The sequence below is a fragment of the Pleurodeles waltl genome, chromosome 5 (genome assembly GCF_031143425.1).
Source record: "Pleurodeles waltl isolate 20211129_DDA chromosome 5, aPleWal1.hap1.20221129, whole genome shotgun sequence".
In the NCBI taxonomy this organism is placed as follows: domain Eukaryota; kingdom Metazoa; phylum Chordata; class Amphibia; order Caudata; family Salamandridae; genus Pleurodeles; species Pleurodeles waltl.
The window spans coordinates 1,808,757,594-1,809,911,026 of record NC_090444.1 but is presented as its reverse complement, the minus strand read 5'-3'; the positions used below and the strand labels follow the sequence as shown (position 1 = coordinate 1,809,911,026).

The 1,153,433-nt window shown below is 46.8% G+C and overlaps 2 protein-coding genes across 3 annotated transcripts; both read right to left on the bottom strand.

The window, feature by feature from the left end:
• Positions 1–64,253: 64,253 nt before the first annotated feature.
• On the bottom strand, positions 64,254–88,654 carry LOC138296829 (beta-1,3-galactosyltransferase 2-like). 2 transcript variants are annotated; one of them, XM_069236291.1, is made up of 3 exons: positions 88,505–88,654; positions 80,282–80,413; positions 64,254–69,136 (listed from the first exon to the last, which is right to left on the bottom strand). In XM_069236291.1, the coding sequence occupies exon 3, from the start codon at positions 69,099–69,101 to the stop codon at positions 68,085–68,087; it is 1,017 nt and encodes a 338-aa protein (XP_069092392.1). In that variant the 5' UTR covers positions 69,102–69,136; positions 80,282–80,413; positions 88,505–88,654; the 3' UTR covers positions 64,254–68,084. The 2 variants fall into 2 exon arrangements, with proteins under 2 accessions (XP_069092392.1, XP_069092391.1); XM_069236290.1 differs by lacking the exon at positions 80,282–80,413 and having other exon boundaries at positions 88,505–88,653.
• Positions 88,655–279,432: 190,778 nt separating this feature from the next.
• LOC138296828 (calpain-1 catalytic subunit-like) lies at positions 279,433–960,597 on the bottom strand. Its single transcript, XM_069236289.1, has 21 exons — positions 960,265–960,597; positions 838,352–838,421; positions 680,451–680,569; positions 637,441–637,574; positions 612,586–612,754; positions 596,677–596,760; positions 596,499–596,584; positions 596,099–596,173; positions 583,793–583,953; positions 570,720–570,889; positions 547,431–547,442; positions 542,047–542,258; positions 534,267–534,306; positions 498,974–499,039; positions 497,134–497,191; positions 496,288–496,352; positions 372,435–372,503; positions 370,449–370,527; positions 285,250–285,366; positions 284,941–284,999; positions 279,433–280,601 (listed from the first exon to the last, which is right to left on the bottom strand). The coding sequence occupies exons 1-21, from the start codon at positions 960,508–960,510 to the stop codon at positions 280,575–280,577; spliced, it is 2,118 nt and encodes a 705-aa protein (XP_069092390.1). The 5' UTR covers positions 960,511–960,597; the 3' UTR covers positions 279,433–280,574.
• Between the last annotated feature and the right edge of the window lie 192,836 nt (positions 960,598–1,153,433).

Genomic DNA, 1,153,433 nt, shown 5'->3' with positions numbered 1-1,153,433 from the left:
TGCACAGGTTTGGTAGGTTTCCCTAGGTGTCGGCTGAGCTAGAGGCCAAAATCCACAGGTAGGCACTTTCCAAAAAACAACTCTGTTTTCTGTGGAAAAATGTGATATATCCACGTTGTGTTTTGGGGCATTTCCTGTCGCGGGCACTAGGCCTACCCACACAAGTGAGGTATCATTTTTATCTGGAGACTTGGGGGAACGATGGGTGGAAGAAATTTGTGGCTCCTCTCAGATTCCAGAACTCTCTGTCACCGAAATTTGAGGAAAAAGTGTTTTTTTAGCCAAATTTAGAGGTTTGCAAAGGATTCTGGGTAACAGAACCTGATGACAGCCCCACAAGTCACCCCATCTGGGATTCCCCTAGGTCTCTAGTTTTAAAAAATGCACAGGTTTGGTAGGGTTCCCTAGGTGCCGGCTGAGCTAGAGGCCAAAATCCACAGTTAGGCACTTTGCAAAAAACACCTCTGTTTTCTGTGGAAAAATGTGATGTGTCCACATTGTGTTTTGGGGCATTTCCTGTCGCGGGCACTAGGCCTACCCACACAAGTGAGGTACCATTTTTATCTGGAGACTTGGGGGAACGCTGGGTGGGAGGAAATTTGTGGCTCCTCTCAGATTCCAGAACTCTCTGTCACCGAAATGTGAGGAAAAAGTGTTTTTTTAACCAAATTTAGAGGTTTGCAAAGGATTCTGGGTAACAGAACCTGGTGACAGCCCCACAAGTCACCCAATCTTGGATTCCCCTAGGTCTCTAATTTTCAAAAATGCACAGGTTTGGTAGGTTTCCCTAGGTGCCGGCTGAGCTAGAGGCCAAAATCCACAGGTAGGCACTTTGCAAAACACACCTCTGTTTTCTTTAGGAAAATGTGATGTATCCACGTTGTGTTTTGGGGCATTTCCTGTTGCAGGCGCTAGGCCTACCCACACAAGTGAGATATCATTTTTATCAGGAGACTTGGGGGAACATAGAATAGCAAAACAAGTGTTTTTGGCCCTTGTCGCTACATTTTTTCCTTCGAACTATAACAGAGTGTGTAAAAAAGACGTCTATTTGAGAAATGCCCTGTAATTCACATGCTAGTAAGGGCACCCCGGAATTCAGAGATGTGCAAATAACTACTGCTGCTCAACACCTTAACTTGTGTCCATTTTGGAAATACAAAGGTTTTCTTGATACCTATTTTTTACTCTTTACATTTCAGCAAATGAATTGCTGAATACCTGGTATAGAATGAAAACCCACTGCAAGGTGCAGCTCATTTATTGGCTCTGGGTACCCCGGGTTCTTGATGAACCTACAAGCCCTAAAAAAAGAAAAAGGGAGCACACTGCCTTGCATTCAAGCAGAAAATAGCCCCAAGGCATCATGGTAAATGCAGACTTTTTGGATGTCTAAATGATGGCTCCTGTGAGCCTCTTGCTGACGAGCACTGGCGATGCACCTGTGCGCCTACTGAGTGGTACAAAAACCTGTGAAGACGTTTGGCGGCATTCAAGCGACCCCTTCAGTTACATACGCTCTCTGCTGATGACGGCCGAAAGCCAGAAACACGTGTCCAGAGATACGGCACTTGCTGCACCTACCTTAGGTGAAAGACTTTCTACCGCGATTACGACACTTGCTGCACCTACTTAGGGCTAATAATATGTTTAAAAATTCTTGCTATTTATATTTAAATGACTGCATTTACCATGATGCCTTGGGGCTATTTTCCGCTTGAATGCAAGGCAGTGTGCTCCCTTTTTCTTTTTGGATGTCTAAATGACGGCTCCCGTTAGCCTCTTGCTGACGAGCACTGGCGATGCACCTGTGCACCTACTGAGTGGTACAAAAACCTGTGAAGACGTTTGGCGGCATTCAAGCGACCCCTTCAGTTACATACACTCTCTGCTGATGATGGCCGAAAGCCAGAAACACGTGTCCAGAGATACGGCACTCGCTGCACCTACCTTAGGTGAAAGACTTTCTACAGCGATACGGCACTTGCTGCACCTACTTAGGGTGATGCATTTTTTGAAAAATTCTCGCTATCTATATTTAAATGACTGCATTTACAATGATGCCTTGGGACTATTTTCCGCTTGAATGCAAGGCGGTGTGCTCCCTTTTTCTTTTTGTACCTGCAAGCCCTATATATCCCTGCAACCAGAAGAGTCCAGCAGACGTAACAGTATATTGCTTTAAAAAATATGACATCGCAGTAAAAAGTTACAGATTAAAACGTAGAGAAAAATGGCTGTTTTTTTCACCTCATTTCAATATTTTTTTATTTCAGTTGTTATTTTCTGTAGGAAACCCATGTAGGATCTACACAAAATACCCTTTGCTGAATTCAGATTTTTGTCTACTTTTCAGAATTGTTTGGGTTTCTGGGATCCAGCATTGGTTTCACACCCATTTCTGTCACTAACTGGAAGGAGGCTGAAAGCACAAAAAATCGTAAAAATGGGGTATGTCCCAGTAAAATGCCAAAATTGTGTTGAAAAATGTGGTTTTCTGATTCAAGTCTGCCTGTTCCTGAAAGCAGGGAAGCTGGTGATTTTAGCACCGCAACCCCTTTGTTGATGCCAAAAACACAAGCCTTCATCTGCAGCCCTTTTTTCCAATTTCTTTTTAAAAAAAGACATTTTCACTTTATTTTGGCTATCTTCTTGGCCTCCTTCAGGGGAACCCACAAAGTCTGGGTACCTCTATAATCCCTAGGATGTTGGAAAAAAGGACGCAAATTTGGCGTGGGTAGCTTATGTGGACAAAAAGTTATGAGGGCCTAAGCGCGCCCTGCCCTAAATAGCCCAAAAAAGGCCTGCCACCTGAGGGGGAAAAGGCCTGGCATTGAAGGGGTTAAAAGAGGTTTGGTGGCGAAGGCCCTTACCTGCTACGGTGTGGATGTGAAGGAGTCATTATGTAGTGGCTGCGTCATTTGGGTTACACTACAGGGTCTAGAGGGGTAGTGGTATTGGTGAGAAAGTCCTTCCCCCTTTCAGGTGACACAGATGCTGTCGAATGACCGTGGATGGTAGACCATGGTCATGGGCATGTGGGGAGGGGAATCCATAGCACTGATTAATGTGTATGTTCCTGGTGCTGACTATGATCGGAGGGGACTTCAATATGGCGATGCATTCACAATTGGCTAGGTCCCACCCCTCACAGTCCCCTAACCTTCGTGCGGGAAAGATGAGGGATTTAGTACAGGCAATGGGGCTGGAAGACATTTGGCAGTCAAGAGGTTACTCTTATTACTCCCAGGCACATAATACCTATTCCTGCCTGGACTACCTTTTGATGCCCCTGCTGACCCTACATAGGTTTGTGGAGGCGTAGTTTCAGGCACACGTCATTTCGGATAATTTTCCCTTGAGCATTACAACGGCCACGAATAAACTAAAAGGTAGGATGGAATGGAGATGGCATTGTGGGGCATGAGGCAGTAGTATACAGCCTAGGCAAAGAGCTTCATTTTGAGGAACATTGCACAGCAGAGACATATGTGCTGGTCCGGTCGGAGGCGTACAAGGCCACCCTTTGTGGGGGAAAGGGGTCTTTATCGGCGATGAAGTAGGGGAAAATAAGGAGTGGGCTTGCTGCCGGTTAGACCTGGAACAGGAAATTATGGACCTATGGGCAGACTATCATCTGGCACTATCTGACGCTAAAAGGGTGGTCATCATGACAAAAATGGAGGAATGCCGCACCTTGGATGTAGAGGAGATTAAACAGGGGCCCATTGTAAAGCAGAAACACATCTATGAGATGGGGGATAAGTCAGGGAAACTTCTGGCATGGCTAAGTGAAGGAGACCAGAAGCAAACTCACATCTGGGGCATTCTCCCATCAGATAAGGCATTGGTGACCGGACATGAGGACATTGTGAGCACAATAGCTGACTATATGGGGAACTACTATGAGGGAGAGTGTGAGGTCTCGGAGTCATAAGTGGTACATTTCATGCTGGAATGCCATTGTAGGAAGCTGGGGGAGGCAACAGTTTTAAATTTAGAGGCTGACCTTATGTTGGAGGAACTTCTCCTGGTGCTTACGCATCTACAAACAGTGAGGGCTCTGCATCGTAATGGCCTTCCAGCGAAGTTCTTAAAGAGGGTGACAGGGAGGTTTGAAGGGCCCTTGCACGAGATGTATCTTGTAGTGTACTGAGTGGGGAAACTGCTGAGAGACCTCCGCACAGCTACCATAGTCTTGATTCCCAAAGCGGGTAAGGCCTGGGAGCAGTGGGACTCATATAGACCCATCTCACTTTTGAATGAGGATACCATGGTTTTGGCTAAAGCACTAGCAAACAGACTGCATGGTCAGATCTCGAACTTGACTTACCCAGACCAAACTGAGTTTATCCCTCATGGGCCAACTAAATTCAATCTATGCTGCCTATACAATGGGATAGTGTCGGCGGAGAGATTGGGGAGCCCCTTGGCTGTGGTATCCTTGAATGCATGCAAGGTTTTTGATTCCATCCATTGGCCCTTTTTGTTTGCTATCCTTGAAAAAGTGGGCTTTTGGCCTTGAAATTTGAAATGGGTCCGCCTCCTGTATGTGCGACCTCGGACCCAGCTTAAGGTGAACGGGATCCTCTCTCGAGACCTTTCCGCTGGGTGGGGCACAGAACTAGGCTGCCCCCTTTCACCAATGTTGTTCACCATAGTGATAGATAGAGGTGCTGGCAATGGGGATGAAAATGGATGCTCAGGTGTGGGGCTGTCGCTGGATTGACTAGTGGGATGACTGGATCTCACTGTATACAGATGATATTTTACTTTATATTGTGAATCGAGATGACTCTTTGTGGCATTTGGGGGACATATTTAGGATCTACATGACTTACTCTGGGCTGTGGATTAGTTGAGAGAAGTCCCTGTTCTTTCCGATAGTGGGATGGTAGGCAGGAATCAACCTACCCTTGCCATTGAAGGTGGAGCCCTTGCACTTTAAATATCTTGACCTGGATCTCAAGGGAGAGAGGCATGCATTATATAGACAATGTCGGTCCTCTTCTGCAGAACTTGGTGGGGAACTTAAAAAATTGGAAGACCCGACCGCTATTGCTTCTGGGGAGGGTGTCCCTGTTCAAAATGATCGAGCTACGTTGGTTTACATATATATTGCAGAATAACCCCTTTGCTCTCCCAGATGCATTCTTCCAGGTTATGTATGCAATGCTACGGTCATTCCTCTGGATGGGAGGCCCAGCACAGATTGCGATGTCCACGCTGCGTAGGTCAGTTTTTAAGGGAAGTATTGCTCTCCCTGATATCCATAAGTAATACCAGGCTGTACAGGTGTAGGTCGTCAATGAATAGGCGTATGTCCCACTGGCAGCCCCTGCATTCTGAATGGACAGAGAGAGATTGGGAGAGAGGGGTTGCATGCAAGTGTTGTATGGAGGGGGGATACTGCAGGATGTGCCCCCAGGTACTCTTACAGTAATCCCTTTCCGGCGTAAATTGACAAGGAAAATGGGATGGGACAGACGGCTGGCGCCACGTAGCCCCCCTGTAGGTGGGCACATGGCTTTGTCCCCTCCCAATCATGCCAGATTTTAAGAAATGGGATATGATTGGCCTCTCCTTTCTGGAGTATGTGCAGGATGCAGAAAGAATATGACATGGCCACCTGAATCTTTGAATACGTACAGTTAAAGCATGCATTACCGGCCAAGATTCCTAGGGACGAAAAAAACGAAGGAGGATTCCCCATTAGAGCTCCTGCTACTGGATGACAGGAAGGCCATCTTCGTTACATATGCAACACTCATGGGAAATACGCAAGGAGACTTAACACACTATGGCAGGTCGAGGTGGGCTTCCTTGAGGATGAGGACTGGGGGGAAGCATTACATTTCCCATGGGGGGTGGGCATCTAGGCTACTTTCTGTCTCATTTAACTTACAATCCTACACAGAAAATACTATACCCAAGTTTTGATACAGAAAATAGGCCGGGCTACGGATGATCGTTGCCTCCGGTGGTGCAGCCAAAGAGGTACCTTCCTCCACATGCTATGGGAGGGCCCGAACATTCATCCCTTTTGTGAGGAAGTGACAGCAAACCTGAGGGAGGTCGTTGGGGTGCCCATGCGGTTGAGTGCACCGCAGGTGCTGTTGGGGATTAGGACAGACGCTGAGGTCTCCTTCTATACCAAGTTCTGGATTAACGTGGGCTAAGCTGTGGCAAAGTGAGACATTGCTAGACACAGGTGTGGTCCGCTCGGACCTCGGTTGATAGAGTGGTGGGAAGGGATGGAACTCTGCAGGGAAAAAGAAAGAATGCTGTATGAGGGGCGGGGATACATGCATAAATATGAGAAAATATGGGGGACTTGGATGGGGAGGGAACCAGACATTGATCCTGGGGTGGAAGAGGATGAGGTGGAGCTGAGTTGCTGGGGAGTCTGGGTCTGTCCTCCCCTCACTCTCTTGCTTTCATGTCAAATGTAGTCACCTCTAGTTTCACTTCACATGGAGGTTTCTGCATTTAATCACTGGCTGCCCTCCCAGGACACTGTCTTTATTTGTTACACCATAGGAGGTGTAGAGGTCTGCTCAGGGCTCATGAAAAACTCTAAACCTGGGGAACGAAATTAGTAGGTGGTGGTACTGGCCAGCAAGCAGTACCCTACCACCTAAATAGGTAAGTTTGCAAAGTTTGCCTATTGTTAGAAATTGGGTTGTTGGTTGCAACCACAATCCTAGTCAGGGTAAGTGTCAGGCAACCATAAATTAACCTTTCCTCACACTCTGGTAGTTTGGCACAGATAAGTGAGGCTTAACTTAGAGGCAGTGTTTAAAGTATTTGTGCAACACTTCACAGTAAAAAAAGTGAAAACACCTCACAAAAAGATACCAAGTTAGAAAAAATAGATCTGACTTAAATAAAACAAGACCAAAATGACACAAATCTGTTAAGCAGAACTTGAGATATTGATTTTTGAAGGAATAAAGTGCTAAAATAGGTTATCTGGCTGCCACGGCAAAGCCACAAGTTCAGTCTGACCGCGACGGAGCACAGGCCGGCTACAGGGACCCAGTTAGATGCGCTGAACAAAAGCATCTTAATTTGAGGTTGTGGAGATTTGCTATGGTTCAGGTCAAAGATGCGTCGCACGGCAGAGGTGATGCACCGGTTCTGAGATGGACAAGGTTGCGAGATCCTGGGGCGGCGACATCAAGGAACCTGCTAATGGGGCTTGCAATGCGAAGACTAGCGCCAAGGATGCATTGCGCAGTTAAGGCAATGCATCGGCTCCGATGAGCGGTGAAGCTGCAATGCAGAGTTTCGGAGTCGTCGTCAAGGCTGCCATTGATGGGGATGTGAGGACCTAGTGCCGGGAAAAGCGCTGATCCACACAGCAGCAGTGATGTGTCAGTTCTGCAAAGGATCTGATGGTTCTTCAGAGGATGAGTCGGTTCTGCTGAAGCAAACACCTTAGGCCCACTTTCAAGGGTCCAGGACTGGGGTGGCATCCCTTTGTAGGGTAGACTCACAAATGGCAGAGTCCAGGTGCAGAAGCAGCGTGATTGGAATTCTTTTACGTCCCCGAGACTTTGGCCCAGGAGGCGAGCCAGCTAGCCCTTGGAGTCTCTCTGGGGTCAAGTAATGCGGGTCCAGTCCATATCACCCAGGCAGGGGTACAGCAGGCAGCACAGCAAGGCAGGAGTCCTGCAAAGCAGCAGTCCAGCACAGTGGCAGTCCTTCAGCAGCACAGCACTCCATCTTCCTGGCAGAGTAGTCACACGTCCAGAAGTGTACTGAAGTGGTAGTGTCAGAGGTCCAGTACTTATGCCCAGTTGGGACGTTGAAGTGGGGGAGACTTCAAAGGCAGGCCTTTGAAATGCACAGAGGTCCTGCTCTGGCTCCAAATTCAATGCAGGGGGTTATGCAGTCCTTTGTGTAGGTACAGGACACAGCCTATTCAGGTGTAAGTGAAGCTGTGCCCAAGTCCTCCTTCTGATCCTCCCATGATGGCCCATCAAATCACACCTAAGCCCCCATTTTGTGTGGCTGTCTAGGCACAATACACAAAGCCCATCTGTCACCCACACCAGACAAGTGTTCATAGACAGTCAGCAGGCAGGAAATGGCTAAAGTAAGGAAATGCAAACTTTTTAAAAGTGGCATATTCAAAATTGCAATAAAATAATCTGACATCACCATACATTTGGGTTTTAAATTGTGATCCAGAGACACCAACTTATAAAATGCAATAAGGTCATCTCAGTGTTATCCTATGGGAGAGATAGGCCTTCCAATAGTGAAAAATGACTTTGGGAGATTTTCACCACCAGGACATGTAAAACGTAAAAGTACATGCCGTGCCTTTTAAATACATTGCACTCTGTCCTCTGTGCTATTCAGGGCCTACTTTAGGGGTGACATATGTATTAACAAGCATTTGCAATGCAATGGGTCTCGCATTTGCTCGAGTAAGAGCTATTTGCTTTGTAAATTCCTAACTGGACTTTTCTTGCCACATGAATTGAAAATAAAATGTAAAACAGAAGTTTGCTTGCAGTTAAACGTATCGGCAACCATACAATTATCCATGTAACAGTGTCGATGTCATGCAAAGCACTCTATTACTGCCCAGCGAGATCGTGTTGCATAGGAGATAAATAGAAAAAGTAGTCCAGAAATCATACAGAAAACATGGAGCCTCGTTTGTTTTCTGTAGTTTACCGGTGCTGTGGAGGAGGGCTAATCACCAGAAAAGGCATAACATATCCATGCCTTGCACTAATGAAATCAAGCGAATTTTAAAAGGCAAGCCCATGAACCAACCATACTCAGAGGCGTGATGTGGGCGTGGTTAAAAGCCCACAGAGAGATTACAACATGGGCCAGAGTGCTTGCATGCCATCTACCCTGAAAAGGAAGGTTTGAGCCTCGCAAAAGGGTTATGTTGCCAGGTTGACATGACAGTGTAAAACTGCACATCCAGGCTCTGCAATGTCAGGTCTGAGATATGGTTAAAGGGCTGCTAAGGTGGGTGGCACAATCAGTTCTCCAGACCCACTAGTAGCATTTAATTTACAGGGCCTGGGTACCTTAAGTACCACTTTACCAGGGGCTTTTAAGTAAATTAAATATGCAAATTGGGGATGACCCAATACTACCTTTTTTAGGAGAGCGAGCACAAGCACTTTAGCACTTGTTAGCATTGGTAAAGTGCACAGAGTCCTAATACCAGTAAAAACAAGGATAGAAAAAGTGGAGGAAGGAGGCAAACGTTTGGTGATGACCCTGTAGAAAGAGCCATTTTCCAACACTGCTGTACTGGCATTTGCCATACAGAACACGTTTGTTTATTTCAGTGGTTTTTTATAAGACTATACAAACATAAATAGTGAACCAGTTTCCAAATGTACAGCCTGGAAGCTTCTGTATATGCTTTCATGTACCCTCAAAGCTGGCCCTATAACATGGCAAAGACATTTGCCCTGAGTTCAGTTAAAAAAAAAAAAGTAAATGTGAAAGCCATAAGTTTTTTCTCGGAATCTGCATGGACGTCCATTCCCCAAAATGCAAGGGATAGCAGAAGTGACATCACGCACACTTTGACCATAATACCATCACAGGAAGTGACATCATATGACCTTGGACCCTAAATGTCCCCAGGGAGTATTGTCCTATGACTGTAACCCTGAAGATAACACAATAATTGACAATGCTGACGTTTTGTAATAACTGCATGATTACTGTAACACAACACAGACAAATTACTATTTTAGAAACCACCTACATTAGGGTGCTTACATAGGGGGTCATTCTAATCTTGGCGGGCGGTACCGCGGTACGGTCTTCTGGCGGTTCCCGCTGGGCTGGCGGGCGACTGCCAGAAGGCCGCCCGCCAGCCCAGCGGGAAACCCCCTTCCACGAGGATGCCGGCTCCGAATGGAGCCGGCGGAGTGGAAAGGGTGCGACGGGTGCAGTTGCACCCGTCACGATTTTCAGTGTCTGCTATGCAGACAGTGAAAATCTTTGTGGGGCCCTGTTAGGGGGCCCCACGACCCCTGTTCCCGCCAGCCAGGTTCTGGCGGTCAAAACCGCCAGAACCAGGCTGGCGGGAAGGGGGTCGGAATCCCCATGGCGGCGCTGCCTGCAGCGCCGCCATGGAGGATTCCTCAGGCCAGGGGAAAACCGGCGGGAAACCGCCGGTTTCCCTTTTCTGACCGCGGCTTTACCGCCGTGGTCAGAATTGGCCTGGATGCACCGCCAGCCTGTTGGCGGTGCATCTGCGGTCCCCGGCCCTGGCGGTCTATGATCGCCAGGGTCAGAATGACCACCATAATTTTTAAAATTGGTGGGATGTAATACTTCCCCTGAATTGTAGATACCCAGAACGCATCTAAGTGTCTAAGTGGGCTTGAGGGGGTGGATTCTCCCAACGAGGTGTTTTTTTGATTTTTTTTTTCTCACAAATAGGGGCAAATAGTGTACTTAAAAAGCACAATTTTCACATAAATTTGATAAAAGTACATAGCCTCTGAAAGGGCACTTATTCTTATTCAAATACTTTAAAGGTGTGCCAAAAACGCAGCGTTCTCGCATCCCAGCTCTTCTGTCCATTACTGCGGAGAAGGCTTTCGATCGGGTCCACTGGCCGTATCTTCGCGCTGTCCTAATGCGCGTGAGCCTGGGACTGCAGTTTTGCCAATGGGTTCAGTGTTGTTATGCCTACCCCAAAGCCAGGGTATGGATCAATAGGATCCTATCTAGGCCCTTTCCCATCACTCGGGGAACCTGACAGTGTTGCCTCCATCACCTTTATTGTTCGCCCTTTATGGGAGCCATTTTCAGGACGTATGCGCAATCATCCACAAATTGCAGGCATCCGTATGGGGGACAGAGAACATAAAATGATGCTATACGCAGACAATGTCCTTCTGACACTGTTTGACACTGATATGTCTCTGCGGGCTGTGATAGCAGAGCTGGGGCCTTTGGGAAAGCCTCTGGCTTTAAATCTAACACTCAGAAGTCTTCCATACTCAACTTGACCCTTTTGATGCTACACGAACACAACTTGCATCCGACTTCCCATTTACGTTGGTCACAAAAGGGATCACCTATTTAGGCCTTCAAATATATCCTACACTGGACTGTACAGTGGCTCATAACTATGACAGCCTTCTGACGACTACGCAGACAGTCCTCTCCAGGTGAAAGAGTCACAGCCTCTCGTGGCTAGGCCACCTGGCGGTGATCAAGATGGCACTCTTACCGAAAATCCTGTATAAAATACAAACTGTGCCCCTTCCGCCCTCCGCCATGGGTGCTTGATAAGTTGCAATCCCTTATTTGGGATTTTATTTGGGAGGACAAAAAGGCACAGATGGCTGCATCACAAGCGTATCTTTCACAGGCAGAGGAAGGCGTAGGTGTCCCTAATTTACAATGTTACTATCAGGCAGAGCAGCTGTGACACTTGGAGTGGTCTCAGCCCTGCTCCAAAACATACTGGTGCTTCATTGATCAGGCGGTGGTGGGAATCCTGATCTAGAAGGTGTAATGGCTGCCAAAATGACACCGACCTGTGGGAGTGTATATTTCCCCAGTGGTGCGCCACACAGTGTGAGTGTGGGACAGGGTACAGCGTCAGCAAGGGCTCTCCACTTCTCTCTCACCGCAGACACCAATAATAGGAAATCCAGATTTCCCCCGGCATAAGGTGGCTCAGCGTTCGTTGCATGGCAGGAGGCCAGGTGCAAGCGGGTAGGTGACCTGTTTGACAAGAATGGCCTTATGAATTTCCCACACATTCAGTCAGCCTTTGGAATCCCCTCAACAGCCTGTTGGCAGTACATGGCTATATCCCACCGGCTGATGCAGCCCTAGCTTTCCTTACCACCCCCCAGAAGCCACTGCTGTCACCTGTGTGGTGTAGATGGGAAGAGGAATGTGAGTGAGCCTTTACAAGACAAAGAATGGAGCATCATCCTTCACCACACCCTGCCTCAGCCCGTAACACTGCGAATAAGGAGATGTTTTTGAAGATCACTAATTTCTGGTACTTTATGCCAGCTAGGGTTGCCCAATGGAATGCAAGAAAAGACAGCTCATGGTGGTGCCATTGCGGGCAGACAGGCATTCTTACGCACCTACCATGGCAATGCCCTAAACTCGGCTCATTTTGGGAGGAGCTGTTGGCTGTGGTGAAGGACATGCTTGATACAGACATTCCCAGATTCCCCAGCTAGGTTTTACTGGGCCTCCCTAATCCCTTGACGTACCCTCTGAAGTCTCCTAGGGGGCGGGCGATCACCTTGGCACTGGGAGTCGCTAAACAGGTTCTCCTTTCTAAATGGGGCACAGATGGGATCCCCACGAAACTGAACTGGCTGCATAAGCTGTGGCAGCTACTGGCAATGGAAAAAACTGACTGCTGTTGTGACTCGCTTCTTACCACTATTAGACAAGATCTGGGGACCTTGTATCTGCTATCTCTCGGAAGAGTTCCGAGAATTATCGTGCCCGCTATATAACTGCGGATCCTTCCACTGACTCACCCAGATCAAGACACCTCCCCATCTGCTACCTGAGGGCCTCCTACATACTCTTTCTGGCCAATAATGCTTTGAGACTGGTGTCTAGCTACTTTTCCTCCCCTCCTCCCCCCACTCCTCCCTGACATCACCCAACCCTCTCTCCTTATTTTGTTGTTATCCTGTATTTCCTTTTAGCCCGTGGTAGTCAAAGCAGATGACTCCCCACCGACTGGTGGATGTTTGTGGGCTACTGTATACTAATAAAAACAGATCTTAAACCTAAAGGTTGCAAAGCCAATGAAACCTGACACTCTTCATGAGTTCATCCCATTGTTTTTAGAATGTGCTATGGGTGCAACCTTATGTCAAAAATCATCTCCATTGTACCAGGGCAAGCATTTTGTCAGGGGTGTCCTTCATATGCCAAGGGTGTCAAATAATGTAAAGAAATACCTACAATATCATAGTGTCAGAATTTTGCAACTAATGCCAACAGTTACCTCAGGATACCTCTATGTCAAATAATGTCCAGTGCGTCAGGACCAGTATTTTGTCATTGTTACCCCCCCTCCCATATGCCAACATTTTCCTCCCTTATGCCAAGGAGTATCTTCAATGAGCCAATTTTGGTTTGTTTTGGTTTTTACTGTTGGGTTTCCTGAAATTAAAACAAACATTGCCTGCAGCAAACTCAAATCCATTCAGTCTTCCAAACCTTGCAAAACAGCTTTGCAAAACATACATTGGGGGTTATTCTAACTTTGGAGGAGTTGTTAATCCGTCCCAAAAGTGACGGAAAAGTGACGGATTTACCACCAGCCGTATTACGAGTCCATTATATCCTATGGAACTCGTAATACGGCTGGTGGTATATCCGTCACTTTACCGTCACTTTTGGGACGGATTAACACTCCTCCAAAGTTAGAATAACCCCCATTGTGTCTTTACAAGTTACAAATTGCCACAATTGCAGACATGGGCTACTTTTTCAGCTTACTAATTCACTAATGAGGGGTCACTTTTACATTTGGTGCCCCAGCCTATTTTCTATGCTAGTCCGACCCTGTCTCCATGCCAACAATATCCTCAAGTGTGCCAGGCTAGCATTTTCCCATGTGTGCCCATTATGTCAACAATTACTGCCAGCATGCCAGTACTAGTATTTTTCAAAGGCGCCTGTCTTGTGAGCAATTGCATCCAGTATGCCATCTGCTGTGTTTTTCCATGGGTGCCAAGAATTGCCTTTGATATGCTCGGGTAAGGGCAGCCTAGTCAGCAAAACTGCACATGCTCATTTAGGCTCACTTACATTTATTCACTCACACTCATTCTCACTCACACTCTATCACTCATTCTCACTTGCAGTCATCTATTCTATGTCACTATTTTACACTCCCTGTAACTCACTGTCTCACTCAACTCATGCTGGGTCATTCTCACACTCTCTCACTTACTCATTCTCTCTTATTCATTCACTCTCTCCCACTCACATTCATGCTCTCAGTCATACTTTCCCACTTACCTGAATTCACTCTTATTATCAAATATTCCAACTCACTCATTTTCACTGACACTCAATCTCACTGCCTGCCATTGACTCTCACTCACTGTCTGTCACTGACTCTCATTCACTTTCAGTCACACACATGGCTCCCACAGACACATGCTCACAAACACATACACTCTCATGCACAAGCATGCACACTAGATAGATTTAAATACGTGTTTACTTAAAACATCTGCCACTGAAGGTATTCTAGCCTCTGGTGCTCCATGTTTTATTACGCTAATAGTGAATAATAAAGTACTATTCAGTACTAGTGTGATACAAATGGGTAGAAAATAAAGGTGGCGCATGATATCCAAAAGGGTGAGCTGCTTCTGTCTTCTTAGAACTGATTTTGCTACCTCTAGGGTCAGGGGTTGCAAAAGCAGTCCCAGGGTGCTCGAGGGGCACAAGCCATGGGCCTCAGCTGTAACCCCTGGTGACCTCCTAATGAGGTCCATTGGAACCTGCCACCTAATGCCAAAAGTAGGGGTTGCTGAACACCAAGGCTGCCTGCTCTTGATTTCACCCCACACTTCCTCTTCCGCCATTCTTCCAACACTCCCACCCTCTTCATCTCACTATCTCACTCTGGCAGGATCTTTTCATCCCTGCGTTCTCCCTTTGACACAATTTTCCTTTTTTTCTCTTTCTTCTTTCTCATTTTTGCAATGAGTTAAATTCTGATGATCACGAAAAATAAGTCCCGGTTTCAAAAATGAGTTCCGGTGCCCACCACCAGCAAGTACCGACACAAAGTGAGCACTGCATTTCTCTAGGTGCGCTGAAAATAAGGTGCTGCAAAATACTTTCATCCAAAGTAACAATTTCACCACTCTGCGACTGTTTAACTGCCATGGTGTCTACTTATCAAAGACTGTATGAAAGCGATTATTAGAAATAACCATCCTTTTTTAGGTTTCGCCTGCATAGCGCTTGCGCTGTGCTTGTGAAATCCTTTGTATTAAATACATCTTAACCCCTTCGCTGCTAGGCCTTTTCCCCCTCAGGTGCCAGGCCTTTTTTTGGCTGTTTTGGGCAGTTTGCGCTTAGGCCCTCATAACTTTTTGTCCACATAAGCTACCCACACCAAATTTGCGTCCTGTTTTTCCAACATCCTAGGGATTCTAGAGGTACCCAGACTTTGTGTGTTCCCCTGAAGGAGACCAAGAAATTAGCCAAAAAACAGCGAAAATTTAGTTTGTTTTTTTTTCACATGGAAAAAGGGGCTGCAGAAGAAGACTTGTGTTTTTTTCTCTGTAAATGGCACCAACAAAGGGTTTGCGCTGCTAAAATCACCATCTTCCCAACTTTCAGGGACAGGCAGACTTGAATCAGAAAACCCTAGTTTTCAACACAATTTTGGCATTTTTACTATTTTTTGCACTTTCAGCCTCCTTCCAGTTAGGGACAGAAATGGGTGTGAAACCAGTGCTGGACCCCAGAAAGCTAAACATTACTGAACAGAAGACAAAATTCTGAATTCAGCAAGGGGTAATTTAAGTAGATCCTACAAGGGTGTCCTACAGAAAATAACAGCTGAAAAACAAAATATTGAAATTGAGGTGAAAAAAAAGAGCCATTTTTCTCAAAGTGCCTAGCTGTGGATTTTGGCCTCTAGCTCAGCCGGCAGCTAGGGAAACCTACCATACCTGTACATTTGTGAAAACTAGACACCTAGGGGAATCCAACATGGGGTGACTTGTGGAGCTTTCACCAGGTTCTGTTACCCAGAATCCTTTGCAAACCTCTAAATATGGTGAAAAACACATTTTCCTCACATTTCGGTGACAGAAAGTTCTGGAATCTGAGAGGAGCCACAAATTTCCTTCCACCCAGCGTTCCCCCAAGTCTCCAGATAAAAATGATACCTCACTTGTGTGGGTAGGCCTAGTGCCCGTGACAGGAAATGCCCCAAAATACAACGTGGACACATCACATTTTTCCACAGAAAACAGAGGTGTTTTTTGCAAAGTGCCTACCTGTGGATTTTGGCCTGTAGCTCAGCCGGCACCTAGGGAAACCTACCAAACTTGTGCATTTTTTAAAACAAGAGACCTAGGGGAATCCAAGATAGGGTGACTTGTTGGGCTCTCTCCAGGTTCTGTTACCCAGAATCCTTTACAAACCTCAAACTTTGGCTAAAAAAACACTTTTTCCTCACATTTCGGTGAAAGAAAGTTCTGGAATCTGAGAGGAGCCACAAATATCCTTCCATCCAGCGTTCCTCCAAGTCTCCCGATAAGAATGATACCTCACTTGTGTGGGTGGCCCAGGTGCCTGCAACAGAAAAACGCCAATAACCTGTAGAGATTGAGGGGTTAGCACAGCGAGTTGATAAACACATATTTTTCTTTTATACATCTTTTAGGCTGACTCTGCTTTGGGGACCCACACAAGTGACTTATCATTTTACTTGGGAGACTGAGGGGAATGCTGGGTGGTAGGAATTTTGGGCCAGAGTGGTGATCCTACAAAGTAAAGTGAGGAAAATATGCTTTTTAAGCAAACTTTGAGGTTTGCAGAGGAGTTTGGGTAAGAAAATGTTGGGGGATCCAGGCAAGCCACACCTCCCTGGACTCCTTGGAGTGTCTAGTTTTAAAACATGTCTGGGTTTGGTAGGTTTCCCCAGATGAAGGCCGCACCCAGGACCAAACAAATAGGTGCCCCCCCCCAAACACAGGTAGTTTTGCAATAGATCGTTTTGATGTGTCCATGTACTTATGTGTTGTTCCAAACACTAAAATTGTAAAAAGAAACACACTTAGTTTATGTTAAAGAGACCCCTCACCCACCAACTCATTGCTCGTGAGCTGTAAAGCCACAACAAGGCACCAACCGCTTTACAGTCCATTCACACACCTTTCATACATTACATGCACAAGACCATTCACGCCTCCAGCTACGGGCCCAGCACATTACAACATTCGCATCGACAGACAGCACCACTCAAGAGCCCATCACTTACATACGACCTCATGCCTGATACAGCAATCACACCAGCTGATGGGAGTGTGCGGACTGGCATTTGCCTGGCAGTGTGTTGCAGTAGCCAACAGCATGTCAATATTTACACCGCCAGCCAAGCGCCACCCCACGCACACTGCCAGCCAAGCGCCACCCCACTCACACCGCCAGGCAAGTGCCATCCTATGCACACCGCCAGCCAAGCGCCACCCCACACACACCACCAGCCAAGCGCCACCCCACGCACACTGCCAGCCAAGCGCCACCCTACGCACACCACCAGCCATGCACCACCCCATGCATACTGCCAGCCAAGCGCCATCCCGGGTACACCGCCAGCCAAGCGCCACCACACGCACACTGCCATCACTTTTTTTGTTGTTTTTGAACAACGAAGAAACCACTAATTATAAATAAGTACAAAACTACAAACACAAAAGCTCTAACTGAATACATGATAGTAATGCCAACCGTGAAACTGAACATATGAAAATATAAAACAGCAGTTCACGCTCACTGTATTTCCCAATAGTTCTTCTGTGTGTGGTAGCTCCTGAAACAGCCACCCACACACAGCCCAGGCTTTGAAGGACAATCAGGGCAGTACATCCTAGTCTCCTTCCTGATACCTCTTCGAGCACAGACTCTACAGCAGGAACGTTTTTTTTGGGCCGTGGGAGGAACGTGCTCAGCAAAGTGACGATCTTTAATCTAGCCACATCCTTCACCACTGCTTCTCTAGGAACTCTTGCCTGTTCCAGCACAACAAGGCTTGCTATGATAGACTCCTAAAATGTTTACAAATGTCATCCTTGACTCTGGTGAACTATCCTTGAAGAAAACAAAAGCATTAAAAGTTGCCAAGTGGAATAGGTGAACTGCTAATTTCTTATACCAAACATAAGACTTACGAGCAGCAGTGTAAGGGTCCAACCTCTGATCTAATCTATCAACACCACCCATGTGCTTATTGTAGGCTAAAATGCACACAGGTTTGCGCACTTCAGCAACTTGACCTCAAACAGCCACAGGTGAAGTACTCTCATCATGGATGGTAGGTAGCATGAACACATCCCTCCTGTCTACAAATTTCAGAGCTAGCAGCTCATCATTCCGCAAGGCACTGCACTGTCCCTTCTCGAGTTTTTTACAGACAAGCTCTCTTGAATAGCCTTTCCGATTAGAGCGGATTGTGCCACAAGAAACAGTGTCCACTCTGAACAACTCCTTGAACAACTAAACTCCAGTGTAGAGGTTATCTATATGTAAATGGTGACCTTTGTTAAACAGTCATCTACCAAGTTCCTACACAAGTTTCTCACTAACTCCAAAAGTGGGTGGACGAACAGGGGGGTCAATACTGGAATCCCTACCAGTGTAGACCCAGAAATTATAAATATATCCTGTACTACTTTCAGACAGCATATACAATTTAATTCCACAAAGTGCCCTCTTGCTAGGAATGTACTGCCTAAAAACCAAACAACCCTTGAACAAGACCAAAGACTCATCTACAGACATTTCTTTGCCTGGAGCATAGATCTCTGAAAAACAATCTACCAAATGATCAAGGACAGGTCTAATCTTAAAAAGACGGTCAGAATCAGGGTGATCTCGTGGCAAGGCTAAAGCATTATCTACAAAATGCAGCATCCGAAGAAGAAGCTCATACCGATTACGACTCATGATTGCAGGAAATATAGCAGTTGCCATCAAGGGACTAGTAGACCAATATGAAGACAGTGATGGCTTCCTTATTAAACCCATCAAATAAATTAAACCCAAGACCTTTTTCAACTCTTCCAGATTTGTGGGAATCCACCGGCTAGCTCTAGAGTGTGGCCGAAGTCTGGCAGCGTTGTCCCTCAAATACTGCTCTGCATACAAATAAGTCTGCTCAACAATCTCTTCCAAAAATATTTTGTCCATAAACAACTCAAAAAGTTGATAGGCAAAAAGTTTTCTGTATTAACTCAACACCCTGGGAAAACAGTAAACACAGGCAACTGTGGCTGCTCCATGTTTTGTGCAACCCACATGTCAGGTCTTCCAATAAGAAGCCTTTCCGCCTCTGGCTGCTGCACCATTGGCACATCAGTGTCCTCCTCTAAAACAGGCCCTTCATCAGCACTGAGAGTGGCTTCATCATCAAATGATTCCTCTCTGACAGAAAATTCACTTCCTCCTCTGCCTCAGATGCAGAGTCAGTCTCATATTCATGGTCAGAAGATGACTCAAAAAGCACACCAACAACTTGCTGAGCGGTCATCCTACGGCTCGCCATGATCCTTCCTACAAAAGTTAACTGGACAAATGCACCACCAACAACCAGCACTGTGTAAGATAAGTAACAAACAAAGTGTAGCTTTATCACTAAGAGTTATAAGCTCAAAACCTATACCGCTCACTTGCCTGAAAAAGCTTGACTCACCAGCAACTACTATGCACAGCCACAGCAATCACCAATGATATCCCACTAGAAAGAGAAAAAAAAGCAAATTAGACATAAGACAACACAATAACAATTGTGCATAAATTTAAGGACAATTTCACACACATTCCTGCATTCAGTAGACCACCTACAAACATGTCATTCATGCATGGCAATAATACTCCTTTGGAGTAAATGTATTTACTTACCTAAAACATACAACTGCGCAAACCACAGAACAACCACTGCCAAAACAGCAACAAGCCACAGCAAAGGAAGCAAAAGCTTTGAACTAGAACAAAAAGGAGAAATAAACTGTTATTATCATAAATGCAAATACTCTGCCATTTGACAAACACCCCACCACCAACCATTTTTAAAATTTCCCTGGTGTCCTGTGTTCTCTGCTTGGGGGCAGATGGGCATAAAAAAATAAATAGGCCAATCTGCCCCCAAGGGGGGCAGAAATGTCATAGAATATATTGCCCCCTTTGGGGGAGACCCTTGCCCAAGGGGCCACCCCCCCACACAAAGTAGACACATGATCCCTGGCACTAAGTGGATTCTGACCCCCTTGGGGGCAGATGGGCCTAAAGAAATAGTCTGATCCGCCCCCAAGGGGGGTGGGGGGCAGAAATGGCCTAGATTATATCCCCCGTTGGGGGGGCGACCCTTGCCCAATGGACCACCCCCTACACAAAGCACACACACACACACATGATCCCTGGTGCTAAGTGGATTCTGCCCCACTTGGGGCAGATGGGCCTAAAAAAAAAAAAATAGGCAGATCTGCCCCCAAGGGGGGCAGAACTGCCCAATAGTGCTTTTTGCCACTTGGGGGCGACCCTTGCTCAAGGGGCCGCCCCCCAAACACAAAAAATTCAGCCCAAAAAAAATCCCTGGTTTCTAGTGGTTTTCTGCTGCTCTTGGAGTGATATGTCCCCAAAGGGGGCAGGAACGGCGAAAAATACATTGGCCCCCAAAGGAGAGCGACATTTGCCCAAGGGGTCGCTCTCCCACACTATAAACACACACATACACTAATTCCCTGGTGTCTAGTGGGCATTCCTGTTGCCCGATCGCATCGTGATTGGGCAGCAGGAATGCTAATAGAGACATTGAGGGAAAGGAAAACCCTTTCTTTTCCCCCGATGCCTCTTTTAGAGGGATTCGCCCCCCCCCTCCCCCGCCCGGAGGTAGAACTCACCTCCTTTCCTCTTGACACTTGGAAGCACATGACTTTTGCCCCCTTGGCCAGCACGTCTTTGCACCCTTTCATGATGTCAGCTGTACATCATAGGGGTGGGGGGTCGGGGTGGAAGGGGAAGCGATTCCCCTTCCAACCCTGACCTGGGGGAGTGGGGGGTGGCCTTAGGGGGGAGCGCTAGCTCTTCCCCCGATCACCTGTACATGTATGTAATAGTTACATCTGTGGTGCCTGAGAGGCGCCACAACGGACGTAACCATTACGTCTGTGGTGTACAAGGGGTTAAAAGGGGCTCACGCTCCGCCTTCTCTTGCTTTCCTTGCTTTCACTGGATCCTGTGCTTGCCACTTACTTTTTCTTCCTCCATTTTAATTGTTTGTAGCACTATTTTCTTGCTTTTACCAATGCTTTTTTGCATTTTCTTTTTCGGTGCTTTTGTCTTACAAGGGTCCCGTGGCCCAAGTACTCATTTTCATCCGCTGCGTGTCGCTTTGATGTGTGGACTATTTTTTACTTTGATTGCACCACAGCGTTTATTGTTTTTTCTTCCTTTTCGATTAACTTGACGCATTCCTGGATTTTTAATTACATATATTTAAAGCGTGAACGAATGTTCGCTTTTGTAAGGAATCCGACTTCGGTTTCTCTATTACTGTGCTGTGCTCGAACTGGCTTTAGACATTTTGTTAACTTTTGCTGACAAGGACTGGACGCATTCGTTCACGCTTTAAATACATGTAATTATGTCAGAGAAAATTAAAAAATGTTTGCAAGGACTCAGGACGCCCCAATATTCTCGCTGAAATGCGTTCATCCAGGAAAGCGTTAAAGTGGGGCACACTTACTCATTGAAATTATTTTGTTGATTTTCTCTGACGAGAATTACACGTATTTAAAAAGGTTCAATTGGAATGTCTGGCATAGAGGGCTGCAGTACTTAAACACCTATGTCCAAAAAAATACAACTGTTTATAAATGCCCACTTAATAAATACAGTATCAACGGATGGCCGCGCTGTGACGCTCCTGCCATCGCCTCTAAAGAGAATGCAATCTACTCTGCAGTAAATTATTAAACATTCCATGGCATCTGAAAGCGTCTTCCTCGGGTAGGTCGCTCCCCTGCTCACGCAGCGCCTCCAGTCCCTGACTGCCTTCCTCTCCTGTGAGTGTGCTCCCCCCTTCTTGCCTGTGTACCCCGAGTGCTTGTGCTTGTGCTGGTGCTGACTAAAAATCCCTTTTCTCTCCTTGTATCCCGTGCGTGTGCCCCTGAGTGACTGAAATTCCCTTTTCTCTCCTTGTATCCCGTGCGTGTGCCCCCGAGTGCCGTGCGCCGTCCTCCCCTCTCAGCCCCTCCTTTTTAGTAGATTTTAGTAGGCTCTTGTTCCCTTTTCGCCGTCTTGCCGCTTTTTCCCGCCGCTCCTACCGCGCTTTTCCCGCAGTTTTTTGCCGCTCTTTTTTGCCGCTCTTTTTTCCCGCTTCCAGCTCCCCTGCCCGCCCACCTCCCGCCTCCCAGCTGACCCCGCCTCCCCACCTACCTCTTAAATGGCGGCCGCTGCGAGGCAGAGGTAGCGACCACTGACCCTCGGGTAGGTCGCTCCCCTGCTCACGCAGCGCCTCCAGTCCCTGACTGCCTTCCTCTCCTGTGAGTGTGCTCCCCCCTTCTTGCCCGTGTACCCCGAGTGCTTGTGCTGGTGCTGACTAAAAATCCCTTTTCTCTCCTTGTATCCCGTGCGTGTGCCCCCGAGTGACTGAAATTCCCTTTTCTCTCCTTGTATCCCGTGCGTGTGCCCCCGAGTGCCGTGCGCCGTCCTCCCCTCTCAGCCCCTCCTTTTTAGTAGATTTTAGTAGGCTCTTGTTCCCTTTTCGCCGTCTTGCCGCTTTTTCCCGCCGCTCCTACCGCGCTTTTCCCGCCGTTTTTTGCCGCTCTTTTTTCCCGCTTCCAGCTCCCCTGCCCGCCCACCTCCCGCCTCCCAGCTGACCCCGCCTCCCCACCTACCCCTTAAATGGCGGCCGCTGCGAGGCCGCGCAGCGGACGCGCCGCTGGCGCGCCGAAGGCGCGCCTAAGGCAAGCCCGTCTGCGCCCGTCCGCGCCTGGACCGCGCCCAGCGCCTGAACCCCTGGCCCCCGCGCCCCCCGCTTGACCTATGACTCCGCCACCCTCGCCAACCTCAACCCCGGCCGCGCGCCGGGCTGCTACCGCGCCACCCCCAAACGAACCCACGGACCCTTCACCTGCAGCAACTGCCGCTTCACCTGCCTACGGACCCACACCGCCACCACCAAGAACGACGCCCCCGGAAGCAACCTCGAATGCATCCTGGTCAACACCTGCTCCGTCCACAGGCACGCCATCGAACTATGGAACCTCATCAACTCAACGAACCCAGACATCGCCTTCCTCACCGAGACCTGGATGAACCCCTCCTCGGCACCCGACATCGCCATAGCCATCCCCGGCGGCTACAAAATCATCCGGAGAGACCGCTTCAACCGCACCGGAGGAGGCATCGCCATCGCACACAAAAGCTCCATCAGCATCTCGACCCACACCGACAACTCACTTCCCGACGCCGAACACGTCCACTTCGCGATCCACATCGACCCCAAGACAACCCTAAGAGGCACCCTCATGTACAGACCACCAGGACCCCGCACCAAGTTCAGCGAAGACATCGCAGACTTCGTCAACCCCCACGCACTCTCATCCACCGACTACATCCTCCTAGGAGACCTCAACTTTCACCTGGAGAACCACACCGACAACAACACCACCGCCGTTCTAGACAACCTCGCCAACCTGGGACTGAAACAACTGGTCAACACCCCCACCCACTATGCCGGACACACGCTCGACCCCATCTTCTCCTCAAGCAAACACATCACCTTCAGCCACACCACCGAACTCACATGGTCGGACCACAGCTGCGTCCACTTCAGCTTCAAGAAAACCACTGTGCATCACCACACCCGGCAACCACCAAAAAGACACTGGAACCAAATCACCACAGAACAACTCGCAGCAACGCTCTCCCTGAACCAACCCACCAGCACCAGCAACCCCAACGAGGCCGCCAACAACCTCACCAACTGGATCTCCGACTGCGCCAACCTCCTGGCCCCTCTGAAGACCCAAACCAACACCAACAACCACAAGAAAAACTCCTGGTTCACCACCGAACTCAAAAACTCCAAGAAAGAATGCCGCCTCTGCGAGAAGACATGGCGCCTCAACCCGACAGAGGAAAACCTGACAGCTCTCAAGGACACCACCCGCCAACACCACCAACGCTTCCGCACCGCACGAAAAACAGCCTACCAGAACAGACTTGACAACAACGCCCACAACAGCAAGGAACTATTTGGCATTGTCAAAGAGCTCTCCAACCCGGACGCAGAAACCAACCCCATCCCTCCCTCACAGGACCTCTGCGACTCCCTCGCGACCTTCTTCCACCGTAAGATCGCCGACATCTACAACAGCTTCACGACCACCAACATGAACCCGCCCCCGGAAGCCGCAAACGACATCTCCTCCATCCTCGCCTGGAACCCTACCACCACCGAGGAAACCACCCGCGTCATGAACTCGATCCACTCGGGATCACCCTCCGACCCCTGTCCTCACCACATTTACAACAAGGCCGACAACATCATCGCACCCCACCTCCGAGATGTCATCAACGCCTCCCTCACCACTGCTACCTTCCCTGAAAGCTGGAAACACGCAGAACTCAACGCCCTCTTAAAGAAACCTACAGCAGACCCCACCGAACTCAAAAACTTCCGGCCTATCTCCCTCCTACTGTTCCCCGCCAAAGTGATTGAGAAAATCGTCAACGCTCAACTCACCGCTGCCCTGGAAACCTCCGACTCCCTCGACTCCACTCAGTTCGGATTCAGGGCCAACCACAGCACCGAAACCGCCCTCATCGCAGCCACGGACGACATCCGAGCCCTGACCGACAAGGGTGAAACCGTGGCCCTCATTCTCCTGGATCTCTCTGCAGCCTTCGACACGGTCTGCCACCGCACCCTGATAGACCGCCTCTGCAGCGCCAGCATCAGAGGCAAGGCCCTGGAATGGGTCATCTCCTTCCTCTCCGGAAGGACCCAGAGAGTCCGCCTCCCCCCCTTCAGATCCGCAGCCACGGAGATCATCTGCGGCGTACCCCAAGGAGCCCCACCCTATTCAACGTCTACATGACCCCCCTGGCAAACATCGCAAGCAAACACGGACTCGACATCTTATCCTACGCCGACGACACCCAGCTCATCTTATCCCTCACCAACAACCCCACATCAGCAAGGACCAGACTGCACGACGGCATGAAGGAAGTAGCGACCTGGATGACAGACAGCCGACTGAAACTGAACACAGATAAAACGGAGGTCCTCATCCTCGGCCCTACCCCCTCCGCATGGGACGACTCCTGGTGGCCCCCCGCCCTAGGCAGCACTCCCCAACCGACCAACCACGCACGCAACCTCGGCTTCATCCTGGACTCCTCCCTCTCGATGACCAGACAGGTCAACTCGGTGACCTCAGCGTGCTTCAACACTCTCCGCATGCTCCGAATGATCTTCCGCTGGATCCCCATCGACACCAGGAAGACCGTCACCCACGCCCTCGTCACCAGCCGCCTGGACTACGGGAACACTCTGTACGCCGGCATCACCACCAAGCTGCAGAGGAAACTTCAACGGATCCAGAACGCCGCAGCATGACTCATCCTGGACATACCTCGCCACCACCACATCTCCGGACACCTGAGAAAACTCCATTGGCTCCCGGTCAACAAGAGGATCACCTTCAGACTCCTCACCCACGCACACAAAGCCCTCTACAACCTCGGACCCAAACTCATCAACTCCCGCGTCTCCTTCTACACTCCTCCGCGCACTCTGCGCTCCACCGGTCAGGCCTTGGCAGCCGTTCCCTGCATCCGCAAAACCACCGCCGGAGGAAAATCCTTCTCTTTTCTGGCAGCGAAGACCTGGAACTCCCTGCCCAGTCACCTTCGCGCCATACCCGAACACCTCCCCTTCAGAAGGCAGCTCAAGACCTGGCTCTTCGAGCACTGACCCCCTCCCCCCAGCGCCTTGAGACCCTTATGGGTGAGTAGCGCGCTTTATAAATGTGATTGATTGATTGATTGATTCCTTCGGCGTTATGAAAGTTACATCCCCTTTTCAGTGATACTGGCTGCTAGAGGCTTTACTTCGATAGACCACTAGATGGTGCTATTTGATTTATGTCCAAGCAATTATATGCAGCTTTCCATAGGACCACGTTCACGAGCCGCACTAGAATCAAAACTCTCATTACTCATTCAAAATTTTCAGTTACAATGCATTTGTTTTTCTTATCAATACACAATAACTAAAGCACACCTTTCAATATAACTTTCTAAGTTTTTGTTTTTTTCACATTGACAAAAACAGCAGTTACGCCAACCTTCATTGCTTTTACATCCACCTTTTAGCTATTCTCACCATAAATGCACAAATTTTCAAATTACATGTCAGATACAAATACATTTACATTTGTATCACAGTGCCACCACATTTACCTAATCTCACCACTTTCTAATAAAAACATAACAACACAATGTGTTGCCTTTCTTATAGAGAACAAACACTGGTAACAACTTTCAATACCTCACACTACACAACTACTCACCAAACTACAACTTACAACAAAAAAATTACTTATTATTAGTCATGTAGGTGAAAGCTAATGCATTTACCAATGCTTGTTAAATAATGCAAGCAGCAAATTTTATCTAATTAGTGATAGTGAAAATGTACACATTTTAAATGTAGTACCTTTAGGTTTGTTTTTAAATGGTTGTAATTTAAATTGTAGGATAACCATTTAAGGGATGCAATAAATATATTAAAGTGTGTGTGTTTGGGAAGCGTGACATATTAAAGGACATACAACTTTTTCCCATCGTTCAGCAAAAACTCTAAGGCCAGCACTATGTACACTCTTTGTGAGAGTTTCACAAAAGAACATTTTGTACAAAAATTGACCTATACACAAAGAATCTCATGTTTTGAGAATTTTACAAAAATGTAGTATAAATTGTAGGATGTGCTGACCCAGAAAAATACAAGATGGATTATGGCCAGAAGGTGACATAAACACTTGCAAAAAATATTTCAATAATTCAAAGAAAAACTTTGCACTTAACTTGACAAGAGGCAAAATGCCCCTTTTCATGGGCTAATAGCCATTAGCAGATATGTTATCCTATGGACACCTGACCCCGGGTAACATCTCTGCACATGGGTACCTGGGGAATACTAGCTACTTACCTCTGGTGTTTTATTACTTCCCCAGTCCTTAAGATCCTTAGTTGGCAGTCCTGGTTCGCTGTGACTTTATCATCCTATTTGTTTAGTATACGGTTTGGCCTTCCTACAGGGGCCCGTGTTATTTTATGCTTTTACTTTCATGTTTTGAAGTATATTTTTGTGTGTTTATATCGCTGATATACCAAAGTTAGCTTAGTTCCTGTGTTTTAAAAAATACCACATTATGGGGGTCATTACAACATTGGCGGTATAAGGTGCTTACCGCCGTGCAGAAGACCGCCAACACACCGCCGCGGCCGCGGAATTCCGCCACAGCTATTATGACACACATCACGGAATCTGCCGAAATTCAGACACCCACACAATACCGCCACACCAAAGGTCAGCGATAAACATGCGGAAACAAATCCTCCACCTCCACGCCAACAGAAACACGCCCATGCCATTACGACCCACGAATCCACGCGGCGGTCTTTCAACCGCGGTATTCCATTGGCGGTACACACCGCCGCGCTCAAAATACACACACACATACAAAACACCGCCACATTGGACAATTACAAATACACACACCTGATACACATACAAACAACACTCCCACACACCAAACACAATATAAAACACACACCCACATCACCCACAAACCCCTACGACCAGAATTTCTGAGAGAAGGCCATAGAGAGACAGCACAGAATAGAGAGCCCCATCACACAGAGGCACACTACACCATCACCCACACAACACCCACGCACAAAACACCACATACCACTAAACTCACCACACTCATCAACACATACACCACCCAACACCTCACACACACCATCCCATGTCACGCCAAAGACACCCCCGCTTCTCCGAGGAGGAGCCCAGGGTCATGGTGGAGGAAATCATCCGGGTAGAGCCACAGCTATTTGGCTCACAGGTACAGCACACATCCATAGCCAGGAAGATGGAGCTATGGCAAAGAATAGTCGACAGGGTCAACGCTGTGGGACAGCACCCAAGAAATAGGGAGGACATCAGGAAGAGGTGGAACGACCTACGGGGGAAGGTGCATTCCACGGTATCCAGGCACCACATCGCGGTACAGCGGACTGGCGGCGAACCCCCACCTCCTCCCCCACAACTAACAACATGGGAGGAGGAAGTCTTGTCCATCTTGCATCCTGAGGGCCTCGCAGGAGTCGTTGGAGGAACGGAGAATGGTAAGTCAAATCTTAACTATCATATCCCCCACCCTACCTGCATGCTATCACACACCCACACCCTCACACCCTCCCCTATCACCCCAAATCCTCACTAATCTACCCATGACACCAACCACCCATCCTAACCCCAAGACCTGCATGACATAACTAAGCATGGATACCCATCACTAAAGCATGCCCACTGCACAGACCCACAACACCCCCCAACCATCAGCACACAAGCCCCCACACAGGAATGCCTGCACTGGTGTACACGCACACCCAACCATTGCACACCATGAAACACACACATACAATAATCATGTACTCATACCCCCGCAGGAACCCGAAGGAACATCACCATACCAGAGGGTCCAGACAACACCACTCCACCCCCAGAAGAGGCCCACAGTGACGACAGCAGCCCTGCCCTACTGGATCCTGATGACCAGCCCGGACCATCATGGGCCTCCGGACAGTCGGTTCCCCTTGCCCAGCCACAGCCCAACACCAACCTTCCACCCTCTGGGAACACCAGCACAGCACCCACCCAGTGGGCCCAAACCTCCCTACCCAGGACAGGTCAATCAGTGGTGTGTCCACCACTACAGGCCACCCAGGCTAACCCAACACCCCAACAACAACAGGGACCTGGGGGCAGTGGTAGTGGGCACACAGTGCAGGGGACGGAAGCACAGGAACACAGGGGAACTGGGAGGGCTGCTGTGCGACAGAGGGAGGACAGGCCAAGGGAACCTACTCTCCACGAGGCCCTATCCTCTATCATGGGAGCATACCACCACTCCCAGGAGACGATGGCAACGGTACTGGGCAAGTTGCAGGAGACCCTGCGTCTGCAGGAGGAGCAGTATTTGGGGTTCAGGGAGGAACTCAGGACCATCGGCTCTGCCCTGTGCACCATTGTAGGGGTGCTGACGGACATTCAAAAGACCTTGAGGGACACCGTGGCACTCCAAGGGGCCCCTGACACTAGCCAGGACGATGAAATGCCCATCACCTCCGCCGGTGCTAGTGGACAGGACGCCCCGCCACAGGACCAACACACCAGCACTCCACCCCCTGAAGATGGACAACCACCACGAAAGCGGAAAGCTGGAAAGAGATCCAGGAACAGGGCAGAGCAAGATGGCAAAATCCCCGCCAGGAAATAAGACCACCCTGATTGTCCCCCCACTGTACCACTTTGTTACCCTGTCCAAATCGGAACTGCCCCAGCTCCACTTCCAATGGCCAGATGTGCAATGTACCTGTGAGACTAATAGACTGGACTCTGCCATGGACATTCTTCCACCATAACCCATCCCCATTTCACAACCCCCCTTCATTGTTATGCACTTAAATAAACACCCTTGAAACACTAATAAAACTTGAGTCAGTCAATGATTTTGAACTTTGTATTGTCAATTACAGTGTCAAAAATGGTTACCCATTGGAAGGCCAACATACCAATGTCACACATCACAAGCCTTTCAAGGGTGCAAGCTGTTGACACGTAGGTTACCACATTAGTGAAACTGAAATGGAAGGGGGCAACTCAGTTAACAAATAGTGAGTGAAATGTAGGTACAGGATAGAGGTAGACATGTGAAAGTTAATATTATTTTAAAGCTGAAAATGTACTCACCTGTGTCTCACTGAAAATATTGCTGTATGACTGACTCCCTGTTGTCGTTTTCTTCTTCATCAGCTTCATCCTCATCACTGTCCACAGGCTCCACAGGCTCCTCCGCTGCTACAACACCGTCATCTGGATCATCATCCTGCAGAAAAGGCACCTGGTGTCGCAATGCCAAATTATGGAGCATGGAGCAGGCGATGATGATGTCGCACACCTTCTTCGGTGAGTAGAATAGGGACCCACCTGTCATATGGAGGCACCTGAACCTGGCCTTCAGGAGGCCGAAGGTGCGTTCGATCACCCTCCTAGTCCGCCCATGGGCCTCATTGTACCGTTCCTCTGCCCTGGTCCTGGGATTCCTCACTGGGGTCAATAGCCAGGACAGGTTGGGGTAACCAGAGTCCCCCAATAGCCATACAGGGTGCCTCTGGAGTTGACCCATCATATCAGGGATGCTGCTATTCCGCAGGATGTAGGCGTCATGCACTGAGCCAGGGAACATAGCATTTACCTGCAAGATGTACTGGTCTGCCAAACAGACCATCTGGACATTCATAGAATGATAACTCTTCCTGTTCCTGTACACCTGTTCACTCCTGCGGGGGGGACCAGAGCTACATGGGTCCCATCAATGGCACCTATGACGTTGGGGATATGTCCAAGGGCATAGAAGTCACCTTTCACTGTAGGCAAATCCTCCACCTGAGGGAAAATGATGTATCTCCTTACGTGTTTCAGCAGGGCAGACAACACTCTGGACAACACGTTTGAAAACATAGGCTGGGACATCCCTGATGCCATGGCCACTGTTGTCTGAAAAGAGCCACTTGCAAGGAAATGGAGCACTGACAGCACCTGCACGTCAGGGGGGATTCCAGTCGGATGGCGGATTGCTGACATCAGGTCTGGCTCCAACTGGGTACATAGTTCCTGGATTGTGGCACGGTCGAACCGGTAGTTCACGATCAAATGTCTCTCTTCCATTGTCAACAGGTCCACCAGCGGTCGGTACACCGGCGGATTCCGCCATCTTCCAATATGTCCCAACTGACGGTGCCTAAGAAGGACAACAGCGAAGAAACTGTCACCATTCCTCCAGGTATTTACCCACAGTCACACACAAGACTACAACAGACAATTAACCCATCCGGGAAATGTTTTGAGTGTAGGCCTCGGTATGTGTGATGCAGTAGTAAATGAAGCCATGTGGGCCCCTGAAATGGCGGCTGCCTGACCTCTAAACTGGGACAATGGAATTGTGGGGTAACTGCGCTGGCGTTGGACACCGTTGCGGTAGGCGGTCGTAGAGCGCGGCGCAATGCTGCATTGGTTAACATTGGACCCTATGGGTCCCAGGAGCCAATGAACAGGTGCGCTGGCGGTGATGATGCGCCCCGCCGCGGACGTCACCGCCGCGGACGTCACCGCCGCGGACATCACCACCATTTTCTATCTGTTCAATCACTAGATACCTGACCTTCGACAGGAGAGGACCTACACTGCCAGTGGCTGCTGCGTCTGGGAAAGGGCCCCTGCCTTCACTGCACATGAGTTGGAGAAACTTGTGGATGGGGTCCTCCCCCAGTACACGCTACTCTACGGTCCTCCAGACCAACAGGTTAGTACACAGGGAGTACGTTGTATGGGCTATGCTGGGTGGAGAGGGCTGGGTGGAAGAGGGAAGGGGGCAGAGTACATAGAACAGTTATGCATGGGGATGAATGGGCCACATGGACAGAGTTGGGAGGGGACCACTCACATTGACGGTGCTGTAGGTAATGACTGTTCCTCTTTCCTTGTGCATGTCATGTAGGTCAGCGCCCACCAGAAGAGGGACATTTGGCGTGCCATCGCCAAGGAGGTCCGGACCCTGGGGGCCCACCAGAGACGGGGCACCCACTGCCGTAAGAGATGGGAGGACATTCGCCGCTGCAGCAAGAAGACGGCGGAGGCTCAGCTGGGGATGGCCTCCCAACGTGGTAGGGGTGCCCGTCGCACCATGACCCCCCTGATGTTCCGGATCCTGGCGGTGGCCTACCCGGAGTTGGATGGGCACTTAAGGACATCACAGCAGACACAAGGGGGTGAGTACAACTTCATTCTGGGGACTTTGCATGCAGTGGAGGTGTCTGGGTGGGGAGGTGGGCTGTGGGTGTACCTAGGCCAGGGCGAGTTAAGTAGGCAAGGCCCCTCTGTAATGTAGGCCATGTGGCACTCTACTCCAGCTCAGAACAGAGGCAAGTTGATGTATAGGTGCCCCTTTGCCATCCATGTGCGCAGATTTCTACCATTGCCATGTAGGCCATATCCCAGAAATTGCATGTGCAGAGGGAAGAAGCACGACGTAATGCATGGGGCTGCTGCGTCTGTCTTGTCCGCCAACGGTAGCGGTATGCCATGCACTAAAACTCTCTTTCTTCTGTCTCCCCCCCTTTTCCTGCTCTCCCTGTCCTTTTGTACATCAGCATCATCAGGCGGAGGTACAGTGGCACCGGAGCACGAGGGAGCTGCATCCCACATGGCTATGGAGGGCCACACCACAGACTCGGAATACACCAGTGGGACGGAGGGCGAGGGGAGCTTCACGTCGGCCACAGGATCACGAACCAGCGACACAGACTCGTCCGCCGATGTGAGCTCCCCTTTGGTGGCGGCACCATCTGTGCGCCCCACTTCTACAGGTACAGCCGCCACCTCCCCTACCAGCACCGCCCTCCCAGCAGCCCCTCAGCGTGTGTCCCGTGCCCGCTCACCCAGGAGGGTGGGCATCACCTTCGCCCCAGGCACCTCAGGCCCTGCCCCAGTCACCCCTGCTGCCCTCAGTGAGGGGGCCATTGACCTCCTCAGGTCACTCACTGTTGGGCAGTCTACCATTGTGAATGCCATCCAGGGTGTAGCACGAGAGTTGAAACACGGTAATGCATTCCTGGAAGTCATTCATTCTGGTCAGGCTGTCCTTCAGCGAACCCTGCAATCTCTGGCCTCAGCACTGATGGCAGCCATTGTCCCTGTGCCCAGCCTCCCCCCTCCAACTTCCTCCACCCAGACCCAATCCCCTGTACCCCAGCCCATCCCAAGCACACCTACAGACCAGCAGGCACACAAGTCAACACCCAAAAGTAGCTCAAGCAAACATAGGCACCACACACCCCACAGGCACTCACACAAGCATCACACCCATACAGACACAGCAACATCCACTGTCTCCACTGTGTCCCCCTCCTCCTCTTCTCCCTCCTCCCTCCCAGTGTCGTCTACACACACACCTGCATGCACCACATCTACAGGCACTAGGACTCGCACCAGGACACCCAGCACCACAAGACGCTCACCTGCACTCACCACCTCCACTGCCATTTACACGTCCCCTGTGTCCTCTACAAGTGTGTCTGTGACGCCCCCTCCCAAAGTACCCAAACGCCGGCAAGCACTCACCCAACATCCATCCACCTCACGACAGCCTCCAGTACCTGCACCTGCACCCAAAACAGCTAAAGTGACACCTCCTACAACCACCTCCTCTACCTCCACTCCCAGACCCCCTCCAGCTACCCATCCCAGTGTCTGTCAGAAACTGTCCCTCTGTCAAATTGACCTGTTTGCCCCCACCCCCCCTCCAGTTCATCAGTCCCGTTGTAGCGCCTCAGCCAAAAAGCCTCCAGTGCCAGTGGTGCGTGTTCCAGGTTTTTGGAGTGCACCGTCCACCAGGACAGGCAGTAGGACCCGGAGCCAAGGCACTGGTAGCCCACCCCCTGTAAAGGCTCCGAAATTGGAGAGTGGACGACGGGACCGTGTCAAGACTCCTGGTGGGACAACAACTGAAATGGGATCGAAGGCGATTGGTGAGTCAGCTGTAACTCCAAAGAAGGTGGGGAAGGTCCAGAGGAAGTCTGCCCAGCCTGTTGTGAGTGTCACGGCAGAGAAGTGCGCCATCATTTCCGGCGGTCCAGACACAACCGCCAGCACCGTCGTTACTGGTCAGGAGACCACCGCCGGAGTCAGTGCCCAGGAGGGCCCAAGTATCGTCACTGGTCCAGAGACCACCGCCAGAGTCAGTGCCCAGGAGGGCCCAAGTATCGTCACTGGTCAGGAGACCACCGCCAGAGTCAGTGCCCAGGAGGGCCCAAGTATCGTTACTGGTCAGGAGACCACCGCCAGAGTCAGTGCCCAGGAGGGCCCAAGTATCGTCACTGGTCAGGAGACCACCGCCAGAGTCAGTGCCCAGGAGGGCCCAAGTATCGTCACTGGTCCAGAGACCACCGCCAGAGTCAGTGCCCAGGAGGGCCCAAGTATCGTCACTGGTCCAGAGACCACCGCCAGAGTCAGTGCCCAGGAGGGCCCAAGTATCGTCACTGGTCAGGAGACCACCGCCAGAGTCAGTGCCCAGGAGGGCCCAAGTATCGTCACTGGTCCAGAGACCACCGCCAGAGTCAGTGCCCAGGAGGGCCCAAGTATCGTTACTGGTCAGGAGACCACCGCCAGAGTCAGTGCCCAGGAGGGCCCAAGTATCGTTACTGGTCAGGAGACCACCGCCGGAGTCAGTGCCCAGGAGGAACCAGGATCCCACAGCCCCGCTGGGCGATGATGGAACGTCAAGCCACACACCAATGTCCAGTGTGGAGTTCGTCATGCCACACACCAATGTCCAGTGTGGAGTTCGTCATGCCACACACCAATGTCCAGTGTGGAGTTCGTCATGCCACACACCAATGTCCAGTGTGGAGTTCGTCATGCCACACACCAATGTCAGTATCCGAACCGCCATGGCAAAGCACCGCTGAACAAGGCCAAGACCGCCATGGCAAAGCACCGCTGAACAAGGCCAAGACCGCCATGGTGAAGACCGCTGAACAGTCCATAGACCGCCATGTCAGAGCACCGCTGAACAGGGCAAAGACTGCCATGTCAAAGCACCGCTGAACAGGCCAAAGACCGCCATGGCAAAGCACCGCTGAACAAGGCCAAGACCGCCATGGTGAAGACCGCTGAACAGTCCATAGACCGCCATGTCAGAGCACCGCTGAACAGGCCAAAGACTGCCATGTCAAAGCACCGCTGAACAGGGCAAAGACTGCCATGTCAAAGCACCGCTGAACAGGGCAAAGACCGCCATGGCAAAGCACCGCTGAACAAGGGCAAGAACGCCATGGTGAAGACCGCTGAACAGGGCAAAGACTGTGTGGGTATGAATAGGCCGCCACATCAGGCATCCTTATCCCATGTGCAGCTGGGACAGTGACAGGACAGGAACTTTCACGGGAAGACTCATCCAGTCTGGGCACCAGTCCCACCCAGTATCAGTTGAGAACTGCATCTACTTGCGATAATGTGGCTTTGCATTCCCCAGGATGGTACAGTGGGCAAACCACCCACTGTAAAGACTTGTGAGACTGTGGCTTTGCACTCCCCAGGATGGTACAGTGGGCAACCGACCCACTGTAAAGACTTGTGAGACTGTGGCTTTGCACTCCCCAGGATACATCAATGGGCATGGAGCCCCGTTGTGGATCTGGCTTTGCATTCATCTGGCTTAGGTGCCCCCCTTTCCTTCCCCCTGAGGTGCCTGTAGTGTTTCTATCTGATGCCCCGGCAGTGTTCTCTCGGATTTTGGTCAGGTATCTATTGTGGGCCTCGCCCATGCATTTTTGGACTGTTGGTGCACGGACATTGTTGTGTACATATCTGCACTACTTCTTGTATTGTATATATAATTATGACAGATTTCGAGATGAATTCAGTATATTTTAATATGACATGTATATTGGCACATTACAATGTTTGCCCGCAATTCGCTTTGTCTTTGCATTCTTCCGGGGGAATTGTGGGTTGTTCATGTGATAGTTTTGACTGCATTGGTGTGTATGTTGTGATATGCGAGGGTGGGGGTGTTTAGTGTGTGTCCCCCTAACTTTTGCCTCCCCCCTCCCCCGTGTCGTAGATGCAGTACTCACCGGTATGTTCTGCGCCTACGTCGCTGTTGTTCATAGAGGAGCTGAAAGACAAGGGCAGGTAGGATTTGGAGTTCCGGCTCCATGGAGTCGTCGTTCCTCGTGGAGTGTGTTCAGGTTTTCCCATAGCATATGCTGTTTCCGCCGTGTTTTTATCCAAGGAGAATCCGCCCCGGAAAAGGTGGCGGATAGGCCTGTTGTGATAGGGTGGGCGGTACATTGTCTCCCGCCTGTCTGTTGGCGGTGACCGCCACGCTGTTTGTCTGTACCGCCGTGGCGGGCGGTGTGTTAAAGTGGCTATCTTTGTTGGCGGTTACCGCCAGGGTCATTATTCCCTTTTTTTTGTCCGCTGGCCTGTTTGCGGTCTTACCGCAGCTTTAACACCGTCCGCCAGGGTCGTAATGACCCCCTATGTTTCTAACACTAGTGTGGTTATTTCTTGTGTGTAAATCACTGACTGATTTCGTGGTATTTGCAATTGCTTTCACCCGCTCTGATAAGCCTTAGCTGCTCTCCACAGCCACCCCTTGAGAGCTTTGGTTATTAGGAACCACTAACACTATCACAAAGGGTTACCGGGGCTCAGAACAGCATGCATTACCTATAGGTGTACATCATATACTGAGCCAGCCTCCTACATTGGTGGTGTAGTGATTGGGATACAGAATTGCATTGCTTTACCACTGGGTCATAAATGAGCTTTCACAGGAACCCACTACAGACTTAGGTGCATACTGTACTTTTAACAAAATGGTATTTTTCTACATTTTTTGGATTGAGTTGTCAGGGGTCTAGCATAGCCTTTTCTCCAGTCCCTTAAAAGTTGAAAACACTAGGGTAGGGGTAGATACACTTACACTACATTAGTACCATGTGTTCCTTTGAGAAATCTAGACAGGCTCAGGAGTCTGGGTATAGTGCCCTTAAGTTTCAGGAACTTAGGACACTGTGTAGAGCTAGAAAACTGAAGACAGGTAGTCACCCTAGTAAATCTTATCTCCTAGAGATGCTTTTCCAGGATGACCTCCAGAACCCTGAGAGGCAGGTAGAGCAGGGAGACCGTGATGAGAGGGATGACCTTCCAGAGTTGGAGAAGAAAGTGCCTAGCACTTCAGGTTCTCACCCTGGACATACCCTTGAGGATTCAGAGGAGATCCTTGAGGACAACCATGGGAGGTACTTATAGTACAGAAGGGGGGTCACACTTGTAGGCCCACTTTTACTCCCCCTGGGTTGGTAAAAAGGGTTCCAAGAACGAATAGGTCCTCCTCATCCTCACTTTCCTCAGCATCTTTTGCTGAGTCCACCCACTCAAGGTTAGAGGAGGCAGCATTAGATAGAGGGTACAGCTCACTAAAACCTGAGAAAGCAAAGCTCAAGTTGAAGAGAGAGCAGCTGGCCCTTGAAACGCCTTTGAGGTGGAGAGAAAGAGTAAAACATGTTGGGTTAGAACCACATGGTGGCAGCACTAGAGGATTCAGAGTCAGGGAGGAACACTTTGACTCTAAGAATCTCAGCAGGATAAGTTCCCCCTTACAAGTCTGGGAATTATATCCACCAGTGGAGTAACGCTCTGGAGAGGGCCTGAAAGGCCAAAAGGTCCCCCGGAAGAAGTGGGCCGCTATCTTGGGGCTCTTCTTTGCTGACAAAGGTAGAGACAAACTATTGTTAGTCACTGGAGAGGATGCAGACAACTACTAGGTCTTGAACTGATTGATGGGTTTGGGCTTACTACTGAGGAATACAGGATTAAGTTCAGAGAAACACATAAAGAGTTCCCTCAAGACTGGGTTGATTTTGTAGACTGTGCTGTAAAGGCTCTGGAAGGCTGGTTACATGGTAGTAATGTGCATGACTATGAAGAGCTGTACAATCTGGTGACAGAGCACATCCTTAATAACTGTGTATCTGACGAAGTGCACCAATACCTGGTGGACTCTGAGCTGATCTCTCCCCAAGAATTGGGAAAGAAGGCAGACAAGTGGGTCCGCATCAGGGTGGGTAAGAAAACTCATAGTGGGGGTGACCAGAAGAAAGGTAATACTTCTAAATCTGAGGGGAAGGATAGTGAGAAACTCAAAAATAAAAAGAATAGGTCTTCTTTAGGTCAACAAACCTCTTCTGGGGGTGGGTCCAAATCCTCCACTTCCACTTTTAAGAAGCCTTAGTGCTTTGTCTGTAAGTCAAAAGGCTATAGGACATCTGACCCCAGTTGGCCTAAGAAAAACACTGATACTGCTGCTACTTCCTCTAGCGCCCCTATCAGTAGCCCCTGTAGTAATACCACAACCAAGGGTGTCCCTGGGTTCACCTTGGGTACTGCAGTGGGCTCTGGCCTGGTCAGGGAAACCACTGAGGCTGTCCTAGTATCAGAGGGTGACACTGGCCTTGCTGCTTTGGCTGCCTGGCCTCCTAATATTAGGAAATACAGGCAGCATCCTTTTATTAATAGTATTGAGGCAGAAGTTTATAGGGACACAGGCCAAGTGTCACTATGGTGACTAAAACAATGGTATCACTTGAACAAATCCTACTTAGGCACACTTACCAAGTAACCAACACAGCCAACATCACTAAGTGCCACCCCATGGCAGTGGTTAATTTCAGCTGGGGGGAGTTACTGGCCCTAAGAAAGTTGTGGTATCCTCATCTATTCCTGTAGAGTGTCTTTTGCGCAAAGATTTGGAAACTTCAGTCTGAGCTGAAGTGGAGTTGCATGCCCAGGCAGCCACGCTGGGCATCCCTGAGAGTGTGTTTGTGGCAACTAGAGCAGAGGCCAAGAAACAGGGAGAACAAGAAGCGTCGGAGCCCGTAACAATGGCCCAGGCAGCTCCCAAGAAGAGAAATAGGAAGGGTGAAATGTTATACTTCAAGTGAGGATCAGTCTGCTCAGGGAGATGATCTTGCCCCTTGTGTGGGAACTGCCCCAGAGACGCTTGGGCCTGAGGAACCTCCAGGGAGGAATTGAGTCTGGGGCAGAAATCCTGCCCCTCTCTTGAAGACCTCAGGCAGTACACTGCTGCAGAAGAAACAGGGGATATCAGTGGATCCCATAGGATTTACTAGGAAGATGTTCTCCTATATTCTGAGGATAGAGACCCCGAACCAGGTGTTACCAGGAGGTTGGTTATTCCTCTGAAGTTTAGAGAGTTTCTAATGCAGGACATCATGAGCAAAGCAAGACTTGGGACAGACTTGTTCCTCACTTTTACTGGCCCCACATGTCTGAAAATACAAATAAGTTGTGTTGCTCCTTTGTCACCTGCCAAGCCAATAGCAAATCAGGTGGCACTACAAAGGTCCCCGTAATCCCACTTCCAGTGGTTGGGGAACCCCTTTAAAGGGTGGGGGTTGACATTTTTGGTCCCTTAGACCCTCATACAGTCTCTGAGAACAGATTTATTCTAGTGGTGGTGGACCATGCCACTAGGTGTCCAGATGGTATTCCCCTTAGGACCACTACAGCACCTGCAATGGCCAAGGCTTTCATAGGATTTTTTCCACAGTGGGCTTCCCCAAGGAGGGGGTGTCAACCAGAGGTGCAAATTTCATGTCTGTCTACCTGAAGACTATTTGGAAGGATTGTGGTGTAACTTATAAATTCACCACCTCCTATCATCCGCAGGGCAATGATCTACTTGAGAGATTCAACAAGTCCCTTAAAGGTATGATTATAGGACTATCTGGCAAACGCAGGAGGAGATGGGATGTCCTACTAACTTGCCTTCTATTTGCCTACACAGAGGTTCCTCAGAAGGGAGTGGGCTACAGTCCCATTGAGCTTCTGTTTGGACATCCAGTTAGGGGTCCTCTTTGTCTTGTGAAGGAAGGATGGGAGTAACCTCTCAAACCTCCCAAACAGGACATTGTGGATTATGTACTAGGCCTACATTCATGTATGGCTGAGTACATGAAGAAGGCCACCAAAACCTTGAGGCTAGCCAAGAACTCCAGACGTTATAGCATGACCAAAAGGCTGTTCTGATTGTTTATCAGCCAGGGCAGAAATCTGTGGCTCTAACAGCACTCCAAGGTAAGTGGAGTGGCCCCCATACAATTGTGGAAAAGAAAGATGAGGTCACCTACCAACTAGACCTGGGTTCTCCAAGAAGCCCCCATAGGGTGCTTCCCATAAATCACCTAAAGCCTTACTTTGACAGAGCTGACATGAGCTTGCTCATGGGCACTGATGAGGGACAGGAGGAAGATAATTACTCTTTCCCTGATCTCCTCTCACACAACCCTGTTGATTTTTCAGCTGATGGAGTAGTCTTTGCTGACAGCCTCGCTGACCAGCAACAAACTGATTGTAGACAGGTGCTCATTCAGATCACAGAACTCTTCTCTCTGACACCCCATCAGACTACCTGGTGTATCCGTGATGTGGACACAGGTGATAGTCTTCCTGTCAATAGTAAAATCTACAGGCAACCTGACCATGTCAAAGATTGCATCAGAGCAGAAGTCCCCAAGATGCTAGAGTTAGGGGTTATTGAGCCTTCAGACTGTCCTCGAGCTAGTGCTGTAGTCCTTGTACCGAAACCTCATTCCCAGGGTGGAAAGAAAGAAATGAGATTCTGTGTAGACAACAGAGGACTCAATGCAGTCACTAAGACAGATAACCATCCTATCCCCAGGGCAGATGAGCTTGTTGATACTTTGGCTGCAGCTAGGTATCTCAGCACACGTGACCTGTCTGAAGTCTATTGGAAGATCAGGTTGACAGATGCTGCTAAACCAAAAACTGCATTCTCAACTCCTGGTGGGCACTTCCGGTTCACTGTTATGCCCTTTGGATTGAAGAATGCACCTGCCACATTCCAGAGGTTGGTGAATCACAATCTGGCAGGAATGGAAGACTTCAGTGCAGCATATTTAGATGATATTGCTGTCTTTAGTTCCATTTGACAGGATCACCTGGTCTACCCTAGGAGTGTTCTCGAGGCCTTGAAAAAGGCAGGCCTCACTATCAAGGCCAGTGACTGCCAGACAGGACAGAGCAAAGTTGTTTACTTGGGCCACCTGGTTAGTGGGTCCAAGTTCAACCTTAGGAGACCACAATCTAAACCATTGTGGATTGGGTTGCTCCCATGACCCAGATTCAGGTCAGAGCTTTTCGGGGCCTGACTGGGTATTACTGGAAATTTGTAAAGGGGTATGGGTCCATTGTGACACCCCTGAATGATCTTACCTCTAAGAAAATGCCTAGAAAGGTAAACTAGAAAGCTGTCACAAGGTCTTTGATGCCCTGAAGAAGACCATGTGCTCAGCTCCCATTCTGAAAAGCCCTGACTACTCAAAGCAATTCATTGTTCAGACAGATGCTTCTGAGATAGGAATAGGAGCAGTACTATCCCAACTTAATGAAGAGGGTCAGGATCAACCAGTAGCTTTTATTAGCAGAAGGTTGACCTCCAGAGAGAAACGTTGGTCAGCCATAGAGAGGGAGGCCTTTGCCATGGTCTGGGCTCTGAATAAGTTGAGGCCATACCTGTTTGGCACTCACTTCAAGGTTGAAACAGACCACAAGCCCCACGTATGGCTCAAACAGATGAGGTGGTCCATTTCCCTACTGGGAATGGACTTTTCAGTGAAACATAGACCTTAGAGTAACCATGTCAATGCAGAAGGACTTTCCAGATATTTCCACTTAAACAATGAAGACTCATCTGGGCAAGGTTATTCTTATATTTTTTCATGTGTGAGGGTTTTATGTAGGAAGTTAGGATCTTTCCGACATAGTTACCCCTACTTTTTTCCTGGTGTCAGCATGTTTTGACTGTAGTACACTGGGATCCTTCTAACCAGGACCCCAGTGTCAGTGCTCTCTCCCCTAAATTTGGTTGGTAAGTAACTCTTACACCCCACAATTGGCATACCAGTGTACCCCTGAAAGGCCCTAGTATAAGGTACCTAGGTACCTGAGGCACTGGTTGTAGGGGCTGGCCCTCTATGTAGTGTGCAAAGCTAGGCACACTCTGCAGGGGGTCCAGGCAACCACACGTTAGTTTACAGAGGTTAAAACTAGACCACCTAATGTTCTTATTTTTATGGTAGCTTGGTAGAGCAGTTAGGCTAATCTTGGAGAAGTGCAAAGCATTTGTTGTACTCACAGTATCAATAAAGGAGACCACACACTCCAAAGAATAACTTGAGACCAATTTACAAAAATACTTCAGATTATCATAAAATTTTCAAGCCCAAGATCATCAAAATCGGGTAAGTGCTTTTCAAGTTATGAATTTTTGAAGTTGTAATAAAGTTATTATTTTTGTCCATAATTATGCAACATGGAAATCAATGGAGACAATACTTTGAAAATTCACATAAAATCAGACAATGTGTTTACCAATGTCTCCTTTTGCAGGTATGTTGAGGTCATCGATGGGCACCCTGGACCAGCAAGAGAAGTTCGGGCGACTCCCAGTTCCGTCAGGAGCAGCTGCAGAAAGTCATCAAAGATGGGGCCAGGCCAGTGCGGAAGACCACTTGCAAAAGCATCGCACAGGTGGACTTAAATGTAAGTCTGGTGGGTCCCCTTAGAGTGTTGAGGTTGCAAGGTGTGGGGGACTGTTAGGGCACAGCTGGATCTTCGATGCAGGGCACAAGGCACCCGGGTGCACAGCCAATTGGTGAGCCAGGAGCTGTTTGCAAAGGTGCCCTGGGAAGCAGGAGGTTCACTTGGAGGGTCGCTTGAAGGTCAGCAGGGGCTCTCTGGTGGGGAGATCCAGGTGGTTCCTTAAGTTCCTCAACTGGGGCTTCCTCCTGGATTTTCAGTCCAGAATGGACTGTACTTCTGGGTGTCTGACGTGAGGTGACCAGAACATGGGGCTATTGCACGGTCTGGCCGCTGGAGGGTGCAGTGCCACCAAACTTGGCACACTGTCAGTGTTTGTCCTCACGGTCTGACAGTTGAAGTTTGGTCTGTCTGCGGCATCCTGTTCCTTGGTCAGCAGCCAGTCAGTGAAGTTGCCTTCACTGGGTCTTTGGTTCCTTGATGTTGTAGAGTGATGCCTTCACTCTCGAGGAAGAGCTTTGGTGATTTGTGAAGAGTAGAGGTCCTCTGGGGGTTTGTAGACTCCATCCAAAGTCCAAGAAACCCCTCAACGGTGATTGTCGAGTCCTAGTGTCACGAACTGCGCTGGACTTCTCACCTCTGGATTTTGGATTGGCGAATACACCAAGTCTTCTACAGGTCCTGGATACTCCCAGATAAGGGTGACCCCTTCTAGAAGCCACGGTGCCGCTTGACAGGCTACGCCAAAGCAGACCGTACCCTCCAGAAGGAGTCCCAGAGGGAAAAAACCCCAACACTGGGGAAAAAACCTCTAACAGGAACTCCTGAAAGAAAACAAGAAAAAACAGGACTTGACAACAGGAAACAAAAATAGGCAATATCCAGGGTAAATGCAGGAAAAAAGGAACAGGCCAAAATATCCCAAGGCAAAAGCAGGAACAAAGAACAGGAAAAAATCTCCCAAGGCAAAAGCAGGAACAAAGAACAGGCAAAAAATCTCCCAAGGCAAAAAGCAGGAACAAAGAACAGGAGCGAACAGCACAACCAGAAGGAAGTGTTTGCAACGCAAGGAAGAACAAGACTGACTGACTTATATACTGAGAAAAGGGAAGTGACATCACAGGAAAGGGAAGTAACACCATCTTGGATTGGGAAAAGCCCATAGACCAGTATAGAAAAAAGGAAGTAGTATAAAAGAAAAACAGAGCATGCTGGGACAAAAACACGAAGAAGACAAGATGGACACAACATGGATAGAGACAGGCAAAAGGACGAACAAAAAAACCAACAACAAAAGAAGAAAAAAAGGCTACAAGTAAGTGTAGCGTGACCGGGAGCAAAATATATGCTTCCCAGAAAGCATAGTCAAAAAACGCGGGGAACGGCGCTCCGAATATCGGTAGCGCGTTCCACCCGCGAGGACAGAAAGAGACGCCGCGTCAGAGCGCGGCGTTACAGTAGGTCCCCTCCCCGAGGCACCAGGTTTGTCAGGATGATTGTCAAAAAACCGGCGAACCAAACGGGGAGCATGGACGGAGGAAGCATCCTCCCAGAACAGTCACTGAGGGGGTATCCTTTCCAATGGACCAAAAACTGTAGTTTGCGTCGAAAAATTCTGGAATCACAGATCTCCTGGACTTCATACTCAGGCTGTCCGTTGATAGAAAGAGGAGGTGGACGTTGGAACTGGCGATGGTAAGGATCAGGAACAAACGGTTTTAACTCGGACACATGGAAAACAGGATGAACCCTCCAGTATGAGGTAAGCGGAGACGCACAACTACAGGATTCAGGATGTGCGAAATTCGAAAGGGTCCATAAAAACGAGGTTTGAACTTATTGGTGGAAAACGGGGATGGTAGAAATCTGGAAGAAAGCCATACCTTGTGGCCCACTTGATACAAAGGTGCGGCTTGCCGATAACGATCCGCCTTTCGCTTCATAGCTTGTTTCGAAGCTAGGAGAGTTGTGTGAAGTAGGCCCTGGATTCGACGGATCTGTCGTGAAAAAGAAGTGACTGCAGGCACAGAAGAGGATGTTCGAGAAACAGTAGTGAAAGTCCTCGGATGAAATCCATAAGTACAATAAAAGGGTGTGGTCTTGGTCGCACTATGTATTGTGTTGTTATAGGAGAACTCGGCAAGAGCAAGATATTCCGACCAATTGCTTTGTGTGGCATTACAGTAACATCTCTGATACTGCTGAAGTTCTTGATTCACTCGTTCAGATTGCCCATTCGTTTCTGGATGGAAACCTGAGGATAAAGAAATCTCAATGTTAAAGAAGGCACAAAAGGCTCTCTAGAAACGTGATACATATTGAGGCCCTCTGTCCGAAATTACCTCTTGAGGAAGACCATGGAGGCGAAAAATATCCCGTAGAAAAATGCGACTCATTTCTGGGGCCGTTGGTAGTTTCTTCAAGGCTGAAAAATGGGCCATCTTTGTGAATTAATCTACGGTCACCATGATTAATTGGTTACCAGAGGAGGTAGGTAGAGAACATATGAAATCCGTGGATAGAGTACACCAAGGAGCGGAAGGAACCGGTAAAGGTCTTAATAAACCTGCCACCTTAGTTCGGGGTGTCTTAGTCTGGGCACAGACTGGGCATGCTGACACATAGGTTTCAGTGTCTGTCTTTAGCGAAGGCCACCAAAAAGATTGCTGAAGCAGCTCCTGGGTCTTCCTGATACCTCGATGACCGGCTATAGGAGAATCATGGCACATTTGCAGGGCTTCTGTCTGCACTTTCTTGGTAGGTAGGAAAAGAGCATGTTGATGATAGAAGTAGTTGTCCTTCTTCTGCAAAAAAGGAGTCACTCTATCCCATTCTGAAGCAGACAGAAACTGGTATTCGGATTGAATTTGTTCTTGAAAAGATTGAGTAGGTCCGATGATCCTGCTAGACTCAATAAGATGTGGAGAGGAGTTCTGGGCTATGTCAGGATATCTGCGGGATAAGGCATCTGCCACTAAATTCTGGGAACCAGGTGTGTATGTGATCACGAAATCATACTGGCTAAAGAAGAAAGCCCATCGAGCCTGATGACTGTTGCAACACTGAAAGCTCCGAAGACACTGGAGATTACGGTGATCAGTCCTAGCTTCAAAAGGCTCTCTTGAACCCATTAGGAAATGCCTCCATTCCTTACAAGATACTTTGAGAGCGAGTAGTTCTCGTTCCAGTACAGAATAATTTCGTTCAGCCTCTGATAGAATATGAGACAGATAAAAGATAGGATGTTCCAATCCATCATTGCCTTGCTTCTGCAGCAGATCTGCTCTGATAGCTCTGTCTGAGGCATCAGTCACGACAATAAATTTCTTGGTATTGTCAGGATGACGCAACACGGGTGCTTGGGTAAAGGCGGTCTTTAATTCTTGAAACGCGTGTTCAGCCTCCTTGGTCCAAATGAAACCCTTCTTCAGGTTCACTTTCTTAATTGTTTGTGTTATGAAACTTTGTAGGTGGGCAAAGTTCTGAATAAACTGACGATAAAAATTTGATAAACAAAGAAAACATTGCGTTTCTTTAATGGATGTTGGAGAAGGCCAATCTAATATCGCACTGACCTTGTCAGGATCCATGGATATTCAGTGTTGATTAATACAAAACCCGAGATACCTTACTTCAGATTTATGGAACTCACACTTCTCAGGTTTACAAAACAATTGTTTTTTCTTGAGTCTTTCCAGGACTTGCAGGACATGATCTACATGGTGCTCAAGATCACAGGAATATATCAAGATATCATCCAAATAAATGACTACATATTGATTGAGTACATCAGAGAATACTGAATCCACAAATCGTTGAAAAACAGAAGGGGTGTTGGTCAGTCCAAAGAGCATAACACGATACTCGTAGTGCCCAAAAGGGGTACGGAAAGCTGTTTTCCATTCATCTCCTTCCTTGATCCGAAGGAGATGATAGGCACCCCGTAAGTCTAATTTAGTAAATATCTTGGCTCCTTGAATGGCATCCAATATATCTCTGATTAAAGGCAGTGGATATCGATCCTTAATCGTTATTCTGTTGAGTTCACGAAAGTCCACACAAGGACGCAGATCCTTAGTCTTCTTTGGGACGAAGAAGAGAGGAGCCCCAGCGGGGGACGTGGAAGGAGAAATCAAACCGTTGTGTAAGTTGTCGTCTAAATATTCCCTTAGCACCTTCTTTTCTTGGTCTGTCAGAGAATACATTCGACCGAAGGGGACGACTTCACCAGGAATTAAAGGAATAACACAGTCATAACTGCGATGAGGTGGCAAAATAGGATTACTAGGTTTCTGAAAAATCCTGATATATTCCTGATAACAATCTGGAACCCCTTGGATAATATTGATAGAGTTATCCTTAGTTGACCGACAGGATCTTTTTGGAGTCCAATAAGAAGTAGTGGAATAACAATTCTGTTGACAAAATGAAGACGTTAGGGATATAGTTCGTGTTTCCCAATTGATATAGGGGTTGTGTCGGGCTAACCAGGGAATTCCCAAAATCATGATGTGATTTGGTGAGGCTATGAGATCAAAGCCAACGTGTTCTTGATGCCCCCCAAATGTCAAAGAGTAGGAGTTGAGGTCACCACAGGTCCTGAGGTTAACGGAGAGCCATCCACCGTGTGAACCTGCTCAGGAGTTTCTTTAGGAATGCAGGGAGTTCCTTTACTTGTAGCCCAGGTCTCATCCAGATAGAGTCCACTGGCTCCACAATCAAGGAGAGCCAGAAGATGTTCTTCTTGATCTTGTGAACTTTGTAACTTGACCGAGAGAATAAACAGGGTGGACATGCTTTCTTTGGAGGAACATATTGATGGTACTTCAGCTCCTCCCGTCTCCTTCCTCCTTACAAGGGACGGGAGCTGGCGTTTCCCGCAGGCCTGGAGGGACGTACCGGACAACTACGGATCAGGTGGCCAGCCTTACCACAGTATAGGCAAAGTCCCCTTCGTCATCGTTCCTCCCTTTCTGACTCTGTCAATGGCCCACGAACCAGATCTATCTGCATGGGCTCCTCATGGGGAGGTGGAGAGGCTTCAGATGGACTATCTTCCGTTCGCCGACTGCTAGCACGGAAGGTACCGGACTGGTATGGAGCTCTAGTTCTACATCTTTCCATCTTGCGCTCTCGAAGTCTATACTCGATGTTCATAGATTGATCCATTAATTCTTTCAAAGAACAAGCTGGAGAAGAGTGTCCAAGCTCATCTTTAATTTCTTCATGCAGGCCTCGACTGAAAAGGGTTACGAAGGTGCGTTCTACCCAGGAGGTTTCAGCTGCCAGCTGTTTGAAGCGGTTTATATACTGCAGTACATCCTGATTACCCTGCTGAATGTCACATGAGGCTTCTTCAGCTGCTGCTTCTACCCCAGGTCTCTCAAACATTTGTTTGAAAACAGTCAGAAAGGCGGAATAGTTAGCCAGGACTGGGTCATCTCCAGAAACCAGAGGAGTCGCCCAAGCAAGCGCTGAACCAGACAAGGCGCTGATCAGATAGCCCACATTAGCCTTATCCGAAGAAAACTGGAGTGGACGAAAGGTAAAGAAAACCGTCAGGGAGTCCAAAAATTCCTTCATCTTTAAAGGATCTCCAGAATATCGAGGAATAGTAGCAGATACGGGTGGTATGTCCATTGATCGGGAAGACAAGACCTGTTGTAGCGCAGTGTTCTCTGCGCGTAACTGTTGTAACTCTTGGGCTTGTTGTTGGACAGTCTGTAACATAGCTTGAGCATTTTCTGATGCCTCTCCCTGTGGATTTTCCATGGCGCTCTCGCAACGCAGAATCTTTTGGCGTTGCAATCTGTCACGTACTGCGCTGGACTTCTCACCTCTGGATTTAGGATTGGCGAATACACCAAGTCTTCTACAGGTCCTGGATACTCCCAGATAAGGGCGACCCCTTCTAGTAGCCACGGTGCCGCTTGACAGGCTACGCCAAAGCAGACCGTACCCTCCAGAAGGAGTCCCAGAGGGAAAAAAAAACAACACTGGGGAAAAAACCTCTAACAGGAACTCCTGAAGGAAAACAAGAAAAAACAGGACTTGACAACAGGAAACAAAAATAGGCAATATCCAGGGTAAATGTAGGAAAAAAGGAACAGGCAAAAATATCCCAAGGCAAAAGCAGGAACAAAGAACAGGCAAAAATCTCCCAAGGCAAAAGCAGGAACAAAGAACAGGCAAAAAATCTCCCAAGGCAAAAAGCAGGAACAAAGAACAGGAGCGAACAGCACAACCAGAAGGAAGTGTTTGCAACGCAAGGAGGGACAAGACTGACTGACTTATATACTGAGAAAAGGGAAGTGACATCACAGGAAAGGGAAGTAACACCATCTTGGATTGGCAAAAGCCCATAGACCAGTATAGAAAAAAGGAAGTAGTATAAAAGAAAAACAGAGCATGCTGGGACAAAAACACGAAGAAGACAAGATGGACACAACATGGATAGAGACAGGCAAAAGGACCAACAAAAAACCCACCACCAACAAAAGAAGAAAAAAGGCTAGAAGTAAATGTAGCGCGACCGGAAGCGAAATATATGCTTCCCAGAAAGCATAGTCAAAAAACGCGGGGAACGGCGCTCCGAATATCGGTAGCGCGTTCCACCCGCGAGGACAGAAAGAGACGCCGCATCAGAGCACGGTGTTACACCTAGGTGCAGTAGGCAGGTTTGGTGCCTTTTCTTAGTGCAACAGGACTTCAGTTCTCGAGTCTTGGATCTTCTTTTTTACTTGTCTTCTTTTGTACTTGGAATCAGATTTTTTGGTCTAGAGATGCCCACTAAATACTGTATTTAGTGGGTGTTTTAGGGAGTACCTAGTAGTGACCAATGGGTCATCTACCTTAGGGTGGCTACACCCACTAGGTGACCACTTTCTGTGGGCAAAGCTTACTTCACTACACCTGATTGGCTATTTTCCTTCCATGCAAGATGGAGGAAAATTAAATGGAGAGGTCACCTCACATGCAACACCTTAGGGGTGGTGCAAGCAGGGGCTGACGACTCCTCCTGTCCTTTGTGTGTTTTCCTGCCATTGCTCCTGCCAAAAGTGGGGGTTTGCAGTGAAGGGGGCCATATTCTGCAAGCAGCAGGCTTCGTGGTTACGTTTCAATGGCAGTAAGACCTTTGAAGCTCTTAGGCAGGTCTGTGCACATTTCTGGGGGATGTGGGATAGCACCTCTGCCCAGGAAGGGCTTTGTTCTCTGATCCCAGAGAGCAATGTCTCTCTCTCCAGGGGTCCAGAATCCTGTCTGGTGGTGGCAGACTGGTTCGGACTGACCAGCAACCATGCCAGGGTAGTTAGCTTTTGAAGCAGTCACCTCTAAGATGACCCCTGGGTACATGTTTTAATAAATCCAATACTGGTATATCATTCTGAGTTGTTTGATATGAAACAACCCAGGGTTCAGAGTAGCCACCATGCAGCTGTGAAACTCATACTGACCTGTGTCCCGCATATGCATTTAAACTAGCTGCTCTGTTCACTTACTATGTCCCAGGTTTGGCAAGGACACAGTAGGGGCATATTGCTCATGCAGCTTTGCCCTCACCTACAGTATAGTGCACCCTGCCTTAGGGCCAGAAGGCCTGCCAGAGGGGTGACTTACCTATATTGCACACAGTGTATAGCGGACAGGTAACACAGGCAGTGTGCCATGTCGAGTTTACATTTTGGGATTGCACCAGGATACTCTGCCTACAATGGCAGTGCTGGGTGGATCAGGATACATAGCCTTTGAGGGTGGCACAATATGTGGTTGGAATCCCGTTCCACTGAGCAGGAATTAAGTCCTACCATTCCTGCTTGTGGATGCCGGGGGAGCTGGATATATGGTGAGTTTGGTGTCATTGCACCCCACCATATTTATGGCCTCCACTGGTAGCCTTCACAGCCAGGGAAGCCTGGGCAACTCACAAAATCTGGCCTGATTACCTCCCTGACCACCAGGGGAGAGGGGCAGGGGAGTGAATATGAAACTGCAATGTCTGAAACAACAAATATAACAAAAAGTACCACACACCTAAATGTGGAAAGAGCATTTAGATGAAAGGGTCACCTTCTGTAAATCATATGTATATATCTCTTTTGAAATTAAAGGAACAATTGATCTTAGAACTGACGCCGAGTGAAAACATTTTAAAACAAACTCCAAGTTACCTACGTTGAAACGCTTAAAATGTGGACTTTTCACCGTCATTCAGTAAGCAAAATGTGTTGTATTTGTTTTCTTTTAATGATTTCATGGTTTTGTGTGCTAATCACTTTTGTGTGCCCATTGAGAAACAGACACTCAGGCAGTAAAGCAATCAAGCTGATATGACATGATTTTTTTCCGGATAAGTGTGTTTCAGCCTCTTAGATCCTGCCGTCCAGGGCAACTTTGTGAGCACAAGACTGGCCCTGCACAGGAGACAACCCACATCACCAACGACTGTACGTGTGTGTGTGTGTGTGTGTGTGTTGTAATTAAAGGGCACAAATCTATCAGGAGGGAGCAGTGCCTTGTCCAGGGCCTAATGCACAAAATACAAACAAAGAGCAGTTCCAGGGTTGAGACAGATGTGAGGGAGAATCTCTACTGTCACAATGTAGTGTTTATTGAAAAAGTGTGTCCTTGACGCTTCCTTGGATTGGCTCCATGTGGATTGTGGGTTTCTGATCCTTTTAGAATTATTATCAGTCTCCCTCAGTGCAAGAATATTTACTCAACCTCCAAACAGTCAATCACACAAGCCTCACATCTTGTGGAAGATCAGGAGACGAAGAAACCTCCTGGTGCTAATTTTATTAATCATGACACTGATAATATTGGTACCACTGATACTGATAATATGGGGCACAGTAACACTAATAACAATATAGTGCTCACTACCACTAATACTGATAACATAGAGCACAGTGGCAGTAATAGAGACAATGATGATGTAGGACACAATGCCACTAATGCTGATAATGATGATACAGGGTGCAGTACCACCTATACTGATAATAATATGGGACAAAGTACCACTAATACTAATGATGAAATAGGGGACAGTACGAATAATATTGATAACAATGATATAGGGCACATACTGTAGGAAGGTAGCCTCTTTCTAGCCTTGTTACCCCCACTTGTGGCCTGTTTGTGAGTATATGTCAGGGTGTTTTCACTGTCTCACTGGGATCCTGCTAGCCCGGACCCAGTGCTCATAGTGAAAACCCTATGTTGTCAGTGTGTTTGTTATGTGTTACTGGGACCCTGCTAGCCAGGACCCCATTGCTCATACGTTTGTGGCCTATATGTGTTCCCTGTGTGGTGCCTTACTATATCACTGAGGCTCTGCTAATCAGAACCTCTCTCTGCTTTTAGAATTGTCACTGCAGGCTAGTGACTAATTTTACCAATTCTAATTGGCACACTGGAACACCCTTATAATTCCCTTGTATATGGTACCTAGGTACCCAGGGTATTGGGGTTCCAGGAGATCCCTATGGGCTGCAGCATTTCTTTAGCCACCTATAGGGAGCACAGACGATTCTTACACAGGCCTGCCACTGCAGCCTGAGTGAAATAACGTCCACGTTATTTCACAGCCATTTTACACTGCACATAAGTAACTTATAAGTCACCTATATGTCTAACCCTCACTTGGTGAAGGTTAGGTGCCAAGTTACTTAGTGTGTGGGCACCCTGGCACCAGCCAAGGTGCTCCCACATTTTTCAGGGCAAATTCCCCGGACTTTGTGAGTGTGGGGACACCATTACACGTGTGCACTACATATAGGTCACTACCTATATGTAGCCTCACAATGGTAACTCCGAACATGGCCATGTAACATGTCTAGGATCATGGAATTGTCACCCCAATACCATTCTGGTGTTGGGGGGACAATTCCGTGCATCCCCGGGTCTCCAGCATAGAGCCTGGGTACTGCCAAACTAACTTTCCGGGGTCTCCACTGCAGCTACTGCTGCTGCCAACCCCTCAGACAGGTTTCTGCCCCCCTGGGGCCTGGTCCCAGGAAGGCAGAACAAAGGATTTCCTCTGAGAGAGGGTGTTACACCCTCTCCCTTTGGAAATAGGTGTGAAGGGCCTGGGAGGAGTAGCCTCTCCTGGCCTCTGGAAATGCTTTGAAGTGCACAGTTGGTGCCCTCTCTGCATAAGCCAGTTCAGGGATCCCCCAGCCCTGCTCTGGTGCGAAACTGGACAAAGGAAAGGGGAGTGACCACTCCCCTGACCAGCACCACCCAGAGGAGGTGCACAGAGCTCCTCCAGTGTGTCCCAGACCTCTGCCATCTTGGATGCAGAGGTGTGAGGGCACAATGGACAGCTCTGAGCGGCCAGTGCCAGCAGGTGACGTCAAAGACCCCTCCTGATAGGTGCTTACCTTTCTCAGTAGCCTCCTCTGTGGGCTATTTAGGGTCTCTCCTGTGGGCATCTCACCAGATAACGAAGCTCACCAGAGTTCCTCTGCACTTCCCTCTTCGACTTCTTCCAAGGATCGACCCCTGACTGCTCTGGACTCCTGCAAAACCGCAACAAAGTAGCAAAGACGACTACTGCAACCTTGTATCGCTGATCCAGCCGCCTTCTCGACTGCTTTCCTGGTGGTGCATGCTGTGGGGGTAGTCTGCCTCCTCTCTGCACTAGAAGCTCCGAAGAAATCTCCCGTGGGTCAACGGAATCTTCCCCCTGCAACCGCAGGCACCAAAAGACTGCATCACCGGTCCTCTGGGTCCCCTCTCAGCACGAAGAGCGTGGTCCCTGGAACTCAGCAACTCTGTCCAAGTGACTCCCACAGTCCAGTGACTCTTCAGTCTAAGTTTGGTGGAGGTAAGTCCTTGCCTCCCCACGCTAGACTGCATTGCTGGGTACCGCATGATTTGCAGCTGCTCCGGCTCCTGTGCACTCTTCCAGGATTTCCTTTGTGCACAGCCAAGCCTGGGTCCCTGACACTCTAACCTGCAGTGTACGACCTCCTGAGTTGTCCTCCGGCGTCGTGGGACCTTCCTTTGTGACTTCGAGTGAGCTCCGGTTCACTCTTCTTCGTAGTGCCTGTTCCAGCACTTCTGCGGGTGCTGCTTGCTTCTGAGTGGGCTCCTTGTCTTGCTGGGCGCCCCCTCTGTCTCCTCACGCAATTGGTGACATCCTGGTCCCTCCTGGGCCACAGCAGCATCCAAAAACCCCAACTGCGACCCTTGCAGCTAGCAAGGCTTGTTTGCGGTCTTCCTACACGGAAACACCTCTGCAAGCTTCTTCACGACGTGGGACATCCATCCTCCAACGGGGAAGTTCCTTATCCTCTTCGTTCTTGCAGAATCCACAGCTTCTACCATCCAGTGGCAGCTTCTTTGCACCCTCAGCTGGCATTTCCTGGGCATCTGCCCACTCACGACTTGAGTGTGACTCTTGGACTTGGTCCCCTTGTTCCACAGGTACTCTCGTCTGGAAATCCATTGTTGCTGCATTGCTGGTGTTGGTCTTCCTTGCAGAATTCCCCTATCACGACTTCTGTGCTCTTTGGGGAACTTAGGTGCACTTTGCACCCACTTTTCAGGGTCTTGGGGTGGGCTATTTTTCTAACCCTCACTGTTTTCTTACAGTCCCAGCGACCCTCTACAAGGTCACATAGGTTTGGGGTCCATTCGTGATTCGCATTCCACTTTTGGAGTATATGGTTTGTGTTGCCCCTATACCTATGTGCTCTCATTGCAATCTATTGTGACTGTACATTGCTTGCATTGCTTTCTATTGCTATTACTGTATATTTTTGGTATTGTGTACATGTATCTTGTGTATATTTGCTATCCTCATACTGAGGGTACTCACTGAGATACTTTTGACATATTGTCATAAAAATAAAGTACCTTTATTTTTAGTATATCTGTGTATTGTGTTTTCTTATGATATTATGCATATGACACCAGTGGTATAGTAGGAGCTTTACACGTCTCCTAGTTGAGCCTAAGCTGTTCTGCTAAGCTACCTTTTCTATCAGCCTAAGCTGCTAGACACCTCTTCTACACTAATAAGGGATACCTGGACCTGGTGCAGAGTGTAAGTACCCCTTGGTACCACTACAAACCAGGCCAGCCTCCTACAGTACCGTCTTTGACAGAACCTGATTTGCACTGTGACAGTCCTTGCTAGGATCTTTTAGGTGGACCTGAAAGGTTGTGTTGCCTGCCTGACTCTTGTTATAAAAACAAATAAAAATACATATATGGAAATAAAAACTTACACATGCATCCATAGAGGGGCCTTGGAATAGCCATCATCTGACCATCTATATACCGTAATCAACCTGGCCATCTATATGCTATAATATATCCTAATATACCTCTTCCTATTCATTGCCTCTCTTTTGTTACACTCTCTGTCCCTATCACATTGCACTCACTGCATCGGATACACAAAGGGGAAGTGTTGAGAATTGTAAGGATGATCTTAGGGAGGACTACGACCCCCTCTCCCTATTGTCTTTTTTTAAGTAGCACAGTCCCATAACCTGACTCCTAAAATGAGATGGGTATAAAAGCATTTTTGCAGTGGCAAACTTCAAATCGCATTATTTGCGGCCATAAAAATTCTTAGTACATCTGGCTCAGGATGTAGACTTTCTATTTATTTTATACAATCTGCAGCTATCTTTCATCATACCCAACAATGGGACGGTTACTGCTAGAAAATGAATCTGGTGAGACCGAAATGTCATGTTAATAGGCCATTCAGTGCATCTAGGAAACTTTGTCTCCAGCCAAAAGCAAAGGAACCACATCTGCACAAATTCAGGAGGTCAATCTGGGAAACATAGTCCCTCATTTACTATTAAATCTCGGGCTGGTAACCTTTTCCTCCCACGTGATACAAACGTGAGAGTTCCTTGCCCAGAACCACCAATCACACGCAGTCTAAGCTACCTGAACTCTTTGGGGACCCGAGATATTTCCACTTCAGAACCAAGGAGGGCTCACTCACCGCCTAGGGCGCAGGCCAAATGAGGTACCTCCTAATGTTAGCGCATGAAAATCTGTGCGGTTGTATGTCCAGCCATAGAGCAAGCTGAATTTATTTTAGATGATTATTATTATTACTAGTAGTATAATAGTGAACAACAATAACAGTATCTAATAATCTTATTAAAATGATAATAGTTATTGTTATAAACTACTCATAATACTGATTAATATTATTATTATTTTGTTGTAACTTATTAGTATTAAAAATAGTAATGATTATTACTGTTATTTTGTTTCATTGTAACTATTGTTAGTAGTATATAATATTGGCAACATAAATAATAATTATTTTGTTTTGATACTATTGTTATTATTTACTCCTACTAATGATATTAATGGTTACTATTATTAATATTATTATTAGACAGACTGTCTTTTTTGGAGTACGATCCTAATACCGTCCTCAAAGACATTATACCTGCAAAGCCTTCTACAGTTCCTACCTGTGTAAAGGCAGGGCAAGCCTTGCAGCTCTCTAGAGCCTGGGTACGCACAATAGCAGTTATTTTTAGGTTGAGCCTATTAGACAGCCCATGCGCTGTCTCTTGCAAGGCAGACGGTGGCTTACCAAGAACATAGAGGGTCTTTGAGCCCACCCATTGCTTACTATTGGTTGACTTTTCTGTCGCTCTCATTTGCCTCCTTCTTATTAGTGGCCCAGCTTGTCAATACCGTGTTTGTCCCTCCCATCAAGCATTGCCTCTTTACCACCTGTTGGATTGGCTGCATCTCTGCTTCCACTGCTTGCTTCCAAGCACTACTTTTTTTGTGTTGATCACTCCATGAAAGTGCATGTGATTTTGAGCTGCCTCCTTCTTGTACTTGTCGCATCCTGAATACTTTGCTCTGTTGTCCATGCGCTTCTCCCTGCCCTTTGTGCCCATCCGTGTGATTCTCCACATTGCCTTCTCACGTCCTCTATGATGCTTGACCTGTGTCCTCCTCCTCTCTCCCAGTTGTTCCTTTCCCCGATGCTGCCATGTTAATTCCATGTCCCCTCTGCCCTCCCTGTGTTGTTTTCAGGTTCCCCCCTGCGCTCCCCTGTGTTTTCTATGCCTCCTTCCCACGCTCCATCTTGCTTCCATGTTCCCCTATCCTTCCCTATTTTGTTTCCAACCCCATTGCTTCCGGTCCTGATGCTTGCCTAAAAAAAACACACTTTCAAACGTTTTATTTTCATTTTAGTTACCAATCCATGATCATACAGTTAATATACTGTGCAAAACTACGAACCTGTCAGCTGCAGGAAAAAGTAATGCATTCCTTTAAGATCCCCACATTTTCTGAGGGCAAATATCTGATGATTTGGTCATGGCTGAAGATTGGTGATTGTTTATTTGCAAGCTGTATGATAAGACTTAAATAAAGAAATAGTGCCAGTTATATTATTACTAATGTAAGAGAGATGCTTTTCAGAATCTCTAAAGCTGGTCTGGCAACATACCGGACTGTGTTGATGCCTCCGGTCGCATCCTCAGGAATTAATTCATTGCTGGAAGATTTGGGAAAAACAGTTTATTCCTGCAGATGTGAAAAGATGGGACACATGCCCAGGCCCGCATGGCTCTTCTTAATTTTCCAGCTGGGCTCCGTGGGCTTGTTGGTTGTTGTCGCTTCCAGGATCCGCATTACTGACAATAATTCTGGGAACATAGGGGCACTCGTGGCAAAATGCTGAAATCTGAAAATCAGGGGTCATCTTCAGCATATGAGTGGCACCCATGACAAAACAATGGAGGTAATTCTTGACATTTAAAAACTGTGGCTCTGGCATACTGTAGATTATTATTGGTATATGGAAGACTTCCCTTGCAAATTAAAAAAAAAAAAAAATTGGGTCACCTCCTAGGAATCACCAGTTTTTACTGGCCAAGAAAGTCTTACTGTGCCTTAAAATACACTATTTAGCCCCAATGTCTTCATCATATTCAGTGTGTTTTTTCGCTTTTCCATCGTATCCATGTATACAACAAAATCAGGGAATACAAACAAGGATTAACTGAGGTTAAAAGAACTGAAGCAAATATTCTCATTGTTGATGCTGCATGCAGTCTGTCCTGTTCCTTAGCTAGGATGCTTGCACGTTGGTGGAGCCTCCATTATCTATAGGTTGGAAATAGAGTATTTGTATTTGTGGCATTTGCTCGCACAGAGACAGTTTGCTTGGCAACCATTCCTCAATCGCACAGAGACAGTAGTCAAGTCTTGACAAGTTCAGCTTTATTGTGATCTGTCTGTTGTCAGCACAGTTGTAGCAAGTTAGTTTGAGGATCTGTTAGAGGTGTGAGCTTGAGATTGATAGGATTGGAGAGATGTTTGAGCCAGATCACTGAAAGAATATCGAAAACACAAATATCGCGTGGACAGAACATCATGTCAAAAACATCGACAACTGTAATATTGAGAAAGCAAGTGTGAATAGGTAATTAGAGCATTGGAATATTGAGAGCTCCATTGAAGTCAATGCAGCCGCAGAGATCTTTATTTTCTGGTGAAGGCCCTTTCACATGAGGGGTCTGAACTCCGCCAGCTGCCTCTAGCAATACATTCTACTGTCCGAAAGCGCAGCTAGCCCAAGAGTCATGCAAAGGTGAAGAGCTGAGCAGCACCTGTGGCAAATCCTTCATGATATTTACAGTTTTTCAAAAAGTCTCAACACATTTCTTTCAATTTATTTGGGCACATTTCCACTGATGAATGGGTAAATAATCAGCTGGAGTACAAAAGAGATGTCTGGAAAACGCCACTAAAACTTTGCTGCAAATGAACTTGATATACTTGACAAGCAAAGGGCTGAAACTAAGACTAGAACAGCAACAAAATGGTCAACTCAAATATTCAGAGACTGGTTGGTAGAAAATGGGCATGTACCAGACTTTGAGATGAATCCCCTGCCTCAACTCTGCAGCCTTCCGAGACATTTGTTATGCAGAGGTAAGAAAAGCTAAAGGGGAATGTTATAGTAATCAAATTAATAATCCTCCTGTTAGCACAGTAGTTATTATTCAGATCTGCCTACCTTTATTATTTATTTGTATTTTATTTTACATAAGGGGAGCGGCCCCTTGGGCAAGGGCCGTTCCCCAAGGAAGCATATTATTTTAAGCCATTTATTTTCCTCTTGGGAGCAGATCGCCCTATTTCTATTATGCCCATCTTCCCCCAAGGGGGGCAGAAACCACTTAGGCACCAAGGATCGGGGGGTTGTTTGCAGGGGCAGAGGGGGCACATTACTGATGGCCATTTCTGCCCCGGGGGGGGGGGGAGATCAGCCTATTTTTGTAAGGCCCATCTGCCCCCAAGGGGGAACAGAAAGCCCACTAGACACCAGGAATGATTTTAAAAAAAAAGAGGGTTGAGGTATGGCCATACCCCAAGCCCAAATAAATGAGGACAAAGTTGTTCTGCCCACTGGTGAGCAGAGGGGTGGGGGCTGGCAACCATTATGAGCATGGTTATGCCTTCCTCCCCAACTGAAGCGGGTAACAGTCTTTCAGCCCCCCGAAAACTAAAGCATCTCATCCGAGTGGCAAGCAAGAGGACATTTGATTTTTTGTGGGTTTTGATTTTACAATCTGCCAAACAAGCTTTGCTAACTCCCAATATCGTTCCACTTCAAATGGTGAGCGGCTGCATTTTTTGGACTTTGGTACAGGGTGGTGTGCTTCACATGCACCCCACACCCTTTTCTTACCAGAATGCCATGCAAACCCCCAACTTTGCTTGAAATCACATATTTTCCCACCATGTTTGTGATGGAACCTTCTGGAATCCGTAGGAATCTACAGAATTCCTACCACTCAGCGTTGTTGCGTCTATACCGATAAAAGTTTTACCCCACTTGTCAGCCTAAAAATGTTTTTTTTTAAACTGTCCTTTTGGACCCGCTTTGGTCCCTCTCATGTTCAACATGTTTTTGACTCTTCCCTGTCACAGGCACTTGGCCCAACTACACAAGTGAGGTATCATTTTTATCGGAAGACCAAGGGGGACCCACACAGAAATGTGAGGAAAATTTGAATTTTGCAATAGATAGTTTTGATGTGTCCATGTTGTGTTTTGGACCCTTACCTGTTTCTGGCACTAGGCCTACCCACACAAGTGATGTACCATTTTTATTGGGAATCTTGGGGGAATGCTAGGTAGAAGGAAGTTTGTGGCTCCCCTCAGATTCCAGAACTTTGCAGCACCGAAATGTGAGGAAAAAGTGTCTTTTTAGCCACATTTTCAGGTTTGCAAAGGATTCTGGGTAACAGAGCCCAGTGAGGGCCCACAAGTAACCCCATCCTGGGTTCCTCTAGGTGTCTAGTTTTAAAAAATGCACAGGTTTGGGAGGATTCCCTAAGTGCCGGCTAAGCTAGAGGCCAAAATCCACAGCTGGGCACTTTCTAAACAACACATCCGTTTTCAAAGTAAAAATGTGATGTGTCCATGTTGCGTTTTGTGGAGTTTCCTGCTGCGTGCACTAGGCTTACCCACACAGGTGAGGTACCATTTTTATCAGACTTGGGGGAATACAGAATACAAGAACAAGTGTTATTGCCCATTATCTTTCTATAATTTTTTTCCTTCCAAATGTAAGATAGTGTTTAAGAAAGAAGTTTATTTGAGAAATGCCCTGTAATTCACATGCTAGTATGGACACCCCCAAATTCAGAGATGTGCAAATAACCACTGCTTCTAAACTCCTTATCTTGTGCCCATTTATTTAGGGAATAGACAGGTTTCCTTGATACCTATTTTTTCACCAAATGAATTGCTGTATACCCGGTTTTCAGTAAAAACCCACTGCAAGGTGCAGCTCATTTATTGGCGTTGGGTACCTTGGGTTCTTGATGAACCTAAAAGCCCTATATATCTCCACAACCAGAAGAGTCTAGCAGACGTAATGGTATATTGCTTTAAAAAATCTGCCATACCTGGACAAAGTTACAGAAGAAAAATGTAGACAGAAATGACTATTTGTTTCAACTCAATTTCAATTTTGTTTTATTTCAGCTGTTACTTTCTATAGGAAAGCCTTGAAAGATCTACACAAATGACCCCTTGCCAAATTCAAAATTGTGTCTACTTTTCAGAAATGTTTAGCTGTCCAGGATATACCATTGATTTTGCACCCATTTCTGTCACTAACTGGAAGGACGCTGATAGCACAAAAATAGTAAAAATGAGGTATGTCCCAGTAAAATGTCAAAACTGTGTTGAAACATTTGGTTTTCTGATTCAAGTTTGCCGGTTCCTGGGAAGATGGTGATTTTAGCACCACAAACCCTTTGTTGATGACATTTGCATGAAAAAAAAACACATGATTTCTTCTGCAGAACTCTTTTCCCATTTTTCCCCAAAAACCCAAATTGTAGCTATATTTTGGCTAATTTCTTGGTCTCCTCCTACCTTTAGAATCCCTAGGATGTTGGAAAAAAGGACGCAAAATTGCCATGGATAGCTTATGTGGACAAAAGTTATGAGGCCCTAAGCGTAAACTCCCCCAAATAGCGACAAAAAAAAAAGACTGCACAGGAGAGGAAAAGGCCTGGCTGCGAAGGTGTTAATGAACAAACAAAAAATCATAAGGAAGTAAATGATAAACTTAAATTTCAAAACAGTGGTCGCAATTATGCCCAACTAGGCAGAGAACATGTCCTGTGAAATCTTTGAAATTTTAAATTTCCGAATTGCCCAGATATTGCACATCGTTCTATGTTCAAGCAATGACACGTACTGTGGAGGATGCTGCAAGTGTCCCTGTTTGGTATTTCAGTAAGCCTCTTGGGAAAAACACAATTGCAGGACTAATGAAAGAAATCAGCAGAAAAGCCGGATTAAGCCATAATTACACAAACCATTGTATGTGCACTACAGCTGTGCAATTGCTCGCAGATAATGGTCTTGAAGTTCATCAGATAATGGCGGTCACTGGCTGCAAAAGTGAAACTAGTGTACGGAGTTACTGGAAAGCATCACCTGAAGATCGAAATGTATGGTCCGCTGTACTAGCAAATGCAGGAGACAGAACCAATAAAGATGCATCTGAAAAATACACAAATGGGCCAGAAACCTGCTTAGAAATAGAAAACATTCCTTCTTTGAGGATACCAGGAAGCAGCACAGATCACAATATAAAAATACATTTCTCACACTATAACATCACATTTATCGCCAATGTGCAATTTTGTACCGGAATGAAATCTTACTTTAACAGATTATTTTTGATGGTTTTCATGCTTTTCAAATTTATCAGTGTGCATATTTAACTCATAAATTTGTAATTTGTTATTCGATGATTTAGAATTGTAATTGTGGCACAAAGCACATGGTGGTGTTAATATAATAATTAATATTTTGCATGCACATAGTTGTCTGTTTTTGTTTTTTATTCTCTCTGTCCGTATATATTTTTGTACCATTCTTCAAGTACTTAATGTTCAAGTAGGGTTGTGAACTGTCCATTTATTTCCTGTCATGGCCCGTTTTTTAAAAAGTGTAGTCAGAATTAAAAATAGGTATTGCATCCAAAACTGTTTTTAATTCCCTTTCAGCACTACACTTTTTCAATATTAGAGCAAATCACTTCAACGTGTGTTCTACAGCTGTCTCAATGTTCCCTGACTGCTAATTTGAGTAATCAAGGACAGAAAAGACAAGATTAAAGTACATGTTGACGATTTGACTTTAATTTCCATTTCATTTTTATTTCCAGGTGTTTGCTGAAATCTAAAATGTGTTCGAAAGGCAGACATTTATTTATTTTTTTACAGGGAAAGTTGTCAGCCATTTCACAATACGTTTGTACTTCATAATAAAAGCAAAATTTTAAATGTCTTGCTTCTTTCGATTTTTGCTGGACAATTAGATAATTCCGTTTACAAAATGAAGCAGACACTTAACAAGCCTCCATGTTGCTCTACAAGGTGCGACTCGCGTACCTGATGGAAGTTAAAACCGGTGCGCATTCTAACGTGCAAAGTGAAAAAACATGGGTGTGGGCTTTTCCTAATTTACAAAATGTGCACTTTAGTTCAAAGCACATGCGCTGAAAGACGACCCGGGAGAGCACCGGAAAGTAATTGAACAATTTTAAACGTGCTCCATGGTACCTCTAGGCAGCAGTCGGAGTGCGACAGAAGGGATGTTACACAAAATGGCAGCCGCCATTGACTATTAGAAATTAGGGTAGCTTTGTAGAAAGGTTTCTTAATTTCCCCAGGTAGTAAAATTCCTGCTTGTTCAGTTTAGAGTAAATTAATTTAATTGTATAATCCACAGCTCTTTACATGTGGGACATTTACTGCAGGCGCACCATGTGCAGCCTGAGCTGCAACGGTATTGTTCTAGGTTTATTTGGAAAGGCCTCCTCAAACACATCGCAGGCTACGTCTACTATGGGCCAATGCTCTAACAGCCTTAGAGTCCGCATAGCGGGCTACACCGGCCATTAAAGGCCTGCTCCTGCTGGAGCGGGTCTTTAATGGCTGGTACAGCCCGCTAAGAAGGCTATTTTATAGATATAGTTATCTTAATTCCACATCTATATACCTTGTAGATATACATATATCACCAAGATACATGTATGTGGAGTTATAAATAGTAAAACTTTACCTACCTATTGAAACTTACCTTCACGATAATTTCATACACTATCTTTTGACAAAATATTTTGTCCTATGATAGTTGTGTTTTTTATATTCTGTTTAAATACCATTGAGCCTTGTGTCAGATGAAAAGGGGATGTTGTAATTAGGGTCAGAGAGACAAAGCTTTATCTGACCTTAGTGTAAGGCAAGTTCTTCTAGTCTCAGCAGCAGCGTCTGGTGGTGGACAGTGTCAGTGGCAACAGATACAACCAGCAGTAGTGCTGCTGCAAACCCATTTCTGTCCACATACCTCGAATCAAGTTTTTAGTTCCTCCTATTGGGCATATCAGGGTTGACTAAATGCCTTTTGGAGGACAGAAACCTGTTTCATAGTGTGAGAGCAGTTTTTTCTCTTCTCTTAAGTCTGAGATCTGAGTAAAAGCATCTATCCAATGAGCCCCAGGAGATCATTTGGTAGCTGTCTGGATCCTTTTCTTGTGCAAGTCTGATGTAAGAGGTCCTAAGGGTGAAAGGGAAGGTTCCTGAAGCTCGTAAGTTGTTGATGGTGCTTCTTGTTATGGAGGAACCATATGCGGAAAGTCAGATGTCATTTTTTGTGTTGGTCTGCGTGCAGGCGACTCACTCAGAGCCGTCTTGCCCATTTTTCTTGGCCAGTTCCTTGAACTTAGAGTCAGAGAGTTGTTTGGAAGTGGCTGGAGACTGTTGTCTGCCTGAGTTATTCGTCTTTCGACTTAGTAAGCAAAATGTTGGACTTATTTGTTGCTGAGGAAGTGCTCCAGTTTATTGGCTTTGGAGTAACATTTGTGAGCTATGGTGTTGCAGAAGGCTTGTGAGTGTGTTATGTTGGTGGCATTGCTCTCTGAGTTGCGGAATTCTGAGAAAGTCCTATATACCTCCATCCAAGGCCACTTTGAATTGAATGTCCCTAAGAAGCAGTGGGATAGTTTGTATTCTTAATGAATGGTTTTTATATACTATTGTGGCATATTGACGTGTTTTATCATTTTTGTTTTTTAATTTTCTCGATTGCCAGTGTAGAGCATCTATTTAGCTTTTTAGCTTGTTTTAGCTTGTTTATCTCCTCCTTGAGCCAAGGTATGCTTTCCCATTGCTTGGGCATGAGGACTTGTTCTCAGGTATTGGTTTGCAGAAGCCTCTTATAGATTAGTTGTAGAACTGTTCCACTTTTGTTTTTATTTGCCGGGAGAATGCTTGATGAAATCAGAGCCCACTGCTCAGACGTTGCCTTTATTTCCTCTCACTTAAGCAGTTTTATTCCAAAAATCAGCCAAGTGCCTGTTTTGGAGTAGGTAACACCAAAGGGGCCATGTGTCATACCAGGAGCAGTCTTAATACATCACAATCATAACAACAAACCATTCTCCCATATCATTAATTTTTTTTTTAATTTATAGAAAAATTATGAATCATAAACAATATCAGTTACATGGATAAATCATCAATTCTCTTTTGGTTTCAGATACATCTGTATTGATAACTTCCCTCTACAACTAAACATGTGTCAGAGTAAAATAAACACCTCGAGGTCTTTGTTCTTCAAACCTAATGAACAGAAAAACGTGTTTATTTGTAATATAGTTACAATACAGAACATTGTTGATGCTGCATTTTGTCTGGCCAAATCTAATCTGATTTCAGTCTTTTTCGCGACTACAATATTTCAAGTTAGTCATAAGCTGTTGTGTAGCCAAACTCATTTGATAAATTACAAGCTATATACAAGCTATATAGCCGCCAGTGGTTACAATGCAAAGGATACCAACATATATGTTCTAATTATTAAGCAGCAACTACTATACACATGTGTGTATGTTCTTTTTGTTAGAAATATTGATTATTTTAACATCTATTTGGTACAGTACACTGATATCAAAGCATATCAAATCATTTGCCATCTCTAGACTACGTCGCTCATTTCTACATATGCCTACAAAAGAATTGTTACACATTTAATCCTCTTGTTATTATATTTAAGTGTGCAATAAATGGCCTGTTCTAACCAAATGATCTGCATATAAATTATAAATCTGAAAAATGTGCAATAATCCAAATCTTTCCTTTATCATTAATCTTTCCCACCTTTTACTTGTACCTTGTCTGTGACCATATGATACCCTGTAATTCAACAGATATTGACATGAGAGACTTACATTGAGTTACATTTTTTTAAATCTTAAGTTTTTGCTTTCAAAACACAAAATCATCATAGCCAACTGGAAAACATTACAGCTCTTCTCTGATATTAGCAGCTCTTGTACTTTCGTCTCAGCATACCGGTAGCAGTAACATTATTTTTCCACTGTGTTGGGGGTCACAATTACGTAGGTAAATACCAGTCAGTTTATGTAGAGATTTATTTAGGGATATCCAGCCACGACCTCCTAATTTAATCATTTTTGGGGGGCACCCCTTTACTAGAGAGATCCTCTCTTCTGCATAAACGTCTATTGCTCGGGTCCAGTCGTCAATTGATGAGCAGGTGGCTCTTCACTGATATGCGGTTTCCCTCTTGGCTACCGTCAGCCCTGTGGATACCAGCTTCCCTCCAGCCAAGCATATTGAGGGCCCGTTTCACAATGGTACATACGACTTGTGAGGAATCTCTGCACTTGGGGCAGAATCTCGGCACTGACCACTGCAGTGCGGAGATTCTGCCATGAGTGCAGAGATAACGCACCTGTAACTTTACAAGTCATATGTCCCTTTGAGAATCGGACCATATGTCTGTGTATACTTTGTAGAAGGAAATCTTGACAAGCAGCATCACAGCAACTACTACAATTCATTAGAGTGTGATAAAAGAGTTAAACAGACAAAGCTGAATTATTGGAAACATCTCCTATCAATAGTTTAAGGCAAATACCCATGGACATCATGGGTGGCTAAAATACTTCCATCCATCATTTTCAACCCTAATAATGCGAGTCAAAATATTGAACGTGCCAGTGCATTTCTTATGGCAGGAAGAGAGATACCTAGGTTGACTAGTCAAGGATAAAGTTAGAAACTAGTTTTGAAATAATTTCAAAAGATAATTATCATAACACTCAGAGTGTGACCTATAAGGGGCCACTCAAAACATCTGATGGCTAGATGCAAACACTTTTTCTGGTCTGGTATTCAATGCACTTTTTGTGTGCAGTGTTTTTGTTATCTGTTAGTCTGATGCAAGATCTCACTAACAGAAACCTCTTGTGTTGGTAAGACTCATGTAGGTTCATTTATTTAACTAAGTTGAAGTGATTTACTCTGGTGTAACTGAATGTCTGTGTCATGTGACTGCCCACGTTTTGGTCAAGCAGCAAGGTTCAGCTATCAGAAACCACTTATTCTGTTAGTCTGTTGATGGTTCCTGATGTTGAACTAAGATGTAGATGTCAGCTTTGGAGTACCTTCAGCTAAGCTACCATAAATCAATTGTGTTGGTAGTTCCAGAGACTGATCACTTTTATGGAGTTGGGTTGGAGCTAAAACTGGAGAAGCAAAGAATCCAACTACAGTTGTTTTGCTGGGTTTACATGGCTTCTGGATGTTTAGCCTGAGAATGTGATGTCAAACCATCAGTGACATTAACTTAACTTCTAAGAATTAAGTTTTAGGTTGTAGGAATACAGTATGAGTCAGCTATGGCGCAACTCGGGAAGTTAACGAACATCACAGTAGTGGATCTTTGTGGTCTACCCAGAAGGGACGATGCCGTAACCATAGGGAATCAAGACACTATTGTAGGAGCTGAAGTGGTCACCCTAAGAGGGGTGAAGCACAACTTGAGGAAATGAGGAGACACAAGATTAGTGGAACTATAAGGTCCACTGAGAAGGGGTGAGGCACAACTTGAGGAAAGTAATAGACACCACAGTTGTTGGACTACGGGTTCCATCCCAAAGGAGTGTGGTGCAACTTGAGGAGTTAAGATGTACCACAGTAATGGGTTTGTAGGGACTGCCCAATAGGGATGATATCTAAAGCAAGGAACCCAATAGAGACCAGAGTAAAGGTTCTATGGTGTCCCAGCAAAAAGGGGAGGGGCAACTTCAGAAAGTAACCAGACTTCACAGTAGTGAGTCTTTAGGATTTACTCAGAAGTAGTGATGCTGACATCGAAGTGAACAGACTTCACATTAGTGGGTCTACGAAGTCTACCTAGAAGGTTCCTTGGCAACATCTAAGAAGTCACCAGATATCACAGTAGTGGGTGTATGGGTTCCACCAAAAAGCAGTGACTGTATAAATTATTAAAGTCACCAGACAGCATAGGACCAGATCCTTGGGACCACCCAGATGGGTTGGAAAACACAGTTCACAGGAGTGTTTTTACAAGTGAATCAACAAGAGGCAACACTAGACAGCCCTATGAAAAAAGTCGTTAATTTTCAAAAGAGGAAACGTATATGTCTGAGATGTAAGGCAGGTATAGAGTTGAGAAGGGATAAACAAGGTGAGCGAGGCAGGGGTTGTGGCTTTAAGCACTTACAGGTCCAGACAAGGAAGGCAGCACAGTAAAACTCTCTGATCCTGCCTGCCATTTACCTCAGTACCAGGGCCGGATGCCCTTGGAAGAGACATTAAGTGGTTGTTAGATTATGGTCATGGGACCCCAAAGACCAGTTAGGTATGCCTGCTGCTTGAATTCAGCCTGGAGCAGAAGTAGGGAAGAGAGACAGAGGAAAACCTGCAAGGGAAAAACAAAGTGAATGTACAGTAAGTTTCTGGCTCCACAATCTGGATTTCCGTCTGAGTTTCAGATAAACACATTTAGGGCTTATTGAGCGTCTCAAATGGATTAATGAGGATTACAGGCTTTTTCCAGTGTATTGTGTCCATTAATAACAATTACAGGTTTTCCCAACAAATTATAGTAGTTATTGACCATTAATTGAGAGGTACACTGAGGGAGCGCCTAGGTACCTGGTACTATGGCACACAGCGGCATTTGATTAAATAGCCCTGTGGACCTATCCCATAACAACGCAAAAACCATCATGTGGTCTAGGACGTTTTTCATTGCTCCACGTGGAACCATTCTTCCCGGTGCCTCTGTAACAACATTACCCTTCCAAAGGAGGGCTATAAAACGTCAAGCGCCTTAGAGACTGTTCTGTAAGATTGAGGCGCTAAATCTTCCGGACTGAAATCTGTCACTGACTAGAAGAAGCAGTGTAATTGTCAGTAGTGGGCACGGCCCGTCTCTATTTTTTGTTGCTAGGACATTTGCGACTGGCCGTGAAGTCTTGCCATACTTGCAGAAGTTCAGCTGGGCTGTAGTGGTGAACCATAATGAGAGCATGGAACTGGCAGTGGTCGTAATTTATTCTGTGCCCATTGAAGAGGTTTGGGGGTGACACAGTAATTTTTACATTCAGCTTTTCTAGGCAGATCCCAACAAAAGCATCCTCCATATGGATCAGCGGAACAATCTGTGCAACATCGTAGATCTTCTTGGCCATGTCTCCAGAAAACACATAGCCCGGCCCCGCTACATATGGAGGGTACATGTCACTGGCATAGACTTCTTTCGGGACATAATATTTACCACCCTTTTCCCGATTTACTGCAAACTTTGGAACATAATACCCTGAGATGTAATTTTTTCTGGCTGGTAGTTCAGGTTTTAGAAGGTTGTGAACTAAATAACCAACGTTCAAGAACATGTCACTGTCTATTTTTAAAACATAGCTGGCTTTGGGGCAGTATTTGGTCACCCACTCCATCCCCATTAGAGTTTTTAGGGTCAAGTTATTGTACGTGTCCAAGAAGTCCTGTTGAATAATATCATGGAACAAATCGCTTTCTTCGTGGAGTGCAAGCTGGATACTGTTGTTGTAATGAGGAGACATCGCTGTTACAAAGAGTCTTACGATCGAAACCCCAGAGACATTGCTTACATTACCCCATGTTCTCCGGATCGCGTCTCTTGCCACTTGGTCTTCCCCTTGGACAATGACCAACATCACCAAAAATGGTGCTCCATCCTGGCACTTGTCTGGTTGATTGATGGTGAATTTGTAGTCATAGGGATATGGTGGTACAAGCGGGTGCCTTGTGGTGCTCCGTCCACTGCTCCTAGGCTGGGGTATGAATTGACCAGGTGTATTGCTCCATACATTGTTTAGATGAACAAGCACAGAGATCAAAAAAATGCATAAAAATCCACAAAGGGCGAACCTTAGATTGAATTGCGCCTTCCATTGTATTTCGCAGATCATTCTAGAAAAAGTGGCATAACTGCAAAGTCTTTGTTCTGAAAAAAGAAGCAGAGTGTTAAACACATGAAAAACATGGCGGCCATATGATCTAAACACAAATGAAGAATATGGCTGATTGAGGTAAAAACAGACTGACTTGCACCCTGAAACGGTGTCCATTGCGGCGCAGTGCACTGCTAACACAAATATGGATCAGGGTCAAGCTCCCAGCAAATATGCTCCTCCTTAAAGCTACCTAGAATGGTATCCATACTACACTTCAGAAATGGGAAAAACCTACTTTTTTAAGGAAAGCCTAGGATGGTCCTATAGCATAGACATAGCTGACCGACAGTGGAGGGGTTCAGGTTAGCTTGGTCTTTGTCCTCTGGAGATATGGAGAGCAATATTGTTCTCAGGGACAACTTCACTGGTCATTTGAAGGTGGAAGAGAAAGTGGATCTTATGCACTAAGCTGAAACTTTCACAACACACACACAGCTATACACAAACCAAGGTTGCACATGGATCTTCTTTGGGAAGAGTTTAAGATCTACCCCGGGGAGGTGCTGAGGAAGGAAGACGAAACAGACCGGCCTCTGAAGTATTGATTGTTTCTTTCATTCTTTGAGTGGAGAGGGAAGCGGTTTTGAGAGAGGGTCCTGGGAGATGGTGAGTGGGCACATAGTGGGCAATACCATGGGGGTAAGTGGCAATTGCGGGTTAGAATGAAGGTTGATGGGAAGAGAAACTGTTTGAATTGTTTATTGGTAATCTTTATTACCCCAATTCTCCATTCCTTCATCTTTCACCAGTCAATCAGAAAAATCCCAATCTCTTCAAAATGGTAACTCACTCCCATTCTAGCTCATTTCCTCTCCTTTTTCTGTCTCCTCCGTACTGGTCTCATTCCTATGGAGTGTTCTTAACTGCATCCGTGCTTTGGCTTTCCGGCAGTGCTGATCCCTGGTTTAATGTTTGGTGCAATTCATGATTAAGCTTTCATAACTTTTTTTTTACAGAAAAGATATCCAGGTCAAATATGTATCTTTTTTCCCCACATACTGGGGACACTTAAGGCACCCAAAATGTGGGGATGCACATGAAGGGAACCAAGAAAATATCAAAAATTAGCAATGTATTATTCTGAAAAATAAAAAAATGTGCCGTGCAAGAAAGTGTGTTTTGAGATTAGCCCAATGCCAGAACGGACCAGCCCTCACCCCATTTCTTAACATAAGAGATTTCCCAGATCACGCATTGGCCTTGTTGCACCCTTATTTAGGTGCGCCCACCACGGACTGAGGCATTTCAAATGATTATAATACAAAAAGCTGCCCCCAGTGCCCACATAAATTCTTATCATTTTGACCGAGTGCAGAGAAAAAAGGTATTGGTGAAACACATGGCCACAGCTTCAGCTTTAAGTGGAGGCAGAGGGGTCTCACTTTAAAGAGCAGACTGCCTGAGGGAATCCTGGGACCCCTCATTACCAACTCCAAAAGAGCATTCTTAGTAGGTGCACTGACTGTGTGCCACCTCTATGTGGCACATATGTAACTGGCCTGCCAAGAGGTTTTCTTTCATTTGTGCCCATGTCTGTAATATAGTCCTAGTGCAGAGAGTTTCCTCATTTGCATGGAGTCATGCCTCAGTGGAAATTAGAGAATGGTCCCTTCATGTTCTCACAAAATGTGCAGCAGCGGCGTCCATATTGCAGAAGGACCCGAAGAAGCATCTTGCGCCCCCTTCTGTAATACCAAGTGCCAGGGAAGGGGGGATTGGAAGAAGCAGGTGCGAATGACCTGTGAACCCTTGAGGCACTTTCTGCATTATAGCCCCTGCTGTCTAGTGTGCTTTCTGCCTAACCCCACCATCTGGGATGACAGACTGGGAGTAAATCCTTCACTATGACACTCTGGGGGTGGGCAGAAAGACTTCTGAGACATGACCTCAGGGACCATCTCATGCAGGCGGCAGGCAGACAGCCAGCGAGCCACCTGTTGGACATGTGCAACTAAATAATAGCATTCTAAGTCTGAAAGGCTTAATTCACCCACAGTCATGGATAGCTTTAGAGTGGAAAGAGCTAACCAATGGGGCCACAGCGACCAAATCTGATGTGTGGCCTGTCTGAAGAAGGAATGAGGGATGAGCAGGAGAAGGTTTGCAAAATAATACAATAATTGGGGTAGCACACTATCTTCACTAGTGCCACGTGGCCCACTACAGAAAGCAAAAGAGAAGACCTAAAAAGCAAACTGGGCTCGGAGGGACCTTGTCACTCTGCCGAGATTTCCATCCTGCAAATCAGTGGGGAAATGGAAGCTAATATTCCCTAGTTTTTGAAAGGTAACTGGTTCCCAGTTCAATCTGAGGTCTAATTGTATATAAAGGGGAAAATAGTACCATATGTTAAAGAAACACTAAATACATTTTAAAATCTTTCCCATGTTCTTACATTTTGTTTGTGCAATGTACATCCCAAATATTTTTAAGATTCTATGTGTACTTTGACACTTAGGGGTAAACAAGATCACTGGTTTGGCTTTTGCCAAGGACAGAATAGGCAATTGCCTTGCACAACCTTCCAAGGAGTCTGGCCTTGCATTGGCAGGAGTGACATGAATAGCAGAAGTCTGCTCAGGCGGTATGAGAAGCTATGGGATCAGAGTGAAATCCCCAGAAACTATTTGCAGTAGTTTGTCTCAAATAATGTAAGAGTTTATATTTTAGAAGCCCCAGTTCCACCAGTTCGTTTCTCATGATTATTGCTGAATGAGCATTTTGGGAATGCCTTCAGTCACACAAAGCTGATAAAATCATGCGATTACACAGAATAACAAGCATTTGCAATTTAATGGGTCTCGAATTTTCTCAAGTTAGAGATATTAGCGTTGTAAACTCCTGACCGGACTTTTCTTGCCACTTAAACTGAAAATGAAAAGTAAAACAGTTTCGCATAAGCAAGCCGCCGGCCGCCATGACGGTGAAGGAGACACACAAAAGGAAACAGAAGTTTGCTTGCAGTCAAATATATCGGCAAAAGTGCAATTATCCATGTAACCGGCAAAAGTGCAATTATCTATGTAACAGGGTCGATGTCACGCGAAGCGCTCGACTACTGCCCAGCGAGATCGCGCTGTATTTGAAAGAAAAAGAAAAAGTAGTCCAGATGCCATGTGGAAAATACGGAGCCTCATATGTTTTCAGTAGTTGGCCGGTGCCCTCGAGGCGGGCTAAACACCAGAAAAACCATGAGTTATGCATGCCTTTCACTATGAAATTAAGCAAATTTAAAAAGGCAAGCCCATGAATCAACCAAACTGATGGGTGTGTGGTGGGCGTGGTTAAAAGCTCACAGAGAGATTACAACAGGGGCCAGAGCGCTTGCGCGCTCGACCCTAAAAAGAGAAGCACACAATACAGGCAAAATCCTTCTCATCAAATATCAAAGCATCACAATGTCTTCAAAAAGCATGCTGAGACGTCAGGGTCTGCATTTTCGGAACAGTGAAAAACCACACAAAAAAACTGAAAATCCCATCTTCTGTCGTCAATCCTTAAATCAGTGATGCAGCAAACGTGCAAGGGTCCAGAACTAACAAGGACAATGGCCCCTGGTCACAGATTGGGACATAATATTAAAGCAACAAAATGAAGGTTCAGTGATCTCCTCAGGCTTCTGGGCCCGAAACCACTGCACCTGCTGCACTCTCTCACAGAGATTACAATAGTGTTCAGATCACATGCATCCAATCAGCACACAACAGCAGACTATGCCATGCAATGTGAGATAGCAGTACAATTGCGCACCCCAGTAGTCGATTATCGTCTACACAGCCACACATTGATTTTTAAAGGCGCTGTCCTACAAAAATGCTACTTAACCTGTTGTCCAGAGACCCGTGGGGGTCCATGAAGCGTACTCGGGCATCTGCCACTGCCTAAAAAATTCAATAATACTGACAGACTAATAAAGTGTATATAAATTAAGACACGCTAGGTAAAGCTGATTTTTTTTTACTTTCTGTAAATGTGAAGGAATTTGAAATTGGAGACTAAAACATAAGTTATTATCCTCAGATTGATAAGTGGTAGCAGTACAAAAGCATCAGATAGAGTATAGTACGGACACGGAGTGGCGTCAATTTAAGAAAGTACCAACCTCCACATAAAGATTAAAATTGTGATATTTTTATTTCTTTGTGAATTAAATAAAATATTTCAGAATTTGTGTATTTGTCTGATGAATGCTTGTTCCTGTGTTTTTGTGTACTGTTTTGCAGTTCAGATCATTGAAAATATTTGGGTCAGATTACCCGGCTTCCAGTAATGATTCAGTGGGGGTCTCTTGGTTTCAGCAAATATTAGGTGGGGTTCAAAAGGTTAAGAACCACTGCCCTACAGTAGATGCATTTTTCTATGTTAATAGTTTGTGACAAAATGACGCTTTACAGTGCGCCCCCGGCATCTGTAAACCCATATATCCGTCTTCTTTAGCAGCCCGCGCAAGCAGTGCCACGCGTTTGGTGAGTTTTGCACTGACTTTGATACGTGTTGGAGGCTCTGGCTAGGTGTCACCAGCTATAGATGTGGGATATTTTTCACAGTATCCCACTCAAGACGCCTCAGCAAGTCACCTGGCAACAGCAGCTTGACTGGATCCAACTGCTTTACAGCCCTGATTGTTGCTGTAGAAGGCTTCATACAACAGGAAGTGAACTTTTTAACGTATAAGGTGTGGGACTTTATTTGATCAGTAAACTGAAGCCATTGAATTGAATGCATAGATTACTTACCGGTAATGTCATTACTCTGAGTCCAGACTTCCCTGTTGCGATCATTACATCCCTCCCTCCCGCCTCAGGTACTTAATTCAAATGATTATGAAGTTGGTATATTACAGGCTGCTAGCACGTGAGCCAAAGCTAACTGTACCAGGAGGGAGAGGCGGGGTTTGTGTTCAGTATTATTTTTTACAAGAATTTGGGGTTAGAAAAGTGTCCGTGGAGGCATGAGGGCCTCATTCGGTAATGAGAGGAACAGGAAAGGGGACGAAGAGGTAATGAATAAAAGAGAAGGAAAGACAATCTGGCAGTGAGGAAACCAAAGAATAGGCTAATTTACATATGTAAATATTCAGCAAGCTGTCTGTTAGCTACATAATGTTTTATTGTTTTTCCATCAACGTATATAGCAAAAGACCTCGCTTCTCATTAAGCATGCATTAACAGCTATCAAAGGCCTGCCGAGCACTTCTGAGCTTAGGTAAAGAATAAGGTGCACAAGAGGAAGACAGAGCAGTTAACAAAAGTAGGTAAGAGAAGCAAGAACATCCAGCCATTGGCCACAGCAACAGCAAGACCAGCGATGAACATAATCACAGGCAGCAACCTGGCAGAGTTGAATACTGTTGTATTATGTACGTAATGTGTAAGCTGGGTTCAAGCTGTCTCCCGGCAACAGTGGGGATTCTGGAATGTGGGGGCTCAGGAGAAAGGAGGTTGAAGTCGGAGACAGCCGGTACAGGGTCTTCATATGTAATAAAGACGTATTTACGACTACGAAGATAAATCTCACCGTGTGATGACTGAATCGTAACAGTGGCGACGAGGGTGAGTCTTACCTGCCGTGCGATGACCCTGGACCGGTGGAGGCAGCATCGGTGGTGGTGAAGCACAAGTAACGAGGCACGAGTAGTGCGGACGGAGGACGGAGACGACTAAAGAAGGAAGCCTAGAACGCAAGGAGCGGGATGTATTGAAGAAAGAAAAAATAAACAAACAAGAACAAGGCTAATTTTCCTCTTCCACATTTCTTTGAAGTTGCGTGTGCTTAGCAACGCGTGTGCCGCAACAAAATAAAAGCAGACAAGCGTTTGGATGTAATGAGAAGCATTGCTTAGAATGAATTTATGTCGGCGGTTTTGGGAAATTTTGCCATGTTATAAGACAAGTGAACTTTAATTGAGATACATTGGACTTTAATGTACTTTATTATTAGTTATCAGCATTGGATACAAATTAAACAAAACAAAGAGGTACAAAACAAAGAGGTATAAGTATTTTGAAACGAGGACAATGGCAGCACAATCTATATTTCCACCACCAGCATTTTTAGAACTACCAGGAGAACCCTGCATGACCTGGGAGGACTGGAGGAAGCTATTGTCACATATTTAGAAGCTATTGGAGGGGAGATGTATGTAGAAAAGAGGAAGCTAGCAATTTTAAAACACTATCTAGGGGTAGAAGGTAGGAAAGTATTAAAAACTTTACCAGTACAAAGTACACAAGGAGGAGATTCAGATCAAGAGGAGGATGTTTACGAAAGTGCCATGACGACATTGGAATAAAATTATGGAAAAAAAATATATATATAGTAGTTGAGCGACACAGGTTTTTTTTTGTGCACTCAGAAACCAAATGAGACAATAGATCAGTATGTAAATAGTCTACGAAGGTTGGCCATTTCTTGCAAATTTACGGATTTAAACGATGAGATCATCCGGGACCAGTTTATAAATAGACTGAAAGACACAAAAATACAGGAGAAGTTGTTAAGTTTAAAGAATCCCACCTTGGATAGAACAGTAGAAGTCGCAAGACATATGGAAAGCACAACTCAATATGTCAAAGAACTCAATACACAGAACGACAATAAAGAACAAAATATAGTGGGGGAGGTGGGATACCCTAAGAAAAAGAGTACTAATAAGTTTGATGAAAGCCATGGGAAAAGAAAAGAATGCTTTAGATGCGGAAGCAATAAACATTTGGCAGAAGCAAAAAATTGCCCGCCCATAAACACTAAGGGGGTCATTCTGACCCCGGTGGGCGGCGGTTGCCGCCCGCCTGGCGGGAACCGCCATTTGGCCGCACCGCGGTCAAAAGAGCGCTGGTGCCATTCCAACTTTCCCGCTGGGCCGCCGGGGCGCTACCCAAGGTAGCGCCCGCCGGCCCAGCGGGAAGGAGGCCTGCAACACTGAAGCCGGCTCCGAATGGAGCTGGCGGTGTTGCATGCGTGTGACGGGTGCAGTTGCACCCGTCGCGCTTTTCACTGTCTGCTAGGCAGACAGTGAAAAGCATGCTGGGGCCCTGTTAGGGGGCCCCTGCACTGCCCATGCCAATGGCATGGGCAGTGCAGGGGCCCCCAGGGGCCCCTAGACACACATTACCGCCAGCCTCTTCCTGGCGGTGACAACCGCCAGAAACAGGCTGGCGGTAAGGGGGTCAGAATCCCCATGGCGGCGCTGCTTGCAGCGCCGCCATGGTGGATTCGCTCAGCCGGGGGTAAACCGGCAGGAAACCGCCGGCCCCGGTTTTCTGACCGCGGCTTTACCGCCGCGGTCAGAATGGGCAAGGAAGCACCGCCAGCCTGTTGGCGGTGCTTCCGTCATTCGCGGCCCTGGCGGTCTTTGACCGCCAGGGTCGGAATGACCCCCTAAGTGTTTTAAATGCAAGAAAACTGGGCATTTTGCAAGAGTGTGCAGGATGATTGGTGAACAAAAATTCAGAAAGGCGGTGAACACAGTGAAAAGAAATGGAACGACGGAGAGTAGTACTAGTGAAGAAGAATTGGAAGTTTTGGCTGCGGAAGATGGAACCACGGTGGTGTGCACTCAGCATGGACATAGGACCAAGAAATACAATCCACGAGAGTGTATTATTGAGGTGAACAGGAAACAAACACACATGTGGGCGGACTCATGTTCACCATTTACTCTAATTGATGAACAAGAATGGGGAAATTTGGGAAACAACAAACTTAAACCCACTGACGTGGCACCGGAAGGATATGGTGGAGGTAAAATTCCCGTTTTAGGCTATTTTGAAGCAGATCTGGGATTCAAAGACCGGAAAGCGCGAGCGAAAGTATACGTAGTAAGGCAAGGACGATCATTGCTCGGATGGAGGGAGCAACGTGCGTTGAATATTGTGTTAGATCCGAATCATCCTGAGCAGGTATTGTTAACAAAAGGAAGTGCAGAAGGAAAATGGCTGATGAAGTTTCCGAGGTGTTTAAGGACAAGTTGGGCTGTCTCAAGGATTTTGAACACCAGATCATTTTGAAAAGGGATGCAGTTCCGAAGGTACATAAGGCACGGGTGGTACCAATATCACTAAGGAATAAAGTAAAGGAAGAACTTCGTAGGTTGTGTGATGAAGGTATAATCGAACCAATAGAAGCGTCCGAATGGCTGAATCCAATAGTAATATCAAGGAAACCAGATGGTAGGATCCGCATGTGCGTGGACTTGAGGGATCTGAATGACAATATTTTAATTGATCGGTTCCCACTGCCAAGAATACATGAGATGTTGGCCAGTGTGAGAGGAGGGAAGTATTTCACGACGCTGGATTTATCGAGTGCGTATCACCAGGTGTGTCTGACGGAAGAATCACGACAATTGACATCTTTCATCACAACCGAGGGAGCATTCCAATTTGTGAGGATGCCTTTTGGCCTGGCATCTGCCTCAGCAGTATTCCAAAGAGTTATGCAAGGAATACTGAACAATGTGCGGAACACGTTGGTATTTCAGGATGATGTGCTGGTATGGGGATAGAGTGAGCAGGCACATGATGTAAATACTGCAGAGGTATTAAAGAAGTTGCAGGAAGCCGGACTTACTATAAGCAGAAATAAGTGCAAATTTGGCGTGGAAGAGGTGGAATATCTTGGACATACATTGAATCATCAAGGTGTAAAACCTAAGCAGAAGTTGATGAATGCTATAGCAAAAGCTCCTGCACCACAAAACAAAGAGCAACTGAGATCATTCTTGGGCTTAGCCGAGTATTACACGAAGTTTGTAGAACATTTTGCAGAAAATGTACATGTGTTGAGGAATTTGATGAAGAAGGGATGCCATTTTAAATGGTCCAAGGAGTGTCAGGAGGCATTTGATGTAATTAAGGAAGCCATGGTTAAAGCCATCACACTTAAACCATATGATGAGACGATAATTGTAGCAGATGCTAGCAATTACGGATTGGGAGCGGCATTGTTGCAAAGACATAGAGGAAAAGAAAGAGTGGTGGCATTTGCGTTGCGAATGTTGAAAGGAGCGGAGCCAACATATTCGACGGTAGAAAAGGAAGCATTAGCATGCTGGTGGAGTGTACAACATTTCCGAACATATGTGTGGGGCACGGAAATTGAATTGAGGACAGATCACAAACCCTTGATAGACATGTTCACTACTAAGGGGGCCAGCAAAGCAACTCCAAGAGTAGCAAAATGTATGTATAGATTACAGGAATATACATTTCAAATGAAGTATGTACCGGGTGTAAAGAATATTAACGTAGAGTGCATGTCAAGACTACCTGTGGATGATGAGGATGAACTTGTTGAGGATGAATGGGTGGTGGCAGACATCTCAGAAACCTGGAGAGCCATAAATCAAGAAGAATGGGTAATTGCTGTTTGGGAAGATGTGTTGCTGAATAAGATTGTAAAAGCATTACCGAAGATGGGAGAAATGGAGAAAAAACATATGGATGCTGATATGAGTGAATTTAAGCAGGTATGGGAAGAGCTGTCAGTTATGGATGGAATGCTGAGGAGAGGAGACCGATTGGTGGTGCCGGAAAGTTTGAGAGAGAGAGAGAGAGAGTGTTAAAGTTGATGCATGAAGGGCATGGGGGCATGTCTGCAATGAAAAAAAAGGTTCGTGCAGATTACTGGTGGCCGGGTATGGACAAATACGTTGAAAGATATGTAAGGAATTGCATTGCGTGCACGTGTAGTGACAAGTCACATGTGTTATCGGAAACGACGATTAGTTAGCAAGAAATACCGGAGAGAGCATGGGAACGGGTGGCTATTGATATGTGTGGGCCATTTAAGTATTTAGGTTGCCAGGAGAGGTTTGCCATAGTCATGATGGACTATTACTCAAAGTGGCCTGAGGTGGCATTTGTGAGGGAGGTGAAGGCAAGTAATGTAATTACATTTTGTGAAGAAATATTTAGAAGGGAAGGATGTCCAGGAGAAATGGTCAGTGACAATGGACCACAATTCACTTCGGGTGAATTTATGAGTTTCCTCAAGAAATGGGGAATTAAACATTGTAGGATACCAGTTTACCATCCTAGAGGAAATGGCATGATCAAGAGATTTAATCGAGTAGTGGGAGAGAATTTGCAACAAGCTTTATACAACAACGTCTCATGGAATTCTCAAATTAGGGACATGCTATGGAATTACAGAACAACACCACATAGTGTGACAGGCGAGGCTCCATTTTTATTATTGAAGGGGAGGAAGCCATGCACTATAGCCGTGCTGGCATGGATGGGAAGACATAAGGAAATAGTGGTTAATCATGAGCAGGTCAGAAAAAGGGTAAAGACGTATCAACAACAATATGTATTGAGACAACAGTAAGATCATAAGAAAACAAAAGGTATATGAGAAGGGCGAATGGGTGAGAGTGATGGTAGGTAACGTGACAAGGAAAGGGGAATCCAAGTTGTCGGAGCCGAAGAGTGTGTTAGACGTAAAAGGAAACTGTGTCAAGTTGTCAGATGGTAACTGGTGGAACGCAAGAAGGATAGTGAGGTGTTCGGAGGTGGAAATAAATGAGTGGCTAAAGAAAAAAAGTGTGAATAAATGGGATGAATTCAATGGAATGAAAAGGAATGGGGTACGGTCAGATGAGAGGGAAGATGAAGTATGTTTGGAGAGGGAGAAAAATGTGTACAGGGAAATCCAGTGCCAGAGTGAAGGAGCAGTCGAGGTTACTTAAAGATTTTGTGTGCGGTTAGTATGTGTATATAACTGGAAGTATATGTATAAGGAATATTTTAACATCAGATGTTAGTCTTGTTAGTACGAGAAAATATTTTAGCATTAGGTTTTAAATATTGTTAGTAAGTGTTAACATAAATGTTATAGGATTGGGGATGTGTTGTATTATGTACGTAATGTGTAAGTTGGGTTCCGGCTGTCTCCCGGCAACAGTGGGGATTCTGGAATGTGGGGGCTCTGGAGAAAGGCGGTTGAAGTAGGAGACAGCCGGTACAGGGTCTTCATATGTAATAAAGACGTATTTACGACTACAAAGATAAATCTCACCGTGTGATGACTGAATCGTAACAAATACATCCTACCTACGACCACTCCTCAAGAAAAACAATCTGGACCCAGTAGATACAACCAGCTGCAGACCTATCTCAAGTGCTCCTTACCTCGGAAAACTGACAGAACAAGTCTCACTAAGATCTTTTAATTCCTTGAAGATACCAAGCTACTGCAGACCAACAAATAGGCCTTCATCTTGGAAGAGGTGAGAATCCATCTTGATCTCCATCTGGGACAATCTGAAAATGATGGTAGATGCAAATGGAGTGATAGTATTGCTTTTGCTACAATAAGTTACAAGTTTTGACACAGATCATCATAAAGGAGCAGTACTGGACTGGAGAACTTCCTTCCTTAGGAACAAATCAAGCCCATGGCGATACCTCCAAGCATTTGCCCACCTCACAACATCAAAGCAGGTGCACCTCAAGGATTGATTCCCTCTCCTTTCCTCTTCAATGTTTACCTTTATCCATTCTTCGAGCAAATCAAATCTTTTAACCTCATATACTACAACAATGCTGCTATGAATGCCTAACAAGGACTACCCTATGTGCCCACGTGGACCAGGGTAAGCATGCATTATTAGAACAGTTGTCCCGTAGAACTCATTCATAAGCGGACACCTCGATGAAACTTAAAGGGATGCAAAATCTAATTAAAGCTCTGATTCCGTTGTGAATCAAAAGGTAATTTGGGAAAGAAGCACAGGACAAATGTTGTTTCCATCAAAAAAATCATTAACATATTGATCTGCAATAAAGTGTGGAATGAGTGATCATAGTGCAGACAACTGCTCAGATTGTGGATGTATTTACAACATACATAACGTAAGATACTGTACTATTCCCAATGGCTGTAGACGTTGTTTGAAAATAGTTTGTATCAATGTAGTGTTAACTAGTACACAATCCCTTCGTGTTAATTGTACAAGTCAACCAAAAGGGAGGGTGTGTCGATGTTTCAAATTTGTCTGATTGTTAGGGTCTCTTTAAGATGTAGTCATCTGCCTATCAAAACACCTTCATTGGGAATGAACTGGTGTTGGACATGGCTCTTCTTAGGGGGTTACCCTGAAACTTATTGCTTTCTCTCCCGTTTTTTTGTTGTCTCTCTTTGCGTGGCCTTAAGACTCTGGTCACTTTCCTACTATACTGCAGTGGGAAAGTGTGCATGTCCTTCCTACACACACCTGGAAGGGGCACTTACGTGATTGGTTGAGGTGCTGTAGCCTGGAGTGCCCTGAAAAAGGTACACCATATATCTGGGGTGGGTATGGGCCCTGGCTACTGGTGGGACACTACACTGATTGTGCCACCCACCAGAATATCCTGTCAAACATGTGTACAGTACTGGCCTGTGAAGGCGCATATGTGCTTGCGCTCAGGGTGGCATTTCCCACTCTATGGCCAACCCTGAGTAGGCCTTATGCTACCTCTAGAGCACCCATGAAGGGTGGAGCAGGAGGTAGGCAGATGGCAGGGCAGGTGCACGAGGGTGTTCCATGCCCTGGTAGGGAAGAACCCCCACGTGGGCTTCTCCTACCTAGAAGGTCAGCTTCTCTCGTAGGCTTTGCTGATTCTCTCTTAGTGGCCTTAGAGCCCTGGGCACTTTCCCACTGTCAGTGCAGTGGGAAAGCGTGAGCGCCCTTCCTACATATATTAGGAAGTAGCGCTAACCAGTGTGTGCATACTTGCACTATGGTATTAACACGTACTGAGCCTGCTACTGTAGGCCAGTGTGTGTGCACTTGCCCAATGGTGTCTTAATATGTACTGATTCTGTCACAGCAGGCCTGTGTTGGCGTACTTGCACCTTTGGGTCTTCTCAAACTTGTGTCCAGCCTGCCCCTGCAGGCTTGTGAGCATGCCAGGGCACATGTGCCTAGGGAATGAAGAATACTGATGTGCGTTTTCACTTCCATTGAGGATTGCTTATCATGGGGAAAGTTTACCATTACTCCTTACTGCAATAGTGGATTGCACTGGAGCGGCCTCATAATGCTTCCCATCATTAAAATCGCCCTGATAAACCCCTTCCTGTGGTAAAGGTGGTTTTGTCAATAATCGCTGAGAAAATGCCACTTCTAGAAAGTGGGCATTTCTCTGCTCTTTTTAATCAACTCTGTTCCACAATGGGGGCTGGGGAGCACATCTGTGAATTCCCCAGCAACAGCTATAAACCTTGGAGACACAACTGGAATGACAGACCTCTGCCATTTGAATGCCTGGGTAGATAAATTGGAGGGAGAGGTTTTGACACTTGGCCTTTCTGGGTCAGATCATGACCCCAGGTCAGACAGGACTCAAATTAAGAGAGACAGCTGTAGTTCAGTTGGGAACCCTCTGAACCACACCAACTTCAAAGGCACACTACACTATAACTACTGGTGCTCCACTGCAGCAAACTAGAGATACACTTGCAGAGACGCTGGACTGCATGGTGCACACTGCCAGAAGAGTCGGTTGTGCATAGGAGCATTTACTGCCCTTGGAAGGGACCTCACACCCTTCCTGGTTCGTGGCTGGCCTGGGCAGACTGCCTGCTACTGTGTGACGCTCTGAAGCGTACTCTCCAAGGGCTTGTTGGCTTTCCCCCTGTTCTCAGTGGAGGTCTCAGGGATATCAAAGACCTCCTGCGAAGGAGCTACACCTTCTACCCGTGTCGTCTGGAGAGTAGTGCCCTCCTAAGCGCCTACATCACATGATGGATTCCACCTGATAGCAGCAGTGTGAGCTTGGAACTAAGTATTGTGCCTGGAGACCGGATTGCCTGATGTAAGACTTCAATGTACTGCCCACATTCAAGGAGTGTGGCCCTTCATCGTGGGGCCCATGACACACATAAGCGTCTTGCTGGTTGTGAGTGGATTAATCGGTTGCGGAAACCTGCGTGGCCCACTTCGTTCATCGTGTCGCATTTCTATTGGTGCAACACTCCGACTGCAGGCTTATTGTGGGCGGTGTCAGATTCACAGGTTGTGACCCTCAGACGGAGGGGTGTATCCAGAGCAGTGCTGCATTCTACCTTGTGTGGCAACGCTGAACTTGCGTCTTGTGTGTGGCTGTGATTGTCTGGTGCGACTTAAGTCATCGTGCAACAGACATTGTGCCTCATTCTAGGAAGGTACGGCAATGGTAACTTTTGTGTGGGAGCAGAATTGTCTGGTTTGACCCAAGTCATTTCACACAAGATGTTGCGTCTCATTCCAGGGAGGTACGGCATTGGTCACTTTTCATGCGCAATCGGAATTGTCTGGTGTAACTCAAGTCATTGAGCACTAGACACTGCACTTCATTCCAGGGAGGTACAACATTTGGTAACTTTTCATGGGTAATGGGAATTGTATGGTGCGACTTAGGTCATCACGCAACAGAGGCTGAGCACTAGTAACACTGTGTTCAACCAGACTGTCTGATGCGACTCAAGTCATCGCACACCAGACATTGTACCTCATTCCACTGAGGTGCAAAACCAGTAACTATTTGTGTAGTGGAGTGCCTGGCCTGGGTGGGCACTAAAGTGATCAGTGTGTGTCCTATGGTGACCCTCCCCTTGTGTTTTGTAGATCTGGGCCTACGCCGGAAGGAACAGTGCAGAGACCTTTGAGTGAACTTCCCAAATGGTGACCAAACCTACATTTGCCAATTGTTGCCTGATCAGCCTGCTATCTGTTCCCCCCCGCACCTTTCCCACGGGACCCTGAATAAGTATGACTCCAGCAGCGATCTGATTTTTTTCCAGGGAAAGGTTGCTTTTATCTCTAGCTCGTGGGGGGGTGGGTAGTCGGGATTGGTTGAAGGGTGGATGGAGGTTTGGGCCCACGGGGTCTGCAAGTACAGTGACAACTGACCTGTAGAATATCAGTGCACCGCATTAGGGTGCTGAAAGCGAGTCTGTGTAAATGCATGCTACTCGAGGCTGCCTGATATCCGTGGCACTATGTAGTGGTGTGGAGCGAGTGTGTGGGAGTAACTGCCTGTGATTGACTACACCACATAGTGGTGTTGCCATGCACGTTGTTTCCTTGCCAAAAGACTTATCACAGTTGACATTGGTTCTTACCCGTGAGGCGTAGGCCTCAGAACTCTTTAAAAGTGCTGGAATTATCTGTGTGTACATATTACTGTTAACATTGTGAACTGGGGTGCACCCTAGAACTGTGTGATACTGAATTAGGATACTTGCTGGGGTGGGTCTCATGCTGACATTTTGCACCACATGAGGGTGCTGGGAGGAAACGTAGGATTTGTCCTATGTGTATATATTGCTAATATTGTTTTTAACACGTTTGGGCCTAGGGCTGCTAGTGATATTTCTGAATGTGATTTATGCCCAGATTTACATAATGTTCAAGTTGTTTGTGTGAAGTCTCTTTTGTGACGTTTAGTGTATTTATTGTGCAAGAGTGCTGTGTCAATGCTTTACACATTGCCTCTGTGATAATCCTTACTGCTCAGTACTAAGCTACCCAAGGGTGAGCGCCGGTTATTACTGAGTGTAATCACCCACCCCTGACGGGAGTGGTAGGGTTTGTTCAGCTAGGGCTTCGCCTCAGCCAACCAGAATGTGCCGCTGCCAACAACTTGTAAATCAGGAATTCATAACTAGACTTACAAATCATTTGCTCAATTCATACAAATACCACTCATGGCTTAAATTCACAGTGACAAATAGCTCACTATCAGGGCCGGCTTTAGTGCTGGTGGCGTCCTATGCGAAAGTCTTTTATGGCACCCCCACCCCAATACCAACTCCTCGGATTCCCTCACCACCACCTGGAAAATGTGCCCCTCATCTATGCATAGCCCCATTTCATTTACATTCATTTGTTTTAAAGCGCTTGTAAAGGCTGGCTTTACTAATCCACTCAGCTATCCACATGATAAATAGTTCTCTTCTTTGCAGCAGGCACGTTAACGCTCTACGCTACTTTATGGCGAGCCAAAGCTGCCGCAAGACAAAACTCCCATCTCTCTCCCAGCAGAAACATTAGTCACAAGCGGTGTCTTGACATTTTAATTGTTTCCTGAAGACTGGACGCACAAGCAACTTTTCAGAAGGTGCTTTTGAATCGCAAAATTTCATAAGTTATTGCCAAACACAGCGCCCTCCTGAGGTCAGTGCCCCCAAATCAAGGTCAGTACCTGGTGCAGCTGCACCGGTCTAAAGCCGGCACTGCTCACTATCGTAATTGACTCAGATATTGTCCCAAAAGTTGTGAAACCATTAGCTGTTAAACAACAGTGTTACTCCGATTTCACCCCGGAGCAGTACAAGCATCTGCTACTTGATACATTGCCATTCACATGTAACATTGATGTTCAATCATATGCATACAGGAGTCTAGCTTCAGGGGGTTGTTTGGGGTGTTACACTAGAAAATGTAATCTGTAGTAAAAAGTTGGGTATAAGGGCTTTTAGTTGCGTATGATGAAGTGTCTGTCGGATTTCACATGGGATTTTTACATGCACACACTACAAAACACACTCTCATCTCTGTTTTGAAGGCCTAAAAAAATGTGATCAGTTTGAAAAATGGTGGGGCATATTTACACACCCCTAGCGCCTCCTTGCGCTGCTCTAACTTCATTTATTTTGTACGCTATGGAGGCGTTAAGGAAGCCTTTTCCCCACGCCAGTATTACAAAGTGGCCCCATGTAAGCATGGCACCACTTTGTAACCCCTTTCGCCACATTATGTTTGCGCCAGGCATAATGTACGCGGGGGTGTTCCTCCGTTAGGAGGCCCAGAAAAATGCTGCAGTGAAATTTACAAGATTTCACTGCACCATTTTTCTTGTCGTTTCGAACCACTGCCCAAGGCAGGCGTTAAAGTGACGCTCCCATTGTTTCCAATGCGCCTCCCCACGCATTGCTGGACTAGGGCCATAATATTTGGTGCTAGTCGACCAATGCGCCACAATATCATCAAAAAAATTGACGCTATTGTGCTAATGTGCGCCATGTTGTAAATACAGTGCTACCATGGTGATGTTAGAGGGGCACAGGGGGGCACAAGAAAAGTGGTGCATCACAGCTGATGCGCCACTTTCTTGTAAACATGCCCCGTTGTTTTAAGTGCCCCTGACCATCTGCCCTCCTTTCTCTCTCAGCTGCCCCATATACCCTCCTCGTGCCCTGCTTCTCATCATACAATGAATTTTAACAAGATATCCCAGCGTGACTGCTTGAAACCTGAAGCTCACCCCATCTGAATGACCAAGCTGCACCCCTGGACGTACACTGCATGACGCCAGACATGTAAGGTACCCGACAGGCTGCACGAGCTCCTGTGACAGCCTCACTTAACAAACTGCTTGTCAGATTGCTAAGTAATGGTGTGATACGTGGCATGGCACTCTTGATGTTGGAAGAATAGGAATACATCACATACAAACAAACATAAGTTCCCAAGTCCCAATACAAACATTTTAGGCTAGAGATAGTTGTAAACCAATGTAAGTAGTGAAAGGCTTAATACATGACATGTTAAAAAAAGACAGACTGTGGGTTCAATAGAAAAGGCAGGTCATATTTAGGACAAACAAAAAACGTATTACTTAGGAAACATATACACATGCTGCATTGTTAAGTTAGCTGTGCTGAAACACACAAGAGGCCCAAGCCACATTAGAATGAGAGTTTTTCTTTACAGCTGCACCAACTGTTGCTTTCAAAATGTTCACTTAGCACGAACATGGTGGAACAAAAGGGTGTATCCTGCCTTAGCACAAGGGTCCTAAAACCCACAAGTCATTCATAACGTGGTGAGGGGAACTGTGTAAGGGTCAGATAAGTATTTGCAAGGCAGGGCTACCATGAGCAGCACGCAACATATAATCTCTTGTTGTGCAGAAACATAGATATGGTGAATGATGCCAGTGTAACTTACTCACCCATGAGGCCAACAAGTGCACGTGCTTCTTTCCAGATGCACCTCATTATCTTATCTGTACTGCTTGTAGTTGCTTAGGTCAATGCTGAATTTTTTACCACAGTTTTTTGTGGTTTTTACAGTATAAATCCTACTGGTGTTTGAACCAGAACTTTGAACTTCAGTCCTGGCCTCTAAGTTGAGACTGCCTGTTGTTCCCAGCTGAAAATCGATTAATCCTATATTATTGTGTCAAATTGATCTGTCTTATATTATTAACAGATTTCCCTCTAACACTCTTAACCGGATAGGTACATCTAAAATATCCTGTGTGTCGAGGAATAGCTGCTACCCACCCGCAAAGCGCTCCAGGGCCTCTCCAGGGGCAGAAGGAGCTATATGATGGTACAATACAAGACAATTCTAGGCATAGCGGTGTGTTCAGAGCAGGGCAGTAAACCAGTGAGTCGGCACCTGCTGTAAAAGTGGGTCCACTGCAGCCCTTTAATGTTTGTGTTCTGTAGCATCCGTTCCGCTTACAGATATTAACACCGTTGTGTTGTTTTCCAAATTTGTGATAGCTAAGGATATGATGCTCTCACTCCTAATTCTTTCAGGTGACATGGATTAGCAAGCATTTTGGAAAGTAAATTAATGTATTTCACGTTTTTGTTTTTAAATGGAGCTGCTTCCTTTCATGTGCGCCCCTACATTAAAGCCAGAGCGCTTGGCTTTGCCAATGCTTGTTCCATATGGCTATGCTGCCTCGGTTTGCTTTAACAATTATTCAGTAATAGTTAACACAGCAATGAAATAATCTAAATGCGATGTCTTCTTATATTCCTTGCTGTTCGGTAACATTTTTAAGACAAAATGCTGACTTATGCGGACTTTCTGAATGCCTCTCGTGGCTTTGATATAAAAATACTGGCCAGGTGGCAACCCTAGGGTCTCCATAAGGTACTGTGGGGTCCCAGACAAGACTCACGGGCTCCAGAAAATAATTAACAGCACTTCAGTTGCCCAAGGTTGGGGATATATGGTCTGGGGTACTCTAATTATTCACTTGGTAAGCCATCAGCCAGTAGCGCCTAGAAGAATCTTAGGCTGATCCATAACTAGGCACACAGACAGTGCTCGCATAGAAGCGAGCTGCCACCAGTGACGGCTTTTACTGACAGCTCTCAGGTCTTAGGACCAGGACACTCCCTTTCGCTCTACTTGGGCAGCAGGAATCCATTTCCGAAAATATTCAAACGCCTAAAAATATCAAGTAAAGGAAAAAAGACACCAATTGGAGTGGCACCAATTCAACGCTTAAGGATAATTACGTTTGTTAAGGCGCTACAGAACTGCTTATACCACGATTATGCACTACCACGCCAGCCACCGCGTCGCACGCTGGGGTTTTTTGATCTCTTTATTTTATTGGTAATTTATAAAAGACACTCACCTAGCGCTGAAGTGCGACCAGGCGCTACACAAGCACCAGGAAACGGAGCTATCGTGATGAGGGGGGGACATGACTGCGTTTACAAGGAAGTGGTTCTTCGAAGCGCTTCTGGCTGGTGAGAAGCCGCGAGAGAAGAACCGGTCAGACAGGGCGCGTGCACAGCCTTTCCCCCACCAAGGGCCCCCTGCGGATGTGGGCAGGGGTGGGGGTGGCCATGTGCGGGCTTCAAGGTGTTCTTCAGCGTCAAACTCTTGCACAGGATGGAGCTCGCAATGACGCTTGTGTTGTTTGTTTTATTTATTTTTGAAAATGTATATAGCGTGGACAATGGTCCGAAGACATCGGAGCGCTTTACAAGACACACGATACAGGGCTACAGCGGGTTACAGTAATAGTTGTGAAACTCGGTCTTTAGATCGCTGTATTCAGGACTTACACAAGAGACAGTTACAACCCGTGTGCAGTGTACTGTGGTGAACCCCCAAACCCCCCTCTCCAACCGCGGGGACTGCAGGCCCCCTGTTGCAACAATAGAGCAGAGTAGAACATTTAAAAGAAGGCAGGGCAGGGTGTGGTGGAGAAAGTAAAAAAAAGTCTGATCGAGGGCGAATTAGCCAATATGCAGTGTTTAATTTGTGCTTGTTGTTTCAGGACCCGGCACTTATTTTTGAGGGTCGGAGCTTAATCTTGTGCCTCAAGCATTTGCTGCGAGCAAAAGACACGTTTGGGAAAGACGGAGGAAGAGAAAAATGTCACAATGAGAGAAAGCAGAAAGAGGCAGGTGTGACCTGCAGGGGCAGGGAGTGACTGTAAATGGATTGAAGAGGCCCGAGATGGCCTCAGGATTACGCTGTCTCAGTATTCCGTGTTCGCACATTTAATTGCAGCAGCCGCGAGTTTAAGAGGAGGGTTTTGCACCGGCACCTTTTTATTTACAAATTAAGCACTGCCTATATGTCCGTGAAACATCAGGAGCTTGAAGTCCTCTCTGGAGGTTGCCTGGCAGGTGGTTCCTCGCACAATAAGAGAAATCAAGCAAGAGATGATGTACCCCAACAAACACCCTTCAGGTGTGCATTCGCTGAGCCAGTCCCTTTTCGCTCTGAGCTTTGACGCACTGTAAACAGACCTATTGCTAACAGTGAAACACAGGGGGCTTTGGGTTTCCCCTCTCAACCACTGGCTGTCTTTAACCAGCCTCCTCCAGCCATTGGATTAACGCTTTGTCCATCATATCTAAGCTCAGCCCATTCCAGTAATACAGAGCCCTTGCGTTCAAATCTACAGCTTCCGCTTTCTTCATGGGAAGGTAAATTGCATCAGAGAATGGCAGTATGTGAGAGCCCAGCGCATTTACAAGGCTGCAATACAGCGGGTGCAGTGGACGAACCCCCTCCACCCAAGCCGCAGCTCGCCCACAATATGCGAACTTCCCCTCAGGGCGCGTCATCTCCCCTGTTTAGCAGCTATGACAGCAGACAACGACTCCTAAGCAAATATGAAAACTTGGGTGAGTGAGTAAAAGGATGGATGGCTGGATGAATACTTGAAAGGGTGAATGGATGGATGATGGGAGAAATAGTAAATGGATGTTTGGCGAGAAAAGGTGGAAGGAACAGATGGATGAGTGAAAGCCTGGATGTAAGGATGGGTGAGTGAAAGAGAGGATAGATGGTGGCTGCATGAAAGGGTGGATGGATGTGTGAATGAATGAACAGATGAGTGAAAGTGTGGATGAATATATGAGTGGGTGAGTTGGTGGATTGATGGAAGGTGGATGGATGACTGAAAGGGAGGATAGATGAGTGAGAGGGAGAATGGATGGATGAAAAGAAAGATGGGTGGATACGTGAAAGGGTGGATGGATGAACAAAAAGATGGATGATTGAGAGGATGGATAGATAGATGAGTGGATGGATGAAAGACAGGATGGATATGTCTGATGGATAGGTTTGAGGATGGACGGGCAGACGGAAGGAAAGAATGGTGATAGACCGGATGATGGATGAAAGACTGAATAGATGACAGACCGTGTGATGAGATGGTGATAGCAGCAGGTGAATGGAAAGATGAAAGAATGAATGGCTAGATTTTTGGATGGAAGAGACAAGGGAGCTCTTCTGGGTAGGGTCGCGATGACGTGCTATTGCCCCCCCCCCCCCCCCCCCACTCTAATCTTCCAATACCATGTGATTCTGCTCTAACAAACCGGGGGCCAGAGTTACTAAACTGTGTAAAGCGCTCGATCAAAATCAGTAGGGCAGCGTTGCACGAATTGTGAATTTTACACATCTTTTGTTTGGGACAGCTTGTGATGTTCCCTTCGCCACTTCCGTGTGCCCAGTTACATTTCACGCTAGGATTTCATATTGTAGCTGATCTGACTTTGGGTCAAAACCTGTGGCTGTTTGCGCGGTTTCCGCCTGGTTACCCCCTTTTCTGTAAACAATGAGGGGAGTTGGCCCTGGAGAACCATTTTGCACTAAATTTTCCTCAAATATTCAGCACAAATGATATTTTGCGCTGTAAATTTGATCAGTGCTGTCGTTTGCGCCGCTTTGTAACTTGAAGCCCTGCCGTGTCAAGCGGTAAATAACAGTAAATCCGGACGAGGGTTTTTCGTCAGAAAGACAGCAGTTTCCCATCTCTAAATGAGATGGGGGAGTGAGACTTGGGTGACGGCATTGGCCAGTTTTGGGGTTGGCCTGTCTGTGCCCAGCTATGCATGAGGCCCAGTGTATGTTATAAGGGGTCCAGCCTGTGCCACGACACGAGTGACAATCTATCACAGTGGGTCAATCAATCAATCAGAGAATTTGTAAAGCGCACTACTCACCTGTGAGGGTCTCAAGGCGCTAAGCGGAAGGGGGGTTACTACTGCTGGAACAGCCATGTCTTGAGATGTCTCCTGAAGGTACTAGGTCCTGTGTCTGACGCAGGTGGGTGGCAAGAGTGTTCCACGTCTTGGAGCGAGGTGGCGTCAGGGACAATCCTGGCTTTAGGCCTCAATAATTTATCTTGCACAAACTTATGCCTTTTAACTGGCCTTCTGCTGTTGAATAAAACACTAGAAGCCCAATGAATTGCAAACGGTGATTCACAAGGCAGAGCTTCCAGGGATCAGAGGGTGAAGGAGTTACCAGTGAGTGGGACTGCGGTTCACCGACAGCCGCTCCTCTGCGGGCCCACCCCTATTTCAGCTGCTTCCGACCCTCACCCTCAGATTCTGAGCTCACCTTCTAAAGTTACTGGATGGGGTTTTTTCTCACTTGCCCACCAGAGGCTGAACCTCATGTTCATCACTCCCAAACACACTGCATATCATTCCTTTACCAATCCACCTCAGTTAATGTACCCCTGCTCACACGAGATCTCTAGAGCACAAACTTAACCCAGCTAATCCTACCAGGAAAAGGAAGCAGATATTACTAATCTACTAACTATTCACTGCTAACCTTGCGGTTGTTTGCGAGTAACGTTGGGGGCCACCTAGGCATAATTAAACAACTCTCTAGGAGTGAAAACTGACTTTTCTTTCTTGATACATCTAGATTTTTCACTACTCTCCTTTAATAGTGAAAAGTGAAGAGGGTTATGAAAGTCTAATGAAACGAGAGTGTTTGTAGAGGGGAACAAAATAGCAGACTACCCAACATGTAAAATTAAAGTGAATGGAAGGACATTTCTGCTAATTGTGCTTCTAGGGTCCATTCACCATTATTAAGAAAAATGTGTGAGAACTGGGAGCAAGATTTATTAAGGAGCTGCGTTGTCCTTGCGTCATGCAAGGTGACACAAGGCAGAGCAATTCCTTAATTCAGATTTACAAAGACATGCAAGGAGCAGTTTGAGCCACTTTCTGGTGCATTGTAATGAACTGTAATGCAATGCAGCCTTGTGCGAGGCGTTCCCCGGCTGGAGCATGGGCGTTCCATCGCATCCACCCAAGGATTTTATGAAATTCCAGATGTACAAAGGCTTGGACACATGGGAGTGCATCAGATCCATACGCTTCCCAGAGCTTGTCTTAACAAGAAGAAAATCTCTTTTTCTTCTTGTTATCTACTCTTTCTATGGAAGAGGAAAATGCCTCTTTGGATTGCTCTTGTATTTTTCCTGCAGAAAAACAATCCCGCCGTCACACAGGCACCGTTGTACTATGATGCAAAGATGCCCGCCTTGGTGCCAGGCTGCGCGCCATGCGTCAGCGCAAGGAGGAAGCAGAAATGCTCCATATCCAAGCAGAAATGTCCAACACACTACACACTTTTCTAGGCAGTGCTGTAACTTTGTCTGTCCCTGATCAATATCTCAGGAAGCCTGAAAAGAGGCAGATGCAGAGATCTCACACTTCACTGTGCCCCCGTTTTGGATATTCCTGCTTAGAGATAGTCTCATTGCCACCTTCTGTGAGAGCCGTCATCTTACGCAAAGACTGTGTTTGAGGAACAGCCAGAAAATGACATTTGAAAGAAACTCATCCCAAACTGCTTTTGAAATCTTAGACAATGGATCCACATCCTCCATCTGAAAAATGAGTATTAAAGTGGGCTCCAGACCATCCACTCTACTCCAGTTAAAAGTTCTTCTTGACCAAGGAAGGGAACGCTCCAAAGAGTACTCATTGGACTGCTATGTGGACTGGACTCAGAGATGAGGGGGCATTGAGTGAACTCCGCACAACTTGCTGCAGAAGCTTGTTATCTGCTCTTTCTATGGAAGAGGAAAATGCCTCTTTGGATTGCTCTTGTGTTTTTCCTGCAGAAAAACAATCCCGCCGTCACACAGGCACCGTTGTACTATGGTACTTGCTTTGGTGCCAGGCTGCGCGCCAGGCGTCGGCGCAAGGACGAAGCAGAAATGCTTATTATCTTTGTAAATATGGAGCATTTCTGCCCTCTGCCTTTCCGCAGCACAGCTCAGCACATTCTCTTGCTGCGATGTGTTTCATGAACTTATAGTAAATATTCCCCCTGAGATGCAGCAGTTGTCTCATGAGATGCCAGACCCGAAACTCAAAGTCAAGTTCAGAACAGCATATGAATTGAACTGCAGAGCAATAACAGAGTGGCGGGAAAAGCATATTTTAATTGCATCAGATACATAAAGATGTTTTGGATTGTAATTTTTTTATTCGATATAAAGATGATTAAAAGGATGAGTAAATTACTATATTGAGTATCTTCGCACATCACATTTTGAAAGGCTTTTGTGAAATTGCAGCCTACCCATACTCAATTTACTCCTTACAGGAACTAAGACCAACTTCTGTTAGAGATAATTTGAGAAACATGTTGATGAGAATTTGCAGGAAAAATTTTGGCTCTGCAAATAGCACATACTAGTGTTCAGATGTTCATACCGAGTTTTAATCAGGCTCTGGGCTACTTTCCCAGCTAGATTTTAGAGTCATAGACCTGAAGGGAATGCTCCGCTGCATGCTAAAACATTGTTCAACACCCTACAGTGGTGTCCTTTGCACCTTATATAAGGAGTTTTCTTTAGTAACACAAATTTAAATCCAATTAATTCAAAAATTGTGTTTTTATTTACACATTAAAATTATGTGGATATGTACCTTCCGACATAGATACATTTTCCCATGGCATTATACAAATCTTTGTTCCAGTGCATCTTGGGAAATGAAAACTCTGCATCAGGGTATCACGTGCATCCGGTTTAGGATATCTACTTCCAGTTTACTGATGCTGTTAGAAAGTGCATCATGGCTGGGTCGAACCCCTTTGGCCCCACAAAATGGCATCAGATACCATTCATTCTCCTGAAATCTGACTGGGGCAGAGAATAGTAACTCCTGGAGTGGGAATGTCCCCTTCATGGTGAAAAAGCATTGTAGGAGGCTGGCCTGGTTTGTAGTGGTACCAAGGGGTACTTACACTCTGCACCAGGTCCAGTTATCCCCTATTAGTGTAGAAGTGGTGTCTAGCAGCTTAGGCTGATAGAAAAGGTAGCTTAGCAGAGCAGCTTAGGCTGAACTAGGAGACGTGTAAAGCTCCTACTATACCACTGGTGTCATATGCACAATATCATAAGAAAACACAATACACAGATATACTAAAAATAAAGGTACTTTATTTTTATGACAATATGCCAAAAGTATCTCAGTGAGTACCCTCAGTATGAGGATAGCAAATATACACAAGATATATGTACACACTACCAAAAGTATGCAGTAATAGCAATAGAAAGCAATGCAAGCAATGTACAGTCACAATAGATTACAATGAGAGCACATAGGTATAGGGGCAACACAAACCACATACTCCAAAAGTGGAATGTGAACCATGAATGGACCCCAAACCTATGTGAGCTTGTAGAGGGTCGCTGGGACTGTAAGAAAACAGTGAGGGTTAGAAAAATAGCCCACCCCAAGACCCTGAAAAGTGGGTGCAAAGTGCACCTAAGTTCCCCAGAGAGCATAGAAGTCGTGATAGGGGGTTTCTGCAAGGAAGACCAACACCAGCAAAGCAACAACAGTGGATTTCCGGACCTGAGTACCTGTGGAACAAGGGGACAAAGTCCAAAAGTCACGATCAAGTCAGGAGTGGGCAGATGCCCAGGAAATGCCAGCTGTGGGTGCAAAGAAGCTGCCACCTGATGGTAGAAGCTGTGGATTCTGCAAGAACGAAGAGAGCTTGAAACTTCCTCTTTAGAGGATGGATGTCCCACGTCGTGAAGAAGCTTGCAGAGGTGTTTCCGTGCAGAAATACTGCAAACAAGCCTTGCTAGCTGCAAGGGTCGCGGTTAGGGTTTTTGGATGCTGCTGTGGCCCAGGAGGGACCAGGATGTTGCAAATTGCGTGAGGAGACAGAGGGGGCGCCCAGCAAGACAAGGAGCCCACTCAGAAGCAAGCAGCACCCGCAGAAGTGCCGGAACAGGCACTACGAAGAAGAGTGAACTGGAGCTCAACCGAAGTCACAAAAGAAGGTCCCACGATGCCGGAGGACAACTCAGGAGGTCGTGCACTGCAGGTTAGAGTGTCGGGGACCCAGGCTTGGCTGTGCACGAAGGAAATTCTGGAAGAGTGCACAGGAGCTGGAGCAGCTGCAAATCATGCGGTACCCAGAAATGCAGTCTAGCGTGGGGAGGCAAGGACTTACCTCCACCAAACGTGGACTGAAGAGTCACTGGACTGTGGGAGTCACTTGGACAGAGTTGCTGAGTTCCAGGGACCACGCTCGTCATGCTGAGAGGGGACCCAGAGGACCGGTGATGCAGTCTTTTGTTGCCTGCGGTTGCAGGGGTAAGATTCCGTCGACCCACAGGAGATTTCTTCAGAGCTCCTGGTGCAAGAAGGAGGCAGGCTACCCCCAGAGCATGCAGCACCAGGAAACAGGCGAGAAAGCCAGCAGGATGAAGGGATACAGGGTTGCAGTAGTCGTCTTTGCTACTTTGTTGCGGTTTTGCAGGCGTCCTGAGCAGTCAGCGTTCGATCCTTTGGCAGAAGGTGAAGAGAGAAGTGCAGAGGAACTCTGGTGAGCTCTTGCATTCGGTATCTGAAGAATTCCCCAAAGCAGAGACCCTAAATAGCCAGAAAAGGAGGTTTGGCTACCTAGGAAGGAGGATAGGCTAGTAACACAGGTAAGAGCCTATCAGAAGGAGTCTCTGACGTCACCTGATGGCACTGGCCACTCAGAGCAGTCCAGTGTGCCAGAAACCCCTCTGTTTCCAAGATGGCAGAGGTCTGGAGCACACTGGAGGAGCTCTGGGCACCTCCCCTGGGAGGTGCAGGTCAGGGAAGTGGTCACTCCCCTTTCCTTTGTCCAGTTTTGCGCCAGAGCAGGGCTGGGGGATCCCTGAACCGGTGTAGACTGGCTTATGCAGAGATGGGCACCATCTGTGCCCATCGAAGCATTTCCAGAGGCTGGGGGAGGCTACTCCTCCCCAGCCCTGACACCTTTTTCCAAAGGGAGAGGGTGTAACCCCCTCTCTCCGAGGAAGTCCTTTGTTCTGCCTTCCTGGGCCAAGCCTGGGTGGACCCCAGGAGGGCAGAAACCTGTCTGAGGGGTTGGCAGCAGCAGCACCTACAGTGAAACCCCGGGAAAGGCAGTTTGGCAGTACCCGGGTCTGTGCTAGAGACTCAGGGGATCATGGAATTGTCTCCCCAATGCCAGAATGGCATTGGGGTGACAATTCCATGATCTTAGACATGTTACATGGCCATGTTCGGAGTTACCATTGTGACGCTATACATATGTCGTGACATATGTATAGTGCACGCGTGTAATGGTGTCCCCGCACTCAAAGTCCGGGGAATTTGCCCTGAACAATGTGGGGGCACCTTGGCTAGTGCCAGGGTGCCCACACACTAAGTAACTTAGCACCCAACCTTTACCAGGTAAAGGTTAGACATATAGGTGACTTATAAGTTACTTAAGTGCAGTGGTAAATGGCTGTGAAATAACGTGGACGTTATTTCACTCAGGCTGCAGTGGCAGGCCTGTGTAAGAATTGTCAGAGCTCCCTATGGGTGGCAAAAGAAATGCTGCAGCCCATAGGGATCGCCTGGAACCCCAATACCCTAGGTACCTTAGTACCATATACTAGGGAATTATAAGGGTGTTCCAGTATGCCAATGTGAATTGGTGAAATTGGTCACTAGCCTGTTAGTGACAATTTGTAAAGAAGAGAGAGCATATCACTGAGGTTCTGGTTAGCAGAGCCTCAGTGAGACAGTTAGGCATCACACAGGGAACACATACATATAGGCCACAAACTTATGAGCACTGGGGTCCTGGCTAGCAGGGTCCCAGTGACACATAACAAACATACTGAAAACATAGGGTTTTCACTATGAGCACTGGACCCTGGCTAGCAGGATCCCAGTGAGACAGTGAAAACACCCTGACATATACTCACAAACGGGCTATAAGTGGGGTTAACAAGGCTAGAAAGAGGCTACTTTCTCACACAACCCCCTCCCAAACGAAGGACAATAAGGCTAACCTTGGCCAGTTGAGACGTTATTGTCTAAGTGGTGATAAGTGGAGAGTAGCTCTGCAATAGACTGGTTACTCCTTTTATCATCCACTATATGGTTACTTCCCTGTGGGGATGTAAACCACCCTGTTTGAAGTTTTTTAGCAAAGCTACAATGTGAAGATATATTTTCAGAGTTTCTATCAGTAAGTTTTAGTTTAGAGCAGTGGGAATTGTCCACTGGACCTATTTCTAGTGATGAGAATGCCAGACAGGGATGCTGTCTCAGTAAAGCCATAGCTGGGCAAAGACTTTGTCCATATGGCTGTAAGAGAGAACAGGGATGCTGTTTCTCTTGAGTTGGAGCAGGGCAGGGATGCTGTCCTTTGAGCTCCACAATAGGGCAGGGCTGCTGTCCTAAGTGTTGTGAGGCAGTGCAGGGTTTCTGCACTAAAGTTTCTCTGGGAGGGTTGGAGGGATGCTCTATGTTAACTAAAATGGTGCTCTTTTTCTTACCAATATTAGTTATCCCACAGAGAGGTACTTTTACCTTAGGGAGTACAGCTATGCCAGCTGATGATTCCCTTGGTACAGGTGCCACCCCAGGAGAGGTTTCTCCCACCACAGGAATGGTATCCTGAATGGCAGGGTGGTTAGGGGATACTGTGATACCCTTTTTTACCTGTTGTTGGAGAGGGATCCTGAGTTGTCAGGCCTTTTTCTCTCCTTTGCTTTTTCATTTCAGTAGAAATGAGAGGTAACAATTCCTCAAATCAAATCAAATCATTAACATTTATAAAGCGCGCTACTCACCCGTGCAGGTCTCAAGGCGCTAGGGGGGAAAGGGGGGGTTATCGCTGCTCGAACAGCCAAGTCTTTAGGAGTCTCCGGAAAGCGGAGTGGTCCTGGGTGGTCCTGAGGCTGGTGGGGAGGGAGTTCCAGGTCTTGGCCGCCAGGAAGGAGAAAGATCTCCCACCCGCCGTGGAGCGGCGGGTGCGAGGGACGGCAGCAAGTGCGAGGCCAGCGGAGCGGAGGGGGCGGGTGGGGACGTAGAAGCTGAGGCGTCTGTTGAGGTATTCCGGTCCCTTGTTGTGGAGGGCTTTGTGTGCGTGGGTGAGAAGACGGAAGGTGATCCTTTTGCTGACTGGGAGCCAATGCAGGTGTCTCAGGTGTGCGGAGATGTGGCTGTTGCGGGGTACGTCGAGGATGAGGTGGGCCGAGGCGTTTTGGATGCGTTGCAGGCGGTTTTGGAGTTTGGCGGTGGTCCCGGCGTAGAGGGTGTTGCCGTAGTCCAGGCGACTCGTGACAAGGGCGTGGGTCACGGTTTTTCTGGTGTCGGCGGGGATCCAGCGGAAGATCTTGCGGAGCATGCGGAGAGTGAGGAAGCAGGCGGAGGACACGGCGTTGACTTGCTTGGTCATGGTGAGAAGAGGGTCCAAGATGAAGCCGAGGTTGCGGGCGTGGTCTGCGGGGGTCGGTGCGGTGCCGAGGGCCGTGGGCCACCAGGAGTCGTCCCAGGCGGACGGGGTGTTGCCGAGGATGAGGACTTCCGTTTTTTCAGAGTTCAGCTTTAGGCGGCTGAGCCTCATCCAATCTGCGACGTCCTTCATACCCTCTTGTAGGTTGGTCTTGGCGCTGGCGGGGTCCTTGGTGAGGGAGAGTACAAGTTGGGTGTCGTCGGCGTAGGAGGTGATGATGATGTCGTGCTTGCGTACGATGTCGGCGAGGGGGCTCATGTAGACATTGAAGAGTGTCGGGCTGAGCGATGAGCCTTGAGGTACGCCGCAGATGATCTTGGTGGGTTCTGAGCGAAACGGAGGGAGGTAAACTCTTTGGGAGCGGTTAGCGAGGAAGGAGGCGATCCAGTCCAGGGCCTGGCCTTGGATCCCGTTGGAGCGTAGGCGGGTGATTAGGGTGCGGTGACAGACGGTGTCAAAGGCAGCCGAGAGGTCGAGGAGAATGAGGGTGACTGTTTCACCGTTGTCCATCAGGGTTCTGATGTCGTCTGTGACTGAGATGAGGGCGGTTTCCGTGCTGTGGTTGGTTCGGAATCCGGTTTGTGAAGGGTCGAGCAGGTTGTTGTCTTCCAGGAAGGTGGTCAGCTGTTTGTTGACGGTCTTTTCTATTACCTTGGCTGGGAAAGGTAGAAGAGAGATGGGGCGGAAGTTTTTCAGGTCGCTTGGGTCAGCCGTAGGTTTCTTTAGTAGGGCGTTGACTTCAGCGTGCTTCCAGCATTCGGGGAAGGTAGCAGAAGAAAAAGAAGAGTTGATGACGGTCTGGAGGTGCAGGGCGATGATGTCGTCGGCTTTGTTAAAGATGAAGTGCGGGCAGGGGTCCGAAGGGGCGCCGGAGTGGATAGAGTTCATGATGGATTTGGTTTCTTCCGTGTTGATGTGGGTCCAGTTGTTGAGGGTGATGTCCGGGGAAGCGGGTTCAGTGGTGTATGGTTGGGTCTGGTGTCCGAAGCTGTCGTGGAGGTCGCTGATCTTGCGATGGAAGAAAGTGGCGAGGGATTCGCACAAATCCTGTGAGGGCGTGACGGCGTTGGCGCTGGCGCTGGGGTTGGAGAACTCTTTGACGATGCTGAAGAGTTCTCTGCTGTTGTGGCTGTTTTTGTCTAGTCTGTCGGTGAAAAAGTTCCTTTTGGCAGTGCGGATCAGGTGGTGGTGTTCGCGTGTAGCGTTCTTGAGGGCGGTCATGTTGTCAGCGGTGTGGTCCTTGCGCCAGGCCTTCTCAAGGGCACGACAAGTTTTCTTTGATTCTTTGAGGGTGTCAGAGAACCAGAGAGGTTTTTTGGTGTTGGTCTGTCGATGCGTGCGTTTGAGGGGAGCAAGGTGGTCAGCGCAGTTGGAGATCCAGTTTGTGAGGTTGAGAGCTGCGTCGTTGGGGTCGGTGGTGAGGGTGGGTTGGTTGGCGGCGAGAGCGGAGAAGAGTTGCTCTTCAGGGATCTTGTTCCACTGTCGATGAGGGATGGGTTGAGTGCGGAGGTGGGAGGTCTCGCGTCGGAATGTGAAGTGGACGCAGCTGTGGTCGGTCCAGTGTAGGGCAGAGGTGTGGCTGAAGAAGACGTGTTTGCTGGCGGAGAAGATAGGGTCGAGCGTGTGTCCGGCGATGTGGGTGGCGGTGTTCACCAGTTGTTTGAGGCCGAGGTTGGCGAGGTTGTCGAGCAGGGTGGTGGTGTTGGGGTCGTTGTTTTGTTCCAGATGGAAGTTGAGGTCGCCTAGGAGGATGTAGTCCGGTGAGGCGAGGGCGTGCGGGGAGATGAAGTCGGCGATGGCGTCGCTGAAAGAGGCGCGAGGTCCGGGAGGACGGTAGACGAGGGATCCTCTGAGGGTGGTCCTTGGGTCGGTGCGAATCTGAAAATGCAGGTGTTCAGCGGCGAGGGGGGGGTCTTCGGTGGAGGTGGTGACGCTGATGGAGTCTTTGAAGATGATGGCGACACCTCCTCCTACTTGGTTGGTGAGGTCTTTTCTGGAGATCTTGTAGCCTTCGGGGATGGCGGTAACGATGTCTGGAGCAGAGGAGGCGTTCATCCATGTCTCCGTGATGAAGGCGACGTCCGGGGCTGTGGAGTCCAGGAGGTCCCAAAGTTCAACGGCGTGCTTGTGGACGGAACGAGCGTTGATCAGGATGCACTTGAGGTGGTTGATGGCGCGTGGGCTTGTGGTCGTGGTAGTTGCGTGGTGGAAGATGCGTTTGCAGGAGTTGCAGGCGAAGGGTCCATGGGTGCGTTTGGGGTGAGCTAGGAAGCAGGTTTTGGAGCGCCCTGGGTTGAGGGCGTGGAGGGTGGTGGGGTCGTAGCGGATCAGCGGGGCTTGGGGGAGCTGGGGACCAGGGGTCGTGGCGCTGGGCGCGGGCCAGGCGCGGACGGGCGCAGACGGGCTTGCCTCTGGCGCGCCTCCGGCGCGCCAGCGGCGCGCCAGCGGCGTGCCCGCTGCGCGCGCCCGCTGCGCAGTCGCGCAGCGGCCGCCATAAGAGGTAGGAGGGGGGGGAGGGGTCAGCTGGGGGCGAATGGGAGCTGGGGGGCGGGGGCGTGCAGGAGGTCGCGGCGGGAAAGCGCGAGGGAGGGGGGGGGACAGGTAGAGTGAGAGGAGCTGGGGGAGGGGGTTTAGGGTGGAGGAGGGTGAGTGTTAGGAGGTTTGGAGATTAGGGAGAGAGATAGGAGTAGGGTTGTGAAGATAGGGGAGGGGGGGTTGTAGAGGTGGGTGAGGGAGAGAGGTAGAGTGAGAGGATAGGGAGATAGGTAGTAGAGGGGGTGGCGGGAGGGGGGGAGAGATAGAGAAATAGCTAGAGAAAATAGATAGAGAAGTCGATAGATAGGGAAATAGATAGATAGACAGATAGGTAGGTAGGAGGAGGTGGAGAGTGGGGGAGTTAGATAGTGAGATAGGGAGCTAGAGAGATAGGAAGATAGGAGGAGTGAGGGAGGTAGATAGCGAACGGGTTAGCTAGGGGTGAGAGAGGGGGAGGCGAGTGAGGGAGGGGGATGAGGAAGGAGCAGGAGGGCAGGCTCGGGGGAAGAAGACGGAGGAGGTAGAAGAGCCGAAGACAGGAGAACAGAAGACAGAAGAACAGAAGACAGAAGAACAGAAGACCGGAAGAGCAGAAGACAGAAGAACAGAAGAACAGAAGAACAGAAGACAGAAGCACAGAAGATCGGAAGAGCAGAAGAACACAGAAGAACCGAGAAGAAGAACACAGAAGCACCGAGAAGAACAGAGAAGAAGAACACAGAAGACCGGAAGAACACAGAAGAACAGAAGGGAAGAACAGAAGAACAGAAGAGAAGAACAGAAGAACACAGAAGAAGATTGCAGAGGGGGAGCGAGGAGGAAGAGACAGAGGAGGAAAAGAAGCAGGAGCAGGAGAGAAGGTGAGTGGCGCGGGGCAGGGCGAGGGGCTGGGAGGAGGGGGGTACTTACAGTTAGGTGGGTCTCAGGAACACAGGAACTCGGGAACTTGGAGGAGCTGCAGCGGCAGGGGGAGCGACCTACCCTTGGGTCAAGGGTCGCTACCACTGTCGCGCAGCGGCCGCCATAAGAGGTAGGAGGGGGGGGGGAGGGGTCAGCTGGGGGCGAATGGGAGCTGGGGGGCGGGGGCGTGCAGGAGGTCGCGGCGGGAAAGCGCGAGGGAGGGGGGGGGACAGGTAGAGTGAGAGGAGCTGGGGGAGGGGGTTTAGGGTGGAGGAGGGTGAGTGTTAGGAGGTTTGGAGATTAGGGAGAGAGATAGGAGTAGGGTTGTGAAGATAGGGGAGGGGGGTTGTAGAGGTGGGTGAGGGAGAGAGGTAGAGTGAGAGGATAGGGAGATAGGTAGTAGAGGGGGTGGCGGGAGGGGGGGAGAGATAGAGAAATAGATAGAGAAAATAGATAGAGAAGTCGATAGATAGGGAAATAGATAGATAGACAGATAGGTAGGTAGGAGGAGGTGGAGAGTGGGGGAGTTAAATAGTGAGATAGGGAGCTAGAGAGATAGGAAGATAGGAGGAGTGAGGGAGGTAGATAGCGAACGGGTTAGCTAGGGGTGAGAGAGGGGGAGGCGAGTGAGGGAGGGGGATGAGGAAGGAGCAGGAGGGCAGGCTCGGGGGAAGAAGACGGAGGAGGTAGAAGAGCCGAAGACAGGAGAACAGAAGACAGAAGAACAGAAGACCGGAAGAACAGAAGACCGGAAGAACAGAAGACCGGAAGAGCAGAAGAACAGAAGAACAGAAGAACAGAAGACAGAAACACAGAAGATCGGAAGAGCAGAAGAACAGAGAAGAACAGAGAAGAACAGAGAAGAACACAGAAGAACCGAGAAGAAGAACACAGAAGCACCGAGAAGAACAGAGAAGAAGAACACAGAAGACCGGAAGAACACAGAAGAACAGAAGGGAAGAACAGAAGAACAGAAGAGAAGAACAGAAGAACACAGAAGAAGATTGCAGAGGGGGAGCGAGGAGGAAGAGACAGAGGAGGAAAAGAAGCAGGAGCAGGAGAGAAGGTGAGTGGCGCGGGGCAGGGCGAGGGGCTGGGAGGAGGGGGGTACTTACAGTTAGGTGGGTCTCAGGAACACAGGAACTCGGGAACTTGGAGGAGCTGCAGCGGCAGGGGGAGCGACCTACCCTTGGGTCAAGGAGCCTCAGAGGGCCTCAGAGATACCCAGCATGGCTGCATGGGTATAAAACTCTACCTCAGCCCAACCTGAGGTCTCTAGGTCATTACCTAAGAGACAGTCTACAGGTAAGCTAGGTGACACTACCACCTGCTTAGGGCCAGTAACTCCACCCCAACTAAGCTGAACTATAGCTAAGGGCAGAAACATAGTGGAGTTATGGACATCAATAATCTTGTACTGTTGTCCAATGATGTGTTGTTCAGGAGACACTAGGTTTTCAGTCACCAAAGTGATACTGGCACCTGTGTCCCTGTAGGCCTGGGCCTCAACACCATTTATTGAAACTGTCTGCCTGTACTTATCCATTGTAAGGGGACAAGCAGCCAGTGTGGCAAGGCCAATGCCACTAGGTGTGACAGAAACTGTCTTGGGACTGACTACCCCAGTTTCTATGATGGACCCATAAGTGAACCCAACTACACCCTTAGCTTGACTGTTGCCAGCAGTCCCACCACTATTACCACTACTGCTAGGGGCACTAGAGTTTGATGTATTAGTGGTGGTAGGCTCAGGGGGTTTACCTGGACAGGACTTATCCCCTGGCCTATGGCCTTTATTTTTACACAGAAAGCACCAAGGCTTTTTAATGTGTGTATGTTGTGAAGAAGAGGAAGAATTTGATTTATCCCCACCCCCTGAAGAGTGTTTAGGATTTGAAGAATGATCTTTGGTTTTACCCTTATCCCCATGCTTATCCTGAGATTTCTCACCATCTTTCTTCTTGCCATACTTGTCACCCCCTGTATGAACTTTTCTGTTCACTCTTGTTCTGACCCATTTGTCTGCCTTCTTTCCCAATTCTTGGGGAGAGGTCAGATCTGAGTCCACTAGATATTGGTGCAACAAATCAGACACACAGTTATTCAGAATATGCTCTCTCAGTATTAGATTGTACAGGCTTTCATAGTCAGATACTTTACTGCCATGTAACCACCCCTCCAAGGGCTTCACTGAATAGTCAACAAAGTCTACCCAGTCTTGTGAGGACTCTTTTCTGGTTTCTCTGAACTTAATCCTGTATTGTTCAGTGGTTAAGCGAAATCCATCCAAGAGTTCATTCTTCAAAACTGTAAAATTATTGGCATCACTTTCCTTCACAGTAAGGAGCCTATCCCTACCCTTTCCACTGAAAGATAGCTATAGGATAGCAGCCCACTGCCTTTGAGGGACCCCCTGTACAACACAGGCCCTCTCATGTGCAGCAAACCACTTGTTAATGTCACCCCCCTCCTTGTAAGGGGGAACTATCTTATGCAGATTCCTAGAATCATGTTCTCTCACAGGATTATTATCTGGAATACTGCTGCTGCCACCATGGGGTTCAAACCCCAACCTCTGTCTCTCGTTTTCTAAGTCTAGGGATTCCCGGTCTAGAGCCAGCTGTTGCTGTTTAAGCTTCAGTCTGGTCTCTTCCACTCTCAACTTATTGAGTTCCCTTTCTAACATCTTGTCACCAGGGTGGGTGGGTTGGGAATGTTTTGACACAGCAGAAAGATTTGAATGAGCAGAGGGAGACCTGTCCCTAACAGTTGGCACCCTAACAACCTGGCCTCCAGGAACAAAAACATCCCTACTGTGATGGGAGCTTCTATTACTACCAGTGATGCTAGGTGGTCTGCTAAGGGGCAGGTTAGGAAGGGAACCCTGTAACACTCCCTCAAGGGGCTCCCCTGAGTCAGAGTTTGAGCTATCTCTCAACTTTTCAGATGAGGTGCCACCCTGGGCCTTATCATTCTCAATAAGCATATTAGACAGTAACTCTCTAGAAGGGTTCTTTCCTACCACTAAATCTCTATCAATGCAGAGACTCCTTAGGCTCTTAAAGTTAAGATTGTCATAAGTTGTACTGACCAAATTAAGAGGGGTTCTTACACCAGACATGATAGAAAAAGGTTTAGAGACAGATAAAAGATAGAAAAAGTTTCAGGACTTTTTAAGGAACAAGAAAAAAAAACGTTTTCAACTTTTTGAAACTTTTTGAAAGTTTAGGAGTACTTTTCAGCACTTAGCAGATAGTGTAAGAGAAGAAAAGCAAAACTTTTTGGTTAGGTGTACATACACTGAACTTGTTTTGTATATTATTCTCTTATGAAAAGTACACAATGACAAAGTGGTAAGTAGTTGCAAGTACTTATCCCACCGCTGCACAACCAATGTAGGAGGCTGGCCTGGCTTGTAGTGGGTACCAAGGGGTACTTACACTCTGTACTAGGTCCAGTTATCCCTTATTAGTGTAGAAGAGGTGTTTCTAGCAGCTTAGGCTGATAGAAAGTAGCTATAGCAGAGCAGCTTAGGCTGAACTAGGAGACATGCAAAGCTCCTACTATACCACTGGTGTCATATGCAGAATATCATAAGAAAACACAATACACAAATATACTATAAATAAAGGTACTTTATTTTTATGACAATATGTCAAAAGTATCTCAATGAGTACCCTCAGTATGAGGATGCCAAATATACACAAGATATATGTACACAATACCAAAAATATGCAGTAATAGCAAAAGGAAGTAATGCAAGCAATGTAAAGTTACAGTAGATTGCAATAGGTGCACATGGGTATAGGGGCAACACAAACCATATACTCCAAAAGTGGAATGCGAACCACGAATGGACCCCAAACCTATGTGAGCTTGTAGAGGGTCGCAGGGACTGTAAGAAAACAGTGAGGGTTAGAAAAATAGCCCACCCCAAGACCCTGAAAGGTAGGTGTAAATTGCACCTACAACCCCCAGAGAGCACAGAAGTCGTGATAGGGGGATTCTGCAAGGAAAACCAACACCAGCAACGCAACAACAGTGGATTTCCGGACCTGAGTACCTGTAAGAGAACGGGACCAAGTCCAAGAGTCGCGACAGTGTCGAGAGTGGGCAGATGCCCAGGAAATGCCAGCTGAGTGTGCAAGGAAGCTGCCACCGGAAGGGAGAAGCTTGGTGTTTTGCAAGAACGAAGAGGATTAGGAACTTCCCCTTTGGAGGATGGATGTCCCACGTCGTGAAGAAGCTTGCAGAGGTGTTCCCACGCAGAAAGACCACAAACAAGCATTGCTATCTGCAAGGGTCGCGGTTAGGGTTTTTGGATGCTGCTGTGGCCCAGGAGGGACCAGGATGTCGTCACTTTTGGCTGAGGAGACAGAGGGGGCACCCAGCAAGTCAGGGAGCCCTCACAGAAGCAGGCAGCACCCGCAAAAGTACCGGAACAGGCACTTAGAAGAGAAGTGAACCGGAGTCCACCCGAAGTCAGAAAAGGGAGTCCCACGACGCCGGAGGACAACTCAGAAGGTTGTGCACTGCAGGTTAGAGTGTCGGGGACCCAGACTTGGCTGTGCACAAAGGAAATCCTGGAAGAGTGCACAGGAGCCGGAGCAGCTGCAAATCATGCGGTACCCAGCAATGCAGTCTAGCGTGGGGAGGCAAGGACTTACCCCCACCAAACTTGGACTGAAGAGTCACTGGACTGTGGGAGTCACTTGGACAGAGTTGCTGTGTTCCAGGGACCACGCTCGTCTTGCTGAGAGGGGACCCAGAGGACTGGTGATGCAGTCTTTTGTTACCTGCGGTTGCAGAGGGAAGATTCCGTCGACCCACAGGAGATTTCTTCAGAGCTCCTGGTGCAAGAAGGAGGCAGGCTACCCCCAGAGCATGCACCACCAGGAAACAGGCGAGAAAGCCAGCAGGATGAAGCGATACAAGGTTGCAGTAGTCGTCTTTGCTACTTTGTTGCGGTTTTGCAGGCGTCCTGAGCAGTCAGCGGTCGATCCTTTGGCAGAAGGTGAAGAGGGAGATGCAGAGGAACTCTGGTGAGCTCTTGCATTCAGTATCTGAAGAATTCCCCAAAGCAGAGACCCTCAATAGCCAGAAAAGGAGGTTTGGCTACCTAGGAAGGAGGATAGGCTAGTAAGAAAGGTAAGAGCCTATCAGAAGGAATCTCTGATGTCACCTGCTGGCCCTGGCCACTCAGAGCAGTCCAGTGAGCCAGCACACCTCTGAATCCAAGATGGCAGAGGTCTGGGGCACGCTGGAGGAGCTCTGGGCACCTCCCTTGGGAGGTGCAGGGGAGTGGTCACTCCCCTTTCCTTTGTCCAGTTTCGTGCCAGAGCAGGGCTGGGGGATCCCTGAACCGGTGTAGACTGGCTTATGCAGAGATGGGCATCATCTGTGCCCATCAAAGCATTTCCAGAGGCTGGGGGAGGCTACTCCTCCCCAGCCCTGACACCTATTTCCAAAGGGAGAGGGTGTAACACCCTCTCTCTGAGGAAGTCCTTTGTTCTACCTTCCTGGGCCAGGCCTGGCTGGACCCCAGGAGGGAAGAAACCTGTCTGAGGGGTTGGCAGCAGCTGCAGTGAAACCCCGGGAAAAGCAGTTTGGCAGTACCCGTGTTCTGTGCTAGAGACCCGGGGGATCATGGAATTGTCCCCCCTATGCCAGAATGGCATTGGTGTGACAATTCCATGATCCTAGACATATTACATGGCCATGTTCAGAGTTACCATTGTGACGCTGTACATAGGTATAGACCTATGTACAGTGCACGCGTGTAATGGTGTCCCCGCACTCACAAAGTCTGGGGAATTTGCCCTGAACGATGTGGGGGCACCTTGGCTAGTGCCAGGGTACCCACACACTAAGTAACTTTGCACCCAACCTTCACCAGGTGAAGGTTAGACATATAGGTGACTTATAAGTTACTTAAGTGCAGTGGTAAATGGCTGTGAAATAACCTGGACGTTATTTCACTCAGGCTGCACTGGCAGACCTGTGTAAGAATTGTTAGATCTCCCTATGGGTGGCAAAAGAAATGCTGCAGCCCATAGGGATCTCCTGGAACCCCAATACCCTGGGTACCTCAGTACCATATACTAGGGAAATATAAGGCTGTTCCAGTATGCCAATGTGAATTGGTGAAATTGGTCACTAGCCTGTTAGTGACAATTTGGAAAGCAGAGAGAGCATAACCACTGAGGTTCTGGTTAGCAGAGCCTCAGTGAGACAGTTAGTCATCACACAGGGAACACATACAGGGCACACTTAATAGCACTGGGGCCCTGGCTGGCAGGGTCCCAGTGACACATACACTAAAACAACATATATACAGTGAAATATGGGGGTAACATGCCAGGCAAGATGGTAATTTCCTACAGTTGACATATATCTATCTGCTAAACAAAACGTTCAGATCTGAAGGGATAACTGAAGCTGCCAAAGGCGATAGATGATTGGAAATATTTTCAACATATAAAGGCTGATAGGGCGATAAGACTGAGGCCCTCATTACAACCTTGGCGGTAAATGCCGCCGACTGCCGTGCTGACGGCTGCCAAGGTACCGCGTCTGCGGCGCTATACCTCAACACGTATTATAACCCACACAGAGAAATACGCCACTATACAGGCACTCACACAAGTCTGCCAGCCTAAAGGTCAGTGATAAATTGGTGGTACCAAAACCCACACCATTACGGCAACAGAAATACGCCCACAGCATCAGGACCCACGAATCACCGCGGCGGTCTTTCAACCGCGATAAACCATTGACGGTACACACCGCCACGCTCAAGATACACATACACTAACAAAATTACACCACATTGAAGAATTCAAAATACACACACCTGACACACATACACACACCACACCCACACCACTATAAAACACACACCGACAATGAAAAAAAATATTGCCAACTGAGAGAGGAGCACCCACTCAATCTGAGCTACATAACACCATCCCACATACACCATCCACGCACCTCACAGCACACCCCCAACACATCACTCCACACACCCTCACACATCCCACTCACACTACACCCATGGCACAACAAAGACACCCCAGGTTCTATGAGGAGGAGCTAGGGGTCATGGTGGAGGAAATCATTTGGGTAAAGCCACAGCTATTCGGATCACAGGTGCAGAAGACGTCCATTGCTAGGAAGATGGAGCTATGGCAGGGAGTCGCGGACAGGGTCAACGCCGTAGGACAGCACCCAAGAACAAGGGATGACATCAGGAAGAGGTGGAACGACCTATAGGGGAAGGTGTGTTCCGTGGTAGCAAGACACCAGGTAGCGGTACAGAGGACTGGTGGTGGACCCCCACGTCCTTCCCCACAACTAACAACATGGGGGAGCAAGTCTTGGCGATCATGCATTCTGAGGGCCTCGCAGGAGTAGCAGGTGGACTGGACTCTGATAAGTCAAATCTTTACTACTTTATCCCCCCCACCTGCATGCCATCACAAACTCCTACCCCCACCCCCATCACTCCACCACCTCACATACACCCCACCATCACAACCCACACATCCCAATACCAAACCCTGCATGCAACAACAATGCATGAACACCCATCACAGACCTGCATGGACACCCATCACCACAGCATGCACACTAGTGACTATCACTTAGCCAACCGATTCACAATTCACACAAACCAAAGCTGCTTTGCCAATAACAACCATAAAGGGAAACATACCTGTGCACAAGATGTCACACGCAGATACAATAACACTGCATTTACATCCCCACAGGACCCCCACTCAATGTCCCCAGAGAGGAGGTGCCACCAACATCCAGTCCCGCCTCAGAAGAGGCCCACAGTGATGACAGCAGCTCTGCACACCTGGATCACATTGACCAACCTGGCCCATCAGGGACCTCTGGACAGTCGGTTACCCTGCCACAGCCTCATACCACCACAGAGCCTCCCCCCTCAGGAAACACTAGCACAGCACCCACCCAGCGGGCCCATCCCTCCGTCCCCTGGACACGTCAATCAGCAGTGTGTCCACCACTACGGGGACCCCAGGCAACCCCACAAACACAGGACGATCAGGGACCTGGGGTCAGTGGCAGTGGGCACACCATTCAGGGGACAGAGGTACAGGACAACAAGGACACTGGGAGGACTGCTGTGCGACAGGGGGAGGACAGGCCCAGGGAACCCACTCTCCACGAGGCACTTGTGGGGATCCTGGGAGCATAACAACATTCGAAGGAGACCTTGGGCCAGATACTGTACAAGTTGCAAAACACCCAGCGGATGCAGGAGGGACAGTACCTGGGAATCAGGGAGGACCTAAAAAACATCCACACCATCCTGGTCACCATTGCAGGGGTGCTGGCTGACATGGCCAACACCATGAGGGAGGCAGTGGCACACCAACGGGCCCCTGACACAAGCCACACCGATGAACAGCCATCCACCTCTGCCGGCACTAGTGGACAGGAGGCCCCACCACAGGACCAACAGGCCACCAGCACCCCACCCCCTGCAGAAGGAGAACCACCCTGCAAAAGGTCCCTGCAATCCAGGCAGAAGCCAGGGAACATTGCCAAGACCCCCGCCAGGAAATAAGACTCCCCTGAATGTCACCCTTCTGTCCCAATCTGTTACCCTGTCCACCTTGAACTGCTATTGCTCCCCTTCCTATGCCCCATTGGACAATGCACCTGTGATACCAATATACTGGACTCTACCCTGGACTTTCCTCCATCATCAACCCAGGCCATTGCAATATGCCCTCCACTTATTTGAACATAAATAAACACCCGTGGAACTAATACAAGCATGGAGTCTGTCAATTGATTCAAATATGTATTAGTTTAACAAGCTGTAAACATTACAATTCAACTGTACAGTCATGTATACATAGGTATGACCTGTAGTGGGCAGCAGGGAACATACCAGGAGCCAGAGTGGGGCACATAGATCTGAAAATAGAGATGCCAAACGGTACAGTAAGTGGCCTTACAATATGGAAAATCATCAGGCTGCCATGTACAATGTCCAACACAAAACTGCAATGGAAAGTGAAGTTACAGTGTCTTACCTGTGTGTCACTGGACGTACTGTTGTATGAGTGATCTTCTGTTGTCCACATCTTCTTCTTCTGCCTCCTCTTCCTCACTGTCCACAGGCCCCACGGCTGCCACAAGACCATCTCCAGGCTCATCTTCCTGCAGGAAAGGCAACTGGCGTCTCAAGGCCAGGTTGTGCAACATGCAACATGCAACGATGATATGGCACACCTTCTTGGGTGAGTAGTACAGGGATCCACCTGTCAGATGGAGGCACCCGAACCTGGCCTTCAGGAGGCCAAAGGTTCTTTCAATGATCCTCCTTGTTCGCCCATGTGCCTCATTGTAATGTTCCTCTGCCCTTGTCCTGGCATTCCTCACTGGGGTCAGTAGCCATGAGAGGTTGGGGTAACCAGAGTCACCTGCAAATATTCGAGGGATACCTGTTAGACATACACTCACCCTTAGGGACAACCCTACACCCATATACCTACATCAACTGGGTGGGGACCATGGGCTCACCTATTAGCCACACCCTGTGCCTCTGGAGTTGAGACATCACATATAGAAGTCTTCTATCCCTCAAGATGAAGGCATCATGCACAGAGCCAGGATACTTGCCATTCACATGGGAGATGTACTGGTCCGCCAAACACACCATCTGCACATTCAGAGAGTGATAGCTTTTTCTATTCCTGAACACTAGTTCATTCCTCCAGTGGGGGGACAAATGCTACATGTGTACCATCAATGGCACCAATGATGTTGGGGATATTTCCCAGGAGATAAGAAGTCAGCTTTCACTGTGGCCAAATCCTTCACCTGGGGGAATACGATGTAGCTGAGCATGTGTTTCAGCAGGGCAGACAACAGTCTGGTCAACACGTTGGAGAACATAGGCTGTGACATCCCTGATGTCATGGCCACTGTAGCTTGGAAGGAACCACTTGCCAGGAAATGGAGTACTGACAGGACCTGCACTAGAGGGGGGATACCTTTGGGCTGGCGGATAGCTGAAATCAGGTCTCGCTCCAATTGGGCACACAGTTCTTGGATTGTGGCCCTATCAAGTCTGTAGGTTAGGATACTGTGTCTGTCCTCCATTGTCTCCAGGTCCACCAGGGGTCTGTACACGGGAGGATGTCTCCATCTCATATTCATCGTTAGCGGTTGAAGTCTAGGGAGAAAAACGGTGAGCAGAGGGACATATTCACACATCTATCGAAATAATGATGCATCTCTTCCTTTACTGAAGCAGTATGTGAATTTGAGATTCAGTTGATGTGCCAATGTCTGCTGTGACGCACTTACGTGCCATGGCCTGTGCCCCCCTGAAATGGCGGCTACCTGACCTATCAGGAGAGACAAGTGGAAATGAGGTAATTCCACTGGCGTTGTGCGCCGTAGCTGTCGACGACCGCGTGCAACTTCGCATTGGTTAACATTAAGCCCTATGAGTTCCAGGAGCCAATGGCGATGTACGCCGGCGGTGACGGTACGCACCACTGCGGACGTGACCTCCATTTTCTAACTGTTCACTCACTTGCTACCTGACCTTCAACAGGAGAGGACCTACACTGCAAGTGCTGCTGTGACCTGTGTCTGGAAGCGACAATGGCTCATGTGTCTGGGGAAAGGGCCCCTGCCTTCACTTCGGAGGAGTTGGAGAAACTGGTGGATGGGGTCCTACCCCAGTACACTTTACTCTACGGTCCTCCAGACAAACAGGTGAGTGCACTGTGAGCATGATGGGTGGGGCATGAATGTATGGAGTGCTGTGTGTGTAAGCCATATGTGGGGGGGGGGCTGAGGGATCCTGGGCAGAGTGCTGCATATATGGTGGTCAATGTATGTGCGTAAGGGGATGGGAGGGATATGGTGGGTCATGAGTATGACAGTCCGGACGGTATGACTAATCCCTTTTCTGCTGTCTTTTTCCTGCAGGTCAGCGCCTATCAGAAAAAGGGTATTTGGCGTGCCATCACCAAGGAGGTGCGGACCCTGGGGGTCTTTCACAGGCAGAGCACCCACTGCCGCAAACTGTGGGGGGACCTGCGCCGCTGGGCAAGGAAGACGGCGGAGGCCCAGCTGACCCCCCTGATGTTCTGCATCCTGGCGGTAGCCTATCCGGGGTTGGATGGGCGCTTGGGGGCATCACAGCAGCCACAAGGGGGTGAGTACAGACTCAGAATCATGACTTTGCGTGCGTTAAGGTTTTACCTGTGTGGGGGATGTGGACTGTTAGTGCCCCTAGGCCAGAGCGAACATGGCAGGGTAGGTCCCTTGTTGGTCAGGCTCTGAAGCACTCCAACCCCAATGGTGTTAGTGGGCATCTACTACTGGGCAGGGCCCAGTTTGTTTCAGGTGTGCAGCTGATGGCGTTATGTACCTCATGGGCTGGTGACTATCTTTGTAACTGGTAGTGCATGGCCTAGTGCATAGGGCTGCTCCCTGTGTGTTGTGTACTCCAACAGTAGTGTTGTTGCTGGCATTGACCAAGTGTATCCTTTGTCTCTCCCCCCCCTTTTTGTTTTGTCACCCTGTCCTTGTGTGCATTAGCATCATCTGGCGGAGGAGTAGAGGCACCGGCGACGGAGGGAGCTGCATCCCACATGGGCCTGGAGGCCGAATCCACCAACGGAGAGGGCACCAGTGGGACGGAGGGCGAGGGGAGCACCACGACAGAGACAGGAGGGGACACTACAGACAGCGACTCCTCCTCTGATGGAAGCTCCCTGACGGTGGCAGACACCTCCGTGCCCACCCCAAAAACAGGTAAAGGCCGCCACCCCCCCTACCAGCAGCGCCCTTCCAGCAGCCCCTCAGCCTGTTTCCCATGCCCGCTCACCCAGGAGGGTGGACATCTCCTTCACCCCAGGCACCTCAGGCCCTGCCCCAGTCAGCCCTGCTGCTCTCAATGAGGAGGCCATTGATCTCCTCACTGCTGGGTAGTCAACCATACTGAATGCCAACCAGGGTGTCGAGAGGCATTTGCAACAAACAAATGCATACCTGGAGGGCATTCACTCTGGCGTGGCGGCCCAACAGAGAGCAATCCAGTCTCTGACCTCCGCACTGATGGCAGCCATTGTCCCTGTCTCCAGCCTCCAACTTCCTCTACCCAGTCCCAGTCCCAATCCCCTCAACCCCAGCCTATCCCAAGCACACCTTCAGACCAGCATTCAACCAAATCAACACACAGAAGTGGCTCAGGCAAACACAAGCACCACACTTCATCTCACAGGCACCCACACAAGCACCATCCCCAATCAGACACACCAACATCCACTGCCTCCACTGTGCCCTCCTCCTCCTCCTCGTCCACCTCCTTCCCAGTAGCGTCTCCACTCACACATGCATGCACTACATCCTCATCCACTACCTCCCTCACCAGCACGCCCATCACTACACACCCCTCACTGGCAGTCACCACCCCCACATCCATGCACACATCTCCTGTGTCCTCTCCCTCTGTGTCTATTATCCCTCCTCCCAAAGTACACAAACGCAAGTACACACCCACCCAACAGCCATCCACTTCACAACAGCATGACCGCTTCACCACCACCCCCCGTCCTTCACCTTGCGCCAGGGTGGCCAGAACCCAGCCCAGCACCTCAGCCACCAAGTCAAGTCCGCTGTTGTTTCTGCAGCTGTCAGAGGCTCTAAGGAGGCACCCGTCAGCCCAGCCAGTGTGCCACCAACCCCTGCCAAGGGCAAGAAGATTCCGCCACCTGGCAAGGTCAAGAAGAGACAGCATCCAGCAAGGAGAAGGAGCCCCAACCACCCAGCAAGGCCATGTCAAAGGCTCCAGCTGCTAGACCCAAGGTGACACCACCATCTGCCAAGGCCAGGAAGGGGCACAGAACACCAGCCAAGGCACTTCAGCCGTCCGAGCCTGCAGGTGAAGGCCTGGTGGCTACCAGCACAACCGCCAGCACCGCCACCTGCACCGCAGCCAGCACCGCCGCAAGCACCGCCACCTGCGCCACTGCAAGCACTATTACTGTCAGCAGCAGCAGCCCCAGTGGGCAGCCATCCGAGACTGCAGGGGAAGGGCTGGAGCCTCCCCCCACCACTGGCAGCACCTGCACCGCCACCTGCACCGCCGCAAGCCCCGCCGCGAGCACCGCCACCTTCACTGCTGAAAGTAGCACCACTGCCAGCAGCAGCAGCTCCAGTGGGCAGCCATCTGAGGTTGCAGGGGAAGGGCTGGAGCCTCCCCCCACCACTACCAGCACCCCCACCCCCACCAACACCGGCACTACCACCACTGCACTGCGGCAGCCGCCTGCAGATGGACTGTAGCCCTGCCTCCATGGAGTATCATGCATCCTGGTCACTGCAAAGCTCGTGGCTCTGAAACCCAGGTGAGAGACTGTGACCTGGCACCCCCCTCCCAAAGTGCTGCATCACTGGGCACAAAGCCCTCTCCAGAACCAGTGGAAGAAGGCATCCACTCACATTATCCTTGCCAGGAAGAAGCACACTGGGCACAAGGCCCCCTCCAGAACCAGAGGAAGAAGGCATCCACTCAGCCCCTCCTTGCCAGGAAGAAGCACACTGTGCATAAAGCCCCCTCCAGAACCAGTGGAAGATGGCATCCACTCATCCTATCCTTGGCAGGATGAAGCACACTGGGCACAAAGCCCCCTCCAGAACCAGTGGAAGAAGGCATCCACTCAGCCCCTCCTTGCCAGGAAGAAGCACACTGGGCACAAGGCCCCCTCCAGAACCAGTGGAGGAGCCACCCACTTGAGAGACTGTGGCTTTGCACTCCCCAGGACCAAGCAGTGGGCAAACCACCCACTTGAGAAACTGCGGCCTTGCACTCCCCAGGACCAAGCAGTGGGCATGGAGCCCCCTCCAGAAGCAGTGGTGTTGTACCATCTTCTGGCTGAGGTGCCCCCCCTTCCCCGTCCCCCTGAGGTGCCTGTGTGTTTTCGACCTGAGGCCCCTGCAGTGTTCTCTCCGTTTTGAGGCAGGAGTCAAGTGTGGGCTTGGCCTACGTGTTATGGCCCAGTGGGCCACGGACTATTTTTGTGTGGACATTGTCCCTCATTTTGTATATATTGTATATATTGTACATACTGTTCATTTATTTATGTACGTATTTCTAAGTATTTCTAATATCACACTCATTTGACTCCATTCCTTTTGTCCTTGCGTTATTCCTGAGGGTTACTGGGTGTATATGTAATGTTGTTGCATGTGTTTGTGTGTATGGTGTTGGGGTGAGGGTGGGAGTGGGGGTGTTGTGTGTGTGTGTCACTCTCTTTTTCCTCCCCCCCTCTTGTGTGCTAGGTGCAGTACTTACCGTGGTCATTGCCGCCGGCGTTGGTGCTCCTGGTATATGAGCAGATACACCAGCATGGGGAGGACCTGCAGTTCGGGCTCCGTGGCGCCCTGGTTCTTCCTTGAGTGTCAAGAGGTGAGTGGTTTCTCTTCAAAGTACTGTTACCACTGTGCTTTTGATGGCTTTGGTACTGCCCCAAAAAAGCTGGCGGATGGGCAGGTTGCAATTCTGTGGGCGGTACATTGTCTTCCACCTGGCTGTTGGCGGTTACCTCCGCGGTGTTTGTTGCTACCGCCGTGGCGGTCGTAGTTTTAAAGTGGCTGTCTGTGTTGGCGGTTTCTGCCGTGGTCATGATTCCATTTTTGTTACCGCCGGCCTGTTGGCGGTATTACCATCGCTTGAACACCAACCGCCAGGGTTGTAATGAGGGCCTGAGTGTCCTGGCCAGATTTGCCTTTCTTCTAAAAACTAACCACCACCGCTTGAATGAAGGTATTTGTAATTTTAGCCTCTGGTGAAGGAGCAGCTAAATACGCAGCCAGTGCAACTGATGGCATGTAGCTTTTTCTGACCTTTTAACCTGAGTATTGAAAGCTATAACCTCCCCCCTACTGCGAATTCTGAGGCAGAACCAACATTGCATTCCAAAAAATCCTGAAATGCTAACAGCATCTGGGCGACCCAATCTTCTGCCAATAAAGATTTATCAAATGTCCACCGCAGTGGCCCTCAATACTGAACTGGGAGATTCGGGTCAAGGGTGATCACTGCATGATCTGAAAAAGGGTTTGCCAATATAGCTGTCCGTAATCTTGACAACACGTGCAACATAAGGCAAAAATCAATACAAGATGATGAATGAAAATGTTTACAGTGACGGGTATAAAATCTGTCCGATGGATGATTAGATCTCCATCCATCAATCAAAGTGAAATCAAGCATGAAGGCGTGAAGAACTCTAAAAGATTTGGGTTTTGTGTGTTTTATTAGGCCATGAACAATCAAGTGCAGGATCGCAGAGAATATTAAAATCACCGCCCATTCCTAATGGACCATCTATATCCTTTCTGAAATCATGTATCGAAGCCAGTGATTCTGGGGAGTCTTCAATTGGACCATAAAAACTTGCCTGGTTAATGACCTGATTGTAAAGTCTCATTTGGACCCACACCCACTGTGCATTAGGATCTTTATACACCCTAATTATCTCTGCAGTGATATCTCTACTAATCAATATTGCAACACCACGAATTGCGGCATTTGCTGATGCAGCAAAGGCATGCAGGATATACCCAGGAAATTTAACTGAAGTTGCGGTTAATTTAAAATGTGTTTCCTGGACTACAATTATGCTAGCATTCATAGATTTGAACCACACCAGAATTGAATTCCTCTTCTGCAATTATTAAAGCGATTCACATTACAGGACACAATGCTAAGTGATTTGAGCCCATCATGGAAGTAAATACTCATTCGGCCTACCACACCTTATGACATATCAGGGTTGCCCCTTCCTTGATTTTGAGAGCCTTAGAGACATTTAAACAATTGAATATTTCTGCAATACATTGCTACATATTTTTATAAGCGCCTGTTCCCCAGTGCCACACTCAGCACCCAATCTGTGCACTACTCTACCCCAACCCCCCAGTGACCTACCTCCCTCCTCCCTACCCTTGAAGCTGAGAGCCCAGCCCACCCAGGACTTTCCCGTGGGAGCCCCTCACCATTAGACTCACCCTCTCCCTGCCCGCTCTGGGGATCAGCCACCGACTATTATAACAACCAAGATTACATACAGAAAAGGCGAGGAAAAAAGGGAAGGAAAAAGGAAGAAAGAAAGGAAAAAGTGTCATTTCAACAAAAATGGGTGCCCTATTTCTGAGGCTTTAACTTCTCCTTTGCTTGCTCAATTGTTTGTGAGACATGAAACTGGCCTTCCAGCAGCACTTTGAGTTTGGATTCCTCTACTATAGCTGGATGGATGCCACACTGTTTCAAAGGTTCAATCATACTTCTCCACTCTCAAGGACACCAAGCTGCCAGCACTGACAAATCTGGAAAAGCAGTGAACCGGCCTTTATCAGGTAGGGAAAAGCCTTTGGGTTTGATTGCTGCTGTTTTTATAGCTTCCTTGACATTAAAGTCTCCGAAGTTCACCAACATAGGCTGATGATATTTCACGTATGTTGGCTGAGACAAAGGAACACGGTGGGCCCGCATAATGGTCAGATCTTTTGGTAAAGAACCCCTGGGAAAGACATACTAAAAGAGCAGATCAAGTTATGCATTTAATCAGATATTTCCCATTTTCAGAACCCTCTGGAATCCCTACAAACTATAAATTAGAGCACCTAGCTCGATTTTCCAAGTCATCCATCTTTATTTGGGGCTGAAGCATCGCGCTCTTCAATTGTGCTATATAGGGTTCCATGCTTTTCTGAAAGTCTTCCAAGTTTGGTATACGCTGTTCTGCTTGGGCCAATGTGGAGCTGGTTTGTGCTAGATTTTGATTAATGTAGCCCAGCTGTGTTTGTACTTCTAAGTGTGCCTTATCATGTGCTGCCCTCAAATTTCTCAATCTCCCCAAACTTTGAAGCAGTACAGTTTCCAACTATGCATCCAATATCTACTTACTCAGGGTTGCATTTGAACTTACAATACTGTTGTCTCTGTTACTTTTTTAGGATACCGGTAGCTGGGGACTGGCTCATTATGCATGCTCACAAAAGAACTGAATGGCCGCTGAGCCCCCTGGATGCTGAGCATAGAAGTGCTAGCTGGCAAAGTTTGAGGAGGTACTCCTGAGCCTACTGCCCCTGGAGATGGCATGCCCATCCTCTCCGTTAACATGGGGTCTACTGTCTTGGGACCAAACAGAGGGTAAAGCAGTGGTTTTGTGTGAGCTTCTGAGAAACCCTCCACTTTCGTGGACGTAAGAACAGTTTGAAAACTGGGGTCCTGTGAGCCAGATTCCTGTGGGAACACCATAGACTCTGCAGTTAACACAGTTGATCCTCTTCCCTGGCCCCCTGAGGAGAAGCCCCTTGTTTAGGGTCCTCATTACCTGAACCTTCCGAACTCTGAAGACTGGTTTTCCTCTTGTTGCTGTCTGAGAGAATATGGCACGTTTTTGACATCTTAGATACTGGCACCGGTTTAGATTTCCCTGGAGTAACCCACTTAACCATGGTTCTCTAAGTCCGGCTTTCTTTATTAGTGTACCAGTCCTTCCAGATGGAAAGATTACCAATTAATACGAAATTTGTGGTCTACTGCTGTTGGAATTAGGCGGGGGAGGGGCGGTGGAGCCTAGGCTTAAGACAGGATATGCAGGGCCACAAACCGCACTCGCTTCTAAGCCTCCGCTGCCCGACAGGCCTGTCCAAACACCAGCAGGAGGCCTGCCATACCCTGGGTGGACAATACTTACACAGTTTGGGCAATGAAAGTCAATGCAAGTCTCACTTGGTTTTTTTTCTTTTTCTTTTTTCTTTCCTCTCTCAGCGCCCTGTAGTATGCACCTCGGGCAACTGCCTCCCTGCCTCACTATCAGCTCACCGTCCTTATGTGGCACCAAGGGCTGTCTTCTCGGTAGAACCCCCTTGGGGGGCTGTGGCTTATGTGTGGTTACACACCTTCTAGGAATCCCAGGGTCTTTCCTCTGCTGCCAGCATACCATGTGTCTCAGCTGGAGCCCAAAAGATACCGTAGTTCCCCTCCACAGCCTCTGCAAACCTCACTGTTTCAGTGAGCATTGTCCAGGAAACCCCCACGGCTTTGCCACGTCTCTGCCTCCACGGGTCTCAAGCCGACGTGGAGACATTGTACATTGCTGTGGTGATTTCACCCAGAAGTGGCACCTTCAGGGTGAGTGCATGAGGGGAGCACTCTCCCCTGCCCCCAAGTGTATGATGTTGTGGTCTGTCCAAGTTACCTCAGCGGTTTGGGAGAACTTATTGCTCGAGGAGAAGATTAGGCCAAGGGTGTGTCCTGCTCTGTGATTAGAAGAGGTGACCAGCTGGGAGAGGCCGATGAAGCTAATGTTTTCGATGAGTGAATTGGAGTTGGCATCATCCGGGTCTTCTAGGTGGAAGTTGAGGTAACCTAGGAAGAGGTAGTGCTCAGAGTGTATTGCCAGGGAGAAGATGAAGTTGAAAATTTGATTGCAGAAGTTCGTGCTGGGGCGTGGGGGTCTGTATGCAAGGGTCCCCCTAAAAATGGTGATGACATCTGGTTTGCTCTGGAAGTTGAGGTGTTCCATGATCAGTGTTGCGTCGTTTTATTTGGTAGTGCAGTTGATGTGGTCTCTGTGGATGATGGCGATTCCCCCTCTGTGTCTGTTGGGGCGGTCGCAGTGGATCATCTTGTATCCGGTGGGGGTGGCGGTGGTGATGTCAGAAGCAGATGAGGGGGTGAGCCAGGTTTTTGTGATGAACATTACGTCGGGGTTGATGGTGCTCCAGATCTCAATGGCGTGTTTGCAGAGGGATCGGATGCTGAGAAGACTGCAGTGGAATTGGGGCCTGTGGAAGGGCTTCCGTTGCGTGGGGGTCTTGGTGGTGCTTACATTGGAGGTGAAATTGCAGCTGAGGCAGGAGAAGGGGCTGTTAGTGGTTTGTGGAGATGCGATGCAGCAGATCAAGATCTGGGTCTTGGATCGGAAGTTCTTGTTCTCTTCCGAGGAGTTCCGACGACGGGTCGAAGAGCCTGGGGTTCTGGCGCTGGGCACAGCGTAGGCGCAGACAGGTTCCATACGGGCTTGCCTTTGGCGGGGTCGCAAGCAACCGCCATTAAGTAGGTCCTGGGAGGGTGGGGTGAGGGCGTGGGGGGGGGCTAAGGGCGGGAAGGAGAAATGGCAGGGCAGGGAGCCAAGCATGGGACATAGGGCACAGAGGCAAAAGGCACACAGAAGCAAAAGCAAAAGACAAGCAGAGGCAAAAAGGCACAAAAGAGGCAAAAGGCAAGGAAAATAACCAGAGACAAAAAGCTGAGTCAACCATCACAGCAGTGACAATAGGACATGCAGCAGCAGGGGAGAGCAGTTTCCAGGACCTGCTCCTTGCATGTTGCTCATCCAAGCAGGAAATATGACACCACTGCTAGAGATGAGTAGTATAGAAAAACATACATTCATTGAGAGTATCAAGAATGTTTGCAATGGTTGTGTGTGATGGGGAGGAAGCACGAAATATGATGCAGAAGAAAGTAAGAGGTGAGAAAGGTGAGAGTGAGAAGTGTGAGAAAGAAAACAAAGTGTGCAAGGATTAGGAGTGTCTGAATGGGCCATATGCTGCCAGGATGGTGCGGGCAGAGCTGAGCACAGCCCCATTTGCAACTAAATAGGGAGTGCTCTGCCTTCACACAAAGGACCCATCAACTTCACATCTTCAATGCAGACAGCTTGGAGCCTGGGCAGGGGAACCAGGAAATTCCATACACTTCAAAGCCACAGTCTAGAAGCTTCTCCTACTTTCTAGAAAGAGGACACCAGAGTATAAAAAGAGGGCTTCAGGCACCAACTCTTCAGTACATTTCTGGACCTGTGGATACTCTGCCAGCAAGAAGGACTGTTGTGCTAATGAAAGAACTAGCACTCTGGATTGCTGACCTGCTGAAGCCTTACTGAATTGCTGCCTTTCTGCCCTGCTGCCCTCTTGCCTGGGTTAGAAGGACCAGATTTGCATCTTGAATGTATTGAACTGTCATCACTTTGTGTATTGATTTTTCTTTTATCATATTAAAATATGTGTTTCTCCAACACACTTCATAATTACCAAATAATTTGCTTTGTTTGTGCTTCTCTAATTCTGATATAGTCTGAAATATCTGCACAATTCATTTACAAACATTTTAATGTTGATATGTGCTAGGAAAAAATAATAATATCGTACAGCCTTCTGTCCAGTACACCACCAGTAGACAATATGATTGTCACAGAAAGCCCCTCACTTTGAAGCCAGAGAAAGAAAAATAAACAGCCAGCTCCCTTGGAAGACAATGCCTGACATTTGACCTCTGTCTCTGAATGCACAGGAAATGTGACAAGATAAGAATAAGATTATAAAGCCTTCTTACAGAAATCAAGCTGGTGAAAGGATACCGTAAATACACTATTGGCCATGGAAGGGACAAACTCAAGCTCAACATCCTAAAACAAATAAAGTCAGCAAATAGAAAGCCAGCAAATGTGGGTTACATGGCACTAAGCCAATGGCAAATAATGGGCGGAATGCCCTCCCACGGAAGCTTTCCGAATGTCACGAAGATGTTGTTAGCAAACCAGACAGTTGCACAGTGGTAGGCTGCGACATAAACATGCCGTACTAACAGAGGTATTTTAGAACATGCAGTTAGTTTTATTTTGAGGTGAAAGGGGGTGACAAATGGCTTATTTTCAGGAATGTTGTACAAAACTGAACATAACACAAAGACATGAGAGTATCATGTCCTCCTAGGGAATAGGTGGGAACGTTAGTGTCCCATGTAGTGGACACACCACATGTAACCATTAAAATGGTCAAAACTTCATAAGACTTAAAGACAACTTTACAGTGGTTTGCAATTCTCGTGCAATGGATTTTTGCCATAAGTTGTGGCATATGGAAAATCACAAAGTACACAGGAACAGTCACATTAAAATGCAGTATATTTTAAATGTAATAATAAAGGTGATTTAAAGCTACCCCCTTCTCCTCCAACTTTTTCTTTTGACAAAATTGGGGTAATGACATTTCCAGGTACAGTAGGTGAGTAAAAATGATGAAAACAGGAAATAATTCAAAGATAATTTTATAGGCCAGCAGGTAGTACTTCAAGGAATACAAGAGTAAAATATATGGTTTAAAACAATTTTAGCAAAAAGCATCAGTGAACTAAAGGTATGGTTCAATATCAGTTCTGATCTTGATAGATACAAATGTTTGGAATTGATACATGTTAGTGCCAGCTTGTTGCTGTGGGCACAAATGTCATTAATAATACCCAATCAGTTACCATCAATATATAGGTGTAAAAATGCCATGCAGACCAATCATTCCAAGTTCTCAAACAGCTGTACAAAATTTTGCCAATGCGCGTCAGCAACCCTATTTTTATTCTGAAGAAAGCTGTCACCATTAAAGTATTAATACAATGTTGTATATGATAAATATTTGGAAACACAAGAGTTTTGTCCCCAAATATCAGATTTTCAATTTGTAAAAAAAAACATTTTGCTATCAAATGCACGTTGTTCATTTTAGAAAAATAACTTTCATTACTGAAAACATAAGCTTATTATTATTAGATAAAAATGAAGTACCAGTGTTTTAATTTTCTTTAGCGCCTTGAGACCCTAACGGGTGAGTAGCTGCGCTTTATAAATAATGATTTTGATTGATTGATTTAAATGCATGTTTGGTTTATGACTTTCATCAAGCTTGGACATGTGCTAATACAGCAAACAGATCAATTGTGTCTAACATGCCCATTTATCATGACTTCAAGCAAAGGGTGGCCCATAAGATATCATGGCCAGTGCTATATCTTTGTTATACCATATGCCCCCATAATACAGCAAAATTACTTTCACTGTGCCAGGATCAGCTTTATATTAGAAGCAGGTATCATCATGATTCCACGGATTCTCACGATATGTCACGAATCCTCATCAATATATTAGGGTCAACATTATAACAGGAGTGGGCATCAGTGGACACTTCACATTACCTTCTTCAAACATAATCACACATGCACTTACACACGTATGTGCTTGCTCATACACACAAGCACACACATAGCAACATTTAAAGTATTTTAATGTACTGATTCTGTCACCAAGTCCCACTCTGGATTGCTCTCGTCCACCCACCTCCTGCTGCCAGGCAGGCACTGTGCCAGTTGCTCTGAGAGTGACAGCTCAGTGTCTGTAATACAATCTATCACAAGGTGGCTTGAGCCACACAATTTCAATTTTTATAGATCCTGCACTGTCAGTCAAACTACAGGTGGGACACAAGTCTTGTCTTTGGCTTAGGAGGGCTGTGGAGAGGTGTGTGACATTTTCTGGGCTCCTTGCCTTTTACAATTCACTAGTGCATCAGTGCTCCAAACAGTGCAAGGTGACTACCGCCCTACCAGATGTGCAGTGGTTTTCCTTGTCCCTTTAAGGGTGTGGACCTGCACAGCAAAGGTGGCTCTGCACAGCCTGACACCTTTGGAGTGATGGGAGAAAAATGCTGTATGGACACGTATCAATGACTGTCCACTGAGTTATAAGAGGAAACTCAGGTATCTTCACAAGACAGTGGGAAAATGGTGAGGCAGATGGAAATATGTAATAGAAAAACATGTCTGTTGTAAAAGGTGCTTGATCACTGTTGGTGTGGTGCAATCTCACTGATGGCAAATATGTATTATTTCTCATCTCAGTGGTGATCCTTTTGTCAGAATGGGAAGTACAAGTGTGTGGGTGGACCCTGAGATTTGAGTCTGTGAGCTGGTGGTAAAGCACATGCTCCTGCAATACATTTATCAAGGTCCGGGGTTACTAGAATCTGTGGCACACACAACCTAATATGACAACAAACAAGCAAGCAAACAAACAAAACTCCCCAGGACAGACACTAATAAAACATTACTGCTTAATTTGTAAAATAATAAGCATTTGGTACCATAGTTTTGCTCATAAGCCTGTGGTTGGGACTATAGAAGGTTGGGGTGCCACAAATCAAGGCTGTATTGCCTTAATTCCACCTCATGCCTCTTTAATCTACCACCCAGCACTCCATGCTTCTTTCCCTCCCCTTTTACGTGTTCTTTTTCGTTTCTGCTTTCTCCCCTTGTTATTGTATTCTGTCATTTCTTTCCTTCTTCTTTCCCCTTTTGTGTTTTTCATGCTCTTGCTTCTGCTAAAGTCTGTTGAAGAAAAATAAGTGCCATTTGAGTGCTGGGTGAGGGGGCTCGCCTGCAACCACCGGCTCAAATTAAGCACTGGACAAAAAAACGCAAAAATGCCACTTTGTTTTCTGAGTATTTCAAACTACATACATTGAAAACATTGTGGCCAACTAAACTAGGCAAAGCATTCTTCAAAGTTACTCCAAGTGGTTTCAAATCTATGTAGAGCAGTGCTTAATTTCTGCTGGTGCTTGCAGGTGGTGAACACCGGCGCTCTTGTCGAGGGACTTATTAATCAACATCAGACTTTGGGCCTGATTACGACTTCGGCAGAGGGGATTACTCTGTCCCAAATGTGACAGATATCCCGCCCGCCGAATTATGAGTCCATTTATCCTATGGAACTTGTAATTCAGCGGGCGGGATACCCGTCACATTTGGGACAGAGTAATCCTCTCCGCCGAAGTCGTTATCAGGCCCTTTGAGTCAGAGAGGGATTGAAGAAGGCAGAAAAGGGAAGAAGAAAAGAAATGTAGCAAAAGACTGGTAAATTGAGAAATCAAAGGTGAAAAAGAACTTGTAGACTGAGGTAAATAGATAGAAAATGTAAAGTGTTGAAAGAAAGAGGCGTGATATACAATTAAGACTAGGCTGCAGGGCTGTATTGGCTGTTCAGCCACTCTGACTTTTTTCTGAGTGGCCTGCAGGCAAGGGGCTGTTTCTAGAGTTGGATGGACCACCATAGCCCCATCATGTCTCCAGGGCCTCATCCTAGTCACATCCTCCTGAAGGACAGGGCTGGTCTCTAGGGTTCTTCTAGGGTTCACCTAGGGTTGGTTTTGGGTTCCAGGCTAGCCCTGCTAGGCTGCACTGGTATTCTGGAATCCTACCATTCACCGGCAGGAGGCAAGCTCCTAAGTAATGCCTTGGATCCCTGCACCTATGTATTTACGGCCTTTTTATATACATATCTAGGTCTCTGGTACTTATATCTTTAGATATGAAGCTTAAGTAAAGCAGAGTTGTGATGGAGAGAAGCCTTTTCAATTCTTGCCCCGTTGGTTACACATTGTCCTCCACAAATCAAGGATTCCTTTTGTTGGTGCGCTGGCAGAGGTCTTCTCCCTGCCTCAGGTTCAGAAACCACAAACATGCTGGTGAAACACCATCACTATTTTCACCAATAGAAGTTGACTAGATCTTTGGACTTGGCGAACAGTGTAGTAGTCAGATTCATTCAATCGCAAATCAATGACATCATACCATAAACAATTCTGAACACCATGGACAACTTGACACTAAATGAAACTCCAAACTGAATAAGTTTCAAAGTTTTATTACAATCCCAAAATCAATGTCACATATATGGTGCGCAAAAATAAATTATAAACATACATGAAAACCATTAACTGACCAAAACGACTAAAAAGATTTAACCTACTAAGCATAAATACTGTTAAACACTCCAAAGGAATAACATACATCAGTGGAATTACAATATGCACATTAATTTCAGATTTCGAAGTAGATGATGGTGACATCAGTAAATCATCAATTTGTTTGTTTTTTTAACAATCAAATTTCAGAGCTGGGCCATCCACATCTGTAACACAAATTTGGACTTGCATGTGTTGGAACGGGCTAACACATGCGGACAAAAGTAAAAGAAGAAACAAAAAAAATGTAGAAAATCATCTAACTAGGGTTACTGTCTATAAAAATAGGCTGGTGTAATTATCTTTGCTGAAGAAGAAAACACAAAATCACATTTAGTTATACCTCTCCTCATGGGACAGCCAACAGTAATACTTCATCAGCTAGAACGGTCACTTTCTTCGAACGTAAGTTGACAGGAGCATCAGGGCAGTGCAGAAGGCAGGCTTCACATAGGACAGATCAGCAGTTCATAATTGGTTGGACATATGAGTACTGAACAACATAGACAAATGGGGCAACTCAAAAATATGACTTTAGTCTTCAAAAATAGCTAGGGATGTAGTGTGGTTCAAAAGGAGCAGAGAGCAGCTGGACATCATAAGAGCATCAAGAATGGCTCTAGCAGAGTTTTAGACAGACTAACTTCAAGTTTCAAAGTCTCTCACTTATTAAAATAGCCACAATCCTCTTGATTGGTCCTCCAGGTGGGCTCATTTCAGGCGTCAGATTCTATGTCCAATGGTCATTGATTGCACCATCAAGTTTGCAACTATTCCGGATTTTCTCAACGAAAGTGCATTGTCATTTCAATGATTTCATACAGTTCTGCCAAAATATTACATTTTCTAGTTATTTGTTACTTTCAAATTCTCTCTCACGACACACAATATAAACTAAACATTTCTCGTGAGAATCATAGATTCCAATACAAGAAGACATTCGAAATCACATCAGTGACGGTAGGAAAATAATTCAGGTCAAAGGGAGCAGAATAAACAAGTAATTTTGAATCTCTCAGGCCTAGTCGAGCTAAGAAAGCCTAAATGCACATTAGCACAATTAAAACATATAAATCATATTGCGCACCTTACAATTATAATCCAATATGCAAAGCAAATTATTTAATTGTAAACATTATTTACAACATGTTAGAACAGTTTTAAATGTGCATTTATTTTTCTGCATGTAACTCGCATTTATAGAATTAATTTAGTCAATATAAGTACGATTAATTCATGTCATTTAATACTTTCATTCTAATACTCATCTTAATAAAACACTCTTAACATTAATTCACATTAATAAATCATTTAATATAAATATACAATGTTTCAATGTTAAAAGTAATGTCTAATACGAATGGCTGCCACATGGTCCACCATAATTCAAACAAGCACATTTTACATCTCCACATTCATTTCTCTGTTAGGCTTCTAAACAAAGATTAATCAGTCACCATATGCTAACTTCTATGCCACTAATGTATTAATAAAATTTGATCGCTATCACTTTCTGTGCAACAAATAATGCCCTAATAATAGGACACCACAGTGCTAATGTAAAGGTAGGAGACAGCACACCTCATGTAGAATTGAGTGAGTAGCTTATCCAGTCCATGTTTTTGTTTTGAATTCTGGGATTTGTAATCCCATTCATCCCATCATAAAGTCAGGACTACAAGCCTTAGAATGCAAAGAATAAACCTGTATTAGACATGAGACTCAGGCAGGGACCTGGTAAACTTGAGAGCTGGACACTCACATGGGCACAAAAGCAAAGCATGACGTGGACCAGGCACTTTGCCCATTTTTGCCAGATGACCCCATGTGACCAGGGACACCATTTTCCAGTTGTAATCTTAGTTGACTTCAACTGAACAGTTGAAATAATACAGTTGAAAACAATGGCTTCTCAAAGTAAAGCACAGGACTGGAATATGGTGAGCCTGGTGACATGGAGTTACTTAGTAGCCTTAGGTTTTCCACAACCGCAGCAAATGTCATCCGTGGAGGTCACCCATCTAAAATGCAGACTAACCTGATAGCCGACTTCTGGTGAACAAAGGAATTCTCTTGAAACACTCTGTACAGTTCAAATTGGTCATTGCATAACACAAGGCCCACCACAATCGCTTTTATCCTGCCCACGTTTTTAAGTGGTTGCCTTAGGTTGCTAGAAACATACCCCTCCTTCCTGTCTCCACCCTGTAGAGCTATTTTTGGCAGTTGGTCGGAGAAAGCAGAAGAGGAAGTCAACCCTGCTTGCAAAGGTTGTTGTGCAAGACAGTTCTGCTGCTTGTTTGTTGGTTCGATGTAAGCAGGCCAAAAGTACAACACCAAACGTGCGTTACGTTGTCACGTGAAACCCCAAAACTGGAAACAGTGTCTGTAATGACATAGGTGGAGATAGCCAAACTAACCTCTCCTCCGTAATAAAAGCGTCCCATAAAATAACAAGGACACATCTCTGCCCCAAAGATAAAGGCTTAATCAAAACCATGCTGAACAGTCCAGTTGTCAAGAGTTTCTAAAACTGGATGCTAACACACGTTATATCACACCACAGCCGTCGGACACCGCGTTACTGTGTCATTGGTATTTGTCTCACGTTTGCATCACTGGAGCCATGTAGTATCCTGGTTGTCCACATTCCCTGTTTGTCTGAGCTGGTGTCTGGAATGCTGGGAGTGAGTGATAGAATGTTGGTGTGTTGGTTGTGGTGGGAGCCAAGTGACAGGGACAAGTGGAGGGAGTAGGAGGCCTGGCTGAGCCCACCTGCTGTTGGTGTAACTTAAGGGCCTGGCATGAAATAAGGAACCTACCTCCTACTTGTATGGGGCCCTACCCGCTGATTATATTTTGGACATAATCTTCAACATTTTGATGATTAGTTGTTAAGGACATGTGTGAAATGCAGCAAGACTGTAGTGGCAGTCGGAGCCATCTCTGGCAGGGAGGAGGCCTGTTGTGGGAATGAAGGATGACTAGTTTGGGTCCTTCAAATCCACCAGCAAGTGGTGTCAGCTCACGTTGCTGGGCAGGAAAAGCCCAGTGAGGAGGGTGGGCAAGGTCTAGCAAAGACAAGGAGCCAGCTGAGAGGAGTTATAAACTGAGGAGGTGTGCTGCAGTGAATAGTCCTAAGCGTAAGGACAATGCGACGGAAACAGTGCCATAAAGGCAGCCCTGTGGAAAAAGTGCTGTGGAGACCGTGGAAGCGGCAGGAAATCTCCTTAACAGAAAGCACAATTCCGAAATTGACCAAGAGAGCTTCAGGCAGTAAACATTCAATGTTGATGGTGATATAAGGAGAAGCGTCAGTGAGTGTGCAGTATGATTTCTCAATTAAGGTGACTGTAACACAGTAAAGTTAGTCTATGCCTTTGAAGTGCCCTGTGTATCTGGTTGGTGTTAGTGTACTGCAACATTTGTGCATTGTTCCTTTTGAATTCAAGTATCACGAGTTTTGAGCTCATACATCACTCATAAACCCAGACACTGTTCTGTCGGGAGGCACAAGCTCTGCCTGCATCATTAGACGTGCATGACTAGTATAACAAGAAAAAATCCTCAAGCGTACATCGGTCCTGGCCTGGTTAAGGACAACAGCATGCAGCCTCTATGAGTGCTGGTTGAAGGCGTTCTACCTATTTTACAGTGCTCAGTGCAGAGTGATCAGAGAAAGTAACACAACTCCTTCTAGTGATGGTCAAGGAGATGGACAGAGGTCTTGTGACAATGTAAGGGCACTGGGTAAATGGCAACTTTCCAAACCAGTGCAGTCAATTGGTGCTGTTTTGGATTCTTAACCTGGTGTCAGAGTAGAGGAGCTTGCTACATAGACGTTGATATCATGAAGGGGGCTAGTAAGCTCATGTTTGACTGGGGCAAGTCTGGAAACACTGACAACAGACTCCCCAAGGCCTCCTGGTTAAATTAGAAACAGAAGTAGGACTGTCTCCAAGGGCATTGGAGATAGAAATGAGACTATGTTGCTTGAGGGTGTGCTGTGGCCTGAAGAACTGGTGACTCCTCTGACCACCTGGTCAGTGTCTGCTCAGTCCCCTCTGCGCAGCTCCATCTGTTGCTGCTGCCTCTCTGCGAATTGAACTGAGAGCCTGCCTGTTTTTCAGTTCGAGGCCCACCTCCACCTGCAGGCACCATCTGTCGGGGTGTGTCTTGCTTTCTGTCATCTCTATTTCTTCCTGTCTCTTTTTCTTTTTCTGCCTCATTTTTCACCTTTTTTACTTTTGCGCCTTTTCCCTCTCCCTGCACTCCGTCCCTGCCGCTGCTGCCCAGGTGGTCCTACCCCCCTTCTTGTGAATCGATTTCCCATCTTTCTACCTCGCAGCTGACTGGACCCTCCCTTCTCCCTCTCCTTCTTAATGGCTGCCAGCGCGCCAAAGGCAAGCCTGTCTGCACTCATCCGCACCTGGACCTCGCCCAGCGCCACGAACCCTGGTCCTCTGGCCATCCATCGCTACAATACATAGACCTTCCACGCACTGAACACAGGACACTCCACCGCCTGCCATCTTGCAACACCCAGAGACACCCATGGACCTTTTTCCTGCTTCTACTGCCACTACACCCTGACCCTACACCAAACGCCGAACCCTCTGGCCATTGGGCCATCAAACACCCACCCAGCCTGGTCATCGTACACAAATCCACTATCCGCCTGACAACCAACGCACAACAACACTCACCCTCATGGAGCACCTCCACTTCCAGATCCATGTCACCCCTAAGTCCACCTTCCACGGCATCCTCATCTACAGGCGACCCAGCCCCCGGCAAGCCTTCAGAGACTCCATCGTCGACATCTTATCTCCCCACGCACTCGCCTCCACTATCTACTTTCTCCTCGGTGACCTCAACTACCACATCAATGACCACAACACCGCTTTCCAGCTTGAGAACCTCGCCACAATAGGCCTTAAGCAACTGGCCACCCGCCAACACACATCGCTGGACACACACTCGACACCATTTACTCCGCCAGCAACAACATCACCATCGACAACACTTCCATGCAACACTGGACCGACCACTACTGCATTAATTTTTTCATCACCACACCTACCATCCACCTCCACTCCCCACATAGGAAACCAGATCACCGAGGAACAGCTCACCAACACCATCAGAAAGTCACTTCCTTCTCTTGCTAGAGTTGCAAACATCTCAGCACAGAACTTCCACCTATGGATCTCCAAATGCATCAACACCCTAGCGCCACTTCGAATTACCTCAGCTAAACACAACCTAAAAAAACCAGCTGGTTCTCCCCCGCACTCCAAGACTCCAGGCGCACCTGCAGACGACTAGAAAAAAGATGGAGAAACAGCAAGTCCCCTGAAGATCTGATGGCCAATAAATCCGCCATCAAATCCCACCACTGCCTCATCAGATCCACTAGGAAAGCCACCCTGCAGGTCCGTATCAGTGCCACCGCACACAAGACCAAAGAGCTTTTTGCTGTGGTGAAAGAGTTTGCCAAACCCCAATCGGAAACGGTAAACACCCCTCCATCGCAGGACATCTGTGACAGACTTGCCACTTTCCTCCATCAAAAAATCAAGGACATTTATGATAGCTTTGGACCCCATGACCCTCCGAGCCCACCACCAACCTCCAACTCAGATCCGCCAAACCTTCACAGATCCAGCACTGCTGAACCACCCTGAGACCTGCTCCATCCTGAGTAGCATCCACTCCGGAGCCCCTACTGATCCGTGTCCTCACCACATTAACAACAAAGCCAACACCTCCATCGCACCCGAGCTCCGCCACACGCTTAACTGCTCCATGGAGATAGCTGCCTTCCCCAGAGACTAGATGCACGCTGAGATCCACCTGCTCCTGAAGAAACCCACAGCCAACCCTTTGGACCTCAAGAACTACTGCCCTATCTCTCTGCTGCCCTTCCCAGCCAAGGTCATTGAAAAGGCCATCAACGCACAGCTCTGCAAACACATCGAGGAAACAACATTCTGGACATCTCCCAATCAGGCTTCAGGAGCAACCACAGCATGGAGACGGCCATCCTTGCCGCTACAGATGGCATCCGCTCACTCCTCGACCATGGCCAAACAGCAGCCCTCATCGTGCTAGACCTATCGGCTGCCTTCGGCATGGTCTCCCATTACACCCTCTGTTCCAGGCTCCATGCGGCTGGCATCTGCTGAAAGGCCCTACAATGGTTGTGTTCTTTCCTGACTGGCAGAACACAGAGTCAGACTTCTGCCATACATGTCAGAACCTATGCAGATCAGCTGTCGAGTACCCGAGGGCTCTTCCCTAAGCCCCACACTCTTCAACATCTACAAGGCCCTGTTCACGTCCATTGTAAGGAACCATGGATGGAACATTTCTCCTATGCTGACAACACCCAGCTGATCATCTCACTGACCGAAAACCCTACAACTGCCAAGAAGAATTTCCACAACGGGATGGAAGCTGTTGCTGTCTGGAAGAAGGAGAGCTGCCTCAAGCTCAACTCTCACAAGACCAAGATCTTTATCCCCGGACCCTCCACATCAGCCTGGGATGGCTCCTGGTGGCATGCTACTCTTGGCACCCACTCATCCCCCACCCCAACAAACCACACATACAATCTCAACTTAATCCTGGACTCATCAATCACCATGACTCGCCAAGTGAACTCTGTTGCATCCTCCTGTTTCCACACACTCCGACTTCTCCGGAAGATCTTCAAATGGATCACATTTACCTCCTTCCTCTATCTTAACACATATACAATTATCACATAAACCCCTCATTAGAAATAAACTTTTGGCATTAGAGTGTAATGCAGGAAACACCATCACAAAAATATAATTTGGGACGGATTGGAGGGCGAAAGGGAAGAGGGAGTCGGGAGTAAAGATGGAAAGGACAAGTGGTGTAGTAACAATGTCATGGGCCCTGGACTAAGAAAGCAAAATTGTTGACTGTAATTTCAGTGGGAAAATACAGCAGTAATTAGATTTGAGTGAGGTCCATAGGTCTCTTGGCTCCAGTGTTGCTACTGCACCCATTGACAACTAGGCCTCAGGAGAGAAACCAGATGGGGCAGAAAAAAGAGAAGCAAAAGGAATACAACAGACAGAAGGAAGAAAGGTAAGGGGTTGATAAGAAATAAAAGAAAGAAGGGAAAGAAAGAACCAAGGAGAAAATGAAAACACAACTAAGAGAAAAAATAGAGCTAATGTGTGAGACAAAAGAAAAAAGGGAAGGAAGCTAGTGAACAAAAGATAAAGAGGAAAAAAATGAAAGTAGTGTAAAAAGAATGAGAAAAATAAACATTAGAGAAAAAAGAGAGATGGTTAGAGAAACAAGCAGCAAAAAAACCAGGGCATGTATCTACTCACATATTTCCCACAGAGACAGAATGGGAAAACAACTTTTGACTTCCACATACAAATGGGAAAAAGAGGGATTTATAGTAAAATGTAAATTGACAGATAAAGATAAGAAAAACACCAGAGAAAGGAAGGACGAAAAATCCAAAAAAAAGTGAAAGGATGCATACCAAGTCAACGGAAAGAGCAAATAAAAAAAACAAAGAAAGAATGAAGGGAATAGAAAAAAATAGTGAAAGAATGAACGCCTGATGTAGAAAAAAGAAAGGAACAAAACAAGGAAAGAAATAATCACGTTTTTGCAAGTTTGAAAGAGAGTGAGAAAGAGGGAATTAAAAAAGGCGGAGGAGTAGAAATAAACAGTTGAAAGAAAGAGCAAAACCGTTAATGTGTGGATTTTAAGAGCTGGAAAGAGAAAAGTGGGGGAGAAAGAAAACATTGTGAGTAAACAGAGTAAAGGAAAGAACGGGGTGACATGGGAGACACAGATCCTGCCAAATAAAGATGGCAGCTAAGAATAGATTTAATTGTCTCACCGACATCCTCAAACAGATGTCAGAGTGTGGAACACCAGGGGGCACTGCAGAACAGCAGGAGGTGCATTAGCAGAGGTGTATGTGAACCCCAATACAACAATATTGGGGTGCTTCAGATCAGGATTAGGGGTATAGACAGAGCTGTGTCCCGGCCCAGTGCTGGAATAACAGAAAGGCAGCGGGTGAGGAATGAGAAACGGAGCGCTGTGTAATTCCTGGTATTGGAATAATGGGGTGCTGCAGGTTAGGGTTGAGGTGCACTGACAGAGTTGTATGTGGGCTGCAGTACTGGAATAGTAACAGGCACACAAGGTTAGAAGCGAGGTATGTTAATGGAGCTATGTGTGGAGCCTAGTATTGGCGTGCCAGTGTTGCAGAGTGTTAGCCTGGAGGTGCCCTGGTGAAGCTGAGAGTAGGGCCCAGTATGGGAGTGGCATTGCCTCTGAACCACAGAAGCGAGGAGTCCTGAAGGGCGTGTGTGTAAGCCTTATTACTGAGAAAAAATGTGCACTGAATGTTAGAACTGAAGGATTCTGGCGGCACTGTGGTGGTTCCCATCAACAGTGGCGTTGGATGTTAGACTTGAGGTGCACTGGCTGAGCTGTTTTTGCTCTTTTGGGTCCAGTATTTGCTTGGCAGTGGAACTGAATATTAGAATTGAGCTGCTGTAGTGGAACGGTATGTGAACAGGGTCCCAGTAAAGGAAAGGAAGTGACCTCATCGGGGTAGAACTGAGATGCACTAATGGACCTGCGCCTGAGGTCCTAGCACTGGAACAGCAGAGTGTACTGACTGTAAGAACTGATGTACTCTGGAGACAGCGTGTGTGGGGTTCCTGGCACTGGCACAGCTAAGGGCTTGGAGTGTGTGAACTGAGGTGCAGCGATGGAGCTTTGCCCGAGGTCCCAGTACTGGAGCAGCAGAGTGTACTGACTGCAAGAACTGAGGTGCTCTGGCAGACAGCTTGCATGTGATTCCTGGAACTGGCACGGTTGAGGGCTTGGAGTGTGTGAACTGCAGTGCACTGATGGAGCTGCACCTGACATCCCAGTGCTGGAGCAGCTGAGTGTACTGACTGCAAGAACTGATGTACTCTGGAGACAGCGTGTGTGGGGTTCTTGGCACTGTCAGGGCTGAGGGCTTGGAGTGTCTGAACTGAGGTGCACTGATGGAGCTGCGAGTGGGATCCCAGTATGGAGCAGAAGTGGGCACTGTCTTTAAGGATTGCGGAGCCCTGGTAGAGCTGGGTGCCTAGGCTATACGTAATTACAAGCTATCCTCCGCTCTTGCTCTCATCACCCAGGCAGGCACACTTGCTAGAGAAAATCCAAGGAAGGGAGGGAGCCCGGCATCTGAGAAAGGGTGCAGAGAGCCCACAAAGACCAAATGTGGCCTAGATAACAGCCTGATTAATAGCCTTGTTTACAGCTAAGCTCAGCAGAAGAACGCTGTCCAAATGAAAAGGGAAGTTTCCCTGGACAGGAGCAGGAAGCAAAGTAAAATAAAGTCTCCTACAGACCAGATAAACAGGACAAAGCGTAATTATACAGTAGTTCCTGCTCCCACACAGAAGAAGGAGAGACAACGGGGTATGATTGACCACTAGCAAGCAAGGATTTGTAAATGACACTGAAACTAACAAATGAAATACCTGGAAGCCCACAGAAGAAGTACACTTAAAAGTATACAAGAAATGGTACGCTTACACTCGACCTAAAAAGTAGAGTCCAAGAAGTGAATCTAAAGATTAGCATCAGAAGAGACATTAAAACCAGTATCTATGTTCTCAAAACGAAGTATGCCAATAACATATATTACTTGAAGAAAGGACTGGATAAGACCACATCATCTGTGCAGAAAGTACATCAACTTCAAGCCTGACAATAAATTCAAACTACATCATCTACATATTGTCCCATGACAATAACCTAAACTGGACTGTGTAGGTGAGGCATCTGTTTTGATGCTTTTAGACTTCAAAACATTGATATGCCTTTTCAAATTAATCTTTCTCATTTCAAACATTTACTTGATTCTGACTGAAGAATGAATTTGAGTGCGCTCTAACTACTTTTCGATGATTTACAAAATAGAGTCATGCCTGCATCCCCTATTGTATCCTCTTGTTCCACCCACTCTGTTCCATAATTGTAATTACTTTTAAAAACATACATTAAAAATGAAAAGTAAAACAGTTTGCATAAGCGAGCAGATTCAAAATGTCACAGCTTCCATGAGCGCGAAGGAAACACACAAAAGGAAAAAGAAGTTTGCTCGCATTCAAGCGTATTGGCACACGTGCAATTATTCATGTAACAGGGCCAGTCCCAAGGAGGGACAAAAGTAAAGAATTTACCAATGATAACAAAGGATTTTGAAAGGCAAGCCCACAACACGTGAAAGTGATGGGCGTGAGGTGGGCGTGGTTAAAAGCACACAAAGATACCAACACATGGGAAAAGAAGTTGCGCACTGCTATGCTCAACGTAATGAGCGAAAACTTTCAACAGTGCCTACATGCAAGGGGCAGCAGTTCTGCTGGGCCTCTATTTCCATGCCCTGTTATGTACTAGGGTCTGATAGATAGTTGGCACCACCTTGCCATATTATTTACTAGAGACTTACAGGGTCTTTTAGGCCAATGGGAAAGGTACCCTAACATCTAGTGTACTCTACTACATGTGTGTTTTTTTAACATAGCACTGGCCTGGCTCTGGCTAACAGAACCCAGGGCACAGTCAGAGTCAGTCACCATCGTCACCAGTCAACAACAAAAATTGGGGTGAACAGGGCAAAAAGATGACTTTCTAACATGGGGGCAAAGTGGCGGGCATGAAACAAAAACACAACAAAAATACAAATAAAAAAAAAAAAAACTTGCCCTCCGCATTGCTGCTCTTGTGGCTCCACGCACTGCAGGCACAGGCTCCCAGACTACCCTGCAGCCAATCCTGACACTGCTCTCATGCTGCTGGCAGCATGAGAGCAGTGTCAGGATTGGCCTGAACACCCTCGATTTGCACTCCCAGACAGACTGAGACCCTGTGCCTGCTGTCTCCAAACCGGCAACGCAGATCGAGTCGGAGATAGCTCAGTGTGCATGTCAGTTTGGCAGTCTTGAGATGGCTGGTCAAACCCACATGCGCACTGACAACAGTCCACACCACTCCCTCTCGTGGCCATCGTCCACCATGGCCCCACCCCCTAGAAAAATAAAATGATGATAAACATGGTTTTTAATTGTTTTATTTTTCCAGTTTTACAACTGCTGCTGCTGGCGGGGAGTGGGGCGATGCTGCTCTACCATAGCCGAGGGGCTGCTGCTGATTTTTAGTAACTTTTGAACAGTTTGAGCTAGAAACAAAAAAAATAGTTAAAATCTACATATTATGCAGCAGATGCTGGATTTGGCTGCAAATGCGGCAAATCTAGAAGTATGCAAAAACCACAGTGGCTGAAGAATTCCATAATTCCAGTGGCCCTGTATATACTGGAGATGGGATGCATAAACATACATGGCAACATTTTAGAAGAGGAAAGTAGGCGATTTTAAAAGAATAATCAGGAGATGTTTTTCCCCCATTGACTTCTATGGAAGCAGAGGCTATTTCAGACGAGAGACGGCTAAAATAAATCAATTTTTTGCTTCAAAATCAGGAGTCTCCTTCCTGATTCGGGTCTATTGGCTTGTATGCATAAGCATTAAATGTAATGAAATAAATAAGACAAATTGCCAACTTGTGCCATGACTTCAGGGCACTACTTTTCAATTTTGAGCTTTAATTTATTAACCTTGTATGTCCTGTGAGTTCTAGCTATAGTATTGCTCATGTCATGGGACACATATAAAATTGATTTGCAACTCAAATTCCCACAGCTGTTACCACGGTGTCCTGGTGGAGCAAAAGGGCATCCCTTAGTGGTGAGTGACTCACCTAGCAGTGACGGAGAGTAAAAAAAAAGTGATCCGACCACCCACTCTAAATAGGGCAGACAGTCGGGTGGTTTACCTCCGACTGCCCCTGCTCACCTGGGCTGAAGAAAGGTTCACGCCATCGGCGTAAAACCGGCGACCCGTCCATTTCTAAATCAAGTGGGCAGCCTAGGAGTCCCAAGTCAAAAAGGAAGATCTTCCTGGAGTCATTCTGAAGTCATCCGATTACTTCAGCTGGGCTATTCCTGTAATTATCTTGTGAAGTCATCCCAAACCATCCTGAAGTATGCCTATAGGGCAAAATATTTGAATGAGATGACTTCAGAGTCATCACAATAACTACTCCAGGGTGGTCTTCTGATTACTTCTTTGAAAAATGTGTGATTATCTTGAACGAATACAGGATGACTCTAAGACTACAAAGGGATGAGAGCGGATGACTTCATGATGACTCCAAGACAACAAAGGGATGAGAGCGGATGACTTCATGATGACTCCAAGACTACAAAGGGATGAGAGCAGATGACTTCATGATGACTCTGACAACTAGGGGATGAGAGCGGATGACTTCATGATGACTCCAAGACAACAAAGGGATGAGAGCAGATGACTTCATGATGACTCTGACAACTAGGGGATGAGAGCGGATGACTTCATGATGACTCCAAGACTACAAAGGGATGAGAGCAGATGACTTCATGATGACTCCAAGACTACAAAGGAATGAGAGCGGATTACTTCGTGATGGCTCTGACAACTAGGGGATGGGAGCGGATTACGTCACAATGGCGTCAAAACAACTGGGGGATGGGAGAAGATTATGATTACTTCGGACTGCGTATGTATTATTTTACAACTCCATACCTACTCCATGGTGCTATTGCATTACTTCACTACGACCTGTTTTTCTGAGTCCAGCACGATTTCATGATGATTGCACGGATTTCATTTTTTGTGATTGATAGATCTCTCTCTCAGAGACAAATAGATCTCTCTCTCAGAGACAGCCTGCAGGTTTAAATGCCAGAATAACTGTCTCAACCCTTAATCCTTCTGACATCAATAATAAAATAACAATCTTCGTTTTGGGTATTAGTTACACCTCTGAATTAAAGTGCTGGTTTAAACGTGCCTACAGGCATGAGATTGCAAGGTAGGTACACTGAAAATACTGTAGAAACTCAAAAGTGAGCTTTTACATTTGTTTAACAGGCAAAGATGGTGTGAAACATGGTTCAGGTACCCCAGGGCAAGCAGAGTGTTACTGCACTCAAAGTGTGACACATGAAATATTTTACCCCTCCTTTAGTATTTAAGGGATAGTGCTAGTGAAGTAATCACCAATCATCCTGCAGTCATCAGGAACAATCTCATTTTGTGATGAAATCAAATACCCATCCTCAAATCATCAGGAAAAATCTCAATTTGTGAAGTAATCAGGGAGTCATCAAATCATCCCCAAGTCATCAGGCACAAGTTCCTAAGCTTTGCTGATAACTTCAAGAGCTTGATGACGTGGGCTGATGAGAAAATGACTTCTAAGGTACTTGGATGATTATCAAATGACTCTGGGATGGCTTCTAAAGTAATCCTGCTTGACCTGTGGTTGCAGCAGACGACCCTCTCCACCAGACTTTAAACCAGCCTCCTTGTCCCGGCGTCAGACACACTGGCCAAGCTCTGGGTGGTCCTGGGAGAGGCACTGCAGGCAGAGCAGGACTATCTCCAGGAATCTAGCAGAGGTGGGATAGTTATTGTTAGAACATTTGTAAGGCGCTTACCACAGAAATGCCTCCTCAGTGCCGGGTACAGATGAAAGGATGTCTGAGACTGTGGCTGGCTGCCACGCGCGGTTAGGGTTGCTCTGGATTCAAAGCCCCTTCCAGGCTGAAAGGAACTGTGATCCCAACACATGTTCCTGCATGTGCCTGGAGGCGGCCAGTACCAGTGCTACTAAGGGGGGGTTCACTCTATGCAGTCCTGGAGTTTTCACATGCAAATTATTGCTATCAGTTGTAGGCATCTAATTAGGAAGCAAACCAAGACTACAACACCCAAGATGCACTAGGTTTTCAAACGAAAGTCCGGGATTGGAAACAGATACACTGAAGGTGGCCACCCTTAACTACGGACGCTTAGTTGGTGCGAATAAAGTATCTGAACTGGGGCTCGATTTGAAGAAAGAAGGGACTATCATGGGCTGGCACACAGACCATCAGTGCAAACACAGCAGAGCACTCACAGCTCACTCTTACTGAACCATGAGGCAAAGTTTGGGCAATCCTGACACGTTTCCCGGGCCCATGTGTAATGTGCAGCTCCAGGCCAAGGTTTTTCTCTGAATTCTGGGACTTGTAGTCTTGTTTATAACATTGTAAACATGACTACAAGTCCCACAAGTCAAAGAAAAAATCCTGAACTAAAGCAGCACATCACGCATTGACCTGGGAAAATTGGCAGGTATGCCTGCAGCCCTTATCATATGCCAACGGTCGTGTTGGGACTGCAGGGAGGCCACGGGCCGGAGGAAGGACGCGACAGAGCGAGCGCACGGCGAGGGAGGAGGCGGAGACGTATGTACACGCTGACAGGTGACACTTGGAAGATGTGAGGTATCTACACACTGACAGGTGAAATGAGGAGGCGGTGAGGTATCTACACACTGACAGGTGTCACAGGAGGCGGTGAGGTATCTACACACTGACAGGTGACACTGGAAGATGTGAGGTATCTACACACTGGCAGGTGAAATGAGGAGGGGATGAGGTATATACACACTGACAGGTGACATGAGGAGGCAGTGAGGTATCTACACACTGACAGGTGTCACAGGAGGCGGTGAGGTATCTATACACTGACAGGTGTCACAGGAGGCGGTGAGGTATCTACACACTGACAGGTGTCACAGGAGGCGGTGAGGTATCTACACACTGACAGGTGACATGAGGAGGCGGTAAGGTATATACACACTGACAGGTGTCACAGGAGGCAGTGAGGTATCTACACACTGACAGGTGTCACAGGAGGCGGTGAGGTATCTACACACTGACAGGTGTCACAGGAGGTGGTGAGGTATCTACACACTGACAGGTGACACAGGAGGCGGTGAGATATCTACACATTGACAGGTGTCACAGGAGGCGGTGAGGTATCTACACACTGACAGGTGACATGAGGAGGCAGTGAGGTATCTACACACTGACAGGTGTCACAGGAGGCGGTGAGGTATCTACACACTGACAGGTGACACAGGAGGCGGTGAGGTATCTACACACTGACAGGTGTCACAGGAGGCGGTGAGGTATCTACACACAGACAGGTGACATGAGGAGGCGGTAAGGTATATACACACTGACAGGTGTCACAGGAGGCAGTGAGGTATCTACACACTGACAGGTGTCACAGGAGGCGGTGAGGTATCTACACACTGACAGGTGTCACAGGAGGCGGTGAGGTATCTACACATTGACAGGTGACACTGGAAGATGTGAGGTATCTACACACTGGCAGGTGAAATGAGGAGGCGGTGAGGTATATACACACTGACAGGTGACATGAGGAGGCAGTGAGGTATCTACACACTGACAGGTGTCACAGGAGGCGGTGAGGTATCTACACACTGACAGGTGTCACAGGAGGCGGTGAGGTATCTACACACTGACAGGTGACACAGGAGGCGGTGAGGTATCTACACACTGACAGGTGTCACAGGAGGCGGTGAGGTATCTACACACTGACAGGTGACATGAGGAGGCAGTGAGGTATCTGCACACTGACAGGTGTCACAGGAGGCGGTGAGGTATCTACGCACTCACAGGTGTCACAAGAGGCGGTGAGGTATCTACATACGGACAGGTAACACAGGAGGCAGTGAGGTACCTACACACTGACAGGTGTCACAGGAGGCGCTGAGATATCTACACACTGACAGGTGTCACAGGAGGCGCTGAGGTATAGTCACACTGACAGGTGACACGAAGAGACGGTGAGTTATCTACACACTGACAGGTGACACAGGAGATGGTGAGGTATCTACGCACTGACAGGTGTCACAGGAGGCGGTGAGGTATCTACACACTGACAGGTAACACAGGAGGCGGTGAGGTACCTACACACTGACAGGTGACATGAAGAGACTGTGAGTTATCTACACACTGACAGGTGACATGAGGAGGTGGTGAGGTATATACACACTGACAAGTGACACAGGAAAGGGTGAGGTATCTCCACACTGAGAGGTGACATGAGGAGGCGGTAAGGTATGTACACATTGACAGGTGTCACAGGAGGTGGTGAGGTATCTACACACTGACAGGTAACACAGGAGGCGGTGAGGTACCTACACACTGACAGGTGTCACAGGAGGCGATGAGGTATATTCACACTGACAGGTGACATGAAGAGACTGTGAGTTATCTACACACTGACAGGTGACACGAGGAGGTGGTGAGGTATATACACAATGACAGGTGACACGAGGAGGCTGTGAGGTATATACACAATGATAGGTGCCACAGGCGGCAGTGAGGTATCTACACACTGACAGGTGACACAAGGAGGCGGTGAGGTACCTACACATTGACAGTTGTCACAGGAGGCGGTGAGGTATCTACACTCTGACAGGTAACACAGGAGACGGTGAGGTATCTACACACTGACAGGTGACATGAGGAGGCAGTGAGGTATCTACACACTGAGAGGTGTCACAGGAGGCGGTGAGGTATGTACACACTCACAGGTGTCACAAGAGGCGGTGAGATATCTACATACGGACAGGTAACACAGGAGGCAGTAAGGTACCTACACACTGATAGGTGTCACATGAGGCGCTGAGGTATCTACACACTGACAGGTGTCACAGGAGGCGCTGAGGTATAGTCACACTGACAGGTGACATGAAGAGATGGTGAGTTATCTACACACTGACAGGTGACACTGGAGGCGGTGAGGTATCTACGCACTGACAGGTGTCACAGGAGGCAGTGAGGTATCTACACACTGACAGGTAACACAGGAGGCGGTGAGGTACCTACACACTGACAGGTGACATGAAGAGACTGTGAGTTATCTACACACTGACAGGTGACATGAGGAGGTGGTGAGGTATCTACACACTGACAAGTGACACAGGAGGGGGTGAGGTATCTACACACTAACAGGTGACATGACAAGGCGGTGAGGTATGTACACATTGACAGGTGTCACAGGAGGCGGTGAGGTATCTACTCACTTACAGGTAACACAGGAGGCGGTGAGGTACCTACACACTGACAGGTGTCACAGGAGGCGGGGAGGTATATTCACACTGACAGGTGACACGAAGAGACTGTGAGTTATCTACACACTGACAGGTGACATGAGGAGGTGGTGAGGTATATACACAATGACAGGTGACACGAGGAGGCGGTGAGGTACATACACAATGACAGGTGACACGAGAAGGCGGTGAGGTATATACACAATGACAGGTGCCACAGGAGGTGGTGAGGTATCTACACACTGACAGGTGACAGAAGGAGGCAGTGAGGTATCTACACATTGACAAGTGTCACAGGAGGCGGTGAGGTATCTACACATTGACAGGTGTCACAGGAGGCGGTGAGGTATCTACACATTGACAGGTGCCACAGGAGGCGGTGAGGGATCTACACACTGACAGGTGACACGAGGAGGCGGTGAGGTATCTACACACTGACAGGTGACATGAGGAGGCAGTGAGGTATGTACACACTCATAGGTGTCACAAGAGGCCGTGAGGTACCTACACATTGACAGGTGACACAGGAGGCGGAGGGGTACCTACACATTGACAGGTGTCACAGGAGGCGGTGAGGTATCTACACTCTGACAGGTAACACAGGAGACGGTGAGGTATCTACACACTGACAGGTGACACAGGAGGCGGTGAGGTATCTACAGATTGACAGGTATCACAGGAGGTGGTGAGGTATCTACACACTGACAGTTGACATGAGGAGGCAGTGAGGTATCTACACACTGACAGGTGTCACAGGAGGCGGTGAGGTATCTACATACGGACAGGTAACACAGGAGGCAGTGAGGTACCTACACACTGACAGGTGTCACAGGAGGCGCTGAGGTATCTACACACTGACAGGTGTCACAGGAGGCGCTGAGGTATAGTCACACTGACAGGTGACACGAAGAGACGGTGAGTTATCTACACACTGACAGGTGACATAGGAGATGGTGAGGTATCTACGCACTGACAGGTGTCACAGGAGGCGGTGAGGTATCTACACACTGACAGGTAACACAGGAGGCGGTGAGGTACCTACACACTGACAGGTGACATGAAGAGACTGTGAGTTATCTACACACTGAGAGGTGACATGAGGAGGTGGTGAGGTATATACACACTGACAAGTGACACAGGAAAGGGTGAGGCATCTCCACACTGAGAGGTGACATGAGGAGGCGGTGAGGTATGTACACATTGACAGGTGTCACAGGAGGTGGTGAGGTATCTACACACTGACAGGTAACACAGGAGGCGGTGAGGTACCTACACACTGACAGGTGTCACAGGAGGCGGTGAGGTATATTCACACTGACAGGTGACACGAGGAGGTGGTGAGGTATATACACAATGACAGGTGACACGAGGAGGCAGTGAGGTATATACACAATGACAGGTGCCACAGGCGGCAGTGAGGTATCTACACACTGACAGGTGACACAAGGAGGCGGTGAGGTATCTACACACTGACAGGTGACATGAGGAGGCAGTGAGGTATCTACACACTGACAGTTGTCACAGGAGGCGGTGAGGTATCTACGCACTCACAGGTGTCACAAGAGGCGGTGTGGTATCTACATACGGACAGGTAACACAGGAGGCAGTGAGGTACCTACACACTGACAGGTGTCACAGGAGGCGCTGAGGTATCTACACACTGACAGGTGTCACAGGAGGCGCTGAGGTATAGTCACACTGACAGGTGACACGAAGAGACGGTGAGTTATCTACACACTGACAGGTGACACAGGAGATGGTGAGGTATCTACGCACTGACAGGTGTCACAGGAGGCGGTGAGGTATCTACACACTGACAGGTAACACAGGAGGCGGTGAGGTACCTACACACTGACAGGTGACATGAAGAGACTGTGAGTTATCTACACACTGACAGGTGACATGAGAAGGTGGTGAGGTATATACACACTGACAAGTGACACAGGAAAGGGTGAGGTATCTCCACACTGAGAGGTGACATGAGGAGGAGGTGAGGTATGTACACATTGACAGGTGTCACAGGAGGTGGTGAGGTATCTACACACTGACAGGTAACACAGGAGGCGGTGAGGTACCTACACACTGACAGGTGTCACAGGAGGCGGTGAGGTATATTCACACTGACAGGTGACATGAAGAGACTGTGAGTTATCTACACACTGACAGGTGACACGAGGAGGTGGTGACGTATATACACAATGACAGGTGACACGAGGAGGCAGTGAGGTATATACACAATGACAGGTGCCACAGGCGGCAGTGAGGTATCTACACACTGACAGGTGACACAAGGAGGCGGTGAGGTACCTACACATTGACAGTTGTCACAGGAGGCGGTGAGGTATCTACACTCTGACAGGTAACACAGGAGACGGTGAGGTATCTACACACTGACAGGTGACATGAGGAGGCAGTGAGGTATCTACACACTGAGAGGTGTCACAGGAGACGGTGAGGTATGTACACACTCACAGGTGTCACAAGAGGCGGTGAGGTATCTACATACGGACAGGTAACACAGGAGGCAGTGAGGTACCTACACACTGATAGGTGTCACATGAGGCGCTGAGGTATCTACACACTGACAGGTGTCACAGGAGGCGCTGAGGTATAGTCACACTGACAGGTGACATGAAGAGATGGTGAGTTATCTACACACTGACAGGTGACACTGGAGGCGGTGAGGTATCTACGCACTGACAGGTGTCACAGGAGGCAGTGAGGTATCTACACACTGACAGGTAACACAGGAGGCGGTGAGGTACCTACACACTGACAGGTGACATGAAGAGACTGTGAGTTATCTACACACTGACAGGTGACATGAGGAGGTGGTGAGGTATCTACACACTGACAAGTGACACAGGAGGGGGTGAAGTATCTACACACTAACAGGTGACATGAGAAGGCGGTGAGGTATGTACACATTGACAGGTGCCACAGGCGGCAGTGAGGTATCTACACACTGACAGGTGACACAAGGAGGCGGTGAGGTACCTACACATTGACAGGTGTCACAGGAGGCGGTGAGGTATCTACACTCTGACAGGTAACACAGGAGACGGTGAGGTATCTACACACTGACAGGTGACATGAGTAGGCAGTGAGGTATCTACACACTGAGAGGTGTCACAGGAGGCGGTGAGGTATGTACACACTCACAGGTGTCACAAGAGGCGGTGAGGTATCTACATACGGACAGGTAACACAGGAGGCAGTGAGGTACCTACACACTGATAGGTGTCACATGAGGCGCTGAGGTATCTACACACTGACAGGTGTCACACGAGGCGCTGAGGTATAGTCACACTGACAGGTGACACGAAGAGACGGTGAGTTATCTACGCACTGACAGGTGACACTGGAGGAGGTGAGGTATCTACGCACTGACAGGTGTCACAGGAGGCAGGGAGGTATCTACACACTGACAGGTAACACAGGAGGCGGTGAGGTACCTACACACTCACAGGTGACATGAAGAGACTGTGAGTTATCTACACACTGACAGGTGACATGAGGAGGTGGTGAGGTATCTACACACTGACAAGTGACACAGGAGGGGGTGAGGTATCTACACACTAACAGGTGACATGAGAAGGCGGTGAGGTATGTACACATTGACAGGTGTCACAGGAGGCAGTGAGGTATCTACTCACTGACAGGTAACACAGGAGGCGGTGAGGTACCTACACACTGACAGGTGTCACAGGAGGCGGTGAGGTATATTCACACTGACAGGTGACACGAAGAGACTTTGAGTTATCTACACACTGACAGGTGACATGAGGAGGTGGTGAGGTATATACACAATGACAGGTGACACGAGGAGGCGGTGAGGTACATACACAATGACAGGTGACACGAGAAGGCGGTGAGGTATATACACAATGACAGGTGCCACAGGAGGTGGTGAGGTACCTACACACTGACAGGTGACAGAAGGAGGCGGTGAGGTATCTACACATTGACAAGTGTCACAGGAGGCAGTGAGGTATCTACACATTGACAGGTGTCACAGGAGGCGGTGAGGTATCTACACATTGACAGGTGCCACAGGAGGCGGTGAGGGATCTAATCACTGACAGGTGACACGAGGAGGCGGTGAGGTATCTACACACTGACAGGTGACATGAGGAGGCAGTGAGGTATGTACACACTCATAGGTGTCACAAGAGGCCGTGAGGTACCTACACATTGACAGGTGACACAGGAGGCGGAGGGGTACCTACACATTGACAGGTGTCACAGGAGGCAGTGAGGTATCTACACTCTGACAGGTAACAAAGGAGACGGTGAGGTATCTACACACTGACAGGTGACACAGGAGGCGGTGAGGTATCTACAGATTGACAGGTAGCACAGGAGGTGGTGAGGTATCTACACACTGACAGTTGACATGAGGAGGCAGTGAGGTATCTACACACTGACAGGTGTCACAGGAGGCGGTGAGGTATCTACACACTCACAGGTGTCACAAGAGGCGGTGAGGTATCTACATACGGACAGGTAACACAGGAGGCAGTGAGGTACCTACACACTGACAGGTGTCACAGGAGGCGCTGAGGTATCTACATACTGACAGGTGTCACAGGAGGCGCTGAGGTATAGTCACACTGACAGGTGACACGAAGAGATGGTGAGTTATCTACACACTGACAGGTGACACGGGAGCCGGTGAGGTACCTACGCACTGACAGGTGTCACAGGAGGCGGTGAGATATCTAAACACTGCCAGGTAACACAGGAGGTGGTGAGGTACCTACACACTGACAGGTGACATGAAGAGACTGTGAGTTATCTGAACACTGACAGGTGACATGAGGAGGTGGTGAGGTATCTACACACTGAGAAGTGACACAGGAGGGGGTGAGGTATCTACACACTGACAGGTGACATGAGGAGGCGGTGAGGTATGTACACATTGACAGGTGTCACAGGAGGTGGTGAGGTATCTACACACTGACAGGTAACACAGGAGGTGGTGGGGTACCTACACACTGACAGGTGTCACAGGAGGCGGTGAGGTATATTCACACTGACAGGTGACACGAAGAGACTGTGAGTTATCTACACACTGACAGGTGACATGAGGAGGTGGTGAGGTATATACACAATGACAGGTGACACGGGAGGTGGTGAGGTATATACACAATGACAGGTGAAACGAGGAGGCGGTGAGGTATATACACAATGACAGGTGCCACAAAACTCGGTGAGGTATCTACACACTGACAGGTGACAAGAGGAGGCGGTGAGGTATCTACACACTGACAGGTGACATGAGGAGGCCCTGAGGTATGTACACACTGATAGGTGTCACAAGAGGCTGTGAGGTATCTACACATTGACAGGTGACACAGGAGGCGGTGGGGTACCTACACATTGACAGGTGTCACAGGAGGCGGTGAGGTATCTACACACTGACAGGTAACACAGGACGCGGTGAGGTATCTACACACTGACAGTTGACATGAGGAGGCAGTGAGGTATCTACACACTGACAGGTGTCACAGGAGGCAGTGAGGTATCTACACACTGACAGGTGTCACAGGAGGCGGTGAGGTATCTACACACTGACAGGTGACACAGGAGGCGGTGAGGTATCTACACACTGACAGGTGTCACAGGAGGCGGTGAGGTATCTACACACTGACAGGTGACATGAGGAGGCGGTAAGGTATATACACACTGACAGGTGTCACAGGAGGCAGTGTGGTATCTACACACTGACAGGTGTCACAGGAGGCGGTGAGGTATCTACACACTGACAGGTGTCACAGGAGGCGGTGAGGTATCTACACACTGACAGGTGACACAGGAGGCGGTGAGATATCTACACATTGACAGGTGTCACAGGAGGCGGTGAGGTATCTACACACTGACAGGTGACATGAGGAGGCAGTGAGGTATCTACACACTGACAGGTGTCACAGGAGGCAATGAGGTATCTACACACTCACAGGTGTCACAAGAGGCGGTGAGGTATCTACATACGGACAGGTAACACAGGAGGCAGTGAGGTACCTACACACTGACAGGTGTCACAGGAGGTTCTGAGGTATCTACACACTGACAGGTGTCACAGGAGGCGCTGAGGTATAGTCACACTGACAGGTGACACGAAGAGACGGTGAGTTATCTACACACTGACAGGTGACACAGGAGGTGGTGAGGTATCTCCGCACTGACAGGTGTCACAGGAGGCGGTGAGGTATCTACACACTGACAGGTAACACAGGAGGCGGTGAGGTACCTACACACTGACAGGTGACATGAAGAGACTGTGAGTAATCTACACACTGACAGGTGACATGAGGAGGTGGTGAGGTATATACACACTGACAAGTGACACAGGAAAGGGTGAGGTATCTCCACACTGAGAGGTGACATGAGGAGGCGGTGAGGTATGTACACATTGACAGGTGTCACAGGAGGCGGTGAGGTATCTACACACTGACAGGTAACACAGGAGGCGGTGAGGTATCTACACACTGACAGTTGATATGAGGAGGCAGTAAGGTATCTACACACTGACAGGTGTCACAGGAGGCAGTGAGGTATCTACACACTGACAGGTGTCACAGGAGGCGGTGAGGTATCTACACACTGACAGGTGACACAGGAGGCGGTGAGGTATCTACACACTGACAGGTGTCACAGGAGGCGGTGAGGTATCTACACACTGACAGGTGACACAGGAGGCGGTGAGGTATCTACACATTGACAGGTGTCACAGGAGGCGGTGAGGTATCTACACACTGACAGGTGACATGAGGAGGCGGTAAGGTATATACACACTGACAGGTGTCACAGGAGGCAGTGAGGTATCTACACACTGACAGGTGTCACAGGAGGCGGTGAGGTATCTACACACTGACAGGTGTCACAGGAGGCGGTGAGGTATCTACACACTGACAGGTGACACAGGAGGCGGTGAGGTATCTACACATTGCAGGTGTCACAGGAGGCGGTGAGGTATCTACACACTGACAGGTGACATGAGGAGGCAGTGAGGTATCTACACACTAACAGGTGTCACAGGAGGCGATGAGGTATCTACACACTCACAGGTGTCACAAGAGGCGGTGAGGTATCTACATACGGACAGGTAACACAGGAGGCAGTGAGGTACCTACACACTGACAGGTGTCACAGGAGGTGCTGAGGTATCTACACACTGACAGGTGTCACAGGAGGCGCTGAGGTATAGTCACACTGACAGGTGACACGAAGAGACGGTGAGTTATCTACACACTGACAGGTGACACAGGAGGTGGTGAGGTATATACACAATGACAGGTGACACGAGGAGGCAGTGAGGTATATACACAATGACAGGTGACATGAGGAGGCAGTGAGGTATCTACACACTGAGAGGTGTCACAGGAGGCGGTGAGGTATGTACACACTCACAGGTGTCACAAGAGGCGGTGAGGTATCTACACTCTGACAGGTAACACAGGAGACAGTGAGGTATCTACACACTGACAGGTGACACAGGAGGCGGTGAGGTATCTACAGATTGACAGGTAGCACAGGAGGTGGTGACGTATCTACACACTGACAGTTGACATGAGGAGGCAGTGAGGTATCTACACACTGACAGGTGTCACAGGAGGCGGTGAGGTATCTACACACTCACAGGTGTCACAAGAGGCGGTGAGGTATCTACATACGGACAGGTAACACAGGAGGCAGTGAGGTACCTACACACTGACAGGTGTCACAGGAGGCGCTGAGGTATCTACATACTGACAGGTGTCACAGGAGGCGCTGAGGTATAGTCACACTGACAGGTGACACGAAGAGATGGTGAGTTATCTACACACTGACAGGTGACACGGGAGCCGGTGAGGTACCTACGCACTGACAGGTGTCACAGGAGGCGGTGAGATATCTACACACTGCCAGGTAACACAGGAGGTGGTGAAGTACCTACACACTGACAGGTGACATGAAGAGACTGTGAGTTATCTGAACACTGACAGGTGACATGAGGAGGTGGTGAGGTATCTACACACTGAGAAGTGACACAGGAGGGGGTGAGGTATCTACACACTGACAGGTGACATGAGGAGGCGGTGAGGTATGTACACATTGACAGGTGTCACAGGAGGCGGTGAGGTATCTACACACTGACAGGTAACACAGGAGGTGGTGGGGTACCTACACACTGACAGGTGTCACAGGAGGCGGTGAGGTATATTCACACTGACAGGTGACACGAAGAGACTGTGAGTTATCTACACACTGACAGGTGACATGAGGAGGTGGTGAGGTATATACACAATGACAGGTGACACGGGGAGGTGGTGAGGTATATACACAATGACAGGTGAAACGAGGAGGCGGTGATGTATATACACAATGACAGGTGCCATAAAACTCGGTGAGGTATCTACACACTGACAGGTGACAAGAGGAGGCGGTGAGGTATCTACACACTGACAGGTGACATGAGGAGGCCCTGAGGTATGTACACACTGATAGGTGTCACAAGAGGCTGTGAGGTATCTTCACATTGACAGGTGACACAGGAGGCGGTGGGGTACCTACACATTGACAGGTGTCACAGGAGGCGGTGAGGTATCTACACACTGACAGTTGACATGAGGAGGCAGTGAGGTATCTACACACTGACAGGTGTCACAGGAGGCAGTGAGGTATCTACACACTGACAGGTGTCACAGGAGGCGGTGAGGTATCTACACACTGACAGGTGACACAGGAGGCGGTGAGGTATCTACACACTGACAGGTGACATGAGGAGGCGGTAAGGTATATACACACTGACAGGTGTCACAGGAGGCAGTGAGGTATCTACACACTGACAGGTGTCACAGGAGGCGGTGAGGTATCTACACACTGACAGGTGTCACAGGAGGCGGTGAGGTATCTACACACTGACAGGTGACACAGGAGGCGGTGAGATATCTACACATTGACAGGTGTCACAGGAGGCGGTGAGGTATCTACACACTGACAGGTGACATGAGGAGGCAGTGAGGTATCTACACACTGACAGGTGTCACAGGAGGCGATGAGGTATCTACACACTCACAGGTGTCACATAGGCGGTGAGGTATCTACATACGGACAGGTAACACAGGAGGCAGTGAGGTACCTACACACTGACAGGTGTCACAGGAGGTGCTGAGGTATCTACACACTGACAGGTGTCACAGGAGGCGCTGAGGTATAGTCACACTGACAGGTGACACGAAGAGACGGTGAGTTATCTACACACTGACAGGTGACACAGGAGGTGGTGAGGTATCTCCGCACTGACAGGTGTCACAGGAGGCGGTGAGGTATCTACACACTGACAGGTAACACAGGAGGCGGTGAGGTACCTACACACTGACAGGTGACATGAAGAGACTGTGAGTTATCTACACACTGACAGGTGACATGAGGAGGTGGTGAGGTATATACACACTGACAAGTGACACAGGAAAGGGTGAGGTATCTCCACACTGAGAGGTGACATGAGGAGGCGGCGAGGTATGTACACATTGACAGGTGTCACAGGAGGCGGTGAGGTATCTACACACTGACAGGTAACACAGGAGGCGGTGAGGTATCTACACACTGACAGTTGACATGAGGAGGCAGTAAGGTATCTACACACTGACAGGTGTCACAGGAGGCAGTGAGGTATCTACACACTGACAGGTGTCACAGGAGGCGGTGAGGTATCTACACACTGACAGGTGACACAGGAGGCGGTGAGGTATCTACACACTGACAGGTGTCACAGGAGGCGGTGAGGTATCTACACACTGACAGGTGACATGAGGAGGCGGTAAGGTATATACTGTACACACTGACAGGTGTCACAGGAGGCAGTGAGGTATCTACACACTGACAGGTGTCACAGGAGGCGGTGAGGTATCTACACACTGACAGGTGTCACAGGAGGCGGTGAGGTATCTACACACTGACAGGTGACACAGGAGGCGGTGAGGTATCTACACATTGACAGGTGTCACAGGAGGCGGTGAGGTATCTACACACTGACAGGTGACATGAGGAGGCAGTGAGGTATCTACACACTAACAGGTGTCACAGGAGGCGGTGAGGTATCTACATACGGACAGGTAACTCAGGAGGCAGTGAGGTACCTACACACTGACAGGTGTCACAGGAGGTGCTGAGGTATCTACACACTGACAGGTGTCACAGGAGGCGCTGAGGTATAGTCACACTGACAGGTGACACGAAGAGACGGTGAGTTATCTACACACTGACAGGTGACACAGGAGGTGGTGAGGTATATACACAATGACAGGTGACACGAGGAGGCAGTGAGGTATATACACAATGACAGGTGCCACAGGTGGCAGTGAGGTATCTACACACTGACAGGTGACACAAGGAGGCGGTGAGGTACCTACACATTGACAGTTGTCACAGGAGGCGGTGAGGTATCTACACTCTGACAGGTAACACAGGAGACGGTGAGGTATCTAAACACTGACAGGTGACATGAGGAGGCAGTGAGGTATCTACACACTGAGAGGTGTCACAGGAGGCGGTGAGGTATGTACACACTCACAGGTGTCACAAGAGGCGGTGAGGTATCTACACTCTGACAGGTAACACAGGAGACGGTGAGGAATCTACACACTGACAGGTGACACAGGAGGCGGTGAGGTATCTACAGATTGACAGGTAGCACAGGAGGTGGTGAGGTATCTACACACTGACAGTTGACATGAGGAGGCAGTGAGGTATCTACACACTGACAGGTGTCACAGGAGGCGGTGAGGTATCTACACACTCACAGGTGTCACAAGAGGCGGTGAGGTATCTACATACGGACAGGTAACACAGGAGGCAGTGAGGTACCTACACACTGACAGGTGTCACAGGAGGCGCTGAGGTATCTACATACTGACAGGTGTCACAGGAGGCGCTGAGGTATAGTCACACTGACAGGTGACACGAAGAGATGGTGAGTTATCTACACACTGACAGGTGACACGGGAGCCGGTGAGGTACCTACGCACTGACAGGTGTCACAGGAGGCGGTGAGATATCTACACACTGCCAGGTAACACAGGAGGTGGTGAGGTACCTACACACTGACAGGTGACATGAAGAGACTGTGAGTTATCTGAACACTGACAGGTGACATGAGGAGGTGGTGAGGTATCTACACACTGAGAAGTGACACAGGAGGGGGTGAGGTATCTACACACTGACAGGTGACATGAGGAGGCGGTGAGGTATGTACACATTGACAGGTGTCACAGGAGGCGGTGAGGTATCTACACACTGACAGGTAACACAGGAGGTGGTGGGGTACCTACACACTGACAGGTGTCACAGGAGGCGGTGAGGTATATTCACACTGACAGGTGACACGAAGAGACTGTGAGTTATCTACACACTGACAGGTGACATGAGGAGGTGGTGAGGTATATACACAATGACAGGTGACACGGGGAGGTGGTGAGGTATATACACAATGACAGGTGAAACGAGGAGGCGGTGAGGTATATACACAATGACAGGTGCCATAAAACTCGGTGAGGTATCTACACACTGACAGGTGACAAGAGGAGGCGGTGAGGTATCTACACACTGACAGGTGACATGAGGAGGCCCTGAGGTATGTACACACTGATAGGTGTCACAAGAGGCTGTGAGGTATCTTCACATTGACAGGTGACACAGGAGGCGGTGGGGTACCTACACATTGACAGGTGTCACAGGAGGCGGTGAGGTATCTACACACTGACAGTTGACATGAGGAGGCAGTGAGGTATCTACACACTGACAGGTGTCACAGGAGGCAGTGAGGTATCTACACACTGACAGGTGTCACAGGAGGCGGTGAGGTATCTACACACTGACAGGTGACACAGGAGGCGGTGAGGTATCTACACACTGACAGGTGACATGAGGAGGCGGTAAGGTATATACACACTGACAGGTGTCACAGGAGGCGGTGAGGTATCTACACACTGACAGGTGTCACAGGAGGCGGTGAGGTATCTACACACTGACAGGTGACACAGGAGGCGGTGAGATATCTACACATTGACAGGTGTCACAGGAGGCGGTGAGGTATCTACACACTGACAGGTGACATGAGGAGGCAGTGAGGTATCTACACACTGACAGGTGTCACAGGAGGCGATGAGGTATCTACACACTCACAGGTGTCACATAGGCGGTGAGGTATCTACATACGGACAGGTAACACAGGAGGCAGTGAGGTACCTACACACTGACAGGTGTCATAGGAGGTGCTGAGGTATCTACACACTGACAGGTGTCACAGGAGGCGCTGAGGTATAGTCACACTGACAGGTGACACGAAGAGACGATGAGTTATCTACACACTGACAGGTGACACAGGAGGTGGTGAGGTATCTCCGCACTGACAGGTGTCACAGGAGGCGGTGAGGTATCTACACACTGACAGGTAACACAGGAGGCGGTGAGGTACCTACACACTGACAGGTGACATGAAGAGACTGTGAGTTATCTACACACTGACAGGTGACATGAGGAGGTGGTGAGGTATATACACACTGACAAGTGACACAGGAAAGGGTGAGGTATCTCCACACTGAGAGGTGACATGAGGAGGCGGCGAGGTATGTACACATTGACAGGTGTCACAGGAGGCGGTGAGGTATCTACACACTGACAGGTAACACAGGAGGCGGTGAGGTATCTACACACTGACAGTTGACATGAGGAGGCAGTAAGGTATCTACACACTGACAGGTGTCACAGGAGGCAGTGAGGTATCTACACACTGACAGGTGTCACAGGAGGCGGTGAGGTATCTACACACTGACAGGTGACACAGGAGGCGGTGAGGTATCTACACACTGACAGGTGTCACAGGAGGCGGTGAGGTATCTACACACTGACAGGTAACACAGGAGGCGGTGAGGTATCTACACACTGACAGTTGACATGAGGAGGCAGTAAGGTATCTACACACTGACAGGTGTCACAGGAGGCAGTGAGGTATCTACACACTGACAGGTGTCACAGGAGGCGGTGAGGTATCTACACACTGACAGGTGACACAGGAGGCGGTGAGGTATCTACACACTGACAGGTGTCACAGGAGGCGGTGAGGTATCTACACACTGACAGGTGACATGAGGAGGCGGTAAGGTATATACTGTACACACTGACAGGTGTCACAGGAGGCAGTGAGGTATCTACACACTGACAGGTGTCACAGGAGGCGGTGAGGTATCTACACACTGACAGGTGTCACAGGAGGCGGTGAGGTATCTACACACTGACAGGTGACACAGGAGGCGGTGAGGTATCTACACATTGACAGGTGTCACAGGAGGCGGTGAGGTATCTACACACTGACAGGTGACATGAGGAGGCAGTGAGGTATCTACACACTAACAGGTGTCACAGGAGGCGATGCGGTATCTACACACTCACAGTTGTCACAAGAGGCGGTGAGGTATCTACATACGGACAGGTAACTCAGGAGGCAGTGAGGTACCTACACACTGACAGGTGTCACAGGAGGTGCTGAGGTATCTACACACTGACAGGTGTCACAGGAGGCGCTGAGGTATAGTCACACTGACAGGTGACACGAAGAGACGGTGAGTTATCTACACACTGACAGGTGACACAGGAGGTGGTGAGGTATATACACAATGACAGGTGACACGAGGAGGCAGTGAGGTATATACACAATGACAGGTGCCACAGGCGGCAGTGAGGTATCTACACACTGACAGGTGACACAAGGAGGCGGTGAGGTACCTACACATTGACAGTTGTCACAGGAGGCGGTGAGGTATCTACACTCTGACAGGTAACACAGGAGACGGTGAGGTATCTAAACACTGACAGGTGACATGAGGAGGCAGTGAGGTATCTACACACTGAGAGGTGTCACAGGAGGCGGTGAGGTATGTACACACTCACAGGTGTCACAAGAGGCGGTGAGGTATCTACACTCTGACAGGTAACACAGGAGACGGTGAGGTATCTTCACACTGACAGGTGACACAGGAGGCGGTGAGGTATCTACAGATTGACAGGTAGCACAGGAGGTGGTGAGGTATCTACACACTGACAGTTGACATGAGGAGGCAGTGAGGTATCTACACACTGACAGGTGTCACAGGAGGCGGTGAGGTATCTACACACTCACAGGTGTCACAAGAGGCGGTGAGGTATCTACATACGGACAGGTAACACAGGAGGCAGTGAGGTACCTACACACTGATAGGTGTCACAGGAGGCGCTGAGGTATCTACATACTGACAGGTGTCACAGGAGGCGCTGAGGTATAGTCACACTGACAGGTGACACGAAGAGATGGTGAGTTATCTACACACTGACAGGTGACACGGGAGCCGGTGAGGTACCTACGCACTGACAGGTGTCACAGGAGGCGGTGAGATATCTACACACTGCCAGGTAACACAGGAGGTGGTGAGGTACCTACACACTGACAGGTGACATGAAGAGACTGTGAGTTATCTGAACACTGACAGGTGACATGAGGAGGTGGTGAGGTATCTACACACTGAGAAGTGACACAGGAGGGGGTGAGGTATCTACACACTGACAGGTGACATGAGGAGGCGGTGAGGTATGTACACATTGACAGGTGTCACAGGAGGCGGTGAGGTATCTACACACTGACAGGTAACACAGGAGGTGGTGGGGTACCTACACACTGACAGGTGTCACAGGAGGCGGTGAGGTATATTCACACTGACAGGTGACACGAAGAGACTGTGAGTTATCTACACACTGACAGGTGACATGAGGAGGTGGTGAAGTATATACACAATGACAGGTGACACGGGGAGGTGGTGAGGTATATACACAATGACAGGTGAAACGAGGAGGCGGTGAGGTATATACACAATGACAGGTGCCACAAAACTCGGTGAGGTATCTACACACTGACAGGTGACAAGAGGAGGCGGTGAGGTATCTACACACTGACAGGTGACATGAGGAGGCCCTGAGGTATGTACACACTGATAGGTGTCACAAGAGGCTGTGAGGTATCTACACATTGACAGGTGACACAGGAGGCGGTGGGGTACCTACACATTGACAGGTGTCACAGGAGGCGGTGAGGTATCTACACACTGACAGGTAACACAGGACGCGGTGAGGTATCTACACACTGACAGTTGACATGAGGAGGCAGTGAGGTATCTACACACTGACAGGTGTCACAGGAGGCAGTGAGGTATCTACACACTGACAGGTGTCACAGGAGGCGGTGAGGTATCTACACACTGACAGGTGACACAGGAGGCGGTGAGGTATCTACACACTGACAGGTGTCACAGGAGGCGGTGAGGTATCTACACACTGACAGGTGACATGAGGAAGCGGTAAGGTATATACACACTGACAGGTGTCACAGGAGGCAGTGAGGTATCTACACACTGACAGGTGTCACAGGAGGCGGTGAGGTATCTACACACTGACAGGTGTCACAGGAGGCGGTGAGGTATCTACACACTGACAGGTGACACAGGAGGCGGTGAGATATCTACACATTGACAGGTGTCACAGGAGGCGGTGAGGTATCTACACACTGACAGGTGACATGAGGAGGCAGTGAGGTATGTACACACTGACAGGTGTCACAGGAGGCGATGAGGTATCTACACACTCACAGGTGTCACAAGAGGCGGTGAGGTATCTACATACGGACAGGTAACACAGGAGGCAGTGAGGTACCTACACACTGACAGGTGTCACAGGAGGTGCTGAGGTATCTACACACTGACAGGTGTCACAGGAGGCGCTGAGGTATAGTCACACTGACAGGTGACACGAAGAGACGGTGAGTTATCTACACACTGACAGGTGACACAGGAGGTGGTGAGGTATCTCCGCACTGACAGGTGTCACAGGAGGCGGTGAGGTATCTACACACTGACAGGTAACACAGGAGGCGGTGAGGTACCTACACACTGACAGGTGACATGAAGAGACTGTGAGTTATCTACACACTGACAGGTGACATGAGGAGGTGGTGAGGTATATACACAATGACAGGTGACACGGGGAGGTGGTGAGGTATATACACAATGACAGGTGAAACGAGGAGGCGGTGAGGTATATACACAATGACAGGTGCCACAAAACTCGGTGAGGTATCTACACACTGACAGGTGACAAGAGGAGGCGGTGAGGTATCTACACACTGACAGGTGACATGAGGAGGCCCTGAGGTATGTACACACTGATAGGTGTCACAAGAGGCTGTGAGGTATCTACACATTGACAGGTGACACAGGAGGCGGTGGGGTACCTACACATTGACAGGTGTCACAGGAGGCGGTGAGGTATCTACACACTGACAGGTAACACAGGACGCGTTGAGGTATCTACACACTGACAGTTGACATGAGGAGGCAGTGAGGTATCTACACACTGACAGGTGTCACAGGAGGCAGTGAGGTATCTACACACTGACAGGTGACACAGGAGGCGGTGAGGTATCTACACACTGACAGGTGTCACAGGATGCGGTGAGGTATCTACACACTGACAGGTGACATGAGGAAGCGGTAAGGTATCTACACACTGACAGGTGTCACAGGAGGCGGTGAGGTATCTACACACTGACAGGTGTCACAGGAGGCGGTGAGGTATCTACACACTGACAGGTGACACAGGAGGCGGTGAGATATCTACACATTGACAGGTGTCACAGGAGGCGGTGAGGTATCTACACACTGACAGGTGACATGAGGAGGCAGTGAGGTATGTATACACTGGCAGGTGTCACAGGAGGCGATGAGGTATCTACACACTCACAGGTGTCACAAGAGGCGGTGAGGTATCTACATACGGACAGGTAACACAGGAGGCAGTGAGGTACCTACACACTGACAGGTGTCACAGGAGGTGCTGAGGTATCTACACACTGACAGGTGTCACAGGAGGCGCTGAGGTATAGTCACACTGACAGGTGACACGAAGAGACGGTGAGTTATCTACACACTGACAGGTGACACAGGAGGTGGTGAGGTATCTCCGCACTGACAGGTGTCACAGGAGGCGGTGAGGTATCTACACACTGACAGGTAACACAGGAGGCGGTGAGGTACCTACACACTGACAGGTGACATGAAGAGACTGTGAGTTATCTACACACTGACAGGTGACATGAGGAGGTGGTGAGGTATATACACACTGACAAGTGACACAGGAAAGGGTGAGGTATCTCCACACTGAGAGGTGACATGAGGAGGCGGTGAGGTATGTACACATTGACAGGAGTCACAGGAGGCGGTGAGGTATCTACACACTGACAGGTAACACAGGAGGCGGTGAGGTATCTACACACTGACAGTTGACATGAGGAGGCAGTAAGGTATCTACACACTGACAGGTGTCACAGGAGGCAGTGAGGTATCTACACACTGACAGGTGTCACAGGAGGCAGTGAGGTATCTACACACTGACAGGTGACACAGGAGGCGGTGAGGTATCTACACACTGACAGTTGACATGAGGAGGCAGTAAGGTATCTACAAACTGACAGGTGTCACAGGAGGCAGTGAGGTATCTACACACTGACAGGTGTCAAAGGAGGCGGTGAGGTATCTACACACTGACAGGTGACACAGGAGGCGGTGAGGTATCTACACACTGACAGGTGTCACAGGAGGCGGTGAGGTATCTACACACTGACAGGTGACATGAGGAGGCGGTAAGGTATATACTGTACACACTGACAGGTGTCACAGGAGGCAGTGAGGTATCTACACACTGACAGGTGTCACAGGAGGCGGTGAGGTATCTACACACTGACAGGTGTCACAGGAGGCGGGGAGGTATCTACACACTGACAGGTGACACAGGAGGCGGTGAGGTATCTACACATTGACAGGTGTCACAGGAGGCGGTGAGGTATCTACACACTGACAGGTGACATGAGGAGGCAGTGAGGTATCTACACACTAACAGGTGTCACAGGAGGCGATGAGGTATCTACACACTCACAGTTGTCACAAGAGGCGGTGAGGTATCTACATACGGACAGGTAACTCAGGAGGCAGTGAGGTACCTACACACTGACAGGTGTCACAGGAGGTGCTGAGGTATCTACACACTGACAGGTGTCACAGGAGGCGCTGAGGTATAGTCACACTGACAGGTGACACGAAGAGACGGTGAGTTATCTACACACTGACAGGTGACACAGGAGGTGGTGAGGTATATACACAATGACAGGTGACACGAGGAGGCAGTGAGGTATATACACAATGACAGGTGCCACAGGCGGCAGTGAGGTATCTACACACTGACAGGTGACACAAGGAGGCGGTGAGGTACCTACACATTGACAGTTGTCACAGGAGGCGGTGAGGTATCTACACTCTGACAGGTAACACAGGAGACGGTGAGGTATCTATACACTGACAGGTGACATGAGGAGGCAGTGAGGTATCTACACACTGAGAGGTGTCACAGGAGGCGGTGAGGTATGTACACACTCACAGGTGTCACAAGAGGCGGTGAGGTATCTACACTCTGACAGGTAACACAGGAGACGGTGAGGTATCTACACACTGACAGGTGACACAGGAGGCGGTGAGGTATCTACAGATTGACAGGTAGCACAGGAGGTGGTGAGGTATCTACACACTGACAGTTGACATGAGGAGGCAGTGAGGTATCTACACACTGACAGGTGTCACAGGAGGCGGTGAGGTATCTACACACTCACAGGTGTCACAAGAGGCGGTGAGGTATCTACATACGGACAGGTAACACAGGAGGCAGTGAGGTACCTACACACTGACAGGTGTCACAGGAGGCGCTGAGGTATCTACATACTGACAGGTGTCACAGGAGGCGCTGAGGTATAGTCACACTGACAGGTGACACGAAGAGATGGTGAGTTATCTACACACTGACAGGTGACACGGGAGCCGGTGAGGTACCTACGCACTGACAGGTGTCACAGGAGGCGGTGAGATATCTACACACTGCCAGGTAACACAGGAGGTGGTGAGGTACCTACACACTGACAGGTGACATGAAGAGACTGTGAGTTATCTGAACACTGAAAGGTGACATGAGGAGGTGGTGAGGTATCTACACACTGAGAAGTGACACAGGAGGGGGTGAGGTATCTACACACTGACAGGTGACATGAGGAGGCGGTGAGGTATGTACACATTGACAGGTGTCACAGGAGGCGGTGAGGTATCTACACACTGACAGGTAACACAGGAGGTGGTGGGGTACCTACACACTGACAGGTGTCACAGGAGGCGGTGAGGTATATTCACACTGACAGGTGACACGAAGAGACTGTGAGTTATCTACACACTGACAGGTGACATGAGGAGGTGGTGAGGTATATACACAATGACAGGTGACACGGGGAGGTGGTGAGGTATATACACAATGACAGGTGAAACGAGGAGGCGGTGAGGTATATACACAATGACAGGTGCCACAAAACTCGGTGAGGTATCTACACACTGACAGGTGACAAGAGGAGGCGGTGAGGTATCTACACACTGACAGGTGACATGAGGAGGCCCTGAGGTATGTACACACTGATAGGTGTCACAAGAGGCTGTGAGGTATCTACACATTGACAGGTGACACAGGAGGCGGTGGGGTACCTACACATTGACAGGTGTCACAGGAGGCGGTGAGGTATCTACACACTGACAGGTAACACAGGACGCGGTGAGGTATGTACACACTGACAGTTGACATGAGGAGGCAGTGAGGCATCTACACACTGACAGGTGTCACAGGAGGCAGTGAGGTATCTACACACTGACAGGTGTCACAGGAGGCGGTGAGGTATCTACACACTGACAGGTGACACAGGAGGCGGTGAGGTATCTACACACTGACAGGTGTCACAGGAGGCGGTGAGGTATCTACACACTGACAGGTGACATGAGGAGGCGGTAAGGTATATAAACACTGACAGGTGTCACAGGAGGCAGTGAGGTATCTACACACTGACAGGTGTCACAGGAGGCGGTGAGGTATCTACACACTGACAGGTGTCACAGGAGGCGGTGAGGTATCTACACACTGACAGGTGACACAGGAGGCGGTGAGATATCTACACATTGACAGGTGTCACAGGAGGCGGTGAGGTATCTACACACTGACAGGTGACATGAGGAGGCAGTGAGGTATGTACACACTGACAGGTGTCACAGGAGGCGATGAGGTATCTACACACTCACAGGTGTCACAAGAGGCGGTGAGGTATCTACATACGGACAGGTAACACAGGAGGCAGTGAGGTACCTACACACTGACAGGTGTCACAGGAGGTGCTGAGGTATCTACACACTGACAGGTGTCACAGGAGGCGCTGAGGTATAGTCACACTGACAGGTGACACGAAGAGACAGTGAGTTATCTACACACTGACAGGTGACACAGGAGGTGGTGAGGTATCTCCGCACTGACAGGTGTCACAGGAGGCGGTGAGGTATCTACACACTGACAGGTAACACAGGAGGCGGTGAGGTACCTACACACTGACAGGTGACATGAAGAGACTGTGAGTTATCTACACACTGACAGGTGACATGAGGAGGTGGTGAGGTATATACACACTGACAAGTGACACAGGAAAGGGTGAGGTATCTCCACACTGAGAGGTGACATGAGGAGGCGGTGAGGTATGTACACATTGACAGGAGTCACAGGAGGCGGTGAGGTATCTACACACTGACAGGTAACACAGGAGGCGGTGAGGTATCTACACACTGACAGTTGACATGAGGAGGCAGTAAGGTATCTACACACTGACAGGTGTCACAGGAGGCAGTGAGGTATCTACACACTGACAGGTGTCACAGGAGGCAGTGAGGTATCTACACACTGACAGGTGACACAGGAGGCGGTGAGGTATCTACACACTGACAGTTGACATGAGGAGGCAGTAAGGTATCTACAAACTGACAGGTGTCACAGGAGGCAGTGAGGTATCTACACACTGACAGGTGTCAAAGGAGGCGGTGAGGTATCTACACACTGACAGGTGACACAGGAGGCGGTGAGGTATCTACACACTGACAGGTGTCACAGGAGGCGGTGAGGTATCTACACACTGACAGGTGACATGAGGAGGCGGTAAGGTATATACTGTACACACTCACAGGTGTCACAAGAGGCGGTGAGGTATCTACATACGGACAGGTAACACAGGAGGCAGTGAGGTACCTACACACTGACAGGTGTCACAGGAGGTGCTGAGGTATCTACACACTGACAGGTGTCACAGGAGGCGCTGAGGTATAGTCACACTGACAGGTGACACGAAAAGACGGTGAGTTATCTACACACTGACAGGTGACACAGGAGGTGGTGAGGTATATACACAATGACAGGTGACACGAGGAGGCAGTGAGGTATATACACAATGACAGGTGCCACAGGCGGCAGTGAGGTATGTACACACTCACAGGTGTCACAAGAGGCGGTGAGGTATCTACACTCTGACAGGTAACACAGGAGACGGTGAGGTATCTACACACTGACAGGTGACACAAGAGGCGGTGAGGTATCTACAGATTGACAGGTAGCACAGGAGGTGGTGAGGTATCTACACACTGACAGTTGACATGAGGAGGCAGTGAGGTATCTACACACTGACAGGTGTCACAGGAGGCGGTGAGGTATCTACACACTCACAGGTGTCACAAGAGGCGGTGAGGTATCTACATACGGACAGGTAACACAGGAGGCAGTGAGGTACCTACATACGGACAGGTAACACAGGAGGCAGTGAGGTACCTACACACTGACAGGTGTCACAGGAGGCGCTGAGGTATCTACATACTGACAGGTGTCACAGGAGGCGCTGAGGTATAGTCACACTGACAGGTGACACAAAGAGATGGTGAGTTATCTACACACTGACAGGTGACACGGGAGCCGGTGAGGTACCTACGCACTGACAGGTGTCGCAGGAGGCGGTGAGATATCTACACACTGCCAGGTAACACAGGAGGTGGTGAGGTACCTACACACTGACAGGTGACATGAAGAGACTGGGAGTTATCTGAACACTGACAGGTGACATGAGGAGGTGGTGAGGTATCTACACACTGAGAAGTGACACAGGAGGGGGTGAGGTATCTACACACTGACAGGTGACATGAGGAGGCGGTGAGGTATGTACACATTGACAGGTGTCACAGGAGGCGGTGAGGTATCTACACACTGACAGGTAACACAGGAGGTGGTGGGGTACCTACACACTGACAGGTGTCACAGGAGGCGGTGAGGTATATTCACACTGACAGGTGACACGAAGAGACTGTGAGTTATCTACACACTGACAGGTGACATGAGGAGGTGGTGAGGTATATACACAATGACAGGTGACACGGGGAGGTGGTGAGGTATATACACAATGACAGGTGAAACGAGGAGGCGGTGAGGTATATACACAATGACAGGTGCCATAAAACTCGGTGAGGTATCTACACACTGACAGGTGACAAGAGGAGGCGGTGAGGTATCTACACACTGACAGGTGACATGAGGAGGCCCTGAGGTATGTACACACTGATAGGTGTCACAAGAGGCTGTGAGGTATCTTCACATTGACAGGTGACACAGGAGGCGGTGGGGTACCTACACATTGACAGGTGTCACAGGAGGCAGTGAGGTATCTACACACTGACAGTTGACATGAGGAGGCAGTGCGGTATCTACACACTGACAGGTGTCACAGGAGGCAGAGAGGTATCTACACACTGACAGGTGTCACAGGAGGCGGTGAGGTATCTACACACTGACAGGTGTCACAGGAGGCGGTGAGGTATCTACACACTGACAGGTGACACAGGAGGCGGTGAGGTATCTACACATTGACAGGTGTCACAGGAGGCGGTGAGGTATCTACACACTGACAGGTGACATGAGGAGGCAGTGAGGTATCTACACACTAACAGGTGTCACAGGAGGCGATGAGGTATCTACACACTCACAGGTGTCACAAGAGGCGGTGAGGTATCTACATACGGACAGGTAACACAGGAGGCAGTGAGGTACCTACACACTGACAGGTGTCACAGGAGGTGCTGAGGTATCTACACACTGACAGGTGTCACAGGAGGCGCTGAGGTATAGTCACACTGACAGGTGACACGAAGAGACGGTGAGTTATCTACACACTGACAGGTGACACAGGAGGTGGTGAGGTATATACACAATGACAGGTGACACGAGGAGGCAGTGAGGTATATACACAATGACAGGTGCCACAGGCGGCAGTGAGGTATCTACACACTGACAGGTGACACAAGGAGGCGGTGAGGTACCTACACATTGACAGTTGTCACAGGAGGCGGTGAGGTATCTACACTCTGACAGGTAACACAGGAGACGGTGAGGTATCTAAACACTGACAGGTGACATGAGGAGGCAGTGAGGTATCTACACACTGAGAGGTGTCACAGGAGGCGGTGAGGTATGTACACACTCACAGGTGTCACAAGAGGCGGTGAGGTATCTACACTCTGACAGGTAACACAGGAGACGGTGAGGTATCTACACACTGACAGGTGACACAGGAGGCGGTGAGGTATCTACAGATTGACAGGTAGCACAGGAGGTGGTGAGGTATCTACACACTGACAGTTGACATGAGGAGGCAGTGAGGTATCTACACACTGACAGGTGTCACAGGAGGCGGTGAGGTATCTACACACTCACAGGTGTCACAAGAGGCGGTGAGGTATCTACATACGGACAGGTAACACAGGAGGCAGTGAGGTACCTACACACTGACAGGTGTCACAGGAGGCGCTGAGGTATCTACATACTGACAGGTGTCACAGGAGGCGCTGAGGTATAGTCACACTGACAGGTGACACGAAGAGATGGTGAGTTATCTACACACTGACAGGTGACACGGGAGCCGGTGTGGTACCTACGCACTGAAAGGTGTCACAGGAGGCGGTGAGATATCTACACACTGCCAGGTAACACAGGAGGTGGTGAGGTACCTACACACTGACAGGTGACATGAAGAGACTGTGAGTTATCTGAACACTGACAGGTGACATGAGGAGGTGGTGAGGTATCTACACACTGAGAAGTGACACAGGAGGGGGTGAGGTATCTACACACTGACAGGTGACATCAGGAGGCGGTGAGGTATGTACACATTGACAGGTGTCACAGGAGGCGGTGAGGTATCTACACACTGACAGGTAACACAGGAGGTGGTGGGGTACCTACACACTGACAGGTGTCACAGGAGGCGGTGAGGTATATTCACACTGACAGGTGACACGAAGAGACTGTGAGTTATCTACACACTGACAGGTGACATGAGGAGGTGGTGAAGTATATACACAATGACAGGTGTCACAGGAGGTGCTGAGGTATCTACACACTGACAGGTGTCACAGGAGGCGCTGAGGTATAGTCACACTGACAGGTGACACGAAGAGACGGTGAGTTATCTACACACTGACAGGTGACACAGGAGGTGGTGAGGTATCTCCGCACTGACAGGTGTCACAGGAGGCGGTGAGGTATCTACACACTGACAGGTAACACAGGAGGCGGTGAGGTACCTACACACTGACAGGTGACATGAAGAGACTGTGAGTTATCTACACACTGACAGGTGACATGAGGAGGTGGTGAGGTATATACACACTGACAAGTGACACAGGAAAGGGTGAGGTATCTCCACACTGAGAGGTGACATGAGGAGGCGGCGAGGTATGTACACATTGACAGGTGTCACAGGAGGCGGTGAGGTATCTACACACTGACAGGTAACACAGGAGGCGGTGAGGTATCTACACACTGACAGTTGACATGAGGAGGCAGTAAGGTATCTACACACTGACAGGTGTCACAGGAGGCAGTGAGGTATCTACACACTGACAGGTGTCACAGGAGGCGGTGAGGTATCTACACACTGACAGGTGACACAGGAGGCGGTGAGGTATCTACACACTGACAGGTGTCACAGGAGGCGGTGAGGTATCTACACACTGACAGGTGACATGAGGAGGCGGTAAGGTATATACTGTACACACTGACAGGTGTCACAGGAGGCAGTGAGGTATCTACACACTGACAGGTGTCACAGGAGGCGGTGAGGTATCTACACACTGACAGGTGTCACAGGAGGCGGTGAGGTATCTACACACTGACAGGTGACACAGGAGGCGGTGAGGTATCTACACATTGACAGGTGTCACAGGAGGCGGTGAGGTATCTACACACTGACAGGTGACATGAGGAGGCAGTGAGGTATCTACACACTAACAGGTGTCACAGGAGGCGATGCGGTATCTACACACTCACAGTTGTCACAAGAGGCGGTGAGGTATCTACATACGGACAGGTAACTCAGGAGGCAGTGAGGTACCTACACACTGACAGGTGTCACAGGAGGTGCTGAGGTATCTACACACTGACAGGTGTCACAGGAGGCGCTGAGGTATAGTCACACTGACAGGTGACACGAAGAGACGGTGAGTTATCTACACACTGACAGGTGACACAGGAGGTGGTGAGGTATATACACAATGACAGGTGACACGAGGAGGCAGTGAGGTATATACACAATGACAGGTGCCACAGGCGGCAGTGAGGTATCTACACACTGACAGGTGACACAAGGAGGCGGTGAGGTACCTACACATTGACAGTTGTCACAGGAGGCGGTGAGGTATCTACACTCTGACAGGTAACACAGGAGACGGTGAGGTATCTAAACACTGACAGGTGACATGAGGAGGCAGTGAGGTATCTACACACTGAGAGGTGTCACAGGAGGCAGTGAGGTATGTACACACTCACAGGTGTCACAAGAGGCGGTGAGGTATCTACACTCTGACAGGTAACACAGGAGACGGTGAGGTATCTTCACACTGACAGGTGACACAGGAGGCGGTGAGGTATCTACAGATTGACAGGTAGCACAGGAGGTGGTGAGGTATCTACACACTGACAGTTGACATGAGGAGGCAGTGAGGTATCTACACACTGACAGGTGTCACAGGAGGCGGTGAGGTATCTACACACTCACAGGTGTCACAAGAGGCGGTGAGGTATCTACATACGGACAGGTAACACAGGAGGCAGTGAGGTACCTACACACTGATAGGTGTCACAGGAGGCGCTGAGGTATCTACATACTGACAGGTGTCACAGGAGGCGCTGAGGTATAGTCACACTGACAGGTGACACGAAGAGATGGTGAGTTATCTACACACTGACAGGTGACACGGGAGCCGGTGAGGTACCTACGCACTGACAGGTGTCACAGGAGGCGGTGAGATATCTACACACTGCCAGGTAACACAGGAGGTGGTGAGGTACCTACACACTGACAGGTGACATGAAGAGACTGTGAGTTATCTGAACACTGACAGGTGACATGAGGAGGTGGTGAGGTATCTACACACTGAGAAGTGACACAGGAGGGGGTGAGGTATCTACACACTGACAGGTGACATGAGGAGGCGGTGAGGTATGTACACATTGACAGGTGTCACAGGAGGCGGTGAGGTATCTACACACTGACAGGTAACACAGGAGGTGGTGGGGTACCTACACACTGACAGGTGTCACAGGAGGCGGTGAGGTATATTCACACTGACAGGTGACACGAAGAGACTGTGAGTTATCTACACACTGACAGGTGACATGAGGAGGTGGTGAAGTATATACACAATGACAGGTGACACGGGGAGGTGGTGAGGTATATACACAATGACAGGTGAAACGAGGAGGCGGTGAGGTATATACACAATGACAGGTGCCACAAAACTCGGTGAGGTATCTACACACTGACAGGTGACAAGAGGAGGCGGTGAGGTATCTACACACTGACAGGTGACATGAGGAGGCCCTGAGGTATGTACACACTGATAGGTGTCACAAGAGGCTGTGAGGTATCTACACATTGACAGGTGACACAGGAGGCGGTGGGGTACCTACACATTGACAGGTGTCACAGGAGGCGGTGAGGTATCTACACACTGACAGGTAACACAGGACGCGGTGAGGTATCTACACACTGACAGTTGACATGAGGAGGCAGTGAGGTATCTACACACTGACAGGTGTCACAGGAGGCAGTGAGGTATCTACACACTGACAGGTGTCACAGGAGGCGGTGAGGTATCTACACACTGACAGGTGACACAGGAGGCGGTGAGGTATCTACACACTGACAGGTGTCACAGGAGGCGGTGAGGTATCTACACACTGACAGGTGACATGAGGAAGCGGTAAGGTATATACACACTGACAGGTGTCACAGGAGGCAGTGAGGTATCTACACACTGACAGGTGTCACAGGAGGCGGTGAGGTATCTACACACTGACAGGTGTCACAGGAGGCGGTGAGGTATCTACACACTGACAGGTGACACAGGAGGCGGTGAGATATCTACACATTGACAGGTGTCACAGGAGGCGGTGAGGTATCTACACACTGACAGGTGACATGAGGAGGCAGTGAGGTATGTACACACTGACAGGTGTCACAGGAGGCGATGAGGTATCTACACACTCACAGGTGTCACAAGAGGCGGTGAGGTATCTACATACGGACAGGTAACACAGGAGGCAGTGAGGTACCTACACACTGACAGGTGTCACAGGAGGTGCTGAGGTATCTACACACTGACAGGTGTCACAGGAGGCGCTGAGGTATAGTCACACTGACAGGTGACACGAAGAGACGGTGAGTTATCTACACACTGACAGGTGACACAGGAGGTGGTGAGGTATCTCCGCACTGACAGGTGTCACAGGAGGCGGTGAGGTATCTACACACTGACAGGTAACACAGGAGGCGGTGAGGTACCTACACACTGACAGGTGACATGAAGAGACTGTGAGTTATCTACACACTGACAGGTGACATGAGGAGGTGGTGAGGTATATACACAATGACAGGTGACACGGGGAGGTGGTGAGGTATATACACAATGACAGGTGAAACGAGGAGGCGGTGAGGTATATACACAATGACAGGTGCCACAAAACTCGGTGAGGTATCTACACACTGACAGGTGACAAGAGGAGGCGGTGAGGTATCTACACACTGACAGGTGACATGAGGAGGCCCTGAGGTATGTACACACTGATAGGTGTCACAAGAGGCTGTGAGGTATCTACACATTGACAGGTGACACAGGAGGCGGTGGGGTACCTACACATTGACAGGTGTCACAGGAGGCGGTGAGGTATCTACACACTGACAGGTAACACAGGACGCGTTGAGGTATCTACACACTGACAGTTGACATGAGGAGGCAGTGAGGTATCTACACACTGACAGGTGTCACAGGAGGCAGTGAGGTATCTACACACTGACAGGTGACACAGGAGGCGGTGAGGTATCTACACACTGACAGGTGTCACAGGATGCGGTGAGGTATCTACACACTGACAGGTGACATGAGGAAGCGGTAAGGTATCTACACACTGACAGGTGTCACAGGAGGCGGTGAGGTATCTACACACTGACAGGTGTCACAGGAGGCGGTGAGGTATCTACACACTGACAGGTGACACAGGAGGCGGTGAGATATCTACACATTGACAGGTGTCACAGGAGGCGGTGAGGTATCTACACACTGACAGGTGACATGAGGAGGCAGTGAGGTATGTATACACTGGCAGGTGTCACAGGAGGCGATGAGGTATCTACACACTCACAGGTGTCACAAGAGGCGGTGAGGTATCTACATACGGACAGGTAACACAGGAGGCAGTGAGGTACCTACACACTGACAGGTGTCACAGGAGGTGCTGAGGTATCTACACACTGACAGGTGTCACAGGAGGCGCTGAGGTATAGTCACACTGACAGGTGACACGAAGAGACGGTGAGTTATCTACACACTGACAGGTGACACAGGAGGTGGTGAGGTATCTCCGCACTGACAGGTGTCACAGGAGGCGGTGAGGTATCTACACACTGACAGGTAACACAGGAGGCGGTGAGGTACCTACACACTGACAGGTGACATGAAGAGACTGTGAGTTATCTACACACTGACAGGTGACATGAGGAGGTGGTGAGGTATATACACACTGACAAGTGACACAGGAAAGGGTGAGGTATCTCCACACTGAGAGGTGACATGAGGAGGCGGTGAGGTATGTACACATTGACAGGAGTCACAGGAGGCGGTGAGGTATCTACACACTGACAGGTAACACAGGAGGCGGTGAGGTATCTACACACTGACAGTTGACATGAGGAGGCAGTAAGGTATCTACACACTGACAGGTGTCACAGGAGGCAGTGAGGTATCTACACACTGACAGGTGTCACAGGAGGCAGTGAGGTATCTACACACTGACAGGTGACACAGGAGGCGGTGAGGTATCTACACACTGACAGTTGACATGAGGAGGCAGTAAGGTATCTACAAACTGACAGGTGTCACAGGAGGCAGTGAGGTATCTACACACTGACAGGTGTCAAAGGAGGCGGTGAGGTATCTACACACTGACAGGTGACACAGGAGGCGGTGAGGTATCTACACACTGACAGGTGTCACAGGAGGCGGTGAGGTATCTACACACTGACAGGTGACATGAGGAGGCGGTAAGGTATATACTGTACACACTGACAGGTGTCACAGGAGGCAGTGAGGTATCTACACACTGACAGGTGTCACAGGAGGCGGTGAGGTATCTACACACTGACAGGTGTCACAGGAGGCGGTGAGGTATCTACACACTGACAGGTGACACAGGAGGCGGTGAGGTATCTACACATTGACAGGTGTCACAGGAGGCGGTGAGGTATCTACACACTGACAGGTGACATGAGGAGGCAGTGAGGTATCTACACACTAACAGGTGTCACAGGAGGCGATGAGGTATCTACACACTCACAGTTGTCACAAGAGGCGGTGAGGTATCTACATACGGACAGGTAACTCAGGAGGCAGTGAGGTACCTACACACTGACAGGTGTCACAGGAGGTGCTGAGGTATCTACACACTGACAGGTGTCACAGGAGGCGCTGAGGTATAGTCACACTGACAGGTGACACGAAGAGACGGTGAGTTATCTACACACTGACAGGTGACACAGGAGGTGGTGAGGTATATACACAATGACAGGTGACACGAGGAGGCAGTGAGGTATATACACAATGACAGGTGCCACAGGCGGCAGTGAGGTATCTACACACTGACAGGTGACACAAGGAGGCGGTGAGGTACCTACACATTGACAGTTGTCACAGGAGGCGGTGAGGTATCTACACTCTGACAGGTAACACAGGAGACGGTGAGGTATCTAAACACTGACAGGTGACATGAGGAGGCAGTGAGGTATCTACACACTGAGAGGTGTCACAGGAGGCGGTGAGGTATGTACACACTCACAGGTGTCACAAGAGGCGGTGAGGTATCTACACTCTGACAGGTAACACAGGAGACGGTGAGGTATCTACACACTGACAGGTGACACAGGAGGCGGTGAGGTATCTACAGATTGACAGGTAGCACAGGAGGTGGTGAGGTATCTACACACTGACAGTTGACATGAGGAGGCAGTGAGGTATCTACACACTGACAGGTGTCACAGGAGGCGGTGAGGTATCTACACACTCACAGGTGTCACAAGAGGCGGTGAGGTATCTACATACGGACAGGTAACACAGGAGGCAGTGAGGTACCTACACACTGACAGGTGTCACAGGAGGCGCTGAGGTATCTACATACTGACAGGTGTCACAGGAGGCGCTGAGGTATAGTCACACTGACAGGTGACACGAAGAGATGGTGAGTTATCTACACACTGACAGGTGACACGGGAGCCGGTGAGGTACCTACGCACTGACAGGTGTCACAGGAGGCGGTGAGATATCTACACACTGCCAGGTAACACAGGAGGTGGTGAGGTACCTACACACTGACAGGTGACATGAAGAGACTGTGAGTTATCTGAACACTGAAAGGTGACATGAGGAGGTGGTGAGGTATCTACACACTGAGAAGTGACACAGGAGGGGGTGAGGTATCTACACACTGACAGGTGACATGAGGAGGCGGTGAGGTATGTACACATTGACAGGTGTCACAGGAGGCGGTGAGGTATCTACACACTGACAGGTAACACAGGAGGTGGTGGGGTACCTACACACTGACAGGTGTCACAGGAGGCGGTGAGGTATATTCACACTGACAGGTGACACGAAGAGACTGTGAGTTATCTACACACTGACAGGTGACATGAGGAGGTGGTGAGGTATATACACAATGACAGGTGACACGGGGAGGTGGTGAGGTATATACACAATGACAGGTGAAACGAGGAGGCGGTGAGGTATATACACAATGACAGGTGCCACAAAACTCGGTGAGGTATCTACACACTGACAGGTGACAAGAGGAGGCGGTGAGGTATCTACACACTGACAGGTGACATGAGGAGGCCCTGAGGTATGTACACACTGATAGGTGTCACAAGAGGCTGTGAGGTATCTACACATTGACAGGTGACACAGGAGGCGGTGGGGTACCTACACATTGACAGGTGTCACAGGAGGCGTTGAGGTATCTACACACTGACAGGTAACACAGGACGCGGTGAGGTATGTACACACTGACAGTTGACATGAGGAGGCAGTGAGGCATCTACACACTGACAGGTGTCACAGGAGGCAGTGAGGTATCTACACACTGACAGGTGTCACAGGAGGCGGTGAGGTATCTACACACTGACAGGTGACACAGGAGGCGGTGAGGTATCTACACACTGACAGGTGTCACAGGAGGCGGTGAGGTATCTACACACTGACAGGTGACATGAGGAGGCGGTAAGGTATATAAACACTGACAGGTGTCACAGGAGGCAGTGAGGTATCTACACACTGACAGGTGTCACAGGAGGCGGTGAGGTATCTACACACTGACAGGTGTCACAGGAGGCGGTGAGGTATCTACACACTGACAGGTGACACAGGAGGCGGTGAGATATCTACACATTGACAGGTGTCACAGGAGGCGGTGAGGTATCTACACACTGACAGGTGACATGAGGAGGCAGTGAGGTATGTACACACTGACAGGTGTCACAGGAGGCGATGAGGTATCTACACACTCACAGGTGTCACAAGAGGCGGTGAGGTATCTACATACGGACAGGTAACACAGGAGGCAGTGAGGTACCTACACACTGACAGGTGTCACAGGAGGTGCTGAGGTATCTACACACTGACAGGTGTCACAGGAGGCGCTGAGGTATAGTCACACTGACAGGTGACACGAAGAGACGGTGAGTTATCTACACACTGACAGGTGACACAGGAGGTGGTGAGGTATCTCCGCACTGACAGGTGTCACAGGAGGCGGTGAGGTATCTACACACTGACAGGTAACACAGGAGGCGGTGAGGTACCTACACACTGACAGGTGACATGAAGAGACTGTGAGTTATCTACACACTGACAGGTGACATGAGGAGGTGGTGAGGTATATACACACTGACAAGTGACACAGGAAAGGGTGAGGTATCTCCACACTGAGAGGTGACATGAGGAGGCGGTGAGGTATGTACACATTGACAGGAGTCACAGGAGGCGGTGAGGTATCTACACACTGACAGGTAACACAGGAGGCGGTGAGGTATCTACACACTGACAGTTGACATGAGGAGGCAGTAAGGTATCTACACACTGACAGGTGTCACAGGAGGCAGTGAGGTATCTACACACTGACAGGTGTCACAGGAGGCGGTGAGGTATCTACACACTGACAGGTGACACAGGAGGCGGTGAGGTATCTACACACTGACAGTTGACATGAGGAGGCAGTAAGGTATCTACAAACTGACAGGTGTCACAGGAGGCAGTGAGGTATCTACACACTGACAGGTGTCAAAGGAGGCGGTGAGGTATCTACACACTGACAGGTGACACAGGAGGCGGTGAGGTATCTACACACTGACAGGTGTCACAGGAGGCGGTGAGGTATCTACACACTGACAGGTGACATGAGGAGGCGGTAAGGTATATACTGTACACACTGACAGGTGTCACAGGAGGCAGTGAGGTATCTACACACTGACAGGTGTCACAGGAGGCGGTGAGGTATCTACACACTGACAGGTGTCACAGGAGGCGGTGAGGTATCTACACACTGACAGGTGACACAGGAGGCGGTGAGGTATCTACACATTGACAGGTGTCACAGGAGGCGGTGAGGTATCTACACACTGACAGGTGACATGAGGAGGCAGTGAGGTATCTACACACTAACAGGTGTCACAGGAGGCGATGAGGTATCTACACACTCACAGTTGTCACAAGAGGCGGTGAGGTATCTACATACGGACAGGTAACTCAGGAGGCAGTGAGGTACCTACACACTGACAGGTGTCACAGGAGGTGCTGAGGTATCTACACACTGACAGGTGACACAGGAGGCGGTGAGATATCTACACATTGACAGGTGTCACAGGAGGCGGTGAGGTATCTACACACTGACAGGTGTCACAGGAGGCGGTGAGGTATCTACACACTGACAGGTGACACAGGAGGCGGTGAGGTATCTACACATTGACAGGTGTCACTGGAGGCGGTGAGGTATCTACACACTGACAGGTGACATGAGGAGGCAGTGAGGTATCTACACACTAACAGGTGTCACAGGAGGCGATGAGGTATCTACACACTCACAGGTGTCACAAGAGGCGGTGAGGTATCTACATACGGACAGGTAACACAGGAGGCAGTGAGGTACCTACACACTGACAGGTGTCACAGGAGGTGCTGAGGTATCTACACACTGACAGGTGTCACAGGAGGCGCTGAGGTATAGTCACACTGACAGGTGACACGAAAAGACGGTGAGTTATCTACACACTGACAGGTGACACAGGAGGTGGTGAGGTATATACACAATGACAGGTGACACGAGGAGGCAGTGAGGTATATACACAATGACAGGTGCCACAGGCGGCAGTGAGGTATGTACACACTCACAGGTGTCACAAGAGGCGGTGAGGTATCTACACTCTGACAGGTAACACAGGAGACGGTGAGGTATCTACACACTGACAGGTGACACAAGAGGCGGTGAGGTATCTACAGATTGACAGGTAGCACAGGAGGTGGTGAGGTATCTACACACTGACAGTTGACATGAGGAGGCAGTGAGGTATCTACACACTGACAGGTGTCACAGGAGGCGGTGAGGTATCTACACACTCACAGGTGTCACAAGAGGCGGTGAGGTATCTACATACGGACAGGTAACACAGGAGGCAGTGAGGTACCTACACACTGACAGGTGTCACAGGAGGCGCTGAGGTATCTACATACTGACAGGTGTCACAGGAGGCGCTGAGGTATAGTCACACTGACAGGTGACACAAAGAGATGGTGAGTTATCTACACACTGACAGGTGACACGGGAGCCGGTGAGGTACCTACGCACTGACAGGTGTCACAGGAGGCGGTGAGATATCTACACACTGCCAGGTAACACAGGAGGTGGTGAGGTACCTACACACTGACAGGTGACATGAAGAGACTGGGAGTTATCTGAACACTGACAGGTGACATGAGGAGGTGGTGAGGTATCTACACACTGAGAAGTGACACAGGAGGGGGTGAGGTATCTACACACTGACAGGTGACATGAGGAGGCGGTGAGGTATGTACACATTGACAGGTGTCACAGGAGGCGGTGAGGTATCTACACACTGACAGGTAACACAGGAGGTGGTGGGGTACCTACACACTGACAGGTGTCACAGGAGGCGGTGAGGTATATTCACACTGACAGGTGACACGAAGAGACTGTGAGTTATCTACACACTGACAGGTGACATGAGGAGGTGGTGAGGTATATACACAATGACAGGTGACACGGGGAGGTGGTGAGGTATATACACAATGACAGGTGAAACGAGGAGGCGGTGAGGTATATACACAATGACAGGTGCCATAAAACTCGGTGAGGTATCTACACACTGACAGGTGACAAGAGGAGGCGGTGAGGTATCTACACACTGACAGGTGACATGAGGAGGCCCTGAGGTATGTACACACTGATAGGTGTCACAAGAGGCTGTGAGGTATCTTCACATTGACAGGTGACACAGGAGGCGGTGGGGTACCTACACATTGACAGGTGTCACAGGAGGCAGTGAGGTATCTACACACTGACAGTTGACATGAGGAGGCAGTGCGGTATCTACACACTGACAGGTGTCACAGGAGGCAGAGAGGTATCTACACACTGACAGGTGTCACAGGAGGCGGTGAGGTATCTACACACTGACAGGTGTCACAGGAGGCGGTGAGGTATCTACACACTGACAGGTGACACAGGAGGCGGTGAGGTATCTACACATTGACAGGTGTCACAGGAGGCGGTGAGGTATCTACACACTGACAGGTGACATGAGGAGGCAGTGAGGTATCTACACACTAACAGGTGTCACAGGAGGCGATGAGGTATCTACACACTCACAGGTGTCACAAGAGGCGGTGAGGTATCTACATACGGACAGGTAACACAGGAGGCAGTGAGGTACCTACACACTGACAGGTGTCACAGGAGGTGCTGAGGTATCTACACACTGACAGGTGTCACAGGAGGCGCTGAGGTATAGTCACACTGACAGGTGACACGAAGAGACGGTGAGTTATCTACACACTGACAGGTGACACAGGAGGTGGTGAGGTATATACACAATGACAGGTGACACGAGGAGGCAGTGAGGTATATACACAATGACAGGTGCCACAGGCGGCAGTGAGGTATCTACACACTGACAGGTGACACAAGGAGGCGGTGAGGTACCTACACATTGACAGTTGTCACAGGAGGCGGTGAGGTATCTACACTCTGACAGGTAACACAGGAGACGGTGAGGTATCTAAACACTGACAGGTGACATGAGGAGGCAGTGAGGTATCTACACACTGAGAGGTGTCACAGGAGGCGGTGAGGTATGTACACACTCACAGGTGTCACAAGAGGCGGTGAGGTATCTACACTCTGACAGGTAACACAGGAGACGGTGAGGTATCTACACACTGACAGGTGACACAGGAGGCGGTGAGGTATCTACAGATTGACAGGTAGCACAGGAGGTGGTGAGGTATCTACACACTGACAGTTGACATGAGGAGGCAGTGAGGTATCTACACACTGACAGGTGTCACAGGAGGCGGTGAGGTATCTACACACTCACAGGTGTCACAAGAGGCGGTGAGGTATCTACATACGGACAGGTAACACAGGAGGCAGTGAGGTACCTACACACTGACAGGTGTCACAGGAGGCGCTGAGGTATCTACATACTGACAGGTGTCACAGGAGGCGCTGAGGTATAGTCACACTGACAGGTGACACGAAGAGATGGTGAGTTATCTACACACTGACAGGTGACACGGGAGCCGGTGTGGTACCTACGCACTGAAAGGTGTCACAGGAGGCGGTGAGATATCTACACACTGCCAGGTAACACAGGAGGTGGTGAGGTACCTACACACTGACAGGTGACATGAAGAGACTGTGAGTTATCTGAACACTGACAGGTGACATGAGGAGGTGGTGAGGTATCTACACACTGAGAAGTGACACAGGAGGGGGTGAGGTATCTACACACTGACAGGTGACATCAGGAGGCGGTGAGGTATGTACACATTGACAGGTGTCACAGGAGGCGGTGAGGTATCTACACACTGACAGGTAACACAGGAGGTGGTGGGGTACCTACACACTGACAGGTGTCACAGGAGGCGGTGAGGTATATTCACACTGACAGGTGACACGAAGAGACTGTGAGTTATCTACACACTGACAGGTGACATGAGGAGGTGGTGAGGTATATACACAATGACAGGTGACACGGGGAGGTGGTGAGGTATATACACAATGACAGGTGAAACGAGGAGGCGGTGAGGTATATACACAATGACAGGTGCCATAAAACTCGGTGAGGTATCTACACACTGACAGGTGACAAGAGGAGGCGGTGAGGTATCTACACACTGACAGGTGACATGAGGAGGCCCTGAGGTATGTACACACTGATAGGTGTCACAAGAGGCTGTGAGGTATCTTCACATTGACAGGTGACACAGGAGGCGGTGGGGTACCTACACATTGACAGTTGTCACAGGAGGCGGTGAGGTATCTACACACTGACAGTTGACATGAGGAGGCAGTGAGGTATCTACACACTGACAGGTATCACAGGAGGCAGTGAGGTATCTACACACTGACAGGTGTCACAGGAGGCGGTGAGGTATCTACACACTGACAGGTGACACAGGAGGCGGTGAGGTATCTACACACTGACAGGTGTCACAGGAGGCGGTGAGGTATCTACACACTGACAGGTGACATGAGGAGGCGGTAAGGTATATACACACTGACAGGTGTCACAGGAGGCAGTGAGGTATCTACACACTGACAGGTGTCACAGGAGGCGGTGAGGTATCTACACACTGACAGGTGTCACAGGAGGCGGTGAGGTATCTACACACTGACAGGTGTCACAAGAGGCGGTGAGGTATCTACACACTGACAGGTGACATGAGGAGGCAGTGAGGTATCTACACACTGAGAGGTGTCACAGGAGGCGGTGAGGTATGTACACACTCACAGGTGTCACAAGAGGCGGTGAGGTATCTACACTCTGACAGGTAACACAGGAGACGGTGAGGTATCTACACACTGACAGGTGACACAGGAGGCGGTGAGGTATCTACAGATTGACAGGTAGCACAGGAGGCGGTGAGGTATCTACACACTGACAGTTGACATGAGGAGGCAGTGAGGTATCTACACACTGACAGGTATCACAGGAGGCAGTGAGGTATCTACACACTGACAGGTGTCACAGGAGGCGGTGAGGTATCTACACACTGACAGGTGACACAGGAGGCGGTGAGGTATCTACACACTGACAGGTGTCACAGGAGGCGGTGAGGTATCTACACACTGACAGGTGACATGAGGAGGCAGTGAGGTATCTACACACTGAGAGGCTTCACAGGAGGCGGTGAGGTATGTACACACTCACAGGTGTCACAAGAGGCGGTGAGGTATCTACACTCTGACAGGTAACACAGGAGACGGTGAGGTATCTACACACTGACAGGTGACACAGGAGGCGGTGAGGTATCTACAGATTGACAGGTAGCACAGGAGGTGGTGAGGTATCTACACACTGACAGTTGACATGAGGAGGCAGTGAGGTATCTACACACTGACAGGTGTCACAGGAGGCGGTGAGGTATCTACACACTCACAGGTGTCACAAGAGGCGGTGAGGTATCTACATACGGACAGGTAACACAGGAGGCAGTGAGGTACCTACACACTGACAGGTGTCACAGGAGGCGCTGAGGTATCTACATACTGACAGGTGTCACAGGAGGCGCTGAGGTATAGTCACACTGACAGGTGACACGAAGAGATGGTGAGTTATCTACACACTGACAGGTGACACGGGAGCCGGTGTGGTACCTACGCACTGAAAGGTGTCACAGGAGGCGGTGAGATATCTACACACTGCCAGGTAACACAGGAGGTGGTGAGGTACCTACACACTGACAGGTGACATGAAGAGACTGTGAGTTATCTGAACACTGACAGGTGACATGAGGAGGTGGTGAGGTATCTACACACTGAGAAGTGACACAGGAGGGGGTGAGGTATCTACACACTGACAGGTGACATCAGGAGGCGGTGAGGTATGTACACATTGACAGGTGTCACAGGAGGCGGTGAGGTATCTACACACTGACAGGTAACACAGGAGGTGGTGGGGTACCTACACACTGACAGGTGTCACAGGAGGCGGTGAGGTATATTCACACTGACAGGTGACACGAAGAGACTGTGAGTTATCTACACACTGACAGGTGACATGAGGAGGTGGTGAGGTATATACACAATGACAGGTGACACGGGGAGGTGGTGAGGTATATACACAATGACAGGTGAAACGAGGAGGCGGTGAGGTATATACACAATGACAGGTGCCATAAAACTCGGTGAGGTATCTACACACTGACAGGTGACAAGAGGAGGCGGTGAGGTATCTACACACTGACAGGTGACATGAGGAGGCCCTGAGGTATGTACACACTGATAGGTGTCACAAGAGGCTGTGAGGTATCTTCACATTGACAGGTGACACAGGAGGCGGTGGGGTACCTACACATTGACAGTTGTCACAGGAGGCGGTGAGGTATCTACACACTGACAGTTGACATGAGGAGGCAGTGATGTATCTACACACTGACAGGTATCACAGGAGGCAGTGAGGTATCTACACACTGACAGGTGTCACAGGAGGCGGTGAGGTATCTACACACTGACAGGTGACACAGGAGGCGGTGAGGTATCTACACACTGACAGGTGTCACAGGAGGCGGTGAGGTATCTACACACTGACAGGTGACATGAGGAGGCGGTAAGGTATATACACACTGACAGGTGTCACAGGAGGCAGTGAGGTATCTACACACTGACAGGTGTCACAGGAGGCGGTGAGGTATCTACACACTGACAGGTGACACAGGAGGCGGTGAGATATCTACACATTGACAGGTGTCACAGGAGGCGGTGAGGTATCTACACACTGACAGGTGACATGAGGAGGCAGTGAGGTATCTACACACTGACAGGTGTCACAGGAGACGATGAGGTATCTACACACTCACAGGTGTCACATAGGCGGTGAGGTATCTACATACGGACAGGTAACACAGGAGGCAGTGAGGTACCTACACACTGACAGGTGTCACAGGAGGTGCTGAGGTATCTACACACTGACAGGTGTCACAGGAGGCGCTGAGGTATAGTCACACTGACAGGTGACACGAAGAGACGGTGAGTTATCTACACACTGACAGGTGACACAGGAGGTGGTGAGGTATCTCCGCACTGACAGGTGTCACAGGAGGCGGTGAGGTATCTACACACTGACAGGTAACACAGGAGGCGGTGAGGTACCTACACACTGACAGGTGACATGAAGAGACTGTGAGTTATCTACACACTGACAGGTGACATGAGGAGGTGGTGAGGTATATACACACTGACAAGTGACACAGGAAAGGGTGAGGTATCTCCACACTGAGAGGTGACATGAGGAGGCGGCGAGGTATGTACACATTGACAGGTGTCACAGGAGGCGGTGAGGTATCTACACACTGACAGGTAACACAGGAGGCGGTGAGGTATCTACACACTGACAGTTGACATGAGGAGGCAGTAAGGTATCTACACACTGACAGGTGTCACAGGAGGCAGTGAGGTATCTACACACTGACAGGTGTCACAGGAGGCGGTGAGGTATCTACACACTGACAGGTGACACAGGAGGCGGTGAGGTATCTACACACTGACAGGTGTCACAGGAGGCGGTGAGGTATCTACACACTGACAGGTGACATGAGGAGGCGGTAAGGTATATACTGTACACACTGACAGGTGTCACAGGAGGCAGTGAGGTATCTACACACTGACAGGTGTCACAGGAGGCGGTGAGGTATCTACACACTGACAGGTGTCACAGGAGGCGGTGAGGTATCTACACACTGACAGGTGACACAGGAGGCGGTGAGGTATCTACACATTGACAGGTGTCACAGGAGGCGGTGAGGTATCTACACACTGACAGGTGACATGAGGAGGCAGTGAGGTATCTACACACTAACAGGTGTCACAGGAGGCGATGAGGTATCTACACACTCACAGGTGTCACAAGAGGCGGTGAGGTATCTACATACGGACAGGTAACACAGGAGGCAGTGAGGTACCTACACACTGACAGGTGTCACAGGAGGTGCTGAGGTATCTACACACTGACAGGTGTCACAGGAGGCGCTGAGGTATAGTCACACTGACAGGTGACACGAAGAGACGGTGAGTTATCTACACACTGACAGGTGACACAGGAGGTGGTGAGGTATATACACAATGACAGGTGACATGAGGAGGCAGTGAGGTATATACACAATGACAGGTGCCACAGGCGGCAGTGAGGTATGTACACACTCACAGGTGTCACAAGAGGCGGTGAGGTATCTACACTCTGACAGGTAACACAGGAGACGGTGAGGTATCTACACACTGACAGGTGACACAGGAGGCGGTGAGGTATCTACAGATTGACAGGTAGCACAGGAGGTGGTGAGGTATCTACACACTGACAGTTGACATGAGGAGGCAGTGAGGTATCTACACACTGACAGGTGTCACAGGAGGCGGTGAGGTATCTACACACTCACAGGTGTCACAAGAGGCGGTGAGGTATCTACATACGGACAGGTAACACAGGAGGCAGTGAGGTACCTACACACTGACAGGTGTCACAGGAGGCGCTGAGGTATCTACATACTGACAGGTGTCACAGGAGGCGCTGAGGTATAGTCACACTGACAGGTGACACGAAGAGATGGTGAGTTATCTACACACTGACAGGTGACACGGGAGCCGGTGAGGTACCTACGCACTGACAGGTGTCACAGGAGGCGGTGAGATATCTACACACTGCCAGGTAACACAGGAGGTGGTGAGGTACCTACACACTGACAGGTGACATGAAGAGACTGTGAGTTATCTGAACACTGACAGGTGACATGAGGAGGTGGTGAGGTATCTACACACTGAGAAGTGACACAGGAGGGGGTGAGGTATCTACACACTGACAGGTGACATGAGGAGGCGGTGAGGTATGTACACATTGACAGGTGTCACAGGAGGCGGTGAGGTATCTACACACTGACAGGTAACACAGGAGGTGGTGGGGTACCTACACACTGACAGGTGTCACAGGAGGCGGTGAGGTATATTCACACTGACAGGTGACACGAAGAGACTGTGAGTTATCTACACACTGACAGGTGACATGAGGAGGTGGTGAGGTATATACACAATGACAGGTGACACGGGAGGTGGTGAGGTATATACACAATGACAGGTGAAACGAGGAGGCGGTGAGGTATATACACAATGACAGGTGCCACAAAACTCGGTGAGGTATCTACACACTGACAGGTGACAAGAGGAGGCGGTGAGGTATCTACACACTGACAGGTGACATGAGGAGGCCCTGAGGTATGTACACACTGATAGGTGTCACAAGAGGCTGTGAGGTATATACACAATGACAGGTGCCACAGGCGGCAGTGAGGTATCTACACACTGACAGGTGACACAAGGAGGCGGTGAGGTACCTACACATTGACAGTTGTCACAGGAGGCGGTGAGGTATCTACACTCTGACAGGTAACACAGGAGACGGTGAGGTATCTAAACACTGACAGGTGACATGAGGAGGCAGTGAGGTATCTACACACTGAGAGGTGTCACAGGAGGCGGTGAGGTATGTACACACTCACAGGTGTCACAAGAGGCGGTGAGGTATCTACACTCTGACAGGTAACACAGGAGACGGTGAGGTATCTACACACTGACAGGTGACACAGGAGGCGGTGAGGTATCTACAGATTGACAGGTAGCACAGGAGGTGGTGAGGTATCTACACACTGACAGTTGACATGAGGAGGCAGTGAGGTATCTACACACTGACAGGTGTCACAGGAGGCGGTGAGGTATCTACACACTCACAGGTGTCACAGGAGGCGGTGAGGTATCTACACATTGACAGGTGTCACAGGAGGCGGTGAGGTATCTACACACTGACAGGTGACATGAGGAGGCAGTGAGGTATCTACACACTAACAGGTGTCACAGGAGGCGATGAGGTATCTACACACTCACAGGTGTCACAAGAGGCGGTGAGGTATCTACATACGGACAGGTAACACAGGAGGCAGTGAGGTACCTACACACTGACAGGTGTCACAGGAGGTGCTGAGGTATCTACACACTGACAGGTGTCACAGGAGGCGCTGAGGTATAGTCACACTGACAGGTGACACGAAGAGACGGTGAGTTATCTACACACTGACAGGTGACACAGGAGGTGGTGAGGTATATACACAATGACAGGTGACATGAGGAGGCAGTGAGGTATATACACAATGACAGGTGCCACAGGCGGCAGTGAGGTATGTACACACTCACAGGTGTCACAAGAGGCGGTGAGGTATCTACACTCTGACAGGTAACACAGGAGACGGTGAGGTATCTACACACTGACAGGTGACACAGGAGGCGGTGAGGTATCTACAGATTGACAGGTAGCACAGGAGGTGGTGAGGTATCTACACACTGACAGTTGACATGAGGAGGCAGTGAGGTATCTACACACTGACAGGTGTCACAGGAGGCGGTGAGGTATCTACACACTCACAGGTGTCACAAGAGGCGGTGAGGTATCTACATACGGACAGGTAACACAGGAGGCAGTGAGGTACCTACACACTGACAGGTGTCACAGGAGGCGCTGAGGTATCTACATACTGACAGGTGTCACAGGAGGCGCTGAGGTATAGTCACACTGACAGGTGACACGAAGAGATGGTGAGTTATCTACACACTGACAGGTGACACGGGAGCCGGTGAGGTACCTACGCACTGACAGGTGTCACAGGAGGCGGTGAGATATCTACACACTGCCAGGTAACACAGGAGGTGGTGAGGTACCTACACACTGACAGGTGACATGAAGAGACTGTGAGTTATCTGAACACTGACAGGTGACATGAGGAGGTGGTGAGGTATCTACACACTGAGAAGTGACACAGGAGGGGGTGAGGTATCTACACACTGACAGGTGACATGAGGAGGCGGTGAGGTATGTACACATTGACAGGTGTCACAGGAGGCGGTGAGGTATCTACACACTGACAGGTAACACAGGAGGTGGTGGGGTACCTACACACTGACAGGTGTCACAGGAGGCGGTGAGGTATATTCACACTGACAGGTGACACGAAGAGACTGTGAGTTATCTACACACTGACAGGTGACATGAGGAGGTGGTGAGGTATATACACAATGACAGGTGACACGGGAGGTGGTGAGGTATATACACAATGACAGGTGAAACGAGGAGGCGGTGAGGTATATACACAATGACAGGTGCCACAAAACTCGGTGAGGTATCTACACACTGACAGGTGACAAGAGGAGGCGGTGAGGTATCTACACACTGACAGGTGACATGAGGAGGCCCTGAGGTATGTACACACTGATAGGTGTCACAAGAGGCTGTGAGGTATATACACAATGACAGGTGCCACAGGCGGCAGTGAGGTATCTACACACTGACAGGTGACACAAGGAGGCGGTGAGGTACCTACACATTGACAGTTGTCACAGGAGGCGGTGAGGTATCTACACTCTGACAGGTAACACAGGAGACGGTGAGGTATCTAAACACTGACAGGTGACATGAGGAGGCAGTGAGGTATCTACACACTGAGAGGTGTCACAGGAGGCGGTGAGGTATGTACACACTCACAGGTGTCACAAGAGGCGGTGAGGTATCTACACTCTGACAGGTAACACAGGAGACGGTGAGGTATCTACACACTGACAGGTGACACAGGAGGCGGTGAGGTATCTACAGATTGACAGGTAGCACAGGAGGTGGTGAGGTATCTACACACTGACAGTTGACATGAGGAGGCAGTGAGGTATCTACACACTGACAGGTGTCACAGGAGGCGGTGAGGTATCTACACACTCACAGGTGTCACAAGAGGCGGTGAGGTATCTACATACGGACAGGTAACACAGGAGGCAGTGAGGTACCTACACACTGACAGGTGTCACAGGAGGCGCTGAGGTATCTACATACTGACAGGTGTCACAGGAGGCGCTGAGGTATAGTCACACTGACAGGTGACACGAAGAGATGGTGAGTTATCTACACACTGACAGGTGACACGGGAGCCGGTGTGGTACCTACGCACTGAAAGGTGTCACAGGAGGCGGTGAGATATCTACACACTGCCAGGTAACACAGGAGGTGGTGAGGTACCTACACACTGACAGGTGACATGAAGAGACTGTGAGTTATCTGAACACTGACAGGTGACATGAGGAGGTGGTGAGGTATCTACACACTGAGAAGTGACACAGGAGGGGGTGAGGTATCTCCACACTGACAGGTGTCATGAGGAGGCGGTGAGGTATGTACAAATTGACAGGTGTCACAGGAGGCGGTGAGGTATCTACACACTGACAGGTAACACAGGAGGTGGTGGGGTACCTACACACTGACAGTTGTCACAGGAGGCGGTGAGGTATATTCACACTGACAGGTGACACGAAGAGACTGTGAGTTATCTACACACTGACAGGTGACATGAGGAGGTGGTGAGGTATATACACAATGACAGGTGACACGGGGAGGTGGTGAGGTATATACACAATGACAGGTGAAACGAGGAGGCGGTGAGGTATATACACAATGACAGGTGCCATAAAACTCGGTGAGGTATCTACACACTGACAGGTGACAAGAGGAGGCGGTGAGGTATCTACACACTGACAGGTGACATGAGGAGGCCCTGAGGTATGTACACACTGATAGGTGTCACAAGAGGCTGTGAGGTATCTTCACATTGACAGGTGACACAGGAGGCGGTGGGGTACCTACACATTGACAGTTGTCACAGGAGGCGGTGAGGTATCTACACACTGACAGTTGACATGAGGAGGCAGTGAGGTATCTACACACTGACAGGTATCACAGGAGGCAGTGAGGTATCTACACACTGACAGGTGTCACAGGAGGCGGTGAGGTATCTACACACTGACAGGTGACACAGGAGGCGGTGAGGTATCTACACACTGACAGGTGCCACAGGAGGCGGTGAGGTATCTACACACTGACAGGTGACATGAGGAGGCGGTAAGGTATATACACACTGACAGGTGTCACAGGAGGCAGTGAGGTATCTACACACTGACAGGTGTCACAGGAGGCGGTGAGGTATCTACACACTGACAGGTGTCACAGGAGGCGGTGAGGTATCTACACACTGACAGGTGACACAGGAGGCGGTGAGATATCTACACATTGACAGGTGTCACAGGAGGTGGTGAGGTATCTACACACTGACAGGTGACATGAGGAGGCAGTGAGGTATCTACACACTGACAGGTGTCACAGGAGGCGATGAGGTATCTACACACTCACAGGTGTCACATAGGCGGTGAGGTATCTACATACGGACAGGTAACACAGGAGGCAGTGAGGTACCTACACACTGACAGGTGTCACAGGAGGTGCTGAGGTATCTACACACTGACAGGTGTCACAGGAGGCGCTGAGGTATATTCACACTGACAGGTGACACGAAGAGACGGTGAGTTATCTACACACTGACAGGTGACACAGGAGGTGGTGAGGTATCTCCGCACTGACAGGTGTCACAGGAGGCGGTGAGGTATCTACACACTGACAGGTAACACAGGAGGCGGTGAGGTACCTACACACTGACAGGTGACATGAAGAGACTGTGAGTTATCTACACACTGACAGGTGACATGAGGAGGTGGTGAGGTATATACACACTGACAAGTGACACAGGAAAGGGTGAGGTATCTCCACACTGAGAGGTGACATGAGGAGGCGGCGAGGTATGTACACATTGACAGGTGTCACAGGAGGCGGTGAGGTATCTACACACTGACAGGTAACACAGGAGGCGGTGAGGTATCTACACACTGACAGTTGACATGAGGAGGCATTAAGGTATCTACACACTGACAGGTGTCACAGGAGGCAGTGAGGTATCTACACACTGACAGGTGTCACAGGAGGCGGTGAGGTATCTACACACTGACAGGTGACACAGGAGGCGGTGAGGTATCTACACACTGACAGGTGTCACAGGAGGCGGTGAGGTATCTACACACTGACAGGTGACATGAGGAGGCGGTAAGGTATATACTGTACACACTGACAGGTGTCACAGGAGGCAGTGAGGTATCTACACACTGACAGGTGTCACAGGAGGCGGTGAGGTATCTACACACTGACAGGTGTCACAGGAGGCGGTGAGGTATCTACACACTGACAGGTGACACAGGAGGCGGTGAGGTATCTACACATTGACAGGTGTCACAGGAGGCGGTGAGGTATCTACACACTGACAGGTGACATGAGGAGGCAGTGAGGTATCTACACACTAACAGGTGTCACAGGAGGCGATGAGGTATCTACACACTCACAGGTGTCACAAGAGGCGGTGAGGTATCTACATACGGACAGGTAACACAGGAGGCAGTGAGGTACCTACACACTGACAGGTGTCACAGGAGGTGCTGAGGTATCTACACACTGACAGGTGTCACAGGAGGCGCTGAGGTATAGTCACACTGACAGGTGACACGAAGAGACGGTGAGTTATCTACACACTGACAGGTGACACAGGAGGTGGTGAGGTATATACACAATGACAGGTGACACGAGGAGGCAGTGAGGTATATACACAATGACAGGTGCCACAGGCGGCAGTGAGGTATGTACACACTCACAGGTGTCACAAGAGGCGGTGAGGTATCTACACTCTGACAGGTAACACAGGAGACGGTGAGGTATCTACACACTGACAGGTGACACAGGAGGCGGTGAGGTATCTACAGATTGACAGGTAGCACAGGAGGTGGTGAGGTATCTACACACTGACAGTTGACATGAGGAGGCAGTGAGGTATCTACACACTGACAGGTGTCACAGGAGGCGGTGAGGTATCTACACACTCACAGGTGTCACAAGAGGCGGTGAGGTATCTACATACGGACAGGTAACACAGGAGGCAGTGAGGTACCTACACACTGACAGGTGTCACAGGAGACGCTGAGGTATCTACATACTGACAGGTGTCACAGGAGGCGCTGAGGTATAGTCACACTGACAGGTGACACGAAGAGATGGTGAGTTATCTACACACTGACAGGTGACACGGGAGCCGGTGAGGTACCTACGCACTGACAGGTGTCACAGGAGGCGGTGAGATATCTACACACTGCCAGGTAACACAGGAGGTGGTGAGGTACCTACACACTGACAGGTGACATGAAGAGACTGTGAGTTATCTGAACACTGACAGGTGACATGAGGAGGTGGTGAGGTATCTACACACTGAGAAGTGACACAGGAGGGGGTGAGGTATCTACACACTGACAGGTGACATGAGGAGGCGGTGAGGTATGTACACATTGACAGGTGTCACAGGAGGCGGTGAGGTATCTACACACTGACAGGTAACACAGGAGGTGGTGGGGTACCTACACACTGACAGGTGTCACAGGAGGCGGTGAGGTATATTCACACTGACAGGTGACACGAAGAGACTGTGAGTTATCTACACACTGACAGGTGACATGAGGAGGTGGTGAGGTATATACACAATGACAGGTGACACGGGGAGGTGGTGAGGTATATACACAATGACAGGTGAAACGAGGATGCGGTGAGGTATATACACAATGACAGGTGCCATAAAACTCGGTGAGGTATCTACATACTGACAGGTGACAAGAGGAGGCGGTGAGGTATCTACACACTGACAGGTGACATGAGGAGGCCCTGAGGTATGTACACACTGATAGGTGTCACAAGAGGCTGTGAGGTATCTTCACATTGACAGGTGACACAGGAGGCGGTGGGGTACCTACACATTGACAGGTGTCACAGGAGGCGGTGAGGTATCTACACACTGACAGTTGACATGAGGAGGCAGTGCGGTATCTACACACTGACAGGTGTCACAGGAGGCAGTGAGGTATCTACACACTGACAGGTGTCACAGGAGGCGGTGAGGTATCTACACACTGACAGGTGACACAGGAGGCGGTGAGGTATCTACACACTGACAGGTGTCACAGGAGGCGGTGAGGTATCTACACACTGACAGGTAACACAGGAGGCGGTGAGGTATCTACACACTGACAGTTGACATGAGGAGGCAGTAAGGTATCTACACACTGACAGGTGTCACAGGAGGCAGTGAGGTATCTACACACTGACAGGTGTCACAGGAGGCGGTGAGGTATCTACACACTGACAGGTGACACAGGAGGCGGTGAGGTATCTACACACTGACAGGTGTCACAGGAGGCGGTGAGGTATCTACACACTGACAGGTGACATGAGGAGGCGGTAAGGTATATACTGTGCACACTGACAGGTGTCACAGGAGGCAGTGAGGTATCTACACACTGACAGGTGTCACAGGAGGCGGTGAGGTATCTACACACTGACAGGTGTCACAGGAGGCGGTGAGGTATCTACACACTGACAGGTGACACAGGAGGCGGTGAGGTATCTACACATTGACAGGTGTCACAGGAGGCGGTGAGGTATCTACACACTGACAGGTGACATGAGGAGGCAGTGAGGTATCTACACACTAACAGGTGTCACAGGAGGCGATGAGGTATCTACACACTCACAGGTGTCACAAGAGGCGGTGAGGTATCTACATACGGACAGGTAACACAGGAGGCAGTGAGGTACCTACACACTGACAGGTGTCACAGGAGGTGCTGAGGTATCTACACACTGACAGGTGTCACAGGAGGCGCTGAGGTATAGTCACACTGACAGGTGACACGAAGAGACGGTGAGTTATCTACACACTGACAGGTGACACAGGAGGTGGTGAGGTATATACACAATGACAGGTGACATGAGGAGGCAGTGAGGTATATACACAATGACAGGTGCCACAGGCGGCAGTGAGGTATGTACACACTCACAGGTGTCACAAGAGGCGGTGAGGTATCTACACTCTGACAGGTAACACAGGAGACGGTGAGGTATCTACACACTGACAGGTGACACAGGAGGCGGTGAGGTATCTACAGATTGACAGGTAGCACAGGAGGTGGTGAGGTATCTACACACTGACAGTTGACATGAGGAGGCAGTGAGGTATCTACACACTGACAGGTGTCACAGGAGGCGGTGAGGTATCTACACACTCACAGGTGTCACAAGAGGCGGTGAGGTATCTACATACGGACAGGTAACACAGGAGGCAGTGAGGTACCTACACACTGACAGGTGTCACAGGAGGCGCTGAGGTATCTACATACTGACAGGTGTCACAGGAGGCGCTGAGGTATAGTCACACTGACAGGTGACACGAAGAGATGGTGAGTTATCTACACACTGACAGGTGACACGGGAGCCGGTGAGGTACCTACGCACTGACAGGTGTCACAGGAGGCGGTGAGATATCTACACACTGCCAGGTAACACAGGAGGTGGTGAGGTACCTACACACTGACAGGTGACATGAAGAGACTGTGAGTTATCTGAACACTGACAGGTGACATGAGGAGGTGGTGAGGTATCTACACACTGAGAAGTGACACAGGAGGGGGTGAGGTATCTACACACTGACAGGTGACATGAGGAGGCGGTGAGGTATGTACACATTGACAGGTGTCACAGGAGGCGGTGAGGTATCTACACACTGACAGGTAACACAGGAGGTGGTGGGGTACCTACACACTGACAGGTGTCACAGGAGGCGGTGAGGTATATTCACACTGACAGGTGACACGAAGAGACTGTGAGTTATCTACACACTGACAGGTGACATGAGGAGGTGGTGAGGTATATACACAATGACAGGTGACACGGGAGGTGGTGAGGTATATACACAATGACAGGTGAAACGAGGAGGCGGTGAGGTATATACACAATGACAGGTGCCACAAAACTCGGTGAGGTATCTACACACTGACAGGTGACAAGAGGAGGCGGTGAGGTATCTACACACTGACAGGTGACATGAGGAGGCCCTGAGGTATGTACACACTGATAGGTGTCACAAGAGGCTGTGAGGTATATACACAATGACAGGTGCCACAGGCGGCAGTGAGGTATCTACACACTGACAGGTGACACAAGGAGGCGGTGAGGTACCTACACATTGACAGTTGTCACAGGAGGCGGTGAGGTATCTACACTCTGACAGGTAACACAGGAGACGGTGAGGTATCTAAACACTGACAGGTGACATGAGGAGGCAGTGAGGTATCTACACACTGAGAGGTGTCACAGGAGGCGGTGAGGTATGTACACACTCACAGGTGTCACAAGAGGCGGTGAGGTATCTACACTCTGACAGGTAACACAGGAGACGGTGAGGTATCTACACACTGACAGGTGACACAGGAGGCGGTGAGGTATCTACAGATTGACAGGTAGCACAGGAGGTGGTGAGGTATCTACACACTGACAGTTGACATGAGGAGGCAGTGAGGTATCTACACACTGACAGGTGTCACAGGAGGCGGTGAGGTATCTACACACTCACAGGTGTCACAAGAGGCGGTGAGGTATCTACATACGGACAGGTAACACAGGAGGCAGTGAGGTACCTACACACTGACAGGTGTCACAGGAGGCGCTGAGGTATCTACATACTGACAGGTGTCACAGGAGGCGCTGAGGTATAGTCACACTGACAGGTGACACGAAGAGATGGTGAGTTATCTACACACTGACAGGTGACACGGGAGCCGGTGTGGTACCTACGCACTGAAAGGTGTCACAGGAGGCGGTGAGATATCTACACACTGCCAGGTAACACAGGAGGTGGTGAGGTACCTACACACTGACAGGTGACATGAAGAGACTGTGAGTTATCTGAACACTGACAGGTGACATGAGGAGGTGGTGAGGTATCTACACACTGAGAAGTGACACAGGAGGGGGTGAGGTATCTACACACTGACAGGTGACATGAGGAGGCGGTGAGGTATGTACACATTGACAGGTGTCACAGGAGGCGGTGAGGTATCTACACACTGACAGGTAACACAGGAGGTGGTGGGGTACCTACACACTGACAGGTGTCACAGGAGGCGGTGAGGTATATTCACACTGACAGGTGACACGAAGAGACTGTGAGTTATCTACACACTGACAGGTGACATGAGGAGGTGGTGAGGTATATACACAATGACAGGTGACACGGGGAGGTGGTGAGGTATATACACAATGACAGGTGAAACGAGGAGGCGGTGAGGTATATACACAATGACAGGTGCCATAAAACTCGGTGAGGTATCTACACACTGACAGGTGACAAGAGGAGGCGGTGAGGTATCTACACACTGACAGGTGACATGAGGAGGCTCTGAGGTATGTACACACTGATAGGTGTCACAAGAGGCTGTGAGGTATCTTCACATTGACAGGTGACACAGGAGGCGGTGGGGTACCTACACATTGACAGTTGTCACAGGAGGCGGTGAGGTATCTACACACTGACAGTTGACATGAGGAGGCAGTGAGGTATCTACACACTGACAGGTATCACAGGAGGCAGTGAGGTATCTACACACTGACAGGTGTCACAGGAGGCGGTGAGGTATCTACACACTGACAGGTGACACAGGAGGCGGTGAGGTATCTACACACTGACAGGTGCCACAGGAGGCGGTGAGGTATCTACACACTGACAGGTGACATGAGGAGGCGGTAAGGTATATACACACTGACAGGTGTCACAGGAGGCAGTGAGGTATCTACACACTGACAGGTGTCACAGGAGGCGGTGAGGTATCTACACACTGACAGGTGTCACAGGAGGCGGTGAGGTATCTACACACTGACAGGTGACACAGGAGGCGGTGAGATATCTACACATTGACAGGTGTCACAGGAGGCGGTGAGGTATCTACACACTGACAGGTGACATGAGGAGGCAGTGAGGTATCTACACACTGACAGGTGTCACAGGAGGCGATGAGGTATCTACACACTCACAGGTGTCACATAGGCGGTGAGGTATCTACATACGGACAGGTAACACAGGAGGCAGTGAGGTACCTACACACTGACAGGTGTCACAGGAGGTGCTGAGGTATCTACACACTGACAGGTGTCACAGGAGGCGCTGAGGTATAGTCACACTGACAGGTGACACGAAGAGACGGTGAGTTATCTACACACTGACAGGTGACACAGGAGGTGGTGAGGTATCTCCGCACTGACAGGTGTCACAGGAGGCGGTGAGGTATCTACACACTGACAGGTAACACAGGAGGCGGTGAGGTACCTACACACTGACAGGTGACATGAAGAGACTGTGAGTTATCTACACACTGACAGGTGACATGAGGAGGTGGTGAGGTATATACACACTGACAAGTGACACAGGAAAGGGTGAGGTATCTCCACACTGAGAGGTGACATGAGGAGGCGGCGAGGTATGTACACATTGACAGGGGTCACAGGAGGCGGTGAGGTATCTACACACTGACAGGTAACACAGGAGGCGGTGAGGTATCTACACACTGACAGTTGACATGAGGAGGCATTAAGGTATCTACACACTGACAGGTGTCACAGGAGGCAGTGAGGTATCTACACACTGACAGGTGTCACAGGAGGCGGTGAGGTATCTACACACTGACAGGTGACACAGGAGGCGGTGAGGTATCTACACACTGACAGGTGTCACAGGAGGCGGTGAGGTATCTACACACTGACAGGTGACATGAGGAGGCGGTAAGGTATATACTGTACACACTGACAGGTGTCACAGGAGGCAGTGAGGTATCTACACACTGACAGGTGTCACAGGAGGCGGTGAGGTATCTACACACTGACAGGTGTCACAGGAGGCGGTGAGGTATCTACACACTGACAGGTGACACAGGAGGCGGTGAGGTATCTACACATTGACAGGTGTCACAGGAGGCGGTGAGGTATCTACACACTGACAGGTGACATGAGGAGGCAGTGAGGTATCTACACACTAACAGGTGTCACAGGAGGCGATGAGGTATCTACACACTCACAGGTGTCACAAGAGGCGGTGAGGTATCTACATACGGACAGGTAACACAGGAGGCAGTGAGGTACCTACACACTGACAGGTGTCACAGGAGGTGCTGAGGTATCTACACACTGACAGGTGTCACAGGAGGCGCTGAGGTATAGTCACACTGACAGGTGACACGAAGAGACGGTGAGTTATCTACACACTGACAGGTGACACAGGAGGTGGTGAGGTATATACACAATGACAGGTGACACGAGGAGGCAGTGAGGTATATACACAATGACAGGTGCCACAGGCGGCAGTGAGGTATGTACACACTCACAGGTGTCACAAGAGGCGGTGAGGTATCTACACTCTGACAGGTAACACAGGAGACGGTGAGGTATCTACACACTGACAGGTGACACAGGAGGCGGTGAGGTATCTACAGATTGACAGGTAGCACAGGAGGTGGTGAGGTATCTACACACTGACAGTTGACATGAGGAGGCAGTGAGGTATCTACACACTGACAGGTGTCACAGGAGGCGGTGAGGTATCTACACACTCACAGGTGTCACAAGAGGCGGTGAGGTATCTACATACGGACAGGTAACACAGGAGGCAGTGAGGTACCTACACACTGACAGGTGTCACAGGAGACGCTGAGGTATCTACATACTGACAGGTGTCACAGGAGGCGCTGAGGTATAGTCACACTGACAGGTGACACGAAGAGATGGTGAGTTATCTACACACTGACAGGTGACACGGGAGCCGGTGAGGTACCTACGCACTGACAGGTGTCACAGGAGGCGGTGAGATATCTACACACTGCCAGGTAACACAGGAGGTGGTGAGGTACCTACACACTGACAGGTGACATGAAGAGACTGTGAGTTATCTGAACACTGACAGGTGACATGAGGAGGTGGTGAGGTATCTACACACTGAGAAGTGACACAGGAGGGGGTGAGGTATCTACACACTGACAGGTGACATGAGGAGGTGGTGAGGTATGTACACATTGACAGGTGTCACAGGAGGCGGTGAGGTATCTACACACTGACAGGTAACACAGGAGGTGGTGGGGTACCTACACACTGACAGGTGTCACAGGAGGCGGTGAGGTATATTCACACTGACAGGTGACACAAAGAGACTGTGAGTTATCTACACACTGACAGGTGACATGAGGAGGTGGTGAGGTATATACACAATGACAGGTGACACGGGGAGGTGGTGAGGTATATACACAATGACAGGTGAAACGAGGATGCGGTGAGGTATATACACAATGACAGGTGCCATAAAACTCGGTGAGGTATCTACACACTGACAGGTGACAAGAGGAGGCGGTGAGGTATCTACACACTGACAGGTGACATGAGGAGGCCCTGAGGTATGTACACACTGATAGGTGTCACAAGAGGCTGTGAGGTATCTTCACATTGACAGGTGACACAGGAGGCGGTGGGGTACCTACACATTGACAGGTGTCACAGGAGGCGGTGAGGTATCTACACACTGACAGTTGACATGAGGAGGCAGTGCGGTATCTACACACTGACAGGTGTCACAGGAGGCAGTGAGGTATCTACACACTGACAGGTGTCACAGGAGGCGGTGAGGTATCTACACACTGACAGGTGACACAGGAGGCGGTGAGGTATCTACACACTGACAGGTGTCACAGGAGGCGGTGAGGTATCTACACACTGACAGGTGACATGAGGAGGCAGTGAGGTATGTATACACTGGCAGGTGTCACAGGAGGCGATGAGGTATCTACACACTCACAGGTGTCACAAGAGGCGGTGAGGTATCTACATACGGACAGGTAACACAGGAGGCAGTGAGGTACCTACACACTGACAGGTGTCACAGGAGGTGCTGAGGTATCTACACACTGACAGGTGTCACAGGAGGCGCTGAGGTATAGTCACACTGACAGGTGACACGAAGAGACGGTGAGTTATCTACACACTGACAGGTGACACAGGAGGTGGTGAGGTATCTCCGCACTGACAGGTGTCACAGGAGGCGGTGAGGTATCTACACACTGACAGGTAACACAGGAGGCGGTGAGGTACCTACACACTGACAGGTGACATGAAGAGACTGTGAGTTATCTACACACTGACAGGTGACATGAGGAGGTGGTGAGGTATATACACACTGACAAGTGACACAGGAAAGGGTGAGGTATCTCCACACTGAGAGGTGACATGAGGAGGCGGCGAGGTATGTACACATTGACAGGTGTCACAGGAGGCGGTGAGGTATCTACACACTGACAGGTAACACAGGAGGCGGTGAGGTATCTACACACTGACAGTTGACATGAGGAGGCAGTAAGGTATCTACACACTGACAGGTGTCACAGGAGGCAGTGAGGTATCTACACACTGACAGGTGTCACAGGAGGCGGTGAGGTATCTACACACTGACAGGTGACACAGGAGGCGGTGAGGTATCTACACACTGACAGGTGTCACAGGAGGCGGTGAGGTATCTACACACTGACAGGTGACATGAGGAGGCGGTAAGGTATATACTGTACACACTGACAGGTGTCACAGGAGGCAGTGAGGTATCTACACACTGACAGGTGTCACAGGAGGCGGTGAGGTATCTACACACTGACAGGTGTCACAGGAGGCGGTGAGGTATCTACACACTGACAGGTGACACAGGAGGCGGTGAGGTATCTACACATTGACAGGTGTCACAGGAGGCGGTGAGGTATCTACACACTGACAGGTGACATGAGGAGGCAGTGAGGTATCTACACACTAACAGGTGTCACAGGAGGCGATGAGGTATCTACACACTCACAGGTGTCACAAGAGGCGGTGAGGTATCTACATACGGACAGGTAACACAGGAGGCAGTGAGGTACCTACACACTGACAGGTGTCACAGGAGGTGCTGAGGTATCTACACACTGACAGGTGTCACAGGAGGCGCTGAGGTATAGTCACACTGACAGGTGACACGAAGAGACGGTGAGTTATCTACACACTGACAGGTGACACAGGAGGTGGTGAGGTATATACACAATGACAGGTGACATGAGGAGGCAGTGAGGTATATACACAATGACAGGTGCCACAGGCGGCAGTGAGGTATGTACACACTCACAGGTGTCACAAGAGGCGGTGAGGTATCTACACTCTGACAGGTAACACAGGAGACGGTGAGGTATCTACACACTGACAGGTGACACAGGAGGCGGTGAGGTATCTACAGATTGACAGGTAGCACAGGAGGTGGTGAGGTATCTACACACTGACAGTTGACATGAGGAGGCAGTGAGGTATCTACACACTGACAGGTGTCACAGGAGGCGGTGAGGTATCTACACACTCACAGGTGTCACAAGAGGCGGTGAGGTATCTACATACGGACAGGTAACACAGGAGGCAGTGAGGTACCTACACACTGACAGGTGTCACAGGAGGCGCTGAGGTATCTACATACTGACAGGTGTCACAGGAGGCGCTGAGGTATAGTCACACTGACAGGTGACACGAAGAGATGGTGAGTTATCTACACACTGACAGGTGACACGGGAGCCGGTGAGGTACCTACGCACTGACAGGTGTCACAGGAGGCGGTGAGATATCTACACACTGCCAGGTAACACAGGAGGTGGTGAGGTACCTACACACTGACAGGTGACATGAAGAGACTGTGAGTTATCTGAACACTGACAGGTGACATGAGGAGGTGGTGAGGTATCTACACACTGAGAAGTGACACAGGAGGGGGTGAGGTATCTACACACTGACAGGTGACATGAGGAGGCGGTGAGGTATGTACACATTGACAGGTGTCACAGGAGGCGGTGAGGTATCTACACACTGACAGGTAACACAGGAGGTGGTGGGGTACCTACACACTGACAGGTGTCACAGGAGGCGGTGAGGTATATTCACACTGACAGGTGACACGAAGAGACTGTGAGTTATCTACACACTGACAGGTGACATGAGGAGGTGGTGAGGTATATACACAATGACAGGTGACACGGGAGGTGGTGAGGTATATACACAATGACAGGTGAAACGAGGAGGCGGTGAGGTATATACACAATGACAGGTGCCACAAAACTCGGTGAGGTATCTACACACTGACAGGTGACAAGAGGAGGCGGTGAGGTATCTACACACTGACAGGTGACATGAGGAGGCCCTGAGGTATGTACACACTGATAGGTGTCACAAGAGGCTGTGAGGTATATACACAATGACAGGTGCCACAGGCGGCAGTGAGGTATCTACACACTGACAGGTGACACAAGGAGGCGGTGAGGTACCTACACATTGACAGTTGTCACAGGAGGCGGTGAGGTATCTACACTCTGACAGGTAACACAGGAGACGGTGAGGTATCTAAACACTGACAGGTGACATGAGGAGGCAGTGAGGTATCTACACACTGAGAGGTGTCACAGGAGGCGGTGAGGTATGTACACACTCACAGGTGTCACAAGAGGCGGTGAGGTATCTACACTCTGACAGGTAACACAGGAGACGGTGAGGTATCTACACACTGACAGGTGACACAGGAGGCGGTGAGGTATCTACAGATTGACAGGTAGCACAGGAGGTGGTGAGGTATCTACACACTGACAGTTGACATGAGGAGGCAGTGAGGTATCTACACACTGACAGGTGTCACAGGAGGCGGTGAGGTATCTACACACTCACAGGTGTCACAGGAGGCGGTGAGGTATCTACACATTGACAGGTGTCACAGGAGGCGGTGAGGTATCTACACACTGACAGGTGACATGAGGAGGCAGTGAGGTATCTACACACTAACAGGTGTCACAGGAGGCGATGAGGTATCTACACACTCACAGGTGTCACAAGAGGCGGTGAGGTATCTACATACGGACAGGTAACACAGGAGGCAGTGAGGTACCTACACACTGACAGCTGTCACAGGAGGTGCTGAGGTATCTACACACTGACAGGTGTCACAGGAGGCGCTGAGGTATAGTCACACTGACAGGTGACACGAAGAGACGGTGAGTTATCTACACACTGACAGGTGACACAGGAGGTGGTGAGGTATATACACAATGACAGGTGACATGAGGAGGCAGTGAGGTATATACACAATGACAGGTGCCACAGGCGGCAGTGAGGTATGTACACACTCACAGGTGTCACAAGAGGCGGTGAGGTATCTACACTCTGACAGGTAACACAGGAGACGGTGAGGTATCTACACACTGACAGGTGACACAGGAGGCGGTGAGGTATCTACAGATTGACAGGTAGCACAGGAGGTGGTGAGGTATCTACACACTGACAGTTGACATGAGGAGGCAGTGAGGTATCTACACACTGACAGGTGTCACAGGAGGCGGTGAGGTATCTACACACTCACAGGTGTCACAAGAGGCGGTGAGGTATCTACATACGGACAGGTAACACAGGAGGCAGTGAGGTACCTACACACTGACAGGTGTCACAGGAGGCGCTGAGGTATCTACAAACTGACAGGTGTCACAGGAGGCGCTGAGGTATAGTCACACTGACAGGTGACACGAAGAGATGGTGAGTTATCTACACACTGACAGGTGACACGGGAGCCGGTGAGGTACCTACGCACTGACAGGTGTCACAGGAGGCGGTGAGATATCTACACACTGCCAGGTAACACAGGAGGTGGTGAGGTACCTACACACTGACAGGTGACATGAAGAGACTGTGAGTTATCTGAACACTGACAGGTGACATGAGGAGGTGGTGAGGTATCTACACACTGAGAAGTGACACAGGAGGGGGTGAGGTATCTACACACTGACAGGTGACATGAGGAGGCGGTGAGGTATGTACACATTGACAGGTGTCACAGGAGGCGGTGAGGTATCTACACACTGACAGGTAACACAGGAGGTGGTGGGGTACCTACACACTGACAGGTGTCACAGGAGGCGGTGAGGTATATTCACACTGACAGGTGACACGAAGAGACTGTGAGTTATCTACACACTGACAGGTGACATGAGGAGGTGGTGAGGTATATACACAATGACAGGTGACACGGGAGGTGGTGAGGTATATACACAATGACAGGTGAAACGAGGAGGCGGTGAGGTATATACACAATGACAGGTGCCACAAAACTCGGTGAGGTATCTACACACTGACAGGTGACAAGAGGAGGCGGTGAGGTATCTACACACTGACAGGTGACATGAGGAGGCCCTGAGGTATGTACACACTGATAGGTGTCACAAGAGGCTGTGAGGTATATACACAATGACAGGTGCCACAGGCGGCAGTGAGGTATCTACACACTGACAGGTGACACAAGGAGGCGGTGAGGTACCTACACATTGACAGTTGTCACAGGAGGCGGTGAGGTATCTACACTCTGACAGGTAACACAGGAGACGGTGAGGTATCTAAACACTGACAGGTGACATGAGGAGGCAGTGAGGTATCTACACACTGAGAGGTGTCACAGGAGGCGGTGAGGTATGTACACACTCACAGGTGTCACAAGAGGCGGTGAGGTATCTACACTCTGACAGGTAACACAGGAGACGGTGAGGTATCTACACACTGACAGGTGACACAGGAGGCGGTGAGGTATCTACAGATTGACAGGTAGCACAGGAGGTGGTGAGGTATCTACACACTGACAGTTGACATGAGGAGGCAGTGAGGTATCTACACACTGACAGGTGTCACAGGAGGCGGTGAGGTATCTACACACTCACAGGTGTCACAAGAGGCGGTGAGGTATCTACATACGGACAGGTAACACAGGAGGCAGTGAGGTACCTACACACTGACAGGTGTCACAGGAGGCGCTGAGGTATCTACATACTGACAGGTGTCACAGGAGGCGCTGAGGTATAGTCACACTGACAGGTGACACGAAGAGATGGTGAGTTATCTACACACTGACAGGTGACACGGGAGCCGGTGTGGTACCTACGCACTGAAAGGTGTCACAGGAGGCGGTGAGATATCTACACACTGCCAGGTAACACAGGAGGTGGTGAGGTACCTACACACTGACAGGTGACATGAAGAGACTGTGAGTTATCTGAACACTGACAGGTGACATGAGGAGGTGGTGAGGTATCTACACACTGAGAAGTGACACAGGAGGGGGTGAGGTATCTCCACACTGACAGGTGTCATGAGGAGGCGGTGAGGTATGTACAAATTGACAGGTGTCACAGGAGGCGGTGAGGTATCTACACACTGACAGGTAACACAGGAGGTGGTGGGGTACCTACACACTGACAGGTGTCACAGGAGGCGGTGAGGTATATTCACACTGACAGGTGACACGAAGAGACTGTGAGTTATCTACACACTGACAGGTGACATGAGGAGGTGGTGAGGTATATACACAATGACAGGTGACACGGGGAGGTGGTGAGGTATATACACAATGACAGGTGAAACGAGGAGGCGGTGAGGTATATACACAATGACAGGTGCCATAAAACTCGGTGAGGTATCTACACACTGACAGGTGACAAGAGGAGGCAGTGAGGTATCTACACACTGACAGGTGTCACAGGAGGCGATGAGGTATCTACACACTCACAGGTGTCACATAGGCGGTGAGGTATCTACACACTGACAGGTGACATGAGGAGGCCCTGAGGTATGTACACACTGATAGGTGTCACAAGAGGCTGTGAGGTATCTTCACATTGACAGGTGACACAGGAGGCGGTGGGGTACCTACACATTGACAGTTGTCACAGGAGGCGGTGAGGTATCTACACACTGACAGTTGACATGAGGAGGCAGTGAGGTATCTACACACTGACAGGTATCACAGGAGGCAGTGAGGTATCTACACACTGACAGGTGTCACAGGAGGCGGTGAGGTATCTACACACTGACAGGTGACACAGGAGGCGGTGAGGTATCTACACACTGACAGGTGCCACAGGAGGCGGTGAGGTATCTACACACTGACAGGTGACATGAGGAGGCGGTAAGGTATATACACACTGACAGGTGTCACAGGAGGCAGTGAGGTATCTACACACTGACAGGTGTCACAGGAGGCGGTGAGGTATCTACACACTGACAGGTGTCACAGGAGGCGGTGAGGTATCTACACACTGACAGGTGACACAGGAGGCGGTGAGATATCTACACATTGACAGGTGTCACAGGAGGTGGTGAGGTATCTACACACTGACAGGTGACATGAGGAGGCAGTGAGGTATCTACACACTGACAGGTGTCACAGGAGGCGATGAGGTATCTACACACTCACAGGTGTCACATAGGCGGTGAGGTATCTACATACGGACAGGTAACACAGGAGGCAGTGAGGTACCTACACACTGACAGGTGTCACAGGAGGTGCTGAGGTATCTACACACTGACAGGTGTCACAGGAGGCGCTGAGGTATATTCACACTGACAGGTGACACGAAGAGACGGTGAGTTATCTACACACTGACAGGTGACACAGGAGGTGGTGAGGTATCTCCGCACTGACAGGTGTCACAGGAGGCGGTGAGGTATCTACACACTGACAGGTAACACAGGAGGCGGTGAGGTACCTACACACTGACAGGTGACATGAAGAGACTGTGAGTTATCTACACACTGACAGGTGACATGAGGAGGTGGTGAGGTATATACACACTGACAAGTGACACAGGAAAGGGTGAGGTATCTCCACACTGAGAGGTGACATGAGGAGGCGGCGAGGTATGTACACATTGACAGGTGTCACAGGAGGCGGTGAGGTATCTACACACTGACAGGTAACACAGGAGGCGGTGAGGTATCTACACACTGACAGTTGACATGAGGAGGCATTAAGGTATCTACACACTGACAGGTGTCACAGGAGGCAGTGAGGTATCTACACACTGACAGGTGTCACAGGAGGCGGTGAGGTATCTACACACTGACAGGTGACACAGGAGGCGGTGAGGTATCTACACACTGACAGGTGTCACAGGAGGCGGTGAGGTATCTACACACTGACAGGTGACATGAGGAGGCGGTAAGGTATATACTGTACACACTGACAGGTGTCACAGGAGGCAGTGAGGTATCTACACACTGACAGGTGTCACAGGAGGCGGTGAGGTATCTACACACTGACAGGTGTCACAGGAGGCGGTGAGGTATCTACACACTGACAGGTGACACAGGAGGCGGTGAGGTATCTACACATTGACAGGTGTCACAGGAGGCGGTGAGGTATCTACACACTGACAGGTGACATGAGGAGGCAGTGAGGTATCTACACACTAACAGGTGTCACAGGAGGCGATGAGGTATCTACACACTCACAGGTGTCACAAGAGGCGGTGAGGTATCTACATACGGACAGGTAACACAGGAGGCAGTGAGGTACCTACACACTGACAGGTGTCACAGGAGGTGCTGAGGTATCTACACACTGACAGGTGTCACAGGAGGCGCTGAGGTATAGTCACACTGACAGGTGACACGAAGAGACGGTGAGTTATCTACACACTGACAGGTGACACAGGAGGTGGTGAGGTATATACACAATGACAGGTGACACGAGGAGGCAGTGAGGTATATACACAATGACAGGTGCCACAGGCGGCAGTGAGGTATGTACACACTCACAGGTGTCACAAGAGGCGGTGAGGTATCTACACTCTGACAGGTAACACAGGAGACGGTGAGGTATCTACACACTGACAGGTGACACAGGAGGCGGTGAGGTATCTACAGATTGACAGGTAGCACAGGAGGTGGTGAGGTATCTACACACTGACAGTTGACATGAGGAGGCAGTGAGGTATCTACACACTGACAGGTGTCACAGGAGGCGGTGAGGTATCTACACACTCACAGGTGTCACAAGAGGCGGTGAGGTATCTACATACGGACAGGTAACACAGGAGGCAGTGAGGTACCTACACACTGACAGGTGTCACAGGAGACGCTGAGGTATCTACATACTGACAGGTGTCACAGGAGGCGCTGAGGTATAGTCACACTGACAGGTGACACGAAGAGATGGTGAGTTATCTACACACTGACAGGTGACACGGGAGCCGGTGAGGTACCTACGCACTGACAGGTGTCACAGGAGGCGGTGAGATATCTACACACTGCCAGGTAACACAGGAGGTGGTGAGGTACCTACACACTGACAGGTGACATGAAGAGACTGTGAGTTATCTGAACACTGACAGGTGACATGAGGAGGTGGTGAGGTATCTACACACTGAGAAGTGACACAGGAGGGGGTGAGGTATCTACACACTGACAGGTGACATGAGGAGGCGGTGAGGTATGTACACATTGACAGGTGTCACAGGAGGCGGTGAGGTATCTACACACTGACAGGTAACACAGGAGGTGGTGGGGTACCTACACACTGACAGGTGTCACAGGAGGCGGTGAGGTATATTCACACTGACAGGTGACACGAAGAGACTGTGAGTTATCTACACACTGACAGGTGACATGAGGAGGTGGTGAGGTATATACACAATGACAGGTGACACGGGGAGGTGGTGAGGTATATACACAATGACAGGTGAAACGAGGATGCGGTGAGGTATATACACAATGACAGGTGCCATAAAACTCGGTGAGGTATCTACATACTGACAGGTGACAAGAGGAGGCGGTGAGGTATCTACACACTGACAGGTGACATGAGGAGGCCCTGAGGTATGTACACACTGATAGGTGTCACAAGAGGCTGTGAGGTATCTTCACATTGACAGGTGACACAGGAGGCGGTGGGGTACCTACACATTGACAGGTGTCACAGGAGGCGGTGAGGTATCTACACACTGACAGTTGACATGAGGAGGCAGTGCGGTATCTACACACTGACAGGTGTCACAGGAGGCAGTGAGGTATCTACACACTGACAGGTGTCACAGGAGGCGGTGAGGTATCTACACACTGACAGGTGACACAGGAGGCGGTGAGGTATCTACACACTGACAGGTGTCACAGGAGGCGGTGAGGTATCTACACACTGACAGGTAACACAGGAGGCGGTGAGGTATCTACACACTGACAGTTGACATGAGGAGGCAGTAAGGTATCTACACACTGACAGGTGTCACAGGAGGCAGTGAGGTATCTACACACTGACAGGTGTCACAGGAGGCGGTGAGGTATCTACACACTGACAGGTGACACAGGAGGCGGTGAGGTATCTACACACTGACAGGTGTCACAGGAGGCGGTGAGGTATCTACACACTGACAGGTGACATGAGGAGGCGGTAAGGTATATACTGTGCACACTGACAGGTGTCACAGGAGGCAGTGAGGTATCTACACACTGACAGGTGTCACAGGAGGCGGTGAGGTATCTACACACTGACAGGTGTCACAGGAGGCGGTGAGGTATCTACACACTGACAGGTGACACAGGAGGCGGTGAGGTATCTACACATTGACAGGTGTCACAGGAGGCGGTGAGGTATCTACACACTGACAGGTGACATGAGGAGGCAGTGAGGTATCTACACACTAACAGGTGTCACAGGAGGCGATGAGGTATCTACACACTCACAGGTGTCACAAGAGGCGGTGAGGTATCTACATACGGACAGGTAACACAGGAGGCAGTGAGGTACCTACACACTGACAGGTGTCACAGGAGGTGCTGAGGTATCTACACACTGACAGGTGTCACAGGAGGCGCTGAGGTATAGTCACACTGACAGGTGACACAGGAGGTGGTGAGGTATATACACAATGACAGGTGACACGAGGAGGCAGTGAGGTATATACACAATGACAGGTGCCACAGGCGGCAGTGAGGTATGTACACACTCACAGGTGTCACAAGAGGCGGTGAGGTATCTACACTCTGACAGGTAACACAGGAGACGGTGAGGTATCTACACACTGACAGGTGACACAGGAGGCGGTGAGGTATCTACAGATTGACAGGTAGCACAGGAGGTGGTGAGGTATCTACACACTGACAGTTGACATGAGGAGGCAGTGAGGTATCTACACACTGACAGGTGTCACAGGAGGCGGTGAGGTATCTACACACTCACAGGTGTCACAAGAGGCGGTGAGGTATCTACATACGGACAGGTAACACAGGAGGCAGTGAGGTACCTACACACTGACAGGTGTCACAGGAGACGCTGAGGTATCTACATACTGACAGGTGTCACAGGAGGCGCTGAGGTATAGTCACACTGACAGGTGACACGAAGAGATGGTGAGTTATCTACACACTGACAGGTGACACGGGAGCCGGTGAGGTACCTACGCACTGACAGGTGTCACAGGAGGCGGTGAGATATCTACACACTGCCAGGTAACACAGGAGGTGGTGAGGTACCTACACACTGACAGGTGACATGAAGAGACTGTGAGTTATCTGAACACTGACAGGTGACATGAGGAGGTGGTGAGGTATCTACACACTGAGAAGTGACACAGGAGGGGGTGAGGTATCTACACACTGACAGGTGACATGAGGAGGCGGTGAGGTATGTACACATTGACAGGTGTCACAGGAGGCGGTGAGGTATCTACACACTGACAGGTAACACAGGAGGTGGTGGGGTACCTACACACTGACAGGTGTCACAGGAGGCGGTGAGGTATATTCACACTGACAGGTGACACGAAGAGACTGTGAGTTATCTACACACTGACAGGTGACATGAGGAGGTGGTGAGGTATATACACAATGACAGGTGACACGGGGAGGTGGTGAGGTATATACACAATGACAGGTGAAACGAGGATGCGGTGAGGTATATACACAATGACAGGTGCCATAAAACTCGGTGAGGTATCTACATACTGACAGGTGACAAGAGGAGGCGGTGAGGTATCTACACACTGACAGGTGACATGAGGAGGCCCTGAGGTATGTACACACTGATAGGTGTCACAAGAGGCTGTGAGGTATCTTCACATTGACAGGTGACACAGGAGGCGGTGGGGTACCTACACATTGACAGGTGTCACAGGAGGCGGTGAGGTATCTACACACTGACAGTTGACATGAGGAGGCAGTGCGGTATCTACACACTGACAGGTGTCACAGGAGGCAGTGAGGTATCTACACACTGACAGGTGTCACAGGAGGCGGTGAGGTATCTACACACTGACAGGTGACACAGGAGGCGGTGAGGTATCTACACACTGACAGGTGTCACAGGAGGCGGTGAGGTATCTACACACTGACAGGTAACACAGGAGGCGGTGAGGTATCTACACACTGACAGTTGACATGAGGAGGCAGTAAGGTATCTACACACTGACAGGTGTCACAGGAGGCAGTGAGGTATCTACACACTGACAGGTGTCACAGGAGGCGGTGAGGTATCTACACACTGACAGGTGACACAGGAGGCGGTGAGGTATCTACACACTGACAGGTGTCACAGGAGGCGGTGAGGTATCTACACACTGACAGGTGACATGAGGAGGCGGTAAGGTATATACTGTGCACACTGACAGGTGTCACAGGAGGCAGTGAGGTATCTACACACTGACAGGTGTCACAGGAGGCGGTGAGGTATCTACACACTGACAGGTGTCACAGGAGGCGGTGAGGTATCTACACACTGACAGGTGACACAGGAGGCGGTGAGGTATCTACACATTGACAGGTGTCACAGGAGGCGGTGAGGTATCTACACACTGACAGGTGACATGAGGAGGCAGTGAGGTATCTACACACTAACAGGTGTCACAGGAGGCGATGAGGTATCTACACACTCACAGGTGTCACAAGAGGCGGTGAGGTATCTACATACGGACAGGTAACACAGGAGGCAGTGAGGTACCTACACACTGACAGGTGTCACAGGAGGTGCTGAGGTATCTACACACTGACAGGTGTCACAGGAGGCGCTGAGGTATAGTCACACTGACAGGTGACACGAAGAGACGGTGAGTTATCTACACACTGACAGGTGACACAGGAGGTGGTGAGGTATATACACAATGACAGGTGACATGAGGAGGCAGTGAGGTATATACACAATGACAGGTGCCACAGGCGGCAGTGAGGTATGTACACACTCACAGGTGTCACAAGAGGCGGTGAGGTATCTACACTCTGACAGGTAACACAGGAGACGGTGAGGTATCTACACACTGACAGGTGACACAGGAGGCGGTGAGGTATCTACAGATTGACAGGTAGCACAGGAGGTGGTGAGGTATCTACACACTGACAGTTGACATGAGGAGGCAGTGAGGTATCTACACACTGACAGGTGTCACAGGAGGCGGTGAGGTATCTACACACTCACAGGTGTCACAAGAGGCGGTGAGGTATCTACATACGGACAGGTAACACAGGAGGCAGTGAGGTACCTACACACTGACAGGTGTCACAGGAGGCGCTGAGGTATCTACATACTGACAGGTGTCACAGGAGGCGCTGAGGTATAGTCACACTGACAGGTGACACGAAGAGATGGTGAGTTATCTACACACTGACAGGTGACACGGGAGCCGGTGAGGTACCTACGCACTGACAGGTGTCACAGGAGGCGGTGAGATATCTACACACTGCCAGGTAACACAGGAGGTGGTGAGGTACCTACACACTGACAGGTGACATGAAGAGACTGTGAGTTATCTGAACACTGACAGGTGACATGAGGAGGTGGTGAGGTATCTACACACTGAGAAGTGACACAGGAGGGGGTGAGGTATCTACACACTGACAGGTGACATGAGGAGGCGGTGAGGTATGTACACATTGACAGGTGTCACAGGAGGCGGTGAGGTATCTACACACTGACAGGTAACACAGGAGGTGGTGGGGTACCTACACACTGACAGGTGTCACAGGAGGCGGTGAGGTATATTCACACTGACAGGTGACACGAAGAGACTGTGAGTTATCTACACACTGACAGGTGACATGAGGAGGTGGTGAGGTATATACACAATGACAGGTGACACGGGAGGTGGTGAGGTATATACACAATGACAGGTGAAACGAGGAGGCGGTGAGGTATATACACAATGACAGGTGCCACAAAACTCGGTGAGGTATCTACACACTGACAGGTGACAAGAGGAGGCGGTGAGGTATCTACACACTGACAGGTGACATGAGGAGGCCCTGAGGTATGTACACACTGATAGGTGTCACAAGAGGCTGTGAGGTATATACACAATGACAGGTGCCACAGGCGGCAGTGAGGTATCTACACACTGACAGGTGACACAAGGAGGCGGTGAGGTACCTACACATTGACAGTTGTCACAGGAGGCGGTGAGGTATCTACACTCTGACAGGTAACACAGGAGACGGTGAGGTATCTAAACACTGACAGGTGACATGAGGAGGCAGTGAGGTATCTACACACTGAGAGGTGTCACAGGAGGCGGTGAGGTATGTACACACTCACAGGTGTCACAAGAGGCGGTGAGGTATCTACACTCTGACAGGTAACACAGGAGACGGTGAGGTATCTACACACTGACAGGTGACACAGGAGGCGGTGAGGTATCTACAGATTGACAGGTAGCACAGGAGGTGGTGAGGTATCTACACACTGACAGTTGACATGAGGAGGCAGTGAGGTATCTACACACTGACAGGTGTCACAGGAGGCGGTGAGGTATCTACACACTCACAGGTGTCACAAGAGGCGGTGAGGTATCTACATACGGACAGGTAACACAGGAGGCAGTGAGGTACCTACACACTGACAGGTGTCACAGGAGGCGCTGAGGTATCTACATACTGACAGGTGTCACAGGAGGCGCTGAGGTATAGTCACACTGACAGGTGACACGAAGAGATGGTGAGTTATCTACACACTGACAGGTGACACGGGAGCCGGTGTGGTACCTACGCACTGAAAGGTGTCACAGGAGGCGGTGAGATATCTACACACTGCCAGGTAACACAGGAGGTGGTGAGGTACCTACACACTGACAGGTGACATGAAGAGACTGTGAGTTATCTGAACACTGACAGGTGACATGAGGAGGTGGTGAGGTATCTACACACTGAGAAGTGACACAGGAGGGGGTGAGGTATCTACACACTGACAGGTGACATGAGGAGGCGGTGAGGTATGTACACATTGACAGGTGTCACAGGAGGCGGTGAGGTATCTACACACTGACAGGTAACACAGGAGGTGGTGGGGTACCTACACACTGACAGGTGTCACAGGAGGCGGTGAGGTATATTCACACTGACAGGTGACACGAAGAGACTGTGAGTTATCTACACACTGACAGGTGACATGAGGAGGTGGTGAGGTATATACACAATGACAGGTGACACGGGGAGGTGGTGAGGTATATACACAATGACAGGTGAAACGAGGAGGCGGTGAGGTATATACACAATGACAGGTGCCATAAAACTCGGTGAGGTATCTACACACTGACAGGTGACAAGAGGAGGCGGTGAGGTATCTACACACTGACAGGTGACATGAGGAGGCTCTGAGGTATGTACACACTGATAGGTGTCACAAGAGGCTGTGAGGTATCTTCACATTGACAGGTGACACAGGAGGCGGTGGGGTACCTACACATTGACAGTTGTCACAGGAGGCGGTGAGGTATCTACACACTGACAGTTGACATGAGGAGGCAGTGAGGTATCTACACACTGACAGGTATCACAGGAGGCAGTGAGGTATCTACACACTGACAGGTGTCACAGGAGGCGGTGAGGTATCTACACACTGACAGGTGACACAGGAGGCGGTGAGGTATCTACACACTGACAGGTGCCACAGGAGGCGGTGAGGTATCTACACACTGACAGGTGACATGAGGAGGCGGTAAGGTATATACACACTGACAGGTGTCACAGGAGGCAGTGAGGTATCTACACACTGACAGGTGTCACAGGAGGCGGTGAGGTATCTACACACTGACAGGTGTCACAGGAGGCGGTGAGGTATCTACACACTGACAGGTGACACAGGAGGCGGTGAGATATCTACACATTGACAGGTGTCACAGGAGGCGGTGAGGTATCTACACACTGACAGGTGACATGAGGAGGCAGTGAGGTATCTACACACTGACAGGTGTCACAGGAGGCGATGAGGTATCTACACACTCACAGGTGTCACATAGGCGGTGAGGTATCTACATACGGACAGGTAACACAGGAGGCAGTGAGGTACCTACACACTGACAGGTGTCACAGGAGGTGCTGAGGTATCTACACACTGACAGGTGTCACAGGAGGCGCTGAGGTATAGTCACACTGACAGGTGACACGAAGAGACGGTGAGTTATCTACACACTGACAGGTGACACAGGAGGTGGTGAGGTATCTCCGCACTGACAGGTGTCACAGGAGGCGGTGAGGTATCTACACACTGACAGGTAACACAGGAGGCGGTGAGGTACCTACACACTGACAGGTGACATGAAGAGACTGTGAGTTATCTACACACTGACAGGTGACATGAGGAGGTGGTGAGGTATATACACACTGACAAGTGACACAGGAAAGGGTGAGGTATCTCCACACTGAGAGGTGACATGAGGAGGCGGCGAGGTATGTACACATTGACAGGGGTCACAGGAGGCGGTGAGGTATCTACACACTGACAGGTAACACAGGAGGCGGTGAGGTATCTACACACTGACAGTTGACATGAGGAGGCATTAAGGTATCTACACACTGACAGGTGTCACAGGAGGCAGTGAGGTATCTACACACTGACAGGTGTCACAGGAGGCGGTGAGGTATCTACACACTGACAGGTGACACAGGAGGCGGTGAGGTATCTACACACTGACAGGTGTCACAGGAGGCGGTGAGGTATCTACACACTGACAGGTGACATGAGGAGGCGGTAAGGTATATACTGTACACACTGACAGGTGTCACAGGAGGCAGTGAGGTATCTACACACTGACAGGTGTCACAGGAGGCGGTGAGGTATCTACACACTGACAGGTGTCACAGGAGGCGGTGAGGTATCTACACACTGACAGGTGACACAGGAGGCGGTGAGGTATCTACACATTGACAGGTGTCACAGGAGGCGGTGAGGTATCTACACACTGACAGGTGACATGAGGAGGCAGTGAGGTATCTACACACTAACAGGTGTCACAGGAGGCGATGAGGTATCTACACACTCACAGGTGTCACAAGAGGCGGTGAGGTATCTACATACGGACAGGTAACACAGGAGGCAGTGAGGTACCTACACACTGACAGGTGTCACAGGAGGTGCTGAGGTATCTACACACTGACAGGTGTCACAGGAGGCGCTGAGGTATAGTCACACTGACAGGTGACACGAAGAGACGGTGAGTTATCTACACACTGACAGGTGACACAGGAGGTGGTGAGGTATATACACAATGACAGGTGACACGAGGAGGCAGTGAGGTATATACACAATGACAGGTGCCACAGGCGGCAGTGAGGTATGTACACACTCACAGGTGTCACAAGAGGCGGTGAGGTATCTACACTCTGACAGGTAACACAGGAGACGGTGAGGTATCTACACACTGACAGGTGACACAGGAGGCGGTGAGGTATCTACAGATTGACAGGTAGCACAGGAGGTGGTGAGGTATCTACACACTGACAGTTGACATGAGGAGGCAGTGAGGTATCTACACACTGACAGGTGTCACAGGAGGCGGTGAGGTATCTACACACTCACAGGTGTCACAAGAGGCGGTGAGGTATCTACATACGGACAGGTAACACAGGAGGCAGTGAGGTACCTACACACTGACAGGTGTCACAGGAGACGCTGAGGTATCTACATACTGACAGGTGTCACAGGAGGCGCTGAGGTATAGTCACACTGACAGGTGACACGAAGAGATGGTGAGTTATCTACACACTGACAGGTGACACGGGAGCCGGTGAGGTACCTACGCACTGACAGGTGTCACAGGAGGCGGTGAGATATCTACACACTGCCAGGTAACACAGGAGGTGGTGAGGTACCTACACACTGACAGGTGACATGAAGAGACTGTGAGTTATCTGAACACTGACAGGTGACATGAGGAGGTGGTGAGGTATCTACACACTGAGAAGTGACACAGGAGGGGGTGAGGTATCTACACACTGACAGGTGACATGAGGAGGTGGTGAGGTATGTACACATTGACAGGTGTCACAGGAGGCGGTGAGGTATCTACACACTGACAGGTAACACAGGAGGTGGTGGGGTACCTACACACTGACAGGTGTCACAGGAGGCGGTGAGGTATATTCACACTGACAGGTGACACAAAGAGACTGTGAGTTATCTACACACTGACAGGTGACATGAGGAGGTGGTGAGGTATATACACAATGACAGGTGACACGGGGAGGTGGTGAGGTATATACACAATGACAGGTGAAACGAGGATGCGGTGAGGTATATACACAATGACAGGTGCCATAAAACTCGGTGAGGTATCTACACACTGACAGGTGACAAGAGGAGGCGGTGAGGTATCTACACACTGACAGGTGACATGAGGAGGCCCTGAGGTATGTACACACTGATAGGTGTCACAAGAGGCTGTGAGGTATCTTCACATTGACAGGTGACACAGGAGGCGGTGGGGTACCTACACATTGACAGGTGTCACAGGAGGCGGTGAGGTATCTACACACTGACAGTTGACATGAGGAGGCAGTGCGGTATCTACACACTGACAGGTGTCACAGGAGGCAGTGAGGTATCTACACACTGACAGGTGTCACAGGAGGCGGTGAGGTATCTACACACTGACAGGTGACACAGGAGGCGGTGAGGTATCTACACACTGACAGGTGTCACAGGAGGCGGTGAGGTATCTACACACTGACAGGTGACATGAGGAGGCGGTAAGGTATATACACACTGACAGGTGTCACAGGAGGCAGTGAGGTATCTACACACTGACAGGTGTCACAGGAGGCGGTGAGGTATCTACACACTGACAGGTGTCACAGGAGGCGGTGAGGTATCTACACACTGACAGGTGACACAGGAGGCGGTGAGATATCTACACATTGACAGGTGTCACAGGAGGCGGTGAGGTATCTACACACTGACAGGTGACATGAGGAGGCAGTGAGGTATCTACACACTGACAGGTGTCACAGGAGGCGATGAGGTATCTACACACTCACAGGTGTCACATAGGCGGTGAGGTATCTACATACGGACAGGTAACACAGGAGGCAGTGAGGTACCTACACACTGACAGGTGTCACAGGAGGTGCTGAGGTATCTACACACTGACAGGTGTCACAGGAGGCGCTGAGGTATAGTCACACTGACAGGTGACACGAAGAGACGGTGAGTTATCTACACACTGACAGGTGACATGAGGAGGCAGTGCGGTATCTACACACTGACAGGTGTCACAGGAGGCGGTGAGGTATCTACACACTGACAGGTGTCACAGGAGGCGGTGAGGTATCTACACTCTGACAGGTGACACAGGAGGCGGTGAGGTATCTACACATTGACAGGTGTCACAGGAGGCGGTGAGGTATCTACACACTGACAGGTGACATGAGGAGGCAGTGAGGTATCTACACACTAACAGGTGTCACAGGAGGCGATGAGGTATCTACACACTCACAGGTGTCACAAGAGGCGGTGAGGTATCAACATACGGACAGGTAACACAGGAGGCAGTGAGGTACCTACACACTGACAGGTGTCACAGGAGGTGCTGAGGTATCTACACACTGACAGGTGTCACAGGAGGCGCTGAGGTATAGTCACACTGACAGGTGACACGAAGAGACGGTGAGTTATCTACACACTGACAGGTGACACAGGAGGTGGTGAGGTATATACACAATGACAGGTGACACGAGGAGGCAGTGAGGTATATACACAATGACAGGTGCCACAGGCGGCAGTGAGGTATGTACACACTCACAGGTGTCACAAGAGGCGGTGAGGTATCTACACTCTGACAGGTAACACAGTAGACGGTGAGGTATCTACACACTGACAGGTGACACAGGAGGCGGTGAGGTATCTACAGATTGACAGGTAGCACAGGAGGTGGTGAGGTATCTACACACTGACAGTTGACATGAGGAGGCAGTGAGGTATCTACACACTGACAGGTGTCACAGGAGGCGGTGAGGTATCTACACACTCACAGGTGTCACAAGAGGCGGTGAGGTATCTACATACGGACAGGTAACACAGGAGGCAGTGAGGTACCTACACACTGACAGGTGTCACAGGAGGCGCTGAGGTATCTACATACTGACAGGTGTCACAGGAGGCGCTGAGGTATAGTGACACTGACAGGTGACACGAAGAGATGGTGAGTTATCTACACACTGACAGGTGACACGGGAGCCGGTGAGGTACCTACGCACTGACAGGTGTCACAGGAGGCGGTGAGATATCTACACACTGCCAGGTAACACAGGAGGTGGTGAGGTACCTACACACTGACAGGTGACATGAAGAGACTGGGAGTTATCTGAACACTGACAGGTGACATGAGGAGGTGGTGAGGTATCTACACACTGAGAAGTGACACAGGAGGGGGTGAGGTATCTACACACTGACAGGTGACATGAGGAGGCGGTGAGGTATGTACACATTGACAGGTGTCACAGGAGGCGGTGAGGTATCTACACACTGACAGGTAACACAGGAGGTGGTGGGGTACCTACACACTGACAGGTGTCACAGGAGGCGGTGAGGTATATTCACACTGACAGGTGACACGAAGAGACTGTGAGTTATCTACACACTGACAGGTGACATGAGGAGGTGGTGAGGTATATACACAATGACAGGTGACACGGGGAGGTGGTGAGGTATATACACAATGACAGGTGAAACGAGGAGGCGGTGAGGTATATACACAATGACAGGTGCCATAAAACTCGGTGAGGTATCTACACACTGACAGGTGACAAGAGGAGGCAGTGAGGTATCTACACACTGACAGGTGACATGAGGAGGCCCTGAGGTATGTACACACTGATAGGTGTCACAAGAGGCTGTGAGGTATCTTCACATTGACAGGTGACACAGGAGGCGGTGGGGTACCTACACATTGACAGGTGTCACAGGAGGCGGTGAGGTATCTACACACTGACAGTTGACATGAGGAGGCAGTGCGGTATCTACACACTGACAGGTGTCACAGGAGGCAGTGAGGTATCTACACACTGACAGGTGTCACAGGAGGCGGTGAGGTATCTACACACTGACAGGTGACACAGGAGGCGGTGAGGTATCTACACACTGACAGGTGTCACAGGAGGCGGTGAGGTATCTACACACTGACAGGTGACATGAGGAGGCGGTAAGGTATATACACACTGACAGGTGTCACAGGAGGCAGTGAGGTATCTACACACTGACAGGTGTCACAGGAGGCGGTGAGGTATCTACACACTGACAGGTGTCACAGGAGGCGGTGAGGTATCTACACACTGACAGGTGACACAGGAGGCGGTGAGATATCTACACATTGACAGGTGTCACAGGAGGCGGTGAGGTATCTACACACTGACAGGTGACATGAGGAGGCAGTGAGGTATCTACACACTGACAGGTGTCACAGGAGGCGATGAGGTATCTACACACTCACAGGTGTCACATAGGCGGTGAGGTATCTACATACGGACAGGTAACACAGGAGGCAGTGAGGTACCTACACACTGACAGGTGTCACAGGAGGTGCTGTGGTATCTACACACTGACAGGTGTCACAGGAGGCGCTGAGGTATAGTCACACTGACAGGTGACACGAAGAGACAGTGAGTTATCTACACACTGACAGGTGACACAGGAGGTGGTGAGGTATCTCCGCACTGACAGGTGTCACAGGAGGCGGTGAGGTATCTACACACTGACAGGTAACACAGGAGGCGGTGAGGTACCTACACACTGACAGGTGACATGAAGAGACTGTGAGTTATCTACACACTGACAGGTGACATGAGGAGGTGGTGAGGTATATACACACTGACAAGTGACACAGGAAAGGGTGAGGTATCTCCACACTGACAGGTGACACAGGAGGCGGTGAGGTATATTCACACTGACAGGTGACACGAAGAGACTGTGAGTTATCTACACACTGACAGGTGACATGAGGAGGTGGTGAGGTATATACACAATGACAGGTGACACGGGGAGGTGGTGAGGTATATACACAATGACAGGTGAAACGAGGAGGCGGTGAGGTATATACACAATGACAGGTGCCATAAAACTCGGTGAGGTATCTACACACTGACAGGTGACAAGAGGAGGCAGTGAGGTATCTACACACTGACAGGTGACATGAGGAGGCCCTGAGGTATGTACACACTGATAGGTGTCACAAGAGGCTGTGAGGTATCTTCACATTGACAGGTGACACAGGAGGCGGTGGGGTACCTACACATTGACAGGTGTCACAGGAGGCGGTGAGGTATCTACACACTGACAGTTGACATGAGGAGGCAGTGAGGTATCTACACACTGACAGGTGTCACAGGAGGCGGTGAGGTATCTACACACTGACAGGTGACACAGGAGGCGGTGAGGTATCTACACACTGACAGGTGTCACAGGAGGCGGTGAGGTATCTACACACTGACAGGTGACATGAGGAGGCGGTAAGGTATATACACACTGACAGGTGTCACAGGAGGCAGTGAGGTATCTACACACTGACAGGTGTCACAGGAGGCGGTGAGGTATCTACACACTGACAGGTGACACAGGAGGCGGTGAGATATCTACACATTGACAGGTGTCACAGGAGGCGGTGAGGTATCTACACACTGACAGGTGTCACAGGAGGCGGTGAGGTATCTACACACTGACAGGTGACACAGGAGGCGGTGAGATATCTACACATTGACAGGTGTCACAGGAGGCGGTGAGGTATCTACACACTGACAGGTGACATGAGGAGGCAGTGAGGTATCTACACACTGACAGGTGTCACAGGAGGCGATGAGGTATCTACACACTCACAGGTGTCACATAGGCGGTGAGGTATCTACATACGGACAGGTAACACAGGAGGCAGTGAGGTACCTACACACTGACAGGTGTCACAGGAGGTGCTGTGGTATCTACACACTGACAGGTGTCACAGGAGGCGCTGAGGTATAGTCACACTGACAGGTGACACGAAGAGACAGTGAGTTATCTACACACTGACAGGTGACACAGGAGGTGGTGAGGTATCTCCGCACTGACAGGTGTCACAGGAGGCGGTGAGGTATCTACACACTGACAGGTAACACAGGAGGCGGTGAGGTACCTACACACTGACAGGTGACATGAAGAGACTGTGAGTTATCTACACACTGACAGGTGACATGAGGAGGTGGTGAGGTATATACACACTGACAAGTGACACAGGAAAGGGTGAGGTATCTCCACACTGACAGGTGACACAGGAGGCGGTGAGGTATATTCACACTGACAGGTGACACGAAGAGACTGTGAGTTATCTACACACTGACAGGTGACATGAGGAGGTGGTGAGGTATATACACAATGACAGGTGACACGGGGAGGTGGTGAGGTATATACACAATGACAGGTGAAACGAGGAGGCGGTGAGGTATATACACAATGACAGGTGCCATAAAACTCGGTGAGGTATCTACACACTGACAGGTGACAAGAGGAGGCAGTGAGGTATCTACACACTGACAGGTGACATGAGGAGGCCCTGAGGTATGTACACACTGATAGGTGTCACAAGAGGCTGTGAGGTATCTTCACATTGACAGGTGACACAGGAGGCGGTGGGGTACCTACACATTGACAGGTGTCACAGGAGGCGGTGAGGTATCTACACACTGACAGTTGACATGAGGAGGCAGTGAGGTATCTACACACTGACAGGTGTCACAGGAGGCGGTGAGGTATCTACACACTGACAGGTGACACAGGAGGCGGTGAGGTATCTACACACTGACAGGTGTCACAGGAGGCGGTGAGGTATCTACACACTGACAGGTGACATGAGGAGGCGGTAAGGTATATACACACTGACAGGTGTCACAGGAGGCAGTGAGGTATCTACACACTGACAGGTGTCACAGGAGGCGGTGAGGTATCTACACACTGACAGGTGTCACAGGAGGCGGTGAGGTATCTACACACTGACAGGTGACACAGGAGGCGGTGAGATATCTACACATTGACAGGTGTCACAGGAGGCGGTGAGGTATCTACACACTGACAGGTGACATGAGGAGGCAGTGAGGTATCTACACACTGACAGGTGTCACAGGAGGCGATGAGGTATCTACACACTCACAGGTGTCACATAGGCGGTGAGGTATCTACATACGGACAGGTAACACAGGAGGCAGTGAGGTACCTACACACTGACAGGTGTCACAGGAGGTGCTGAGGTATCTACACACTGACAGGTGTCACAGGAGGCGCTGAGGTATAGTCACACTGACAGGTGACACGAAGAGACGGTGAGTTATCTACACACTGACAGGTGACACAGGAGGTGGTGAGGTATCTCCGCACTGACAGGTGTCACAGGAGGCGGTGAGGTATCTACACACTGACAGGTAACACAGGAGGCGGTGAGGTACCTACACACTGACAGGTGACATGAAGAGACTGTGAGTTATCTACACACTGACAGGTGACATGAGGAGGTGGTGAGGTATATACACACTGACAAGTGACACAGGAAAGGGTGAGGTATCTCCACACTGAGAGGTGACATGAGGAGGCGGCGAGGTATGTACACATTGACAGGTGTCACAGGAGGCGGTGAGGTATCTACACACTGACAGGTAACACAGGAGGCGGTGAGGTATCTACACACTGACAGTTGACATGAGGAGGCATTAAGGTATCTACACACTGACAGGTGTCACAGGAGGCAGTGAGGTATCTACACACTGACAGGTGTCACAGGAGGCGGTGAGGTATCTACACACTGACAGGTGACACAGGAGGCGGTGAGGTATCTACACACTGACAGGTGTCACAGGAGGCGGTGAGGTATCTACACACTGACAGGTGACATGAGGAGGCGGTAAGGTATATACTGTACATACTGACAGGTGTCACAGGAGGCAGTGAGGTATCTACACACTGACAGGTGTCACAGGAGGCGGTGAGGTATCTACACACTGACAGGTGTCACAGGAGGCGGTGAGGTATCTACACACTGACAGGTGACACAGGAGGCGGTGAGGTATCTACACATTGACAGGTGTCACAGGAGGCGGTGAGGTATCTACACACTGACAGGTGACATGAGGAGGCAGTGAGGTATCTACACACTAACAGGTGTCACAGGAGGCGATGAGGTATCTACACACTCACAGGTGTCACAAGAGGCGGTGAGGTATCTACATACGGACAGGTAACACAGGAGGCAGTGAGGTACCTACACACTGACAGGTGTCACAGGAGGTGCTGAGGTATCTACACACTGACAGGTGTCACAGGAGGCGCTGAGGTATAGTCACACTGACAGGTGACACGAAGAGACGGTGAGTTATCTACACACTGACAGGTGACACAGGAGGTGGTGAGGTATATACACAATGACAGGTGACACGAGGAGGCAGTGAGGTATATACACAATGACAGGTGCCACAGGCGGCAGTGAGGTATGTACACACTCACAGGTGTCACAAGAGGCGGTGAGGTATCTACACTCTGACAGGTAACACAGGAGACGGTGAGGTATCTACACACTGACAGGTGACACAGGAGGCGGTGAGGTATCAACAGATTGACAGGTAGCACAGGAGGTGGTGAGGTATCTACACACTGACAGTTGACATGAGGAGGCAGTGAGGTATCTACACACTGACAGGTGTCACAGGAGGCGGTGAGGTATCTACACACTCACAGGTGTCACAAGAGGCGGTGAGGTATCTACATACGGACAGGTAACACAGGAGGCAGTGAGGTACCTACACACTGACAGGTGTCACAGGAGACGCTGAGGTATCTACATACTGACAGGTGTCACAGGAGGCGCTGAGGTATAGTCACACTGACAGGTGACACAAAGAGATGGTGAGTTATCTACACACTGACAGGTGACACGGGAGCCGGTGAGGTACCTACGCACTGACAGGTGTCACAGGAGGCGGTGAGATATCTACACACTGCCAGGTAACACAGGAGGTGGTGAGGTACCTACACACTGACAGGTGACATGAAGAGACTGTGAGTTATCTGAACACTGACAGGTGACATGAGGAGGTGGTGAGGTATCTACACACTGAGAAGTGACACAGGAGGGGGTGAGGTATCTACACACTGACAGGTGACATGAGGAGGTGGTGAGGTATGTACACATTGACAGGTGTCACAGGAGGCGGTGAGGTATCTACACACTGACAGGTAACACAGGAGGTGGTGGGGTACCTACACACTGACAGGTGTCACAGGAGGCGGTGAGGTATATTCACACTGACAGGTGACACGAAGAGACTGTGAGTTATCTACACACTGACAGGTGACATGAGGAGGTGGTGAGGTATATACACAATGACAGGTGACACGGGGAGGTGGTGAGGTATATACACAATGACAGGTGAAACGAGGATGCGGTGAGGTATATACACAATGACAGGTGCCATAAAACTCGGTGAGGTATCTACACACTGACAGGTGACAAGAGGAGGCGGTGAGGTATCTACACACTGACAGGTGACATGAGGAGGCCCTGAGGTATGTACACACTGATAGGTGTCACAAGAGGCTGTGAGGTATCTTCACATTGACAGGTGACACAGGAGGCGGTGGGGTACCTACACATTGACAGGTGTCACAGGAGGCGGTGAGGTATCTACACACTGACAGTTGACATGAGGAGGCAGTGCGGTATCTACACACTGACAGGTGTCACAGGAGGCAGTGAGGTATCTACACACTGACAGGTGTCACAGGAGGCGGTGAGGTATCTACACACTGACAGGTGACACAGGAGGCGGTGAGGTATCTACACACTGACAGGTGTCACAGGAGGCGGTGAGGTATCTACACACTGACAGGTGACATGAGGAGGCGGTAAGGTATATACACACTGACAGGTGTCACAGGAGGCAGTGAGGTATCTACACACTGACAGGTGTCACAGGAGGCGGTGAGGTATCTACACACTGACAGGTGTCACAGGAGGCGGTGAGGTATCTACACACTGACAGGTGACACAGGAGGCGGTGAGATATCTACACATTGACAGGTGTCACAGGAGGCGGTGAGGTATCTACACACTGACAGGTGACATGAGGAGGCAGTGAGGTATCTACACACTGACAGGTGTCACAGGAGGCGATGAGGTATCTACACACTCACAGGTGTCACATAGGCGGTGAGGTATCTACATACGGACAGGTAACACAGGAGGCAGTGAGGTACCTACACACTGACAGGTGTCACAGGAGGTGCTGAGGTATCTACACACTGACAGGTGTCACAGGAGGCGCTGAGGTATAGTCACACTGACAGGTGACACGAAGAGACGGTGAGTTATCTACACACTGACAGGTGACATGAGGAGGCAGTGCGGTATCTACACACTGACAGGTGTCACAGGAGGCGGTGAGGTATCTACACACTGACAGGTGTCACAGGAGGCGGTGAGGTATCTACACTCTGACAGGTGACACAGGAGGCGGTGAGGTATCTACACATTGACAGGTGTCACAGGAGGCGGTGAGGTATCTACACACTGACAGGTGACATGAGGAGGCAGTGAGGTATCTACACACTAACAGGTGTCACAGGAGGCGATGAGGTATCTACACACTCACAGGTGTCACAAGAGGCGGTGAGGTATCAACATACGGACAGGTAACACAGGAGGCAGTGAGGTACCTACACACTGACAGGTGTCACAGGAGGTGCTGAGGTATCTACACACTGACAGGTGTCACAGGAGGCGCTGAGGTATAGTCACACTGACAGGTGACACGAAGAGATGGTGAGTTATCTACACACTGACAGGTGACACGGGAGCCGGTGAGGTACCTACGCACTGACAGGTGTCACAGGAGGCGGTGAGATATCTACACACTGCCAGGTAACACAGGAGGTGGTGAGGTACCTACACACTGACAGGTGACATGAAGAGACTGTGAGTTATCTGAACACTGACAGGTGACATGAGGAGGTGGTGAGGTATCTACACACTGAGAAGTGACACAGGAGGGGGTGAGGTATCTACACACTGACAGGTGACATGAGGAGGTGGTGAGGTATGTACACATTGACAGGTGTCACAGGAGGCGGTGAGGTATCTACACACTGACAGGTAACACAGGAGGTGGTGGGGTACCTACACACTGACAGGTGTCACAGGAGGCGGTGAGGTATATTCACACTGACAGGTGACACGAAGAGACTGTGAGTTATCTACACACTGACAGGTGACATGAGGAGGTGGTGAGGTATATACACAATGACAGGTGACACGGGGAGGTGGTGAGGTATATACACAATGACAGGTGAAACGAGGATGCGGTGAGGTATATACACAATGACAGGTGCCATAAAACTCGGTGAGGTATCTACACACTGACAGGTGACAAGAGGAGGCGGTGAGGTATCTACACACTGACAGGTGACATGAGGAGGCCCTGAGGTATGTACACACTGATAGGTGTCACAAGAGGCTGTGAGGTATCTTCACATTGACAGGTGACACAGGAGGCGGTGGGGTACCTACACATTGACAGGTGTCACAGGAGGCGGTGAGGTATCTACACACTGACAGTTGACATGAGGAGGCAGTGCGGTATCTACACACTGACAGGTGTCACAGGAGGCAGTGAGGTATCTACACACTGACAGGTGACACAGGAGGCGGTGAGGTATCTACACACTGACAGGTGTCACAGGAGGCGGTGAGGTATCTACACACTGACAGGTGACATGAGGAGGCGGTAAGGTATATACACACTGACAGGTGTCACAGGAGGCAGTGAGGTATCTACACACTGACAGGTGTCACAGGAGGCGGTGAGGTATCTACACACTGACAGGTGTCACAGGAGGCGGTGAGGTATCTACACACTGACAGGTGACACAGGAGGCGGTGAGATATCTACACATTGACAGGTGTCACAGGAGGCGGTGAGGTATCTACACACTGACAGGTGACATGAGGAGGCAGTGAGGTATCTACACACTGACAGGTGTCACAGGAGGCGATGAGGTATCTACACACTCACAGGTGTCACATAGGCGGTGAGGTATCTACATACGGACAGGTAACACAGGAGGCAGTGAGGTACCTACACACTGACAGGTGTCACAGGAGGTGCTGAGGTATCTACACACTGACAGGTGTCACAGGAGGCGCTGAGGTATAGTCACACTGACAGGTGACACGAAGAGACGGTGAGTTATCTACACACTGACAGGTGACACAGGAGGTGGTGAGGTATCTCCGCACTGACAGGTGTCACAGGAGGCGGTGAGGTATCTACACACTGACAGGTAACACAGGAGGCGGTGAGGTACCTACACACTGACAGGTGACATGAAGAGACTGTGAGTTATCTACACACTGACAGGTGACATGAGGAGGTGGTGAGGTATATACACACTGACAAGTGACACAGGAAAGGGTGAGGTATCTCCACACTGAGAGGTGACATGAGGAGGCGGCGAGGTATGTACACATTGACAGGTGTCACAGGAGGCGGTGAGGTATCTACACACTGACAGGTGTCACAGGAGGCGGTGAGGTATCTACACACTGACAGGTGACACAGGAGGCGGTGAGGTATCTACACACTGACAGGTGTCACAGGAGGCGGTGAGGTATCTACACACTGACAGGTGACATGAGGAGGCGGTAAGGTATATACTGTACACACTGACAGGTGTCACAGGAGGCAGTGAGGTATCTACACACTGACAGGTGTCACAGGAGGCGGTGAGGTATCTACACACTGACAGGTGTCACAGGAGGCGGTGAGGTATCTACACACTGACAGGTGACACAGGAGGCGGTGAGGTATCTACACATTGACAGGTGTCACAGGAGGCGGTGAGGTATCTACACACTGACAGGTGACATGAGGAGGCAGTGAGGTATCTACACACTAACAGGTGTCACAGGAGGCGATGAGGTATCTACACACTCACAGGTGTCACAAGAGGCGGTGAGGTATCTACATACGGACAGGTAACACAGGAGGCAGTGAGGTACCTACACACTGACAGGTGTCACAGGAGGTGCTGAGGTATCTACACACTGACAGGTGTCACAGGAGGCGCTGAGGTATAGTCACACTGACAGGTGACACGAAGAGACGGTGAGTTATCTACACACTGACAGGTGACACAGGAGGTGGTGAGGTTTATACACAATGACAGGTGACACGAGGAGGCAGTGAGGTATATACACAATGACAGGTGCCACAGGCGGCAGTGAGGTATGTACACACTGACAGGTGTCACAAGAGGCGGTGAGGTATCTACCCTCTGACAGGTAACACAGGAGACGGTGAGGTATCTACACACTGACAGGTGACACAGGAGGCGGTGAGGTATCTACAGATTGACAGGTAGCACAGGAGGTGGTGAGGTATCTACACACTGACAGTTGACATGAGGAGGCAGTGAGGTATCTACACACTGACAGGTGTCACAGGAGGCGGTGAGGTATCTACACACTCACAGGTGTCACAAGAGGCGGTGAGGTATCTACATACGGACAGGTAACACAGGAGGCAGTGAGGTACCTACACACTGACAGGTGTCACAGGAGGTGCTGAGGTATCTACACACTGACAGGTGTCACAGGAGGCGCTGAGGTATAGTCACACTGACAGGTGACACGAAGAGACGGTGAGTTATCTACACACTGACAGGTGACACAGGAGGTGGTGAGGTATATACACAATGACAGGTGACACGAGGAGGCAGTGAGGTATATACACAATGACAGGTGCCACAGGCGGCAGTGAGGTATGTACACACTGACAGGTGTCACAAGAGGCGGTGAGGTATCTACACTCTGACAGGTAACACAGGAGACGGTGAGGTATCTACACACTGACAGGTGACACAGGAGGCGGTGAGGTATCTACAGATTGACAGGTAGCACAGGAGGTGGTGAGGTATCTACACACTGACAGTTGACATGAGGAGGCAGTGAGGTATCTACACACTGACAGGTGTCACATGAGGCGGTGAGGTATCTACACACTCACAGGTGTCACAAGAGGCGGTGAGGTATCTACATACGGACAGGTAACACAGGAGGCAGTGAGGTACCTACACACTGACAGGTGTCACAGGAGGCGCTGAGGTATCTACATACTGACAGGTGTCACAGGAGGCGCTGAGGTATAGTCACACTGACAGGAGACACGAAGAGATGGTGAGTTATCTACACACTGACAGGTGACACGGGAGCCGGTGAGGTACCTACGCACTGACAGGTGTCACAGGAGGCGGTGCGATATCTACACACAGCCAGGTAACACAGGAGGTAGTAAAGTACCTACACACTGACCGGTGACATGAAGAGACTGTGAGTTATCTGAACACTGACAGGTGACATGAGGAGGTGGTGAGGTATCTACACACTGAGAAGTGACACAGGAGGGGGTGAGGTATCTACACACTGACAGGTGATATGAGGAGGCGGTGAGGTATGTACACATTGACAGGTGTCACAGGAGGCGGTGAGGTATCTACACACTGACAGGTAACACAGGAGGTGGTGGGGTACCTACACACTGACAGGTGTCACAGGAGGCGGTGAGGTATATTCACACTGACAGGTGACACGAAGAGACTGTGAGTTATCTACAAACTGACAGGTGACATGAGGAGGTGGTGAGGTATATACACAATGACAGGTGACACGGGGAGGTGGTGAGGTATATACACAATGACAGGTGAAACGAGGAGGCGGTGAGGTATATACACAATGACAGGTGCCATAAAACTCGGTGAGGTATCTACACACTGAATGGTGACAAGAGGAGGCGGTGAGGTATCTACACACTGACAGGTGACATGAGGAGGCCCTGAGGTATGTACACACTGACAAGAGGCTGTGAGGTATCTTCACATTGACAGGTGACACAGGAGGCGGTGGGGTACCTACACATTGACAGGTGTCACAGGAGGCGGTGAGGTATCTACACACTGACAGTTGACATGAGGAGGCAGTGAGGTATCTACACACTGACAGGTGTCACAGGAGGCAGTGAGGTATCTACACACTGACAGGTGTCACAGGAGGTGGTGAGGTATCTACACACTGACAGGTGACACAGGAGGCGGTGAGGTATCTACACACTGACAGGTGTCACAGGAGGCGGTGAGGTATCTACACACTGACAGGTGACATGAGGAGGCGGTAAGGTATATACACACTGACAGGTGTCACAGGAGGCAGTGAGGTATCTACACACTGACAGGTGTCACAGGAGGCGGTGAGGTATCTACACACTGACAGGTGTCACAGGAGGCGGTGAGGTATCTACACACTGACAGGTGACACAGGAGGCGGTGAGGTATCTACACATTGACAGGTGTCACAGGAGGCGGTGAGGTATCTACACACTGACAGGTGACATGAGGAGGCAGTGAGGTATCTACACACTAACAGGTGTCACAGGAGGCGATGAGGTATCTACACACTCACAGGTGTCACAAGAGGCGGTGAGATATCTACATACGGACAGGTAACACAGGAGGCAATGAGGTACCTTCACACTGACAGGTGTCACAGGAGGTGCTGAGGTATCTACACACTGACAGGTGTCACAGGAGGCGCTGAGGTATAGTCACACTGACAGGTGACACGAAGAGACGGTGAGTTATCTACACACTGACAGGTGACACAGGAGGTGGTGAGGTATATACACAATGACAGGTGACACGAGGAGGCAGTGAGGTATATACACAATGACAGGTGCCACAGGCGGCAGTGAGGTATGTACACACTGACAGGTGTCACAAGAGGCGGTGAGGTATCTACACTGTGACAGGTAACACAGGAGACGGTGAGGTATCTACACACTGACAGGTGACACAGGAGGCGGTGAGGTATCTACAGATTGACAGGTAGCACAGGAGGTGGTGAGGTATCTACACACTGACAGTTGACATGAGGAGGCAGTGAGGTATCTACACACTGACAGGTGTCACAGGAGGCGGTGAGGTATCTACACACTCACAGGTGTCACAAGAGGCGGTGAGGTATCTACATACGGACAGGTAACACAGGAGGCAGTGAGGTACCTACACACTGACAGGTGTCACAGGAGGCGCTGAGGTATCTACATACTGACAGGTGTCACAGGAGGCGCTGAGGTATAGTCACACTGACAGGAGACACGAAGAGATGGTGAGTTATCTACACACTGACAGGTGACACGGGAGCCGGTGAGGTACCTACGCACTGACAGGTGTCACAGGAGGCGGTGAGATATCTACACACTGCCAGGTAACACAGGAGGTAGTGAGGTACCTACACACTGACAGGTGACATGAAGAGACTGTGAGTTATCTGAACACTGACAGGTGACATGAGGAGGTGGTGAGGTATCTACACACTGAGAAGTGACATAGGAGGGGGTGAGGTATCTACACACTGACAGGTGATATGAGGAGGCGGTGAGGTATGTACACATTGACAGGTGTCACAGGAGGCGGTGAGGTATCTACACACTGACAGGTAACACAGGAGGTGGTGGGGTACCTACACACTGACAGGTGTCACAGGAGGCCTCATGTCACCTGTCAGTGTGTAGATACCTCACCGCCTCACTGACATGAGGAGGCAGTGCGGTATCTACACACTGACAGGTGTCACAGGAGGCAGTGAGGTATCTACACACTGACAGGTGTCACAGGAGGCGGTGAGGTATCTACACACTGACAGGTGACACAGGAGGCGGTGAGGTATCTACACACTGACAGGTGTCACAGGAGGCGGTGAGGTATCTACACACTGACAGGTGACATGAGGAGGCGGTAAGGTATATACACACTGACAGGTGTCACAGGAGGCAGTGAGGTATCTACACACTGACAGGTGTCACAGGAGGCGGTGAGGTATCTACACACTGACAGGTGTCACAGGAGGCGGTGAGGTATCTACACACTGACAGGTGACACAGGAGGCGGTGAGATATCTACACATTGACAGGTGTCACAGGAGGCGGTGAGGTATCTACACACTGACAGGTGACATGAGGAGGCAGTGAGGTATCTACACACTGACAGGTGTCACAGGAGGCGATGAGGTATCTACACACTCACAGGTGTCACATAGGCGGTGAGGTATCTACATACGGACAGGTAACACAGGAGGCAGTGAGGTACCTACACACTGACAGGTGTCACAGGAGGTGCTGAGGTATCTACACACTGACAGGTGTCACAGGAGGCGCTGAGGTATAGTCACACTGACAGGTGACACGAAGAGACGGTGAGTTATCTACACACTGACAGGTGACACAGGAGGTGGTGAGGTATCTCCGCACTGACAGGTGTCACAGGAGGCGGTGAGGTATCTACACACTGACAGGTAACACAGGAGGCGGTGAGGTACCTACACACTGACAGGTGACATGAAGAGACTGTGAGTTATCTACACACTGACAGGTGACATGAGGAGGTGGTGAGGTATATACACACTGACAAGTGACACAGGAAAGGGTGAGGTATCTCCACACTGAGAGGTGACATGAGGAGGCGGCGAGGTATGTACACATTGACAGGTGTCACAGGAGGCGGTGAGGTATCTACACACTGACAGGTGTCACAGGAGGCGGTGAGGTATCTACACACTGACAGGTGACACAGGAGGCGGTGAGGTATCTACACACTGACAGGTGTCACAGGAGGCGGTGAGGTATCTACACACTGACAGGTGACATGAGGAGGCGGTAAGGTATATACTGTACACACTGACAGGTGTCACAGGAGGCAGTGAGGTATCTACACACTGACAGGTGTCACAGGAGGCGGTGAGGTATCTACACACTGACAGGTGTCACAGGAGGCGGTGAGGTATCTACACACTGACAGGTGACACAGGAGGCGGTGAGGTATCTACACATTGACAGGTGTCACAGGAGGCGGTGAGGTATCTACACACTGACAGGTGACATGAGGAGGCAGTGAGGTATCTACACACTAACAGGTGTCACAGGAGGCGATGAGGTATCTACACACTCACAGGTGTCACAAGAGGCGGTGAGGTATCTACATACGGACAGGTAACACAGGAGGCAGTGAGGTACCTACACACTGACAGGTGTCACAGGAGGTGCTGAGGTATCTACACACTGACAGGTGTCACAGGAGGCGCTGAGGTATAGTCACACTGACAGGTGACACGAAGAGACGGTGAGTTATCTACACACTGACAGGTGACACAGGAGGTGGTGAGGTATATACACAATGACAGGTGACACGAGGAGGCAGTGAGGTATATACACAATGACAGGTGCCACAGGCGGCAGTGAGGTATGTACACACTGACAGGTGTCACAAGAGGCGGTGAGGTATCTACCCTCTGACAGGTAACACAGGAGACGGTGAGGTATCTACACACTGACAGGTGACACAGGAGGCGGTGAGGTATCTACAGATTGACAGGTAGCACAGGAGGTGGTGAGGTATCTACACACTGACAGTTGACATGAGGAGGCAGTGAGGTATCTACACACTGACAGGTGTCACAGGAGGCGGTGAGGTATCTACACACTCACAGGTGTCACAAGAGGCGGTGAGGTATCTACATACGGACAGGTAACACAGGAGGCAGTGAGGTACCTACACACTGACAGGTGTCACAGGAGGTGCTGAGGTATCTACACACTGACAGGTGTCACAGGAGGCGCTGAGGTATAGTCACACTGACAGGAGACACGAAGAGATGGTGAGTTATCTACACACTGACAGGTGACACGGGAGCCGGTGAGGTATCTCCGCACTGACAGGTGTCACAGGAGGCGGTGAGGTATCTACACACTGACAGGTGACATGAAGAGACTGTGAGTTATCTACACACTGATAGGTGACATGAGGAGGCGGTGAGGTATATACACACTGACAAGTGACACAGGAAAGGGTGAGGTATCTCCACACTGAGAGGTGATATGAGGAGGCGGTGAGGTATGTACACATTGACAGGTGTCACAGGAGGCAGTGAGGTATCTACACACTGACAGGTAACACAGGAGGCGGTGAGGTACCTACACACTGACAGGTGTCACAGGAGGCGGTGAGGTATATTCACACTGACAGGTGACATGAAGAGACTGTGAGTTATCTACACACTGACAGGTGACACGAGGAGGTGGTGAGGTATATACACAATGACAGGTGACACGAGGAGGCAGTGAGGTATATACACAATGACAGGTGCCACAGGCGGCAGTGAGGTATCTACACACTGACAGGTGACACAAGGAGGCGGTGAGGTACCTACACATTGACAGTTGTCACAGGAGGCGGTGAGGTATCTACACTCTGACAGGTAACACAGGAGACGGTGAGGTATCTAAACACTGACAGGTGACATGAGGAGGCAGTGAGGTATCTACACACTGAGAGGTGTCACAGGAGGCGGTGAGGTATGTACACACTCACAGGTGTCACAAGAGGCGGTGAGGTATCTACATACGGACAGGTAACACAGGAGGCAGTGAGGTACCTACACACTGACAGGTGTCACATGAGGCGCTGAGGTATCTACACACTGACAGGTGTCACAGGAGGCTCTGAGGTATAGTCACACTGACAGGTGACACAAAGAGATGGTGAGTTATCTACACACTGACAGGTGAGACTGGAGGCGGTGAGGTATCTACGCACTGACAGATGTCACAGGAGGCAGTGAGGTATCTACACACTGACAGGTAACACAGGAGGCGGTGAGGTACCTACACACTGACAGGTGACATGAAGAGACTGTGAGTTATCTACACACTGACAGGTGACATGAGGAGGTGGTGAGGTATCTACACACTGACAAGTGACACAGGAGGGGGTGAGGTATCTACACACTGACAGGTGACATGAGAAGGCGGTGAGGTATGTACACATTGACAGGTGTCACAGGAGGCGGTGAGGTATCTACACACTGACAGGTAACACAGGAGGCGGTGAGGTACCTACACACTGACAGGTGTCACAGGAGGCGGTGAGGTATATTCACACTGACAGGTGACACGAAGAGACTTTGAGTTATCTACACACTGACAGGTGACATGAGGAGGTGGTGAGGTATATATACAATGACAGGTGACACGAGGAGGCGGTGAGGTACATACACAATGACAGGTGACACGAGAAGGCGGTGAGGTATATACACAATGACAGGTGCCACAGGAGGTGGTGAGGTATCTACACACTGACAGGTGACAGAAGGAGGCGGTGAGGTATCTACACATTGACAAGTGTCACAGGAGGCGGTGAGGTATCTACACATTGACAGGTGTCACAGGAGGCGGTGAGGTATCTACACATTGACAGGTGCCACAGGAGGCGGTGAGGTATCTACACACTGACAGGTGACACGAGGAGGCGGTGAGGTATCTACACACTGAGAGGTGACATGAGGAGGCCGTGAGGTATGTACACACTCATAGGTGTCACAAGAGGCCGTGAGGTACCTACACATTGACAGGTGACACAGGAGGCGGAGGGGTACCTACACATTGACAGGTGTCACAGGAGGCGTGAGGTATCTACACTCTGACAGGTAACACAGGAGACGGTGAGGTATCTACACACTGACAGGTGACACAGGAGGCGGTGAGGTATCTACACATTGACAGGTATCACAGGAGGTGGTGAGGTATCTACACACTGACAGTTGACATGAGGAGGCAGTGAGGTATCTACACACTGACAGGTGTCACAGGAGGCGGTGAGGTATCTACACACTCACAGGTGTCACAAGAGGCGGTGAGGTATCTACATACGGACAGGTAACACAGGAGGCAGTGAGGTACCTACACACTGACAGGTGTCACAGGAGGCGCTGAGGTATATACACACTGACAGGTGTCACAGGAGGCGTTGAGGTATAGTCACACTGACAGGTGACACGAAGAGATGGTGAGTTATCTACACACTGACAGGTGACACGGGAGCCAGTGAGGTATCTACGCACTGACAGGTGTCACAGGAGGCGGTGAGGTATCTACACACTGACAGGTAACACAGGAGGTGGTGAGGTACCTACACACTGACAGGTGACATGAAGAGACTGTGAGTTATCTACACACTGACAGGTGACATGAGGAGGTGGTGAGGTATCTACACACTGAGAAGTGACACAGGAGGGGGTGAGGTATCTACACACTGACAGGTGACACGAGGAGGCGGTGAGGTACATACACAATTACAGGTGACACGAGGAGGCGGTGAGGTATTTACACATTGACAAGTGTCACAGGAGGCGGTGAGGTATCTACACATTGGCAGGTCTCACAGGAGGCGGTGAGGTATCTACACATTGACAGGTGCCACAGGAGGCGGTGAGGTATCTACACACTGACAGGTGACATGAGTAGGCCGTGAGGTATGTACACACTCATAGGTGTCACAAGAGGCCGTGAGGTACCTACACATTGACAGGTGACACAGGAGGCAGAGGGATACCTACACATTGACAGGTGTCACAGGAGGCGGTGAGGTATCTACACTCTGACAGGTAACACAGGAGACGGTGAGGTATCTACACACTGACAGGTGACATGAGGAGGCAGTAAGGTATCTACACACTGACAGGTGTCACAGGAGGCGGTGAGGTATGTACACACTCACAGGTGTCACAAGAGGCGGTGAGGTATCTACATACGGACAGGTAACACAGGAGGCAGTGAGGTACCTACACACTGGCAGGTGTCACATGAGGCGCTGAGGTATCTACACACTGACAGGTGTCACAGGAGGCGCTGAGGTATAGTCACACTGACAGGTGACACGAAGAGACGGTGAGTTATCTACACACTGACAGGTGACACAGGAGGTGGTGAGGTATATACACAATGACAGGTGACACGAGGAGGCAGTGAGGTATATACACAATGACAGGTGCCACAGGCGGCAGTGAGGTATGTACACACTGACAGGTGTCACAAGAGGCGGTGAGGTATCTACACTGTGACAGGTAACACAGGAGGCGGTGAGGTATCTACACACTGACAGGTGACATGAGGAGGCGGTAAGGTATATACACACTGACAGGTGTCACAGGAGGCAGTGAGGTATCTACACACTGACAGGTGTCACAGGAGGCGGTGAGGTATCTACACACTGACAGGTGTCACAGGAGGCGGTGAGGTATCTACACACTGACAGGTGACACAGGAGGCGGTGAGGTATCTACACATTGACAGGTGTCACAGGAGGCGGTGAGGTATCTACACACTGACAGGTGACATGAGGAGGCAGTGAGGTATCTACACACTAACAGGTGTCACAGGAGGCGATGAGGTATCTACACACTCACAGGTGTCACAAGAGGCGGTGAGGTATCTACATACGGACAGGCAACACAGGAAGCAGTGAGGTACCTACACACTGACAGGTGTCACAGGAGGTGCTGAGGTATCTACACACTGACAGGTGTCACAGGAGGCGCTGAGGTATAGTCACACTGACAGGTGACACGAAGAGACGGTGAGTTATCTACACACTGACAGGTGACACAGGAGGTGGTGAGGTATATACACAATGACAGGTGACACGAGGAGGCAGTGAGGTATATACACAATGACAGGTGCCACAGGCGGCAGTGAGGTATGTACACACTGACAGGTGTCACAAGAGGCGGTGAGGTATCTACACTGTGACAGGTAACACAGGAGACGGTGAGGTATCTACACACTGACAGGTGACACAGGAGGCGGTGAGGTATCTACAGATTGACAGGTAGCACAGGAGGTGGTGAGGTATCTACACACTGACAGTTGACATGAGGAGGCAGTGAGGTATCTACACACTGACAGGTGTCACAGGAGGCGGTGAGGTATCTACACACTCACAGGTGTCACAAGAGGCGGTGAGGTATCTACATACGGACAGGTAACACAGGAGGCAGTGAGGTACCTACACACTGACAGGTGTCACAGGAGGCGCTGAGGTATCTACATACTGACAGGTGTCACAGGAGGCGCTGAGGTATAGTCACACTGACAGGAGACACGAAGAGATGGTGAGTTATCTACACACTGACAGGTGACACGGGAGCCGGTGAGGTACCTACGCACTGACAGGTGTCACAGGAGGCGGTGAGATATCTACACACTGCCAGGTAACACAGGAGGTAGTGAGGTACCTACACACTGACAGGTGACATGAAGAGACTGTGAGTTATCTGAACACTGACAGGTGACATGAGGAGGTGGTGAGGTATCTACACACTGAGAAGTGACACAGGAGGGGGTGAGGTATCTACACACTGACAGGTGATATGAGGAGGCGGTGAGGTATGTACACATTGACAGGTGTCACAGGAGGCGGTGAGGTATCTACACACTGACAGGTAACACAGGAGGTGGTGGGGTACCTACACACTGACAGGTGTCACAGGAGGCGGTGAGGTATATTCACACTGACAGGTGACACGAAGAGACTGTGAGTTATCTACAAACTGACAGGTGACATGAGGAGGTGGTGAGGTATATACACAATGACAGGTGACACGGGGAGGTGGTGAGGTATATACACAATGACAGGTGAAACGAGGAGGCGGTGAGGTATATACACAATGACAGGTGCCATAAAACTCGGTGAGGTATCTACACACTGACAGGTGACAAGAGGAGGCGGTGAGGTATCTACACACTGACAGGTGACATGAGGAGGCCCTGAGGTATGTACACACTGATAGGTGTCACAAGAGGCTGTGAGGTATCTTCACATTGACAGGTGACACAGGAGGCGGTGGGGTACCTACACATTGACAGGTGTCACAGGAGGCGGTGAGGTATCTACACACTGACAGTTGACATGAGGAGGCAGTGCGGTATCTACACACTGACAGGTGTCACAGGAGGCGGTGAGGTATCTACACACTGACAGGTGACACAGGAGGCGGTGAGGTATCTACACACTGACAGGTGTCACAGGAGGCGGTGAGGTATCTACACACTGACAGGTGACATGAGGAGGCGGTAAGGTATATACACACTGACAGGTGTCACAGGAGGCAGTGAGGTATCTACACACTGACAGGTGTCACAGGAGGCGGTGAGGTATCTACACACTGACAGGTGTCACAGGAGGCGGTGAGGTATCTACACACTGACAGGTGACACAGGAGGCGGTGAGATATCTACACATTGACAGGTGTCACAGGAGGCGGTGAGGTATCTACACACTGACAGGTGACATGAGGAGGCAGTGAGGTATCTACACACTGACAGGTGTTACAGGAGGCGATGAGGTATCTACACACTCACAGGTGTCACATAGGCGGTGAGGTATCTACATACGGACAGGTAACACAGGAGGCAGTGAGGTACCTACACACTGACAGGTGTCACAGGAGGTGCTGAGGTATCTACACACTGACAGGTGTCACAGGAGGCGCTGAGGTATAGTCACACTGACAGGTGACACGAAGAGACGGTGAGTTATCTACACACTGACAGGTGACACAGGAGGTGGTGAGGTATCTCCGCACTGACAGGTGTCACAGGAGGCGGTGAGGTATCTACACACTGACAGGTAACACAGGAGGCGGTGAGGTACCTACACACTGACAGGTGACATGAAGAGACTGTGAGTTATCTACACACTGACAGGTGACATGAGGAGGTGGTGAGGTATATACACACTGACAAGTGACACAGGAAAGGGTGAGGTATCTCCACACTGAGAGGTGACATGAGGAGGCGGCGAGGTATGTACACATTGACAGGTGTCACAGGAGGCGGTGAGGTATCTACACACTGACAGGTGTCACAGGAGGCGGTGAGGTATCTACACACTGACAGGTGACACAGGAGGCGGTGAGGTATCTACACACTGACAGGTGTCACAGGAGGCGGTGAGGTATCTACACACTGACAGGTGACATGAGGAGGCGGTAAGGTATATACTGTACACACTGACAGGTATCACAGGAGGCAGTGAGGTATCTACACACTGACAGGTGTCACAGGAGGCGGTGAGGTATCTACACACTGACAGGTGTCACAGGAGGCGGTGAGGTATCTACACACTGACAGGTGACACAGGAGGCGGTGAGGTATCTACACATTGACAGGTGTCACAGGAGGCGGTGAGGTATCTACACACTGACAGGTGACATGAGGAGGCAGTGAGGTATCTACACACTAACAGGTGTCACAGGAGGCGATGAGGTATCTACACACTCACAGGTGTCACAAGAGGCGGTGAGGTATCTACATACGGACAGGTAACACAGGAGGCAGTGAGGTACCTACACACTGACAGGTGTCACAGGAGGTGCTGAGGTATCTACACACTGACAGGTGTCACAGGAGGCGCTGAGGTATAGTCACACTGACAGGTGACACGAAGAGACGGTGAGTTATCTACACACTGACAGGTGACACAGGAGGTGGTGAGGTATATACACAATGACAAGTGACACGAGGAGGCAGTGAGGTATATACACAATGACAGGTGCCACAGGCGGCAGTGAGGTATGTACACACTGACAGGTGTCACAAGAGGCGGTGAGGTATCTACACTCTGACAGGTAACACAGGAGACGGTGAGGTATCTACACACTGACAGGTGACACAGGAGGCGGTGAGGTATCTACAGATTGACAGGTAGCACAGGAGGTGGTGAGGTATCTACACACTGACAGTTGACATGAGGAGGCAGTGAGGTATCTACACACTGACAGGTGTCACAGGAGGCGGTGAGGTATCTACACACTCACAGGTGTCACAAGAGGCGGTGAGGTATCTACATACGGACAGGTAACACAGGAGGCAGTGAGGTACCTACACACTGACAGGTGTCACAGGAGGTGCTGAGGTATCTACACACTGACAAGTGTCATAGGAGGCGCTGAGGTATAGTCACACTGACAGGAGACACGAAGAGATGGTGAGTTATCTACACACTGACAGGTGACACGGGAGCCGGTGAGGTATCTCCGCACTGACAGGTGTCACAGGAGGCGGTGAGGTATCTACACACTGACAGGTAACACAGGAGGCGGTGAGGTACCTACACACTGACAGGTGACATGAAGAGACTGTGAGTTATCTACACACTGATAGGTGACATGAGGAGGCGGTGAGGTATATACACACTGACAAGTGACACAGGAAAGGGTGAGGTATCTCCACACTGAGAGGTGACATGAGGAGGCGGTGAGGTATGTACACATTGACAGTTGTCACAGGAGGCAGTGAGGTATCTACACACTGACAGGTAACACAGGAGGCGGTGAGGTACCTACACACTGACAGGTGTCACAGGAGGCGGTGAGGTATATTCACACTGACAGGTGACATGAAGAGACTGTGAGTTATCTACACACTGACAGGTGACACGAGGAGGTGGTGAGGTATATACACAATGACCGGTGACACGAGGAGGCAGTGAGGTATATACACAATGACAGGTGCCACAGGCGGCAGTGAGGTATCTACACACTGACAGGTGACACAAGGAGGCGGTGAGGTACCTACACATTGACAGTTGTCACAGGAGGCGGTGAGGTATCTACACTCTGACAGGTAACACAGGAGACGGTGAGGTATCTAAACACTGACAGGTGACATGAGGAGGCAGTGAGGTATCTACACACTGAGAGGTGTCACAGGAGGCGGTGAGGTATGTACACACTCACAGGTGTCACAAGAGGCGGTGAGGTATCTACATACGGACAGGTAACACAGGAGGCAGTGAGGTACCTACACACTGACAGGTGTCACATGAGGCGCTGAGGTATCTACACACTGACAGGTGTCACAGGAGGCTCTGAGGTATAGTCACACTGACAGGTGACACAAAGAGATGGTGAGTTATCTACACACTGACAGGTGAGACTGGAGGCGGTGAGGTATCTACGCACTGACAGATGTCACAGGAGGCAGTGAGGTATCTACACACTGACAGGTAACACAGGAGGCGGTGAGGTACCTACACACTGACAGGTGACATGAAGAGACTGTGAGTTATCTACACACTGACAGGTGACATGAGGAGGTGGTGAGGTATCTACACACTGACAAGTGACACAGGAGGGGGTGAGGTATCTACACACTGACAGGTGACATGAGAAGGCGGTGAGGTATGTACACATTGACAGGTGTCACAGGAGGCGGTGAGGTATCTACACACTGACAGGTAACACAGGAGGCGGTGAGGTACCTACACACTGACAGGTGTCACAGGAGGCGGTGAGGTATATTCACACTGACAGGTGACACGAAGAGACTTTGAGTTATCTACACACTGACAGGTGACATGAGGAGGTGGTGAGGTATATATACAATGACAGGTGACACGAGGAGGCGGTGAGGTACATACACAATGACAGGTGACACGAGAAGGCGGTGAGGTATATACACAATGACAGGTGCCACAGGAGGTGGTGAGGTATCTACACACTGACAGGTGACAGAAGGAGGCGGTGAGGTATCTACACATTGACAAGTGTCACAGGAGGCGGTGAGGTATCTACACATTGACAGGTGTCACAGGAGGCGGTGAGGTATCTACACATTGACAGGTGCCACAGGAGGCGGTGAGGTATCTACACACTGACAGGTGACACGAGGAGGCGGTGAGGTATCTACACACTGAGAGGTGACATGAGGAGGCCGTGAGGTATGTACACACTCATAGGTGTCACAAGAGGCCGTGAGGTACCTACACATTGACAGGTGACACAGGAGGCGGAGGGGTACCTACACATTGACAGGTGTCACAGGAGGCGTGAGGTATCTACACTCTGACAGGTAACACAGGAGACGGTGAGGTATCTACACACTGACAGGTGACACAGGAGGCGGTGAGGTATCTACACATTGACAGGTATCACAGGAGGTGGTGAGGTATCTACACACTGACAGTTGACATGAGGAGGCAGTGAGGTATCTACACACTGACAGGTGTCACAGGAGGCGGTGAGGTATCTACACACTCACAGGTGTCACAAGAGGCGGTGAGGTATCTACATACGGACAGGTAACACAGGAGGCAGTGAGGTACCTACACACTGACAGGTGTCACAGGAGGCGCTGAGGTATATACACACTGACAGGTGTCACAGGAGGCGTTGAGGTATAGTCACACTGACAGGTGACACGAAGAGATGGTGAGTTATCTACACACTGACAGGTGACACGGGAGCCAGTGAGGTATCTACGCACTGACAGGTGTCACAGGAGGCGGTGAGGTATCTACACACTGACAGGTAACACAGGAGGTGGTGAGGTACCTACACACTGACAGGTGACATGAAGAGACTGTGAGTTATCTACACACTGACAGGTGACATGAGGAGGTGGTGAGGTATCTACACACTGAGAAGTGACACAGGAGGGGGTGAGGTATCTACACACTGACAGGTGACACGAGGAGGCGGTGAGGTACATACACAATTACAGGTGACACGAGGAGGCGGTGAGGTATTTACACAATGAGAGGTGCCACAGGAGGCGGTGAGGTATCTACACACTGACAGGTGACACAAGGAGGCGGTGAGGTATCTACACATTGACAAGTGTCACAGGAGGCGGTGAGGTATCTACACATTGGCAGGTCTCACAGGAGGCGGTGAGGTATCTACACATTGACAGGTGCCACAGGAGGCGGTGAGGTATCTACACACTGACAGGTGACATGAGTAGGCCGTGAGGTATGTACACACTCATAGGTGTCACAAGAGGCCGTGAGGTACCTACACATTGACAGGTGACACAGGAGGCAGAGGGATACCTACACATTGACAGGTGTCACAGGAGGCGGTGAGGTATCTACACTCTGACAGGTAACACAGGAGACGGTGAGGTATCTACACACTGACAGGTGACATGAGGAGGCAGTAAGGTATCTACACACTGACAGGTGTCACAGGAGGCGGTGAGGTATGTACACACTCACAGGTGTCACAAGAGGCGGTGAGGTATCTACATACGGACAGGTAACACAGGAGGCAGTGAGGTACCTACACACTGGCAGGTGTCACATGAGGCGCTGAGGTATCTACACACTGACAGGTGTCACAGGAGGCGCTGAGGTATAGTCACACTGACAGGTGACACGAAGAGACGGTGAGTTATCTACACACTGACAGGTGACACAGGAGGTGGTGAGGTATATACACAATGACAGGTGACACGAGGAGGCAGTGAGGTATATACACAATGACAGGTGCCACAGGCGGCAGTGAGGTATGTACACACTGACAGGTGTCACAAGAGGCGGTGAGGTATCTACACTGTGACAGGTAACACAGGAGACGGTGAGGTATCTACACACTGACAGGTGACACAGGAGGCGATGAGGTATCTACAGATTGACAGGTAGCACAGGAGGTGGTGAGGTATCTACACACTGACAGTTGACATGAGGAGGCAGTGAGGTATCTACACACTGACAGGTGTCACAGGAGGCGGTGAGGTATCTACACACTCACAGGTGTCACAAGAGGCGGTGAGGTATCTACATACGGACAGGTAACACAGGAGGCAGTGAGGTACCTACACACTGACAGGTGTCACAGGAGGCGCTGAGGTATCTACATACTGACAGGTGTCACAGGAGGCGCTGAGGTATAGTCACACTGACAGGAGACACGAAGAGATGGTGAGTTATCTACACACTGACAGGTGACACGGGAGCCGGTGAGGTACCTACGCACTGACAGGTGTCACAGGAGGCGGTGAGATATCTACACACTGCCAGGTAACACAGGAGGTAGTGAGGTACCTACACACTGACAGGTGACATGAAGAGACTGTGAGTTATCTGAACACTGACAGGTGACATGAGGAGGTGGAGAGGTATCTACACACTGAGAAGTGACACAGGAGGGGGTGAGGTATCTACACACTGACAGGTGATATGAGGAGGCGGTGAGGTATGTACACATTGACAGGTGTCACAGGAGGCGGTGAGGTATCTACACACTGACAGGTAACACAGGAGGTGGTGGGGTACCTACACACTGACAGGTGTCACAGGAGGCGGTGAGGTATATTCACACTGACAGGTGACACGAAGAGACTGTGAGTTATCTACAAACTGACAGGTGACATGAGGAGGTGGTGAGGTATATACACAATGACAGGTGACACGGGGAGGTGGTGAGGTATATACACAATGACAGGTGAAACGAGGAGGCGGTGAGGTATATACACAATGACAGGTGCCATAAAACTCGGTGAGGTATCTACACACTGACAGGTGACAAGAGGAGGCGGTGAGGTATCTACACACTGACAGGTGACATGAGGAGGCCCTGAGGTATGTACACACTGATAGGTGTCACAAGAGGCTGTGAGGTATCTTCACATTGACAGGTGACACAGGAGGCGGTGGGGTACCTACACATTGACAGGTGTCACAGGAGGCGGTGAGGTATCTACACACTGACAGTTGACATGAGGAGGCAGTGCGGTATCTACACACTGACAGGTGTCACAGGAGGCAGTGAGGTATCTACACACTGACAGGTGTCACAGGAGGCGGTGAGGTATCTACACACTGACAGGTGACACAGGAGGCGGTGAGGTATCTACACACTGACAGGTGTCACAGGAGGCGGTGAGGTATCTACACACTGACAGGTGACATGAGGAGGCGGTAAGGTATATACACACTGACAGGTGTCACAGGAGGCAGTGAGGTATCTACACACTGACAGGTGTCACAGGAGGCGGTGAGGTATCTACACACTGACAGGTGTCACAGGAGGCGGTGAGGTATCTACACACTGACAGGTGACACAGGAGGCGGTGAGATATCTACACATTGACAGGTGTCACAGGAGGCGGTGAGGTATCTACACACTGACAGGTGACATGAGGAGGCAGTGAGGTATGTACACACTGACAGGTGTCACAAGAGGCGGTGAGGTATCTACACTCTGACAGGTAACACAGGAGACGGTGAGGTATCTACACACTGACAGGTGACACAGGAGGCGGTGAGGTATCTACAGATTGACAGGTAGCACAGGAGGTGGTGAGGTATCTACACACTGACAGTTGACATGAGGAGGCAGTGAGGTATCTACACACTGACAGGTGTCACAGGAGGCGGTGAGGTATCTACACACTCACAGGTGTCACAAGAGGCGGTGAGGTATCTACATACGGACAGGTAACACAGGAGGCAGTGAGGTACCTACACACTGACAGGTGTCACAGGAGGTGCTGAGGTATCTACACACTGACAGGTGTCACAGGAGGCGCTTAGGTATAGTCACACTGACAGGAGACACGAAGAGATGGTGAGTTATCTACACACTGACAGGTGACACGGGAGCCGGTGAGGTATCTCCGCACTGACAGGTGTCACAGGAGGCGGTGAGGTATCTACACACTGACAGGTAACACAGGAGGCGGTGAGGTACCTACACACTGACAGGTGACATGAAGAGACTGTGAGTTATCTACACACTGATAGGTGACATGAGGAGGCGGTGAGGTATATACACACTGACAAGTGACACAGGAAAGGGTGAGGTATCTCCACACTGAGAGGTGACATGAGGAGGCGGTGAGGTATGTACACATTGACAGGTGTCACAGGAGGCAGTGAGGTATCTACACACTGACAGGTAACACAGGAGGCGGTGAGGTACCTACACACTGACAGGTGTCACAGGAGGCGGTGAGGTATATTCACACTGACAGGTGACATGAAGAGACTGTGAGTTATCTACACACTGACAGGTGACACGAGGAGGTGGTGAGGTATATACACAATGACAGGTGACACGAGGAGGCAGTGAGGTATATACACAATGACAGGTGCCACAGGCGGCAGTGAGGTATCTACACACTGACAGGTGACACAAGGAGGCGGTGAGGTACCTACACATTGACAGTTGTCACAGGAGGCGGTGAGGTATCTACACTCTGACAGGTAACACAGGAGACGGTGAGGTATCTAAACACTGACAGGTGACATGAGGAGGCAGTGAGGTATCTACACACTGAGAGGTGTCACAGGAGGCGGTGAGGTATGTACACACTCACAGGTGTCACAAGAGGCGGTGAGGTATCTACATACGGACAGGTAACACAGGAGGCAGTGAGGTACCTACACACTGACAGGTGTCACATGAGGCGCTGAGGTATCTACACACTGACAGGTGTCACAGGAGGCTCTGAGGTATAGTCACACTGACAGGTGACACAAAGAGATGGTGAGTTATCTACACACTGACAGGTGAGACTGGAGGCGGTGAGGTATCTACGCACTGACAGATGTCACAGGAGGCAGTGAGGTATCTACACACTGACAGGTAACACAGGAGGCGGTGAGGTACCTACACACTGACAGGTGACATGAAGAGACTGTGAGTTATCTACACACTGACAGGTGACATGAGGAGGTGGTGAGGTATCTACACACTGACAAGTGACACAGGAGGGGGTGAGGTATCTACACACTGACAGGTGACATGAGAAGGCGGTGAGGTATGTACACATTGACAGGTGTCACAGGAGGCGGTGAGGTATCTACACACTGTCAGGTAACACAGGAGGCGGTGAGGTACCTACACACTGACAGGTGTCACAGGAGGCGGTGAGGTATATTCACACTGACAGGTGACACGAAGAGACTTTGAGTTATCTACACACTGACAGGTGACATGAGGAGGTGGTGAGGTATATATACAATGACAGGTGACACGAGGAGGCGGTGAGGTACATACACAATGACAGGTGACACGAGAAGGCGGTGAGGTATATACACAATGACAGGTGCCACAGGAGGTGGTGAGGTATCTACACACTGACAGGTGACAGAAGGAGGCGGTGAGGTATCTACACATTGACAAGTGTCACAGGAGGCGGTGAGGTATCTACACATTGACAGGTGTCACAGGAGGCGGTGAGGTATCTACACATTGACAGGTGCCACAGGAGGCGGTGAGGTATCTACACACTGACAGGTGACACGAGGAGGCGGTGAGGTATCTACACACTGAGAGGTGACATGAGGAGGCCGTGAGGTATGTACACACTCATAGGTGTCACAAGAGGCCGTGAGGTACCTACACATTGACAGGTGACACAGGAGGCGGAGGGGTACCTACACATTGACAGGTGTCACAGGAGGCGTGAGGTATCTACACTCTGACAGGTAACACAGGAGACGGTGAGGTATCTACACACTGACAGGTGACACAGGAGGCGGTGAGGTATCTACACATTGACAGGTATCACAGGAGGTGGTGAGGTATCTACACACTGACAGTTGACATGAGGAGGCAGTGAGGTATCTACACACTGACAGGTGTCACAGGAGGCGGTGAGGTATCTACACACTCACAGGTGTCACAAGAGGCGGTGAGGTATCTACATACGGACAGGTAACACAGGAGGCAGTGAGGTACCTACACACTGACAGGTGTCACAGGAGGCGCTGGGGTATATACACACTGACAGGTGTCACAGGAGGCGTTGAGGTATAGTCACACTGACAGGTGACACGAAGAGATGGTGAGTTATCTACACACTGACAGGTGACACGGGAGCCAGTGAGGTATCTACGCACTGACAGGTGTCACAGGAGGCGGTGAGGTATCTACACACTGACAGGTAACACAGGAGGTGGTGAGGTACCTACACACTGACAGGTGACATGAAGAGACTGTGAGTTATCTACACACTGACAGGTGACATGAGGAGGTGGTGAGGTATCTACACACTGAGAAGTGACACAGGAGGGGGTGAGGTATCTACACACTGACAGGTGACACGAGGAGGCGGTGAGGTACATACACAATTACAGGTGACACGAGGAGGCGGTGAGGTATTTTCACAATGAGAGGTGCCACAGGAGGCGGTGAGGTATCTACACACTGACAGGTGACACAAGGAGGCGGTGAGGTATCTACACATTGACAAGTGTCACAGGAGGCGGTGAGGTATCTACACATTGGCAGGTCTCACAGGAGGCGGTGAGGTATCTCCACATTGACAGGTGCCACAGGAGGCGGTGAGGTATCTACACACTGACAGGTGACATGAGTAGGCCGTGAGGTATGTACACACTCATAGGTGTCACAAGAGGCCGTGAGGTACCTACACATTGACAGGTGACACAGGAGGCAGAGGGATACCTACACATTGACAGGTGTCACAGGAGGCGGTGAGGTATCTACACTCTGACAGGTAACACAGGAGACGGTGAGGTATCTACACACTGACAGGTGACATGAGGAGGCAGTAAGGTATCTACACACTGACAGGTGTCACAGGAGGCGGTGAGGTATGTACACACTCACAGGTGTCACAAGAGGCGGTGAGGTATCTACATACGGACAGGTAACACAGGAGGCAGTGAGGTACCTACACACTGGCAGGTGTCACATGAGGCGCTGAGGTATCTACACACTGACAGGTGTCACAGGAGGCGCTGAGGTATAGTCACACTGACAGGTGACACGAAGAGACGGTGAGTTATCTACACACTGACAGGTGACACAGGAGGTGGTGAGGTATATACACAATGACAGGTGACACGAGGAGGCAGTGAGGTATATACACAATGACAGGTGCCACAGGCGGCAGTGAGGTATGTACACACTGACAGGTGTCACAAGAGGCGGTGAGGTATCTACACTGTGACAGGTAACACAGGAGACGGTGAGGTATCTACACACTGACAGGTGACACAGGAGGCGGTGAGGTATCTACAGATTGACAGGTAGCACAGGAGGTGGTGAGGTATCTACACACTGACAGTTGACATGAGGAGGCAGTGAGGTATCTACACACTGACAGGTGTCACAGGAGGCGGTGAGGTATCTACACACTCACAGGTGTCACAAGAGGCGGTGAGGTATCTACATACGGACAGGTAACACAGGAGGCAGTGAGGTACCTACACACTGACAGGTGTCACAGGAGGCGCTGAGGTATCTACATACTGACAGGTGTCACAGGAGGCGCTGAGGTATAGTCACACTGACAGGAGACACGAAGAGATGGTGAGTTATCTACACACTGACAGGTGACACGGGAGCCGGTGAGGTACCTACGCACTGACAGGTGTCACAGGAGGCGGTGAGATATCTATACACTGCCAGGTAACACAGGAGGTAGTGAGGTACCTACACACTGACAGGTGACATGAAGAGACTGTGAGTTATCTGAACACTGACAGGTGACATGAGGAGGTGGAGAGGTATCTACACACTGAGAAGTGACACAGGAGGGGGTGAGGTATCTACACACTGACAGGTGATATGAGGAGGCGGTGAGGTATGTACACATTGACAGGTGTCACAGGAGGCGGTGAGGTATCTACACACTGACAGGTAACACAGGAGGTGGTGGGGTACCTACACACTGACAGGTGTCACAGGAGGCGGTGAGGTATATTCACACTGACAGGTGACACGAAGAGACTGTGAGTTATCTACAAACTGACAGGTGACATGAGGAGGTGGTGAGGTATATACACAATGACAGGTGACACGGGGAGGTGGTGAGGTATATACACAATGACAGGTGAAACGAGGAGGCGGTGAGGTATATACACAATGACAGGTGCCATAAAACTCGGTGAGGTATCTACACACTGACAGGTGACAAGAGGAGGCGGTGAGGTATCTACACACTGACAGGTGACATGAGGAGGCCCTGAGGTATGTACACACTGATAGGTGTCACAAGAGGCTGTGAGGTATCTTCACATTGACAGGTGACACAGGAGGCGGTGGGGTACCTACACATTGACAGGTGTCACAGGAGGCGGTGAGGTATCTACACACTGACAGTTGACATGAGGAGGCAGTGCGGTATCTACACACTGACAGGTGTCACAGGAGGCAGTGAGGTATCTACACACTGACAGGTGTCACAGGAGGCGGTGAGGTATCTACACACTGACAGGTGACACAGGAGGCGGTGAGGTATCTACACACTGACAGGTGTCACAGGAGGCGGTGAGGTATCTACACACTGACAGGTGACATGAGGAGGCGGTAAGGTATATACACACTGACAGGTGTCACAGGAGGCAGTGAAGTATCTACACACTGACAGGTGTCACAGGAGGCGGTGAGGTATCTACACACTGACAGGTGTCACAGGAGGCGGTGAGGTATCTACACACTGACAGGTGACACAGGAGGCGGTGAGATATCTACACATTGACAGGTGTCACAGGAGGCGGTGAGGTATCTACACACTGACAGGTGACATGAGGAGGCAGTGAGGTATCTACACACTGACAGGTGTCACAGGAGGCGATGAGGTATCTACACACTCACAGGTGTCACATAGGCGGTGAGGTATCTACATACGGACAGGTAACACAGGAGGCAGTGAGGTACCTACACACTGACAGGTGTCACAGGAGGTGCTGAGGTATCTACACACTGACAGGTGTCACAGGAGGCGCTGAGGTATAGTCACACTGACAGGTGACACGAAGAGACGGTGAGTTATCTACACACTGACAGGTGACACAGGAGGTGGTGAGGTATCTCCGCACTGACAGGTGTCACAGGAGGCGGTGAGGTATCTACACACTGACAGGTAACACAGGAGGCGGTGAGGTACCTACACACTGACAGGTGACATGAAGAGACTGTGAGTTATCTACACACTGACAGGTGACATGAGGAGGTGGTGAGGTATATACACACTGACAAGTGACACAGGAAAGGGTGAGGTATCTCCACACTGAGAGGTGACATGAGGAGGCGGCGAGGTATGTACACATTGACAGGTGTCACAGGAGGCGGTGAGGTATCTAAACACTGACAGGTGTCACAGGAGGCGGTGAGGTATCTACACACTGACAGGTGACACAGGAGGCGGTGAGGTATCTACACACTGACAGGTGTCACAGGAGGCAGTGAGGTATCTACACACTGACAGGTGACATGAGGAGGCGGTAAGGTATATACTGTACACACTGACAGGTGTCACAGGAGGCAGTGAGGTATCTACACACTGACAGGTGTCACAGGAGGCGGTGAGGTATCTACACACTGACAGGTGTCACAGGAGGCGGTGAGGTATCTACACACTGACAGGTGACACAGGAGGCGGTGAGGTATCTACACATTGACAGGTGTCACAGGAGGCGGTGAGGTATCTACACACTGACAGGTGACATGAGGAGGCAGTGAGGTATCTACACACTAACAGGTGTCACAGGAGGCGATGAGGTATCTACACACTCACAGGTGTCACAAGAGGCGGTGAGGTATCTACATACGGACAGGTAACACAGGAGGCAGTGAGGTACCTACACACTGACAGGTGTCACAGGAGGTGCTGAAGTATCTACACACTGACAGGTGTCACAGGAGGCGCTGAGGTATAGTCACACTGACAGGTGACACGAAGAGACGGTGAGTTATCTACACACTGACAGGTGACACAGGAGGTGGTGAGGTATATACACAATGACAGGTGACACGAGGAGGCAGTGAGGTATATACACAATGACAGGTGCCACAGGCGGCAGTGAGGTATGTACACACTGACAGGTGTCACAAGAGGCGGTGAGGTATCTACACTCTGACAGGTAACACAGGAGACGGTGAGGTATCTACACACTGACAGGTGACACAGGAGGCGGTGAGGTATCTACAGATTGACAGGTAGCACAGGAGGTGGTGAGGTATCTACACACTGACAGTTGACATGAGGAGGCAGTGAGGTATCTACACACTGACAGGTGTCACAGGAGGCGGTGAGGTATCTACACACTCACAGGTGTCACAAGAGGCGGTGAGGTATCTACATACGGACAGGTAACACAGGAGGCAGTGAGGTACCTACACACTGACAGGTGTCACAGGATGCGCTGAGGTATCTACATACTGACAGGTGTCACAGGAGGCGCCGAGGTATAGTCACACTGACAGGAGACACGAAGAGATGGTGAGTTATCTACACACTGACAGGTGACACGGGAGCCGGTGAGGTACCTACGCACTGACAGGTGTCACAGGAGGCGGTGAGATATCTACACACTGCCAGGTAACACAGGAGGTAGTGAGGTACCTACACACTGACAGGTGACATGAAGAGACTGTGAGTTATCTGAACACTGACAGGTGACATGAGGAGGTGGTGAGGTATCTACACACTGAGAAGTGACACAGGAGGGGGTGAGGTATCTACACACTGACAGGTGATATGAGGAGGCGGTGAGGTATGTACACATTGACAGGTGTCACAGGAGGCGGTGAGGTATCTACACACTGACAGGTAACACAGGAGGTGGTGGGGTACCTACACACTGACAGGTGTCACAGGAGGCGGTGAGGTATATTCACACTGACAGGTGACACGAAGAGACTGTGAGTTATCTACAAACTGACAGGTGACATGAGGAGGTGGTGAGGTATATACACAATGACAGGTGACACGGGGAGGTGGTGAGGTATATACACAATGACAGGTGAAATGAGGAGGCGGTGAGGTATATACACAATGACAGGTGCCATAAAACTCGGTGAGGTATCTACACACTGAATGGTGACAAGAGGAGGCGGTGAGGTATCTACACACTGACAGGTGACATGAGGAGGCCCTGAGGTATGTACACACTGATAGGTGTCACAAGAGGCTGTGAGGTATCTTCACATTGACAGGTGACACAGGAGGCGGTGGGGTACCTACACATTGACAGGTGTCACAGGAGGCGGTGAGGTATCTACACACTGACAGTTGACATGAGGAGGCAGTGAGGTATCTACACACTGACAGGTGTCACAGGAGGCAGTGAGGTATCTACACACTGACAGGTGTCACAGGAGGCGGTGAGGTATCTACACACTGACAGGTGACACAGGAGGCGGTGAGGTATCTACACACTGACAGGTGTCACAGGAGGCGGTGAGGTATCTACACACTGACAGGTGACACGAGGAGGCGGTAAGGTATATACACACTGACAGGTGTCACAGGAGGCAGTGAGGTATCTACACACTGACAGGTGTCACAGGAGGCGGTGAGGTATCTACACACTGACAGGTGTCACAGGAGGCGGTGAGGTATCTACACACTGACAGGTGACACAGGAGGCGGTGAGATATCTACACATTGACAGGTGTCACAGGAGGCGGTGAGGTATCTACACACTGACAGGTGACATGAGGAGGCAGTGAGGTATCTACACACTGACAGGTGTCACAGGAGGCGATGAGGTATCTACACACTCACAGGTGTCACATAGGCGGTGAGGTATCTACATACGGACAGGTAACACAGGAGGCAGTGAGGTACCTACACACTGACAGGTGTCACAGGAGGTGCTGAGGTATCTACACACTGACAGGTGTCACAGGAGGCGCTGAGGTATAGTCACACTGACAGGTGACACGAAGAGACGGTGAGTTATCTACACACTGACAGGTGACACAGGAGGTGGTGAGGTATGTCCGCACTGACAGGTGTCACAGGAGGCGGTGAGGTATCTACACACTGACAGGTAACACAGGAGGCGGTGAGGTACCTACACACTGACAGGTGACATGAAGAGACTGTGAGTTATCTACACACTGACAGGTGACATGAGGAGGTGGTGAGGTATATACACACTGACAAGTGACACAGGAAAGGGTGAGGTATCTCCACACTGAGAGGTGACATGAGGAGGTGGCGAGGTATGTACACATTGACAGGTGTCACAGGAGGCGGTGAGGTATCTACACACTGACAAGTAACACAGGAGGCGGCGAGGTATCTACACACTGACAGTTGACATGAGGAGGCAGTAAGGTATCTACACACTGACAGTTGACATGAGGAGGCAGTAAGGTATCTACACACTGACAGGTGTCACAGGAGGCAGTGAGGTATCTACACACTGACAGGTGTCACAGGAGGCGGTGAGGTATCTACACACTGACAGGTGACATGAGGAGGCGGTAAGGTATATACTGTACACACTGACAGGTGTCACAGGAGGCAGTGAGGTATCTACACACTGACAGGTGTCACAGGAGGCGGTGAGGTATCTACACACTGACAGGTGTCACAAGAGGCGGTGAGGTATCTACACACTGACAGGTGACACAGGAGGCGGTGAGGTATCTACACATTGACAGGTGTCACAGGAGGCGGTGAGGTATCTACACACTGACAGGTGACATGAGGAGGCAGTGAGGTATCTACACACTAACAGGTGTCACAGGAGGCGATGAGGTATCTACACACTCACAGGTGTCACAAGAGGCGGTGAGGTATCTACATACGGACAGGTAACACAGGAGGCAGTGAGGTACCTACACACTGACAGGTGTCACAGGAGGTGCTGAGGTATCTACACACTGACAGGTGTCACAGGAGGCGCTGAGGTATAGTCACACTGACAGGTGACACGAAGAGACGGTGAGTTATCTACACACTGACAGGTGACACAGGAGGTGGTGAGGTATATACACAATGACAGGTGACACGAGGAGGCAGTGAGGTATATACACAATGACAGGTGCCACAGGCGGCAGTGAGGTATCTACACACTGATAGGTGTCACAAGGAGGCGGTGAGGTACCTACACATTGACAGTTGTCACAGGAGGCGGTGAGGTATCTACACTCTGACAGGTAACACAGGAGACGGTGAGGTATCTAAACACTGACAGGTGACTTGAGGAGGCAGTGAGGTATCTACACACTGAGAGGTGTCACAGGAGGCGGTGAGGTATGTACACACTCACAGGTGTCACAAGAGGCGGTGAGGTATCTACACTCTGACAGGTAACACAGGAGACGGTGAGGTATCTACACACTGACAGGTGACACAGGAGGCGGTGAGGTATCTACAGATTAACAGGTAGCACAGGAGGTGGTGAGGTATCTACACACTGACAGTTGACATGAGGAGGCAGTGAGGTATCTACACACTGACAGGTGTCACAGGAGGCGGTGAGGTATCTACACACTCACAGGTGTCACAAGAGGCGGTGAGGTATCTACATACGGACAGGTAACACAGGAGGCAGTGAGGTACCTACACACTGACAGGTGTCACAGGAGGCGCTGAGGTATCTACATACTGACAGGTGTCACAGGAGGCGCTGAGGTATAGTGACACTGACAGGTGACACGAAGAGATGGTGAGTTATCTACACACTGACAGGTGACACGGGAGCCGGTGAGGTACCTACGCACTGACAGGTGTCACAGGAGGCGGTGAGATATCTACACACTGCCAGGTAACACAGGAGGTGGTGAGGTACCTACACACTGACAGGTGACATGAAGAGACTGTGAGTTATCTGAACACTGACAGGTGACATGAGGAGGTGGTGAGGTATCTACACACTGAGAAGTGACACAGGAGGGGGTGAGGTATCTACACACTGACAGGTGACATGAGGAGGCGGTGAGGTATGTACACATTGACAGGTGTCACAGGAGGCAGTGAGGTATCTACACACTGACAGGTAACACAGGAGGTGGTGGGGTACCTACACACTGACAGGTGTCACAGGAGGCGGTGAGGTATATTCACACTGACAGGTGACACGAAGAGACTGTGAGTTATCTACACACTGACAGGTGACATGAGGAGGTGGTGAGGTATATACACAATGACAGGTGACACGGGGAGGTGGTGAGGTATATACACAATGACAGGTGAAACGAGGAGGCGGTGAGGTATATACACAATGACAGGTGCCACAAAACTCGGTGAGGTATCTACACACTGACAGGTGACAAGAGGAGGCGGTGAGGTATCTACACACTGACAGGTGACATGAGGAGGCCCTGAGGTATGTACACACTGATAGGTGTCACAAGAGGCTGTGTGGTATCTACACATTGACAGGTGACACAGGAGGCGGTGGGGTACCTACACATTGACAGGTGTCACAGGAGGCGGTGAGGTATCTACACACTGACAGGTAACACAGGACGCGGTGAGGTATCTACACACTGACAGTTGACATGAGGAGGCAGTGAGGTATCTACACACTGACAGGTGTCACAGGAGGCAGTGAGGTATCTACACACTGACAGGTGTCACAGGAGGCGGTGAGGTATCTACACACTGACAGGTGATACAGGAGGCGGTGAGGTATCTACACACTGACAGGTGTCACAGGAGGCGTGAGGTATCTACACACTGACAGGTGACATGAGGAGGCGGTAAGGTATATACACACTGACAGGTGTCACAGGAGGCAGTGAGGTATCTACACACTGACAGTTGTCACAGGAGGCGGTGAGGTATCTACACACTGACAGGTGTCACAGGAGGCGGTGAGGTATCTACACACTGACAGGTGACACAGGAGGCGGTGAGATATCTACACATTGACAGGTGTCACAGGAGGCGGTGAGGTATCTACACACTGACAGGTGACATGAGGAGGCAGTGAGGTATGTACACACTGACAGGTGTCACAGGAGGCGATGAGGTATCTACACACTCACAGGTGTCACAAGAGGCGGTGAGGTATCTACATACGGACAGGTAACACAGGAGGCAGTGAGGTACCTACACACTGACAGGTGTCACAGGAGGTGCTGAGGTATCTACACACTGACAGCTGTCACAGGAGGCGCTGAGGTATAGTCACACTGACAGGTGACACGAAGAGACGGTGAGTTATCTACACACTGACAGGTGACACAGGAGGTGGTGAGGTATCTCCGCACTGACAGGTGTCACAGGAGGCGGTGAGGTATCTACACACTGACAGGTAACACAGGAGGCGGTGAGGTACCTACACACTGACAGGTGACATGAAGAGACTGTGAGTTATCTACACACTGATAGGTGACATGAGGAGGCGGTGAGGTATATACACACTGACAAGTGACACAGGAAAGGGTGAGGTATCTCCACACTGAGAGGTGACATGAGGAGGCGGTGAGGTATGTACACATTGACAGGTGTCACAGGAGGCAGTGAGGTATCTACACACTGACAGGTAACACAGGAGGCGGTGAGGTACCTACACACTGACAGGTGTCACAGGAGGCGGTGAGGTATATTCACACTGACAGGTGACATGAAGAGACTGTGAGTTATCTACACACTGACAGGTGACACGAGGAGGTGGTGAGGTATATACACAATGACAGGTGACACGAGGAGGCAGTGAGGTATATACACAATGACAGGTGCCACAGGCGGCAGTGAGGTATCTACACACTGACAGGTGACACAAGGAGGCAGTGAGGTACCTACACATTGACAGTTGTCACAGGAGGCGGTGAGGTATCTACACTCTGACAGGTAACACAGGAGACGGTGAGGTATCTAAACACTGACAGGTGACATGAGGAGGCAGTGAGGTATCTACACACTGAGAGGTGTCACAGGAGGCGGTGAGGTATGTACACACTCACAGGTGTCACAAGAGGCGGTGAGGTATCTACATACGGACAGGTAACACAGGAGGCAGTGAGGTACCTACACACTGACAGGTGTCACATGAGGCGCTGAGGTATCTACACACTGACAGGTGTCACAGGAGGCTCTGAGGGATAGTCACACTGACAGGTGATACAAAGAGATGGTGAGTTATCTACACACTGACAGGTGAGACTGGAGGCGGTGAGGTATCTACGCACTGACAGATGTCATAGGAGGCAGTGAGGTATCTACACACTGACAGGTAACACAGGAGGCGGTGAGGTACCTACACACTGACAGGTGACATGAAGAGACTGTGAGTTATCTACACACTGACAGGTGACATGAGGAGGTGGTGAGGTATCTACACACTGACAAGTGACACAGGAGGGGGTGAGGTATCTACACACTGACAGGTGACATGAGAAGGCGGTGAGGTATGTACACATTGACAGGTGTCACAGGAGGCGGTGAGGTATCTACACACTGACAGGTAACACAGGAGGCGGTGAGGTACCTACACACTGACAGGTGTCACAGGAGGCGGTGAGGTATATTCACACTGACAGGTGACACGAAGAGACTTTGAGTTATCTACACACTGACAGGTGACATGAGGAGGTGGTGAGGTATATATACAATGACAGGTGACACGAGGAGGCGGTGAGGTACATACACAATGACAGGTGACACGAGAAGGCGGTGAGGTATATACACAATGACAGGTGCCACAGGAGGTGGTGAGGTATCTACACACTGACAGGTGACAGAAGGAGGCGGTGAGGTATCTACACATTGACAAGTGTCACAGGAGGCGGTGAGGTATCTACACATTGACAGGTGTCACAGGAGGCGGTGAGGTATCTACACATTGACAGGTGCCACAGGAGGCGGTGAGGTATCTACACACTGACAGGTGACACGAGGAGGCGGTGAGGTATCTACACACTGAGAGGTGACATGAGGAGGCCGTGAGGTATGTACACACTCATAGGTGTCACAAGAGGCCGTGAGGTACCTACACATTGACAGGTGACACAGGAGGCGGAGGGGTACCTACACATTGACAGGTGTCACAGGAGGCGTGAGGTATCTACACTCTGACAGGTAACACAGGAGACGGTGAGGTATCTACACACTGACAGGTGACACAGGAGGCGGTGAGGTATCTACACATTGACAGGTATCACAGGAGGTGGTGAGGTATCTACACACTGACAGTTGACATGAGGAGGCAGTGAGGTATCTACACACTGACAGGTGTCACAGGAGGCGGTGAGGTATCTACACACTCACAGGTGTCACAAGAGGCGGTGAGGTATCTACATACGGACAGGTAACACAGGAGGCAGTGAGGTACCTACACACTGACAGGTGTCACAGGAGGCGCTGAGGTATATACACACTGACAGGTGTCACAGGAGGCGTTGAGGTATAGTCACACTGACAGGTGACACGAAGAGATGGTGAGTTATCTACACACTGACAGGTGACACGGGAGCCAGTGAGGTATCTACGCACTGACAGGTGTCACAGAAGGCGGTGAGGTATCTACACACTGACAGGTAACACAGGAGGTGGTGAGGTACCTACACACTGACAGGTGACATGAAGAGACTGTGAGTTATCTACACACTGACAGGTGACATGAGGAGGTGGTGAGGTATCTACACACTGAGAAGTGACACAGGAGGGGGTGAGGTATCTACACACTGACAGGTGACACGAGGAGGCGGTGAGGTACATACACAATTACAGGTGACACGAGGAGGCGGTGAGGTATTTACACAATGAGAGGTGCCACAGGAGGCGGTGAGGTATCTACACACTGACAGGTGACACAAGGAGGCGGTGAGGTATCTACACATTGACAAGTGTCACAGGAGGCGGTCAGGTATCTACACATTGGCAGGTCTCACAGGAGGCGGTGAGGTATCTACACATTGACAGGTGCCACAGGAGGCGGTGAGGTATCTACACACTGACAGGTGACATGAGTAGGCCGTGAGGTATGTACACACTCATAGGTGTCACAAGAGGCCGTGAGGTACCTACACATTGACAGGTGACACAGGAGGCAGAGGGATACCTACACATTGACAGGTGTCACAGGAGGCGGTGAGGTATCTACACTCTGACAGGTAACACAGGAGACGGTGAGGTATCTACACACTGACAGGTGACATGAGGAGGCAGTAAGGTATCTACACACTGACAGGTGTCACAGGAGGCGGTGAGGTATGTACACACTCACAGGTGTCACAAGAGGCGGTGAGGTATCTACATACGGACAGGTAACACAGGAGGCAGTGAGGTACCTACACACTGGCAGGTGTCACATGAGGCGCTGAGGTATCTACACACTGACAGGTGTCACAGGAGACGCTGAGGTATAGTCACACTGACAGGTGACACGAAGAGATGGTGAGTTATCTACACACTGACAGGTGACACTGGAGGCGGTGAGGTATCTACGCACTGACAGATGTCACAGGAGGCAGTGAGGTACCTACACACTGACAGGTGACATGAAGAGACTGTGAGTTATCTACACACTGACAGGTGACATGAGGAGGTAGTGAGGTATCTACACACTGACAGGTGACATGAGAAGGCGGTGAGGTATGTACACATTGACAGGTGTCACAGGAGGCGGTGAGGTATCTTCACACTGACAAATAACACAGGAGGCGGTGAGGTACCTACACACTGACAGGTGTCACAGGAGGCGGTGAGGTATATTCACACTGACAGGTGACACGAAGAGACTGTGAGTTATCTACACACTGACAGGTGACATGAGGAGGTGGTGAGTTATATACACAATGACAGGTGACACGAGGCGGCGGTGAGGTACATACACAATGACAGGTGACACGAGGAGGCGGTGAGGTATATACACAATGACAGGTGCCACAGGAGGCGGTGAGGTATCTACACACTGACAGGTGACACAAGGAGGCTGTGAGGTATCTACACATTGACAAGTGTCACAGGAGGCGGTGAGGTATCTACACATTGACAGGTGCCACAGGAGGCGGTGAGGTATCGACACACTGACAGGTGACACGAGGAGGCGGTGAGGTATCTACACACTGACAGGTGACATGAGGAGGCCGTGAGGTATGTACACACTCATAGGTGTCACAAGAGGCCGTGAGGTACCTACACATTGACAGGTGACACAGGAGGCGGAGGGGTACCTACACATTGACAGGTGTCACAGTAGGCGGTGATGTATCTACAGTCTGACAGTTGACATGAGGAGGAAGTGAGGTATCCACACACTGACAGGTGTCACAGGAGGCGGTGAGGTATGTACACACTCACAGGTGTCACAAGAGGCGGTGAGGTATCTACATACGGACAGGTAACACAGGAGGCAGTGAGGTACCTACACACTGGCAGGTGTCACATGAGGCGCTGAGGTATCTACACACTGACAGGTGTCACAGGAGGCGCTGAGGTATAGTCACACTGACAGGTGACACGAAGAGATGGTGAGTTATCTACACACTGACAGGTGACACTGGAGGCGGTGAGGTACCTACACACTGACAGGTGACATGAAGAGACTGTGAGTTATCTACACACTGACAGGTGACATGAGGAGGTAGTGAGGTATCTACACACTGACAGGTGACATGAGAAGGCGGTGAGGTATGTACACATTGACAGGTGTCACAGGAGGCGGTGAGGTATCTTCACACTGACAAATAACACAGGAGGCGGTGAGGTACCTACACACTGACAGGTGTCACAGGAGGCGGTGAGGTATATTCACACTGACAGGTGACACGAAGAGACTGTGAGTTATCTACACACTGACAGGTGACATGAGGAGGTGGTGAGTTATATACACAATGACAGGTGACACGAGGCCGGGGTGAGGTACATACACAATGACAGGTGACACGAGGAGGCGGTGAGGTATATACACAATGACAGGTGCCACAGGAGGCGGTGAGGTATCTACACACTGACAGGTGACACAAGGAGGCTGTGAGGTATCTACACATTGACAAGTGTCACAGGAGGCGGTGAGGTATCTACACATTGACAGGTGCCACAGGAGGCGGTGAGGTATCGACACACTGACAGGTGACACGAGGAGGTGGTGAGGTATCTACACACTGACAGGTGACATGAGGAGGCCGTGAGGTATGTACACACTCATAGGTGTCACAAGAGGCCGTGAGGTACCTACACATTGACAGGTGACACAGGAGGCGGAGGGGTACCTACACATTGACAGGTGTCACAGTAGGCGGTGAGGTATCTACAGTCTGACAGTTGACATGAGGAGGAAGTGAGGTATCCACACACTGACAGGTGTCACAGGAGGCGGTGAGGTATCTACACACTCACAGGTGTCACAAGAGGCGGTGAGGTATCTACATACGGACAGGTAACACAGGAGGCAGTGAGGTACCTACACAATGACAGGTGTCACAGGAGGCGCTGAGGTATCTACACACTGACAGGTGTCACAGGAGGTGCTGAGGTATCCTCACACTGATAGGTGACACGAAGAGATGGTGAGTTATCTACACACTGACAGGTGACACGGGAGCCGGTGAGGTATCTACGCACTGACAGGTGTCACAGGAGGCGGTGAGGTATCTACACACTGACAGGTAACACAGGAGGTGGTGAGGTACCTACACATTGACAGGTGACATGAAGAGACTGTGAGTTATCTAAACACTGACAGGTGACATGAGGAGGTGGTGAGGTATCTACACACTGAGAAGTGACACAGGAGGGGGTGAGGTATCTACACACTGACAGGTGACATGAGGAGGCAGTGAGGTATGTACACATTGACAGGTGTCACAGGAGGCGGTGAGGTATCTACACACTGACAGGTAACACAGGAGGCGGTGAGGTACCTACACACTGACAGGTGTCACAGGAGGCGGTGAGGTATATTCACACTGACAGGTGACACAAAGAGACTGTGAGTTATCTACACACTGACAGGTGACATGAGGAGGTGGTGAGGTATATACACAGTGACAGGTGACACGGGGAGGCGGTGAGGTATATACACAATGACAGGTGACACGAGGAGGCGGTGAGGTATATACACAATGACAGGTGCCACAAAAGGCGGTGAGGTATCTACACACTGACAGGTGACAAGAGGAGGTGGTGAGGTATCTACACACTGACAGGTGAAATGAGGAGGCCCTGAGGTATGTACACACTAATAGGTGTCACAAGAGGCCGTAAGGTATCTACACATTGACAGGTGTCACAGGAGGTGGTGACGTATCTACACATTGACAGGTGTCACAGGAAGCGGTGAGGTATCTACACATTGACAGGTGCCACAGGAGGCGGTGAGGTATCTACAAACTGACAGGTGACACAAGGAGGCGGTGAGGTATCAACACACTGACAGGTGACATGAGGAGGCCGTGAGGTATGTACACACTGATAGGTGTCACAAGAGGCTGCGAGGTATCTACACATTGACAGGTGACACAGGAGGCTGTGGGGTACCTACATATTGACAGGTGTCACAGGAGGCGGTGAGGTATCTACACACTGACAGGTAACACGGTACACAGTGAGGTATCTACACACTGACAGGTGACACAGGAGGCGGTGAGGTATCTACACACTGACAGGTATCACAGGAGGCGGTGAGGTATCTACACACTGACAGGTGACATGAGGAGGCAGTGAGGTATCTACACACTGACAGGTGTCACAGGAGGCGGTGAGGTACCTACACACTCACAGGTGTCACAAGAGGCGGTGAGGTATCTACATACGGACAGGTAACACAGGAGGCAGTGAGGGACCTACACACTGACAGGTGTCACAGGAGGCACTGAGGTATCTACACACTGACAGGTGTCACAGGAGGCGCTGAGGTATAGTCACACTGACAGATGACACGAAGAGACGGTGAGTTATCTACACACTGACAGGAGACACAGGAGGCGGTGAGGTATCCACGCACTGACAGATGTCACAGGAGGCGGTGAGGTATCTACACACTGACAGGTAACACAGGAGGTGGTGAGGTACCTACACACTGACAGGTGACATGAAGAGACTGTGAGTTATCTACACACTGACAGGTGACATGAGGAGGTGGTAAGGTATCTACACACTGAGAAGTGACACATGAGGGGGTGAGGTATCTACACACTGACAGGTGACATGAGGAGGCGGTGAGGTACCTACACACTGACAGGTGTCACAGGAGGCAGTGAGGTATATTCACACTGACAGGTGACACAAAGAGGCTGTGAGTTATCTACACACTGACAGGTGACATGAGGAGGTGGTGAGGTATATTCACGATGACAGGTGACACGAGGAGGCAGTGAGGTATATACACAATGACAGGTGCCGCAAAAGGCGGTGAGGTATCTACACACTGACAGGTGACACGAGAAGGCAGTGAGGTATCTACACACTGATAGGTGACATGAGGAGGCCCTTAGGTATGTACACACTGATCGGTGTCACAAGAGGCCGTGAGGTATCTACACATTGTCAGGTGACACAGGAGGCGGTGGGGCACCTACACACTGACAGGTAACATGAGGAGGCGGTGAGGTATCTACACACTGACAGGTGACATGAGGAGGCGTTGAGTTATCGACACACTGACAGGTGTCACAGGAGGCTGTGAGGTACCTACACACTGACAGGTGACATGAGGAGGTGGTGAGGTATCTACACACTGATAGGTGTCACAAGAGGCGGTGAGGTATCTACAAACTGACAGGTGACATGAGGAGGCAGTGAGGTATCTACCCACTGACAGGTTTCACAGGAGGCTTTGAGGTGTCTACACACTGACAGGTGACATGAGGAGGCGGTGAGATATGTACACACTGACAGGGGTCACAGGAGGCGGTGAGGTATCTACACACTGACAGGTAACACAGGAGGCGGTGAGGTACCTACACACTGACAGGTGACAGGAAGAGACTGTGAGTTATCTACACACTGACAGGTGACATGAGGAGGTGGTGAGGTATCTACACACTGAGAAGTGACACAGGAGGGGGTGAGGTATCTACACACTGACAGGTGACATTAGGAGGCGGTGAGGTATGTACATATTGACAGGTGTCACAGGAGGCGGTGAGGTATCTACACACTGACAGGTAACACAGTAGGCGGTGAGGTACCTACACACTGACAGGTGTCACAGGAGGCGGTGAGGTATATTCACACTGACAGGTGACACGAAGAGACTGTGAGTTATCTACACACTGACAGGTGACATGAGGAGGTGGTGAGGTATGTACACAATGACAGGTGACACGAGGAGGCGGTGAGGTATATACACAATGACAGGTGACACGAGGAGGCGGTGAGGTATATACACAATGACAGGTGCCACAGGAGGCGGTGAGGTATCTATACACTGACAGGTGACACGAGGAGGCGGTGAGGTATCTACACACTGACAGGTGACATGAGGAGGCCGTGAGGTATGTACACACTGATAGGTCTCACAAGAGGTCGTGAGGTATCTACACATTGACAGGTGACACAGGAGGCGGTGGGGTACCTACACACTGACAGGTAACATGAGGAGGCGGTGAGTTATCGACACACTGACAGGTGTCACAGGAGGCTGTGTGGTACCTACACACTATCAGGTGACAGTAGGAGACGGTGAGGTATCTAGGTGTCACAGGAGGCGGTGAGGTATTTACACACTGACAGGTGACATGAGGAGGCAGTGAGGTATCTACCCACTGACAGGTTTCACAGGAGGCTTTGAGGTATTGACACACTGACAGGTGATATGAGGAGGCGGTGAGATATCTACACACTGATAGGTGTCACAGGAGGCGGTGAGGTATCTACAAACTGACGAGTGTTATGAGGAGGTGGTGAGGTATCTTCACACTAACAGGTAACATGAGGAATGAGGAGGGAGTGAGGTATCTACACATTGACAGGTGCCACAGTAGGCGGTGAGGTATCTACACACTGACAGGTGACACGAGGAGGCGGTGAGGTATCTACACACTGACAGGTGACATGAGGAGGCCGTGAGGTATGTACACACTGATAGGTGTCACAAGAGGCCGTGAGGTATCTACACATTGACAGGTGACACAGGAGGCGGTGGGGTACCTCCACATTGACAGGTGTCACAGGAGGCGATGAGGTATCTACACACTGACAGGTAACACAGGAGATGGTGAGGTATCTACACACTGACAGGTGACACAGGAGGTGGTGTGGTATCTACATATTGACAGGTGTCACAGGAGGCGGTGAGGTATCTACACACTGACAGGTGACATGAGGAGGCAGTGAGGTATCTACACACTGACAGGTGTCACAGGAGGCGGTGAGGTATCTACACACTCACAGGTGTCAAAAGAGGCGGTGAGGTATCTACATACGGACAGGTAACACAGGAGGCAGTGAGGTACCTACACACTGACAGGTGTCACAGAAGGCACTGAGGTATCTACACACTGACAGGTGACATGAGGAGGCAGTGAGGTATCTACCCACTGACAGGTTTCACAGGAGGCTTTGAGGTATCTACACACTGACAGGTGACATGAGGAGGCGATGAGATATCTACACACTGACAGGTGTCACAGGAGGCGGTGAGGTATCTACACACTGACAGGTAACACAGGAGGCTTTGAGGTACCTACATACTGACAGGTGACATGAAGAGACTGTGAGTTATCTACACACTGACAGGTGACATGAGGAGGTGGTGAAGTATCTACACACTAAGAAGTGTCACAGGAGGCTGTGAGGTACCTACACCCCGACAGGTGACATGAGGAGGCGGTGAGGTATCTACACACTGATAGGTGTCACAGGAGGCGGTGAGGTATCTACACACTGACAGTTGACATGAGGAGGCAGTGAGGTATCTACCCACTGACAGGTTTCACAGGAGGCTTTGAGGTATCTACACACTGACAGGTGACATGAGGAGGCGTTGAGATATCTACACACTGACAGGTGTCACAGGAGGCAGTGAGGTATCTACATACTGACAGGTAACACAGGAGGCGGTGAGGTACCTACACACTGACAGGTGACATGAAGAGACTGTGAGTTATCTACACACTGACAGGTGACATGAGGAGGTGGTGAGGTATCTACACACTAAGAAGTGACACAGGAGGGGTGAGGTATCTACACACTGACAGGTGACACAAGAGGAGGCGGTGAGGTATGTACACATTGACAGGTGTCACAGGAGGCGGTGAGGTATCTACACACTGACAGGTAACACAGGAGGCGGTGAGGTACCTACACACTGACAGGTGTCACAGGAGGCGGTGAGGTATATTCACACTGACAGGTGACACAAAGAGACTGTGAGTTATCTACACACTGACAGGTGACATGAGGAGGTGGTGAGGTATATACACAATGACAGGTGACAGAAGGAGGCGGTGAGGTATATACACAATGACAGCTGACACGAGGAGGCGGTGAGGTATATACACAATGACAGGTGCCACAGGAGGCGGTGAGGTATCTACACACTGACAGGTGACACGAGGGAGCGGTGAGGTATTTGCACACTGACAGGTGTCACAGAAGGCGGTGAGGTATCTACACACTGACAGGTAACATGAGGAGGCGGTGAGGTATCTACACACTGACAGGTGACATGAGGAGGCGTTGAGTTATCGATACACTGACAGGTGTCACAGGAGCCTGTGAGGTACCTACACACTGACAGGTGACATGAGGAGGTGGTGAGGTATCTACACACTGATAGGTGTCACAAGAGGCGGTGAGGTATCTACAAACTGACAGGTGACATGAGGAGGCGGTGAGGTATCTACCCACTGACAGGTTTCACAGGAGGCTTTGAGGTATCTACACACTGACAGGTGACATGAGGAGGCGGTGAGATATCTACACACTGACAGGTAACACAGGAGGCGGTGAGGTACCTACACACTGACAGGTGTCACAGAAGGCGCTGAAGTATCTACACACTGACAGGTGACATGAGGAGGCAGTGAGGTATCTACCCACTGACAGGTTTCACAGGAGGCTTTGAGGTATCTACACACTGACAGGTGACATGAGGAGGCGGTGAGATATCTACACACTGACAGGTGTCACAGGAGGCGGTGAGGTATCTACACACTGACAGGTAACACAGGAGGCGGTGAGGTACCTACACACTGACAGGTGTCACAGGAGGCGGTGAGGTATATTCACACTGACAGGTGACACAAAGAGACTGTGAGTTATCTACACACTGACAGGTGACATGAGGAGGTGGTGAGGTATATACACAATGACAGGTGACACGAGGAGGCGGTGAGGTATATACACAATGAAAGGTGACACGAGGAGGCGGTGAGGTATATACACAATGACAGGTGCCACAGGAGGCGGTGAGGTATCTATACACTGACAGGTGACACGAGGAGGCGGTGAGGTATCTACACACTGACAGGTGACATGAGGAGGCCGTGAGGTATGTACACACTGATATGTGTCACAAGAGGTCGTGAGGTATCTACACATTGACAGGTGACACAGGAGGCGGTGGGGTACCTACACACTGACAGGTACCATGAGGAGGCGGTGAGTTATCGACACACTGACAGGTGTCACAGGAGGCTGTGAGGTACCTACACACTATCAGGTGACAGTAGGAGGCGGTGAGGTATCTACACACTGATAGGTGTCACAGGAGGCGGTTTGGTATTTACACACTGACAGGTGACATGAGGAGGCAGTGAGGTATCTACCCACTGACAGGTTTCTCAGGAGGCTTTGAGGTATCGACACACTGACAGGTGATATGAGGAGGCGGTGAGATATCTACACACTGATAGGTGTCACAGGAGGCGGTGAGGTATCTACAAACTGACGAGTGTTATGAGGAGGTGGTGAGGTATCTTCACGCTAACAGGTGACATGAGGAATGAGGAGGCAGTGAGGTATCTACACACTGACAGGTGCCACAGGAGGCGGTGAGGTATCTACACACTGACAGGTGACATGAGGAGGCGGTGAGGTATCTACACACTGACAGGTGACACAAGGAGGCGGTGAGGTATCTACACACTGACAGGTGACATGAGGAGGCCGTGAGGTATGTACACACTGATAGGTGTCAAAAGAGGCCGTGAGGTATCTACACATTGACAGGTGACACAGGAGGCGGTGGGGTACCTCCACATTGACAGGTGTCACAGGAGGCGATGAGGTATCTACACACTGACAGGTAACACAGGAGACAGTGAGGTATCTACACACTGACAGATGACACAGGAGGTGGTGTGGTATCTACACATTGACAGGTGTCACAGGAGGCGGTGAGGTATCTACACACTGACAGGTGACATGAGGAGGCAGTGAGGTATCTACACACTGACAGGTGTCACAGGAGGCGGTGAGGTATCTACACACTCACAGGTGTCAAAAGAGGCGGTGAGGTATCTACAGACGGACAGGTAACACAGGAGGCAGTGAGGTACCTACACACTGACAGGTGTCACAGAAGGCGCTGAAGTATCTACACACTGACAGGTGACATGAGGAGGCAGTGAGGTATCTACCCACTGACAGGTTTCACAGGAGGCTTTGAGGTATCTACACACTGACAGGTGACATGAGGAGGCGGTGAGATATCTACACACTGACAGGTGTCACAGGAGGCGGTGAGGTATCTACACACTGACAGGTAACAGAGGAGGCTTTGAGCTACCTACATACTGAAAGGTGACATGAAGAAACTGTGAGTTATCTACACACTGACAGGTGACATGAGGAGGTGGTGAGGTATCGACACACTGAGAAGTGACACAGTAGGGGGTGAGGTATCTACACACTGACAGGTAACATGAGGAGGCGGTGAGGTATGTACACATTGACAGGTGTCACAGGAGGCGGTGAGGTATCTACACACTGACAGGTAACACAGGAGGCGGTGAGGTACCTACACACTGACAGGTGTCACAGGAGGCGGTGAGGTATATTCACACTGACAGGTGACACGAAGAGACTGTGAGTTATCTACACAATGACAGGTGACATGAGGAGGTGGTGAGGTATATACACAATGACAGGTGACACGAGGAGGCGGTCAGGTATATACACAATGACAGGTGACACGAGGAGGCGGTGAGGTATATACACAATGACAGGTGCCACAGGAGGCGTTGAGGTATCTACACACTGACAGGTGACACGAGGAGGCGGTGAGGTATCTACACACTGACAGGTGACATGAGGAGGCCGTGAGGTATGTACACACTGACAGGTGTCACAAGATTCCGTGAGGTATCTACACATTGACAGGTGACACAGGAGGCGGTGGGGTATCTACATACTGACAGGTAACACAGGAGGCGGTGAGGTACCTACACACTGACAGGTGACATGAAGAGACTGTGAGTTATCTACACACTGACAGGTGACATGAGGAGGTGGTGAGGTATCTACACACTAAGAAGTGTCACAGGAGGCTGTGAGGTACCTACACCCCGACAGGTGACATGAGGAGGCGGTGAGGTATCTACACACTGATAGGTGTCACAGGAGGCGGTGAGGTATCTACACACTGACAGGTGACATGAGGAGGCAGTGAGGTATCTACCCACTGACAGGTTTCACAGGAGGCTTTGAGGTATCTACACACTGACAGGTGACATGAGAAGGCGTTGAGATATCTACACACTGACAGGTGTCACAGGAGGCAGTGAGGTATCTACATACTGACAGGTAACACAGGAGGCGGTGAGGTACCTACACACTAACAGGTGACATGAAGAGACTGTGAGTTATCTACACACTGACAGGTGACATGAGGAGGTGGTGAGGAATCTACACACTAAGAAGTGACACAGGAGGGGGTGAGGTATCTACACACTGACAGGTGACACAAGAGGAGGCGGTGAGGTATGTACACATTGACAGGTGTCACAGGAGGGGGTGAGGTATCTACACACTGACAGGTAACACAGGAGGCGGTGAGGTACCTACACACTGACAGGTGTCACAGGAGGCGGTGAGGTATATTCACACTGACAGGTGACACAAAGAGACTGTGAGTTATCTACACACTGACAGGTGACATGAGGAGGTGGTGAGGTATATACACAATGACAGGTGACAGAAGGAGGCGGTGAGGTATATACACAATGACAGGTGACACGAGGAGGCGGTGAGATATATACACAATGACAGGTGCCACAGGAGGCGGTGAGGTATCTACACACTGACAGGTGACACGAGGAGATGCGGTGAGGTATCTACACACTGACAGGTGACATGTGGAGGACGTGAGGTATGTACACACTGATAGGTGTCACAAGAGGCCGTGAGGTATCTACACATTGACAGGTGACACAGGAGGCGGTGGGGTACCTACACACTGACAGGTAACATGAGGAGGCGGTGAGGTATCTACACACTGACAGATGACTTGAGGAGGCAGTGAGTTATCGACACACTGACAGGTGTCACAGGAGGCTGTGAGGCACCTACACACTGACAGGTGACATGAGGAGGCGTTGAGGTATCTACACACTGATAGGTGTCACAGGAGGCGGTGAGGTATCTACACACTGGCAGGTGACATGAGGAGGCAGTGAGGTATCTACCCACTGACAAGTTTCACAGGAGGCTTTGAGGTATCTACACACTGACAGGTGACATGAGGAGGCGGTGAGATATCTACACACTGACAGGTGTCACAGGAGGCGGTGAGGTATCTACAAACTGACGAGTGTCATGAGGAGATGGTGAGGTATCTACACACTAACAGGTGACATGATGAATGAGGATCAGTGAGGTATCTACATACTGACAGGTGTCACAGGAGGCACTGAGGTATCTACACACTGGCAGGTGTCACAGCAGGTGGTGAGGTATATGCACACTGACAGGTGTCACAGGAGGCGCTGAGGTATATTCACACTAACAGGTGACACTAAGAGACTGTGAGTTATCCACACACTGACAGGTGACACAGGAGGTGGTGAGGTATCAACACACTGACAGGTGACACGAGGAGGCGGTGAGGTATCTACACACTGACAGGTGACATGAGGAGGCAGTGAGGTATCTACACATTGACCAGTGACATGAAGAGGTGGTGAGGTATGTACACACTGACAGGTGTCACAGGAGGCGGTGAGATATCTACACCCTGACAGGTGACATGAGGAGGCGGTAAGGTATCTGTGAACTGACAGGTGACATGAGGAGGTGGCGAGGTATCTACACACTGACAGGTGGCATGAGGAGGTGGCGAAGTATGTACACACTGAAAGGGGAAATGAGGTGGCAGTGAGGTATCTACACACTGACAGGTGACACGAGGGAGCGGTGAGGTATTTGCACACTGACAGGTGACACAGAAGGCGGTGAGGTATCTACACACTGACAGGTGACATGAGGAGGCAGTGAGATATCTACACACTGACCGGTGAAATGAGGAGGCGGTGAGGTATCTACACACTGACCGTTGACACAGGAGGCAGTGAGGTATCTACAAACTGACAGGTGTCACAGAAGGCGGTGAGGTATCTACACACTGACAGGTGACATGAGGAGGCGGTGAGGTATATACTCACTGACAGGTGACATAAGGAGGCAGTGAGGTATTTACACACTGACAGGTGTCACAGAAGGCGGTGAGGTATCTACTCACTGACAGGTGACATGAGGAGGCAGTGAGGTATCTACACACTGACAGGTGGCACAGGAGGCGGTGAGGTATCTACACACTGACAGGTGACATGAGGAGGCAGTGTTGGCAGTTTCCGCCATGGTTGTGATTCCATTTTTTTTTCCGACGGCCTGTTAGCGGTATTACCGCCGCTTTAACACCGACCGCCAGGGTTGTAATGAGGGCCTTAGTGTTTAGTGATGGAGCAGAATCTCTGGTGCTCTCTGCAGCAAACGCCTGTTTCACTTGCAAGAAGACACCGGAATTCACTATTAGCATTGAGAGGACCACCTACAAACTGGTGCATCAGTGCAGATGGAGCGGGGGAAGGTCTACTTCATGCCCACAAACACACAAACCAACAGCAGAGCATCATTCAGGGACGATGACCCAATGCTGTGCCACCCCTTCCCCCGGTGGACGCCGTCGCTGTCCCTCCTCCAGGAGGCAGTCTGAGGATGCACAGCTCAGTTCTTATGCTTATAGGAAGGTTCTGCTTGAATGGTTTTCGGTAGCTGCTGCAACTTGGCTGAGTGCAGTAGTTCTAGCTCCAGAACCCATAACCAAACAAACACATTTATTTCTGTAATAGTAAATGCAGTCTTCAGAATATATCAAATTATGGAATTTATACTTAAGTCAAACCTGGATAAGGCTGCCTGTTATGGTAGCACACTTTTATCTGGAAATCAGTCAGGTAAAGCTTTTCTTTGGGCAGCAGAAATAACCACTGGGCCCAAATCAGCAATAAAAAAGCTTAGTTGATTTGGGGAGGGGTTATTTCATAGTATTTGAGTATTACATTTAAAAAAGTAATCCTTTTACAGCTCTGGGATGTCCAAGAGATCTTATATATTTAGCTCAGGGTTATGGGTCAGTCTCCTTCACCACGCCCTTTTTTCCCTCCCACTTTGCAGCCTCTACTTACCAAATAGCTCACTCTCACAAACGGACCAATCCAGTCTCTGGTTCCATCAGAATCTCTTGTCGCTGAACAGATCAATCCACACCTCTTGCACACGTCCCATGTGGTGGCCACATAAATATCACAACTTCTGGACAAGCCCCATCTGCATTGGGGGCTCAGGTTACTTTCACAACTCAGAACATGAATTCGGCTCCATACATCCTGCCCATGGGCTTCTCTCCCATGCTTTTTCCACTGTGATATTGTGGTCACAAATTGCTCCAATGTCTCTAGACTTATTTATTCAATCCAATGCTTTAATCTCCTAGCGAGCTGTGAGTGTAGTCCAGTACTTGTATAGCCTATATGGGTTCAATATGCACCGCACTAAAACCGGGCAGTGTCTCCGCATAATTCCATATCTAAACATGTGGCAGTTTGAAGCTCAGTTAACCACATTAGTGAAACACGAGAAAACTTAATAACAAAAGGTTTCGTTCAACAGTTCAATACATTTTAATGTGGCCATTCGAACCTGTTTCTTACTCACGCACTGTGTTATTTCAATCAGTTATTCTGTATTATGACTTGAACATTGTGCCCCATATGCATTTATGTGGTAGTTATGTGGCACAGACCTAGCTGAAAGGTAGTGAAGCGCCTTACAATGTCAAAGGCATAGTGTATGGCAGGAGAGGTGGGTGGTATGTGGACTGTTACTGCATCATGATGTAGTGTTCTTTAAAGAGATTTGTCTTCAGCTCTCTCCTGAACGGAAGCTGGGGGGGGGCAGTCTTGATGCACATGGCCTCATTGCTCCGGATAAACGTTACATACACTTTTCATTCACAACTCATTTTGTCAGTTATATTGCGATCCTCAGTGGATTGTGGGTTCCCTTTACCCTTCATCAGGAGACAACAGGAGTCTAACTCTGCTGGTAAAACACTGGTTTCAACAAATGTTCTCCCTGAATCTTTTGTGGCTGCTGCTCACAGTATCACAATTACTTGTGACTCGGGAGATCGTACTTCAGGTTATCACACAAGATAACTTATTTGGTTGGCACAATTCCTTTACTGAGTGGCAGAGGTTTGAAGACAGAAAGCTTAGACCTGGCTTGCTGGCAGACTCCAAGAAAATCACTTTGCCTTTTTGCCATCTTTACCATCCCTCGGCAGTGTTTGTGAGTTGTCTTGTCTATTCTGTAAAGCCATGTAGGTGCTGAAAGGGCTCCTGATGTCCCTGGGTCGAGACTTTCCTGGCATCCGCTCCCAGTAGTCTCCCAGTCTCTACTGGCACAAAGTCACATCATCCCGCCGGTCTTTCAGTCGTGGGCTACTGTAGTGTTCGCAGTGAATCAAAACTTTCTTTTGGCTAGCAGCAGCATCAATGCCGGCCAGCTGGTGCCGGCCAGAATATCCTTAACATGTCCCAGCAAAGCCGCCACAATAGGTGCCACATAAGGTGGACTAATGTGTCTGCTCCTCCACACTTCTTCTATCATTCAACTGACTTTGAGGGATTCCTTTCCTGAACCCTCACCAGGATGTAGAACCATTAGGAAGTTAGTTTCACTGATACTTCTCTGCCAGAGTTTCCACTGGATGTTGCCTGAGTTCTTTAATATATGGCCTTCCATTTGTGAAGGTTTAACCTAATTAAACTTTCCTGCTCTTCCAGGCTGATCATTTATCTTCTTCCGGGGACTATGCGAGAAATGCATAATTTATGACAACAAAAGCTTGCCATCTATTTCCATGATGAGTTGCTTCTCGAAAGATGTTAATGGTTTCCTGCCACGTGGTCTGATTGCGTCATGCATGGCCCAGTGCCTAATCTGAAGGTATCTCAGTCTCTTTCCCTCTGTTATCCCATAATCTTTTTTCTAATCTGGTCAAAAGCTCTAAGAACTTTGTGGTCCTAGAAATCCCCTATTCTTCTCCAGCCTGCATTCTGCCACTCAGTGTAGACTTCCACTTTCAGTACCACAGACAAGTCTTGGCTGCTTGTGTTGGGTGTCAATGGTGAGATGGTGATAGTGCGGCCTCCTGTGTTAGCTGCTCTGTCTCAAGCTGTCAAAGTAGCTTTTGCGACCTGTGACAAATAGAGACACATGTCTTATATATCCTAGTCAGCTAAGCTGCTTCCCAAATTTGTTTGCCTGCTATAAATTGATCAGTGAACCAGCAATACTTTTCTAATTATGTTCAGATACATTCTAAAGTATGTCAGATCTATGTCGTTAGGCAGCAATTGGTCAGGTTGGGAACACTCAGTTGCCCTTTTCAGGCATTCGCTAGACATGATTTATTACCATTTTATGTTTCTTACCAGCCCAGAAAAACCTTTCTGCTGATTTTGCAGCCTATTGGGTGTATTTTTGAGGGGTTGTAATGGGGGGGCTAGCTCCACATGTAGTATTCTTGGTAGGAGGGTCAGCTTAATGTTTGCCCCTCTTCCTGACCAGCACCCACCACCCCTCACTCCAATGTGCGGTGACCTCAGTGCTCTCTGCCTGGAGCTCAGTATATGTGAGAGTTTGTAGGAGGCTCTTTAATGTAATGATGCCATTACAAAACACCTAGATATTGAAGCTGGTTTTTGGTCCATTGTAATGAGAATTTAGATTGTAATGTTTCCTGTTAATCACCGGATGTGAAAATGTTCAATATTTGAGAATTTGCGCATTTATTTAAAACTCCAGGCTATGCCAAAGGTAATATGTTCTGCTAATAGGATGGGGATTGAGCCTTTCTTTAAGTATTAATGGCAAATCAAGGGCTCGCTGAGCATTTTATGACTGTTCTGGCCAGTCTCACCCCTGTATATTGGCCTTGCATCACACTCTGTCTACAAGAGGCTACATATAGAGGATGAAAAGCAGTGGAGACAGAAGGCAGCCCTGCCTCAGGCCTTTCCTTATATCAAAAGTCTTTGATGCCAGCCCTTTACTGTCATCAGGGCGATCGGGTTCCTTTAATGACTGAGCCCCCATGCTTTAAACTGAGGGCCTATTCTTACTTTGTCTAGGATCCTTTCAAGGAAAGACCGGTGAACTCTGTCAAACAAGAGGCAGAAGTTACACACCTGTGAGTGGCATCGAGGACCGTTCTGGAAGGGCATCAGGCCCATCACCCGGTGTGCATTCTCTGCAAGAAGTTGTCAAAGACGAGGGGCATGCAGCCCGAAGACCGCCTGAAGAACGCCCGAAGCCTTGGCAGTTAGGATTTTAAAGTGGATCGGTTTCCAGGAGGTTTCACTGAGCAACTTGAACGATGAAGGAGTTTTCCCCGAGTATTTGAGCTGAATTTGCCAGCCTAGGCGCAAACCTCTCTAAAAGAAATATCTTTGCCACCAGAACACTTCAAGTGACTCCTTTTAGTAAAGTCAATGCAGGTTTTCAAGCCTCTTTGCATTTGCAGATTGGCAGTGCTTAATTTGTAAATAAAAATGTGCCGGTGCCCAAAACCCTCGTCTGTAACACGCAGTTGCTGCAATTAAATGAGCGAACACGGAATACTGAGGCGGCGTAACACTGAAGCCGTCTGGGGCTTCTTCAATCCATATAAAGCCACTCCCTGCCCCTTCAGCTCACTCCTGCAGCTTTCTACTTTCTCCCTGACGCTTTTTCCTTTTTCTCTTCATTCGTCTTTCCCATATGTGTCTTTTGATCGCAGCAAAATGCTTGAGGCAGAAGAATAAGCCCCGGCCCTCAAAAATAAGTGCCGGAGCTCAGCACCGGAAACAACAAGCACAAATTAAGCACTGCCAGTTGCCCACATTTGCATGTCTTTAGGGAAGGAGACACCCTAGCAAGAAGGTCTGATTCTTACCTGTCTGCCCCTCCCTCAGAGCAGAGTAGACTCCCTGCTGTTCAGTCCAGCTGGGGAAACTAAACTGCCCATAATTTAGCTCTACCGTCCCTTGTTCTTTTGGTGAAAGGCTAAAATTACGGACAAAAATGCCCTCCATTAAGCCTTTTATCACGGACAACAGACGGCAGGACGAAATTAAGGGCAGTCTGTGAAATTTACGGAGGGGTGGTCACCCTAATGGGGAACACGTGAAACTTGGAGTCCTGACTGTACAAGTCCGAACTCAATGGCAGAAAAAAAATTAATCTAACGAGGATTTGGTGACCATGTGCCTTGCTAACTACGGGTGGAGACATACTATACCAATTGACTTAAAGCACGTCTTCAAAAAATAGCAACCTGCAAATGTCTGACCCAACACTAGATGGCAGCAGTAGGCACAGCATGTGTAGCTACAGCAGCACATGCTACGAACACACACACACACATGTACATACACCTATACACTGATCTAGAAATAATTTGATTTAATTTTAAACAGAAGCTTTATTGTTCTAAATCCTTTTGTCACAAAAGTTATTATAAAATGGTTATTTTGGTTATTTATTTCTAGATGTGCCTGGAATTAAGTATATTGTGGAATTCTGGATGACTTTTTATGCGCTAGTAAGTTTCATGACGTACTGTTATTACTCAAAAAGATGTATTTCTATATTTTTAAGGAAAAGTGAACATTATTTTTAATTTTTAATTTTGTTTATTTTTATTGTGATGATTTCCATTTTTCATGCGGCTCAGCTAGAAATAAACTTTCAATGACGATAAAGAAGTAAGTTCATACTTTATTGAGCTCAGATGTCTGTCACACAGCTAGACATGTAAATGGCATCATGTTCATCTCCAAAGGCAGTGTAAAAGATCTGCCTACAACTGCACAGTGCATCATTAAAAGCTGCCATGTGAAGTGGCATTCTGACTTCATATTCATTAGTTACGTGGCAGCTGATACCACCACAGCCAACTCTTTCAAAGACAAAGGACATTTCCCAATGTGTAACAATAGTGTTAAAAAATAAAGTGTATCTTGGTGTGCATTCCCATTGGTGCTAGAACAAATGATAGCCATCCAGTCAACCAATATGTCAAGGTCTCTTTTTAAAAACACAACAAATGCTGCCATAATAAAAAACATCTGAAGGACCCCTTTCTCATTTATTCTCTAGCAAAGCTCCTTCAAGTTTTATCAGGGTGCCGCAGCACCTTCTGCACACCTAGTTCCAGTGCCACTGAATACAAGTCCACCAAACATGGAAAACAAAAGAGTAATCCATTCTGGTTTGAAACCACACTGAGAAAAGATACCAGAGCTCATGGGCACTATGAGGTCTTCAACCACCTGAGGGAGCTCAACAAAGCAAAAGCAATTTGTTATTTTAGGTGTCCTCACCTGGGTGCAGGGTCTTGCTGTTTGAGTACAGTAATTTCAGGCAAGACCAACTTGTGAATAAAATAGGCAATGATTTGTTAATGAGCCATCAGTGATCTTCTTCATCGAGGGTCTTTTGGCATGACTTAAACAAGCAGCTTACTCTACGAAATCCATCCTACCTCAAATAAAATCTCTATCCACTTCATCCCTCCCACCCTCCAAATTACAGACTAAAGTACAGAGGCCCCATTATATAATTCACGTTGTGAGCTGTCCCCATGCCTTGGGGTCAGAAGCTTGCCCCCCCACCTTGTACAGGGACTGGGGGCGATTGAAAGCATGAAGGTGCTACAGAAGTATGCAACACCATCTACAGGAAGGTGGCGTTTGGCGGGATGAAACAAGTAAGGAGAGAAATAGTGATTATGATAGTGCAAAGATTCTTTTTCTCTTCTTATTTTCAGAAGGATGAGGGAGGCACTTGCCGGATGCGTGGGACAGCCCCATCACGGGCTCTTGGCAGGCGGACTGCTTCTCGCTTTTCAACCACGCATTGTCAGCATCAGCCACTGAGAAGGCAAAAACACACCAACATTTGATGAGTATACCATCAAACACCCCCCACTGGCCGCTGCAGAAGACACAATATAATGGAGCAAGTTTTAAATATCTGCAATCACTGTGACTGTGGGCCAGATGTAGAAAGAATGGATTTTGCGAATCAGAAATTGCGAGTCGGTGCGAATCGCAATTTCCGATTTGCAAAATCATATGCAGAATGGTGTCTTACACCTTCTGCGATTCGCAAGGGGGTCGCAAAGACCCACCTCATTAATCTTGAGGTGGGTCGCAATTTGCGACCCCCTTGCGATTCCCTGTACTCACAGGGATGGTGGCCTGCTGGAGACAGCAGACCTCCATGTCTGTGACTGCTTTTTGGGGACGAGCCTGCGTTGCATGCGCTCGCGCATGCGTATCGCAGCGAGACGCTTTTGTATTTAGAAAAGGGCTCGGAGCCCTGTCAACTTCATGTCAGTGTTTTTTATTGGTTCATGGGCTTGCCTAATAAAATCTGCTTGCTTTCATTAGTCGAAGGCACGCATACGTCATGCCTTTTCCGGTGGCTAGCCCTCATCGAGCGCAGCGACCAAGTACAGAAAACATGCGAGGCTCGCTGTTTTCCATCGGGCTCATGGACTTCTTTTTCTCCTATTTACGAGCGCAATCTTGCTTGGCAGAAGTCGAGCGCTTTACATAGTTAATTTCACTTTTTCGGGTTATGTACATGAATGCACTTTTGCCCGATAGGTGAAAAGTCGGGTTAGGAGTTTACAACGCGATCAGCTCTAACATGAGCAAACGCGAGACCCGTTGCATTGTAAATGCTTGTATTTACTTCAAACCATGTTACTCAGCAGCCCACGCTGCTGAGTAACATCTTTATATCCTTGTTTGTTGGCCTGTTAGTGGAGCACAAGTATGTTTATAAGCTTCTGCATTACTGACGCTTTGTGATTTCTGATTGCGAGAGCGCCACCTGAAACTTGGATACTTTTTGTCTGCTAAAAAGAAAAGGCTACGAGACGTGATACTTGGAGCTGAAAGTCTCAGCGGGATGTTTGTCAAAGCTTATTTTACCCAGGTCAGAGGGACTGCTCACATGAGATGTGTGGTTGGGTAGCCATGGGCAGGGCATATTACTAAATACTTTGAGTTTACCGCTTTCAATATGCACTCCACGTAGTTTAAACTCGGCACCCATTTTCATTGTGGTAACTATTTTAGCAGCTGATGAAAATGATACTAACTACCTATCATGTCTATCAAACTGTGTTGCTCTTACTCTTTTGCTCGTGTTCGCGGCAGCGTCTGCTTCTGGCCTTTAGTGGTAATCGGACATCTCGGAAATGGATGCGCACTATCAATCGAAACCATGGAATAACTGCATGATCCCATTCTAGGGCTTGACAATGAAGTTCCGGTCCTGAAGTTTCACTCTTTAACGTTATGGTGTGATTGATTAGTATGAAATGAGGAAAGGTACGCAGCCCACCCTAACAAGTTCTGTCGCTAGATTGGCAATGTACAGCTACAGCTAGCCTGCAATCATTTAACCAGCTGTCTTAACATGAATCAACGCTATTATCAAAACGCTATAGAACTGTTCGCATTACTTCTGTGTTAACAGCACCCCCTTTACATCGCTGTAAAACCAAGAAATGTTATATATCAGCTACCTTTCCTCCTCGATAAAAAATTGTTTTTCTTTCATTATTTGCCTCAGTTTAAGAGTTATCAGGCAGTTCGTCAGTTAATCTTGCAGAAGACGTGTAGAATGAGTACATCTTTACACATTATCAAGGATGCTCGTTTGAAATCTCTGGCAGGCCCCTCTTCTTAAATAGATGCAATGAATATGATCACTGCACTGAGAGGTGTGCGGTGGGGACATGCTGGCGGGTGTTCGGTGGGGGAGGTGGCAGCGGAGGTGGAAGTGCGGCGAGCGAGAGGGAGGTGAGCAGTGCACAGTGTTACGTCGTTGCAAGGTCGTGACATCGTGAGTCTGTCAGGGTGCTACTATTCCCACAGGCTATACATTATAAATATATGTGGCAAACATTCTTATCACTGTAAACACAAAGTCACACACGATTCCGTGTGGACCACTTTAACAACATACTTTAACCAGAACACACGTGTTTCTCAGGTGCACTTCCTGTGTCCAGATTGTCTATAACCTCATGGCTAAGCATGCTGTAATGACCAGACCACATATCCCCTACCCCAGGAGGCACTGTTTGCTTTCTGCCTTTCCTTAGGTGCCACATACAGGAAATACTACTTAACATCTTTTGTTGGTCTGTTTTTTTTTTGGTCTCCTGGTCTGTTTATGGGCGAGCCCAAAGTGCTCCGTAAATTCTGTAATCTCTTTGGGCTTGAAACCACTCTCATGCCAAGTCAGTCACTTACATTGGTTTGTGAGCTTGCCTTTTAAAATCCGCTTGCTTTAATTTGTGAAAGGCATGCGTATGTCATGCCTTTTCCGGTGTTTAGCCCACCTACACAGCACCGGTAAAGTACCAAAAACATACGAGGCTCGATGTTTACAGCCTGGAGTCCTGACTACTCTATATGTTTATTTTCCATGCAGCACGATCGGGCTGCATTTTTTTTTGCTTTACAACGCTAACAGTCCTAACTCGAACAAATGCGAGACCCGTTGCATTGAAAATGCTTGTTTAATAAAGCAGTTTTTTTTTCTTAAAGGAAAACGAGTTGCAGTACAAAATAAAAAATGAAACCATTTGGTTTCGTTTTTTCAGAGTAGGCAGGGGTCCTTTGGACCACTGCCTGCTCTGAAAAAATAGTTTTTGCAGGACCCTTTCCCTTTTGCGAATGAGTTAGCACCCACTTCAAGTGGGTGCTAACTGCAAATTGCTTTGTGACCGCTTTTACGGTCACAAAGCACATCTGCATTGCGGTGCGAGTCGCAAATAGGAAGGGAACACCCCTTCCTATTTGCGAGTCGCATTCCCATTTTGTGAGTCGGTACCGACTCGCAAAATGGGAATGTGCATTGCGATGCCCGTTTTGCATGGTGCAAACTGCGAATATCGCAGTTTGCGCCATGCAAAATGGTTCGTACATCTGGCCCTTTGTCCTTCCCTATCCACATTGGCTGATTGCAAATGTTCTTCAAAGATGCAATCTCTTTGCCCCCTATATATCCTCCTTAACCACAACCATGGCATATAGCACAATCGTACCCCCATTGGCTTGAGGGATTATACCTGCGGTAGACTTCATACCTTGTCTAAGAAGGTAGTTCAGTTCAATATATTCACTGGGTATTCTCAGGTGCCTCACCTTTGTGTCATATGTGCAGGGCTACTAGAATTATGCAGTGGTGCTTGAGCTGCATTCTCTGCATAAGGATCTGAAGCATTTGCCAGATAATCCAACATGTGATGCATTTTGTGTGGAGATATTTCCAGTTTAAATGAATGAAAAGATACTAAAAAAGTACCACAGGTGGTGTCACACGGTGGCAGATCCTTTGAAAAGAGTAACTGCTCAGCATCCATTTGGTGCTTGCTGTAGTCAGGTACTACTGAGGTGAAACATTTTCCCATGTATTATTATTTTGAGTTAAAGTGCCAAAAGAGCTAAAATAATTCTGCTACAGAATGTGTCACATTACGCCACATAATTTGTCTTTTGTTGCTGCATAATTTAGCCAACACTGCTGCATAATGTGGTTTTCTGTTGCTACATAATTCCACTCGCCCTGCCTGTAAGTGATGCCTAGACATCAGGCTTTATCTATGCATAGGAACAGGAGTCTGATATCCTTTATGTTTGTCTCAGTTTCTTGTTTCTCATAAATCCCAATCCATGCCAGATGTTCAGGAAATCCTTATAAGAAAAATATATATAAAGTAAAAATTGAATTGCTGTTTATACACATTTGATGTTGTGAATATCTGGCAAGGATTCAGCGCTCCTGGACCGATGTTGGCCACTCATGATCTACAGGATCTTCATGCAGTTTTATGTTATGCTTAAACAAAACCTGATTCCTCTGTGTGTATAGACGCCTTTCTGTAAGTATGTTGCAAGCAGTGTTCATCTACTGTGCACATGCAGATGATTTAACTTGTATGTGCATTTTGACCCAGTGTACGTCGGTTCATCTTATGTGGATATCCTGAAAATCTGGCATAGGCCTAGCCTTCCTCGACCTAAGTGGACATATCTAGATGTTTTACAGAAAAGAGTCTGCCACAAAAGCACGGTCATACACAACCATTTCTACCTACTGTGGTTAGACACTTTGTGCCACTTATCACTGTCCTTATGTGCTCTTGTTCACAGTGGAAATAGAATTGGGGGCTCTGAGCAGCTCACCTCGGCTAGTCCCATGGCGGAAACTTCATGGTTGTCTTTAGCCATCGAGCTGAAGAGCCCTAAAGCAAACAAGAGAAGAATTTGTTTACAGGTCAAGAGCCTGAGCAATGTTGTCCTCAGTGACACAACTGCAAATATGTTCACAAGCCATATGTCCACAGAAGGTAGAATGAACCTCAACCATGAAGAATTACAGTACATCCGCAGAGTGTGAGAAGACCACAAATCAACGATGAGGTCAGAAGGGAGTCAGCAGAACAAAGAGTGTCCTTCAATGCCCAGGGAAGAACATCCCAAAGAAGCACTCACTGAACATGGCCTCCAGCTTCACCAGGCAGCAGACAAAGTTATCGAAGTCCACCCCCAAGTCGGTGTCAGAGTAACGAGCCACCAGCACCTGCATGATTTTGTTATTCAGCTTGAACCCTGGAAAACACAGAAGACAGGTAGGTTCATCTAATGATCTGCTGGAACCTCAGCGCTGTGTGGTTCAAGCAACTCCTCCACTGGGCTCTTATATTCCACAAGCATTGTCATGAGAGCAACAGGGAAATTTAGGATTAACCAAGCACACTTAGGTATTATCTTGGATCTGCACATGACAGATGTCCGCCCTAAGGGTTACATACACCACAAGTTAGGCTAACACATTCTGGAAATTGTCCCGCCTTACTGTGAAGGCCTAAAATGCTCTGGCAAATCGATTATTGAGCTTACGGCATGTTTCTGACCAACAAATAGCAGTTTCTTACAGTATGCTCCTGGGCCCATATTTATACTTTTTTAGCGCCGCATTTGCGTCGTTTTGTGACGCAAAATCGGCACAAACTTACAAAATGCAATTGTATTTTGTAAGTTTGCGCCGATTTTGCGTAAAAAAAAGACGCAAATGCAGCGCTAAAAAAGTATAAATATGGGCCTTGGTGTTTAGTGCATGTGTACTGAAGGCCACGCCCCAGAGTGCGCCTGATTGGATCTCAGCTTGCATCTTTCTCCTCGCAGGGACAGTGATTGGAGCCGTCCAAGGCAGCCCTTTAGTTGCTGCTCAGTGCAGAAGGTGCCCATCTCAATCAGTTTTTTCTAAACAGCCTATGCATCGTGGAGAAGTGTGAGATTGACAGAGAGCCGTGAGTGGTCCTGGGCACTTCCTTCTCTATGTGTTGTACATAAGATTGCCACCTGGACGGTTTTATACCGGCGTGACTGGTATTTTAATGCCCCAGCTGGTACAACATTTAGAAAAATCACCTAACACTGGTATTTTTCCCCTTACTAGTACATACATTAAACAGTAAATATAAGAAGACACTTTAAAATGTGTTCTACGACTGCCTCAATGACTCCTGGGTGTTAATTAAAGTAAATAAAGAAAGGTCTTTTTAAAAATTAATACAGATTTTTTGTTATGACGCTGTCCTTAAGAATTATGCCTGGAGCTTTGGAGGATGTTAAAACGTTAACAGACAGACAGTATTTTTCTCTGAGAAAGCTGGCAACCCTAGCAGTGACACATGTAACTGCACCACCACCATCTGCATCCTTGCTGTGGGGAGACCTTGAAACTGGTGTGCAGCACTGACACAGCAGTACAGCTGTGGGTGAGCGCTAAGAAGCCAGATGCCTTCTGCCTGCGCAGGCTAAACGATCACTAACATGTCACAGTGCAAACAAGTCTCTGGGGTCCGGAAAAATAACCTTCCCTCACAGTCCAGTGACAAAAATACCACTAAAAATCAGTTTTAAAAGTCTTAGAAGTGAATGAAAAAGAGACAGAAACAATAAAAAAGAACACATCTTTTGAGTGACACACCTATGTTAATAATTTATTGTAGGAAGCTCGGTCTTAATATGATAGATCAAAATGAGGTATATTGTGCAAAGAGTCCAGAGGTTCCCTTACCAGTCTAGCAATCCCAAAGTGCTCTTTTAGGGGGCTGTGTGGTCGAGCAGCCTTAGGCTTATCAGAGAGGAGTGTTAGGCATCTGCAGATACACACACAGTCAATAAATGAGACACACCACTAAAGAAGGAGATCCACACCAATTTTCAAAAGTAAAAGTATCTTTATATATATATATATTTTGGCTCCAGAATCACTTTGTTCAGGTAAGTACGTTTTTCAAGAAAAATCCTTACAGTTTACAAAAGTCAACACTGGAATTTTTGGAAGCTGCATTGTTATCCTATGGAGGAAAACCAAAGACGGCAAACCAGATATAGTACAGTGACTTATGAGGCCACTGTCCTTGACTTTAGGGAAGTATTCGGCAAGGGAGAGGACCACACCAGCAGGTCACAGCAGGCGGCACTGGGGCGGCAGGGTGCAGAGGTGTAGTATGGCATTGGGTGCCCAATGTTGCTCAATGGGGATTGGTCTGGTTGGAAAGACGATGAAGGTGAGGACTGGGGATCCAGTCGGGGGGAACTAACAAGTGGGTTCCCATCTTGAGATGTCTGGGGACGTGGGGACACCTTCAGTCCTCTTCTCCATGGGAAAGAGTGATGGGTGCAGAGGTGTCCTGAGGCATCAGGTTTTCTCCACTGGAGCACTCACTGTCGAGAGGGCCTGCATGCAGAGGCTGCAGGCAGCTACAGTGAGTCCCCAAGAGGCAAGTCCAAGGTGAGTTTTGTCTCTGGAGGGGTGGGAGACCAGGTTGGCATTGCTGGTCCACTTCAGCTCAGGCTAGGCGGCACGGGTTCAGTAGCACGTTCAGGTGTTGAGTTTTCTGTGGTCCGGAGTGGTCTCTGTTTTCCCAGGGTTTTGGAGGCACAACATCTTGCAGGACGAGTTGACTTTGGCGCGAAGCGTGGGAACAGCAGAGCTGGGGCCAAGTCGGGTGCTTCTTCCTCAGGCTTTTCTTTTGCAGCTCTTGAGTGTCCTTCGTACATCAGCAAGAATCTTATCTCCTGCAGGGGTTCTTCTAATTACTGATTTTTTTTGGGGGGGGGGGGTTTAGGGTAGTAGCTGTAGGAAAGTAACCACTTTCTAGCATGGTTACCCCCACTTTTTGCCTGTTTGTCAGTGTGTTTGACAAACACACTGCTAACCAGGACCACAGTGATTATGCTCTCTCCCTTTAAACATGGTAACCTGAACCTTTTTCAACCACATTTAGCATACTGGTACCCCCATGTAAAGTCCCTAGTATATGGTACATAGGGACCCAGGACATTGGGGTACCAGAGGATCCCTATGGGCTGAAGAATGTATTATGCCACCCATAGGAAGCCCATGCAAAGTGTTCTGCAGGCCTGCCATTGCAGCCTGCGTGAAAGGATGCATGCACCCTTTCACCACCAGGTCACTGCACCAGGTCACGGTAATTCACCCCATGGCAGGAGCTCCATGGACTTCATGAGCATGTGGGCGCCATTTTACGTGTGTACTGGACATAGGTCACTACCTATGTCCAGCTACATAATGGTCACTCCGAACCTAGGGCTGTTTGGTATTAAACATGTCAGAATCAAACCCCAATACAGTTGCCAGTATTGGATGTATGATTCCATGCACTCTTGGGGCTCTTTAGAGGACCCCCAGCATTGCTCCTACCAGTCTTCCAGGGTTTTCCGGGCAGCTCAACCTGCTGCCACCCCTCAGGCAGGTTTCTGCCCTCCTGCTGCTTCAACAGCTCAAGCCCAGGAAGGCAGAAACAAAGGATTTCCTTTGCGATAGGTGGTAACACCCTCTCCCTGTGGACATAGGTGTTACATGACTTGGGAGGGGTAGCCTCCCAAGCCACTGGAATGCTTTGAAGGGCACATTTGGTGCCCTCTGTGCATAAACCAGTCTAGACCGGTTCAGCGACCCCCAGGTCCTGCTCTTGTGTGAAAGTAGACAATGGAAAGGGGAGTGACCACTCCCTTGTCCATCACCACCCCATGGGTGGTGCTGAGAGATCCTCCAGAGGGTCCCTGGGTTCTGCCATCTTGAATCCAAGGTTGGCAGGGACCTCTGGGAGCATCTCAGTGGCCAGTCCAGGCAGGTGATGTCAGAGCCCCCTCCAGATAGGTGCTTACCTGGTTAGGTGACCAATCCCCCTTTCAGGGCTATTTATGGTCTTCCTCTGGGGTGGGTCCTTAGATTTGGCTTGCAAGATTCCAGCAGGACTCCTCTGCAACCTCCACTTTGACTACTGGCCACTGGAACTGCGACTGGACCCTCCAGGAACCGACAACGCTGCAACTCATGAAGATGACTCTTCTGCAGAATTGTTTCCACAGCTCCTGCCAGCTTTGCAACATTTCCCTGGCTATGCATCCTCAGAAGACAGCAATTCTTCAGCCTGCACAATAAGAAAGAAGTAATCTCCCTTGGAGTGAAGGAGTCACTCCCCTGCAACCGCAGGCACCTTCTGCGACGACGACCGGTTGTGTGGGTCTCCTCTCCTCCTGAGCTGTCATGCATCACGGGTAGTGGTCCGGAGTAGTCCTCTTGGTCCTCTCTGCTAATTGTCCAACAACTTTGGTGGCGGTAAGCCTTTGCCTTCCCATGCAGGACAGTACCCCTGTGCACCTCGTCTCTTGCAGCTGCCAAGGCTTGTTGACAGCTCCTCCAAGGGATCTTCTGGCTATGTGCAGCTCCAGCCCCCAGCACTCTTTCCTGCAAAGCACAGCCCTCTGCGTGGTGCTCCTGTGGCGTGGGATCCACCTTTGTAGTGCTGCGTGGGCTCCTTCTGTGTCCCCGTCCTGTGGGACTACTTTGGGTGCTGCCTCTGGTCCTGTGGGATCTCTGTGTCGCTGAGGGTCCCCTCTGACTCCTCCTCCTGAGTTGATTCCTCCTGGGCCTTGCTGGTACCAGGCAGCACCTCTTTTCGACTCACTGCGAATTTGCCTTTGCCAAGGCTTGTCGGTGGAATTCCTGCACGACACCCGTCTGCAATCTTCACTCGAGTGTGGGACATCATCTGCATCCATCATGAACTCTCTCCAGGCTTCTGGGCTGCATTGCTGACCTGTTCTTCATCACTATCGACCAACTCCTGTAAGTACAGCTGGGTGGGCAGTAGCTCCTTCTCTTCCTGGACTCAACTGTGACTTTTGGGCTTGGTCCCCTCTTTTCACAGGTCTTCTTCTCCAGGAATCCATCTCTCGTTTCTTGCAGTCTTCTCTGGGTGTCTTCTTTTCTACCTTTCCTTCCTTTTGGGTGGGTTGGGGAAAATCCAGTGATTTACTGTTGCTTTCCTGGTCGCTAGGGGGTGTTGTGGTACTTACCTCTATGGTTTTCTGGTATCCCCAGTTCCCCTCTACACATTCCACTTACCTGGTTGGGAGTCTTCCATTCGCATTCTATTTTTTGAGCATATGGGCCCATATTTATACTTTTTGACGCACAACTGCGCCAACGCAGTTGTGCGTCAAGAATTTTACCGCCGGCTAACGCCATTCCAACGCACCATCAGGCTGTGTGTAGTTTTTTAAGGCCCACCACCTCCTGTGCGTCAAAATGACGCCAGAGTATAAATAAGGGGCACAGGCCTTAAAGTCATTTTTTGGAAGGGAACGCCCACCTTGCATATAATTAACGCAAGGCTGGTTCCCCCTTCAAAAAAATGATGCACATGGTGGAATTTTGACACCCGCGGGGTCGGACGTCAAAGTATAAATATGAGGCAGGGTTTGCGCCAATTGTGCGTCAATAATTTTGACGCACATTCGGCGCAAACAGAGTATAAATATGCCCCATGGTTTGGGCTCCCCCTAGGGTCACTATTGGTTATTTGCACTTTCTACACTTTTCTATGCCTATTTCTGATTACTAGTCTACATGTTTAGTGTGTTACTTACCTACTAAGGGAGTATTACCTTTCTGGTAATTTTTGGTATTTATCTCACTAAAATAAAGTACCTTTATTTTTGTATCACAGTGAGGTTCCTTTCATGTGTGTAAGTGCTGTGCAACTATAGTGGTATTGCATGAGCTTTGCATGCCTCCTAGATAGGCCTTGGATGCTCATCCACAGATACCTCTAGAGAGCCTGGCTTCTAGACACTGTCTACACTACACTAATAGGGGATACCTGGTATAAGGTGTAAGGACAATAGGTACCCACAATACACAAGACCAGCTTCCTACAGTAGCCCGTGGGCTACTTACCCATCAGGTCACCTCACCCCCTATATGACCACTTCCTGTGGGAAGTGGGCGTAACCTTGTCCCAGAGTAATTACATCTGCGAACACCAAGATGGCAGATTTCTAAATGTTGTGTCCACATCAGGCAGTTCACCTTTGGGGTGGGACTGACCTGAGGGGTGGACACGCCTCCCCGAATACTAAATTCCCTGCCCATCCAGATGCCAGATGCTCCCTGGGGCAAGGGGGTCGGCTTCTCTCCCGTGAGTGAAGCCAGATCTGCATACCAAGGGCAGTGAGCTTCTTTGAAACCCCTCGCCCCCTTGGAATGCAGATTCACAGGTCATCCTGTTTGGTGGGGTGTGCATACATCTCTCCCAAGCAGGCTTTGTGGTTGACCTCGAAGAGCAAAGGCTCTCACCGCCAACCTCGTGTCTGGTGGTGGCAGGCTGGCTAAAACTGGTAAGTCCACACATGGGTAGTTGGTAGATATTTAGGGGGCACCTCAATGGTGCCCTCTGGGTCCATGTATTAATACATGCATCACTGGCATCAGTGAGAGTTTATTAATATGCAATGTTTGATACCAAACATCCCTATTTTCCGTGAAGCCATCATTTAGCCTGGGGAACTCGTAGTGACCAGTGTCCAGCACATGTACTTAAAATGGCTTCCTTGATCACTCACTATGTCCCGGAATCAACAAAGACATAGCATGGGCATATATGCTTGTGCTGATATGCCCTCATACGTAATGTAACACACTCTGCCTTAGGCTGTAAGGCCTGCTGTAGGGGTGAAACATATTGCACGCAGTGTTAGAAGACATGGCACACAGGCTGTGTGCTATGTCATATTTTCACTTGTGGCTTCACCGAGGCAAGCAGCCTGCTATGGCAGTCTGCATGTGCTAGGTGAGGGGTCCCTGAGGGTGGCACAATACATGCTGAAGTCCTTGGGGACCCTCTTTGGTACAAATGGCCTAGGTACCAGGGGTACCATTTACTAGGGACTTCCGGGAGACCAAAGATATTGCCAGTTGTGGAACAATCGTACAGTTTTAGGGAAGGAGATCTGGCACTGTGGACCTGGTTAGCAGAAACCCAGTGCACTTTCAGTCAAAGTACATCAAATATCAAGTAAAAAGTGGGGGTGACAATGTCAAAAAGAGGTACTTTCCTAGAAGTATTAATATAGTTATATGATAGCTAATTATTATAGCAGCTATTTCAGGTACACCACCAATATGGAGGAGAGTCCAGGGAAGCCACGGACCTCCTCCTCAAGAGACTTTTGTCCCCCATTGGGACCAGCAGAGGCAAGACTGATTTGCAGATGGCTGGGTCCAAATTAGGGTGGCATGGCGAGCAAAGGAACAATAGATTTAACCCAGATCTTTGACTGGGGTTGAATGTTTGAAATGTTTCAGCATTCCATTCATCATCTTTTTGTGTTGCTATGTTCGCCCCCATTGGTCAGAACTCCTGTGGACACATTGTTGCTGTGGGAGCTGGGGGATATGACCTGAGTGCTCCTAACACTTGCTACAAGACCCAGCTGCCTGGCATGTCAGACCTCTCAAGCATCCCAAACTGAGGCATAAAAAGATCATCTGTTAAGTGACGTGAGGCCATAATTTCATAATAGGAAATTCAGGACTACAAGTCCCAGAATGCTAAGTAAGGAAAGTGGATACAGTGATCTACTTATGTATGACTTGGAAAATTCGAGCACTTCCCTTGTATCTCCTGGAGTAGTCCTAATGGACTTGTGACTTACGTTAAGTAACACTCTTTCTGGTTGATACCCTGACTGCAGATTCCTCAGCTTTTGAATACCCCCAGAAGGCAGACTGGATTCAGAGAATTCTTCAGCAATGCTCCTGCGAACTGCCATGTGTATGCTATGGCTCCTTGTTAAATCTGCACCATGCCAAAGTGATAGAGTGTCACCACAAATAAGCACCACCAAGGGCACTGAGATCAGTTTCTTAACTCTTAAACGTCCGTGCCCTCACATGAGGAACACTTTGAACAATACTGGGAGGAGGGATGGTAGTGAGGAATCAGCTGTTAGATAGTGCATCTCCCAGAATTAATATTAGCAAAGTTAAATAACTTCTTCTTAGGAGTACTTCTGAATTGATACTGCTCATTCTCAGTGGTGGCAAACAGATCTAGCCAGGGCATGTCCCTCTGATCCATGATATCCCATGCCACCTCACGGTGTTAATGCCATTTGTGGTCCACCAGCTGGTCTCTGCTCAGCATGTCTGCCTTAGCAATCGGGGACTCTGCAAGATGCTTAGTTACTACACAAGATCTTCTACCATACCACCGTTTCCGGAGACATACAGCCTTCTAGCATAGGATCCAGGATCCCACTCTTACCTCCTTGTTGAATACTGCATGCTGTTCATATTGTTCATAAGGACCTGTACTGGCTTCCCATTGATAAAAGACAGGAAGGTTTTCAGGGCCAAACAAATCACTGAAGCTCCAGACACTGAGGTGGAGCTGGCTCTTTGTCAGATACCAGAGACCTCTGATCTCCCTTTCATCCCCACGTCATCCAGAGGTGCGTATACTAGTTCTGCAGCAAGTCCTCCTTGAATAGCTAGTCACTGAAGTTTGGAAATACACGTATTCCTGGCCTCCAAAGATGGACTGAGACTGCCTCCATCACTTTAGCAAATACTGAGCGGCTAAGGTGTGGGTGCAAGGCAGCATGGGAAATGGCAAGGTTTGTACCCCACAGTGAACTGCAGATACCGTCCGTGGGACTGCAGGACAGATATATCCAAATACGCGTCATGCAATTCCAAGCATACTGCCTAGTCTCCTGTGTCCAGAGCTGGGAGGATTTGAGTCATAGGGAACATTTTGAATAGGGCTTTCCTCAGAAAGGTACTCAATGTTTGGAGGTTCAGTATAGGCCGGAGCCTCCCATCCTTCTTCAGCATAAGGAAGCAGCAAGAATAGCACCTGATTCTTTCTGAATCTGGTGCCCCCACACGATGGCACTTTGGCCAGCATGAAATTGACTTCTTGCATCAATAGAGTAGATTGGTCTAGCAAAAAATGTTCTGATGTGGGACGAGGTCAGGGGTTGGCGAGAAAATGAAAGGAAGGCACAACACCTTTGCACAAATTGCAAGACTCATATGTGATGAATCTTGAGTTGAGGAGGAAATGTTGTATCCTGGACCTTACTGGCTGGTCATGAATGTGTGTGGGAAAATCAAAGAAGCTTCATAGATGCTGCAGCAAGGTTAGAAGTCTTCTGTCCCTGCTGGTGCAAAAGGCATCAGTCTCAAAACTACAGGGCTTTCTGTTGCTGCGCAGTTTGGAAGAGCTGATGTGGTCAGTAGGCTACCCCTCCCGAATCATCCCTGAATCGTCAGTACTGCTGGTGGAACTACTTGGTTGGGTTTAGCTATTCCAAAGTTTGTGCTGAGATGCTCCAGTATTGAAATCATGCAAGCGCCATATCAGCTTCTTCTCCAAACAATCTGGAACCCTTGAAGGGGGCATGTCCATAAGACACGCTTGGATAGCTCCTGATAGCTCAGTTCACTCCACACAGCTAAACTGTCTAAGCACAACAGTGGTGCCAGTAGCTTTGCCTATACATTCTGTGGTATCCAGACCAGCAGACACACATACTTCCCCGTGTCCTGTCCATTTTGTATCATTTGGACCACCGAGGTGAGGCCTAGGTCATCTGGGATGACTGGCATTATCTTGCTGATGTTAGAGAGCAAACATTATTAATAAAAATTAATTATTAAAATAATGTAAAATAATGTGTATTAAAGGCCTAACTGAAAACGTGTGGTAGGAAAATAAACGTGCAGCTTTAAAAGTGACTGACATGGTGTCAACCATAACATGTTTCATATGAAATAATAATGTTTAATGAAAATGTATTTTGATTTTTCATAATTGTATGTGTTGAGGAAGATGAATTACTAATGCACTACAAAACTAATGGTTTGAAATTACTAGAAATGTTTTATTCTTCTGGTTTAGTATTAGATAAAAGGCTCACACTGAAGTATTTTTTAGAAGTACGATGTTTAAATGTTTCTGATTTCAGTGAAATGTCTTGCAAGTAGTTTATTAAACATCCTGCGTGACTTGCACAGTGGATTTCTGTTGTGCTTTTGCTGCTTGTGTTTTACTTTCTTGAGAGAAATGTTGCAATTTTTAACAATGAGCTTTATTTTTTTTAAAGAAAGCAGTGTTAGCTAAATGTTGTGTTTAGTGCTGCTGTTTAGCTAAACTATTGTTACACAGAAGCTGTCGACCTGAGCGAAACGTAAGAAGAACGAAAAGAGATATATCTGAAGCACAGATAACATTTTATTGGCTGCGCACTAAACCACCTCATAGCTCTGTCCAATAGAAGCCTAGCTAGTATCTTTTTGGGACTTTACTTTAGCAAGCTTTAGGTGACGAGATTCATTTTAGTTCCATTCAAAGTCAGTTTTCTGTTTAACTTTCTGTGTAGTTAGATGATGTTCAGCTCAAGTCTAGCCATTTCTGATTCTAACAGTTCAGTTACTTTAGGCCCAACATTTCTGAACTGTTTCCCATTTCATGTTCCAGATGCTGCTGTTTGAAGACCTGCAGTTCCTGCACTCAGCTGAAGAAAAGTCTGAGATGTTGCTGTCTCTTTTAGGAGAGGTATAACCAATGTGCATTTATTTTTCATTTGCAGGTTTTCCCTTTTAGAAATCCAACCGCACGTTTTTGGTTACCGCTAGAGTTGGATGTTTTCCAAATTACTTTTTGTTTTGTTTTAATTTTTGCATGAAGTCCACATATGCTTTTCAAATTAGAGTAATAGCTATGGATGCCTGACCTAATATTTGATTTTCAATGTTTATTACTTGATTGTGATTAATTCAACTGCACAAATTAAATGTATGTTATTTCTATTTTTCACTTAATTCTGCTGTTTTTCTGTATTGTTCTCTTGGAGTGTCTAATGTTGAATGCCTTAACAAGAGTGAGATTCTTTAGATGTTTTGAACAACCTGTGTTGTTTCCATACTTTTATCATTTGGTTTTGCGCATTATCTACGTGACCTTAGCATTGTTAATTTTGAGGGCAATAAATGTTTAAACTTTACTAAACCGGTGTGGTGGTTCATGGCCGCATAGGTCATGGTGTGTATAAATTACTGACTCCAAATTGAATGTTTTAATTATTGGATGATATATTTGATGTGTACTTGGTTCACCTTGTCTGACTGGATGCATCTTACTCCTGTCTGAGTCCAAATATTTGAGTCGACCTCTGAGGGTGGTAGATGTCACTCCCCTTTTACATGTTACCTTATCATAATAGTTCAGAATAATATAGGATCACACAGCCATAGATTTTGGTAGCAGAGGATGGTTTTGTCTCAGTAGGAGGGAAACACCCTAGTTTTGATGGTTTCATCTCAATAGGAGAGAAACATCCTAAATTTGAGAGATTTGTTTTTTATGCAATACTTGTTGAAATGTTTGATTTTTGGCAATTTAGTTTTGCCAATGCTTGTTTAGATGAAATATGGTTTGTTTCTAGTGTTCCTAGTGTTGTTTGAGTTCTGAATAGGGTTTGCGCTTGCAATTCTTTGGAAAATTGCAAGTGAAGGGTGATGTATGGGAGAAATAGGGAGGTTGGTTACTCCAACATAGTTTGAGTAGGGAGTTTGTGTACTCCAAAGAGTGAGTGTAGGGAAGCTGGCGTACTTCAATTGAGTGTGGCGCTTTGTGCTCAAAAATTGTCCACGTGGTTGTTGGTATATGGACCCTGCGTGGTCTAAGACTCTGGAGTATTGTACAAGCGTAGGAGACACTTGGTTGTTGTTATAACATGTTTGCTGTGTTTAGTCAATTGGTGTGGTTCCTAAATAGTATCCATAGAGTGTGTGTTAAGGGAGTTTTAGTAAGACAGATACTTGGTGATTCCTGAAAGCTCACGGAGGATATGTTATTAGTCAAGGGTGACATTTGCTGGTCGAATTCTACTTGTGATTAGGAGAAAGCTAAAGCCGGATGAATAGCTGTCTGAGCTAAAAGCTGCACTCAAAATATCCGTAAAGCTTCTGTAGTGATTGTGCCCCTACCTTCAAACAAGTTGGTTTGTTGATTTTTCTTTGGTGCGCACTAAAGTTTGCCTTTGGTTTCTGTGTGAATTGGTTTGAAGGAAGAGTCCTCGAGGCTTTGTCAGCCACTGTATGAGTGAGTGTGATGTCATTAGGTCTGTCCGGGGATAGGTCGGTTGGTGAAAAGGAACTGTGAACGGATTGGTGGACAACCTTGAACAGCTATTGGTTGAGAGAAGCAAGCTAAAATTATTTTGGGATTTAATTACTTCCTGTTTTTAATTTAATTAATCGTTTTGAGCCCAATTATAGGTAAAAATGACATTTTTCAAAGTGTTAAAGAGTGCAATAAGAAGAGATGCTTCTATTCCAGTCAGCCCCACCAGAAGGTACACCCGTATACATAGTAAATGAAGAGAAAGGTCTGTCAGCATGTATTTGGTTAAAACAGTGGTGCTAAATAACGGAGAAGAAAGGGAGTTTAGCATTTCCTGCTCATGGAAGATTTAATATGAGAATTTTAGAAAACTTGAGAAGAATACTTTATGAATTAAAACCCCTCCAAGACCAGCACAATTTGAAGCTTTAGCTATTTGGGAGTTAGTAGCCAGACAACAAGAGAAATTACAATTTGAGGGACGAATGACAAAAGCTGAGAAAACTTTGTTAGAAGCAAGATGGGGCAATGTGCAGAAATTTTTGAGACCAGAAACCTTACAAGGTATTGGAATGTAGACTACAATTACTAAAGAGAAAGATGGCGGTGTTAGACTACAGATAAAGAAAAAGAATAAGGATCCTAAGAAAGTCAAAGTCAGATGAAGCTAGGAAATCATTGATGATGAATTTACAATACAGTTGTTGAGAAATCATCCTCCTCCATAGGCAGCACAAGCAACAAGTACTAATATTAGTTCAAGTGACCACCCCCAGTAAAGGTAACACAAAGGCAAGTGCAGGTCGCAACTAATGTTCCTGCTATTACAATTACTCAGACTCCTGTGATTCCAACTGTGGCTCCGCCTGTAGTTTATTCTACAATTCCTGTTTTAAGTCCTTTACTGAGTATTACAGTACTGGAGGCACAACGGATTATTCAAATCCAGTGATAGCCCAGGTAGAGTCTACTTCTAATTCAGCACTCCAGTGCAAGTTGTTAGTCAAGGCCGGACAATGTCAAGGTATACTCCAGTAGCAGTAAGGCAATCGAGTTCCTCAATACTTATAGGTCAGAGTTCTGGAGTAATTTACTTGAGAAATCAGAATGCTCCATCAAGTACAGAAGCATTAACAGTTCCTGTCACTATTGGTCCAGTTGTTCCATTGTATGCCCAGGGAAATAATGAGAGCAGTGTACAGAACTTTTTAATACAAATACAGAAATGGAGAAACTCAATGCAACTTCAGTAGTCTCCAATTAATCAAACTCTTGATAGAACAGGTCAGCTTCAAGTCTTAACTTATTCCAGGACTTCGCAAACTTTGGAGAAGTCAAATTCAGATTCTAATTCAATTTTGATGACACCTGAGAGAGTGATGGGTCTCCCATGTAATACTCCACAATGTGTGCCTAATGTGAATAATAACGTTTCTTTACAAGGCTTAACAGCTCAACAGTTAGACTGGTTAGAGAAAATGGGTGGAGTGAAAACAGTTTTACAAGAGTAAAATTAGAATTAAATAAAACGATTGAGGGAATACTTGAATTAACTAAAATGGACTCATATAATGCAGGATTGTTACTGTTCATGTGTAAAGATGTCACAAACAGAGCAGGATTAGCACATCAGAAATTTTAAGAACTTGCAGAGTAACATGAAATAAATATTGAGAAATCAAAACCATTGAAAATGAGTTACAGATTGGAATTTGATTCAAAAGACATTGAGAACATGAGATCACCTGGAATGAAAATTCACATTAAGGAATTAATCCAGAGTATTTAAACATGGGGAGCATTACATAAATGGGAAAGCAGATGGGTAAAGAAAAAGGATCAAAGAAAAGAGAATCTGCAAATTCGAACTCTTCTGACACACAGCAGACTGTAATCCAGTAAAGATATTACCAATGAGAGAAATTCCTGGAGGGAATTATGTTTATGTCCCTTGAGCAGGAGTGACATTTTGTAATTCACAAATGATTACCCCAGATTGAGAGAGAAACCAGTGGAATGGTACCAGCAGACAGATAGGTTTGTGAAACTCGCAAAATGTTTGTGGGAGGGTTTAAATACCTTGTTTGAGATAGTGGTTCCAGCTCATTTATGCGTAGAATGCAAAAGGAGTGTTGATTGGCCAACAAGAGAACCTCCACAAGATCCAGTTACAGTTACACCATTGCCTGATGTAATGAAAAACTATTACAAAGTAATTGCATTTTTGAAAATGAGAATTTCCCCTAAAAGCACCGATTGGCAGAGAATTGTTAGGACAGAATAGGAAGCGAAGGAAGCGATACATGCGTATTATGAAAGGTTGTTGTGGGCATTTAAACATTAGATTGGTAAAGAGACAGTCGAACCTAAAGATATGATTTATTTTGTGTTCAGATTTGTTGGGGGATTGAGGCCTGAAATTGGTCACATACTTAAGAGTAATTTGATTTGTTGGCAAGCAAAACCAGTTGATGAAGTATTGCAGTTCGCTAAATACTGCAGTGACGAGATAGAAATCAGCAGCAGAGATTGAAAGAAAAGGCAATTGTGATGCAGATTAAAGCAGCACAATCAGGGATGCAGGGATTTTCTCGAAAACAACAGGGAAATATGTATGTGATTCATAATCAGGGACAGGCAAGAAGCAGAGGACGTGGTGGTAGAAATGGAACTCGTGTTGGTGTTGATTTTAATACTAATGTTAATTCAGGTGATATGCAGACAATGAGGAAGATGTTACCTTGCTACGCTTGCAGGGATCTCTGGCACTGGAAACGGCAGTGTCCAATGATGATGCAGGAAGGTGTTGTGCAGATGAATGAAAACAATCTTTTCCCAAATTGGAAAGGACCAAGAATTCGGAATCCTAATTTAAATGTCCAGAATATGAATAATCAAATGCAGATTCTGTAGCAAATGCAAATTCCCCAACAGCAGGTGCCACGTTTTGAGGTCCCACAACAACAGCAAATTAAATCACAGATGCAAATGATGCAACAAAGGCAAATACCTCAAGCTCCAATGGCACAGCAGCAGGTAGTAGTTCCTCAGCAGAACATTGGTCAAAGATTAAGTCAAAACAATCAGTTAATACAGCAATTTCCATTACAAAGTGAGGATGAACTGAGTGATGAAATTGTGAGTGACAGTTCGGATGAAGAAGAATGTATACTAGCAGCTTCATTAGCAGCGGATCAGAGGGGTTCTTATTAAATGGGACAGTAATGGGGTGCCAAGTTGAGGAAATTCGATTTTTAATACGATCGTATCGACCCGCCATTTTGTGGCCCGCCGCCATTTTATGTTGCCTTCACTCAGGCAGCACAGCGAACGAAGTCCATTCTGCCTTTTCTGCTTATTCTGCAACATGGTGTTCAAAACAGCCTTCTGCCTCTATCTTTACAAGGCTGGTATTAAGGTCTGACCGAGTACACTAATCCCTGTCTGGTTTTCTAATCCTTGTTTCAACTATCTGTAGGCTCACACTATTCTCCGCCGATCTTATCTTATCGTCTGGCCTTCGCTGTCCTTTGCTAGTATTCTCTCATTTCACAACTGTCCTCCAAACGCACACAAACTTATCGCACCACATGCAACTTCGTTGTGGATCGGTTAATGAATTAGTTCAAGGGAGGGGTGACAAACACAGCTGGAGGGGAGGCAACCTTAAGTCACTTGATACTTTGTTTTCCAATTCCTTCTATTGGTGCTGTCTTGTTTTCCGACATTTCTATTGGCTCTGTTCTATCTTTACATTATTCTTACTGGCTCCTTTCTATGTGTTCTGGGAGTGTATGTAGTTAATAAATGGTTTTTATACGGTATATAAGATTGTGCGCCACAAAGTAAAGTGGCAGTCTCCTGAGAACATACCTTGTGTACTTCTTGGACAACTGTACTAGCTGCAGCTAATAAAATCTGATCTTTTACGCCTGACAGAGTGTCCCGTGTCTCTGTTAGTTGAGGCAGGTGAATCCAAGGAGATTTCAGGCGTACCCTGCGCCGCCAGGCCCATAAGGTTCTGGTTCTTCAACTGGCGCCCAACGTGGGGCGGCTTCAGCGGTACCGGTTCTGCCTGAAGGTTGTGAGGAACCCCGCAAGAAAATTCTGGAGGAATCGCGAGCCACGTCAAGCGACCCCTGTATGTCGAAGTGGTCCGAAGGTCTTTTTCAGCGCGGTTACTCCTTCCTGACGGCTACTGACGACTGCTGCCCTGACTGCCGCCCTGCCTTGGCCCTTTCTTTGATGATGTATGGTAAAGCGAGACGATAGACGGGCCTCTGTTGGTGTAAGAAGACATCCTTAGTTAAGTATTTGGTGGGTCGCGCCCACAAATTTTGGTCTTTGTTTTGTCCTTAGGTCCTTAGATTTGGCCATTGCAGTGGCCAAAGCCGAGGGGTAAGTGCATTTGTGCTGTGTAAACTGAAAGTTTTACCCCCTTGATGTTTGTGAACAGCCAGTAAAAATCGTGAGATGTCTGGTCTGACTAAGTTTGGAAAACTTTGTTGCTTTGGTTGTAATAGGGACTCCCAGCTTGAGGACTCCTGTCCGATTCCTTCGGTTGGAACTCCCACATATGAGCTCTATTCTAAACATGGTGTTGGTCCTATTGCCTTTAATAAGACATGGACCCGATATACAAAGAAAGATGGTGTTTTAAAATGGCCAGAAAATGGTAGTTTCGAAACTGATGTGCTAGATAATTTAGAAGCAACGTTATTTAAAAGAAAAGCCCGGCCGGCAATGTTTGACTCTTTTCGCCTTTGGCGTAAGGAAGCCAAACAGAGAGAAATTAAACAAGCGAAACGAGATAGGAAAACACAGGGAATGACGATTATACAGGCTGCTCAGCAATTCAAAGATGATGAAATAGATAATGCAATGGAAATTTCAGACAGACAGCATCGAATGGCAATAGATAAATGCTCTCCGACGTTGCCTATCTCTTCCCTTGATAAGAGAAAAGATTTTGAGGAAGATCCCTTAATGTCCCACTTATTGAAATTGCCTCCGCCCTATGTACAAGGTGCTAATGCACCCCCGATGTTACAGCCTGTTCAGCCGCCAGTTGTGCTTCCGCCTGCTCCAGCTTTTCCACATTTGCCTCCTCAAGTATTGCCTATGCCAGCTTTGCCTTTAACTCCTTTGCCTTCTGCTCCTTTGGCAATTCCTAATGCTCCTTTAGTTAATTCACCTAATACCTTGTCCCCTATCCTTATGTCAAATTCTCCATCTATGCGTAAGCAATTTGCAGATACTGTCTCTGGTCTCTTATCACCTTTCTTTGAAGCTTTAAATGTGTCTCCAGCTTTTTCTCGAAGACAGTCTCGTAGTCAATTCCCAGACTCCGAAGAGCGAGAAAAATTGGACTCACTTGCTTGTAGATGGATCAAGAAGGGTCCCCAATATAGTACGTCTGATATTATGTCCACCTTTCTGCAATGGAATGCACCTACGCAGAGATATGTTTTTAAAGTTATGTGCGATACTCTCGCTAAAGAATGGGAGGATATGAATTTGGGTTCGGTCCCACAGGATCTGTTAGATGTTCAGGCTGACTTTGACAAAGGACTTATTGTGGGTCCTAAGGTTGAAAACGCTGTCAGAACACTTATTTCTTTCAGATCCCTATTGTTCTCACAGACTTTTCCTGATTCTGATCCTTCAGTTAGGACAGCACTGAAAAACTATCCCATGAGAGAGGTTTCTCCAATATGGAAGGAAGAAGTTGCAGCAGCAGGTGCTAATCCAGCTATTCCTGCGCATTTTCAGCGCATATGGGTACATGTCCCCTGGAAAAGGTCTGAAGTTTTAGCACTTAAACAGTCACTACCAGATCCACGCAAAAATCCTGCTGGTTACTATAAAGAGTTGTCGCAAACAGTTGATGCATGTACTATGAATCTAGCAGATATTGACATGTTGATGGGAAATGTAGTTCCACAGACAATATGGGCTAAAATTCGTAGAGAGGATCACGCTCAAGAATTAGGCGGCGATTGGAACGCTATTATTGCCGCAGATAGAGGTCAAGTAGGTGGTGCAAAGCCCGACGCTTTGATCTCAGAACTCCCTGGTAGGATTATTACATTAATGAAAACAATGATGCCTGCTTTGAGAGTTAATTGGGATAAGCTAGCAGCATGTAAACAAAAGAAAGATGAAAGTGTTTCCGATTTCTTTACCCGATTCGAGGAGACATTCATTGATCACAGTGGTCAAGATATGGCTACAGAAGGGGGACAGCGATTATTTGTGGATAAGTTCGTATATAACTTGCTTCCTGAACTATCACACAAGCTAAAAGACTCCGAGAGTTCATGGGCAGTTTCTTCTTCCGCCCAGATATTGGCTACTGCACAATATTATGAAAATAGAGACAAAGAAGAAAGGGAAAAACAAGAGAAAAAGACGAAAGAATTAAAAACTAAAGTTCTCTTGCAACAGGCTTATCCTCCTCGTTATGTTCAGCCTCAGTTTCAACAGCCTCCGCAGTTTCAGAGGTTGTATCAAAAGCCTGAACCATTCATTCCAAGACCTTTGCTAGGTCCCAATCAATGTGCTTATTGTAGGGAGGAAGGTCATTTTAAGAACAGTTGTCCGGCATTGTTGCAGCGTAATGGAGCAACATCTGCTTCACGAGGTCGTGGTGGTCCTCAGTCAGCAAATAGAGGTAGAGGTCGAGGTGTGTTAACCCAAGAGCAGCGTTCTTTTGTTCCTCCAAATTCCGGAAATTACTTTGACCAGCAAAATGTTAGGTCTACACAGTATTACAGTGAGGATCAGTATATTGAAGGAGGGAATGAAAGTCTTCATTTTGAATAGGACAGCCATGGACAAAGTAAGGGGGTTACGTCAATTCCAGTGGATCAGAATGGACCTTATGTTAATGTCACTACAATGGGTGTTTCAGAGCCATTTCTTTTAGATACTGGTGCCATGAGAAGCTCTATCATTCATTCTAAACTCCCTGGCGCACCTTTGTCTGGCTTAACGAATGTATCTGTAGGATTTTCTGGCGCCCCTGTTCGCAATCCAGTTTCTTGCCCTTTGCCTGTTTCAATAGGCCCTTATGATTTAGAAGCTCCGCTTCTTCTGACGAATGGTTGTGGTGAAAATCTGTTGGGTTTAGATCTATTAAAAAGAATGCATGCTACGATATATTGTTCACCTTCTGGTGTATACCTCACTCTAGGACAGAAAATGACTAGTCCAATGTACTTATCAAAAGATCAATTCCCACCTGAATTGCTTTCTCTTCCCGAAACGCTTTGGGCTACGGGTCCGAATGACGTTGGTTGTCTTGAGATCCCACCTTATGTTGTTACTCTTAAGCCCAATGCTGAAATGCCACGTATTCCGCAATACAGAATCTCTACTGAAGGTGAGAAAGCACTTCTGGAAATTGTCCATGATTTGATTCAGAAGGGTGTGGTTGAGGAAACGAGAGGAAATACATGTAACAGTCCTGTTCTTCCGGTTCTTAAACGCACTGATCCTTCTCAGCCTCCTGTTTATCGTTTTGTAATTGATCTTCGGGAGGTAAACAAGATTGTCGTACCGCAGTTTCCTGTAGTCCCAGATATCACTGCTCTGTTGACGATGATACCTTCTACAGCGACTTGGTTTTCAGTTATTGATCTAAAGAATGCTTTCTTTAGTATTCCCATCGCCGAAGAGAGTAGAGATATTTTTGGTTTTTCCCTCGGAGGCCGAAGCTTCCGGTTTAAACGCGCACCTCAAGGTTATTGTGAAAGTCCCTCTATTTACAGTCAAGCTCTAAAATGTCATCTTGATGCCTTTTCCTTACCGTCCGGTGCCGCTCTCATTCAGTACATGGATGACTTATTAGTTGCCGCTGATTCAGAGGAGATTTGCAAAAACGTGACCGTTGCACTGTTGCGTCATTTGTTTGATCTGAATCACAAGGTTTCTCCTTCTAAATTACAATATGTCTGTCGCGAGGTGACTTATTTGGGTCATCTCTTGTCAAAGGAGGGACGACGATTGACCCCCGAACGAATTCAGGCAATTGCACAAATGTCAGTGCCATCCACACAAAGAGAGGTACGTGCCTTTTTGGGCATTACTTCTTATTGTAGACAGTGGATTCCGAGTTTCTCTTTATTGGCTAAACCGCTGTTGGCGCTAACTTTAAAAGATACGCCTCAGCCTCTTCCGTGGACTGACGAATGTCAGAAGAGTTTTACTGATTTGCGTATTGCTTTGTGTTCTGCTCCTGTATTGGGTACTCCTGATTACAGTAAGCCCTTTACGCTCTATGTCCACGAAAGAGAGGGTTGTGCATTGTCAGTCTTAACGCAGCGTTTTGGAGATCAACAGCGACCATGCGCATATTTCTCAGCTACGTTAGATCCAGTAGCTAAAGCATTGCCTAGTTGTCTTAAGGCGACAGCGGCAGCAGCAATTTCTATTCGACAGTCTGCTGGAGTAGTGCTAGATAATACTCTCATTGTTATGGTGCCACATGCAGTGGATACTTTACTAAATAGGACAAAAACGCAGCATCTTACGAGTGCTCGGTTGTCCGGATATGAGCTGACGCTTTTGGCTAGTCACATACACATCAAACGATGTAATACCCTGAATCCAGCTACTTTGTTGCCTCTTCCAGAAGAGAGAGATGTCTCTGAACAGCATGATTGTTTTCTCCGTACTGAAGAAGAGACTAAGGGTAGAATTGACCTAAAAGACACGCCATTAGTGAATCCAGATGGAACACTATGGGTAGATGGTTCTTGTTTCAAGCTCCCGAATGGAGATACAGTTTCAGCCTACGCTATTACTACTTTGCATACGATTGTGGAGACAGCACGCATTAGACATAATTCAGCTCAGGCAGCTGAATTGATAGCCTTAACTAGAGCGTGTGTGTTATCCAAAGGAAAAAGAGTAAACGTGTACACTGATAGCCAATACGCTTTTGGTGTAGCGTTTAACTTTGGGCGCTTATGGAAGGAAAGAGGATTCTTTACTTCCCATGGTACTAAGATACAACATGGTCAATTAGTGACTGAACTTCTTGAGTCACTTACAATGCCTACTCAGATAGCGATCGTGAAGTGTAGTGCACACAAAAAGATTGTGGACGATGTTGGTCGAGGAAATGCATTTGCAGATGAGGTAGCGAAAAAGACAGCCAGAGACAACACAAGTCGAATGTATGTTGCAGGTCCCGCAAACTGCGTAAGAGAAAAGGGAATGTGTGAAGATACAGTAGAGAGTGTGAAATCAATTCAAGGAGAGGCTACGGAGAATGAGTTGAGAAAGTGGAAGGAAAGTACAGGAATGTTAGATGAGATGGGATGTTGGGTTGAATTATCAGAACATCAACGTTGGCTGTTACCAGATGCTTATGTACTACCTGTAGTTACTATGGCACATGGTCCAGCTCACCTAAGTGCAAAAGGAATATGTAAACTTCTGGCTCCAGTGTGGCAAAATGAGGGGATCCCAAAGTGTGCAAATAATGTAGTAAAACATTGTATTGTTTGCTTGATGTACAATCCGGGAAAGGGAACCCCAACTCCAGCAGGTCATTTTGCTCCTCCAACATATCCATTTGAGGTGTTGCAGATCGATTATATTCACATGGAACGATGCAACAACCTCAAATATGTTCTGGTGGTAGTATGTGCTTTTTCTAGATGGGTAGAAGCCTACCCTCTGAAGGACAATACTGCTTTATCAACTGCCAAAATACTTTTGAAAGAATTCTTCCCTAGGTTTGGTTTGCCGCGCATTGTCTGGAGTGACAATGGGAGCGAATTTGTGGGTCAAGTCATGCAAAAAGTTTGTGCAGGTCTTGGCATAAAACAGAAGTTCCACGCGGCGAATCACCCACAGTCGGCTGGTTTAGTAGAATGCTACAATGGAACCTTGAAGCTTAAAATTGCTAAGGTGCAAGCTAGCACAGGACTTAATTGGCCTGATGCTTTACCATTGGCTCTTCTGTCCACCAGAACAGCAGTACACTCTCGTTTGGGGCTTAGCCCTTACGAAGTGATATTTGGTCGCCCAGCTAATGTATGGGGAGTTCCTCGCCCTAAGAAATACTCAGACTTGCCATACCCGATGTTGATTGACTACTTGCATGACCTTACAACTAAATTGCGTGTTCTTCATCAACAGGTTCAGAGTGCTCTACCAGAGGCTTCCACAGACCCAGGTCATTCCATCCGACCAGGTGACTGGGTCTGCACGAAAAATTTCCAACGACAGAGAAATTTGGAGCCCAGATGGAGAGAGCCACGCCTGGTTCTTTTGACCACAAGAACAGCAGTTAAAGTCGAAGGAAAGAAAAACTGGGTGCATGCCGTGCACTGCAAGAAAGTGCCTTTGCCCTTGCCTTTCGATCAGTGGGTCCGTAGAGGCATCAGTGACTCTGAAAGTGAGAAAGTTCCGCAATTTGTACCATTCAGTGATGCGCGTCTAATTGGAACACTTTCTGAGAAAGAGGACGACGACATCCTTCAAGAAGCAATACCATCGCATCGTCGCTTGAACACGACAAATCCAGGAACATTGTTTCAAAACCAGACTGCCTCTGGACAGGAACGCTATAATTTGAGACCAAGACCAAAGAACTTGTAAATTTCTCTCCTATGTAGTACTCTATCCCGGTTGCAGGGTCACGGTAGGAGTCTTAGTTACGACCTGAGTAAGTGGCAATAGGCCTGCAGGACCTCACAGTGTCATAGGACGGTAGATAATCGTGACTACAGTGATTGAGGAAGATTGCCGTGAGCATCCACTTAGAAAGATGGAGGCTACATTAGATAAAAGAGAAAGTAAAAATGTAAAGAATAATTGTAAAGAAATATATAGTCGTTGTAGTATTGCTCTATGCGTCATTATATTGTCGTGTATTCTTTTGGCATCTGTAAACTGGATCATTATTACTCTGCAGCAAAAAGTTGTCTCTTCTCCTACCTCTACATCTTCTTCTACTATCTCTCCGCACCTATTTCACACTCTTCCCCAGCATGAACTCATCAGAAGAACTGAATACTTTAACAATTCCTTCGTCCAGTTGTTACATCAACATCAGTTAGTGATCAATACAACTGACTGTTGGGTGTGTGGACTCATACCACATACGGTAGAAAAAGGAATGCCATATTTAGTTCTTCCATTCTCCTATGAAGGTTCCGCTTGGGCTTATTTTGTCATTTTCAATAATGCATATCAAAGTAAAATTAAACAACCTGTCAGTTCACATAGTGTTGGTTCAGATTTCAGTCATAGTTTATTGATAAAGGGAATGGTAGCTATGGCTAAAATCATGGAAAAAAGTGAAGCTTCCATAGATGAAAGAAAAGCATATACCAATTGGAACATAACTAATTACATTTCCAGCCTCAATGATAAGGTTAAGCAAGGAAAATCTCCTCCGATACGAGTCATACCCCAACAAGGAAATTTCTGTCTGCAAATAAATGGTAGAACTCCAAACACCGGACAAAGAGAAAGTTTATGTTCCCATACATATGTTTATTCAGCCCTGAATTCACTGCCGTTAGTACCATCTCAAGGTACATACTTCGTTTGCCACGATAGGGCTTATACATGGTTGCCAGCTGATTTCTCTGGTACTTGTTATATAGCCTTTCTTCTTCCCCCTACATACACCGCTCCTGCGAACCATCATAAAAATAGATATGGCAGAGGGATTGTGGATTCGAAAGACACAGCAGGACAAGAGGGAGGAGATTTCCTCAAAGGATTTCTTCCCTTCTGGGGTCCAATGGCCAACAGCAGAAATATAAGGCAATTGGTTTGTGTCGTAGAAACCACCATAGACATCACTGTAGGAGCTTTAAGTAACATTACAGCTGAACTACAGGCTGATCGTCTTATGACCTTGCAGAACCGTGTTGCCTTAGACTTTGTTCTTGCGGACCGTGGTGGAGTATGCAAATTGATCGGATCAAGTTGCTGTATTTTCATACCTAATGACGCTCCGACAGTATACCAAGCTATCTCTAAGTTACACATAATCTCCGAGTCGATTCATCAGGACGAAGGAGATTGGTCCTTTTCAGAGTGGTTTTGGGGATTACTGTCCAAATGGGGTTGGAAGGTATTGACATTCTTTGGAGTAATTTTAGCTTTTATATTCTCTTGTTGTCTTTGTATGCACTGCGGTCCTGCCATCTGCAACCTATGTGCTACTGCATGTATTCCCAAACCCAAGTCACAAAGAGCAGAGAATATCAAAATGATGGTACAGCAACAGCTTGATGACCTCATGGTCATAAACATCGACTCAGATTAACATGAGTTTGTGTATCTTGCCTGAGTTCTGGCAAAAGGAGGGTCTGAGGAAATTCGATTTTTAATACGATCGTATCGACCCGCCATTTTGTGGCCCGCCGCCATTTTATGTTGCCTTCACTCAGGCAGCACAGCGAACGAAGTCCATTCTGCCTTTTCTGCTTATTCTGCAACATGGTGTTCAAAACAGCCTTCTGCCTCTATCTTTACAAGGCTGGTATTAAGGTCTGACCGAGTACACTAATCCCTGTCTGGTTTTCTAATCCTTGTTTCAACTATCTGTAGGCTCACACTATTCTCCGCCGATCTTATCTTATCGTCTGGCCTTCGCTGTCCTTTGCTAGTATTCTCTCATTTCACAACTGTCCTCCAAACGCACACAAACTTATCGCACCACATGCAACTTCGTTGTGGATCGGTTAATGAATTAGTTCAAGGGAGGGGTGACAAACACAGCTGGAGGGGAGGCAACCTTAAGTCACTTGATACTTTGTTTTCCAATTCCTTCTATTGGTGCTGTCTTGTTTTCCGACATTTCTATTGGCTCTGTTCTATCTTTACATTATTCTTACTGGCTCCTTTCTATGTGTTCTGGGAGTGTATGTAGTTAATAAATGGTTTTTATACGGTATATAAGATTGTGCGCCACAAAGTAAAGTGGCAGTCTCCTGAGAACATACCTTGTGTACTTCTTGGACAACTGTACTAGCTGCAGCTAATAAAATCTGATCTTTTACGCCTGACAGAGTGTCCCGTGTCTCTGTTAGTTGAGGCAGGTGAATCCAAGGAGATTTCAGGCGTACCCTGCGCCGCCAGGCCCATAAGGTTCTGGTTCTTCAACGTCTCATTTTTGGTTAACACTGGAGCTACAAACTCTAGTGTCAGAACTGCCGAGGTTCCCAATATGCCACTTTCTGGGAAAACAGTACAGGTTGTAGGAGTAGGAAATCAATTCCTCACAAATCCAAATTCTCAACTGATTCCTGTTAAAATCGGTACTTTGGAGGGCCAACACAAATTTGTAGTCTGTGACTCTAGTCCAGATTGCCTTTTGGGCATAGATCTGTTGTGCAAAACAAGATGCTTGATTACTTGTACAAATTATGAAAGTGCCATTCAGACAAATAGTGAAGATGATGATGAATCATTAATACCAATTTACTGTAATTCAGTTAATGAAAAATTCCCACTGATTACTTTCTATCCTGCATTTACAGTACACGATCTACCAACTGATCTACAAGGTACTGTTACTTTGAAAGTTTGGGATCTTTTTGGGACAGACATTGGTCTTTTTAAAGGAGTTGAACCATTCAAAGTCACAGTCAAACCCAATGCAGTTTTGTGAAAAGCTCCTCAGTATCACATAGTACCAGATGTAATTGAAGTAGTTACTCCTGTAATTGTAGGTTTTGTCAAGCACGGAGTTTTGAAAGAAGTGCTGAGCAGCCCATGCATTTCACCTATTATGGGTTTGCGAAAACCAAGTGGGAAATTTCACATTGTTCAGGATTTGAGAAAAAATTATGATATTGTGGTCAAATGTTGTCCAGTTGTACCTAATTTGTGACGCATAATAGTTCACAGTAGTGGACTTGTCACAAGCATTTTTCCCAGTGCCTCTACATGAGGATAGCCAGTTTCTTTTCTGTTTCAAATTCTGTAATCGTGTGTATACCTGGTGTAGGACTCCACAAGACTTTTCAGAATCCACGTCAATATTTAAACAGGTGTTGAAAAAGATTTTGGAATCATTGGAAATGCCTTTCTAATCAATATTGGTTCAGTACATTGATGGTTTATCAGTTGCTTCAAAGACACAGGAAGCATGCAGGCAGATACTATTGCCTTGTTGAATCATTTGGATGAAAATGGATATAAAGTGTCCCCAGTGAAATGAAAGTACTGCCAAAAGGAGGAGAAAAACTTGGAACCCAAATAGAGAAAGGCGCAAGGAAGGTGTCCAGAGAAAGAGTCACAGCTATTTTATAAATTAATCCTCCTGTTACTCAAAGAGATGTCAGGATGTTTTGGAAAATGGTGAGTTACTGTCGGCAGTTAGTTCCCAGTTTTTCTGTTATTTCAAAGCCACTGCAGAGATTAACCCATAAAGATATTACTGAGCCAGTCCCGTTCGATGAAGATTGTATGAAAGCCTTTATTGAGCTGAGAGAGAGTCTGTGCAGAGCACCAGTTCAGGGAATGCCTGATTACACAAAACCATCTTCTTTGATTTGCCAAAAATGTGATTACTGTATACTTTCTGTCCTAACAGGTACATGATGGCGTAAATCATCCTGTGGCATATTTTTCAGCTTCTTTGGATCCGGTGGCTGTAGCTTTTCCAGACGGTTTAAAAAATGTGGCTGTGGTTGGTGTTGGTCTCGCTCAGTGAGAGCATTGTGATGGGACATCCTTTAACTGTACTGGTCCAGCTGAGGTCTTCTTTACCAGGACCAACACTCAGTATTTGACAAATGCCAGGTTGATGAAGTATGAATTGTTGATTTTAGGATCCTCAAATGTGACCCTCAAGAGGTGCACTGTACTTAATCCTGCAACCTTGCTACCAATAGACAATGTTGAAAATGAAAATGTAAAAGAAGTTGATCATGACTGTCTAATCCAATCCAATCCAATCAAGCATTTGTAAAGCGTGCTACTCACCTGCTAGAGTCTCCAGGTTGCTGATGGGGGAGGGGGGAAGGATTGCTACTACTCGAATAACCAGGTTTTGAGGCGTTTCCTGAAGGTCAGGAGGTTCTGGGACAGTCATAGGTGGACGGGGAGGGAGTTCCAGGTTTTGGCGGTGAGGTGGGAAAAGGATCTGCCGCCGGCTGTAGTTTGGTGGATGTGAGGGACGGTGGCGAGGTTGGAGGAGCAGAGTTGGCGGATGGGAGTGTGGAAGGTGAGTCGCTCGTTGAGGTAGGCAGGGCCCGCGTTGTGGAAAGCTTTGTGGGCGTGGATGAGGAGTTTAAAGGTGATCCTCTTATTGATGGGAAGCCAGTGTAGGTCTCTGAGGTGGGCTGAGATGTGGTCGCGACGTGGGATGTTGAGGATGAGGCGTGTGGAGGCGTTCTGTATACGTTGCAGTTTCTTCTGGAGCTTAGCCGTGGTTCCTACATAGAGCGCGTTGCCGTAATCCATTCTGGTGCTGACAAGGACATAGGTGACCTTCCTTCTGGTTTCGGTGGGGATCCATCTGGAGATCTTGGAAGCATGCGTAGGGTGTTGAAGCAGGAAGATGAGATGGCATTGACTTGCTGGGTCATGGTGAGCGATGAGTCTAGGATGAAACCTAGATTGCGAGCATGGGTGGTGGGTGTTGGTGCGGTTCCCAGAGTGGCTGGCCTCCAGGAGTCGTCCCATGCGGAGCGGTTGGAGCCGAGGATGGGGATCTCTGTCTTGTCTGAGTTAAGTTTGAGGCAGCTCTTCTCCAACCAACTGGCGATGGAATGCAGTCCGTCGTGGAGGTTGGTTTTGGCAGTGGCGGGATCCTTGGTGAGGGAGATGATCAGCTGGGTGTCGTCGGCGTAGGAGACGATGTTGAGGTTGTGGGATCGGATGATGTTGGCGAGCGGTGAGAGAGGATCCTTGGGGAATGCCGAAGATGGTCTTGTTGGCTTCAGACAGGAAGGGAGGGAGGCAGACTCTCTGAGTTCTGCCGTAGAGGAAGGAATTGATCCAGTCCAGGGCCTTGTGGTAGATCCCAGCATCGTAGAGGCGAGTGCAGAGGTTGTGGTGATAGACGGTGTCGAAGGCCGCTGAAAGTCCAGGAGGATGAGGGCTGTGGTTTTGCCTTTGTTGGGCATGGTCCTGATGTCGTCGATTGCAGCGATGAGGGCGGTCTCAGTGCTGTGGTTCCTATGGAATCCGGATTGGGAGATGTCCAGCGTGTTGTTATCCTCTGGGAAGCGGGTCAGTTGGCCGTTGACGATTTTCTCGATGACCTTCACCGGGAAGGGAAGCAGGGAGATGGGCAGGTAATACTTTTTTTTAGCAGGGCGTTGACTTCGGCGTGCTTCCAACTCTCCGGGAAGGTGGCGGTCTCGAAGGAGCTGTTGATGATCATACGGAGTTGGGGGCAATGATGGGTCTTGCTTTGTTGAAGACAGTAGAGGTTACTGAGCTGTGCACCAAACCCAGACCTGATATTCAGGATACTCCTTTAGAGAAAAATGATCAAATACTTTTTGTCGATGGTCCCTGTTTGAGAGAGAATGCAGGAATATTTAAATCTGGATATGCTATGTGCACCATTTCTGGTGTACTAGAAGCTTCATGGCTTCAAGGAATATTTTCTGCACAAGTGTCTGAATTGGTGGTTCTTACTAGAGCATGCTTATTTCTGCACAGCTTAAAATTACGATTTTTACAGACTGCCAATATGAATTTGGTGTTTTGCATGACTTTGGGCAGTTGTGGTCACAGTGAGGTTTTATGACCTCTTCTGGCTCACCAATCAGAAATGGTCATATATGTCATGATTTGTTACAAGCCCTAAAACTGCCTGAAATGATTGCTGTGGTTAAGTGCAGCGCTTACCAGAGGTCAAGCGATTTTATTTCCATGGGAAATTCCTATGCGGATCAAGTTGCTCAGTTCTGTGCTTTTAACTGTGTCACTTTTAATGAAGAAAGGAAACATTTTGGTGCGATGAATACTGATGAGACAAGTCAGAATTATATATTGACAGAAATTGATTCTTGGGAGGAGATAAAGAGACTCCAAGATGAGGTTGCAGAAGATGAAAAGAAAAAATTTATAAAATTGGGTTCCATTCAAAGAGAAATTGATTAAATTTGGGTTTTAAATGAATCACAGGTGGTTTTGGTAAACTACTGACACAAATGGCAAGATGCTATCATGGTCAAACACACATTGGCAGAGAAGCAATGATTCAAACATTTAAGCAATCCTGGCTCAATGCAAAGTTTAGACAAGTTGCGGAAGCAATATGTCACAGATGCATTACACGTCAACAAATGAATGTGGGAAAGAGAGCTGTTGTTAATTTGAGTCACATTGAAAGAGCAGGTGGTCCCTTTAACAGAATGCAGATGGATTTCATTGAGATGCCTGTGATTGGTGGTTTCAGATAAGTGTTTGTGACTTTCTGTATATTTAGCCACTGGATTGAAGCCTACCCTACACTTAGTCATAATAGCCTCACAGTGGCAAAGCTTTTACTTAGGGAGTTGATACTTAGATTTGTTTTTTTGGCTTCCTTACAATCCGACAGACAAAGGGGGTCATTCTGACCTCGGCGGTAAAAGCCGCTTACCGCCGGTCAGAAGCCCGCCACAATACCGCCGCGGCCGCGGTTAGCCGCTACGGACATTCTGACCCACAACTGCCAAACCTCCAAAAATCCGACCTCCACTGCAGTCCGCCACATCAGCGGCCAGTGGTAAATTGGAGATGACCAAACCTCCACCGCCACGCCAACAGAAATACGCCCATGCCATAACGACCCACAAATCCACGCAGCGGTCTTTCAAACGCGGTAGTCCATTGGCGGTACACACCGCCGCGGTCAAAATACACACACCTTTACAAAACACTACCCCATTGGACAATGTGAAAGACACACACCTGAAACACATACACACACCACTCCCACACACCCATTACAATATAAAACACACACCCACATCACCCACAAACCCCTACAACCAAAGATCTGAGACGAAGGAGAGAGAGACACATCAGAGAATAGAGAGCTATACACACAGAGGCACACTACAACATCACACACACCACATAGAAGCACAAAGAACCACACACCAACACACTCATCACCACATACACCACCCCACACCTCATCCACACCACCCCATGGCACCCCAAAGGCACCCACGGTTTTCGGACCAAGAACTCCGGGTCATGGTGGAGGAAATCATAAGAGTTGAACCCCAGCTCTTCGGCTCACAGGTGCAGCACACCACTATAGCCAGGAAGGCGGAGCTATGGCAGCGGATCGTGGACAGGGTCAACGCGGTGGGACAGCATCCCAGAAATCGAGACGACATCCGCAAACGCTGGAACGACCTACGGGGGAAGGTGCGCTCGATGGTGTCGCGACACAACATCGCGGTGCAGAAGACTGGCGGCGGACCCCCACCCACCCCACCCTAATTCACATCATGGGAGCAAGAGGTCCTGAACATCCTGCATCCTGACGGGCTCGCTGGAGTAGGCGGAGGAATGGACTCTGGTAAGTCTAATCTCAACTACTCCATCCACCCTACCCCACCAGCATGCCAACCCACACCCCCACCCCCACCCTCACCCCCAAACCCCCAGCACACATCCTCCCTGAGAATGTCTCCCCAGCACAACCCACACAACCCAAACACCAACCCCTGCATGCCACCACAAACAATGGACACCCATCACCTACGCATGACCACTGCACATATCCATCCCCCCCCCACAAACCACCCTCACAACACCTCCCCCAAGGGAATGCCTGCACTGGGGGATAAGGGCACCCCTAAATCGCACGCAATTGCACACACAGAAACAATAACCATACTCTCTCACCCCATGCAGGACCCGAACGCCAACACACCGGTCAGGAGGGTCCAGAAATGTCCATCCCACCCCCGGAACAGGCCCCCAGTGATGACAGCAGCTCTGTCGACCTGGAACCTGATGACCAGCCCGGACCATCGGGGACCTCTGGGCAGTGGGTACCCCACACACAGACACAGGCCACAGCAGACCCAACCCCCTCTGGGAACAACAGCACAGCTCCCACCCAGCGGGCCCATGCCTCTGTCTCTAGGACAGGTCAATCAGCGGTGTGTCTGCCACTACAGGGCACCCAGGCTAACCCACCACCCCAACAACAACAGGGACCTGGGGGCAGTGGTAGTGGGCACACCGTCCAGGGGACAGAGGCCCGGGGAACCAGGGCAACTCGGAGGGCTGCCGTGCGACAGGGGGGGGGGAGGAGAGGCCCAGGGAACCCACTCTCCAAGAGGCCCTCACCACCATCATGGGAGCATACCACCACTCCCAAGAGACGATGGCGACGGTACTGACCAGGTTCACCGAGATCCAGGCACAGCAGGAGGAACGGTACATGGGGTACAGAGAGGAGCTCAGGAACATCGCTACCGCCATGGGGACCATAGTCCAGGCCCTCAACAGGATAGAAGACACGTTGCGGGACCATGTGGCACCACACAGGGCCCCTGTCACTAGCCAGGAACAGCCTACCACCTCCGCCGGCGCTAGTGGACAGGAGGCCCCACCACAACGACAGGCCACCAGAACCCCACCTCCTGCTGAGGAACAACCACCCGCAAGAGGAGCCTGAGATCCAAAAAAAAGACAGAGTAGGATGCCAAGACCCCCGCCAGCATACCCCCTGAAGTCATCCCACTGTCCCACATTGCCACCCTGTCCAACCTTAAACAGACCCTGCTCCATCCTTCCACAGGCATATGGACAATGCACCTGTGAGACTGAGTACTGGACTCTGCCATGGACAATACTCCACCCCCACCCATCACCGTTTCACTATCATGTACAAATATCTAAGCACAAAAAATAAAAATAAATTTGCACATAAAAAAGTTTGGAGTCATGCTCTATTCTCATCAACAGTATTACACATAACAGTTCAATATATGTGATGTCAATTAGTGATGACAACATACCAATGTCAATACGCTGTAGTTCATGGGCAAACCACGCAGAAGTCAGGCTCTGAGTCAGAAAGCACTGAGAAGGGAAGGGAAAATAAACAAGTTTGTTTAAAAGAACTGGTGGGAAATACAGAAAGTAGAGATACATGAGGCTCTAAGTAAATGGGAAATGGCGTGGGTGAATCTTACCTGTGTGCTACTGAAAATACTGTTGTATAACAGTTTCCCTGTTGTCTGTGTTCTCCCCGACGTCTTCCTCCTCTTCACTCTCCACAGGCTCCACGGCTTCTACAACACCACCATCTGGACCATCCTCCTGCAGGAAAGGCACCTGACGTCGCAATGCCAGATTGTGAAGCATACAGCAGGCCACGATGATATGGCACACCTTCTTTGGTGAGTACATTAGGGATCCACCTGTCATATGCAGGCACCTAAACCTGGCCTTCAGGAGGCCGAATGTCCTTTCTATGACCCTCCTAGTTCACCCATGGGCCTCATTGTACCGTTCCTCTGCCCTGGTCCGGGGATTCCTCACTGGGGTCAATAGGCAAGGCAGGTTGGGGTAACCAGAGTCACCTATTAGCCACACACGGTGTCTCTGTAGCTGTTCCATCACATAGGGGATGCTGCTATTACGCATCACATACGCGTCATGCACTGACCCAGGGAACATGGCATTAACATGTGAGATGTACTGGTCTGCCAAACAGACCACCTGGACATTCATAGAATGGTAATTTTTCCTGTTTCTGTACACCTGCTCATCGTCATTTGGGGGTACTAAAGCCACATGGGTCCCATCAATGGCACCAATGATGTTGGGGATATGTCCAAGGGCATAGAAATCACCCTTCACTGTAGGCAAATCATCCTCCTCTGGGAAAATGATGTAGCTCCTCATGAGTTTCATCAGGGCAGACAACACTCTGGACAAAATCTTTGAAAACATAGGCTGAGACATTCCTGATGACATGGCCACTGTTGTCTGGAATGAGCCACTAGCCAAAAAATGGAGGACTGACAGAACCTGCACTAGAGGGGGAATTCCTGTGGGATGGCGGATGGGGGACATCAGGGCTGGCTCAAGCTGGGCACACAGTTCATGGATAGTGGCACGGTCAAGTCGGTATCGTAGTATAATATGGCGTTCTTCCATTGTCGACAGGTCCACCAGCGGTCGGTACACGGGAGGATTCCTCCTTCTCATCGCAAGTCCCAGCGGACGGTGCCTAGGAAGGAGATTATGGAGCACAGAGTCAATCAACTCACAGGTACGTTCACCACAGCTTGCACAGTACACGAAAAGGTATGGATGGCTATGTTTGGATGTGTGGCAATGCAAGGCCTAGGCCTGTGTGACGCAGTTGAAATTAAGCCATGTGGGCCCTTGAAATGGCGGCTGCCTGACCGGTGAAGTGGGACAATGGGATGTGAGGTCAATGCGCTGGCGTGGCACACCGTGGCGGTAGGCGGTCGAAGACCGCTATACGAAGCCGCATTGGTTAACATTGAACCCTATGGGATTCAGGAGCCAATGACGATGTGCGGTCGCGGTACGCACCGCCGCGGTACGCACCGCCATTTTCTATCTGCTTAATCACTCGAGACCTGATCATCCACAGGAGAGGACCTATACTGCAAGTGCTGCTGTGACCTCGGTCTGGAAGTGACAATGGCTGCTGCGACTGGGGAAAGGGCCCCTGCCTTCACATCTGAAGAGTTGGAGAAACTAGTGGATGGGGTCCTCCCCCAGTATGCGCTACTCTACGGTCCTCCAGACCAACAGGTGAGTACACTGAGTGCACATTGAATGGGTTATGCCTGTGTGGAGTGGGGTGGATGTAAGTTGGTGGGGTGGGGAGAAAATGAGGAGTGCAACGCACAACAGATGAGAGAATGGGCCACATGGCAAGGTTGGGGAGGGGGGGCATGTACTCCAAACATGCCGAAATTTCACGTTTTCTCTTTCCCACCCTGTACATGTCTAACAGGTGAGCGCCCATCAGAAAATCGACATTTGGCGTGCCATCGCCAAGGAAGTCCGGGCCCTGGGGGTCTACACCAGACGGGGCACCCACTGCCGCAAGAGGTGGGAGGACATCCGCCGCGGAACCCGAAAGACCGCCGAGTCACTGCTGGGGATGGCCTCCCGACCTAGGAGGGGTGCCAGTCGTACCCTGACCCCCCTGATGTCCCGGATCCTGGCGGTGGCCTACCCTGATTTGGATGGGCGCTTGAGGACATCACAGCAGACACAAGGGGGTGAGTACCTGCACATTCTGCTATCCTTAAGCGCAGTTGAGGAGTCTGGGTGGGGGAGGAGGGCCGTGGGTGACACTAGGCCAGGGCGCTTTCTGTAGTGTAGTCCCCTCCCTTAGACATGGCCTTGTGCCCCCGCCCCCCACCTCTGTAGGGTGCTAAGTACAGCTATCCATGGTCCTGCATCACCCATGTGCGCGTCTGTTGTCCCTAGACCTGTTGGCCTAGTCAGAAGTACTGAGTAGTGTACCCCAATTTCGCGGCTTAGTGCATGAGGCACTTGTGTCTGTCCTCTCCGCCAACGGTATTGACAAGGCATACACTCAACTTTGGTTTTTTTCTCCCCCCACCCTTATTCTTTGTCTTCTTGTGCCTTAGCATCATCAGGCGGAGGAGAATTGGCGTCGGAGCACGAGGGAGCTGCAAGTCACAAGGCCCCGGTGGGCACTGGAACAGACACCGAGGGCACCAGTGATCCGGAGGGCGAGGGGAGCACCACAACGGGGACTGGTGAAGACACCAGCGACACGGACACGTCCTCATTTGGGAGCTCCCTAGCGGTGGCGGCAACATCCGGGCCCCCTGCCTCCACAGGTACAGCCACCACCCAGCGCTCCAGCTCCGCCCTCCCAGCAGCCCCTCAGCCTTCGCTCCGTGCCCGCTCGCCCAGGAAGGCGGGCGTCTCCTTCGCCCCAGGCACCTCAGCCCCTGCCCCAGTTACCCCTGCTGCCCTCAGTGTGGAGCTCATTGACCTCGTGAGGACGCTCATTGTTGGGCAGACTACCCTTTTGAATGCCATTCAGGGGGTGGAAAGGGAGGTGCATCGGAGCAATGCCTACCTGGAGGGCATTTATTCGGGTCAGGCTGCCCATCAACGATCGTTCACTGCTCTGGCCTCAGCACTGACGGCAGCCATTGTCCCTGTCTCCAGCCTCCCTCTTCTAACTGCCTCCACCCTTTCTCTGTCTCCTGTTCCTCAGCCTATCCCATCCACACCATCAGACCAGCCTGCACACACCTCAACACCCAAGGCCAGATCATCCAGAAACAAGCACCACAGGACACACAAGCATTCACCCCAGCAACACCCAGATGCAGACATTCCAACAGTCACTACCACCTCTGTGTCCCCCTCCTCCTCGTCTCCCTCTTCCCTCCCTGTGACGTCTCCACTCACACCTGCATGCACACCACCATCAGCCAGTGCTTCCATCACCAGCACACACTCCACTACAGTCCTCACACGTGCAGTCACCACCCCCACTGCCATCTACACGTCCCCTGTGTCCTCTCCCACTGTGTCTGTCACCCCCTCTTCCAAGACACATAAACGCAGGCAGACACCCAAACAACAGCCAACCACCTCACGACAGCCTACGCCTCAGTCACCTGCACCCAAAGACAGCACACCTGACTCTCCTACAACCACATCTTCTTCCTCCACTTCCATCACCACTACTCCTACCCTTTACCTTGGTCCTAAGAAATATTACCTCTCTAATCTTAACCTCTTTCCCTCCCCTGACCCACCCCCTCCATCGGTTAAGAGTCCCAAGAGCACCTCAGCCACCACCAGCCCAGCTTCGAGTGTCCAAGTGGTGCACGGCTTCTGGAGTCCACCCTTTGGCGGCAGTGACACTTCACTTAGCAGCAAGGGGACATCCAGCCCACCCCCAGGCAAGAGGACATGTAAACTGAAGGGCCGCCGTGAGAGGACTGAGACGGCTGCCCCCAAGGAGCCAACAACGGCCACTTCACCTGCCACAACAGCCAGGGGAGGCAAGGGCCCGAGAGCCCCATCTAAGGAGCGAAAGGGCAGCAGGGCGGAGAGGTCATCCATCAGGAGCGCGGAGCAGGAGGGCCCCGCAAGCGCCATCCCGCCTGCAAGGGACGACAGCAAAGGGCCCAGGACTCCGTCCCCGAAGGGGCCTGCCACTGCACAGTCGGAGGGCGAGTGAGCAGGGTGTCCAGCCCAGGTCTGGCTCCCTAGACTTACTGGAAGAGCACCGCTGAAGAGGGCCCCGCTGTGAAGACAGTCACCGCTGAACAGGGCCCCGCCGTGAAGACAGGCACCGCTGAACAGGGCCCCGCCGTGAAGACAGGCACCGCTGAACAGGGCCCCGCCGTGCAGAAGAGCACCGCTGAAGAGGGCCCCGCCGTGAAGACAGTCACCGCTGAACAGGGCCCCGCCGTGAAGACAGTCACCGCTGAACAGGGCCCCGCCGTGAAGACAGGCACCGCTGAACAGGGCCCCGCCGTGAAGACAGGCACCGCTGAACAGGGCCCCGCCGTGCAGAAGAGCACCTCTGAAGAGGGCCCCGCCGTGCAGAAGAGCACCGCTGAACAGGGCCCCGCCGTGCAGAAGAGCACCGCTGAACAGGGCCCCGCCGTGCAGAAGAGCACCGCTGAACAGGGCCCGCCGTGCAGAAGAGCACCGCTGAACAGGGCCCCGCCGTCTCAAGCACCGCTCCGCTGGGCCCTTCCTGTCAAGCACCGCTCCGCTGGGCCCCGCCGTCTCAAGCACCGCTCCGCTGGGCCCTTCCTGTCAAGCACCGCTCCGCTGGGCCCCGCCGTCTCAAGCACCGCTCCGCTGGGCCCTTCCTGTCAAGCACCGCTCCACTGGGCCCCGCCGTCTCCAGCACCGCTCCGCTGGGCCCCGCCGTCTCAAGCACCGCTCCGCTGGGCCTTTCCTGTCAAGCACCGCTCCGCTGGGCCCCGCCGTCTCAAGCACCGCTCCGCTGGGTTCTTCCTGTCAAGCACCGCTCCGCTGGGCCCCGCCGTCTCCAGCACCGCTCCGCTGGGCCCTTCCTGCAAACACAGTTCACGGTTCACTGTGGCCATCATGCATCCTCCTTGACCAGTGGAGCAATTCCTCCACCTGATGGACTGTGGCTTTGCACTCCCCAGGATATGGCAGTGGGCAATCCAACCACTGTAGAGACATTGAGAGACTGTGGCTTTGCACTCCCCAGGATATGGCAGTGGGCAATCCAACCACTGTAGAGACATTGAGAGACTGTGGCTTTGCACTCCCCAGGATATGGCAGTGGGCAATCCAACCACTGTAGAGACATTGAGAGACTGTGACTTTGCACTCCCCAGGATATGGCAGTGGGCATGGTGGCCCCTTCGTGGGTCTGGCGTCGTGGACTCATGTGGCTGAGGTGCCCCCCCTTCCCTTCCCCCTGAGGTGCCTGTAGTTTTGTCATCAGATGCCCCTGCACTGTTCTCTCCAAAGGACTCAGGTCTCGTGTGTGGGCTTTGCCCTTGTGTTGCTACACTTTGGCCCACGGACAAATCGTTAATACGTAAAATGTGCAGGACTGATTTCTTCAGTTGTCCACTGCTGTGTATATAGACTTTTTAAATGTAAATATTCTGGCTAGTTGACCAATACTTATCGGAGGCTATTTTGGACATAAATATTTATTGTCAATTTTGAAATGTCATTGCATTTTTTACGGGGTTTGGTTGGTGTCACTGTGACTTGTTGCTCTGCATTGGTGTGTACATATTGGGGGGGGGGGTTGCATATGTGTGTGCCCGTAACCTTTCGTCCTCCCCCCTCCCGTGTGTCGTAGGTGCTGTACTCACCGTTGACGTCTGCGCCGGAGTTCGTACTCGTGGTAGATGAGCAGGTAGACGAGAGCAGGTATGATGTTCAATTCGGGTTCCATGCTGTCCTCCGTACTCGTGGAGTGCGTAGAGGTGAGCGTTTTCACATTCGTAGTCTGTTTCCGCCGTGTTTTTATCGCCCCGGAAAAGGTGGCAGATTGGTGAGTCGTGATGGTGTGGGTGGTACATTGTCTGCCGCCTGCCTGTTGGCAGTGACCGCCGCGCTGTTTGTTTGTCCCGCCGTGGTGGTCGGAGTGTTAATGTGGCGGGTTGTGTTGGCGGTTCCCGCCAGGGTCAGAATTCCATTTTTTGGACCGCCAGCCTGTTGGCGGGTTGGCCGCCGCTTTATCACCGACCGCCAGGGTTAGAATCACCCCCAAAGTCACTTCAATTACGAGGTGATTAAATTACTATGTTCAGCCTTAAACATTGAGCACAAGCTGCACTGTAGGTTCACCCTGAAGCTACTGGATTAGTGGAACAAATGAATGGCACGCTGAAGGCTCGACGAGCAAAAATGTGTGCCTCTATCAGTCTGAAATGGCCTGATGCTTCACCTTTGGTCCTAATGAGCATGCAAAGTACACCTGAAAGAAAGACTGGACTCTTTCCCCATAAAATCCTAATGGGCAGAGCAATGAAACTGCCAGCTAATCCTGCAAATGCACTTATAAACATAACAGATGACTTGGTGCTGGATTACTGCAAAGGTCTTGCTGATGTGGTTCGCTCTTCTTCCACAGCCGTACGAGCATCCCAAGATCATTGTCATAGTCTCTGAACTGGAGATTGGACGGTGATCAAGAAGCACATGCGGAAAACTTGCTTGGAACCTAGGTGGAAGGCCCTTGTCAAATTGACAACGACTGCTGTGAAGTGTGCAGGAATCCCAAACTGGATTCATGACAGTCATACCTGTGAAGTGCCATATTCTTTGGATGATGAAAAACCAGTGTTGCTGAAAGCACCAGCAGACGTTATACATTCTCACAAACAGCAAGTGACAGAAACAGAGCTCAACATATCCCCGAGCAACACCGGTAGTTATCTACATACATGACAGCGTTATAGCACGCATTGCGTCAGGTACTTATCCACTCAGAACCCCCATAAATTCACCCACCCCAGATATCATCATAGAAGAGGTGTTGCACAGATTGGCGATAATTATGGCTGACTGTAGGAAGTTAGCTCTGTATATACTATCTCAAAGTGAGAGATAGCGTACACAGAGTCCAAGGGTTCCCCTTAGAGGTTGATAGTGGCAACATTAGATAATACTAATGCTCTATTTTGTGGTAGTGTGGTTGAGCAGTAGGCTTATCAGAGGGTAATGTTAAACATTTGTTGTACACACACAGGCAATAAATGAAAACACACACTCAAAAGACTTAACTCCAGGCCAATAGGTTTTTATATAGAAAAATAATATTTTCCTAATTTATTTTAGAACCTCTAGATTCAGAATTTAGGTAAGTACATAAATTGTAAGATACTTCACACAGGTAAGTATGGAACTTTGAGATTAAACACAGTAGTATACACAGTTTTTGGCAAAAATGGCAATAAGTTATTTTAAAAGTGGACACTGCAAAAATCAACAGTTCCTGGGAGAGGTAAGTATTGGTTAGTTTCCCAGGTAAGTAAAGCACTTACAAGTTCAGTCTCCTGGGCATAGGCAGCCCACCGTTGGGGGTTCAAAGCAACCCCAAACCCTCAGCACCACCAACACAGGGCCGGTCAGGCACAGAGGTCAAAGGAGGGCACAAACAACATAGGCGTCCTCTCTGCAGTGTTGGTTATCCTGAACTCGAGACGGGGGCGTCAGGTGCAGAGTGGGAAGACAAGCTTCTGGCGGGAAGTTGGAGTCTCTTTAAAGGTGGTTTCTTGTTGTTGTTTCTGGACAGAGCCGCTGTCCTTGGGAGGTTCTTGGTCCTTTAGGGGCAGGTCAGTCCTCTGAGTCCTCAGAGGTCACTGGTCCTGCTGGATGCGTCGCTGTGCAGGTTCTTTGAGTTTGGAGACAGGCCGGTAGGGCTGGGGCCACGTCAGTCTCTGTTGTCTCTGCAGGGCTTTCAGGTCAGCAGTCCTTCTTCTTTCTTCAGGTTGCAGGATTCTGGTTTCCTGAGTTGAGAGTCATCCCTAAATAGTAAATTTAGGGGGGTGTTTAGGTCTGGGGGGTAGGAGCCATTCTTGGAGGGTGGCTACACCCTCTTTGTGCCTCCTCCCTGAGGGGAGAGGGGCACATCCCTATTCCTATTGGGGGAATCCTCCAAAACAAGATGGAGGATTTCTTAAGACAGGGCTGACCTCAGCTCAGGACACCTTAGGGGCTGCCATGACTGGTGGGTGACGACTCCCTGTTTTTCTCATTATCTCCTCCGGACTTGCCGCCAAAAGTGGGGGGCTGTGTCCGGAGGGGCAGGCATCTCCACTAGCTAGGATGCCCTGGCGTGCTGTAACAACAGGCATGAGCCTCTGAGGTTCACAGCCAGGTGTTACGGTTCCTGCAGGGGGAGGTGAGAAGCACCTCCACCCAGTGCAGGCTTTGTTCCTGGCCACAGAGTGACAAAGGCACTCACCCCATGTGGCCAGAAACCTGTCTGGTTGTGGCAGGCTGGCAGTAACTGGTCAGCCTAACACTAGGAATTGGACTGGTATAGAGGGGGCATCTCTAAGATGCCCTCTGTGTGCATTTTTCAATAAATCCCACACTGGCATCAGTGTGGATTTATTGTGCTGAGAAGTTTGATACCAAACTTCCCAGTATTCAGTGTAGCCATTGTGGAACTGTGGAGTTCGTAATTGACAGACTTCCAGACCATATACTCTTATGGATACCCTGCGCTTACAATGTCTAAGATTTGGCTTAGACACTGTAGGGGCATATTGCTCATGCAACTATGCCCTCACCTGTGGTATAGTGCACCCTGCCTTAGGGCTGTAAGGCCTGCTAGAGGTGACTTGCCTATGCCAAAGGCAGTGGGCACGGCACCCTGAGGCGAGTGCCATATCGACTTAGTCATTTTCTCCCCAAATGCACACACAAGGTGTGAGGCAGTGTGCATGTGCTGAGTGAGGGGTCCACAGGGTGGCATAATACATGCTGCAGCCCTTAGAGACCTTCCCTGGCCACAGGGCCCTTGGTACCAGGGGTACCATTTACAAGGGACGTATCTGTGTGCCAGGGATGTGCCAATTGTGGGAACAAAGGTACAGTTTAGGGAAAGAACACTACTGGTGCTGGGGCCTGGTTAACAGGATCCCAGCAAACTTTCAATCATAACTAGAGTCAACAAAAGGCAAAAAGTTAGGGGGTAACCATGCCATGAGAGGCATTTTCCTACACTGACGTTCAGCAATTCGGTCTCACAACAATATATGTAAAGTCAGGTAACACTGAGTAAGATTGTCCCGGCACATCACTGCTATAGGTCAGCAACAGTGGTAAAGGCAAATACACATTAAGAAGGGAGACAAGAGCCAAAAAGAGATACACAGTGCAGCGGTCAGACTGCAAGAGGTAAGCATAGGAAACACACGTCCTGTGGGGACCATGGACACCCCTCTGGACCATATGATAAAAACGTACCCTTCAGATAAAAAAGAATACTAAAATATTGTAAGCAGTGGCATAAAGGCACTGGAGATCATGCCCAACCATGGCCAAAGGAAGGGACATTTGATGAAGACATAGCTGAACACACATTGACTTACATTCGCTCAACGTATAAGAAAAAGAAGAGACAGAAAAGGGAAGCTATTCTGTCACTATGGCGGGTATTCTGTCTTGAAAATGCAAAGATGAAGTCAACCGCGCCCAAAGAGGCAGTCATGCAAACATAAACAGAACCTCCAGGAGAGTCTTTAGGGGAACCCCCACCTTATGGTCTTTAACCTATCCTGCCAGATGCACCAGGTTCCAGTTCGGGTTGAGCCTAAGGAGGAGAGGTTAGAGGCAAAGGGAGCTGAGGTGCCCCCCGCTCCCGTCCCATCAGCTCCTCGAGGGAACCCAGAACAGAGTGGGAGAGACAGGCTAATAAGTGAGTTGCAGCATATGGTGAGGCAGGCAGAGTGGTCTAGATGTCTTGCCCCCTCCGCGCATGTCATTCTTAGGCTTAGAGACACGTCTGCAGACACTCTGAGAGAGGCAGCAGAGGAATAGGTAGAAGAGGAAGAGGAATGGGAGGGAGATGTAGAGACAACACAATATGCAGAGCCCCCAGATGACTCACATGTCGTAACAGGGGCAGAAGATGATGAGGATTGGGACAATGGGTTTAATAGGAGTACGCATGAACAAGGGGTTAACAGAAGGCTATATCATTTTTGCCTGCGCCCTACATGAGAGTTATTAATGACAGCAAGAGGTGCCACAGATACAAAAAGGGTGTCAATCCCAAAAACAAGGTCAGATTTGACACCAATACAGATAATATACCAAAGGAGGGTAGCTATTATTGTCAACCCTTCTCAGATGAATTGGCGAGGTGGACCAAAAAGGAAGGGAGAAAGCCATGGCCCCGACAAGGGTCTTTTCAACCCTTTGATTTTGCAGAAGATTGCATACGGCAGGGACGGGGTGACCCAGGTTGGAACTACCTATAGACAAACGGACTAAAATGACACGCAGTACTAGACCAGATCCAAGGTTAAGCCTTAGGTCGGGAAGCCCTCGACCAATAACTCAGTTGCCCCTTATTTTTAAGGGAGGGCAGGTGCCAACATACGTGCCATGGCCACAGATGGACAAAGATAATGTAAAGAGAGCACAGCCCCCACTGTCTGAAGGTGCGGGAAAATGGATAGGATGCTTTGAAAAACACACTGCCGGGGTCAACCTGGCTTTAGGCTATGTTAAAAGCTTGCTTAGTTCATTAGTGGGAGACGAAGTAAACACAATTTTTGTTAGAGCAGGGTTCCCTCAAGTGACATTGATAAATACACAGTTTGACGGATCATCTTTTAACAATGTCTGCCAACATGTTTGGGATGTGCTACGGCTGACGTATCCAGATAGACCAGACATTGGAGCCCTAATGGCAGAAAGTATAAAGCTGACTGAGGATATTGCAGAATTCATTACTAGAATGAAAGAACAATAGGTACAGGAAGTAGGATGTAACTGGGAAAAAATGGGAGGAAATGCAATTTTGTTTTCTAATGTATTAAAGCGAGGCCTTCCCACCGATTTACAAGCAAGCTTAGATGGAGTGGTGGGAATAGAGGCTAAACCATGGCCTGAAATACAGGCCCATATAATACATTATTTTAAGCAAAAAACAAGAAAGGACACAACAGGCAGAAAGGGCCGCAGCTAAGCTGGTGCAACAAAAACGTAAGAAACCGAGTACAGAAGGGGCACTTGTAACTGCGCCACCATCAACTGCCACAACGCCAGTGCAGGTACAGGCACCAGGAGGACAACTTGTAAGTGATACGAGGAAGAGGCTGGGAGGTTTTACAGGAGAGCACTGAGCAGAATACTGTCCCTCATAGCTCATGAGGAGCTAGGACAGCGGGTCAGAGCAGTTCCTGTCGACACAGAGGCTTTTTTGTGCAACATTTTTGCCTTGATAGCGCACACACCAGCGCTTTGAGGGAAAACAGTGCAATTACACAAGGAACTGCAGTTCAGACCTTACAAGCCTGTGGATCCCATAGTAGAACCTGAAATGATATTGGAAATATCCGCCCTGAAAATAAGAACAACATATGGCATGCTAATGGCAGTCGACAGGAGACAGGAAATGTGGGCAACAATAGTGTTCACAGATCCTGGGGTTAAATTAAGAGATATATCAGACGAAGAAGTATTTGATAATTGCCCACGAATTTAGCCAGTTGTATTTGAGATGGACATTGCCATTAGAGTGCAATTACAATACAGGACAGTGTCCAGACACGCACAAAACAGACAGAACAATAATAGAATAAGATTTGGCAAAAGTACCAGAGGTTTTGTGGACAAAGGGGCCATATGATGTGGGACTGATCAAAGTGGCTGAGCCTTTGAAAATTACATTGAAACTTGGAGCAATACTGCCCAGGATATACAGTTCCCCTTGTCCAAAGAGGCAGAAGAATGCATCCTACCTGCAATCCAAGTGTTACTTGAGCAGGGAGTAATATACGAGAGGTCAACACCGTGAAATACACCGATTTTTCCGATTCGCAAGGCCAAGGGGGAAACTTGGAGAACGATTCAGGATTTGTGCTCCCTAAACACTGTAGTGATACCAGAATTTCCAGTGGTACCCAACCCATCAGTCACACTGACAAACTTTCCTAAAGATGCCACTTATTTTTCCATGGTTGATTTGAAAATGAGTTTTTCAGCATTCCATTGCATTCTGAGAGCCAATATTTGAATGGATTCACATGCAGAGAGACGCAATATTGCTATAGAAGGCCCCCACAAGGCTTCTGTGAGTCCCTGAGCATTTTTAACAGAACAGTGAAAAAGTATTTAGCGAACATGTAATGCAAGAGTACTCTGTTACAATACGTAGATTATATCATGGTTTGTAGTGCTACTGAAGGCATATGTAGAGAAGAAACCATTGGTCTCCTCTGCATGCTTGCAAAAAAAGGGTACAAAGTGGTCAAAAATAAATTGCAATACGTGCAGATAGAGGTCCACTATTTAGGACAGATAATATCCAGAGATGGGAGGAGGGTGACACCGGACAGAGTAGAGAGCATCAGGAACATGCCTAAGCCCACAACCACAAAACAAATGTACAAGTTTTTAGGGCTCTGCAATTATGTGAGGCAGTGGGTACTCGATTACACCACTCTGACTGCACCACTTCTAACTGCCTTAAAGGAGTCCCACACAAATGCACACAAAATCAACTGGACTGACGAAAGGGAGACAGCCTTCCTGGAGCAAAAGAGAGCAATCACAAACACTCCATTGTTAGGTACACCTGATTATAATAAAATATTCTACCTCTTCTGTCATTGTAATGGAATGATGATGGCAGCGATAGTAATTCAAAAGACATCTCGGGAACACAAACCAATTGCCTACTACAGTGGGCTGCTAGATCCTGTCAAGAAAGGGCATTTTCCATGTGAGCAAGCCCAGGCTACAGCAGCTTTTGCAGTCCAGAAAAGCACCACCATAGTGATGGGATCACCTTTTACACTGTATGTAGAGCATGCAGTATTCTCCATCTTGCAAAAAAGTAAGAGCACCCTTACAACTCAAAGGGTATCTGCATATGAAGTAATACTTTCAATACCATCATTGCAAGTGGTTCGATGTCACACAGTTAATCCAACAACGTTCTTTGCACACCCAGTGATGAACAAGTATATGACAGTGCCAATTATACCCCAGAAGAGGAGAGTAAGGTGGGAGAAGACCCCATCCCTGGGAGCACGTTGTTCTTTGTTGATGGGTCCTCTTTCATAGATCAGGAGACTGGGATTAGGCACTCTGGAGCAGCTGTTGAAGGGCCGAAAAGCAGGGATGATCTGACACCTTACAGATAGTAAGTCAAATACCACTCCCTTCCCATTTCATAGCACAAGCTGCAGAATTAGTGGCCATCATTGAGGCGCTACAGCAAGCCAAAGGACTAGAGGTTACCATTTACTCAGATTCAGCATATGTCACCACCATTCCGCATTCTAGCATTCACAGGTGGGAAAGGAGGGGATTTCCTAAATCTGATGGATCCTCTAGAATGCATAAAGATTTATTGGCACAATTGATAAAGACTTTAACTCTACCATCTAAGGTAGCAGTTATAAAATGTGCAGCACACACCAATCAGCAAGATCTTGTCTCCAGGGGTAATGCTTTGGTAGACTGGGCAGCAAAAGAAGCAGCTAAACATCTCCAAATTATAGAGAACAAGATGAACACACATTAGAGATGATGACAAGCAGACAACAGAATGCTACTGAATTACCACCCCCATATACAGAGACAGCACAATTACATTTATGTGAATTGCAAGAACAAGCACTACCTCAAGAAAGGGAGCTGTGGGCACAGCGAGGGTATATACAGTTGCCAACATATTTAATCTATAGGCAAGAAAGCACAGGCAAACCAGTAATGCCACAAGCCCTGCTGTATACAGCCCTAGAGCAACTACACCTCCCTGCATACACTGCTAAGGAATATCTTCTTGCTATACTACAGACAGATTGGTTCATTCCACAATTATCTGAAATGATTACTATGTATATTGCAGAATGTGCAGTATGTCAACAACACAGCCCTAGACCCACACTAAAAGTAATTAACTCAACAATACCTCATCCGATAGGCCCATTTAAAAATCTACTTTTAGATTTTGTCGACATGATTGAGAGGTGTACAATTACAGATACCTTATTGTGGTGGTCTGCCCTTTCTAGAGGTGGATCAAGGCAGGACCATGTGTACATAATGATGCTAAAGCAGCAGGCAATTTTCTGATAAGAGAGGTGATACCTAGGTGGGAAATCGCAGAAGCGATCTGCTCAGATAATGGCACACACTTTGTTAATGCAATGTTTCAGCACATCTGCACCTCTCTAGGAACAAAACGTAAATTGTCATCTGTTTATCATCCCCAAAGTAATGGTATAGTGGAACGCCTTAACGGCCTTTTAAAAAACAAAATCAGTAAACTATGTGCCACACTGGAGAAAAACTGGCTATATTGCCTTCCACTAGCTTCATATGCTCTCAGAAACCAACCAGGAAGTGATCACCACTTGACCCTTCACCAGATAGTGACAGGGCGTCCTATGCCGACTCCCTTAACAATAGCTCGACAGAAGAGAGATGCTCAAAAGACAGCTGAAGTTTTAGGACAGGAGATGAACTTTTATTTATATAAGTTATTGAAGTCTGCCAAGTTCTTCTCTAAACAGGTGTTGCATCAGAAGAAGTGCAACCCAGCAGACCAGTCCAATTTCCGTGGGCCAACAAGTGTACATCTGCAGTTTTGTACAACAATGGAGGGACAGCAAGTTGAGGGGCCCTACTTAGTTATCTTGAGCACCCACACAGCAGTGAAAGTGGAGGGCAGGAAGCCATGGCTACATCTGTCAGACGTTCGATTGGCCCCTGCTTCATGTCACGCATCACCATCTTCATAGGAACTTTTAGAGGAGGGCAAAGAGAAAGACGAAGGACAACACCCCATTTAAAGAGCCAGTGGAATTCCTATTCGATACTGCTAGAAGACAGTTATGTATTTCAATTTTGTTCTTCTGTTCATGTCTTGTTATGTTAGCAATTGCTTTTCAATGGTATTCTAGCCCATGCATTGCAATATGTCAGTATACCAAGTGCTTGCAGAGAGAAGTAGATACGTATGAAAATCATCCATGTTAGTTTGTTAGATAATATGTGGTACCAGCATATGACAGAGATGGGCATGCAGACTACTAATAAGTCATGTTTTGTTTGTTCCCGGATTCCACATGCTAGTGACACAGACAGGCTGCAATAGTCTAAAGAGGTAGCCCCGAATATTACTCAATGTTTATTACACCTGTATTTTTGTAAAATGCGAGCATGGATGAAACCCTTACAGATAAAGCAGGAAGTGTTCTTAGTAAAAACCACACAATATGAGGAGGAGTTAGCCGATATAATGAATGTCCTGACAGACCGCAAAGAGTTAGTAGTGAAGTTAGAAACAATGGGTGAGACAGGGGTCATGAGGTATAAGAGCACAAAATGAAAAACTAGAATATTAGAGCAGAGATTTCTGAGAATATCACGCCCTACACTTTTCTGTAAGAACTACTCAGCTACACCTAAGCCCCATGATTGTCAAGAGAGGCCATATTTTCGATTAAATGGATCAGTATACGTCCATGGTCAGTGGCACCATGGTGCAACATTTGGATGTAGAGCTCTCTCCTTATGGATGTGGAATAAGAGTGACAATACCACGCAACAAAAATGTCAGGCTATATGGGACGAAAATATATCTAGATTAACCTGGGTAGAAACGCCATCCACTCTTCGAGCAGGTAGAACACTGATTGTTTTATTTTTATGTTTCAGGGGGAATGGAACAGTCCTGGTAGGGAGGAACATCAATTGTATCACCACAAGGTATAATGCTGACATGCAATGGGGCACCTCCAGTCTGATGGACTACTATTGGAAGTGCGGAGAATGGCTATATATGTGACTTCCTTCTGGATGGAGAGATCTCTGTTCTTTGGTTACTGTGCAATCCCCTCCTTGGTGATTCCAGGGGTGGACATTTCAAAGTTACATGACCATCCCATGAGCAGTCCAACTACCTTGCTACACCATTATCAGAAGAAGAGATCTGCAGATTATTTAGGCACTACAACCTGGAAAGATGTGCCACAAGAGCACAGGCTGTTCAATGGTGCCCAGTTGTTCTTCTGAAGCATTTTCCCATTCGTCCAAGCAAAGGCAACTGCCCACTGGCTGCAAATAACCCGATGGGAACTGATGAAGACCATCAATGCGACTGAAGATTGTTTCAATGCAGTCAAGGACTAAATGTGGACTGTGAGGGTGATGCTTATGCAACATAGGTATGTGCTAGACTTGATGACGGCCATGGAGGGTGGGTTTGTGCCACAGTCAGAACTGCAGCTGTATGTACGTGCCAGGTAATGATGCGGACAATGGAACAATAACGGAGGCCATACACACTCTACATAACCTGTGGAAGAAGATGGCAGACAAGGGGGGTGCCCCGACAAATGGTTTTCATGGTGATTTGTATGGATGCCATCCTGGCTGTCGGGGCTGTTTAAAGGGTTATTCCCGATCCTTGTGGTGATTCTATTGATAATCTGTATCTTCCAGGTAGTGGTAGGATTCTGTAAGAGGGTTAGCCAGAAGTTGAGTGGGATGGTCACTATTAGGGCGGTCAGGAAAGTGCAGGAGGACGAGGACAACATATGCACACTAATGAATGTATGTAGCAGGGAAGGTGAGGAAGTAGTTGAATGTTCAACTAAAGGGGGGAATGTTACTGAAAATATGGAAAAAAGAGAAGGCCCACTTTTGCTAATGCATGAATTAGGAGCAAAATGTGCAGAATCGTACATGGTTAGAAAAGAGTGCAGGCCTAAAATATTCATGATGTCCAAATAGAGAGCCAAGGATAGAGAGAATGCTGGGGTGCAAGGACAGGGACGAGCAGAAACATTTATTCATAATGCAGCTGGAAGTAGAAGGCCACAACACGAAAGCTTGAGCCATAGCTTGATAACAGACTCACAGGGAGGGCGCACATTCTGATCTACGTTCACAAGGGAAGTGTACATCATGGTGGTTTTGGAAAGGGAACACAATAAGCTTTGATGCTTGAAGGCCAGCAGTTGTGCAAGGGAGGATAGACAGAAATATTTCCAAGCGTAGAGTTAGCTGAGAAAGGATATACTGATAGCCTTCAGAACGTGAAACCAAAAGCACTGTGGTTATTAGCAAATGCATCCATGACAGATGTGTAACCTTCGCTTTCCTGTAAACGCGTAATTAGATGCTTTCCCAAGGCGAAATATTGCTTTGTGCTAACGTAAGTAGAGATAACAATGTACCAAGTAAGCCCTTAAAACAATATGCATGACAATTGATAAGATGCATGCAAGGTATTTTGAAACTATAAAAGAAGTTGTTTGTGATGACAAAGTTGAGTGCAGTATCAGTCACTGAGCTGCCCTGCCCTCCCGGCTGTGATTCATAAATGCTCATATTATTTGCCAAACAGAGTTGTGCCGTTCTTTCATTTCCTGACTCCACAACACCTGAAAGCTGCTATAAATAGCTGCAAAGAAGACTGAAGATTATTTTTTTATTTTTGTTTGGCTGCATAGTTAAATCTATTTTTCTTTTTCTTTCACTTTCTGATTCTTTACAGGCCATGGATACCAATCGCAATTACAAAAGAAACAATGGTTGTTGCAAGTGCATGTGTGTTGGATTGGCAGTAGTAGGTGTGTTGATAAGCTTGCTGTTGATTGTAAATATGAGTGTTTCTGGTAATGCTGAAACTAATTATACACCTTCTCCAGAAACTACTACACCTACTAAATTAGAGGAATTTAATAGGGATGTGAAATACTTACACTTAGACAACTCACAAGGTGATCTTTCTTCAAATGTTTTCTATTGCTTGCTATACGAATATGTTGAAACAATGGATGTGAGAGAATGTTATGTGTGTACGCAAATACCTTCATCAGTGCACAAAGGAATAATATATACCAACTTACCACTAACATATGTAATTAGTTGCAGCCTTCTATTAACCAGATACTATAATCAAGAATACATTCAATATTTCTACTCCAACTTTGATGTCTTTTCTTTTGTTCCAGTTAACCAACACTTGAATAGTATTGCTAGAGCTAGAAATATTGACATTGTAAGAGGTTTCTTTGAACATACACTAACAATTGGTACTGCCTATGTGCATAAAAATAATTTAACAAGTACACTTTCACCAGAGGAGAAAGCTTGCCTGGATCAAACTCATGATAGGAGAAAGGCAATGAAGGAGAAAATGGAGAAGGTATTAGTGAAACATACATTTAGGAAAGATCATGCACATAGGTTAACTAACACACAAGGGAAGATTGCTTTAGATTACCAACATATAGGCACGCTTTGCATATACAGGCCACAATCTAGAACCAATAGTACTTTGTGGGAACAAGTGAAGGCAGACATGTATTTCTTTTTAAGAATACATGGGACTTTATGCTGAATGGACAAGGCCATGCGATTCCTGGGGTTTATTACATGTATTATCGTCTCCCTAGAGGATGGTATGGGACTTGTTACCTAGGAGAGGTCTTTCCTAAGATTTATCAAATTGACAACATAGACGACACACATGACACACATGAAATTCAAAGACCACGATCAAAAAGGGCAAGTTATTTGGAAATAGGGGATATTTTTTGAGCAATTATTCCTTCTGTAGGAGTTTTTCTGAATTACATGAAATTAGAAAGCTGTCTACCATTACAGATAAAATGTTACCAGATTTTTCTGGGGCAGTCATACTGATGAACACTTAGAAATGGGGTTTCTGGTTGGCTATGGTATGCACATAAGCCAGGCAGAACCCACCCACTCTAGTCAGGGAAAGGGAGTGACAGGTCCAAGATAACCCCTGCTCACCCCCTTGGTAGCTTGGCACGAGCAGTCAGGCCTAACCCGGAGTCAATGTGTAAAGCGTTTGCACAACACACATGACGTAAGATATACACCACAAAGTAAACACAACACTGAGCTATGTAAAAATAAACTGTATTGCACAAAACATGATTAGACCAAATGTTACACGTCAGTAATACCCTGCTACCTCAGCAGTTGTCAAAACGTTACACAAGTTACCAATACTCTGCAAGAATAAGCAGTTGTCACATTAGAAAACGTAAGTACTCAGGATTCTGCAACATAAGCAGTAGTCAGGAATCACAGTAAATAAATGCAACTGTCATAAATACATCAAATACGTCCATAAAAGGAATAATATTATCTATGACAAGTCAGGAAAAACATATATCCATAATGCCCATAGCAGGAACATTGCGAAATCACAGTGTTATGCATAAAGAGTACCTGTTTTTTGTGAAAAAGGCACTCCATGTGCGTAGGAGAGGAAGACTGCATTTCCAGTGCCAAGGGGGTCACTATGGCGGCCCCCGGTGCTCCTAGGAACGAAGCAGGGGCCACAAGTTGATCCTGACAAAAATGGGGGACGGTACACACTCCTCCACGTACTCCGATCGGGGGCCCCTTCTGGGACCCGTGATTCCCAGGATTCCCCCCGGGCCGCTATGGGCCCTCTGACCAAGGGGGGGAAATAGAATGAAACCCCACCATGGGGGGAAGGAAGAGAGATCTGGCGGTGCAGGGGCCTCCGATGAGGCTTTCTCCCGCGCACGATCTCCAAAGCTGGACAGAAGAAGCGGGGACGCCCAGGGTTCGTCAGCCGGGTACCACGTTCTCGTGGTCCGGCTGCAAGGGAGAAATCCCAGCTCGTCTCCTCCCTTTGGAAGGGTGTGACCCGAGCCCTCCAGGGTGTCCGGGCCACCCAATCTGGTTCACGAGGATCAGCAGCTGGGGACCGTGTTCTCGCGGTCCGACTGCAAATTACTCCTCCTTCTGTGGCGATGGCTCCCACGTGGAGCAAGTCCAGCAGGTGGCCCGGGGGCACTCTTCCAGTGCTCAGGTGACCTGGGGGCACGATAGGAGTGTGCTCGCTCCTTTCCCTTCGTCTGGTGGTGCCCTGGGGACACCTGGGGCAGCACGGCTCCGGCGCGCTGGAATCAATAAAGCCGGGTCGTGGCGTGCTCCTTATCTGCTTTTATTAGCCCGGGCCTCTGCGGTGATTTCCTTCGTGATGAGGCACCTCTGAGCGCCAAGGGCCCCACAAAAGCGCTACACTCAGCGCTATAGCGGCCAAGCCAAAGATGAAGCACCCCTCGTGATGGGGATCATTGCAGGGGTCAGGGGCCATGGCACCCTCTCCTGGAGACAAGTGAAAACAAAAATAAGCACAGGGCTGGTGGGCCCAGCTACAGGCCAGCACAAGGGATGCAGATGGTGGCAGTTCCTCCTAGTGACCAGGCAGGTCACAGGTCAGCACAGCAGCAGCAGTCCAAGGTGGGTCCTGGTGAGTCCACTCAGCAGCGTCCTGTGTCCAGTTTCCAATAGGTTACTGAAGTTCCAAGAATGTCTAAATTGTGGGGAAAATTCCCCTGTACTTATTCTAAGTTTACAGTGAGTTTTACAATGAGGAGGAGAGAGGGTTCCAACCACTTACAACTGGTTCTGGGAGTGCCCCTTCTCTCCTCCAGCACAGGCTCCAAACATCAGTGGGGGGTAAACAACCCTATTGTGCAAGGCCAGTGCACAGCCTTTACAAATGCAGGTGTGCCCCGTCTCTCCCTTCTCTCAGTCCAGGAAGACTATACAATATGTAGATGCACCTCTGGGACACCTCCACCCGCCCTGTGTACAGCCTGTCTGAAAAGTATGCACAAAGCCCCAGCTGTCAGTCTGCCTAGATGTGGATTGAAGGCAAGCTGCAAAAACACCAGATTCATAAGCACAGATAAATGCGCACTTTCTAGAAGTGGCATTTCTGTGATAGTAATAAAAAATACACCTACACCAGTGAGCAGCATTTCTCATCACTATCACAACCATCCCAAACATGCCTACCCTACCCCTCAGAAATCAGACAATACCCCTTACACATAAGGCAGGCATTTCTAATGCAATCCTATGAGAAGGCAGCACTCACAGCAGTGAGACACCAAGTTAGGCTGTTTGTCACTACCAGGACAGGCCACGCAACCTGGCACATGTCCTGCCTTCTACATACATGGCACCCTGCCTATAGGGCCAGCTAGGGAGTATCTTAGGGGTGACTTACATGTAGTAAAATTTGAGTTCTGGGCCTGGCAAGTAAATTTAGATGCCAGGTCCCTGTGGCAGAAAACTGCGCACACAGGCCCTGCGCTAGCAGGCCTGAGACAGGCTTGAAAGTCTACTTCAGAGGGTGGCGCAAGCAGCGCTGCAGGCCCACTAGTATATAGGGATACCACTTTACAAGGGACTTATGAGTAAATTAAATATGCCAGTTAGGTATAAGCCTATCATACCAATTTTACAAGGGAGAGCACATGCACTTAGCACTGGTTAGCAGTGGAAACGTGCTCAAAGTCATAACATCAGCCAACAAAGGTCAGAAAAATAAGGAGGCAAAAGGCAAAAAGTCTAGGAAATGACCCTGTAAAAGGGCCAGGTAAAACAGACACTGAAATGGCTGTGGTCCGTTTGATGGTTCTTCAGAACCGTCTTGCGTTAAGACATCCTTTTAGCAAAAGAGGGTGGAGTCTGTCGGATGCTTAAAGCAGTAAACAGTAAAGAAATTAGGAACTTCATTAAGAATTTGACAGATCTAAATTCTTACTTGAAAGACCTGAAAGAGCCAGGTGTGTGGGGAAATATAGGCAAGAGTTTCACCAAAATGATAAACTGGTTGGGAAATCTTGGTCAGGGTGTTGTGGAAATGACACTGAAACCATTGTTAATAGTTGTTTTATGTCTTATTTGCATAATCAGATTTTACAAATTGTATAGATTCATACAAAGACAAAAGACCAAAAACAAACAGAGGAGGGAGGAAATTAAAATGGAAGAGATGAGAAGCAGCTACTTTCATGGTGTGAGAAATTTTGAAGAATGGAGAAAACAGAGAAAACCTAATAGAAGATATATTAAATAAACTAAGTTTTGAATTGTCTCATTAGTATTAAAACACATATTGATATATATTTATTTTGTGACTGCACATATAGCCGTCGGAGGAGGGATTGTTAAAGAGCAAACATTATTAATAACAATTAATTCCTAAAATAATGTGGAATAACTTTTATTAAAGAGTAAGTGGGGTTGGTAGCACACTGCCTCACCTTCCAGCACAGTTCACCCCTTTGCATCCTGGTAAATGCAGTTCACAGTTAGTGCTTACTTCCAACTTATCTTTGTTTTTTTTTACCAAAGTTGCTGCAGCCATTGCTGTAAATCTCTAGACACGTCTTTCTGGGTTTAGCCCTTCATCAGTAGAGAGCAGAGATCAAAGAAAATTCATCTGGGGTTGCTGGACATGCTGCCAAATTCCTCTCAGGTCAAGTACCACTCACAAGCACACAGGCGCATCTCCAAAGCTCATCATCTCTCTGGCTCAAGGGAGCCTTTTAAACAGTAAGGGGGGAGACCAGCTTGTCCTGCACCCGGCCCAAGGGGGGAGCGCTAGAGCGCCCCCTGGGCCTCCCACCCACACCCCCCAGAAGGGATGGAAAAGGAATGGTTTCCCCTTGCACCCCCAACACCCCTGACAATTTGATGGCGTTGGCGTACTGTGAGCGTGCTGACGTCATCAGATTGCGGGGACAGGCTGGAACCCATTTGCTTCCAGCGCGTGGAGAGAGAGGACCCAACAGAGATGGAATGGTTTCTTACCTGTAACTCCAGTTCTCTCGTAGTGGTATTTCCATGATAGTCATAAGCACTGAATAGTTCCGCGCGCCTGCGGGGACCCCGGAGCACTGTTGTGTAATATATTCTTAAGTGCAATCATCAGCTCCTTGACAAAAAAGGTCTGTGAAAAACACTTAAGAATAACAATGTGCAGCCTATGTGAACAGCTACACAGGCCAAATTGTTAGAAGAAAAAACAGTTGTAGTGTAAATTCACGTTTAAACCTCTATTTATTCTATAAATACATAAATAAATACATTCTCATATTTTATTTACACCTCTCATGAGAATAAAACAATGTAGGGCAGTGTAGCCCATAGGCTGCCATTATACAGAATGAAAATAGAGCTGTGCCTTTAAGAAAGTAAAGTCTTCCTGTTTCCAATCATGCACAGCAAAAGGCAGTTGCCTCAGTTCTTTTTTGGAGGCTATTAACCTGACATGAAGAAAAAACAAAACATTTGTTGGAGTACCAACCTCCATAATATTCATGTTCTATGTCAACTCCACCGGGGAGGAGGGAGGGTTGCTTATGACTATCATGGAAATACCCCTACGAGAGAACTGGAGTTACAGGTAAGAAACCATTCCTTCTCTCGTAGGGGATTTCCATGTATAGTCATAAGCACTGAATAGAGTAGCAAGCCCATCCCCATAACCGCGGTGGAGTAGATATAAGAATACTGAGAAAAACATGAATCATGCAAACAAATTCTTGAGCAAAGCCTGTCCAACCTGAGCATCTGCCCTAGCGTCTGTATCAAGGCAGTAATGCTTAGTAAAGGTATGGACCGACCTCCAAGAGGCAGCCTTGCATATTTCTGCCAAAGGGACATTTCTCATCAAGGCTACAGTAGCTGCTTTCCCTCTGGTAGAGTGGGCTTTTGGCCTACCACCAAGGGATTTGTTTGCTAACTGATAACATAACATTATACATGAAACAATCCACCTGGATAAAGATTGTTTAGATGTGCCCAAACCTGTTCTGATTGGGCCATAGTTAATAAAAGGCTGTTGTGATTTTCGTAAGCTTTTTGTCCTGTCCAAGTAAAATGTCAAGACTCTCTTTACATCCAGAGAGTGCAGAGTTCTCTCAGCAGGAGTAGCTGGATTCAGAAAGAAAGTCGGTAATGAAATTGTTTGGTTCACATGGAAGTAATTTTGGATGAGTTCTCATTACCACTTTTGCAGAATGAAAAACCGTGTAGGGTTCCTGAGCGCAAAGGGCCTGGATTTCGCTGACCCTACGCGCTGAAGTGATTGCCACCAGAAAAGCAGCTTTCCATGTGAGATGTTGCAGCGATGCCTTATGTATCGGCTCGAATGGCGGCAGCATCAGACGTGATAAGGCAACGTTCAGTTCCCATGGAGGAGAAGGCTTTCTAATGGGAGGAAAAACCTTCTATAAACCTTCTAGGAAATCCATAATAATCGGAATCCGAAAAAAGGAAGTTTGTGAAGGACTCTTTCTGTATGCCGTGACAGCCGCCAAGTGAACTTTTATTGACGACAGTTGTAAGCCCGATTTTGCCAAACTTAACAAGTATGGCAGGATAGATTGTTCTCCACAGGAAACCGGGTCAATGTTGTTGTGTAAACACCAAATGCAGAATCTCTTCCACTTGCTTGCATAGGCTGATCGTGTGGAAGGGCGCTTTGCTTCCTTCAGAATTTCCATACAGTCCTGAGGTAGGTTCAAGTGTCCATATTGCACTAGCTCAGGAGCCATGCTGCCAAACTCAACGATGAGGGGTTGGGATGAGATATCTGCCCTCTGAACTTCGTGAGCAGGTCCGGACGATATGGTAGCCTGATGTGTGGTTTGAGTGACCGATGAAGAAGGTCTGGGAACCACCACTGGCGTGGCCACTCCGTAGCAATTAGGATCATTTTGGTCTGAGCATTGGACAGCTTCTGGAGGACCGCCGGAATCAGGGGAAGCGGTGGAAAGGCGTAAAGAAATGCTCCTGACCAGCTTATCCATAGGGCATTCCCCAATGTCCCTGGATGGTAATATCTGGAGGCGAAGTTTTGGCATTTTTTGTTGTCTGGGGTTGCGAAAAGGTCTGTAGAGGGGGTACCCCAGAGTGCGAAAATGTAATGAACGACGTCGTCGTGTAGTACCCATTCGTGGTTCTCGTCCATTACCCGACTGAGGGCATCCGCTTGAACATTCTGGAGGCCGGGCAGGTGAGTTGCCACTAGCGACAGGTTCCTGGCTAGAAGCCAATGCCAGATTGTCTGAGCCTCTCTGGATAAAATTCTGGACCTGGTGCCTCCTTGTTTGTTCACGTAGTACATAGTGGCCACGTTGTCTGTCTGGAGAAGGAGAGTTTCCGTTCTCAGAGAGGGAAGGAAGGCTTTGAGCGCAGGGTGGACTGCGCGAAGTTCCAGCAGGTTGATGTGATAGAGACTCTCTCTCTGTGACCACTCTCCTTGGACTCGAAGATGTTCCATGTGCGCCCCCCATCCGAGCAGTGACGCATCTGTTACGATGGTTTGAGATGGAGGCCGTTGTTGGAACGGAATCCCCACCAAGAGATTGCTGGGTAAACACCACCACTTGAGGGATTGTAGGGTGTGAGGAGAAAGAAGGACTTTGTTCTCCCAATCGTCCCTCAGTTGACACCACTGATCCTCCAGATTTTCCTGCAATGGTCTCATATGGAGGCGAGCATTGGGAACCAGATGGATACAAGACGCCATCGAGCCCAGTAGAGAAGCTATTATTCTTGCAGTGGCTTGAGGTCTTTCCTGCAGTTGTTTGCACTTTTGGAGAATCGATAACCGTCGTTCCTCCGAAGGAAACACCTTTCCTAGCCTGGTATCTACAATGGCCCCTAAGTAATGCAACCTCTGAACAGGTGTTGCTGTAGATTTCAGGAGATTGACTTGAAGTCCAAGTTTTTGCAGCAGTTGTAGAGTCCATTCGAAATGCTGTTGTGCCTCGAGACAACTGGAGGCCTTTATGAGCCAATCGTCTAGATAGGGGTAGACGAATATTCGGTGTTTCCTCAAGTGGGCGGCTACTACCGCCATGCATTTGGAAATAGTTCTCGCCGCTGATTTTAGGCCGAAAGGTAGAACTGCAAATTGGTAATGGCGTTTTCCGACGGTGAACCTTAGGAATTTTCGATGTTTCTTGGTTATTGGGATATGAAAGTAAGCGTCGCAAAGATCTATCGCACAGAGCCAGTCGCCCTGACGTAGATGTGGGTAAATTTGGTGTAAGGCTAACATCCTGAATTTTTCTTTGCGAATCCATTTGTTTGCTGTCCTCAGATCTAAAATGGGACGAAACTCTTGTTTGTCTTTTTTCGGTACAAGGAAATATCTCGAATAAATCCCCTTCCCTTGCTGGCTGATGGGAACGGGTTCTATGGCTCTTTTTTGCAATAGAATATTGACCTCTAACTGAAGAGCTTCGAGATGGCGGTTGGCTGTTTTGGGTGGAACAGATGGTGGAGAACTGGTGAATCTGAGAGCGTAACCATGTCTCACAATATTCAATACTCAGGCGTCTGTTGTGATGCGTAGCCACTCGTCCAGATGATTTGAGATACTTCCCCCTACCGGAGTGGATAACTGAGGAGGGGGAAGCAAAGATTCAGGGCTTAGACGTGGGAGCCTGTCGAGTTGCCTGAGTTTGAGGTGTTGAACGACCCCTTGTCGACCTTCGCTGAGTGGAGAAACCCCTTTGATGCTGCTGTTGTTGCTGCTGCTGGGGGCGCGAAGACATCCAGTGTGGCGACTGATACCGGTGTGTGAAAAGTCGTCGTTGATATGGCCGGAAAACCTTTCTTTGTTCTTTCGGTCTTTCCATGCCTACCGCTTTCAGGGTATCTAGTTCAGCCTTCATTCTAGCCATCTCGTCATCGGCATGAGAACCGAACAAGGTGGAGCCCGAGAAAGGCAAGTTTTGTATTCGCTGCTGCGCTTCAGGTTTGAGTGATGTAAGTCTCAACCATGCATGCCTTCTGAGCGCTATCCCGTGTGCATAATTGTGTGCGGATAGCACCGAAGAGTCAGCTGCAGCACTTATAATTTGGTTAGAAACCATGGCTCCCTCACCCACGACCTCCAGGAAATCTTCCCTTTTATCCTTAGGAAGATGTTCCGCAAACTGCATTAAAGAGTCCCAGAGGGCACGGTCGTATCGCCCTAATAACGCAGTAGCGCTGGCTGCCTTCATCGTGACGGCTGCAGTAGAACATACTTTTCGTGCTGCAGCATCTATCTTTCTGCTCTCTTTATCTGGAGGCGAAGAAGAAGACGGTGAGGTTGAATGCAGTTTCTTTGCCGCTACTATGACCACCGAATCAGGTACTGGGTCCGACCTCAAGAATAGAGGATCTTGTTATGGTGGACGATATTTTTTAATAAGTCTGGAAGGAGCAGACTTTGTTGCGGCCGGTGCAAGGAAAATATCCATTGCTGGTTCGAGGAGACCTGGAACCAGTGGAAGCAAAGGTCTGGAAGATGTCCTGTGATGCAAAGTCTCGAAGATCACTGACGTCGATGGGGCAGGTACCGCCAGCGGGATGTTCAGCTTGGTCGCCCCTCGTACTAAGACCTCCTGGAACGTATTCACATCATCTATGGGGGACACTCTCGGGGACGGTGAGTCCGATAGGGTTGGAGAGTAGTCCCGTGTAGACGAAGAAGAACGCCTGTGATGTGAATGCTGTGATTCATGACGGTGCCGAGAGGAAGAAGAGCGTCTAGAGGAATGTCCAGAACGTCTTACAGACCGCGTTGGAGTCCTCAAAACAGACTCTGAAGGGGGAGCCGGAAGAGGCGCCGTAGGTGTTACCGGCATCTGTGGCAATGGTGATTGTCGAGGAGAGAGTTGTGGAGACGCTGGAAGGAGGATGAGTGAGGCCGAGGATTCTGAGGTTGTATAAATCCTTCTAGGTCTTTTTGATTGTCTCGACGTCGACACACTCCTCGACGTCGAAGTACGGTGACGGCGAGTGCTCTTCGACGTCGATTCTTCTCGCCGTTGAGAATCTCTCGACGACGACCCTCGACGTCGCCGTGATGACGGTGAACGCCTACGACGTCGAGCACCCCTCGACGTTGATCGCTCTCGCCGTTTCGACGGCGAGCCGGATTCAGATCTCCTCGACGTGGAACGTCCTCACCGTGTCGACGGCGACCCAGATCTCGACGGCGAAAGTCCACGCCGTCTCGACGGCGAAATCGTCGTCGACGGCGAGCGATGTCTCTTTCTCGCCGGCGAACCACTCCTCGACAGCGAGCATGTTGGTGCCGTTCCTTGCCTCGACGTCGACGCCCTCGACGTCGTCGGAGACCTGTGCCGTTTTTGAGCCGGTCTGGTCGGAGTTATAGAGGAAACAGTGTGAGCCCTGGTAGAAGACTAACCTTCTCCTCGCTCTGTGGTAGAATGACCACTTTTCCTCCTGTCCTCTTTCGCCTGGAGTCGGATCTTCTCCCTGTCACGAAGGGTCCTTCTGGAGAAGGTTTTGCAGATGTCACACGACTCCGGTTTGTGGCTGGAAGGAAGGCAAATTATGCAGACCCGATGTGGATCTGTTTTGGCCTTTTTTCTGCCACAAGAAGGGCATTTGTCAAACAGTGAAGGCATTTCTGAAGTAGAAAAACCTCAAAATTCTGTCAGAATCTAACAGAAAACAATAGAAAATGATCACTCAATGTTAAAAACGTTGAGTGAAATTGAAATTCAAAAGATTTTAAATGAATTTCTGTCACAAAAGGATTTTGTGAGGTAGAGCTCAATGCTTCAGGGTCCTGTCAGAAAGGAGCCGGAAAAAAGAACTGAGGCAACTGCCTTTTGCTGTGCATGATGGGAAACAGGAAGACTTTACTTTCTTAAAGGCACAGCTCTATTTTCATTCTGTATAATGGCAGCCTATGGGCTACACTGCCCTACATTGTTTTATTCTCATGAGAGGTGTAAATAAAATATGAGAATGTATTTATTTATGTATTTATAGAATAAATAGAGGTTTAAATGTGAATTTACACTACATCTGTTTTTTCTTCTAACAATTTGGCCTGTATAGCTGTTCACATAGGCTGCACATTGTTATTCTTAAGTGTTTTTCACAGACCTTTTTTGTGAAGGAGCTGATGATTGCACTTAAGAATATATTACACAACAGTGCTCCGGGGTCCCCGCAGGCGCGCGGAACTATTCAGTGCTTATGACTATACATGGAAATCCCCTACGAGAGAAAAGTCCTTCTCTTTGGGGGATTTTTTGTGGGGTAAAACAGACACGGGGGAAAGGAAAAACGTTTTCCTTTCTCCTTGTGCCTATTTTCAAGGGAGGCCCGCGATCGTGGAGCAGGAATCCACCACTAGACACCAGGGATGATTTTGTTAGTTATTTTGGGGAGCGACCGCTTAGGCAAGGGTCGCTCCACTGGGGGCATAAATATATCTGTGTTTCGCCCACCCCCCCCGGGCCAGATCGGCATGCCGTTTTTTTTGGGGCCGATCTGCCCCCGGGGGGTCGAAACGCACTAGACACCAGGGACTATATTTATAATTATGTTTTAGGGCAGCGACCCCTTAGGCAAGGGTCGCTGCGCAGGGGGCAATATTTTTTATATCTTTTGGCCCCCTCTGGGGCAAGATCGGCCATGTTTTCGCCAATCTCACCCCCGGGTGGGGGATCAAAACCCACTAGGCCCCAGGGATTCTGTTGTGTGTGTGTGTGTGTGTGTGTTTTTTGTGTCTGGGGAGCACCCCTTCGGCAAGGGTTGCCCTCCAAAAGGGGTACATTAGTGTTGGCCGTTTATTTAGACTATTTTTTTTATACCTATCTTCCCCCAAGGGGGGCAGAAGCTACCAAGTCGAGGGATTTTTTTTAGCAAGGGTCACCCCCTCAAAGGAGCCACAGAACTTTTGGCCATTTCTGCCCTCTTTGGGAGCAGATTGGCCTATTTTTTTAGGCCCATCTACTCCTAAGGAGGACAGAATCCAGTTAAGCACCAGGGATCTTGCGTGAGTGTGTGTGTTTTGTGTGGGGGTGGCCCCTCTGGTAAGGGTTGCCCCCCAAAGGGGGCACATTACTGATGCCCATTTCTGCCCCCCTTGGGGGCAGTTCAGCATATTTTGTTAGGCCCATCTGCCCGGGCAGAAGCCACCAAGACGCCAGGGATTGTTTTTCCTTTGTTTTTTTGTGTTGGGAGCACATAATTGTTGGCCATTTCTGCCCCCTTTGGGAGCAGATCAGCCTATTTTTTTAGGCCCATCTGTCCCCAAGGGGAGCAGAATCCACGTAGGCACCAGGGATCTTGCATGTGTGTGTGTGTTTTGAGTGGGGGGGTGGCCCTTTGGTAAGGGTTTCCCCCCCCAAAGGGAGCACATTACTGATGGTTATTTCTGCTCCCTTTGGGAGCAGATCAGCCTATTTTTTTAGGCCCATCTGTCCCAAAGGGGGGGGGGGGGGGTGCAGAAGCCACCAAGATGCCAGGAATTTCTTTTCTCCCCTTTGTTTTCGTTTTTTGGGGGCGTCCCCTTTAGCAAGGGTTGACACAATCCACTTATGCACCAGGGATCTTGTGTGTGCGTGTGTTTTGTGTGGGGGGTGGCCCCTTTGGTAAGGGTTGCCCCCTCAAAAGGGGCACATTACTAATGGCCATTTCTGCCCCCTTTGGGGGCAGATCGGCCTATTCTTTTAGGCCTCTGTGCCCCCAAGGGGGGCAGAAGCCACCAAGATGCCAGGGATTGTTTTCCCTTTGTTTTTTGTTTTTTTTTGTTGGAGGACGCCCCCTTTGGCAAGGGTTGCCTCCCCAAAGGGGGCACAGAACAGTTGGCCATTTCTGTCCCCCTTGGGAGCAGATCAGCCTATTTTTTTTTTAGGCCCATCTGCCCCAAGGGGAGCAGAATCTACTTAGGCACCATGGAAAATTTCGAAATGCTTGGTGGCGGGGTGTTGGTCAACTGGCAAATGTTTTCCATTTGTAATTATAACAGTTTATTTCTTCTTTTTGTTCTAGTTTAAAGCTTTTGCTTCCTTTGCTGTGGCTCCTAGCGGTTTTAGCAGTGGTTCACCTGCGGTTCACGTAGTTGCATGTTTTAAGTAAGTAAAAACTATTTACTCCAAAGGAGTAATGTTGCCATGCATGAATGACATGTTTGTAGGTGGTGTACTAAATGCAGGAGTGTGTGTGAAATTGTCATTAGATTTGTGCAAAACGATATTTGTGTTGTCTTATGCCTAATTTGCTTTTCTTTTTTCTTTTTAGTGGGATATCATTGGTAATTGCTTTGTCTGTATAGAGCAGTTGCTGGTGAGTCTAGCTTTTTAAGGCAAGTGACTGGTATAGTTTTTGAGTACATAACTCTTTTGATAAAGCCACACTTTGTTTTTACTTATTTTAGACAGTGCTGGTTGTTGTTGGCGCATTTGTCAAGTTACACTTCTTAGAAAGGGTCAGGGCCAGCCGCAGAGTGACGGCTCAGCAGGTTGTTGGCATGCTTTTTGGGTCATCTCCTGACCACGAATATGAGACTGACTCTGCATCTATGGCAGAAGAGGAAGTGAGAGATTCTGGCAGTGAGTTTTTTGTCTGAGAGGAATCTTCTGATGAGGAAGCCATTATGAGTGCAGAAGAAGGGCCTGCTTTAGAGGAGGACACTGATGTGCCAATAGTGCAGCAGCCTGGGGCTGAAAAGTTTCCCACTGGCAGACCTGACACCTAGGTTGCCCCAAACATGGAGCAGCCACACTTGCCTGCCTTTACTGGTCTCCCAGGGTGTAGAGTAAATACGGAAAACTTTATGCCTGTCAATTTCCTTTAGTTGTTTATGGATGTATTTTTGGAAGAGATTGTTGAGCAGACTAATTTGTGTGTGGAGCAGTATTTGAGGGACAACGCTGCCAGACTTAGGCCTTAGTCTAGAGCTACCCAGTGGATTCCCACACATCTGGAAGAGATTAAAAAGTTCTTGGGTTTGACTTTTTTGATGGGGTTGATAAGGAGGCCGTCACTAGCTTCTTATTGGTCTACTAATCCCTTGATGGCAACGGCTATGTTTCCTGCAACCATGACTCGTAATCGGTATTTGCTTCCTCTTCGGATGTTGCATTTTGTTGACAATGCTTTAGCCTTGCCACGAGATCACCCTGATTGTGATTGTCTAGTTAAGTTTAGACCTGTCCTTGATCATTTTGTAGATCGGTTTTCAGAGGGGTATTTTCCAGGCAAAGAAATAAGTATGGACGAGTCTTTGGTCCTGTTCAAGGGGCGTTTGGTTTTTAAGCAGTACATTCCTAGCAAGAGGGCACAGCATGGAATTAAATTGTATATGCTGTCAGAAAGTAGTACAGGATATGTGTATAACTTCCTGGTCTACACTGGTAGGGATTCCAGTATTGACCCCCCTGATTGTCCGCCCACTTTTGGAGTTAGTGAGAAAATTGTGTGGGAACTTGCTAGACGACTGTTTAACAAAGGTCACCATTTGTATGTAGATAACTTCTACAATGGAGTGCAGTTTTTCAAGGAATTGTTCAGAGTGGACACTGTTGCTTGTGGCACAATCCTTTCAAAATGGAAAGGCTATTCAAGGGAGCTTGTCTGTAAAAAAAAACTTGAGAGGGGACAGTGCAGTGCCTTATGTAATAATGAGCTGGTAGTCCTGAAATTTTCAGACAGGAGGGATGTGTACATGCTAACTACAATCCATGATGAGAGTACTTCCACTGTGACTGTTTGGGGTCAAGTTGCAGAAGTGCACAAACCTGCGTGCATTTTGGACTACAATAAGCAGATGGGTGGTGTTGACAGAGTATATCAGAGATTGGAACCTTACACTCCTCTTCGTAAGTCTTACGTGTGGTATAAAAAGTTGGCCCTACATTTGTTTCATTTGTCAACTTTTATCGTGTTCAAGGATTGTTCCTCTGAGTCAAGGATGAAATGTGTTAAATTTCAGGAGTCAGTGATAGAGAGCCTTATTGTGGTGGAACATGCAAGACTTCCTTGAGTAGCAGTGGTGGAGGATGTGGTTAGATTGAAAGATCGCCACTTTCTGATCATATTCCTCCCACTCCCAAAAAAGACTTGCCCACTAAGAAATGTAGAGTCTGTGCCCAAAGAGGCATCCGAGGGAGAGCTGGATGCACTGCCCGGACTGTCCTTTAAAGGCTGGGATGTGTGTGGCTGGCTGTTTCTGCAGTTACCACACACAAAAGAATTACTGGGAACTACCGTGAGCATAAACTGCTGTTTTATATTTTCATATGTTCAGCTTCACAGTTGGCATTACTGTCATATATTCAGTAAGAGCTTTTGTGTTTGTAGTTTTGTACTTATTTATAATTAGTTAATGGTTTCTTTGTTGTTTAAAAACAAAAAAAAGTGATGGTGGTGTGCATGAAGTGGCGCTTGGCTGGCGGTGTGCATGGGGTGACGCTTGGCTGGCGGTGTGTGTGGAGTGGCGCTTGGCTGGCAGTGTGTGTGGGGTGGTGCTTGGCTGGCAGTGTGCATGGGGTGGTGCTTGGCTGGCAGTGTGCGTGGGGTGGTGCTTGGCTGGCAGTGTGCGTGGGGTGCCACTTTGCTGGCGGTGTGCGTGCGATGGCGCTTGGCTGTTGGTGTGCGTAGAGTGGCACTTGGCTGACGGTGTTCGTGGAGTAGCGCTTGGCAGGCGGTGTGCATGGAATGCCCCTTGGCTGGTGCTGTAGGCCAAACAGCAGTCCACACACTCCCATCAGTTGGTGTGATTGCTGTATCAGGCATATGGGTGTATGAAAGTGATGGGCCCTTGAGTGGCGCTGTCTGTCGATGCAAGAATTGTAATGTGCTGGGCCCGTGGCTGGCGGTGTGAATGGTTTTGTGCATGTCATGTATGAAAGGTGTGTGAATGGACTGTACAGCAGTTGGTGCCTTGTCGCGGCTTTATAGCTCACGAGCTGTGAGTCATTTGTTCTGTTTTTGGGGCTTTTAGTTATTAGCAGTGCATTTAATTTTTATGAAATTTCTTGTTAATAAAATTTGATCTACTGAACCATCACTCACCCTCGTGCCAAATCCAACCAGTATGTGTGGTAAAAATGACAAAACCTGCTCTGCTGTAATCAGGCGTTGCAGCACACCCGTTAGGTGACTCAGGTGGGACCCCGATGATGAAGCATTCCATCAACTTGGTTGGTGGGTCACAGGTCTTTTTAACATAACCTAAGTGCGTTTCTTTTGTGTTTGGAACATCACGAAAGTACGTGGACACATCAAAATTATCTATTACAAAACTTCCTGTGTTTGGGTGGGGGCACCTACGTTTTTGGTCCTGGGTGCGGCCTTCATCTAGGGAAACCTACAAAACCCAGACATTTTTTTAAACTAGACACCCGAAAGAGTCCAGGGAGGTATGGCTTGCGTGGATCCCTCAACCCAGACTCCTTTGCAAACCTCAAATTTGCTTTAAAAAGCATATTTTCCTCACTTTTCTTTGTAGGATCACTGCTCTGGCCCAAATTTCCTACCACCCAGCGTTCCCCTCAGTCTCCCAAGTAAAATGATACCTCCCTCGTGTGGGTCCCCAAAACAGAGTCAGCCTAAAGATGTATAAAAGAAAATTATGTGCTTATCAACTTGCAGTGCTATCCCGTTAATCTCTACAGGTTTTTGGCTTTTTTCTGTTGCAGGCACCTGAGCCTACCCACACAAGTGAGGTACCATTTTTTATCGGGAGACTTGGGGGAATGTTGGGTGGAAGGAAATTTGTGGCTCCTCTTAGATTCCAGAACTGTCTGTCACCCAAATGTGAGGAAAAGGTGTTTTTTTGGTCAAATTTTGAGGTTTGCAAAGGATTCTGGGTAACAGAACCTGGTGAGAGCTCCACAAGTCAGTCTATCTTGGATTCCCTTAGGTGTCTAGTTTTCAAAACTGAACAGGTTTAGTAGGTTTCCCTAGGTGCCGGCTGAGCTAGAGGCCAAAATCCCCAGCTAGGCACTTTACAAAAACAGCTCTGTTTTCTTTGGGATAATGTGATGTGTCCACGTTGTGTTTTGGGGTATTTCCTGTCGCGGGCGCTAGGACTACCCACACAAGTGAGGTCCCATTTTATAGGGAGACTTCGAGGAACGCTGGGTGGAAGGAAATTTGTGGCTCCTCTCAGATTTCAGAACTTTCTGTCACCGAAATGCGAGGAAAAAGTGTTTTTTGGCCACATTTTGAGGTTTGCAAAGGATTCTGGGTAACTGAACCTGGTAAGAGCCCACAAGTCACCCCATCTTGGATTCCCCTAGGTATCTAGTTTTCAAAACTGCACAGGTTTGGTAGGTTTCCCTATGAACTGGCTGAGCTAGAGGCCAAACCCACAGCTGGGCACTTTGCAAAAACAGATCTGTTTTTTGGGGAAAATGTGATGTGTCCACGTTGTGTTTTGGGACATTTCCTGTTGCTGGCACTAGGCCTACCCACACAAGTGAGGTACCATTTTATAGGGAGAGTTGGGGGAACGCTGGGTGGAAGGAAATGTGTGGCTCCTCTCAGATTCCAGAACTTTCTGTCACCATAATGTGAGGGAAAAGTGTTTGTTAGCCAAATTTTGAGGTTTGCAAAGGATTCTGAGTAACAGAACCTGGTGCGAGCCACACAAATTACCCCATCTTGGATTCCCCTAGGTGTCTAGTTTTAAACAATGCACAGGTTTGGTAGGTTTCCCTAGGTACCGTCTGAGCTAGGGGACAAAATCCACAGCTGGGCACTTTGCAAAAAATAGCTCTGTTTTCTTTGGGAAAATATGATGTGTCCACATTGGGTTTTGGGGCATTTCCTGTCGCGGGCACTAGGCCTACCCACACAAGTGAGGTTCCATTTTTATCGGGAGACGTGGGGGAATGCAGAATAGTAGAACAAGTGTTATTGCCCCTTGCCTTTCTCTACATTTTTTCCTTCCAAATGTAAGACAATGTGTAAAAAAGACGTCTATTTGAGAAATGCCCTGTAATTCACATGCTAGTATGGGCACCCTGGAATTCAGAGATGTGCAAGTAACCACTGCTTCTCAAGCCTTATCTTGTGCCTATTTTGGAAATACAAAGGTTTGCTTGATACCTATTTTCACTGTTTATATTTCATCCAATTAATTGCTGTATACCAGGTATACAAGGAAAACCCATTGCAAGGTGCAGCTCCTTTATTGCCTTTGTGAACCTAGGGTTCCCGATGAACCTACAAGCCCAATATATCCCCGCAACCAGAAGAGTCCAGCAGACGTAATGGTATACTACCTTTGAAAATCTGACATCGCAGGAAAAAGTTACAGAGTAAAAGGTAGAGAAAAATAGCCTTTTTTCACCTCAATTTCAATATTTTATTTATTTCAGCTGTTACTTTCTGTAGGAAAACCTTGTAGGATCTACACAAATGACCCCTTGGTGAGATCAGAATTTCGTCTACTTTTCAGAAACATTTAGCTTTCTGGGATCCAGCATTTGTTTCATGCCCATTTCTGTTACTAACTGGAAGGAGGCTAAAAGCACAACAAATAGTAAAAATGGGGAATGTCCCAATAAAAAGCCAAAATTTTGTTTAAAATTGTGGTTTTCTGATTCAAGTCTGCCTGTTCCTGAAAGCTGGGAAGATGGTGATTTTAGCACCACAAACGCTTTGTTGATGCCATTTTCAGTGAAAAAACCAAGAGCCTACTTCTGCAGCCCTTTTTTCTCATGTTTAAAAAAAAAAAGAAATTGCTGTATTTTGGCTAATTTCTTGGTCTTCTCCAGGGGAACTCACAAACTCTGGGTACCTCTAGAATCCCTAGGATGTTGGAAAAAAAGGACACAAATTTGGTGTGGGTAGCTTATGTGGACAAAATGTTATGAGGGACTAAGCGCAAACTGCCCCAAATAGCCAAAAAAAGGCCTCGCACCTGAGGGGGACAAGGCCTGGCAGCGAAGGGGTTAAACATCAAGGGGGTTATTCTAACTTTGGAGGAGGTGTTAATCCGTCCCAAAAGTGACGGAAAAGTGACAGATTTACCACCAGCCGTATTACGAGTCCATTATATCCTATGGAACTCGTAATACGGCTGGTGGTATATCCGTCACTTTACCGTCACTTTTGGGACGGATTAACACTCCTCCAAAGTTAGAATAACCCCCCCTGTGAGACTTGCACAGTGAAAATTTCTGCCTTTTGCTGCAGGTGTTTTACTTCCTTGAGATAAATGTTGCAATTTTCAACAATGAGCTTTATTTTTTTTAAAGAAAGCACTGTTAATTAAATGTGTTCAGTGCTGGTGTTTAACTCAAATATTGTTACACGGAAGCTGTTGACCGGAGAGAGTGTAATAAGACTGAAAAGAGGTACATATGAAGCACAGATGATGTTTTATTGGCTGCGTACTAAACCACATCATAGTCTTGTCTACTAGAAGCCTAGCTAGTAACTTTTTTGGACTTTAATTTAGCAAGTTTTTGGGGATGAGATTCAGAACCATTTTAGTTCCATTCAGAGTCAGTTTTATGTTTAGCTTTCTGTGTAGTCAAATGCTGTTCAGCGCTTGTCTAGCCACTTAGGATTCGAACAGTTCAGTTACTTTAGGCCCAACATTTCTGAACTGTTTCCCCTTTCATGTTCCTGATGCTGCTGTCTGAAGACCTTGAGTTCCTGTGCTCGGCTGAAGAAAAGTCCGCGACTTGCTGTCTCATTTAGAAGAGGTATAACCAATGTGCATTTATTTTTCCTTCGCAGGTTTTCCCTTTTAGAAATCCACCCACATGATATTGGTTAGTGCCATAGTTAGATGTTTTCCAAATTAATTTTTGTTTTGTTTTTATTTTTGCATGAAGTCCACACATGCTTTTCAAATTAGAGTAATAGCTATCAGATACCTGACCTAATGTTTGATTTACATTTTTTGTTAATTGATTGTGATTAATTCAACTGCACAAACTAAATGTATTCTGTTTCTACTTTTCACTTAATTCTGCAATTATTTTGTATTGTTCTCTTGGAGTGTCTAGTATTAAATGCTTTAACAAGATTGAGATTCTTTAGATGTTTTGGACAACATGTGTTGTTTCCTTACTTTTATCATGTGGTTTTACATATGATCTACGTGACCTTAGCGTTGTTAATTTTGAGGGCAAAAAATGTTTAAATTTTACTAAACTGGTGTTTTGATTCAGGGCCACATAGGTCATGGTGTTTATAAATTACTGACTCCAAACTTAAACTTGTAATTATTGGATGATATATTTGATGTTTAATTGGTTCACTGTGTCTTATTGGATGTTATTCTACTCCTGTCTGAGTCCAAAGCTTCGGATCGACCTCTGAGGGTGGTAGATGTCACTGGCCTTTTACGTGTCACCTTATCTTAATAATTCAAAATAATATAAGCGCACACGCCCACACTGGCTGTGTCCCATAGAGCAACACTGTACTTGTGATGTTCTATGCTGTGCCAAGGTTCTGCATACTTGTAGCATAGAAGGTTAAGCTAATGTTCTGGGAAGTGAATATAGAAGGCAGAACATTGGAGCTATTTAGGTTTGAAAAGGGGAATTGACCTGGGCAGAGACGGAGACAAGCTGATCAGGGCAGTCGTGGAAAATAAAGCTTTATTTAACTGCATTCAGATGCTCAGTGTGATATGCAAATCCCACCACAAACTGTCGGTGAGCGGACGACTCCCCAGTTACGGATCCACACTGTATGAAGATTACTAATTTCGTCTGTCGTCTCAACTTCACAGTTCTGACTTCTGTGTGCATCAGTTTACAGGTACCGTTTGACTCCCAGGTGCCTGGCCCTGCGCTTTACTTTTGGCTCAGTGTGGTCAGCCTGGGGCTAAATGTAGGACCCCTTGCGCACCCCTGTTGCTTATTGCGGTTGGTTGCCTGCGCCAGCTTACTTGCATGGCTCGTGACTTGCTGCTCGTGGCATCTTGACAGTTCCCTTGAAGAGCTTCAGGCTCTGCATGACCTGGCGACATTGAAGTGCTTCCTGCAAATGAAAGCACGTTGTATGAGGCAGCCCAGCGGCATTGGAAGGCTTGTTTCTGCATCTTTCCCGAGAGTAACAGACTGTTTTGGTTTTATTTGTAAGGAGGCTGCGCCATCTACTGGTTAAACTTGGTATAGCTTTCTTCAAAATAAAAAGTGTCAACAGCAATTGACATTCCTATAGTATCGTTGTGACAGTATTTACTTGGCACACAAAATACTGGCGTTTTGAACTCAGTGATTTGTACACTTTAAAACTTTGGTACAGATCATTATCACCGCGATTTGCAAGCTCTAAGCCGCAAGTATAGTTTGTAACTTTCCTACATCTAAAGTGATCATCATAATTACAAAATGACAGTGCATGTTACGGTGCAGCTTCGCAGGCTTCTGAAATCCAGAATTTTTTTTAGTGATTAACAAAAGCAAACGGCAACACAAGTCATCGTTTAGAAGTTCCTTGTACACAGCTTAAAGCCCAGTATTATTGCAGCAGCTTTTTTAAATGGTGCAGTAATAACATTAGTACATACACTGCACGTTTGTTGTAAGCAAGTGACACGGCGGTGACAATGGCCGATGATAGGAAGCAAGCTATGTTGTTACATTCTTTACGCAAAGAAGGTTTAAGGATTTGTCACACTCTTCCTGATATTCCTAATAATGAAAAATGTGCTAACTTACAATTGTATACTAAGAGCATAAAACAGTTGGATTTACATTGTTATAACAAGACAAATGTTATTTTAGAGTGGTATACAATGTTTTATCGCATACAGGCAAGTGATGAAATTATTGATTAGTTTGTAATAGGTTTGAGGGCATAAGTAGTGAAATATGCATTCATGGGTAATCAGCGTGTAAACATAGGTGATCAACTCACGATGCATACATCTAATCCTGCAATTCAAAAGAAATTGTGGAGTACACATAATCCTACATTATTAGAACCACTCAATATTGCTATAGGTGAAGAATTAACAAATGTGTCAGAACCTTAAATGAAGATAAAGCAAAAGATGAGAAATACCAAGATGAGAAATGCTGCAAACTGCAACAAGTTAGTATGGTTAAATTATGGTGAAGGCAGAAGGGCGACGTGGTAAAACAACAGTGGAAAGTAAAAGAAAAGTCAAGGAGTCGCAGACAAGTCCCTGAGATGTGGCAGTATTCACTATATAATCTCAGGGCCAGTAGTCTGGTGAAAAAGTCTAATAGGATTGTGAAGGAGAGCACTCAATTGGCAGTAGCTAATGGAAGAAATGTTATTGATCATGTGAAAAGGTGTTGTGGGCATATAGATCCAGTAGACAATGTACCACGGGTTTATCTCAGTTTGAATTACTGAGGAAAAGGAAATCAAAATTGGCTGTTGCTTCGGTTACAAGGCAGGAAGTACGGATGATGATGAAGGAACTGCAGAAGAGAGCTGGTGAAAAACAAACTTCTTATAAAAAGTATTTTGATGAGTGAAGCAGAGCTAAGTAGTTTGATATCTCATGTGTTCAAAAGGTCCGAATTAAAATGCCAGTGTGTATAAGAACAGATAGAACAGTATTTGCGGAGACAAAAGTTGTTAAGAGAGTAGGAAAAAATGGAATAAGAGTAGATTAGTAAAAGTGAATATGTGTACAGATAATGGCCCACTGCCGCCCGCCGATGCCATCCCGCCTGTGCGGCCTGAATCTCGCCGGCCCTATTATGGCTTCCCCGCCGGCCCAGCGGGGAACAGGGCCTTAACATTGCGGAGCCGGCGGCAATGTGGCGGCGCAGCGGGTGTAGCAGCAGCTGTCGCGCATTCCACTGCCTGTAATTCGGGCATTGGAATGCGCGATGGGGCTGTGCATGGGGGCCTCTGCACTACAAATGCCAAGTGCATGGGCAGTGCAGGGGCCCCCCCGAATCCCCCATTCCACCAGCCTTTCCATGGTGGTGTTTACCGCCATGGACAGGCTGGCGGATAGGGACTGGTAATCCCCAGGGCAGCGGTGTCGGCGGTTTGACCGTGGCGGCTCCTTTGGCGGCGTCCGGCTGTGACCCTGGCGGTCTAGTGAGCGCCAGGGTCATAATTACCCCAATGTGTTTAAGGAAAAAAACTGCTGGATTGGATGTGAATAAAAAATGAAGATTTGTACAAAAGAAAATGGAAAATCTCTTGACATAGAGGTACAAGAGAGAGGCAGAAGGAAAAGAGAAGTTAAGTTTCCTGAGAAGTATAAGGAAACTTTGTATGAAGTTTAATCACACATGTATATAATGGTCATTGTAGGTATATAATTGTGTGCATTTTTGTTTTTGTATTTATGTTATTATTGTATTCCATTTGTTTTAAAGGCTATTGTAAAGAAGGACATATGTTATGTTCTATGCTATGCCAAGGTTCTGCATATTTGTAATACAGAAGGTTGAGCTAATGTTCTGTGTAGGGAATATGGAATGCAGAACATTGGAGTTATTGTGGTTTTGAAAAGGGGAATTGGTCTTGGCAGAGATGAAGACAAGCTGCTCAGGGGAGGCATGAAAAATAAAGGTTTCTTTAACTGCATTCAGATGGCTCACTGTGGTTTGTAATGCCCACTACTGTACCTGGCCATAAAACACACTCTTTTTCAGGGCTAGGCTAGCTGCTTGCTAAAGGCATTAATTAATATGATTCAACTTTATATCCAGGTGATTCATCAGAAATAATTTTGGCTTCACTACACTAGTGGATACCTCCACTTCCATTCTTTCAGGCACAGTATGCTTTGTCAGAAAACCAGGGTCATCAGGGCCAGCCTGTGTCATCCGGCCATCGGTGGACAGCCTGGGGTTGACATGGTGTCTATAAGAGCCTCATTGAAGGGCAACAGTGGCTTAGATGAGTTTGGGCCTGGTTGAAGAATTTTATTTAACAAATTATCCTTAGTGTAATATGAAGGTTATTTAAAGTCCAGCTCGGCAGCTGTCCTTCCAAGAGGCACTTACTTTCACTGGTGGCCCAGGTGGTGACTAGCTCCGTCTCGGGATGTAGCTAGTCACAGGCATTTTTAAGTGTAGCTGTCATAGCTAATAACCATGATCTGCATAGTAACTGGGGAAACAGTTGTTTGGCTCTGTGTTAGCAGAGTCAGGGGGAACATTAGCTATGCCTTGAGTTTAGTGAGACTCAAATGTGAGCAAGGCCACTAGCCTTTGGCAGTACTGGTGTTGAGGAAGAGGCTAAAGAAGAGTAGCTTGTGGTAGCATAAAGACAGGCTGTGCATTTTTAATCACATAGCATGACATAGGCCTAGCGCCGGCTGAAGTGGGTTTCGAGTTGGAGACAGGTGTATAGATTTGGTCGCAGACCAGTGTTGGCACAGCAGGCACTGGCATGGTCCTAGTAGCTAGGGTAACAGTTTGGACTGATATTGGTACAATCCCCAGAACGGGTCCCAAGGTGATCAGCTGGTGCACAGGGAGGGCCTACCGGTGGAAGACTAACTGTGAGGGCCCCTGGGAAGATGCTGGCAGGGGAAGGGTAGGAATTAGTTGATGTCCTTTTGGCTTCTCATCAGATTTCAAATAGCAGGATGGGATCGAGTCCTGCTTGGCTTTATACTTTCTATAGAGCCTTTTCAACTTTAACATACCGGAAGAATTTGAGAGGGAATGGGACTTTGTGTATGAGCAGGCTTTTCAACAAGATTGTGGGCGACCCCATGACTCTTTGAGGGAGCAGGAGTTGTGCCTTCACCATGACCTCCTCTTGTAGTCAGTGGGCTAAACTTAATTTTCTGCTCTCGGATTACCCCTGCAGGTGCATGAGGGTGTAGTGACTGCCCATCTTTGACGGACACATCTTCCCAAGCACATTAACACTATTGACAGGATTTTTTGAAGTCATCCAAAAAACAAAAAAGATGGAAGCAGCACTCCAGGTCTACTTTGAAGGGTGTGGAAAGAAAAGAACGGATGTCACTACACAGATCTTGTTGATATGCAGCTTCAGTCCGCCGCTTTTGGGGTGATACTGAGGACCTCTTATTGCCTGGATGACTTCAGACGGCTTCGCGTGGGAGTCGGGCAATTGTGACGTCCTCGTCGACGTGCAGAGCTAGAAGAAAATTTCCATCGGATGCTGGCACATGGGGAAAATTCATTATGTGAGGAATCCACAGGTAGCTAGTGTATCCACCAGAAAAGGCGTTAACAAAGGTAAGTAACTTGTTCTTTTCCTGAAAAGTTCAATTAAAACCTGCAATGCCTATGCTTAGAATTTGTCAAGCCAACTGAAAGTGTATTGCTTTGTAAGCAGTGCAAAAAACTTTGGAGCGAGATTCAAGTATTAACCATTTCAGGAAGTATAGAATGGAGGTAAGGTTTTTGAATTTTCTCAAAACAAAAACAATTTATTTTAGATTAACTAAAGCTGTTGAAATATAGTAAAATGAAAATAAAACTATATCACTTCATTGCAGATCGGAGTGATAATTAATCTATATCATCTACCAACCCATCAATTGATTCATATTTTGCTTAAGTCAAAAGAATTCATTTCATATCTAATCAAGGACCATATAGATTGTGACAATTTTAAAATAATTCCCCCTATATTATACATTTCTCATGTGGGAAAGTTCATTTCTGTCTTTGAAGATTCTACTGAATTTTCTCAAATCAGTGGTCAGCCTGTCTTTAGAGTGGAGAAAAGTCTTTTGGGGGGTTTATACAGGATGTATGCAGTTCATGGTATTAGGGAGTTCCTATACTTTATGCGCGATATCACAAGCTCCTGTACAGCAGCTTTGAAGTCATGTTTGGGAATGTTGATTCTGATAGTTTGAAGCAGCTTTGGTTGAACTCTAGCACTTTTAAATATTTCAAGATTGAGAGAGCTATTCAGCGTGGTTTCTAGGAATTTTGCTGATGTCCCAATTTTGGGAAGATATTAATGGCCTGTAGCTTAGTGATCCAGTAAGGAGGAAGGACCATAGAAACTTAAAGGGATAATAGTAGGAAGTCAGTGTTTTGAGGGTTAAGTTTAAGTTTCATCCGAGACATCCATCAGCTTTAGTCTGATGGGCATTTGGACAGATTGTCAATGTCTTCTGTCCTATCAGTCGTGAAGTACAGCTGCGTATTGTCCTCATAGGGGTGGAAGCCACCACCTACCTTGTAGAATATCTCACCCAAAATAATTAAGATCATTAAGGACATACAAGTCAAATTATATGGGGGGCGGGAAGAAGGGCTAGGATAAATTATACGAATTCTACGGAGAAATAAAGCATAAAGAAAGCTTTTTGTCAATCAGTAGTCCAATGTGAAGCTTTGAAAATGGCATAATTCACTGTATGGGGCTACATATCTTTACAAATGTGTACATGACCCAAAATGTTTTGTTCATGACTTAATAATTCTCAAAACCAAGGCGCCTCAGCAGGTTTGAACTGCTGTATAGAAACCATTCACTTTGATTTCCAAAGGGTTGGTCTTTAAAGGATGCGGGTAAGTTCTGTTCAAGCGATGATCAATCCTGTCAAACAATCATGCACTACTTGTGGTTTGTGGACTTCACAAACTGCACAGGAACAAAAACATTTGACCATTAGTACGCACTTTAGGGATGCTAACCTGCACACTGGGATCATGTAAGCTACTGATGATGAACTCCATGCTAATGTGCTAGGGAAAAGGGAAATTCTTATTAACGGCAGTGAAAAACAAGCCGAATGAACGAGTTACTTACCTTCGGTAACGACTTTTCTGGTGGATACATTAGCTACCTGTGGATTCCTCACCTAATGAATACTCCCATGGCGCCAGCATTCGACGGAAATCTTCTTCCTAGCCTCTGCACGTCGACGAGGACGTCACTCTAGCCCACGCAACGCCGTCTGACGTCATACAGGCAATAAGAGGTCCTCGCCGACGTGCCGACGTCAGTACCAACATTTTTTACGTGCATGAGAATAACCACCCAATGCAATGAAAGAGCAAGGCAACATCCCATAACATTGTAAATCACACAACATTGCAATAAAATGGCTGTAGATTTAATATATCTCTTTTTTTTTTTTAATCAAACAAATATATGCAAATCATGTATATACACAAAGATATATACATATATATATATATATATATATATATATATATATATATATATATATATATATACACAAGTATCCATATATACAAAATCTATTGCAACCTTGAAGACCAAGAGGAGCGCACTCAAGGATTACTTGGTAAGACCAGAAAGGCAACAGGGAGGCGGGTGGGACCGTGAGGAATCCACAGGTAGCTAATGTATCCACCAGAAAAGTCGTTACCGAAGGTAAGTAACTCGTTCTTCTGATGGATACAACTACCTGTGGATTCCTCACCTAATGAATAGAGTCCCAAAGCAGTACCACTCCCGGTGATGGGTGCCGAAATGGTCAAACCAAGAAATCCTGCAGCACTGACCATGCAAAATGGCCATCCCTTCTGACCTCAGAGTCCAAACAGTAATGTTTCGCAAAAGTGTGAAGGGACAACCAAGTTGCGGCCTTGCAGATGTCGACCACAGGAACACCTCTGGCCAAGGCCGAAGTGGCCGACTTAGCTCTGGTGGAATGAGCTCTAATGCCATCAGGAGGATCCTTCTTTGCTAAAGAGTAACAGATTTTAATGCAAAGAACAACCCACTTGGAGAGTGTTCTCTTGTGGACTGCCTTTCCTCTCCTCTTGCCAACGTATCCAATGAACAGCTGATACTCCAGCCTGAAATCCTTCGTTCTATCAATGAAGAAGCTTAACGCCCTCTTTGGGTCCAAGCGATGTAGTCTCTCTTCCTCCTTAGAAGGATGAGGCGGAGGATAGAACATGGACAAAGTAATTGTCTGGGCCAAATGGAAAGGTGAAACAACCTTCGGGAGGAAAGCAGCCTTGGTCCTCAACACCACCTTATCCCCATAAAAAGTTGTATAAGGGGGTTTTACCGATAAGGCTTGTAACTCACTCACTCTCCTTGCAGATGTTATAGCCACCAGGAAGACTGTTTTAATAACCAAATACCTTAAAGGGCAAGAATGCATAGGCTCAAAAGGGGACCCCATAAGGAAAGTGAGGACCAAGGACAAATCCCATTGAGGCATAATGAATGGTTTTGGAGGATATTTATTTAGAAGACCTTTCAAGAATCTGAGAACAATAGGGGATTTAAATAACGATGGTTGGTCTGGAAGACAAATGAAGGCTGACAAAGCCGACAAATAACCCTTAATGGTAGCCACTGCACAACCTTTCTGCGCTAGAGACAGAGCAAAAGACAAAACGTCCGACAGATGAACATGTAAGGGATCAATCTGTCTCTCTCCACACCACATAACAAATTCAGACCACCTATTAGCGTAGATAGATTTAGTGGAGTGTCGCCTGGCCGCTAATATAACATCCACTACATCAGGCGGGAGAGAGAAGGAACTCAGGTTGCCCCGTTCAATCTCCAGGCATGTAGGTGCAGACTCCGGAGGTTGGGGTGTAAAATCTGCCCCTGCGACTGCGAGAGGAGGTCTGCCCTGAGAGGGAGACGGAGCGGAGGGCACAGCGAGAGTTGGAGAAGGTCGGAGTACCACACCCTCCTTGGCCAATCCGGAGCTATTAAGATGACTTGGGCCCGGTCTTGGCGAATCTTCCTCAACACTCGAGGAATCAAGGGTATGGGGGGAAATGCGTAAAGCAACTGGTCGCACCAGGTTATCAGAAACGCGTCCCCCAATGCTCCCTGCACCGGATACTGGAGGCTGCAGAATAACGGACAATGCGCGTTCTCCAGAGTGGCAAACAGATCTATCTGAGGAAACCCCCACATCTGGAAGATTAAACTGACTTGATCTGGATGGAGACACCACTCGTGGTTGGCCGAGAATAGGCGACTGAGACTGTCCGCACGTACATTCAAGACCCCGGCCAAATGATTTGCTACCAAGCAAATCTCATGGTCCTTTGCCCAGGACCATAGTCGAAGAGCTTCTCTGCAGAGAAGGTACGACCCTACTCCTCCCTGTTTGTTTATATACCACATCGTGGTAGTATTCCCCGTCAGGACCTGTACCGACTGACCACGAAGGGAAGGGAGGAAGGCCTTGAGAGCCAGACGTACAGCCCGTAACTCTAACAGATTGATATGAAACATCTGTTCCTCTGGAGACCAAAGTCCTTTGATCTCCAGATCCCCCAGATGAGCTCCCCACCCTAGAGTGGAAGCATCCGTTATGACCGTGGCCACTGGTGGCGACTGCGCGAACGGCTTTCCTTGTGAAAGATTGTCGCTCGCAATCCACCACTTCAAGTCCACAGCAGCATCTCTGGAGATCTTGACCGCACCTTCCAGATCTCCTTTGTGTTGAGACCACTGCCTTCGGAGGCACCACTGAAGAGCCCTCATGTGCCAGCGAGCATGCGTGACCAACAGTATGCAGGAGGCAAACAGACCGAGCAGACGAAGGACCTTGAGGACTGGAACTACCGCTCCATTTCGAAACATTGGAACCAATTCCTGAATATCTTGAATCCGCTGAGGCGGAGGAAAGGCTCGATTCAATGTTGTATCCAGTACTGCCCCTATGAACAGGAGGCGCTGAGAGGGCTCCAGGTGAGATTTGGGCACGTTCACCGAAAAGCCCAGGTCGAACCACAACTGGGTTGTTGACTGCAGATGATGCGACACAAGCTCCGGAGACTTGGCTTTGATCAACCAGTCTTCCAAGTAAGGGAATACTGCTATCCCCTTCCTTCTGAGCTCTGCCGCAACCACTGACATCACCTTCGTGAAGACTCGAGGTGCTGAAGTAAGACCAAACGGGAGGACCGCAAACTGATAGTGCTGCGACCCTACCACAAACCGGAGATACTTCCTGTGCGACTTGAGTATCGGAATATGAAAATAAGCATCCTGCAAGTCGACAGACACCATCCAACCTTTTTTGTTCAACGCCAAAAGCACCTGTGCTAGGGTCAGCATCTTGAACTTTTCCTGTTTGAGGAACCAATTCAAAATCCTCAGATCCAGGATCGGTCTCAACCGACCATCCTTCTTGGGAATCAGGAAGTACCTTGAGTAACAACCTCAACCCCTTTCCTGCTCTGGGACCAACTCCACCGCACCCTTTGAAAGGAGGACTTGAACCTCCTGTTCTAGCAACAGGAGGTGTTTTTCTGAACAATAAGATGGGCGGGGCGGGATGGGGGGCGGAAACTCCCGAAAGGGAAGGGTGTAGCCTTTTCCCACAATACTGATAACCCAAGTGTCCGTTGTAATAGTCTCCCACTTGTGGAGAAAATGCCGTAACCTTCCCCCTACAGGAGAGGATTGAGTGGGAAATGGTGGAAGCCTAAGGCTGCTTTCCCTGCTGCACCCCTCCAGAGGACTAGGAAGAGGCAGAGTGCTGCTGAGAGGCTCCTCTGGTGCGGGCCCTACCTCTCCCTCTAACTGATCTATAGGGGTGGGAAGAGGTGGGTTGCTGGAACCTCCCCCGAAAGGAAGAGGAGGAAGAGCCACGCCCAAATCCACGAAACCTCCTGAAAAACCTGGAAGAGGCAGAGGAAGAAGGAGCTTGCAGCCCTAACGATTTGGCTGTGGCCCTGCTCTCTTTAAATCGCTCCAAGGCCGAATCTGCCTTTGCTCCAAACAGTTTGTCCCCATCAAACGGGAGGTCCAATAGGGTCGACTGCACGTCCGCAGAAAACCCTGAATTACGGAGCCAGGCCTGTCTCCTTGCCACCACAGCCGTGCCCAACGCCCTAGCCACCGAGTCGGTTGTGTCCAGCCCAGACTGGATAATCTGGGTTGCGGCAGCCTGGGCGTCCGAGACAACATCCAAGAGCCCCTGGGGAAGCTCCGTAAACGAAGATGAAATATCGTCCATAAGAGCATGGATGTATCTCCCCAGAATGCAAGTTGCATTGGTGGCCTTCAACGCCAAACTGCAAGAGGAAAATATTTTCTTGGATTGCGCATCCAGTCTTTTGGAGTCCCTGTCTCCAGGTACCGTCAGGAAAGATCCAGGTGCTGACTTCGATGAACAGGAGGCTTGCACCACCAAGCTCTCCGGCGTAGGGTGTCTAGAAAGAAAGCCAGGGTCAGATGATGCAGCCCGATACCTCCTGGCCACAGCCCTATGAACCACCGAAGAAGATACAGGCTTCTTCCACACCTCTAACACCGGATCAAGCAAAGCCTCATTAAACGGCAAGAGAGGCTCCGCTGCAGCAGAGGCCGGATGCAGTACCTCTGTCAATAAATTCTGCTTCGCCTCTCCCACCGGCAAAGGCAGGTCCAGAAAGTTAGCTACCTTCCTCACCACAGCGTGAAAGGAAGCAGCCTCCTCCGTATACTCCCCTGGAGATGAAAGGTCCCACTCAGGGGAAGTATCCAGCCCACTGGCCGTATCCAGACCATGCAGTCCATCACCAGAGTCCTCAACCTCTCCTTCCTCCAGGACTCGTTGGTACTCCTGCTCTTCCAAACGACGGAGAGCACGCCTCCTTGAATGTAGTCTCTGCTCGATACGCGGAGTCGACATGGCCTCCGCCGAAGTCGAAGATCAGCGCCGATCTCCCGAAGCATCCGACGCCGCGTCCGGCGCCACAGGCAGCTTCGGCACCGTTGAAGGAGCAGGACGAGATCTTGGAGCCGATGGACCCACCGGAGTCACAGGATGAAATCCTGACGTCGACGGGATGGAAACCTCTGGGGCCAATCCCTCTGAAGCCACCGGAGCGGCCACCGGCGCCGACACCGGCGCCGAGCCCACATTCCCAAAAGGGAGAAAGGGCATAAAGGGTGCCGGCCGTAGAGGCGCAGGATCACCCAATGAAAAGGCAAAAGGCCCCGAAGGACCAGCCGGAGCACCTCCTGGAGCCATCTGCTGAAAGATGGTATACATCGCATTCAGAAATGCGGTACTATCGGCTCCAGGGGTGGGAAAAGCCAGATACTGGGGTGCCTGGATCGAAGGCGACCCTGGCGCCGGCCTCGACGTCTGCGACGATGGAGACAACACAAGAGGCTGCATCACCTCGATCACAGACGCCTATCCAGGCGAAGTCGGTGACGCCGGAGAGGGCAACGGCGTCGATGGATGCGGCGTGACCGTGGGACTGACTTCCCAAGTCCTCCGACGCCGAGCCGAAGGCGACCTCGAACGAGTCTCCTTGCTGGAATGACGCCGTGAATCTCTACGGCGCCGGGAGTCTCGATGACGCCGATGAGACCTTGGTGAAGAAGACTTTTTGTGATGTTTTTCTTTTCTCTTCGACTTTGCCATGAATAATTTAGCCTCACGTTCTTTGAGGGCCTTCAGATTCATGTGCTGTCATGAATCGCAAGTCGCAATGTCGTGGTCGGAGCTCAAACACCATAGACAGTCGGAGTGAGGATCTGTAACGGACATCTTGCCCCCAAACTCTCGACAGGGCTTGAAACCCGACTTTCTCTGAGACATTATTACCACAGAGAAGAACTACGCAGCAGAAAATACACTGTAACTACGAAAGTAACAGTAGCTCCCTCGAAGATAACCGTTTCGAATGCACGGAAAAAAGGGAACTGACGTCGGCACGTCGGCGAGGACCTCTTATTGCCTGTATGACGTCAGACGGCGTTGCGTGGGCTAGAGTGACGTCCTCATCGACGTGCAGAGGCTAGGAAGAAGATTTCCGTCGAATGCTGGCGCCATGGGAGTATTCATTAGGTGAGGAATCCACAGGTAGTTGTATCCATCAGAAATATCTTGTTTTATCATTCTGACTGCCTTCATGTCGCAAAAGTCAGACTGTCAGGGCTGAGGACAGTATTTGTGGATTGATGAACCTTGTTGTTGTAACTTATGAATTGCATTGCTGTACTTATGTGTTGTTCTGCCTTGTTTCTGAATAATGGTAACAGAATAAACCTGTATAGCTGATACTGGTAGTTTGTAATGTGCAGCTGTTTTGGAAACAAAATGTCATAGTTTATTTTCTGTCAATTCTTCTTTGGAAACAATTTTAGACCCAGGAGGTCAGTTCTGGTTGAAGGTTTTACCCTGGAATATGACCTCATTGAAACCCAACATGAGCAGGCTGCTTTGAACCTGCTTTTCCCCTGGTATTGCCACTTATGCATTCTTATGCTTGGTCATTACCACCATCTAAAGCCAGTGGTAACTCAGCTGGCTGTTCACAAACGGAGTTAGTACAATTTACAATGAGTTGTAGGGAACAGGCACTAAAACGCATGCATGTTCCATCTGACAACTTTGAAAACGTATTTACGGGAGTGCACCAGAAACAACAAAGGGAATTATTATTTCCAACCGAGGAAAAGTTCAAGTCAGTGTTTGGGGAGAGAGACATATATTTGTGAATTATTTTATAAAATATGCCATTGTGTATTAATGGTTGAAAAAGTAGTTAAACATGCTAAACAGTAATTAAGTAGTGTTGAATGTTCACGGTATGAAGTAAGTCTCCCCACGCCAACATGCAGACCGTTGTCCCTGCCTGCCTCATACTCCTGCTCCATATTCACTCAAAGTACAAAGGTTTGGAAAGCAGGCCAGTAGTAGTCAACACCTGCAGACAAAGCAGAACATAGCATCGCCGCCTGCTGCTGAGGGCTATATCAGTCACTGAAGGTCCTGAACCGTAGTCGCGGGCCCACGACGCAGAATGGCTGTAATGCTATCTGAACATCTCCCCCCTGTGAGGGCAAACATTCCAAATTAAAAAGGAAGAAAAAGAAAGCTAAACATCCGAGTCCATGGTCTGCATCAGCCACTATCGGCCCTCAGTCTCTCCACTGTCTTCAGTGGAGCACTCCACCTCCAGTGTTTTAATAAAATAAGTTAATGTGCATATTCCCTTCCAAAGTCCCCAGTCAAAACCCTCTCAGCCAAACGCAGGCCTGCTTAGCCCGAATTATGAGTGTGAGGGGGAGTTGCTCAACAATAAATCCTCGGTACTGTGACAGGGGTGGGACTCATCTTCAGACCCAGCAAGCGTGGACCACATGGTTAATGCTTTTGGTCCTGGATAAACATAACAGCAGGCCCCTTGTGGACATAGGGGGTTATTCTAACTTTGGAGGAGGTGTTAATCCGTCCCAAAAGTGACGGAAAAGTGACGGATTTACCACCAGCCGTATTACGAGTCCATTATATCCTATGGAACTCGTAATACGGCTGGTGGTATATCCGTCACTTTACCGTCACTTTTGGGACGGATTAACACTCCTCCAAAGTTAGAATAACCCCCATAGTGTTAGCTGGACAGTGTTGCATGTATTTCCCATAGTCACCAGTAGCGGCTGCTGCACATACAATACTAAGTGGTGGGACAGCGTGGAGGGGGAAGTTAGGCAGGGGGGCAGCGCAGGGAGAGGCAGCCCGGGGTTTTGAGGGATAAATAATAATAAAAAAAGAAGACTTACCGGCCACTACCGCTGCCAACTGCCTCGGTGCTCCTCTGCTCCCGGAGGTCCATGGGCCAGCACAGGCTTCCAGACTCCCCACCCAATCCAGACCCTGCTCTTGTGCAATTACCCAGCATGAGAGCAGTGCCAGGATTGGTCTGAGTGGGCTAGTTAGGCACTCACGAAGGAACTGAAAGCCTGTGCCTAATCTCCACTCTGCTGTGCAACACAGCTCAGGTTGGAGAACTGTAATTGCGCATGTTGGTTTGGCTGGCCTAAGATGGCTGGCTAAAGCAACATGAACACTTATAGTGCACACCACTCCTCCTCCCCCCAGTCTCTCCTGCTGTCGATCGGGGATTCCCTGGCCCCGCCCTAGACTCGGCTCGGCTCACCCAGTAAAAAATAAAATGATAATAAAATTGCTTTATTTTATTTTTCATCTGCTGGCGCAGTGAGGCAATGCTTCTGTACCATTGCAGAGGAGCTGTAGCTGATCATCACACTGGATGACTACCTTAAATTAGTTACTTAGTGTGCAAGCTCAGTGTCATCCTAAGGATTGTGGGTGCCCTGGCAAGACTAACAGCTTTGAATTGTATTACCCATTCCGTGCTATTTCAAATCCACATGGTGTCATACTAAATTATTTATATATATATAGTATATTAAAATTTGAGCAATAGGATCACACAAGAAGTCACAATCTGTCTTGTCCAGTTTCATAAAAATTCAAAAGATGACACCGGACAGAGAGAGACAGTCAGAGGTAAGGGTAGACAGAGAGAAGGAGACGGGTTGTTATAGAGACACAGAGGAGACTGAGGTCAAAAAGAAAGTTCACCATTTCAGGGGGCCTCTTGGAAAGTGGGGACCCTGGACAGTTGCCCAATTTGCCCATGTCTTAAAACATCTCTGTTCAAGCTGCCCAAATCGTTACCTCATGGACCCCCCGTTACACCCCATCTCACTCACCGGCCGTCTCCAGCGCCATTCGCAGTTCGCAGGAGCTCATGGTGCCTGATCTATCCAGGTCATGCTGAAGGAAGATAGTCTAAAAAGAAGAGGAATGTGTGGTCAGAAAGCATACTGGGATATTGTCTGAAAAACTTTGGGATGGGAATATTCCTTTTTCCCCTCTATATTCCTTCTGACATTTAACCCTCTCTCTGAGGACGCCACGCCTTCCTCCTTCGCTAGGACCCTTCTCTCCTGCCCGCACACCTATCAGCCATAGGTGCTGGAAGTAGGGATGCACTGGTTCTGCAGAACCCCCAAAATAACTATGCTGAAGTTCAGATGGTGAACAGGCAGTAAGAGTTCTTTAACTTTTGTGTTGATCTCATCATATTTGTTGTGTGTTTTCAAAGACAAATTTCAAATGTCAGGCAATGCCTTCTGACAAATTGCTGTTTATTCTTTTAGCATGGAGATTGGCGCTTACATTTCTTTCTCTGACTCCAAAGTGAGAGGATTTTGTAAAGTGATGTGACTGTCTTACTGGGGTATGGAGAGTTTGAAAGGAAAGGCCGTGGGATGTCATGTACATTCAAACACAAAACAATATGCAAATACCTGAAAATGGACTATACAGATATATCAAAATATATCACCCATTAGGAATCCACATGTGGCACATCCTTTTAAATTCTGAATTTTAATGAAAACAAAGATTTTAACAGGAACAAAACCAAGAAAGATACTTTTCTTTTGACACCCAAGTGATAACTATTTGCTGAAACCCGATTTCCAGGTATTAGTGTATGTGCACTCTAGTTTTAAGACTAAAACTGGATATCTCTGTCACTTTAGTGCCCATTTCAATGGAAAATGTGATGTTTATAAGTGAGAGTGTGCTACCACACCATGCTTTAGTAACATATTTGTGACCAGGTGTTCCAAAATGCACCACCAGCTACATACTATACCCTTGTCACTCTCCTTCTGAGTACATGTGCTACAGTTTGTGTTGAAGCTAGGACTCTTCACAGTCCCTATGACTTCAGTGATGTAACATTGATGGCGGCACCCCCACTCCGAACATTGCTCCAGCACCACTGCTATCAGCTATTAATTACACCCACCCACTGGCATCATTGAACAGATTCCAGTCCACCCTAGCTCACAGAAACTAAAAACAAGAAATTAGGCATGCTGCCAACTGAATACTAATGGCAGATGAACTACAAGCCAACCAGTCACTAGTCCGAGTTCTGTCGCATCTACAGTATTTCACCATTAGAAGCACAGAGCCTGAAGGGATGTAGCCCGGTTGTGCCCACAGAGATGTCAGCCATTTGTGGTACCCACAGAAATGTCGACCATTTGTGGTGTCCGCAGGGATGTGGGTTAGTTGTGGTGCCTGCAGGGATGTTAGCCAGTTGTGGTGCCTTCAAGGATGTCAGCTAGTTGTGGTGCTCACAGGGATTTTGGCCAGTTGTGGTGCCCGTAGGACTGTCGGCCAGTTGTGGTGCCTGCAGGGATGTCAGCCATGGTGTCTAGTTGATAGCTAGCGCCTCTTGCTTCTTCAGAGGTGGGTGTGCCTTTGCAAGCGCACAACAGCTTACCAGCCTTTGCCTGCAGTACTGTGGCATTAACCATGATGCGGGGAGATTTGATGATACCACAAAACCTAGACGTGTTGAAGGCTGCTTTACTTTTTGTCTGTCCAGACACCCCCATCCCTGCCAGAGCCTTCCACTATCCAGGATGTCCATTTACCTGGCCCTCTATTTCCAAGCCTTACCTCTGCTTAGCCATACCCTACCTCTCTCCATCTCATCACACATCTATCAGTCTCAGAGATCCTTCCTTCTTCCCCTCAGCCTTAGAAGATAAGCAGAGCCCACATGCCAAGTCAGCACACACCATGGGTATCCAGGCTCTTCCGCACCTCCCTGCTGGTCATGTCTCGAGGCGGCAGTGGGCGGACCCAACCATCACTGGTGCCCACCAACTTACCAGCCACCGCCGCATCTTGTTCCACAGAATCTGGAATTCGACCAGGCCCAGCTTGGCGCTGCCGTCTTTCTGTGGAGGCATCTGGTTAAGGAGAACGAGATGAGAGCAGCTGGCATTTTTGACAGTCTTGAGTAGATAAACATATGGGCGTTATGGACTAAAACAACAAAAAGTGCTCATAGACTCGTAGTTCCTTCCACTCCAAATAAATGTCTTGTGTGGATTCAATGAGTGCAACTTGTTTCTCCACACGCTAAGTGGGTCTGTGGGTGAAGCGTGTCCTGTTACCTCAAGAATACAAACTCTGGTGACAGGCTTTCGAATAACATCCTTATGCTTTCTGAGAGTAGTTAAACCTTTCTTGGACAAACATGCTGCCAATTTTAGAGCTGTTTTTGTTTTTGGACGGCCAGGAGCAGGTATTGGTATAACAACTAGTATAAAAGCCTCTGAGATCCATTTTCACAATGCACAATGTTTTCAAAATCCATCCGATATAATTCTACACAACATTAACACACCTTTGATGTGTTTTCAGCTTGTGCTTGTTGCTTTCAGTTTACATGTCAAAGTGTAATAATAATGGATGTTAATGATTTTCCTGATTTTTTGTTTTACCTGTCTTGGCATTAAAATACCAGCCAGACCAGTCAACTATAGTCCAGGTGGCAGCCCCATCTGTGAGTTTCAGTAATGGTTCATCTCGAACCAACGGGCCTGAACACTCCTGAAAACAAAGATGGGTAAAAGTGTAGTTTAGGAGTAAGACACGTGAAATTTGATCAAGGGATAAATATATTCTTTATTAATAGCGATGCAAACACAGCAGAGGATTCCAAAAAATTGAGAATCTGTTATTCAGCCCTGCCAAGTTTCTAAATCATTGGAAACTAGCTGTTCCATTCCAAGTTTTTTCTTTGCATTTTGGAACTTGCAGTCTTTTTATCCAACTGTAAAACTAGGACTATAAATCCTAGAATGCAAAGAAAATACCTGTACTGGTTCAGCTAGGTATGTTGATTATTTTTTTATAGGGCATATTCATGAAGGGTTTCTTGACTCTTTTACTAGGATATCACACTGAAGAAGATTTTTGGCCAGGGAGAAATGGCGAAGATTAATATGCTTTAAAAGCCATGTCTTTAGATTTTTCTGAAATTGCTTAAAATTAGCTTCATGGCGGAATTTATTTGGGAAAAGACTTCCAAATACCAGGGCCAATGCTACATCTGCCAGACCTACCCTTGTGGAACTTTGGAACCATAAATCAGTCAGCTTGAAGTCACACCCGAAAACTTGGCATCTCAATACACCAAACCCTGTGAAAAAAAACGTGTACCTCACGTGTGCTCGTATTGTGTGAAAAGTGGACACCGTCACACACTCAACATCTGCACAACCATCTCAAAGGGTGGGACGTCACAGCCAGCCGTTGCGCTGCAATGACGTTATATATAGTTTGTTTTCGGGTTCAAAGCACACACAGCATTAACTCCCTTAGCAGTGCAATCAAAGTGTGATATTTGGGCTAAATAAATTACTACGAATAGTTCAGTTTCACCAGTGTGGGATAAACCTAATTTTGCAATGTTGCCACATAGTGGTCTGTAGTGTTTAGTTAATTTGAACTAGGATTTGTGTTTAAGAATACAGACCAACATCAGTATGAGTGTATTTGATTTCATTTTTAGGTTGCAGTCTACCAAATAGCGCAACTGTCTGGTTTGCTAAAGACATCTTGGAGATTTTCAGAGTTGACCTAGGAATGCATTCGCCTGTTGATTAACATTGGCTTTGTAGTTGGTAACTCACATTTTCTAGCTTTCTATTAGCTAGCTTAATTTGCTTTGGGCTTTCCAGGTTCAGTTTGTCCTTCCTGTTGCCTAAACTGTGTTTGCTGTATTCTTATATAAACTCCCTTTCTGAAACAGGCCTTCAAATCATGTTCTTATCTTGTCACATTTGCAGTGCATTCAAAGACTAAGGTAAATTGTCAGACCCTTTCTTCTGATGTTGCTTGTTTACTTTTTTTTCTCTGAGTTCAGAGACAGAGGATTTACGTGACAAACAGAAATGAAGCACATTTTTTGTTAGTTCTGAATTGTGTTGGAAACAGATACTTTACTATGATCAAAAGAAATCATTGCCCTAGGTGATGCAATTTCTACACATTTTTGTTTGTGCACTGTATAGATTTATCAGTAAACTGTACGTCTGTGCCGATGTAATGGTCATTTCATTTGAATATGTGCTTTCTGTAACAGCAGTTCACTACTGTACCATGCATACTCCAATCTCTGTCACTTCCCTCTACCCTGCACCACTCCACACCACTGATCTCTACTCTGCACCGCGCCACTTTACACCACTCCATGCCACTGCACTCTATACCACTCAACTCTAGGCCACTGCACTCTATGCCACTTCATGCTTCGCCCCTCTACCCTGCACACTCTACTCTATGCCAATGCACTCTTCACCACTGCACTCTACATCACTCCAGTCTAGGCCACATCAATCTATTCTGCAGAACTCAACTCTGTGCCACTGTTCTCTATGTCACTCTGTAACACTGCACTCTACACTACTGCACTCTATGCCAATACACTCTACACCAATGCTCTTTACTCTGTAACCCTCAACCCTCTGCCCCAGCACTCTACACCAAGCCACTGTAGGCCATTCTAATCTACTGTGCACCATTGCACTCTACACCACTTTACTCTGTCATTACACTGTATGCCACTCTACGCAACTGCACTCTACCCTGTACCACTCCATGCCACTTAACTTTACTCTGAAACAATTTAATCTGATGGAGACATCTAGCTGCAGATTTCTTACCTTTGACTTTCCCAGTCGTCAAATTGGATTTGGAAGATTTTTGCATGAGCAGTACCCCTGAGCACCAGTAGGTAGCGTCAATCGACTCTGCATGGCAGCAACGTCGCCGGCAGTGACGTTGTGGTCACCTATATAGGCACCACCCCAGCAGGCCGATGTCAGTTTTTTCTTTCCGTCCAATCGTGCTGATCCAGAGAAGAGCTACTCCTCTGTTGTTTTGTGCAACAGAGGTCCATTTACGGACTGAGGGGCCACGCCTCCCTTCCTGTTTCCTAACATTAAGAGTGTCTGTCAAGCTGAACAAGAGTCAGCCTGGCAGATACTATTCTGGTTCAGGTCTGGTAGCCAGGAGCTAGGCATGCACAAAATGTGCAGACTCTTGGCAGTCTGAGCTGAACTTTGCCGGGCTGAAGAAGTCACAGCTCCTATGGGCATGACACCATCAGTTTGGCAAAGGTGCCTCGAGCCCCTCCCTCTCATGACGAGGGGTAGTGTCACCAATTGCCTCGGACCTGGGCCCAGTGTCAATCAGTAACACCTCGTCACAGAGTGGGGTGGGGTCAGCATGATGAAATTGGGACTGCTGCCTTCCCTCAAAGTCAGCAGACCCAACCCACCTGGTACCTCTGAGACTTGGGTCTGCTGCCTTCCCTCATTGGCTGACCCTAGGTGAGCCAATGAGGGAAGGCAGCAGTCCCAACCCTCCTAGGACCTCTGACGCTTCCTTTTCGGAGCTTCTGTTCTTGAGAAAAGTTTTTTTTAATGTTTTGTGCATGCATGCGTGGATGTAGGAATGTATTGGTATTTGTTAGTGAGTGTTGTGAATTGGTGTGTGAATGAATGGGTGTGAGTGAGGTAAATGTGTGCATGTGTAACCGTTCACCACCGGTTTTCTGACAGGCTTTTTACGATGTTTGTCTAATTCTTCGTTGATGTTTACCTCCTGGTGTGTTGAAGATGTGTTTGAAGAAGACAGGTTTTAAACCATGTCGTGCCTGTCACTGCGCCATTTCGGTTACGGAACCCCATTTGGTCTGTTGTGGTGTCTTGAGCGCGACAACAACTCTAAGTCGTGCTAGGACTGCAGGGCCATGGCACAGAAGGTTTTGAGGGAGTGGTCCTGATGTGGCATGCAACGCCTAAGTGGTCTTGGTCCTGATCGAGAGGAAGGTTGTGGGGCCGCTCCAGGAGCTCCACGTCCTGTTCTTCCCACTACAAGTCATTGGGACATTCGAGAAAGAGGCATAAGAAGCACAAGTTGAAGCGTGCTTCGACTTCTCCTCATCCATCGGCTGACGCAATGAAGGAACATTGGTGATCAAGGTACAGTTCTGCAGAGCCATCACCAGATTAGGCTTCACGCCTCCCTTAACCCACTCAGCTTAAAGAGATCTATAAGGCCATGTGTCACGTATTTGAGTGGGCTGACCCCTCCGAAGCACCTTCGGGGCCCTAGGAGTTGGAGGGGGCCCCACCTGGTTCTGCTCCAGCGGCTTCGCCACTATTGGGTCCCGTGAATCCAATCACAGAGCCAGGCCAGCACCAGTTGTGCCACCGTCACCTTCTCTGACCCTGGTCCCAACACCAGTACTCCCGGTACCAACCTGCAGCATCAGCCCCATTTTGATCCCCAATTTTGACACAGAGCCGGAACAGAGTCGACCGACGCCGACAGAACCCTGTGTCCTAGGTCAGTGCCTGAGCTCTAGTCAGAAGGGCTAGGCAATGGGGAAGAATGGGAGGTGTCACTGGACCCTTTGGAATATCAGTTGGAAGGTTAGGAACCCAGGGGCTTGTGTGGGGAACTGGGAGATGCTAGTGGACTGGATACCTCTCTAGATACCGGTTTACTTTTTCTCTCTACCATGGATACGGAGGAGGGAAAAACATATGCTATGGTGGTGAAGAGGGCGGCTGAGTGCCTGGACCTCGAACTATCTTCGGTGGCAATCAGACAAACATCTTGCCGGAACAAATTTGGCTAGGAGCTTCCTTATCCAAACCTCTGCTCCCTTTTATTGAAGCACTTACTGATGTCCTGCTGGGAACCTGGTTGAAGTCCAGCAGAGGGGCTCCTGTGAACACGACATTTGCTCGCTGCCATTGCCCCACCCCAGGAGACCCATCTTTCCTTGAGAGCTTGGTTATCCAAGCCTCTACCTCCCAAGGTGCGTTCCCTGCCGCACCCCTGGAGAGGGAATCTAAGAGGCTGGAGAGTTTAGGAAAGAAGATGTTTTCTTCCATTGCGGTCGGTGAACACCACATGCTTATTGGGCCGCTACTCCCACACATTGTGGGACATGGTTTTGCAGGTCCTGCCACGAGTCTCCAGAGCAGTCAATGACGGGAGAGATGCAGCCAAGTTCACCATTCGGTGTGGTGTAGACACAATGCACTCGTTGGGCAGAGCGGTTTCATTGCCGTTGTCCTTCGACATCCCACCTGGCTGAAAACTTCCAGCTTTTCGGGGGATGTCCAGGCAATTCTCATGGACATGCCATTCGAAGGCACGCATCTCTTTGGAGAAAAGGCAGACTCGGCGCTGGAGCCTTTAAGGAATCGCAGGCTACAGCCAACTCCTTGGGCCTCTCAGTTGCCCTGCATCCCAAGTCTGCATTTCACCCCTTTCATGAATACGGGAGGGGCGTTCCACCACACCAAGCCTATGCCAGCCATCATCCTGCGCAAGCTCTCCAAGTTATGCGCGGGTGCAGTGCATACCGGCCTGCGGGTCACGCAGCCACAGGTCTGCTACAACCACCAAACCCTGGCAGCTGCAGACTCCAAACCCAGCTAAACTCACCCTACAAGACCTGAACGTGAATGGCTGAATCTGCCATCATCTCCACCATTGGCAGTCCATAACATCGGACAGGTGCATTTTACACATTATACGGAGGGGTTACTCCCTCCTCTTCAAATCCTCCTCTCCCCCTATACCTCCAACACACGATCAGCAAACATGTTGTGGCTCTCTTGGCCAAGGGAGCCATATCAAGGGTTCCAATATCAGAAGTAGGCAGTGGTTGCCACTACTTTCTGACGCCCAAAAAGAACAAAGGTCTCCGGCTTATCCTAGACCTTCGAATCCTCAATCTCTTCCTCAAAAAGGATAAATTCAAGATGCTCACATTAGCTGAATCTTGTCTGCCCTAGATCAAGGAGAATGGATGGTAGCTTTAGACTTTAAGGACATCAATTTCCATATTCCCATCCTGCTGGCCCACAGGTGTTACCTGTGGTTTATGGTAGGCCACAAGCACTTTCTGTTCACTGTGCTTCCCTTTGGCCTTACCAGCAACCCTCAGGTGTTCACCAAGAGGATGGCGGTGGCTGCAGCACATCTGCAGAGATTAGGGGTGTCAGTCTTCCCCTATCTTGAAGATTGGCTGATCTTCCCCTATCTCCCACCCCCAGACTACAGCAGACCTCCTGCATTCACTGGGGTTCACTATAAATGTGCCAAAGTCACACCTGATGCTCCCTTTCATCAGAGCTGTTCTGGACACAGTGCAGTTTCGGGTTTGTCCTCCAGAGGAGCGAGTCCAGGATATTCAGGCTATCATACTGATGTTTCAACCGCTATCTTGGACTTCGGTGAGAATGACTCTGAGGATGCTGGGCCTCATGGCTTCCTGCATTCTGCTTGTGACAAGTGCCAGATGGCATATGCGGGCTCTGCAGTGGGTCCTGAAGTTCCAGTGGGTGCAGCACCAGGGGAATCTCTCCGACATGGTCTGGATCTCAGAGGGAACTGCAGAGGACCTGCAGTGGTGGCTAGTGAACAGGAATTGGGTCACAGGCAGACCCCTATCCCTTCTTCAACCAGATCTCACAGTAGTAACAGATGGGTCACTCCTGTGATGGGGCGGCCATTTGGGAGAGGGGGAGATCACAGTACTCTGGTTTCTAGTGGAATCCGGACTCCACACCTACTTGCTGGAGCTCCGAGCAATCCAGCTGGCATTGAAAGCCTTACTACCCTCCATCAATGGAAGGCTAGTGCAGGTGTTCACGGACAACACCACCGCCATATACTGTAGTACTGCAGCTGGTGGGGTTGTGGACCCTCTGTTAAGAGGCCCTACGTCTCTGGACATGGCTGGAAGAGCATGACATATACCGTGTGGTTCAACATGTGGCAGGTTCTCTGAATACCAGAGCAGACAAACTCAGCCACTGATACCTAGCAGCTCGTGAGTGGCATCTTCGTCCAGAGGTGGTGCAAGTTCTCTCAGCAGTGTGGCGAGCCTTGTTAGATCTGTTTGCCTCTGCCGAGAATGTGCAATGTCGGGCCGGCATCCTGTATGCCTTTCGGCCCATACCACTCCTGCCCAGAGTTCTCAAGAAGATCAGGAATGACCGGGCTCAAGTCCTACTTTTGGCTCCAGACGGGGCACAGAGAGTCTGGTATCCAAAGCTTCTGCACATGAGCATCAATCCGCCGATCAGGCTGCTCCTTTGGGAGGATCTTCTATTGCAGCAGCACCCGAATGTGTCAACTCTCCACCTTCATGCATGGAAATTGAGTGGTGGCAGTTGACACCTTTCAACCTTCCTCCTGAAGTCTGTATTGTCATTCTGGCAGCCAGGCGTCCCACTACCAAGACTGTATATGCCTGCCGATGGAAGACATTTGTAATATATTGTAGAGAGAACTCTTTCAATCCTCTTTCTGCTTCTCTTTCTGATGTCTTTTTTTAATGCTCACTGTAGGGAGCTGGGTTCTGGTTGCAGAATCCCCCCCTCCACTTTTTTGCCTGGGTTTGGATGCAACTTCAACTGAAGTGCACTGGGTTCCTACTAACCATGTCCCCAGTGCCAGTGCTTTTTCCCGAAAACAAAGACATCTGGGCACTTGATCCACAAGTGACCAGGCCATTCAGCCTGTTAAAACCCCTGGTACCTATGGCATGAGTACTGGAAAGGGCCCCTCGGAGCTGCAGCACAACTTGTGCCACTCTGAGGGACCCAGCACCAACCTTATGCAGACTGTCTTTGCAGGCTGTGTGTCTTGGTGCAGACCCAAAATGAAAACATGACATGGCACACATCCTGTGTGCCCTGTTCCCTTACACTTCATGCACTATATGCAAGTCCCCCCTCTGGTAGGCCTTCCAGTCCTAAAGGCACGGTGCATTATTTTACATGTGAGGGCATACCAGCAGGAGCAGATATGCCCCTGCTATGTCTTTGTTGATTTTCAGACATAGTAAGTAAATAATGAAGCCCATTTAATTAAGTACAGGTGCTGGACACTGGTCACTATGAGTTCCCCAGGAGGAGGAGCCAAAATGGCAGCCGGGACGGAAGCTTAAATTAGAGCTCCGACCAGAGCCTACATAAAAATATCCTGAAGGTGCTCCTGGGCTGCCGTGCGGAGTGCAAACCTTTGGGAAGCCGGTGCGAACACCCGGCGGCCCTCAGGGGCTGAACGCGCTCGCCTGCGACGACGCGCGAGGCGAACTGAGGTGCGGGCTGGGGAGAGGCTGGCGGCCAAGTCGTCACGGCTCGCTCTAAGCGGCGTGGCAGAGACGGGGACGCCGCAGGCCACGCCGCGTTAGGATCCCGGAAGGACCCGAATTGAGGCGGGGGTGAGGCTGTGGAGGCGCCCCCCCCGACCGCGGAATCTGTACCGGAGGGGGGCCCGCGTGCTGGTCGCCCCTCCCCCCCGGTGCCCCAGCTGCCGGCTGCGAGATCCGCCGGCTGCCGCTTTCCTGCCGAAGGAGTGGTGGAGCGCCCTGGAGTTTCGTTTTAGCCCGGGCGGGCGCGAAGACCCGCTTGGACCTGGGAGCGCTGAGGCGGAGGCGCGGAAGCGGCTGGGCACGGCCGTCGTGGGATGCCTCCCTCCGCCCCTCGGCGAGGGTAAAGGTAGTTGCTGCGGCGGATCGCGGGACGGGGAGAGGGCCCCGGTGGAGGTGGGCTCTCCCTCGCAGTCCCCCCCCGGTCTCGGCTGTATCATGGGTAGTTCTGGCTCCCCCCCCCATACCTTCCAGAGGGGGGGGGGCGAGGTGCGGCAGCGGGGAGAGAAGGGGACAGGCCCAGGGCCCCTGAGTGGGCCAGAGCGACCGTGCCGTCAATAACCAGCGGCTGAAGAAAAGAAAGTTTAACAGACTGCGGTACTCCCTCCCAGAAAACTGGAACTACTATGAGCTGAGGAACAGGGCACCTTACACATGGATTGTGCAACATTCTACACAGCAGCACCCCCTATGGGGAATCAAGGTGGATTATTGCCCCTGTGTGATTAATAATGTCTGCTGGACCAGAAGTATTGCAGGCAAAGGGAGCCTTCCCCCCTCCTCTTTTCTATGCAGTGGGAGCTGTGGGCCGGGCTGGCTGTGGCGCGGGGGAGGCCCAACTGGTTGCACATAAAGGCTCCAATTGAGAACCACACCGTCCAACCGGTGCACAGTCACACTGCCCCGCTCATTGCGAGCAGCCTACTCATTGCACACTATGGCTGGAAGAAATAAATCTGCGAAAAACCAGGACCGACTTACACAGGGACAGTCAACAAGCGACCAGCAGCTAGCACCGACTTTACAAGCACTGGAAACCATACTGCAGGCCCACTCAACCCAATTCGAAAAAGTATTACAAGCAATAATGGACACTAAAACATCCCTGGAGAACAGGATAGACTCAGTATCACAAGACCTAAACTTGCTAAGAGTGGACCATCGTAACTTAGCAGAGAGAGTGAAGTCAACGGAAGCGGAGCTAAAAGAATTGAACCCTTCGGTCTTGGCTAATCAAAAACAAATACAACGGCTGGATGCAGAGGTAAAAACATTATGGCGGAAGGCAGATCCCGGCGAAACAATGTACGCTTTCTAGGATTCCCCGAAAAGCTAACAGAGCAGAGTACAGAAATATTCTTGGAGCAATGGCTGATCAAGGAGGTGCTAAGTGGGACCCCGTCAAAGTTCTTCTCTGTGGAGGGGGTACACAGCGTACCGGGGAGACCCCCGGCCCCGGGTCAGCCACCCAGACCTCTGATAGTGAGATTCTTAAATTACAGGGACCGCAACCTAATTTTACAGCAATTCCGCAGCAAAGGCCCATTCCGACACGAGGACTCAGAAATTAACGCTTACCCAGACTTCACACAGGAAGTGCAAAGACAGTGCAACTCATTTGTGAAAGTCAAACAACGCCTCCGTGAGCACAACATTAAATATGCCCTGCTGTTCCCTGCAAAGCTGAGAGTAATATCAGACGAGCGCACCCATGTATTCACTTCCCCTGAGGATGTCTGGACGTGGCTGCTTGCCAAAGGCTTGGCGCGACCCCAAACCGGAACAGATGAAGGATAGGAATGGCTGATCACTCCATTGCGGAAGCGTCCTAAGAAAAGAACCAAGGGTCAGCCCACTGAACAGCAGGCAGCTGAGGAAAGGGCAAAAGCCTTGAAAGACACTCTTCTGCACACGCAAAACACCTTTGAGGTTCTGCGGGAGGCCCCAGCGGACAGCCCAGACTCCGACTCGACCAGCTCGGCGTCCATGCTCACAGAATCACTTGCAGGCCGAAACTCACGCCTCGAGCGGCGGACGAACTGTAGATGAAGGGTGCCGGCCGCCTTCCTCTCCCCTCCCCCCCCTTCTCCCTTCTCTCCCCATCGTGGGGAAAGGCAATTTGGCAAGCAGGTACAGGCTAACTTTACGCGCATCTGCACGATGAAGAATGCTGCTACTGACCACAAGTATCTTTTGACTATTCAACTTGCTTCTATCGAAAGTATTGTTTAATGTTATTGGTCATGAGATCGGGGTGGGGGAAGACAGCCCAGGAGCGCCCAGTTGCACATGCAGTCCATGGCTGCAGAAAGATGTGTGCCCCACACGTGAGCCGCATCTGGTTGCTAACATGGCTGCCCCACAGGTATTCACATGGACACAAAGTTCGTTAAGTATTAGTGTGTTTGGTAGTTCGATATTAGTTAATAGTTTGGTGTTGGGTGTTGGTAGAAGGAGTGTAGGGGGAACAAAAGTTAAGTCAAATTCAAAAGGTCAATACAAAGTACAGGTAATACTGCTAGCGCTGACACACTTGAGGGCACACCTAATCGGGTTGGAGGGGACTCGCGTGGACACAGTCAACAGTATGAAGATGCGGGCAGGTGTTACACACAATGTGAAATGGCGTTAAATGCAAACCTCTCAGTGCATCAATATGATATATTCACGTGGAATGTGAGAGGCCTGGGTGCAAAAGAATCCGGGTATATGACCGCCTCAGACGTCAGGGCGCACACATAGTTATTCTAACGGAGACACACTGCCTGGAGCCTGACTTGCGGGAACTACGAGAAAGGTGGGGCGGACAGGTGGTGGGCACAACGTACTCGGCATTTGCCAGGGGAGTGCTGATTTGGATAGCAGGCGGGGTTCCCTTTGTCCAAACCTCACAGACAATAGATCAAGGGGGTAGATATGTGGTATTAGAGGGGCACTTAGACGGGAAGCATCTGTCAATAATCGGCATCTATGCCCCCAACAGCGTGATAGTTGAATTTCTGGGCACACTCACCTCAGCATTATTAGTAAACCCCGAAGCCCCAGCTATTTGTGGAGGCAATTTTAATAGCATCCCAAACGCAGAACTAGACAGTTCAAACATTACCCCGAAAGCAACACTAAATGGAACAGCTAGAAGCCCCTTGCTTGTATGGGCGGCAGATATGAGCATATTTGACTTATGGCGCACAAAATACCCTCAGCAGAGGGAATACTCATTCTACTCAATACCCCACAAGGTATACACAAGAATAGATATAATGTGGGGGACACGGGATATCTGCGACCTGACAAATAAGTCAGAATACCTGGCCAAAACACTATCTGACCATTCTCCACTTAGAATAACTCTGAACTGGGGCAGGAGACGTTCACAGATCCCCACTTGGCGAATGCAGGGGGAGGCCCTCCAGGATCAAGCGTTCAGTCAAGGATTAAATGTAGTGGTGAAGCAGTATTGGGAAATAAATAAGGAATCTACCAGCTCCAGAGCATTAGAATGGGAGGCACACAAGGTCGTAGTTAGAGGGCATTGTATTTCAACCAGCTGGGGAGTCAGGCGCACGTTACACGCGGAAATAAATAATCTAGAAAAGGAACTGGGAGAAATGGAAAAAGCGGTTGCAAATAATGTGATTCCATATATAGCGCTAAAAGAGGTACGAACAAAATATAACGAAGCAGACTTTCGCCTCCGGCGGCACGATCATAAATACCGCTTAATGCGCTTACACACAGAGGGCGATAGGTCTGGCAGGCTGCTGGCGTGGCTCCTCCATGAAAATCGGCAGCACTCCCCCATTGGGACTATAAAGGGAGATGCAGGCAAAATGTTCACCACGCAAGAAGAGATTAATGGGGCCTTCAGAGAATATTACACAAACTTATACACCAAACGCACAACATGCACACCTCTGCAATTGCGGTCTTTCTTGGAGGGCTCCCCAATGGTGCAATTATCGCTGACAGACAGTCAGATACTAGAGGCTCCATTAACACCGGAAGAAATAGATAGAGCAGTGTTGTAGATGCCCAGGAATAAAGCCCCAGGAACAGACGGACTCCCAATAGAATACTACTACACATACTCTACCTCCAACATTAAGAGAGGCAATGGTGGTGGTACTCCCTAAACAAGGGCGCAACCCCACCGACGTCAAATCCTACAGGCCATTATCCCTCCTGAACCTAGACTGCAAAATACTAGGCAAAATCTTGGCCAACAGGTTGGCCCCCTTAATACACACTGTGATACATGAAGACCAAAATGGCTTCATCCCAAAACGTAACACCTTCTTAAATATCCGTAGGCTCCTGGGTGTACTGGGGGACACTCCCACGGAGGCTCATGACGAGATAGTACTGTCGTTAGATATTGAGAAGGCATTTGATACCCAGGAGTGGGACTTCCTGTTTGCCACTATGCAGGGCATGGGAATAGGGCCTACCTATATACAATGGGTACAGACACTGTATGCTAAACCACAGGCCAGGGTAAAAACAGGCGGGGTCATATCTGAGAGTTTCCCGATCACAAGAGGCACTAGACAGGGCTGTCCCCTATCCCCCTTGCTGTTTGCCATAGCAATGGAGCCGCTGGCCACCCGAATACGTGCCATGCAAGAGAGATGGGGTGTGGTCAGGAGTGGGCTACACCACAGTATATCACTGTATGCAGATGATGCACTAGTACATGTGCGGAACGGAAACGAGACAATACCCTTAGTAATGTCACTCCTAACCAAGTATGGGGACCTATCTGGGCTGGTGGTGAACTGGGATAAATCGTGTATATTTCCGTTAACTAGATGGTCTCCGGCAAGAAAAGAGATTGCCCCAGCTGACCGCCTGAAATGGTGTTTTAACACATTCAAATACCAGGGGGTGCATATATACCACAAAAATGAGGACCTCAGAGATGGAAACCTAGGGAGAGCACTAGCCTCTATGAAGGGATCGCTACAATTCTGGACCAAACTCCCACTGTCGCCTCTGGGCAGAGTGGCAGTGGCAAATATGCTGCTGCTGCCTAGGTTATTATATTTCTTCACGGCGCTGCCACTCTGGGTCCCCAGGAGTTTTTTCAGAGATCTGAACGCAGTTTTACTGCAACTTATATGGGGCGGTGGCAGGATAAGGGTCGCACTCACCACACAGCAGCGCCCGCTCGCTGTGGGTGGGCTGGGGGCTCCCAACTTTGAACTTTACTATGCTGCTGCACAACTACAGTGGATACTGAACTGGCTGCACAGGCCAACACAGGCGGAGTCCATGTGGCTCCGGGCGCGGCTAAATGGGGCACCACTGATCACGTGGTTAACGAACAAAATACCAAGGGGGGAACCTGGCAACCCGTTAATGGCAGTGGCGCACTCGTGCTGGCAAAGATACATACAAAAGGGCCATAAAGCACTTCCATACTCGCCACTCCTCCCATTGGGATCGATCCCGGGTTGGGCTAATGCAGTGGGCCCACACTCACTTAAGACTTGGACAGAGGCCGGAATAACAATAGCTGGGGACTGCTTCGAAGAAGGGAAATTGATGTCATTTGAATCCATTCAAGCCCTCACGGCAGTGAACCCTGGGCAATTTCTGTCCTACTATGCCATAAGTCACCTAATCAAAAAGACGTGGGCGTCGGGAGATAGGGAACCCGTGAGCTCTCCCACATTGCACCATATGCTGCAATTTGATGACCAAACAAAAATAGTGACAAATTTGTACAAAACTCTGAATAAACCCTCTGAGCTCAATCTGGAGAAAACGAGGGACAGGTGGAATGCAGTCCTCACTGATTGGATTTCGCAAACGGATTGGCCGAAAGCCCTCTATCACACTCGGGGGTATCCAGAAACCCCAGGTTTCGCTACACGCAATTCAATTACATGCACCAAACATATCTATCTCCAGCCAGGATACACTGCATGTTCCCTGGGTCGACGTCTGCCTGCCCACAGTGTGATGCCTCAGAAGCACACTTCTACCATATGGTATGGGAGTGTGCTCATATATATATAGGGAATGGAGAGGAGTGGTAGAAGAGATAGCGCAATTAACAGGTCTGACACTCATAGCAGACCCCAAATCCTGCTTGCTAGGGTTGAGAACCAGAGAAAAGAAACACAGACATTTACATAAGTTCGTAGACCTAGCATTCGTGATGTACAAAAGGCTGATTGCGATGAACTGGAAGGCGCCCAGGGCACCTGACCTGAAAGCTTGGCACTCCCTCACACTGCGCTGGACTCGGACAGAATCTCAGGTACTGAGCAAATGAGCACGCGCAGGACAACAACACACTGGAAAGGAAACCTGGGAAACACTGACAGCCCGACTAGAGGCAAAAAACGATGAGAGGCCGCCTTGAATTAGACGGAGATTATGTGCGGGTACTGATCCAAAGAAGAGGGTGAAGTGGTGAGTGATTGGCGCTCCTACTTCTAACAATTATAACTTAACATAACTCAATTGACACGGTGCACATAGACTCAGGTAACCACCCTCCAAATGTTACCTTCACGATATCCCGAAGGGATATCTTAACAATGTAATAAAAAGTAATGGCACACATGCGATAACACAAATCTAAGTAGATCAAAAAAACACTAACATCAGTCAGAATATTATACACACTGCATCTATCTGGAAAGACACCAGAAGTTTATCATTATATAAATTTATTACTCACATTTAAGATTCTGAAATACCCAAAATCATATACACTGTATACAGCCATGAATGGCAATCAATTACAAAGCCTATATGTATTCATTAGTACACAGATTGATACAAGAAAAAAGAAATTTATATATCCATTTCAATGTCAACTTCATTGTTCATATTCACAATCACATAATTAATCTAATTAACATAACTGCCTAAACCAAAGAAAGCTCCCTATTTGTTGGTCCGTCGTCAACACGTGTTTCATCCGGGGGAGTACCCCTAGGATTTCCTCAGGACTTCCTTGTGAGATAAGATCCATCCAATGTTTCCTAAAACAATATTACCATACCACACAGGTCAATTACTAATTCTCCTATTCATGCATACCCTAATTATGGACTTCAAAAAATTAAAAATTAAATTTTTTTTTTTAAAAACAATCATGTGAGTTGGTGAGAACCATGCAAATATCCACCAAAAATAGGTGATGTTTCAATTTCTATCTAAAGTGAACACATCTTTTCATAAATGTTTCGCCCTATCATGCTATGAACCGTGTAGTGATACATAAAACAAGTGAAGCCTCACTATAAAACAAATTAAGATCCTATTTAGTGCCAAAAAATAGTATAAGTTACAAATAAATGAAATTAATTTGAGATAGATAAAAATAGTTATGAATATAAATAAGTGTCGTGCTCTTCATTTACTCAAAAGGACCCGATTATGCTACATTATAACCCCCACTAAAAAGAGGTGTGCCCCCCAGTTTATTTAGATTTTACCTTATTAGCTTGATTATGCTCAAATTTCTTTTAATGATCCAGAGTACCTCTTGATTCTCGAAGTAGAGTCTAGTACTGTATAAATACGATAAAAGTAAAATATTTCAATTGTTCAACAATTTATAACGTGTTTATGATATTCATATAAACCCCAAGTAAGCTTACCAGTTCACTTGTGAACTTAAGTTAATTCTAGAACCTCTCTCCACTTATTACTAGCGAATGCACCTATTTTGAAAATTAACACCAATTGGATACTATCCTAGAAATTCAGAGTCTCTATTTACCTGTTGCAGTGTCCAAATATCGGCGAGTACGCTTCCGATTAGTTAAACCGAGTTGCTATCGTGCGTCCATTTTAAATGCCTCGGACGCTACAGCAAAATAGAAAACGGACTATCGCGAACCTAACCGGCTTTGCTATAAACATAAATGATGCACTTACATCTTGCGATCTTCCGATTAGTGAAAACGAGTTACTATCGTGCGTCCATTTTAAATACCTCGGACGCTACAGCAAAATAAAATAGAAAACGGACTATCGCAAACCTAACCGGCTTTGCTGTGAACATAAATAATGCACTTACATCTTGCGATCTCTCTTTTCTAATTGGCAATAAAAGGATACTAGATATCAAGAACGGACTACATTAACTACAAGTGAGTCCAAGAAGAAAAGCAACCACATTAATCCAGTCATTATATCATACTAGAAGCCAATTCCATTCTATATAAGCTCTATATCTATATACTTACAGTTGCCTGACACTCATTCTACTGTATATAATTGAAATTATTTACTTACTTTTACAAATGGTTGCCTTATAAAATATAATAAAAATAAAAATAAAAATAAATAAACATAAATGAAAATAAAATAAAAATAAAATTTCAACTTGTGAGGAGATATGAAACCACATAAACTATTTTGTGTCAATCTTCTCTTAAATTAATTCTCCAATTAACACTAAATATGTTGAGTATACCACAATTATTTCAAAACATAATATTTTATATATCCTTAATCCTGATTAGTTCAGTATAGATTTGTTCACCGGGACTTTATTTGTTATTTCTCCCCAAGAAAATATTCAATCTCATGATCTGTATTTAATCCTTGTTCAACCGCTCCTAATTTCATGATCCACAGCGATTCCCTTCTTCTCAAGGCTAATTCTCTATTACCTCCCCGTGGGTTCTTTTCACAATGTTCAAAACCAAAATACTTAAAGTCTTTGTGTGCCCCTTGTGCTTTGCATATCATCATATGCAAGGCTATCGGGTAACGTTCATCTAGTTGTTTTATTGCCCTCCAGTGTTCCGAAATTCTCGTCTTAAGTGGGCGTATCGTGCTGCCCACATATATCTTCTCACATTTGCAAACAAGCATATAAACTACGCATTTTGTGTTGCAATCTATATGTGATTTTATATATATTTTACTTCCTCTTCTATCAAGAAACTCTTTCTTAGAATGCCATGCCCATTTACACATTGCACATGAACCGCATTTAAAAAAACCACGATTATGTGCACTAAGCCAATTTGCCTTAGTTTCCTCTGGTATGTAACTTGGACTTAAAATACTGTGGAGGGTGTTTCCCCTTCTAAACGACACCTCCGGTCTCATGCCTATATATTTCTTGAGCACCTCATCTTGAGTCAGTATTGGCCAATGTTTTTTCATTATTTTCAAAAGTTTCTGAGAAACCTCTGTGTAATCTAAAACAATCCTCAATCTCCGAGCACTATTCCTCTTGACCTCCTCATTCTTTTGAGTTGTTGGTGACAGTGTCTGTGAACGGGAGGTTTTAAGAGCCTTATTTGGAGATTTAATTATATTGTTATCCGAGTAACCTCTCACTTTAAATCTATGCTCCATATCAACAATGGTATCATAAAAATCACAATCCCTACTGCAAATCCTTCTCGCTCTGATCCTCTCACCCAGCGGTATAGCCTCTATTTGGTGTGGTGGGTGTGAGCTTGACGCATGCAATATAGTGTTGCAGGAAGTGCTTTTCCGAAAAAGTCTACTTTCTATCCTATTGTTCTCCACAAACAATTCTACATCTAAAAATTCTATTTTGAACTCACTATACTTATATGTAAATTTAATATTCACATAATTTTCATTAAGGTAATCACAAAAGGTTTCCAACGCTACTGCATCCCCTGTCCATATCATAAGACAGTCATCAATATATCGCCCCCAATAGAGGATATATGAGTGCCAATTCGCCGCTCTAGAGCCCCAAACCCAATTTTCCTCGAACCATCCCATAAACAGATTAGCATACGATGGTGAGAATTTCGAGCCCATCGCTACACCCTGTTTTTGTCTAAACCAACTTTGTTTGACCAAAAAATAGTTGTTATTGAGTATAAGATCAATCATATCCAGCAACATGTGTGTATGTTCTAATAGGCTCTCCGATCTCTTGTTTAGAATGTATTCTAATGCTTTCAAGCCCCAATTATGTTGAATACTAGTGTAGAGAGCTGTCACATCTAACGTTACCAAAAACATCCCTGGTTCCCATTGGATATCTGACAATAGACTAAGTACATGTTTCGTGTCATTTATGTGTGAAGGTAAATTATTAACAAACGGTTGTAAAAAAACATCGAAAATTCTGACAGCCTCTCAGTAGGCCCTCCTATGCCCGAAACTATCGGTCTCCCCGGTGGAAATTTGGATTGTTTATGAATTTTCGGTAATGTGTACAGACACGGGTATTTGGGACGAAATACTTGTAGATACAGAAATTCTTCTTCATTCAGTAAATCTTTATCTCTCCAGTTCCTTAACATTCTATTGATTTTCCCTGTCAGAGCTGACATTGGATTATACGAAAGTTTCTCATAACATGCAATATCATTTAATTGTGTGCTCATTTCCAACTCATAATCTGTGCGATTCATTACCACTATGTTTCCTCCCTTGTCCGCTTTTTTGATAGTTAAGTCCACATCTGATTTCAAAGTCTTTAGTGCCTCGTATTCCTCTTGTCTCAAATTTGATCTTCTCCATTGTACCTTCTTCGTTTCTTCTTTATCCAAATCATTCCAAACTAATCTAAAAAATGTTTCTATATTACTGTCCATAGTTGATTTGGGTACCCAAGTTGATCTTCGTTTTAAACCACTCGCAATATGTTTGTCCGGAGAGATACTTAGATCTTGTAAGATTGAAGACGTGGTTATTGGATCTCCCTCATAGTCTGTGATTGTCATTAATGTTACAGTGTCATAAACATCCTGAATCGACAATTTGCTCAATGCTCCTATTCCAATTGGAGACGTTTCTATATCAATTGCACGTGATTCAAAATATCTCTTAAGTTTCAATTTCCTTATAAATTTGAATAAATCAATTTTAGATTGACATACATTGCCCTTAACCGCTGGACAAAAACCAAGTCCTTTATTCAAAAGTGATAACATCTCCAAGGAAAGTTGCTTATCTGACAAATCGACCACATTATTCTCTGATTCAACATTTATGTCTATGTCTTTTTGTCCCGTGACCTTGTTTTCATACCCACATAGGTGTCGCCCTTGGTTGCCTCTTTTTCCTCTCCGTGTCCTCCTACCCAATTCCTTTTCTGATTTATCTCCCAATTGCCTTGCTTTATTCTTTTCAATTCTTGTAAAAAACCTACTGCTTGCGAGTCAGGTCCCAAATGCACATCTCTAGTCTCAATATCACTACTATCTGTCACTAAACTACTTCTAGAGGTGGATGCTGAGTCTATCAAATTATTAGGTTCCGCTGTGGAAGCTGCACTCTTTACCAAGTGGTCATATTTACGTGAAAACGTAAACACTCTACCATTAAGATAATCTAGTTCATCCCTCTTCAATTTCCTAGCTTTTCTTTGCTTAATGTCCTCTTGGTATCTCATTATCAAATCATTTAAGATAACATAATTTTTATCTGTCGCCTCCTTTAAGTTTAACTCACTAATTTCTTTTTCCAATTTTTCTATATCTGCTAGTAATTTAACTACTTTTCTCTCATCATTTTCTATTAAGATATCCATCAACTTCATTGAGTTAGATCTGAGTTCTTCTTCCCATCTTATCAACAAATCCGCATCTAAGTCTTCATAAGTGGGGAAAATGTGTGACCTCAATCCCCTGGGAATTCTATCCAATTTTCTATATTGTCTTAGTGTGGTTGCATCCCACCATCTAGACATTTCATTTTTCTTCATCCTTTCCAACCTAATGAATTTATCTTTTAGGCCTTCCTTACTTTTACGGTTCCCACCAGTAGTTGCTTGCTTCACTGAGCACCCACTGTCTAAGCTCTTGAAAAGTTCCTCTGCTACCTTCAATCTATCTTCCATTGTGTCGAATATAATTAAATTGGTATCCCCTTAGGAGTATGGTGCAGCCCACTCACTTTCAACTAATATGATCCAAAGAAGAGGGTGAAGTGGTGAGTGATTGGCGCTCCTACTTCTAACAATTATAACTTAACATAACTCAATTGACACGGTGCACATAGACTCAGGTAACCACCCTCCAAATGTTACCTTCACGATATCGCGAAGGGATATCTTAACAATGTAATAAAGAGTAATGGCACACATGCGATAACACAAATCTAAGTAGATCAAAAAAACACTAACATCAGTCAGAATATTATACACACTGCATCTATCTGGAAAGACACCAGAAGTTTATCATTATATAAATTTATTACTCACATATAAGATTCTGAAATACCCAAAATCATATACACTGTATACAGCCATGAATGGCAATCAATTACAAAGCCTATATGTATTCATTAGTACACAGATTGATACAAGAAAAAATAAATTTATATATCCATTTCAATGTCAACTTCATTGTTTATATTCACAATCACATAATTAATCTAATTAACATAACTGCCTAAACCAAAGAAAGCTCCCTATTTGTTGGTCCGTCGTCAACACGTGTTTCATCCGGGGGAGTACCCCTAGGATTTCCTCAGGACTTCCTTGTGAGATACAGATCCATCCAATGTTTCCTAAAACAATATTACCATACTACACAGGTCAATTACTAATTCTCCTATTCATGCATACCCTAATTATGGACTTCAAAAAATTAAAAATTAAAAACATTTTTTAAAAAACAATCATGTGAGTTGGTGAGAACCATGCAAATATCCACCAAAAATAGGTGATGTTTCAATTTCTATCTAAAGTGAACACATCTTTTCATAAATGTTTCGCCCTATCATGCTATGAACCGTGTAGTGATACATAAAACAAGTGAAGCCTCACTATAAAACAAATTAAGATCCTATTTAGTGCCAAAAAATAGTATAAGTTACAAATAAATGAAATTAATTTGAGATAGAATCAAAAATAGTTATGAATATAAATAAGTGTTGTGCTCTTCATTTACTCAAAAGGACCCGATTATGCTACATTATAACCCCCACTAAAAAGAGGTGTGCCCCCCAGTTTATTTAGATTTTACCTTATTAGCTTGATTATGCTCAAATTTCTTTTAATGATCCAGAGTACCTCTTGATTCTCGAAGTAGAGTCTAGTACTGTATAAATACGATAAAAGTAAAATATTTCAATTGTTCAACAATTTATAACGTGTTTATGATATTCATATAATCCCCAAGTAAGCTTACCAGTTCACTTGTGAACTTAAGTTAATTCTAGAACCTCTCTCCACTTATTACTAGCGAATGCACCTATTTTGAAAATTAACACCAATTGGATACTATCCTAGAAATTCAGAGTCTCTATTTACCTGTTGCAGTGTCCAAATATCGGCGAGTACGCTTCCGATTAGTTAAACCGAGTTGCTATCGTGCGTCCATTTTAAATGCCTCGGACGCTACAGCAAAATAGAAAACGGACTATCGCAAACCTAACCGGCTTTGCTATAAACATAAATGATGCACTTACATCTTGCGATCTTCCGATTAGTGAAAACGAGTTACTATCGTGCGTCCATTTTAAATACCTCGGACGCTACAGCAAAATAAAATAGAAAACGGACTATCGCAAACCTAACCGGCTTTGCTGTGAACATAAATAATGCACTTACATCTTGCGATCTCTCTTTTCTAATTGGCAATAAAAGGATACTAGATATCAAGAACGGACTACATTAACTACAAGTGAGTCCAAGAAGAAAAGCAACCACATTAATCCAGTCATTATATCATACTAGAAGCCAATTCCATTCTATATAAGCTCTATATCTATATACTTACAGTTGCCTGACACTCATTCTACTGTATATAATTGAAATTATTTACTTACTTTTGCAAATGGTTGCCTTATAAAATATAATAAAAATAAAAATAAAAATAAATAAACATAAATGAAAATAAAATAAAAATAAAATTTCAACTTGTGAGGAGATATGAAACCACATAAACTATTTTGTGTCAATCTTCTCTTAAATTAATTCTCCAATTAACACTAAATATGTTGAGTATACCACAATTATTTCAAAACATAATATTTTATATATCCTTAATCCTGATTAGTTCAGTATAGATTTGTTCACCGGGACTTTATTTGTTATTTCTCCCCAAGAAAATATTCAATCTCATGATCTGTATTTAATCCTTGTTCAACCGCTCCTAATTTCATGATCCACAGCGATTCCCTTCTTCTCAAGGCTAATTCTCTATTACCTCCCCGTGGGTTCTTTTCACAATGTTCAAAACCAAAATACTTAAAGTCTTTGTGTGCCCCTTGTGCTTTGCATATCATCATATGCAAGGCTATCGGGTAACGTTCATCTAGTTGTTTTATTGCCCTCCAGTGTTCCGAAATTCTCGTCTTAAGTGGGCGTATCGTGCTACCCACATATATCTTCTCACATTTGCAAACAAGCATATAAACTACGAATTTTGTGTTGCAATCTATATGTGATTTTATATATATTTTACTTCCTCTTCTATCAAGAAACTCTTTCTTAGAATGCCATGCCCATTTACACATTGCACATGAACCGCATTTAAAAAAACCACGATTATGTGCACTAAGCCAATTTGCCTTAGTTTCCTCTGGTATGTAACTTGGACTTAAAATACTGTGGAGGGTGTTTCCCCTTCTAAACGACACCTCCGGTCTCATGCCTATATATTTCTTGAGCACCTCATCTTGAGTCAGTATTGGCCAATGTTTTTTCATTATTTTCAAAAGTTTCTGAGAAACCTCCGTGTAATCTAAAACAATCCTCAATCTCCGAGCACTATTCCTCTTGACCTCCTCATTCTTTTGAGTTGTTGGTGACAGTGTCTGTGAACGGGAGGTTTTAAGAGCCTTATTTCGAGATTTAATTATATTGTTATCCGAGTAACCTCTCACTTTAACCCCTTTGCTGCCAGGCCTTTTCCCCCTCCTGTGCCGGGCCTTTTTTTGCCTATTTGGGGCAGTTCGCGCTTAGGCCCTCATAACTTTTTGTCCACATAAGCTAACCAAGCCAAATTTGCGTCCTTTTTTTCCAACATCCTAGGGATTCTAGAGGTACCCAGACTTTGTGGGTTCCCTTGAAGGAGGCCAAGAAATTGGCCAAAATACAGTGAAAATTTCGTTTTTTTCAAAAAAATTGGAAAAAGTGGCTGCAGAAGAAGGCTTGTGGTTTTTCCCCTGAAAATGGCATCAACAAAGGGTTTGCGGTGCTAAACTCAGCAGCTTCCCAGCTTTCAGGAACAGGCAGACTTGAATCAGAAAACGCAATTTTTCAACACAATTTTGGCATTTTACTGGGGCATACCCCATTTGTGCAATTTTTTGTGCTTTCAGCCTCCTTCCAGTCAGTGACAGGAATGGTCATGAAACCAATGCTGGATCCCAGAAACCTAAACATTTCTGAAAAGTAGACAAAATTCTGAATTCAGCAAGGGGTCATTTGTGTAGATCCTACAAGGGTTTCCTACAGAAAATAACAGCTGAAAAAGAAAAATATTGAAATTGAGGTGAAAAAACCATCAACTTTTCTCTACGTTTTACTCTGTAACTTTTCCCTGCAATGTCAGATTATCGAAAGCAATATACCATTACGTCTGCTGGACTCCTCTGGTTGCGGGGATATATAGGGCTTGTAGGTTCATCAAGAACCCGAGGAACCCAGAGCCAATAAATGAGCTGCACCCTGCAGTGCGTTTTCATTCTATACCGGGTATACAGCAATTCATTTGCTGAAATATAAGGAGTAAAAAATTGCTATCAAGAAAACCTTTGCATTTCCAAAAAGGGCACAAGATAAGGTGTTGAGGAGCAGTGGTTATTTGCACATCTCTGAATTCCGGGGTGACCATAGTAGCACGTGAATTACAGGGAATTTCTCAAATAGATGTCTTTTTTACACACACTCCTATATTTGGAAGGAAAAAATGTAGAGAAAGACAAGGGGCAATAGTACTTGTTTTGCTAATCTATGTTCCCCCAAGTCTCCCGATAAAAATGGTACCTCACTTGTGTGGGTAGGCCTAGCACCCGCGTCAGGATATGCCCCAAAACACAACATGGACACATCACAGAAAACAGAGCTGTTTTTAGCAAAGTGACTACCTGTAGATTTTGGCCTCTAGCTCAGCCACCACCTAGGGAAACCTACCAAACCTGTGCATTTCTGAAAACTAGAGACCTAGGGGAATCCAAGGAGGGGTGACTTGTGTGGCTCGGACCAGGTTCTGTTACCCAGAATCCTTTGTAAACCTCAAAATTTGGCTAAAAAAACACATGTTCCTCACATTTCTGTGGCAGAAAGTTATGGAATCTGAGAGGAGCCACAAATTTCCTTCCACCCAGCGTTCCCCCACATCTCCCGATAAAAATGATACCTCACTTGTGTGGGTAGGCCTAGCACCCGCGACAGGATATGCCCCAAAACACAACGTGGATACATCACAGAAAACAGAGCTGTTTTTAGCAAAGTGACTACCTGTAGATTTTGGCCTCTAGCTCAGCCGCCACCTAGGGAAACCTACCAAACCTGTGCATTTCTGAAAACTAGAGACCTAGGGGAATCCAAGGAGGGGTGACTTGTGTGGCTCGGACCAGGTTCTGTTACCCAGAATCCTTTGCAAACCTCAAAATTTGGCTAAAAAAACACATGTTCCTCACATTTCTGTGGCAGAAAGTTCTGGAATCTGAGAGGAGCCACAAATTTCCTTCCACCCAGCGTTCCCCCACGTCTCCCGATAAAAATGATACCTCACTTGTGTGGGTAGGCCTAGCGCCCGCGACAGGATATACCCCAAAACACAACGTGGACATATCACAGAAAACAGAGCTGTTTTTAGCAAAGTGACTACCTGTAGATTTTGGCCTCTAGCTCAGCCGCCACCTAGGGAAACCTACCAAACCTGTGCATTTCTGAAAACTAGAGACCTAGGGGAATCCAAGGAGGGGTGACTAGCGGGGCTCGGACCAGGTTCTGTTACCCAGAATCCTTTGCAAACCTCAAAATTTGGCTAAAAAAACACATGTTCCTCACATTTCTGTGGCAGAAAGTTCTGGAATCTGAGAGGAGCCACAAATTTCCTTCCACCCAGCGTTCCCCCACGTCTCCCGATAAAAATGATACCTCACTTGTGTGGGTAGGCCTAGCGCCCGCGACAGGATATGCCCCAAAACACAACGTGGACATATCACAGAAAACAGAGCTGTTTTTAGCAAAGTGACTACCTGTAGATTTTGGCCTCTAGCTCAGCCGCCACCTAGGGAAACCTACCAAACCTGTGCATTTCTGAAAACTAGAGACCTAGGGGAATCCAAGGAGGGGTGACTTGCGGGGCTCGGACCAGGTTCTGTTACCCAGAATCCTTTGCAAACCTCAAAATTTGGCTAAAAAAACACATGTTCCTCACATTTCTGTGGCAGAAAGTTCTGGAATCTGAGAGGAGCCACAAATTTCCTTCCACCCAGCGTTCCCCCATGTCTCCCGATAAAAATGATACCTCACTTGTGTGGGTAGGCCTAGCGCCCGCGACAGGATATGCCCCAAAACACAACGTGGACATATCACAGAAAACAGAGCTGTTTTTAGCAAAGTGACTACCTGTAGATTTTGGCCTCTAGCTCAGCCGCCACCTAGGGAAACCTACCAAACCTGTGCATTTCTGAAAACTAGAGACCTAGGGGAATCCAAGGAGGGGTGACTTGCGGGGCTCGGACCAGGTTCTGTTACCCAGAATCCTTTGCAAACCTCAAAATTTGGCTAAAAAAACACATGTTCCTCACATTTCTGTGGCAGAAAGTTCTGGAATCTGAGAGGAGCCACAAATTTCCTTCCACCCAGCATTCCCCCATGTCTCCCGATAAAAATGATACCTCACTTGTGTGGGTAGGCCTAGCGCCCGCGACAGGATATGCCCCAAAACACAACGTGGACATATCACAGAAAACAGAGCTGTTTTTAGCAAAGTGACTACCTGTAGATTTTGGCCTCTAGCTCAGCCGCCACCTAGGGAAACCTACCAAACCTGTGCATTTCTGAAAACTAGAGACCTAGGGGAATCCAAGGAGGGGTGACTTGCGGGGCTCGGACCAGGTTCTGTTACCCAGAATCCTTTGCAAACCTCAAAATTTGGCTAAAAAAACACATGTTCCTCACATTTCTGTGGCAGAAAGTTCTGGAATCTGAGAGGAGCCACAAATTTCCTTCCACCCAGCGTTCCCCCACGTCTCCCGATAAAAATGATACCTCACTTGTGTGGGTAGGCCTAGCGCCCGCGACAGGATATGCCCCAAAACACAACGTGGACATATCACAGAAAACAGAGCTGTTTTTAGCAAAGTGACTACCTGTAGATTTTGGCCTCTAGCTCAGCCGCCACCTAGGGAAACCTACCAAACCTGTGCATTTCTGAAAACTAGAGACCTAGGGGAATCCAAGGAGGGGTGACTTGCGGGGCTCGGACCAGGTTCTGTTACCCAGAATCCTTTGCAAACCTCAAAATTTGGCTAAAAAAACACATGTTCCTCACATTTCTGTGGCAGAAAGTTCTGGAATCTGAGAGGAGCCACAAATTTCCTTCCACCCAGCGTTCCCCCACGTCTCCCGATAAAAATGATACCTCACTTGTGTGGGTAGGCCTAGCGCCCGCGACAGGATATGCCCCAAAACACAACGTGGACATATCACAGAAAACAGAGCTGTTTTTAGCAAAGTGACTACCTGTAGATTTTGGCCTCTAGCTCAGCCGCCACCTAGGGAAACCTACCAAACCTGTGCATTTCTGAAAACTAGAGACCTAGGGGAATCCAAGGAGGGGTGACTTGCGGGGCTCGGACCAGGTTCTGTTACCCAGAATCCTTTGCAAACCTCAAAATTTGGCTAAAAATACACATGTTACTCACATTTCTGTGGCAGAAAGTTCTGGAATCTGAGAGGAGCCACAAATTTCCTTCTACCCAGCGTTCCCCCAAGTCTCCCGATAAAAATGATACCTCACTTGTGTGGGTAGGACTAGCGCCCACGAAAGGAAAGGGCCCAAAACACAACGTGGACACATCACATTTTTTTATAAAAAGCAGTGCCTACCTGTGGATTTTGGCCTGTAGCTCAGCCGACACCTGAGGAAACCTAGCAAACCAGTGCATTTTTGAAAACTAGAAACCCAGGGGAATCCAAGATGGGGTGACTTGCGGGGCTCTGACCAGGTTATGTTACCCAGAATCCTTTGCAAACATCAAAATTTGGCCCAAAAAACACTTTTTCCTCTCATTTCGGTGACAGAAAGTTCTGGAATCTGAGAGGAGCCACAAATTTCCTTCCACCCAGCGTTCCCCTAAGTCTCTCGATAAAAATGGTACATCACTTCTGTGGGAAGGCCTAGCGCCCACAAAAGGAAATGGCCCAAAACACAACGTGGACACAACATATTTTTTCACAGAAAACAGAGGTGTTTTTTGCAAGGTGCCTACCTGTGGTGTTTGGCCTGTAGCTCAGCCGGCCCCAGGGGGGGGGGGCAGAAATGCCCTAAAATAAATTTGCCCCCCCAACCCCCACCCTCCCCCGCCGGGAGCGACCCTTGCCTACGGGGTCGCTCCCCCTGCGTGACATTGGCACCAAAAAACAAATCCCCGGTGCCTAGTGGTTTCTGCCCCCTTGGGGGCAGGTTGACCTAAACTCAGCCAATCTGCCCCCAAGGGGGGCAGAAATGGCCTAAATACAATTTGTCCCCCAGGGGAGCGACTTTTGCCTGTTGGGTCGCTCCCCATCTCTAAAAAAAAAAAACAAAGAAAAAAAATAGAAAAAAAAGAAAAATTCCCCTGGCGCCTAGAGGTTTCTGCCCCCCCCCCCCCCCGGGGGCAGTTCGGCCTAATAATAGGCCGATCTGTCCCCCGGGGGGGCAGAAATGGCCTAAAATAAATTTGCCCCCCCAACCCCCACCACCCCCCCGGGAGCGACCCTTGCCTACGGGGTCGCTCCCCCTGCGTGACATTGGCGCCAAGAAACAAATCCCCGGTGCCTAGTGGTTTCTGCCCCCTTGGGGGCAGATTGACCTAAAATTGGCCAATCTGCCCCCAGGGGGGCAGAAATGGTCTAAATACAATTTGCCCCCCCAGGGGAGCGACCCTTGCCTGATGGGTCGCTCCCCATCTCTAAAAAAAGAAACAACAAAAAAAAAAAACACAAAAAAAAAATTGCCCTGGCGCCTAGAGTGTTCTGCCCCCCCCCGGGGGCAGTTCGGCCTAATAATAGGCCGATCTGTCCCCCGGGGGGGCAGAAATGGCCTAAAATAAATTTGCCCCCCCAACCTCCACCCCCCCCCGGGAGCGACCCTTGCCTACGGGGTCGCTCCCCCTGCGTGACATTGGCGCCAAAAAACAAATCCCCGGTGCCTAGTGGTTTCTGCCCCCTTGGGGGCAGATTGACCTAAAATTGGCCAATCTGCCCCCAGGGGGGCAGAAATGGTCTAAATACAATTTGCCCCCTCAGGGGAGCGACCCTTGCCTGATGGGTCGCTCCCCATCTCTAAAAAAAGAAACAACAACAAAAAAAAAACACAAAAAAAAAATTGCCCTGGCGCCTAGAGTGTTCTGCCCCCCCCCCGGGGGCAGTTCGGCCTAATAATAGGCCGATCTGTCCCCCGGGGGGGCAGAAATGGCCTAAAATAAATTTGCCCCCCCAACCTCCACCCCCCCCCGGGAGCGACCCTTGCCTACGGGGTCGCTCCCCCTGCGTGACATTGGCGCCAAGAAACAAATCCCCGGTGCCTAGTGGTTTCTGCCCCCTTGGGGGCAGATTGACCTAAAATTGGCCAATCTGCCCCCAGGGGGGCAGAAATGGTCTAAATACAATTTGCCCCCCCAGGGGAGCGACCCTTGCCTGATGGGTCGCTCCCCATCTCTAAAAAAAGAAACAACAAAAAAAAAAAACACAAAAAAAAAATTGCCCTGGCGCCTAGAGTGTTCTGCCCCCCCCCGGGGGCAGTTCGGCCTAATAATAGGCCGATCTGTCCCCCGGGGGGGCAGAAATGGCCTAAAATAAATTTGCCCCCCCAACCTCCACCCCCCCCCGGGAGCGACCCTTGCCTACGGGGTCGCTCCCCCTGCGTGACATTGGCGCCAAAAAACAAATCCCCGGTGCCTAGTGGTTTCTGCCCCCTTGGGGGCAGATTGACCTAAAATTGGCCAATCTGCCCCCAGGGGGGCAGAAATGGTCTAAATACAATTTGCCCCCTCAGGGGAGCGACCCTTGCCTGATGGGTCGCTCCCCATCTCTAAAAAAAGAAACAACAAAAAAAAAAAACACAAAAAAAAAATTGCCCTGGCGCCTAGAGTGTTCTGCCCCCCCCCCCCGGGGGCAGTTCGGCCTAATAATAGGCCGATCTGTCCCCCGGGGGGGCAGAAATGGCCTAAAATAAATTTGCCCCCCCAACCTCCACCCCCCCCCCCGGGAGCGACCCTTGCCTACGGGGTCGCTCCCCCTGCGTGACATTGGCGCCAAAAAACAAATCCCCGGTGCCTAGTGGTTTCTGCCCCCTAGGGGGCAGATTGACCTAAAATTTGCCAATCTGCCCCCAGGGGGGCAGAAATGGTCTAAATACAATTTGCCCCCCCAGGGGAGCGACCCTTGCCTGATGGGTCGCTCCCCATCTCTAAAAAAATAAACAACAAAAAAAAAAACACAAAAAAAAAATTGCCCTGGCGCCTAGAGTGTTCTGCCCCCCCCCCCGGGGGCAGTTCGGCCTAAAAATAGGCCGATCTGTCCCCCGGGGGGCAGAAATGGCCTAAAATAAATTTGCCCCCCCAACCCCCACACCCCCCCCCCCGGGAGCGACCCTTGCCTACGGGGTCGCTCCCCCTGCGTGACATTGGCGCCAAAAAACAAATCCCCGGTGCCTTGTGGTTTCTGCCCCCTTGGGGGCAGATTGACCCAAAATTGGCCAATCTGCCCCCAGGGGGGCAGAAATGGTCTAAATACAATTTGCCCCCCCAGGGGAGCGACCCTTGCCTGATGGGTCGCTCCCCATCTCTAAAAAAAGAAAAAACAAAAAAAAAAAACACAAAAAAAAAAATTGCCCTGGCGCCTAGAGTGTTCTGCCCCCCCCCCGGGGGCAGTTCGGCCTAATAATAGGCCGATCTGTCCCCCGGGGGGGCAGAAATGGCCTAAAATAAATTTGCCCCCCCAACCCCCACACCCCCCCCCCCGGGAGCGACCCTTGCCTACGGGGTCGCTCCCCCTGCGTGACATTGGCGCCAAAAAACAAATCCCCGGTGCCTAGTGGTTTCTGCCCCCTAGGGGGCAGATTGACCTAAAATTGGCCAATCTGCCCCCAGGGGGGCAGAAATGGTCTAAATACAATTTGCCCCCCCAGGGGAGCGACCCTTGCCTGATGGGTCGCTCCCCATCTCTAAAAAAAGAAACAACAAAAAAACAAAAACACAAAAAAAAAATTGCCCTGGCGCCTAGAGTGTTCTGCCCCCCCCCCGGGGGCAGTTCGGCCTAAAAATAGGCCGATCTGTCCCCCGGGGGGGCAGAAATGGCCTAAAATAAATTTGCCCCCCCAACCCCCACACCCCCCCCCCCGGGAGCGACCCTTGCCTACGGGGTCGCTCCCCCTGCGTGACATTGGCGCCAAAAAACAAATCCCCGGTGCCTAGTGGTTTCTGCCCCCTTGGGGGCAGATTGACCTAAAATCGGCCAATCTGCCCCCAGGGGGGCAGAAATGGTCTAAATACAATTTGCCCCCCAGGGGAGCGACCCTTGCCTGATGGGTCGCTCCCCATCTCTAAAAAAAAAAAAAGAACAAAAAAAAAAAACACACAAAAAAAATTGCCCTGGCGCCTAGAGGTTTCTTCCCCCCCTGGGGGCAGATCGGCCTAATAATAGGCCGATCTGCCCCCAGGGGGGGCAGAAAAGGCCTTCCCAAAAAATTGCCCCCCCTGGGAGTGACCCTTGCCAAAGGGGTCGCTTTGTTGCGTGACATTCGCGCGCAAAAACAAACTCCCTGGTGTCTAATGGTTTCTGCCCCCCTTGGGGGCAGATTGGCCTTATCAAAATAGGCCAATCTGCCCCCAAGGGGGGCAGAAATGGCCTAAATATATATTGCCCCGTAGGGGAGCGACCCTTGCCTAAGGGATCGCTCCCCACCTAAAAAAAAAGAATTCATCACAAAAAAAAAAAAAATGGTCCCTGGTGCCTAGAGGTTTCTGCCCCCCCTGGGGGCAGATCGGCCTAATAATAGGCCAATCTGCCCCCAGGGGGGGCAGAAAAGGCCTTCCTAAAAAAATGCCCCCCTGGGAGCGACCCTTGCCCAAGGGGTCGCTCCCTTTTGCCAATTTCAAGAAAAAAAAAAAATCCCTGGTGTCTAGTGGGGTTTCAAAAGCCGGATTGCAAGCAATCCAGCTTTTGAAACCTGTGAGAGACTTCAAAGGGAAGGAAATACATTTCCTTCCCTTTGAAGCCTCTCGGGGCCTCCCCCATGGGATTGAAAAGAAATGCAAAAGCATTTCTTTTTCAATCGCGCTGGAAGCTCTGCTTCCAGCGCGATGGGGGAGACCCTGTGACTAATCAGCGTGCGCTCGCGCGCTGACGTCACAGGGGGGGTTGGGGGGGGTCGGGGGTGGGAGGGGAAGGGCTTCCCCTTCCATCCCTGACTTGGGGGGGTGGGGGGGAACCCCACAGAGGGAGCGAGAGCGCTCCCTCTGGGCTGTGTGCCGAGGACGTAGTGGTTACGTCCTCGGCACAGCAGCACTGTGCCGCAGGACGTAACCACTACGTCCGCGGCACCGAAGGGGTTAAATCTATGCTCCATATCAACAATGGTATCATAAAAATCACAATCCCTACTGCAAATCCTTCTCGCTCTGATCATCTCACCCAGCGTTATAGCCTCTATTTGGTGTGGTGGGTGTGAGCTTGACGCATGCAATATAGTGTTGCAGGAAGTGCTTTTCCGAAAAAGTCTACTTTCTATCCTATTGTTCTCCACAAACAATTCTACATCTAAAAATTCTATTTTGAACTCACTATACTTATATGTAAATTTAATATTCACATAATTTTCATTAAGGTAATCACAAAAGGTTTCCAACGCTACTGCATCCCCTGTCCATATCATAAGACAGTCATCAATATATCGCCCCCAATAGAGGATATATGAGTGCCAATTCGCCGCTCTAGAGCCCCAAACCCAATTTTCCTCGAACCATCCCATAAACAGATTAGCATACGATGGTGAGAATTTCGAGCCCATCGCTACACCCTGTTTTTGTCTAAACCAACTTTGTTTGACCAAAAAATAGTTGTTATTGAGTATAAGATCAATCATATCCAGCAACATGTGTGTATGTTCTAATAGGCTCGCCGATCTCTTGTTTAGAATGTATTCTAATGCTTTCAAGCCCCAATTATGTTGAATACTAGTGTAGAGAGCTGTCACATCTAACGTTACCAAAAACATCCCTGGTTCCCATTGGATATCTGACAATAGACTAAGTACATGTTTCGTGTCATTTATGTGTGAAGGTAAATTATTAACAAACGGTTGTAAAAAAACATCGACAAATTCTGACAGCCTCTCAGTAGGCCCTCCTATGCCCGAAACTATCGGTCTCCCCGGTGGAAATTTGGATTGTTTATGAATTTTCGGTAATGTGTACAGACACGGGTATTTGGGACGAAATACTTGTAGATACAAAAATTCTTCTTCATTCAGTAAATCTTTATCTCTCCAGTTCCTTAACATTCTATTGATTTTCCCTGTCAGAGCTGACATTGGATTATACGAAAGTTTCTCATAACATGCAATATCATTTAATTGTGTGCTCATTTCCAACTCATAATCTGTGCGATTCATTACCACTATGTTTCCTCCCTTGTCCGCTTTTTTGATAGTTAAGTCCACATCTGATTTCAAAGTCTTTAGTGCCTCGTATTCCTCTTGTCTCAAATTTGATCTTCTCCATTGTACCTTCTTCGTTTCTTCTTTATCCAAATCATTCCAAACTAATCTAAAAAATGTTTCTATATTACTGTCCATAGTTGATTTGGGTACCCAAGTTGATCTTCGTTTTAAACCACTCGCAATATGTTTGTCCGGAGAGATACTTAGATCTTGTAAGATTGAAGACGTGGTTATTGGATCTCCCTCATAGTCTGTGATTGTCATTAATGTTACAGTGTCATAAACATCCTGAATCGACAATTTGCTCAATTTGCTGTGAACTGGTAAGCTTACTTGGGGATTATATGAATATCATAAACACGTTATAAATTGTTGAACAATTGAAATATTTTACTTTTATCGTATTTATACAGTACTAGACTCTACTTCGAGAATCAAGAGGTACTCTGGATCATTAAAAGAAATTTGAGCATAATCAAGCTAATAAGGTAAAATCTAAATAAACTGGGGGGCACACCTCTTTTTAGTGGGAGTTATAATGTAGCATAATCGGGTCCTTTTGAGTAAATGAAGAGCACGACACTTATTTATATTCATAACTATTTTTGATTCTATCTCAAATTAATTTCATTTATTTGTAATTTATACTATTTTTTGGCACTAAATAGGATCTTAATTTGTTTTATAGTGAGGCTTCACTTGTTTTATGTATCACTACACGGTTCATAGCATGATAGGGCGAAACATTTATGAAAAGATGTGTTCACTTTAGATAGAAATTGAAACATCACCTATTTTTGGTGGATATTTGCATGGTTCTCACCAACTCACATGATTGTTTTTTAAAAAAAAATTTTAATTTTAAATTTTTTGAAGTCCATAATTAGGGTATGCATGAATAGGAGAATTAGTAATTGACCTGTGTGGTATGGTAATATTGTTTTAGGAAACATTGGATGGATCTGTATCTCACAAGGAAGTCCTGAGGAAATCCTAGGGGTACTCCCCCGGATGAAACACGTGTTGACGACGGACCAACAAATAGGGAGCTTTCTTTGGTTTAGGCAGTTATGTTAATTAGATTAATTATGTGATTGTGAATATGAACAATGAAGTTGACATTGAAATGGATATATAAATTTCTTTTTTCTTGTATCAATCTGTGTACTAATGAATACATATAGGCTTTGTAATTGATTGCCATTCATGGCTGTATACAGTGTATATGATTTTGGGTATTTCAGAATCTTATATGTGAGTAATAAATTTATATAATGATAAACTTCTGGTGTCTTTCCAGATAGATGCAGTGTGTATAATATTCTGACTGATGTTAGTGTTTTTTTGATCTACTTAGATTTGTGTTATCGCATATGTGCGGGTACTGACCCGGCCAGCACTCACTCAGCGGCAGCTTACCTAAATTATACCCGCAGAACAACACACGGAAGTGCTGGATGCCCACACCCTCTCACTAGAGGCCGGTATCATTTATAATTAGCACTCAGGGAGGAACACACAAACAACACGTGCATAACGTACACTATCACGCCACACTAAACAATCAGAAATAAACTTATCTCCCCTCCTCCCAATACAATTAATAAGTGTTATCAGGGTGCAATATCAATCAGGGCCCCTGAGTCAGGACCATTAGGTGCCACAAAGAACGCTTCTTCAAATCTGCACGGCAGATAAATATATATACTGTAAACAGTAATAAGACCTAAGTTATGTTAAATGTATGGTGGGGTTTTTATTTGTTTGTTACATTGTATATGTATTTTTTGTTTCATATCTCTTGATCCTGTTGTATCCTCCTCTCTTCTGTTGTTGGGCGAGGAAGCATAGATACAACAGATTCACATAATCCTATCAATGTAATCACATGTTCATGTTGTATGGATCTGCATTAAAAATTCTATAAAATATCATAAAAAAAAAAAAATGAGTTCGCCAGATACATGATGGCTTCACTGACCATAGGGATGTTTGGTTTCAAACATCTTTTATTAATAAACCCTCACTGAATCCAGTAATAGATTTAATAATACATGCACTTAGAGGGCACTTTGAGGTGCCCCCTGCAAAACCTACTAAGTCCTAGTGTGGGCACTGACCGGTCAAAACCAGTACAACCACCTTAGACAGAGTTCTGGCCCCCTGAGGTGGCAGCCAGTGCTCTCGAGGGCTCAGAACAAAGGCTTGCTCTAAGCAGGGGTGTGACCTCCTCTCGCAGTCAGGATGGACATTTCAAGGCCGTCTTTAAAATGCAACCCAGGCCTTTACAAATGGTGGAGGAGGTTGACCCCCAGTTCCAGACCCCACTTTTGACAGCAGGAAATGTGGAAAAATTAAGTAAATTAGTAGGAGTGCTCACTTCATGCAGTCCCACCCCTACGGTGGACGAGCTGAAGAGGGCACTACTTTTTAAATTCCTACATCTTGCATGGAAGGAATTAGACCAATAGGGTTAGGGCTATGCTAAGGAAGTGGTCATAGAAAAGGTGTAGTCACCCTAAAGATAAGTAACCCATTGGCTACCACTTGGCACTCCCTGTAACACCCCTAAATTTTGTATTTAAGTGGTCCCCCTGAGCCCTAGAATCAGATTCCTGCAACCTAAGAAGAGCCGGACCTGTCACCAGCATAGAAGACTGAAGACCCCAGCTGACCTGGCCCAAGCCCTACTGGCCTGTCTTCAGCCTTCAAAGAAACCTGCACCCAGAAGATGACCATCCTGCAGCCCAGCAACCTCCAAAGCCTTGGGAGGACTGCCTGCATTCGAAAAAGACCAAGATCTCCCGTGGACAGCAGAATTTTCCAGAAGAAAACATCTTTAAAGAAGAGGGAGCTTGCCTGAGGAACAGCGAAACCCAACACTAAAAGTGACCAATCCCTAGTGGCCCACCTATCCAGTGAAAATCCCCCAGCTCTTCTGACTAAGAGTCCACCGTGGGCTGACCCCTGCCGGACTCCCCAGCGACTCCTGCAGCCTGAACCCGAGGGCTCCCCAAGACATGCCTGGTGAGTTGATGCCAACTTCTACAGACAGCCCTGCACCCTGACATCCTGGGCCTTGGGGAACTCAACCATTGGTGTCCCTACAACCCCTTGCATCTCAACGTACCTGGGAAGCTGTGGGTTGACATCTCACAGCCACTTGGCCAGAGCCTGCAGCCTGTTTCTAGAAGCCATCTCCTCCTTTGAAATACATTGGGCCCGATGCTGTGTTGGCACTCTGCACCCGGCTGCCCCTGTGTTGCTGAGGATGTAAGTTTGGTGCTGCCTTGTGGACCCCTTGTACTTACCTCAACTCTAGGAGATCGAACTCTGACCCCGCTTTACTCACCTGTGAGCAGACCTGCATCGGATACCCCCCTGTCTCTATTAGATAGGATTAGATGCCTGACACTGTGTTGGGAGTCTGCACCCGGCCACCCCTGTGGTTCTGAGTGTGTAAGTTTGGTGCTGACTTGCGGCTCTCCTGGTGCTCGCCTCAACCCCCGGAGACCAAGCCCTGCCACCTCTGGTACTTCCCTGTGAGCAATGTACCAACTCTCCCCCAGCCTCTATTGACTAACATTGGGCACGGACTCCAACTTTGACCTCTGCACCCAGCCGCCTCATGCCACTGAGAGTACACCCTTGGTACCAACCTGAACCTTGCCCGGTGCAGGCTTAAAGCCCTGAAGACTGGGATCATAAGTTGTGTACTTAACTCCAAAACTGTATCTTTGTTTTCTTCCATAGGTTAACGATGGAGACTGAAAATTGCACTGCCGATTTTTGAAACTGAAAAGTATTTTTATTTTAAAAACGGATTACCTTGTAATGAAATTGTTTGATTCAAAGCATATATAAAAGCACGTTATTTTTTCTAAATTGGTCTTGAATTTATTTCTTGAGTTTGTGTTTCATTGCTTGCCTCTGTGAGTACAACAAATGCTCAACACGACTCCTTTATAAGCCTAGCTGCTTGCCCACACTACCACAAATAGAGCTCTAGGCCTACCTATTTCTGCCTCTGCACCTCTTTGGGGATCCCTGGACTCTCTGCACTGTGTACTTTATTTTATTACACTGTATAGTGAGCCAGCGTCCTACACTCTCCTTTGCCCAGCAGGATTCTGCTTTGGGTACTCTTAAGGGTTACCTTTCTGCTCTGTCTGCCTTCTTGCAGCAGCCTGTTTAAGTCCCCTACTGTAAACAGATTACTCTAAGGATTTGTACATATGTTTCCTTTCAAGGGATCCTTATTAATAGTAATAAGCAGGGAATAGTGCTGCCCACGTGCGGTGACCCTGGAGCACTTCTGGTGTGTGTGTGTGTGTGTAGAAAAACTCCAAGTAGTACAAGCTATATATATAACAAAAGTAGGCCCAAATTACATTTACTTTTCTTTTTTTTTAAACCACGCTATGAATATGATTCTTACAAACGAAGACAGCTGAGCATAGGAAGCCTTGTCCAAAACCTTTATTTAAAGTTAAAAAAGACAGATGAGGCATTGTTGACCAATAGGCTGCATTAAAAGAGTAAGCATAGAAAAAACTGGCACTGTGCCATTAAAAACCTCACAGCACCCTTTGCATCCCATAACACCCCACAGGTGACAGCTAGGTCAGTTCATTTTTCCGACTACTTTAGCTAAGATCCTAGAGCACTGAGCCTTTCTTTTTTTACAAAAAAGTCAAAAAAATTATTATATTTCATAAAAAGCGGTTTCTTTTGACAACTGCTAGTAATTACTGTACTGTCAACTTATTTTCTGACAGGAACGTTTTTAAAACCTATCAAAAATGCCTTCAATGTTCATGAAGTGCCCAGCCTGTGGCATGAAAAAGGCCTAGACCTATCCCCATGCAGTCTGTATTGTTTGCCTACCAGGCTCTCACTGTCCCTATTCCTGTCCCCATTGCCAGATCTTATCTAAGCGCACTCTGGGGACAGAGAGATCAGGCTTCATGGTATTGTGGAGAGAGGAAAATCTGCAAGAGGCCTTTGGGAACGTTCTGCTTCCTCCAAAGAGGCCTTCTCTTGTTTCAAGCATCACCAGAGAGGCAGATCCAGTGACAAACGTATGGGGTAGGGTAGCCGCCCCTAAGACCCCCATCTGGCTTGAAATAGTGGAGTCAGTGTGAAAAAAGTAGCCTCTTTCTAGCCTTGTTACCCCCACTTTTGGCCTGTTTGTGAGTGTATGTCAGGGTGTTTTCACTGTCTCACTGGGATCCTGCTAGCCAGGGCCCAGTGCTCATAGTGAAAACCCTATGTTTTCAGTATGTTTGTTATGTGTCACTGGGACCCTGCTAGTCAGGACCCCAGTGCTCATAAGTTTGTGGCCTATATGTATGTGTTCCCTGTGTGGTGCCTAACTGTCTCACTGAGGCTCTGCTAACCAGAACCTCAGTGGTTATGCTCTCTCATTTATTTCAAATTGTCACTAACAGGCTAGTGACCAATTTTACCAATTTACATTGGCTTACTGGAACACCCTTATAATTCCCTAGTATATGGTACTAAGGTACCCAGGGTATTGGGGTTCCAGGAGATCCCTATGGGCTGCAGCATTTCTTTTGCCACCCATAGGGAGCTCTGACAATTCTTACACAGGCCTGCCACTGCAGCCTGAGTGAAATAATGTCCACGTTATTTCACAGCCATTTACCACTGCACTTAAGTAACTTATAAGTCACCTATATGTCTAACCTTTACCTGGTAAAGGTTAGGTGCAAAGTTACTTAGTGTGAGGGCACCCTGGCACTAGCCAAGGTGCCCCCACATTGTTCAGGGCCAATTCCCCGGACTTTGTGAGTGCGGGGACACCATTACACGCGTGCACTACATATAGGTCACTACCTATATGTAGCTTCACAATGGTAACTCCGAATATGGCCATGTAACATGTCTATGATCATGGAATTGCCCCCTCTATGCCATCCTGGCATAGTTGGCACAATCCCATGATCCCAGTGGTCTGTAGCACAGACCCTGGTACTGCCAAACTGCCTTTCCTGGGGTTTCACTGCAGCTGCTGCTGCTGTCAACCCCTCAGACAGGTTTCTGCCCTCCTGGGGTCAAGCCAGGCTTGTCCCAGGATGGCAGAACAAAGGACTTCCTCTGAGAGAGGGTGTTACACCCTCTCCCTTTGGAAAATGGTGTGAAGGCAGGGGAGGAGTAGCCTCCCCCAGCCTCTGGAAATGCTTTCTTGGGCACAGATGTGCCCAATTCTGCATAAGCCAGTCTACACCGGTTCAGGGGACCCCTTAGCCCTGCTCTGGTGCGAAACTGGACAAAGGAAAGGGGAGTGACCACTCCCCTGACCTGCACCTCCCCTGGGAGGTGTCCAGAGCTCCTCCAGTGTGCTCCAGACCTCTGCCATCTTGGAAACAGAAGTGCTGCAGGCACACTGGACTGCTCTGAATGGCCAGTGCCACCAGGTGACGTCAGAGACTCCTTCTGATAGGCTCCTTCAGGTGTTGCTAGCCTATCCTCTCTCCTAAGTAGCCAAACCCTCTTTTCTGGCTATTTAGGGTCTCTGTCTCTGGGGAAACTTTAGATAACGAATGCAAGAGGTCATCAGAGTTCCTCTGCATCTCTCTCTTCACCTTCTGCCAAGGAATCGACTGCTGACCGCGCTGGAAGCCTGCAAAACTGCAACATAGTAGCTAAAACGACTACTGCAACTCTGTAACGCTAATCCTGCCGCCTTCTCGACTGTTTTCCTGGTGGTGCATGCTGTGGGGGTAGTCTGCCTCCTCTCTGCACTAGAAGCTCCGAAGAAATCTCCCGTGGGTCGACGGAATCTTCCCCCTGCAACCGCAGGCACCAAAAAGCTGCATTACCGGTCCCTTGGGTCTCCTTTCAGCATGACGAGCGAGGTCCCTCGAATCCAGCAACTCTGTCCAAGTGACTCCCACAGTCCAGTGACTCTTCAGTCCAAGTTTGGTGGAGGTAAGTCCTTGCCTCACCTCGCTAGACTGCATTGCTGGGAACCGCGACTTTTGCAGCTACTCCGGCCCCTGTGCACTTCCGGCAGAAATCCTTTGTGCACAGCCAAGCCTGGGTCCACGGCACTCTAACCTGCATGGCACGACTTTCTAAGTTGGTCTCCGGCAACGTGGGACTCCTTTGTGTAACTTCGGTGAGCACCGTTTCACGCATCCTTGTAGTGCCTGTTTCTGGCATTTCTCCGGGTGCTCCCTGCTGCTGAGAGGGCTCCTTGTCTTGCTCGACGTCCCCTCTACCTCCTGGCGCAATTTGCGACATCCTGGTCCTTCCTGGGCCACAGCAGCGTCCAAAAATGCTAACCGCACGATTTGCAGCTAGCAAAGCTTGTTGGCTTTCTTTCGGCGGGAAAACACGTTTGCACAACTCTCCACGGCGAGAGGGATCTGTCCACCAAAGGGGAAGTCTCTAGCCCTTTTCGTTCCTGCAGAAACCTCAGCTTCTTCTGTCCAGTAGAAGCTTCTTTGCACCCACAGCTGGCATTTCCTGGGCATATGCCCATCTCCGACTTGCTTGTGACTTTTGGACTTGGTCCCCTTGTTCCACAGGTACCCTAGATTGGAAATCCATCGTTGTTGCATTATTGGTTTGTGTCTTTCCTGCATTATTCCTCTATCACGACTTCTTTGTCCTTGGGGGAACTTTAGTGCACTTTGCACTCACTTTTCAGGGTCTTGGGGAGGGTTATTTTTCTAACTCTCACTATTTTCTAATAGTCCCAGCGACCCTCTACAAGGTCACATAGGTTTGGGGTCCATTCATGGTTCGCATTCCACTTTTGGAGTATATGGTTTGTGTTGCCCCTATCCCTTTGTGTCCCCATTGCATCCTATTGTAACTATACATTGTTTGCACTGTTTTCTAAGACTATACTGCATATTTTTGTTATTGTGTATATATATCTTGTGTATATTTCCTATCCTCTCACTGAGGGTACACTCTGAGATACTTTGGCATATTGTCATAAAAATAAAGTACCTTTATTTTTAGTATAACTGTGTATTGTGTTTTCTTATGATATTGTGCATATGACACTAAGTGGTACTGTAGGAGCTTCACTCGTCTCCTAGTTCAGCCTAAGCTGCTCTGCTAAGCTACCATTATCTATCAGCCTAAGCTGCTAGACACCCTATACACTAATAAGGGATAACTGGGCCTGGTGCAAGGTGCAAGTAGCCCTTGGTACTCACTACAAGCCAGTCCAGCCTCCTACAGTCAGTCATCACTCAATAACGCCCAATGTTTATCAAATATTCAATCTTCACTCTGAGGTAGGCTCCAGCGTACGTGTGACAGCCCCAGCCAACACCTCCATACTTTAAATAGTGCTATTTGACAATGGTGCCATAATGAAGTTATATACATATCCATGTGCCGCCTATAATCAGTTTTGTGGCAGCTTCGTAAGAGACTGTTGTCTTTATTGTAACTAATATGACAGCTCCTGCCAAGTACTGTTGAGAACAAGCATGCGGCCCCTTCTAGCGGCACAGAACAACGTTGCCCTGACCACACCTGACAGTGTACTAGAATTCTTAATAAAGTGGGAATACCTATACATAAAACAGAATGTCAGCTCCCGACAGCATTCAGAATGAGTGGTGTTTCATTTTATATAATCCCACAGTTGTGTGTGAACAACAAGGATCCCATTATATGTGCTCATTTTCTAAACTCTTGCTAATCGAAAGCTTCTACACTAAACTTGTACTAGTCCTCCCTACATTTCACTTTTTCCCGGCAACCACAAACAAAAGATCTCTGGCAAAACGACCTCCGTCAGACACTGCAGCGCCAGCCTAACAAGGAGCAATGCCCTATGATGAAGCACATCACCTATTGGTGAGTGAGGGCACTTGCTTCTAACTGATAAGGATCCCCTGGAAGAGAAGGATAAATTGCTTAGTTGTAATCCTAGTTTTCTTCCAGGGGAATCCTTATCAAAGTTATAAGCAACCCACCCTCCTCCCTGGACGCAAGCTATTACAGCTCTCAACCAGTTCTGTACAAAGAAATGTTTATTGTCGCCGTAAAAATGACCAGACCTAACTGTCACCTTTAGCGCATGATGGGATACAGGGGGTGATGTGAGGTTCTTAAAGGCACAGTGCCAATTTTGTCTCGGTTTACTCTTTTAATGCAGCCTATTGGACAACAATGGCTTATATTTCCTTCCCTGTTTATTTTTAATTAAAGGTTTTGGAGAAGGCTCCCTATGCTCAGCTGTCTTCTTTTGCATGAATTGCATTCATAGCATGGATTTTAAATATGTTTTTACCTTTGTTCATAGGCTCTATATATTTATGCATATATATATATATATATATATATATATATATATATATGTATGTATATATATATATATATATATATATATATATATGTATCCCTGCATGTGGGTGGGACTATTCACTGCTTATGACTTTGATAAGGATTCCCTCGGAAAAGAACTAGGATTACAGGTAAGCAATTTATCCTTCCCCCACCACTTTTCATCGTGTCTCAGTGGGACCTTAATCTGGTCCTCACTTTTCTAATATGTGCTCCCCTTGAGCCATTGCACAATTGTCCCCTCTGGCTGCTCACGATCAAAATAGCATTTCTCGTGGCAATAACATCTGCCTGGAGCGTGAATGAACTGCAGGCTTTGTCATGCAAACCTCCCTACTCTTCTAGTTTTCCAAACACAAACTAGTGCTTCGCACTAGGGCCTCTTTCTTCCCAAAGTGGTGACACCGTTTCATGTAGACCAGTCTGTAACCTTACCCACTTTCTACGCTCCTCCTCATCTCTCTAAAGAAGAGAAGAGGCTCCACCGTCTGGACCCAAAGAGAGCGTTGTTGTTCTACTTGACCGCACAAAAGAGTTCTGCATGGACGATCAACTCATCATGGGCGATGTTAGGGCTAAGAAAGGTTGGGCAGTGCAGAAACAAACTATCTCCCAATAGGTCAATCTCTGCAGCAAAATCTGCTATGCATTGGCCAAGAAGCAACCCCCTAAGGGGGTGTGGGCTCAGTCAACCAGAGCCAAATCTGCGACCACTGCGTCGCAACATGGAGTCCCAGTTTTGGACATCTGCCAGGCAGCAACTTTTACTAAGCACTACTGCCTGGACAGTCTGGTCTGCAGGGACAGGCATTTCGACCGTTCGGTCCTGCATAACTTCTTAGTTTAGAATGATTTGTCCGCAGCTCAGCGACGGGATGGTACGGCTTGGGTATTTATTCGAATGTAAGGAATCTGTGGCTAGATGTCTCTGTCAGATGAACAAGCTACTTACCGTCAGTAACATATTATCTGGTACAGACAATATCTAACCGCAGATTCCTTACTGACCCACCCATTCTTCCCCTCTGCAGACATATTTCTAGGGCTAAGGATACTCCCTTTCAGGGCCCTAGTTTGGACAAACCAGTGTCAGTGCAGTTCATGGCTCCAAGCTCCTGGCGCGGAAACTTGTGAAAAAGTAACTGACTTCAGCGCTCCGAGGTGGTGCATGTATAGGTGCCCATGGCATCACTTCTGGCGCGGACGTTGCCAGCATACATAGCCTAGAGACACCACTTGCCGGCGTGCAAGGGTACTGCTCACACAAAAATCTTCTGGATCCAGTCTGACAACTGGGAAAATCAAAGCTAAGGAATCTGCAGCTAGATATTGTCTTTACTAGATAATGTTTTACCGAAGGTAAGTAACTTGCCCCTGTACGCCACTGCACTCTATGCCACTCTACTCCACTCTGCACTGCTCCACTCTATGCCACTGTACTCTACGCCATGCTACTCTTAACCACTGCACTCTACACCAACACATGCTTCACAAATGCACTGTCACTGCATTCTATGCCACTGTATTCTACTCTGCATCACTGTACTCTACCCCACTGCTCTCCATGCCAATCTACTCTACTGCACTACTCCACTCTACACTACTGCACTCTACGCCAATGCACTCTATGTCACTGTACTCTACTCTGCACTAGGCTATGCTTCTCTACTCTGCACCACTGTATGCCACTATACTCCATGCCACACAACTCTACTCTGCACTCTATGCAACTGCACTCCATGCCACTCGACTCTACACCACTGCCCTCTGTATGACTCAACTCTATGCCACTGCACTCTGCACCACTCTACACAACTCTACACTACTGCACTCCACGCCACTCTACTTTGCACCACTCCATTCTGCGCCACTCTACTCTGTGCCACTGCTCTCTGTGCCACTGCACTCTTCTATGCACCAGCCTAATCTAAATCACTGCATTTTACGACACTACATTGTATGCTGCTGACTTCAGTGTCACAGCACTCAGTGCCATTGCACAGTACACCACTATACAGTGCACCACTATACTCTGCAACACTCCACACCAATGCGCTCTACACCAGTTCATTCGACTCTATGCCACTCCAGTGTAAGCCACTCTCTGCGATTCCACACTATGCCACTCCAGTTCATGACACTCTCTGCCACTCTACTCAAAAACTCCACTCCACTCTTCCCCATTCGAATCTACAACGCTCCACACAACCTCCTCTACGCCACTAACTTTTAGCCATGCTGAACAGCAGCCACGCTGGTGTACAACATGGCTAAAATACATTTACAAAGCCATTAGCTCTTGCATAGATGAGACCTATTGACTTTGCCAGTGCATGTTTATTTACATTTATTCAATAAACCCAATCCTGACTGCGCTCTTCAGAAAGATCTATAACACATTAAATCAAACTGAAAAATAATGGCCTTTTAGTACAAAATCATAGTAAGTTGCATTATATTGAAAGACATAAGTGATGAGTGAAATGCTTGTGAAGGCCTCAGCCACTAGTGACCTCTTAGGTTGCATTATAGTGCATCTTTCCTTTGGACTCTATGAACTCCCAGGCCAGTTTCCCTCTAGCCGGAACACAAGCAACCTTAGACTAGTGTCAGCCTCGCTGGACCTCATCACTGAGGCGCCGCCTGAGTCTTGTCCCGCAGCGAGCACAACGTGGTCCTCACCTTTCAAGTGTAATGACACCGACTTGTAATGTATTCTACGCAGTCACGCATTTCAGTCTGTCTGATGGTTATGTCAAGCCTTTTCTGTCTATGATTGCAAGATTGTACCTTAATTCACAGGCATTCTCTGATGCTACACGTTACAACATTGGAACGTTGAGAGCGCTGCTGAAGAAAATACATTTGCTCTGGCCCATTATTGGCTGGTTCAGACCTTCTGCTTCAACTTTCCAAAGTTTGTTTTTATAGTTCTCCCTTTTAATTCAGAATATTTCACCCCAGTGGGTGACATGTTTTTATAGTATCACAGCCCTTCTGCCTCGGGCTACAACAATTGTTAAATTGCCTCACCTTTGTTATAGGCCCCATCTGCATGAAAGCTTTCAATGATCCTTAGTACACTCGGCAGCGGGCTATAATTCTTAAGTCCAGTTAGAGTAAATGGCTCCTGCACCCAATATCAAGATCTGTGTGCTTGTCCCGAAGACAGAGATGCCTGGAATGAAGCACAGTCACATAGGAGTGATGCTGAAGCAAGCCTTTCCTCTTCCCGCTCAGGTTGAAATAGATTAGGCCTGACCAATGCTTTCCACATACAAAGATTTACACCTGGGTAGTTTATCTGAAAGAGGAAATATTCAAGTACAGGGGATTGGCTCACAGACACTTGTCTTTGAACTGGAATGTGAGAGACAACCTGGGTCACTACAAGTTAAGAAAACAAGGAAAGAACATGACTTTGTCCAACAAGCAATGGTAAAACCAATAAGTTTCACCTATGTTAGAGATATTGGTTTAGTTAATGTTTTTTGACATGTTGCACAACAGCACAGTCTGCTGTGCAATATGGTTTAAAGTAAAAGAAAAAAGTGATAGGACGTGGCTAGTGTTGACAGCATTATAGCGCTTTCTTCCTTTAAACCATGTTGCACGGCAGCTTGTGCTGCTGTGCAATGTGTATAAAACTGTGTGGTGTAGGCAAGCAATAAGAGGAAGATGCGGGGGATGAGAGAGGGAACAGAAAGAAATGATGGTTAGGCAGCACCAGGGAGGTGTGTGTGTGTGTTGGGGGGGTTGGGAGGGAATGGAGAAAACAGACAACGGGAGGAGGGCGGGGGCTGTACCGTACCATACACTCTTCTAGAGTGCATGGCAAAAAAAAGGTACCTAGAGGAGTGCGTGACCAGTAGGAGGCCACTGGCTGCAAACAGGATGCTGTGCTAGAGCCATGCTCCACAGCACAAACAGAAGCCCCAATGAGAATGAAGGAGGCAGCAAGCAGCTGGGAGGAAGCAGGAGGTGTGACCAATAAGAAGCAAGAGACAAGAGTAACGTGGAAGCCAACCAATGTAAGTATTGGTAAGTAATGGTCAGGCTTCTAGCCAGTTTTAAGCTTTTTTTTAACAAAAGATTTTGCTGACCATCTCAGGTGAAACCTAAAATGAGAACAATAAAAATAAGATTGCACAAATCAATTAATGTGCAACTATGTTGGTTAGTAGACTGGTTTTCTGTTGATTGGCATTCTGAAAGGAAATATTCAAACTGCAATTATGGCAAAAAATATAAATATAAATCTAGGAAAATAGTTTTAGCTTTGGTAAAGCATGATATTACATGTAGCTAATCGGAAAAAAGCGTCAAAGACCATGTATGACGGCAAAGGTCCAAAAACTTGATGCAAAGCGAGTCATCTTGATAAAGCAATATACGTATGTAGGCCTTGCCACTGGGAGATTCTGGGAGCACAGTTGTGAAAGTGTGTCCCCGTATTTTTTAACCAGCAATGAAATGGCAGGCTGTTTAGCAGTCTCTGCTTGTTCTTCGGATACTGATACCGCAGATGTTTCTAAGCATCTGGCAGAGCATTTTAAGTTTAAGCTCGCATCAAATCCAAGTATCATTTTGCTTTAGTCTTGTGCCTTCTGCTTCTTTAAAAAAAAAATCTGTAAGTGTTTGGTTCAACTTCTTAATGTTGGGTTTGCACATCCGTGACAGGTTTTCATTATAACTGTTGACTTTGTAAATGATGCTCTGTATTGGGCTTTTGGGGACCTAAGCTCATAATGCTTTACATCACCTTGTGGAGGCAACTGGGTTGTTTCCACCACCGGCAAGTAAATTGCCACCTTGGGAATTTATCGAGCTTTAAGAAAAGACATAACTACTCCCTTGAACGGATTTAAAGAACAAGCCTTTTGTAGAAGATATATGGGACACCGATAATGTAAAGTAATAATCCCTTTATTCTTCTTTTTCCAGCTTCAAGTTTTCATCAGTAAGAAATCCCAACCTCCTCTCCTGACACAACCGTCACTCACTTTCTCACGCGCCCCGCATTCTCGAACCTAATAAGGTTCTAATTCTCCCTCCAATACAACACACCTCCCTCCTATATAACAAAACTAAAATAAGAAACAAACCTTAAATATTACAATGATATACATTAATTCATCACAAAATTCTTGAGATGGTAAGGAGTTCTGATACTTCTTTTTGGCCTATCATCCGCCGCATTATGAATATAGTCTCTCCGTCCATTCAAGATGTAGTCTTTTAGGTGTGAAGGAGTCTTTATGTTCCTTTCGGACTTCCTCGTTTCCATATCTTCAGCCGGATAGGTGTTCTTCTCCTGTTGACACCTTAATGTATCCAAACCCGTAGCATCAGCATTAAATTTACTTATTCTATTTAAGTTCCAAATTCGGCCATCACTCAGTTTAACAGCATTAGTGAAAAGTTTTACAACCTTTAAAGGAAAACAAGGTCTCTTACTACTAGTCTTCAACACCGGACTCTTGACCATAACCCAATCACCAACACTTACAAAAGTCTTCTTCACCGCATTCCTTTTATCAAAATAACTTTTACTCATAAAAGATTTCTCTTGTTCCCTGAATTTCCAATCCTCATTAACACACTTTCTTCCTTTCTCCCTCAAAAATTCATTGACCCAATGTGGCTCAAGTATGGTATTCCCTCGTCTTCCTCGAAACAAAGCAAAAGGAGTCTGTCCTGTCGTAGAATGTGGAGTATGTCTATATACCGCAACTTTATTAATTATCTCTTTTTTCCAGTTAAGATGATTATCTTTAGCCAAAGATATAGTTTCTTTTAACACTCGGTTGAACCTCTCGACCAAACCATTGCACTCAGGATGATATAATGCACATAACTTATGCTTAATTCCACATTTCTTAAGAAACTCTTCCATCTCTCTCGAAGTCAATTGTACCCCATTATCAGTAAGTAAGGTGGAAGGAATGCCTTCCCTAGTAAAAAGAATTTTAAGATTCTCTATTACTATCCGCGTATCAATCCCTCTGGTGAAAAATAACTCAGGCCATCTAGAATACATATCCATGACCACAATAACATAATCAACAGCACCATCACCATATATGGGACCCAAAATGTCTAGCGAAATATCCTCCCAAGGTCCCTTCGATTTGTCTCTAACTATCATAGGTTGAATCCTAAACTTCATCGTCTTCTCATTAAGAGCACACTGCATACAGTCACGAACAACTCTCTCTACATGAGTATCCATCCCAGGCCACCAATAGGATGATCTCAACCTCTCCTTCGTTTTAGATATTCCCATGTGACTGTCATGTGCTTGACTAATCAGTAAACTTCTTACACTAGATGGTGGAATCAACCTCATCCCTCTAAGTAATAAATCTCGATCAACACTTAACTGATCTCTTACATTCCAAAACTCTCTGCACTCTACACTGCCTTGATTTTTTCTCTCCCAACCAGAACAAATTAACTTGAGTACTTCTTGTAAAACTTTGTCAGACTTAGTATCTTCACGCCACTTATCTTCAGGAATCACCTCTAAATCCAACACACAAACACTATCAAATTGCTCAACATCTTCTACATCTTCAAAATCTGACATTTTAGGAGATACCAATCTTGATAACACATCCGCAGAGTAATTATCAGTCCCAGGAACATACTCAACTTGAAAATCATACTCTTGCAAAGCTATGATCCATTTGGTAATTCTGCTTGAGATTGCATCAACACCTTTGGACTTAAAAATTTCAACCAATGGTTTGTGATCCGTTTTTACAACAAAAGATCTTCCCCACAAAAACTTTTTTAATTTCTTTACTGCCCAATAAACCGCAAGAGCCTCTCTCTCAATAACAGAGTAGTTTGTCTCAGTATCATTCAGACTCCTGGAGATGAATGCTATGGTATTCTCTGCACTGCGACATACTTGTTGCAGAACAGCACCCAACCCTTTACCACTGGCATCAGTTGTCACTATGGATTGCAGTTTAGGATTAAAATTCTTCAGTTTGGGAGCGTTACACAGACAATTTTTTAACTTAATGAATTCTTTCTCACACTCCTCATCCCACAGAAATTCTTTACCTTTCTTTAATAACTGTCTCATGTTGAAGCATGAACTTGCAAAATTTTGAATAAACTTATTATAATACTCAGCCATCCCCAAAAATCTCATCAATTCTTCCTTAGAGTTAGGAGAAGCCAAATTCTTAATTGTGTCAACAAGATCTTTTTTAGGAAATAGCCCATCACCAGTTATAGTATGTCCCAGGTAGTCAATGTTCCCCACTGCAAATTTACATTTTTCCACCTTAATGGTTAAACCATATTCAGAAATTTTCATTAACACCCTCCTGAGAATTTCATCATGGGTACAAATGTTCCCCCCATAAATCAGAATGTCATCCTGATATACACATACACCATCAATTCCTTTTAAAATGCGTTCCATTGCCCTTTGAAAAACAGACGCAGCCGAAATTAAACCGAAAGGCAATCGAATAAATCTGAACGTACCAAAAGGTGTGACAAAAGCTGTTAAATCTCTTGAAGATTCATCTAAGATGATTTGATGATAAGCTGAAGTTAAATCAATTGTAGAGAAAACCTTAGCACCAGAAACCATAGTTAATAACTCAGAAATGTTGGGAAGAGGATATCTGTCCACCATTATACATCTATTAAGCTTGCGAAGATCCACACAAAGCCTAATTTTACCATTAGATTTCTTAGCCACCACTATGGAGGACAACCAGTTAGTTCCCTCCACCTCTTCAATTATCCCTTGATCTTCTAATTTTTTGAGCTCTGTTTGTAACTCATCCCTAACCGCAAAAGGAACATTTCGCACTTTACTACAACACGGTTTAGCATCAGGAAGCAACTTAATTCTATGAGAATATCCCTTCATGCAACCTATTCTGTCACTGAAAACATTCGGAAATTCCTTACACAAGTTCTCAGTGAGATCAGTCGTAGAAATTGCATCCGCATCACCCATATCCCTTATTTGTTTCACTATAATAGGAGGCGAACTATTTGGATCAAGCATCACACCAAGATCTTTCTGATGCCACCAACTTATGATGCTATCCCCCTTTTTTTGAAACATAGACTTTTCCAGAGGTGAATCGTTGATCATACTCTATCAACCCGACAAAATAACCATGTAAATCAATGGGCTCACCACCATAACCACAAGGTTTAATATCAGGTTTTAACAGATTAACCTTACCCTTCAACTCATTTTGCTAAAACTTATTAGACACAATGGAAATTTTCGCCCCTGAGTCAAAAAGTACTTTAGTTCTTTTACCCTCAACAGTAATATAATCAAGAGGGCCAGACAACTTGTTCCCAACTTGAAGTACAATTTGACCACAGGCAAGATCAGATTCAGCCTTATCAGAATCATTATCAACCACTCTCACATGCTGTTTTGTTCTTTTCAGATTACACACTACCGAAAAATTACCCTTCTTTTTGCAAAACAAACAAAAATTATTAAGAGCTGGACAAATCTTATTATTAGCAAGATGTCCCACTCTTCCACACCTAAAACATTTCTTGCTAGCAATACTGGAGGAAAATTCTTTATCAAAAGATTTGATTATTTTGGGTTTAGTATCACCAACTACATGAACCTCTTTGGTATCACAGTGTTTCACAGCATCAACACACTTAAAAGAATGTTCAATTCTTTTAGCTAAAGAAATTACTTGATCAATCTGAGGATCATCTAAAAGCCATAGTTCACTCCGTACTTTTTCAACATTACATCCCAACATGAATTGGTCACGAATTCTCTCATCTATTGCGGACCCAAATTTACATGATGAAGCTAAACGTCTCAAATCAGTGATATAATTCTCCATAGACTCACCCTCCAATTGAAATCGTTTCCCAAAATAATACCTCTCAAGAATTGTGCTAACCTTAGGAAGATAATGCACATCCAGTTTTCTAATACATATTTCATACTCACTCAAATTGATGGCTTCACTGTCAGGAAGATCAGGAAGATGATCAAAAATCTCCTGACCCTCTGTTCCTAAACAATGAAGAAGTAAAGCAGTCCTCCTCTCATTACTCAACGAAGTACCACACACCCTGGAGTACCTCTCAAAAACTTTCTTCCATTTAGCCCACTTAATTGGGGGTTCACCAGGAGTGGAAAGAAAGAACGGAGGAGAAGAAACATTCTGCATATTTGTAGAAAGAATAAATAAAATTAAGTAATAATAAGTAAAATTAAGTAAACTATGCCATAACAGATAGATATATTTAAACTTATATAAAAGCTAACCTTAGTAAAACAAAACATAAAAGCTGAAACAAATTCTTAAAGGTTTAAAATGTTTAAAATGTAAAAGTCTAAAATGGTATCCCAATAATATGTGAACAAGCGTTTTTAGTTGCAGATGAATCACAAAAAAACGTCTTTTGGTTGCTAAGAGAAAACAAAGGTCTGCGAAGACGAAGCGGTGCGGTCTGAAAGATTAGAAGCAAAACACAATATGTGCCTTCACAAACACACCAAAGTCGATGGGCAAAAGTCAATTGGATGAAAACAGCCGAGAGAACCCTTCTCGTTTCGAGCGACACGATGACGTCTGGATAACTAGAACGGGTTGACAGTGTGTGCGCGTTGCTAGGAGACAGCACACGCGATCCTTAAAAACAAAAAATGCCGGGTTGACGGTGTGTACGCGTTGCTAGGAAACAGCACACGCAGTCCTTCATAAAATGCGTTTCAATAATCCACGAAGAAATTAAACTCCCGACCTCCTTGAACGATGACAGCCAGAAGTATTCTTGTCGTTTCCACTTCCCGATCGATAGTATGGTTTGATTTCAGTCTTGAACGGTTCTCGAAGCAAGCAGACGAGCCGAAGCGCCGCTGAACCTCGGAGTTAGGATGTCAACACGCAGAGTTGCCCACCTTCGTCGCCAGTGTAGAAGATATATTGGACACCGATAATGTAAAGTAATAATCCCTTTATTCTTCTTTTTCCAGCTTCAAGTTTTCATCAGTAAGAAATCCCAACCTCCTCTCCTGACACAACCGTCACTCACTTTCTCACGCGCCCCGCATTCTCGAACCTAATAAGGTTCTAATTCTCCCTCCAATACAACACCTTTCCAATGCAACGGGTCTCGCATTTGTTCGAGTTAGAGCTATTAGCCCTGTAATGCAAAAAAAAGGCAGCGCGATCGCGCTGCGTGGAAAATAAACAGATAAAGTAGTCCGGACTCCAGGCTGAAAACATCGAGCCGCGCATGTTTTTGGTACTTTACCGGTGCTGTGTAGGTGGGCTAAACACCGGAAAAGGCATGACGTATGCACACCTTTCACAAATGAAAGCAAGCGGATTTTAAAAGGAAAGCCCACGAACCAATGTCAGTGACTGACGTGGCATGGGTGTGGTTTCAAGCCCAAAGAGAGATTACAGAATGGACTGAACACTTTGTGCTCGCCCATAAAAGTGGGCAAAAAATGTAGGTGTATCCATCGCGAAGGAGGATTGGGTAAAATAGCTGGATGCAGTCCCTACGTTCTTTAGTAATGTAAGGTTTAAATAATCAATTTCTACTTCATCCACAGGGTGTATTGCTAAAATAAATAAATTCTTCCCCCCACGTCCAGGCTTCAAGCCCCGGATGTGGTGCTATTGGAGCGGATATGTTCCACATTGTTTGGGAATACACATATCTTTCTGAGTGCTGGGTGGAAGTTCTTACCCTTCTTAAGGACTCCACGGATTGAAATATAGAGCTGTCCCCAACGACATGTGTATTGGGACTGTATCCACGCCATGCTAAAATAAAATTCACGACTAAATTCATCAATCTGGCTTTAATCCTGGCCAAACAACAAATAAAGCTTAAGCGCTCCGGTACGGAGGAGAGCTCTGTGCCGTCCTCCGCACCAGCCCTCGTGTGCTGAGGACTGCTCCAGGTCAGTCCTCTCACCCAAGGCAGGAAATCCCTATGGTGAGAGTACAAGATGGATTACCTTTTATTTATGTTAGAATTGAGAGGCTATTTTTTTTCTTACTCTGAAATGATGATCATCACGCGTGGCGCGCTGACGTAATGTTAGAGAAAGTGAAATTAGCCAATTGGGCCATTTCACTTTCATTGATTAGGTGCTCGGGGACATATCTCAGCCCCCCCGAGCACTGAAGCACATGGAAGAGGTATTGTTGAAGAGGGGAGAATGACGCCAACTGTACCTTCCCCTTAGTGGATCCCTGCTTAGGGATTGCTGCAGGAGAGTGATCCCCAAGCAGGGATCCACTCCCCTAGATACCAGGGACTTTTTTTTGAGGGAGGGACTGCCCTCGCTCCATGGGCTATTGATCCCCCCCCACCCCTGGCAATGGGCCAATGCTCCTTCCAGCCCCAAATATCTTTCAGACCCCCTGGGGGCATATTGGAGCTTGTTACCTTCAATTTGCTCACCAGGAGTGAGGGGAGTGGGGCAGAAAGCTCACTAGACACCAGGGATGTTTTTTTTGTGGTGAAATGGGTGATGGCAGCCCACCTAGGAATTGGGCCTAACCCCACCCCTCAAATGACCTGCAACCGTCTTTCTGCCCACCCTCCCCATCCCCCCCCAACATCCTCTCAGGGTGTAGGTAAGAGGTCTTTAACTACAACCTGCAATGGTGGTAGGGGAGAAAGCCCACTAGACACCAGGGAGTGTTTTTTTATTGCTACAAGGTATAGGGGTGGCCACCCAGACATCGGATCTAGCATCCACATGCAATAGGACCCAACAGTCTTTCTGCCCCCCTGGGGACTAAAGCACCTTCATCTTTTTGTCAAGAAGGAAAGGTTTGGTTTTAGATGCCTTTTTTTACATACATATGGGAAGCAGAGTTGGGCTAAGTCCCAATATCGTCCTACGTCTGTGCTGAATGGCTGCACTTTTCGGGCTCAGGTCAGCTGCCACCTGGGGAAATCTCCCAAACCTAGACATTTCTTAAAACTAGATATCTGGGGGTGTCCAGGGTGGTATGCCTAGCATAGATCCCATAAAATCTTCTTATCCACAGTGCCCTGCAAACCATACACTCTGCCTAAAATTGCCCATTTACCCTGCAATTCTGTGACGTAAACTTCCAGAATCAGCAGGAATCCACTATATTCCTACCACTCAGTGTTCCCCAGTTCTCCTGATAAAAATGCTACACCACTTGTGTGACTTGGCCTAATGCCCCTAACAGGCACAGACCAAACTAGGGTCTATGAGAGTTACTCCGCAAGACTCCCATTGACCTTGGTTTGATGCTTGCTGTAGCATCCTCCCCAGCCTCCACATGGAGCTTGGTCTTACATGTTTTTATTCCTCAGCGTGTAACCGCTAACTGAGCATTCTAAATAATAAATTAAATTCCCCATCCCAAACATTTACGTCACTGTTCTATAGATTCAGTCAGGACCTAAAAGGGTCCTTCACAACTCACAAGGCGCTACACGTGCCTGTCGCATGCAATAGGTCCAGCCACACAAGTGGGGTAGCATTTTTATTGGGACAAGTGGGGGAATGGTAGGAGTATGTGGCTCCCTGCAGATTCCAGAACTTTGGATCACAGAAATCACAGCCCATCACAGCTGAGCTAGGGCCCAAAATCCACAGCTACCTACTTTTAAAAAAACGGGTCAGTTGTGAGTGGAAAAATGTGATGTATCCATGTTATGGTTTGGGCTGTTTCCTGTCTCCGGCACTAAGCCTACCTACACAAGTGAGGTACCATTTTCATCAAAAGACATGTGGGAGCATAGAATAGTAGGATATTTAATATTGCCAATTTGATTTCGCTGCATTTCTGCCTTCCAATTGTAAGCCACCATGTAAAACATTAGATATTGTGACAAATACTGTCTAAATCATATGCTTTTACAGGTACCCACAAATTCAGAGATGTACAGATAACAACTGCTTCTAAACTCTATATCTTGTGCCCATTTAATAAAAACATAGGTTACCTTGATTGTTTTTCACTCTACATATTTAACCATATGATGGTCTATACTTGGCACACAACGAAAAACCACTGTACAGTGCAGTTCAGTTGTTGGCTCTGCGTATCTTGGTTTCTTGGAGAACCTACAAACCCTATATAACCCCACAACCAAAATGGTCTAGCAAACGTAATGGTACATTGCTTTTGTAAATCAGCCATTGTAACAAAAAGTTACAGATGAAAACATTGTCACAAATGGCTGTTTTTCCTACTTGTTTCAAGATTCCTTTATTTCAACCATTAGTTTTTCTGAGAAAACCTTGAGGGATCTACACATATGACCCCTTGCTGAATTCAGAATTGTGTCTACTTTTTAGAAACATATAGCTTTTCTGAGTCACTCATGGGTTTCACAATGGTTTGCACCACAAACTTGAAGCAGGTGAAAGCACAAAAGAATAGGAAAAATGGACTACCTCTTTGAAAAACACCAAAGAGCTCTTCGCCGTGGTCAAAGAGTTTGCCAACCCCTAATCAGAAACAGCAAGCATCCCTCCATCTCAAGACCTCTGCGACAGGCTAACCAACTTCTTCCGCCAATGACATATACAACAGCTTTGGATCCCCAGACCCTCCGAGCCCTCCAACAACCCCCCAGATCTGTCCCATCAAACCACCACAGACCCTACACCGCTGGACCACCTTCAACACAGACAAGACCCGCACCATCAGAAGCAGCATCCATTCCGGAGCCCCTACGGACCCCTGTCCTCACCACAATTTGCATAAGGCCAACACCTCCATTGCACCCCAGCTCCGACACATCCTCAACTGTTCCAGAGAGAGAGACACCTTCCCAGAGGACTGGAAGCACGCCAAGATCCGACTGACCTTGAAGAAACCCACGGCCGACCCCCTGGACATCAAGAATTACCACCCCAGCTCTCTACTGCCTTCCCCGCCAAGGCCATCAGTGCTCAGCTTTGTAAGTACATCGAGGACAACAACATCTGACCATGTCACTGACCAAAAACCCCACTCCTGCCAAGAAGAATTTCCACAGCGGGATGTAAGCCGTTGCCACCTGGATGAAGGACAGCTGCTTCATGCTCAACTTGGACAAGACCGAAATCCTCATGCCCAACCATCCACATCAGCAAGGGATGACTCCTGGTTGCTATCGACCCTCGGCACTGCCCCCACCCCGACAAACCACGCATGCAACCTCTGCGTCATCCTGGACTCATTGCTCACCATGAGCTGCCAAGTCAACTGATTTGCATCCTCCTGCTTTTGACACACTCCGACTTCTCCAGAAGATCTACAAATGGATCTCAGAGGACTGCCGCAAAACCGTAACCCATGCTCTGGTTACCAGCAGACTTGACTATGGCAATGCCTTCTACGCCAGTACCACCCAGAAGAACCTCAAGAAATTACAGCACATCCAAAACGCCTCTGCCAGAGTCATCCTGGACATTCCCCGCTGCAAACATATCTCCATTTACCTAAGAGACCTCCACTGGCTCCCTATTGAGAAGAGAATTAACTTCTAGTTCCTCGTCAATGCTTACAAGGCCCTTCACAACCTAGGACCCGCCTATCTCAACCACCGCATCACCTTCTACTCCCCCACCAGACCTCTCCGCTCAACAAGCACTAACTACTGTGCCCCACATACCGAAGAACTTGGTTGGTGGGGGATCCTTCACCTACCTCGCAGCAAAGAGATGGAATACCCTCAGGCAGTCAACATCACTACCCAAATTCAGGAAGGAACTTAAAACCTGGCTCTTAGGCTGAAGCTCAGAGGACAAACCCCCTTAGCACCTTGACAGCCTTACGGGTGAGTAGCTGCACTTTATAAACCCTGATTTGATTTGATTTGAAAACTGTGGTTACAAAAAATAGCTTTTTTTTATTCAACTCTGCATGTTCCTGAAAGCTAGGAAGATTGTGACTTTAGCAGTTGATCCCATTTTTATGAAGAAGAAATAAAGGACACTTTTATCCAGAGCACTTTTTTCCTACTTTTCTCCCAAAAAACTAAATGTAGCTATATTTTGGATATTTTCTCAGTCCCCTCCAGGGGAATCCACAAACCCTGGATACCTTTAAAAATCCCCCAGGAGGTTGGAAAAAAATATATGCAATTTTAGGGTGGATAACTTATGTGGACAAACAGTTACGCCCCCCAAATAGCCAAACAAAATGCTTAGCACATCTACGCCTACCAGCAAAAGGGTTAAATGGAAATCAGCTGTTGGTCCATGGGTGGAAAGTTGGAAGAGGGAACTTATCAGGTGGGCTGAGTATGAAAGCATCATTATCTTCAGGGAAGCCAGAAAATGCAGAGGATCCCTTGAATTTGCATGGGAGGAGTTACTGGAAGCAATAAGGGCGGGGGATGCCTCTAAGATAGTGGGCCACACACGTGAACGGATTTCTAATGGGCTGGAGTCCTTGAGATATGGGATGATATCCCAATCACTAAATGAACAGTAGCATGAGTATGTTAATGAGAGATTACCCCATGGTCCCTTGGCATCCTGGTCGGAGGCATACTTGAGACCCCCATTATGATCCTGATGTATTCTGAAACATATAATGGAAATGTCTTCCAATAAAGGTTAGCAATGGTAAACCAAAATGCACCTCCTATAAGTGTCCAACAGTATGGGGTAGAACTGACTTATTTCAGTACGTCTACCAATGGTGCTATGTGGTTGACTACCTTACTACCCAAAGGCAGAAACATGTATTCACAAATACATGATAAATCTAAACAATACAACCATTTTAACAAGACAACTGACAATCATAAGGTCATGTGAATCTCAGCCCAGTCCGTCTTGTACTTCAAAATCTTCTTTTATTGTGAAATGTCAATCTGATTCATATTCCAATACAATTCTTTGTTTCAGTTATTCACACTCGATAGCCAGCATGTGTTTCGTCACAAAGTGACTTGATCAAGGCTGAAAAGTACAAAGTTGAACATGTGTACATAAACCTAGTATTTTTAATATTCATTGACCATATATCATGTTACCAACAAAATGGTGGAATGCCTACACCAAGTGCGACCGTATATCGTATTGCAGCAGGATAGTGCAATGTCTACACCAAGGGCCAGATGTAGTAAAAGAAGACTTTGCAAATCTGAAATTGCGAGTCGGTGCGACTCGCAATTTCCGATTCGCAAAATCGGATGCAGAAAGGTGTCTCAGACACCTTCTGCGAATCTCAATGGGGTCGCAAAGACCCACCTCATTAATATTAATGAGGTGGGTCGCATTTTGCATCCCCATTGAGATTCCCTGCACTCACAGGGATGGTGGCCTGCTGGAGACAGCAGACCTCCATGTCTGTGACTGCTTTTTAAATAAAGCATTTTTTTTTTTTTTGTATTGCAGCCCGTTTTCCTTAAAGGAAAACGAGTTTCAATACAAAACAATTACCAAACCATTTGGTTTCCTTTTTTCAGAGTAGGCAGTGGTCCACTGGACCAGTGCCTGCTCTGAAAAAACATTAATAGCGACATTCACAAAGGGGAAGGGGTGGTAACTGCGAATTGCTTTGCGACCGCGTTCACGGTCACAAAGCAATTCTGCATCGCGGTGCGAGTCGCAAATAGGAAGGGAACACCCCTTCCTATTTGCAAGCCGCATTCGCATTTTGCGAGTTGATACCGACTCGCAAAATGGGAATGAGCATCGCGATGTGCGTTTTGCATGCCGCAAACTTCGATTTTCACAGTAGTTTGCGCCATGCAAAACGCTTACTACATCTGACCCGAGTGCGTACATTAATATCATCCTATGTTTATAACTTGCGTGAAAACAAGTAAGAAACACCCATAGTGCCAACTTAGCCAAAATAATTGTGAGATCAACCAAATAGAAAGAGTACTTAAAAGCACCAGACCCCCAAAGATATAAAACGGAGAAAAGGTATTAACTAGATACAGATTACTAACCAGCAACTCTAGAAAAGACCAATTATATGTTCAGATCCATAATGTAGCTCCGTGATACGTCCATACGCTAGACTCCGACCTACGCGCTTCAGTTTTGAAGAGCCCAGGACTGTAGGAGGCTGGCCCTCTATGTAGTGTTGTAAGATAGGCACACTGTGCAGGGGGTCCAGGCAACCACATGTTGCTGTACAGGTGCAAAAGCTAAATCACCTAATGCTCTAATTTTTAAGAAAGCTTGGTCGAGCAGTTAGACTAATCTTAGAGAAGTGCAAAGCATTTGTTGTACCCACAGTATCATCCATGCAACTCACACATTCGAAAGAATAACTCAAGACCAATTTGTCAAAACACTTCAGATATTTATATAAATTTTAAGATCAAGATCATCAGAATTGGGTAAGTACTTTTCGAGGTATGAATTTTGGAAGTTTAATAAAAATAGTCTTTTTAAGCGTAACTACGCACCATAGGACTCAATGGAGGATCACCTTTAAAAATACATATAAAATCATACAGTTGGTTTACCAAGTTCCTCTCTTGCAGGATGGTCGAGGTCGTTGGTGGACACACTATGCCAGCTGGAGAAGCTCGGCTGGCTCCCGGTTCTGGAGGGAGCAGCTGGGAAAAGTCTCTGGAGCTGGTGCAAGACCACTGCGGGAGACAACTTGGAAAAGCACGGCACAGGTAAGTTTCGAGGTGGTTCTTTGGGGTCCCCTTGGAGTGCTGAGGTCGCAAGGGATGAGGGATCCTTAGGGCACAGCAGGTTCTTCGTTACAGGGCACAGGGCGGGCAGGTGCAGAGCGCATTGGTGATCCAGGAGCTGTGCGCAAAGATGCCCTTGGGATCTGGAGGTAAGTCTTTTTAAGGGTTGCTTGCAGGACAACGGGTGCACTCTGGTGGGAGGTCCGGGGTGTTCCTGAAGTACCTTGACCGAGGCTTTGTCCTGGTCTTTTTTTCAGCCCCAGACGGGCTGGTTTTCCTGGTGTCCGACGTCAGCTGACCAGTACCCGGTACTCGGTGTGTCATTGGGTCTGGCTGCGACTAACGGTTCATGAGTTAGTGTCGGTCAATGAAGTGACTCACTGGGTGGCTGGTACTTTGGTTGTTGCCGAGTGGTACCGCCACTCTGGATGGAGTTCTTGGGCAATTGGTGAAACCTGGAGGTCCTGTGGGTTTCTTGAGGTCAGTTCAGTTGTCCAGCAGCTCCTCAGCAACAAATGTCGGGACCTGGGTGCAGCAGGCAGGGTTTGGCGACTTTTCTTCATGCAGCAGGTCCACACTTCTCGTGCATTGAATCTTCTTTGTTCTGGTCTTCTTTGTGTCCTTCAAATCTGCTTTCTTGGTCTAGAGATACCCACTAAATACTGAATTTAGTGGGCGTTTTAGAGGGTACCTGGTAGTGTCCAATGGGACACTTACCTTTGGGTGTTTACACCTACTTTAGTGACCACTTCTTGTGGGAAGGGTTACGTTTCGAAACCTGATTGGCTATTTTCCTTCTATCTAAGATGGAGGAAAATGAAATGGAGTATCCACCTCATAAGCAACACCTTGGGGGTGGTGCATGCCAGGTGGGGCCACTCCTCCTAGCCTTTGCTCCTGCCAAAAGTGGGGGATTGCAAAGGGGCTGACCATCTGCTGCTAGCAGCAGGTCTGTGGGTTGAGTTTCAAAGGCGTTAGGCCCTTTGAAGCTCACCACCAGGGCAATGCACATTCCTGAGGGAGGCGATGTTAGCTCCTCCACCCAGGAAGGGCTTTGTCTTACAAACCAGAGAGACAGGGCTCTCCTCCAAGGTTTGTAGACTGGGTGTCTGGAGGTGGCAGGCTGGATAGAACCAGTCAGCAACCATGCCAGGGTAGGTAACTTTTGATGGGGCACCTCTAAGGTAGCCACTGGGTACATTTAGGGATAAATCCAATACTGGTACCAGTTTGGATTTATCATTCTGAGTAGTTTGATACCAAACATCCCAGGGTTCAGAGGGGCCATCATATAGCTGGGAAACTCGTGTTGACCAGTGCGAAGCACATGTATTAAAATGGCTGCTCTGTTCACTCACAATGCCCCAGGTTTGGCAAGGACACAGTGCGGGCATATTGCTCATACAGTTATGCCCTCACATATAATATGGTGCACCCTGCTTTAGGGCTGTAAGGCCTGCCAGAGGAGTGTCTTACCCATAGTAAATGCAGTGGATGGTGGACACGGCACAAAGGCAATGTGCCATGTTGAGTTTGTGTTTCAGGTTTACACCAGGGCACTCAACCTGCAATGGCAGTGCTGGGTGCATCTGGATGCATGGCCCTAGATGGTGGCACAATCAGTGCCTGCGCCCTCAGGGGCCTACCCATAGTACCCCATACCCTGGGTACCTAGGTACCCATTTACTTGGGACTTCTAGTGGTAGTTAAGGGTGTATCCAATTGTGCCAATGCATCACAACAGTTTTAGGGAAAGCGCTCTGGCCCAGGAAACCTGTTTAGCAAGGGGCCCTGGCCACTACAACCTTTAGGCTACATCAAACATCAGGCAAAAAAGCGGGGCTAACAATGTCAAAACAATGCCTTTTCTCACACAGAAGTTGAGCACAGGTTAATTTATGGTTTGCCTGACACTTACTCTGACTAGGGTTGTGGTTGTTGCATGACCAGGGCTCCTACCCCAGTCAACCACCACCCAATTTATAACAATAGTGTTTTGTAAAAAGATTTACGTCTGGAGCATGCAAGGGCAAAAGTTCAATTCCCTGTGAAATGATTTTAAACGATGTTGATACTGATCACTGATCAATCCATTTTTTTGTGAGGTGTTTTTCTGGTATTGATTTTATATTTGTGCTGCCCTCATCCAACAGATAAATGATTTCAAGGTTATGAAGGTTAATTACGATAATCCTACCAGTCTTTCTGTTGGTTGGAGTAATGGCGAATGAACCATCCCAGGACAACTAAAATGCACTGCAGACAGTTTGATCTACTAATGGCTTAAAAAAAAAAAAAAAGGAAACATCAGAGGGGGCGTGGCTGATGCAACACGATGTAGACGCATTCAGCTGCAGCTGTTGCTTGAGCTCACAAATTAACCCAGAAAGAGGGGGGAGCAGCACCCAGCAATGTTGATCAGCACCCCATATTCAGCCAAGACCCCAGTCCCAGGAGAGGGTACCATCTGAAAGGGGGGACATCCGCAGGACTCTGACCAAGCCCGCAGGACTCTGACCAAGCGCGAGTAAAGCTGTAGCCGTCATGGTGGGTTGGATTGCATAGTGAGGATGCAGCCTGTTTAGATGCAGTCTTGCATTAAGATAAGGCTGTGCACGGACCTCAGAGGCTTTGCAGGGAAGCGCAGGTCACTCTTGTAGGAGGCTAGCCTGGCTTGTAGTGGGTACCAATGGTACTTACACCTTGTGCCAGGTCCAGTTATTCCTTATTAATAGAGTGTAGTAGTGTTCTAGCAGCTTAGGATGATAGAGGTAGCTATAGCAGAGCAGCCAAGGCTGAACTAGGAGACATGCGAAGCTCATGCAATACCACTTACATCATGTAGGTACTATATCATAAGAAAGACAATACTCAGTGTTACTAAAAATAAAGGTACTTTAATTTAGTGACAATGTGCCAAAAATATCTCATAGGACATACTCCCTTAGGAGGTAAGTAACATATACAAAATATACACAACTAACCAAATCAGATAAGTAAAAAGTCAGAAAATAGTGCAAACACTGTAGAATACAATAGGATGCAATAGGCCTAGGGGCACCACAAACCATATACTAAGAAAGTGGGATGCGAACCACAAATGGACCCCTAGGCTAGTGTAGTGTGTAGAGGGTCACTGGGAGTGTAAGAAAACACTTAGGGTGAAAAGGAGACCCCACCACAAGACCCTGGAAAGTAGGAGTAAAGTACTACTATTTCCCCAGAAACACACCAAAGTCGTGATAAAGGATTTTGCAAGGACCACAACAGACTGCAAAGCACTGGAGACGGATTCCTGGACCTGAGGACCTGCAAAGGAAGGGGACCAAGTCCAAGAGTTGCAAAAGTGTCCAGGGGGGCAGGAGCGCACTAAACCCCGGATGAAGGTGCAAAATGGCTGCTTCTGGTTGGAAGAAGCTGCAGGCTTTGCAACAACGTCAGGAGGTAGGAAGTTCTTCTTCGTCCAGAAGATGCCCCACGGCATGCTGGAGGTTGCAGAGATGTTTCCTTGGAAAAATAACGCAAACAAGCCTTTGTAACTGCAAGAGTCGCGGTTGGAGAAAAAGGATGCTGCCCGGGCCAAGGAAGGAACAGGTTGTCACCACTTGGGAGAGGAGACAGAGGGGGCCCTCAGCAACGTAGAGAGCCCACGTACAAGAAGGAAGCACCCATAGAAGTCCTTGAACATGGGTTTAAGAAGTCTGAACACGGCGATTGTCTCAACACTACAGAGGTCCCACAACACCGGAGATCAATTCAGGGAGCTGAGCATCACAGGACAGAGTGCTGGGGACCTAGGCTCAGCTCTGCATGTAGGATTTCTTGGAAATGTGCACAGAAGCCCTTGTAGCTGCAGATCACGTGGTGCACAAGATTACTGTCTGGGAGGGGAGGGGGAGGCAAGGACTTACCGCCTCCAAATTCAGACAGTGGCCCATTGGACAGTCTGGGTTGCTTGGGTCCACCACCTGTGTTCCAGGGGCCACGCTCGTCAGGATGAGAGGGGACCTAGAGTACCGGTGAAGCTGAAGCTTGGTGCCTGCTAGAGCAGGGGGAAGATTCTGTCAACCCACTGGAGATTTCTTTGTGGCTTCCAATGCAGGGTGAAGGCAGGCAGCCCCCAGAGCATGTACTACCAGGAATCAGTTGAGAAAGCCGGCAGGATTAGGCGCTACAATGTCGCTGGTAGTCTTCTGGCTACTTTGTTGCAGTTTTGCAGGCGTCGTGGAGCAGTCAGGGAACGATCCTTGGCAGAAGTCGAAGAGAGAAGTGCAGAGGAACCCTGATGAATTCTTGCAAGTCGTAATCTGAGGAAAAGCCCACTGGAGAGACCCTAAACAGCCCTCAGAGGAGGATTGGCCACCTAGTCAGGTATGCACCTATCAGGAGGGGTCTCTGATGTCACCTGCTGGCACTAGCCACTCAGAGGCCTCCAGAATGCCCCCACACCTCCGGAAACAAGATGGCAGAGGCCTGAGATACACTGGAGGAGCTCTGGGCACCACCCCTGGGGTGGTGATGGACAGGGGAGTGGTCACTCCCCTTTCCTTTGTCCAGTTTTGTGCCAGAGCAGGGACAGGGGGTTCCCTAAACTGGTGTAGACTGGCTTATGCAAGGAGGGCACCATCTGTGCCCTTCAAAGCATTCCCAGTGGCTGAGAGAGGTTACCCCTCCCCAGCCTTTAACACCTATTTCCAAAGGAAGAGGGTGTAACACCCTCTCTCAGAGGAAATTCTTTGTTCTGCCTTCCTGGGACTAGGCTGCCCAGACCCCAGCAGGAGGGCAGAACCCTGTCTATGGGGTGGCACCAACTGTAGCTGCAGGGATAACCCCAGAGAGCTGGTTTGGCAGTACTGGGGGTCCATAGTGGTGCCCCCAGGATGCATGGAATCTGCTCCCAATACCAGATTTGGAATGGGGGGACAATTCTATGATCTTAGACATTTTACATGCCCATATTCGGAGTTGCCATCGTGAGGCTACATATAGGTATTGACCTATATGTAGTGCACGTGTGTAATGGTGTCCCCACACTCACAAAGTCCGGGGAAATGGCCCTGAACTATGTGGGGGCACCTTTTCTAGTGCAAGGGTACCCTCACACTAAGTAACTTTGCACCTAACCTTCAGCAAGTGAAGGTTAGACATATAGGTGACTTATAAGTTACTTAAGTGCAGTAAAAATAGCTGTGAAATAACGTGTGCGTTATTTCACTCAGGCTGCAATGGCAGTCCTATGTAGAGGTTTGTCTGAGCTCCTTAGGGGTGGCAAAAGAAATGCTGCAGCCATAGGGATCTCCTGGAACCCCAATACCCTGGGTACCTAGGTACCATATACTAGGGAATTATAAGGGTGTTCCAGTATGCCAATTGAAATTGGTAAAAGTAGTCACTAGCCTATAGTGACAAATTTAAAGGTGGAGAGAGCATGAGCATTGAGGTTCTGGTTAGCAGAGCCTCACTGACACAGTTAGGCACTACGCAGGTATACACATTCAGGCCACCAACTATGAGCACCGGGGTCCTGTCTAGTAGGATCCCAGTGAGACAGGCAAAAACATACTGACATACATGTAAAATTGGGGTAACATGCCAAGAAAGATGGTACTTTCCTACACCTGTGTGGGACATCGTTCCCAGGACAACCTCCTGGGCCCTAGTACCATATGGAAACAACTCATAAGGCCAGTACACAATAGAGGGAGCGGAGAGGTCTGTAACATGCAGGTAGAAGCACTACAATACTGAAAAACATCAATTACGTGAGAAGTGGAATTACAGATGCATAGCAGACTTTAAAAGATACCCCCTGTCATAGGTGGATAGCAGCATGTATGCATCAGTGAGGCACTAGTTCTCACTCTCCTACACTCAGTAAGGCCTTTGGAGAGAGTTCTGAGGTGTATGGAAACTCCCTGTACTTAGACCAGTGAAAGGCAAGTGCAATGTCAGTTCTAATACGCACATTCAGCTTCCCGTGCCCATAAGATGCATCACCACCTCAAGTACACAGCGCAACCTTGGAACCTTTTGGCAACTGAAAAAAGGTGGGAGCTCGCATAGCAAAATCACCCCAGTTGCAGGATCAGGCGCAATAACGGCTTCCGCCAGAGGTAGCGATCATCAGACTCTCACTAAGCAAGTTTTAGTCTCTGGTCTGACAGATCTGCAGGAAAACTTGCAAGCACGCTGGCCAACCAACTTGTAACAGTAAAAGCAGACCTAGAGAATGCAATGGCAGATATGAAGAGAGAAATCACCACCTGAACAGGAATTAAGAGGCAATATCACAGTTGCAAAAAGACATTCATAAAGAACAAGCACTGATGTAGTTGATGATGGAGCATGTAGATGAAAGTGCGAGAATCTCAAGGCTAGATCCAGAAGAGATATTAGTATATGGAATATAAGGGAGAATATCGAAGGGGTCAGCACTGCAGCAAACCTCTTCAATCAGATCCTGGGGAACGACGCACAAGCAGAGATACCACTTGTTGGTGTAGTTACTAAACAGCCATGACAATGACACAGAGAAATTATAGTGAAATTTGCGTCATCAGATCTGAAGGATAAAATGCTGGTGTTAGCGAGAAGGAAAGACATTATGGCCCTCATTATGACACTGGTGGTAAGTGCCGCTTACCGGCACACTGACTGCCGCCAACATACCGGGGTGGTATACTGCAATGCGTATTGTGACTCACAACTAGAAATCTGCCACTATACAGACACACACACAAGTCTGTATGCCCAAAGGTCAGTGATAAACTGGCGGTACCAAAACCCACATCGTTACGCCAACAGAAACACACCCACAGAATTATGACCCACGAATCACCGCAGCGGTCATTCAACCACGGTAAACCATTGGCGGTACAGACCGCCACGCTCAAAATACACACACACAAACAAAACACCACCACATTGAACAATTCAAACTACACACACCTGACAAACATACACACACCACACCCACACATCCACACCACTATAAAACACACACACTACCCACAACTCTTCACGAAAATAATTAATTGACAACTGAGAGAGAGACACGCCAGGAGCACCCACTGAATCACAGTCGCAGAACACCATCACCCATACACCATCCACGCACCTCACAGCACACACACCAACTCATCACCCCACACACACCACACCACACCACACCACACCCAATATACCCATGTCACCACAAAGATCTCCCAGGTTCCCAGAGGAAGACCTAAGGGTCATGGTGAAGGAAATCATCCGGGTAGAGCCACACCTATTCGGATCACAGGTGCAGCAGACGTCCATTGCTAGGAAGATGGAGCTATGGCGGAGAGTCGTGGGCAGGGTCAATGCCGTGGGACAGCACCCGAGAACAAGGGATGACATCAGGAAGAGGTGGAACGACCTACGGGGGAAGGTGCGTTCCATGGTAGCAAAGCACCAGATAGCTGTACAGAGGACTGGCGGTGGACTCCCACTTCCTCCCCCACAACTAACAACATGGGAGGAGCAAGTCTGGGAGATCATGCATCCTGAGGGCCTGGCAGGAGTAGCAGGAGGACTGGACTCTGGTAAGTCAAATCTTGCTACTTTCAGCCTGTATGCCATCACAACTCCTACCACTACCCTCACCCCCACCACTCCACCACCTCACATATACCCCACCATCACAACCCATCCATCCCAATAACAATCCCTGCATGCAACACCAATGCATGGACCCCCATCACAGACCTGCATGGACACCCATCACCACAGCATGCACACTAGTGACAATCACTTAGCCAACCAAATCACAACTCACACAAGCCAAATCTGCCTTGATAATAACAACCATAGAGGGGAACATACCCATGGGCAAGATGTCACACACAGTAACAATAACACTGCATTTAAATCCCCACATGACCCCCACACAATGTCACCGGAGAGGAGATGGCAGCAACATCCAGTCCCCCCCCAGAAGTGATGACAGCGGCTCTGCACGCCTGGATCAGGATAACCAACCTGGCCCTGCAGGGACATCTGGACAGTCGGTAACCGAGCCACAGTCCCAAACCACCACAGAGCCTCCCCCCTCAGGAAACACCAGCACAGCACCCACCCAGCGAGCCCATCCCTCTGTCCCCAGGACACGTCAATCAACAGTGTGTCCACCACTAAAAGGACCCCAGGCAACCCCACAAACACAGGGCGATCAGGGACCTAGGGTCAGTGGCAGTGGGCACACAGTTCTTGGGACAGAGGTACAGGACAACAGGGAAGCTGTGTGACAGGGGGAGGACAGGCCAAGGGAACCGACTCTCCACGAAGCACTCACCAACATCCTGGGAGCATTCCACCATTCCCAGGAGACTATTGGCCAGACACTGCCTAGCTGCAGGAGACCCAGCGGCTGCATGAGGGACAGTACTGGGGGATCAGGGAGAACCTGAGAGACATCCACACCACCCTGGTCACCATTGCAGGGGTGCTGACAGACATGGCCAACACCATGAGGGAGGCAGTGGCACACCAACGAGCCCCTGACACTAGCCACACCGATGAACAGCCCTCCACCTCTGCTGACCCTTGTGGAGAGGAGGACCCGCCACTGGAACAACAGGCCACCAGCACCCCTCCCCCTGCAGAAGGAGAACCACCACACAAAAGGTCCCTATGATCCAGGCAGAAGCCAGAGAACATTGCCAAGACCCCGCCAGGAAATAAGACTCCCCTGAATGTCACCCTTGTGTCCCACTCTGTCACTCTGTCCACCTTGAACTGCAATTGCCCCATTCCCTATGCCCCCTTGGAGAATGCATCTATGATACCAATACACTGGATTCTATCCTGGACATTCCTCCACCATCAACCGAGCCCATTGCAATACCCCTACACTTATTATCACAGAAATAAATACCCTTGGAACAAATACAAGTATGGAGTCTGTCAATTGATTGAAATGTATATTATTTTAACAAGCTGTAAACATTGCAATTCAAATGTACAGTTCTATATACATAGATATGACCCGTAGTGGGCAGCAGTAAACACACCAGGACCCAGAGTGGGGCACAGATATCTGAAAATAGAGATGCCAAAGGGTACAGTAAGTGGCCATAGAAATAGGAAAATCAAGCTGTCACGTACAATGTCCAACACAAAACTGCAAGGGAAGGTGAAGTTACATTGTCTTACCTGTGTGTCACTGGAAGTACTGTTGAATTATAGTAGTTCTGTTGTCCACATCCTCTTCCTCTGCCTCTGCCTCCTCTTCGTCACTGTCCACAGGCTCCACCGCTGCCACATGACCACCTCCAGCCTCATCCTACTGCAGAAAAGGCACTTGGGGTCTCAAGGCCAGGTTGTGCAACATGCAACGATGATCTGGCACACCTTCTTGAGTGAGTAGTACAGGGATCCACCTGTCAGATGGAGGCACCGGAATCTGGCCTTCAGGAGGCCAAAGGTGCGCTCAATGATCCTCCTTGTACGCCCATGTGCCTCATTGTAACTTTCCTCTGCCCTTGTCCTGGGATTCCTCACTGGGGTCAGTAGCCATGAGAGGTTGGGGTAACCAGAGTCACCTGAAAATATCGAGGGATACCTATTAGCCCAACACTCACCCTTAGGGACAACCCCACACCCACATACCTCCATCAACTGGGTGGGAACCATGGGCTCACCTATTAGCCACACCCTGTGCATCTGGAGTTGAGACATCACATATGGGATGCTGCTATTCCTCAAGATAAAAGCATCATGCACAGAGCCAGGGTACTTTTCATTGACATAGGAGATGTACTGGTCCACCAAACACAACATCTGCACATTCATTTCTCTGGGGTGGGACAAAGGCAATATGTGTACCATCAATAGCACCAATGATGTTGGGGATATGTCCCATTGCATAGAAGTCAGCCTTCACTGTGACATCCCTGATGCCATGGCCACTGTCACTTGGAAGGAACCATTTGCCAAGAAATGGAGCACTGATATGACCTGGACTAGAGGGGGGTTATCTGTGGGGTGGTAGATAGCTGAAATTAGGTCTGGCTCAATTGGGCCCACAGCTCTTGGATTTTGGCCCTATCAAGTCTGTAGGTTAGGGTAATGTGCCTGTCCTCCATTGTCGCCAGGTCCACCAGGGGTCTGTACACTGGAGGATGACTCCATCTCCTATTCATCCTCAGCGGTTGAACTCTAGGGTGAAAAACGGTGAGCAGATGGTCATATTCAAACATATACTCTGATTAATATGCCTTTCTTTTTCTAGACACACAGTATATCAATGTGTAGGTCCGTTGATGTGCCTATGTCTGCTGTGACGCAATTAGGTGCCATTGCCTGTGCCCGCCTGACCTGTGAGGAGGGACAAGTGGAAATGTGGGAATTCCGCTGCTGTTGTGTGCCGTTGGGGGAGGTGGTTGACGACTGCCGTCAACACATCATTGGTTATCATTGGGGCCTACGGCTTCCAGGAGCCACTGGTGATGTACGCCGTCGGTGACGGTACACACTGCTGTGGACGTGACTGCCATTTTCTATTGGTTCACTCACTTGCTACCTGACCTTTAACAGGAGAGGACCTACACTGAAAGTGCTGCTGTGACCTGTGTCTGGAAGCAACCATGGCTCGAGTGTCTGGGGAAGGGCCCCTGCCTTCACTTCTGAGGAGTTGGAAGACTAGTGGATTGGGTCCCACCCCAGTACCCATTACTTTATGGTCCTCCAGACAAACAGGTGAGTACACTGTGAGCACGATGCGTGGGGCCTGAATATATGGAGTGCTGTGTGTGTAAGCCTAGTGTAGGGGGGGGGCTGAGGGGTCCTGGGCAGAGTACTATATGTTCGGTGGGCAATGTCTGTGCGTAAGGGGATGGGAGGGATATGGTGGGCCATCAGTATAACAGTCCAGACGGTATGAATAATACCTTTTCTGCTGTATCTTTTTCTGCAGAACAGCGCCCATCAGAAAAAGGGTATGTGGCGTGCCATCGCAAAGGAGGTGCGGACCCTGGGGGTCTTTGACAGGCGGAGCAACCACTGTTGAAAACGGTGGGAGGACCTGTGCCGCTGGACAAGGAAGACGGCGAAGGCCCAGCTTGGGCTGGCCTCCCAACGAGGAAGGGGTGCCTGTCATACCCTGACCCCCACCTGATGTTCCGCATCCTGGCAGTGGCGTATCCGGAAGTGGATGGCGCTTTAAGGCATCACAGCAGCCACAAGGGGGTGAGTACAGATTCAGAATCATGACTTTGCGCGTGTTAAGGTGTTACCTGGGTGGGTCTGTGGGTGCCCCTAGGCCAGGGCGCACATGGCAGGATTAGTTCTGTGATGGGCAAGCTCAGATGCACTCCAACCCCAATAGTGCTAGTGGGCATCTACTACTGGGCAGGGTCCTGTGGGTTCCAGCTGTGCAGCTAATGGTGTTAGGCATTGTACCCCATGGCCTGGTGACTAGCATTGTAACTGGTAGTGCATGGCCTAGTGCATAGGGCTGTTCCCTGTGAGTTGTGTACGCCAATGGTAGTGTTGTTGCTGGCATTGACCAAGTGTATCCTCTGTCTCTTCCCCCCCCTTTTTATTTTGTCACCCTGTCCTTGTGTGCATTAGCATCATCTGGCGGAGGAGCAGAGGCACCGGCAACAGAGGGAGCTGCATCCCACATGGGCCTGGAGGCCGAATCCACCGACAGTGAGGGCATCAGTGGGACGGAGGGCGAGGGGAGCACCGCGATGGAGACAGGAGGGGACAGTTCTGACAGTGACACCTCCTCCGATGGAAGCTCCCTGGTGGTGGCAGACACCTCTGTGCCCACCCCAACTACAGGTACAGCCGCCACCCTGTACCAGCTCTGCCCTCCCAGCAGCCCCTTAGCGAGTTTCCCGTGCCCTCTCACCCAGGAGGAGTGGCATCCCCTTCGCCCCAGGCACCTCAGACCCTGGCCCAGTCAGCCTGTTGCCCTCAGTGAGGAGGCTATTGACCTCCTGAGATCCCTCTCTGTTGGGCAGTCAACCATACTGAATGCCATCCAGGGTCTAGCAGGGCATTTGCAACAAACAAATGCATACCTGGAGGGCATTCAATCTGGTGTGGCGGCCCAACAGAGAGCATTCCAGGCTCTGGCCAACTTACTGATGGCAGCCATTGTCCCTGTCTCTAGCCTCCCCCTCCAACTTCCTCTACCCAGTCCCAGTCCCCTCATCTCCAGCCTATCCCAAGCACACCTTCAGACCTGCATGCACCCAAATCAACATACAGAAGTGGCTCAGGCAAACACTAGCACCACACTTCATCTCACAGGCACTCACACAAGCACCATCCAGATGCAGACACACCAACATCCACTGCCTCCACTGTGTCCCCCTCCTCCTCGTCCACTTCCCTCCCAGTTACGTCTCCACTCCCACCTGCATGCACTACATCCTCTTCCAGCCCCAGTGTCTGTAAAAGGCTTTTCCTCTCCTTGAACTCTTCCCTGCCCCTCCCCCCGTCCTTCACTTCGGGCCAGGGCGGGCAGAACCCAGGCCAGCACCTCAGCCGCCCAGTCCATGGCCACTGTAGTTCGTGCAGCTACTGCAGGTGTGAAAGGCTCCAAGGAGGAACCAGTCACCACAGCCAGTGTGCCTGCACTACCTGCCAAGGGCAAGAAGGTGACACCAGCCAGCAAGATGAAGGAGGCACCACCAGCCAGCTAGGGCAAGGAGGAACCACCATCTGCCAAGGGCAGGAAGGGGACAACAGCTGCCAAGGCCAATGTAAAGGGAACTGACGCCTCGGCAGGATGGATCTGGTGCCTGAGGTTGGAGCAGCATCCTGGCAAACAACACCAGCCATGGCACTTCAGCTGTCCGAGACTGCAGGTGAAGGGCTGGAGCCCCCCCCCCACCGTCGGCAGCACCGTCCGCAGCACCGCCACCAGCACCGCCACCTGCACCAAGCCAGCAGCCTCAGTGGGCAGCCGTCCGAGGCTTCAGGGGAAGGGCTGGAGCCTCCCCCTACCACTGACAGCACTGCCACCTGCAGCGCAACTGACATCCACTAAGCAGCCGTCACCGTCGGTGAGCAGTGTGTAGTCGTGCCTACGTGGACTGTAGTGCGGCCAGGCCCCTGCAACACCTGTAGGTGTGACACCCAGGTGAGAGACTGTGACCTTGCACCATCCAGGATCAGCATCACAGGGCACCAATGCCCCTCCAGAACCAGTGGAAGAAGACATCCACTCACCCCCTTCTTGGCAGTAAGAAAGAGAACACTGGGCACAAAGCCCCCTCCAGAACCAGTGGAGAAGCCACCCACTAGAGGGACTGTGGCTTTGCACTCCCCAGGACCAAGCATTGGGCAAACCACCCACTAGAGAGACTGTGGCTTTGCAGTCCCCAGGACCAAGCAGTGGGCAAACCACCCACTTGAGACACTGTGGCTGTGCTCTCCCCAGGACCAAGCAGTGGGCAAACCACCCACTAGAGAGACTGTGGCTTTGCACTCCCCAGGACCAGGCAGTGGGCAAACCACACACTAGAGAGACTATGGTTTTGCACTCCCCAGTACCAAGCAGTGGGCAAACCACCCACTAAAGAGACTGTGGCTTTGCACTCCCCAGGACATCGTAGAGGACATGTCGCCCCCTCCAGGAGCTGTGCTGCTGTACCATCTTCCAGCTGAGGTGCCCCACCATTCCACGTCCCCCTGAGGTGCCTGTGTGTTTTTGACCTGATGCCCCAGCATTGTTCTCTCCGTATTGAGGCAGGAGTCAAGTGTGGCCTTGGCCTATGTGTTATGGCCCTGTGGGCCACTGACTTTTTGGAGTGGGCATTGTCCCTCCATCTGTATATATTGTACATACTGTTTATTGCTTTAAGGACGTATATATCTAAATTTGAAATATTACACTCACTTTAATCAATTCCTTTTGTCTTTGCGTTATTCCTGAGGGTTACGGGTTCGATATGTGGTGTTGTTGCATCTGTTTGTGTGTATGGTGTTGGGGGTGTTGCATGTGTGTCACTCTCTTTTTCCTCCCCCCCCTCCCTTGTGTGCTAGGTGCAGTACTCACAGTGGTCGTCTTCACCGCCGTTCGTGTTCCTGGTGTAGGAGGAGGTAGACCAACAATAAAAATATTTGCATTTCAGGCTCCATGGCGTTGTGGTTCTTCCTTATGTGTCGAGAGGTGAGTCGTTTCCCTTCCAAGTACTGTTTCCACCGTGCTTTTGATGGAGTTGGTATCGCTCCGGAAAAGATGGCGGATTGGTGTGTCATAATAGTGTGGGCGGTACATTGCCTTCCACCTGGCTGTTGGCGGTTACCGCCGCGGTGCTTGTTGCTACTGCCATGGCGGTCGGAGTGTTATAGTGGCTGTATGTGTTGGCGGTTTCCGCTGTGGTCATAATTCCTTTTTTCTAACCGCTGGCCTGTTGGCGGTATTACCGCTGCTTTATCACCGACCGCCAGGGTTCTGATGAGGGCCTATATTATTTGACAAATGCACAGTGCAGCTCCACCAGGACATATCCCAGGCGACACTGGCAAGGAGGCGAGAAATGTCAGCAGTTACCATTGAACTACGCAACAGACAAATCCAGTTCAGATGGAACTATCGCTCTGCACTGACCTGCACGATCGATGTACAGCAGAGAATGTTCTGGTTGGTTGTAGAGGCAAAGAGATTCTGGGCGTGCTGGAAGAGGGAGTTGACAGCGATGCCACTGACAACTTGGCCATAAGGGATAGAGAGTTCCACAGAGAAACCAAAAAGGAACAATTGAAGAAAGGAAATAAAAGGAATGTATGCAATGAAATGTTGAACTGAGTGCCAGAGAAGAATCAGGCAGAATGAAGGGGGTCTACTCTGATTCCAGAACAAGTTAGAGAGAAACGTCAATCCCACATCTGAGTGTGTGAAGCTCGACCAAAACTTGGACAGCTGAGGTTGTGACTTTCTACCACATCCGAGGACTATGACTCCTGTTATGTTAGTTCTAATTATGTTTTTGTTTCAGGAATTTGAAGTTAGGGGGAGGGAGGATAATAACTGATACTCAGACCAGGAACACTCACAAAACACTTGGAGAGGCAAGCAGGTTTAAGCATAGTACATGAGCAGTCTCAGTCTCAACAGACCACCCTCTGATGAAGTCCAATGGTTAGACTACTCACATGGAATATTTGTGACTAAATCCCTAGGTGAAAAGTCATGAGATGTGGAGGACTATTGGTAGGGAAAAAACAGACTTATTATGTCTAAAAAAAAAAAACACTCTTATTGCCAAAGAATATGAGATTAATGAGACAACCTCGGGGACAAACTTTTCAGTCACAGCTAAAGAAACAAAAAGTAAGGGGGTTATGCTAGCCATATACAAGCACTTATCCTTAGAAGTTGAGAAAATTGTTACCTACAGGGAAGAGGGTAGATACATCCTATTGCTAGATGAACTAAGTGCCAGAGAAATAACACTAGTGATTACCTATGCCCCCAGAGAGTCAAGAGGAATACATGACAGAGATTCTCAATATGCTTCAGACAAAGGCATAGGGAGGTCATATGGGCAGGAGATGGATGAGGGGTGTTGAATTTCCACAGTCTCTCAACAAGGGCTGACAGACATAGGCCTAATAGACATATGGAGAGAGGCCCACCGCCTGGGAAAGAGTACACCTTTTTTTCACAGAATGTTCTCCTGGATAGACCACATGTGGGACACACACACACTACTAGCGTAAACTATTAAAATAGAAATTAGTTGACAGCCTTCTCAGACATGAATTAGTGATATGGGACTTTCCCTGGGGTGAACGACACAGAAAAGAGAAACGTTGGCGATTTGACCCAACAATATTAAAGGATACACTACATGAAAATTAAATGATTGAACATATTAAAGAATATTTTGAACTTAATTAGCCAGGAGACACTGTATCTGCCCTAATATGGGATGCTTTTAAGGCAGTTATACAGGGGAAGCTATGGCAGTTAATGGCATCATAGACAAATTAGACAACAAAAGACAAGATAAGATTTGAAGCTAAAAGAACAACAATACAGGGCGAAGCAAACACTCTCACTGATGACCGAAGTGACTAAATGCCTAAGCCAATTTCATCTACTAATCACTGAGGGATCAGAGAAAGCATTGTTACACCTCAAGCAAACATTTTATGAGAAGGCTAATAAAGCCAATAAGTTCTTGTCAATTCGACTGACAGCACGCATATGGAAATAATGGGGGCACACTTTCAAAGACCAAGAGGGAAAAACAGAAAGCCTTTCCAAAATACTACAGCTCTCTGTAGCAGAGGCACGGCCCCTCCGAGATGTTGATTGCTGAATTTTTGCAATCAACACAACTATCAGTCCTACCAGTGGCAACACAGATTTGGACAGGGAGATATCTATTGAGGAGGTGGCTTTTACAAATATTTCACTTCTCTCCTGTACCCACAAATAACTGGGCTGTTTGGTACCTGTTCGGTACTTTCCAGGAATCAGGGAGGGTAACAGACGTAGGGCCTCGTTACGGCCCTGGTGGCCGGTGGTACACTAGCGGTAACCCCGCCAACAAGCTGGTGGTGTACCGGCAGTGAATTATGACCGTGGCGCATTAGCCACTGCCATACCGCCAGCCCCTCCAACTGACCACCAGGCTTCCGCCAGGCGGTCAAATCCTCAGGGCAGCGGTGTAAGCACCGCTGCCCTGGCGATTATGAGTCCCCAACCGCCAGCCTGTCCATGGCAGTAAACACCGCCATGGAAAGGCTGGTGGTAAAGGGGTCTTTGGGTGCCCCTGAGGGCCCCTGTACTGCAGGGGCCCCCAGGCACAGTCCCATTGCGCATTGCACTGCCCAAATTTCAGGTAGTGGAATGCGCGACGGGTGCTGCTGCACATCAACATTGCCGGCGGCTCTATTATGTTCCGGCGGCAATGTTGATGTGACTTTTCCACTGGGCCACACAGAAACGCAGCGGAAAAGTCATAATAGGGAGCCACATGCGCCCGCAGCTTCGGCGGTCTTTTAGTAAGACTGCCGAAGTCGTAATGAGGGCCATAATGACTAACACGGACATCACGCTAGTACATAAAGCAGGAAAGAATATAGAACAGTGTACAGGCCCATATTGCTGCTGGGTTCGGATCTGAAAATTTATAGGAAGGTACTGGTTAATAGGCTAAAGAATTATTTGCCTCACTTAATATATCCAGATCAAATAGGATGAAAAAAGCCAAACTTTTGACAGTATTCAATGGCACTTGATGGAGAATGCCAATAGACGTACATACCCATGGTGATCCTGCACATAGACGTAGAGTAGGCTATTTTTACCCTGAGGTAAATTGGCCCACGTCTATGAGCAGGGCTCCTGTTTTTTTGGTGCACATTTATTGATAAAGAGGATGAGCCCTCCTGTATAAAGCCTCTTACCTCCCCGTTTTTGAGCACAGCAGGCAATGTTCAATGACTTTTTCTTCCACCTACATTTTCTATGATAGGAATAGGCCACCTTGTTGTGTAGCCATTTTTAGTTGTAGCTTCATACACATTATTTTAGCAAACTGGGCCTGCCACTGTGCACCTTAACCTAGATATATTTTATTCAGCTTCGTTTATTATTTTAACAATAGCCATGTTTGCGTTTTTTTAAATTTGTCTCTATCTAGCTGTTCTTTGCCTAGGCCAGGACTGCATTCTTAAAAAATACATTTCTTTCACTCTGTGCTTTTCTCAAGGCTGCAGAAAGATAGGTTGCCAGCAAACGTGATAACGCTTTGTCTCTAGTTTTCATAGAAACATACACACTCTTACGTAGAGATACTTTCTTGGAACACCAGTTGTTTTAATATAAAAACACTACTTTGACCCATGTACATTAGAGGGAGATTCCAGGCAGATGACCACAAGTGTATGCTGACTGCTGACTGCTTTGCTGCAGCTGTTTATGTAGACTACAGGCCTCTTGCTCAGGTATGAGGGATGATGTCTTCCCAGGGGAACCTGAAGGGCAGTACAGAACTTAACATGCTGTGCTCTAACATAGCCTAGGTAGGAACTATTTTTAATGACTCTAGTAACAATATGGTAGTGTTATTTCTATGCCTTACTCTCATGTCACAATTTTAATCCTGTCATGCTTCATCGTCCTAGTTATTGCAGTACATGCTTTATCTAAGATGCAGTTACTTCAATAAAACCTTATTCAATTCTACTCTGCCTCTGATTGTCCTTGTATATGTGAGACTAATGTAACTGAGAGAAACAGATGAGATCTGAGTGACCTCGATTTCCCTGAGGAGTCAATTGTGTAATGCGCTTGGTTGCCCAATCATCCCTGCTCTATGGTGGAGATGAGGTACTGCTAGTAAGCCGGAGCAAAACCCATATTGGGCCGACAGGTGTCACCTGTAGTGGGTTCAGACTCAGTCCCCCACAGTGGAAGTGATTCTGCCACCCAAATCCAGTAGTTTCATTAGAATAATGAGAGCCTACGTGACAACCTCATGCAAAGATGTATATGGGCCGCTTACCACAACCCAATGGCAAAAATTATAGTTAACGCAAACCACTCTGACAAGAGGGACGAGAAGGGATCCCACCTGTCCCCATTTCTGTTGGCCTCTTGGTCAACTCATTAGACAAAGCCCTGAGGTGCAGGGAATGCTGTGTGGGGGGGATAGCACATAAAATATAATATTATTCTGATGTTGATAGATCTGGTAACCTCTACTGCAGCAACTCTGAGCCTTATGCACCAATATGGGAAGATCTCAGGGTTCCAATTCAATATATCTAAATCTGAAATAATGGGGATTAGTGTGACTAGACGAACTAGAATGGAGATCAGGAAGACTCTTTCTCTTAAGTGAATTACAGGGGCCATTCAATACTTGGGAATAAAGATGGCACCAACCCTTTGGGGCCCCTACAAAAGAAGGCCCTCATATACAAAACTGTTTTATGGTCAGTAAGGCTCTGAATCAGAAAATCAGAGTCTTTCCTCCTGCAAAATCGCATTTGTTTATTCACCAAACCCAACTTGTGATTTGGTAAGATGTTACTGAATCTTACCAAATTCCCATTTGGGTTTGGGAATAGTTACAGATGTGGTATTTGGAATGGGGGTGTCAAGGGTGTCCTTTCTACATACTGAGGGGGTTATTCTAACTTTGGAGGAGTGTTAATCCGTCCCAAAAGTGACGGTAAAGTGACGGATATACCACCAGCCGTATTACGAGTTCCATAGGATATAATGGACTCGTAATACGGCTGGTGGTAAATCCGTCACTTTTCCGTCACTTTTGGGACGGATTAACACCTCCTCCAAAGTTAGAATAACCCCCTGAATGTTTAAGCTATGTGTTCTGCAACCAAACTCCAGTCACAAAACATTAATATTTTACCACCTCCTAAAAGGAGGTGGTAAGGCATTTGCAAATGGGAAGGGGTCTCCACTGAACATCTTCTCCTTTGTGAATAGAAAGGTGTTTTTTTATGAGCCGGCAGTGTTCAATCCCCGGATGATGCATTGGGACGGACTGACAGACAGTCCTCCAGACACACATACCCTTCCCCTTTTGAGCCGTTTTTGAATAATCATGATTGCACACCAGCCCTAAACACAATCCAGTGTGAAGAATGGCATAGGGGTTCTCCAAACTGTTCTCCAAATACAACACCACTAGGGGTCTCATCTCTCCAAGTTACTCTACATTAAAACCCCTAGTGGAGGGAGATAAATGGCCCCACATGTGTACATGGGAGGTAATATCATCAAAGGAGTGGTGAAGGCAAGCAGGGTGTGACGGCACATTGGGAAAAAGAAAACCTGTTGGACATAGCGCCATGGGTGGGAAGATTATAGGGTCCTGCTGGCCATGGGCATATTAATGTATTACCTATACGTTTAAATATGCACATCTGAGGTGGGATGACAGCCACTTTTGGACCATTGGTGCAAGGAGAGCCTCCTGCTGCAGTGCCTCATTACATTGAGAGCACTGCGTTTGCATTGGTCAGAGGTGGTAGTGCAGACCCTACGTGGGATGAACACGTGGGAATTTGAAAGTTCAACCAATGCTCTTTCATGAATGTATACATCTGGATTATTAAGGGTGCTGGGCGGGAGGGCAGGGGTATAGTAGACAAGTTGACACATGATTCTCAATATGCCAAATCTGTCTTTGTTGACAATTAAGAGCTATAAAATGCTTTTGTAAAAAAAACAACCTAGCGAAAGAGTGCACTGACTGAGTTCCGTCGTACATATAAAAGAATGATAAAAGAGTGGAAATGGACAACGAAGCTTGGGACCCGCTCCTCCAAGCCAGTGCTCTTACCCACAGCTCCTTATTCTGATGGATGCATCTAACTGTGGATTCTTCATCTTTTGAATATCCCCAATGCACCAGCATTCGCTGGAAATTTTTTCTCTCTAGCTCTCCACGTTGACGAGGATGTCACAATGGCACGGCCCTGTACGTGACTCCGTCTGAAGTCATCGGAGCCATAAGAAGTCCTTGCCGGCATGCTGATGTCAGTTCCCTTTCTTCCATGCCTTTGACGCATAACGGTTTTTCCTACCTCTCCATGAGGCTACACTGTTTCAAGGGAATTTAGGTTCTGTTGTCCTCCTAGGGGACAATGTATCCACCTAAGAAGTCAGGGTCCAGGCCTTGCTGAGAGTGTGGAGGCTGCATGTCGGTAATGGGCCCACACAAAGAAGATTGGCTTTGATTCCTTAGTCCGGATCAAGACGTCGGGGCTGCGATTTGTCTCAGAGAATTAATCCCAAATCTGAAGGAAAGGAAGGCCAAACTGTTGTTGGGTAAGGCGAAGAAGGACAAGCAAGGCCGTCATAGATCCAGGTCTCGAGTTCAGTTGCCATCTCATTGATCCAGAAGATCACACAAGAAGAAACATCATGGTTCACGACATCAGCCTTGTAGAGAAGTCAGTCCTCGTCATCTGTCTCCTGCTCCGAAGTCCCGGCGCCAATCGACTTGGGAAGTGAGTCCTCAGCCTCTGTCTCCTCCACCAAAGTCGCCTGAAGGTTCTCTGATGCCGTCTTTAGTAGAGATCCGGGTGACACCTTCGACTCTGATTGTGCAGTTCTCTCTGGTTACACCGCCGGATCAGGGGACTAAAGAACCGGCAGCGGGTCCTGTTCGACCTCCTCAACAAGAACATGATTATACTGCATTTCCAGCTCCAGGGACAGACCCAACTAACTTTTTTAATGCAATGTCCAGCATTTTCAACAGGGCAATGACCCCCTCTGGTGCACCAGCTGGCCCCACAGGTCCTCTGTCCTTCTCTCTTGGAGATTTTGTGGAGTTGTATAGGCAGGCTCCGTTCCTACCTTTTATGTCGATGGCCCAGTATCCCTGACCTTTGATGGCGCAGCGGAAGATGACACATTCGCTGACTGACACTCAGCAGGATTTAGCGGCGCCGGTACTGACATCGGAGAGGTCAAATCCGACGTCAAATCACTCTACTCCTGCTGGTTTGAGGTTCTAGGTTACTGGTGCCGACAGAGATTGCTGACGCCAGTGTATTCTCATTGGATGATGCTGCGGGAGTCGAGGATGAGGTCTCGAAGGGAGGCATTGAGGCTCCTGGAGGAGCAACGGTATTTAGATGCACAAGACTCTGAAGTGTAAGAGGGTGAAATTCTTATACCATATCAGGAATTTAAAGGTATTTGAGTGGCAAGTGGTTTGGACACCTCCCTGAAGTGACAGTTATTATCACCAGGGGGCATACCTCTGCCTAAGGTTACATCATGCCATGGAGTAATAAGAAAGGTGGCTGAGCTGTTGGACTTGCCTCTTCCACAATGGAATTAAAATCAAAATTATTAACAGAGGTTCTCCATTCTTCGTCGTCTGCATCAGAGCCTTTGTTGCCACTCAATGACGCTCTGACTGAACCAGTGTTAGATGTGTGGCAGAAGCCTGTATCACCTCCAGCTGTGTCGAGGTCAATCACTAGGAGATATAGGATGGCACCAGGACATCCTGGGTTTTTGAGTCAGCATCCAACACCAGAAAGCATGGTAGTCCAGGCTTTTTGTTCTGCTAAATCAGCTCCTAGTTCCTTTCAATGATTCCTGCAGATAGAGAATCCAAATGAATGGAACAATCTGCTAAGAAAATATTCTCTTCTAGTAGCATGACACTGAAATCCATGAATGCAACTTGTCTTTAGGAAGTATTATCCATACTTCAATGGATTTGGCCAGGGATGTTATTTCTAAGCTACCGCAGGATGTTCAAGGCCATTTTGCAGAGCTTTTGAATGACATTCAGGGTGTGACAAAACAGGTGATGCATTTTGGACTGGATATGGCGTATTCAGTGGCCAGGGCCATAAGATCTTCAATAGGCAACACATTTGGTTGAGGGGCTCAGGGTTCTCACCAGATGTTCAGTCTACGCTCATGGATTTGCCATTCAACAGATCCAGACTGTTTGGGGCCAAAGCAGATTCGGCCTTAGAAAGATTCACGGAGAGCAAAGCAATAGCAAAATCCTTGGGTCTTCAGTCCCTCTCTATGACATATAGACCACTACTTAGGTTCAGGGGGTTTGACTGCAGCTCTTCCTTTCGGGTGAGGCAGCGTTTCCAGCAGCAACAGTCAGCCAACCCCCTCTACAGAACTTATAGAGGTTGTGGTAGAGTCAAACAACGAGGTGCAACCCACCAGCCTTCTTCCTCCTTTTCCTCTACCTCATCTGCTAATCACTCAGAGAAGAAGCCCTAGTTCCCACATCTTAAGCGAGCATGCTTTACCTGTGGGATGGAGGTTGATATATTTCCTACAAGAATGAAAGTCCAAAACAATGGACAATTGGGTTTTAAATATTGTGGAAAATGGATATGCCCTTCCCTTCCAAGAGTTTCCTTCTACCTTTCCTCCTCAACTCACTTTTTGTTTGATAGCACATCTACTGCTGCTACAGCAAGAGGTGCAAAATCTGATTTAAAGGGTGCAGTGGAGTTGTTCCTGTTGCAGGAAAGAGGTCAGGGATGTTATAAGAGATATTTCCTGATCTGCAAAAAGGATGGACGTTTGCATCCGATCCTAGACATAAGTATTTTGAATTGGTTCCTCAAACAGGAAAAGTTCCAAATGTTGACCTTGGCATAGGTGCTTCTTGAGCTGGACAAAGAAGACTGGATGTTTTCCACAGACTTGCAGGATGCATATTTTCATACTCCCAGTCTGCAGTCGCACAGGAAGTATCTCCCGTTCACGGTAGGGTGGAAACACTAATAGTTTGCAGTCCTTCCGTTTGGTCTTACTTACCCCCCTAGAATCTTCACAAAGGTGATGGCATTGGTTGCGGCACATCTCAGACGGTGGGAAATACCAGTGTTACCTTACCTGGACAACTGGTTGTTCAAAACCAAGTCTCCAAAGTTGGTGCTGCGTTACTTGCATTTGACAACTGGACTGTTATTTAATCTGGATTTTTTCATCAACGTGCCCAGATCTCACCTGGATCCCTCTCAGTGCACCCTGTTCATAGGGGCAGTACTGGACACCACAGTGAATAGTGCCTACCCTCCTCTTTAGAGGATTCAAGACATTCAGGCTATGATTCTGATGTTTCAGAATGGAACACTAGCTCCAGTCCTGAAGGTTCTGCGCCTGCTCGGTCTATTCGCTTCCTGCATTCTGTTGGTCACTTATGCATGCTGGCACATGAGGGCCCTAAAGTGGTGCCTCGGCAGGCAGTGGTTTCAGCACAGAGGAGATCTCCGAGAATCAGTCATGATCTCCAGAGAAACTGCAGCTGGTCTCAGATTGTTGGGAATAGCCTGCAATTTATCACAATGAAAGCCATTTTGTCTTCCACCTCCGGTGGCCACAGTGATCACAGATGCCTCCCCTCTAGGGTGGGGAGCACGTCTGGGGGATCTGGAGATCAAAGGACTTTCCAGAAGAACACTTGTTTCACATCAATCTGTTGGAACTGCGGGCAGTACGTCTGGCTCTCTTCCTCCCTTCCACTTGCAGTCAGTCAGTGCAGGTCTTGACGGACAACACTTCCGCAGTGTGGTAGTCAACAAACAGGGAGGTGTAGGGTTGTATCTTCTTTGCAAAGAAGCTCTGCGACTCTAGTTCTGGTCTCAGGACCAGTGGATTTGCCTTATGGCAATTCATTTTGCCAGAATACTGAATGTAGGTGTGGACAGCCTCAGCCGGCACTTCTCAGCCGGCCATGAGTGATGTCTCCATCCAGAGGTGCTGCTTCACATCTTCAATTATGGGGGATACCTCAGATAGACCTGCTTGCCACTCACGAGAACTTGCGCTGCCTGTTGTGTGCTGCCTCCACTATCCGATGTGGGAGCACTGTGGGATGTGTTTCAATTGAGCTGGAGCACGTAGCTATTTTACGTGTTTCCTCCCGTGCACTTGATTCCTCGAGTTCTGAGGAAGATTCGCCAAGACCGGGCCCACGTCATATTAATAGCCCCAGATTATCCACAAAGGGCGTGGTACACAGACTTTCTTCAACTCTCACTGTGCCCTCTGCTCTGTCTCCTTCAAAGGGAATACCACCTCTCACAGTTGAACGGGCAGGTTCTACAACCCCATCCCCAGAGCTTGCACCTACATGCCTGGAGACTGAACAAACAACCTGAGATCTTTTCCCCCTCCCCCTGAAGTAGTGGATATTATTTTATTGGCCAAGCAACACTCCACAAAAACTGTTAATGTTGGTAGATGGTCCAAATTTGTAAAATGGTGACCTGCAAAGGATGTCGACCCTTTAAAATCCTGATTATCGAATGTCTTGCAGCTTGCACTTTCTCTGGTGCAAAAGAGTTGTGCAGTCACGACAGTGAAAGGCTATTTGTCTGCACTGTTGGCATTTATTTGCTTACCCGATCAACCATCCCTATTTAAGTTTCCTATAATTACAAGGTTAATTAAGGGGCTCACTAATATGTATCCTCTTACTCCGTTTGTTATGACTCAGTGGGACCTGCATTTAGTTGTAACGCTTCTTATGGGTGCTCTGTTTGAGCCATCGCATAGCTGTCCGTTAAGATTTCTTACTTTTTAAAACTGTCTTCCTTATAGCCATCACGTCGGCTAGACGTGTTAGTGAGTTACAGGCGTTAAGTGTTAAAGCCCTGCTTACTACTTTTTATGCAGATAAGTTGGTCCTGAGAACCAGAGCTGGTTTCCTACCGAAGGTGGTGACTCCTTTCCACCTAGGACAAACAGCCACCTGAAGGTATTAGAGCTCATTCCACCAGAATTAAGTCTTCTACTTCCGCCTTGGCTAGAAGTGTTCCTGTTGTTGATATATGTAAAGCTGCAATCTGGGCTTCTCTCCAGACTTTCACAAAGAACTATTGTTTGGATTCTGAAATTCTGAAGTGCGGAGGGACAGTCATTTTGCCCGTTCTGTTCTGTGGAATTTCTTGGTGTAGGCAGAAAAGCATCCACCTCAGAATGTGGAACAGCTTAGGAGTCTATCCAAAAGGTGAGGAATCCATAGGTAGAGATATACGTCAGAAGAACAAGTTACTTACCTTTGATAAAGTTTTATCTGGTGGATACAGTATCTACCTGTGGAGTTCTCACTGACCCACCCGCCTCCCCATTGCCGGGCTGAATATACCAAAAAGAAAGACATTTGTAGATAATCTTTGTATTGATGTGTCATATACATGGATGTGGATATATATCTTTGATTAAGAATGGACATGTGGTTATGATTGCTACGTGGGTTTCACCCGTTTGCCTCAAAGGTAAGGGGGAAAAAAGTGATGAAACTTGAGTCAACTTGCCGCCGAGGACTTCTTATGGCTCCGATGACATCAGATGGAGTTGCGTGTGGAGACGTGCCATTGTGACGTCCTCGTCGACGTGGAGAGCTAGAGAGAAAAAATGTCCATTGAATGCTTGTACATTGGGGTATTCAAAAGGTGAGGAATCCACAGGTAGATACTGTATCCACCAGAAAAAGTGTTCTTTTGGTAAATTGTTAACCTCTCTATTTTTGTCCAGGTAGAGATGCATTGTTTAAGTTCCCAAATTTCAGCAGATAGTTGGGTAAAACACTCTGAAGAGTTATATAATCCCACTGACATATCATCTTAGTATAGAACCATTCCCCCATAGGTATCTCAATATAAATCTGAACCACATATGTTGGTCCGCTTCTTACTCAGACCATCAGTGCTGCCATTAGAGTCGGAATTCAGTCATCTTGGTCCCATTCTACAGTTATGACTGTGTTCAAGAAAGGGGACAAGAATGGCACCTGCGGTTACAGGCCAATTTAGTTTATCACTGCAGTTGTGAAAATAATTGGGCCAGTGGTCAAGAATATGAAATAGTCTCTCTTTATGGGTGGAAGAAAAACATAGAATTCCTGATATACAATATGGGTTTATGTCTGGTTTAAGCACAGTCGACCAGTGTTTAAACTTAAATATTCCCGTAATAACTACACAGAGGCAAAGCAGGGATCGTTACACATGCCCTTTATGGACCTTACTTTGGCATTTCACAGGGTCACCTGAGATAGCTTATGGAATATCATGTTAGCAATAGGGGTAGACCCTGATATTGTTTAATTCCTATTAGATCTCCATAGTAACTTCTGTCTCAGTGAGATTGGCTTTGATGGCTGCTATAAGCAGGTCTTTGAAATTAAGCAGGGGGTCAGACAAGGGTGCATTTTACCTCCCTGTCTCTTCACATTATACACTAACGATCTGGAGACAACTTTAATGACAGAGGAAAAGCATTTGTTTCATGTTGGCCACAACCCATACCAGCATTACTTTATGCCGACAATGTGGTCCTACTTGCTAGAACCACTCTTTGGATTTACAACATCTGCTTAATTCCTTCATAACATGTCCACTAAAAAGTTTTAATCAAGTACAAGGATGTAATATTAGTAGGGTAGGCTTCTTTTTTTAATTGGGTGTGCTGTTGGATTGCACCAGTTCATGGTCCTCATAAATTACCGTGAGAAAACATCTTCTGGCAAGGTCTGTCACCTCATTTTGATTTACTTTTAGATTGAGCAAAAAGCTGATTATGGCATTTGTAAAGCTCCATTTGGCCAAATGTGTCTTGGTCATATCCAATGGAAGTGACATCTGAGGTTATGTGAATACTTCTGTCATACAAACTGTGGAAAATCAATTTTTTGAGACAACTGTTATCCTTACTTCAAGGCACGTTGACCTATAGATAAGATGAAGGATTAAGGCCCTCATTTCAACCATGGCGGTTGGTGTAAAAGTAGCAGTAATACTGCCAACAGGCTGGCGGTAATTACCACCAAATTATGACCATGACGGATAGATCTCAGATAGAAAGCCACTTTACCACACCGACTGCCTGGGCAGAAACAACAGGCACTTCGGCGGTAGCCGCCTACAGCCAGGCGGAAGTCAATGTTCTGCCCACCATATTAAAACCCTGCAATCCGCCATATTTTCCGGGGCGGTACCAACAACATCAAAAGCTTGGTGGAAACACTGCACGGAAGTGAAAGGACTCACCACTGGAGACACAGGAAACAACCGCGCCGCCATGGAGCCCAAACTGCATGTCTTCCCCATGGTCTTCGCCGTGCTGCTCCACCAAGAACACCAACGCCGGCGAAGACTATGACGGTGACTGCAGCCGCCTAGCACACAAGGGAGGGGGGGAGGAAAACGACAGTGACACACACATGCACCACACACACACACCCCAACACCATACACACAATCAGCTGCAGTACTAACACATATTTACCCCGTACCTCGGATGAATAATGCAAGGAAAAAAAGTTTTTGGAAAAGTGAATGTAACGAGATCAACACATCAGGGTAAATAAGTGAGGCAAAATCATGGATATATACATGTGTACATAAAAAGGGACACAGCCCAGTCCACAATGTACAGTGTCCACCTGGCCACAGGCCAAGTTCCAAGGTCACACATTGCACCAGCCTCAACACGGAGAGAACACTGCAGGGGCATCAGTTGGGAAATAGGCAGGCACCTCAGGGGGATGGGAGATGGGGGGCACCTCAGCCAGATGATGGAACAAGGCCACTGGTCCTGGAGGGGGCAACATGCCCTGTGCTTGATCATAGGGAATGCAAGGCCACAGTCTCTCAAGTGGGTGACTTGCCCACATGCTCTGGAGGGGGCAACATGCCCTGTGCTTGGTCCTGGGGAGTGCAAGGCCACTCAAGTGTGTGACTTGCCCACATGCTCTGGAGGGGGCAACATGCCCTGTGCTTGGTCCTGGGGAGTGCAAGGCCATAGTCTCTCAATTGCGTGATTTGCCCACTGGCTCTGGACGGGGCATCGTGCCCTGTGCTCTTGTTCCTAGGGAGGCTGGGGCAGGTGGGTATCTTACCCACTGGTTCTGGAGGGGGCATCGTGCCCTGTGTTCTTGTTTCTGGGGAGGCTGGGGTAAATGGGTGTGTTACCCACTGGTTCTGGAGGGGGCATCGTGCCATGTGCTCTTGATCCTGGGGAGTGCAAGGTCAGACTCTCAGGTGGGTGTCATACCCACTGGATTCGATGGGGGCAGGCCGCACAGCAGCTTATGGAGCCAGGAATACATACCGTACACCGGCTGACGGCTGCACAATGGTGGTGGTGCTGCTGCTGGTGGGGGGCGGCTCCAGCCCATCCCCTGCAGCCTCGGACGGCTTCCCACTGGAGGTGGTGGTGCTGCTGCTGCTGGTAGGGGGAGGCTCCAGCCCATCTCCTGCAGCCTCAGACGGCTGCCCACTGGAGGTGGTGGTGCTGCTGCTGCTGGTGGGGGGAGGCTCCAGCTCATCCCCTGCAGCCTCGGATGGCTACACAACCATGGTTGGTGGTGGGGGCTCTGTCACAGTTCCTGCCCCAGGCCCCTTGCCCTTCCTGCATTCTGGTGCTGGCTCCTTGGTCTTCCTGGCAGCTGGGGCAGGCTATTTTGTCTTCCTGGCAGCAGCTGGGGCAGGCTTCCTAGTCTTCCTGGCAGCAGCTGGGGCATGCTCCTTAGTCTTCCTGGCAGCAGCTGGGCCAGGCTCCTTGGTCTTCCTGGAAGCAGCTTGCTTGGGCAGGCTCCTTACCCTGGAGGCTGCCTGGTGCAGGCTCCTTCACTCTCAGGACACGTGCCCTGGATCCTTTCCCACCACGAGTGGGTTTGGTGACTACTGGGACCTTGGACTGGGTGGCTGAGGTGCTTGGCTGGGTTTTTGCCACTCTGGCCAGGCGTGCAGGACGGGGGGAGGGAGAGGTCAATGGTGGAGAAGAAAGTTTTTTTAGGGACATCGGGCGGGAAGAGGGAGAAGGTTTGGGAGTGGAGTGGTTGTAGGAGGTCTGTGCTGATTTTGGGTGCAGGTGCATGGGCTGGAAGCTGTTGTGAAGTGGATGGCTGTTGGGTATCTGAGTGCTTGCGTTTGTGTACCTTGGGAGGGGGGGACAGACATTGGGAGAGGACACAGGGGACGTGTGCATGGGTGTTGTGAAGGTGTCTGCCAGTGAGGTGTGTGTTCTGCTAGGTGTGGTGGTGATGCTGGTGCTGGATGATGATGTAGTGCATGCTGGCGTGAGTGTAGACGGAACTGGGAGGGAGGTGGAGGAGGAGACAGTGGAAATAGTGGATGTTGGTATGTCTGCAACCGGATGGTGTTTGTGTGCCTGTGGGATGATGTGTGGTGCTTGTGATTGCCTGTGCCACTCTTGTGTGTTGTTTTGTGTGCATGCTTGTCTGCCTGTGTGCTTCAGATAGGCTGGGGTTGACGGGAAGAGGAAAGTTGGAAGGGGGGAGGGTGGAAACAGGGACAATGGCTGCCATCAGAGAGGAGACCAGAGCCTGGATAGATCTCTGTTGGGCTGCCATGCCAGTGTGAATGCCCTCCAGGAATGCATTAGTCTTTTGCATCGGGCTTCCAGCCCCTGGATGGCATTCACAATGGTTGACTGCCCTACAGAGATGGATCTCAGGAGGTCAATAGCCTCCTCACTCAGGGCAGCAGGGCTGACTGGGGCAGGGCCTGAGGTGCCTGGGGTGAAGGAAATGCCCACCCTCCTGGTTGAGTGGGCACGGGCAACTCGCTGAGGGGCTGCTGGGAGGGCGGTGCTGGTATGGGGGGTAGCGGCTGTACCTGTAGCTGAGGTGGTCACAGAGGTGTCCGCCACCACCGGGGAGCTTCCATCGGAGGAGGTATCTGTACCTGAACTGTCCCCTCCAGACTCCGCCGTAGTGCTCCCCTCGCCCTTCGTCCCACTGGCGCTCTCAGTGTCGGTGGACTCCACATCCTGGGTCCTGTGGGATGCAGCTCCCTCCGTCGCCGGTGCCTCTACTCCTCCGCCAGATGATGCTAATGCACATAAGGACAGGGTGACAAAACAAAAAGGGTGGGGAAGAGACAAAGGATACACTTGGTCAGTGGCTGCACCAACACCACCGTTGGCGTACGCAGCACACTTACACACAGGGAACAGCCCTACACACTATGCATTTCACTACCAGTGTTCTTGCTAGCCACCAAGGCATGAGGAGGGGCACACACCAGCAAATCCAGCACACCCGGGACCCACGCAGCCTTGACCAGTAGTGGATGCCCATGAGCTAGGTAGCAGGATTATCCCTTCAGAACCCTTGCCTCCAGGGGACCTACGCTGCCATGTCAGGCCTGGCCTACGGGCACCCACTGACACACATCCCCCACCCGGATACCACCCTACCATGCATAATTGTAATGATGGGCACTGTACTCACCCCCTTGTGGCTGCTGTGATGCCCTCAAGTGCCAATCCAGCTCAGGATAGGCCACTGCCAGTATGCGGGCCATCGGGGGGGGTCAGGGTTCGATGGGCACCCCTTCCTCATTGGGAAGCCATCCCCAGCTGGGCCTCCGCCGTCTTCCGTGCCCAGCGTCTCAGGTCCTCCCACCATTTCCGACAGTGGGTGCTCCACCTGCCGTAGATCCCAGGGTCCGCAGGTCCTTGGAGATGCCACGCCATTTACCCTTCTTTTGATGGGCGCTGACCTTCAGAGGAAATACAAACAGGAAAATAGTATTAGTCAGCCAGTCCTGCTTGTTACACTTATGGCCCACCATACCTCTTCACATCACCATTTGCACACACATGGCCCAGCACACAACCTGTATGCCGCCCAGGGGACATCCACCCACCCCCCTTACACGAGGCCTTCACACACCACTCCATGCATTCATGCCACATGCATCGTGCCCACAGTGTACTCACCTGTTGGTCTGGAGGCCCATACAGCAGTCCGTACTGGGGTAGGACCCCATCCACCAGTCTCTCCAACTCCGTTGGCAGGGGTCCTTTCCCCATTCACACGGGCCATGGTAGGTTCCACACAGGTCACAGCAGCACATGCAGTGTAGGTCCTCTCCTGTTGAAGGTCAGGTAGCAAGTGAGGGATCAGACAGAAAATGAGGGTTACGTCCGCGGTGGTGCATACTGTCACCGCCGGCGTAAATCACCAGTGGCCACTGTAACCCATAGGGCCCAATTATAACCAATGAGGAGTTGCACTGCAGTTCCCGACCGCCTCCCGCAACGGCGCACAACGTCAGCGGAATTACCTCACTTCCAAATGTCCCTCCACACAGGACAGGCGGACGCCATTTCAGTGGGGGGCAGGCCCTGGATAATTTCTGTGTCACTGTTTGAATATGGACATACAGGACAATTCTCGCTGACCCATTACAAGTTGACAGCATGCATTGTACTGTTGTTGCCCCATTGTTCAGTTTGTGAACGCCTCCTCACTCTTTTGTCCCATAGATTGTTGCTGCTGTGGATGAATAGGAGATGGAGTCATACCCCCGTGTACAGAGCCCTGGTGGACTTGGCAACAACGAAGGACAGGCACATCATCCTCTTCTATAGACTGGACAGGGCCACAATCACAGAGCTGTGAGCCTGACCTGATATCTGCTATCCGTCACCCCACTGGGTTCCCTCCTCTTATGCAAGTTCTATCAGTGCTCCATTTCTTGGCAACTGGTTCTTTCCAAGTGACAGTGGGCAGCAGGAATGTCACAGCCAATGTTCTCGATAGTGCTGACAAGAGTGTTGTCTGCCCTGATTAAACACATGTGCAGTTACATTGTATTTCCCCCAGGTGGAAGATTTGCCACAATGAAGGCCGAGTTCTATGCAATGGGACACATCCCCAACATAATTGGGGCGATTGATGGAACACATATTGCATTTGTTCCCTTCCCCCTGCAAAATGAACAGGTGTTCACAAATCGTAGGAGTTTCTACTCAATGAATGTACAGATGGTGTGCTTGGCGGACCAGTACATCTCCCATGTCAATGCTAAGTATCCACGGTCGGTGCATGATGCCTTTGTCCTGAGGAATAGCAGCATCCCAAATGTGATGGGCCAACTACAGAGGCACAGGGTGTGGCTAATAGGTGATCCCTGGTTCCCACCCAGTATATGTTGGTGTATGGGTATGGTGTGGGCCACATGGGATAGTGTGTGGCTAAATGTTGTCCCTCAATATTTGCAGGTGACTCTGGTTACCCCAACCTATCTTGGCTGCTGACCCCTGTGAGGAATGCCAGGACAAGGGCAGAAGAACGTTACAATGAGGCACATGGGTGAACCAGAAGGATAATAGAGAGAACCTTTGGCCTCCTGAAGGCCAGGTTCAGGTGCCTCCATCTAACAGGTGGATCCCTTTGCTACTCACCCAAGAAGATCTGCCAGATAATAGTGGCATGCTGCACGTTGCACAACCTTGCTCTGAGACGCCATGTTCCTTTTCTGCAGGAGGAGGAGGCGGAGATGCCCGTGTGGCAGCAGTGGACCCTGTGGACAGTGAGGATGAGGAGGCAGAGCATAAGGACAAGAGAACAGCAGTCATCAGACAATACTTCCAATGACACACAGGCAAGACAGTGTTACTTCACATTTCATTGTCATTATTTTGAATTTCTTTGGCACTGGAATGCTGTTATTTCTCACTTCTATGCCCACTTACTGTACCCTTTGGCAATTCATTTTACAGATGTTGGGCCTCACAATAGCTCCTGGTGTGATCACTGCAGCCAGCTACAGGTCATTCATATATGCTCATTTACTGTACAGTTGAATTGCAATGTTTGAACCTGGTTAAACGAATACATACTTAAAAACTTTGACAGACTGCATACTTCTATTTTTTCCAAGGGTGTTTATTGAAGTGCTAAGATATTGAGGGGCAAGTGCAATAGGATGTGGTGATGATGGAGGAAATTCCAGGGTATTGTTCCAGTCTGTAGCACAGGTGCATTGCCCAAGGGACATATGAAGGGGAACAGTGGCAGTTCAAGTTGGACAGGGTGACTGAGTGGGACACAAGGGTGACAATCAGGAGAGTCTCCTTTCCTGGAGGGGGTCTTGGCAATAGTCTCTGGCTTCTGTCTGGATCACAGGGAACTTTTGCGGGGTGGTTCTCCTTCTGCAGGGGGAGGGATACTGGGGGCCTGTGAGTCCGGTGGCGGGGCCTCCTGTCCACTAGCGGCAGCGGAGGTGGAAGGCAGTTCAGATGTCTGGCTAGTGACAGGGGCCCGCTGTTGTGCGACTGCCTCCCTCATAATATTAGCCATGTCTGCCAGCACCCCTGCTATGGAGAACAGGGTGGTGTTGATGGCCTGCAAGTCCTCCCTGATCTCCTGATACTGTCCCTCCTGCAGCCACCTGTTCTCCTGCACATTGTCCAGGATCTGGCCCATCGTGTCCTGGGAATGTTGGTATGCTCCCAGGATCTCTGCAAGTGCCTCCTGGAGAGTCGGTTCCCTGGGCCTGTCCTTCCCTTGGTGCACAGCAGTCCTCCCAGTGTCCCTGGTGGCCTGTGCCTCTGACCTGTGGACCGTGTGTCCACTGCCACTGACCACAGGTCCCTGATTGTCTTGGGTATGAGGTGTGCCCTGGGGTCCCTGTAGAGGTGGACACACTGCTGAGTGACGTGTCCTGGGGACAGAGGTGTGGGTACGCTTGGTGGTTGCTGTGGTAGTGTTTCCAGATGGGGAGGGTATGTGGTGGTGTGTGGCTGGGCCTGGATAACCGACAGTCCAGAGGTCCCTGATGGGCCAGGTTGGTCATCCAAATCCAGGGGACCAGAGTTGCTGTCATCTCTGTGGGCCTCTTCCATTGGGGACTGGATATTGCTGGCACCTCCTCTCCGGTGTCACTGGCTGTGGTACCTGTGGAGATGTAAATGATGTGTTATTGTTTCTGTGTCTGACATATTGTGCATCCGTCGCTTGCCCTAGTTGGTTGTATTTGTCCTGGCAGCTTTCACTTGTGGAAGTTGGTATGTGGTGGGCTAGCTGATTCTCTCTAGTGTGCATGCTTTAGTGATAGGTGTTCATGCAGAGCTGTGAGTGGTGTCCATGCATTGGTATGGCATGCAAGGCTTGGCATTGGGATGAGTGAGATGTGATGGTGGGGTGTGTGGGAGGTGGTGGAGTGATGGGAGTGAGGTTGAGTATGTGGTGGAATGCAGGATAGGGGAGTGATACTAATAAAGAGTTGACTTACCAGAGTCCAGTCCTCCTCCTACTCCAGCCAGGCCCTCAGGATGAATGATTACCAAGACTTGCTCCTCCCATGCTGTGGGGGTCCACCGCCAGTCTTCTGTACAGCGCATTGGTGCCTTGCTGCAATGGAACGTACCTTCCCCCGTAGGCCGTTCCACCTCTTCCTGATGTCATCTCTAGTTCTTGGGTGCTGTCCCACGGCGTTGACCCTGTCCACGATTCTCCGCCATAGCTCCATCTTTCTAGCTATCGATATCTGCTGCACCTGTGCTCCAAATAGCTAAGGCTCTACCCCAATGATTTCCTCCACCATGACCCTTAGCTCCTCCTCTGTGAATCGGGGGTGTCTCTGTGGTGCCATGGGTGTTGTGTGAGGTGTGTAGGTGAGGGTGTGTAGGGTAGTGTGTTAGGATGTGTAATGTGGGGTACATGAGTGGTGTATAGGTGTGAGTAGTGTGTGGCTGTTTGTGTCTGTGGTTTTGCTGTCTCTCTGGTGGCAATTGTTTGTAGTCATAAAGGGTTGTGGGTAATGTAGGTGTGTGTTTTATAGTGGTGTGAGTGGGTGAGTGCGGTGTGTGTATGGGTGTCAGGTGTGTGTTGTTTGAATTGTCCAATGTGGTGTTGTTTTGTTTGTGTGTGTGTATTTTGAGTGCGGTGGTATGTACCGCCAATGGTTTACCGCCATTGAACTTTCGCTGTGGTGATTCGCGGGTCATAATGTGGTGGTCGTTGTTATTTTGGAGTAACGGTGTGGTTTTTGATACCGCCAGTTTATCACTGACCTTTGGTGTGGTGGGATTGTGCATGTGGCTGAATAGTGACAGATTGGTGTGTGTGTGTGTGTCGTAATATGGTGAACGGATATCCGTGACGGTATGTTGGCGGCAGTCAGCGTGGCAGTAAGGGGGGTTTACCGCCAATGTCATAATGAACGCTTAAGTCTGTGCTATAGCTCAGATGTGTTATTCCTTTGCCCCCTCTTAAAATAGATTTAATTGTGGGTGAGGATTGCACTAGCTTAGATAGGGAGGCAAATATTCCATGCTTCAGTTGCATAAAGACTTCTTCCGAAGCATTGAAGCGCCTGGAGCAGTTAAAAACTTCTTCCAAAGCATTAGGGTGCCTCTAGCAGTTCCTGAATCCCGAGCCTATTACTAAATCTGATTTTAGATGTATCAAAAGGACACAGGAACTTTACAGACTCTCTGTGGTGAAGTTGGGTTCTCGTTGGCGTAATTGCGCAGCCAGAACTTCCCCTCATTCGCAATGGTGGCATTTTAAATGAATAAGAGCATATTCAGCATGCATAGTGCAATGTCCATTTAAGTCATATTTCGCTCACTCTAAGCGATGGAGGAGATCGGATCTGGAATGCCTCGTATAGCTCTCAGTGAGAGAGTGTATCTCAGCCTCTAACTTGGCTTGAGCCACTCTGGCTTCACGTTTTCGGATCACCGACTCACAGAAGGGCACCTCGTAGAGTAGCCTTCCGCACTGCCGAAATAACCTGCTGTGTGGAGGTGGAGGATTCATTATCACCTAGATATTGATGTAAGTGGGTTGTTAGTTTATGCTTGTTCTCCGGCCTTCTAAAGTGGGAGGTGTAGTCTCCAGCATTTTGAATCAGGGGTAATAAGTCCTAGGTCTCAGTGAAGAACCAGTGGGATGTGATCAGAGATCTCTCAACTTCTATTGTGCATGCACGTAGGAAGTTTGGGGCAGGATGGGTTGTGAGGAAGAAGTCTGCACAGCGCGTCATATTCCGTTTCGCGGGTGCGTCAAGCGTCATGGGTCATGTTGGATAGGTATAACATCCTGTTGCACTGCTCTGTCTCTGGCATTAGGTCGCTCTAGAGGCCCTGATCTGTCAAGAAAGGAGTCTAACACTAGGTTCCAACCGCTACTCATTGTAACCATGGAATCACCAAATTCTGTCAGGAGTCTAGCTGAGGAAGAGAAAAAAGACACCCAATCTTAATTGGGCCGTACATGGAACCCAGTATCAGAATCTGGTCCAACATTTTGAATTTCAAAAAGACATAGCAGGCGAACAGATCTGTCCACGTTTTTAAGATGGTGTGCTGGACATATTTGAGAAAGAGGACAGCAGCGCCACATCTCTTTGGGGAAGGTGAAGGCCCTGGAGGGTAAGAGACAGCAGTGGGAACTGGGAGTATGGTACTACTTATAATCATGCCTACCCAGTGATTCATCTTTGGATTCAAAGGTGGATAGGTGCGTTTCCTGTAATAGGGCTATGCCAGGGGGTTTTGATGCAATGTTTTGAAGTGTTTTCTAGTATCTGATGTAATGAGTGAGGCCGTTGACATTAACTGAGATTATATGAGGATGTTTGAGACGTGAGGAAGAAGCTATTCGTCTAGAATAAGGCCGTCCAAATACAGGAAAACGGGGAGAGCCACCAATTTTGTGTGGAGTGGTGGACAGTTGTCAGATAAGTAAGTTAAAAAACTTGAGTGCAGTGCTATCTGGGAAGCATAGTGAGATTATTGAAGTTCTTGACATTCCATGACATTATATAGTAAACCCCCCAGCCCCATAACGCCAGTTTGTATCACCATTGTCACAATTTATGCATGTGTTGTGAGGCTGTGGTGGCAATTGACGAATAATGTAAACCAAGCCCAAATCTGCAACAACAAAACCAATAACCCTGCCCCGAAAACCCTCTTCCTTATGCTTCCACCCCAGAAGTATGCATCACCCTAAAACTATAACCAACCAAACAGTTAGAGAAAACAAACAAAAGAAAGAAAGATTAAAAGGGGAAAATGTCCCAGAGTTATAAAAAAAATAAGACCCTATGCCTGAAAGATAAATCGAGGGAGTGTCACCAGCTGAGAAAAAGGGTCAACTGTATTACCCAGGACCTGTCTCAGTAACAATACTTGCTCCTGACTCCCATAATGTGTAGCTCCGAAGCTTGTCTAGTATCTATGATAGCTCACGAGATAATGTTGGCGGAGTCATTCACTCCAGACAGAGTCTCGGGAAGGAGTAATGGGCCCCCGCCACCAGTGACTGGATCCGAAAGGGCAGGTTTGGCATATTTGTCCAGCTTAGCTGCCATTTTGTCCTTGGTCATGGCTGCAAGGAAGCACAAGCGAGGCTGTCCAGCAGGTGGCCCCAAACTCTGTACCCCTCAGAACGTCCTGTCACACCCAGGGCCCGCAGCTAGAGTTAACAGGGCCAGCTACTCAGCCAGTACAGGTTAAAGGCACAAGTGATCCCTCCAGAGCCTCACCAACACCTCTGTGCCCCTCAATCCGTCTCAACTCTGGGGATAGTGCGGGCCGATGACACCCGGGCTGGCCCTGAAACACTGTGCCACAAAATAGACTATCGAGGTCCAAGGGCGTAGCTCTGCGTCTGACAGGCCTCGGCTGTGGGGAGTCATGTATGTCCGGGCCCCGAGAACCAGGCATATCTCCCAGCATGCGGCAGGGCTCCACTACCGCCCACCTGGTTTCTTGTCGGCTGGGGGCCCTCAGCCATTGGTCTAACATTCAGATATGCAGGACCCGCAGCATCCATGGAGGCCATAGAAAGAAAATCACCGAACCCACTTCCAGCTCTTCGGGAGGAAGGGGTTCCGTGGACACCAAAGACGATTCCGCTTCTGGCGTCGTCATCAGGCCACCCCTGCACAATTCCTACAGTCCAGGGGCATCTATGCGCGGGTTCTCGTCTCCAACCTAGTTCTGCTGCATCCAACGCACTAGAGGGCGGCGACGTAAGGATTCACCAGTCAGGTACGCAGCTCGACACGCCTGCCGTCAGGCTCGCCCAGACCCCACCCTATGATCATCGATGGGCCCAAGTTAAAAAGCTAAGCCTTTGTGGCTGTGATTGAATTTACAACATGATACTATTTAATTTGCAATGTTTTATGGCCTGGTAAGCAATTGCGTAAGGATTTTATTATTCCTGTGTTAAAGAGCCACAGTACTAGGGTGACCAGAATTTTAAGGCCACAAATCGGGACGTTTCACAAAAAAATATAGGACTACAATTTTATTTCAACCGATCGCGCAGAATGACAGCGCTTAATCAGCACAGAATTACAGAAGAGAGACTTAGAATATAAATAAAAAGCAATTGTTAAAGCCAGTATAATGCCTGTTGTTAGACCTGACAGCCTTAGGGTAGTCACCCCTAACTTTTTGCCTGCCTCCCTCCACTTTTTGGACACTGTTTTTGCTGGTTTTTAGACTCTGCGCACTTTACCACTGCTAACCAGTGCTAAAGTGCATATGCTCTCTCCCTTAAAACATGGTAACCTTGAATCATACCTGATTGGACTATTAATTTACTTATAAGTCCCTAGTAAGGTGCACTTCATGTGCATAGGGCTGGTAAATTAAAGGCTACTAGTGGGCCTGCAGCACTGGTTGTGCCACCCACTTAAGTAGCCCCTTTTCCTTGTCTCAGGCCTGCCATTGCAAGGCCTGTGTGCGCAGTTTCACTGCCACCTTGACTTGGCATTTAAAAGTACTTGCCAAGCCTAGAACTCCCCTTTTTCTACATATAAGTCACCCTTAATGTGTGCCCTAGGTAACCCCTAGAGCAGGGTGCTGTGTAGGTAAAAGGCAGGACATGTACCTGGGTAGTTATATGTCCTGGTAGTGTAAAACTCCTAAAATCGTTTTTACACTACTGTGAGGCCTGCTCCCTTCATAGGCTAACATTGGGGCTGCCCTCATACACTGTTGAAGTGGCAGCTGCTGATCTGAAAGGAGCAGGAAGGTCATATTTAGTATGGCCAGAATGGTAATACAAAATCCTGCTGACTGGTGAAGTCGGATTTAATATTACTATTCTAGAAATGCCACTTTTAGAAAGTGAGCATTTCTTTGCACTTAAATCTTTCTGTGCCTTACAATCCACGTCTGGCTGGGCTTGGTTGACAGCTCCTTGTGCATTCACTCAGACACACCCCAAACACAGGGTACTCAGCCTCACTTGCATACATCTGACTTTTGAATGGGTCTTCCTGGGCTGGGAGGGTGGAGGGCCTGCTCTCACACAAAGGACTGCCTACTGGGACCCTGGCAGACAGGGTTGAACTGAAAGGGGACCTGGTGCACTTCTTAGCCACTCTTTGAAGTCTCCCCCACTTCAAAGGCACATTTGGGTATAAAACAGGGCCTCTGCCCTACCTCATCAGACACTTGCTGGAGAAGAAACCTGAACCAGAAACTACATCCTGCCAAGAAGAACTGCCTGGCTGCTCAAAGGACTCACCTGCCTGCTTTCTATAAAGGACTGCTGTCTTGCTGTTGCCCTGCTGTCTTGCTGAACTCTTGTCTGGCTGTGAAAGTGCTCTCCAATGGCTTGGATAGAGCTTGCCTCCTGTTCCCTGAAGTCTCAAGACCAAAAAGACTTCTCTTTTTCACTTGGACGCTCCGTGCGCCGAAAATTTCGACGCACAGCTTGTTCCGCGGCGAGAAAAACGCCGCACTCCGAAGCTGACCGACGCGACGCTCTGGGGACGATCGAAAATCCGACGCACGGCTTCGCAAGGATAACGCCGCCCGACCTCTAGAGGAGAAATCGACGCGACGCCTGCCGTGAGATCGTAATTTCAACGCGGAGCCCCGCAGACCGACGTCTAGAGGAGAAATCGACGCGACGTCTGCCGTGAGATCGTAATTTCGACGCGCAGCCCGCAGACCGACGCGCAGCCGGAGAACAAGCAGGAAAATCCATGCACAGACCCGGGACATCTGGTAATCCCCGCGATCCACAGAAAGAGACTGTCCGCACGCCGGAAAACGACGCATGACTTCCCCGCGTGGAAAATAACGACGCGAGTCCGTGTGTGCTGGGGAGAAATGGACGCACACACCCTTTTTCCACGCACCTCTTCCTTTGTGGCCCTCTGAGGAGATTTTTACACTCCAAACCAGGTACTTGTGCTTGAAAGAGACTTTGTTTATCTTCTAAAGACTTAAGACACTTTATATCACTTTTCAGTGATATCTCTACAATTTCCCATTGCAACTTTATTCTTTTTGACCTACAATTATCCTGATAAATATTATATATATTTTTCTAAACACTGTGTGGTGTATTTTTGTGGTGCTATATGGTGGTATTGTATGATTTATTGCACAAATACTTTACACATTGCCTTCTAAGTTAAGCCTGACTGCTCGTGCCAAGCTACCAGAGGGTGGGCACAGGATAATCTTGGATTGTGTGTGACTTACCCTGACTAGAGTGAGGGCTTTTGCTTGGACAGGGGGTAACCTGACTGCCAACCAAAAACCCCATTTCTAACACCTGTTAATTAAATTGCTTTCTGATAACACCTTTCTGATTTCGGGAAATGTGAGCTAAATTTCCCGAAATCTGCTGGGACAGCTGGTGAAAAAAACGGGACTGTCCAGGCAATTGTGGGACACTTGGTCACTCCACACAGTACTGCATCACTGTAATTATGAACTGCTCTTTTATGGTTTTGTTGTAAAACCGAAATTACGATCTTAAGATGATTATGACCTTGGAAACAGTTCTGTTTAGATTCATTTTATGTATGTTTGTCTCATATGGGTGTATTGAAAATATGTCATGGACACAGCCCTCCTGGGCCGAAGTTGGACAGCTTTGTTCTAGAGGATGCTTCTTATGGTATGCGGTTTGGGAGGTGGCTTTGCGCACCATAATGAAGGCGCCTACTTACCTGATAGTTACCCCCTTACTGCTCCCTCGCCACGGGTCATGCACCTGCAGCTGAAGGCCACACAGCTCCTGGAGCAGCAGTAAACAGGTTGGAGGAAGCAGTAAACCCCACTGAGGCTGGACACACAAGGCTGTTCAGGTCCAACGCTGAGAACAGGTTCTTGTGGACTCTGCTAAGGAGCATGTTACTTAATGATCACAGTGGTAGCTCCCCGGAGGTGAGTATTTCACAGATTTGACATGCTGTTAAATTTCTACCACAGCAGCAGTAAAGACACTGGTGAAAATCAGACTGTCCAGACTTGTGTGGATCTGACAAAGGACACAGGCCCCTCCTCAATCTCGCTGTCCATTCGGGTTCCTTTTAAAGTTTTATCGTTTTTACTGAGGGCGGTACACAAATAATGCAAAAAACAGAATGAAAAAATAGGCCAAAGGCGAGAGTCACTCCAGTTTATCAAGAAGCTGTAGGAAGATGTGAACACATCTTAGTAATAAACTTAAACAAGCACTGGTAAATGCATTAGGTTTTGCCTATGTTATTAATAATAAGCTGTTTTTTTGTTGTAAGTTGTAGCTTGGTGAATAGTTGTGCAGTATGTCACTGGAACTCCGTTCAAGTGTTATGATTTCTTTTTTTAGAAAGGCAACGTATTGTGCTGTTACTGGTGGTATTATAAAGTGTGGAGATTAGCTAAATGTGATAGTACTATGTATGGTGGCAGAAGGGTGGCAACACATAATTCTTCTGGTGCCATAAGAATCCAAGCTCCAGCCCTAAGGTTACCTTCTAGCCATCAAAAGAGCTCGCTGATCATGGGCATCATTTGCAGAAATCCTCAAGATAAAGATAGCCTGGTTGAATCCTTAACGGGAAGCTCAGTCTCTCATCCTTCTGAGGTCGATACAACTAGTACCACCAATATGGGTAAATAAACACATAGTTCGTACAGTGCATCACATAAACATGATCTAAAGTAACACAGGAATAACAAAACCAGTGCGCATAAAAAGCCCTATAAACACCTTATCTTGTGATTAGGTGAAGGCCAAGGGACAGCAAAAGCCACATTTCTGCCCCCCTCAGTAACATGGTTAAGCTGTGACTAATGTCACATCTTCCTAAGAAGGATAGCTGCAGAGACAGCCGAGCGAATGAGCATTACTGTGATGTAAAGACATGGTTAGATGCTTGTAAAGCAGTATCAAAACGTGCAGATTGCTAGTCAAAGAAGTCACAGAAGGAACAAGCACAGCACAAGTGTTGTGCAGGCAAAACCTTAAAAAAATAGGTCCACAAAAGCGGATGGAAATAGTACTTGGTTGACGGGAAACTAATAGGAGCAAACACACGAGAAAAAAGCCTTGGTAAATGCAGAAAATATGCCACAGCCAATAGAAACAGAGGAAAGGTAAGTGACAAGCACAGTTGGTTACTCTGGCTGGAACACCACACCCTCGCCAGGGTGCCTGGAGTCAGCTATTCCTTTGTCTATGTGTGGAATGCTAACGTATTCCCTCTGCATTTTTTCACTAATGGCTTTTGCAATTGACCAGCATCATATATAATGACTTTACCATAAATATAAAATGTAGGCCCTTAATGGTGACGTCATGCATTTGTTTTTTACTTTAAGCCATGTTGCACAGCAGGTCAATTGCTGTCCACCATGTAAAAAAAGATTGACAAATAGATTTGGCATGGGCGAAACGTGAAGTCACTGATGCATGGGACAACTCCTCAGGGTCTGACACTCAGCCGAAGAGAAGCATTCATTCAATGCTTAATAAATCGCTGCTCCTCTTAAAAAAAAAGCTTTGTAAAAAGAATCCTCTGTACTATTTTTGTTGCAGTTTTAAATAGCGCAAACTCAAGCTCCTTTAAGGATTTATATTGTATATAACAGATTTCACAAACACAACGCAAGCACTGTGCAGGTGGGAGCTAATCGTATGCACAAGGCAAGCACTGTGCAGGTGAGAGCTAATCATAAGCACAACGCGAGCGCTGTGCAGGTGAGAGCTAATCGTGAGCACAACGCGAGCGCTGTGCAGGTGAGAGCTAATCGTGAGCACAACGCGAGCGCTGTGCAGGTGAGAGCTAATCGTGAGCACAACGCGAGCGCTGTGCAGGTGAGAGCTAATCGTGAGCACAACGCGAGCGCTGTGCAGGTGGGAGCTAATCGTAAGCACAACGCAAGCACTGTGCAGGTGGGAGCTAATTGTAAGCACAACGCAAGCACTGTGCAGGTGGGAGCTAATCATAAACTCAACGCGAGCGCTGTGCAGGTGAGAGCTAATCGTAAACTCAACGCGAGCGCTGTGCAGGTGGGAGCTAATCATAAACTCAACGCGAGCGCTGTGCAGGTGGGAGCTAATCGTAAGCACAACACGAGCGCTGTGCAGGTGAGAGCTAATCGTAAGCACAACGCGAGCGCTGTGCCGGTGAGAGCTAAAAATGGCAAAATAAAGAAGTAATACTATCACAAATGTGCCACCATATACCCCACAATTTGCCTTTTATTGCTGCATAATTTAGTCAACCCTGCTGCATAATTTGATTCTCCTCTGCCGCATAATTCCAGTGGCCCTGTATACAACCTAACACATATACTGTCAAATGCTGTTTTTTCAGTTTGTTGGAAATTAATAAAAACAGTTAAACAAAAAACTAAAATAACATGCTATGATATTTCCGAAGAGAATGGAAGGTGCAGTGGGCACAGGCAGGAACGGTGCAAGTATAATCAGTGCTTGGGAAAAATATATTTTTACTGCAGCACTGTCAGCCTTGTCCCGAGTAAAGTAGCAAATTTGCAGCTCCCATCTTCATTGCAAATAGTATGCAGCCGCTGCAGGTGGCACAATAAGGCAACGGCGTAACAGTGAAGATGTGCTTCACTACCAATGATTACAGTATTTTTTCAAAATAATCAACCCCCTCCTAACCCCAGTCAATAATGAACCTATGCATGTAAGCAGATGTGTCATTTATGTAATTATTTCAACTGATAGATGATGCAGTGTCGTTATCCATGCGCGATGCATCCAGTTACGCTAAATATTCATATGTGTGGGAGGGCGTTTGTTTGCCTGCAGTGGGTTGTACAACTGTGCCCTACGAAACTCAAAACATCCGTGACGGAATCTTCCAAAGAGATCCGCGGAGTTAGCAAACTTATTGAAGAAGCAGACGCTTATTCCATCTTCAGTTGGTTGCAAAGATTTTACCATCAGAGGGCATACAAAGGGGTTTAACAATAAAACTTCTAAAATACTGGAACACAGCTAAAAAAGGAGCGGTCCATACCTACAGCTGATAAATGTTTGTGTGGGCGTGTGCCATGTGAAATCCACATTCTTTATTATTTACCTTTCATGCTGTTTCCTTGTCGAGCTGCAGATCCTCAGAGAATGAAGCAAAATGTGGCCTTTCGTTGAGTGGGAGACAAACAGATGTGCCGAACATCTGTTTGCCATAGGGGAGTCGCTCTCCTGAAACATATTTATGTGACAGAAGTCCCTTTCTATCTTTTCAAGTTAAAATTAGGCTGTAAAAACCAGGTATCTGATCTGGGCTAAATATCAAACACTTGCTCTACCTGTTAGTGCTGAAATCTTGAAATGCGTGTAGTCACAGGGAGATTAGGTAAATAAGCACAAAACAAACACAGCGCTATGCTTGTTTACCTAATTTCCCCATGGCTGCATGTATTTCAAGCGTGCATGTTAAAGGCAATCTTGAAATGCGTGTAGCCATGGGCAGATTCCGTAAACAAGCACAGCACAAGCGCTGCACAAGATAAAAATAAGCAAAAGCACAGTGCTTTGCTTGTTTACCTAATCGCCCCGATTGGTTGCATGCATTTCAAGCGTGCATGTTAAAAGCAGTCTTGAAATGCGTGCAGTCACGGGCAGAAAATTATTTTTCCTTCTGATACATCGTTCAAACCACAGTTTCATTGCTTGCAGCCAGAATTAAGTATCCGTGCGTGTTTCCCAAAAAAGCATTCTTCCTGTCAATACAGCATTAAAAGCACAATTTCAGTACGTGCAGCCAGGCAAAGAATGGAATCCAAGCCTTAACGTAATAAAAGAAGTTCTAACCATAAGCAGATGAGAATGAGTAATTGGGCCTCGGGACACTGAAAGCACAGCCAAACAAGCACTGGTAAATGTAGAAAAAAGTGTGCTGCAGCCAATAGAAATGGAGGAAAAGTAAGCAGCAAGCACAAGAACTAATGAAAAGCAAGGGGGTGGGATGCAAGCCCTTTTAAAGATTTATATCAAATACAATAGATTTCACAAGCACAGTGCAAGTGATGTGCAGGCGGACATAACGTGATAGACATGAGGTCCATAGCAGGGTAGAGTTGGGATCATATTAGAAAAGATCAGGTGGCTGGTGAAAACTTATTACATCCATAGCAAGGGCTGGCACAAGGAAATGTAACAGTTGTAGGGCGTCATCTACTGGCGGCAGCAAGCAGCAGACACTGAAAGACAGCAGAAGTAGGTTGACATTATACAAAATTGGCACATATAGATGAAATAGATGAATGAAGGAATAGTTCCTATATAGCGCACTGCTACTCTAGGAGTGTCGAGCACTTCAGCAGTCAGAGACAAAAACAGTGGCATGGTTCTTCAGGAGTCCCACACACCCTATAGCTTGAATAAATAGGTTTTCAGCTCTTTCATGAATCTCATTTCCTCTGAGATAGATCTTAAATACCCAGGCATCTGATTTCACATGATTGCTGCCCTGATTGTCTGACTGTGAAAAAGAAAGCCCCTCTTCGTTGTTTTTTTTTTAAACATAGGACTGTGAGTAAGCCAGCATTACTGGAGTGCAGTGATCTCCCTGGTCTGTATTCCTTGATCCTGTCATTCGAGTATGCGGCCCCGTTGTTATGGAGGGCTTGATGTGTCAGTGTCAGAGCCTTATGCAAAATGTGCTTACTGACCAGTAACCAATGAAGCTTTTCACACAGCCGAGATACCGACACAAGCTTGGATATTTTATAAATTAGGTACACTGCCATGTTCTGAAGTACTTGTAGACGCTGAACCACATATTCAGGAATACCTAAGTACAGAACATTGACATAGTCTAACCTTGAGAGAATCCGTGTCCCGACTACAGTAACTTGTGCATATTAAGGCGGGAAGTTAACAAATTTGTTAAGCATGCAGCCAATCTAAAAGCATGATTTAACTACTGCTGCCACCTGGGCACTAAAAGATAGTTGAGAGTCAAACACAGTGCCCTGTTCTCTTGTAGGGATCTCCTTTGATAGCCATAAGCACTGAATAGTCCTGCACACGTGTGGGGACTCCAGGGCACTTCTTTACAATATACCTTCCTAAGTGTAATGTTCACCTTTCTTTGGGAAGGCCTGCAGAGTCACTTAAGAATGAAAACATGTTATGTAGCCTATAGGAACAGGATACATTGGCCCAATTCTTCATCTTACATAAAAACAAAAGTGGCCAGGAGAATGATATATATATATATATATATATATATATATATATATATATATATATATATATATATATATATATAAATATTTATATAATAACCTAGTGGTTGTTGCCACCAGGTAAAGTTAGGACCTAGTTTCTATAGAAAAAAGTTTTTTGTTTTACTATTAACTTTGGTGCCGCTTCACGAATCTTCATGAAATTTTCCCAAAAACTTTCGCGCTCACATCAGCTGCTGTGTGGAAAGCTTTGAGGGGGATCTATCCGGGCGGGGGAGGGGTTGAGAAGAAGGAGGGGTCCCAAAACACTTTTTCCCCATTCATTTTTCCATGGGGATTTTGAACAGCGATAGCGCCAAAACTACTGGACGGAATTACACCACATTTGGCAGAAAGGTAACTCTTGGACCAGAAAGAGCCCTTTTTAAGTCAATCATAGCAGCACACAAGCGCTGCTTTTCTCAACATGTAGTTATCTATTTGGGCTTTTAACCACGTCCACCTTACGCCCATCACGTTTACTCATTCGTGGGCTTGTCCTACAAAATACTTTGTAATCATTGGCAAATGCTTTATGTTTGTCCCTCCTTGAGGCGGTTTGGTTACTGCCTTGGCCATCGCCCCTGTTACCTGGCTAATTGCACCTTTGCCGATATGTTTGGATGCGAGCGAACTTCTTTTTCCTTTTGTGTGTCTCTTTTACACTCATGCTCATGGCGGCCGTTGGCTCACTTATGTGAAACTGTTTTACTTTTCATTTTCAATTTACATGGCAAGAAAAGTCCTGTTAGGAATTTACAATGCCATTAGCTCCAACTCGAGCAAATGTGAGACCCACTGCATTCCAAATGATTGTTGTTATTTGGTGTAAATCTGTTCAGTAACTTTTGGGAAATCAAAGGAAATCCAAATTTGTATATATAAGGACGCTGATCCATCACAAATCCAATGAGAAGCGCTGAGGCTCCGCATGACAGAAGGAAGCAATGTGTTTGGCTAGTCGCCACCTGTGGAGAAAGTTGTGACCGCAATCTTATCAACCGGTGCATGGCCCCAGGGGATAAAAATAGGAGCTGTAAATAATAGAAGTGGCCAGAGTAGAGGTACCCTGACCTGGTGAGGTTCACCAATGGATGTCTGAGGGACCCCTTATGCATTTGAAATGGTTCAAAAATATTTTTTTCCATGATTGTGGAGTCCTGACTCTGTTGTGGCCCCCCATGTAACGCTGCGACAGAGTTGCAAACCTTGGTGAAAACACAAAATACACATTCATACACATGCACTCGCTGACACACCCACAGAAACATAGAAATTCACTGAAAAAAACAAAGGTTATAGTGACGTTATAGTTAGGAAATAGAATTAAAAAAAACATAGAAGTTCACTGAAAAAAACAAAGGCCTAAGGGACGTTATAGTTAGGCTCACATTTTAAATGTAGAAACCAAAGAAATTCAGCAGTTGTAGTTAGAATTATCTAAAGTACCTATAACTCGTGCCCTAAGGTAACTATAACTTGCGCCCTCGCCATGCACTGCTAATTACCCCACAAATTATGGCACTCATGACATCTTTGATAACATCATTGGCATTATCAATGTAATATTTGCAGTGAAATTTATGACAAAAAAACTGTGCATGGCGGGGGCGCGAGTTATAGATACCTTAGGGCACGAGTTATAGTTACTGTAGGTAGCTGGCCTGGTGTGTGGTGGGTACCTATGGTACTTACACCTTATACCAGGTCAAGGGTTCCCCTATTAGTAGAGTGTAGTCAGTGTCCAGAAGCCAGGGTCTCTAGAGGTAGCTGTGAAGGAGCAGCCAAGGCTTATCTAGGGGACATGCAAAGCCTATGTAATACCACTTGTAGTCACACAGCACTTACACACATGAAAGGAACCACACAGTGTTACAAAAATAACTGTACTTTATTTTAGTGACACAATACCAGAATTACTAAAAAAGGCAATACTCCCTTAGGAGGTAAGTATACACACTAAACATGTACACTTGTAATCAGAAATAGGCATAGTAAACACATTAAATATGTACACTAGTAATCAGAAATAGGCATAGAAAAGTGTAGAAAACAATGCAAATGTAGTTCAACCATAGTGACCCTAAGGGGAGCCCAAACCATATACTAAAAAAATGGAATGCGAATACAGGTCTCCCACCCAGGTAAGTGGAATGTGTAGAGTGGAGCTGGGGGTACCAAAAAACAACAGAGGTAAGTAACACAACACCCCCCACTGACCAGGAAAGCAGGAGTAAATCACTGGAATTTTCCCAAACCACCCAAAAGGAAGGAAAAGAGGAAAAGAAGACACCCAGCAAGACTGGAAGAAGTCAGCGGTAGATTCCTGGAGAGGAAGACCTGTGGAGAGAGGGGACAAAGTACAAAAGTCACAGTGGAGTCCAGGAGGAATAGTACCCACGCAGCTGTACTTGCAGGAGTTGGTCATTGGTGATTAAGAACAGGTCAGCACTGCAGCCCAGAAGCCGGAAGGGAGTTCCTGAGGAATGCAGAAGATGTCCCACGCTGGAGTGAAGATTGCAGATGAGTGTCGGTACAGGAATTCCACACACAAGCCTTGGCAAAGGCAAATTCGCGGTTAGTGGAAAAGTGGTGCTGCCGGGGACCAGCAAGGCACAGGAGGACTCAAACCAAGAGAGGAGTCAGAGGGGACACTCGGCGACACAGAGAGCCCACAGGAGCAGAGGCAGCGCCCACAGGAGTCCCACAGGACGGGGACACAGGAGTTGCAGAAGGAGCCCACGCAGCACTACAGAAGAGGATCCCATGCCACAGGAGAACCACGCAGAAGGCTGTGCTTTGCGGGAAGGAGTGCTGGGGGCTGGAGCTGCACATAGCCTGAAGATCCCTTGGAGGAGATACCAACAAGCCCTGGCAGCTGCAAGAGACGCAGTGCACTGGGTGCTGTCCTGCATGGGAAGGCAAGGGCTTACCTCCACCAAAGTTGGACAGCTGGCAGGGAGGACCAAGAGAACTACTCCGGACCACCACCCGTGATGCAGCTCAGGAGGAGAAGAGATCCACGCAGCCAGCCGTCATTGCAGTAGGTGCCTGCGGATGGAGGGGAGTGACTCCTTCACTCCAAGGGAAATTCCTTCTTTCTTCTTCTGCAGGCTGAAGAGTTGCTGTCTTCTGAGGATGCACAGCCAGGGAAATGTTGCAAAGCTGGCAGGAGCCATTAAAACAAAGTTGCAGAAGAGTCTTCTTCGTGGATTGCAGCATTGTCAGTTCCTGGAGGGTCCAGTCGCAGTTCCAGTGGCCAGAAGTCGAAGTGGAGGTTGCAGAGGATTCCTGCTGGAGTCTTGCAAGCTGAATCTGAGGACCCACCCAAGAGGGAGACCCTAAATAGCCCTGGAAGGGGGACTGGGACTGGTCACCTAGCCAGGTGACCACCTATCAGGAGGGAGCACTGACGTCGCCTACGTGAACTGGCCACTCAGATGCTGCCAGAGGCCCCTGCATATCTTGGATTCAAGATGGCAGAATCAAGGGACCCTCTGAAGGAGCTCTGGGCACCACCCCTGGGTGGTGACGGACAGGGGAGTGGCCCCTCCCTTTTCCATTGTCCAGTTTCACACCAGAGCAGGGGCTGTAGGTCCCTGAACCAGTGCAGACTGGTTTATGCAAGGAGGGCACCAAATGTGCCCTTCAAAGCATACCAGTGGCTTGGGGAGGCTACCCCTCCCAAGCCATGTAACATCTAGTTACCCTCCTCTCCCAAAGGAAATCCTTTGTTCTGCCTTCTTGGACTTGAGCTGTTCAAGCAGCAGGAGGGCAGACTCCTGTCTGAGGGGCGGCAGAAGCTCGGGCTGCCCTGAAAACCCCGGATGGCCAGTAGGAGCAATGCTGAGGGTCCTCTAAGGAGCCCCTAGAGTGCATGGAATCATACTTCAAATACTGACAACAGTATTGGGATATGATTCCGACATATTTGATACCAAGAATGCCTAGGTTTGGAGTTACCATTATGTAGCTGGACATAGGTAGTGACCTATGTCCAGTACACATATAAAATGGCGTCCCCACAGTCATGCAGTCCAGGAAAATGGAGCTGGAGTTCGTGGGGGCACCTCTGCTAGTGCAGGGGTGCCCTCACACACAGGTACTTTTACCCTGCCCTCTGGGCTAGGAGGGACTGCCATAGGGGTGACTTACAGTGACCTGGTGCAGTGACCTGGTAGTGAAAGGGTGCATGCACCCTTTCACGCAGCTGCAATGGCAGGCCTGCAGAACACTTTGCATGGGCTCCCTATGGGTGGCATAATACATGCTGCAGCCCGTAGGGACCCACTCGTACCCGAATGCCCTGGGTACCATATACTAGGGACTTACATGGGGCACCAGTATGCCAAATGTGGGGTGAAAAAGATACAGGTTACAAGGGAGAGAGCATATTCACTGGGGTCCTGGTTAGCAGGATCCCAGTGAACAAAGTCAAACACACTGACAAAACAGGCAAAAAGTGGGGTCACCATGGTTGAAAGAGGCTACTTTCCTAAAGTTACTTTAGATAACACTAACTATAACAGGTGAATTTCTATGATTTTGTACGTTTAAAATGTGAGCCTAACTATAACGTCCCTGTATAGTCAAGATGTTTTGGTAAAAGAGCATGCATACCTTTCTCAAACCCTTTTTTGATAGAGTAGAGCGATGAAGTAAAGCAGGACGGTGTAGCCCCATAGGCTGTCATTATATGAGTTAAAAGTAAAGACTATGCATTTAAGGGCCCAGAGATCACTAGTATCCCATCATGCTTACAGGTGGCAGTTGCTTCAGGTCTTTTTTCAGGCTCCTACTGACAGGATCCTGGAGCATGGAGGTCAGCCTTTTTAGGCTTTTTCTAATCAAATGTTTCTAGTAGACGTTACCTTTATTCAACAGTTTTCATCTCTCCCTACCTTCTTCTGTTTTTCCCTGACAGAAAAGTGAGGTATTTTGTCAAAAACAATGCCTTCCTTATTTGACAGGTGACCAGCCTGGGGGAGAAAGAAGGCCAAAACAGACCCTGATGAAGTCTGCATCATCTGTCTTCTAACATCTCATGTTCTTGGCTCATGTCATCACTGAAGGAACTTTTCGCAATGCACCTTACGTGAAAGAGAGACGATTCGCCTCCATGGGACTGAGGAGAGATGGCAGCAACAACAGCAGGCTGTAGGTGAGACCTCCGAGTGAGGAAGGTCAGTCTTCAACCCTGGCTGTTTCATCAACCTCTGACGGACGTAGGAGGTCCAAAAAAGGGTTCCTGCTCAAAAACGACATAGGTCCCGGTCAAGGTGGTCAGTGTAATGGCAAGGTACGGCTCCTACCTGTTCGGCGTTGAGAGCTGGGTCGATGTCGAGAAAGCGATGTCGGTCAACGTCGAGGCAGTTCCAGTCGATGCGCAGGCTGGGGTCAATGTTGAGTAGTATCTCATTGTCAGAAAGGACTGCATCAACATTGAGGTGATGGCGGAGGTCGACATCGAGGAGCAAATCAACGTCAAGGCATCGTAGTAGATTGTCAACGTCAAGGAGTTTTTCGATGTCAAGTAGACACCAGGAGACAAGGAAGAAAAGGAGAACAATCTATTCATTTCTAGGTTCTCAATGTTTGAGAATGTATTCACTTTTTCCCATTGTAGTTTAATTTTCATCTCTGCCACCTACGCCTCCTCCTCCTCTGCCTCCACCAGCTCCATCACCACCATGACCTCGACGTTGCGTCCTGCCCCACCTCCATCACAACAGTCATCAACTCCTCGGACACCACCTACACTGGGAGCTCCCCTTCCAGCCAATTCCACCCATGGAGACTCCAATTCAAAGGAATAGGTCATGCTCCTGAATGCACCACTGCTTTCACCATCACCAATGCCATCATAGTTTTAGGAGCTCATCACATTCTCACACCGTTCTCACTGGCATCATGGCCCTCCAGATCACCATCTAGGTCTTACACAAGATCTCATCATAGATCTGGAGATAACTCTTCCACATCAACATAAGGCTATTCTCCAACCTTATCTGACTCACCACGGCCTCATATCTCCCCAGTGGAAGATATTGCAACCTTCCAAGAGGTTGTGGTACGAGGGGCGGCCAAACTTAGCATATGGATGTCAGTACCAACACCCTCCACATCAGTAATATTCAAGACAATACACAAACAAGCAGCCTCAATACCACAACTACCACTAGTCCCTTGCCTCCTAGAACTAGCTATGGAGCTGTTTCTGACACAGGCATCAGTTAAGTTTGCTCCGTCGAGGCTTCAAAAGAAGTACCTGCCTCTGGGTGAAGATCCTCTATCCCTCTCCACCAATCCTCCTCCAGACTCTGTGGTAATCCTAGCAGCTAAAAAACACTGCTCCACTTCTCCATCTGTTCCTCCTGATAAGGAGAGCAAGAAGCTGGACTCCGTAGGCCGCAAAGTGTGCAAGTGTTGCAACATCCATGAAGGCAGCCAGTGCTACCACTCTTTTGGGCAGATATGACAGAACCCTATGGGATTCCATCCAACATTTTGCTGAACATCTTCCCAAAGACAAAAGAGAAGATTTCATGGAGATAGTCAACAAGGGTGCAGTGGTCTCCAATCAGATCATAAGTGCAGCAGCACATTCATACCTTCCAGAAGCACATAAATACTGTCATGGAGTGGCCTTATTGGGACATGTGTTACTCTGCTCGACATCACTCAAACCAGAGTCTCAGCAATGGATCAAGAAGCTACCATTCTCAGGTTCCACTCTCTTTGGAAGTCACACCAATGATGAGATGGTATGAAAGAAAACTGAGATGGAAACCCTTTAAGCATTGGGTCTATAGAGACTAAAAGAACAGAGAAAATCTTTCCACCCCTACAAACACCACTTTTACCCTCAGAGGTTTAAAACCCTTCTATGGTACTCCGGTCAGTCTCCGCAACAACACCACAGAGCGTACCAACAACTGCATAAGCAGAAGATAGAATGCTGTCCTAACAGCCTGCTCAAGAGGGTAGACAGGCAACAACATCCAAGCCCTGAGTCCTTTCTTTCCCCTCTTCCGTTACCCACTTTTGTGGGGGAAAGTATTTCTCGTTATCTGGCAGAGTAGCAAAACATCATGCAAGATGCCTGGGTCCTGAATATTGTGCAAAATGGGTATTGTCTCAGGTTTACCAGGTCACCACGGTCCAATTTTCATCTCCCGTTGCTACAGTCAGAAGTCAACATCTTATTACAGAAGAAGGCAGTGGAAGCCATTCCTCACAGACAACAAGGGACAGGCATTTACTCCAGGTAATGACTGTTGAGAAAGAAAGACAAGAATGAATTCAGACCCATACTCGACCTCAAAGTAGCCAGCAAGTGGATTCGGTGAGAGAAGGTCCAGATGCTGGCATTACATCAAATCTATTCCCAATTACACCAGGGATGCTGGCTTTCCTCCATCGACCTTCAAGATGCATACTTTTATGGTCCAATCGCCAGAAAGCATCAAAAGTTCTTGTGGTTTTTGGTGGTGCATGACTATTACCAGTACACAGTACTTCCATTTGGCCTAAAGTCAGCACCAAGAACATTCTCAAAGTGCATGGCAGTTGTGGTGGCCCATCGCAGGAAGCACCGAATCTTCGTCTACTCATATCTCGACAATTGGCTCATAAAGGCGTCACCTTCTCAGGAAGACAAACATCATTACAGTTGGACCAGCAACCTCCTTCAATTAATAGGGCTTGATGTAAACCACAACAAGTCCACACCCACTCTGGTTCAGACTTTACATTACTTGGGAGCCTCCACAGTCACCTTGCAAGTAAAAGTGTGTCCTTCGGAGGAGGGACACGTATCGATCCTTCCGAAGTGTCACTCTCTCATGAAGGTATCTCATCCAACAGTGAGAGCAGTGTCCTCGCTTCTTTGCTTGATGGCCTCCTGCATCTTCCTCACTCCAAACGCTCACCTCCACATGCAGTCTCTCTAAAAATGCCTCACGGACCAGTGGGACCAACTAACGGGCAACTGGTAGGACAAGAGCAAGCTGTCGCTTTATGCAAAACAATCCCTAAAATGGTGGTGCTCTCTAGCCAATCTTCTGCAAGGGATGCCGTTCCACCAACAGGTCCCCTCTCAAACCAAAGTGACGGATGCATCAATACAAGAATGAGGAGCCCACATGGATCACCTCCAGATTCAGGGCATGTGGTCTCAGAGGGAGATGACCTATCACATCAATCTCCTCAAGTATCGCGTAGTTTACCTAGCGCCCAAGGCCTTTTGTCTGTCATTCACGACCTAGACCCTGCTTGTTCAGAAAGACTTTACAACCACCATGTACTACCTTAACAGGTTGGGGTAGGGGAGGAGGTCCAGACCCTTGTCATAGGAGGTCCAGGCGATTTGGAAGTAGCTCTTAACCAGGAACCTGAAGATCACAGCAACTCATCTCTCATTTGTCCAAAATGTTCAGGCAGATGCTCTCAGCAGAGTTCTGGAAGAAAATCACAAATGGGTCTTGCACGATGAGGTAGGTCAAAACATCTTCCAACTGTGGGGCACTCCAACCATTGTCTTGTTCACTACTGCAGAAAACAAAAATGCTGTGGCTTCGCCTCAAGTTACTTATAACAAGGGACACTGGGAAGTGCTGTATGGATTGAGTGGTCTGGCAAATTTCTTTCTGCCTTTCTGCAGATTCCCCCGATACCGGCAGTCCTCATCAAGCTGTCCCACTCAAGAGCCATGCTGATCCTCATAGTTCCAGAGTGGCCCCGGCAGTGGTGGGTCATGGACCTGCTTCACCGGTCAGAGCATCCACATCTCAAGCTGCCAAGCAGACCGGATCTTCTAACCAAATTTGGAGGCCATATGGTTCACCCCAATCGCTCCTCCTTGAATTTGGCTGCATGGCTCCTGAGCAGGTGCAATATGGACATTTGAACCTGCTACAAGACTGCATGGAGATCCTCAAGGAGACTAAGTGGCCTTACACCTGTTCCGATTATGCCTTCAAGTGGAAGAGATTTTGCATTTGGTGTTCCTCCAAGAACGTAGACTCTACAACTTGCCAAGAAGATGTCATTCTTCCATACCTTCTACACTTGGCTAAATCTGGCTTGCAATTCTCATCCATAAAGGTTTACCTAGCAGCTCTTACTGCTTAGAGAAAATGTCCTTCACAAACCTCTTCTTTCAGTGTTCCTGTAATAAAGGATTTTTTAGAAGGGGTTGAGAAGGTTTTCCCTCCCATTAGGCGTCCTTCACCTCCTTGGAAGCTTAACAAAGTCCTTTTACGACTAATGAAGAAACATTTTGAGCCAATTCACAAGGCTTCTCTGCAGCTTCTTTTTTGGAAAACAGCTTTCCTTGTAGTTCTAACATCAGCCTGTTGGGTTAGCGAGAGCCAAGCACTATGCTCTTGGGAAACATACAGTCTTCCACTCTAACAGAGAGGTCATGAGCACTCACCTTATCTCGTTGCCAACATTCTTTCAGAATCCCTTTACTCCAGCTGGGAGGACCCTTCATTCCTTAGATGTGAGGTGAGTTTTGAAATTCTATCTTGATAAGCCACGTGACATTCGCAGATCAAACCAACTCTTTATCAACTATGGACGAGTCTGTACAGGGTTAGCCACATCTAAATAGTCCATCTCCCAATGGATAGTTTCCTGTATCCTGTTGTGCTATAAAAAAGATAATAAGACTCTAACAGGTACACCAAAAGCTCACTCCAGTAGAGGTAAAGCGGCTACTGCAGCTCTAATGAGGAATATCCCTATAGCCTATATTTGCAAAGCAGCCACATGGAGATCTGTACACACATTCACCAAGCACCACTGCCTTGACTCAGATGCTAGGGCAGATGCTGAAGTAGGACAGTCGTCCCTTAGAAATCTATTTGCTTAAATGGCTAACTTCTCACTCATCTATTTTCTCCTCCGCTCTAATCAGGGATGGGCTTGCTACTCTATTCAGTCCTTATGACTATCAATGGAGATCCCATACAACTACCACCTGCTGAGCATGATGGGATACTAGTGCTCTCTAGGCCCTTAAAGGTGCAGGTTCTACTTTTAACTCATATAATGACAGGCTATGGGGCTACACTGTCCTACTTTATTTCATTATTTCATCTATTCACTCAATCAAAAAAGGGTTTGAGAAATGCGTCTATCTCAAACCCAAACGCTCTAACAGGACAGGAACAAAAAGGAGCACTCACAAGTATCGGGAATTCATTGTATTTGAAGGCAGACGCGTTTCGGTGTGAAGACACCTTTAACCTTTATCAATGCCAACTCCATGAAGAGTTTCAAACAGTCATTTAAACCATATTCAACTCGTTCTCATTGGGGATACATTGAGAGCAGACTATTTTTTGCCCATAAATCGTTTCACCAAAATGCTGCCATATTAAAACAATGTTTCCAAACTTTTACTAATCTCAGTCATAATGCAAAAGTATTTATGTACCATAATTTGCCGCATACCCATGACAATCAAGGAGTATGTTGGCTCAGTGTGTAGCTCTTTTACCCCAAAGAGGCCACCTCATGCAAACTCAAACTCCACTCCGCTACCCATCGGACAGCCACACATTGCCATAATGCTACATTCCATATCCGCACGTACCCAGAGGCAATCTATTTGGTAATGTCGACTTTGTGTCGGCAAATACGAGAATACCTCCAGGCTCGTAGCAGCTCAGGCAGTCTGTATAAATCACTGCACAAATGCCAACAAGAATCTGCTGAGCTCTTTGCAGACTGGGGGGCATATTTATACTCCGTTTGCGCCGGAATTGCGTTGTTTTTTTTGACGCAATTTCGACGCAAAACTAACTCCATATTTATACTTTGGCGTTAGACGCGTCTAGCGCCAAAGTCCATGGAGTTAGTGTCATTTTTTAGCGTGGACACCTACTTTGCGTTAATTATATGCAAGGTAGGCGTTCCCGTCTAAAAAATCGACTCCGAGGCATGTGCGTCGGATTTATACTCCCGGGCAAAAATCACGCCCGGGAGTGGGCGGGTCCAAAAAAATGACGTACGCCCGCTTTTGCGCCGTTTTTTAGAGCCTGCAAAAGGCAGGCGTTAAGGGACCTGTGGGCTCTGAAGGAGCCCAGAGGTGCCCTCCCATGCCCCCAGGGACACCCCCTGTCACCTTTGCCCACCCCAGGAGGACACCCAAGGATGGAGGGACCCATCCCAGGGACATTAAGGTAAGTTCAGGTAAGTGTTTTTTTTCAAATTTTTTTGTGGCATAGGGGGGCCTGATTTGTGCCCCCCTACATGCCACTATGCCCAATGACCATGCCCAGGGGACATAAGTCCCCTGGGCATGGCCATTGGGCAAGGGGGCATGACTCCTGTCTTTGCTAAGACAGGGGTAATTTCTATGGGGGTTGGGTGTCGAATTAAATGGCGCAAATCGGGTTGAGGCGAAAAAATGGCCTCAACCTGACTTGCCCCATTTCTTGACGCCCAATCTCCATTTTCCCCTACGCCGGCGCTGCCTGGTGTACGTCGTTTTTTTTAACGCACACCAGACGGCGCCGGCGGCTAACGCCGGCTAACGTCATTCAATAAATACGGCGCCCGCATGGTGCTTCAGAATGGCGTTAGCCGGCGCTAATTTTTTAGACGCAAAACTGGGTTAGCGCAGTTTTGCGTCAAAAAGTATAAATATGGGCCTGGGTATCTCCTGACGCGGTGATGTCCTCACATTGTTGTTTAAATCCAAACGCTCCAACTGAGCTAGCTGATACATTTAGGGGCTAAGACTTGATCCAGGGATGCTATAAAATCCCCTATGTGTCCCGGCGGGCGGTAGACCATCACCCCTGAGAGGGAATGCTTCGCTCGGGGAGAGATACTAAAACCAAGGGATTCTGTTCCCTTCTTTTCCTCTAGCTTAAACGTTTTGCAATCATATGCTTTCATCCTCCCTTTCCCTACGCTGTCTGTGTGAACACACACACAAGTATTGGGAATGGCAAGATGCAGATCTGTACATGAGTCCTCACTCCAGGATTTCAGTCATAAAGAGAGCATCCAAAGTACTCTCCTATAGCAAATTGTAAATGCCCAAGGCATGCTTATGTGGGGAATGTATGCTATTCAAGGCATACCTGATTCTGGCTTAGGCCTGATGTGCTATTGGGCTTCAGATTCAGGGGGTGTAGGCTTGGGGCCATCTGTTGCCAACCCGGCATAATGGGTGGTGCTGGCCTTGGTCAGGAGGCGGACAGATGCAGAAGGGGTTGCCCTAGTCGCGCCAGCAGTGTGCCCGCTGCGAATCTGCTCTGCAGCCATTAAGATATAGAAGCAGGGGAGGATTCCTCCTGCAGGTCGCTTCGGAGCACTAGTGCACATCTTGCCCCCCAAAAGGCGTTGCTTTGTGTCCCACTAGCTCCCCTTCTTCCGTGATCCCAGCCCAGACCCAGTTTTGTTGCCTGCCCACTGCATGTCTGAATTCCCACTAAATCCTTTTCTGAAAATTGCAGTGAAATTAAAAGAGACTTTACTGTGCAAAAAAGTGCAAGTCTCGATTATAAGGGAGTGGACAATTTAAAAAGATATTTCAGTGCATGTCACAAACGGATATTTCTGTGCAAATCAGCTTCAAATAAATTCAGTTAGTTTCCAATTAACGACAAAAGTCACGTACATTTCAGAAAATAATGCTGGAGAAGTGTTGCTGCAAATATTCCTTTTCTCCCTCAACTGTAGTTCGTTCACTGATGAACTGTGCTACAACGGGTTTGATAACAGTCAGGGCTTTAAGTGCTATGTAAAAAGAGGGGGGATATCTACAAGAGACGAGGCCTTGGTTATTAAGGCTTGGCCTAAATAAGTAAACTACATTTCTGTGATTTTGTTTTGTCTCCAAGTTTTCTGTTATTCCATCCAAATATATAACACAATAACTGACATATACCTAAAACAAGCCATGACCATTGGCTTTGTCATTGATTGTAAGTCACTTTTAAATATGTTAGAAATAATTAATATTGAAAATGTTTCAATTCTGAAATTGTTAAACCGAATTGAACATTACTGAGGCCTGTGAACAGGGTAGTGGTCTTCAGAATGTCCCAATCACTCTTGTTATGGTCAGTCTGTGTTAGATATGAACGCCCTTTTCTTACCACATCTCGTCCCTCTGCATATCTTACATCTCAGGTCTTTCCAAAAGGCACCTGTTAGAAATAGGGTCTCTAGTTGGCAGGCAGTTTACAACCTGTCCAAGTAGGGACCCTCACTCTAGTCAGGGTAAGAGAGTCACACACCTAAGATAAGCCCTGCTCACCCCCTTTGTAGCTTGGCTCAAGTAGTCAGGCTTATCTCTGAGGCACTATGTAAAGTATTTGCATACACACACAGTAACATCACCACAAAAGTACTGCACACCAGTTTAGAATTTTTTTTAGAAAAATAGTCAAAATGTATCTGAGTAAAAGAAGACCAAAACAAGAATTATCCAACAAATACAAGTAAAGATATCACTTTTTAAAGGTTTAAATGAGTCTTAATCTATAGGAATCAATGGCTGTATCTTGTTAACGCACAGTACCTGGGATGCATCAAAAACAAAGACTATGTGACCAGCAAAGGAGGTGTGGCGCTGGAAAAGCAAAGCGATGCGTTGGTTCCTTACTGCACAAGGGAGGTGATGCATTGGTTCCTTACTGGCAGGGGAGGTGATGCGTCAATTCTCTCCTTGAAGGAAAGGCGATGCGTCGGTTCCTTACTGTCAGGGGAGGTAATGTGTAGGGTCTCTCCTTGCAGGAGAGACGATGTGTCGGTTTGCGGTCACGCAGCCTTAGTTCCTTAGGATCGATGAGAAAGTGATGTCCAAGGACGAGGCGTGGAAAATCCATATGCACTGTGATGATGTGGCTGCAGAGGAAAAGGCGCTGTGTCAATCCAACAGGCGCCACGTCGATTCGTCCACAGCAGGACAGGCGCTGTGTTGATTTCTTCAACCACAAGACAGGCGTTGTGTTGATTTTCAGCCGTGGCTCTCTGATGCATGGATTTTCTTCCTCAGGGCACCAGTTTCCACTTCCAAGGGCTAAGGGACTAAATTTGGCAGGACTCTCAGCAGAAGAGCCCAGGCACTGGTAGATCAAGTCTTTGATGTCCCTGAGAACTTTTAACAGGAGGCAAGCTCAGTTCAAGCTCTTGGAGGACCTTTGGAAGCAGGATGTAGAACGCAAAGTCCAGTCCTTTCGCTCCCAGGACAGAAGCAGCAGGCCAGCACAGCAAAGCAACAGGCAGAGTGGCAGTCCCTCCTACAGCATCCAGCTCTTCTTCCTAACAGAATTTTCTCAGTCCAGAAGTGTTCTACAGCTGTAGTCTCAGAGGTCCAATACTTATACTCCTTTCTGTCTTTGAAGTAGGCAAACCTGAAAGGAAAGTCTTTGTAGTGCACAAGACCCTGCCTTTCCTGCCCTGGCCCCAGACGCACTCCAGCGGGTTGTAGACTGCTTTTTGGGAGGACAGGCACAGACCTATTCAGGTGCAAGTGTCAGCTCCTCCCACCACTCTAGCCCAGGAAGACCCTTCAGGATATGTAGGGTACACCTCAGCTCCCTTTGTATGTCTCTCTAGAGTGAATTCACAAATAGCCCAGCTGTCATCCTGACCCAGATGTGTATTCCAACAGAAAGGCAGAGGCACAGAATGGTTAGGCAAGAAATGGCCACTTTCTAAAAGTGGTATTTTCAAACTTACAATCTAAAAACCAACTTCAACAAAAGATATATTTTAAATTGTGAGTTCAGAGATCCTAAACTCTTACACTTACACTTAAAAGATATTTCAAGGCAAGCCCTGTGTTACCCTATGGCTGAAATAGGGCTTGCAATATTGAAAAACAAATTTAGCAGTATTTCACTATCAGAACATGTAAAACATACCAGCACATGTCCTACCTTACAGGGCTACACCTGTGGGTGGCACAATCGGTGCTGCAGGCCCACTAGCAGCATTGATTTACAGGTCCTGGGCACACATAGTGCACTTTACTAGGGACTTACTAGTAAATCAAACATGCCAATCATGCCTAAACTAATCAGCAAGACAGGGAGCACTTGCACTTTAGCACTGGTCAGCAGTGGTAAAGGGCCCAGAGTCCTAAAACCAGCATAAACAAAATTCAGCACAGGATCAAAAACAGGAGGTCAGAAGCCAAAAAGCCAGGGGAAATCACGGCAAGAGCTGACAGGTCTAACAAGCAGCCTCTTTTCACTCTCTCCTGAATACACTTCATCGTATCTCCTTCACTTTAGCCCTCAGAAACGCACAACACACTCACTCATCTATAAGCACTGCATTTTCTTTTACTTTCGCCTTGTCAATATTTTGACTTCTGGGTTCCTCCTGAACACACATTTCCACAGAATCGTAACTGCAACTGGAATGCATCACCACTGCTATGTGTGCTCTGCAGAGAGACCAAGCATCGATGACCATGTACTCTGAACACCATTTTTCCCATTGACAGGCACTATGATAAACTATACAAAAGAAGTAGGTAGCACAAACAAATACAGAAACCCAACGTCCTGGAAATAGCAGGAACTCTTGGGGAGTGAAAGATGAAGTAAAATGTAAACCTGAACTAAATCGCTGACATGGATTACCTTAACTTTTTGTACATTCATTTTTCAAAAACTGATCAGTGTTTTTTGCTAGTAGAGATAAGGAGATGGATAGAGGGCTCAATAAGGACCCTTTTCAGGATCTTTATTTATTTTCTTCTGGGTCTGAGACCCAAAGGGATCCAATCCACTCAAAGCCCTGATAGCAATTCTAATGATGCTTATGCCACCAAGCTCCAGCATCCAATCAGTGATTGTCTTTTGGAAACAGTTACTTCTCCTGCACATTACACCCTTTTTCTTGACCCTTTTTATTTACTCACTAAAAATATTTTTTGGGTTTACACAACATATTTTTAGCTATAGAGCAATAAGTAACAGCCATCATCTATAGTGATTATTTGATGTTTTGGGAAAACATTCTTATGTATCCTGTTTGCATTGTTTAATATCCTAGAGACCAATTCGTTTCCCAGCAGCCTCAGTGCTAGCTACTTCACTAGATTCTCAACCAAGAGATCAGTATTTGACCTCATCACACAACCACTAAAGAGCTTGAAACACAACAGATCTTTTTAAAGCTGTTGTACCCTCTGCTACTCGGCTCATGCCTAATGCTCCAGATATGTAATCACAAATCCTTTACTCCAGCCTCCTCAGATGGCTACCTCTGGAACCCAGAACTACTTACAGGGCAGCGGTAAACACCTACGAAGCTATCTGAGCCAAAATCCAAAATTCTCCAGAGGGATGAGAGCAGGTTTGTTAATCTCAGCTATGTATTTAAACTCTTCACTTCAGAAAGAAACATATCTGCAGTCGATCATCCTCTGGCATCAGCCACGTTTCTTCTGAAGACATTTATCCGCTCATGGTTCTCTCACTACCTATCACAACCTGTCACTTACCCATGACTCTAATTCACATCTATCTACTATAACTAAACTAAGATAATTTTTAAACTATCAAGATAACTCAGACTTCTGTTTCATCATCATATTTCCTCTGTTGTGTTTCCTATTGGACTCTATCTCTCTTTTATACTAAAAGTACGCCCTTTGGTTATTGTTACCCAACTGAATGATACTCATTTAATTGACCTCAGAATCATGAAAGTGGACCCACATGGATTTGAACCTGTGACCGTGACATCAAACACAGATTTGTGGAGTGAATAAATTAGTCGACTGAGTCAGCAGACCAGGATGATGCTGTTTCATTAACATAAGTTTTGTTCTTCAGATCTAATTTTTACTATGTTCATCTTTCTCCTGTTAATGCTTCATGGTCACAGCTCTTTTCATATGACTGAATTGTACTTTTATACTCTATCAAAACCTACAAATAAATGAACAAGACAACATGGAAGGATACATCCTGTAGGTTGACCATCTGGCGGCAGGACTCCATGCTGAAGCCATCCGTCTTCAATCCCTTGTCTACGTGGTAAAGGTCAGCGTTAGTACTATTTCCGCAAAACCTACCTGCATGTCAGCCTGACAAAGTCAATACCTGCTATACTTTTTAATGCTCAAAGAACTGCACAAAAGGAACCAATGGACAAAGACTCAGGCTTGGCAGACATGGCCAAAAGCAGACAGCAGATCTAGAAGACATGCAACCTAGAGGGGAGCGGAGCAGGTGTCTCCAGTTGGAGGGAAGGGAGGCAGGCGCACGCTACAATTAGATGGCATGAGAATAATAACAGAAGCAAATATTGGCCATTGGACAATGGTGAACCATCATTTCAATGCGGACTTCAATTATACATTTGTGAAGTACATTTTTAAATTGTGTTTTTTATGGTTTGCCGTGGGGACATTCCAATTACACCTCTGCCCTATTCAACCTCATTTCACACACCCAGACACATGTCTGATCCTGTCTGTCCCATCTCCCAAGTGCCAGATGCTCCCTTCTCTAGCTCTGATGCATGGTGCCTATCTTCACATCCTTGCATACAATACCCTTATCCACAGCATAATGCACCCCGTTTCCTCTCACCATCCCCATATATCCACGTAGGGTACTCCCCGCTCAGCCTTGTGATCTGGGACTTACAAAGCACAAAGGTAGCTGGCAAGCTACATAGCGCTGTACATGTTTGAACCTTCTTCTTGCCACCTGCCAAGGCCTCTAACTTCCTGCTTCTGTTCCACATGTGTTAGATACTCGAAGGAAGAAACCGACCTCACGACAGCTGCGGGGCTCCATACTTACATTTACTCACAAAATTGTTGAGAATGGTCCGGAGTTCAGAGACACTGATCTCGTTGTCCTGAGGGAGAAGCAGAGGAAGATGAGTGAGCCTCTCTCTCTTCATTGTTCAGTGGCCGCTGCACCCACCTACCAGACATGCAGGGTCTTATAATCATGTACAACCTCTTGAAACAGCACTGACTACTAGGGCTAAGCCATTCTGATGTAATTGATAGATCACTTCATTGCTGGGTTCCTTATTTCATAGTGGAACTCCTTGGGTGCATCGGGTATGCCCAGACAGGGTACCGCAAATCACTATGGGTCCCGCAGCCGCACTACCCTAACAAGGCCGAATAGAGCTGAAACATGTCTGGGGCCGACTGTGCTCCCAGCCAGAAGTGGTAAAGCTGGACTGCTCCTGTTCGAACAGGACCAAAAGGCTGACATCCATAAGCCTTGGCTCTGTAATGGCACAGCAAGCAAACAAAATAACATACTGGAAAGCAGCCCAAATCAAAGTATAAATTATTTTAGGCATTCCACCCATCACGTTGCAGTTTTTCTCAGTGAAAGGAAGACAGTAAAGGGGCAATCTCTGCTGCCCCAACATGTGCATAGCAAGACCTTCTCAGGAGTGAAGATCTTGTCTATACCACAACACAAAGCTGAAGGTGATCTGTTCATCATCTTCAATCAATTCGGGATCTGATGCCTGATGACGTTACTTCTTGGAAAAAAAACACAGTTCTCCTGCCTCCTCTCACAGAAATTGACTTGGGGAAATGCAGGGTTTCAAACAACAATTCTGTGAAATAAAGATCTCCCTTAAAGACACAGGTTGGTCTCATTGTAACAACTCCACATTTATGGTTCTAACATCATTGCTCCAACGCCTCTCAGAGTGCGTTGCTACAATGTGATGTTTCATCCACTAGAGTCCATGCATTGACCTGGAAAAGACCAGTCTAAACTGGCCCAAGCCTGAGGAGTAAAGGCCACTCTGCTGCTAGTGGCTGTTTGTTGCAGCATCCTTTGTCCTTCATCTCTTGCTAATCTATTGCCTCCGGTACATTACCTAAAAATTTCCTCCCCAGAAATCCCCCTTTTCGCCTTAATTTGTTACCCGCCCTATTTTACTTAAAGGTTACATTTAAGCTATGTCATATAAATTACATCTGATGATATAATGTCAGATATTGATGAGGCGATGTACAAGGGAGGACCTTGCCAGCAGGAAGGGCAGGGCACTATGTCAGTATACCTAGTGACCATGATGGCAGCAGTGAGTCAGTATACCCAATAACCATGATGACACTAGAAACAACATCCAGAGTTCCAGCAGTATCCCGTTGCACAAATAGATGCTGCCTACAGGATAGGCTATGCCATGGTTCCCTTGTGACATAGACGCAGAGCTAGGACGTTGTCTCCAGGCCTTAAATACACATACTGATAGGATGTCACCCCACAGCTCCACCAGACATGTACCATCAGGAACTTCTTTACAGTTTCCCTTTGAAACAGCATTGTGTATCCACTTCTCAGTGTGACAGCATTGGCATGCTGGTTGCTAAGAAATCTCCTTATGCTTCTTAAGACTACCTCTATCGGCTAATGGGGGAGTCTTGTAAATATACCAGGCCAAAGGTCTTTCCCATGGATCTAAGGCTTTTATTATTGACTTTTTCATGAGACATTAACTTGCATTGAAATCTTTTCCTCCCAACTGTTGTACTGTGCCTCTATCGAAAAAAGCAACCGAGCACCCACACAGAAAGCATGAGTTTGACTACAATAAGAAAAACATTCCCTTTCCCTTAAGCATCATTCAAAGTGTAAGAACTAGTAACCAACCCACCTTTCCAGCCATCTGTTCAAATATGTTGCGAAAAGAAACCTCCACGTCATCTTCTGAAATTTCATCCTGTAAAAAATAAGAAAGGTGATATGAAGCCTCAAACTCACCAGCAGCGAAAGACTGCAGGGACATTACTGCGTTTGGCTTGAGCACCTGTGATCAGGTGGCATGCAGTGAGTGCCCCATTCACTGTGGTGTCCAGCCCAGTAGGATGTCCTATTCAATGCCCCTTCAGTGGACCTGTGAACATGTACGTATACACAGATCATACTTTCTACAGAATACAAGTCTCTAAACGTTGCTTCATTTTCCAGACAGTACCCCTTTCTTTATATGGTTCTCTTTCATTGCCTGCACCCACCACTTTCATTGCCTCTCCTTGACTTTTCTGCCATGAAGTACCACAGCCTTTCATTGAAACCTCACAATGTCACTGATACTTGCACAAATAAATACCACTACCTCTCCTTAGATCCTTCTATGAAATACCAAATCCCATCTCCAGAACCTCCTGTGGATTACCACTGCCCACCTTTATCATCTTGCATGGAATACCCCTGCTCCCTCTCCCAAAATTTCTATAAAGTATTGATATTCTCCTGGGAACCTCCTATGGAACACCACTGCTTTAGAACATCCTATGAAAAGCTACTGCCACATTCAGGAGCCACCTCTTTTGAAATATCACTGCCTCTGTTTGGAGCTGCTTATGGAATACCTCTTCCCTCCTTCCTACGAAACGCCGGAACCTCCTAAAGAACTTATCCATCTCCTTAGAAGCTCCTATGAAATACCACTGCCCCTCTATAGAAATAACTAGGAAACACCACAGCCCCTCTCTGGAACCTCCTATAAAACACCACCGCCACTCCCTGGAAACAACAAGGAGTCGCAACTGCCCCTCTCTGGAACTTCCTATGGAATACCACTGCCCCTCTCCGGAAATCCTATGAAACACTTCTGCCCCTCTCCAGAGACTCCAAGGAAATACCACTGCCCCCCTCTTGAACTTCTATGCAGTACCACTGCACTTCAGCTGAGCGTGCTGTGGAGTACCATCACCTCACTGCCTCTCCCCAGCACTCTGCTCTTCACAATGATTTTATGAGGCACCCTTTTCTTAATAAGGCTCTATAATCAAACACCTATAATAACAATCCACATTCCAAGGTCTGGCCATGAACATAACAGGCATAGTGTACCATCAAGCAATGCCACCAAAATATGTTAGGCCTGGAGTTAGAACAGTAAGTTACCCCAGTCCTAGAATAAGTGGAAAGAGCTTTTTACAGAGATTTCAGAGTTGCTTGCATGCTACACCTCAAACATTTTAAATATATACTACAGAAAATTGATTCTATCTTAAACCAATGGTGTCTTCAAAACAAAGAAGAGGATTTTTTAAGTCTATTACACTTAATGTAAACGATTTAAAACCATTTAGAGACAATTTGTGTGCCATAAAGGGGAAGAAGGCATATAATATGCAACCATATCATCTAACAGATCTGAATTTTGGGGTGGGGGGAGGGAGGAATTAACATGTTTAGATTTTTGAGTAGGGGCATATGATGCCACAGCTCTCTGAGTCGAATTACTTCACTTTTTGTTTTAAATGAACTTTTTGTTTCAAATTCATTGCTCTGTACCTCCACCAGCCACCAATTTGAAGGTTCAATTTCAGGGCCGGCTTTAACCCTGGTGGCGCCCTTCTTCAACAATCTTTTTGGTGCTCCATCTAACCCCAATAACCATCGCCTCGGATTCAAACACTTTCATCTGGCAAAAGTGCCCCTCATCTCTCCATAGCCTCCCTCTCACACACATTTCATTTGTTTTAAGGCGCTGGTAAAGGCTGGGTTTAATAATACACTCATCTTTCCAGATAAAATACAGATCTGTTCTTTGAGGCAGGCATATTAACCCTCTGAGCTACTTTATGGCGAGTCAAAACTGCCAGTGGACAAAACTCGATCTCTCTCTAGCAGGAAGATTAATCACAAACAGTTATCATGACATTTTTATTGTTGCCTGATAACTGGATGCACAAGGAAATCTGCTTCAAGTGTTTTTACATTGTAAGTTATTGCTAAATACAGCGCCCCCTCCCTCTTGAGGTTAGCGCCCCTCCTTTAGGTCAGACCCCAGTGCGGCCGCACAAGTCGCACCCACCTAAAACCGTCCCTATTCAATTTATTGCTCATTTCAAATCCCCCCCGCCTCCATACCAAAGGGTCGGTGCTTCTCTCCCATCCTGAAAACAGGTTTACTTACTCCTTCTCTTAGCAGGGGTAAATCTACAGCCATTTGCAGAGTATAAAACTATGTGGAACAATTTTGTAAACACCCACACACAGACAAATTTGTAGTTCCACTTTTAGCAGGAGATCCCCGAAACTCTGGAATGCCCACAAATCCACCCGTCACTGGATTTTCTCCTGTGGAAAATTCCACATAGTGGTTGAGTTTTCTAGGTGAGGAAATCCGTTTACAAGTGCAGGACGGTTCCCTTTGAGAATCAATCAATATAACAACATTGAAAGTGTTTTATATAAAATTTGGATCCTGTTCGACTACAGCGTTTTACAGCATTTTATAAATTAACTCTTATCTTCGCGCTCATTGACATTGTGTAAAATAAGAAGTATGATGCTTTCTTTGTAAAAAACAAAAAAACAAAAAGAAAACAAAATGTTATTTCCGTCTGACCGTAAATATCAAGTGCAGGTCGCGATTACTGTGCTGGATGTTTGCGCAGTCAGTGTTGCCAGATTTGAAAAGCCTTCTAAAGCCCAAGGCTGTTGAACGACTGTAGGAAAGTACCATCTTGCCTGGCATGTTACCCCCATATTTCACTGTATATATGTTGTTTTAGTGTATGTGTCACTGGGACCCTGCCAGCCAGGGCCCCAGTGCTCATAAGTGTGCCCTGTATGCGTTCCCTGTGTGATGACTAACTGTCTCACTGAGGCTCTGCTAACCAGAACCTCAGTGGTTATGCTCTCTCTTTGCTTTCCAAATTGTCACTAACAGGCTAGTGACCAATTTCACCAATTCACATTGGCATACTGGAACACCCTTATAATTCCCTAGTATATGGTACTGAGGTACCCAGGGTATTGGGGTTCCAGGAGATCCCTATGGGCTGCAGCATTTCTTTTGCCACCCATAGGGAGCTCTAACAATTCTTACACAGGCCTGCCACTGCAGCCTGAGTGAAATAACGTCCACGTTATTTCACAGCCATTTACCACTGCACTTAAGTAACTTATAAGTCACCTATATTTCTCACCTTTACCTGGTAAAGGTTCGGTGCTAAGTTACTTAGTGTGTGGGCACCCTGGCACTAGCCAAGGTGCCCCCACATCGTTCAGGGCAAATTCCCCGGACTTTGTGAGTGCGGGGACACCATTACACGCGTGCACTGGACATAGGTCACTACCTATGTACAGCGTCACAATGGTAACTCCGAACATGGCCATGTAACATGTCTAAGATCATGGAATTGCCACCCCAATGCCATCCTGGCATTGGGGAGACAATTCCATGATCCCCCGAGTCTCTAGCACAGACCCGGGTACTGCCAAACTACCTTTCCCGGGGTTTCACTGCAGCTGCTGCTGCTGCCAACCCCTCAGACAGGTTTCTGCCCTTCTGGGGTCCAGCCAGGCTTGGCCCAGGAAGGCAGAACAAAGGACTTCCTCAGAGAGAGGGTGTTACACCCTCTCCCTTTGGAAAAAGGTGTCAGGGCTGGGGAGGAGTAGCCTCCCCCAGCCTCTGGAAATGCTTTGATGGGCACAGATGGTGCCCATCTCTGCATAAGCCAGTCTACACCGGTTCAGGGATCCCCCAGCCCTGCTCTGGCGCGAAACTGGACAAAGGAAAGGGGAGTGACCACTCCCCTGACCTGCACCTCCCCTGGGAGGTGCCCAGAGCTCCTCCAGTGTGCTCCAGACCTCTGCCATCTTGGAAACAGAGGTGCTGCTGGCACACTGGACTGCTCTGAGTGGCCAGTGCCAGCAGGTGACGTCAGTGACTCCTTCTGATAGGCTCTTACCTGTGTTGCTAGCCTATCCTCCTTCCTAGGTAGCCAAACCTCCTTTTCTGGCTATTTAGGGTCTCTGCTTTGGGGAATTCTTTAGATAACGAATGCAAGAGCTCATCAGAGTTCCTCTGCATCTCTCTCTTCACCTTCTGCCAAGGAATCGACCGCTGACTGCTCAGGAAGCCTGCAAAACCACAACAAAGTAGCAAAGACGACTACTGCAATCTTGTATCGCTGATCCTGCCGCCTTCTCGACTGTGGGGGTAGTCTGCCTCCTCTCTGCACTAGAAGCTCTGAAGAAATCTCCAGTGGTCGACGGAATCTTCCCCCTGCAACCGCAGGCAACAAAAGACTGCATCACCGGTCCTCTGGGTCCCCTCTCAGCACGACGAGCGTGGTCCCTGGAACCCAGCAACTCTGTCCAAGTGACTCCCACAGTCCAGTGACTCTTCAGTCCATGTTTGGTGGAGGTAAGTCCTTGCCTCCCCGCGCTAGACTGCATTGCGGGTACCACGTGATTTGCAGCTGCTCCGGCTGCTGTGCACTCTTCCAGGATTTCCTTTGTGCACAGCCAAGCCTGGGCCCCCGACACTCTAACCTGCAGTGCACAACCTCCTGAGTTGTCCTCCGGCGTTGTGGGAACTTCTTTTGTGACTTTGGGTGAGCTCCGGTTCACTCCTCTTCGTAGTGCCTGTTCCAGCACTTCTGAGGGTGCTGCCTGCTTTGTGAGGGCTCCCTATATTGCTGGGCGCCCCCTCTGTCTCCTCACGCAATTGGCGACATCCTGGTCCCTCATGGGCCACAGCAGCATCCAAAAACCCTAACCGCGACCCTTGCAGCTAGCAAGGCTTGTTTGCGGTCTTTCTGCGTGGGAACACCTCTGCAAGCTTCTTCACGACGTGGGACATCCATCCTCCAAAGGGGAAATTTCTAGCCCTCTTCGTTCTTGTAGAATCCACAGCTTCTACCATCCGGTGGCAGCTTCTTTGCACCCTCAGCTGGCATTTCCTGGGCATCTGCCCAATCTCGACTTTGTCACGACTCTTGGAATTGGTCCCCTTGTTCCACAGGTACTCTCGTCCGGAAATCCACTTTGGTTGCATTGCTGGTGTTGTTCTTCCTTGCAGAATTCCCCTATCACGACTTCTGTGCTCTCTGGGGAATATAGGTGCACTTTACACCTACTTTTCAGGGTCTTGGGGTGGGCTATTTTTCTAACCCTCACTGTTTTCTTACAGTCCCAGCGACCCTCTACAAGCTCACATAGGTTTGGGGTCCATACGTTATTCGCATTCCACTTTTGGAGTATATGGTTTGTGTTGCCCCTATACCTATGTGCTCCTATTGCAATCTACTGTAACTTTACATTGCTTGCATTACTTCCTTTTGCTATTACTGCATATTTTTGGTATTGTGTACATATATCTTGTGTATATTTGGCATTCTCATACTGAGGGTACTCACTGAGATACTTTTGGCATATTGTCATAAAAATAAAGTACCTTTATTTTTAGTATATCTGTGTATTGTGTTTTCTTATGATATTGTGCATATGACACCAGTGGTATAGTAGGAGGTTTGCATGTCTCCTAGTTCAGCCTAAGCTGCTCTGCTATAGCTACCTTCTATCAGCCTAAGCTGCTAGAAACACCTCTTCTACACTTATAAGGGATAACTGGACCTGGTACAGAGTGTAAGTACCCCTTGGTACCCACTACAAGCCAGGCCAGCCTCCTACAACGACCAGCCCAAAGTAAGCCCAAATGAACCAGTCCTAGACCAAAAAGTAGCCTAAACTTTAAACACTGAAATAATGCAATCGTAGGCTGAAGCAAACATTTCCTACCAGGTGCCAGAATACAGTGACCCAAACTCTGTGAACTTAAACTTAAATTATTGGTAAAGGCGAGTGTTTTGTGTCAAATGCAAGCAATGGCTACGCTGAGCAGAGCATGACAAGAAGTGATGTAAATAATTTAGGCACTAAGATCACGAACAGAACCATGCAGTTGTTGGAGTGTGTAGTTTTAAAAACAATATTAATACGAAGCTTGGAATATAATGTGTGATAAAGCTGCATAGAAATGTGTTAACATAGAAAAATAATGCACACATCTAAAATGTGCCCACAAGGAGTGGCTACCAGTGTACATGAAGATTAATGAAACAACTTATTAAGGATGAAGTATTATGCAATAATGTTTGAATTTGTACTAATATCTTATACTTTAGGTTATATGTTAAGAGTTTGCTTTATTACTTAAAATGGGTTTAAGTTAACAAGAGCTTGGGCCTAGCTGCCTGGGATCATATTTGAATTGCTTTTTCTAACGTTGAGTGGTTTGTTTTGCTGAAGGACACGAAGCTGTACTTTTCCAGAAGTTATGTGTGTGTAACCGTAGTAAATTCTTTCTCATGAGAATCGACTTGCTCAAGGCGATGTTCTTGCTAAATGCAACAGTGTAATTTGTAACAGGTGCAAGGTTAACTTTCTTAGGCAAAGACAATGAAGACACTGACTGAAGCGCGAAGTGTATCATTTTCTACCTGACATTCCAGCCGTTGAAGACGTCAATAACCTGGACCAATCCGTGACATGAGAACTGCAAATTGAGGAAAATTCTAGCAGGGGACTTACCTTGCAATTGAATAGAGATATGAATGCACCAAAAATTATCCAATGAGGAATTAGGGAATAGTTAGACACTTTTGATTTAACGGCGTGACCCAAGGAGAAGACAGAACATTCTACCATTCTTTAGAGACATTGCCACTTATTCTTTTGCTATGAGACTTTGCTAAAGACTTTTGCCAGTGGCCAAACTTTAGTTCAGTTCTGACCCCTTCTGAACCATCTTCTACCCATCTTGCTCGATATTATCTTCTCCTCCATATGAGGGAACTAATCTGTTCCTTAGTTATGCTATCTTGAGACTTTGCCCCGTCCTACTTTGCTGATGCTGATGAACTGATGTCCTGAGGACGAAGAGATGCTGCTTGCTGATCTGTTGGATTGGTAACTATCTGATGCAAATTGCAATTGTCTGTTTGCCTTTCCTTTCTAGGTACCAACTGCTCTTTTGATAGATGCCTTAGTCTAGATGTTTTCTAAATTTGTGTTCACTAAAATGTTTTGCATGAAGCCCAGCATGCTAATGCTAATTCGAGGTTAGTTAAGGCGTTCACTAACATCTGATGCAAATAGACAAATGACTGAGTTCTTGCTTTGTTGAATCATGTACTAATGAGATTCTGCCAAGTTGATTCATATTAATGATGTGCTTAAATTCTGAATGATCATAACCTATGCATTGATTAAGTTGTGTTCTGATTGCCAAATAATAGTGGTTTTGATGTGCTTATTGCTATTGAGATTAATAAACATGATATTAGATTGTAACAAATAGGGAAATAAATATCCTAACACTTAACTAAACTGGTGTGAATATTCATGACTGAAAGGTCATGGGGTGTTCGTTCATTGATCCTTATTGATTGTTTATTGATTAGTCTTATTAATTTGTATATTTATCTGTGGGTTGATTATGTCAAGAAAATATTTCGTACTGGGAAGTCTCTAAACGTGGTCCAAAGGTTTATCGACCTTAACGAGTCTCCTTGTAAGTTCACTTATTAAGGCTCTGACGCGCTAACAGTTTTTGGTAGCAGTGCGGATGGTTTGGGACCCCAGTACGAAGGGTCAACAGTTTTGACAGAGATTGATGAATTTGGTCCTTTGAGGTTTTGGTACGGATGGTACAAAGTGAAGTGGGTTGGTGGTAGCCAAGGTGTGCAGAAAAATTAGGTTTTTGTGTTTCTTTTTTCTTTTAAATGATGCAAATTGCAGAGATGATGTGTCCCTAAGTCCCAAATGACTTTCCTGGAATCTCGGAGCTTGCTGAAGGGAGTTTGAGTATGTTCTCGGCGCTCTAGTGATAGTGTGAATGAAGTAGGTTTTGCGTTTGTACAGCTTATGCAAATCGCAGGTGAATTGTGATGTTTGTGAGGATTTTAGGCCAAATGATGATGTTTTAGTAGGAGTGGATGTGCTCCGCAGTATGAGAGTAGGAAAGTTGGCAAACTTCATGTGAGTGTGGCGCTTTGTGCTAAAAAATTGTCCACATGGTTGTTGATGATGTACAGACCCTGCATGGTCTAAGACTCCGGAGTATATTGATAAGTGTATGAGACACTTGGTTTATGTTGTAATTTTTGCGGTTTAATAGGTCGATAGTGAAGTCGACGAGTCGAGTTTGAGTCAAAGTGAGTGAATGAAAACTTCGATGGAGATTTTGTGAGTTCTAAAGTGCACTAGAACAATAATCCATTGACAAGTCGAGAGTAAAATTTGCGGGTCAAATTTTGCTTGCGAGTGCGGGATCTGAGAAGGAGAGAGTAGCGGCCGAGGCTAAGCGAAATCTCTGTAAAGTTCTGAAGCGATTGTGTTACCCTTCCTGTAGTAAGCCAGCAAATTTGAGTTTTATATTGGTTGGTGCTCGCAATATATTGCATTAGGTTTTGTGCGAATTGAGAGTGGGAAGACAAGCCGCAAGACTTTGTTAGCCGCAGTACGTGTGAGTGTGACGTCATTGGAGCCGCGCTGGGATAGGTTGGTTAGTGAGAAGGGTCGCGCACGGATTGGCAGCCGTCCGTGAGAGGCAATTGGTTGAGAAGGTAGGCGAAGAGAATTCTGGGAATTAAAGTCACTTCCAGATTTGAGTTTGAACAAAATAAAAGACGAACAGATGTAATATTTCAAGGCTTTAAAGTGCACTTTGAGGGGAGAGGTATACATTACCGCGAGTGTAGGGGAGGTTATACCGCCAGAGGGTACACCGGCTTATATTGTAATGGAGGGAAAGGGTATTGCGCCATGTCTTTGGCTAAAGCAATGGTGCAAAGTGACGGAGAAACAGGGGAGCTTAGCGTTTCCTATAAATGGAACGTTCAATTTGAGGATTTTGGAGAATTTGCGGATGGTGCTATATGATCTGAAGCCACCTCCGAGACCAGCACAGTTTGAGGCGTTAGCAATTTAGGAGATGATCGCAAGACAGCAACAGCAACAGAAATTTGAGAGGAGAATGAGGAGAGCAGAAAAGACACTAGCAAAGGCTAGATGGGATAGCGTACAGAGGTAATGGAGGAAGGAGACAATAGATGGAGTTAAGCTGTTTCCAGGGGTAGCTCAAGAGGGTGAAGACAAAGGGGGGAAAGCTACCCGTAAGACTGACAAAAGTCCTTCCAGAGACAAAGAAGATAAGAGTCCTCAATAGAGGAAGAGGACTCAGATGATGATGAGTTCCTTAATCAGTTGCTGCATTATCGTCCACCGCCACATGCAATAGACGAAAATAGACCAAGTACTAGTACGTGTCCTACAGGTTTGACACAGGAGAAGGTGACAATGAATCTGACGCAGGTTGGTACTTTCTCGACACCAGTTCCGATGTAGAGCAGTTTCAGGTGATGCAACCTCAGTTGCAACCACCACAGGTTCAGAGGCTTTGCCCTGATGTACCTATCTTAGAGACTACAACCAATCTGATGGTACCGACAGATCTGGTATATTCCAGACCAGAGTTAATTCAGACTGAACCAACTCCACCCTTACTGCCCCAGGTGCAGCCGCAGATGATACCGAGATATACTTCGGTTACTGGACTGCAGTCACACATGACACCAATGATGAGCCAGAATATGGGAGTTAGTCTTTCACAGGGTTTTGGGGAACAGACAGACACCAGATGCCATATCCTTGCCTATTACAGTTGGTCCACAAGTACCATTGTACGCGCAGGCAAAGCCTAGTGTATGCGATCAAGGGGTAATGACACAAAACATGACAAGAGGAGGGTTCGTAGGAAGCCCTCAAGGGGTGACCCCAGTGGAACCGACATTTGATGGATCCAGATCCTTGCTAGATTTTAGTCCAATTGGGGCTCCTCCAGATGCTATGAGACAGTCAGGCTCGAATCTGCTGACACCGCAGATCTCAAGTGCGAATGTACCACAGACACCTTTAGTGCAGACTGGGAATATCTCATTGCAGGGTTTTACAGCACAACAGTTGACAGACTGGTTGGACAAGCTTAATACTCCACAGACTGCTCCTGTAGCAGCAGGGAGAGCGGAAGGATAAAAATACCTGAACTATGTGAGATTGGGAATGGAAGCAGGTGAACTCGTTGAAGGGAACATGGGTGTGAATAGACTAGAGTCATACACGGAAGCAGAATTGAGGTACTTGTGCCCAAAGATAACTAGAGAAGTGAGCAAGGTGCACCAGAGGTTGGCAAACTTGGCAGACAAGTACGGTATAGACTAAGAGAATACCAAACATTTGAAGAGAAGTTACAGATTAGATTTTGAGCCAAAAGATTTTGAACAGATGAGGTCTACTGGGATAAAAGCGCACCTCAAAGAGATACTGCAGAGTGCACAATTTTGGGGAGCATTGGAGAAGTGGGAAGGCAGATGGGCGAAGAAAAGAGACAAAATGAAGAGTGATTGCATAAAACAGTCAGCTAAAACATTACCGGATACGAGTACTGTAAGGATGTTACCAATGAGAGAAAACGCCGGAGGGGTTCTTGTCCATCTACCTTGTACTAGAGGTGATATTCTGTCATTCACAAATGACTTCCCCAGGCTGAGGGAGAAACCAATAGAGTGGTATCAGCAGACAGACAGATTTGTGAAGCTTGCAAAGTGTCTTTGGGAAGACCTGAATACCCTTTTTGAGATCATAGTTCCAGCTGATTTGTGGATTGAGTGCAAAAGGAGCATAAATTGGCAGACTGAGGAACCAGCAAGGGACAGAAGCACAGGTGCGCCGTCTCCTGATGTGATGAAGTATTATTATAAAGTGATTAAGTTTCTGAAAACAAGAGTTTCGCCAAAGAATATTGATTGGCAAAGGATAGATCGAACGGCTCAGGAAGCCATGTAGTCGATACATGCCTATTATGAGAGGTTGTTGAAAGCGTTCAAGCATTACAGGGGCACAGAGGTTATTGAGGCGAAGGACATGATTCACTTTATGTTCAGGTCCATAGAAGGGTTGAGACCTGAGATTAGCCAGATGATTAAGAATCATTTGATTTGTTGGCAAGCAAAGCCGATTGATGAGGTGTTGCAGTATGCAAAGTACTGTAGTGACGAGATTGAGTTGAAGCAGAGAAAGTTGAAGGAGAAAGCGATGGTGATGCAAATTAAGGCAGCACAGACAGGGATGCATGGAGGTTTTCTGCAGCCAATGATACAGCAGCCGCAAGGAAACGGGATGTTTCAGGCGCAGGTGAGAGGTAGAGGTTGTGGAGGTCCGGATTTGAACACTATAGTAGTTCAAAACGATGCACAGGGAATGAAGAAGGTGTTACCTTGTCATGCTTGCGGGGTCGTTGGACACTGGAAGCGGGAGTGCCCAATGATGGTGCAGGACGGTGTTCAACAAAGCAATGATGTCAGTTAATTTCAAAACATGAGAGGACCGAGAATGAGAGGTCCAAATCCAAATTTTCAGAATAAAGTGAAACAGATGCAGGGTTTTCAATCCATGCAGCAGATGCAAATGCCACGTATGCAGACAATGCAGATGCAACCAATGCAACAGCAGGTCCCCATGGTACCAAGACAGCAAATTCAAGTGCCTATAGCCCCAATGGAACAGCAACAGTTGATGTTTCCTCAACAGGTCACAGGTCAAAGAATGAGTCAAAATAACACAGTACAACAGTATCCATTGCGTGGTGAGAATGGAATAAACGATGAATGGTCGGACGAGAGTTCAGACGGAGAGGAGTGCAGGCTTGCAGCATCCTTAGAGGTAGATCAGAGAGGACCCTATGTGCAAGGAAAGGTTCTGGGTCACAAGGTTTCATTCTTGGTTGACACAGGAACTACACGCTCTACAGTCAGAAGTGTAGAGGTTCCGAACTTGCCCCTTTCAGGAAAGACAGTTAAGGTAGTGGGAGAAGCAAACCAACTCCTGACTAACTCAATTACAGATCCGGTTCAAGTTGAGCTTGGCACTTTCCAAGGACTGCACAGATTTGTGGTTTGCGATTCAAGTCCCGTCTCCCTACTGGGAAGAGACTTATTGTGCAAGACGAGGTGTTCAATCACCTGTTCTAATGAAGGAATTGAGGTTCAGACAAACAGTGACGATGAAGGGGAGGAAGAGGTTTCAGAGCCTGAAATTGAGACCACAGATGAGGAATATCCTCTGATTAACTTCTTTCCGATGTTCACAGTGGCTGATCTGCCTGCAGACTTACAGGGGACAGTTAAAGAAAGGGTTTGGGATTTGACAGGGAAAGAAGTAGGGCTTATAAAAGGAGTAGAGCCAGTCAAAGTCAATGTGAAGCCTAATGCTGTGTTCCACAGATACCGCAGTATCATATGGCGCAAGATGTCCTTATAAAGGTTGCGCAGCTCATTGCATATTTTGTGAAACAGGGATTCTTGAAAGAGGTGTTGAGCAGTCTATGTAATTCACCAATAATGGGACTGAGAAAGCCTTGTGGGAATGTTCAGATTGTCCAAGATTTGAGAAACATCAATGACATAGTGGTGAAATGTTGCCCAGTGGTGCCAAATCCAGCCGTGATTATGTTTCAAATTCTATGTGATGCAGAATGGTTCACAGTAATTGATCTGTCACAAGCGTTCTTTTCTGTGCCTCTTCATGAGGACAGCCAATTTCTCTTCTGTTTCAAATTCCTGGACAAGGTCTACAGTTGGTGTCGAATTCCTCAAGGGTTTTCGGAATCACCTTCTATATTCAATCAGATACTGAAGAAGGACTTGAAGTCATTGGAGCTGCCTTTTCAATCGACTGTAGCGCAGTACATTGATGATTTGTTTATTGCGTCCAAAACAAGGGACGACTGCAAGTATGATACCATTGCCTTAATGAATCACTTGGGGAAGAATGGGCACAAGGTGTCCCCCAAGAAATTGCAATACTGTCAGAAAGAGGTGAAGTATTTGGGTCATCAGATTGAGAAAGGGTCGAGGAAGTTATCCAGGGAAAGAATAACTGCAGCGTTACAGATTAATCCACCGACAACACGGAGAGATGTTAGGATGTTTTTGGGAATGGTGGGTTACTGTCGCCTGTGGATCCTGAATTTCTCAGTCATCTAAAGGCATTAGTGAGGCTGACAGTCAAAGATGGTCCGGATGCTATAGTTTTGAGAGAGAAGGAAAGGAGAGCTTTTACTGAGTTAAGCGAGAGCATGTGCAGGGCTCCAGCTCTGGGTATGCCTGATTACATGAAGTATTTTGTTCTGTTTTGTCATGAACACGATGCATGTGCTTTGTCTGTCCTGACACAGGTCCATGGCGGTGTAAACCGACCAGTTGCATATTTTTCAGCCACTTTGGACCCAGTTGCAGCAGCCTTACCAGGTTGTCTATGTGCAGTAGCAGCAGTTGGACAAAGCCTCACACAGTGTGAAGGCATAGTGATGGGACATCCTAGAACTGTCATGGTCCCTCACTCAGTTGAGATCCTGCTGACCCGTACCAAAACGCAGCACATGACGAATGCAAGATTGACCAAATATGAAACTATTATATTGGGGTCACCAAATGTAACGTTAAAAAGATGTACAGTGCTGAACCCGGCAACTTTGCTTCCAATTGAAAATACAGAAGTTGAAAATATGGAAGATGTAGAACATGATTGTCTTGAGGTAACAGAAATGTGCACCAAACCGAGACCTGACATTAAAGATACCCAATTGGAAGAAAATGACCAAATTATCTTTGTTGATGGCTCATGTTTGAGAGACTCAGTAGAAGTACTGAGAGTTAGATAAGCGGTATGCACAATTTCTGGTATCCTGGAAGCGTCCTGGCTTCAGGGAGTGTATTCCGCTCAAGTAGCTGAGCTGGTAGCTCTTACCAAGGCTTGCCATGTCTCTGCTCAGATGAGAGTTACTATCTATACTGATGGTCGGTATGGATTTGGAATTGTTCATGATTTTGGCCTACTGTGGTCACAGAGGGGTTATTTGACCTCATCTGGTTCGCCAGTGAAAAATGGTGAAAGAATTAAGCAGTTGCTGCATGCAATTCAGTTACCTCATGAAATTGCCGTGGTGAAATGCAGTGTCACAATACTTTGTTTCAATGGGAAATGGATATGCGGATCAAGTCGCAAGGTTTTGCGCATTGACCAGTATATCATTGAAGGATCAGTGGGAATTGTTACCTGAAAAAGAAAATGAGACATGCACAGATTACGCATTGAGGGTGATTGACACGTTAGAAGAGTTGAAATTGTTGCAGGACCGTGCCAGCAAAGATGAGAAGCGTTCTTGGGTTAGGATGCAATGCATACAATAACCAGATGATTTGTGTGTTTCAGACGAGGGGAAAATGGTTTTGCCGAACAGTCTTTTGTCACAGTTTGCAAGGTTTTGTAATGGTCAAGCACACATTGGGAGGGATGCCATGATTAGGTTGTTCAAGATTGACTGGTTTAACCCAAAGTTTTGAAAAGCTGCAGAGGTGATTTGCCATCTTTGATTCATCATGTGTCAACAGATGAACGCGGAGAAAGGGACAGTGGTGAATTTGAGCCACAATGGAAGAGTTGGAGGTCCATTTAGCAGAATGCAATTGGATTTCATTGAGATGCCTGTGTGTGGAGGATTGAGGTATGTGTTGGTGATTGTGTGTATCTTTAGTCATTGGACACAGAAATGACAGTCTTACAGTAGCAAAGCTGCTGCTTAGGGAACTGATACCGCGTTTCGGTTTTCCGATCTCTTTAGAATCAGATAGGGGAAGTCACTTCAACAATGAGGTGGTTAAACTCTTGTGTGCATCATTGAACATTGAGCTGAAGTTGCATTGTAGCTCCCGCCCTGAAGCATCAGGACTAGTGTAACAGATGAATGGTACCTTGAAGTCGAGAATGGTGAAAATGTGTGCATTAGTCTAATTGACTGTGTCCAAAAAGTCTTCTGCCACTGCCTCCTAGGGAAGATAGAAGAATGGATAATTGACCACGATATCCTTAGCCCCCTCCAAGCCGGTTTCCGAAAGAAGATTTCCACCACTGATCAAGCCCTCAGATTCCTATTATTATATTGGAAAACAGTGTTCATCGGTAAAGGCAGCCTTTATGTAGCTTTCGTGGATCTCAAATCTGCTTTTGACCTAGTACCTCGCAACAAACTGTGGGTCACTCTCTCTCGGATGGGAATCCCGGAACACATCCTTGCCATTTTGATACGACTCCACGAGGACAACTACGCACAAGTCAGGTGGGGCAACAAGGGCCAACTTACCGATAGAATCCACGTCTCTAGGGGTGTGCGGCAAGGTTGCGTACTTGCCCCGACCCTCTTTTCCCTGTACATCAACGAAATTGTCCCCTCCCTCCTCAGACTGCAGGCTGACGCACCTTCACTTGGCACACAAAAAATCCCAGTCTTACTCTTTGCCGATGACACTCTCTTGATATCTAAGACCCCTAGTGGTCTAAGGAAACTCCTTGCGTGCTTCGAGCATTTCTGTTCATCCCAGGGACTCGAAATCAACGCAACGAAAACCAAACTAATGACCCTTAATCCCCACAGATCTTTCAAAGGGAAATTTACTCTAGAGGGCTCCTCACTCGAGAAGGTGGGCATTTTCAGCTACCTGGGCATAACACTCACTGACAACATGTCCTGGAAGCCACACATAGGAAAACAAGCCCTTAAATTAAGACAAACAACTGGGGCTCTACTAAAAAACTTCCACCTCTCACACACAAAACCAATTCGCCCAGCATTACAATTATACGAAGCCCAGGCAGTTTCCTCAGCGCTCTACGGGGCTGAACTTTGGGGTTATACCAAAACCCAAGACCTAACCACCGCTGAAAACAACTTCTTAAGAAACCTTGTGTCCCTTCCGCTAAGCACCCCACTGTTCCCTCTTTTCAAGGACCTCGGCATCAAACGCATTGGTCACAAAGCCCGCCTGCGACCTCTGCTGTACTGGCGGCGTCTCTGGACCACTCCGGAACTTGTCATCTTCACCGAAGCTCTACAGGTCATCCTAAAAGCCGACCACCTGCACAGAATCCCCTGGCTACGATCCATCAAGGATTTACTCCACTCTATCGGGCTCGATGATCTCTGGAACTCACCAGCCACGTCAGTCTTTCCCTCGAAAAGCGAACTAAAGAAACTTTACTGGCAAAGGGCCAACAACGAAGACACTCGGGCTGCACTCCACACTACATTATCTTGTGACTTTGCCAACCTAAAAGAGTCATGCAAGTACGAAACTTTTTGGGACCTAATCACGGCCCCAAGGGAAAGGAAACTGTACTTCCAGCTCCGCATTGGAACACTCCCATTAAGACTTTTCACCAGCAGCTGGTCACACAACGAATCCACCGCATGCCCTGCTTGCAAAGCCCCCGTGGAGAATCTCCCTCACCTCCTTTTTGCATGCCCCGCGTATACTGCCCCCCGTAGGAAATGGCTGGCCCCGGCATGCAGACTACTGGGAGCACACTGCTCTGCGCTAGCTCTGCGAATCCTTAGATCAGACACCAGACCAACGCTAGTGATCGCTATCACCAAATTCCTCGGAGCTTGTTGGCTTATTAGAGGGAAAACTCTCCTGGACAAAGACTCCAAATAAGACTGTCCCAACATCCTGCAGAGTGCATTTCACTTCATTTCATTTTTTCTAATTTCATTCCATTTTATTCTATCTCATTTTTATTCCATTTTAATTTTTATTTATATTTCATTCCCTTTTATCACCATATTTACCTGCAATTTTATTTTATCATGTGCATTTATTTGTATTTATTACTGCTCGCGCTTTTTTGGCTCTTGTAGCCGCAATAAAGCTTCTTTGAATTGAATTGAAAATGTGTGCAGCCACAAATTTGAAATGGCCCAACGCATTGCCTTTAGTGTTAATGTCAATGAGAAATACACATAACAAAAAGAAAGGATTGTCTCCACACGAGATTCTCATGGGTCGAGCAATGAGACTGCCCGCAGTGCCTACGAATGCTCTTGTGAATATCACAGATGATATGGTGTAGGACTACTGCAAAGTTCTGGCTGATGTGGTCCGCTCTTTTTCTCACCAGGTGGAAGCCACCACCCTGCCACCTATTCATGATCCAGCACACAACCTGAAAGCTGGTGTTTGTGTTGTCATCAACAAACACGTAAGGAAGACTTGCTTAGATCCTAGGTGGAAGGGACCCTACCAAGTGATACTAACAACTTCTACAGCTGTGAAGTGTGCAGGAGTTGCGAATTGGATCCATGCCAGTCACACAAAGAAGGTGACGTGTCCGACTGATGAGGAAGTTGAGTTGTTGAAAGTACCAACAACAGACAAGGAAGTCTCAGGGCCGGAGAGTAATCGAAGGGGAACTGAGACAGAAGGAGAGCCCGTTGAGGACGGTTTGGTCACTCCAGTAAGAGAGGAGGGAGAAAGTATCCAGAGGGGTGACGGTGAGCCTATCTCAACTGACACAGCAGGGGAGCCTAGTCAGAGGGAGGCTCTCCCAGAAGCAGACGATTCTGAAAATGAGCAAGAGCACTTGACAGACCCAGAAGGCGAAGGAATTGAGACAGAGGAGAGTCAAGGTGTTCAGACTCCTCCTGAGCAGATTGCAGGTCCATCAAGCAAAAACACCAAAGAGCAAGGAGAAGGAGCAGGGCAGCCACAGGAAAGATCAAAGACCAAAGAGACACTGAAAGGAGACAAGTGGCCAGAATCACAAATGAAGAGGAGAGAAGTGGTTGTCAAAGTTGCAATAGAGGAAGAATTAGACACCACAAGGAGAGAAGATCTAAGTGAGGGAGAGTTGCAAGGTGATCGCAAGTTGAAAAGAAAAAGAGTTGCAAATAGAAGGTACGCAGGTCCTGAATGGGCGTATGCAACTACAGCTGAATGGCAACAGGAGTTGTTGTCGTTTTGCTTTGATCGAGAAGTCCCAGGTCAATACTTTGGTACCTGAATACGGCTGAAGAGACTGAACTGGTATAAAGATCTGAGCTAAAATTGAGATTGAGAAAAGAGACTCAGGATTTACCGGATGAGACTTTGAGAACCTGAATTGACTTTTGAAAAACGATTTTGACAAGCTGCTAACCTGAATTGACAAGGGATCCTGGGAGTGAAATTGCCAGCTGTAAATAATTGCTGAAAGAAGACTTGCTTGTTCTGACTTTGCTGCGAGAGAAAGGAGTTTTATTAACCATCCTTTGTTGTTGTTGTTGTTTTGGAAATTAACCATCCTTCACTTTCTGATTCTTTACAGATCATGGCTAATACTAGGCAGGAGAATAGAGAGAGTAGGTGTTGTAAACGTTTGGCTGGTGGCTTAGATATTGCGTGTGTGATTTTGATTGTGGTTGTGATTGTGGGCATGACACTAATGGATAAGAGTGGGACTAACAATGCTTCAGTTTCTAAAACTACTACTGTACTAACAGCTTTGGAGAGGTTTGAGCTAGATGAGAGGTTCTTACATGAGGGAACTAATACAAAAGGGGAAGTTTCCTCTAATGTTTTCTTTCCCTTGCTGAGTGAGTATGTTGAGACAATGGATGCGAAGGATTGTTTTGTGTGTACACAGATTCCTACTTCCGTACAAGAGGGGGTTACATATCATAGATTGCCTTTAACTTATGGGATAAGTTGTAGTCTGTTACTAACAAGGTTCTATAATCAAGAAGCGATACAATACTTCTAATCCAATCATGATTTAGGGGGTCATTCTGACCTCGGCGGTAAAATGCGCTTACCGCCGGTCAGAAGACTGCCATAACACCGCCGCGGGCGCCGGAAACCGCCACGGTCATTCTGACCCGCAACAGGCAAACCGCCAAAAACCCGACATCCACAAAAGTCCGCCACACCAAGGGCCAGCGAAAAACTGGCGATGACCAAACCTCCACCGTCACTCCAACAGAAATACGCCCATTCCATTCCGACCCACGAATCCACGCGGCGGTCTTTCAACCGCGGTATTCCATTGGCGGTACACACCGCCGCGGTCAAAATACACACACAGCTCCAAAACACTGCCACATTGGACATTTTGAAATACACACACCTGATACACATTCAAACACCACTCCCACACACCCAACACAATATAAAACACACACCCACATCACCCACAAACCCCTACGACCACCATTTATTGACTAAGGCCAGAGAGAGACACCACCAGCTAGTACAGAGCATTCACAGGCACATAACACCATCACTCACACAACATCCATGCACAAAACACCACACACCACCACACTCACCACACTCATCACCACAAACGCCACCCCACACCTCATCCACCCCACCCCATGGCACCCCAAAGACAACCCAGGTTTACAGACGCTGAACTCAGGGTCATGGTGGAGGAAATAGTTTGGGTAAAGCCCCAGCTCTTCGGGGCACAGGTGCAGCACACCACCATTGCCAGGAAGATGGAGCTATGGCAAAGAATAGTGGACAGGGTCAACGCTGTGGGTCAGCATCCACGAAATCGGGACGACATCAGGAAGCGGTGGAACGACCTACGGGGGAAGGTGCGTTCCATGGTATCCAGACACAACATCGCGGTGCAGAAGACTGGCGGCGGACCCCCACCTCAACCCCCAGAATTTACAACATGGGAGGAACAGGTCTTGGCGATCCTGCATCCTGAGGGCCTCGCAGGAGTAGGCGGAGGAATGGACTCTGGTAAGTCGAATCTCAACTACTTCATCCCCCCCACCCACCGGCATGCCAAATCATACCCCCGCCCTCCCCCCCACCCCCATCACACATCCTCCTGGCTAATGTCTCACCATCACAACCCACCCATCCCAACACCAAGCCCTGCATGCGACCACAAACCATGGACACCCATCACCTAAGCATGCCCACTGCACATACCCATCCCCCCCCCAAACCACCGTCACAACAGCCCCCACAAGGGAATGCCAGCACTGGGGTACACGGGCACCCACCCATTGCACGCTATGGCACACACAGAAGCAATAACCATACTCTTATACCCCTGCAGGACCCGAACGCCACAACACCGCCCAGGAGGGTCCAGAAATGTCCATTCCACCCCCAGAAGAGGCCCACAGTGATGACAGCAGCTCTGTCTCCCTGGACCCAGATGACCAGCCCGGCCCATCGGGGACCTCGGGACAGTCGGTTCCCCTCAGACAGCCACAGGCCACAGCAGACCTACCCCCCTCTGGGAACACCAGCACAGCACCCACCCAGCGGGCCCATGCCTCTGTCTCCAGGACACGTCAATCAGCGGTGTGTCCACCACTACAGGGCACCCAGGTTAACCCACCACCCCAACAACAACAGGGACCTGGGGGCAGTGGTAGTGGGCACACGGTCCAGGGGACAGAGGCCCAGGGAAACAGGGGAACTGGGAGGGCTGCTGTGCTACAGGGGGGGGACAGGCCCAGGGAACCCACTCTCCACGAGGCCCTCTCCTCCATCATGGGAGCATACCACCGCTCCCAGGAGACGATGGCGACGGTCCTGGCCAGGTTCCAGGAGATCCAGGTACTGCAGGAGGAACAGTTTATGGGGTTCAGGGAAGAACTCAGAAACATCAGTTCCGCAATGGGCACCATTGTTGTGGCTCTCAATCAGATTGTCAGCACATTGCGGGACCATGTGACACCACAAAGGGCCCCTGTCACTAGCATGGACGAAGAACAGGCTACCACCTCTGCCGGCGCTAGTGGACAGGAGGCCCCAACACAAGAACAACAGGCCACCAGAACCCCACCCCCTGCAGAAGGAGAACCACCCCGCAAGCGGTGCCTGAGATCTAGGAAGAAGACAGAGTAGGATGCCAAGACCCCCGCCAGGAAAGGATACCCCCTGATTGTCATCCCACTGTCCCACATTGTCACCCTGTCCAACCTTAAACTGCCCCTGCTCCACCTTACACAGGCATATGGACAATGCACCTGTGAGACTGAAAATCTGGACTCTGCCATGGACATTCCTCCACCATCACCCATCACCGAATTGCAACCATTTCCCAAAATTTTACACTTTAATAAACACACTTATTGCACAAAAATAATCTGGAGTCTGCCTGTATTTTTGAACAAATGTATTACACAGCACCGTGCCAAAATGTCCGGTTACATTGTGATGACAACATACCACTGTCACACAGCTGTAGTCCATGGGGAAACAAAGCAGAGGTCATGGAGTGGGGCCCACATCTCTGAAATTGGTAGGGAAAGTCACAGCTCAGTCAACATACACTGGGGGGAAACTCAGACAGTAGAGAGGCAGGAGACTTTAATTAAATGTAAAATGCCGGTGTTGATTCTTACCTGTATGTCATTGAAAATACTGCAGTATTACTGTGTCCCTGTTGTCTGTGTCGTCCTCTTCGTCTTCCTCCTCTTCACTCTCCGCAGGCTCCACAGCTGCCACAACACCACCATCTGGACCATCCTCCTGCAGGAAAGGCACCTGGCGTCGCAAAGCCAGGTTGTGAAGCATACAGCAGGCCACGATGATATGGCACACCTTCTTTGGTGAGTACATTAGGGATCCACCTGTCATATGGAGGCACCTAAACCTGGCCTTCAGGAGGCCGAACGTCCGTTCGATCACCCTCCTAGTCCGCCCATGGGCCTCATTGTACCGTTCCTCTGCCCTTGTCCTGGGATTCCTCACTGGGGTCAGTAGCCAGGACAGGTTGGGGTAACCAGAGTCACCATTTAGCCACACACGGTGTCTCTGAAGTAGTTCCATCACGTAAGGGATGCTGCTATTTCGCATGATGTACGCGTCATGCACTGACCCAGGGAACTTGGCATTTACATGGGAGATGTACTGGTCAGCCAAACAGACCACCTGGACATTCATGGAATGATAACTTTTTCTGTTCCTGTACACCTGTTCACTCGTGCTGGGGGGGACCAAAGCAACATGTGTCCCATCAATTGCACCAATGATGTTGGGAATATGTCCAAGCGCATAGAAATCACCCTTCACTGTAGCCAAATCGCCCACCTCAGGGAAAACAATGTAGCTCTGCATGTATTTCAGCAGGGCAGATAACACTCTGGACAACACCTTGGAAAACATGGGCTGAGACATCCCTGATGAAATGGCCACTGTTGTTTGAAATGACCCACTTGCCAAAAAATGGAGTACTGACAGCACCTGCACTAGAGGGGGGATCCCTGTGGGTTGGCGGATGGTTGACATCAGGTCTGGCTCCAGCTGGGCACACAGTTCCTGTATAGTGGCTCTGTCAAGCCTGTATGTCAGTATGACATGTCTTTCTTCCATTGTCGACAGGTCCACCAGCGGTCTGTACACGGGAAGATTCCTCCATCTCCTCGCAAGTCCCAGCGGACGGTGCCTAGGAAGGACAACATGGAGCACAGAGTCAATCAACCCACAGGTACGTTCCCACAGCTTGCACAGTACACGATTCTCAATGCATTGAATGGCTTGTATGAGTGTTGATGCAAGGCCTAGGTGTGTGACGCAGTATATATTAAGATATGGGGGCCCTTGAAATGGCGGCTGCCTGACCTGTGAAGTGCGACAGTGGGATGTGAGGTCAATGCGCTGGCGTGGCACACCGTGGCGGTAGGCGGTCGAAGACCGCGGCCCAAAGCCGCATTGGTCAACATTGAACCCTATGGGTTTCAGGAGCCAATGAGAATGTGCGCCGGCGGTCGCGGTACGCACCGCCGCGGTACGCACCGCGGCGGGCGTGACCGCCATTTTCTATCTGCTTAATCACTCGATACCTGATCATCCACAGGAGAGGACCTATACTGCAAGTGCTGCTCTGACCTCGGTCTGGAAGAGACAATGGCTGCTGCGACTGGGGAAAGGGCCCCTGCCTTCACTTCTGAAGAATTGGAGAAACTCGTGGATGGGGTCCTCCCCCAGTATGCGCTACTCTACGGTCCTCCAGACCAACAGGTAAGTACACTGGGACCATGCTTTGTGGCCAATGCCTGGGTTGAGTGGGGTGAATGAAAGATGGTGGGGAGGGGAGCGAATGAGGCATGCATCAAACGAAAGATGAGAGCATGTGCCACATGGCAAGGGTGGGGATGGGGGGCCACTCACATCGAGCAGAAGTTGATGTTTGTTTTTCTTTCTCCCCCTGCACATGTCACATAGGTCAGCGCCCATCAGAAAATCGACATTTGGCGTGCCATCGCCAAGGACGTCCGGACCCTGGGGGTCCACAACAGACGGGGCACCCACTGCCGGAAGAGGTGGGAGGACATCCGCCGCGGGAGCAGGAAGACCGCGGAGGCTCTGCTGGGGATGGCCTCCCAACGTAGGAGGGGTGCCAGTCGTACTTTGACCCCCCTGATGTCCCGGATCCTGGCGGTGGCCTACCCCGATTTGGATGGGCGCGTGAGGACATCACAGCAGACACAAGGGGGTGAGTACAAGCACATTCTGCTGATTTTGCGCACATTGGAGGTGTCTGGGTGGGGAGGAGGGCTGTGGGTATCCCTAGGCCAGGGCGTTTTCTGTAGGCTAGGCCCATCCGTTAGGCATGGCCCTGTACCCCCGCGCCCCACCTCTGTAGGTTGCCTAGTACAGCTAATCATTGCCCTGTGTCACCTATGTGTGGAGTTGTCATCCATAGGCTTGTAGGCCATGTCCCACGGATTGAGTAGTGTACCCCAAGTGCGCGGCGTAGTGCAGGGGGCTTCTGTGTCTGTCCTCTCCGCCAACGGTGTCGCCAATGCATGCACTCAACATGTCTTTGTTTCTCCACCCCCCCCTTTTTTTGTGGTCTTCCTGTTCATGTGTGCATTAGCATCATCAGGCGGAGGAGAAGTGGCATCGGAGCACGAGGGAGCTGCATCTCACATGGCCATGGAGGGCCATGCAACTGACTCTGATTTCACCAGTGAGACGGAGGGCGAGGGGAGCTCCACAGCAGGGGCACGTGGTGACACCAGCGACACAGACACGTCCTCGGAAGGGAGCTCCCTTGTGGTGGCGGCTACATCCGTGCCCACCGCAACAACAGGTACAGCCGCCACCCAGCGCGCCAGCTCCGCCCTCCCAGCAGCCCCTCAGCCTTCGCCCCGTGCCTGCTCACCCAGGAAGGTGGGCATCTCCTTCGCCCCAGGCACCTCAGGCCCTGCCCCAGTTACCCCTGCTGCCCTCAGTGAGGAGGTCATTGACCTCCTGAGGACCATCATTGTTGGGCAGTCTACCCTTTTGAATGACATCCAGGGTGTAGAAAGGGAGGTGCACCGGAGTAATGCATACCTGGAGGGCATTCATTCGGGTCAGGCTGCCCATCAGCGATCGTTCAACGCTCTGGCCTCAGCACTGACAGCAGCCATTGTCCCTGTCTCCTGCCTCCCTCCTCCAACTTCCTCAACCCAGTCCCACTCCCCTGTACCTATGCCTATCCCAGACACACCATCAGACCAGCCTGCACACACCTCAACACCCAAGAGAATCTCATCCAGACATAAGCACCACACATCACACAAGCATTCACACAAGCAACATCCACATGCAGACATGCCAACAGCCACTGCCTCCTCTGTGTCCCCCTCCTCCTCGTCTCCCTCCTCCCTCCCTGTGACATCTCCACTCACACTTGCATGCACAACATCTTCAGCCACTACGTCCATCACCAGCACACCCACCAGAACACTCCGCACACGTGCAGTCACCACCCCCACTACCATTTACACGTCCCCTGTGTCCTCTCCCAGTGTGTCTGTCACCCCCTTTTCCAAACCACACAAACGCAGGCAGCCAACCACCCAACAGCCATCCACCTCACGACAGCCTCCAGCACAAGCACCTGCACCCAAAGACACCAGACTTCACTCTCCTACAACCACATCCTCTTCCTCCACTCCCATACCCACTACAACTACCCGTCCCTGTCTTACTAAATTGCTTTTCCTTTCCAACCTTGACCTCTTTCCATCAACTGACCCCCCCTCCATCTCATAAGGCTCCAATCAGCACCTCAGCCACCACAAAACCTGGACCTACTAAGAAAATAGTCCAAGGATTTTGGAGTCCACCACCTTCAAGCCCAGCTACTTCGGCTGGGAGTAAAGAGACGGCCAGCCCACCCCCTGCAAAAAAAGCAAAGAAAGCCAGTGCCCGGCGCGAGAGGCCAAAGACAGCAGGCTCCACAAGCGCTACCCTGGCACCGTCAGGGAGTGGGGTGCCACCTGGCACACCGGCAAAGGAAGGAAAGGGCCACAGACGAGCAGGGAAGGGTGGCAAGGGCAGCACGCCCGACAAGTCCGGCAGCAGGCGAGCTGCCCAGGAGGGCCACGCCAGCCCCAGCCCAACTGCCCAGGAGGGCCCCGCCAGCCCCAGCCCAGCTGCCCAGGAGGGCCCCGCCAGCCCCAGCCAAGCTGCCCAGGAGGGCCCCGCCAGCCCCAGCCAAGCTGCCCAGGAGGGCCCGCCAGCCTCTGCCAAGCTGCCCAGGAGGGCCCCGCCAGCCCCAGCCAAGCTGCCCAGGAGGGCCCCGCCAGCCCCAGCCAAGCTGCCCAGGAGGGCCCCGCCAGCCCCAGCCAAGCTGCCCAGGAGGGCCCCGCCAGCCCCAGCCCAGCTGCCCAGGAGGGCCCCGCCAGCCACAGCCCAGCTGGGCAATGAAGGAGCGCCAACTCAAGCAACGCTGAACATGGCAAGGACTGCCAAGGCAAGCACCGCTGAACAGGGCACCGCCATCTCAAGCACCGCTGAACAGGGCACCGCCATCTCAAGAACCGCTGAACGGGTCCCTTCAAGTCAAGAACCGCTGAACAGGGCCCTTCAAGTCAAGAACCGCTGAACAGGGCCCTTCAAGTCAAGAACCGCTGAACAGGGCCCTTCAAGTCAAGAACCGCTCCACAGGGCACCGCCGTCTCAAGCACCGCTCCGCTGGGCCCTTCAACTCAAGCACCGCTCCGCTGGGCCCTTCATCTCAAGCACCGCTGAACTGGGCCCTTCATCTCAAGCACCGCTCCGCTGGGCCCTTCAACTCAAGCACCGCTCCGCTGGGCCCTTCATCTCAAGCACCGCTGAACTGGGCCCTTCATCTCAAGCACCGCTCCGCTGGGCCCTTCAGCTCAAGCACCGCTCCGCTGGGCCCTTCAACTCAAGCACTGCTCCGCTGGGCACCGCCGTCTCAAGCACCGCCCCGCTGGGCACCGCCGTCTCAAGCACTGCTCCGCTGGGCCCTTCAACTCAAGCACCGCTCCGCTGGGCACCGCCGTCTCAAGAACCGCCCCGCTGGGCCCTTCAACTCAAGCACCGCTCCGCTGGGCCCTTCATCTCAAGCACCGTTGAACTGGGCCCTTCATCTCAAGCACCGCTCCGCTGGGCCCTTCAACTCAAGCACCGCTCCGCTGGGCACCGCCGTCTCAAGCACCGCCCCGCTGGGCACCGCCGTCTCAAGCACCGCTCCGCTGGGCCCTTCAACTCAAGCACAGCTCTGCTGGGCACCGCCGTCTCAAGCACCGCCCCGCTGGGCCCTTCAACTCAAGCACCGCTCCGCTGGGCCCTTCATCTCAAGCACTGCTGAACTGGGCCCTTCATCTCAAGCACCGCTCCGCTGGGCCCTTCAACTCAAGTACCGCTCCGATGGGCCCTTCAACTCAAGCACCGCTCCGCTGGGCACCGCCGTCTCAAGCACCGCCCCGCTGGGCACCGCCGTCTCAAGCACCGCTCCGCTGGGCCCTTCAACTCAAGCACCGCTCCGCTGGGCACCGCCGTCTCAAGCACCGCCCCGCTGGGCCCTTCAACTCAAGCACCGCTCCGCTGGGCACCACCGTCTCAAGCACCGCTGGCCCATTTGCAGAAGGGGCAGGCCCGCAACTGTGTCGGGCAGGGCTGCACGAAGCACTCTGGGCACCATGCCTCCTCCAGAACCAGTGGAGTCTGTAATCCACTTGTGAGACAGTGGCACTCCCCAGGATGGCACAGTGGGCAATCCACCCACTGTAGAGACTTGTGAGACTGTGGCTTTGCACTCCCCAGGATGGCACAGTGGGCAATCCACCCACTGTAGAGACTTGTGAGACTGTGGCTTTGCACTCCCCAGGATGGCACAGTGGGCAACCCACCCACTGTAGAGACTTGTGAGACTGTGGCTTTGCACTCCCCAGGATGGCACAGTGGGCAATCCACCCACTGTAGAGACTTGTGAGACTGTGGCTTTGCACTCCCCAGAATTGAACAGTGGCCAGGGAGGCCCCTCGTGGATCTGGCGTCGTGGACTCATCTGGCTGAGGTGCCCCCCCTTCCCTTCCCCCTGAGGTGCCTGTAGTTTTGCTATCTGATGCCCCTGCAGTGTTCTCTCCATTGGAGCCGGGTATCGTGTGTGGGCTTTGCCCATGTGTTTAGGCCCATTGGCCCACGAACAATGGCTGATACCCAATTTGGACTGGACAATTTACATATGTATATATAGTTAGAGATGTTTGATATATTTTTTTACTTAGCCGTACAATATACTTCAAATTTCAGGATCATTTATTTTTGTCTTTGCATTCTTCCGGGGGGTTTGGGGGTGTCACTCTGAGTTGTTGCTCTGCATTGATGTGTATGTAGTTGTGGGTGAGGGTGAGGGTGAGGGTGGGTGTGTCGCGTATGTGTGTCCCTGTAATTTTTTGCCTCCCCTGTGTCGTAGGTGCAGTACTCACCGTTGTCTTCTGCGGCGGCGTTCGTGCTCCTGGTAGAGGAGCAGGAAGACAATAGCTGGTAGGATGTGTAGCTCGGGTTCCATGCTGTCCAGATTCCTCGTGGAGTGTGTAGAGGTGAGCGTTTTCCATTCGTAATGTCCCCGGAAAAGGTGGCGGATTGGTGGGTTGTGATAGGGTGGGCGGTACATTGTCTCCCGTCTGTCTGTTGGCGGTCACCGCCGCGCTGTTTGTTTGTCCCGCCGTGGCGGTCGGAGTGTTAAAGTGGGGGTCTCTGTTGGCGGTTCCCGCCAGGGTCAGAATTCCATTTTCTTTACCGCCTGCCTGTTGGCGGGTTGGCCGCCGCTTTAACACCGACCGCCAGGGTTGGAATGACCCCCCTTAGTGTTTTCTTATGCGCCTATAATAGAGGATCTGAGTGATGTAGCTAGATACTATAGTATAAAATTAGTTAAGGGATTCTTTGAGCCGACATTGACAATTAGTACATCTTATGCTCACCGCAATAATTTGACATGCTTGCTTACACCTGTAGAGAAGAGCTTTTTAGATCACACAGATGATAGGAGGAGGGCGTTAAAGGGCAAATTAGAAAAAGGATTACAGCAGCAAGCTTTTGCTAGTAGTGAAGCTTATGGTGTAATTAGAGAGCAGGGGAAATTAGCTTTAGATGCATTACACATAGGGAAGCTTTGCATATCTAGGCCGAAATTATATTATGACGTGTTTGTGGGAATGAGTGAATGTAAGCATGTGTTTGTGTTTCAGAGTAAATGGACGTTCATGTTAAATGGACAGGATCCGGCGATTCCCGGGATTTATTATATATGTGGGCTTAATGCTTATTACCGTCTTCCAAAGGGATGGTATGGGACATGTTATTTGGGGATAGTTTTCCCAAAGATATACCAACCTGATGACTTGAAAAAGTTTCTGAGATTGTCTGAATTACATTGTACTAGACAGAAAAGAGAGACCGCTGCTGGTGTAGTGGGTGACATATTTGGGGCAATAATTCCCTCAGTGGGAGTTATCTGGAATTCAATAAAGATTAGAAAGTTGTCTACTATTGTGGATTACATGCTGACAAATTTTTCAGGAGCAATACTCCTAATGGATACTGAACTTGCTGCGGAGAAGGCTAACAGGCTTGCTTTAGACATTCTTTTAGCGAAAAATGGCGGAGTTTGTAGGATGCTTAATGAGCGTCATTGTTGTGCATATATACCAGATAATAGTAATGAGATTAGAAGTATGCTTACTATATTGACTAAAGATAGTACCGATCTGAAAGAATTGAAAGAACCTCGTGTTTGGGAAAAGGTTGGAAAGGATTTTGCTTCAGTGGGAAATTGGCTTAGCAACATTTGGCATGGGATATTGTCTAAAATAATACAGGGGATATTGATTGTTATAGCTTGTCTATTTGGACTATGGTTGGCATGTAAAATCAGTAAAAGAATAAAATTAAATAGGGCGAAAAATAATAAGAGGAGGGAAGAAAAGGAAAGGGAAAAATTGTTTAGGGAAAAATCGAAGGGAAAGCCAATAGGTGAAGACATTGCCATGGCAGAATTTTAGCTGACGTAAAATTTGTGGGGAAGATTTTGTGTGATGACAAGAGTCATCAGAGGAGGGATTGTTGGAATGTGTAGTTTTCAAAGCAATATTAAAACGAAGCTTGGAATATGATGTGTGATAAAGGTACATAGAAATGTGTTAACATAGAAAAATAATGCACGCATCTAAAATGTGCCCACGGGGAGTGGCTACCAATGTACACAAAGATTAATGAAAAGAGCTTATTAATGATGAAGTATTATGCAATAATGTTTGAATTTGTACTAATATCTTATACTTTAGGTTATATGTTAAGAGTTTGCTTTATTAATTAAAATGGGTTTAGGTTAACAAGGGCTTGGGCCTAGCTGCCTGGCCTCATATTTGAATTGCTTTTTCTAACGTGTAGTGTGCTATTTTACTGAAGGACACAAAGCTGCACTTTTCCAGACGTTTTGTGTGTGTAACCGTAGTAAATTCTTTCTCATGAGAATCGACTTGCCCAAAGCGATGTTCTTGCAAAATGTAACAGTGTAATTCGTAACAGGTGCAAGGTTAACTTTCCTAGGCGAAGACAATGAAGACACTGACTGAAGGGCAAAGTGTAACATTTTCTACTTGACATTCCAACCGTTGAAGACGTCAATAACCTGGACCAATCCGTGACATGAGAACTGCAAATTGAGGAAAATTCTAGCAGGGGACCTACCGTGCAATTGGATAGAGATATGAATGTACAAAAATTATCCAATGAGGAATCAGGGAATAGTTAGACACTTTTGATTTAACGGCGTGACCCAAGGAGAAAACAGAACATTCTACCATTCTTTAGAGACATTGCCACTTATTCTTTTGCTATGAGACTTTGCTGAAGACTTTTGCCAGTGGTCAAACTTTAGTTCAGTTTTGACCCCTTCTGAACCATCTTCTACCCATCCTGCTCGATGTTATCTTCTCCTCCATATGAGGGAAGTAATCTGTTCCTTAGTTATGCTATCTTGAGACTTTGCCCCATCCTACTTTGCTGATGCTGATGAACTGATGTCCTGAGGACGAAGACTGACGCTGCTTGCTGATCTGTTGGATTGGTAACTATCTGATGCAAATTGTAATTGTATGTTTGCCTTTTCTTTCTAGGTACCAACTGCTCTTTTGGTAGAGGCCTTAGTCTAGATGTTTTCTAAATTTGTGTTCACTAAAATGTTTTGCATGAAGCCCAACATGCTAATGCTAATTCGAGGTTAGTTAAGGCGTTCACTAATATCTGATGCAAATAGACAAATGACTGAGTTCTTGCTTTGTTGAATCATGTACTAATGAGACTCTGCCAAGTTGATTCATATCAATGATGTGCTTAAATTCTGAATTATCATAGTCTATGCATTGATTAAGTTGTGTTCTGATTGCCAAATAATAGTGGTTTTGATGTGCTTATTGCTATTGAGATTAATAAACATGATATTAGATTGTAACAAATAGGGAAATAAATATCCTAACACTTAACTAAACTGGTGTGGTTATTCATGACTGAAAGGTCATGGGGTGTTCGTTCATTGATCCTTATTGATTGTTTATTGATTAGTGATTAGTCTTATTGATTTGTATATTGATCTGTGGGTTGATTATGTCAAGAAAATATTTCGTACTGGGAAGTCTCCAAATGTGGTCCAAAGGTTTATCGACCTAAACGTGTCTCCTTGTAAGCTTTCTTATTAAGGCTCTGAAACGCTAACACAGTGAGGCTGAGCACTGACCATGTACCCTCATTTTGCTTAGCTCAGCCAATGAGATCACATTTGTGCTTGCACTGCCTGCAACTGGAGTGAAATAAATTAATAAATCAGCTGAGCACACAGCTCAAAGTGCATTAAAAATAGTCGGAACAGTGATGCTGCATGCAATAGGGCGGGGTTAAACGTGTGGCTAAAAAAAACAAAATATTCTCTTTCAGGTAGCCACATACATAACTCATGCCTTAAACTAAAAAATAAAAAAGTTAAGTTAATCACTGTATATTATGAAACCTCTATTAGTTAATGCACTGAAAGGTCTGTGTTTAACCAAAAAGCCACAGAATGAAATCTTTGTTGCTGCAATGGAGAATTGTGCAAATGTAAGTCATTTGGTTAAACTTGCATTACTGGCAGTATAAGATAGACCGCTACCAAACGTGCAAAAAGGTTTCAGATAAAATGGTTTAAGTAATACCCAAACTGAATGATTTATTTTTATTTCACTGCCCTGCAAAGCACGCACTGCACAACTCGGCTGGTAACCCCCTTGCAATACGAGTTGAAAACAATAACTCTTTGTCATCACCAACCTTCATGTGATTCCATCCAGTGCTTAATTTGTGCTTGCTGTTTCCGATGCGGCACTCTTTTTTCCTGCCTCAAGCATTTACTGCGAGCAAAAGACACATATGGGAAAGATGGAGGAATGCAAAAATGAAAAAAAGCGTCAGAAAGGGAGAGAGCAGAAAGCTGCAGGAATGAGGTGAAATGGCAGGGACTGACTTAAAATGGACTAAAGAGGCCCAACGTGGCTTCTGGATTATGCTGCCCTACTATTCCGTGTTTGCACATTTAATTGCAGCAGCCGCATGTTTAAGAGGAGCGCTTTGGACACCGGCACGTTTTTATTTACAAATGAAGCACTGGCTATGCCACCCTGGATGCCACTCATTCTTATTCAATCCTGCCATGCTTACATCCTATGCACTCTCAATCCACAATTAGCCCCTGAATATAAAAAATAAGGAATACATCTACTCACAAGTCAGAAAGGCACAAATTGAAGTGCACAGCCAGTGAGAGACAGCAAGTCGCAGCCAGCATTTTAAATAATGCCGCTGGGCAGGCCAATAATTTTTTGCAGGGCCGTCAATTGGTAGCGCTTTTGCGCGCTCCTAGATTGACTCTCTGCCCCAACAACAATTTCCATGCGAAGATTTACCATCAGTCACGAGTCACGACACCGACTCCGACTCCGACTCTCACTCGCATTGGAGAGTGAGTGATGCAGTGCTGTGACGTGAGTCATCGATGTGATCCCACCCACCCAACAACTTCACTGCGCACAGTGCGCAGCGCTGCCTGGCTTACACAGGCCGCGGCCGCCACTGTCTGTGCAGCGCAGGCGCAGCCTGCGGCGTGCTGCCGCAGAGGCAGGCAGGCAGGCTGGCTCAGTGTGTGGCTGTCAGTCATCTCAGTGTGGCGGTGCGCTGCGCTGCTCTGCTGCTGCGCAGGCGCACACTCTGAGACTCGTGACCCTCAGAGACAGTGACAGACGAGTCGGAGTGACGTGATTGACGTGTCAAAAGTGCAAGTTCATAGGCCATGATGGCAATGAACTTGCACTGGAGCGGAGGCTGAAAAAAAATCTGCACAACATTAAAAATGTCGCCCATTTGTGCGGGAAATAGCCCAATCTGGCAACCGTGTGCAGTACGTCCTTTTGTGCGTGGCACACGTGAAGAAGGCGGAGCAGTGCACAGCGCCATCTGCTGAAGTTTCAGATGCGTGTTAGGCGCTAGTCACAAATCTTCTGCCTACAGTCCTGGCTGACTGCTCATCAGCGCGTGGCACATTTCCCAGCAGTACCTAAGATGTAATAAACCTGCCACATGGTTTAGATGCTACAAAATTGAGTAATCCCCAAATAGATATTCTACAATACGTTTGCGACTGATTCTTTTTTAGGTAGGACACAACCAGTCGTGAACAAGCAACAAGGGGCCTTGCCGGCCTATGGAATGAAAACAAAGGGGCATACTTACAGGGAACTGGTGCATGGGCTCCAATGCGCCAGTTTCTTTATGTCACTCTGCGCCCCCCTAACAACACCATGGTAGCACTGTATTTATAATACAGCGCACCAGTGCACATGTTAGCACAATAGTGTCAAAAAATGTTATGCTATTGTGGCGCTTTGCTGGACTAGTGCCAAAAAAGCAAAGCACAGGGAGGCCCATAGGCTAATGCACTAGCATCACTTAAACGCCTTCCCTGAGCAGGCATTTAAAATTGACGCTACAATGGTGCAGTGAAATCTTATAAATTTCACTGCACCATGTTTTTTGGGCCTCCCTGCCGGGTAACACCCCCCTTGCATGCATTATACCTGGCGCAGGTGTAATGTGGCGCAAGGGGTTACAAAGTAGCGCAATTCTTGCATTGTGCCACTTTGTAAATATGGTGAAGGTAAGGTAACTGGTTAGCACTGACTTACGGTAAAAAAAATTACACTTTTTATTTTACTAACAGTAATTTTACGACTGCTGAGGCTCCACACAGAAAACCATAGGCCTCTCCGATCTTTTTATGTAATCAGGCCCTAAATGGTTTAATACATGGAATAAAACACAGCTGGAAAAATAAAATCAATAATTAGCCCGTGGGGAAGATGGATAACTGTCTATCAGTAAGTTTATGTGCACCTGGCGAAATCATCTGAAGAGGATAAGGAGGACATCTTTCTTGTGACAATAACATTTAATACAGTCAGTGGGGGCTTCTATCTTATACCACGATTGACAGTGTAAGAAACAATGTTTGTTAATCAACATTTGCAGAAGTGCCAGAAGCAAAATTGAAATATTTGCTGACACAGATGGGCTTCCTTCAAGCAAGACTGTGACAGAGTGCCTGAGGTGAGGGGTCATACTGTCTGGGGCCTGTTCACAAAGGCAATTTGGAGAACCAAAGTAGAACTTCGGCTTACATTCTCTTACATGACTTTTTGAACTGGCTCCAAAGCATCTAAAGTTGAACTATTGGAGAACTATTACTATACAAGTAGAGCACCTTTACTAGTAGATAGTTGGACGTTTCAGGACTGATTCACAAAGGTATGTAGAAGAATGTAAAACTGTACTCCTGTAGTGCAATGTTATGTAATCTAACATGAATTTGTGAATTGTCTCAAAAACATTTCAAATTGGACTACTCAGGTAGCGTTCATGTAAAAGCAGTGCACACAGAATGGACTGTTTCCACTTTTCACTTTTACTAATAGGGAGTTGAATGTCTTAGGGCGGATTCCCAAAGGCATGGATGAGTACGCAAAAGAATACTCCGGTAGTGCTCCTTCCCGTACTCATCTATGCTCCTGTGAATCGGCCTGGCTGTTAATGAGGAACATGCGCAGAACTTGGTCTGAGCTAGATCCCAAGCAAAGAAACAGTGGCACTAAGTAGAAGTGTTAGCTCAGAGATGGCTATAGATGTGTCCAAATTATTCCTAAAAGAACAGGAAATAATGCCACTTTCTTGGAATTTGTGGTATCTAAAAAAAAGAGCGACAGCTGCTGGGCAAGTATGGAAGATCCTGAAAATTGAATTATCAGTTTATTGGAGGATACTAGTGCACAATGCTGACCACTGCTATTATCATGAGGGAACTCTTGTTGAGCAACGCAGTGAAGAAATACTCATACACCATTTTTAATGAGGTCAAGCACTCAGAACTGGAGAATTAAATGAAGTAGTCCTCTTGCCGTTGGTGTACAAGATAATTTCTGGCTTTCACCAATGGCGGAATTAAATTCTTTAAGACACTGATGTCTTGAAGATTGATTGATGGCTACATGTCCCTCTAGAATTGCCACACAGATTTAAAAAACTATTCAGTTAGATGTGATGTACTAAAAACATCAATAAAAACATACTGCAAACAAGGGACCAAGAGTGAGTGCTCTATTATCCCTAGTAAAATGGGCCTATCTTGGTGCCTGGACTGCAGTCATGAGATTTTTAGTTAACTGGCGATGTGTATTTAAATGATCTTCATCCTATGTTATTATTGTGGATTCTCATACAAAAATTGATGTTTTACTCTTCCTTTGACTAATTATTTTGTTGTACATATTCCATTCCTGCATATAAAAAATTGTGGTCTGCCTTAAGTTAATAACTTTTATTTTTCTATGCATGGGTGCAGTGTATTTTTGTATTACTCAAAGCAATACAATGTTTAAAGAGTTAATCACTAAATGTATTTCTTACCTCATCTGGAAGATCTGCCGCAACTTCATTATCCAGCTCTCTAATGACAGAAAAAAATGCAGTCACAACAGTGGCCCTAAGAAATGATGGCTAGCACTGCTTTTAGATAAGGTTTTTTTTGTGAACAAATTCTATTCAATTTTAGCATAGAAACACACTGCAGTCATTTTCGTATTATTTGGAACATAATATGCATCTAGGAGATGCAACTGGTATAACAAGACGTGGTAAGCTATCACTCTAACCCCCCACACTCTCCCCCCATTTGCCGTATCTCCCTTTTATAGCAATGTTTTCACGAGTAGCCGGATTGATAGTGTGCCTTATTTCTCATTGGTGTTTGAGTGCCATCAGCATGCATATATGTTGAGGCCATGGCAGCTAGATGCTTGACCTCCTTCCTCTGATCAGGTCATTTGGCTAAGGAGGAGCAGCAGGTGAGTTCTCCAGTGACCCCACTGGTGATTGCTGATCGGGGACCCCCAGGGGCCTTCCAATTCCTGGTGATTTCGCTCTTCGCCAGTATGTATGCTATGGCTTGAAATCTGTTGGTAGCCTTAGTTTTGGAGGGGTGGAGTAACCAGTGCAATAAACAGTGGCCTGGGGAGCAGGGAGCCTCTCGTGAAATAGCGTCTGCTACTGTTGTGGTTACCTCTTCCCAATAGTCGGATAGTGACGGGCAGGCCCAAAGCATATGTAGGAGTTCAGCTCCCCGCATCTTGGGCACATCGCCCCAGTCAAAAGGAAATATTTATTAATGCGCCCTGGGGGCATATATGCTCTATGCAGTACATAGTAATTGATTAATTTGAATCATGCTTTTCTGGACACTTTTGATGTCTCTAGTATCGACTCCTAGCCTTCTTCGGGTATGGGGATCCCTAAATCCTCCACCCAACGTGATTTCAGGGCGTCCAGAGCTGCGGCATGTTATTCTGTATTGCCCTGTTGAGGCACATTACTGCCTTAATTGTGCCTGAGGACAGGGCGATATATTGACATGCTTTGTAAGGCTAAGGTTCTAGAAGGCCCATACTCCAGTGTTTGTGGACAGCCATTGTGACTGCTTTGGGTAGTAGGAAGTGACCCTGTGGCAAATCGAACCCCAGTCTAAAGTTGTCAAAGGGGAGGAGTGGTCCATAGCAGAACAAGCCACCCATCATCATTGCTCCTGCTGTAACCCAATCTCCTAGAGCCCTGCCAGTCACCCCAATGAGGCAGTACCCCTAGCATAGTCACAGGTATGTCAAGATAGTAGGGAATTCTTGTGCGTGTCTTTTGTAGGTATCTATACCAACATCTTCGCATGACACACAATTCCTGGGTATAGGTGGCTGATGGTCGGATGCTTTACAGCAGCACCTAATCAGTTGGGGAAGTCCTGGGACAAAAGGTCCCATCTCTCGTCCTGGGGTCTGCCTGCCTGCCATCCATCCACTGAATTAACCATTTCAGTTGTGATGCTAAATTGTATGTTTCAAAATCAGGAACTGCTAGCCCACCTCCTTGAACTGGTTGTTGCAGTGTAGTAAATGCTACCTTCCTTTGACCTGCTACCCAAAGGAATACAGTAATGAGGGAACTAATTCCCGGAACGTAACTCTGGGAATCCAGAATGGGAGGACTGTAAAGTAATATAATAATTGTGGGAGGGACGCCATCTTGAGTAAGGCAACTCTCTCAGCCACTGGCTGGGGCAACGACCTCCAGAATCCAGTGTTTGATTTCAATGCTGTGATTGCATGACCTACTTCGGTCAAGGAGGTCGGCACGGTCGTGGTAGATCTTTATACCTAGATATGGCAAGCAGCGTGGTTGTCAATGGAATATGTCTAGTCCCTCACAGGGGTCCCCACCCATCACCGTTGGGAATAGCTTTGATTTCTGACAGTTAATTTTGAGTCCTGAAAAAGAGCCAAACTTCCTGAGCAGGTCTCTGGCTACCCTTACGTCGATGGTCGTGTTCTTCAAGAACATCAACAAGTCATCCGCATAGAGTGCAATGCGGTGAGGGTGAATGCCAATCTTTATGCTCTGGTACCAGTTCCCAGCTCTGGCATGACTGGTCAGTGGTTCCATTGACAGTGCAAATAGTAAAGGGGACAGAGGGTATCCCTGCCTTGTCCCCTGCCCTATGCTTTCAGAAATGGTTCAGCCTGTCTGTACTCTAACTGTCGTCCTTGCAAGGAGATATCGGCCCAGCTGCAAACATTCTAGTACCCTATACAGAAACCTCCATTCTAAGCTGTCAAATGTTTTTTTCTATATCAACAGCAAACACTGCTGCCTCTCTACAGTTGTAGGTGTCAGCCTCCATCAGAGTGGGTAGACGCCTGATGTTCTGTGCCATGTTACGTCCTGGTATAAATCCTGCCTGGTCAGGCTGTACAAGTCGGGCATAAGTGGTAGGATTCTAGTGGCTAGGATTCGACTGAGGAGTTTATAGTCTGTTTTCTGCATCAACAATCGTCGATATGCTCTGCTGTCTTGGGCGGGTCTGCCTGGTTTTAGCAGTGTTATTACTAAAACCTCCCGAGTGGATCCCGGCAGGCCACCCTCGCTCGTGCCGTTTTGTACAGTGCCACATATTTAGAGGCTAACTAGTCCACATATGTGGCATAGAATTTGATGGGGAAGCCATCCATTCCCGGCGCATTCCCTGGGGCCAGTTCCTTTATTGCCGCTCTAATCTCAGCCACTGTTATGTCCCCTCCCAGTGTCTCAATCTCCTGTCAGGTGTGATTTGGAGCTGTCAGTGGTTCTAAGAAGGCATTTACTTCAATATCTGTGTACTCAATGACACTGGCTTAAAGGGTGGAGTCTCTCAATGTGCCCTGCTAGTTTTTCTTTAGCATCCACCAGAGTCTGCTACAGTTCAGGGTGTCCCGGTCTGCTTTTTTCCAGTTCCCTCAGTTTGCTTTCTGCCACTGTGACTTCCCACAATAGCGTGCTCCTGGCCCTCATCAACTCAGCTATGCAATTGCCCCGTTTTACTCCCTTGAAGGCATCCCCTTCTACGTGGGGTGAGGATGCTGTGCCTTTGGTCTCTATAAAGTAGTGTTGTATGCATTCTCCTAACACGTCCTCGACAGACTCAGGTTTCAGTTACTGGTCAGCATGCAGGGCCTGGGTGCTTCCACTGTAACTGAAAGAGGGCAGGGTTATGGTCAGAGATCGTCCTTGCCAGATATTCTATGTCTTGTACTCAACCATGTATGTCAGGTGTGCAAAGAAATGTGTTGAGTCATAAAAGTAATTGATGCAGGCATTGCTATGTGTCTACGAGGCACCATTGAGTCTGCCGGTCTGCAATGGCTTGGGCTGTGAAATACACCGAGGACTACCTAAGGGGCGGGTGGGATCTGTCAGTTGCTGAGTCAGCTATGCAACTGAAGTCCCCTGCTATTAGTGGAGAATGAAACAGGTGAGGGGCTCGGGTCCCTGAAGTTGTTGCTAGAAAGGCCCCTTGGTCTATGTTTGGAGTGCAGACACTGATAAGGGTTATGTCGCGGCCTTCCAGTCTGCCCGTGACAACCACATAACAGCCCTCAGTGTCTAATACCTCCCCAGTCCGTTGAAACAGGACCCCTGCTCTTATCCATCTTAGTGTCCCCCAGGGATAAGCGGAGTAAGTGGTAAAATATGTCTGGTCCCTTCACCTTCTTGGCAAAGCTACTCCCTTCTTAGCCATTATGTGTGTCTCTTGTAACATTGCTATTTAAATCCCTTTCCTATTTAGGAAGGAGAATACTTTGAAGTGCTTTGTAATTGTGTGCATCCTCCTGATGTTCCAGGAGAGGACCCTATAGTTAATTGAAGTCGCCATTCATGCTTATCCACCCACGGCTCAAGCGCCATTCGCCACACTCTCCCTGTGTCACTTTCATCCATGTGCAGGGTAAGCTTATGGGGTTCCAGTGGTCACGGCATACGGTTTCCCAATAAACAAGCAAACAACTTTCAATCCAACTCCCACACTCCAGGACAAATAGACAACAACCCCCTGTCCAAACTTTCAAGCAAACCACAAACGAAGATGGGGGAACCCATGTGCAATACTGAGTAAGGTTTGAGGCCGTGTGAAGCCTCCTGTTAGGTGCCCCCACCTAGCAATCTAGTATCAGGAGGAAGCCCCTTGGCTTCTGAGGAAGGCACTATATGCTTCCTTCTTGGGCAGCTGTGGAAGTCATGTCCCTTTTCAAATGATATCTTCAGAGGTCCCAGGAATGACTATTGGCAGTTCATTGCTTAGGGTTCTAGATGAGCTGGATCCCCAGTCTGAATCTGATTACCGTTCTTCTTTGTCTTCCATCACAGATGTAGGACTCGTGCCTTCGCTGAGCAACGCTACCACCTCCGTCACTTTCTGCCTTTCTCTGCGTGCTTCCGCAGTGGTTTGGGCCGCCCCTCTGCAGCAGGACAATTTTCATGTCGATCTGGCATGGGGAGAGCTCCCTCCAATGCTGCCGCCCGCAGCCGGGCTGAAAACTGCATAGTGTAGGGAGTGCTCAGCTCCCTAACCTTTTTCTTCACCTCAAGGAAGGTGGCTCTTTGCTGGTGCATTTCTCTGGAGAAATCTGGGAAAATGCTTACGAGACTGTTCTTGACGATGAGATCACCCTTTCATCATTCTTGGCTGAGGATATGGTCCCGATCTTTGTGGTTTACCAAGCGGGCCACGACTGGGTAAGGCGGGCTCCCTGGAGTGGTGGCCTAACCAGTAGTCTGTGCACCCGTTCCAGAGATTAGAAAGGAGAGAGTCCCTCAGGTGCAATTTCTTTGTGCAACCAGTGCTCTAGATGTGACAGCATGTCATTGTTTTCAATTTTTATTCGGTAGACCCACCACACGGATATTATTTAGACACAATCTATTTTCTGTGTCTTCCACCTGGAATTTACCTCCAGGGTGGGTCGGTGCTCATTTGCGGATGACAGAGCCGGAGGTACCTCAGCTAAGATCCTTTCCTTCGTTATGACTTGTTCCGCAAAGGTTCATGGCCGTCTCACACTATCCCCATATCCGTCACCGAAGTCTGAATTTTGGTTTCGAGTGCCTCCTTCGAGGCCGTGATGGCCTGCAGTATATCCTGGAGTGTTGGGCCCTCTCGCGGAACCTGGCTTGAGATAGAACCCCATGTTCCTGGGTGGGGCTCCCTTTGTCCCCTGTAGAAGTTGCAGTCTCTGTTCCCATTTATTTTTCCTATTATTTTTCTCCATTTTCGTTATGGTCGAGGCTTCCAGGGGCCTGTGAGTCTGTTGTTTTCCTGACAGCACAACAGGCCCGAAGAGGGCTCCCAGCGACGAGGTATCAGATAGTTGCCTTAATAGTGTCCAGGCATCTCCTCTGTAAATCTCAGGCAAACTGTGTCAGTGGCTATTGCCACTGGTGGGGAGAGTGCGTGATCACTTCCTCCAGTGCATCACCACGATGGCTCCCCAGTCTGGTTTGTCACTGAGGACTGTTTGGAGTTCTTCAGGCTGTTATTTCCAGCTCCCCCTTGTTAGTGAGTGCTCAGCGTTGCTTCTGAGTAGCAGTGAGGGGTCAATGTCTATGGGGGTTGCGGCCTGTTTTCATGCCTTTCCAGTCTCTGGGGTCTTGCAAAGTCCTTCAAGCGATTTATAGAGGGTGCAGAGTTTTATTTAGTATGTGGTCTGCTATGTTCCCAGTGGTTTGCCAGGGCCCCCAACCTCCTTCAAGCCTCCACAAACGATCAGCACCTCACAGGTCAGAGCTGTTGGCCGTGGTCCGCAGCACACATATGGACTGGTGCCCCTTTTATTATCACTCTTTTTTGTCCACTTACTTGCATGCAAGGCCGCCAGCGATGCCTCGCACTGGGTCCAAAGCTTCCTCAGCAGTGCCGCAATAGGCCCACTGTGGGTCCGAGGCGCCTTCCTGCTGTGTGGCGCCCATGCTTCAAGACGATTTCCGCTGTGAAGGCGACAGCATGTTAAGCAGATATGCTTCTCGGCTCAGTCCGGTGCTTGTTTTCCATGTCTCGCTGGCTCACCCATCCACCACTGTACAGAGCGCTCGGCCTCTCTGATTCCGGCCACGAGATGCCTCCCATGTTGCTCCTAGCTCTTGTCTCGTGGGGGGGTTGGTCCCTGTCCTCTCTTTGATCATGCAGGATGATCAATAACCCCTGCAGCCACCTCGCAGTCTGGTCCAGCGGTCTCAGTGGGCAGACTCTGGCAAGGTTCAGAGAAGGCCTATTGATCAGTCTTGTCCGCCATCTTGACCTGTCTGTTGCGTGGCCCTGCTCCGATCGTCTAATGTTCTGCCGTTCCCCTGAGCTGCAATCTTCCCTTCTATGCGATTGTTTTGCTTGCTGGGTTCACACCTCTTCTATTTGGTGCCCTGAACACCAGGTTTTCGGGTAAGGATGGTGTTGGATAGGGCTTCCAAGGCAAGAGTTCCTCTTTTTGCTTCCTACGCTATTGGTGTCTAGCCACGTCCCCTTATATGAGGTTTTGGCACCTATTTCTCAATAGATGACAAACATAACTCTCAGCTCAGGCTGATTTCAAACATAATGTTACATATCAGGATCACATCATTTGAGTGTAGATACCACTAGCCATGTCAGACCTGCGAGGTTCCATGTCTTGTGCTTCCAAGCTCAAAAATCATCTCTACGTAAGTCTTCATCAGCCATCAGCTATCTTCTTCCTATTGGCTTGAGATCATCTCTCAAACATCAATGCCAGATAGCAACTTGAGATCAACCAAAACTAACAAACGTTTGCTGAGCCCTTAAGCATCAGCCTCAGACACTGTATACTCCAATAGCCGCAGTATGAAACATCCTTAGAATAACTATCAGATTTCAACTCCTAAACAGCTAAAGATGAACCATCATCAACAACAGTTGAGCTGTAAATTATAACCTTCAGATCACCTCTAAAGTATCAGCCTTAGGAATGATATCAGGCTTCAGGCTCAGATTAATCATACAATATTAACAGAAACCTCAAATGGTCTTTCAAATAATTTTAGATATTAGCCTCCAATCAGCTTTTTTAAAAGTGAGCTTCAGACAGCCTCAGAAAAACTACACTACTGTCAGGCATCAGCCACAAGCCAGTCATCCTCAGCCTCAGTATCACTCTGAGGTCAGATATCGTCCTCAGACATGGTATGCTAAACATCACCTCCAGATGAACCATTAGCACGAATATCAAAATACATACTCTAAAATCACTCCCTTCGTAACTAAGCCTCTGATGTCAGTCTCCCGCCAGCCACTGAACATCAGTCTCAGCCATACGTCTCAGATCACCATGAGGCACCCAGAGCAGAAATACAACAAGTCTTCATTAATCAATGCAATCTTACTTCACTGTTATCACTTCAAGGTGTGCAAATGCCCAAAATATATATATATTTTTTAAATAAAAGGTTGCACATCTTACGCATGATAATGAAAGTTGGGAGTCCCCTGTCTTCTTGCGGCATTAACACCTACTCTTCGCAGGTCACTAATACAATATTTATACTAACCTTGGTCAGAGTTTCTTGTCTATGTTGCCCAGGTTTGTGGACAGGTTATGTGAAAGAAACCAAAGAAAGAAAGCCAAGAAAAATCCCAGAAAAGTCTAGTTTTAAGGCAATGCCATAATGAAAACGACAAGAATGACGATCTATTGCGAGAATGTTCCTGGCCTGATGTGTGATTCAGTGGTCTGGCAATAGTTTGGCATTCCCACTCCTGAGTCACTCGGACCACAGTTTCCAATTAATGACCACCAAGTGGAACAAAGAGCATCTCACTCACGCTGTGTCCGAGTGTTTCTCTGTGAAGACCCGCAGGATAAAGTCTCCTTCTTTGTGGGCTTCGAAGGTGGAGGGGACCACTATGTACTCTCCGGGCGGCAGGCGGAAGTGGTTGCTGACCTCTCGGAGGTTGATGAACTTCCCGGAGAGCGCACAGGACCGATGCCGGAGGAAGAACTCTTTCTTAAGCTGAACGCTTTGACCTCCTTTGAACTAAAAAGAATCCAACATGACAATCACCAACAACGGCAAATCTATGCAGGTAATACACACGAACAACTACATTGCTTTCTAAAATCTACATACTCTAAAGCACAGAAACAATAGCACCTAATTGCAAACATCCAAAGGTATTCCTACAAAATCTAGCTCTACCCAGAATCCGAAAAGTGCATCCTAAATCTAAACCCTAAACAAAAAATAACTATACACCCTAAATCCTAACCCTTGAAGTACGTTTATATGTAACGCCTAACAATAGCCTTTTATTTATACCTAAAAAGTAACTAATCGCTTTTCAACGCTTTACATTTTTTACGTTTCCTGTTTGTAAATGTTGTTGTATTACATTTTCTGCGATTAAAAATACATTTTCTGTGTTCCCTATTTGTACATTTTGGTTGATTACATTTTCTCTGGTTTAGACTGGGTCCTTCAAAAGATGTCTCAGTCAGCAAAAACAACAAGTGATGGACGGAATGCTGAACATTGTCAAACACTCACCCCCAGTCATAGATCTGGGTTTAATCCATCGTTCTTTTGCTCACCATGCCACCCCAGTTTGGACCCAGCCATATGCAAATCAGTCTTGACCCTGTTCCTCATGGGAACAGTCCAGACCGAACTGCCAAGCCAGGTCCTCACTGGACCGGAAACAAGCATCCTGGGACCGGTTTCGGGGTTTCACCCCTCATCAGCCAGGCTAGCTTGAATCCAGTGGCAGTCAGTCAGCAACCAGTAGTGAAACAACACAGACAATATATACAAACAGATTTAAAGAAATGTCTTATGACATCTGATCTATCATGAAAGGCCTGGCTCTGAGACTTCTTTATAGCAGGACCTTAAAAAACGTTTAGTATCGAAGCAGTCATTAGAACACCATCTTCGGCTCCTAGAGGCAGCAGCTTAGCTTCTAGAGTACATCTCATCTCATGCCAATTACCACACTAAATATGACTAACAAATTTTCTTTGGATGCAATTTAGATTATTTTAGTGTGGGAATCAGAAATGAGTACAGGTGTGAGAATGTATACAACAGTATAAATTAGAAGCTATGACCTTAGGTCTGGAAATCTCAGGAAAAGCAGCATTGGGACACTTTGCCAAGTGTGAGTCCCTTTCGAGCATCAAGTAAGTGTTTGGCTACAACCAGGCACACAGACACCCTATGTGGGATCCATCTCTTCGTCCTGTTGATTTACCATCCTCTCCCAACTGCAAAGAAACCCACCAACATTACCTTCTACAGTCTGAGGTTGACTGGAGTACCTCCAATGAACTCCCTCAACCAGTGCGGCTTCAGTAATCACTGCATACTAGAATATATCTGACAGACAACTCCTGTCACCCTGAAAGATGGATTTTCAAAAAAAAATAATTCAACATGAATCTGATGTAGTGCCTTCCCAGCTCACTGAATGCAATTATGTCTGCCTAGGATGCATTACTACCACCACCATAACCCATAACAATTCACTTTTCATTATTCTAGAAGAAGTACCTGTTTCATGAGCGCCATTTTTGAGGTTTCATTAAAGGGTGCTCTAGAGCACGTCCTGCTGTCTTTGTTCTGGGAATGCCTTTGCTATAAAGAAATGTGCATGTGTGGACACCAGATCTCAGGCTTTTTCGCAGCTGTAAATGAGCAGTCGTTCTGCAGCCCTAATGCTGGTGATATAGTCTGCCTTGGCTGGGACACCTTTGTCTCAAGAATGCCGAATGAGTTGAGGAGTGTCAACGGCTTGAGCATGGAAGGGCCTCATTGGGTGTGCACCAGAGGGGGAGACGATGTGTTCATGATGGTGAGAGACAATTGAAAGGTTTGACAAGTTTTTTTGTGAGGAGCCACAGAGCAGGGCAGACTTGCATTTAGAGCTTCAACCCCACCCTCCTTAAGAGGCGACAAGGACCTGCCAATGGGATGACTTCTCCTGGTGGGCCTTGTGCTGGGACAGATTATGACCCAAGATGAAAAAGATGGGGTCCTTGGCGATGGAAAGGACAGCAGTGGTCAGCCTTCAGCCACAGACAGGCAGCTTTCTCATGTACATTCTAGTCACAAACCATTTCATCATCTGTAGATGTAAAGGAAAGGTGAATCGGGGACTCCGAACTACAGGGCTCCTGCAAACAGCAAGTCACTGGAGCCTAAAAGGTCTAGAAGGGCAAAGGGAGGAGAAAGGGCACAGACGGACCCTGATTTCCAAGTTCAAGGTTGGAGGGAGTGTCGTGGCCCTAGGCTTGCACACAAGTAGGTGTCATGCTTGGTGATCCGCACTGCGTTACTGTGCCCATCCGGACAGCACAACAGGTAGGTGAGCAACCTCCCTTTAGCTTTAGGGAGCGTGGATGTGTATCCAACCCCTAGAAAGGTGGAAGGCTATGTGAAGGAATGTCATGAAAGAGATCCAGGGCCACAAAGATCAGCATTGATTGCTTTGGGATAAATTACCTCCTGTATTTGTTACCTGGCGCTTCGGAAGGTTCTGGTTCATGGCTTCGTAAAAAACATTTCTCCCGGTACCTCCTGGCACAAATTAGGTTGGACTAGTCTCACTTTTTTAACCTATTGTCCTCCTTTTCCTTTGTGAATCACTGGTTAAAGCTTTGTCAATGTGCTGCATCTCATTAACTTTACATGCTACTTGGGCGTTTTTTTATGTCTATGCGCAACTCTTCCATTTCAGATATACAGTTCAGTAGATGCATTTAGGAAGTGCTACCCCAGCACCCTTTCTACTTCTATGTTGATTTTCAACATAGATGATGGAGCCCTACGAACTTCAGGCTGGAAAGGCAACAACGTGGCCAAAGGTACACAAATAAATTGCACACAATGGCGGCTAAATTTAAAGCCTGTAGGGTAGAATTGTTGAACTATGATATTTGCATGGAGAACTGATGAGATGTGACAGGGTTTTGAAAATGTGTGATTTTTTCCTGATAAGCAGCTTTCTTTCTCCACGTGTCACTAACATGTACAGATGTTACTTTTTTATTTTATGGAGCTTCACAGTGCTTTACCAAAGGCTTTGTGTCATACAGGATGCTAAATGGGCTGTTGGCAATGTCTGTTCCATTTTCTTACCTACCTAGACTAAATATGTCCTTCTTCTTTAGCCTTTCACCCCTATGATCCTGATCCCAACCCCTTGTCCAAATAGGCTGGACAACTGCACTTACTGTAGGAGGGAGATAGCCGCGCCAAGGCTGCTGCACCTAATGTAGGAAGGAGATACCCGGGTCAAGGCTGCTGCACCTACTGTAGGAAGGAGATACCCGGGTCAAGGCTGCTGCACCTACTGTAGGAAGGAGATACCCGGGTCAAGGCTGCTGCACCTACTGTAGGAAGGAGATACCCGGTCAATGCTGCTGCACTTACTGTAGAAAGGAGATACCCCGGTCAAGGCTGCTGCACCTACTGTAGGAAGGAGATACCCGGTCAAGGCTGCTGCACCTACTGTAGGAAGGAGATACCCGGGTCAAGGCAGCTGCACCTACTGTAGGAAGGAGATACCCGGGTCAAGGCTGCTGCACCTACTGTAGGAAGGAGATACCTGGGTCAAGGCTGCTGCACCTACTGTAGGAAGGAGATACCCGGGTCAAGGCAGCTGCACCTACTGTAGGAAGGAGGTACCCGGGTAAGGCTGCTGCACCTACTGTAGGAAGGAGATACCCGGGTCAAGGCTGCTGCCGGGTCAAGGCTGCTGCACCTACTGTAGGAAGGAAGTACCCGGGTCAAGGCTGCTGCATCTACTGTAGGAAGGAGATACCCGGGTCAAGGCTGCTGCACCTACTGTAGGAAGGAGGTACCCGGGTAAGGCTGCTGCACCTACTGTAGGAAGGAGATACCCGGGTCAAGGCTGCTGCCGGGTCAAGGCTGCTGCACCTACTGTAGGAAGGAAGTACCCGGGTCAAGGCTGCTGCATCTACTGTAGGAAGGAGATACCCGGGTCAAGGCTGCTGCACCTACTGTAGGAAGGAGGTACCCGGGTAAGGCTGCTGCACCTACTGTAGGAAGGAGATACCCGGGTCAAGGCTGCTGCACATACTGTAGGAAGGAGATACCCAGGTCAAGGCTGCTGCACCTATTGTAGGAAGGAGGTACCCGGGTCAAGGCTGCTGCACCTACTGTAGGAAGGAGATACCCGGGTAAGGCTGCTGCACCTACTGTAGGAAGTTGACACCTGGGTCAGGACAGCTGCACCTATCCAGATGATTCCTGGGTCAGGAGAGTTGCACCTACTGTACAAAGGTGACACCACAGTCAGTTAAGCAGTTCCTACTGTATGAGAATGATACTCAAGTTGGGACAACTGCACCTATTGCAGGAAGGTGATACTAGGGTCAGGACAGCAGCACCTACTGTAGGAAGGTGATACCTAGGTCCACCTAGTACTGTTGTGAGTAAGTATCAGTAAATACAGAGCATTACTCACTGAAATGGCATGAACCCACGCACTTATATGCAGTGCAGTGTTTCTAATTAATGTCACCCTTAGAGTTAGGAACAGGAGTAGTGGATGGAACTAACAGAAGCTATTCCTGAACCTGGGCTTAGGCGCTTTCACTACGGTGGGAAGTTACTTGTCTGTGCATCTCACAGCACAGCACCATACTGTCAAGGGCTCAGGCTGCTTACCCTCACAAGCAGAGTCCAACCCTAAGCAAAGACTGGAGGACAGCATGGCTGCAGTCGTACTGCCCAAATATAATCATGGACGCAGACTCCAAAGCATGCGGCTCTCCTAGTCATCTAGCACAGCAACCGGCCCAAGTAATATCCTCTCCCCCGTTCCTAAACATAGAACACGCTTGTTACTCTGACAGACTAGGAATTAGCAAATCAACAATTCCTTTTATGTGCTTTCCCCGTGTAAGTGAACAAACATAGAAACAACAGCACCGTCCGCACATGCTCTTTTCAGTGGAAGCACAGGTCATGCACCACACATCAGCAAAATCGAGGCAAACAGAGACCATAAGTTCATTTGCTTGGGGCAGGAATGTGGGGTGCAGCAGGGGTGTAGTTCTGCAAAAAGACAATTTCACCCAGAAACCATCAGAGCCACTCTTTTGCTTCCCCCAAATATGGCCGGGCTGATGTACACAGAGTCTACAGCGTTGAAATTGATTGAAGGAAAATTCCATGATGGCGTACCTCATCGGGAACCTGTGGGAAAAAGGGTGAAGAGCCATTATCCAGAGGGACTGACTAAAGTTTTGTCACAGCAGGCAGTAGCATTTACAACAATACAAGACAGTAATACTCTGTTCGCTCAGCCAATCAGAAGACAGGACTAGAAAACTAAGGGCTTGATTTAAAGTGCAGCAGAAAGGGTACTCCTTCACAATGGAGTATCCTTTCCGATGTACTTAAGGTGTTCCCTCCTAATGTAGAGCTGGGAGGTCATTCTGGCAGTGCTTAATTTGTGCTTGTGGTTTCCACTGTTGAGCACCGGCACTTATTTTTGAGGGCTGGCACTTATTTTTCTGCCTCAAGCATTTACTGCGAGCAAAAGACACATATGGGAAAGACGGAGGAAGAGAAAAACAAAAAAGCATCACAATGGGAGAAAGCAGAAAGCTGCAAGAGTGAGCTGAAGGGGCAGGGAGTGACTTCAAATGGATTGAAGAGGCCCGAGATGGCTTCAGGAATATGCAGCCTCAGTATTCCGTGTTTGCACACTTAATTGCAGCAGCCGTGTGTTTAAGAGGAGGGCCTTGGGCACCAGCACATTTTTATTTACAAATTAAGCCCTGACTCTGGGGCATATTTACAAAAGGCTTGCACCGCCGAAGTGTCACTTTATTTGCTGCTGATATACACCTCCGACAGCCCAAAGAATTGAGGGCCTTTGAAGGAGTGGCCACCTTATAGAATGTGTGAAAAATGTAATGTTTTTACTTTCACACACCACCATCCAAAACGTAGCCGTAAGTAAAAGTCAAAACATTGTAATGACCCCCATGACATAGGAGAAAACATCTGGTTTGGGCATTTCTTTTTGAAAATTAAAAAATATATATTAAAAATGTGCCAATCGGCTCTGAGGTGTTGACTGAACCGCACGGTACACTTTCAATGTAAGTGATGTCCACCGGGCTGCCAGACATCTCTAAATAGGTTGGGCAGAATACCCTCGGCATGGCGGTGGTGAAGTAGTCTGCCATGCCGATGAATTGTGCTCCATCCGCAGCACTCTCTATCAGGCCATAAAGGCAGCATTCCTCCAACGGATATATGCCTTATGTTCTTGGAGCCTCTTTAACACCACACTACAGACAGAAGAGACCATAAAAACATTCATAACAATTCTCAGCCTTTCTACATGACCCGATTAAGCTATTTATTCCAGGTGCACAAATGTTGGCTTTCTTAAATGCTCTTGATAGACTAATATGGAATGCAAATTTTTTATTCAGACTCTCGAGTGTAAAAAAAATCCTCGTTCGCATGATTACCCCCAAAGATTTGGGCTGATGCTGTTGGTTTTCAGACTCAGAATGTACTTAGGCTTGCTAATCAGACCTCTGTGCCTGTGCACTGGACCTTAAATGTATAGACCCGTATTTATACTTTTTGATGCAAGTCAGCGCTAGGGCAGATTTGCGTCAAAAGGTTTACCACCAGCTAACACCATTCCAACGTCCCAGCCGGGCGCCTTATTTATGGAATGACGTTAGCCGGCGCTGCGGCCTGGTTAGTGTCAAAATAAATGACGGTTACCGGGCAGCGGAGGCGAAGGGAAGACTGGGGGTTGTGCACCAAAGAATGGTCCAGGTCAGGTTAGAGTAAAAAATATTGGCTTTAACCTGACTTGCACCAGTTTTTGATGCACAGCCCCCATTGAAATGACTCCTGTCTTAGCAAAGACAGGAGTCATGCCCCCCTGCCCAGTAGCCATGCCCAGGGGACTCCTGTCCCCTGGGCATGGCCATTGGGCACAGTGGCATGTAAGGGGGCCCAAGTTAGGCCCCCCTATGCCACTTAAAAAAAAAAAAAAATTATACTTACCTGCACTTACCATGGACGGGCCCCTCATCCATGGGTGTCCTCCAGGAGTGGGCGAGGGTGGCAGGGGATGTCCCTGGGTGCAGGGAAGGGCATCTGTGGACTTCTTCCATGGTCTCACACCATGGAAATGAGCCAACAGGTCCCTTAACACCTGCCCTGACCCAGGCGTTAAAAAATGGCACAAATCCAGCTGGGTGCCATGTTTTAAGCCCGCCTCCTCCAGCGTAATTTTAACGCCGGAGGATAAATAAGGCGCACATGCCTTAGAGTAATTTTTTGCGCGGGAACGCCTACCTTGCATGTCATTAGCACAAAGTAGGTTTTCACGCACAAAAAGTGACTCAAACTCCATAACTTTGGTGCTAGACGGGTCTAGCGCCAAAGTATAAATATGGAGTTAAGTTTGCACCGAATTTGGGTAAAAAAAATTACACAAATCCGGCGCAGAGTATAAATATGGGCCATATTTATAATTTAGCTTATACTCAATTATCATAACTTTGTTTAGTTATATGTCCCTAGTATATGGGACCAGGTACCCACAGCCTGTGAGTAAAGTTGTCCCTCATTGTTACAGCACTCATTGTACTGAGTGTGACTAAGTAAAATATGTCTCCCAGCCTGCCACTGCAGACTGAACAGTTTTAAACTGCTTACTCAACTTTGTCATCTAAACTAATGACAAAGTCCAGACATCTTTTTTTAATATATGTAAATCACCCCTACAGTAGGCCTATCGATCACAAAGGCATCACCCCTACATTAGGCCTATCGAGCACAAAGGCAGAGTGCTCTATATATAACAGTGGGCCATATATGTTATAAGTCCTAACAGTAAAAACCCCAAGTTGTTATTTTTACTTTAGAGAGGCTAGAAGGGTTACAGGCTGACACATGTGCTGTGCTTACTCCTGAATTGGATTACTAAAGTTGGTACTAAAAGGTATCAAAATAATTGTTACATTACACCTGACCTAGTGCCCACATCCAATTTCAAGTAACTTTTAAGCATAAGGCAACTTGACAAAGTTGCCACTCTGTTGCCCAAGTCTCCCAGTTGCCATTCATAGATGCTGGTCACAAGACAGCCTTAGCCCTCCTGTAGAGAGGTGTGAACAACACCCAGGAAACAAAACAATAGAGGCATAGCCTTGGATGAGGTGTTATTTCTCCTGGCAGGAAGCAACACAGGGTCTAAGCCCAAAAGGCTAGCTTTAGAGGGGAAGCCACCTTTGAAGGGCAAATGGTGGACCAACACGAGAGGGGCTGCTCTTTGGTTTTGGTAGACAGGTTGGCAACTGGGACAGAGAGGGAAAAACAGGTGCCAAACTGATTTTCCTGTGGATATGTATCCCTCAGGTAACCACATCAAGAGAGATGTCCTGCCATATTGGGAGCGGGCAGAGTGCTGCACTACGGGATAGTGTTGTAATGGAAAGGCTTTTACATGTCCAATACGAAATATACGTTGTTTTTCAGTTCACAACTTTTGCGTCGTGGCATCCCCTCTCAACAGCTATCGGTAACTGCTGCTTGAGCTGTAGCGCTAGGAATGTCATGACAACCGAACCTTACATTCCCAACCTTCGAAGTTTATTGAAGGTTCATATTATTAACAGAGTACAACATACCCTCTTTCCTTCACACTGAAAAACACAAGAATGTAATAAACAATAAAATACTACAGTTATAAGTTGAAAAGGCAAAATGGAAATAACGATAAAGAGAAGAACAAATACATAGAAATAATGTTTGAAATCATGGGCTCTTCACAGAAACAAGTAACATTTCCTAAAAATATATAACGCATACAAAAATAAAATTCAATAACAAGCGCATTTAACAATGCAAAATCACTACATGGCATAATCATTTAACTAACTCAGTAACTTCCTCACCCTTGACGGTCTTTGTCTCACAAAAGCCCTTAAGTCACCTCTTGAACTAATACCTCTAATGCCATCCTCCTCCTGATGATTATTTGCCATTCGTTACTCATAGCAGGTCTATCCAACAGTTCTTGACCTTGTATTAACATATAACCACTACACATATTTTTATAAGTATCTTTACAATCTCTCCTTCCTTGTTCGGTGTTAATTGAACCGTATTTTGCCACCCTGCGCAAATTCCACCTCTGACCATTGGTTAAAACTACATGCCAATTATGTACCTCTTTAACTTGAAATGGTCCAGAAAATGTATTCAAACCACTTTTACAGTGACTTGACTTTACTTTGACCCAATCCCCAGGATTGATTTTCCCCCTGTTCTTGTTCACTGTCACAGGATTAAAATTAAGATCTCCACCCTCGATCAGACTTCTTACCCACGACATTGTCAGCTTGGAAACAGGTTTCCTTTCTCTCATCACACAAAATGGCACTTTCTCTGTGGCAGTGTTTTCTGTGGTACGATAGGCCCACACTAAATCAGCAATGGCATCTTCAACACCTATATTATTTGCCAAAGCCAATTGTATCGCCCCCTTTACCATACGATTAGCTCTCTCTACAATGCCATTTGCTTGTGGATTATAAAGTGCCATACAAGAATGACGAATACCGCATTCACTGAAAAAACTTCTAATTTCTTGAGACGCTAATTGAATGCCATTGTCAGTTACAAGTACCACAGGATACCCTTCTTCTCTAAAAACATCTCGTTAGACCCGTATGGTAATTTTTGTAGTAATTTATGGAAGCAATTTTGCAGCCAACCACCTAGAATGAACATCAATTAATACTAAACCAAATCTTTCATCATGCCTGATCCCTGCCATGGGTCCTATGAAATCAAGGCAAACTGTATGCCACGCCTGACCTGGATCACAAATACTGCTTGCAACATTCTGTGGTCCCACGCTCAACCTCTTCTCACACTCTATGCATTCTACACACCGTTCAATTCACATTGTCACTTCTCCATCCATCCCTGGCCACCAAAACTCCACCCACAATCTTTTTTTAGTTAGAGTCTGACCAAGGTGTTCTTCATGCGCAATATCAAACAATCTCTTTCGTAGAGCAATGGGTGGACAATCTTTTCTCCACGCATTACAATCTGCCCAGCTACTACAGACATTTAGGCAGTCATTATGAACACGTCGGTGTGGGCCGCCATGGCGGCGGTGGTGGGAAATCCCACCAGCCGGCATGGCGGCCCACACCGCCACATAATGAACCCATGGAGGGCCGCCATAGGCGGCCCTCACTCACCGCCAGGCTGCCTCCGTCAGGCAGCCTGGTGGTGGTCGGCATCATCATCCGACAGGGCAGCAGTGCTGCCCCTCGGATAATGATCCCTCAGCCTCCAGCCTTTCCCTGGCGGGGGGTTGGCAAAAGGGGTGCACCGGGGCACCCCTGGGGGCCCCTGCACTGCCCATGCACATGGCATGGGCAGTGCAGGCACCCCTGTGAAGTGCCACATCGCGCAGGTCACTGCCCAATTTACGGGCAGTGATCTGCGCGATGGGTGCAGCTGCACCTGCCGCACAGAGCCATTTGCGGTGGCTCCATGTGGAGCTGCCGTCAATGTCCCGGCCAGGCATTCCTCTGGGCCGGCGGGCGGAAACAATGTTTCTGCCCGCCGGCCCAGAGGAATGTTCATAATACGGCCGGCGGGGTTGCGGGGGCGCTGGCAGTCACGGAGAAGACCGCCAGCATGAACACAGCGGTTTTCACCGTCGTGTTCATAATGAGGACCTTAGTCTAACACCTTGTTAAAAGAACAGAGGGCACCTGGCAAAGTACTTTCTCTCCTTGGCCCCTTTTCTATCAAAACCCGTACCTCCTTTAAAACATCATCTTCATCCATGGCACGTGACCATTCTGATTCATTCACAGCACCTTGGCTCCAGAGGATTACATCCTGAACACTAGCCACTGCTCCTTCTCCTACACCCTTCTTTACACCTTTTTCATCAACTTTCTCCCAATCTAAAGGTGGACGAGACAAACAATCTGCTTGTGTATTCTTCTACCCTGGAATATACTCAATTACGTAATTGTACTCTTGTAATTTTGATGCCAATCTCCTAAGTTGTGCTGAACCTTTGTCTGCACCCCTGGGAGACAAAATCTGAACAAAGGTTTATGATCAGTGCGAAGGGTAATCTTGTAGCCCCACACATACGTTCTAAAATACTCTACACTCCAAGCCGCTGCTTTTCTGTTACAGAGTAGTGACATTCTGTGGCAGTTAGAGAACAAAAGGCAAATGCAATAGTTCTTTCAGAGGAACCAAACTTTTGAGACAAAACAGCCCCAATACCACCATCACTGGCATCTTCTGTAATAATTGTTTTTCTGTTCACATCAAAAGGTGACAATATACCAGCTTCACAAATTTCTTTCTTAATGTTATTAAAACATTTTTGTTGATCTTCACTTCACTCATATGCTATGCCCTTCCTCATAAGTACTTTGAGGTTCTCGGTTTTACTTGCATAATTCTCTACAAACTTTGAATAATATTCAATTAAACCTAGGAAAGAAAGATCTTAATTGATCCTTATTCCGTGGTGTAGGTGCTGATTTTATCGCTTCAAGCAAATCCCTTTTTGGTCTCAGTCCTTCAAACGACAAGGTATGTCCTAAATATTCTACTTCTCTTCACCAGGAAGGAACACTTATCTTTGCGTAATGTCAAGCCAAACTCAGCTAGTCTGCTCAATGACTCCTTTAAAGCTTTGTTGTGGCTGCACACACTGTCTCCAAAGACCAGAATATCGTCTTGGAAACAAATAACAGTCTTTATGCCCTTAAATACTTCATTCACCATTCTTTGAAAGACACTGGCCGCTGGTGACAACCCACAGGACATTCTTGTGAACTGAAGCGTGCCTTCCATGGTAATAAATGCTGTTAACGGTTTAGATGACTTATCAAGCCTAATCTGGTGATACGCATGTCGCAAGTCTAATTTGGAAAAATACTTCACCCCCTTCAACAGCAGGATTAATTCATTGATGTTTGAAAATGGAAAAGTGTCTGCAATTATATTCTGATTTAAGATTTTCAAATCTACACAGAAATGTAACTTGCCATCTGCTTTCTCTGTGATAACAACCGGAGATATCCAGGGTGATGTTTCAATTGGTTCAATAATTCCATTGACCAACATCTCATCCAACATTTTTTTAACCTCATCTCTTATTTTAATGGGAACCCTTCTAACCTTATGATGGACAGGTACTGCTCCCTGTTTCAACTTTATTTTGTGTATATACCCCTTCAATTGTCCTAGTTCTTCTTTAAACACTTGGTGGGTCACTTGCAAAATGTCCTCTATTGAGAGCTCCTCCACTACCATAACTTGTTCCACAGCATGAGGATCAATCTTTATGTGCAAATCATAAGGGTGAACCCATCCTAAAATTGGAGGCCCTGAGTCTGCCACATAAACTTTGCCATTTACACATCTATCTTTGAATTGAATGACTGTATCCATATACCCTAAAAAATACTTATCTGTTCTCCCTGATAACCACTTGGGCTGATATCTCTGGTTAATAATCCCACTATGGGCCACTCGTTCTTAAAGATATCCTTAGGAATGATAGTGTACAATGGCCCTGAATCCACCATTAACTCTAAGCTCCTGCCTTTGATGGTAAAACTAGCACTGGGTCTCTTTCTCCTTTTATTTTCATTGTTATTGTACGTTACCTCATGAATTTGTCCCTTTCCATGTTCATTCACACACAAGAGCCTATCACATCTTTCACTGTCACAAAATATTTCATGTGCAACAGCTGCAACCTTGTTTCTTCCCACATCTCTACACATCTTGGCGAAATGACCCTTGCGACCACAATGTCTACATTCCTTTCCTATGGCATAACATTTCTTTGACTCAGAAGTGTGATATGTACTGCCACACTTCCCACACACTTTACTATTGTTTTTATTGCCAAAGTTTCTAATATCCTGGAAAAATCTTCCTTTGAAATTTCCATTATGCGCAGTAGCCACATCTTCATCAACTTTATCTACAGTCGACGTTCCATCAGCCACCTTAATGTCTCCTTTATCCTCTCTCCGTTCCATTTCCTTCATGCAATATTCCGACTCCTCAAGTATTTTTGCAATTTCAATGGCGTCTTTGAGAGAAGGATTTTTTGCAGCCCACAAGCGTTCTTATGTTTTTCAACTTCTGCATTGAACAATAAGTTGGTCTCTGATCATTTCTTCTGTCATTGCTCCAAATCTACATTTGAGAGATAATTTGCGAAGTCTTGTTACAAAGTCATCTATCGATTCACCTTCTCTCTGGGGTTGAGTGTAAAATTTGTTTCTTCTCATAACCACCTGTGTCTCTTTAGCAAATCTTATTTTTAATCTTTTGCATGCCTCCAGATATACATTCTCCAATGGTTGACCATCATTGTCCACAGCTATGGGAAGATATTTAAAAATATGTTGGCCCTCTTTTCCTAAGGTACTCAAAAGAATGGCTTGTTTCCTACTTGGCCTAAATCCTTGACCATTGATTGCCTCTAAATAATTGCGAAACAACTCCACCCACTCATCCCACTCAATAGGTGGAACTCCAGGTTGCAAAAGGAAACAAGGAGGTGGTGAGATTGTCGTGATATCCATAGTATAATATTATCAATGCAAAATCCAAGATAACTAAGATGGCACTTCACCTTTCTTCAGATCACTGTCCACAATGTCTACAGTTGAATAACTCATACATGCATGCAGTATACACAAAGCCTTTAAACTGCTTTTACATGTATAAAAATGTTTTTCTTTTTATTTTACAGGGGTTCAATCTGGCATTTATAGGATCCAATAGTAAAGAAATAACTCTGGTGGTTCAATAGTCTTGCTGTAGGGTGTTCATTTGATGAACAACCTCCCCTTTAAGAAACAAACGGCCTTCCCTTTAAAGGAGACTTGAAAAAACAAACTTTCCCTTTAAGAAGTCATGCACTTCCCCTTTAAGAAATCAGATAGCTTTCATTTCAGTTAAAATTATCGAGTAGACGCTCTTTCGACGACTCCCAGACATGAGAGGAGGTGTTACCTCACTCTAATATCCCATGGTAAGTTTACAAAGTCAGTAATGTACAGGATATAAATTTGTGGCTTATATAACTGCTTCGCGTAGCATCAAACTTCACTGTCCTTATCGTAAACCGAAATAACATTGGGTTCTCCTCCACACGCGAAGAGTTGCTAATCCGTGTAGCTGTCGCCCGTCGCCAAAATAAATGTTGTAATGGAAAGGCTTTCATACGTCCAATACGAAGTATACGTTTTTATTCAGTTCGCAATCTTCGCGTTGTAGCATCCCCTCTCAACAGCTAGCGGTAACTGCTGCATGAGCTGTAGCGCGAGGAATGTCATGACAACAGAACCTTACATTCCCAACCTTCAAAGTTTATCGAAGGTTCATAATATTAACAGAGTACAACAGATAGCTAGATGCCACACCTCACAGGAAGTCCTCATCAGGTTGAAGAGATCTGGCACTGCATTGGCTAGCAACCACCACATCCCCAGCGGACACTTTTTGGGCATAAATGTATGGCTGACTTCCTGTTGCAGCAAAAGGGCCATGAAACTGGAGTAGCCTACCTTTCCCAATCAGTAGCCACAAATAATTGACTGCCGATATGCAGCCTGGTAGACTGAGTCCCATCACTCAAAAGTTGCACCTGAGTCCACTGGACCTGGGAGAGCAATTGCAGTGCAGTTTAGTCAGCCAAGAAGGACACAAGCCTCCACCAAAGGAAACCACTGGTTTTGTTGTGACCAGAGAACGGTGGCAACTGGAGCTTTGCTGGACCTACCAGCACATCTAGAGACATCGACCTCATGGCCAAAGTCACCCTACCAAGACTGTGGAGTAGCATCAGGCAGTCTCCTCCCCTAAAACCACCTAAATCCTCCCTCCTCAGTCAACTGCACAGAATCTTCACCTTCTTTGGCATTCTATATCCCTTGCATCAGAACCACTCCATTGAAGTCTGCACACAGAGCCTGAAACTGGACTGGAGACTGTTTTGGTGACAAGGTAACTGTCCTAGAACTCCTTATAAGCCCCCTTACCCTGCTCCCTACTGAGTTGGTCACCTAAAGTGAGCCAGAGTGCCAGAACAGAACTCTTCAAAATTGTTACAAAGTTTCAGCTAACCACAGTAGTTACCAATGCTTGTTTACATTTGAATAGAAAGCTGTGATTTATGTTTTACTTAAAAATATCTCTGACCTGGTCAGTGCACTGCTCTGCCTCCTGTGGCTTCACCTTGCAAGTAGAGCACTTTCCCTGGCTCCTCTGAACTCCTGACCCCTGCCAGGAGTGTCCAAGGCACTTCTCCACCCGCAGACTTCTGCCTGCGCCTCATCCCTGGTGTCTAGTGGGAGAGCTCTGCTTTCCTACTAGGGTACCTTCTGCCTCTCTCCTCCTTTTCTCCTTCCTAGCTCTCTGCTCTGTTTCACTTCTGTCCCTTTGTGCTCCTTTTGCTTCGTGCTACTCTCTTCCATGTTTTTCTCTCACTCTGCTCTCTCTCTCTCACTTTCGCTCTCCCCCATATCACTCTCCCCCACCGCTGCTGCCCCCGCGGCCCGCCCCCTTTTTGCAGCACTGCACCTTTTTTGCACCGTTTTTCAGCCCCGCTCCCGCCTCCCAGCTTTCATCTCCTCCCCCCGCCTCCCTACTTAATAGCCACAGCTGTGCAGCCACGCCGCTGGTGTGCCGAAGGCGCGCCAAAGGCAAGCCCGTCCACCCCCGTTCGTGCCTGGACCGCGCCCAGCGCCAGAACCTCTGGCTCCCGTCCCCCCCACCGCCGCCACACACGTCTTCACTACAACGCCGCCACCCTCTGCGCCCTCAACACCGGCCGCTCTCCCGCATGTCTTCAAGCCTCCCCGCAGACTCTTCTCCTGCCGGAACTGCACCTTCACCAGCCTCCACGCCAATGACCCACCCACCAAGCCAGGACACAACCATCTCAGATGTATCCTCCTCAACACGTGCTCCGTCCTCAAGCACGCAGTAGAGCTATGGAATCTACTCGACTCCCCAGACGTTGCTTTCCTGACCGAGACCTGGATGAACCCCTCCTCAGAACCTGACATCGCTGTAGCCATCCCGGACGGCTACAAGATCACCCGCTGGGACCGCCCCAAAAAACCAGGAGGAGGCATCGCTATCCTCCACAAGAACACCCTCAGAATCACGATCAGCACCGAAGACACCCTCAGCACCGCTGTACACCTGCACTTCCAGATCCACACTGACCCAAACACCACCCTCCGAGGGACCCTTATCTACAAGCCCCCGACAGCAGTTCAGCGACTCCATCACCGACATCATCAGCACGCACGCTCTCGCATCCACTGACTACATACTCCTCGGGGACTTAAACTTCCACCTCAAGAAGACTAACTACAACAACACCGCCACCCTGCTCTACAACTTCTCCAACCTCAGCCTCAAACAGCTCGTCACGACACCGACCCACTCCACAGGACAAACACTCGACCCTATTTTCTCGGCCAGCAATCACGTCTCCTCCAGGCACACCACCGAACTTCACTGGACAGATCACGGCTGCATCCACTTCTCCTTCAGGAAACCCACAACACACCACCGCCCACAACGGATCCCCCACCGCAGTTGGAGCAAAGTCACAGAAGACCAACTTATTGCGACCCTCTCCCGGAACCCAGCCATGAACACCACCGATACTGATGCATATGCTCGCAACTTCAGGCAATGGGTCGACACCTGTGCCAATACTCTCGCCCCAATCAAGAAACCCTCCAACAGACTCACCGACAGGAAGGCCTTCTGGTTTACCGCCAAACTCCATGAATCTAAGCAAACCTGCCGAAGACTAGAAAGAAAGTGGTGCCAAGACCAGACTCTATACAACCACACAGCCTTCAAAAACGACATCCGCAGACACCACCAACTCATCCGAGCTGCCAAGAGAGCCGCCTTCAAAGACCAGATCAACAACAATGCACACAGCCACAAGGAGCTCTTCAGGGTTGTGAAGGAACTCTCCAACCCCAGCTCCAACATCAATGACATTGTGCCATCCCAAGACCTCTGCGACTCCCTAGCCTCCTACTTCCATTGCAAAATTGCAGACATCCACGACAGCTACAGCACCCAGACCCCCCCCGGCAACCACCAACACCACAGATTCACCTCCGACCAATCTCCTGCTCTCATGGACCCCCATCAATGACAACGACACCATCGAAATCATGAACACCATCCACTCCGGCTCTCCATCTAACCCCTGCCCTCACCACATTCTAAACAAAGCAAGATCTGTCATCACACCCCAACTATGGAAGATCATCAACAGCTCCTTTGAGTCCGCCACCTTCCCGGAGAGCTGGAAACACGTCGAGATCAACGCCCTCCTCAAAAAACCCAAGGCGGACCCAAAGCACCTCAAGAACTTCTGGCCTATCTCCCTGCTCCCCTTCCTGGCAAAAATCATTGAGAAGGCTGTCAACAGACAATTAACCAGCTTCCCTGCACCCTGGACCCTTCCCAATCCGGATTTCGCAGCAACCACAGTACTGAAACCGCCCTCATCGCCGCCATCGCCGCCATCGGAACCATACTGGACAACAGCAAAACCGCGGCCCTCATCCTCCTGGACCTCAACACCGTCTACCACCACACCCTACGCTCAGGCCTCAGCAGTGCAGGAATCCGCGACAAAGTCCTGGACTGGGTCACCTTTGAATCTCACCGGCTGAACCCAGAGAGTCTGCCTCCCTCAATTCCGCTCGGAGGCCACCAAAATTATCTGCCGCATACCCCAGGGTTCGTCCCTCAGCCCGACCCTCTTCAACGTCTACATGGCCCCGCTCGCTGACATCGCCCGATCCCACAACCTCAACATCATCTCATACGCCAACGACACCCAGCTGATCTTCTCACTCACCAAGGACTCCGCCAAGACCAACCTCCATGAACAAATGAAGGCCATCGCTGAATGGATGAAGAGCAGCTGCCTCAAACTCAATTCCGACAAGACGGAAGTCCTCATCTTCGGTTCCACCCCCTCCACATGGAATGACTCCTAGTGGCCTGCCACTCTCGGAGCCGCTCCGACTCCCACCCGCCGCGCACACAACCTAGGATTCATCTTGGACTCCTCATTATCTATGACTCAGGAAGTCAACACTATCTCCTCCTCTTGCTCCAACACCCTCCGCATGCTCCAAAAGATCTACAAATCGATACCCACCGAAACCAGAAGAACAGTCACCCAAGCCCTTGTAAGCAGCAAACTGGACTACGACAATGCCCTCTGTGCAGGAACCATGGCCAAACTCCAGAAGAGGCTGTGACGCATCCAGAACGCCTCTGCATGCCTCATCCTGGACATTCCCCGCCGCTGCCACATTACAGGCCACCAGAGAAACCTGTACTGGCTCCCAGTCAACAAGAGAGTCACCTTCAAACGCCTCACCCACGCTCACAAGGCACTGCACAACACCAGACCAGAATACCTCAACAGACGGCTCTCCTTCTACACTCCGCCACGACATCTCCGCTCCGCCGGCCTCGCCCTCGTGTCTGCAGAACTACAAAGGGCGGTAGATCATTCTAGAACCTTGCAGCCAAAACATGGAACACTTTCCCCACCCACCTGCGCCAGGCCAAAGACCTCCTTACCTTCAGAAAACTTCTCAAGACCTGGCTGTTCGAGCAGTAGCAGCACTTCCCCCAACTTCTCCCCCCCGTCCTCAGCACCTTGAGACGCTCACGGGTGAGTAGTGCAGTTTACAAATTCCTGAACGATTGATTGATTGTCTGGAACCTCCCTGTCAATTTCATTCCTTTTGGTGTATACAAAATCATAAAAATAAGATCTGTTTTTGTAAATCGGTGTCGGATTTTGTTGCATTGTGTGACTTTCTCATTTCATTGTTTTAGTACTTCTAAATGCTTTACACTTGTTTATTTTGTTCAAGCCTGACTACTCAACCACAGCTACACAGATTATATCAGGCAATCAATCGGCATTTGTAAAGTGCAACACTGTCACCCCTAGGGGTATCTGGGCGCTGAGGGTGCCGTGTCTCAGTCAAAAAGCCAGGTCTTGAGTTTCTTTCTGAAGTCCGCCAGGAAGAATGCTGTTCGAAGGTGAAGGGGTAGGTCATTACAGGCTCTGGTAGTGATGTAGGAGAAGAAGTGTCCCCTGCTGTGGCTGCAGCGGATGCATCATGTGTGTGTGTGAGGGTGAGTGATGATAATTGCAGGTGTCTTGCAGGTGTCTTGCAGGCAGGTGGAAGTTCAGCCGATGACTGACGAAGGACGGTCCTTGATTGTGTAGAGCTTTGCAGGCATGCATGAGGATCTTGAATCTCTTCTGGAAGGGGAGCCAGTAGAGGATTCTGAGGTAGGGAGTGATGTGGGTCCATTTGGAAAGGTCTAGGATGAATTTGGCTGCAGTGTGCTGTACATTCTGGAGTCTTCTGAGGAGCTGGGTGCAGAGTCCGGTGGAGAAAGTGTTGCCGTAGTCAAGGTGGCTGTTGACTAGGGCCTGCGTGATGGTCTTTCTGGTGTTGACTTGGATCCATCTGAAGATTTTGTGGAGAATACGAAGGATACAGGAGGAGGCAACTTCGTTGACTTGGCAAATCATGGTTAGTTAGCTGTCAAGGATGATGCCAATGTTACGTGCATGGTCTAAGGTGTGGGTGCTGGTCCGAGTTCAGCTGGTATTCTTCCCGAAGATCAGTGCTTCTGTCTGTCAGAGTTGAGTTTGAGGTAGTTGTCTCTCATCCATTTTTCTACATTGGTCATGGTGTCGCAGAAGTTGGTTTTGGCGTTTGAATGGTCCTCAGTAAGGGAGAGGATCAGTCGAGTGTCCTCTCCGCAGGAGAATATGTTGAGTCCATGGGACCTGACAACATCTGCGAGGGGGGTCATGTAAGTGTTGAACAGGGTGGGGCTGAGGGATGATCCATGGGTATGCCGCATATGAGGTCCTTCGACGCAGAGGTGAGGGGATGTATTTGGATGTTCTGTGAACATCCTGTAAGGAAAGAGGAGATCCACTTGAGGGCGCTTTGCCATATGTTGAGGGTGTGGTTGAAGACAGTGTTGAATGGGACAGAGAGGTCAAGCAGGATCAGGGCCATCATTTCTCCACGGTTGAGGAGAGTTCTGATGTGGTCTGTGGGAGCAACCAGCGAGGTCTCACGGTTGAGCCAAGGTTTAACAAGCGATCCTGACTGGACCTAGGATGGTACTGTGACTGTATTATAAGGTAAGGCCCCACAACCACAGAATACACCACTTTCTCCACATTAGGCATTGCTTTTTACACCCTAAAATGAATGCGTCATGGCCAGGCACTTATTTAATTAATATTCAAGGAACTATGGGCCTGATTTAAAGTTTGTCAGACAGGTACTCCGTCAAAATCCAGTTCACTGTATTGCAAGTGCCACAGAATGTAATGCACTTGTAGTAAGGCGGACAGGATGTCGTTAAATTTGCAGTGGAGCAACCCCTCTGCTAAACTGTAAAGCAGGCCTAATGGGCCTCATTACGAGTGTGGCGGTCCTTGGACTTGCGGTGACGGTCAGACCACCACAGATGCAGCAGTCCGACCGCCCCATTACGAGATTGGCAGGCAGCCTGCCAACCTACTGCAGTCACAACCAGGAACCTAGGATCCCAATGCGCTGATGGCAGAAAGGTTGCAATCAGCCAGGGTGGCGGTGAACTCAGCACCGCCTTGCTGATTACAACCTTGTTCTCCACTAGCGTTTTCAAAAAAGGCTGGTGAAGAACAAGTGCGGCGGCCCACGGGGGCCCCTGTCCTGGCCATGCCCAGGGCATGAGCAGTTCAGGGGTCCCCGTGCCCAGCACCCTCCAAATGTGCTACTGTCTGCGCACTGTGCAGACAGTGCACATTTGGAGGGTGGTGGTGCCACCTGCGTGCGGCAGCATTGTGGCTGGCTCCAGTATGAGCCAGTGACAATGCTGCCACTACTTTCCCAATGGGCTGACCAATGGAAAGCTTGGTTTCTGCTGGTCAGCCCAGTGAGAAAGTCTTAATGGGGCCAGTGGGGAGGTGACCAGAATGGCGGCGACCTCCCTGTCAGAAGTTTGGTGGACAGGTGTTCCCGTCCGCCATACTCAGAATTGGCCCCTATATATCCACAGCAGTGGGTCTTAACTTTTGACTTCTGTGGACCCCTACTAAATCACTACAGGAAGCTAGGAACCCAAGCTTACCTAATTTCTACAATTTGAACCTCAAAACACTACAGATACATACAGAAATACGTAGAGCTCTAAGAAACACACAAATTATGTAATATTTTATTTAATTTGTGAACAAAAGAATCTATTAAAAAATCTAAATTTCAATTTTAAAGCGGAGGCTGGTGTTTTACAAAATGCTGTTTTATTTCTAAAAGATTAAGTGATATGCTAGACTCTAGGGTATCAGTGTCTTTTTTGCTCCTAATGGAGGTCATCTTTGTGTCTGCACATACCAGTGCTACAGGCCATCAACTGTCTATACTCTTTCACAGTGATGGGATATGTTGCTAAAGTACAAAAATCAACTTGACGGTTGGTAGAGCTACTGCTATTAATAAAATAGAGAGAGGCAGCTCTCCACTGGATGAAGAGTCCACCATCCAAGAAAGAGGCCTGGGTCAGGGACTTATAATAGCAATGCAGGGCTGTACGGCTCCACATTAACTGCTAAATCAAGACCTTGAGCTATATGGGTGCTGTTACCCTCCCACCTGGCCCAAACAGGAAACTCTCCAACCCATCAACAGTTTGATACTTGACAGCTTTCACATGAAGACTGATACCTGTCCTGGTGGCGGCGTGTACTGTTCAACAAATGTGACCTCACAGAGTGCATTGGAAGGGACCCTTTTAACTGTGACTATGGGAGGGAACTCATTTCTCAACTGTCCTAATTAGAATGTACATTTCTGGCTTTTATAACAGTAAATGACAATTGGTATGTGTGTTGCCCATGCAGCTGTTGTATGCTGATTGTGATAAAATAATAACACTTAAAAAAATGATTTGAAAAAGCTGTCCATACTGGCTTCTGTTTGCTGTACTTGTACTGCTCCCACAAATCGCACTAAGCATACCAACTTAGGGCCTGGTTACGAGTTCGGCGGGCGGGATGACAGTCTGCCGAACTTCCGGCAGGGAGGTTGCCGCTTTACTGGCTACGTTCTGCCGGGCTCATTACGACTTTCCCACTGGGCTCACTGGGGGAAATCAAGGTTTCCACTATTCATCCCAGTGCGGAAGTGGCAGCAGCATTGTCGCCAGCTTGTAATAGAGCCAGCAGCAATGCTGCCGTCTGCATGGTGCACATCAGACAGTGAGCACTGTGAGGGTGCTGGGCAGGGGGACCCCAGACCCCTGCACTGACTGTACTAAGTGAATGGGCAGTGCAGGGGGCCCCTTGTGGGCCCCTGTGGCCCCTGCACCTGTTCTCCACCAGCCTTTTCATGGCAGTGGAACCACCATGAAAAGGCTGGCAGAAAACCAGGTTGTAATCAGCAGGTCCAACCTGGACCGCCATCAGCCTGTCGGAAACATTGTTCCCGGCAGAGATGATGGTCATTTGGCGGTCCGACAGCCGACTTCCTCATAATTTGGCTGTTGGACCGCTAAACTGGTGGCAGTCAGGACCACCACTGTGAGTCTGGCAGTCGGTTGACCGCCAGACTCGTAATCAGGCCCTATATTTTTAGCTTCCATGTTCAAATTCCTTCACATTTACAGAGTATTTTAAAATGTTTGTTTTTACATGTCACTTTCTTATGTATGTACACTATGCTAATATTATTTAATTTTGTGAACAGTTGGAGGGACCATGAGTAGGTGTCTCAGAAACCAGGTCTCCGCAGATGGGATTTGGACAAAAAATAGTCATAAATATTGAGTGACACTAATATTGAGTTTTTAATATCATGTCACAGAAATATTGTGATGCAGAGATATTGTTAACAAAAATATATATTTTTGTTTAAGGTAAATAATATTGTTTTAAAGAATATCGTTGTTGTTAATATCATTTGCAATAATATAGTTGTAAAAAATATCATTTTTTATAATATTTTTAATGTTTAAATAATATTTTAATCACATATGTTATATGATATATTGTTTGTATAATTGTTGTAATGTTTTTAAATATAGTTTGAAAGTTATTTATAATTTCAATTTAATTGTTCATAGTAATTTATATTGCTGTAGCAGGTTGTGAGGTTGTAGGGGTACAGGGTGGAAAGTTAATTAAGTATAACTAATTAATAATTATTTTTGAATAAATATAAATTATTTAATTGAAGATTATGTGAAGTGTGTACTTTTTTAAAGTGGTATTTTAGGTGCGAGTTGTTAGGTTTTACGGACATAGGGTGAGAAGTTAAGTAAACCTAATAATGAATTATGAATATATATTATTAATTATTTAATTGAATAATTATGTAAATTGGGTAATTATTGTTTTATAAATTTATATTTTAGATCTTGGTTGTTGGGCTTGTAGGGGTATTGTGGTTTCAAAGTTACTTAAGTAAATATAAAAATGTTAATTATTAATTTTGATTCAAATATGTAATTTATTTATAATTATGTACATTATTTAACAAATATATATTTTATGGTATATATTAGGTGTGTGTTTGTTTTTAGGGGGATCGGTGGGTAGTTAGTTATGTAATAATTAATTAAAAACTATTAATTTCTCATTCATTATTTTATTTATTACTTAATATGTTAATTGCATGTTTTTAAAATTTTATACATAATTTAAATTTGGGCTGCTGGGTATGTGGGAGCATAGTGTGGTCAATTCATTATTTAATGCCTTTTTATATTAATTATTAAAACAATTATAATTATGTAAATTGTTAATTTTTTTCTGCATGTATACGCATATATAATTTTTATAATAAATGTTTAAGATATGCTATGTGTTTGAAGTGAAGCACTTTCTCTACTGCTGCATAGACTGGAGTGGGAATAGTAACTTTATATTGCTGTAGTAGGTTGTGAGGTTGTAGGGGTACAGGGTGGAAAGTTAATTAAGTATAACTAATTAATAATTATTTTTGAATAAATATAAATTATTTAATTGAAGATTATGTGAAGTGTGTACTTTTTTAAAGTGGTATTTTAGGTGTGAGTTGTTAGGTTTTAGGGACATAGGGTGAGAAGTTAAGTAAACCTGATAATGAATTATGAATATATTATTAATTATTTAATTGAATAATTATGTAAATTGGGTAATTATTGTTTTATAAATTTATATTTTAGATCTTGGTTGTTGGGCTTGTAGGGGTATTGTGGTTTCAAAGTTACTTAAGTAAATATTAAAATGTTAATTATTAATTTTGATTCAAATATGTAATTTATTTATAATTATGTACATTATTTAACAAATATATATTTTATGGTATATATTAGGTGTGTGTTTGTTTTTAGGGGGATCGGTGGGTCGTTAGTTATGTAATAATTAATTAAAAATGATTAATTTCTCATTCATTATTTTATTTATTACTTAATATGTTAATTGCATGTTTTTAAAATTATATACATAATTTAAATTTGGGCTGCTGGGTATGTGGGAGCATAGTGTGGTCAATTCATTATTTAATGCCTTTTTTATATTAATTATTAAAACGATTATAATTATGTAAATTGTTTAATTTTTTCTGCATGTATACGCATATATAATTTTTATAATAAATGTTTAAGATATGCTATGTGTTTGAAGTGAAGCACTTTCTCTACTGCTGCATAGACTGGAGTGGGAATAGTAACTTTTACCCTTCTTGAGCCCAGCACTTTCCCTCCTGTTGCACGCACTGGAGGGGGAATAGTAAATATTACCCCTCCTGAGTCCAATGCTTTCCCTACTGTTGCACCGATTGGATGGAGAATAGTAAATTTTACCCCTCCTGAGTCCAACGCTTTCCCTACTGTTGCACTGACTGGAGTAGGAATAGTAAATTTTACCCCTCCTGAGTCCAACGCTTTCCCTACTGTTGCTCCGATTGGAGCTGGAATTGTAAATTTTACCCCTCCTGAGTCTAACGCGTTCCCTATTGTTGCACAGACTGGAGTGGGAATAGTAAATTTTACCCATCTTGAATCCAACACTTTCCCTACTGTTGCACAGACTGGAGTGTGAGTAGTAAATTTTACCCCTTCGAAGTCTAACGCTTTCCTTATTGTTGCACAGACTGGAGTGGGAATAGTATATTTATTATTTTAAAAATTAATAGTTATTATTGTTTAAATAATATTATTTGTTTGTGTTTTATATTTTTATACATAGAAATGTATGTTATTTTCAAGACATTTTTTTAAAACTTTTTCTTTGGTTTACTTTTTATGTATATTAAATTGGCAATGTTTTAAAGTTTTTTCAAGTTTGGTATAGTTTTTATTTTTATTTTTTAATGTAAGTACACATATATAATATGTATATTTGTTATATTATTAAATACAAAATAGAAAATGACAATATACATTAAAAATGATTATTTTTAGTTATAGTTTTACATTATATATGTGTACATAAACATACAAACATACATATATTTGTGTGTGTGATTAAAATGGTATATGTTTATATATATCTTTAAATATTATTTAAATATATTTAAAAACATTGTATCACTGTTATAAGTTAAAATATGGATTTACTATTTTTAACTGCATATGTATTAAAAAAACAATATTGTTGTGTATATTGTTTCGATATTAATGTAAAACGATATTTTTTTCTGATATTTTTGTACTTACCTTTATATGTATAGAAAAATTATATTTTTGTGAACAATAAATATGACACAATATTTTGGTAGCATGATATTTATGGTTTAGATATTGTCAGTGAGCCATTCGCAGACACCAGGGTAAGAACCTCTCATCTGTAGAATGCGGCTGGTGGCACAGCACTGGTGGAATTTTCGTTCAGAGGAACATGGAACATGATGCACTACTTTTGTCAGAATCAGCAAAAGTGAGAACAAAACAGGGAGGCATTGAGAGGAACTACTGTAGCTGACCTCTGAAAATTACGTCATTTAATTTAACATGTTACAAAATGTACAGTTGTGTAGAAATGTCCTAACTGTTGAGCTCTAAAATAGTAAAATCATAGTTAACTCATTAAGATGAAATCCTTTCACACAAATACACAGCAAGTGGCATACAACAAACACACACTGGATATGTTTGTGGTGAGAGATGGTATTTTAAAAGAAGCATCTCCCCTCTACCAAATGACTGGCAGAAGAAATGCTGACTTTGTGGCATGAGACACTGGCAGACTACCACTCAATGACTGACTGTATGGCATGAGTAAAACGTTGTTGTTCGAGCAGCCTTTTGCCGAGTTGGACAACCAGTAGGGCAAGGGAAAGCAGGGTAAAGTGTACTGTTGGAGATGGCTTTTGAAAGGGACTAGCCCTAGCAATGATGGATATGTATTATTATATTTTTGCCCATTTAGGTGCCTCTTTGAATTGAACTGATTTTCCATTGGGTTCTCTTTGGGAACTACGAGCTAACAAATATCTCAGCTTATGGACTAGATAGGCTTGACCCCCACAAGAGCTATACGTGCAGGACTGTTCCTATAGGAGCAGGGTCAAGGCTGATTTGCATATGGCTGGGCCTAATGTGGGGTAATGTGATGAATGATTGGTTGGAATGTTACCCCTAGCGATTGCCAGTGGTTAGACTTATTGCAAGCATCCTTCCATCACCTTTTGTGTATTTGATGTAACACCCTAAGTGGCAAGGGTATTCTCAGATATGGATCTCTTGCTCACTGCACCACTGGAGCCAAGTTACATCCAACTGAAGGCACCCAATCAGGAAAAATCGATCTTGGATTGCTTGTGTTCCAGTTCAGAGAGGAACTGGGTTGGGGAGTTCCGGTTGTACTGTTTCTATTGGAGCAGGCTCAAGTCTGCTTTGCATATAACTGGGTCTAATATCATGTGGCGTGGTGAGCAAACAAATGATGGTTTGGAATGCTAAACTGATAGATTGTCAGTGGTTAGACTTTTTGAAGCATCCTCTCATCAACTTTTGTTGTGTTTGATGTAACACTCTAAGTGGCCAAGGATCTGTTCAGACATGGATCCCTTGCTTGCTGTGCCACTGGAACCAAGCTACACTAGATTGAAGAGCCCCATCAGGTGAAACTGGTCTTGGGTTACTTGTGTTTTGGTTCAGAGAAGACCTTGCTTTGCAGTTTGGGTGAGAGTGTCCCTATTGGAGCAGGGTCAAGACTGATTTGCATATAGATGGTCCTAATCTGAGGTAGCGTGGTGAGCAAAAGAACAGTGGATTGGAATGCTAGAGGTTAGACTTTTTGCAAGCATCCTCTCATCAATGTTTGCGTGTTTGATGTAATGCCCTAAATGGCCACGGGTCTGCTCAGACATGGATCTCTTGTTCACTGTGCCACTGGAACCAGGCTACATCTGACTGCAAAGCCACAATGAGGGTAAAACTTGTCGTGGGTTGCTTATGTTTTGTTTCAGAGAGGACCTGGCTTAACAGTTCGGGTGAGACTGTCCCTATTGAAGCAGGGTCAAGACTGATTTGCATACAGCTGGGTCTAATCTGAGATGGCGTGGTGAGCAAAAGAATGTTTAGTTGGAATGCAAACCCAAGTGATTGCCAGTAGTTAGACTTATTGCAATCATCCTCCTACCACCTTTTGTTTGTTTTGCCCTACAAGGACCACTGGAAGTGCGGCATTATGAAGATATTATTTAAAAATGGTGTTCTAACGCCCTTGGATCAAAGATTTGTTACACAACAGTGAAGCTTAACTAAATTCCACCCAACAGCAGTATTTATTCAACATATCTTTGCGTTCCCTAATAAATAGAAAACTCCTACCCTATTTTCAATGTTAGGTTTTTCTGTCTATCAGTAAATTAAAAGGTTTTGATGAATAAATATTGCTAATGTGCAGAATTTAGTTACACAATCATTTTTGTTAAAGAGATTATTTGATCCATAAGCATTTGACACGCTGTTTTTGATTAACATATTACATATGTCGACAGCATCAATTAGAGTGAAGCATGGGCTACCTGTGCACTGTCCTATCCAGCAGTGCCCTGCTGGAAGCATGTGAATACTTTCAATAATTTGCAGAAGTTGGATTTCAATATATATATATTTTAAACCCCTGTCCTAACCAGAGGCATTAAAGTGACAGCAGTGTCCAAACATCCAACCCTCTACCTTCTAACACATGATCAAGAGCTCAAATGCATTCTTAAGACGAATGCGAGGAAGTGTGAAGAGCTCTCAATGTGCTTGAACTTTTGTTCGTATGAAAAGCTCTCTCAGACATTACAATCTCTTTAGAAGGCAATAATATTTGGACATTTCCAATACCTCATAAATGGCAAAGCCAATGTGGAGTTTGTGCTCCCCTAACTTCTGAAGTCGGCGCCGGTTCTTCTGCATTAGGGCAACAAGTAAGGAGCACGCAACTTCGTTTTCTTCAAGGTCATCATCTTCCTCCAAGAGTGAGACCTTGTACTGGGGGTTGATCCAGAACGTGTCTGAACAAACAGAGAAGGGAAAGAAGGAATTGCAAAGGAGCAATTTACAAATGAACAATAGTAAATGGAGCACAGTGTAGAAACTTACAAAGAGAAGAGGAAGTGCAAGAGGGAGGCGCAACTTAAAAAGCTTTAATGCGAGAAGTCCTGAATGAGGAGAGCAGCTACAAGGGGCAATACATGAAGGAGTGAATAGGAAGGAGCAACTTAGTATTGGACCATGTAATGAGGAGTGAACAGAGAGCTGAACTTACAGAGGGGTTATGTGTGAAATAGTGAGCAATGAGGAGCAGTTTAGAAGTGGCAATGTATGAAGGAGAAACCAGAAAGGAACAACTTACAATGGGGTAATGCGTACAAAAGGGGAAAAGAAGAGGAGCAATTTACAAGGGGGTAAAGTGTGAAAAAGTAAACAGAGAGAAGTAGCTTACAATGGAGCAATGCATGAAGCGGCGAACAGAGAGGAGAAACTTACATGGCACATGGGAGCAAATACTAAGGAGCATTCATAAAAGAGTAATAAACAAAAAAACTATTTCCCAGGCACAAACACAAGAGAACAAATAGGAGTAGGTGTAGGAAAGTACCCACTTTTTGGCATGGTTACCCCCACTTTCTGCCTGCTGTTAGTATGCTTGGACTGTTTTCCCTGGGATCCTGCTAACCACAATCCCAGTGATTGTGATCTCTCCCTCTACATTTGGTTGCCTAGGACTTTGCACACCCCACAATTGGCTTACTGGTGCCCCCATATAAGTCACCAATATATGGTACTTGGGTACCCAGGGCATTGGGGCACCAGGGGTTCCCCATGGGCTGCAGCATGCATAGTGCTACCCATGGGAGCCCATGCAAAATTTGTCTGCAGGCCTGCCATTGCAGCCTCCTTGAAAAGGTGTATACACCCTTTCATTACAGGTCACTACACCAGGTCACTGTAAGTCACACTATGGTAGGCCCTCCTAGTCCAGATGGCAGGGTGCAAGTACCTGTGTGTCAGGGCACCCCTGCATAGGTGCCCTTATGAACTCCAGTTCCAGTGCACTGGATTTCGCAATTGCAGGGAAGCCATTTTACACTTGTACTTGACACTGTGTCCAGCTACATAATGGTAACTCCAAACCTGGGCCTGTTTGGTATCAAACATGTCAGAATCATACCCCAATACTTTTCCAGTATTGGTGGTATGATTCCATGCACTTTGGGGGCTCCTTAGAGGACCCCCAGTATTGCTCCTACCAGTGTTCTGAGGTTTACAGAACAGACAGCACTGCTGCCACTCAGGTTTCTGCCCTCCTCCTGCTTGACAAGCTCAGGCAGGGGAAGGCAGAACAAAGGATTTCCTGTGGGAGATGGAGGCAAAACTCTCTTTCTCCTTGGAAATAGGTGTGAGATGGCTTGGAAGGGGCAGCTCCACAAGCCACTGGTATGCATTGAAGGGCACATTTGGTGCCTTCCTTGCATAAACCGGTTTGCACCAGTCCAGGGATCCCGTTCCCTGCTCTGGTATGAAACTGGACAAAGGAAAGGGGAGTGACCACTCTCTTGTCCGTCACCACCCCAGGGGTGGTGCCCAGAGCTCCTCCAGGTGGCTACTTGATTCTGCCATCTTGAATCCAAGATGTGCAGAGGCACTGGGGAGCATTTGAGTGGCCACGTCAGGTAGGTGACGTCACAGCCCCCTCCTGATAGGTGGTCACCTTGCTAGGTGACCAATCCCCCTTCTTGGGCTGTTTAGGGTCTCCCTCTTGGGTGGGTCCTCAGATTCGATGTGCAAGATTCCATCAGGACTCCTCTGCATCATTTACTTAATCTTCTGGCCACTGGAATCGCAACGGGACTCTTCAGAACTCCTCAGGAACCAACAATCTGTAACTCCAGCAATTACTCGGATTTGCAACATTGTTTCTCCGGCTCCTTCCAGCAACTGCAACATTTTTCTGGCTGTGCATTCTTTGAGGTCAACGAGACTCCAGTCTGCACCAAGAAGTAAGAAGGAATCTCCCTTGGAGTGGAGTCACTCCCCTGCATCTGCAAGCACCAACAGCAATGTCAGGCTGCGTGAATCTGCTTTCGTCTGGAACTACGCGGATCCTGCATCATAGGTGTAGTTTGGAGTTGTCCCCTGTAGCAGGCTGGCCTGGCTTGTAGTGGGTACCAGAGGTACTTACACCTTGTGCCAGGTCCAGTTATCCCTTATTAGTGTAGAAGAGGTGTTTCTAGAAGCTTAGGCTGATAGAAGGTAGCTATGGCAAAGAAGCTTAGGCTGAACTAGGAGACATGTAAAGCTCCTATTATACCACTGGTGTCATATGCACAATATCATAAGAAAACACAATACACAGAAGTACTAAAAATAAAGGTACTTAATTTTTATGACAATATACCAAAAGTATCTCAGTGAGTACCCTCAGTATGAGGATAAGTTATATTCAAAAGATATATGTACAGAAACCAAACTTAGGTAAGCAATAGCAAGAAAAGTAATGCAAACATTGTAGAATTACAATAGATTGCAATAGGAGCACATAGGAATAGGGCCAACACAAACCATATACTCCAAAAGTGGAATGCGAACCACGAATGGACCCCAAACTTATGTGAGCTTGTAGAGGGTCGCTGGGACTGTAAGAAAACAGTGAGGGTTAGAAAAATAGCCCACCCCAAGACCCTGAAAGGTAGGTGTAAAGTGCACCTACTACCTCCAGAGAGCACAGAAGTCATGATAGGGGGATTCTGCAGGAAGAACAAACACCAACAATGCAACAACAGTGAATTTCCGAACCTGAGTACCTGTAAGACAAGGGGACCAAGTCCAATAGTCGCAACAGTGTCGAGAGTGAGCAGGAGCCCAGGAAATGCCAGCTGAGGGTGCAAGGAAGCTGCCACCTGTTGGAAGAAGCTTGGAGTTCTGCAAGAAAGAAGAGGACTAGGAACTTCCCCTTTGGAGAAAGACCGCAAACAAGCCTTGACTAGCTGCAAGGGTCGCAGTAGAGGTTTTTGGGTGCTGCTGTGGCCCAGGAGGGACCAGGATGTCGCCACTTGGAGGAGGAGACAGAGGGGGCGCCCAGCAACTCAGGGAGCCCTCACAGAAGCAGGCAGCACCCGCAGAAGTACCTGAACAGGCACTTGGAAGAAAAGTGAACCGGAGTCCACCCAAAGTCACAAAAATGAGTCCCACGACGCCGGAAGACAACTCAGAAGGTTGTGCACTGCAGGAAGGAGTGTCGGGGACCCAGGCTTGGCTGTGGACAAAAGAAATCCTGGAAGAGTGCACAGGAGCCGGAGCAGCTGCAAATCACGCGGTACCCAGCAATGCAGTCTAGCGTGGGGAGGCAAGGACTTACCTCCACCAAACTTGGACTGAAGAGTCACTGGACTGTGGGAGTCACTTGGACAGAGTCGCTGAGTTCCAGGGACCACGCTCGTCGTGCTGAGAGGGGACCCAGAGGACCATTGATGCAGTCTTTTGGTGCCTGCGGTTGCAGGGGGAAGATTTTGTCGACCCACGGGAGATTTCTTCAGAGCTCCTGGTGCAGGGAGGAGGCAGGCTACCCCCAGAGCATGCACCACCTGGAAACAGTCGAGAAAGCCAGCAGGATGAGGCAATACAAGGTTGCTAGTAGTCGTCTTGCTACTTTGTTGCGGTTTTGCAGGCGTCCTGAGCAGTCAGCGGTCGATCCTTTGGTAGAAGGTGAAGACAGAGATGCAGAGGAACTCTGGTGAGCTCTTGCATTCGTTATCTAAACAATTTCCCAAAGCAGAGACCCTAAATAGCCAGAAAAGGAGGTTTGGCTACCAAGGAAGGAGGATTGGCTACCAAGAGAGGTAAGAGCCTATCAGGAGCCTCTGACGTCACCTGCTGGCACTGGCCACTCAGAGTAGTCCAGTGTGCCACAAACACCTCTGTTTCCAAGATGGCAGAGGTCTGGGACACACTGGAGGAGCTCTGGGCACCTCCCCTGGGAGATGAAGGTCAGGGGAGTGGTCACTCCCCTTTCCTTTGTCCAGTTTCGCGCCAGAGCAGGGCTGGGGGAATCCCTAAACCGGTGTAGACTGGCTTATGCAGAGATGGGTACCATCTGTGCCCATCAAAGCATTTCCAGAGGCTGAGGGAGGTTACTCTTCCCCAGCCCTGACACCTATTTCCAAAGGGAGAGGGTGTTACACCCTCTCTCAGAGGAAATCCTTTGTTCTGCCTTCCTGGGCCAGGGATGCCTGGACCCCAGGAGGGCAGAAACCTGTCTGAGGGGTTGGCAGCAGCAGCAGCTGCAGTGGAGACCCCGGAAAGGCAGTTTGTCAGTACCCGGGTACTATGCTAGAGACCCGGGGGATCATGGAATTGTCCCCCCAATACCAGAATGGTATTGGGGGAACAATTCCATGATCTTAGACATGTTACATGGTCATGTTCGGAGTTACCATTGTGACTGCAACATTTCTCTGGCTGTGCATTCTTTGAGGTCAACGAGACTCCAGTCTGCACCAAGAAGTAAGAAGGAATCTCCCTTGGAGTAGAGTCACTCCCCTGCATCTGCAAGCACCAACAGCAACATCAGGCTGCGTGAATCTGCTTTCCTCTGGAACTGCTCGGATCCTGCATCATAGGTGTAGTCTGGAGTTGTCCCCTGTAGCAGGCTGGCCTGGCTTGTAGTGGGTACCAGAGGTACTTACACCTTGTGCCAGGTCCAGTTATCCCTTATTAGTGTAGAAGAGGTGTTTCTAGCAGCTTAGGCTGATAGAAGGTAGCTATGGCAAAGAAGCTTAGGCTGAACTAGGAGACATGTAAAACTCCTACTATACCACTGGTGTCATATGCACAATATCATAAGAAAACACAATACACAGAAGTACTAAAAATAAAGGTACTTTATTTTTATGACAATATACCAAAAGTATCTCAGTGAGTACCCTCAGTATGAGGATAAGTTATATTCACAAGATATATGTACAGAAACCAAACTTAGGTAAGTAATAGCAAGAAAAGTAATGCAAACATTGTAGAATTACAATAGATTGCAATAGGAGCACATAGGTATAGGGGCAACACAAACCATATACTCCAAAAGTGGAATGCGAACCACGAATGGACCCCAAACTTATGTGAGATTGTAGAGGGTCGCTGGGACTGTAAGAAAACAGTGAGGGTGACACCTATTTCCAAAGGGAGAGGGTGTTACACCCTCTCTCAGAGGAAATCCTTTGTTCTGCCTTCCTGGGCCAGGGCTGCCTGGACCCCAGGAGGGCAGAAACCTGTCTGAGGGGTTGGCAGCAGCAGCAGCTGCAGTGGAGACCCCGGAAAGGCAATTTGTCAGTACCCGGGTACTATGCTAGAGACCCTGGGGATCATGGAATTGTCCCCCCAATACCAGAATAGTATTGGGGGAACAATTCCATGATCTTAGACATGTTACATGGTCATGTTCGGAGTTACCATTGTGACGCTGTACATAGGTAGTGACCTATGTCAGTGCACGTGTGTAATGGTGTCCCTGCACTCACAAAGTCCGGGGAATTTGCCCTGAACGATGTGGGGGCACCTTGGCTAGTGCCAGGGTGCCCACACACTAAGTAACTTTGCACCCAACCTTCACCAGGTGAAGGTTAGACATATAGGTGACTTATAAGTTACTTAAGTGCAGTGGTAAATGGCTGTGAAATAACGTGGATGGTCTGTGTAAGAATTGTCAGAGCTCCATATGGGTGGCAAAAGAAATGCTGCAGCCCATAGGGATCTCCTGGAACCCCAATACCCTGGGTACCTCTGTGCCATATACTAGGGAATTATATGGGTGTGCCAGTATGCCAATGTGAATTGGTAAATTTAGTCACTAGCCTGTTAGTGACAAATTTGGAAAGCAGAGAGAGCATAACCACTGAGGTTCTGGTTAGCAGAGCCTCAGTGAGACAGTTAGGCATCACACACGGAACACATACTGGGCACATACTTATGAGCATTGGAGCCCTGCTTGGCAGGGTCCTAGTGACACATAGACTAAAACAACATATATACAGTGAAATATGGGGGTAACATGCCAGGCAAGATGGTACTTTCCTACATCCCCTTGGTCTTCCCTACCAGCTGTCCACTGTGACTCTTGCAGCTAGCAAGGCTTGTTTGCTCCTGTACCAAGGGATCTTCAGGCTCCATGTAGCCCCTGCCCCAGCACTTCTTCCTGCCAAGCACCGTCTCCTCTCTGCTGCTCCAGCTATGTGGGACTCCTCTTCAGGTGTGCTGAGTTGGCCTCACTGCGACTTGCTGTGTCTGATGCCAGTGGGTTGCCTGTGGGGGCTGCCTCCCCTCCTGGCAACTCTCCTGACTGCTGGGGGTCACCCCAGACTCCTCTCCGTGGGTAGAGTCCCCTGGGCCTTGCTGGTCCTCGTCAGCCTTGCAACTCGTCTTCTTCTTCTTTTGCATTTGCCAAGGCTTGTTGGTGGTTCTCCAGCACCACTGAGCCATTGCAACCTGTCAGCCAATGTGGGACACTCTCTGCATTGCTTCAGGGACTCCTCTTTATCTACTGGGCTGCACAGCTGGTCTTCTTCGTCCCTCGTCAACCTGGTCCTGCATCGACAGACAGGTGGGTAGTGGCTCCTGCCATGACTGGACACTCCATCAGGAACTGGACTAGGTCCCCTTCTTTTGCAGGTCCTCTTCTGCCAGAATCCAGCTTTGGGTTCTTCCAGTGTGGTATGGGTCTTCCACAATCCATTTCCTAAGTACTCCTCTTAGTTTTGGGGAAAACCAGGTACTTACCTCTGCTCTCCTGGTCGCTGGAGGTCACTCTGGTACTCACCTCTTGGGGTTCCTAGTTCCTCCAGCTCCCCTCTAATGATCCCACATCCTTGGGTAGGGGACTGTATCTCATATTCAACTTTTTTAGTATCTGGTTTGGCCCTCCCCTAGGGCCCTCACTATTTTCTATTTCTTTTGCCAATGCTTGTTGCTTTTATACTCTTCACTGATTGCTAATGTGTATATAGTAGTGTGTTTACTCACCTCCAGTTGAGGGACTGCCTGTTAGTGTTCAAGTATTTGTGTTACCATAATAAAGTACCTTTATTTCTGTCACACTTTGTGGTTCTTTCACATGTGATAGTGCTGTGTGATTATAGTGGTATTGCATAAGCTTTGCATGTCTCCTAGATAAGTCTTGGCTGCTCATCCACAGCTACCTATAGAGAGCCCTGGCTTCCTAGACACTGCCTACCCTTCACTAATAGGGTATACTTGGACCTGGTGTAAGGTGATAACACCAGCCAGCTTCCTATAGTAGGCAACAATGTGCCTGTTTAAATTGGTGTATGATATTTATAAGGCATTAGAGTAAAGAAACAAAATGATAGACAAAATAGTCTTTAAGAGTTACAGCAAATCTTCCTCATCTTTCACTATGTCATCAGAGCAATTCAGCACTTTAGAACACAGTCTCACTGTCCAGATCCTGATACTTCAGTGAGGCTACTGTGGTTGGGCTAGCCAACAAGTGAACAAGACCACTTTGCCTCTGTGATATACTCCAAACTAGTAATTCCTAGTAACTTAGTTCATCAATCACACTGTCCTCTGGCTGTTTTGGAAGCCCTTCAGTGTGAGGCCTGCAGTCTGTAATAGAAAGCTCAATTTTAAATTCCCTATTTGGTCCTCTAAACTCTTGAATGAGACCCATCTGGAACGCTACTCTAGTACTTTGAGTGGCGATGCCCTTTTCACAGACTGGATACCTTACAATATGTGATTTGCACTGAGTATTCCAACCATAAGGGATATTCCAACTCTCAATGTACTGGAATAGGAGAACACTGAAAGAACAAAATCTGTTTTATTTATTAATCTAAGATTCTGATTAACTTAGTGTCAGATTCTAATAACAACCTATTCACCAATCACAGCAGTTTCTGATTTTCACAAGACAGCTCTGAATATTGCACAATATCCAGAACAAAAGTTATTTCTTTCTCTTTACTACACCATGCCAGGTCTTCATAGCAACGCTCCTGGTAGGGTACATGGTACCCTTCTTCAATACATGGTCAAAGGAGTCTTTGGTTTTTAAAGTTAATCTAGAGAATGACAAAAGAAATCCAACTTTGAGATGCAGTACTCACAGCCAGTCCATGTAAGCCATGACCAGGAGCTACCCTGCCTCATTTTTTTTATAAATAACTTAGCAAACAAATTGCTTTTATTTTTACTTGCCATTTGAATAGGTCCCAATTTGCCTTTAATATAGCCTCATAATGCTGGTATAAAAGCTGAAGGTGACTTTTTCAAGAAGCTTTGGCAAAGCCATTAGGTCTGGCTTTCATGTGCAAATGCATCTGAACACTTGCATTCACAAATGCTGTTTACATGCATTGTGTGGACAATTGTTCTATATAACACTAAAGCCCACCCTGTTGTTTTGCAAGGGATGGGAAAAGAAGCAAGAAACTATTGCTTTCTGCATAGGATGCATATAGGAGCTAAAGACTTGAATGTGGCAATATCCAGATCAAAGATAGTTCCTTATACCTTATGAGAAATGCACCTTGTGTAAGGTGGAATGACAACCTAAATAGCCAACAGCATGAAATGAGAAGCTAATCCTCTGGATTGAGTCACAGCCCACTCAATGGATAGTTTAACCATTTGGTTTCAATATGTCTTGCAGGCCCCTGCGCTGTCAAGCCAGAGTGCTGTCAAGCCAGAGCACTGTCAAGCCAGCTCTAAAAATAGTTTTGATATTCCTCCAGTAGTGGGGTATCTTCCATAAAGCTACATGCTTGAATTGTTCCCCGTTGTCGAATTGGGACTCCCAAGGTACAATGGTAAGCAGTATATATCAGTCTAATAGGCTGCTAGGAGAATGCAGAGTTCATCTTACAAGCTATATTTGTCCTTTTTTTTAAATCCCAAAGTTGACCTATGACCAATCCGGCAACAGCACCCTTTAAAACACTCCCAGCAGAAGCATCTTCCCTCAGGTTTTCACTGCACGTCATGTGTGAGGGAGCCTCCCTGAGTTCCGTTCAGTTTCTTCAGGTTTCCTGATCTCCAGACGTCTGTATCTTCGCCAGTATGTCAGAACTGGTCAAAAAAGGACTTTTACGGCTGTGTACTACCTGTGGCAAGAAAAAACTGCACTTAGAAGACCCCATAAGGGGTGTATAAATTGTCTTCACCAGTCACATAAGGTGAGGGATTGAAAGATATGCCGAACTTTCCCTTTAAAAACCATCAAAGATTGTGAGGGAAGACTGCTAATATGGCTCCAAAAGCTCAAATCTAAGACTGCTGTTGTTTATGAGGGAGAAGATAGTGAGTGCTCCACCTCCTCACAAGAGGGAATGATCGAGGCATGATTTTCCTCATCATACCAGAAAAACCTTAAAAAAGACCCATCCTGGATCTGCAGAAGGCTCCTCACATGGAGAAAAACATAAAAGGATCTCTTCTAACTCAAAATCTGAGCCCTCTACTCCTCTTCTGTTGAAGCCTAAATCTTCCTCAGAACCAGTTTAAAAAAAGCCAAAATTCACTGTTAAAGATTTGTCGTCAGCACCAGAAACCTTAAAGCCATCATCGACTATAGTGATTGGGAGCCCAACGACACTTTCACCATTATCTTCTATCCCGTCGATGACGACATCAGCAATGGTATCGGCAGTGACGATGAATACTTCGTCAAATACAACTACAACATTGACGCGATCCAGCGCTTCAACGATAACGGTCAGTTCCACTAAGACTGTACCAACACCGTCAACAATGGCATCATCGTCGATACCACCATCAACAAACGTGTCATTGACGACACCGTCGATTACCACCTCCTCGACAACACCGTTAACGACCGCTTTGTTGACGACAACGTCAATGGAACAAAGTTTGGAAAAATCCCCCTCTCCATCAGTAAAAATAAAGAAAAGACCATCAACACTATTATTTCCTTCATTGTCGACAACCTCGTCAATGACTATCTTCTCACCACAGCATTTCCACGCTGATTTCAAGTCGCCTGCTTAAGTATCTTCGCTTGTTCCCAGCCATTTGTTGGATATCCAGGACTCTGACGACGACCATGGGATTTTTGCAACAGCACACAGTCCCTCTGAATTACATGTAAAGTACCAAGGTGACAATAATGACGAGGAGGAACAAGATTACTATGAACCTGTTTACCAGAGTTACCATTATCCAAGGCAATACCAACAATATCCTCCTCTGCCACCACTAGAGATGGTCCAGGTTCCAGCTACTTTAGTGCAAGATTTACAAGGTATGCTGCAAGATTATTACAAGCACTTCCCAAAGCCAGCTGCAACATATCAACCAGCAGCAATACATGTCCAGAACACCTTCCGCCACCTACTACTCCGAGGATGACTCCGCAATCATCTATTGCTTTTCCCCCTTGAGACGACCCTTCTTTAGCGGACCGTGATGAGGTCAATGATAACGGAGGCAGGGAGGAGGCCAACCCCTCTAAACACCCAACCCCATGCTGTGCACCGCCCTTTGGGCGTGCACGGAAGACTTGGCCCGTGGCCTCTCTGGGTGTGAGAATAGGTGTGAGAGGCAGTATCTGGGGGAGAGCGTTACTGTTAAAGTATCTGGGTGTGACGCTGCATACATCAGTGTTTTAGTGGCTGCACCAGTATGTGTGGGGGTCTGTGAGTGGGTGCATGAGGGTGGCAGTGGGTCTGTGAGTGGGTGTGTGACAGTGAGTGGGTCTGAGTGGGTCTTTAAGTACGTGCGTGAGGGTCTGACTGGGGCTGTGAGTGAGGCATGAGGGTCTGGGTGGGTATGTGAGTGGGTGCGTGAGTGTGAGTGGGTCATGAGGGTGTCAGTGGCTGTGTGAGTGGGTGCATAACTGTCTGAGTGAGTCCTTTGAGTGGGTGCATGAGAGTCTGACTGGGGCTGAAAAGAGAGTGCATGAGGGCCTGGGTGGGTCCCTGAGTGAGTGTGTTAGTGTCTGAGTGGGTCTGTGAGTGGTTGCGTGAGTGTCTTAGTAGGTGTGTGAGTAGGACAAATTGACTGAGAGACAGAGAGAGAAAGAAAGTGCGAGGGGGAGAGTTTTTAGACTTTGATGTCTGATATACTTAGAAAGAGCAATTTGTGTACATGTTTAAATAAATAAAAAGCTTATGTAATTTAAAAAAATATAATAATTTTTACTTTATTAGAAATAAAAGAGGGAAACAAACCCTCAGTGTGAAAACTGAGCCATTGCTTTCCCATTTCTTTTTTTCTTTTTTAGCCCTTTATGGGTTATCTGGGACCACGGGGGAGCGCTTAAGGGGTAAATTTCCATATTTTTATTGTTCGCCCCGTGGAAATGGCAACCCCCTGCGGGGTGGGGTGGTATGGGGAGGTGGAGGTATGTGGAGGTGTGCATGGGGGCGGGCGGCCCCGCATTTATTATATTCAAGTCTCTGGGGAGGTGGCAGTCCCCGGGGCTTTGAGGGAGGCTGACGGGACCCCTGCACTTAAACCAATGTGCTCCGGTGAAGAGGTAGTCCCCCGGGCGCGGTGGTGATGTGGCCCCCCACGTATATTGGAAAAAGTCACCCTAGGGAGGTGGTGGTCTCTGGGGCTGTAGGGGAGCTGGGGGACCCCCCTACAAACTTATTAATGCCCCTGGGGCCTGGTCCACCTTGGGGGCCTATCAAAAACGAGCATGGGCGCCCACACTTGTTTTTTTTTAAAATGTTTGCTGCACCCCCCCCCCCCCACCAACCAGAGCTTAGGGGTCAGGGTGCCCCTACACCCTGGCCCCTTTTCCTTTTTTTTTTTTTTTTTTACAAATTTGAATTCCTCAAAACTACTGAACGGATTTACCTCAAATAACAGAAAGCTTAATCTGCATACCGGAAGCCAGATTTCTGCCAAATTTGGTGTATTACCGTCCAGTGGTTCGGGCTGTAGACATGTCTAAAGGTCCTATGGGAATTAATGTGGGAAATGCTACTTTTTTTAACCCCCTCCCCTTTTCCTCCACCCCCGATTGACAGATCACCCCAAAACTTTCCGCGTGCAACAAGAATCACCGCAACACTTTATTTTTTGAAAATTTTGTGAAGATTCGTCAAACAGTGCAACAGATATAGGCAAGTCAAAAAATGCTTTTTCTATGGAAACATGTCATAACTATAACTACCTAGTGGCAACCTACACTATGTAATATATGTATGATACAATGTTGTACCCACCATCCTTTATTATATTCATGTCTACTTTTGTTATGCATTGCACTGCTAGTCATTCAGATCTAAGCATGTGAAAGATACCCCAATACTGGAGAAAGAATTTGTTACTTACCTATAACTCCCTTTCTCCAGTATTGGTATCTTTCATAGATCTGACATCTGAACCCACCCTCCTCCCCTTAGAGGCTCTCTTTCTCGGCCGGTGAGGTATTTCCCACTAGTGCTTAGAAAATCTGAGGGAAGATGCCTCTGCTGAGAGTGTTCTAAAGGTTGCTGTTGCCTGATTGGCCATTGGTCAACTTTGGTATTTTTTTTAAAAAGGACATAGATAGGCTGTAAGATGAACTCTGCATTCTTTTTGCTGCCTATTAGACTGACATATGCTGCTTACTATTGCACTGGGGACTCCCACTTGAACATGGGGAATGATTCAAGCATGTGATTATATGAAAGATACCAATACTGGAGAACGAGAGTTACAGGTGAGTAACAAATTATTTTGATCACAGATCGGAGTCTCACCCAGATTGTGCAGCTACTCAAAGGGATGTGTGTGCCAATTTTGAAGGATAGGTTCAGGTTTGACATACACCTTTGTGCAATGCAAGACCCCTTGCTAAACTTGTTTTGGGACAGAAAAAGTGTGGTATATTCTGTAATCAAGGTTGTTCCTGCCGATTGCACTAGCACCGCAGATGTTATTTCACTTACCCGGGAACTTTATGCAGCCACCAGCAGAGCTACCTCTACACCAGGTGCCATCAAATACTGTGGTGTGCCACTTGCTCACATCATCCTTGTTTAGAGCATCTGGGGTTAAGTTGCAGATCTCAAGACGGGAAAAATATTGTAGGAATTCCTGGAAGGACATCCTAAGGATTACAAACGGATGGGGGACAGAGAGGGAATAAGTGTTTGTGATATAAACATCAGGTAATAGTGGGATGAGTAGATATTGGATGGAGGTGATACATTTCAACAAACTTTTATCTACCACCAAATTATTACAGAGACAATAAAAAACATTTTGCTTAGTGTTTTAAATGGTAAATGAACAACAAGCACAAACATAGGAAAATCTAAAAAATTATTCTTCAAAGTGTGCACATCAACCTCTGGCAAGGACTGCAGTGCGGGTTAAAGACATTTAGTACTCTGTGTCCTTCATGAAAGATGATTTGTGGAATGCAGATATGTCAACAGAGGTACCCTAATATCATTCATAAACAAGTTAACAAGATACATTTATTTCAGACCTGGGTCAATCAAATAATGTTGGAATAGCCACCATCGACTCTTGTGCCCAGTCCACTTCAACACTGCAAGACCTCTCACTCTACTCATGTTACACAGCCCCACAATCATGGTGCCCAACTCCTGCTATGGTGCAAGAACCACTGCTGCACCGATGCATAAGGACCCTCTTGTACTACTGTATCGATAGCCGCAAGTCCCACAGATGTGCCTGACTTTTATACAAAAGACTTGAGCTTGGAAACAAGCAAGCAAAAAGGCAAAACATACAGTGCACAAAAAGCCAACCATGTTCCGGCAGTGGAACCAAACCAACAATCAAGGTCTTTAGTCTCGTGGGTCATTCAGGGCCTCATTCCGACCCTGGCGGTCATGGACCGCCAGGGCCAGGGACGGAGGAAGCACCGCCAACAGGCTGGCGGTGCTTCTGGGGCAATTCTGACCGCGGCGGTAAAGCCGCGGTCAGAAAAGGGGAACCGGCGGTTTCCCGCCGGTTTTCCCCTGCCCCAGGGAATCCTCCACGGCGGCGCTGCAAGCAGCGCCGCCATGGGGATTCCGACCCACTTCCCGCCAGCCTGTTCCTGGCGGTTTACACCGCCAGGAACAGGCTGGCGGGAATGGGTGTTGTGGGGCCCCTGGGGGCCCCTGCAGTGCCCATGCCAATGGCATGGGCACTGCTGGGGCCCCCTAACAGGGCCCCATTCAGATTTTCAGTGTCTGCAAAGCAAACACTGGAAATCGCGACGAGTGCCACTGCACCCGTCGCACACCAGCAACTCCGCCGGCTCCATTCGGAGCCGGCTTCATCGTTGCTGGGGCTTTCCCGCTGGGCGGGCGGGCGGCCTTTTGGCGGTCGCCCGCCCAGCGGGAAAGTCAGAATGACCGCCGCGGTCATTTGACCGCGGTGCGGTCTTCTGGCGGTCTCCGCCCGGCGGGCAGTGCCCGCCGCCCGCCGGGGTCAGAATGACCCCCTCAGTCTCTCCCACTAAGGGCCTAATGCAAACAAGGAATAAGGGTCCTTCTGCCTACGGCTTGTCAATAAACAACAGCCATAACTGGGGTGCAGTGGAACCCTAACACTTGTGGGCCCTTGTGCTACTGCACCTACTACACAAATTATAGCTGCACCCCCAGACAAAGGTAAAGTTAAGTGCTCCCTAGCTCTTCCTTAAGGGACAACAGCATTACCCAAACTAGGACGCGGAGCACTACCCTCCAACTGGATTCAAGTCCTCACTGCTGTTAAAGCCAAATTCCTGTTGCAATCAATTTAATACAGCATCAATCAACCTAAGTGCTGTACAACCTCTAGTTCCCATTCGTGCGAATGGGTACTCCTTCTGCAGGCAGACTACCAGAAGTGAGTGGGACAAGGACATTTCTCATCCTCCTAACAGTCGGTAGATTAGAGTCTATTACAGAGTACACAGGTTACAACAATGTCCTTTGGACTCAGGCTGTGGAGTTTGTGCCATAAGCCTGAAGTGGCATCATCTTGCACAAAGTCTTCTTCAGTGAAAAGCAGATCGAAAACTCTGCTAAAAAGTACACATTACACAAAGGCAAGATTACCTATGTGCATGTCTAGCCATCTTCACACAACACAGTCACCTGCAACTTATGATTGACATAGGGTGATCATCCCAACCCTTGCAAAGCCTAAGTAATAGGTAGGAAACCCCAGCATGGTTGCTTGCCATACTGAATGTTCCTCAAGGAAGTGCCTTATGTGCAAAGAGATCCTTTGAGGAAACAAGCAGAGAAATCTTTGCCACTAAACAGATGAAGAACATATTAGACTGATGTGCACGTGTGATCCTCACAGCACTCAGGCAGTCATAGAGGGCACTGACTGGTTTTAGCTTTTGAAGGCCAGATGTTAGTACCATTGCAGAGTGCAAGGCAACATGGCAGGCAATTGAGCCTTCCCTTTCTATAACAGACCATGTACATCATAACAAATCATGCATATGGCACAAGGAAGGAACTATGTTCATATTGTCTGGACAGCAGCACCATATGACTGTGGTCAACACCTACAGCCTATAGAGCCCTCAGAAACAAAACCATTTTCATGCATAATCAGTATTAGTTACACTTTGAGACTTTCCCTAATATTCCTTTTACGGACTAACCAGAGACTGGCTCCTGGTCACGTAGGTAACTGCTTATTCACCAGATCGCCCTGACATCCTAGTGTTGACCTTTGCTCTGTGTCGTAAGGACACCATGTTTACACTCCTAGTCATTCCCATTACAGTTCACTTTTATCAGATATGTCAGCAGAACAAGTTAAACAAAAGCAAACAGAGAGGAATTCTCAGAATGCATCAGATTTCCAAATGAAATCAAACGATTTGAAACATGTCTCTTGACAACATGCAGGTAAGTGGCAACCTTGATATATCCTAAATACATCTAATCATTCTTTGGAAGACTTCTGAAAAAGGTTATGCTCTCTCCTTGTTCTTTTCAAGTATGGACTCCATTTTGGTCCATCATCCATACAAGCATCTAATCTATTGTCCATGCTCTCAAGCAAGAACTCCCATCTATGTAATCCTTTTGTGAAGGGTGCTGGTTGGCCCCCTCTGTGTTACGAGATACCGCTTGGCTCCGTTAAGGGAGCCAAGTGCTATCTCATAGCATTGTTCCCACCGGTCAAGCTGGCAGGAAAGCTTTATTTCAAGCCTTCCTCCAGTCAGCCAGTTCAGGCCGACGGAAACTTTGTAATAGGGCAGGGGACTGGGACCGCCAAACTCGTAATTAGCCCCATAATTTTTTTGCTGCATTACTTAATAACCCATTTTTGTGCATATTTCTTATAAGTGCATTGTGTTCAACATCACAGCAAACCCTATCTTTATATGTTTTTCCTACAAGGTTGCACTTTATTCTCATTCAGATTCACAAACTCAGTCTTTATATGTCTTCCATAAACAAATAACTCTCTGTTCAACAAGCCTGGTGGATGGATCGCCCATCATATGCAAGGAAGCCATCCAATGCACCACCACAAATGACAACACTGCAGCCATGGAACACCTCTGCTTCTAACTCCATACAGACAGCAAAACCTCCATCAGAGGCACCCTCACCTACCATCCTTCAGGACCACATCCAGCCTTCTGCAAATTAATCGCCGACTTCATAACCCCCCGCCATAGATGCCAACAACCTAATTTTCCTTAGAGATCTCAGCTTTAGTCTCAACAACCAAAATTACAACAACACTAACAACCTCCTCTTCAGCATGACCAACATGGGACCAACTCATCCACTACCCCACGTACACCTCAGGGTACACGCCAGAGCTCATCTTCAACTCCAACAACGACATCAGGTACAGCCACACCCAAGAACTCACCTGGACCGGCCACTCCATTGTCCACTTCAACATCACAAGCTCACAGACGCCGCCACTGCTGCTGGAGCAGTCTCAAAGGATACAAGGATCAATGCCCCCAACAACGTTCACCCCATCTCCTCCAACAACTTAGATCAGAACGTTAGAAACTTCAACAATTGGATCACCAACTGCACCGACAGCGTTGCTCTCATCGGCAACAACACCCACAGAAGGTCGACCAAGCAGGATAACTGGTATACCAAAGACCTGCTAGAATGGCTAAATTACACTGTAAACAACTGGAAAGGAGATGGCCCACAGGCAAGGACATGACCAATCGGACGCCTCAAGACAACCATCAACCTCTACCACAGGCACTTGGTATGCATGAGGCATGAGCCTCATGCATCAAATCCACCTGCAAACACAGCAAAGAACTCTTCAACATCATCAAAGAAGTTTCCAACCCCTCAGCTGCAACAAACAACCTTACTCCCTCACAAGAACTATGTGACAACCTTGCATACGTCTTCCATGACAAGATCACCAACTACTAAAGAAACTTCAAACCCCAGCCCAAGGTCACCGCCTTCTTACCCCGCTACCACCACAGAAATCAGACTAACCGTATGGAGACAGCTCGCCCCAAAGGACACCGCCTCCAACATGAACTCAGTCCACTCAGGGGCCCCAACCGACCCATGCCCTCACCACATCTTCAGCTTAGGTGAAGCCAGAATCAACCACATACTCACCACCTTGTTCAACACCTCAACTGCCACAGCCACCTTCACCAAGGACTCGAAACACACAGTAGTCAATGCCCTACTAAAGAAACAATTGGCAGACCCCAGCAAACTCAGCAATTACCGACTGATTTATCTGCTCCTGGTCAAAGTATTATAAAAAGCCATCAACCAACAACTCTCCTAAAATCTGGAATGGAACCTTCTACTTGAATCCTTCCAATCTGAATTCTGCAGCACCTACAGCACCGAGACAGCCCTCATCGCGATTACCATTGACATCTGAGCTCTACTTGACTGAGGAGAGGCTGTGGCTCTGATCCCCTGTGACCTTTTGGCAGCCTTCGATATGGTCTCCCACCACACATTCATCACATGGCTGCACAATATAGGCATCAAAGGAGCCACTTTCAGGTGGATCACCTCTTCCCTCACTGGAAGAACGCAAAACATTTTCCTACCCCTCTTCACCTCCTAACTCAGGGAAATCATCTATGGACTACCCCTAGGGTCCATGTTCAGCCCCACCCTTTTCCACAGTTATATGACACCTCCGGCCAGCATTGTCAAAACCCATGGACTCAACATCATGTCCTATGTTGACGACACACAACTCACCCTCTCCGAAGACACCGCCAACACCAACTTTCACAACTGCATGACAGACATCGCCAACTGGATGAAGGAAAACTGTGTCAAGCTCAATACGGACAAGACAGAGGTACTATTCTGCGGAAACAAAAGCTCCCTGTGGGATGCATCCTAGTGGCCCTCAGACCTGCTCCTACCCCTACTGACCACGCTAGGGAACTAGGAATCATTCTTGACAGCAAACTAACCATGGTAACTCAAGTCAACTGTTTCTCCTCCTCCTGCTTCTTCATTCTCCCTGTGCTTCATAAGATATTCAAGTAGGTACCCCAAAGCTCAAGATGCACCATCACCCAGGCCTTCATCTCCAGCAGACTGGACTATGGCAACACTCTCTATGCAGGGATCGCACCTCACCTTCTCCGACGACTACAGACCATACAGAAGGCCACAGCCAGTCTTGTCCTGGATCTCCCTAGACAAAGCCATATCACCCCCCTACCTCAGGGGAACTCCACTGGCTCCCTGTACAGAAAAGGTGCCAGTTCAAGCTCCTGACCCACGCATACAAGGCTCAACACAACTGCAGACCAGCCTAGGTGAACCACTGTCTGAACTTTCATCAGCCCGCTCTGCTTACCTTTCCCTAACCCCTTCACCCACATCCGACGTAACAGATGCGGAGGCCACTCCTTCTCCTACCTAGCACGCAGACATGGAACAAGCTACCCTTTCATCTCCATTCCTCTCCATCTCTTCCAGAGTTCTGAAAGTTCCTGAAGACCTGGCTGTTCAGGTAATCAGCTGGACCCTTTCAGCGCCAAGATACCCCCATGGGTGACAAGAAGCGCTATATAAATCTACTGATTGATTGAAGTCTACTGACTGATTGCTCATTCAGCTTTACTGATGGGCAAACTCCATGTTTGAAGATTTTCGTTAGAATTATATACTTTATTCTCATTCAGCTTCACATAAGGACTTCATCCTTGAACATCTGTCCTAAAAAGGGTATGCATCATTTTTGTTCAGCATCACTTAAGGACAAAGCCTATCTTTAAAGTGTATCTTTGGAAACTGTAGGACTTTTACATCAGTTGCAGACAGAGTTTAGACCAAAATTCAGTAAGAATCTGCTTTGTTAGAAGTTTTATAGTGCTTAAAGATCACCTTAGATACTGATTTGAATGCTGCCGTTATTCTCCTTAATTTATCGCAACATTTGATACAATATGCCACTCCCTTTTGCTTCAAAAGTTGGTCGAAGTAGGAGTTTGCAGCCAGGCATTGAAATGGTTTCAGTCTTTTTTATTGGAGAGATAATAGTTGGTTGAGATATTGCAGTAAATATCAGAGAATATAGAGCTTCAGTATGGTGTTCCTCAGGACTTCTTCTGAGTCCGAAGGTTTTTAATCTATCTGTTGCCCCCCTAGCTAGACATATCAAAGCTTTTGGGATCAGAGCAGTTTATTATGCAGATGACACTCAGGTCATCCTATCTATGTCTAGAGTCTCAAGCGGCATTTCAGAAGCAACTTTTAAAAACTGTTTAGCCCAGGTTAATAACTGGATGCAAAAGAGCCACCTGGAATGTAATTCAAAGAAGGCAGCGATATTAGTCCTTGGGAAAACTCATAACTTTACCTCGGATGAATGGTGGCCAGCAGGATTACAATACCTCCCCACCTCCCAGGCCCCTCAACCACCCAGAAACTGTGGTAAAAAACCTGGGGTTGACATTTGACAAGTTCTCACTTAACTATCAAATTCTCTTCACTGCAGGTATGTGTTTTGCCTTATTACAGACTCAAAAAAAAAATCTTCATCTTCTACCGTTGGAAGCACGAAAAACAGTTGTGTATGCCTTAATCAATTCACATATCGACTACGCTAACATTCTCAATCTTGGTCCTTTTTTAAACTTTGATTAATAGACTGCAGGTAGTGTTGAATGCTGCAGCACGTGTGATCCTAAAGATCCCTATCGATCCACCAATATCGAATCATCTTAGGGAGTTGCACTGACTGCCTGTGCACAAGTGCATTGAGTATAAATCTTTGACCCTGGTACATAGTATATACCATGAGGTTAGTCCAACATATCTGCATGATAGATTTCAGCTTTACAATCCTGTTAGAAATCTGAGATCCGGTAGAGCAACTTTGCTCCAACCTCCCACTTTCAGATTTAAGGAAATGGGAGGCAAAGTATTTTCCTACTTGGCTGTTAAACTATGGAATAATCTTCCCTTACCACTGTGGGAGCTGGATGATAAATTTAAGGTCAGGAACTCACTAAAGACATGGTTGTATTCCTCCTATTAGTTTTGGCGATTAAAGTAATATTTGATGTTGCTCTGCTTGCTTCGCTCTAGGAAAACCATTTGGGCAGATATTTGCACTTTATTTATTTTTCATCTTCACTACAAGGGTGTCCTCTATTCTAAATTAATTTAAACTCAGCCTTTGTATGTCTTTCCCAAATGGTGTACTTTCTACTAATGCAGCTGAAACGTATGGACTAACACCATTTTTGTAAATTTACATTAGAGCGGGGTATTGTATTCTCATGTAGTTTACTTCATGGTGCATTTGAATATTTTTTAGTACAAAAGTATGCTGTCGTCTTGTTCAACCTCAATAATGATAAACTTCATCTTTGTATGTTACGAACAAACTACACACCAACCATCTGTAAGGTAACTGAGCGCATTCTTTGTCTGGGGCCATATTCTCTGAAAGAACTATTTTGTTAAAAACTTTCATAAAGGCCATTTTCTCTTGCTTTGACCCTTGGAGTATAGTTTCTCTTTGTGTGACTTACCATGATGTCACATTCTCTAACCACATGGTTTATTATAAGCTCATAACTTCTGCTTTATAATTTTCAGGAAATATAATTACTTTGTACACCTTCTCTAACTAAAATACTTTGATATATGGGAATAACCTCTTGCTATGACTTCAAACATGTATAAACGTCCATACATTAGCAATAAATATGGCAGAAGGAATCCAAAAATAATATTGGATTTTCTGACTATAAAGCTGACCTGTTACTATAGGATACTGAATTTTCCACTGAAGCACACCGGGTCTGATTCACAATAGTAACTTACACTTTAGAGATAGTTTACTACTTTTCAGTATTCACAAGCTCAAGGGTATAAGTTACTACAAAAATAAAAACAGTAGGACGTGCAGCACTACGCACTCTGGCACTGCAACACCCTCCCATAGAAAATAATGGAGGTAGGGGCATTCTGCAGGATTGTATTTTAAGTGTGGTTTGTTTTAGTAGTAACTTATACTATGAGTTTGCGAATACCAAAAAGAAGTAAAGGTACTCAACAGTGTAAACATACTCTAAAGTGTAAGTTACATTTGCGAGTCAGGCCCTTAAAGATTACTTAAGAAAGGCTTGAAATGTCCTTCCACAGTCTGGCCTCAGTTGCATGTGTAGATTTTCCTGCAGAAGGTTATTTAATCTCAGATACTAAAGCATCACCTGGTGATCGTTGAGCAAGGACTCATTCTTCATCGGTCTTCATGAGCCAGCTACAGCCCCCAATCTCTGTTCTTTGTCTATGGGTAACATTTACTCAGAATCAGCATCTTTGAAACTTGTGTAAGAGGACCCCTGGGTGTCCAAGACATTTACTCATTACGTCCCTAACGGATTAGAACATTAAAATATATTTTCAGATTATTAAAATATATGTACATAAAGATTAAGATGTAATATTGAAAATTTAATATCTGTTCTGTAAACTAGGAGGAATTTAAACTGGGGGCTATAAATGTAGTTAGTACCCTTAGCTAGATTTCGAAGAGCAGCACAAGTACAGGAAACAGAATCTTGTGTGGATGGCTGGTGGTCTTACTAGAAGTACAAGTATGCAACGACAAAAAGAGAGCATGCATCAGGAGCAAACAAGGCAAGGGTATATGTTAAAGGTTTTAGAAAGAATTCTTATATTTTGGAAAGCTTCAACCACACCATTAAAACTATTTTTTGTATATTTTTTGTGTGTGAATTAAGTAAAATATTTTGAGGTTTGAATAGTAGAAATTGCTTAGATGGGGATTACCTGCTTTCATCAGTGGCTCAGAAGAAGAAGTCAAAAAGTTAAAAACTGATGCTTTAAAGAGGATGCATATTGTATTCACCATTCCTAAAGGGACTCTTCATCTTGTATCAACAATAACTAGTTGTCCTTGGAAAACAGACTACAATTCTTGGAGACCTTAGTCTCTTAAATGCATGTATATTGTCTGATTCAACAATTCTGGCTGTGTTTTTAAACTGTGAAAAGATCTCGTCGGCTAATGGGGCAGGTGGGTGTGTTTTAATGTGTGTCTTTAGTCCCCAGATATGCACAGCTGAAAACAGGAAGAGACTTGTGTGCCGGAAAAAGTGGTTACTACACATGTACAGAATCTAAAATGCTTGTGATTAGAGGGGTCCTTAAGAACCAAAGCTATACCAAGGACTGGGTCCTTCGACTCAGGGTCCAAGAACAGCAGAATATAGCAAGTCAGACAAATGTGATTTGCTTCAAAGTAAAAGTAGTGGCCAAGGGCCGTCCACTATGGCTGTGTTGTAGCAGGCCTCTTGTTCCTTGGCCCCTGACGGGTAATTTATCTTGTGCCATCTGCTCCAAATGCTGATTGCCTGATGATGTGACAGAGCCCTGGTGTTGTGGGGCATCTGCTGAGCCCATCAGTATAAGGACTGCTGATGGCAGAGGGAGCGATGCAAGTGCTGCAGCTGCTGAAGGGAAGGTGGTGGCCAACATACCTCTGATCACACACAGAGGCTGCTCAGATTCCCCAAGGATGTGGAGGCCCTAATCCTGCTCCTGGTTGCTTTATAACACATCAAGGCTTGGCATGGTGAGGAGGTGGCCTGATTCAGGAGCTTTGGCTGCTGCAGCAGCTTGAATATAACCTGCAGCGTCCAGCCAAAGATGGTGGCCACAGTGTGTGGGATGCAGCTGTCGTGTGGCTCCAGGCCTTGACTTTAAAGCAGCTGTCTGAATTGTGGGATTCTTTCTGATTCCATATGGATCCTGTTGTCCCTGAGCAGCAACAAAGTCCCATTACTATTCACTTCTGGTTCACCAGATGAATACTAAATTCCTTTGGTACAAAACACCTACGAAAATGAAGAAAACTGACACTAAACAAGGAAAGCTTCAGTCTGATCCCTGTTCCCAGTCAGACATGCGCAAAGCTCATGATGCAAATGAATTGTCAGACTCTGACATCAAGAAGATACTAATGGGTATGAACTCTAGTCTATGTGCAATCTACACCCAGATTGATCAGTTACATGGGTGAATGTAGCACATGAAGCATACGCTTGAGAAGCATGGTGACTGCCTTGATGATGCGGAGACTTGTATCTCTCGCCTGCAGGACACAGCCCCAAGCATGCAAGAAGCGCTGAGGAAACTGGAAATTGAGTTGCGTACGATCCGCTAAGGATGAAGAACTGGAAATGTTCACGCACTAATAATATTTGCATAATGGGCCTGCCGGTGACTACAGACATTGGGAGGCCGGGAACATTTATTGAGTCACTCTTGGTAGAGCGGTTTGGGTAGCCTAACGTTTCAGACCTATTAGTGGTCGAGCAGGCGCATAGGTCTCTTGGACCAGATCACCGCATAGGCCTCTACCCAGGCCGATCATAATCAGGCTGTTGAACTACCCGAACCGAATACAGTGCTTTGCCTGGTAAGAGAAAAAAAGAACATTCAATACCAAGGCGATGAAACTCTTTTTCTACCCCAACATTACCACTGGTGCAGAAGGCAAGGATGATATTTGCTGAGTCCCAGAAAATCATCCAGACGGAATGCATCAAATACTCTATGTTGTATCCAGCCAGATTGAGGGTCACATATAATGGCTGCATTCTTCAATTTGGGAACCCTAAAGAAGTCTTGAAGTTTGCCAAGAAGATTCATAGGCGCCTGCAAGGAGCGGATACAGATGGAAGTATTGTTGTGCTCAGACCAAGCTAAATTCTATCAACTACCAACACAAACTGCCAACTTCATACATAAAATGAACTCCACCAAATCCCTGCAGTATGTACAGTGTAGGGCTGATTGGGCTGGATTTTTCCACCAGGTGTGGGAGTGGCCAATGGCAGCAAAATATTTGACAGGGATAGCACATTACTGGAGAGATAGCTGAGATCACCTGGATGATGTGGCTGGAATATAATACACAAATTCTACAGTCGTTTGGGTGACTGGTGGCAATAATAAACCCGGTGGTAAAGGAGAAACTTTAATGAAAATTCTTGCCCCAAATACTTCGGCTGGCTGAGAGATGCAGCCTACAGTGAAATGTTGGCATGGTACATCGCGGCCCAACAACATCCAAGGCTATGTGACCTACAAGATCCACTGCGATTATACATTCTTAAGACGCAACCTAATAGCTAGTTCTCAAGAAAAATGATATTAAGGATAGTGCACAACTGTATTTGCACATTGATATAAAAGAAGCCTTCAATATCTGCTTGTGCTATCCTTCTCCTTTTGATGCATATACTGTTGCTAAATATGGCTCTAACCTTTGTTCACCTATAGATTATTTTACATGCTGTAACATGAACCCTACATCATACCAAAAAAGAAACTTCTTTTTGGATATATAGCTAAAAAAAAAAAAAGTACAGATCCCTTTTCTGGCGATATAAAGAAAAATTATTTTGCCAATTTTCTGGGAGATATAAAGCACATGGGAGGTGCTGTTTTAACAGCTAAATGTTTGCAGAGCTCTCTATTCTTTTAAAGACATTTATGTGCATTCACAGTTGGTTAATACATTTGTTGCAGCGAATAAATTGATGTAGGATTTGCTTACACTTTCAATAAACGTTCATACTTCTGTATTAACTTATATTAAGAGAGACAACAAAGTTTTTATATTCCTGTGAAAGAGATCTCTAGAATTTCTGTGGGTAAACCAACCACCTTTGTGAATAAAGGAGGACATTTCTAACCAGTGAATGTGAGCAACGAGACGCATCTGCTTTAACGGCTCTCTTCTCTTACCAGAACTCCCCATCTTTCATCTTCACATCCAATTCTTCTTTTTCTGCAGGGTCCACTGCATTCCACTCAGGTGAGCTGTGGCAGAGAGCAGAGGGAGTGAGACAGCAGACACTAGTTGAAGAGTTTCTACTTCATGTTACCCATCCCACACCAGCAGCAGACCAATCCCACTTTCTTGCATGTGTGACCATCACCTTGTCACTCTGACACCAGAAGTGACTAGATCACTGTGAACCTCTGTGCATATCAGTGGCGACTTGAGAAAGAATGAGCTTCCACACAGCAGTGCATGCTTATACTAGGGGAGACTGGGGCACTGTAATTTTTCTGTGTAGATAAAGGGCTCCCCTGCAGTGCTCATTCCATGATTTTAGACGTCTGCAGGAAGACCCTCACTCACTTGTCACTCCAGGCACCCATCCACTCCACATGACCCCAGGGGTTCCGCATCCGTATGAGCTTCTCCAGACGACCTCTGTAATGTACCTGTCACGGACCAAGGGAACATAAATTGACATTTATAAAGTGATCTCCAGTGTTCTAATCCCATTAACACCATCTTATAAAAAGAAGCTCACTTCTTTGAGTGCAGTGATGGAGTAAGCGTGGCCCTTCACCAACTTCTTGAATGTTTTTGCTTCCTTTTCGGAGACACTGGTTGCCTAAAAAAGACAATGGGAGGCAAGGGTGGTCTTGTGAGAGCAACATTTACACTCTTTCTATTTAATCCAACTCTGGGACAGTCCAGGGTAGTCTGCAGAGACCACCTTCACGTGCAGGCAGGAACTACCACCCAACATCCAATTTTGCACGCAGGCATCACCAGCTGCTATTCACTACTGCACACAGGAAATACCAGCCGCTGTTCACTACTGTACACTCGCAACACCAGCCGCTGTCCACTACTTGACACAGGCACCACCAGCCACTGTCCATTACTGCATGCAGGAACCACCAGCCACTGTCCACCTCTGCACACAGGCACCACCAGCTTCTGTCCACTACTGCACAGTTACAACCAGTTGCTATCCACCACTACATACACACCTGAGTCTCAGCTGGTTTATGGCTGGATGTTGGTCTCTCGCACAGGAACATGGCTTAAAATCCACTAATCACACTTAAAAACACCACTTTCACATTATGGCTCAACTTCCAGTTGCCTGCAGCTGATTCTTACAGTGACCTCTGTTTCCAGCCTTGTCCATACATGAAGAGATACTAAACGTACCTGTGCTCAGTTCTGGCATTATGTCTGATCACCCCGCTGGCTCTTTTCATTCCATTTGAGGACCCTTGTTGCAAAACTGGATCCTACCACTGGAATGACTGACAACCAAGCCCAAGGTCTGAAAGCAATTATTTGATTAATTTCATGAACATGGCTCTGGCCAATGCCTGCTACAACAACGTCAACATCTTTAGTTCTGTTGAGCCTGAGAAATATTTCAATAGATTTATTAATAGCCTTTAGCAGCCACTATGAAAGCCAACACCTCCCATGGATGACACTATTCTGGAAGCCAACCTAGCGTACACTCAACATGGATGATGACACTGTGGGTTAGGTCTATTCGAGAAACCTAAGTGCGCAATACAAATGGATGCCCCCCAACACCAGAAGCCACTGAAATTCTGTGCACCGTGGCCAACAAACCTGGGTGCTTAAGCATGATGAAGAGTCAATAACCAAAGATTGTCTAAATACAGGCAATGAGGTGCACATGCAGGAGCTTCCCGGAAAAGTTGCAGAAGTGCAGCTGTATCTGCTTTTGCATGGGTAAGATTAGAGAGTCTGATTGCAGGTCATTACATTCCACATACCACTACTTCAAACTACTATTACCTCCATGATAATAAACAGACTGTTATCCTGACCTCAATACTCTAATCTACCTTTTCATTAACTCCTATCTTCAGAGCTTAACATTAAACTATTCAGTATTGGATCTCTTGTAGATTCACATGCTTGAATCATTCCCCATCATCGAAATGGGAGTCCCACGGTCCCAGAGTAAAGCAGTATGTAAAACTATCATAGATTATATTGGCACTAGGCCATCAGTTTAATAGCTTATTTATGTCCTTTTTTTTTTAAATGATCAAACTTGAACTGTGACCAGTCAGGTGTTAGCAACCTTTACAACACCCCCAAGAGAGCCTAATTCCCTCAGAAGTTAGAGTACAAGTGGGAATAACATCTCTAGATATTAGGGTAGCCTCTCGGGAGGATGATGAGTCACATGTGAATCTATGAAAGATCAAATACTGGATAACTGCAGTTACAGATAACTCGTTTTCTTATCCAGTATTGGATCCTTCATAGATTCACATGCTTGAATCAGAATAGCAAGAAGTATCAAAGGTAACTTAAGTACCATTAGAGGATGGTGGGTAAACCAATACACTGTATAGTGGTTTATACAAAAACTATCTATACATATATCTATATATACATATATGTAATGTCATACATATGAAATCATAAGCATTCATATCTAAATGTTTAGGTAATTAAAGATTCATAGAACAATCAAGCGGCAATATACAGTTGGTAGAAAAAAAGTAAATGTTTGGAGTTAATATGAATAAACCAGCGCTATGTAAAGAGGCTCACCTTATTGAAATGGATGGTGTAGAACCGCCTGTCCTATGGCTGCATCGATTTTCTGTGCAGAGTTCTTCCACATCAAAGCACAACATATCTTCTCTAGTGGAACACCAGCAAACAGAGCAGCCAAGGTAGACACTGTCCTTGTGGAGTGCACCTTTGCTTTTGTTGAGAGTGATTTGCCATTTTTGGTATGGCAAAACTGTATGGCGGCAGAAATCCATCTTGTGATGGTAGCTTTAGTGACCACTGTACCTTTTTTAGGGCGTCCGTAAGAGGCTAACAGCTTTTCAGATTTTCAGAATTGCATGGTACGGTATAGACAAAATTTAAGATAGCGCTTAATGTCTAAGGTATGAAGAGACATTTCAGCTGGAGATTCCGGATTCAGAAAGAAAGTGTGAAGTATGATAGGTTAATTAAGGTGAAACGGAAATGGAACCTTACGGATGGACTTTGGGTTCACTCTGAGAAGGACATAGTCATCAGTGAAATGCAAAAACGGTCCCTGCATTGTAAAAGCCTGAATCTCACTGACTCTTCTAGTAGAAGTGAGAGCAAACAATAGAGCAACCTTCCACGTGAGGAATTTCAGATGTGCCTTGTGAATGAGCTAGAATGGGGGCTTCATGAACTGAGAGAGAACCATGTGTAGATGCCATTCTGGGGTAGGAGCTCGTATTGGAGGGAACACCCTGAACAATTCCTTCATGAATTGTTTGACTCTCCTGGTTGAACATAAAGAGGGAGAGGGAGTGGAACGTCTGTATCATAAAACTGCGGCTTGGTGAATTTTAGCAGACGCGTGTACCAATCAGGATTCGGCTACAGAAAGTAGGTATTATAAAATCTGCTCCGGTGTCGCTTCCAAGGGATGCAAGTTAGATTGCTGGCATCATAAACAGAATTGTTTCCATTTTAACCTGTATGTCTTGTTTGTTGATTCAGCTCTTTCTCTTGGCCAGAAGGTTTCTACAGTCTTGATGGAGATTTACATCTTGTAATTCATTTAATTCAGGAGCCATGTTTACAGGTGCAGGATCTGACCATTGGTCTTTGTCAAGAGGATTTGGATTTTGGGTCGGTGGATGGGGCTGGGTTCCGAGAGCAGCAGGAGCTCCATAAACCAACACTGTCTGGGCCATCTGGAGCTATTAGAATAAGTCAACAGTGCTCCATCTAAATCTTGTTTAGGATTCTCGGTATGAGAGGGAAGGGGGGAAAAAGTGGGCGTACATACCGGACCATATCATCGAAAGGGCATTCCCCCATGACCCTGGGAGTGGGTATTGACTGGCGTAGAACTGGCATTTGGCATTCTTGTGTGTCACAAAAAGATCCAACTCTGGTTTGCCCCAGCATGAGAATATCTTGTCCAGTTCCAGTTGATCCGTGTCCCACTCGTAGCAACTGTCTCCAGTTCTGCTGAAAGTGTCCGCTAAGGTATTGTTGACCCCTGACACGCGCTCGGCTCTTAGAGATATCTTGTGAATTGTGAGCCAGTTCCAAAGGTCTTGAGCTTTTTGAGGGAGAGATAGAGACTCGGTTCCCCCTTGCTTGTTGATGTAATACATGCTGCTCATGTTGTCTGTAGGACCAACATGGAGGCCCCTGCTATTCGTGGCCTTGTTCTTGATTTATTGAGGTTAGCTCCCACGAACATTATCCTTTGAGTTGGAATGGTGGAAGATTTCAGATAATTTACAGTGAGAACTAGCCTATGAAACAGTGATGGACATGGTTTGGTAGCTTTGGAAGCTTGCTGCAATGTTGATGGTTTTAGCAGCCAGTCGTCTAGGTAGGGGAATACCTGATGACCTTGTTTGCGTAGTGTGGCTGCCACCGGAGTGAGACATTTGGTGAAAATTCAAGGAGCGGACTTTAGGCCAAATGGAAGCACCCTAAATTGGTAATGGGTTTTGGCTACACTGAAACAGAGATATTTGCAATGATTGGGATGTATGGGAATGTAGAAGTATGCATCCTGCAAATCCAGTGATGTCATGTAATCTCTGCTGTTTAATAGATGAAGGATTTTGGATTGATTAATTATACGGAAAGATTGTTTCCACAGCAATTTGTTCAGTTTCCTCAAGTCTAGGATCGGTCTCCATTCCCCTGTCTTGATTCGTACTAGGAAAAAACCATTAATAGTATCCCATGCCTTTTTGATTGGAAGGAACATTTTCTATCGCACCGTTGGCAGGCATTATTAGGGCTTCTTTCTTCAGTAAGTGAAGACGAGGTGGGTGCGCTCCTTTCAGAGAATTGTTTGGTGGTGTCTGCACAAACTCCAGGACTGTAGTTTACTAAGCCTAACACCCATTTCCCCTACGTTATCTCCTTCCATTTGTGAATGTAGTTAGAGATATTCACACCCACAAGGGTCGAGGGAACGGATGTAGCCGGTCCCTGGTCTAGGCCATGTTTGCAGCCCTCATCGTGGCCCTGGGGGAGGGGGCAGGGTTGCTTCCAGCGCACGCTTTGCTTGCTGTAGGCTGCTGAGGGAAGTTAGCAATAGGCCTGATGATAGGAGGGCCTATATTGAGACTGAGGTTGATAATGTTGAGGTCAGTGATAGCCCCCTTCGTAAGTGGAGAAACCTCTCCCTTTGGTGCCTTTTAAATTTTTATAGCCAATAAGGTGTCATCCATATGTGAGAAATATCGCTTTCAGTTTCAGGTGATTCATGTGCATTGACTTCTGATATGTGGACCATTTCCCATGGTTTTGAAGGTCCTGTAGGTGGTCGCCCCAGCCCTCCAAGGAAGAATTGGTCGTGATGACGAAGTCTGGAACTGGAGTCAGAAATGTAAGGCCGTGAGCAAGATGATTTATGTGAGACCACCATGTTTAGTGCCTCTCTCATCTTTGGGGTAATGTTGATCAAGTCTTCAAAGGAGCCTTGTGTTTGGATCAATTGTATCTGTAGGTCCTCTTGTAATGACCTCATTTTTAGTTGTGCCAGCAGAACTAGATTTATTGCAGAGGAGATCATGCCCAGGAGTGACTTGAATAGTCTTACAGAAACTGACTTTCTTTTGGATTTGTAGAGACAGGTTGGACAATATTTGTTGTCTGCCTTGTGATAAACAGGCCTTGTTCTTGTTTGTATCAGGGTTAGCACCCAAGATTACCACCCAAGAACATTATCCTTTAAGTTGGAATGCTGGATGATTTTGGATAGTTTACAGTGAGACCTAGCCTTTGAAGCACCAGGGGCAGGCTTTGGTAGCTTTGGAAGCTTGCTGTGCTTCTGAGGTATTTAGCAGCCAATCATTTAGGTAGAGGAATACCTGATGACCTTGTTTACAGAGTGTGGCTGCCACCGGAGCGAGACATTTGGTGAAAATTTGAGCAGCGGACTCTAGGCCAAAGGAAAGGACCCTAAATTGTTTGGGTACTGGTTACGGTGAAACAGAGATATTTGCGATGCTTGGGGTGTATGGGAATGTGGAAGTACGCATCCTGCAAATCCAGTGATGTCATGTAATCTCCTCTGTTTAACAGATGAAGGATGAAGGATGTTGGATAGATTAATAATACGGAAAGATTGTTTGCACAGAAATTTGTTCTGTTTCCTGAGGTCCATGATAGATCTCCATTCCCCTGTCTTGTTTCATACTAGGAAAAAAATTCATAGTATCCCATGCCTTTTTGATGGGAAGGAACCTTTTCTATTGCACCCTTGGCCAACATTATTAGGACTCCTTTCTTCCGTAAGTGACAACAAGGTGGGTGCACTCCTTTCGGAGCATTGTTTGGTGTTTTCTGCATAAACTCCAGGGTTTGGCTGTAGTTTACTAAGTCCAAAACCCACTTGTCCAATGTTATCTCCTTCCATTCGTGAAGGTAGTTGGAGATGGGGTGGAGCCAAGATGGCGGCCGGAGCGGACGCTTGATTTGGAGCTCCGCACCGGCCCCGGAGAGAAATATCCTGTTGCAGCACTGTCTGTGTTCTGGAGCCCCAGGGAGTACTGCCGGAAGCTACACGTCGGCTTTGGACACACTCGGCACACTTTATGAGGTGCCATTACGGTTGGAGACTATGAACGCGATGCCGCGGCGGTGGTTGTCGCCACGCTGAGACCGGGCCTTGCTTGGGGCGCATATCTCAGACGAGTGGATTGACCAGTGCAACGCTACCACAGGAGGCCGCGGTGCACCAGTAAGCGCTGCTCGGCTACATAGGAGGGGCCCCTGCAGTGAATGTCCGCCCTGCCGCGAGCTGCTGCCCACGAGAGCATGCAAGAGAGATAGCAGCTTAAGGAGCGTCACGCAGCTCCCGAAATGGGAAAGGCCCGCTGCTCGAAGGTGGCCTAAGGAGCTCTATGCGCAGTAGAATTGTCTCCTATCAGTGAACACTGGAATATAACTCCGGACCTGCTAATATCAGTTCAATATCAGCTGCGGTGGATGTGGCGCCCTTGGATGGCCGCTGGGCCTCGGGAGGTGAGTGCTCGGCCTGTGCTGAGAACGGGCCCTGAAACCCCGTGCTTGGGGTGGATCTCTTTGCGGGCTCCGCGGCGCCTACAGAGGGTGGCAGTACGTACTCCAACGACAAGCTGCCTTGGAGGAACAATGATTGCCAGACCCCCCCTGGCATTATAATTAAATACTTACCGGGGTTGCAGTGGCGCCATCCTAGCGGGGTCTGCAGTCCAGTTGCCCACGCCTATCACCGACAGTGCGATGTGAATTTGGCGGCCTGTGTTGTGAAGGGGCTGAAGGGCGTTGTGTTAACAGTGACCGGAAAGGGTTCTCGTGGATGGCGGACAGTGGCGGGGATTGAGGAATAGCCTGTATGGAACAAAGGATCAAAAGGGAAACAACCACACACTGACGACCACAGAAAGGTGTTTAGCGTGCAGGAGGAGACAAGGGGTGGCAAACTATAAACTGTGTGCCCATCCGATGATCACTGGGGGTGACAATCGGCTCCCCTGTTTATGAGTACCGCTGCTCCCTGACCTGCAACCTTTTCCCACGCCGTGTGCTGCGGTTGTGCGGCGGCGCTAGCCAGATTGGTGCCCATTGCCGGACCTGTGTTCTCCACTGACCTATCTGAGGCACCTGAGCGCTGTGAGCAGCCTGATTGCTGTACTAGAGCCCTTGGAAAGACCCTTGCACATTCTTTCACTCATCGATAAGCCTGCCTGTCCATTGCAATGATGGGCAAAACTAAAAATCCCAAAACTGCAGGACTTGAACCTGATCATCCCTTGAGAGAGGGGGGAGCACTGGAAACTTTGGCGCAGTTAGAAGCTACACTCAAATCGCACTCCACTCAATTCGATAAAGTTCCTCAAGCTATTCTAGATACAAAAACATCACTGGAAACTCGAATTGACACAATTGCAACGGAAGTCAATCTTCTCCGCGTAGATCATCATAACTTGACGGAACGCGTGGAGGAAACGGAGTCTTTGCTAGCAGGTCTTCACCCCAATGTGCAGGATCTACAAACTCAATTGGCACAAGTACAACTGGATATGACAGCCCTCCATAAACGAGCAGAAGATGCCGAGGGTAGATCTCGCCACAACAACATTAGACTAGTGGGGTTTCCGGAACATACTGAGCTTTTTGTGGAACAATGGTTGATAAATAACATACTGGATGGTAAGCCTTCCAAATTTTTCTCTGTGGAAAGAGCGCACAGAATTCCTGGCAGACCTCCTCGCCCAGGAGCACCCCCACGCCCCATAATTGCTCGGCTCTTGAATTTTCGGGACAGAGATTTGATATTGCAACATTCCCGCTCACACGGCCTGTGGCACTATGAGAATGCTGACATCTCAGCATATCCTGACTTTACTGCTGAAGTGTAAACACAACGTAACTCCTTCACGAAAGTGAAACAATGCTTGTGTGAACTGAACAATAAATATGCCTTATTATTTCCGGCTAAATTGCGAGTGATTGATGGGGAGGCCACACGGTTATTCCAGTCACCGGAGGATGCGTGGACCTGGTTACATGCAAAGGGACTAATGCACTCTGCCTCAGACCAGTTGGAGGACACCGCCTGGCTGACTCCGAATAGCAAACGACGTCAGCAGAAATCAAGCAAGGCAAGCCGTCTCGAGTCCAGGCAGTTAAAGAACAGGAAAAAGTAATAAAGGAGGCAGTGCAATTGTCCAATAATTCTTTTTTTGTCCTGACAGAACACTTTCAGGTCCCCTCTGATTCAGACTCTGGTACCCCTCCTCCCTCCAAGAAGTTCACAGGAAGACAATGCCCCTCTGATGACCCCACGGCTGGCTGATGATCTTTAACAGTGGTCCCCTTGGGGACCATTGCATTGGTTGTGTATTGCAGACCTCCATGCCACGAATCTATATGTACTTGGAACTATGCGGCCCCTCGAGGCTCTAGATGCAGTTGCATTATGTTGCTCCGGGGCCCATAGTGTGTTCTCCTATATAACTTATGGCATTCAGACCCCCCCGAACGCAGGGGACATTGCGTGTGAAATTCTTACCGAAGGAACATATGTATTTTTTAGTTCTATACTTATTAGTATTATCTTTATGGGGATGTGGCATGATGTCTGTTGAGGTTCAGGCCTGGGTTCGGGGAGTTGTTATGATGTTTGTTGTTATTTGTATATACTTGTGGCTCAGAACAAAGATGGTTGAGTCCCACTTATTAGCGATCAGAGTGTGGGAGGGGCAGGTGCTGGAGTATGATTCGTTTCTATTCCAATGGCTACAGAATATGCTATGTTAACCTGGAACATCCGTGGTATGGGCAACCCCGTTAAAGGCAACAGAATCTACTCCTATCTTAGAAAACGCTGCATACATATTGCATGTCTACAAGAGACAAATTTGACCTATGGGGAATTGGTTAAGCTCCATCGCCGATGGAAAGGTCAGATATATGGTACAGGTTATTCGGCATATGCTAGGGGCGCACTAATTTAGATAGCACCAGAGGTCCCATTCACTACAGTTAGGACACATATTTATCGTAATGGGAGATATGTTTTGTTGGAAGGTCAACTTGATGGACATCCCATTCTACTGACTTCAATATATGGCCCCAACACCATGCAAGGACCGTTCTTAAATGACTTGACCCCACCCTCCTACAAGACCCCAATGCTCCCAGCTTATGGGGAGGTGACTTTAACTGTATCAAGAATACCTTGCTGGACCGATCGCTCCCTCCCCTACTGAATACCCCTGGCCTGCAGGCTACCAAGCATTTTCAACAATGGTCACAATCAATGCATTTACACGGCATCTGGCGCTTGCAACACCCACACGACAGGGAATATTCGCACTACGCGCCAGGCTACCACATGCATACTAGGCTAGATTATTTTTTCTGTGACTCACTTATGTGGCCCCGTATCTGCAGCTCTGAATACTTAGGTAGGACATGGTCTGATCATAATCCTCTTAAGGTAACATTCAAATGGGGGCGGCCCAGACCGAGAATTCCAATGTGGAGGCTACAAGTGGCAGCACTACAAGATTCACCCTACAAAACCCAGCTAGGTACCACCATAACGGATTATTTTCAACACAATGACTGTTCTGTGGGGGACACCAGAATAGAGTGGGATGCAATGAAAGTAGTGATACGCGCCCACTGCATGACCGCCTCTTTGGGAGCGAAATCGGCCCTTACACGCAGTAGTAGAGATGCTTGAACAAGATATCCGTCAACTTGAGAAAGCAGCTATAACTGATCCCGTGGCGCAACCACTGTTATCCACTCAACGTCGCCAATACCGAGAGGTCTCGAGCAGGCTAGGTAGGCTAGATTATAAAGTATATTCCCTTCAACACAAAGAGGGAGATAAACCAGGACGTAGCTTGGCTTGGTTGTTGCGCTCCAAAACACCACGAACAGTGATGGGTGCAATCCGAAATGAGGGGGGTGTAGTGGTCAATACTCAGGAGGCGATTTATGCGGCCTTTGTTCACTATTATAAGGCATTGTATACAGCACGTACGGCCCCTGCCGCGTTTGATTGTCATCCGATGTTGCATGATCTTTCCCTGCCTACCCTCACACAGCAGCAGAGACTTGGCTTAGAACAGTCTATTCAACTAGATGAAGTGAAATTAGTAATACAACAAATAGCTAGACGGAAGACCCCGGGACTAGACAGGCTGCCTATAGAGTTTTACGCTACGTATGGGGCCTCTCTCGCACCTAGATTACTGGCTTTGTATGAGGCATCGTACCAACTAGGGGAACTCCCCCCATCCTTGAATGAAACCCTTATTGTGGTCCTTCTTAAACCTGGTAAAGATCCACTGGAAGTTAGCTCCTATCGGCCCTTTTCCATGCTAAATGTGGATTATAAAATTTTGAGCAAAGTACTGGCCAATATGTTGCTCCCCTTGCTTCCCTCCTTGATCCATCCCAATCAAAATGGTTTTGTGCCCAATAGTTCCACCCATTGTAATGTTAGAAGCTTATGCCACCTCATTGATGCAGTCTCTGAGAAAGACGGATGTCCGGTAGCGGTGTCTTTAGATTTTGAAAAGGCGTTTGATACGATAGGATGGCCTTATCTGATGTGGACGCTAAAACGCTTTGGACTGGGTCCCCAGATGTTCCGATGGATAAAACTTCTTTACACAGCACCCCGAGCTAGAGTCCGCACTGGACAGTGCGTGTCCGACTCCTTTCCCGTTCAGAGAGGGATGTGGCAGGGTTGGTCACTATCACCGGTACTCTTTGCTATAGCCATGGAGCCCCTTGCGGTGCGCCTGAGGCGGGAGGACAGTGCGTGGGGCTTATGGGCAGACGGTCAGTGGCATATTACTTCCTTATATGCCGATGATGTCTTAATTTACCTACAAGATGCGAATACTGCCCTGGCCGGATTATTTACAATCTTAGACCAATTCAGTAATCTGTCGGGCCTTCAAGTGAACTGGAGTAAATCCTGTGTATTCCCACTGACTTAGTCGAGGGCAACTATAATAAAGCATTGTCCTCTATCCGGGGGACTTTGCCCTTCTGGATGCGTCCGCCCCTCTCCCCTATGGGTAGAGCAGCCATCGCGAAAATGCTAATACTTCCTAGATTGCTTTATCTGTTCCTGGCAATACCGATTCCGCCTGGCAAGATATTCTTTACTGCTATACGCAGTTTGTTGACTATACTTATATGGGGCTCGGGACGTAAGAGGGTCTCATTGGAGGTACTGCAGTGCCCGCTGCAGGAGGGGGATATGGCAATTCCAGATATGGATTGATACTATGCAGCGGCGCAGCTGCAGTGGATTATGACTTGGCTAACTGAGACCCCAACATTGGAAGGGGCTATGGTCAGGCATATGACCGGGGGAACAGGAGTGCTGCATTGGCTCTTCCGACGTAATAAAATCAAGGCAACTGCGGGGTTTTTACTACGTACAGCGGCAGTAAAATGGGTTGGGAACATTCAGCGACAGCGACAGCTATTTCCCAGAGCTCCCGCTATGGGAGATGCCCCAGGTTTGTGACCTTGAGCGGATATATGACTTTCGCGTGTGGCGGGAGGGTGGGGTGTCTCGCGTGGGTGAGCTCTTTGAAGATGGGCGATTGCGTCCCTTTCGTACTTTCCGCACAGTATTTCGTTTAGACCCATGACAGTTCCTTGGCCATGCAGCTCTACACGCCGTTGTCCACCAAATCTGGCAGGCAGGTCCTTTAGAACCACCAACACACACAGGACTACATTATTTATTGACGCGGGGAGGTGCGAGGAGGGCAGTAACTAATTTATACACCTTATTAAGTGCAACACTGGCTACACCCCATCCTCACAGCAAGGCTAGATGGGATAGGGGATTGGAAGTTGACTTAACCGACCAACAGTCGACAATGGCACTGGAACAGGTACGACATGTCTCACGTAATGCCAGACTGAAATTTACACATTTTAATTATGCCCATCAAACGTATCTATCCCCTCAAAGACTTCGCCGTATATTTCCAGAAGCCCTGTCGACATGCCCAAGATGCGGCCACGATGACATCACCTTTCTGCACACGACTTGGGAATGTGCTGAGATACGCGACACCTGGGCGTATATTACACAATATGTATCCGACATCGTAGATGTATCCCTTCCTTTAGATCCTCTCCTCTGCTTGTTAGGGATAACCAAAAGGTCTAAACAGAACAGGTGTTATCTGAAATTTGTGGATCTTGCTTTTTTACTGTTTAAACGAATGATCGCCATGGCGCGGAAAGCATCGCAGCCCCCTGATGTATTGAACTGGCTTCGAGTAGTATTGCATTGGGCCACGGCAGAAGCCAGTGCATTGGATTATGATAGGTGTGTACGGGGCGGGGCAGGTGGGATTACATTGTGGGATACCTACTTGGTGAAATTGGAAAATAAGTTGTCCACTACTGAACCGGAAGACAAACGTTGTGAGAACACCCAAGCCAGTAATAGATAGGGTCACTAACTATACACGTCCTTAATACAGTTCACCCATATGAGCTGCTCTCCATAGTATGGACAATGTCGTTTCTCATTGCCCTCCCCCACTCAGAAACAGACCAGATATGGCTATCACCAGTTCCCTCCACCTTCCCCCTCCCCTCTAGCTATAATATTCACATGTATGACTCAAGAATAGACACTCAGCGATCAGTATGACGAATGATCTCTAGTGACTCACCTCTTAGACACCAAGTAGGTTATTTTCATTGTTTATATTTGTATTATTGTTTTATTCCCTTATACAGACTATTATCCTTTCTCTTTTCATTAAGGCCTAGATATAGATTGGATGTTAATTGATCGAGATGTAGTATTCCTCTGTTTTTGGCCACATTGCTGCATAAGGGCTACAACTCAAACGACGAACCGTTACACTTGGCCCATGTCATAGTTCTTTTGATTCTTATTTAATGTTTATAGAATTCCGAGTGCTGATAATCCCATTGTTGCATGTTTATATGGTATGTCACTTCAAGCTGCTGTGATTAAGGAAATACGATGGCATGCACTCCCGCTGGGATGTATAATTGTTATTCTATTATTGTTTTGCAATCTTATACGTGAATACAATAAAAAATAAAAAATTTTTTTTTTTTAAAGGTAGTTGGAGATATTCACACCCTCATGGGTGGAAGGAACGGATGTAGCCGGTACCTGGTCCAGGTCATTGTTTGCTGCCTTTATCACGGCCCTGGGAGAGTTGCTTCCGGCGTGCTCCTTGCTTGCTCTATGCTGATGAGGGCAGTTGTCTGTAGGCCTAGATGATAGGAGCGCCTAAATTGAGACTGAGGTTGATAATCTTGAGGTCATTGATAGCCACCTCTCTAAGTGGAGAAGCCTCTCCCTCTGGCTCCTTGAAAGGGCAATTTCTTAAACTGTAGAGTCTAAGAGATCTAGCAGTGTTAGTATCTGTTTTTATAGCTAATAATAAGTCATCAATATGTTTCCTAAACAAAGTTTCACCTTCGTAGGCCATGTCCAAGATCTTTGATTGGACCTCCAGCCTAGAAGATGTATCCTTCAGCCATCATTGGCGTCTTAAATTTGCTGCTAACTGTTGGAAACCTGTGGAGGTGATGTCCAGAACACAATCAATGATGTCCGAAGAAGTAAATTTGCCCTCTTGTAGTACCCTTATTGCTTGTACCTTCTTGTCTTCAGGGATCAAATTGAGTAAACTGCTGAGATTTGACCACATCTGGCAGTTATAGCACCCCAGAATCGAAAGTGAGTTGGCTGCTTGAATGGTGATGGCAGACATAAGAGAGAATCTTTTTCCTACCTTGTCCTTCCTTATCTGGTGGTGTGGAAATGGGAACGGAAGTGTTTTTCGAACACCTTTGTGTTGCCTGTGAAATGACATAGTTAGGTTTAGGGAAACCGATGAGGCAAGCGGGGGAATCATCTGTGGCCTTGTATTTTTGTCCAGGCAAGGTGGTACTGGAGGTACCATAGCCAGTTCTTCATGATTTTTATTCCCTCACTCCAGATATAATCTATGATGGGAATGGCTCACACAGACTTTCTGGCCTGCTCCTTAAAAGAAGAAAACAGTTGGACTGCTTAACAGAGGTTGGAAAATGGAATCGTGCTGCAAATCCCCAATGTCTTCTGGAGAAAAGTCTGAAGAATGAGGTGGTGGAGGAGATGGGGTAGGGGCAAGGTAATCATCCCATTCATCCTGTGGATGTTACAGGCCAGGGATCTTGCCTTCCTCTCTTGCATCCTCTGTGTAAGTGGGATCCTCCCTTGGAGGTGCAGCAATAGTTGAGGCTGGTGTGAAGCTGGGCATTGCCAAAGGAGGGATGTTTCTTAGCATGGCAGGAAAAGCAGCCTGAGGTTGCGTTGGTTGTTATTCTTGAGGAGATTCAGGAAACCTTCTTCTTTAGTCCTGCAGCATGGTCTGCAAATCTTGAACTAACATGGTAGGCATCTGCACCACATTTTGCTTTAATCGAGATGTATAGTAAGGTTCATAGCATTGCTCTTTGCCCTTGTCGTTATCATCTTCCTCCTGATACTTCCCCTGAAGCTCTGAAGGACTGTGAGCATCTCCAAAAGGCCCCTCATCATCTGATTGCTTGGTAGCAAAGCTGAGACCTTGCTTGGAATAGTCACTTCAGGTCGTAAAGCAGTTCTTGCTATTTTTGTGATCTTTATTTTAGTTGTTTTATCTGTCCACAACATCATTGACGATGTAAATGTGAATTGCGGCGTCAACAGTAAAAATTCTTCTGTCGACGGTGTTGTTGTCGTTGATGGTCGTCGACAGTGCGGTCGTCGGCCATGCTGTCATCGACAGTGCTGCAGTTGACAGTGTTGCTGTCCATGGTGCTGTTGTTGACGACGCTGTCGATGCTGTTGTTGCCAATGATGTCTTTGTCAACGGTATCTTCTTCAGTGGTGTTGGAGAGGTCAAATCTACCATTGACGGAGACTTAGTGGAAGAAAATATCTTGGTGGATGAAATGGGAGCATTGATAGCTGCCGTAGTCGATGTTCTCAGAGGCGATGCCTTTGTTGATGAGACTGTGGTGAGGTGAGGTTGCTGTCATCATCGATACTAACGTCTACCGTGCCGTTATCCTCAATGGTGTTCTGAGAGGATTTTATGTGCTCAGTGTCAACGGATCTGAGGAGGGAGGATTGTTTTTGCTCCCTTTTCTTCACAGATGGAGTGCAAAGTTGGGAGGAGGCCGACTCTGTGGAGGTAAGATTATTTTGTTTCCTTTTTGAAAGAGTCTTATGGTTTAACTCAAGCTACTCTCCTCAGAAGGTCAGGGGATCTTGACCTTTTATGGGGTTTACCAGATGAATCGCTTTCCTCACCAGAATTGGATTTCTGGGATTTAAACTTCTGTAGCCACAGAAGTAATCATAGTAAGTCATAATCAGCTGGGAGCAATGGATAGTCTTGGTGTTTGTCAATAGCCCTGAAGGTGATCCCAAGGTGTAGCTTTCATACCATTAGGGCTCTTAATTCAAACAAAGCTCTGTTTAACAACTAGGCTTGCGGTGCAGGGAGGAAGCAGTGATGCTTCTCCTTTAGAAAGCTGTGAAACATTAATCCACCTCTAAAAGCTCCCATCAACTGTCTCATTCCAGTACTACAGATGTGGACTCCAATCTTTTTTTTTAATGAAGAAGGCTAACATTTTTAACAGTGTTTTTGATTAAATTCATAAATGAATCCGCGGGCACTGACTCCAACATCCCCACCAACGCACACTCAGAGCCCATCACTATACCAAGTTAGGATTTGTGGATAATGTTTCATACACACAGTTCTCTGCCAAATGGAAGTCAGGGATCACAAATGTGTAATCAAGGGATGTTCAAGTCAAAAGGCACAGGGGAAAGTATAGATTGCGTGAACGCTCTGCCATGTGACGAATGATATAGACTTACCGCAATGTAGCAGCCCAGTAAAGAGCCCCGCGCAATTGCCCTCTGGATAATTCTGTACAAGTTCCTTGGGGCCTCCTCCAAGTTGTATGTCTCTGCTACGCCTCCGGTAAAATCCTCAAAACCCTCCGTTGTGCTGCCTCCAGTCAGGGCTTCATAGGAACCATTCAGCCTGCAAGCGAGAGGTGGAAGAAAACACTGAATGAACCAGAAGTGGACATTTGTCAATATATTTTGTTATTTTTGAGGGTACAGGATCAAATATACTCACAGCCTATGGGAATGACAAACTCATTGAAACATACTGCACGGATATGTGACACTCAACAAACATCTTAAAGCCTGTAAATACATGAAACTCAGTAAAACATATCCACAGTCTAAGAGTGTAGGAAACAGCCTTAATGTGAGAAACTAAAGAAATAATCAAAGCCCGGAAATACATGAAACTCGCGAAAACGCATTCACTGACTTTCATTGTCAGAAACCCTAAAATGAGTGTGGGAAACAGAGGAAAATAGATGCAAAACCTGCGAATGCATAAAAACCATAAAACACATGAATAGCCTATGATAGTAACTACAAAAAGACACTAAAAACCTTAAGACATTCAAAACGTACAAGTAAAAAAAAGTAAGTTAAAGTACCAAAACCCACTAATGTCTGTAGCAGGCGCGACCCGTCCTTTAGGGCAGAGGGGCCACGTCCACCCACCTTTTGCCCCTCATGAAGAGTGTCTGTCAGGCTGAGCAAAAGTCAGCCTGACAGACTCTCTTCATGTTCAGCTCAGGCATCCAGGAGTGAGACATGCACGATTTTCACAGACTCCTGGCTGCCTGAGCTGAACTTTGCTGGGCTGAGGAGGTCACAGCTTCTATGGGCGTGACCTCCTCGGCTCAGCAAAGGTGCCTCGAGGCCCTCCCCTGGGTGACGAGGAAAGCCCCACCCATTGACACTCGCCCTGGGTGCTTCAGGTTTAAGCCCTGAAGTACCCAGGGCGAGTGTCAATCAGTGACACTTCGTCACAGAGTGGGGTGGGGTCAGCAGTCTCACTGACCCCATCCCACTCTGTGATGACGCTGGGACTGCTGCCTTCCCTCATTGGCTGACCTAAGGTCAGCTAGAGAGGTAAGGCAGCAGTCCCAACCCTCCTGGGACCTGGAGGCTGAAGGTAAGTGTGTGTGTCCATGCGTTTGTGTGATGTTTTAAAATGAATGTTTGGCGCGTGCATGTTTGAATGTTATGAGTGTTAATGGATGTGCGTGCGTGCGTGTGTGAAAGAATAAGTGTGTGTGTGTGTGATGTTTTAAAATGAATGTTTCGAGCGTGCGTGCATGTTTGAATGTTATGAGTGTTGTTAATGGATGTGCATGCGTGTGTGTCTGTGTGTGTGTGTCTGTGTGTGTGTGTGTGCTTCTCGCCCGCCCCCCGCCCACCTAAAGCTGCCGGCTGCCACTGGTCTGTAGGTGTGAGAAGCTAAAGTCTCAACAAAACATGTTCAGTCTCGACACGCCCTCATACAATGCTGTGGCCTTCAAATCCATGAAGCTAGAAGTGCAATAAAGTTACTGTTTCAAGTGTCTTGCTTGCTTCCATAAATAACACAGAATGTTTTCATACATAGCAATGGTCCTCTGAATTGTACAAAATCAAACGCTACAAGACAGAGCTTGTTACAAGCACTCCTTTTAATCGATGTTGTTTTCCAAGATTGTTCAGGAACAGAGGATACACCCTTGATGCAGTCTTCTTCTAAAGATTATTAGTTACAAGCATCAGAATACTGAGGACTAAGAGACGATCTTGTAAGGTAAATGTTTCTCAGTACACAAATAATTACACTACAGTTTTCTGCATATGAAATAATCCTTTAGGGATATCTACTACTAACTGGCATGGGTAGGCAGAATACTTTTTGGGCTGAGAATCCCACGCTGCCTGTTATAGCCCATCTGTTAACTAATATGGACTCTTTGGTGTGTTCCAACCTATTCCTGTGCACGTGAAAAATAACATCCAAGATCTAATTTTGTTTCTCTGTCTATATTGCTGTAATTTTCTCGTTGACCTGGTTGAACTACAGGTTGATGTTATTTTTGGTTCCAGACTCCTCTAACATGTTGAGTAATCCTCAACCCCATCTCCTGAGTAAACTTCCCACCTGGAGTAAATTAATAAATACAGAAGATGTAGCCTGTCCGCTGCAACAGTTATCTAGTTCCAGTAACCAAGATCACTTCTTCTGTAATCATCTTCTCCTCACTGTTAAAGGTTGGACCCAGCAGTAGAAGGCATCAGAAGAAAAAGAAGCCTAGGATCACCAGCACTCTAGTGGAGGATGAACATCATGTTTGGCAACTATAGCAATCTCAGTGACATTTGTATTCAGAGACAGTGATCTTCTAACTCACAAATAAATTCTATCCATAAGGTTTTAAGGTCTAATCTTCAAAGAGGCTTTTAGCTGTCTGTTTCTGAAATACCTCTTGTGTACCGCCCCAAAAACTTACAGTGGGCTTACAGCCAGCCCATTGTTTAGCATTAGTTGGCTTTCATGTCAATTGCCCATCACTAGTTCGCTTTCTTGGCATTCTGATTTGCTTGATTCTTACTAAATGGCTTCCCTCCCTCTTCCAATGTTTCTCACTCCACTAGAGTAGAACCTCTTAAACATCCTTTGATTGCGTCCTTCCACTGATCACATTCAGGGAACTACTGTATGTGTTTTCCTTCAGCACTCCATGAAAGTATGCATATTGTCTAGCTCTCTCCTTTTATGTAATTAGTTTTTCTCAGTCACCTTCCATGGCGGTCTTTAAATAAATACATTTCATTTAAAGAAAATGTATGGTGCAGAAGCTGCCATTTGCAGATGGGACGATCCTTTTTTCCAAATACAGTTCTGCACATGTTTAAACTGATTTTTATTTACCGCTCCAAGACTGGCTTCTGACATTTGGCAAAAGTAAATTAAAATAATGGTGTGCGGCATCATGGCAGATGCATGTGTATCATCTGTGTTCTTCGTATCCTCTGCTTCTCAGGGCTCTCCTCTTCTGCCGGACTCTTCTTCCTTGACTCTTCTCTCCTCCTCTTCTTTACCCTTCCTCTTGGCTCTTCTCTCTTCTGTTCTTCTGCTCCTCGCTCCTCTTCTTCTTTACCTTCTTCTTGGCTCTTCTCTCTTCTGCTCCTCGCTCCTCTTCTTCTTTACCTTCTTCTTGGCTCTTCTCTCTTCTGCTCCTCGCTCCTCTTCTTTTTTACCTTCTTCTTGGCTCTTCTCTCTTCTGCTCCTCGCTCCTCTTCTTCTTTACCTTCTTCCTGGCTCTTCACTCATCTGCTCTTCTGCTCCTGACTCTTCTCTCTGACCTTCCTCACTCCCCTCCACCTCTGTAACCCCCCCTCTCCTATCTTCCTATCTTTCTTCCTAACTCCCCGCCACCTTTAACCCCCCCTCCCCTATCTTTTCTCCCCTCTACCTGACCCCACCACCCTCCGCTTTCCCGCCGCCACCTCCTGCTCGCCCCCGCCCCCCCCTGCCCCCATTCGTCACCCCACTCCCGCCCCCCGCCCCCAGCTGACCCCTCCTCCCCCCCTCCTCCCTCTTATGGTGGCCGCTGCGCGGCCGCGCCGCTGGCGCGCCAAAGGCGCGCCCGTCTGCGCCCGTCTGCGCCTGTCTGCGCCCGTCCGCGCCTGGACCGCACCCAGCGCCACGACCCCTGGCACCCAGCACTACCAAACCCCGCTGCACCGCTACGACCCCATCACCCTCCACGCCCTCAACCCGGGGCGCTCCAGCACCTGCTTCCTAGCCAACCCGAAACGTACCCACGGACCCTTCGCATGTCACACCTGCACACTCACCTTCCACCGCGAAACCACTATGCCCGCCAGCCCACGCGCCATCAACCACCTCAAATGCATCCTGATCAACGCACGATCCGTCCACAAGCACGGCGTTGAACTATGGGACCTCCTGGACTCCACCGCACCGGACGTCGCCTTCATCACTGAGACCTGGATGAACACCTCCTCGGCCCCCGACATCGCCATAGCCATCCCCGACGGCTACAAGATTTCAAGGAGAGACCGCACCAACCAAGTAGGTGGAGGAATCGCCATCGTCTTCAAGGACTCCATCAACGTCACCACCTCCACCGAAGACACCCCCCTCGCCGCCGCACACCTGCACTTCCAGATCCACACCGACCCCAGGACCACACTCAGAGGAACTCTCATCTACCGACCCCCTGGACCACGCGCCTTCTTCAGCGACTCCATCACTGACTTCATCTCCCCGCACGCCCTTGCCTCGCTGGACTACATCCGCCTCGGTGACCTCAACTTCCACCTGGAACAGAACAACGACCCCAACACCACCGCCCTGCTCGCCAACCTCGCCAACCTCGGCCTCAAGCAACTGGTGAACACCCCCACCCACATCGCCGGACACACGCTAGACCCCATCTTCTCCGCCAGCAACCACGTATCCTTCAGCCACTCTTCTGCTATACACTGGACCGACCACAGATGTGTCCACTTCACCTTCCGACGCGAGACTCGCCACCTCCGCACACAACCAATCCCACGTCGACAGTGGAACAAAATCCCCGAGGAACAGCTTCTCTCCACTCTCAATGACAACCAACCCACCTTCTCCTCCGACCCCAACGCTGCAGCCCTCAGCCTCACGAATTGGATCACCAACTGCGCAGACAACCTCGCTCCCCTCAGACACCTCCCAAGACAGACCAACACCAAAAAACCTCTCTGGTTCACCGACACCCTTAAGGAATCAAAGAAAACCTGCTGCACCCTCGAGAAAGCCTGGCGCAAGGACCACACCGCAGATAACATGACTGCCCTCAAGAACGCTACCCGCGAACACCACCAACTGATCCGTGCCGCCAAAATAAATTTCTTCACAGACAGACTGGACAAAAACAGCCACAACAGCAGAGAACTCTTCAACATCGTCAAAGAGCTCTCCAACCCTAACGCCAACGCCAGCGCCATCACGTCCTCACAAGACCTCTGCAACTCCCTCGCCACCTTCTTCCATCGTAAGATCACCGACCTACACGACAGCTTCGGACACCAGACCCAGCCAACCACCAAAGAACCTACAACCCCAGCCATCACCCTCAACGCCTGGACTCACATCATCACGGAAGAGACCAAAGCCACCATGAACTCCATCCACTCCGGTGCCCCCTCGGACCCCTGCCCACACTTCACCTTCAACAAAGCCGACGACATCATCGCCCCGCACCTCCAGACCATCACCAACAGCTCGTTTTCGTCTGCTACCTTCCCCGAGAGCTGGAAACACGCTGAAGTCAACGCCCTACTGAAAAAACCTACGGCGGACCCAAGCAACCTCAAGAACTTCCGCCCCATCTCGCCTCTCCCATTCCCTGCCAAAGTCATAGAGAAGACCGTCAACAAGCAACTTACCAACTTCCTTGAAGACAACAGCCTACTCGACCCCTCTCAGTCCGGATTCCGAGCCAATCACAGCACAGAACACCGCCCTCATCTCAGTCACAGACGACATCAGAACCCCGATGGACAATGGAGAAACAGTCGCCCTCATCCTCCTCGACCTCTCGGCTGCCTTCGACATCGTCTGTCACCGCACCCTAATAACCCGCCTCCTCTCCACCGGGATCCAAGGACAGGCTCTGGACTGGATCACCTCCTTCCTCTCCAACCGCTCCCAAAGAGTCTACCTCCCACCTTTCCGCTCAGACCCCACCGAGATCATCTGCGGCGTCCCACAAGGCTCCTCGCTCAGCCCGACTCTCTTCAATGTCTACATGAGACCCCTCGCCGACATCGTACGCAAACATAGCATCAACATCACCTCCTACGCCGACGACACTCAACTGATACTTTCCCTCACCAAGGACCCCACCAGCGCCAAGACCAACCTGCAAGATGGAATGAAAGACGTCGCAGATTGGATGAAACTCAGCCGTCTGAAACTGAACTCAGACAAAATGGAAGTCCTCATCCTCTGAAACACCCCGACCGCCTGGGACAACTCCTGGTGGCCCACGGCCCTTGGCACCGCACCGACCCCCTCAGACCACGCACGCAACCTCGGTTTTATCTTGGACCCACATCTCACCATGACCAAACAAGTCAACGCCGTATCATCCTCCTGCTTCCTCACCCTCCGCATGCTCCGAAAGATCTTCCATTGGATCCCCGCCGACACAAGAAAGACTGTGACCCACGCCCTCGTCACGAGCCGCCTGGACTACGGCAACACCCTATACGCAGGAACCACCGCTAAACTCCAGAAACGTCTGCAACGAATTCAAAACGCCTCCGCCCGCCTCATCCTTGACATACCCCGCAACAGCCACATCTCCACCCACCTGAGACACCTGCACTGGCTTCCCGTCAACAAAAGGATCACCTTCCGACTCCTCACCCCCGCACACAAAGCCCTCCACAACAAGGGACCCGAATACCTCAACCGCCGCCTCAGCTTCTACACACCCACCCGTCCTCTTCGCTCCGCCAACCTCGCTCTCGCCGCCGTCCCTCGCATCCGCCGCACCACGGCGGGTGGGAGGTCCTTCTCCTACCTGGCGGCCAAGACATGGAACTCCCTCCCCACCATCCTCAGGACCACCCAGGACCACTCCGCTTTCCGGAGACTACTCAAGACCTGGCTCTTCGAGCAGCAGTAACCACTTCCCCCTAGCCCCTTGAGACCCGCACGGGTGAGTAGCGCGCTTTATAAATATTTATGATTTGATATTCATCTTACTGACCATCGTAGCGTCATGTTGTAAGCAGGCCATCAAAACAGTGCACATTTTTTGCATATGTCGTACTGCATTGGCAAAAGTGGTTTATGGTGTCAGTGATGATCAGCATCTAAAAACAGCATTGGCAATGCCAACAGATCAAAAGGTAAGACATATTGGCTTTGTAAATGTTTGTGTCTATTGTTAATTTCTCTAAATCTAACTCATCTACTTAAATTGAGTCATCAAAAAATAGTTTAATATTTGCAACATCATATCTAAAAGCCTTGATGATAACATATTTAACACGTTTGCAACAATTCATGCAGCTGACAACTATATTAATCCAAACTGAGATCTGGCATATTATCCTTCTATGTTATCATTAGATCTAACGTTTGATGAACTGACCTGTTGATCATTTCTACTAAGGTAAGATCCGGTTCTCTTGATCCTCTATGTCCTGTCTCCCCTCTGCAGTCTTTGGTTCCTGCAAATGTCCCGGCCATTAAGAATATACTTTACACTTCCATTTCCACAGGCACGAGGTTTGTTCTCTTTAACCATGGAAAGTGGGGTGGTAATACTCTCTCTAAAAAAATCTCACTATGACCTTCTCAATCTTATTGATTTTGGGTCTATCTCACATCCAGCTGTTGTGACAAAGTCACACAGAAGGTTTGTCAATGGTATTCTGATCATCTTGCATCATCCGGGAGTTTTAGCCTCCGTTAGTCTTGGTTTGTGTGCTCCAGGGGTACCGGGGTAGTATCTGTTGCTCTTATCTATGATGTCTGATCGATTTATGGTTCTGGAGGTTCCAAAGCTTTGGTCCTGTTGGATCTCTTTGCGACTTTTGATACCTTCAAACATTTTGTTTTATCTCACTTGTTAGCCTCTGCTGGAATCTTCAGGGAGGCCCTTGATTTTGTAAATTTCTTATGTAGAACAATGTTCCCTAGGAATCTCCCAATCACCTTCTGTGTTTATTGTTTAGCCCGTAGCGATTCTTATAATGTTGTTTGGTTTTAAGTTTTTAGGTCGAGCGTTAGCGTTCGACATGTTGCATACTTTTAGTATACTTATACTGTGAAGAAAAGCTATTTGATTTGTTAGTTGCAGTGTCCTTCAAAAATCCTTGCTTGCTAGTTGTCAGTTCTGCCTCTTTGTCCTGCCTTTTTTTAATTTGGGAGCAGCACAAACTACTGTGCAATTACGCTATGTCCTGTTTATCTCTTCTGTAAGAGACTTTTTTTTAGCATTTGCCTGTTTCATCTCTACACTGTGGGTGCTTGTTCAGTCCCTCCTCCCGACCAGCTCCCTCTGCAAACATAATAAAAACAGAGGGGGCCTTTTCTAGGGCCACCTCGTTCTCTCTCTTCCTCTTGATATTTTCAGTCTGTCTGGCAATAAAAGTCCAGTCAGTAATTTACAGCGCTAAGAGCTCTAACTTGAGCAAACACGACACCATTGCATTCCAAATGCTTGTCCGTGTGGCTCCACTGTGCTTGGGGTGCCCATGCAGCCGGTTCGTTGCCACCTGCTGAAGTGTTTTTATAGACTTCAGGAGGAGCCTTTGTAAGTGCGGACACCCAGGATGAGTCTTTTGTTGTCCTGAGCGCACACGCACCTTAGCAATGGTAGCAATTGTCACTAGAGCTTATGTGTGCTCCGGGGGCTCCCCGAGGACTCCACATTCATCATAGTAGGACCCTATTTGCTTTCAACTTTTTTACAGAGATTTTCTATGGCAGAAAAAAATGCCTAGATTCCAGAATTATTCAAGTGTTGAAAGCTGCCATTGCACAGAAAGGAGCCATCTGATGTGCGTTTGGGCGCGTTTAGTAACTGGCATCGGGACATATACCAGTGACACCAGTCGTAAGTGTAAAAGGTCATTTATTAGGACAGGATTGTAACAAATAACATCTTTAAACTTTAAACGCATACCCCAACTTTAACAGATCCCCCCCTTTAAACCTTTCCCGCTCATCTTTCTACTTCAAACCCCCCTCTTTTTCCGCTAAGCACTCCCCTTTTCTTTTCATGCCCTAGTTGTTTCGTGCATCCTCCACGCTGTGATCCTTTTCCTTGTTCTTTTTCTCCTGGAAGGGTGGACAAGCCCGCACCTCACTCTCCACCCTCCCCTATCTACTGCTCACACTCATTCTGTCTTACAACCTGCCCTAACTGACTCCCTCCAGACTTCCTACCTCCTACAAACGTACCCTTAAAATAAAACCTTAACTGACTCCTACAAAACCTGCCGGGTGGGTGGGCGGCCAAACTTTCCCTAACTAGTTTTGGCACGGAAGAGGCAGAGCCCTCCCCGTGCCACCTTTTATTCCCTACCTAAGACCCACCCCGCTTACCTAATATCCTGCCCTACTCCCCCATGTCACTTCCCTTCTGTCCCGAATATGCCCGCGGAGACTAGAGCGCGTCTCATCTCCGCGGGCCCCTCCATCGGGACATATACCAGTGACACCAGTCGTAAGTGTAAAAGGTCATTTATTAGGACAGGATTGTAACAAATAACATCTTTAAACTTTAAACGCATACCCCAACTTTAACAGATCCCCCCCTTTAAACCTTTCCCGCTCATCTTTCTACTTCAAACCCCCCCTTTTTCCGCTAAGCACTCCCCTTTTCTTTTCATGCCCTAGTTGTTTCGTGCATCCCCCACGCTGTGATCCTTTTCCTTGTTCTTTTTCTCCTGGAAGGGTGGCCAAGCCCGCACCTGACTCTCCACCCTCCCCTATCTACTGCCATCCAGCACAACCCATTTGGCGTTGTGCTGCCCCACCCTCATTTGTTTTCTTCGTGTCCCCTTTCTCTCTTTTTTTTTTTTCTTTTTTAAACTTTCTTCTGCCCCTCTCCTCCCCACAGATCTCCTACCAGAAGTCTCAATTCCGTCAAATAATAAGCACTCCCCAACTGTGATAGATGCACTCCGTCATCACGGAAAAGACCCACCTCCTTTTCTTTGATGTCCCCATGCTTCAACACCTTTATACCCTGTGACCAGCAGAAAACCCTCATGGCCCTATTGAGCTTTTTGCGAGCCCACTCTATGGCTCCATGCCTAACTGCCCCTCTCCAAGCCCTTCTGGGCACAAATTCAGTCCAAACCAGGCAAGTACCGTGCAGCTTCTGCTTAAGTAGTTCCAGATCTCTCTGCATGTGCTGCAACAAAACAATTCCTGACAATTTTACGAGGTCATTCTCCCCGAGATGAATCAACAGTAAGTCTGGACAGCCCCAGCTCGGCATGGTTGACGTGATGAACGGCAGCAGATTCCCCCATCTCATGCCGCTTTTTCCCCCACCAGATAACTTCGTGTTTATCACTTGGCAGCCCTAAAGCCCGTCCGTAAATCTGTCTTTCCGTGAACTTTGCCGCCCAATGTATAAATGAGTGTCCAAACAGCCATGTGGTCGCCTTGTCCCTCTGTGGTCCATACACGCACCCTGAAAATAAAAAGAGCTGTAACAAAAAACGTCTCTTCTCTGCCAAAAAACCCCTCCCCCCCTCAACCCCCCTCCTTTTAATTGCCCTCCAGTATGTAACCTACTCCTAACAATCACTAAGGCCTCACGTAACGTTCGCAGCACCTAGACTTCCATCTCCCTATGGCCTTGATTTTAGCCCAGTCCCAACCCAGGTGCGCCGCAGCCGTCGCCGCCCCAATCCTGAACGAGTGAGTGCCAAAATCCATAGCCTGTCGCCCTGTTCGCCTAAGCGCCATACGCAACACCTGAAGCAGTTGAAAACTAGTAAGCTTCGCCCCTGACTCGTGCCTGAAAACCCCATTCTCTTCCTTCAAACGCCGTACCCCTTGAAATTGCCTCCACTCTGTTACGGGACATGCGGCCTGATTGCCGCCTCTGTCCAACCATACCCATTTTCCCCTACCTAACTGATCTGTCTTTGAGCGCCTGAGCCAGATCCCCACACGGTGCCCGTGCAGATATACCTCATTAACTTTCACTCCAACATCCTTACCTACCCCCAACAACTCAGAAACTCTAAAAGCCCCAAAAAACATCCAAACCATGCATAGTCTAAATAAAGCCAGCTCCCATTCGTCAGTACAACAGACCGGCAACACATGTAGCAGCTCTAGTAACAAGTCAAAAGTGATAGGTTCTCTAGCTGGTCTAGTTGTACTCAACCTAACCCTTCCCCATCCTTTTAACATTTTCCCCAACAAATCGTTACGAGCTGGGTCACACCCAAAAAAGAGATTCCCATAAAAGGACACCCCCACCAGTTTGCCACCTATGGTTGCCGGTGATAAACCTCTCTCGATTAGTGCTAAAACAAAACGAAACGCGCGTAACTCTAACGCCTCCGCTCTCTGAGACCAAAAATGACCGTGACAGGACTCAAAGGATTGAAAATCCAACCATGCCAGCCTGTAACTCCGCCGGGTGGATTCCGCTAGGGACATCTCAACCAGTCCCGTGATCGTCACGCCCCCACTCCCAAATGTCTGCTGGGACCTTGGTCTTGCTCTGCTCTGCTCCTGGCACCAAAGTGCGAAACCGCTGCCACTGTGAACGAGACAGGGAATCCGCAATCTCATTGTACACCCCAGGTATGTGCGCCGCTTTAAACATTACATTCAGCGATAGGCAACGGAGCTTGAACTGACGCAACAAACGCAAAACCCGGAGATCCCTCCCCTTCTGCCTGTTCACTAACTCCACTACAGTCATGTTGTCTACCTGGAACAGCACTGTTCTATTTGCTAACTCGTGTCCCCACACCGCCAAGGCCACCAAGAGGGGAAAAAACTCCAGAAACGCAATGCTCCTCCCCTGGTGCATCCACTGTGTCGGCCATGTTTCCGCACACCACCTCCCGTCCCAGAAAAGCCAGAAACCAGAGGCCCCTGCCACTCTGAAAAAATTTGCACTTGCCAAACCGTGTTGGTGTCGCAAAAAAACATGGACACGCCGTTGAAATCCGCCAAAAATGTTTCCCAGACTTTAATATCCTCCCTCACACCTACTGAGACGTGTATCCTGTGGTGCGGCAGCACCCCCCCTGACATGGCTAGCCCTAAACGCCTGAAAAAAGTCCTGCCTCCCCTCACGACCCTGCACGCAAAATTAAGATAGCCTAACAGCTTCTGTGCTGACCGTAGGTCGATCTTGTGGAGTACTTTTATTGCGCCCAAAAATTCCAGCATCTCTTGCACCTTGGGTCTCGGCAATCTCGCCACCATGGTGTCCGTGTCCAGTTCTATGCCTAAAAAGGTTAAAACTGACTGTGGCCCTTCCATTTTTTCCGGAGCCAGGGGCACCCCAAAATCCTCTGCCAGGTTTTGAAATAGTGTGAGTGCCCTTGCGCAGTCACCTGAAGCGGCATTTCCTACAAAAAGGAAATCGTCCAAATAGTGCGTCACCGTCCGGTGACAGCTCAGCTTAACAAAGACCCACTGAATGAAGGTACTAAAGGTATCAAAAAGTGCACAGGACACTGCACACCCCATGGGAAGCACCCTGTCTACATATATGGCGCCCTCGAATTGCATTCCTAGTAAATCAAAATCATCCGGATGTATTGGCAGCAACCTAAAAGCTGATTAAATATCACACTTCGCCAGTTCGGCGTGCCTGCCGCACCCTCTGACCAATTTTATGGCATCATCCACCGAGGCATACACCACTCTCGTGTCCTCGGGCGCAATGAAAAGGCTTATTTATTACCGGCAAGCCACTCGCGGTGTGCGGAGATGCCGTGGACTGTGCGGATGCCATCCACTGCATCCACAATTCTGGGTCCACGTCCCCCCAGGGCTTGTCTGGGTTAATGCTCACCCTGGCCCTGAATTCTTCGTCGTAGCTGAGCCACGCGAAGCCCCCAAAGTGCATCTGAGCCTTCCTTATGATATCCATATATTTGAAAAGTGCAATGGCCCTGTCCGGGAACTTCTCGCAGTATATGCAAGCGAAAATCAGAAAGGCTGATGTCCAATTGTCCATCGTTATTGGCACCCTGGGTCTGCGCGCTAGCTCCGATTCCTCCTCTTTTGAGCCCTCTTTTGCCTGAATATCCCTATGTAGCAGCTTGAAAACGTCTACGTATTCGTGTCTCCAAATTTTGGCTTTTGTTTTTTCTGCTATGTGTGATCCCAAAGGCATGGCAAGGCCCATGTACGGAAGCCTCTTCTTGTGGCTTCCCCCCCCTCTGTGTCTTCCGCCCCAGTGGCCCCCTCTGCTGTCTCCTTGCCAGTCTCCTTGGCCGCTGACGTCAAGGATGCTTTTGCTGAACCTTCCTCACCTCCCTTTTTCTCTGTCCCTTCCACCTTGTCATGCACTGAAAAGTCCCCCACTCCTGTGGACTTGCTCGTGTGTGTCTCGCCCTGTCCTGGATTATTCCCCCACACCGACCACCATTGCCCCTTACCTCCGCCTTGCCCCGCCAGGGGCCTGGCCACCTTTCTTGCCCCCCGACCTCGGGCCGAGCCGCGCTGTGTCTCCCGTTAGCTGCCACCTTCCATGGGATCCTGTAAAACCGAAGCAGAAACAGGGGTTGCGCCGCACTTGCGCCCTTGTACTCTCCCCTGTGTTCTGTGCGCCTCTAAATCGCGGATTTCTCCCTCTTCCCATTCCTCTACATCCTCCTCATAATCAAGTTCCAGCACTTCCCCTTCAGTCATTTCCCCTGTGCGGCCCGTATTCTCATTCAAACGCATCATATTCGTGGAAAAATCTTCCCGTTCCTTGTGGCGCATACCTCCTTTGCGTTCTCTTCGTTCCTGCGGTGTAGAGAAGGCCGCCGGTGACCCCTCTAGTGCTTCTGACCAGCGTTCTGGGGCCATGCTGCGCCCCGCCGGCTTCGGCATTTTTCCGCCAGCCTCTGCCACTGGCATTGTATGTCCTTGCCCGGTGTGAACGTGTGCGCCACTGGGGCCTTCCGTGCCATAACTCCCTTCGGCCGCCTTAGCCTCCTGCCCCCTTCCTGCACCTGCCTGTGGCGCCCAAACCCAACTGCCGGGCCCCCTGTCTGTATACTGTGGGCCCTTGCCCTCCATCCCCACTGTCGTCTCCCCCCACTGCCTCACTCGCCTCCCTGCCTCCTCCCTCTCCCTACACAACTGGGCCCACGGCTCCTCTGCTTCCGCCACTACTCGGCGCTGCTCTTTTATCCTGGCTTCTAACTCGGTCATCTCACTCTGGTCCCATCTGGCCTGCTGTGCCTCTCCCTTTTTCTTTTGCCCCAGTATGCCCATCTTGGCCCCGAATTTCCCTTTCCTGGCCTGTCTGTTCGCCCCTTTTAGCCTGCTCTGCCAGCTTTTTAACCTGGCTTTTGTCTTCACCTTTTTTTTCAATGGGGCCCCAGGGCCCTGACTGTGCTCTGACCCCTCCCCTTGGAATGACAGGTCCAGAGGGGCCCAGTCCTGATCCTTATCAGCGGATGTCCCCTCCTCAGTAACCATCATTGGGCCCTGCCCCTTGCCCTCTGCCACATTTGTGAGGCCCTCTTGGGCCTGTTCCTCCCCACCCTCTCTCACTTCCCCTTGCCCCGCCTCCTCCGTCTCCTCCGTCATCCTCTCGGCGCTAACCCTTGCCTGGGTTGTCGTGGTACTGGGCGCGCTGCGCGCCCTACCCCCGCCGCCTTTTTTACTCTTTTTGCCCCCCCCCCCTCGGGGGACGTTTCAGTCGAAGAACATACGGCGACTGCATCCGCTACCCGGCTCGACGCTTTACGCGTCGGCCGCACCATGCCGACCCAGGCCTGGTCGAGCACGCCAGGCCTGAGGAGGTCGGCACGGCCGGCTTCGCCGAGCAGGTGAAGCGCGGCCCGAACAGCCTCAGCGTCATGGCTTGTTGCCATGGCGCTGACGTGGAAGCGGCGCGGCCGCCGCTTACCTAAATTCAAAAACGCCTGACGCCGAGGCCCTGACTCGGGCCCCCCGCTACACTCACTGTGCCCCAGTTAGTTGCTGGGTGCGCAACCGCGTCAGCCGAGGTAGCCTGCTGCAAAAACGGGCCTTTACCGCCAGGTTGCGACTCCTTGCCAAAAGGAAACTCCCTACACCAAACTTTCCCTAACTAGTTTTGGCACGGAAGAGGCAGAGCCTGGTTCTTACCGCCAGGAACAGGATGGCGGGAACGGGTGTCGTGGGGCCCCTGGGGGCCCCTGCACTGCCCATGCCACTGGCATGGGCAGTGCAGGGGCCCCCTAACAGGGCCCCATAAAGATTTTCAGTGTCTGCTGCCACTGCACCCGTCGCACCCCTTCAACTCCGCCGGCTCCATTCGGAGCCGGCTTCATTGTTGAAGGGGCTTTCCCGCTGGGCCGGCGGGCGGCCTTCTGGCGGTCGCCCGCCGGCCCAGCGGGAAAGTCAGAATGACCGCCGCGGTCATTTGACCGAGGTACGGTCTTCTGGCTTCCGCCGCCCGCCGGGGTCGGAATGACCCCCACAGACCTTTACTGACATCAGCGGCCTGCACTTGGTGATGCCACCTGGAATCCTAGTACTACGGGGCAACATTAATTCAGTACTGGATGCTCAGATGGATAAGGTGACTAAGGTTTCATTCCAGGGGACGGAAGGTCCGCTGAAGATTTTTATGGATGCAATTGGCTTGGCGGATCTCCAGCAGGACCATAACCCCTGTGCATGACTGTCTACATTTTTCTCAGCAGCCCACAGTAGTTTCTCCCATCTTTATTACATTCTTACCCACTGATAACAGGCTGGTATGTTTCGGGATGCACTGCATAGACGATGAGGCATCTTGGGCTATTCCCTGGTAGACGTAACTCTATTCGGCCCACCCAAGACTTACACAGTGTTCCCCAGGATTGACCCCTGGCATCCCAGGGATGCAGCTTTCAGGACTAAGGTGAGAGAAAGGGCAGAGCAATACTTTTTGGAGAATAAAGGCTCAGTTCAAAAAGCTAGTACACTGTGGGAGGCCTTCAAAGTTGTTATCCAGGGTCAAGCACAGGGTCTGTTAGGGGGATGATAGAAAGAGAGCAAACTTCAATGTGAGGTGTTTGAGCACAACAGAGACTCAGTGGAAGGGGGGCTACTGCTGGGGGACTGGTTGACTCCACCTTTGCTACAAACTGCGCCTCAAACAACAAGAATTGAGGGCATTGGTGGAAGGCCACACTGAAGCCTATGCATTGGCAACTTAGCAGCATCACAATGCCAATAAATTGCTCGCATGGCTGGATAGGAGGGGTCGGGAGTGAGCCTGGGTTCAGGAGATATTTGATGGTGATGGGGTGATCCATACAAACAGTAAGGCCATTGTCGGGTGTTATGAAGGGGTGTACAACTACACAACCTCCTATAAGATCTAACCCTTCCCACATTGTCGACTGAAGACAGGGGAACCATGGAAGTAGACTTGAATGTTGAGGTGATAGAAGGTGCAATAAGAGCTGCCAGAAGAATTCTATAAATGTATGACAGACAAAGTGGCAGAACACATGTTGTCCATGTTCCATGCTGTACAAGAAGAGGGGTATTTGCTTGTGGACCAAAGAATCATGACTTGTTGTGATCCCAAAAAAGGGTAAACCACTAACGAGATGTGGGTCTTATCCACCCATTTCAATCTGGTGACTAAGGTATTGGCGATGGCCTTGGTGACAAGACTGCAATCGGTGTTCACCACAATAGTTCATCCAGACCAAATGAGCTTCATGCCCCAAAAGGGTATGTGCCTGAATCTCAATGGGGCTCTGTATGTGACCAATACGCCATGCTTTGAACAGGCCGCACTTCTCTCCCTAGGTGCCAAAATGGCGATTGACAGCTCTGTAGGAAAGTACCCTCTTTTTGGCATGGTTACCCTCACTTTTTTCCTGTCAGTGTGTTTTTGACTGTGTTCACTGGGATCCTGCTAACCAGGATCCCAGTGACTGTGCTCTCTTTTCCCAAATTCACTTGTTCATGGTTTTTACACTCCACAAATGGCATACTGGTGCCCCCATGTAAATCCCTATTATATGGGACTCAGAAACTCAGGCCATTGAGGCACCAGGAATCCCCCGTGGGATGCAGCATGTATTATACCACCTGCAGCCTGTGCATTCACCCTTTTCACTACAGGCCACGAGGGCAGGGTGAAGGTACCTGTGTGTGAGGGCACCTCTGCATTAGCAGAAGTGCCCCTACGTACTCCAAGTCTATTTTCATGGACTTCGTGAGTGCAGGGACTCTGTTTTATGCCTGTACTGGACATAGGTCACTATCTATGTCCAGTTACATAATGGTTAGTCCGAACCTAGGCATGTTTGGTATCAAACTTGTCAAAATCATACCCCAATACTGTTGCCAGTATTGGTTGTATGACTCCATGCTCTCTGGGGGCCCCAGCTGCTCAGACGGGTTTCTGCCCACCCCTCAGATGGGTTTCTGCCCTCTTGCTGCTTGAACAACTCAAGCCCAGGAAGGCAGAACAAAGGATTTCCTTTGGGAGAGGGGGGTAACACCCTCTCTCTTTAGAAACATGTGTTACATTGCTTGGGAGGGATAGGCTCCCCAAGCCACTGGTATGCTTTGATGGCCACATTTGGTGCCCTTGTTGCATAAAACAGTCTGCACCAGTTCAGGGACATTCAGTTCCTGCTCTGGTGTGAAACTGGACAATGGAAAGGGAAGTGACCACTCCCATGTCCATCAACACCCCAGGGGTGGTGCCCAGAGCTCCTCCAGACGGTCCCTTGATTCTGCCATCTTGAATACAAGATGGGCAGAGGCCTCTGGGAGCAACTGAGTGCCCAGGTCAGTCAGGTGACGTCAGAGCCCCTTCTGATAGGTGGTCACCTGGCTAGGTGACCAATTCCTCATTCAGGGCTATTTAGGGTCTCCCTCTTGGGTGGGTCCTCAGATTCGGCTTGCAAGATTCCAGCAGGACTCCTCTGTAACCTCTACTTCGAAGTCTGGCCACTGGAACTGCAACTGGACCCTCCAGGAACCGATAATCTGCGTCCACGGTGAAGACTCTGCTTAAAACATTGTTTCCACAGCTCCTTCCAGCTTCCAACATATCCCCGGCTGTGCATCCTCTGAGGGCCGCAAGTCTTCAGCCTGCACAAGAAGGAAGACAGAATCTCCCTTGGAGTGAAGGAGTCAACGATGACCTATTGCGTGGATCTCCTCTCAACTTGAGCTGTGTGTATCCTGCATCACTGGTGGCGGTGGTCTGGAGTAGTCCTCTTGGTCCTCTCTGCAAGCTGTACAACTTTGGTGGAGGTAAGCCCTTGTCTTTCCACGCAGGACAGTACCCCCATGCCCCACGTCTCTTGCAGCTACCAAGGCTTGTTGGCATCTCCTCCAAGGGATCTTTGGGCTCAGAGTAGCCCCAGCACTCCTTCCTGTGACGCACAGCCCTCTGTGTACTTCTCCTGCGGCGTGAGACCCTTCTCCAGTTGTTCTGTGTGGGCTCCTCTGCAACTCGTGGTTCCTTGTCCCATGGGTCTCCTGTGGGGGCTGCCTTTTCTTCTGTGGACTCTCCACCTTGCTGAGGGTCCCCCAGGACCTTGCTGGTCCCCGGCAGCTCCACTTTTGCTTCATAGCAACTTCTTTCTTAGCCAAGGCTTGTTGGTGGCTTTTCCACACCACTGACCAATTGCAATCTTCCATCCGGTGTGGGATGTCGACTGCATCCTCCAGGAACTCTTCTCCGGCTCCATGGCTACATTGCTGCGCATCTTCTTCCTACCATCGACTAACTCCTGCAACCACTGACGGGTGGGTAGTGGCTCCTGCCACCACCGGACACTCCTGCGACTTCTCAACTTGGTCCTCTTCTTCCACAGGTCCTCCTCTTCAGGAATCCACCGCTGGTTTCTTGCAGTCTTGTCTGGGTGTTGCATTATCTTCTTTTTAGTCCTTTTGGGTGGTTTGGGGAAAATCCAGTAACTTACTCCTTTCTTCCTGATCGCTGGGGGCACCATGGTACTTACCTTTGGGGTTTCCTAGTTCCCTCAGCTCCCCTCTACACATTCTACTTACCTAGGTGGGGATCCTACATTTGCAGTCCATGTTTTTTAGCACATGGTTTGGGCTCCCCTAGGGTCACAATAGTCTATTTGCTATTGCACTGTTTCCTATCACTTTTTATGCTTAATACTGATTACTAGTGTATATATTTAGTGTGTTTTACTTACCTCCTGTTGGAGGGTTGCCTTTCTAGTACTTTTGGTAATTGTGTCGCCAAAGTGAAGTACCTTTATTTTTGGAACACTGAGTATTTTCTTTCATGTGTGTAAGTGCTGTGTGACTACAGTGGTATTGCATGAGCTTTGCATGTCTCCTACATAAGCCTTGGCTGCTCATCCACAGCTACCTCTAGAGAGCCTGGCTTCTAGACACTGCCTACACGACACACTAATAGGGGATTACTGGACATGGTATAAGGTGTAAGGACTTTACACACACCAGGCCAGCTTCCTACAAGCCTGGAATTAAATGTTATGTTTGTAGCGCTCAATCGGCTGGGGTTTGGCCCCAAGTTATGTGGCTGGATGCAACTTCTATACAGGAACCCACTGGTGAAGGTCTGGGTCAATTCCACATTGCCCTGAGTTTTTGCCCTACAGTGGGGCCCGAGACAGGGGTGCCCCCTCTCCCTCACATTATTCGCATTGGCACTCAAGTTCTTAGCGGCATGGGTGCATCAAGACCCTCTCATATGGGGGTTGAGTGTCAATGGGAGTTCTGTGCCGATGACATACTAATCCATGTCACAAGCCAGCTCTTTTCATAAACAGGATACTACAATTTTTTTGCATCTTTGGAAACCATTTGGAATACCTCATTGATTGAGAAAAGTCCCTCATTTTCTTAATGGCGGGGGAGGCTGTAAGGCTTCCACGTAGTTAAGCTGCACTCAGGTGACTTTTTTCGTTCAAACTTAACCCCACTTCAGGACAGACTTCACAGGGATGTGGCACACTGGCACACATTATAGGTATTCCTAATGGGCTGAAGCACCCCTTTTAAAATAATGTCATTACCCCAATTATTATATGTTCTTCAAAATACATTCTATAAGGTACCCACAGACATTTATAGAAAGATTGACTATGAGATTACGACATTGTAATAGGATGGGCGAGTGTCTAGGATCGCGCTCTGTAAATTACAAAGGGGCCTGTATGATGGGGGTGGCGGTCCTGGACATTTTTAAATATTACCGGGCCTCACAGCTGGTAACTGTGTACTACTGGGCATTTGTGGGACAGGCAGAACCAGCGTAACAAGTTGCCTGGGGAGCAGAGGCCATGTGGCGGCCTTATATAGTCCAGCATGAGAGCGCACCCTGCCAATCCACACCCAGACGGTGATAAGGGTATGGTGGGAGGCCACAAGATATATATATATCAGCTGGGAGGATAAACTGACAGAACAGACTCCATGTGGAACAGTGATCTCCTGCATGAGATTGGAGCTGACAGAACGGACTTCATTGTGGAACAGCGATCTCCTGCATGAGGTTGGAGCTCTCCATGGGTTCTCAAAGTGGGCATTGATAGGTCTGGAACACCTAGGAGATGTTTGGAAAAGGCAGGCGTTGGTGACTTTTGAGGCCCTCCACCAGGAGTATGACATGGCAGACACTGAAGGCTACAGGTACTTACAATTCAGACATGCTCTCCGACATCACATACTTGTCGGTCCCATTGGGGGAACAGGCCATCTCAATGACCTATAAGAAAATAATGAATAACGTCTCAGACCACCTCACCTCCTTGAGAGACGCTTGGAGACGGATGTTGGAACCTTAGAGGGCGATGAATGAGCAGAGGCTTTAAAAAGCCCAAGAGAGGTGGCGATCCAAGCCCGCTTCCGACTTGGCCAACTAAGGATTCCACACAGGGCCTATTATTCCAGGGTGCTGCTACCTGGGATGGGCAAAGGAAACTTGGTGCTTCGCTGGAGGGGCTGTGGGCATGAAGGTACCTTTTACCATATTTTGTGGCTGTGTCCTTCTACACAACTTTACTGGACTTGGGTCTGACAGATTATGACCAAAGTCCCTGGGCAAACAGCCCCCCTGGAGGCTAAGTTACTTCTGTTAAATATCACAGGAGAAGAGCCATGGCCAAGGTATCTCTGGTGTTATCACTGTTTGTAACCTCAAGCCTCTGGTGTGGTCACTGTTTGTGGCCTCAGGCCTCTGGTGTGGTCAATGTTTGTGAGAGCAAGCCTCTGGTGCGATCAGTGTTTTTGTAACCTAAAGCCTGTGGCGTGGTCAGTTTTTGTAATCTGAAGCCTCTGGTGTGGTCACTGTTTGTAAACTCAAGCATCTGCTTTGTTCACTGTTGGTAAATTCAAGCCTCAGGTGTGGTCAGAGTTTGTAAACTCAAGCCTCTGGTGTGGTTGGTGTTTGTAACCACAAGCCTTTGGGGTGGTCACTGTTTGTAGCCTCAAGCCTTTGGTGTGGTCAGTGTTTATAACCTCTAGCTTCCGGTGTGGTCACTTTTTGTTAACTCAAGCCTCTGTTATGGTCACTGTCTGTAAAGTCGAGCCTCTGGTGCGGTGTGGTCACTGTTTGGAACCTCAAGCCTATGGCATGGTCAGTGTCTTTGTAACCTCAAGCCTCTGGTGCGGCCATTGTAATTAACCCCACATCTCTGGTGTGGTTTCTCTTTGTAAACTCATGCCTCTGGTGGGGTCACTCCTTGTAACCTGAAGCCTCTGGTGTGGCTTCTGTTTGTATCCTCAAGCCTCTGGTGTGGTCATTCGTTGAACCTTCAGGCCTCTGGTGTGCTCACTGTTTATAACCGCAGGCCTCTGGTGTGGTCAGTACCTTTGTAACCTCTAACCTATGGCATGGTTAGTGTTTGTAATCTCAAGTCTCTGGTGTTGTTAGTGTTTGTAACCTCACACCTCTGGTGTGGTCAGTGTTTGTAAACTCAAGCCTCCGGGATGGTCAGCGTTTCTAAACTCAAACCTCTGCTGTGATCACTGTTTGTAAACTCGAGCCTCTTTTGTGGTCAGTGTTTGTAACCTCACGCCTCTGGCATGGTTAGTGTTTTTGTAACCTCAAGCCTCTGATGTGGCCACTGTTTGTAACCTCACATCTCTGGTGTGGTCACTCTTTGTAACCTCAAGCCTCTGACGTGGTCACTCTTTGTTGTCTCATGTCTCAGGTGTGGCCACTGTTTATATCCTCAAGCCTCTGGTGTGGTCCTTCTTTGTATCTTCAAATCTGGCGTGGTCACTGTTTGTAACCTCATGCCTCTGGTGTGGTCCGTGCATTTGTAGCCTCAAGCACATGGTGTGGTGATTGTGTGGTGACTGTTTGTAAATTCAAGCCTCTGGTGTGGTGTGTGTTTGTAAACTCAAGCATCTGGTGTGGACAGTGTTTGTAATCTCAAGCCTCTGGAGTGGTCACTGTTTGTAATCTCAAGCCTCTGGAGTGGTCACTGTTTGTAATCTCAAGTCTCTGGTGTGGTCACTGTTTGTAATTTCAAGCCTCTGGTGTGGTCACTGTTTGTTAACTCAAACCTCTGGTGTGGTCAATGTTCATAAACTCAAGCCTCTGGTGTGGTCACAGTTTGCACCCTGCCACTCCACACCCAGACAGTGATATGGCTATGGTGGGAGGCCACAAAATATATATGGGCTGGGAGGATAAAGTGACAGAACAGATTCCATTGTGGAACAGAAATCTCCTGCGTGAGGTTGGAGCTCTCCATGGGTTCTCAAAGTGGGCATTGATAGGTCTGGAACACCTAGGAGATGTTTGGAGAGGGCAGGCACTGGTGACATTTAATGTCCTCCACCAGGAGTATGACATGGCAGACACTGCATGCTACAGTTACTTACAATTAAGACATGTTCTCCAATGCCACATACTTGTCGGCCCCATTGTGGGAACGGGCCATCTCAATGACCTATAAGAAAATAATGAATAATGTCTCAGACCACTTCACCTCCTTGGGAGAGGCTTGGGAGAGAGATGTTGGAACCTCAGAGGACGATGACTGGATGGAGGCTTTAAAAAGCTCAAGAGAGGTGGCGATTCAATCCCGCTTCCAACTAGTCCAAGTACAGATTCCACACAGGGCCTATTATTCCAGGGTGCTCCTCCATAGGATGGGCAGGGGGGACTCAGCGCTCTGCCGGAGGGGCTGTGGGCAGGAAGGTACCTTTTACCATATTTTGTGGCTGCGTCGGTCTATACAAATGTACTGGACTTGTGTGTTACAGATTATGACCAAAGTCTCTGGGCAAACAGGCCCCATGGAGGCTATGTTACTTCTACTGAATATCACATGAGAAGAGCCCTGGCCAGGGTATCAGTGGCTTTGGATGCCGATGGCTGCTGTTGGGGGCATACATAATATATCGTGGGCCTGGGGTGCCACGACTCCCCCACTATTTAAAGATTGCGAGTCCAATATGGACTGTTGTCACAGAGCAGAACAGGTGGTTTACCAAAGTTTGAGGCAATTGCTGCTGTTACCGGGAAGTATGAATGGGGGAGGGTTGGCAAGGGACAATGGATGGACACCCAGGGATTTTAGATGGATATCCTATATAATGCCTGTGTTCTTTGTCTAACAAATGATATTTCTATGCTTGAGATTGGCCATTTGCCTTCTTATGTATTCTGCGATTCTTACACCCTTGCTTTTACTGTATGCTGAGCACGAATTGTGTACAGTAAAAATATTTTTTTTTAAATAACAAAATAATAAATGATATTCATGTGCATTTGTATTTCAGTTTGCTTAATTGTCCATATTTTATATCCACTAATCATTATAATTAAAATACTGAAGTTACAAATAAAATTAAGGAAAACTGTAATTTCATCCCAATAAGCAACCTCCAAATTTCTCATGGTAATGGATTTTTTATCTGGATTTGCATGTTAGCAACATCAGTTGCAGCTTGCTGGCAGCTAGTCGACCAATCTCGGGCTAATATAGAATATTGTAAAGTTTTTCTAAACAGCTACTGGATTTGGTTTAGTTTCTTTGTGGAAAGCTGCATTCACCCTACACTATGGAGATGTGGAGGACTGGGCCACAGTGGATGTCACTGTTTGTAACCTCTCGTCTCTGGATTACTCACTGTTTGTAATCTCAAGCCTCTTTTGTGATCACTGTTTGTAACCCCAAGCCTCTGGTGTGGTCATTGTTTGTAACAGCAGGCCCCTGGTGTGGTCAGAGTTTGTAAACTCAAGCCTCTGGTGTGGTCAGTGTTTGTAACCACAAGCCTCTGGTGCGGTTACTCTTTGTAACCTCAAGTCTTTAGTGAGGTCAGTCTTTGTAACCTGAAGCCTCTGGTGTGGTCAGTGGTTGTAACCTCAAGCTTCGGTGTGGTCAACTGTAATTAACCTCACATCTCTGGTGTGGTCATACTCTTTGTACCCTCATGCCTCTGCTGTGGCCACTGTTTGTATCCTCAAGCCTCTAGAGTGGTCACTCTTTATAACCGTAAGCCTCTGGTATGGTCAGTGCTTTTGTAACATCAATCCTATTGCATGGTCACTGTTCGTAAACTCAAGCATCTGTAGTTGCCAGGGTTTGTAACCTCAAGCCTCTGCTTTGGTCAATTTGTGAACTCAAGCCTCTTTTGTGGTCACTGTTTGTAACCTAATGCCCCTGGCATGGTTAGTGTTTTTGTAACCTCAAGTCTCTGTTGTGGTCACTGTTTGTAATCTCAAGTCTCTGGAGTGGTCACTGTTTGTAATCTCAAGTCTCTGGTGTGGTCACTGTTTGTAATTTCTAGCCTGTGGTGTAGTCACAGTTTGTAAACGCAAGCCGCTGGTGTGGTCAGTGTTTTTAATCACAAGCCTCTGATGTGTCTATTGTGGTCACTCTTGTACCCTCAAGCCTCTGCAGTGGTCAGTGTTTGTAACCTCACTCCTCTAGTGTGGTCACTCTTTGTAACCTCAAGCCTCTGGTATGGTCACTTTTGTAACCTCAAGCCTCTAGTGTGCCCACTGTTTGTATCGTCAAGCCTCTGTTGTGGTCAGAGTTTGTAACCTTAAGCCTCTGAAGTGGTCACTGTAATCTCTAGCCTTATGAATGGTAAGATAAGATTCAGTGCATCATTGGGCTTTATAGACTTGGTGGAGGGAAGCAAAGACCACTTACTTGGCATAGGCCTTCTCCAGCAGTGTGCTCCAGAATTCCTTGAAATTGGTGGAATGAACAAACATCAACTTTCCATCCTTGACTGGTAATCTGTCATCAATCACCACGTCCACCCATTCTCCATACTGCCAGATCTGAGGGGTAGAGATAAAAGAGGGTGACAAGAGCAAACCAAAGGCAACCTTACTGGGCAGAGAGGAGATAACTACAAGGCCTTAAAGGAACAAAAATGTTCCCAGCAGCATCACCATGACAAGTGCAGTGAGCCACTAGATGCACAGATTCTCTTTCGGAGACAGTGCTACATGATCACAAGTGGCCCCCAAATGTCCTACTATCTACACTGCAGGCTCCTTATTACAGAGAAAGGGCAACCCACCCACTTCCTTCTAAATGCAATCCTTAAAAGTTCCATAGTATGCACCAGGAACCAACGCAGACTGTTCAGGCAATCAGGAGTGTTACTAGTATTGATGACGCGGAAATGAAGGTTTTACATTTATTAGCGCATAAACGTAGTACTGCAATAATCAAGTGTGACTTTAATCGAAATAATAAAGATTGTACGGGGACAAATGTGCCCTCAGAGTAGTTCGCCAACATTTATAAGCGTGCTTTATATAACGTGATGTATTAGAATTGCACGAATCTGATATAATCGTAAACGTGTGCTATGATTTGCTTGTTTGAAATGTTTTAGCTTAGCATAACTTTAGTGGAGGCTTCGGCCTAGTTGCCTGGTCTCACGGTTTAGATGCTCGTGTTTTTCTAATGTGCTAATAAACGTGTATTTCTGCTTGAAGCTGTACTTTTCCACTGAGATCGTTCACATGCTTATCTTTAAGGTTTCGTGCCAGCCTGGCATCTTCTTCTTTGCTCCAAGGTCAATCTGCAGGTGCGGACAATGGAAGCTCTGAAAGTGAGTTAATTGGTATAAAATGTTGCAACTTACGTACCCGTCTCCAGGGATAATGTATGCCTAGGTAGAAGCTTGAGAACTGTTGTTTTTGATTGGACAATTTGAAGCCAACCTATGAACCCTCCAATGGAAGACCCTACTGGATTTGAACTGTTGTCTATTTAAACCAGGTGCACAAGAAGAAAGCAGCCATTACTCGTCCATAGCCATTTTGCACCCTTTACAGACATTACCCGCCTTTAGCCATTTTGCAGGACATTGCAGCCATTATGGCCCATCTTGCTGACTTCGTCATTTTGCCATCTTCTACGATGCCAATTGATGTCCGATGCAATTTTGAATGAGACTTTGATACTTTCTCTAATCAAGAGAAAGAGACTTTAAATAATTCTTGCCCTAGAGACTTTAACTTTGAACTGTCCCTTTGCATGAAGTGGTAGTTTATCTTGCCGCCGTGAGGCAATTGCCCCGTCCACTTTGCCCCTTTGCCCCGTCCCATGCTGATCGAAACCGGTACCTGTGAGACGAAGACTTCCTTGAATGCTGATTGTAATTGGTAAATATGAAAGGAAATTGTACAATTGCATTGTGTTTCGTTTAGGTAACCAACTGCTGATTTTGATAAGAGCCCTAGCTAGGAGTTTTCTAAATTAATGTTACTAAATTGTTTTTGCATGAAGTCCCACATGCAGATGCTAATTCGAGGTTAGATGAGGAATCATTGGTGCATGATGCAATTTGAGACCTTGTTATGCTGACTAATGTATTCAATTAGCTCATTACAGATTATAGTTTTAGTGGTTTGCGTTGCTATTATCGAATGCATTGTTATTCAAATACTGCATAGATTGCATCTTTTCCGCCGTTATGGACAGCTATTAATGTTCATTTACATATATCAATTGGTGTTGAGACACATCTACATTGTGCTAGCTTTGTTAATATAGGGAAATAAATTCATTAACTTTGAATAAACTGGTGTGGTTATTCATGGCCGAAAGGTCATGGTTCGCCGAAATGTATTCTGGGTTAATTGTTAAGTGTTATGTTGATCAGGGTATTGCTTATGTTCGTTATTGATTATTGATTAGATTAAATTGATTGATCTCGGGTGAAGAGAGTCTCACTTAGCCAAAAGATTCATCGACCCGAAGAGCGTCCAAACACAGGTAAATTATTAATATTGAACGCTCTATCAGTAGATGGTAGCAGAGGACGGTTTAGACTTTTGAGACCCCACTCGAGAGGTATATGGTGTTGAATTAGATTTTTTCTTGGGTAAAACAGATGGAGAGAATGATGATGGGCTAAGTCCCCCGCGACTTTCCCGGGATCTCGGAGCTTGCGAATGGAGAGAATGGAGGTGTGAAATCAGCGTTGGCGGTACTAGTGACGGTATGAGTGAAGTTAGGATTTTGCGCTTGCACAGCTTATTGCCGCAGATTGTTTGAAAAGGTTGCGAGGATTTTAGAGAATAGCGGAGGTGCGACTCCGACTGTAGGAGTAGGGAAGTCGTCGAACTTCATAGAAAATAGCGGAGGTGCGACTCCGAGTGTAGGAGTAGGGAAGTCGTCGAACTTCATAGAAAATAGCGGAGGTGCGACTCCGAGTGTGAGAGTAGGGAAGTCGTCGAACTTCATGTGCATGTGGCGCTTTGTGCAGAAAAAGGTCCACGTGGTTGTTGTTGTTGAGACGGGCCCTGCGAGGTCAAGAGACTCCGGAGTATGTTGAAAAGTGTATGAGACACTTGTTTTATGTTGTGGTCTGGTCGGTTTAGTAGGTTGACTGGGCGTGGTCAACGAGTCGGTACGTGTGTTAAGGGAGTGAAAGAAAACTTCGACTTCGGGCTTTGACAAATTCTAAGTGCACTAGAATAGATCATTGACAAGTTGAGAGCAGAGTCTGCGGGTCAGATTTGCTTGCGAAAGTGGGGACCGAGAAAGATGGAATAACTGCCGAGGCTAGTGAAAAATCCCTAAGGTCCTGAAGCGATTGTGTTACCCTTCCTGTAGTAAACCGACAGATCTGTTTTATTATTATTTGGTTGCTCGCGATACATGCCAGAAGTTGTTACAAGAGGAGCTGAGTGAAGGAGGACTAGCCGCGAGGCTTTGTCAGCCGCAGTGTGTGTGACGTCACTAGGAGCCGCGCTGGGATAGGTTGGTTGCAAAGAAGGGTCGCGCACGGATTGGACGCAGTCCGTGGGGCTCGATTGGAAGGGGAAAGGCAAGCGAAGAGTATTCCGGGAATTAAAGTCACTTATTGATTACAAACTTTGCGAAATAAAAGACAAGAAAATGAAATTTTTTAAAGCATTAAAGAGTGCGATGAAGGGGGAGTCTTACATTAAAGCGAGCGTAGGAGAGGAGACGCCGCCCGAAGGTACACCAGCTTACATTGTAATGGAGGAAAAAGGGGTAGCTCCGTGCCTTTGGCTAAAGAAATGGCACAAGCTGACAGAGAAACATGGGAGCGTAGCATTCCTGATCCATGGGACATTCAATATAAGGATCCTAGAGAATTTGAGATTTGCGATGTACGACATGAAGGTACCTCCAAGGCCAGCACAGTTTGAGGCTCTAGCGATTTGGGAACTAATGGCTAGACAGCAACAGCAAAATAAGTTCGAGACCAGGATAAGAAAGGTAGAAAAGACACTAGCGGACGCTAGGTGGGATAATGCACAGAAGGTGTGGAGGTCAGATGTATTGCAGGGGATAAAATTATTTCCCGCAATTACTAAGGAAGAAGAGGCGACAGGCAAGAAGGTTACCTGTAAGACAAACAGGAGGTGTTCCAAAGATAGAGAGGACGAGGAAAAGTTAAGGAGAGAAGAGGAGTTAGAGGATGAGGAGTTAATCATGCAATTGCTGAACGACCGTCCGCCACCTTATGCAGAGAGTGGACGAGGTCCAAGTACCAGTTCTGCCCCTCAGGCACCGGTACAGAATAATGAAACTCGGAGTTCAGGAACGCCATCGAGATCTAAGGACCCGAGTTTACTGTTCACCCCGCAGATACCGCAGGTTAGGAGAATATATCCAGATGTGCCCATATTGAAACCAGCAGAAAATTATCAGCCGCAGGTCCCAAGGTACTACAGCAGTGACAACAGTACGGGAATGACCCTAGATCCAACCGTAATGGGAGTACAGAATGGTCGCAACCCAACATTGGCACAAGCTGAATCAACTCAGTTTTTGATGCCTCAAAAGCAGATGCAGGGGGGGAACCGCACATGCTCAGATGACGGGGAGTCAGATGGGCATGCCGGCAATGATGACCCATAGTGTGGGAATGAACATGCCTCAGAACATGGGGAATGGACAGAACGCAGATGCGATATCCCTACCCATTACTGTAGGTCCACCGGTACCTTTGTACATTCAGCCTAATTCAGGTACGAGCGGTCAAGGATCAATGGTGCAGAGTGGAATGGAAAGGAGGTGCATACAAAACACTCCAGAGACAACTCCGATAGCGGCTCTGCCAACTGGATCTGGGTCCTTGATGGAGTTTAGTCCCATATGTGCTCAGTCAACAATGGTGAGGTCGAGTCCCCCACTGATGATACCGCTATCATCGAATACTGAAAAGTTGCCGCAACCATCAATGGCAGTCGATGTGAATGCTACACTGATGGGGTTGAATGCACAACAGCTGACACAGTGGTTCAACAGTCTGAATTCCACACAAAGCTCAGACAGTGGGAAGGGAGAAGATTATCTGAATAGGATGAGGTCGAACATGGAAGCAGAAGAATTGGTGGAAGGGACTATGGGCATGAATAGGTTAGAGTCCTACTCGGAAGAAGAGTTGAGGTATCTATGTCCCAGGATTACGAGAGAAGTGAACAAGGTACATAGAAGGTTGCAAGAAATAGCTGACAAAAACGGGGTTGAGATAGACAAGACAAAACACTTGAGCAGGAGCTATAGATTGGATTTCGGGACCACAGACTTTGAACACATGAGGTCAGCAGGCATGAAGACACACCTTAGAGAATTGCTGCAGAGTGCGCAAGTGTGGAGGTGCTTAGACAAATTGGAAAGCAGATGGGTAAAGAGAAAGGAAAAGAGGAAAGACAGTGTCCCAGAGCACAATGAGAAAAGACCACAGAGTAGTGATGCAATAACCATGTTACCAATGAGGGAGACAGCAGGGGGAAAATTAATACATGTACCATGGCACAGGAGCGACATTCAGTATTTTACGGATGATTTTCCCAAACTAAGAGAGAAACCGATAGAATGGTATCAACAGACTGATAGGTTTGTGAAGCTTGCAAAATGTCTTTGGGAAGACCTGAACACCCTCTTTGAGATTGTGGTTCCGGCAGATTTGTGGGAAGACTGCAAAAGGGCTGTAGGTTGGCCGACAAGTGAACCAGAGAGAGACAGGGATACGGGTGCACCATCACCTATGGTGATGAGCTTGTACTATAAGGTGATTGAGCATTTGAAGACGAAAGTTGCTTCGAAAAATGTGGATTGGCAGAAGATTGATCGAACTGCCCAAGAGGCTAAAGAGTCGATTCATGGTTACTATGAGAGGTTGTTGAAGGCGTTCAAGAACTACAGTGGCACGGAAACAATAGAGGCGAAGGACATGCTTCATTTTGTGTTTAGATTTGTGGAAGGGCTGAGACCAGAGATAAGTCAGATGATAAAGACGCATTTGATTTGTTGGCAGTCGAAACCTATTGATGAGGTGTTGAATTACGCGAAATACTGTAGCGACGAAATTGAAGTGAAACAGAAAAGGTTGAAGGAGAAAGTGATGATGATGCAACTTAAAGCAGCTCAGACAGGTCTGCAAGGGTTGCAAGGGTTCCAACAGCAGATACCGCAGCCGCAGCCGCAGGGAAATATGGTGTTTCAGCCACAGGCGAGAGGCAGAGGCAGAGGAGGTTTTGGGAGTAATGGTCCGGATTTGAACACTGTTGTAATTCCGAATGGTGTGCAGGCAATGAAAAGGGTGATGCCGTGTCACGTGTGCGGAATCGTCGGTCATTGGAAACGCGAGTGCCCGATGGTGGTGCAGGAAGGTGCAGGTGTTGGTCAACAAAACAATGATGTCAATGCATTCCAGACAATGAGGGGACCGAAAATGAGAGGTCCAAACCCAAATTTTCAGACCATAAATCAGCTGCAGGGGTTACAGCCCATGCAGCCGCAGCAGATGCCGATGCCCCGTATGCAGATGACGCAAATGCAGCCAATGCAACAGCAGTTTCCCATGGTACCTAATCAGCAAATGCAAATACCTTTGGCACCAGTGAGTCAGCAGCAAGTGATGGTTCCTCCACAGGTCTCAGGTCAGGTAATGAGTACAAATGGCACCGTACAACAGTTCCCATTACACAGTGAGAATGGAATAAACAATGTATGGGAGAGTGAAAGTTTAGATGAGGAGGGAAATTGTGTGCTTGCAGCATCCTTGGAAGTTGATCAAAAGGGTCCATATGTGGAGGGAAGAGTTATGGGTCATAGCGTTTCATTCTTGGTCGACACAGGAGCCACACGTTCAACTGTTAGGAGCATTGAAGTACCAAATTTGCCACTCTCAGGGAGGACAGTCCAAGTGGTGGGAGTAGCAAACAGGCACCTGACGAACCCAATCACAGATCCAGTACCAGTCACAATTGGTAACTATCAAGGGTTACATAAATTTGTGGTATGTGACTCAAGCCCGATAGCACTGTTAGGGAGAGACCTATTGTGCAAATTGGGATGTTCGATTATGTGTTCGAACAATGGAATTAGAATTCAGACGAGCAGTGATGGGGAAGAAGAGGACAGTGAAGAAGGAGATGAGATGGAAACTGTTGATGAAAAATATCCTCTGATTAACCTTTTTCCGATGATAACTGAAGAAGATATTCCAACTGAATTACGAGAAACAGTCGGAAAGGAAGTGTGGGATATGACAGGGAAAGAGGTGGGATTGATGAAAGGAGTGGAACCAGTGAAAGTGACTGTAAAACCCAATGTAATGTTTCCCCAGACCCCACAATACCACATGGCACAAGACACATTCATGAAAGTCGCCCAACTCATTGACGAGTTTGTAAAACAGGGAGTACTGAAAGAAGTGTTAAGCAGTCCATGTAATTCACCAATAATGGGACTAATAAAGCCGAGTGGGAAGGTTCGAATAGTGCAGGACTTGAGGAAAATAAATGACATCATAATAAAATGCTGCCCTGTCGTACCCAATCCAGCTGTGATAATGTTCCAAGTCCCTTGCGATGCCGAGTGGTTCTCAGTCATTGACTTGTCACAAGCATTCTTTTCGGTGCCTCTTCAGGAGGACAGCCAATTTGTCTTTTGTTTCAAATTCCTAGACAGAGTTTACAGTTGGTGTCGAATTCCTCAAGGGTTTTCGGAGTCACCATCAATTTTCAATCAGATTCTAAAGAAAGACTTGGAAGAGTTAGAATTGCCATTCGAGTCAGCCCTAGTACAGTACATCGATGACTTATTGATTGCATCTAAGACAGAAAGTGGCTGCACAGCCGACACCATTGCTCTACTGAACAATTTGGGAAGGAATGGACACAAGGTGTCTCCTTCAAAGTTGCAGTTCTGTCAGAAGAAACTAAAATACTTGGGTCATCAAATAGAGAAAGGGTCACGGAGAATAATGAAAGAAAGAATAACAAGTGTACTTCAAATGAGTCCACCAAAGACGAGGAGGGAGGTGAGGAAGTTTTTGGGGATGGTGAGCTACTGTCGTCAGTGGATCCCCAACTTTTCAACTCTAGCGAAGCCTCTACTGAAACTGACCCAGAAGGATGCCTTGGATCAAATTGAGCTGAAAGGAGATGAGATGGATGCTTTTATTGAATTGAAAGAATGCATGTGCAGGGCTCCAGCTTTAGGTATGCCTGATTACACAAAGCCTTTCACATTGTTTTGTCATGAACGTGATGCATGTTCTTTGTCTGTCTTGACCCAAGCCCATGGTGGCACAAACAGACCAGTAGCGTATTTTTCAGCTACTTTGGATCTGGTCGCAGCAGCACTGCCAGGGTGTTTGCGCGCCGTAGCAGCAGTTGGTATCAGCCTCACTCAGAGTGAAGGAATAGTGATGGGACACCCAGTAACAGTCATGGTCCCTCACTCAGTTGAGATACTTTTGACCCGCTCCCGAACGCAACACATGACTGGAGCAAGACTCACAAGGTATGAAACAATAATTCTGGGCTCACCGAATGTGCAGCTGAAAAGGTGCACTACGTTGAATCCAGCAACCTTGCTTCCCGGTGAAAATGCTGAAATTGAGAACGCTGAGGACGTCGAGCACGACTGTCTTCAGGTGACTGAATTTTGCACAAAACCTCGACCTGACATTAAGGATACCAAGCTTGATGAAAATGACCAAATTGTTTTTGTTGATGGATCATGTTTGAGAGATGCATTGGGAATATTGAAAGCAGGATATGCTGTATGTACTGTAACAGGTGTCTTGGAAGCATCCTGGCTTCAAGGAATCTATTCCGCACAAGTAGCAGAGCTTGTAGCACTTACAAGAGCATGCCAACTGTCTACATTGATGAAGGTTACAATTTACACTGACAGTCAGTACGGGTTTGGAATTGTGCATGATTTTGGGCAACTATGGTCACAGAGAGGTTTCCTGACCTCTTCAGGGTCCCCAGTGAAAAACGGGGAGAGAATAAGGGAATTGTTACACGCCATCCAAATGCCAGCCGAAGTTGCAGTGGTAAAGTGTAGTGCGCATACAAAAGGACAGGACTATGTTTCTCTGGGAAATGCATATGCGGATCAAGTCGCAAGATTTTGTGCCTTGAACTGTATATTGCTCAGGGATGAATGGAATTTGATAAGTGAACCAGAACTAGAACCAGCTGAAGCATTTGCCTTGAAGGTCGTAGATACAATGGATGAACTTAAAGCATTACAGAATAGTGTCGGGGAGGATGAAAGAGTTTCCTGGATTAAGTCACAATGTACAAAGAGACCAGATGAGTTATGGGTTTCAAATGAGGGAACATTTTTTTACCAAATAGTCTCTTATCGCAGCTAGCGCGGTTCTATCATGGGCAGGCTCACCTAGGGAGAGATGCCATGATAAGATTGTTCAAAACTGATTGGTTTAACCCCAGATTCCGTCAAGCTGCAGAAGCAGTTTGCCATCGATGTGTCATTTGCCAGCAGATGAACCCAGGGAAGGGAACGGTTGTGAACATGAGCCACATTGGCAGGGCAAGTGGCCCTTTCAGCAGAATGCAGATGGACTTTATTGAGATGCCTGTGCATGGAGGTCTGAAGTATGTGTTGGTGATTGTGTGCATTTTTAGTCACTGGATTGAAGCATACCCCACACGTAGGAATGACAGCCTTACAGTTGCAAAACTCTTGTTGAGGGAGTTGATACCACGTTTCGGATTCCCGATCTCTTTAGAATCAGATAGAGGAAGTCACTTCAATAACGAGGTGATAAAGTTACTTTGCGCAGCGCTGAACATTGAGCAAAAACTGCATTGTAGCTATCGCCCTGAAGCCTCAGGACTGGTGGAACAGATGAATGGTACCCTGAAGTCAAGAATGGCGAAAATATGTGCATCGACAAATTTGAAATGGCCTGACGCATTGCCTTTGGTGTTAATGTCAATGAGAAACACCCCTGACAGAAAGACTGGATTGTCCCCGCACGAAATTCTCATGGGCAGGGTCGTGATAAAGAAGCACGTGAGGAAGTCGTGTCTGGAACCCCGTTGGAAAGGCCCTTTCCAAGTGGTCCTGACGACCACTACCGCTGTGAAGTGTGCGGGAGTTCCCAACTGGATTCACGCCAGTCACACAAAGAAGGTGTTGTGTCCCACAGATGAGGAAGTTGAAGCGCTGAAACTGCCAGTAACTGATAACACAGTGCCGAGCGCTGAGACAGAGCAAAACAGAACTACAAGCGAACAGGCAGAAACAGGAGGGAGAGAAATATTCTCTGAGGACGAAACAACAGATTCGCTTGGGGAAGACCAAGGAGAAACCTCAGACAGCGACGAAGAAGTTGAAGGTGACAAAGAGCCTGAAGCAGCTGAAGGTGACAAAGAGCCTGAAGCAGCTGAGGGTAGCAAAGAGCCTGAAGCAGCTGAAGGTGACAAAGAGCCTGAAGCAGCTGAAAGTGATAAAGAGTCTGACGAAAGTAACGGTGACGAAGGGCTCGAAAGAGGTGAGAAAGCAGGAGAGCCTGATCAGAGGAGGGCTTTCCCAGAAGCAGACGGTACAGAAAAAGAAAAGAAAAACCTAATTGACTCCCCAGAAGGAGGGGACAAGGCAAAACAGGACGAAACTGTTCAAAGTTCCTCAGAAGAGATCGCAGGTCCGTCAAGTGGACACAGTGCAAAGAAAAGACCAAGTATATCACCAGTAAAAGCAAAGACTAGAGAAAAGTTGAACGACGGTGAAGGGCCAAAGGTGAAAGAGAAAAGAAAGGAAGTGTCTGTCGTGGTACCAACACCAAGTGAAGAAAAAGACTTTGCCAAAGAGGAAAGTACCAGTGAGGCAGAATAAAAGAGAGAGGCAAAATTGAAAAGGAAAAGAATACCAAACAGGAGATATTCCGGTCCAGAATGGGCATATGCAATAAATGACGACTGGACTGACGAATTTGTATCTCTTAGCCTCGAGAACGAAGAAGAAGAGATACCAATAGAAAAGAAAAGTTTTATGGACACTGTTGATTGAAAGGGTGATAAATGACATTGCTTGCTACAATCTAACGTGATACAACCAGCTGAGACATTGCTAAACCGGATGAGACATTTGATAACTTGATAAGACTTTGATAACCTGATTGACTCTTAAACCCGATTTGAGACAACGTTGCTAACTGAAAAAAAAAAAAAAAAAAAAGACTGAGTTATTGTCGAATTGAGACAAATGCTGCTAACTGATAAGTGACTGGGCTCCTGAAGAAAACTGTGTGAACATTGCGCTCGTTCAGCTTTGTAACAAATTGCTAAATCGTTTTCTTTATAGGTGCTTCTAGCTCTCTGATTCTATACAGATCATGGCTACACAAAACAGTAGAGTGAAATATTGTAAATATGCGTGTATAGGCTTGATAACTGCATGTGTACTAATAATAATGGCAATAGTGCTTGCTACACGTGGAAAGGGTGAGAATGAGAAAATTGATGCTTCTACTTTTGCTCCTGTTATTGTCACTGAACTAACCGCACTGAAAAGATTAGAATTAGATGAGAGACACTTGCATGATAAGAAGGAACTTTCGTATAACGTTTTCTATCGCTTGCTAACAGAATATGTTGAGACTATGGATGCGAAAGATTGTTATGTGTGTACACAGATACCGACATCGGTAAAGGAAGGGGTGACTTATCACCACATGCCTCTTACATACGGGATTACATGTAGTATAGTAACTTCTAGATTTTATGGTCAAACTAACATACAGTATTTTTATTCAAATTATGATGTTACCTTTGCATATGTTCCTATAATAGCGCAGCTAAGTCAGATTGCTAAAGATTGGGATGCTAAAATAATGAGGGAATTTTTCGAGCCAATGCAACCTTTTGAAACGGCTCACGCACATAGGGAAAAACTTACCTGCTCGCTCTCTGCAGTAGAAATAAGCTTTTTAGATCGCACAGATGATAGAAGGGCACAAATGAATGCGAAATTAGAAAAAGAGCTAAGTAAGAGGACTTCAGTAGATCATTATGATTTTGCCGCAATAAAAACACAAGGGAGAATAGCTTTAGATGCTTGGCATGTAGGGAAATTTTGTATATATCGTGGTGAATTTTATTATGACAACATTTTTGTGGGAGCGAGTGAGTGTAAACATACGTTTATCTTTAAAGCCAAATGGACATTCATGATGAACGGACTTGACCCTGTCATACCAGGTGTATATTACATTTGTGGGTATAATGCCTATTATCGTCTTCCAAAAGGGTGGTGGGGGAGATGTTATTTGGGTATAGTGTTCCCAAAGGTTTATCAACTGGATGACTTATCGATGATTCCAAAGACGTCTGGATCTCATCGTATCCAGAAAAGAGAGACCGCAGCTGCTGTGGTAGGAGATATATTTGGAGCCATGATTCCTTCATTGGGAGTTGTGTTGAATTCCATCAAAATAAGAAAGTTGTCTACCATAGTGGATAACATGTTGACAAAGTTTTCAGGTGCTATGATCCTGATGGATGCTGAACTTGCAGCAGAAAGAGCTATGACTCTTCAAAACAGGCTTGCCTTAGACATTCTTTTAGCAAAGGATGGCGGCGTTTGCAAAATGCTTGGTGCACGTCACTGTTGTACGTATATACCTGACAACAGTGTAAAGATTAAAACAATGCTTGCTAATCTAACAAAAGAGAGTGCAGACTTGAAGGAATGGAAGGAACCAGGAGTGTGGGAGAAGGTTGGAAAGGGAATTGCTTCAGTGGGAAATTGGCTTGGTGGCATTTGGAATGGAATATTACTGAAAATAATACAGGGAATACTAATAGTAATAATTTGCATCTTTGGGATTTGGGGAATAAAAAGGGGGATAATAATGATAATGGAAAGAATTAAGAGAAGGAAGGAAGAGAAAATGATGAAAAGAATGGCAGAAGAATACAAAGAAAGAACAAGGGGAACTAAAAGGAAAAGAGAACTGACAGAATTTTAGTGGAATAAAATTTGTGGGAATAGTTTGTGTGATGACAAGTAGTCATCAGAGGAGGGATTGATGACGCGGAAATGAAGGTTTTACATTTATTAGCGCATAAACGTAGTACTGCAATAATCAAGTGTGACTTTAATCGAAATAATAAAGATTGTACGGGGACAAATGTGCCCTCAGAGTAGTTCGCCAACATTTATAAGCGTGCTTTATATAACGTGATGTATTAGAATTGCACGAATCTGATATAATCGTAAACGTGTGCTATGATTTGCTTGTTTGAAATGTTTTAGCTTAGCATAACTTTAGTGGAGGCTTCGGCCTAGTTGCCTGGTCTCACGGTTTAGATGCTCGTGTTTTTCTAATGTGCTAATAAACGTGTATTTCTGCTTGAAGCTGTACTTTTCCACTGAGATCGTTCACATGCTTATCTTTAAGGTTTCGTGCCAGCCTGGCATCTTCTTCTTTGCTCCAAGGTCAATCTGCAGGTGCGGACAATGGAAGCTCTGAAAGTGAGTTAATTGGTATAAAATGTTGCAACTTACGTACCCGTCTCCAAGGATAATGTATGCCTAAGTAGAAGCTTGAGAACTGTTGTTTTTGATTGGACAATTTGAAGCCAACCTATGAACCCTCCAATGGAAGACCCTACTGGATTTGAACTGTTGTCTATTTAAACCAGGTGCACAAGAAGAAAGCAGCCATTACTCGTCCATAGCCATTTTGCACCCTTTACAGACATTACCAGCCTTTAGCCATTTTCAGGACATTGCAGCCATTATGGCCCATCTTGCTGACTTCGTCATTTTGCCATCTTCTACGATGCCAATTGATGTCCGATGCAATTTTGAATGAGACTTTGATACTTTCTCTAATCGAGAGAAAGAGACTTTAAATAATTCTTGCCCTAGAGACTTTAACTTTGAACTGTCCCTTTGCATGAAGTGGTAGTTTATCTTGCCGCCGTGAGGCAATTGCCCCGTCCACTTTGCCCCTTTGCCCCGTCCCATGCTGATCGAAACCGGTATCCATGCTGATCGAAACCGGTACCTGTGAGACGAAGACTTCCTTGAATGCTGATTGTAATTGGTAAATATGAAAGGAAATTGTACAATTGCATTGTGTTTCGTTTAGGTAACCAACTGCTGATTTTGATAAGAGCCCTAGCTAGGAGTTTTCTAAATTAATGTTACTAAATTGTTTTTGCATGAAGTCCCACATGCAGATGCTAATTCGAGGTTAGATGAGGAATCATTGGTGCATGATGCAATTTGAGACCTTGTTATGCTGACTAATGTATTCAATTAGCTCATTACAGATTATAGTTTTAGTGGTTTGCGTTGCTATTATCGAATGCATTGTTATTCAAATACTGCATAGATTGCATCTTTTCCGCCGTTATGGACAGGTATTAATGTTCATTTACATATATCAATTGGTGTTGAGACACATCTACATTGTGCTAGCTTTGTTAATATAGGGAAATAAATTCATTAACTTTGAATAAACTGGTGTGGTTATTCATGGCCGAAAGGTCATGGTTCGCCGAAATGTATTCTGGGTTAATTGTTAAGTGTTATGTTGATCAGGGTATTGCTTATGTTCGTTATTGATTATTGATTAGATTAAATTGATTGATCTCGGGTGAAGAGAGTCTCACTTAGCCAAAAGATTCATCGACCCGAAGAGCGTCCAAACACAGGTAAATTATTAATATTGAACGCTCTATCAGTATCAGCATAAGTAAAAGGAATAATAGGAGTTAACACAATTGTAATGTTTTTCCATGAAATTCACACATCACATGTATAGCAATAAAGTTTATCAGCCAGTATCTGATGTCAATATTGAAATCGTGGCAAATCTCGTGTTGAAAAGTCACAGGAAATACCAGCAGGAAACTGGTTGGAGCACATTATCTCCTTTGTATGTTATTGAGGAGCCTTGGCTGTATTACTGTTCCTGCAAGGCATTATCTGCTTAAGCCAGTTCCCCACAGGCAAAAATATTTGAACTTTTGCACCTGTGAAATGGGAAGACCTTTCACAACAGTTGCATAATGCACACATTTAAAAATAAATTCCAGCATGAAAAATTCCCAGCTCTAATATATAATCCTGTTTTTCATCAAACTCGGTGGTCATTTCGATCACAAGCAGATTTTAGAGTACAAATCAATCCTCAGTCCATCCTTTTTTTTTTTTTTTTATATATTTTTATTGTTAACAATTACTGCCTTACAAATACATAACAGTTTATGACATAATCGGGTTCTCGTCTTATTCACTGTTATCATTGTCATTAGCTTAAATGATTTTTATCATTTTTATAGTATTACGTCACGTTATACATTCTGTCTGTAATCCTCATTAGAGCTACTTCAGAACTGGTGTGCTATTCCCGCCCGTTTCCTTTTCCCCCAAGTGTGAGTGTCGTGGTGATTTTTGTTTTATGACTACAGGGCAGGCTTAATTTGTGTTGAACAAACAAACATTAAACTTGTTGGCACTGTGTAGAGTATGTAACTATATATGGTGGATGTATGTCATACTTGGGTGTCTCTTGTGAGTGTGATGTTGCTCTACACTTACTTCCTTCGTGCCACGCTGGTCGGGCTGCCTACCGTACCCCATGTGTGTCTGCCTCCCGGGGCTCCGGGTTAAGTCCGGCTGTGATTACTATACTGATTCCACACTCGGTCCTGTTGTTCCTGTAATAGGAGACACTCTAGTAAGCATGAGGACTAACCCCCCTTCTTCCAGTTTACTTAGACCTCTGTTCTTCTGGCTCCTCTGTGGGTGCTCCCTTCCCTCTCATTATGTCTTTCCATCTTGTCACTATGACCTCCCATTCTGGTGCAATTGGGTATTGGCGCAGGCCTCCCGCCTCTTCACTCCTCAGAACCTGCAGTTCAGCTCTGGACCATTTTGACACATCTCGTTTCCACTCGGTCAGTGGGGGACGCCCGGGGCCTTCCAACTTTTTGTAATCAGTCTCCTATAAAGAACTAGAGCCAAGTCCAGAAACCGTCCTCCCACCCTCCCCCGTGGCTGTCCCCCTCAGAGGCCCAGCAGACATGCAGCGGGAGTTGGGGACAGGGGAGTCTCAAATAATCTCGATAGGTCAGCCATTGCTGCCCCCCAGCCCGGCTGAAACTCCGGGCAGTCTCATACCATGTGGTCATAGTCAGCGTCAGCAGTCTCGCATCTTGGGCAAACTCTAGAGGTTCCGCCATACATTATCGCCAGTCGATGCGGTGTGAGGTATGTCCTGTGGAGATAATTAGATTGGATATATCGCAACCGTGTGTTGCGGAAGACCCTCTGGGGGTAGGCCAATGCCCTGCTCCACTCTGCGACTGATAGATCTCTACCCAACATCCTTTCCCATCTCTCTCTCAGTGGGTGCAGCGGTCTAATCCATCCTCAACTTGGACCCGATACAATTTAGTAATTAAGTGAGCCTCCCCGCCCTCTGTCAGCAGAAGATGTAACAGCCTATGAGTAGTAGGCTCTGCATTAATCGTGTCCCAGTGCTTTTTCAAGGTATGCTCCAGCTTACGGAATAGTAAGAACTGTCCCCGGGGGACCCCCTCCGTCTATAAGCTCATCGAAGGGCTTCAGTACCCCTTCACGGAACAGTTCCCCGATTGTCTCCACTCCCGCCCTCTTCCACGGTCCCAGTTCTGAGCTCCCCGGGCCGTTCCCACTTGGTTCAAGCACAAGAACCGACAATGGTAATGCTGGGGAGTACGGCGAGCCAACCCCGACCCTCTTTGCGCCTCTCTTCCAGCACAACATCGTTACTCTTGTCATCAAGCTATCCGTGCGAGGGATGATCTTCCTGTTTATCATACGTGCGATAATCCGATTTATATCAATTACCTCATGAGTGGTGCACCTGTCTAACAGTCCCCTACCTGCGAACCATCCGGCTGCCCATTGCAATTGGGCCGCCAGATAGTAGGATTCTAAATCTGGGGCACCCAGACCACCTAGGTGGGTTGGTCTGCAGAGAATTGAGAGCGAGGTGCATTTGCATCCTTAAGGCGCACATTTATGAAGTTGCCTGTTGACTCTAACCCAGGGGTATAGGGAGACTGGTGATGGAAGCAGTGGGACTCTAAGTCTGTGCCTCTGCATGGAGACTGCTTAGTAACGAATATGTGCCAGAACAACTAGGTCCTAAACAACTATTGCCTAAACCACTACTGCTAAACAACAAAAAAGTCTCTACAACTAAGTACTGAACAACTACTGCCTGAATGGCTGTCAACAGACAACTAACTCGCTTCCTGGAGGAGAAATGCACACTGGACCCTTCCCAATCTGGATTCTGCAGCAACCACAGTACCGAAACCGCCCTCATCGCCGCCACCAACGACATCAGAACCATACTGGACAACAGCGAAACTGCGGCCCTTATCCTCCTGGACCTCTTGGCCACGTTCGACACTGTATGCCCCCACGCCATACACTCACGCCTCAGCAATGCAGGAATCCGTGACAGAGCCCTGGACTGGGTCACCTCTTTTTCTCACAAGCAGAACCCTGAGAGTCGGCCTCCCACATTCCGCTCGGAGGCCACGGAAATCATCTGCGGCGTACCCCATGGTTTGTCCCTCAGCCCGACCCTATTCAACATCTACATGGCTCCGCTCGCTAACATTGCCCGATCCCACAACCTCAACATCATCTCATACGCCGATGACACCCAGCTGATCCTCTCCCTCACCAAGGACTCCGCCAAGACCAATCTCCACCAAGGAATGAAGGCCATCGACGAATGGATGAAGAGCAGCTGCCTCAGAATGTGTTCAGATGATGGTAAAGTTAACAAGAGACAGTTCTTTGAGGACCAAACGGAAGAGCTATATTTTCATTCCTATGCTTTTCCTAAGATATTCCACTTAGAGCCTGAGATGTAAAAGGGACAGGCATTCCACAAAGAGGAACCCTGAGCATATAAGTAACTATCATTACATTTCTTGAGTCTGTAAAATTGGAGAACTCAATTGTGATATTTCTTTAAGATGGAGGAGAATTCTTCTTGACACACTATCTTTTTTGCCTTTCCTGACCAGTCTGATAACAGAGGATCAATCTCCATGGAGGGGGAGTTGGTCACTGTTGTAGATGCCCGAAGTAAGGTTATGAGGTGGCTAGTGGTGGCTGATGAATTTTAAAAGTGGTGGGGCTTAAAAGTTGGTTTTGAGGTTGCTATAGCAAGTGCGGCGAGCAAACGGGAAACATCCTGAACAACTAGGTCTAAACCACTATTGCCTGAACCACTACTGCTAAACAACTAAAACGTCTCTACAACTAAGTACTGAACAACTACTGTCTAAACAACAATTGTGCCTGAATAACAATTGCCTGAACAACTAATTTTAAGGTAAGGTTTTCTTTTTGTTTTTTATGGTTTATTAGTTGTTTAGAATATACATGTATATCAGGCAATTGTTATTCAGGCAGTAGTTGTTCAGTACTTAGTTGTAGAGACTTTTTAGTTGTTTAGCAGTAGTGGTTTAGGCTATAGTTGTTTAAGACCTAGTTGTTCTGTCACATATTCGTTGGAGGGGTTCTTGATTGGGGCAAGAGTATTGGCACAGGTGTCGACCCATTGCCTGAAGTGGCAGGCAACTGCATCAGTGTTGGTGGTGTCAATAGGTGGATTCTGGGAGAGGGTCTCGATGAGTTGGTCTTCGGTGACCTTGTTCCAACTGCAGTGGGGGATCCATAGTGGGTGGTGGTGTGTAGTGGGTTTCTTGAAGGAGAAGTGGATGCAGCAGTGATCTGTCCAGTGGAGTTCAGTGGTGTGGCTGAAGTAGACGTGATTGCTGGCGGTGAAAATAGGGTCGAGTGTGCTTCCTGCGGAGTGGGTCGGTGTCGTGACAAGCAGTTTGAGGCCGAGGTTGGAGAGGTTGTCGAGCAGGGTGGTGGTGTTGTTGTCGTTGGTGTTCTTGAGGTGGAAGTTTAAGTCCCTAAGCAGTATGTAGTCAGTGGATGCGAGAGCATGCGTGCTGATGACATCGATGATGGAGTCGCTGAACTGCAGTCGGTGGGCCGGGGGGCCTGTAGATGAGGGTCCATCGGACACTGGTGTTTGGGTCAGTGTGGATCTGGAAGTGCAGGTGACTCAGAGATGTCTAGTGTGGATATACTGGCCTCTTCTGGACTTCATAATAATTTGCTGCAGAGCAAGCTGTATTCCTTAGGTCTATCCTGCCCCCATTAAGTCCATCGATTATTTTTAGCACTCCCCCACCCCCTTTTTGTTTATCGGTTATTGTTAGCACTTTAACAAACTTTAAGTACATAAATAAGCATCTACTACATGCTTTAACAGTCCAGGTAGATTGTGATAATGTTTGGGTTCAGCTCAGCTGTCATGCTTAGGGCGCTGCAGAGTGCCAGGGGGGTACTTCCAAGTGGTTCTGCACCAGAACAGAGACCTACTGGACAGACAGCCCCACTTCGTCAAAGAAATAAGATTGGCATTTGACAGAAACAACCAAAGATATTTTTGGACCACAGCACATGCCTGGGACCCCCCATCAGTGTTCTCCAGTCACAAGGGACCTACAAATGATGCGATCAATGCTCATTGGAGAATTTGTTAGCAAAGAACTTGAAAAGCAAAGCTATCTCCGTGCACAGGGAGTGGTTTCAGAAGGTATGGCAAAACCTCTATCTTTTAGAATAGGGCGGGCACTTGTTTAACCTTATGCCAGTGACCCTCAGTTGCTCCATGATTTACTGACAGTGCCCTCCTTCTCTGCCCTTTAATCTCAAGGGGTTAAGAAGCGGCTGGTGATACGGTGGCCTTTGGCCATCCCCACCTTTGTTCCAAGGATCTGCAAAACCCTACAGAGAGTGACATTTTGGTATCCTCCGCTGACTAGCAACAATAATATGTTTGGATCTTTTGTTGCTATCTAGTGAACCTTAGAGGCTTAGATTCAGGATCCCACAGCAAATGGCAGTAACTGCAGTCTGTGCCAGAACATGAAAGAAGTACATGACATATGCAGGTAGGTAAAAGGAATTAAGACTTACTGGGGATGTATTAGGATGACAAATATATTCTAGCTCCTTTGCACTGTGCGCAAGTATTTCTATAATATGTTTGTCTTTAGTTAGATGGTAGTATTATGTGTTTTTTAAATATTTTTTACAGATGTTTTTAAGTTAAACATATGCAGAACATCAAGCACATTACCATAGTCATAGCAGTGATCTGAAATTTTACGCTAATTGGTATTACAGCATAATTCAAGTATTTTCTACACAGAGGTATGATGTGTTCAGGTAGTCTGTTTCCTCAATTGACACAGCACACACCACCACAAGTCTAAGATCTATGAGGTGTCTGGTTCTTCCCTCTTATGACTGTTTTACCCTGGGTCCTTCCTAGTGCAAGTAATTGTGTCAGTCTTGGAGAGTATTGGAGGCAAATTGGCCATATCGGGTGCTGGGGTGCCTCCAGCGCTGCGGTTAGTGCTATGAGTTTCTATGTCTTGTTGTGCTAGATAGGCCCTGAGGGGCCCCATATGTCTTTTGGCCAGGAGGTAATTTGGAGCATCAATGCAAAGGTTTCAATTTGATCTTTGCAAACTGTCAAGTCTTGAAGACAGTCATTAGCCCTAGGAGTTGTGCGGCTTCCCCAGTATACTCTGACCCTGCATTTGGCCAAGAGTAGTGCTATTGCTGTGAAACATCTGGTTCCTTGGAGTATCCTTGACATAACCCGGTAGTCTTATGAGTGGGTGGGGTGATAGGCGATGACCTATCAGTTGAGCCAGAAGGGTTAGAAATACCTCCCAATAAACTCGGACAAAAGGGCATTCTCATGCCAAGTGAGAGAAACAAGCAAGCAAGCAAGATCTGCACCAAAGCAAGTGCAACCATGAGAGCAGGATGGATCTATACAGTGTTGGCGAGCTGGTGTACTATATGATCGGTGTACAGAGTTGAAGTGTAAGAGTTTGTTGGTAATTCAGGGATATTAATCCTATTTGGGCAGTATTGCCATTTCTCGTCCAATAAGGTTATACCCAGTTTGTCATCCCATGCACCATGCGCTGGCACTGTCCCAATTGCTTGGATCTGCGATATACTGACATACAGCCGAGTCACCCACCTCTTCATATCGGATGAGATTATCAATTCATTTGGTTCCACCTGCTAGTCCAGGATACTTTCCCAAACCATGCAACGGAGCCTGGCAAATTTAAAGCTATCTAAGGTTGTAGGATCCCAGCGAGTCTGGAATTGTTACAGCGCAAGGACCTGTCCATCCACATATAAGTGACAAAGTTCCAATGTGGCCATTTTATGTAGGGTCTTCTGTACCACCCATTGGGGATACCAAAAAGAGGGATCACTGGAGAGTATAAATAGAGGACTCCCACTCTGCAACATAGCGTGCGTCATGCAAAACACATTGTAGGAACTGTGTTCACCACCTTCTGGGGCCTTGGCATCCCCAGGGGGAGTACTGTCTCCAAGTGGGGGGCCCATTCACCTGTACAATTTCTATGACATTGACACAATGGCAAATGTTATCCTCTGGAGATGTACTCACATCAACTGGGGAAACTTCGGAACCCATAAGATCTCTGTCTTTGTACAAGGACTTTCAATTGCAAGGGCCTAAAGTTTCTGGGATTACAGATGTGGTAATTCTAGATCAAGCCTTAGTGCTGGTCCAACTTCATGTACCAAGGTGAACAACACAGTGGCCTGAAGCCTCTGTTGGAGACGTTCAAGAACAAAAATAAAATAGTTCAAAAATTCTTATTTCCAAATGGTCATCTTCCTAACAAAGCCTGCATAGTAAAGTTAGTGCTGCAGTTCAGATTCCCGAAAGTGCTCTGTGTCTATCGTGACGGGGTGCAGAGGTAAAAGAGGGAAGGTAAAGAAGTTGGTGCTTGCTCACAACAGACCAAAATTTATGGAGTTTCACAAGAAGATAACTAGTTACTTACCTATAACTGTAGTTCTCCAGTATTAGCGTGTTTCATAGATTCACTTGCTTGAATTATTCCTCATTATCAAAGTGGGAGCACCACAGTTTAAGTAGAAAGCAGCACAGTGTTGCACATACCCTAGAGGAGCCAGAAAACATTCATTTCAGTATCCTACCCAGATCATTCAAAAAGATCCAAACTCTAGCCAATCAGGTTGCAGTGCCCTGCAGAACACTCCCCTTGGAGGCTTTCTTTCCTCAGGTTTTCAAGCGCTAGCGTGAACTTACAGCACTATAAAAGAGAAGGTAAGCCTCTCAGGGGAGGAGTATGGGGTGCATGTGAATCTGTGAAAGATGCCAACGCTGAAGAACTGCAATAACAGACAAATAACACTATCTTCTCCAGTACTGGATCTTTCTAAAATTCACATGGTTGAGTCAGAAAAGCTAGCAGTTAAATGTGGAACCAGTATGATAGTCAATTACATAATAGTGGATGGTGGGACAGCAAATGAAGCAAGAGTTCATCTCATTGGAATAGATGGCACAAAACCACTTGTCCCACTAATGCATCCGTTTGCACTACCGAATCCAAGGAGTAGTGCTGCATGAATGTGCAACTGTTTTTCCATGTTTCTCCTCTACAAATGTCCTGAATTGACTGAAAAGCAAACAGACCAGTGGACATAGACAGTACTCACTGAATGCACCCGTACTTTGTTCAGTAAACCCTTCTGTCTCTCCAATGATAGAAAGGAATGGCTGCTGAAATCCAGCGCACCATACTTTGCATGGAAAGTGGAAAGCCTTTTCAAATATTACGATATGTGAAAATCCACTGATCTGATTTTCTAAATTGTTTTGTTCTGTACAAATAAAATTTAGGACATCTTTTAACATCCAGTGTGTGCAATGACCTTTCTGCTACATCTTTCAGGTTCGGGGGGAATGTTTTTGAGCCAATTGGATCATTTAGATGAAATTATGGATAGAATCTTTGGAATCAATCAGTGATTTGTCCTCAAAATTACTCAATAACTGTTAAACTGCATAAATGGCTCATTAATGGCGAAAGCCAGTATTTCACTTACTCATTACTGATGGCAAGGATATTAACAGTGCTACCTTCAATAACAGAAATTTAATTTCAGCTTTGTGAATGGGTTCAAATGGAGTCTTCATTAATTGTGACAGTACTGTATTTAGTTGCCAAGGAGAAGAAGGTTGTTTTATTGTACGAAATAACTTATTGATCCTATATGACCTTAAGGGTGGTGAATCAAGTGACCTCCTAAAGCATGATATTGCAGCTAAGTTCACTTTTACTGTGCAGTATGTACCAAACTTGTCTTAGCTAAATATAACAGTTAAGACAATGCCTGCTCTTGTGGTGAAGTTATAGGATGAATCTTTGGCTCTTGGCACCATAAGGGTGAATGTTTCCATTTAAGTTTGTAAGTTGTGTTGGTAGATTCAACTCTGGTCCTGGCAAGAATTTCTTTATGGTCTTGAGGAATTTTCATGTGTGCAAACTCATTGTTTTCAGGAGCCCAGCTGACAAGTGTTGAGATTTTGGATCCACATGAAGTATTTGGCTGTGGCTCATTGTCAACAATTTAGGAAATGGTTTCAGTTGAATGTGATGTTTCTCTGACCAAAGAAGTAGTTCTGTGAACCAATGTTGTCAGGGCCATTTTGGAGCAATTAATATTATTCAGCATAATTCTCTCTTCATTTTGTTGAGGACTACCAAGAGCAAAGGAAAAGCGTAAACAAAGATCCCTGACCATGCTATTGGAACGCACTCCCCCAATTCCCTGGTTGTGGATGCCAACTTGCTTATAAATGGCGTTTTTTCAATTTTGTAGAGTTGCAAATAGGTACACATTTGGCTTGGCCCACCGAGCAAAGATGCTGGCTAGAGTTTCTTGGTTGAATTCCCACTCATGGCAACTGCTTGTCATTCTGCTTAATATATCTGCTAGAGCATTTCTCATTCCGAGAACGTACTCTGCGCTGATCTTTATCTGGTGTTGAAGCAACCATTTCTATATCCTCTGGACTTTCTGAGGCAATGCTTGAGATCTTATAACACCCTGTTCGTTGATGTAATGTATTGTGGTGTTATTGTCCACTTGGAATAGTACTGATGATCCTTTTATTCTTGGAAGATCTATACGCTTCAAAAGATTTATATGAAGCTTTAGGTGGTCTGGAACCCATTTAACACTGATCTCCAGATCTTCTAGGCGAATTCCCCATCCTTCTAGGGAGGCATCTGTTGTGATTACAGAATCAGCGATTTGGGGTAAGAAGTTTAATCCTGTCAGAGATTTGTCTCTTGAAACCACAAAGGAAGAGCCATCTTTATGTTTGGAGTGATTTGAATTATGTCCCCAAAAGAGCCTTGAGTTTGTATCCATTGTTTATCCAGCTCCTCCTGTAGAGATCACATCTGAAAATGGAAAAATGGGACTAAGGAAATGCAAGCTGCCATCATTCCTGAAAGGGAATTGAACTGGCAAACTGAAACCGACTTTCTTTTAACTGCCAGTTGTGCTAGAAGTCTGAGCCTGGTTCTCCTTTTAACTGTTAGATATACCTTGTCCTGCATGGTGTCTAGAATGGCACCCAAGAGTGTTGTAGACCTTGATGGTCGAAGTGGCAACTTTTGTGGATTGAGAGTAAGACCTAGTTTGCTGAACAGATTCAAACAGGCCCTGATTTCTTTTGCTGCTGCTTGATGAGAAGGTGCCTTTATCAACCAATTGTCGAGGAATGGGAATGGCTGGTGGCCTTTTTTTTCATAAAAGTGCAGCTACTGTGGTTAGGACTTATTTTAGCCCCAGTGTTGGCTACCTCAAATCATAGGAATTTGCTGTGCTTTTTGTGAATTAGGATATGAAAATAGGCACCCTGAAGATCTGTTGTATCATCTCCGTGGTTGAGAAGCTGTAGGTAGTCTTGAAGAGTAACTATACGAAATGGCTGTTTTCTTAGATATTTGTTTAGCTTTCACATATTCAGAATATGTCTCCATTCTCCTGCCTTTTTCTTTATTGAGAAGAAGCAGGAATAGAAACTTATTCCCTCCAGGTTGTGAGGCACTCTTTCAAAGGGTCTTTTGCTGAGCGTGGTTTGTATTTCTAAGTGGAGGAGATGGAGATGATTTTGGGATGTTTTTCGTTGAGGTGTATGAGGTGGTTTTTAAATACATTTTAAAGGAAGGCAGTACATGATTAGGCCCAGCACCCACCAGTGTGTTTTTATTGTCCTACATTCTTTTAAATAACTTCAAATTTAATTCCTGGTTGGCACTGGGGAATGTGTAAGGGTGACTAGCATTTTTAGTTCATCACGGTCACCTTGTTTGCTTGGGATAGGCAGCTGGAGGTTGCTATCTATATTTCTGTTAAGGATATGGTGGTGAGTATTGTTGTTGAAAGGGTAAATATTGTTGATATCGATAGGGTTGATATCTTCCTCTGTAAGAAAGCATCCCTGTGCCCCTTGTTTCGTGAAAAGGCATTCATGTAATCTGCAAATTACCCAGCAACCTTGCAGTGTCTGTATTTGTTTTGATTTACTGTAGGACATTGTCAACATGTTGCCAAATAGTGCCTCTCAATCATATAGCATGTTCAGGATCTTACTTTGGATTTCAGATCTGAAAGAAGCTGCCTTCAACCATTCCTGCCTGCAAAGAACAGCCGCTCCAGCCAAATGACAGAAACCTTTAAACAATGTCCATCGCACAATCTGTCATCTCCGATGAAGTCTCTTCACCCTCTTGCAGAATTTTTTCACCTCAGTTTTTGCACCCTCCAGTAGACAATCGATGTATGTATGGAGTGATGTCTGACCCAATCTGTCTGTCATAGTGACAAGATTTCTAAGGAATTGCTGCTTTAACTGTAGTCTATGATAACGTGGAAAGAATGCTTCCCTATATTGTCCAAATGCCTCCTCTCTCTATTAGGTGGGTGCGGAAAGATTTTTCCAGCAGTGTTGAGCTGCCTGTGTTATTACGGAATATGGTTTTGGGTGTCCAGTCAAACAGGTAGGTGAATTTTCTAGTGTTTTATTTTTCTAACGTAAGCTAAACAAGATAGCAGAGATAGTTGCTGGATTCTTCATGACTTCAGCACCTTCCTCTCAAATGATATAGGGATTTGTGAGAAATTGGCTTTTGGTTAACTGAGGTGTGAACCCTGATCAAACAACAGCAATAATCCCTTGCAGGGCGAACCACAAAAAGTCATTAAATTAACTTGTGCTTAACTCTGGGTAGCTTGACACAAAAAAGCAGCCAGGCTTAATGTAGAGGCAATGTATAAAGTATTTATACAGCACACAAACAGTAATAAATTGACAATACAACACAAGAAAAATACCAAAGCAACTTAGAAACATTGAGTGAATTTGAATAAATCATTTGACATCAAAACGACCAAAATACAATCAATAGAACCGGAGTTATGATTTTTTTTAAAGTTTAAGGTTAAAAATAGCACCTAAAAGATAAAAGTGCCTAAAAGATGAAAGTGAAAAACGCAGGAATCTGATCGAGACTAGGTCAAAGTTGAAGGGTAAAGCTAGCTGCGATGGAGCGCAGTTCAGATACAAGGTGTGGATTGGGTGTAGTCAGTGCTTTTCTTTGGACTTAAAAATGTATTTCTGAAAAAAAAGGTCTGAGAAGGTAGAAGTTCAGCGGGGTAACGTTGTCCGAGGAGAGAACGTCATTGTCGGATGGCCGTTGAGTGCAACCGTTGTGTAGATTTTTACATTCAGACATAAGGTCTGATATAAATCTTGATGGGAGTACCAACGCAGAGGCAGCACCATGTACTCCGTCAAGCCGACGGAGTTCCGACCGCTGTATTTAGATGTATTGCGGCTGAACCGCCGACCGCCTCAAAGGAGTGCATTTCCTAGCCATCAGGCTGGCGGGCTCCCAACAAACATAGTTTTTTGATGTTACAGTTCTGCAGGCATTGTTCTGGTGGCCGATTTCTGACGGAGGGAGCATGCTGCAGGAAGCAATGTACATTGTACAGTGGCAGTGGCTTTGAAAAAGATGCAAGTAACATACATCCCATGTACTTTAGCTACATGTGTCTACCTGCATTTCACACTACATACATGCAATGATCCTTTGCCATTCCACCACAACGTGTACATGCAGAAAACACACAATGCCATACATCCTAAACACAACACACACACACTATTGATGCTATACCCACATACAGCAGAACCACGACTACCAGCACAATGACACACTCATCTACACACACACACACACACAAAAGCACAACTACACACATCACAACTACGACCACAACCAAGCACTCACCTGATTGTTGCCCACAGCAACACAACACACAACAAAACATAACACAACAAACATCAGACCCACATTCAAGTGGCACACATACAGACACAACCACATCACCCATTCTAGCTCCCTCTACATCAATCAGCGAATCCACTCACACCCCTCCCAAGTAAAAGCTTTGAGGTGCCAGGGATGTGCCCAATGGATGCTCATTCATGAGGAGGACACTCCTGGACTATAGGCAGGAGACAAGTGAATGAGAACAGAGCCATGGAAATTGTACCACCAAACATTTTTCACTGTCACATATTACATTGCCAACATAATATACATGAGAGTAGGAGTACATGTATGATAACTTGAGTTCAACTTTCACACAGTGTGTCCCAAATTGTGTGTTGTGGTACAACTCACTGTGTCATTGGAATGGAATTGTTCTCTAGTGTGATACATGTACTAACACATTCACAACTGGCAGGACTACCTTTTACTTACAGGTCCCATTTCAAAGGACACACATGGACATAATTTACAATTGTGATGTTCTTTTTAGTTTGGTGCAAGCATTCATTTGGTAATGAATACTTACACCAAAATAAAAATTGTGTATGTGATCATTTTGTTTTATATACAGGTGTGTCTCTAATATTGTCTGACACAGATATTTTACAGATATATACATGTCACAAGTTGTTTTTAAAAATATTACTGCAACATATATATCACTGCACAGGTTCTGAGCTAATGTTAAGTGACCAAACAACGTTCACTAGTAATATGGTAGGCTTACTTTCGGGTCCAGTGACCAAGGGGTCGTGTATCCTTCATGGCCCAGTGGCAGCAGCAACAACAGGTCTTGTCCAGTCAGGTTCAGTTGGAAACGGAAGTGGAAATGGGAAAAAACATAGGTTTTTACCTCATTTCCCTTTCAATCCGAGAACTCAGATGTGGATGTTTCCCTGTCATAGTTGCCTTGCCTTGGCGGGAAGGCACATCGTAATTTGCTCGGCTGGGCAAGTGGCTGGAGTCCCGCCGTCAGCCACAATATCCAGTTGCACCGTCAACGCAGGTGGAGATTTCTGGCGGAGTCAGCGGGACTTGGGTGGTCTACTGTCTATGGGACCACCAACATCTAAATGCAATAGACAGATCACCAAGGTTGCAGATGGGAAATCTGACGGAAAATTGATTGTAGGACTGATTCCTCCAAGGTGTAAATCAGGCTCTTAGTCATTGAAATAGGAATCAAAAGTCCCCAGAGGGACAAGGGAAAAGACAGGTCCACGAGGTTGGATACCCCTTTGGCGAAGGACTGCTAAAATGGATTTGCAGCTGCAGAGAAGAATGTAGTGGGAGAAGCAACAAAGTTAATCCGACTGGCGATGCACCTCGAGTGGGTACATGAGCAGGTTGGTCCTGGTCTCCTCCTGGTTCCCAGACCACATTTTGGCCAAATTTTGTTTCATTCCTCATTTTTGGAAAATCGCCATCTGGGCACAATTAGCACCACAACCAAGGGTTCAAGAGTGGATGGAGATCTCTTGGTGGTTCAAGACTCACTCAGGCTGGGTCCAGGCAGGGTAAAGATGGTGGAAATCTGTCATGCCCACTGTGGCTCTGACAGGTGGCCAGCAAACTAGCCCTTGGAGTCACTTCTAGTAGTCCTAGGGTGCAGGTGTAGATGCAGGACTCAACAGCAGAGCTGGCTTCTGAGGGTTCAAGGCAGGCTCCTGGCAACACAGCAGTCCTTAAAGGTACAGCAGACATCTGGCAGAGTGCACAGTAGGTCACAGCAGCGGGCAGTTCTCTGATAGTCCTTCCCCTGGTCCTGTAGTGAACTGAAGAGTCCTATTTTTATACCCTGGTGTTCTTCTCCTCGAAGGTGGGAAACATTTCTGGAAAGCTTCTTTGAATTTCTTGGAATTTCCTGACCCCCCTGCCCTGGCTTCAAGCTGGCTGCAGTGATAATACAAGGTATTTAGGCCTGTTGTGAGAAGACAGGACACAGCCTATTCAGGTGCAAGTGGGGCTGAGCACAGATCTACCCTCACATCCTGCCAGTTGATTTCCTATTGAGACAGACCTAATCTCATTAGTATGCAACTGCCTGGGAGGGATTCACAAAGTCTGTCAGCTACACCCAGTCATGTGACCCAAGACAGACTGCAGGCACCAAGGGCTAAGGGCAGGAAAATGTCAACGTTCTAAAAGTGGCATATTCAAAATTGTACCGAAAATCTGACTTTACCATTAGAAAGGGTTTATCATTGCAGTTCTATAGGTACAAACCATGAGATAGCTACCTCCTCTGAATTCAAATTTACAGATAATTGAATGTAATAAGGAATCCCTGATGTTAACTTATGGGAGGGGTAGGCCTCAGAGAAGTGAAAAACAAATTTACGGGCTTTTCACTTACAGGATAGGTAAACATAAAAGTACATCTACTACTTTTTAATTCCACAGCACCCTGCCCTATGGGCTACCTAGGGCCTTTCTTATGGGTGATTTATATGGATTAACAAGGGGGTTTAAGGCTTGGCAAGGGGGTTAGAATGCCAAGTCATTATGGCAGTGACACACTGTATTCAGGCTGCAACGGCTACTTAGGAGGGTGGCACAAAAAGTGCTGCAAGCCCACTGGTTAGCATGTAATTTACAGTCCGGGAGTATATTGTATTCCACGCTATAAGGGACTTAAAAGTAAATTAAATATGCCAATTGAGTATAAACCAATTTGACCATGTTTTAAGGAGAGAGCACAAGTGCCTTTGTACTGGTTAGCAGTAGTAAAGTGCACAGAGTCCTAAGGCCAAAAAAAAGAATTCAGAGAAAAGTGGAATGGGGAAAAGGCAAAACATTGGGGTTGACCCTGAGGAGAGGGCGAGATCCCAAAGGACAGCTATTATTTATTACTTAGAAAGCTCTTTAAACTCATTCAGAAAACAACCTAATTGTGTTGTAGGCACTGACAATATAAATCTCTTTGCTGCCTCTTTACATTAGATTGTGAAATTCTCCAATGCTGTTAAGAGGAGAATTCATAAGATGAGGAGCAGGTGGTAAAAGAGCAGTAATTAAGTAGTTGTCTCTTAATTAGGTACATCCTGATCCTCTGGTACCTCACCTTCTTCTCTTTCCTTATCAGACATATATTCACCCAGTGGTGAAATTGCAAGGTTTGACACTGGTGTTGTTTTAGGTTTATGCTTTGTTTACTTTGTTGGTAAGTTACAAGACGTCTGTGGAGTAGGCTGTTGGATACAATTAAATTGCAGATACCTCAATGATTGTATAAGTGGTGCAGACTTTGTAGGTTCTGGAAACCTTTTATAATAATCACCATACTTGAGCTTTAGGCCATAAACTAATGATCTTGGCACCCGCATCATCTCTTCTTAAGGTTGTTGATGAGCATAGGGTTGCTATTGATCCATTTACTGAAAGGGTCTAACATCATGCTGTTCAGCTCGAGAAAAATAGTATTCCCCCTCAAAATATTCTTCATTGTCTTCCTCTTCTTGATATTTTACATTTAGTTCCGAAAGACTATGAGCAGCTCCAAAGGGCCTGTCAGCCTCATCTGAATTGTCTTCATCCAGTAAATGACTTTAAGGAAGTGGTGACATTGTTTCTGAAAGTATTGTATCTGTCGTGAATGGCATTGCTGACGTAATATGTGCCTTTGCTGTTTACTGTGTTACCGCTGTCATCGACAAGGTCAGCGTTAGTTTCTTCGTCAATGGTGTTATCACCAGTCCTGCTGTCAACAGTACCATCATTGTCGTTGAGGTTATGTAGTTGTTAACGTCAACGCTGTTTTCCTCTACGATGTTTTCATATGTGTTTTTTCCTTGTTGGTGCATTTGTGACAAGTTTCTCAGTCAACTGCAACTATAGAGGGCTTTTTTAATTTTAAAGCCGAATCAGAAGAAGGTATTGGAGCCTCGGATTTTGTCTTTCTTGAGGAAACATACTCTGTTTTTATGCTTGTGGTAATGCTCAGCAGATAAGGTATGCTCTCTTGCTGGTTTATGATGGATCTTTTTTAAACCCTTTTTGGGTGGTTCCTGATGTAGCTGACCTTCTCACCTCTCCCTTTAATGAGGCTTTGTGCTTGATTTGCAAGAATTCTCAGTGTCATTCCTAGGAAGCAGGGTGTACTGGTTTTAAGATTTAAACATCATACTAAAAGGCTCCCTTCTCTGTCCTTTAAGGCTTTAGACGAAAAGGTTTGATATAGCTTGCATTCTTTTACCTTAGGCTGGGAGTGGAGGCAGTAGATACTCCTTATGAGAATCGTTTGAATGGAGCCTCTTCTTACCACATGCATCACAACGCCTGAATAGTCAGTCCCTTTTTTAGCGGACTTTGACATCCTGATTAATCAGATCCCTTCAAAAGATTTGTTGGACCTGGCCCATTTTGCAGGGTCACCCCAAACTTTATCCCTCCTTCCTCCTATATTTTTCTGACCTGTTTTTGTTGGCTTTAGAATTGTGGGCACTTTACCACTGCTAACCAGTGCTAAAGTGCATATGCTCTCCATCTAAATTGTATTGGTAATTGGTTTATCCAGGATTGGCATATTTGATTTACTGGCAAATCCCTAGTAAAGTGCACTGTGTGTGCCCAGGACCTGTAAATCAAATGCTACTAGTGGGCCTCCAGCACTGTTTGTGCCACCCACACCAGTAGTCCTGTAAACCTGTCGTAGACCAGCTACTGCAGTGTCTGTGTGTGCAGTTTTGAACTGTCAGTTCAACCTAGCAAGTGCACCCACTTGCCAGGCTCAAACCTTCCCTTTTACTACATATAAGTCACTCCTAAGTAGGCCCTAGGTAGTCCCATGGGCAGGGTGCAGTGTATTTAAACGGTAGGGTATGTACTGGTGTGTTTTACATTTCCTGATAGTGAAATACTGACAAATGTGTTTTTCACTATTGCACGGTCTATCTCTCCCTTAGGTTATTAACATGTGGATTGCCTTGAAATATCTTTTAAGTGCAGTCTCCCATTGGGAGCAGATATATATGGGGTTTGGGGTCTTTGAACTCACAATGTAAAGTTTTAAGTTTGAAAATGCCACGTTTAGAAAGTGGCCATTTTCTTGCTTAACCATTCTGTGCCTCTGCCTGGCTGCTGAATACACGTCTGGGTCAGGCTGTTAGGATGTTTGTGAATTCACTCTAGAAAGTCACACAAAGGGAGTTAAGGTGTGTCCTGGATATCCTGATGGGTCTTCCTGGGTGAGTGTGGAGGGAGGAGCTGATACTTGCACCTGAATTGGGTTGTGCCTGTCCTTACACAAAGCAGACTCCAACCCCCTGGAGTGTGTCTGGGGCCGGGAGAGGGAGAGGCAGGGTCTTGTGCACTACTTTCCTTTCAAATTTGTCTACTTCAAAGGCAGAAATGAGTATAAATATTGGACTGTTCACCCCACAACTTCAGAATACTTCTGGACTGAGGACATTCTGCTAGGAAGAAGAACTGGATGCTTTAGGAGGAACTGTCACTCTGCCTGTTGCTTTGCTGTGCTGGTCTGCTGCTTGCTGCTTCTGTCCTGGGAGCAAAAGAACTAGACTTTGCTTTCTACATCCTGCTTTCCAAGGTTCTCCAAGGGCTTGAACTGAGCGTGGGTCCTGTTGTGAAGTCTCAGGGACATCAAAGACATCATCTGTCAGTGCATGGGCACGTCTACTGAGAGTTCTGAGTTGCTAGGTGGTGCCAAATCCAGTCCCGGGCCCTTAGAAGTAAAAGCTGGTAATCACTGAGGCTGCTGCAGCAGAAGAACCGACGCAGCGCCTGTACAGCTGCTGAAACAAATTGAAGCAGCACCTGTCTCACGGCTACAAAATCGATGCACTGCCTGTTTCAGTGCAGATTCATTGTTGCCGTGCATCTGGATTTTCCACGCATCATCCCTGGGCCTCATTTCTCTTCATCACTGCTGCTCTGCAACCAGGAAACAATGCATCACTAGTCCGCCGGGAAAAGAATCCACACATCCCCAGCTGGGCGGCAAAAGAATCAACGCATCGCCAACTGGGTGGTAAAAGAATCCATGCATTGCTTGTCCAGAGTGAAAATAATCCACACATCACTTGCTATTCTGATGCATCACCTTCTTTGTGGCCCACATCATCTTTGTTTTTGACACATCCAAGGTACTGTGTGTTAGAAGGATACAACCCCTGATTTTTCAGGATTGACACTTTTGAATCTTTAAAAAGTGATGTCTCTACTTCTGTATGCTGGATTTCTGTTGTTTTAATCTTGTTTAACTCAGATAAATATTTACTATTTTTCTGAACTGGTGTTGAGTACTTTTGTGGTGTTTTCACTGTGCTACTGTGTGTATGTACAAATAGTTTACACATTGCCTCTGAGATAAGCCTGACTGGTTGTGCCAAGCTATTAAGGGGGCGAGTAGGGGTTATCTTAGGCGTATGACTCCCTTATCCTGACTAGAGTGATTGTTCCTACTTGGACAGGGTGTAAACTAGAGACCTCATTTCTAACAAGATTCTATTGTGAATTTAAAGAAGAAAGGGTCTTGGAATCTGAGTATCTCTATATTGCCTGTTATGGTTATATGTTTTAGTGGATATGTACATTAAAATTGTGAGGGTATGACCCCCATCTCCCAGAAAATGTGTTTATAAAATGCTGAAAATATGGGAGCATGTGCATTAGAGTATTAGGAAATCACTTTAGATACAATCTCAAACTCACATTAAATAGAGTGCATAGTAGAAATTGACTCTTCATAAAATACTCTTCGCAAGTTCTTCCTGGAACTATGACAGTCAACTCGAGTTAGCAGTGATCAGATGTTATTTCTTTTATTTTCTTAATGGTTGAATCAATAGTAGTTCATGAGTGAGAGCAGCCAACACCCAACACATATTGTGACAACAGCCAACACATGTTTTGCCCTGTCGTGGCACTCAGGCTTGTTTATCAAGGCTAGATGGTAAATGTCAAAGTCAATGCATAGTTCAGGCATTAGCAGTTTGTTCCCACCAAATTCGAAGTACTAGATCTGTAGGTGTAGCTCTTAACTGCAAAGACAGTGCTTCAGTGTGCAACACTTCGAACAGTAAAACAGTGAAAACACCAAATAAAAAGGTCCCACAACGCGTTAAAAAAATAAAGCTTTCAGATTACTTCTGGATTAAGAGGAACCTCTGCTAAGGAGAAGAGCTTGATGCTTGAGGAGGACCTGCCAATCTGCCTGTTGCTTTGCTGCTGCTGCTGCTGCTTCTGCCTTAAGAGGGAAAAGACTGGACTTTTGCTTTCTGAAGCCCTGCTTGTGAAGTTTCTCCAAGGACTTGGACTGAGCTTGCCACCTGTTAAAAAGTCTCATGGACATCAAAGACTTCACCTGCCAGCATCTGGGTACTCCTGCAGAGGACCCTGACTTGCCAAGTGGTGCCAGTCTAGTCCCTGGGCCCTTGGAGCTGAATGCTGGTGAGAAACAAGCTGATCCAGACACACCAACTCTGGAGGACTCCAGAACCGGCACCACTGCACTACTCTGCGGCACTGTCTGCAACACAAAGCCGTGGTCCCCGCTGGAGTGTGACGACCCCACCCAACACCACAGGCCCAACGCCACCACAGCCTTGCTGAAGTCCCACGACTCTGAGTCCTGAGTGCTGTGTCACCGACGTCCCGTCCGTGACATCTGACTCTGCTGCAGCATCTGTAGTCCCATGGCGTGACCGTGACTCAATGAGGTCGCCCATCACGTCCTGGACCCGCTGGATTAATCAACCCTGACCGATTGTCAGGAACCGATGCCTCGCCCCTACACTGCATCACCTCTCCTGCTCTGCCGCAAGGAACAAATGCCGCATAGGATCCAGCCACGCCTCACCGCCCTGACTCCGTGCGCTGACTTGTTTCCTTGTTTACCAAAGATACTTTACCTGGGGGTCCGTACAACTCTCTGAACTGCTGAGCCCTCCTCGCAATTTGCGTTGGATTGTTGGGAACAACTCTGTCAATGTGGTCGCGATAGCCCAAGTTGGAGCTATTGTCTTTCTAAGCAATATATTAAAGTTTAATCTTTGAAAATTCGTATGTTTGCTTGTATATGTTGGATTTTGGTCATTTTGGTCTTGTTTTACTCAGATACATATTGGCTATTTCTCTAAACTGGTGTTGAGTGCTTTTTCACTGTGTTACTGTGTGTTTGTATAAATACTTTACACGCTGCCTCTGAGATAAGCCTGACTGCTTGTGTCAAGCTACCAAGGGGGAGAAGAGGGGTATTCTGAGCTGTGTATCTCCCTTACCCTAACTAGAGTGAGGGTCCCTACTTGGAGAGGGTGTAAACCGAGTGCCAACTAGAGACCCAATTTCTAACAAGGACATATCTGCATGAGCAGATATGCCCCTGCTATGTCTTTATCTATTCTGAGACATACTAAGTGCATAGCGAAGCCACTTCAAATGAATTTGCTGGGCATAGGGCAATCTGAGTTCCCCAGCTACATGATGGCTTCTCTGAACATAGGGATGTTTGTTATCAAACATCTCGTATTAATAAACCCTCACTGATTCCAGTGATAGACTTATTAATACAAGCACACAGAGGGCACCATAGAGGTGCCCCCTGAAAAACCCACCAACAACTAGTGGGTTGGCTGACTGATCTCAGTCAGTCCAACCGCCACAGATACATTTCTGCCCTCCTGCGGTAAGGGCCAATGCTTTCGGAGAGCAGAAACAAACCCTGTTCTGGGCGGAGGTGTTAAAAGGAAGCTTCAAAGGCCAAACTGCCTTTGTGATATAACACAGGTCTCTCCAGAGGGTGGAGGGGACCACCTCCCTGTCCTGCCCCCACTTCTTGGCGGCAAGCCAGGTGGAAAAATGAGTAAGATTAGGAGGTGTGCACTCATCATGCCAGTCCCACCCCCTAAGGTGGACCAGCTGATGTGGACGCCACTTTTCAAATTCCTGCAACTTGCTTTTGAGGAAATTATCATTCCAGAAGAAGTGGCCATATAGAGGGTGTAGTCACCCTAAAGGTAGGCAACCCGTTGGCTGCTACCTGGCACCCCTACATTGAGTATTTATGTTGAGAACAGCAGAAGAGCTGTAGACACTCGTCCAGCAAGCCACAGAACTACCAAAGCCTTGGGTAGCCTCACATCATCTTGAAAATCGCTGCCAGTTTCCCTTGGAGTAGAGGAGGTACTTCCCTTCATCCCGCAGGCACCGACAAGCAGAATCCAGTCCACCACCATGCAGCTCGCTGCCCGACTGATGCCGCAGAAGACCAGGAGAAGGTACTTGGGCTCTGGAGGACTAGGACTGTCTCCCCACCAAGTGTGAAAACACCAGGATCAACCGGACGCCCTGCACCAAACTCCAACAATGAACATCCAGTCCAGATTCTCACAGCACCAGAGTCAAGCAGCCACCGAGGGATGTCAGCACCACTGAGACGCACTTTGTGAGTGGCCCAATAGTCTTGATTTTCCCCCTGCCAGCTAAAGGCCTCTACCTGCGAGGAGTATCTTTGCGCACCAGTCCAGCCGCCCTGCACCTGACCCGCCCCGCCTGGGTCCCAAAGAACCAGGCATGCCTACTTGCTCTAAGAACCCTTGCAACCCAAGCCCCCATGTGGGAGTGATATAAAGACACTTCAATCAAATTCCTTTTACTTCAGTCTTTATTCTTTCATCTCTACTGCCTCAGCAACAGTTCTCCACACAGCTGCTCTTCTAGCTCCTCCAACGTTCTACTGTCAACTCCAGCCCAATAACTGTCGGACTCTACCATTCTAAGGGGAAGGGGAGGTGGAACATACTACTTCTATCGGTGTAAATATTAAACTCCTATTAGGATAAACTTATTTATATAGAACAATATATATATAGTTTATTTAATTAAAACTGCGATACAACACATCTTCCCTTCTAACAAAACTAGAAATAGTACAGTCATCTGCTATCATTAATTACAGTTCATTATACTCAAGTAGTAATTTCGTAATCTTTATGCCAAACAGGAGGTTTAATTTGTCGCCTATATGTTCTTTTCTCATAACCTCCTTCATTGCGATTCTGTGGAACTTCCTGACTTCCTCCCACTTCCTCAGGATTGCTTCCAGTCTTTTCTACACCCGGTGGCTGTTTGACGATCCTATCCATGCTCCAACACTGTCCATTCTCCAATACAACTACATTTCTTTTTACTTTGGCAATATTGAATGGGCCCATAAACTTGGTGTCTCTCACATTTGACCTCATTCCCTTCAATGGATTTTTAACATACACTCTGTCCCCTACCACCCACTGTTGTTGTTTCGTACCATGTTTCTTATCATACATTCTTCTGTATTTATCTTGGTGCAGAGATAATTTAAGTTTGATATGAGGGTTTGCAGGTTCACTCTTCTCTCCTCCACCTAACCATGAGGGAAAGAATTTTGTGCTTGGTTTTCTGCCTTTTAGCGCAGAAAACGGGGAAACTTTAGTGATTAAATTTGGAGTTGTATGGTATGCCCATAACATGTCTCTGATAGTATTTTCCACACTCAAATGATTAACACTAGCTACCTGTATGCATTCCTTGATCATACGATTGGTTCTCTCAATCAGACCATTTGCCCTTGGGCAATACAAAGCTGTAGTGAGGTGATTTATACTGAGAGATGCAAGGAAGTCTTTCATTGCTAAAGAAGTCAACTGAACCCCATTATCAGTAACAAGGGTAGCTGGTATGCCCTCAACAGCAAACACATCCTTGAGGAAATTTATCACCGATTCAGTTGTGATTTGGTTAACTAATTTTGCATTTATCCAATGAGAGTGGTAGTCAATTAATACTAAGGCAAAGCGTTTGACTACTCCTGTCATGTTGATTGGCCCAATGATATCTAATGCCAGTTTGGACCAAGGCTTGTCAGGTATGGACACAGGAGAAATTGGGGTTTTACGAATCAATTTCGTTTTATCACTGCGTGCACATATGGTGCAATCTTTGACTTCTGTTTCAGTCATGGAGTCCATATTAGGGAACCAGTACCGTTCCCTAATACGTGATTTTGTTAGGCTTCTGCCCAGATGGCCCTCATGAGCCAGCCTAATGATTTTGTGTCTTAAACTTGCAGGAGGTATTATTTTATCATTCCTAAATACACAATTTCCTATTTCATTTATTTCGTATCTCACCTCCCAGTAGCTTTTAATAACTTCATCCAGATCCTTCCTGGATTCAGGCCATCCTTCCTTGGCTCTCAGTTTTAGCAAGGATAGAGATTCATCTTTTTGACATGCTAAATTCCATTCATTTTCATTGATAGAAGATGTAGAAACTACCAATATAGGATATTCTGGAGTATCAAAGTCTTCTACTACATCCAATGGAACTCTAGACAGAAAATCCGCAGCCAAATTTCTATTGCCAGGGAGGTACTCAACCTTGAAACAGAAGCTTTCAAGGCCCAAGGTCCACCTCGCAATCCTTGGAGTGCTGTTGTAAAATCCCTTAGTGGAGAATACATAAACTAAAGGTTTGTGGTCTGTGCGTATGGTAAATTGTGTACCCCAAAGAAAAAATTTAAAATGTTTAACAGCCCAGAAACATGCCAGGGCCTCTCTTTCAATGACTGAGTAATTGGATTCAGCTTTGCTTAGAGCCCTTGATGCAAAAGCCACAATCCTCTCTTTGCCATCAATGACTTGTGATAGTGTAGCCCCCAAACCCAATTTACTGGCATCTGTGGTGAGAATAGTTTTCCTTTCATGATTAAAATTACAAAGATAGGGTGCTGTTAAAATGGCCTGTTTAATCTTTTCAAATGCATAATCATGACATTCCCTCCATTTATAAGGTATGTGACTCTTAAGTAACTCTCTGAGATCATATGATGTCTCTGAGAAGTTTTTGACATATTTGGCCATATATTCAGTGAGACCCAGAAATGACTTAAGTTCATCCTTATTTTTGGGCGCCTTTGCTTTTTTAACTGCCTCTACCAGGGAAGTTTTAGGTTTAAAACCATCTCTCGATATTGTATACCCTAGATAATCTACAGAACTCACACCAATCTGGCATTTTTCCTTCTTTAACGTTAAGCCTGCTGTTTTCAGTATATTCAGAACCCTCCTCAGGTTTGTGTTGTGTTCCTCAACTGTCGCCCCATAAATTAAAATGTCGTCCTGGAAACACAAAGTTTTAGGAGTGTCTCCTAAAATATGCTGCATGATTTTCTGAAACACTGCAGCAGCCGACGCCAGCCCGAACGGCATCCTATTGAACATAAAGGAACCCATAGGGGTGGTAAATGCCGTAAGCCACTTAGAATCTGGGTGAAGTTCTACTTGATGATATGCACTGGAAAGATCCAGCACCGAGAAACATACTGCATCTCCCATGGTACTTAAAATCTCATGGATTATAGGAAGAGGGTGTCTTTCTACCCAAATATTCCTATTCAGGTCTCTTAAATCAATACATACCCTGATGTCTTTTGAATTACCTTTCCTAGCAATCACAATGGGGGATAACCATTCAGAGCTGTCAATAGGTTGAATTATGCCTTGAGATTGCATTCTGTCAAGTTCCTCCTTGAGCGCCTGTTTCAGTAAATGGGGTATCGGTCTGCTTTTGTGTACGGCAGGCTTTGATTGGGGTTTCAACTTGATTTTGTGCTGAAATCCTGCTAGTAAACCCAATTTTCCACTAAAAACTTCTGGGAATTCCTGAAAAATTTGTTCTTTTGAGTTGGGTTTGTCAATGATCAAAACTTGTTCTGGATTGTTTGGATCCAACTTAATTCCCAACTCCTTTTGATGCTGCCAGCCCAAAAGACTCGATCCCTCCTTTACAACATAAACCTTCCCCACAGTGGATCGACCCTTGAATGAAATAAGTGCTCTGAACATTCCTTTAAGAGGAATAGGGTCCTGGTTGTAACCTTTGGGGTTAATATCTGGTTCCGTTAAGCTGGTCACAATTCCATCATCAATTTTGTCAAGGTTCACAGCATTAATAATCGTAAAGGGGAACATGAGTCAGCAAAGACCTTAACCGGGTTGCCATCAATGAAAATTTCACATTCTGGATACTGAAAAGGAGTTACTTCTTTATCATTCACCTGTAATATAATTTTTTTAACTTCTTGATGATTTCCTTCTACATTCTTGCCATCATATAGTCTTTCTGGTCTTGACATATCCCTACACACTCTAGCAAAATGCCCTTTTTTGTTACATTTCCTACAAATGGCTGTTCTTGCTTGGCAACCAGTTGAATTCGCTAAATGGTTGCTGCTTCCGCAACGAAAACATTTTAGATTAGGATTTACAATCTTGTTTTTTTTTAGGTATTTTATCTACGCCTCTAATTTTGAGAATGTTGTCTTCTTCTATGTTACCTTTGATTTCTGTGACCTGATCTGGAGCAGATGGACATCTAATTTCCTGTAAGCATATAGCAGTATGCTCAATGGATTTAGCAATTTCAATTGCTTCATGTAAGTCAGGTTGCTTTTGTAATAGCTTCTCTTGAATTTTTATATTACTGGTGCAACAAACTAATTGATCTCGAATGAGTGAATCATTAAGCTCCCCAAAATTGCATAAAGTACTTAATCCTCTCAAAGCAGCAATATAGTTGGTTATACTTTCTTGCTTACTTTGATTGCGAGAAAAAAATTTATGACGTTCTAAAACAACATTTATTCTGTCTCCAAATTGTTTTTCTAATTTCATGTATGTGGTGACATATTCATCCCGCACCTGATCTTCTGGAATATTAGGTTCAGGCAAGGATTCGTAAATTTTCCTACCATGTGTTCCTAAATTGTGTAATAAAATATGCTGTTTTCTAACTGGATTAAATCTGTCACCCCCAATGGCAATTAAATATTATTCAAATATTTTGAACCATTCTTTCCATGGAGAACTAGGTTCTCCAACCTCATTTAAAAACGGAACAGGTTGGGACATACCTGCAGCAGCCATCATGAGTACAGATTCCCAGGTAAATAGGGTAAGTCAAATGCAATTCACCTTAACACTAACTAAATACACTATAAAATATTATTGAAGTAACAGTTATGCAGTTATCATCAGTACAGATTCACAGATAAATAGGGTAATTCCAAGGTAAATCCCCTTATCAATAATTAAATACACATAGAAACTATTGAAATAACAGTAGAGAACAACCAAAATGTAAAGAGTAGGTTTTTTGTAGCAAAATTAGAGGAAAGAGCTCAAGCAACACACTTCCCACCATGCACCTCAAAAATGAAGAGAGCTGTGCCTGTCAGCGTTTCATTACAGGCTCCCAGAATGTACCCAGAAAGTGATTGTGAGCGCTTGAAAATGAAGTTCCAGTCAGATTTTCTTTGAATGCACTTCAGATTTCTGGGTTTCAGGTAACCGAGATTTATTTAAAATGTTTTGGTGCACTGCCAGCAACAGAAATGTGAGGATACTCGTTCCGCAGTTTACCGCACCTTCCACGTTACCATATTGGTCTGTATTCGTCTTCCTTTCTGGTCCGAAATGCAGCTTGTAATGTAATTAATTCTGTCTTAAATGCCAGTTCTAAAATCTTTAAGGCAACAGGAAAACAGCCTTTAATTTAATTATATTGTTGTGCTGCCAGGACATAAAACATATTTTTATATTTTCTTTCCTCTGTGAAATGCCACTTGAAAAATTACAGCCTGGAATACTTTTCTTGTTTTGTGTCAGCGCTTAGATGAAATACTGGTTAAAAGCTGGATTGAATTTCAATGCTTCCGTTTTCTATCCTAAAAACGTTTTCACTTTGTTATTTCAGTGTTCTCTGTCAGCGCAAAGTGAAATTCCAGTATCTGTTAGAAAGGTTAAGTGTTCCGATCGTGTGCTGACGTGAGAAATTTGAAAAAATGGATTGAATTGGAGTAAGTAGTGTCCTGGTTCCGAAAGTTAAAGTAAGGCACAGGAAGCGCTAAGTATAGAAATGGCACGCTTATGTTCAGCGTAGAGTATTCTTTAAAGTAATAACAGTACCTTAAGATAATTAAAGTTGCTGAAGGGTTATCCAAAAAGGGTAGAGATGAGAGTGCCCCCTTCCGCAGGTAACTCGTCGCCAGTGATATAAAGACACTTCAATCAAATTCCTTTTACTTCAGTCTTTATTCTTTCATCTCTACTGCCTCAGCAACAGTTCTCCACACAGCTGCTCTTCTAGCTCCTCCAACGTTCTACTGTCAACTCCAGCCCAATAACTGTCGGACTCTACCATTCTAAGGGGAAGGGGAGGTGGAACATACTACTTCTATCGGTGTAAATATTAAACTCCTATTAGGATAAACTTATTTATATAGAGCAATATATATATAGCTTATTTAATTAAAACTGCGATACAACAGGGAGCTCTCAGACTTCTCCCCAAGTCCCCCTGTGCAGCCTGTTTCTAGGTTGCCCCCCTTCTCCATAACCCACCTAACGACACCCTCACCAGCACCCTGCCCCTGGTGGAATTTAGGGAGCTCTCGATGAACTGCTGGTAGTACTTTGTACCTTGAGGCCCTACCACTCCAAACCCTGAAGGTGAACCCTTGAAACCGACAGTACTTACCTTCATGCATCTCTGACTTTTCCTTCCTTAGGATTGCATTTTGCGTATAGGCGCACAGGTTTGAATGCTTTACTTACCTGTAAAAAGTTATAACGAAAACAGTACTTACTCTTTAAAAAATTTCTTGGTCTCAAAATATATGTAAAAAGAAGTGCTATTTGTGTAATATGGTCTCGGATTTATTCTTTGAGTGTGTGTCTCATTTATTGCCTCTGTGAGTACCACAGATGCTTAGTACTGCCCTCCAATAAGCCAAACTGTTCGCCAACACTACCACAGAAGTGAGCATTAGGATTATCTACTTTTGCCTCTGTAAACCAATTTAGGTATCCACTGTACTTCTTTTTAGTGCACCAAATAGAAAGCCAGCTTCCTACATGGTCCATCTCACATTGAGAACTGACAGAGCAGCCACACCTCATGATGTTTCATCAAACCCTTTAGCTAAGAACAATAGGTAGTTAGGTATCAACTCCTTTTTTTCCTGGGCTCACAATGCCCTGCTCTCCAACACTGTACCTGGAAGTGGAAGATTCCGGCATAATCGTCCTGGAATCCCTGCCCGTGAGGAACCACTCGATGCAGAAGGTCTTCATTGAGGGTGAGACATCCAATGGCAGCCAGCAACCAGCAATCACCTAGGACACAAGCGGAAATGTGCATGAGAAGATGTGAATGAAGAAAGGGCAGGTGTTGAGCACAAGAGTGAGTACATTAGGTAAAATCAATTGCTGCACTATACAATGACTTGTTTTAATAAACACACACTCAAAAGAACTCATGTATGAAGTTGTAGCATGAAGAACAGAGTTAAATGTGGACGTACTAGATTTCCCCACAGTGGCACAAGGTAAAAAGTAAGGGGTCACCTGAAAGACAAAACATAAACTAAAGGGGGCTGAGAGAAAGAAGGGGGACCGTAGCGTGTCTGAAACAATTGCTGCTTATTCTTATTTATTATTTTTGTTCAAAAGACTTTTCAACTGTATGAATGCATCCATTCCATATCAATGGCTTGTTTGCCTTTGGGCAATATGTACTAGTGACATGTTTATCGTAAACAAAATGAACACCTTTTTCTAATTACTTTTGTACTTAAATCTGCACTTAAGTAATGACAAGTATTGGCAGTCAAGAGGTCTCACCAGTGAAAGCTATTGGATTTTAAGAAACTCCATTTGAATATGCCCACCACAGTGCACATACATCTAGGGTAGCCATCTATGGATGGATTTCTTGAAGAACACATAAGGATGCCCATCATGCGTTCATGTACTTGCACAGACAGTATACTAGCTTGCTATCTTGTAATGGTTAAAAAATAGTGGTATGTATATACTGTACACACAATATAAACATAATGTAATAATAATCCAATCTTGAAAGCCTGCTCCCTTTAACATATGCTCTTCACAATAAATAGGCCACACCTACTGCCTTTTCATAATAAACAGATCAGACATGGCACCTGATTAAATGTTCTCAATGAACACAGCAGGCCTATGACCTTTATCACTGGTTTGTCCTCATGATCAACTCCCACTTACTGTATTGAGCATAGGCTTGCCGCAAAATATCCCTGAGGCATACAGTTGTAAAATTACAAATAAGTACACACTTACAGATACAACCCTTCTAAAGAGGGGTAACAAGGATTCTAACAGCACAAAACATCCTCTCTCAGAGTTTCTCTGAGAGAAATCTCTTGCATATTAATGGTAATGCGTGCATTTTCATCTAACAAAACACGTCTGAAAGCTCTAATGCTGTGTAATAATCGTCCACTAAAGACTTATTGTACTCAACATATGCTTTTCATAATGAAAATGGCAGACTGACTGCCTTTGGTGTATTTTTAATAAGACTAGCTGCCTTTGGTGTACCTTGTCATAATAAATGGGACAGACATATGGCATTTGTAGGAAAGTAGCCTCTTTTAGCTTTGTTACTCCCACTTTTGGCCTGTTTGTCAGTGTGTTTGACTGTGTTTGACTGTGTTCACTGGGATCCTGCTAAACAGGAACCCAGTGATTATGCTCTCTCCCTTCTAACTTGGTTGCTAGAACCCTTTTCTCCCCACATTTGGCATACTGGTACCCTGATGTAAGTCCCTAGTATATGGTACCTAGGTACCCAGGGCATTAGGGTACTAGGGGATCCCTATGGGCTGCAGCATGTTGTATGCCACCCATAGGGAGCCCATGCAAAGTGTTCTGCAGGCCTGCCATTACAGCCTGTGTGAAAGGGGGCAGACACTGTTTCACTACCAGGTCACTGCACCAGGTCACTGTAAGTCACCCCTATGCTAGGCCCTAGGGCCAGAGGGCTGGGTTCAACTACTTGTGGGTGAGGGCACCCCTGCACTAGCAGAGGTGCCCCCACAAACTGCAGCTCCATTTTCCTGCTGTGTGGATCCCCTCTCCTGCTGAGCTGCGTGGATCCTACATCCCAGGTGGTGGTCTGGAGTGGTCCCCTCCATCCTCTCTACAAGCTGTCCAAAGTAAGCCTTTGCCTTTCCAAGCAGGACAGTACCCTGTGCACTGCGTCTCTTGCAGCTGCCAAGGCGTGTTTGCATCTCCTCCAAGTGATCTTCAGACGACATGCAGCTCCAGTCCCCAGCACTCCTTCCTGCAAATCTCAGCCTCCTGCGTGGATCTCCTGCGGCGTGGGATCCTCTTTTGTAGTGCTGCATGGGCTCCTTCTGGCACCTTCTGTGTCCTCGTCCTGTAGGACTCCTTTGGGTGCTGCCTCTGCTCCTGTGGACTCCCTGTGATGCTGAGTGTCCCCTGTGACTCCCCTCGTGGGTTGAGTCTTCCTGGGCCTTGCTGGTCCCTGGCAGCACCCCTCTTCCTCCAACCGCGAGTTTGACCTTCACTGACTCCCGGCTGCAATCTTCCACCCAGCGTGGGACATCTTGTGCATCCATCAGGGACCCTCCTCTGGCTTCTGGGCTGAAGTGCTGACCTGTTCTTCCTCGCCGTCGATCAACTCCTGCATCTTCAGACTCCACTGGACTCTGTTGTGCCTTCTGGACTTGGTCCCCTCTCTCCACAGTTCTTCTCCTCCAGGAGTTCACTGCTGATTTCTTGCAGTCTTGTCTGATTGTCTTTTCTTCTTTTTCTTTGTGGGTGGTTTGGGGAAAATCCTCTGATTTACTTCTTCCTTCCTGGTTGCTAGGGGGTGTTGTGGGACTTACCTCTGTGGTTTTCTGGTACTCCCAGCTCCCTCTACACTACCCACTTACCTAGGTGGGAGTTCCATATTTGCATTCCATGTTTTTAAGTATATGGTTTGGGCTCCCTCCTAGGGTCACTATTGCCTTTTGTGTTTTGCCTTGTTTTACACTGTTTTACCCTGTTTTCTAACCATTTTATATGCCTATCTCTAATTGCAAGTGTATATATATTGTGTCTACTTACCTTCTAAGGTAGTATTGCCTCTACAGTATTTTTTTTGTATTGTGTTACTGTAATAAAGTACCTTTATTTTTGTAACACTGAGGGGGTGATTCTAACTTTGGCGGGCGGCGGAGGCCGCCCGCCGAAGTTCCCCCACCAAAATACCGCTCTGCGGTCGAAAGACCGCTGAGGGTATTTTGGGATTTGCCCTGGGCTGGCGGGCGGCCGCCAAAAGGCCACCCGCCAGCCCAGGGCAAATCAGCCTTCCCACGAGGACGCCGGCTCAGAATTGAGCCGGCGTAGTGGGAAGGTGCGACGGGTGCAGTGGCACCCGTCGCGTATTTCAGTGTCTGCATAGCAGACACTGAAATACTTTGTGGGGCCCTCTTACGGGGGCCCCTGCAGTGCCCATGCCATTGGCATGGGTACTGCAGGGGCCCCCAGGGGCCCCGCGGCACCCCCTACCGCCATCCTGTTCCTGGCGGGAGTCCCGCCAGGAACAGGATGGCGGTAGGGGGTGTCAGAATCCCCATGGCGGCGGAGCGCGCTCCGCCGCCATGGAGGATTCTGCAGGGCAGCGGGAAACCGGCGGGAGACAGCCGGTTTCCCAAATCTGACCGCGCCCGAACCGCCGCGGTCAGAATGCCCTGCGGGGCACCGCCGGTCTGTCGGCGGTGCTCCCGCCGACCCTGGCCCCGGCGGTCTCGGACCGCCGGGGTCAGAATGACCCCCTGAGTGTCTTCTTTCGTGTGTGTAAGTGCTGTGTGTGACAACAGTAATATTGCATGAGCTTTGCATGTCTCCTAGATAAGCCTTGGCTGTTCATCCACAGCTACCTCTAGAGAGCCTGGCTTCTAGACACTGTCTACACTTCACTAATAGGGGATACCCGTACCTGGTATAAGGTGTAAGTACCTCAGGTACCCACCACACACCAGGCCAGCTTCCTACAGCATTTAACATAACTTTTCTCAATGAGCCAATGTGGCCTACAGCCTTTATTGCCGTCTTGTCACCAGAGTCAGCTCAGGCCTAACTGTATTAAGCATAACCTTTCCAACAAAGCAACCTTCAGGAATGCATTCAGAAAATTACAAATAAATACAAAATGAAAGCTGGCAAAACAATTTTTGGGGAAAAAGTTATGATGTGCAAATCTTACACCCAGAGGGTTTTTCAGAGGGGACAACCTACACCAAGACCTTTGCCATAAGTGGTCCTTCTCGAGATTCAGTGTAACAAAATATCTACCTAGAGGCGTTACCACAGTGTAATAACAATCCAATCTTAAAGTTATATTTATGTCCTTTAACATGAGCTTTTCATCAGAACTATTGCCTTTGTCTTATCATTTAATAATGAACAGAATAGCATTGATGGCTTGTTACCATAACCAGCTCTAGCCTACTGTAAAGAGTGTAGATTTTCCAACAAAAAAGAAAGTGCAGTATAAGTAGTCTTTTGCAGTAGAAGCACAACACCTTCTGCCCAAGCAAAAGAGCGCAGAAAGAAAGATCAGCATGTAGGTGGAGCCTAAGCCCTTCTCTAAGTACCACTTCGGAAAGCCCTTTTATTGGTGAATCCATATGATCTAGCAGCAGCCACGTTCTCAAGACAAGTCAGAGGCAGAGGGCAAACAGCCTTTATAACAATGCCTCTTCCACGCATGCCTTTACCATGCAGATAAGTATTGGTAAGGTAAGTGTATATATATATGTAGATAGATAGTTTTTTAATTGAAAAACAAAGGTTAAAGTGAAGTTGTAGTTAAGTATGGTATTGCTATCCTATTGTGCATTAACAAATTACCAGAAACTCACAGAAAAAACAAAGGTGGAATTCGTGTCATAGTTTGGTGAAAATGTCAGATTAAATGTTACATTTTAAATTAAAAAAACACTGAAATTCACCAGTTATAGCTATTTCAAATAACTATAACGCACACTCCTGTCTTGCACAGGGTTGTCATCAATCATGTCATTTCAGGTGTCATCAGTGATATTACCAATGATTTCATAAAGCATGTCATGAATGATGTAATATATGAGGTAATAAGCAGTGCATGGTGAAGACGTGAGTTATAGTTACTTGAATAAAATCAAACTGTTTTTTAGTTTATAATTTGTATTAGTTTACAATGTTATGTTTAAACTAACATTTTTGCTAAAGACAGTGTGCTGCTTGGGTTTGGCCTGGCCTGCTGCCAGACCCTACACCACACCTCTGGCGGTGCCCAGTGCGGGTTAGCTGCAGGGCTAACCTACCGTATCTGGCCAACCCACCACAGACAGTCATGCCTCCATTTTTCAAAATGGCTTTCAGATCCTGCATGACTCTCACGGGAGCCAGCATGGCCTCTGCGCTCCTGTGGGACTCTCGCAGGAGCAGACGGTCTCGTTGGCTCTTGCAAGAGGTCCTCAGAATCATAGCAACCCATAAATGGCAACCCCCACTGAGAAGGTCAGGGGAGCAGGGTATCATACCCTGCCCAATCACAAAAAAGTAACCCTGTACCTCCTCAGGGGTCACAAATCTGACTACTCACCACAATGTGATTCCCTTCCTCAAGCAGAAAATTTGTATTTCTTGTTTATTGACCCTCGCTCACTCTAGTAGTGGAATGCTTCATCGTCGGGTCCACCTTAGCTCCTAAAGGCCAAGGTGGGCTCAACCGAGTGACGGGAGCACTTAGTATAGATCCTACTGGGGTCTAGATAAAAGTACCTTACACGTCACCAAGGTATCCCTTTATTCGTAGTGCCAATAGATATGATTAAAATATAGTAATGGAAGGGGGATCCCTTGTTGTATTATAGTCCTAGGATCCTTATCTAGGTAGATATATTAATCAATGTATCCAGTGTCAGCATGTTTCAGCCCTTCGAAGGTATGTAAAGGTCCTGGGCTTTCATAAGGACAGATACGTAATAATGTGTCTCTGGATGGCGGTCAAAACAGGCGACATGCACATACTCCTGTGTAAATGCATGCAAAAATAAAAGTACTGTAGCTCGCCTAATGGAATCAATGAAGTACATATGTGGTCCTGTTTTCGAAAGCCACTCAGTTTCTCACCTAGGGGGAGACGAGCATACCCCTGTACTCACACATTTGTCAAGGGGATCATGCCAAAGTCTGCACTTACAATACCTCTCCCTCCAGCTCTCGCCGCCTTTTTTGACTGCAAAATATGTCCGTTCTCTCATACATCCTGGTTGCCAAGAGGGTGGAGGTACCCGGGATAAAATCATATATAAGATATTAGTAATTATATTCTTTCCATAAGCTCCTACGTGCTCCCTCAACCTTCTTTGTGAGTGCTACCTTTTACTCAGTGCTCCCCTGCCTCCCCTTCTCCCGCCTACTCCCTGTGTAATGCCCTCTGTGCTACCACCACCTCCACAGTTGTAAAAAGTAGGAAATGGGCACTTGCCTGGGACCACAACCCTCCTCCTGGGCCGTGGCAGCAGTACTTGAGGCGTCCTCCTGCCTCTCCGGGCCTCTGGGTTTATGCACGGATGGTTGCGGCATCTGGTCTTCAATGGCCAATGCTGGGGCCATTCTCCTCACTGCTCTGATTGTTGTGGCCTCCTTTGGCAATCTACAGGTGTGTCTCCTGCTCTCAGATGGACCCTGTCCTCTCCTCCTTTGGTTTCCACACTCCTCTTCCACTGGGCTCCTGGCTGCTGGTCTCTCAATTCGGCATCTCTCTCCTATACCAACTCCCACACCTGCACATCTCTTCAGCCCTTTTCATTTCCTCCCCGTAGCACAGCAGAACCAAGGGCCAGATGTAGGAAACTTTTTGCATGGCATATTCGCTGTTTGCGACTTGCAAAAAGCACATCGTGATGCCAATTCCCATTTTGTGAGTCAGTAACCTGGTTACCGACTTGCAAAATGGGAATGCGAGTCGCAAATAGGAAGGGGTGTTCCCCTTTCTATTTGTGAGTCGCATTGCAATGAAGAATTGCTTTGTGAAAGTGAACGTGGTCGCAAAGCAATTCGCAGTTACCGCCAGTGTCACACTGGTGGTAACCCATTCGCAAAACGGAAGGGGTCCCCATGGGACCCCTTCCCCTTTGTGAATGGCCCTGAAAACATTTTTTCATGAGCAGGCAGTGGTCCTATGGACCACTGCCTGCTCTGAAAAAAATGAAACTGACATGTTTAATTTTTTCTTGTGTAATGCAACTCGTTTTCCTTTAAGGAAAACGGGCTGCATTACAAAAAAAAAAACTGTTTTATTGAAAAGCAATCACAGACATGGTGGTCTGCTGTCTCCAGCAGGCCACCATCCCTGTGAGTGCTGCGACTCGCAAGGGGGTCTCAAATTGCGACCCACCTCATTAATATTAATGAGGTGGGCTTTTGCGACCCCATTGCGACTTGCAGATGGTGGACACCATCCTGCATCCGGCATTCCAACTCGCAAATTGCGAGTCGCTCAGACTTGCAATTTGCGAGTCGCAATGCCAGAATTTGCTACATCTGGCCCCAAGTTCTCCGTTATCACGGCAGCTAGAATGTTACCTTTCCTCTCCGATTCGGATGAGCTGGTGGACATCTTGTATTCCTCGCACGGCCCAAGGGACTCCTTACAATCACAAAAAGTCAATTTTCTGGGTAGAAATCTAGCTTTCTGCCAAACTTGGTATATTCTGTGCAGGAGTTATTGCTGTAGCTGTGTCTAACTTTCTTATAAAAAAATGAACAAAGAAAATGTGTTTTAGGATGCGCCCCCCTTTTTCTCAACCCCCTGCTTGACCGATCACGCCAAAAATAAGCTAAGGTGGCTGAGACTATTTTTTGAAAAGTTTTGTAAAGATTCATCAGACTGCTCTAATGTTATTAGCAAACCAAAAATGATTTTCCTAAACATTTTCTAATTATAACTGCCCGTGGCAACTGCCACTGGATTTTATGTGTGTGTGTGCGTGTATTCAATGAAAAAGAGAAAGGTTAATGTTTAGTTATATTTAGGATAACTTTTTTTCCTACACAAACCAAACTTAAACTACACAAACTTTATAAATTCTAAACTTATAGTTATAGCTTTCATCTACAATTTATCCACCACCTTCATATTATTTTAAGCAGCACACCTCATTACATACTCCTTTCAGCTCGCTAACCAGACAACACTGCACTGTGTTCTTATAAATAATTACAATCCACTGTATGACACTACACTGTGTGAGACTCTCTACCACTCTACTGTACGACACTGCACTGTTTTTTTAATAAAAATGTGTTAAAAATTGTAGAGTCCAGAGTCATTGAGAGTAGTGTGTTATGCGCTGTGTCATACAGTACAGTGATGGAGAGTGTTGCAGAGTGGAATAGAGTGGATTGCCATATCATACAGTGTAGTAAGGTTTTATACAGTGTGGTTGCATGATGTTTCATATAGTGTAGTCAAGTATAGTAGAGTGGAGCGACCAGTCGTACAGTAGAGTAGGGTGTCGTAGACTTTCATATGTTATGCTATGAGGATTTGTAGAGCGCACTTATCACCCAAGGGGCATCTAAGATATGCATAGAGTGGAGTAGAGTGTTTCAGAGTGAAGTAGGGTGAAGTAGAGTGTCACAGAGTGGAGTGGAGTCGAGTGGAGAATCATAGACTATAATGGAGGAGACAGTTGTAGAGTGGAGTGCCAACTCCGCAAAATCTTAAAATGGATCCTGGACGACTGCCGCAAGATAATCACCTGCAAGCTCAACTGCAGCAACGCACTCTATGCCGGCACCACTACAAAGAACAACAGGAAACTACAACTCATCCACAACTCCGCCACCAGAGTCGTACTGAACCCCCCTGCCAAGAACACCTCTCTCAACACCTAAGACTTTTCCATTGGCTCCCTGTGGAGAAGCGAATGAACTTCAAACTACTCACCCACACATACATGGCCCTTCACAACATCGGACAGGCCTACCTGAATCATCGCAACTCTTTCCATAACCCCACTAGACCCCTCCAATCCGCCCAGCAGGCACTAGCCACAATTCCACGCATCTGGAAAACCACTGCCGGAGGAAGATCTTTCATCTAACTTGCAGCCAAGAGCTGGAGTAACCTACCCACACACCTGAGACAAAGCCCATCGCTCACCATCTTCAGGAAGAACCTCAAGACATGGCTCTTCGAATGAGGCCCAGACCCACTATCAGCACCTTGAGACCCTCACAGGTGAGTAGTAGCGCTTCATAAAAAACGATTCATCGATTGATTGTAGACTACTGTAAAGTAGAGTAAAATACAACCTAGTTGAGTTTTGTTGAGTGCGGTGGTGTACAGTACAGTACTGTAAAATGTAGTAAAGTAGATTGGCATACAGTGTTATAGAGTACAATGGCATAGAGTGATGTAGAGTGTGATGGCGTACTGTGGAGTAGAATGGAGTACTCTGTCACAGAGTAGAGTGGAGTAAAGTGGGGTGTGGTGTGGTGGCCTACAAAGTGTTGCATATAGTGTTGTATAGTTCCAGAGAGTGGCATAGAATGGAACAGCGTGTTGTAAAACAGCATACAGTATAGAACAGTGTTGTACAAATGGAGTGTAGAGCTATAGACAGGATTTAAATTTCAGAATAGCATGCAGTGTTGTAGAGTGTTGTACAGTGGAGCTGTATACAGTACAGTAGTATGTCAAACAGTGGAGCTGCGTGGAGGAGATTGTTGTACAGTAGCATAGAGTGAGGTAAAGTCTTGTACAGTGAAGTGGAGTAAAGTGGAGTGGTGTAACATAGGGTGGAGTAAAGTATAATAGAATGCATTAGAGTCTTGTAGCATGGAGTGGCATGGAGTGGACTGGAGTGGCTTACCGGAGGTAGTAAACTGTTATAAATTGGAGTACTTTGTTGTGGAATATAGAAAAGTGTTTTAGGGTTTAATAGAGTGTTGTACAATGGAGTGTACATGCATAGAGTGGAGTATAGAGTTAGACAGAGGAGTTTATGAGGATAGAGTGGAGCAGAGTCTTGTAGAGTGCTATAAAGTGTAGTAGACTTTTATAGAGTGGCGTTATATAAAGTGGAGGAGAGTGTTGTGTAGTGAAACTGGGTACAGAGGAGAGACATACACTGTACTGGGGTAAAATGGATTACCAGAAAGTATAGTGGCATAAAGTGGATTAGCGTACAGTGTTATACTGTACAGTGGAGTGGAGTAGAGTGTAGTGTCATAGAGTGGAATAGCGTAGAGTGGAGAGGTGTACAGAGGAGTGACATAGGGGGTCATTCCGACCCTGGCGGTCATAGACCGCCAGGGCCGGGGACCGCGGATGCACCGCCAACAGGCTGGCGGTGCATCCAGGCCAATTCTGGTCAGAAAAGGGAAACCGGCGGTTTCCCGCCGGTTTTCCCCTGGCCTGAGGAATCCTCCATGGCGGCGCTGCAGGCAGCGCCGCCATGGGGATTCCGACCCCCTTACCGCCAGCCTGGTTCTGGCGGTTTTGACCGCCAGAACCTGGCTGGCGGTAACGGGTGTCGTGGGGCCCCCTAACAGGGCCCCACCAAGATTTTCAGTGTCTGCTCGCGACGGGTGCAACTGCACCCGTCGCACCCTTTCCACTCCGCCGGCTCCATTCGGAGCCGGCATCCTCGTGGAAGGGGGTTTCCCGCTAGGCGGGCGGGCGGCCTTCTGGCGGTCGCCCGCCTGCCCAGCGGGAAACTCAGAATTACCACGGCGGTCTTTTGACCGCGCAGCGGTATTCTGACGGCGGGACTTTGGCGGGCGGCGGAGGCCGCCCGCCAAAGTCAGAATGACCCCCATAGTGTGGAGTGGTTTATAGTGGATTACTGTAGAGTGGAACAGCATACATTTAAGTGGCGTAGCATACAAACGAGGAATCTATTATAAATTGGAGTGGCGTTTCATATGGCAGAGTGGGGTGCTGGGTCTTACAGAGCTAGAAACTGTCATAGAGCAGAGTGGAGTGTTGCACAATAGAGTGTACGGGCATAGAGTCAAGTACAAATTTGGACAGTGGAGTGTACGGGGATAGGTTGGAGTAGAGTCTAGTAGTGTGCCACAGAGTATAAAAGAGTTTTTTAGATTGGAGTTATATAGACTGGAGGAGAGTACACTGGAGTAACATAGGGTGGAGAGGCATACAGTGGAATAGCAGAGTGAATAGCATACAGCGGTGTAGCATAGAGTGGAGTGGCATAGGCTGTAGTGGTGTAGAGTGGAGTGTTGTATATTGGAGCAGTATAGAGTGTAATAGTATATAGTGTAGTAGCACACTGTGGAGTGGCATACAGTGAAGTGGTGTAGGCTGGAGTACAGTGCAGTGGGGTAGAGTGTAATAGCAGACAGTGGAGTGAGATACAGTAGAATGAAGTGCAATGGAATAACGTAGAGTGGAGTGGCGTACAGTGGGGTGGATAGTGCGGAATACCATCCAATACAGCAGTAGAGATTGAAGTTGTATACAGTGTAATAGCGTACAGTGGTGTATGGTGGAATAGCGTAGAGTGGAGTACAGTGGAGTGGTATAGAATGGTATAGCATAGAGTGGAATAGCTACAGTGATGTGGAACAGACTGGAGTAGTATATAGTGGAGTGGGGTAGAGTGGAATAGTATACCATGTAGTGGCGTCAGAATGCACAAACGTATTGTGGAGTGGGATAGACTGGAGAAGAATATAGTGGAGTGGCATGGAGTGGAATGGCATAAAGTGGAGCAGAGTGGCATATAATGGAATAGCGTAGAGTGGAGTGGCGTACAGTGGAGTGGTGTAGAGTGGAATATTATATTGCAATTGTATTTATATAGAGCTTACTACCCCTGACGAGGCATTGCAGTGCTTTTCGACAAGTAGCACGCTACACCTAAACGCAAAAATAATGAATGGTGGATTAGTATAGGGAAATGTGAGTTAATTTGAGCAGTGAACATGAAAGTGTGTCAGTTGGACTGAAATAGGATTATGGAGAGATAGAGGAGGGAAGAGTCTAGAAAGCATTATGTGGGAGATCATAGTAGTAAGATGAGCTTTGTATAGTGAAGTAGCATATAGTATAGTTACGTACAATGAAGTAGTGTAGACTGGAGTGGAGTAGAGTGTAGTAGCAATCATTGGAGTGGTGCCCACTGTAATTGCGTAGGATGGAGTGGCATAGAGTGCAGTTGCATACACTGGAGTGGTGTAGAGTAGCATAGACTGTAGTGGCATTCACTGAAATTGCATGCAGTGGAGTGCTGTACAATGGAGTAGCATACAGTGGAATACCATAGAGTCGAGTGGCATAGAGTGGAATGGCGTAGAGTGGAATGGCATATAGTGGAGTAGCGTATGGTTGAGGAGCATTCAGAGAAGTGGCATAGAGTGGAATTGTGTCAGAGTAGTAGAGTAGAGTGGACTGGCATAGAGTGGAGTTGGGTACTGTGTAATAGTGTAGAGTAGAGTAGGTTAGAGTGGAGTGTTGTATAATGGAGTAGCATAGAGTTTAAAAGCATATAGTGGAGTAGCATACAGTGGTTTGGCGTATAGTGGAGTGGTGTAGACTGGATTGACATACAAAGGAGTGGGGTACAGTGTAAAAGTATACAGTAGAGTGGTGCATACTGGAGAGGTGTCCAATGGAACAGCATAGAATGTAGTGGCATATAGTGAAGTGACACACACTGGAGTGGTGTAGATGGAGTGTCATACAGTGGAATAGGGTAGTGTGGAGTGGCATACAATGGAATGGCGTAAAGTGGAATAAAGTATAGTGGAGTAAGGTCCAGTGGAGTGGAGTACAGTGGAGTGGTGTAGACTGGAGTGGCATACAGTGGAGGTACGTACAGTGTAATAGCTTAGAACGTAGTGGTGTACAGTGGAGTTGCATACAGTGTACTATGCATAGAGTGGAGTGGCATACAGTGAGTGGACTAGCGTATAGTGGAGTGGCATACAGTGGTGTGGCATTGACTTAAGTAGTGTACTCTGGAGTGGTGTATACTGGAATAGTGTAGAGTTGAACGGTGCATAGCTTAGTGGCGTACCTTGAAGTGGTTTATGGATATATGGGAAATTAAGCAGCAATGTAGATTATGGTGTGCAGACTAACGTAAAATAGTGAATTGCGATGGCTTAGGTTTCTCCAGATTTACCGGTCAACGGAGGGCCATGCATGGTGGCCTTGATTTGCTTTGCAAATCTGACTTAAGTATTGGTTGGCCATGAAACACCATGCGTGACACAAGGGTAATATGATACAATAATACATCAAGGCCTTAGCTATATTTTGGGCCAGCAGTAAGTTTGCGGTATACCATGGTACATGGCGATGACAAGCCAGTTTATAATTGAGTAGCAGCTGTTTTTAGAAAATGAAAAGGCAGCCATATTGTTTTACTACACTTTGGTTGTATTCTGTGTTAGGGCCTTAGATATCGGTAAGTAGTCTGTTTTTAATTGTAGATCCCCTTTTTACTACTTTACTAAAGTGGTGACAGGTGGGGATATTTATTTCACTTTTTTTTCTTTTTTTTTTATAAATCTTTAAATACTTTGACGGAGTACTTCAATAGTACCTAGTAAATTCCAAACTTTTTAGGATTTTTTTGTATTTCTGCCGTACTCAGTACACTTTTTTTGCAGATTTAAATAACATTTAAAATTGTAAGTACACCGTACTACACTGTATTTGCGAAATACAGTGTATTACAGTGCTTTTTCATTTTCTAATGATTTTTTTTTAAGTACCACTGTACTTCCGAGATAGTACTGCGGTACTCCATGCTATTTTTTAAAAATATATAGAAACTTATAATTATTTTTCCCACCTATTACCACTTTACTAAAGTGTCATAGATAAGAGTGTTGTATAGTGGAATAGCATGTAATGTAGAATCATACCATAGAGTGTCAAACTCCAAATACAGAATACCACAATGTCCTAATCACCACACATATCCCAACTCAGCTTACTACCAAGACCGTATCTGGTCACTACACCCTTAAACAATCAGTGGCTTGCCATCACACCCAAACTGTTCTCCCCACCTTCCATTTACATCACACGTTGCATCCTCTTAGTAGATACCTTTGCCTCATACATCTTCAAAAGGTCAGTAGCACTATGAGTAATCTTGCAACAAGACTCTGAAGCCCATTGCCTTCCTATTACATCTCTCCCTCACCTCACACCATTCCGTCACACTCCCTCCGTTCTCTTACACATCCACAGCTGATCAAATTCTGCTTCTTAAATCAGTCAGTCTCTATTGCAAATCATGTGACGCCTTCAATGCCCAAACCATCAAACCAAGGGCAATCTCGTCAACGGGACGGCAGTTTATATATTTATTTACTTATTAACATAAGCAGTTTAATGGAGCACAGGTATGGTTCACACACATTGCAGTGCTAGGTAAAAAATATAATAAGCGAATGGAGTGAATAGAAGTGAGGAGAAAGAATGGGACATTAAAAAAAAAAAAAATAGAGCCAAGGTGCAGGAACCAGAAGAGTTCATGGGCAAAGAAGCAGATTTAAATAGGTCTTGAGTGAAAGTATTTTTGTAACAGTAAGAGCTTTAGATCTTTCTTAATTATATTGAGGATTTAATGGCACTTAAGGCTAGCAAGAGGGACTAACAGATTCTGGTCGCACTGCCTGAAAAAGATTGGTCCATGATGGGTTCTTTCAGTACAGATACTTGCTTCAAAGAAACTACCCTCTCTCACAAATGCATCTTCCTAATGTCTGTCCACCACAAGCAGCACTCTTCTGTTCTGTTACATCTTGATATCTTTGCAGCATCCTATCCTAAAAAAGGGGTAACTACACAATATTACAGCCCACCTGCAGACCTAAGCTGTTGATCAAATGCCCTGCTAAGGAGCCACATCAGAAGCCATCTATTGTCGCTTCCTCAAGAGCCTAGTGGGCTATTACTGATTGATGCATAGCCTTGATCAAGCGACTAGTGTCTACAAAAAGCGCGTTCACAATAACCACCAAACGGCGATGAGGCGCTTTCACACCTTAAGTGAATCAAGGATTTAGAATTCCTCTAGAATCATAGTCTGCAAATGTTTTGGAGGGCAGTGCGGGACTTTGGACAGATAAAAACATAGATGAGCCAGTGCTAGTCACACTTTACTCTTTCCACAAGCTGTTGAGCTCAGGCACAGCTATTGGCCTTAAACTGAACAGAAGCCCTAATTAACTTACTGTAATATCCTGCTTTATTGTGTCATGACACTTTTAATTCTATGTCAGGACCGGAAGCTCCAATTATGCTTCACTTTCTATGCTTTATTTATCCAGCAGCCAATCAGAGAAGTTTACCAAAAAACAAAACATATCCCATAAGTCATACTAACATCACATAACTACCCATAGAGAGGGATGCTGCAAAAGACTGTGACAATAAACCACTTCTCCTTTAAGTGCCCTTATCCTTATACTATTGTATTTCTATTATTACGCTACGGTGTATTGTTTTGGTATTTGCTTACCGCGCACTGTGCTCACGTTCATTTTTCTAACTGTGGAATGGGAGCGGCAGCGGATAGCGGTGCTTCGTGTCCAACGGGACTGTGAGCATGCACACGCGCGCGTTTGTTTTCCGATCGTCGCACACCTCATTTAACGCAGCAGTGCTCGGAAATGAACGCATCTTTGCAAAGAGATCAAAAAGGAAGTTTTTCCTTTGGTGAAAGGCCCTCCTGTTCTGAGGGGCTCATTTTAGTGCTGGCACAGGTTGCAGTGCACTGCCACATGGACTTAAGATTGCACCAGGGTGAAAAAATGTGCATAGGCTTTGCCTTGAGTGCTGCAGGCAGCTCCCTCCTTGCTCTATTGATCACTATCACGCTTGCTGGGGTTGTGCACTCCCCCTGACTGTAGCCCTCGGCTACTCCATAATCTGCAGTCCCTTGGGGATCTTTCTGACTTAAATAATGGCACAATCATATTCTTATGATGAAGATGAATATTTTGATGGCGACGCTCCTTCTTTGGAGGAAAATCTTGTAGGGCCTTGGATAATAGTATACAACTCTCAGGCAATAAAGCCTTAGCAAAGGCTCTGGGGCCCCTTACTCACCATTTTGAGAGTTTTGCCTGCCATAAATGCTGGTTGCTTACACTTGCACCATCAGATGACAATCAATCTGGACAGTCTAATACCTCCAAAGGTAAATCTAAAGCCAAAAAATGGCCCAAAGCAGAAATCTTTGCCAATCAGCCTCCATTCAAAACGAGCATGGTTACAGTACTTCTCAGCCCCCAGAATGGCAGGATGCTGGCCACTCTCCAGACAAGTCACATTCAGATTTCGAGACAAACTCCGATTCAGATTCGGATCAAGTGGTCCGTCCTGGCCCAAGAAAACGAAAAAGGACTGATAAGTCCAAGGGTCAAGCAACAAAGGTACCACAAGGTCTGAATTTCAATCCAGAGGACATTGTCCACCCTCGCTTGTCTAGTTGGACCCCTCCTCCAGAGGTGGCTTTATACATCCAAGAACACATCAGATCTGGTTTTGATAAAGAGGTGAGAGCCAGACTTCATGTGGAGTGCCCCAGACCCGATCTTGAGGGGAAGGTCACAGATACCTCAGAAATTGACCCCACTATGGTCACCTTTATGAAGAAATGGTCGAAGGACCCTAAGAAAGGTCTGGACCGTGCTTGGAGGTCCTGCCAAGACAAGCTACTAGATCTATCAGGCCCCCTAGCAAAAATCCTGGAGTTGGCCTTCATGGCTAAAAAGTCTAACACCCCTATTGACCCAGATATACTAGTGGGATGGGCTTAAAGGGCTATTTGTCATTTGGGTAATGCTAATGTGGCAATTTCCACGGAAAGGAGACGGTCCACCCTTATGAGAATAGATCCCTAACTGAATGAACTTGCTACCTCAGAGGCAGGTCGGGTGGCTCAGGGACTTCTTTTTGGAGCTCCCTTCATCAAAGACCTTTCAAATTTGCTGCCACCTTTAACTTTATGGATAAAGCCCAGTTGTCCCTCAAAAAGGTGTTTCGCAACACTCTTTTTTGACAGGCCGGACGTATGCGGGTCCACTCGTCGGGCTGTTACTACTATCAAGGCTCCAGACGTGAGTCTTCAGGTCGTGGACGAGGATATGACAGGGGACAAGCCACAGATTCCACATTTTACCCCACCTGTTACCGTGGGGGTCGATCTAGGTATCGCAAGAACTATTACAGAGGACAACAGAATGCCTCTCAAGAGTCCGCCAATACAGGTGAGAATTATTCCTTATTCAGAGATTGTTCTTGGGAGCAGGGTTCAATTATTTCTGACCGAGTGGCAGAGGTTGACCAAAGACCATTGAGTTTTGGAAACGGTGCAGGGCTTCACGCTGGAATTTTACCACCCCCCTTTCAGGTTTCCCCTCTCCCTCTGCTCCATTTTTCCCTTCGAGATCAAGAGATCATATCCTTAGAGGTTCAATCTCTTCTGAAAAAAGGCACCATTTGTCAGTCTTCGCCTCATCCCAGAGGATTTATCAGCCCCATCTTTCTGGTGGACAAGAAAGAAGGAGGCTTGCAGTTAGTTTTAAACCTGGAGGAGTTCAATGCCTGGATAGTGTACAGGCATTTCAAAATGGAGGGCATCCATCTTCTGAGAGATATTCTTCAAGAAGGGGATTGCATGGTCCATTTGGACCTGAAAGATGCGTATTTGACCATTCCGGTATTTCCTCCTCATCAACGATTCCTCCAATTCATTTGGCTAGGCCAATGTTTCGAGTTCCAGGTCATTTCTTTCAGACTATCGTCCGCTCCTTGGTGCTTCACCAAGGTGATGAGAGCTGTGGTAGAGTCCCTTCGCGCTCGAGGGGTGAGGTTAATTGTTTACCTCGACAATCTGATCCTCATGGTGCAGGATCCTTTAGTTCTTCACAAACATCTTTCGTGGATTGTTCAGCTGCTTCAAGACTTAGGGTTTCTAATCAATCAATCCAAATCTTGTCTTCTTCCATCCCAGCAGATGGAATTCGTGGGGTTCCAGATAGACTCAGTGAAGTCTCAGTTAATATTGCCCCAACAGAAGATACGCAACATAAAGAAAGAGTTATGTCTCTTGTCCAAACAATTTGTGTCACTGAGGAATTTAGCTCAATGGTGGGACTTCTATCGTCCTCTATCCAAGCTATCTTCCCAGGTCCCCTTCACGACAGAGCTCTTCAGAGACTCACGATATCTCATCTTCACAGGGGATTGTCGTATGTGGACAAAATTCCTCTGTCGGAAGAAGCAAAAGCGGAGGTAGCCTGGTGGCTCGAACATATGGAGGCCTGGAATGGCAGGGCGATTTTCGGCAACTCACGGGATGTCATTCTGGAGTCTGATGCCAGCAGATGGGGTTGGGGAGCCCGTTGCGGGACCCTGAATACAGGAGGCCGTTGTTCGGAGGAGGAACTCCATCTCCACATAAAATGTCTGGAACTACTAGCTGGATTGGTTGCTCTCCGGAGCCTATCTCCTCTTCGGTCGGACTGTTGCATTCTGTTGCGGATGGACAACATGTCAGCAGTCAGATATGTCAACAAGCTAGGTGGCACGAAATCGCAGATACTAGTTCAGATTGGCAAGGAATTTTGGCAATTTTGTCTTCAACACCGAATTTCGATGATTGCCTACTTAGGGTGAACAACTCAGTAGCGTACTGAAACTCCAGATTTCTCCAGGATGGCAGCGATTGGAAACTACTTCCGAGAGTGTTTCATTGTCTCAACCACCGTTCGGGCTCATGTTCAATGGACTTGTTCGCATCTCGCCTTAACCATCAACTTCCCAGGTTCTTTAGTTGGAGACCAGATCCGGAAGCCACGGCCACAGATGCATTTCTTCAGAACTGGTCCTCTCACCTGGGTTATGCATTCCCTCCTTCCAGCATGATCCTGCGAGTTCTGGCGCAAGTTCGCCGGCAGAGATTCTCCTAGTGACCCCTTTATGGAGGGCTCAAGCTTGGTTCCCTCTTGCTCTGGGGCTATTGTGTGACTTTGCTCTTCTGATTCCAATTCAGGACAACTTATTACAGGACACGCTGGGGAATCCTTATCTCTTGAGTTCGAAGGGCAAACTCTGGCTGGTAGCATGGAGAATTTCAAGCAAAGCTGGCTCTTGCCAGGCATTTCTTCGCAAGCTTCATTCTACATTCACCAACCTTGGGCCTCAAGCACACACAAACGATATGCCTCATCTTGGAGACGATGGGTACATTGGTGTGCAGAACGGGATTCCGATCCCTTTAAAGCTGATGTCAATTTAGTGATAATTTTTTTAGCATCATTGGCAGCCTCTGGTCTGGCTTCAAGGTCTAATATTAATTATTGGTCAGTAAATTTGTCCGGGCCAGTTGGTGAGCGCCTAATAGTTTGTAAACTCATCAGGGGCATTTGTTTCTCCAATCTCCCTTGTCCGCGTTATTCGTCCCTTTGGGAAGTTAATGTGGAGTTATCTTTTCTTCTTACATGGCCAGAGAATAAGTATTTATCGCACAAGCAACTGTCGGCCAAGTTGACTTTATTTTTGTGTCTTTGGGCCAGATGTAGGTAGACAGCAAATTGCGACTTTCAATTTGCGAGTCAGAGCGACTCGCAAATTGCAACTCGCAATTTGCTATGCAGAAAGGTATCTCAGACACCTTCTGAGACTCGCTATGGGGTCGCAAAGACCCACCTCATAAATATTAATGAGGTGGGTCGCAGTTTGCGACCCCATAGCGAGTCTGGGCACTCACGGGGATGGTGGCCTGCTGGAGACAGCAGACCACCATGTCCGTGACTGCTTTTAAATAAAGCAGTTTTTTTTTTTCTATCTGCAGCCCGTTTTCCTTAAAGGAAAACGAGCTGCACATAGAAAAAAATACCGAAACCTTTTGTTTTGGTTTTTTTCAGAGTAGGCAGTGGTCCATAGGACCACTGCCTGCTCTGAAAAAATAATGTTGTGATCATTCACAAAGGGGAAGGGGTCCCACGGGGACCCCTTCCCGTTTGCGAATGAGTTACCATCCACTTCAAGTGGATGGTAACTGCGAGTTGATTTGCGACCGCTTTCGCGGTCGCATAACAACTTACATCGGGGTGCGAGTCGCAAATAGGAAGGGAACACCCCTTCCTATTTGCGAGTCGGAAACGCATTTTGCGGGTCGGTTCCGACTCGCAAAATGTGTTTCTGCATCGCGTGCGGGCATTAGCGCCTTGCAAACGGCGTTTTTCGCCGTTTGCGAGGTGCTAATGCCTTGCTACATCTGGCCCTTATTTCTTGCAAAAGAGTAGCAGATGTCAGGGCTCTGGACTTAGCAGGAAGGATTTTTTCCCTGGACGGGGTTTCCTTTTTCATTTCCAGACTTACAAAAACGGGCACTAAATCTGTGTCCTATTCAGCGTTTCCCCACAATTCTAAGTTATGTGTGGTGCAATGTCTGAAAGCTTATGAGGCAGCTACAAGTGAATTCAGGAGAGAATTGGCTGAATGGATCCACGTTTGGCGCTTATTCAGTTAGAGGAGCTATGGCCTCTAAGTCCTTTAATTTGGGGGTCAGGTTAGAGGACATTATGAGAGAGGTAGATTCGTCGATGGAATCAACATTTAAGGCTTTCTATTATAAGCCTATTGTTGATATCGCGTCTGTGGTGGTGGACTGGCTTTAAACAAGCATAATCAGAGCCTCCGGTCCTGACATAGAATTAAAAAATTTGACCTTAGACATCAAGAATTTTCAATTCTATTAAGGACACGGAGGCTAGGATTATCCCACCCTGAGGCAAATGACAACTAGTCTTACAAGTTAAGTATTAATTTTTCCTTGGGATGATACATTCCTTTACCCACCCTGTTATGATAAACGTTTGAATGGCTGATATTACCATGTTTAAACTAGTTATATCCCTAGTGGATATTATGATTGATTATATGTTTGTTTTTCCTAGGCTTCGAACAGAAATAATTCTGGAATCTTCAGTTTTGGTTTGTCTTCGGAAAGTGTTCGTTCTTCCTGGATGGGATATCCTATGTTTCAGATATGGATCTTCAAGTTCCTTGAGATGGACTCTTTTCTTCTGTTGGAGGACTTGGTTTGATTTTTTGACTTTGATTCTAATTTGATACTTGACTTTTTTTATTGCCACTACGCAAAGAAAGAGGAAGTGGTTTATTGTTACAGCCTTTTATAGCATCCCTCTCTATAGTTAGTCATGTGATGTTAGTATGACTTATGGGATATGTTTTGTTTTTTGGTAAACTTCTCTGATTGGCTGCTGGATTAATAAAGCATAGAAAGAGAAGCATAATCCTCGTCTCCATGTCCTTAATAGAATAGAAAATTCTTGACACGTAAGCTCTAAAAAAATGTATTCTCTGTTCTCAGTTCCATCCTTGTATGCATTCAATGTGTTGTCTGCTTCCAGAAGGTGCCTCAGTTCTTGGGGATCAATTGCTGCTGATCATCAAGTGCAGTGGATGACTTCTTGGTCGTGGGCTAGTATCTGAGAGTAAACCGCATTTGAACTTATTTAAGAATGGAGGTTGTCTTCCTCAGTACTGCACATTTGGTGACGAGGTGCCTCAAGCACACTGACTTCCTTCAGAACTCATGTTTATTTGCCACTCTGCCGACTTGTACGGTGAGCCTTAAATTTTGGACTTTTTACTCATGCGACCCCGCCCCTGGCCTGTGCTCCCAAGCCTCTTCAGATTATTTGGCCCCAGGGGTATTGTGCGCTGCATTTGGAGTTGCAAAGCCCTGCAACCATCGCTGCACTTCAAGATGTGCTTGGCATTTTGGGAGACACACGCAGCACTGAAACATGTGCAGCCCATCAGGCGCACTGTGTTGAAGGGCGACCTACATTTGAGAGCATCCTGTGGCACTGAGTGATGTGCTTCTACAGCGACCTTTAATTTCTACTTGTTTGTTTTAAGGAAAGGGGATGATGTAGTATGCTGCTTTGTTGTGTCATGACTTTTCATTCTGTGTTTTTAGTTCCATCCATGTATATATTGAATGTGTGGTCTGCTTTCATAAGGCATGTCTGTTTTGGGGGATCAGTTGCTGCTGATCATCGAGTGCAGTGGACGCCGTCCTGGTTGTGGGCTCTTATCTCAGAATAAATTTCATCTTATTTGAGAGTGGAACTTCTCTTCCCTAGAACTGCCACACTTACCTTTATAAAAATCAATGCAATCATGGCAACAAAATGTTTTCTATATTTATGTATCAAAAAGGCAGAAAAGTGGGAGTTTTACTTTTAATGTAAATCAGCACATGATGGTCCCCTGCGTAGGGCCTACTTTGAAGTCGTGCATCTTGACACAGCAGCAATCACAATATCATTTTTATGGGGTTCTTCACAGCACAAACCAAGAATCAAGTAGTCTCAAGACTGTGCATGAACAGGCGGATGTGTGTGGAGGGGCCAAAGAGCCGAGGTTTGTTAAGGTATGTTCTATTAGGTTGTAGGAAATGTAAAAAATAAACACACTGTAGTAATTATGAAATGTAAAAATATTGTGCAGCATTGAGGTCAAGCAGAAACCACACAGCTGTTCGTAGTGAGAAACCAGTTGAGGCCTCACCCCCACACTGACATGAACAAGGTGAAAAGTTAATTGAAAGATATAGTGGAATAGAAAATATGAAAGGATTCTTCCATTAAAGGCCAACTTATGTCTATCAGACCTACAAGCCTTTACAACATCAGCACACAAATCCGCCAGCACACTCTCCACACCTAAAAACAGACTGCAGCCTGATAAAACCATGGGCACGTAATTGAATTAGCCCAGAGCACACAGGTGCATGACTAAACAATGGGTGCAGGGAAGAAACCAAATCCTGAGCACACAGAGGTCTGAGATACACAATGCCGCCAGCACACACTTCACATAAATTACCTCTACCATGAAGCACACACACATTCATGGGTCAAAGAATGCTCTGTCATAAAGCGTTGTCGAAATGTATAATAAAGAATGTGCAACATATTAGCTCAGGAATTTGGGGTTATAGGGTCACATGTTTCTCAGTCCTTTTCCATTTTAAATCCATAACTTGCAAGTTAACTATTGTTTACTATGTGTAGTAAAGTACCTTCTTTATTGGCAGGGTTACCTCCATTTTCTGCCTGTTGTCTGTGTATTTGACTGTGTTCACTGGGATCCTGCTAATCAGGACCCCAGTGATTATGCTCTCTCCCTTCTAACTTGGTTTTACACCCCATATTTGGCACACTGGTGCCCCCATGAAAGTCCAGAGTATATGGTACTTAGGTTCCTAGGGCATTGGGGTACCAGGTGATCCCCTTGGGCTGCAGCATGTATTATGCCACCCATAGGAAGCCCATACAAACCTCTCTGCAGGCCTGCCATTGCAGACTGCGTGAAAGAATGCATACACGCTTTTCACTACAGGTCACTGCACCAGGTCCCTGTAAGTCACCCCTACGACAGGCCTTCATAGCCCAGAGGGCAGGGTGCAAGTACCTGTGTGTGAGGGCACCCCTGCACTAGCAGAGGTGCCCCCACGAACCCCAGTTCCATTTTCCTGGACTTCGTGAGTGCGGGGATGCCATGTTATGCATGTACTGAACATAGGTCACTACCTATGTCCAGCTACATTATGGTAACTCCAAACCTAGGCATGTGTGTTATCAAACATGTCAAAATCATACCCATTGCTAGTTTTGGACATATGATTCCATGCACTCTGGGGGCTCCTTAGAGGACCCCAAGCATTGCTTCCACCAGCCTTCTGGAGTTTTCCAGGCAGCCCAAGCTGCTGCCACCCCTCAGACAGGTTTCTGCCCTCCTGCTGTTTGAACAGCTTAAGCCCAGGAAGGCAGAACAAAGGATTTCCTTTTGGAGAGTGGGGGTAACACCCTCTCTCTTTGGAAATATGTGTTACATGGCTTGGTAGGGGTACCCCCCCAAGCCACTGGTATGCTTTGAAGGGCACATTTGGTGCCCTCCGTGCATAAACCAGTCTACACTGGTTCAGGGCCCCCAGTCCCTGCTCTGACACGAAACTGGACAATGGAAAGGGGAGAGACCACTCCCCTTTCCATCACCACCCCAGTAGTGGTGCTCAGAGCTCCTCCAGAGGGTCCCTGGTTTCTGCCATCTTGAATCCAAGGTTGGCAGAGACCTCTGGGAGCATCTGAGTGGCCAGGTCGGGCAGGTAACATCAGAGCTCCCTCCTGATAGGTGCTCACCTGGCTAGGTGACCAATCCCCCTTCCTCTGGGGTTGGTCCTCAGATTCAGCTTGCAAGATTCCAGCAGGATTCCTGTGCAACCTCTGAGGGCAGCAAGCCTTCAGTCTGCATGAGAAGGAAGAAGGAATCTCCCTTGGAGTGAAGGAGTCACTCCCCTGCACCAGCAGCCACCAACTGCAATGACGACTGGCTGTGTGGATCTCCTCTCATCCTGAGCTGCGTGGATCCTGCAGCACGAATGGTGGTCCGGAGCAGTCCTCTTGACCATTCATTTTGAGCTGGACAGTAGTATGATTTGTTCCTCACCTGGAATTCTACCATCCAGAATCATGGTGCTAACAGTAGAATCCTCTAGCAGGGACTAAAAGAGCATGACCCTCTGATATGGAGGCATTTACTGCAGCAGTATAAACCATCATAGCAGGGACACCAGAGATACTAGGGAACAAGGTTCAGTTTCCCAAAGAATTTCTCTTTAGACAACAAAGATAGGACTCTGGGCCATCAGTAGCTGAGATGGTATTACAGATGGAGGTGTTGGTGCTAACACCTACCTATGGCGTCCTAATGGCCAGCGACCACAACAACGATCTGTGGGCATGTGTTATCTTCCTCCAGCCAGGAAAGATGGTTAGGGAGATACTAAATGATAAACTGTTTGATGATGATCCCAAGAAAAGAGTTATACTTTTTTAGGAACATATACTCCAAAGGACTGTATCAGAAGTCAAAACACCCACACCAAGCAAACCTTTTGGCTCAGTAAAGACAGATCTGTCACAAGTACCAGACACCCTCTGGACTAAAGGTCTCCACGTCATTGGCCTCATCTGTACTGCAGCACCATTCCGGATTACATTGAAGGAAGGTACCATTTTACCCAGAGTATAGCAGTATTTCCTGTCCAAGAAGGCAGATGAGGGCATCTGCCCCATTATACAGGCATTGCTAGAACGGGGTGTATTTTATTTTGGGGTGTCTCCTTGCAACACCCCTATTTTCCCAGTTAGGAAAGCTAAGGGCAATACTTAGAGCATGGTTCAAGACCTGCACCCCTTGAACAACACAGTGTTACCAGAATTTCCAATTGTCCCAGACCCAATCCATCTTCTTTATGAATTTCCCCCTGGATGCCAGGTATTTCTCAGTTATTGATCTTAACAATGCCTTCTTCAGCATCCATATAGCCACTATTTGACAGCATTCTCATATCACGGAACTCAGTATTTGTACTCTTGTTTGCCCCAAGGGTATTGCATATTCAGCAGAGCAATAAAAAATAATCTCTCACATTTTCAATGTGACATCACTGTGTTGCAATATGTCGATGACATATTGATCTGTAGCCCTACTAAACAACAGTGCAGAAAAGATACTATAGGACATATTTAAGTTTAAGCCACCCTAGCGCCACCGGTGCGTCACTTTTAGTTATGCTCTGGTGGCGCTATGCACTGCACCGTACTTACAAGGTGGCGTTAAGACACTTTTTGTGGCTTAACGCAACCTTGTAAATATGGACTCTTCACACGCAGCACTGTGCTTCGAAGGGGCGTGCAATGGGTGTTGCTGTGGGCATGCCACAGCAACACCTATTGCATTTTGGCACTGCCTCAGATTTATGAGTTTTTGTAAACCTGAGGCAGTGCCAAAATCTAAAGCCACCCCATGGGTGGCGTTAGGAGGGCGCAACGAGGAGAAATGCTTTCATTTCTCCTTGGTTTTTGCTATTTCAAAGTGTGCTGCATCCTGCTTGTTTGTTTTTGTGCAGGAAGGTATCCTTCCTGCACAAAAACAATCTCCACACCAGCACAGCCATCCTTGCACTATGGTTCAAGGGTTGCTGCGTTGGTGCACGGCAGCAAATACAGTGCCGACGCAGGGGGAAACACAGGGGTGCACCGTATTCTTTTAAATATGATGCATCCCTGCATTTTGAAAATGACACTGCACGACGCTGCCAAATTTGGCGCAGAGCCACAAACCATCATTTTTTAATAAATCTGGCCCTATAGCTCTTCTGACCACTCTTGCCCAAAGAGGATACAAAGTAGAGAAAGAGAAAATTCACTACTGCCAGGAAGAAGTCCAATATTTGAGTCAATTACTGCTTCTGGGAGGGATGTAACAACCGAAAGGGCAGCATACATCCAACAAATGACAGAGCCAGAAACTGTCAGAGGAATGTAGAAATGTCAGTGTCTCTGTAACTATGTAAGACAGGGGGTATTTGATTATAGTACACTAATAACCCTGTTGTTAGCTGCTATCAAACATGTGAGATATAGGGACGACAGGATAACTTGGACACCAAAGTTGAAGGGATCTTTTCACAAATTTAAAAATGAAATAACAAATGCTCCAGTCTTGGGAACTCCAGATTACACCAAAGAGTGGTGATGACAGAAGTATGTGAAGTATCATATGGTGAATCCAGCGACATTCTTTACCCACCCAGTATTAAACCCTGAGGAGGATGAAAATGACTGTGCAACACGTAGTTACAACGAATGCAGCCAAGCCACAGAGGACCCTATACCAGGTGGCATTGTTTATTTTGTTGACGGTTCCGCTACAATTGACCAAGACACAGTAATTAGACACACAGGGGCAGCATTAGTTAAGCAGCACAGTTCCTTTGACACACAGCAAGTCAATGAACAATTGACATTATCCGCACATTATTCTGCCCAGAGAGCAGAACTGACAGCATTAATAGCGGCCTTCAAGTCAGAAGCAGGAGAGCTCATTACCGTTTATTCAGATTCAGCATATGTAACAACAGTGGTGCACTCAAGTATCTTAGTGATGTATAGACAACTCTTAGAGACTCTAAAATAGTCACTTGAGCTACCACAGGCAGTGGCATTTGTGACAGGATTTTGTGTCCTGGGCTAATGACCTAGCAGCTCAGACAGCTAAGAATGCAGGTGGGCGTGCACCCTCAAAGGTACCATCAGATCCACAGCCAGACCTTGTTCTTGTTGCTCAGACTGCCTCACCAATGAAGTCTGAATCCAAGACTAGCCAGACAAAGACACACCTCATTACACTGAGACAGCGAGATTACATCTGAGAGAACTGCAGGAAGCAGCTTCTTTAAACAAAAAACAGTAATGGGAAGATAGAGGATGCATCCAGTCAGGGGATGACCTAGTGTGTACACAGTTATCTACAGGAAAACCAGTGATGCCACAAACCCTGCCTGCAGTCACCCTAGATCAGATCTGATCCATATGCCAGCCCATACCTCCAGGGATTATTTGGCAACAGAGATACAAGACTGCTTTGTTTCTAATTTGCACAACATGATCACTATGTATCTACACAGCTATATGATATGTCAGCAGTATTCTTCTAATCCCAATTTGGAAGTGATACGCTCCCCCATTCCATGACCACTAGGTCCCTTAAAAGCCCTTCATTTGGACTTTGTGGATATGACTGATAGATGCAGCAACTACAGGTACCTCATTGTGGTGGTCTGCCCATTCTCCAAGTGGATAGAGGCAGAGCCTTGCATCCATGTGATGCCAAGTTAGCAGCTACATTCCTAGTTTGGGAAGTGATTCCACAATAGGGAATACCAGAAGGGATAAGATCCGCCACTGGCACTAATTTTTCCAATGCAATATTTTACCATATCACAGCACTATTAGGGATACAGCACTAACTGTCCTCTACATACCACCCCAAAGTACTAGAATCATAGAGCGTGTGCGTGGCCTCTTGAAAAGCAAGATCAGCAAGTTAGGTGCTATCATAAATAAACAAGCATTTGAAATGCAATGGGTCTCATGTTTGCTCGAGCTAGAGCTATTAGCGTTGCAAACTTCTAACTGGACTTTTCTTGCCACATAAACTGAAAATGAAAAATAAAACAGTTTCACATAAGCGAGCTGATGACCGCCATGAGCGAGAAGCAGACACACACAAGTAAACAAATGTTGGTTCGCAATGAAACATATTGGCAAAAGTGCAATTATCCATGTAACTGGCAAAAATGCAATTATCCATTTAACAGGTTTGATGTCATGCAAAGTGCTCAACTACAGCCCAGCAAGATCACGCTGACTACGAACTAAAAAGACAAAGTAGTCCAGAAACCATAGGGAAAACATGGAGCCGCATATGTTTTCAGTAGTTTACCGGTGCTGTCGAGGAGGGCTAAACACCAGAAAAGGCATGACGAAATCAAGCAAATTTTAAAAGACAAGCCCACAAACCAACCAAACTCATAGGCATGACATGGGTGTGATTAAAAGCCCACAGAGAGAATACAACAGGGGCCAGAGCGTTTGCGCACGCTCGACCCCTAAAAATGGTTGTACTGTCAACCCACAGCACTATTTTCCCTGAGAAATACGCTGAGCTCAAACCATCACTTGACACCACACTAAGGCCCTCATTTCAACCTCGGCGGTCTTTTTCCAAGACCGCCGAGGTACCGCTGTGCTGAAGACCGCCAGTGCAGGCGGTTTTCCACACAGCGAATCATGACTGCTGGCAGCCCTCTGTCCTTTTTTGGATGGAGAGCCGCCAGCAGCCATACTGGCGGTCGGCGGGGAAGTGGAGGCTGCCCCACCTCCACCGCCCCGTCATCAGAACACCGCCCACCGAATCCCAACCCCGGATTCGGTGGGCGGTGTTCTGGTGACAGGGAGCTGGTGGCAGAGCAGCCCCCATGGATCCTGTCCCCTCCTGGAGGATCACCGGACAAGGTAAGGTGATCGTCCTTTAGGGGAGGGCAGTGGGGGGGTGTTGTGTGTTGTGTGCGTGCATGGGGGTGTGCATGTGAGTATGTAGAGGGAGTGTGTGAGTGCGTGTATGCATGCAGGGGGTGTGTTGTGTGTCTGGAAAATGTGTGCGGGTCGGTCTGTTTGCATGTCTGTTTGTATGTGTGCGGGTGTGTGTTGTTGTAGTGTATGTGTGCGTATAGGGGGGTGTGTATGTTGATGTTGGGGGTGGGGAGGGAGGTGTATGTTGATGGTGGGGGTGGGGAGGGGGGGTCCTGCCACCTTTGGAGGGTGACAGGGGGGTCAGGGGTGTGGGGGGAGGACTCGGGGTGGGGGAGGGGGGGGAGGGAGTCCCCTATCAGTGCCAGGGAAGGAATTCCATGGCACTGATAGTGCCTACCGCCATGGATTTCGTGGCGGTTCCAAACCACCCGAAATCCATGGCGGTATGCAGGGTCCTGATACCGCCGGCGGTCTGGTGACGGCCGCCGTGCTGAAGACCGAAGTCTCCAGCCCAGCGGTCGTCACCGCCCTGGCGGTCGGAGTGGAGAAGTGGCGGATGACCGTGGCGGTAACCGCCATGGTCATGATTCCATTTTTTTTTCCGCCAGCCTGTTGCCGGTATTACCACCACTTCTCCCCCGCCCGCCAGGGTCGTAATGAGGGCCTAAATGTCCAAGCCCCTACCACTAGAAGTAAAATTCAGGGAGAAAGTTCATCCCAAGCACTGAATAATTAAATGCATATGTACTTGTGTGAACTAATGAAATACGCAAGGATCATCTCCAAACAGGTAACCAAAGAAAAAGAAAAGCACGAGAATGCCGAGGTTGACCTCCATGGTAACACCAAACGCCCTCAAGGTGAATGACAGGAAACCCTGGATCCATTGCAGCCATTTGCAATTCGACCCAGCTTTTTGCCAAAAACAAGGGACAATGTAAATGGGACAAGAGGGGGGACGGAGATTGTCATCTCAAAAAGGCCCATTTTCAACTGTACTTTTGGACTTTTTTTTTGATGGACAATACAAAATGTATGTATTTTTGTATGTATAGCTTCTTTGCTGTCTTTCTTCTCTTTGCTAGCAAAGGACCCTCTGATTCCAATGTCTTTCACTTCCTTAGAGAACTCTCTGATAGCAATGTGAACTGTAATTCCCACACAGAATTGTCAGATAACCTATGGTACCAGCACGTCAGAAATAAATGAGTTGTGCTTTGTGTGCTTCCTAATTCCTCATGCTACTGGTTCAGGTAGGATACACCACACAAAGGAAATACCAACAAACATAGCTCACTGCTTATTATACCTGTACTTGTGGAGAATTAAGGCCCAAACACTACTAACACATTACAAAGTAGTATGCTTCTTAGTCAATGCCACAAGATATGACACTTTGACTGTACATCCTCACAGATAAGCAAGACATCAGGGAGGAAAGATCACGTATGAGAAAGACAGGTCGTCCGACCACGGTAGATTGGACCCAGATGGTCCTAGATCTAGGGGTAACACACCCACCAACTGAATGTAGCAACTATTTTGCGAACCTCTTACCCCCAGATTGGAGCCGGAGGCCAGCGTTCGGAGTGGCAGGGTCAATCTTTGCTCATAATCAATGGCATCCACACATTGAATTTTCCTGCAGTGTTACGTCTTTATGGAATAGCATTGAAATTAGCCAAGGTGTAATAAAGAAATGTACAACTATCTGGGACAAAAATATTCTGTGCTATACTTGGGTAGATAACACTATTGATCCCCAGACTGTCATGAAACTAAGTTCTGGTTCCTTATGTTTTAGGGGAAACAGTGCCACTGACGTGGGTCGGAAAATTGGTTTAAGGTCACAGTCTTCCACGCCAACATGCAGGGGGACCCTCTAGCCTTATGGATTTCTTCTGGCAGTGTGGAGAACTACTGAATGCCCAGTTACCATCTAACCGGGGAGGGATTTGCTCCATAGTGACCTTGCATGCTTCAGTTTTGGTAAAACCTGGAATAAACATTTCTGCTTTGCATGACCATCCTATGAGCCGTCCAATGACCTTGCTACATCACAGCTGAAGGAAAAGGTCTGCCGAGTACCAAGGCACAAGCACCTGGAATGAAGTTCCCTAAAAATATCCCCTGTTCAGTGATTCTGAACTTTTCTTTGGGAGCATCTTGCTATTTGTCCAAGCAAAAGCAACAGCTTGTTCATACCAGATAACGAGGTGGGAGCTCCTCAAGGTCATTAACACCCCCAATGAGGGCTTCAATGCCATAAAGGAAGAAATGCGTGCCCAAAGGATGATGGTGCTGCAACATCTCTATGTATTAGCCCTTATGATGGCCATGCAAGGTGGGGTCTGCAAGAAGAAAGGGACTGCATGCTGCACTTTTATCCCAGCAAATGATGTGGAAAATAGAACTTTGTCATCTGCAATACAGACAGTGCATACGTTACAAACTAAGATGATAGATGTTTTCAATTAGGACACCAACACACGTAGTGGATTCCCAAGGCAACATGTATTAGCTGGTACCCAAGACAGACTAAGATCTAGATGAACTAGTTGAAATATCACCTACAGGGGGAAATGTGGGAAATGCAAAAAATGAACGCACTGTAGTTAATGTGAAATGTGGAAAGTATCGTGCAGCATCGTGCTAAAGCAGAAACCACACAGCTAATCGTAGTTGGAAACCAGTTTATTCCTAACCCCACACTGACATGTGCAAGGTGAAAAGTTAATTTAAGGATATAGTAAAATAGGAAACATGAAAGGATTCTTCTGTTAAAGGCCGACTCAATTCTAACAGACTTACAAGCCTTTGAGACATCAGCACACAAATCCCCCAGCACACTCTCTGTTCCTACAACCAGATTGTGGCCTGATAAGACCATGGGTACATGATTGAATTAGCCCAGAGCACACAGGTGCACAACTAAACAATGGATGCAGGAAAGAAACCAAATATGGAGCACACAGAGTCTAAGACACACAATGCCGTCAGCATGCCCTTCCCATAAATTATCTCTACCATGAAGCATGCACATATTCATGAGTCAAAGAATGCTCTGTCATAAAGCATTGTCAAAATATATAATAAAGAATGTGCAACGTATTAGCTCAGGAATTCAGGGTTATAGTGTCACATGTTTCTGAGTGCTTTTCCATTTTAAATCTTTAATTTGCATGTTAACTATTATTTACTAAGTGTAATAAAGAATTGTGTCAAATTGTATAAAAAGGCCTGTCTGTGAACAGGCATTGGAGAAAAACCATTGAGGCAGGTTGTGCAGGGCTGAGGTGGAGTCCATAGTGTTTTTCTGAACCCAGTGCTGTCTGAACACGCTTGGGAGCTTCTCGCTCTTCCACAAGCACTTGTCACTATTAATAAGGAACTGGATGTCTGAGGGGGGCTAACAAGAGCCTGAGAGTCTCCATGGGGCAGGTGTGTCATATATTCCCCGGTTTTAGTTCTACGTGCCTTCAAGGAACTTATTGTATGTTCAGAATAATGGGCAGCCACAAGGCCATTTGAAAGGGTAACTGACTGCAATGCCATTAGCTTGTCTCAACCTGTCCTACATTTGAGTGTCTATGAGTAGCCGACAGTATTTCTAAGTTCACTTAGAGTCTGTTGCTGGTGTCTTTGGCAACCTGTGCTGCTGGGATTGCAGTCCAGCTGCAAACACTCAGCCTTTCACCTTCACAAGGTCTATACAATGGGTACCGCTCGGTGGGGCAAAAGGCGACACCTGTCATTTTGAGAGGTCTTAAAGTGCAGTTTGCTGTAGCAAATAATGTAAAGGGAAAAAGGTTGCATGTTGACAGATTGCAGGTAGAAGTTCTGTAGTTGACTTCTGTCACACTAAACAAGTGTCTGCTCTTCTGGCTTTTTAGAACCATGAAGCTACAGTTATAAATGTGTCCCTGCATGTAGGACCAATGACGTAACAATAGCTCTGTACTTTTTAGGACACGGCGGGGTAGGTTTTAGGGTTCAGGGTGGGGGTGTCAGAGTAGTTTTTAGGACATGACATGGTAGGTTTTAAGGTTCAGGATGGAGGGGTCGGTGTACTTTTTAGGACACGTGGGGTAGGTTTTAGGGTTCTGGGCAGGGACGTGGGGTTGGGGTAGTTTTTATGAAAGGGCAGGGTAGGTTTTAGTGTTCAGGATGGAGTCAGAGGTCGGGTAGTTTTTAGGACAGAGTGAGTAGGTTTTAGGGTTCAGGGTGAGGGTGGGGGGTTGGGGTCGTTTATAGGACAGGTTGGGTAGGTTTTAGGTTTCAGGGTGGGGGTGGGGGTCGGGGTAGCTTTTAAGACAGGGCAGGGTATTTTTTAGGGTTCAGGGTGGTGGTGGGGCGTCAGGATAGCTTTTAGGGGCAGTGACCGGGTTTTAGGCCTGAGGGTTGGGGGGTTCGGGGTAGTTCTTAGGACAGGGCAGGGTCAGTTTTAGTGTTCAGGGTAGTTTTTAGGTCAGGACAGGATTACTTTTAGGGCTCAGGGCGGGGCGGGTTTAAGGGTCAGGGCAGGGGGTGGGAGGGGCAGTTTTAGGGCTTGCATGGGGTATGGTATCAGGGGGCAGGGCGGGGCAGAATTTACCATGCATGCTCCTTTAACAAACATGCTTTTACAACGAAATTCGCTGTAAAAGCATGCATGGTGAAGGCATGGTAAAGATGTGGTCTTTGTTGAGAGCAGATTGTTAAGGCATGTGTGGTTTAGGCACACATAAGTCAATCACACAACCTCCTTTGGTAGATGATACAGGATTTGGGGTTGCAGTTTCTGTTGTTCAAGGGGAGGTTTATTGGCAGGCCTATTCTTTATCTGTCCCTAACTGCTCATTCAGGAAGGTTGAGGTGAAGAGATTTCACACCTCCGTGTGCCTCTTTTGTGGGCATTCATTTTTTAAACCAGCCCCAGTGCTACCTGCTGCCTGCTTTACACAAAGGCTTTGGCTGTGTGTTTGGGGGGAGGGTGACTTAGAAGGGACCTTAAAAGAGAACAATCATTAACTAGTTCTGCATCAAGGGGTAATGGATGCCCTGTCTAGGGTGCTTTGTCCATGATTCAACAAGTACACAAAACCCGCCTCCCAAAATGAAAGGCAAAGAATGACTGAACCATAGCTACACAGGTATATTAAAGACACTGGACAACACAACTCCTTTCAGTGAGGACGTTCGGAGCAATGCAGAAAGACACCCCAGGCTGACAAAGGAGGTATGTGGTGACAAAAATAACAGAACAAAATCTCTGCATGTGGCCGGCTGGTGGTCAGGTCCTGTCAGTCACAACTGCCTCGTAGCAAGGGACACCCAACTAGCAAGTTTTCCCCAACATGGCTCGCATCTGTGTGTCAGGACCGCTAAACGCATTCGGAAAAATAAGTAAAATCCATTATGGTGAACTGTAAACTCACACAGAAAGAAAAAATCGCCCCAATTACATTGTAGGTGTAACCAAATTATTACTAGATTGGGTAGAACTCGAAATGTCCCTATATATTAAAATAGAGGATCCCACCCAAAGCCACATTCAATAACTAGCTCCAGATCCCCCCAGTTTCCCAAAACCTGAACACATAGCAGGAATCTCTCCCCCAAGGAAAAGTGGAAATCCTGCAGGGCGCAGCAGCCCCTATTCCCTTCAGAGCTTTCAGATCTGCACTGAAAAACAAGCATTTACAAACCCAATAGGTTTTGTCTATGTGAGATGTATTGGCTTTTTACAATGTTTCTTATCCATTTTGCAATGTGGCTGCTGGAAAAACAAGCATTTGCAATGCAATAGGTCTTGCAATTGCTTGAGTTAGAGCTATTTGAGTTATAAATACAGAACTGGACTTTTCTTGCCACATAAATTGATCAACCCTGTCACAAAATTCCATTGGTCCTGCATCTAACTGAAGGGCTAGCAGGCCTACTGGAATAATATTTCAAACAAGGCCTTTAAAACACAAACTACTCCCAGCTGTAAAACAAAAGTTCCAACCATAAGAGAGCTTAAAAAGACACTGAATGGTGAGAGGAATTATTATTTTGGGGTCTCCAATAACCTAGTGTGGGGACCAAGAGATGATCTAGATAGAAAGAGCATGTTGTGGTGAACGTTTTGAAGGTGGTCCTATTGTCCTAGGACCACCACAGCTAGGAGCAAAAATGTTTTGTAAAAAGAATGCCCCACAAAGTATTATGGGGCCAGTTTCCCCGAGTGCAGTGAATATTGTAGAATCGTCTCCCACTGTTCTGTGAGAGCCGCTTTGAAGATTTCTATGTTTTTAACATAAAGCATTTACCAATTACAAGGGATTTTTGAAAGCCATGAAAGGGAGAGACAAAAGCAAAATTTAAATGACTCTGATTAGGTAACATTGTGAACAACATGACGAGCGCTCTAACACCGCTGATTGAGTTCACTTAAACAGATGGAACAAAGAATGGGAAGTTGTGGTGGGCGCGGCCGCCATACTTAAAGATAAAGCACAGGGTCCTGCACTGACACAATTACCCCCCAAAAAAAGAGTTTGCCAAAACATCAGATGAAGAATGCAAGCAGAAGGAAACTGTAGTTGAGCAGTGCTCCTCTGCAAAAAAAAGAAGTGATGTATCGCTGCATGAGCCAATTAGGCTGCCTCAAAGAAGAGCGACACTGGACTAAACCAATGGTAAGCACTAGGCGGGAGCAAAGTCCTTTATTCAGCGCAACAGGTCTTCCATGCAGCGCATGCGTGCTGCCTAGGCTCGACCTAAAAAGAGCTATGTAACACAGCCAGCACTGACCGGGACATAGCGTTTTTTGTTTTTTTTACTTTCAGCCATGGTGCACTGAAGCCAGCGCTGCTGTACAATGTGGCTAAAATAACATTAAAAAAGCCAATAGATATTGCATAGGTGTGACCTATTGGCTTTGCCAATGCTTGATTCTTCTTGATGTCCATGACTGCGTAGCCCATTCTTTAGAGATAACTCCTTCTTGACCAGCTGCTTATTAACGTGCAAGTCTGAGGAAGGGAGAGCGGTTTTATGCTCTGCTGACTCCTTGCCCTTGACGGGAATAGGAAAGGAGGGGGCACGTGATAAACTTTCACTGAGGGGGCACGTGATTAACTTTCCCTGAGCTCCATGCAGCTCAAGTGAGCTCCTGTTGCAGCTTCTTATGGTTACTAAAGACTGTGGCAGGTGGAGGTTAACAATATCAGGTCCATTCCTGCTAAATGCACAGATTGCTAGGGCAGTTGCTACAGCTAGCATTTGTAAATATCTACTTCCAAACTTCAGCCCTGGCACTCATCTCCCAGCAGCCTGTCTGTGTCCTGAAGCAGGATAGCTGCTCCTTTAACAACATTCTTAGGGCTTCATTTGCTTGTCTGTACACTTAACAGCAGACACATGAGTGCTACATTCAGTCATATGGATAAAGGTCACAAGACCTTGGGTTTCTTGGGCAGGTAAGCTTCCCAATACCCAACTTATCATGTACCCAGCTGAGGTGCTCTTAAAATGAATGATTGCCTCAGTCCAGATCTGAAGTGTTGCTCATTTAGGTTAACAGCCATTGTGATAGCGCCACTTTCTAGGTTCCAACACCTTAATGCCTTCCTTTCTAAAGCTGACACATGCTTTTCCCCTGCCTGGAAATTCAGAATGAGATAGGAAAATCTGTAGGTAGTTTCCTAAATGCAAAACATCTCCTGGAAACTTGCAAAATGTCCAAAATCTTGGAGAAACTTAGAAATCTGGGCTGCCCAGTCGAACCGTCTCTTCTTATAGCTATGTTAATGTTCAATCAGGGGCAAATCCTCCACAATGGCGGATGAACGTCCCTTCTCCCTCCCTCCCCCGGCAGCAGCAGCAGCAGCAGCTCCAAATCTTTAACTACAAAACCATAATAAACTAAATTTATTATGTTTTTTTATAAAAGGGACCGGGCCATGAGGCGTGACAGGGACCTAGGAGGGAGGGGAACAGCTCTTTCGGGCTGTCCAAACATACATGCACTCTAGGCTCTCTCCAACCCGGCACTGTGTTGCCGGGTGGGAGACAGCAGGCAGAGACTTCTACTCTGCCTCAGAGTGCCCACCCAGCCAGGGTGCTCTGTCCAATCCTAATGCTGCCAGCGGCCCCTTTTCCCTCCCGTGAGCCGCAATTGCGTTCAATAGCCTGTATCAAAGTGTTCTCAGTTATACAGCGATTGGTACCGAGGGACAGAAACCTGAAACGCCCAAGGTCACACAATTGGATCATGTGACTATGCCAGCATTAGAGTGACTTTTATGATCTTAAAGTCCACAAATTAGCCTCTAGACCCAAGTGATAGGAGGTTTATCATTGAATGACACCTTTCAGCTGGGTGAAAACTTATGTTTAAGACCATTTACACCTCACCTCGAACTGCCTCTTGGTGGTGGTAATTTGGTGAAGAGATGCACGTGTGTCTGCCCCATTGCCCAGTCATTGTGTATGTCAGATTTTGTGACAGATGGCTGTTTGCAGTACCACAAAGCACCTTTTGTGCGCATAAACACCAGATCACTAAATGCCAGAATGGCACTGTTTTATAAGCCCCATGTGTTTATTCAAGAAATTGGCAAATTCTTTATGTAATTTAATTGCAAAGGACGCAATGTCAAACTAGAGGCGAGGGAGCAACATATAATAGGCCCTCATTATGACATTGGCGGTCGGTAAATCTGACTTACCGCCATGCTGACTGCCACCAACTTACCGCCACCGCAGCGGATATCCGTTCACCATATTATGACACACATACACCAATCCGTCAGTATTCAGCCACATACTCAATTATGCCACACCAATGGTCAGTGATAAACTGGCAGTATCAAAACCCACACCGTTACGCCAACAGAACTACGCCCATCAGATTATGACCCACGAATCACCACGGCGGTCATTCAATAGCGCTAAACCATTGGTGGTACATACTGCTGCACTCAAAATGGACACTCACAAACAAAACACCACATTGGACAATTCAAACAACACACACCTGACACCCATACACATACCACACCCACACACCCACACACCCACACAACTATAAAACACACAACCACATTACCCACAACCCTTTACCATTCCAAACCATTGCCACCAGAGAGACATCAAGACCACTGACACAACCAGAGCCACACACTACTCACACCTACACACCACTCATGCACTCCACATCACACACCCCAACACATTACCCAACACACCCTCACCTACACACCTCACACAACACCCATGGCACCACAAAGACACCCCCGCTTCACAGAGGAGGAGCTACGGGTCATAGTGGATGAAATCATCAGGGTAGAACCACAGCTATTTGGAGCATAGGTTCAGCAGATATCTATAGCTAGGAAGATGGAACTGTGGTGGAGAATCGTGGACAGGGCCAACACTGTGGAACAGCACCCAAGATCTAGGGATGACATCAGGAAGAGGTGGAACGACCTACAGGGGAAGGTACGTTCTATTTCAGCAAGACACCAGCTCGCTGTACAGAGGACTGGCGGTGGACCCCATCTCCTCCCCGACAACTCACAACAATGGAAGAGCAAGTGGTGGCAATCATGCATCCTGAGGGCCTGACCGGAGTAGGAGGAGGACTGGACTCTGACAAGTCAACTCTCTACTATTACTACCCCCCTACCTGCATGCCATCACATATCCCTGCCCTAACTCCCATCACTCCCCTCCATCCCACACACCCCACAATCACATCTCAATCATCCCCATGCCAAGGCCTGCATGCTCTAACAATGCATGACCACTCACAGCCCTGCATGGACACTCATCACTAAAGCATGCACACCATAGAGAACTAACAATCCCACCATACACCAACATACACAAGTGAAAGCTGCCATGGCAAATACAACCAAAGAGGGCAATACACTGATGCACAATATGTCAGACTCAGAAACCATAACACATCATTTGACATCATCACAGATACCCCAGCCAATGTCAGCTGAGAGGAGGTGCCAGCAATATCCAGTCACCCAACTGAAGAGGTCCACAGTGATGATAGCAACTCTGGTCTTCAGGATCTGGGTGACCAACCTGGCCCATCAGGGACCTCTGGACAGCTGGTTACCCAGGCCCAGTCACACACCACCACAGACCCTCCCCCATCAGGAAACACCACCACAGCACCCACCCAGAGTATCCATACCTCTGTCCCCAGGACACATCAATCAGCAGTGTGTCAACCTCTACAGGGACCCCAGGGCAGACCTCGCCCAGAAGACAATCAGAGACCTGTGGTCAGTGGCAGTAGGCACACGGTTCAGGGGACAGAGGCACAGGCCAACAGGGAAACTGTGAGGACTGCTGTGTGCCGGGGGAGGACAGGCCCAGGGAACCGACTCTCCAGGAGGCATTTGCAGAGATCCTGGGAGCATATCAACATCCCCAGGACACGATGGGCCAGATCCTGGACAATGTGCAGGAGAACAGGCGGCTGCAGGAGGGACAGTACCAGGGGATCAGGGAGGACTTGCAGGCCATCAACAACACCCTGATCTCCGTTGCAGGGGTGCTGGTAGACATGGCCAATATTATGAGGGAGGCAGTCACACAACAGCGGGCCCCTGCCACTAGCCAGACATCAGAACAGCCTTCCACCTCCACTGCCGCTAATGGCCAAGAGGCCTCGCTACAGGACTCACAGGCCACCAGCACCCCTCTCCCTGCAGAAGGAGAAACACCCCTCAAACGTTCCTGGCGATCCAGAAAGAAGCCAGAGACACTTGCCAAGACCCCTGCCAGAAAATTAGACTCTCCTGATTGTCACCCTTGTGTCCCACTCTGTCACCCTGTCCTCCTTGAACTGCCATTGCTCCCCTTCCTATGTCCCCTTGGACAATGCACCTGTGCTACAAACAGACTGGAACAATACCCTGGACTTTCTTCATCGTCACCCCATCCCATCGCACTTGCCCCTCAATATTTTAGCACTTCAATAAACACCTTTGTAAAAAAAAGAAGTTTGGAGTATGTCAAATTCTTCAAGTGTTTATTCATTTAAACAGGTACAAACATTGCAATTCAACTGTACAGAAAATGAGCATAGATTAATGACCTGTAGCTGGCTGCAGTGATCACACCAGGAGCATATGTGAGGTCACCAACATCTGCTAAATGAATTGCCATAGGGTACAGTAAGTGGGCATAGAAGTGAGAAATAACAGCATGCTAGTGCCACAGAAATTCAAACAAATGTCACTGAAATGTGAAGTAACACTGTCTTACCTGTGTGTCATTGGAAGTATTGTCTGATCACTGATGTTCTGCTGTCATCCTCATCCTCGGCCTCCTCATCCTCACTGTCGACAGGGTCCACTGCTGCCACACTGGCACCTCCAGCCTCCTCCTCCTGAAGAAAAGGCAATGGCGTCTCAGGGCAAGGTTGTGCAACATGCAGCATGCCACTACTATCTGGTAGACCTTCTTGGGTAAGTAGCACAGGGATCCACCTGTTAGATGGAGGCACCGGACCCTGGCCTTCAGGAGGCCAAAGGTTCTCTCAATTATCCTTCTGGTTTGCTCATGTTTCTCATTATAACGTTCTTCTGCCCTTGTCCTGGCATTCCTCACAGGGGTCAGCAGCCATGATAGGATGGGGTAACCAGAGTCACCTTCAAATTTTGAGGGACAACATTTAGCCACACACTATCCCATATGGCTCACATCAAACCCATACACCAACATATACTGGGTGGGAACCAGGGCTCACCTATTAGCCACACCCTGTGCCTCTGTAGTTGGGCCATCACATTTGGGATGTTGCTATTCCCCAGGACAAAGGCATCATGCACTGACCCAGGATACTTAGCATTGAAGTGGGAGTTGTACTGGTCCGCCAGCACACCATCTGTACATTCAGAGTGGAAACTCTTACGATTTCTGAACACCTATTCATTCTGACGGGGGGGACAAATGCAATATGTGTTCCAACAATCGCTCCAATTATGTTGGGGATATGTCCCACTGCATAGAACCCGGCCGTCACTGTGGCCAAATCTTCAACCTGGGGGAAAACAATGTAGCTGTACATGTGTTTAATCAGGGCAGACAACACTCTTGTTAGCACTATTGGGAACATTGGCTGTAACATTCCTGCTGCCAAGCCCACTGTCACTTGGAAAGAACCAGTTGCCAGGAAATGGAGCACTGATAGAACTTGCACAAGAGGGGGGATCCCAGTGGGGGGATGGATAGCAGATAACAGGTCAGGCTCCAATTGGGCACAAAGCTCTGTGATTGTGGCCCTGTCAAGTCTATAGGTGAGGATAATGTGCCTGTCCTCCATTGTTGCCGAGTCCACCAGGGTCTGTATACAGGGGTATGTCTCCATCTCCTATTCATCTGCAGCAGTAGCAATCTATGGGGCAAAAGATTGAGGAGTCGGTCACAAACTGAACAATGGAGATACAACAGAATTTTGCATGCTGTTAACTTTTAATGGATAAGTGTGATTTGTCCAGTATGTCCTAATTTCACCAGTGACGCAGCAATTTTCTATGTTCTGCCCCCCCCTGAAATGGCATCCACCTGTCCTGTGTGGAGGGACAGGTGGAAGTAAGATAATTCCGCTGACGGTGTGTGCCGTTGCGGGAGGCGGTCGGGAACCGCCGTGCAACTCCTCATTGGTTAACATTGGGCCCTATGGGTTACAGTGGCCAATGGTGATCTACGCTGGCGGTGACGGTATGCACTGCCGCAGTGGTGACCTCCATTTTCTATCTCATCCCTCACTTGCTACCTGAGCTTCCACAGTAGACGACCTACACTGCATGTGCTGCTGTGACCTGTGTCTAGAACCTACCATAGCCCGTGTGACTGGGGAAAGGGCCCCAGCCTTCACTTCAGTGGAACTGGAGAGACTGGTGGATGGGGTCCTACTCCAGTACGGACTGCTATATGGGCCTCCAGACCAACAGGTGAGTACACTGTGGGCACGATGCATGTGGAATGAATGCATGGAGTTGTGTGTGTGAAGGGGTGGGTGGATGTCCCCTGGGCAGCATATCGGTTGTGTGCTGGGCCATGTGTGTGTAAATGGTGATGTGAAGGGGTATGGTGGGCCATACGTGTAACAGGCAGGACTGTTTGACTAATTCCATTTTCCTGTGTGTATTGCCTCTGCAGGTCAGCGCCCATCAAAAGAAGGACCTGTGGACACTGGGGGTCTATGGCAGGAGGAGCACCCACTGTCGGAAACAGTGGGAGGACCTGAGACCCTGGGCACGGAAGACGGCAGAGGCCCAGCTGGGGATGGCCTCCCAACAAGGAAGGGGTGCCTGTCAAACCCTGACCCCCCTGATGGCCCGCATACTGGTGGTGTCCTATCCTGAGCTGGATGGGCGCTTGAGGGCATCACAGCAGCCACAAGGGGGTGAGTACAGTGCCCATCATTAGAACTTATGTATGGTAGGGTGGTATCCGGGTGGGGGATGTATGTCAGTGGGTGCCCCTAGGCCAGGCCTGACATTGCAGCATAGGTCACCTGGTAGCTAGGGTTCAGAAGGGAAAATCTTGCAACCTAGCTCGTAAGCATCCACTACTGGTCAGGGCTGCGTGTGTCCCAGGTGTGCTGCATTTGGCGGTGTGTGCCCCTCCCCATGCCTTGGCTGCTAACTGTTTCTCTGGTAGTGCTATGGCATATTGCGTAGGGCTGTTCCCTGTGTGTGAGGGTGCTGTGTACGCCAACGGTGGTGTTGGTGCAGCCATTGACCAAGTGCATCCTTTATCTCTCCCCCCTCTTACTGTTTTGTCACCCTGTCCTTATGTGTACTAGCATCATCTGGTGGAGGAGTAGAGGCACTGGTAACAGAGGGAGCTGCCTCCCACAGGACCCAGGAGGCAGACTCCACCGACAGTGAGGGCACCAGTGGGATGGATGGCGAGGGGAGCACCATTGCAGAGACTGGAGGGGACAGTTCTGACACATATACCTCCTCCGATGTAAGCTCCCTGGTCGTGGCGGAAACCTCTGTGACCACCTTAGCTACAGTGACAGCTGCAACCCCCGTACCAGCACCGCCTTCCCAGCAGCCCCTCATTGCGTTGCCCATGCCTACTCACCCAGGAGGGTGGGCATCTCCTTCGCCCCAGGCCCTGCCCCAGTGAGCCCTGCTGCCCTGAGTGAGGAGGCTATTGACCTCCTGAGATCCATCTCTGTAGGGTAGTCCACCATTGTGAATGACATCCAGGGGCTGGCAGCCCAGATGCAACAGACTAATGCATTCCTGGAGGGCATTCACACTGGCTTGGCGGCCCAACAGAGAGCGATCTCTGATGGCAGCCATTTTCCCTGTTTCCCCCCTCCCCCCTCAAGCTTCCTTTTCCCAGTCCCATTCTCCTAAACCCCAACCCATCCCATGCACACAGGCAGACGAGCATGCACACAAGAGTGGTACAGGCAAACACAAGCACTACACTTCATCCCACAGGCACTCACACATCCAGATGCAGATACACCAACAGCCCATGCACCTGCACCCAAAATCAGCAGGCGGACACCTCCAACAACCACTCCCTCTTCCTCCACTCCCATTCCTTCTACCTCTTCCCACCCCAATGTCCCTAAAAAACTGTTCCTATCCACTACTGACCTCTTCCCTCCCCCCCATCCTGCACGTATGGCCAGGGTAGGAAGAATCCAGTCAAGCACCTCAGCCACCCAGTCCACTGTCCCAGTCGTCATCACACCCACTTGTGGTGGAAAAGGATCCAGGCCACATGTCCTGAAGGTGAAGGAGCCTGCACCAGGCAGTCTCAAGGGAAAGGAGCCTGCCCCAGCTGCCAGAAAGAGCAAGGAGGGAAAGGAGCCTGCCCCAGCTGCCAGGAAGACAAACAAGCCTGCAGCAGCTGCTACGAAGGTAAAGGAGCCTCCCCCAGCTGCCAGGAAGACAAAGGAGCCTGCAGCAGCTGCTAAGAAGGGAAGGGAGCCTGCCCCAGCTGCCAGGAAGAGCAAGGAGCCTGCACCAGCAGGCAGGAAGACCAACAGGCCTGGGCAGGAACTGTGACGGAGCCCCCACCAACAACCATGGTTGTGCAGCCGCATGAGGCTGCAGGGGATGGACAGGAGCCTCCCCCCACCAGCAGCACCACCACCTCCAGTGAGCAGCCGTCCGAGGTTGCAGGGGAAGTGCAGGATCCTTTTCCCGCAGCAGCACCACCACCTCCAGTGAGCATGCGTCCGAGGTTGCAGAGGATGGGCAGGAGCCTCCCCCCAAGCAGCACCAACACCTCCAGTGAGCAGCTGTCCAAAGATGCAGGGGATGGGTAGGAGCCCCCCCCCCAGCAGCACCACCACCTTCAGTGAGCAGCTGTCCGAGGTTGCAGGGAATGGGCCGGAGCCTCCCCCCACTAGCAGCACTACCACCTCCAGTGAGCACCTGTGACCGCTGGCTGACAGTATGTAATCCTGCCTCCATGGGCTGCTCTGCGGTCTGACCCCTGCAAACTGTGACCTTGCACTCCCCAGGATCAAGAGCACAGGGCACGCAGCCACCTCCAGAACCAGTGGGTGAGACACCCACATAGCCAAGACTGCCCAGGATCAAGAGCACAGGTCACAAGGCTCCCTTCAGAGCCAGTGGGTAAGCCACCCACATAGCCAAGACTGCCCAGGATCAGGAGCACAGGTCACAAGGCCCCCTCCAGAACCAGTAGGTAAGACACCCACATAGCCAAGACTTCCCAGGGTCAAGAGCACAGGGCATGAGGCTCCCTCCAGAACCAGTGGGGAAGACACCCATATAGCCAAGACTCCCCAGGATCAACAGCACAGGGCACGAGGCCCCCTCCAGAACCAGTGGGCAAGTCACCCACTCAAGAGACTGTGGCCCATCACTCCCCAGGACCAAGCACAGGGCATGTTGCCCCCTCCAGAGCAAGTGGGTAGGACACCCACTCAAGGGACTGTGGCCCATCACTCCCCAGGACCAAGCATGGGCATATTACCCCCTCCAGAACCAGTGGTCTTGTTCCATCTCCCGGCTGAGGTCCCCCCCCGTCCCCCTGAGGTGCCTGCCTATTTACCAACTGATGCCCCTACAGTGTTCTCTCAGTGTTGATGCAGGTGACATGTGTGGACTTGGACTTTGGCCTGTGGCCATGTGGCCTACGAAGATCGTGGACTGGGCTGTGTCCCTTTTTCTGTACATTTGTATATATCTATTATCTTGCTTAACTTATTTTTCCCGCTGTGTTGCTCTCATTACATTCACTTTTTCAAAATTGTTTTGTCCTTGCATTATTCATCTGGGTTACAGGGTAAAAATGTTTTAGTAATGCAGCTTATTGTGTGTATGGTGTCGGGGGGAAGGGTGGTGCGTGTGTGTGTGTCAGTCTCGTTTTCCTGCCCCCGCCCTTGTGTGCTAGGCGGCTGTACTCACCGTCGTCGTCTTCGTCGGTGATGGTGTTCGTGGTGGAGCAGCACGTAGAAGATCATGGGGAAGACATGCAGTTCAGGCTCCATGGCGGCGTGGTTGTTCCCTGTGTCTCCATTGGTGAGTTGTTTCCCTTCTGAGCTCAGTTTCTGTCAGGCTTTTGATGTCGTTGGTACCGCCCCAGAAATGCTGGCGAATTGCAGTGTCTTATTATGGTGGGCGGAACAATGACTTCCGTCTGGGTGTAGGCTGCTGTTTCCACCCTGGCGGTCGGTGTGGTACATTGGCTGTTTATCGGAGATCTTTCCACCATGGTCATAATTTGGCGGTAGTTACCGCTAGCCTGTTGGCAGTATTACCGCCACTCTAACACCAACCGCCAGAGTTGTAATGAGGGCCTCAATGTACGGTTTGGGGATAAAGTAGATAGAGCCAGATGGCGGCCGTGAATGTACTAGTACCTCACTTTGCAAGCAACGAACAGACACTAACTAAAATTCTCTTAGTATTTGTAGCCACGGTCTTGGGAAAATACAAACAACAAGCATTGTCAAAGTAAATTAGTCTTGCTAGGTCAATATTTGCTTCAGGTATTGGTTTTGCCAATACTTGCAGAACTGGATTGCAGACGCTGGCAAAGCCAATAACAGTGGACAGCCACCTTGGAATGCTATTTTGCATACTACCAAACAGCCTCAAAGTTTTTATAGGTTAACTAGCCCTTTGCACACACAAGGCGATTTTAGAAATCAAAAACTCTTCTGTACAATCTCACCTAAAAGAGTGAAAGTAAAATGTGTTTAGCTACTGGAAAATCACACGAAAGGTGACAGTACTTTGAAAATTAAACAAAATAATTAAGCGAAACATTCTTATAGATATGCTTTGGCCAAGTTATGCTTTGGCATGACATTCATCAGCCATAAATAACTACTTTAAAAAAAAGTCCTTGTGCCTGGGGCCGCATTCTGGTGACAGACAGACATGCTCTTTTTTATTACATCTATAAGTGCAACCTGTAGGAAAGTATTCTCTATTTAGCATGGTTACCCCCACTTTTTTCCTGCTGTTAGTGTGTTTAGACTGTGTTCACTGGTATCCTGCTAACCAGGACCCCAGTGACTGGCTCTCTCCCTCTAAGTTCGGTTGTCCCTCACTTAATACACCCCACAATCGGCATACTGGTGCCGTCATGTAACTCCCTAGTATATGGTAGCTAGGTAGCCAGGGCTAGTTAGCAGGGTTCCCCATGGGCTGCAGCATGTATTGTACCACCCATGGGAGCCCATGCAAAATGTGTCTGCAGGCCTGCCATTGCAGCCTGCATAAAAAGGTGCATTCACCCTTTCACTACAGGTCACTGCACCAGGTCACTGTAAGTCACCCCTATGGCAGGACCTCCTAACCCAGAGGGCAGGGTGCAAGTACCTGTGTGTGAGGGCACCCCTGTGTGAGCAGAGGTGCCCCTACAAACTCCATCTTCATTTTCCTGGACTTCATAAGTGTGGGGGAGCCATTTCACCCATGTACTGGACATATGTCACCACCTATCTCTAGCTACATAATGTGGGCATGTTTGGTATCAAACATGTCGGAATCATACCCCTAACTGTTGCCAGTCTTGGTTGTATGATTACATGCACTCTGGGGGATCCTTAGAGGACCCCCAGCTTTGCTGTATGGTACTGCAGGCAGTCAATTGCAACTGCAACTGAACAGAGTATTCCTTTGAGCATGCTCGTACCCCCCCGGCCTGCGGTGATAAAATGAAAGAGTGTGGGGCAGGGGCTAAGGCGGCACTCAATTGTGCTGAGGCAAGTAGCAAGTGCCTAAACCAATCTGAATCAAACTGACCAGCATTTTCCTTATTTCTATATTGTGAAAACTACGCAACCACACAAGAAAGCAAGTAAGCAATTATTGAAACAAATATTCAACGTGTTATTGAAAGACAATCTATACTAGCTCACCTTCGACACACTACCCCATTTAGGACACCACTCAGGATGCCTCCTGGGGTCACCAGCTAGCACACCGGACAAACAACTTGAGTGAATACTGTGCTAAGCTGGCCTATGTCTCCCCTGGAAGGGAGGCAGGCAAAGGAGCAGGCACTGAAGCCAAGGCTGGGAGAAAGAACAACCCACTCACCAACACCAACACTAAATTCGCTTGGAATCTGGAATCCTCCGAGGCTGGTACCTAAGGCACAAAGGGCAAAGAAAAAACAGACAAATAGGAAAGAAGACAGAGCTCTCTTTGGTGGTTGTTGGAAACCGGCTCATAGGATCTTTTACACACGTAGGGCTCGTGGCAAGTTGAGGAGACAACCCGAAACAGCACAACAGCCTCAATCCGGGTATACAGGACTGAGGCCATTCGACTGCTCAAACATGATCAAAATGGGAGCGGTGGAAGAAGACGAAGGAGGGTGCCTCACTTGCCCCATAAGCCAGTTAACTCTATGAAGACTACTGCAATCATTACAGAACCCATAGAAATGAATTGTCATGATGGAGATAACAATGAGCCGGACGCCGAGGTAGGTCAGTTGCCGGCAGACGGGCCTATATCCCAGAAGGATCACAAGACAGGTCTTAAGCGAAGGGTTCCAAATACTAGGAAAACATATATACATAACTACTTTACAAGAGTGAGGAATGGAGTAGGAGAATCCACCAAACTTATGGATAACCAATTTCCTTCCACTGTTCCTCCTACTCCGATATTGGAGCTTGATCCTTTACTTAGGTCCACAAAAACTGAACAAGCACAAGGACTCACTAGTTATGCTACAAGCTTCAGCCTCGATGCTTCAATAATTGGAGAATTGCTAGAACTGGCAGATAATGCATTGGGAGAAAGCAGGAACAGACATAATAACAATAATATAACAATTAGCATCAACATTTGCCCAGTGGGCCTTGACAGCGGACCTGAGGTAACTAGTACAGCTTCCATGGTAGTGACATCCATCCAGCTGAAAAGGGGGCAGGCTGTATCTCCAAGCAACAACAAACTGCAAACAGTGGCTGAGATCACAATCACAAACAGGGGAATCCCATGCGCATGAAATCTCTGGCAACAGCCGGTCCTGCTCTACCGCCCTGCAAGACTCAAAGGAAGTTCCCGAGTCATTGCTCACTGCAACAGAACAGGATGGCTGGACATTGCAAGAAACTAGTGCGGAAGCGCCAGGCCACGAAAATGAGATTAGGGGGACGTATGAGGAGGTCATGGGAGAGGAAAACTCGCCCAACAAGGAACCGGGAGAAGTGGGCAGATCAGACTATATTATAAATACCATTAATGCCTCTCTCCTAACTGCAGTTATAGCACTTACTTGTCAGTCACATGAGATGGAGATCCATCTAGAACTAACCCACATGCTGGCTCAAAGTGTATTTAAGCTAGATAATAAATTGAACTCATTATTAAGTGGAAAGCTAGATAAGTGGGGTAACAGATGGAAAGAGGACAATGCTGTGGAAGGGACTCAGAATGATGAAATAATAGACAAACTATCGACTCTGCCAGACCTGTTAACTAGCCTCATCCATCATTGTAAATCAGCCGATGAATCTAATAAAAAAATGAACGGTGGGACGCCAGTGGAAAAGCAGCAGGACACAGTGCCTACCGAATTAACCTGTAAAAGGGGATCTTCCGCATCCATAGAAGGTGAAGAAGGAAGTAGGGAGATGGAATCAAGCAATAGGCAATCAATTATGGCACACCCAATGCTTTTGACCTCTACGGATACTAATGCTGCTAAAAATAGCACAGAAGAGCAAGTCCCAGAAGTAACTTCCAAGCCACCGCGTGAGGTTGATACCAGGAACAATCAACAATTGCAACTAACAAGATGACAGAAGAAGTTGAAAAAAACACTCAAAGCCACAAAAAAAACTAATAGACTGAATTGCATCAGGGAATATGCCAGTACAGCTCGAGACCTACCCAATTTTCCAGCAGAGACCGCTATCTATTTTGGCACCTGAAATTTGCTCCCATGCACACATCACCCCAGTAACAATGGAGGACTCAGGCGGAAAAGGAAAATATAATTCTCAAACGGTCAAAAATGTGGAAGGCAGTCATATCACTCAGTTGGCAGGGTCCACAGCAAACTCCGACCAGGCACACCCCAAAGGCAAAGGTTGCAAAAAGGAAATAGATAACTCAATTCCAACACAAAAACAAGCATCCTCACAGACCAGTGAGACAGAATCTTCGATGGGTCTACAACAACTCCTCGTGGTTGAGGGGGGTGATGACCATACAGAAGGGGCTAGTCACAAGAAGAAACCCTCGACTTATCAGTCAGATCTGGAGGGGAGGAAGAGCTCCACAGGGGCCAAGGTAGCAGGGTTACCCCTATACACAAATAATGGGGAACCAAATCTACAAAAAAATGCAACAGAGAGGTTATGATGATCCATGCAACCTGCCAACAACCATAGGAAGAAGCCACACAAGGAACCAATAATCAACTAATCAGAACAGAATCTAAAGGGATGCAGGATACAAGTCCCCCAGTATCAAGACAAGCGAAACAAAAATGTGACTATCAGGATCACAAACCCAAACAAGAAATAATCCCACTCACAGAGGCAACAGAGATGGCTCAGGAGCATGCCTGGAGCAGAGAATGAAGCCACCGGTCACCTGTTCATACAACTACTCAAGAATATCCCAGCATACGTAGATCAGAGAATGAGCAGGAGTACAATGGGACATTAAATACAAACACAGCAAACTTACAGGAAACCAATGAACAGCTGACAATAATATTCGCCCCTCTATATGCATCACAGGGACCTTGGGATATACTTAATAGGTCAAATATCCTGCAGCTGTTGCATCATATACCATGACTTGTGAATCTCACAACAGAGGACCACACAACAGTAAACTTTAACACATATGCATGGCTCAGCCAGAGGGAATCTACATGCCCAGTCCAGCATTACTGTGCAGATGTTTAAGTCATAAGGTGACAAATAGATCTAAGAGCGACCACAAACCCAAAGCAATAGATATAGACCTTGAAGCAGTGAGACATCAGTCCTACAAGGCCAGCGGACAGCAATTATCAACTAACTTATGCCCATTGACAAAAAGGGTCAAATGGAAGCAGGCCATTGGCCCATTAAACTTTGAAAGGGAGACAAGCAAGATCCGTGACCAGGGCAGCAAGGGTCTGTAGGAAGCAAAAGGAAATGCAGGTGGGCAGAAATGCGATGTAGAAGGAATAAAACCCCTGAAGCAGAAGCTCTTAGGAGGCAGGTGAGGAAAGAATACAAGGGAGTAATATGGAAACTGAAGCAAAAGAAGATCGAAGAATGCTAGATCCATTTACATGCATTGCTGCTACCAAGCAAAAGCAGAGAATTCTGGGACTATGTCAACTCGTTGCTACATGCATCTGTAAGCATGGTCAATATGATGTCTGCCAGCGCTTGGGAAAGCCATGTGGGCAACATCTATGTGGACCCAGAGTATACTGAAGTCCAGGGTACTACAGGGTGGCAACACGATCTAGACGGCCGAGCAAATATACGGCGTTAATGGTCTCTGTCAAATCAGCAAAAATGGTGCTCAGCAGCATCAGGTGGGATGAGGCACCAGGACCAAATTGCTTCCAGGGAGCATATTTAAAGATGATCAAGACTTTTGGGCTGAATCTCTGACCACTCTTTTCAATGACTGTCTACATTACTCTGCGGTCCCAGAGGCCTGGAAAGACTCAATACTGCACCCAATCTACCAAAAAGGAGACCCTACTCTCCCGGAAAACTAAAGGTTAATAGCCCTACTAGATGTGGATGGCAAGGCCTATGCAAGGGTTCTGCTCCAAGAGCTTGACAACTGGGTCACTGAAAATAACATCATACCAATATATCAAAATGGCTTTAGACCTAGCTCTTCCACTCTAGATAATGTTCTTGCTCTTTCATACCTAGGTCAGAAAGCATTGAAATCATCTGCTCAGCTGATTTTTGCTTGTTTTATTGATTATAATGGAGCCTTTGACGGTGTGGTGCCACACATCCTCTGGAAGAAGCTGGCGGCTTGGGGGACACCAAGGAAATTGTTAGCTTCCAAAATCGCACTTTATTCCGATACGTGGGTGAGAATCAAGATCACAAATATACGTTACCAAGAAAATCCACACCAACAAAGGATTAAAACAAGGATGTTTCATTGCTCCTCCTCTCTTTAATCTGTACATGGCTCACCTTGGCGCGGAATTTCTCAGAGGAAATACACTCCCCCCGAAACTAGGTAAGACAGTGCTAATTCAATATGTGGACAACCTGGTCCTGCTTGCTCAGAGACGGATAGCATTGAAAAGGGGCCTGGATATATTACATAGCTACAACGAAAAAAATGTGGGCAAACGCGGTGAAAACCAAGGTCTTGGTCTCTGGACATCAGACCAAAAAACATCAAAGAGATTTGAAATTTGGTCCACTAAAAATAGAAATGGAAGACAATTATATATATCAGGTAGCTGCATTGAGAACTAAGGCAGAGAGAACTACTTATGCTTTAGCAAAATTCCATCTCCATCTCCGGCTCCAATCATCAACATCAGAGGCAATCAGGAGTGTTATTAAAGCAAAACTACTACCTGCAATCACCTATGGACACCTTGCATATCCAGGTAGGCTGATTACACCGCTGGAGAAGTGCCAGATGAGAGCATATAAAACGATATCCCAGTTTCTTAAATCAACTAGACACGCAGGGATACGTCTAGAATTCAACATAATAAGAATGGATATCAACTGCAAAATGGATATAATCAAGCTTTTCCATTGTGTTTGCAGGGCCAATACTGACAGTCTGAGGGGGTCCCTGAAAGCAATCTTTAAAGATGACTCTAGTAGCTGGGCCATCTATCTCAGGCAAGCCGAGGAATTTTTCAATTTAGCTCCCTCCTACACATTGGACCCTCTCATATCCAAGGCCCTGCTAAAAAGACTTTGAAAGACCAGGGTTTCCGAACTTCTAGAGAAAATGACATTGCCATAATCAGAAATATTAGCCGAGCTGAGGATTTCGCTGAGTCTCATACAACTACTAATGCCCAACCGTACATGAAAGCAGGACTGGGAGCCCGTGTGTTTCAGAGTATCTTGCAAATGCGCCTCCTAACACTCCCTGTTTGGGACATTAGACGCAACTGGAAGTCTACGCGGGGATACTCACAAGAATGTACTCTATGTAACTTCCGTACTCAATCCATAATACATTTAGGCCCTCATTCTGACCCTGGCGGTTTGTAACCGCCAGGGCAGAGGGCAGAGGAAGCACCGCCAACAGGCTGGCGGTGCTTCCGGGGCAATTCTGACCACGGCGGTAAAGCCGCGGTCAGAAAAGGGGAACCAGCGGTTTCCCGCCGGTTTTCCCCTGCCCCAGGGAATCCTCCATGGCGGCGCTGCATGCAGTGCCGCCATGGGGATTCCGACCCCCTTCCCGCCAGCCTGTTCCTGGCGGTTTACACCGCCAGGAAGAGGCTGGCGGGAACAGGTGTTGTGGGGCCCCTGGGAGCCCCTGCAGTGCCCATGCCACTGGCATGGGCACTGCAGGGGCCCCCTAACAGGGCCCCATTAAGATTTTCAGTGTCTGCAAAGCAGACACTGAAAATCACGACGGTTGCCACTGCACCCGTCGCACCCCAGCAAATCCGCCGCCTCCATTCGGAGCCGGCTTCATCTTTGCTGGGGCTTTCCCGCTGGGCCGGCGGGCGATCTGCTTGAGATCGCCCGCCGGCCCAGCGGGAAAGTTGTGATCACCGCCGCGGTCATTTGACCGCGGTGCGGTGTTTGGGCGGTTTCCGCCCGGCGGGCGGCGCCCGCCGCCCGCCGGGGTCGGAATGACCCCCTTAGTATGTTGCTGCCCGTGCTTGGCCTCAGAGAGACATCAGCTACTAAAACCTCTATTCCTGAAATATGGTTTGAGAACATGCAAAGAAGCCATAAAATACATATTCACTGCAGAGATCTCTATGGAACTAGCTTGCCTTGGGATTTTTTTTACTATTATGAGAAAGTCTCTACAGCTTGCTCGGGGCCAGCAACTTGCAGGAATCAAAAGGGGAGGTGTGGCCCCTCAAGAAACATTATTGTTGAAGTGGCTCATTCACCCATCATAATCTTACTCATACCTATGCTGACCATCACCAAGATCATGGCGATGCAGATATGGCAGGGAACTCACAGTTGAATTTCTTTATTCTATCATTCTGCTCCATATTTTCATCTTCATATTCTGTGTATTCTATTGTTACTCTGATGTCAGACTGTCTGGATAATTTTCATACGCACTTGCACTTTCATTGCTGTGTTCGTAGTATTTTTCAGCATTTGCACTATCACGTCTAAGTTTTAGAATTTCATAACAACAGATGAGATACCAGACATTTGGGACAGCCTTCATTGGCTCTTGCACTCGCATTACTGTGATTATAATATTTTATGGCATTCACATTCTACTTTTAAAACTCAGAATTTTATAATAATCATCTTGATATCAGATTGCCAGGACAGTCTCTATCGGCCTCTGCACTTTCATTGTTGTGATTATACTGTTGTATTATAACATACGATAAGAGGTATTTCATTTTATGTGTTTTCATTGTATTTTATGCAAAAATTAAAGAATTTTATAATATCAGATGCATTGCCAGATATTAAGGATAGCCTTTTCTGGCGTTTTCACTTTCATTGCTGCGATTACAGCACTTTATGGCATTTGCATTTTCACTCTAAGTTTTCAAATTTTATAACAATTAATTTGATACCAGACTTTTAGGATTGCCTCCATTGGCATTTGCACTTTCACTGCTGTGTTTACACTATTTTATTATAGCATACAACAAGATGTATTTTATTCTATGTGTGTTTATTGTACTTTATGAAACGATTTTAAGTAATCACGCAATAAAGTTACTTACCTACCTAATCAACAGTACAATTCATATAGGGAGGACTTGCACTTTTGCACTGATTAGCAGTGGCAAAGTGCACAGAGACAATAAACTGGCAAAAACAGACTTGAAAATTTAGGAGTAAGGCGGCAAAATTTGGGGGATAACCCTGCAAAAAGGGCCATTTCCAACATCCTGCATAACAGGTCATGGTCCGGAGTGGGCCCCTTGGTCCTCTCTACCAGCTGTCCAACTTGGGAGACGGTGCCAGTATTGGTTGTATGATTCCATGCACCCTAGGGACTCCTTAGAGGATCCCCAGCTTTGCTCCTACCAGTTTACAGGGTTTATCCCAGGCAGCCTGCGTTGCTGCCATCCTACAGAAAGACTTCTGCCCTCCTGCTGCTTGTGCCGCTTAAGCCCAGGAAGGCAGAACAAAGGATTTCCTTTGGCAGTGGGAGGCACCACCCTCTCCCTTTGGAAGTAGGTGTTACAGGACTTGGGAGGGGTAGCCTCCCCAAGCCAATGGTATGCTTTGAAGGGCACATTTGGTGCCCTCCTTGCATAAACCTGTTTGGACCAGTCAAGGGATCCCCAGTCCCTGCTCTGGTTCAAACTGGACAATCAAAAGGGGAGTGACCACTCTCCTGTCCATCACCACCCCAGGGGTGGTGCCCAGAGCGCATCCAGGTGGCTACTTGATTCTGCTATCTTGAATACAAGGGGGGGCAGAGGCCCCTGGGAGCATCTGAGTGGCCAGGTCAGGCAGGTGACATCAGGGCCCCCTCCTGATAGGTGGTACCCTGTTAGGTGACCAATCCCCCTTCCTAGGCTATTTAGGATCTCTCTCTTGGATGGGTCCTCATATTTGACATGCAAGATTCCAGCAGGTCTCCTCTGCATCGTTTACTTCATCTTCTGGCCACCGGGGACTGCAACTGGTTCTTCCAGAAACCGACAATTTGCAACTCCAGCAATACTCCACTTTGCAACATTGTTTCTCTGGCTCCTTCCAGCAACTGCAAGTTTTCCCTGGGTGTGCATCCTCTGAGGGCAGCGTGTCTTCAGCCTGCAGAAGAAGCAAGAAGGAATCTCCCTTGGAGTAAAGGTGTCACTCCCCTGCATTGCAACGACGACCAGCTGTGTGGATCCTTTCTCCTCCTGAATGCCATAGATCCTGCATCACAGACGGTGGTCTGGAGTAGTCCCCCTGGTCTTCTCTACCAGCTGTCCAACTTGGGAGACAGTGAGCCCTTGCCTTTCCTTGCAGTACCTGTGCACCTCGACTCTTGCAGTTACCAAGGCTTGTTGGCTCCTCTTCCAAGGGATCTTCAGGCTCCATATAGCCCTGGCCTCCAGTACTCTTCCCTGCAAAGCACAGTCTCCTGCCTGCTGCTCCAGCGACGGGGGACACCTCTCCAGGTGTGCTGAGAGGGCCTCACTGTGACTCCTGTGTCTGCTGCCTATGAGTTGCCTTTGGGGGTTGCATCCTCGTCTTCTGACTCTCCTCACTGCTGAGGGTCACCCGGGGCTCCCCTCTGTGGGTTTAGTTCCCCTGGACCTTGCTGGTCCCCAGCAGCTCTGCAAATCTTCTTCTGCAACTTTTGCCCTTACCAAGGCTTGTTGGTGGTTGTCCGATGCCACTGACTGACTGCAGCTCTTCTTCTGTCATGGGACATCACCTGCATCACTTCAGTAACTCCTCTTCTACTCCAGTGCTGCACAGCCGACTTCTTGTCTCCACCGTCGATCTGGTTGTGCATCACCAGAAGGGTGTGGACACACCATCTTGAACTGGACTGGTCCCCTTCTTTTTCAGGTCCTCTCCTGTCAGGATCCACCTTTTGCTCCTTGCAGTCTTGTCTGGGTCTTGCACAGTGTTCTTCCTAAGTTCTTCTGTGGGTTTGGGAAAAAACAGGAACTTACCTCCTCTCTAGTGGTCGCTGTGGGTCACTCTGGTACTTATCCTGTGGGCTCTCTAGTTCCTCCAGCTCCCCTCTACAGATTCCACTTCCTTGGGTGGGGGTCTGCTTCTCGCATTCCACTTACTTAGTATGTGGTTTTCTCGGCCCCTAGGGCCTATATTGGTTTCTATTATTTCACTGTTTTCAATTGCTTTCTATGCCAATTCCTGATTACTAATCTGTATGTAATGGTATGTTTACTCACCTGCTAGTAGAGTATTGCCTATACGGCATTTTAGTATGTGTGTTACCATAATAGAGTGACTCTATTTTTGTACCTCTGTGTGGTTCTTTCATGTGTGTATGTGCTGTGTGACTGTTGTGGTATTGCATAAGCTTTGCATGTCTCCTAGATAAGTCTTGGCTGCTCATCCACAGCTACCTCTAGAGAGCCCTGGCTTCCTAGACACTGCCTACACTTCACTGATACCTGGACTTGGTATAAGGTGATTACACCATAGGTGCTCACCACACACCAGGCCAGCTTTCTACACAACATACTTTCTGAAAAATAGGAGGCAGTTTAAAAATGGAAAATACCCAAGTTTGCACAAGTATTTTCAACAGGTATTTTTCATTTTGACAATGACTTGAATTTGGGAAAAATGTGTGGACTACTGGTCTGTGCACCTAACGTTTCTTTTGAGTAGGGTCATGCTGCGTGTATTACCAGAGCTGACAACTTGGTGAAACCACACAACCTTTGCTTGCGGCAGAAAACAAATGTCATTTTCATGACAGTTTAAAAAGTGCCAGTTTCTATGACATCAGTAAACCCTAAAAGGCCTAATGCTCTTGTGATCACTGTGACCTACGTGCCAGAAACATTTAGCTAGGCAGTTAGACCTTTTCTTAAACAAGCAGCAGTGACAAGGGAGCAGGAGGAGGGGTGGGAAAACAGCAAAGAGGGAGGAGGTCAGAGGATGGGCAAGCAGGATGGACCATCGTAAGGAGAATAGACAATGAAAATAGTACCTCAATGCCGGCGCGACCAGCAGACGGGGATTAATCAAAAGGAATCAATCTCTGCTGTGTCTATGCACCAGATTGGAAACAGGAAGTGATGCATGGCATGCGCTGGTCAATCAGGAGCCAGCAAAGAAGAGCGACAATGAAGTCAACAAGTGGGAATCAAAGGCGGGCTTCAAGCCCTTTATTGTAAACAATACCTCTTGTAAGCACAGTGTAGGCGACACCTAAAAAAGGTCTTCCTGCAATACCAGTGAACCACCAGCACCTCATCCTTGCACAGGGTAGAAGTGGGTGCGCCACTGAAAGTTTGAGATGGTCTCAAACCTGAAGCCCATTGCTGGCTTAGCTTGAGGTCTTGTTGGAACTTCAAGCCCATAACGAGTTGAGCTGTCATGTGGCTTCTGCCTGCCTGCCTGCCTCCCTCATTCTACCCAGGATGTGCCAGTATGGCCAGTGCTGCTGACTGTGGGGAACTACGTTTGAGTCTCGGCCTCAGCTCAACATCCTATGATTTTGGGCACATCACTTAACTTCCCTATGCCAATAAACAATGCATGTGACAGACCTCGTGTAATTTAACTGGTGTTCATGTAAAGCGCTCAGCCTTCAGGTCTCATTGGTGCTGTATTTAAAAACTGTAGAAAATGAACTAAGGGGTAAAAACAAAGCTTTAATATAAGGAAAGACAAATAGAGACCCATTTCTTCGCTGATTTCTACAAAGTCATGTGTTTTATTAATGTTAAAGGTGCCACATGTTAAAGAAATACACTTTTTAGTTTCGAGCGCAAGCGCTCTAGCCTGCTGTAATCTCTCTGTAGGCTTTTAGCCACTCCCACTGCACGCCCATCAGTTTTGTTGGTTCATGGGCTTGCCTTTTAAAAATTGATTGATTTCATTTGTGAAAGGCATGCATATCGCATGCCTTTTCCGGTGCTTAGCCTTCCTCGAGCGCACCGGCCAACTACTGAAAATATGCGAGGCTCCATGTTTTCCGCATGGTTTCTGGACTACTTTTTCTTTTTATTTTGCATGCAGCACAATCTCGCTGGGCAGTGTTTGAGTGCTTTGCATGACATCGACCTTGTTAAAGCTCATGGCGTGGCACTTTAAAGTGGCTCGCTCATTTAAAACTGTATTACTTTTAATTTTCAATTTATGTTGCAAGAAAAGTCCGGTTAGGACTTTATAACGCTAATAGCTCTAACTTGAACAAACACGAGACCCACTGCATTGAAAAATGCTTGTTTGAATTGTGAAGAGCTCGTGGAGGGGCTCTAAGATCCAAGAGAAACCCCGGGCTTGGCTCTGGCTCGGCTCTCCCTATTAAGTTGTTGGCTCCCCTACCTCTATGAGAGGGTGTGGAATAAGTCATCCCTGCTTACAGACAAAAGATCGCCTAGCCTCCTCGAGTCTCAGCAAAAGTAAGCATTTGGCCCAGTAAATTTCCCCAACATGCAGAAAGGTGTACTAACGCTTGTTTGAATTACACAAACTCACCAACATTACTAATTTACTCATTTTCCATCTGTGCTATAAATTTACTGAACATATTAAACCAGTAAATGGCAGTCCTGCACCAATTATTTTTTTATACTATTCATCTCTGTGCTTTGAGAACAACGGGTCCTTTCCAAGCAAAGACATTCTGCTAGCTACAAACCAAAACATGGGTCAGGAAAGCTAATTTTTGCACATTTTCTGACAGGGTCAGCAGTATCATGGTACTGTAAAATCAGAGGGTAGGACAGTGGTTGCTTGTTTGAAGTCTTTAGAGTTATTTACATTTGTAAGCTATAAATTGCTGTAGGAGGTAAGATGTCAAATGAATAAAACACATTGGCGTGTTTTTTTTTTTGTTGTGAAGGCAGAGCTCTCCTGTGAAGATGGACACCCAGCGGAGATGAGATGTATGAATAATATCAGCTTGTAGCCCACTTGCCAGCCCACACACTTGTTTCACTTTAGTTTTCAGAAAGAGGCTAGTGGTACCTTTTTGTCGTTCCCTCATCCACACCACTGCTCCAAGGCCCTTCTCAACCTGCTGTGCCCTCAAGTACTTTATTTGCAGCTAGGATGGCTATAAGCAGCCAATGGGAAGCATTCACACATGGACCAGCATTATGGGTTAAACTAGTCAGTTTGTGCCCTAGACCAGTGGTTCCCAACCATTTCACTTCTGTGGACCCCATGTTATCATTACTGGATCCCAGGGACCCCCACTGAAAGTTGGCGACCTAATCTGTTAAGATTATTTAATTTTCTAAGCAGTCACGGACCCCCTGAGGAGGCTTTGCGGACCCCCAGGGGTCTCCGGACCACAGGTTGGGAAGCATTGCCCTAGACCAAAGTTATACTGGGAGCAGCGGATACACTTCATCCCCCTTCATCAAATAAAAGTAATCAGTTATTTGTGTACAACCTTCTAAGATGAAAGTTTTGCTTGGGGTGCAAATTATACAAACTCCTGCCCAGACTGAGAAATTCCAGATGTGGATATTTCTGAATATTGTGCGGACAGCGCAGTAGAACCAAGGGTGTCTGAATGCAGAATGCAGATTACTAGTTCGTTCATGCTGGGTGTTAAGGCAGCAGAATTGGAGTTGGAAGAGGTAGACAATTCCGATTGTGTCATGGATATCACACAAATGGCTGAAAGACCCTTTCACTTAGGTAACACAAAATCTGGTTCCTCACCAGTGCCTCCTCCTTTAAGTATGTTATCACACCACAGTGGCAAGTCCTCAATGACTTTGGACACCCATTTAAGATTCCAGCATTTGCTTTCTTGATTGATAAGACTTTTATTATTGCCCTTTACCACTTTGAAGGGCCCGTAGGACCTACTACTCCCATTCTTTACTGATCTAGGTATGCGGATACGGATCAAATCCTTAACCATAATTTTGGGATCTGTTGCCTGTTGGTGCCTGTAATACCTCATTTTGGAGCTTTCTTGATGATCTGCTCTCTTTAAAATTCCACCAGTACCTTCTTTAGACAAATGGATGGATTCCCTGTCTCCCAATAGGAAGAAAAGGGATCTGCCTGAGACTGATTTGGGAGAGATTCTGTGCACCCAGAATCTCTTCCTTACAGCTACCTCAAACTGAATATGTTTAGTTACAACCACGTGCATACTGTATTTGAGAAACCAATTAAATCGCCCAACCATTCCATTATACCTGGGGTCATACAGAGCTGTTCTGAGATGTTTTATCTTGTGTGTGGTGAGAAATTCTCGCATTTATGATGACACAAATTGTGCCCTATTATCAGTCACAAGACACTCAGGGTATCCTTTGTGACTGCAAATGTCCATCAGAAACTCAAGAACCTCTTTAGTGGAGATTCTTCCTGAAATTTGATCACTTTGTAATCTATCAATACAATAGCACACTGCATATCGACAGGCAGATTTTGAAGGAGTTGGTTATGTCTAATCCAATCTTCAGGCATGGTGTGTTGGGCCATGAAACATTGTGCATGCTAGGAACTCTAGTTTTACATAACTTGTTAGAGATGACACAATTTCTCACACAACGGTCAGCTTTGATGTCTATACCTAGCCGCCAGAATTGGCTCCTGACAAGTTCTTCAAATATGATATGCCCAGTGTCCTCGGTGACTTCATTGATAAGGCAATCTCTTTTAATTTGTGGAGGGATATAATTGTCGTTACGAAATACAAACTCACCTGCAACACTAAGCTCATTTGTCACCTGTGTGAAAGAGTGGAGAGGGCCTCTTAAGCGTTTGATATTAGGCCATCCTTCATACACACATTTTCAGACATGCTGTAGTTCAACATCTCTTGTTCTCAAGATACCACTTGTCCTCATTCACACTTTGTAGGAAGCTGGCTCTCTATATTGTACACTAAAAAGTAGTACATCGTGCAGAATGTCCAGTGGATCCCCAATTGGTTGACAGAGGCAAAAGTAGATAATACTAATGCTCCATTTGTGTGGTAGTGTGGGCGAGTGGTTAGGCTTATCAGAGGGTAGTGCTAAGCATTTGTTGTACTCACAGAGGCAATAAATGAGACACACACTCAAAGAATAAATACAAGAACAATTTAGAAAAATAATGAGAACCAATAACTTTGTCAGAAAGTCAGTACTGTTTTCTTTTCAAAAGTTATAAGTAAGTAAAGAGTTCAAACCTGTGTGCCTTTACGCACAATGCAATCCTGAGGAGGGAAAAGTCAATTATTCATGAAGGTAAGAACGTTCAGTTTTAGGGTTTCACCTTCTGGATTTAGAGAGGTAGGGGCCCAAGGTCCAAAGTAAACCCAGCAGTTCCTCTGGAGCTCCCTGAATTCCACCAGGAGCAGGGTGCTGGTGTGGTTGTAGCTGGGCACGCTACCCAAAGGGGAAGAGGGGCAATTAGAAACAGGCTGCAGGGGGGACTTAGGGACAAGTTCAGGAGCTCCCAAACATGGGTTTAGATCAGAAGGGATCTTTGGAGCCAGGGTGCACAGCCGGTTCTTCAGGACCCGCGCTGGGCAGCTGGAGTGCAAAGTGGTTAGAGTGGTTGCGCTCTGTGAGCAAAAGCTCACCTTGCAGTCAGGGACAAACAGCTGGCAGGGGCAAACTCAGAGCAGCTGTGAAACTCACAGAGTGGGTGGGGGGACAGTCCTGGTCCTCCAGAACATGGGTACCTCCTTCTGGTCGTCTATGGCATTGGTCTTGCTGGGGAGCTGGAAGACAGTGGACTAGAATCTACTTGTTGGTGCCTGCAGACTGCAGGGAAGTAGCTCCTCTACTCCAAGAGAGACTGGCAGTTGTTTTGAATTGCTGGCAGAAAACCTGAGGCTTGAGTAGTTCTCCAGCTCGCAGGACAAGTCACTCTGTGGCACTTTCTGGAGACGTGTGGGCAGGCAGGGTTTCACTTCAAGAATAGCCACAGGTCTTCTGCTGCCCTCGCCAGATAATGACTCTTCTTTGTTCTTCTCTTGATCTGTCAACTCCAAATTCTTGGGCTCAGGGGTGCCACCTAAATACTCAATTTAGGGGACTTACAGGGAGTGCCAGGTACCAGCCAATGCTTAGGACAGGGTTACTACATACTCTATATGCCCACTTCCACTGGGAAGTGGCCATAACCCTGGCCCTAAAATACAAATTTTGTCCAAAACAAGATGGAGGAATTTGAAAAGTGATGTTCACATCAGCTAGTCTGTTGTGGGCACACTTCCTAATCTTACTAATTTTCCTGCCTGTCTTACCGCCAAGAAGTGGGGTCAGGACAAGGGGGTGGTCTTCTCTGCCATCTGGAGAGACCTGGGTCGCATAACAAAGGCAGCTGGTCCTTTGAAGCTTCCTGCCTTGAAATGTCCATCATGCCTGGAAGAGATGATAACAGGCTTTGTTCCTGGCCTCTGAGAGCGCTGGCGCTCACCTCAGGAGGTCAGAAATCTGTCTAGGGTGGCAGTGCTGGTTTAGACCAGTCAGTCAGCACACTATCAGTCGGGTTGGTTTTCAGGAGGCACCTATAAGATGTCTTCTAGGTGCATGTATTGATAAATCCATCACTGTATTCAGTGAGGGTTTATTCACCCGAGATGTTTGATACCAAACATCCCATGATGTAGCTAGGGGAACTCGTATTGACCAGTGTCCAGCATGTATATTTAAAATGGCTTCCCTGTCCACTTATTATGTCTAGGAATCAACAAAGACATAATAGGGGCATATTTGTTCATGCATATATGTTCTCTCTTGTAATGTAAGGCAACCTGCCTTAGGACTAGAAGGCCTGCTGTAGATGTGACTTACAGAAATTACAAGCAGTGGTTTAGGGGACATGACACACAAGTGTGTGCCATGACATGTTTTCAATTTTGGGAGCACCATTCCATGCAGTCTGCGTTGGCAGTTTGCATAAGATTAGTGCTGGGTCCCTCAGGGTGGCACAAGTTGTGCTGCAGCTCTGAGGAGTCCTCTTAAGTGCCCATGCCCTAGGTACCAATGGTACCTTTTACTAGGGATTTACAGAGGTGCTAAATGGCCTGGTCACTTGGGAATCAAGTGACTAGGTGTCTTGATTTGGGGAAGGAACATTGGCACTGGGGGTCTGATTAGCTGGAACCTAGTGCACTTCAGTTAAAGTTGCATCCAAAAAACAGGCAAAAATTGGGGGGTACTACAACCAGAACTCATCTCCCTACACCCTTCTCCACTTATGGCACATATATCAGTGCCACATGCAGCCACTTCCGACCCATCATCCTAAAAGTTATCTAACCCTAACTTTACACGTAGTAATCTAGATAAACAATCGGCTGCTTGCTATATTCTGGTACATGCATGATGTATAAATTATACTCTTGGAGTTTTGAACAAAGTCTGGTGACTCAGACCGTACTACCTGCATCTCCTCCTGTGGATAAGATCTGGGTAATCTGCTCATGATCATTATGAAGGCTGAATATATTACCCCATAGAAAATGTCTAAAATGGGCGATCGCCCACACACATGCTAAAAGCCCATGTTCAATTACAAAATATTGTCTCTCAGTGTTATTTTAATGTCGTTGAAGCATATGCTGCAGTCCACTGACTTTTACCAGACCTTTGGGTAAGTGCCCCTCCCAATCCATATGGGTGCATCCACAGTAATTATGTAACGTTTTTCACATGCATAACGTTGTACACTAGGGGCACTGACATTTCGATCCTTTATGCATTCAAAAAAGCTACGTTTTGATATTTTCCTCATGCAAATTCAGTGTCTTTTCATAAGTGTTGCAAAGGGTCCTCTCTACAGGGTACCCTCACACTTTTTACCTTCCTCCTCAAACTTTTTGCTGGATTGTTTGCTCTGTTGGCCTTATGACAGTGCACTTTACCAGTGCTAAAGTGCTTGTGCTCCGTCACTAAATCAAGGTTTATTTGGTATATACCCAAATGGCATATTTAATACACTTGTAAGTCCCTTGTAGAGTAGCTTACCATATACCCAGGGCCTGTAAATTAAATGCTAGTAGTGGGTGGCCTAGAGCACTAACTGTGCCACCCACTTAAGTAGCACCTTAAAACATGTCCCAGGCCTGCCATTACAGCCTGAATGCAATGCCCCACTGCCATGTCAACTTTGCATTTAAAACCCTTTGCCAATCCTTAAACTCCCCTTTTATTACATATAAGTCACCCTAACATAGACCCTAGGTAACCCATAGGGCAGGGTGCTGTGCAAATAAAAGGCAGGACATGCACTTTTAAGTGTAATGAAAAATCCCCTTGTTGTTCACTACTGTGAGGCGTACTGCTCCCATAGGATAACACTGGGGATTCCTTATTACATTTAATAAGATGTAATTCCTAAACCAGATGAGGTAGATATATGTTGTTTGGTACCTATGAACTTGTAATGATAAACCCTCTTTAATGGTAAAATCAAATTCATCAATACAATTTTAAAAATGCCACTTTTAGAAAGTTAACCATTAACAGGGCAGCCCAATATTCCCTCAGGGAACTGGGTAACAGTAAACAAACAAACATGTCCTTGGAGGACTTATTTCAACATTTCCTTGAATCATATGTTGGTGACATGAACCAACATTATGCAATATACTACAAAATTCACATGCCTGGAATAATAAGGAAACACATACTGTGACCTATTTTTAATCAGTTTGCACAAAAGACAACCAAAATAAATTAACACTGTTGTCCCTCCATAAGATCATTACAATCATTTAGTTATTCAGAGATCTTAAGAGAGAAACATCTCCTCTTAAGATAATATATAATGGCAATCCATAGTATAGGATCTATGTCATGTCCACCTGCAGTGAGGACTTGATGTCAGTATCAAAGTTGTTTTGCTCTGTTGGCCCTTGTAGAGTGCTAATAAGGAGCAGTCATTGACGTTTTGATCTCCAGTGGGCAACTGGTCCATGAGGCAATCATCAGGACCCATTGTTATAAGGGTCAAAGTAGACCCAACCAAAAATCGTAGTTGGTGAATTAAACCTATCAACCGTAAAATGTCACCATGAAACTTTAAGCAGGGCCATTGGAATTATGTGGCAAGAGAGTATCAAGTTATTCGGCATGGTTGATATGGAGCAGGAAAAGCTACATTTATGCAGTGTAATGCAGCATATTTTGTGGCTAGTATTACTTCATTATTTTGTTATTTTTACTCATGGTAATATGTCAGGGGAAATATTTCACCTAATTCACACCAGTTTAATACCCAAATAAGGCAATAAACAAGTGAAAGATGGCCAGTGAAGCTGTGCAAAGGACCCTCCACTGCTCCAGAACACTTTGCCACATTTTTAGTAACTTTTGATCTGTTTCAGCTAGAATAATATTTTTGTTATAATTTGCAGATTATGCAGCAGATGATGGATTATGTAGCAAATATGGTAAACCCATAGGTATGCAGAAAAAACTGATACTGCAGAATGTTGTCATTTCAGTGGCCATGGCTTTAAGTGACTCCATTAACGGCTAGTGGGAAGGTTTGTTTCTTCCTTAGATCTCTGCATCACTAGCCCATCCTTCGCTTTCCGACTGAGGCATGTCAATGTCAGCATTAACTGTTCAGGGGCAGTTGTATTTGTAAAACTTTAGTCCAGGGGTAGCAGAAAGGAGGCAAGCATGGTTGCATTTAGATGCAGAGAGTTGACCCTCTCGATCCCTGAGACATCAGGGTAATGGTCCAAGAGAAAGAGGAAACAAGCGAGATTAATGGATATTGTGAAAGAGATGGCCCAGAAGAGGGAGCCCTGTGTGAGAGCTCATTTTGTTAGCTTACAAATGCCTAGACACAGCTTTCTCAGAGAGATACCCTAAGGAAGGGGACTTTATATATATATATGTATATCAAAGCGTTTCCTTACCCAATGAATGAAAACAGCCAGGACACTTTAAACAAGTTGCAAATATATTTATACTGTCACGAGGTTATTCCTCCCAACGCGTTTCAGCCGTAGCCTTGATAACGGATGGGGAAGTCAGAACTTTAACCCAATAAATACCAAAATACACCAAACATAAAAGATGGACTCACAATAAAATACAAACAAACTACTCAAAAAGGTGGTCGCCATCTTGGAATGTTAACAATCAGTTTCTTGGCAATATTCTCTCAAGATAAATTTAAAATCTCTTAAATTACCCAAAAAGAATTATACAGATAAAAACCAAAAAATCCTATATAAATAATGTATATCATTCATTTAGTCTAATACTATTAAATTAGTATATTTTATATTCATAATTTATATAAGTATGGTATTAGTACATATGCTAAACAGATATAATTGATCTCCATAAGTCCAATATGCATCATTCTACAAAGTTCCAAATTCTCTGTGCCACTAACATTATAGCTACTACCACCCTACAGTCTATGTTTAAAAATATTATCACCAGACACCCCAAAAATAAACAAAACCATATATCAATGTACATTTATATCAAACAAAAGCTCGACTAACATTGTTTCCTTCATTCTTGTTATACCCAGTTCTACCTCCCTTTAATTCAAACCAAGAAGGGAAAGAGTCATAAAATTAATAATATACTCCGATTCCAATATTCGTAATGATTTTTGTCTATCACCCCCACGTGAATTCAATCTCATCTGATCACACACCACATAACTGAGCAATTTCTCATTTCCCTGGTGCATTTCATGGAAGTGTTGTGCTACAGGGTAATTACGATAACAATTGCGGATAGCTCTTATATGTTCCAACACTCTCTTTTTTGCTTTGTTCATAGTGCTTCCCACATAGATTTTATCACATGGGCATCTTAAAAAATATATACACAAAAATCTGTGTTACAATTTAAATGTCCCTTGATCTGATAGTCAATTTGTCCATTACCTAGTCTGACATTCGTACAGTTGTTACTATATTTACATGCCTTGCATTGTTTGCAACAATAAAATCTCATCAAGTTTGATCTGTCATTGTCACAATTACTAGAACTGACCGCCACATTATGACTGAGACTATCCCGTAGTGATCTTCCCTTACGGAAGGTGACCAAGGGCATATTGCACACATATGTTGCTAAGTGTGGATCTGTCTGTAAAATGTGCCAACTTTTCATAAGTATTCGTCTCATATTGAAAGCCTGGTTATAGTAAGTCGTAATAAGTCTTATTTTCTCCTCATTTCGATTTGATTTTTGTACCTGACATAGTAAGTCTGCTCTAGAACAGCCCTCTACTTTTTTTATAGCTTTTGTAATCACATTTTGACTATATCCTCTTTCCCTAAATCTTGCGCACACTGTTGTACGTTCCTGCTGGTATTTTTCCCAAGTGCTACATATATGCCTGGCTCTCAATAATTCACCATATGGAATACTTCTAATCAAATTTGGTGGTTGGGCACTTCTAGCATTTAGTAAGCTGTTACCTGCTGTTGCCTTTCTGTACAGCCTTGTGTTTACCAAATCATATATATAATGTTTTTAAGGGCCATCCATTAGTGCAGCAGGTACTCCTGCCAGGGTGGTAAGTGGCCACTGCTGCTCAATGATGGCTGTCTTACCATGACAAAGTGGAGTGGGGCCCATTTTCCTTGCTAGCATTAGAGCCCAGGTCACCCTCGCTGCTTTTTAACACAACGGGTCAGAAAGTATCATTGGTGCTGCAGGTACATTGTCACCAGGGCCCAATGGTATGAGGAGCCAACTAAACCCCAATTATGGCTGTTTTATTATCTTCCTTGCTTGCATTGGTGCCCACAACAAATTAGCTGTGCCAGTGTTGCTGTGGGCCTCGGAGCAATGACCCATGGGAGGGGAAAAGCGAAGCAGAGGAGTCATCTTTTTTTACCTCAAAGTGATAACAGAGAGAGGGGATGTGGCGTGATGAGAGTCCATGTTTTTAACTAAGGGCAAAGGCAATTGCCCTATTTCAGTGGTTCCCAATCGGTGGTCCGGGGACCCATGGGGGTCCGCGAAGCCTTCTCAGGGGGTCCGCGAGAGCCTAGAAAATTAAGTAATATTAACAAATATTGACAAATTAGGTCCCCAGCTTCCAGTAATGACTCAGACGGGGATCCCCGGATTCCCATGATGTTTCAGTGGGGGTCCCTGGGTTCCATTATTGTTAAAGTGGGGGTCCACAGGAATCAAAAGGTTGGGAACCACTGCCCTATTTGAAAGACAGTAGCTGGCATTAGTGAAGCAGCTTCAACAGCACTGGGACCTTGAGTCTCAAGGGCCCACTGCATCACAATTATAGCTGCCTCACTTTAAAAAGGATTATGGGAACATGCTTTCCTTTCTAGCATTAGGACCGAGGGCACCCTTGCAAAAAAATGGCGATAACTTGTGGGAGTTCTTTTATTTTTCCTAAAGGGAAAGAGGCCTGTTTCAAGATTAGAGGGATGGGCAGGCATGGTGGGGAAAGAATGAAAAAGGTAGAGGAGGGAGCCTGCTACTCTGGGAGGGCTGCAAGCATCATTAATGTTGCCTTTATAGTTGCACTGGGGGCCAGGAGTGCAAGGGGCTCACAGCACCCGAATTAAGGAGAGCAGTATTTTGGGGTAAATAATTGTTTTTGTTTCATGCATTTGCTGTTTTGTAAGTCTTATACTTAGTGTGGTTTATGAGCTATAGGCACAGGTACCCCTAAAATGATCTCATAGGTCCTACTCCCTGCCCTTAGCTCTTCTCTCTTGCTTCCCTAATCCTGCCCATAAGGTTTTGGAGGCAGGGCTGACTTCAAAACATTTTGGTTAGAGAGGCTGCAGTGCAAAAGAAACCACATGCTATGGTGTGAATACAGAATTAAGTCTAGTTTTGATGGGCAGAGTTAAAACGGCACGCCTTATATTACATGATGTGAGCAAGCGTAGGCTTGTTTTCTGCTGTATACAACATTATATATGTTTTACAAAACTATTTCACTCTGCTCTAAGTGTTGGTACAATCTGTGTTAACACAAAAGGTATTCCTGTGCTTTGAAATAAAAAGTACCTGATAAAGTTGCACAGCTTAGGATACCAATATTAGAGTTTGCAAAAGTGTTAAAATAGCTAGATAGAATGCCACGTAATGCACCACAAAATGCATCCGTATCTGCCTAAGTCCACTCCTCTTGCACATATTTTATTCACCTTTACCAAATAATTGAATCCCCAATGTCACATATTTCAGGTGGCTCTACTTATAACGCCTAGTAACAGTTATCAGCCAGTCACTGTGCTAGAGCAGATTTTAACAGAATTATTAGTGAATATTCATGTATCCTGAGTGTTGAATTTGCGTAGAAAATGTAATAACGTAGGAAAAATAATGCATGCATTTGAATGCATGACCACGTGAGTGGCCACCAATGTTCATGAAGTGTACTTATTACTGGCTTATTAATATGCAATGATGAGCATATGTTTTATTAATGTAGTACTATGTCATAATAAGGGTAATGCATTATGTATTAGCTTTATTAATTCAAAGCCTTAACCTAACGGAGGTCTTGGCCCAGTTGCACTGCCTCATGTCAAGCTGCATTTCTGAAGCGTTTAATAAAATGTCTGCTTAGAGAATTAAATTGTGATTTTCCACTGTGCTGACCTAATGTGCTCGTAGCTAAAAGTCTTTCTCATGAGAACTGCTTGCTAGAAGATGTTGTGACGGCAGAACACAACAATGTAAATGTAAAATGTGCAAGGCTGACTTTCTCAGGAGAGAACAATGACCATACTGACTGGAGTATAAGCTGCACCAATATTGTTACCTGACAAGCCGGAGGGATGAGAACGCTACAAAAGGAGCCAATCATCGACATGTGAACTGTGTACTAGTAGAAATGTAGATTTGAAGTTTTTGTTTTATTGGACAAAGTGTGAACATGCGATCCCTTGACCAGTAGGGACTTGGGAAGTAGTTTTAGGAAATCTAACTTAACAAGACTGCGCTGAGGAGAAATCACCATTTTCCGCATTTGCCCATTTTCTATCTTACCGAAAATACATTATTTTCTCACGCGCCTTGAGAAGAGACGTGCTTAACTTTACTGATTAAAGACTTTGCCTCTTCTGACCTTTGATGCTGAATCTTGATGCCTTGCTGACCGAAATGATGTCCTGAGGATGAAGACTGACACTGCTTGCTGATCCATACTGAGGATAGGTATAATATTGAAAATGATGTTTGCTATGTCTATTTGCTTTTGTTTCAAAGCACCAACCACGTTATTTTGGTAGAGTCATAGATAGATGTTTTTCCAACTTCGTGTTGACTAAATTGTTTTGCATGAAGCCGAACATGCTAATTCTGATGTGATGTTAGTTAAGGAACTCAATATATGGAATAACATTTGAGGTCTTTTCTTTGCTGAAACTAAATGTATGGGATATCATTTGCGCAATTATTCCTGCTATTAATTTGTATTGTGATATTAGAATGTGTAGTAGCTCAAGCCTTGATTAGATTGCATTTCTTTATCCGCTTTAGCCAGCCAGTGTTGTTTCTGTATGTTTATCATTTGATTTGGAGATTAACTTACATGACATTAGCCTTGTTAATATAGGGAAATGAATATTCTAACTTTTGCACTACGGTGCGGTTATTCATGACTGAAAGGTCATGGTGTGAGACAATTACTGACTCCTATTGATTACAAATGTTATTGATTATTGTTGATAATTGATGTTAAAGATTGACAATTAGTTATTGATCTACATTGGTACTGGACTTATATGGTGGGAACATCTCAAGCGTTGGTCAAAAGGTTCATCGACCTACTTGCGTCCCCTTGTACGTTTACTTATTAAGGTCTGACGCGCAAACAACTGTGACATCTCAGACAGACGCTTTGCACAGCAACGTCTCCATCAAACTATTCATTTTATGAAACATTCAAGGGGCAATAGGTGTTCTGCTCGATGGCCTGCGTCACAGTGTGTCACAGTGTTTGAAGGCTCTGGTAGTAGACAATGTTATGTCACAGCAGAAATTTAGGACGTTCTTACAGTGGAGGAGTGATGTCATTATTACAGGTAAGTAGTGATGTCACCATCAGGCTGTAATGTTATTATAAAAGCAGTATAGTAATCGTAGGAAAATGGCCCTTGTTGCATTTACCCCCCACACACACTTTTTGACTGATATTGATGCTGACTTGACTGAAAGTGTGCTGGGACCCTGCTAACAAAGGCCCCAGCACCAGCGTTCTTTCACTAAAAATGTACCATTGTTTCCACAATTGGCACACCCCTGGAAGACAGATAAGTCCCTTGTAAAAGGTACCAGTGGTACCAAGGGCCCTGTTACCAGGGAAGGTCCCTAAGGGCTGCAGCATGTGTTGTGCCACCCTAAGTGACCCCTCACCTAACACATGCACTCTGCCATTACAGATTGTGTGTGTTGGTGGGGAGAAAAGGGCAGTCGACATGGCATCCCCCTCAGGGTGCCATGCACACAAAACACTGCCTGTGGCATAGGTAAGTCACACCTCTAGCAGGCCTTAAAGCCCTAAGACAGGGTGCACTATACCACAGGTGAGGACATAGCTGCATGAGCAATAAGCCCCTACAGTGTCTAAGTCCATTCTTAGACATTGTAAGTACAGTGTGGCCATATTAAGTATATGGTCTGGGAGTTTGTCAAAACAAACTCCACAGTTCCATAATGGCTACACTGAATACTGGGAAGTTTGGTATCAAACTTCTAAGAATAATACACCCACACTGATGCCAGTGTTTGATTTATGAAAAAATACACACAGAGGGCATCCTAGAGATGGCCCCTGTATTTTACCCAATCCTTCAGTGCACGACTGACTGGTCTGTGCCAGCCTGCCACTGACCGACGAGTTTCTGACCGCTTGGGGTGAGAGCCTTTGTGCTCTCTGGGGCCAGAAACAAAGCCTGCACTGGGTGGAGGTGCTTTACACCTCCCCCCTACAGGAACTGTAACACCTAGCGGTGAGCCTCAAAGGCTCAGGATTCATGTTACAATGCCCCAGGGCACTCCAGCTAATGGAGATGCCCAGCCCCCGGACAAAGACCCCACTTTAGCGGCAAGTCCAGAGGGATAATTAGGAAAAATAAGGAGGAGTCACCACCTCAGCCAGAACCACCCTTAAGGTGTCCAGAGCTGAAGTGACCCCCTCCTTGCAGAATCCTCCATCTTGGTTGAGGACAGGGACCTATAGGGTTAGGAATGTGCCCACCTCCCCAAAGGGAGTAGGCACAGGAAGGGTGTTGTTGTAGTTGGGGAGCCCTTGCTTGTTCCAAATTTGTTCCTGCAGCTGTGCTGCTTAGGGTTTGTCCTGCTTTTCCTTACTCTTTTTGTTTTCTTTTTCTTCTCATTTCTTTTTCTTTGTTTCTGTGTTTTTCCACATATCACCTGCGAATGATCTTGGTAGTCTTATTCACATCTTGGAATCTGGTCATAGTTGGTGTGCATGTATAACAATCTCTCCGGGGTTATTCTTTTTTGCTCCACTGTAAGAGCAACTTCACGGTCGGATGACTCTTAGGCTTCTGACTTATGACTTCTACATCCATCATGGATTCCTTGAAAACATATGGGTTCTCTGAAGATCGATTCTTATCCCTAGTAGGCAAGGACATAGATGGTGGCAACAGAAGTGCGGTGTTGAAGGAACATGATGAAGATGGATTGACTTTAATCAACCTTAAAAAAGAAAATGAAAAGAATTGAGGCACATGGCAATTTTATCCTAGAATACCTGAAGGCCGGAGTTATTCCAATTGGCCTAAGGGTTAGGAACATCCCTGGGCTTTTTGCAGATATTCATAAATTCTTGGGAAAATGGTCTCTTATAGCTAATCGATGTTCAAGGGATTGGATGATATTGATTATAGAGACAGAGAGAGAAATGATTAGTTTTCTCGAGAATGGAATTACTGCCCTTAAAACAAAGATTAAACAAAAAGGAACACTGGAGGAAGCAAAGAGAACTCTAGACAAGATAAATGCAGAGATAGAAACATATCATGAATATTTGATAAAAAGACAGACAAATTTAGAAAGGATTTACGACTTTTTTCACAAGATAGAGTCTATCCCTATTTGAGAGAAAACTTTTACTCAGAAGAGGCCAGTATTGGACCCAACATGAACAACACCTCATACAAACAACAGAGAGTAACATTTTCAGGTACCTCTGAATCTAATGGGGAGGGAGGATCTAACAGGCATGATGTTACAAATGATAAGGCAATAAGAACAAATGCTTTTTTAGACAATCGAGGGAGCTGGAATGGCTCCCAGGGACGATCACAGAACAGAAGGAGAGGAATATTTAATCATCGGGGGACCAATCCCATCACTTTCTACAAACAAGGGGATAACAATATTGGAAAACATAAATGCAGATAAGGCCCTTCCGATCTTCAATCTATCTTCAATCTTACTAACTTTCGATTGGAACAGGCCGCTGTAGAGCTTCTTGGCAAAGATCTTACATTTGTCCCTAGCCAGAGGATAAATAAATAAGTTCGAAATAATGAAAGGCATATAGGCCTTTTTCCGTAAAGTCAGACTTAAGAAATTCTTTCAGAATAGGGAGACTATTGACGATCGGAGTTTGATGGCTTTTAAACCCCAGTCTACCTTCACTCCGAACTTAGATCAAATAGGCCCTGAAGTAGGTGTCTTTGAAAGAATAGTTTCAGATAAAATTAAACAAGTACTCAGATATGTTCCAGCCCCCACCCCTAATCTCACACTGGAGCAGAGAGAAGCTATGAAGGAGCTTCAGCAGAATAAAAATATCATAGTGAAATCATGTGATAAAGGAGGGGGTATTGATCTGTTGGACACTGAGCAATATAAACAAAAATGAATCTATGCTCTCAGTACCAGAACACTGCCAAAAAGTGAGAGACAATCCGAGTGCACTTGTTTGTTTTAAGATTCAGACAATATGTGAAAGGGGCACTCTGAATGGCACTATCTCCAAATCGGAGGCTGATTTTCTCAGGGTTAGCAAACCTAAACTTCCTGTAATCTATGGGGTAACAAAAACCCACAAACAGGTTGATAATCCTCCCCTTAGACCTATTGTCTCTAGTATCGGTTCGGCGACTGAACCACTGTCCAAATACATTGACTTCTTTCTTAAACCTTTGATTGCCAAATTTCCCTCTTATATTAAGGATACGGGACACATGAAAACAAAAATAGAGGGACTTGAATTCAATCCTGATAGTGCATTCTTGGTGACATTGGACACTGAAGCGTTGTACACCAATATCCCCAAGAGGAAGCTTACAATGCGGTTCAACAGTTGCTCATGGAGGAGAGTACCAATGTCCCTGTTGATTTTGTTTTGAGTTGTCTCAAAATAGTGTTGGAGGATAACTTTTTTGAATTTGATGGAAATATATACAGACAAATCAAGGGAGTTAGCATGGGAGCTGCATGCGCCCCGAGTGTGGCAAATATCTATATGGGCCTCTTTAAAACTAAGTACATATACAATGAAATTGCTCCATTCTTTGAAAATATTACCCATTGGTGAGGCTACATTGATGATATTTTCTTCATTTGGGAGGGGGACGAGGACCATCTCCAGGAATTCATTGAGTGGCTCAACCTATGTGACAATAACCTTAAATTCACCCCTCATGTCAACAATCAGAAGGTAGAATTTTTAGACATTCTCATTTTCAAGGCAGAGAGACACCTCCAAGTGACCTTATATACAAAGCCTACTGCTAGAAAAACACTATTGCATTTTGATAGTTACCATCCTAACTGGCAATGACAGAGCATCTGTTTAGCCAGTTCCTCAGGATTCGGAAGAACTGCAGTAACATAAGTGAATATGGAAGGAATGCTAAGACAATGAAGGAGAATTTCCTCCAGAGAGGTTACCTTTATAGGATAATTCGGGATGCATAGAAAAGGGCTAAATATTACGATCATGATGCCCTCCTTGAACCACATCAAAAAATAAACAATCTAGGATGGTGTGCGTCATTAGACATTCCAATATCAACAATGAGATACAAGGAATCATCAATACATATTGGAATATTTTGAACACCAATGAAGAGTATGCTCCTCTCCTTAGACCTATGTTTGCTTACAAAAGAAACTCCAGTTTGTGGGATAAATTGGTACAAGCGAGGTTTATGACAGACAATGTATTCATACAGAAGAGCATTACAGGAACCAATCCCGTTTTGGGCAATCATCAATGTGGAGTCTGTCATGCGTGTGCCCAAGCCATGGTGTCTGATACCTTTCAGTACAACAAGAAAACAATATACTTAAGAACCATGACTAACTGTCAAAGCTCCAATGTCATATATTTCATTATATGCCCTTGTCATCTAGGATATGTGGGAGAGACAGGAAGACAATTCAGGGTACGTTTTAGTGACCACAAGTCAGCGATTAAGAATCGGTGACTTCAAGCTCCCTTAGTTGACCACTGTATAGAAAAGGGTCATCAGCAGGGGGAATTGAGGTGGACCATTCTAGAGAAGATTGCAGTACTTCAAGGAGACATGGACAAATATAGAAGGAAAAGAGATGTTTATTGGATTTATTTTTTAGATACAGTACATCAAGGACTCAATGATAAAATATCATGGGAGAATGCCTTCCTTTGATAGGTTAGTTGTTCTTTCACATGTTTAACAAATATAGAGTACATTGAAATACGTCCAAACCATCTTATGTTATATCTAGTTTTTTCTCTATTTGGTGGCAAAGGTCTTCAATATTGATACTTGCCATTTTTCTTTTGAACTTGTATCTTTACTTGTAGACACATTCTTAGGGAAAAAAAATTCATAGCTATTCAATTCACTGGAAAATGAGTCTATTTATAGACTCTTTATTCATCCTGCTGGCAGAAGACCTTACTGTTGCATCCAATATAGATATTTGCCACATTGTTCCTTGGGCTCTTGTATTTATCAGTAAATACCTACATACATCCCCTCTTTTTCATTTTACAAGATGACCTCTTTTCATCCTTTCACATTATATTATGGGGTTTTCACGCTGAGGAGTTTATCCAAGATGGCGGGATTTGTAGTGTCCTGCGGAGTGGATATTTCAACACAGTAGCGGGCTGTGCTGTTATAATGCGACGACCATTCGATAGAACCACACTCTACAGTTTGAGTGCATTTGGTTATCCTGGAAATATAGATTCCCACAACGTTGATGCCTAAAACGAGTGAGGTACCTTTCCTTTCTTTCTCATTCATCGTTATATTGTTTTAATATGTGTTCTGCAATTCAATGTTGTTACTGGACATGGCTTATAAATTATTGTTTTCTTTTCTGGAAATTGAGAGTGGCTACATGAATAGTTGGTCAAATTGTAAGAATACTGCATTATGCTGGGCATGTTCACTAATAGTTCTTTTTTTTTACAACATTCAAACATGGCGACTATGTATTCCCACTGCACATTGGACAGCTTTGTTGTCCGTTGTTCATTGCAACGCTGACTCGCTTTTTTCACGAGCTCTCACATTATTGTCGTCTTCCTGCCGTTGTATGGCATGTGGAACCCTCGTCCATATAGTGAATACACATTAGCTAAGAAGAGGACGGCGAGGACGAATATTAGAGGCATTGCTAAAATTGCTGATACGATGGATCAGTTTCTAAGCGGTAAGGATTCTGTAGGATCCATAGCATAACATTTTAAGGCGTCAGTAAATAGTTCGGTGAGCTCATATTCCCTAGGGGACATTCAGTCCTCTGGATGTGTTCGCTGTTCTGTGTTTTTCTATCTCTACACAAGGATTCCTGACATTCGATGAGACCTACGAAAGGAACTCCCTATTGTGTGAATAGGATTGGAGCTCTATGAGCCCTCCTCTCAATAGTAAGCGCTTCTTGAGAAGGAATTCACTTTTAGGGAGTTAGTCAATAGCACTCCAGTTTGTTTTTCTTTGGTGTGGACATACTCACTGAGACAACTTATAAGCACACTATACTTACCCCATTTAGGATTTTGACAAGGGAAGATACTAAACATTTATCTACACATGATTTTGTGCATATATATATATATATATATATATATATATAGCTGGAAAATATGTTTACATGGCGTAAGTTTCTTTCTGCATTAATACCATCATCATCAATGGCACTGGAAATAATTTCACACAGTTTTCTGTGTTTTCTTCATTTTTCTGTCTTTTCTTTCTTCCATCTTGTCTTGACATTATTCTTGTCTTTCTTGTTTCTCAAGCCAATAGATATAAGTAATTTTTCTATATGATAGGAATTCAGTTGATGATTACTATAGCCTCTACTGGGATGGCCATATACACATGAATGACATGTGCCCTGAAGAAGGTGAGTGACCCCTTGTGGCCACTTATCACCGAAACGCGTGTCGGCACTACTGACCCGGACAAAGACGGCTCATTGGATTCTTTCTCTGAGAATCATGGCCAATTAAGAATATTTTTCATTAACTAACAAGAAATTTTTGTCAAATAAAAGCATTATAACAAAAATAGAGGACTTTTCAATAATAATGTAAAATATCTTTTTTGGACAGTTAAATTGTGATCATTGAAGAATTGTAATTCAGTTGGATCAACTTATTGGGACTGGATAGTCCCAACGGGAGAGCATCACATGCCAATTTTGTACATGTTATGGATATCTAATGTTTGTCCAGGTTGTATTTTATATTGTATGCTTGAGATAGTGTGATTGTGTGTTCTTTTATTTGTACTTTTTGTCCCAGGGGATATAGGATTTTTTTTGAATTATACACTTCTATTTAATAACTATATCAACGAACATATCAATTGTTAAATAAGAAAAGTTGTCTTAGAAACACAGTTTTTGGACATTAGAGATTTGCATTTGTTCCTTATACAATTGGCTTGATGTAATTATTTGTTTATAGTTTGGGATTCTGTATTCTATGAACTCAGGTCTGAAGGTGGGTGTGTTTTAGTTTGTTGCACATTAAGGGTGTAGCCACCCTCAGGGACAGTAGCCATTGGCTACTGCCTTCTGACCCCTAAAAGTGCCCCTAAATCTTGTATTTAAGGGCTCCCTGAACCAAGGTAGTCAGATTCCTGACGACCTCAAGAAAAGAAGAAGGACTGCTGAGCTGACAACCCTGCAGAGAAGGAAAGGAGACAACAAATGATTTGGCCCCAGCCCTACTGGCCAGTCTCCTGCTTCAAAGAAACTGCAGAAGAAAGGTGACGCGTCCTGCAGGTCCAGCGACCTCCGAAAAACCTTCAGAGGACTGCCTGCATCACAGAGGATCAAGAACTCCCATGGACAGCTGCCCTGTCGAAAGAAGAAACCTCTTCTAAAGGACTCCCACCTCACTCCAGAAGCGTGAGTCCTAACCACTCTGCACCCGACGCCCACGGCCCGAGTCCCTGTGGCCCAACCACCCACAGAAGACCCCCAGGCGACGGCGACCTAGTGCCCACAATGGGTTGACCTCTCCACCACTCCACGACAACGCCTGCAAAGGGAATCCTGAGGACCCCCCTGACTGCGACTGCCCTGAATGAAGATAACCAACGCTAAAGGACCCACTGCATCCGCAGCCCCCAGGCTTTTGAGAAATCGACACCCGGTGCAGCGACGATCAACAAGCAGCCCTCTTCCCTGTCCGACCGGTGGTGTGCCCGAGGCACCCCCCCGGACCTCACCTGCAGCGCCTCAGTGACCCCTGGGATCCCCTCACAGAGTTTCATTGGAAACCTGATGCCCTGTTTGCACCCTGCACCTGTCCTCCCCAGTGCCGCTGAGGGTGTGGGATTGGTGTCTACTTGGGGCCCCTCCAATGCTCCTCTAATCCCCCTGGTCTGCCCTCCGAGCCGTGGGTACTTACCTGCTGGCACCCGAATTCCGAGTACCCCCTGTCTCAATAGGAGCCCATGTTAAAATTGCTCAACTTTAACCTCTGCACCCGGCCGGCCCCGTGTTGCTTGTGGTGGGTGTTTGGGGCTAACTTGAGCCCCCAACGGTGGACAACCTATAACCCGGAATCTGGAACTGTAAGTTGCGTACTTACCTCTAAAACTGTACTTTATTTTCTTTCCCCAGGAACTGTTCTGAAAATGCAGTTTCCACTTTTAAAATATTCTCTGTTTTCTTAAAAATTGTTTACTTGACTAAAGTGAAACAAAGTTACATTGATGTCTATGCTAAGCACTTACCTGCAACAGTATTTACTTCTGAACTGAGTCTTGTGGTTCTAGTAAAAAAGTAACAAAAAATTATTTTTCTATGTAAAATCCTATTGGTCTGGAGTTAAGTCATTGAGTGTGTGTTTCTTCTATTGCTTGTGTGTACAACAAATGCTTAACACTACCCTCTGATATGCCTAAGTGCTTGACCACGCTACCACAAATAGAGCATTAGTATTATCTATGATTGCCTCTGTCAAGCCTCTTGCGGCATCCCTTGACTCCGTGCACACTATATCTCATTTTGATGTAGTATATACAAAGCGAGCTTTCTACAGTAATTTTCTTATTACAGGTGAATGGAGAGGACACAACTAGACTGTACTTGTAATTTATTACAGCAGATAATGCGGTCTAAACAAATTGGTGTCTACGTCTGTGTGATTGAACCTACCTGGACCGCACAGATTATACTGTCATACACGCAGCAACTCATAGCAGACATGCTCCTGCAGCAAGTAATGGGTCTCTGCATCGCACTGCACTCTCCAGTGAGGTGGGTTTGCCCCATCTATATTATTTAAACACTACACAAAACAATGTGCTGCATAGATGTAGCACGAGCCATAAGGATGCTCTCTTTGGCAAACAACTTGTCTGCAGTTTATATGTTCTGCCACCGCTCCTAAGCAGTTCTTGCAGATGCAGAAGTACTCACATGACATGATCCTGACAGGTGGTGGCCGCGTGCAGCGCCTTCTTTAGAGGTGGCCAGCTCGGGGCACACCCTGGCCGCCAGGTACTTCTAACTGGAGAACAGTACGGTTATAAACTGAGTTAATCTAGTGCTAGGAAGCCGGCAGCAGGAGGTGTGCAGTGGGAGACTCCAGAGGGACGCACTTACATACGAAGCCTTGCTTGGAATCACTGGTGGCCCTCTGTTGTGAAACACCAATGAGACCCTCAGTCCGACGATTGTAAACAAACCGCAGCAAATCAGTGCAGTGCGCGCACAGCCAATAACTCGCTGATATTTGATATTGAAATCAATAAATGTCATAACCTTACAGAAATGGGTTTGGCTAAGGGACAGTTTGCAAGTCACAACTCTGGTGCCAGTTACTCTACAGCAGGGGTCTCCAACAGGTCCATTGCAAGCTACCGGTAGCTCTCAGGCTACTGCTGAGTAGTTCGGACATGATAATCACGTGTCAGCTGGTTTGACAATTCGCAGCTGCACAAATACAAAAACAGTGCTTTAAAACACAGTTGGACACTTTCTATTGGGCCTGGGAAGCTGAAAAAGCAGGAAGTGACCCACACTCGTTTTAAAAACTGTTTTTTTTCTTTAATTTTATTTTAATACTTCTTGTTTCCTTTTCTCATTGTATTTTTTCTTTTTTTCCTGACCGTCTTTCTATGTCTAGTTTCTTCTTTATTTGTTTCTGCTTCCTTTCGCTCTGTCTCCATTTTGAGGTAGAGCCTAGGCAGTGCGCATGCGCTGTCAACATGCTGTAATCGGTATGTGGGCTTTCTACCTGCCCATAGGCTTGTGATTCACTAGTTCCTTTGTCACTCTTGTAATCTTTGTTTCTGGCATGCATTTGTCATGCCTCCTTTAGTGTTTATTTTCCCCCAGGCACAGCAGGCAAGTACAATCTTCTTACACTGCTTTTCTTAGTTATGTGTTTTGTAGATTTTTTTTATGTTTGCAGTTGCACTGCAGCGACCATTGATGACTAGCTTTCTTCGTAAAATCAAGCATCTTTTTCTTTGTTTGCAGTTGCTTTGCAGGGACCACTGATGACTAGTTTCCTTCCCGAAATCAAGTGCCCACCAATCACTTGTTTTTGTTTGCAGTCGCACTGTAGCAATCACCGAAGACTAGCTTCCTTCCTGAAATCAAGCGTCCACTGATCACTTGTTTTTGTTTGTAGTCACACTGCAGAGACCACTAATGACTAGCTTTCTCCCTGAAATCAAGCGTCCAACGATCACTTGTTAGGTCACGTGTAAAGCTATGACGTCTTGTATACTTTAGTATACTACTTACTGTGGGCTTAAAGTGATAAAGTGATTTAATTTGCTGGTTTCAATGTCATTTAAAAATCCTTCCTTGCTAGTGGTCAGTCATGCCTGTTAATCCCTCCTTTTTAGGGTCGAGCCTGCATAGCATGCGCTAGTGCATGCGTATTGCTTGCGAGACGCCGTAGTAGTTAGAAAAGGTCTCGGAGCCCCGCCCATGTCACGTCAGTGTCTTTCATTGGTTCGTGGGCTTGCCTTTTAAAATCTGCTTGCTTTCATTAGTGGAAGGCATGCATACGTCATGCCTTTTCCGGTGGTTAGCCCTCCTTGAGCACAGCGTCCAAGTACTGAAAACATACGAGGCTCGCTGTTTTCCGTCTGGTTTGTGGACTACTTTTTCTCTTTTTTTGCAGCGTGATCTCGCTTGGCAGAAGTCGAGCGCTTTGCATGACATCGACCCTGAGACCGTTTCTATTTCCAGTTCCATTTTTTAGCAGTGCGATTGTGCTAGTTTTTTTTCTTCCATTTAATGTGGAAAGAAAAGTCCGGTTGGGAGTTTACAACTGCTAATAGCTCTAACTCGCAGAAATGCGAGACCCGTCGCATTGCAAATGCTAGTTCTCTTTGGGAGCAGGGACCAACTGCTGTATAATTATGCTTTGTCCTGTTTATCTGATCTTTAGGGGATTTTGTTCATTTCCTGCTCGTTTACATCTGAAAGAGCATTTCCCCTGAGTGGTTGTGTTTTTACTAGCTAGAGCTTTTCAGGGCTGTAAATTGTGGTCTTATCTAGGAATTTAGAGTGAGAGGATTTCCTGTCCCTTGACTCCCCATTGCCCCCTCCAGACATTCCCACACCCTTTGAAGTCCTTTCGTTGACCCACCATTGTGCTTGTTTACAGGAGCAGCATCTGTTCATCACTGATTGTCTGCAGGTGTCCGGCACCTCCAGGCCAGGCCCGGCCCGGGCAAAGTGCTGCTCTGAAGCAAGGCCATAATGGGGTGTGCCTTTCTGTGGGGGGCCAGGGACGGGTGGGCTTTTTTGCAAAAATCTGGGCTTGAGACTGGCCTCACTGGGTTCAGGACAGGCCACAGTGCAAGGAGCAGGGCTCAGGAAAGCCCTCACCGGGGTTCAGGGCAGGACTTACTGCTAAGAGTTGAGTCTAGAAGCTCCTTGCGGACACCACCTTCTTATACGTCACCTTCCATCCACTACACCCAATGAGGAGGGGACACAAGGTGTCGCGATGTCCGCTTCTGAGCTCCACGGAAAGGTAACACTGCCATATATACAAAACCGGGTTTGTCAGTTACCTTGCTTTTATTGCACAGCTTGCATTGTAGCGCAGCACTACGCACGCGCCTGTCTTATGTTTGTCAAGGTAATTATACGTCATTTACAATTTGGATTCTCTTTATTCGACCTAAGGGACTCGGAGTCCAATTAAAAAAAATGCCTTTTATTTTTACTGTTTCCCCATAAATGCCTTAGTTCTTGGCACATAGGTTTTCTCTTGGCAGTCAACACTTGCATGCTTGTGTGCAGGTGCAGTAAGGAATATAGCGCCCACTAAGATATCAACCACCTCTTAGCGCTGCAGGACTGGTGAGAATTGGGAGAGGCGCCTGTCATTTCTTCTAAACATTGCCAGATGTGGTGGCGTCGAGGTCACCTGGATGACGCATGGCCCACAAAGGGTTAAAAGGCAGCCCTTGCACCTCTTTGTGTATTTTGATTAATTGCTTTTAAAGGGAAAAAAACAGCATCTTAACGATACGCCTCGTTTTATATAGTAAGCGCTATATAAAACATGTCACCTCTTCCCACCCATCAGCTTTGTGTTCGAGAGCGCCTGGGGGTGACAGGGCAGATACCTGCTCAGAGATCCGGAGTATTTACGGAGGCAAAAGGGCGGCGCATGACAATAATTACAGTTTTAATTACAGTGGTCAGTCGCTGCTGTTATTTTATTATGTCCACTGACATTGAATGCCCTGGGACGAGTTCAGTGCCTTTTATTGTAGGGAGCGGAAATCTGGTGAGATGACGCTGGCTTTGGGTGGGCATGGCATTGGTCAAGCGATGTGCTGGTACAAGCGTTAACAATGTCCTGTGCCTGTTGGTAATTCATAGTGCTTGCAGCCACGGATCGGTGGCTTCGTAGCGCTTGTTGTTACCTGAGGTGTGGACTCTTACACAGCACTTCGAACTTCCTGGCTGCGGTAAAAGTTGACAGCTGTGGCTTGCTTTCGAGTAACGGGCTGTATAGCTGTTTATACCAAGTGCAGGAACGATACGCCTTGGAAGTCCTGAAAAGCATGTCATGTTTTCTGTGGCAAGATACATGTGGTTACCCTTTGAACCTGACCACGCCTTCTAAAGGACACACAGTCCTGCGTGTAAGGCTGATGAACTGCCAAGGGCTCGTTGCAGGTGTTTACATTGTGTTCTGTGGTATTTTTGCATCGCTCTGTACGTGTTGCCAGCATGCTTTAATGTTTCCCACTGCTTACCGGACATACACTAACGCTCCACGCATGTACGAAAATAATTCAACTATGTCGTGTAATGTGTGATATAGATACCCTGCACTTTACAGTTTTTAACCTTAACTGTTTGGCCACAGCAGCTTCCGCGCCCATTTTGAGGTAAAGTTACAGATACGGTTTATGGTCAAATTATATGTTTCCTTCCATATGTTCCCTTCCATATGTTCCCTTCCGTGCACAACATGAAACTGTTCATCCCGTTCTCCGCAGTTGTCCTTCTTTAGAGCCTTTGTGTACGTGATGCGGTCTCTGGCTGCACAACTTACTCACCCGCCGGTCAAACGCAAGTCATTTTTACAGATGTTTATTCTTGAAGCGTACCTTTTGGCCCCCTGGGTATTACTTTCCCTCACTCAGCGATGGTGTCTGTGGAGAGCAGCTCCTCGATGTGACAGTGTGTAGTGCTTTGCGTCGGCGGCTCACATCACGTTTCCTACCCATAGGTTGACTGCAGTTAAACTACCCTGATGTTAACAAACTAGCCACAAATCTGTTTGATAGTGCAGACTCTCCTATAGTCCCAGCACAGTACTTAAGCCTGGTTTACTGTAAAGGCATGGGTTAGTCAATCTAGTGGTATGGATCTGTTAACATCCTTTAGGTCAAACTGGCTCCGAACAATTTCATAATAATCTTTCACGCGGGTTTCAGATTGTCTGAGGAATGCATCTGACGTCACACAGGCTTCCTAGTGTTTAGCATAATGTCGCCCGGGAAGAAGAATCATGCGGCAGAGGCGAAGTCGCAGGTGAGGGCATATCCTGGGCAATGGGCAAGTGTTTGAAACTCTCAGATTCACTCCCTCGCTTCCTCTGTCTCTCTGCACAACACACAAATCTATGCCGCATACATCCACTACACTCAACACATTTTCACATCCCATAATAACATGCCACACAATTCAACTACACACATTTCTGATCCATATCGTTCCACTACATGCCACAAAATTACAAACCAATAAAAAAAATCCACATAATTCAACTCCCCTCCATGCCACAAATTCCACTTCACATAACACTCTGCTACGTAATTCCACTCTACTCCTAACCAGATAATTCCACTACACATAATTACACTCCAAGCTACATTTCACACCACACATTTACTCTCCACATACATCCATTCCGATCCAAACCACATAAATACACTCCACAAAATAAATTCAGCATCACAAAATGTCACATAATTACCCACCATATAATACTACTCCTCACCATGCCACATAATTCAACACACCACACAATTCTAAACCATACAACATAAATACACCCCACATAAATGCACAATAGATATGTCACATACCAGAAATTAACATTAATACACTCCACACCAGAAAACATAATTCCAATAAACATAATTTCATGCAATGCCACACAGTTCCACACCACTCAATTCAGCTCCACACATTTCCAATACACACCACATAATTCCACACCAAACCACATATATCAACTACACAAGACCATTCCACAAAACACCACACACCTCCAATCCACAACACAATTTTCCACATTGTGCCACAAAATTTAACAGTATACCACATAATTCAACTCCACAACATGCCAATACACAACACACAATACAATTCCACATAATTAACTTCATAACACACAATCTCACTCTACATAATTCCATTACACTTAATACCATTTATTACAATCCATTTAATTCTACAACACACCAAGCCACATATTTCCACTACACAACACCACACCACACAATTCCACAACAAACTATTCCAATACAACCCATCTCTCCCTCGCACTTCCACCACCCCTGTCATCTCTCCACAACCCCCTCTCATCTCTGCCTCACACACCCCCTCTCATCTTGCAAGTCTACTGCCCCATCCCTTCTTTACACTCCCTATCTCCTCCCTATAATACCTGCTCACACATGCTACCGTCCTGTACCTCCTTGCACTGTGCACTAATCCACCTCTCACCTCCTCACCCCCAGGTGCCCTTCACACTCATCCCTCTCTCTCTCTCTTACCATCTTTCACCCCTCTCTCTCAGTCTCTCCCACCCTCTTCTTGCATCTCTCGTGTGGTTCCCTTCAGGTCTTAGAACACAATATCTTTCTAATGCCTCTTCAAGCTTTCCCTCTCTCAAACCCACGCTCTCCTCCTCTTCTTCGGGTGTCTTCTGCATACACAGGCGCTCCGTCTTTATGTGTCTGTAGCTTGCTCTCCCATTCTTTCTCTCACACACATTCTTTGTGCTCCTCTGTCTCAAGTTTGTTCACCACTTCGTGCACAAACTGCCTGTCCAACCCTATCTTCTTGTCTATTCTGTGCAGCTCTAACCCCTATCTCTTCATCATGCCACATAATTCCACTACACAAATCCACTGGACACCACAAACTTCCACAACAATTCATATTGAACCCACATAATTCCACTCCACACCACATACATCCACTACACTCCAAACCAAAAACACATAGGTAAAAAACATTGTCATTTAGAACGCCAATAGTTCCAAATGTCGCAACTGCAAGACCTATTGCATAGCAAATGTGTGTTTTTGTTTGCAGTCACAATATAGAGACCACCAATGACTAGCTTCCTTCCTGAAATCAAGCGTCCACCAATCACTTGCACTGACTAGTTTCCAATGATTGCAAAGACATCCTACAGTGTTGAAATTGCTCATGAAATTAAGAATGCTGTCACCCTGAGGAGGGTGAAAGCTTCCATTACTGGGTGACATCACCTAAAATAAAGAGTCTGGTAACGCAGCAATGACTCACTCTGGTAAGCCAGGGAGGGCGGAGACAATGGCAGCCAAATAGGAAAGATGCCCTAACAGCTCTTCCAATAAACATTTTCTAATGAGATGTGGGAAGTGAGTCATGCCATTCGTCATCAGTGGTCATATGGCTCATGATCCGATCACGAATGTACCCCAAATACAAGGGTGCTCTGCGCTTCCTGGAGGTCCAGCTAAATAATTTGCTAGGTTGACATATAATTTTTTCTTAAAAAAGAAAGAAAAGTTGAAATTTCTCGTAACATTAAACATTACTTTTATTATCGCGCTGCTGTTGAAATATACATTTGGGCTTTGCAGCAGAAGGCGGCAGGCATTTGCTATTTCCACTATTCAGACCCAGAATGGGCATTCTCATGCCTTTTTAGGTCAAGCGTTAGCGTTCAACGTGTTGTATACTTATACTGTAGGTTCAAGTGATTTCATTTGTTGGTTCCAGTGTCCTTTAAAAATCCTTGCTTGCTAGTGGTCAGTTCTGCCTCTTTGTCCTGCCTTTTTCTCTTTGGCAGCAGCACAAAGTACTGTACAATTACGCTATATCCTGTTTATCTCTTCTGTAAGGGACTTTTTTAGTATTTGCCTGTTTGTCTTACACTGTGGGTGTGTGTTCAGTCCCTCCTCCCCACCAGCTCCCTCTGTAAACATAAACCAACAGCAGAGGGGGGCTTTTCCAGGGCCAGCTCACCCTCGCTATCCTTCTCTTGTTATTTTTAGTCTGTGTGGCAAGAAAAGTCCAATCAGTAATTTACAGCCCTATGAGCTCTAACTCAAGCAAACACAAGAGACCATTGCATTCCAAATGCTTTTTTTTTTGCAGCTGGCTTTTCTCCTCCACATCTACTTTTTGCCCTCCCTTTCTTTTCCAGTTCTCCACGCCGCCTGCACTTCCCCGTTTCCACGCCCATCATCGACTCATGGCGAAGCTATGCCCAGACTAAGCAGCGCTTCCATTCAGGGCGAAGTGTGACTCACTGGCCCCGTGACTGCCGGTGGTGCGACGGTTCACGTCAGCCTGTCCGGAGCAGAGGAGGGCGGGAAGGCGCATTGCACAAGCCTGGTAATTACAACAAAGCGGAGAAAGAGATAGGGAGTGGTTATGGGTAGGGAGTGTGGTCCTATTTACAGAAGAGAGCCGTGAGATAAACATCCTTTCTCTTTCTGTGCCCCAGGTCATACAAATACGCTGGCTGAGAGCTCGGCTCACTCGAGACCACATATAGTATTTGCTAATTGCTTCATCATAAAAGCCCCTTAATGGACTGTTAGTGAGCGAGGCCGACCCTTTCTCAAAGGGCTTGAGACCACACACACATACTGTGAGGCGAAGTCATTTGTTTTTTATCCACTTTTTAAAATTAAATGGGTGAAAGGTTGCGCCTGCCCCTTCTCCTACCAAGTTTTTTCCCCAAATGTCTTTTATATTGCAAATTTTTACATTAGGTCGAGCTCGTTCCTAAGTACGTCAGAGCCCCTTGCAACCTTTGCGCACATTTTGAAATCTATAAACAATGTTTTGGAAGTTATACAGAATCATCGCGGTAGGGGCCAAAATTACGAGTTGTGTGGTATTTACCGCATCTGGTCATTACAGGATGCATTCAATATCTCACCCTTCTTTGCATTTCTGCAGATCAATCCTGCTGGTATTTAACAGGGGAGTAGTGTATAGTATTTTCCTTGCCATGTGTATTTTAGTGTAGTAAGCACCAAAATCTGCATGTAATTTTCCAGAAAGTCGTAATAGGTGCTATTCATCGTACTCTATAAATAATGTACCTCTGGATATCGTTATTTATCTGGTGCAATAAAAAAACACCTGCATTCTGACAAACTCGAATTCAGGGCCATAAATTCGGAAGGCAAGAGAGAAAGGCAGAAAAGGGAGACAAAGGAGAAAAAGAAAACCGCGATAAGGGGAACAAGTATTGGCAAAGCCAATAGGTTTCACCTTGGTCTTTTTTTCCAAGTAACTGACTTACAAATATTTGAAAAGTGTTATAATAATGTTTGTTTTATTAAATTAAATACAGACATTATACATTTTTTAGGTTGAGCGCGCAAGCACTTTGACCTGTTGTAAGTAATGTGGGCTTATAGCCACGCCCACCTCATGCCCATCACTTTCACTCGTATATGGGCTTGCCTTTCAAAAATTACTTTATGTAATTGGTAATTGCTTTACGTTTGTCCTGCCTTGAGGCTGTTTTTGTCACGCCTTGCAGACTGTCCCTGTTACATGGACTATTGCCTGATTGCCAATATACTTCAGCTTGGGTGAACTATTTTTTTTGTCGCTCTCCTTTATGCTGCATGGCAGCCATGGCACTCACAGCACGAACAGGCACAACAGCGCGAACTCGATCAGTGGTGTTGAAATGCAGGTCATATTTTTCACAGTTACCTAATCAGAGTCATTTCTTGTGGCTCTCTGCTTAAAACAATTGAAATTGAAAAATGTTTTACATAAAACAGAAATCCTCAAAGCAAAAGTGGCTCTCCTGGCACAGCGGGATAGCCAATACTACAATATTCACTGCACTTGGGAAAACTTGATCCATAATGCTTTGCAAGCATTCTTTTCCACAACATTTTTGCCCATAACTCCACCTGTGGTGGTCCTAGGACAATGGGACCACCACCAAAATGTTCAGCACAGCACTGTTTTACTGTATAGGTCATCTTTAGATTCCCACACTAAGCTAGTGGAGACCCCAAAATAATAGCCCCTACCACCATTTAGTGTCTTTTTAAGGATTTTCATTGTTGGAATTTTTGTTTTCCAGCTGGGAATAGCCTGGGTTTAAGGGTCTTATTTGTAATAACATTGCTATTTGTCTGCTACGCTTGAAAATATGTAATGTACTATGCTCTCTAAGGGTGAAATATATGGTTACTCTGCATTATTTATTACCGCGTGTATCTTACAAATACTATTTTCATTGTGATGTACTCTAGGGGCTGTTCTAAACATTATGGTCATATCAACATAATAAAATATTTGTGGCACAGAAACTTGCCATATAATGCTGTGCAGGGCATTATTTTAACAAAAAGATTTTGATCAAAACTCAGCTTGTGGTGGTCCTAGAATAATGGGACCACCTTCAACACATTGATCCAATGTGCTCTTCCTGCCTATATCATTCCCGGGTCCTCAAACTTTGTTAGTGGGGACTTCAAAATAATAACCCCTCCAACCATTGATTGTTGTTTAAGCTTGCTGATGTCAACAACTTTTGTTTTATAGCTAAGAGAAGTTTTGTTTTAAAGGCCTTGTTTGTAATATCATTGAAATAGACCTGCTAGCTTTCAAAATTCTCTCTAGGGGCTAAGTATATGGTTACACTGTATTACTTTTTCCTGTTTTTTTCATGGAGTTATGCCCTCTAGGGGCTAACAATATGGTTACATGACCATGTTTCTTGCAAATGATATTTTTGTTGTGGTGCCCTTAAGGGGCTGTTTTGAGCACTAGAGTCTAATCCCAAAAGTTGAATTCTGATAAAGGTTTAAATTATAATTGTATGTGTTTTAATAATCTCTCTTTATTACAATTATGAGTATAAATCAGGCCAACTTAATATCCTTACACTCACTGTGAGTGTTTGAACACTCTTGATATGTTTGGGTGACCCTTCTAGTTTATTTCTCCTCTGTGGCTGTATTGTCTTTTTTGGGGGAATTGTGTTAGCCACCAAGCACCTCTGATGGCGGGGTGGTGAAAGTGGTATTCTATTGGAATTAGCATGGCAAATATAAATTAGGATGCTAAATAGAAAATTTTCATTTTTTGCTGCATATAAAGGAAGAAGGTAAATGGAAGTGCTTTAGTTATATGCAGGGCCACCAGAATGATATGGTAGGGTTGACCAATTTATGGGGTAAGAAAAGTCCAGTTATGAATTTACAATGCCAATAGCTCTAACTCAAGCAAATGCGAGATCTATTGCATTGCAAATGCTCGGGTGTTCAGCACTAGGTGTGATTTATTTGTGTTCAGGGAGCTTCCCAGAGTGCTGCAAACAGCGAAAGCTTTCATTTCATATTCATACAGGGAAACGCTGCGTTATACAGTGCTCTGAGAAAGGTTGAAATATTTTGCAGGTCGTATCAATGAGTATCCCCAAAAAAATATATAATATGTGAGGTGAATGGGTCAGCATGAGGTAGCAGTGCGTTTTACGTGCCTTTCATGCCCCCACATTGGCGCAGGCGTGTTCTCTGAATAGATCATTAATGAGTCTCGGGGTCTCCAGTACGCACGCTCAGGGGCTGTAAGAAGTACAGCAGGTGCCGTGGGACCACGAGGCATCGTTTTGCTTGTGGGCCAGACTGAACCGCTTGGCCCCCGCACGCCCATCATATGGCTGTCTCACCACTTCGTGGAGTCCAAAGTATTTTAGTTAGGGCAATAATTGCGGGGTGATTGCAAGCCATAGCCACCAGAAATGCAGCAAAAGTGTACCAGCTGTCACCGGGAGACCCAGTGTGACACCCAGTGTACTCGGTATGATGTCTCTCCGTCTCTCCGTCAGCACAACAGCAAACATTTATAAAAAATAGATACCAATTTGCTCAGTTTACTTTAATTGGTATTTTGTAAGTTGCTATATGTCAACAACAGCTGCAGTGCAGGGTTAACAGAGAAGTCTGAGTTATTTGCTGCACCAGGCTTCCGGTTCTGGATTGCGGTGCCCCTTTGCAAAGCATCAAGTGCATTGGTCCTATTGCCCTGAAGTGAAACACTACAACTCCCACACACCTCCAGGTTGTTAAATGAATTCCTAGAACTGAAAGCACTGTGTCCCTTGCAACAGAGGCTGCTCATAGCCATAGAATGAGGCCACGCCAGGACTAGAACAGAGATAGGATATTTATTAATCACACCACAGCTCGTTTGACTCGGCCAGCGCTGGAGAGAGGAAAATATGAAATCGACAATTTCTCTGTGAAGACGCTCCTAGGTGCTTGTGAGAGCTTTGGAGGTATTACTTTAGGCCAGAGAGAATCGACAATCAGTCCCACATTTTTATCTGTTTGAGCCAGAAACACATTTTTGTTAAAATCTGCAGATTATACTACATATGATGGTTTACGTGACAAATAAGGCAAATCCATATTCATGGCTATAGAATCACATAAGTCCAATGCCCTGCAAATAGTTTATGATGTCCTACCCAATTAAATGTAGACACTGCAAAAAAACAAAAAAAACAATGTCCTCACATTTATGTCTCTAGTTTAATGTGCAAGCGCTGCAGCTATAGTTGTACAATATTTAAGTGCAGGTGTAAACAGTGTATGGTGTTTCATTACCAGTGAAAGCCATAAATCCTACTCTGAGCTTTGCTCTTCTCCCACTGCAATGAAGCTAACATTTTTTAATCCCATGTTCGTTGCCTCACAATTTCACACCCTCTACTATGTAGAGGCCATTGGCCTAGGAGAATTGTGGAAAGATTTCCAGACACCTTGCTTCTTAGTGGCCCTTCTAAGATGTCCTGGCTGTTAATCCGAGGCACCTAGCATAGCTTTTACCAGTGGACTTTTGGGTCCCCTGAATCTCACAGTTTCTTTAAGGGCCACTCCTCTCTCTTCACTCAGATATACATTTCTGATTTAGGAATATCTTTCACATCCAAAAAAGAGTGAATCATTCCACTCATATATTGTGATATGTTCCATGTGTACAATGTGAACACTGAATTTTACTAATTAATATTCATGTAACTCTGAATTATAAATGTGCATAGAATTTTGACTTAGTATGGAAAATAATGCACAACCTGGAAATTGTGCCTACTTGGGTGGCCCTCAATAATCATGAAGTGTTCTTATTGATTGCTTATTAAAATGAAATGATGTGCTCATGTTTATATTAATGTAGTAAGGCGTTATATTAATGATTACATATTATGCATTTGCTTTATTAACTGTAGGCCTAAAATTAGCGGGGTTTTTGGGCCTAGATGCACAGCCTCAGGTTAAACTGTACTGTTAAGGTGATGCTATGAGAAAATGTTCACATGGAGATATGAATTTCTGAATTGTTCTTTTCCACTGAGTTGACCAAACGCTAGTAGATGTTTCCTTTCTCATGAGAACTGCTTGCTAGAAATGCTGTAACAGTTATGGATACATTGTAGAGTTTAATGTGTGAGAAAGCGATGTTCCCAGGAACCAACAATGGATGCACTGACTGGAGAATGGAGTGATACAGTATTGATGCCTGACATACCGGACGATGAGAGCAGGAGAAGAGGAGCCAGTCATTGACACGTAAAAGACAGTTTAGTTATATCTTAGATTTTAAGTTCTATTTTCATTGGACTAAATGTAAACGTACGATTCTTTGACCAATGGCAACGTGAGAAGAGTTTAGGTGATCTTAACTTAACCAGACTGCACAGAGAGACAACGTCATTCACCGTTGCCACTTATTTGTGCTATTATTCCATGTTCTATCTTTCATTCCCATTTCATCACTCATTGCCCATTGCTTTTGTTCTTTGCTCATTACCAACGAGGTATATTTGCCTTTGATTCTCATACTTGGAGAATTCTATCTTTAACTTTATTGCTTAAACTTGATGCTGGATAATGATTCCTTAGATGTCGCAATACTGATGGTTCCGATAGTTAGAGTCCCCTGTTCTGAACCATTTCCTTTCTTGATCCGATGCTGATGCTGACTGAACAGATGTCTAGTTGATGAAGACAGTCACAGTTTGCTGATCCAGACTGAGGAAAGATATAAATGATGGTTTATGTCTGGTATAATTTGTCTTTTGTTCCTAAGAACCAACCACTAATTTGATAAAGCCATACCTAGATGTTTTCCAAGTTTGTGTTGACCAAATTGTTATGCATGAAGCCCAAACATGCTATTCTAATCAGAAGGTTAGCTAGGAATCCCATAGAAAATGTTTGCTAATTCTTAACAACAGTTAATGACTTTCTTTTGCTGAATCTAAATGTATGCTATTTCTGTTGCACAGTTGTTCTTGTTATTGATTTGTACTGTAACTCTAGAGTGCATAACAATTCATGCTTTGATTAAGTTAAGATTTGGTCAACCGGTGTTTTTTCTGTATGTATATCATTTGATTTTGAGACTAAGTTACATGATCTAAGCATTGTTAACATAGGGAATTCAACATTCTAACCTTTACCTAAAGGTGTGGTTATTCATGGCCAAGAAGGTCATAGTGTGTGAAATTTCTGACTCCAAAGATTATTGATACTGTTGAATTGACGTTGTTGTTGATTTGCATTGAAATTGAGTCTTCTGGTAGGATTTACTCTAAGTGCAGTCAAAAGGTTAAAAAAACCTCTAACGTGGCCCCTTATCAATTAAAGATAAAGCCCTAAATAAGGTCAGACACAGTAACAGAGATGGTAGCAGAGTATGATGGTTAGTCTCCTTAAGAGCTCATCATAAAGGCCCGCTACATGGTTAGTCTCCTTAAGAGCCCATCATCATCAGGTCAAATTGCATTTGCACTCTCTAGAGAAGGTAAAAGAGTAGGATGGTCACATCTCCTTAAGAGGCCACCACAAAAGGTTTCCCCTTGAGAAATAGCTGGTACCCAGAGATGGTTTTGGAGTAATGGTCAGTCCCCTAAAGAGAGAAAATAATTCGCAGCTTGGATAAGAGAAATTGGTGAAAGTTCAGATTTTCAGATTCGATGATACAAAGTGGAGAGAAAATGTGTCCCTAAAAACTTAGAATGGCTTTCCTAGAACCTTGGAGCTTTCCAATGACTGTTTGAAGATGTTCTCGGCGTTCTAGTGACAGTGTGAATGGAATAGGTTTTGCGCTTGCACAGCTTATGCAAATTGAAGGTGAATTGTGATGTTTATGAGGGGTTAGGGAGTTTGCATACTCCAAATGAAGTAGTTGAAGGAGTTTGTGTACTCCGATGTGTGAGAGTAGGGAAGTCGTCGAACTTCACATGTGTGTGGCGCTTTGTGCTAAAATATTGTCCACGTGGTTGTTGGTATATGGACCCTGCAAGGTCTAAGACTCCGGAGTATATTGAAAAGTGTATGAGACACTTGGTTTATTGTTGTAATTTGTTTAGTTTAATATGTCAATCGGGCGTGGTTGACAAACTCAAGAGAGCGTGTTAAACGTAGTGAAAGGTTTTCGACTGAGATTTGGTGAATCCTATGTGCACCAGGACAGACCCACTGAACAGTTGAGAGTAAAATATGTGGGTTGAATTTTGCTTGCGAATCAGGCAAACTGAGAAAGAAAGAGTAGCTGCTAGACCGAAAAGCCAGCAGTGAAAAATCCGTAAGGTTTCTGAAGCAATTGTGTTACCCTACCTATTTGAAGAGCAGGGTGCTGCGCTATGTCTTTGGTTGAAACAATGGTACAAAGTAACAGAAAGATGGGAGCTTAGCATTTTCTTCCCATGGAACATTTGAGAGTTTTAGAGAATTTGAGGAGAGTACTGTATGATCTGAAACCTCTTCCGAGACCAGCACAGTTAGAGGCTTTAGCAATTTGGGAACTAGTGGCTAGAGAGCAACAGCAATTGAAATTCGAAAGAAGAATGAGAAAAGCTGAGAAGACACTAGCAGAGGCTAGATTAGATAGTGATCAGAAATTTTGGGGAAATTAGACTTTACGGGGAATTAAGTTGTTTCCTGCAATTACACAAGAGAATGAGATTGAAGCTAAGAAGAGCACTAGAAAGAGGGATTCGTATCCTTCAAATGACACAAAGCAGAAATCCACAGAATCTAGAAAGTCTTTGACAGATGACGAAGAGTCAGATAAGAATGAGTTCATTTTACAGTTATTGAGAAATCGTCCCCCGCCATATGCAGCATATGAGAGAAGCTCAAACACCAGTGTAGATCCTACAGCTCTGAGACCAGTTGAACCAACCAAGAGCAAGATACAGGTCAACCATAATTCTCCAGTTACATCCGCAGTTCAAAGACCGATGCCGCAAAGGGATGGTCCTAGAATTTACCCTGATGTACCTATTATAGATCCTTCAACAAACTTGATAGTACAGACAGGACAAGTTTACCAAGAGCCAACATTGGTCCAGTTGGAGTCCACCACAAATTTGATATACCCGATACAGTGACAGACAGTTCCAAGACACATCCCTGTAATAGGATCATAAACAGAAATATTCACCTCGACAAATCAAAATACAGGAATAATAAACCCACGAGATCCAAATGTCAGACCAAAACCAGATGCAGTGTCAGTACCAGTTACCATGGGTCCGTTCATACCGTTGTTTGCCTAGTGAAATAACGAGAATAGTAAGCAGAAGTCTCTGAATTTGAGTGTAGAAAGAGAGAGATATAACACTCATGCAACAATAACAACTCCCATGAGACCATCCTTTGATGGAACAGGTCCGTTAATTGATTTAAGTCCTTTCAGGACTCCTCCAAACAACGAGGTGAGATCGTATATAGATCTAAATCCAAGCATGGTGACACCAGAAATCCCAAATTTAAAATTACAGCAAGTGCCAGACGTGAATCACAATAATGTTACATTATAAGGTTTGACAGCTCGGCAGTTAATTGAATGGTTAGGGAGGTCGAGTTCTACTCAAGGAGATCCTAATGGAGGAAATGCCCTGAATTGGACCAGACTTAGACTGGAAGCAGAAGACCTCATTGAGGGAGCCATGGGGTTAGACAGGAGTGATACCTTCAAAGAAAGAGTTGCGATACCTATGCAAGCTGTTTACCAACAAAGCAGGAATAGTGCATCAGAAATTAGTAGATCTAACAGAGAAATACGACATAGAGGTTGAGAAAGTGAAGCACTTGCAAAGGAGATACAGGTTAGATTTTGGGAAATGGGAAGGCAGATGGGTGAAGAAAAGAGACAAGAAGAAAAAGGATTCTGCAAATCTTATTGCAAATGTGAAGCAGGTCGAGGAACCAGTGAAAATTCTAACAATGAGAGAGATTTCACAAGGGAATTTTGCTCATGTCCCTTGGAGTAGAAGTGACATTCTGTCGTTTACCAATGATTATCCCAGGTTGAGAAAGAAGCCAGTGGAATGGTACCAACAGACAGACAGGTTTGTGAAACTCGCAAAATGTCTGTGGGAGGATCTGAACACCCTGCTAGAGATAGTAGTACCAGCAGATTTATGGGTTGAGTGCAAGAGGGGAATAGATTGGCCTATGAGAGAACCACAGAGAGATCCAATAACCACCATCTCCCATCTCCCGATGCGATGAAATATTACTATAAGGTGATTGAATTTTTGAAAACCAGAATTTATACTAAGAATATTGACTGGCAGAGAATAGACAGGACAGCTCAGGAAGCAAAAGAATCCATACATGCTTACTATGAATGATTGTTGCAGGAGTTCAAGCATTTCAGTGGTACAGAGACAATTGAGCCGGAAGACATGATTCACTTTGTGTTCAGCTTTGTTGGAGGTCTCAAAGCTGAGATTAGCCAGCGGATTAAGAGTTATTTGATATGCTGGCAAGCAAGGCCAATTGATGAGGAATGGCAGTGTGCAAAGTACTGTAGTGATGAGATTGAATTGAAGCAGAGAAAGGTGAAAAAAAAGGTAATGCTGATGCACATTAAAGTGGCACAAACAGGAATGCAGGGAAATGTGGTGTTTCAGAATCAAGCAAGAGGTAGAGGTCTTGGAGATTTTGGAACTGGGAATCGTAGTCCTGATTTGAATACTTTGGTGGTTCAGAATGATGTGCCGGGAATAAAGAGATTGTTGCCATGTCAAGCTTGCGAAGGGCTCAGACATTGGAAGCTGGAGTGTCCGATGTTGGTGCAAGAAGGTGTTGTTCAGCAAACAAGTGACATCAACTCTTTTCAAAACATGAGAGGACCGAGAATAAAATGCTAAAATTCAAAATTTCAAAACAATGTGAATCAGATGCTAGGATTCCAGCCCATGCAACAGGTGCAAATGCCACGTTTGCAGATGCCCCAGCAGCAAATAATGCAACAGTAAGTTCAAATGGCACCTAGACAGCAAATTCAATACCTCAAGCCCCAATGGAGAAGCAGCATGCAATATGTCCTCAGCAGGTCACAGGTCAAAGGTTTAATCAGGTCAAAGGTTTAATCAGAGGTTTAAACAGTGCACCAATTCCCGTTACATAGTGAGGATAGAATAAACGATGAATGGGTGAGTGAGAGTTCAGATGAAGAGGTATGTGTGTTAGCAGCTTCCCTAGAGGTAGATCAAAATGAACCATATGTAAAGGGAAAGGTGATGGGTCACAAAGTCTCACTCTTGGTTGACACAGGAGCTATGCGTTCTACAGTGAGAACTACAGAAGTTCCAAACTTGTCCCTTTCAGGTAAAACAGTCCAGATTGTAGGACTCAGAAATCAATAATTGACAAACCAGATTACAGAACTGGTTCGGGTTAAAATTGGCAATTATAAAGGATTACACAAATTCATAGTTTGTGACGCAAGTCCAGTATCCTTACTAGGAAGGGACTTGTTGTGCAAAATAAGATGTTCAATTTCTTGCTCAAATAATGGAATTGAAGTGCAGACAAACAGTGATAACGAAGATGACCTGACTCCAGAAACAGAGCGTGACTCAGTAAATGAGGAATACCCTTTGATTAGATTCTTTCCAGTTTTCACCATTAGAGATCTTACCTCTGACTTACAGGAAACAGTTAAAATGAAAGTGTGAGATTTTGGAGGAAAAAACATTGGTCTAAAAAAGGAGTTGAGACTGTTAAGGTCCTGATAAAGGCAAATGCGATTTTTCCCTAACTACCCCAATATCAAATGACACAGGACACAATTGAATTGATTGTGCCCATTATTTGTGAGTCAAGGCATTCTGAAAGAAGTGTTGAGTAGTCCTTGTAACTCGCCGATAATGGGATTAAGGAAGCCTTGTGGGAAATTTTGATTTGTTCAGGACTTGAGAAAAGTCAATTTCATTGTGATTAAATGCTGCCCCATAGTGCCCAATCCAGCAGTAATTCTGTTTCAGGTTCCATGCGATGCATAATGGTTCACCATAATAGACCTGTCACAAGCATTCTGTTCCGTACCTCTTCATGAGGATAGACAATTTCTTTTCTGTTTCAAAATTTTAGATCAAATCTACTGTTGGTGTAGGATTCCTCAAGGGTTTTCAGAACTACCTTCTATTTTCAACTTGAAAAAGCACCTATAGTCCTTGGAAATGCCTTTCCAATCAACATTAGTCCAGTACACTGATGATTTGTAAGTTGTATCAAAAACCAAAGAAGCATGCAAGCACAATACTATTACCTCACTGAATCATTTAGAGAAAAGTGGACAGAAAGTGTCCCCGGCTAAATCACAGTATTACCAGAAGGAAGTGAAATATTTGGTTCACCTAATTGGGAAAGGTGTTAAAAAAAATTTCCAAAGAGAGTCACAGCCATACTGCAGATGAGTCCCCCAACAACACAGAGAGATGTCAGTATGTTTTTGGGAATGGTGAGCTATTGTCGCCAGTGGATCCCCAACTTTTCAGTTATTTCAAAGCCACTGCAGAAGCTGACTCACAAGGATGTTACTGATCCCTTAGTGTTAGATCAAGCCTGTATGAATGCTTTTACGAAGTTGAAAGTCTGTGCAAACCCCCGGTGTAGGAGGCCAGCCTGGCTTATAGTGGGTACCTTGTGGCAAAACAAAAAACTATTTTTCTACAGAAACTAGGTCCTAACTATAACTACCAGGTGGTGACTGTAGCAGGCTGGCCTGGCTTACAGTGGGTACCAAGTGGTACTTACACCCTGTGCCAGGTCCAGTTATCCCTTATTAGTAGAATAGAGATGTTACTAGCAGCTTTGGCTGATAGGAGGTAGCTATGGCAAAGCAGCTTAGGCTGAACTAGGAGACATGCAAAGCTCCTACTATACCACTTACATCATATAGCACAATATCACTAGAAAACACAATACTCAGAGTTACTAAAAATAAAGGTACTTTATTTTTATGACAATATGCCAAAAGTATCTCAGAGAATACCCTCACTTAGGAGGTAAGTAATATACACAAGTTATATGTACACAAACCCAAAACAGGTAAGTAACAGTAAGAAAAGTAGTGCAAACAATGTAGAATCACAATAGGATGCAATAGGTAGACATAGGTCTAGGGTCAACACAAACCATATACTCCAAAAGTGGAATGCAAATCACGAATGGACCCCAGACCTATTGGAGGTTGTAGAGGGTCGCTGGGACTGTAAGAAAACAGTAAGGGTGCCCAAAAAACCCCACCCCAAGACCCTAGAAAGTAGGAGTAAAGTTACCCTACTACCCCAGAAAGACACAATAGTTGTGATAGAGGAATTCTGCAAGAACCACAAGCACCAGCAAAACACTGAAGACGGATTCCTGGACCTGAAGACCTGAAAAGGAAGCGGGCCAAGTCCAAGAGTCACAATAGTGTCAAGGGGGGCAGGAGCCCAGGAAACCCCAGATGAAGGTGCAAAAGGGCTGCCTCCAGGGGGAAGAAGCCAAAGATTCTGCAATAACGAAAAGGGCTAGGAACTTCTCCTTTGGATGGAAGATGTCCCACGGCGTGCTGGATGTTGCAGAAGTGTTTCCACGCAGAAATACCGCAAACAAGCCTTGCTAGCTGCAAGGGTCGTGGTAGAGGCTTTTGGGTGCTGCTGGGTAACCAGGAAGGACCAGGATGTCGCACTTGGAGGAGGAGACAGAGGGGGCGCTCAGCAACTCAGAGAGCCCCTGCAGAAGCAGGCAGCACCCGCAGAAGTACTGGAGCAGGCACTTGGAAGTTCTGTGAACTCAGAGTCACAAAAGGAGGGTCCCACGACGTCGGAGTCCAACTCAGAGGGTTGAGCACTGCAGGACAGAGTGCTGGGGACCCAGGCTAGGCTGTGCACAACGGAATCCTTGGAAGAGTGCACAGAAGCCGGAGCAGCTGCAAATCACGCAGTTCACAGGTTTGCTGTCTGGCGTGGGGAGGCAAGGACTTACCTCCACCACATTTGGACAGAAGGGCCACTGGACTGTGGGAGACACTTGGGCCCAGCTTCTGTGTTCCAGGGACCACGCTCGTCAGGATGAGAGGGGACCCAGAGGATCGGTGATGCAGTCTTTTGGTGCCTGCGTTAGCAGGGGGAAGATTCCGTCGACCCACAGGAGATTTCTTCTTGGCTTCTAGTGCAGGGTGAAGGCAGACAGCCCTCAGAGCATGCACCACCAGGAAACAGTCGAGAAAGCCAGCAGGATGAGGTGCTACAATGTTGCTGGTAGTCGTCTTGCTACTTTGTTGCGGTTTTGCAGGTGTCCTGGAGCAGTCAGCGGTCGATCCTTGGCAGAAGTCGAAGAGGGAAGTGCAGAGGGACTCTGGTGAGCTCTTGCATTCGTTATCTGAAGAATACCCCAGAGGAGAGACCCTAAATAGCCAGAAAAGGAGGTTTGGCTACCAAGAAAGGAGGTTTGGCTACCAAGAGAGGTAAGAACCTATCAGGAGGGGTCTCTGACATCACCTGCTGGCACTGGCCACTCAGAGCAGTCCAGTGTGCCCCCAACACCTCTGAATCCAAGATGGCAGAGGTCTGGGACACACTGGAGGAGCTCTGGGCACCTCCCCTGGGAGGTACTGGTCAGGGGAGTGGTAACTCCCCTTTCCTTTGTCCAGTTTCGCGCCTGAGCAGGGCTGGGGGATCCCTGAACCAGTGTAGACTGGCTTATGCAGAGATGGGCACCATCTGTGCCCATCAAAGCATTTCCAGAGGCCGGGGGAGGCTACTCCTCCCCAGCCCTTCACACCTATTTCCAAAGGGAGAGGTTGTAACTCCCTCTCTCAGAGGAAATCCTTTGTTCTGCCTTCCTGGGCCGGGGCTGCCCAGACCCCAGGACGGCAGAATCCTGTCTGAGGGGTTGGCAGCAGCAGCAGCTGCAGTGGAAACCCCGGCAAGGCCGTTTGGCAGTACCAGGGTTCTGTTCTAGAGACCTGGGGGATCATGGAATTGTCTCCCCAATACCAGAATGGAATTGGGGTGACAATTCCATGATCTTAGAATTGTTACATGGCCATGTTCGGAGTTACCATTGTGACGCTACACATAGGTAGTGACCTATGTGCAGTGCACGTGTGTAATGGTGTCCCCGCACTCACAAAGTTCGGGAATTTGCCCTGAATGATGTGGGGGCAACTTGGTTAGTGCCAGGGTGCCCACACACTAAGTAACTAGGCACCTAACCTTCACCAAGTGAGGGTTAGACATATAGGTGACTTATAAGTTACTTATGTGCAGTGGAAAATGGCTGTGAAATAACGTGGACGTTATTTCACTCAGGCTGCAGTGGCAGTCCTGTGTAAGAATTGTCTGAGCTCCCTATGGGTGGCAAAAGAAATGCTGAAGCCCATAGGGATCTCCTGGAACCCTAATACCTTGGGCACCTAAGTACCATATAAAAGGGAATTATATGGGTGTACCAGTGTGCCAATGAGAATTGGTAAAATGAGTCACTAGCCTGCAGTGACAAATTTAGAAAGCAGAGAGAGCATAAACACTGAGGTTCTGGTTAGCAGAGCCTCAGTGATACAGTTAGGCACCACACAGGGAACACATACAGGGCATACACTATGACCACTGGGGTCCTACCTAGCAGGATCCCAGTGACACAAGGGCAAAAACAAACATACATACAGTGAAAATGGGGGTAACATGCCAGGCAAGATGGTACTTTCCTACACAACCCCCCCCCCAAACGAAGGACATTAAGACTAGTCTTGTCCAGATGAGTCTTCATTGTCTAAGTTGGAATATCTGGAGAGTCCATCTGCATTGGAGTGGGTACTCCCAGGTCTATGTTCCACTGTATAGTCCATTCCCTGTAGGGATATGGACCACCTCAACAATTTAGGGTTTTCACCTTTTATTTGTTTTAGCCAAAGTAGAGGTTTGTGGTCTGTCTGAACAATAAAGTGAGTACCAAACAGGTATGGCCTCAACTCTTTCAGTGCCCAGACCACAGCAAAGGCTTCCCTCTCTATAATAGACCAACATTTTTATCTAGGGGTCAACCTTCTGCTGATAAAAGCAACTGTTTGATCCGGGCCCTCAGAATTCAGTTGTGATAGTACTGCCCCTACCCCTAATTCAGATGCATCAGTTTGAACAATGAATTTCTTGGAGTAACATGGGCTTTTTAGGACAGGTACAGGACACATGGCCTGTTTGAGCTCCTCAAAAGCTTTCTGACAGCTGGCTGTCCATAACACCTTCATAGGCATTTTCTTGTTAGTGAGATCATTAAGAGGGACTGCTATGGAGCCATAATTCTTGATGAATCTCCTATAGTACCCTGTGAGGCCTAAAAAGACTCTCACCTAGGTCTGAGTTGTAGGGGGAATCCAATCCATGATAGTTTGGATTTTCCCCTGTAGTGGTGCAATCTGTTCTCCACCAACCAGGTGGCCCAGATAAACCACTTTCCCCTGTCCTATCTGGCACTTTGAGGCCTTGATAGTGAGGCCTGCCTTTTGCAGGGCCTCCAAAACTTTCCATAAGTGGACCAGGTGATCATCCCAGGTTGAACTAAAGACAGCAATATCATCTAGATATGCTGCACTGAAAGCCTCCAACCCTTGCAGGACTGTATTCACCAACCTCTGAAAAGTGGCAGGTGCATTTTTCAAACCAAAGGGCATTACTGTGAGTTGGTAGTGCCCTCCAATGGTAGAAAATGTAGTCTTGGGTTTAGCATCGTCTGCCAATCTAATCTGCCAATACTCTGCAGTTAGATCAAAAGTGCTAAGATACTTGGCAGAAGCCAGTGTATCAATGAGCTCATCTGCCCTGGGTATAGGGTGAGCATCAGTTTTGGTTACCTGATTGAGCCCTCTGTAATCTACACAAAACCTCATCTCCCTATTTCCATCTTTGGTGTGAAGTTTTGGTACAAGCACAACTGGGCTAGGCCAGGGGCTTTCAGAAGGTTCAATCACCCCTAAGTCCAACGTTTTCTGCACCTCTTGTTTAATGCAGTCCCTGACATGGTCAGGCTGCCTATAAATTTTGCTTTTGACAGGCAGGCTGTCTCCAGTGTCAATTGTATGTTCACACCAGGATGTTGTACCTGGTACAAGTAAAAAGTGGTCTGAAAACTGACTTAAGAGATTGATGCAGTTGTCTTTCTGTTCTGCAGTCAGACAGTCTGCTAAGACTACTCCCTCCACTAAGGCATCAGCTTCAGCGGTGGAGAAGAGATCAGGGAGAAGGTTATTCTCTTCTTCCTGTCCCTCATCTGTTGCCATGTGCAGGGTGAGATCAACCCTGTCATAGTGGGGTTTTAGGCGGTTGACATGAATCACTCTAAGGGGACTCCTGGCAGTGCCCAGGTCTACCAAATAGGTAACCTCACCCTTCTTTTCGACAATGAGATGGGGTCCACTCCATTTGCCCTGGAGTGCTCTTGGGGCCACAGGCTCCAATACCCACACCTTCTGTCCTGGTTGGTACTGAGTCAGGACAGCCTTCTGGTCATCCCATTGCTTTTGCAGCTCCTGGCTGGCCTGAAGGTTTTTACTGGCCTTTTTCATATACTCAGCCATTCTGGATCTTAGGCCAAGTACATAGTCCACTATGTCCTGTTTAGGAGCTTTTAAAGGTTGTTCCCAACCCTCCTTCACAAGAGCAAGTGGACCTCTTACAGGGTGCCCAAAGAGGAGTTCAAAGGAGCTGAAGCCCACTCCTTTCTGGGGTACCTCCCTGTAAGCAAAAAGGAGGCAAGGTAACAGGACATCCCATCTCCTTCTGAGTTTTTCAGGGAGTCCCATTATCATAACTTTGAGAGTTTTATTAAACCTCTCAACCAGACCATTTGTTTGTGGATGGTAAGGGGTGGTGAACTTATAGGTAACACCACACTCCTTCCACATTGCTTTTAGGTATGCAGACATGAAGTTGCTACCTCTGTCTGACACCACCTAGGAAAACCCACTCTGGAAAAGATTCCCAGGAGGGCCTTTGCCACTCCAGGAGCTGTAGTGGTCCTTAAGGGTATGGCTTCAGGATATCTTGTGGCATGGTCCACTACCACCAAGATAAATCTATTGCCTGAAGCAGTTGGAGGGTCAAGGGGGCCAACTATGTCAACCCCTACTCTTTCAAAAGGCACCCCAACCACTGGAAGTGGAATTAGAGGGGCCTTTGGAGTGCCACCAGTCGTGCCACTGGATTGGCAGGTCACACAAGATTTACAAAAGTCTTTTATGTCCTCTGACATATGAGACCAGTGAAACAAGGGGCCAAGTCTTTCCCAAGTTTTCGTCTGGCCCAAATGCCCAGCCAAAGGAATGTCATGTGATAGGGTGAGGAGAAACTCTCTGTAGTGCAAGGGAATGACCAATCTCCTGGCAGCTCCAGGTTTTGGGTACCCTGACTCTGTGTACAAGAGGTTGTCTTCCCAGTACACCCTATGACTGTCACTGACATACCCATTCTGCTGTTTGACAGCTTGCTGTCTCAAACCCTCTAATGTGGGACAGGTTTGCTGTGCCACCCTCAGCTCTTCCCTGGAAGGCCCCCCTGCACCCAAAAGCTCAGCAGTGTCTGCTGCCAGCTCCTCTGGTGTAGGTTCTGCACAGGGAGAGGATTCCTCTTCCTCTAAAGGGGAATCATCTGTAGAGGGAGGGATAGTGGGTAGGGATTTACCCTTTCTACCCCTAGCTTTATGGAGCACTTGGTCCATTGTTCCAGGATCCAAGTTTCTCTGCCCTTTTTGCATCTTGGCGTGAGCCCTTGTCAAAGCAAAACTATGCCCAGGAATGCCCAGCATTGCTGCATGAGCCTCCAACTCCACTTGTGCCCAAGCTGATGTTTCCAAATCGTTTCCAAGTAGACAATCCACAGGTAAATCAGTGGCTACCACAACTTTGTTTGGACCAGTAACCCCCCCCCCCCAGTTGAGATTCACAACAGCCATGGGGTGGCTAAGAGTGTTGGTATAAGCATCAGTCACTTGGTACTGCTGACCAAGTAGATGTTGATCAGGGTGGACCAGTTTTTCTATCACCATAGTTACACTGGCTCCTGTGTCCCTGTAGGCCTCAACCTCAACACCATTGATTAGGGGAAGTTGATTGTACTTACCCATATTAAGGGGACAAGCAACCAAGGTGGCAAAATCAATGCCACCATCGGAGACTAAAACAGCCTCTGTGGTCTCCCTAACAAGACCAACCCCAACTACATCGCCAATAGTAAGCCCAGCTACACCCTCGGATTGGCTATTAGTAGTAGATTTCCCACCACCACTGCTATTACTAGGGGCACTAGAATTTGCAGCAGGGGTTGTGGTGGTGGGAGGTTTGGTGTTTTTCTTTGGACAAGTTAAAATCGATTGCCCAATGGCCTTTGACTTTACACAAATCACACCAAGGCTTTTTCAGATTGTTAGAAGAGGATTTGGACCCACCACCCCCAGAGGATTTTTGTGGGCCTGATGAAGACTCAGAATGTTTACTTTTGTCCCCACCATTCTCAGAAGACTTACCATCCTTCTTCTTGCCATCGTTGTCACCCCCTGTATTAACTTTTCTGTTCACCCTTGTTCTGACCCATTGGTCTCCCTTCTTTCCCAATTCTTGGGAAGAGGTCAGATCAGAGTCTACTAGGTATTGGTGCAACAAGTCAGACACACAATTGTTAAGAATATGCTCTCTCAGAATAAGATTATATAGGCTTTTATAGTCAGAAACTTTACTGCCATGCAACCACCCTTCCAAGGCCTTCACTGAACAGTCCACAAAATCTGTCCAGTCTTGAGAAGACTCTTTTCTGGTGTCTCTGAACTTAATCCTGTATTGTTCAGTGGTTAAGCCAAATCCATCCAAGAGTGCATCTTTCAAAACTTTGTAATTATTGGCATCACTTTCTCTGACAGTAAGGAGCCTATCCCTACCCTTTCCAGTGAAAGATAGCCACAAGATAGCAGCCCACTGCCTTTGAGGGACCAACTGTACCATACAGGCCCTTTCAAGTGCAGCGAACCACTTATTAATGTCACCCCCTCCTTGTAAGGGGGGACTATCTTGTGCAGATTCCTGGAATCTTGCTCTCTAACAGGATTGCTATCAGAAATACTGCTGCTGCCACCATGGGGAACTAACCCCAACCTCTGTCCTTTCCTCTCTATGTCTAGGGATTCCCTATTTAAGGCCAGCTGCTGCTGTTTAAGCTTCAGTCTGGTCTCTTCTACCCTCAGCTTTCTGAGTTCCCTTTCCATTAAGTTATCCTCAGGGTGGGTGGGTTGGGAATGTTTAGACACAGAGGAAATGTGGGAAGTTTCAGAGGGAGACCTGTCCCTAACTGTCTGGACCCTAGTAACCTGGCCTCTAGGAGTGAAAGATGTCCTACTGACGTGTGACCCTCTAACACTACCAGTGTCACTAGGTGCCCTGCTAGGGGGCAGGACCTTCTAAGAACCCTCCCCAGCTTCTTCAGGGAACTCCTCTGAGTCTGACTGGGAAGCTTCCCCTTTTTCTAACCTCTCCTGAGATGGGCCAGACTGGTTCTGGTCATCTACAATGAGTATGTTAAAGAGAAACTCTTTTGTAGGATTCTTACCTATACTCAAACCTCTATCCAGGCATAGACCCCTCAAACGTTTATAGTTCAAACTCTCATATGTTGCATTAACAGTTTTGGGAGTGGGCTCTACTACAGACATGATAGAAAAGGCTTAAGGATAGTGAGAGAAAAAGTTTTAGAACTTTAGAAAGCACAGAGAAAAACCTTTTCAAACTTTGGGAAAAGTTTTAGAAGTTTTCAAAACTTTTCAGAAACTTTGTTACAAGTTTTAGAGTAGAAAAGTAAACAATTTTGTTTAAGTGTACATATACTGAACTATTTGGTATATGATTTTCTTATGAAAAGCACCAAATGACAAAGTGGTAAAGCAGTTGCAAGTACTTATCCCACCGCTTCACCACCAATGTAGGAGGCTGGCCTGGCTTATAGTGGGTACCTTGTGGTACTTACACCATGTGCCAGGTCCAGTTATCCCTTATTAGTAGAATAGAGGTGTTTCTAGAGGTAGCTATGGCAAAGCAGCTTAGGCTGAACTAGGAGACATGCAAAGCTCCTACTATACCACTTATATCATTTAGCACAATATCATGAGAAAACACAATACTCAGAGTTACTAAAAATAAAGGTACTTTATTTGTATGACTATATGCCAAAAGTATCTCAGAGAATACCCTCACTTAGGAGGTAAGTAATATACACAAGTTATATGTACATAAACCCAAAACAGGTAAGTAACAGTAAGAAAGGTAGTGCAAACAATGTAGAATCACAATAGGATGCAATAGGTAGACATAGGTCTAGGGGCAACACAAACCATATACTCCAAAAGTAGAATGCGAATCACGAATGGACCCCAGACCTATGGGAGGTTGTAGAGGGTCGCTGGGACTGTGAGAGAACAGTAAGGGTGTCCAAAATAGCCCACCCCAAGACCCTAGAAAGTAGGAGTAAAGTTACCCTACTACACCAGAAAGACACAATAGTCGTGATAGGGGAATTCTGCAAGAACCACAAGTACCAGCAAAACACTGAAGACGGATTCCTGGACCTGAAGACGAGAAAAGGAAGGGGACCAAGTCCAAGAGTCATGATAGTGTCAAGGGGGGGCAGGAGCCCAGTTAACCCCAGATGAAGGTGCAAAAGGGCTGCCTCTTGGTGGACGAAGCCAAAGATTCTGCAACAACGAAAAAGGCTAGGAACTTCTCCTCTGGATGGAAGATGTCCCACGGTGTGCTGGATGTTGCAGAAGTGTTTCCACGCAGAAATACTGCAAAAAAGCCTTGCTAGCTGCAAGGGTTGCGGTAGAGGTTTTTGGGTGCTGCTGGGGACCAGGAAGGACCAGGATGTTGCCCCTTGGAGGAGGAGACAGGGGGGGCCCTCAGCAACTCAGAGAGCCCCCGCAGAAGCAGGCAGCACCCGCAGAAGTACCAGAGCAGGCACTTGGAAGTTCTGTGAACTCAGAGTCACAAAAGGAGGGTCCCACGACATCAGAGTCCAACTCAGAGGGTTGAGCACTGCAGGAAGGAGTGCTGGGGACCCAGGCTAGGCTGTACACAAAGGAATCCTTGGAAAAGTGCACAGAAGCCGGAGCAGCTGCAAATCACGCAGTACACAGGTTTGCTGTCTGGCATGGGGAGGCAAGGACTTACCGCCACCAAATTTGGACAGAAGGGCCACTGGACTGTGGGAGACACTTGGACCCAGCTCCTGTGTGCCAGGGACCAGGCTCGTCAGGATGAGAGGGGACCCAGAGGACTGGTGATGCAGTCTTTTGGTGCCTGCGTTAGCAGGGGTAAGATTCCGTCGACCCACTGGAGATTTCTTCTTGGCTTCCAGTGCAGGGTGAAGGCAGACAGCCCTCAGAGCATGCACCCCCAGGAAACAGTCGAGAAAGCCGGCAGGATGAGGCGCTACAATGTTGCTGGTAGTCGTCTTGCTACTTTGTTGCGGTTTTGCAGGCGTCCTGGAACAGTCAGCGGTCAATCCTTGGCAGAAGTCGAAGAGGGAAGTGCAGAGGAACTCTGGTGAGCTCTTGCCTTCGTTATCTGAAGTATACCCCAGAGGAGAAAACCTAAATAGCCAGGAAAGGAGGTTTGGCTACCAAGAAAGGAGGTTTGGCTACCAAGAGAGGTAAAAACCTATCAGGAGGGGTCTCTGACATCACCTGCTGGCACTGGCCACTCAGAGCAGTCCAGTGTGCCCACAACACCTATGAATCCAAGATGGCAGAGGTCTGGGACACACTGGAGCAGCTCTGGGCACCTCCCAAGGGAGGTGCTGGTCAGGGGAGTGGTCACTCCCCTTTCCTTTGTCCAGTTTCGCGCCAGAGCAGGGCTGGGGGGATCCCTGAACCGGTGTGGCCTGGCTTATGCAGAGATGGGCACCATCTGTGCCCATCAAAGCATTTCCAGAGGCTGGGGGAGGCTATTCCTCCCCAGCCCTTCACACCTCTTTCCAAAGGGAGAGAGTGTAACACCCTCTCTCAGAGGAAATCCTTTGTTCTGCCTTCCTGGGCCGGGGCTGCCCAGACCCCAGGGGGGCAGAATCCTATCTGAGGGGTTGGCAGCAGCTGCAGTGGAAACCCCGGAAAGGACGTTTGGCAGTACCCGGGTTCTGTGCTAGAGACCCGGGGATCATGGAATTTTCTCCCGGGTGACAATTCCATGATCTTAGACATGTTACATGGCCATGTTCAGAGTTACCATTGTGACGCTACACATAGGTAGTGACCTATGTGCAGTGCACGCGTGTAATGGTGTCCCCGCACTCACAAGTTCGGGAAATTTGCCCTGAACGATGTGAGGCCACCTTGGCTAGTGCCAGGGTGCCCACACACTAAGTAACTTGGCACCTAACCTTCACCAAGTGAGGGTTAGACATATAGGTGACTTATAAGTTACTTATGTGCAGTGAAAAATGGCTGTGAAATAACGTGGACGTTATTTCACTCAGGCTGCAGTGGCAGTCCTGTGTAAGAATTGTCTGAGCTCCCTATGGGTGGCAAAAGAAATGCTGCAGCCCATAGGGATCTCCTTGAACCCCAATACCCTGGTTACCTAAGTACCATATACAAAGGAATTATATGGGTGTACCAGTGTGCCAATGAGAATTGGTCAAATTAGTCACTAGCCTGCAGTGACAAATTTAGAAAGCAGAGAGAGCATAAACACTGAGGTTCTGGTTAGCAGAGCCTCATTGATACCACACAGGCACCACACAGGGAACACATACAGGGCATACACTATAAGCACTGGGGTCCTGCCTCGCAGGATCCCAGTGACACAAGGGCAAAAACAAACATACATACACTGAAAATGGGTGTAACATGACAGGCAAGATGGTACTTTCCTAGACCCGGCTTTGGGAATGCCTGAATACACAAAACCCTTTGTGTTGTTTTGTCATGAGCGTGATCCATGTTCTTCGTCTGTCTTGACTCAAGTCCATGGTGGTGTTAACTACCTTGTAGCTTATATTTCAGCTACTTTAGACCCAGTCGCAGTGGCTTTACCAAGCTGTCTGCATCTTGTAGCTGCGCTTAGTTTGAGCCTCACTTAGAGCGAGAGCATTGTGATGGGACATTCTTTAACTGTCATGGTCCCTCACTCCATTGAAGTTTTACTTACCAGAACAAAAACGCAGTACCTTACAGGTGCCAGGCTGACTCGTTATGAGACGATCATCCTAGGGTCCCCAAATGTGTCATTGAAAAGGTGTACAGTGCTTAACCCAACAACCTTACTCTGAAAGGAGAATGTTGAAATTGACAAATTGAAAGAAGTTGAACATGATTGTCTTGAAGTAACAGATCTGTGCACAAAACCAAGACCTGATATTAGAGATACCCGATTGTAGGAAATGAGCACATTATCTTTGTTTATGGCGCCTGTTTAAGAGACAACATGGAAACATTGAGAGCAGGATTTGCTGTGTGCACAATTTCTGATATACTTGAAGCGTCTTGGCTTCGAGGAGTATATTCTGCACAAGTGGTGGAAGTGGTAGCCCATACTAGAGCATGCCATGTTTCTGCACAGCTAAAAGTTACCATCTATATGGGCAACCAGTATGGATTTGGAATAGTCCATGATTTTGGCCAGCTGTGGTCACCATGAGGTTTCCTGACCTCTTCTGGTTTGCCAGTTAGAAATGGTGAAAGCATTAATTAATTGTTACAAGCTATTTAGTTGCCTGAGAAGATTGCTGTGGTGAAATACAGTGCAAACCTGAAATCCCAAGATTTTGGGCCAGATGTAGCAAAATTCTGAATTGCGACCCGCAAATTGCAAGTCAGACGACTCGCACATTGTGAGTCGCAATTTTAGAATGTAGGATGGAAAACGAGATGTATTACAAAACTAAAAAATTAAACGTTTTCGTTTCATTTTTTCAGAGCAGGCAGTGGTCCATAGGACCACTGCCTGCTCTGAAAAAATGTTCTTAATGCCATTCACAAAGGGGAAGGGGTCCCATGGGGACCCTTCCCTTTTGCGAATGGGTTAGCACCCATTTGAAATGGGTGCTAACTGCGATTGTTTTGCGACCGTGTTCGCAGTCATAAAACAATACAACATCGCGCTGCGACTCGCAATTAGGAAGGGGAACACCCCTTCCTAATTGCGACTCGCAGTCCCGTTTTGCGAATCGGTAACCGGTAACCGAATCGCAAAACGGGGATTGGGCATCACGATGTGTTTTTTGCGTGTCGCAAGCAGCAAAATTCGCTGTTTGTGACGTGCAAAACGTTTTGTACATCTGGCCCTGAGTGTCTAAGGGAAATGGAAATGCGGATGAAGTCACATGGTTTTGAGCATTGAACTGTATATCGTTCAAAGATAAATGGGAATTGTTATCTGATGAAGATGAACTGTGCCTGAGTTATGCATTACTTGTTGTCGATACTTTGGAAGAATTGGAAGTGTTACTGGATAATGTTGACAAAAACGAGAAAAAGACTTGGGCTAAATTAAAATGTGTTCAACGTGAAGATGAATTATGGGTTTCCGAAGAAGGACGGTTGGTTTTGCCAAATGGTTTGTTGACACAAATGGCAAGGTTTTACCATGGTCAAGCACATGTTGGGAGGGATGCTATGATTCGAGTGTTCAAGCAATATTTGTTTAATCCAAAGTTTAGACAGATTGCCGGAGCAGTTTGCCATTGTTGCATCATTTGTCAGAAAATGAACGTGGGAAAAGGACAGTGGTTTATTTGGGCCACATTGGAAGAGCAGGAGGTCCATTCAGCAGAATGCAGATTGATTTTATTAAGATGCCTTTGTGTGGAGGATTGAGATATGTGTTTGTGATTGTCTGCATCTTTAATCATTGGATTGAAGCTTACCCTACACGAAGAAATGACAGCCTTACAGTAGCAAATTTACTGCATATGGAACTGATACCATGTTTTGAGTTTCTGGTCTCTTTAGAATCAGATAGAGGAAGTCACTTAAACAATGAAGTAATTAAATTACTATGTTCAGTTTTAAACATTGAGCAGAAGTTGCATTGTAGCAACTGTCCTGAAGCATCAGGAATTGTGGAACAGATGAATGGTACTTTGAAATCAAGAATGGTGAAAATGTATGAGTCCACGGACCTGAAATGGCCCGGCGCACTATTTGATGACAATGAGGAACACACCTGACAGGAAGACAGGACTGTCACTGCATGAGATCCTTATGGGCAGAGCAATGATGTTGCCAGCGGTTCCTGCAAACGCTCTTGTGAACATGACAGATTATATGGTGTTGGACTACTGCAAAGGTCTAGCTGATGTGGTTCGCTCTTTTTCTCATCAGGTTGAAGCCACCACACTGCAACCATCTCAAGATCAAGAACACAACCTGAGAGCAGGTGATTAGGTTGAGATTAGAAAGCACATGAGGAACATGTGTTTGGAGCCACGGTGGAAGGGTCCTTACCAAGTAGTGCTGATCACTATTACAGCTGTGAAGTGCGCTGGAATGCAGAACTGGATTCACGCAAGCCATACGAGGAAAGTACCATGTCTGTGGGACAATGAAGAAAAGTTGTTGAGAGTACCAACAATGTCCAGACCAACTCCAGAAGCGGAAATGAAAGAAGAAACAGAGACTGAATATGAGCAAACAGCATCAGGTTCAGCCACTCCTGTGATAGATGAAGGAGATGAAATACAGGAGAGTGACTGTGAACCGACCTCAACTGAGGCAGCAGGAGAGACTAGTCAGAGGAGGGCTCTCCCAGAAGCAGATGGTCTTGAAAGACAATCAGAGCAAACGACAGATCCCGAGGGGGAAGGGGTAGAGAAGGGTCAAAGCCAATGTGATCTGACTCCTCCTGAATCAGTTGCAGGTACGTCAAGAGAAAATCCTGCAGAACAAAGAGAAATTACAAATCCGACATTGAAAAGGGCGTTAACAAAAGGTCCACTGAAAAGAGATAAGTGGCCGAAGTCACAAGAAAAGATAAAAGAAGAAATTACAGTGACAACAATTAAGGAGGAAGTAGACCCAACAAGGAAAGAAGATTTGAGTGATGGAGAATGAAATGGATATTGAAGATTGAAGAGAAAGAGAATTGCAAGTCAAAGATACGCTGCTCCTGAATGGGTGTATACAAAAACAAGTGAATGGCAGAGAGATTTTTTGTCTTTTTGTTTTGATCGGGATATTCCAAGTAAATACTTTGGCACTAGAAGGAAATCAATGAACTGAACTGTTCAGAGCTGTAACTGAGAAAAGTGCAAGAAAGAGACTATTGAAAGCTACCGGAAAGACTTTAGTAACCTGATTTGACGAGCTGCTAAACTGATTTTGACAAATTACCGATTTTTGACTAAAAGGGTCCTGAAAGAAAGACGGAAAGCTGTTTATAACTGCTAAAAAACTGAAGATATTGATTTTGATTTTTTTGTATAGTTACACATTTTTCTCTTCTACTTTCTGATTCTTTACAGATCATGAGTAACTCTTAACCGGCAGGATAGGTGCTGTAAATATATGGGTACTGGTTGGTGATTGTTTGTTGATATTGTGCCTGATATTGATTGTGGGTATGACTGTTCTTGACAAGAGTAAAGCCAACCATAACTTAGCTTTAAAGACAACTACCGCACTCACAGAAGGAGATAAATTCTGGTTATATAAGCAATATCTGCATGTAGGTAGCAAACAAGGAGAACTTTCTTCTACTGTCTTCTACGGCTTATTGAGGGAGTATGTTGAGATGATGGATGTGAGAAATTGTTATGTTTGTACACAGATTCCTTCATCAGTCGAGGAAGGAGTTACTTATCATAGTTTGCCCCTTACTTATGGAATAAGCTGTAGTCTGTTGCTAACAAGATTCTCTAACAAAGAGTACATTCAGTATTTCTATTCCAACCACGACTTTGTATTTTGGTTTGTCCCTATAATTAGATACCTGAGTAGAGTAGCTAAGGACAATGACATAGAATTAGTGAGAGGATTACTTGAGCCGACGTTGACATTTGGCCACCTTACGCGCACAGCAACAATTTAACATGCTTGCTTACACCCACAGAGAACAGCTTCTTAGATCAGACAGATGACAGGATAAAAGCATTAAAGGAGAAGTTAGAGAAGGACTTAGAGGAAAGAACATTTAGAAATGATTATGCATTGAGTGACACAAAGACACAAGGAAGGTTAGCTTTAGATGTGCAACACGTAGGAAAGCTTTGTGAATATTGGCCTAAATCTAGAACAGATACTTTGTGGGAACGAGTGAATGTAGACGTGTTTTTGTTTCAGAGTACATGGGCGTTCATGTTGAATGGACAGGATCCAGCAATTCCCGGAATTTATTACATCTGTGGACCAAATGCGTATTACTGTCTTCCAAAAGGATGGTATGGCACATGTTACTTGGGGACAGTTTTCCCAAAGATATTTCAACTAGAAGATTTGAGTAAATTACCTAAAATGACTGAATTACATCATATTAGACATAAGCGAGAATCATATTCTCGCATAGTTGGATACATATTTGGAGTGGTAATTCCTTCAGTAGAAGTTATATTGAATTCATTGAAAACTCAAAAGTTGTCTACTATTGTGGATAACATGCTGACAAATTTTTCAGGAGCCATGATCCTAATGGATACAGAAATGGCTGCGGTAAGATCTATGACTTTACAGAACCGCCTTGCTTTAGACATTCTTTTAGCAAAGGATGGCGGAGATTGCAAAATGCTTACCCCGAAACATTGTTGCTCATATATTCATGATAATTGTAAAGAAATTAGAAGCTTGATTAATAATTTGACTAATTATAGTGCTGATTTGAAAGAGCTGAAAGAACCAGGAGTTTGGGAAAAAGCTGGCAAAGGATTTGCTTCCTTGGGAAATTGGCTTTAAGGAATAATATTGAAAATAATACAAGGGATATTGATTATTGTGATTTGCATAATTGGAGCATGGGCAGTATATAAATTGTATCATGTGATGAAATTAAAGAAGATGAAAAATGGTCAGAGGAGGGAGGAAATTAAAATGGAAAATGTATTCATGGAAAATTTGAAAAGGCAAAGAAGAAGTAGGAAAGACAAATTTTGAGGAAGCAAAAAGTTTGTGTGGGAAGATATAAGTGTGATGACATATTTAGTCATCAGAGGAGGAATTGTGAAGGCTGAATTTTACTAATTAATATTCATGTAACTCTAAATTATAAATCTGCATAGAATTTTGAGTATGGAAAATAATTCACAACCTGGAAATTGTACCTACTTGAGTGGCCGCTAATAATCACAAAGTGTTCTTATAGATTGTTTATTAAAATGAAATGATGTGCTCATGTTTGATTAATGTAGTAATGTGTTATTTTAATGATTATGTACAATGTATTTGCATTACTAACTGTAGGCCTTAAGTTAGCTAGGTTTTTGGTCCTAGTTGCACGGCCTCATGTTAAACTGTACTGTTAAGGTAATGCTATGAGAAAATGTTTGCATGGAGAAATTAATTCCTGAATTGTTCTTTGTCACTGAGATGACCAAACGCTAGTAGATGTTTCCTTTCTCATGAGAACTGCTTGCTAGAAATTCTGTAACAGTTACGGATACATTGTAGAGTTTAATGTGTGAGAAAGCGATGTTCCCAGGAACCAACAATGGATGCACTGACTGGAGAATGGAGTGATACAATATTGATACCTGACATACCGGACGATGAGAACAGGAGAAGAGGAGCCAGTCATCGACATGTGAAAGACGGTTTAGTTATATCTTAGATCTGAAGTTCTGTTTTCATTGGACTAAATGTAAACATACGATTCTTTGACCAATGGCAACGTGAGAAGAGTTTAGGTGATTTTAACTGACCCTGACTGCACAAAGAGACAACGTCATTCACCGTTGCCACTTTTGCCATTATATTTGTGCTATTATTATATGTGTACTTTTTCATTCCCATTTCATCACTCATTGCCCATTGCTTTTGTTCATTGCTTATTACTGACGAGGTATACTTACCTTTGATTCTCATACTTGGAGAATTCTATCTTTAACTTTATTGCTTAAACTTGATGTTGAATAATGATTCCTTAGATGTCGCAATACTGATGGTTCAGATAATTAGAGTCTCCTGTTCTGAACCATTTCCTTTCTTGATCCGATGCTGATGCTGATCAAACAGATGTCCAATTGATGAAGACAGTCGCAGTTTGCTGATCCATACTGAGAAAAGGTATAAATGATAGTCTAAGTTTGATGTAATTTGTCTTTTGTTCCTAGGAACCAACCGTTAATTTGATAAAGCCATAGCTAGATGTTTTCCAAATTTGTGTTGACTAAATTGTTTTGCATGAAGCCCAAACATGCTATTCCAATCAGAAGGTTAGCTAGGAATCCCACAGAAAATGTTTGCTTATTATTAACAACAGTTGATGTAGTTTGTTTGCTGAATCTAAATGTATGCTATTTCTATTGTGCAGTTGTTCTTGTTATTGATTTGTACTGTAACTCTAGAGTGCATAACAATTCATGCTTTGATTAAGTTGAGATTCTTTAGAAGATTTGGTCAACCTGTGTTTTTTCTGTATGTATATCATTTGATTTTGAGACTAAGTTACGTGATCTTAGCATTGTTAATATAGGGAATTCAAGATTCTAACTTTTACCTAAAGGTGTGGTTATTGATGGCCAAGGAGGTCATAGTGTGTGAAATTTCTGACTCCAAAGATTATTGATACTGTTAAAATTATGTTGTTACTGATTTGCATTGAAATTGAGTATTACGATGGGATTTACCCTAAGGGCAGCCAAAAGGTCCATCAAACCTCTAACACCTACCCTTATCAATTAAAGATAAAAACCCAAATAGGGTCAGACGTGCTAACACAATGCCAAATTTGTGTGACAAACAACTCATTCTAAGACAGGTGGCTCATGATTTTCAACATGAGGTGCACATTCAAATATTCCTGGTGTTTTCTGCTGTCACGATGCACCAAATCACGTCTGACACATTTGGCCAGTTTTAGTTATTTAGCCTGCAGCACTTTGCGCTCCAGGACTTTCAGTGTAACTTCTTAGTAGTTTGTGCCTGCAAGTCCCAGAATGCTGTTGGTTAAACAGCCATGACTACTTGGTGGGCACACTGGACTTGTAACTATTACATGCCATTTGTCTTCCTATCTTGGGGTTACCAACTGACTACATTTCAGTGCACAACCTTTTCAGTCGCTGGCTTTCATTTTGTGTATTGTTTGCAGGTGTAACAAATTGGTTCAATTAAAGAGAACCAGTACTACAGTTCCCAAAATACACTGATTACTCAGTGTAGGACTGATTACTCAGACGGCACCACCCACCATTCCATTATTCTAAAACAACAGATGATTTTGTAGAAAACCTTTTGTTTCCTGTTACCATCCAAAATCAAAACAAACACTTTGCTATGACAGAATAAGTAATTGTTAAAATGCCTAAATAATGAATAATACTGAAATTGATGTTGCAAATTATCCTGCATTACTTTTCATATCCTCCCACATTTGTCAAACCTGCAGCACAATTTGGTGCTCCATTGCCGTATAATTTCAGTGACCCTGACTGTAAACAAACCTTACACATGCAACCAACACACCCCCAGTAACCCATATACGAGCTTTCTTTAAACAGCCAACAAAAATACGAACCCAACTAGACCACCAAACACTGTTGTTTACCAAGTCATATATCAAAAGATCACAGCAGACAACACGCTCTAGACAGAGCCCCTTCACCATAAAGCTCACAAAACAACGTCAAAGTCAAATAGAAAAGTTCTTACAAATGAATGGCGTCTCATGCACCACACCAACATACACCTTCAAATACATATAATCAAAACGCTACACACACACCTTACTTTGCTCCTAGCAAAGTAACTATTATAGCACTATATTCACATGCCAATAATGTTTCTTTCTGCAGTCCTGCACCCTAACTCAAAAAAATATTTTATATTCCTGAATCAGGCGTGAAAAACTGATCTTTACTTAAAAATTTTGACGGTTACCTCTGTTTTACCCTTTCAAATGTCTCTGTCTTTTCTTTCATCTGCCTACTCACACATGCAACCTTCCTGTACCTCATCGCGCTGTAAACTGGCCACCTCCCCGTGCTCCTTCTACTTGTCCCTCTATCTCTCTCACACCTCTCTCTCTCTCTCTCACACACTCTCCCCGCCTCTCTCCTACAGTTAACTTCAGGTCTTCAAGCACAGTTTCTTTCTCGTACTTTTTCAAGGTTTTCATCCCTCAAACCCACGCCATGGTCTTCATCCTAGGGTGTCTTCTGAGTACACAGGTGCTCCCTCTTTATGCATCTGTAGCCTGTTTTCCCCTTCTTTCTCTCTTTCTCATAATCTGTCTCAAGTTCATTCACCACTTCCTATAAAAACTACCTATCCCTCTCTATCTTCCTTTCTATCTATTCTTTGCAGCTCTCACCCCTATCTATTCACCATACCATATAATTCCACTACCGAAATACACTACACACCATACAATTCCACCCCACTCAATTCCACAACTAGCAATCCCGATAAAGTCTACATAATTCCACTACACAACACATTGATCCACTACACTCCAAACCAAAACACATAAGTAAAAGAAATTGTCATTTACAATGCCAATAGCTCCAACTCTCGCGAATGTAAGGCCTATTGCATTGTAAATGCTTCTTATATTTGTTTCTCCCTACTTTCTTTCCTTCTTTCCCAGTTCTCTTCTTTGTCTTTCTTTTTTCACCCTGTCTTTCTTTTTTGTCTTGTTGTCTTTCACTTTTTCTTTCCTTTTATCTTTCTTTTTTCTTCCTGTCTTTCTTTTTCAATATCTTTTTGTCTTTCACTTTTTCCTTCCTTTTCTTCCACTTCTCTTCCTTGTCTCTTTTCCTTCTTTAATACTTCCTTTTTTCTTCCCCCTCATTCACCACTCATTTTCTTCTTAACCTCCTTCCCTGTTCTCTTTCATTTTGTTTTTCTTTCTTGATCCAATTGTTTCTACCACTTTCCTTTTCAACTTTTGCTCTACTTGCTCTCCTTTTCTCTTCCCTTCACTTGCTTTTTCTTTCCTGACTTGCTCTTTCCTTGTTTGTCTTAAAATGTTCTACCTATTTTTTCTTTCTTTATTCCTCTCCTTTCACTTCTTCCTATGTTTCTTTCTTTTACAAAGTTTCATTTCTCCATTAGGTCTTCTTCCTCCATTGTTCAGCTTGTGTTTCTTTTTCTTCCTTTTTTTCTCATTTTTTTTATTTTCCTTCTTTCTTTTTGTTATTCTGCCTTGACTCATGTCTTTTTTATCTATGCACTCCCTTGTGTTTGTTTCTCTTGCCCTATTCTTTCTTACTCTCCCTTTTCGCTTTCTTTCTCTCTTCTTTCTCCTTCTTACTGTGTAGATCTTTTCCCACTGTTCTCTCTCTCCCTTTCTTTTGCTCTCTCATTCACTTCCCCTTCTTACTGCTTCTCTCGTTTTGTATCTTTTTCTTATTCTCTCTTTTATTGGCTTTCATTACCTCTTCCTTTCTTTCCTTCTTCCTCCTATTTCTTTCTCCCTCTCCTTACTTTCTTTTTCTCCTCCCCACATTTCCTTTCTCATAATGTCTTCCTCTTCTTCCCCTCTATTAATTGTTTACTTTCTGTCTTTTCTATTTTTCTTTCCTCATTGTTTAAAGAGTGCCCAGTTTCTTAAACTTAAAACAATCTCCTCATACATTACGTTGTGTGGTATTATTGTCTGACTGCTATAGAGTGTGCCAGTCACTGAGGAGATATGTGTACTTGAAGATAGTTATGAAGTCTGCATAGGCCTTGCAAAATGTATTATTGCTAATGTTCCTTTGTGCCCTAACTCTCAAAATGAGAGTAGCGTCATCTTAACTGTTGCATAAAAAGGTGAATACAAGCCTAAATCGGACTCTCATCTCTAAGGGTGATTCATACACAAGGAACACAACTGACCCTTCGGGACCCCATAAGTTAACATTTGCTGTAGAGCTAATGTGGCATTAACACTTAATGCCACTGGAGCACAACTGAGATTCTCTAGGGGCTGAGTTTAAGTAACTTGGACTATATGTACCCTTATGCAATAACTGTGGGAAAGTGCCCTCTTTGTTGGCATGGTTACCCCCATTTTTCTGCCTGTTGTCAGTGTGTTTGACTGTGTTCCCAGAGATCCTGCTAACCAGGACCCGAGTGATTATACTCTCTCCCTTCAAACATGGTAACTTGTACCTTTTTCACCCCACATTTGGCATATTGGTGCCCCCATGTAAGTCCCTAGTATATGGTACCTAGGTACCCAGGGCATTGGGGTCCAGGGGGAGCCCTGTGGGCTGCAGCATGTTTTATGCCAACTATAGGGAGCCCATGCATATTGTTATGTAGGTCTGCCATTGAAGCATGTGTGAAAGGGTGCATGCACCCTTTCACTACCAGGTCACTGTAAGTCACCCCTATGGCAGGCCCTCCTAGCTCAGAGGGCAGGGTGCAAGTACCTGTGTGTGAGGGCACCCCTGCACTAGCAGAGGTGCTTCCACAACCCCCAGTTCCATTTTCCCGGACTTTGTGAGTGCGGGGATGACATTTTATGTGTGTACTGGACAAGCCAGGTAAGGGTAACTCCAAACCTAGGTATGTTTGGTACACAACATGTTGGAATCATACCCCAATACTGCTGCAAGTATTGGAAGTACGATTCCATGCACTCTGGGTGCTCCTTAGAGGACCCCCAGGATTGCTCCTACCAGCCTCTGGGGTTTTCCGGGCAGCCCAAACTGCTGCCACCCCTCAGACAGGTTTCTGCCCTCCTGCTACTTGAACAGCTCCAGCCCAGGAAGGCAGAAAAAAGAATTTCCTTTGGGAGAGGGGGGGTAACATCCTCTCCCTTTGGAAGTAGGTGTTACATGGCTTGGGGGGGGAAGCCTCCTCAAGCCACTCGAATACTTTGAAGGGCACATTTGGTGCCCTCCAAGCATAAACCAGCCTACACTGGTTCCGGGACCCCAAGTCCCTGCTCTGGTGTGCAACTGGACAGCAGAAAGGGGAGTGACCATTCCCCTTTCCATCACCACCCCAGGGGTGGTGCTCAGAGGTCCTCCAGGCGGTGCCTGGGTTCTGCCAGCTTGCATCCAATGTTGAAAGGGACCTCTGGGAGCATCTGAGTGGCCGGTCTAGGCAGGTGAAGTCAGAGCTACCTCCTGATAGGTGCTTACCTGGCTAGGTGACCAATCCCCTGTTTATGGGCTATTTAGGGCCTTACTATGGAGTGGGTCCTCAGATTCGGCTTGCAAGACTCCAGCAGCATTTCTCTGCAACCTCAACTTCAACTTCAACTTCTGGCTACTGGAACTGCTACTGGACCCTCCAGGAACCAACGCTGCAATCCACAACGAAGACTCTTCTTCATCACTGTTTCCACGTCTCCTGCCAGCTTTGCAATATGACCCCAGCTATGCATCCTCAGAAGACAGCTACTCTTCAGCCTGCACAAGAAGAAAGAAGGAATCTCACTTGGAGTGAAGGAGTCACTCCCCTGCTTCCGTAGGCACCGACTGCAACAACGACTGGCTGCGTGGAGCTCCTCTCCTTCTGACCTGCCTGGATCCTGCATCACAGGTAGTGGTCCAGAGTAGTCCTCTTGGTCCTCCTTGCCAGATTTCCAGCATTGGTGGAGGTAAGCCTTTGCCATCCAACGCAGGACAGTACCCCCATGCACTGCGTCTCTTGCAGCTGCCAAGGCTTGTTGGCATCTCCTCCAAGGGATCTTCAGGCTACATGCAGCTCTCTCCCCAGCACTCCTTCCTGCAAAGCACAGCCCTCTGCGTGGTTGTCCTAAAGCGTGGGATCCTCTTGTGTAGTGCTGTGTGGGCTCCTTCTGCCACTCCTATGTCCCCGTCCTGTGGGACTCCTGTGGGTGCTGCCTCTGCTCCTGTGGACCCTCTGTATCGCTGAGGGTCCCCTATGACTCCCCTTCCAGAGTTGAGTCCACCTGGGCCTTACTGGTCGCTGGCAGCACCACTTTTCTACTAACCATGAATTTGCCTTTGTCAAAGCTTGTTGGTGGAATTTCTGCACCAACACCCATCTGCAATCTTCACTCCAGCATGCGACATATTCTGCATCCATCAGGAACTCTCTCCAGGCTTCTGGGCTGCAGTGCTGACCTGTTCCTCATCACTGTCGACCAACTCCTGCAAGTACAGCTGGGTGGGTAGTAGCTTCTACTCCTCCTGGACTTCACTGTGACTCTTGGACTTGGTCACCTCTCTCCACATTTCTTTCCCTCCAAGAATCCATTGGTGGTTTCATGCAGTTTTGTCTAGGTGTCTTCTTTTCTTCTTTTCCTTTCTTTTGGGTGGTTTGGGGAAATCCCAGTGATTTACTCCTGCTTTCCTGGTCGCTGGGGGGTGTTGTGTTACTTCCCTCTGTGTTTTTCTGGTACCCCCAGCTCCACTCTACACATTCCACTTACCTGGGTGGGAGTCCTACATTCACATTCAATTTTTTTAGTATATGGTTTCGGCTCCCCCTAGGGTCATTATTGGTTATCTACATTTGCACAGTTTTCTACACTTTTTTGTGCCTATTTCCGATTATTAGTGTACATGTGTAGTGTTTTATTTACCTCCTAAGGGAGTAATGCCTTTTTAGTAATTTTTGGTATTGTGTCACTAAAATGAAGTACCTTTATTTTTGTAACACTCTGGGGTTTCTTTCATGTGTGTAAGTGCTGTGTGACTATAGTAGTATTGCATGAGCTTTGCATGTTTCCTAGATAGGCCTTGGCTGCTCCTCCACAGCTACCTCTAGAGAGCCTGGCTTCTAGACACGGTCTACAGTACACTAATAGGGTATACCTGGGCCTGGTGTAAGGTGTAAGTATCTTAGGTACCCACCACACACCAGGCCAGCTTCCTACATTGGTGGTGCAGCGGTGGGATAAGCACTTGCAATTGCCTGACCTTTCTGTCACTTGGTACTTTCCACAGGAAAGAGCACTTACTGACTAAGAGGTATACACAGTACATAGTATCAGGGTCTAGTCTCTAGAGTTTGGGTAAGCTAGGGAGTAGGCATAGCCCTTGCTCCAAACGTCTCTACAGAGTGACTAGAAGTTAGGGAGGTTAGGCACACCCTACACCACTCTAACATGTCTTCAGGGCCTAGCACATCTCAGACCATGGATTCTCCTTATGAGAATCTTACCTTTCAGGAACTGGGGAAATGTGTAAGGATAGGAAACTGAAGACAGGGAGGAACCTTAATAAGAGTCAGTTCCTAAGCCTGCTGCTCCAGGATGGCCAGGTTCATGCTGGTAGCCAGGAGGAGGGGGAGGAGGATGTAGACTCTAGCTCCCCATTGTTGGAAAGGGACGATTTAGACACTGAGGAGGGTCAAGAGGGTCCCTCAGAGGGTCAGAGAGTCTCTAGCAAACCCCTTAGTTTAGCTGGGAGCACTACAGATAGTGTCAAAGGTGGCCATGTCAATAGGCTCCCTTTTGTACCAAGAGGACTAGTCCAGAGGGTTGGTAAATGTAGGGACAGATCTTTCTCTGCCCACACTAGTGTCACCTCAGTATCTGAGGGGACACACTGCTCAACTCCAGAGGATTCCGTAGACAGGAAACCCAGGCAACTGCGACTGGAGGAGGCCAAGCTGAGGCTGCAACAGCAGCAGCTAGCCCTAGACAGGGAGGCCTTGGCAGTGGAGAAGGAGAGGAAGGGGTTGGGATTAGTACCCCATGGTGGCCGCAGCAGCTTTGGTTTCAGGGACCATAGGGTCGGGGAGTACTCTTTTGATTCCCCAAATCTTAGTAAGGTTGCCCCCACCCTACAAGGTGGGGAGTGACATTCACAAGTGGTTCTTTGCTTTAAAGGGGGCCTGTAAAGTGCAAAAGGTCCCCCAGAGACAGTGCACTGCTATCCTTTGGCTCTCCTTCTCTGACAAGGGGAGGGATAGACTCCTCACTGTCAGGGAGGAAGATGCTGATAACTACACAGTTTTAAAGTCTGCTCTTTTGGATGGTTTTGGTTTTACAAGTGAATAATACAGGATAAATTTCAGGGAGACCAGGAAAGAGTCCTCCCAGGATTGGGATTTTGTGGACTGCTCCATGAAGGCTTTGGAAGGCTAGTTACATGGCAGCACAGTCAGCGATAATGAGGTCTTATATAATCTTATTCTGAGAGAGCATATACTTAACAATTGTGTGTCTGATTTGTTACAGACTCAGATCTGACCTCTCCCCAAGAATTGGGAAAGAAGGGAGACAAATGGTTCAGAACAAGGGTGAGCAGAAAAGCTCACAGAAGGGGTGACAAAGACAAGAAAAAGGAAGCAGGTAAGTCTCAGGACAAGGGTGGGGACAAGAACAAACCTAAAGAGTCTTCCTCAGGCCCACAAATTCCTCTAGGGCTGGGTCCAAGTCCTCTTCCTCCAACAAGAAGCCTTGATGCCATGTTTGCAGAATCAAAGGCCATCAGGCAGGGGATAGTTCCTGCCCTAAGAAAGGCACCAAACCTCCCACCACTACAACCACCACCGCTACCACTAGTGCCCCTACTAAGAGCAGTACTGGTGGCTCAGGTAGCAATAGCCAGTCCAATGTTGTAGCAGGTTTCACTTTAGGATGTGTGGTGGGTGTGGTGTGGTGGGGGCTGGTTTAGTCAGGGAGACTAATGAGGCTGTTTTAGTTTCAAATGGGAGCATTGATTTTACCACCCTTGATGCCTGTCCCCTTAACATGAGTAAGTACAGGCAGCTGCTCAAAATAAATGGTGTTCAGGCAGAGGCCAACAGGGACACAGGTGCCAGTGTCACTATGGTGACTGAAAAACTGGTGCCTCCTGAGCAACACTTACTTGGTCACCAGTACCAAGTGACTGATAACCACAACAACACAGTATGCCACCCCATGGCAGATCTCAGCTGGAGGGGGGATTTACTGGTCCCAAGAAAGTTGTAATTGCCACAGGCCTACCTGTAGAATGTCTGTAAGGGAACGACTTGTAGACTTCAGCTTGGGCTGAACTAGAGTTGGAGGCCCATGCAGCCATGCTGGGCATCCTTGGGCACACTTTCTGCTTAAACTAGGGCTTTAACTAGGGCCAAAAAGAAAAAAGAAAAAGGAAACTTGGAGTCTGAAACAATGACCCAAGGAACTCCTAAAAAAAGGGTAGAAAGGGCAAAAGGCTGGCCCATACCCCACCCTCCAGTGAGGATAGCCTCTTTGAAGAGAAAGATTCCACCCCCGGCAGAACCTACACCTGAAAGGTTAAAAGCTGACACAGCTGAACTCTTAGGTGCAGGGGGGGCTGCTAGGGAGGAATTCAGTGTGGCTTAGAGAACCTGGCCCACACTGGAAAGGTTAAGACAGCAAGCTGTCCTTCAGGAAGCAGGGGATGTCAGTGGAACCCACAAGGTGTATTAGGAAGTCAACCTCTTATATGCAGAGCCAAGGAAACCCAAACCTGGTGCCACCAGGAGATTGGTAGTACCTTTGCAGTATAGAGAATTTCCATTGACCCTGGCACATGACATTCCTCAGGCAGATCACCTGGGGCAAAATAAAACTTGGGACAGATTTGTCCCACACTTTCACTGACCCCACATATCTGAAGATAAAAAGGAGTTTTGTAGCTCCTGTGCCACCTGTCCAGCCAGTGGCAAGACAGGTAGCACCTCAAACGCTCCCCTAATTCCACTACCAGTGGTTTAGGTTCCCCTTAAGAGGGTTGGGGTGGATATTGTTGGCCCCCGAGAGCCGTCCACTGCCTCTGGAAGCAGATGTATCCTGGTCGTGGTGGACCACCAGGTATCCAGAGGCCATACCTCTCAGGACCACTACAGCTCCTGCAGTGGCAAAAGCCCTCCTGGGTATTTTCTCCAGAGTGGGCTTCCTAAAAGAGGTGGCATCAGACAGAGGTGCAAACTTCATGTCTGCGTACCTTAAGGCCATGTGGAAGGAGTGTGCTGTAACCTACAAGTTCACCCCCCCCCAAACCAATGGTTTGGTAGAGAGGTTTAATAACACTCTCAAGGACATGATCATGGGACTCTCTGAAAAACTCAAAAGGAGATGGGATGTCCTATTGCCATGCCTCCTTTTTGCTTACAGGGAGGTTCCTCAGAAGGGAATAGGCTACAGCCCCTTTGAACCTCTGTTTGGTCACCCTGTTAGGGGTCTACTTTGTCTTGTAAAGGAGAGCTGGGAGCAACCTCTCAAGCCTCCTTACAGGATGTTGTGGAGTATGTACTTGCCCTCATATCCAGGATAGCTGCGTACATGAAAAAGGCCACTAAAAACCTTCAGGCCAGCCAAGAACTGCAGAAGCAGCGGCATGAACAGACAGAAGGCTGTCCTGCCTGTTTATCAGCCAGGGCAGAAAGTGTGGGTCCTGAAGCTTGTGGCTCCCAGGTCACTCCAAGACAAGTGGAGTGTTCCCCACACAATAGTGGAGAAAAAAGGTGAAGTCACCTATCTGGTTGACCTGGGTACTCCTAGAAGCCCCCTCAGGGTGCTTCATGTGAATTGCATAAAACCCTACTATGACAGGGCTGACATGACCCTGCTCATGGCCTCTGATGAGGGACAGGAAGAAGAGACTGACCCTCTCCCTGAACTCTTCTCCAACACTGCAGCTGATGGCTCAGTGGATGGAGGTATCCTAGCAGACTGTCTTTCTGAGTCTAAGAAAGAAGACTGCAGGAATCTCCTACGGCAGTTCTCAGAACTGTTTTCTCTGACACCTGGTCAGACAACATGATGTGAGCACATCAAAGACACAAGGGACTGTTTGTAAAATTTACAGGCAACCTGACCATGTTAGAGACTGCATCAAGGCAGAGGTGCAAAATATGCTGGACCTTGGAGTCACTGAGCACTCTGACAGCCCCTGGGCTAGCCCAGTGGTGCTGGTCCCAAAACATCACTCCCAAAATGGGAAAAAGGAGATGAGGTTCTGTGTTGACTACAGAGGGCTCAACACTGTCACTAAAAGAAATGGTCATTGTTAGACCCTGCAACCTGCCCAAAGGACTCACCTGGACTGCTTTGCTGTGAAGGACTGCTGCCTTGCTGTTGCCCTGCTGCCTTGCTGGCCTCTGACTTTGCTGGGAAGTGCTCTCCAGGGGCTTGGATTGAGCTTGCCTCCTGTTCCTTAAGTTTAAGGGCCAAAAAGACTTCACCTCTTCAAGGAAACTCCTTGTGTGCCGAAAATCAACGCACAGCCTGCCAGAAATGATGCACAGCTTGCCCTGTTACGAGAAAATCACAGCACAGCTGACCCAGAATGACGCAGCCTGACTTCCTGAGAAAAGATCGACACAGCGCCTGCGTTGCAACCAGAAATTCGATGCACGGCCCTACAGGATCGACACACAGCCGAGCCGGAACGACGCGTCCCAACTTCCTGTCGTGCGACGGAAATTCTTCTACGCATCGCCATACCGGACCAATGCAACGCTTGTGACTTCGTCCCGCATGCCTAGGATTTTCCATGCATCGTCCCTGGGCATCAAACGACCTCTGCATCGCAGTGAAGACCAAGACTGCGCTCCTAAAATTGACGCAAAGCCCCTTGGAGCGTGGAAAGAAACTACACATCATCTGTGCCGCATTGGAAAATCCGATGCACACCTTATTTTTCCACGCATCTCATCCTCTGCAGTCTCCATGCATGATCATTTTGATGCAAACCAAGTACTTTGTGGAAACAAGAGACAACTGTTGCTTGTTTAGATCTAAGACTCTTTTTAATCATACAAAAGTGATATTTCAGCTTGTGCTTATTGAATCTTTATCGCCTTGACCTTAATTTAACTAGATAAATATCATATATTTTTCTAAACCAGTGTGGTGTATTTTTGTGGTGTTTTCACTGTGTTATGGCATGATTTATTGCACAAATAATTTACACATTTCCTTCTAAGTTAAGCCTGACTTCTCAGTGCCAAGCTACCAGAGGGCGGGCACAGGATAATTTGGGTTGTGTGTGACATACCTTGACTAGGATTGTGGTCCCTACTTCGACAAGGGTGTATACCTCTGCCAACTAGAGACCCCATTCCTGACACTCATCCAATCCACAGAGCAGATGAGCTGCTAGATACACTGGCATCTGCCAAGTATCTAAGCACATTTGACTTGACTGCAGGATATTGGCAGATCAAATTGTCAGATGATGAAAAACCAAAAACAGCATTTTCAACCATTGGAGGGCATTATCAATTTACTGTTATGCCCTTTTGTCTGCAAAATGCACCTGCCACATTCCAGAGGCTGGTGAACAGTCCTCCAAGGTTTGGAAGCCTATCGTGCAGCTCATCTAGATGATATAGCTGTCTATAGCTCCACCTGGGAGGATCACCTGATCCACCTATGGAATGTCTTGTAGGCCCTGCAAAAGGCAGGCCTCACTATCAAGGCCTCAAAGAGCCAGATAGGGCAGGGGAAGGTTGTGTATCTGGGCCACCTGGTAAGTGGAGGCCAGATTTAACCATTGCAAGGGAATCCCCCTACTACAGAGACCCAGATGAGAGCCTTCCTAGGCCTCACTGGGTATTACAGGAGGTTCATTAAGAACTAAGACTCCATTGTAGCCCCTCTTAATGACCTCACCTCTAAAAAGATGTCTAAGAAGGTTTTGTGGACAGCGTGCTGTCAAAAAGCTTTTGAGGACCTCAAACAGGCCATGTGCTCTGCACCTGTGTTAAAAAGCCCAGACCACTCCAAGAAGTTCATAGTCCAGACTGAAGCTTCTGAGGTAAAGGTTGGGACAGTACTATTCCAACTAAACACTGTGGGCCAGGACCAACCAGTTGCTTTCAGAAGCAGAAGGTTGACCCCCAGGGAGAAGCATTGGTCCGCTATGGAAGGGGAGCCCTTTTATGTGGTCTGGGCCTTGAAGAAGCTGAGGCCATACTTGTTTGGCACTCACTCCATTGTTCAGACAGACCACAAGCCCCTTCCTTGGCTCAAATAGGTGAAAGGAGAAAGCCCCATATTGTTGAGGTGGTCCATATCCCAACAGGGAATGGACTACACAGTGGAAAATAGACCTGGGAAGAACCACTCCAATGCAGATGGACTATCCAGATATTTCCATTTAGACACAGAAGACTCATCTGGGCCAGGTTAGCATTCTTGTCCTTCGTTTGGGGTGGTTTGTCTTTCTTGGCATGGTTACCCCCGGTTTTCTGCCTGTTATCAGTGTGTTTTGACTGTGTTCACTGGGATCCTGCTAACCAGGACCCCAGTGATTGTGCTCACAATAACCTTATATTAGGTGGAAGCTCAGGATGTGCTTCATTGACCAGAAATAGCTGTCACTATAAATATGATTGGAGTTGGTAAATGAACTTTCCAACTTAAAGAAAAAGGCTAGGGGTCTGTTTTAGAGATTGGTGGCAATGTAAGGCAGGATTTCTTCTGACAATAGGGACAGTATGGTGGAGGAAGCGCACCACTGGATTTAGCATTTTTCCTCATAAATCGGAGACTTTCCCATTGTGAGCAACATCTAAATCGAGCTGCGAACATCTCCTTTAATAATATTTACAACATTTCACTGTGACAGGCCTATGTACAATTGAACTTACACTGCCAAATTTTTTGAAATTCCTGAAATTGGTGTTCTGCAGAATTTCTCAACATTTCTTTTTATGTGACTTTGTTTAATTGTCATCCACAAAGGACCGTTTTAAGTAGAACATGTCTCTCCAGGAAACAGGTTTTCCCAGAAACAATCTCCTCCTGTTACCTTGTGTACTTTTCTTACATCCTTGTGTAAAAAATTCACATGCTAAAAGTGCCATTTTGCACCATTACCTTAAATTTGCATAGACCTTTGTAATGAAAATGACAACTTAAAACACCCCAGTGTCGGTATACTGCCATGCTGCTATTTCACCATGTTTTATATCCTCATTACCTGTGCTATGGCCTGACTGTTGCAACGTAGTAGTGCATGGATATTGCCCTGCTTCATGTTGCTATGGCACCCCATCTCCCGTCCTGGACGTTTATCTCAAAAAATCATTATCATGAGGTGTGCTACAATATTGGAAGCAGTCCAGCGATACACCACCCAGAATGCATTAGGTTGTGAAATGAGAGCATATAACTACCACCAAAGTAACCTATGGCATCGGCAAGTTACGTGTTTCTAGACTGCAAATTGACAGCCAGGCAGCAGAGTAATGGACAGACACACTCAATACATATGAGTGACTCTAAGTGACCATGAGCGATCCCTTAGCATTATTTATATCCTCGGGCTGCGCCAAGGCCTTGAGTTGTGTGTAACATACATTGTATGGTAGAGGCTGGGTGGCAATCTACATCCCTTCCAATCTTTATTGAAGTAAAAACAAAAGGAAAACATGGAGGTACATCACAATGCTGATGCGCACCAGACAAAGGCCCTCATTTAGACAATGGTGGTAAAAACGGCCTACCACCGTGGCGACGGCCGCCAAAAGACTGTTGCCGCGGCTACCAGCCTTCTGCCGTATTAGGACCACAGCTGGATTTCGGCCAGAAGGATGGCGGAAATCCGGCTGTGGCCATGCCAGCGGATGGCGGTAAGGTGGCGCTGCTGCCGCCAGCAGCGCCACGCCAGTAGACCGCTGCCAGCCGTATTATGACCCATAATACGGCCTGGCAGTGTTCTGCTGGTGGATGCTGCTGCCGGAGGACCCCCTGTCTATAGGTAAGTCGGGTCTCCGACGGGTCGGGGATGTGGTGTGTGTGTGGGTGTGTGTGTGTATGTTTGTATGTGCGTGGATGCGGGTGTGTGTTGGATGCGAGTGTGCATGTATGAAGGTGTGAGTGCGTTAATGTTGTGTTTTGTGACTGCGTGTCTGCGTGTATGTTTGAAAGTGTGTGCGGATGGGTGTGAGTGGATGTATGCATGCTTTGATGTTTGTGGGAAAGGGTGTGTGTATGTGTGTGTGTGCGAAGGGGGGAAAGAAATGTTGGAGTGGTGGGGGGGCTTTGGAGAGGTAGGGGAGGGCGGGGGTGCCTGGAGAGGGAAGGGAGGGAGGACCCCTATCAGAGACAGGGAAGGAATTCCCTGTCACTGATAGTGCCTACCGCCATGGTTTTCATGGCGTTAAGGAAAAACCATGGCGGTAGGCAGGGTCATAATCCTGCGGGCGGAACAGTGATGGCCGCCGGGCTGGAGATAGATATCTCCAGCCCAGCAGCTGTTACCGCCATGGCGGTCGGAGTGGTACATTGGCTCGTTGGCTTCAGCCAACCCGCCAATGTCATAATATGGCCGTAAGAACCGCCAGCCTGTTGGCAGTACTTACCGCCATAATACTGCTGACCGCCGGGATCGTAATGACCCCCAAAGTCTCTAAGTCTCTCACTGGAGGCAGGGTGGGTTAAAGCTATATCAGTGCCCACGACTAGTTGACTCCTGGCTCATTGGTTGTCGGTTGCTGTCATCCATTCGGGTAGTCATTGGTTGACTTGGATCCATGGGTGAACTGAGTAACAATGGCTAATGACCTGTGTCAGGGTGTGAGTTTTCAACTGCATCTCCATCATCTGCGTATTCAGGGCATTCATCATGTTCAGGACTTGTCAGTGTAATCTTCGTGAACCACAACCCATTTCTGGATGTTTCTGATTCTCCTCTTTGGACCGTTATCATTGTCCATCGCACTCTGACTACTTCACACACTTTATCACCGATGGTGATGTCTGGCAAAACCCATTGCATTTTGACGCTGCCTCAGATTTATAACATTTTGTAAACATGAGGCAGCGCAATAAGGAGGAATACTTTTATTCCTGTTCGTTTTTTGTTTTTTCTATGTGTGCTGCATTCTGCAGCATGCATAGAAAGAGCAAAGTGCCAGAAATTATTGTTTATGTGTGGGAAGGTGTCCCTTCCAGCATATAAACAATCATTTGAAAATGATGCTTTGGCACTTCTGTGTGCCAAAGCCCATTAGTGATTGTTTATGTGCAGGAAGGGGCACCTTCCTGCACATAAACAATCACACCCCTCAACGCAGACATCCTTGCACAACGGTGCAAGGAAGCCTGCATTGGCACTGGAAGCTAAATTTAGCACCAGCGCAGGGGGAAATGCAGGGGTGCACCGTATTCACTTAAATATGGCGCATCCCTGTGTTTCTACAGTGCGCAGCGCACGCTGCCAATTTTGTCGCAGCACCGTGCTACGCCATTTTTCCTTAAATCTGACCCTATGTTTCTCTTAGGTGGCATGCACATCAATGACCACTGGCTTCCACTCTGGTATTGCAGGGAAGACTTCTCAGGCACACCTCTGCATCAACAGATCACTTGGGCACACCGTTGTGCTGTGAGGTGTTTGACAATATGCCCTTAGGAACTGATGCAGGCAGCACCCGGCATCCTCACCATTTTCCACTCCGATTCAGAGTGTTCTTTTGAGAGTTGCATAAACCTTTCCACTTCTCTGTTTGCTTGAGGCAATTGCAGGGTTATCTTTCTGTGCCTAATGTTGAATTTGTGTAGATACTCTTGAAATTCTTGCCCCGGAAATGGCAGACTGTTTTCAGTCTTGACTTCACCTAGTAGTCCTAGCAATGCAAATATTTTCTCCAGTGCAAGTTTGACATATAAAAAGCTGTCGACCTCACCAACTCTACTGCAGGAAACTTTGTGTACTGTCCATGTTAACAAGAGTGAGCCTATTGTCTGGAAAACTTCCAAAATCCATGCTAACAGATGACCAGGGTTGTGTTCTTGCTTCTTCTGTGATCACTGGTGTCATTGGTGGTTCTCCCCTCATGATGACACATGAATGTCACTTCTTCACTTTCTCCTTGACCCACTTATCTATGGTGGGAAACAACACCTTGTCTCTCAGATGCGTCTTTGATTTGGCAATGCCCTGATGTCCTTGGTGGGCTAGTTCCACAACTTGTGCCCATAGACTGTGAGGGATGACACTTTGGTGACCTCAAAGTAACAGTCCTCCCTCATGCACACTGAGCTCATCACAAACTCGCCTCAATTGTATACAGGCAGCCTGTTTTTCTGCCGTAAGACCTTGTGCTCCATCTAGGAAGTTGCAACATTGTCATCCTTGGAGGACTTCTTTAGCTCTAGAAAAGCACAAATCAGTCAAAGTTGCTTCCTGGATTTCATCAGGAGAGAGTGCTCTTTGGCACTCATTCTCCACAACCATCCTCACAAGTCCTTCCACCTATTGATCTTCCTTGCCAGAGGGTTTTGCAAAAGGTAGTCAGTGGGGTTGTTCACCTCTGGTTGGTATACTACTTCGAATGAGTATTGTTGAAGTTGCATGGCCCACATTTAAATTTGTTATGCCCCGTTTCTGGCAGTTCCGGTGAACAGAGAGACCAGAAGCCTGTGATCAGTCACTACGTGGAATTTCTGTCCACATAGATCAAGATGGAAATGTTGACATGCCCACAGATTGCCAGGGGCTCACACTCAGTCTGAGCATATTGTGTTTCAACCTCAGTGAGAGACCGAATTGCATACATAATGGGTACCCAAGCCCCTTCTCTGTTCTTTTCGAGTAGGATAGCACCCAATCCCACAGGACTTGGATCCACAACAAGTTCAGACTGTCACTTAGTGCTGAAGTACTTCATGGTAGGGTCATTAAGCAGTGCCTTCTTTATCTCTTTGAATACATGTGCGGCCAAGTTGTTCCAGGCCCATGGGGAATCCTGCTTGGTCAACGCTCATAGTGGTTCTGACAGGGTGGCCAAATTGGGAATAAAATATTCGCAGTAATTGGCCATTCTCAGGAAACTGCATACTTCTGAGGGATTTTGTGGGACTGCAGCCGACCTGATGGGTTCCACTTTCTTTGGGTCCGCTTGTACACCCTCATTTGAAAAATGGTATCCAAAGAACTCCACAGCCTTGGTATGAAAAGTGCACTTTTGTCAGTGTAGTGTTGTCCTCTGCCTGCCATGTTTTTAAGGGTGGCTCTCAATTGTGCTTGATGTTCTTCTAGGGTGTTCGAGAAAATCAAGATGTCATCACTCATGTTAATCACCCCCACTAGACCTGACAGTGTACATCGAATGGCACCTTGAAATACTTCTGCTGCTGAGGATATTCCAAAGCTGAGGCGTTTGTATAGGCGGAGTCCTAGCTGCGTTGAGAATGTCATAATGTATCTACTTGCCTCATCAAGAAGTAGCTGGTGATATCCTCAGTTCAAATCAATCTTGGAGAACCACTTGTCTCTGTTCAGGTCTGCTACAATCTTCTCAATGGTTGGGGTGAGATGCCGCTCACAGCGAATCATTTTGTTGGGCAGCCTCGTATCGCCTGACATTTTGGGCTTGGGGCTATAACCAGAGGTGAAACCCACAGTGTTGGCCGTGTTACCTTTTTAATCACCCCTAGCTCCTCCAACTGCTCCAAATCCTTTTCCAATAGTGGGTGTAAGTGAAACAGTACCCTTCTGTGTCGTAATGCCACTGATCGTATGGTTTCATCGATGTGGAGTTTGATAATTATGCCTTTTAGGCAACCAAGTCCTTTGAAAAGTTCTGGGAAGTCAGCTGGAATATTATCAGCGTGAGATCGGTGTATTTGCTTTGCAAAGAAAACTAATCGTATGTCTTCTGCTGTATGCACCCTAGCAAGGTGCCAGTGTTTCCCTTTGTCATGTGGAACTTGGCATGTGTTTTTGTGTCTCCATTCTCAACTTCCACTTAAATAGCACCTTTTAAAGGAATGGGCTCCGGGCCACTGTAAGTGTAGATTTTTGTCTTCAGGGGCATGATTTTTGGTCTTTGATCTAGCTTGTAGAACTGAGCAGTGTCTATAACACTGAGGCACCGGAGACTAGGAGGGCTGTGATCTGAATTGCGCTGATTCCCACTTGGCACACAGTCAGAAGCTTTCTGCAATGATTGTCCCTGCCTGTAAATGATATCATGAACACCTCTTCATCGTCATCGTCTCGGGCGGCTTGTGTCCTCGCTATTCAGATCAGTTTGTCTTTGCCTGTTGTTTTCTATGGATAGCTGCCAGAGAGTTGTTCTTCTCCGCTCTCAGTTGCTGGAACCCGGCATTAGGCTGTTGTTGCGGCAGACGTTTGCGAAGTGGTATTGTACCGCTACACTTCAGGCAGGGTTGTATTTGTGCTGGGCATACATTGGGTGTGTGGTGTGTCATGCCGCAGCTCCAAAAAAAGTTCTCACTCTGTTTAGTGTAGGTGGCCTCCCGAGGTTCCATGGGGTGTCCCTCCATTGCATACATCTGTTCTTCTTTGATTTTACAGGTCCTTTTTACAGCTCCTGACGTCGTTTAAGTGTTTGAGGTGCGTGTTAGTGCTGTTTCCATGTCCTCAGCCGGGCTATCTGCCAGCTCGTGGGACCGAGCCAATATCAATATGTTGTAAGGGCAGGTTGTTGAAGAATAAGCTTTCTGAGGTTGGACGGCCGGCATCCATGGATCAGCTGCGTCCTGATTTCATCATGTATGTAGATATCCATGCAAGTACTCACCAACATGTACAATCTACTGATTCCCCTTTGGCCTGGCGGGCCTGCCTAAGCTTAAATCTTTCGTAGTCTGGAGTTAACTCTGGATTAGAATGCTGATACACTGCTGCCCCCGCTGCATCAAAGTTGCTGTCGTCTCCCATATTTTGGTTCGTTTTGGAACAAGTCATATAGTTCTGCACCACCCATATGTAGCATCAGCGATCTCTTGACAACACCATCAGTCTCACATGTGGCTCGAAAATAGTATTGATGGCCCCCAATCCACTGGTACCATGATGGGGCAGCCGTTGACGGACCTGCTAGCTGGCTGAATGGGACTGGCCCATGTGTGCAATGTTGCAGCATTGGGGGTGCAGCCCCTTGCAGGAGTGCATACATGCTGTCTCGTTGTCCAATCATTGTGGTTACTTTCCTGCTTTCTACTGTGCTGTAGTGCCTTCTTTTGTGTGTGGTTTGTTAATTAATCACTCTGCTTTTCTGTTGTTCCCCTGTTTTAAATGTATTTGTTTTCTTCAGAGCTGCTGCTGCTCTTATTCAGTCTTTGGAGGTTTCCACCTCCCCTTCACTTGTGATAGTTTGGCTTCCTGAGGTGCGTGATCTTTCCTAATTCACCTTTCGTACTTAAATTGGCAACCCATCTGTAAGCAGATTGCAGTCTGAAGGGCACGCCCACCCTACAATTATTGCTTTCAGTTCAACATCTGATGCTTCCGAGTGAAACTGGGAGCACGTGGAAGGCTGGGCCATCGTACACTTAGGCCTCCAAAATGTGCTCGAAGGGAATAGCTGAGGTCGTGGCTGCAGAGCTGCCGGGTACACGGACAAGTACAGTGCTCTTACTTGGGGCTCGTGTGAGGCCGATATGGAGATTCTGTGTGGTGGCTGTCCTTCAGCCACATGTGCCGGCAGGGTTGTAGTGGCGGATGCCATGGGTCGCTGCAGGCGCAAGCAACAGGTGCCTGTGCAGGCTGGCAAGACCCCTAGTGGAAGGCAACAAGCTTCTTCTTTTCCCAAGCATGGTAAATTCAGGGGATGCCAGGAAGCAGCGATATTATTGGTAGGACCAGAAAGAACAAATATGATTCGGAATTTAAAGAATATCTGGCATTGAAAACACTTAGTAATTCGGACGCCTTAACGATTAGAAGAGCCGATAAAGGAGTGCATGTAGTTGTAATGAATAAAAAAGATTATGACAATGAAATTTATACTCAGTTAAACAATACTACTTGTTATGAAAAAGTAAAATCTAACCCTATTTTAAAACTTACTAGCTTTATTAATGATAAACTCAAAATCTGGTTCGATAGATATATACTGGATACTGATGAATATAAGTACTTACAAGTAGATTGCTCTAAATTTCCTTGTTTGTACACTTTGCCTAAAATACACAAGAATCTCCCGTTTCCTCCTGGGAGACCTATAGTATCTGGAATTGGTGGCCTTACAGAGAAAATATCGGAATTTGTAGATACATTTCTACAACCCAAGGTAGCCAATCTTCCATCTCATATCAAGGATACTAAACATTTGTTGAGCATGATGATAGAAATGAATTGGGAAACAAATATGTATATGGTTACCTTAGATATAGAGGCCTTGTACACAAGTATTAAACATGATTCAGGTATTCAAGCTATAAGATATATGCTCAATAAAAGATCAGCCAGTCTATTGGATCACATGGATATGCTGATAGAAATGATGGAACTTATTCTCAATCCCAACTATTTTTTACTTAATTGAGAATGGTATAGACAAAAACAAGGGGTGGCTATGGGGTTGAAGTTTTCTCCCTCATATGCCAATTTGTTCATGGGCTGGTTCGAGGAAACTTGGCTTTGCGGTCATAGAGCAGCAGAATGGCACTTGTATATTCTCTACTATGGGAGATATATAGATGACTGTTTCATGATCTGGACTGGAACTTTGGAGAAACTTCTCATGTTTTGTGATTATTTGAATAACAATCAGGTCCATATGAAATTTACTTACAAATGTAGTAATACGAGCATAGAATTTTTGGATGTAGAATTGTATGTAGCTAACAACAAGATTGAAAGTAAACTCTATAGAAAACCTACTTCGTGCAATTCTATACTGTATGCCACCAGCGCGCACCCGGCGTGCAAATGGAAGCTATACTTATGGGGAAATGGTCCGTGCAAGGAGGAATTGTAGTACGGATAAAGATTTCTTAGACTGTTTATATGATGTGAAAAAACGGTTTTTGGCAAGTGGTTATAAAGATGAGATTGTGAAGAAATCTATGAAGAAAGCAATATGTCTATCTCGGGAACACACTTTGAAATATACGACACATAATAAACAAAAAAAGAATGAACATATACAAATTATATTGGATTATACTGAACATTCTGCTTTATTATTGAAGAGTATGAGGAAATGTTGGAATATTCTTGCACAAGATCGTATACTAAGTATATACATAGATAAAAAATCCTGTGGCGACTTACTGTAAGGGGCAAAATCTAGGTAATTTTCTGTGTCCCAGCTACCCTAAACTAGTAGATACTAATTGGTTGAATTTACATAATAGAGGTTTCTTTAAATGTGGTAGCTGTGGGATGTTTAAATGGGCTTGTCAAGCTCAAAAGGATTTTGTAGGAATGGATAATAAAAGATACCAGATACAAACATACATTAATTGTAATACTACATATGTGGTTTATATGTTGATCTGTAAGTGTAAAAAGATATATGTTGGTAGTACTATTCGTGCACTTAGAGCAAGAATCGCTGAACATTGGAGAGGTATTAAACACAATGATGACAGATATCCCATAGCTATGCATATGAAAGAATGTAATGCTCAAAATGTGCATAAGGAATTTAATTTTTTTGGCTTTGATCATGTGAGATCTAGTGCAAGAGGAGGCAATAGAGAACTTGCCCTAAGAAGGAAAGAATCCATGTGGATCATGAAATTACAGGCAGTAGAATTTGGTCTCAATTTAGATTATGAATTAGAATACTTTTTGGGAGACTAATTAATTATTTTTACGTATTCAATGTGAATGTGTAACAAACAATGCACACATTTATGGATTCTATTGGTTAAATAACTGGACATTTTTATATCACAACGATATACATTGACACTATTCATTATATTCAATTTATTTTTCTAAATAACTCTGATTTTTATTTATATGTAAGCCTAACTATGTGTCACATTTTCCCACTTTTACAGTAGACATATAATAACACTGTATTTGTTGTGTTTTTATATTCTTAGCGAGATAAGGAGCCTTACTTTGGCATGTACATATGGGCTTTGTTATTTAACAAGGGACTACAAGTAATTAGCGCTAGTCCGTTTTTTGTTTTTGTGTTTCCAGCATTAAGAAGCAGGACTTGTTTTTTTCAAACCCGGAAGAGACGCGTTGCCTCCGTTACGCGTATTCGTGTTCATTACGATAGGCAGCTACTGCAGGCAGTCCGTCTTTGATTTCTATTATTAACTAAGCAGGGCTTTATTAGCCCGATAGAGACACTTTTCTTACTCCACTTAGTTACGCGTACTCGCGTTCACATAAATAATACGTCTCTCTGACTCTCTGAGGTGAGTGGGCTTATAAAATGCGAGATATATTTATATATTTATAGCGGGCTAGTAACTGGGGCAGTATTCTAATCGATCTTATATTCGTATTGCAGATATATACAATTGTTATAACTTTGTGCACCGAATTTACTCATTTTTGGAGCGTTAAACCTGCCTGGCAGCAGGATTAAAATTCCTGGATAGTTAAACACATGGCACCATACGTATTAATTGGATAATTATTAAATTTCTTAGGTGCTTCTACAATTCACCGAGTGGGTTTCAAGTGATATTACTTTGGAGAGCACTGTTGATAGCTCACAGCAGGTATTTCTCGAAAAATATTTCCAACATTACATCCATAATTAGATATACGCAAGGGTAAAACACTGAACTCCACATGTGTGTGCATGTTTGTAACACATAGAATTTAAAGGATGTCACTGAGGTGTGTGGAATAAGTGGACATTTTATACAATATAATTTCCTATTGCTTTTTACTATATAAATGGGATTTCCACTGAGCTAATAATGGATTTTATATATAAGCATGATTGGTGAAGTATATGTGTTGAATTTGTAGGTCACTATTGAAGATGTTGACATAGAAATGGTTATTATTATTCATATTTATGTCATGGCAGCCATTTAAAGCCCTGATGAAGTCAATTGGGGAGATTCAACCCAGATGAAACTCGTGTTGGCTTGGCTGAATTTTTCTGCGAAGAAACATGCTTGACTGGATTTGTTTTTGAAGAGACATTAAAGAAGAAATTTACCACATACTTATTTTGGGACTATTGATTGGATACTGTGATTCTCGTATACTTATGAATGACCTAGAGTGCTAGTAGTTGTTGTTGATGCCAGGAAGCAGCGCTAGCTTGACTGGGACACTGCCGCGGGCGCACCATCAGTGTGAAAGACAGTCCTCTCTGGAGTTGAGTGCACAGTGCAGGCTACGGCCTCTGCAGCTGTGGTGCTGAGTGGCATGCCGGATGGTATGATGAGAGGTAGGCACTCTCTTCCTCACTCTAGCACGCGTAAGGGACTCCAGTCTCGTCGCCAATGTGGTGTGGGCAGGCTACGCACTTATAGGCCACAAACTGACAGTCAGGCATCAGAGTAAACGGACACACACAAAGTACATATGAGTGAAGATAAGTGACCCCGAGCAATCCCATAGCATTTATTCATACCCTCGGGCTGCACCCGACCCTTGGGCTGTGCGTAAGGTACATTGTATGGTAGAGAGTGGGCAGCACTCTACATACCCTGACATGAAGCGAGGTGTCAACCATAAATGGGCGGGTAGAAGGGACCTGCTTCCTGGCTGGACAGTAAACATGAGAATTCCAAAGCAGTGTGCGAGGGAGGGACGCACAGAGGTGAGGTATCAACTGGAAAAGAAAAATGACTTCAGTTTTCGTTGCATGGCTGGAATTTGACCTCTGACAAATGTTGGTGATACTCCAGTAATTGTGTTCATCATTGTCATTTCTGTGGTTATAAACATGTTAAGACTTTATTTAAATTTTCCTCAGCACATGGTCTCTCCATCCTTGCAATGTGGCTTTCTTTTGCTTTATAACCAGAAACAAGTGCCTCGCTCTTTCCTCTGACCTCACCTGCCTTCGCTTTTCTGCAGCTATTCAAATGGTTCACATTTTTTTCAAAATTCTGAGCACTGAACATTCACAATAAGGCACTTAGCTGGTCTGGCTCGATTGTATGACGAAACGACGACTTCAAAAACAACTACTGCCTTAACAACGAGGTCGGAACACCGACCTCGTTGCTACTACTAATGATTTTACCACGAATGCCATAACAACGATATTTCGTTGTAAAGGCATTCCTGATAAAATCATTAGCAATAGGCACCATTCACCCTACATCCCTCACCCCACCCCCCCAACCCCACCCCAAAACCTAAAACCCCCTGGCCCCCCACCCACTCCCCAAAACCAAAAACGCCCCACCCCCCCAACCCCACCCCAAAACCTAAAACCCCCTGACCCCGCACCCACTCCCCAAAACCAAAAACGCCCCACCCCCCCAACCCCACCCTAAAACCCCCTGACCCCCCACCCACTCCCCAAAACCAAAAACGTCCCACCCCCAACCCCACCCCAAAACCTAAAACCCCATGACCCCCCACCCACCCCCCAAAACCAAAAACGCCCCACCCCCCCAACCCAACCCTAAACCCTAAAACCCCCTGACCCCCCACCCGCTCCCCAAAACCAAAAACGCCCCACCCCCCCAACCCCACCCTAAAACCCCCTGACCCCCCACCCACTCCCCAAAACCAAAAACACCCCACCCCCCAACCCCACCCTAAAACCTAAAACCCCCTGACCCCCGCCCACTCCCCAAAACCAAAAACGCCCCACCCCCCCAACCCCACCCCAAAACCTAAAACCCCCTGACCCCCCACCCACTCCCCAAAACCAAAAACGCCCCACCCCCCCAACCCCACCCTAAAACCTAAAACCCCCTGACCCCCCCACCCACTCCCCAAAACCAAAAACACCCCACCCCCAACCACACCCTAAAACCCCATGACCCCCCACCCACTCCCAAAAACGCCCCACCCCCCAACCCCACCCTAAAACCTAAAACCCCCTGACCCCCCACCCACTCCCCAAAAACGCCCCACCCCCCAACCCCACCCTAAAACCCCCTGACCCCCCACCCACTCCCCAAAACGCCCCACCCCCCAAACCCACCCTAAAACCTAAAACCCCCTGACCCCCCACCCACTCCCCAAAACGCCCCACCCCCCCAACCCCAGCCTAAAACCTAAAACCCCCTGACCCCCCACCCACTCCCCAAAACCTAAACCCACCACTTACCTACGCCAAGTCCCTTCTTTGTACCTTAACCACGCATATTCGTTGTTCTATGTAGTTAAGGCACAAAAAAACGGAGTTGTGGTTAAAAAAAGCGTTGTTGCGCTTTCGTTAACCACGACTTTCGGAAAAAAAAAGTCGTAAAAAAGGATGTTTCCCGTCTGGCTCAAATGCCATAATCTACTGTTTTTGATCACAGACTTCCTAGAGCCCGTTGGGGTTTTAGCTGTTCTCTCACTGCAGAAATTTCCCACCATTGTTCATCCCGTTTTCATTTTGGCTCTATACACAGCAAGCCAATCTCACTGCATATTTAAATGGCCAAAAAAGGTGTTTAAAGATGCATTTTCAGTGGGAAAGCCCAGTGGCAGGGTGGTTAAGGGTGATCTGGAGCTGGGTGTCCAACCTCTGCAAGAGGATGAGGGACCTGCCACAAAAATCATCTGACACTGGGACACATCTGCCACACCGGGGGGTGAAAAGGTAGCATTACCATGGCCAGAGGCACTCTTGGGCAGGCTTGAAAAACAGGCAGAAACATGTTGGCTTATTTATTGATGAGCTAAGGCATTATATTCAAGACCATCATTTCTTATTCGTTTTAACCATACCAGTGGACACCATAATAAAGCTGAATTACAGGTAGTCCACTAGGTATTTTTAGGTATTCGGATCCCGGTTTTGTCCAGTGAGCTTTTTATAAGAACTCCCTCCCGTAGGTCCAAACCAGATGGTTGAGTATGCCCTGGCGACATTGTTCTACAAGGGTGGGTAGAGGTGGTCTATGATAAAGCATGATACTATTAATTGTGTGAGACCACCTCTTCCATAAAGGAAACTTTCCTCTTACTCATAGAGTAATACTCGGGAAACCGTGGGTATATCCCAAGTAGGGTTGACCTTGGATTAAATAATCCTCGTCTATTGGTAGGACGGGTTGAGATCCTTTTGGTTCTGCCTCAAATGGAGACACCAGCCAAGCCTAATTCCCCCGCCACACCTTTTGTGTGCATAGTGGGCTAAGAATAAACAATCACTGACACACAATAATAACACTCAATAAATGACTGTCCATTCAGTACCTTTTCTTTAGAAAAGGAGAAGTACATTTATTTCACACACTCAATACTAAATACTATGCAATAATTTACAAAAATACATTTGCAGATGGAACATACCATAGCTGACACTGCGCAACCACTGGTGACCCCCTAGAGGGGTTAGCCAAACAGATCACGTGAGCTCAAACAGTCATGGTGTAATTAAGATATTACTTTGGCATGAATCATTGTCATAATTGTGATAATAATGGATCAATAAAACATATGCAATCATCATGAAAACCGAATAAAAACATTTATCAGAAATAAACTTTGTGTTTGTTCTTTCTTTCATATACTTGGCATTAGACTGTAATGGTCAGAACAGCCCCTAAAGTGCACCACAAGAAAAGTGTCATTTTGAAAAAGCATTGTAATGTAACCATGTAATCAGCCCCTATAGCGTATAACCACATGAAATAACACTACAATGTACTCACATTATAACGCATTATAGTACAATCAGCCTCCAGAGAACATAGTGCATTACACTTTTTCAGGCTTTCCAAAATGTTATCATACACGAGGACTCTAAAAGACAAACTACTTCCAGCTGTAAATCGAAAGCTGTGGTCATGAGAGAGCTTAGAAGCGCCTTGAAAATTGGGAAAGGTGACGATTTTTGGCCCCCCCTAACCTAGGATGGGGACCCAGAAGATGATCCAGGGAGAAAGAGTTCATAGTGCTTAGTAATTTAGTGGTGGTTCCATCATCGTAGGACCACCACAAGCGAAGATTTGGCAAAAATGTTTTTGGAAGAGGAAGGCCCGCATAGCATTATGGGGCGACTTTGTGCAGTGAATTTTACAGTAGCAGCTCTCTTGCTGTGCCGGGGAGAGCCGAGCTGAGGTTTTCCGTGGATTTTCTATTTAGAATGCGGACTCGCGCTGCGCTTTAAAAAACATTTTCCATGGTGGGGGAGCCCAGTTCCACACAGGTACTCCAGAGATTGCCGCTGTTGGAGGGAAGCTCAGGGAACCCATTCCCGGTACCCTTCACTGGCTCCCGTGCTGGCAGCACATCTGCGTGTTGCTGCAGGAGCCAGCAAACCATCTGCGTGTCTGACTGCCCCAGCAGGCAGACGGGTGATTTCGGGGCTGCCTCCCAGGGCCCCTAGATGGGGTCTTGGGCCTCTCCTGCCTCTCTCCTGCTTCCCCTGTATATGGGTCAAGCATGGGGTCTCAGTCCCTGCACTGAGAATCCTCCTGGGGTATGGGGTTCCCAGGCAAGTTAGGAACATGGGGAGGGTGTCTCACACATGCCCTTTCCCCCAGAAAAATAGATTGAGCTTCCTTGCACCATCCCCCGGACCCTGGCCCACCCCGGGGGAATTTACCAGACCTGCGGTGGAGCCCTACGTGCTTGGTGGCAGAAAAGGTCAAAGGCCAGCAAACGTTTAAATAATTTGGGCCGATTTGAATGATCCCGGGCTCATTTTACTCCTGGTGGTGAGCTCTATCTACCAGGGGCAGTTGCAATAACCCTCCCCACCTCCAGAGCAATGCAGTCCTTCAAAAGCTGGTTATCCTGGCCAGGGCCGGCTTTAATGCTGGCGGCGTCCTGTGGAAGTTTTTCTGGCACTCCCCACCCCATGACCACCTCCTCGGATTCACTCACTACCACCCAGCAAATGTGCCCTTCATCTCTCCATAGCGCCCCTTTCACATACAATTATTTGTTTTAAAGCACTTGTAAAGGCTGGTTTTACTAATCTAGTCGGTTGTCCACATAAAATATAGATCTGTTCTTTGGAGCAGGCATATTAACCCTCTATGCTACTTTATGGTGAGTCAAAGCTGCCACTAGACAAAACTTCCATCTCTCTACCTAGCATGGAACATTAATCACAAGAGGTATCTTGACATTTTAATTTCTTCCTGAAGGCGTCCAGCACAAGGAACTTTTCAGCAGGTGCTTTCAAATCGCACGTTTCGTAAGATATTGCTAAACACAGTGCCCCCCTGAGGTCAGTGCCCCCCAATCCAGGTTAGCACCCGGTGCAGCCACACCGCTCGCACCACCCTAAAGCCAGTCCTGCTCCTGGCTCCCTGCACCAGTTCTCCTTTGTGGCTTTGTTGGTAGGTGTAGAAACGTCCAGGGCTTCCCCTAATTAGTCTTCAGGGGGAGTAAAGGGATCAGCCTCCTTGGTCCTTGGGGAGGCCCACTGGTCCTGGGGTCAACTAGACAGAATTCTTGGTCCTGAGTGTGGGGCAGGGGATTCCTCCTTCCAGTTCTCCATGGCAGTCCTAGGATGCAGCAGCCAAGCAGTTAGCAAATCTGCATACAAGTGAGAGTCTTCCTCTTGTGCAAGAGTTTATAAAGGAGAGAGGACGTTTCCAGGAGACCCCTAACCAATCCTGGGGTGCCACACCACCTCTCCACCCCTGTCCCATCCCTACTGTGCAGCATCTTGGGGCAATCCAAAATGGCATAATCAAGCAGCCACTGGTCACATCAGCTCCTGGAGTCCCAGCTCCAGCCCTCACTGACATCACTGCCAGGGATCTGCACACTAGAATTTCAAAAGCGGCCCTCCAGTGGTTTGGCTCCAGTTGTCTGGGCACTTTCCTTTGTTCAGTGGGCTTGGGCAGGCCCATCAATAGTGCAGTGTGACAATCAGGTGATTGATACAAGTTATTCCGGTGCACCCCTTTCCTCCTCAGGAGCAAGGAAAAGTAGTGCTAATGTCTCCTTTAGTGTGGGGGCGGCCTTTGTTCCTGCTGCCTGAGAAAATGTGATTTTTGGACACAGCAGGATGACAACAGGCCTGGGCTTTGGTCCTGGAAAATATGAAAACTGTAAATGACTCACAAGATGTACAGTTATCATTTTGGAAGTGGCAAATTTGATTTTCTCGCACAGGTTACATTCTAATTCAAGATGTTAATGGTCTCTGTAGGCCAAGGAGAAGGGAAACTACACTCTAAGGCAGATCTCTCCCATTGTGTATAATGGTGTGTCACTATAGTTAAAACAGTAAAGCACATTGACTTTCCCTAATAGTGTACACTACCTTTATGAGGCCTATCCCAGGTGAATAGCTTTACCTGCAGAGTGCCCCTTGCGTCAAGCTACCTGTGCGCTGTTAACGGGCTACGCATTAGAATAGTCTCCCACGTGCCACCCACACCTGTGTGCACGTGTGTGCATGCGTGTTCACATGTAACCAGCCAAGTGCCCCTTACTCTTCCTGTGTCGCCACAGCCTTATCTTAAAAGGCGAACACTGGCGGTAAACATGCCCAGTCCGTTTACTGTGTGATTACTGTGGGTGAGAAACCAGTAGTGAGGCTTACACACAGCAAAAAGTAAAAAAACTGTGTGATGCAGGGTGCATTGCTGGGGCAGAACTCAGTGCAACACCCATCAACTTGATCCTTCAATACTGACCTCCAATTTCTACTCTTCTACTAGATCCTGCGTCCCTGATCTCCCAGTGTTGCTCTGCTATTGAACCCTACGGCTCTGACTTCCCAATGTTGCTCTCCCATTAGTTGTTGGAGCTCAAGCCTCCCATTTCTGCTCTCATTTTGGGTCTTGCAGCTCTATGCTCCTAAACCTCAATACTGCATTTACTTTAGACCCTGTAAGTCCGAGCTCGCAGTTCTGTGCTACGACTGCAGTTCTGGAGTTCTAGCCTCCCAAATTAGCTTGACCATTGATTCCTGTTAACCTGGACTCCCAGTGCTGCTCTCCCAGTGACCTCTACTGCTCTGCTTTCTTAGTGCTGCATTTGCACCGCTTAGTCCTGCTCTCTCACTGAATTCTATTACCCTAGTCCACCCAGTACATCTGTTCCACTGATCCTACTGCAGTAGCCCTATGCCAGGCCTAAGGCAGGGTGCAACATATTTTTAAAGTAGAACCTGTATTTCACATGTTCTGGTAGTAAAAATGCCAAACTATTGTTTTTACTGCGGAAAGACTTGGGGCCAGATGTAGCAAAGGATTTGCGCCTCGCAAACGGCGAAAATCGCCGTTTGCGAGGCGCAAATGCCTCTTTGCTATGCAGAAATGCATATTGCGAGTCGGGACCGACTCGCAATATGCATTTCAGAATCGCAAATAGGAAGGGGTGTTCCCTTCCTATTTGCGATTCCGAGTGGAATGCAATACCATTTGCGACCGAATATGCGGTCGCAAAGGGTATCGCAGTTACCATCCACTTCAAGTGGATGGTAACCCACTCGCAAATTGGAAGGGGTCCCCACGGGACCCCTTCCAGTTTGTGAATGGACCCAAAACATTTTATTCAGGGCAGGTAGTGGTCCAAGGGACCACTGCCTGCCCTGAAAAAAAGCCGAAACTAAAGGTTTCCTTTTTTTTTTTAAGTGCAGCTTGTTTTCCTTTAAGGAAAACGGGCTACACTTAAAAAAAAAAAAACTGCTTTATTGAAAGCATTCACGAAAATGGAGGTCTGCTGACGACAGCAGGCCTCCATGTTTGCGAGTGCCTAGACTCGCTATGGGGCCGCAATTAGCGACTCACCTCATGAATATTCATGAGGTGGGTCATTGCGACCCCATAGCGAGTTGCAGACGGTGTCTGAGACACCGTTCTGCATACCAATTTGCGAGTTGCAAATTGCGAGTCGGAATGACTCGCAATTTGCAACTCGCAAATTGGATTTTTCCTACATCTGGCCCTTGGTCTCCCTATTGCAGAGTACAGGGTTACACGCAGACCCCTCAGCTGCACTAGCTTCTGAACGGTGCAACCAAATTTGATACTCCAAGGTATCAAACAACTTGTTACATTAAGCCCGACTTTAATGCCTAAGTCTACATTAATGTAACTTGTTGCAGTGTGCAACTTTTATAAAGATGCCACTTTGGTTGCCCTAAATCCTTGTGACTGTCTATGGTCACACAAGGAGTCTGTGCCTGAGACAGGTTTATGTCCTCCTGGGGGAACATGCAAATGACTTCGGGGAACGAAGACAATAGCAGCCTGCACAGGAGAGAGATGTTACCTCTCCCTAGCAGGAAGCCGCATGGGTGTTGCCCCAAAATGTGAGCTTAAAGGGAGAAGCTGCCTTTGAACGGCAAATGGGTACCACTTGGGAGAGGGGCTGTTCCATTGTTCAGGCAGACAGGCTGGCACAAGGCAAAAGAGAGGAAACTAGTTACCAAAACCAGTTTTTCAGCAGCATGTAGCCCCCTTGTTAGCCGCATCTCTGGGTTGGGCTGGGGAACTCTGTACGCCAAAAGAGGGGTTCTGCCATGCTGAAAGTGGCCATAATGCTACATCCTTGGATATCCAGTTGCCACACCTCACAGGACATAGTAATCAGGAGTTAACGGGCCTTGTAGCTCATTGTCTCCCAACCACATCCTACCCTGAGGACAGGGCTCAAATAGGACACCTGGCAAATAGGACACCCTGGCACCCAGAACTCATATGTAGACTAGACTGGGCGAAGGACCAGAAAAAGACTGCGCTGCTTCACTAAGGACCTGGCAGTGAGATGCTGCACCGACGTGGACTACACGTCCTGAACCTGGTGGCTATCAAAGGGGAAGAGACTGTGCCTGCTGTGTCCTGCTCATGTAGATGTCATTGCTGGAGCCCAGTCAACACTAGAGACTCCAAGGGTCAGTTGGTTGACCTCCTGTTCACAACAGCGCTGAGAAGCCTGCTGGGGCAAGTTCGTAGCTGAGCTATTCGCATTGCTGTCAAAAGCCGCCATGCAGCACCACGGACCAGGACCTGATTCTCAAAGTTGCACCGAGTCTGCTGGACCCGGAGAGTCATCGGACTACAGCTTGGTCACCCAAAAGGGGTGTTATCACCCAAGGAAGGATATGAATGTAACTGCGATACTGGGCAACTGGTAGCCTGGTGGCAACTGGACTTCTACAAGGACCTACATGACTTTGTGGTGCGTCAACCCCTGTGGCCGGAATCATCTCACCCCATTCCTGACTAAGCAGTGGCCGCAGAGAGAGTTCCTCAGACCACATCACCTCCACAGCATCCTTGAGCATCTTCAACATCCTGTATCCCTTGCATCAGGGTCACTTCCATAGAAACCTAAGTGTCAAATTTGTTGAATTTGCCAGTGCTTGTTCAAGGTTAAGTGTAAAAGTGCATATTTACTTTGCTTGTAAATCCTGTATCTCTGAAACTCTATGGTGAATCTTTTTCATTGTAGTGTCTAAAAATACATAAAAATATACTAAAGTTTTATAAATTGGTATCAGATTTCTTGGGTGTCATATATTTCTTCTACAGTTGTTTTGGAGTGGTTTATTTACACTTGTTTTGTGTACGTCTTGCTGCTCAGTGCCATTGCTATCCAGAGTTGGGCTAGAGGGTTTAACAAATGAAACCTATTGTTCCTAAAGGGGTTGGTAAATGTATAACATAGTTAGATTGCACAATCACAAGGGGAGAGGATGTGGCGTAACGGCCAGAGGTGCCGACCATAGAGCTGGGAAACTAGGCTCGAGTCTCAGTGTGAGCTCAGCATCTTGTGATTCTGGGCAAATCACTTAATCTCCCTATGCCTACCAAATAATGAATGTGTTCTTGTGTAATGTAACTGGTGCTCATGTAAAGTACTCCAACCTTTGGGTTGCGTTAGCGCTACGTAAAACTGCAAAAAATAAAAACCCACACAATTTAATACACCACCTGTGTACACAGTTCCGCAGCTAGGTCCCAACATGAGCCCAAGGGGAGAGGTTTTGGTTCAGATAAGAAATAAAAGTCACAAATTTGCATTGTGACCACTTATTTCATGCAAAATCCAGCAACAAAATAGTTGTGATGGAGAGGTAAAGTGAAAAAAGGTGAGGGAGTGAAGAGCACCTAAGGAGGAGAATTGGAAGAGACCCTGGAGGGAATGGGGGTATATAGAGGCATCCGAAATGCAGAATGTTAGAAATTGGGTCTCTAGTTAGCAGGGGTATCCACCCTGTCCAAGTAGGGACTACAATCTTAGCCAGGGTAAGTGAGTTATACATCATAAATTAAGCTGTGCTCACTCTCTGGTAGTTTGACACACAGCAGGCAGGCTTAACGTAAGAGGCAATGTGAAAAGTATTTGTGCAACACTTGAAACAGTAAAACAGTTAAAACGCCACACAAAAATAATCATTTTCAGGTTAAGAATACTAAATATTAATTTAATGAACAAAACAAGGCCAAAACGACAACAATCCAATAGGTAGAAGTTGAGATATTCATTTTTAAATAATATCTGTAATGGTAGTGCTTAGAAACTTAAAGCACCAACTGGGGCTATCTGGTCACGCTAGACTAGGGTAAATCCAAAAGTTCAAGCCGACCATGATGTAGCACGGACCGACTACATGACCAACCTTGTCTCATTGAAGCAGTGCCTTGTGTGGAGGGTAGCATCAAAGATCTGATGCGAGGAGTAGGGAAAATGATGCAAAAGCGATGCATCAGTTCCAATCCATGCAATCTGGGATGTGTAGTCGGAGGCCACACAGTCGTTGGTGCAATGTCCTCAAGGTACAGCGTCGAACCATTTACAGTGAAGGCAATGCGTCGTTGTTGAACTGCAGAGCCGGCAATGGAAATGCGATGCGTCGGGCCGAAGGCAATGCATAGATTCTGAGCCTGCGATGTCCTCATTCGCATCGGCGATGCGTCATCGTCAAGGTGAGATGTAGTGGTTCCTTTCAGATCAGTGATGATGATGCATGGATTTCCATGGGAGACAGCTGCAGAACCCACTTTCAAGGGCCCAGGACTGGATTGGCACCATTTGGCAGGATAGGACTCAGAGTTGGCAGAGTCCAGTCCAGAAGCTGTAACAGAGCTGAATGAAGTCTTTGATGTCCCTGAGACTTCGGAACAGGAGGCAAGACAGCAAGCCCTTTGACTGACTTTGGTTCTGGGGATAATGTTGGTCCAGTCTTTCTCACCCACGCAGGGAGGGCAGCAGGTCAGCACAGGCAAGGAAGCAGTCCTTCCAGGTCAGCAGTCCAACAGAGTAGCAGTTCTTGTAGCAGCAAAGCAGTTATTCTCCCTGGCAGAGTATCCACAGGTCTAGAAGTGTACTGATCTGGCAGGGTCAGAAGTCCAGTTCTTATAACCAGTGGTGCCTTTGAAGTGGGGCTGACTTCAAAGAGGGGCTTTGAAATGCACACAGGTCCTACTTTTCCTGCCATGGCTCTAGACCAACGGTACTCAAAGTACGTCCCGCGGGCCGCCAGCGGCCCCACGGACCTAGCTTGGCGGCCCGCGAGACGCACACCAAACGCCGCATCATAATGGCAGCAGTATGTAAACATAGAAGAGGGCCGCGGGAGCATGCTCCCGCGGCCCTCCTCTATGTTTACATACGGCGGCCATTGTTTATGGCGTTGCCCTGACGATCCTGGAAGCCAAAGCCCCATAAAAGTCAGCGCTTGCAGCTAACTTTTATGGGGCTTTGGTCGTCTGCTACCTGTCACCGGCTCCACGTCTGCTGCCCGCCTGCCTGCCTGCCGTTCCACATTTGTGGCATCTTTACAGTGCTTTGAGTCAGGTAAGGCTCTTTGGTTATTTATTTATTTGTTTTTAATGTAGTGTGTGTTACTGGGGTAGGCATGAGAGCAGATTGCGCTGTGTGTGTGCGCTGTGTGTGTGTGTTACTGGGGTAGGGGTAAGAGCAGATGGCGCTGTGTGTGTGCGCGCTGTGTGTGTTACTGGGGTAGGGGTGAGAGCAGATGGCGCTGTGTGTGTTACTGGGGTAGGGGTGAGAGCAGATGGCGCTGTGTGTGTTACTGGGGTAGGGGTGGGAGCAGATGGCGCAGTGTGCAGATGGCGCAGTGTGTGTTACTGGGGTAGGGGTGAGAGCAGATGGCGCTGTGTGCAGATGGCGCAGTGTGTGTTACTGGGGTAGGGGTGAGAGCAGATGGCGCTGTGTGCAGATGGTGCAGTGTGTGTTACTGGGGTAGGGGTGAGAGCAGATGGCGCTGTGTGTGTTACTGGGGTAGGGGTGAGAGCAGATGGCGCTGTGTGCAGATGGCGCTGTGTGTGTTACTAGGGTAGGGGTGGGAGCAGATGGCGCTGTGTGCAGATGGCGCAGTGTGTGTTACTGGGGTAGGGGTGAGAGCAGATGGCGCTGTGTGTGTTACTGGGGTAGGGGTGAGAGCAGATGGCGCTGTGTGCAGATGGCGCTGTGTGTGTTACTGGGGTAGGGGTGGGAGCAGATGGCGCTGTGTGCAGATGGCGCAGTGTGTGTTACTGGGGTAGGGGTGAGAGCAGATGGCGCTGTGTGCAGATGGCGCTGTGTGTGTTACTGGGGTAGGGGTGGGAGCAGATGGCGCTGTGTGCAGATGGCGCAGTGTGTGTTACTGGGGTAGGGGTGAGAGCAGATGGCGCTGTGTGTGTTACTGGGGTAGGGGTGGGAGCAGATGGCGCTGTGTGCAGATGGCGCAGTGTGTGTTACTGGGGTAGGGGTGAGAGCAGATGGCGCTGTGTGTGTTACTGGGGTAGGGGTGAGAGCAGATGGCGCTGTGTGTGTTACTGGGGTAGGGGTGAGAGCAGATGGCGCTGTATGTGTGCGCGCTGTGTGTGTTACTGGGGTAGGGGTGAGAGCAGATGGCGCTGTATGTGTGCGCGCTGTGTGTGTTACTGGGGTAGGGGCATTGTTTTGAAAAAGGGGGTGGGGTGGTTGTTCCCCCTCTAAGCCCCGCCCCCGCTGTCACTTCAGTGCGGCCCTCGGCCGCACACCATACTGCAATTTTGGCCCCCGAGAAAAAGTTTGTGAGTACCCATGCTCTAGACATACTACAGGGGTGCATGTAGCTCTTTGTGTGGGAACAGGCACAGCCCTATTGAGGTGCACGTATCAGCTCCTCTCTCCCATTCTGCTCAGGATGGCCCATCAGCCTGGTGATGGCCCATCGGGAGGTAAATGGCCCATCAGGCACACCTTAGCTCCCTTTTATGTGTGACTGTCTAGAGGGAGTGCACAAAGCCCAGCTGTCACCCAATCCAGATGTATATCAGAGGAGGGCAGCAGACACATAAAGGCAGAAAAATGCTAACTGTCTAAAAGAGGCATTTTTGAAGTTGTGGTCATACATCCAACTTTACCATTACTAAGCATTTATTATTACAAGTACATAGGTACCAAACATGACAGTCCGACTCCTTCTCACTAAGGAAATACACTTAATAAATGTATTAAGTGTTGGAAAATGGAATATTGGTAAGGGCAGGTAAGGACCTACTCTTAGCAATAGGCTACTAACGTCCACTTAGGTCCAGTTAGGTCTCAATAAATCAAACCCAGCTCAACCCTTGGTAGCTTGGCAACGAGCGACAAGGCTTACCTAGGAGACAAATGTGTAAAGCATATAAAAATCACAAAACAGTAAATAAGTAAAACACAAAACACAATAAAAATCCGACATCAATTTATAAAAATAGATTATATTTTTATCTGTAAAATTACACCAAAACGAATAAAATTGGATGAGGAGAACCTGAGATATGAGTTTTTAAAGAATTACTGTTTTCTAGCGCATAGAAACGAAAAGCGCCAATCTGGTCATCTGGTCACACCTCGACCGGGGCAAAGTCAAAGTTTAAGGCCTACCACGATGGAGCCCCGTGGGAGGCCTCGGTCAAAAGGTTACCTTCAGACTTAGTCGTTTTCTTGAAAATTTTCTTTAGCGGGACCAGGTCGCCAGTCCAGTCTGATCTCCTGGAACTCTTCCTCGGATACGCGTCGCGGGAGCCCTCAGTGGAGATTTCTATCTTTGGACTTAGTTGTTTTTTCATGATGAAAATCCTTCGACCGGTGCCAACCTGAATCTTGATACGACGTCCCTGGAGCCCTCTTCGGATACACTGCCTGGGAGGTCTGGGTCAAATTTCTATGTTCGGACTTAGTCACTTTTTTGGAGATTTCCTTCACCGGGATGAACCTGCAAGTCAGGCTGGGTCATGGTTGAGGCAAACCAGCTAGAGTTGCCGCAGCGGGTCAGTCCCTTTATGGAGCTTTTTTTCCACATTTCTCCAAACTTCTCCAAACTTCTGAATCTTCTCCCAGATGTTCTTTTGAGTTCCACAGCTCACCCCAAGGTTCCAGAAGCTCTGAGATGCTCCTTGAGGGTGCGGACTACAACTCCCAGAATGCACCTGGTGCAGACTCCAAAACGGCCACTGGAGAGTGGTCAGCTGGTCAGTTTCTTCAGGAGTTGGGTCAGAGGACTTTGGTTAGCAATTTTTCACCTGTAGCAAACAGGGAGTCCCTCTTTGAAGCAGTTGAAGCCAGGCACTGTTCTAATTGTGGTGAAACCCAAGTGTGCAGCTGGTGCAGTCCTCCAGAGTGCAGTGTCCAGGTGCAGGTCAGGGGTCCAGCAGGGCAGTCCTTCTTCTCCTGTAGTTCTTCCTTGTTGGAATCTGGTAGGGATCTGAGGTGTGGGTGCAGGTCTGCCAGTTTTATCCTTGCTCCTGGGTGAAAACAGGGGGGTCCTGGTTCTCCATTCAGGTGCAGGGTCCTTCCCCCTGTGATGACCACTTCCTGGGAAGTGTGGCAAAAATCAATCCCAGGGAGCAACATTCCTCAAAAATCCATCATGGCTGAAAGTGATTTTTGGAGGTTACATCTGGCTGGGCCCACCCACTGGTGTGGCTAAAAATCTTAAGCACACCCTACTCTTGTCCTCTCCGAATCTAATCGGGGGCACCTAATTGTCTGGGTTTGCAGGATGTAAGGGAGGTGCTGGGTTGCTCCAAATGTCCTTTCCTGCCTTTGAAGACCAATTTGGCAGCCCCCCCCTTCCTGCCTCTCCATCTGCTGAGGGAAGTTCTTCTCCCCCAAGCACATTCCTTTGTGCTGAGCCCAGGCTACTTCACACCTCGTCAACGCAGCCTGGCCAGGCTGCCAGAGGCTGGCCAATCAGAGCAGATCACTACAGGGCTGAAGTTGGCAACATTTTAGGTAGAGTGTAAAACTCTTTACCTGCACAAGTTATATTAAATCCAACAATTGTAAGGTGTGGTATTTATTATCATAATTAATTTGATATCAGACTTAATGTATCTGACACTTAAGGGGGTTTTATAAATTAAAATAAAGACTCCCCAATCTAGCCTATGGAGGCCATTCACTACAATGAGGGAAAAACGAATTTGGCTGTTTTACCTCACCAGGGCTTATAAAGCTATTTTTATAAGGTCCCTGATTATATTTACATGGCACCCAGGGCACACCTTAGGGGTGACTTATATGTAAAAATAAGGTAGTTTAAGACTTTGGAACTACTTTTAATTCCAAAGTCGAATTTGTATGTAACTTTAATTTAAAAGCAGTCAGCAAGGCAGGCCTGCCTTTAAAATGACACTGGGCACATCAGCAGTGCACCTATGGGTGCACCACCTGTGCTGGGATCCCTAAACCTACATGCCCTACAATATACTAGGGACTTATAAGTAGGTTAACTTAGTCAAATATAATTCGCCTATTTTTCATACTCATTTTATACAGAGCACAGGTCCTGGGACTGGTTAGCAGTACCCAGGGCACCATCAGAGTCAGGAAAACACCAGCAAAAGTGGAAAAGGGGGGCAAAACGTTAAGGGGCCCCTGCAATCAGCCCTGTTTTCTCACATTAAGGAATTCCTAAAGCTATCCTATGAGAGGGATAGGCCTCACAGTAGTAAAAAACTAATGTGGGAGTTTTTCACTACCAGGACATGTAAAACTAAAAAAGTACATGGCCTTCCTTTTACTTGCACCACACCATGCCCTATCGGCTACATATGGCATACCTTAAGTTTGTCTTATGTGTAATGAAAGGGGAGTTTAAGGCTTGGCAGGGGGTTTTAAATGCCAAGATGACATGGCTAGGAAACTGCATAAACGGATTCTGCAATGGCGGGCCTGAGACGTGTTTAAAGGGCTACTTAAGTGGGTAGCACAATCAGTACTGCAGGCCCATTAGGAGCATTTAACATACAGTAACAGGGCACATATAGTGTTTACTTACTTTACTAGGAACTTATAAGTCAATAACATACACCAGTTGTGGATACACCAAGGTTACCATGTTTTAGGGAAGTGAGCACATGCACTTTAGCCCTGGTTATCAGTGGTAAAGTGCCCAGAGTCCTAAGGCCAACAAAAACAGATCAGCAAAAGTGAGGCAAGGCAAGCAAAAGATTTGGGGAAGGGCCACCCTAAGGCTGTCAGGTCTAACAGAGATCCATCCATTGGAAGAGTATTTGATTTTTTTCATAGGACCAAGTTTATCCTGAATAGAAAAACATCCTAGACTGTAAAATTCCAACCTAAAACCATACGGCACTCATGGGCTCGGCCTGGAACATTCAATATTGCATACAATTTTAGTCACTCCTCAATTGAAAGCCAACACTGTATGCTTGGAACTGTAAGCTATATATATATATATATATATATATATATATATATATATTCACTGAAAAAAATAAAGGTTACAGGGATGTTGTAGTTAGGTTCTGAATGTCCGTACATAAAACCATAGAAATTCAGCAGTTAGTGTTACTGTTAACTAAGTAACTATAACTCGGGCCCTAAGGTAATTATAACTTGCTCCCCGGCCCATGCACAGTTTTCTCATCAATAATTTTATTGTAAATGTTGCGAAATAATATCAATGATGCAATAGACTTTGTCATTAATGATGTAATATATGGAGTAATTAGCTATGCATGGCGCAGGCGCAAGTTATAGTTAATTGAATTAACAATAACTATAACTGCTGAATTTCCATAGTTTTGTGCAAGGAAATTCAGAACCTAACTATAACGCCCCTATAACCTTTGTTTTTTTCAGTGAATTTCTATGTTTTTTTTAGCACACACAGACGTAAATGTACGCAGCGCCACGCATGGCCTTTGGCCATGCGCAGCAGCGGTTGGCCACAGGGCCCTGCCTATAGCCAGCCCCGTCAACCAACCCTCCTGCATGCACCCAAACAGAAGCTGGACACGGCTTTCAGTCATGTGTAGCATGAGGTTGGATGCAGTGGGTGTTTTTTTTTTTTTCAATTTTTCGCTGAAACCGCTGTTCCACCTTCGAGCAAACACTCGTCCACTGACATGGTTTTTGACTTAGAACACTCAGACGTATTGCTAATACCTCATCCCCTCGGCTTCCTCAGCTGAAGGCCCTCAATGCGCCGGTCACCTCGTACTCTTCTATGGCCAGTCTCATGGCCTGCCAACAGCTCATACAGCCCTCCTGTTACACATTATAATGTTTCTCTAAACACATTTTTGTTTCGTGCGTCCACGTTCGTCCCATTTTACCTCTATCCAGATACTCACCCACTCTTCCCTGACAAACGTCTGTCCGCGTCGCTCCACCCACGATAAACTGAGGGTTTTTGGTGATTTCCTGTGAAAGAAGAAAAACAGAAGTGTTAACCTACACAGCGCACTCCAAGTATCATTCTTGATTTTGCTAAACATTCAGGGGCATATTTATACTTCGTTTGCGCCGGAATTGCGTCGTTTTTTTTTACCCAATTTCGACGCAAAACTAACTCCATATTTATACTTTGGCGTTAGACGCGTCTAGCGCCAAAGTCCATGGAGTTAGCGTCATTTTTTAGCGTGGACACCTACTTTGCGTTAATTATATGCAAGGTAGGTGTTCCCGTCTAAAAAATCGACTCCGAGGCATGTGCGTCGGATTTATACTCCCGGGCAAAAATCACGCCCGGGAGTGGGCGGGTCAAAAAAAATGACGTATGGCCGCTTTTGCGCCGTTTTTTTGCGCCTCCAAAAGGCAGGCGTTAAAGGAACTGTGGGCTCTGAAGGAGCCCAGAGGTGCCCTCCCATGCCCCCAGGGACACCCCCTGTCACCCTTGACCACCCCAGGAGGACACCCAAGGCTGGAGGGACCCATCCCAGGGACATTTAGGTAAGTTCAGGTAAGTGTTTTTATTTTTATTTTGTTGTGGCATAGGGGGGCCTGATTTGTGCCCCCATACATGCCACTATGCCCAATGACCATGCCCAGGGGACAGAAGTCCCCTGGGCATGGCCATTGGGCAAGGGGGCATGACTCCTGTCTTTGCTAAGACAGGAGTCATTTCTATGGGGGTTGGGAGTGAAAAAAAATGGCGCAAATCGGGTTGAGGCGAAAAAATTGCCTCAACCTGACTTGCCCCATTTCTTGACGCCCAAGCCCCATATCCCCCTACGCCGGCTCTGCCTGGTGTACGTCGTTTTTTTTAACGCACACCAGACGGCGCCGGCGGCTAACGCCGGCTAACGTCATTCAATAAATACGGCGCCCTCATGGCGCTTCAGAATGGCGTTAGCCGGTGCTAATTTTTTTTACGCAAAACTGCGTTGCCGCAGTTTTGCGTCAAAAAGTATAAATATGGGCCTCAAGCTCTCTCACATCATGGCAAAAAAGAGAAGGTAAACAGAAGGCTGTGATAACGCTGGCCTTTTAACCCTGTGTGTCTACCAGTCTCGCTAAAAACGAACTACCAAAAGCATAGCCGTATTTACAGATTATTAGCTCACTCTCTTCCCTAATCCAAGACACTGACACATAACCTTAGCTTCGTTTACATCTGAGCAGAACATGGAAGAGGGTGGTGAAAAAGCAGATAGAACTGAAATAAAAAAAACAGGCAAATTGTAATAGTAAAGCAGAAACAGCATACTGTTTGTTGTGTTACCACAGACTCTAAACTTACTTACTGTTGTTTACTTGTGTGTGTGTATGTACACACATATATATGCAAATACATATCCACTGAAAAAACAAAGGTTACAGGGACCTTATAGTTAGAGTTATTTCAAGTAACTATAACTCGTGCTCTAAGGTAACTATGACTCGCGCGCCCCCGCCATGCCCAGTTTTCACATCAATAATTTTATTGCAAATATTGCTGTGATAATATCAATGAAGCCATACAAGATGTCATCAATGATGTAATATGTGGGATAATTAGCTGTGCATGGCAAAGGTGCCAGTTGTATTTACTTTAAGGCACGCGTTATAGTTACTTGAAATAACTTTAGCGATAACAGCTGAATTTCTATGGTTTTATACGTGTAATTTCAGAACCTAACTATAACGTCCCTGTACGCCTTGTTTGTTTCAGTGAATTTCTGAGGTTTTTTAAATGCTAATTCCTAACTATAACGTCCCTGTAACCTTTGTGTTTTTCTTGTGAATTTCTATAGTTTTTTTTAACACAACCGATGTTAGATGCATGCGGGGGTGGTCAAACCCCCACCCATGCATGCATCTAACCCTGCACTGCGGATGGCCTTCGGAGGGTGTTGGCCACAGGGCCTGGCCTTCCCCATGTATCTAACCCTGCACCTTCGCTTGGCCTGCAGGCTTGGCCGAAGGCGTGGCGTTAGATACATGCGGCCCTGCTGGGCACATCAGAAGGCACAGGGTTAAAGGCGTGCAGGGGTTGACCAACCTCCGCATGCATCTAAACCCACACCGCACACCGCCTTTGGCCGTGCCCAGCAGGGTTTGGCAGCAGGGCCTGGCCTGCAGCCAAGCTATCCAGAAAATCCCCCTAAAGGCATCCAACCCTGCGCCATGCATGGCCGACGGGTGGGGTTGGCTTTGGCCAAGAGCAACAACTTAGGATAATTTGTACTATATGAAAGCAGAGTTTCAACTGGGGCACCTGCTTTGCTTATATTTGTAAGTGCTTCCCATTCTGATTTAATTTCTGTGAAATGAGCTTTTGTGCCAGAATGCATCCTGAGCTGCATATTTATCCAAGGAGAGTCTACAGTTTTGCACAAAATGTCTACCCAATTGGAGTTCTCTCTACTGCCTAATTAGTAAGTGCTACCTCTGGCAAATTTATAGTGCATATTCCATACTACAGCTACATGAAGGACCCCGAGGCAATGTCTCCAATGACCTTGTGTGTCTGTAATTTTGGCAATGTGATTGTTCCTGGAGCTTCATACTGATAACATGAGTCTTGGTGTGAAGAAGACGACAAGACTACACACAGTTGAATCTCCTCCAAACAAGGGTACTTCCTCTAAATTAAATGCTGCAAGTGCTTTATTCCTTGGTGGAGATGTGCTCATAGTCCTCTGCTTTACAGATCGCGGGGGAACCTGAATGTTCTTGCGGTCCCTGCCGGATCCCCATTTCCTGCAGGAGGCGGCATTGTTCTAAACGTGCAGGAACAACCCTTTCAGATGTTTTTCTGCCCGCTTGATGGCAGGCAGGAAAACAGAAGAAAAACCCACTTCCAGCAAGCAAGAGCTGTTTTCCTGCTCCCGTCCGCTGGGAGCAGACTTACAGTTTGCTTTTGCTTTGTGGGAGTTGTCAAAGCTCCCACCAAGCGAAAGCAAACTGCTATTTCTCTAGGGTGGGCATCACAGAAGATAGGGATCCAGCCCTGGGGGTGGCGGTCCCCAGGGCCATTATGGCTCCAGGTGAGGGGTCTCGTGGACCCCCTGCTTTTGTTGCACAGGCCTGGCCCGTGGGAGGTGGTAGTCCCCAGGGCCGTGAACGGCCCGGGCGGGGGGCAGCGGTCCCCCTCCCCCTTTTGTTCTATATTTATGGCCCCAGGGAGATGGTGGTCCAGGGGCCTTCAAGGGGCAATGAAGGGTGGGGTTTGTGCGTCCCCTCTCTTATTAAATTAACAAGTCACGGGGAGGTGGTAGTCCCTGTTTTTTTTTTAGCTTATGGAGTGGGGTCTGAGTGGCCCCCTGCCACATATAACTAAAGCCCCAGTTAGGTGGTGGTCCCAGGAGTACTTTTAAGTGCACAGAGAGGGGCCGAATGTGCACTTCTCCCTTTAAATTACTAGGCACGTGCCCCTGCAATCTGGCCCACCTAGTGGCTGATTAAAAACAAGTGTGGGAAACTGCACTGTTTTTAAATTATATATATGGGAGTATATATATATATATATATATATATATATATATACACTTAAAGAAACAAAGGTTACAGGGATGTTATAGTTAGGCTCACATTTGACATGTACAAAACCATAGAAATTCAGCAGTTATAGTTACCTGAGCTAACTATAACTTGCACCCTCGTAACACACTGCTTATGATCTCACATGTAACATCATTCATGACATGGTCAGTGACATCACTGATGACATCACATTGGGTGAATGGCCATTGTGGTGCAGGGGGACCGCACAGCCCCCCTTCCCTGGCTGATTTCCATCCTGGCCTCCTTCACCCAGGGCCCACTACAGTTTAATGTGGGGGGTGAGTGTGCCCCCTCCCGGGGCTGATCTCGTCCCGAGACCCCAGCCCCCAGGCCCAGGCTTCATTAAATGACTTCACAAATAACAACGAGCTCCTGCAGGGAAATGCAGAGATCTGATTGGCTACCATTACTTCAACCAGGAAGTGTTGGCAGCCATCTTGGGAGCCAAGTCCCAAATGGAGGAGGTATGCCTCTTTACTAGCCAGGACAAGGATGGTGAGATTTATAATGGCATTGTTGTTGCTCTCAGCAGTTATCATTGTTTCCTGCTCCATTTCTGTGCCCTCCCACCTGTTGGTTTATCTTTGTCTTTGTCCTGTAGTCGCCACCTTCTCTTCCTCTTCCTGACTAGTAAAGAGGAGCAGATTTTGAAATTGGGTCTATAATATTGCCCAGACGACAACATGAATTATTCACAAACCAGAATTGATTTATTTAAGTTTACAAGAGCAATTAAGCTCAAGAAATTCTTTATAATGCAACCCAAAAAACAGTCAACCAGTACTATAACAGATACCGGACACTCCCATTTCCTCAAAGTTGCAGACTTGAGGCTTCTGGCCACATTGCAAGAATTAGAGGATGAAACCTTAGGTATTCAGGAACCAGTTACTGTAGAGGGACTGACTACTGTTAATGACATTGACATATTTGGAGAGACACCTACAAATTTCAAATTAAAGTCTAAATTTATACCCAAAATGCCAAAAGATGCTATTGACATTTTCAATGATCTGACGTTTCAGGATTTAGAAGATCTTTATGTTTAATCTAGTAAGAAACAATCCACTTCAAAGGATCTCCATGCATATCGAGCATTGATGGACAAATTAAATTCACATCCTAATTGTATTGTTCAAAATTCTGATAAGGGTGGCAACCTAGTGCTGTGGTCCAAAGATAAGTACATGGATGAAGCTTATAAACAACTTAATAATGAGACCTGTTACTCAAGAAGTACTTTTGAGGCAATGAAGAAGATCAATGCCGAATACAATGCAGAGCTACTTGAAGAATATAAATTTCTGAAGATTGACCACCTACGAACACCTGTGCTTTATTTGATACCTCAGGTTCACAAAGGTAATCCACCAGAATGCCCTATTATTTCAGCTATAGGGAGTTCCTTTGAAAATATTTCTAAATATGTTGATTATTTTCTATTTTATTCTATCAGAACCGTGCCTTCTTTTATACGGGATACTGGTGATTTGCTGAAAAAAAATCGAAGACTTGCCTTGAGAAAATGATTATTTGCTGATGACTATCGATGTAACAACTCTGTATACAAGTATCCAACACGCAGATGGGTTACGGGCTGAACAACACTTTCTAGGTGGTAGACCGGTCAGGTTGCAGAAGCACACAAATATGCTTTTGAGCATGATACAAAGATGCCTAGAAAGCAACATGTTTTTGTTTAAGAACAAACTTTCTGTCAGACTAGAAGTACAGCGATGGGCACCTGCTTCACCCCAAGCTATGCAAATTTGCATATGGGCTGCTGGGAGGAGCAGGTGATCCCCAATGAGCACCAACTTGAATGGAATGAGAACATAGTACACAGGAGCAGGTATATCAATGACATGTTCATAGTGTGGACAGGCACCAATGAAAGTGCAGAAAGATTTATCAGGATGATATGCAGCAACAATCTTAACCTTAACTTTACTAGCAGTATCCATCACACTGAAGTGCACTACCTAGACCTAACTGTATATGGTAAGGACAACAGATTACAAACCAAATTATATAGAAAACTCATCACAGCAATTGCATGTGACAAGTTTCCACCCTCATTGGTTGATCTACCGCATCCTCTATGGTGAAGGTTTAAGGGTGAAACGTAATTGCATTGAAGCAGAGGAGAAACTAGCATTAGAAGAGTTATCCCAAAGTTTTTTAGAGAGGGGTTATTCCAAAGGCTGCATTGAGGAAGCAAAACAGAGAGTGAGGACACAATCAAGAGATCTAGTTATATTTTGCAATAGGACAGGCAAACAAGATAAGCTAGATCCCCACTGCAGATTTGTGACTACTTTCAACAAGCAGGAAGTGGCAAAAATATCTATTTTATACAAGCATTGGCATTTGATTAGAAGTGACCCAGTAGTTGGGAAATTGCTCCCACATACACCAGGAATAACTTTCAGGAGAGCCAGGGTAATGAGATATGGCCTGGTGAAGAGAAGCCCTGAGATTAGTGCAAAAAAGAAAAGGATCTGGGTGGACAACATTCCAGGATTTAGAAAATGCGGCAGGTGTTAAGCCTGTATACATGACAGGATACATCAGAATTCATTCCACCTTTAACACACGAGAGAAGAAAGGTAGAGGCAATTACCAGTATGAAACCAGCTTTGCAGTGTATGCCCTCCAGTGCATGTGTGATCTCCTTTATCTTGGTAGCACTACACTCCCTGTCCACAAAAGAATACTCCAACACTTGAGGGCTATCAGGAATAAGAATCAGACTTACCCTGTGGCAGGACATTTTGAGCAACAACACCAGAGGAACATTATGGGATTTGTGTATTTTGTTATTGATGCAATTGCTGCTAATATCGGGGGGAGAGTGGGCAGAGAGCAGGCGCTGAGGAGACTTGAGTCTAGATACATCATAGAACTGAACGCCAGAAGTCCTAATGGCCTTAATTGTAAGGAAGATATGTATACACACCTTTAATGCATAGACGAAGCTGTAAGTGGTTCAGGGCCAAGAGGAGTGTTATACTCAACTGAGTTAATTATACTTTTATTTTCTATATCTTTTGAGGGATATGTCACAGTGGTGGTGTGTGATTTAAATTTCTACGATACAGGCATGATTGCATCGGGTAGCCCAGATATGTGCAACAAAGATACAAAGGTTTTGTGAATGTCTATTCCAACATTCCTATGAAAATGTTAATGAGTCAAATATGTCATAGCCCACTAGGACTGAATTGTAGTAACACGTGTCTCAGCGTTTTATAAAGGATGTTTATCACTATTTTTAGAAGCATGGTTACATTTTGCAATGTGCCAGGTGTAGTGATTCACAGTTATACATATTAGTTTGATACTTTTTGTACTTTACGCACAGGGACATAAAGTGAGTAATTATGCTCTTATGACGCTTGCTTTGTGGCAATATTATATGCTGATTAATGTTAATTCCACATGGGTATATTTACTTATAGTAAGAATACATCTATGAGTAGGTAATTTTAGCTACTATGTTTGAATATAAGCTAAGAATAATTCATGACAGCTGACAATTCTGTGATGCATTTCCTGATGTTGATATGCCTTTATTCTTTTGAGGTTTTTATGTTTATGCTATTAATTTGTTCACACCATATTAGAGGTCAAACACATTTGTTTAGTCTTTTTTCAGTGATTGTTATGATGTCATACGCCATGAAAGTTGTAAATACGAGTGAATGAAATCTCACTTCTGTGTCAGTGATATATATATTTATATATTTATATATATATATATATATATATACATACATATATATATATATATATATATATATATATATATATATACGTACACATATATATGTGTGTTTATATATATTTTTTGTTTGCTGTAAATAAAGTATTGGATTTTTATACAGAGGTGTCCTGGTTCTCTTCGGATTTGAAGGGCGTGTTTTGCTATATATATATATATATATATATATATATTACCTACTGCCAGTAGGTAGTTATAGTTGGGACCTAACTTCCATAGAACAATCGTTTTTTGTTTTGCCAGTAACTTTGGTGCCTTTTGACAAATTCTCACGAAATTTTCAAAAGAAGTCCTGCAGTCATACAAGTTTCAGGGTGCTTCGTCAAGTGGGGACAGAGAAAAAGGGGGGTTCCCAAAACGCTTTTTCCCTATAAAATTTCCCATAGGGATTTTTAGACATGACTACAGGCCGAACTAGTTGACGGAATTACACTAAATTTGGCAGAAAGTTAGATATCGGTCCAGAAAGCGTGCTTTTTGTCATCTGGTGTAAATCTGTTCAATAGTTTCAGAGATATTAAAGGAAAAAAATATGGCTATCGAGAAACGCCGATCCTCAGCGGATCCAACAGATCTCATGCCAAGTACTGATTGGTTGCCAGCATTTCAACCAGGAAATGTTGGCAGCCATTTTGGGACTCAGAGTCAGCCTAGTCCCAAAATAAAACATAAAAAAGAGAGCAGGGTGGTAAAACCCTGACCCCTATGCCTGGTGGTTGGAGCCCCCAGAAACCCTGCCAGGGCAAAAAGTATTTTTGAAAATGTTTGCAGCAAAGTTCGCAGAGGATCCACAAATCCCTGCAAAAAGTAAAAAAATAAAAATAAATGCGGTCTCTTGCACTTGTTTGAACTTGGTACCCAGGTGGCCCAGGTCCCGGTGGAAATTTTAAATGAGTAAAGTGGAGAGGGGCCCCTTTCCCCCCCTCCTCATGGCCAATATTGGCCCCAGGGACCACCACCTCCCCATGGCAAGCCAAATGCATGTATGGTGGGGGAGGGGGCACACGGTCTCCCTTCTGGGCTATCTTTGGCCCTGGAGACCGACACCTCCCTGGGACTAGGCCTGACAACAAGAGGGGGGCTGTGAAGACCCCACCTTATGAGCCCAGTAGGACCCCGGGGACCACTACTTCCCCGGGGAAATGTTAATATTTCCAAGGGGGTAAGGGACTGCGCAACCCCCTCCTGGACCATTTTCAGACCCGGGGACCACCACCTTCCCTGGGCTTGGCCAAATTTGTCAGTGGGACGGGGGCTATGCAGCCCACCTCCTGAGCTGTTTTCGGCCCCAGGGACCACCACCTCCCTAGGGTTGGCCCTAAAAAACAAAGGAAGGGGTCGAGCTGCCCTCCTCCTGAAGCGTCTAATGGCCTTGGAGGCCAACACCCCACAGGTCGGCTCCCTATGTCCCGAGATTCCCACCTTGCGAGAGCACTCTCAGCGGGGTGCAGGGAGCAGCCTTTTCATCTGTTTTCCTGCCTGCTTACTAGCAGGCAGGAAAACAGATGAAACAATTGCTCCCGCACATAGGGAACAGCATTTTCTGCTGCTCCCTGAGTGCAGGAGCAATGGGACTGTGGGGGAACGCAGTCCTCAAAAGTGCACATTGGGTGGCCAGTGTAGAGCCAGGTCACCAACAAACAAGGGGTTGGGGACCCAGGACCAAAACTGGTCCACGGTGGGGTACTGGCGCCCACCTCCCCATTTAATAATTGGCCGGGGCTGGGAGATGGGGTCTCCGTGGCTAAAATCGGCCCCTCCTGTTTTTGTAATTTGGATTGGCCAGGCCCTGGGGGATGGGGTCCACTGGGCCAGATTCCACTCAGGAAGAAGGACAAGCAATGGGGCTGCAGGGGAACGCAGTCCTCAAAAGTGCCCACTGGGTGTCCAGGGTGGAGCCAGTGAACATGTGGCTGTGCGCCAGGGGGTTGGGATCCCCTGGGCCAAAATCAGCCCAGGGAGGGGGGCATGTGGCCCCATTTCTCTTTTTGTTTTTTTTCATTTGCCGGGCCCTGGGGGATGGGATCCCTGGGGCCAAAATTGGCCTTTGAGGGGCTGTGTGCCCCCTTCCTGAGTTGCCTAAATATGGGGAGGGCTACAGGGCCTGGCCGCCGTGTGTGGTGTGCGGTTGGGTGCATACCAGAGGTTGGTGTCAGGACCGGGCCTGCGCCAGGCCCTGTGATCAACCCCCCTTTGCACTCGGCCAAAGGCCGTGTGCGGCAAGAGTTGAATTAACATAAGTTAATTTAATATTACTTAATGTTAAAAAAAAAACTAAAAATTCACTGCAAGAAACAAATGTTACACGGCGTTGTAGTTAGGAAATAGAATTTGAAAAACCCTAGAAATTCACTAAAAAAACAAAGGTTACAGGGATGTTCTAGTTAGGTTCAGATTTTACACACACAAAATCATAGAAATTAAACAGTTAAAGTTATACTTATCTCAAGAAACTATAACTCATGCCCTAAAGTAACTATAATTCACGCCCTCACTATGCACTGCTACTTACCCCACATATTACATCAGTAATGACATCCTCTATGGCATAATTCATAATAAAACTGCAGCATTTGCAATACAATTATTGATGAGAAAACTGTGCATGGCGGGGGCACAAGTCATCTATAGCAAAAAAATGGCTAAAATATATGTAATAGCTCTAATAAAATAAGTACATATATTTAAAGCTGTATTTAGTAGAAGTACACAGGGACCAGAACCATGTGGCTCAACTCATTTAGACTAAGAAGTTAAAACCAAATTGCTTCTGCCCTCAAGTAAATTCATTGGATATTGGTTAAAGGGATAATTCAATGCAAGACCCTTGCAAGATCATTTGCATCATCCACAAGTCACTCTAGTCACGCCCGAGGCTACATAACAAAACACTGTTGGCCTTCTGTGACAAACTGAGTTGTTGGTTGACTGAAGTATGAGTCCTAGTCAAGCAACATATTTCCAACATGATCCTCCTCCAGCCTGAGCCAGTGTAGACTAATCAATACATTAATGGACTTCCCTGCTTAGGCGATGGGATGTGGACAATGGCCCTTTACTGCAGGGGCACTTGTCAGTTCTATGCCTCTCTGTATTCAGTTGGACCCATCTATCTACATTCTCCTGAGCCACTAAACTGACCCATGGGGAACCCTCCTTTTCACTTATGGACCCCGTCTGTGCAGTAGCTAACTGTAATGTGGTCACAGATGCATCCCAGTAGGCAGATAGTACCACCATGACCAATAAAGTGACGTGGCCAATTCCACCCCTTGGATCAGGTTTCTGTCCCCAACTCAAAGAAAACTTTGCCCATAAGGACAGCAACCAACAAAGGCCACTATCAGCTGTCATTGTCAAGAGTCAGGCCCCATTCCTAGTCTCTGGCCTCTGAGGTTTCTCGGAGTGGGGGAAGTAGCCCCAGTTGTTAGACACCCTTTTTTGACTCTCTCTCCCACCAGTTCAGGGGCAGTATCCTGAGACTGGTCACCCATGATAGGGTATGTACCCTGAGGCTGAACAGGGGTGAGTCCTTCCTCCCCCTGTCCCTCCATCTGGGCCGTTCTACCCTCTGCTGTGGAGTGGTACACTCAGAAATCTGGACAGGCAGGGCACCTTTGGCAGCTGCCCCACCCAGCTCTCATGACACTGTGGAGCTTCCGTCAGTGGATTGTCCCTTGGTACAGACCAGGTCCCCTTGCTTACCTTCCTGCTGGGAGCAAAACAAGCACTGAGGTAAGAAATAGGGTACTCTTGGTCTCCACCCATCATAACCTCCCCTCCTAACCTTGGAAGGAATCTGGGACCCCTTTCCCCCACGCTATATTGGAACCTGTTTGGGTCACTGTGTACCTCCTTCCCAGTCTGTTGTGGGGGGGACCTGAACGACCCTCCTTAGCATCACTCCCCAATGCCTTCCAATTCCCAGATACACTGGTACTCACCTAGAGGGCTAACTCATTTGCAGGCTTCCTGGGGTCAGTGCAGTCAACCTAATGTTGGTGTAGCACTGGAAAACAGTGACTGAATATGCACATGTCTGTTAATCAAATTGTACAGCTCCAGTGTTTACCTTACTACCTGTCCCCCACCCATCCCATGCCTGACAAAAGTAACCCACAAAATCTTCCCCAGGACTGGTGAGACTGCCCCTGAACCTCAACCTGTGCTCTTCTATGGTGTATTAATACTTCTTAACAAGAGCATCCTTCATGTGGGGACACCTCATCCTGCCCTCCTTCTCTAGGGCAAGTATGGCATCCCTCCCATCGCTAGGTTTATGCCTCCAGAGGCCAGATCCCCAATCCTCCTCAGGAATCCTGTGAATCTCTAGAGCTACTTCATATGCCTCAAGCCACCTGTCCACCTCAAAGTCAGGCATCAGGTCCTTGGGTATGTGGACTCCTTGCTTTATTGTTGACATTGAGGTATCGCTACCACCATTTCTGCTGGACTCTGACAGCTGATTAGCCTTCAGGTCCAGCCCCTTGAGACTCAGTTCAAGAGCCCACAACAGTTTCATTTACTCCAGAGCCAGTTGTTTCTCCTTCAGAGCTAGGGCTCTCTTCGCCTCTGCCCTTGCTGCTTATGCAGCCAGTTACAGTTGGGCCAGCTACACTTGACACTCTCTTTCTGCGCTCCTGTCCTAATGGTCCTGAGAGAGCAGGGGAACACACATTGCTTCCTGTGCCAGGCTCAGTATGGGGCCTTACTCATGTGGGTCTCCCACTCTCATCTGGTCCTGGGGCCAACGGAAAAAGAAGCTCCTTTCTCTCCAGCCCTAGAGCTTTTGCAGAGAAGTCATCCTCAGCCTCTACTTCCTTCTCCTCCTCATCATTGGATCCTCCTCCTCATCCTCTGGGACAGCAGCTTGCATTCTGCAGACCTCCTCCTAGACTTTAAGGGCTATCTGGTAATCCAACTTTGGATACACCTTAGGGATTTTCAGTCTCCTCTCCCCGCACAGCTTCCTCAGCTCATCTATTCTGTAGCTCTCAAAAGCATTGATACCCAACTCCATCTTGGCAGTCAAGAATCACAGATACCAACGGATGTAAGTCAGGAATCACATTAGGAAAAAAGAAAAATAGGGCCAATCAAGGAAAATCCAAAAATTGTCAACTCTGACATCAAATTGTTAACTGGTATTTTTGTGCAACACAAATCACTGTATGGTACTGCACAAACACAAGTCCTGATCCTACTGCTGCCACTAATGTGAGAAATTGGGTTTTTGGTTGACTGGGGTGTGAGCCCTAGTCAAGCAACAAACACAATTCCTTGCAGGACGAACCACCAAAAAGTCACTAAATCAACCTGTGCTCACCCTGGGTAGCTTGGCACAAAAAGCAGTCAGGCTTAACTTAGAGGCAATGTGTAAAGTATTTATATAGCACCAGACAGTAATAAAATGAAAACAGATCCCAATAAAAATTCTAAATCATTTTAGAAAATTAGAGTACATTGTATTAAATTATTTGACTCAAAAACAACAAAAATCCAATCAGTTGAGCCAGAGTTATGATTTTTTAAAGTTTAAGTTTCAAAATAGCACGTACAAGATAAAAGTGCCAACCACAGTTATCCAGTCACCTTTAACACCACAACCAAGGGTCCAGGAGTATATGGGGACCTCTTGTCGGTTCAGGGTTCACTCAGGCTTGGTCCAGGTGTGGGTTCAAGATGGTGGGAGCCTGTTATGCCCCTGTGGCTCTGAACAGGAGGCCAGCAAACTAGCCCCTGGAGTCACTCCTGGAAGTCCTGGGTGCAGATGAAGATGCAAGTTTCATGAGCAGGTGTTCAAGGCAGGCTCCAGACGGCAAAGCAGTCCTTGCAGGTATAACAGCAGGTGTGGTAGAGTGCACACCAGGTCACAGCAGCAGACAGTCCCCTGAGAGTCCCTCCTCAGGTCAGGTAGTGAACTGAAGAGTGGTTCTGAGAGCCCTATTTTTATACTGGTGACCTGCTCCTAGATGGTAGGAGAAGTTTCCAGAAAGGTTCTTTGAAGTTCCAGGAGTTTCCTGCCTTCCCTGCTCTGGCTCCTAGCTGTCTGCACTCACAGTACAGGTTTGTTAAGCCTATTGTATAGTGCAGAGCACAGCCTATTCAGGTGAAAGTGGGGCTGTGCTTAGCTCTACCCTCCCATCAAGCCAGTTAATGGGCCATTCAGGCTCAGCTACCCCACTATTGTGTGGCTGTGTGGGGTGAATTAAAAAAATGTCAACTGTCAGTTACACTCAGTCACATGACCTGAGGCAAGCTGCAGGCACAGATGGCTAAGGGCAGGAAAATGCCAAATTTTTAAAAGTAGCATTTTTAAACTTGTAATGATAAATTATACTTTACCAATTAGGAGGGCTTATGATTATACGTTCATAGGTGCCAAACATGCCATATCCCATTTAGCAATAACAGCATATTCAAAGTAACAAGGAATACCCATTGTTCTCCTATTGGAAGGGTAGGCCTCATGGTAGTGAAAATTTTATTTGGGAGTTTTTCACTACCAGAACTTGTAAAATTAGGAGGGCTTATGATTAAAATTCATGGGTACCAAACATGCCATATCCCATTTAGCAATCACAGCATATTCAAAGTAACAAAGAATACCCTTTGTTCTCCTATGGGAAAGGTAGGCCTCATGGTAGTGAAAAATTGATTTGGGAGTTTTTCACTACCAGAACTTGTAAAACTTCCAAGTACATGTTCTACCTTTTAATGACACAGCACCCTGTTCTATGGACTACCTAGGGCCTACCTTATGGGTGGCATATGTAATGAAAGGGGAATTTAAGGCTTAGCAAGGGGTTTTAAATGTCAAGTTGACATGGCAGTGGGACACTGCATTCACACTGTAATGGCATGCCTTGAACATATTTTAAGGAGCTACTTAAATGGGAGTCACAATAAGTGATGCAGGCCCACTGGTAGCATTTAATTTACAGGCCCCTGGGTATATAGTAGACCACTCCACGAGGGACATACAAATAAATTACATATGGCAGTCAGGTATATGCCATTAACCCATGTTTAGGGGAGTGAACACAAGCACTTTAGCACTGGTTAGCAGTGTTAAAGTGCACTAAGTCTTAAGGACAACAAGCAACAAATCCAGCAAAAAGTAAGAGGAGGAAGGCAGAGTTTGGGGGTGACCCTGTAGAGAGGGCCATTTCTAACATTTTTCAAACTCCAATGCAAGATCTGCCTCTCTGAACCTACTGGCCGCCTACTCTTAATGATTGGCAGATCACACTTTGTGCATTTATGTACTTTATGGAATCACACCCTCACTCCTCAGCCTCCTCCTCCCCCTCCCAACACAGCCCTCTTCTCCAGTACACTTCCCCTGCTTTTCTCACCTACCACAGAAGGCCAACTCTAGCTGTGCTTCGGGAAAGCAGCAATTTCCCTGGGCCTCACTTTCACTCCCTGGGGTTTGGGATTATTTGTTGTGGGGAGAGAAATCGCGCAACACACTAAGCTTCCCCATGCTGGCCCATTGTCATTCTGTATATGAGAATGAGCTGGCTGGCTTTGTGAGCATGGTCAGATTGTCTCTGTGAACACCTAACCTAAAGCTGCAACAGCTTTTTGGGTTGTGTCAAGCCAGCTCAAACAAGGAGCCCAATTTAACCACAATAATAAAACAACTCGCCTTTCTAGCAGGCCTATTGGTCAACTGTAGATTCTCAGCTTTTCCTATGTGAGCCTATCTCCGTTCCCTGGACCTCACAGCACTTAGGTCTTGCACGATAGCCTACTGTCTGTTATCACTTTGCAGAACACTTTGAACAAACAGAGACACCAAAAGACGTTTGTTGGGTATTGAGGGACCATTAATCACAGAACACATGTTTTGTGTTTCATTCCATAATGACTGTCTCTAAATTACTCCCTTTCAGATATCTAGGTAGTCTGGATAAGGTGCTAATTGGGTATGATTAATGTAACATACTGTACTTGAGTTCCAATACATTAATCATCTCCTGAGATAAGCTCTGACTGCTCCCTATTACCACCTTTGGAGAGACGTGTTTCCATAAAGGAATAACTTATCCAAATGAAATGAAATAGTCGTAAGTTCTAAACCAGCAATAGTAAACAACGGTATTTGCCACAGACGCTGCCAATCAATCATCTGTTGACCCTAATCCAAAGTAAAGGTCGCATATTATACTTCTGCCTTCTTCCTATTACATAAAAATTAAAGTGGAAGTTTTGAGAAAAAGGCAGTAAGGAGATGTCAGAAGAAGTTAAGAAGTTTTGAGCCTACTGAAGGTTTTGAAAGAAGAGGAATGACCACAGTATTTTTAGTTTCCTACATTGATAGGAACTGAGGCAAGCATGATATTGCAAAGGGAAGTCAGCGCAGGAGCTATGGTCTCAAGATCTCTGGTCAGGGCATGAGCAGAAAAAGGTACTACTGGGAGAAGATTTCATAGAAAGGTTAAAAGGAGTAGAGTGGCCTTTCTTTCATAGTGTGATGGTGCGCTTTGGACTGGGCCAGGGGTTCATTTCCTGGACTAAGTTGCTATATACCAGAGTTAGAACAGGGCATACAATGTCAGGCAGCTATAAAATTGAGAGGGGCACCCGCCAGGGTAGCCCCCTATAACACCTGCTATTCTCACTGGCAAGGGAGCCTCTAGTGTGCATGTCCAGAACCTGAGATATCTAACGAGGCCTCACGGTGTGCAACCGGACACATCATATAGCATTCTATGTAGACAACCTTTTCCTTTTCTTACAAGGGACTGGGTAGGAACAGGAGGAGGCCCGGGTCCTACTGAACTGCTTTGGTAATTTATCTGGCCTCCAAATTAATTGGCATAAATCCTATTTGTTTCACGTGCGGTCCACTGGCCTACCTCCGGAAGGTTTGGAGACCTTACAATGGGAACCCTGTTGTCTACCTCCTTAGGGGTCCACATTTATCATAATACCTTGGACCTTCTTGAGGGAAATATGGATAGGGCTGTTCAAACTTAAAGGGCTAGTACTGAGTTCTGACGGATGCTTCCATTATCAGTGATGCTGCTGACAATGATTGCTGCCTCCTGTATCTTTTTGGGACTTTGTGTGGGTACCCTGGGCATACTTTCGGGACATAGATTCAATAATTATACGCTGGTCATCGTAGAGTACCTTTGTCCACCCTCCAGAGGGCAGCATTGGAAGCAGGCCTAGCAGCCCCGGAAATTGAGTCCTATTACCTGGAATACTTTTGCAGTGGCTGACGCAGTTGGTGGCAGGCAGGCTTACTGAGGGTAAAGAGGTGCCCCCTTCAGCTCCGAACCTTCAGCAGCTGGCATGACTGATACTACGAATTCCAAAACTCGAGGCCACTGATAATCGTGAAACCCAGGTTATGTGGCATTGCTGGACCAGGAGCCAGAAGAGGGCGCAAACCCCCCCCTTTACCTCACTCCCTGGACCTTCCGCTGAGGTTTCGTCATGAGTTGCCACATGGAGGGGACTGATGTGGAGGGGAGGAGTGAGAGGGGGCGACGGCGGCGGGGGCCCTGTTTGAGTCTGATGTGCTCCTCCCTTTTGAGGAGTTCAGCCAACAATACAACCTACCTCAAAGGCACTTCCTCCTTCATGGAGAAGTCGCCATGGTCATCCGCAAACACTGGAAACAGCATCTTGCGGAGCCAGTACAGTCAGCAAGCTGCCAATATGTGGTGACCGTCTCATGAACTTTCAAGCGGTTTCTTACATATACTGCAGACTGAATAGTGACACTGATCAGCCTCTGTTGATACTGAAAACCCATTGGGAGGAGGACTTAGGCACAGACATTGCAGATAAGGAATGGGAATACATACTAGTGTATATGGCTCGGGCTACCATAAATGCCAAGTTTAGACTCATTCATTTTTATGTCCTCCATGGGGCAAACCTCACCCCTGGCAGAATCAATCCATACTTCACAACCACAGAAGTGAAGTGTCCCCGCTGTGTTGAGGTGGGAGATGAGTTCATTCATATGTTCTGGGTATGTCCTCAACTGACAGACGTTTATGAAGCAATCACTAGCAAGTTGGCCAAGCTAACTGAAAGGGCCATTTCCTGCACTCCAATTTATTGCCTTCTGCATAAATTTCCCCATACAGCTAAAACTAAAGTTACCAGTAAATGCCTGGAGTTTGTCCTGGCGAAATGGGAGATAGTCCAGAACTGCAAGAGTCCTTGAGGACCCAGAGTAGGAACATGGCGAAAGGAACTAGGAACTCATTAGATGGGCATCTACCAAACGTATAATAAGAATTCGGGATGCCAGGAAGGTCTGGGGACATTGGATGCAGCCAGGGCTTGGGAAGCATTAGTGGATTTATTACAATATCCTGAGCCTACAACACCTGAGGAGAACTAATTCCATTGGTCTTTTCTTTTATGAATAATTTTATTAGGAGACCCCAACAGACAGGCTACAGGAGCTGCGGGTTCCCCACTAGATAGGTTCCTTTATGAGACTGTACATCTGATGAGTATAAAATATATAGCTCTCCTACACAAGGCCATGCATAGGAGACTCTCCAAAGACCGTTTGGAACACACACACAATTAGTTGGGGAGAGGGGGAGGGTAGATACCACTGTGAACATTACAGGCTGGATTATGACTATCATGGTTGCAGTTTACTATCGCTTTGAGCTGAGGCTTATGTGACATTGATTATATTTTGTTGGCATGTCCAACCTGACTTGGATTCCTATATTGGCTGCCTCATTGAATGATGTTAGGATGTTTATGATGGAAACCCAATAAAATGTCTTACCAAAAAAAGGCCAAAATGTGTAGTACAGTACACAGAAAGCAGATTGCAATTCCACAGACACCTCGAGGATGACTCAAGAGCACAACCCTTTGTGAAGGATGACACACGCATCTTAAAACTAAGACAATTGTTTTCTAATGTTCTACATGAAAAATAAAGAGATATGGAATTTCAAACTTTAAGGCTCAACGCACTAGCACCACAAACCTTTTCGAAGACATTTTATTTCTTTTCAGACTCATATTTTTTGCAGATCCTGCCCACCTACATCCATGTTTTCCCCCCATGCTGTACTTTTCACTTCATCTCTCGCCCAGTCTACTACCTACTCTTGCTGGTTCAGCCATTCTTATATCCTCTTCACCACTGCATTATCTCCTCTTCCCCTCCCATCGCTCCCCAATCATCTTGCCTTCTATTTATGATTCTGCCACTCTTACATTCTTCTTTCTCCTCTAGTCTTTACCTCTCATCTTTCCACCCATTGTCTCAACTTTTCTTGCTGGTCTTGCCCCTGTTGCATCCATGCCTCCATCCCTTTCCTACTCTTCAGCTCTCAACTCCCTAACCAGCCTTTTATCTTCTGGGCTGGTTCTGCCATCCTAAATCCACCTATCCCTTTTCCCACTCCCCTTTCTTTTTGTCGTCTCTCATGGGCCTACCCCTATTACATCGACTTACCGTCTTCTGTCTCTCCTTTTACTTTCTGATTCCGCTTCTCTTAAATTGACCGTTACCTCCCTGATCTAGTCTTCCTCTGTCACCAAGCCTTCAACTTGCTTTTGCTGTTTCTTTCCATCAAGGATCCACCTCGCCCCTACTCTCTCTCCCCCAACACCCTCTTACCATCTCTTGATTGTTCTTCCCTCTTCCATCCACATCTCAACACTGTCTCTGCCTCTAATTTGCTTATGTTTCTTGCTGTTTTTGGCTCACCCTCCCTCTCTTTCTCGTGTCTTAGTGGCTTCTACAGGCAATGGCTTGCCCCAGGAGTGCGTGGTGAGTAAAGATCGTGTTGCAGTTTGTTTATTTAAAATGGTTATTCTCTATTGTGCTGTATCTTTACAAAAACACAGTTTTGTTGTGTTTTATTTTTTTACAAAGTCGGGGGTCTCCTCCCCTTGCTTTCTTGGGCTCCCTTGGTAGTTCCACTCATCCCTCTTCCCTGGTTGGGGGGCTTCCTCCTCCCCCTGTAACTCCGGCTGATGAAAATTAAACTAAAGGCTTCTTTTAACCAAGGCTCTGGCTGAGGCCAGTCTCTCTGGCTGCTCTGGGTTGTGTTTTCCTCAGCACCCTCCTCTCCCCTCCCCTCTGGTGCCTCCTATTGTGGGAGCCCCCCAACCCCCGCAGCTCCGCCAGGCATGACTTGCGCTCAGCAGCAGAGTAGGGCTCTAGACAGTGCTGCCAAGCGTCACTCCTTGTTCAATGAACTCTATGCAGCCGGGCTTTGCTCGGGACTGCTGCTTGTGCAGTGGGCCCCAGGCTGTGTGACCATGGACCTCACTTGGCGTGGCAGCAAAAGAAGGAGAAAAGCGCATGTGTTTTTTTTACTGACCCTTGATATAGTAGTGCCGTTACTACAAGACATGGATATATAAAAATCACTGCTGGTAAAGAAGGCCATTACATTTATTTCATTAGTTTCATTTGTTTTGCACGTTCTTTTATGTTTTTGCATTATTTCTGATTTCAAAAGTATGTTATTTGCCGCAGGTATTGTAACACTGCGCATGACTTTTAATAAGCTTGAATTGGTAATAAAGCAACATTCTACCCAGTAGGACTAGAGTGGTAACGTTTGTTTATTTAATATTTAAAGTGCTATTTATTTTTGGAAGCTGCTTTTAGGAGTGCAGCACTATAAAACATTACACGTATCTTCATCTTGCCAGCGGCTATAAAATAGTGAACATATTGTCATGTTGCTGTCGGTAAAACCGATCACCTGTTGCAAACCGGCCCCTGCTCGTGCAACGTGACCAGTTAACGTGCGATGGCCGGCGCGGTTAGTTACTGTAGCTCTGATTATCAGCGTGTTATTTATAGTGATGTCACGTTTCATAGGTTGTTTCTACCAGTGCAGCTCTTTTAGAAAGTGAGCACACATTCATCTCGCCGCTAGCTGTAAAAGTATGCAAATAGGAGAGACTTGATTCAAAAGTGCAGCGCTTAGAAACTAACATTACCTCTTCCCTGATGATACGCACTTCCGGCTGAGATGTAGCCCCGACAGAGGTAATGAAAAGACAAGCCGGGGTCAGGATGGTATCCTGTATTTATAAATAAATATCATGTTGAAAACTCTTTCCAATATGAGTTTCACATATTTGCGTTGGTCCCTTCTCAGTGCACAGAACATGCGTGTTTGCGCCATGGATGGGCAGAGTATAAACCGCTAGTTACTGCTAATACTGTGCGCGGGAAGCGCAGAGGTCATTACGAGCACTAGAAGTCCTTAGTCACTAGTGACTAGTTCAGTGCCCAACGCACGAGGGTAAATGCAACAACTCCCGATGTTGATTAAAAACATAGAGCTCAGGGAAGACCTCCTGCGAGGGAGGAACACCTTAGGACCATTACAACATAACATCCTTTATGCAACAGAATGCATGGATGGTCACTGGATATTAACTGAGAGCAGCCATGTATGTTGAGTCTTTTAGTTCACGTGCAATGCTCACTGAAGGCTCCAATTCACTGGGTGACAGTGCCCTTTGATTCGTCAGTCGCCGAAAGCTATGACTCTATAGTATGTCAAGCCTGTCACTTCTCGAGCTCTGTGATTCCATTTGATCACTGTGTACCACATTGCTATGAGGCTTTAAGTTAGTGCTTTTTTTGCACGTTTTTATATCCCGTGAATTTGGTTTGTGGCCATTGGAACGCTTTATATGAGCACCAGTTACATTACACAAGTTTACTTTTTTTTTTTTACTAGAGTAAGTCATTTGCCCAAAATATGTGATGCTGAGCTAATGTCTGTAATCGAACCTGGTTCTTCAGTTCCAAAATTAGCCACTTCATTCTCTAAGTTGACAAAAGTTGTAAGTCTCTCTCTAGCTTTTGTTTGGATTTGTTTGATGCAATGCTCTTTATTTTCTAAACTGTTCTGTGTTGCTCAGGGCAGTAAAGCTTGTCAGAGCGTATGAATGACAATGCGCTGTAAGACAAAATTAATTATCTTTGAACCATTTATTGGACCAATGTAAGTGGTATGCAGAGATGCCTTACTTTGACAAAACATTTTTGCCCATAACTCAGCCTGTGGTGGTCCTAGGACAATGGGGCCAGCACCTGCGTTCAACACGACGTGGTCTTTCTGGGTCCCCGCACTATGTTAGTGGGGACCCCAAAATAATAACCCATCCCACCATTCAGTGTCTTTTTAAGCACTCCTGGCTGGAAGTTTTGTATTACAGCTGAGAGTAGTTTGTGATTTAAGCCTTGTTCGTAATATCATTACCATAGGCTTGCTACTCCTGAATATGCGTAATGCACTACACACTCTAGGGACTAAATATATGGTTATACTGCCTTACTTTCACCTCTTTTTTTCATAAGGTAAAGCGTTTTTAGGGGCTAACAATATGGTCTTATGATCATGTTTCTTACAAATGATATTTTTGTTATGGTGTTTTGAGCATTACAGTCTGAGGCCAAAAGTTTATTTCTGATAAAGGTTTATATCATAATTGTATATGTTTTAATAATCTCTACTTATTATAATTATAAGCATGATTCAGGCAACTTAACATCCTTATTACACTATGACTGTTTGCGCATTCTTGATATGTTGGGTGACCCTCCTAGTTTATTTCTCCTCTGTGGCTGTTGTGTCTTTTTTGGGGAATTGTGTTGGCCACCAAGCACCTCTGATGGCGGGGTAGTGAAAGTGGTATTCTATTGGAATTAGCATGGCAGCTTTAAATTAGGATGCTAAACAGAAACATTTTCCTTTTTTGCTGCAGATGGAGGAGGAAGGTAAATGGAAGTGCTTTAGTTATCTGCAGGGGCACTGGAATCATATGGCAGGAAGAGACAAAATTATGAGGCCGTGTTGACCAATTGATGTGGCAAGAAAAGTCCAGTTGTGAATTCACAATGCCAATAGCTCTAACTCAAGCATATGCAAGACCTATTGCATTGCAAATGCTTGTTATGTAGGTAATCTGGATCGTTTCATCAAGTGAGTGTGAGAAAGTAGCCCCTTTCTAGCCTTGTTACCCCCACTTTTGGCCTGTTTGTGAGTATATGTCAGGGTGTTTTCACTGTCTCACTGGGATCCTGCTAGCCAGGACCCAGTGTTCATAGTGAAAACCCCATGTTGTCAGTATGTTTGTTATGTGTCACTGGGACACTGCTAACCAGAACCTCAGTGGTTATGCTCTCTCTGCTTTCCAAATTTGTCACTAACAGGCTAGTGACTAAATTTACCAATTCACATTGGCATACTGGTACACCCATATAATTCCCTAGTATATGGTACAGAGGTACCCAGGGTATTAGGGTTCCGGGAGATCTCTATGGGCTGCAGCATTTCTTTTGCCACCCATAGGGAGATCTGACAATTCTTACACAGGCCTGCCAGTGCAGCCTGAGTGAAATAACGTCCACGTTATTTCACAGCCATTTACCACTGCACTTAAGTAACTTATAAGTCACCTATATGTCTAAGCTTCACCTGGTGAAGGTTGGGTGCAAAGTTACTTAGTGTGTGGGCACCCTGGCACTAGCCAAGGTGTCCCCACATCGTTCAGGGCAAATTCCCCGGACTTTGTGAGTGCGGGGACACCATTACACGCGTGCACTATACATAGGTCACTACCTATGTATAGCGTCACAATGGTAACTCCAAACATGGCCGTGTAACATGTCTAAGATCATGGAATTGGGGGGGACAATTCCATGATCCCCCGGGTCTCTAGCACAGAACATGGGTACTGCCAAACCACCTTTTCAGGGTTTGCAGTGCAGCTGCTGCTGCTGCCAACCCCTCAGACAGGTTTCTGCCCCCCTGGGGTCCAGGCAGCCCTGGCCCAGGAAGGCAGAACAAAGGATTTCCTCTGAGAGAGGGTGTTGCACCCTCTCCCTTTGGAAATAGGTGTGATGGGCTGGGGAGGGGTAGCCTCCCCCAGCCTCTGGAAATGCTTTGATGGGCACAGATGGTGCCCATCTCTGCATAAGCCAGTCTACACCGGTTCAGGGATCCCCCAGCCCTGCTCTGGCGCGAAACTGGACAAAGGAAAGGGGAGTGACCACTCCCCTGACCTGCACCTCCCAGGGGAGGTGCCCAGAGCTCCTCAAGTGTGTCCCAGACCTCTGCCATCTTGGATTTAGAGGTGCTGGGGACACACTGGACTGCTCTGAGTGGCCAGTGCCAGCAGGTGACGTCAGAGACTCCTTCTGATAGGCTCTTACCTCTCTTGGTAGCCAATCCTCCTTCCTTAGTAGCCAAACCTCCTTTTCTGGCTATTTAGGGTCTCTGCTTTGGAGAATTCTTCAGATAGCGAATGCAAGAGCTCACCAGAGTTCCTCTGCATCTCCCTCTTCACCTTCTGCCAAAGGATCGACCGCTGGCTGCTCAGGACGCCTGCAAAACCGCAACAAAGTAGCAAGACGACTACTAGCAACCTTGTATCGCTTCATCCTGCCGGCTTTCTCGACTGTTTCCAGGTGGTGCATGCTCTGGGGGTAGCCTGCCTCCTCTCTGCACCAGGAGCTCTGAAGAAATCTCCCGTGGGTGGACAGAATCTTCCCCCTGCAACCGCAGGCACCAAAATACTGCATCACTGGTCCTCTGGGTCCCCTCTCAGCATGACGAGCGTGGTCCCTGGAACTCAGCAACTCTGTCCAAGTGACTCCCACAGTCCAGTGACTCTTCAGTCCAAGTTTGGTGGAGGTAAGTCCTTGCCTCCCCACGCTAGACGATAATTTTAGTTTGTGTACATATATCTTGTGTATATATCTTATCCTCATACTGAGGGTACTCACTGAGATACTTTTGGCATATTGTCATAAAAATAAAGTACCTTTATTTTTAGTACTTCTGTGTATTGTGTTTTCTTATGATATTGTGCATATGAGACCACTGGTATAGTAGGAGCTTTACATGTCTCCTAGTTCAGCCTAAGCTGCTTCGCCATAGCTACCTTCTATCAGCCCAAGCTGCTAGAAACACCTCTTCTACACTAATAAGGGATAACTGGACCTGGCACAAGGTGTAAGTACCTCTGCTACCCACTACAAGCCAGGCCAGCCTCCTACAGTGAGGTCCTGATCCAGTCTTCTATTAGCGAAATAAATACCTCAGGGTGTATTACCAGTCTCTGGTTTAGAGGAAGCAAGGGAGTCCAACCATGTGGTGTTATTCGATTTAGACCATCTACGACTCATGCTCATGGATCTCTTGCTATTTTGAGTAAATGATACACTGTCCAGAGTGAACAAGATCAAAGCATGATCAGTCCAGGTCATTGGGTGAGGTTTCTCCAATTTTATATTGGGCCATTACTAAAAACTGGATCTAAAAGATGTCATTTTTCATGTGTGCATCCTACTACTCTTTGAGTGAGCTGAAAACTAAGTCATGGAGAATACTAGCGACCATAGTATTCTGGGCATCAGCAAAGTGCACATTAAAATCCCTGAGAAGGGTAAAGTTTTTTTTTTTTGCCAAACTTGATACCATTTCAGGTAGGGATTCCGTAAACTTGGTTTATGGGCCAGGAGGTCTATATACTAATAATCCTGAAAAGGAGTCTGTATGAGACAGATTTATGGAGAAGGAGACATTTTCACAATCTGGAATGTACATTGATGTATGCACGCATTTTTATACGTCTTTTAAAATGATGGCAATGTCCTGCCCCTTTTAGGTACCCGGTCGTTCCTACATATGTAATAGCCTGGTGGCAGCGCTTGATTGATATTTGGTATGGAGCTATTATGTAGCCAATTTTCTGTTAAAAAGAGGACTTCCAGCTGTTCATCCTCTATCAAAGTGTGCATCTTAATTTTGTGTCGGGCAGTGATCCACAATTAATGAGTGCACACTTCCAACTTTTTGGTCCCGGCTTTTTCAATCTAGGTTCCTAGAACTGCCTGTTGCAAAACCACAGGAGGGACAGTGGAGGTCCTCCTTTTCTGGCCATAATAGATGGCATGGGTGTGTCAGATCTGTGGACCTAAGTATTTAGTAAAATTGCCCCGAGTAACTTACTTTCACTGAGGGAGTTCAGGCATGTTTCTTGGCCCTTGATTCAGTTTCTGGCATCGACGGGTGGAGATGAGCTTGCCTTTGGCACGCCAGCGGTGCATGTCCGCTGCACGCCCAGATCCTGGCTGCCATTTAAGGCTGAGAAATAACTAGAACACCGACCTCACATGCAACTCTATTGTCGGTCAAAGCAAAAGTGCAGTGCCACCTATATGGCCTGATTCCCCTTCCCCCAATTCACCTAATCAAAAATTCCCCCTTACATTTTTAAAGTAATCACGGCAAGATTTAAAACAATTTAAAAGTTTCAACACCACATAAAATCAGCATAAAACGAGTAAAAACGCAGACCTGTGCTTGACACACCTAAAAGCAGTGACTTAACGGCGTTCTCCACCCTTGGCTCACAAAGGTGATTTTGTCCACTCTCTCAGAGGTATAAGAACATTCCTGGACTGTTCACTGCCCAAGTAACATCAGTTTTACACGAAATTGACTCAGAAGCATTGTCTTATGTTGATCACACCTTTCTGACGGATGATGACTTAAACAAACACTTACCGCAAGTAGATCACATAGTTTTGGGATTTGCTAAATACAACTAAAATTACATTTTCAAAACTCAAAAATTGCTTTGCTTAGAGTCCTGGTTCTCTGATACAAATTGTCCAATGAAGGCAAAAGCCTTGCCATTCACTTGCTAGAAAAGTGTCCTCTTTTACAACCATCAAACACCATAAATAAACTAAAGTCATTGTTAGGCTTTCTAAATTTTGGTACAACATACTTACCAGACTATGCACAGTGGATTAAACCATTATATGATTTAATTTGTCCAGATTTTTCCAGTACACATTGGACATCTGAACACACAGAAATACTCAGATCATTGCAGACTGACTTGCTAGCATCTAGACACTTACACACTCATGTCAACACAACAAATCTAGTGATACTCTTCATTCCTGGTTCCACTGGCTACACCCATGTCACTTTAAATGACGGTGACACAGTGCCTAGTGCATATAAATCAAATCTATACTAATGTGTGTTGCATCCACTAAAAAAATATTGTCTGCAATTGTTAGAAATGGTGTTTCTGGCTGTCAGAGTATGCACCCTGTACAAGAAGGAACCACTTCTCTAGTTAGGGTAAGCTAGATACACACTTAGGGATAACCTGTGCTTACCCTCTGGAAGCTTGGCACAGGGTGGACGGGCTTATCTAAAGAGGCAGTATGTAAAGTATCTGTGCAACACACACACACAGTAACACAATGTAACACAATGAAAGCAGCACACAAAGACTCCACACAGGTTTAGAAAATTAAAAAAGAGTTATCTGAGTAAAACAAGACCAAAACAACAAAAACCCAATCAGTAGAAGTAGGAATATTAATTTTTAAAGAATAAACTAAGAATAGTGCTTAGAAGTCAATAAAGCTAAAAGGTTACTTGAGGTCGCGATAGAGCGGGGTAAATCCAAAGTTCAGGCCAACCGCAATGGAGAGCAAAGCCAGCCGAAAGAGTACTTTTGATGGAGCAAGCGTCGTCTTCGAAGACTTGATGTGTCAGTTCTGATCCTTGCAGTCAGGTAGATGTGTCATTGTCGAGCCTCGCAGCGATGTCCTTGGACAGTGCTGCGTCGAACCTTGCAGGCGGGTCCGGCATCACCGTCGATGGGCACTGCATCGGTTCTGGGGACACAACGGCCTTGATGTGTCGATTTTTGCATAAAAACAGCTGCAAAACCCACTTCTGAGGCCCAGGACTAGGATGGCATATCAGGCAAGGGTAGTACTCACAGATGGCAGAGTCCAGCAGCTGGAACAAAATTGCAAGCAATCTTTGATGTCCCTGAGACTGCAGGAGAACAGGGGACAAGTCTGCAAGCCCTTGGATTCACTCTGGATTCAAATGAGATGTGTCCAGTCCTTGTCCTCAGCAGGGCAGAGATCAGCAGGCAGCAGGAGCAGCTCAGCAAATCAATGAAGCAGTTCCTCAGAGCAATCTGTCAAGCAGAGTGGCAATCCTTGTAGCACAGCAGTCCTTACTCCTGGCAGAGTTCTTCATAGCTCTGTTAGTGATCTCATTTGGTGGGGTCAGGGCCCCAGTACTTACACCCAAATGTGCCTTTGAAGTGGGGGTGGATTCAAAGTAGCTCCCTGAAGTACTTAGGTCCCCCTTTCATCCCAGCCCTGGCTCCAGACTATCAGTAGGGGATAATCAACCCTTCGTGTGTTGATAGGCACTCCTTATTCAAGTGTAAGTGTGAGCTCCCCTCTACCATTCCTGCCCAGAAAGAGCCATCAGAATGCAGAAGAATGCAGATGAGTGCTCAGACACACCTAACTTTCCTGTGTTTGTGGCTATCTAGAGGGGATGCACAAAGTGTAGCTGTCATCCACCCCAGACGCGTATTGGAGACAGGCTGCTAGGCGCACAGAGCAGCAAGAGCACAGAAATGCCCACTTTCTAAAAGTCGCATTTCTAAAATAGTAATGTTAAATCCAGCTTTACCAGTAAAGAGGACTTATCCTCACCATTCCAAAGAAATGAAACATGCTGTAGCTACTCCTTTCTGATCAGGAATTACAACTTAAAAGTGTATTAAGGAATTCCCAGTGCTGGCCTATGAGAGGAGTAGGCCTCACAGCAGTGAAAAATGACTGGCAGTTTTTCAGTACCATAGCACCTTGCCCTATGGGCTAACTAGGGCCAACCTTATGGGTGACATATGTAATAAAAGGATAGTTTAAGGGTTGGCAAGGGGTTTTAAATGCCAAGTCGAAGTGGCAGTGAAACTGCACACACAGGCTCTGTAATGGCAGGCCTGAGACATGTTTAAGGACTACTGAAGTGAGTGGCACAATCAGGGCTGTGGGTCCACTAGTAGCGTTTAATTTATAGGCCTTGAGTGTATGATATACCACTTTACAAGGGACTTGTAAATTAAATATGACAATTGTATATACACCAATGTTACCATGTTTAGGGGAGAAGCACATGCACTTTAGCACTGGTTAGCAGTGGTACAGTGCATAGAGTCCTAAGGCCATCAAAAAGATACAGCAAAAATGTGAAACAAAAAGGTTGGGGAAAGACCATCCTAGGGCTGACAGGCCTAACAGCATTTCAGATGGCTGACATAAAGGAAAGACCATTGACTTAGGGGAAACGCATTATTGTTGTAACTTCAGTCTCAGCCATAGAGGTCTTTACTAAGGCAACCGTTCCAAACGTGAAAGTCTTACATCCAAGATTGATATAGTGGGCCACTTCATTGACACCTACTGATGTAGCTTATGTCTTTGACCCAACTTTGCAGACTCAAAAATTGCTTCAATGCGAACAAGAATAGCTTGCGCCAAGTGACATTTTGCCTCTTGAACAGTATGATTATATCATCTATATTGATGGTTCAGAGCAACCTGCGATAGGCACCAAGCAACACTACTCTGCTGCTTGTGTGGCAGTATGTGGTGCCAACAAAGATGGAGAATTCCAGCCAATAAAAATATTCACACTGTCCCTAGGGGATTGCGCTGCCAGTTGTCTGAATTAAAAAGCACTGATCCTGACACTATAGAAAACAGGTCCTGAATTCCCCGCACTCATAGTGTGTGATTTGTGTTAATGTGTCAAGTCATATAATGAAAACTACTTTCATTATGGGCACCTGAATTGATTCAGTGACTCCAAAGGGAAAACTATCAGGCATAAATTGGTTTGGGGAAAGGTTTCACATCTCAAAGATTGTCTGCCATGGGATCATATGGGGAAACACCCAGAAGAACAAGTCCGGAACCACGAGGTTGTGAAAAACGAAAGCGAAACAACGCTTTCGCTTTCCACGACTCCCTGGTTTTGGTACCTTAACCACGCATGTCTGAACAACGTACATGGGTGGTTAAGGTACAGAAGGGAGTCGGAGTGGACGCGGTGAAGGAGGAGGTAAGTTGGGCTGGGACTGGGCCTGTTTTGGGAGGGGTTGGGGGTGATTAGGGCTTGGGGGGGACAGGGTTTAGGTTTTAGGGGCGGGGTGGGGACTCGGGGTATTTTTAGTTTTTGGGGTGGGGGCTGGGGGTGATTAGGGTTTGGGGGGGGGGGTCAGGGTTTAGGTTTAAGGGGTGGGTTGGGGGGCTGGGGTGGAAGCATCCTGGGTCGTGCATGCTGATTGGTAATGCCTTTACCAGGAATGCGTTTACAATGGTAAAATCGTTGTAAATGCATTCGTGGTAAAGGCATTAGTGTTTAGAACGAGGTCGTTGTTCTGACCTCGTTGTTGAGCCACGGGTGGTTTAGGCACCCGTGGTTCCGACATATAACCGATCATATGATTCATACATTGAGACATCAACATGTTGGGATACCTGTTGAAGGGAATTCACTGGCTGATGAAGCTGTAAAAGCAGCAATTCAGACTGCTATAGTAGCCGCTATTACTCATTTTCATATGAGGGTGGATAAAGACATCATGGCTGTAGACACTGCTTCACACAGTGGCACACCTTTAACTAAATAATATCCATAAAAATACTCCTATCTGCTGAGAGCCTTAAAACATTTCCTTTGCCTGCATTCCTGAGTTTGGTGACAGGGTGACACCCAACCAGGACTGCAGGTTAGAGCTAATAATAGCTGCACATGAGGGTTTGGCATCTGCACATGCTGGTGTGGTGGCAACGGGGTGGCCAAGATGGCCCAGTGAATGGACGCCTCACGCTGAGGCTCCTTGTTCATGTGTGGTTAGCCAATGACATCCTGCGATAAAGACAGCACTAGCTGACCTGAAAGACGCATCGGTGGTCCTTCGGCAGTGGAGGATACCTTGGACTCTTTCTGTGGTATCTCGGTGAATGTACGGGAGCTTAAGACAGGCACCACCGCTGCAGCCTACCTGTATCAGGAAGCACCCGTGACATCACCGAGGTCTAATATGGGCTCTGCCGCATGGCTCGACCTTGACTCAGCCTGTAATCCTGCGAGGTGCCTTTATGGCTTGCCACAGCAGGGAGGGAGTGATTCTGAACCCGGGCCTGCTACACAGCCTGAACTGCGGCACCTGTAGACCACTGGCTCTCCCTAGCTGTAAGGCGCCCCAATGCTAGTCATGTCATCCAGAGAAGACAGGGCCAGCGGACACCGCCTGCACCGCTCGTTGCACTGTGGCTCTGGTGAGCAGTACACTCCATAATTTCCTCAGGCAAGTAGCATTCACACCACCACCCCCACCCCACACAGTGACAGGGTTACAAAATTTAAACCTTTGGGGGCAGATTCCAGCAGGTAATTACTTCCATAAAGCCACAGTATTGGTGGCTGCCTATCCCCACCCATTACTAATGAACAGAGTCTACAGGGTACGTGGACTATGAGTTCCAGGTATTGGCTTTGAATCCCGGGGGTACATGATGGAGCGAGGTGCCCTAGGTACCCAGGACCTCCTCAGGACATTATATCGCACGACGCGCCCTGTGGTGCCACATAACAGCCTCTCTCCTGTACCTGCCATAACAATCCAGGTCCCAAGAGTGCCTCCCTCGTGTATCTGGCCCACGGGCTGTCACCAGTACCCTGCAGCCACCTGAGGGGGGTTGCGTTTTCCAGTTGTCTTGCTGATTCCTAGTCCATTGTATGATGGGGAGGCCCCACGGGCCAGCTACCAACCTCCTAACTGTGGTTTCATCTATTGTTATCAGGACATGGAAAGTCTAGACTTGTCGTATCCAGCGTCCTCAATCTGCTTCCTCCGTCTAATGCCACCACACATCATGGATGAGGTGTTCATGACATTGCCATGTAGGTGAGGTGACCACTGACCCACATGAATCAAGCAACATTTGCCCTGCTGTGGAGAGAGCAGAGGAGTGCAACTGTGGCAAATGCTACTCTGGTCCTTGACTAGATCCTCTGGGTATACAGGAGCGCATTCCGTTGAGCACCCAAAGACCTCTAAGCCTCTGCCCCAGAAATCGATTATGGCCATGTTATCAGCCACCCAATCTCCAGTGGACCTAATTCGACAGCTGAAAAGCACATTAGAGAAGCACACAAGCATGTTTGACAAAATCTTAGAGGCTAGCCAGGACTCTAAACTGCCATGGAAGCCCAAGTGGGAGCGATACAAGTTGAAACAGGTCTCCTGCGAGCAGACCACAGCAAATTGACTGAACGTGTGGACGAGATCAAATCAGCTTTAACCATACTTCTGCCCTCCATGGTGACTATGCAGGACCAACTAAAGGCACTACCATCAGAAGTCTGATATCTTAAGACGAGGGCTGAAGATGCAGAGGGACACTCTAGACATAAGAATATATGCTTACTGGGCTTTCCTGAGGGCTCCGAAGGCTCAAACACTGAAGTTTTCCTGTAGGAATGGCTAACGATGGCGGCCCTGGCTGCCAAGGTTCCGAAATTCTTCTCTATCTAGAGGGCACATAGGATCCCAGGCTGCTCTCCCCCTCTAGGGGATTTGCCACGTCCTGTCATTTCACACCTGCTCAATATTAGAGACAGGGACCTACTACTACAGCTGTTCAGGGCAAAAGATGTGTGGCCTTACAGTGATAACATGATAACAGCATATCCTGATTACACAGCGGAGGTCCGGAGAAGACACAACACCTTCAGAGCAGTCAAAGTGCAGATCCATGCAGTGGGGCTCTCATACACCCTGCTGTGTCTGGCCCGCTTGCATGTAGTGGGCTCTGATACAACCCATTTCTTCCCAACCCTGGAGGAGGCTTGGGTATGGCTGCGCTCCAAGGGAGTACCTGACAACCAGAAGGCCTCTGGAGATGGATTGCCAGGATGGTCTGATGGTAGACCCAAGGACCGGTGCTGTCACCGCAAGACTCAATTCTACCCAACAGAGGAGCAGGCCACCCAGGAGAGGTGATTGCTGAAGTTTCTAAAAGCAGTGTCAATAGATTCCAGATGCGGGCCCTGGACACCAATCTAGACTCTGAGCTGGGGGCACTTGGCTCGGCTACTTCTGAGGAGGGATCTCTGACAACGAAGCTGGGCTCACCCCGCAGGGAAATGCCTGGTCCGTGATGACCTACAGGTGGTGAGTGTCCACAGACATTGAATAATGTACTAGAACTGGGACTAGCAGGCTCAGGGCTCACTAGCTGAGCCTGGGTGAGGTTATCAGGGGTGACATAGTCTTGTTGGTTACTGAGCCTGGCCCACCCCCTTCAGAGACTTCCGCCAGACCTATCATTGCTGTAGATACACTTTGTCTATTGGTTTTCCTGTATGGGACTTTGTGGCACAGTGCCCGTTGGCGTCCAAGCCTGGGATAGGGGAGTTTTTCTTGACTTTCAGTTCTATGTTTTTATTCTGGATGACGGGAGGGCGGCAGGAGGAAGACAGGGATGCAGATAAGCTGGGGAGGGGGACTATGTGGAGCATTTGAGCATTTGGGCATTCTTTGACGAACATGGCTAACTCCTTTTCTATATTAACTTTGAACGTTCAGGGCATTGTAACTCCAGTGCAACGACATAGAATTTTATGCATAACTAATGCGCAGGCACATACACTTTACATGTCTCCAAGAGACACACCTTACCAAGGGAGAACTCAAGAAGGTTGGCAGGCGCTGTAGTGGGAAGATATATGGCACAGGGTATTCTGCATATGCGCGAGGCATGTTGATATGGATTTCTCCTGGAGTGCCTTTTGTGAAACATAGAGAGGTAGTTAACACAGAAGACCGATACATGATCATGGAAGGCTCCTTAGATGGGCGCCTTGCCTCATTGATATCTTAATATGCACCTAACACGCACAAGGGCAGGTTTTTCCACACACTGTTGCCTACACTATTACATAGTCCCCAGTCTCCAGGATTGTGAGGTGTATATTTTAATTGTGCACAAGACACAGGCCTTGATCAATCAATTCTGCCACTCCCGGGTGCCCAAGGTGTACAAGTCTCTAAATATTATACCTTTATGATATCTGGAGCATTGTGCACCCTGGGAAAGCTGAAAACTCCTACTATGCACCGGGCCACCAGGTGCACACCAGGCTTGACTATATCTCTTGTAACACAGATTTTTGGTATCTCCTGTATGACTCTGAATATTTAGGCAGAACCCTATCAGACCACAGCACCCTTAAGGTTACATTTAAAAGGGGGAGGGCTCAGGCTGCCACATCAACGTGGAGGCTGCAGACAGAGGCACTGTGTGATGTGGCATACAGAGATGCCATTGACACACACCTCACATAATACTTTACAGAGAATGTTGATACGGTGGGCTCTCTGGGACTGGAGTGGGACGTCATGAAGGTGCTTTTGAGGGGACAATGTATACATACTACATGGGGGGGTGGAGATCTTCGTTTCTTCACTTCGTGGTAGACCTGGAATCATTTATACGGGGTGCGGAAATTGAAAAAGTGACTGTGCCTGACGCAAGACCGTGCTTGACGGAGCTCTGACATTGCTGCGTGTCATGCGTCAGGCTGCCACAGATCACATTTACTATCCAAGGTTTCGGTGAGGTGCTGCTAGCTATCCGAAAGGGTTGGGCTGACAGCTGTCAAACCGGTGTGGAATAGACTCAGACACCTACAAGCGGTGGTGCTGCTGCCTTGAAACCAGCAGTCTTGTTCCTAGAACGAGAGTCCTACGACACCGTGAGACAGCAACACGATTGAGTGACCTTGATTATAAGACCTGTCTGGCCCGCCAGCACGCTAATAGCAATAAACCAGGGTGCACACTGGCTTGGTTGTTTGGCTCAGAGGTCCCCAGAACATTGTCACTCTGACCTGTTTCAGGTCCTGAGCTCGCCCCCCACGACCGCAGCACCAACCTGCTGCCTCCTGCCTCTGTCCCCTGACCACGCTGCTGTTTGCGTGTTCGAGGCCCTCCTCCACCCGCAGGCATCCTCCTGCGCCTCATCCCTGGGGTCTAGTGGGCTCTGACTAGCTTCACTTGACCCGTGTGCCGCTTTCCGCCGTCCCGTAAGTGTTTTTCGTTTTTTTCGCTTTTTTCAGCGCCTCGCCGCCGGCGCTTCTGCCCCCTTTGTGCCCCCCTGATTGCTGTCTCCCCGATCGTATATTGTGCCATTTTGTTTTTTCTGATTGTGTGCTTTTCTTATTGTAACTGCTGTTTTTTGCTCGTTTTCAGTGTTTTTGCCCCTTGTGCGCTCCCCGTTCCCTGCCGCTGCCTCCCTGCGGCCCCGCCCCCCTCGCGCCCCCATTTGCCGCTCCCTCCCGCCTCCCGCCTCCCAGCTGCTCCTCCCTCCCCCCTCCCTTCTTAATGGCTGGCGCTGCGCGTCGCGAGTGAGCGACCTCTGACCTGTTTCAGGTCCTGAGCTCGCCCCCCACGACCGCAGCACCAACCTGCTGCCTCCTGCCTCTGTCCCCTGACCACGCTGCTGTTTGCGTGTTCGAGGCCCTCCTCCACCCGCAGGCATCCTCCTGCGCCTCATCCCTGGGGTCTAGTGGGCTCTAACTAGCTTCACTTGACCCGTGTGCCGCTTTCCGCCGTCCCGTAAGTGTTTTTCGTTTTTTTCGCTTTTTTCAGCGCCTCGCCGCCGGCGCTTCTGCCCCCTTTGTGCCCCCCTGATTGCTGTCTCCCCGATCGTATATTGTGCCATTTTGTTTTTTCTGATTGTGTGCTTTTCTTATTGTAACTGCTGTTTTTTGCTCGTTTTCAGTGTTTTTGCCCCTTGTGCGCTCCCCGTTCCCTGCCGCTGCCTCCCTGCGGCCCGCCCCCCTCGCGCCCCCATTTGCCGCTCCCTCCCGCCTCCCAGCTGCTCCTCCCTCCCCCCTCCCTTCTTAATGGCTGGCGCTGCGCGTCGCAAGTGAGCGACATCTGACCTGTTTCAGGTCCTGAGCTCGCCCCCCACGACCGCAGCACCAACCTGCTGCCTCTGTCCCCTGACCACGCTGCTGTTTGCGTGTTCGAGGCCCTCCTCCACCCGCAGGCATCCTCCTGCGCCTCATCCCTGGGGTCTAGTGGGCTCTGACTAGCTTCACTTGACCCGTGTGCCGCTTTCCGCCGTCCCGTAAGTGTTTTTCGTTTTTTTCGCTTTTTTCAGCGCCTCGCCGCCGGCGCTTCTGCCCCCTTTGTGCCCCCCTGATTGCTGTCTCCCCGATCGTATATTGTGCCATTTTGTTTTTTCTGATTGTGTGCTTTTCTTATTGTAACTGCTGTTTTTTGCTCGTTTTCAGTGTTTTTGCCCCTTGTGCGCTCCCCGTTCCCTGCCGCTGCCTCCCTGCGGCCCCGCCCCCCTCGCGCCCCCATTTGCCGCTCCCTCCCGCCTCCCGCCTCCCAGCTGCTCCTCCCTCCCCCCTCCCTTCTTAATGGCTGGCGCTGCGCGTCCGCGCCGCTAGCGCGCCGGAGGCGCGCCAGAGGCAAGCCCGTCTGCGCCTGGACCGCACCCAGCGCCACACCCCCTGGCCCTTGCGCCCCCCGCATCCGCTACTCGATCAACGAACTCCGCGCCTTCAACCCCGGCCCCTCCACTGAATGCTACCGGGCATCCCCGAAGCACACTAAAGGACCTTTTTCCTGCCGTACCTGCAACTTCTTTTGCATCAGAACGACCAATCCAACTACGAAAACATCCAACCCCAACCACCTGAACTGCATCCTCATCAACACCCGCTCCGCACGGAAACACGCCATCGAGCTCTGGGATTTGCTCGACACCACTGCTCCTGACGTGGCTTTCCTGACCGAAACCTGGTGGAACGACTCCTCGTCTCCGGACATCGCCATCGCCATACCGGACGGATACAAAATCACCAGACGAGATCGAACCAACGGAATCGGCAGCGGAATAGCCATCGCTCACAAAGCTACCCTCAAAATCCACACCCACTCGGACGACACCCTCAGGACAGCCGAACACCTCCACTTCCAGATCCACACGGACCCCAACACGACCCTCAGAGGAACCCTCATTTACCGCCCTCCAGGACCAAGACCCCCCTTCAACGACACCATCGCCGACCTTGCAAGCACCCACGCCCTCGCTTCCCCGGATTACATCCTCCTGGGAGATCTGAACTACCATCTGGAAAATGCCAACGACGTCAACACCGCGTCACTGACCTCCAACCTCCTCAACCTCGGTCTCCGCCAGCTAGTCAACACACCTACCCACATCGCCGGACACACCCTTGACCCCCTCTTCACCTCTAGCAACCACATTTCCTTCAGCCACACCTCCGAACTCCACTGGACTGACCATCACTGTGTCCATTTCACCTATAAGAAAACCACAGAGCAACACCGCATCCAGCTACCTCCCCACCGCCGCTGGGGCAAAATCACCCAAGAACAACTGACCAACACCCTCGTCAACAACCTTCCACCCGACGCAATCGACCCGAGCACAGCCGCCATCAACCTCCATCAATGGATCCTCGACTGCGCCAACACCCTTGCCCCTCTCAAGAAACCCACCACCACCCAAGGAAAGAGAAAACCAGCCTGGTTCACAGACGATCTCACCACCTCCAAAAGCAACTGCCAGAAACTCAAAAAGAAATGGATCCAAGAACGCACACCCGACAACCTCGCCGCCCTCAAAAACGCCAACCGCGAACACCACCAACGGATCCGCACCGCCAAGCGCGCCCACTTCACCGAACGCATCAACAACAACGCCCACGACTGCAAAGAACTATTCGGCATCGTGAAGGAACTCTCCAATCCGAAAGCCAACTCCAACGACATCCCGCCCTCCCAGAAACTCTGCGACGACCTCTCCACCTTCTTCCACCAGAAAATCACCACCATCCACGACAGCTTCATCACCGGTCCACCGCCAGACCCCACCCCGACGTCTCCTTCCGCGACTGCCGCCTCACCGCCTGGACCCACGTGGACGAGGCAGTAACCATAGCAACCATGAACACCATCCACTCAGGCTCCCCCACGGACCCCTGCCCCCACCATGTTTTCAACTCAGCAAACGCCACCATCGCCCCCGAACTCCGCAAGATCATCAACCTCTCCTTCACTTCTGCCACCTTCCCGGACAGCTGGAAACACGCAGAAATCCAACCCCTCCTCAAAAAACCCAAGGCTGACCCCAACGACCTCAAAAACTTCCGTCCGATCTCTCTCCTCCCTTTTCCAGCGAAAGTCATCGAGAAGATCGTCAACACTCAGCTCACCCACTTCCTCGAAGACAATTCCATCCTGGACCCCTCACAATCCGGATTCAGACGAAACCACAGCACTGAGACCGCCCTCCTCGCCGCCACAGATGACATCAGACATCAAATGGACAACGGCGAAACCTCAGCCCTCATCCTCCTCGACCTATCAGCCGCTTTTGACACCGTCTGCCACCGCACCCTACTGACCCGCCTCCAGGAAGCCGGCATCCAAGATAAAGCCCTCCACTGGATCTCATCCTTCCTCTCCGACAGAACGCAGAGAGTCCGTCTCTCCCCTTTCCGCTCCAAAGCCACCAACCTCATCTGCAGCGTCCCCCAAGGATCCTCCCTCAGCCCCACGTTGTTCAACGTCTACATGGCCCCCCTCGCTCAACTGGCCCGCCAACATCATCTCAGCATCATCTCCTACGCCGACGATACCCAGCTCGTCCTCTCCCTGACCAAAGACCCGCTCACCGCCAAAACAAACCTCCACGAGGGACTAAAATCTATCGCCGATTGGATGAACAACAGTCGCCTGAAACTCAACTCCGACAAGACGGAAGTCCTCATCCTCGGACGCACTCCCTCGGCCTGGAACGACTCATGGTGGCCCTCCGTCCTCGGACCCCCACCCACCCCTGCCAGCCACGCAAGAAACCTCGGCTTCATCCTGGACTCCGCCCTCACCATGTCCAAACAGGTCAGCGCCGTCTCCTCCTCCTGTTTCAACACCCTCCGAATGCTCCGCAGAATTTTCAAGTGGATTCCAACAGAAACCAGAAAGACGGTGACCCAGGCCCTCGTCAGCAGCAGACTTGACTACGGCAACGCACTCTACACAGGCATCCCAACCAAAGACATCAAACGCCTCCAACGTATCCAAAATGCCTCCGCCCGACTGATCCTCAACATACCCCGCCGAAGTCACATCTCCCCTCACCTAAAGGAACTCCACTGGCTCCCGGTAGACAAGAGGATCACCTTCAAACTCCTGACCCACGCTCACAAGGCACTTCACAACACCGGACCCTCCTACCTCAACACCAGACTTCACTTCTACACCCCAACACGTCAACTCCGATCCGCCAACCTCGCCCTCGCCATCGTACCCCGAATCCAGCGCAAGACATCCGGCGGCAGATCCTTCTCCTTCCTCGCCGCCAAGACCTGGAACTCTCTCCCCACATCCCTTCGCCAGACCCAGGACCTCCTCGCATTCAGAAGGCTCCTCAAGACCTGGCTCTTCGACCGATAAACCAGCAGCGCTCCCCTCCCCCCCTCCCCCTCAGCGCCTCGAAACCCTGACGGGTACATAGCGCGCTTTATAAATACTATGATTGATTGATTGATTGATTGATTGGTGCGATACGTAACTCAGAGAGGCACATAGTCAATACCCAAGCTGACATTAACAAGGAGTTTGTTCATTTTTATGAGGACCTGTACACTATTCCTCAGGGACACCCTCAAATGATATCAGGGTACTCCTACATGACACAGCACTCCACCGCCTGTCCCTACTATAAGTATCAGAATTGGAACACCCCTTGCCATTGCATGAGATTCAACTGTCGATTCGCAAGATGGCACAGGGTAAGAACCCAGGTAAAGATGGGTTCCCTGTGGAATATTATGTGATGTTTCAGACGATTCTTGCTTTAAGCTGCTAGAGGTTTACCAAAAAGCCCACCAGAGCGGCATTCTTCCAGAATCGCTTCATAAAGCCCTCATTGTGGTGTTACCATATCCTGGTAAAGACCCCCTATCGGTGGGCTCCTATCGCCTGTTGTCGTTGCTCAACATCAATTACAGTATATTAAGAAAGGTACTAGCCTATCACTTGCTCCCGTTACATGATTCCTTGGTCCACCCCGATGAGTGTGGGTTTATTATGCAAATGGCACTTACTATAAAATAAGGCACCTATGTCACATCATGGATGCTATAGAGGAGGCAGTTGACCTCTCAGTGACAATTTCTAGACTTTGAAAAGGGTTCAACACACTTGGGCCAGTTTGCCAGAGGGGGAAGGACCCACCAGGGCTTCTCACTTTCACCTATAATCTTCGCGCTAGCCATGGAACCCCTTGCTGCACTGTTGCATGCCAGGGCCATACTTGGCGCATCCAGACTGGCACACCATCTCATTGTATGCTGACAATGTACTGATATATCTGTAGGATCGTGTGCAAACACTCCCTGCCCTTCATGCCCTATTGCATTGCTTCAGTAACTTGGTGGGCCTCAGAGTCAATTTCCCCCCTGCGCTGGGTGGATCAGGGCAAATGGGAAGTTCTGGAGCCCGGACGACTCCCTTGGAGCCTTGAGACCTTCTGCTACTTCAGGGTGAATGTGTACACAAAGACAAAGACCTCCTTGATGGGCTCTAACCTCCATATCACAGTTCATGACCACCTGGACACACCTGCCCTTGTCGCCCATGGGATGTGTGGCAATTGTCAAAATGCTAGTTTTTCCTCAACTATTATACTTTGCAGCGCTACCTGTATTGCCCTCTCAATCTTTCATGGATTTGAGAAGGCTGATGTCTGATTTTGTGTGGGGACCAGCCCAAAAGCGGGTCTCAGTTCAGCTGCTCCAGCATCAACTGACAGAGGGGGTACTGGACCTCCAATTATATGTTGCAGGAGCGCTACAACAGTGGCCCTTGAGGTAGCTAGCAGGGGTCAAAATGGGGAAGAGTCGATTGATGCTTGCACTATTGAGTGGCATAGGCATATTGGAATGACTGTTTACACCTGAAGACCCATCAAAAGACCTGGGTAACTCGCACGGGTTGCCAAGCAAATCTGGATTAGATATTTCAGCCCTGGTGGACCCAGGTCTCCTAAGCATCACATCTTCTGATATGGGTGATGCCCACCAATGAGAGCACTGTTAGCGACCCATGATCAGGCACTATTGCAGGAGGGAGGGATAGCCCATATCAGTGATTTATAAAATTATGGTGCACTACATTTGGCTCCTTCCTCACCTACCATGCTCTAACGCTGGCCCTCAGGGGCACATGGGTGGTGGGTAGAGATGAGCCGAGGCTGCATCATGGATTGCAATGTTTCCTTATGCATCCACTGGGGCGCAGAGCGGTATCGGTGCTCTACTCAGTGCTACTGGTGGGAGTTGCAGGATGGGCACTTCGCAGTAAGCCACACTGAGATGATTGCCTAGGTACTGAACTCACTACCAAACAGTGGGGGATGGTAGTAGAACATGTGAAGCACGTATCATGGAAGTTCACACAGTTTGTCTCCATCAGACATACTTCGTACCGCATAGGCTTCGTGTGATGTTTCTGATGATCTGGTCTGCCTGCCCAAGATGTGGGTATGGGGATGCCACATTCCTCCACATAGTTTCGGAATGCACGCCCTTGGCACATGTGTGGACCCAGGTGATGTCCCATATATCTGCAGTGGTCAACATCTGGCTGTTTTCGGATCCACTTTTGTGTCTTCTGGGAATTACAAGACGCACCAAACGCTCCAAATACTACTTAAAAATGGTAGATCTTGTATTGGCCTTGTTTAAATACTTGATAAGTATGACATTGAAGGCCTTGCAACCACCCATGATTAATGGTTGGCTTCAGGCAATGCATAAATGGTCACTAGCTGAGGCAGATGTCATGGTGTTCGACCAGCAGCAGCACAGAGGCAATGGTTCTGCCAAACTCTGGGGCACTAATGTACTTAAATTATTTGACACATTACACCCACCTCCCCCTTAGACTGTGCCACTGGGTGAGGAAATGTAATTGATGGTGTAGATAGAAGATGCAGAGGGATCCTGATGTGGCTGCATAACACCCTTACACATTATTACACAGCTCACGCACCACTCTCCTTTCTGTCTCCACCCTTCCCCACACACCCTAATGACCAAAGGACACCAATACATGCTATAGTGCTCCTACAATGGTTCTCTCCCCACACGTCACCCTAAGGTACCTCCAACCAGTAGGTTCTATATGTTTAGTAACAGTTTTATTGGTATACATTATTTGCTTCTCTTCGGATGGGCGGGACGTAAAGTCCCATACTAATCTGTTTCTTGATATTCGTTGCTACAGCACTGGATATTTTATTTCCTTATATGCTTTTGATTTGTTCTCAACTGCTCACAATGGTGTAGTGCTTGAATGTACGGGAGTACAGAAGTTATCTGGAATGGAGCAGTGGCTAATCTTGACTGATGTACACCATTTGGAAATTTAAAAAAACTGTTGTGGCTGCAACAGTTTTTTTTACTTCAGAAACTCTACTGGTGGCATGGGCTGTACAAACAGTTGAAGCAAATAAAAGGTTCCACCACTGCACACCCACCACAGACACCCCTCTTAGTTTTCAAATAAACCCCTCCAGTGCATATATTTAGATCATTGAAGACCCTTAAATTCTGATGGGGCTTTTAAATACATTCTACTAGCTGTAGATTAATATTCTAGATTCCTATGGGTGTGGCCACAGCGATCGACTGACACTCAAACTTTTATTAAAGATTTGCACATCTTTGTGGGGACATATGATGATATGATGGGAACCCTGGGTGTTGCTGTGCATTACTCCTCTCCCTATCATCCTTAGGGAAATTTGATGGTAGAGAGAAAGAACCATGACTTAAAGCAGTCCTTAACAGCTAGAGTATTAGCTTCAGGTCGCAGTTGGATCCATCACTTGTATGGAGTCCAGAGAGCTGTAAATAATCTACCCAGAAGACCCTTGGGAGTCCTTATCCCCTATGAGGTCCTTTTCAGCATCCAGATGTAAGTTCCAGATCTTGATAATCCCGGCAGTTGCGGTGGACATGCCTTTTGATATAGATGAAAGTTTCGCTGTCTTACAGGAGTTACAGGACTTCCATGAGAAGAGCTCAAATCAAATTACCAAACGTTTTGCCACTGAAAAGGTGAAGGAGCAACCAGCACCTCGTGGCTGCATCCCAAAGGTTGGAGATCTAGTTGGCAAGAAGCTGGCCAACAAGAAAGAATTTGGGCCGTCTTACCGACCAGCAGTAACAGTCCCAGGCATTTAAGGTGCAAGAATTGTTATTTTGCCCCTGTTTGCTGGTTGTAGAAGTAATTAATTTGTCTCAATAGGTCAGATAAAGCTATACCATGTGGCCGGTTCTACACAGTAGGCCACAAGGGCTCCTGAGTAGTTACGTGCCTCCTCTCACTACTCTGCATGAGATCCTTCTACAAGAATTAAATAACACAAGTATTGCTTCTCCCCGTCTGGGGAATACAGATGCTGAATTTCTGTTAGTTCATGTCACCACTTCTACTACAGGACAAGCTCCAGAAGTGGCTTTACCGTCTTCAACTGCTGTTTCCAACAATGACATTTTGTATTAACACCGCCCTTGGATGTGATTACCTGTTCCCCTTCACCACGTGAGGTCCCTATTTATACACAAACTGCTTCTTGTTACTTTATCTATATTGATGATTTTTCTTCAAAATCTCTGATGAATGCGATGTGACGATGGTAAGTGTCCAAATTGGAAAGCTATTCAGTATATGAAACTGAAGATTTGTATTTGAATTCTCCTAATTATGGTGAAATGTTGTGTTACCATCATTATGCTCATTATTATTTAGACAGGGCGAGTTCTCCCTGTGCAGTTTTTAACTACACACAGTGGGAACATTGCCCAACTCAACCAGTAGACAATTGCAAAACATTCATGAAGACGTTTGCCTATGTTTCAAGATACAATTGTTTGGACGTGACTTCCTATTATTGTAAACATATCCTTTCCTCAGCAAAGAAGAACATGCTTACTCAAAGTAAAGTGATTTAATCAGACTCATTTATATCTGAGCGAACCCTACAGGGTTATCAATGTTGGAAAAAATAATACTGATTTGAAGTCAGTTTGAGGAACACATAGGGCCTCATTCTGACCCCGGCGGTCTAAGACCGCCGGGGCCAGGGTCGGCGGGAGCACCGCCGACAGGCCGGCGGTGCCCCGCAGGGCATTCTGACCGCGGCGGTTCAGCCGCGGCCAGAAAGGGTAAACCGGCGGTCTCCTGCCGGTTTACCGCTGCCCTTAGAATCCCCCATGGCGGCGCAGCTTGCTGCGCCGCCATGGGGGATTCTGACACCCCCTACCGCCATCCTGTTCCTGGCGGTTCGCCCGCCAGGAACAGGATGGCGGTAGGGGGTGCCGCGGGGCCCCTGGGGGCCCCTGCTGTGCCCATGCCACTGGCATGGGCACAGCAGGGGCCCCCGTAAGAGGGCCCCACAAAGTATTTCAGAGTCTGCCTAGCAGACACTGAAATACGCGACGGGTGCAACTGCACCCGTCGCACCTTCCCACTCCGCCGGCTCAATTCTGAGCCGGCATCCTAGTGGGAAGGTTGATTTGCCCTGGGCTGGCGGGCGGCCTTTTGGCGGCCGCCCGCCAGCCCAGGGCAAATCTCAGAATCACCGCCGCGGTCTTTCGACCGCGGTGCGGTGTTCTGACGGCGGAACCTTGGCGGGCGGCCTCCGCCGTCCGCCAAGGTTAGAATCAGCCCCATAATTGGCAAGTACCGAGTAGAGATGCTTTATTTAGAGCCTGCCTAATAACACAACAAATGATTTTCCAGGACAAAAATGTGCAACCAACAACTTGCATGGGTCTGGCTAAAATTAACCTCTTAGCTGCTGGGCCTTTCCCCCCCCCAGGGCTGAGCCCTTTTTTGGCTATTTGGGGTGGTTCGCGCTTAGGCCTTCATAACTTTTTGTCCACATAAGCTATCCACGCCAAATTTGGGTCCTTCTTTTCCAACATCCTAGGGATTCTAATGGTACCCAGAGTTTGTGGTTTCCCATGGAGGAGACCAATAAATTAGCCAAAATACAGTGAACATTTTTTTTTTTTTTTTTAAATTGGAAAAAAGGGCTGCCTTAGTATTCTATGTTCCCCCAAGTCTCCCAATAAAAATGATACCTCACTTGTGTGGGTAGGCCTAGCGCCCGCGACGGGAGATGCCCCAAAACACAACGTGGACACATCCCATTTTTTGACAGAAAACAGAGCTGTTTTTTGCAAAGTGCCTACCTGTAGATTTTGGCCTCTAGCTCAGCCGGCACCTAGGGAAACCTACCAAATCTGTGCATTTTTTAAAACTAGAGACCTAGGGGAATCCAAGATGGGGTGACTTGTGGGGCTCTGACCAGGTTCTGTTACCCAGAATCCTTTGCAAACCTCAATATGTGGATAAAAAAACACGTTTTCCTCACATTTCGGTGAGAGAAAGTTCTGGAATCTCAGAGGAGCCACAAATTTCCTTCCACCCAGCGTTCCCCCAATTCTCCCGATAAAAATGATACCTCACTTGTGTGGGTAGGCCTAGTGCCCGCAACGGGAAATGCCCCAAAACACAACGTGGACACATCCCATTTTTTGACAGAAAACAGAGCTGTTTTTTGCAAAGTGCCTACCTGTAGATTTAGGCCTATAGCTCAGCCGGCACCTAGGGAAACCTACCAAACCTGTGCATTTTTGAAAACTAGAGACCTAGGGGAATCCAAGATGGGGTGACTTGTGGGGCTCTGACCAGGTTCTGTTACCCAGAATCCTTTGCAAACCTCAAAATGTGGCTAAGAAAACACCTTTTCCTCACATTTTGGTGACAGAAAGTTCTGGAATCTGAGAGGAGCCACAAATTTCCTTCCACCCATCGTTCCCCCAAGTCTCCCGATAAAAATGATACCTCACTTGTGTGGGTAGGCCTAGCGCCCGCGACGGGAAATGCCCCAAAACACAACGTGGACACATCCCATTTTTTTACAGAAAACAGAGCTGTTTTTTGCAAAGTGCCTACCTGTAGATTTTGTCCTCTAGCTCAGCCGGCACCTAGGGAAACCTACCACACCTGCGCATTTTTGAAAACTAGAGACCTAGGGGAATCCAAGATGGGGTAACTTGTGGGGCTCTGACCAGGTTCTGTTACCCAGTATCCTTTGCAAACCTCAAAATGTGGCTAAACAAACACGTTTTCCTCACATTTCGGTGACAGAAAGTTCTGGAATCTGAGAGGAGCCACAAATTTCCTTCCACCCAGCGTTCCCCCAAGTCTCCTGATAAAAATGATACCTCACTTGTGTGGGTAGGCCTAGCGCCCGTGACGGGAAATGCCCCAAAACACAACATGGACACATCCCATTTTTTGACAGAAAACAGAGCTGTTTTTTGCAAAGTGCCTACCTGTAGATTTTGGCCTCTTACTCAGCCGGCACCTAGGGAAACCTACCAAACCTGTGCATTTCTGAAAACTAGAGACCTAGGGGAATCCATGATGGGGTGACTTGTGGTGCTTTGACCAGGTTCTGTTACCCACAATCCTTTGCAAACCTCAAAATGTGGCTAAAAAAACAAGTTTTCCTCACATTTCGGTGAGAGAAAGTTCTGGCATCTGAGAGGAGCCACAAATTTCCTTCCACCCAGCGTTCCCCCAAGTCTCCCGATAAAAATGATACCTCACTTGTGTGGGTAGGCCTAGCGCCCGCGACGGGAAATGCCCCAAAACACAACGTGGACACATCCCATTTTTTGACAGAAAACAGAGCTGTTTTTTGCAAAGTGCCTACCTGTAGATTTTGGCCTCTAGCTCAGCCGGCACCTAGGGAAACCTACCAAACCTGTGCATTTTTGAAAACTAGAGACATAGGGGAATCCAAGATGGGGTGACTTGTGGGGCTCTGACCAGGTTCTGTTACCCAGAATCCTTTGCAAACCTCAAAATGTGGCTAAAAAAACACGTTTTCCTCACATTTCGGTGACAGAAAGTTCTAGAATCTGAGAGGAGCCACAAATTTCCTTCCACCCAGCGTCCCCCCAAGTCTCCCGATAAAAATGATACCTCACTTGTGTGGGTAGGCCTAGCGCCCGCGACGGGAAATACCCCAAAACACAACGTGGACACATCCCATTTTCTGACAGAAAACAGAGCTGTTTTTTGCAAAGTGCCTACCTGTAGATTTTGGCCTCTAGCTCAGCTGGCACCTAGGGAAACCTACCAAACCTGCGCATTTTTTAAAACTAGAGACCTAGGGGAATCCAAGATGGGGTGACTTGTGGGGCTCTGACCAGGTTCTGTTCCCCAGAATCCTTTGCAAACCTCAAAATGTGGCTAAAAAAACACGTTTTCCTCACATCTTGGTGACAGAAAATTCTGGAATCTGAGAGGAGCCACAAATTTCCTTCCACCCAGCGTTCCCCCAATTCTCCCGATAAAAATGATACCTCACTTGTGTGGGTAGGCCTAGCGCCCGCGACGGGAAATGCCCCAAAACACAACGTGGACACATCCCATTTTTTGACAGAAAACAGAGCTGTTTTTTGCAAAGTGCCTACCTGTAGATTTTGGCCTCTAGCTCAGCCGGCACCTAGGGAAACCTACCAAACCTGTGCATTTTTGAAAACTAGAGACCCAGGGGAATATAAGATAGGGTGACTTGTGGGGCTCTGACCAGGTTCTGTTACCCAGAACCCTTTGCAAACCTCAAAATGTGGCTAAAAAAACACGTTTTCCTCACATTTCGGTGACAGAAAGTTCTGGAATCTGAGAGGAGCCACAAATTTCCTTCCACCCAGCGTTCCCCTAAGTCTCCCGATACAAATGATACCTCACTTGTGTGGGTAGGCCTAGCGCCCGCGACAGGAAATGCCCCAAAACACAACGTGGACACATCAAATTTTTCATAGAAAACAGTGCCTACCCGTGGATTTTGGCCTCTAGCTCAGCCGGCACCTGGGGAAACCTAGCAAACCAGCACATTTTTGAAAACTAGAAACCCCGGGGAATCTAAGATGGGGTGACTTGTGGGGCTCTGACCAGGTTCTGTTACCCAGAATCCTTTGCAAACATCAAAATTTGGCCAAAAAAACACTTTTTCCTCTCATTTCGGTGACAGAAAGTTCTGGAATCTGAGAGGAGCCACAAATTTCCTTCCACCCAGCGTTCCCCCAATTCTCCCGATAAAAATGATACCTCACTTGTGTGGGTAGGCCTAGCGCCCGCGACGGGAAATGCCCCAAAACACAACGTGGACACATCCCATTTTTTGACAGAAAACAGAGCTGTTTTTTGCAAAGTGCCTACCTGTAGATTTTGGCCTCTAGCTAAGCCGGCACCTAGGGAAACCTACCAAACCTGTGCATTTTTGAAAACTAGAGACCCAGGGGAATATAAGATGGGGTGACTTGTGGGGCTCTGACCAGGTTCTGTTACCCAGAATCCTTTGCAAACCTCAAAATGTGGCTAAAAAAAACACGTTTTCCTCACATTTCGGTGACAGAAAGTTCTGGAATCTGAGAGGAGCCACAAATTTCCTTCCACCCAGCGTTCCCCCAAGTCTCCCGATACAAATGATACCTCACTTGTGTGGGTCGGCCTAGCGCCCGCGACAGGAAATGCCCCAAAACACAACGTGGACACATCAAATTTTTTCATAGAAAACAGTGCCTACCCGTGGATTTTGGCCTCTAGCTCAGCCGGCACCTGGGGAAACCTAGCAAACCAGCGCATTTTTTAAAACTAGAAACCCCGGGGAATCTAAGATGGGGTGACTTGTGGGGCTCTGACCAGGTTCTGTTACCCAGAATCCTTTGCAAACATCAAAATTTGGCCAAAAAAACACTTTTTCCTCTCATTTCGGTGACAGAAAGTTCTGGAATCTGAGAGGAGCCATAAATTTCCTTCCACCCAGCGTTCCCCCAAGTCTTCCGATAAAAATGGTACCTCACTTGTGTGGGTAGGCCTGGTGCCCGCGACAGGAATAGATCACACAACGGTCAATGTTGGTCCTTACATGAGGCAGCTGTTGACCCTTGGGTAATCCATTCATGACGCAGGCACTAGGTGTAGGCACTCAAGTGGGGTAGTGTTTTTATCAGGACAGGTGAGGAATCACTGGGTGGTAGGAATTTTGTGGATCCCAGCATATTCCTGTAGTTTGTGTGACAGAAATGCGAGAAAAATAGAGTTTTTATTCAACATTTCAGCTTTGCAGGGTATTCTGGGTAAGAAAACTTTGGGGAATCCACACAAGTCACACCTCTGTGGACTCCCCCAAATGTCTAGTTTCCAGAAATGTTTGGGTGTAGTGTGTTTCTCTATATGGGTGCCGAACCCAGGACCAAAAACACAGGTGCCTGCCTTACAAAACCAGTTAGTTTTGCGATAGATAATTTTGATGTCTCCACAATACGATTTGGGCGGTGGAATTTGGGGCTGAACTAAATTGGGGAGCCCCCAAGAGAGCACTCTCTCTCTCTGCTTGCCGCCGCATTCACCTGATCTCTGGGTTGGGCTAACCCACTATTACCCAGTTGCACAGACTGCTTGCGATGGGACAGCAGGACTGTCCTCATCACCTCCCTCATAATGTTCTGGAAGAGGAGTTATCGAATGGGACTCCTCCGACTGAAAAATCACTCCCAGAGTCTGCGCCATTTTCCTATCCCTCAGATGCTGTCTCAGTCTCTGATGTCTCAGTCTCTGATCCTATGTCAGAGCTGTCCTCTATAACCCGAGTGACGGCAGCAGTCATCCATCAAGATGCCATCTCTGCTATTGGCTAAACTGTTGCTCTAAAACACGAGCCTACGTAGACAGACACAAAATCGATGGTGTGTGTGAGATACGTGCAACAGTAGAGGCCACCTTACCTGCGCTTCTTCCCTCAATCAGCACGTTCTTTCAAGACACTCAAAAAACACCTTGTCACATACCATTCGCCACAGTCTTTAGCACCTCCTGCGCCCAGTCCAACAATCATTATTGGTGCTCCCACTCCCTCCTCCTCGGATTCCCTCATTACCACCCAGCAAAAGTGCCCTTCATCTCTCCATAGCGGCCCTCCACCCTGCACATACATTTCATTTGTATTATAGCGCAGGTAATGGCTGACTTTACTAATGTACTCAGCTATTTACATAAAATACAGATTTACTCTTTGCAGTAGGCATATAAACCTTCTGTGCTTCTTTATGGCACTAAAACTGCCACTAGACAAGTCTGACCCTTTTGTAGCAGAAACGTAATCACAATACTTACTTGACTTTTTTATTGCTGCCTAAAAGCTAGAGTTGAAAAGCGTCAGTTGAAGTATGTGCATTGCTTTGAAGACGCAAGCTGCAACTGCAAGACAACCGGTAGCAAATCTATATATATATATATATATATATATAATCACTTTTATATGTGGGTCTGGTTTTCCTGGGGGCCGATCGCAGCCCCCAGGAAAACCACACATGTATTGACAAAAGTGATATATATATATATATATATATATATATATATATAGATCTATCTATAGATAGATCTATATAGCTATAGATCTATCTATAGATATATCCATGTAGATAGATATATCTACATAGATATATCTATATATAGATCTATATAGATCTATATAGATCTATATATATTTTTTTTAGTTGTTGTATGGTTTCCTTGGGGGCCAAAATGGCCCCCAGGGAAACCCTACAACAACAAAAAAAAATATTGCCCCCACAGGGGGTCGCCCTGCCCACGGGCTTCCCCCTGTCCATTTATTTTTCTTTTTGTTGAAAAAAAATAAAATAATAATAATTTAGCCCCGGGGGGGGGGGGGGCACCTACCTTTAAAAAAATATATATATATGCCCCCGGGGGGGGCCGGCCCATTTTCCGAGGGGGCCGACCCCCCCAAGAGAAATCCCTGGGGTCTAGTGGTGTTTCCTGGCCCCCGATCGCAGCTGTGCTGCGATCGGGGGCCAGGAAACAGTTTCAGAAGGCCACGATCGGGGGCCAGGAAACAGTTTCAGGAAGGCCTCGTAAGAAAGGGGAGAGTCTCCCCTTTCTTACGAGGCCTTCCCGAACGTGGGGAAGGCCGTTTGGGGCCGTTTTCCCCATCGGAGCAGGAAGCGGCCATAAGGCCGCTTCTTGCTCCGATGGGGAAATCAACATAGTTACGTCAGCGCGCCTCGCGGCGCGTTGACGTCACAAAGGGGCGGATGGGGGGCGGGGGGAGACACGGAAGAGCTTCCGTGTCTCCCTGGGAACAAAATAAAATAAATGCACCCGAGGATTTATTAACCCCCTCCCTGGTGTCGGCCACTGGTCGTGACCCGCACCAGAGAGGTAGTGCGGGCGTCGGCCAGTGGCTGACACCCGCATTGAAAGGGTTAAAGACATGAATACACCTAGCATTTCTTCTTTTGCACATTTTAAAAATTGGTAACATTTTGCAAACTATACATGATATAAATTAAATGATATGATACAGAAATGTACATATTCTTCACTTTCAGGGCCAGATGGGTGGTTAGTGTGGACAGTTGACACTAATGACTGTCATGCATGGTTTTTGAACTCCACTTTGGGTTTTAAAGCAAGCAAATCAGACCCCCAATACTTGCAGTCACAGCATTCAGAGGTAGTGACCACTTACAGGGTGGGGAAATTGCACCAGCAATGGTTACAACATTTCATATTAGCTGCAGTATAACGTCATCTATGTCTCCTATCTGATGACATTGATGTTTGGTCCTAGAGCACCACGTCAGAAATGCTTCTTATATACCATATATAATGAGATTTGGAAAATTCACCAGCAAGATGCCTCTGATCGATTGAGATAGATTGATAGGGACAATTTAACAAAAACTTTAGCTGTTGTGGACAACGGCATGACTACTCTGTCAATTCACATTTAATATTTGAATAATATTATGTGATCTGCGTTCATTATAATACAAAATGATATGTCTTTATAACAGCACGGACAGAACCAGCTGAGATCGATTATGTAATTGAGATGGACCTTGCAGGTTTTAAAATCAAACCTTGTGCCATGGAAATATTTGAACACAACAGACTTGTTTTGCCCTTTAAGTTATACGTATACAGAGGATTATGGCAAAAAAATATGCAATTTACCATGCTGAACACCAACCTTTTAGAGAAATTACCCTTTTCAGTAGCTGAAACACCATCAGCTGTATGGCTAATCCATGGCATTAAAATGTTACCAATCTTTACATTTCAGTTCACATTCTGTGTGAAACACTATCAAGTACTTAGAAATGAAGCTGTGGGGGATAGTTTTCTTCACAATTCCGGGGGTTCTGCCTTTCAATTACAAATGTGTGTGTGTGAGGAAACTGAAGTCTTCCTTAGTGGAAATGAATGTGAAACTTTGTTTGTCCACTCATTACTTTGGAACGAGGTCACGCTGCATGGCAAACTTAGCATGTTATCTGAAAGGCGCACCAGTCTCCTTGATTCGAGCAGTGTTCCAGGTACTCTCGAATGGGAGTTTTTTGGTTCTGAACGACCAAGGGTGTTGTGGGAGGAAACCATGTGTCCGATAAGTGGTGACAGTCTCCAGGGTAGACCCTGCTGTGCAATGTGGTATTTCTGCCCATGCATGTAGTAAGGGAGAATACCGTATAGCCTTCCATCCCTATTTTTAGTGTGAATTTCGATAAACTGAGCTGACTGAAAGCCTTATTGTTTCAGAAGGATGTTGCTTTAGCATCTGCTAGAGAGACCTGAGGTGATGAGTACCACGAAGAAGATTGGGTGAAACAATCTTTAATGTAAAAAGATAAGCTTTTAACATATAAAGTAATACAAAAGGGGCACAGAGGGAAGACAAGACGTGCGCCTCAGTCCGTCGGTGTCATGTGGAATGCCATGACATCAACAAGCTATGTCAGAGGATTCCACATGACACAGCGGCATTCTAAGCCACATCACCACATCTCCCCCCTTTCTTTAATTTAACATTGTTCTCAATAAATAAGTGCAATAAAACAATACTATTAATATAAACAAAAGTAACCTACTAAAATTCAAACAAAAGTAACTTAAAAACAACACCTAATAAACTGTGCATCATCTAAGCACAAAATAACAACCTGCTGAATAAAGAATAGACATATATAATAGACATATATTACTTTCACGACAAAATATAATCATGACACTTAACAGGTCTGCGGCGTTCCCGCTTTTTCTTTTCCTCAATAGTTTTGTGTACATTCTTTCTCACACATTCAGAGGAATGGCAAGAATCAACTTCATTTCCATTGAATTGGTTAGACAACTTGTGATTACTTCCAAACTCACTTCTAGAATGAACACCGGGATCTAAAGGCAAACGTGTGACACCCCACCAATTCCCATCATCCAGCCTAGCAGCATTTTTACGTACCTATAGAATTTGTTGGGGTTCTCTAAATTTTGACAAGCCTTTTTTGACTAACAAGGGATCTTTAACTCTTACCCAATCTCCAACCTGGAGATCATGATTTTTTTTTTACGGTATTACCTTCAGCCTTTTCTTTCCCATTACATCAGAATTGTCTTTTGCTACTTGCCACCCCTTCTTAAGATCACACCCTTCATGAAATAAATCAATTATCCAAAAAGGACACAATTCTGTCGTCGCAATCCTCCCCCTCATTAATTCAAAAGGAGTCTTACCAGTAGCAACATGAGGTGTAGTGCGATGAGACCAGATCAATTCTTTAATAGCTTGTACTACAGGCATATTGTTCCTGAGAGTTGCTTGGATACACTCAACAAGTACACGATTGAAATGTTCAACAACACCATTACTCTGGGGATTATAGAGAGGAGTTCTTATGTGTTTGATGCCACATCTGTGCAGGAATTGACACATCTCCGTGGATACAAACTGTACCCCATTATCAGTCATTATTTGTTCAGGCAATCATTCCCGGCTAAAGACTTCTTTCAGACATTTAATAACACTTTGAGTGGTGGGAACTCTGATAGGTAAAGCCTCAACCCACCTAGAAAGGTAATCCACTATAACCATGAAATACCTCATGTCTGGCGGCAATACATGATAAGGCCCAAGAAAATCTAGACCAATTTTCTGCCATGCCCGAGCTGGCGATGGAACAAAGGAATCACTCACTCCTTGGGTAACAAGAACCTTGTCACTTACACAACACCTAGGACAATTTCTAACCAGCTCCTCAATTTCCTAATCCATACTAGGCCACCAGAAATTTGATCTCAGCTTCCTTTTGGTAATTGTGGAACCAAGATGTCCTACATGTGCTTTAAGTATTAAATCCCTCCTGAGACACTCCGGAGGAATACGTTTATCGCATCTAATGAGCTTGTCACTTTCCACCGATAATTCTTCCGATATTTTCCAATAAGGTTGTAAATCAGGCGGAAGAGTTCTCTCTCTTGGCCACCTAGTCTTAACATATTGCATAACTTCACACAACAATTTGTCATTTTGCAATGACTTGATCCAAACATTTTCATCCAAAGTTTCAGTGATGCACGCTATAAAGCACTCTTCTATTTCAGTTTCCCATTCCTGTTCTTCCTCATCTAAAGTGGGGAGACGGGATAAACAATCTGCCCTACTGTTTTTTCCTCCCGGAATATACTCAACAGAAAAGTTGAACTCTAATAATTTGGCAGATAAACGAGCAATGCGAGCAGTGGAACGTTTCATTTTTTTTCCAGATAAAATATCCACCAGTGGGCGGTGATCGGTTTTTAAAATAAAGTGTCTACCCCAGAGGTATTGTATACATTTCTCTGCACTCAATACACAAGCAAGAAGTTCTTTTTCAATTACAGAATACTTCCGCTCAACCTCCCGCAAGGTCCTTGAAGCAAACCCAATGGTGCTTTCCTTGCCTTCATCAGAAACTTGTGTCAAAACTGCACCTAATCCATACTCACACGCATCGACTGTTATTATGGGTTTTTTTCCATCAGAAAAAAGGTTGTAACACAGAAGAATTGTTGTTAATTGTTTGTTAATCTTGGCCTGACCCTCACTTTGAGCTATTAAACTGACACACTGGGTGTTCAGAGCCAATTTTAACATACTCTTCACTCTCCTTTTCTTTCCTTGTCAGCGTGTACTGCAGATTCCACTGGATCTGCGCCACAATTTTCGGTCTCGTGCCACCACCATCTGTGTGATGGCACGTCAGATGTTGCAGTGCCGGTCTGACGAGGAGTTAGCCCAATGATGATACCTTGCGTCACATTTTGATGCTTGAGGGCACTCCTACTATATGACCGAGACTTCTTTTGTCCTTATTGACAGCCTTCTCTGGAACAGTGTACTCTTTTCTGTTATAGGTTCACGTTTAGGGAGAACGTACACTGGACCATTAACCTCCCAGTCCCTCTTATCTTTTTTTCGAGTATAGTAAGGAACCCGCCTGTCTTTCTGTTGATTTCTGCCAAGCGAATGTTGTTGAATTGAGTGAATCCAGCATCCTGTATCGGCGCCTCAGTTGGTCAAACAGTACCCAAGGCAGTTTTGCTGGTGCTGCCATTCCCCGCTCCAGGCGAACATGGAGTAGATCTGCCGGTCCATGTACCAAGTAGTGCACAAATTGTGCCTGTGCAACCTGGTAATATGCCTCTAGATCTGGGGCGCCTAGACCCCCCCATATCATACGAGAGAGTCAGTGTTTGTCATCTTACTCTAGGCTGTTTGCCCGCCCATGCCAGCATGCTCAGGAGAGCTTTTAACCTATCACAAATGGTGCGGGTAAGGATGATTCGGATGTTTAAAAACAGAAAAAGGAACAGAGGCAGCACCACCATTTTCATAATCACCACTCTCCCAGCAAGTGAGAGGGGAAGACAAATCCAGTTCTCAACTGCCTCAGACAGCCGCTGCACTGCCATGCCATAATGGTCGAGCAGCACGACAGCTGGGTCGGAGTAAATCTTGATCCCCAAATAGCGAACAGATTCATCTGTCCACTGTAATGAATACTCCATCTGCACCGGGCCAGTATTAGAAGTGAGTGGAAATACCAGCGATTTGTCCTAGTTTACGCAGAGTCCTGCATGACAACCAAACAGTACCACTTCACGTAGCACCAGTGTAAGGTTCAGTTCTGGGTCCCTGATATACAGCAGGGTGTCATCCTCATATGGATACACTATCAGGGTATAATGCGGAAAGTGTAACCCTCTATGTGAATGGTATTACCTGAGTGCGCATGCCAGAGGCTCGGCAAGAAGTGCATTCAACAGGGGGCAGGGGGAATCCCTGCCTCATTCCTCACTCTATAGGGATGGGAGAGTCACTATGCCGTTTAACCGCAGTCTAGCAACTGGCCGATTGTACAGCATTCCACTCTAACCAGTTGAGTAAATACTTCTCCTGCGCCAACGCGGCACAGAATTGCTTGCATGAATCCCCACTCCACTGAGTCCAACGCCTTTTCGATATCTAGAAAAACTGCGACTGCTTTGACACTCTGATCTATATACTTCATTGCGTTGAAGAAGGTGCGTAAATTGTGTGATAGGTTACGTCCCGGAATAAATGGTGTATGTTCCAAATCCACCACCTGAGGCAAAAGAGGGACCAGCCTCTTGGCCAGGACCTTGGCATACAGCTTGGCATCCACATTCATGAGGAACAACGGCCTATATGAGGAGCAACGATCAGCTGCTTTTCCTGGCTTCAATAGAACCACCAGCAGGGCCTCGCGCATCATGGGAGGCATACAGCCATCGGCTGTCATCCCCTCGAAAAGTGTAACCAGATGTGGTATAAGCACATCCTGGTACGCCTTATAAAAGGCTACCGTGAGCCCATCAGTGACAGGCGCTTTGCCCGCCGGCATCTTTTTCAGGTCAGTGTGACCTCTTCCGGGCCATTAACCATTCCCTTTGGTCATCCATTAACCAAGGCATGACCATGTGAGTGAGGTAGTCAGTAACCTCAGCTTCATTAAACTGCAAGCGTGACTTGTATAAGTCTGTATAGTAATCACGAAACTGCCCCACCATAGACTTGGCATCACTCCACACTCTCCCAGCATCATCCCGTATTTGCATTATTACATTAGTCTTGTGTCGGGGGCGAAGAAGCACCGCCAATGTGGTCCCTGGTCACTCCCTTTTACCATAAACTCGCGCCACCGCATACTTCCCCATATGCATCACCTCAGCCTGGGCTACCTCTTTAAATTCTGACAGTTTGCCGCGTATCTCAGTCAACGCTGCATCAGTTCTCCCCCCCAATAGTCTGCTTTCCAGGTCCGCTATTTCTGTTTCCAACCTACTAAGTCTGCTGTGCAGCGCCCGCAGGACTCCCACATGCTTTGCCATTGTGACACCACATATGTAGACCTTAAACGCCTCCCAGACTGTGGCGAATTTTTCCACTGTCCCCACGTTCAGGGCAAAGTACTCTTGTATATCCCGACCCAGTTCAGCCCTAAACGCCTCATTTCGTAGTGAGTTTGGTGGGAACCTCCAAGGAAAGGCTGGTGGGGGTGGTACACAGAAATCAATCCCCAGAAGAATTGGTGAGTGGTCCGAGTATGTACGTGGCAAAACCTCACAAACCCGTTTTTAAGGGGCTAACTGTCGTGAGCATACCCAGTAATCTATGCAGGTATGTATATCATGCACCGTTGAGTAATGAGTGTATCCTGGGATCATTGGATATAAATGCGCCCAGACATCCACCATCCCCTCCCGTGTTAATATCTCAGTAAGAGCCCGAGTCGCCGATGAGGGACGTCTCGGGGGACTGGAAGAGCGGTCTCAGTCTGGATTTAGCACACAATTTAGATCCCCTCCCTATAGTATGCCATCCCATTGCCATAGCATAGCATTAAGAGTGTGATAAAAATTAGGGCCATCATAATTAGGGCTGTATATGCCCACTCACAGCACTGCGAGGGTCCTTATAATACATTTAGCCACTATGTAGTGAGCCACACACATCTCCTTCAGCTTGCCCATTGCCCCTTTCCTGGCCCAAAATAAGCACCCCTCTCGCATGCGCCGTGAAACCAGCCTCACATACTAATCCCTGCAACTTTCGCTGCACTATATCTTTACTACCTGGTGCCAGATGAGTCTCCTGGAGGATTGGTATATCTACAGTATGCTGACACAAATATGCAGCAACCTTACAAATCTTTTTATGATTACTTATCATTTAGGGCGCGGACATTCCAGGTAAGTAGCCGTAAGGGCATAGATCTCGCCTGATCTTTCATAGCCAAAGGTTGAGTGTTAGGCATACCCTAACCTTGACCAATTTACAAGTGTACTTTACAAGCATCAAACTGCACACCTGCCAACTAGGAGTACATTTCACCCAATCCCAACTATCCCCCCCCACACTGCGCTGCCCTCAACTTGCACAATCTACACAAATTCCCCCCCCCAAATCTCCTGCAATTCCCCATACCAACAACACATAACACAATAGCGGAGCATACATGGGGGCCAAGAACGCCAAGTGCTTTGCTTTGCTCCTGTCCACTGCTATGGCCTATATCCTCCAGCTCTTTATGCATTAAGGGTCTCTTATGGAATGGGTTCAATGTCTTGCTCCCGGTTTCAGCATCTCCTTTGGATACTGCCTTACAGGTTCGTGCAGTTTCTCCAAAGAAAGCTCTTTCTCACTGACTTACCAATCCCATAAAACACAGTTCAGTCGGCCGCAAAGGCCCACGGTATCCTAGCAAGTTGTGCGCCATGACAGGCCCTTACCACCTGCAAATTGTGCTCAGCACCCAACCCCACTTCTGGGTGGGCCAACGGGGTGGGCAACCTAGGCAGTCCATCACTGTACCAACGAAAGCCTTAGCCTGCCCGTCATAGCCCACAGTCTCTTTCCACGGCATCCATTTCCTCTTCCACATCTCCAGTTACATGTGCCATCCATCGTTGTCCCTTGGCCTCTTTCTTAGCGATAAATTGCTGCAAGGGCCTTTCCTCCAACCATCACCCTGAGTCTCGCAGGATAAAGCATGTTATAGTCTAATTTTTGATCTCGGAGTTTGTATTTACCCTGCAAAAACAGCCACCTGTCTTCGTGCATATGTTGGCTAAAGTCAGGGAAGTGGGATATTGTAGAGCCCTCATGGTGTAGTGTTCCTTTATTTCGGACCCTCCGGAATGCTGGGTCTCTTTCCCTGTACTTTAATAGTCTCTCTATAATGAGGAGCGGCGGGCCCCCGGTGGCGGCCCTGGCGCCATCGATCGGTGTGCCCGCTTCACCACAAACATGTCTGTGAAAGTTTCACTGCCCAACAGGTCGGACAACAACGGTTCCACATACCGCTCCATATTGTCAATTCGGGTCGACTCCGCTATACCTACTATGCAAATATTGTTCCTACGAGAGCAAGCCTGTAGATCCTCTGCTTTTTCTTGCAGCATATGCAGAAGCTTATCCACCTTCTTCTGGGCTATTGCTAGCGAACTATGCTCATTTTCCACCTCCGACACTCTTCACTCCACCCGATCTAAATGTTCAGCGTGTCCCTCTAATCTGTCCGACATCCGATCAATCTGGTACGTTAAGGCATCAATCTTCCCATCAATTTTTGTGAGGCTTTGTTGCATAGATATCAATATTTGCTTCAAGTCCGCATCTGTCTCAACAATGCACCTCTAGGCTCCTGTGGCCACCCACAGACCATCAGCCGTGTGCATGTCCCCTTCCCCAAGCAGGTCGATACTCTGAGTTCAGAAACTGGGCCTCACTCTGTCCATCTACCTCCTGGGTCCAGCAAGGCCGATCACGGACAGTGCACTCTCTTAAGTCGATCACGCCTGGCACGGGGGCCGAGGCTCCTCGTTACTCTGCCTAGGGCCGCCTCAGTTCACTAGTCAGACTGCCGGGTCCACTCACCTTTGCTGTACTCGTCTCACCACTGGAACGTGGATCTCTCTCCCCTGGGTGCATCCGCGGTACAGGGCTGGTTTCGTCTTCTCCTTCCGGTGGGCCCCTCCATCCTCCGACTCCCCGGGGCTCACCACCGCACTCCGCGGGTCCGCCTGATGGCGCCTGGGGCCCTCCGGATCAGCAGAACTTCCAGGCCCCAGCAGGCCGCTTCACTATTTTCCACCCTCACCTGTTGGAGCCAGGACGCGGAGGGCTTCTCTCATTAACCGGGCCTAGCTATCCCACTCCCGGGAGCGCACTCTCATGTTAGGGCATCCTTAATGCTAGGATTGTAAAGGATTGTCATCTTGGCCGGAGGAGCTCTCGGCCTACGTAGCCATTTTGGCGCCTGGCAAGCTCTGCCCCTCCCCCCCCCCCCTTTTTGATCTTAATGAAATTACTTTTATTAGTCTCTTTAGCTTTATAATTGGCATATTGTTGAGTCATATGGCTTTAGTTTGCTTTTATTATTGAAATGCGTTGCAATTAGCCCAGAAGGTTGAAGGGTAAGAGTATGGGGTGACTGCCGGGGATATATTTCTGGAACAGTTGTTATAGATGAACAACATCCAGACAAAATCCGCAAAAAGTTGCTTAACCAGACCCTGATATTATTTTGATAAACCTTCCCTGCATTACCCACCACAAGTGTCTCCTTGCTGCAGCCTGCATTATATTTTACGCAACAAGCTAGCATGATAGTGATACTACCAGGAGGTAAATTAGGCTAAAAACTGAACAATCAACAAAACTGTGGTAGAGAATGTGACAGCAGTTTTATGGAACTGGGAAATCTTTCTGAATTTCTATCTTCAATCTGCATCTTTTTCATCAGCACTGCTCAAACTTATTGTACCAGTTGCAACACACATTTGATTTTACAATCAATCAAGATAATATACAAAAGTAAATTCTGTCTTGAAAGTCATAAATGCCATGGCACCTATATTAACAGTAACAAACAACTAAGGGGGTCATTACGAGTTTGGGGGGGTCTGAGGACCGCCATGTTGGCGGTGCAGGTCGTACTGCTGACGGTCTGGCGGAGAAGACCTCCAAATTATGACCATGGCAGTGTTCTCAATGGAACACAGCCAATCTAGAGCCAGTACCGCCAGTGCGGACGGACCGCTGCGGACGGCGGTAGGCACCCCCAGACAGGCGGGGACCATGTTCCCGCCAGGCACATTACGAGGCTGCATACTGCCAAGGTTTCCACCGCTGTCGCACCACCACCAAAACCCTGGAAGAAACCAACTCTATAAAGGAGAAAGTAACCTCCAGGAAGCCATAGCTGTATGGAGCCAACCTGGAACCAGAACTCAAAGTCCTCCCACCGCTCCTGCTCGCACAACGATTCCAGAACCAGGGACGGCGACAAAGACACAACTAGCACACACTGGAGGGAAAGCCATTAGTACACCTGCACACACAACAAACACATCTAGGATGGCTTGCGACTGACACACACACACATAATCACACACACATACAAACACACACACCTACATACACACACACACACAAACCTACTAAACACGCTATGGCCAACATACACATGCCATATACACACCATCTCACACACACACAGCACCGCCACCGTCTAACACAATCGCACACAACAACACCGACTCACACAATGACAGCACAACCGCAACTACACAAACGCTTCGCCAAACACACACACTGCACACCTCCACATGACAACACATACATACAATAACACGTAATAACACCACAATACCAATTAACAACAGCACACTGACATACACCAAACCATTTCTCACACCACGTACACACCACGTATAGGACATAGCCAACACCACATACATGGATGCACACACAATAATCACACAAGGGCACACAACACCACCATAACACATCCCAACACAAACTATGCACAATTTGGCTAGACACATGCATGTACCAGACACAAACCTATCCTACGCACGGGACACAGCAATGGCAGCGGGACTATTGGCAGGACCACACACATGCAGCCCAGGTACAATAGCTAGCACAACCAACATACACACATATACCAAAGCCCACATACACTAAACAGCCATGTCTAAGGAAAGGCAGGACAAGTATGTCACCATCGATCCCAATAGCAGGTTGGCCCAGATGTAATAAAACTATTAAATGAGTTAACAATCACCTATTTACAAATTGACGGACATTCACCAGTCCATCAGATGAGGTGCCCAAGGCACACAATACCTCACTGTGCCCCAACTTGAATCCTGACTGCATGATGACCTCCACAGGTTAGGGGCATCAAGGGGGCAGGCAGGCACCTCAGGGATTTGGGGGGGGGGTGGCTATGGTAGTTTGCTGTACCTGTGCTCCTAACAGTTGTGGCTCTACCCTGACGATTGCATCTACCATGACTCAACTCATCGTCTGTGAAGCGTGGGTACTTTTGACAGGACATGGTGGTTGTGTTGTGTGTGGGGGTGGGGAACGGGTGTTGTGTTTGTGTGGGAGTGGTGTAGGATACTTGATAAGGTGGGGGTATTTGGTTGTGTGTGCTGGTTGGTTGTGGTGTTTGTGTGCAGTGTGCTTGTGTGATCTGTTGCAGTTGTGTGGTGGATGCTGAGAGTGAGGAGTATATGTGCCTATGGTGTATATGTGCTCAGTAAATCGTTTGTGTGCCCTCGCTGTGTCTGTTTGTGGTTTTTGCGAACAGGATTGTGGGTGTGTGTTATATAGTGCAGTGAGCAGGTGTGTCTTGTGTGTGAATGTGTGTCAGGTGTGGGGTATACGAACTGGTCAATGTGGTGTTCTGTGTGAGAAGGGTTGCTGAGCATGGCGGTCCGGACAACAAAATGGTTTTCCTGACATGGAAGGACCACCGTGCTGATTTGTGGCTCATAATCAGGTGAGTGGTCATTTTTCAATGTGGCGGTGCTGGTGGTGGGACCACCTCAGTTGTCCTGGGGGTGTCTAATTTGTGGCTTTTTTTTTGGCAGAGTTCAGTGTGTGACTCATAATATGGCGGTTGGATGACTGCCAACATGGCGGTCTTTTGGTGGCCGCCACCGTCGCAGACTTCTGAAAAGACCACCAAAGTCGTAATGAGGCCCTAAGTGTTGGAAGGAATGCTTGCATTAACTCCATCCACTGGCGTTTGCTCAGGATACAATTGCATCCATCCATTTTCACCCACTGTGCCACCCTACAGAAGACCAACCATATACAAATCAGACATGGGCATGCTCCAGTGGAACTGTCCAGTCCAAGCTGCCAGGCAAGGTCCCTTCAGACATGGAAATTATCTACCTCTGTTTTGAACTACGTATGCGTCGTTAGTGAGGTATTGCTTGACTCGTGGCACAGTGAGCACAAGGCCCACATCTTGGTATGCCATGGCAACGCATGGCACCCATTGCTACAAATAACAAACTGATGAAAGGAGTGCTTGCATTATCCTCAGCCATGGTGTTGGCTCAAGGCACATTCTGGTCTATCGTTTTTCATTCATTCTGCCAGGCTAGAAACTATAGAAACCCCACATGAAATCCCAGACTAGCTGGAAAAGGCAAACTCAGAATGGGGTTAAACAGTGTTGCCTATAACTGCTCTTTGCCTTCATATGATTATGGGATGATATCTATTTATTATGGTTTAGTTATTTCGGGATACAAAAGCCTTGGGGTAATTAAGATACTAAAAATAATGGAAGAAAAAATAACCATTGGCGGTACAAACAAAAAAAAAGAAGGTTTAGTCGTAATAATAAATAAGGGGAATAAGTCAAGGCAAGCACTAACTATACAGTAACAAAAACAAAACAGTACATGGCAAACTTGGGTAAGTGATACAGAATTCCTCCCCTTAAAAAACATAGGCTAAAACATTAGGTAAGGTGTAAGGGAAAATTAGGGAAAATGTAAAAGGCAAACATAAAATCTAAAAGAAATGGATTTTAGGAGGCATGAAAGGTATGCTGCAGTGGGCAGACGTTAATGACACACTAATCGACCAATAGATGAAAAGGGCTAACTAAATGCCCCTATTGCTAAATATATTATGAATGTTTTTTTAGAAAAACCAAAAGGCCTTACTAATGCTTGATCTAAACAAGCATTGGCAATGTCAAAAGGCCTCTCCTATACAAGAACTATTGGTTTGCCAAATGTGTTTTAGCCATTTTATACAGCAGTGTACCTGCTGTTCAACATGGCTAAAAGTTTGTGGCAGTGGCGTAGATTGTAGTGCCGTACAGTGGAGTGGAGTGTTGTGGAATGGCATAGAGTTTTGTGGAGTGGTGTAAGGTAGTGTGGAGTTGCGTGGAATGGAGTGACATAGAGTGTTGTGGAGTTAGTAGGATGTTGTAGAGTGGGAGGACATATAGTAGAGGGGCACTGAGTAGAGCAGAATGTTGTAGAGAATCGTACAGTGGAGTGGAGCAGAGTAACGTACAGTGTCGTAGAGTGGAGTGGCCGAGAGTGTCATTGAGTGGAGTAGGATGTCGTAGAGTTGAGTGGAATAAAGTGGCAGAGAGTGGAGTAAAGTGGCATGGAGTGGCATAGAAGAGTATTGAGTAAAATAGAGTAAAGTGGCATATAGTAGAGTGGTGTAGAGTGGAGTAGATTGTCATAAAGTGGAGTGGCATAGAGTGGAGTAGAGTGTTGTAGAGTTGAGTGGTATAGATGGGAGCAGAGTGTCATGGAGGGAGTAGAGTGTCATAGAGTGGACTTAAGTGGAAGGGTATAGAGCGGAGCAAAGTGGCATGGAGTAGATAGTTGTAGAGTGAGTGAGTAGAGTGTCATAGAGTGATGTAGAGTGTCATGAAGTGTTGTGGGCTTTTGTGAAGCGAGTAGTGTCATGGAGTAGTGAAGAGCAGAGTAGAGGTTTGTAGAGTGTAGTAGAGTGTCATAGAGTGGAGTAGCATAGAGTATTATAGAGTGGAGTGGAATAGATTGGAGTAGAGTAGAGTGGAGAGGAGTAAAATGGCGTGTAGTAACATAGGGGTTTCATTGCAGTCATACCTATGCTAACAATACCTTTTCTCCTTTTACTCATCTATTACTCCCACTAGCCATGGACAGGAGCTGATATACCTCCCTCACTAATGAACACAAATAACACCTATTAATTAATTTAGTTCACCACAAAGAAACTGGAATGACTGCATAGAATGGTTTGCTTTAGCACACAAGACTAATCACAATCAATCAATCAATCAGGCATTTGTAAAGCACACTACTCACCCGTGAGGGTCTCAAGGCACTGAGAGGGGGGCTGCTACTGCTCGAACAGCCAAGTCTTGAGGTGTCTCCTGAAGGTAAGTAGGAGGGAAGAGTGTTCCACGTCTTGGCGGCGAGGTGGGAGAATGATCTGCAGCCGGTGGTCGTTCTGTGGAGACATGGGATGGTGGCAAGGGCAAGGTCAGCGGGGCGAAGCTGTCGGGTCAGGATGTAGGAGAGACGTCTGTTGAGGTGTTCTGGTCTGGTGTTGTGCAGTGCCTTGTGAGCATAGGTGAGGAGTCTGAAGGTGATTCTCTTGTTGACTGGGAGCCAGTGCAGGTCTCTCAGGTGGGCTGTGATGTGGCTGTGGATGTCCAAGATGAGGCATGCGGAGGCTTTCTGTATGCATTGCAGTCTTTTCTGGAGCTTGGCCGTGGTTCCCGCGTAGAGGGCGTTGCCGTAGTCCAGTCTGCTGCTTACGAGGGCTTGGGTGACCATCCTTCTGGTTCCAGTTGGGATCCATTTGTAGATCTTCCGAAGCATGCAGAGGGTGTTGAAGCCGGAGGAGGAGATGGTGTTGACTTGCTGGGTCATTGATAACGATGAGTCCAGGATGAATCCCAGGTTTTGTGCGTGGTCCGTGGGTGGCGGTGCGGTTCCCAGTATGGTAGGCCACCAGGAGTCGACCCAGGAGGAGGGGGTGGAGCGGAGGATGAGGACCTCAGTTTTGTCAGAAAAACACAATAACACTCCATGCATGCTGCCCAACATAAAGCATTTCAATGCCTCTTTAGGGGTAATAGGTGCTATATAAATGCAATTACTTTACAATTACAATAGAGGGAGTTGCATAGAATGGAGTAGAGTTTTGTAGAGTAGCAAAGATGGGAGTAGATTATCATAGAGTGGAGTGGCATAGAGTGGAGTGGCATAGAGTGCAGTAGAGTGTTATAGAGTGGAGTAGAGTGTCGTATAGTGGAGTGTCATAGAGTGGAGTATCAAAGAGTAGTATGTTGTGGAGCAGAGTGGAGTGGCATATAGTGGAGTGCAATAGAGTGGCTTAGAGTGGAGCAGTGTCCTGTAGAATAGAGTGAAGTGGCATGGAATGTTGCAGAGGAAGTGCGTACAGCATCATAGAGTAGAGTGGCATAAAGTGTTGTAGAGTGGAGTAGCATAGAGTGGAGTAGAGTGTTGTAGAGTGGAGGAGCATGTAGCTTCATAGAGTGCAGATGAGTGTCGTAGAGTGGAAAAGTGAACAGTGGAGTACAGTGTAGTGGCTCAGAGTAGAGGGGCATCGAGTTGAGTAGAGTGCAGAGGAGTAAAGTTGTGTGGAGTGATATAGAGGGAACTGCATAGAGTGGAATAGAGTGTTGTAGATTAGTATGGCGTAGAGGGGGTATATTGTTGTAAAGTGGCAGAGAGAGGAGTAGAGTGGAGTGGCATAGAATCGTGTAGAGGGGCGTGGAGTGTCTCAGAGAAGCATCGAGTGAAGGGGCTTACAGGCATACTGGCATACAGTGGAGTAAAGTGGCTGGCATACAGTGGAGTAAAGTGGCATAGAGTGGTGTAGCTTAGCATAGAGTTGAGTAAAGTGTTAGAGTCGGGTAGAATGGCGTAAAATGGATTATGATGTTGTGGCATGGAGTGTCATAGTGTACAGGGCTGTGGCATTCAGTGGGGCATAGAGTGAAGGGGCATTGAGTGGAGGGACATAGAGTGGAGGGGAGTGGAGTGGAGGGACATAGAGTGGAGAAGAGTGGTGTAGAGTTGAGGGCATGTTGCTGAGTAGAATTGAGTGGCACAGAGTTGTGTGTCGTAGAGTGGAGTAGTGTGTCATAGAGGTGGGTGGAGTGGAGTGTCATAGACTGTAGGGGTGTGTCGTAGAATGGCCTAGAGTAGAGGGGCATAGAGTAGAGTGGCCTAGAGTGGAGTGACGTGCCATAGAGTTGTAAACTTACTAAGCATAAACAGCAAAATATTGCATAGTAGATACTTTTGACAAGGAGCCAGTATTTTCATTGCATCTTTAAAAAGGTCTTTGTGTAAAGTTTTATTTTGTGAGCATGAGATAGGGCTGTAAACTCAAAAACATGTTATCACAACAACAAAGTAGAACAAATGAACATGCGGGGGCCACTAGGGCTTTATGTCTGTCATATGTCTCACTTCCTAAACAAAAAGCCATAAATGACAAACTGAAATGTTGTAGTGTCCGCAAAGTAATTATAACAAAGGACGTGCACTTGCCTTTCACCCGCAATTTAGGCTTTTGTCACTTCTGCTGAATGAAACAAGCATTGGCAAACTGAATAGGTCTTGCATGTGCCAGATCTATTAGGTTTGGCAATATGTTTTTAGCCAGGTTTAGAGTACTGTGGCTGCTGTGTAATGTGGCAGTATGTACAAAATAAAAACTATAGTGCGACCAACGTTGACTGCTTCATATCACTTTAAAAATGTTTTACTTTCAACAATGCTGCATAGCAGTCTCATTGCTGTTAAACATGGCTAAAAAACATTGACAAAGCCAATAGATCTCGCATAGGTGAGGCTTGATGGTTTTGCTAATGCTTGTTTATTTTTCCTGCCCTCCCCCTGCAAACAAATATATATGTCAAGTACAATCCAAATAGCTAAATCCCATTACATTAACATAACCTCTAATCTGCCATTTCCACTCCATTTGATGTACAGCACTTGTTGCTTCCAGGCTAGATTTGCGCTGTTTGTACATCAACACCTACATGCATCTCTCTATGCAACCTCCAGACAATAAACAAGCATTGGCAAAGAAAATAGGTTTCACTTTTTGCATTCTATCTTACTAACAGGAAGAGAAATATTAGAAAAAGGTTATAATAATGTGTGTTTTATATTTGATAAACCATTAATATTTGTTTCTGTTTGATGTATGTTAAATTATTGTTATACCAGGGATCCACACTCGTAATTTCTACCTTATTTAATATGGCATTGTATTAGAGTATACTAATGTGTCGCTAGTAAGGTGCCACTGCACCTGTTGCACCATTCAAATCATGCACCTTTTAACTGCAAGGTAACCACTGCTGATTTAGTAGTAAAATATAGCAATATTTGGTTTTTAGAGGATCTATGGAAACTTGTGGGCCTGGTGCCATCGCACCTGCTGCAGTATTAAAACCATGACCCTAGTGCCTGCAAGATAGCAGCACTTGTGACTGCCTGTTTACCAGTAAAATGTAGTAATAGTTTGTGTTTAGTGGGGTTCATAGAGCTTTTGGGCCTGGTGCCACTGCCCCTGCTGCACCATTCAAATCTTGATCCTAGTGCCTGCAAGGTAACTGCACTTGTGACTGCATGTTTAGTAGTAAAATATATCAATATTTAGTGTTTAGAGGAGTTCCTAGATCTTTTGGCCCTGGTATCACTACACCTGCTGCACCACTAAAATCATGACCCTAGTGCCTGCAGGGTAACTGTACTTGTGACTGCTTGTTAAGTAGTAAAATAGAGCAATATATAGGCCCTCTTTACAACATTGGCAGTAATGACCGCCTACCGTCACGGCGACGGCGCCAACATACCGCCGCCGTGGCTACCAGCCGGCAACGCGTATTATGACCTCCAATGGTATTCCGCCAGACATCTGGTGGAACACCGCCAACTGTCATGTCGGCGGATGGCGGTAAGGCGGCGCTGCTGATAACAGCACCGTCACAAGAGCAAAACACCGCCGACCGTATCATGAGCAATGATACGGCCTGGCGGTGTTTTGCTGGCTGACGCTGCTGCTGACAACAGCACCGCAAACAGTCTCCTGCCGGAGGACCCCCTGCAAGCAGGTAAGTCGGGTTCTCCAACTGGAGAGGGGGCTGTGTATATGTGCGGGGGGCAGGAGCAGGTGGGGAGGGTGGGAGAGGACTCTGGGGAGGGGGCGGGGGGCGGACGAGACCCTTAACAGTGCCAGGGAAGGCATTCCCTGGCACTGATAGCGCCTACCTCCATGGTTTTCGTGGCGGTACAGAAACCACGAAAACAATGGCTATAGGCCGGGTCGTAATGCCGAGGGTGGGAATGTGATGCCTGCCGGGATGGAGACGAAGTCTCCAGTCCAGGGTTTGTTACCACCCTGGCAGTCGGTGTGTTAAAGTGACGGTGTTGGATGGCGGTCACTGCCAGGGTCCAAATCTCATTTTTTTTACTGCTGGCCTGTTGGTGGTATTACTGCCGCTTTAACACCGACCACCAGGGTTGTAATGAGGGCCTTAATGCTTAGAGGAGTTCTGACAACTTTTGGGAATGGTGCCACTGCACCTGCTGCACCATTCAAATCATGACCCTAGTGCCTGCAAGATAACTGCACTTGTGGCTGCCTGTTTAGTAGTAAAGTATTGCGATATTTGGTGCTTAGAGGAGTTATGACAACTTTTGGCTCCGGTGCCACTGCACCTGCTGCATCATTCAAATCATGATCCAATTGCCTACAGGGTGAGTGCATTTGTGACTGTCTGTTTAGTAGTGAAATATAGCAGTATTTGGTGTTCAGAGGTTTTCCAGAGCTTTTGGCTCCAGTGTCACTGCACCTACTGCACCGCTAAAATAATGACCATAGTGCCTGCAAGGTAACTGCACTTGTGACTGCGTGTTTAGTAGTAAAATTTTGCAATAAGCTGTGTTGAGAGAGGTTCTGACACCTTGTGGCACCGGTGCCATTGCACCTCCTGCACCATTAAAACCTTGACCCTAGTGCCTGCAAGATAACTACATTTGTGACTGTCGGTTTCGTAGTAGAATACAGCAATATTTGGTCTTTAGAGGGGTTCCTAGAACTTTTGGTCTCCGGTGCCACTGCACCTGCCGCACCACTAAAACCATGACCCTAGTGCCTGCAAGATACCTGCACTTGTGTTTGCCCATTTAGTACTAAAATATAGCAATATTTGATGTTTAGAGGAGTTCTGAAAACTTTTGGGCCTGGTGCCACTGCACCTGCTACACAATTGAAATCATGACCATAGTGTCCGCAAGATAACTGCACTTGTGACGCCAGTTAATAAGTCACTGAGAGGATAACAATTCAAATTAAAATGTTGCCCAATTATACAAATGACTTTTCTTTAAAAATGAGTGAGTGGTAATTTAAGAAACAAACACACAAATAATTTTATCATTTACAACTGTTATTCATCAGAAATGTAATTATTGAGTAATGAAAAACACAACATAATGAGCCCACTCGCTGCGTGCTTTACATCTGCACTCAATAATCAATTGCAAGATGGCTGACATGCTAACACACATTTCAATGCGAATTGACTTGCATTTAGTTAGGGTGACCAGATCTTGAGAACCAAAAACCAGGACATTTTGCAAACATAGAAGGACTACAATTGTACATCAACAAAACGGTGCGGAATGACAGCTCTCATCAACATAGGAAGACAGAGGAGGCACTAGGCAAATAAAGAAAAGGTAATTTTTAAAACGAGCATCCTACCTGTTGATTAAATTCCTTACTTATAACTAGCACAGCTTCAGAGCACCTAAAAAAGTGCCTCTCACTGTTTTCAGTCGCCCCTCCCTCTAAAAACTGGGACATAATCCAAATTCAGAGAAATCTCTAGGGACAGTTGCTGAAAAACCGGGCCTGGTCCGGCATATCCGGGACACCCGGTCACCTTAATTTAGTTAATCAGTTCATGTACAAACACTAACATTTAACCAATCATCCAAAACCAGAAGGTGTGCTTTGGCCATGCTCCACGCGACGGCAAAAGCAGAACAGAAATCACAGCAGGAGAGCAGGAATTGACCTGCTAGCCAATAAAAAGCAAATAAATTCAAGAGATGTTGGAGCGACATTTGAATGAACAAATGGGAAGTTCAGGTAAGCAAGGGGTGAAGTAGGGACGGGTTCTAAGTCCCTTCAAAGAATTTTGTTTAGTAACATAAGACTCTGTAAGCACAGCGCAAGCACTGTGCAGGTGAAACCTGAAAATGTCCCACCTTCATAATGCTATTATAGCCAGACCTTCACAACACACTTCGACTGTTTCTAAGCGCTGCAAAAAAGGCGATACCATTACCCAGTCGCTGCAGATCAAGACCTCAAACACTGTGTAAGGTGGTTCAGTGGACAAGAGTCCAGTGGAGGGCTCTGTGGTTGATCTCAGGCCACATGTTGAAATCCTGATAGTCCCCTCTGTCTTTTATCATTCCAAGATCTTTAAATGAGTTGCATTTGATAACATAAACATTTTACCTTATGATTGCTCAAAGAAATTCCCTGTGGCGCATCCAGTTTTCAAATAACTATGGCGGTCATTACAACATTGGCGGTAAAAGCCGCTTACTGCCGTGCAGATGACCGCCAACACACCGCCGCGGCCGTGGAATTCCGCCACAGCTATTATGACCCACAGCACGGAATCCGCCAATATTCAGACACCCACAGAAGTCCGCCACACCAAAGGTCAGTGATAAACTGGCGAAAACAAAACCTCCACCGTAACGCCAACAGAAATACGCCCACACTATCACGACCCACGAATCCACGTGGCGGTCTTTCAACCGCGGTACTCCGTTGGCGGTACACACCGCCGCGCTCAAAATACACACACTTACAAAACACAGCCACATTGGACAATTCCAAATACACACACCTGATACACATACACACGCCACTCCCACACACCCAATAGAATATCAAACACACACCTACATCACCCACAAACCCCTACGACCACAATTGAGAAAGAAGCACAGAGAGAGACACCACCATCAACAATACTAGCATCCACAGGCACACAGCACCATCACCCACATAACTTCCACGCACCTCACACAACACCCCACTACATATCAACACACTTATCACCACACACACCACCCCACACATCACCCACACCACCCCATGGCACGGCAAAGACACCTGAGGTTCTCGGAGGAGGAGCTCAGGGTCATGGTGGAGGAAATTGTCCGGGTAGAGCCACAGCTATTCGGATCACAGGTGAAGCACACCTCCATTGCAAGGAAGATGGATCTATGGCGAAGAATAGTGGACAGGGTCAACACAGTGGGACAGCACCCAAGAAATCGGGATGACATCAGGAAGAGGTGGAACGACCTACAGGAGAAGGTGCGTTCCGTGGTCTCAAGACACCACCTTGCGGTTCAGAGGACTGGCGGCGGACCCCCACCTCCTCCCCCACAACTAACAGCAGGTCTTGGCGATTCTGCATCCTGAGGGCCTCGCAGGAGTAGCTGGAGGAATGGACTCAGGTAAGTCAAATCTTAACTATTACATCCCCCACCCTACCTGCATGCCATCACATACCCCCACCCTCACCCCCATCACTCTAACTCCTCACAAATGTCCCAACATCACAAACCACACATCCTAACACCAAGCCCTGCATGCAACAACAAAGCATGGACACCCATCACTAAAGTATGTCCACTGCACATACCCATACACCCCCCTAAACCATCATCACACAAGGTCCCACACAGGAATGCAAGCACTGGGGTACACGGTCACCCACCCATTGCACACCATGGCACACACAGATGTAATAAACATCCTTTTATACCCCTGAAGGACCCCTACCCAACGTCACCGGACAGGAGGGTCCACACATTTCCACACCACCAACAGAAAAGGCCCACAGTGATGACAGCATCTCTGTCCAACTGGATCTAGATGACCAGCCCGGCCCATCAGGGATCTCGGGACAGTCGGTTACCATCACACAGTCACTGGCCACTACAGAGCTTCCCCCCTCTGGAAACACCAGCACAGCACCCACCTAGCTGGCCCATACCTCCGTCCCCAGGACACATCAATCAGCAGTGTGTCCACCATCACAGGGAACCCAGGCTAACCCACCACCCCAACAACAACAGGGACCTGGGGGCAGTGGCAGTGGGCACACGGTCCAGGGGACGGAGGCCCAGGAACACAGGGGAACTGGGAGGGCTGCGGTGCGACAGGGGGAGGACAGGCCAAGGGAACCCACTCTCCACGAGGCCCTCTCCAACATCATGGGAGCCTACCACCACTCCCAGGAGACGATGGCAACGTTACTGGCCAAGTTTCAGGAGACCCAGCGCCTGCAGGAGGAACAGTATTTGGGCTTCAGGGAGGAACTCAGAGCCATCAATTCCACCCTGGGCACCATCATAGGGGTGCTGAAGGAAGTACTCAACACCAGGAGGGACACTGTGGCACTACAAGGGGCCCCTGACACTAGCCTTGGCGATGAACTGCCCACCACCTCCGCCGGCGCTAGTGGACAGGAGGCACCGCCGCAGGACCACCACACCAGCACCCCACCCCCTGCAGAGGGAGAACCACCTCGCAAACGGTCCCTGAGATTCAGGACAAAGACAGAGAACGATGCCAAGACCCCCGCCAAGAAATGAGACCACCCTGAATGTCATCCTTCTGTCCCACTTTGTCACCCTGTCCATCCTTAAACTGCCCCAGCTCCATTTCCTATGCCCATTCGGGCAATGCACCTGTGAGACTAATAGACTGGATTCTGCCATGGACATTCCTCCACCATTACCCCTCACCATTTTGCTACCCCCTCCAATATTGAGCACTAAATTAAAGACCCTTAAAGCACAAAACAATCTGGAGTCAGTCTGTGATTTCAGAATAGTGTATTAGCAATTACAGTGTCAAAAAGCTCTTTCATTTGTAATGTCAACATACCTATGTCACACAGCTGTAGTCCATGAGGAATAAAAGCAGATGTCACACTTTGGGACCCACATCTGTGAAATCGTAAGGGAAAGTGACAACTCAGTGACCATACACTGGGTGAAAACGACAGACAGTAGAGAGGTAGTAGTGTTAAAGTACATGTAGTAGGCAGGTTTGTATTCTTACCTGTGTTTCACTGGAAATATTGCTGGATCACTGAGTCCCTGTTGTCCATGTCTTCTTCTTCTGCTTCCTCGTCTTCACTGTCCACAGGCTCCACAGCTGCAACAACACCGCCATCTGGACCATCCTCCTGCAGAAAAGGCACCTGTCGTCGCAAAGCTAAGTTGTGAAGCATACAGCATGCACGATGATCTGGCATACCTTCTTTGGTGAGTAGAATAGGGATCCACCTGTCATATGGAGGCACCAGAACCTGGCCTTCAGGAGGCCGAATGTCCGCTCGATTATCCGCTGTGTTCGCCCATGATCCTCATTGTAGCGTTCCTCTGCCCTTGTCCTGGGATTCCTCAGTGGGGTCAGTAGCCATGACAGGTTGGGGTAACCAGAGTCACCTGCAAATGGCGAGGGACAACTGTTAGACACACACTAACTCATAGGGACATCCACAGACCCAGACAACCATTCCCACTGTCTTGCTTCCAGGTGCTCACCTAATAGCCACACACAGTGCCTCTGGAGTTGACCCATCACATAAGGGATGCTGCTATTCCACAGGATGTAGGCGTCATGCACTGAGCCAGGGAACTTGGCATTAACATGGGAGATGTAATGGTCTGCCAAACATACCATCTGTACATTCATGGAATGGTAACTCTTCCGGTTTCTGTACACCTGTTCACTCCTGCGGGGGGGACCAAAGCCACATGGGTCCCATCAATGGCACCTATGATGTTGGGGATACGTCCCAGGGAATAGAAATCACCTTTCACTGTAGGCAAATCCTCCACCTGAGGGAAAACGATGTAGCTCTGCATGTGTTTCAGCAGGGCAGACAACACTCTGGACAACACGTTGGAAAACATAGGCTGGGACATCCCTGATGCAATGGCCACAGTTGTTTGAAATGACCCACTTGCAAGGAAATGGAACACTGACAGCACCTGCACTTGAGGGGGGATTCCTGTGGGATGGCGGATAGCTGACATCAGGTCTGGCTCCAGTTGGGTACACAGTTCCTGGATTGTGGCACGGGCAAGCCTGTAGGTGATGATCACATGTCTTTCCTCCATTGTCGACAGGTCCACCAACGGTCGGTACACCGGAGGATGCCGCCTTCTTCTCACATGTCCCAGCGGACGGTGCCTATGAAGGACAACAGCGAGCACAGAGTCAACCAACTCAGAGGTACGTACCAACAGCTTACACAGAACACGAATCATAATCCAAAAAGTGGCCTATATGTGTGTTGAGTCTAAGCCTAGATATGTGTGACGCAGTTAAAACTGAATCCATGTGGGCCCCTGAAATGGCGGCTGCCTGACCTCTAAAGTGGGACACTGGAATGTGAGGTAACTGCGCTGGCGTTGTACACCGTCGCGGTAGGCGGTTGAAGACCGCGGCGCAATGCTGCATTGGTTAACATTGGACCCTATGGGTCCCATGAGCCAATGACGATGTACGCCGGCGGTGACGGTACGCACCGCCGACGTGACTGCCATTTTCTATCTGTTCAATCACTCGATACCTGATCTTTGACAGGAGAGGACCTACACTGCAAGTGCTGCTGTGACCTCGGTCTGGAAGAGTCAATGGCTCGAGTGTCTGGGGAAAGGGCCCCTGCCTTCACATCTGAGGAGTTGGAGAAACTCGTGGACCGGGTCCTCCCCCAGTACACGCTACTCTACGGTCCTCCAGACAAACAGGTAAGTACACTGGGAGCATGCTGTATGGGCTATGCCTGTGTGGAGTGGGATGGATGTAAGAAGGGGGGGGGGGAGATTGCGGCGTGCATGAAACGACGGTGAGTGCATGTGCCACATGGCAAGGGCAGGGATGGGGATCAATGACTGTGACGGTGCAGCTGGTAATAAGTTTCTCTTCCCCCTGTACAATTCATGTAGGTCAGCGCCCACCAGACAAAAGATATTTGGCGTGCCATGGCCAAGGACGTCCGGACCCTGGGGGTCTACCACAGACGGAGCACCAATTGCCGGAAAAGATGGGAGGACATTCGCCGCTGGAGCAAGAAGACGGCGGAGGCTCAGCTGGGGATGGCCTCCCAACATGGGAGGGGTACCTGTCGTACCATGACCCCCCTGATGTTCAGGATCCTGGCGGTGGCGTACCCGGAGTTGGATGGGCGCTTGAGGGCATCACAGCAGCCACAAGGGGGTGAGTACACTCTCATCCTGCTGATTTTGCACGCAGTGGAGGTGTCTGGGTGGGGGAGGTGGGCTGTGGGTTTCCCTAGGCAAGGGCGAGTTTCGTAGGCAAGGTCCCTCCGTAAGGCAGGCCATGTGGCACCCCACCCCACCTCTGTAGAGTGCCAAGTACACCTAGTCATGCCCCTGTGTCATCCATGTGTGCAGATGTTGTCCATAGCCTAGTAGGCCATTTCCCAGGGATTCAACAGTGGAGCCCAAGAGCGTGGCGTAGTGCAGGGGGCTTCTGTGTCTGTCGTGTCCGCCAACGGTAGCAGTAATGCATGCACTCAACATGTCTTTCTTCTGTCGCCCCCCCCTTTTTGTGGTCTCCCTGTTCTTGTGTGCATTAGCATCATCAGGCGGAGGAGCAGTGGCACCGGAGCACGAGGGGGCTGCATCCCACATGGCCATGGAGGGCCACACTACGGACTCGGACTTCACCAGTGGGACGGAGGGCGAGGGGAGCTCCACAGCGGGGACAGGAGCTGAGACCAGCGACACGGACTCGTCCTCTGATGGGAGCTGCCTTGTGGTGGCGGCACCATCTGTGCCCCCCCCATCTACAGGTACAGCCGCCACCCCCCCCTACCAGCACCGCCATCCCAGCAGCCCCTCAGTCTTTGCCCTGTGCCCGCTCACCCGGGAGGGTGGGCATCACCTTCGCCCCAGGCACCTCAGCCCCTGCCCTAGTCACCCCTGCTGCCCTCAGTGAGGAGGCCATTGACCTCCTCAGGTCCCTCACTGTTGGCCAGTCTACCATTTTGAATGCCATCCAGGGTGTAGATAGGTAGTTGCAACAAACAAATGCATTACTGGAGGGCATTCCTTCTGGTCAGGCGGCCCTTCAGCGAGCTTTTCAGACTCTGGCCTCAGCACTGATGGCAGCCATTGTCCCTGTCTCTAGCCTCCCCCCTCCAACTTCCTCCACCCAGACCCAATCCCCTGTACCCCAGCCTATCACAAGCACACCTACAGACCAGCATGCACACACTTCAACACACAAGGGAAGCTCTGGCAAACATAAGCACCACACATCCCACAGGCACTCACGCAAGCATCAGACACATGCAGACACACCAACATCCACTGCCTCCACTGTGTCCCCCTCCTCCTCGTCTCCCTCCTCCCTCCCAGTCTCGTCTACACTCACACCTGCATGACCACATCTACAGCCACTACTGCCATCACCAGCACACCCACCACCACACCCCGCTCACGTGCAGTCACTACCCCCACTACCATTCACACGTCCCCTGTGTCCTCTCCCAGTGTGTCTGTGACGCCACCTCCCAAGATACACAAACGCAGGCACACACCCACCCAACAGCCATCCACCTCACGACAGCCTCCAGCCCATGCACCTTCACCCAAAGTCAGCAAACGAACACCTCCTACAACCACAACCTCTTCCTCCACTCCCAAACCCCCTCCAGCTGCCCGTTCCAGTGTCTCCCAAAAACTTTTCCTTTCCAACCTTGACCTCTTTCCCACACCTTCCCCACCCCGTCCGTCTCCTAGGTCCCGAACTAGCACCTCAGCCTCAACATCTCCGGGACCAGTGGTGCCTGTAGTCACCGGAATCTGGAGTGCACCGGCCACCAGGGCAGCCAGTGTGGCACGGAGCCACAGCACGGACAGTCCCCCACCTGTGAAGCATCAAAAGTTGGCCAGTGCCCGGCGGGAGAGGGGGAAGACTCCAACCACCAAAGCCGCTCCCAGGGGTCCTGGTGGGAGTGTGGAGTCAGCTGCGACACCTTCCAAGGTGGGGAAGGGCCACAAGAAACCAGGAAAGTCTGGGAAGAGCAGCACGGCGGAGGAGACCGCCATCATCCCCGCTGCCCAGGAGGCCACAGCCATCATCCCCGCTGGCCAGGAGGCCACCGCCATCATCCCCGCTGGCCAGGAGGCCACCGCCATCATCCCCGCTGGCCAGGAGGCCACCGCCATCATCCTCGCTGGCCAGGAGGCCACAACCATCATCCCCGCTGGGACAGAGAGGACCGCCAGCACAAGCCCCGCTGGGCTAGAGGGGACTGCCAGCACAAGCCCCGCTGGGATAGAGAGGACCACCAGCACAAGCCCCGCTGGGCTAGAGAGGACCGCCAGCACAAGCCCCGCTGGGACAGAGAGGACCACCAGCACAAACCCCGCTGGGCTAGAGAGGACCGCCAGCACAAGCCCCGCGGGGACAGAGAGGACCACCAGCACATGCCCCGCTGGGCTAGAGAGCACCGCCAGCACAAGCCCCGCTGGGCTAGAGAGGACCGCCAGCACAAGCCCCGCTGGGACAGAGAGGACCGTCAGCACAAGCCCCGCTGGGCTAGAGAGGACCGCCAGCACAGGCCCCGCTGGGACAGAGAGGACCGCCAGCACAAGCCCCACTGGGACAGAGAGGACCGCTAGCAGCTGAGTCACTGCAAAGGACCCCACCGCCTCAAGCACCGCTGAACAGGGCATCGCCGCCTCAAGCACCGCTGAACAGGGCACCGCCGCCTCAAGCACCGCTGAACAGGGCACAGCCGCCTCAGGCACTGCTGAACAGGGCACCGCCGCTCGAAGCACCGCTGAACAGGGCACCGCCGCCTCAAGCACCGCTGGCCCATGAGCGCCAAGGGCACTGACGCTACTGAGTCCGTCACGAGCAGGATGAAGCACTCTGGGCACCATGCCCCCTCCAGAACCAGTGGCGAGATACATCCACTACCTCTGTCCTTAGCAGGATGAAGCACTCTGGGCACAGAGCCCCCTCCAGAACCAGTGGAGACTGTCATCCACTACCTCTGTCCTTAGCAGGATGAAGCACTCTGGGCACCATGCCCCCTCCAGAACCAGTGGAGAGATACATCCACTACCTCTGTCCTTAGCAGGATGAAGCACTCTGGGCACAGAGCCCCATCCAGAACCAGTGGAGACTGTCATCCACTTGAGAGACTGTGGCTTTGCACTCCCCAGGATGGAACAGTGGGCAACCCACCCACTGTAGAGACTTGAGAGACTGTGGCTTTGCACTCCTCAGGATTGAACAGTGGGCAACCCACCCACTGTATAGACTTGAGAGACTGTGGCTTTGCACTCCCCAGGATTGAACAGTGTGCAACCCACCCACTGGAGAGACTTGAGAGACTGTGGCTTTGCACTCCCCAGGATGGAACAGTGGGCAACCCACCCACTGTATAGACTTGAGAGACTGTGGCTTTGCACTCCCCAGGATTGAACAGTGGGCAACCCACCCACTGTAGAGAATTGAGAGACTGTGGCTTTGCACTCCCCAGGATGGAACAGTGGGCAACCCACCCACTGTAGAGACTTGAGAGACTGTGGCTTTGCACTCCCCAGGATGTAACAGTGGGCATGTGGCCCTCTCGAGGATTTGGCGTTGTGCACTCAACCAGCTGAGGTGCCCCCCCTTTGCCTCCCCGTGAGGTGCCTGTTTTCTTGCTCTCTGATGCCCCTGCAGTGTTCTCTCCGTCATGGTCGGGGATCTTGTGTGGGCCTCGCCCATACCGTGTGGGCCCAGTGTTCCACGGACTTCTTTGGAGCACTACCTGGACTACTAAGCTTGGTGTATATTTTGTTTATGGTGTATATATATTTTTGCCTACTTGATTTTAATATATTACAATGGTTACACTAATTTTCTTTTGTCTTTGCATTCTTCCAGGGGGGTTGGGGGGTGTAACTATCATGTATAAATATGTATTAGTGTGTGTGTTGTAGTGGGTGAGGGTGGGGGTGAGGGTGGGGGTGTTGCGTGTGTGTGTCCCTGTTTTTTCCCTCCCCCTTCCCCTGTGTCATAGGTGCAGTACTCACCGTGGTCTTCGCCGCTGGCGTTCATGGTCTTGGTAGAGGAGCAGGAAGACTATCACAGGGAGAATTTGGAGTTCCGGCTCCATGGTGTCCTGGTTCCTCGTGGGGTGTGTAGAGGTGAGCGTTTTCCCTTCGAAATCCTGTTTCCGCCATGTTTTTATCCACGGTGAATCCACCCCGGGAAAGGTGGCGGATTGGTAGGTTGTGATACTGTGGGCGTTACTTTGTCTTCCGCCTGTCTGTTGGCGGTGACCGCCAAGCTGTTTGTCTGTACCGCCGTTGCGGTCGGAGTGTTAAAGTGGCTGTCTTTGTTGTCGGTGTCCGCCACGGTCGTAATTGCAATTTTTTTACCGCCAGCCTGTTGGCAGTCTTACCGCCGCTTTAACACCGACCGCCAGGGTTGTAATGACCACCTATGTTTTTATTGTTTATAAAACTACCTGCAAATATGGGATTGTCTGTTAAAAAAACTATTTTTTTAGCTGAGCGGTGACCTTATATCAACTGACCTCTACCTGCTCTGGACTCACGCAGACCAAATGTACAGGGTAGGACTGAGACAGAAAATAGGCCCAGGCACCATAATAAAAGTGACCCCCATCAGTGAATCAGACTGCTAAAAAAGTGGCCCACATTTGGATATTTGGAAAGAGAAGTTGATCTTCAGCAATGACATCTCTCTGTGGATCCACTCCTGGTGGCCCTTGGAACTAGGACCTATGCCAACAGACCATGCTTGGAATCGCAGCATCATTCTAGACAGCAAACTCACCATGAAAACCCACATCAACGCAGTCTCATCCGCTTGCATCCTCACTCTTTGCATGCTCCGGAAAACCTTTTAATGGCTCCCCAGCAACATGAGACGCACCGTCATGCAAGCCCTAGTCACCAGCTGCCTAGACCATGGTAACACACTCACCTCCTGAAGACACTGCAAACCATACAGAACTCTGTGGCCAGACTCATTTTCAACCTCCCCAAATGGAGCCACCTCACTCCTCATCTCAAGAAACTCCACTGGGTCCCCATAGATAAGAGATGTCAATCCAAGATGCTGATCCACATCAACAAAGCCCGCATGAACAAGGACCAGCCTACAACAACCACTGTCTGAACTTCTACTAACCCTCCAGACACCTGGGCTCCGCCTTCCTCCCCCTTGTGCACATCCCTCGCACCCACAGCAACAGTGGAGGACACCCCTTCTCCTACCTCATGGCTAAATCTTGGCATGACCTCCCCCTTTGCCTCTGGACCTCCACCTCTCTCCTAGAATTCTGGAAAACACCTGGGTGTTCAACTAAACCCACCAGAAGCAGCTGGACCCTCAGTGTCTGGATATCCTCACAGGTGATTAGCCATGCTCAATGATGATGATAATAGAGGTTTTGTATTTTATGGGAGATTGCATGCATTTGTTTTTTCTGCAGATAATGTTTGTGGCAGTAAAAACTGGCCACGTGTCCTAAGCAGGAAGCTCGACCAGCGGCAGTGTGCAGTCACAGTACCTCAAGTGGCGAGTGTAACATTCGAGCTAGCACTCGGACAGCTTTAGCCATCTGCTTCATTGCCGAATCAGTAATTGCAATAGTATTACATATACTGCACAAATCACTGAAACATATCCCCAATGCTGCCTGTCAAAAGGCATTTAATTGTACATTGCTTCAGTCTCCTGGTACAGGGCTCTGCAGTTGTGGAGCAATGAGGGAGTCTCTAGAGCAGACAGGCAGTGCGATACCTGGCACAGCCTACAGACAGGCAACAGGGTGTGCAGACAATGCTGCACTGCACTGGCCATCCCAAAAGCAGACACCGGATGCAGGGACAGCGCAGGGGTCCCCACCAAGACAAGTCAAGGGCTGTGGGAAGTGAGGCAGTTCACATGTTTTGGGTGGGTCATGATGCTCTAAATGGCCAGGAACCGAGTACCTGTACTTTTATCAAAAAGGCAAAGCACCAGTGCTTCCCAGTGGGGTGCATTACTTTTATTAAGAGAGTACCTGCACTTTTCCATAACAACGAGCACACTGAGTAAGCGGGTGCCTACAATTCTACAGTCTCATTTAAAGTCTTGCTTGGGCCTGAGGTAAAGAGCACACTACGGAGATGAGGGGTCAAGCGTGGCATATCTGAGGGGCATGGAGGTGAAGAAAACAAAGGAAGGTGTGCCCCGCACCTTTCCTTTGAGAGCATGCATGAAGAAAGGAGGCAGTCACAAATGCCATTTGGAAAAAAGAGGTGGTTGGAGAACGGGACTTATGCGTCACAGGGATGATAAAGGAGGATGTTAAATGATGAGATGTACATGTGGTCAAGAGAGCTAAACTGGAGTAGGAACTAAAAAAATCTAGCATTTGCAATGCAATATGTTTCGTATTTGCTTGAGTTAGCGCTATTGGCATTGTAAATTCATAATTGTACTTTTCTTGCCACATAAATTGGTCAACCCTGCCTCATCATTTTGTCATTTCTTGCCATATAATTCCGGTGGCCCTGCATATAACTAAAAACAATAGAAGATGGACGGTATGCAGAACAAATCAAACATTCACCCCCAGTCACAGATCTGGGTTTAATCCATCAGTTTTTTTGCTTGCCATGACATTTTTTTTTAAATCTGTTTATTAAACACAAATTCCACACAACATTACCAGCTGTACATTCTTTTGCGATATATTTGCATACTTGTATAATTTTACACAGCATTGCCACACCAAAAGGTGTAAGAAGAAAGGAGGAAAAAGGGAAATTGAAGGGGAAAACAAGGGTAGCTGGGAGGGGAAACTTTTACAACTAAACCTAATAATGCGTAGGAGTTAAGGGCATAATAGAAGGAGAGTGCGGCAACATTTAGCATGCAAGCTATTGTGATAAACAATTACAGCTTAATAAGATTGGCCAACCATTGACGATATCCGTGATTAATATTAAAACACTTCCAGGCTGTAGAGGGTGTCTGTGGAGTTGACAGTTTCAGGGGCAGGAGCATTTTACCTGTTGTGGTTGTATGTTTCATGCTTGTATGAACGTGTGGGGAGTAGTTGGGCGCAGTTGAGAAATGTCTTTTGAGGAGGAAGAGGGATATTAGCAGTGAGTGTATGTAAAGACAGTCAGAGTGAGTGCTGTGCGGCTAAGGTATTAGCAGTATCAGCACAAGCTGTAATGTTCGTGAGTTGAGACCCGTTCATGGGGGATACATGTCATCTCTGGCCTCCATTGCCACCACAAATGTATCCCAGACCTCCGGGCCATCTAGGATAAGGCCTCTATGTTGTAGCAGGTGAAGTGATCAGCTTGAGATCGGCTATGTAAGTCACGTAGCCATGTCACGTGAGAGGGAGCGTGTGGAGCTTTCCAATGTATTGCTATCAAGCGTTTATACACTACGAATGCCAGGTCAATGAATCTTTGCGTATGTTTGTCTGCTTTAGTGCGACGTCTTATACCAAGTAGGCAGGAGTCAGGAGTGGGCACTAGGGTGTGAGAGGAGATCTGCTGTGATCTCCGTCACTCGTTGCCAGGCCGAGTTTATTGGATGGCAACTCCAAACCATATGGTAGAAGTCAGCTGCTGGTGTAGCGCATCTAGGGCAGCTTGGTGTTGTATTGGGGTAGATTTTTTGAATGCGGGCTGGCGATAGATATGATTGGTGGAGGTAATTAAATTGAGTGTACCGCAGATGAGGATTGCGGGATATTGATTTGATTGTTGCAAGGGCAGTAATCCAAGTCTTCTGTGGTAATGGGGTAGGAAGGACAGCATCCCATCGAGCCTTTGCGTGTGGCAGTGTTGTGCATATTGCTCCGAGCAATGCTTTATATAATATGGTAATAATGCTCTTTGAGCTGCCAATGGTTAATATAGTGGTGAGCAGCGAGGACTCAGGAGGTTCCGAGTCTCCTGCGCCCCAAATATCACTGAGCAGCAGCTTTATGGCATTAAATGTTAGGAAGGCCCATTTCTGTATAATGCCTGCTGCCGCCAGTTCGGTAAAGGTGCGCAACACGGAGCTAGAATATAAGTCGCCCAGTAGGAGCGTGTTCATTTCACGTGTATCATGGTGCATTGACAGGGCTTGAATGCCCGGTAATTGGAGTAGTGGAAACAGAGGCGAGTAGAGGGAAGATGTAGACTTTGTTTGGACATATCTACGCCAGCAAAATCGGGCTACCTCTAGTAATATTAGTCTAGGAGATGTGTGGGGGGTGCTGGTTAGTATCAAGAGTAACAACTTCTGTGGTGCTATATGTGACTGTAACATCCTACTTTCAGCTGACGGAGTGTCGCATAACCATTTAGACAGCCATGATAATTGGGCTGCTGCATAATATCTTTCGAAGTTAGGCATTCCTAATCCGCCCATCTCCAACGGATGTTGTGTAATTGACAGCGCTACTCTGCGTCTGTCTTTACCCCAGAGTAAATCCGTTAGTACTGATTGCAGCTTATGAAAAAAGGAACGTCGTAAGCACAACGGAAGTGCTGTAAAATAATATAGAAACCTTGGAAGGATGAGCATTTTGGCTATTGCCACTCGGCCCATTGGAGATAGGGGAAGTGAACTCCAGAAGGGTATCAAGCCACGAACGGACCCAAGGACCCTGTCTATGTTTCCTTCTTTTAGATCCGTGATGGAGTGATAAATCTGCACCCCCAGGTATTTAAAAGTTATGTGTGACCAGGGTAGTTTGTATTGCGGCAATAACATATGGTGTGCTACCGGGGACGGAGAAATCGGGAATACACTTGATTTGGACCAATTGACGTGTAAACCAGAGGCGACAGCGAAGGAGTCCAATAACTGCAAGACCTCAGCCAGATAAGCCGAGTGGTCGCGCAGATATATTAAGGCGTCATCCGCATACATAGATATAATGTGGTGGGTGTTAGCTTCCGGGATACCCCATATGTGTGCGTAACTCCTAAGTTTAATCGCTAGTGGCTCCATAGCAATAGCGAACAGCAATGGAGATAGTGGGCAGCCTTGTCTGGTGCCTCTGTCTATAGGAAATGCTTCTGAGATAATGCGTCCATTTTTAACCCGAGCATTGGGCCTAGAATAAAGCGTTTTAATCCAGTTAGTGAAGCCGGCACCAAAGCCGAATGCTTTGAGTGTGTGTAGAAGATAGTTCCAGCTGAGTGTGTCGAATGCCTTTTCTATGTCTAGAGATAGGGCCACTGCTTCCAAGTTTGTATTACTATGTATTATGTGTAAGAGTCTCCTAATGTTCAGGAAAGTACTTCTGCCAGGAATAAAGCCTGATTGATCATGGTTTATTAAAGCCGGTAAATAGGGGAGAAGACGGTTTGCAAGTATTTTCCCTAGTAATTTACAGTCTGTATTCAGCAAGGAGAGCGGTCTATATGATTTGACATCTAAAGGGTCACGGCCCATTTTTGGGAGGACGACTATCAGTGCTTCGCGCATTGAGTCCGGCAATTGTAGTTTATTGTGTGCTTCGTTGAATACTTCTGTGAGTGGGTGTAATAAATGGGCAGTGTGAGAGTTGTAATATTCTATCGGCAGGCCGTCAGAGCCGGGTGTTTTATTACGTGCCATTTGTGATAATGCAAGACGCAACTCTTCAATAGTGATGGGACCGTCGAGTGCAGCAATATTATCAAGGATAAGTTGACACTTGGGGACCAGGCTTAGAGTGTTGATAATATGTTGTTCTGGAGGTTGTGGAGGGGACGTATAGAGGGTCCAATAATATGTGGAGAAGGCATCATTTATGCCTGCCTGGGTATTAACGATCGTATCAGAGTTTAAGCGTATTGCACCAATGGGTGTTGATTGTGGTGATTGTCGAGTCAGCCAAGCTAATAGTCTGCCAGATCTGTCGCCTTCAGCGTGTTGTCTGGTCATATAGTGTCTGTAATCGTGTTTGCTCAATCTATTATCTAACTCCTTATGAGAGGTCCTAAGCAAGTGCAGTGTTGTTAGTGCAGATTCACTATTATCATTTGCATTTTCTGCGTTACGAAGCTTTGTTTCTAAGTCTTGTAGTTCCTTAATGAGTACCTTTCTGACCCCAACCGTGGCCGAAAGGCAGTGACCCCTTATCACCACTTTATGAGCATCCCATTATATAGCACGGGATGATGTTGTATTTTTATTTGATAGAAAATAATCGGTTATACTTTTGGAGATATCTTTTTGAAAAGGAGGATCTAGGAGGGCTTCTGGTTGCAGCTGCCATGTTGGTATACGATTGTGTATGTGTCCCCATGCCAATGTCAAACACAATGGGTTGTGGTCTGAGATCATGCGTGCTAAATATTCAGATAAGCATATTTTGTGATTAACAGTGGCGGATACAAAGAATATATCTATCCTGGTATGCAGTTTATGAACTGGGGAGAAATAAGAGTACTCGCGGTGAGTGGGGTGATGCACCCTCCATATATCACTTAGGCCATTGTTCAATGCCCATTGCGCCAAAGATTCTGACGTGCGATTGGCGGGGGCTGCTATAAGTGGGGGGAATGAACGATCCATTTGAGTGTCCGGAACGCTATTAAAGTCGCCTCCCCATATGCATTCCAATGTAGGGTCGCTGAGATTACCAGTAGTTAACGTTAACAAGAAGTCACGCTGGTTCGTGTTTGGGGAGTATAATGCGACACGGGCTAATGAGGTCCCGTCTAAAGCACCTTCCAATATTACATATCTACCGCCAGGGTCACATTGCGTGCGGGAAGGTACAAACGGGACATTGGGTGCTATCCAGATGGCCACTCCGCGAGCAAAGGACGAAAAAGTGGTGCCGTATAGTTGCCCCTTCCATTTTGAACGTGTGGTGTCTAGGATAGATTTGGTGAAATGTGTCTCTTGTAGCAGAGCTATGTTTATTTGATGTCTTGTGAGAAAGGCGTGAACCCTTTGGCGCTTCCGAGGATTTGCCATACCCTTAACGTTCCATGTGAGTGTTTTATATTTTAGGGTACCTGGGTGCTTGTGAGTGGCCATAGTTGTTGTTTATGTGCATTACATAATTGGAATTATAATTATCTGGTGACCCTATATTAACTTTATAATGGGACTCAGTCGCTGCGATTAGCCAGCTATCAAGAGATAAGCTGCGAGCTGTGTTATTGTTGCTGCAATTGGCGTTGCTTGTGTATCTGCTGCTGCTTTTGTGCTTGGCACGCCTACCATAGATCCCTACTCCTAATGGGAAGATGCACACTAAAGTGACACAAAACAAATAAGCTATTAACATATAAAAAAACAATACCGGAAAGTTCCAGTGTGAGGTAATTGTCCATATGGAGCTGGGGGGTGCCAGATAACGTTGATGCAAAGGTCCAGTCTTACCCTGCCCGGGTTACACATGGTTTAAAAAGGCGAAGCGCGACGGGCGGGGGGCACCTGTTGACTGCAGGACTGCGTATAGAAGCCACGAAGAAGCTGTGATGAGGCTTTTAGGCAGTGAGTGAGCCAGGTCGTGCATACATCAGATGTCGTCCGCTGTGCGTGGTGTAAGAAGCGGACCACATGTGGACTCAGTTGAGTCAGAGTTAAGATCTTGTTCCTGTTCAGTTTCCGTTTGCAGAGGTAGAGCGGCGGTGGGAGCATTGACAAAATTGGATGTCGTACGAAGGAGCCGAGAGCGCTCGGATTTTGCCTGCTCAGGTGAGGGTCTGGCTCCCTGTCTTTTGAGTTGTTTACGGTATGGCGTGGAGAGGGATCTATTGTCGTTTTGAGTACTTGCGTCTAACGGGTCCGCCAAGCCCTTGGCGTGTAGCCAGGTCCAGGCATCTTCCGGCGTGGTGAAGAAGAGAGAGCGGGAGTCATCCTGTATCCGAAGTCTGGCTGGGAACATCAGTGCATATTTGATATCATGTTTGCAAAGGCATATTTTAACTCGATAAAAGGAGTTGCGTTTTTTTTGCACTTCTGCTGTGAAGTCTGGATAAGCTGTTATCGTAGCATTTTCGTAGCACACTGGGCCTGATTTGCGGAATAATTGAAGGATAAGATCTCTGTCGCGGTAGTTAAGGAGTCTTATTATCAGAGGGCGTGGTTGCGAACCAGGTGTTGGAGGTCTGCCTGGGATTCTGTGTGCACGTTCAACCGAGAAGAACTTAGGGATTTTGTTTTTAAGGATTGTATCTATGGGCCATTGTTCAATAAACAGTTCCGCGCTGGAGCCCTCTGCGCGTTCAGGGAATCCCACTAGGCGTTTATTGTTACGGCGAGACCTCCCTTCTGCATCTTCTGTTCTACGTTTTAAGAGATCAACTTCTGTTGACAGCTGCGTTAGCTGTAGTTGCATGTCTTTCATAGAGCTGGGAAAGGACGCCGTGCCTTTTTCAAGTTCAGATACTCTATCAGCTAGAGCGTGTTGGTCAGTGCGAAGAATATTGAGTTCTTCTGTTACCGAGCCTATTTTGGCTTCCAAGGTGGTCTTAGTGTCTAGAATAGCTTGTAATAGTTTGACTTCAAATTGTGAAGTATGTGATTGCAAGGTTAGTTCCAACTTCTGTAGTGTTGATTGTGCATTGGGATGATTTTCCAGAGGAGGTGTTGTAGTGTGATCCATTTTGGCAAGAGGTGCACGGGTGGTCTTTGGTTTCACCATTTGAGAGATGCGGCAATGTCTGTAAGTTAGTATTACACTGAAGGACCCTCCGATGAAAGCTACCAAATCTGATGATGTGACAAGCCGGTCAAGCGGATCTTGCGACAGGCGATTAGCTGGGGGAGGAGCAGCTAGAAGTGTTAGCCAGCTGTTTAAAGAAGTTGCAGTTAGCAGTGTCAGCCGGATATAGTGGTGCTGAGGAGGCGTATATTTGGCGCTTTCAGGTCAGGCAGGGGCTGTGTTTGTGCGTATTATAAAGCACCAGCTCGGGAAGTATCGCCAGGAGACACTACTAATGTTTTTATCTGCCCTGCTTGCGGCCCAGTAATACGTGCACGATTTACACTGTCACTGGCGTAGCACCGTTGCACCAGCTACATTGGTTTCATCCAGATTGGCTTCCCTAATGCTCTATGGAGGTGCAGTGGAGTTTAGGGTAATGACGTTGGGTAGAAGCGGTATTCCTGGGCTATAAGAACACACTCCCAGCTAGGTCTGAGGCTCTCAAAATGGCGGCTTCCGTTTTTGCAAGTGTTCGGTAATATCTTTTACTCGGGCTGCCTCCCGGGCCATCAACAGCTTCTATATTGTGCTTTGCAGATCTCGGTTGTAGGGCAGTGCCTCAGGGCGGAGCGCGGGAGCTCAGTGGTTGCCAGCAGGTAAAAGGAAATCGGACTAATCAGGTGCGCTCCGGCGCACCGTGCATTGAGGCAGGGCTATGCACGAGAGGGCTCAGCCGGCCCCGCGCGCGCCAGGCAGCCCCACGCAGGCTAGCGGACGGCTCCGACCCTCACGGCGGGGTCGCGGCGTCAAGCCCTCACCTCGTTGCTGATGACGGGGTCCGGGTAACAGCTCCGGCGTGTCCGGAGCGCCGCCCCGTTCAGCTGGGCCAGGCAGACGCCGAGGTCTGCTAGGTAAGCACGGGCCTCAACGGCGTTTTTTATTCTGCTTCTTCAGGATCGCGGCGCTCCCGGTCCCGATTGTTGAAGCCGCTCTTCGGGGTCTCTCGAACGGACACTCCCCCCTGCCCCAGGGGGGGCAAGGGCCGCGATGGCAGGATAATTGTGCGGGCTGGGCGACGGAGCTGTGTTTTACACAACTGCTCCGGTCGCCATCTTGGCCACGCCCCATGCAAATCAGTCTTGACCCTGTTCCCCATGGGAACAGTCCAGCCCGAACTGCCAGGCTAGGTCCTCCCTGGACCAGAAGCAAGCATCCTGGGACCAGTTTCAGGGTATCACCCTTCATCAGCCAGGCTAGCTTGAATCTGGTGGCATAGCAAGCACAGGACCCACATCTGGGCATACCCTTCCCAGTTGGGGCGAGAAGAGCAAAAACAACAGACAATGGACGGAATGCAGAACAAATCAAACATTCACCCCCAGTCACAGATCTGGGTTTAATCCATCAGTTTTTTTGCTTGCCATGCCATTCCAGCTCAGACCCAGCCATATGGAAATCAGTCTTGACCCTGCATATAACTAAAACACCTCTATTTACCTTCTTCCTCTGTCTGCACCAAAAAATGAAAATTTTGCCATTTAGCATCCTAATTTAAATCTGCCATGCTAATTCCAATAGAATACCACTTTTACCATCCCACCATCAGAGTCGCTGGCTGGCGAACACAATTCCCCAAAAAAAGACACAAGACAGCCACGAAGGACAAATAAACTTGAAGGGTCATCCAAACTTATAAGAGTGTTCAAACAGTCATAGTATAATAAGAATGTTAAGTTGGCCTTACTTATGGTCATAATTGTAATAAGAAGAGATAATTAAAACATATACAATTATCATTTAAACCTTTATCAGAAATAAACTTTCAACATTAGTTTGTAATGCTCAAAACAGCCCCTAGGTGGCACCATAACAAAAATATCATTTGTTAGAAACATGATCATGTAACCATATTGTTAACCACTAAAAGACACAACCCAATGAAAAAAACAGGAAAAAGTTATGCACTTTAACCATATACTTAGCCCCTAGGCAGTGTTTTAGAAGTAGCAGGCCTATTACAATGATATTCCAAACAAGGCCTTTAAAACAAAACTTCTCTTAGCTATAAAAACAAAAGTTCTAGCCATGAGAAACTTAAAACACATTGCATGTTGGGAGGGGTAAATATTTTGGAGTCCCCACTAACATAGTGTGTGGACCCAGGGATGATGTAGACAGAAAGAACACATCGTGGTCAATGTTTTGAAGGTCTTCCCATTGTCCTAGGACCACCACAGGTTGAGTTATGAGCATGTTTTGTAAAAGTAATGCCTGCAAAGCATTATGGGGCAAATTTCCATGCCACAAATATTTTAATATGTTGATATGACTGTAATGCTTAAAACAACCTCTAAAGGACACCACAATAAAACTAGCATTTGTAAAAACCATGATCATGTAACTATATAGTTAACCTCTAGAGGGCATAACCACACAAAAAAATGGTAATAAATAATGCAGAATAACCATATATGTAACCCCTAAATAGCATAGCGCATTACATAATTTCAGGAGTAGCAGATCTATAACAATAACATTACAAACAAGGCTACTAAAACAGAAGCTATTCCCAGCTGACAAACAAAAGTTCCAACCATGAGAATGCTTAAAAAAAACACTAAATGGTGGGAGGGGTTATTATCTGGGGCTCCCACTAACCTAGTGTGGGGACCCAAAGATGACATAGACAGAAAAAGCACATGGTGCTGAATGTTTTGGTAGAGGTCCCATTGTCCGAGGACCACCACAGGCTGAGTTATGGGCAACAATGTTGAGAAAAAGAATGATAGCAAAACATTATGGGTCGAGTTTTCCCCAGTGCAATAAATATTGTAATATCAACTTTCGCTTTGAGGATTTCTGTTTTATGTAAAGCATTTATCAATTTCAAGTGTTTTAAGGGGAGAACCACAGGAAAAAGCTCTGATAGGTGTAGGAACCTGGCCTGGTGTGTGGTGGGTACCCAAGGTACTTGCACCTTATATCACGCCCAGGTATCCCCTCTTAGTGAAGTGTAAGCAGTGTCTAGAAGCCAGGCTCTCTAGAGGTAGCCGTGGATGAGCAGCCAAGGCTTAGTCTAGGAGACATGCAAAGCTCATGCAGTACCACTGTAGTCACACAGCACTTACACACATGAAAGAAAACACTCAGTTGTACAAAAATAAAGGTACTTTATTTTTGGCACAAATCACCACAAAATACTAGACAGGTAACCCACCCTTAGGAGGTAAGTAATACACTAAAAATCTACACTAGTAATCAGAAATAGGCATAGAAAAGGTCAGAAAACAGTGCAAATAGTAATAAGCAATGGTAATCCTAGAGTGAGCACAAACCATATACTAAAAAAATGGAATGCGAACAAGGTGCCCCCACCCAGGTAAGTAAACTGTGTAGAAGGGAGCTGGGGGTATTAGGAAACCACAGAGATAAGTAACACAGCACCCCCAGTGACCAGGAAAGCAGGAGTAAATCCCCAAACAACCCACAAGGAGGAAAAGAAGAAAAAGAAGACATGCAGAAGAGGCTTCAAGAAAACCAGCGGTGGAGTCCTGAAGAAAGAAGTCCTGTGAAGAGAGGGAACCAAGTCCAAAAGGCACAACAGAGTCCAGTGTGGGCAGGAGCCCCTACCCACCACACTGAAGATGCAGGTGTTGGTTGATGGTGATGAAGAATAGGTCAGCCCTGCCGCCCAGAAGCCAGAGAGGGGTTGCTGATGGATGCAGCAGATGTTCCACGCTGGAGTGAAGATTGCAGATGGGTGTCGGTGTAGAAATTCCACCAACAAGCCTTGGCAAAGGCACATTCCCGGTTGGAGGAAAAGAGGTGCTGCCTGGGACCGGCAAGGTCCAGGAGGACTTTACTCAGGAGGGGGAGTCACAGGGGACCGTCCGCATCACAGGAGGCCCACAGGGGCAAAGGCAGGACCCACAAGTGTCCCACAGGACAGGGACACAAAGCGCACAGAAGCAGAGCATGCAGCACCACAGACGTTGCTTCCACGTTGCCGGAGGACCATGCAGAGGCCCAGGAAGGAGTGCTGAGGACTGGAGCTAGATGTCGCCTGAAGTTTCCTGTGGAGGTGAAGCAAACAAGCCTTGCCAGCTGCAAAATATTCAGTGCACAGTGGAAATGTCTTGCGTGGAGTGGAAAGGACTTACCACCACCAAAGTGCGACAGCTGGTAGAGAGGACCAACGTACACTGTCCGAACCACCACTTGTGATGCAGGACCCACGCTACTCAGGAGGAGGGGAGATCCAAGCAGTCGGTCGTCGATGCAGCTAGGTACCTGTAGTTACAGGGGAGTGATGCCTTCACCCCGAGGGTGATTCCTTCTTTTTCTTGTGCAGGCTGAAGAGTTGCAGTCTTCTGAGGATGCACAGTGTGGGAACTTTTGCAAAGCTGGCAGGAACTTGGGATACAATGTTGCAGAAGAGTCATCCTTGTGGATCTGCAGCTTGTAGGTTCCTGGAGAGTCCAGTTGCGGTCCCGGAGGCCAGAAGTCAAAGCAGAGGTTGCAGAGGAGTCCTGCTGGAATTTTGCAAGCCGAATCTGAGTACTCACCCCAGAGGAAGACCCTAAATAGCCCTGAAAGGGGGACTGGGCGCCTAACCAGGTGAGCACCTATCAGGGGAGGGCTCTGACGTCCCTTGCTGGCACAGGCTACTCAGATTCTCCCAGAGTTCCCTGCCCATCTTAGAATCAAGATGGCAGAACCCAGGGACCCTCTGGAGGAGCTCTGAGCACCACCCCTAGGGTGGTGATGGACTGGGGAGTGGTCACTCCCCTTTCCATTGTCCATTTTCACTCTCCCAAAGGAAACCCTTTGTTCTGCCTTCTTGAACTTGATCAGATCAAGCAGCAGGAGGACAGAAACCTGTCTGAGGGGCGGCGGCAGCTGTGGCTGCCTGGAAAACCCTGGAAGACTGGTGGTAGCAATGCTGGGGGTCCTCTAAGGAGACCCAAGAGTGCATGGAATCATATAACCAATAAATACTTGCAAAAGTATTGGGGTTTGATTCTGACATGTTTGATACCAAACATGCCTAGGTTCGGAGTTACCATTATGTGGCTGGACATAGGTCGTAACCTATGTCCAATACACGCATAAAATGGCGTCCTGCATTCACGAAGTCCAGGAAAATGGCGCTGACGTTTGTGGGGGCACCTCTGCTAGTGCAGGGGTGCCCTCACACACAGGTACTTACACCTTGCCCTCTGGGGTAGGAGGGCCTGCCATAGGGGTGACTTATAGTGACCTGGTGCAGTGACCTGGTAGTGAAAGGGTGCATGCACCCTTTCATGCAGGCTGCAATGGCATGCCTGCAGACCACTTTGCATGGGCTTCCTATTGGTGGCATAATACATGCTGCAGCCCATAGGTACCCCAATGCCCTTGGTGCCTATGCACCATATACTAGGGACTTACATGGGGTACCAGGATGCCTATTGTGGGGTGAAAAGGTTCTGGTAACCATGTTTAGAAGGGAGAGAGCATAGTCACTGGAGGCCTGGTTAGCAGATCCCAGTGAACACAGTCACACACCCAGACAAACAGTCAGAAAATGGGGGTAACCATGCCAAGAAAGAGGGCACTTTCCTACAATAGGTAACTGTGAACAATGTGACCAGTGCTCAGATACCGCTGATCAAGTTCACACTGTCATTCCTGTTCGCACTGTGAGTGCCATGGCCACCATACAGCACGAAGGGGAGAGACAAAAAAAATAGTTCACCCACACTGAAGTATAATGGCAATCGTGCAATAATCCAAGTAACGGGGCCATCTGCAAGGTGTGACAAAAACAGCCTCGGGGGGACAAACATAAAGCAATTACCAGTGACATCAAGGGATTCTTAAAAGGCAAGCCCACGAACAAGTGAGGTGGACGTAGTTAAAAGCTCGCAATACTTATAACAGGTCAATGCGCTTGCAAGCTCAACCTAAAAAGGAAGGATCGTTTGATCCCAAAACCATGTCATTAAGGGTATAAACAGCAGTTGTGCACTATCCACATCCAGTCATTAAAGGAGAGGAGTTATACATGGTGGGGCATACAATTGCATAATGGAGTATCTTTATATATAATGCAGTTCTGACAAGATAAAGCAAAAAAGGTTTCCACCATCAAAAAGTAAGAGTATAGGTGGCGATGGGAAATGGGTGGATTTGTGGGGCGAAGTTATACATATATAGTCCATAAAGAAAAGCATAAGGTAACAGAAGTGCAGGTGACAGCCAGATGATGGACAAACGTGTTTTGATGAAAACCACGTGTTACCTAACAGGAAAGCCATTAAAAGAACCGTGACATCCCTATTTAACAGCTAATCATCCTCTTTCCTATAAACGCTCTCACTTTGAAGTCAGCTGAAAGCAAAGTAAACACCAGGCTCCCTCTAAGATACAGCTTGACATTTGACCTCGTTCTTTGAATGCCCAGCAAACGTGACAAGATAGGAACATGATTTAAAGGCCTGTTGACAGCAAACAGGTTTAGGGGAAGAATACTGTAGACACAGCTTTGGCAAGGGTAGGAATGAAATTAACTTAGACAACTTAAAGCAAATAAAGCCAGCAAATGGAAACCAAGAAAATGTGAGTTACAAACCACATTCCTAGGTTAATCTTCTGAAAGTCCCCAAGATGTCTTTAGCATACTGCGCTGTCTGTTAGGCTGCAACCTTAAAAAAAAGTGTTCTAATACCACATCATATCGCTTTTTAGCAGGCAGGAGCGCAGGTGGAAGGCATCTCGGAGGGAGGGAGAGCATGAGACATGAAGGGAGAAGATGCCTCTTGCCAGTCCCTCCCACCAGCAGTTAAAAAAAAAGAGCTAGACAAGGCAGCGCCAACAAAATGTCTTGCAAGCGGCAGTGCATGCACCATTTTAGGCTAGACCTGAAAAAGTTACATACACAACAAGTTGTGCCATATACACAGCTCCTCAGACCCCTGACAAAAGAGCTGCAGTGCTTCAACATTGCCAAGTTAGAGGTTACTTTGTGGTGCATGGTTAGAAGATTTTGGTTTAATAGTGTCGCCAGACTCTTATCAGTAGGAACTCTATTATTAATATACTAGACAGTCATTTTGCGGGTAATCAATTTCTTCTTATTAACATGTCATACCTGCCTGCTTTGAGTAACAAATGGTGTGAAGTAATGTGGTCAAAAGTTATGTAATGTCCCTTCCATTGTCTCTGCATCTGCTGTGAGCCTTTGAACAATTTTCCAGATATGGACATGCTAGACAAACACACACAAGCATTTAAAAGGAACTTGTTGGTGAGAAGAAAAACATACAGCACCAGAGGTGCCTAACTGGGGGTTGTAAAGTAACATAAAGTGTATCATAATATCACATTTACTAACTATTACTATTTTACTAGAAGTCTCCAAAGTATGTTGCTGCCAAATTACAATTCCCCCGATTTTGAAAAGGAATGCTGTTCATCCATACGCAAATTCAAAAACGCACTGTCCTGGCAGTTTTCAAACATGTGAGACAATTATGCAAGGGTTTGATACACTGCAGTTGATCACAAGGACCTTTTTAGGTCGAGCATAGGACAGCAAATGCGTTCTTTCGTGTGAGGCATATTGTTTACAGTAAAGAGTTTGCACCCGACCCATTCCTTACCATTTGTTGGCTTCAATGTTACTCTTCTTTGCTGCCTCCTAATAGACCAGCACTGGCCAAGTGTCACTTCCCTTCCTTTCTGTTGAGCACAGATTTATTCAACTTAATTGGTGCCCATCTGCAGCTCAGGCTGCGACTGAAGTACTATTGCTTCTCACACCTTTTCATTCCCCCTTTTATGTGGAGCTTCTTTACCCTCCTACCCATCCTTTTCCCGTGTAGTGCTTCTTCCCGCCTACCCTGCACCTCTCTTGTTATGCTGATCCCCTCCTCCATTGTTGCTGGTACCACCCTCCACCCCTGTGCCCTCCCTCATGTGGTTCCTCCCTCCTACTTTTTTTAACATAGTTCACAGCAGCATAGGCTGCTGTGAAACAGAGCTTAATAACCAGTATGACTTGGTGAATGCTGGCCATGTCATAGTGCTTTTTACTTGACTTTAAGCCAAATTACACAGCAGCTTGCGCTGCTGTGCAACTTACTTAAAAAAAATTGACAAAGCCAATAGAGCTCACATAGACTAGACCTACTGGCTCTGCCAATGCTTGTTATCAACAGCAGGAATTCAGTGCCAACAAACCAGCATATTTTTCGCCTTCTTCATTTTAAGCAGAGCTTGGGTTGCCTGCTTCTGTCAAAGCCCAGCTGGTGCACAGCCCTGTGCAGGCTACCTAGAAAGAAGTGGGAACCAGCCTTACCCAAATCTATCAATGAGAAAACAACAGACTTTAGCAAATCCAACAGGCTTTGGCTAAGAGCTATTGACTTTGCTAATGAAAAGTAACTTGAAAGCAGGCAGAGAAAGGGTTTAAACAATGCAGAGAGAGGGGAGAAGCACACAGGCAAGAGATGAGGAATATAGAGTGCATATAGCTGGGGCAGCTAATGTGGCCTTTTGGTCAGGAATGCTGACTTTTGAACTGGGTAACCAGGTTTGAGTTCCAGTGTCAGCACAACATCCTATAATTCTGGGCACATCACATATTCTCTCCATGTGGCCTTGAGTAATATAACTGGTGCGCACTGTAAAGCGCTCTAATACCAATGTTGCAGAGTTCACTTTATATATTAAAAAAAAAAAAAAAACAGAAGCACACATACAGGGGTTGGGGGCACAGCAACACACTGGTGAGAAAGTAACTTGGAAAGCAGAAGTTGCAAGGAAGTACACTGTCCTTAAAAGAACGACATGTAGTTTGGGAAGAGTTGGAGTAAAAGAAGCGTACTAGGAAGGCATGCACTTTTATGGAGTGCTTGAAGAAAAAGAAATAAAGAATTCCTGAAAGCAAGCACTTGTGGAAGAATAGGAGGAGCCAATCAAAGAGGTGGTAAAAAGGTTGTGCTCCAAATGAGGGACCAAGGCACACTGTAGAAGCTAAAACAAGCCATCAAACAGAAAACAAGCAATTGTGAGTTTCAAAATATAAAACCAATAGTAAGCAATGGGTGCAATGGATTCCTAGGTTAGCTTTGGGGTCAGCATGTCCCCAAAATGTCTTTGCAACTGTCTCGTAGGCTTCAACCTAAAAATCTGTCAGATACTCCTAAGTCCGATGCCCATGCACCCCTGGATGGGATATATAGTGATATGCCAAAGAGTGATGTTATCGCCCTTCACAGTGTGACCAACAACAGAGAACCCACTACTGCCAAAGAGTGATGTTATCGCCCTTCACAATGTGACCAACAACAGAGAAACCATACCGTGAGGTGAGTCATCGCTAGGCACTGGGGTCTGAAATGACAGATTGAAAGCTGTGACGCTGTGGTTGGTCTGTGTGACTGTGCAAACCACTCCACAATGCACAAATGACCATGAGTGCACAGGTGAAGGAAAAGGTGCTGACGAGTGTAGTGCAAACAGCAGTATTTAGTTTTGCAATTTCATATAGCTCAAACTCGACCCAAAGGTATTGAAATGGTTTACTTTTGCACCAGATACATTAGATAGGCTTACATTCAGTTTTTAGGCATTGGGAGATTAATGATTTGCATAGAATCACAGAATTGTGAGCCCACACCAAGATTCAAACTTGGTCCCGTGTTCCAAAGTCACCAGCTCTGTCCGTAAGACCACATCCTCTCCCCTCATACACACCCATAAGAGAGCCGTGGGAGGAATTCTATTATAAAACTAAGGGCCTCATTTGGCATTTGGCTGTCCCACTGTGGAACCACCAAACTCGCAGGGAGGATGCCACCACCATGGTGGTGGTGGACCCCCACCTTGTATTACAATATTTCTGCCAGGCTGACCGGTGGGAACACTGTATTACAAGGATCCCACTGGGCTGCCTGGCGGGACCCAGCACCCTTAAGGGAGCCAAGGCCAATACAGTAGCACACAGCACCCTCGGGACGCACATTGTCTGCAAAGCAGACAATGTGCATTTCAAAGTGCTGGCGGGGGGGCAGCACATGGTGGTGGCATCCCCGAGCCTTCTATCACAATATTCCTGCCAGGCTGACCGGTGGGAACCAGAGCTCTTAAGGGAGCCAAGGCCAATACCGTAGCACAAAGCATCCTTGGAATGCACACTGTCTGCAAAGCACTGTGTGCATTCGAATGGTGCTGGCGGGGGGGGGGGGAGGCTGCACTGTCCATGCCATGAGAAGGCTGGCAGAAAGCAGAGTTGTTATCAGCCAGGCAGAGCTGAATTCAGCACCATCAGCTGTCGGGAACCATGTTTGTGGTGGAGACGGCGGTCTCCCGGCAGTCCGACTGCCAGGGTGGTATTGTGCCTGTCAGACCACCTGGAGTGGGGCGATCTGACAGTCACTGCAAGGGTCCGAGGACCACCAGACTCGTCATGAAGCCCTTTGACTGCACCAATGAAGCGGCAGTGGAAGCTACCCCAAAGTAATTTAAACACTTCTACACTCCTGCACCAATGAGGCAATAGTGGGTGCCACCCATGCTATCCATCCATTAAGGATAACGCTACCATACCCATGTCTATTCTGAGGGTTGTGCCAGTGGGATCTTGATTCCTGCACAGCGTGGTCCTGGGAGAGAGCTCCAGACACCTGTGGGCACTGCTCTGATAACGAGCGCTCCTCTTCTTCCTCCTCCGCTGCAAGTATGCAAGTGTTGGAACATTGTGAAATGTGAAAATCAAGAGATAATTTTAGATTCATGATTTTGGACAACATCTTTCTATGGGATGTTCCTGTTCCTTCATTTTATAATGGCATTCTGCGCAAAAGAGACAGCAGGTCAGAAGCAGCAAGGAAAAAGCTCTAGAGAAATGGCAGAAGGAGCAACAACGATGAAGAAGCAAAACAAGAAAAATAAGTCCCTCAATACAAGCGCAAATACGTGATCGGATACGGAAGCAAACAAGATGGGCGCTTGGTAACGTCGCTGCCAAGGAGACTTTTCCACAGAGGAGCAGATTTTTGATAGCTGAAGATTTCTAATCTCCTAGAAATGGTGTGTTAGCTAGCAGAGAGCAGTATGGTGAGTTTTTTTTTAAAATAATTTCATCTCTGGTATTTCACAGAGTTTAACTCTTTCAACCTGCTGCTCCCATTCTCACAAGATTACCGGCACCATTTTGAAAAATGTTCTCCTCACTTTTTCCTTTCTGCACTTTAACTTAACTACTATTATCCTAACCAAATGGAGAATTTTGTAATCATCTGACATTTACTGTTGTCTTTGATTTTATTTTAAACAATTTGTTCTGGGCATTCTCATCCAACTTTGAGTACTTGTCCCCTGAGGTGACCTCAATCGGCTGCATAGGAGAATCAACCATACTATAGTATTAAATATTCACATTACTGTTAAAATGGAAGTTCCACATACTTCAAAAATCTCTATGTCTTCTGCTTCCAATCCAAATGGCCGTACGGATTCCTGGGGGCAACAAAAGAGTTAAAAAAGACCCATCCTCCCCCACTAAGTCTCCATTACCTCTTACATTGGAAGATATTATGGATGAACTAAAGTTAATAAAGCCTTTTGTTATGGAGACGAATCTTGCATTACAACGAGTTGAAGACAAGTGGTCACGTCTGGATTCTAGACTTACTGAGGTGGAACAGAGGATTAGTGATGTACAAGCTACTACTGTCAAAGTCGACAATTTGACTAAAGAAATTATACTACTTAAAAAACAGACAGAAGATTTGTAAAACCGCAATCAGCAAGATAACCTCCGTATATATGGCATTCTGGAAGAATCAGACGGCCAAGATATAATAACATTTTTGCAAACTCATATTCCAAAGATTGTTGGTTTGCAGAATATCATGGTCCTTAACATCCAGTGAGCTCACCGTATTGGATCATCGGAACCATCTTCTTTATCTAAACCAAGAGGAATTATTGCAGTTTTTCTACAATACTTTAGTAACAGTTTTAATAGCCATCAAACAATGTAAACAAATGTTATGGTCTGGTCAAAAGATTTTCTTCAGTCAGGATGTGGCCAGAGTGACAGCTAATAAAAGAAAGGAGTTTCTAGATCTCCGACCAGCCTTAAGATCTATCAATGCTTGATTTGGCCTTATCCACCCTTCTTTCTTTAAAGTTACCTTCAAAAACAGAACAACTACTTTTGAAAATCCGTCAGATTTGAAGCTATTTATAAATATTCACAAAGGGGAGGCTGTGGATCTCAATAAGACTTGATTAAACAATGTGGGACTCTTAACTTTTTTAGTTTTCCTCCACAGGTGTTAAAATAGCTAAAATGTCAAGTTAAGAAATCCCCTTCTCCAAATGTGTCCATATTCTCGTAGATCTCGACATCACATTGTTATTTCCCTTCTTGGTAAGTCTAGTCATCTGTTGTTAATATTGTAAAGTACATATTTCTGTTTTAATCTTTCTCCCCCTTATGCTACTTAGGCCCATAATTATACTTTTTTAGCGCCACATTTGCGCCACTTTTTTGACGCAAAAGCGGCGCAAACTTACAAAATACAATTGTATTTTGTAAGTTTGCGCTGCTTTTGCGTCAAAAAATGACGCAAATGAGGCGCAAAAAAAGTATAAATAAGGGCCTTAGTATTTCAACTGCTTGGGGGTATCGTTGCTGATTGGCCTCTAATTTTCTTGCTACACCCTTTCTCCCGTTCAAAATATATTTCTTCTTTTGAAGACACTTATGACTAAAGCTTTTTGGCTTTTTGTCATCTTCTTTATCCTCTATCATTGGGGTGCTTTCGCTAACTCCTTACTCCTTTTTCTCTCGTATATATATATATTTTTCTTCTGTCTCTCTCTCACTCTCGTCTTTCACTTCCTTTTTTACCTTATAATGCAATGTTGGCATCAGCAAGCAACCACATATAGATATATGTTCATAACTCTCCATTCTATCTTATTCTATGATTCATATGTTGTCTGCACTCTAGGTTTACTTACGGTTTTGTTGTCTAAATGTTTCCCATTGTTCCCTAAATGACCAGTCGTCGTATTATCTCATGGAATGTCAAGGGTTTACGTGATCTGGTTAAGAAACAAAGAGTGCTCCAACATCTCTCTAAATTAAATTGTCAGGTTGCTCTCTTACAAGAAACACATCTTCAGGATCAGGATTTTAAAGGTTTGAGTAGAAATTGGGTAGGTCATGTATTTAGGTTCCTGTAAAGACGGAGACCGGCAGTAACAGGTAATATTTTATTCTAAAATATGCGGGGACTTTACAGGAGCAATGTCGGAACCGCTCCGTTCATTCTGATCCTTTCCTTCCCAACCGCCACCTTCCGAACCCCCGTCTCGTAGATCGAATGTGAATGTCAACCTTTCACATTCGATCTACGCACCACACATCTTCCCCTCTTATCAACAACAACAAAACAAATAACATACTTAAAATTTGGAAAATACATATAAGAGAAAATACATAATACATGTACCTCTAAAGGAAATTAATTTTTTACATTGAATTGGAAGCATTCCCATTTAGTTAACTTCCCATCACAAATTCATTGAAATGCCTTGGTAATTTCCTTTCTCTCAAACTTTTACGAATAGGTATCACGTCATCCTCCCGATTCCTAGATTCAAGACCACGGAATTCACCGCCTCCTTCACCTCTGTCTGGCCGCGCATCCTCGTATCCCCACAAATATCCACTCTCTTCATCAAAATCTTCACACCCAAATTCCTGGGGAATGTTACTTGCTTTAAACAAACTCACATGCCGCAAATTACGTACTCTTCCATCCTCAAGCTGAACTGCACCATTCAATACCTTCACCACTTTCATAGGGCGTGACCATCTCGCATTCCCTTTATTTATTAGCCCAAAATTCTTCACACGTACGTACTGTCCAACTGCCAAGTTTGGCATATTTTTTCCACTATTGATTTTGCTTAAAACTTTGTTTTGATACTCTTGCACCTGATTTCTCACAGAGCTAAAGTCTACCCCACCAAAACTTCCTTGCCTTCTGTTCATCAACCACCAAGGGATTAGTTTAGAAGATGGTTTCCGACCCCTCAGTAACTCAAAAGGTGTTTTCCAGTGACTGAATGTGGCGTAATTCTGTATGATAACAACATATTTTGGATGGCCTCCTTCCAAGACAAATTAGATTCTAAAGCTAATTGTATAGTGTCCTTAATAACCTTGTTGAACCTTTCAACCTGACCATTGCCTTCAGGATGGTATAATGACACCCTCACATGATTTACCCCACAGCTCTTCAAAAAGGAACTCATCTTAACAGAAGTAAGTTGTACACCATTGTCTGAAACAATAGTTTCAGGAATTCCTTCCCTCGCAAATACATCTTTTAAGAATTGGATCACAGTATCAGTAGTTATATTGCCAACCATACGAACCTCTGGCCATTTGGAAAAATAATCCACTAGGACAATCGCGTACCCTTCCTTAGCAGGTAAGTTAACAAACGGACCCATAAAATCAATTGCAACTTTGCGCCACGGCCCATCAGGCAACTCAACCAACTGTAATGGTACCACTAATGGTTTCACAGACTTATCACTCAGTACACACTTACCACACTCTCTTACCCAACGATCTACCATACCATCTAACCCCGGCCACCAAAAAACGTCTTTGATCTTCCTCCTGGTACTTGCCATGCCACCATGACCTTCATGTCCCAACTTAACAATGGTATCACGCATCACATAGGGAGGCACAATTTTATCACCTCTTAATATAATATCATTCGACACAGACAATTCCTCTTTAATCTTCCAAAATGTACTGCTCTCACCTCGTAAACTACGTTCTGATGGCCATCCTTTCAAAATAAACTCCTTCACTTTCAACAAAACCTCATCCTTCTACATTTCTCTCATCCACACGCATTCAGATAAATTGTCATGCACATTCCCATTTTGCAGAAACATAGCATCCCTATAAGTGAACGCAACATCACACTCTCCATCATCAATTTCCTCGGCACTACTATGCGATAGTGGTAACCGAGACAACCCATCTGCTACACAATTACTTTTCCCTGGAAGATGCAAAATCTCAAAGTGATACATTTGTAATTTGGAAGCCAACCTTGCCAACCTAGGAGTGAGGTTCCTTCCCCCTCCCGCGCTCAAAATATTAATCAGAGGTTTGTGATCCGTACAAATTTTAAATTTGCGCCCCCATATGTACATCCTAAATCGTTGCACAGCCCACGTAGCGGCCAATAACTCCTTCTCAATTACAGAATAGTTCCTCTCTGCTTGAGACAGAGTACGAGAAGCATATGCAACCACCCATGTGTCTCCTTTCTTCTTCTGAGACAAAACCGCACCAATACCATATGCGGAAGCATCTACTGCTATAATACATTCAGCAGTTTCATCAAACGATTTGAGACAAGAGGCATTGACAATTTCTTTCTTTATAGTCGAAAACTCCTTGGAATGTATCTCTGTCCAGCAGAACGTCGCATTTTTCCTCAGCAAGGCACGGAGGTTCTCCACCTTGGATGCAAAGTTTTCCACAAAGCGAGAATAAAACTCTGCTAGGCCTAAAAATGATAACAATTGTTCCTTGCACCTTGGTTCTGGAGCCTCACTAATAGCTTTGATGTGACTAACCTTAGGTCGAATACCATCCTTAGAAATAATATGACCTAAATATTCCACGTGGCTCTCTCCAAATTTGCACTTTTGATCCTTAGCAGTTAATCCATAGTCACTCAGTGCTTGCAATACTATTTTTAAGTTCCGGTCATGCTCACTTCTGTCGCGACCATATACTAAAATGTCATCCTGGAATACCTTTGCCCCCTTAACATTCGAAAGTATTTTGGACAATTCCCTCTGAAAAACTGCAGACGCACTAGCCAATCCAAACGGCATCCTTTTGTACTGGAACATCCCCTCTGGTGTAATAAAAGCTGTACAATGTTTAGACTCAGGACTTAAATGTATCTGGTGATACGCACTTGCCAAGTCGATGGTTGAAAATACAGTAGCATCTCCAATAGACGACATCAATTCCTGCAAATTTGGTAAAGGAAATGTATCTATCCAAATTGCATCATTGAGTGCCCGCAGGTCAACACACAACCTGAGGTCCCCACTGGATTTTACCGAAATTACAATCGGAGAAACCCAATCGGAGCACTCAATGGGTTCAATAATATCATTATCACACAAATCCTTTAACATCTCCTTCAATTTTTCTCTATAATTCAAGGGAACATTCCTCAACTTCTGCCTTATGGGAACAGCATTCTCCTTTAATACAATTGTATGTCTAAAATTTTTCATACTTCCCAAACAACCACTAAACACGGTGGGAAATAGTCCCTTTATATCATGATACAAATCATCCTGTGACGTATCCATACTCACAATGTACACTGGCGGAGTAGCATTAGGGTCCACCCTCAACCCCAATTGACATATATGTGGCCAACCCAGAATAGTTGCCCCTCCTTCTGCCACAAGAACTTCACCTGAACACTTCTTTCCAGCATATTCGATTTCTGCCTGTATTTTTCCTACAATAGCAATTTTATGACCAGAATAACTGCATGGACTGTTTTTTGTTTTTTGTAAACTCCTTCCAGGCCACAACTGATTAAATAGAGACTTGCCTATTATAGTGTACCACGCACACGAGTCCACCATAACTTCCAGTCGTGCACCGTCAATATTTATATAACACTTCGGAAATTGAAGCTTTTTTCCCTTAATGTTACGCTCTTGAATACTTAGTACCAAATTCTGAATTCCTCCCTCAACCTCATCATCATCCACATTCTCCACAACACAACTCACTTTTTTCTCGAAACTTCTGCAGACGCGTGCAAAATGTCCCTTTTTTTTACATGCACTGCAATTTTTCCCAATCGCCGGACAACCATTAAAATTTGCAAAATGCAAACTGGCGCCGCATCTAAAGCACACTCTAGTATTGTTATTCATGCCAGACTTGTTATCCCCACTACCAGACCAGGAAACCATTTTTTTCTTTTTATCCTTGCAATCCCTGTCTTTGCTTACGGTACAAACGTTGTCACAATCTTTAACTTCCCTCCTCATAGTTTGTATGCAATCTTCGGTAATCTCAATGCTCCTCGCCACTTCAACAGCCGTTTTTAAAGATATTTCCCCAGAAGACCAAAGTTTCTCCTGTATTTTTTTAGATTTAGTCTTCATTAATAATTGGTCCCTTAAAACTTGGTCATATGTCATATTGTCAAAAGCACACGTAACCGCTAAGCCTCTTAACACTGCCATATACTGGTCAATAGACTCATCAACCTTCTGTTCCCTGGAATAAAATGTATATCTTTCCATAACTACATTTATTTTCCGGCCATACCTATCCTGTAACTGTTGTAAAGCACATTTATACACATCTACCCCATGCACATTATCTACAGGTGGTAAATTTTTAAATTCCCTTAACCCTACAGCGCCCAAACGATGTTTAAGCAATGACAGGTGCCTATCAGGTGAACATTCGCCCTCTTCCAACACATCAACATATGCCTCAAATAAATCCAACCACAATTCCCACTGAATGGGCGGATCTCCTGGTTCATTCAAAAAAAATGGTGGAGGTTGAATACTAGACATTCTGTAATTAATAATGTCCTATATCAATAATTACTGAATGCAGTTGTATTATTATTATTTTTTTTTTAAAACAGAGTCCAGTCACAATAAATTCCGGCACATCCAACAAGTCAAATGTATAGATAAAGGTTCTTTTTGTAATTATAAGCACAAGGTGTGCCTATCACCGTATTCCAAATTAAACGTACCAAATTCCTTGTAATTGTATTTATAGCACACTAAACGTGCCTAGTTCCTTGTAATTGTAGACAATATTTGCAGGTACAAAGTCTACTCCTTAAAGATGGCTGCCAATTTTCTATTTGTAGGCACACAGGTGTGCCTATCACCGTGTTCCTTAATAAAGATTGAAAAGATCTCCAAACCACTTCAAAATGGCTGCTTCAACTGTGTTGTTCACTCTCTAGAGTAATTTGGGCACACTCCAACCCATAATTCCTGGCGTAGTTGCAGATATTTTTCCGAAACAGGAATCTTGCCAATACAGGACATCAAGAAGTACTTAATGCGCCGCCCCTCAAGTTATGGAAACACCAGCAGCCAGAAATTCGCCGAAAATAAAAGCACGATCCTCACCTCCGACATCGCTCCTGCCCGCCTCGTCGCCACTGTAAAGACGGAGACCGGCAGTAACAGGTAATATTTTATTCTAAAATATGCGGGGACTTTACAGGAGCAATGTCGGAACCGCTCCGTTCATTCTGATCCTTTCCTTCCCAACCGCCACCTTCCGAACCCCCGTCTCGTAGATCGAATGTGAATGTCAACCTTTCACATTCGATCTACGCACCACAGTTCCTCTGCAGAACACAACAAGAAATGAGTAATACTTTTGTTTCACAAATCCTTACAAATACAGGTTCTAGAAGAAGTCAAAGCTAATGCAGGCAGATGGATTCTATTGACCACTAAGATTAATGGTACACTATTTTCCATATGTAATGTTTATGGTCCTACTGGAGTAGAACCTCAATTTTGGGGTCAATTTTTCTTCTTTATTACTATCTTGCAAATCAGATAATTTTGTGGTAGGAGGTGATTATTGTAACCAAATATTGGAACCTTAAGTTGATTGTCATTCTCAAAATTGTTATACTCCTTATAAAATGAAAAAACATTCCATCAAGTAATTTCCTCTAGAGGACTACTTGATGTATGGAGAACTGCTCATCCAGACATATTAGAATTTTCATTTTACTCTCCAGTCCATCACTCATACTCTAGAGTGGATTTTATATTTGTTACGCAAAATATCCTACAATCAATTTTATATGCAGATATTGGGTCTATTCTTATATACAACCACGCTCCAGTTATTATTGATTTGAACTTCCCAAGCAATTCCCCCTCTTCTAATCACTGGAGATTTAATAACACCTTATTGCAAGACAAGGTATTTATTGAACAATTTACAGTGTTTTCAAAAGATTTTTTTTATGAACAACCTACCCTTTGATACTCAGATAAACTTTATATGGAATGCCTTTAAAGCTACAGCTAGAAGCTTTATTATAGATTACATTGCAACTAAGAAGAAAGCAAATTTAAAGTTTCCTTTCAACTGCTTGCACAGATTAAACATCTTGAACATGAAGATTTCTCCTCTAACAAACCAGATACTTTTTCCAGGTTGATTGATGGTAAATTACAATATAATAAGTGATCTTGGGGATGTGCATGTTGTACTCTACTCAAAATTAATTCCAAATTTTATGGGGGGAGGATAAAGCAGGCAAATTATTGGCAAATTATTTAAAGATTAAGGAACAAAAATCTAAAATCACTGTTATTACAGGCAAAATGGAAACAGACACACCAGTGACTCAAAAATCCTGGAATGCTTCACTGACTACAATACCACATTATACACTCCTGAAAGCACTCCTAATATAAATGATATTTATACTTTCTTCCAATCTATTCCTAAAGCAATGACACACAGAGTAGATTTGTCTTCTTTGGACTCTGAGTCATCTGAGGCAGAAATATAAAATGCCATTACCAAACTTCCAAAAGATGAAGCCCCTGGCCCTGATGGCTTCTCAATTGAGTTTTATTCAAAATTTGAATCTATTCTAGTTCCAAAGTAATTATCACTTATTCAATTTTTCATAACACAAGATCAAACAAAATGTACCTTTTCTGAAGCTCTGTTATGCTTAATCCCTAAAAAAGATAAAGATCTATCAAAATGTGAAAATTACAGACCTATATCCCTTGTAAATACTAATTGTAAAATCTTTGCAAAAGTCCTTGCCTTACGTATTAATCAGTTCGTCCCAGACTTAATAGACATACATCAGTCAGGTTTCGTTAAGGGATGATACATATCGGATAATTCCAGAACTTTTCTTAACATTATCCATTTAGCTTCTAAGTCTACAAAGCCTTCGATCGAGCCTGTTGGGATTTCATGTTTGGAGCATTAAAATGGCGTGGTTTTAGTCCTCACATTCTTAAACTTATTAGACTTTTATACTCCTCACCCTCTACATCTATTTTCGTTAATGGTAAATAATCCCAATACTTCCCCTTATATAGAGGTACTAGACAGAGATGTCAGTTCTCACCTTTTTTTATTTAAATTAACCCTTGAGCCTTTTTTAGAGAAAATATGCAGATCATCTGACTTTTATGGCTTTAAGTATAATGATTTGGAAATTAAATTCACAGCACATGCTGATGATATTTTGCATTTTATCTCTAACCCCAAGAAACTATCCCTGAATGTTTTCATTTGGTGCACAATTACTCCAGTGTCTCAGGGTATAAGCTTAATGTTGACAAATCAGAGGTTTTGCCATTAAATGCTTATTGTTTATCCAACATGTTTAAAGATACTGGCTTTACTTGGAACTCTAAGCATATCAAATGCTTGGGCATCCTATACTCTTAATTCTATTAAAGACACTATCTGAATCAATTTCAAAGACGTTGAGTCAAAAATGTCTAAATTGTCTAATAGATGGTACCCTCTAAATTTAACTTGGTGGAGGAGATTGGCCACAATCAGAATGATGATTTTGCCCATTCTAAATTTGTATTTGTCTATGCTCCCAGTTAAACGTCCCTCTGTTTTTTTTAAACTATAAATGCATTATATATTACATTTTTATGGAATAAATGTAAGTCTCATATATCATTAACTAAATTACAGGAATCTAGAGATAATGGTGGTGTCTTAAACTATATCACTTTGATTTTGTCTTGAAAAAAATATGGATGTCCCTTTCTTCTACCGTTCAGGACAAAACCACTATTTGGAGTCAACTAGAACACTTACAAATCACACCATTTACTTTCAGAGATGCAGTTCAGCTTTCAAAACCTTCAAAACCTCCTTAACTGAATGATTGATTAAATCCCTCCTCTCTCCTATAATCATTCACTCCATCTCTATTGCCATGCCATTACTTATTGTCTCTCATTCCTCACAGGAGAATCTCAAACAATTTGGTATAATAAAGATATCAAATTAAATAATAGAGTTCTCGCCTGGAAAGAATGGATACATAAAGGTATTATAACCTTAGATCATTTAAATTCATATAATGGTCTACTTGACTTTCAAGATATTCAACACACATTTCTTATTCCCTCTAATTATGCTGTGCAGTACCAGTATCTCCAAAATATCCTCTATAAAATTTTATCTCAATCTTCAAATTTACTTCCCCCCACACAGACCTTCTACCAATCACATAGCTTCTCCTCACAGGTCCAAGCGTCCTTTATATACAAAACTCTTATAAATACCTATACAGTGAGACCAAAGACTAAAATGAAATTAGCAAGGGAACAAGACTTCAATCAACAGTTTCATCTATATACATGGGAGAAAAAAATATGGTCAAAACTCCACACAACATCCCACTTGGCAGCTACAACCCAAACACTATTTTATTTTTTATAACAGACTGTACTATACTCCTATTGATCTTTATAAATTTAAACTTACTGCAGACAACAAATGTTGGTCGTGTTCTCCGGAAACAGTCACTATATGCACATGTTTTTTTAATTCCCTTTAGTTAAAACTTTTTGGATACAAGTTTGGGGTAAAATTAATCAGATTTTGTCTACCTATGTACCTTTCAGTATCTTACATAATTTTTGGGGTAGTACTTCTTCTACATGGCAATCCCAGACTATGCTTGGTAAATTTGTTGACCTACTTATCGTGTGAATGCTTATACTACTCAACTGCTAATCAAAAGAGACAAGCTATGGCTTCCTCTCACTTCTTTTCTTTCGCAACAAAAGACCTTTCATACCACTGCCAGTACTGTTTTTGAACCTTGATTGTCTGTTTAGAATCAATGGTTGCTCTATTTTAAATATGTGATTTTCAATTTGCACTGTTTAATTTTCTTTTCTTCTCTTTTCTCTCTTCTCTTTTATTTCTTTACTGAAACCGAAAATGCCAGTATTTTATAGTACAATATTATATTCCTGTTGAGTTTATAAAATGTTTTCATAGGTACGATTATCTTTATATTTTTCTAGTTCAATACACTTTTTTGATTTTGTTCGGACGTATGTAATACAATTCTATATATTTCTTGTTTTACTAATGTATGCTAAGTTATTTAATAAAGCATTATTAAACAAAAAAAAATACAAGTGCAAATAATGAAAGGACACTAATAAAGCTATTATTCAGTTCTAGGTCAATGTATCATTGAAGGGACAAACACGTGAAGAAAAAAGTGAAACTTGCATGGGTTGACCATTGAGAAGCAAAGACGTGAGAGTGACGATGAACCCAACCAATGGTAAGTAATGGCCCTTTGTGGTTTTTATTTTTGGTAAACAAAAAATCTCTGCAAGGGACAGCGCATGCAAGACCTAACATAGACTTTTGGTACCCTTTCACCAAAGTGGGAAAACAAATAGGACAATGTAACCATGAACAAAAAAAATCCACTTATTGAAACAAGCATTAGCACACCCAATAGGTCTTGCTTATGTGAGAGCTATTGGCTTTGCCAATGTCTTTTAGCCATGTTGTTGAGCAGCATGGTTGCTGTGCAACATGTTAGAAGTGATAATAAAGGGCTATGATACATGAATGGTACACTAAAAAAAGAGTGTTAAGACACAGCCAGTGGGTAGGATTGGGGGACAACACAGACAACAGGAAGGGGGGGATGAAAGAGAAGAGACAACAAGGACAAAGGGAGGAAGGGAAGAGGCAACACAGACAATGGGAGGGTGGGAGTTTGGAGGAAAAAGTAACACTGACAACTGGAGGGTAAGGGTTGGGAGGGGAGAAGCAACATGTGCAAGAGGGGGATGGGAGGGAAGAAGGAACAAGGACAACTGCGTTGGGTAGAAAGAGAAATATTACCCAATCACAGCGCCAGGAGTGGAAGTACCCTAATCAAGATGATTAGTATGTGGTGCATGCTGCAGACGAAAGAAGAGGAAGTGAAGCCGGTATGTGCTGCCAAATTAGGAGGCAGCAAATGAGAGTGATAATGAAGTTCACAAATGATAAGCAATATGCAGGCTCCAAGCCTCTTGTAGAAAACAATATATATCTCAGGTGAGACCTAATAATTGTTCAATCTGGATCAACAGTGCTCACTAGTTAATGGCTGCCTTTACTCATGTATTCTGCAGGCTCATCTGCACAGATCCCCAAAATACTGTTATGTTATGTAATATCCCTTCATGCAATGTTATGCTATATTGAAGTATGACTTTGAATAGTGTCACATGCAATGGCAGGCCCTGTTACATAATGAAATGCAATGGATGTCTTGTAGAGCACACTGTTTGGTAGTTTTGGTAGTCTCTTAGAGGTGGAGAGGCTTACTCTCTGGGGAAGGTCCTATTCTAAAAAATAAATAATGAGGACGTCTGAAATTATGCAGCGATGTTAGACAAAATTATGTGGCATAGTTGAACCAAATTATGTGGCTAGAAAAGCCAAATTATGTGGTGTAAAGTAACATATTTTGGAATGGTAATACTGCACTATTTTTTCATTTTGACAAATGTGAACTCTGGGCAGAGGTTTCACCTTAGAGGTGACCGGTTAAGCTTTACAAAGGATCCATTGCACGACTAAACATGTTGGCCGCATTTTCAGTAATTTATGATTCGCTTAAGCTAAAAACAGATTAATCTGCAGATTATGAAGTGGATGATGCATTATGTGGCAAATTGGTGTGTTTTTGCCTAATGGAGGCAGGAAACTTACAAATAGGAGCTCTGATAACTGTGCTTTGGTTTGTCTATTCAGCCCAAGCCATTTCCTGTTTTTAACTCCCCATTAAAAGCCGCACATGAAGCATTGCTTCTTTTCTTCTACAACAGGCAGGGCAGGGCTGGACGTAGCGGGCATCTGGCGTTTTCCCGGGATGCTGGAAGAGTGGGGGCCGGTTTCGCAGTGGCAGGGGCAAGTTTTTTTTTACTGGGGGCCGGTTTTGCAGCAATCGTGCAATATCGGCCTCCAGTAACAAAAGTAGCAGTGCTTCACACTTGCAATCCCCCTCTACCACCTTCCCCCCCGGGGCTGGTCTGACAAAATTGTCAGGGCTGCATTGGGTTCCCAGTCCGTCCCTGACAACGGGCTGTTCAATATTTCTCAGAATTGCTAGTCTGAAGTTTAATGAGTGACAGAAAAAAACACTGATTGAAGTGTCAGTGTGGGAAAATTATTGAGAAAATGGACACCAAGCAAGGGCATTGCATGGAGCTGACGAACAGCTCAAGGTTGGAGCTACCACCATAAGAGGCTGAACTGCATGCATAGCTGTAACAAACGTGCCACTGCTTACACACACACGCGTTATATATATTTTTTTTAAACTTACAGGCATTTCCTCTGCTGGTGCACTGCCCTCTTTAATAAAGGACCCTCATTCAACCAGTGTTGCTTGGCACTTTCAGTAAAGCTTTAAAGAGCTATTCAATCTGTGCCACTCAGCACTTTCAGGAAATCTTCAAGGAGCTGCATTCAACCAGGGCCTCTTGACACTTTTAGTAAAGCTTCAAGGAGCTGCATTCAACCAGTGCTCACCTTCAGCAAAGTTTCAAGGATCTCTCGTCTACCAGTGCTGCTTGGCACTTTCAGTAAAGCCAGTGGTGCTCGACCAGCTTTCAGAGTGGGGGTGCTACTATCAATGTTTAAACAAAATATCAAGTTGTAAATATCGGGAAACCGAAATACCAGAAATAAAATACTGTGATGCAAGAATATTGCTGACAAGAATGTTGTTTTTTGAGGTAATTAATATAATTTTAAATAATATTAATGTTTTTACTATTGTTTTCAGTAATATATCAGTTAAAAATAATGTTTTAATTATTTTTATGTTTTTGTCAATATATTAATTTTATGACACTGTTGTTTATATAGATACTATATATTAATTGTTTTTAATATATATCTTGTATTTTAAGTAACTTAGATTTTTTAGTAATTTATAGTGTTATAGCAGGCTATTGGGTTTGTAGGGGAATAGGGTGGGAAGTTAATTAGGTAATAATTCATTAAGAATTATTTAATACATTTTATTTAGCTCTATGATTGATTTTTATTATGTAATTTAGGTAACGCTGATTTATTTTTATTTTGTGGTATGTGCGGGCTTTTACATTTGTAGGGGCATAGGGTGGGAAGGTAATTACGTAAAAGTTGATGAACAATGAAGTATCAATTGGTAATTAACTATTTAATTAATTTGTCATTATTTAAAATATGGAATACTGATTAATTTACTTATAATTTAGTTGTGCGATGCTAAGTTTGTAGGGGTATAGGGTGGGAAGTTAATTAAGTAGTAATTAATTAACTATTAATTAGTCAGTCAAATAACTTTATTCGGCAATTGCCATAAAAGTGCATACAAAGACACATATTACAAATCTGTAAATAGTATAAAACACAATTAAAAACTGTAAAAACAAATTCTAAAAACACCATGTAAGCATCAGATCTAAAACCCCTTGACATGTAACAAATAGATATACTAAAACATGATTAAGAATCGCAAAAACACAAGATTTACAAATGTTATCTCAGAATAGAAGTCTCTCACAAACATATAGAGATTAAGATAGAGTAGACCTTTTCCTAATACTTAAAGAAGCTATAACAAAATTTAGTACGTAATGACAAGTTCTCTCTTTGACTGAACTATTAGTTATAATTAGTAAATTAACAATCTAATTGCATTTTAAATATGTAAATTATGGAACACTTATTTATTTAGTTATATTTTAGTTGCAGGCTGCTAAATTTGATGGGGTCTAGGGTGGGAAGTTAATTATGTAATAATTTTCTCAACAATTATTTATTAATTAAATATTTAATTAATTTTAAATATGTAAATTATGGAATACTTATTTGTTTAGTTATATTTTAGGTGCAGGCGGCTAGGTTTGTTGTAGTATAGGGTTGGAAGGATATTTATTCATAATTGAATTACTATTTATTAAACACACACACACATATTTTTCCAAGTTAACTAATCATTTGTATATTAAGAGATTCATATTTTTTTACATTCATGGGGTTACTCATATATGTCATGTATTTGAAGTGCAGTACTTTCGCTACACTTAGTTAGACTGCAGTAGGAATAGTAAAATTAGCCCTTCCGAAGTCCAATACTTTTCCTACTTTTGTTCTGTTCGGAGGGGGAGTTGTAACTTTTACCCCTTTGAAATCCAATGTTTTCCCTACTGTTCCACAGACTGAAGCGGTAATAATAAAGTTAACCCATCCGAAGGTCAGTGCTTTCCCTACTGTTGCACAGACTGGAGTGGGAATAGTAACTTTTACCCCTCCTAAGTCCAACACTTTCTTTACTGTTGCAGTGTTTAGAGAGGGAATAGTAAACATAATCCCTCCGAGGTCCAATGCTTTCTCTACTGTGGCAGAGGCTGGAGTGGGAATACTTCATTTTTTTTATATTCTATTTATTGTGTACCATAATTAATATATGTTGGAAAATGGGTTATTGGTAAGGGCAGGTAAGAACCTACACTTAGGAATATGCCACTAACCTCCACTTAGGTCCAGTTAGGTCTCAGTAAATTAAACCTAGCTCAACCCTTGGTAGCTTGGCAACGAGCGACAAGGCTTAACTGAGGAGACAAAGCGTAAAGCATTTAAATATCACAAAACAGTAATGAAATGAAACACCCGAAACAGTTTAAAAATCCAAAATCAATTTATAAAAATAGATTATATTTTTATCTTTAACATGACACCAAAACGAATAAAATCGGATAAGAGGAACCAGAGATATGAATTTTTAAAGAATTATTGCTTTCTAGTGCATAAAAGCAACTAGCTCTCAAAGGGTTAAAAAAGGTCACACTGGAAAGGAACAAAGTCCAGAGTTCAGGCCACCCACGAGGTAACACTGTCACACTGTCACACTTACTTTAAGAAGTGTTTGATTTAGGAAAGTGATCCACAGCACCAGCCAAGGGTTCAGAGGCTATGGGGTGCCTCTTGGGGTCTGAGACTACAACTCCCACAATGCACCTCTTCAACTTATGGAGTTGCTCCAAATGTCTCCAAACTTCTGGATCTTCTTCCAGAGGTCCTTTTTGTGTCCTTGAAGTGTCCACAACTTGATCCAAGGTTCCAGAAGCTCTGAGTTGCTCCTTGGGAGTTGGGACTACAATTCCCAGAATGCATCTCCAATCAGGGGTAGGGCCTTCCCCCTGTGATGACCACTTCCTGTGAAGTGTGGCAAAAATCAATCCCAGGGAGCAACATTCCTCAAAAACCCATCATGGCTGAAAGTGATTTTTGGAGGTTACATCTGGCTGAGACCACCCACTGGTGTGGCTAAAAATCCTAAACGCACCCCTCTCCTGCCCTCTCCTAATCTAATCAAGGGAGCACCTAATTGTCTGGGTTTGCAGGATGTGAGGGTGTTGCTGGGTTGCTCCAAATGTCCTTCTCTGCCTTTGAAGACCAGTTTGGCAGCCCTCCCCATTCCTGCTTCACCATCTGCTGAGGGGAGATCTCCTCCCCCAGGCACATCTCTTTGTGTGGAGCCAGGCCACTTCACACCTCATCAATGCAGCCTGGCCAGGCTGCCAGAGGCTGGCCAATCAGAGCACAGCAGCAAAAACACTGCAGCGGCTGAAGTTGGCAACTTTTCAGATAAAGTTTAAAACTCTTTACCTGAACAAGTTATATTAAATCCAACAACTGGAAGTTGTGGGATTTATTATAACAAATAATTTGATACCAAACTTCTGGTATCTGTTACTTAAGGGGACTTTTAAGATTAAAATAAAGTCTCCCCATTCTAGCCTTTGGAGGCCATTCACTACAATGAGGGAAAACAAATTTGGCTGTTTTACTTTCACCAGAGCTTATAAAACTATTTTTATAAGGTCCCTGCTTATAGCTACATGGCACCCAGCCCTAGGGGCACATAGGGCACACCTTAGGGGTGACTTATATGTAAAAATAAGGTAGTTTAAGACTTTGGAACTACCTTTAATTCCAAAGTAGAATGTGCATGTAACTTTAATTTAAAAGCAGCCAGCAAGGCAGGCCTGCCTTTAAAATGACACTGGGCACCTCAGCAGTGCACCTATGGGGGCAATACCTATGCTGGGGTCCCTAAACCTCCATGCCCTACCATATACTAGGGACTTATTGGTAGGCTGACTTAGCCAATTATAATTAGCCTAATTTGCATACTGATTTTACACAGAGCACAGGCCCTGGGACTGGTTAGCAGTACCCAGGGCACCATCAGAGTCAGGAAAACACCAGCAAAAAGTGGAAAATGGGGGCAAAAAGTTAGGGGGCCTCTGCAATCAGCCCCGTTCTCTCAACAATATAGCTTTTTCTTCATGACATAAATATATCTATGTGTGTGTGTCTGAAATGAAATATATATATATATATATATATATATATTCACACAGATATGTGATAAATGTGAAATATTTAAAAAAAACTAATGTAAAATAAATATTGTATTAATTATGTGCTGATATATATATATATATATATACATATATATATATACACACACACACCTGTTAATAAATAGTATTAAATATTAGAACTTATTTCATTTACATTATATTAAATTTATTTATATATTAAAATGTTTACATTTACTACTTTAAAATCTATATTTAAAAAAATCAATATATTTTTATATTTTTTTATGATATTAGTGTCAACAATATTTTTTTATGATATTTTGGTACTTACCATTATAAATATAGGAGTACAATATTGGGGTAAAATATATTTTCGATACAATATTTTTTGTCAGCAATCTTTTTTACCATGATATTGTGTCAGTGATCTACTGCCATCAGTGTTACGTTGCTGAAGACAAAGGGATTTTGAAAAATCCAAGAATCACACAGACAACAAGTGTGGCAAATACGTCACGCCCATTTTGTAGGACAGTGGTAAGGGTGTAGTATGTAGCCGGTGGTGCATTTTGGAGCACATTGCTGCCAATATATGGTGTTGTAATGTGCTGTCATTTACAAACAGCACATTTTCCACTGAAATGGCTACTAATTATGCACACACATGCAGTTTTACTGCTAAAACTATATAGTGCACAAAGGATCAGAAATCTCAGAGAACAATTATGTAGGGGTTTGAATGGGGAGCCCATAAGAAATGTCAGGACCAAATTAAGCTCCCATTGGGGCTTGATTAATTTTGCAGACCCTTAAGGAAACGTGTCACAAATGTGACTTTAACAGTAAGGGCTGATCCGGCAACTCCAAAGAAGCCCAAATGGTAAAAAAGGTAACCCTTAACAGTGTTCAAGGCAAGGCCTTGCCAGGCCAAAGACAGCACAAACAGAAGTGCTGATCTTCAAGAACAAGAACTTCCCCTGGGACTCCATGTGGTGGCCAGCAGATCTCGGTCCAACTCCATCACCCATGACAAGCCCAACATGGCTGCACAAGTGAACACATTCAGTTCCTCCTGCTTCCACATGCTATACATCCTCAAAACAAATCTTCAGATGGATTCCCAAGTGAACCAGCTTTAACGCCAGTGAAGCACTAATCACCACCAGACTTGACTGCGGCAACACACTCTACGCCTGAATCTCCAACCACTTCCTCCACTGTCTTTAGACCATCCAGAACTCGTCTGCCAGACTCGTCCTGGACCTCCCTTGGTGCACCTACATCATGCCTCACCTCAGAGATCTGCACTGGCTGAAGAAAAAAATGCTGCAAGTTCAAACTCCTCCCACATGCATACAAAGCACTGCACAGCATTGGACAAACCTACCTCGCCAGTTGTCTCTACTTCTATAAGCCCACCAGTCATCTACGCTCTGCCTCTCTCTCTTTCTGGCGCACACAATCAGCATCCGCAAAAGCACAGCAGGAGGCTTACTTTTCTCATACCTAGCATCCAAACCACGGAACAACCTTCTTCTATACTTAAGGGCCTCCTCCTGACTACTTCTGGAATTCCGCAAGAAGATGAAAAACTGGCTCTCCAACTAAGACCCTGCAGATACCTCTCACACCTGCTCAAGTGCCCGAGGGGCCACCCCTCGGGTGACAAATCCAAATAACACAACATAACAAAACACAAACAAGAGCACCTCCAACAAGAAGGCAGAAAGTGCATCAACATGACAGGAGGAGCACCAAGTCACAAATTTGTCCCAACGACAGCCATTTACATTTGGCTATTGAAAGACGCCCGGCTGCCAAGATGACATCACAAATCTCAGGAGGAAGATCAAAGGCATTCAACTGTCACTGCTCAATCTTCATACATGAAGGTGGGGTCCAGAGTTACTAAGATGAGTCGGGCCTTGTTAGACCTGTCAGCCTTAGGGTGGTTTTCTCCCAAGCGTTTTGCCTGCCTGCCTCCATCTTGCCTGGATTTTTGCTCTGTTGCTCCTTAGGACTCTGTGCACTTTACCATTGCTAACCTGTGCTAAAGCACATGTGATCACTCCCCTAAACATGGGTTGATTGGCATATACCTGACTGACATATTTAATTTACATGTAAGTCCCTTGTAGAGTGGTATAACATATACCCAGGGCCTGTAAATTAAATGCTACCTGTGGGCCTGCAGCACTTATTGTGCCACCCTTCTTAAGTCACACCTTGAAACTTGTCCCAGGCCTGCCTTTGCAGCCTGAAGGCAGTGGCTCATTGCCATGTAGACGTACCATTCAAAACCCCTTGTCAAACCTTGAACTCCCCTTTTATTACATATAAGTCACCCCTAAGGTAGAGCCTAAGTAGCCCTTAGGGTAGGGTGCTCAGTAATTAAAAGTTAGGACATGTACTTGTTAGTTTTACATGTCCTAGTAGTGAAAAACGTACACATTTGTTTTCTCACTACTGAAAGGCCTACCCCTCCCTTAAATCACTGAGTTGTAATTCCTAAACCAGAGGCAGTAGATATGTCATGTTTGGTACCTATAAACTTGTAATAATAAACCCTCTTTAAGAGTAAAGCTGGATTTATCATCACAAGTTTGAAAATACCACTTTTAGAAAGTTGGCATTTCCCTTCCCTTAGCCCTCTGTGCCTGTAACCTGCTTTAAATCACATTACTGGGTGTAGCTGACAGTTGGGACTTTGTAGATTCACCCCAGTCACATATTAGTGGGATTAGCAGAGCCTGAATGGGCAATTAACTGACTTGATGGAGTGAGCTGAGCTAAGCACAACCGCACTTGCAACTGAATAGGCTGGCTCTGCTACCACACAAGAGGCTTAACAACCCTGTATTGTCAATGCAGCCAGCTAGGAACCAGGGGAGGCAAGACATTTCTGGAACTTCACAGAACATTTCTGGAAACTTCACCCAACGTCTAGAACCAGGGCACCAGGGTATAAAAAATAGGGCTCTCAGACCTGTTCCTCGGTTCAATACTGGACCTGAGGAAGGACTCTCAGAGGACTGCCTGCTGCTGTGGCCTGCTGTGCACTCTGCCAGACTGCTTCTGTACCTGGAAGGACTGCTTTGCTGCCTGGAGCCTTCTTGGAACTTTCAGAGGTCAGCCCTGCTGTGGAGACCTGCATAACCACCTGCACCTTGCTCTTTGGAAATTACTCCAAGGGCAGTTTAGCTGGTCACAGGGACATAGCAGACTCCCACCATCCTAAACCTGCACCTGGATCCAGCTTGAGTGAGTCCTGAACCTCCCAAGAGGTCCATCCATTCCTGGACCCTTGGTTGTAGGGCTAAAGGTGCACAGATGGCCATTTTCTAATAGTGAGGCTTGCTATTTTGAACCTTAACCGTAAAACATTCATAACTCCAGTTCTACTAATTGGATGGCGTTTTTGGTGTCAAATAATTTAACAAAACTTTCTCTCTTTTACTAAATTATTTTGGGATTTTTATTGTGTTGTGTTGTCACTGTGTTGCTCTTTGTGTACTGCATAAATACTTAACACATTACCTCTAAGTTTAGCCTGACTGCTTTTTGTACCGAGCTACCCAGGGTTAAGCATAAGTTGAATTCAAGACTTTTTGTGGTTCAGTGGTTCACCCTGCAAGGGATTGTGGCTGTTGCTTGAACAGGGCTCATACCCAGTCAATGAACAATCCAGTTTCTCAGAGGCCCGGTCAGTCCTGATCTTCTTGAGAACTCGGGCAAAAGCGGTATTGGTGGAAAGGAGTATAGGAGTCTCTGGTTCCAGTCTAAATGGAAATGTGTCTTCAAAAGAGAGCTGCTTTGGAAACTCCAATGCGCAGAATTGCTGACATTGTGAGTTCTCCTCAGAGAAGCTTCCTCCCATTTTCGGTAGTGATGTTGGCCCAATCCAAGGCACCACAAGCAAACCAAGTGTAGGTCAGAGACAGACATCTGCCTGTGACATTCCTAGACCTGCCAACTTAATGAAAAGTTCACTGTGTGAGGAGGGGGTGCGGCTAAGAAAGGAGCAGGGCCTTGTGCCAAGACCTTCTTCTGTAAGAGGTACTTTTGCCCCCCACCCTTGATTGCCTCTACTCCAAACAAAAAGAACAAAATCTTGCCAAGGCTGCTGCTACCAATATCCTTGGGTGTTTTCACACTCCTTAATTGACATTGGTTACTCTGAGCCTCCCAAAAATAGCTGAAAAGCCACTTCTATGCTGTGGTTTCAAGCTGTTTTCCCTGATATCGGCTCCTCGCAGGGTGAGCATGTGAGAGGAGCCGATATTGTGTGACACACAGTGGCACAGTGTGAATTGGCAGGTATGCATTTCTCACATGGTTTATACCATGTAGGTTCATTGGGAAGCATGTCCTTAGCACACTGGGAGCAAAGCTAAAAAAAGGAGTAAAATATCAAAATAAAATTAAAAAAAGTGGTTGAAAAAAGACCAAGGTAACCCTATATAGGAACCATGCACATCACTTCCAATGAAGACAATGCTGACATGGATCCGATCTATAGCATTTGCCAGTACACAGAAGTACACAACGCAGTCTGCCATCAGGGAATATTCTAAAGTGAGGAATCTAGAGTTAGAAGTTTCTATAAGAAATGAACATGTTAACAGAGGGCTTCACTAGCCTTACAGGATTTTCCTTGGAAAACAACACAGACACATTGTTTTGCACCATGTAGTTTGTAGGAGTGCCTCATAGAATGTAGCACGTAACCTTCTGTGATTGACTAAATTTACCAAACTTGTTTCTAGAAAGATTTCTTGTGTCCTGCCAGGTACATATAGCATGCTATTAGTATTCTTTAGAAGTCTAATCCATTCAGCATATTGAACAATTACAGATTCAGGTCACAGAGCACAACTTTCACTTACTGTAAAACTAAAGAATGGGGTAAATAGTAATAACCTTTCGCTGTATTTCTGCTTTTCTAAGCGCTGTAAATAACAGTTCTTATTATTACCCAATTTAATGGCACTCAATTTACCAACCTCAGACAAATGATAGGTCAAAATGGGATGGCAGAATTTTAGGTTGTGATCAGCGGATCACCACATACTTCAGCAGGGAGCCTTTAATTCACTGAACTGGACCACGTGAACCACCCATGCCCTCCTCCCCACAACCTCCTAGGAAAGGTCAGCCTCATTAAGTATTTTTGCATTATTTCCTTAATGCTGCTCAAGAAATGGCAGCAAAATATGATTCTTTGTGACACAAATCTTTAGAAATTTTGCAGTAAATTGCACCATTTTGACACCATATGAAAAAACATTTTCAGGGAGTTTTAGGGTATTCTAATACTTTCAGAAGCATCTGGGGGAAGTTTGAAGTGGTGGGGAGGGGAATATTTCCCTGGATGCTCCCTGAGTTCACCTGTACTTACAGATGGGCGCATCCACTGTATCCCCTGCACCTTGGGGGAGTCTGGGCCCAGTTTATCATAGCCAATGGAAGCGGCAATGGCGGGGAAGTGGGGGTCCTCGAAGAGGGCGCCGCTGTCCAGGCACTGCTGCTTCAGGCTCTCGTAGTCTTGGTTCAGGTACTTGATGGCGTTGCTGTGCTCGCCGACCCCGTCCCCCTTCAGACGGTTATTCTTCAGCTTGGAGGCAATCTCGGCAAACGCCATCATGTTGTTACAGCTGAGGAGAGAGACAGAGACAGGAAAAGGGAGAGTGAGCGCTTAGCTCCGGTGAAATGGAAGTGGAGGGCTCTGGCCACGTGTGTATAAGAGGAGAAAAGACGCAAAGCAGATGCAAGCTGACTTATGATAATCAGTTTGGGGCCTGGGGGCGAGGACAAACAAAGTCCTAACCACAGAAAGAGCAAACAACTACAGGTGTGTTCCACGTGGTTGTGCAACTAACAAGCGGCCAAGACCAATTGGAGTCACGCTATATACAGCTGACGAGCCCCCATCAGGGTGAAACCAGTCTTAAGTCAGTGGGTTGGAATGGTACCCCGAGCAAATGCAGGTGGTGAGAATTATTGCAAACATTTCTTCCATCAGCTTTGTTTGACTTACCCACAGGGTACTTACCTACAGGCTTGGAATACAGATGTGCTCGAAACTGCTGTGCAGCGCTGCAAAGAGACGCAGCAGAATCGTGGAACACCCCGATCGGTGCATTTGGCTCCCTTGTGTGGTTCCAGCACCATCACTGTTCAAATACACAAAAAGGTCTGTAAATTATTGTGCCTTGCCGCCTGTTGTGGTGCAAGAGCCACCATTTTACTAAAGTTCTTGGACCCTCTAGTTCATTGTTTCCACTGACTGCTGTGGTCCAGTAACTAGTGGGGTGCTAGTGTACAAGGAGACCTTCTGAATCGTGTCCACTGCTTTCATTGGTGTAGAAAGCACTGTGCACAAAGAGTATAAGGAGACTTGTGAATTTCCATGTCAATCCCATAAAGTGATGCAGTAACCTCTTGTGTACCAGTGTACAAGGAGACCCCGTGAGTCATTGTGTTCACCCTCTGCTGTCATGCAGCAAACGTTGATGTGCCAATGTAGGAGATCCTGGGAGCTATCTTGTCAACCACCTGGTGTAGTGCAGAAGCTACTGGTGCACTAGTGTACCAGGAGATCCTGTGATTCATCGTGCCCACTGTCTGCTTCGATGTAGTACCCACTGATGCACCGGTAACATCTCTGAATCATCGTGCTTACCTCCTGTAGGGGTGCCGGAACCACTGGTTCACAAATGCACTAAGAGCCATAGTGAATCAATAGTTCACCCCTCTGGTGGTGAAAGAACAACTAGTATAATAATTGAGTAGAAGACCTCAGGAATCATGGTATCCATCCTCTACTGTAAAGCTGTAATCCCTGGTGGCCATGACAATTCACAGGGTTTGATAGTGCACCGAGGTTACTGCACCAGAGCAGAGGGTGGGGAGGATGAATGACTGCATCAAATCAGGAGGTGGACATGATAAATAGTACAGTCTGTATCCCACACATCCCCGGGGTTCAGACCCAGTTCAGATCACCTCCTGTACCCCAGAATCTCCAACAGAAGAGCAGACCACCTTGTGCATTTCCCTGAGCTCCAACACGAGCACAAACAAACTCATGCACTTCGTCCAGCTTCTTCCTGCTCCAACACAAGTACAGACCACCTTTTGTACCATCCCAAGTTCCAGCACCATAACAACCTTTTGTACTTCCCACAGCTCCAACACTACTAGCTGCATTGTCTTTGATATTATGAGCGCTAGGACCATTGCAATTCTGGGCGGACTCTCAACAGGAATTCGATAATCTGCTGGGGAGGTGTTAAGGTGTGGTTGTGAAAGGTATGATGCAGTGAATGCAGAGCGTGATCGGATGTGGAAGAATAAAGATGTCTGTTGCAGAGCTCCATATGTGGTGTGTTCATTAGCTTGGTTCCTGGCTGGGGAAGATACTACAACTGGTGACGAGGAGGGATTCATGTCCTGAAGAAGCAAAGCTGCTCTCCCTGAGAGTTTGCCAAGGTATAGCAAACTCCTTATTCATGCCACATGCTCCCCAAATCTAACAAAAGTGGTCTACAGTTGGCTTAAGTGGAGTCAAAGCCCTGCTCCAGCCCATAAACAGCCATTGAAGAATTTGAAGGCCCTGCAGAGCAACACATTTGTAAAGCTCACCAAAACCCACTGATAAGGCTGAAAGAAGAGCTAGTGCCCAGCGCCATAACACAGAGCCCTCATCCACATGAAGCAAACGCGAAAGGCAGTGACGACCAGGTATGAAAACAGAAATGTACTTACTGCCACAGGCGACTAAAGTGCCACATGACGACGTATAGGATGTGACGACCCAGGCTCAAGCACAAGGCCAATGCGCACAGCAGTTGCAATGGGTATCCCACGCAATGAACACTACCTGAACAGCATATACTCTCAATGGCAGTAGAAGGGAATGCAAAAAAATACCACAGCTACCTTCATGAAGCCACCCACCCTGTTTGACACAACGAAGAAACAGAAAATCTGTGCTGGGGGAACTACATGGATCAAAACGTTCAATGATTTCATAGATGCGCTAGAAGAAGACGATAAGAAACACATTAAATATTTGAAAAAAACTCGCCAGTGAAAGAAGTGCTAAAGAAAGTCTCACAAACTGATGCAATACCATACCAAAAGATAAAAGAGGCGTTAGAAGCCAAATTCAGTCCGATGCCGAATGTTGACTATGAAAGGTACAACATCGTCAATCAAGCATGACAACAAGCTGGTGAAACAATGGATGAATTTGTTGAGAAACTTGATACACTTCTCAAACACTGTAAGTTCTGTGAATCTAATGATGAAGAAGCCATGCGCCTCAGAGTCATTGATGGCTGCCTTTCAGATTCCTTCAGAAGGTGCATGTTGAGAAAGCCACTCAGTTTAGAGAAAATGCTAATGGCTTCAAGGGCAGAAGAAAAAGCAGATTAGCAACCTGCTGATATGGAAGCAGAAGCAGTGCATAATGAATCAGCATCAATCATGAAAAGCAGGCAGAAGTACAGAACAGATGCACACAAATCAATATCTCTGAAGAAGATAAAGTTATGCTTCCAGTGTGGGTTTTCGTTTCCCCATGAAGGTAAGTGTCCAGCCATAGGACAGGCATGCAAAGGCTGCGGGAAGGAAAACCACTTCAAAGTTGTCTGTAACGTGAAATAGAAACCAAATATGTCACAGTGAGATGAGGAAATGGACACCAGGTTTCAGAAGCATTCTCGCCATGCCCACAAGGCCAAAAGGCAACATCAGTTACAAGTAGAAATCAAGCAGTCGATCATCGTCTAGTTCATCATATAAAGGCTCTTCAAAATCATTATCAAGTGCTAGCGAAGAAGATGGGTTGGTGCTGATGATACTAACTAAGGGACAACTTGAACATGTAGGATTATCTGTATGCATAGAAAATCAAAAGTCAAAGAAGAATCACCAAACAAAGCAACAAAATTCATTTGGACACTATCCTAAAATTACATTAGGGGTGAACGGTCGCCCCACAGCCTTCATTGTGGACTGTGGTGTGCTGATTAACATCATGCCAGCAGAAAAGTTCAATAGGCTATCTCCTGTGCCACGCCTTACTCTGTCAAAAATCAAGGTATACACGTGGACTGCTTCTTAACTGTTAAAAAGTCAAAGGTCATTTACAGCAACATTACGACATAAAATGATGTCAGTGCAAGCACCAATTAATTTCCTTCAGGGAACTTCATCTACGGCATGCCTACTTAGCTTTGCCACTGCTGCTGACATGGGACTGATATCTCTCAACTACAACATCCGTACTCAGTCTGAAATTGTGAGTCAGTTCCCATCATTGTTTCATAGTTTAAGACAAGACTCAAGAAGATTAAAGAGCAGCTTCATATTAATGAGGACATTCGCCCTGATGCCCAAAGGCACTGCAGAGTCACTTCACACTTACAAACAGCTGTTGAGAAGGAACTAGAAACACTGTTGAAGCATGTCACCACTGAATGCTCCACCAGCCCTACACCGTGGCTTTGGCCCGTAGTTTTGGTGCCGAAAAGGACAGTGTAGGTGCAGTGCACATTTTTGTTGATATACGCCAGGCCAACAAAGCAAATAAGAGAGAAAGACAACCTAGTCCCACATAGCAGATGTGATCATGCAGCTGAACGGTGAGCAGAAGGTCATATTCAAACATATGTATGTATGCTGCATGTATGATGGTCAATGTCTGTGCGTAAGGGGATGGGAGGGATATGGTGGGCCATGAGTATGACAGTCCAGACGGTATGACTAATACCTTTTCTGCTGTAGTTTTTCTGCAGGTCAGCGCCCATCAGAAAAAGGGTATTTGCCTTGCCATCGCCAAGGAGGTGCGGACCCTGGGGGTCTTTGACAGGCAGAGCACCCACTGCTACAAACAGTGGGAGGACCTGTGCCGCTGAGCAATGAAGACGCCGGAGGCCCAGATGGGGCTGGCCTCCCAACGAGGAAGGGGTGCCCGTCGTACCCTGACACCCTGATGTTCTGCATCCTGATGGTGGCCTATCCGGAGTTGGATGGGCGCTTGAAGGCATCACAGCAGCCACAAGGGGGTGAGTACAGATTCAGATTCTTGACTTTGTGTGTGTTAAGGTGTTACCTTGGTGGGGGATGTGGGCTGTGGGTGCCTCTCGGCCAGGGCGAACAGGCAGGGTAGGTTCCATGATGGGCAAGCTCAGATGCACTCCAACCACAATAATGTTGGTGGGCATCTACTACTGGGCAGGGTCCTGTGGGTTCCAGGTGTGCAGCTAATGGTGTTAGGCATTGTAACCCATGGGCTGGTGACTAGCATTGTAACTGGTAGTGCATGGCCTAGTGCATAGGGCTGTTCCCTGTGAGTTGTGTACGCCAACGGTAGTGTTGTTGCTGGCATTGACCAAGTGTATCCTCTGTCTCTTCCCCCCCTTTTTGTTTTGTCACCCTGTCCTTGTGTGCATTAGCATCTTCTAGCGGAGGAACAGAGGCACCAGCGACGGAGGGAGCTGCATCCCACATGGGCCTGGAGGTGAATTCACCGACGGTGAGGGCACCAGTTGGACAGAGGGCGAGGGGAGCACCTCAACGGAGACAGGAGGGGACAGTACCGACAGCGACTCCTCCTCCGATGGAAGCTCCCTGGTGGTGGTGGACACCTCTGTGCCCACCCCAAATACAGGTACAGCCGCCACTCCCTGTACCAGCACCGCCTTCCAAGCAGCCCCTCAGCGTTTTTCCCGTGCCCGCTCACCCAGGAGGGTGGGCATCTCCTTCGCTCCAGGCACCTCAGGCCCTGCCCAGTCAGCCCTGCTGCCCTCAGTGAGGAGGCTATTGACCTCCTGAGATCCCTCTCTGTTGGGCAGTCAACCATACTGAATGCCATCCAGGGTGTAGCAGGGCATTTACAACAAACAAATGCATACCAGGAGGGCATTCACTCTGGCATGGCGACCCAACAGAGAGCATTCCAGACTCTGGCCAACTCACTGATGGCAGCCATTGTCCCTGTCTCCAGTCTCCCCCCTCCTTCTTCCTCTACCCAGTCCCCTCAACCCCAGCCTGTCCCAAGCACACCTTCAGACCTGCATTCACCCAAATCAACACACAGAAGTGGCTCAGGCAAACACAAACACCACACTTCATCCCACAGGCACTCACACAAGCTCCATCCAGATGCAGACACAACAACATCCACTGCCTCCACTGTGTCCCCCTCCTCCTCCTCGTCCACCTCCCTCCCAGTAGCGTCTCCACTCACACCTGCATGCACTACATCCTCATCCACTACCTCCATCACCAGCACGCCTATCACTACACACCCCTCACTGGCAGTCACCACCCCTACATCCATGCACACGTCCCCTGTGTCCTCTCCTACTGTGTCTGTGACCCCTCCTCCCAAAGTACACAAACGCAAGCACTCAGCAGCCATCCACCTCACAACAGCAATCAGCCCATGCACCTGCACCCAAATACAGCAGACGGACACCTCCTACAACCACTCCCTCTTCCTCCACTCCCAAACCTTCCAACCCAGTGTCCCTAAGAAGCTTTTCTTCGCCACCATTGACCTATTCCCCACCCCAGCACCTCAGCCATCCAGTCCACAGCCACTGTGGTTTCTGCAGCTACTGCAGGTGTGAGAGGCTCCAAGGAGGCACCCGTCAGCACAGCCAGTGTGCCAGCAGCACCTGCCAAGGCCAAGAAGGGGCCGCCACCTAGCAAGGGCAAGAAGGGGACACCAGCCAGCAAGGGGAAGGAGGCACCACCATCCAGCAAGGGGAAGGAGGCACCACCAGCCAGCAAGGGCAGGAAAAGAACACCAGCTGGCAGAAGCAAGGTGGCACCACCATCTGCCAAGGGCAGAAAGGGGCACACAACACCAGCCATGGCACTTCAGCCATCCGAGGCTGCAGGGGAAGGGCTGTGGCCTCCCCCAACCACTGACAGCACCGCCACCTGCACCGCGGCCAGCACTGCCAGCAGCACCACTGCCAGCAACAGCAGCCCCAGTGGGCAGCCGTCCGAGGTTGCAGGGGAAGGGCTGAAGCCTCCCCCCACCACTGACAGCACCGCTACCTGCACCGCCGCCAGTAACGCCACCTGCCCTGCCGCCAGCACTACCACCTGCACCGCCAGCAGCACCACTGCCAGCAGCAGTAGCCCCAGTGGGCAGCCGTCTGAGGCTGCAGGGGAAGGGCTGGAGCCTCGCACCACCACTGACAGCACCACCACCTGCAGCGCAACTGCCATCCACTGAGCAGCTGTCACCGCTGGCGAGCAGTGTGTAGTAGTGGCTACATGGGCTGCAGTGCATCCTGGCCCCTGCAACACCTGTCGTGTGAAACCCAGGTGAGAGACTGTGACCTTGCACCATCAATCAATCAATCAATCAAGAAATTTGTATAGCGCGCTACTCACCCGGAGGGTCTCAAGGCGCTGGGGGAGGGGGGACCGCTACTGCTCGAACAGCCAGGTCTTGAGTTGCTTCCTGAAGGAGAGGTGGTCTTGGGTCAAACGGAGGTGGATGGGGAGGGAGTTCCAAGTCTTGGCTGCCAGGTAGGAGAAGGATCTTCCTCCCATGGTGGCTTTTCTAATGCGTGGCACGGCGGTGAGGGCGTGGCTGGTCGATCGTAGCTGGCGGGTGGGAGTGTAGAAGGTCAGGCGGTTGTTGAGGTACCTGGGGCCCAGGTCGTGGAGGGCCTTGTGTGCGTGGGTGAGGAGGCGGAACGTGATTCTCTTGCTGACGGGGAGCCAGTGCAAGTCTCTCAGGTGTCCGGAGATGTGGCTGTGTCGGGGGATGTCAAGGATGAGGCGTGCGGAGGCGTTCTGGATGCGTTGGAGTCTTTTCTGTAGTTTGGCCGTGGTTCCGGTGTAGAGGGCGTTACCATAGTCCAGTCGGCTGGTGACGAGTGCCTGGGTGACCGTCTTCCTGGTTTCGGTGGGGATCCATTTGAAGATCTTTCGGAGCATGCGTAGGATGTTGAAGCATGATGATGAGACGGCGTTGACTTGTCTGGTCATCGAGAGGGAGGAGTCCAGGATGAAGCCCAGGTTGCTTGCGTGGTCCGTTGGTTTGGGTGCGCTGCCCAGGGCAGGGGGCCACCAGGAGTCGTCCCAGGCAGAGGGTGATGATCCAAGGATGAGGACTTCCGTCTTGTCTGAGTTCAGTTTCAGGCGGCTGTTCATCATCCACTCGGCTACGTCTTTCATCCCTTCGTGCAGGTTGGTTCTGGCGGGGCTGGGTCATTGGTGAGGGAGAGGATCAGCTGGGTGTCGTCGGCGTAGGAGATGATGTTGAGGTTGTGATGGCGTGCGATGGCTGCGAGGGGGCTCATGTAGACGTTGAAGAGGGTGGGGCTGAGTGATGATCCTTGTGGTACGCCGCAGATGACTTCGGTGGCCACGGATCTGAACGGGGGGAGGCGGACTCTCTGGGTTCTTCCGGCGAGGAACGAGATGATCCACTCTAGTGCCTTCTCTTGAATTCCGATGTTGCTGAGGCGCTGCACTAGGGTGCGGTGGCAGACAGTGTCGAACGCTGCGGAGAGGTCCAGGAGGATGAGGGCCGCTGTTTCCCCGTTGTCGAGCAGGGCTCGGATGTCGTCAGTGGCCTGCGATGAGGGCAGTCTCGGTGCTGTGGTTGGCTCGGAAGCCGGACTGTGAGTGGTCGAGGGATCCATTAGTCTCGAGGAAGGCGGCAAGCTGTCTGTTGACGGTCTTCTCGATGACTTTGGCAGGAAACGGGAGGAGCGAGATAGGGCGGTAGTTCTTGAGGTCAGTGGGGTCTGCTGATGGTTTCTTCAGGAGGGCGCTGAGTTCGGCATGCTTCCAGCTCTCCGGGTAGGTGGCGGTGTTGAAGGAGCAATTGATGATGTCCTGGAGATGGGGTGCGATGACGGAGTCGGCCTTGTTGAAGACGTGGTGGGGGTATGGGTCGGTTGGTGATCCGGAATGGATGGTGTTCATCGTATGGATGGTGTCTTCGGTGCTGACCGGGGTCCAGGCGCGGAGGGTGGTATTGGGGGGCGTCGGTTTGGTGGTTGGGTGCGTGGTCTGTGCGCCGAAGCTGTTGTGTATGTCGGCGATCTTGCGGTGAAAGAACGAGGCGAGTGAGTCGCAGAGGTCTTGTGAGGGGGTGATGTCGTTGTTTCCGGCGCTGGGGTTGGAGAGCTCTTTGACGATGCTGAAGAGTTCCTTGCTGTTGTGTGCGTTGTTGTCTAGTTGTTCTTTGAATGCTGTCTTCTTGGTGATGTGGATCAGCTGGTGGTGTTTACGGGAGGCGTACTTGAGGGCGGTCATGTTGTCTGTAGTCGGGTTTTTTCGCCAGGCTTTTTCGAGGGTGCGGCAGTTCTTCTTGGAGTTCTTGAGGTCGTTGTTGAACCAGGAGGCTTTCTTGCTGTTGGGCCTGATGGGATGGGTTTTCAGAGGTGCGAGGTTGTCAGCGCAGTTGGTGATCCACTGTGTGAGGTTGTTGGCTGCTTGGTTGGGGTCCGCTGAGCTGGCGGGAGGGTTCTTGCTCAGTGATGTGGAGAGCTGGTCGGTGGTGATCTTGTTCCAGCTCCTGCGGGGAGCCTGTTGTGGGTGGTGGTGCGTCGTGGTTTTTCTGAAGCTGAAGTGGACGCAGCTGTGGTCTGTCCAGTGGAGTCCGGTGGAGTGGCTGAAGGAGATGTACTTGCTGGAGGAGAAGACTGGGTCAAGCGTGTGTCCGGCGTAGTGGGTGGGGGTGTTCACCAGTTGCTTGAGTCCGAGGTTGGCGAGGTTGTCCAGCAGGGTGGTGGTGTTGTTGTCGTTGTTGTTCTCCACGTGGAAGTTGAGGTCCCCTAGGAGGATGTAGTCAGCGGAGGGGAGGGCGTGTGGACTGATGAAGTCTGCGATGTCTTCGCTGAATTGTGTGCGGGGTCCTGGGGGTCTGTAGATGAGGGTACCTCTGAGTGTGGTCTTGGGGTCGGTGTGAATCTGGAAGTGGAGATGTTCGGCAGCTGTGAGGGTGTCGTCGGAGTTGGTCGTGATGCGGATGGTGTTCTTGTGGACAATGGCGATGCCTCCTCCTGTCTGGTTGACGCGGTCCCTCCGGGTGATCTTGTATCCGTCCGGGATGGCGATGGCGATGTTGGGCGCTGAGGAGGCGTTCATCCAGGTTTCTGTGAGGAAGGCGAAGTCTGGAGATGAGGTGTCGAGCAGGTTCCAGAGTTCCACGGCGTGTCTGTGGATGGAGCGGGTGTTGAGCAGGATGCACTTCAGGTGGTTGCTGCTGGTGCTTGGTTTGGCGGGCGCGGTGCGGGTCTGGATGCAGGAGAACTTGCAAGATTGGCAGGTGAAGGGTCCGTGGGTGCGTCTTGGGGCGGCACGGCAGCACCCGGGGATCAGGCCGGTGTTGAGTGCGAGGAGGGTGGCGGCGCTGTAGGTCTTGCGGGTGGGCTGGCCTCTGCAGGGGCCAGGGGATCTGGCGCTGGGCGCGGGCCAGGCGCGGTCGGGCGCAGCCGCTGCGCGGCCTCCATAAGAGTGGGAGAGGGAGGGAGGATCAGCTGGGAGGTGGGAGCGGGGCGGCCAATGGGGAGTGAGGGGGGCGGAGCTACGGGACGCGGTGGCGGGAAACGGCGGCGGGAAACAGAGGGAGACGCTGGGCGCAGGGACCCAGAAACAGGACCAGACTGGGCAAAAGAAGGAGAGGATAGCGAAAAAGGCAGCAACAGGACACAGGTAAGGAGCAGCGGTCAGCGGTCACAGAGGGGCTGCGTGGCGGTGAGGGGAGCGACCTGCCTGGTGAACCATCAGGATGAAGCACACATAGGGCACAAAGCCCCCTCCAGAACCAGTGGAAGAAGGCATCCACTCACCCCTCCTTGGCAGGATGAAGCACACTGGGCACAAAGCCCCCTCCAGAACCAGTGGAAGAAGGCATCCGCTCACCCCCTCCATGGCAGGATGAAGCACACTGGGCACAAAGCCCCCTCCAGAACCAGTGGAGAAGCCATCCACTTGAGAGACGGTGGCTTTGCACTCCCCAGGACCAAGCAGTGGGTAAACCACCCACTTGAGAGACTGTGGCTTTGCACTCCCCAGGACCAAGCAGTGGGCATGGAGCCCCCTCCAGGCCAGTGGCGTTGTACCATCTTCTGGCTGAGGTGCCCCCCCATTCCCTGTCCCCCAGAGGTGCCTGTGTTTTTTCAACCTGATGCCCCTGCAGTGTTCTCTCTGTATTGAGGCAGGAGTCAAGTGTGGCCTTGGCCTATATGTTATGGCCCCGTGGGCCACGGACATTTTGAAGTAGGCATTGTCCCTCGTTTTATATGTATTGTACATACTGTTTATTGATTTAAGGACGTATTTATCTAAAATTGTACTATTATACTCATTTTAGTCCATTCCTTTTGTCCTTGAGTTATTCTTGAGGGTTAAGGGGTGTATAGGTAATGTTGTTGTATCTGTTTGTGTGTATGGTGTTGGGGGTGAGGGTGGGGGTGTTGCGTGTGTGTGTGTCACTCTCTTTTTCCTCCCCCTCTCCCTTGTGTGCTAGGTGCAGTACTCACAATGGTCGCGTTCGCCAGCGTTCGTGTTCCTGGTGTATGAGGAGGTACACCAGCATTGGAAAAATGTGCAGCTCGGGCTCCATTGCATTGTGGTTCTTCCTTGAGTGTCGAGACGTGAGTCGTTTCCCTTCAGTGTACTGTTTCTGACGTGCTTTTGATGGCATTGGTACCACCCCGGAAAAGATGGCGGATAGGCCTGTTGTAATGCTGTGGGCGGTACATTGTCCTCCGCCTGGCTGTTGGCGGTTACCGCTGTGGTGTTTGTTGCTACCGCCATGGCATTCGGAGTGTTAAAGTGGCTGCCTGTGTTGGCAGTTTCCGCTGTGGCAATAATTAATTTTTTTTTACCGCTGGCCTGTTGGCGGTATTACCACCGCTTTATCACCGACCGCCAGGGTTGTAATGAGGGCCTATGAGTTTCAAAGTCTGTGCAATGTATATGGTATCTAATATACTGGTGTCTATTGATAAAACACGCACAGCTATTTTCTTCATGAGGAAAGGTGGGTGATGAATTGCTGTTACCTTGCTTGAGATGTATTTTCATGATTTCAGTTGTAAATGGTAATACCTATTTTGTGCACTTTGAATTATGGCTGTTAAGGGACCGATGAATACTTTTGCCACTGTGTTATAATAGCTCTTTGTAGGAATAACTACTTTATACATGGAGATCATGGGTGTTAAATGGCTGTTACATATTGAGGGGACTGTGTTTTACTTATTCCTCTTGGAATAATGGACCAAACAATATTCTACATGAGGGATGATGGGTGGTAAATAGCTTTTAAGTATACCTGCCACTATAGTGTCAACATCAGGGCAGTGCGTGCTCTACGGGCGACTAAAATGCAAAAACCCAGCCTTTATGCAAGAGCATAATTCATGCATTGTGTTTATATGCAGTATGTTAACCTTTTGCATTGCAGGCGTTAACCTTGAAAAACACTATTAATGATGTTTGCAATAACTGTTCTTTTGCAAGGTATTGCTGCAGACTTACTGAGTGTGTTAGGGTGTGGTCCCTTTCTAGGGCCTTCCAGAAGCTTTCTCTGCAGCATGACTGGGTTTGGTTGTGGGCTGGGCCAGACTCTATATAAGGGAGCTAGCCAAGCTCCACGTGCTCACTATTCAGAGGTCCCGGTGCAGAGCAGCAGCATTTTCCTGAGCTCCTGTTCCGGAGGCCTACCTTGGCGTTCCAGGCCTACCCTGCATTCTTTTGGTGATCCTTGAGCAGGGTTGTAAGACGGAGGTCGGGCTGGGCCCGAACCCGTTCTAAGAGACTCTTGAGTTTTGGGGCCTACTCGTAAAACTTTCAGAGTACGCAAATCATTGCTCTGATTCAGATCTTGGTGTTCGGATTGGCAAAGGCTTGCGCGATTCTTTCCCGCATTTAAACCTTGGTGTTCAGATTGCTTACAGAGTGCGCGATAATTTCATGGCATTTGCATATTCTTGTTGAGATCGGCAGTGTGCGCGATTCATTCCCGCATTTAAACCTTCGTGTTCAGATCGCTTACAGAGTGCGCGATCATTTCATGGCATTTGCATATTCTTGTTGAGATCGGCAGTGTGCGCGATTCATTCCTGCATTTAAACCTTGGTGTTCAGATCGCTTACAGAGTGCGCGATCATTTCATGGCATTTGCATATTCTTGTTGAGATCGGCAGTGTGCGCGATTCATTCCCGCATTTAAACCTTGGTGTTCAGATCGCTTACAGAGTGCGCAATCATTTCATGTCATTTGCATATTCTTGTTGAGATCGGCAGTGTGCGCGATTCATTCCCGCATTTAAACCTTGATGTTCAGATCGCTTACAGAGTGCGCGATCATTTCATGTCATTTGCGTATTCTTGTTGAGATCGGCAGTGTGCACGATTCATTCCCGCATTTAAACCTTGATGTTCAGATCGCTTACAGAGTGCGCAACCATTTTATGGCATTTGCATATTCTTGTTGAGATCGGCAGTGTGCGCAATTCATTTCCCGCATTTAAATCTAGGTGTTTAGATCGCTTACAGTGTGTGCAATCATTTCATGGCATTTGCATGTACTTGTTGGAATCGGCAGTGTGCGTGATTCATTTCCTGCATTTAAACCTTGAAGTTCAGATTGCTTACAGTGTACGCAATGATTTCATGGAAATTAAAACTTTGATGTGTAGTGTAGTGTCAGTTTCCTAAAGTGCACACGATTATCCAGGGCCTTTGAATTTTCTGCAAAGGAGTTAAATTCAAGATGTTACAATCTATGTGCATGTTAAGTCCTTAGTACAATTCCTATTGTTTTTCTAGGGAATGTTTCAGATTACCTTTTGTCCTCATATAAAGAGGCAATGTTTGTTCTGAGCCATAATTCTAGAAGGTTCTTATATTCCTAGACAGTATGTGACATTTCATGAAAAGTTCATATGAAACATTGTATTAACCATTCTTGATTCCTTCTCAGGTACCCAGACATCTTGAGGTCTAGTTATAGTCCTATCTAAAGTTATCCATGGTTACAGTATGACAATGCTTAGAATCATAGTCTAGTAAAAATCAATGTGATAATATCTTGAAATTGTGTTGTTTAACCTTTTGCTTCCTACAGGTCTCCTTCCCAGCTGTTCCCATCCTAATCCCCTTTTCCCCGCTTGGACTCTCTCAGGCTCTGTGATATTTCTATCAGAGTTTTGGAGCTGTCTAGTGGTGGACATGTTGGGAGCGTACGCAGGCCCCGAGGATCTAGTCTCCCTGACTATAGTGAGCCCACAAATTAATTATCCTCCTGGTTTGCGTGTGTTCTCAGCATGGCCACATTGGACGAGCTAGTCAAGGTTATCACGCAGCTCCAAGCAGAGGTAGTGTCATCAAAGGATGTAGCAGCCAGCCGAGCTGAGAGAGTGAGTCAATTGCAGGAAAGGGTAAAAAAAGAAGGAACAAAGTCCTTTGGGTGTATCTTGGCCTGGTCCTTCTTCTCAAGCTTCTGGAGGTAATCCTCCTACGAACATTTCCCTCAACGTTCCTTCAGCCAGTCCCCTAGCTCCTCCAGAACGTTTCTCATGTGATCCCCTGAAAGCGCAATCTTTCCTGGTTCAAGTGGAATTACATTGTACCTGCCGACCACACACTTTCCCTGATGCCCAATCCAGGGTGGCCTTCTTGTTATCATACCTGACTGGGGACGCAGCCACCTGGGCAATTCCTCTTGTGCGTAAAGACAGTCCCCTGCCTTATAATTGGAGAAATTTTGTTTTTGAGTTTGAACAAGTGTTTGATCGTAGAACCTGTGACATTGTCGGCAGATTGTGAACTATTAGACTTGCGACAAGGTAACCAGGATCTAGTGTCTTCCTTAGCTAACTTTAACCGGCTGGTAGCCGAGACATCCTGGCCTGAAGAAAAGCAAGCAGCCTTGTTTTACAAAGGACTCAAGGATGAGTTAAAGGAAATTCTTGCTCAAATAGACCCACAGCCTACAGATTGTTGTGATCTAATAAACCTCGTTTTGAGACTGGGTCATCGTTTAGCAGAACGAAGGAGAACACGCAAAAAGACTGAGAAATATTCCTGGTGTATTCACGATAAAAGAGAATCAAGAACCCAGAAAGAAAGAACTCCAGAACCTATGGAAATCGGAACAATCAGGAGGCCTTTGACCAAAGATGAAAAGGACCTACATAGAAAGAATGGACAATGTCTTTATTGCGGGCGCAAGGGTCATTTCGCCAAAGAGTGTCCAATCAAACCAAAGAGCAAACGAGGTCCTGTCCAGAAACTTGCAGCCAATGCACAAGTCGAGCCGGAAAACTAAATCACCTAGATGTAAAGAAGGGTTGCTCTTGGGTGTCACTGTGGACCCTTCACAGTCCAGACATCTCAAGCTGGGCATAAAAGTTCAAATAAAGAAAAATAATTATTTCAAGAAGGCCCTTGGAGATTCTGGGGCTACCGGGAACTTTGTTGATGCCCAAATGGTTCACGCATGGGGGATCCCATGCACCGAGGAAAATACTCCAGAAATAATACAAGCAGTAGATGGAAAACTCTTGACTGGAGGCCCAGTAACTCTTCAGACTGTCCCCTTGCCAGTGATCTGTGAGGGGGGAAATCAAAGAACCAAACATAAAGAGAAACTCATCTTTGACGTGACCCATGCTCCTCAGTATGGAATTATCTTTGGCTTATCCTGGTTAACTCATCCCAATTCTGAGATTAACTGGGCAAAACGGAGAGTCGTTTTCTCTTCAGCCCTATGTAATAAAAAATGCTTTCAGACGTCTCAAGTAACCAAAAATTGCAACTCTTACATCACCACTGCAGCGGAGAAAGAAGTAAAGTTGCCCAGACAGTATTCGTCCTATGAAGATGTATTTGATGAAAAAGAAGCAGAAACCTTGCCTCCTCATAGACCTTATGACTGCCAAATTGATCTAACACCAGGTGCAATAATCCCCAGCTGTCGTGTATACGCCTTGTCAGAACATGAAAATCAACATTTACAAAAGTATCTAGATCAATTCTTAGAGAATGGTTTCCTCCACCCTTCCATGTCTCCTGCAGCCTCTCATTTGTTTTTTGTCCCTAGGGCGAATGGGGACCTTCGAGCCTGTATTGACTATGGGGGTTTGAACAAGGTCACAATCAAGAACAAATACCCCTTGCCCCTGATTCCTGTCTTGCTGGAACAAGTAAAAAAAACAAAAATCTACACTAAGCTCGATCTACGAGGTGCTTACCATTTAGTCAGAATGAGAGAAGGCGACAAATGGAAAACTGCGTTCAAGACAAGGTATGGTCTCTTTGAATACACCGTCATGCCTTTTGGTCTGTGCAATGCTCCAGGAGCATTTCAATTTTTCCTGAATGACGTTCTTAGAGAGTATCTTGACATATTTGCAATAGTCTATATCAATGACATTTTGATCTACTCTGACAATGAAACCAAACATGTGCAACATGTCAAGAAAATTCTCACAGCTCTCTGAAAGCATCATTTATATTGCAAACTAACCAAGTGTGAGTTTCATGTTACCACAGTTGAGTTTTTAGGGGTTATCCTTACCCCTCAAGGTATGGTCATGGCAGAAAAGAAAGTACAAGCTGTATCTGATTGGCCCACTGCAAAAACTGTTTGAGATGTACAATGTTTCCTGGGGTTTGCAAACTTTTATCGCAGGTTTATAAACCATTTCTCTCAAACAGTGGCCCCAATCACCAAGTTATTGAGAAAGAAAGAAAAAATTGTATGGTCTCCAGAAGCTGACCAAGCCTTTTCAACTTTGAAAAAAGCCTTTTCCACTGCCCCAGTCTTGACTCACCCTGATGTGGATCGTCCATTCATAGTGGAAGCGGATGCCTCAGATGTGGCAATTGGAGCAGTTTTGTCACAACAAAGTAAAGACACTGGCCAACTTCATCCTGTATAATTAATTAATTGAGAAAGTATTCAGTGAGTGTACAGGCTTTACCTTCTCTTGATATCAGACTGGCCCAGAAGGTGCACTGATCAGGGTAAATACTCCCAAAGACCCTAGATACCAGCAAAAACTGGTCACTTTACAATTTACACAAATTACCAGGCACACATTCAACCAGTAAATCATATAATTTTACTCTACAGTGCATCCATTTAGTTCATAGCAATATTTTCACTTTTATTAGTCCATATGCCCAAATGGCAATCACTACGTCCACAGATGTTTCATAAAGAGTCCGATGAAGTGTAACATAGTTCGGTAAATACATTTCAAGTAGACTTCACATATAGGATCTCCAGTATAACTTTACAAGTCCAGTGTCACCTTTGAATATTTTTCAAATCCAGCCAGCCAACACGTGTTTTGTCAGGGATATTGTCCCTATGACTTCATCAGGCCTGTAATGATGTATGACACTCAAGTTTGTCAAATTAATTCAATACAAGTGTTAACACTACTGTGATTGACCATGCGGTGTCAAATGGGTGATCATCATAGAAACTAGATCGAACTACTTTGTATTAGTGTGACAAGACTACTCCACATATTGTGCATAAAGTGACCCTATGCCAAAATTTAAAAGAGATTACATATAATGATACTTCTATCAGAGTTTTGGAGCTGTCTAGTGGTGGACATGTTGGGAGCGTACGCAGGCCCCGAGGATCTGGTCTCCCTGACATATAGTTTCATTATTCCTGTAAGTTAAATGTAATGGGTATAATGATTTTCTACATTGGGGGTGATAGGTGTTAAATGGCTATACCATGTACCTGGCTCTGCATTTTCATTATTTCTGTGTAGGAATGATAATTAGCTTTTTATATACAGGAATTATGGGCTTTAAAGGGGTGTTCTAGTGGTTCCTGTTAGGAAAATGAGATTAGTTAATCTTTATATGGGTGATTGTGATGGGTAAATAGCTGTTGTATAGTCGAGGTAAGGTTTTTTACTTATTCATCTATGGATAAACAGCATAGCACTTTTCTAGATGGAGGATGATGGGTGTTGATTGCACTTTGAACATAGTTGGTGCTATATTTTACTTATTTCTTCCAGAGAAATTAGGTCACATGACTTGAACACTTGAAGGGCCAGGAGGAAGACCGTGATGGTTGAAACGCGGCGCCATAAACCTGTGATTCCTTGAGGTTTTGAATTGATTTGGAATTCCTGACATAAATAAAGGACAGTAAACTGCATGGAGTGCCGTCGTTTGAATCTTATGTGAAGCATATGTATGTATATATATATATATATATATATATATATATATATATATATATATATAATTTTAAAAACTAACTTGATTTATTTTAACATTATTTATTATTGGGTGGTAATTCCCTGCCTCCATTATTTTGTATTGCAGGGTGTTGCAGCACCAGCGGTTGGTCATGTTTGGTGCTGGACTTACTCCTTGTCTGAACTGGAGTACCTTTTATACTATGCTGGGTCCTTTTTGGCTGCAGTAAATATAGAAGTGCAGTTTAGGAATTGAAATGGCCTTACTCTTTTACGTGTAGGTACTTATCCATCCCCATCTTCTAGTAAGTATACTGCAATTTCCAGCCACTTTCCCACCCCTCCTACATTTACTACTAACACACAAGCGTGCATGTGCAGAGATCTCTGCAGTTGGGGTGGTGATCTTTGCACAGAAAAGATGATAGAAGTGGAGGCAGAGACCTCTGCATGTAAGTCAGTGAATAGCATTTCGTAGTACAAGAAAAGTACTATTGTAGTACTACTAAATGTCTTTGGAAATTAAATTTGTGATTAGAACCCACTGAGTGTAGGAATAGTAGTTATCTGAAAAACTCTGAATTTAGGGTTACCCATACTATCATGTGATTCAGTATGCATTTTGCAGCAAATGTTCCACGATTCTGCATTTCCAAACTCCTTCTGATGAAAATGGTACCCCACCACTGTAGCTGGTTCTATGGCCCCCAACAGGAAAGGCCCCAAAACGCAACATGGAGACATCAGGATTTCCCCTTTAAAATTGATCCCTTTCTAGCCATTAGGATAACTGCTGTGCTTGAGTCTGGGCTTGGGTGGCACCAAGGGAAAGCTACACAGAGAGTATTTTTGCGAGGGATAAATAATTTTCTGAACCAACCTATGTACAAATAGATCATTTCTGAAAATTCACATTTGGAATGGTTCATAATCCAACCTACCCTATTTATATTCATAAGGTAGGTCACAATTGTGAACCACTCCATGTGAATACCATCACAGGGATGATGGCCTGCTGGGGTCAGCAGACTGCTTTATCTGTAATTGCCTTTCAATAAAGTAAACATGTTTTCACATACAGTCTGTTTTCCTTTAAGGAAATTAGATTGTGTTTAAAAATAAAAATGTACTTCGTTTTTTGCATTAGGGGTGGCGGTGGTCCCATTGACTACCACCTACTCCCCAACAATAGTTTTTTTTTTAGATTCACGAAGGGGAACAGATCCAGAGGGACCCCTCAACTTAGGGGTCTGCAGAACTTCAATATTTTGCAACTGATTTTCAGATACATTCGGTATTTGGAAGGGACACTTACAGCAAACCCCTCCCATATACTGGATTGGTATTTATTTGGAATCCTGTAAGAAAATGGGTCATTAATTGTGTGGCGTGCGCAAGCAATGTGTCCACATTTGTCCTCCACTGGGAATCAAACACCCAATGTAGCTCTTGACTCTGTCAGGGTAGCAAAGCATAGCAGTCCAAGGCCTACACCAGGGAGATGGTGTGGACAAGTAATCACACTCAATAAATTATTGTCCAGTCTGTGCTTTTTCTTTCAAAAAAGGAAAAGTACATTTATAACACACACTACTCAGTACTATGCAGTAATTTACAAATTTACATAAGGCTGAGAGGAACCTTTTGATGACATTGCGTAATCACTTATGGCTCGCTAACAGGACAAGCTCAACAAACCATGTGTCAAAACATTAACATGCACTTAAATGCAATAGTCAAATAACCATGAATAAAGGCACTTATTACTAGCAATAAAGCATACATACTTTGCTTATAAGTGACTGTCAGCATCATTATTTCAATAAAGCATCTACAAGAAAAATATATATGCATGTCTTAGTGGTTATGTACTTATGATAAACTTGCAACAAGGATAACACAATTGCAAACATAACCCCTAGAAGGGTCAAATTCTTGATTACAAAATATGCAACCTTAGACTTCACCCCAGAGGTCACTGTACAACATGTACACTTTCTTTAACATCTTTTAGCCCACAGTAATTGCAACCATAGATTTCGCCCCTAGAGAGAGCTGCAGTCCCAGCTAAAGAGAACATGGTCTAGCCTGGGGAGTACTTGGAAATGATAGGAAATCCTGGGATAGTCATGCTTTCTTGGACTCATCAGATGCAGGGTCAGTATTTTTCAAAACACTTCCTTCGGACCTCGAGGGGAGCTGCAGTACCTCTGCAGATTACCCATGCTCCTTTTGTCAAATCTGACTGCATTTACCAAGATGCATTGGGGCTAACTTTGCTGGAGTGTGAGGCAGTGTGCTCCCTTGTTTTGCACTGTGTGGAATGATGACTCCCTTGAGCTAACTGACTGACGAGCTTTGGTGAGGCACCTGTGCACCAGAGTGGTATATAAACCTGAGAAGACTTTTGGCAGCATTTCAAGCAACCCCACAAAATATGCTGCTCTGCTGATAACAGGCAAAACCCAGAAACACGTGTCCAGAGATACACAGCACTTGGTGCACCTACTAAGGTGAAAGACTTGATTACTTTTGTTAATGTAAAACAAATCTGACTGCATTTACCAAGATGCATTGGGGCTAACTTTTTGCTGGAGTGTGAGGCAGTGTGCTCCCTTTTTTGTGCTCTTTTTGTCTCTGTTGGTGGTGCCCCACCCATCCTGGGGGCACCACAAGGGGAAAAACAGTGCAAACTGAACAACCCCCACAGGGCATTATGGGGTGCTCCTCGCGAGCATGTGCATATCTTATAAGCTGCTCCCCCGCTGCCTCGGGAAGAGCCTCTGCCTTTCTTTTCCTTTTGTTTCCTAAGGGTGCCCGCTCCCACCTGGGCACCCCACACTTTGCTTTTGTTGAGGGGAACAGCCTAGAGAGCTCACCCCTGGATGCCCTTGCTGGCTCCCCGGGCACGTAAGACCTTTTAAGTAGGGGCGGGTGGTTCCAGCAGGTACGCACCTCTGGCCTATCTTGGGATGCCACATCATTCCTCTACCCCTGTCCCAGCCTTCATGCACAGCCTGCTGGAACATTTCAAAATGGTGTCACCTAAGAGTCAATTGCCAACCTCCTCTGGGGGCTTCAGCTCTGCCGCTTGCTGACATCACTGCCAGGGCTTTTCCCAGCAAATCTTTAAAGGGAGCTTCCTCCTGGGTTGGCTCCAGAGGTCTGGGCTCCCTCCATTGTGTAGTGGGCTTGGGCAGGCTCAACCATGGCACAGTGCGACAGATGCCTGATTCATACAGACCACTCTGTCATACCCTTTTCCTTCTCAGGAGCTGCGTTAAGCACTGCTAATTGGGCTCTTTGTTTGAGGAGGCCTTAGTTTCTGCCACTGGAGAGAAATGTAAATAACCCAACCCAGCATGGTGACAAAAGGCCTGGGCTCTGATCCTAAGCAGAGCCAGAGAAATATGACATTCTTGGATGACCCATAAGCTGTACAGATATCTCCTTGGAACTTGTAGAATTCATGTTTTCACACAGGTTATGCCCCAATTCAAAATGTCTTTGGTCTCGGTAGGACAAAGGGAAGCAAAGCTGCACGCTAAGGTAGCTCTTCCCATAGTTGCATAATGAAGTGTCACTACAGACAATGCAGTAAACCACACTGACTTCCCCTGTGAGTGTACCCTAACATTATGTGGCCTACCCAAGGTCAAAATGCAATCCTGCAGAGTCCCCTCTGTGCCCGTCTACCTGGGGGCAGTTATCAGGCTGCACACAACAGGAGTCTCCTACGCACAGCCCTCAAAGGTGTGCACAACCATGTGCATCCGTGTTCCTTTGTAACCAGCCCAGTGCCCCTTTCCCTTACTGCATCGCAGCAACCTTGTCTTAAAAGGCAGACACTTGTGGTAAACAAGTGCAGTCCATTTACAATGAGTTTACTGTGGGTGAGCCACAGGTTATGAGGCTCAGCTACAGTAAAAGATAGAAAACCAGGTGATCAAAAAGCAAAAAATCTGGGCGGATTAAATGGGCAGAACCCATTGTCTAACAAATCCCATTTCAGAAGTCGGCATACATTTCTTAACTCCTTAAAATGGGATTAGCACATAGCAAAATTGGAGCGTATGCAACAGTTAAACTGCTTCGTACATCTGACCCCAAATGACTAAAATATCGACTGCAAAAATAACTAATATGAAATTATCAATTACAAAAATATGGCATAATAGTTTAAAAAATATCTACTTCACAAGTATAGTTCCACCATTGTTCCAAAATATATAAAATATATATATAAATAATATATATTGAAATATTTCTAAATAAATGTAATTAAAAAATTTCTTTAAATGAAAGTGCTCTGCTTAGCTAAAAAAAAAAAAAAAGCATTCTGTCATTTTTTTAAAATTTAAAAATACAAATTCATAGAAGTGTAGTTCACATCATTTTGAGAATTTCATGTTACTCTTGTTATGCAAACTTCCTAAAATTACACCATTACTCCACCTGCAGTAAAAATTTACAATGAATTGCACCATTGGTCGTAAGAAGTTATTGTGAATGCATGCAAACAACAGAATGCGAGAGGCTGGTATTTGAGGTACTTGAGGTACTTTATTTTAATCCATCCTTGTCGCACTATTTTAGGCGATTATGCATTTCGTGCTAAAAATCCTGGTGGTTTCCCATTTTGCACACTTACCCATAATTCCACAAAATGTAGCATAATTACGTGAAAGGAGACTATACAACTTTTGCACACCTGTAGTGATTAGATTAGCTACAACAAATATGCACATATTTGGGGGCAAATGGTCAAGTTAACTGTTCTAACTCTAATACCACCAACATTGGAAAAAGTGCATATATTTTTACTTTTTGTGGGGGGCATATTTACTACTGTTTCCAATCCCACCAAATTGGTTGATGTATTTGGGAGGGTGTCAAATTTTCTGTTCTTAGACCAATTTCACGTACTTGGAGAAAGTACATATGCTAGGGGATCAAATTTACCATTCTAACTTCTGTCTCAGCAGCATTGGGGAAAGTGGGGAGGCAGATTTACTCTTCTGATTCCAATCCAGAAATATTTGGTAAAATGTTTACACTGGGGAAAGAGGTAGAATTAATATTTTAACAGCAAGAGTTGGGTGAGCCACTGAAGGCTTGAGTCAGATGGCTGGCTCCAGCTCAGCTCAAGGACCTACTTAGCTTGCTCTGTCTTTGCCCATTTAATTATTTAATTCTTCTAAGATGGCTGCCTTGTTTATAGTTAGGCCACTTGTTATGCTTTGCATTATCAGTGCCACTGCGTTAAGGCGTCAAGATCAAGTGACAAAGACAAACAAACAGTAGGTGTTCACACTTAGGGACCTTCCCTCTCTATGCTTTCGAGGGCATTGTTTATATTAATTGCCGCCCCAAGCATGTCTGTTATCTATTGTTTGGGAACACACCTATGTCAGGGGTCCAAGTAGATCTGAATAAATACATCACACTTTAGACAGATAATCAGAGGGATTCCGACCAGAGGGCATCGCCACCATCGCTGATATCGATGCTGCACGTTGTCTTGACGCTGACCCAGTCTTCGTGTCCCTACAGAGTCTGAGATAGAGACCTCATTCCAAGGTAATGAGGGTTGGGGGCTCCTCTCATGGACATGGCATTGGCAGATTAGGTTTAAACTATCCAGCTCTCCCTTTAGGTAGGATGTTAGGCCTATCATGATAGGGTATTAGGACATATTACACACTATGGGGGTCATTCTGACTCCCGCCGGCGGCGGTAACCGCACGCCCAGCGGGAGCCGTCGAATGACCTCACCGCGGTCAAATGACTGCGGCGGTCATTCTGAGTTTCCCGCTGGGCTGGCGGGCGACCGCCAGAAGGCCGCCCGCCAGCCCAGTGGGAAACCCCCTTCCACAAGGATGCCGACTCCGAATGGAGCCGGCGGAGTGGAAGGGGTGCGACGGGTGCAGTTGCATCCGTCGCGATTTTCAGTGTCTGCCACGCAGGCACTGAAAATCTATGTGGGGCCCTGTTAGGGGGCCCAAAAACACCCGTTACCGCCATCCTGTTCCTGGCGGTGAAAACCGCCAGGAACAGGATGGCGGTAAGGGGGTCGGAATCCCCATGGCGGCGCTGCTTGCAGTGCCGCCGTGGAGGATTCCCTGGGGCAGCGGGAAACCGGCGGGACAACGACGGTTTCCCGTTTCTGACCGCGGCTGTACCGCCGCGGTCAGAATGCCCATGGAAGCACCGCCAGCCTGTTGGCGGTGCTTCCGCGGTCGTTGGCCCTGGCGGTCCATGACCGCCAGGGTCAGAATGACCCCCTATGTTTTTTCATGTTATTGCAAGATGGTGGGGGTCTTTGTAATAATGACCCTTGTCTTTACAATCCTGTTTCTTGCACTGTTCATTATCCTAATCATTGCAGCCCATGCAACATATCGCAGATTGCAGTTGTGTTAAATAAAAACCATTGAAACTTTACTGCATCTTCGTTATTGCCTGTGTTTGAATGAGACATGATGTATCTGTGAGAAAGGGGTACTCTCCGTTTAACCACGACACTCCCTGAGATGTCATACTCTTGAGTCCATGCGTAAAGGCTGCCACAAACCACCTTTTATTGTTTGGGTTTTTGGTGAGGTGCTGCTAGTTGGCCGGAAGGGTTGGGACAACAGTTGCGATTTGTTGTAGGATAGGCATAGTCACCTACAAACATAAGTACTGTCATCCTTAAAGCAGCAGCCTTGCCTAGAGCAAGAGTCCAAACTACAACTCCACCCAGGCATGTCACATAATGTTTTTGACGGCTTGATTTGTGCTTTGGTCTTCTAAAGCCAAGTGTAGGAGGCTAGCCTGGTTTGTAGTGGGTACCTAGAGTGCTTACACCTTATACCAGGTACAGTTATCCCTTATTAGTGAAATGTAGGCAGTGCCTAGAAGCCAGGCTCTCTAGAGGTAGTTGTGGCTGAGCAGCCAAGGCTTAGCTAGGAGACATGCAAAGTTCATGCAATACCACTGCAGTCACACAGTGTTCAGACACATGAAAGAAAACCCTGAGTGTTACAAAATTAAAGGTACTTAATTTTGGTGACACAAATGCCAAAAATACCATAGAGACTATACTTCCTTGGGAGGTAAGTTATACACAAATTATATGCACTAGTATGAAGAAATGTGCATAAAAACAGTTAGAAAACAGTGCAAATAGTGAAAATCACAATAGTTAGAAATTGGCCTAGGGAGAACACAAACCATATACTAAGAAAGTGGAATGCGAATGTTGGTTTCCCACCTAGGCAAGTGTAGTGTGTAGAGGGGTGCTGGGAGTACTAAAAAACACCAAAGGTAAGTACTAGAACCCACCCCAGAGCCCAGGAAAGCAGGAGTAAAACACAGTAACTTTCCCAGAACACACAGAAACATGACAAAGAAGATTATGCAAGAACCAGAAGAAACTGTAAGACACCAACAGTAGATTCCTGGACCTGAAGACCTGTGGAAGAAGAGGACCAAGTCCAAGAAGCACAGAAGAGTCCAGGGAGGACAGGAGCCCCTGCTAACCCGGATGAAGGTGCAAAAGAAGAAGCACTGGTGAAAAACAACAGTCAGTTGTCCCAAGAAGACTGATACGGGTTCCTGGTTGGTGCAGATGATGTCCCACCCCGGATGGAAGATTGCAGTCTGGTTTGCGTTGCTAGATTCCGCCAACAAGCCTTGGCACACACAATTTTGAAATTAGCGGAAAAGGGCGTTGCCCAGGGCCAGGAGGGTTCTGGTGGACTCCATCCAGGAGGCGGAGTCAGAGGGGGCTCTCAGCAACTCAGAGAGCCCACAGAAGACCAGACAGCACGCACAGGAGTCCTACAGCACGGGGAGAAAGGAGGTGCAAAAGGAGGCCCATGCAGCACTAAAAAGGATCCCACACTGCCGGAGAACCACTCAGGAAGATGTGCGTCGCAGGATAGAGTGCTGGGGGCTGGAGCTGCATGGTGCACGAAGAACTTTGTGGAAGGATGCCAACAAGCTTAGGCAACTGCAAAACATGTGGTGCATGGGGGTACTGTCTTGCGTGGGGAGGCAAGCTCTTACCTTCGCCTGTGATGCAGGATCCACACAACTCATCAGGAGAGGGGACCCACGCAAACAATCGTCAATGCAGAGAGGTGCCTGCTGAAGCAGGGGAGTGACTCCTTTACTCCAGGGAAGATTCCTTCGTTCTTCTGATGCAGGCTGAAGACAGGCTGTCCTCTGAGGGTGCATGACCAGGTAACAGTTGCAGTTGCTGGCAGGTGCTGATGATACAATGTTGCAGAAGTTGTCTTTGCTTCTTTGTTGCAGTTTGTAGAGTTCCTGGAAGGTCCAGATGCAGTTTCTTTGGTGAGAAGGTGAAGTAAAGGATGCAGAGGATTCCTGCTGGGGTCTTGCAATCCGAATCTGAAGAACCACCCAAAAGAGGGACCCTAAATAGCCCTGAAAGGGGCATTGGTCAGCTAAACAGGAAAGCACCTATCGGGGGAGGGCTCTGACGTCACCTGCTGGCACTGGCCACTCAGATGCTCCCAGAGTTCTCTGCCAACTTGTAATCCAAGATGGCAAAACGAAGGGACCCCCCCGGAGGAGCTGTGTAGGAGACCAGTGGAGTGGTCACTCCCCTTTGCTTTGTCCAGTTTCCTGCCAGAGCAGGGACTGGGAGTCCCTGAACTGGAGTAGACTGGATTGTGCAAGGAGTGCACCAAATGTGCCCTTCAAAGCATTTTGCGTGGCTTGGGGAGGCTATCCCTGCCAAGCCTGTAACACCTATTTTCAAAGGGAGAGGGTGTAACACCCCTCTCCCAAAGGAAATCCCTTGTTCTGCCTTCCTGGGCTTGAGCTTCTCAAGCAACAGGAGGACAGAAACCTGTCTGATAGGTGGCAGCAGCTGGGGCTGCCTGGAAAACCTCAGAAGGCTGGTATGGCAATACTGGGGGTTCTCTAAGGAGCCCCCAGACTGCATGGAATCATACAACCAATGATTGCAGAAGCCTTGGGGTATGATTCCAACATGTTTGATACCAAACATGCCTAAGTTCGAAGTTACCATTATGTAGCTGGACCTAGATAGTGACCTATGTCCAGTACACACACGTAAATTGGCATCCCCGCACTCACGAAGTCTGGGAAAATTGTCCTGAAGGTCATGGGGGCACTTCTGCTAGTGCAGGGGTGCCCTCACACACAGGTACCCCTGCACCCTGCCCTTGGGGCTGGAGGGCCTGCTATAGGGGTGACTTATAAATGATTTGGTGCAGTGTAAATGGCGGTGAACGGGTGCATGCACCTTTTCATGCAGGCTGCAATGCCAGTCCTGCAGGAGCCTTTGCATGGGCTCCCTATGGGTGGCAAAAGATATGCTGCAGCCCCTAGGGGTCCCCTGGCACCCCAATGCCCTGGGTACCTAAGTACCATATACTAGGGACTTATAAGGGGGCACCAGTATGCCAGTTGTGGGTGAAATACTGGGTTACCAGTATGCAACAACCAGATTTTCAGGGAGAGAGCATAACTACTGGGGTCCTGATTAGCAGGATCCCAGTTGACACAGTCAAACACACTAACAAACAGGCAAAAAGTGGGGGTAACCAAGATAGAAAGAGGCTACTTTCCTACACCAAGCCAGACCCCTGGCTTGGCTCTAGCTAGGTTCTTCCTATGCAATCTCAGGCTTGCCCACCTCTATTTGTCAGTCTTCAAAATTAGCAAACATAGGGCCACACGTGCAAAGCCTATTTGAGGCACAGTTTGCAAATGCCAAAAGGCATTTTTACATGTACCAAGCCCAAATAGTGATTACGTATCCTGTTACAGAATCTCAATTTGGGTTTGCCATTTGGTATTAGGAAGGGGCTTGCTTAGGGCATCTCCTAATAACAAATGGCAGTAGTATGTATGAATGTTTTGCAACAGAAATGCGGTTGCAAAACAGTCTCAATTTAACCACCAACTTTAAGTTGGTGGTAACCCATTCGCAAATGGGAAGGGGGTCCCATGGGACCCTCTTCATGAATGTTTGTAAAAACATTTTTTAAGTGCAGGCAGTGGTCCTACATACCACAGCCTACTTTTATAAAATGAAAAGCAAAAATGTTCTTATTTATTGAAATGCATCCCATTTTTCTTTAGGGAAAACGGGCTACATTAAAAAAGATATAGCTTTATTTAAACGTAATCTCAGACATGGTGGCCTGCTGACCCCAGCAGGCCACCATCCCTTTGATTATAGCGATTTCCCATGGGTTGCAAAAGGAGACCTACCTCATAAATACTCATGAGTTGTGTCTATTTGTGTCCCACTGGGAATCACAAATTGTGTCAAAGACAAATTTGTATGTTGGTGTTTCCAATTATCAATTTGCTAACATTCACTACTTGGTAATTGCAAACGATTACCTTTGTGCATGTGGCCTATAATTCATTAATTCTGAACGACTTTCATAATTTTTAATGTATATTTAAAAAGTATGCATATTAATTCAATATTTGTCACGGTCCCTAAGGTCCCTGATGGGTTCCCCAGCATTCTCAGGTCCCTAATAGGGTTCACGGTGTGTATAACGACCAAAAGTCATAAAAAACGTACCCACTGACCCGTGCATCCAGCATCAATATATGTGAAGTGTTTATGTGTTTTGTAGCATATCAATTTCTTGGCATGATATTCTTTGTAACATAACAATTTGTTCTAGTACATGTCATATTGGTTGCTTCTGCCTTGTTTACAATGCAAGCTCCTTTGTGCATTGTTGCAGTTTATAGTATATTATTAGCCCCACTACCTCAGCCCCCCAGCACTCGTACCACTGTTCTGCTACGCTGGTAGCACTGCGGGATCTGCCGAGATCTTGCGTGGTTGCCGCAAATACCGCCCATGTTGGGGTGGTCCACGTATTTAAACCACGCCCAACTTTCAGAAAGTGCTTTTCCTCAAGACATCTTTGAGCCAACATTGCTCCGGCTTCCCGAAATTCTGCACCGGCTTCTCGCTTCATAGCTCACCTGCAAGAGTCCTGTGGACCACGCCAGGCTGCATCCCGAAGAGACGCTCCGCCCGGCCACCTGCAAAACAAACAAGCATTTGCAATGCAACGGGTCTCGCATTTTCTCGAGTTAGAGCTATTAGCGTTGTAAACTCCTAACCACATAAATTGAAAAGGAAAAAAAAACAAGCGCGATGGCGCAAAGGAAATCCCAGCGTGATCGTGCTGCGTGGAAAATAAAAAGATAAAGTAGTACAGAAACCAGGCTGAAAACATGGAGCCTCATATGTTTTCAATAGTTTACCGGTACTGTGTAGGTGGGCTAAACATCGGAAAAGGCATGACGTATGCATGCCTTACACTAATGAAAGCAAGTGGATTCTAAAAGGCAAGCCCACGAACCAATGAAAGTGACAGATGTGACATGGCGTGGTTTAAAGCCCAAAGAGAGATTACAACAGGGATGAAGCGCTTGTGCGCTCAACACTTTAAAGTGGTGATGCAATGCAGTGCAGCACCCAAAGTCGCTGCAATGTATTGTGTCAGAGGAAGAAAGCAGAAAATAGCCATAGACGTCATTGATGGATCGCAGCTGCGACACCTGGCTTGTCCCTTAGAGTTTTAGCACTGCATTTGTGACCCTTTGCCTCAGAGGAAGCAAGATCAGTGCCAGGAACACAGGGGCAGCTCATCCTTATGGAATGCAGATGGGGCTCCAATCTCCTTGTTTTTTGTCATTTTTTTTATTACCCTAATAGTGAATAATATTATTATTCACTAAAAGTGCAATTAAAGAATGGAGTACAGTTAGCTGGAATATAATCTTTCATGGGAGCAGAAGTAAGTAAAAAATGATTTAAAATATATGTTGTGTGCATGCGTGCAGGTGAGACCGTGTTTATGTGAGAGAGAGTGCGTGTGTATGTGCGATTGTGTGTGTATGTCTAAGCAAGCATGTGAGGGTGAATGTAAAGGTCAAATGGTGTGTGATGTCACTTTGTCTGCCCCTTGCCTTTTGGTACATTGATGATCATGGCCATATCAACTAAGGTATGGCACTGTTTCTCTCTTCCCCTCCACTGGTGCAATTCTGGCTTTCTTGCGCCATGCACACACCTTTGCATGACATGTCTTGGATAACATTGTGCTACAAGGGTACACTTCTAGTACACATTTGTATACCTAAATAGGCATAGTTTAATACTTTTTATAAATTTCTATGCGTATTGCATAGACTTTTCCACATGTGTGCTGTAGTATTATAGTACAGCACACATGCAAAGGTGGAAAGGTTTGGAGAAAAAAAACTTTCATCCAATGTCACGTCTGCCTCAAGGAGGTGTAATTTATTTACACTAATCCATGTCTACCAATGTTGGTAGAGATGGATTTGCATCAAAAACCATAGAACCAAGGACATTTGAATAGGAGCACCCATGCCTCCCCCATGATATGCACCCATGATACAAAGTAGCGCAAAGTAGCGTGTAGCCCTACTTTGCATTTTTTTAGGGCTACTTTCCAGCTCAGAACAGGTTTTGCACTGGAATGTAAATCCTAACAAACTTAGGCCCTCATTACAACCTTGGCGGGCGGCAGCCGCACTCCCACGGGGTCTATTATGAGATCCCCGCCGGCCCAGCGGGGATCTCGGCCGCAACACGGTAGCCGGCTCCAGTTGCACCTGTCGCACTTTTCACTGTCTGCCCAGCAGACAGTGAAAAGGTCCATGGGCCGTGGCAGGGGGCCCCTGCACTGCTCATGCCTCGCATATTTTCTGTACTTGGTCGCTGCGCTCGAGGAGGGCTAACCACCGGAAAAGGCATGACGTATGCATGCCTTGCACTAATGAAAGCAAGCAGATTTTAACAGGCAAGCCCACAAACCAATGAAAGACACTGACGTGATGTGGACGGGGCTCCGAGCCCTTTTCTAATTCCTAAAGCGTCTCGCAAGCGATGCAGGCTCGACCAAAAAATTAAACTGTGAGTAGATTCGCTGTGCTTCGAAAAGTACAACTACGGACAGCAGCATCACAACAGTAAGGTACCCAACGGAATTAAATGCTACCATGCTTTCTTAAATGGTGGTAGTGAAAACTCTTGACTTTTTGGAAATTACTATACATTGCCATGGTTTCTTAAACAGTGGCAGTGAAACGCTCAGCCTTTTGTTACTAACTACGCTACAACTTATCTATGCTCCTAACAGTCTAACAGTGTACCTACTTACCTGTGCCTCTCACAGGCTTGAAACTGCTCTGAACCTCCAAGACCATAAATATGTTTGTTTACCACCGCTGTGGTGAACTTATTACTAGTACATTTGGAAATCACGTGTGGGAGGTGGGAGGAGGGGAAGCACAGAACTTGGTTGTGTAACATGATATATGTTTGTTTGTTGTATGGATCTATGTTTGGGCAAGTTCTAACACCCAACATTTACCTCCAGAGACAAATCTGGGAGTAGGAACACTAGCTACACAGCAACAACATGCAACACAACAAGAATCCAAATTCAGTAATTGATCGCAGGTAGGAGGGGTTAGGAACTAAGGTGGGGGTTGCAATGGGAAGGGACAGGATTCGAGGACATAGGTCATTCATACCTCACCTCTTCTTCCTTAAGGTTGAAAATTACCCTAATGCATCGAGGGTGGCATCCAACCAACCGGGCCCTTTTCCTGGGTCCTTACCGAGTGGGAAATATAAACACACAGGCAATACAGTATGATAAGCGGTGTTTATTCCATATCGTCCCTGCGAAGCAAATAGTGCGGGCTACCAGGTAAGTGCTACATTGTTGCAATTTGATAATACTTTAATATTTAAATATACAAATAAACAAATATAAGTTAGCTTTTCCATAAAGATAATGAACTAAACAATTCAAAATAAAAGTCTAATAATCTAATAATTTAGTAATCCTAAAGACTAAGGGCCATATTTATACTTTTTGACGCACAACTGCGCCAACGCAGTTGTGCGTCAAAAAATTTAACGCCGGCTAACGCCATTCCAAAGCGCCAAGGAACCCTACGCCTGGAAAACACACTGCACCCGCAGCCACCAGGACCTGAAGGAACCGAACTCCAGTGCAGGAGCGACCCCCAGACGACCCTCTTCCTAGCCCAGGTGGTGGCTACACTGAGGAGCCCCCCCTGTGCCTGCCTGCATCGCTGAAGAGACTGCCGGGTCTCCCCATTGAATTCTATTGAAAACACGACGCCTGTTTGCACCCTGCACCCGGCCGCCCCAGTGCCGCTGAGGGTGTACTTTCTGTGCCTGCTTGTGTCCCCCCCAGTGCCCTACAAAACCCCCCTGGTCTGCCCTCCAAAGTCGCGGGTACTTACCTGCTGGCAGACTGGAACCGGGCACCCCTATTTCCATTGAAGCCTATGTGTTTTGGGCACCACTTTGACCTCTGCACCTGACCGGCCCTGAGCTGCTGGTGTGGTAACTTTGGGGTTGCCTTGAACCCCCAACGGTGGGCTACCTTGGACCCAACTTTGAACCCTGTAAGTGTTTTACTTACCTGTGAACTTAACATTTACTTACCTCCCCCAGGAACCGTTGATTTTTGCAGTGTCCACTTTTAAAATAGCTTATTGCCATTTTTGCCAAAACTGTACATGCTATTGTGATAATTCAAAGTTCCTAAGATACCTGAGTGAAATACATTTCATTTAAAGTATTGTTTGTAAATATTGAACCTGTGGTTCTTAAAATAAACTATGAAAATATATTTTTCTATATAAATACCTATTGGCCTGGAATTGTCTTTGAGTGTGTGTTCCTCATTTATTGCCTGTGTGTGTACAACAAATGCTTAACACTACCCTCTGATAAGCCTACTGCTTGACCACACTACCACAAAATAGAGCATTAGAATGATCTCTTTTTGCCACTATCTTACCTCTAAGGGGAACCCTTGGACTCTGTGCACACTATTTCTTACTTTGAAATAGTATATACAGAGCCAACTTCCTACACTAATAATCTAAAGGCACAGTTCTCGAAAAAAAACAAGACATTTCTATACATCAAAAAATAAGTACATTTGAAACCCAATATGTATTTAACAATATCTATCAATCAACTAACTAAAATTAAAAACATAGTCAACTTACTTTTCAGTCAAACACTAAGGGCCCAATTCACAAAGATAAATGTAGACATTAGTTTAAGTTTACTACTTTTTGGTATTCACAAAGGTAAAGTTACAACTAGTAAATTTACAGGGGCAGAATCTCTGCACTTTGGGGCGGAGTCTCTGCACTAAAGTCCAAGTATACCTTTGAGAAGTAGGCCCTGCCGACCTAAAATCCCCCCAAATGAACAAAAAAATGTAATATATATATATATATATATATATATATGTACACACACACACACACACATACAAAGTTAGCGCATTTACATCTGAAAGTATTTAATAAAAACATTTATAACATTACATCAGTTCATAAAATATATTTTACATAAAACATTTCTCACCCAACACCCCCTAGAAACAGAAAACTTACAAAAAAAGATCAGTCACCTAATTAACAATTAATACACTAATAAGTAAAAAATAATTATTATTAAACAATATTTATTTGAGATAAAACAATATCATCCCAATCTACAAACAACCCTTACAACCCAAAAAAGTTTACAAAATCATAATACCGTAAAAACATTAACTAAATTTTTAGGTTTGTCACTCTGGTTGTCTATAGAAGAAGATGTATTTGTTTTACTTAGTTAAAATCTTGCTAAGAGAAACACATTAAAATTCATAAAAGAGATTGAAAGCTCCAAACAAGATTAAAACTTCTGTGAGCGCGTAAGTGCTGACTGGGGTTTGTCGGACGAGCAGCTTGTCCAGGGTCCAGAGTTAAAGTGCAAGTGTACAGAGTAAGAGGGCTTTGTCATACTGCTTCAACAGGGTAAAAGGAGCCACAGAACTGATTGAGTCAAGCGTTCAACTTGATCAAGATGTTTCCAGGTGTCAGGAGTTTCCAAGATTTTGATATGAGTGACTGTACCCGAGTTGTAAGCTGGCCCCAATGTAGCGACAAGTGCAGAAGGTCCTGGGGTGATAGTGTTCATTTGAAAGTGCTGTACATGTTAGCAGATTTTAAAGTCAACAGTCCATCTAGAGCAGCTGTATACAGGAAAAGTGAGCAACTTTGTGGAGCATATCCAGAAGTTTTGTGTTCATAACCAGCCCTCTACTGGAGGTCGTTTTCACTACAACTCAATGTGCTTGTAGCTTATTTAAATAGTTTTTGTTTTAATACGAGTTTATTTAAAATTACATGTAATGGCTGTTCGAGCTTCACGCGGCTGTGAGTGGAAGGTAGGACCAATTTTATCAATGATCTCCAAAGAACACAGGATAGCCCAAGGTTTTGATATTAGTAACTTTGACCTGGCCAGCAGCATGGCCCAGATGTGTGTATGTTCTTGTCCAACCCGCAGTTAGTGGCTGTTTTCAGTGCAAGTTGATATTTGATTTGTGCTTTGCTTATGAGTGAAGTGTTAGAGGACGGTTCTGACCATCAGGTCTGCCCTGATTTTTTGCTTTTTGGCCACCTGGTTTTTGACCTTTTACTGTGAGGGAGCCTCCCATGCGGGGACTCATGCACAGTAAACTCATGGTAAAATGGACTGCACATGTTTACCACCGGTGCCGCCGTGCTAAAGAAAGGCTGCTGTGGCGCAGCAAGTGCAGGAGGCCCCGGGCGGGTTTCATGTGATCATGTGTGCACATGGATGTGCACCCATGTGAGGGCTGTGGGAGGAGGATTCCTGGTGTGCGCAGCCCAAGAACTGCGCTTAGATAAGCCTGGTGCAGGAGGAACTATACAGAGTGGTGGTGACCTGGAGTAGGCCTCATGAGAGGGGTGTACACATGTGAGGGAGAGTCAGTGTGCTTTCTGTCTTTTCACTGTGGGGACACTCTGTTAAAGGCCAATGTCAGTTTGCTTAATGTATTTGCATTGTGGGGATACTCCATTAAATGTCAATGGGAAAGGATGGCCTAGGGTGCAACTCCAGTTCTCTGAGGTCCACCGAGACCAGAGTCACACCAAAGTACACTGTAACCTATAAGAAAAGAATGATGCAGGAGGTTACAAGAGCATACTTGTACAACTTATGGGTCATCCAGGAATGTCATCTTTCTCTGACTCAGCTCAGGATTAGGGCCAATTACTGCTCTGTCCAGTTGCTTGAGCAGGGCTTTGCATCAATCAGCCAGCTGTCATTCCGTGCCAGGAGCAGGCTGGAGAGTCCCAGGGAGGAATGTCAGTGAGGAAGGGCTGAAACTTTCGGACTATCCCAGAAGACTGTGCAGGAAGGAGGAGACGGGGGCAAGGAAGTCATGTGGCACATCTGGATCTGGATAGGCCAGAGGTGCAGACCTGCCGGACAATTCTGCCTCCACTTAAAAGATCCTGCCCAGGGTAGAGCTCGCTTTCTTGGCTGTGCTTCACTGCCAAAGACTGGGACTGCAGACGGGCGTCATGGACAACTGGAAGGAAGAACCCCCTGACTGCTCCTGGGGCAGGTACTCTGCCCCTGAAGGACTTCAGGCCAGCGAGGCAAATGCCAGGGCCAGGAAAGCTGGCCCCCTTACCTCTCCTGAGGACTAGTTGGGGGAAGGACTGGGCTAGCGCAAGGAGAGCATGCTGCCCGGAAGGAAAAGAGGGCACCCAGAGGAAAGGCTGGTGCAGGGAGTCAGTGGGACTGGCTCCCCATAATGTGAGACCCTTCTAGGCCAGGAGGCCTAAGGAGAGGGCTTGTCACCAGGAGCGAAACAATGCTGGAATCATGAAAATGGGCCCAAGATATCCAGGGAAAAAGGATTGTGACCTTTGACCTTTAGAGAGGCAGCGACAAAGCACGTGGGGCTCCGCCGCTGCTCCAGGGGTGGGCCAGAGTCCGGGGACTGCCCCAGGAGGAAGAGGAGCCGGGCCCCGGGAAGCCTGGCCAGTTCAACTTGATGGGGTGAGGTGCCGTCGTGCACCCCCCCTGCTGCACTGGGTAGAGACCCTGGACCCCATCCCGGGGCCCCCTGCGGCCGAAGTAAAGTCGGGGAGCGCCATCGCGCTCCCCGTGAACATGGTGGAAAGGGGCCCGGATCCCATCCCAGGGCCCCGTGAAGAAGGAGGAGTGGGGGGGGCGCCGTCGCACGCCCACGTAAGATGGCCACCAGCTGTGGAAGGGGCTGGTGGCGAAGAAGAAGCCAGGGAGCACCCCCTTGAAGAGTGAACCTGGGGGCCCCAGGCCCCATCCTGGGGTCCCAGCAGAAGAGCCCCTGTGAAAATCACCAGAGGGGCCCCAGACCCCATCCCGGGGCCCCAAAGCTGTAGCAGAGGAAGGGGGGAGTGCTATTGCACTCCCCCAGGCGGCCCATCTGGCCGAAGCCCTGCACGAGGGAGCGGGCAGACACTACAGAGCAGGCTGGCTTCCGCGGCAGCACACAGAGGTGCTGGCTGTGCGGGGAGCCGGCGGGGCGGCCAGGGGTGGGCTCCCTGCGCCGCCCTCCTACGAGAGAGCACTTACCTGCTGTGGGGGTGTCCGGGTGGGACCGGGCACCCCCTCGACAGAACACCAGCTTTGGCGGCACCGCGGCTCTCCCCCGCTCAGCGGGAGAGCCGCTCATTTAGTGTGTGGCCACCCCAGCATGCTTTGCGGGACACCAGCAGGGGTCTAGGCCCCAAACCAGCGTGTGGTGGCCCCAGGAAGATGGGACCACCACCAAGCCAGTGCCCATGGACAAGGGGAGCTGCAGGAGCAGCGCAGCCTCCCCCCAACAAAGTTTGTGTCCCCACCTCAGGTAGGGTGGGACAAAAGAATGGTAACCCCCAAGGGTTGCAATACTAGGGAAAACACAAGCTTATGTGGACTTTTGTTCTGGCTAGTGGGACTGTGCCTACTAGAGGTGTAGGCTGGTATTACACAATGGACTCAACAGTAATTCGATTGTTAACTAAGAGTAATTTAAAAGTAATCCTAATGGTTAAATTTCTTAACTATTTTTCTACATGTTATTTGTTGATGCTAATTTAAATAATGAGACTGACAGCCGCCTCTTGTTAAGATAGATGTACTTAATTGCAGATGTAGGTGTGTTCATTCCACATCACTGTTAAATGTTCAAATGTTGTATGGGGACACCGGGGATTGTTTTGCCAGGTGGGTTGCTGGATTATATCCCCCCTTGGCGGAGACATGAGAGATTACACAATGACATCCCAGAGTAATTCCGTCACTTTGTGTATATTTGTAGATTGTTGCATAGTATTGAGTAGTGTGTGTGTGTGTGTGTGAGTAATAAATGTACTTTTACTTTATCAAAAGGAAAAGCACAGACTGGACAGCCATTTATTAAGAGTCATGCTTGTGTGCTCGTGAATGGGGATTACTAGCCCACACCACCTCCCTTGAGTAAGCCTTGGACTGCTTGGTGTTTGGTTCCCAGTGGCGGTCGCGTGCGAACCCAATACTTGTGCAGGCCACACAACTAATGACCCACCTTCCAACATGAAGTTTTTAGGACGCACCTCCTTTCCACTGCCATCACAGGGCAAATGCAGGCTAGGTACAGGAGGTTCTCTTTGTTTGAGTCACATAAGCGGCAGCCTCTGTTGCCAGAGTACAGCCATGTGGGTGTTTCTGCTAGTGTGGGTGAGTAACCCAGATAGAACCTCAACAACTTTAATTTCAAATGAAGCGGTTAAGAGCAAATTAAAGACAGTGATAGTTTTAGCTTTGGGTAGCTGTTGATGACCATTCTGGCATGACGTCTTTTAGCAAACTCCTCTTTTTTTTTTAGGAGAAACATTTTGACTATTGCAAAGTTGAATGGCAATTTAAAGGCATTGTATGACATAGCAGATCCCAAAGATTCCAAAGGTGCAGTTTCAATAGGGATTGCTCCAGATACTCTTTGAAGTTGCTTCTGTGGTTACTGCTAACCAGGTTGATATTTGCGGACCACAGGATGTTGTTAAGCGTGTTAGGCTTTGCAAGCTTTAATTTAAAGCAGCACTTAACAAATGTCCCCTGCCTCCTGATTGATTGCCTTGTGAGGCCGCGCTCGAGCCAGATGTGACTTGGCGAAAAACTCTGTGCTAAATTTAACACATAGCAGTAGACATTTAGTTGAAGCTTTTTCTTTTACTCAAACCATTGCGCCACGTCATAAAGCAAAACGACATTAACACGGCAAAAATGACTTTAATCTGGTTTATGACGTCGCAAACCGGATAGGTGCAAATTTTCCCCCAGAATTACGTCAAAAAGTGGCACAAACTCAGCAAAATGTGCTAAGGAGCCCCAAAATGGATCCTAAAAGCCAGGAGAGACCCCAGGAACACCCCAATCGACTAGGAACCAGCCAGGAGGACCCAGACAAGATCCAGGAGAGGGAGAAGAAGAAAAGGAAGTGTTGTTTTAGTGCAGAGGAGCAGGAGATACTGGTGAAAGAGGTGACGGAACACCAGCATCAACTTTTTGTCACCTCAAAATTGCCAATTGGGAGGAGAGAGGCAATTTTGCAACAAATTGTCGACAAGATAAACAGTCTGGCAGACGTACGGAGAACAGTCACTGAGTGCAAGAAACGCTGGCATGACTGCAAGCGCAGGACCAAGGAAAAGATGTCAAGGAACAGGAAGGCAGCACTGCAGACTGGAGGTGGGAGTCCAGCACCGCAGGAGGCCCTGGACCAGATGGAGGAGATGGTGGCAGCCGTCATCCTGGAGATTGTCACAGGGATTCAAGGACAGGACAGCGCAGACTCCAGGAAACAACACAGATGCAGGGTAAGTTGCATGAGGGACAAAAATGCCTAAATGTTAACTGTAAGCAGGGGGTGGGACATTCCTACTACACAATGCATGTCAGCCCTGAAAATGAGGCAGTGGAAAGGGCAAAGGGGCACGGCACGGGTGCATGGGCTGTGCAGAGGAAACCAGGGGCACAGCAAAACACTACACCAACAACCTTTGCATGGGGGGTACTCTGCCATGCCAAGGATGTTGGAAAGGCAAAGCCAGTCCAGGAGGGTAGGGTACAACGTAAAACTGGCCTGTTGTCACACGACAGCTGGTATTGTCACAACATGAACTAGGGCTCAATTTCCAGTCTCAGGCCATATCCGCAAGTGGTATTTACCATTGACAACAGTTGTCACTACCACCTGTGCTGTGTGTGCGGGTCAAGTAGCTAATGGCAGTGACGTGCCCATGGACAAAACACACCCAAAATAGAGGGTTGAGGATGACGATGTTATCAATCCCTTGTAATTCCTAACAAAGTGTAAATCCTGTCAACTGTTCATGTCTATAGGCGCTTTAAACATCCGGTATTGTTACTTACATTATGAAGTACACAGCAGTAATGTCATACCCCGTGCCTGTGTTACAATAGCTGCAATGCCACCTTGCAACATCCCAACTGTCATACTGCTAAGACAACAGCATTGATGGGGAGGACATATATGTCTAGCTATTTTAACACACCCACACAGTCATAAGAGGAAATTGAACACTGCCAGACCCATCATTGCAATCCAATGTAGCAAACATTCCCCAACATCAACATTACACACTACCAATGCTGACACATGTATCGTGGCATGCCAATGCTATACATAGTATGTGCTTAGTCTCAGCAACATATAGGTGTATGTGAAATATCCGAGACTGGGTCAGTTCCATATTGTTAAGTGTGGTGCAAGTGGCATCAGAACACCCACAGCCATTGCAAGGCCTCACCATGCTAATGAAGTAGACAGAGGGTTGAGTAGGACAAGAAGGTGGCAACATACAATTTGGACAGAACCTACACCTAGAGGATGTAACGAAGACAATTCTCCAAACCGCCCACACTACATGTGACATGCAGGTGAGGCATAGGCCTGTGAGAATGCTAATATTAATGACAGGAACAATGAACAAGAACCAAGATTACAATGTCTCACTAATAGGTAGTCAGTGACGTCACATTACAACTGCCACAACACAGACACACTAATTGTACAATATCTCATTGCAGAGGACGATGGCTCTCCTGTGGATAAGCCTGTTCTGGACTTCCCTGATGACATGGATGACGAGCTGACAAACATGAGCCAGCAGACTCTCCAAGATGTCCTTGGAACCCTCCAACCCAACCGTCAGTCGCAAGGAGGAGTATAGATACAGCAGCCATTAGAGGAAACACCCACCACCCCAATAGTACGACCTGCCAGCTCCAACCCAGCTGAGGACTCTGAGGACACTGGTACCACCTTTGAGAGGACAGTAGTGGGAGTACAGAGGGCGCTGGCCAAGAAGGTGCGGTGGGGAAGCAAAATATGGCAGCCAGCCTTGAGGGGATGCACACATGCATGATGTCATCTGCAGGACAGGCAGAACCCATGCAAGCGCTACCATCCCTCCTGCAAGGACAACAACAATGTGTGAGGGATTTCACCACAGCAGTTAGGGAGTTGCCACAACACTTGGCATCCCAAACCTTGCACAAATGCACAAATGCAATCATGACCCCCTCAGGGCCGACTTGGCTGTCTACCACAGTGATGTAGCTGCTATACTCAAGAACCAGCAGCTCCTCCTTGCTGCAGTAATGCCCTTAATAGCCCCACAGTTAGCAGCTACCGGGAATTCTGACTCCACGTCTTCAAACACTGAAGTGTGTGTTGCCCCTTCACCAAGGGCGGAGGAGAAGACACATACATCAGAAGATGAAGACGTGGAACAGATCACCTTCACACGTAGGAGTACCCGGTAGCACCAGTCCATGCCACATGGGCACTGATATCCTAGGTCCTGTGCTTGTTAACATGCCAGTCTTGCTACAGTTGGTAACATGCACTGTTCTCCAGCACACTGTTTACCTTAACACTATGCACTGCATTTGTCTCTCACTACCTCATTGGCAATTAATGTACCTCTGCACTGAATGACACTTCACCCCAGCATGTCCAATGACATGTCCTGCACCATTGCACTTGTGTTGCATCACAATAGAAGGCGTCACACTAATGGACTTACAATCCTGGACTATGTAAATATTGCACTACAGCACTTTAAAATAAATAGCACTTACACTACCACTTTGTCTCTGTGTAATGTGGCACGTCAACTGTGTAGGAGATTTGTGATGTATATACCATATCAATGGCCGTAGAATGTCAATACAACAGTGTAGAAAGAATGTGGGCTGATAACTATGCACTGGGGTCTGGATTTTATCATTATCTGTGCTTCTTTAGGCTTATTTCTGAAGTGAAATGAGAACAAACAGTATAATGCTGTGTAGAACAGAAAAAGTCAGCTCCAAAGTATGTATCAGCTGAAACTCAATGTGTCCAACATTCCCTTCAAGACAATCTTTATGTATGTGACATCTGACTATAAACTTTAATCACACACACACACACACACACCATACAGCAGGAATGGATCTGTACAAGTGTATGGACAATTATGTAACCTGGGAGTACAATGTAAGAATTGATAGATGTGAGTTATGTATACAGAACTACATAAGATTATACCATCAGAGTTGTAGGTTCAATGGGTGTCAGATGCATAGAGAAGTAGCTTTGTTGTAGCTGCCGATGTGACAGCTCATTTGGAATTGGGAATAACCATGTCAATAATGGGATTCTGATGCAGGATGGAACACAAATGGAAATACTAAATTGACACTGTACCCCCTTGCCAAGGCCCTGATCCCCAAGCATTTGACACATACTGTAAAGGAGTACCTAAAACTTTATTTTACAGTAATAAAGGGAACTTAAACTAGGGGAAACACCTTAACTAACCTAACCTAACCTATCCTAACTATACATTACCCACAAGTGGCCCTAACTACCCCAAGCTAAACTTACTTATCACATTTAACTAAACACTCTAAACATCAACCCCCCTTATATGACGGGACACATGTAGGACAACATATACTAACCTAAACACATACTAACTTATCCTACACAAATATATATTTTTTTGTATTGTTTTGTATATATTTTTTTGTGTTTTTTTTATTTTTATACACGTAAACCCCAACATCATCCCCCAACGAATGAAAAAATGTTTAATAATATAACCTCCTCCACCCCCAACCCACTTATACTAACTAAACTAACAGCCTACTCTAACCTAACACTAAGCCCCCTGTAAAGACGGAGACCGGCAGTAACAGGTAATATTTTATTCTAAAATATGCGGGGACTTTACAGGAGCCATGTCGGAACCGCTCCGTTCATTCTGATCCTTTCCTTCCCAACCGCCACCTTCCGAACCCCCGTCTCGTAGATCGAATGTGAATGTCAACCTTTCACATTCGATCTACGCACCACACATCTTCCCCTCTTATCAACAACAACAAATCAAATAACATACTTAAAATTTGGAAAATACATATAAGAGAAAATACATAATACATGTACCTCTAAAGGAAATTAATTTTTTACATTGAATTGGAAGCATTCCCATTTAGTTAACTTCCCATCACAAATTCATTGAAATGCCTTGGTAATTTCCTTTCTCTCAAACTTTTACGAATAGGTATCACGTCATCCTCCCGATTCCTAGATTCAAGACCACGGAATTCACCGCCTCCTTCACCTCTGTCTGGCCGCGCATCCTCGTATCCCCACAAATATCCACTCTCTTCATCAAAATCTTCACACCCAAATTCCTGGGGAATGTTACTTGCTTTAAACAAACTCACATGCCGCAAATTACGTACTCTTCCAACCTCAAGCTGAACTGCACCATTCAATACCTTCACCACTTTCATAGGGCGTGACCATCTCGCATTCCCTTTATTTATTAGCCCAAAATTCTTCACACGTACGTACTGTCCAACTGCCAAGTTTGGCATATTTTTTCCACTATTGATTTTGCTTAAAACTTTGTTTTGATACTCTTGCACCCGATTTCTCACAGAGCTAAAGTCTACCCCACCAAAACTTCCTTGCCTTCTGTTCATCAACCACCAAGGGATTAGTTTAGAAGATGGTTTCCGACCCCTCAGTAACTCAAAAGGTGTTTTTCCAGTGACTGAATGTGGCGTAATTCTGTATGATAACAACATATTTTGGATGGCCTCCTTCCAAGACAAATTAGATTCTAAAGCTAATTGTATAGTGTCCTTAATAACCTTGTTGAACCTTTCAACCTGACCATTGCCTTCAGGATAGTATAATGACACCCTCACATGATTTACCCCACAGCTCTTCAAAAAGGAACTCATCTTAACAGAAGTAAGTTGTACACCATTGTCCGAAACAATAGTTTCAGGAATTCCTTCCCTCGCAAATACATCTTTTAAGAATTGGATCACAGTATCAGTAGTTATATTGCCAACCATACGAACCTCTGGCCATTTGGAAAAATAATCAACTAGGACAATCGCGTACCCTTCCTTAGCAGGTAAGTTAACAAACGGACCCATAAAATCAATTGCAACTTTGCGCCACGGGCCATCAGGCAACTCAACCAACTGTAATGGTACCACTAATGGTTTCACAGACTTATCACTCAGTACACACTTACCACACTCTCTTACCCAACGATCTACCATACCATCTAACCCCGGCCACCAAAAAACTTCTTTGATCTTCCTCCTGGTACTTGCCATGCCACCATGACCTTCATGTCCCAACTTAACAATGGTATCACGCATACCATAGGGAGGCACAATTTTATCACCTCTTAATATAATATCATTCGACACAGACAATTCCTCTTTAATCTTCCAAAATGTCCAAACTCCTTCACTTTCAACAAAACCTCATTCTTCTGCATTTCTCTCATCCACACGCATTCAGATAAATTGTCATGCACATTCCCATTTTGCAGAAACATAGCATCCCTATAAGTGAACGCAACATCACACTCTCCATCATCAATTTCCTCTGCACTACTATGCGATAGTGGTAACCGAGACAACCCATCTGCTACACAATTACTTTTCCCTGGAAGATGCAAAATCTCAAAGTGATACATTTGTAATTTGGAAGCCAACCTTGCCAACCTAGGAGTGAGGTTCCTTCCCCCTCCCGCGCTCAAAATATTAATCAGAGGTTTGTGATCCGTACAAATTTTAAATTTGCGCCCCCATATGTACATCCTAAATCGTTGCACAGCCCACGTAGCGGCCAATAACTCCTTCTCAATTACAGAATAGTTCCTCTCTGCTTGAGACAGAGTACGAGAAGCATATGCAACCACCCATGTGTCTCCTTTCTTCTTCTGAGACAAAACCGCACCAATACCATATGCGGAAGCATCTACTGCTATAATACATTCAGCAGTTTCATCAAACGATTTGAGACAAGAGGCATTGACAATTTCTTTCTTTATAGTCGAAAACTCCTTGGAATGTATCTCTGTCCAGCAGAACGTCGCATTTTTCCTCAGCAAGGCACGGAGGTTCTCCACCTTGGATGCAAAGTTTTCCACAAAGCGAGAATAAAACTCTGCTAGGCCTAAAAATGATAACAATTGTTCCTTGCACCTTGGTTCTGGAGCCTCACTAATAGCTTTGATGTGACTAACCTTAGGTCGAATACCATCCTTAGAAATAATATGACCTAAATATTCCACGTGGCTCTCTCCAAATTTGCACTTTTGATCCTTAGCAGTTAATCCATAGTCACTCAGTGCTTGCAATACTATTTTTAAGTTCCGGTCATGCTCACTTCTGTCGCGACCATATACTAAAATGTCATCCTGGAATACCTTTGCCCCCTTAACATTCGAAAGTATTTTGGACAATTCCCTCTGAAAAACTGCAGACGCACTAGCCAATCCAAACGGCATCCTTTTGTACTGGAACATCCCCTCTGGTGTAATAAAAGCTGTACAATGTTTAGACTCAGGACTTAAATGTATCTGGTGATACGCACTTGCCAAGTCGATGGTTGAAAATACAGTAGCATCTCCAATAGACGACATCAATTCCTGCAAATTTGGTAAAGGAAATGTATCTATCCAAATTGCATCATTGAGTGCCCGCAGGTCAACACACAACCTGAGGTCCCCACTGGATTTTACCGAAATTACAATCGGAGAAACCCAATCGGAGCACTCAATGGGTTCAATAATATCATTATCACACAAATCCTTTAACATCTCCTTCAATTTTTCTCTATAATTCAAGGGAACATTCCTCAACTTCTGCCTTATGGGAACAGCATTCTCCTTTAATACAATTGTATGTCTAAAATTTTTCATACTTCCCAAACAACCACTAAACACGGTGGGAAATAGTCCCTTTATATCATGATACAAATCATCCTGTGACGTATCCATACTCACAATGTACACTGGCGGAGTAGCATTAGGGTCCACCCTCAACCCCAATTGACATATATGTGGCCAACCCAGAATAGTTGCCCCTCCTTCTGCCACAAGAACTTCACCTGAACACTTCTTTCCAGCATATTCGATTTCTGCCTGTATTTTTCCTACAATAGCAATTTTATGACCAGAATAACTGCAAGGACTGTTTTTTGTTTTTTGTAAACTCCTTCCAGGCCACAACTGATTAAATAGAGACTTGCCTATTATAGTGTACCACGCACACGAGTCCACCATAACTTCCAGTCGTGCACCGTCAATATTTATATAACACTTCGGAAATTGAAGCTCTTTTCCCTTAATGTTACGCTCTTGAATACTTAGTACCAAATTCTGAATTCCTCCCTCAACCTCATCATCATCCACATTCTCCACAACACAACTCACTTTTTTCTCGAAACTTCTGCAGACGCGTGCAAAATGTCCCTTTTTTTTACATGCACTGCAATTTTTCCCAATCGCCGGACAACCATTAAAATTTGCAAAATGCGAACTGGCGCCGCATCTAAAGCACACTCTACTATTGTTATTCATGCCAGACTTGTTATCCCCACTACCAGACCAGGAAACCATTTTTTTCTTTTTATCCTTGCAATCCCTGTCTTTGCTTACGGTACAAACGTTGTCACAATCTTTAACTTCCCTCCTCATAGTTTGTATGCAATCTTCGGTAATCTCAATGCTCCTCGCCACTTCAACAGCCGTTTTTAAAGATATTTCCCCAGAAGACCAAAGTTTCTCCTGTATTTTTTTAGATTTAGTCTTCATTAATAATTGGTCCCTTAAAACTTAGTCATATGTCATATTGTCAAAAGCACACGTAACCGCTAAGCCTCTTAACACTGCCATATACTGGTCAATAGACTCATCAACCTTCTGTTCCCTGGAATAAAATGTATATCTTTCCATAACTACATTTATTTTCCGGCCATACCTATCCTGTAACTGTTGTAAAGCACATTTATACACATCTACCCCATGCACATTATCTACAGGTGGTACATTTTTAAATTCCCTTAACCCTACAGCGCCCAAACAATGTTTAAGCAATGACAGGTGCCTATCAGGTGAACATTCGCCCTCTTCCAACACATCAACATATGCCTCAAATAAATCCAACCACAATTCCCACTGAATGGGCGGATCTCCTGGTTCATTCAAAAAAAATGGTGGAGGTTGAATACTAGACATTCTGTAATTAATAATGTCCTATATCAATAATTACTGAATGCAGTTGTATTTTTTTTTTTTTTTTTTTTTTTTAAAACAGAGTCCAGTCACAATAAATTCCGGCACATCCAACAAGTCAAATGTATAGATAAAGGTTCTTTTTGTAATTATAAGCACAAGGTGTGCCTATCACCGTATTCCAAATTAAACGTACCAAATTCCTTGTAATTGTATTTATAGCACACTAAACGTGCCTAGTTCCTTGTAATTGTAGACAATATTTGCAGGTACGAAGTCTACTCCTTAAAGATGGCTGCCAATTTTCTATTTGTAGGCACACAGGTGTGCCTATCACCGTGTTCCTTAATAAAGATTGAAAAGATCTCCAAACCACTTCAAAATGGCTGCTTCAACTGTGTTGTTCACTCTCTAGAGTAATTTGGGCACACTCCAACCCATAATTCCTGGCGTAGTTGCAGATTTTTTTCCGAAACAGGAATCTTGCCAATACAGGACATCAAGAAGTACTTAATGCGCCGCCCCTCAAGTTATGGAAACACCAGCAGCCAGAAATTCGCCGAAAATAAAAGCATGATCCTCACCTCCGACATCGCTCCTGCCCGCCTCGTCGCCACTGTAAAGACGGAGACCGGCAGTAACAGGTAATATTTTATTCTAAAATATGCGGGGACTTTACAGGAGCCATGTCGGAACCGCTCCGTTCATTCTGATCCTTTCCTTCCCAACCGCCACCTTCCGAACCCCCGTCTCGTAGATCGAATGTGAATGTCAACCTTTCACATTCGATCTACGCACCACACCCCCTAAACCCACTAAAGATAAGAACAAGGAAAGAGGAGGGAGGGGAGGGAATCATGGGTGAGGATGCATTATTTACAAATTGGCCCTCCGCAGGATTTTTTTGATAGCCCGCAGTCTCCTGCTATTGCAGGACACCTCCTGCTACAGCCTGTCCATCCTGCGCAACATTCGTTGCATGTCATGTTTCAGTGTCTGAAATTTCACATTGTCTATCACAGCAGCTGGGGTTGTCTGTGTACCACTTGTAGATGCCAATGCTGGTGCCGGAGCTGTGGTTGGAGGGGGAGGTGCAGGAGGTGCTGATTGTGGGCCGGAGCAGGTGAAGTTGAGGGACATGCTACAGTGGATGTCATCCTTGGGGCCACTGTGGTTTGAACTGTGGTGGTGGTGGCTGTTGTGGGCAATGCTGGCCCCCCTTGGGCAAATGCCCTCCAGACCCCTGTGGCTCTCTCATGGCGATAACGACATGCCATATTGCGAAACGCACTGCCCGCCTCTGGAATTCCCTTATCTCCTGGGCATTCATGTTGGCAGCTGTCAAAATAGAGAAAGCCAAACATTAGTCACATCATTGTCTGACACATCTACAGATGATATTCTAACACTTCATCAAGAATAGCACAAGTCTAAGTCACAGTATAGATGATAGAATGTCCCTGAGGAATGACATGCCAACGCAGCCTACACATCTTCTATCTAACAGCAATGCACAGCAAGGTGTGTACTAAATTATATGATCTGTGCATCTTTGTACTGCTTTTAGTCACATAACAAATGCTGCAAGTACCCCACATGTGCCAGGCCAACTAATGAGTATCTTCTTGATGACAGTCAAGGCCCACAAGACCTGTGATTTGTAAATGGAACTGGCTGGACGGTATGTAGTTGGTAATCATGAGGGGGCATTGTAGTTTGGAACACATGAATGTTTGAATTACATGTCTGTCTTCTACACTGGGATCATCACACCTAGGTACACATATTTCCTAGCTCTAACCCTGTGCCTCAGGGGGGGATGGACATGCAACACATACTTTCAAACATCAAGGCCAGCCAGGAAGCTTTGGACAGCTGTCCATGGGTTTAGTCAGTCCACCACAGGTAAGGAGGGCTGCCAACTAGGATTGACTCAAACACTGGATAATTACATCCACACTAATCTTCAAAATATGGACAATTGTCTACATCATTACATCTCACTGACACCTTTCCAAAATCATGCACATTGATGCAAGCACCCATCTGGCCTTGACCTGCATGCACGCCTCTGACATTTCACTCAAGTGCCGCATAAAAGGAGCACAACATGTGGAGCTAGATGCTGCCGGAAAGTCAACCATACAGTCCTACATATTCATTACTTAACAGGGATGCTCAAGTCTGTGGGTAAGACTTCGGCATCACAGGTCAGTGTGAATCAGGGTATGACTTGCTGAATAAATCATGACACTGGCCATCTCCAAATTAATCATTGGCACACATGTAGCAACAAATCACCCAGTTCACCTGCCCATGCCTATAGCGCAGCACTTGACTCCGAATATATGACTCTCCGCCACAGAATGTCCAACTCGAACATCGAACAAAATGTCAACCTCCAATCAAGTCACATATCAGATCATGTGCCAGCACATCATACCTTGCAATGAGTCCAACACACATGAGTCAATCACACAACAGCTGCAAACACAACACAGGACAAACATATTAACACTTACTGGATATGTCTGGGTCCGCAAATCGAGCCACTTCACCAATTGTATATGGGGCGGGTCCACCTGTAAAACATGGAAGGGTGATATGTGCTCAATGTCTGCTCACTGTACAAAACTTGGATCAACAAATTACTGTGTGTAACATTTTATATGATCGCGCAGCACATCAGGCATGTAGACACACCAACAGACATACTACTGCAAACATGCATTGACACTGTCACTCCAGTGAGTGATAGACACACATATGCACACATGCACACATGCACTGGCCCTAACAATCATGTGGTGCCAAACATAAATACTCAGTTTTGTGCTTAATTATTTCTAGAGGGTACTTCATTTCATCATTTGTTATTATGGGAGACATGCAAAGCCACATTCTTGGTGCACTGCAATACCAGTGACTCAGGTATTGTGGCTTGTGCATCAAGGGACAATGAGTTACTGTGTGATGCTTATGTGGGTTGAGTTACGTTCAGGAATTATTGTGCTTTAAAAGGTTTATTATATGTGTGCCCGTGTTGTTTGTAGGTTACATATGCCACATTGGCAGTGTACCCAGAGCTGTATATGCACCCTATGACAACATGATGGCAGGGATCCTTTGTGTTACTTGATGACAATGTTACGCTAAACATGGATTGGCCATTTATCTAAATCAAAACAACAAAAAGATGTATGCTGTCAACATCAGGGAAGTGCGTGCTCTATGGGCGATTAGAATGCAAAAACCTAACAATTTCAAGCTAACATAATTTATGCATTGTGCTGTTATGATGTTGTTTAACCTTTTGCATTGAAGAGTTTAATCCTAAAGTCTTATGTTCAGCATGCATATAAATACTGTTCTCATGTGATGTACTGCTGCAGGCTTTTAGACTGTGTCAGGGTGTGGTCCCCTTCCAGGGCCTTCTAGAAGCTTTCCCTGCAGCATGCCTGGGTATGGTTGGTGGGCTGGGCTAAGACTCTATAAAAGGGAGCCAGCTCAGCTCCACGTGCTCACTATTCAGAGGTCCCGGTGCAGAACAGCAGCAACTTCCTGAGCTCCTGTTCCAGAGGCCTACTTTCATCTTCCAGGCCTTTGCCCTTCATTTACATTGGTGATCCTTGATCAGGGCGGTAAGACGGAGGTTGGGCTGGGCCCCCGATCCCGTTTTCGAAGGCATTCGAGTTCTTGGGCCTAATTTTCATGTTGAGAGATTTTATCTTGTGTGTGTGAATGTGAGCTACCATTCCTTGGCAGTTTCATGGTGGCATTCGAATCGGCAATACACGCGATTCGTTCCTCGTGCTTTAACCCTTGATATACATTGTGCGCTACCATTTCTTGGCAGTTACATGGTGGCATTCGAATCGGCAAGACGCGCGATTCGTTCCTCGTGCTTTAACCCTTGATATTCATTGTGCGCTACCATTTCTTGGCAGTTACATGGTGGCATTCGAAACGGCAAGACGCGCAATTCGTTCCTCGTGCTTTAACCCTTGATATTCATTGTGCGCTACCATTTCTTGGCAGTTAAATGGTGGCATTTGAATCGGCAATACGCGCAATTCGTTCCTCGTGCTTTAACCCTTGATATTCATTGTGCACTACCATTTCTTGGCAGTTACATGGTGGCATTTGAATCGGCAAGTCGCGCGATTCATTTCTTGTGTGTAATTCATGTTATTTATTGTACACTACCATTTCCTGACATTCATATGGTGACATTCGAATCAGCAAGTCGCGCGATTCCTTTTCTTGTGTCTAATTCATGATTTCATTGTGTGTTACCATTTCATGACATTGACTTGGGGGTGCTCGAATCGGCAATACGCGCAATTCATTTCTTGTGTTTAAAATCACGGTGTTCATTATACGCTACCACTTCATGGCAATTACTTGGTGGCTTTCGAGTTGGCAAGACGCGTGATTTATTTCTCGAGTCTAATTTATGTTATTCATGGTGCACAATCATTCCATGGTATGTACAACCTTTGTAAAAATCTGCAATGTGCGCAATTCATGTTCCGGCAATTTTGAGAAAACAAAAATGCTAGAGTTATAGATGTAATGTTTGTATGTACATAATAAGTTTCTCAAAAAACGATTCATATGATGTTTTAGAAATCATTCAGATTATTTCCCGATCCTCATGCAAAAGACAATACTTGAATTTGAAAGTTGCAGTTAACCTTTCTTGATTCCCTCACAGGTATCCAGTCATCTTGAAGCCTAGTTATTTAAGTCTATGCTTAGGTTGTCCATGTTTTCAGAATGACAATGCTTAGAGTCATAGCTTGGTACTGATTAATATGATATAATCTTGATATTGTGTGTTTTAACCTTTTTACTTCCTACAGGTCTCCTTCCCAGCTGTTCCCTTCCTAATCCCCTTTTCCCCACTTGGACTCTCTTAGACTCTGTGCCAATTCTAATCAGAGTATTGGAGCTGTCTTGTGCTGGAAGTGTTGGGAACCTGCACAGACCCTGAGGATCTGGTGACTCTGACAGATGCTGACAGTGTCTAATTTGATCATCCGTGACAGAATGCATGGGCACAGGTGTAGTCATTGCACCTGAAATGTGTTACTCTGGGCCCGTTTGTACCTATATCAGATATTGTAAATCAGTTTGCCACATTCATTAACGTAGAATTGCCAAGTTGTGTGATCTGTGATAATACAACCGAACTGACACTGTCCGCTCCTTAAAACATGGGTTAGCAAATGTCCTACTTCTGCAATCTTGATGAGATAGGTCTCTATTTGAAAGCAGCTTGGGAATGGCGGCACTCATAGGAATGCTGGCCTGCTGATCTTAGCATACCACCATGTCTGTGATAGCCTTCATACTGAGAAGTTAATAATTGTACATATGCTGCACTATATCAGCAGGGGTGTACCAAACGTAAAATAACAAACTATTTGGTCACTTTAAATGCATAATGGAAGCAGTCAGTGGTCCCTTGCAGAACATCATGCAAAGAAATAGTTTGTGACCATGCATCCACAAAGTTCAGGGATCCCATGATGACCCATACACTTTAGAAAATTGTTTGGCTATAAAGTGACACAGATGGCAAATGCCCAAGGCAAAATATGTTGTTGGGCCATGCTACTCAATGATTGAATTTCTACGTCTACTCCAAAAAGCCACGAGATGAATCTGTTTAGTGCTACTGCAATCTGGTAGCATCTGGGCACAAATAGGTCTGGCTATGTGAAAGATTTTCTGTCCAGACGTAAACAATTAATTTAGGGCCAGATGTTTTTGTTTTTTTATGTGTAGCATTTGCTTCATTTGTTTACACTACAGCTATGGAAAGTAGCAAGTGTGCTATAGTTTGGCATGCAGAAATAATTTAAATGCTGCACAAACAATGTCGAAATATCGGCCTAAGATATTAACAGAGGTTAGGAAGATCTTTGTACGTATGGCCATGAATACTGTTCAGACATGGTTTAAAAAAAATGGGGACTACATTGGTTCCTTGTATTAGCATGTGAAATACATCCCATTCCTGGTACACTCACAGGCCCTGAATCATAAAGCGATTTACGCCGCATTACCATCATCTATTGACACCAAAGCGGCACTAATTTACAAGATAAAGTTGTCTTTTGTAAGTTAGTGCAGCTTTTGCGTCAAAAAATGACGGTGATGGGTTGCAAAAATTGTATAAATCAGGGCCACTGTTTGTTCAACTTGCATTCCACATGTCCACAAACATTGCATGCAGCGTGTCACAAAATCTGCTACTGTCACTTCAGAGCATTGTACTGTACACATTAGTCAAATTTGTACTCACCAACAGGGCCACCAATCTCCACACCCAGGTGGTCCAGCAGGTCCTGCTCTCGGTCCACCAGGTCAGCCCAGCGATGTTTTGATTGGTGGTCATTGCGCTGGCTGTTGAAGAGTCTTCTTAGGTGGAACAGCACCTTTGCCCACCTGAGCCTCCTAGCCTCCGTGTGATACCCCTGTATTACCCTGCCCTAGCCTCCAACATCAGGGGGAGGAAGTGGCACACCAGCCACACAAAAGCCCCCAGCTCCTTCTCACCCATTCTCCCCAGACATGGCCTTCCCAAAATCTCAACAACAATAAGGATAGGAAGGGGTAAAGAGGGAAAAACAGGGAAAGGAGGTATTGAAAGGAAACTTAAAGAACCCACAAATAGCCCAACAATACCCCAACTAACAATGTCCACTAACACACTCCCAACAGTACAAAGACAAATCTAATCTAAAAAAATGACAAAAACACACTTACACTGAATAACACAGACACTTACAAAAAAACAGAATACAAGGGCAATAGCACACAGGAGACAAAAGCACAATATTCACAGACACAACTCAACACACAGCCACACAGTCCAGAATAATCACAGACTGCAAAGTGAAAGTGAAAGTACACCCATTATACCATTTCTGTAAACAGGATATCCTTTTACATCACTTCCTGTGTCAAATGCGGGGTGTTTTTATTATATTGTGTGAAATTTTATGATGCTTACGCGTGTTGCGTCAATATTTTTTGACACATATGCATAAAAATTTCCCCACATTCAAGGATCAATACATATTTAATGGATAACCGATTTCATGGGGTGCGGTGTTGGAATTAACGCTAGGGACCAATTGATGTATTATGGTTGTGGGCAACATTTTTTAACGCATTTGCATCATATTTTGACACATATATGTCTTTTTTATGCTTTTGCATAAAAAAATCTGTCTATATCTGTGTTTGTGTCATTTTTCATTTTTTAAAACACATGCAGCCTATAACTATACAAAGATAGGATGGTATGACCTGCAGTGTGTGTTCTAGTGTTTGGGCACATGTGGCAGACCACACTACTGCGGACCATAATACTCATGTTGTTGTGCCGGATTAGCTCTCTTAACTGATGCAACAGCAACGCAAACTTTTGGAATAAAATTGGGAATTCCTAGTTTGAGAAGGTGTTACTTCAATAGAGGATAGCAAGGCAACACAACTAAACAAATAGACTCATGGCCTGGGTGTTTATGTCTGTGAATTGGCTATTTAAATTCTTGTTGTGCCTCTGTGTGAACCTGACAAGAAAATATTTGCATAATGTGCATGTATGAATGTGTTATAATTGTGTCTAACCATCAGATGCCATTTATTGAGGTACATCAGTAATGATGTGTGTTTGTTATATCTTTTGCGTCTTATGCTGTGTGTACTTCCTTGACTTTGGGGACAAAACATTTCCCATGATGAACTATACACAGGATAGATAGAGGACAGTTGATAATGGCTATGTCAGAAATGTAACCCATCACATTTAATGAAATGTTGAATACCACCTCAAGGTCACTTGTGTGTATACTACCCATGAGTCAGGTATTTGAACATGCTAGGTAGGTACAGTGTTTGTGACACAGAGTCTCAAATCCAATCCTAAAATTGTGATGTACACCACAGTTTGAGTCATGTGAATGACCTATGTTTCTCTTGTGGCTGTGGAGGACCAGCAGACCATGCTGCATGTGTTCACATATTTCCAGTGGTTCATTGCAGAAAGGTGTCCAATTCAAGTGTGTGGCCATGTGTACTCTGTGTCAGTATTGGCCTCCATTTTGTCACAGTTAAATGCAGGTCTAGTCATGAGTCTGTGGAGCCATTCCCTGAATTACCAGAGTATCCTTCAAAGCAGATTTAACCTAAAGCCAAAGATCAACTAATGACACACATAGGGATAGTCCAGCTATGGCACTGCAGAACTTTAATAAGGCTGACCACAGTGCAACCTTGGTGTGCTTAAAACCTTTATGGATCACTAATAGGAAAGAGGCAGCTTTCATCACAACATGTGTACACAGGGTGGGCTTGACAATTCCCACTGCAACAGGGAACATTAGTGCCTCTGTGCTGATTAATCTCACAGCTAGTCACCACGCAAGCTCCGTCAAAAGGTGGCAGCAGAAGTGAATCTGTGTGTGGACCGTCAGGGCACAAACATGTTTTGTCCTTACATACTCATTGGCAATCCTTGTTTGTTGTGCTGGAGGCACCGTACCGAATCCATGCATACAGCCATAGCACACTGTCACTGTTTGGCAATAATGAATACATGCAGAACCAGACAAGGGATGGGGCTGGATTAGGCAATTTGAATACATGTCCCAGAACAGAATACGATAAGTAAACTGATTAAACTATACTATCTATTTGAGGATTCATCATAGACCTACCAGACACAATACCCCAGAAGGAAAGAGAGGGCATGGAAAACAACTATGAGACAAATGTAGCCCCAGGAAACCTCTATGGTTAACGCAAAGACAGGAACCAGTCAGGCTAACAGGAGGCAGGCTCTGTCAGGAACAAACATGAACAAGGCAAATACACAGTGAGCAGACTCTGACTGGGAAAATCTGGAACAACACTGTGGGAACTAAAAACAGTTTGTGCTGTGGTCTGCAACATTACACAATCCCTCAAGGGCTCTGGTACACAAGTGATTTGTACGCCAATGCACAACAAGGAAATTCAGAAAATGGCAGCTTCTAAGCAGTTCCAGGCAGCAGCAATGGCAGGGCAGGTTCAAATGGTTGGTCTGCATGGAAGTGCTCACAGGTGTGTGCAGCTTCAGTCTCTCACAAATCCTGGAGTTGAGAATTAAGTTCAAAGGGCCAACTGGACCTTTCACATGGGAAGCAATGGACAGCTGATTACAGGTCTGACCAACTACCAGGCAGTGCATTATCTGACCTGAAGTCCATGCAGACTTATGAACTATGACATGCCATACTGGAGAAGGAAGCACCCGGAGTCAGAGTGGGAGTCTGAGTGTGTTCAGATGAAGATTCTCAGGGTACAGATAGTCCATTTACAGGGCCCCCTAGAGAAGGGTGGGGAGAGACTTAAAACATGGCAGTGGCAGGACTTATTACCTGGGATGGACTGCGGAGGGCATGACTTGTGAGCAATGCTTCTCATACCTGGGGCACTCATGCTATCTATTTTCAGCTTAGATGGACTTCTTGTCACACATGCTCCTTGCAGAGATAGCTGATGTCACACTTACTGCTGTTAAGGGTCTGGTCATACATTCATGTTACCAATATAATAGCACATCCACTGCCTCATGTATGAAACACTTTTTTACCTTATGACTGATGGTGTCTTAGTTGTGTGTCGTGAGCTGCAATGGACCATGTTGGCAACATGGATTTGTCTCATAGCTGTGGTCCTCTGATATTGCCCTTCAAATGTGAAATAGACAGGATATATGTCATTTACACTGTGTGTGATGTTGGCTGTACATGTATACCCATCAAATGTGATGTGATTTTTTCAGTATCCTAATTTGTATTTCTGCAATGCTCCATGAGGCTAAACTTTAATTATGATTCCTAGGGATCATGTGATGCATAAAAAATTACCAAGAGCATGATTGAGTGATGAAGTGAGGTGTTTAATGACATATGATAACAAAGTGGTGATGGTGACTATAATTAGAAGAAGTTTAGTGTTGTCTGCGATGCAATCCTGCAGCTGTGTTTGGATGTTCCCCCTCGTTTTCACGGACAGCATCCTCCTCTTCCTCCTCTTCAGGCACTTGTGGGTCTGGTTCATAGAGGGGAAGGTTCCTCCTTACACAAATGTTGTGCAGGATGGCACAGGTCAAAATGATCTTGCAGACCATTTCAGGGGAATATAGGAGGCTGCCTCCGGTGATGTCCAGGCACCTGAATCTGGACTTCAGGATGCCAAAAGTCCTCTCAACAATGGTGCATGTCCTACGATGTGCCTCATTATAGGCATGCTGTGCTGCAGTGCTTGGGTTGACAATTGGGGTCATGATCCATGGCTGCATCCCGTAACCCTGATCAGCTGAAAGAGAAAATGAGGGTATTTGGTTGTTGGTTGCACCTTGATTATCACTTTGCATGGCAGTTGTTATCTTGTATCGTCTGTGACTCATCAGTGTTTGTGGTATTGTGTGGGATCCTAGGCTTCTGTGATGTTCTTTCTGCATTGAGTTGTTTAACTATCAAAACTGGTGTTTGGCTGATTGACCTGATATCAGTGGTATATTTCGAAACTTGCTGTTCAGTGTGTATCTCCCATGCGTTATGTAATGTGAAAGATGAGTCCGTGTGCCTTCACTGGAGGTGACATGATACTTCCACACACACAATGGATTCCACTGTGATGGTAACACGGTTGCACTATATGGCCTGAACATCCCATCCAATTTGACATATATAATTGCAGGTGAAATGCAACAGTGAGGCCCTTTGATTTGGCTAGGTGACAATGCACAAGACATCTCCATAAGTTGGCAGCACTGAAGTGTTCACAATTGACAACGCACAATTATCCCATGTGTGACAAGTTCTATGCAAACCTATTTTTGTGCCCTCACCAAGTTGGCTCATGTGCAAACGTGTACCTACACTACTGAACTTGCTCCAGGTAAGCTGGCTAACTTGGTTTTGGGGGTGAAGGTTTTAGAAAGTCCATGTGCCTGTACATCTGTTATGTAAATGGGGAATTGTCAGAGTCACCAGATCCTCGGGGTCTGTGCACGTTCCCAACATGTCCACCACTGAACAGCTCCAAGACTCTGATAGATAAATCACAGAGACAGAGAGTTCAAGAGGGGAAGAGGGGATTAGGAAGGGAACAGCTGGGAAGGAGACCTGTAGTAAGAAAAAGGTTAGAACATACGATATGAAAATGATATCTCCTGAAATCAATACTAGACTATGATTCTAAGCCTAGTCACTCTGAAAACATGAACAATCTAAGAGTTAAGTTTAAAATGACTAAGTTTCAAGATGGCCGGATACCTGTAGGGGAATCAAGATGAATTAAATGAAAACTTTCTTATTCAAGTACTTTCCTTTACATGAGAATCAGAAAAAAACATTCTGACTAAATTTTAAACCAGTCATATAAATCCTGTTTTGAGAATGTATACTAGGACCATGCAATATTGCATCTAGAAACTCTGGCCTTCTGTGTACTCTTAAAATGTTTCAACACAAATTGCACATATTGCAGATATATATGTATATATAGTAAATACCATAAAAGGATTGTGCACCATGAATAACACAATATGGATTCAGGAAACAAATCACATAACTTGTCAACTCGAATATTACATAATAAATATCTTAGAATAGTGGCATACAATAAACAACATGAAATAAACTCGAGGAGAGAATCGTGCGTCTTGCAGATTCGAGTGTCACCATGTAAAATACCAAGAAATGGTAGCACGCAATGAATATCAAAGTCAAATCATCATTAATCGAATCGCGCGTCTTGCCGATTCGTAAAACACAATGTAAATGTCAAGAAATAACAGCTCACAATAAATAGCAAGATCAAAGTACAATGAAACGAATCGCGCTTCTTTTGCCGATTCTTAAGCCACCATGTAAATGTCAAGAAATGGTAGTGCGCAATGAACAACAAAGTTAAATCCTCATGAAACGAGTTGCGCGTCTTGCCAATTCGTAAAACATCATGTAAATGTCAAGAAATAGTAGCGCGCAATGGCCAACAATGTTTTAAACACCATAAAACGAATCGCACATCTTGCCGATTCTTAAGCCACCATGCCAATGTCAAGAAATGGTAGCACGCAATGAATAACAAAGTCAAAACCTTTATGAAACAAATCGCGCGTCTTGCCTATTTGTAAACTACCATATAAATGTCAAGAAATGGTAGCGCGCAAGTAATCTGTTACTCATTTAAGAATTAAACCAAGAATATGAAAATTCTCAATAACGGTGTCGGAACAGTCCAACCACTGTCTTACCGCCTGGAACAATGATCACCAATGAAGGATGAAGGGCAGAAGACTGGAAGATCCAAATAGGCCGCCGGGACAGGAGCTCAGGAAGAAGCTGTTGCTCTGCACCGGGACCTCTGAATAGTGAGCACTGGGAGTTGGGCGGGCTCTCTTTTATAGAGTCTTGGCGCAGCCCAGAACCACGCCCAGGCATGTTACAAGGAAAGTCTCTGGAAGGCCCTGGAAAGGGGCCACACCCTAACCCACTCTGAAAACCTGCAGCAATACATTGCAAAGGAACAGTATTTGTAAGCATATTAAAAATAAGTTTTCAGGATTGAACTCTTCAATGCAAAAGGTTAACCCACAACATATCAGCACAATGCATAAATTACGTTGTGTTGAGAGTGCTGGGTTTTTGCATTTTTGTCTGCAATAGAGCGCATACTGCTCTGGTGTTGACAGTACTCCCGTCTCCCAGAAGCGCTCTAGGGCCTGGTTTGCTTGGATTAAGACAATGAAAGCGTCTCACAAGTACTGGAGCATGAACATCAGATGCGGAAACCCATGAGTTACTTTCAGGACCATAACCTTTCCATGAGATTAAGTACCATAGATTACGCCCTCTCAGTTTAGAATCCAACACTTTCTTGACTTTGTATTCTTCTTCCCCTTGTACTAGAACAGGAGCTGGATGAGGGTGGAGCTTTTGGACTGCCTTTTTCAAGAGGTAAGTGTGGAACACTGGATGAATCCGTAAGGATCTGGGTAATTGTAGTTTATAGGTCACCGGATTGATTTGCTGAAGGACAGTATAAGGACCTATGAATTTGGGGTTAAACATGTGCTTCTTCTTGAAGTTTATATGTTTTGTGGAAGGCCACACTTTATCACCTGGTTGATATTGTGGTCCCTCACAATGTTTCTTGTCATAATGCCTTTTATATTTTTGTTTGGCTTTTTCTAAATGCTGTTGAAACAGTTTCTGGGTTTGATGTAAATGCTGAATGGTTTCTGACACAGCTGGAGTAAGAGAACTTTCTTGAGGAATTGTGATGGTCAAGGTGTCAGGATGATAGCCAAATAAACCAAAAAAGGGTGTAACGCCAATAGAAGTGTGGAATGAGTTATTGTAAGCTAACTCAGCTAACCAGAGCATAGATGTCCAAGAATGAAGTGCCTTTTCAGAATAGGCACGTAGGTATTGTTTCAAAGTCTGATTTAGTCTCTCCGTTTGACCATTTGTTTGAGGATGGTGACTAGTAGATAGCGTAGATGTCACTTGGAGTGTTTTACACCATGTCTTCCAGAAATTGGAGGAAAATTGTGACCCCCCGATCGGAGAGGATAACCTTTGGCAGTCCATGATAACGAACCACTCTGTTCAGTAAAATAGTTGCCAATTCACTAGAAGTGGGCAATTTTTTACAGGCAATGAAATGTCCATATTTCGTGAGACTATCTACTACCACCAGAATTACTGAATGCTGTTGAACCACTGGCAGACCGGTAATAAAGTCTAAAGAAATGTGCTCCCATGGACGACTTGGGGTTGGAAGTGGATGTAACAACCCTTTTGGTTTTGAATGACTTGTTTTAATGCGAGCACAAACTTCACAGTTGTTTACCATTGCTTTTATATCTTTTGTTAGGGTAGGCCACCAAAAATAGCGTTGGATCAGTTCAAGAGTTTTAGGAGTACCTGGGTGACCTGCCGTAGGTATAACATGCAACCAATGAAACACTATCTTGCAAAGTTTGGTAGTGGGTACGAACAAACGAGCATCATGAAAGGGTAAACCTTGCTTGATTGACCTTTTGGGATCTCCTTGGGCCCATGTTTGCCATTTTTCAACAGTGAAAGAGTTGCGAATTTCTTCAAAGAAATCTTCAGTTTTTATGATACATAGAACCTTGTCAGGTGCAATGATAGTTCTGGAGGCTTGAAATGCAGGCAACGTGGTAGACTCTTGACCGGACTAGGCGTCAGCCTTGCGATTATCTTTACCAGGCTGGAAGGTTACTACAAAATCAAATTCGGCAAAAAAAAAGCATCCAGCGTAATTGCCGAGGGGTCAAAAGTCTGGAGGAACTCACGAATTGAAGATTACGATGATCAGTATATTTGGCACCCAACAAATGATGTTTCCATTCTTTAAAGGCATCAAGAATTGCCAGAAGCTCTTTTTCAGCAATGACATAGTTCTGTTCAGCTTGGTTCAACTTCCGAGACATATAAGCTACAGGATGAAGTTGACCAGTGTCTTTATTTCGTTGTGATAAGACGGCTCCTATTGCTACATCTGAAGCATCAGCTTCCAGTATGAAAGGTTGATTCGCATCAGGATGAGTCAAGACTGGGGCAGTGGAGAAAGCTTCCTTCAAAGTCGAGAAGGCTTGATCAGCTTCTGGGGACCATACAAACTTTTCTTTCTTTCTCTGCGGCAGTAGCTATGTAAGAGTTGCAAACTTTTGGTACTTGAATCTTTTGGAGACATTGTTCGTTACATAGCGCAGATGAGAACACGATTTTTCGTTCCGCCCAATTGATCTCCGGATTGTGAGGAGTTAACCATGGCAAGCCGAGGATAATCCCATATTGGGGAGCATGGATCACGTCAAGGATGATTTTAGCTTTATGTTTCTTTCTTTGATTCTTATCTTCACAAATCATCGACAAGGGGATAGTCTGAAGAGTTACCGGACCTCCAGTCAAGAGTTTTCCATCGACTGCCTGGATGATTTCTGGGGTCTTCTTTTCAATACATGGGATCCCCCATGCACAAACCAATTGGACATCAACAAAGTTCCCAGTAGCCCCAGAATCGACTAGAGCTTTTTTGAAATAGATCTTTTTCTTGACCTGAACTCTTATTTCCAGTTTAAGATGTCTAGATTGTGAAGGGTCCACGGTGACACCCAAGAGCAACCCTTCTCTGCATCTTGGGTGTTTTAGTTTTCCAACTCGACTGGTGCATTGGCTGCGACCTTATGAACTGGACCTTGCTTGTTCTTTGGTTTGATTGGACAATCTTTGGCAAAATTACCTTTTCGCCCACAATAAAGACATTGTCAATTTTTTCTGCGTAGGTCCTTTTCATCTTTGGTCAAAGGTCTTCTGATGGTTCCAATTTCTATCGGTTCCGGCGCTCTTTCTTTCGGAGTTCTTGAGTCTCTGTTATCATGAACGCGCCATGAATATTTTTCAATCTTTTTGCGCGTTCCTTTACGTTCTGCTAAACGATGATCAAGTCTCAAGACAAGATTTATTAATTCTTGACAGTCTGTAGGTTGTGGGTCGATTTGCGCTAAGATATCTTTGAGTTCCTCTTTGAGTCCCTTGTAAAACAAGACCGCTTGTTTTTCTTCAGGCCAGGATGTCTCGGCAACCAGCCGGTTAAAGTTGGCTAAATACGACACTAGGTCTTGATTCCCTTGGCGGGAATCTAATAATTCACGATCTGCTGACTGTGTTACAGTTCTACTATCAAAAACTCTCTCAAATTCACGAACAGAATTTCTCCAGTTGTACAACAAGTGACTATTTTTACGCACAAGAGGAATTGCCCAAGTAGCTGCATCCCCAGACAGATATGATAACAAGAAAGCTACTTTGGACTGGGCATCAGGGAAAGTATTTGGTCTGCAGGTGAAGTGTAGTTCCACTTGAACCAGGAAAGATTGCGCTTTCAAAGGGTCACCTGAGAAACGTTCTGGGGGAGCTAAAGGAATTGCAGAAGGAACATTTAGGGAAATTGGATTACTTCCAGAAGCCTGAGAAGAAGTACCTGGCCAAGACACACCTGTGGGACTTTGTTCCTTCTCCTCTACCTTATCTTGCAACTGACTCACTCTCTCTGCTAAGCTAGTTGTCAATTCTTTGGATGATACCACCTCTGCTTGGAGCTGGTTGATAGCCTATACTAACTCGTCTAGCGTGGCCATGCTGAGAACATACACAAGCCAGGAGGATAATAATTTGTGGGCTCACTATTCTGTCAGAGTCACGAGATCCTCGGGGTCTGTGCACGTTCCCAACACGTCCACCACTGAACAGCTCCAAGACTCTGATAGATAAATCACAGAGACTGAGAGAGTTCAAGAGGGGAAGAGGAGATTAGGAAGGGAACAGCTGGGAAGGAGACCTGTAGTAAGAAAAAGGTTAGAACACACAATATGAAAATGATATCTCCTGAAATCAATACTAGACTATGATTCTAAGCCTAGTCACTCTGAAAACATGAACAATCTAAGAGTTAAGTTTAAAATGACTAAGTTTCAAGATGGCCAGATACCTGTAGGGGAATCAGAATGAATTAAATTAAAACTTTCTTATTCAAGTACTTTCCTTTACATGAGAATCAGAAAAAACATTCTGAATAAATTTTAAACCAGTCATATAAATCCTGTTTTGAGAATGTATACTAGGACCATACAATATTGCATCTAGAAACTCTGGCCTTCTGTGTACTCCTAAAATGTTTCAACACAAATTGCACATATTGCAGATATATATATATATATATATATATATATATATATATATATATATATATATATATATATATATATATATATATATATATATATTAACACCATAAAAGGATTGTGCACCATGAATAACACAATATGGATTCAGGAAACAAATCACATAACTTGTCAACTCGAATATTACATAATAAATATCTTAGAATAGTGGCATACAATAAACAACATGAAATAAACTCGAGGAGAGAATCGTGCGTCTTGCCGATTCGAGTGTCACCATGTAAAATACGAAGAAATGGTAGCATGCAATGAATATCAAAGTCAAATCATCATTAATCGAATTGTGCGTCTTGCCGATTCGTAAAACACGATGTAAATGTCAAGAAATAACAGCTCGCAATAAATAACAAGATCAAAGTACAATGAAACGAATCACGCTTCTTTTGCCGATTCTTAAGCCACCAGGTACATGTCAAGAAATGGTAGCGCGCAATGAACAACAAAGTTAAATCGTCATGAAACGAGTTGCGCGTCTTGCCAATTCGTAAAACATCATGTAAATGTCAAGAAATAACAGCTCACAATAAATAACAAGATCAAAGTACAATGAAACGAATCACGCTTCTTTTGCCGATTCTTAAGCCACCATGTACATGTCAAGAAATGGTAGCACGCAATGAACAACAAAGTTAAATCGTCATGAAACGAGTTGCGCGTCTTGCCAATTCGTAAAACATCATGTAAATGTCAAGAAATAGTAGCGAGTAATGGACAACAATGTTTTAAGCACCATAAAACGAATCACGCGTCTTGCCGATTCTTAAGCCACCATGCCAATGTCAAGAAATGGTAGCACGCAATGAATAACAAAGTCAAAACCTTTATGAAACAAATCGCGCGTCTTGCCTATTTGTAAACTACCATATAAATGTCAAGAAATGGTAGCGCGCAAGTAATCTGTTACTCATTTAAGAATTAAACCAAGAATATGAAAATTCTCAATAACGGTGTCAGAACAGTCCAACCACCGTCTTACCGCCTGGAACAATGATCACCAATGAAGGATGAAGGGCAGAAGACTGGAAGATCCAAGTAGGCCGCCCGGACAGGAGCTCAAGAAGAAGCTGCTGCTCTGCACCGATACCTCTGAATAGTGAGCGCTGGGAGTTGGGCTGGCTCTCTTTTATAGAGTCTTGGCCCAGCCCAGAACCACGCCCAGGCATGTTGCAAGGAAAGTCTCTGGAAGGCCCTGGAAAGGGGCCACACCCTAACACACTCTGAAAACCTGCAGCAATACATTGCAAAGGAACAGTATTTGTAAGCATATTAAAAATAAGTTTTCAGGATTGAACTCTGCAATGCAAAAGGTTAACCCACAACATATCAGCACAATGCATAAATTACGTTGTTTTGAGAGTGCTGGGTTTTTGCATTTTTGTCGCCAATAGAGCGCGTACTGCTCTGGTGTTGACAGGAATTGTCTCAAACCGTATGTGTAGCAGTGTGCACTTTGCATTAGTGTCACATCCAGATGTTTTCATAGCACAGTCCACTTCCTTATTGCTAGCTGGCAATGTCACCCAAGGCGTGATGTGAGATGTTTGTACTGCCTCAATAATTCCATGTCACCTTCATTAGAGTCAGCTTCATCATGCTCTGTATCTCATGGTGTTTGACCTGCAGCAAAACACACTACACACCCCTTATACAGGACGTATTGGTTGGAAAGGCGTGTGATTGAGTGTTATTGATGTGATATTGAAAGATTCATCTTCCAAGTTGTACTGTCAGTTAAGGCCATGTCATTGTGACAGTGTGGTTTTAATTTGGTCCCATGTGTCTCTGGAGTGGCATCTCTTGTTATTTGCATCTGTCATTTGTCCATAGGTGTGTATCCCATTGGGTCAGGATATCAGACATGACTACCAGTGTCACAACCTTAGTGTCTTCCTGGCAACGTGTCAGTGTAGTGTTGTATGTGTTGTGTGTCCTACAAGGTTGCGGTGCTGTGTGTAAATAACTAGTTTTCTGTACTTACCAACAAGTAGGCCATTGCCATATCGTCCATCCCGAAAGTGCTGATTGATGGTGCTGTGGCGGAAGACAAATGAATCATGTACACTCCCAGGATTCTTTGCCATGATGTTGGTGAACAACCCATGGTGATCCACAATGGCCTGCACATTGATGGAGTGTGTGTGCTTCCTGTTGTGGTATAGATGCTCCGTTGCAGCAGGTGGCACAATCCATACATGTATGCAGTCAATGGCACCAAGCACATGTGGGAAGCCATTAATTTGATAGAACCCCTGTTTGATCTCCAGCTGCTTCTGCTGTGTGTTGGGGAAGCTGATGTGGCGGGGTGTGAGGGAGATGATGGCATCAAGTACCTTGGGAAGGAAGGCAGAAAATGAGGGCTGTGAGATCCTGGCAACCAGGGCAACAGTGGCTTGAAAAGAGCCACTTGCCAGCATGTGCAGGACAGCTAGCAGCTTGGTCTCCGGTGGAATGATGTGGGGTGTCTGCAAGCTGGGTGCCAACTGTGGCTCAATGTGGCGCAGCAGCTGCTGTATGGATTGCCAGTTTAGTCTGTACCTCTGGATGATGTCATGTTCTCTGAGGCCCTGAAGGGTTGTCCTGGTCCTGAATATCCTCTTCTGCCTTCTGCATTGCCTTTGGGGTCCCTGTTGGTGTGGTGGTAGTGCTGTTGCTCCTGTGCTCTGCGTCTTCATGCATGCTGAATGAATATCACCTCCATGTCTTCCTTTTTGAGCAATGATGTTGCTTCTGTGAATTTCCTTAAGTAGTGGTGTGTTTGCCCCATTTTAACGCCTGCCCTGACCCAGGCGTTGAATTTTGACGCAAATCGGGATTTGTGCCATTTTCCAGCTCCGCCTACCAGACGTACGCCTTTTTTGCGCAGTTGGATAAACATGGCGCACGGGTGTTTAAGTAATTTTTTGGATGGGAACGCCTACCTTGCATCTCATCGACGCAAGGCGGTTTCACGCATCCAGAAAATGACGCACACTGGGATATTTTGACGTTAGACGGGTCTAGCGTCAAAGTATGAATATGGTGTTAGCTTTGTGCCGAATTAGCGTAAAAAAAATGACGCTAATCCGGTGCAAAGGGAGTATAAATATGGGCCTAAGTGTCAAGGAGCATGAGGAGGGCAGGGAAAGAGATTACCAAGTGAAAAGCCAGGTTTTTACCAACTTCCTGAAGGTCAGAAAATTATGCTCTTTCCTTCTACCCAAAGGAAGCAAATTCCAGAGTTTAGCCGCAGCAACCGTGAAGGCTTTATCTCCCCATCTAGCTCTACGTGTGCAACAAACTTGAATCAAGTTAGCTGTTTTGATCTGAGTTGCCAACTCGGCTTATACCAGCGTAACCTCGAAGCGTAATAGTAAGCTCCGCCTCCATGTTAAGACTTAAAAGTTAGACATAGAGTTTTAAATATAAGCCGCTTAGCGACCGGAAGCCAATGCAGTAATTTCAAGCTATTGCTAGCAGAAGCCGAGCAAGGGAGATCTAAAATCAAGCGGGCCGCATTATTTTGAATCAACTGAAGTTTCCTAAGTGACGATTTATCCAGCTCAAGCAATAAAGAGTTGCAGTAATCCTATCTAGACATTACTAAAGCCAGGATGACTGCAATTCTCTCTTCCATCTGCAAATAAGAAAGGTTTTTGTTCAACGTTTTCAGAGTCCAGAAACTTGTTTTGTTAATGGAGTTCACTTGGGGCTTAAAGGAAAGACAGTTGTAAAAAATGACTCACAGGTTTCTGGTGGCAGTAACAGAGTGGGAAGCTTGCCACACTACAGGGGCCACCATTGAGAGTTCCACAGCTCTTTACTGGAACCGAACAACAACATTTCCGTTTTGCCACCATTCAGCTTTAGCCAGTTCTGACCCATCCAGCAGTTGATCTCTCGCATGCAATTGTAAAACCGGTCTACCACTTCCTCCCAATTCTTTTTAGAGACAGGGATGATCAGTTGGGTATCATCAGCATATGAGGTGGGCATGAAACCATACGATCGAATCAGTCTGGCTAGAGGAGCAACATAGAGATTGAATAAGGTGGCGCTGAGAGCAGAGCCTTGTGGAACGCCACATGGCAGACAATACGCTGGGGCCCTAAAATCGGCCCAGCTCACCGTAATCGGTCTAGCACCTAAAAAGGATTCCAAAATCTTCAGTGCCGTATTTCTAATCCCTGCTTGATGGAGACGAGTTACCATAATCTGAGGTGAGATGGTGTTGAATGTAGCATATAAATCCAATAGGACTAATACTGCTCCCTGCCCCTCATCCACTAACCTACGAATAGTGTCAGAAGTGGTAAAGAGCGCAGATTTGGTGCTGTGGGCCTTCCTGAACCCATGTTGAGAAAAGTCTAAGCTTCCTGAGTTATGAAGAAATCTGGCTAACTCTTTATTAATGTGTTTCTCAAAGATCTTAGCCTGAATGGGGAGTAAAGAAGTAGGCCGTAAGTTGCTCAAATCATGTGCTGCTCGGTCCGGTTTCTTTTTCAGAGGAATCACCGTCGCTTCCCTCCAAGATGGAGGAAAGACTCCTGTGGAAAGAACCTACTGAAAAACCAGAGCAAGAGCTGTGGCAACTAGTTCTGGAACCTGCTGTAGGATGTACGGGGGGCAAGGATCGTTTGGGGACCCCAACTTAATTCCCATTAAAATCTCCATGATCCTATCGGGAGATAATGGATGAAAGTTGGTAGGCAACGAGATGTCATTGTCTAAAGTCTATTCGAGAAATCAAGAAGGCGTAAAGTCGCTTCAGAGTGAATTTGTCAAATGTTATTTTCAAAAAAGGTTGCCACCTTATTACAAAATTCTTGAGCATTGTCCACCTCAGGGGAGGAAAGGGGCACCATCAAGGCCCATACCACACTAAACAATTCTCTAGGGGCATTCAATGCCCCCTTAATCTTTAGAGTAAAATAATCGGATTTGGCTTTAAAACTAGCATCTTTATAAGCCTTCAGGACCATTCTAAGCTTATCTTTCTCTACTGAATTAGGAGCTAACTTCCATCGTCTTTCTTGCTGGCGATATTTTCTTTGTAAAAGCTTGAGGTCCTTAGTATACCATGGGCATCTAATTTTTTTGTTTCTTGAAGGGGCCAAGGTCTTGAGCGGAGCAAGTTGATTGATTGCAGTATTAATACCGCAATTAAAACTGTCCAAAGCAGACATAGAGAGATTTCCAGCAGCTTCCCAACCTGCAACCAAGGCTGGGCCTACCTGATGCTTTTTAATACAGTTCCAGTGTCTCACAGATTAATGGTTAACACTAGTGCGTTGAGCAGAATGTACATTCGTGCACCTAAAGGTTAGGAGATGAAGATCAGTCCACTCAAGTGGCATGTTTGCCACCATCACCTGGTCCTCAGGACAGGAAAAAATCCCGTCTAATATGTGGCCAGCCGTGTGAGCGGCAGATTTAACTTTAAGTTCCCAGTCAAAGACTGCCATGAAACATAAAAATTCCTTAATGTGAGGGTACTGACTGTTGTCAAGATGAAGATTAAAATCCCGTATTATAATAAATTTTGTAGAAATAGCTAACAGCTCAATCAAGTTAGGCCAATACTGCAGGAAATTGGAGTAAGGACCTGGAGGCCGCTAAACCAAAAGTCCTTCAAGTAGAACAGAGTTTTTTGATGAATCCTAAAGTACATTCCCTCACAGATCTTAGATATGGGATTAGCAGCATCCCACTGGCACATGAGATAAGACCTACATATAATAGCTAAACCACCTCCTCTGCCTGTGGTTTTATCCAATCTATAAAAGGTGTATCCTGGAGGCGTCGCTGCAATAAAATCTGGATTCTGTAATAAAAAGGCAATCTAACTTGTGGTGACCAATTAAATCTTCGAGTTCCAATTTATGTCTAGTCAACGAATGAGCATTAATCATAGCACACGCTAAAGGGTCAATAGTTTGAACCACTTTTATGTTAGTCCTTTTGCCTTCCTTGTATAAAGGACTACAAGCAACTGAAGTCTGGGCTGACCAGCTGCAATGTTTGCGCACCCACTCTGTAAGGTTGTCCGAGGCCATTTTCATCGAGTACTTACATTGCGAGCCTTCTGCTAAAGAGTGGAGAGTGTGAGATGAGTAAGAGATCTGGCTCCAAGTTGCCTGAGGCGGAGCATAATCACCAGCCCCCGGCCCCGATCGGACGCGGATGGGCACAGACGGGCTTTCCTTATGACTTCTTTGCGCCAGCGGCGCGTCCACTGCTCGGCCGCATCGGGTCAAAGATAAGCGCGCCGGAGAAACATCAAAGCCCACGTGACCCGCAGCAGCCAGACTGCTGACCTGCTACTGGTAAGAAAAGAGACAATAATGGAAGGGAGGGCTCTGACAGACCCGCACATTCCGAGATTACAAAGCGCAACTAGCGTCAGTGAGTATTACAAAAATCAGTAAAATAGTTCAATATATGTCCATAAATGATTAAATATATAATCTGCCCCACCTAAATGCACTTACGTCCTCTAATGTGGGCACGGCCGCATCGGGTCTAAGATAAGCGCGCCGGAGAAACATCAAAGCCCACGTGACCGGCAGTAGCCAGACTGCTGACCTGCTACTGGTGTTTGGTAAAGAACCCATGGGAAAGGATGCTCTTGGCCAAATTTTGGCTAGGGACAATGAGAAGGAACTTATGTTTTCACCATGGATTGACTACTTTGATAATCACTTAAACTTGTGAAGCTTCCTTTCAAACCCTTGAACACTTTGGTCCTGATTCACAAAGGGCCTCCGCACTTGTGGCTGTTGTGGCAGTCGTTGGGGAGACTTCGCACTCGCGGTGGAATCTCCACAATGAGAATTCTCCCCCACATCTGCGAGGCCTCCTCCACGAGTGTGGAAGCCCTTTATATTTTGTAAATATTAAGGATTTTCCAAAAAACGATTTTTAGAACCGGTTCTTAAACTTTATGGATTTTGTCAGTACAAACAAGCTTTGTACTTTTTACGTATCCTGCCCAGTCCTGGTGTATGCCATTCAGTGGGCTGTGTTTATAAAATCTGCTATACATCAACGTAACCAATTGAATTTTTTGAATTCTCTAGTTATTCGCTAATACCATGTGAAGAAGATGAGTTTTTAAATAATTCCTGTTTTTTTGCTGTCCTCTTTTTAGCTCGTCCTGATGTATCTGTATTTATGGCTATGTGCTTGTATGCTTGTTTTAAAATAATCGAATTATGGTACTAACAAGCAAACTACATTTAAATAAATAAATGTAATAGGTGCCCAATAATACCAAACTACAAAATTGTCAACATTGATATTATTGTTAAAATCAAAAAATATATATACTTGACATAGATCTTTGATTTTTCAATTTGTATATAGTCATAACAGTTTGACCATGATATTAGAGTCATAACTTACTTTGGAAATAATATTCAGGATCCACTCCCATTTAGGCCAACATTCAACCAATCATCTTTAGCTATTAACCAAGGCATATTCGTGAACTTAATGCAAATTGTAGCATTGTACCTCCTTATCAGGGCTATGAAGTGCTGTATAAATAATGTGTGTGCAGCTACCGCCTGCTCAACCATCAAGAAAGCACTTTGGGCCATGCACGGGGTAAGAAACCCCTATATACATGCCAATAAAACACAACACAATAATCCCCTTTCTATCAAACGTTTATATAACCTGTTTCCTAATATAAATGAGTAGAACAAGCTGACCATATATGATCAGTGGTCATTTAACACATACAATCTCACACACTGAAAATATGTCTCTGACGGAAATGAGTATAGTACCAAAAACGTTCGGAGTGCATTTAACACCCATCATTACCCATGTAGAAAATTGCTATACCTTATTATCCCAAGAGGAATAGATAAAACACTGTTTCCAGGATAGGTAACACCCATATACCAGCCATAGTCCCTCATGTAAAAATGTGTTATTCCCATTTTCCTAACAAAAACATTAGTGGCAACTGATTTAGATGCTGTTTAAAGCCCATAATTTCCCGTTGGTAAAAAGGCTAATTAGTTCCCATCAGCCCTTAGGTAGAAAATCACGATGCCCATTATCCCCGGAACAATAAGTAAAGCAATGTGACTGTGGTATGTAAAAACCATTTACCACCCATAATCACCATGTGTAAAAAAGATAATTATGGTTTTGTTATAGACATCATGACAACATAGCAGCAGGTATATGTAACAACCATTTAACACCCATCCTCCCCTAGTCGAAAATCACTGTAACTATTATCCCTAGAGGAGTAAGTAAAACATTGCTTGGGGGTATGTAGCAGCTATTTGCCAGCCATAATCCTCTATTTAAAAAAAATAGTTATTTCGTTTTCAAAACACTAGATCATAGTGGCAAATACATTTAGCAGCCCTTTAAAGCTCATATCTGCCCAAGTATAAAATAGATAATTACCAATTCCTTACAAAAATCAAGAAAATACACTCCCACTCGTATGAAACAGACATTTCTCACCTATCATCCAGCCTGTAGAAAATCACTGTTTCTATGACCCCAAGAGCAATACATAAACCAGTGCTCAGGATATGTAACAGCCATTTACACCCATAATTCCCCTTAAAAACATTAGCTATTCCAACAGAAAACATTAGAACATAGTCACGAGTTTATTTAATTGTCCTTTCAAGCCCTTAACCCCCCTTTTCTAAAATAGTAACTTCTGTTTCCTTACCATCATCATGAAAATGCAGTGCAGGTATATGCAGTGCCAGGTACTTTTATATATAACCATCTATATAAAAATAGCTATTCCATTGGTCACATGGGGAACATTAAAACTTATTGGCAAATTAATTTAGGAGCCCTTAACAGCCCATAATCCCACATGTGCTAAATAGCTAATTACCATGTCCTTACTGGAATCAGGAAACTACAGCAACAGGTATATGTCACAGCCATTAACCACCCATCATCCTCCATGAGAAAAAAAACGCTGAGCTAATTATCCCAAGAAGAACAGGAAAAACAATGTGTTACATGCAACAACAGTTTACCACTCATATTCCCCATGAAAAAGGCTCCTCCCATTTTCCCAAAAGGAAACATTAGACCATAGTGACAAATGTATTCAGCATCCATTGCAATCTATGACCGTCAGTGTGTAAAGTAGCTAATTACCATCTCCTTGCAAGACAGCACTAGGTATATGTAACAACCCATTTAACACCCATCATCCTCACGTAGAAAATAAATCGCTGTAAGGAACCACTGTGCCTGGGATTTGTAGCAGCCATTTCCCAGTCATATTCCTCCATGTAAAAATTACTTATTCTCATTGTCCCAACAGAAAACATTAGAGCATAGTGGCATATGTGATAAAGAGCCCTCTAAAGGCAATACCCACCCTTGTGCAAAACAGGTCATTACAGTTTCTTTACAGGAATCATGAGAATTTAGCACTAGGTATGTATATGAGCTCAATAGACAGGGGTGAAAGGAAAAACATTGACGCCCACTCGGATATCCACACAGTATAGAAATGGCAAATATGGATCACAAAATTTCAAGGTGCCATGAGGGAGAGTGTTCACCCCACACCCTAAATTCACCCAAAGGTGCATGTAAAACAACAATCGTTGTCATATAAAGCCAAGACAATCCACAGTCCTTATTTCCCTTACTGTCCCCACACACCGATTTATAAAACAATTCCAAGTTATTACCACTCGTTATCTGCGGAGTCCAACTAGACTCACTTTTAAGGCCCCTGTCAAAGCTCGAATCTGTCCTGAAATCCAAATCACCCAAGACCTTAGAGATTGGGGCCAGTTCCTCTTCATAGTCAGTAATGGTAGCAATGTAACTGTATCATGAACATCTTGAATACTCAATTCACTCTGAAGAGTATTTTTTCCAACATTAAAACCCCGTTTGTTTACTACAGGGTGCACAGCAAAGTGTTTTTTCTCAGTTTCAATGGTGTAATAAATTTAAACACATCGATTTTCAAAGTACACAAGTCCCCACTCGTCCCCGGGCAGAAACCCATCCCTTTCTTCAATAATATTTGCATATCAGTACTCAATATTTTGTTAGACAAATTAACAATAGAAACATCTGGATAGGTTGAATCCATTTCAGCCCCTATTTCTTCTTGTTCCAGGATCTCGTCTGCATCCCTCTTCTTCTGTTCTTCCACCTCTTTTTCTCCTTCTGCTCTTCTGGTTTGCCTGACACCGCTTGCACGAGGGTTTTGAGAGGCCCTACGGTGTGGACTGATAAGACTATAGTGAGTACGGGTGAAGGGATGCTAGTTAAGATTATTGATACTACGTTTCTGGGATTGCTTGATTTCAGGGTGCACTAATTGCATTATATTTGTCCACAGCTGGGTGCAAATAGCACCAGGACGGGGTTTTTTCTTGCTCATGGATTGGGGCGTGATAATGGTAGTCTAATACGCTGGGATCTCTGCATTTAGACTAGTAGAGTGGTGCTCTTATGTGCGGATTATTTTAGCACTAACAGTTTATATATTGGTGTACAGCAGTACTGAGACAGGTCTATTTTATCATTGGACTGAAACGAGAACGATAGTTCAAAAAGGTATGGTCACTGCACATAGAGTGGTGCAGTGGTATTAATATAGGGGAACTGCTTAAGTGATAATATAATTGTGTTCATATTGATTACAGCGAATTATTTGGAGTTTGTTTGGTTTGTGTGCACACTTGTTGTACTAGGTATTGGGGTGCACCATATGAGTTTTGCACTGCATTAAGATGGAGGGTCAATGAGCATGCGACCCAATGGGGGGTGGCGTGTGCCTGCGAGATATTAGGAGGGGTTCGCTCACATCTTTGGGTTTTTTGAAGTGTGTTATTATTCTGGTGATAGCACATGTGCATATTATAAGAGGCACATCGGGTGTATATTACTTCTGTCTTATATAATGATCTAAAATGGACATGGTTGTGTGCCTGTATTTCAATACTGTATTGGCGGGGTTTTCACTGAGCATTAGGTTGAATTTGATGTGGAAATTAGGTTTTCTATTACAAGGTGTTAGTTTTTCAGAAATGACTCTATGTTTGTAAAATAGAGGTGTTATTTCTGTTTTGAGCTCTGAGGAGGTCCTGGGGCAAGATGCCTGAGTGACAAAACTCGTGTTAGAAACGCAATAAAAGATTGGACCACAACCAAGGAATTTGGGCTTTTTATACTTTATATGACAACGAGTGCTCGAGGATTGTTGTTGATGTATATTAACTATTTAACTCCAAGCATTCCCATGTAGAAAATCCCTATTCCCGGAATACCACTGTGCCTTGGGTATGTAATAGCCATTTAACAACTACATATAAAAACTGGCCACTCCCAATTTACAGAACAGTATACATTAGAACATAGTGGCAAATGTCTTTAACAGCTCTTTAAATTCCACAATTCCCTCAAGATATATGCAGAAGCGATTTAGCACCCATTATTCTCCAAAAAAGCTATGCATGTTTTCAGAAACAGAAACCGGTAAAGTAGGTACGAGATGTAGGAAAGTAGAGTATTATGCAGTGAGGCTGGTTAGGCTTCACTATGCAATACTCTCACGATACCCCCAAAATGGTCCTTGGATTCACAATAATAAGTCCTTAGCACAGTCCTGGTAGAGTGGCTAACAGCAGTCAGGCTTTACTAGAGGAACATCTGTTAAGCATTTCAGAGTACTCACATGGGCAATAAGTAATTGACACAACTCAAAAGAAATCCGTCAGCACTTTATAAAAATAGAGCAGAGTATTATATTCATTTAGGCACCAAAATAAAGCACATCAAATATGCATAACTGGGTTTCCATGTGAAAACAAATTCAATACATTTCAAGCTGTCAAACTTTTACCATTGTGGTCAATGAGAAAAATAACTAGTGACAGTCACTTGCAGGATGAGTTCAGGGGAACACACTTGAGGTTAAGCTGATGCGGGTCCCAGGGTCAAGCTGCAACAGTCAGGCCAATTTTACCTGACTCCTGGGGCCCGGGTGCCAAGGTGTCCTGGCTGTCCTTGATGCTGAACGTGGGAGCTGTGGGTGCTGACAAAGAACACTTGTGATACTCGGTCAAAGTGGGTGCCCACTGGAATTTAAGCTTGTGTGGGTCCCTGGACCAGGGGGCACTAGACAGAACAACTCTACCTAGCCCGAACAGCTCAGGTACAGATGTGAGCCTGGCTATCCGTGGTACTGAACGGGAGCTGTAGTTGCTTCTTTTACCACTGGGATGGTGCAGGCGAGGAAGCGGATGCAAAAACACGACAACAGAGCCACAGGTGTCATCGGATGAAGGTGTTGCGGTGTGCCCTCAGGTTGCATCATTGAGCAAAGATGGTGATGACTGGACTGGTCACCAACAAGCCTTGGCAGAGAGAAGTTGGAGAAGAAGCTATCTCCCCTTCCGAAGGTCCTTGAGAAGACAGTAGCTGGCTGTAACTTGGCTGAGACCTGGACTACACTTCACACAATGCACTGAACCACCTGGTTCTGGGCAATCCCTCTGAGGGGCCGATGGCCAGTGCTCCCTCAGTTCCGGTAGGTGCTTTTTACCTGGGCTGTGCAGGGGACTAGTGCTTCTAGCCCAAGGTAATCTGGTCTTGCCTTTGGCTCAAAAAGGGTTCCCCCTAGCTGTGTAAGTGGTCTTTGGTCCAGGACGAGCTGCAGTTCCAGGAAGGCTATGACAGGTTCAGGGTATCACGCCTTTTATTAGTGCAGGTTCCTGTTGTTGTCGATGCGGGTCTTCTCTTGTCCTTCCTTCTCAAATTATTGCAGACCTGAGGTTCTGGTACCAAGGGTGCCTCTTAAATCCTAGATTTAGGGGGCTAAGGGGTATGGGTGCAAGAAGCCAATGGGCTACTAGATCCAGTGGCTGTTCCGCCCCTGAAGTGACCATAACCGGTGGGTTGTGGCACCTTTTCTAGCCAGAACCCTTTATATTGCAAGTTTTCAAGATAGCAGGAGTATTCCTCAGCTGTACAGACCAGGTAGCCCCCCCAGAGGTGTGGCTAGACTTCTGGGGGTGCACGCCTCCTGACTAACTAATTTTCCTGCCTGCCCGGGTACAAATGTGTGTGGGAGCAGCACGGGTGCCTTTGTCCTCTGCTGCGGAACAACCTGCTTGCATATCAGAGGTGGTGAGCCCTTTGAAGTTGGCTGCCTTGATGAGCCACTTTGCTAGCCTTCCTGGGAGGGAGGGAGGAATAGTGGGAGGGACGTGTGGCCTCCTTCCCATCCATGCCTTTGTTCTGACTCCTGGGAGTGTTCAAACGTCTGCCCTCGGGGTCAGAATCCTGTCTTGACAGTAGCAGCTGCGAGCTGGCAGCCGGAGCACAGGAGAACTGGGGTAACGCAGTGCACAACCTCTAAGGATGCCATCTGGGTGCATGCCACATCTCCCTCAACACCACATTCATGTCAGGGGCGAGAAGGCACATTGTTTGATACCAAACAAGACCCATTTCGGTGTTACCATAATGGATCTGGTGACCTCGGGTTTGCATGGGTGCCAGCCTATGTTATCCGATGGACTGTCTTTCGCTTATAGTAGCCTTTAATAGAAAAGGCCATTGTAGGGACGTATAAGCTTGCACTTTTATGTCCACACCTTTAACCCCTTCGCTGCCGGGCCTTTTCCCCCTCCTGTGCCGAGCCTTTTATTGGCTATTTGGGGCAGTTTGCGCTTAGGCCCTCATACATTTTATTTTCACACAAGCTACCCACGCCAAATTTGTGTCCTTTTTTCCCAACATCCTAGGGATTCTAGAGGTACCCAGACTTTGTGGGTTCCCCAGAAGGAGGCCAAGAAATTAGCCAAAATATAGTGAAAATTTCGTTTTTTTCAAAACAATGGGAAAAAGGGGCTGCAGAAGAAGGCTTGTGGTTTTTTCCCTGAAAATGACATCAACAAAGGGATTGCGGTGCTAAAATCACCAGCTACCCAGCTTTCAGGAACAGGCAGACTTGAATCAGGAAACCCAATTTTTCAACACAATTTTGGCATTTTACTGGGACATACCCCATTTTTACGATTTTTTGTGCTTTCAACCTCCTTCCAGTCAGTGACAGCAATGGGCATGAAACCAATGCTGGATCCCAGAAACCTAAACATTTCTGAAACGTACACAAAATTCTGAATTCAGAAAGGGGTAATTTGTGTAGATCTTACAAGGGTTTCCTACAGAAAATAACAACTGAAAAAAAATAATATTGAAATTGAGGTGAAAAAAACTTCAATTCTTCTCTATGTTTTACTCTGTAACTTTTTTCCTGCAATGTCAGATTTTTTAAAGCAATATACCGTTACGTCTGCTGGACTCTTCTGGTTACGGGGATATATAGGACTTGTAGGTTCATCAAGAACTCTAGGTACCCAGAGCCAATAAATGAGCTGCACCCTGCAGTGGGTTTTCATTCTATACCGGGTATACAGCAATTCATTTGCTGAAATATAAAGAGTAAAAAATAGCTATCAAGAAAACCTTTGTATTTCCAAAATGGACACAAGATAAGGTGTTGAGGAGCAGTGGTTATTTGCACATCTCTGAATTCCGGGGTGCCCATACTAGCATGTGAATTACAGGGCATTTCTCAAATAGACGTCTTTTTTACACACTCTCTTATATTTGGAAGGAAAAAATGTAGAGAAAGACAAGGGGCAATAACACTTGTTTTGCTATTCTATGTTCCCCCAAGTCTCCCGATAAAAATGGTACCTCACTTGTGTGGGTAGGCCCCCGCGACAAGAAATGCCCCAAAACACAACGTGGACACATCCCATTTTTTGACAGAAAACAGAGCTGTTTTTTGCAAAGTGCCTACCTGTAGATTTTGGCCTCTAGCTCAGCCGGCACCTAGGGAAACCTACCAAACCTGTGCATTTTTGAAACCTAGAGCTAGGGGAATCCAAGATGGGATGACTTGTGGGGCTCTGACCAGGTTCTGTTACCCAGAATCCTTTTCAAACCTCAAAATTTGGCTAAAAAAACACATTTTCCTCACATTTCGGTGACAGAAAGTTCTGGAATCTGAGAGGAGCCACAAATTCCCTTCCACCCAGCGTTCCCCCAAGTCTCCCGGTAAAAATGATACCTCACTTGTGTGGGTGGGCCAGGTGCCTGCAACAGAAGAAAGCCAAAAACTTGTAGAGACAGAGGGGATAGCACAGCAAGATGATAAGGACATATTCTTCTTTTATACATCTTTAAGCTGACTCTGCTTTGGGGACCCACACAAGTGAGGTGTCATTTTACTTGGGAGACTGAGGGGAACGCTGGGGAGTAGGAATCTTGTGCTGGAGCGGTGATCATACAAACGAAAGTCAGGAAAATATGCTTTTTTAAGCAAATTTTGAGGTTTGCAGAGGAGTCTGGGTAAGAAAATGTTGGGGGATCCACGCAAGCCAGACCTCCCTGGACTCCTTGGGGTGTCTAGTTTAAAGAAATGTCTGGGTTTGGTAGGTTTCCCTAGATGAAGGCCGCACCCAGGACCAAAAACATAGGTGCCCCCTCCCCCCCAAACACAGGTAGTTTTGTAATATATCATTTTGATGTGTCCACATACGTCTGTGATGTGCCAAACACAAAAATTGTGAAAAGAAATGCACTTAGGTTATGTGAAAAAGACCCCTCACCCGCCAAACAAGTTGGTGGCATGCTTCATCATCGGGGTCCCACCCGAGGCACCTAGCGTGTCACAGGTGTGCTGCCACGCCTGATTACAGCGGAGCAGGTTTTGTCATTTTTACCACATATACTGGTTGGATTTGGCACGAGGGTGAGTGATGGTTCAGTGGATCAAATTTTATTAACAAGAGATTTCACAAAAATGAAATGCACTGTTAATAACTGAAAGGCCAAAAAACTCAACCAATTACTCACAGCTTGTGAGTTGTAAAGCCACGGCAAGGCACCAACCGCTTTACAGTCCATTCACACACCTTTCATACATGACACGCACAAGACCATTCACACCGCCAGCTACGGGCCCAGCACATTACAACACTCACATCGACAGACAGCGCCACTCAAGGGCCCATCACTTACATACGCCCACATGCCTGATACAACAATCACACCAGCTGATGGGAGTGTGTGGACTGGTGTTTGGCTGGCAGTGTGTTGCAGTAGCCAACAGCAAATCAATATGTACACTATGTACACCCTCAGCCAAGCCCCACTCCACACACAATGGCATCACTTTTTTTTTTTTCTTTTTAAACATAGAAACCCCTAACTAATTAGAAATAATTACAAAACTACAAACACAAAAGCTCTAACTAAGTACATGACTGAAATGCTAACCATGAAACTGAACACATGAAAATACAAAACAGACATGAGTTTACACGGGGGAAGTACTCTCATCATGGATGGTACTTAGCATGTAGACATCCATCCTGTCTGAAAACTTCAAAGCTAGCAGCTCATCATTCTGCAAGGCACTGCACTGTCCCCTCTCAAGTTTTTTACAGACAAGCTCCCTTGGATAGCCTTTCCGGCTACAACGAATTGTGCCACAAGCAACAGTGTCCACTCTAAACAATTCCTTGAACAACTGCACTCCAGTGTAAAATTTATCTACATACAAATGGTGACCTTTGTTGAACAGTCGTCTACCAAGTTCCCACACTATTTTCTCAGTAACTCCAAAAGTGGGAGGACAACCAGGGGGGTCAATGCTGGAATCCCTACCAGTGTAGACACGGAAATTATACACATATCGTGTACTACTTTCAGACAGCATATACAATTTAATTCCACATCGTGCCCTCTTGCTAGGAATGTACTGCCTAAAAACCAAACGACCCTTGAAGAGGACCAAAGACTCGTCCACAGCAATTTCTTTGCCTGGAACATAGACCTCTGAAAACCAATCTACAAAATGATCAAGGACAGGCCTAATCTTAAAAAGACGGTCAGAATCAGGGTGATCTCGTGGCAAGGCTAATGCATTGTCAATAAAATGCAGCATCCTAAGAAGAAGCAAATACCGTTTACGACTCATTGTTGCAGGAAATATAGCTGTTGCCATCAAGGGACTAGTAGACCAATAAGAAGCCAGTGACGGCTTCCTTATCAACCCCATCAAAAGTGTCAAACCTAAAAACCTTTTTATCTCCTCCAAATTTGTGGGAATCCACTGGACAGCTCTAGAGTGCGGCTTAAGTCTAGCAGCGTTGTCCCTCAAATACATACAAATTAGTCTGCTCAACAATCTCTTCCAAAAACACATCATCCACAAATAACTCAACGAAATTGACAGGTAAAAAGTTCTCAGTATTGACTCTACACCCCGGGAGACCAGTAAAGGCAGGCAACTCTGGCTGCTCCATGTTTGGGGCAACCCAGAATTCAGGCCTTCTAACGGGAAACCTTTCAGCCCCAGGTTGCTGCACTAATGGCACATCAGTGTCCTCTGAAACAGGCCCTTCATCTGCACTGCGTGTGGCTTCCTCATCAGAAGATTCCTCTCCGACAGAAACTTCACTGCCAGAATCCCTCACTTCCTCCTCTGCCTCAGATGCAGAGTCTGTCTCATAATCGGGATCAGACAATGACTCAAAAAGCATACCAACCACCTGCTGAGCGGTCATCCTGCGGCTAGCCATGATCTTTCCTACTAAAATTAACTGGACAAATGCACCACCAACAACCAGAAGTGTGTAAGATAAGTAATAAAGTGTAGCTTTATTAGTAAGAGTCATAAATTCAAAAACTATACTGCTCACTTGCCTGAAAAAGCTTGAATCACCAGCAACTACTCTGCACAGACACAGCAGTCACCAATGATATCCCACTAAAAAGAAAGAAAGAAAAGCAAATTAGAAATAAGACAACACAAATATCATTGTGCACAAATCTAAGGACAATTTCACACAAACCTGCATTTAGTACACCACCTACAAACATGTCATTCATGCATGGCAACAATACTCCTTTGGAGTAAATTGTTTTTACTTACCTAAAACTTGCAACTATGCAAACCGTATGTCAACAACCGCCAAAATCGTAAGGAGCCACATCAAAGAAAGCAAAAGCTTTGAACTAGAACAAAAAGAAGGAAAAAAATTATCACAAATGCAAATACTTCGTCAGTTGACAAACATCCCACCATCAAGCATTTAGAAATTGGTGCCTAAGTGGATTCTGCCATAGGGGCAGATGGGCCTACTAAAAAATAGGCCTATCTGCCCCAAGGAGGGCAGGAAATACCTTTAGTAGTGTGTCCCCAAGGGCCCACCCCCAAACAAAAAACAAACCACACACACACACTATCCCTGGTGCCTACGTGGCTTCTGCCCCCCCTTGGGGGCAGATGGGCCTAAAAAAAATAGGCCCATCTGCCCCCAATGGGGGCAGAAATGGCCAACAGTTCAATGCCCCCCTTGGGGGAGTGCCCCTTGCCCAAGGGGACGCCCCCACATAAATAAACATATTTTAAAAAATCCCTGGCGTTCTAGTGGTTTCTGCCCCCCTTGGGGGCAGATCAGCCTAAAAATAATAGGCTGATCTGTCCCCAAGGGGGGTAGAAATGGCCTTGGTACACATGCCCCCAAAGGGGGGGGGACCCTTGCCCAAGGGGCCACCCCCCCCTCCACTAACACACACACACTATCCCTGGTGTCCAAGTGGCTTCTGCCCCCCTTGGGGGCAAATGGGCCTAAAAAAAAATAGGCCCATCTGCCCACAAGGGGGGCAGAAATGGGCAACAGTTCAATGCCCCCTTGGGGTGGTGCCCCTTGCCCAAGGGGACGCTCCCCCACCCCCCCACATAAAGAAACATATAAAAAAAATCCCTGGCGTTCTAGTGGTTTCTACCCCCCTTGGGGGCAGATGAGCCTTAAAATAATAGGCCAATCTGTCCCCAAGGGGGGCAGAAATGGCCTTGGTACACGTGTCCCCAAAGGGGGGCGACTCTTGCCCAAGGGGTTGCCCCCCTCCACTAATACACACACACACTATCCCTGGTCTCTAAGTGGCTTCTGCCCCCCTTGGGGGCAGATCAGCCTAAAAATAATAGGCCGATCTGCCCCCAAGGGGGGCAGAAATGGCCACAAGAAACATGCACCCAAATGGGAGCGACCCTTGCCCAAGGGGCCGCTCCCCAACGCAAAACATTTCAAAGTAAATTTAAAAAAATAATCCCTGGCGTCTAAAAATAATAGGCCGATCTGCCCCCACGGGGGCAGAAATGGCCACAATAAACATGCCCCCAAAAGGGAGCGACCCTTACCCAAGGGGCCGCTCCCAAACATGTAAACATTTTCTAGAAAAAAAAAAAAATCCCTGGTGTCTAGTGGATTCTGCCCCCCTTGGGGGCAGATCGGCCTAAAAATAATAGGCCGATCTGCCCCCAAGGGGGGCAGAAATGGCCCCAATAAACATGCCCCCAAAAGGGAACGACCCTTGCCCAAGGGGCCGCTCCCAAATACAAACATTTTAAAAATAGTAAAAAAAGAAATTAAACCCTGGCGTCTAGTGGATTCTGCCCCCCTTGGGAGCAAATCGGCCTAAAAGTAATAGGCCGATCTGCCCCCAAGGGGGGCAGAAATGGCTAACATAAACATGCCCCCAAAAGGGAGCGACCCTTGCCCAAGGGGCCGCTTCCACACACAAACATTTCAATAAAAATAAAAAATATAAAAAATCCCTGGCGTCTAGTGGGCATTCCTGCTGCCCGATCGCAAAGCCTTTCCTTTCCCCCGGTGCCTCTTTGGCCCAAACCCCCCACCCGCCGGAGGAGAAAGTTACCTGTTTCTCCTGTGATCGCACTGGAAGCAAATGGCTTCCAGTGCGACCGGCAGTGGGTAATGAGGTCAGCGCGCGATCCCGCGCTGACGTCATTACGCAGGGGTGAAAGGGAAAGGTCTTCCCCTTCCATCCCCGCCTTGGGGGTGGGGGGGAACCCCACGGAGGGAGCGCTAGCGCTCCCTCCGGGCTCCGTGCAGAGGATGTATTGGTTGCGTCCTCCGCACAGGAGCACTGTGCCGCGGGACGTAACCATTACTTCCGCGGCACAGAAGGGGTTAATATACAGCATCCTTCATTCTGGGCTCAGGAAGTCTTCCTTAGGAGTGAGTGACATATATTAAATATACTGCCTTGGCTGTGCCACACCTGGTGTGGACAAGTTCGAGTTCGAGAAAGTTACACTGCTCCTGCAGTGTGCAATGGCAGGCCTGCTGTCAGTAGTTTACTTGGGTCACTCAGGGTGGCACAAACAGTGCTTTAGGCCTTGGTCACCCCTTTAACACCCATGCCTTGGGCACCACTGGACTTATAAAAGGGTTAAAGTCCTTGCCATTTGGGGATACCAATTCTCAGTTACCAATTTAGGGAGAGAGAACTGGCACTAGGGCCTCGTTCGCAGGCTCCAGTGCTCTTTCAGTCATAACCAACAGCATCTAGAGCAAAAAGGGTGGGGTTGACCATCCAAAAAGCCCACTTTTCCACACCAGATATATTAAAAGCTATTTAAAACAGTAGTAGCTTCATGTTATAAATACTCCCAGAAGTATATTCCCTTCAGTACTGGGTATATGATATATTAATTTAGCACCCTTAATTCTGCGTGAAATAAATGGCTATGCCTACTTTCCTAATTGAAACATATTCCCTATGTTGCCAGATATATGTTTCAGCCAGTGAACACCCATAATTGCCCATTACAAAAGTCTATTTGAATTGCCAGTCTTGTAAATTCTGTTATTAGGCGAAAGTACATTTTGCTAATACCACATATTTAAATGGTTGGTATATTTACTGATTCAAAAAGTAACATTCTGTGCCACTACCATGTCATTGCTGTACTTCCAGCAATTATTTCTCTTAAATGAAACACATTAAGGGCTTCATTAGGAGTTCGGCAGGAGGTTTTCACCGTCAGCCGAACTTCAAACGGGGAGGTAGCCGCTACACTGGCTACCTCTCTGACAGACCCATTAAGACTTTCCCGCTACGCTGGCTGGCGTAAACCTAGGTTTCCGCCCGCCAGCCTAGTATGAAACTTGGCACAACATTGTCCCCGGCTCGTAATCGAGCCAGCAGGGTGCACAAAGCAGTCATTGAACATTGCGATGGATGCTGGGCAGAGGGGCTCCTGCACTGCCCATGCCAAGTGCATAGGCAGTAAAGGGGCCCCCGTGTGTAGGAGGCTGTCCTGGTTTGTATTGGGTACCCAAGGTACTTACACCTTTTACCAGGTCCAGTTATCCCTTATTAGAGAAATTTAGTCAGTGTCTAGAAGCCAGGCTGTCTAAAGGTAGCTGTAAGCAGAGCAGCCAAGGCTGAAATAAGAGACATGCAAAGCTCTTGCAATACCACTGTAGTCACACAGTACTCACATACAAGAAAGACATTACTTAGTGTTATCAAAAATAAAGGTACTTTATTTTAGTGACCCAAAGCCAAAAATATCTTAGAGACTATACTTCCTTAGGAGGTAAGTATTATACACAGAATATACACTATTAACCAAAATCAGGTACGTAAACAGTCATAAAATAGTGAAAACAGTGAAAATCACCATAGGCTGTAATGGGCCTAGGGGCAACACAAACCATATACTAAAATAGTGGCATGCGAAAGTCGGTTTCCCACCTAGGCAAGAGTAATGTGTAGAGGGGCGCTGGGAGTGTAAGAAAACACCAAAGGTAAGTGAAGTACCCCACTCCAGAGCTCAGGAAAACTGGAGTAAAGTACAGCAAGTTTCCTCAGAACAAACTAGAAGTTGTGATAAAGGATTATGCAAAAACCAAGCAAGACTGCAAGACACCAATGATGGATTCCTGGACCTGAAGACCTGTGGAGAGAGGACATCAAGTCCAAGAAAAGATGAAGAGTCCAGGAAGAACAGGAGCCCCTGCTAACCTGGATGAAGGTGCAAAAGTGGATTCTCCGGTTGGAAGAAAAAGTCAGAAATGCACCAAAGAAGACAGCTGCGGGTTCCTGCTTGGTGCAAGAGATGTCCCACGTCGAGTCCTTGGATGGAGGCTGGTTTTCATCATTGGATTCCGCCAACAAGCCTTGGCTCACACAAATGTTGTGGTTGGTGGGAAAAGGCGCTTCCTGGGCCCAGGAGGGAGCTGGGGGTCTCAACTCGGACTGAGGAGACAGGGGGGGCTGTCAGCACTTTAGAGAGCCCTCAGAAGACCAGGCAGCATCCACAGGAGTCCCAGGACACGGGGACAAAGGAGTTGCAAATCGCAGTCATCGCAGGACTACACAAAGGGAGTCCATGCAGCCGGAGAACAACTCAGGGAGCTGAACGTCACAGGATAGAGTGCTGGAGACCTGAGCTACGCTGTGCATGAAGGAGTTCTTGGAGAAGCGCACAGAAGCCCTAGGAGCTGCAAAACACGCAATGCACAGGGGTACTGTCTGGCTCAGGGAGGCAAGCCCTTACCTACACCAAACTTGGACAGCTGGACCTTTGGACAGTCACGATCTCTTTGGTCCACCACCTGTGTTCCAGGGATCACGCTTGTTGACAGGAGAGGAGTCCCAGAGTACTGGTTGTCGCTGCAGAGGGGTGCCTGCTGAAGCGGGTAAGTGACTCCGTCACTCCACATGAGATTCCTTTGGTCCTTCTGGTGCAGGATGAGGACAGGCAGTCCTCAGAGCGTGCGCAACCTGGAAACTGTTGCTGTTGCTGGCGAGAGCTGAAGTTGCAGAGTTGCAGTAGCCTTCTTGGATACTTTGTTGCAGTTATAGAATTCCTGGAGCAGTTCTGCGGTTGATCCAACAGTAGAAGGTGAAGCAGTCTTGCAAAACCAAATCTGAGGAAACACCCAGGGGAGAGACCCTAAATAGCCCTGAGAGGGGAATTGGTCACCTAACCAGGTAAGCACCTATCAGGAGGGGTCTCGGATGTCACCAGCTGGCAATGGCCACTCTGATGCTCCCGGAGTTCCCTGACCATCCTGAAAACAAAATGACAGAACCCAGGGACACTCTGGAGGAGCTCTGGGCACCACCCCTGGGGTGGTGATGGACAAGGGAGTGGTCACTCTCCTTTCCTTTGTCCAGTTTCGTGCCAGAGCATGGACTGGGGGTCCCTGAACCGGTGTAGACTGGATTATGCAAGGAGGGCACCGTTTGTGCCCTTTAAAGCACTTCCAGAGGCTCTGAGAGGATACCCCTCCCATGCCTTTAACACATATTTCCAAAGGGAGCGGGTGTAACACTGCTGTCCTAAAGGAAATGCTTTGTTCTGCCTTCCTGGGACTGGGATGCCCAAGAGGGCAGAAGCCTGTCTGTGAGGTGGCAGCAGCTGGGGCTGCAGTGGGAACCTCAGAGAGCTGGTTTGGCAGTACTGGGGGTCCATGGTGGAGCCCCCAGGGTGCATGGAATTGGCCGCCAAATACCAGAATCAGAGTGGGGGTACAATTTCACAATCTTAGACACCTTACATAGCCATATTTGGGGTTACCATTGTGAAGCTACATATATGTAATGACCTATATGTAGTGCACACTTAGAATGGCGTCTCCGTACTCACAAAGCCTGGGAAATTGGACGTTGACAATGTGGGGGCACCACTGCTAGTGCAGGGGTGCCCTCACACACAGTAGCTTTGCACCTAGCCTTCAGGAACTGAATGTTAGACATATAGGTGACTTATAAGTTACCTGATGCAGTGAAAATGGCTGTGAAATAGCGCTTACACAGAAGTGTTTGTATGAGCTCCTTATGGGTGACAAAAAAATGCTGAAACCCATAAGGATCTACAGGAACCCCAATGCCCTGGGTACCTAGGTCCCATACTAGGGACTTATAAAGGGGGTCTAGTATGCCAATCTGCAGTGGAATATGGAGTCACTAGACTACAGTGACAAATTTAGAAACAGAGAGAGCATGAGCACTGGAGTTCTGGTTAGCAGGACTCCAGTGACACAGTAAAACATACTGACATATAGGCTACAAACTATGAACACTGGGGTCCTGACTAGCAGGACCCCAGGGAGACAGTAAAAACACACAGAAATTGGGGGTAACATGCCAAGAAAGATATGTACTTTCCTATACTGCGGCCCCCTGCATCTGTTCAATGCCAGCCTTTTCATGGCAGTGTTGCCGCCATGAAAAAACTGGCACAGAATGAGGTTGTAGTCCGCAGGGCAGCACTGCATGCAATATGTCATATAGGTATAAAAAAACACACTTTCTAACTGTTTTCCTTCATTTATTGATAAGACAGAACCATTACTTTATTGTGTGACTTTGCTGGCAGCAATTCAATGGTTAAATTGTGCTTGTCAGCCTTGTGTATGAAAACAATGAAAGATCCTGCTAGGTGTTGTTAGGTAAAAAATAACTAATGCTGTAAACCAAGAACATGTACTTTGTGCATTTGAGCTTTAACCCTTTAAGTACTGGGCCTTTCCCCCCTTTGCTGCTAAGCCTTTATTTGGCTATTTGAGGTACTTCATGCTTAGGGCTCCAAATCTTTTTTTCCACATATGGTATCCACCCAAAATGTATGATCTTTTATTTTCCAAAATCCTGGGGATTACCCAAAGAAGGTGGATTCCCCTGGTGGGGACCGAGAAAATAGGCAGAATATAGCTACATTTTGAGTTTGTTGGCAAAAATAGCAAAAAAGCGCTTTGGATACATTTTTTTTTTTTCTCCTAAAGATGGCATCTGCAAACGATTTGCTGTGCTAAGGTCCCCATCTTCTCAGCTTTCAACAACATGCAGAGCTGAATAAAAAAAATATTTTTTACCACAGGTCTGGCTTTTTTCAAAAAGGTAGCCCATTTTTCCTGTTTTTGTGCTCTCAATCTGCTTCCAGTTTGTGGTGGAAACTAGTGTGAAACCCATTGGTGATCTAGAAAAGCCATAGATTTCTGAACAGTAGATAAAATTACAAATTCATCAAGGAGTTACACGTGTAGATCCCTCAAGGTTTTCTCAAATAAACTAACTGTTGAAATAAATAAATATTGAAACTGAGTTGAAAAAAACATAGATATGACAATGTCTTCATCTGTAAGTTTTTGTCACGATGGCAGATTTACAAAAGCAGTCCATTAGACCCTTCTGGTTGCAGGGATATATAGGGATTGAAGGTTCTACAAAAACCCAAGGTCCTCGGAGTCAGCTACTAAGCTGCACAGCACTGTGGTTTTTCATTGTGTACCAAGTATAGACCAATTCATATGGTGAAATATATAGAGTGAAAAATGTGCATTAAGGAAACCTATTTATTCCTGAAATTATGAAATGGGCACAAGATGGGTAGTTTAGCAACAGTGTTTTTTTGTACATCTCTGACTTTGTGGGTACCCATGCTAGCATGTGATTTAGAGGGTATTTTTCAAATGTTCAACTGTCCTATTCTCCCGCATGTATTCCGATAGAAATGGTACCTCACTTGTGTGGGTGGGCCTGGTGCCCGCGAAAGCAAATGTGTTAAAACACAAAAAGGACACATCACATTTATCCACTGAAAACTGACCCTTTTTTCCAGTATGGTTAGATGTGGAGTTTGGACCCCAGCTCAGTCGGCACCTTGGGAAACCTATCAAACCTGACCATTTTTTAATAAGGCGCCTAGGGGAACACACAATGGGGTGACTTCCGTGGCTCTTATCAGATTTTATTTACCCAGAATCTCTTGCAAACCTCAAACTTTGACTAAAAACACATTTCCCTAGCATTTCTGTGATGGAAAATTCTGGAATCTACAGGGAGCCACAAACTTCCTTTCACTCAGCATTTCCCCAAATCTTCTGATAGAAATGATACCTCACTTCTATGGGTAGGTTTAGTGCCCACACTAGGATACAGCTCAAAACACAACATGCATTTGTCACGTTTTTCCACTCAATACTAATCCTTTTTTTCGCAAAAATGCCTAGCCCTAGCTCAATCAGGACCTATGGAAACCTAGCAAATGTGCACACTTTTTAAAACTAGACACCAGGGGAAATCCAGGGTAGGGTGACCTGAATGTCTTTCCCCTTCTATTTTTACCCAGGATCCCTCGCAAACCTCAAGCTTTGGCAAAAACAACACATTCTTTTTATATTTTTGTGATGAAAAGTTCGGGAATCTGCAGAGAGCCACAAACTTTCTTCCATGCAGTATTTCCTTAAGTCTCCAAATAAAAATGTTACCTCACCTGCATGGGTAGGTCTAGTGCACCCAACAGTAAATGGCCCAAACGCAACAGGGATACATCACATCATGCCACTCAAAACTGACCCTTTTTGGAAAATACATACATGTGGATTTTCAGCCGTAGAGCAGCTGGCACCCAAGAAAACCTAGTAAACATGCACATTTTTTAAGAATAGACACCTGGGGGAATCTACAGTGAGGTCCTTTGTTTGGCTCTAACCAGTTTTTTTAACCTAGAATCCCTTGCAAATCTCAAACTAACAAAAAAAACACATTGTTCTCATATTTCTGTGATGGGAAGTTCTGGAATCTGTGGGTAGCCACAAATCTTCTTCTACCCAGCATTTTGCCAAATCTCACAATAAAAATTAAACCTCATGTGTGTGGGTAAGTTCAGTGACCACTACAGGAAATGGCCTAAATACAACAGGAGTATATCACATTGACCCACTCAAAACTGACCCTTTTATTGGACAGTAGATATACATGGATTTTGAGCCGTAGCTCAGACAACACTAAGGGGAACCTAGCAAACTTGCACAATTTTAAAAACTAGATACCTGGGGAAATCCAGGGTGGAGTGACTTGGGTTGCTTTCACCAGTTAATTTTTACCCAGAATCCCTTGCAAACCTCAAACGTTGACTAAAAAACACAATTTCTTCAGATGTCTGTTATTGAAAGTTCCTGAAACTGCGAGGACCCACAAATATTCTTCCACCATTTCTCTAAGTCTCCCAATTAAAATGGTACCTCACTTGTGTGGGTAGGCCTAGTACCCGCGAGAGGAAATGACCCAAAATGCAACATGGCTATATCATATTTTTCCGCTCAAAACTGACCTCGTTTTTGCAAAGTGGGTAGCTGTGGATCTTCAGCCCTAGATCAGCCAGCACTTAGGAAACAAGACACCTGGGTGAATCAGGGTTGGGTGACTTGTGTGGCTCTCACCAAGTTTTTGCACCCAGAATCAATTGTAAACCTTAGATATTGACTAAAAAATACATTTTCCTCACATTTCTGTGATGGAAAGTTCTGGAATCTGTGGGCAGCCAAAAACTTCTTTTCACCCAAAGTTCATCCAAGTCTCTCAATAAAAATGGTAACTCGCATGTGTGGATAGGCTTAGTACCAGCGACAGGAAATGGCCCAAAATGCAACATGGATACATCATGTGTTTCCAATCAAAACTGACCCTTCCTTTGGAAACTGGGTAGCTCTGGATTTTGGACCCTAGGTTAACCGGCACCAAAGGATACCTAGCAAACTTGCAAATTTTTTAAAGCAAGACACCATGGGCAATCCAGTGTGGCATGACTTGGGAGGATTTCATCAGGTTTTTCCTTGCAGAATCTCTTGCAAACCACAAACTTTGACTATCAAAACACATTTTCCTCACATTTCTGTGATGGAAAGTCCTGGAGTTAACAGGGAAACACAAACTTTATTCCACCCAAAGTTGCCCCACTTCTCCAGATGACCATAGTACCTCACTTGTATGGGTAGGTCTGGTACCCATGACAGGAAACAATTCAAAACACAATGTAGATGCATCAAATTTTCTTAGAACGTGGATAGCTGTGGATTTTGGGCATTAGATAAGCCAGCTCCTAGGGAAACCTAGCAAATTTGCACATTTTTGAGACATAGACACCTGGGAAATCAATGGTAGGGTGACTTCTGTGGCTCTCACCATGGTTTTATTACCCAGAATACTTGAAACCCTTGAAAACCTAAATCTTTATCTAGAAAACACACATTTTCCTCACATTTCTCTAATGGAAAGCTCTGGAATCTGTGCTGATCCAAATACTTTCTTCCACCAGCATTCCCCTAAGTCTACCGATAAAAATGGTACCTCACTTGTGTGGGTAGGTCTAGTGCCTGCGACAGGAAACGGCCTAACCGCAGCATGCATACATCACATTTTCCCACTCAATACTGAACAGTTTTTTGCAAAAGTGCGAGGACCCACAAACATTCTTCCACCATTTCTCTAAGTCTCCCAATTAAAATGGTACCTCACTTATGTGGGTAGGCCTTGTCTCCACAACAGGAAATGGCCCAAACTGCAATATAGATACATCACATTTTTCCACTAAAAAGGGACCCTTTTTTAACAAAATGGGATATTGTGTGTTTTGGGCCCTAGATCATCTGGCACCTCAGTAATTCTAGTAAACTCGAATATTTTGAAGACTAGACACCTGGTGCACTCCTGGATGAGGTGCCTTTTGTGGCCTTCATCAGGTTATTCTATACCTAGAATTCCTTGCAAACCTTAAAGTGACTAAAACAACACATTTTTCTCAAATTTCTGTGATGGAAAGTTCTGGAGTTTGCGGGAGCCACAAACTTTCTTCTGCCCAGCATTTCCCCAAGTCTCCTAATAAATTTTGAACCTCACTTGAGTGGGCAGGTCCAGTACCTGCTACAGGAAACGGCCTAAATCAAAGAAACATACATCTCATTGTCCCACTCAAAACAGACCCTTTTATTGGAGAGTGGATGTATGTTGATTTTGGGCCCTAGGCTTCCCCACACAAGTGAGGTACCATTTTTATCAGGAGACTTGGGTCAAAGCTCAGTGGAAGGAAATTTGTGGCGCCCCACAGAATCCAGAACCTTCCGTAAAATAAATGTAAGGAAAATGTCTTTTTTATTCAAAATTCGTGGTTTGCAGGGGATTCTGGGTACAAATACCTGGTTAAAGCCATGCAAGTCACTCCACCCTGGATTCCTCCAGATGTCTAGTTTTCCAAAATGTTCAAGCTTGCTAGGCTTCCTTAGATGCCAGTTGAGCTAGAGCCTAAAATTCACAGTTATCTGCTTTTGAAAAAAAAAGGGTCAGTTTTGAGTGGAAAAATGTGATGTATCCATGTTGTGTTTCAGGCCGCTCCCTATAGCGGTACTAGGGCCCTCATTATGAGTTTGGTGGGGGGCAGAGGCCACCCACCAAACTCATTTGCACGGAAGACTGCCAAGCCGGACTTGCGGCCGCCGGACCTATGAAGAGTTGCCTGCTGGGTCGGCGTTCCCATACGCAGGCCCAGTGGGAACAGGGCCTTAACATTGACTTTGGCTCATAACTGAGCCGGCGGCAATGTGGCACTGCGTCGGGTGTGACAGCACCTATTGTGCTTTTCACTGCCCATAATTCGGGCAGTGAAAAGCGCGACTGAGCTGTCCATGGTGGCCCCTGCACTGCCCATGCTAAGTGCATGGGCAGTGCAAGGGCCCCCATGGGGACCCTCTTTCCGCCAGGCTTTGCATGGCGGGGCTACAGCCATGCAAAGGCTGGCAGAAAAGGGACTTGTGATCCCCAGGGCAGGGCTACTTTCAGCCCTGCCCTGGCGGATTACGACTGCCGAGACCGCCAGGCTATCGACTGGCGGTGCCGGAAGTCCAGTCGGACCGTGGCGGCTCTGTCACTGTCATTATATGGAGGTCGGACCTCTCCTTGTGTGGAGATCAGACCTCCATTGAGAGTCTGGCAGTCCCTGGACCGCCAGACTCATAATGAGGCCCGAGGTCCACCCACACAAGTAAGGTATCATTTTTATCAATAGATTTTAAGCAACACTGGTTTGAAAGAAGTTTGTGGCTCCCTGCAGATTCCAGAACTTCCATCACGTAAATGTGAGCAAAATGTTCTTTTCTAGTCAAAGTTGAGGTCTACAAGTGATTCTGGGTGAAGAAAAAACATGGTGAGACCCACATAAGTCATCCCAGAATGAATTTCCCAGGTGTCTAGTTTTCAAAAATGTGCAAGTTTGCTAGGCTTCCTGTGAGCTATAGGATGGTTTCCCCTCAAATTTTTGACTTCCTTCCTGACCTTGTTTTTGCTGGTATTAGGACTTTGAGCACTTTACCACTGCTAACCAGTGCTGAAGTGCATGTGCTCACTCCTTAAAACAAGGTAACATTGACATATCCCCAATTGTCTTATTTAATTTACTTGCAAGACCCTAGATAAGCAGGCACAGGGCCTGTAAATAAATGCTAGTGATGGGCCTGCAGCACTGATTGTGCCACCCAGATAAGTAGCCCTTTAAACATATATCAGGCCTGTCATTGCAGAGCCTGTATGTGCAATTTAATCTGCCATGTTGACCGGGCAAAATAAATCTTTTGCCAGGCCCAAACCTTCCTTTTTTATACATATAAATCACCCCAAGTGAAGACCATGGACAGCCTAAAGGGCAGGATGCAATGTATTTAACAAAGTACTTTAAACGTGCAGAATTTTAGTCTGTGGAATTCCACTAGTTAACTTTGTGAGAATCTACAGAGTTCCATGAGCGGGGGAATTTAGGTCCGTCACGCTGTGTGCACTACTTTTTACCACCTGAAGCGGTAATGAAAAGCCCTTAAATTTGTTTTTCACTAGTACAAGGCCTAGCTGTCCCCCCAAAGGATACCATTGGACCTGCCGTAGTACATTTCTTAAGAGTAATTTTCAAATAGGAAGAAACTAACGGCTCATGTTTGTTGTCTCTGGAATCAGAACGTAAAATCCTAACATGGTGAAGTCAGACTTTAAATTTCAATTCTGAAAATGCCACCCTTAGAAAGTTGGCATTTTCTTACCTTATCCATTTGGTCCCTGCAGCCTGTCTCTAGTCACATGACTGAGGTTAGTTGACAGTACAGCTTAGTGTATTTCTCCTAGACTGCCACACACAGTGGGAACATAGGTGTGACTGAATGGGCCATCACTGGCAGGATGGGAGGGAGGAGCTGGACACAGCCTAACTTACAACTGAATAGGCTGTGTCCTGTTCACACACAAAGGGCTTAATGACCTTGCACTGTCACTCCAGCCAACTTGGACCCAGGGCAAGGGAGGCTGGGAATTCCTTGCACTCCAAAAGCCACTGTCTAGAAACTTCTCCCACCTTTCAGATCAAGGACACTAGAGTATAAAAGGAGGACCTCAGACACCACCACTTCAGTACACTTCTGAACCTGTGGATACTCTGCCAGTAAGAAGGACTGCTAAGCTGCTGAAGGACTGCCACTCTGCTAGACTGCACTTTGCTGGACTCCTGCTTTGCTGTGCTGGCCTGCTGCCCTCTTACTTTGGCAAGACAGACTGGACCTCCATCTCTTGAACCAAGAAACTAGAGTGACTCCAAGGGCTAGTCGACTGGCCTCCTGATCTGAAGCCTCAGGGACATGACAGGCTTCCAGCAACCTTGCATCTGCACTCTGACCCTTCCATCTGTTAGTCTGCCCTGCCAAGTGGTGCCATCCCAGACCTGGACCCTGGGAAGTGGGCTTAGGGTGCTCTACGAGCTTGTGGATCCGGCGAAACGCATGTCCTCTGTGGTCCCAACCTGAGCAGAACCGATGCATCACCGCTGTGTGGATTGGACCCATTGCAAAGAGTTGCATCACCACCATAACCCGCATTGCTTTCGGAACCACCACTACCCGATGTTCTCTGGCGCAGGCCCTCGCATCCCTCGTCAACAGCAGCCTTGACAACGCCAGACTCTGCATCTCAACCTCACAGCTCTTCAGAACCTAAGTTTCACCCCAGCTGTGCGTTGTATCCACGACACAGAACTTCACATCACAAGTCACCATACATAGGATGCCCAACGTTGATGCAACAGGACCTCCCATTGAAGCATTGCCGAATCCGGAACCAATACATTGCCTTGGCTGCACAACACAGCTTCAACACAGATCCACGCAATGCTCCACAAACCAGCATTGAAGGTACTTTTGTTCAAAGGGCCTAATTGGGTCCCTGTAGCTGTCCTGTGCTTCATCGTGGTCACCCTGAACTTCTGACTTTGTGGCGGTCTGGCATAACTAGATAGCCACAGTCGGCGCTTTACGCCTTTAGGTGCTATTTTTACCGAAACCTTTAACATTCAATATCTCTGGTTCTACTGATTGGATTTTTGTCATTTCGGTCATGTTTTATTTATTAAATTAGGATCTGTTTTTCTAACTCTGTTGTGGACTCCTTTTGTGGTCTGTTTTCAGTGTTACTATTTAAAGTGTTTCACAAGTACTTTATCATCACCTGAAGCATCCTACACGTATTGACCCGTTCCTCCAGTTTTTTGTTTATTTTCTGCAGAGTGAAGCTCTGTCATTCAGGACATCACTATGGGCCTCATTACGAGGCTGGTGGTCTTAGTACCGCCAGCCTCTTGGTGGCGGTCAGGACCACTGCTGTGTGGTGGTCCGACCGCCACATTAAGGTCCTGGCGGTTAGACCACCAAGGTACCACCAGCACCCCCGGGATCCATGATCCTAATGGCCTGGCGGTGGCAGAGATCGCAATTAGCAAGGGTGGTGCTACATGCAGCACTGCCATGTGGATTACAACCTCATTCTCCACCAGCCTTTTCATGGCGGTTTTACCGCTATGAAAATGCTGGGCGAGAACAGGTGCTGGAGACCACAGGGGGGCCCATGTACTGCCCATACACTTGCAGCGGCAGCATTTCCCGCTAGGCTGGTGGGCGTAAACCAAGGTATCTGCCGGCCAGCCCAGTGGGAAACTCTTAATGGGTCTGGTGGGGAGGTAGCCAGTGTGGCAGCAACCTCCCCGTTGGAAGTTCTGTGGATTGAATGAGGCCCTTAGTGTTGATAGGTAGACCCTCACTTACCCAATTGGTGTCATACTTCATCCTCGGGTCTCCTCCTGGCCTCTAAAACCACATGTAATACCTGTAACATGCTTTAAATTACTAATTTGCCGTTATTTTGTACAAGATTCCTCCATTAGGGTTTCCTTGTCATATAGACTACTGGCTATATGGGAGGAGTGTGAGGCATGCACCTGTAGTCACACATTGTTCAAGGGTAACATGCCTTCTGTCAACCTACTTGGTCATCGCTTCCACTTCCTATGTTATATGTATTATATGGTGTTCGTCTTGCTTGACTGAATAGATTTGTCTGGACAAAAGTAGAAAAATACGTTTTTCTGGGGCAAAATGAATTCTTTATCATTCTGATGAAAGCCCTTGACCCTTTGGCCTATTAGATTGGGGGCTAAAATATGTTGACTAACAGAGAGGGCATATGATCATCATTTCCACAGATACCCTTAATATAAATTGTTAATCATACCAGAAAAACTGCAAATAAAAAGGATACATTTGATGTTTACTAGGTACTTTTACTGTAGGACCCTGCTGGAGAAATAAAAAAAAGTACTCCCTGGAATACAGTTGAGCCCATCCTGCTTTTTAGGGACCAGGGTGAGACCAGAGGATGAAGCATGACACCAAGAGAGTGTGTAAGGGTCCACCTAAAGATAATGACAGACAAATTACTCCGGCACAGCGGTGACGGTTATCCCATCTGATTAAATCTAAATCCCATTATATATTATAGGTAACTCGCCGTCTAATATCTAAATCAGGCACTACGTGATGTCCTGACTAAGGACAGAGCTTCACTCTGCAGGAAATAAAAAAAAACTCAGCTGGGAAGGGTGAGTACATCTAGGATACTTCAATTGATGACAAAGTTGGGACGGATGTTCCTATACCGCTTTACCTCACATCCCCTCCGGGATTCCTGACCTACATCCTGAATTCCCGGACATGTGTGGTGATAGCACAAATATTTTACACATTGCCTCTAAATTAAGCTTGACTGCTCTGTGTCAAACTACAAGGGGGTTGAGCACGGGTTGATTTGGGGTTTGCTTGTGCCTTACCCTTACAAGGATTGTGGTTGCTGCTTGACCAGGGCTCACACATCAGTCAATCAACAACCCAATTTCTTACACTGATGTTCAGCGGTGAGGATTGGACTTGTGTTTTGTGCAGTGCCATACAGTAATTTTGTGTCACACCACCACCCTACAAAAATAATCTAAGACCAATCCGAATTTTACATTCTCCTAGAATAGCTTATTTTTGTCCTTCAGTCCTTTTTCTAAATTTACTCTCACTCCACAATTGGACTGTCTGAAACCATAACTACAGCAATGGAGTTTGAGCTGGCCAACATCAAAGGCTACACAGTTCAAAGGCTACACAGTGCCTGAGCTTAAGCAAATCTACCAGGAAAGGGGACTACAAATGAAGCAATGCACAAAAAGATGGAGCTGTAGAGCTCTGAGGGCCTGGACAGAGATGGCAGAACAGGAGGATGAGGACATGGAGATTTGGGGTCATGAGCAGGACATCAGCCCTGGAATAAAGTCTTCAGGGGAAGGGGAGAACTCATTCCCTGAGTTGGATATTCCTCCCAGAACAGGAAGCAGTGTTTAATCACATGGCCAGTCCTCAGTTGAGTTGGCTGACATAAAGGCAGAGAGGGAGTTTCGCCAGCAAATGGCCAAGTTGAGAGTGGAGGAGAAAAAGTTATTACTGGCTCATAAGTTGAGTTTGAAGGACTTGCTAAACAGTGGTTGGGGGCCACGTTACTATACTAGGTACTTACCTCAGGGCAGATGCTGGATAGTGACTGGGGAGAAATCACTAACTTTACAGTAGGATTTACATATTTTTTTTCTATTCTACAGACCTTATAATCTCTCCAATAAATTGGAAATTCTAAGACATGTTGAGATAATTAACAAAGCAACACAACCTGTACATGAAAGGACAAAAACCTTGTCAGGTAAATATTGTTTTTAAAAACTAAACAATCACATCTAACAATTTTCTTTACACAAGCATCAAAGAATAAGGGGGTCATTACAACATTAGCGGTAAAAGGCGCTTACCGCAGTGCAGAAGACCGCCAACACACCGCCGCGGCCACGGAATTCCACCACAGCTATTATGACCCACATCTCGAAATCCGACAAAATTCAGACACCCACACAAGCCCGCCACACCAAAGGTCAGTGATAAACTGGCGAAAACAAAACCTCCACCGTCACGGCAACAGAAATACGCCCACACTATCACAACACATGAATCCACGCGGCGGTCTTTCAACCGCGGTATTCCATTGGCGGTACACACCGCCGTGCTCAAAATACACACACACATCCAAAACACCGCCACATTGGACAATTCGAAATACACACACCTGATACACATACACACACCACTCCCACACACCCATTACAATATATAACACACACCCACATCACCCACAAACCCCCACGACAAAAAATTCTGAAAGAAGGCCAGAGAGAGACACCACCATCCACAAACTAGCATCCACAGGCACTCAACACCATCACCCACACAACTTCCACTCACAAAACACCACACACCACACACCACTACATATCACCACACTTATCACCACACACACCACCCCACACATCACCTACACCACCCCATGGCACGGCAAAGACACCCCAGGTTTTCGGAGGATGAGCTCAGGGTCATGGTGGAGGAAATCGTCCGGGTAGAGCCACAGCTATTTGGAGCACAGGTGCAGCACACCTCAATTGCAAGGAAGATGGAGCTATGGCGAAGAATAGTCGACAGGGTCAACGCAGTGGGACAACACCCAAGAAATCGGGACAACATCAGGAAGAGGTGGAATGACCTACGGGGGAAGGTGCGTTCCGTGGTCTCAAGACACCACCAGGCGGTTCAGCGGACTGGCGGCGGACCCCCACCTCCTCACCCACAACTAACAACATGGGAGGAGCAGGTCTTGGCGATTCTGCATCCTGAGGGCCTCGCAGAAGTCGGTGGAGGAATGGACTCCGATAAGTCAAACCTTTAACTACCATATCCCCCACCCTACCTGCATGCTATCACATACCCCCACCCTCGCCCCCTCCCCTATCACTCCATCTCCTCACAAATGTACCAATATCACAAACCACACATCCCAACACCAAGCCCTGCATGCAACACCAACGCATGGACACACATCACTAAAGCATGCCCACTGCACATACCCATACACCCCCCTAAACCATCATCATACAAGCCCCCACACAGGAATGCAAGCACTGGGGTACACGCTTACCCACCCATTGCACACCATGACACACACAGATACAATAATCATGCTTTTCCACCCCTGCAGAACCACTACCCAACGTCACCAGATAGGAGGGTCCAGACATCTCCACCCCACCCACAGAAGAGGCCCACAGTGATGACAGCAGCTCTGTCCAACTGGATCTAGATGACCAGCCCGGACCATCGTGGGCCTCGGGACAGTCGGTTCCCCTCACACAGGCACAGGCCACCACAGACCTTCCATCCTCTGGTAACACCAGCACAGCACCCACCCAGCGGGCCCATACCTCCGTCCCCAGAACACGTCAATCAGCTGTGTGTCCACCACTACAGGGAACCCAGGATAACCCATCACCCCAACAATAACAGGGACCTGGGGGCAGTGGTAGTGGGCACACGGTCCAGGGGACGGAGGCCCAGGAACACAGGGGAACTGGGAGGGCTGCTGTGCGACAGGGGCCAGACAGGCCAAGGGAACCCACTCTCCACGAGGCCCTCTCCTCCATCATGGGAGCATACCACCACTCCCAGGAGACGATGGCAACAGTCCTGGCCAAGTTTCAGCAGACCCAGCGCATGCAGGAGGAACAGTATTTGGGGTTCAGGGAGAAACTCAGAACCATCAGCTCCGCCCTGGGCACCATCGTAGGGGTGCTGAAGGAAATACTCAACACCAGGAGGGACACTGTGGCACTCCAAGGGGCCCCTGACACTAGCATGGACGATGAACTGCCCACCACCTCCGCCGGCGCTAGTGGACAGGAGGCACCGCCACAGGACCACCACACCAGCACCTCACCCCCTGCAGATGGAGAACCACCCCGCAAGCGGTCCCTGAGATCCAGGAACCATACAGAGTACGATGCCAAGACCCCCGCTACGAAATGAGACCACCCTGATTGTCAACCCACTGTCCCACTTTGTCACCCTGTCCATATTGAAACTGCCCCAGCTCCACTTCCTATGCCCATATGGGCAATGCACCTATGAGACAAATAGACTGGACTCTGCCATGGACACTTCTCCGCCATCACCCCTCACCATTTAACTTCCCCCTCCAACGTTTTGTATGTAAATAAACACCTAAAGCACCAAAAGATCTGGAGTCTGTCTGTGATTTTGAAATAGTGTATTTGCAATTACAGTGACAAAATTTCCAGGAAATAGTAATGTCAACATACCTATGTCACACAGCTCTAGTCCCTGAGGAATCTAAGCAGATGACACACGCTGGGACCCACACCTGTGAAACCGTAAGGGAAAGTGACAACTCAGTGAGCATACACTGGGTGAAATCGACAGACATGATAGAGGTAGAAGTGTAAAAGTACTTGTAGTAGGCAGGAATGTATTCTCACCTGTGTTTCACTGGAAATATTGCTGTATGACTGAGTCCCTGTTGTCAATGTCTTCTTCCTCTGCTTCCTTCTCATCACTGTCCACAGGCTCCACAGCTGCCACAACACCGCCATCTGGACCATCCTCTTGCAGAAAAGGCACCTGTCGTCCCAAAGCCAAGTTATGAAGCATACAGCAGGCCACGATGATCTGGCACACCTTCTTTGGTGTGTAGAATAGGGATCCACCTGTCATATGGAGGCACCTGAACCTAGCCTTCAGGAGGCCGAAGGTCCGCTAGATCACCCTCCTAGTACGCCCTTGTCCTGGTATTCCTCACTGGGGTCAGTAGCCATGACAGGTTGGGGTAACCAGAGTCACCTATTAGCCACACACGGTGCCTCTGGAGTTGACCCATCACATAAGGGATGCTGCTATTCCACATGATGTAGGCGTCATGCATTGAGCCAGGGAACTTGGCATCCACAGGGGAGATGTACTGGTCTGCCAAACATACCATCTGTACATTCATGGAATGATAACTCTTCCGGTTCCTGTACACCTGTTCACTCCTGTGGGGGGGGACCAAAGCCACATGGGTTCCATCAATGGCACCTATGATGTTGGGGATATGTCCAAGGGCATAGAAGTCACCTTTCACTGTAGGCAAATCCTCCACCTGAGGGAAAACGATGTAGCTCCGCATGTGTTTCAGCAGGGCAGACAACACACTGGACAATACGTTGGAAACCATAGGCTGGGACATCCCTGATGCCATGGCCACTGTTGTTTGAAATGACCCACTTGCAAGGAAATGGAGCACTGATAGCACCTGCACTTGAGGGGGGATTCCTGTGGGATGGCGGATTGCTGACATCAGGTCTTGCTCCAACTGGGTACACAGTTCCTGGACTGTGGCACGGTCAAACCTGTAGGTGATTATCAGATTTCTTTCCTCCATTGTCGACAGGTCCACCAGCGGTCGGTACACCGGAAGATTCCGCCATCTCTTCACATGTCCCAGCGGACGGTGCCTATGAAGGACAAAAGCGACCAGAGAGTCAAACAAGTCAGAGGTATGTACCCACACAAAATCTGGCCTGTATGTGTGTTGAGAGTAGGCCTAGGTATGTGTGACGCAGTTGGTAATTATGCCATATGGGCCCCTGAAATGGCGGCTGCCTGACCTCTAAAGTGGGACAATGGGATGTGAGGTAACTGCGCTGGCATTGTACACTGTCGCGGTAGGCGGTCGAAGACCGCGGCGCAATGCTGCATTGGTTAACATTGGACCCTATGGGTCCCAGGAGCCAATGACGATGTACGCCGGCGGTGATGGTACACACCGCCGCGGACGTGACCGTCCTTTTCTAGCTGTTGAATCACTCGATACCTGATCTTCGACAGGAGAGGACCTACACTGCAAGTGCTGCTGTGACCTCGGTCTGGAAGAGACAATGGCTCGTGCATCTGCGTGTGCCCCGTGCCCGCTCACCCAGGAGGGTGGGCATCACCTTCGCCCCAGGCACCTCAGCCCCTGCCCCTGTCACCTCTGCTGCCCTCAATGAGGAGGCCATTGACCTCCTCAGGTCCCTCACTGTTGGGCAATCTTCCATTTTGAATGCCATCCAGGGTGTAGAAAGGGAGTTGCAACAAACAAATGCATTCCTGGAGGGCATTCATTCTGGTCAGGCTGCCCTTCATCGAACCTTTCAAACTCTGGCCTCAGCACTGATGGCAGCCATTGTCCCTGTGTCTAGCCTCCCCCCTCCAACTTCCTCCACCCAGACCCAATCCCCTGTACCTCTGCCTATCCCAAGCACACCATCAGACCAGCCTGCACACACCTCACCACACAAGGGAAGCTCAGGCAAACATAAGCACCACACATCCCACAGGCACTCACGCAAGCATCACACACATACAGACACACCAACATCCACTGCCTCCACTGTGCCCCCCTCCTCCTCGTCTTCCTCCACCCTCCCAGTCTCGTCTACATTCACACCTGCATGCACTACCACCACAGCCACTACGTCCCGCACCAGCACACCCACCAGCACACCCCGCTCACGTGCAGTCAACACCCCCACTACCATCCACACGTCCCCTGTGTCCTCTCCCAGTGTGTCTGTGATGCCCCCTCCCAAGATACACAAACGCAGGCACACACCCACCCAACATACATCCACCTCACGACAGCCTCCAGCGCATACACCTGCACCCAAAGCCACAAACGTTACACCTCCTACAACCATCACCTCTTCCTCCACTCCCAAACCACCTCCAGCTACCCGTCCCAGTGTCTCCAAACAACTTTTCCTGTCCACCCTTAACCTATTCCCCCCCCTCCGTCCAACTCATAGGTCCCGTACTAGCACCTCAGCCACAAAATCACCAGGACCAGTGGTGCCTGTTGTCACAGGTATGTGGAGTGCACCGGCCACCAGGCCAGCCAGTGTATCACGGAGCCAGAACACAGCCAGTCCCCCTCCCCCCCTGTGAAGCACCAGAAGTTGGCCAGTGCCCGGCGGGAGAGGGGGAAGCCTCCAGCCACCCAATCCGCTCACAGGGGTCCCAGGGGGAGTGTGGATTCAGCTGTGACTCCTCCCAAGGTGGGGAAGGGGCAGAAGAAACCCGCAAAGTCTGGGAGGAGCAGCACGGCGGAGAAGACCACCATCATCCCCGCTGGGCAGGAGGCCACCACCAGCCTCATCGTCGCTGCCCAGGACGCCATCGCCAGCCCCATCGTCGCTGTCCAGGAGGACCCCGCCAGCCACAGCCCAGCTGCCCAGGAGGGCCCCGCCAGCCACAGCCCAGCTACCCAGGAGGGCCCCGCCAGCCACAGCCCAGCCGGGCAATTAAGGACCGCCAGCCCCAGCCCAGCTGGGCAATGAAGGACCGCCAAGTCAAGCACCGCTGAACAGGGCAAGCACCGCTGAACAGGGCAAGGACCGCCAACTCAAGCACCGCTGAACAGGGCAAGCACCGCCAACTCAAGCACCGCTGAACAGGGCAAGCACCGCCAACTCAAGCACCGCTGAACAGGGCAAGCACCGCTGAACAGGGCAAGGACTGCCAACTCAAGCACTGCTGAACAGAGCAAGCACAGCTGAACAGGGCAAGGACTGCCAAGTCAAGCACCGCTGAACAGGGCAAGCACCGCTGAACAGGGCAAGCACCGCTGAACAGGGCAAGGACCGCCAACTCAAGCACCGCTGAACAGGGCAAGCACCGCCAACTCAAGCACCGCTGAACAAGGCAAGGACCGCCAACTCAAGCACCGTTGAACAGGGCAAGCACCGCTGAACAGGGCAAGGACCACTGAACAGGGCAAGGACCGCCAATTCAAGCACCGCTGAACAGGGCAAGGACCGCCAAGTCAAGCACCGCTGAACAGGGCAAGCACCGCTGAACAGGGCAAGGACCGCCAAGTCAAGCACCGCTGAACAAGGCAAGCACCGCTGAACAGGGCAAGCACTGCCAACTCAAGCACCGCTGAACAGGGCAAGGACCGCCAACTCAAGCACCGCTAGCCCATGAGCAGCAGGGGCAGTGACGCAACAGGGACCGTCACGGGGTGAGTGATGCACTCTGGGCACCATTCCCCCTCCAGAACCAGTGGAGACATGCATCCACTCCGTCTGTCCTGCACAGGATGAAGCACTCTGGGCACCAGTCCCCCTCCAGAACCAGTGGAGACCTGCATCCACTCCGTCTGTCCTGCACAGGATGAAGCACTCGGGGCACCAGTCCCCCTCCAGAACCAGTGGAGACCTGCATCCACTCCCTCTGTCCTGCACAGGATGAAGCACTCCGGGCACCAGTCCCCTTCCATAACCAGTGGAGACTTGCATCCACTCCGTCTGTCCTGCACAGGATGAAGCACTCTGGGCACCAGTCCCCCTCCAGAACCAGTGGAGACTTGCATCCACTCCGTCTGTCCTGCACAGGATGAAGCACTCTGGGCACCATGCCCCCTCCAGAACCAGTGGATACTTGCATCCACTCCGTCTGTCCTGCACAGGATGAAGCACTCTGGGCACCAGTCCCCCTCCATAACCAGTGGAGACTTGCATCCACTCCGTCTGTCCTGCACAGGATGAAGCCCTCTGGGCACCAGTCCTCCTCCAGAACCAGTGGAGACTGCTATCCACTTGAGATACTGTGGCTTTGCACTCCCCAGGATACAGCAGTGGGCAAACCACCCACTGGAGAGACTTGAGAGACTATGGCTTTGCACTCCCCAGGGTACAGCAGTGGGCAAACCACTCACTGGAGAGACTTGAGAGACTGTGGCTTTGCACTCCCCAGGATGGTACAGTGGGCAAACCACCCACTGGAGAGACTTGAGAGGCTGTGGCTTTGCACTCCCCAGGATACAGCAGTGGGCAAACCACCCACTGTAGAGACTTGAGAGACTGTGGCTTTGCACTCCCCAGGATGGTACAGTGGGCAAACCACCCACTGGAGGGACTTGAGAGATTGTGGCTTTGCACTCCCCAGGATGGTACAGTGGGCAAACCACCCACTGGAGAGACTTGAGAGACTGTGGCTTTGCACTCCCCAGGATACAGCAGTGGGCAAACCACCCACTGGAGAGACTTGAGAGACTGTGGCTTTGCACTCCCCAGGATGGTACAGTGGGCAAACCACCCACTGGAGAGACTTGAGAGACTGTGGCTTTGCACTCCCCAGGATACAGCAGTGGGCAAACCACCCACTGGACAGAGTTGAGAGACTGTGGCTTTGCACTCCCCAGGATACAGCAGTGGGCAAACCACCCACTGGAGAGACTTGAGAGACTGTGGCTTTGTACTCCCCTGGATACAGCAGTGGGCAAACCACCCACTGGAGAGACTTGAGAGACTGTGGCTTTGCACTCCCCAGGATGGTACAGTGGGCAAACCACCCACTGGAGAGACTTGAGAGACTGTGGCTTTGCACTCCCCAGGATGGTACAGTGGGCAAACCACCCACTGGAGAGACTTGAGAGAGTGTGGCTTTGCACTCCCCAGGATACACCAATGGGCATGGAGCCCCCTCGTGGATCTGGCGTCGTGCACTCATCCGGCTGAGGTGCCCCCCTTCCCTTCATCCTGAGGTGCCTGTTGTATTTCTATCTGATGCCCCTGCAGTATTCTCTCCGTCATTTTCGGGTATCTTGTGTGGGCCTCGTCCATGCATTTTGGGCGCAGTGGTCCACAGACTATGAATGGTGCAATACCTGGACTACTATTCGTGGTGTATATTTTGTTAATAGTGTATATATGTATATATTTGCTTACTCTATTTTGATATATTACAATGGTTACACTCATTTCCTTTTGTCTTTGCATTCTTCTAGGGGGGCTGGGGGGTGTTACTGTAATGTTTGGATATGCATTGGTGTGTGTGTTGTAGTGGGTGAGGGTGGGGGTGGGGGTTGGGGTGTTGCGTGTGTGTGTCCCTGTTTTTTCCCTCCCCCCTCCCCTATGTCGTAGGTGCAGTACTCACCGTGGTCTTCGCCGCCGGCATTGGTGCTCCTGGTACAGGAGCAGGAAGACTAGCGCAGGAAGAATATGGAGTTCCGGCTCCATGGTGTCGTCGTTCCTCGTGGAGTGTGTAGAGGTGAGCATTTTCCCTTCGAAATGCCTGTTTCCGCCGTGTTTTTATCCGCGGTGAATCCGCACCGGAAAAGGTGGCGGATTGGCCTGTCATAATAGTGTGGGCGGTACATTGTCTCCCGCCTGTTTGTTGGCAGTGACCGCCGCGCTGTTTGTTTATACCGCTGTGGCGGTCGGAGTGTTAAAGTGGCTGTCTTTGTTGGCGGTTTCCGCCACGGTCGTAATTCCAAACATTTTACTGCCGGCCTGTTGGCGGTCTTACCGCCGCTTTAACACCGTCTGCCAGGGTTGTAATGACCACCTAAGTCTAAATCATCTCTCATTCTTTCAGTGCTAATAAAATGTTTTTGTCACAAATACAGTGATAAAATAACCATGCAAAACCATTTTCTCTTAACAGATGTATTGTAAAAAGTAAAATACACCACAGTCTAAAACGTTTCGTTTCAAACAAGCTCTTTTCTTTAAAAAAATATTTCACACATCACACAACAAAACCAGTGGTTTCAACAATCCATCCGCTTTGAAACCCGAAGGAGAAATAACTGGACTATCAGAAACCAGATTACAAAAAAATTAAAACCATCTTATCAAAATACAATCAATTGGAAAATCTCTAAACATTCTTTTCACAGGCAACAAATTCTAGAATGTCATTTCCCCGAATTTGTGATATAGAAAACATTTATTTTCCCAAAAACAACAGTCATGCAAAATCTATTTTCTTTGCAGATGCATTTTAAATTAACACATTTTTCAACATTGCTTTTAAAAAAAATGTTTTTTTCTTTTTTTCTACAGATATTCCAAAACTGACATCAACCATACAAGCAAACTACCTACAGTCCAGGAGAGGCAATAGACTACTCAAGTATGGTGGCTAACTTTTTTGTAAGGAGAAGTTAACTGAGGCCAGGAGTCATTGGACGTGTGTGTAATGTGTGTAGTATTTTTCATCACATTGCAAAGGTAGAGCGGTTAATCTGGGTGACTGAAATGTGTGAGAATGTGCAGCAGATAAAAATGCTCCAATGAGCCATGTGGGTCAGTTTTGAGGGAGGTAGCCCAAAACATTCCGATGCATGTAGCTAGTAGTGTGCCCACAATATCCAATTTGAGGAGAAGGGTGCAGAGGCAAAAACAGGCAAGTAATCCCCAACAGGTAACCCCACAAACCTATTTTCAAATTAGCATCCCCTCTGAATTAACTGTTTCTTACACTAATTGACTTTGAATTACGAATGATTAATACTATTACCACAATTTACCCAGTCACCCAATCCAAGGATGTTTTTTCACTTTTCCAAGCATATTGGTAAAAAATTCAAGAAATATCCTTAGCTGAGGATTAAATATCAAACATTAAACTGCAATATGAGTTAAAAAAAACTGTTATGCCTTGTACCTCCTGAGTGTATGGATGAGTTCTACACATCAATTAGTGAATCAGACTACATTACCCAAAAGGAGGAAAGATTGTCCCCACTGCTAAACTACTTTGATGACACATGAATTGGCCATCTAAGTAGGTCGGGTCACAGAAGAAAGCCAAGGTTTCCCATTGACTAGTGGAACTGTTACTCCTCCTGCTTAGAGGGAGGTCCAAAGGCTAACCGCGCCATAAGGGATAGGACAATGCCTTCAACAAATCAATTGGCTGACCTCACCCAAACCTTTATCATTTTTTTGAAATTGTGAAGAAGAAACAAAGTTTCTAAGAAATTAGAATGGCGCAGGTGGCCTGAATCCTTGTATTTCTAAAAACAAGTAAAGAGATGTCTGAGACGCTATTGGCTAAACTCCATCAATTTAAGTTGATGGGAGCTTTAGACTGCCTGGACAATCCTGAATACATTCTTCACTTCTAACACACTAAAAACCCTTACAATTATTTGCCTGCTTTGGCAACTTGCCATTTGTAAAATTACTTTTACATTTTGAATACATTTTGGGGTTCTTAGGTGTAGTTATCTTCTTTCTTCAACTCTTGGTGACTTTTTCTAACCACCTGTCACCAGGAGTCTTCAGTACTTTAATACTCCAAACGGGAAAACCAACATCCAACGAAAATAACAACTCTCAATTTTTTTTAAAACAAAGACCATCTGCCACAGTTAAATAATTAGAAATCTTTAAAATTATTTTTAAAAACAGCAATCCAAAAAAGTGAAAGCCCTAAAACCATGAATGTTGTTTAAAAAATCACAAAAAGAAAATTCAGCCCCCAAAACAAATTCCCTGAAACAACATCCAGTAGTGGTCCATCGACGTACAAAATCATCATCCTCAAAAACAAGAACCCAAAGGAAAAGTCTGTTTTTAACAAACAGCAAAAAAATCAATTTCAGTATTCCCAGAAAACAATTCTGTAGTTTCTCCAGACCAGTGTGCCTTTGACCAAATACATCTGTGTATCAACTCACAAGTGAAGTTTACTTACCTGGGGCGATACCATTGGCATAGCGTATGTAGGGGAGAGAGTGACCTGACTACAGCTCCCAATAGGCCCTGTTTCACCAACTACAAACACCAGATGTGTTTCCCTTGTCCAGATACCCCTGTTTGTCAACTCCCAAATGACGTTAACTCACCTAGGGGGAGAACATTGGTAGAGTGTGTAGGAGGGGGACTGACGACTACAGCTCCCAGGAGGCCGTGTCCCACCAACTACAAACACCAGACCAGTCTTCCCTTGTCCATATGCCCCTGTTTGTTAAGTGTCAATGGAAGTAAACTCATCTGGGGGGATACTATTGGTATAGTGTGTATAGGAGAGGGAGTGACCTGACTACAGCTCCCAATAGGCCCTGTCACTCTTACTCCAACCACCAGCACAGTAGCCACTTGTCCAAATACCCTTGTTTGTCAACTCTCAAATGAAGTATACTCACCTGGGAGTGAGCATAGCTCCATTTTGAATTGCAAACCCAAGATTAAACATTTGAGGGCAGGAATGACACTTTAGCCAGTGTGAATAACAGGTATTCATAAGGCTTCAAGATGCCTCACCAAATTGGTATTGGCAGCAAACACATTCACACTGCACTGTGCACATGATTACTCCAGGCAAACATACAACAAAGTCCTAGGTTTGCCTGCATCACACTAAACTAGGTCTCAAAATAGGTAAATCCATATCTTGCCTAGCTACCGTCTTGCCTGCACTGGTAGCAAGATGTCATTTCCAGGCCATCTGCCAAAGTGAAAATGATCTGCATATCTCATCAGCTGCTTGGGTCTTAACCCCTTCGCTGCCAGGCCTTTTCCCCCTCCTGTGCCAGGCCTTTTTTTGCCTATTTGGGGCAGTTCGCGCTTAGGCCCTCATAACTTTTTGTCCACATAAGCTAACCAAGCCAAATTTGCGTCCTTTTTTTCCAACATCCTAGGGATTCTAGAGGGATCCAGACTTTGTGGGTTCCCCTGAAGGAGGCCAAGAAATTGGCCAAAATACAGTGAAAATTTCGTTTTTTTTAAAAAAAATTGAAAAAGTGGCTGCAGAAGAAGGCTTGTGGTTTTTCCCCTGAAAATGGCATCAACAAAGGGTTTGCAGTGCTAAACTCAGCAGCTTCCCAGCTTTCAGGAACAGGCAGACTTGAATCAGAAAACCCAATTTTTCAACACAATTTTGGCATTTTACTGGGGCATACCCCATTTTTGTAATTTTTTGTGCTTTCAGCCTCCTTCCAGTCAGTGACAGAAATGGGCATGAAACCAATGCTGGATCCCAGACACCTAAACATTTCTGAAAAGTAGACAAAATTCTGAATTTAGCAAGGGGTCATTTGTGTAGATCCTACAAGGGTTTCCTACAGAAAATAACAGCTGAAAAAGAAAAATATTGAAATTGAGGTGAAAAAAACATCAATTTTTCTCTACGTTTTACTCTGTAACTTTTCCCTGCAATGTCAGATTATCGAAAGCAATATACTGTTACGTCTGCTGGACTCCTCTGGTTGCAGGGATATATAGGGCTTGTAGGTTCATCAAGAACCCGAGGAACCCAGAGCCAATAAATGAGCTGCACCCTGCAGTGCGTTTTCATTCTATACCGGGTATACAGCAATTCATTTGCTGAAATATAAAGAGTAAAAAATTGCTATCAAGAAAACCTTTGTATTTCCAAAAAGGGCACAAGATAAGGTGTTGAGGAGCAGTGGTTATTTGCACATCTCTGAATTCCGGGGTGACCATACTAGCATGTGAATTACAGGGCATTTCTCAAATAGATGTCTTTTTTACACACTCTCCTATATTTGGAAGGAAGAAATGTAGAGAAAGACAAGGGGCAATAGCACTTGTTTTGCTAATCTATGTTCCCCCAAGTCTCCCGATAAAAATGATACCTCACTTGTGTGGGTAGGCCTAGCGCCCGCGACAGGAAACGCCCCAAAACGCATCGTGGACACATCCCATTTTTTTTAAAGAAAACAGAGGTGTTTTTTGCAAAGTGCCTACCTGTAGATTTTGGCCTCTAGCTCAGCCGGCACCTAGGGAAACCTACCAAACCTGTGCATTTCTGAAAACTGCAGACCTAGGGGAATCCAAGATGGGGTGACTTGCGGGGCTCGGACCAGGTTCTGTTGCCCAGAATCCTTTGCAAACCTCAAAATTTGGCTAAAAAAACACATGTTCCTCACATTTCTGTGGCAGAAAGTTCTGGAATCTGAGAGCAGCCACAAATTTCTTTCCACCCAGCGTTCCCCCAAGTCTCCCGATAAAAATGATACCTCACTTGTGTAGGTAGGCCTAGCGCCCGCGACAGGAAACGCCCCAAAGCGCAACGTGGACACATTCAAATTTTTGGAAGAAAACAGAGGTGTTTTTTGCGAAGTGCCTACCTGTAGATTTTGGCCTCTAGCTCAGCCGGCACCTAGGGAAACCTACCAAACCTGTGCATTTCTGAAAACTAGAGACCTAGGGGAATCCAAGGAGGGGTGACTTGCGGGGCTCGGACCAGGTTCTGTTACCCAGAATCCTTTGCAAACCTCAAAATTTGGCTAAAAAAACACATGTTCCTCACATTTCTGTGGCAAAAAGTTCTGGAATCTGAGAGGAGCCACAAATTTCCTTCCACCCAGCGTTCCCCAAGTCTCCCGATAAAAATGATACCTCACTTGTGTGGGTAGGCCTAGCGCCCGTGACAGGAAACGCCCCAAAGCGCAACGTGGACACATCCAAATTTTTGGAAGAAAACAGAGGTGTTTTTTGCGATATGCCTACCTGTAGATTTTGGCCTCTAGCTCAGCCGGCACCTATGGAAACTTACCAAACCTGTGCATTTCTGAAAACTAGAGACCTAGGGGAATCCAAGATGGGGTGACTTGCGGGGCTCGGACCAGGTTCTGTTACCCAGAATCCTTTGCAAACCTCAAAATTTGGCTAAAAAAACACATGTTCCTCACATTTCTGTGGCAGAAAGTTCTGGAATCTGAGAGGAGCCACAAATTTCCTTCCACCCAGCGTTCCCCCGAGTCTCCCGATAAAAATGATACCTCACTTGTGTGGGTAGGCCTAGCGCCCGTGACAGGAAACGCCCCAAAGCGCAACGTGGACACATCCAAATTTTTGGAAGAAAACAGAGGTGTTTTTTGCGAAGTGCCTACCTGTAGATTTTGACATCTAGCTCAGCCGTCACCTAGGGAAACCTACGAAACCTGTGCATTTCTGAAAACTAGAGACCTAGGGGAATCCAAGGAGGGGTGACTTGCGGGGCTCGGACCAGGTTCTGTTACCCAGAATCCTTTGCAAACCTCAAAATTTGGCTAAAAAAACACGTTCCTCACATTTCTGTGGCAGAAAGTTCTGGAATCTGAGAGGAGCCACAAATTTCCTTCCACCCTGCGTTCCCCCAAGTCTCCCGATAAAAATGATACCTCACTTGTGTGGGTAGGGCTAGCGCCCGCGACAGGAAAATCCCCAAAGCGCGACGTGGACACATCCAAATTTTTGGAAGAAAACTGAGGTGTTTTTTGCGAAGTGCCTACCTGTAGATTTTGGCCGCTAGCTCAGCTGGCACCTAGGGAAACCTACCAAACCTGTGCATTTCTGAAAACTAGAGAACTAGGGGAATCTAAGGAGGGGAGACTTGCGGGGCTCGGACCAGGTTCTGTTACCCAGAATCCTTTGCAAACCTCAAAATTTGGCTAAAAAACACATGTTCCTCACATTTCTGTGGCAGAAAGTTCTGTAATCTGAGAGGAGCCACAAATTTCCTTCCACCCAGCGTTCCCCCAAGTCTCCCTATAAAAATGATACCTCACTTGTGTGGGTAGGCCTAGCGCCCGCGACAGGAAACGCCCCAAAGCGCAACGTGGACACATCCAAATTTTTGGAAGAAAACAGAGGTGTTTTTTGCAAAGTGCCTACCTGTAGATTTTGGCCTCTAGCTCAGCCGGCACTTAGGGAAACCTACCAAACCTGTGCATTTCTGAAAACTAGAGACGTAGGGGAATCCAAGGAGGGGTGACTTGCGGGGCTCGGACCAGGTTCTGTTACCCAGAATCCTTTGCAAACCTAAAAAATTGGCTAAAAAAACACATGTTCCTCACATTTCTGTGGCAGAAAGTTCTGGAATCTGAGAGGAGCCACAAATTTCCTTCCACCCAGCGTTCTCCCAAGTCTCCCGATAAAAATGATACCTCACTTGTGTGGGTAGGCCTAGCGCCCGCGACAGGAAACACCCCAAAGCGCAACGTGGACACATCCACATTTTTGAAAGAAAACAGAGGTGTTTTTTGCGAAGTGCCTACCTGTAGGTTTTGGCCTATAGCTCAGCCGGCACCTAGGGAAACCTACCAAACCTGTGCATTTCTGAAAACTAGAGACCTAGGGGAATCCAAGGAGGGGTGACTTGCGGGGCTCGGACCAGGTTCTGTTACCCAGAATCCTTTGCAAACCTCAAAATTTGGCTAAAAAAACACGTTCCTCACATTTCTGTGGCAGAAAGTTCTGGAATCTCAGAGGAGCCACAAATTTCCTTCTACCAAGCGTTCCCCCAAGTCTCCCGATAAAAATGATACCTCACTTGTGTGGGTAGGACTAGCGCCCGCGACAGGAAACACCCCAAAGCGCAACGTGGACACATCCACATTTTTGAAAGAAAACAGAGGTGTTTTTTGCGAAGTGCCTACCTGTAGATTTTTGCCTCTAACTCAGCCGGCACCTAGGGAAACCTACCAACCCTGTGCATGTTTGAAAACTAGAGACCTAGGGGAATTCAAGATGGGGTGACTTGTGGGGCTCGGACCAAGTTGTGTTACCCAGAATCCTTTGCAAACCTCAAAGTTTGGCTAAAAAAACACCCTTTCCTCTCATTTCGGTGACAGAAAGTTCTGGAATCTGAGAGGAGCCACAAATCTCCTTCCACCTGCGTTCCCCCCAGTCTCCCGATAAAAATGATACCTCACTTGTGTGGGCGGGCCTAGCGCCCGCGACAGGAAACGCCCCAAAGCGCAACGTGGACACATCCCATTTTTTGAAAGAAAATAGTGCCTACCTGTGGATTTTGGCCTGTAGCTCAGCCGGCACCTCGGGAAACCTACCAACCCTGTGCATGTTTGAAAACTAGAGACCTAGGGGAATTCAAGATGGGGTGACTTGTGGGGCTCAGACCAGGTTCTGTTACCCAGAATCCTTTGCAAACCTCAAAGTTTGGCTAAAAAAACACCCTTTCCTCTCATTTCGGTGACAGAAAGTTCTGGAATCTGAGAGGAGCCACAAATCTCCTTCCACCCTGCGTTCCCCCAAGTCTCCCGATAAAAATGATACCTCACTTGTGTGGATGGGCCTAGCGCCCGCAACAGGAAACGCCCCAAAGCGCAACGTGGACACATCCCATTTTTTGAAAGAAAACAGTGCCTACCTGTGGATTTTGGCCTGTAGCTCAGCCGGCACCTAGGGAAACCTACCAACCCTGTGCATGTTTGAAAACTAGAGACCTAGGGGAATCCAAGATGGGGTGACTTTTGGGGCTCGGACCAGGTTCTGTTACCCAGAATCCTTTGCAAACCTCAAAGTTTGGCTAAAAAAACATCCTTTCCTCTCATTTCGGTGACAGAAAGTTCTGGAATCTGAGAGGAGCCACAAATCTCCTTCCACCCTGCGTTCCCCCAAGTCTCCCGATAAAAATGATACCTCACTTGTGTGGGTGGGCCAGGTGCCTGCAACAGAATAAGGCCCAAAACTTGAAGAGATAGAAGGGATAGCACAGCGAGTTTATAAGGGCATATTCTTTTATACATCTTTAGACGGACTCTGCTTTGGGGACCCACATAAGTGAGGTGTCATTTTACTTGGGAGACTGAGGGGAAAACTGGGGAGTAGGAATTTTGTGCTGGAGCGGTGATCCTACTAAGAAAAGTCTGGAAAATATACTTTTTAATGCAAATTTTGAGGTTTACAGAGGAGTCTGTGTAAGAAAATGTTGGGGGAGCCACGCAAGCCACACCTCCCTGGACTCCTTGGGGTGTCTAGTTTAAAAAAATGTCTGGGTTTTGTAGGTTTCCCTAGATGAAGGCCGCACCCAGGACCAAAAACATAGGTGGGCCCTCCCCCCCAAAAACAGGTATTTTTGTAATATATCATATTGATGTGTGCACATACGTCCGTGATGTGCCAAACACTAAAATTGTGAAAAGAAACACACTTAGGTTATGTGAAGAAGACCCCTCACCCACCAACCAAGTTGGTGGCATGCTTCATCATCGGGGTCCCACCCGAGGCACCTAGCGTGTCACAAGTGTGCTGCGACGGCTGATTACAGCGGAGCAGGTTTTGTCATTTTTACCACACATACTGGTTGGATTTGGCACGAGGGTGAGTGATGGTTCAGTGGATCAAATTTTATTAACAAGAGATTTCACAAAAATGAAATGCACTGCTAATAACTGAAAGGCAAAAAACTGAACCAATGACTCACAGCTCGTGAGCTGTAAAGCCGCGACAAGGCACCAACCGCTTTACAGTCCATTCACACACCTTTCATACATGACACGCACAAGACCATTCACACCGCCAGCCACGGGCCCAGCACATTACAACACTCATATCGACAGACCGCGCCACTCAAGGGCCCATCACTTACATACTCCCACATGCCTGATACAAGAATCATACCAGCTGATGGGAGTGTGGACTGCCATTTGGCTGGCACCGCCAGCCAAGCGCCACCCCACGCACACCACCAGCCAAGCGCCACCCCAAGCACACCGGCAGCCAAGCGCCACCCCACGCACACCGCCAGCCAAGCGCCACCCCAAGCACACCGCCAGCCAAGCGCCACCCCAAGCACACCGCCAGCCAAGCGCCACCCCAAGCACACCGCCAGCCAAGCGCCACCCCACGCACACCGCCAGCCAAGCGCCACCCCACGCACACCGCCAGCCAAGCACCACCCCACGCACACCGCCAGCCAAGCGCCACCCCAAGCACACCGCCAGCCAAGCGCCACCCCACGCACACCGCCAGCCAAGCGCCACCCCACGCACACCGCCAGCCAAGCACCACCCCACGCACACTACCAGCCAAGCGTCACCCCACCCACACCGCCAGCCAAGCGCCACCCCACCCACACCGCCAGCCAAGCGCCACCCCAAGCACACCACCATCACTTTTTTTGTTTATAAACAAAGAAACCACTAATTATAAAATAAGCACAAAACTACAAACACAAAAGCTCTAACTAAATACATGACAGAGATGCCAACCGTGAAACATATGAAAATATAAAACAGACAGCTTACGCTCAAGGTATTTCCCAGAATTTTTTTTTGGTATGGTAACTTCTGTAACAGCCGGGCACACACAGCCCAGGCTTTGAAGGGCATTCGGGGCAATACATCCGGCTCTCCCTCCGGATTAATCTCCGGGCACATACTCTACATTTCTTTGTGGGCATGTCTTTTTTGGGAGTGGGAGGAATGTGATCTGGAAAGTGCTGATCTTTCAATCTAGCCACATCCTCCACCACTTCTACTCTAGGAACTCTTGCCGGTTCCACCACAATAAGGCTTTCTGTCACCGACTCCTGAAATTTAACAAATGTCATCCTTGACTCAGGTGAACAATCCTTGTATACAATAAAGGCATTAAAAGTTGCCAAATGAAATAAATGTAGGGCCAACTTTTTATACCACACATAAGACTTACGAAGAGCAGTGTAAGGTTCCAACCTCTGATCTACTCTATCAACACCACCCATGTGCCTATTGTAGTCCAAAATGCACGCAGGTTTGCGCACTTCCGCAACCTGACCCCAAACAGCCACAGGGGAAGTACTCTCATCATGGATGGTCGATAGCATGTACACATCCCTCCTGTCTGAAAATTTCAGAGCTAGCAGCTCATTATTCCGCAAGGAGCACTGTCCCCTCTCAAGTTTTTTACAGACAAGCTCCCTTGGATAGCCTTTCTGGTTAGAACGGATTGTGCCACAAGCAACAGTGTCCACCCTAAACAACTCCTTGAACAACTGCACTCCAGTGTAGAAATTATCTACGTACAAATGGTGACCTTTGTTAAACAGCCGTCTAGCAAGTTCCCACACAATTTTTTCGCTAACTCCAAAAGTGGCCGGACAACCAGGAGGGTCAATACTGGAATCCCTACCAGTGTAGATCCGGAAATTATACACATATCCTGTACTGCTTTCTGACAGCAGATACAATTTAATCCCATACCTTGCCCTCTTACTAGGATTGTACTGCTTAAAAACTAAACGCCCCTTGAAAAGGACCAAAGACTCGTCCACACTTATCTCTTTGCCTGGAACATAGACCTCTGAAAACCGATCCACAAAATGATCAAGGACAGGCCTAATCTTAAAAAGGCGGTCACAATCAGGGTGATCTCGTGGCAAGGCTAAAGCATTGTCTACAAAATGCAGCATACGAAGAAGAAGCAAATACCGATTACGTGTCATAGTTGCAGGAAATATAGCAGTTGCCATCAAGGGACTAGTAGACCAATAAAAAGCCAGTGACGGCTTCCTGATCAACCCCATCAAAAAAGACAAACCTAAAAACCTTTTCATCTCTTCCAGATATGTGGGAACCCACTGAGTAGCTCTAGACTGAGGCTTAAGTCTGGCAGCGTTGTCACGCAAATATTGCTCTGCATACACATTTGTCTGCTCCACAATCTCTTCCAAAAATACATCGTCCATAAACAAGTGAAAGAAATGGACAGGCAAAAAGTTTTCAGTATTAACTCTACACCATGGGAGACTAGTAAATGCAGGTAACTGTGGCTGCTCCATGTTTGGGGCAATCCAGGTGTCAGGTCTTCCAATGGGAAACCCTTCAGCCCCAGGCTGCTGCACTCTTGGCACATCAATGTCCTCCTCTAACACAGGCCCTTCATCTGCACTGAGAGTAGCTTCCTCATCAGAAGAATACTCTCAGACAGAAAACTCACTTCCGAAATCTCCTGCTTCCTCCTCTGCCTCAGATGCAGAGTCAGTGTCGTAATCATGGTCTGAAGACGACTCAAAGAGCATGCGAACAACCTGCTGAGCGGTCACTTTGCGGCTAGTTATGATCCTAACAACAAATGGATTTCCAACAACAACTAGCGCTAAAATAAGTAATAAACAAAGTGTAGCTTTATCACAAAGAGTTATGTACTACAAAAAACTATACCACTCAGTTGCCTGAAATACCTACTCACCAAGCAACTACTCTGCACAGACACAGCAATCAACAATGATATACCACTAAAAAGAAAAAAGAAAAAAGCTAATTAGACATATGACAACACAAACATCACTGTGCTCAAATCTAAGGACAATGTCAAACACACAATACTGCATTTAGTACACCACCTACAAACATGTCATTCATGCATGTCAACAATACTCCTTTGGAGTAAATTGCTTTCACTTACCTAAAACATGCAACTATGCAAACCGCAGGACAACTACTGCCAAAACCGCAAAGATCCACAGCAAAGGAAGCAAAAGCGTTGAACTAGAAGAAAAAGAACAAATAAATTGTTATAATCACAAATACAAATACTTTGCCAGTTGACAAAAACCCCGCCACCAAGACACCACCAAGAACTTAGAAGGTGTCCCTGGTACCTAAGTGGATCCTGCCCCCCTCGGGGGTAGATGGGCGTAAAATAATTGGCCAATCTGCCCCCAATGGGGGCAGAAATGGGCAACACCTCTGTGCCCCCTTTTAGGGGGCGACCCTTCCCAAAGGGGGCACCCTCAGCACAACACAAAACAAAACAAAACAAAAAAATCCCTGCCGTATTGGTGGTTCTGCCCTCCTTGGGGGCAGATGGGCCTACAAAATTAGGGGCAGAGATGGCCAATACGAATTTTCCCCACCTTAGGGGGGCGACCGTTGCCCAAGGTGTGCCCCCAAACACACACCACACACACACACCACACAATCCCTGGCGCCTAGTGTGCTTCCACCCCCCCGGGGGCCAGATCGTCCAAAAAATGGCTGGTCTGCCATCGGGGGGGGCCGAAACAGAAAAAAAATATAGCTCCCCAGGGGAGCGACCCTTGCCCAAGGGGTTGCCCCCAAAATAAACAATAAAAACAAAATCCCTGGTGTCTAGTGGATTTCGGCCCCCCCTGGCGGCAGATCAGCCCAAAAATTGGCAATCTGCCCCCGGGGGGGGGGGGCGAAATACTAAAAAAATAGCCCCCCAGTGGGGCACCCCTTGCCCAAGGGGTCGCCCCCCAAAAAAACTTTACAATAAATCCCTGGTGTCTAGTGGTTTTCGCCTCCCCCTGGGGGCAGATCCGCTGAAAAATCGGCGGATCTGCCCCCAGGGGGGTGCGAAATACAAAAAAAAATTGCCCCCGGGGGGGGCGACCCTTGCCCAAGGGGTCGCCCCCAAAATACACACAAAAAATAACATCCCTGGTGTCTAGTGGTTTTCGCCCCCCCCCCCGGGGGCAGATCCGCCAAAAAATCGGCGGATCTGCCCCCAGGGGGAGGGGGGCGAGATACAAAAAAAAATTGCCCCCGGGGTCACCCCCAAAATACACATAAAAAACAACATCCCTGGTGTCTAGTGGTTTTCGCCCCCCCCCCCGGGGGCAGATCCGCCGAAAAATCGGCGGATCTGCCCCCTGGGGGGGGCCAAATACTAAAAACAATTGCCCCCGGGGGGGCGACCCTTGCCCAAGGGGTCGCCCCCAAAATAAACAAAAAAGAAAATCCCTGGTGTCCTAGTGGAGATTCCTGCTCCAAGATCGTGGGCCCTGCCCGCGATCGTGGAGCAGGAATCTTGTGAAAACAGGCACAGGGGGAAAGGAAAAACCCTTTCCTTTCCCCCCTGTGTCTGTTTTCACCACCCCCCGCCCCCCAAAAACGGAAAGGACTCACCTTTTGGGTCCTTCTCCGAAGACGCGCTGGAAGCAAATGGCTTCCAGCGTGCCCGGCAACACTAGATGACGTCAGCATACTGTGCGCGCGCTGACGTCATCGGATTGCTGTGGGGGGGGGCGGGGTGGAAGGTGAAGGTCTTCCCCTTCCATCCCCGCCTGGGGGGCAGGGGGGTGCACAGGGGGGCGCGCTAGCGCTCCCCCAAGTTCCCCTGTGCCTAGGACGAGATGATCTCGTCCAAGGCACAGGGGAACTGTAGCCTTGGACGAGATCATCTCGTCCAAGGCATGGAAGCGGTTAAAGAATTGGCAAACTTCACACATTTTAAGTTAAACCCCCAATAATATGGTCACTTGGCACAATTGGACTAACTGCAACTTAACTTTGAACAAGGTCTCTGCTTACTATATAACCCCAAACCATCAGATGTAGCTGTCACAAGACCACCAGTAACATTGTATGTTTCACATCAACAGGTGGAGATGCCGCTGGGCACGCAGAACAGACTTCCACTACCCCCCTAAATGAAGTCTTCAGTGAAGACCGCTGGACATGAAGGATGGCACTGGCCCATCTGAGCAACCTGGTCAGGTGGCAACAGTGAGTCTCACTGTGCCCACTAGGTCACCTCCCAGCCCTGTTGCTTCAACATCACAGGCAAATATTCACCACCCAAACCTCTGTACCTACCACAATATCTACCATCTCGTACCCCGCAGTCCTGGATCCTGAGTTTCAGCACAACACTTCCAACAATGATGGTCCAGTTGCATAGGGCAACTTGTGGCAAGGTCACAGGCCAGTGGGGGTAGGGTACATGAGAGGGATGCTGTGGGCCGGCAGGGTGAAGCCACTGGGGCTGCTCATGGCCAGGACACTCTTAGCCATGTCTTGGGGGTCTATCAGGATTCCCAAAGCGTGATGGTCCAGGTCTTGACCGAACTCCAGGAAATCAAGCAGCTAAAGAGGGACATCCATAGGTATATGCTGGAACAGTGGGTAGCTCATAATACCAACATGGCCTCCCATGGGTGTTGAGGGACATTAACAGCACCCTGAACAGGGCTCTACAAAACCACTCTACCCCTTCCTCTGGCTCAGCAACACCAGGCCCTTCACCGGTGCCAGCCACTAGAAGGGAGGCCCTGCCAGAGGAACAAGCCACAGACACTCCTGCCTCTATAGCAGCAGATCTAACCCCCTTTCCCCACTCAAGCAGCGATGTCCAGCCAAGAACTTAGGGGGTGTGGAGGGCAAGACACCCACCACTGTCAGCAAGGGACCTCTTCCTTAAGGACCTCCTTTGTGTGCCACACATTCACTCTGTGGACTGATCCTGAACCACCTACCTGTTCCAATGGGAGGAGTATTCTGGACTTTGGACTCCCAATGGTGTAACATCTACTCCTATGATTTCATTCACCATGACTTACCCCTTCACCCTTCATTTTTGTTTCTTTAAATCCTAAATTTAATTTCTGTTTTGGCATCAAAATAACTTCACCCATCACAAACTCATTGTCTGTTTGCTTTTATTTCTCATTTAGCTATGTAGAGATGTAAGACCATGTGGGCCATAGTATGAAGATATAAGCTACTTGTGCAAGCAGGGGTATGCCACAGGTACACAGTGTACAACTCAGGATTACAACCATTTAACACACCAGCACATTAGTCCAAGTGCCTGGTCAAACCAAAAATGTTAATCCAGTGTTCAGTACATAGGCTGTCATTGTGTCTGGACTATTGGAAATCAAGAGTGTGTAACTCATACTGAGTAAATCTACACATCTGCAGGTACAGGCCCCCAGACCACAGAAGGAAGGAATTTGCCATTGCCCTGTAGTATAGCAAAACATAGAAATGGTTGATGTCATCATCTTGAGCCTTATCACATACCCCACCAAAGTAGTCTAACATCACATCATCCAAGATACAGATAGATGGCAGTACAACAGTCCCAAATCACAGGGCATCACAATCCAATGACCATGCATTTGGTGGTATGACACAGACATATGTCCGTGTTGTGCTACAGGCACTGTGGCCTACAATGATGAAACACATCTACAGCTAGATACAGGTCATACAACACGCATGTGAAGCTAATGTGAAGGGAAAATCACTTGGTCAAAAGCTAGGACGACATATTTTATGACCACAGAATAACACACATGATGCATCAGGCCAACCATAACATACAAAACAAGTGTAATGGCCACTTCTGTACCTCCACCCAAATACTGTGCAAGCAGTCTTGGTACAGGTCTCATACATCCAAACTCTGCAGCCTACATTACCTGGTACAACCCATGTCCACTTGGCATGTCCGAACAGCATCAGATACCTGCCAATGTCACAACTCTGAAATGCCCACAGGAAGATGTCAGGGTGAAGGTACCTGTACAAATGACGAAACAAGAAGCATAGGCTTGAAACCATAGCTAAAACACAAGTCACATAGCAAGCATATGGAAAACAAAGTACTTTGCAAGGAAACTGACGCAAACAGAGCAACATCATCAAAGTGGGGATGTGTCAAAAGCTATCTCACCAAGCAGTCTTTGGCTGAATATTGCTGAGTATCAGCTCCTTAGCTGTTTACGAAGCACTCAACTCTACTCGCTCTCACAACTACAGTTCACTGTACAGTCAAAGCCATCATACTTGCATGCATGGAAAGTAGCTGTAGATGAGATTTTCTTTCAACTCAGCTCCTTCCTCTTCACCACTGTCATCCTCACTTGGCATTTCAGGAGTCTCAACCGGTGGCACTGCAGGCTCCCCCTCCTCAGGGATATATGGGATGTTCCTCAGCAGAGTGAGGTTGTGGAGCATGCAGCATGCCACAGTGATCTGACATACTTTGCCAGGTGACTAGAGGAGGGCCCTACCAGTTCTGTCCAGGCACCTAAATCCGGCCTTCAGGAGCCCAAAAGCCCGCTCCACTGGCCTTCATCTTCTTTCATGGGCCTCTTTGAAGCGGACTTCCCCTGGAATAGTTGAATTCCTCACTGGCATCAATAACCGTAGATGGTTTGGATATGCAGAGTCTCCTGTCAAGGAATGGGACATAAGTGCAAAAATGAGTCACTCACTTCATGATTGTTGCACCTGGCATTGCTTACACACAATCAGGACAGATGTGACTTATCAACCAGCCAGGCCCTCTCTGGTTGCAGTTGTGACATCAGCTGGGGTATGGTGCTGTTCTGCATTATAAACGAATCATGGGCTGATCCGGGATAATGGGCACAGACATGTGAGATATAGAGATCTGTCAAACAGACAGTTTGCACGTTAATGGAATGGAAGTTCTTTTTGTTGCAATAGACCACCGTGTGCCATCAATGGCCCCCACCACATGTGGGAGGTGGGCAAACCCATAGAAGTCAGCATTCACATTGGCTAAATCCTCATGTCAAGGAAACGTGATATAGCTGTCAATGTGTTTCATCTTTGCTGAGAGGAAATCCTTCAACACCAGACCGATCATAGGTTGAGACATACCAGCAGATAGGGCCACTGTCTGTTGGAAGGATCCTGTGCAATTGCAAAATTGACATGACTTGTACAAAGGGTGGCATGCAGGTTGGATTACTAATCACTGGCATCAGATCTGGCTTCAACTGGTGGCATGAATCCACTATTGTTTGCCTATGCAGGCAATATAACATAATTATATGCCGTTGCTCTATGGTCTGAAAGTCTGGCAGTGGACTGTAGACAGGAGGTTGTCGCCACCTCTTTCTCCTAGGGAACCTATGTGTGACAAGTCATGATTTGTGACATTAGTCAGTCTGTCCACAGCAACCTAAATATGTATACCAATAATGTCATGGGACAAAGCATTTGCTGACTGGATAGACACAACACCTAGTACACAGCACAGCTGGCAACTACACAAGGGTCACATGTGACCCACATGGTTCTCAGCACACGTGACCACATCATGGATGTGGATGAAACTCAACTATCTGCTACACAAATGCCCCTTGAAATGTGTCTGTATAGCCCTTCTACAAAAATGACCGTCAGTGGTGGTGGACCGAGCACCACTGTCAATTGCCATCTATGCGCTGCAACACACTACATTGGTGGTTGTGTAGGAGGACATTTATGAATAGGCAGGATAAGGATGTTTTCAATGCCATAACATATTTTTTGCAGGTTTGACTCAGTTTGCAAAGCCAAAAACAGTATTTCATGCCGCCAAAATGGCAGGCAACTGACCTATTCCACTTGACATTTGAAACCGCCCGCAACCATCGACGGAAGTGGTAATGGCGGTAGGCAGTCCCGCCCTGTGGGGGACTAAGCCATAGGCTAATGTTGTTGCCTGTGGAGGCCGAGGAACAATGGCTGTGTCCATCGGCTGTGATGACTGCGTATGTGGCAAACGTGACCAACAAGTTGTGTCTATTCACTCACTTGACTCCTGACACTGCTGCCAGCAACACCTCCACTACCTGAGCTGCAGTGTGCCACCTCTGGGAATAATCATCCCGGTCCAGCAGGTGATAGGGCTTCTGTCTTCTCTCCAGAGGAACTGGAGAGGCCAGTTAATGAGGTCCTACCCCAGTATGGATACCTCTATGGCTCACCAGAGGAGCAGGCAAGAATCTAATACTGTTCGACACCATCCTCTGCCTCCTCACAGGCTACAATGTACCTATGTGTGCCAGTTAGACTTCTTGTGTGGCTGTTGCTGCAGTCTGAGTAGCCTTCAATGTGATGTACATGGTGAGGGTATTGGTGGGCAGTAAAATATATTAAGTTCTGTCACATTGTGTTGTGTGAGGTTTTGGAGATCCTAGATCCTTCTTGTGTTAGATGAACATAACTAGGTAAGGAGACTTTACAACCTTCCACTGACATCTTTCTCTTTGCAGTGTTTAAAAAAGGTTAGACAACATGTATGTGCTTGACAGCATTAGCTGTGTATGCATTTTGGATGAGTCATTTGAGGATCTTGTAAGCATTGTTTATAGTACCACGGATCTTTCACCCCACATCTGCCCTTGACAAAATGTAGTCTGGAAGGTATATCCTGACTCACTCTGCACCTCAGGTTGCCACACACAGACCACATCCCAAATTGCTGATGGCCACATGATATACTGTCATGCATGGAAGTGATGGAAATGGAGTGACATGTAGGTTCTGTATACTCAGCCTACAGAGACCAGGCCCTGTCAAATGTATCTCCCACTAAGGGACATAACCCAGGCTGTGGTAGAGTCATTGTGGCAATGCAACTGTGGCACTGTGCCCACTCCCTGTACACCAGTAGATCCTACCATGTGGGCAATATGATGCTCTAGTGGCAACACGTGCCTTGAATGACTCAGTCTTTTGACTAGATCAGGAATCCATGAACTAGTTAGTTCATATGTGCATTTTGCATCAGAGTCAATGTGTGTCTTTGACTTATGACAGGTCCCCCACTCTCACAGCTCTGTTTTCACCTTCACAGTAGGCATATTTGTCCTGTACAGGGTTAGTGCACTGATGACAGTACCACAGTGCAGACTGTGTGGTGATTCCTGGCAGGCCATGAAATGTGACTCAGTAGCCTGGTCACACTGCAGAAATTGTACAATGCATACCTTTCTATGTTGGATGCCATCTCTGTGGGATAGACACATAGGTCCAGAGGAGTGTCCTGTGGTACATGCCCCAGAACCCAACCCTTGAAGTGGCATGGACGTGCATTTGGTAGAACACATGTCCACACATGCACAAGGAAGACACTTTCTGTATCCACCATGCCAGCCCCTTCAATGTCACTCAAGTGTAACGGTCAAGTTTGTACTATGGCAGTTGCCTGTAGGGGTCAGTATGCAGTGATTGAATCTCACAGAGTGTGAATGTGTTGGTCCAGTCAGGCCTCAGAAGCTTACCCTTTAGATGTCACATACATGTGTAGTGTTTCATTGTGGCTGACATCACAATACATGTTGCTGGAGGATGGGCTAGCTGATGTGAGTAGGCTTGCTTATTCACTGTAGGCCTTGAGCAGGGTAGTGGGTTAGTCTGAGGCTGAATACCAAAGTGTGTATTCATGTCCCTGTACTTATTGGTTTGTGTGCTTTACACTTGTGGTGTGTTATCAAATTGAAATTTCTAGCTTGTTTTTTCTGACGTGTGTGACTCAACCATTTGTGTCCAAACCTGTGATTGTAATCTCTTGATTTGTCTGTTGCATCCATGCAGGTACACCCATCAGAAGAGGGGGATATAGAGAGCCCTCGCCCGGAAGGTGTGGATCCTGGGGGTCCGCAACCAGCAGAGCGCCCAGTGTCACAAGAGGTTGTAGGACCTGTGACTGTGGACCCAGAAGATCAAGGAGGTCCAGCTGGAGCAGTCCTCCCAACAAACAGGGGTGGGTGCCTGTCGGACCATGAACCCTCGAATGTCATGCATCCTGGCAGTGGCATACTCAGACCTTGATGGGTGTTTGAGGGGAGCACAGCAGCCACAAGGGGGTAAGTACAGGGCATAATCCTGCCTGCCACATTGCCATGTTAATGTGTTAGGTTCAAAAATCTCCCCCTGATGATTGGGGATGGGCCATGTGTGACACACTAGATAACTGTTTGTGTAGGTATGTAGTGTGGTGCATACTGATGTGCCTTGCCTATTAGCCCAGGGCCCTAGGACACAACTGTGTACCATCCACAAAAATGTGGCTCTCCCGGGACACACATGGCTGTGTATAGTGATCAACCAAGTAATGTTTGTTGTTGGAGTGGCTGTACATTCTACATAACATACCACTACTCCTCAGTGTTTCAGTCCAAAGAAAAAGATGTGATAGATCACTGTCCTCAGCCATGTGTCTCGTCAAGTGAGTATATTAGCATCTGCCCCCCAGAGGCCACTTTTCTTCAGTGTGTGACAAGTGCTGGTGTCTCACTACTGCCTTCCATGTGAAGGTGGCCATCATACATGTGAGGGAGCCTACATTGTTGTTTGTGTGCAGCTACAGATCACATCATTCCCTTGGTAAGTGGGGAATGTCTACATGATTTAGGTACCATCACTGTTGTCAGCATTTTTTGTGCTGACATGTTAGCATGTGTCCCTTTTTCTTTTGTCAAGATGTGCACACTGCTGTTTCATGCATGGTCTACCTGTGTAAATGGGATGATTTCTGTATTCCCTCACATATATGTGATGCCAACCTGTTTTTGGAATAGGACTTTGGTAATGGTGCTACATTTCATGTGGTGCCACAGACATAGGCCCCCATTACAACTTTGGTGATCTTTTAACCAGACCCCCAAAGCCACGGGTGCCAGAAGACCGCAGTGCTGGCAGTCCTCCACCCGCCATACTAAGAGTACTGCTGGATTTACGCAACATTTTGGCCGGACATCCAGCAGTAGTCGTGCTGGCAGGCAGAGGATGTTCCACGACCGCCCCCACCCCGCCAGAAGGACACTGCCCACCGTATTATGTACAATGGTACGGGCTGGCTGGGCGCTGCCGGCAGTGGGCCGGCAGTGGAAGCACCCCTACCCGTTCCCTGCTGGACGACTGTAGGAAAGTACCATCTTGCCTGGCATGTTACCCCCATTTTTCACTGTATATATGTTGTTTTAGTTGTATGTGTCACTGGGACCCTGCCACCCAGGGCCCCAGTGCTCATAAGTGTGCCCTGAATGTGTTACCTGTGTTATGACTAACTGTCTCACTGAGGCTCTGCTATCCAGAACCTCAGTGGTTATGCTCTCTCATTTCTTTCCAAATTGTCACTAACAGGCTAGTGACCAATTTCACCAATTTACATTGGCATACTGGAACACCCTTATAATTCCCTAGTATATGGTACTGAGGTACCCAGGGTATTGGGGTTCCAGGAGATCCCTATGGGCTGCAGCATTTCTTTTGCCACCCATAGGGAACTCTGACAATTCTTACACAGGCCTGCCACTGCAGCCTGAGCGAAATAACGTCCACGTTATTTCACAGCCATTTACCACTGCACTTAAGTAACTTATAAGTCACCTATATGTCTAACCTTTACTTGGTAAAGGTTGGGTGCTAAGTTACTTAGTGTGTGGGCACCCTGGCACTAGCCAAGGTGCCCCCACATTGTTCAGGGCAAATTCCCTGGACTTTGTGAGTGCGGGGACACCATTACACGCGTGCACTACACATAGGTCACAACCTATGTGTAGCTTCACAATGGTAACTCCGAATATGGCCATGTAACATGTCTATGATCATGGAATTGCCCCCTCTATGCCATCCTGGCATTGTTGGCACAATCCCATGATCCCACGGGTCTGTAGCACAGACCCGGGTACTGCCAAACTGCCTTTTCAGGGGTTTCACTGCAGCTACTGCTGCTTCCAACCCCTCAGACAGGTTTCTGCCCTCCTGGGGTCCAGCCAGGCTTGGCCCAGGAAGGCAGAACAAAGGACTTCCTCAGAGAGAGGGTGTTACACCCTCTCCCTTTGGAAAAAGGTGTTAAGGCAGGGGAGGAGTAGCCTCCCCCAGCCTCTGGAAATGCTTTCATGGGCACAGATGGTGCCGATTTCTGCATAAGCCAGTCTACACCGGTTCAGGGACCCCTCAGCCCTGCTCTGGCGCGAAACTGGACAAAGGAAAGGGGAGTGACCACTCCCCTGACCTGCACCTCCCCTGGGAGGTGCCCAGAGCTCCTCCAGTGTGCTCCAGACCTCTGCCATCTTGGAAACAGAGGTGCTGCTGGTACACTGGACTGCTCTGAGTGGCCAGGGCCAGCAGGTGACGTCAGAGACTCCTTCTGATTGGCTCCTTCAGGTGTTGCTAGCCTATCCTCTCTCCTAAGTAGCCAAACCCTCTTTTCTGGCTATTTAGGGTCTCTGCTTTGGGGATTTCCTTAGATAACGAATGCAAGAGCTCATCAGAGTTCCTCTGCATCTCTCTCTTCACCTTCTGCCAAGGAATCGACTGCTGACTGTGCTGGAAGCCTGCAAAACTGCAACAAAGTAGCAAAGACGACTACTGCGACACTGTAGCGCTGATCCTGCCGCCTTCTCTACTGTTTTCCTGGTGGTGCATGCTGTGGGGGTAGTCTGCCTCCTCTCTGCACTAAAAGCTCCGAAGAAATCTCCCGTGGGTCGACGGAATCTTCCCCCTGCAACCGCAGGCACCAAAGAACTGCATCACCGGTCCTCTGGGTCTCCTCTCAGCACGACGAGCGAGGTCCCTTGAACTCAGCAACTCTGTCCAAGTGACTCCCACAGTCCAGTGACTCTTCAGTCCAAGTTTGGTGGAGGTAAGTCCTTGCCTCCCCACGCCAGACTGAATTGCTGGGAACCGCGTCTTTTGCAGCTACTCCGGCTCCTGTGCACTTTTCCAGGATTTCCTTTGTGCACAGCCACGCCTGGGTCCACGGCACTCTAACCTGCATTGCACGACCTCCTGAGTTGTCCTCCGGCGGCGTGGGACTCTCTTGTGCAACTTCGGGTGAGCACCATTTCACTCCTCCTCGTAGTGCCTGTTCCAGCACTTCTGCGGGTGCTGCCTGCTTCTGAGAGGGCTCCTTTTCTTGCTGGGCGCCCCTTCTGTCCCCTAACGCCATTGGCGACATCCTGGTCCCTCCTGGGCCGCAGCAGCACCCAAAATACTTAACCGCGAGCTTTGCAGCTAGCAAGGCTTGTTTGCGGTCTTTCGGCGGGAAAACACTTCTGCACGACTCTTCACGACATGGGACATCCATCCTCCAAAGGGGAAGTTTCTAGCCCTTGTTGGTCCTGCAGAACCCTAAGCTTCTACCTTCCAGTAGCAGCTTCTTTGCACCCACAGCTGGCATTTCCTGGGCATCTGCCCACTCTCGACTTGATCGTGACTTTTGGACTTGGTCCCCTTGTTCCACAGGTACTCTAGTCTGGAAATCCATCATTGTTGCATTGATGGTGTTGGTCTTTCCTGCAGAATTCCCCTATCACGACTTCTGTGCTCTTTGGGGAACTTCAGTGCACTTTGCACTCACTTTTCAGGGTCTTTGGGTGTGCTATTTTTCTAACCCTCACTGTTTTCTTACAGTCCCAGCGACCCTCTACAAGGTCACATAGGTTTGGGGTCCATTCGTGGTTCGCATTCCACTTTTGGAGTATATGGTTTGTGTTGCCCCTATCCCTATGTGCTCCCATTGCATCCTATTGTAACTATACATTGTTTGCACTGTTTTCTAATACTATACTGCATATTTTTGGTATTGTGTACATATATCTTGTGTATATTTGCCATCCTCATACTGAGGGTACTCACTGAGATACTTTGGCATATTGTCATAAAAATAAAGTACCTTTATTTTTAGTATATCTGTGTATTGTGTTTTCTTATGATATTGTGCATATGACACTAGTGGTACTGTAGGAGCTTCACTCGTCTCCTAGTTCAGCCTAAGCTGCTCTGCTAAGCTACCTTTTCTATCAGCCTAAGCTGCTAGACACCCCTATACACTAATAAGGGATACCTGGGCCTGGTGCAAGGTGTAAGTACCCCTTGGTACTCACTACAAGCCACTCCAGCCTCCTACAACGACCTCCTCACCAGACTAGGTAAGTAGATCGTCTGAAAGGGGAGGGGGGTGGGAGGTGGGAGGTTGCGGGTGTTGTGTGTATGTGTGCAGGAATGTGCGTATGCATGGTGGAATGCGCTTGTGTATGTTGTTGTGAATGCAAGTATGAGTGCCAAAGTGTCTCTGTGTGTGTGCATGTATGTGGGGGTGGGAGGTATTATGGGGGGTATTATGCTTGCTGGGGGTGTGGGGGCACTGCAATAAAAGGAGTAGTGGGGCACTGTTCCAGTTAGTCATCACACAGGGAACACATACAGGGCACACTTATGAGCACTGGGGCCCTGGCTGGCAGGGTCCCAGTGACACATACACTAAAACAACATATATATAGTGAAATATGGGGGTAACATGCCAGGCAAGATGGCACTTTCCTACAGTGGGGCACTGTTCTGGTGGGGTGTTCTGGTATTGAGAATGTCTCGCAATGCAATGCATCAACAAATCGCAAATAGCGAATATTCGCAGAATGGCCTTTTGCACGTGCAATTTACCACAAAGGGAAATCAGGTGGTAAACAGGTGCAGCCTATATATATAAGGCCCAGAATGACTCAGCCTCTTTTCCACAATGTCTGCACTCTACGTGATGACGAGGAGGATGAGGATCCTGGCAGGTTTGAGGAGACGGAGAAGAAGACAGGAGCGCATTTTTAGAGTGCACATTACCCTCTTTGACCAGACATAGGAGGAGATATATGATGAGTATAGGTTAAGCTCAACCCGTACTGCAGCAAAACACACACAGGACCAATAGCATACCCACCCATGTGCATGTATTATGCTCCCTGCACCTATTAGCCTCAGGGAGCTAGCAAAGGGTCATAGCAGCAGCTGGAAGGGTCTCATAGAGTGCTCTCTCATGATTTTTCAATGCATTTCTCAATGCCATGCTGAGCAAAATTCAACAGCACATAAGATTCCCCAACACCCCACAGGAATTACTACAGACAAAATTTAATTTCTACCAGATTGCCCAATTCTCACATGTAATAGGTGCCATCGATGGGACCCATGTAGCTCTCTGTCCACCATAGGCCACAGAGTATGTTTATCGGAATGGTAAAAGTACACATTCCATGAATATAAAAGTAATTAGCAATGCCTCCAACATTATTGCGGATCTCGTGGCCAGATACCCAGGCAGCACACATGACTCCTACATCTTTCAGCACAGTGCAATGTACACAAGACTACTTGCTGGGGAGTTTGGCGAAGGATATCTACTTTGTAATGTTATAGTTCACAATGTCGCCTTGATTCATATGTGATCTCACGGATAACAATTACTCATTTTACTCTCCTGTCATTCTGTTAGACAGTGCCTATTCTGTGCTGTCATTCATACTGACGCCCTAGCTGCATCCTGCAACGCCAGCCAAAAGGAGGTATAATGCTTCTCACAGGACAACCCGCAGCATTGTTGAGAGGACCTCTGGCCTTCTGAAGAGCCACTTTAGATGCCTACACAAGAGTGGTCGTGCACTACAATAGAGCCCTTAAACAACATGCAAAATCGTGGCTACTTGTGCCATGTTGCACAACATTGCAACAATGATGGGCATACCTGTGGAACCCACTGAGCCGGACTCAGATGAGGATGATGATCCCTTGTCACCCCTTCACCCAGCAGACAGAAGCAGTGCAGCAGAGGGCAGACAAAGATGTGCTGAGATCATGCGCAAATATTTCTGATGTAAGTAATGACAATACCACGTCTATTTTATGTATTGATGTAGGTAGCATGTTTATTGCTTTGACTTCAGGTAACATATGTGTGATAAAGACATAGCTATACACCATACACGTACAGGTGCACGTAACAGTGTCACAGTATTAGCATCATAATACTGCTTTGCTACATGTTATGCAAGTCCCCTACACCCCTCAACATTCCTTCCTATGTCCACGCACTCCACTTGAGTGCTCAGTGGCCTCGGTGTCACCTCTTGTAACAGGTTCAAAGACAGTACTGTGTCTGGTACTGCGACGCCTAGGATCCATCACAGGGGCTGTGAAACTGCGGATGCTAGGCAACTCCTCACTATCCCCACCACCCAGTTTGTAGCACTCGGTGCTGTCTGCATTGTCTCCAAAACACTCCACTTGTATGCCCACAGCATGTTGTGATACCAAGGCAGTTGTGTAGTGAGCCGATTGACAGATCTGTAGAACTCATCCAAACTCCTCATCAATTGGTGATAGCGCCTACGGTGGCTGATATGCTCCTGCTGCATCACAGTGCAGAGTTCCCTAATGGCGTTTGTCATCTCTTTTGTGGTTTCTGCTGCTGTTTGCTGTCCCTCATGCAGCTTGTACATGTTTTCTTTAAGAGACTCGAACTGCTTGTGCATTGATCCCATGTTTTTATTTGGTGCATCCACCTGCTTGTGCATTGATCCCGTGTTGTCATTGTGAGACTCAAACCGCCTGTGCATTGCGCCCATGTTATGATCGATTGACACCAACTGCCTGTGCATTGACCTCATCGGCTAACATTGCAGGCGCTGCGCTTTCAGCATGGAAGACTCAAGGCCGCCAAAGAGTGATGGGCCCTCACCATCCTCTATGCACTGTCTACCTGCTTTGCGACGCCTCCTGAGGGGAGTGGACTGACGCTGGGGCAGGGACTGCTGTCTATCTGTGATTCTAGCCTCTGAGTGTGGTGTGGGTTCTTCACCCGGGATTTCATCAGAGACCAGGTTATACTCAGGGAGAGGTAGCACTCGTGCCCTGCGTCTAGTTGGTGCACGTATGACGGACTCACTGGTGTTTGAGTCGTACTGTGGCTGAATTTCGCTATCCCCCACATTTCCACCTTCTGCTGCATCAGGGCCCGAACCATCTGCAACAACAATGTACAGCATTTCATTTTTTAATAGTACTCAATTAGTTGCATAATAGTATTAAATGTACACTGGCATAGTGTCATTGAGAGTCTTTTGTGTTGTTTCTCTATTAGGTTTAACACTATCTTGGTATTTAAGGGGTATTTGCACTTTAGGGGTGTGGACTACCACTCCCATAAGGCATTGTTGTGTTGTATGTAAGATGTGGCATGGACTACTTATCACACTGCATAGTGCCAATAGCTATTTTCCAAGGGGCATATTTACATGCACATATGTGGAAACACATCCTTACTGCCCTTACCTTTGCTGGTGCTGGGTGTGCCTGAGGTGTCAATGGCAGTGACACCACTGACAGCTTCAGGAAGCAGTGTCGACTTCACCATGTCTTCCATTGGTGTGGACAGTGTCTGGGTGGGGTGGTCCTCCTCTAGTGCTCCTTGCCTCCTTGAGCCTGCTGGCTACCCTCCCTTTGGCACGTGAATGCAAGTCGTACCAGCACTTGCATATCTCCTCGACGGAGTGCTGCGCAACACCCACTGTGCATATTTTGGTCTGGATGGCTGACCACAGTTTCCTCTTCTCACTTTCAGGTACCTGTAGTGAGTTTTTCCTAAAGAGTTTGTCGTGGTTCCTGACCGCCTCCTCGGTGAGTACCTCCAATTCCTGCTCATTGAATTTGAGCTTGCGCTTCCTGTCTCCTTCCTGACACATTCCCATCAGTAGCCATAATCCTCATTGGTCCTGGCTGGCTCTCAAGGCTGCCTCCATGGTGCTTGGCTGGGTCTCTCTGCCTGCTCCTGTGGGTGGGGCTTCTGGAAACAGCATGGGCTGACTCACTTCCTGGTTGTGATGTCATCAGGCTGTTCCAGGTTGCCATTTTCGCAATTTGCGATTTGCTAATACTGATTGGCTATTTTTTGCAATTCGGTATTTGCAATTCGCAAATAGTGATTGCGAATTTTAAGAAATTACTATTACCGACTCGCAATTTTCATACATCCCATTTTACATTTCTAAAATAGCGATTTCTTAAAATTCGCTATTTAAGAAATGCAAACCAGGAGCTTGATACATCTGGCCCCATATGTCACAGGAAGGTGCTTTTGGGGTTGCTGCAACTGTAGTGTGGTCAGTTTTACGTATTTGTTGCGCTTTAGCTTCAGGCTTTAGGCCTTTATGCACTTTGCCCTGACTATATTTTATTCATTTGGTGACAGCTTAGAGCCTCTGTGCACTTTGCTCTACATGCTTTTTATTAGGCTTCGTACTGTTATTTTTCGAATAGCCAGTTCTACGGTGTTGTTTTTTTATTCATATCACACTGTTTTGCCTACTTCAGCACTGGAGTTCTCCATAACATTTACTCTGTGCTTCAGTCAAGGACACAGTCTGGTACATTGCTGATAGACGTGGTAGGAGTTTAGACTTGGCATTCCTGCGTAGGGACATTTTGTGATCACGATGACATGTTAGTTATAAAATCACTTCCTTGTCCCAATACACGCGAGAGGGAGATTCCGACCAGGGAACCACAACTAGACGCTGACTGCCTCGTTGCAGATGCTGAACCAAGATCACAGGTCTTTGCTCAGGTATGAGGGCTGATGTCTCCACAGTGATTCTAATAGGCAAGCTAGAAGCTTAACATGCTGTGCTCTAAATAGGACAAGCAGAGGGAGAGTAGAAACTGTTAGACAATATGATAGCTTTGTTCTTATGTTTTACTCTCCTGGTGACTATTTCAATCCTACTGTGTTGTATCGTTCTGGTTATTGCAGCTCACGCCTTAATATCTAAAATACAGTCGTTTTATTAAAACATTATATAAAACTTATACTGTCTTTGTCATTTGTATATGAGATCATATTGTAAATAAGAGAGTTGGTTTGGATCTGAGTAACCACGACTTCCCTGAGAAGTTCCAAAGATGTCATGCGCTCGGCTGCCGAATTATTCCTTCCACATGGGAGAAATAAGGCACTGCTAGTTAGCCGGAGCAAAAAACGGATTTAGGGTGACAGAGTTCTTTACACGTGGGTCAGACTCAGTCCCCACACCGTTATCGATCCTGCTGCCTAGAAATCCAGTAGTCTCATTTAGAATAATGAGATCCCATGCGACATGGCGCCGCCAACGTTTGGTCAGGCTCTAATGTTTAGGTCCGACTGACTCTCTTGGTCTCATATATATTTTGACTCCTCGGTCCCGTATACGGAGACGTCCGTGGGGCTGAGGCTTTCCGCCGCCACGGGATAGGTGCTTCCTATTGCTTAGTGGTTGGTTGTTCAAGCTTGAACTTTGAAAGGGAAACCCCGATATTGGTGTGCCTTCTCTGACCTGGAGCTATTTTTTTATAAATGGCGAATCCTAATGTAGTGAATATTGCAATCAATATGCGTCAACCGCTCACAGGACATCTGTTGGCACATGGACTGACAGTCCAGGGGGGTCCAGTCACTTTTGTGGTGGATGCCCATGCAGCCTATAGAACGGAACTTTTTTATTCTTGGGTCGGATTTCCAGCAGTGGATGGGGGTACAAATACTTTTCACGAATACACTGTTGCGAATGTCCCTGGACAATACAGGGCTTACGCTTATTTAGAAATACCTCTATCTTATGAAGAACACCATAATTGGCTTGATGGCGCCCTCCCACACACAGTTGCACAAGTTAGGTTAGGTCCACTGAGTAATGATGGTCCTACCTGGCCTTTATTGGCTACATATACACCTCATCCTGCGGTTGCTCAATTGACAGTGGTTGAAGTTCGTCGTTTATATACAGACTTAACGGCTACATATAGACGATTAGTTCAGTTTGTAATGCAGACACTAAATACAAACGCAGCGCGTGCTTGTCCAGCGCACCCACAGGCAGTGGTTCCGGGTATTAATCCGGCCACTGTACACTCTGTTATGGGTAAGGTACCGGCTAAGCGAGAGGAGACTCCATTTTGGCTGGCGCAAAAAATAAATACGCTGGAAGCAGTATTTCCCCATACGGGACCTCAGGATAAACATAGAATTTTGACGATGTGTTTGCCGTATGGGATGGTTCCTCTGGTGGACCTTTGTAATACCTGGGGCACGGTGTTTGCCGCGCTCTACACTACGGCACACGGTACACCGACATTAGCTAATTTACCAGACGTGCTTAAACAAATTCAAGAGGAATATGGGGCTGCCCCTGCCTTAGACTTAGGCATGCAGTTGCTGGGCAATTTTGCCACAGTTTCTTCTATTATTTTGAGTAATCTCAAAGGAGAGGCAGTAGCGCTAGCGGTGCGAATGCGTCTTCGGGATGTTCCGCTGCTTAATCAGGAGCGGGAACTTCCGAGAATAATAGCGGACACATATTCTAGTATTGGTCGAGATAGCCTAGGTGCTAGACCACAGAAACCCCAGTTACAGGGTAAAAATAATAAAGATAATGCTAAACAGCAACAACCTGAGGGTTCAAAAAAGCGCTGGGACAAGAAACAGCAGACACCTAAAAAAGATGGTGGGCAGTCTCCACAACCGGAGACCCCACAGAATAAGTATAATCTCCGGAATAGGGATACTTTGAAGACGCCTGATAGATATCAATATACTGATACACGCCAATCTCGTTCCTTTCAGGACTCCTCGGAAAAGAGAAGTGAGAGAGGTGGACGGTCAGAGCGGAAGACGGAGTACGTGAAACCGAGACAGGATTCACAACGCTCGGCAGAGGTTTCTATTAAACAAGAAGAGAAACCGCTGCAACAAAAACAGCAATTTAAAAAGAAGAAAGTGGCAGCAGTCTCAGTTAGACATGCCGCTCAAGAAGAGAGTTCTCTTGACGAACAAGACATGGGCGTTAGCACTGTTAGACAGCGCGGCAGAGGTCACAATAGTTCGCCGGAGTCTTCTAGAGCATCTGGAGGTGAAAGCAACTGATGACTTCATACAAGTCGAGACGGCGGATATGCGAGTCTCTGATCCTGATAGAGTATATGAAGTGACTCTGCGATTGGAAGGGGACATTGACCGTATTATAAACGCCATTTTTTGGTACCATGTGGTAAAATCATATGATGTTCTGCTGGCCGAACAGGATTGGCCACCTGACTTTGTTCGCGACTGTCCGGTAGGGGAGGAGGTTATTACACCTTCCTTCTCACCACTTGTTCCGAGAGAACTAGCGGAGTCCTATAGTAAATCATGGGCTCTAGCACAGGCTCCCGCCCTATATAGAAATAACGTGGGGTGGGACAGACAATCACCTTATCATGTAATTCCGATAAAGGGCGATCCTCAGCCACAACCGCAGTATCCTATTAAATTTGAAGCAAGGGCATTGGTTAGGAAAATTCTTACACAATTGGAGTACCAGGGTGTAATTGAGCCCTGTGTGTCGCCGATGAATAATCCCTTATTTCCGGTTGCTAAACCGGACCATTCATATAGGATAGTGGTGGATTATAGACATTTGAATAGTCATACACGCACATATGCAATACAGAATTCACACAGCGCAGCGCTTATGAATAATATAGTGCGTAACAAATACAAAACTACATTAGATATCTTGAATGGATTTTTCTGCCAGAATATAGCGCCCGAAAGTCGGGACTATACCAGTTTCAGTGCGTTTGGCTCTCAGAAAATTTTTTGTCGTTTGCCTCAGGGGTATAAGAATAGCCCAGGACTGTTTTCGGCTCGTGTAACTGAAATGCTGCACGAGTTCGACCCTGAAGCGTTATCATATGTTGATGACATATATCTGACAGACGATGAGATTCTGCAACATCTAAGGCGTGTATCGCGCATTGTTGTGGGGTTTGCTGATATTGGCTATAAGTTTAATTTTAAGAAATCAAAGATTGCCTTCCTCAGCGTCATTTTCCTGGGATATGAGTTGTCGAGTGAGGGCAAGAGCTTAGCGCCACATTTTTTGGAGAAATGTGCTTTATTGCAGCCTCCTAATACGGTTCGGAAGCTCCAGTCATTGTTGGGGTTTCTGAATTTTGGCAGAACTTACATTCCTGATTATGCTACGCGTATAAAACCCTTATACGAATTGATTCGCCCGAATTTTTCAAGTAAATTTTGGACGTTTGACCATACACACATACTACGAGAGTTACAGACTGATCTCTTGGCAGTTAAACACTTACACACACGGGACAATAAGACACATTTAGTCATCAGGGTGATACCTGGGGCTGTTGGGTTTACGTATGTCACCTTTAATGAGGGTGAGACAGTCCCGATTGCATACAAGTCCCACTTGTATTCTGCTGCAGAACAACGATTTGCACAGACTGAGAAAATACTCACTGCAGTACAGATGGCTGTGATTCAAAGAAAGACCGCTTGCCCAGGGCCAACGCATTATTGTCGTTTCCCCGATTCCGGCCTTAGAGGCTGTTACAAAAGCGAGTGTTCCTAATTCGAAAGCTTTACACCCGCGATGGATACAATGGGCTACGTCTTTGACAGCCACTGATGTAGATTATGTATTTGACCCTAAACTGCAGACTCAAGAATTTCTTCAATATGAGATGGAATACCCTGTTCCTGCTGGTACGTTGCCTATTGACCAATATCAATTGGTCATGTATACCGATGGCTCTGCGCAACCAGCGGTTGGGACTAAACAACAGTATTCTGCTGCATGTGCGGTGGTGAGCGGCACTATGGAGGGGGAAGTGTTCTGCCCCCGACATACTTATACTAAAACCTTGGGAGATTGCACGGCACAGCTGGCTGAGCTCAAAGATCTATTGTTAGCGTTGGAGCACGGGGATCCGGCGATTTTAACATTGCTGGTCTGTGACTCCTACTACTGTGTACAGTCTTTCAATGAATATTTGTACTATTGGAAGATGAATGGGTTCAGAGATTCTAAAGGCAACACCATTAAACATAAAATGTTGTGGGGTAAGGTTGCGGATCTGAAGGAAACGCTTCCTAACGTCCATGTTGTGCATACACTTGGACACCAGCGCGTTGGAATACATGTTGCTGGGAATACTTTGGCTGATGAAGCCGCGAAGTCGGCAGTGGCAGTCGCCACTGTGGCCGCAGTGACTCGTTCGAGTTCCAAACCAGACACAGAAATTTCGGCTGCCATAAAGGCTACGGCTGATGGCACGCCCTTTCCTAAAGGATTTCCTTCTAAATATAGTTACTGCTTGAATGGTGCGCTGAATGCTACTGTTACAATTCCAGGCATTGGTGTACGTGAAATTCCCAATAAAATTGGGAGACCTCGATTAATTTCTGCAGCACATGAGGGGGTGGCTTCTGCACATGCTGGGGTGGCTGCCACAATTTCACTTTTACAGGCTCGTTACTGGTGGCCTGGTCTCTATAAAGAGACGAAGCAGTATGTCCTTTGTTGTGACATCTGTCAACAAATTAAAGCATCGTCGGCTAGACGCCCGCAGCAGACGCCCCTTCTGATTTCAAATAAGCCTTTACAGTGTGTGTACTTGGATCATTGTGGTCTGCTGACACCAGATAGTGCATACAAATACATATTGGTTGCTGTAGATTCGTGCTCCAGATTTGTGTGGGTATGGCCACAACGCTCGGCTGACGCTCGAACTGTTATTAAAGATTTGCGCATCTTTGTCGATATATTTGCAGTTGCGGCTTTTCATTCGGACCAGGGCCCTGCTTTTGCCTCTAAGGCATTCAGGGACACCATGGCTTCGTTGGGGGTCCAACTCCAATTCTCGTCTCCATTTCATCCCAAGGGAAATTCTGTCGTGGAGCGTTTAAATCGTGATTTAAAGCAATCCTTAACGGCCAGGGTTATAGGTACGGGTCATGGTTGGCTAGCCTACCTATATGGAGTACAGAGAGCACTTAATAACTTGCCTAGAAGGTCACTGGGGTGTCGTACTTCATATGAGTGCCTGTTTGGAACACGAATATATGTTCCTGATCTAGATGGTCCTGGTGTGGATGCGGCAGACACGCCCTTTGACATAAATGATCGTGTCACTGTTTTGCAGGATTTACAACAATTCCGTGAAGATAACTCTTCTGCCTGTGCTGCCTCCTCAGGAATTAAGGATGAGCCAGTAACACCTACTGGCTGGATACCCAGGATTGGGGATCTAGTGCGTGAAAAGGTCGCAGTTAAAAAAGAATTTGGTCCTTCTTATCGAGCACCTGTCCCTGTGTTGGGAGTTAGCGGCACAAGAACTGTGATTCTACCGCCGCTGCGAGGGGCCAAAGGAAATCGCTTTGTTTCCATTGATAATGTCAAGTTACAACATGTGGCCGATTCTGTACAGCAGACCAAGAGGGACACCCAGTAGTTCCGGAATCCCTCTCACTACTGGGGAAGAAGTCCCGCTGCAGGTGATTTACACCGATGCTGTTTCCTCTCCGAGCTTGGGGAGGGTGGATGATGATCTTGCGATTGTTCCACCGACGACGATTAATATGGAATCTTTTGATCAACTTGCTGTACGTTCTACTGATGTTTCTGAACATGTGGTCTATAGCGTGCCAAGGCGAGAGCCTCCATCTGCTTCTATGTTCACAGTTGCACCTTTTGCTAGAACTGCCTCTGGCTGCTTCAACAACGCTGATACTGATGTGTCCGGCTCCTCGTCCTCGATGTCTTCTATCCACGGTCCACGTCGGATGCTGGATTGGCTTAAACGCACATATTTTGTTTTTCCTTGGAACTATTTGTGGCTGTTTTTGGCCGCGATGACTCTTTTATTGTGGTTGGGATTTGTGGTTACTTTTTTTCTGATAATACATGGTCATTTTCTTCCTGATCGATCTGACATTGAGCACGTGGAGACTGTGTTAAAACTGCATTTTTCGTCTCATATGGTTCGAAGAGACTTGTCCACAGTAAACATTTCTGCTATACCAATTCCTGATGGGATTGTGTGGGATAAAGTAAAGTTTGATATATATGGTCCCACTGAATTGATTCAAATACCATATGTCCTCAAATTATCAATGAATGATATTGTTATACCTGGCATTGTTTCTGATGATTGGGATGTGAAGACAGTAGATTCTATGCTAACGGATTTGCAATATTATACTGTCTATGACGATGAAGATGCTTACCAATTTAGAGATAATCATGGTGACATGTTTTGCTACAACTATTATGGACACCACTTTATTCATAAAGCTAGTAGCCCTAAGTCCATATTTAATTATGTGCAATGGGAACATTGCTCGACTCCTCCACAAGGGAGTTCGAAAACGTATTATGATAAATTTGCATATTTTTCTGGGCATGATCAACGAAATGCTAAGTCTTACTATTTTAAAGTTGCACCGTATTCCAATAAGCAAATGTTATTGACCGATACTAAATTACTATATTCAAATTTGTTTGTATCTAAACTTTCGGTCGAGGGGTATGAATACTGGTTTAAAACTGTTGATTTGAAAAGTGTTTGGGGTTAAAAAAATTGGCAAATTCGAGGCAGGGACACGTTATTTAGAGCATGTATTATCCCTGTGCAGATGATTTTCCTCAATGACACAGTACAACAGACTAGCTGTTTGGGCTTAGCGACAAGTAGAGAGTTGACTTTGCCTAGTATACCTGTCCCTTCTAAATTGAGAGATTGGCAACATTATGTGAATGCTACCTTTAGTGAATTTACACATTGGGTCCAGAATGGTACGCTTAACATTTCATCGTTACATCCAGGCGGGTGGTTATTATGGCCTGTAGACACTAATGTTTGTCATCAACGTTTTGTCACCTCTTCAGGGGGGTTCAGGACTAGTAGGGCAGACCCTCGTTATATTTCACCAGAACATGCTGATATTATAACTACATACAGTGTGGGGAAGCTTTGTCAGCAATGGTTGAAGTCATCCACGCTGGATGCAGTTAAGTCACATCTCACGTTACTGTCTAATGATACTGATTTTAAAGATTTTTTGTCGGGTCCCAAAGTACCACGGAAAAAAAGGTTCTTATACGAAGTTTATAATGAGATTTGGAAGCTTTCACAACAAGAGGCTGCAGCCCGGTTGAGGCAGATTGATCAGGAAAACCTGATGCAGACTTTGTCTGTTGTTGATAATGGCATGCATACCCTTTCTGACCGTGTTTACACAATTGACAGCATTGTTTCCTCTGCCATTGACATTATTAAATCGGACATGTCTTCTTTATATCATGGGCAGAGTCAGACGCGGTCCATCATGCAGCTGGGTTGGACTCTTCAGACCTTGAAGGCGGGTCGCGTTCCATGGCAGCACGTTCGTGCCAGAGAGATCTTTATCTCTTTTAATTTGACTCGTCAGCAACAACTGATGGCTAAAAAGGAAGCGACATATGTTATGTTGAATATTGAGAAATTAGAGAAACTGCCTTTCACGGTAGCTGAGATTCCGTCAGCTGAGTGGTTGATTCATGGGGTTATTAATTTGCCTATCTCCACTTTGCAATTTAATTTGTGTTTGAAGCACATTCCGGTGGGTAGATATGAACTATTGGGAGACAGTTACATATACGAGGTGTGGGAGCTTCCCTTTCAGTACAGATGTGTTAATAGTTTGAGGGAGGTTTTTCTTAGCGGCAGCGAATGCGAAGCTTCTGTCAGCCATTCAATGGTTTGTAAACAGCTGTCCTTGCACGGGGCGTGTAACGCTTCGATTGCTAACTTAGCTTGTTATCTGAAGGGAGTTCCAGTCCCAGTTATTAAAAACACTTTTCAGGTGCTTTATAACGGCAGTTACGTTGTTCTTAACAGCGAACGTTGCTGTGGCATGCGTGCCAGAATAGTTTACATCGTCGCTGTCAACAAGGCTGTTACGTGCTGCGGGAATGTGTTGTTTCCCCCCACCCAAATTAGGGAGGTAGCAGACATCTGGCCTCATATTGCTACTTCCAAGGTTGATTTCGACAAGTTGAGTCGGCTAAAATCTTTGTTGTTTCAAAAGCATGTGGCCCTCACATCTGCTAGCGAGACCTACGCACTTCAAGTGGCAAGGTCATCGGCGGAGATACAGTCCCTTTTGAATACTAACTTTCCAAGTCACTTCGGTGAACTTGTGGGACGTATATTTAATGCATCCAGCACTGCTGGTATTGTAAATTTTTTCAAAGCCGTTGGTGTTGGTTTTACTCACACCTTCTCTTCCATATTCGGTTTGATACCTTCGGCTATACATTCTATTTTCGGAAGCATTTTTGGGGGTTTCCCGATTACTTTAGCTTTATTGGCTTGAGTTTTGCTGTTGTTGCTATTTTTTCGCAATGACTGTCCCGTCACGACAAGATCCTGTATTACTGCTCCCGTCAGCGCAGCTGTGTCGTGAACGCATGATGCAGAATTTTGGAGCAACACTCCTGGGACATTTGGAGTGTGACTGGTCTCTGTCATTTAGACCGGTTTTGGATTGTGTGCAACCCGTGTTTCGATGCCTTTGGTGCTCGTTTGAACATGCACTGGCTCTCTGTCTCTCACTGCAGCGCTCTCCAATGGTCGATACTGATCTGTTGATGTTCCCGATTAAGGCTCATTCCCAGACTTGTGCACTACGGATGCGCTTGCTTCGTGAGGCGGTTTATGAGATTCCCTTCCTGGAGGAAGATGGTATTGTCTCTTTCATAGGCTCTGCACGGGGTGTCGCCCTGAATGGTTTTGGGGCTTTGGACCACACCTGCTCCATGGTACTTTGTGGCGTGGATCTTCCGGTATTAACATATATCGAAGTGGAGGAACTCCTGCGTTCTGTTGCTTCTGTTTGACGATTGGATTTTTTTCCCTTTTTACGAAATTGACACAATATTGAATTTGGTTTTATGGTCACATGTTGCCTAAATTTAGGACTTTGTTGTCTTCTCACCTTGTCGAAATATATGATTTTTATATTGTTTATTTCTGGGGCATCGTTTTATATTATTGGAACCACTTGCTACCGACAATGGGAGGGTGTAGTGTGGTCAGTTTTACGTATTCGTTGCGCTTTAGCTTCAGGCTTTAGGCCTTTATGCACTTTGCCCTGACTATATTTTATTCATTTGCTGACAGCTTAGAGCCTCTGTGCACTTTGCTCTACATGCTTTTTATTAGGCTTCGTACTGTTATTTTTCGAATAGCCAGTTCTACGGTGTTGTTTTTTTATTCATATCACACTGTTTTGCCTACTTCAGCACTGGAGTTCTCCATAACATTTACTCTGTGCTTCAGTCAAGGATACAGTCTGGTACATTGCCGATAGACGTGGTAGGAGTTTAGACTTGGCATTCCTGCGTAGGGACATTTTGTGATCACAATGACATGTTAGTTATAAAATCACTTCCTTGTCCCAATACACGCGAGAGGGAGATTCCGACCAGGGAACCACAACTAGACGCTGACTGCCTTGTTGCAGATGCTGAACCAAGATCACAGGTCTTTGCTCAGGTATGAGGGCTGATGTCTCCACAGTGATTCTAATAGGCAAGCTAGAAGCTTAACATGCTGTGCTCTAAATAGAACAAGCAGAGGGAGAGTAGAAACTGTTAGACAATATGATAGCTTTGTTCTTATGTTTTACTCTCCTGGTGACTATTTCAATCCTACTGTGTTGTATCGTTCTGGTTATTGCGACTCACGCCTTAATATCTAAAATACAGTCGTTTTATTAAAACAGTATATAAAACTTATACTGTCTTTGTCATTTGTATATGAGATCATATTGTAAATAAGAGAGTTGGTTTGGATCTGAGTAACCACGACTTCCCTGAGAAGTTCCAAAGATGTCATGCGCTCGGCTGCCGAATTATTCCTTCCACATGGGAGAAATAGGGCACTGCTAGTTAGCCGGAGCAAAAAACGGATTTAGGGTGACAGAGTTCTTTACACATGGGTCAGACTCAGTCCCCCACACCGTTATCGATCCTGCTGCCTAGAAATCCAGTAGTCTCATTTAGAATAATGAGAGCCCACGCGACACAACCCTGGGGCTTTCTTAAGTGAAAAGAGTCGATTTGGCTTTCGGGTCTCTGTATCTAGTACCAGCAGACTCTGGGGTCGGGGCACAGCTAGCGCACCTACCTAGGCAGTGCCGGCAGGTGGTTTGAGCAATGCAGAGGGGCTAACGAGATGTGCTCCCAGGATGCCAGCCTCATACCGTCCAGGTCAGCATGAGTGGCCATGCTGATTGAGAAGGGGGTAGATGGTGAACTAGGGGCACTTATCCCACACTAGGAAAGCATGTCAACACAGTGCCAGGAGGGACGACATCAGCTGGCCCGGTGGCCGTGGACCCAACGGATATAACAAGGAGCATCTAGAAGTGGGCCCTCTTCATCCCTCCCCCTTTCCTTGCAACAAGTGGGCGTTGTTACTCCATTTATTCTGGGGGCCTACTTGGAGCATTGTGCTAGGGTGCTTCTTCTGGACTTACTTGTGCACTGGGACTGCGCAAACCTTTTGTAGGAAGCTGGCTCTGTATATACTAAATCAAAATGAGATATAGGCCCTCATTATGACACTGGCGGTAAATCCTGCTTCCTGCCACAGTGACGGCCACCAACATACCGCAGCAGTGGCTAATATCCGTTCCCCATATTATGATACACACACCAATCCAACAGAATACAGCCACATACACAAATCCGCCAGCCCAAAGGTCAGTGCTAAAGTGGCGGAACTAACACCCATACCATTACGCCAACAGAACAACACCCACCACACTATGCACCACGGACATTCAATGGCGGTAAACCATTGGCGGTACATACCACCGTGCTGAGAATGGACACCCACATACAAAACAACACTACATTGGTCAAAACTAAAAACACACACCTGACACTCATACACACACCACACCCACCTACCCACAGCACCATAAAACACCCGCCCACATTACCCACAACCCTTTACAAACAACAATTACTGCCAGGAGATTGACACGAACAGCAACAGACAACTAGACCTACACACCACATACACCCATACATCCCTCATGCACCCTACATCAAACACCCACCACATTACTCAATACACTCTCACCAACACACACAACACAACACCCATGTCCCCACAAAGGCACCCCCGTTTCACTGATGAGGAGTTAAGGGTCATGGTGGAGGAAATTGTCAGGGTAGAGCCGCAGCTGTTTGGAGCACAGGTACAGCAAGTATCATTTGCCACGGTGATGGAGCTATGGTGGAGAATCGTGGACAGGGTGAACGTTGTGGGACAGCATCCAAGAACAAGGGACAACATCAGGAAGAGGTGGAACGACCCACGGGAGAAGGTACGTTCCATGACAACAAGGCACCAGCTCGCCATACAGAGGACCGGCGGTGGTCCCCCACCTCCTGCCCCACAGCTCACTGCTCACAGCATGGGAGGAGCAAGTCTTGGCATTACTGCATCCTGAGGGACTCGCTGGAGTAGCCGGAGGACTGGACATTGGTGAATCAACATTTAATACTTATCACCCCCATACCTGCATGCTAAAACACCCCCTCACCCTCACTCCCATCACTCCACTCCATCTCACATACTGCACCTATACATATGACTGACCCCAATGCCTAGCTCTGCATAATATACCAATGCATGGACAGCCCTCCCAGCCCTGCATGGACACCAATCACTAAAGCATACACAGCATAGGGAAACTAACAATACATAACCATACACAAACAAAGGTGGCAGGGCCACAGCAACAATAGAGGGGAAGCCAGGGATGTACAATATGTCACAGACATGAAGCATAATACATCACTTAAATCCCCACTGGTGCCCCAGCCAATCCCAACGGAGAGGAGGTGCCACGACCATGCAGTCCCCCAACAGAAGATGCTCCCAGTGACAACAGTAACTCTGGACTTTAGGATCTGGCCCAGCAACCTGGCCCATCAGGGACCACTGGCCAGTCGGTCACCCAAGCCCACTCACAGCCCACCACAGAGCCTCCCCCATCGGTATCCAACACCACAGCACCCACCCAGCGTACCCACACCTCTGTCTCTAGGATACACCAATCAGCAGTGTGCCCACCTGTAAAGGGACCCGAGGCCACACTTCACCCCCAAGACAATCAGGGACATGGGGTCAGTGGCAGTGGGCACACCGTTCAGGGGACATAGACACAGGCCAACAGGGACACTGGGAGGACCGCTGTGCGCCAGGGGGAGGACAGGCCCAGGGAACCAAATCTCCAGGAGGCACTCACTGAGATCCTGGAAGCCTACCAACATTCCCAGGACACGATGGACCAGATCCTTGACAACGTGCAGGAGAACAGGCAGCTGCAGGAGGAACAATATCAGGGACCAGGGAGGACTTGCGAGCCATCAACACTACCTTGATCTCCATAGCAGGGGTGCTGGCAGACATGGCCAACATTATAAGGGAAGCAACAGCACACCAGCGGGCCCCTAACACTAGTCCATTGATCAGCCCTCCACTTCCGCTGCAGCTAGTGGTCAGGAGGCACCACCACAGGACCCACAGGCCACCAGCACCTCTCCCCCTACAGGAGGTAAACCACCCCGCAAACATTTCCTGTGACCCAGACAGAGGCCAGAGACACTTGCCAAGGCCACCACCAGGAAATTAGACTCACCTAATTGTCCCCCTTGTGTCCCACACTGTCATCATGTCCACTTGAACTGCCTGTGCTCCCCTTCCTATGGCCTCTTGGACACTGGACCTGTGTGACAAACAGACTGAAACAATACCCTAGACTTTCCTCCATCATCACCCCATTCCATTGCACTTTTCCCTCAGTTTCATAGCACTGCAATAAACACCCGTGAACACAACTTGACTGCTAGTATTTTATGTGTTGAAAATGTGCATTTATGGAAACAGTCACATTTAGTGCAAATAATCTGAACACTGTGAGAGCATAGAAATAAATACCTATAGCTGTCTGTACTCATCACATCAGTACACAGTTGTTATCTCACCAATATCTGTAAAATGACAAGCCATAGGTGACAGTAAGTTAAGATGCAATGGAAGTTAAGGCCATCATGCTACAGCCACACAGAAAACATCAATAGTCAGAGGAATAGTCAGTTGCACTGTCTCACCTGTGCGTCATTGGAAGTATTGATGTGTAACTGATATTCGGTTGTCCTCATCCGCATCCTCTGCCTCCTCATCCTCACTGTCCTCAGGGTCCACTGCTGCCACAGAGGCATCTCCAGTCTCGTCCTCCTGCAGAAAAGGTACATGCCGTCTGAGGGCCAGGCTGTGCAACATGCAGCATGCCACTACTATCTGGCAGATCTTCCAGGTGAGTAGCACAGGGATCCACCTGTCAGATGGAGGTACCTGAACCTGGCCTTCAGGAGCCCAAAGGTCCTCTCGATGATCCTTCTGGTTCTCCCATGTGCTTCATTATACCGTTCCTCAGCCCGTGTCCTGGCATTCCTCACAGGGGTCAGCAGCCGCGATATGTTTGGGCAGCCAGAGTCACCTGCAAGTATTGAGGGACAACATTTAGCCTCACACAATGATATGGGGATGACAGCTGAAGGCATACACTAACATACAGTGGGTGGGGACCATGGCTCACCTATTAGCCACACCCTGTGCCTCTGTAGTTGGGCCATCACATTTGGGATGCTGCTATTCCTCAGGACAAAGGCGTCATGCACCGACCTAGGATACTTAGCATTGACATGGGAGATGTAGTGGTCCACCAGGCACACCATTTGCACATTCAGTGAGTGGAAACTCTTCCGATTCCTGAGCACCTGTTCATTCTGGCAGGGGAGGGACTAACGCAATATGTGTCCCGGCAATGGCCTCAACAATATTGGGTATATGTCCCATTGCATAGAATCCAGCCTTCACAGTGTCCAGATCTTCCACCTGGGGGAAAGCTATGTAGCTGCACATGTGTTTCACCAGGGTAGACAAAACTCTTGCCAGCACGACTGACAACATTGGCTGTGACATTCCTGCTGTCAAGCCCACTGTCACTTGGAAAGAACCAATTGCCAGGAACTGGAGCACAGATACCACTTGCACAAGAGGGGGGATCCCAGTCGGATGAAGGATAGCAGATATCAGGTCAGGCTCCTTGATTGTGGCCCTGTCCAGTCTATAGGTGAGTATAATGTGCCTGTCCTCCAGTGTAGTCAAGTCCACAAGGGATCTGTACACAGGGGTTTGTCTCCTCCTCCTATTTATCTGCAGCAGTAGGTACCTAAGGGACACAAGAGTGAGCAGGCTGTCACAATTTGAACTATGGAACCCCAATCTCAGTGTACATAGTGCATGTGTGCGTGATGGGACAGTGGGAATGGCGAGGAATGTGCTAATCTAGGCTGTGACGCAGTTAAAGCTGATATGACCATTGTCCACCACCATGAAAAGACGACCGCCTGTCCTGTATGTAGAGACAGGTGGAAGTGAGGTAACTCCACCCACGTTGGGCGTCGTGGCAGAAGGCAGTGTTGCACAGCCGTGCAATTCCTCATTGGATAATATGGAGCTCTATGGAGTACAGTGGCCAATGGGGAACAGCGCCGGCAGTGACGGTGTACATCGCCGTGGACGTGACCGCCAGTTTCTATCTGATTTCTCACTTGTTTCCTGACCTTCAACAGGAGAGCATCTACATTGCGTGTGCTGCTGTGGCCCGTGTCTAGAAACTACTATGGGCTGTGTGACTGTGGAATGGGCCCCTGCCTTCACTTCGGAGGAGTTGGAGCGTTTGGTGGATGGGGTCCTACCCCAGTACGGACTGCTGTATGGGCCTCCAGACCAACAGGTGAGTACACCTTGGGCACAATGCATGTGGGAAGGATGCCTTGACTGTTTGCAAGCATCGTGTCATCGGGGGGGATGTCTTGTGGTGGTGTACATGGTGTGTGCTGGCCGATGTGTGTGTCAGTGGTGACAGAAACAGGATTGGTGGGCCATATCTGTGTCAGACTGGATTGTATGTGTTATGCTGCCCCCTGTCTGTATTACCTCTGCAGGTCAGCACCCACCAAAAGAAGGGATTATGGCATGCCATCGCCAAGGACATGCGGACCCTGAGAGTCTATGGCAGGCAGAGCACCAACTGTCGGAAACGGTGGGAGGAACTGAGACACTGGGCACGGAAGACCGCAGAGGCCCAGCTGGGGGTGGCCTCCCAACAAGGAAGGGTTGCCCGTCGGAACCTGACCACCCTGATGGCCCGCATACTGGTGGTGGCCTACCCTGAGCTGAATGGGTGCCTGAGGGCATCACAGCAGCCTCAAGGGGGTGAGTACAGTGGGCATTACTACAATAATTGGCAGGTGGCATGGGATCCATGTGGTGGGTGTGAGTTAGTGGGTGCCCCTAATGCCAGGCCAGACATTGCAGCGTGATCCAGCTCAAGGGTAATGGGTGTATGAGAAATACAGGTAACCTAGCTTGTTAGCATTCCATGTCAGTCAGGGCTTTGTGGGTCCCAGGAGGGGTGCAGTTGGCGGTGTGCGGCCATCATCTTGCCGTGGCATTTAGCCAAATCACTGGCAGTACAATGCATAGTGCTCAAGCCTGATCCCTGTGTGTGACGGTGCTGTGTATGCCAACTGTGGTGCTGGTGCAGTAATTGATCCAGTGTTTTCTTTCTATCTCTCCCTCCTGCGACCACTGACCCAGGAGGGTGGGCATCTCCTATGCCCCAGGCACCTCAGGTCCTGCCCCAGTGAGCCCTGCTGCTCTGAGTGAGGAGGCTATTGACCTCCTCAGATCCTTCTCTGTAGGGCAGTCAACCATTGTGAATGCCATCCAGGGGCTGGCATCCCAGATGCAGCAGCGCAACACATTCCTAGAGGGCATCCACTGTGGATTGGTGGCCCAACAGAGATCAGTTCAGGCTCTGACCTCCTCTCTGATAGCAGCCATTGTCCCTGTTCCTACCGTCCCCTCTCCAACTACCACGTCTCAGTCCTATTCTCCTCAACCCCAACCCATCCCATGCACACTTACAGAAGCGCATGCACACAAAACAACACACAAGAGTGGCACAGTCAAACGCAGGCACCACACTTTATCCCACAATCACTCACACAATCGCCAGACATTTGCAGACACAACCACGTCCACTGCCTCCACTGTCTCCCCCTCATCCTCCTCCTCCACCTCCCTCACAGCTACGTCCACACTCACACCTGCATGCACTGCATTAAAATCCACCACCACCATCACCACACCAAGCAGCACACACACCTCACTAGCAGACACCTCCACAACATGAGTCCCTTGTGTCCTCTCCCACCCTGTCTGTCACCCCCTCCTAAAGGACACAAACTCAAGCACTCACACACCCAACAGTGATCCACCTCACATCAGCACACTGCCCATGCACCTGCACCCAAGTCCAGCAGACATACACCTCCAACAACCACTCCCTAAACCTCCACTCCCATCCCTCCTCCCTCATCCTGCCCCACCGTCCCTAAGAAGCTTTTCCTTGCCCAACTTGACCTCTTCCCTCCCCCCTCCGTCCTGCCCGTAAGAGTAGGGTCCCAACGACTCAGCCCAGCACCTCAGCCAAACAGTCCACGCGGATAGTGGTGGCACCACCTAGTCGTGGTGGCAAGTCAGTGAAGGATCCCACTCCACCAGCCAGGAAGGTTCAGGATCCACGCCTCCTGCCATGAAGGGGAAGGAGGCCTCAAATCCTGCCAGGAAGGCTATGGAGCCTGCACATCCTGCCATGAAGGGGGAGAAGAACTCAACCCCTGCCAGGAAGGGTAAGGATCCAACACGTCATGCCATGAAGGGAAAGAAGCCTTTGACTCCAGCAGAGGCTGTCAGGGTGACTCCACCACCACCAGTGGTCATCGGGCCCTCACCACCAGCTGAGGAAGTGCAGCCCTCACCTCCAGCAGAGGCTGTCAGGGTGACACCACCACCAGTGGTCATGAGGCCCTCACTGCCAGCTGAGGAAGTGCAGCCTACTCCTCCTGCAGAGGCTGCCCAGGAGGCACCTTCACCTGCTGAGACAGTGCAGCCCTGACCTCTGGCAGAGGCTGCCCAGGAAGCACCTTCACCTGCTGACACAGTGCAGCCCTCACCTCCAGATGACAGAGTGCAGCCATCATCACCAGCGAAATCCATGTAGGCCACCCTCCAGAGACTGCTGTACAAGGGGCGCCCTCTAGAAGCAGTGGGCATGTTCCCCACCTGAGAGACTGTGACCTTGCACTCCCCAGCAGAGAGAAATTGGCATGGAGCCCCCTCCAGAACCAGTGGGTAAGTCACCCATCTGAGGGACTGTGGCCTTGCACTCCCCTGCAGAGAGAAATTGGCATGGAACCCCCTCCAGAACCAGTGGGAAAGTCACCACTCAAGAGTCTGTGGCCTTGCACTCCCCAGCAGAGAGAAATGGGCATGGAGCCCCCTCCAGAACCAGTGGGCTTGTTCCAATATTCGGCTGAGGTGCCCCCCACCCCCATTCCCCTGAGGTGCCAGCCCACTTGCAAACTGAGGCCCCTGCAGTTCTGTCCGGATGAAGTCAGGGTTCGAGTTGGGCCTTAGACTGTGCCCTGTGGCCATTTGGGCCCTTAGTACTTTGGACTGGGCATTGGCCCTTTGTGTACATTTGGACATATCTGTTTTTTGTACAATTTGTTTTTTGGTAGCTGTTTCCAATCAATACATTCTCATTACTGCATTCTTGTTGTCCTTGCATTATTCTTCCGTGTATTGTGTGCCATTGTTTTTCCTCTACAGCTGGTTGTGTGTATGGTGTGTGTGTGTCGTGTGTGTGTGTGTGTCACTCTTGTTTTCCTCCTTCCTAGCGTCCCTCCCTCCCTTGTGTGCTAGGTGGCTGTACTCATCGGCGTCTTCGGCGGCGTTGGTGTTCCAGGTGGAGCATGACGCAGATGAGCATCGGGAAGACTTGTAGTTCCGGTTCCATGCCGGCGTTGCTCTTCCCAGTGTCTCCTATGGTGAGTCTTTGCTCTTCTGTGTTCTGTTTCCGCCAGGCTTTTGATGGCATTGGTACCGCCCCGGAAATCCTGGCGGATTGCAGGGTCAAAATATGGTGGGCGGTACTTTGTCTTCCGCCTGGCTGTTGTTGGCTATCACCGTGGTCAGTGGTGTTAACGCCCTGGCGGTTGATGTGGTACATTGGCTGTCTATGGGAGTTATCTCTGCCCTGGTTAAAATTTGACGGTAATTACCACCAGCCTGTTGGTGGTATTACCGCCACTTTATTACTCACCGCCAGGGTCATAATGAGGGCCATGGTGTGCACAGAGTCCAGGGGTTCCCCAGAGGCTTAACAGAGGCTAAAGTAGATAATGTAAATGCTCTCTTTTGTGAAAGTGTGGTCGCGCAGTTAGGCTTATTGGAGGGTAGTGCAAAGCATTTGTTGTACACACACAGACAATAAATGAAGCACACACTCAATGACTAACTCCAGGCTAATTGTTTTTATATAGCAAAAACATATTTTTGTTACTTTATTTCTAGAACCACAAGATTCAAGTTGCAGGAAAGTACATTTGCAAGTAGCATCCAACATATGTATCAATACCACTTTGTTCCAATTTGGCATGTTAAACGATTTTCGAATAAATAGCAATAATCTGTTTTAAAAGTTGACGCAGTTCAATTTTTAGAAACAGTTCTAGGGGGAAGAAAAGTGAGCACAGTTTCAAGGAAAGTACATTTCCAGTTCCTGGGGGTTAGGATGTCCACAGGTTGGGGTTCAAGTTAACCCCAAACACCCATCACCAGCAACACAGGGCCTGCCAGGTGCAGAGGTCAAAGTTGGGATAGATTTAACATGGACTCCTATGGAGACTGGGGCACTCGGAATCAGGCCTGCTTGCAGGTAAGTACTCGCGTCTTCGGAGGGCAGACCTTGGGGGTTTAGAGGAGCACCGGGGGGGCACAGGTCAGCACCAAACACACACCCTCAGCAGCGCAGTGGCGGCCTGGTGCGGGGGCAAACACAGTGTCGTGCTCCCAATGCGTTCTAATAGGGGGAAACCCAGGGGTCACAAAGAAGCTGCAGGCCAGGTCCAGGGGGGTCGGTTCAAGAAAACCAAAGGTTGGACAAGGAGGAGGGCCTCCTGTTGGGCATTGCTGGTCTGGTGATAGTATTCCCCAAGGCCAGGGGTCTGCGGGCGCAGAGGTACCTTTGGGTGCTGGGTATTTTTGTCAGGTTTCCTCACAGTCGGAGGGGGGGTTTTGTGGATTTAGGCTGCAGGCGTTGTAGTGTTGGACAGAAAGGGGCAACCCAGGGTGGACACTAGGTCAGAATCGCCTGCGGACCAGCTCTAGTCGGTTTGGCCACCTGGACACTGGCCTTGGGCGTCGGGTGCAGAGTGGGCAGGACTCCTGGATCTGGGGCGGTTCTGGAGTCCTTTGCTGATGTTTCTTTTTGGACAGGGCCGCTGTCCACTGGAGATCTTGGTCCTCTGGGGTGCAGGCAGTCCTATTAAGGCATTTAAGAGGTCACTGGTCCTGCAGGATGTGTTGCCTTTTTGTAGCAGTGTTTCAGAAGCTGGAGACAGGCCTGTAGGGCTGGGGCCAAGTCAGTTGGTGTCTTCAGTCTTCTCTACTGGGGTCAGCTCAGCAGTCCTTTCTCTTTCTTCTTGTTTGCTTCTTGAAGTTGCCAGGAATCTGGTGAGCTGGGTTCAGGGAGGCCCTTAAATCATGGATTTAGGAGCATTTCAGGGGTCAGAGGGCAGTAGCCAATGGAACACAGACCTAACCTTATTGGTCCCTGTCCTCCAAACCAAGATGGAGGATTCTGCATGGAGGGGGTCTCTACAGCTCTGGACACCTTAGGGGTGGTCCCAGCTGAAGTGGTCACTCCTCCTTGTTTTCCCTAAGTTTCCCGCTGAACCTGCCACCAAACGTGAGCCTTTGAGGCTCACTGCCAAGTGTTACAGTTCCTGCAGGGGAGGATGTGTGAAGCACCGCCACCTGGTGCATGCTTTGTTTCTGGCTTCAGAGAGCATGAAGGCTCTCACCCCATGAGGGCAGAAACTTGTCTCTTAGTTGCAGACTGGCACAGACTGGTCAGTCCTTCACTAAAGGCTTGGGTAAAATACAGGGGGCATCTCTAAGATGCCGTCTGTGTGCATTTTACAATGAATCCAACACTGGCATCAGTGTGGGTTTATTGTGCTGAGATGTTTGATACCAAACTTCCCAGACTTCAGTGTAGCCATCATGGAGCAGTGGAATCCGTGATGACAAACTCCCAGCCCATGTGCTTAATATGGCCACACTGCACTTAAAATGTCTAAGTATGGTCTTAGACACTGTAAGGGCACATAGCTCATGCAGCTATGCTCTAACCTGTGGTATAGTTCACCCAGCCTTAGGGCTGTAAGGTCTGCTAGAGGGGTGACTTACCTATGCCACAGGCAGTGGTTGGTGGGCATTGCACCCTGAGGGAAATGCCATGTCAACTTTACCTCTTTCTCCCCACCAACCCACTCAAGCTGCGTTGGCAGTGTGCATGTGTTTGGTGAGGGATCCCTTAGGGTGGCACAATATATGCCGCAGCCCTTAGGGACCCTCTCGGGTCACAGGGACTTCAGTACCAGTGCTACCTTTTACAAGGGACTTTGCTGTGTGCTAGGGGTGTGCCAATTGTGGAACAATGGTACAGTTTTAGTGAAAGAACACAGGTTCTGGGGCCTGTTTAGCAGGATCCCAGCACATACTCGGTCAAGTTGGTATCAGATATCAGTCAAAAAGTGAAGGGGTACTGCAAACAAGGGGCCAGTTTCCTACACCTTTGATCTACAATACCTGCAGCCTCTTTTGACCTTACCTGAGGTCCCCTGGAGCATGTTGTCAGGCTAGTGATGGACACTTCCATGTGAGTGCCCAAACACTTGCAGGGTCAGGTGGGGGCAAGGCACAGGGATGCACCCTCCACCTTCTTGCCTACCTCTTACGAGCTCCAAATACTAAGACTGGACATTTGACCTTTACCTTCAATCCTGAGTCACTCGGAACGGCCGGCAGTGGGGCACGGTCAGACCAAAAGCTACAAAACCCCCACCTCCCCAAACAACAATCATGACCAGGCTGACGGAGTCCCTTACGCCAGTGGATCTGATCCACATACTTGAAAGCACACTGGGATGTTCAGCAGAGTGCTACAGGCTATAACGTGGTCTAAAACGGTAATGGAAAGCCAGCTCGGAGAACTTCAGGTGGAGCCAGGGCTACTGCGAACGGACCACACCAAGCTTGCATAAAGGGTGGATGATGCAGAATCCTCCCTGACGTCCATGCAGCCCTCCACAGCGGCCATGCTGGACCAGCTCAAACTCCTTCATACTGAGGTATAGGATCTCATGGCAAGGGCAGTGGATGCAGAGTGGCACTTGTGGCTCAACAATATCCATTTCCTGGGCTTCACTGAGAGGGTGGAGGGCCCCAATGTGGCGCTCTTCCTTGAAAACTGGCTCTCCCAGATAGTGCTGGCCAACTGGATACAAATGTTCTTCTTCATTGAACGGCACATCGTATTCCTGGCCGCCCTCCTGTCCCAGGTGTGCCACCATCCCTAGTAATTGCATGCCTGCTCAATTACTGGGACAGACATCTTATTCTGCAATTGTTCCATGTGAAAAGCCCCTGTACAATGGGAATTTGATGATTTAATCCCAGCCCTGTGCGACTATTGACAGTGAGAGGTTTGGCACCCCTATTGATTCATCCTGCTTAATGAGTGGCCTTAATAATTAAATAGGGCACCATCCATCTTTATGATCTCAATAACGGGGAATCCAAGAGCTTAACAAGGCAAGGGGCATCAAGTTCCTTTGCAAAACAGGCTTGGTTGGAACTCCCCACGGGGGCATGGGAAGACTTCTATGGTAGACTTCTTAACCTGAAAGTGGCTATATGATGTTCACTTTTGGGAACATGCTGCATGTTTTTAAATAACTAAACAATAGGGAACCCACCTGGCATCTTGATCTGAAAGAGAAGGGAGGGTCAAGGAGTTTTTACCTCACCAAGTGGCTTTTAACATTTTTTGCTGTGAACGTGCGTGGGAGATTGTGTATTTTTTTAGTTTTGTCCTGAAGAAGGTGGGAACATGCTGTAGAATCCACTGAAGTGCATCAACGTACCCTTTATATGCAGGATCTGCCTGGCATTGTGCTATGGTAGATGATTACCCTTGTGAAGCATCATGCATTATTTTGAATGATCATAGAGGACCAGCATCACTTGAATAGACCTATATGTAATGTCTTGTGTTTTCTCCTTTTTTTTTATTTAAAATTTAGCTTTGATTCTGAGTTTGGTATTCTAATTGCCAAATTCTTTCTGCGCCGAATTGTAGGGTGGGGATATATGTATATTTGAATCCTTGTAATGTGAAGCCTCCTGTGTATGTTAATACAGTTTTATACGTACAAGAACCTTGTGGAGATCTGTTACTTTATAATATACATGAGTAATTTTGATCATGGAGATCTGGTGGTAACGAATACGATATTAAAGCTCTGTGCAAATTTGATGCTTACGTGGTACGGATCATGATTGTAGATCCTCGAGGTGTGATATATGGCTGATAGTTGAATGTTTGAAGACTCACAAATGTACCTGCTTTCCCAATGGGAGAGTTGATTTTACTGTTGATACTGTGCTCCGTCCCCTTGGTGTGTGGGGACCCTCCCTCTTGTCTAGCAGTACAATGGGAATACCATTACAACATACTCAGATTGTACTGCCGAGGTCAAACGGTGTCACAATACGTTTGGAATTGTCAAAGGGTAGCTGCGGACCTTGGGCTTGAAATATGCTCTGCTTTTTCCGGCTTGGCTCAGAGTGGTGGATGCGGACACTACTCACTTCTTCTCATCCCCAGAGAAAACCTGGGAATGGCTACGCATAAAGGCCCATATTTATACTTTTTGACGCACAACTGCGCCAACGCAGTTGTGCGTCAAAAATTTTAACGCCGGCTAACGCCATTCCAAAGCGCCATGCGGGCGCCTTATTTATTGAATGACGTTAGCCGGCGCAGCTGACTGGTGTGCGTAAAAAAAAATGACTCACACCAGGCAGCGCCGGCGTAGGGGAAAATGGAGCTTGGGCGTCAAAAAATGGGGCGAGTCAGGTCTGAGGCAAAATTTTGGCCTCAACCCGATTTGCGCCATTTTTTTTTACGCCCAACCCCCATTGAAATGACTCCTGTCTTAGCAAAGACAGGAGTCATGCCCCCTTGCCCAATGGCCATGCCCAGGGGACTTATGTCCCCTGGGCATGGTCATTGGGCATAGTGGCATGTAGGGGGGCACAAATCAGGCCCCCCTATGCCACAAAAAAAATACGAAAAAAATACTTACCTGAACTTACCTCTACTTCCCTGGGATGGGTCCCTCCATCCTTGGGTGTCCTCCTGGGGTGGGCAAGGGTGGCAGGGGGTGTCCTTGGGGGCATGGGAGGGCACCTCTGGGCTCCTTCTGAGCCCACAGGTCCCTTAACGCCTGCCCTGACCCAGGCGTTAAAAAACGGCGCCCATCAGGCTGGGCGCCATTTTTTAAGGCCTGCCCCCTCCTGTGCGTCAAAATGACGTCACAGTATAAATAAGGCACACAGGCCTTAAAGTCATTTTTTGGAAGGGAACGCCTACCTTGCATATAATTAACGCAAGGCTGGTTCCCCCTTCTAAAAAATGACGCACATGGTGGAACTTTGACGCCCGCGGGGTCGGACGTCAAAGTATAAATATGGGGTAGTGTTTGCGCCGAATGTGCGTCAAAAAGTTTGACGCACATTCGGCGCAAAGAGAGTATGCCCCAAAGTGAGTCCAGCATCAACCAGAGGAGGAGGGAGATGACCTGCAGGGTGGTCCAATGGGAGGCCTAAACGCCGCCGCCGCCCATGTAAGTCCTGATTCCATCCATCCGAGGAACAAGCTGCAATGGAACAGGTACAGGTAATTGTAGAGTCCTCCCTGCATGGCCTAACAGGTTCCAAGTCCTGGCACCGGACACAGATCAGGAATCCATGCTGGGTGCTCCTGAATCAGTGGCCTCACATGGTAGCTCCACCGGTACCTCAATGAGGTCCCCTCAAAGCTAAATGCCAAAGCAATAACTTTTTCATCACCAGTGAGTGCAATGATCTACGCTCATGTGGGGTGGGAGCGAGCGGAGAGGCGATCCCTCCAAAGGAATCCTGGTGGACACAATCAAACGTAGGGGTGGTATGGGATGATCGTGTTGTTCATTTGGGCCCAGGATAGATGCATAACTTTACACTGTGTACTAGTTACCTCCTGGCCCTAACCACAAAGAGTTCTGCAAGAACTGTTCAGCATAAACATTTCGTCATAGCTGTCCCATAGGGGTTATTGTGGCACAATGCCTGTTAGCGTCCAAGCCAATGATGAGGGCTTGTGCTCCTTTGGGGTGCTGCAGGAGGAACTGGGCCTTGGAGCTGGACAGTGCCTGACCTATAAAGCGCTGGTGTTGGCAATCTGGAACACTTCGGCTGTGGGCCAGGAGGCCCTGATATTTCATTATGGTCTGCAGTGCATATTGACACACTGGCTTGTCCTTAGGGCCATTACTGTACAATACGCAGCCCTGTAGGCCGTAGACGCAGACCTGGCATTGCTAGGGAAGCTCTGCTGGGATGAGTGCCTGGAGATGGTCCTGATGCCCAAGCAATGGGCGATGGCTCTGGAACAGGTATAGCGAGTGTGCCGCAATTCCCCTCTCAAGTTCACCCACTTTAATTAATTACATTATACATATCTTACGTCACTTGGCTACACAGGATGTTCTCGGGAGTGGCGCCAGTCTGTCCCTAGTGTGGGCACCAAGACGCTACCTTCTTTCATGCGGTGTTGGAATTCCCCTCTTAACGCAGGTGTGGGCCTACGTGATGACTCACATTTCAGAAGTGATTGACGTCCCCTCCCTCTTGACTCCCTGATAGCCATGTCTTGGAAAGGGGCGCAACCACCTTTGATCCGTTGCTGTCTTAGGGTTGTACATAAGTAGGCGACTGCAGAGGCCGATGCTCTGACCCGCGATTCCCGTGTGCGAGAGAGTGGAGGTGCTGTTACTATCTGGGACACTTATATGCTCAAATGCCAGAACAAAGTAAATACCCTTCAATGATTGATACCGAGAGGGATAACTTCATGGGCGTCGCCTGCTGCCGGGACATGCCACTGGGATGCAGGCCTGGGGAGGGCCTCACCTGGAGCTTACCCAGACCCTCCTCTACTTGTTTCAATGGGTCTATCCCGAGTCATCGGGGGACAGGCTGGGTGCAGGGTGGGCTGCCTTACAGCCGCACATAGATACCACTGACATCAACCCCCCAGTTGCCATTGGTTTCCACTTGGATCACACTGACCAATTTTTGCCACCGACCCTGGACTCTTGTAAAGTCTTTTCTTCTTTGTAATTGTTATTTCATTCATGTTGTTCACTACTTGTATTCTTTTTGATTGATTCTTTGAGATGGCAACACCCTAAGGAATGTGCTACTTTAACTTGTCCTCCTTATTTGAGGACTAAGCTGATTGACCAACCTATGTAATATGTGCCACTCCACATTGGTCAGTATTCCTCCATCAATGTATTGGGACTGTCATTGATTCAAGTGCTGAAAAACTCATTGTCAAATATTATTGCCTTCATTGTTTATGTACTGACTTCAAAATGCCAATAAAGAAATATTAAAAAAAATAAATGGTGTGATTGTCTTTTACATTAATTATTTTTAAATACATGTTTTTAATGTGTAAACATTATTGTTAATATTGTTCCATGTTTTAAAAATATTTTAGGCATTTTACAGATTCATTTCACTATCTTTTCAATTCTCGATCAACATTGTAAATTAATTTCTCTTTGTACTTGAGTATGAATACACTTCCCCATCCAATACATCTATATCCCTTGCATCCCATCCCTAAAGGTTTGACATTTTTTAAGAAAAATAATATTAATATACATTCTTATATTTTATAATGTAAAAATATTAATAGTCAAATATTACAACTAAGACATTTAGCATACAAAGAAATCTTCGGTATGCTAAGAGAAAAATCACAGTTTTTTAGAAATTATAACCTCGCTGTGCAACTGCTTGAGTTTGATTCTGATCTTATCTTATCTCAACCTCCCCTGTTACTGAAAAAGAGCCTAAAAGAGGCTATAAGGACTAAAAGTTTACTGTTGGATATTGAGTCCTGTGGCCAGAAGTGGAGGATTATGCATTTAACCAATTCAGTGATTTTTAAATCTCCCCAACCATATTTATCTTGGAATTTACCACATGGGGTATGGCGCTTTTTTATTTTGTTGAGATGAGATAGATTGCCACAGATGAGGCACAGAAGACAGCCGGCAGAATTGTAGCATCGCATGAGGCGGAGGGCAGGCTGACCTACCGGCATGCCCGAGAGGCAGAGAAGTAGATGACAGACTGGGCCCCTGGCGGTGATACATCAGATTGGTCCCTTTCCACCCTGCTACACAGGTCTCCATGCAGCGGGCCCCAGGCAGCATCATTAAGAGCATCTGCAGTGCTTCAGTGGTCTCATCCTTTCCCCACTTTGCCTGCTGCTCCTGTGACAGTATACCTGAAGACGCCCAACAGAGTGCAATGGCGACCACCAGTGAGTCAACACTCTAGCCTACCTGAGGTGAGAGGGGCAGGAGTGCAGTGGCCCTGCTGTACTGGCGACAGCAGTCGCATGTGGTATTGAGGAGAATTACATTGTATTGTTTACTACTCCACGGCCCATAGGTCACCCGTATTTAACAAGCAAGGATTTGTGTATGGACCTGCTTGGTGACAAAATCCTGCTTGCTCCCCCGCATTGCCCCACAGAGATTCTTAGGAGGGTCCATGCATTCTGGAGGCCATTACTTTTCCCTTTTGTTGCTGCAAGACAAGGGATGAAACAGGGGAGCCCTCTGCTGACCTGGAACTGGTCTACCTACACCCCTAAAGAGCAAGCATGGCTGCTGACCCTGAGGGTACTCACTACTCACCTTGATCACAATGTTTCAAGATAAAAATGACAGACCAGGAGGGCTTGCAGTCCCCACAGGCTCCCATGGCCTTGTGGCCATTGAAGCCTCCAGCATAGCGGTACAAAGCAAAATAGAAGCAATATCACTAGTCTGAACCTATTGCGTTCAGATGTCTGGAAAGTATCTGAGTGGTCAGTTGAAACAGAGAAACAAGTCAGTCCACTCTGATCAGAAATGTGGACACTTTATGCCAAGGTGATGAAATTGGAAACCCAGACACAGAAATTGGAATACGCTGAAGGGAGAGTTTAATGATGCAATCTGTGATTTGTGGGATTCCCAGAAAAGGCTGAAATTACCACCCCGGAATTGTCCTAGAAGATTGGATCAAGCACAGCTCCCAGATTTTGATTTGTCCCAATTTTTTGTGGTGGAAAGGGCTCACAGGTCGCTGGCACTTCCTCTGCCCCAGAGGGTACTCCCCAGTACTATTAGCGCTAAAATACTTAACTACAGAGACCAAGATGCCATACTACAGGGGGTGCCCAGAAGGGGGACTCCACCTTTGACAATAATGTGATCTGGCTATTTCCAGACTATACTAGATCAGTTCATCAACAATGGCAGATGTAAGGCGGGGTCAAACAGACGTTGAGAGCAATGGGACAACAGTATATGTTGTTATACCCAGCTAAACTTAAAGTGGTGGACGATGGCCGTGCACACTTTTTCACATCACCAGAGGACATATGGGACTGACTGGAGATTTGTGGAGATGGCAGAATTGAGTTGAGGGCTCAGAGGGGTGCCGGGAGCAGCTATGGAGGCACCCAGGGTGGAACATCAAGACACAGAAGGCAGAGCAGATGAAGGAGATGCTCGGACTCCAGGGCCCAGTTGGTGGTAAGGAGGGATGGCGCGCTGGTCTTAGAACAGCAGCAACAGGAATGTGAATAAGCCAGGGCGATGGCCGAGATGGTAGAGACGATCACATCAGTTGAATCAGCTGGGAGCGGTTCAGATCGGGTGCAAGACTTCCCACCCACTGACGCCATACTGCCATGATGCAGACATCCTCCCTGAAGCTGCATTTCCACATGGTGGAGATTACTAACGGGATCCAGATGGTATTGTATGTTGTATGAATAATGCTCCTATAGCAAATGAGACACCGGAGTTGGCTGGCCTCCGTAAGGAGATGATAGTCAGGTTTAGCCTTCAGCATTATGATTGCCTTTTGATTTATCAGATGCTTAGTTGTGCATGGATGTTTATTGTTTTTGGGATATTGGCTCTTGGGGTGGGGACCTTCTGTGGACAGGAACTGCAGGCACAAGTTGGATTGCTGATGACTTCCCCTCTACCCCATACCCCTGGTTAGTGTGATATTTGTCCCTCTCTAGAGAGAGATTGAGACAGTGAGTGACACAGTTGCTGGAGTGAGTGAATGTAAGAGTGTGAATGGACTAGTCATCAGGGCACCATAGTGCCCGACCTGAATTGAAGGTCCACAGCTACGGGTCCGATTTTAGGTTTTGCCCTTGGAAGGCAACCGTAGTTTAGTGAGTGATTGATTTGTTACGTTGCATGTAAGCTCTAGCTGCAGCCCTCTTTGGGCAGCTCATGGATGTTATCTGATGGGGAGACACGAGGTAGGTAAATGTGTGTTTACCCAGAGTGGGAAGGGGTAGTTATATTATTTAGATAAGTATTGTTTTCAGCAGTGCCATTGGGGCTCAAGGTGGGGAGAGTGGGGTGGGAAGCAGAGAGGGGTTGGGTACCGTCCAGGTTGCAACTTCCCAATGGCTGACTCCACTTGTTTTTTGACATGGAACGTGAGGGGTTTAGGCACGTTCATGAAATGTTACAGGACACACCCATACGTGAGACGCACGGAGGCCCACATAGCTATGTTACAGGAGACAGATTTTACTGAGGGAGAAGTGTAGAAATTGCAGAAAAAGTGAAGGGGACAGTTATACTTACTCCTCCTATGCCCGGGGGTTTGTCAATATGGGTTTCACTAGGAAACCCATTCCAACAGCATAGCCATACGGCTGATAGTGAGGGGTGATACATCCTAGTGCATGGCCGTTTGTATGGGGTTGAAATCTGCCTCCTTAAAGCCTATGCCCCAGTACTGACGACAGTGAACTCTTACAAATATGTAGATATTCCCATTATATGGAGGGGGATTCTGTGTCCTAGATGGTACACTAGACAGACACCCACCAAGATTAGGCACTAAGCCCAACATGACTGCCAGCCTGACTGAGACTATGCATAGGCTACAATGTACAGCTACATGGTGAGATCTCCACCTGCTGACTATGTACTTTTCCTATTACTCACCTACACACCATGCACACAGCAGATTAGATTGATCCTTATCACTTTGGACGGGATCCTGAACATCAAAGGGATACGATACCAAGTCAGGTTCCTGTCGAATCATGCCCTCCTCCTCTTAGACTGTACGTTAGACAGACAGAGACCTTGAGTGCAGCTGTGAAGACTCAGACCACAATCCCTAGGGGACTCAGAGTTCAAAGTGGACGTCAAAGTGGACATACAACTGGCCATACAGAGCTACTTTAAAGCCAATTGGGCCTCATCAGAGACACGGGGTACGGAATAGGGCACAAGTAAAGTGGTAATTTATGGGGTGTGCCTTGGGACAATATAAGGCACACTATGGGAACTTGAGGGGGAACTGCGGGAGGAAGAGACCAGGCTGACCCGACTCCAACGACTGGCGAGGGGCAGGGAAGACAACATAGCAGAACTAATGTGCACCCACTGGCGAGTGGCAGAGATTTGGGATATACTGGATTGACATTTGTGAAGGGACTGTCCACAGAGGCTGCACAGAGAGGGAGACCGTGGGGTATATGGTGGCCTGGCTACTGAAATGGGAGAGGCTACTGCCTGTGATACTCTCTCTGTTGAGGCCTGACGGAAGGGTAGCAGTAGGCCGGGCTGCAATCAACCTAGCATTAAGGGAACGTTTGTAAGAGGTATACAGGGAGCCTGATGGTGACAGGACGCATGCAACAGAAGCATTCCTAGAGAACACTGCAGTCCCATGCCTGACGCAGGCGAGAAAATACCTAGAAGGTAATATCCACCTTGAGGAGCTGGAATCAGTGCTCCAAGACATGGTGAGGTGGAAGTCCCCAGGCTCTGACCGCTTTCTGAGACAGTTTTACCAGGTGTACTCTGCTGATCTCCTTCCCAACATCTTGGATTCTCTCCAGGAGGCAAAAGCGGCCAGAAGTTTACCCACTCATATGCAGGAGGTGTTAATAATCATGCTGCTGAAACCCGGCAGAGACCCCTTTGATCCGAGATATGCTTAATGTGAATGCCATCACAACAATGTGCGGTACCTCTCATAAGACAATTTGTTGGAATCAAATCTTAATAGAATCACTTTCCCACAGAAAAAATCATTTAAATACAGTTTCGGTTTGAGCAAAGAGATCAACAACATTCATTGTTATTCATAAGTGATATATTAATGCAAACCAACTGCTGTATCCATAAACTGCTGTATCCATAATTATACAATACATGCCTCAACACAAATTATAGGTATGATTACATTACTAATAATCAATTTAACCATTCATTAAAACCCGTCCGTCAAGTTTTTGAATTCAACCCAATTTATAACATTCAATTCATTATAGATCATCCGTCATGTTATTGTGATTATTTAGAATTCAAACCAACACGTGTTTCGTCTCGGGACAGTGTTTTCTCTCATCCCAAACGACTTCTTCAGGGCTGAAAAGATTTTATAGACACATTAAATTGTATAAAATTACAAAGTCTAGAAAATTGTAAAGCTAGATAAACCAAAATGCTCCAACTTGAAGATTCAAAAAGTCTCCAAAAGTCCCCAAAGAGAAACTACAAGCATAAAAGAGGCACTAGTTCAGTTGGATAAGGCATATTTATAATGGAAAGATAATTTGAAACCTGTGAAGAATAATACAAGGTAACAGTCCAAAACTCAAACACCAATGGGGCATCCCCAACCCCAAATCACCATAATGTATCTGAAAAAGGGGGATTGTGCTACATCATGCAATACTATACCAAAGTGATATATATCACCAAATGCACACCTCCAAGTGATAAACAAGTGCCTTTCCGTGTTGCTCACTGCACCAATATGTTGCATGCCCTCTAAAAATTATAATACACTAAAATGCCCAATCTTCCTATATATTGCTGGTGCCTTAGATTAGAGTCCCAAAAATTGCACTGACTACGCCTGTCTTAATCATATGAATACTCACCACTTGACTTTAAATTATTCGTTTCTAGTATTCAAAACAACAAAAAACAAAACTCAATAAGATAACTCCATGTGGTGACCAAAGTCATGTTATCAACCAATCAAAGTAATTTCACATGTAATACCTTAGTTAAATGTCCCAATAATAGAGATTTCCATCAAAAGTTCTGTACAAAATAGTCCAATACGGTTCTAAATGTAAAATAATACACCATTAATTATCTTTCAAGTTACATGTAACCTTAATGCTAAAAATGTCCTCGCTTAAATTGCTCACCTGGCTAATACTGGCGGATATTTGTCAATGTTCGATTAAAAAGGACACCATGTAACGAGTACACACAATGCCAATAACCAGTCCAATAACCCCAAAGCATATCTCTGTGAAAAAGTTATTTGCCGTTAGTACTATTTTCAAACAACAAAAATCTGTTAATACCGCTGCCTTGTATCCATGCATTTACCTGAGTATCTTCCGACGAAAATCAAAACCGGCATATAAAGTACAAAGACGCCGTGTTGCGAGTACGCACAGCATGTCTTGTTAACCCGGAAGTTAAATACGCTTCCGAGGTGAATTCGATTCTACAAACATGGAAACAAATAACGGACTAACGGTCATGTTCGTTACACTCCAGCCAGCAATACTCAGTGAGCCCGTAATAGAAAACCCATCTCAAATCGGACAAACTATTTTTTATATTTTATATTTCAGACAGCTGTAGGAAATTTACAAAGTATCTTATAAACGGATACTAATCAACACTGTTATACCATTAATTCATCATTAAACTCCCGTCATATCAGATAAAATAGAGCCCAAATGCACCACATCCAGTAATATACCCTATTTCACCTATTATTCGAACTCTCGTTATTATTTCCAACTAAGCCCAAAAATGTCAAATAATAGATATACCACAAATCACAATCCGTGATTTAATCAGTTTGAGTGGTAAAATGGATTCATCAATATAACCCACTAAAGATATATGCTTGTTCCAGTTCTAATAACCATTTGTAAATTGTTGGAGAATTTTGGTTGTTGTAGTCATTACAGTGTACACTGTAACATCATATTACATAAACAGGTCCTTCAAGTCCTCACTTCATTTACCCAAGAAAAATTCTAGTTCCCTATCAGAGTTAAGGCCACACTCAACGGTTCTAAGTCTCATGATCCACAATGCTTCTTTTTTCCGAAGAGCTAATTCTCTGTTGCAACCCCTTGGGTCTCTAAGAACGTGTTCAAGTCCAAAAAATTCAAAGCATTTCTGGGTCGTCTGTGAATCACATTCCATAATATGTGAAACAATCGGGTATCTAATGTCAAGATTCTTCAAAGCACAAGCATGTTCACCTATTCTCACTTTGAGTGCACGTATAGTACTACCCACATACATTTTAAGACATTTGCATCGTATTATGTATACCACAAAGGTAGTATTGCAATTTATCAATTACTTGATTGTGTAGTGTTTGTCACCCTGTACAAAGTCTTTAATATTATGGCATGCCCAGCGGCACACCCCACAGTCACCACACTTATAGAAACCTACTATTCCGGTGGATAGCCACGTTTTATCCACACCAATGGTGGTGAAACTTGGACTCAAAAGACTCTTTAGATTCCTACCTTGCCTATATGTCGTTAGGTCTCTTTCAGATATGAAGTCCTTCAGTGAGGATTCTTGTGACAAAATCCCCCAATGTTTAGACATAAACCTTATCATCAACAGGGAGGCGTCATTATAGTCTGTAATGAATCGTACTTTGTTGTCATGTTCCATCCTTTTGATAGGGCCCCTGTTTTTCAAAGTATCCCTTCTGTCAAGATTTTTAGCTCTGATTTGAGCTTTCCTTACCACTTTCTTAGAATATCCTTGTGTTAGAAATCTCGTACTCATATCTTCCACCTGAATTAGAAATTCCTCTTTCACACTGCAATTACGTCGGGCCCTTACTAATTCAGCATAAGGGATTGACGCTATTTGGTGTCTGGGGTGAGCACTCTCAGCATGAAGTACAGAGTTACAGGAAGTCGCCTTGCGAAAAAGTCTACTCTGGATTTTACCATCAGCAATGGAAACCTCTATGTCCAAAAACTCAATACTATCCGCGCTAAAGCAATATGTAAATTGTACATTCATAGTATTCGAGTTTAAAAAAGTACAAAATTCAATTAATTTCTGTTCCCCACTAGTCCAAATTAAAAAACAATCATCAATATACCGTCCCCAGAACAATATATACGTTTGCCATTGAGTGGACAACGGGCCCCAAACCCATATACTGTATACTCAAACCACCCCATAAATAAATTTGCATATGAGGGGGAGAATTTGGAGCCCATTGCCACACCCTGTTTTTGTTGATACCAATCTTTGTTAAACACAAAAACATTGTTTGTTAAGATCACATTAATCATGTCCATTATCATCATCGCAGATCTTTTGCTCAGGAAGAACTGGATAGCTTCTTGTCCCAATTCATGATTGATGCAGGTATACAGGGCCACTACGTCCAGAGTGACCAGTAGCATATTACTATCCCACTCCAAATCATTTAAAATGCTCAAGATGTGTGTGGTGTCTTTGATAAAAGACGGAAGATTACACACCATTAGTTTAAAAAAGCAGTCAACAAATTCAGAGAGCCTCTCAGTAGGTCCTGATAAACCTGACACAATAGGTCTACCTGGGGGAAAAGGTAGACCCTTGTGTACTTTGGGTAAGGTATAAAGGCATGGGTATCTGGGATGATCCACCTTTAAGTAAAGAAATTCATCTTTACTAAGTAACCCTTGATCTCTCCATCCAGATAATTTTTTATTGATGGTACGCACTAAACTCGGAATTGGATTGCCCATGATCTTTTCATAACACATGGTGTCATTTAGTTGTGACAAAATTTAATTGTCGTATTCAGTCCTGTCCATGAGAACGACGTTGCCTCCCTTATCAGCCTGTCTGATGATAATGTCCTTATTTTGTTTAAGTAAATTAAGTGCTATTAATTCTTCTGAACTCAAGTTTTGTTTACTAGATTGTCTATATTTATTCTTCATCAAGTGTTTATCAAAATCATGGCAGACTAAATCAAAAAATGTATCAAAGGGGTTCAAACTCCAAGACCTCGGAGTCCAACAAGATTTACTTTTCAAACCACTTGAGACACTTCTATTTGGATCAATTTCTAATTCTTGTAGGACTTTTGAAAGCATACCTGGGTCCTGGTCTCTTTCAGCTATAGATAAAATAAGTGCGGTGTCACGCACTTCTTCAATTGATAGAGTACTTAGTGGAACAGTGGTTGTATCACGTAAAGGATTTTCCATCGGATGTAATTGAAAATACCTTTTTAATTTAAGTTTTCTAACAAATTTGAACAGGTCTATCTTTGATCTACAAGGATCGCCAAAGTTCCTGGGGCAAAAATTAAGTCCCTTAGTCAAAAGACTTATTGCTCCTGAGTTTAGCTCCATTTTAGAAAGATTGATGACACCTATAGATGAAGATGTTTCACAATCTAGGTTTTCTTGTACCTTGATCTTGTTTGGACTCCGTCCATTTCTTTTGTCCTTACTCCCTGTTCCTCTGCTACCTCTCCTTGTTTTTTTGTGCCTCTGTTTTGTATAAATTTGCCCCGTTTCATTCTCATAAGTTCTTGTAAAAAAGTATTCCCATCCATAATATCTCGACCCTGGGTTACCATGCTCGCAGCCCCTTCTGTTTCACTATCACTTGTTATGGAAGTGCTGTTCGATGTCAAATCCGAGATATTAGACATACTTGATTTACTGGATACTGGATTAGTATGTATCAAATGGTCATATTTACTAGAAAAAGTAAAAACTAATAATAACGAGAGTTCGAATAATAGGTGAAATAGGGTATATTACTGGATGTGGTGCATTTGGGCTCTATTTTATCTGATATGACGGGAGTTTAATGATGAATTAATGGTATAACAGTGTTGATTAGTATCCGTTTATAAGATACTTCGTAAATTTCCTACAGCTGTCTGAAATATAAAATATAAAAAGTAGTTTGTCCGATTTGAGATGGGTTTTCTATTACGGGCTCACTGAGTATTGCTGGCTGGAGTGTAACGAACATGACCGTTAAATAGAGCCCAAATGCACCACATCCAGTAATATACCCTATTTCACCTATTATTCGAACTCTCGTTATTATTTCCAACTAAGCCCAAAAATGTCAAATAATAGATATACCACAAATCACAATCCGTGATTTAATCAGTTTGAGTGGTAAAATGGATTCATCAATATAACCCACTAAAGATATATGCTTGTTCCAGTACTAATAACCATTTGTAAATTGTTGGAGAATTTTGGTTGTTGTAGTCATTACAGTGTACACTGTAACATCATATTACATAAACAGGTCCTTCAAGTCCTCACTTCATTTACCCAAGAAAAATTCTAGTTCCCTATCAGAGTTAAGGCCACACTCAACGGTTCTAAGTCTCATGATCCACAATGCTTCTTTTTTCAGAAGAGCTAATTCTCTGTTGCCACCCCTTGGGTCTCTAAGAACGTGTTCACCCCATCATTAAAGTCTATTTGAGTATAGGGGGGCTGCTCGGATTAGGGCCATAACACATAGTTATTGCAGTATGGATAGAACTAAAATAGCTGAGGAACTATTTGACAGCCTTGCTAGAGGAGATACATTCCTTGGAAATCTTCGTAATAATTCATATACACGGAATGAAGGCTTGAAAAGTAAATTTGTGAGACTAGAAAAATTAAAGAAAAGTGAACTATCCAAATGGTGGGATGGGACCACACTCAAACAATGCAAAAAACTAAATCGCATTCCCCGTGGGTTAAGATCACAGATTTTTCCTACGTATGACGACTTAGATTCTGACCTACTAGCTCTATGGTATGAAGAACTCACGAAGAGTTCAATGAGACTCATGGATATTTTAATCACAAATGCAGAAAGAAAAGTTAGTCAGCTACAAGCTGAGATTAAGGATCTAGAGAAAGAGATTGAGGACTTGAATTTAAAGGATGCGGCTGAAAAAAATTACAAAATTTTAGAGGAAGTATTACTCAGATTCCAAGAAGATATTACACAAAGGAAGGCTCGTAAGCTCAAAAGAGACAAAAAGGATTATATGACAGGAAGAGTTTTTACTTTTTCTAGTAAATATGACCATTTGATACATACTAATCCAGTATCCAGTAAATCAAGTATGTCTAATATCTCGGATTTGACATCGAACAGCACTTCCATAACAAGTGATAGTGAAACAGAAGGGGCAGCGAGCATGGTAACCCAGGGTCGAGATATTATGGATGGGAATACTTTTTTACAAGAACTTATGAGAATGAAACAGGGCAAATGTATACAAAACAGAGGCACAAAAAAACAAGGAGAGGTAGCAGAGGAACAGGGAGTAAGGACAAAAGAAATGGACGGAGTCCAAACAAGATCAAGGTACAAGAAAAGCTAGATTGTGAAACATCTTCATCTATAGGTGTCATCAATCTTTCTAAAATGGAGCTAAACTCAGGAGCAATTAGGGCCAGATGTAGCAAAACAAAAAATTGCGACTCACATTTTGCTAGTTGATGCAACTCGCAAAATGCGAGTCGCAATTTGTAATGCAAGGAAAAAAAACGTTCCGAAATAGCGACTCGCACCCGAACTCGCAACACAGTGTGCGAGTCCGCAGATTGCGAGGTCGCTTTTTGCGAGTGTGCAAAAAACGAACTCGCAATTAGCGAGTAGGTGTCGCAAATTACGATTACCTTGCAAATTGCTTACAGGTGCAGCAGAACACTCCAGAAACCACACCAGAACACCTTGGAAACACTTCCTGGCACATGATGATGACATCACAGCCAGGAAGTTTACAAATACACCTGGGAGGAGGCAGGACCACACCCTTTTATAACTGCCGAATTTCACACAGGACAAACAGCAGCTGCCATGGAGGGAACCCCAAGAAAGAGGAAGCTCAAATTTTCTGAGAGGGAGCTGGAGGTGCTGACAGAGGAATGCTGTCAGCACTATGATGACTTGTTTGGGAGAGCAGCCCTCAATGTTCCTGAGGCCACAAAAAAACAGCTGTGGCAGGACATCCAGGACAAGATCAATTCCCTGGGGGTGAGCCATAGGACCATCGACGACATCAAGAAGAGGTGGTATGACCTCCGCTCCCGGACCAAGGAGAGGGTGGCTGAAAGGCTCCGGGAGATGAGAGGCACAGGAGGGGGACCATCGTCTGTGCCACCACCCACACCCCTGGAAGAAAGGGTGGAAGAAACCTTGGAGCAGGAGGCAGTGTCTGGATTTGGGGACCTGGACACCTCAGAGCCCAGCACATCAACCGGTGAGTACCATGTGATATGCCTGTACCCCTATCAATGCCATACCCTCACCCACCATGTACACAGGGGCATGCACAACCAAGATAGCTCCAGTTCAGGGTAGCAAATGCCAGAATGATGCATTATGGGAAATGTAGTCTAGTAGGCAGTTCATAGGCAAATGTTTATTAGGAAGTGTGCAATAGATAGTAGACACTGACAGTCTGTTCCCCATGTCCCACAGGTCTCCAGCAAGACACCACCAACCCTCCAAGCAGCCAGGCCCATGAGGACACCCCAGGACCCCCCAGCACCCCCACCTGCACGGTCAGCAGCATCCCTGCAGTAGCCACACCTGCTGCAACAATTCCACAGGAGGCTGCCCCAGCAACAGGCAGGGATGAGACAGGTGGAAGCACAGGGCAGCCACCGCTGCGCAGGCGTCGCCGGTCCATTCCATCAGGGCTGCAGTATGCATCCGGGCTACTTCCTCCCACCACCAGTGAGGCACATCTGCTGCGTGGTCAGCGCCTACAGAATAGAATATTGGGGAGAATTAGTGGTGTGCTGCACCGCTTTGTGCGCAACAACAATGCCAGCATGCAGCACCTCAACACACGGATGGACATGATCTGCAGTAACACTGGGGACCTTGCCCTTGCCATGAGGGAACTGGCGGGAGGACTACTGGCCCAGGCCGAGGCTGGGCGGCACAGGGATCGGCAGCTCATGCACAGACTGGACAGGATGGCCACATCCATTGGCAGGCTCGCCATGAACACCACAGGCCTGTCGAGGAGGACAGTTAGGCTGCAAGTGGAGATGGGCCATTTCGCTGGGGATGTGGCTAGGGGCCTGGGACGTCTGACCCACATCATAGAAATGATGGAGACACGGGAAATGTCGAGGGCCACAGGGGAAACACCCCAGGATAGTGAGGAGGGCTCAACAGTGAGCAGTGTCTCTGTCACTGACAGCAGGGTGCTCAGGAGTGGCAGGCACAGCACCACGGAAGCACCAGGGACCAGCCAGGCTGGCAGGAGGGGCAGAAGGTCCTAGAGATCACCCTGGACCATAAAATGTGGCACATGACGTTAATGTGCCACATGCCTGGTTAGCATTTTCCTGCCCCTGGACAATCTTTACTTGTGAATAGTTTAATCAATGCACTAATAAAACAGTTATTTTTGTTCCACTTAACAAATGGAGTTTTTGGTTAATAGGTGAGTATGGTTGGAGTTGACACGTACCTTCCAAAGTATTGTGTTGCGATGTGTTCCCGTCTCAGTCTGCCTTGATTAGCTATACTCCTATCCCCATGATGGCGATGTGGTTGTTCTTGCTCTTTATCATCAGGATCTGGGTCTGCAGGGGTGAGATGTGTAGCCCAGGTCGGGTGGCTATGTTGTGGAGGATGGCGCATGCGACCACAATTTTGAATGCAGTAATGGGGGTGTATTGGAGGGCACCTCCACTGCGGTGGAGGCATCTGAATCTTGCCTTCAGGAGTCCGAAGGTGCGCTCGATGAGGTTCCTGGTCCTCTTATGTGCACTGTTGTATTGCCTCTCTGAATCATTGCTGGGTGTTAAAAACGGAGTCATGATCCAAGGCCTGAGAGCATATGCACTGTCACCTGGTGGGCACAAAAGTACACTGTTAGGAAGTCCAGATTGTTGTGCACAGTGACCTGTGTGTATGTCTGCAAGTGTCTGTGGCTCTACCTAGGAGGTAACCGTATCCGAATTCCCCACGTTCCAGGCGTTGATGTATCCCACTATGCCTAAAAATGTAGGAGTCATGGGTACTGCCTGGAACCTTAGCTACAATGTCCGTGATGACATAATGGGCGTCACATACAACCTGAATATTGAGTGAGTGGGTACACTTTCTGTTGCGGAAAATGTGTTCCAGATTTGCAGGGGGGCATATTTGAATGTGTGTCCCATCTACACACCCTATGACATGGGGAAAGTGGGCAATGCGGTAAAAGTCCAGCTTGGTGCTGTTCATTTCTGCCTCATTCCTTGGTAAGTATATGAAGTGAGACATGTGCGTGACTAAGGCATCTAGGAATGCCCTGAGGAACCTTGACACTGCACTTTGGGATACCCCACCTGCAACAGCAATGACCCCCTGATAGCTCCCTGAGGCCAAGAGGTGCAGTGAGCATAGCACTTGCACATGCGTAGGGATGGCGCAGCCACGCAGAGTCTGGTGTTCTAGCTGTGGTTTGAGTAAATCTATTAATTCTAGGATGGCTGCGCTGCTAAGGCGGTATTTGTCATAGATCTCTTCCTCAGTTTGCTGAAAAAGAGTCTGCCTTGTTCTATATATCTTCTCCTGTCTGTGGCCCCTCCTCCTCCTCTGCTGGGCTGCGTGGACTCTCCTCCTCACTGCTATCAGGTATATCTCCGCCATCTTGAGTAACCCAGATGCCTTCTGGGTCTCCTTTTATACTTTGGTAATGGTTACCACCTGCTCTGAGTTAGTGGTAAATGGGACATGCAAACTGGGCTTTTTGCGACTAGTCGCAATTTGCGAGTTGCAATTGCATAAGGTTTGCGACTCGCAAATTGCGACTTGGTATTTGCGGGTCGCAAAATGGGGTCGCAACGGATGCGAGTCGCAAACGGGTCCCATCGCTTTTTGCGAGTCGGAAATGGGCTTTTTGCATCCCATTTCCGATTTTGCACTGTCGCAAATAGCGAATCGGCCCGTTTGCGACTCGCAAACGTTTGCTACATCTGGCCCCTAGTCTTTTGACTAATGGACTTAATTTTTGCCCCAGGAACTTTGGCGATCCTTGTAGATCAAAGATAGACCTATTCAAATTTGTTAGAAAACTTAAATTAAAAAGGTATTTTCAATTACATCCGATGGAAAATCCTTTACGTGATACAACCACTGTTCCACTAAGTACTCTATCAATTGAAGAAGTGCGTGACACCGCACTTATTTTATCTATAGCTGAAAGAGACCAGGACCCAGGTATGCTTCCAAAAGTCCTACAAGAATTAGAAATTGATCCAAATAGAAGTGTCTCAAGTGGTTTGAAAAGTAAATCTTGTTGGACTCCGAGGTCTTGGAGTTTGAACCCCTTTGATAAATTTTTTGATTTAGTCTCCCATGATTTTGATAAACACTTGATGAAGAATAAATATAGACAATCTAGTAAACAAAACTTGAGTTCAGAAGAATTAATAGCACTTAATTTACTTAAACAAAATAATGACATTATCATCAGACAGGCTGATAAGGGAGGCAATGTCGTTCTCATGGACAGGACTGAATACGTCAATGAAATTTTGTCACAACTAAATGACACCATGTGTTATGAAAAGATCATGGGCAATCCAATTCCGAGTTTAGTCCGTACCATCAATAAAAAATTATCTGGATGGAGAGATCAAGGGTTACTTAGTAAAGATGAATTTCTTTACTTAAAGGTAGATCATCCCAGATACCCATGCCTTTATACCTTACCCAAAGTACACAAGGGTCTACCTTTTCCCCCGGGTAGACCTATTGTGTCAGGTTTATCAGGACCTACTGAGAGGCTCTCTGAATTTGTTGACTGCATTTTTAAACCAATGGTGTGTAATCTTCCGTCTTTTATCAAAGACACCACACACATCTTGAGCATTTTAAATGATTTGGAGTGGGATAGTAATATGCTACTGGTCACTCTGGACGTAGTGGCCCTGTATACCTGCATCAATCATGAATTGGGACAAGAAGCTATCCAGTTCTTCCTGAGCAAAAGATCTGCAAGTTTATGGGAACACACGATGATGATAATGGACATGATTAATGTGATCTTAACAAACAATGTTTTTGTGTTTAACAAAGATTGGTATCGACAAAAACAGGGTGTGGCAATGGGCTCCAAATTCTCCCCCTCATATGCAAATTTATTTATGGGGTGGTTTGAGTATAAATGGGTTTGGGGCCCGTTGTCCACTCAATGGCAAACGTATATATTGTTCTGGGGACGGTATATTGATGATTGTTTTTTAATTTGGACTGGTGGGGAACAGAAATTAATTGAATTTTGTACTTTTTTAAACTCGAATACTATGAATGTACAATTTACATATTGCTTTAGCGCGGATAGTATTGAGTTTTTGGACGTAGAGGTTTACATTGCTGATGGTAAAATCCAGAGTAGACTTTTTCGCAAGGCGACTTCCTGTAACTCTGTACTTCATGCTGAGAGTGCTCACCCCAGACACCAAATAGCGTCAATCCCTTATGCTGAATTAGTAAGGGCCCGACGTAATTGCAGTGTGAAAGAGGAATTTCTAATTCAGGTGGAAGATATGAGTACCAGATTTCTAACACGAGGATATTCTAAGAAAGTGGTAAGGAAAGCTCAAATCAGAGCTAAAAATCTTGACAGAAGGGATACTTTGAAAAACAGGGGCCCTATCAAAAGGATGGAACATGACCCACAAAGTACGATTCATTACAGACTATAATGACGCCTCCCTGTTGATGATAAGGTTTATGTCTAAACATTGGGGGATTTTGTCACAAGAATCCTCACTGAAGGACTTCATATCTGAAAGAGTCCTAACGACATATAGGAAAGGTAGGAATCTAAAGAGTCTTTTGAGTCCAAGTTTCACCACCATTGGTGTGGATAAAACGTGGCTATCCACCGGAATAGTAGGTTTCTATAAGTGTGGTGACTGTGGGGTGTGCCGCTGGGCATGCCATAATATTAAAGACTTTGTACAGGGTGACAAACACTACACAATCAAGTCATTGATAAATTGCAATACTACCTTTGTGGTATACATAATACGATGCAAATGTCTTAAAATGTATGTGGGTAGTACTATACGTGCACTCAAAGTGAGAATAGGTGAACATGCTCGTGCTTTGAAGAATCTTGACATTAGATACCCAATTGTTTCACATATTATGGAATGTGATTCACAGACGACCCAGAAATGCTTTGAATTTTTTGGACTTGAACACGTTCTTAGAGACCCAAGGGGTGGCAACAGAGAATTAGCTCTTTGGAAAAAAGAAGCATTGTGGATCATGAGACTTAGAACCGTTGAGTGTGGCCTTAACTCTGATAGGGAACTAGAATTTTTCTTGGGTAAATGAAGTGAGGACTTGAAGGACCTGTTTACGTAATATGATGTTACAGTGTACACTGTAATGACTACAACAACCAAAATTCTCCAACAATTTACAAATGGTTATTAGTACTGGAACAAGCATATATCTTTAGTGGGTTATATTGATGAATCCATTTTACCACTCAAACTGATTAAATCACGGATTGTGATTTGTGGTATATCTATTATTTGACATTTTTGGGCTTAGTTGGAAATAATAACGAGAGTTCGAATAATAGGTGAAATAGGGTATATTACTGGATGTGGTGCATTTGGGCTCTATTTTATCTGATATGACGGGAGTTTAATGATGAATTAATGGTATAACAGTGTTGATTAGTATCCGTTTATAAGATACTTCGTAAATTTCCTACAGCTGTCTGAAATATAAAATATAAAAAGTAGTTTTTCCGATTTGAGATGGGTTTTCGATTACGGGCTCACTGAGTATTGCTGGCTGGAGTGTAACGAACATGACCGTTAGTCCGTTATTTGTTTCCATGGTTGTAGAATCGAATTCACCTCGGAAGCGTGTTTAACTTCCGGGTTAACAAGACACGCTGTGCGTACTCGCAACACGGCGTCTTTGTACTTTATATGCCGGTTTTCATTTTCGTCGGAAGATACTCAGGTAAATGCATGGATACAAGGCAGCGGTATTAACAGATTTTTGTTGTTTGAAAATAGTACTAATGGCAAATAACTTTTTCACAGAGATACGCTTTGGGGTTATTGGACTGGTTATTGGCATTGTGTGTACTCGTTACATGGTGTCCTTTTTCATCGAACACTGACAAATATCCGCCAGTATTAGCCAGGTGAGCAATTTAAGCGAGGACATTTTTAGCATTAAGGTTACATGTAACTTGAAAAATAATTAATGGTGTATTATTTTACATTTAGAACCGTATTGGACTATTTTGTACAGAACTTTTGATGGAAATCTCTATTATTGGGACATTTAACTAAGGTATTACATGTGAAATTACTTTGATTGGTTCATAACATGACTTTGGTCACCACATGGAGTTATCTTATTGAGTTTTGTTTTTTGTTGTTTTGAATACTAGAAACAAATAATTTAAAGTCAAGTGGTGAGTATTCATATGATTAAGACAGGCGTAGTCAGTGCAATTTTTGGGACTCTAATCTAAGGCACCAGCAATATATAGGAAGATTGGGCATTTTAGTGTATTATAATTTTTAGAGGGCATGTAACATATTGGTGCAGTGAGTAACACGGAAAGGCACTTGTTTATCACTTGGAGGTGTGCATTTGGTGATATATATCACTTTGGTATAGTATTGCATGATGTAGCACAATCCCCCTTTTTCAGATACATTATGGTGATTTGGGGTTGGGGATTGGTGTTTGAGTTTTGGACTGTTACCTTGTATTATTCTTCACAGGTTTCAAATTATCTTTCCATTATAAATATGCCTTATCAAACTGAACTAGTGCCTCTTTTATGCTTGTAGTTTCTCTTTGGGGACTTTTGGAGACTTTTTGAATCTTCAAGTTGGAGCATTTTGGTTTATCTAGCTTTACAATTTTCTAGACTTTGTAATTTTATACAATTTAATGTGTCTATAAAATCTTTTCAGCCCTGAAGAAGTCGTTTGGGATGAGAGAAAACACTGTCCCGAGACGAAACACGTGTTGGCTTGAATTCCAAATAATCAAAATAACATGACGGATGATCTATAATGAATTGAATGTTATAAATTGGGTTGAATTGAAAAACTTGACGGACGGGTTATAATGAATGGTTAAATTGATTATTATGAATTGTAATCATACCTATAATTTGTGTTGAGGCATGTATTGTATAATTATGGATACAGCAGTTTATGGATACAGCAGTTGGTTTGCATTAATATATCACTTATGAATAACAATGAATGTTGTTGATCTCTTTGCTCAAACCAAAACTATATTTAAATGATTTTTTCTGTGGGAAAGTGATTCTATTAAGATTTGTTTCCAACAAATTGTCTTATGAGAGGTACCGCACATTGTTGTGATGTTGTTTGAGGTTCCTTTTGGAACCTTTTGGAGGGTTGGATGATTACCCTCGTGTAGGCATCCTCTTCTCTTGAGATCATTGGTCTATTTTGAATCCTGAGCGCCTTGGTAATCCTAGTATTTCACCCCATCATTAAAGTCTTAATGTGAATGCCAAACTGCTGGCGAAGGTCCTGGCCATGCAACTGCTATGGGTGATATCCAGACTGGTCCATGCTGATCATGCCAGGAAGGGGCATCCATTTGAATCTTAGGAGACTCTGCCATGTGCTTCATGCCACTCAGGACACGAGGGGGGAAGATGCCTTGGTAGCAGTAGATATAGAAAAAGCTTTTGACACTTTGTCCTGGGGAGATCTCTCGGAGGTACTCTGGAGAATGGGTTTTGGCCCACAATACTTGAATTGGATCCACTTGTTCTACATTGCGCCCAGGGCATGGGTGTGCGCAGGCCAAATGGTGTTAGAGACGTTTGACACTGAGAGAGGCACAAGACAGGGATGTCCACTGTCGCCGCTCCCTGTTGCCCTGGCATTTTTTCTGTGGAATAATCTGTGTGAAAAAAGGATCAAAGTCAGGTACACCAAACATGTGGTGTCCATATACGCAGATGACATTCTCCTATATATAACAGACCCTGCCAGATCCAGAGCCAATGTTTTGGGCCTCTAAGTCAACCACCACAAGACAGTGCTATTTCCTATGGCAGCACTGGCCTAGCGCCAAGTGGGAGAGCTACAAAAACGTGGTTTTCCGTGGGAACTGAGCCATTTTTGATATCTAGAAATTCAGGTGTAGATTGATGGGTGCGTACAATATAAGCTAAACAAGGGCCACATGCTGTGATGCCTCACCCACTCTATCGATGTCTGAAAGACCCTGCTTCTGTCGGTTATGGGACACACTGCCAACGCTACTGTTTCAGCAACTCAGTGATTTATTGGTGTAATTCATCTGGGATGATAAATGCAACAGGGTCAAACTAGAGACCCTGAAATTGGACCAGGAGGAGGGAGGTTTAGTACTACCTGTCGGGACTGGTCCAAAACACAGCCTTGTGGTGCAAAGAGGGACCTAACCTGGAGAAGAAGTTATTGGCGAGATTGATGCCTCCCACTGAACTCCCCAAGCTACTTATGAGAGGGCATTCAACCCTGACGGGCACGCCGTTCATTGTATCACAGGCAGCACATGTGTGGGAGTTGGCAGTGACAAAAGTCATAAGATGTACACCATACATGAAGTTACTCCTGCCTTGGTGGCTCACACCCTTTTTGAGACTGAGGGACTCAATGGATGTAATGCTTTGGATCAAAGGAAACTGTCAAAACCCGGTTGACCTATACCAGTTGCAGGTGAGCTGTATGGTGTGGACACTGGACAATTTTTACAGTACATTGGTATCTCGCGTACGGCCCAGGAAATATGGATCTGTTACCCTGATGAGCCGAAGAAATCCCAGCTGTTGTAAACCATACTTTTTTTCAAAATCGATTTTATTGCATTTTTTATGGCAAAACAGAGAAAGCAAAATCACACAAATTGTAGAAACAACAGTAAGGTCATGAGTACGGTTAAGCAGTAAAACACATCAATATATTTAATAAAACCAATTTGAGACATCATCAGTAATCTACTGTGTCAAACAAAACAGCCATTCCAAAGACCACACCAGAGGCCGGCGACTGACCACATCCTAGCCCAGAAGTGGGGCTGCCATGTACATCAGGAGATGTTGACATCTGTGCGTCAAGATAGTTGCGTAGGGATTGCCAAATATCCTTTGGGTAGGATGCCAGTGGCTGGAATGAGGCATATAATTCACTGGTGGTGTCACAGTATTTGAGGTACCCCAACCAAGCAGCAGTAGTGGATTGGATACCACTGCCCCAGTGGAGGGCAATCCGGTGCTTGGCAAGCAACAGGGCTATGGCTACGAACCGCCAGATGGATCTGAAGTGCTGTTTAACATAGCTCATCAAAGCCATGAGGGGGTCAGGGGCAAGCTCCTGGCCCACCAACTGGGACACCGCAGAGTAGATACCGTCCCAATATGCCAGGATGTTAGGGCATGTCCAAGTCAGATGGATGAAATCTGCCCCGCACTTAGGGCATTGATGTGATTGTGTAGGGTCAAATTTGGCAAGGGCACATGGAGTGGTATATGTGCGATGTAAAAAGTGCAACAGTTTGTGAAAATAGTTGTTAGATACCCGCCTGGTCTGAGTGCAACAGTATCCCCAGGCTTTATCCAGGAGAGGATGATCAATATCCTTCTCCCAGGGCACCCTAGATTTTTCCAGGCCTCCAGCTCTAAGCCGCATCAAGGAATGATAGAGTTGGGAAATTAACTGCGAGCCAAAGTCAATGGTGGAGATTTCACAGGTTCTGCAGGAAATGTAGACAGTGTGGATTGGAGGCTGCTATAGAGTCTATGTAAAATGAATCTCTCCATATGGGAAGCCTGACTCCCTTCCACAATATCTGTCACCACGTTGATGTTAGAGCCCCCCAAACAAGTCGCAGATCGTATGCAGTTGTAAAGAGTGAAGGACACACTGAGTCAGCTTTTTGCTTGTAAGCAGAAGCCATGGATTACCAGGAAGGGGAATGTGAGGTGAGTAAAGGGATTCGGAGCCCAAATAACGACCAGGCCTGGCCCAGCAAGTGATGTGGAGGGTCTGTATTTCAGGAGCGTTCCTGGGAACACCCTGCACCAGTGGAACAGAAAGTGACATAACAGAAGACTGAGATCGCTTTGGTTTAAGATACTGAAGCGTGCCATCAGGGTCGTATCAGTGGTAGGCAAACTGTGCCTGAGCCACTAGATAATAGAAGAAAAAGTCCAGAACCCAGAAACCCCCTCTCTCAAATGGAAGTGTCAAAGTCAACCAGCGCACACGAGGATGCCCACCGGCCCAGACCAAGCGTGTAAGTAGGCCAAGAAGTATGTCAAAAAAACAATTAGTGAGAACAATTGGAATGTTGAGAACAGATATGAAAAACCATGGAGAACCATCATCTTAGAGCTACACGACCCACGAGATATAGAGGTAAGGTGATCCATGTGTCAATTTGAATGGCAAGCTTATTAATTGCGGAGCCATAATTGTGCCGTATTACGTCCGCGCCCTTCTGGGACGGTAAGGGAGAGTGCAAGGCGTGGTGGCATCATTTAGGGGGAAAAGCTCATACTTGTTCCAATTAATAGACAAGCCGGAGAAGTGACCAAACCTGACCACCTCCTCATTTAACGGGGTAAGTTTGGTGCTCGGCTTGTGGCCAAAAAGTAGGATGTCATCTGCATATAGTGTGGCAAGAAGGGGACCATGTCAGAAATGGAGTTCTCGGTGCATATATGACGTTCCTGGAAATGGCGGACCAATGGGTCCAGACAGATTATAAATAAAAGGGGGGAAAGAGGGCAACCCTGACGAGTACCACAGGTGAGAGCGAATGGCTCTGAGATTGCCCCATTCACTCGGATCCTGGCAGAAGGGGATCCGTACAACAATGTGACCAAGTTTCGAAAGCCCCGAGGCATACCAAGTTTGCCAAGAACAGCAAATAGAAAAGGCCACTCAAGAGAGTCAAATGCCTTTTCAGCGTCTAACAAAACCGAGACAGCAGAGACCTCCAGGGCAATTTGGTTAAGGAAAGCAAAAACAGTGTGCAGATTGGTGAAGGTGGAATGGTGAGGCATAAATCCAGATTACATGGGGGCAATTATACTATCGAATACCAGGGATAGACGTGTGGCCAATTTTTTGGCCAATAATTTATTGTCATGGTTGAGGAGGGACAATGGTCAATATGACGCGCAATGTTGTGGTGTCTTCCCTGGGTTAAGGCGGAGTACCATTACGGCTTCCAGCATGGTAGGAGGCAGAACGCCCCAGTTGAGAGACTTTGCATAGATTTCAAGCAAATGACGGATCAGGACCTCCCGGTTTGCTTTGTAGAAAGTACCTGTAAATCAGTCAGTCCCAGGGGCCTTGGAGCTACCAAGTAACTCGATGGCCTGAGACACCTTGTCCGCCGTACTGGAAGAGGCCAAGAACTGCTGCTGGTCGGTGTCCAGCCACACCTTAACAATCTCTGACAAATAATCCATGAGCTCATCAGAGGCAGAACACGTTCCCCCACTATATAAGGATTGATAATAGGACTTCAAAGTGGAGAGGATAGCTGGGGTATTCAAGGCCATGCCCCCACCCTCAACCTGGAGAGCGGTGATGTAGGATGACTGATAAGAAGGGTGCAGCAAACAGGCTAGTATACAGACAGGTCTCTACACCTCACCATACCGACGCGCCTTAGCGTATCTACCAAGATACAGTACTTCAAGGTCAGCCGTCTCTCTAATGTCCTGAAGTAAGGACGCCCTAGTTGGGGGGATCGGGGAAACAGGCGACAGACTGGACTGTTGGTCTGCAGACTGTAGTTCCTGTTCTATTCTAGTGAGTTCTCCTCTAATAGAGTGTGGTACTCCAGCATGCTTGGCAATGCATACCCCTCTGATGTATGCTTTGAATGCCTCTCAGAGAGTAGCGTGCATCTGAACTATTCTGGAATTGCAAGCAAAATGTTCAGAAATAGCCTCACGTAGCTCAGAGCAAAACACTTCATTGTGTACTGCATTGGTGAAGAAGTGCCATGTGTATAATGGGGGACCGGAATGGGGTGCTCAGGGAGTGGTCCGACAATGTGTGAGGGTGATGGGAAGTCCCTGTAATCCAAAGGAGCACAGTGAGTTTGCATACCAGTGATCAATACAAGACCACATGTTGAAGCCCTCTTCTATTCAGAAACAAAGCTAAAGACCAACCAGAGGCCCTTTGAGTATAAAGAAAGATATTTTATGTGCACTGAGACTACTGTCTTGCAAGGCCAAGTCCAAGCAGTCAAAATTAAGGAATTCATACATTAGTTTTTATTTCTGCAAGCCACAAGGCATGTTCATGCATCTCATTATTTCTCAACATTAACATGTGGTCATTTCTTGAACATTGCAGAAGGTATAATAGTTCATTCTTTATAGCGCACCAAATAAGCTAAGGTAGAATACAGAAAGTAAATTACAGAACGTAGTCTGAGTGTCTCGTATTGCAAGGTGAAACCTTCCATCTAACAGAGATTGCATGTACACACAATAGCACATTCCTTCATACATATTATTTCAGCTAGCATGCAATGATATTTCATGAGGGCTGTCTTGATAGCAAGCCTTGCATCATAATGCGTTCGGAGCAAACAGAAAAGAACATTAAACAAAGTTCACCTAGCTGTTCAACAAACAGGCCTTGTTATCATCGAGCATCACAGGGTTTAGTAGGCCCAAGATGGATTACAGATAAGATGCAATTCCACATTCCACCCTCTGATACTCAATGACAACCTACACTTCATCTTGAAGTGATGTTGTCTCTTTGGTATCGCCATCCTTTGTGGCGTCTCTTTAATGGGGTGTTGGTGATGCACAGCAGTCCCGCAACAGAACCTTTCTAGCACTACCTTTATGCAGGTGGGGCACACTTGTACCAGCACACACATTGTTATCAGTGCCACTGTCCCTATTACTAATGCGTCTATGAAACATGATTTGCAATTACGTAACCAGACTCGTAGCTTTCCCCATATTCCACCAATGTCTGTTGAGATATAGACATCCTTCGCCTCCCTTTGTACCTTCCTTATCTTTCCTATCGCCTTATTTATGTTATCATTATTATCTGGTATATATATGCAGCAGTCCTGATGGATCACGTGGCATACCCCACCATCCTTTGATAGAATTATGTCTAATACCATTCTATTCTGAATCAAGACAGCTCTCATGTCAATGAGCTCTTCTGCAATATTTCCAAGAGTTGTTTCTGTGGCGTCTGCCAATTTCTCCACCAGTCCTGCTAGTTGGTGTATTTTGAATTCTGAATACATAGCCCCAAGTCGAGGCACTATCACTCCCATAATTGTAATGGCCTGATCTATCCAAGAAGGGGCCCCTTCTATGCATTCTCCAGCGGGCTAAGGCACTTATCTGAGACAAATGTGTTACATGTTTTATGCATGCAATACTAATGCTGGATAGCAGCTACCGCGCCATCTGGGCAGTATGCAGAATTTCCACATATAAAAAAAAAACCTTGGGCCCTTATAGGCCCACCGACAATTTTTTTGGCCCATCCCTAATTTTATCTAAGTTGTTGTAGGTGAGGCAATCACTGGTACCCACATTTATATTAACATTGGCATCAAGGGTACCCTCCTTACAGGGGTCATGAGAACGTTTAAGGAACTTCATCATGGGGCACAGGTACTGTTGATGCTCCTTGGCAACTTCCTTCTTAACCAGGACTTTATCTTTTGTGCACTTTATGCACCATGGTGCATTCTTTTTCCCACTAATTCTTAAGAATGGGATGCCCACGTTTCTTGCAGTCCTGTCACATGCTACCTGTCTATCCTCTCGTACTATCTTTATATCCTTGTCCAGTTGTCTAGCTCCCTGAAGTTTGGCCAAAATTAGCTGATCCTCTACATGAGAGGTCAGTTCTCCACATGATGTGCCATTTCGCGCTATGATGCTTCCATAGGTATTCGTGCTAGAATTAAGAGGTGCGTTAAACTGCTGCTGTATAAGACTGTTCACCACCCTACAGCCTATATATTTGCTGAGCGGAGTATCTGTGTAATTCATGGTGTTTAGGAAGTGCGTGGGCAAATGGGTGCATAGATAACAGTCTGATACATTTGCCGCCTCTACATGCACCTTTATCATTTGCACACATGTATTTTCAGCGTATATTTCCCTGTTTTCACTCCATGGTACCTGTCCCCTACATTCCACTTCTCCTAATGTCGCTGTCTTCATTTGTTGTCATACAATCCTTGACTCTTATTGACATAATTTTGCTCATCCAAAAATAGTGTGCCTATTTCGTCTGCAAACAGTATCAATATAATTGTCAATATTATTCCTGGAACAGGGTAACAGATAGCAGTCAGCACTGTAGGCCATTTCCTCTTGTCTTTCCTTTCTTTAGGCATTGTCTTTGCTGCTGGTAAGATGATGTCAGAGACAGGAAGATGTTCCCTCATCAGTATTAAAGTCTGTCTGTTAGAATTTATCCCAGTATCTTCAAATCCGTAGGTGGTGTTCAATTATTTCTCCATCGATGGTACTCTAGAATGTGACATCAGAGGTTATCTAGCACATAATGCCCATTCTGGTACATCTGTAGACAAATCCAGACAGGACTCACTTGCACCCTGTGTTTTCAAAGATGTCAAGCACAAGCAGTTCTATGAAGACTCACCAACAGGACCTGCTTGCACCCCTTGACTTTGTGAAGGTGCAGCACGAGCAGTCCTGTCAGTGTTCACTTGTCTTGCTCGTGGATCGAAGGTTGTATCGCAGAGGAACTCTTGTTGGCGCCACAGGTGGCTGTTTCAGATCCGTTGGTGCCACTGACTTTTTGGTGTGGGAGGTGTGGGTCCAGGAAGTTAGCCCCTCACACTTGACTGCTGTAGCTGTTGTCAGAAGGACCTGGTAGCGTCCCTTCCACCGGGGCTGTAGACATTGTCGTCTGGTGTGGGCTTTGACCCACTACCAGTCACCTGGCTGCAGTCCGTGTTCTGGTGGTGTCTCTTCTTCTGGTAGGGCATGCAGCACCTGATGGTGGGGATAATGTAGTGTCTCTCTTATTTTCATGCAACACTGTAACAAAAGGTCGTCTGCTACTGCTAGTGGCGTCACGGACGTGTGGCCAGGAATGTGCATGGGGTGACCAAACAGTATCTCATGGGGACTCAACCTCGTCACTCTGCCAGGGGTGCTTCTCATGGCCAGCAATGCCAATGGCAGGGCATCAATCCAGGAGAGTTCAGTGGATGCACATATCTTTCCTATCTTATTCTTAAGTACCCTGTTCTTCCTCTCAACAGCTCCTGCTGCGGGTGGGTGCTATGCAAAATGCAACTTCTGGGTAACTCCCAGCCCTTTGCAGAGCCCCTGAATGACATGAGAAATTAACACTGGTCCATTATCAGAGCTCAGGAGGTCTGGGACCCGAACCATGGGATAGGTTCTTTCAACAAGCACTTGGCAACAGTATGTGCATCACAGTTCTTTGTTGGATAGGCTTCTGTCCATTTACTAAACATGCATACAATGACCAGAACATATTTGTACTTGTGTGTCATGGGTATTTCGATGAAGTCCATTTGGAGGCTCTCAAAGGGTCCATGTGGCGGTGGGAAGTGCCCTGGTGCAGTAGGTGTCCCCTTGCCTGTGTTGTACTGAGCACACACAGTGCACTGCTTACACAGATGTGTGGCGTAGTGGCACAATTTTGTGCTAAACCAACATTGGGAAAACAGACGGATCATTCCATCCCGCCCCACATGCAAAAAGCCATTGAAAAGGCGGGCCATGGAAGGGAGCAACATTGATGGCAGACATATCTTGCCATTTGGGGCTACCCAAACCCTGCTCCCCGGCCTGTTGTATGTAACCTCCCTTTTTCCATTCCTCTAAATCCTGCTCCCTGGCCTGTTGTTGAACACATTTAGGATCAAAATATGCACATTCTTCTTTATCCAGTGGGGTGGATGTCACCTGCACCATTTCATACTCGCACCCACTTAGGGCTATTCTCCGGGGTTCCCTATCAATGAACACATTACCTGTGGAAACATGGTCCTTGGCAGAGGTATGAGCTGCACACTCAACACTAGCAATCCTTTTTGGTAAGAGCAATGCTTGCAACAGTTCAGCAATCAATGATGCATGGTGTATGTGTTGGCCAGCTGGTAGCTGTAGGGATGCTAAATCTGTCCGTAGGGCATTAGAAAATATGGAAGGGGAATCGCAGTTTTCTTGAGGCATCCTTTCCCAAGTTAACTTCCTGCCCCCAAAAGTAAAGGAAAAAAGACACTGGGAATTCCTATGGAGGAGCATGGAAAAGAAGGTATTGCTAAGGTCGAGCACTGAGAAGTGGGTGGCAGTTATTGGGATGCTGGACAAGATGGTGATGGATTTGGGACCTCTGGAAATGACGGACCACTACCTTCTTTCGTTTGTGAAGGTCTTGAGTAAATCTGTATGCTGGGGCCCCATTGGGCCCCTTGGATGCCTTCTTCACCAGGAGGATCACAGTGTTGCAGGGGCTGTCCCTTATTTCTCTCAGTATCCCTTGCTTCAGTAGGTCTTGTATTACTGGTGCTATGCCAACCTTTTAAATCTTGTATTGTAGAATTCGTGGTAGTGGTGCACCGGGACGTAATCTTACCTGCACTAGGGGGTAATCCAGTACCTGCCCCACCTCATTTTCTCTTTTTGCCCAAACCTCGCTGGGGACGGAGTCCTGCAGCTCTGGGGGAATTCCTTGTTCTTTCACTTGGAGGGCACATCTTATGAATGCCTGTAACAATAGTCCATTCCTCCTACTTTCTAGGAATACCCCTTCAGGTGAGCAGCTGATGGTGCACTGCAACTTGTAGAGGAGGTTCCTCCCCATCAAATTAAAAGGACAGTATCAGCTGAAAACAAATTGGTGGTCTACAGAAATGGGGCCAACTACTAACTTCAGGGGCTGAGTTAAATATTCATCAACAGGTTGTCCTGTCATGCCCACAGCTGTTATTTGTGTTCCTGATAGTGGTGCATCCTGTATGTCAGATTCCTTTAGCATTGACCTTGTTACACCTGTATCAACCAGAAAGGGTACAGTCTTGCTCAACCCAGTCCATTCTATATATGGGCCTTCTTGGTCCACTGATATTACTGGGGCCATCAGACACTCTTTATTCGTGATATACCCATAAAAGTATGTTTCCGGTTGCGGGGGAAAGCCATTCTTCTCACAAGTCTAGTGTCCGCCGCCAGTCCGTAGTGGTGGTGGGGGCTGGGGGCCTGTGATCGATCCTGACGGTGCTGTGTAGTATTAGCAGCAGCATCAAATACATTAACAGTGTAAGGTGGAGGTGGTGTACTTTGTTGTTATCTCTGCTGGCTCCCGCCTCTAGGTCCTATACCTAGGAGGGGGCAATCAGCTTTCCCGTGTCCTTGCTGGTTACAGTGGAAACACATTGTACATGGAGGGGGTTGAGAGGATGCTCTCCCATATTGTTCTCTTCCCCACCCTCTACCCCTACCTCTGCCCTGTCCGTCGCCATAGAACTTCCCCTGCGCCATCATCAACTTGACCTTTTCCCTTTTTGTCTTTTCTTCTTCTGCGTTCTGCAGGTGTATTTGGTAATCTGTGCAGTATCTGGCTGCAGCCAGTACTTTGTCTACGGGCTCCTACTGCCAACATATAAAAGAGGTCTGTACATGTGTCTTGATGGGCTGCAGTAGCCCAAATACAAATGTGGTAACAAACGCTGGAATTGCCTCACCTAGTGGATTTTTTATTCCACTCCTCTGCTGGTAGACTTGCAAAAGACAGTCATAACAACTATTCACACTTTCATTTTTCTCCTGCTTTGTATGTATTATTTTCGACCATTCAATCTTATCTTCTGGCACCTTTCCCTTTATGTAGTCCATCATCTGTTTCCTTGCCTTCTCTACCTCTTCTCCCGGGTACTCCCCCTTTTCCCCTTGGTGGCTGTTGCCCAGTTCATCACTTTCTTGCAATCCTCCCACATGTCTTTTAGCACAATTATGTTGAACAAGGTGTCCAGATCTCTCCATAGCAGCCCTCCCATTGCTACTATTCTATTTAACTCTGTGTACCATCTGTGTGGTTCCTCTCTCGGTTTTGGAAAGTCTTTAATGAACGACATTAAGTCAGACCTAGTCAGGGTCACGAACATAAGACGGTATTGTTGAGTCCTCGTTCCCTGATGAGGCTGTTGGGATCTCACTCAGGAGCATGGTCAGTGCTGTATTTGTTAACACCGGGTAGGTGTTGACACCAATGGCATTGATAACCTGGGCTGTTGTAATGCTTTCTAATAATTCTTTCCATTTTTGTAACTTCTATATGACATACTGCAATTTTTCTGTCAATTTAGCATCATCCCAAGACTGCAGTTCACTCTCTGTGAAGCTGAGCTGGGATGTGTCCAAGTGTATGTTTGTGGCAGAGGGGGTGCACTCTTGGTATGCTGCATATAACTGCGGTGTACTTGAGGATATTTGCCCATTAGGTCAGCGTGCGCTAATGTTAGTATTTCTTCTCTCTGTTGTCTGTTGTAGCTCTCATTTATATCTGCCTTTGTCGTCCTTTTGTCAACCAGATCTGTCAGAAACGTACAACACCTGGAGCTGTATGCCCTGAGAATCTTTTGCTTTTGCTTTGCAGGAGAGCTGCGAGGCGCGGTGTGGGGGGCGGGCTTTTTAGACGTGTGTGATACACTGTCTCTCCTATTCCCTAGTACAGTGGTATTGCCCAGTAAAGCCTCCGTCAGCATGTTCATATTGTGTTGTGTGTGATGTGCATAAATGCATATTTCCCAAATCTTTTGTCGCATTCCCTTGACCTCAATAGCATGATCCCCTGAGTCCTGTGCCCAGTTAGTTTTGACCAGGAGGAGCATCCTGCCCCCCTTTCCCCTTGTATTCTTTTTGCAACTGAGTACTAATGTTGCAGAGTTTCTCTGCAGTGTGAGCTACTTCTCTTTTTTTATTTTCTGCGACAGGGTGTCTGCCACTTTCTCGAGCTCTGTTCTCAGCGCTTCCTCTTTTACCAGGCGCTGCACCGAGGCACGGCAAGCTGCCTTCTCAGTTGAGGACAGCTGAGAGGGTTGAATCCTTGTTGCGCAGTGCTCCGGAGTGTCTTTTTTGTCAGGGGCAGCAGTCTGATGGGTGTTTCCTACTATCCCCATGAGTATATCTTCAATCAATTGGTCTTATCCCTCATCCCCTTCTGCAACTTGTTCCTGCAATTGTGCACATATCACAGGAAGATATGGGAAGGTCCCAACAACTTCTAACATATAAACTCTCCAATGCTGCTTCCCTTCTTTCTCAATCCAGAATCCCTTTTTCAGTTCCAACAATTCCTTATGTAATTACCTCCTCACATCACTAGTCGCACGCAAGTCACACAACACAGCATCCCACATCCAGAATGCTTCCCATTCAAGAGGTCTAATCTTCCCTTTAAGGACCAAAATCTGTCACAAACACGACAACTTCATCATGCCATAGGTGCCAGTCTTTGGTAATTGCATATCTGTTCTTTTTGCCGTCAACTTGTGCCACTTATCAAGGTACAGTAATGCACTGAGGCCTTATCTAGTTGCAACCTGGTGCGCCGGTGAATCTCTTGGCAGTGTAGGCTGACTGGTATCCAGATCCCTTTTGCTTAAAGGGTTACCCATGGTGGGGGAATAACTTTCCCTGGTTGCGCTACGCAAACAATTCAGCTGTACTTAGCATTGGGAAACAAAAGGGTGTCGACAGGCTGTCCTTATCACTTATTCCCTGTGGAACATGAAGGGCGCAGACAGTGGATACTACAAGCAGTCAGGCACTTATCTGCCAACAGCATATATTGTTAGTGAAAGCAAAGAGATAATTTCAATCTGGCGACATTTCACTTGGTACCAGTTCACTGTGAGCATTCACTAGTTGGAAATAGGTAGAGGCAAAAGGTGCTGTTGTACCGGCGTCCTTACACGGCCAGGTAGAAAGATGACAAAGAAGTAAAGAAAGAAGGTAAGAATTTCCACACCCTTGCATTCCCATGGCCAGCAGCACACAGGTGAGGCAACAGGTGGTGAACCCTGCATGCGTTTACATTTATACAGGTACAATACAGAAAGCGGGGAACTATCCCTCAGCTATGCCAGTGCGTCCTGCCCTTTGCACTTTGTATTCCTACCATCTCCGAGGGCTAAATAGGAGCCATAGTATGAGCAGGGTGATAAAGCCATTGGTACATATGATGGCAATATGAAAAAATGTGTCAATTGTAGATGGGCTGTTACCGGGTGGCATTGGCAGTCTGTATGTGTGTCAAAATAATAAAGGCAAACACTGCCCTGGTAAGGATAGCAGTCTGGTACCGTCAGTTTCTCTACAATGTCAATATACCGCGAAAATATGGTCCCTACCAGAATCATACAACCCTCCAATCCACAGGCATGCGGTCTCAACAGACGTCCATTGTCATACAAAATGCTATATTTCACACAATCCAATGTAACACACTATCCACTGGTGGCATTCAAAGAAACTTGAGATGTATATACAGCAAACAATAGTCCAAGGATCCTGAAATCAATATTGAAACAAACAGTATTCAAAAATGTTCACCTGCCGTCCCACTCCTTGTTCCCAAAGCGGGTCCTCAGGAAGAAACCAGAAGGCCCCCCCCCCCGGGCACAAGCATCTTGAAAGACAGAGGCAGAAATGATCCGGCCTGAGGTGGCAGCAGGCAAACCAGCAGAGCACCACCTGTCTGCTGAACATGGGCAGATCCCTACCCCAATC

What these genes read in the sequence shown, in the direction of transcription:
- LOC138296829 (XM_069236291.1), bottom strand. Translation starts at nt 69,101, where the DNA reads ATGATCTGCGAAATACAATGGAAGGCGCAATTCAATCTAAGGTTCGCC.
- LOC138296828 (XM_069236289.1), bottom strand. Translation starts at nt 960,510, where the DNA reads ATGATGGCGTTTGCCGAGATTGCCTCCAAGCTGAAGAATAACCGTCTG. An exon ending in CCATCACTGCACTCAAAGAA is followed by an intron (nt 596,585 to 596,676) that starts GTGAGCTTCTTT and finishes GGTCCGTGACAG; the next exon opens with GTACATTACAGAGGTCGTCT. An exon ending in AATGGCGCTGGAGACGGCCG is followed by an intron (nt 285,367 to 370,448) that starts GTGAGTGAGATG and finishes TGTGTTTTCCAG; the next exon opens with GGTTCAAGCTGAATAACAAA.